This window comes from Saccopteryx leptura, chromosome 11 (genome assembly GCF_036850995.1).
Source record: "Saccopteryx leptura isolate mSacLep1 chromosome 11, mSacLep1_pri_phased_curated, whole genome shotgun sequence".
Lineage (NCBI taxonomy): Eukaryota > Metazoa > Chordata > Mammalia > Chiroptera > Emballonuridae > Saccopteryx > Saccopteryx leptura.
In genome coordinates, this window is record NC_089513.1 from 45893365 (window position 1) to 46927099 (window position 1033735).

Below are 1033735 nucleotides of genomic sequence, written 5' to 3' on the forward strand. Positions count from 1 at the left end.
TTTTTGCCAATGATATATCTGATAAGGGGTTAATAACCAAGAGTTTTAAAGAATTTATAAAACTTAACACCAGGAAGACTAACAATCCAATTAAAAAATGAACAACAGGGCCTGACCAGGTGGTGCAGCAGTGTATAGAGCATCAACCTAGTACGCTGAGGATCCAGGTTCAAAACCCTGAAGTAACCGGCTTGAGCACAGGCTCACCAGCTTGAGCACAGAATCACCAGCTTAAGTATGGGATCATAGATATGACCCCATGATCACTGGCTTGAGCAAGGGGTCACTAGCTTGGCTGGAGCCTCCTAGTCAAAGTACATATGAGAAGTAATCAATGAACAACTACAGTGACACAACTATGAGTTGATGCTTCTCATCTCTCTCCCTTCCTGTCTGCCTCTGTCTGTATCTCTCTCACACACATACACACACATAAAATGAATAAAGGGGCCCTGGCCGGGTGGCTCTGTGGATGGAGTGTCATCCCAGCACGCTGAGTTCACGGGTTCAATTCCTAGTCAGGGTACATGTGAGAAGCAACCAATGAGTACAGAACTAGAAAAGAATAACTAAGTGGAGCAATGAGTTGATGATTCTCTCTCGCTCTCTTGTTCCCTTCTTCTCTCTCTCAAATAAATGGGGAGAGAGGGATTTTTTTAATAGGCAAAGGACCTGAATAGATACTTCTCCAAAGAGAACATACAGATGGCCAATAGACATATGAAAAAATGCTCGTCACTAATCACTAATCATCAGAGAGATGCAAATTAAAACCACAGTAAGATATCACCTCACACCTGCCAGAATGGCTATCATCAATAAATCAACAGCCTGACAAGGTGGTGGTGCAGTGGATAGAGCATCAGACTGGGATGCTGAGGACCCAGGTTTGAGACCCCGAGCTCACCAGCTTGAGTGTGGGCTCATCTGGCTTGAGCAAAAAGCTCACCAGCTTGGACCCAAGGTCGCTGGCTCCACCAAGGGGTTACTCAATCTGCTGAAGGCCCGCGGTCAAGGTACCTATGAGAAAGCAATCAATGAACAACTAAGGTGTCGCAATGAAAAACTGATGATTGATGCTTCTCATCTCTCTCTGTTCCTGTCTATCTGTTCCTATCTATTCCTCTCTCTGACTCTCTCTCTGTCCCTGTAAAAAAAAAAAAAAAAAAAAAACTAACTAAATAAATAATTAATAAATCAACAAACAACATGTACTGGTGAGGGTGTGGAGAAAAGGGAACCTACATGTACTGTCAGTAAGAATGCAGACTGATATGTACCCTGTGGAAAACAGTATGGAGATTCTTCAAAAAACTAAAAATGGAACTGCCTTTTGACCCAGCAATTCCACTTCTAGGAATATATGCTAAGAATCCCAAAACATTACATATTCAAAAGAATATATACACACCTATGTTCATTACAGTATTATTTACAATAGCCAAGATCTGGAAACAGCCCAAGATCCTATCAGTAGATGAGTGGATTAAAAGAAACTGTGGTACATTTATACAATAGAATATTATGCAGCCATAAAAAAAGAAGGAAATCTTACCCTTTGCAATAGCATAAATGGACCTGGAGATTATTATGCTAAGTGAAATAAGGCAGTCAGAGTAAGACAAATACCATATGGTCTCATGTATATGTGGAACCTAATGAAAAAAAACCAACTGATGACAAAATAGAAGCAGAGGCATGGATACAGGAAACAGACTGACCTCTCTGAGGGGAGGAAGAAGGGTGAGGGGACTAGATGAAAGAACATGAAGGAATTAGCCAAAAACATATATAACACATGGACAGAGAAAACAGTGTGGTGAGAGCCAGAGGGAAAGGGGGCCAGGGGTTGTGTGGAGTTGGGCAAAGGCGGGGGAAATAGAGACAGAAAGAGACTTGCTTGGGGCGGAGGGCACATGGGGTGGTGTGCAAATGGTGTTTTATTGAATTGTACATTGAAACCTGTATGGTTTCATGAACAATGTCATCCCAATAAAGTCATTTAAAGAAAAAGAGAGAATAAAACCATTCTACCCAGAAATGCAGATGGATCATAATTATATATATTATTTGCTCACAATTTAGGTAGAAAATTTGAAGTAGAGGCTAACATAATGATATTACCAGACACACATAAACCCAAACACAGAAACCAAGAGTGTCTCTTCTCCAGTTCCTTATGCCAGCTAGAATCCAATGGGGTTCAGGTTGTGATCATAGGTGTTCTTATTAAGCCCTCAGCTAGTCTAGTGATGCTGATGTCTTATAGACATTATGGTGTCAAAGGTTTTGAATACCCATTATATGCAAAGCCCTACTAGGCTAGGCATTCCCTGGGGGCACAAAGTACAAGACACAAGTTAGAGGTTTCCATCAGCCTCATTTATCTTTTTCCTCAGTGACACCAAGTACAATAAATTCTTATGATGTAGTAGATTGTTGCAGTAATGCCTCCCACCCAAAACAATCATAAATCCTTGTGTCCGTATCCTTGTATGAGCTCCTTCTACATTGACTCTGTGCTTGCATATGTGTTTTGCTTTGGCCAGTGGAACATTAACAAACAATAGAAACAAAGGCTTGAAATGTCTTTGTGCACTAAGACCTGCACCCTCTTTGCTGCTTTTGAAACACAATAGCATATGAAGAAGTCCAGGAGAGCCTGCTGGAGATATATGACTCAGTCCACAACCAGCACTAACCATGTGACATGTGAGTGAGGCTGTCTTAGACTGTCTAGCTCCAGGCAGGCTGGTGAGTCAGCCTCCGTGAGATCAGCAGAAGAACTGCCCTTTTGGACCCAGCAGAAATTGTTGATGTACAAAATTGTGAGTAAATAAAATGATGGCTGTTTTATGCCAGTAAATCTAGCTGGTTGCTTATGCCACAGACCAAACTAATACATGCGGGATGATCTGGCTGTCACAGGAACCTAACGACATTTCTTTGGAGTCCCATCTTTTCTCTTGGAAGCTTCTTCATACAAGCTGAGCCACATGTGGCTTCCTCCACAGCTTTGTAGCTGCTTCAAACCTTCCTAACTTGAATCCAAACTGTCTTCCTTCAGTGCCTAATGTGATCTGAATAGTAGGACTCGGTCTCTGGCTTTTAAATCTCTAAGTTTTTATTTAATTTTTGAATGGGTATGAACACGTTGAAAAATCTTACAATTCTGTATTAGGGTTCAATCAGAGAAGCAGAATGATTGGGAGATACACACATGTGCACACACACACATATACACAATTAAGAATTTCGTATGTGCCTGACCAGGTGGTGGCGCAGTAGATAGAGCGTCGGACTGGGATGCGGAGGACCCAGGTTCGAAACCCCGAGGTTTCCAGCTTGAGCACAGGCTCATCTGGTTTGAGCAAGGCTCACCAGCTTGAGCCTGAGGTTGCTGTCTTGAGCAAGGGGTCACTCAGTCTGCCGTAGCCCCACGTTCAAGGCACATATGAGAAAGCAATCAATGAACAACTAAGGTGCTGCAATGAAGAATTGATGCTTCTCATCTCTCTCCCTTCCTGTCTGTCTGTTCCTATCTGTCCCTCTCTCTGTCTCTCTCTGTGTCTGTCACACACAAAAAGAATTTCGTACTTGCAATCTCAGGAGCAAGTTATGTAGTGCCTGTAGGGCTACTGTCCTCACATCTGCTGTTAGAGCTTGAAGTTGACAGGAAGATGGGTATAAGGTAAAGGAAAGCAAGGACTAGCGGGAACCCACAGGTACACACTAGAACCCATGAGAATGGACTGACACTTGTCGTTGAGCACTACCTCTGATGTTGGTGTCCCGCAGGAGAAGCCATGTCTTCCTCATGCAGCTAAGTACAGTATTCGGAATTAGCCAAGAAATTTTAAAAAGCCAAGAAAGGAACCAAGGAAAGGCAAGTCATTGCAGACCAACAAGGACAGCTAGATAATCAACAATATATTGAATTACAAAATAGCTTTCACCCTCCAAAGCTCACATTAATCTCTTTGGGGGCCGATTCTCATGGGAACAGACAGTAAAGGGAATTCTGGGAAATTTAGTTCAGCCTACTCAAGTTGACACATGACAAAGCTGCCACCCAATCATAAAGGTTCCATTGGGAAATGTCTCCCTACTCCCCTACTCTCTCAACTTTTCTCCCCCAAACAACCAGTTATCAGTATCAGTTTCTTGTGTTTTCTTTCTGAAATATTCTATGCATTCATAAGTATATACAAATATCTAGTACTTGGTATATTCTATACAGAAGAGCATATACTACACCCATTGATCAACATCTTGCTCTTTGTGTAACTAAACAACATATCTTGGAAATTTTTTCATTATCAATATAAAATATTTGCTTTCTTTTCTTTAACAACTGCATAATATTTTACTTTGTGGATGTACTGTTATCTGTTTAACTAGACCCTTATCAATGGACATTTAGATTTTTTTCTAAATGATTTGACAAAGAATAGCCTTGTAAATTCATAAATTGTCCTTATAATTAATGCTTAGTGTCAATCTGGTGCAGTATCAACCCAAACAGGCCAGAATGAGAAACTAACGATGCCACTCAGGGCACATGGGTTACAGTTGCAATGAAGTTCCTTTCATTTGTGCCTTTTTCTGTCTTTGTCCTTGGTCATGGACTACATCTGAGACTGTTGTGTGAAGTTCTGGTAAAGACATTTAACCAGCAATTTAATCTTTATGGGGTCACTGTCTAAAATGTTCATCAATAAAAATATTCTTTTTTTTAGCGAGACAGAGACAGGAAGGGAGAGAGATGAGAAACATCAATTCTTCATTGCAGCACCTTAGTTGTTCATTGATTGCTTTCTCATATGTGCCTTGATGGGGGGCAGGGGGGCTACAGCAGACTGAGTGATCCCTTGCTCAAGCCAGTGACCTTGGGTTCAAGGCAGTGACCTTGGGCTTCAACCCAGCTACTTTTGGGCTCAAGCTAGTGATCATGGGGTCATGTCTATGATCCCATGCTCAAGTCAATGACCCCACACTCAAGCCAGATGAGCCCACACTCAAGCTGGCAACCTTGGGCTTTTTGAACCTGGGTTCTCAGCATCCCAGGCCAACTTTCTATTCACTGCAGCACTGCCTGCTCAGGCAAAAATATTCTTGATATAGTTGTAATCATCAGAAACAAAGTAGCATGGTAATCTATTGACAGATAAAACAAGTGGTTGACAAAGCTGACTAATCATTTATTGTTCTGCCATCTTTATGTTACATTTCCAGTGTCAACCTTGCAACCATCAGATGGAAGACAAACTGAATAAAGAAATGTTGAGACCTATGGAGAAAGACAAATTGGTCAGTTATTTTTCCTAAGAACATTTTCATTGAATTTTCCATCATTGAGTGTTGACTTAAAGGCCCTTTCACCCTTTATCCCCAGTGATTTTATAAATATCACATTCTCTTCATTTATACTTTAAAGACCTGGACTTCTCTGGGAAGGAAATGTTTTTAAGAGTCATTGTTTTAAAATATAAGCATAGAATGTCTTGACTCATAGCACAATGATGGGGAGGAATAGACACATACACAAAAAAAGTAAATACAGAGTTACACATTCCAAAGCAATTTGTTGTGCTGGCCTAAGTGAATCCCTCACAGAGCAGTGAGAGATCTGATGAGGGTGACCTCACTCTCCTGGAGTATTCACCTGACCTCCCTGGGCCTTTCCTGGTCCTCCAAGTTCTTTCTGTCTCCTTTTAGAGCCTGTGGCTCTAAAAGATATTCACCAGACAGTATGTCAGAAGGTCCAGACCCAGAGAGTCAAGAATTTGAGCCAACAAGGAGAGAAGTCCTAAGAAATAGTATGAAGTCGTTTTTGGCCAGAACAAAATATAGAAGCAAAAAAATAGGGAGAACTGGGATGGAGTTAGATTGGAAAGACCCTGAAATGGCAGGTTTGTGAGATGAGAATTAAGTTACTCCACACACACATAGGCCCCAAAGAGTGGCTCAACAGAAAAATGCCTCATTAGGGACCTGGGGAAGGAACTCATATTAATAATCATGTTATAAATGATACACTCAAATCTGGAAAAAGAATATCAGAATTAGTACTTGAGAGTGGCTGATTTCCAGGTCTGTGTTTAAGTGATCTAGTGAACTGGGCTACTTACAGAGCTCAAAAGATTTACAAACACATTAGGAACGCTCAACAGAGCCAAAAGCCAGTGGCGCTGCCCAGTCCCAGGCTTAGGCTCCTTCATGGAAAAGCTGTGGCAAAACTGAACTACTGGCCCCTGGCCATGTAATGAATCAACTAAAGTGAGAATGCTTCATGAGCAGAGTCCAAACAAGCTCCCATTGGGCCTACGCACCAGCTCTTAATTAATAGGCTCCTGGCCCACAAGTATGAGTAAAAAAAGGAAGGCAATGATCACAATGGGGGAGGGGGATAACAAAGAAAGCAGAAGGGAAAATTATGATGGGAAGATGGATCCAGGTCTAAAGTTAGCTGGCTGAGCAATAACTCATACCTTTATTTATTTGTTCAAGTCAGATGTGGACAACTACATAAATTTGATTCCTAGTTTCAAAATTCAGGTTATACAACAGAATATGAGAAAACAACAGTGCTCAGTAGGATTCAAAAATACAGACAAATCTCTGTCAGCTAATATTTCGTGAGTGCAGCTTGCTACACTACTAGTGCAGGGATGGGAAAGTTTGCACAGAGGCCAGGGGCCACTGAATAGACCAAGAAGTGAGAAGTCATGTCCCGACAAGATGGTTTCTGAGCTCCTGGAATACTAACAGTTCTAATGCACAGGACTTGTCAAAAGTCTTTTCTTCTTCCCTTAGCTTTTTAGAGGATGCATGGCCACAGAGCAGAGAGGGCTTGCGTTGGTGTCTACAGTGATGATAGTTAGAACAGAGGATGGAAACAGCACGGAAGACGAGGCTAATTTAGAATAATAAGGAACAAGACTTCAGAAAGTTCGGAATCTTCTATTTGCTTTCACATTTGCTGAGTTTTCCTGTTGTCCATCTTTTAGAATGAATTTTAGCTCACTCCAGCCCAACTATGTCCTGTGGACCAGAGAACTTTGTAATAAGGAACATTAATCTTCAGAGACAGCAGGACAGTCAGTACAGACAGCACGGTGGCCTTCTGTCAACAACTGGTTGGTGTTCTTTTTTTTTCTTTTCTTTTTTTACAGAGACAGAGAGAGAATCAGAGAGAGGGATAGATAGGGACAGACAGACAGGAACAGAGAGAGATGAAAAGCATCAATCATCAGTTTTTCGTTGCAACACCTTAGTTGTTCATTGATTGCTTTCTCATATGTGCCTTGACCGCGGGCCTTCAGCAGACCAAGTAACCCCTTGCTTGAGCCAGTGACCTTGGGTCCAAGCTGGTGAGCTTTTTGCTCAAACCAGATGAGCCTGCTCTCAAGCTGGTGACCTCGGGGTCTCGAATCTGGGTCCTCCACATCCCAGTCCAATGCTCTATCCACTGCGCCACCGCCTGGTCAGGCTGGTTGGTGTTCTCTCTCTTTTTTTTTTTTTTTTCATTTTTCCAAAGCTGGAAACAGGCAGGCAGTCAGACAGACTCCCGCATGCGCCCGACCGGGATCCACCCGGCATGCCCACCAGGGGGCGGCTCTGCCTATCTGGGGCGTTGCTCTGTTGAAACCAGAGCCATTCTAGCGCCTGAGGCAGAGGCCACAGAGCCATCCCAGCGCCCGGGCCATCTTTGCTCCAATGGAGCCTCGCTGTGGGAGAGGAAGAGAGAGACAGAGAGGAAGGGTGGAGAAGCAAATGGGTGCCTCTCCTGTGTGCCCTGGCCGGGAATTGAACCCAGGACTCCTGCATGCCAGGCCGATGCTCTACCGCTGAGCCAACCGGCCAGGGCCTGGTTGGTGTTCTTAAAAAATATGGAACCTATAAAACCTCTTGTAATAAGAACTTCTACAAATGGCATCAGGTCCCTGCACTAGCTCATAAATCCTATATTAAAAAGTTCCTAAATAGCATGTATGTATTGCAATGAAAAATATATAATATTGGAAATGACTTTTTGGCAAATGATGATTCCACTTGAAGTGAAACTACAAAGGCTATACTGGGAAATTAACGTGTGAAAGTGTTTTCAAGGCTAAAGGTGTTCTGAATTCCATCCTGGAATTTGAAACTTGGGAGCAAGTTACACACACATGCACACACACACTCACAACTACTCACACACCATGTGCTGCAGCAGAGCACACCCGCTCAGGGAATAGTCCTTGTTCCTGTTCTGGGGACTGTAGTGGGAGAATCAAGCCAGGAGCTCCCCGTGTGCAGAATGTTTCCATGTCAGGGAATTTAAATATGAGAGGAAAAACAAAGCCTATTTAATTTCTGAAAGGATAAAGGAAAATTTCACTCAAATTTATATATTTCCTCCTAAATTTTATATCATTGTTATGTCATTCAGATTGACCTAAAGAAGGGTACTGGGAGCCATGCGCCTCAGAGAGCCAGGTCCTGCTTCCAGGTCAGTTGTATGACTTTGGATGGGCACCCTTGCTTCCAAAGGCCTTAATTTACTCAAGTTAATAATAAGGACAATAACATCTAATATATCATCCTCGTGGAGTTGTGCTGAGTACCATATGAAGCAATACTGCTACCTTCTTTTTTTTTTTTTTAATTTAATTTTATTTTTTTCAGAGACAGAGAGAGTCAGAGAGAGAGATAGATAGGGACAGACAGGAATGGAGAGAGATGAGAAGCATCAATCATCAGTTTTTCATTGCAACACCTTAGTTGTTCATTGATTGCTTTCTCATATGTGCCTTAACCATGGGCCTTCAGCAGACTGAGTAACCCCTTGCTCGAGCCAGCGACCTTAGGCGAGCTTTTTTTTTTTTTTTTTTCTCAATCCAGATGAGCCCGTGCTCAATCTGGCGACCTTGGGGTCTCAAACTTGGGTCCTCCACATCCCAGTCCGACGCTCTATCCACTGCGCCACCACCTGGTCAGGCAATACTGCTACCTTCTTTTTGTGGACTACTCTGACTTTTTTATTTATTGATTGATTTTTAGAGATAGAGGAGTGAGAGAGAGAAGGGCGAGGAGCAGGAAGCATCAACTCCCATATGTGCCTTGACCAGGCAAGCCCAAGATTTCGAACCGGCAACCTCAGTGTTCCAGGTCAACGCTTTATCCCACTGCACCACCACAGGTCAGGCCTACTCTGACTTTTTTTATGTGCTCACCCGTTTTACTCTCCTGCTAACTTTGGAGGAAAACTAAGAACTTCAACATCCCCTATGAGGCCGAGACAGAAGGAAAGCTGTAAGCCTCCACCACACCTTTGCCTGTTCCCACCCTTTGTCACCCTAATACCAGCTGGTACCAGGAAAAAACCCACTGTTTTTTGTTTCTTCTTCATTCCTAGTGAAAGTTCATAAAGGAAACCAAAGTTCTGATTGTGGAGAGAGTTAAGTAGGATATTATCCTCATTTATAGATGTTTCCCTACATCCCCAGCAACACCTACAGGATCTAACCAACTGATACCTATTTAGACATTGTATGTGTTTAATCGGTCCTTGTCAAACCAAAGAGCCCGTCTCCCTTCACCCAGTGACAATGTGCAGGGCTGCCCTACTTACTGGCCATGCTTCGTTCCCTGCCTGCCTGACTTTCTCTGGAGTCCCTCTGCACTGCCTTGGAGACACACCAACCACACAAAAAGAGCCGTGACTCAAACAGCGGTCATGGAGACCAAACTCAACAGTGGAGCCACTTAGTTAATCATAAATCATCTTTATTCTCTCCTACTCTTTAAGACCAGAGCTTGCCCTTCCCAGTGCAAGTCCACGTCCTCCCTTTGAGTAATGGGTTTGAAAACCCCAACTCAAACACCAGCCTGCCCCAGGCACAGACTTATCAGGCTGCGGGGAACGGAGGTGGAAGGGCCAGAGCAGAGAACAATGGCGCCCAGCCCGGAGGGACTGGCCTTATCGGCCTCCATCGGAACAGGGCCGGGGCTTGTTTTCCTTTCTGCGCAGCATGCGAGCCGGGCCCAGTGTACAGTACCAGGCAGTGCAAAAGGCTGCTGCTGGGCCCCTCTCTTTGTGAGGGCTGTTGACACAGGGTGGAGTCCAGGAGATGTGGGCTGATTCTCGCCCTATTTTTCTGATATCCACAAATGAGAGAAACTCGACTGCCGGGGTCCTTTGCCCAGAACTTGGGAAATCCATCTTTAGGGAGATGGAGGCTTTGTGCATCCTGGGAAGAGCTGTACTTCTCCTCATAAGGTCACTGTCAGAGCATCTTATGAAGAAATGGTGTTTTAGTGAAGCATCAGATACAACTGGTACCAAAGAGAAAAGGAAGTGAGAACTTAAGAATTGTTACAGAACTTGAGGCCCATGGCTCACTCTTCAATTACTCTCATCTTGTCATGAGACCAGCCAGACAGAAAAAGGTAGGGCCTGGCCCCCACCCAGGCTTTACCTTTTAGGCCAGAATATGACTTGAAATATCCCCAGTTTCCTATAGTAATTCACATGACCCAAGGATTTGTGAGCGATTCCACAGAAAGCTATGTTGATATTGCTGCTGATAGTCTCTCTGGAAATAATAAATAATCCTGCTCACCTGAAAATGCCTTATAGCCCACACCACCTGAGTCAGGGCCTTCTGGCCTATATTTTAGCAACTATCCTTATTCTAGCCTGAACTTCTTTTTCTTACCTCAATTTCCCGTGTTCTGTTCAGAGAAAGGAGGTGTATGTGCCCTTCCTGGATGAGATTTCAGACAATTCTAGGGAAAGTTTCTTCAAACCATTTGAAGACTTTCTGATGGAGGAGCTTTTAATTTCCTTTAGATATAAATACAAGTCATGAATCCAGGTCTTTTCTGAGATAGCCTCAGCTTTGGTCTCAGGCTGAAATCCCAGCTCCTTCCCTTACAGACTTATAATGTTAGACAAGTGACTGAATTTTTCTGAGCCTCAGCTGTGCTCTCTCTGAACATGTTGGTCGCACACACAGAGGACCATGAGCATTAATGCACATGTTTCTGCACCTGGCTGTGCACATAGTGGGTTAACAAATTTTTTTTTTTTTTTTTTGTATTTTTCTGAAGCTGGAAACAGGGAGAGACAGTCAGACAGACTCCTGCATGCGCCCAACTGGGATCCACCCGGCCCGCCCACCAGGGGCGACGCTCTGCCCACCAGGGGGCGATGCTCTGCCCCTCTGGGGTATCGCTCTGCCGCGACCAGAGCCACTCCAGCACCTGGGGCAGAGGTCAAGGAGCCATCCCCAGCGCCCGGGCCATCTTTGCTCCAATGGAGCCTTGGCTGCAGGAGGGGAAGAGAGAGACAGAGAGGAAGGAGGTGGGGGGGGGGAGTGGAGAAGCAAATGGGCGCTTCTCCTATGTGCCCTGGCCGGGAATCAAACCCGGGTCCCCCGCACGCCAGGCTGATGCTCTACCGCTGAGCCAACCGGCCAGGGCCACGAATGTTAGTCTCCTTCTTTCTCCTGTCTTCAAGCTACTCTGTCTTCTTCATCCTATAACAATTATTTAAAAAAAAAATACTTCAGAGAATAAGGCCAGAAAGCAAACAGCATGTATGTTGTCACCAAATGGAAAGAACATTTTGTTCATTTTTTTTTTTTAAGCATGGGAACCTAATGTAATGATTAAGAGAACAATTTATGAAGTCAGTTGGTCTAGATTCAAATTCCAGTTCCATTTACAAATTCTGGCCCTTGGACCAATTACTAATCTCTCTAGGTTTCAATTTTTTCATCTATAAACTGGGGGGTTGTACTACGAACATCATATATATTTGAAGATCAAATGAGATAATCCAAGTGAAGCGCTTCACTCAGTGCTTGGCATATAATAAGCCAATTCATGTTTACTATGTTTGGTATTTATTACATTATAATTATTGTTATGGTTAGTGTTGATTTTTTGTCATTCTAATCATTGCCATTATCCAGATTGGTATCAATAAGAAGTGTTTTCAACTCCTTGAATCTCAAGTTTACTGTCTTAATGCTTATTTTAGTAGTAGTATTGATCATGATTTTCCCCTCTCTACTGTCTGTGGGTCATTAGCTGTGAGGAAAATACTATACGCTATTACTTATTTGGGATCAGCCCTATGCTAGGTACTTTCCATGCATTACCTCATTGAGTCTTCATAAAAACCCGTCAACTCAGGTACTTTTATTTTCCCATTTTACAATCAAGAAAAAAAGGTTTAGAGGGAGGATATTTAACTAGATAACACTGCACATGGCAGCTGTCAGACTCTTAAAACTAGTTGGGCTTTGTCAATAGATGACTGGATAAAGAAGATGTGGCACATACACACTATGGAATACTACTCAGCCGTAAGAAATGATGACATCGGAACATTTACAGCAAAATGGTGGGATCTTGATAACATGATACGGAAGCGAAATAAGTAAATCAGAAAAAACCAGGAACTGCATTATTCCATACGTAGGTGGGACATAAAAGTGAAACTAAGAGACATTGATAAGAGTGTGGTGGTTACGGGGGGGAGGGGGGAATGGGAGAGGGAAAGGGGGAGAGGGAGGGGCACAAAGAAAACAAGATAGAAGGTGACAGAGGACAATCTGACTTTGGGTGATGGGTATGCAACATAATTGAACGACAAGATAACCTGGACTTGTTATCTTTGAATATATGTATCCTGATTTATTGATGTCACCCCATTAAAAAAATAAAATTATTATAAAAAAAATAAAAATAAAACAGCATGTATATGCTGACAAATTTATATATAAACATAAAATGTACTTATCAGCCTTGAAGTAGGACAAAATAAGAATTTAACTTGAAATAAAAAAAATAAAAAAAAAACTAGCTGGGCTTCAGAGACCAAAGGGGTTAGCACAATGATGATCCTTAAAATTTTCTTCTAGCTTCAACATCTATTATTCCAAACTGATCATAATTTTGCTTTACTACCATCTGCTGTGATGGGAATATATTATATCGGTTCAAGTCTAATGTATAAAGCTCTTGTGGCTTTTATAAAGAGTTTTTGCTCTAGCAAATTCTATGTAAATAAACTCATTTTTATCTGTGTCTCTCCTCCCTTAGCTCCCAAAGCCTTCAAAGAACTCTTCCTCCATCTCAGGTACCCCACGGGTGCTCATAATCTCCCTGCTTTTCCAACATCTCCCTTCTGCCAACAATCCACAGGTTTCCCTCCTCCCTTCATCTGACCCACTCCCAGACCCGCCTGGCTTCCCGTCAGCCAAGCCCTAATGGCTATTTCTCTGAACATTATCAAGACCCAATTCAAACCAGAAACACATCTCTGAATTTAAAGTCAGTTCAAAAAGATTGAAGCCCTAGCCGGATAGCTCAGTTGGTAGAGTATCATTCCTATGCACCAAGGTTGCGGGTGCAATCTTAGGTCAGGGTACATACAAAACCAAAAAATGCATTGGAGGTAGAACAACGAATTGATGCTTCTGTCTGTATATTTCTCACTCTCAATCAAAATATCCTATTGTACTGTACGTACAATGTGCATAGATTTCATCATGCTACTCAGAAGGGCATGCAATTTACAAATTATGAATTGCTTATTTCTGAAATTTTTCATTTAGTATTTTCAGGCCACCATTGATTAAAGGTAATTGCAACCAAGGAAATGAAACTGCAGATAAGAGAGGGCTATTGTATTCCTTCTTTGTGAATAGAGATTCTAAAATGTTAAGATGCAAATTATCTGGGAATCTTGTTGAATGCAGATCCCATTAAATGCAGATTCTGATTCCTGGCTCTGGGGTGGGACCTGAGATTCTGCATTTCTATAAACTCCTTGGTGATGCTGCTGGCCCCTGCTGGTTCCTGACCACACACCTTATCTCAGTTATATCTTTCAACATCCCTTCAAGGAAGGGATATTGTTCACATCTTACAAATGGGAAGTGGGCTGAGAGCTTAAGAGACAGACCCAAAGTCCCAGAAAAGTGAAAAGCGGAAGAGATCTGAAACTAGCCTGATCTTTCTAACTCCATACAACAAAAAAGAAAAAGAAACACACACATACACACACACACACACATGTATGTATACACATATATAATGATATTAAATATATTTAATTGTCCATCTCATTTCAATAACATGAATGCTCACAAATGACAGGAGAAAACTTTCAGTCCTGCATATTGTCAGCACTTAATAAACATTTCATCTACAGGTTCTATAGGAGTGAGTAGGAATGTATGAGGACCTGTTATATGGGAGGCCTGTTCCTTTCATTATGAGCAGGTCACATGGAGGTCTTTCCAGAAGTTGTTCCTTGAAACTCCACACTTATGTTACTGATTAAATTTATTGACTCTAACACCTTTTTTCTCTAGCAACCTAGTCCCATAGGGAACTTCACAAAGACAAGTATTTCATAATTAATTTGAATTATGAAAGTAAGAGTGTGACTAATAAGAATCATTAATGGTGAGTCACTGCCACCTCACAGAGTAGGAACACAATGTCAAGTCAGCAAGAAAGGAGACCAAGCCTTTGCCGCTCCTGGGGGCAGCCTCTGCAGCAGCTGGAAGCCAGTCTGGCCCTGGATCTAACTGGTACGTGTGTGGAGTATGTGTGTTGTGGGGGCAGAAAGGAGACCGAGCCTTTGCCGCTCCTGGGGGCGGCCTCTGCAGCAGCTGGAAGCCAGTCTGGCCCTGGATCTAACTGGTACATGCATGGAGTATGTGTGTTGTGGGGGCAGACAAGAAGATGCCCATTAAACAGAGAACGAAGCAGCAAATACACACAACATTATCAATGGGCAGTACTCCAGTGAGTGGAAATGAAAGACCACGAAAGCCCAAAGGAGGGAGCAGCTACTGGGAGTCTAAGTGGACGGGAAGGTGTGGTGGGCAGGCAGGATCTGGCTGGTCTTGAAGGAAGAATGGGATCTGGGAGGAATGGCATTCCGGACAAAGGCCCAGGGAAGAGAGGGTGACCCAGGGTGTAAAGCCAGTGGCCAGGGCCACTATTGCAGCAGCCGCCTGGCCCATGCAGGTTCGCATTGGATTCGGACAGTCGGTAAAGAAACAGCGGAGCCAAAAACTGATGGGCCACAGTCTTTAATTCTAGCTTGCACCCAGCAGGCAAGTAAAAATACACACTGGGCTCCAAAACCCAGTCACATTCAGTGCTCACAAAGCCACTGACTTATCCGAGTTTCCTAGAATCAAAGGTTTCTAGCTCACCAGACTTATTCACCTCTGTTCCCCATCTCCTTCCTTATCCCAAATACAAACTCTACACAAACTGGCATCTCACTCAGCACTCCACCATCTTGGCTGCTTCTCCTGGCCTCCTCCACGTGGCCTTTCTCTGCTCTCCTCTGCTCTCTCTTCTAATGATAATCTCAGGAACCAAGAGCGCAAACTCTCGTTCCGCCCCCATTTTATATTGTAGCTTCACAACCTCTAATCCAATATACAAAATAGGGAAGTCTCTAATACAAAGTCACTTCTCTGAGGCATGATTGGATTGTACCACCCCACATCAAAAAGGGTGGGAAAGGCTTAATCCCAAAACCAAGCCCCAGGCTACAAGGATTCTCAACACACATTAATATCACCTGGGCGATGGCCTCACGTGGGCACCGCCATCCTCAACAAAGTGAGCATAATACATTTTATCTGCCCAACACAGGGGAGTCTCAGGCATAAGAAGAGAGGAAGGAGGGATCCCTGCCAGGTCACAGAGCAGAGAAATCGGGGGGGGGGGGGCGGGTAAAAGGTAGGGGGGGTCCCTTGAATGATGGAAGGCTGATTACCTTGGGGTTTGCAAGCCAGGCCGAAGAGTGTGGTCATCACACAGTAGGAGAGTCACATTAAAAAAAAAATTTATTTACTGATTTTAGAGAGAGGAGAAACGTCCAACTGTTCTTGTATGTGCCCCAACCAGGAATCAAACCAGCAGCCTTTGTGTCTCAGGACAATGCTCTGCAATTAACAAGTGGTAGACAGGGCATCTACGGCCAGGAAAGGTGGCTTGAAACCCTGGCTTCACCATTTAATAGGTAAAAAATGGAAAGAATTACAACTTTTGAGCCTTAAATATCATTATCTGTAACTTAGGCACAGAATTGTTTCTCATAGTATTCTTTCTAAAGGCCCTAGTTTAAAACTATAAAAATAAGTAAATGAACTAAATGAAGGGGATGTGGATGGCACAGAGGAGGAATGGGGTGACAGGAGGCTAGGCGTTTGTCCAGCTCTGACACATAGGTCATCTTGAATTTGGCAACTCACATTCTGGTCCAAGAGCTAGTCAAAGGGACACTCAGTCAGTTGTCCCATGACCAGCACTTCCCTAAGGGTACGGGGTGGGGGAGGGGATGGAATAATCTAGGACTTTTCTAGAAGGTGGCAAGCTCTCCAGTGACAAGGTCATCCCAGGGCCTTTCTAGAAGGTTAAGAACCAAGTCCACACAGGTCCTCTCCCCAGGCACCTGTCACCGCTCCCTGTCCAAGGCCTTCCAGGGGACGAGAGAGGAACAAGGACAAGCCAAGCAACCAGCAACTGCAGGCAGAACTTCTCTGTGGGTCAAGGGGCAGGGGTCCAAACGAAGGATATTCAGTTTGTCTTTTTGCTAATAGATTAGGTGAACAAATAGCACAAGGCTTCTCAGAACAATGGGCCTAAGAAAAGGCCTGGCCAGAAAGGACTGAGTCTGGGGCTCCTGCTCCTACAGCACAAGGACCAAAGGCCACCCGGGTGAAAGGTCTGTGGCGAGGCGGGGAGTGACCTGCCCCAGCTCAGACCTGCTCCTTCCCGATAGCGAGGTTCAGAGGATTGTACGCCTTCGGTGACTCATTATTCAGTAAGAAGTTCATTTAGAAAACACACATTTCCTGCATCTACATCGCAGTGGGACACCTTTGCATAATGATGCTGCCTTATCATCACAACAACCCTGTCACTTAAGCATTTTTAATCCCCATTTTACAAATGAGGATCTGAGAATTTACTCCTAGTTCCAGGATTCAACCCCCAAGTCTCCCTCCTGCCCAGCCCACCATTTTCCCAAGATACAACACTCAAAGCTCTTGCTTCCCTTTTTTCATAGCCATAAGCAAAGTCTGCAAACTTGTCCTAACATGTCCTTCCAACTGTGTTCGCCCATCGTGACACATCTATCATGACTTCTTCAGACTTTCCCCTCTGCTAGTCCCAAGGAGAAACAGTATTACCATTACCACTGTTACTAATAAAAATGACTTTTATTTATTGGATATATATACTGTGTGCTCAGCACATGAGTTTATATATACAGTTGACCCTTGAACAGTGTATGTAACTTTTGACTCACCAAAAAACTTAACTGCAAATGACCTACAGTTGACCAGAAGCCTTACCGATGATAATTTAAACAGGTAATTAGCTCATATTTTGTATGTTAAAAGTATTACATACTGTATTCTTGCAATAAAGTAAGCTAGAGAAAAGAAAATATTTTTAAGAAACTCATCAGGGCCCTAGCTGGGTAGCTCAGTTAGAACATGGTCCCAATATATCAAGGTTGCAGGTTCAGTCCCCCATCAGGACACATACAAGAACTAACCACTGGATGCATAAATCAGTGAATGACCAATTGGTATTTCTCTCTTTCTCCCTTCCTCTCTCTCTAAAACCAATCAATACATTTAAAATTTTTTTAAAAGAAAACCATAACAAAGTGAAAATACATTTACAGTACTGTACATACTTTTTTTTTTTTTTTTTTTTTTACAGAGGCAGAGAAAGAGTGGAATAGATAGGGACAGACAGACAGGAACAGAGAGAGATGAGAAGCATCAATCATTAATTTTTTGTTGTGACACCTTAGTTGTTCATTGATTGCTTTCTCATATGTGCCTTGACCGCGAGCCTTCAGTAGACCGAGTAACCCCTTGCTCGAGCCAGTGACCTTGGGTCCAAGCTGGTGAGCTTTTGCTCAAACCAGATGAGCCCACGCTCAAGCTGGCGACCTCAGGGTCCCGAACCTGGCTCCTCCACATCCCAGTCCAATGCTCTATCCACTGCGCCACCGCCTGGTCAGGCTACAGTACTGTACATACTTATTGGGAAAAAAAATGCACATGTAGGTGGAACCCTCGCAGTTCAAACCCATGTTGTTCAAGGATCAACTGTATCTGAGCCAAGTTAATTTTATATTTATATGTATTTTATATGTGAAGATACTAAAACACAGAAAGATAAACCCACTTGCCCACATTTACACAGGTAGTAAGTGGTAGTAAAGCAGGGATTTAAACCCATGAACTTTGAATCCAGAACATGCAGTTTTAAGCATGGGACTTACACATACCACACCAACGTGTTCTCTCTAGTTTAGAAATACTCAGAAATAACAGGAGAATTGCATTTTGGAAATAATCAAAATGGGGCAGGTTGGGGGGACATGACAAACAAACTTGTCCCAGGGCCTTTCTGTGGAAAATGGCATCACTGTCTACCAGATGTTGCAGCCAATACCTGAGTCATCTTGATTCCGTATTTCTCACATACTGATACTTATGAGACAGGTAGAGTCTTATATAAACTAACCCATGATTTATTCCATGCAACAGAACTTGAATCCATCCAGTAAAATGGTGATTATTCTTCCTGAGCTGTCGACATTATTAGTCTCTATTCAGTGTTTAGCCATGGAACACATTATACACATCATGTTAATTGTAATTTTCTGTCCATAAGCTCTGCCCCTCCTCCAAACAAGAGAGCTATCCAGCCTAAAATAAATAGAAACTTTTATGACTAGCCATATTGTTTTCATTTCTAAACAAACCTACAGGAGAGAACACCCATTACCAACATATTTGTCCAATTATAAATTGCCATTATTAAAACAAACACAATTTAAACCTTTCAAGTGCTTGGAGTTTAGAATTTGGGGAGTTGGGACGGGGATTGGAGGAGGAGGTAGCATCTTTAAAAAGAGTAAGGAAAGAACATCCATCTAATCTAAGAAAAATATCCTAACCTTTAAGGATCTATGTATAACTTAGAGAGAAAACAGCATAATGCAAAATATGTATATATATTATTCCAAAATTAGTCAGTTTGACATTTTCATAGGGAGAAATGGAAACCCTGACTTTGATATTTATCACTGGCTCGGGCCCCCATTGTGGCCAGTGGGATGTGCACTCCCAATGTCCATGTCATCTCCATGGCACGGGTTGAAGCTATATGTCCCCAAGACTCACCCTCCTCATCGTCTATGAACTGCATAGATTGATTAAAAAGACACTGTCTGACTCTCCAGTGCCCTACCACCAGCTTTGTCGTGTTTATCTTTATCTATTTTGTAAATATGCTGTTGACTTAGCAGAGACCTTTCATTTTAAAGTGTTTGGAGCCAGGCAGCCTTCCAGAGTCAAAGACCTGAAGTGCTAGAAGAAGCTACCCGCTTCCACTGAAACAAAACTGGTCATGGTCTGATTTTGAAAAGCTCTTTGGCTCATAGCTTAGGGAGACCTCAGAGTCTATGAGAAAGGAGTTGCCAAATGGAATATAAAAACAGTGACTGTTCGCCTGACCAGGTGGTGGTGCAGTGGATAGTGTGTCGGAATGGGACACGGAGGACCCAGGTTCGAGTCACCAGCTTGAGTGCAGGTTCATCTGGTTTGAGCAAGGCTCACCAGCTTGAGCCCAAGGTCATTGGCTTGAGCAAGGGGTTACTCAGTCTGCTGTAGCACCCCGGACAAGGCACATATGAGAAAACAATCAATGAACAACTAAGGTGCTGCAACGAAGAATTCATGCTTCTCATCTCTCTCCCTTCCTGTCTGTCTCTGTCACAAAAACAAAAAAAATAAAAAAACAAAAATAGCGACTGTTCTGTGCTGTCCTTGACATGCTGTTTGCTTTCTGGTTCACTGTACCCATGAAACGATATCCTTCATCCAGAGCAACAGAAGTAGCCAACCTTAACGTCTGCACAAAACCCAGCTGCTTGGGAATGTAAAAAGCTTTCTCTGAAAGCAAAGTTTTAAAGTAGTCATTAGAATACTCTGAGGAAGTTTTTAGACTTGCAAAGCTACTATATTTTCACATTACAGAGATGTCCGTGTTAATGGCAAAAGAGCATTGTACCCTCTAACTTGTTGCTCCGTTAAAGCTCTTACCAAATAGTTAAGTATAACTTTATTTTAAGGAAGTATAAGGGGCAATCTTAAAAACCAATAGCTATCTTAAAGATGTCAAGCACTCTCTCCACAATCAGAAGATCAGTAGCTTTTACAGATAATAACATTTCTATACTTTTCTTAATGCTTGTTTATTTAGCTGAAGGCCTTGTATATGTGTGGTTTTATTAGCATATCTAAATATTGTTTAGTTTGTTTTTTAAGTTGCACAATGATGAATCCCACATTTTCACTATTTTGGGTGGAGGGTAGTTTGATAAACATAGTGGAAAGAGGAAGGATTTGAAAGTAAAAGGATCTTAATTCAAATTCAGATTTGACGATTTCACTTTTTGTGGTCTGGGCCAGTTAATATCACCCCTCTGAGCCACAGCCCATTTTTCTACAAATTGCAGGTTTGCAGAGGAAATAAAATAAAATGAAATGAAATGAAATAAATCAAAATAAAATAAAATGTTGGGGCCTGGCATGCAATGGGAGCCCCATACTTCTTCTCATTCTTTCTTTTTTTTTTTTTTAATTTTTATTTATTCATTTTTTAGAGAGGATTGAGAGAGACAGAGAGGGAGAGAGAGGAGAGAGAGATGGGGGGAGGAGCTGGAAGCATCAACTCCCATATGTGCCTTGACCAGGCAAGCCCAGGGTTTCGAACCGGCGACCTCAGCATTTCCAGGTCGACGCTTTATCCACTGCGCCACCACAGGTCAGGCCTCTTCTCATTCTTTCTTGCAGTAAGCATCCCTAACTAGCAGTCACACCTAGTTTTGGAGTCTCCCCGTCACCCGAAGTCCTCTGACCAGGAATCTGGTTCACTTGAGGCCTGATCCCTCAGGGCGGCACTGGCCAGGCCCAGCATTGCAGAGATTCCTGCTATTATCCCTAGATTCTTCTTGTTTTTAAGCACTCTGTCCTTTTCCCCAGGTCAAAGGAAAGGGAATGATCTCTACAACAAAAAAATAGACTTATTTTTTTTCATCAACCTGTTGAATATTTCCGAATTGCCCCTCTGTGTCCTAAGGAATGATGTAAGCACTCTGAAGGAATTTCTCACCTGACATTTTTACCTTTCCTTGCTAAAACCTTGGGTTGATCAAAACAACTATTTTTGTAGGACTTAAAAAAAATAAGATCTGAAAAACAAACAAATATCTCTATGTTTTTGCTGTCCTTGGATTGTTGTGATTAAAAAGAGATCGTTGGTTTTAGGTGACATATTCTTCATATCCTATCCACCTTTTTAAGTCTAACTCTGATATTTTATAGACTCCATGGTCCCATCTATTAACCAGGTCCTGATGTGCCACGGTCAGCTGAAGGGCCACCCTTCCCACTGGTTTGCAATCAGGAAGCTGACAGCCACCCAGCCGGCCACCCATCAAAGTCCCTGCTGGTGACTCTCTCCCCTTAGCAAGCAGACTCCCTTCCCCCACTTTCCCAAACATCTTGAGCATCTCAAATAATCCCAATTACACTCAGCTTGTTTAAACAAACAGCAGCACAATTCCCCTGCCCTGAGCCCCAGCTGAGAGTTTCCCTTGGGCCCATTCTCACCCCCTTCCCCCCTACCCCCCACCAAAGCCACTCTCAGGCAAGAGCAGCCCCAGCAGAGACAATGGCTCTGCATTCAAAGTGGGCAGTTTTCTGTGTCTTAATGTTTGCAGACACTTGGTAAAGTGTCCCAGGCCAAGTTGCCAAAGGACAATACCTCCATGCTGGGTTTGTTTAAGCAGGCGATCCTAGATAAGAGGGAGGTTGCCTCCCTTCTTCAAAAGCCAAGAAGGCAAGACAGAGGCTAGAGGCAATACTGTGGAAGGTTGGGCAAATTCCTCTGGAACTTGAATATTTGAGTCCCTCTCTCCACTCCCACCTTCCCTTCAAAGACAGAACTTACCTTATGGAGAATGTGATACTGGGGAGTTGGTGGGGCTTTTAAGCATTTCCCAAATAAGATAATAGGGACAAGAAAAGGTACAGTTTCCAATTCTGCAAAGCTGGGCTAGAGATAGGAGACAAGACCCACGAGTCCTTGCAGAAGAATTAAGTACACCTTCCCCACTGGGCAGCCCACATCACGTGAAATCCCAGTCTACGTCCAACACCTTACATTTTCTGTTGGCACATTAAAAAGAAAAGGAACTTATTATTCTGACCTCTAGGCCCCTTCAGGCCATTTCTGCAAGGGCTGCCACCAAATCTGTAAGGACAGTCTGATGGGCACAGTCTACACTTCATTTATTTACCCAACAAATACTTATAGATTATCTACGTAGGCTGAATGAAGTCAAGACTCTACATTATGATAGAAAGTGATATCTTTTATTCTTTTTTTTTTACAGAGACAGAGGGAGAGTCAGAGAGAGAGAGAGAGAGAGAGAGAGAGAGAGGAACAAAGAGAGATGAGAAGCATCAATCATCAGTTTTTCGTTGTGGCACTTCAGTTGTTCATTGATTGCTTTCTCATATGTGCCTTGACCGTGGGGCTACAGCAGACCAAGTGACCCCTTGCTCAAACCAGCGACCTCGGGCCCAAGCTGGTGAGCTTTGCTCAAACCAGATGAGCCCACTCTCAAGCTGGTGACCTCAGGGTCTTGAACCTGGGTCCTCCGCAGCATCCCAGTCTGACGCTCTATCCACTGCGCCACCACCTGGTCAGGCAAAAGTAATAAGTATCTTAAGAGAGAAGCAAAGACACCACGAGTTCAGAAAAGAGATGACTTTTGTTGGGTGGAGGAAAGCTGATTGGAAAAAGCATCTCATAGGATGACCAGTTTGAGTGGGTCCTTGAACAGCTCCAGCAGCAGAAATGGGAACAGGCTCCACAGTCTGGGTATGGGTGGGCTCTTCCCCACATATTTCTAGTTCTTGCTACGTGTGTGTGTGCGCGCACACGCGTATGCTTTAATTTTTATTAACTTTATTAAGGTGACATTAGTTATTGCTACTTCTGCTTGATTTTTCATCCATTAAAACAGAAGTTCTTATATTTCTGAGTCACAGACTTAGAGAATCTCTTGACTCCCTCTCTCCAGAAAAATGTACATTGACCAAAATATGGTATACAATTTCAGAGGATGCTAAGACTTATTCAGGAACCTCAAATAAGAATTCTTAGGTTCAATGAGTACATAAATAAGTGGAACACAAATTGTTGTTTCTCTCTCTCTGTCTCAAAATCAATAAATAAGTTTTTCAAAAAAGAATTTTTAGGTTTGAATATAGTTGTTGGAAGACCCATTTTTGATAGAATTGAGAGAAAAACATAATGTATGTGGTCTAAAAAACCATAAAGGAGAAAAAAAAAAAGGGCTTCTTCACTTTCTGTCATTTGAAAAGTCTATTGGGCCCCGGCCAGATAGCTCAGTTTTTTAGAGCATCATTCCAAAACACAACAGTTGTGGGTTTGATCCCATCAGGGGCATAGGAACAGATCAATGTTTCCATCTCTCTCTCTTTCTTCCTCTCTCTAAAATCAGTAAATAAAAATAAAAAGAAAGAAAGAGAGAAAGGAAGGAAGGGGAGAAGGGAGGGAGGGAGGGGCAGAGGAAAGAGAGGGAGGGAGGGAGGGAGGGAGGAAGGAAGGAAGGAAGGAAGGAAGGAAGGAAGGAAGGAAGGAAGGAAGGAAGGAAGGAAGGAAGGAAGGAAAGGAGGCAGGGAGGTAGAGAGGGAGGGAGGGAGGGAGGGAGGGAGGGAGGGAGGGAGGGAGGAAAGGAGGCAGGGAGGGAGGGAGGGAAGGAGGGAGGGAGGACTGCCCATTGGCCTAAAGAATGATAGCTGAGGAGCAACAGGAGAGTCACCCAGGTACAAAGCTGTCATATTTCATCTACGATGACCTGTCTGACCTATTGTACCTTGTTTGGGTTGCAATTTCTGAAGCATTATTTTTCAAAACCCCCCAAAGTGACATTCTAGAAGTGTCTTTCACAAAGGCATTTAAATCAGACTTCAGCCTTTCTCTTCTACAGTATCTGAGAGCCATGAATCCAGGTGGAGCGATTCTGACTTAATGGCGTTTACACCAAGATAGGACAGTGTGTGGCTCCAAGTTTGCTCAAGGGGGCACATCATACATATTGTGTGAATAAAAAAGAAAAAAATAAGGAAGTAAATGAGAGGTGTTATAATAAAACAAATGGGGCAGATATACATGGAATTTTGGTATTTTGGTGAGTGCAAAAGTATAAGTCTTTTTATACTATACTTTGTTACAAAGCACTAGTATACAAGGAAAGTTCCTAATTTAAAGACATTACTCTACAAATCCTGATAACACAGAAAAATATTTCAATTTAACATTTAGGAAAATTGTAAATTTACCTGCAGTTGTAAGAAAGAACACAAGATACTGTGTACCTTCTACCTAATTTCCCTGAAAAACAACATGTGCAAAACAATAGCACAGTATACAACCAGAATATTGACAACATTACAGTGAAGATCCATCCTCGCGAAGTTCTCTCCTGTTGTGTTTGTAGAGCCATGACCACTTACTTCCCTTCTACCCACCCCCTCCTTAGTGCCTGGTAATTACTAATTTGTTCCTCATTCCTATAATTTTGTCTTGAGCACAGATTCATCTGGTTTGAGCACCTAAGGATGTTATATAAATGGAATCATACAAAAACCTTTTAGGTTTTTGGCTTTTTTTCCCTGCTCAGTAAAATGCCCTTGAGCTCCATTCAAGTAGTTGTATATATCAATAAATTGTTTTTTGTTACTGCTAAGTAGAGTTCTATGATATGGACATACTACAGTTGTTGTTTAACCTTTCACCCGTCAAAGGACATTTGAGTGTCCAGTTTGGGACTACTAGGAGTAAATCTGCTATAAACATCCATGTACAGGCTTTTGTGTGAAGATAAGTTTTTATTTGTCTGAGATAAATGCCCAGAAATATAATTGCTGGGTCTCATCATAGTTGCATATTTAGTTCTTTAAGAAACAGACAAACTGTTTTCCAGAGTGACTGTATTATATTATATTCCTTCTCTATCTTTAATTTTTTTTTAATTTATTGATTGATTTTAGAGAGAGACAGAAATACCAATCTGTTTCTGTGTGTGCCTTGACCAGGGATCGAACCCACAACCTTTGCATATCAGGACGATGCTCTAACCAAGCAAGCTATCCTGCCGGGGCCCATACACATTCCTGCCGGCAATGTGTGCTGGTCCTGCGCACATCTTTACAAGCAGAAACAGTGTCATCGCTACTTTGTTTATTTAGCCATTCTGAGAGGTAACTGTAATACCTCATTGTGGTTTTAATTTGCACATCCTTAATAGCTAATGATATTGACCACCTTTTCTCTTTTTAAATTTTTTTTATTTATTGAATTTAGAGAAAGATAGGAGGGGGTAAATATTTTGTCCGAGTCTCTAACTGGTTTTTTCATTCCCTTCACATGGTCTTCCATAGAATAAAAGTCCTTAATTTTTTTTTTTTCATTTTTCCGAAGCTGGAAACGGGGAGGCAGTCAGACAGACTTCCGCATGCACCCTACCGGGATCCACCCGGCACGCCCACCAGGGGGCGATGCTTTGCCCCTCTGGGGCGTCGCTCTGTTGTGTCCAGAGCCATTCTAGCGCCTGAGGCAGAGGCCACAGAGCCATCCCCAGCGCCCGGGCCATCTTTGCTCCAATGGAGCCTCGCTGCGGGAGGGGAAGTGAGAGACAGAGAGGAAGGAGAGGGGGAGGGGTGGAGAAGCAGATGGGTGCTTCTCCTGTGTGCCCTGGCCAGAATCGAACCCGGGACTCCTGCACGCCAGGCCGACGCTCTACCGCTGAGCCAACCAGCCAGGGCCAAAAGTCCTTAATTTTAATGGAGTATAATTTATCGTTTTGTTACAGATCATGTTTTTGGCATCAAATCTGGGCACTTTTTACCTAGCTTTAAATCATCAAGAGTTTCATTTATTTATTTTTTCTAAAATTTTTATTTTTTAAAGTCAGTGATAAATTTTGACTTAATTTTTGCATAAGGTGAGGTTCATTTTTCTGCCCATGGATGTCCAATTATTCTGGCACCATATATTGAAAAAGCTGTCTTTTCTTTATTAAATTACTTTTACACTTTCATCAAAAATTAGTTGGGTGTACTTGTGTCAGTCTATTTTTGATTTCTCTATTCTATTACACTGATCTATGTAACTATCTCTCTGCAAATACCACATAATCTTGATTACTATAGCTAGATAAGTCTTAGAATCAGGATTGGTTGTTCCCACTTTCTTCTTTTTTCATAATTATTTTAGCTATTCTAGTTACTTTGTCTTTGCATTTAAATTTTAGATTAAATATTACTGAATTTTTTATATTAATTGCATTAAACCTGCATTTCAGGTGGAGAGAATTGACATCTTTACTATATTGAGTCTGCTGACACATGAGCAAGGTGTATCTCTCCATTAATTTAGATATCGTCTGATTTCTTCCATCAGCATTCTGTAACTACCAGTATATTAGTCCTGTTTATGTTTTGTCAGATTTGCATCTATTCTTTCTCTTGTTTTAATGACTATAAATGGTATTATGTTTTTCTGTTTCCATGTCTTTATTGCTAATATATGGAAATATAATTGTTTGTTTGTATATGTTTATCTTATATCCTTTGACCATGCTGAATTCACTGATTAGTTAATTCTAGGAGAGATTTTTCTTTTTTGTTTTATTCAGATTCCTTGAAATTTTGTATGTAGACAATTATGTTATCTGCTAATAGAGACAGTTATATTTTTGTCTTTTTAATCTGTGTGTCTTTCCTTTCTTTCTATTGCCCTATTCCCCTGGCTAGAGCTTCCAGCAATGTGCTGAATGAGAGCATCACCACTGACGTCCTTCCCTTATTCTTGGTCCTTGGAGAAACGTTCAGCCTTTCACTGTCAAGTTTAATGTAGCTGTAACTATTTTATAAATTTTCTTTATCAAGTTGAGGAAGTTCTCCTCTATTCCTATTTTTCTGAGAGGTTTTTTTTTTTTTTTTTAATCAAGAATGTATATAGAACCTGACCAGGTGGTGGCACAGTGGATAGAGCATCTGACTGGGACACAGAAGACCCAGGTTCGAGACCCCGAGGTCGCCAGCTTGAGCACAGATTCATCTGCTTTGAGCAAGGCTCACCAACTTGAGCCCAAGGTCGCTGCCTTAAGCAAGGAGTCACTTGGTCTGCTGTAGCCCCCCTGTCAAGGCACATATGTGTTGAGATCCAACCACAGCAAGTATATACTGGGGTCCCAAACAAAAAAGGTATGAAATTCAAATAAATGATAGACAGGGACTTAAAGAGATATAGATATAGATATAGATATAGATATAGATATAGATATAGATATAGATATAGATATAGATATAGATATAGATAGATATATACACACACACACAGATGGACAGATGGATTCAGGAGGACACCACGGCGATTAGTCTCTACTGTTCCTTAGCCCTAACGTGCCTTCTCCCAGAAACACATCCACTTTTATTTATAGAGAAAATCAGCAATTCAATTAAGTTTCTAAGACAACTCAAAGACAACCCCCACCATATCATCCAAATCTACTTTACACTAATAAGAAACTAGCTTCCAGCCTTCTCCAGAGAACATGGGTGAGACAAATGAGAATCAGGTGTAGCTCTTTGTTAACTAGGCTAACGAGGTGGGGTTTGGGCCCAGCACCTCTGTCCAGATTGTAAAAATACCCTGTTTATTTATTTGGTCCCCAACATATCCCCTTTTCTATTTTTATTTTTTTTAAACTTCAATTCGTGTGCTGTGATTCATATTCATCTGAATTCCCATGTTCCGATTTGGAGGCAGACTGGAAAACTATAAAATAAACAACAAAATTGAAATGGCCAATGCTAACAGATACTATAACAAGTGTTCTAATATAATTAAGTGATTAGATTATCAAGCAACGTCTTAACTAATACAACAGGATCTCTAATAAAATTCTTAGTCTTAAATGTCCTTAACATGTTCATGTAATTTCACCAAGTCCATGTTGACACCATCATCGCTTCATATTATTTGTAAATGTACCCCAACCCCACTTCAGTCTGAGAAGTGTCTAAGAAGCAGGAGTCACACACATTCAGGAAAAGTCCACAAGGCACCAGAGTTGTGGTCACATTTCCACACTTTGCAGCTAGAGTCCAAGTCCTAATGACCACTGCATGTGGCCTGCTTGATCTTAAGTAGAACTATTTTAATAGGAACGTGGTAAGGATAAATACCAAACAGAAATCTCTCTTGAAAAATCTCAAGTTGGCCGCATGTGATTTTTGTTTAGGAACATCCAAACAGGCTTTCCCTTCGCCCTCTTTCCAGGCATGGAACAGGAAAGAAATAAAATGATCTAGAATATTAAAGAAAATTAGATAATAATACAACTTTAAGAAGTATCCTAGTCTTCTAATTATTCTCAACAGAAAAAAGAGATGAAAGCATAGTAAAAATAAGTCTTATACAATTGTTCTTGTAAAGCGAGTCTCTCATTCAGAATCATGGTGTCTCACCAATTGTTCAGGAATCCACCGAGGAACTTCAGCAGACCTAGGAAAAACACACACATATCCTCTGCCCCATAAGAGAACAGGGTCTGGCCCTTGTCAGATTCCTGTGAGCAGGTCCCTCCATCGCACTTCAGGGAAGGCTTTCCTTGTAGGATTCCAGAGTCTCTCAGCCGCTGAATGGCCCTGGACATCAGTATTCAAAAAATTTAAAGTGAAAAGAGCATGCAAAAGAAGATTTTCAGGAGTTCGAGGGTATAATTCCTGGTTTTTCTATTTTTTCTAATTGATTTTTAAGTGTGTGATGTGCATGCTCTACATGCCTTGACCCTGGGGATTGTAAGGACTTCCTGTCTTTAGGTCAATTCTAACAGTCTGACAAAATGTAGTAAATGCTTTTCCTACATATGCAGGAGCATTGTCAGTTTTAATAATTTTAGGAAGTCCAATAATAAAAAAATGCATACAAACCGTGAGCTATAATATGCTTAGTAGCCTCTCCTGTTCTGGCAGAGGCTACTATAAATCCAGAATAAGTATCCACTGTAACGTGGACAAAGGATTGAGTAACATCCATTTGCCAAAGTTGTTCTGGTAGGAGTCCTCAAGGGTTAACTCCAAACGAGGGGACAAATTGTAATATAGGACACCTTGGACAAGATTTAACAATCTGTCGTGTTGCTTCCCAAGAAAGTTGACACTGTTTGCGTAGGACTACAGCATTCTGATGATGAATAGTATAAGACTGAATTGCTTGATCTGTCATGGTTGTTCCAATAATTTTCTTTTGAGTAGCTTGATCAACAAGGGCATTCCCTTGAGCTAAACTCCAGGGAACATGGAGTGAGCTCAAATATGTCCTATAAAACATGAGCTCTATATCGACTTACAAGTCTTTGAAGAAGGAGGAACTGCTGAAATTGTTCCTCATCAGCAGTTGTCCCTAAGACAGCAGTCTCTATAGTGGAAACAACCATAAGTAAATATTTGCTGTCTGTATACAGATTAAAGGAGGAACATGGCAAATGCTGAAAAGCCATGATAATGGCATGTAATTCTACTCTTTGAGCTGATTTTAAGGCGACTGCTTCAGTATAACTTGTCCATCGATTATTAAGCCTGCTATTCCTGAGCTGGACCCATCAGTAAAGACTGTAGATGCTTCAGGAATGGGCTCATTAACAACTGTCTTAGGAAAGACAAATGTAGTAATTAATTAAAATTGAACTATTTTATCAGCTAGGTAGTGAGAATCAATTTGGCCTGTAAAATTTACAAAAGCAATTTGCCATTTTGTGGATGTTTCCCAGAGCCATTGTTGTTGATCCTTTGAAAAAGGAACAACAATAATTTGAGGCTCAAAACCTATAAGCTGTAATAGTCGCCTATGCCCCTTGCTAATCAAGGAGGCGACAAGATCAAAATATGGAGATAAAACTATCTTAGGAGTAACAGCTAAATGAATCCATTCAATAGGACCTGAAGCTTGCCACAATAATCCCGTTGGAGTGTAACTCGAGGGACAAATTAGTAAGGCAATTGGTTCTTCAGGATTTATGTATTTTAGTTGTACTTGTTGCAAGGCTTTTTCTACAAGTTTTAAAGCTTGCTGTCCTGCAGGTGTAAGTAGTCAAGGAGATGCTGGTTCAGCTGAGCCTTTAAGAATATCAAAAACTGGCTTCAGCTTCCTGGTAGTTAATTTCAAGGAAGGTCTAACCCAATTAATATCTCCTAATAATTTCTGGAAATCGCTTAAAGTTTTCAAATGATCTGTTCTGATTTCTATTTTTTGTGGACGAATTTGTTGTCCCTCAATAATTTGCTCTAAATAAGAGAAAGTCAAAGATTGTCGTACCTTTTCAGGAGCTATATAAAGTCCTGATTCTTTCAAAGAATGTTTTAGTTGTTGCAAAATAGCACAGTATCTTTATCTGGATGAGCAATAAGAATATCATCCATATAATAAATTATGTACACCTTAGGGTGCTGCCTTCATACTGGAGAGATAGCTTGAGCAACATATTTTTGGCACAAGGTAGGACTGTTAGCCATACCTTGAGGCAAAACTCTCTACTGGTATCACTCCATGGGAGCCTGGAAATTAAGTGAAGGAATACTGAATGCAAAATGCTTGCAATCATGAGGGCTTAAAGCAGTGGTAGTCAACCTGGTCCCTACCGCCCACTAGTGGGCATTCCAGCTTTCATGGTGGGCGGTAGCAGAGCAACCAAAGTATAAATAAAAAGATAGATTTAACTATAGTAAGTTGTTTTATAAAGATTTATTCTGCCAACTTAGTGAAAATCCGACATTACTTGGTAAGTAATTATTATTATATGCTTTAACTTGCTGTAACTCTGCTTTATAAATTTTATAAAGTAAAGTTATTTCCCTACTTTATAAATCACCATTACTGTGGAACCAGTGGGAGGTTAGAAAATTTTATTACTAACAGAGATACAAAAGTGGGCGGTAGGTATAAAAAGGTTGACTACCCCTGGCTTAAAGGAACAGTAAAAAAGCAATCCTTCAAGTCAATAACTACAAGGTGATAATTCCATGGAATGGCAGTAGGAGAAGGGAATCCTAGCTGGAGAGGACCCATAATTTCCATAGTCTTATTTATTGCTCTCAAATCTTGTAATAGCCTCCAGTTTCCTGATTTCTTTTTCTTTTCTTTTTCATTTTTTTCTGAAGCGGGAAACAGGGAGAGACAGTCTGACAGACTCCCGCATGCGCCCGACCGGGATACACCCGGCACGCCCACCAGGGGTGACGCTCTGCCCACCAGGGGGCGATGCTCTGCCCATCCTGGGTATCGCCATGTTGCGACCAGAGCCACTCTAGCGCCTGAGGCAGAGGCCACAGAGCCATCCCCAGCGCCCGGGCCATCTTTGCTCCAATGGAGCCTTGGCTGCGGGAGGGGAAGAGAGAGACAGAGAGGAAAGCGCGGCGGAGGGGTGGAGAAGCAAATGGGCGCTTCTCCTGTGTGCCCTGGCCGGGAATCGAACCCCGGTCCTCCGCACGCTAGGCCGATGCTCTACCACTGAGCCAACCGGCCAGGGCCTGATTTCTTTTTAATAACAAATATAGGTGTATTCCATGGGCTATTAGAAGGTTCAATGTGTCCAAGCTGTAACTTCTCTTGTACCAATTGAGCAGCTGTCTTAAGTTCCTCCTGAGAAAGGGGCCATTGGTCTACCCATACAGAATTATCTGATTTCCAAGTAATTGGGTCTGCACAATGCATTATTGGGGTAGCAGGAGCTACCAAGGCCCCTATGCTAAACTTTGATATCCTAATCCATGCCTTCTGGTATTGAGTGCCACTTCTATGGGGGTGAGAATTCCCTGCTGTTCTTTCCCTAATCCTTGTGGGCAAAAATCCCTGATCAAGCGTTTGAGTACTGACTAAACTATTAGGACTGATAAGCAATGCTCCCATATTTTTCAAAACATCTCTACCCCACAAATTAAATGGCAACCCAGGGAGCACATAAGGCTGAAAAAATTCAGAATGACCTTCTTTATCTTCCCATTGTAAAAAAAAAAAAAAACTAGAACTTTGTTGAGGGGATTTGCTCTGCCCTATACCTTGTAATTCTGTGGCTGCTGCATGAGTGGGCCAGGAAGGAGGCCAATGTAGCTTAGCAATAACAGATACATCAGCTCCAGTATCTAATAGTCCTTTAAATTTATGCCCTTGTATTGTTAGTTCCATTTCAGGGCGTTCATGACCTATTTTTTTTAACCCAATAGGCAGCATCAGTGGAGCCAAATCCTCGATTCTCTCAGGGTCCCTTTTGCAGGGTTTGGCCTTGTCTTAAAGGAGGTAAAAGGATTAATTGAGCAATTTTCATATTAAGGGAGATAGTGACTATATTCCTCAGAGTGTGAACCATTACTTTAATTTCCCCTGTATAATCCGAATCTATTACTCCAGGGAGAACAAAAATTTCTCTTATAGTTAAATTACTTTTGCCTAATAAAAGTCCTGTTGTGTTACTGGGAAGTGGCCCAAAAATTCCAGTGGGTATAACTTGAGGTCTCAACTCTGGAGTTAATATGAATTGAGAGGTGGGACTGAGGTCCAGTCTTGTACTACCTGTTGTTGCCCGGATTAGTTGGACAATGTTTGGCCTGCTGGAGTCATAATTTGCTGAGGAAACACCTACATTGCCCCGATTGTTTGATGGGGCCAGGGAGGGCCCCATTGTCCGTTTCCCTGGCCTTTGGTAGTATCTATATATTTAGATTTACACTGAGAGGGGAATGCTTCTCCGCAGCTGCTCCGGGTCTGCCCCGCCCATCGCGGCCAGGTGTCGCTGACAGGTCCTGCGGCAGCCTGCGCTCCTAAGAGGGGACTATAGCGGGCCGCGCTGGCGGCCGCTCAGGCGCAAGGCGGCAGGAGCCTCCACAGCTTCTCTGAATCCTTTGCCCTTTGGCATTATATCTAGACTTACACTCGTTTGCCCAGTGTTTCCCTCTCCTACAACGTGGGCAGAGGTCCGGAGCCTTAAGGGTTGGCCGTCCTTGAGGGAGAGGCCAAGACTGATATCCGGGGGGGAGTAGGGCAGTTTCTAGCAAAATGTCCTACACCCCCGCATTGGAAACAATATCCACGGGCAAAAGTACTTCCCCGACTTTCCTTCCTTTGCTTGTTCTGCCTTTTATCAAAGAATCAACCTGGAAATTTCGTCTTAAGTCTGTGGCAAAAGCAAGACCTTGCATGTATGAAGTCCTAACCAGCACATAGTCTGATATAGTCCTTTGTATCTCCCTTCTTGCAATGAGGCCAAAGTGCAGCCTGACAAGCCAAATTAGCATTTTCATATGCTAATTGCTTTATCAAAATCTTTCCTACATTTTTATCCTCTACTATTCTTTCAATTGCTTGAATTAGCCGTGAAACAAATTCTTAACATTGCCCATCAGGACCTTGCCTAATTTTTCCAAATTCTTCCGTTTTGGCCCCTGAAGTAGACAGGCATTTCCATGCCTTTGTGGCTAGCTGATTAATTATATTAAAAGTAGTTAGTTGAAGAAAAAAAAAAAGTAGTTAGTTGATACGCTAATTGATTTCCCATATGGGCATATTTTCCTTCTCCAGTTAACATATTTACAGTAAAAACCACCTCCTCTTGCTGATTTTTCTCATCCTGCTCCATGGCCTTTTCATGAAAGTCTGACTTCCACAGCAAACAATCACCCCTGAGAGACAGACACGAGCAATTGCCTTCCAGTCATTTGGAGGAAGAGCCTTTGCACTAATAGTACCTAACAAACCAAGTGTAAAAGGGGCAGTAGGCCCATACTGAGCACAAGCAAGTTTAAGTTCTTTCAGAGTTTTAAAAGGTATAGGTTCATGTTCTCGCACTAGTTTCTCTTTATCGTTCTGTCTTTCTACAACAGGAAAACAGGTAAAGCCAGTTATTGTTTCCCCTATATTTCGAGCTTGGTCTATAGATAGTTGGAGCGGAGATTTCCCAGATTTTGAGCTATAGACTGTAGAATTAGCCCGATAAGGGTACGGAGGAGCAGAGGATTGAATACAGGAAGGAGCCGAGGGCGGCGGAGGTCCCGCGGTCAAGGCAGCCATAGCCGCGAAATGTTTATCCCCCGAGTCATCCTTAGTCTCCAAGTTGTTTCCACGTTCACATCTCTCCGCTTCCTGCTCACCTGGATACCCTTTCTCATATGAAAACATTTCTAAAAAAAGCTTCTTATTTTTGATCCTAGCACTCCCATATTTATTTTCTCTTGAATTATTTCATATTGTAATTTCTCATCAAACTCTACTTAAAAGCTAAACTCTTTAAAAGCTTTGTACTTACTTTATGTGCACACTTCTGGGGGGTTCCATTACCTCTCCTCTTTCCCTTTTTTGATGACCACACGTATGGGCGTCAATTGTTGGGGTCCAACCACAACAAGTATATACCAGGGTCCCGAACGGGAAAAGGTATGGTATTCAAATAAATGATAGACAGGGACTTAAAGACACACACACACACACACACACACACACAGATGGATTAAGGAGGATACCACAGCAAACAGTCTCTACTGTTCCTTAGCCGTAACGTGTCTTCTCCCAGAAACACATCCACTTTTATTCATAGAGAAAATGTGGTCCATCAGCAATTCAACTAAGTTTCCAAGACAACTCAAAGACAACCCCAGCATACCATCCAAATCTACTTTACACTAATAAGAAACTAGCTTCCAGCCTCCTCCGGAGAACATGGGTGAGACATGAGAATCAGGTGTAGCTCTTTGTTAACTAGGCTAACGAGGTGGGGTTTGGGCCCAGCCCCTTGTCCAGATTGCAAAAATGCCCTGTTTATTTACTTGGTCCCCAACACATATGAGAAAACAATCAATGAACAACTAAGGTGCTACAATGAAGAATTTGATGCTTCTCATTTCTCTCCATTCCTGGCTGTCTGTCCCTCTGTCTGGCTCTGTAAAAAAAAAAAAAAAAAAAAAAAAAAAAGAATGTATATAGAACCAGAACTGTGGTGGCGCAGTGGATAAAGTGTTGACCTGGCATGCTGAGATTACTGGTTCAAAACCCTGGGCTTGCCCAATCAAGACATATATGGTAGCTGATACTTCCTATTCCTCCCATTCTCTCTCTCTCTTCTCTAAAAGAAATAAATAAAAAATAATAAATAAATAAAGAGTTTCTGCACAGCTACATTTGAAGAAGGAAGAAATTTTAAAAAAAGAAAAAAAAAGAATGGATGTAGAATTTTGTCAAATGTGTCTCGATATAATTGAAATAATCATGTAATTTTTCTTTTTTTTTGCATGATTATTTTTCAAATATTAAACCAGTCTCTCAATATCCCCAAGCACTTACTTGTGAATAGTTCTAGCTTCCTGTTTATCTGAAGACACCAGCCCCTTTAGACTTTCTGGTAGATAAGGCTATTTTTCAGAGCAAGTAACTGAAGTTTGGATTAAAAAATCTCTTTCATCAGCAATCTTGAAACAAAAATACCATCAGCTCTACACGTCCATTGTTTGATGTCACGTCTTCCTGAATCAGACTGCCCTCCAAATGAGAGAGATTTGGAAGGTAGCTAAACAGAGGGATCCTCAGGTAGGTGGAGGTCTTTACTTTGCTAAACATCAACTAAAGAGGTCTGTAACACGTACCCCTACTTTCACCGCTATCAATCTTAGAGAGCCACGGGTAGAATAAAAGAAAGTTTAGTATCATTCTCCCAACATAAATAAATAAATAAATAAGTAAGTAAGTAAATAAATAAATAAATAAATTTAAAAGCCTATAGTTGATAAGGAATGTAAAACTGAGGGAAAAAGTTGGTAAGATTAAAAAACGGTAGGACAGGAAACATTTCTCGTTTCTTCAAGTAGCATTTCTCATTTTGACTGCCACAATTTCATCATAGTAATCTATTAAATCACTCTAGGCTCTGAAAATCCACTGATTGAGTCTACAGCCCAGGGAAGCCAGCCCCTCACACCCTATACTCTGCATTTCCAGAAGAGTTTGTTTATTAACGTCAATAAAAACACACAAGCCTGCGCCGGTCCCTTGACTGGATGGCTCAGAGTGAGATAGGTGCTGATTCACCTCCAAAGCCTCTGATGAGCGGGCCAGCAAGGCTTTTCCAGTAGAGACCACCCCTCTGCTCCCAGCCCCTCCTTCCCAGGATAAACACAAAGCAGATACTAAGCTCCCAGCAGGATGACCTATAAGTGACCCTTGGACTGACCTAACACTCTGGTCACTCTCACCGACAGATTTGTTTATCTTGGAACCTTGGAGCCTCTGCACCCAAAAGCTTCGGCTCTAGACTCCAAGTCCTCCCAAGTGAGCTGTCAGTCACAGCTTAAGTGCGTGTGGGACAATTGCATGATAGCCTGAGTTTATTTACCAAAACCTGATGTTTATGCTGTCCAGCAACAAGTAGGGCCCATGGGCTGCTGAAGTTAGCAATCGGGGAGCCAACTAAGCATCTCCATCAGGCACTACACAATACAGAATTATCAGTAGAGCCTGCTAGCATATCTCCCCTTTAAAAACTAAACGTCTCAGGTGATCTGAATTTGACATTTCCAAAGGAGGGCTCTGTGGTCAGGCCATTCCCCTAGCTAGAACATATTTTAATGAAAAATAAGGAGCACAGCCACACCTGAAATGAAGGGGAAGCTTGGTTTTCTAATCCAAGCCCATCACAGTGTGGCTCGTCTGACAGGACTACAGGCAAAGTTTATATGTGACAGTGATATCTTGATATTTACCAAAAGAAAAATATAGATGTTGTCTCCAGTTTGGGCACTGGATGGAGAGATGATCAAGAAATCCAAAAAAGAAAGATGAATGCAAAAATTGTACTAAATTATTTTTAAAATACATTTTATTTTCCCAGACACAATCACTTCAGGAACCTCAGCTGCCACACAGAATTCTGCACTCCTGTTCACATTGTAGCCATAACCCCAAAGGGATAGAGGACTGAATTTATTCTTAGCCCCATCCTTACAGTTTCTTTGAGGATGCCATTTTCCGGTGGCTAAGGAAGGCAAACCTGGACATTTAGATAAACGAGGCCACACCAAGAAAGATGACAATGTTGATTATAGAAATGCCCCCCTCCCCTTAGCAGAAGATTTCAAATAGATCCGAATCTTCAAGGAATGCTTTTACTTGGTAGTCCAGATGAGGAGAGTGAGAACCGTCCCCTCAGAGGGCAGTGTGGAAAGAGGGCTGTCCTCCCCTTTCATCCTAGTAAAGTCCTGCTGATCGGGGACTGGGAAGGCCCCTCTATTATCAGCCATTGCTTAAATAAACCTTCTGCCTCTGCACCCAGCCGCCTCTCCAAGCTGCAGGCTCATCCATCACTGTCACCTTTACAGAGTGGCTGCCATGACAGTTCATGATCATTAACCAGCCCTGGTGTGCTTTGTGTTAAAGTTAAGACAGATCAAACACAGAAACTCCACAGTTCCTTACAGTTACTGGAGACAGGGATGCGCTAGGGTGGACATTGGCCAAACTTGACACACAGCTTTGACAAAAGGTGAAAAATGAGCCCTGGGTAAAGAGGCCTCAGTGTCCCTTCTAACTCCCTCCCCCCGCCCCGGGGTTAGAAACTGAATGGAAAAGGAGCAGTGTGAGAACTGGGCCACAGAGCAATGACAAACATGGCCCTCCCTGGCTGCCCAGTGATGTCCCCACTGCAACTCCCCCAGCAGAAAGGCCTGCTCCCTGAGAAGATGCTCACAGTAAATATCTCCCTGCTCTCCCTGGCACTCTCATCTTCTGAATCATTTCATCAACCTTCTTTCTCATGGGCTCAAAACCTAAAAGAAATGCACATTGAACAGTATCTCTTTGCACTTCTCAAAGGCTTATGTTGGGCAGATAAAATATATTATGCTCACTTTGTTAAAGATGGCGCTGCCCACATGGAAGCTGTCACCCAGGTGATATTAATGTGTGTTGGGGGTGGGCTGTGGGCAGGCAGGATTCTTGTAGCCTGGGGCGTGGTTTTAGGACTAAGCCTTTCCCACCCTTTTTGATGTGGGGTGGTACAATCCTATCATGCCTCCGATAGGTGACTTTGTATTAGAGACTTCCCTATTTTGTATATTGGATTAGGTTTTGATTTCTACACTATAAAATGGAGGCAGGACGGGAGCTTGCTCTCTTGGTTCCTGAGATTAATATTAGAGAAGAGAGCAGAGAGAGGCCACGTGGAGGAGGCCAGGAGAAGCAGCCAAGATGGCGGAGTGTTGAGTGAGAAGCCAGTTTGTGCAGAGTTGTGCAGGGAGAAGGAAGGAGATGGGGAACAGGGGTAAATAAGTCTGGTGAGCTAGAAACCTTTGATTCTAGGAAACTTGGATAAGTCAATGGCTTTGTGAGCACTGAATGTGAGTGGGTTTTGGAGCCCAGTGTGTGTTTTTACTTGCCTGCCGGGTGCGAGCTAGGATTAAAGATGATGGCCCACCAGTTTTTTACTCTGTTGTTTCTTTACCAACTGTCTGAATCCAATGCAAACCTGCATGGGCCAGGCAGCTGTGATGGTAGCCGCGGCCACTGGCTTTACAGCTTATCATATAGAAGTAACGGAGTGCAGAAAGGCATCTGTGCATTGTGATCCTGCTTTCTTCTTGCGATTTCTCTCTGGGCCAACTGTTTAACTAAGACATTTGTTTTTCTTATCATGCATGACTTTTCTGCAATGAGGCCCAGCTTAGGGAAATGACCTTGAGATGCAGTTTGAGAAGGAATGGGGAGCTGGTCTGCCAACCAGTACTTAAAATTAAATAACAAAAGGAAAATAAAAACAAACAAGCCCTAACTACCTTACTGTCAAGGAGGAGAGGAGGACTCTGCACACAATTCCTCTGTCCCCGTATTCATTCAAAGAACACTTATTTAAGGAGAGGACTTATTCAGCCTCTCTCCTCTGCCCAGTATTGAGTTATGCCCCAGGGTTAAAAAGAACAAAAAGTGGATTATATCTCTTGTAAATAAAATTTAAAAAAAAAAAAAGGTTCTATGGAAAGTAACCCTACTGAGTGATCAGATCATAAATTCCTAACTGGGCAGGTCATAGTGGGTAGTCACGCCACAGGCATATAACTTTTTTAGTCAAAGGGTTATCTTTGCCTTAAGCAAGTCCTGTCCATTGTTTCTGTGCATCTAGGTTAACATACTTTTGAAATTCCCCTTTCAGACCCGCCTTCTATTCTAAAGTGTCACCACCCTCAAGAGAGCACATGATCTTAATTATCCTGTAATCCAATCACCTCCTGGCTTTCTCCCACCCTCATGTAATCTTTACATTCTCTCCTTAATTTCAAATGTATAAAAGAAACTGAAAAGCTGTTATTCTCCCAAAGGTTTGAGATCATACACACTGGCAAAAGTCATCAGTTTTTGCTCAAATAACCTCTCATTCATAAAAATTCTCTACAAGCCTGGATGTTTCTTATGTCAACACTCAAGAAGATTAGAGTCTACGAAGACTGACAAAAATATCTACAGTGGCACTGGGGGAGCAAAAAATGGAGGGGGATCAGGACAGGACACATCAAGAAGGACTTCCAAGGAGGGCACCAATTGGTTGGGATTTGAGGTATGAGTAAGAGTTCAACAGTGAAGTGGGAGGTGTAACAGCATATGCAAAGGTAAAAAATTAATGATAGCTAGCATTTATTAGGCATGTCCTAAAATTCAGGCAGTATACCTAGCATGGTATAGACTTGTGTCACTGTCATCAGCCCCAGGTGGTTACTGAGCACTTGGAATGATACTGATCTGAACCAAGATGTGCCCCAAGAGTAAAGCGCACAATTTCATACAAAGAAAAGAATACCATGTGTCAGTAATCATTTTTATATTGATGACATGTTGAAATGATAATATGCTGGACACAGTGGGTTAAATAAGACATTATTAAAAATAGTTTTGGCCCTGGCCGGTTGGCTCAGTGGTAGAGTGTCGGCCTGGCGTGCAGGAGTCCCGGGTTCGATTTCCAGCCAGGGCACACAGGAGAAGCGCCCATCTGCTTCTCCACCCCTCCCCCTCTCCTTCCTCTCTGTCTCTCTCTTCCCCTCCTACAGCCAAGGCTCCATTGGAGCAAAGCTGGCCTGGGCACTGAGGATGGCTCTGTGACCTCTGCCTCAGGCGCTAGGATGGGCCTGGATGCAACAAAGAGACGCCCCAGAGGGGCAGAGCATCGCCCCCTGGTGGGTGTGCTGGGTGGATCCCAGTGGGCGCATGCGGGAGTCTGACTGCCTCCCTGTTTCCAGCTTCGGAAAAATGAAAAATAAATAAATAATTTCACCCATTCCTCTTGCCTTTCAAAGTAGCTACTAAAAAAAAATTGAGATTACATAAATAGCTCCCCTTACACTGCTGTTGTTGTAGACAGAATCTCTTTAATCTTCCCAACACCGTGTAAAATTTGCATCTTCATTTTTCTTTTTCTTTTTTTTTTTTTTTACAGAGACAGAGAGAGAGTCAGAGAGAGGGATAGACAGGTACAGACAGACAGGAATGGAGAGAGATGAGAAGCATCAATTATTAGTTTTTTGTTGCACATTGCGACACCTTAGTTGTTCATTGATTGCTTTCTCATATGTGCCTTGACGGGGGGCCTTCAGCAGACCGAGTAACCCCTTGCTCAAGCCAGAGAGACCTTGGGTCCAAGTGGGTGAGCTTTAGCTCAAACCAGATGAACCCGCACTCAAGCTGGTGAGCTCGAGGTCTCAAATCTGGGTCCTTGGCATCCCAGTCCAACGCTCTATCCACTGCACCACCACCTGGTCAGGCACATCTTCATTTTTCCAATGAGGAAAGGAAGTCCTGGTCAAGTTTCTGGTACCTGCAGCACACAGCTGGTAAGCAGCAGCAAAGAGGAAGCCATAGGGTTCAGCGTGCTCTGGCACTTCCCAGGGCTGGAGCTTCTGATGTGGAGCTCGAGAGGTGAGGAAGGGAGCAAGAATGGAGAGAGCAAAGGCATCACTTAACATATTTACATGTGATCGTTGTCTAAAAACTCAAACTACATAAAGGAATAGAGTGACGAGTGAGGATCCCTCCGTCCAGACCCTTTTGTCACCCTTTTCTTGGTTTCCCTGAGAGGTACTCAAGGCATAACCAGTATATATAATAGGTATGTATTATATACATAACAAGTACATATAATAAATTATAAGTTATACTCTAACTTATAAATTTACATTGTTTTATAAATTATTTGTTACATATTTTTTAAATCTCCCATCTTGTACACATAGTATGGTCTGGCTCCTTTTTCAGCTATTTTAGCTATGGAACTAATAAGATATTGCTGAAAATAGGGCTCCTCTACTTCAAAAACACTTTGAAAGCTGCATATGGTCACTGAGGTTCCTTTGAGCTCAGAAATCCTTTGACTTTGAAGTATAATTTTATTGTTCGGGTCTTCTCTTCTGCCATATTATTGGTCATCAGTTTGATTTATTTGATGTACAATTCTCAGCCAAGAACAAGGCCCTTTGCTACGTTGTTCCTATGAGAAAATATTATTTTTGCAATAGGTCACTTGAACCCTTTCTTTCTAAAATCAATCAATCAATATATCAGATATATTTTAAATAGATCACTTGAAGATATAGAGTAGCTCTTGAACATACACTATTTGGTTGCATTGTGTTATTGCCTTACATGTTTATGAATGCAATGGAAATCAAAACTATTTGTTTTCACTTAAAAAGAAGAATTAGGCTTCTTGCTCTTTAGCTGAGATGTTTTTCGCCTTATTCTCTGTGTTAACATGTTTTAAATCCCAGCCCTTGCCTTTTAACAGTGGCCTTATGTATGTTATTTAATTTCCCTCTTAGTTTTCTCATCTAGAACACAGAGATAATAATATCTGCTTTTCCCTGGCCAGAGAGCTAGGTTGGTTAGAGTGCTGTCTGGAAGCACAGAGGCTGCTGGTTTGATCCCCAGTCAGGGCACATACAGGAACAGCTCAGTGTTCCTGTCTGTCTCTCTCTCCCTGCTTATCTCTAAAATAATAATAATAATATCTATCTCATAGTATAGGAGGAATAAAATAAATAATATGTGTAAAGGTGCTTAGTTAAGCTCCCTATAGTAAACACTAAATAAATGTAATTTACTTTATTACTATTATTATGTCTGTACTTACATTTGTAGACATGTATTATGTACATGACATGTCAAATGGGTAAGTTTTATTGCCTATCTCAATGGACTATTTTGTGGATTAAATGAAAAATAATACATTTGAAACCTTCCAGTACCAGGGGCATAGTTAGTATTTTAGTATTACATTCTATCCTTATAATTTATATATGGTAAACTAGAATCTTTAAACTATAATGGTATAATGTCATATACTTACAGTAGTAAATGTAAATATTAATTATATTATCAAGTTTACATCCTTAATGTTATTCTAAATTATTGTTGTTTGATGGAATTATTCTAACATCATGTTGGGCTTTTATGCTCATAAAGGTGATTCTTAATATCTAAAGAATTCACACTGCTTTTCCATGGTGCTCAAAGTCCCCTCTTAAATTAAAACCCCACCATATCTGAGACCACATCAGTTGTAGACACTGTTTTACAGCTAGAAAAACTGAGGGTAGGTCATCTATGGACCTAATGTAAATCTTCTTCAACAAGCCCCTCACCCCACACCTTCTCCATCTCAGGCCATACTTGCAACCAAGCTATTTTTAGCACCTAAGGCGGAGGCTCCATGGAGCCATATACTTAGAAGAGTATATCTCAAACCTTGGCTCTTACTTGTAATTGGCCTCTAAAACGGCCTGCTGTGGCTCCTGGTGCAACAGGGCAGAAATTGAGTCGTCAGGAAGTGAGTGGTGGGGGGCCACCCCAGGTCCAAGTAGGCCCTACAAGCCACCGCACAGCTCAGTGGCCTGTACATCAACCTTGCCAAGGGTTATGTGGTGCAAAGTGGCCTACTTTAACTACTTGCTGGCTTTGGGTGTTATTATTTTATTTACCAATAGGAAAAACAATACTGTATACTATTTTCTATTCACTCTGTTTTGAAAGGACAAAACTAGAGCAAAGAATCCACTGCCCCAAGCTGTTGCTTCCAGAGACAGAGGGGCAATGGGTCCAGACCACCCCTGCTTTCGCACTCATGGGACCTGTGGTGTAAAATGGGGTCTAAGAGGAGTTAGGACCTCTCCCAAGTCCAGGTGGAGTCAGTCAGGTGGGAGCACTGGGCAGTGGTTAGACAACACTGAGGACATTTGCCCCCAAATCTTTTTTTGTTTCTTCTTTTTCCAAGTGAGAAGAGGGGAGATAGAGAAACAGACTACCGCATGTGTCCTAACTGGGATCCACCCAGCAACCCCTGCCTGGGGCCATGCTTGCAACCAAGCTATTTTTAGCACCTAAGGTGGAGATTCCATGGAGCCATCCCCAGCACTCAGGGCAAATGTGCTCGAACCAATTAAGCCATGGCTGCGGGGGGGGGGGGGGGGGGGAGAGAAGGGGGAGAGGGAGGGGTGAAGAAGCAGATGGTTGCTTCTCCTGTGTGCCCTGATCAGAAATCAAACCCAGGACATCCACATGCTGGGCTGACGCTCTACTGAGCCAACCAACCAGAGACCCAAATCTTAATAAAATATTAGCCTAAAAGAGGCATAAAAATCCGTAGTAAAAGTGTAATATATGCAACTTAATGAAACTAGCAAAAGGTGGGACAAAGGGAAATATTCCTTTCTTCTGTTTTGTCATACTACAAACACGGCAGAACAAATGAATGTGGCTTCAGGTAAGAGACTTGAAACCAAACCTTGGCAAATCTGAATCCCAAAACAGAGCTGTCAAGCTTCTGAGTGAGTGACAAGGCTTTTACTGACATTGTGACATTCTATTTTGTGTGCCATTATTGATAGACTTGTACTTTGAAGTGTAGACTTGTGTATGTTTGCACCTTTCATTCCACAGGGATTTTCACAAGTCCTAAGAGCATCCCCCTGAGGCGACAAGGAGAAGTGCTCGCACCCTTCCCCAGCGTTAGGCACTAAAGGCAGGCCAACACAGTGGGGAGGCTCAGAGGAGTCAGTGCCCCTGCTGTTGATAATGGAGCACCCAGCCTCCGCTTCTTATCAACCAGGACACAGAGGGAAGGGGTGAAAGGTCAGGAGGTGAGCATTACCCCTGGCCCTTGGTTATAGATCCATTCCTCCTACCAGACCAGCTCAGAGAAAGTGAAGAAAACCATGAAAAAGGTGACTTCCTAACCTAGACGATCACATCCACTATGACTCACTTCCGGTGGGTCTGAAAACAGGTATAACCACTTGGGAGACAATTTGTCAGTGGTTACCAAAGTGTAAATACAGATGCTCCTCAACTTACAATGGGGTTACAATGGGGCCTGATGAGCCCATCATCAGTTGGAAATATTGTATGTTGAAAATGCACTTAATATACCTAACCCACTGTATCATAGCTTAGCCTCACCTACCTTGAACGTGCTCAGAACACTTTAGCCCTCAGTTGGGCAAAATCACCTAATACAAAGCCTATTTTATAATAAAGTGTTGCATATTTAATGTAATTTATTGAATACCGTATCCAAAAAACACTGGCAACACATTGCACTAGTATGGGCTGTATTGGTTGTTTACCCTCGTGATCCCATGGCTGACCAGGCCCTGTGGCTCACCACAGCTGTCCAGCATCACACAAGAGTGTCTTAACACTTCATCACTAGCCTGCTAGCTGGGAAAAGATCAAAATGTAAGGTACGGTTTCACTGAATGCGTATTGCTTTGGCACCATTGTAAAGCCAAACGAAATATCATTAATTTGAACCATTGTATAAGTTGGAGACCATCTGTATGTATTTCTTTTTACTTAGCAATTCTTCTAGAAATTCACTCTTCCAGCATACTCACCCAAGTGTATAATACTATTTCCTTCAGTGTTTTTATTTACTGAGCATCATCTTATAAAAGCAGAAACCATCTAAGTGTGTAACAATAAAAGAATAAAGCTAAATTGTGGTGCAGATAAACCTGCAGTTAAGCAAGGAATGAAATAAATCTATAGAGAAGGACATGGAACGATAGTTGAGATTGTTCTAAAAACACATTCAAGACTCATAAATTGTACTCCACTCTTCCTTTGGTTACACTATTTGCATGTTAATAGAGCCAAGGTTCCTGAAGCAAAAATGCTGAGATGTCCTCAGGCAACAGAAGAGGCTTTAGAAGACACTCCCACAGGAGGCAGAACCCACCTCGTGGAGGGAGCCCCTGTACTGCTGACCCCAAAGGGAGGCTTCTTTGGTTTCCTGGGGACTTGTGGGTAAGGGAACTTCAGAAGCATATATCAGATTATTAATGAATTATAACCGTGGTTCATACCGCTCTCTCCTCATTGGCTCATTTAACTGCTGTTATTTGGTTAGTTCTTTTTAATAATACAATAAGCACTGTGTGAAGCCAGTAGCCCCCATTGGGGCCATTCACATGCAGGTTCGCATTGGATTCAGACAGTTGGTAAAGAAATAACAGAGCCAAAAACTGATGGGCCGTCATCTTTAATTCTAGCTTGCACCCAGCAGGCAAGTAAAAACACACACTGGGCTCCAAAACCCACTCACATTCAGTGCTCACAAAGCTACTGACTTATCCGAGTTTCCTAGAATCAAAGGTTTCTAGCTCACCAGACTTATTCACCTCTGTTCCCCATCTCCTTCCTTCTCCCTGCACAAACTGCACAAACTGGCTTCTCACTCAACACTCCGCCATCTTGGCTGCTTCTCCTGGCCTCCTCCACGTGGCCTTCCTCTGCTCTCCTCTCTGCTCTCTAATGTTAATCTCAGGAACTAAGAGAGCAAGCTCCCATTCTGCTCCTATTTTATAGTGTAGAAATCAAAACCTTTAATCCAATATACAAAATAGGGAAGTCTCTAATACAAAGTCACTTATCTGGGGCATGATGGGATTGCACCACCCCACATCAAAAAGGATGGGAAAGGCTTAGTCCTAAAACCAAGCCTCAGGCTACAAGGATCCTGCCTGCCCACAGCCCTCCCCCAACACACATTAATATCACCTGGGCAAAGGGCTTCCATGTGGGCAGCGCCATCTTTAACAAAGTGAGCATAATATATTTTATCTGCCCAACACACTGTCAATTCCACCACCCAAAATAAAAACCAATGGACAATAAACCTTATTTAAGTACCTGGCCCCAACCTGACCTGTGGTGGTGCAGTGAATCAAGTGTCAAACTAGAACTCTGAGGTCACCAGTTCGAAACCCTGGGCTTGCCTGGTCAAGACACATATGGGAGTTCATGCTTCTTGCTCCTCCCCTCTGTTGGGCAGATAAAATGTATTATGCTCACTTTGTTAAAGATAACACGAAGATGCCGTCGCCCAGGTGATATTAATGTGTGTTGGGGGCAGGTAGGATCATTGTAGCCTGGGGCTTGGTTTTGGGATTAAGCCTTTCCCACCCTTTTTGATGTGGGGTGGTACAATCCAATCATGCCTCAGAGAAGTGACTCTACTAGAGACTTCCCTATTTTGTATATTGGATTAGAGGTTGTGAAGCTACAATATAAAACGGGGGCAGAACAGAGTTTGGGCTCTTGGTTCCTGGGAGATTAGAAGAGAGAGCAGAAGAGAGCAGAGAAAGGCCACGTGGAGGAGGCCAGGAGAAGCAGCCAAGATGGAGGAGTGCTGAGTGAGATGCCAGTTTGTGTAGAGTTTGTATCTGGGATAAGGAAGGAGATGGGGAACAGAGGTGAATAAGTCTGGTGAGCTAGAAACCTTTGATTCTAGGAAACTCGGATAAGTCAGTGGCTTTGTGAGCACTGAATGTGACTGGGTTTTGGAGCCCAGTGTGTATTTTTACTTGCCCGCCGGGTGCAAGCTAGAATTAAAGACTATGGCTGTAAGGCCAGGAGCCGCCATCATGGCCATTCACATGCAGGTTCCCATTGGATTCGGGCAGACGATAAAGAAATGGCGAAGTCAGAGGACGGGGGTCATCCTATTTATTGGTGTCTCACCAAGACAGGCAAACCACAAAAGAAGACAAGGGAAAAGCAGAAAACCAGCTCTTCCCATGAAGGGCAAGGGATCAGGGAAGCCCCTGCAATTGTGATAGCAGGAACTGTGTGTCCAAGCTCCTGGTCTGTCCCACTTTATAGTGTAGAAAACCAAAATCCCTTAATCCAATATACAAACAAGGAAGTCTCTGATACAAAGTCACTTATCCAAGGCATAATTGGATTCCTCATGAGAGTGCACCACCCAGATCATACAGTCAGTCAAGGGTGTGGGGAAAAGCTTAGTCCCAAAACCAAACCTTAGGCTACAACGACCTGGCCTGCTTATAGCCTGTCCCCCACACCCAATATAAGTCACAAGCGAGCAAACATATATATCATATTTACAAACTTATTTGACCAACATTCCACCTCATTTGCTCGCTTTACAATCTAAACCACAGGCATCTTCCATGATGGTCACTGTGCAAGGAGTAGGATACATTGCATAAACAGAAATAGTACCAACTACAGCAATAGGATTAACAGATCAAAAACTATGGGCGAAATGAGAGAGCTGTCAGTGGCACCAAGAGAGGCAAATCTTTTCCCTCTGGCAGAATACAGGCCAGAGTTTTGTCTGCAGACAGCACCGTAGCTGGCACCAGAGGCCGCCCTGAGTGGGCATACCAAACCTTATTGGCCAATACACCAGCATCTGCTGGTTCTATGTGTAGTAAAATAGGGGAACTCATTATTGGCCATAAAGAAATTACAAAGGTGCCCTTCAAAATGCTGTCCCCTTGAGCACTCAAGGGATAATACACTTCTACCTTAGGTGGCCAGGTGCTGGTTGCCCAAGGAGTTAACTGGAGGTCCACCTCTAACCCCTTTCCCCATGGTGCCAACAAGGCCACCCATCTCAGATTGGGGGCCTGTACAGTCCAGGGCCAAGTCCATTGAAGCCGTTGTCCTTTAAGAAGGGCTGTTGGAGCAGGCAAGAGCACGTTGCCCTGCTGTCCGAAACCTGGCTTGAGTAAAATGTCCTTGGTGCGTATCTGCAACTGAATAGGGGCAGCTGTCCGATGCAGGAGGGCCTCTACTGGAGCTGGGCTTCCCCGTCGAGGTCGCTCATTCAAAATCCGAAGTACTGTCCATAAGCGGCGTGTCCATCCAGTAAGAGAGCCGGTGCCCCTCTCCTGTCGCAGTCCCTGCTTTAAGAGTCCATTATAACACTCAATGATACCAGCAGCCTGGGGGTGGTAGGGAACATGGTACTTCCAGTCCACCCCCAGCTTTTGAGCCCATTGCCTCACCGTTGTACCAGTGAAGTGGGTACCATTGTCACTTTCAAGGACCAGCGGTCGCCCGTATGCAGCACTCAGGCAGTCCAGAGCCTGTATGACTGCCCTCTGGTCAGGGTTACGAGCGGGGTAAGCAGCAAGCAGCCCGGTGGCAGTATCTACACAAGTGACTGCATACTGGTACCCTTCTGACTTTGGTAAGGGTCCAATGATGTCTATCTGCCATCGTGTCAGTGGGACATGACCCCTCTGGATCTGTCCAGGTGACACCAGTGGTCTCCGAGGGTGTTCCTTGGAACATACTGCACATTGCTCACAGGCTGCAAGTACCTCTGCATAGGACACAGGCAAGTTCCAAGCCTTAACTGTAGCCCACATAGTTTTCTGTCCTGCATGGAGCAGGCGCCGGTGGAGCCACTGTGCCACATCACCTGCAGGTGCAGTCTCCAACCATCGCACCCTTGCCAACGTATCTGCCTCATCATTCCCAGGATGGGCTAGAGGGGCATGCCCTGTGACATGATATACTGTCACCTGCTTCTGGTGTCCTATTTCCCATAAGTCCTGCCACATGGCCTGACCCCATAATGGACGGTGCATTACCATCCACTGGTTAATGTGCCAAGTAGCAATCCAAAGGGTCAGTCCACGATAGACAGCCCAACTGTCAGTACAGATCACCAGAGGTGAAGGTTCATTATGGGCAACTAGCCAAACAGCTCTTAATTCTGCCCATTGGCTGCTTTGGCCTGTACCCGTGTCCATCCAAATAGTCTCAGTGGCCGGATGGAAGGCGATAGCCGTCCATTTGGCAGGTTGGCCCCTGCTGGAACCATCAGTATACCAGGCATCTTCGGGGATGGGCACCCGCCCCTCCTGGTAGGGACTGACCTCAGGTTCTGCCTCCTGAGCCCCAGTTGCACCTGACTCTAAAGTCGCATAGGTGACTGGACCCAAGACTTCCTGCAGTTCTGCCCTCAATGGGCTGGTGCTAAGAGCACAGCGTTGTTGCAGATAGGCACCCCACTTGGCCAGGGTAGACATTTGGGCCATATCACTACATGGTTTAGTTGCCCAATCTCTCACCCATCCAGCTATAGGGTATGTTGTTTTGACTGTAACTGGTGTTGTGGTTGTAATACTCTCAGTTGCCAGGAAGGCAGCATACACAGCTGCCAGCTGCTTCTCTACTAATGAGTAACGAACTTCAGCACCTTTCCACAATTGGGACCAAAATCCAATAGGTTGCCGTAGGCGCTCTGTCCGCTGCCACAAGCCCCATCCAAACCCCTCCGAGGTTACATGAACATCCAGCTCACAGGGCCTGGCAGGATCAAACACATTCAAGGCCTGTGCCACCTTGACAGCTCTCTTAGCAGCTGCAAATGAACCTTGCGCCTGCTCAGTCCAATCCCAGCGAACCCCCTTTCGAATAAGGTTGTACAAGGGGCGTAGTAACTGAGCCAAATGCGGTATAAATGCTCGCCAATACCCCAACAAACCTAAGAATTCCTGTAACTGTTTTACCGTAGTGGGCACGGGGTATGCTTGAATCTTATCTATAACTGCATCAGGGATAACTTTTGTCTTACCTGACCAGACAACTCCCAAGAATTTAACAGATAACCCAGGTCCTTGTAATTTGTTCTCGTTAACTGCCCAGCCACATGCTTTCAAATGGGATAGCAGGGTAGGGACTGCTTGCTCCAATTCTGAAAGAGAATCACTAGTTAGCATAATATCATCAATATAATGGTACATGAGGACTACCTCTGGCTGTTTCCATTTAGCCAGGTCAGCAGCCACCAGCCCATGGCACAAGGTGGGGCTATGCAAATAGCCCTGGGGTAACACTGTAAAGGTCATTGTCTCCCTTCCCAACTGAAGGCAAATTGGTCTTGACTCTCTGCGGCTATATCAACAGAGAAAAAAGCATTGGCCAAGTCTGCCACAAAGTGGTATGTCCCCAACTCATGGCTTAGCCAATCCATCATGTTAGCTATCGAAGGAACAGCAGCGTGCAAAGGGGGAACAACTTTATTAAGTTCCCTGTAATCTACTGTCATTCTCCAGGTTCCATCTGCTTTGCGCACAGGCCATACTGGGGAGTTGTAAGGACTGTGTGCTGGCCGGATGATCCCCACCTTTTCTAGTTCAAGGATTGTCCCTGTGACTTCTTCATAACCACCTGGCAGGCGGTACTGCTTGGTGTTAGTCACATGCTGAGGGACGGGTAATTGCAAAGGGGAATGTGATGCATGTCTCCGCAATACTGCCTTCACAACCCTGATCCGCAGCCGGAACTCCCCAGCTGTAGTTTCCAACCACAGTCCTTGCAAGACATCTACCCCCAAAATATATTCAGGAATAGGAGATACATACACCTTATATGGCTTAGGAGGCAGTCTCCCTATCCCCAATGGAATAGTTATTGGCTTCACTTGAACAGTTTGGCCCCCATAACCGTCAATGACCACTGGGGTCCCAGCAAACCGCTCTGGGTTTCCATAGAGAAGGGAACATTCTGCACCTGTATCCACCAAGGCCAACACCTGTTGTACATTGGAAGGGGACCAGTGGATAGCCAGTTCCACATGTGGCCTCCGGTCCCCGCCCATCCCCGTTAGACGGGTCCCTCGGCCTTTTTCCTATTCAAACTGGTACAGTGGGTCTTGGGAGTTCCCCTCTCCCTCGGCCGTCTCTATCATATAATCTTGTAACCGAGCTGTGCGCGCACCAAACGTTTTATTGGTAGCTGCTGGGGCCTTTTGTCTCAGTGGCTGGAACTTCTGTTCTGGTTTAAGCTGCCGCCAAAGCTCCAAAAGAATTTTATTAGACTGGCCATCCAATTTCCCCTTTTCTGCCGTTCTATTTTCAATTCATACTGAAGCTTTTGACCTCGGGCAGTTTCCTCTTGAGTAAAAAACATGTAGCCCATGGCCCCTAAAAGGACAGCCATGGGGAGCCAGAGCAGCAACCAGTACTCTATCCCACCCATCAAGGGTGGTGGCTCCATACCAATCTCTGAATCCTGCCGACTACGCCAGTTGTAAGGCCAGGAGCTCCCATCGTGGCCATTCACATGCAGGTTCCCATTGGATTCGGGCAGACGATAAAGAAATGGCGGAGTCAGAGGACGGGGGGCCATCCTATTTATTGGTGTCTCACCAAGACAGGCAAACCACAAAAGAAGACAAGGGAAAAGCAGAAAACCAGCTCTTCCCATGAAGGGCAAGGGATCAGGGAAGCCCCTGCAATTGTGACAGCAGGAACTGTGTGTCCAAGCTCCTGGTCTGTCCCACTTTATAGTGTAGAAAACCAAAATCCCTTAATCCAATATACAAACAAGGAAGTCTCTGATACAAAGTCACTTATCCAAGGCATAATTGGATTCCTCATGAGAGTGCACCACCCAGATCATAGTCAGTCAAGGGTGTGGGGAAAAGCTTAGTCCCAAAACCAAACCTTAGGCTACAACGACCTGGCCTGCTTATAGCCTGTCCCCCACACCCAATATAAGTCACAAGCGAGCAAATATATATATCATATTTACAAACTTATTTGACCAACAATGGCCCATCAGTTTTTGGCTCCGCTGTTTCTTTACCGACTGTCCGAATCCAGTGTGAACCTGCAAGAGCCGGGCTGCTGTGATGGTGGCCCTGGCCGTGACTCCTGGCTTTACACCCTCTTTCTTCTTCTCTCTCTCTCTCTCTCTCTCTCTCTCTCCCCCTAAAATAAATAAAGTCTTTAAAAAAATTTTTTTAAGAAAAGAGAAGTGCCTGACCCCATCCTGGACCCATTCTCACCCACCTGCATCCCCTGTTCACCATGCCCTCTCTTTCCTTTATAAATAATTGTATTGACCCTATTTGTATATTTTAAAGTATACTTTTATTTTAGTTGTTTTTAGTTATGAAAAGGGTATTATGCTGTTTGTAATCTTTTAGAATTTATTTCTTCACTTCATATATGTTAAGATTCATTCACATTGCTATAGTTTAGTTTGTATTGTTAGTTTAGTTTGGGGTTTATATTGTGATATATTGTCAGTATAGTCTAGTTTATAGGGCTATTGTTTAGTTCATACATTTGCCTGTGGTATTTATTTATCTATTTAATAACATCTATTCATCCACTCTCCTGGTGTTTCCAGGATTTGCTATTGTTAACAGTTCTGTTTGATCATTCTTGAGCATGCCTTTTATTGTATTATTATCATTATTGTGCAAGAATCGCTCTTTGACATATACCATGGAGTGGAACTGCTTAGTCACAAAGTTTGCAAATGTTCCACGTGAGGAAATAATGTCAGTCAACTTTCAAAGTGGTTGTCCCAATTTACACTCCTGCTGGCCACATGTCAGAGAGGCTGTCTTTAGATCTGCATCATCTCCAACATTTGATATTGCCAGACATTTTATTTTTGCCAATTGAAAGGATGTAAAACATGGGCTTGATTTGCATTTTGCTGACCACTGAGAACACTGGATGTCTCTTTATCTGTAATTGGCCACAGGTATTTTCTTTTCTGTGAAATGCCTGCTTGTGTCTTTTGCATACTCTTCTCTCCCGTCGTTTGTGGTCTAAGTATGTAAGATAAGTCCTGTTGGTGCCTCAAATGGAAAATTCCAGGGAAACATTTATTTTATTTTTTTTTTATTTTATTTATTCATTTTTAGAGAGGAGAGAGAGACAGAGAGAGAGAGAAGGGGGAGGAGCTGGAAGCATCAACTCCCATATGTGTCTTGACCAGGCAAGCCCAGGGTTTCGAACCGGCGACCTCAGCATTTCCAGGTCGACACTTTATCCACTACACCACCACAGGTCAGGCTCCAGGGAAACATTTAAATTCAGCTCATTGTCAACTGCCAGGAGATGGGGCAGGAGGCACACAGAATCTTAAGAGGTTGGCATTGGTAGAGTTCACCAAAAGTGTGAGCATGAAATCCCAAGCAGCCAGAGATGCCAGGAAGTGAGTGGGGCTGGGGGTGAGGGTGAGAGGCTGGAAGGTTAGACCGTTGGGGTCAAATTCTCCCCCTTCCCGCCTGGCTACCTACAGCAGCAGCGAATTGCTGGTCCTCTGTGCCAGGTGCTTCCCTGCACTTTCCATAGCACCCTGCCAGGAGCCCTCAGCACCTGAATGTTTGGTGTTGCTTCCTCTAAGAGCGAGACAGCAAGTTCAGATTTCTACCCAAGTACTTTGGCAATCGGAACAGTAACTTTAGCTCTGCTCTCCAGCCTTTAGGAACCAAATTTCCAAAGGTTTCTAAGTAGTGAAGAAGAACAAGATACACAGACAGAAAGTTTCCAATTCATACACAGGAAACTGCAGGCTCAGTAAATTAAAATTCAGGAGTAGATAAATAAATAGGAAGCACGGAGTGCTCTGCTCCCAAGAATGGCCACGCCCAGCTCGTTTTAAGCACCACAATTAGCCCCTTGCCTCATTCTGAGGTTGCAGCTTCTCCATGCTTCCAGGAAATATGCTAAGCTTCCCAGCACAGCCCTCATCCACTTCTTGTTCTTTCCAAGATCTCCTGCACAAACATGTCTACCAACTGTCATCTTTAATTATCGATTCATTTCTTCCTTATGACCATGTAGGTCTTTCCCCCCATCCAAGTCCCACAGATTATCCTTCTCATTCCTCTTCATTTTGCCAAGGCGAGGTGAGGTCAAGATGACCTCCCCTTAGTTCCTGTGGTCTGGGTCAAAGACAGCCCAGGAGAGACAGGAGCCACCAAGAGGAAAGAGAAAGTAATACTAATAGAATTGACAATGAAGTCTATTAGTAATACTAATAGAATTGACAATGAAGTCTTTGGTTTTTCTAACTTTAAATAGAAATTATAAAAGACAACATATTGAGTAGTGGTCTGTGTGTGTGTGTATACTTTTTTATTATGGTAAAATATGCATAATATATCATTTACCATTTTAATCATTTTAAGTTTACAGTTCAGTGGTATTAAGTACATTCATATTGTTTCAACCATCATAACCATTCATCTCCAGAAATTTTTCATCATTCCAAACTGAAACTCTGTCCCCATTCAAGAAAAACTCTCCATCCTCTCTGGCAACCACTGTTTTACTTCCTGTCTCTGTGAATTTGACTAGACTAGGTACTCATATAAGTGGAATTATTTAATATGTCCTTTTGTGTCTGGCTTTATTTCACTTAGCAAAATGTTTCCCAGAACATCCATATTGTAGCATGTATCAGAATTTTATTCCATTGTAAGGTCAAGTGATACTCTATTGAGCATATATACACATCTTGTTTATCTATTCATCTGTTGATGGACATTTGGGTTGTTTCCACCTTTTGCTATTGTGTATAGTGCTACTATGAACATGGGTACACAAGTATCTGTTTGATGAGTACTGTTTTTAAACAGTTAAAATTATGTTTTCCTCCAATGTACAAACGAACTTGTGCCTATCTGAAAAGCTAGTAAAAACTAATTAGTGGGCTAGTTTACTCCATTATAATAAGACCAGTTTTGAGATAGGAGCCAAGGACTGTGCACTGTCTGGGTTCTGCACAGTTCTTATCATGCTCAGCACATTGGGTACATCCATCCAGTAAGTATGGACTGTTGGTGACACAGGCAACACATATCACATGGGTGCCTGTCAAGGCCAGACGTCACAAAGGGTGAGCGAGGCCCAGGTTATCAGTTCTTACTGTGGCCCAGCCTTATCAAAGGGTTATTTAGCCCTCATTTTGATTAGTGAAGTACTTTATAATCATTAACTAATAGATCTTTTCCATCATCAACAGCCATCACCCCATATGTGGAAATGAACTATTTGGATAGGGAGGGAGCCAATTTCATGTGGGTTTATATGCACTATGGGGACAATCATAGAGACCAAACTTGCTTTACTATTGGGAAATAATATTTCAATTTAGCTAAGCATAAATACTAAATTTGATGTTCTGTTAGTGAAGCCATAGTCCTGAGGCTGGCATGTGGCTCAGTGTACCTTGAAAACCTACCATCCAAAAGGGTGGGACTAGGAGCCATGCCTGCACTGACTTCTCCCCATGCTCCCCCAGACGCCTTAGCGCTCAGATAAGAGGCCAATGCAGTGAGGACAGGACTCATCCCAGCTTATCTCCAACAAGGTGAACCCACGTGACAAAACTGTTGAGCAACCTGCCACAACAACCTCATAATACTATCCTGTTATTTAATAATGACAACATCTGGGGCTGTCAAATTCCATTCCAAACTGCAACTTTTACAGCTTTTTAATGATCCTTGGCATGTGAGATTATACAGACTTTTAAATTCTATTTTGTAAACTGAGATTATGTTATGTTTGAAATGAAACAAATATAATTTTATTTGAATCATCTTTAACGTATGAAAACATCTTCCATTGGTAGTCATATTAATTTTTTGGTCATACATATTACAGTATGCATTTTATATGTGTAAAATAGTTCACAAATTCAATAATTAGTTTCATTCATTAATGGTACTTGTACTATTATTTTTCCATTTTGGGGCCACAATATTCCCATTATACATTTCCATGTCATACGCTGAACTAATGAATTATTTTATGAATTCTATTTTCACATCTCTGGCTTATAATATAGGGCACAAGAAGACAACAAGCAGGTGCCAGAATGATCATTTATATATAAAAAAATATGATGCATTCTTGTTTCACTATCTGAAATAGAAACTCAAAAAACAAAAACAGATAGTTACTGGGTAACAGAGAATCTGTACTTTGCAGATTATGAGTAGCCAAATCTTTTTTTTTTTTAAGTGAGAAGCAGATAGGCAGAGAGACAGACTCCTGCATGCACCTTGACCAGGGTTCACCCAGCAACCCCCATCTGGGGCCACTGCTATGTCACTCAGCAACCAAGCTATTTTAGCACCTGAAGTGAGGCCACAGAGCCATCCTCAGTGCCCAGGGCCAACTTGCTTGAACTATCCAAGCAGTGGCTGCAGTGGGGAGGGGCAGAGAAAGGGGAAGGGATGGAGAAGCAAATGATCGCTTCTCTTGTGTGCCCTGACTGGGAATTGAACCTAGGACTTCCACACACCAGGTCAATGCTCTACTGCTGAGCCAACCAGCCAGGACCGCCAAATCTTAATGACTTCATTCAATATACCGTATTTCCCCATGTATAAATGCACCCTTTTTTGAAAAATTTGGGGTCTAAAAACTGGGTGCATCTTATACAGTGGTTGTAGAGGTTTTTACTTGCATTTTCCACTTTTCACTCCTGTTTTTGTGCTCATTGTTGCTTTTTTTTACTTGCATTTCTTGCTTTTTCACACTTGTTGTCTTTGAGTTCATTGTTTTGCACTTGTTATTAGTATATTATGGTAGGTTATGTTTTGCCACATTCTGCCCAGAAATGACTCAGAAAACATTTTCATACAGTGCTGAATTCAAGTTAGAAGTGATCCAGTTTGCAAAAGTGAATGGAAATCATGCTGCTGAACATAGGTTTGGTTCTCCTCCAACTGAGAAATCAATGCAAGACTGGCTATAGGAAGAGGAAACCCTACTGAAAACGCCACAACAGAAGAAGGCCATGAGAGGCAAGTCAGCAAAATGCCCTGATGTAGAGAGAAAATTGAAGATATGGATTGAAGAGCAAAGGGCAATTGGAATTCCTGTGTCTACAAAGATGATTCATTATGAGGCAAGAGGAATTGCTGATGAAAAAGAAGTTACTGATTTCAAAGGAGGGCACAATTTGTGCTTCAGGTTCATGAAATGGAATGGACTAAGTATGTGTACATGCACTAGCCTTGACCAAAAGATGCCTGAAAGCTATGAGCAGAAGGTCCTTGAATTTCATTGTTTTGTCATTCAATGTTGGAAGACAGATCAGTTTGAGTTGGGACAGATTGCAAATATGGATGAAGTCCCCCTTCAATTTGATGTCTCAAGTAACAGAACTGTTGATAAAAAGGGGGTGTCCCTGGCTGGTTGGCTCAGTGGTAGAGTGTCGGCCTCGCGTGCAGGAGTCCCGGGTTCGATTCCCGGCCAGGGCACACAGGAGAAGCGCCCATCTGCTTTTCCACCCCTCCCCTTCTCCTTTCTCTCTGTCTCTCTCTTCCCTTCCCACAGCCAAGGTTCCATTGGAGCAAAGTTGGCCCGGGGCGTTGGGGATGGCTCTGTGGCCTCTGCCCTAGGTGCTAGAGTGGCTCTGGTTGCAACAGAGCGATGCCCCAGATGGGCAGAGCATTGCCCCCTGGTGGGTGTGCTGGGTGGATCCCAGTCGGGCGCATACAGGAGTCTGTCTGACTGCCTCCCCGTTTCTGGCTTCGGAAAAATACAAAAATACAAAAAAAAAAAAGAAGGGGGTGAAAACTATAACTGTGAATGTAAGTAGACATGAAAAAAGCCATTATACAGTTGTCCTAGTTTGTTGTGCTGGTGGAACCAAGTTGCCTCCTATGCTGATTTTCAAATGCAAAACAATGCCAAAAGAAGACATTCCTCAAGGAGTGATTGTCCATGTTCATGACAAGAGTTGGATGGATCAGGATGGGATGAAGATTTGGTTTGAGAAACTTTGGAGAAGGAGACCAGGTGGGCTCTTATGAAAGCCTGCCCTATTGGTGCTTAATCAGCTCAGGGCACACATAACAAAAACACAAAGAAGATTGCTGCAGAGCAAAAAGAAAACAAAAACCAAAAAACTTGCCGTCATACCTGGAGGGTTGACATCCTAGCTCCAACCACTTGATGTCAGCATTAACAAACCTTTCAAAGCTGCCATGAGCAACGAAAGGAACCAATGGATGAAGTCTTCTAGGGACAATTTGACACCAACAGGAAGAGTGAAGAAACCAACTATAGGAGAAGTTTGTACCTGGCTGAAAAGATCCTGGGAGGATATCAAGATTGAGATTGTTGTCAAGCCATTTAAGAAGTGTGGCATTTCAAATGCCATAGATGGAACTGAAGACGAGGCAATATATGAAGACAGTGATTCATCATCAGACACAGATAAGGACAAGCTAATGGATTGGAGTTTTGATAGTGATGAGGAGTTGTATGAATTTTATGATGAATAAAACTTGAATTCAATAACTTTATGTAATAAATTTTTTCCCAAATTTCAAGCCCCAAAATTAAGGTGCATCTTATACATGGGGAATACAGTATTCATTTTTTCATTTAGTGTCTAATTACTGCCTTTTATGGACAAGGTCCTGAAGCTGCCAAGATGAATGAGAACTATACCCCAAGGACCCTCATTGTCAAGTGATTCTATACACCAGTGGTTGGCAAATATTGGCCCATGGGTCAAATCCAGCTCACATCTTGTTTTTGTAAATAAAGTGTTATTGGAACACAGCTATGCTCAATATTTTATGTAGTGTCTGTGGCTGCTTTCATGCTATAATGGTAGGGTAGAATAGTTGCAACAAAGACCATTCAGCCCATTAGCCCAAAATATTTACTATCTAGTCCTTTGCAGAAAATATTTGCCAACCTCACTCTTGAGGAAGGAACTAATATGGACCTCTTAAATCTTAGAAAGTTCTGAGAAGACGATCCCAAATGCTCCGAGGACTCAGAAAAGATGGTCTTGCTACTCAAAGTGTCATCCACAGACCTACGGCATCAACATCATCTGGGATCTTAGAAATGCAGACTCTCAGGTCCTACCGCAGAGCTACTGAATCAGAATCTGCAATTGAACAAGATCCCCAGGTGATTTATATACACATTAAAGTTTGAGAAGCATCGTTTGTGTTAGTCAGGGTTCCCCAGAGAAACAGAACCAATAGTGTGTGTGTGTATGTGTATACAATTGACCCTTTAACAACAAAGGGGTTAGGAGCACCAATCCTCTGTGCAGTTAAAAATATGAATATAACTTCTGACTCCCAAAAAACTTAAGCTGTTCCTTGGTGTCCGTGGGGGATTGATTCCAGAAGTTCCCCCTCCCACCCAAATTGTTGATGCTCAAGTCCCCTATATAAAATGATGTGGAGCAATGCACATAGTCAGGCCTCCACATCCACAGACTCTCAGCCATGGACCAAAACCAGCACAGGTATTTACTGAAAAAAATCTGTGTATAAGTAGAGCAATGCAGTTCAAACCCATGTTTTTTTGTTTTGTTTTTTATTTTTTATCAACTTTTAAGAAGATTTTATTTATTCATTTTAGAGAGAGGAGACAGAGAGAGAGAGAAAGACAGAGGGCGAGAAAGGGGGAGGAGCAGAAAGCATCAACTCCCGTACGTGCCTTGACTAGGCAAGCTCGGGGTTTTGAACCGGCGACCTCAGCATTCCAGGTGAACGCTTTACCTATTGTGCCACCACAAGTCAGGCCAAACCCATGTTGTTTAAGGATCAATTGTATATATATATATATATATATATATATATATATATATATATATATATATAGAGAGAGAGAGAGAGAGAGAGAGAGAGAGAGAGTTATTTTAAAGAATTGGCTAATGTGATTGTGAGGGTTGTCAAGTCTGAAATCTACAGGGCGGGTGGGCAGGCTAGAAATTCCAACAAGAGTTGACGTTACAGTCTTGAGTTAAAGGAAGTCTGGAGATAGGATTTCCTCTTTTTCTGGGGATCTTTTCTCTTTAAGTCTTCAACGGATTGGATGAGTTTTACTCACATTATGGAGGATGATCTGCTTTACTCAAAGTCTGATGATTCAAATGTCACTCACATCTAGAGAATATTTTTACAGCAAAATCTAAGCTGGTGTTTAACCAAACAATTGGGTGTCACAGACTTACCAAATTGATATATGAAATTAATCATCATACTTTTCAGGTGGAAAGCTTAGACATTTTAAAGCATTTTCTAGGTGGAAAACTTAGAGGTAGGGAGAAATAGAGATAGACCCATGACCAATATGTGAAGTTGGTGAAAGTGGGTCTTGTAATCATCACATATCCTTTCTAAAGAGGGTCCAAAATATGGTGACAGAGAAAAAAAAGACTTGATTTTGGGGGGTGAACACACAATGTAATATACAGATGATATATCATGGAATTTTACACTTGAAACATATAATTTTATTAACCAATGTCACTCCGATAAATTTAATAAAATTTTAAAAGTAAAAAAAAATAATAAAAAGGATATATATATAGTTTGTTTGTTTGTTTGTTTGAAGAATCTACCTCAGGCCCATAGCAGGTACCTCATGAAGTAGAAAGAGATTAACTCTGAACCTACAGTGTCCAGTACTATAGCCACTAACACATGTGGCTATTGTGTGTGAGACATGTAGCTAGTCCAAACTGAGATGTAAAATACACACTGGATTTCAAAGATTTCGCATTTTAAAACTCAATAATTTTTATATAGATTCTATGATGAAATAACATTTTAGGTATATGGGGTCAAATAAATTATTAAAATTAATTTCACCTATTTCTTAGTGAGCAAGAGAGAAACAGATAGGAAGGGAAAGAGAAGAGAAACATCAACTTGTGGTTGCAGCACTTTAGGTGTTCATTGATTGCTTTCTCATATGTGCCTTGACTGGGGGGCTCCAGTTGAGCCACTGACCCTTAGCTCAAGCCAGCAACCTTGGGCTAAAGCCAGTGGCCTTCTTGTTCAAGCCAGCAACCATGGAGTCATGTCTATGAACCTATGCTCAAGCTGGTGAGCATGAGCTCAAGCTGGCAACCTCAGGGTTTCAAACCTGGGTCCTCAGCATCCCAGGTCAATGCTCTGTCCACTCTCCCACCACCTGGTCAGGCTTCACTTATTTCTTTTCTACTTATTTTTAATGTGGCTACTGGGAATTTTTAAATTATGTACATGACCCTCATGATATTTCTATGGCCAGACACTTTGCTACTTGTATTAGACTCATTTGTGTTCCCCCCCAAATTTATATATTAAAGCCTTAATCCAAGGGTCAGGAACCTATGGCTCACAAGCCAGATGTGGCTCTTTTGATGGCTGCATCTGGCTCGCAGACAAATCTTTAATAAAAAAAATAATAATGTTAAAAATATATAAAACATTCTCATGTATGACAATCCATTCATTTCCTACCGCTCATGTTTATGTTGCAGGTGGCTGGAGCCAATCACAGCTGTCCTCCAGGACAACACCAAATTTTTATTGAATAATGCATAACGTACACGGGTTGTTGTGAGGTCAGGAAGTAAACTTCCTCCTTTTAATCAAGTAGTCAGCTAGCTAATTGCAGAAACTCTTATGACATAGAAGATGGCTAAAAAAAAAAAAGATGAGGAGTATTGTAGTTTTCAGCAGGAATAGACAGAGGAATTTGCCTTTGTGGAGAGAGCAGGTTCTGCAGTGTGTCTAATATGCAATGATAAAATTGCATCGATGAAACGGTCAAATATAAAGTGACATTTTGACACATGCCATACTATATTTGTATCGAAATATCCAGCGGGGGACAGCAGGAAGAAAGCATGTCAAAAGCTACTGTGCAGAGTGCAAGCTAGTCAGCAGCAACTCCGTGTTTGGACCCAACAAGGTGACTGGAATTCGGCTAGCTTTGCTGGTGCTTTAGCAATTGTGAGAAACAGAAAGCCATTCACAGATGGGTAGTATGCCAAAACATTCATGCTTGATGTTGCCAATGAACTTTTTGACGACTTTTTAGATAAAGACAAGATAATCAAACGAATAAAAGACATGCCTCTGTCGGCAAGAACTGTTCACGATCATACCATCATGATGGCAAATCAAATTGAGGCAACACAAGTGATGGACATAATTCAGCACCATTCTTTTCTCTCGCTTTGGATGAGTCAACAGACGTAAGCCATTTATCCCAGTTCAGCGTGATTGCAAGGTATGCTGTCGGTGACACACTACGTGAGGAAAGTCTTGCAGTTTTGTCTATGACAGAGACAACAAGAGGGGAGGATTTATTCAAGTCTTTCACTGAGTTTGCTAAAGAAAAAATCTACTGATGGATAAACTTATTTCGGTGTGTACTGATGGTGCTCTGTGCATGGTGGAGAAAAACAGAGAATTCGTAGTGCTTCTTCATGAACATGAAAAGAGACTCATCTTAAGTTTTCACTGTATCCAAAATCAGGAGGCGCTTTGTGCTCAGACGTGAGGCAGGCAGCTTGGTGAGGTGATGTCACTGGTCATTTGGGTGGTCAACTTTATTGTTGCCAGAGATTTAAATGATCACCAGTTTAAAACACTGCTAGATGAAGTTGGGAATAATTATCCTGGTCTGCTTCTGCATAGCAATGTGCATTGGTTGTCAAGAGAGAAGGTGCTCAGCCATTTGAGTGAAATCCGGACTTTTCTTGAAATAAAAAATGTTGAGCATCCTGAGTTAGCTAACACTGAGTGGCTCCTGAAGTTCTACTATCTCGTGGACATGACTGAACATCTGAACCAGCTCAATGTGAAAATGCAAGGTGTTGGAAATATAATCTTATCCCTTCAACAAGCAGTGTTTGCATTTGAAAACAAGCTGGAACTCTTTATCTCCAACACTGAAACAGGTCGTTTACTACACTTTGAAAAACTGAGAGAGTTTAAAGATGCATGCACAGCAAGTGACCCTGCTCAACATCTTGATCTTCAGCAGCTAGCGGGCTTCACATCTAATCTCCTGCAGTCATTCAAACGCGCTTTGGAGAATTTCATGAGCATACTCGTCTTTTTAAGTTCATCACCCATCCACACAAGTGTGCAGTGGACAGCGCCGACCTGAGTTACATTCCTGGTGTCTCTGTCAGAGATTTTGAGCTACAAGCTGCTGACCTCAGACATGGGAGTGAATAAGTTCAAGTCACTGAATGAAGATTTGGAAAGATTTGCATGACAGCAAGCAGAGTTGGCGAGCAAACACAAGTGGGGAGAAATGAAAAACTTCAACCTGCGGACCAGCTGATTGTCAAAACTTGGAACGCACTTCCCGTCACATACCACACACTGCAGCGTGTGAGTATTGCTATACTGACAATGTTTGGCTCTACATATGCATGTGAGCAGTCTTTCTCACATCTAAAGAAAGTTAAGACCAACCTACGATCACGTTTAATGGATGGAAGTCTTAACGCCCGCATGAAGCTTAACCTCACCATGTATCAACCAGACTACAAAGCCATTAGCAAAACCATGCAGCACCAGAAGTCGCATTAATGGTAAGAAGTACTTTATTCATCATTGGTTAGCAACAGCCTAACAATGTTATTAAAAAGAATTCAGAGACTTATTGTACTTTAAAAGTGTTGGTCTTACATAAAATGCACACATTTACTTGTATTTAGTGTTAACCATATTGTATGGCTCTCACGGAATTACATTTTAAAATATGTGGCGTTCATGGCTCTCTCAGCCAAAAAGGTTCCCGAGCCCTGCCCAAATCCCTCAATGTGACTGTATTTGGAGACAGGGCCTTAGAGAATTAATTATAGTATAGTTAAATGTGATCCTTGGTGTTTTTTTTGTTTTGTTTTTTTTGTTTTGTTTTTTTTGTATTTTTCTGAAGCTGGAAACGGGGAGAGATAGTCAGATAGATTCCCGCATGCACCCGACCGGGATCCATCCGGCACGCCCACCAGGGGCGATGCTCTACCCCTCCGGGGCGTCGCTCTGCCGTGACCAGAGCCACTCTAGCGCCTGGGGCAGAGGCCAAGGAGCCATTCCCAGTGCCCAGGCCATCTTTGCTCCAATGGAGCCTTGGCTGCGGGAGGGGAAGAGAGAGACAGAGAGGAAGGAGGGGGTGTGGGGGATGGAGAAGCAAATGGGCGCTTCTCCTATGTGCCCTGGCCGGGAATCGAACCCGGGTCCCCCGCACGCCAGGCCGATGCTCTACCATTGAGCCAACCTGCCAGGGTGTGATCCTTGATTTAATAGGACTGGTGACCTTTTTTCAATTTTTTAAAATTGATTCATTATAGAGAGAGGGGAAGGGAGAGACAGAGAGAGAAACATCCATTTGTTGTTCCACTTAGCTGTACACTCACTGGTTGATTCTTGTATGTGCCCTGATTTGGGATTGAACTTGCAACCTGGGTGTATCAGGATGATGCTCTAACCAGCTGAACTCCCCGGCCATGGCAGGACTGGTGTCCTTGAAAGAAGAGGAAGAGACACTAGGGATGAGGGCAGTGGTGGGATTCAAATAATTCAATAACTGGTTCTCTGTTCTAATGACTGCTTTAAGTATAAAAAAAATGATATCCTGAAAGATAGTTTATTATTTCATACACTTAATACTTACATAAGGAAATAAAAGAGATACATAGAACTAAATTATGTTATAAAAAAGAGTTTTAAAATATTAAAAAATGTTAAATAATACCAGACAAAAATCAATAAAACTGTTATTTAAGATATTTCCATATTACATCTTGATTGGCATCTTCACTTGCAAGTTTTTTCCATATGAGTGGAATGAACATTACTATAGGTACTTAGAATACACTGTTGCACAGATGAACATTAAAAAAGAGTTAAGGAATGTAAATTTGTGATTTCCATATTGGGTGGCTGCCCAGGCACCCGCCTTAGAGAGAACCCTGATTACAAGTGCCATTTTAACAACTGGTTCGCTAAACTCAACAAACAATTAGGTACTGGTTCTGCCAAACCAGAGCAAACTGGCTGAATCCCACCACTGGATGCAAGCACACAGAGAAATGCCAGTGGCTGAGGCCAAGCAGGCTCACACTGGATTCGGGCAGATGGTAAAGAAACTGCAGAGCCGGAAAGAAGCATTGAGCCATTCCATTTAATAGAGCCTCACAATGGCAGACAGGCACACAGGCAGGGGAAACTACCTTTCAGGCCAACAAACAGCAAGAATGGCCTCTCACAGGCGGGCAATCCGCAATCTCTTATCCCTCTGAGCACAAGCACCCATAGCCTTATGTAGGCCATACACACGTGGTGCAGCCACGTGCTCACACACTAATCAGGCAAAGGGCTTGCAGCTGGTAAACCAGTGAGCAAGCCTAACACAGCTGCCCTACATTCCACCCCTTTAGGGTTGTTCACTTCACAGTCTACATGACAGAAAACAGAGACTACAGCGACAGCAAAAGTCATACAATAATTACGATAATTACAAAGGTGCTCTTCACAACGTCTCCCTGAGCACATTGCCCAGGATATCATCTGGAGGCCCACCTCTAGTTCCCTACCCCATGATAGGCAAGAAGGGCCTGCATAGTCCAGGGCTGTGTCCATGGAAACCGTAGCAGGCGTCCCCAAACTACGGCCCGCGGGCCGCATGCAGCCCCCTGAGGCCATTTATCCGGCCCCCCACCACACTTCCGGAAGGGCCACCTCTTTCATTGGTGGTCAGTGAGAGGAGCACTGTATGTGGCGGCCCTCCAACGGTCTGAGGGACAGTGAACTGGCCCTCTGTGTAAAAAGTTTGGGGACCCCTGCAAGTGTCCTTGGTGCACCTCTGTAACTGTGTGAGAACAGTTTCCCAGTGCAGGAAGGCTTCCACAGGTGCCAGGGCTCCCCCTCCCATCAGAGTCTCTCCTAGTCACAGTCCAAGATCAGTCCATGATAGACAGCTCAGCTGTCTGTACAAATCACCAAAGTAAAAGTCCATTGCAGGCAACTAACCATTTAGCTCTTTATTAACGGACCTTAGCACCTTTCCATAAGTACACTATCCATTGCCACAAGCCCCATTCAAACCCCTCAGCAAGCTCACAGAGCCTGGCGGGGTCAAACACTTTCAAGGCCTGTGCTGCCTTGACAGTTCTCTGCTGCCTGGCAGATGCTGGGGTCACCTGCTTCCCCTGCTTTTTCAGCAGCTGGAACCTCTGTTGTGACTTAAGCTGATACCAAAGCTTTAACAAGACTATTAGGCTTGCCATCTAATTTCTTCCTATCTGCCCTGTCTGCAATCAGATCTACTCACATTTGTGTCTGGGTAACCTTTATAGGCCCATTTCTCTTGTTAGTTGCGGGGGCAACATGGGCAGCAGCCCTCACAACCTTACCGTCCATCTTTGTTCTGGAGAGCATGATGCGAACCACCCCTATGTCCCGCAGCCACACCAAGCAGGCTGCCAGGGGCTCAGTGGGTTTCTGCCTGAATTTCACCCCCAACTCCATCAGCTCTGCCCAGGTGTAGGGCCAGACCACAGAGTGCTCCCCTACCTGGGGAAGGGGCTGTGGTTGCCCCTGAGGGACTCTTTGCTGCTGGGATTTTACCTTCTTGGTGACCACCGGCCAGGCTCTGAATCTGCAGATGGCAGTTGCAGCCCGAGTCTCCCCTCAGAAGAGGAGGAGTCAGAAGTACCTGCTCCCGCCCACTCAGAGCCACTGTGCCGGCACAGCTCTGTCTTCGGCTCCTGCGGCTGCTGGCTCTAGGCCTGAAGCTGAACCCACACCTGTTTTGCCAACAACTGCCGCTGTCAACATTCAACTTCCAGGGCTAACTGCAACTCAGAACCCCCTTCTCCAGCACTTGCTCCAGTTCAAGCCATTGCTGCCGCTGGGTTTGCAGTTCATTCTGGAGCTCTCAACCTCAAGTGGCCTCTCACAGGGCTGTAAAAAACAGCTAGCCTACTGCCCCCAACAGGAGAGCCACTGGGAACAGCCACGCCTCTATTCCACCCCTCAGGGGTGTCAGCAGCTCCATACCAATCTGTTCCGAGTCCTGCCCACTATGCCAGATATAATGCCGGTGGTCAAGGCAAGGCAGGTCCACAATGGATTTGAGCAGATGGTAAAGAAACTGTGGAGCCGAAAAGCATTGGGCCATTCTATTTAATAGAGCCTCACAATGGCAGACAAGCACACAGGCAGGGGAAGCTGCTTCTCAGGCAAACAAACAGCAAGAATGGCCCCTCACAGTGGTGGGCAGACAATCCACAATCCCCTATCCTTCTGAGGGCAAGCACCCCACAGCCATATATAGGCCATACACACGTGGCACTGCCACATGCTCATGCACTAATCAGGCAAAGGGCTTGTAGCCGGTAAACCAGTGAGCAAGCCTAATGCAGCTGCCCCAGAAAGGCTATAGGAGGACGCTGAGAGAAGACAGTTCTCACCAGGAACCAAACACTGCTGATATCTTGACCTTGGACTTCCAGTCTCCAGAACTATGAGAAACTAAGTTTCTGTTGTCTAAGGTGCCCAGCCCATTGTTATTTTGTTATGGCAGCCCTAGGACTCTAATACACTACTCAAAGTGTGCTTCACGGAACAGCAGCCGCTAACAGCTGGGACCTTGTTAGAAATGCAGAATCTCGGGCCTCACCCAGACCACTGGATCCAGAACCTGCATTTTTACAAGCTCCCTGGGTGCCCAGAGCAGCCCTGCTTTGGAGCACAGGCCAGCTTTCAAGAGGATGGAGGTCTTTTGTCAGGGACTTCCAAGAGGGGTGGGAGAAGGGATGTGGGGATGTGGAGATGTGGGGATGTGGGGGAGGGGTACTGTGGGGTAGAGAAGTCAAAAGTCAAAAGGGTTTTCCTGGTGGCCTCTGCCTCCTCAGGGACATCAAACAACAGTAGCTACTAATATCAGGAAAGAGCCCTGGGGTTCCAATAGCCAGCCCAGGGAGCTTCCTGATCCTAATAATTAGAATCACTGCTTTTCAGAGCTAGAGGCAATCCTTCAGAAAAGATCTAGTTTACATCCTTGAAGGGGACACCACAGCTGACCCAAGGCCACCACCAGTGGGAATGAGAATCTGGCCTCCTCGCTCCCAGTCTAAAGCATGTTGCTACCGTTTGATTTAATTCAGCACAAAAATTCTAACCAATAGGTACAATTTCAAGAGCCCCATGGGTAGAGTTTTTTTGTTTGTTTGTTTGTTTGTTTGTTTGTTTTTTTTATTGCAGAGCAGCCTGTCTTAGCTGATCTTGGGAAAGGAGAGAAAACGGGCAAGTCCCATGGACCTGAGGGGGTGAGTGTATACTCTAATATCAACCACATGTTCTTAGCATGTCTGATAGGGATCCCACACCTCTCACTGCAAGTTTTCTACTAAAGGTTACCATATGCTGTAGGAATGTTTCACCACCACGAACTGGCCCTAGAAGCCGAGAGCTTTGAATGACTGCGTCGGCAGAGCGAGTTCATCTACGCCTTGATTATCTGTGTGTCTGGCTATCTAAAGACACCCCTGGCATGGAGTTGTAACTCATGACTGATTTGCTCATTTGAAATATAGATGTGTGCCTCCCCACCTTTCCCCCGGCTTGTACACACACACATGCACACACTTAGATGTTGATTATGGTGGAGTTTGCAAATGATTTGAATGTATTCTCAAGTCTGTCCTCCATTAATTCCTATGGATATATTGCTTCCTGGGAGATGGAGAATTACCATGCAGTTGAATGTCACAGAGGGGAAGCATGTAAAAAGGAAAAGGGGTGGAGAAGAGGTTGGAGAGGAGTATGTAAGAAATAGATGAAGATTAAACAGCCTTTGCTTCAGCTGAAAACTATTGCTGCTGGGAGCTGGGCTGAACATAGCTTTTAGAGTGCACTGACTTAGATGCAAATCTCAGCTTTGCCTCTTGATGAGTGAGTGAACCGGGCAAGTCATCTAACCTGAGCCTCCATTTACTCACCTATGGGAATAACAAGACTTTTCTTGTGAAATTTTCTTGAAAATTAAATGAGAAGATGTAAAAAATACACATGGTAGGGTCTCTGTCAATGCTGATTTTCTTTCTTTCCTTCCATCCTTCCTTCTCCTCCTATTGAAACAGATGTTTTCTACACACGATGCTGGCAAGATGTTCTTTTTACCTGCCCAGTAAGAGGAAAGATTATGGGCAAATACAATAAGATTATCTTCGGGGACATTGATTGTTTTGCTTTCATTGTTTTATTGAGCTACTCAGTATTTTTTTAAAAGACTTTATTTATTCATTTTAGAGAGGAGAGAGAGAGAGAGAGAGAAAAGGGAGGAGCAGGAAGTATCAACTCCCATATGTGCCTTGACCAGGCAAGCCCAGGGTTTTGAACCAGCGACCTCAGCATTCCAGGTCGATGCTTTATCCACTGCACCACCACAAGTCAGGTTACTCAGTATTTTTTAATTACCACAAGTAGAAAACAATCAGATCTATTAATTTAAAAAATGTAACAGAAGGAAAAATAGTATTAATATAATCATTGCTGGATATACTAAAGAGGTAAGTTAGTGATCTTGGTAGTTGAATGTTTGATATACTTTAAACAGCCATCTCAAGGTCTGGCTATTTTGGTTGACATAAATTTAGACAGTGTAATGCTGGTGGTTGAGCCCAGGCAGGTTCTCATTGAATTTGGGCAGATGATAGAGGAACTGTAGAGCCGGAAAGCACTGGGCCATCCGTTTATTAGAGGCTCGCAAAGATAGGCTAATGAATAAACAAAAGAAAACCTGCTTTTTGCAGTGAAGGGCAAGAGATCAGGAAAACCACACCTTGCAGTGGCAGGAGAGCAATCTGGGAGAATCGCCCCTGAGGGAAAGCACCCATAGCTTTTCATAGAGACACGTCGCTTTCTGCCACATGCTCACGCACTAATTACCCATTGTGCTTGTAACTGGTAAACCAGTGAGCAAGCCTAACACAGCTGTTTCCCCACAGACAATAACACTGAAAAGAACTTTAAAATTAGTAGGTCTTCTTTTATACCCCAATAGCATATTTTTAGAATGTTCTTGCCAAATAGGGCTTGTCCAGGTATAACCTGTTAAAATATTGCTCTAGCCTGACCAGGTGGTGGCGCAGTGGATAGAGCGTCGGACTGGGATGTGGAAGGACCCAGGTTCGAGACCCCGAGGTCGCCAGCTTGAGCGCGGGCTCATCTAGCTTGAGCAAAGAGCTCACCAGCTTGGACCCAAGGTCGCTGGCTCCAGCAGGGGGTTATTCGGTCTGCTGAAGGCCCGCGGTCAAGGCACATGTGAGAAAGCAATCAATGAACAACTAAGAAGTCGCAACGAGAAACTGATGATTGATGCTTTTCATCTCTCTCCGTTCCTGTCTGTCTGTCCCTGTCTATCTCTGCCTCTGTAAAATAAAATAAAATAAAATAAATGGATTTAAAAATATATATATATTGCTCTATTATTTCAGGTTCAGGGGTCTTAGATGAGGACACTTAGATGAGAAATAAAGTCCCTTCCTGCATAAAGGGATCATTCTGATTTGGGGTCATTTTTGTGGCTCTCTGGGTGGAGTCATCCAACTGGACCAAGAGCCATGGCCAAAGACAGAGGAGAAACACTGGCCTGTCAGCCCTTGGACTCTAGGACTGGGGAATACAGAGGATCTCTCTCTAAGGAGCTGGAGACAGTAAAGAATCAAATGAAATACACATACTTCTTTCCATCTATTTCTTCAAAGTCACTCTTTGAATCATCAGAAAAATAAAAATAATAATTATAATTTATTGGGTCATTAACTATATGCCAGAAATGTGTTAATTCATTCCATCTTCAAATAATCCTATAAGATGGGAAATACTGTGTCCATTATACAGAAAATTCAAACTCAGAGAGGTTAATTAACTTGCCCAAATTCACCTAGCAAATGTTGAGCTAGGAATTGAATTAAGGTTTTGCAAGATGATGCTGCTTCTTAGATCAGAGGCATTTCCTCAGCAACTTATAGTTTTAGTTTATATCTGTTTGGCAATTTATATTTATAATACTGTATTATAAACATATTATCCTGGCATCTCTTTTTCCTTCAGATAAGAAAACATCCAGTATGGTTTTCAAAACAGTATAACATCTTCACCTAAATCTAAAATGATCACTCTCTTCAGCTAAGAAACTTTGGTGATCTCATTTCATTTTGTAAACATCTTTGCATTTTCTACATACCCACATTTTATCCTCTTTCACTTCTTTTTTCCCCCAAGCAAGAGGAGAAGAGATACAGAGTTAGATGCCCGCATGTGTCCCGACCAGGATCCACCAGTCAACCCCTGTCAGGGGTTAATGCTCTGCCCCTCTGGTGCTGTACTCACAATGGAGCTATTTTTAGCATTTGAGGCAGAGGCTCCCACGGAGCCATCCTCAGTGCCCAGGGCCATGCTCAAACCAATCCAGCCATGGCTGCTGGAGGGGAAGACAGAGAAAGAGAGAGAAGAGGAGGTGGGGTAGAGAAGCAGACGGTTGCTTCTCCTGTGTGCCCTGACCAGGAATCAAACCCGAGACATCCACACACACCAGTCCAACACTCCACCATAATCCAACTGACTCTTTCACTTCTTTAATCTCACAAAACTGCTGCCTTGGCCACCAGCTGCTATATATTTATTCCTTTGAATGTACTTTGCAGGTCCGCTCTGAGTCAGGCACTGTGTTCTTTCTTCCATGGCTAGACAAATAATAAGTTCCCACTCTCAAGGTGTTCCCAGTCTAGTAGGGACGACAGTCATGAAAACAAGACAATTTCAGTGGAGTTTGTGACTACTTTTATACACTCTTACACACTTACAGTCAAAGCTGGAAAAACAGAGGATCAACATGACATCAGCCTGGAAGCACTGGCAAGTGGTTAACATGTCAGTTGGTCGTAGCAGCTGGAAGGTGATGTCCTGGACTCAAGGCAGGGGAAGGATTTCAGTAGGAGCAGGGATGATTCAGTGAGAAGGTATGACTGGGTCCAGAGTCTTTCAGGACTCATCTGTGGGACTTTGGGATGTGAGGAGCAGAGGAGCACAGGTGATAGGAGAGAAGTTAGAAGTCCATTCCAGGTAAGGCAGTTCCCGTGTACCTTGCTCAGAAGTTTAGATTCTATACTGTGGACAAGAAGGTTCCAACAAAGGTTTTACAAGGGGAATAACACAATGAGATTCTTCTTTTAGGAAGATTTCCTTGCAGCAGTGAGAACTGTTGTCAAAAAGAGAGAAACCCTTGAGAGGGAAACCAGTAACATGGCTATGTAGTTATCCAGATGCAAGACGGGCCTGATTAAGGGGAATGGAGATGGGGCCACGTAGGAAGACATTTCTGAGGTAGCATGAACAGGACGGAGAGTGGCCTAAATGTGAAGGATTTGGGGGCTGAGTTCAAACCAACCCTGACATGTCTTACTTGATGACAGTATTAAATAAAATAAGGTATTTATAGAAAGAGCAGGTTAGGAGAATTAGGGAATGGGGTAAGAGTGGGAAATATTAAAAACAAAAATGAAGTACCATTGCCTAGGTCCTAATCTCAGAGATTCTGGTTTAATTTGTCCGGGGATAGCCTAGACATGGGGGTATTTTATTTAATCTCTCCGAGTGATTACAATGAGAAGCCAAGTTGAGAACCACTGTGATGAAGAGATAAGAGAAGACTGATAACAGAATTCTCAGAACCACAATTTATAGTCAAAAAGAATAGTCAAAGTATTCATTAATAGGATGTTGATCAAATTAACTATGTGATTCAAAACTCAGCCCTAAGTTCCGAGTAAAGTGGAAGAAGCATATTACACCCTGTCTCTCGCACTGAATGCAGCTATAAACCTGGGCAGAATGCACAGAGCAGCAATTTAAGGACTCTGTCAAGTAAACAGTAGCAGATGGATTGGGAAGGAAAACCAGAGTTCAAAGTACCTCTGAGCCAACAGTGAGTTTACCATATCCCTAGCTTTACTGTTGCCCCGTCTAGACAGAAGGTGGCCTTGACACTGCACCTGGGCTCCAGGAGAAACACACTGGTTCTGGCTCAAGACACAGAAGAAAATGGGCCCCCTAATGCTCAAAAACAATGAGAGTAATCCCATTTTCTCTCTCTTTTTTTTTTTTTTTTTTGTATTTTTGTGTGTGTCTTTGTTTGTTCATTTGTCTTTCTCGTGGCTGGAGGACTAAAAAGGGGATCAAAGGAACCAGAAAGCACTGAGGACATTATAAAGAGGAACCTGTTTGGAAAAATGACCTGGTAATATTGGTTATAAATCCCTGGGCTCGCTCCTACCGGCACATGTGTGAATCTGACCCTAAACAGCCTACCAAAAGCTTTGAGATGGAACTAGAAATGGAGATAGACCACCACCCACATCCTACTTTGGCCACCAGGTGGCACAGATACAGGACAGAGCTGAAGAAGGCTTTGAAAGTGGAACTGACATTACACCTCAAACCATAAAAGTTTGGTTGACACTTATAGCCTGAACTCAACTGGGTCATCTGAAGTGGTTTTTTTTAAGTCAACATTTTTCATAAGATTTTAAAAAGACTCAGAGACTCACAATATTCAAAATGTCCAGAATGCAATACAAATTTACTCATCATAGGAAGAACCAGGGAAATCTCAGCTTTCATGCAGAGATGACACATGTTGGAATCACCTGACAGAGACTTTAAAGCAGGTATTATAAAAATGATCCAATAAGTAATGACATACTTTCTCTAAACTAATGGAAGATAGAAAGATAGACAGTTCCAGGAAAAAAAAAGAGAGAGAGAAAAAAGCACACTTCATATATATATATATATAAAATCAAATGGAAGTTTTAGAACTGAAAAATATTGGTACAATAACTATAATTTTAAAACTCACTGTTGGGCTCAATGGCAGAATGGAGATGACAGAGGAAAGAATCAGTAAATGTGAAAATAGATCAATAGAAATTCTTCAATCTAAACAACAGAAAGATTGAAGGTTTGGGGCAAAAGTTAACAAGCCTCAGGAACCTGTGGGACAATACCGAAGGCCTAACATTTGTGTTAAGAGTCCCAGAAGTAGAGGAAAGAGTGCACTGCAAAAAGAAGAAGAGCCTGACCAGGTGGTGGTGCAGTAGATAGAGCATCAGCCTGGGATGCTGAGGACCCAAGTTCAAAACCCCGAAGTCTCTGGCTTGAGCACAGGTTCACCAGCTTGAGCGTGGGGTCAGCAACTTGAACATGGGATTATAGACATGACCCCAAGGTCTCTGGCTTGAGCCCAAGATTGCTGGTTTGAGCCCAAGTTTTCTGGCTTGAGCAAGGAGTCACTGGCTCATATGAAGCCCCTAAACCCCCGTCAAGGTACATATGAGGAAGCAATCAATGAAAAACTAAAGTGACATAACTATGAGTTGATGTTTCTCATCTCTCTCCCTTCTTGTCTGTCTGTCTCTCTCTCTCTCTCTTGCTTAAAAAAGAAAGAAGAAGGAGGAGAGGGAGAAATAATGACTAAAAACTTCCAAAATTTGGCAAAATACATAAAACTTACAGATTTGAAAAGCTCATCAATTTATAAATGGAGGAGGAGGGGGAATCCATGCCCAGAAATATTATACTCGAACTACTTAGAACTGAAGTAATAATGAAATCTCCCAGGCAACCAGAGAAAAATTATGTACAATATTACTTACAGAGAACAGTGACCCAGATAACTGTATTCATTTCATCAGAAATCAAAGAAGCCAGAAGGAAGCAGAACAGCATTTTAAAAGTACTAAAAGGCCCTGGCCAGGTAGCTTGATTGGTAAGAGCATCGACTTGAAACACAGAGGTTGCCAGTTCGATCCCTAGTCAAGGCGTATACAGAAACAGATCGATGTTCCTGCCTTTCTCACTCACTTGTTCTCCCTTTCTCTCTCTCTTAAAAATAAAAAAAAGAAAAAATCAATAATAAAAAAACTCATACAGCAAAACAAAAACCAAACAAACAAACAAAAACCCTGAAAAGTAAGAAGGGACAACCCAGAATTCGAGACCAGCAAAAAAAAAAACAAAAAACTCCAGGAATGCAAGTGAAATAAAAATTTTCTCAGAAAAAGAAAATAGAATTTGTTTCCAGCAGATCTGCTTTAAAAGTACATTCTTCAAACAGATGGCACTGATACCAGACAGAAACTTAGAATTCCAGGAATGAAGGAAGAATAACAGAAATGGTAAATATAATAGACTTTCTTCTCCCGAATTCTTTAAATTCTGCTTTATGGTTGAAAACAAAAAGTCTAACACTGTTTGATACCAGGTTTGTAGGGGTAATACACAAGACAACTACAAAATGGAGCAGGGAGAGTGAAGGCCCTGTGTGGCGGTCAAATATCGTGGAAAGGGAAGGATGCACTTTGTAATTCCTAGAGCAACCACTAAAAATAAATGAAACAACTAAAGTGGAACAACGAGTTGATGTTTCACTCTCTCTCTTTCTCTCCCCCCCCACCTCAAATCAATGGAAAAAATAAAATAAATAAAAATATTATACAAAGAGATATAATAAAATACACACTCACATAAACACACAACATAAAAAATGGAATACTAAAAATATTCAGATAATCCCAAAGATAGCATGAGATGGAAAGCAAAGAAAAACAGAGGAAACAAACAAAATAAAACGGTAGGCTTAAATCCAAACATAAGCAATTATATTAAATGCAACTCTAAACAATCAAAGGAAAGAGATAGGCAGACCTCTTCTTTCTCAGCACTTGGAGGCAGAGCATCTCCTTCCTACCCAGAAACTCATTGAAGTGAGCAATAAAACTTTGTACTTTTAATAAAAAGTGTATGGCCCGAGATGTTACTTTTTTTAAAAATTTATTTATTGATTTGAGCGACAGAGGGAGAGAAAGAGAGTGAAATATCCATTTGTTATTCCACTTAGTTGTACATTTATTGGTTGCTTCTTGTATGTATCGGGACAATGTCTAACCAACTGAGCTATCCAGTAAGAGCCCCAAAACTGGTTCTGATGCCCTGGGTAAAGAACGGAAGGGTTATGTGGCTCAGATCAGTGATGGGAATAACAAAGAAGCTTTCCCCATGAAGCCGGTGTTTTGACCCATGGTCATCTCTGCCTACTACCGAGTAAGGAGCATTCCTGTTGTAGACCAAGAAGGACTGGAGAGAGAAAGCACAAATCTGTTGGGCTTGCATGGTGGGTGCCAATCTCAGTGTTCTCAACATGGTCATTGTAAAAAAAAAAAAAAAAAAGAGGGAGGAGAAAAATATCTGGTCTCACTGATACTACTGTGCCTCTTCGCCTGAGAGAGCTAGCAGAATCCACAAACGTTTCAATCTCTCTAAAGAAGATGATGTCCACCCATAGGTTGTGAGAAAGTCCCTAAACCGAGAAGGTAAGAAAGCAAGCTAGGACTGCCTGACCAGGCAGTGGTGCAGCTGAGAGAGCTCTGACCTGGGGCACTGAGGTCCCAGGTTTGAAACACTGAGGTCATCAGCTTGAGCGCAGGCTCAACCAGCTTGAGCTGAGGTTCACCAAATTAAACTCAGGTTGCTAGCTTGAGCCCAAAGGTAGCTGGCTTGAAGTCCAAGGTCACTGGCTTGAGCAAGGGGTCACTGGCTCAGCTGGAGTTGCCCAGCGAAGGCACATATGAGAAAGCAATCGTTGAACAACTAAAGTGCCACAACTACAAGTTGATGCTTCTTATCTCTCTCTCTTCCTCTCTCTCTCTAGCTGAAACTGAAAAGAAACACTGGTAGGATATACAATACACTAATCTAAGTGCTTCTCTATGTGGGTGGAGGGAAACGGGGCAGATAGGGCAGAAATGGGAGTAAGATTTTTCAATGTATACCTTGTTTATTGCTTTACTTTTTTAATTGAGGAGAACCTTTTTTTTTTTTTTTTTTTTTTTTACAGAGACAGGGAGAGAGAGTCAGAGAGAGGGATAGATAGAGACAGATAGGAACGGAGAGAGATGAGAAGCATCAATCATCAGTTTTTCGTTGCGACACCTTAGTTGTTCCTTGATTGCTTTCTCATATGTGCCTTGACTGCAGGCCTTCAGCAGACTGAGTAACCCCTTGCTCAAGCCAGCAACCTTGGGTCCAAGCTGGTAAGCTTTTTGCTCAAGCCAGATGAGCCCGTGCTCAAGCTGGTGACCTCGGGGTCTCAAACCTGGGTCCTTCCACATCCCAGTCTGACACTCTATCCACTGCACCACCACCTGGTCAGGCAAGGAGAACTTTACATAACATAAAATTAACCATTTTAAAGTATACAACTCAGTGGCATCTAGAACGTTTACAATATTATAAAACCACCTACTTTTATCAAGTTCCAAAACATTTTTTTTTTTTTTTTGCATTTTTCTGAAGCTGGAAACAGGGAGAGACAGTCAGACAGACTCCCGCATGCGCCCGACCGGGATCCACCCGGCACGCCCACCATGGGGCGACGCTCTGCCCACCAGGGGCGACGCTCTGCCCACCAGGGGGTGATGCTCTGCCCATCCTGGGCGTCGCCATGTTGCGACCAGAGCCACTCTAGCGCCTGAGGCAGAGGCCACAGAGCCATCCCCAGCGCCCGGGCCACCTTTGCTCCAATGGAGCCTTGGCTGCGGGAGGGGAAGAGAGAGACAGAGAGGAAGGTGCGGCAGAGGGGTGGGGAAGCAAATGGGCGCTTCTCCTGTGTGCCCTGGCCGGGAATCGAACCCGGGTCCTCTGCACGCTAGGCTGACGCTCTACCGCTGAGCCAACCGGCCAGGGCAAGTTCCAAAACATTTCATCACTCCAAAGAGAACTCTGCACCCATTAAGCAGTCACTCTTCATTCCCCTTTGCCCCCAGACTCTAGCCACCAATCTGCTTCTACCCCAATGGACTTACCTGTTCTGTATATTTCATATACGTGGAACCATACAATGTTTTGTTGTGTGTGTGTGTGTGTATGTCTAGTTTTTTTCACTTAGCACATTTTCAAGGTTCATCCACACTGCAGCATGTATTAGCACTTCATTCTTTTTTTTTTTTTACTAAATAATATTCAATTATATGTATAAAAACATTTTGTTTATGCATTCATCTGTTGATAGAACTTTTGACTATTATGAGTAATGGCAATATGAACATTGATGCACATCAAACATCTGTTTGAGTCCCTCCTCTCAATTACACACATATATATGTATTGCTGGCTCATATAGCAGGTCCATATTTAACTTTTTCAGGAACCACCACACTGTTGTTTTCCACAATGGCTGCATACACCATTTTAAGTTCCCACAGCAATGTACCAGGGTTCCAATTTCTTTACATCCTTACCAACACTTGTAATTTTCCATATTTTTTTTATTATAGCAATCCTAGTGGGTATAAAGTGGTATCTCATGTTCTTTGTTGTATTTCCCTAATGATTAATAAGGTTAAGCATCTTTTCATGTCCATATTCTAATTTCTGGAGCCTCTGAATATTTTACCTTACCTGAAAAAGGGGACTTTGCAAATATGATTAGATTAAAGATCCTAAAATGAGGAGATCATCCTGGATTATTGGGGTGGGCCTGATATAATCACAAGGGAGTATTATGAGGGTGAGGCAGGTTAGAGTAAGAAAAGGAGATATGATGATGGAAGCAGAGTTCAGAAAAAGACAAAGACACTTGAAGATGCTACAATGTGGGCTTTGAAGCTGGAGAAGGGGGCCATGAGCCAAGGAATGCAGGCAGCTTCTAGAAGTGGAAAAAGCGGGAAACAGATTCTCTTTCTAGAGCCTCCAAAAGGAACACAACCCTGCCAACCCATTGATTTTAAGACTTCTAACTTCCAGAATTAGAAGACTATAAATTTATAAAGTTATAAACTTGTGATTTTTTAAAATGTTTATTGTATTGATTTGAGAGAGAGAGGAAGGGAGAGAAGGAGAGAAAAACAGAAATATCAATCTGTTCCTGTATGTGCCCTGATGGGGGATTGAACCAGCAACCTCTCCGCTTTGGGACTATGCTCTAACCAACTGAGCTATCCAGCCAGGACTAAATCTGTGACTTTTAAGCCACTAAGGTTGTGGTAATTTGTTACAGCAGCAATAGGATATTAATATGATGACAAAGGTCCTGCTCCTTCCAAAACAAAGTACTGCCTAATAACTTCCTCATCAATACCTCACTCTCAGGAAACACAGGTGAGTCTCGCATGTCTTCTAAATTCGTGACAGGAAAGCAATGAAACACAGAAGGCAAAGTTGTATTGCACTGTGAGGTATGAAAGATGTTAGCTAAGCAACCCAAGAACTGTCTCCTACATATCTCCAGAGGGAATACCGCACTAAGTCCTGTTCCTGTCATAATGTACGTGACAAAAAGAACTTGAAAGTCTAGTAAAAATCATGGAAAGTCCATTACCCTTCACAGAGATTGAGCAAGATCTTCAGAAACCAAAGCCAATGGACTTTCATTTTATCCCCATTGGCAGGGTTATTACCTTCAGGTAGCAGGGGCAAGGCCGAGAGATTTAAAAGCTGCCTTCTGTAGCCTTTGCCCCGAGCTCAGCTGTAACTGGCAGCACCTGCCCAACCACATGTCATTCATCAGCTGAAATGTCTGCATGTGGTTCACTTCATAAACATCCTCTTTCAAAGCTCCAAATATGCTTCACATCTAATGTGTGTAGTAACCTCATGTGATAAAGACCCAATAACAGCCTGACCAGGTGGTGGCGCAGTGGATAGAGCGTCGGACTGGGATGTGGAAGGATCCAGGTTCGAGACCCCAAGGTCGCCAGCTTGAGCGTGGGCTCATCTGGCTTGAGCAAAGAGCTCACCAGCTTAGACCCAAGGTCTCTGGCTTCATCAGGGGGTTACTCGGTCTGCTGAAGGGCCACGGTCAAGGCACATGTGAGAAAGCAATCAATGAACAACTAAGAAGTCGCAACGCGCAACGAGAAACTGATGATTGATGCTTCTCATCTCTCTCTGTCCCTGTCTATCTCTGCCTCTGTAAAAAAAAAAAAAAAAAAAAAAAGACCCAATAACAGGTTGGGTGGTAGGTCCAGCTAATGGCTTATAATTTTTTTCCAGCTTTTTCTATTTCAGATGGATAAGGATACCAAAATCACTTTCACAAACTTCACAGAAAAGACAGCTTTTGGATCTAGGCCAGCTATGACCTAAAAATCCCCTTAAAAAAGTTATTGAACAAGCACTTAAAAAATGTGGACCTATGACTAAGGGATATGCCTAAATGAAACAATGTAATATTTCTAATAATTCAAAGACAAGGGTTGATATTTTTAGGGAGGAACTACGCAATATTGACCCTAAGGAAACTTAATCTTCAGAATGAGGATTTCATTATTAATAAGAACAATAACAATATTACTGGGCACCTGCTGCAGTAACCCTATGGTTATTTTGCTAACATGATATTCACCCCCTTCTAGGCACAATGTTTAGGCAGTATTTACCCACCACTAAATCAAGGTGTGAGCCCTGATTGGCCAGAGTCAATCCTTTACTTCATTCCTCTTGCCACAGTGATTGGTTCAGGGATAAGCATTCAATGCAGACCTGAGCCAATCAGCACTTGGCATTTCACAGCCAACTGGTCCAGAGTGTGAACGCATGTGACTAAATATAGCTTCATTTAGCCCAGGGTTTTTGATCCATGGTGGAGAGAGAGACATTCTCTCTTTTTAACTATGCTAAGGAAGCATGTAGTACTGCACAGCAAGGGTGTCCATCCTGCAAGAAGAAAGGAGGCAGTCTGGGATGAGTACAACATCCTGAAGGACCTTGGTGACATGATTGGGAAACTGGCTTACAACAACCCTGATCTTGTTATTTAGGCCAGCGTATGTTTGGGGTTTTTTTTTAATAAATAAATTTTTATTAATTTTAATGGGGTGACATCAGTAAATCAGGGTACATATATTCAAAGAAAACATGTCCAGGTTATCTTGTCATTCAGTTATGTTGCATACCCATCACCCAAAGTCAGATCGTCCTCTGTCACCTTCTAACTAGTTTTCTTTGTGCCCCTTCCCCTCCCCCTCCCCCTCCTTCCCTCCCCCTGCCCCCCTGTAACCACCACACTCTTGTCCATGTCTCTTAGTCTCGTTTTTATGTCCCACCAATGTGTGGAATCCTGCAGTTCTTGTTTTTTTCTGATTTACTTATTTCACTCCATATAATGTTATCAAGATCCCACCATTCTGTTGTAAGTGATCCGATGTCATCATTTCTTATGGCTGAATATGTGCCACATCTTCTTTATCCAGTGTTCTATTTTTTTTACAGTGATGAAAGCCTTTAAGCAAACTCTTCGCCAATACAGCAAGAATCCATAAAATAGTGTCCTTAACCAGTTCACCAAGTCCAAGTTGGCCCCAACACCATGCCAAGTCCCTGATAAATGCAACCCAACCCCAGTTCAGTCTGTTAGGAGCTGTCACAGGGAGCAGAAGTCCAGGAAAAGTCCACATCCAGGAAAAGTCCTCATGGCACTGGAATTGCTGTCACAATTCTATACTTTGCAGCTCACGTCCAATCCCAATGACTGCTGCTTCTAGCTGGTAATGATTCAGGTAGACTGGAAAAGCCATCTGCAGCATGTGTGAAGATGGAGCTTCTGTTCTCCTCTGCCTGGAGAGATGAGACCAGGTTGCTTTTCCCTGGAGCTCTGCGACTGTGATTTGGTAAAGAGAACCTTGGGATACACTAAGCTGGGTGGCAAAGGTAGATTCATAATAGATGTTTGGGGTTTTTGGTGTTTTGGTTTTTTGTTTGCTTGTTTGTTTTGTTTTTGTGTGCTTACAGCTGACCGAATCCTAACTGATGCACCCACTATGTGTCAGGCACTGTGTGAGCAGCTTTCACATATTCTGCCTCAATCTTCACCATAGCCCAGTGATGGACGTTTTATTATCCCTTTTTTACAGATGTCAGGTGTTCTGTCTAACTCCAAAATGCTGATAAGTGGTAGATCCAGAATGCAGTCTCAGATAAGTTTATCCCTCAGACCTCTGCTTTCTACCAGATTCTGTTGGGGGAGACTCCCCAGCACCACCCTCTGAAATAATTCAACAGATAAGCCCCAGGGGAGGTTGTCCCTATGGTCATACAAACTTCTGCATTTCACATCTCACATCCTGTTTCAATAGTTGGATATTACAAGTATTGATGAATCACTGTAAAAAATATCAATTAATAAATTACTTTATTACAAAGACACTGTAGAAAGATCTTAAAGAGTTCTTGTTGGCATCTTAGGCAGAATTTAACTCCAAGATCCCAAAAGTAATCTAAGTATGAATTTTTCTAACCTTAAATATGAATATGCTATATAAGAAGTCACTGAAAATTATTTTGCCACTTGAAAATGAGGAGTTATTGACATGAATTTACTTCAAACTCAGAAAGATTTGTGAGTAGGATCAGATTTTCAGAAAATAACTGGAATAGAAGCTAAGGACTCCATTCTTTGCAAAATGTCACTAAGTGCTTAGCATCATACCTAGTACCTTGTAAGCATGCATTCATCTATCCATTCGTTCAGCAAACATTGACTGAGTGCTTGCTGTGTGCCAAGCACAGTGCTAGGCACTGATGTAGAATCTGAACAACACAGACATGGTCTCCACCACCATAGAGCTGAGTCTGGAAAGGGAAATCAGAGAGTAAACCCGTTACCAGAAAGAGGACCTGGCTCTCTGTGGGTCTGCCTGGGGCCAGTCGGTAGTGTGTGGGCTCTTGACCTCGTGCAGGCACACGAGTTCAGGTGATTTTGAGAGTCCTGTATGTTTATTAAAGCTGAAGCAAGGGAGGGTTTAGGATAGAAGAGGCAACAGGAGAGCCCACACGGGGCTGCTCTGGGTCTCTGGAAATGTTATAGGAAAGAAGTGAGCCCAGGCTGGGCTGCTTTGGCTCACTGGGAAGCCAGCGAAAAGGGGCCTTGAGGACAGGTTCGGGGGCTTAGCCTGGACAAGCTACCGCTGCCAACTGCTCCCCTGGTTGCCAGGGTCGTGGGGACCCTTAAGATGAAGAGATATAGATCTGTGGATAAAGAAGTGGGGGAGGGGAAAGGCATGGGTGTGCTCACAGAAGGGAGAGTGAGCTGGGTCCTTCATTCTGAAGGTTTTTAAAGCCTGGAAGTTTAGGGGAGGTCCTAGGGGAGGATCTCGATAGAATTCATCAGCTTTATGCTGATGCGCCAGAATAAGGTTTATTTCCCTAACTCAGTATGTCCTTGAGTGTGGCTGGCACAAACGGCACTAATTGGATTTCTGCTGTCTATCTCCTTGAGTAAGGTGATTTAGCTATTGACCCTCTGTTTAGGGAAGAGAAGTGTGAATCCTTTACTTTTAAGTGTCCTTCATTAGAGAATATGGGATTTTGCTGTTGACTAGATCAGTGGTCCTCAACCTCCGGGCCGTGGACCAGTACCGGTCCATGGGCCATTTGGTACCGGTCCGCAGAGAAAGAATAAATAACTTACATTATTTCTGTTTTATTTATATTTAAGTCTGAACGATGTTTTATTTTTTTTAAATGACCAGATTCCCTCTGTTACATCCGTCTAAGACTCACTCTTGACGCTTATCTCGTAAGTTCGACAATTATATTTAAAAATACTACAGTTTTTACGCATAATTTTATTTTGTGCATTTTTCCATCCCACCCTAAAGGCTGGTCCGTGAAAATGTTTTCTGACATTAAACCGGTCCGTGGCCCTAAAAAGGTTGGAGACCACTGGACTAGATGACTATAAACTGCTTGGCCGTGTTACTGTCTGCTCAGTTTTCCCTTCTACTTGTCCTGGCTCCCTGGCCTGTCTCAGACCTATATAAAGAGAACTTAATTACAAACTGAAGTGGTGGGAAGGGAGGGAACAGGGTGTGGTGAGGGCATGAGGAAGGGAACATATTTTGGGTCCGAGGCAGATAAAGCAGCATCAGGAGGAAAGTCCCTTTGAGAAGTGCGCTCTGCAGGCTATGGTGGAGCCAGCTGAGGGGACAGCAGAGAGAGCAGAGGGTCTGAGAGGAGGGACTACCAGGAGAGTGCCAGGTCCAGGAAGCTGGGGAGAGATCGGCCTGCCAGATTATGCCACTCAGAAGGAGACCAGAAAACGCCCCCGGCTTTGGCCCCTTAGATGTCCTGGAGACCTGTATTGGAGCAGTTTCAGGGACATACCATGTAGAAGCAGTATTTCTATCCATCTGAAAGGTATTAGAGGGGATTGTTAGAGGAAGTGTAGACACTCCAAAAATACTGCAGAACCCAGGAGGATGCCCCCTGCAGGAAGGAGAGGTCTCTGTGAGCTAAGCCTCAGATCCAGACCAAGTAAGATGACATCAGCTCAGCGCCAGTCAGCCAGCCCTCACCCTCAATCTGGGAGACTGTCCCTAGGCCCAAGTCTCAGGCTATGGCCTTTGGGCTGAGGCGAAATAGGCATCTGAGTCTACACAGACAGAAAGTTCTTCACAAGTCTTAACACGTCAATCAGAGGGTCGAGAACCAAGTCTATCCGTGCTGTCCCCTGTCATTGAGGGGGTGGCATTAGAATTGCACCCCTCACTTTTTTAAACCACCCATGACATCTGGCACAGGTGCAAGGGGGTTCTGAACCCACCTCAGCCTGATCTGGGCTATGTCCCAGTCATTCCTGGTTAATTCTGAGCCAAATTCTGAGTTCATATTTGAAGTCATCTTGCTGTGGGCCTGGGCTGCAGCATCAGTATCACTCTGAAAATGCTTTGTGTTCTCTCCTGGTCTCAATCTGGGGGTGTGAAGACCTTTGGGATTCTAACAGCCTAGATGCAGCCTATGTACGCTTGAGCAAGATTTCTGCATGTGAAACAGTAGCAGGATGTATCTTAAGAGAGGCAGTTACCCCCGTAAAACATTCATCTCTTCCCCTCGGGTAGCTGCACTTCTGCGGACCTGAAGAATGCCTTGACATTTGAGGAGGAGGAAGTGGGATGACAGGAGGCAGAGTGACAAGTGGGTAAAGGAGGCCAGAGGCCACTGGAGACTGGGACTTATCTGTGATTCTCCCCAGGCGATTCTGTTTGAGCCAGCTCTGTCTGTGTAGGTGTCGGATCTCAGCGCCAGACTCTCTTCTCCAAGGTCAGTTGGAATAATGAATGAGCTGACACCTTGAGCCTGGGTGACAGCCCTGCAGGGGGAAGAGGGGGAGCTGGCTGACTCCTGTAGGAAGGAGCCTGGGTGACAGGCACTTTTTTGGAGAATTACCATCAACAACAAGCATTCTGCCTGACCTGTGGTGGTACAGTGGATAAACCATCGACCTGGAATGCTGAGGTCACAGGTTCAAAATCTTGGGCTTGCCCAGTCAAGGCACATACGACAAGCAATCAGTGAACAACTAAAGTTAAGCAACTATGAGTTGATATTTCTCACTCCCACCCCTTTCTCTCTACTCTGTGTAAATCAATACACAAAATCTTAAAAAAACAAACAAGCATTGACAAACACTGTGAGGCCAGGAGCCGCCATTGTGGCCGTTCACAGGCAGGTTCCCACTGGATTCGGGCAGACTGTATAGAAATGGCGCAGTCGGAGGATGGTGGGCCATTCTGTTTATTGGTGTCTCACCAAGACAGGCAAGCCACAGGAAAAGACAAGGGAAAAGCAGAAAACCTGCTTTTCCCACGAAGGGCAAGGGATCAGGGAGGCCCCTGCAATGGTGATAGCAGGAAGAGAGAGAGCAAGCTCCCGGTCTGCCCCACTTTATAGTATAGAAATCAAAACCTTTAATCCAATATACAAACCAGGAAGTCTCTGATACAAAGTCACTTATCTGAGGCAAAATAGGATTCCTCATGAGAGTGCACCACCCCACATCATGCAATCAGTCAAGGGTGTAGGGAAAAGCTTAGTTTTAAAACTAAGCCTTAGGCTATAACGACCCAGCCCACTTACAGCCTGCCCCCCACATCCAGTACAAACCATAAGGAAGCAAACATTTATATCATATTTACAAACTTATTTGACCAACACAAACACCTTTCCCAGGGAGGGCCTCGAACCCTGGAATTAGGAGGCTGGAGAGAGGAGAGGAAGCCCAAGGCCTCTCATGAACTATGAGCTGAAAAGGCACGCCACTCCCCAGCCCCTCCCCTTCAGACACTGGCTCCATTGTTGACAAGCGCTGGCAGTTACTCCAAAGTGGCTAAAATTGGGCACATCCTCCCAGGCCTTTCCCCGCTCAGATCAGGTGACCATTTCCCTGAGCCTCCCAGAGAAAGGAAGGATTACCTGCCGCCTCCCCTCCCCTCAGAGGCAGGTGAGAGTAAACCCCTAACTGACCAGCACTGTCAGTTTACAAATAAAACATAAGCTATAAAAGCGGCCTTTGTTCAACAGGGGCAGCCATCCTGGCGGGGAGGTTAGATTAGCAATTTGTCCTTTGTCAGAGGATTAGCACAGCCTCATTGTTTTAATGTTTATTTATCAATTTGCATCTTCTAGCAGTTTCAACCCCCAACTCAAGGCCCCAACTCCCTACTTCCCAGCTCATTTTACCTCCTCTGCCAAGGGGCTAACAAAACTGGATTAGGGGGAGCCTAGCACGAAACTCAGGCACACTCCTCCACCTCTTCCTCTGCTTAGGTTCAAACTCCTTGGCCACCCCCTGCCACGGAGTGAACGTTACCGCCCGAGCAGAGGAGAGAAAAGACGGTTCATCCAGATAACGGGACCCTTCCCGCAGCCGCGAGGGTGCCCTGTCTAGCACAGCACTCCATACCCCATCAATACTGTGGAATAACTAGAATCCTAATGTTGATGTCAGTCCATCTTCAGGTGGAGTGCAGGTCTCACCACCCCCAGAGGTTTCCTTTCAATTCTGCCATGGTTACGGAGGATCTGAATGGAGTGGAGATGACCTCCTAAATGCTGACGATAGTCCGAGTTATCTGGAGGGGCTGACCAGGTGTTACCACATTCTTCCCAAAAAAAGACAATGGATTAAGCGCCTAATTGTACAAGATTCTCTACAAGGAGAACTATACCATACCAATACTTTCTCACCAAGGATATTTTGACCTAAGACTTTAGTGTACTCCTTTGCTTCAAAATTAGAAAATAATTTTTTAAAGCTCTACTATTGCTTCAAAGCTGCAAAATTATTTTTCCAAATAAAAGTTTATGTAAGGCCTGACCAGGCGGTGGCACAGTGGATAGAGTGTCGAACTGGGATGCGGAGGACCCAGGTTCAAGACCCCGAGGTCGCCAGCTTGAGCATGGTCTCATCTGGTTTGAGCAAAGCTCACCAGCTTGGATCCAAGGTCACTGGCTCGAGCAAGGGGTTACTCGGGCTGCTGAAGGCCCACGGTCAAGGCACATATGAGAAAGCAATCAATGAACAACTAAGGTGTCGCAACGAAAAACTAATATGTGATGCTTCTCATCTCTCTCCATTCCTGTTTGTCCCTATCTATCCCTCTCTCTGACTCCCACTCTGTCTCTGTAAAAAAAAAAAAAAAAAAAGAATAAATGAAATCTAAAAAAAAAGGTAAAAAATAATTTAAAAAAAGAAAAAAGAAAGTGAGGCTACAATGATACAGCTCTGCTTTGAAAAATAAAAGTTTAAATAGGGCCACATGGCGTGAAGTAAACAAAGCACACTGCTCTCTCACACGGGCCGCCTCTGAGGCATCCGCCCGAGCGCTCTGACTCTGCAGGACACCATTAGAAACTTCTAGACTGAAGAAAAGCTTTCCTCCAGCTCTCACAAGTCCAGCCACTTCTTCCCCTACCCATTGCCAGGCCTGCCATGCGGCCCAGCAGGTGCCAGCCCCGCTCCACTTTCTAACTCCTTCCCACGTTTTTAAAACATCACCAGGCATTTTAGGAAGACCTTTCAAATTTTTCATGATATCACATCTCTTATCTTTTTTTTTTTTTTTTTTTATATAATTTTATTTTTTTAATGGGGTGACATCAATAAATCAGGATACATATATTCAAAGATAACAAGTCCAGGTTATCTTGTCGTTCAATTATGTTGCATACCCACCACCCAAAGTCAGATTGTCCTCTGTCACCTTCTATCTTGTTTTCTTTGTGCCCCTCCCCACCCCCTATCCCTCTCCCATTCCCCCCTCCCCCCCGTAACCACCACACTCTTATAAATGTCTCTTAGTTTCACTATTATGTCCCACCTACGTATGGAATAATACAGTTCCTGTTTTTTTCTGATTTACTTATTTCGCTTCGTATCATGTTATCAAGATCCCACCATTTTGCTGTAAATGTTCCGATGTCATCATTTCTTATGGCTGAGTAGTATTCCATAGTGTATATGTGCCACATCTTCTTTATCCAGTCATCTATTGATGGGCTTTTTGGTTGTTACCATGTCCTGGCCACTGTGAACAATGCTGCAATAAACATGGGGCTGCATGTGTCTTTACGTATCAATGTTTCTGAGTTTTTGGGATATATACCCAGTAGAGGGATTGCTGGGTCATAAGGTAGTTCTATTTTCAGTTTTTTGAGGAACCACCATACTTTCTTCCATAATGGTTGTACTACTTTATATTCCCACCAACAGTGTATGAGGGTTCCTTTTTCTCCACAGCCTCTCCAACATTTGCTGTTACCTGACTTGCTAATAACAGCTAATCGAACAGGTGTGAGGTGGTATCTCATTGCCGTTTTGATTTGCATTTCTCTAATAGCTAAAGAAGATGAGCATCTTTTCATATATCTGTTGGCCATTTGTATTTCTTCCTGGGAGAAGTGTCTATTCATATCCTCTTCCCATTTTTTTATTGGATTGTTTGTTTGTTTGTTGTTGAGTTTTATGAGTTCTTTGTATATTTTGGATATTAGGCCCTTATCTGAGCTGTCGTTTGAAAAAATCATTTCCCATTTAGTTGGCTTTCTGTTTATTTTGTTATCAGTTTCTCTTGCTGAGCAAAAACTTCTTAGTCTGATGTAGTCCCATTCATTAATTTTTGCCTTCACTTCTCTTGCCATTGGAGTCAAATTCATAAAATGCTCTTTAAAACCCAGGTCCCTGAGTTGAGTACCTATGTCTTCTTCTATGTACTTAATTGTTTCAGGTCTTATGTTTAGATCTTTGATCCATTTTGAGTTAATTTTTGTACAGGGGGAGAGACTGTAGTCCAGTTTCATTCTTTTGCATGTGGCTTTCCAGTTTTCCCAGCACCATTTATTGAAGAGGCTTTCTTTTCTCCATTGTGTGTTGTTGGCCCCTTTATCAAAAATTATTTGACTATATATATGTGGTTTTATTTCTGGACTTTCTATTCTGTTCCATTGGTCTGAGTGTCTATTTTTCTGCCAATACCATGCTGTTTTGATTGTCGTGGCCCTATAATAGAGTTTGAAGTCAGGTATTGAAATGCCCCCAGCTTCATTCTTTTTCTTTAGGATTGCTTTGGCTATTCGGGGTTTTTTATAGTTCCATATAAATCTGATGATTTTTTGCTCTATTTCTTTAAAAAACGTAATTGGAAGTTTGATGGGAATTGCATTAAATTTGTATATTGCTTTGGGTAATATAGCCATCTTGATTATATTTATTCTTCCTAGCCAAGAACAAGGTATATTCTTCCATCTCATTATATCTTTTTCGATTTCCCTTAACAATGGTTTATAGTTTTCATTATATAAGTCCTTTACATTCTTTGTTATGTTTATTCCTAAGTATTTTATTTTTTTTGTTGCAATCGTGAAGGGGATTATTCTTTTGAGTTCCTTCTCAGTTGTTTCATTGTTGGCATATAGAAAGGCTATTGACTTCTGTATGTTAATTTTGTATCCTGCGACCTTACTGTATTGGCTTATTGTTTCTAGTAGTCTTTTTGTGGATTCTTTGGGGTTTTCGATGTATAGTATCATATCATCTGCAAAAAGTGATACCTTTACTTCTTCTTTTCCGATATGGATGCCTTTTATTTCTTTGTCTTGTCTGATTGCTCTGGCTAGAACCTCTAGTACCACATTAAATAAGAGTGGAGAGAGTGGACAACCCTGTCTTGTTCCTGATTTAAGGGGGAAAGCCTTCAGTTTAGTGCCATTTAATATGATGTTAGCTGATGGTTTATCATATATGGCCTTTATCATGTTGAGATATTTTCCTTCTATACCCATTTTGTTGAGAGTCTTAAACATAAAATTGTGTTGTATTTTATCGAAAGCCTTTTCTGTGTCTATTGATAAGATCATGTGGTTTTTGTTCTTTGTTTTGTTGATATGGTGTATTACATTAACCGTTTTACGTATGTTGAACCATCCTTGAGATTCTGGGATGAATCCCACTTGATCATGATGTATTATTTTTTTAATATGTTGTTGTATTCGATTTGCTAGTATTTTGTTTAGTATTTTAGCATCTGTATTCATTAGAGATATTGGTCTGTAGTTTTCTTTTTTTGTGCCATCCTTGCCTGGTTTTGGTATGAGGGTTATGTTGGCTTCGTAAAATGTGTTTGGAAGTATTGCTTCTTCTTCAATTTTTTGGAAGACTTTGAGTAGAATAGGAACCAAGTCTTCTTTGAATGTTTGATAAAATTCGCTGGTATAGCCGTCAGGGCCTGGACTTTTATTTTTGGGGAGGTTTTTAATGGTTTTTTCTATTTCTTCTCTACTGATAGGTCTGTTTAGGCTTTCTGCTTCTTCTTGACTCAGTCTAGGAAGGTTGTATTTTTCTAGGAATTTATCCATTTCTTCTAGGTTGTTGAATTTAGTAGCATAAAGTTTTTCATAGTATTCTACAATAATTCTTTGTATATCTACGGTGTCCGTGGTGATTTCTCCTCTTTCATTTTGGATTTTGTTTATATGAGTTCTTTCTCTTTTTTCCTTGGTAAGTCTTGCCAAGGGTTTGTCAATTTTGTTGATCTTTTCAAAGAACCAGCTCCTTGTTCTATTAATTTTTTCTATAGTTTTTCTGTTCTCTAATTCATTTATTTCTGCTCTGATTTTTATTATCTCCTTTCTTCGGCTGGTTTTGGGTTGTCTTTGTTCTTCTTTTTCTAGTTCCTTAAGGTGGGAAGTTAAGTGGTTCACTTGGGCTCTCTCTTGTTTGTTCATATATGCCTGAAGTGATATGAACTTCCCTCTTATCACTGCTTTTGCTGCATCCCATAGATTCTGATATGTCGTATTGTCATTTTCATTAGTCTGTATATATCTTTTGATCTCTGCACTTATTTCTTCTTTGACTCATTCATTTTTTAAAAGTATGTTGTTTAGTTTCCACATTTTTGTGGGATTTTTTTCCTCTTTTTTGCAGTTGAATTTTAGTTTCAAGGCTTTATGATCAGAAAATATGCTTGGTACAACTTCAATTTTTCTGAATTTGCTGATGTTGTTTTTGTGGCCCAACATATGGTCAATTCTTGAGAATGATCCATGTACACTGGAGAAAAATGTATACTCAGTCACTTTGGGATGAAATGTCCTGTAGATGTCTATCATATCCAGGTGCTCTAGTGTTTTGTTTAAGGCCACTATGTCTTTGTTGATTCTCTGTTTGGATGACCGATCTAGAGCCGTCAGCGGTGTATTGAGGTCTCCAAGTATGATTGTATTTTTGTCAGTTTTTGTTTTAAGATCAATAAGTAGCTGTCTTATATATTTTGGTGCTCCTTGGTTTGGTGCATATATATTAAGAATTGTTATGTCTTCTTGATTCAGTGTCCCCTTAGCCATTATGAAATGGCCATTTTTGTCTCTGAGTACTTTTCCTGTCTTGTAGTCAGCATTATCCGATATGAGTATTGCTACACCTGCTTTTTTTTTTATGTTATGTGCTTGGAGTATTGTTTTCCAGCCTTTCACTTTGAATTTGTTTTTATCCTTGTTACTTAGATGAGTTTCCTGTAGGCAGCATACAGTTGGATTTTCTTTTTTAATCCATTCTGCTACTCTGTGCCTTTTTATTGGTGAGTTTAATCCGTTTACATTTAGTGTAATTATTGATACTTGTGAGTTCCCTATTGCCATTTTATATCTTGCTTTCTTTTAGTTTTGTGTCTTGTTTGATCCTTCTCTTTTGTTTTTCTATCTTTTGTTTTTATTTGGTTGTATTCCATACATCTTTCCACTGTTGCTATCTTTTTTATCTCATGTGCTTCTGTGGTGGTTTTTTCAATGGTGGTTACCTTTGAATAATGAAAAGGGTCCCTACCCTGTTCATTGTAGCGAACTATTTTGTGAGTACTTTTGCACTCCATCGTCCTTTGCTACTGTTAATCTCCATCTTCTCCCCCTCTTTCTTTTTGTTGTTGTCACAGTTTAAATTTGGTTTTATTGTGTTCTTCTTGGAGCTTTTACTTGTGGCTCTGTTTTTTTTTGTTCTTTGTATCTGATTGGAGAACCCCCTTTAGTAATTCCTGGAGTGGGGGTTTTCTGATGATAAATTCCCTCATCTTTTCTGTATCTGTGAATGTTTTTATTTCTCCTTCATATTTGAAGGATAGCTTTGATGGGTATAGTATTCGTGGCTGAAAGTTCCTCTCTTTCAGGACTTTAAATATTGGGGTCCACTCTCTTCTAGCTTGTAGAGTTTCTGCTGAGAAATCTGATGATAATCTAATGGGCCTTCCTTTATATGTTGTATTCTTCTTTTCCCTGGCTGCCTTGAGAATTTTTTCTTTGCTGTTGGTTTGTGTCAATTTCATTATGATATGCCTTGGAGTAGGTTTGTTGGGGTTAAGAAAACTTAGAGTTCTGTTTGCTTCTTGAACTTGAGGCTTTAGTTCTTTCCACAGGCTTGGGAAGTTCTCATCTATTATTTGTTTGAGTATGTTCTCCATTCCATTTTCTCTCTCTTCTCCCTCTGATATACCTATTATTCTTATGTTATTCTTTTTGATGGAGTCAGATAATTCTTGTAGGGCTATCTCATTTTTTTTTAATTTTTGAGTCTCTTTCTTCTTCTCTCTGTTGTGCCTCAAGTTGCTTGTCTTCTATTTCACTAATCCTCTCTTCTATCTGACCTGTTCTATTAGCTAAGCTTGTTACTTCGTTTTTGAGCTCGTGAATTGAGTTTTTCATCTCTGTTTGATTTGTTTTTATAGTTTCAATTTCCTTGGACATATATTCTTTGTGTTCATTGAGTTGTTTTCTGAGCTCCCTAAATTGCCTTTCTGTGTTTTCTTGTATATCTCGGAGGATTTTTAGGATTTCTATCTTGAATTCTCTGTCATTTAGCTCCAAGGTTTCCAATATATTAAATTTTTTCTCCATAGATTTTTCCTCATCTAGCTGTGTTACCTCTCTTTCTTTTGTATCCATGATATTCGATTTTCTCTTCCTTAATGGCATCTGAGGGTGGTTTTGTTGATAGTATTAATGAGATTTAATAAAGAATAAAAAGTTTAAAAAAATAATAAAAAAAATCGAAAAGAGTTGTTTTTTTTAAAAAAAATTAATAATGAAATAAAGAAAAATAAAATAAAATAAAAATTTAAAAAAATAAAAAAAATAAAAAAAGGAAATTATTCCCCCCCTCCTTTTTTCCTCTCCTCTCCTCTCCCCTCTTTCTTGATAAAATCTTGTGGTGGACTGTGAATTATAACAAACAATGCCTGTGATGGAGGGCCTGAATTGGGGAAAAGTAATAAAGGGGCAAAAAAAAAAAAAGAAAGAAAAAAGAAAAAAAAGAGTGTATGGACCCACATAAAGCAAATAAGGAAAAAATTTGGGTCAAGAATAAAATGATTTGCTTTTAGGTGTTGGTTGTCTAAGAGTTATGATGAGAGGATTAAGAGGAAAATGGAAAAATGGGGGGACAAATTAAAAAATTACTATTGTATTTAGTGGAACAAGAACTAGATAATATGGAGAGCCAGGGATGGGAGCACTGCTAGTGAGTTAAAAAGGTGAAGTAAAAACCCCCCAAAATGCCACAAACATAAGTTTGAGTCCCAGATAAGATAATTTGTTTGTTATTGAGGTTTGAATGAGAGGAGATGTAAAGGAAAAAGGAAGAAACTAATATAGAGGGAGAAAAGAAAGAGAGAGAGAGAAAAAAAAAAGAGGGAACCACTAAAAGAAGAAAAAAGAAAGGAGAGAGAGAGAGAGAGAGTTAAGGGTTTTGGAGTGCAACCCTCATAGAGAGAAAGGAAGAGAAGAGAAAAGATAATGGGAGATGTAACACTTATGGGTAGTGTAGTTCAAGGAGAGGAGAGAGTAAGACCGGTAGAGAGTTAATCGGCCAAATTGGAGGAGGAAAAAAAAAAGTATCAAGAATGAAGATAAGAGAAACAAACGAATAAATATAATAAAATGGGATAGGTTATAAAGTCTGCAGATTATTCTTGATTTTGAGAGGTTATCTTCTTGCTTTTTCTTTTCTCTCCCTCTTCCTGGTCGGTGACTCTGTACCCCGGGTTTTGCCCCTTTGCCACGCTCAGGTGGAGGTTTGCAGTTGATAAGTCTCTATGTCAATGTCATGTATTGTGCTTTAGTCTCGTTGGCAGTCGAGGCTATTAGCATTTATAGGCTCCGACCGTGAGAGAGTCCGTGTTCCTGGAGCCTTTCTCCTAGTCTTTCCTTCCTCAATTAGTAGCCTGATAATCCAGCTATGGGGTTGCTGCTGCCTCTGCCTGGATAGTAAGAGGCTCAAAGAGCTGGCAACTCCCCACTCTATTTCCACTCAGCACAGGGCTCTGGGTAAGGCTCAGTCAGTCAGAGCTGCTAGCATAATCAGGCGGGCTTTCCACCCACTCACAGACCTCTGGCTCTGCCACTCTGTCCGGTAACACAAGCGGGTGCCCACTTCCGGGGCACTTGGAGAAAACTCTCACTCACTGGCTGCGCATGCAGACCAGGATATCCGGCCAGCAGTCTCACGCTCTGAGTGAAACCCCCGACCGCAGGGAAAAGTTGCAGCGTTGGAATTGAGTCTCGCTCCGTCCCCGTGCACGGCTTTTGCAAGGCGCTGGGGCGGCCCGAGATTCCGCTTTGGCCCACACAAAGGCCCCTGACTCTGCTCCTTTGTGCGATGACACGGGCGCGCACTGCCGAGGCACTCGGAGGAATCGCTCACTCCTTATCTGCGCGCGCAAACCAGGATATGAGGCCGGCCGCTTTCCCTCTGAGTGAAACACCCTCGGCAAGGAAAATCTCCACCATTGGAATTAGTTCTCACTCCCTCCCGTGCGTGGCTTTCCCAGGGCGCTGGGGCTGCCCAGAGACTCTGCCCTCGGCCCACAGAAAGGCCTCTGACCCTGCCTCTCCGTAGGGCAACACGGGCACTGACTCCCGGGGCCTAGGAAGAAATCTCTCGCCCACTAACTGCGCACCAACCAGGAGACCGGGTAAAATGGCCGCGCCGCTTGTCTTTCTTTGTTTGGGTTTGGCGCGAGTGTTAGCTTGTATTGCCCGGGTTGCCACAGGATCAGATTTTCCTCGGCTTGGATCTCCGTGCCACAGCCTGGTTTGGCCGTTTGTATTCACCCCCTTTGCCCGCCTCAGTTTCTATATTCACAGTTACCAGAGAAAGCCGCCCTGTTTAGGTTAGTGAGGAAGGCGGAGCATTTCTTACTCCCTATTTCCTTCGGGGTTTGGTTATATATTTAGCCAATTTTTCACTCAATCATACCTTTGGGTGTATTGCGAAGCATCTGGAAGCTCCAAGTATAGGTTTTTCTGTTTCTGGTTGAAGATCTTGTTGAGTTTTGGGGGAGATTTATCGGTATCGCTTCCTACCCCGCCATTACTCTGACGTCATCTTTCAGGGCCTCATCTTTACCCATCACATCTCTTATCTTTGATAAGAAATTCAAAGTCCTTCATGACTTGGCCTTAATTTAGTAATTCAGTTTTATCCTTCACTGACCCCTAAAATAAAAACTTTCACCTCCTGCTAGTCTTAACCACTCACCATCCTTAAGCACAACTTGGCAAGACCTCCCTCCGGGTCCCTGTGCAGGGTGGTCCTCATGCTGAGGACGCTGGCTGGTTCACTGTAGCCTGCCCGACAGGCTTTCAAGTCTGACCCGTGAGTCTTTGAATGCTTACTACTCTGTGGCATCTCCCACAGACACTGTGTGTGCTGATGCTGGGTCATGGTATTGGGTGTGTGTGTGTGTGTGTGTGTGTGTGTGAGAGAGAGAGAGAGAGAGAGAAATACTTTCATATTTCTATGAGGCTTTATCTGTGTGAGCCTGTGCAGCCTGGGTGACAGTATCTCCCTCTTGATCCATTTTGCATTTGCTTCTACCAGACGCCAGGGCTCACATCACAGAAGCACTATTTTTGCACTGGTCAGTTGGCTTGAGGGTGGAGGTCAGGAAATGCTCCTGGGCCACATAGGTAGTATCAGTTCAAACCCCAAAACCCCATGTGAGGGACATATTGCTATAGATTCTCACAGGACACATCTTTTTTGCCCCCAAGATTAAGGAAGTTTCTGTTTATGTATTTTTTTAAATGGATAATGGTAGATATAAAATCACAACAGAAATCAAATTCTAATAGATACAATTAAAAGAACAATGTAATATGATTTTTTTATTTTTCTCAATTACAGTTTACATTCAATATTATTTTGAATGAGTTTCAGGTGCAAAACATAGTGGTTACACAATCATATCACTTTACAAAGTGGTACCCAGAATATTTCAGGTACTCACCTGGCACTGTACAAAGCTATTTTAATATTATTGATCACATGTCTTATGCCATTCTTTACATCCCCGTGACTGTTCCATAACTACTGATCTGTGCTTCTCAATCCCACCACCTTCCCCCCCAGGACCCAAACCCCTCTCTATATCTGTTCTATCTATCTATGAATCTGTTTCTGCATATTTTGTTTGTTCATTTATTTTGCTCTTGTTTAAACATCCATTCAGTTTTATTTTGTATTTTGGGGGTTGTGTGTGTTTGTGTGTGTTTAGGTGAGAGGAGAGACAGTGAGGCGACCTCCCACATGTGTCCTAACCAGCAACCCCATCTGGAGCCAATGCTCAAGTACTGAGCTATTTTTAGCTCTTGAGGCTGATGTACTCAGACCACCCATCCTCAGTGCTCAGGGCCACGCTCAACCAACTGAGCCCCATGGCTGCAGGAGGAGAAGAGGGAGAGAAGGTGGAGAAGCAGATGGTCACTTCTCATGTGTGCCCTGACTGGGAATCGAACCTGGGCCAACGCTTTATCAACTGAGCCACCATCCAGGGCCCATGAAGGTTTTTTTTCTTTAGATTCCACATATAAGTGAAATTATATGGGGGGAGGGGTGAGATTATATGGTTCTTGTCTTTCTTTGACTTAGCATAATATCCTCCAGGTCTATTCATGCTGTAGCAAAAGGTAAGATTTTTTTTTAAGGCTGAGTAGTATTCCAGTGTGTGTGTGTGTGTGTGTGTGTGTGTGTGTGTGTGCTGCAGCTTTTTTATCCATTTGTCTGTTGATGGGCACTTGGGTTGCTTCTATATCTCAGCTATTGTAAATAATGCTACAATGAAAACAGGGTGCATATATTCTTTCAAATTAACATTTTAGGTTTCTTCAGGATATATTCCCAGAAGTAGAATCACTGAGTCATAGGCAGTTTCATTTTTAATTTTTTAGGAACTTCTATACCGCTTTTATAGTGGCTGCACTGACACATCTTAGTCCATCCAGATTCTAGGCCACATTCCCTTGTTGTCTTACTTCTCTTGTGGGTCAGCTTCCCCTCTACTTTATTTATTTATTTTTAAGTGAAAGGAGGGGAGATAGTGAGACAGACTCCCACATGTGCCCTGACTGTGATCCATCCAGCAATCCCCATCTGGGGCCAATGCTTGACTCAATCGAACTATCCTCAGTGGCTGAGGCTGACACTCAGACCAACCAAGCCATCCTCAGCATCCAGGGCCAACACTTGGACCAGTTGAGCCACTGGCTGCGGGAGGGGAAGAGAGAAAGTAGGGGGAGAGGGAGAGGGAGAGAAGCAAATGGTCACTTCTCATGTGTGCCCTAACCAGGGATCGAACCTGGGATGTTTGCATGCTGGGCCAACGTTCTTTCCACTGAGCTAATTGACCAGCACCAAGATGGCACTACTTTAGAGTCATAGGGACCTATCTTGACTATCCTGGTAACCAGCTATATGACTTTGGGCTAATTATTTCTCTGAACCTCAGTTTTCTCATGTACAAGATGGAGACGATGTCTGCCTTACATGAGTGTTGAGAGAATTAATATGTGTTTCATGTCTGGCTCATACTTAGTTATAATGTGGGTATGAAACACACTGAATCTTTTCTACTTAGTTATAAATGTTAAGTTTGATACATAAAAAATCCTTCTGTTATTCATTATAAAAGCTGTGACAACACTTGTGACTCTAAAATGGAACCAAAGACACAAATCTCCCAGGGTTGCCTACTCAGAACCATCACATGAATTTTAACAATTTTCTCCAAAACCTGATCAATCGAGTGTGATTCGAGTGTGATTCGTTTCCTTCTCAGAGAAGTTCAGAGAGATTAAATGATTTTGTGGTCTTGCCCAGTAAGGCAGAAAGATGCATTTAAGCCTAGTTCCGTCTGACCTCTGTCAGATACTATAAGCTAATGAGATGACAGAAGCATGGGTTTCAGGTATGTCTGCAACCACAACTCTTGACAACTTGATTTACCAGTCACAGGAGCAATCTGGAATTAAAGACAAAAGTATAGCTACCAAATCTCCTCTGCCATCCAAAATTTCTCCCAACACCAGACAGCATGGCCTTCACAATGCAGGGCTCCCTGAGCCTGAGGCATCCAACCATCCTGAAGATCTCAAAAGCTGTGACTGAGATGGTTGTAACGTATCAGCTTCCACTTCCTTATGTTGGCAAGGTACTTTACCGCCCATGTTGGAAGACGAGAGGTTGTGGAAGCAAAAGAAAAGTGTGTGTGTGTGTGTGTGTGTGGGGGGGTTCTGTATTTCCTTTCAAATCCAGATTTAAAAAGAACGTTAACTACCAGAATGAATAATTACCCACACTAATAATGAGAGATGTATTAGGAAACTGGTTAAGAGCAAGGCTTCAGATCAAGGTCGCTCTGGGTATGAATCCTGGCTCTCCTACTTATTAGCAGAGAGACCTGAGTTACTCAGCTTTAGTTTCCTTGCCCATAAAATGAGTAGGTAGGTATTTATCTCGCAAGGTCATTTTAAGGATTTAAATAAAACATATGTGAATTGCTCTTACTAGTACCTGACAGTAAGCATTCCATAAATGGTAGGTATACTACCAATAATAATAATAAGCACAGGACATTTTAAGAACTTTATATCCATTAGCTCAGAATTCACAATATCCCAATGAAATAGAGACTATTATTCCTGTTTTACAAATGAGAAACTGAGGTACAGAGAAGCCAGGCACCTTGCCTAGGGTCACATAAGTAGTCAGCAGTAAAGATAGAATACAAACCTAGGTAGTCTGCCGGCGGAATCCATAGTATGCTATACTACCTCCTAGTTCTCTTGTTGCCATTATCAGTATCAGTATCAGTATCAATACCATTCAGTGGTGGTAAAACTGAGGGAAGCAAAGACAGGTAATTAAATAAGCATAAAAACCAGAGCTCTGAGTTCATCCTCTGAGGTGTCCTCAGACAGAGCCAGGAGACCAAGGCAGTGGGGCTGAAGATCTGGACACACCCAGCCAAGCTGTACGGCTGGAAGCACCTACCTGCCAACAAATGGTCTATGCTCCAAGAAAAGCTGAAGCAGCTCCAAGCTTCAAGAGAACTGCAGAACAGTCCCCAAGTATTTGTGAGCAAAGATGTGTTATATATTATGTGAAGCACCATATAAAGTTTCCAAAGATATTTAATAAGGAGCTTAAACCATTAGAGGGGAAACATTCCATTAGCGTGAAAAGTCAATGCTTAGAGCAGGGGTCAGGAAACTTTTTGGCTGAGAGAGCCATGACTGCCACATATTTTAAAATGTAATTCCGTGAGAGCCATACAACGACCTGTGTACATTACGCATTATCCAATAAAAATTTGGTGTTGTCCCGAGGACAGCTGTGATTGGCTCCAGCCACCCGCAACCATGAACATGAGCGGTAGGAAATGAATGGATTGTAATACATGAGAATGTCTTATATTTTTAACGTTATTACTTTTTTATTAAAGATTTGTCTGCAAGCCAGATGCAGCCATCAAAAGAGCCACATCTGGTTTGCGAGCCATAGGTTCCCGACCCCTGGCTTAGAGAACACTTCCTGGCAGAGATAGGAGTGAGCTGGCCCTAGAGACTGAGAAGATGGGCGATGGGTGAGCTGGACACTAGGCAGGTTTCTTCTGAGCCCACCATCCCACTGGCTTAGTTGAAAAAATTTTGGTTCACAGAGTGGCCCACTCAAGGCAGCAGTTGCAAGAGAATTACCTTCGACCTCTCCTGCGTCAGACAAGTCACCTGGTCTGAAACAAACCAAATTTCTACCTCCCTTAAGAACATCACTGGAAAACACCAGGGTGAAAGGTTGGTTTGGAAATAGCTAGGTTCTTGGCTTTGAATTTTTTTTTGACAAGATGGATTCAGGAAAAATAAATTAATCTGTGCATCAGGGTCAGCTGTGGAATTGCGAAAGAATGCTGGCCTTCATTGCAGGAAGGGAAAGTGCTCGAAAGCTGCTGCAGTGAGGGCTCAGGGCTCCAGGAAACGCTGTGTCCTGGCCTCTGCCCCCTCTGTCCCTCTCCCCATTAGCCCCTCCTCCCCCCTCCCTCCAGCACGTCATTAAACCATTAAACCCAGGAGGCGGTTGTAAGGAGGCAACAACGATTTCCCTTCTGTGCTGCTGGGACAGAGAATACTCTTGCTTACACTCACAGAGAAATCTTGGTCCTATTTTAATGTAGAAATGATTAAGACTGGAAATATTTTGTTTCAATAAAATTGAGTCTAGATGCATCTTGGAAAATACTCAAATTCAGTGTGGAGAAAATAGATTAAAATTAATACTCAAAGCAAGAAATTGAAACAAAAAATAATAATAACTTCAAGTCCAAGATTAGCCCCCTTCTCTCGTCACCTTGAGAAAGAGCCCAGGAGATGTGGGAAATGTTTATGTTTAATCAATGTACTTCTCTACATTAGAACTATATTTTTATTCATTTAGTACTGGGTTCCTAGCACTTGGTATATTCAAACCCTACCCCAGAAAACAGGAGACTTATTCAAGGAAAAAACAAGTCAGCTGCTTGCTCTGGAATCAAGACCTTCCCAGAACCATTCGGTAAGCCTGACAGCCAGAGGAGATGTGGGCAGGATGATCGGGTTCCCTGAAGTAAAACTCAGGACCAGAGTCTGGAACGGGACAGAGAGTGAAGCAGTAAGTAATTCTCTTACCTGTTACATCTACATGTGTCCCTGGAATCTTCAGTAGAGACCAGAAACCTCAGAGAAAAGAGAGGAAACACAAAAAGAATCATGAAGGATGTTCTAAACCAGGGGTCCCCAAACTTTTTACACAGGGGGCCAGTTCACTGTCCCTCAGACCGTTGGAGGACCGGACTATAAAAAAAAACTATGAACAAATCCCTATGCACACTGCACATATCTTATTTTAAAGTAAAAAAACAAAACAGGAACAAATACAATATTTAAAATAAAGACCAAGTAAATTTAAATCAACAAACTGACCAGTATTTCAATGGGAACTACGGGCCTGCTTTTGGCTAATAAGATGGTCAATGTGTTCCTCTCACTGACCACCAATGAAAGAGGTGTCCCTTCTGGAAGTGCGGTGGGGGCCGTATAAATGGCTTCAGGGGGCCGCATGTGGCCCGCGGGCTGTAGTTTGGGGACCCCTGTTCTAAACTAAGGGCTTGGAGAAGCTCATTCATTTCCTTTGGAAAAACCATTAGTACGGGAAAGAGAAAGTGTAATCCCTAAAATGCATCTGAATTACTAACTTAATGGGATTAAAGGGGGGAGGGGGAATGACCTATTAATTTTTCATTCAAGATTAAATAATGACTTATATTTTTCAACAGGCTCCAAACCTGGAGGAGGAAGGGTTGAGTAGATATAAGGATTGATAGGCATATGTGGGCTCCCTTTGAAAAGCTCCCCAGATGGCTAAATATGCTGCTGGCCCAGGGAAGGAGAGAACCGGAAGCCACAGCAACCCCACAACCCAACATTGTCCTGACTCTGAGGAACACAGCTCAGTAGGAGTGACAGAGGGACTGTCTAGAAGCTTAAACTGTACAGATACATCTGATTAGTTCTTATATCTAAACAAGATTATTCTCACTGAGATAAAATTTACATACATTAAGATTCGTTCTGCTTGACCAGGCCATTGTGCCTTGGATGGAGCATTGGATTGGGATGCAGAGGACCAAGGTTCGAAACCCCAAGGTCACCAGCTTACACATAGGCTCATCTGGTTTGAGCAAGGCTCACCAGCTTGAGCCCAAGGTCACTGGCTTGAGCAAGGGGTCACTCGGTCTGCTGTGGCCTCCGGGTCAAGGCATATATGAGAAAGCAATCAATGAACAACTAAGGTGCTAGAACAAAGAATTGATGCTTCTCATCTCTCTCCCTTCCTGTCTGTCTGTCCCTCTCTCTGTCTCTGTCACAAAAAATGAAAAAAAAAAAAGGATTTGCTCTTAGTGTACAGATCTGAGACTTTTGTCAAATGTACATAGTAATGAAACCATTCTCATAATCAAAATATAGAACAGTTTCATCAACCCAAAATACTTCCCCAGACCCCTTTGTAGTCAACTACTCTTCCTTTCCCCAACCCTGGAACTGCTGATCTGTTTTCTGTTTGTATAGTTTTACTTTTTCTAGAAAGTCATTAAAATGGAATCATACAGTACATAGCTTTTAAAGGCTGGGTTTTCTCATTTCAGATTCACAAATGAATGCACTGAGATTCATTCATGTTGTTATATCAAGAGTTCATTTCTTTTTCTTACTGAGTAGTATTCCATGGTATGGATATGCCACAGTCTGTATAATCATTCACCATTTGAAGAACATTTGGGTTTGGTCTTGTTTTTTTTTGTTGTTGTTGGTGGTGGTTTTTTTGTTGGTGGTGGGGGTTTTTTTCCATTTTAGGCCATCACAAATCAAGCTGTTATAAACACTTACATACAGGTTTTTCTGTGAACATAAATTTTCACTTAACTTGTGTAAATATAGTACTTAGAAGTATGATTACTGAGTTTTATGGTAAATATGTTTTACTTTATAAGAAACTACAAGACTGTTATTTAGTGTCTGCACTGTCTTGCAACTCCTCAGAGATGTATGAAATTTCCTGATGTTTCTTATCCTTACCAGCAGTTGGTACTATTAGGATTTTGTTTTGTTTTCTAATTTTAGCCCTTCTAACAGATGTGTTATCCCATTGTGGTTTTAATTTTTATTTTCTTAATAACTAATGATGAAGAACTTTATTTATTTTTTTTTTTTGTATTTTTCTGAAGTTGGAAAAGGGGAGGCAGTCAGACAGACTCCCGCATGCGCCCGACCGGGATCCACCTGGTACGCCTACCAGGGGGTGACGCTCTGCCCATCTGGGGCATTGCTCTGTTGCAACCAGAGCCATTCTAGCTCCTGAGGCAGAGGCCATAGAGCCATCCTCAGCGCCCGGGCCAACTTTGCTCCAATGGAGACTTGGCTGTGGAAGTACAAGAGAGAGACAGAGAGGAAGGAGAGGGGGAGGGGTGAAGAAGCAGATGGGTGCTTCTCCTGTGTGCCCTGGCCGGGAATCGAACCCAGGACTCCTGCATGCCAGGTCAACGCTCTACCACTGAGCCAACCGGCCAGGGCTAAGAACAACTTTTTATCTGTTCATTTCCATCATATATCTTCTTTGGTAAAATGTCTATTTAAAGCTTTTGACCATTTTTCAATTGGTTTTGTTTGTATTCTTACGGTTGAGCTTTGAGAGTATTGAAATTTCTGGATACAAGTTCTTTCTCTGACATGTGACTTGAAAAAATTTTTTTTTCAGTCTGTGACATGTCTTTTTGTTCTCTTAACTATGTTAAATGAGGATCATTTTATTTCAAATTGCACTATGTTATGATTTGGGGTGAACAGTTAGTCATATGAAGGTACATGGTTCGGTTTCACTGTACCATGTTCACAACAAAGACTGGCAGAGTCAGTCAGCACAAATGATTATGGCAAGTTGTGCTCCTCTGTTAGGGCACTTTCTTGCACCCATTACATCCTAGCTTCCAGCACACTCCCTGCCACATAGTGGACACTCAATAAAAAGTTATTAGGCCCTGGCCGGTTGGCTCAGCAGTAGAGCGTCGGCCTGGCGTGCGGGGGACCAGGGTTCGATTCCCAGCCAGGGCACATAGGAGAAGCACCCATTTGCTTCTCCACCCCCCCTCCTTCCTCTCTGTCTCTCTCTTCCCCTCCCGCAGCCAAGGCTCCATTGGAGCAAAGATGGCCCGGGCGCTGGGGATGGCTCCTTGGCCTCTGCCCCAGGCGCTAGAGTGTCTCTGGTCGCGGCAGAGCGACGCCCCGGAGGGGCAGAGCATCGCCCCCTGGTGGGCAGAGCATCGCCCCCTGGTGGGCGTGCCGGGTGGATCCCGGTCGGGTGCATGCGGGAGTCTGTCTGTCTCTTCCCGTTTCCAGCTTCAGAAGAAAAAAAAAAAAAGTTATTGAATGAGTGATTAAATGAAGTAAGGTCCCAATAGGAGGACTGCAATGAGAAATACAAGTGGAGAGGAAGGCAGGAGCCAAAACTTGACTACCAGGCTGAGGATTTTAAAGATTTTATAGAGAGAGGAGAGAGGGTGGTGGGAGCAATAAGTATCAACTCATAGTTGCTTCAGTTCAGTTGTTCATTGATTGCTTATGTGCCTTGACCGGCAGGCAAGCCCAGGATTTTGAACTGGAAACCTCGGCATTCCAGGGTGATGCTTTATCCACTATGCCACCATAGGTCAGGCCAGACCAAGCTGAGAATTTCAAACCTTATCCTGTAGGAAGTTGGAGGCCCTGAAGAGTTTCAAACAAGGAAGTAACGGAATAGAATTTGCATTTTCTTGGATTATACTAGAAGTGGCATAGAAAATGAGAAGAGGAACAGCACTAGTCATGAGACTAATGAGAAGGCTATTGAAATTCTCCAAGCAAGGGATGATGGCTACAATACGGATAGAACAGCAGGGATAGAAAACAAGGGGCACATACAAGAAATATTAATGAATCAGCAGAATATATATCATTTTGCCCCAACATCATGTGACTTTGAAAACCTCTGATCAATATATGTCATTATAAGGAAAAGCAAAGCAATTTCTCAGAAACCCAATGTGCACCATATAATTCTCTTCCATACCCCTTGTAAATTTACACAGCCCTCCTCCCAATTATCCCCTACTAGTCTTCATAGCCAAGTCTTTTTTCTAAAAGTATCTATTTGTTTTTTACTTCTTCATTTCTATTTTTATGCCTCTTGACTTGATGTGTGACTAAGTCACAAGTCACCCTGAATCAGAAGCTCAAGTACATTCTACTAGGAAAACAATATTTTTGAAATTAAGTAGGTAATTATGAAAAATGATCTGTGTCAAATAGATTTAATATGAATGCATAAAACAAGAAATCCCTTCTTTTTGTGCTGCCCAATCAAATCCTGTAAGTCACTTCTCCCTGCCCTTATCTGCTCACTCATCAATTTTCCATTGGCATTTGAAGTGTCAGGAGTCAGGGCATATACAGTCAGAATGTTGCCTTACAGAGATCCACTTTCTTTTTTTTTTTTAATTAATTTTACTAGGGTGACATCAATAAATCAGGGTACATATGTTCAAAGAAAACATGTCCAGGTTATCTTGTCAATCAATTATGTTGCTTACCTATCACCCAAAGTCAGATTGTCCTCTGTCACCTTCTATCTAGTTTTCTTTGTGCCCCTCTCCCTCCCCCTTACCCTCTCCCTCTCCCCCCACTCCCCGTAACCACCACACTCTTATCAATGTCTCTTAGTCTCGCTTTTATAGCCCACCTACATATGGAATAATGCAGTTCCTGGTTTTTTCTCATTTACTTATTTCACTTCGTATAATGTTATCAAGATCCCACCATTTTGCTGTAAATGACCCGATGTCATCATTTCTTATGGCTGAGTAGTATTTCATAGTGTATATGTGCTATATCTTCTTTATCCAGTCATCTATTGCAGGGCTTTTTGGTTGTTTCCATGTCCTGGCCACTGTGAACAATGCTGCAATGAACATGGGGCTGCATGCAGACATCCACTTTCAATGGACTCTCCAAGAAATGTCAGGAAGCAGGTATTGCCCATAAAATGCCATGAGCTAGGACAGTGGGAAATCTTTAGGAAGATAATTATTCCCAAATTAAGTTTCTTGAGACAATGGCTTTGACACTAGTCTTTTTCTGCCACCTATTGTTGGCAGCCTAATTCACTATCAAGATAACAACAACTCTGCTATTCATAACTCTAAGTTTCTTAAGCAAAAAAAAAAAAAAGAAGGAGGAGGAAAAAGGAGAAGGAGAAGAAGAGGAGGAGAAGGAGGAGGAAGAGGAAGAAGGAGAAAGAGAAGGAGAAGGAGAAGGAGAAAAAGGAGAAGAAGGAGAAGGAGAAAAAGGAGAAGAAGGAGAAGGAGAAGAAGAAGAAGAAGAAGGAGAAGGAGAAGGAGAAGGAGGAGGAGGAGGAGGAGGAGAAGGAGAAGGAGAAGGAGGAGGAGGAGGAGGAGAAGGAGAAGGAGAAGGAGAAGGAGGAGAAGGAGAAGAAGGAGGAGGAGGAGGAAGAGGAGGAGGAGGAGAAGGAGAAGGAGAAGAAAGAAGAAAGAAGAAAGAAGGAGGAGGAGGAGGAGGAGGAGGAGAAGAAGAAGAAGAAGAAGAGGAAGAAGAAGATACTTAATCCTTCTGGCCCCAGTGTGCTCATCTACAAATGAGATTGGTCTAGAACTAGATCATCTTTAATGATTAAATGAGATCTTGGATATAAACCTAACCTAGGAAGAATCATTCTAATTTATAACCATTGATCTTAGTGAATTAGGGCAATAAATGACTTTCTAAAGATTTAAAAGAGTGAATGTTCCTTCATTGTGCCAGCAGGGCAAACCAGTACATTTACTACTAATCTTCCAGAACAAAGGAAAAAATCTGGTGTCTGTTAACAATATCACCTTTCTAAAAGAAACATCCAAATGTATATTTGCATGACATCCACAGCTAAACATTTTGCTACCTAAAAGCCAAACAAAAGAATTCCAGTTTACTCTTAAATTCTCCTCAGCCTCATACCACCTCCATCACTTACTGAATTAAATTTCCAAGATCTCTTCTAAAAGAAACCTCAATACAAACATACATGTATATAAACATTTTAGAACTCAGAGTAATATGTACTATATAATTTTTTTCCTCACAGTAATCTCCAATAAAGAATTATATTATAGGGTCTGTTCATTTTCCAGACTGTAGAGATGTGATTTTGAGAGACATAATCATGAAAACAAAATCCTATTACAACTACATGAGATATATATAGTTATATAGATATATAGATATATATAGTTAAGTATAGTTATATATGGATATAGTTATGTAGACTTCATGTTAATAAGATTTCACCAGTCCTCGTCAGACAAAATCCAGGACCTAAACATTTATTTGACCTTAAGATGACACACAGAAAAAAAATTTAGTTATCTGTGTCAGATGGAGACATAAAACATTTAAAATTTTTTATAGATTCAAATCTGTTTGCTTTTTCCTTTTATTATTTCCAGGTTTCCAAAATTTCTTTAAAAATTTTTTCCAACTCTGAAATTATATAAATATTCTTCTATATATTTATTTTTTTACATCATTGTATCTGGAGCTCATTTCTGAACATGATATAAGAAAGGAATAAAACTTTTTGTCCCATATGGAAATTGTTAGTTGTGCCAGCATTATTTAGTAAATAAATCACCTTTTCCCCACTGAATTTAAATACTACATTTATGATAGATCAAGTTGCTGTATAGTCTTTGGACTATTTCTGGACTCCATTTGTTGCAACTGATACAAGGATATTTATTGCAGCATTGTTTATATTTATAAAAAGTGGAACAAAACTAACATGTCTATCAGTAGGAGAATTGACAAATAAATTATGCAACATCCATAACACAGAATATTATTTACCTAGGAAAGAGAATGAATTAATTGATAAAGATTGGTCTAGATGGTTAGCTACGAATACTATATATTCTTTTTGTAAAGTTTAGAATAATGATCTGACAGATAGAACCTTTTATATGGAATATTTAGGGGACAAAGAGTTTACATCAATTTTTTCAGAGAGTGATGATGAGGGAGGAGAGGAATATTAACTTTATAGGTATATGAATTGCTTAGTTCATTGAAATAAGCAAGTGTGAACTTTTTACATATATGTATGCACATATACCATTAATTAAAATGTTATATACCAGTATTTTATTTTAAATGTCTGTTGGAATAGGAAAAAATTGATATTTCATCCATCTTCAAAGAAATTGACAGCAACAGCTCCATGTTAGCACAGTACTACAGAGACAGCACAAATGTCCCGCTGGAGTGAGGTCTGATAAGAATGGGTCTGGACTGACCCTGTGGCTAGGGTTCTACAACTAAGAAAATTGGTTTGTCCCAGTGCTGCTTATTTTCAAGAATTCCTGAAGCAGAGTTGCCTGGTAAAGATTATTCCTGGAAAAAGAATGATCAACAGCAGTTTTATGGTGCCTGGATTCGTCTGCCTTAGAGCTTACTATTCCCCTCTCCCTAATACTCACATAGAGGGACTTGGCCTAGAGACTGAATTTTATTCTTTTTCCCCAAACACATTACCAGAAAGATCAGCTGTTATTCTAAGGTGAGTATGAACTCATAAGCATAAATAACTAGATCACTGAGAATTCCCTTAATTGACAAACAGTAAGTTAAATAATATCTACTATGCAAAGCAGAATTGAAACAAATGGATCAAGAATTTAAAATATGCATTATACATAAGGAAATAGTAGGTTATATTAGAGGCAAAAAGTAAGAATTAAATATTTAAAAAATAGAATTGAATATGAAATACATAAAAATTGAAATAAGAAACACAATAGATAGAAAAAATAACAGAAGAATGAATTAGCAAAATTAGATTGAGGAACTTTCCCAATAGAAAAGGATGTGTGTTATGTGCCATTGAGTCAGCTTCTACTCCTTGTGACCCTATAAATGAGTGATGTGCATAATATCCTGTCCTCAACAGACCTACTCAGTTCGTATAGACTCATGACTCTAACTTCATTTATGGAGTCAATCCATCTCATATTTGGTCTTTCTTTTTTCCTGCTGCCTTCTATTTTTTCTAGAGCTATTGTCTTTTCCAGAGAACTCCACCTTCTCCTGATGTGCCCAAAAAAGGATAATTTCAGCTTTGTCATTTTTGCCTCCAGCAATAGTTCAGGCTTAATTTTCTCTAGGACCAATCTGTTCATCATTCTGGTGGTCCAAAGTTTCCTTGGAGCTCCCCTTTGAATATATATATATATATATATATATATATATATATATATATATAATTTTGAGCCTTCTTTAGTGTCCTACTTTTGAATCTGTGCATAGTAGTTGGGCATATAAGGGTGTGAATGATCTTAGCTTTGGTCTCTAATGACACATTTTTGCTCTTGATTTTTCTAATTCTTTCATTGCCACGCTTCCAAGTCTTCTGATTTTTTGGCTACAGTCTTCATTTGAAGTGATGACTGAACCAAGGTAAGCAAAGCATTTAACACTTTCAGTGTCTTCATTGTCTATATTAAAGTTGTGTATTCATTTTATGAGGCCAACATAACCCTCATACCAAAACCTGGCAAGGATGGCACAAAGAAAGAAAACTACAGACCAATATCTCTAATGAATACAGATGCTAAAATTCTAAACAAAATACTGGCAAACCGAATACAACAACATATTAAAAAAATAATACATCATGATCAAGTGGGATTCATCCCAGAATCTCAAGGATGGTTCAACATACGCAAAACGGTTAACGTAATACACCATATCAACAAAACAAAGAACAAAAACCATATGATCTTATCAATAGATGCAGAAAAGGCTTTTGATAAAATACAACACAATTTTATGTTTAAGACTCTCAACAAAATGAGTATAGAAGGAAAATATCTCAACATGATAAAGGCCATATATGATAAACCATCAGCCAACATCATTTTAAATGGCATAAAACTGAGGACTTTCTACCTTAAATCAGGAACAAGACAAGGTTGTCCACTCTCTCCACTCTTATTTAATGTGGTGCTAGAAGTTCTGGCCAGAGCAATCAGACAAGACAAAGAAATAAAAGGCATCCATATTGGAAAAGAAGAAGTAAAGGTATCACTTTTTGCTGATGATATGATCCTATACATCGAAAACCCGAAGGACTCCACAAAAAGATTATTAGAAACAATAAACCAATACAGTAAGGTCGCAGGATACAAAATTAACATACAGAAGTCCATAGCCTTTCTCTATGCCAACAATGAAATATTAGAAAACGAACTCAAAAAAATAATCCCCTTCACGATTGCAACAAAAAAAATAAAATACCTAGGAATAAACATAACAAAGAATGTAAAGGACCTATATAATGAAAATTACAAAGCATTGTTAAGAGAAATCGAAAAAGATACAATGAGATGGAAAAATATTCCTTGTTCTTGGATAGGAAGAATAAATATAATCAAAATGGCCATATTACCCAAAGCAATATACAAATTTAATGCAATTCCCATCAAAATCCCTATGGGATTTTTTAAAGAAATGGAACAAAAAATCATCAGACTTATATGGAACTATAAAAAAACCCCGAATAGCCAAAACAATCCTAAGGAAAAAGAATGAAGCTGGGGGCATTACAATACCTGACTTTAAACTATATTATAGGGCCACAATAATCAAAACAGCATGGTATTGGCAGAAAAATAGACACTCAGACCAATGGAACAGAATAGAAAGCCCAGAAATAAAACCACATATATATGGTCAAATAATCTTTGATAAAGGGGCCAACAACACACAATGGAGAAAAGAAAGCCTCTTCAACAAATGGTGTTGGGAAAACTGGAAAGCCACATGCAAAAGAATGAAACTCGACTACAGCCTGTCTCCGTGTACTAAAATTAATTCAAAATGGATCAAAGACCTAAATATAAGACCTGAAACAATAAAGTACATAGAAGAAGACATAGGTACTAAACTCATGGACCTGGGTTTTAAAGAACATTTTATGAACTTGACTCCAATGGCAAGAGAAGTGAAGGCAAAGATAAATGAATGGGACTACATCAGAATAAAAAGTTTTTGCTCAGCAAGAGAAACTGATATAAAAATAAACAGACAGCCAACTAAATGGGAAATGATATTTTCAAACAACAGCTCAGATAAGGGCCTAATTTCCAAAGTTTACAAGGAACTCATAAAACTCAACAACAAACAAACAAACAATCCAATAAAAAAATGGGAAGAAGACATGAATAGACACTTCTCCCAGGAAGAGATACAAATGGCCAACAGATATATGAAAAAATGCTCAGCTTCATTAGTTATTAGGGAAATGCAAATCAAAACTACAATGAGATACCACCTCACCCCTGTTAGATTAGCTATGATCAACAAGACGGGTAATAGCAAATGTTGGAGAGGCTGTGGAGAAAAAGGAACCCTCATTCACTGTTGGTGGGACTGTAAAGTAGTACAACCATTATGGAGGAAAGTATGGTGGTTCCTCAAAAAACTGCAAATAGAACTACCTTATGACCCAGCAATCCCTCTACTGGGTATATACCCCAAAACCTCAGAAACATTGATACGTGAAGACACATGTAGCCCCATGTTCATTGCAGCACTGTTCACAGTGGCCAAGACATGGAAATAACCAAAAAGCCCTTCAATAGAAGACTGGATAAAGAAGATGTGGCACATATACACTATGGAATACTACTCAGCCATAAGAAACGATGACATCAGATCATTTACAGCAAAATGGTGGGATCTTGATAACATTATAAGGAGTGAAATAAGTAAATCAGAAAAAAACAAGAACTACATGATTCCATACATTGGTGGAACATAAAAATGAGACTAAGAGACATGGACAAGAGTGTGGTGGTTACCAGGGGTGGGGGGAGGGAGAACAGGGGGAGAGTTAGGGGGAGGGGGAGGGGCACAGAGAACTAAATAGAGGGTGGCGAAGGACAATCTGACTTTGGGCGAGGGGTATGCAACATAATTTAATGACAAAATAACCTAGACATGTTTTCTTTGAATATATGTACCCTGATTTATTAATGTCATCCCATTACCATTAATAAAAATTTATTTAAAAAAAGTTGTGTATTTTTTCTGTAGTCATGATTTTTTGTCTTCTTGATGTTCAAATAAAACTCTGCTTTGGCACCTTTCACTTTCATCAGAAACTGTTTCAAATCATTGCTACTTTCTGCCAATAAAATAGTGTCATCTGCAAGAAGACACATTAAAAGAAAAGTTAACAGATTTGAAGGATAAAAAACATGACAATGTCTAATAAGAATTTTAGGAGAGAAGTTGTTTTAATGAAAAGTAAGACATATGTGAAGAAATGATGAAACTATATATACTAAAAAAATTTTAAATCAATTAACATATAAAAAACAAAGGCTCTAAGATTTGATTTTAAAAATAAAATAAAAAGATATTTTGGCTACAAGAGAGATATTTAAAATCACAGAAACATTTAAAAATGAAAAATGGATAAACACATACTAAGTAAATATTTATATTAACCAAGAGAAAATTGATGTAGGCATCTTAACATTGAGAAAATACAATTTAAGGAAAAATGTATCAGAAGAGAAAAAGAAGGGCCATATATACCGATAAGGGAGAAAAAATAAAAGAAGATGTAACCATCAAAAATATATGTGTATTTAACAATACAATCTCTCCCTGGCCAGATAGCTCAGTTCGTTAGAGCATTATCACAATGCACCAAGGTTGCAGGTTGGATCCATGGTCAGGGCACATATAACCATCAACCAACGAGTGCATAAGTAAGTGAAACAATGGATCAATTAAAATTAAAAATATATATAATCTCGCCCTGGCCAGTTGGCTCAGCGGTAGAGCGTCGGCCTGGCGTGCGGGGGACCCAGGTTCAATTCCCGGCCAGAGCACATAGGAGAAGCGCCCATTTGCTTCTCCACCCCCCCCTCACTCCTTCCTCTCTGTCTCTCTCTTCCCTTCCCGCAGCCAAGGCTCCATTGGAGCAAAGATGGCCCAGGCGCTGGGGATGGCTCCTTGGCCTCTGCCCCAGGCGCTGGAGTGGCTCTGGTCGCGGCAGAGCGATGCCCCGGAGGGGCAGAGCATCGCCCCCTGGTGGGCAGAGCGTCGCCCCTGGTGAGCGTGCTGGGTGGATCCCGGTCGGGCGCATGCGGGAGTCTGTCTGACTGTCTCTCCCCGTTTCCAGCTTCAGAAAAATACAAAAATATATATATATACAATATATATATATAATCTCAAACTGTATAAAGTAATAACTGACAGAAATGTAAAGAAAATACTTAAAGTAACCATTATATAAATAGTTGGAAATTTTAATGAACACTCACAGGAACTTATAGATGAGACAAAAAGAAAGTAATAGATATTGAAGATCAGGAAAATACAGTTAATAACCACAATTATTTGATATATATATATATATATATATATATAGAGAGAGAGAGAGAGAGAGAGAGAAAACTCTACATTCAAGAAAGTAAAAACATACTCTTTTCATGTACATGTGGAACATATACAAAATAAGACCATTTATTACACCATAAAGATGGCCTCAATAAATTCTGTCTCCAAATATAATGTGATAAAATTATTAATTGAAAATCATATATTTTCTTAAAAATACTATATGTCCCGCCTGACTGGGTAGTGGCACAGTGGATAGAGCGTCGGACTGGGATGCAGAAGACCCAGGTTCGAGACCCCGAGGTAGCCAGCTTCAGCAAGGGTTCATCTGGTTTGAGCAAAAGCTCACCAGCTTGGACCCAAGGTCGCTGGCTCGAGCAAGGGGTTGCTCGGTCTGCTGAAGGCCCACGGTCAAGGAACGTATGAGAAGGCAATCAATGAACAACTAAGGTGTTGCAATGCACAATGAAAAACTAATGATTGATGCTTCTCATCTCTCCGTTCCTGTCTGTCTGTCCCTGTCTATCCCTCTCTCTGACTCTCTCTCTGTCTCTGTAAAAAAAAAAAAAAAAATACTATATGCCTTAAAATTAAAAAGCATATTATAAAATACTATGTTTTGTAGCTAAATGACATTTTAAATAACTTTTGTTTAAAAGAAAATTAATAAATATCTAAAATTAAATGGTAATGAAATACTATATTTCAAATTTTGGAGGACATAGCTAAAGCAGTTATAGAGGGAAATTTATATTTTAAACACATTTATCAGAAAAAAGAAAGGTTAAAAGCAAGTGAGATAAGAATTCAACTAAAAAAATTGGAGACAGTATAACAGAACAAAATCAAAAAGGCAGTGTGATCTAAATTCTAATATCTGATAAGGACATGATAAGGGGGAAAAAATTATAGTCCTCTTTCACTTATGAATGTAGATGTAAAAATTGTAAATAAAACAATAGCTAATTGCCCTGGATGAATAGGTTGGTTGGTTAGAGCATTGTCCCAGAGCACAAAAGTTGCAGATATGATCCTCCCCAGTCTGGGCACATAAGGAACATGTGTTCCTGTCTCTCTCCTACTCTCTCTCTTCCTCTCTCTAAAGTCAATAAAATAAACATTAAAAAATAATTAAAAAAAAAAAACCAATAGCTAACTGAATCCCGATCAAACGAAGTTTATCCCAAGAATGCAAGGATAGTCCAACATATGGAAATTTATCAGATTAATTCACCTCAGTACTAGGATACAGGTTATAAATTGCATTATCTCAAATGATAAAGAAGAAGCTTCTGATAAAATTTGCCACTTATGATTTTTTTAAAGCCCTAGCAACTAGGAATAGAAAGAAACTTTCTCACCTTGTAAAGGTTATATACCAAAGCCTTCATTAACATATACTTAAAGGAGAAACTTGAGATGTATTGCCTTTAAGATAAAAACAAGAGCCTGACCAGGCGGTGGCACAGTGGATGGAGCGTCGGACTGGGATGCGGAGGACCCAGGTTCGAGACCCCGAGGTCGCCAGCTTGAGCGCAGGCTCATCTGGTTTGAGTAAAATCCCACCAGCTTGAGCCCAGGGTCGCTGTCGCTGGCTCCAGCAAGGGGTTGCTCGGTCTACTGAAGGCCCGCGGTCAAGGCACATATGAGAAAGCAATCAATGAACAACTAAAGTGTTGCAACGCGCAATGAAAAACTAATGATTGATGCTTCTCATCTCTCTCTGTTCCTGTCTATCCCTCTCTGACTCACTGTCTGTCTCAAAAAAAAAAAAAAAAAAGATAAGAACAAGATACAGACACCCACCATCATTGTATCTGTTGAATGTTATAATAGAGGTCTTCCTGACAAGAAAAAAAAAATGTAAGAGGGGTAAGAATGAAAAGTCAAGATCATATGATCATTTATGTAAAAAAAAAAACTAACAAAATAATCAGCAAAACCTTTAGAAGTAAGAAGCGAGTTCAGCAAAGTTATAGAATAAAAGAGCAACTTATATAATTCAATAGCATTGTTCTACACCAGGAAGTGGGAAACTAAGACTCTGTTGACCAAATCCTCTCTATGGTTGTTTTTATAAAGCTCTGCCAGCTAAGAATAATTTTTACATTTTAAAAATTGGGAAATAAAAACCAAAAAGATTATTCAACAGAGATCTTATATGGCTATAAAACCTAAAATATTTACTTTACAAAAAAAAACAAAACTGTGCCTATCTCTGATCTAAATCAAGGGCAATCAACTAGAAAATCTAACTTTTAAAAATAGAATAATATTCAAAACAGCAACAAAAATTATAAAATATCTAAGAAGTAACTAAATCAAGAATTTAGAAATCCTATTTGAAAAAAAAGTTAACTTTTATAAAGGATGTATAAAATGATCTAATTAATGAGGAGATTCCCAGGCTCTTGAATGCTGCTTGAATTCTTCTTCAAATTAATCTACAAATTAGTGAAATTTCAATTGAACTTTTTTTTGGCATTCAATAAACTTATTCAAAAAATTATATGGAAGTATCTACAAAAATGGCTAACTGACTTTATGAAAAATTGAAGAGGGAGACTTAGTTTAGCTAAGTCTTATGTTAAGATAGTAAAGGCCCTGGCCAGTTGGCTCAGCAGTACAGTGTCAGCCTGGCATGTGGAAGTCCCTGGTTTGATTCCCGGACAGGGCACACATCTGCTTCTCTACCCTTCCCTCTCATCTTTTTTTCTCTCTCTCTTTTCCTCCCACAGCCAAGGCTTTATGGGAACAAAGTTGGCTTGGGTGCTGAGGATGGTTCCATGGCCTCCACCTCAGGCCCTAGAATGGCTCCGGTTGCAATGGAGCAACACCCCAGATGGGTAGAGCATCGCCCTCTGCTGGGCATGCCAGGTGGATCCCGGTTGGGCATATGTGGGAGTCTGTCTGCCTGCCGCCCCCTGCTTCTCATTTCAGAAAAATACAAAAATAATTTTAAAAAAGATAGTAAAATAATATATTAATAAAAAGCAGTGTGGTAATGTGTGCATGAACAAACTGGCCAATGAAATAAAATTAGAGATCTCAGGAATAAACCCACACATATGTGGAGTTTTAACATATAATAAATGTGGCACCACAAATCAATGGTTGAAAGGCTGATGTTTCCCCACCTAACACCACAAACAAAGGTGGATTCAAGATGGATTACATTCTTACATCTGAATGGTCAACTCATAAAGTCAACAAGAGGAAATATGAGAAGAAAACTTTGCAACAAAAAGGCAGAGCCGTCCTTAAAAAAAATTTTAGACACATGTGCTGTGCTGCCTGACCTGCGGTGGTACAGTGGATGGAGAGTTGACCTGGAATGCTGAGGTCGCCAGTTGGAAACCCCAGGCTTGCCCGATCAGAGCATATGCAAGAAACAATCAAGGACAATTAAAGTGAAGCAACTATGAGTTGATGCTTCTTGCCTTCTCTCTCTCCTGCTTCTCTAAAAATCAGTAAGTAAAATCTTTTTCTTTTTTTTTTACAGGGACAGAGAGTCAGAGAGAAGGATAGACAGGAACGGAGAGAGATGAGAAGCATCAATCATCAGTTTTTTGTTGCGACACCTTAGTTGTTCATTGATTGCTCTCTCCTATGTGCCTTGACCGCGGGCCTTCAGCAGACCGAGTAACCCCTTGCTAGAGCCAGCGACCTTAGGTCCAAGCTGGTAAGCTTTTTGCTCAAGCCAGATGAGCCTGCGCTCAAGCTGGCGACCTTGAGGTCTCGAACCTGGGTCCTCTGCATCCTAGTCTGACGCTCCATCCACTGTGCCACCAACTGGTCAGGCCAGTAAGTAAAATCTTAAAAAAAATTTTAAAAAGTGCTATCAGGAAACAATGGCAGAAAAATAAACTTAGTTACATCAAAATTAGGAGGTTTTCTTCAACAAATTTGCTATTGACAAATTAAGTTAAAAGGAAAAAGTGGAAGAAGATACTTGCAATATCTAAAACCAAAGTAGGATAAATATCTGTTTATATGTGTGAGATGACAGAGTGGATAATGAGGATAATAGGGAAGAATGAGATAATTATTTTACAATAATTACAAACCAATGGTGAAAATGTGATATGATTAACGTCACTCTCCACATCTGAAGTCAGATTACACCAAATCTGAGACACTTTTTGATTTTAAGATGTCCTGTTATTTTATGTCACTAAGTAAGAAAAACTACCACTTAAACTATGACATAATGCTTTCTTATCATGTAAAATTTTATTTTATACCTTTGCAAGTGCTTTTAGACTTACTTGGAAAAAGTTTTAAAATTATTATCCTTATTGTGTATAAAAAGAAAAAATATATAAGTGAAATAAGTTGGCTAAAATATTTCTAAAACTCTTTTATATGTTCAGAATCAAACTCTTCTGATTACTTTTTTTGTGACAGAGACAGAGAGAAGGACAGATAGGGGCAGACAGACAAAAAGGGAGAGAGATGAGAAGCATGAATTCTTTTTTGCAGCACCTTAGTTGTTCATTGATTGCTTTCTCATAGGTGCCTTGACCGCGGGCCTACAGCAGACTGAGTTGCCCCTTGTTCAAGCCAGTGACCTTGGGCTCATGCTGGTGAGCTGTGCTCAAACCAGATGAGCCAGCATTCAAGCCAGACCTTGGGGTTTCAAACCTGGATCCTCCATGTCCCAGTTCGATGCTCTATCCACTGCGCCACTGCCTGGTCAGGCCTGATTACTTTTTAATTCAGGCTCACCACTGCCCATGCTTCTGCACACAGTGTCATCCTCATCAAGTATGTTAGTGACATAACTTTTCTTACAAGAAGAATCAAATGAAACTGCTGATATTTGACTATGACAAAAATAAAACAAAACAAAGCAAAATACAATTGCATATGGCTCAATCTAATAAGTCAGAGATCTTTTATCTCCAGAGTTTTCTTCCAACCGCTATTATTCATTTTCCAAGTTGTGACAGTGGTGCGCTCTTGTTCTCCATGCAAGATATCAATGGAAGGGTTTGTTGTTAGGCAATGACCAAACTATTACTTCTTCAGATGGTTCTTAAATACTTTTTGACTAGAAATATCTAGAGATTGCAGCTGTCCAATCAAACCACCAAGAATCATATCCAAGGTCATTTATACACAGGCAAGGAAAACTGTCACAACCACCAGTTGGCCAAGAGCCACTGAAAGCCCTGGCTGGGTAGCTCAGTTGGTGACAGTGTCAATACACCAAGGTTGTGGGTTCAATCCCCAATCAACAGGACACATACAAGAATCAATGAATGCATAAATAAGTGGAACAACAAACGTGTGTGTTCGTGTCTCTCTCTGTCCCTTCCTCTCTCTCTAAAATCAATTTAAAAAAAGAAAAAGAAGAAAGAGCAACTGAGAAGAGTCCTGTGAAATATAAGTGGGGTTCTATTTTTAGAAGTGTTAAAATAGAGGGGGAGTCTATCTTAGAATTGATGGATTCAGTAAAATAATAACAAATAAATATAAATAACATAAATAATTTCAAAATGTTTTTTGAAGCATTCGTTCGATGTTTTAAGTGTGGTCGATGCTGTCAGTGCTGCTCCCATGGCTCCCTGCATGGATGCTGTCGGTGCCGCTCCCATCGCTCCCTGCATGGATGCTGTCAGTGCTGCTCCCATCGCTCCCTGCATGGATGCTGTCAGTGCCGCTCCCATCGCTCCCTGCATGGATGCTGTCGGTGCCGCTCCCATCGCTCCCTGCATGGATGCTGTCGGTGCTGCTCCCATGGCTCCCTGCATGGATGCTGTCGGTGCCGCTCCCATGGCTCCCTGCATGGATGCTGTCAGTGCCACTCCCTTGCTCCCTGCATGGATGCTGTCAGTGCCACTCCCATGGCTCCCTGCATGGATGCTGTCAGAGCTGCTCCCATTGCTCCCTGCATGGATGCTGTCAGAGCTGCTCCCATTGCTCCCTGCATGGATGCTGTCAGAGCTGCTCCCATTGCTCCCTGCATGGATGCTGTCAGAGCCGCTCCCATGGCTCCCTGCATGGATGCTGTCAGAGCTGCTCCCATGGCTCCCTGCATGGATGCTGTCGGTGCCGCTCCCATCGCTCCCTGCATAGATGCTGTCAGAGCTGCTCCCATGGCTCCCTGCATGGATGCTGTCAGTGCTGCTCCCATGGCTCCCTGCATGGATGCTGTCAGTGCTGCTCCCATGGCTCCCTGCATGGATGCTGTCAGTGCTGCTCCCATGGCTCCCTGCATGGATGCTGTCAGTGCTGCTCCCATGGCTCCCTGCATGGATGCTCTCAGTGCTGCTCCCATGGCTCCCTGCATGGATGCTGTCAGTGCTGCTCCCATGGCTCCCTGCATGGATGCTGTCAGTGCTGCTCCCATTGCTCACTGCACGCTGCTTTCCAGCACATGCCTCCTGCTGTCTCCAAATCTGGGTCCATGCATTCTCACGGGGCAGGCCCAGAGCTGTGGGGAGCTAACATTCCTGCAAGCATCTGTCAGCCAACAACGGAGGGGCCTTAGAGGACAGCATTTCAGCTTCTTCCCCCTTGAAAGGAGTGACTCCGAGACTGGTTCTTCATTGTTCCCAAGTACCCCTGGGGGCTTGAGGTCCAGATGGCCACAATGGTAACCTGCTCAAACACGCCCTAGAGTGGCTTCCCTCTCTTCCTTGTATTCCTCTCCACTCTCTGGCTTATGCTTTCTGAAATCTACTCCCAAATAAATTGCTTGGACTCAAATCCCTGTTTCAGTGTCTGCTTCTAGAGAGATGCAACGTAAAACAGTGGGCAACTCTTATTCAAGAAACTTGTAGCATTTGGCTATCATCTGATACAAAAGTGTTCATGAGCTTCCTTCCCCAACCCTCACCAAGAACAGATCTCTTTTTCCTGAGGTTTGAACCTAAAGTCACCTCTTCCATTCCTTATAGTCCATGCCCAGTCTTCCCTTTGACTTCTTAACTTTTCCTCTCCTCTTCTGCCTCCTCCACCTCACATCCCTCCTCCATGTAAACTTGACCTTGCTTCTTTTTCCCTTCAATGCCTCCAAGTACTGGATTGTGAGCTGCAATGAGCAGAAAATTCTCTATATAGACTCTGACTCCCTGTCGTAGAGAAGAGGTGTGTCCACAAGTGTTTTTTTAAAGCATTAAATTTAATTAAATAATATTAAATGAATGATTAATTTTATCCCTAAGACACTCATGTATAATGGTCACAATAATCAGAGGCGTTCAGAATGTCTCAGAATGCAGGAAAAGTCTACATGTAGTCTGCTAGAAAACAAATCTCTTTAAGTAGTCAAGTAGAGTTATCAGAAGGTACAGAGATGTGAAGATGTCAAAATACAATGGTGAGCTATACAAATGGCCAACAAGCATACAAAAAGATGCTCAACATCATTAATCCTTAAGGAAATGCAAATTAAAACCACCTGATATATTTATTGTCTTAGTCATCTCATACTAACATAATAAAATACCACAGACTGGGTGGCTTATGAACAACAAATATTTCTTTTCCACAATTCTGGAGATTGGAAGCCCAAGATCAGGATGCCAACAGTCAAGTTCTGGTGAGAGTTCTTTTCTCGGTTGCAGATGGTAGAAAGATAATGAGCTAGCTCCCTGGCCTCCCTCCCTCCCTCCCTCCCTCCCTCCTTCCTTCCTCCCTCCCTCCCTCCCTCCCTCCCTTTCTCTTTCTTTCTCTTTCTTTCTTTCTTCTTTCTTTCTTTCTTTCTTTCTTTCTTTCTTTCTTTCTTTCTTTCTTTCTTTCTTTCTTTTTTAGGTGAGACGAGGGAAGATAGTAAGGCAGACTCCTGCATGTACTCCAACCAGGATCTACCTGGCAACCCCATCTTGGGCTGATGCTCGAGTACTGAGCTATTTTTAGCACCTGAGACTGTTGCACTCCAATGGAGGTATCCTCAATGCCCAGGGCCATGTTTGAACCAATTGAGCCACTGGCTGTGGGAGGGGAAGAGGGAGAGAATGGGGAAAGGGAGGGGGGAAGAAGCAGATGATCACTTCTCCTGTGTGCCCTGACAGCAGATCAAACTCAGGATGTCCATATGCCAGGCCAATGCTCTATCCACTAAACCACTGGCCAGGGCCTGGCCTCTTCTTCTAAGAAGCACTAATCCATTTTGTGAGGGCTCCACACTTATGATCTGATTACCTCTCAAAGGCCCCAGCTCCTTATCACATTGGGATTAGGATTTCGACATATGGATTTGGGTGTGGGAAGGACAAACACCCAGTCCATAGCACATATCATCTCACATTATTAGGATGTCTACTATTTTAAAAAAACAAACCAAGCCCTGGCCGGTTGGCTCAGCAGTAGAGCATCGGCCTGGCGTGCGGGGGACCTGGGTTCGATTCCCGGCCAGGGCACATAGGAGAAGCACCCATTTGCTTCTCCACCCCCCCCTCCTTCCTCTCTGTCTCTCTCTTCCCCTCCCACAGCTGAGGCTCCTCCATTGGAGCAAAAGATGGCCCGGGTGCTGGGGATGGCTCCTTGGCCTCTGCCCCAGGCGCTGGAGTGGCTCTGGTCGCGGCAGAGCGACGCCCCTGAGGGGCAGAGCATCGCCCCCTGGTGGGCAGAGTGTCGCCCCTGGTGGGTGTGCCGGGTGGATCCTGGTTGGGCGCATGCGGGAGTCTGTCTGACTGTCTCTCCCCGTTTCCAGCTTCAGAAAAATACAAAAAATAAAAATAAAAAAAATAAATAAAAAAACAAACCAGAAAATAAATGTTGATGAGGATATGGAGAAATTGGCATCCTTGTGCACTACTGGTAAGAATGTGAAGTGTACAGCCACTATGGAAAACAGTACAATGGTTCTTTAAAATTAAAAATAGAACTAAAATATGATGCAGCATTCCCACTTCTGGGTGCCCAAAAGAATTAAAACAGGGTCTAGAACAGATATCTGCATAGCCATGTTCATAGCAGCATTATTCACAATAGCTAAAACATGGAACCAACACAAGTGCCCATGGGTGGATGACTGGATAAACAAAAGATGGTACATAGATACAACAGAATATTATTCAGCCTTAAGAATGGAAGTTCTGTCACATGCTGAAACATGCATGAACCTTGAAGAGATTTGCTAAGTAAAATAAGTCAGTCACAGAGGGACAAATACCTGCATAATTACACTTTTATGAGGTATCTAAAATAATCAAACTCAGAAACAGAATAGAATGAATAGAATAGGGGCTGGGTAGAGAGAATAGGGAGTTGTTGTTTAAATGGACATAGTTTTTCAGATTTGCAAAATGAAAAAATTCTGGAGATTGGTTGTAAAATAATGTGTGTTTTGTTTTGTTTTGTTTTGTTTTGTATTTTTCTGAAGCTGGAAACCGGGAGAGACAGTCAGACAGACTCCCACATGCGCCCGACCGGGATCCACCCGGCACGCCCACCAGGGGGCGACGCTCTGCCCACCAGGGGGCAATGCTCTGCCCCTCCAGGGCGTCGCTCTGTTGCGACCAGAGCCACTCTAGTGCCTGGGGCAGAGGCCAAGGAGCCATCCCCAGCGCCTGGGCCATCTTTGCTCCAATGGAGCCTCGGCTGCAGGAGGGGAAGAGAGAGACAGAGAGGAAGGAGAGGGGGAGGGGTGGAGAAGCAGATGGGCGCTTTTCCTGTAGCCCTGGCCGGGAATCGAACCCGGGACTTCTGCATGTCAGGCCGATGCTCTACCACTGAGCCAACCGTCCAGGGCCTTAATGTGATATTTTAACACTGCAGAACTGTATATTTACAAATGGTTAAGGTGGTAAATTTTATGTTACCACAATTTAAAATAAATTTAAAAAGCAATAGTGCCTTTTGGACTAACTAGCAGGTGGGGTGGGAGGAACTTGCCTACCCTCTATTCTGCAATTCCATCTCAGCATTAATAAACAAAAGATACAGCAAATGAGCTAATGAGACCATGTGCATGCTCTGGGTCTACGTTAGGTCTCAGTGTAAATAAAGAAGTCATAAAGTTCACAGAACTCTTCTGAGCAAGGGCTATTTCTTATGCTTGTTTTGTGCTCCCTGCATCTCTGATTACTTATACACAATCATGGGTGAATAAAAATAACATGGGCTATTTTGCTTTTTTTCTCTTTCAGTGGAAGAAGAAAAACTCATAGAAAGAGGGACTATGTTCAAACACATTTGGTTAGAAATCTCTTATTAAAATGAAAGATGAAAGCAAATACCTTGTTTGTTATAACGATCCCATAATATTAAAAGGACACAAAATTAAAAGCATACAATGGCTTATTGTTGTGCCTAAACCAAGGGTAGTGCTGTTCATTGAATTATTAAGTAAGCAATTATGATAACCTAAGATAGTAAGGATGGCATTGTGTCGGTGAGGCCTAATGGATTGTTCTCAGGGGACATGTGGGAGAGGTCTGCCCTCACCCACTTCTCACCCCCACGCATGGAATTAACTACACAGATGAGCTTGTCCACAGTGCCACATTTAACAAAGAGCAACATGTATTTATTCCCAAAATTTTGTTTAAAAAAAAAAAATAAAACAAATATCTTTCCTTTTTCATCCCACCAGGGAATAGAGTTTTAATGAACACATGACACAACAAGGTGACATCTTTATCAGCCTTCATAAACCTTGATTGAACACACAGCGATAAGGCCTGTTTAAACTGTCCTCCTGATAACAGGCCTGGATGCAGCACGGGCCTTAGCAACCAGCCTGGAAAAGAAGCCTCCCTGAAACCCAGAGTGCTAGCCCGCCAGGCACAAGCAGCAGGTTGGTTTGGCAGGGAGGCTACGGTGGTGTGTAGGTGGGCATGGGCCCTTCGCTCTGTTTTTCTCGGAAGGAGACTTTTTTCAGAAGCAGCTTTCACACCTGAGGGTGAGGAAGAGGCTAGAGGAAAAACATGCTTTCAGCACCGTGACCTCTTTTTTTTTTTTAATTTTATTTTAATTTTATTTACTCATTTTAGAAAGGAGAGAGAGAGAGGAGAGAGACAGAGAGAGAGAGAAGGGGAGAGGAGCAGGAAGCATCAACTCCCATATGTGCCTTGACTAGGCAAGCCCAGGGTTTTGAACCGGCGACCTCAGCATTTCCAGGTCGACACTTTATCCACTGCACCACCACAGGTCAGGTAGCACCATGACCTTTAGCATTTACATCTACAAACACAGAGAACTCCCGAGGGGAGGTTTCAAAGGATTGGGGAATGGCCAGCTCTGGGTTTCTTTCCCCCAGCATCATAAACAAGTGAAAGGTACAGACATCTACAAAGGAGAGGGAGCCCTGGATTTTCCCACTTAGCTTTTTGCCTGCCTCTTCCAGCTCTTGTCTTTGATGCTCTAACAGGCGACCCCAAACTACAGCCCGCGGGCCGCATGCGGCCCCCGGAGGCCATTTATCCGGCCCCACCGCACTTCCGGAAGGGGCACCTCTTTCACTGGTGGTCAGTGAGAGGAGCACTGTATGTGGCGGCCCTCCAACAGTCTGAAGGACAGTGAACTGGCCCCCTGTGTAAAAAGTTTGGGGACCCCTGTAGCACATGCAGTCATCACTTGCTTCTTCAAACCCATGCCCTTGCCTTCCAGTCTTCCCAGTTCCGAGCCCACAGGAGCCCCCACAGGCTGCAGCAGCCGGGCCATTCAGTGGGGAAGGCTATCATTCTGCAAAGCCATAGAGGGCTCGTCTCAGCGCCCACAACCAGAGAAGGAGAAAACGATCCAGGGAGGCAGGCTGCAGTTCACTGCACAGGAGACTCTGGAAATCACCCCACGCTGAGATTCACGGCCTCTGACTGCATCCCAGCCTCTTCCAATGAGCTGGAGGTCCTTGGGTACAGCTTATAATTTTTCTAAGTCCCGCTTTCCTCGATCCATAAAAGAGACAGTTGGACTGAAAGATCTTTCAGATATCTTTAAGGTCTAAAATTAAATGATTTTCTTTCAAAAGCATTTTTCCATATTCCCCTAATCTTCCCTTTCACCTAATTTTTGGAAAACACTTAATTACCACAATAGGTTATCTTATAGGTCAGGATGAAGTATACCGTAGGTTATTTCCTTCATCATTAAGATATCTGTTTTCACAATAACCTCCCACACATGGATGACAATAAAATTTCCCCTCATCTCCCCCCCACCATCCCACCCCAAACTGGACATGCCTCCAATGAGGGCAAAGTCAGAGCACTAAATTGCCTTTCTGAAGGTCAGCAATCTAGATCAAAACAGCAGTGAAAGGAAGTTTTACAGCTGGGGAAATTCCACTGATCCATGGAAAACACCTGGCCTCTGTGATGTTCAGGGACTTGTATCTTCGGATGAGTTTGCAGAAGAACTCAAGCTCTTTCGACCCAGGAAGTAAATAGGAAGCAAGGTCATCTCCAGGGAGACTGGGCTTTAGGACAACCACCTGTCTCTTGAGCTATACGCAAGCACATGCTTCGTGCCAGCAGTCTCCCTTGAACATTTACTTGGACTTGTACATTTGGAAAGTGCTTTCCCATTACTTTTTCATAAGTCTCCATAACAACTAGGGTAAATATTATTTGTGATTGTCTATAAAGAAGCAATTTTAATCACAGCAAGAAAAAAAAAAAAAAAAAAGCAAATGAAATACCAGAATGAATAAATACTGAGGCAAGGATTCTGGTTTATCGGTGCTAATCTTACACCCAACAGTTCAATTTGCATATTTTCATGACTCCGAACTAGCACATGAAATGCAATGAACATGCATGTGCTTTCAAGGGCAATGTGGCAGAACAGCTAGAACCCCAAGTGCCCTGGGCAATCGCGTGTAGTCCTCCTAGAAGCTAGCTATTGGAACCTGTTCTGAGCAGGGACACGGGCAGTCAGTACACCCAAGTACCAAACCATCATAATATTTACGCGTTCAAAACAGAAAGATGCAAGCTTCTGGTCAAGCTGGCAGTGTAGGCAAATGCAGTACTCGCATCTCTCCACAACCACAGCAAAATACAACTGAAGTACAGAACAATCATCAGAACCACCTGAAATCAAGCTGAACAGAAGTGCTACAACTAAGAATATAAAGAAGCTGCATGGAGCAGGGCAGAGATGCCAAATGGGCTAGTTCAACACACATGCATGGCAGATAATAATCAGGAGGGATATCTCAGCTTTGGAGGTCCCCCCCCCAAGAAGTGAGGGGTGCCAACTCCACACCAGCTCCCCCACCCCGCCCAGGGTTCCAAAGCCAGGAGGAGAAGTCCCCATAAATTCTGGCTGTAAAAACCAGTGGGGATTGTGTCTGAGTGAGACAGAGGGCTGTTGGAGTCCCAGTGTTCCTCTTAAAGGGCCCACACATGGACTTACTTGGACTCACTCCCTCTGAGCTCCAGTACTGGGGCAGCAACTTGAAAGGCACCAGGGACATATAGGAAGGAATGAAATTGTCTGGCATCGAAGAAAAAACTGGGGGGCAGCTTTCTCCCAGACAGAAGTGCTGGCAGAGGCCATTGTTGCTTTGCTGAGTCCACTCCGCAAAGAGCTGTAAGACAGGTATCATATCTGAGTCTCCATCTACCTATATTGTAAGGTCGGTGGATAATGGGGGATGGTCACGTGGGGAACCCAGGCCCGCAAACTTTGGCTAGGACCGCCCACAACCAAGCGAGCCAAAAGAAACTTCCTAGGAGTCCTTGGGAAAAAAGCGACTGTCAGCCAGTGAGATTTTGCTACATCATATTAGCCCGACTTCCCTAGAGGACCCCTTTAAATTTGCCCATGCGGTCTCTCCATGTGCGACTTCCTTCCTTGGCCTCCATCTTTCCTCAGGGCCAGGGAACCTCGCCAGGTGGGATGCGCACTCTGTACTCAATAAAGCCTTTTGTTATTCCACACTCCGTGGCTCCGGCCCCTTCCTTCCTTCTCAGAGGGGAAAAATACCTTACGTATCCTTACATATATCACTCACTGTTGTTCATCCCACCGTGGTGATTCCCTGAGATCTCACTTCAGCCAACACAGTTTCCAGTGGCTTTTCCATACAAATGGCTTATCTTGGTGCATGCTTCAGACTTGCCTAAAATTTCTCAAATAAGCAGCATCTGGCCTCTGCACACATCCTCTCTCTCACTAAGTGGCCTCAGCCCTGGCACTAGCAACGGCCAGCCTTGGTTCAAAGCTTGATCTCTCCTGGGCACCTTCAAGCCCAGCACAAGTAGCAGCCCCCTGCAGATTGCTTTGTAGCTCAAGCCAGGTGGCCCTGAGCAGGGCACAAGTGGTGACTGACTTTGGCATTCAGCTCCTGGGAGGCCCCAGAGCCAGCACACCCAGTGGACAGCTTCAGACAACATTTAAGCATCATCCAACTACCTCTACAAGTGACACACTCAAGGGGTGACCTCAGCGGGCAAAAGAGCCCTGCTGAAGTAAGTCCTGCTATGCGAGGTGGGCCCCTGAACAACTGATCCTCCATGATGGTGGTTGCAGCCCTCCCATTGACGAGCCAACAACAATCAAGGCTCATTTACAACAGGAGGGTGTACACAGGTGCATCTGGAATACTCAGATCAGATGAACTGGGAGACTGTGCCACTGAACCCTACTACAGAAGGCCACTCTACCAAACCCAGAACATATAGCACCTCTACCTGATACATAGAAACAAACACAGGGAGGCTGCCAACACGAGAGGGCAAAGAAACATGTCCCAAATGAAAGCACAGAACAAATCTTCAGGAAAATAACTAAACAAACTAGGGACAAGCAATCTACCAGATGCACAGTTCAAAACACTGGGTATATGGATGCTCAATGAATTTAGGGGGAGACTAGATTAACTTAGAACTTCGACAAAGAGACAGGAAACATCAAAATAGAACTAGAAAACATAAAAAAAGAAGCAGGCAGAAATGAAAAATACATTACAGGGAATCAACAGGAGATGAAGTAGAAGATTATATCAGAGATTTGAAATATAAGGAAGCAGAAAACACCCAATAAGAACAGAAAGAAACAAAAAAGAAATTAAAAAGAGAGGATATGTTAAGGAGCCCCTGGGACAACTTCAAGAATAGCAACACTAGCATCATGGAGGCACCAGAAGGAGAAGAGAGAGAGCAAGAAATTGAAAACAGCATCATACAACAGCAGGGTGATAAACTCTTTTGCAGATGAGCACAAAATTTCCCGCAGACTGGCACTAGTTTACAAACTGGCAGTTTAAAACCACTGAATAAGTGGATACCTATCAACAATTGAATTTTTTTTTTTTTTTTTTTTTTTGTGGCAGAGACAGAGTCAGAGAGAGGGACAGACAGGAAGGGAGAGAGATGAGAAACATCAATTCTCCATTGCAGCTCCTTAGTTGTTCATTGATTGATTTCTCATATGTGCCTTGGTAGGGGGGCTACAGCAGACTGAGTAACCCCTTGCTCGAGCCAGTGACCTTGGGTCCAAGCTGGTGAGATTTTGCTCAAACCAGATGAACCCACACTCAAGCTGGCAACCTTGGGGTCTCGAACCTGGGTCCTCTGCATCCCAGTCCAATGCTTTATCCCCTGTGCAACCGCCTGGTCAGGCAACAATTGAATTTAAAAAACAAAATAAACAAACAAGCAGAACAAAAACCGACCTGTAGATACAGAGAACATTTTGACAGCTGCCAGATGGGAGGATGTGGGGTAATGGGTGACAGAGGTGAAGGGATTAAGAAGTACAGATTGGTTGTTGTAGAACAGTCATGGGGATGTATGTAAGAGACAGCATAGGGAATATATATAGTTGGTACTATTGTAATAAGTATGTATGGTGTCAGATGGGTACAAGACTTATTGGGATGTGTCACTTAGTCAGTTATATAATGTCTAATCACTGGGTTATCTACATGAAACTTACATAATATTGTATGTAAACTGTAATTGAAAAATAAAAATATATATTTAAAGTTAAAACACAATGGCGAGAAGCAGACTCAAGTGAGTACCAGTTAATCTAATGCTATTTCCTTATACTCCCCCTTAAACTCAGACTGCCTGATGCAATTTGTAGACTTAGGATAATGATGTAATTTTGATATAATCATCATCCAAAATACGGAGATAAAACTTTTTTAGGAGTAACAGCTAAATGAATGCATTTAATAGGATCCCGTTGGAGTATAACTCAAGGGAAAAATTAGTAAAGCAGTTGATTCTTCAGGATTTATGCGTTTTAGTTGTGCTTGTTGCAAGGCTTTTTCTACATGTTTAAAGCTTGTTGTCCCACAGCTGTAAGTAGCCGAGGAGAAGTTGATTCAGCCGAGCCTCTAAGAATATCAAAAGTGGCTTCAGTCCCTCGGTAGTTAACTTTAAGGAAGGTCTAAACCAATTAATGTCCCCTAATAAGTTCTGAAAATTATTTAAAGTTTGCAAATGATCTTTCCTGATTTCTAATTTCTGTGGACAAATTGGTTGTCCCTCAATAATTTGTCCTAAATAAGAGAAAGGTAAAGATTGCTATACCTTTTCAGGAGCTATATAAAGTCCTGATTCTTTCAAAGAATATTCTAGTTGTTGCAAGATGGTCAACACAGTGACTTTAACTGAATGAGCAATTAGAATATCATCTATATAGTGAATTATGTACACTTTAGGGTGCTTCCTTCATACTGGAGAGATAGCTTGAGCAACATATTTTTGGCACAAGGTAGGACTGTTACTCATATCTTGAGGCAAAACTCTCCACTGGTATTGCTCCATTGGAGCCTGGAAATTAAGTGAAGGAACACTGAATGCAAAACGCTTGCAATCATGAGAGTTTAAAGGAATAGTAAAAAAGCAATCCTTCAAGTCAATAATTACAAAGTGATAATTCCATGGAATGGCAGTAAGAGAAGGGAGTCCTAGCTGGTGAGGACCCATAATTTCCATAGTCTTATTTATTGCTCTCAAATCTTGTAATAGCCTCCAGTTTCCTGATTTCTTTTTAATAACAAATATAGGCGTATTCCATGGGCTATTAGAAGGTTCAATGTGCCCAAGCTGTAACTGTTCTTGTACCATTTGAGCAGCTGCCTTAAGTTTCTCCTGAGAAAGGGGCCATTGGTCTACCCATACAAGATTATCTGATTTCCAAGTAATTGGGTCTGCACAATGCATTATTGGGGTAGCAGGAGCTACCAAGGCCCCTATGCTATATTTTGATATCCTAATCCATGCCTTCTGGTATTGGGTGCCACTTCTATGGGGGTGAGAATTCCCTTCTGTTCTTTCCCTAGTCCCTTAGTGGGCAAAAATCCCTGATCGAGCATTTGAGTACTGACTAAACCATTAGGACTGACAAGCAATGCTCCCATATTTTTCAAAACATCTCTACCCCACAAAGTAACTGGCAATCCAGGGAGCACATGAGGCTGAAAAATCTAGAATGACCTTCTTTATCTTCCCATTATAAAAAACTAAAGCTTTATTGAGGGTATTTACTCTGCCCTTACCTTGTAATTTTGTGGCAGCTGTATAAGTGGGCCAGGAAGGAGGCCAATGTAGCTTAGCAATAATAGATACATCAGCTCCAGTATCTAAATGTTCTTTAAATTTACACCCTTGTATTGTTAGTTCTATTTCAGGGTGTTCCTGACTATTTTTTAAATCCAATCGGCAAAATCAGAGGAGCCAAATCATCGATTTCCTTGGGGACCCTTTTGTAGGATGTGGCCCAAGAAGCAGAATTAGCATTCTTATACTATTCTTCTAACTGGCTGAAGCAGCTTGAGACAAATTCTTGAAATGACTTATTAGGGCCCTACTTAATTTTTCTCAATTCCTTTGTTTTGCTTACCTGAGTATATCCTTACACATAAACAAGACAATTTATGCACAAAAAAACACAAGTATAATATATAACTTTGATTAATCCTGATACTTGAATTGCTATTTGGCTCCTAACTCTGAACATACGTCACAATGCACTAACCAAATTAGTAAGTCTTAAGAATCTATATTCTATTCTATTTAAATTTAAATGAGCGCTCCTTACAAGTTCTAAAATCACTTTGTTTTTTCAATATTAAAGCAGGTATTTCCAATCTTTGCATGCAAGAACTCAATTCAGGCTTCAAAAAACAGACACATTTAGACATTAAACAAAGACTTTACATACAATCACACAACTCAAGAGTGGAACCCGGGATTTGAGAGATTAGAACGTGGCCTGCTTGATCTTATGTAGGGCTATTTTACTAAGGATAAATACTAAAAAGAAATCTCTCTCGAAAAATTTCAAGATGGCCGTATGAGATTTCTTTTAGCAACATCCAAACAGGTGCCCCCTTCGCCCTTTTTCCAGGCAAAGAATAAGAAAGAAACAGAATGATAGTTCAGAAGATTGCAGTTAAAACATTAAAGAAAATCAGACCATAACAGGAAAAGCTGTAACTTTCCTAATACCTGAGTCTCCTACCCATTCTCAAATTTTATAGTTGCTGTAACTGGCAGTTCAGGTTGACTATGTTGAGATTTCTCCCCTACCTCAACTTCAGCTGAGCGGCAGACTAAGCAGCCAGAGAGAACCAGAGGCAGCCATATTGTCCTACATTCCTCAGCCCCCAAGCCACAAAGTACAGCACCAACTGCCAGAGAGACTGCCACTTTTATTCCTTCTAGCATAGTCTCCTCACACCACTGCCTTCTCAGAACTTTGCCTATTTGCTCCCCTGTAGCAGAAATAACCATTCCCTCCTCCGGGAACCAGGGGCACACGTCTTGAATACATCACAAAAAGCATTCTAGCTGCATAACTATTCTTACAAAAAGGTCCCCTACTTTTGACCCTAATTGCCCCACAATTTTTTACTCCCGATTATACTTTCCCCCAAAACTTTCTTTACTCACTGTGCACACTTGGGGAGTTCCATCACCTGCCTTCAGTTTAGTTTTCTTGTACTCAAGTCCCTGTTCGGGCACCACTTGCCACAGACCAGCGTGGCTCATAATTCTGGGTCTTGAGGGAGAATGGTGCAGAATTAAGAAAACAGATTTATTAATAAAAAGGATGGGGATTGGGAGGCCTCTTCAATGCTGATGGCAATATCCGAGTGCCCCATAGCCTGAGTTCGCTTTATTATATAGCCATATGCAAATCAAGGAAGTCCTTGACACAAAGTTACACATCTGAGGCAAAAACAGGAACTCTTCCAAGGCATAAACAGGAATCCCCCTACCTTGCATAAGTGAAATCAACTAACATCTGAACAAACAAAGAGTAAGAGGAAGGGCACGTAAATTGCTTCCAGCAACTTAAGCAAGCAAGTGAAGTGGGTGCAAATACTCAGCATCATAGCCAATATGGAGGTGGAGGGGGGAGAACTTAGCCTTTTGCTAAGCCTCAAATTTACAAAGGCTTTTTGCCACTTGCAGTCTACAACAACTAACAGAGTGGCAGATTAGATTTTTTGGGGCATTTATTATGTCTGAGGCATTGTACCAAGAGCTCCCTGAGTTGGTCTGGTCCAAGATGGCAAATGGGGAAGAAGTTGAGCCAGGACTGGGAAAGGTGCTGGGATTCAGATCAAGAGAAGGAAGCTGGGGCTTTCCATGATGCAAAGGAGAACTTTCAGCTCTTGAGGTGGAGTACATGCTTTTGAATTGGAAACAAATAGAAGAATGAACAAATTTAATTTTAGTATATGTGCTTCCAAAGCAATTACTGAACAAATTTTAAAGTAAAGCCAATGTTTTTTTATCTCATGTGTGTTTCACATGTCCTCTGCAGCCTGTGGGTATTACTGGAACAGAACATCCATCCCAAAGAAGAGGAAATTTTTATCTGAAACTGAAAAGTGGAAGGCTTCCTGGGCACAAACAAGCAGGTGGATCGTCTCTCTCATTTCTTGGGGCTCTGTTTAATTGACTAGATTCATCCCACAAGCTGTGGTGAAACTTCACGGAAAATAAAACGAGAGTAGCTCTGAGTAAATTCCCTTCACTTTGGCCTTCCTATCTCCTGACCTCTGCTGTGTTTCCTACAAAACCAGTAGCAAGTTCTCAGGGATCAGCCTAGAGACAGCATGTTGCAATCTTCAATTTGACAATTGGGTAAACAAAAATAAAAGAACAACAGCCTGACCTGTGGTGGCACAGTGGATAAAGCGTCAACCTGGAATGCTGAGGTTGTCTGTTCAAAACCCTGGGCTTGCCTGGTCAAGGCACATATGGGAGTTGATGCTTCCTGCTCCTCCCTCCTTTCTCTCTCTTTCTCTCTCTCCTCTAAAATGAATAAATAAAAATAAAATTTTAAAAATAAATAAATAAAAGAACAACAGTCAGAGAGACAGAGCAACAGAGACAGAGAAATTATTAGATTTTAGTTATGAAAATAAAATTAAAACATGGCTTCATGCAGTGCTGACTCTCTTCCCCTAAGAGAGAATGGAACTGGGGTATTTGTTAGAACTTGAATAGCTCTGAGGAAGCCAAGATTAAACAGGCAGAAAATTATACCATCATGTCACAGCATAGGATTTTTAAGATAAAAATTCTTCATTCAGCCTTATTCCAGGGAACCCAAATCTCCCTCCTCACACCCTAACCCCCAACAAGGCTGGATTAGACAGGTAGGCATTTCTTGATTTGTTAGACAACTATTTTCCGGGCTTCTACAATGTGTAAAGACCCTATTAAAGGAAAGGGGTGAAGAGGGGAGATCAACGTATGTCCCCTGTGAGACATTCTTTCAATTAGGGATTTGCATTTCTTCTACCACCATCTGTTGCCATCTGCATTTTTTTTTTTTTTTTTCCTATCGTCTCTTTTTGATTAAGGTACTGGTACAATCCTCACTTATTGCACAAACTCTGTGCTAATTCGTAGATCACCCTGAAGCCCCTATTAATATTTAACGCTGGAATTTCACATCACAGACTACAGTTTCTCTACGTGATCCTCCAGAGACCTTATAAATTAATCACCATCATCATCCCCATTTTACCTATAGGAAGACTGAGGGTCAGAGAGGTTAAGTGGGTGACGGAGGGCCATACGTCATTTTGGCACAAAGTTCCGATTTTAAATCCCATTTCTTTCTACTAAACAATGTTTTATGCCTCTTTGAATAAGTCATTATCTCACATTGGGGTAAGCAGAAAAGATAAAGACACCACATTTCAGAAATTCATTTTGTTCCCATTTGTTGGCTTCAGCTGACATCTCTGACACTACTACTAACAACTTCAGGCGCCTGAAAACTTTATCTCTCATGCATCCGTGATCTCCCTTGTTAACACGGAGGATTGAGCTGGCTCTGCTTGCTAATCTCCAATAGCCAAGCTCCCAGGGGTGGACCCTGCAGAGGCGATCCCTTGCCTCTCCCTACACAATGATGAATTGTCCCAGAAGTGCAATGGGCCAGCTTCAGGAGCCAAAAAAACAAAAACCCAGAGAGTTTAGTAATTCTACAGCAACAACAACAAAAAAAGCAAACTCCAAGTATTGTCAAAGGTCAGGCCCAAGCATGGAGACACTCCAGACTCTTGTGTTGGAATTCCCACTGGGACCTTCAGCCATCCTCCCTGGATTTGCAGTTTGTAATGTCTTACAGATTTTGGGGCTGGCCTCTGACAGCTCTGACATCGCTGAACTACGGCTAACCTCCGCTAGTTACTTGAAAGCTTGGTAAGTTATACTGTACCTGTCAAAGCTTCTCTTCACCGTGCGATTCTCTTTCCTCCTATGCGGCAACAACAAAAAAAGAGAAAAAGAAGGAAAAAGTGATCATTTCTTCATTTGACTGGCATAACCTCCTCTAAATTTGTAATCACTGTGATTTCAGATCCTAATTCATAACCCAAAGAAGATACAGACTGCTTAGTTGAGGGGGAAAAACATCGACTCAATTTCCTCCAACTTTATAAGCACTGTTGGCCTCTCTTAAAACATAAATTTCAGGTTTGAGCTGGGTAAGAGAGAGAAAAAGCCATACCTGCATGGCTCAAGAAATGAGACATATCAAAAATTCAGCAGGTTCTAATAGTCCCCACAGTGGAACTCATTTCTGCACATTGTCACCCTCTGTCATCCATGAGCAGGAGCTGCAAATGCTTGGGCCAGTCCCACACCTCACCCGCACAGTGTGTACCTTGCTAGCCCCTGAGTCAGCAGCCAGTTAGGAATGCAGGAAAGATCCCAGGGAACCTTTCAGGAAGGCCCTGGAAGAGAGGAAGACCCACTTCTCCACTCATCTGTCCCCAGTCCTCCCTTAGTGAAGAGATTTCACTTTGGGCTATGGAACATTTAGGAAATTAAAGACTTACTCAGATCCAGTCTGGCTTTACAACTAATCATTCATTTGTCAGATTAGTAAAGACTTTAGGAAAAGGAATATGTCATGAAAAAACTGAAATCATAAGTAATTTCCACCCCTTGGCTAACTATTTGCTGTTATAAAACCTTGAAATGATATCTGTCATCTTTTTGTCACAATTCTTGACCTGTAAAAAAGAGGGAAGCCTACACCTTTCTTTTAAGAGTTCTGTACTGAAACAGAAAGTGATTTTAAAATGTTATCATAGTATAAGAATTACATAAATATCAAATCACAAATGATACTGCCAATGATTTATTTCTTAGCAAATAAAATGACCCCAGCTAGACAAATACAGTTACAAAAAGAAACCTGTCGAGAGTGCTCTCAGGTTAGGTCAGCACCAATATATTGATGTGCTAGGGACAGGGGCCACAGAAGATGCCCTCCAGATACAGGTGGCCCTTGAACAAAACGGTTTTAACTATGCAGTTTTGCTTACATGTGGATTTTTTTTTTTAAGATTTTGTTTGTTGATTTACAGAGAGAGGAAAGAGAGAGATGGGTGGTGCAAGAAGTATCAACTCATAGCTGCCTCACTCTAATTGTTCGTTGATTGGTTGTATTGATAGTATGTGCCTTCACTGGGCAAACCCAGGGTTTCAATCCGGCACCCTCAGCACTCCAGGTTGACACTTTATGCACTGTACCCACCACAGGCTAGGCTCATGTGGATTTTTTTCAGTAAATACTGTAAATATATGTTCTCTTCCCTATGACTTTCTTAATAACATTCTCGTGTCTCTAGCTTACTTTATTATAAGAATCCAGTATATATAATACATGTATATTACAGAATATGTTAATAGACTGTTTATGTTACCAGTAAGGCTTCTGGTCAACAGTAGGCTCTTAGTAATTAAGTTCTGGGGAGTCAAGGTTATGCACAGATTTTCAACTGCCCGGGGAAGTCAACATTCCTAACCCTTGCGTTGTTCAAGGGTCAACTGTCCTTCCCTTTCATAATGATTTTTTTAATGTTTCTTCCATGAATATATTCTTATTTTAAAATTTAAAGCAAAATGTTTTGCAAAGCCCCGCTTGTGGCCCCTCCCACTCCTCTTCCGCACCAGCCACACCTGTCCTCCCAGATATAACTCCCATCAGCTATGTGCTGTGAGTCCTGCCAGGCCATGGTTGGGCCATTTACTTGCATATGTATATATAATACCTAACTTTTAAATACACAACTTCTTACTCAAAGATTAAAGCATTTGACCTGAGCTATATTGAAATATTAATGTGAGCCCCTGGATAAGAATTTAATTTCTTCAGCTGGTTGGTGTCCTTTCTAGAGCAGAAGCTAACTCCAGGGGAGTCACAAAAGAAATCAGTACTTCAGTTAGCTCTCAGTTATCCAGGGACTCACTGCCCCGCCTGAGAACCCTGAGCCTCTGCTCTGCTTCTACAGCTCTGCCTGACTGCCCTGTCTGTCCGTTTTAACCCTCATCAGCACCTCACCCAGAAAGTAAACTGGCTACATTTTAAATACTTTGAGTTTCATCATTGTTACTTATCACCCTTTCATCCCTGCATTCAAAAGCAGAGAATTTGGATATATTTTTTTCCCTCTGATTGTCCAAAATAAGACGAGTTTAACTGAAAATTCTACTTACGCTCCCAGCACCTTCCTGTGCTGCCCACAAACACGAGACAATCAAGATTTGGCTTTGGTTGAGATTTATAGGGGAGCATGGCTGGCTCTCCCTCCCCACCCTGGCCTGCTAATGTCCAGTTGGCTGACGTCCAGGGCAAAGCGCCAGGCCTGTATTTTGGGGAAGAATCATCCAGAGAGATAGGGGCAGATGTGATTTGGCAGCTCTGTGAGATCTGGCATGTGATTTTACGTGCTGTGGTGTCATGTTTCTCAAACTCAGTACACGCACTTAGAAGGCTGTTTATCATTGTCATGGAATATCCAGGCAGCACCTACTTGGCACTGGAGGTATTCTGAGTATCTTGTTAAAATAATATTTTAGTGAGAGGCTCAGGAAATGCATAATAGAGTGGCACTGCATGGTACTAATATGTTACACTGGTACTGGCATTTCATGGGAAATTAGAATGTTTTCCTGTTTCTGACAATCTGAAAGAATTCTGGAAAGACCTAACATTCATTTTATAATTGTTTTAATTTCTTCAGTGGAAACAATGGCAAGTACATATTTTGAAATAAAACATTGCTTATCAAGCTAATAAAAAGGAAGACATACAAAGAAATTAATTTTGGGCTCTGGCTGGTTGGCTTAGTGGATAGAGCATCGGCCCTACGTATGGACATCCTGGGTTCTATCCTCAGTCAGGGTACATGAAAGAAACAACCATCTGCTTCTCTTCCTCTCTCTCTCTCCTCCTTCTCTCTCTCTACCCCTTTCGCAGCCAGTGGCTCAGTTGGTCTGTGTCAGTCCCAGGCTCTGAGGATAGCTCTGTTGGAGCTCATCAGCCTCGGGCACTAAGGATAGGTTGGTTGGTCTAAGCATCGGCCCTAGATAGAGGTTGCTGCGTGGATCCCCGTCAGGGCACATGCGGGAGTGTATCTCCCTCCTCTCACTTAAAAAAAAAAAGAATAAATTAATATGGAAATGTTGTCCTCCCTCTGCTGTTCTTGCCTTCTTACAGAATACACAAATGAGGAAGAAAACCACTTTTTACTGCTCTTCTGAACAAAGCTGGCTTGCCTGCTGCTTCCAGGTTTTTCAGGGATATTTTCCACCCCAGGTGGAGATTGCTGATTTGCACTGATAGGTCCTGGCAGCAGGATTTTGGAAGAGGAATCTCTGGCCTGCATGGTGAAACCCAGCACTTCATTTAGCCAAGGATGCTATTATTTTGCTGTCATCAGAGCAGATGCCCAGGTATCATTCGAGAATAATGGGGTCCCAGATATTTTTTAAAGGATCCAAGGAAACACCTGGGGTCAGTTTTTCAGGAAGAAGTCAGCAAAAATAGAGCAGGCCTGGCCCTTTGCCCCATCACGTAGCTCACAAAGTTCTAGATAGGTTGATGAAGGTTATGGTTTACTTCTGATTTTGGACAAGGAGTTTGGTGCAGGAAAGTGATGCCATCCCATCAGGAGGTCGCCTTTCTGAGGGATGGATTTCCTCTTTGTGTCAAAAGAAGAGGGCAGGCTGGTGACCTCCAAGGCCCCTTCAGATCAAGGATTCTCAGGCTGCCAGTGGGGTTTTCCCTACTTGGCTTTTTTCCCCAGTAATAAAAGTTATTAGAAGATTAGGAGAGGAGAAGGGCGAGTGAAATGAGAGTCAGCAAATTTTCAAGGGGATCATTCACGTTACCTAATGCCTTGTCCTTACGCAGAGCCCAACCTCGTTCACAGAAGTTAGTTTGGGGAAGTAAACACCAGGCTGGCACCACAATGTCATGTTTATTAAGAAAGGATGTCACTCTAGGTAAACAGATTTGTATTGTTTTAACTAATGGGCAACTCTTTTTCCCTCTTCTTCATCAATTCCTAAGTTACTTAAGAAACTAATTTCTTTGAGAAAGAAAAAATAATAAACAGTAATAGGAAGCTCTTACATTGTTGTTAGAGAGATTAAATGAGATAGTGGAATATGGTAAATCCTTATCACAGTGATTACTCATTGTAAAAATAAATGAATATTAGCTATTGTTACTTTAGTGACAACTTGCTTTGAAACATTCCCTTTAATTTATGAAGCAATTTCACATGTCATTTCACTTAATCTAGTCTTTCAACACATGTAACAACTGTCTACTAAGAGTGCTAGGCACTGTTCTCAGCACTGAGAACACAACAGTGAAGGAAAGCAAAGACCCTACCCTCATAGAACAGATGTTCTTCTTGGGGGAGAAAAATAGTAACTAAGAAAGAAAATATGACAGGATGAGGGGATCAGAACAAGTAGGGGTGGGATTTCTCAGTATATGGAGTTATCAGTGAAGGTCTCTCTAGTAAGGATGACATTTGAGCAGATGCCTGAAAGAGGTGAGTTCTGTGGATATCCATGGGAAGGGCAACAGCAAATGCAAAGGCCCTGAGGTATGAAAGTGTTTGGCACCTTCAAGAAAGAGAAAGCAGCCTGTGTGCTACAGCCCGCTTTGGAGGAGGGAGGACTGTGAGAAACTGGGGAAGGCAGACTGCAGATGGAAGGACTCTGTTTTCTTCTCTGATTGAGACGGAAAGCCTTTGAAGGGTCTTAAGCATAGGAGACTATCTGATTTACATGTTAAATAGATCACTCTAGTAGTAATGTGAAAAACAGACTGAAATGGGGCAGGGGCAGAGGCCAGACACTAAGGAGACCATTGTCCTAATCCAGGCAAGTGGGGTGTCTTGGTCCTGGTTATCAGGGAGTAGAGGTCAGACTTCAAGCTAGAGCCAATCGGAATTGGCAATGGTTGGAGCTGAGGAAGGAACAAGAGAAAAATCCAGGGTGACTGGCACCAAGAGTTTGGATCTGGCAATTGGAAGATAGAGTTGCCTTTTACCAAGATGGGGAGACATCCACTGGATACTCCTTGTCAGGCAGGTATCACAAATATGCCCATTTTACAGATGAGAAAGATATGACACAGAGAGGCCACCTGACTGGCCCCAGATAAAGGGATCCTCATTGACTTAAGACAATGGCAGAGCCTCATAAGCTCAGATCTTAAATTAAGTTAGCGAAGTAAAAGATTTTTTAAAGTTTCATAAAAACTGGGTAATGCCGCTCATTTCTGAAGACTACCATTGGTGGTGGACGCCCACCCCCTCGTGTCAGAAGGAACGAGAACTCCGGAAAGTCTCGGGACTTCAGTTCTCCCGGCAGGACCACTCTCCCATCACGGAACATCTCCTTCCTAAACACTGAGCTCCTTCCTACACACAGCGAACCTGCTCCTGGGCTCCTCCAAGCCCCATCTCTGGGAGAAGAGAAGAAAGCTTAACAGCTCTGGAGCTGGGGCTGGGGGCAAATGCAGAGAGTGCTGGGGTTTGTCCAGGTGAGGACATCGACAGGGTCAGGCCTGGGGACACAGAGACAAGAACCTGCACCAACAGAGAAACGCTCCTCATCGACTGAACTCCAAAGGTGCCCAGAATCTTCCATGTGTCAAGTCCCTATGTTCCCCACCCCGTGCCATGAGCTCTGTCATTGTCCTCATTTCCAGGGGAAGAAAGCAGGGCTGGAGGAGGAAGAGGACTTGGTCACAGGCTCCCACAGCCTACGAAGGCAGAGGCAACACTGAAGCCCTGTGTGTGGTGGAGGTGGTGGTGGTGGGGTGACTGGAGTCTGCTCTTCTCCTGGTTTATGCTGCCTCCAGGAGAGGAACAAGACAAGCGAAGGTCGGACGGCCCAGCACACGACAGGACTGCTTGCATTAGGGGACTCTGTTTGCTCTGGTTCCAAGTGCCCTCAAACCGAGCTACCTCACCAAGTAAGAAATTTGAGGTGCGGGTGGGAACACCAGTAACAAGACTTGAATACCCTCTTGCTGAAAATCAAAGCTTCTGACTAATTTTGCTTCAAATATAAACTGCAAAGTATCTAAGAACCCATTGGCAAGGTGGGGGGAACTCCATTAAGAATTTCTTCAAGACTAACTCTTCCTTCTCCACCCAGTTAAGAGTCCCCTGTCTACTTAGGAGGAAGCTGCCAGGAGGTTTGGAACTCAGAGAGGAGACAGAACTGCATCAATCAAGTAAGTATTTATTCAGTGCTGACATGCCCAGGACTGTAATAGGCCAGCAAGAAACCCTGGTCCCTGTCACCAATTTGTTTATAATCTGGCTGAACAGAGATGGTCTCACATAAAATGCTTTGTAAGCAATCCACTAAGATTTCACCGCAGGCTAGCCCAGAATGGGTACTTAACAAATATTTGTTGCAGGAATTGTTTGTTAAAACTTGTAGTCAGATAGAAGAGAGGTCCAGGCCTTGGCATTGCTGGGAAGGCTCTGTGGCCCTGGCTCGGAAAGGGAGACGTGTACTGGATCGAGAAGGTCTCAGACCAAAGGCGAAGTATGAGCAAAGCTTTTATCACCACTGAGTCTTGGGAAAAGTAGATAATTGACTCAACATGGCTCAGTATTCTTAAGTCTCAACTGAATACTCAGTGTTTTGCTGTACATGTCCTCCGATCTTTCTCACTGATGCAATGACCCATAGCCAGAATAATTAAATAGGTAGGTAGGTAGGTAGGTAGATAAATGCAGCTTGTCCAAAGCAGAGACTGCATTAGAGGATCTCAGGAGACCCTGGGATCTGCCTGCCTTCCATTGGAGAGTCACTGTCCCTAGATGGAGACAAGGTCCTTTTGGGCAGCTGGCTGCAATCTTTTCTTTGCTGTGAGCTTCGAGCTATTGGTAAGGCTGTGACATGAGTTAGTTCTCTGGGGATTTATCCTAAAGCTAAAGAAGCTTAAACTGAAAAAAAGAAAAAAAGAAGAAGAAAAAGAAGAAGCTTACGCTGAGCCGCCCCCCTCTTCACCAGATAGGCCTCTTCCAAGGCCTGGAAAGGGTCCGGGGTGTGTTAAGACAGTCGTTAGTAAAACAGGCAAACCCATATATATATATATAAATACATTTTATATATATATAAAATACATATATATAAATACATTTTTTATATATATATATAAAATACATATATATATATGTATTTTAAAGGGAGTATGTAGGAACACTCTTTTTTTTAAAAGATTTTACCCCATTTTTAGAGAGGAGAGAAAGAGAGAGGCAGGGGGAAGGGGGGGGGGGAGAAAGAGAGAGAGAGAGAGAAGGGGAGGAGCAGGAAGCATCAACTCCCATATGTGCCTTGACCAGGCAAGCCCAGGGTTTTGAACCAGCAACCTCAGCATTCCAGGTCGATGCTTTATCCACTGTGCCACCACAGGTCAGGCCAAAACAGTATATTTTTATCGTCAATTGGTTAAAACCACTTTGTTTTTACTCCCACTCTTTGCTTTTGTGTCAGGCGGGGATGGGGGCGCTCCACGGTTGTGAGATGAGGCAGAGGAGGATACATTAAGGACATGTAGTTGGTTGGGGTTAAGCCGGACACATTGGTGTGGCTTACAGAGCCTTCTGTGTGTGCTGATGGTGCCGCTGAGCCATCCGGGTGCAGAAATACCTCCAGGAACACTGGCATCTCTCCGTCTGCCTGGTGTTCTGAGGGAAAAGAGCAGGTTCAAAGGGAACTGCACTGTGCTGAGGCCAGGGTGCCTGGCCCTGCAGGACATGGGCTGTGGAGGAGAAAAAGGATTTGAAATCAATGAAGTCAGAAGCTGGCTTGTGAAAAAATTTCCCAATCATCAAACGTAATTGTAAGCCAAAGATTAGGTTCTCATTAACACTTAGTCAAAAGGGACCTTCCCTCCTGTCAAGATGAGGGCGGGGGCATTAGATATATAGGGAGTTTCTTAATAAACATTCGCTTTTTTCCCCTGGACTTGGAGATGTTTGTCCTCTCTTCACTAATTGTGATTCATTGTGATTTATTTCTCATTCTAAATAAAAATTTACTTCATGTCTACATTTTTACTTGTAATTTTCTTTTTTCTTTTTTTTTTACTTGTAATTTTCTATTGCTTGCCTAAATTACATAAGCCCCAAGCCCCAGAGAATACTGAGCCATCTCTTGAATGTCCACAGTACCTTATATACCTGAAAAATCACTAATAACTCTTGCCAGAACTATGGAAAACGCTGATTCCTGTTTTGCTGAAAGAGAGGCACATGTTACAATGTTACCTTGGGGCCAGACTGTCAAGCTCAGTGCATAAACCATGGCACCTTAGAAGGCACTTCAAAAGTGTTAAGTATATTTTAACTGTTTCAAATATGTCGTCCCTTGTTCTAAATACCTATTCAGAAACAATAATTTTAAGAATCAATTCGTAACCATGTTTTAGGTACAGCTATTTCTAACTAAAACAGCACTTTCAAAGTAAAGAGTGAATTGAGACTTTGTGTTCATTCCATTTGTTTCACTCCACATGGTAACGTGAGGATGGGATGCAGATGCCAGATGAATTTAGCTTAAATAAAGCAGCGTGAGACAGCAAGAAAGAACATGTGAAGGTCAGAGGTCTGTTCAATAATAAAATGACCCTCCCTTGCCCCATTGCTAAGGCTCCCGGAGTGGTGACGGTAGCAACAGGTCTTTAATTTACTAAGAGGATTTTACTGACCCCTTGTGGAAGAGAGAAGTTGGTGCACTCAAGGAAGATCCCAGATTGGGGAATTTACCTTCCCAAAGGGGAATCTTTAGGGAACAATTTAAGGAGCAGAAAGGTGAGATAGGTTACTACCACCTGCCCAGGTTATTTTCATCCTACTTGACACTCATATACATCCTCCTGGGTAAAATGAAACTCATAGTGTTGGTGACTGAATTGGCTGATATCTATAAATTGCCTGCACATGGCACATAGCAGGTGGTATGTTGCTATCATTAAATATATTGATGTCATGTTTACTCATTACCCTGGCCTTCATCAGACAGTTACTTCACACTCCTGCATGGAACATCTTTTTTTTTTTTAGGTAGCTGGATTTATTATTATTATTATTTATTTATTTAAATTTTATTTTATTTGGAACAGCTTTTAAAGAGAGAGAAAATCAGTTTTTCTTCAATGAGCAAATTTCCTCTGTTGAGACCAGGTTTGAGTCTCTGACGAGGCACACAGGAAGACACTTCTGGTTAAAGAAGCTTGGTTTCCTTGTGTGCGCTGAGTTGCAGGGCAGCGGCTGGAGCACCACCTCCCTTCCCTAGCGGAGCCGGGAGGATGGTCCCGGGCTCTGGGCTGTGTCTTCATTTACCTTCCCGTAAGAAATGCCTGAGCTCCCACTCAGTAGTAAGTGCTCTCTGACTGGAAGGAGACCATTTCCATTTTCCCAACCTGCAGTCTGAGGCTCCTAATGTGTGGGTAGAAGCCCTCAGCATTCCTGAGAGGACGGCTCTCCCAAGCAGCGAGGCGGTAAGATGGAGAAAAAGGCCATCACAGGTAGCAGCCGACGGTCCTGAGTCGGTCGCAGTCCTTGAGCGAATCCTTGTCTGGGAGCTGTCTCCTTGGTGCCTCTCAGTACTGTATCTCTCCCCCTTAGATGAGGCAGGAAGGCTACAGGGGGCTGGAGTTAGGGATTGGCCTTCCCCAGGGAGAAGCCGAGAATGGGCTGGAGCTGGGTATTTTGTCATTTACCGTATTTCTCCATGTATAAGACGCTCCCATGTATAAGATGCACCTTAATTTGGGGGTCCAAAATTTGAAAAATAAATATATTACATAAAGTTATTGAACTCAGGTTTTATTCATCATAAAATTCATACAATTCCTCAACAAGTGAGAAAAAGTGGGAAATGTAAGTAAAAAAATCTACAATCACTGTATAAGACGCACCCAGTGTTTAGACCCCAAATCTTTGGGAAGAGGGTGAGTCTTATCCATGGGGAGATATGGCAGGTTCTGGAGGAAGTGTCTTTCAGGGCAGCCCTTGTTTAAGTGGACAGAATGTTCTGGGTGCAGGAATGGCTGCTTTCCCACTCCTCACGCCAGAAGCACAAAGGATTCTTCTCTCAGGCTCACTGTGAGACCTGGTACGCCTCCTAGTGGTATAATTCAGTGTGGGGGCTCCCTGGAGTTTTTAACGAGGGTTTGTCCACACTGAGACTCCAGCAATGGGTCAATTAGTTTAGGATTTCCTACCCTAGTACTGGTTCCAGCATGGTTTCAGCTCCCGGGCTTCTGCTCCGGTGAGCAGTGAGTCTCACCGCCTGTATGGGGCCACAATGTCTGGAGCAGTGGCTTGCCCTGTGACCTCAATGCTGGGATCAAATAAGAGTTGCTAATACTCAGTTCAACTTTTTGTTGTTGTTGTTGGGAGGACAGGGGTGTCAACTTCCAATCTCCTTACATAGCAGACCGGAAACTTGATTCTTTAGTAGTTACTAAAGAATAGTACCTACTGAGGTAATAGAGAAAGGCAAGACTGACGTGGGAGGGGGGCTCTCACGGTGAAACCAGGAAGACCGCTTCTGGAATTAGCCAGAAGGAACTGATGGCAGTGGAAATGAAGACTAGATTGAAGAGGTATTTCCAAAGAAGCAGTAACAGGAGCCAGCAAATAGTTAGAGGTGATAAAAAGTAATCAAATATGACTTGTTTCAACTTTTAGAAACTGGGTAATAATAGGATTAATACAAATATAGTGGAAATAGTCTATTTAACATTGGGACATATTAGGTTTGAGATGCCCTAATATCAATTCAAACATGCCCAAAGGAAGTTGGAAATAAGAATTTTAGGATATAGAATTAGAAATCTTCCAAATACATATGGTGAGATCAATATATGATAGAATATGAAGATAAGTAACATACCAGCACATTTATAAACCACAGTATCATTAACACCTTCCTCTAGAACAGGGGTAGTCAACCTTTTTATACCTACCGCCCACTTTTGTGTCTCTGTTAGTAGTAAAATTTTCTAACCGCCCACTGGTTCCATAGTAATGGTGATTTATAAAGTAGGGAAGTAACTTTACTTTATAAAATTTATAAAGCAGAAGGGGAAGGGGGTGAGTCTTATACATGGGGAGATATGGCAGGTTATATAAATTCTCTAAATCTACTATTGAGAACATTTTCTCTACCTGTAGAATATTTAGAAATACAGGCCCAAATTCCCAAGTTAGAGCATATCATAATAATTACTTACCAAGTACTTTATGTTGGATTTTCGCTAAGTTTGGCAGAATAAATCTTTATAAAACAACTTACTAGAGTTAAATCTATCTTTTTATTTATACTTTGGTTGCTCCACTACCGCCTACCATGAAAGCTGGAATGCCCACTAGTGGGCGGTAGGGACCAGGTTGACTACCACTGCTCTAGAATATTAACAATTTTTTTTGTGTGTGTATTTTTCTGAAGCTGGAAACGGGGAGAGACAGTCAGACAGACTCCCGCATGCGCCCGACCGGGATCCACCCGGCACGCCCACCAGGGGCGAAGCTCTGCCCACCAGGGGGCGATGCTCTGCCTCTCCGGGGCGTCGCTCTGCCGCGACCAGAGCCACTCTAGCACCTGGGGCAGAGGCCAAGGAGCCATCCCCAGCGCCCGGGCCATCTTTGTTCCAATGGAGCCTTGGCTGCAGGAGGGGAAGAGAGAGACAGAGAGGAAGGAGGGGGGGTGGTGGAGAAGCAAATGGGCGCTTCTCCTATGTGCCCTGGCCGGGAATCGAACCCGGGTCCCCCGCACACCAGGCCAACACTCTACCGCTGAGCCAACCAGCCAGGGCCGAATATTAACAATTTTAAGCAAATTATTTCCTTTGAGACTTATTCCACATTCATCAACTAAGAACTTCATACATACCACTTCTGCTAATCATGGATTTAACTAACCTCTCAATGAAGTTATATAAATTCTCTAAATCTACTATTGAGAACATTTTCTCTACCTGTAGAATATTTAGAAATACAGGCCCAAATTCCCAGCTATACCCTGAGCTGGGCAGAATAATGTCCCCTCCCCCCCAAAAAAGATGGCCATGTCCTAATCCGGGGAACCTATAAATATATTGTTGTTATATTGTGTTATGAATGTTATGGTTAAGAGAATTAAGGCTGCTTATCAACCAAATTGAAATAAAGAGATGACCCTGGATTATCCAATGGACCCAATGCTGTAACAAGGGTTTGTAGAAATGTAGATGTGGAAGAGGCAGAAGAGGCAGGATCAGTGATACAATGTGAGCTTCAACCGCCTGATGCTGGCATTGAAGATGAAACAAGGCCAAGGACTGCGGGCCGCTTCTAGAAACTAGCAAGAGCCAGGAGATGGGTTCTCCCCACGAGCATCCAGAAACGAGTACAGCCCTGACACCACCTTACTTTCAGCCCCGGGAGATTCGCATTGGACTTCTACCTCCAGAACTGTTAAGATGATAAATTTCTATGGTTTCAAGCCACTATGTTCATGGCAATTGTTATAACAGCAATACCAAGCTAGTACTCTTGTACTAAGAGCGTACAATCTTTCTGAACATCACTCTTTCTTCAGTGTCATTTGGCCATGGTCCGTAATGAACGGCTCTTTGATTAAATCAGTTAACTTCATCTACAGAAGCTTTTCCCAAACTTTGTTATATTCCACTCAAGAAATCAAGTGATGCTTTGTGGAAATGAGAGAGCAGAAGGGAGAGTAATCCTCTTAAATATGTGACAAATAATGACTACTTATATAGACTTGAAAATCTGCCTCAGAAAGCCGCCACGTCTGAGAATGCCAGGACCAGGGATAGAGGGGCACCTAAAGCATATCTGATTAGAGCAGCAATTCTCAACCTTTTCCTTCTCATGGCACATTAACTAATTGCTAAAATTTTGCTACAACCAAAATAAATTTTTTGCCCATCTGATCAAAATATAGGTATAACTTTGATTCATTTACACCAGACGGCTATTGTGTTGGCTGTTGTCATTTTTTTATTTCACAATCTAAGGGAAAAGAAGTCGGTGCCTCTGACTAAAGTCATGTATTGCATGTTTTAAAATTTTTTGTAACACACTGGTTGAAATCGCTGGATTAGTGCATTAGTGCATAGGCAGTCTGGCCTCAGTCTCACTGATTTATCATCATCTTAGCAATAGATGGTCTCTGTTCCTGCTTATCTATTACTTACAGGTTTATCGCTTTTTTGTGTGTCCTTAACAAAATAAAAATGAGTTTATCAACTAGTTTTGTTTTAAAGGGAAAAAGAGCTAGTATTATAGAATTGTACACCTGCCCTGGCTGGTTGGCTCAGTGGTAGTGTCAGCCAGGTGTGTGGATGTCCTGAGTTTGATTCCCGGTCAGGGTCAGGGCACACAGGGGAAGCCACCATCTGCTTCTCCCTGCCCTCTCCCTTCCCTCTCTCTTCCCCTCCCACAGCCACGGCTCAACTGATTGGAGAACGTGGGCCCCAGGCACTGAGGGTGACTCCATGGAGTCTCCACCTCGGGTGCTAAAAATAGGTCAGTTGCTAGCACCAGTTCCAGACAGGGGTCGTCAGGTAGAGCCCAGTCGGGGCACATGTAGAAGTCTATCTCCCCTCCTGTCACTTTAAAACAAATTATACACCTGAAACTTATATAATTTTATTAACCAATGTCACCCCAATAAATTCGACAAAAATAAGATAAAGGGAAAAACTACTCGCCAAATGATCCTTCATCAGCAATGAGTTTATCTGAGATCATTTTTGATGTTCTACTTGAACGCATGCACTCCATCTTATAAATGACTATCTTTCCTCTGCAATACACCATTTAAAAGTTTTGTCAGTAGGTTTGGGAAATTCTACACTATAAGACTAACAAATAATTTTAATTTCTGTAAAGGAAGAATAAATATATATATAAATCAGATTTTCTAAAATGGCTTTATTTTTAAAACCTATACAGAGTTTCAATTTAATAAAATATTGCCATGGAATACCTAATTATACAGCAACAGAAAAACAAAAATACAGTTAGAGGTTATCCAAAAATAAATTCACAATTTTGTAATTGAAATACATGTTTTTTCAAATAAACAATTTAAAAAGATTGTTTCAGACAATTTTCCTCTTAAACACTCAAGATACACATACTCAATCTTTTTAACTCAAACTAGACAACCTCTCAATAACTTCACAAATAAGTGCTTCTATTAACTTGAGAAATAAAATAACTCTCACACTGTTTAATTACTAATTTAGTCACAAAATTTATTTGGCTAACAAAGCCAACTAAATCATTGCTTTAAGATGTACTCTTGAAAATGAAATCTACATCTGAGTTGTGAAGGAAACAAACATTTATAGAATAGGTTGACTCTTCCTAACTAATTGATTTATTTTCTATCAAACTTATACTATTCAGACTTTCATAATATATCTTAATTCTGAAAAGTGTGTGAGATGTTAAAATATGAAGCTTCTTTGGCCCTTTAGATAGAGGTACCTTAAGTGTAAACAATTGTAATGAGAGCCTTCCAGATGTGGACACCTGTATCTTACTGATTTAGAGATGTATGTCTTTGTTTCTCAAATACATGAAAATTTCTTTCCTAATAATAAAAGATCAGATATACAGAGATTTGTATTCAAATGCCTTAAGAATCAAAATGCACGTGTATATCTATAAAGAAATTTCAAAAGATCAGAGGAAAGTATATATAGTGATATTACATCATAGGTTTTATTAATGGTAAATGTTTTTTTTTAAGCTTAGCTCTTGGCTAAGCACATTTTAAAAAAACTAATAAGAATCATTTGCCATAAAAAAACTATATTCATAAACAAGATTTTAAATTTAATCAAGTGAAAGCTAAAAACCACTAGAAAAAATACAAAGCGAAACACTGTGGAGTCAATTACCTTACTTTCTATCACTGAATATTCTGTATTTAAAATGATACAGCATACTGAATTGAACAAAAACAATTTTGTGGATTCAATCTAAGTAAGATTGGCAGTAAGACTAGTATAAAAATGACATGCAATTAGTGATTTCCACCTCCCAAATTTCTTTTAAACCAAATCACTTGAACTAAAGGTCTCTTTTTCATTTGAGAGGAAGACCATCTGTGTTTACCAAACGATCCTCCTCATTTCATATTAAATGGCAAAGTGAACCCTAGCTCCTCTTCCCAGATGCTATATGACTTTGCATAATGACTTAACATAGAATTACTTTTTTGGTAACAGTGTCATGGCCATAAATAATCAGTTTTTTAAAAAATATCAAGTGCAAATCTAGAAAACTTCCTTTAAAGAATTACCTAAACCCAGCACATACAGTATAGTATCACTACTACACAAGCTTAAGCAATACAACTTATAAATGTGTGTAGGGTAATACACACACCATGCCTTCTATAAAGTTTTAGTAGTGTTGCCAAGTTAATAATTCTTTCAAGGCACTGAAGAACTATGTAGATGGATTTTCCAAAATATAATTACCGATTGCTTAAACTGTTAAAAAGCCCTGAGTCAGAACTTTCAATAGTTTCCTGAAATTGATTTCAGCCAAAATGGCACATTTGTTTATTTTTTTAGAAAATTACAAGCCCACTTTGCCTTTTGGAGGAACTAGAAGTCGTGTTGATGAAACAAAATTCATATAGACTATACAGGAAAAGTAAAATATTTGGCAATATCATCTCTCTCACACATTTTATACATGTCAATTACAACTTCTAGTGATGGATTTAGGTTCAAATTGACGTGGCAAATCAGCTTTCTCACCCCTAATGCTAACATCCTCAACAAAATAGAAATGTCCATTTTAACCTCGGGTTGCCATATCCTCCTTAGTCACAAATAAGAATAAATGCTGAAAAAAAAATAATACTCTGACAGAAAGGGAGGTAGAAAATGCTAATGTAGCAAAGTACAATTTTAATTCATCAGCTCCACTATTTCATATTTTAATACTCTAGTGTCATCCACCACTAACCATTTATCAGTAAATTGAGGCTCAATCTAAAGGATTTCTCCATCACTGAAGCAAAGCAATGTACACGAGACAGCACTGAATAGTTTTTCCTCAAATTTAATGTTTTAAAGAAGTACAACTCTAATTATTAATACTATTATAGTTTATATATATATATGTTGAAGTTCCAAGGCTATATATGTTTATCAAGTAATATAAGTAAGCATTCCTATCATAATAGTCAAGCAAATAAAATTAGGTTGTTTTTTGAGAGAAAAAATTTTTTGAAACAGTTACATGTAGACTTAAAGACAACTGACATTTTCAACAAGGCACACATAATTTGTGAAAATCTTTTACCTTCCCAATTTAGTACAAAATCATAGCTAAACTAATTCTAATGTTTAAAATGTGTCTCTTCCCTCTGGCTCAAAATGAACTCACAAACCCTTAACAGACATTTAAAACCTACTCAATTTTAATTGATGATAATTGTAGGGGACGGGGGATTCTATCATCCCCCAAATTTTAGGAACTTGATGTTTACCATGACTTAGATTTTGCAAACATAAACAATTAAGATAATTTCAGGTGTTTCTTTTTATAGTTAATCAATTCCATTCCATTGGGGAAAGGTGGGCAAGTGGTCTGTTGTTTAATGGGTACAGTTTCAATTTTTCAAGATATGATTGCTTCCCAATGATGTGAATTTACTTAACACTACTGAACTGTACACTAAAAAATGGTTAAGATGGTAAATTTCATGTATGCTTTTGTCATAATAAAAAAATGCAAAAATTCTATTCCAAAATTCAATTTTTACACAGATTATAACTATAAAATATTTTAGACATACTGAGAAGTGTTTTTACTTTTGGATATTTTTTTAAAAAGCCATATTAAAGCCTATAATTTACAAAGCAATTGTCAACTGAACTACTCTGAAAACTGGCTGAAAGACCCTTTCTATTATTCAATTAAATACATCCTCTATTACTGCTTTGATGAAATCGACATGATACCCTTTATATCCTCTAATTCAAACAGACATTTCTTTCTTACCTGCTGCAACCCCCTAGCCTCCTCCCTGTCCTACCCAATCACTAATTCTCTTAGTTCATAAATTTAACTAATTCCTAGTCCAATAGGGTCCAAAATTCATAACAAACACAAAATAGCAATTGGGCAACACAAACTAGTCAGTCTATTTCTACCACGTAAAAATGAAGCAAGCTTCAAAATTTGAATTGAACAAATCCTAAGCAGAATGCATTTCAATATTCTAGAATGGTCTTACAGGCTAAAGCCATCAAAGATACAACTTTAAGAAAGTTATTTTCAATAATATCAATTAATTATATGCCTCTGTAGCTCGCTGGTTAATTTGCAATGTTTAAAATTACAAACAACCAAGTATAACTTGGCCAGCTAAACTTAAACACTTGTCTAATATAATACTCCTATACTAATAAAAAATAATCTTTTCTTGAAAAACCTTCTTGCTCCCAACAATTATATATATTGTAAAAGCATAAAAATGCTAAATTATGTGAAGAAAAACAGTAACAATAGCACCACCATCTGGTAAGTTGTACGTTTTGGGTAACAAAGGTGACAATCTTAGAAGAATAAAGGAGAAAATGTGGCAGGAGTGAAGGGGTATAAAGAGGAGTCCAAATTCTATTTAATGGTAAATCTTATAAAACATGAAGAAGAAATACTATCAGTACCTTTAGATTCCTTTTTGTCTACAAATTACTTCAAATATATGACTATGTGATAAATTCTGTATGTGCTAAGATGCTGACCATTTTTTCAATGTCATGCATCTAGCCCAATGTTTTTTAATGAATGCATGTCAATTATGTTTTTTTTTTTTAATTTAGAAAAAGTAAAAGCTTTCTGAGGCACAAAATAAAGAGATGATAATGAGAAGGAAACAACCAAATTGGGAAAGTACTGCTGAGAGACAAATATAATAAGAGGTAGCAGTTTCACAGAGTTAGAGAAAAGTCACTTAATTAAGTTCTTAATCTTATTCTCTCTCACAATCCCAAAATAAATTTAAAATAATTTTTCAGGTGCTTGAAAATATGAATAAAGGAACATTTTCTGTTCAGTAAGTAAATTTCAAAGTGGTACAAATATAGGAAATCCACACGTGCACAGCACTATAATTACAGTGACTACAACTTTTGCAATTAATAGTTTATGTTATATTTTTAATACAGTGAAAATAAAGAAGTCTGGAAGATGCAATTGCCTTTTAGGAATATAAGTTTTAGCACTGCAGCTCAAAAAACAAATACTTATAAGGAGGATTTAAGTAGACCTGTGGTTGGCCACACTGCTTACATCAGCCAGGCGCCCCTCCCTCCTCAACCAGTTGAGCCACTGGAAAGAGGCAGGCGGCCTTGGAATGGAAAAAAAGGGAAATCTTGACTTACGCTGTTTTTACATCTGAAAGGAACAGTTTGTCTCTTTATGGGAACATCATCAATCAGATGTTCTATCTTTTTTATAATTTCAAAATATGGCTTAAAAATAGCCTCAGTGGTCCTTTATTAGATAACTGAGTCCATATAAATTTTCAAATGTAAATTTAAAAACATTTTATCATTCTAAATGATGTTACTCAACTAAACACAGAGAATTACTGGGACTATAAAATCAGCCAGCAAAGTTCACCAGTTCCCACCAGGACTTGCAATGGCAGCAGCCATTTAACAGTAAGAATGTGATGTTATGAGGGCTAGAGACTGTACGTTCCTAATAGCAGAAAAACTGACATAAGAATCAAATTCAAAGGAGGAAAAACTACAATAAAGATAACACCTTTAGGAGTAAGCTTACACACAATATATAGTAGACACTACTGTAAATAGCTAATACCTTAATAATCTAGCAGCAATGAACCCCGTAACACTTATATGTGTCTATTCATCCTCAGTAAGATGACTCATTCAAAGAAAAGAAAATGACTAGATGCTCTGAAGTCAAAGTTTGAGTTTAAAAAAATTTACAGGTAACTGGACATATTTCTGAGAATGTCGTAGTCTCTCTTTCTAAAGTAAGAATTTATTAGTTTTAGGTTACTTCCTATGTCTTGGACATTGTTGGTAGTTTAAATAATATCTTTGTCTGTAGGTCTAAAGAAAAACCGTTTTATTTATGGTAAGCCTTGCTGTCTGAGGAAGAACGAAAATAAGGCCTGGAATCAATATCACTGTCAGAATGAACATATGTGGAGGAGAAAGGATTGCTGCCTTTGGACAATGCATTATCCTCAAATCACTGGGGTCTACTGTTCAGTGTATTAGAAAAGCTGAATCAACCCTCAGAGGCCAATTAGGGGATTATCATTTCACTGGGTAGATCAAACCTGGATAAGTACTCACAGGGAAAACTGAGTTACACTTTTCACAGGCAATTTTTTAAAGGCTGGCTAAAGAAATCAGTGTATAAGTTAATACATATAAGGAAGGCCACCATTAATTTTCCTCCCTTCAGTTCCCCACTATAACTGATTTTTCTTTTCCATATCTACCAGCCATTTTTAAATTGGCAACAGGATTCAAGTTTCCTTTTCCCTTTAAAACTACAAAATAAGCTAAATGCAAAGTCATTATTTCTCTCATTCTATACTTCTATTTACTCTAAGAATTCAGAAACAATTATTTGGATAACTTTGTTATTTTTAAAATAATTCTCTCTTCAATATTCCACTCATATATATGACAGAATGGTTTTACTTGCCCTTTTGTTTGGTGCAAAACTTTTCTGAGTATCTGTGTCAACTCACTGTGTGAAATCATGATAAACTGAAGGATAGCAGATCATAAGGAAGTGTATATCTTTTGAGGTCTAACAATTAAAACAGGAGGTCTTTAAAGGAATTTCTCCCTTAGTAAATTTTTCTTTTAGCCAAAAGTAAATTACCTATGAAGGACATGGATTTAATGATTCAATTTAAACAAAACAAAAAAACGTGACTTCAAACACTGTTTTGTAGTCTTTTTGTTCTGATATATTTACAGTCTAATTATACTCTAGCAAAGAAACTATGATATTAAAAATTAATCATCAGAACCTTCGACTAGCTTAAAGGCTTACTAAGTTCTCATGACCAAATACCTTCACTAATAAAATACATTGAGTTTCTTGTTAATACAAAAGAATCCTTCGTTCAATAGCCTTGCGACAAATAGGACATTCACTCATTCGGTCTCCGCAGAGCTGGCACGTTCCATGGCCACAGAGGAAAATCATGTTCTTCAGACGATCCAAACACACAGGGCACATTGTCTGGAATGGGACATAACAAATAAAGTAATAAGTGCTGAGACATTTTACATTTTTAAAGTATAACATGTGACATTTTGTTGTTTAGTCAAATCTTTTTTTTTTTTTTTTTTCTTCATTTTTCTGAAGCTGGAAACAGGGAAAGACAGTCAGACAGACTCCCGCATGCGCCTGACCGGGATCCACCCGGCACGCCCACCAGGGGCGACGCTCTGCCCACCAGGGGGCGATGCTCTGCCCATCCTGGGCGTCGCCATGTTGCGACCAGAGCCACTCTAGCGCCTGGGGCAGAGGCCACAGAGCCATCCCCAGCGCCCGGGCCATCTTTGCTCCAATGGAGCCTTGGCTGCGGGAGGGGAAGAGAGAGACAGAGAGGGAAAGCGCGGCGGAGGGGTGGAGAAGCAAATGGGCGCTTCTCCTATGTGCCCTGGCCAGGAATCGAACCCGGGTCCTCCGCACGCTAGGCCGACGCTCTACCGCTGAGCCAACCGGCCAGGGCTAGTCAAATCTTTTGTTGTTTAAATTTTTAAATAGTTAAAACATCACCTCAATAAAACAGAAATATTAGTTGTACTGTCAGGACAATGTAAAAGGCACTACATAAAACAAATACTGCATAAAATACTATATAAAACAAAACATGCAAATGCCAAAATCTAATAGGGAATGAATGTAAATAGCCCCATTCAGTCTAATCCAGATTCCCCAACTCTAGGTACTGTGCTGTTCTTGTATGACAATCATACACTGTATCAGGCCTATTGGAAAGGGGCAAGTACAGAGATGTCGCTAAGAACATAATACCAAGCATTATGCTAGACATGATACAATCTCAGCCCTACTTATCATTCCCACTTTAAAAAAGAGGAAAGTGAGGCGTAGTGGGGTTAAAATCTTCCCTAAAGGAAGCCATAATGTGAACTTAAGTCAATGGCTCCAGAGATCTTGCCTTTAAATATTATGCTGCACTCCATTACTATCACTGTACATTACCTTAGTTAAAATACAATGAGTCTTTGCTACATATTAATAAATGGAACTTCAAGAACTCATAATTGAGAAGTATGACAGATATACTTCTGTGAAACACTCTAGGAAATCACATATTCATTTATAAAACACATTTTACATTTTATATTTTAAAAACATATAGTTTACCTTAACATATAGGGGTGGACAAAGTAGGTTTACAGTTGTGAGTACATGAAATGGCTTATTCTTATTTATATAATTACTTACTAATTATTGTATTATTTTCCATATGAACTGTAAACCTATTTTTATCCACCTCTGTATTATTTCATTCTGAATTATACTTTTCCCAAATAATATAGAACTAAAATAGTTAAACAAGAATGTTTAGGTTAATAAACCAGACCCAAAGTCGACATGAAAGTGTAGTTACTGACTTTGACAACATCAGAAATTGTGGGGAAAACAAAAAGCAAATAAAAATGGAACTGTAGTCTAACTTGTTAACCCCACCCTTGCAAAGTAAATTTTCAGTCACATTTATCTATCTTAAGATTTTAAAAAGCAAAGAGCTATAAAAAAATCACATTTTTTTTTTATTTTAAAAGGCCAAACCAGCTTTTTGGTGTCATTAAAAGTTTCTTTTCCATTAAATTCTCAAGATTTCTATGTAAGTAATTAATAACTTGTGTTTCCAAAAGTAAACACCTCTGTGAGGCCTGGGTGAAGTTACTTTTAGTTAATGCATCCGTAAGAGCACATGAAATTAATTACTGTCTGTTAGAGACATGGAGGCAATAGGAAGATCGAAAATTTAAAATAAAGAGGAGAGTTATTCAGATGCTTTCTCTTGATGACTTTGAAGGGTCCCTGCAAGGAATCCCATCATTCCTCAGAAAATGAATTTTGTTTTATGTGTTTAATACTTTAATGATAAAATGTGTTAATAAATATAATATAAGGAAGAAACTACTTTGAATGGTAAACTTTGGATGAAAGTAAAGCTGAATTATTTCTTTTACGATCTATAAAGGGTGTCATTATTTATTATAAAAAGTTTTAATTAGGAAATAAACTGCTTTTCACAGAAAGTGTGTTCAAAAATGTTTTTTATTTTTCTAAATAAAATTTTTAAAGCATTTTATTTTATACTAGAATGAGCTAATTATGACCCTACATTAATATTCCAATATTAAGAACTTACAAGTCTATATTTATTTTTACTAATTCACTATAAAACAAGTACTGTATTACCAAGTGCTGGACTTCAGAGGAAAAACTAGCCCAATCACAGAGATTTTATCTTTGCAAATGGGTGTTTAAATTCCTAATAAACATATATACATTTATTTCTAAATTAGTTATCACAGGGTCATTAGTTATCCAGGGTCACTATCTATTGCCTATGTTACATTATTCCAAATTCAAGTAGAAAAAAACAAGTGTTGACTCTAACACTGCATGGCAACACTGATTTAACTGCCTTCCTAAAGAAATAACACCCTTCGCAGCTCAAGCCTTTGAATTAAGGAAGATTTAATTGCTGGGTCAAATAGTAAGGCTGCATGCAGGGTGAGGAGGGGAGAATTTCTCACCATATGCCTACAAGTTTTAGCTATTTTCTGTATTTTATCATTGCTTTTATTAGTATCGAGTAGATATAAGAACATTTCTGTTGGTATGTATAAAACATAAATAAGACCACCGCCCAGATTAAAGCATAGAACACTGCCTTTTCTTTTGAAGCCTTTCCACACATCCTCCCAAATTCTTTCCATCCCCTTGTCACTGGTAACGACTAGTCTGAGTTTTGCTTTTATCTTTCGCTTGCTATTCTTCATAGTGTGTGTCTATGTATTTTTGAAGTACAGTACTGCATCTACACAGAAGTGTACACAAATTGTTAAGTTTAATAAAAATTCACAAACTGATAAAATGCATATACTGTATTTCCCCATATATAAGACACACCGTTTCTAGAAAAGTTTGGGGTCTAAAAACCGGTGCGTCTTAGGCAGTGGTTGTAGATTGTTTTTACTGGCATTTCTCGCTTTTTTTTGTTTTTGCGCTCATTGTTGAAGACAGTGATTTGTCATCAGACAAAGATGAGGACAAGCTAATAGATGGGAGGTTTTTTTTCTTTTTTCTTTTTTTTGTATTTTTCTGAAGCTGGAAATGGGGAGAGACAGTCAGGCAGACTCCCGCATGCACCCGACCGGGATCCACCCGGTACGCCCACCAGGGGGCAACGCTCTGCCCACCAGGGTGTGATGCTCTGCCCCTCCGGGGCATCGCTCTGTTGCGACCAGAGCCACTCCAGCGCCTGGGGCAGAGGCCAAGGAGCCATCCCCAGCGCCCAGGCCATCTTCGCTCCAATGGAGCCTCGCTGCGGGAGGGGAAGAGAGAGACAGAGAGGAAGGAGAGGGGGAGGGGTGGAGAAGCAGATGGGCGCTTCTCCTGTGTGCCCTGGCCGGGAATCGAACCCGGGACTTCTGCACACCAGGCCGACGCTCTACCACTGAGCCAACCGGCCAGGGCCTTAGATGGGAGTTTTGACAGTGATGAATTTTATGATGAATAAAACTTGAATTCAATAACTTTATGTAATACATTTTTTTTTTCAAAATTCAGGCCCCAAAATTAAGATGCATCTTATATATGGGAGCATCTTATACATGGGGAGATACAATAATTGATAGTTAAATCAAGAAATGGAGTATCAATATTCTAGAACAGCGGTTCTCAACCTGTGGGTCGCGATCCCAGCAGGGGTCGGGACCCACAGGTTGAGAACCGAACCGAATATGTATTTTCCGATGGCTTTAGGCGACCCCTGTGTTTTGGTTGTTCGACCCCCGCCGGGGTCGCGACCCACAGGTTGAGAACCGAACCGAATATGTATTTTCCGATGGCTTTAGGCGACCCCTGTGTTTTGGTTGTTCGACCCCCGCCGGGGTCGCGACCCACAGGTTGAGAACCGCTGTTCTAGAAAGTTCTCTTGTGCCTCCTCCCAGAGAACTCAGCCAATAAAACCACTACCTTTCATTTTAAACACCATCTGTATAATCTTTTTTCAAGTTTGCATCCCCAAACACTATCCTGTCAGTTTTATTAGATAATGACAGATTTTTCCAAAGTGATAGATTTTTACTAACTTACATTCCTGCCAACAAGGTGAACTATGGCTGCTACACGCACTACCTAAACACTTGACACTAACAGTCTGTTTCTTTGTTTGTTTTTTAGATTTTTTTTAACTTACTCATTTTTAGAGAGTGAAAGAAAGGAAGAGAGAGAAAGAAGGGGAAGGAAGAGCAGGAAGCATCAACTCCCATATGTGCCTTGACCAGGCAAGCTCAGGGTTTTGAACCAGCAACCTCAGGGTTCCAGGTCAACACTTTATCCACTGTACCATCACAGGTCAGGCTAATTTTCATTTCTTGATAACTAATGTGGTTGAGTATTTTTTCATGTTTATTGGTAATCTGTGTGTTTCCTATTTTGGCTGCATAAATCTTTTAATCAGATTTTACCTACTGCAAATATTCAAATACTACAAGTGATACATTAATATGAACCATGCCCAAAACACTAGTTGTTTGATAGAAAAATATAAACTTCTCTTAGAATAATTTTTACCACAAAGAAATCATTATTACCTGCTCTTTAATGTCCTGTAACTGTTGCTGCAACTTCTGAACATCTGCGTTGACATTGGTATTATCCTTGTCCTTTTGTAACACTGGAATATTTCCAGTTGCTATAATACAGATAAAGAATTCTAATGTTATGACTGTTTTGACACAACAATGATTTCTATTACTAAAATTATTACTATTTTATTAAAAACATAAAACTATTATTATGAGACTCTTCTTAAAATATTATTTCTACATGTGGACGATACAGTAGTGACATTCATGTTACACTCTTTCATTTATAATCTTCATACCCATTAAATTCTAATTACATTTAACACAGCTAACCCAGACTTTCCGGTTTTCCAAATCTCTGTGTGCTTCCTTTGACAAGCTCACAAAGTACGTCCTACGCTCATTCTCCCTCCTCCTGCTCCGGCACTGCACGAACCCAAGAAGATAAGCAGACAGCATCTTAGCAACAAGCCTCCCTCCTTCCTTCATTCCCAACTCTTACTGTTCATGATCTAAGACAAGGAAATTTGAAAGAAAAGCTGAGGTCAGTGCTCTACTAAATGGGGGAAATTTTTATTTCCATCTTGGTACCTCTAGATTTTTGGTCTTTTACTCTACTTAAACTATCCGTAGGGACTGACCAGGCGTTGGCACAGTAGATAGAGCAAAACTCCAAGATCGCCTGCTTGAGCACGGGCTCATCCGGCTTGACCACGGGGTTGCTGGCTTGAGCCCAAGGTCACTAACTTGAGCCCATGGTCACTGGCTTGAGCAAGGAGTCCCTAGCTCAGCTGCAGCCTCCCCTACCCATCAAGGCACATGAGAAAGCAATCAATGAACAACTAAAATGCCGCAATAACAAGTTGACACTTCTCATCTCTCTCCCCTTACTGTCTGTCCCTATGTGTCTGTTTGTCTCTTTCTCCCTCTCTCTCTCTCTCTCACAAAAAAGTTATCCCTGGGATTTTTATTCTGTGGTTAGAAAACAAAAAGCCCTGAGCAGAAGTAGTTACACTGATGTTTTTCTCATCTCTATACAGACCAAAGAAATCAAAGACCATCCAGCTTATACCTAATACAAAGATGAAAAATAATTTTACAAAGCTGTACTATTGAAAAGGTTAACAGTAAATAATTTACTTTTCATCTTTTCACTTGTTCACTACGTTATATTTTAGTTTACCTATAGTTACTCTGTCCCAAATTATTATTATTCCATAAAATATTCAAATACTGTAGGTAAACCGGCTAGATTTAGGAATAAGGTTAATACTTGTGTAAACTGAAAAAGATAATTTGTAATATTATGTTCCCCCAAGATACTCTACATCTTAAAAGGAAACAGCAAGTTTTCTTTAAGCTAGAATAATATTCTTTATATCAAAGATTACTTAAAAGACTAATGTTTAAAGTTCTAAATCATACCACAAACTAGAAAGGTATTTCAGGCTTCTTGTAATATAGTAAGAGCAAAACCCTACCTGTTCCTCTGTAAATTCAAGACATACACTGTATGTTTTACAGACCACAGTGTACTATACATGATAAGAGAGGCTCAGAGAATTCCAACAAGCAGGATAATGCTTACGAGACCTACTTACAGATATCATCAGTAGCATCTTCTGAACTTTTCCCTCCACAACACATAATGAAAGGCACTCTTCGTTCAACTACTGCCCGACACTGCACACACTTTTTCATCAGGCTAGCACAGTCTGGAAAATGACAACAGGACACTTCTTACAAAAGAGGACATGAGTAAGAACAGGGCTGCTTTTTCTGCTCATTATTATAACTTAAATTTAACATCGAAATAAACTACATCCTCCAGGCCAAACCCAACCCAACCAGTAGCTTATTTTTTATAAATACAGCTTTAATGAAAATAGTCCGACCCACTCATTTACATGGTCACTAAAACTGCAGAGTTGAGTTGGTGGAAAGAGTTGAGAAGTTACAACAGAAACCACTTGGCCCCACAAAACCAAAAATTCATGATTTAATCCTTTAAAGAAAAAATTTGCTAACCCCTGCACTATGAAAACTGAACCTAAGCTCTTCTAACTTAAAACAAAATTTTCTTTCTACATGCACTCTAGCATTATACCAGTCTTTGGTAAACAGAAACAATTACTTGTAGCAGACTATTACAGTAGAAAACCTTGATCCTTCCTTTAGTTGACAAACTGCTTATCAGAATGAAAAAAAAAAGGCTAAAGCAACTCTAGGCTAATGAGATTTATCTACCACACAATTTGTATATTACAGGGTCAGAATATTAAAAATCAATACCTACTGACTGAACTGCCTTGGAGTAGGAGACATCATGCTTTACTTTGGGCCCATTAAGGTATTTGTTAAACTAGTTTTAAATCGCTTATTGACAAATGTAAAAAGCAAAAGGAAGAGAATATTAATATTGAACAAAATATGAACTTGAAAAGAACAAGAGGAATATATAAAAGTAAAGTTTAAAACATCTCTTAAACTTTAATATTATCTTCACAAAGAAAAGATTTCTGTAAGTTCTCTTGACACAGAAGTTAAATTAAGAAGAGGGACAGACGGTGATGGAATACATAATGCAATATACAGATGATGTATTATAGAATTGTACACCTGAAACCTGTATGATTTTATTAACCAATGCCACCCAAAAAATCAATAAAATTTTTTTTAAAAGAATGGTTAAGCATCGGCCTAGCGTGCGGAGGACCCGGGTTCGATTCCCGGCCAGGGCACATAGGAGAAGCGCCCATTTGCTTCTCCACCCCTCCGCCGCACTTTCCTCTCTGTCTCTCTCTTCCCCGCCGCACTTTCCTCTCTGTCTCTCTCTTCCCCTCCCACAGCCAAGGCTCCATCGGAGCAAAGATGGCCCGGGCGCTGGGCATGGCTCTGTGGCCTCTGCCTCAGGCGCTAGAGTGGCTCTGGTCGCAATATGGCGACGCCCAGGATGGGCAGAGCATCGCCCCCTGGTGGGCAGAGCGTCGCCCCCTGGTGGGCGTGCCGGGTGGATCCCGGTCGGGCGCATGTGGGAGTCTGTCTGACTGTCTCTCCCTGTTTCCAGCTTCAGAAAAATGAAAAAAAAAAAAAAAAAAAAAAAAAAAAAAAAAAAAAAAAAAGAATGGTTAAGAAGGCTGGAAATTATAACCCCAAATTATTGCTACGGGTGGTTCAGTAGTGGGGAAATTATGTAAGAGAAGCAATATTACAGTGAAGACAAATAAAGTTATGCTAATTTTATATGCAAAAAAGGGCTAGACAAAATGTTTCAACATTCATTTTTAGAAATAAATTTGTATTGTATGTGATAAGAGATCATTTTGTGCTAAAACAAATGAAATCAAAATTCGACCTAGTGGGACACAGCTTTAGAGTCGTCCCTAAAGCCTGGGAGCAAGGAGGAAAACAGGTGACATTCTAGCAGGGAAAGAAATGGAAGGTACCAGAGGCCCACCAACTTTTTTGCTTTTGAGTTATCAAAACGTGTCTCACTTCCTATTTTTGTAATGATACTGAGAAATGTGTTATAGGCTACTTACTCTCACAAGCACACATGTGTCCACACGGCTGAAAAAGAACAGCTGCTTTCTTGTCTGAACATACCACACATTCTTCAATCTGCAGAGAAGAGGTCACATAGCACAGTATGAACATCTACAGACAAAACTCTAAGTTCCTTTTGTATCCAAATGTATTTGCTCTATAAGGCATACTCTAGGCATCAGAAATTTAATGCCTACTTTTCTGTCCTCCATCTTCCCTGCTTAATAGGTTCTATTTCTACTTTAGTCTTCCTGTCTGTCCTAAAGAATGAGATAGAAAAACTCCATTTCCTCTAAGAATAAGAAGACCAGACTAGACTTCAATTTTCTTTTTTTTCAAAAACTACTTTTTCTTTCTTTTTTTTCCTTTAGTGTCCTGACCAGTGATCGAACCAGCAATCTCTGCACCTCAGGGTTATGCTCCCACCAACTTAGCTATCCAGCCAGGGCTCAAACACTACTTTTGAGAGAAAAACTAAAAGAACTAATGACTGACATTATTTTCTAATATTAATAAAAATCTAGCCAGATTAGCCAGACTGCTAAAACCCAAGGGGGATTTTTCTGTTTACCCATATCTAAGGAACACTAACCTAACACATTCTTTCCCAGGACTTGGTCAATTCCCCAACATGGGCTGGAATCCAAAGCTTTGGGTTATTCTTTCTCCCTGATTTCTAAAGTCTTCTACAACTTATTCATAATTTCCCTCAATTTCACCTCCCCTTCATCAGTTAAACTGAGTTTTGAGTGTGTAACTATTTCTTAACCTTGTCTCTAGCTTCTTTTACCCTTATCCACCACACTGTCCAAAAACGATGACCACCACTCACCTGTAACTTCACCTAAAAACCAAACACTACACGTATGACCTCTCTATGGACTTTCCAAATTTATATCGTTATGTGCAGAGAATTTATACAGTTGTAATAACAGCGGAAAGCAATAAATAGACAATTGGTCCAGGTATTTATATTCCTGGACTCAAATTTCAGCTTGAGTACTAACAAAGTAGCTAATATTGTTGAGCTGCAGCTTTTCTTTTTTTAATCTGAAATACTAAAGAACATTCCTTCTTAATAGGGTGGTAAAGAGTAAGTTAGAAGATAGGGAGAAGAGTTAGGTTACCTTATTCAAATACACCCCTAAACAATTCTAAATATGAACAGTGAGGGGCATAATTGAACTAATACATAGCAATATGGAAAAGAATTATTTCAGAAGACCTGGTAACTAATAAAATATGGGGAATGAATGGTGAAAAGAAGTCTAGTATATTGCGTTTTTGACTTGACTAATTGATTCCAAAAAGTTGAGGGAAACAAATTTCAGTCTGCTACAGCTTATAGGACTAAGACCAGGGTGTTCTTTCCAACTTTAGGATTACACATCCAGGCTTTGGTCCTATTCAGCGTCAGATTACAGTTAAAGGAACAGTTTCCTTAAGTATAGCAATCTAGCCTCCAAACTGCAAACACTAAGCAGTATACCACCAGAACTGCAGTGTGGGGATAAGAAATAGGATGACCCTGGATATGGGTGGCTAAGGCACCCACAGTCTGAGGTAAGCACACTAATTTTTTCATAACTCTTATAACCATAACCTTTTCCCTCTTCTGGAGTTTTCACTCAGGTTTATGTGCCAGGAATGAAATTACAATATTAAAGCATGTTTATTATAAAGGTCTGCATGTATATATTGTCAAAATGGTCCCTCAGAAATGGGAAGCCATTTATTCAGCCACCAGCAATGATAATAGAGTACCCTTTCCAATCTCCTAAATAGGAGTTTTCTAAAAATTATTTTACTCATGTGACAAGAATGATTAATAATTCATAATTTTAAATTTGTATTTCTTTACTTGCTAAAGAAACTAAGTTTGTTTATTCTCTCTTTCTCCAAATACTAGTTTTAAAACTTATCTTCACTGAAGATGTGTGTTCTTCTTAAACCACTTGGGGTCACTATTTCTTTATCTTCAAAGGCTCTGCAATCAATCTGGCAAATCTATTTTCTACAGGTTTGAAAATTCCATGGTTTAAAAAAATAAATTGAAAGCTTGCTAATTCCTGGAATTCAGAAGTGGTCTAAAAAGAAATGATAGCCTCTTCCTTCCACTCTACCTCCCTGTACTATATCAATCTTCCCTTGTAGACATTTGTTTCTCACTTTGTGTATTGTAACACAATGGAAACAAGCTTAAGAACCAAGAGAACTGCATTAAGTCCAGCTTCTTGGAGCTTCAGTTTTTCCTATTATAAACACCAGAGTTGAACTAGAAGGCAGTAAAGGCTATTCCACCTTTGAGACTGCTTTTGACAACCAGGAGCTCTGAGCTCACTTTACATGCCTTAAAGCACCTACAACATCCTATATGGCAGAGTAGCTTTTAATTTAAGTCATAGTTTGCTAAGAGATTATAAATTTTTTCACAGGAAATTATTGTATACATCTATGTCTCAAGACAAGTGCTCAATAAAGGTTTGTTGAAACAGGATTTAATACAACAAAAGTCTCAAACATAACAGCAGAACACACAGACCAATCTAAAAACAAGACAATGGCTTAGGTTTTTATTCTTTCACATTCTTTCCCTGTTATTTTGTAATCAGCTAACTAAAGCAAATTATAAATACCAAGTAGAATAATCACATTTATTCATTAAGAAAGGTTCAGATAATGCATGTAAGATACCAACACAATGCCCTGCCTACAATCAGTGCTGTTAGTTCACCCTCCTCACCTTTACACAGAGTAAGCAGCTACACACGTACTTCAGGATCTCCTGTCCAAAACCAACTTCCTTTTACTTTTTCCTACGCCAAAATTTTACCAAAGATATATTCATTTGGATCATAAAAAGCATCCAATCTTAGATGGTTCCATATATAAATGTGACAAACACTGGTAAGAGAACACCTTTTAAGTCACTACCGCTAATTCATTAGGAGAGTAAGTGCCAGCTCTTTTCTAATTAGTCCTTTGAGGAGTGAGTTTTTTCATACTCACTGATCCCCAGGAGTGAGGTTTTTTTTCAAAAAATAAAATTAGTTCCAGCTACAATTTTTTTAACTTAAAATCATGTCTATTTGATAATCAATTTATAGAAACAAGAACATGCATTTGCCTTTTTTAATGTTGCCTTACACATTTTAAAAATAAATCGATCGTACTCTGGATAGTCAGGAGGCACGAGGACATACATGAAATGTTCGTACTACTAAAAGGGCTAATAAAGGCTAATGAAACAGCTTAGGAAGCATCAAGAGAAAAATGAAGAAAATAAACTAGAATGGGAAAGAGTATAAACTTCATAAATAAAACCAAGAAAACCAACACATCTCTTAGTTTAAGCTGCTTAACTTATGAGAAATTATTTGTAAAATATTTAAATCTCACTTCATACACACACACACACACGCGCACACACACAACTAGGAAACACTAAAAAAGAAAATCAATTATTTCAGTAAATCAAAATGAGTAAGACAGTACAGTTATAATAAAACACTCCTAAGTTACATGGGAATAGAATAAAACCAGTAACCTAGAAAAGAATAATGTTTCTCAAAAAGCAAAAGGAGTCAGACAAGATGAAAAGTTCAGAATGGTCACAGAATTTGACTGTCACTAATTGAGAGATGATCAAACTTTATTTGCCTCCTGGTGGGACATGATACAAAATGAGTAGCATCACCTGGAAGCGTTCTTGCCAAAAAATGTTTAAGCTGACTAATCAAGCCATTAACACTACCATCCAGTTTACAGAAAATAAAAGAAATTGTCACGGTAAAACAAATAAATCCAGAATGCGTGACATTCTACAAAAAAAAAAATTAGTCTTTTACAAAAATAAATACAATACAAAACAGTCCATGCACTTAGAAATAGGGCAAATCACAAGTAACTACAGTACAAAGTGGAAGCAAATTCAGTACATCTTTAGGTTACCAGGAACTTTGAAAGCAAAACAGTAGAATACTTTTATTTTTAAATACTACAGTTTACATATAAAGATAGAAACTCATAGATGGTCTCAATAAATATATAAATTATACATTCCTATATTTAGAACAGAAAGAACAAAATTAAAGACACATAGCATCATACAATCTTATTTATCATTAACTGTAGTCTCAAAGATCTTCATAAAATGATAAAATACTGTATTAAAAGTATATTACCTTTGTCCTGGATTGAACTTGTTCTTTACAGATGAGGCATTTCTTGACTCGTGGAGAACATAAAGAACAGGTAGCAATATGTCCACACGGGCCAAAAAGAGTATCTCTCTTCATATCTGAGCATACCATACACTCTTCTAAGGTTTCAGAATCATTGCTAATCATAGAAGGACTTCGAGAACCCACTTGACCACTAATGAAAGAAAATATTTCTAATCAAGCCTATCAGAATATTTATATTACAAATTTGATACTAGTAATTAAAATATTTTTAAAACATCTAGAGCATCAGTATATATAAGAACTTTAGTTATGTTAAAGAATTACACTTTAATGTATATGAAACACTGTATACTATATTTTTCTATTTATATACTCTCTGCACCTTTTTGTACTTATAGTACTATTCAAATTATAAACTGAACAACTCCTCATGTAATGGAAAAGAGTGAATCTGAATCTTCTTCTAACAAATAAAAGCACTAGTTAAAAAATTTAATATAAACACAGTTTCTCTCAGAACTTGTTTTACCTATATAGAACCAGCTAAGAAAGCCATAAGGAATTAAAAAAAAAATCCTAACTAGAGTGCATGTTAGTTCCCCTAACTACAGACAGGATGAAATGCATCAGAGCCCACAAGTGGAAGGGCACTTTGGAAAATATGTCTCCGCAGCTGCTGTTCTGATACTTCTTTAAATGTATCCTTATGAAACAAAAATTCTATTGCAGGAAGACAGAACACATCTATAAATATAAAGATATGAGACATATAAATACAAAATACTAGGACCAAATACAGCTATAGAAAAGAAAGACCCTGTTTTTACTACAATCTTCAGAAATTGATGAACATGCATGAGCACACATATAAAGCAGTTTCACCTTAGATCCCAGTGTCAGAATTATTACTTCAGTAATTATAGTGTCTTGTATCTATATATATATTTTAGATGCATTGTCATTTTGTAATAGGATTTTAGGCTCCTTGAGGATACACTTAAAGAAATGTATATAACTCATTATATTAATTTCCCTATAACACAGCTCTATGCATGGATTCCAAAGAGATGTCTTTCTAACACAACAAATTATAAAAGAACAAGAGAGAGAAAAGGTCAAGAGACAACTACTGAAATGCTCAATGACAAGAACCAGGTATAAAGGGCAATTATAGTTATATAGCATCATCTGGATTAAAAATAAATGAGAAGTACCTTTTATATGTCTATTATCTCATAATAAATTTAGTTATATCATAAATAATTAAAATCACTGATACATTTTACTTTTAGAAAAGAAGGCAAGTGAAAAACAACCATTTAAAAAAAAACCTCCATCGGGAATTGGTTCATTCGTTTGTTCACTCTTCAATTCTTCATTGATACTTATTGAGTGCTTACCAGGCACTGTGCAGGGTTCTAGAAAATTAGAGTTTGTGTGACATATATTCTGTTGAAGAACAAGTGAACTGCCTTTCTTTGGAAGAGTCTATTAAAATTTTAAATACACATAACATTAATCACACCAATTTCACTAGTAAGACCTTTTCCATAGATAAATTCCTCTAACATACGGGAGTATTGGAAGATCAGACTGGTTTAGAAAAGTTTCTTACAATTTACTATACATAAAGCATTAGATTTAATAGAGAAACAAGATGAAATAAACATAATCTCTATAGGAAAATTTTTAAGAAACAAAAGGGTCAACACAAAGAGGAAGAGCACAATGTATTATAGAATTGAATGCTTGAAACCTATATAATTTTACTATTCAATGTCACCTCAATAAATTTAATTCAAAAAATAAAGAGGAAAAAAGATAGAGGAAGAGCAAAGATAGTCATTTCTAAGTATTCAAGTATTCCATTATAAAACCATACAATTTTTTATTTATTTATTCATTTTAGAGAGGAGAGAGACAGAGAGAGAGAGAGAGAGAGAGAGAGAGAGAGAGAGAGAGAGAAGAGAGAGAGACAGGGGGGAGGAGCTGGAAGCATCAACTCCCATATGTGCCCTGACCAGGCAAGCCCAGGGTTTCAAACTGACGACCTAAGCATTTCCAGGTCGACGCTTTATCCACTGCGCCACCACAGGCCAAGCAAAACCATACGATTCTTTAATGTACAGACTATTAAGTTTTTGGATAATAAATAATACAAACCTGACTTTTTCTTTATGACACTTTGCCAGTGCTTTGCAGAGACTTGGATCAGGACAAAGATCAAGTGGTGACTGACCCTTCTTATTGCGAATGCCAAGGTCAGCACCATTAGCAGCCAAGAAACAGGCAATAGATGCTGCACTCTTCTTCTCTGCCCCCTGGGTACCAAGTCCCATTATTAACTGAAATAAAATGAAAAAGAGTCATTATTTTCCCCTGGGGAATCTGTTATCAATTCTTACCACCAGATACCATGTATATATACACATACATATAATGTATATGTATATATGTATGTATGTGTATATATATGTACCATATTTTTCACTCCATAAGATGCACCTGACCATAAGACACACCTAAGATTTTAAGGAGGAAAATAACAAAAAAAAATTCTGAATCAAATGGTGTGCTAAAATATTTAAAAAAAATACCGTATTTTTCGCTCCCTAAGATGCACAAGCATCTCCCCCTCCACTTTTGGGGAGGAAAACGTGCATCTTAGGGAGTAAAAAATATGGTAAGTATAAATGAACATATATGAATAAGTATGTGTGTAGTATATACAAAAAATACATGTCTAGTAAGAACTTAAGGACTATATAAATATCTACTCCCCCTTCCCCTGTAGCTCCAATTTTCTCAGATATATAGTCTAAGGATTGGCACACTCTTCACCTCTACACTCTTAGAGATGGACAACCAATACTGGCCCAAATCAGGCAGATACCATCTCTCTGTATGATTCATTTCAGGGGTGAAACATAACCCAAATAAGGTCAATTAAGGCCAATAAAACAATAACAAGGCTTCTGACTGAGATATTAAAGAAATGGTACTTTCTTTTCTACTCAATTTGGTTCAGGAGCTGCTAGCAACCAACTTGAAACAACAAGGGAGAGATAGAAAAATACCAATACCTAGGAACTGGGCCAAGAAATGGAGAATGAGACAAATCAGATTCTGATATCATCTGAACTATTGATTCAAACATCTTATTTGAAAATAGTCATAGTTGTTAACATTTATGGAGTATCTACAATGAATCAAGAACTATGTTAAGTACTTTACATGAATTACCTAATTTAACCTTCACAACCTTAGAGAGGTACTTACTCCCTTACCCTCATTTTACAATGAAAAAAAAAATGATGCACACAGGAATTACAAGAATTTACCCATGGTCATACAGGAAGGCAGCAAATCTCAAACACTGGTCTCAGAACTCCTTTAGATTCTTAAAAATGATTCTAAAGTTCAAATGGAAAGATGAAGGACTCAGAATAGTCAAACAACTTGGAAAAGAAGAAGAAAAAAAATTTATACTACCTGACTTCAACACTGATTATAAAGCTGCAGTGATCAAGACAGTGGATTGACATCATACAGCTGAAGACACAGATCAAAAGAACAGGATATAGGATCCAGAAAGACTACACATATGGTTAATTGATTTTGGATAAAGGTACAACCGGTGATTCAGCACACAGATAGTCTTTTCAAGTAATGGCGCTGGAATAACTGGATATCCACAAGACTTCCAGTGGTACTGAATTAAAAATTATCTTTACTCACCGTGTTTTTGGATGGCTCCCAGGCAGCATCGACCTTCCCCACATCTTGCATGTCTTGGAGTTGACGTAGCTGAGACAAGGTGTGATGTCTCAGAGCTTCATGCAAAGGAGTATCCCCATCCTTATCCTGAATATCTAACTTGGCACCTGCACGAACCAAAAGCTAAAAGAGAAATACATCTTATTTTGCTAAAGTATTCTCACCCACAAGAAATTACAACATATCTAAAGTAATAGTGAGAGAGCCTAACTGAAGGAGTTGCCACTAAAGCTAATAATTTTTATATATTCTCTTGCTACTATTCTATACCTCTCTGGCTCTTTACAAATAGTGATGACTTATTCAACTATATTGAATTAAAGAAAACAGAAAGAACTAAGAACCAACACTGTTTAATTATTCTACTCTAAGATCAAGATAACTGAGAGAAATTTAGGACTTTTTTTCCTTTTAATTTCAGATATGTGAGGTGGGATATTTTAGGTACTTCCAATAAGATAAAATCATAATATTCAAAATTCTTCTATTATTTAAGGAAACAGGAAGAAGTTATTTTTTATTCCATTTTCTTTGCTCAATTTTTTCCAAACATATGGTCACAAAGGAAGTCCAAATATCATAAAGTAAGGATTTTTAGCAAAAGTAATTTTAAATAACAATAAATATCAAGTGTTTGCTGAACTATAACATAAAATGAAGAATTGATATATTTCAACAAATATTTTAAGTAGTAAATGTAACTTTTGAAGACTTTGCTTGCGGTGCTTTAACAATTTTCTTAATCCTTTCTAAAAATGCTACCCGAGTTTTAGAAAACCACACACATAGAAACCATTCTCAAGCATATGGTCTTACCTGTCTTGGCAAATTGTTTGTTTATTTTAACTTTGTTTCTAAAAGGTTACACAGAGTGGCATTCCAGGGCAGTATTTACCTGGAAAGCTTCTTCAAAGTGCTGCTAGTTCCCATCCCTAAAGTTCTGATTTGGTTGGTCTGGGGTGGGGCTCAAGAATTTACTTTTCTACTAAGGTTACATGTGATGCTGATACTGCTAAGAATCACTGCTCTACCACAAAATTTAAACAGATAATCTTTTAAATATTTTGTCTGGAATCACCAGATTAATAAAATAAGAATATTTATTTCAGTTATTTTAGAATCTGTGCAGTGACTGTCCAGCCAAAGCTTTTCATTATAGTTCAGTTTCAATTACATAAATTAAAAAGGAATGTACTTTTTAAAAATGAATTTGTACATTACTTTGAAATTCTCTGACTTAATATTCTGGGAATTTACAAATCTGGCAACAAAATTATAAAAACTTTGAGTATTAAGAGTTTTAAAACCTGGCCAGATAGCTTGATTGGTTTGAGCATTGTTCCAAAGCACAGGGGTTGCCAGTTCGATCCCCGATCAGGGCACAAACAGGAACAGATTATTGTTCTTGTTTCTCTCTCTCTCACTAAAATCAGTAAACAAAAAAAATTTTTTTATATCAGTTTTAAGATATTACTTACTGTAAATTTAAACTGACATAAAATAGCCTAAATTCACAAATTTTATATGTAACTATGCCTTTTGAGAAATCTAACAATGCATTACTTAAATTTTCAAAACATTCTAGAAATCTGTCTGGTTAAAATACAGTGTGTCCGTAAATCATGGTGCACTTTTGACCGGTCACAGGAAAGCAACAAAAGATGATAGAAATGTGAAATCTGCACCAAATAAAAGGAAAACCCTCCCAGTTTCTGTAGGATGATGTGGCAGCATGTGCACATGCACAGATGATGACGTAACACCATATATACAACGGAGCAGCCCACAGCCATGCCAGTTGAGATGCGGATGGTACAGAGGAAAGTTCAGTGTGTTCTGTGGCTCGCTAAATTCAAATCCGTGACCAAAGTGCAACGTGAATATCGGCGCATTTATAACAAAGTGCCACCACATAGGAATAACATTACTCAGTGGGATTACTCAGTTGAAGGAAACCGGCAGTTTGGTGGAGAAACCTGTTCTGGTAGGCCATCAGTGACGACTCTGTAGAGGCTATATGGGATAGCTACCTAAGGAGCCCTAAAAAATCTGTGCGTGAGCCCACATCGAACTGCACTGAATAGGTATGAAACTAGGCGAGTTTTCCTTTTATTTGGTGCAGATTTCACATTTCTATCGTCTTTTGTTGCTTTCCTGTGACCGGTCAAAAGTGCACCATGACTTTACGAACACACTGTACAATAGTAAACTCAGATTCATATTAGTAAACACTTTACCCTAACAATCTGGGTGTGCTGTCGTTCAACAGCCAGGTGTAGGGCCGTTTGTTGGTTCACATTCTGGATATCCAAGTTTGCATTACCCTGAAAAAGAACAACAAAGTTTTTACATAGTTAACACTCAACAACAGTGAAAAACACTAAAACTGTAACTCTTTGTGAGGAGTAAAACTGGATTCTGTTGACCACTTTCCACTCCTCTAGCTGTGAGAACATTGTTCTCATGTGGTGTCAGTTGCAGGTAATATAGGAAGAATTAAAAGGGCAACAAACTTTTTCAAGTAGAACAGCAAGTTAGAAAGTAATTTGTAACTTCATATAAGAACAGCTGAAGGACCAAGTAAACTACGGAGTCAAACATAGCTCCTTATCCACCTCCAGTACAGAGCAATGGAGGATAATCATAGCCTTTTAACTGTAAATATTTCCAGAAAAGCTTTATTAATGAGGCTTCATGTTGGATTTAAATATACTTTTTTTTTTTAAAGAGAAAGACAGACAGGAAAAGGGAGAGATGAGAAGCATCAACTCATAGTAGCATCACTTTTTAGTTGTTCATTGATTGCTTCTCATATGTGCCTTGACCAGGGGCTCGAGCCAAGATAGCAACCCCTTGCTCAAGCCAGGGACCTTGGGCTCAAGCCAGCAACCATGGGATCATGCTGACAATCCCACACTCAAGTTGGCAGCCTCAGGGTTTTGAACCTGAGACCTCAGCACCCCAGGTCACTGCTCTATCCACTGTGCCACCACCATCCAGGCTGTATTTACCTATTCTTTAATAATTTACTAAGATCACTTTCTCTTGCTGCATAACTGAGCTCTTCCTCCTTCAGTGAAAAGGAACTTTGCTTGAGGGTGAGCAGATAACATTTAGTTAGTACATACAAATACTTATAAAGGAAGAGCAGAGTGTACCAACAGAGTTCTGGGATAGCTAAAGACTATATGACAACAGCCAAAGCCAAAGACAGAGGAAAGGGACTGAGAAGCAAAAGAAATGAACTTGGTGTCAGGGGACCTATTTTCAAGTGCTATCACTTACAAGCTTTACGAAATGAATTTAAGCAAGCATTATCCCATTTCATGCCTATTTTCTCAGCTTCAAAATAGTAATAGTACAACCTATATCACAGGGTTAATGTGAAGATTAAAAAAAGTAATATGTATTACTGTCTAGCACAATGGTGGTATAATAAAGAAAGGAAATTAAGAAAAGGGCTGCAGGTTCAAAAGACAAACTTTATCATTCTGTCTATGTCTTAGAACCATTCATGCTCTCTGATACCCAGCTGTGCCCTTGCTTGGAGCATCAGAGCTGAACTCCAGTAATGCTCTGACACCATCTGGAAGATGGAATTTCTGGTTTTTTATTTATGTTTCTTTCAGTGAAATCATGAAGTACCTAACCTCAACTTACTTTCTATCATGTCTGTTTTCATATAAAAACAGAAAGTGAGAAACTTCAAGTTTCCTGAACTTTTCCACCCTTTAGATTTTCTAAAGTAGTTTGCATTGTATGGACATATCATGATTTGTTTATCCAGGCACCAGCTGATGAACATTTGGCTTGCTTTCAGGTTGGGACTATTATAAATATAAAGCTGCTATAGATATTTAATGTAAGTATGTGTGTGGAAATCCCAGAAGTGGGATTGCTGGGTTGTATAATGAGTAAGTGTTTAACTTCATTAGAAACTGCCAAATTGTTTTTAAAAAATGGCTGCTTTGCAAAAACACCAGTAATGTTTGTGTATTCTAACTAGAGCCACACCCTAGACAACACTTGGTTCTTTTGGCCTTTTTCATTTCAGCCACTGTAGTTTTTTTTGTTTGTTTTGTTTGTTTTTTACAGGGACAGAGAGAGAGTCAGAGAGAGGGACAGATAGGGACAGACAGGAACAGAGAGGGATGAGAAGCATCAATCTTCAGTTTTTTGTTGCAACACCTTCGTTGTTCATTGACTGCTCTCTAATATGTGCCTTGATCGCGGGCCTTCAGCAGACTGAGTAATCCCTCCCTTGAGCCAGCGACCTTGGGTCCAAGCTGGTGAGGTTTTTTTTTGTTTGTTTGTTTGTTTGTTTGCTCAAGCCAGATGAGCCTGCGCTCAAGCTGGTGACCTCGGGGTCTGGAACCTGGGTCCTCTGCCTCCCAGTCCTCCGCTCTATCCATTGCGCCACCACCTGGTCAGGCTAGCCACTGTAGTTTCTTATTGGTAATATCTCAATATGATTATAATTTGTTTTCCTAATGACCAATGGTAATTTAAGTAGTGTCACAAGATGTGTGGTCAATATAAAAAAAAATGTATTTCTATACACTAACATACAATTAGAAAGTGAAAATTTTAAAATATAATTTACAAAGCATCAAAAAGTTAATGATAAATCTAATACGTGCAAGAGTGATCAAACTCCCAAAAGATTTTAAATAGAAACTAATAATTGATTCTAACAATCTGATTCTAAAATATATTTACGGACATTTAAAAGATCTAGCATATTAAAGCAATTCTGAGAAAGAAATACAAAGTTGGAGAACTTACCCTAACTGATTTCAAGTCTTAGTATAAATCAATAATAACTAAGTCCATGTGGTACTAGCTTAAGGTCTGCCATTTGGATTAGGATGAACAAAGAACATCATAATTAACAATACTTCTAAGATAATTAATTTTAATAATAAAGGCTTAAAATGGGCAAAGGAAAGGTAGTTTAACTTTTGAACTATTTCTTTATGTAAACTACTATAGTTTATGGAGGGTCTATCTTATGATATAGGACTTAATTATACATAATGTACTATCTCCTAAATTTTTCTGCAGCTTCATCTTCTTAACTCAACTGGAAGTTCCTAGAAGTCAAAGATCACAGAATATTCTTTGATAACTTCAGTACTTTTATATGACATATACTTGCTTGAACCATTTTTAAAATTTGCTGAAATCATAAAACTGCAATAAATAGGTTTCCCAAAATTTCAATCATAAAAAGGTAAGTCATCTTGGCCCTGGTCAGGTACTCAGTGGATAGAGCATTGTCACAGTGTACCAAAGTTCAATCCCAGGTCAGAGCACATATGAGAATCAACCAATGAGTGCACAACTATATGAAACAACTAAGTGGAACGAGCTGATGCTTCTCTCTCTCTCTCTCTCTCTTTCCCTCCCTTGCTCCCCCCCCTCAAATCAACGAAAAAAAATTTTTTAAGACTTTAATTCATTTTAGAGAGGAGAAAGAGAGAGAAGGGGGGAGGAGCAGGAAGCATCAACTCCCATATGTGTCTTGACCAGGCAAGCCTTGGGTTTCAAACGTGCAATCTCAGCAGTCTAGGTCAACACTTTATCCACTGTACCACCACAGGTCAGGTGCTCAATAGAAAGTTAAAATGTAGTACAATAATCCATTGCATGACCTTGGATGGGAACACAGCTAACAAGAAAAGAATGTTTTGCCAAGAGAATTGTTTTGTGATTTGAAGGCGAGTTACTGAAACAAGTCTATGTGACTGAAAGTGGTTGCTGGACTCTCTTCTCAGTAAAATATTCTCATAAGATTTTACTGTTTCCTTCAAGGCTATTTCTTGAGATAAAAGAAAGGAATGTTGTGGGAACCATAGAAGCAGTAACAGTTAATGCCTTTTAATATTGTATTGTTATTAAGCTATCATGCAGATGTATTCCATGTATCTTTAAGTAAAGGTTATGCTTGATGCTATGCCAATTTCTAAGTAAACAAGCTCTTTGAAATCTTGTGAATAAAAACAGGACACAGCGCAAACTCAGTGCTATTTGCCTGAGCGAGCGGTGGTCCTTTGCTAGTTCACAAACATTCTGTCTGCTGATCTCTCTCTCTGAGCCCCCGACTCAGAACATTAAAATTTTTTAAAAAGTTACATCTGAGATAAATGAAATGACTAAAGTGAGTGTGCACTCACACTCAGCCAGATTCCTGAGCTCCAGCAGTAATTATGAGCTGGCTCCTCAAACTCTGACTGCAGCCTGATGTTTTTTTACCTGATAGCAAATGGCCACACAAGCTTAGGTATCAATATGATGTTCTTGGTCCTGTGGCTGACTGATCTTTACACAACAGTGGCACTGATTCTGGGAAACCCCTTTGAGTTGATGCTCATTTCATTGGGCCAATCCAGGAAGGAAGACTGTGCAGAGGGAATACTGGGCACTGAGGAACACGTACACACAGCCCTCCACTTAACAACCAGTGTTAGGCAGAAGGTTGAATGTGCACTATTTCTGAATTTGCATCCTCATAGGATTTTACTGTAACATACTAATAGGTAGTTGGTGAACTAATAAATCAATAAATGGAAAGGTTCTAAATTCGTTAACAATTATTGAATTGCTTTTCCTACCTGATGTACCAACAATTCAGCCACTTCCACATGATTATTAAGGGCAGCCAGATGCAAGGCAGTATAACCATCATCTTTCTTCTCATCCACAATCCATGGTCTTGGTAATTTAGATAGTAAAACACGCATTGCGCTGAAAGTCAAATTTATGTTATTTTGATATTTATATAATTTAATATTTAACTATTTGTTTGGGGGGAAAATATTCAAAAGTAACTTTTGAAGTCAAAAATATTCCTCTTTAAAGAAAATATAGAAGAAACAAACCAAATTCAATTTCTCTAAATTTCTAAGGAACAGTGTTTTGATATTTTAAGAGATAAACTGTCACTTACTAGAGAACAGAATCAAAATAGAATGGGAATGTTACAAAGAAGAAACATGAAAGACAAAAAATACCAAAGGGTTATTAAGAAGTACAACCTAATAAGGATATATGATTTTGATTTGTAGAATCTCTTAGGTTCAATTTAGATAGTATATGTTAATGAAAGAGTTAATAAAGAACAACCAAATAACAAAAATACCAATGTAGAAAAAATAGTAATAATTGAGACAAATTTTATGTGGCTGGCAGATTATCATTAAGTATGCAGAGCTATAAATCTATGTATTTAGTAGTGCTAAATCTAGTTGATGTCAAAACACAAAATGGGTCTTTATAATTTAATATTTAAAATTTAAAAATCAGTAACAAAGTATTTCCAAAATAAGAAAAACAAAGTTATCCTAAAGAGCACTAAAGAATAAATCATAAAAGAACATGAAAACTAATTATCCAATAAGTGATGCTTTTTAAAGAAGCTAGCCTATCCCCCAATAAGAAAAATAAAATTAGAAGCAGCTCTTCTTGTCATATTTCAGTAATTTTTCTTAACAGAAATGTTTTACATGGAAAATTCATAATATAATTCGAAAAAAAAAACTCCCTCAACATATTAATCCACTAATTATAACATAAGATAACTGCCCCACACCTAAAAAATGCAATAGACACAGGAAACAAAAGCTTTTAAAATTGTTCCAGTAGAGCAGTGGTAGTCAACCTGGTCCCTACCACTAGTGGGAGCTCCAGCTTTCATGGTGGGCGGTAGTAGAGCAACCAAAGTATAAAAAAAAAGACAGATTTAACTATAGTAAGTTTATTTATAAAGATTTATTCTGCCAAGCTTAGCGAAAATCCAACATGAAGTACTTGGTAAGTAATTATTATTATATGCTTTAACTCAGTGGTCCCCAAACCTTTTTTGGGCCACAGACCAGTTTAATGTCAGAAAATATTTTCACAGACCGGCCTTTAGGGTGGGTGACCAAGACAAGCGTCAAGAGTGAGTCTTAGATGGATGTAACGGAGGGAATCTGGTCATTTTTTAAAAATAAAGCATCATTCAGACTTAAATATAAGTAAAACGGAAATAATGTAAATTATTTATTCTTTCTCTGCGGACCAGTACCAAATGGCCCACTGACTAGTACCAGTCTGTGGCCTGGGGGTTGGGGACCACGCTTTAACTTGCTGTATGTAACTCTGCTTTATAAATTTATAAAGTTACTTCCCTATTTATAAATCACCTTTACCGTGGAACCGGTGGGCAGTTAGAAAATTTTACTACTAACAGAGATACAAAAGTGGGCAGTAGGTGTAAAAAAGTTGACTACCCCTGCAGTAGACTATAAAAGGTAAAGAAATAATATTAATATACTTATTACCTAGCCTGACCAGGCAGTGGCACAGTGGACAGAGCATCGGACTGGGATGCAGAGGACCCAGGTTCGAGACCCCGAGGTTGCCAGCTTGAGCACGGGCTCATCTGGTTTAAGCAAGGCTCACCAGCTTGGACCCAAGGTCGCTGGCTCGAGCAAGGGGTTACACGGTCTGCTATAGCCCCACAGTCAAGGTACATATGAGAAAGCAATCAATGAACAACTAAAGTGCCAAAACAAAAGATTGATGCTTCTCATCTCTCTCTGTTCCTGTCTGTCTGTCCCTATCTATCCCTCTCTCTGACTCTCTCTGTCTCTGTCAAAAAAAAAAACAAAAAAAAAACTTATTACCTAAGGTGATTTGAATAAAGAAATGTTATAAACACACAGAGAAATAGTCTAAAGATGCAGAATAAGAATATGGGTAAATGAAACTGTCAGTCTCTAATGAGACTAACTAAGGCCTAACACGACCCCAGACCATGTTTCCTTAATGGCAATGGTCCATGAATCTTGCATAGCAAGCCCATGAAGTCTGGAAACACACTTTGGAGGATCCAAGAACCTTGAAAACTACTCAAGTTTGAAAGTTTATAGCTCTTATTAGACTTTTCAACAGGTTTATGATCCAAAGTATATGAGAATTACAGCTTAAAGACACCTTTCAGTGGCTGTTACTGAAGTTACAATCAATGTGCTCACTTCATCAGCACATATACTAAAGTTACAACAGTGATTTAGGTGTGACAGACTTTGGAAATCTAAGGAAAACTATGGACTCTATCACAGAGAAATGCTCATAAACATCTTAACCTATTGCCTGACCAAGTGGTCACACAGTGGATAGAGCAAGACTGGGATGTGGAGGACCCAGGTTCAAAACCCTGAGGTCGCAGGCTTGAGCGCAGGGTCACTGGCTTGAGCATGGGATCACAGACATGACTTCATGGTCACTGGCTTGAGCCTAAAGGTCACTGGCTTGAAGCCCAAGGTCGCTGGCTTGAGCAAGGGATCACTTGCTCTGCTGCAGCCCCCAGGTCAAGGCACATAGGAGAAAGCAATAAATGAACAACTAAGGAGACTAGGAACCACAATTAAGAATTGATGCTTCTCATCCTAAGGAAAAAGAATGAAGCTGGGGGCATTACAATACCTGACTTTAAACTATATTATAGGGCCACAATAATCAAAACTGCATGGTATTGGCAGAAAAATAGACACGCAGACCAATGGAACAGAATAAAAAGCCCAGAAATAAAACCACATATGTATGGTCAAATAATCTTTGATAAAGGGGCCAACAACACAAAATGGAGAAAAGAAAGCCTCTTCAACAAATGGTGTTGGGAAAACTGGAAAGCCACATGCAAAAGAATGAAACTCGACTATAGCCTGTCCCCGTGTACTAAAATTAATTCAAAATGGATCAAAGACCTAAATATAAGACCTGAAACTATAAAGTACATAGAAGAAGACATAGGTACTAAACTCATGGACCTGGGTTTTAAAGAACATTTTATGAACGTGACTCCAATGGCAAGAGAAGTGAAGGCAAAGATAAATGAATGGGACTACATCAGAATAAAAAGTTTTTGCTCAGCAAGAGAAACTGATATCAAAATAAACAGACAGCCAACTAAATGGGAACTGGTATTTTCAAACAACAGCTCAGATAAGGGCCTAATATCCAAAATTTACAAAGAACTCATAAAACTCAACAACAAACAAACAAACAATCCAATAAAAAAATGGGAAGAGGACATGAACAGACACTTCTCCCAGGAAGAAATACAAATGGCCAACAGATATATGAAAAGATGCTCAGCTTCATTAGTTATTAGAGAAATGCAAATCAAAACTACAATGAGATACCACCTCACCCCTGTTAGATTAGCTATTATCAACAAGACGGGTAATAGCAAATGTTGGAGAGGCTGTGGAGAAAAAGGAACCCTCATACACTGTTGGTGGGAATGTAAAGTAGTACAACCATTATGGAGGAAAGTATGGTAGTTCCTCAAAAAACTGCAAATAGAACTACCTTATGACCCAGCAATCCCTCTACTGGGTATATACCCCAAAACCTCAGAATCATTGATACGTAAAGACACATGTAGCCCCATGTTCATTGCAGCACTGTTCACAGTGGCCAAGACATGGAAACAACCAAAAAACCCTTCAATAGAAGACTGGATAAAGAAGATGTGGCACATATACACTATGGAATACTACTCAGCCATAAGAAATGATGACATCAGATCATTTACAGCAAAATGGTGGGATCTTGATAACATTATACGGAGTGAAATAAGTAAATCAGAAAAAAACAAGAACTACATGATTCCATACATTGGTGGAACATAAAAACGAGACTAAGAGACATGGACAAGAGAGTGGTGGTTACCAGGGGTGGGGGGAGGGAGGACGCCGGAGGGAGGGAGGGAGAGAGTTAGAGGGAGGGGGAGGGGCACAGAGAAAACTAAACAGAGGGTGACAGAGGACAATCTGACTCTGGGTGAGGGGTATGCAACATAATTTAATGACAAGATAACCTAGACATGTTTTCTTTGAATATATGTACCCTGAATTATTAATGTAATCCCATTAACATTAATAAAAATTTATAAAAAAAAAAAAATGAATTGATGCTTCTCATCTCTCTGCCTTCCTGTCTGTCTGTCCCTATCTGACTCTCTCTCTGTCTCTGTCACACACATACAAAAAAGCTTAATCTATAAATTTGAATCTACAAACCCCTAAATCACATTCATGGACCTCATAAAAGCTAACATTTACAGCTTTAGATCACCTTCAGTAATTATAAGGATTCTAATTCTCATTCAGTAGATTAAAACAAAATACTGGGTATTCTGTAGACTTTGACTTAGATCCTAACGGGAAAAAGTACGAGTACAACATACTACTGAATGTACGGATTTGGCATAATCACACTTTTGTGCCATACATTACCTATTACACTACACATTTGTCTATATGAGAAACAATATAAGAGTTTTATGATTCTTGGACAGTTTTAAAGATGCAAGTATTAAATCATGTGAAAAAAGTTTAATCAAAAATAAAATGTGGTCCTGGCCAGGTGGTTCAGTGGATAAAGCATTATCCCACACACCAAGGTAGCAGGTTCACTCCCCGGTCAGGGTACATACAAGAAGCAATCAATGAGTGCACAACTAAATGGAACAAGCAGGTGGAACAGTGAGTTAGTTGATGCTTCTCTGTCTCTTGCTCTCTCTCCCAACCCCCTACTCTTCTCCACCTCTCTGTCAAATCAATGAAAAAAAACTTTTTAAATAAAACAAAATTTAATTATTAAAAATAATGTAAACATGTTACTAGTTTAAAGAAAAATTGTGATATAAATTAAGAAATTGAAGGAAAAGCTGTAAATTATTTGGTGAGGGGACAAAGAGATAAAATAGAATAAAGTAGAAGACAGTTCTACATTATAAGCTTTGTGGTGGTATTTGACCTAAATGTATATATATTTTAATCAAAAAAATTTTAAAACACTGAGATAATATTTAGGTTTTCTATATTAAAATCTTCTTAATTTGCAACTTTACCCTTTTAGGCAACATATATAAATGTGACAAGTTTTAAACTATAAAGTGTGATTCATATTAATCCCATGAAGTATTTATTAAGACATTATTAAACATTCTCTATATTACTGAAAAGTTGGTTCTTATGCAATCATAAGTGCATCGTAGTATTTACAACATCCTCACCATCTCTCCCATTCCAGTTTCAGAGTACGTTCCCACATCAAACTACCAAGAGCTCAAAGGAAGGAAAGGAAGAGGAGCGACTCCTCCTTTGAACATAAGGTCTCTGCTGAGGTGGGGCCATCACTTACTTGTTCTTCCAGTCTTGCATTTATTAAGTTAACAAGCTAGGGAGACTGAGGTCCCTTCAGAAAGAAGGACCAATGGCTCAGAAAGTAACTAACGTATTCAAACAAAAAATAAATTTGTATTCTTTAAAGTCTACTACCTTTCTGCTCTCTCATTTATTTCATCTTTTCACTTGTTCCACTCTCAGTATAATATGTATAACAATATGTAGAAGAACAGGGAAAGGTAGCAATTCCAAGGCTAACTAACTGTTGGAAGTGACAAAAATAATCCTAATTTCTTCTAGATCACAGTCTACAAAGTAAATTAAATCCTAATATTAAAATTCACATTTTTAGGGAGCAAGGTTTTATTGCAGAATAAATCTATTCTGTTAATTAGTTTCATTTACATACATGTAAATTATACTATATAAGAACCATATGAAGGCCCTGGCTTGTTGACTCAATGAATAGAGCGTCCACTCTGTGTGCGAACATTCTGGGTTTGATCCCTATTCAGGGCACACATGGGAAGCGACCACCTGCTTCTCTTCCACTCCCTCTTCCCCTTCTCTCTCTCTCTCTTTCACTTCTGCAGCCAGTGGCTCGATTGGTTCTGGCATCTACCCTGGGCGCTAAAAATAGTTCGGCTGATACAAGGATTGGCCCCAGACTGGGTTTGCCGGTGGATCCTTGTTGGAGTGGGAGTCTATCTCCCCTCCCCTTACTTAGAAAAAAAAAAAAAAGAATAACCAATAACTATATGGAAATATCTTTGTTTCTCTCACAATCCTGAGATTAAGAAGTAGGTCATAAAAATAAAAATAAAAATTGAACACAATTTGGTATTAATCTAAATGTCTCATTTTAAACTGATTAAATAAATTCTAATTCTAGCAAGCTATTTTAAAGAGAAATACATCAGTGACTACATCAGGTCAGACAACAATTAATGAAGTAAATATCAATAAAACATATAGATGACAAACAACTAAAGAAAAAAAGTTACAGAAGGCAAGATCCAGAAGTCCAACTGGGATAAAAATAATTTTAAAAAAAATAGAGAATCACCAGGATGTAATTGTAATTAAAAATATTAAATTATGTCTTTTTCTAAAAAATAATGTCTGGTTAAAAAGAGTGAGAAAACGGCTCCTATGAAGCCTGGAGACAAAAAAATTTGTCCGTGTATTGTCAACATTATCCACAGAGAAAGTTCCCAGACAAGTAACTCTAGTATTCTAATTTGCCCTCCAGTACAATCAGTAGAATGTTATCCATTTTCAATACATTATCATATGGAAATGTTGATGACACTGTCCATTAAGATCACCCAACCAACTGCCTTGCTCACCAATCAATTTCTAATTTTAATTTAGGTTTTCATAGATTTATTTTTTCCCCAGCAGAGAGAAAAAAAAAAAGCTACTGATCAGCTGTTGTGAATATTACCGTCCACTTAACAAGAATATTTCTTTCTGAAAATACATAGTACGTTGACATGCTGACTTATACACCAATGTGTTACAAGTTAGTATTATTCATCTCCAGTCTAATTACTTCTGGACCTGTAAAGCTGAGGTCCATACCCTGGCCCTATGAAGCCCCAACTACAAACTCTCACCCATAACCTCTGTTTTATATCTCTAACTGCAGCAAATGGTCATGATTCATATTTAACACCTAAACTTTCATAGAAACCTCTATAAAATACCATAAGGTTGCTGAAAGAATTAAACGAGATCATTTGGTAAAATGTTTAGTACTTTTCAAAGATTATAAACCTGTAACCCACATAGTAGTATAAATTCTTTTCTCCTTTCCTCCTCCCAATATTCCTCCTATAGTCTTTGATTTTGGCTACTCTTATCACCATTTAACCAGCTACCCAAGTCAGAAATTGGGGAATCATTCTAGACCTTTTCCTCCATTCTTATTACTACTTTCAGTTTGTCCTGATGATTTTCCATCTTAAAACTAAACAAGTCTTTCCCATGGACCCAATATTCTTTAGACAGGTTTTCACTACTTTTTCTCTAAACGTTTATAACAGCCCCCCTTCCAAAATCTATCCTCTATACCACTGCCACACAAATCTGAACATTTGACAATTTTCACAAATTCAAAATTATCAGCATTCAAATTTTAAAAAGCTTCCTTTAAATAATGAAATCTTCTTAAAAATTGTCTTGATAATTATTATCTAAAATAGTTTCTTGCCTTAATATACTTTTTAAAGAACATGAGACTAAACTTAATATTTCATTGATAACTCATTGATAGCAAAATCAACTCCTTAATATTTCCTTGATAACTCAATGATAGCAAAATGAACTACTTTAAGTTGCAGAGACACTGCAGATAGCCCTAAATCAAAATTAATGCAAAAGTCAGTTGTCAGCTAGCCAGGAGTGGGCAGGTTAATTATTGTTGTTGCTGTTTTTAAATAAACTTTTATTTTAGAACCATTTTAGATTTATAGAAAATTGTGGAGATAATACTAAGGTTTTCCTCACCCTGTTAACATTTTACATTAATGTGGTAAATTTGTTACAATTAATAAATGGTCATGATTGTTATTAACTAAAATTCATTCATACATCATTCTGATTACCTTAGTTTTATTTAATATTCTCTGCTGCTGCAGAACACCACATTTAGTTATCATGTCTCCTTAGGCTCCCCTTAGCTGTGACAATTTCTTAGATTTTCTTTTTTTTTTTTTTTACAGAGACAGAGAAAGAGTCAGAGAGAGGGACAGACAGGAACTAAGAGAGATGAGAGGCATCAATCATCAGTTTTTCGTTGCTACACTTTAGTTGTTCATTGATTGCTTTCTCATATGTGCCTTGACCGTGGGCCTTCAGCAGACCGAGTAACCCCTTGCTCAAGCCAACGACCGTGAGTCCAAGCTGATGAGCTTTGCTCAAACCAGATGAGCCCGTGCTCAAGCTGGCAACCTTGGGGTCTCGAACCTGGGTCCTCCATAACCCAGTTCAATGATCTATCCACTGCGCCACCGCCTGGTCAGGCCAATTTCTTAGATTTTCCTTGTTTCTGATGGCTTTGGCAATGTTAGGGAGTATTAATCAGATATTTTATAGAATGTCCCTCAGCTGGAATCTGTATCATGTTTTCCCCATTATTGCACTGAGGTTATAAGTTCTGGGGAGAAAAGTCACAAAAGTAAAGTGTCATTTCATCACATCACATCAAGTGTGCATATTACCAACATGGCATCGCTGTTGATGTTGACCATGAGCACCCGGCTGGGGCAGTGTTTGTCAGGATTCTCCACTACTCTTTCCCTCTTTCTCTACTTCAGAAAACTTTACTATACTAGATACTCATTGGAAAAAAGTCACTATGCACAGCCTACACACTGAAAGAGTGGAAAGTTATGCTCCATTTCCTTAAGAATGAAGTATCAACATATATTATTTGGAATTCTTCTACACTGAAGAATTGGGGTATATTGATTTTAATAGAAACCTGTAACCTTTTCATCTTAATTAGAAAGCTGCCAGTTATTATTAATTTCTGACCTTCCTCCTACCCATCCCCTGCAAAAACCAAACAAACAGAAACAAATAAAACAAGGCTTCAAGACAAGAGCCAATCTTTGGGCCCAGCCTGCAAGGGGAGCTAAGGGAAAGTTAAACAGAAAAGTTCCTAGTCCTCACACCCTCATATTAAGAACAGCTATGAGTGGCTGGTCTCCTTTCTTTCCATGAGGTAGACAATTGTAGGAACTCACAGTATAACCATGAAGATCCTATTGCAGCCTGTTCCCTGCAGCTCCTTAATTTTAATCAAGGAAACTGGTGTTATGCTGTAAGCACTGAGGCCCACAGAGCTGCTGGGATGACAGTGGTGCCAATTCAATAAATCAATAATTTTATTAAGCCAACAGACTCTCAGCTATGGAGCATAGTATATGAGATACTGAGATATTTTCCTTTATGCTCAAACACAATTTTTTACTTCTCAATTTGGTTGTTTTCCAAGAGGTTAAGGACATGGATAGTTTAAAGATAAGGTCTCACTACCAGTTAAGCAGGCATTTGTGAATAGTGCCAAAAAAGCATTAAGTTCCGGAACAACTAATAGTGGGGCCTAGCATAATCCCTGGCACATGGTAATACTCAAACGTTTGCTGAATGATGAACAAATGAGTTCTAAGAAGCAGAGGAGACAAGCAGCTGTCTGCCTGCAGTGGTATGTGACGGTCAAATGGCACTGGGTCCATTTTTAGGGCCTGCCATGCTTTGCAATCTATCTTCAGAGATAGGCAACATTTTCCCAAACAATTCATAGTAATTAAACTGTGAAGGCCTTACATATTAGTATTATTAATATAAAACAACATTCAAATAGCACTATAGCACAAATTAGGTTCAATAAATACTTGCTAAATTAATGAATAATCCCTTAGATAATACTTAAAGTATGTTAGTCCAGAATTCATAAAGGAACTTAATAAATTATCAATCCCAAGCAGAAGTTCTTTCAGGCATGCTAAAAGCAGGATAGCATGTAACAGTCTGAACACATTTTTGTTCAATACCCTCTGAATAGATGCAGACATGGAGGAGGGTATACACCAAAATGCTATCCACAGTACTCTATTTACTTCAATAAATGAATATGGATGGGTTTTGTTAGACAGATGAAAGAACTATAGGGAACAGGCATTACTTAAATGTTTTCTAATTCTGTCTTTGGTGTGCTTTTTTCCCCCACAAACTTTTTTGACAGATACTATAATTAAAAGGTTCATTAATTTACCTTAAATTCATTAACTGGGAATTTGATGTAGTAAAACTTAGTTCAAAATGAAAAAGAGAGCAATGCAATGACAATATAGGCAACTACAATTATCTCTTAAATGACCAGTGAGTCCTTCCTTGCTCTAAGCAGGGATCCCCATTTTACTTACCTTTATATCCCTTTTTATACCTAGTTTAAGGAGCTCAAAGTTCTGCTGAATCGAACAAATAAAAAGTCAAATAAACAATCAACTTTCTGATTATACTGAGGGAAGCAACATTTTATTTTTCATGTATGCTCAAAGAGTAGTAATTCGTTAATGATTTCATTATTACAAACCAGAGCAGCAACAAGACATAGTGACGAAGAGCTTGGGAGTCTGCAGCCAAACTATTTGGGTTCAAATTCAGGAACTAGCAAACTGAATGGCTGGTGACTTGAGTGAGGCCGCTTGACTTCTGTGTCTCAGTTTCCTCATCTATAAAATGTGAGGAGAATCACAAATCCTATCTCATAGGGTTGTTATGAAAATTAATAAGGGCTAGAATAGCTCCTGGTACTTAATACATTGTATGTGTTTGCTGAGAAAAACAGAGGGAAAAAAAACTTTCACTGCTACAAAATGGTTAAAAAATATAAAGTAATTTAAAAAACTGAAAATTAACCTACATACAGAGGCATGTGCCATCCCACAATATGTGTGAAATTATTTCATTATCTAGGAAAGCTGGCTCTTTAAAATGGCCACATATCTAAAGAAGCTTTCTTTATGTCACTGTTTTAAAACAGTCACCCAAACTAATTAAACTACTATGGTATTGAATGCTACAGCCATAAACAGTGTCAAAGACAAACTTCCCTTGTAAGAGAATGAGCTTAGAAAACTGATAATGGTTTTCCTTGATTCTTAACTGAACCAGTACTTAAAAGAATATATACTGCTCACAAAAATTAAAGGATATTTCAAAATGAATATGAAGCTATAAAATATCCCCTAATTTTTGTGAGCAGTATATTTGCATTAAGAACAAGGCATAGTTGGTTTCTTGAACATTTTTAGGTCTGTAAGATCTTAAATTTTACCTCCATGAGGTTTGCTGGATTTGATGTTTTAATACTTTTTCTCCTTGGTCAAAAAAATAAATTTCAATGTTAATATTTATTGTAAATATGCTAGTAAAATATAGAGGAAAAGTATTTTTCCTTTGAGACATACACTATCTGCCAAAGTTATAGACAGGTTAATGACTATTTTAGTCTGATAAAATGTGAATTAATCATGCCTAATGTTATTTCAAAAAATTACAAATAGCAATGTAGGAAGAAAAACACCACTTCACATTTGAAAATGTTAATTGAGTTTAATTAATAATAAAATGCATGTTAATAGCTATGTATGTATATATATAGTTTCATTATAGAAGTACACAATTACTCAAAAGCATTCCTGACCCTGTTTTTCATATAAGCACTACAAAAAATTACTAAAATTGACACTGAATTAAATGTTTTAAGTAGCATTTCCAAGATTTCATTTACATACTACTCCCTTCTTCCTTAATGATCTTTCTCCACCTTCAATACACAGGTTCTACATATTTTTCATTCAAATATTCATTAAAAAAGCATGTATAGCAATAACAATTACCTCTAAAAGATAACACTAAAAAATCCTTCCAGGCCTCTAGCTATGCAAAATATCATTATCCATAATATTTTTTACCTACAAATATTCAGGATATGAATATAATTTGACAGCAGAGATAGTATTCTACTTATTCTATATCTGTCTAAAGACTGTCTTGTTACTACCCAAGGTAATATTTTTCCTCTTTCCTATATTCTCTGCAGTGCTTCTAAGTATAGTGACAGCCGCATCAAGCTTTCCTAGTCTCAGCGCAAGCTCAGTGAAAATCTGGGTAATGTAAGTGGAAATATGAGAGACCGCTTTATTTGGCAGTGCTGTAAAAAAAAAAAAGGGCAGGACAAATGGCAAAGCAGTGTTTGGACTGCAGGATGAACAATCAATAGGCAGAAAGCAAGATAGAGGTTTCCTCAGCTTTTGGATCGACAATCGACAGCTGAGAGACTATTTTTTGCTATGGTTGACTAAATATGGTCAGGGAAGAGAGAGGCACAAGAGAGCCTGTTTGCCTGGGAGTGCATGTTTCAAATGCTTAGCTGCCTATAAAGCTGTAACAGTTTTTAGCCTGTGGCCACTGAGGGAAGAAATTTAAGTTAACTTCTGTAGTGACTATGTGGAAGTCCTGACCTTGCTTGCAGACTTGACCTCTGGAAATGACAAGGTAGCTTCAATGCAGATTTACCATTTAATCCTGGAAACTAAAAATCCAAAAAACTCACAGCAAGAAAGATGCAGAATTATTTCCTGAGAAGTCAGAAGACCCCAATGTATTCTGGTGGGCAAAGCAGTGTGAATGGTTATAGTTACTTGGGAGGAGATGTGTTTTGTTTTTTGGCTTTTTTAGATTATAAAATTAACTTGCTCTGCAACTTTTCCCCCTCTTCGAAAGCATTTCAGCTGAGAAATTAAGCGAGGTTCAGTATCTTGGATGTTGTAGCAAACTTCCTTGGTTGCTTACCTTTCTGTACAGCAGATACAAGGTACTCAGATCTGTGCAATACTGGTAATATTACATTCCAAATAAGCTAATGTTGATCCAGTTTTACCATGGGGTTTTGTTTTGTTTTGTTTTGTTTTTAAGGTTAAGGGAAGGGAGAGGGAAAAGACGGCTGATTTATTTTTGTTTATTTTTCAAATTTATCTTAAAAGATGAGGTTCTGTGCTCACTGATATTTCCCCCTTACTACACCGGCTCATGAAAAGAAGTGCTGAATCAGCGGATAGAATGAAGGAACAATCAAGATGAGATGGCTGCTGCTGATGAGCCTCTAGGTCATTATCTCTCTTCCTGCTGCAAATGCTGCATGATACTAAGCTTACAGGTAACAGCATCACAAGGCCTGTACTTTTAAGGATGCTTATGACTTTCTGCATGCTTACCTATTATTGACTTGATATATGTTTTTATTGTTAAGTTACATTCTATCTGGGCATATACTAATTTCACAGTTCAAGCAGAGAGTTTATGTAGTGTAAAAGAAAATGTTCTATTATCATGGCAGATAACTCTTGATCTCAAAAATGTATAAATCCATTACTGTTATTTACATTAAAGATTGTCTTTATTGTTCTAGATTACATGATTTTGCATCTCTAGTAAATTATACCCTACTTCCAAAGTATGCTTTTATAAACTATTAAATATTTCAAAGTTTAGTCAACCAAGAAACATAGCAGAACACAAAATACTTTTTTAATACTCCCTTTAGAGTTGGCCACAAGAATAAATCAGAAATTCTAATGCTGCAATGCTGAAACTGCAGTAGTCCTGGGATGTCTCCTGCTACGTTCTAATTTGCTCTCTCTGAGCTGCACTAGCTTTTTATCATAGGCTACAGAAATGCTTTCCCTGCCTTTTTTATTCTCATTTTCCAAATCCGAAAAATTTTTATTTTCTTTTAAATTAACTGTTTACTACTATAATAATTAAAGTCAACTGACCAACTATTATTTCTTTTAAGGATAAATGATCAAGCTAAAACCCAGTACTAATATCTTTCAATCTTTTAAGTAAGACTTTGGAAAAGTTAACTGTTCTAGTAGTTATCCTTTATATTAAAAATAACCAAATGAGCTAAACTCACCAAAATTAAATATTTATATACATCTATTTGAATTTGTATTTAACCCAAAGAGAAACACCAAAATGTAAAATTCAGATTAGTAACTAATGAAGACAAGAAACAACAAAGAGGTTTTCAAATGATCATAAATTCTTATGACCTTAAAAAAATTCATCATCTTTAAAAATTCAGTTTACTCATACTCGGAAAAGATCTGGTTTTCTTCTTGTCATTTCAACTTTAGGGTCACTATTAGAAGAAGTGGTTAATTGGCTAAGTTTTTAATAAGATAACTAGTCTGTTAAAAGAATCTGTATCTAATTAACTACCATCTACTTGTAGGACCTAAGAGCAAACTACAAAACAAGAAATTTGCTCTGAAGACTCTGAAGAAACACTATGATACTATGAATTTCTGAAATATACTCTGTAAAACTCCAGAGTTTATGAATTTATTGCAAAAAGGACCAAACCAGGACAAAGTTCAACGATAACTGGTCAATGTTTTGAAGTGTACGCCCACCTACAAGGAAACATAAATGACTCTAATACAATGCTTCAGGTAAATTTTTTCTAAAGTTTAGTCTTTAATAACCTCTGCAAATGAACTACCATTGCTTTACATCAGTAAGCTAAATGCTTTACAAACAAATGGGAAAATAAAACATTTCATATTTTTACAGCTAACAACTTAGTGATACCTACTCAGAGTACATACTTCTTTATGTACCCATATGAACATACAATGCTATGGAATGTAAAGAAGTATGTATTTTTGGTAGGCACTAAACCGCCAAGAGGGAAATAAACTGCAGCTAAAAGAAGCCCTTGCTTCTTTCTATGTGAATGACCTTCATGTGGTATATTAACCTAGAATCACAGAGCTGACCTTTGGAAATAATAACATCATAAAAATATACCTACTACTTATAGATGAAAACTAAATGTCACTAAGATTTATATTTTGTGAAGGAAAAAAGGCTCTACTGTAGTAGATTTAAAATGATCATAAAACTCCTTTTAAATTTATTTTAAAACATACATTTTACATTTTTAAATCAAGCACTCACATGATTAAAATCTGAATATCAAAAAAACAAAACCAGTATTACTAGCACAAAAGAATGAGAAATACATAAGACTTTTTTCTGTTTCCACAATTGTATCTTAATTTAAGTGTATCATATTAGTAGGATTGACTAATTTGTTAAGAAATACAAGATAGAATAAAAGCTGATTTTATTTACATTTTAACAGCTATTCTTCATATTCTAATATTCATAATTTAATAATAGAATTCCTATAGCAAGTCACTTTGTTACTTTTGATTTTTTTTTTGAAAGCTATAGGCATAATCATAATTTTTAAAGACTATATTTTAAGTAAAATTATATTCTCAAAGGAAAAAGTGGTTTCTGTCTTTCTCAAGTTTATCTTATCTTATGCTGTTAGTACTTAGAATAAATTGAAAAATGACAAAATTCTCGCCCACAGCTGCAAGTTAACAGGGCACATAAGTAAGAGACTGCAAAATATTTAAATTATTTATCTATATTACCTTAAATTTGTTTTATCCAAAAGGGAACACAAAATAAAAACACTATAGTCAAGAAACCAATTTACACAAATAGAACAACCTTCTTCTAATGGTGCTATGCAATTACAACTCAATTATTATCAACACAATGGACCAACTTTTTACTGTATATTAGAGATCAAAATACTTGTACATTTTATATTAATAAAATTATAAATAAGCTCTTAATTTATAAGCAGTATCTATTTTAGCTGCTATGATAGGCTTACATAAAAAGAAACACTAATACTAATATTCTAATTATTTCTTACTAAAAGTATTATTTCAACTGGAATATTTAGACATGTATAAAAAGTATAGTATTTTAAAATTTGTATCACGAGTTAAACAGAAATGGCTATAAGGTTAACTCTAGTAATTTTCTCTGTTTAATAAGACAACTAGATAGTTAATTGTTAAAAGGTGATTTTCATTTTATCAGATTAAAAAAGTGAGAGAATGACTATCAGATATGATAGCATATAAACTATGCATGTTTATTGGAAATTTAATAAGTTCTAAAAATTTTAAATTCTGTACTTCAAAGAAAACAAAATGTTTAAAGCTTAACATGTAAGCATAGCCCTTCTCTCTGATCATGCACAAACATGTTCATAGTCCATTTAAGTATAACTGTATATGCCCTAAACACCAAACACTGAAAATAGATACCTCAAAAGTAGAGGTTCCTCTATAAAATTATTACTATATCCATGTTTATAATAAACAATTATATCCATTATTATATAGACAAAGAAAATTTTAATTAACTTAAAAGATCCCAGAGACCTAGACTTATGTGGTTATATTATTAGAAGTACATCTAATACTTAGAAAATAAAAATGACAGCACCTGTTACTCATTTTAAAAAGTAAAATTACATACTGATTCTAGTGCTTACAAGTTTAACTGAACATGTCTAAGAGTATTTTCAATCACTCTAAAATGTCACATTCATCACTTAGGTCAGCTGTTCATTTTTAACTGAGTACATATTAAACTCTGGGCATCTGCTGACACTGGTGTAACTCAAACATTTCAACTGTCTCTCTGACAGGGATAACAGATGCTGACATTATCAAATGCTGTACTATTTTTTTTCCATGGCCTCTCCTTGCCCCGATATGGCCAGTATATGAAATTGAACTGCCATCCAAAAGCACACTTGAGCAACTGGATCTACTAAACAGCTCCAACATAACCAGTAAAAATAGAAGCCAGTTTAACTGCTATCTTCAGCACTTAAGTCCAGGCAATTTAACACCTGTTTCACTTCTATTAGAATAAAAGATAGAAAAAATTTAGTTACATTAATTTCACCAGTAGCATAATACTAACCAACAGATGCAGAATATACTTAATATGAGAATTATTTGAATATTGCCTGAATTATTGTTGACTTTCTCCAAACAGTAACTATTTCTTTATTTTTATATTTCATGAGAAAACATACCTTTACAGGCAAACTATAATTTCTCAAATTTTTATTTTAAATATATTTCAGAAGACTTGCCTTTCCAATATCAAAATGCAACACTGAAATTATAACAAAAATTTGATGTACCTGAGTTTTAATGGTAGATTTTAACACTTAAATTCATGGGTTACAGCTACCACCACAACTTGATGTGTTATTAATATGACACTGAGGAGTAACTAGGCAATATGTACAAAATTCAGTCAAGAAAAGAAACTCTTAAATGTTAAATTACTACTATGATTAGTAATACTCCATAAGTAAAAACAAAGAAAAATAAACTGGCATGCATGGTAGTTCCTTTTAACACAAATCCAAACAATACACTGAAGGACATGCAATCTACTTATAAACCAAAGGGCAGTGGTACTTTCTTAAGGCCACTCCTACTCCTCCATCCAGTCAGCAGCTTGCTATTACTCCTCAAGTGTAACACTAAAAAAGCAGGGGCGGTAGAAAGGTGTGACTAGCAGTCCTCTTTCCTAACCTGTTAGGTTACTTACTTGGTTTATTGGCTAAAAATAAATATAAAACATTACTCTGAAATGCATCGATACCTATTTGTTTCTTTTAATGTTGTTGGTTTTAAAATATGTTATTGTCTACATTTAAGAATTAAGTAAAGGTGTTAAAAACAAAGACGCACATTGATAATTCCTTAATGCATTAACATGTTTCAAGGATAGACTTCGCACTTTTAGAGATGGAAATAGAAAAACAGAAAAATTACATTCAATGACTAAAGTACTGATATGAGAATCTAGCATTTGTGGAAGGTCTATAATGATAATTTTGCAAATAAAAAGCATTAGAACTGTTTTGGAGCCCAAACTAACACCACTGCAATGCTTTGCTAGAGCTGGTAAAATGGAACCAAATCGCCTCTTCAATGGATTTGGTCCCCTTCAACCAGCTGTAGCTATGCATTGATTACTACAGGATAGACAACGGTTCATTTATGAGTATCAGACATGTCAACTAATTTCAACTTATTTAAATTATTAAAATTGTTTTGTCAACTAATTTCAATTTATTTAAATTACTAAAATTGTTTTAAGTTAAAATAATTAGTAATTTTTTACTGTTAATTCTTCTTGTAAGAGCCAAAGTGGTTAATGATGTTTATAAAAAGCTTTATGAAAAACGTGTGAATGACTTAAGGATTACAAATAAAATAATATTTCTTATTTATGGTCTCTTGGTATTAAATTTCTTACCCGTTGGAAAAGAAATGGTAATGAAATGTAGACTATGCTGCATAATAATAATTTTAAAAACTTCCTTCAGAGGAAGAAAAATCCGAGAACATCACCTGAAACCATAATAGGAATGCCACACTGTAGTTCACATGAACGTATTTTAAATCAAGCAAAAATGTAACATAGCATAAAATAACAGTCTAGATATGTTGGGTCACTATCTCCCATAGAATTCGCATTCAATTTTACTGCTATTTACCTAAATATTGATAGGTAAGGTAAAAATGAAGACATTGCACAGTATCTTGTGAAGAGACAAACAGTAAGTATCTAATTCTTCCAACCCTGACCCTAAAGTTCTTAATCCTCAAAAAAGAAAGAAAATGCTAAGCATTGCTACTTTTTACTCATGTAGATATTTCATTTCTACACACTTGTTTGCTCTTAAGTTGTAAAAATTAAGAACTCTTTTTTTTTTTTTTTTTTGTATTTTTCTGAAGCTGGAAACGGGGAGAGACAGTCAGACAGACTCCCGCATGCGCCCAACTGGGATCCACCTGGCATGCCCACCAGGTGGCGATGCTCTGCCCACCAGGGGCGCGACCAGAGCCACTGTAGCGCCTGGGGCAGAGGCCAAGGAGCCATCCCCAGCGCCCGGGCCATCTTTGCTCCAATGGAGCCTTGGCTGCGGGAGGGGAAGAGAGAGACAGAGAGGAAGGAGGGGGGGGGTGGAGAAGCAAATGGGTGCTTCTCCTATGTGCCCTGGCCGGGAATCGAACCCGGGTCCCCTGCACGCCAGGCCAACACTCTACCGCTGAGCCAACCAGCCAGGGCCAAGAACTCTTATAATAACATTCTCTGCCTCTCCTCACTCTTTGTGTCTTCTTTGTCCTTCACCAAAAAAAAACAAAACAAAACACATACACAAGCTTCTCTCAATAGAAAGAAAAGTGACCCAACATCCCGCTAATTTTCTTACTGACTGATATAAAACTATAGATAATGTATGTTCTTTAATAAAGACAAACATTTTCAGCAATCAATGAAGGGTGACAGATGGCAAATAGTAAAAAACCTAGGTGTTGCCTGCAGAGGACCCAAGTTCAAAACCCCAAGGTCACTGGCTGAGCCCAGCTTGAGCACGGGCTCACCAGCTTAAGTGCAGAGTCTCTGGCTTGAGCATGGGCTCATAGACATGACCCCATGGTCACTGGCTTGAGCCCAAAAGGTCGCTGGCTTGAAGCCCAAGGTCGCTGGCTTGAACAAGGGGTCACTCGCTCTGCTGTAGCCCCAATCAAGGCACATATGAGAAAGCAATCAATGAACAAGCAATTAATGAACAACTAAGATGCTGCTCATCTCTCTCCCTTCTCTCAACAAAGAACTGATGCTTCTCATCTCTCTCCCTTCCTGTCTGTCCCTATCTGTCCCTCTTTCTGACTGTTTCTATCTCTGTCAAAAACAAAACAAAACAAAAAAACCTAGGTGTTCAGACAATTCTCAACTCCTGACTACTCCTCTATTTCAAAGTGAAGATTATCCCCTAAAATAATATGAGCAAAGGAAGGTATATGCAAATGAATCTTATTACTCCCTTCAGGTTAATAGGCCATCTTGCTCAGATTAAGTACACCTGTCAGTCACATTAAATATATTTATGTATTACAAGGCACATAGCATTTGAGAGTAGATGTATGGACACATATGAGAGAAAATGGACATACTATAAGTATACCATAATTTATTTGACAGTCTCTCAGCTATATTTTTTTAATTGATATTTGAAAGAGAGAAAGAGAGAGAGAGAGAGAGGAAGGGGAAAGGGAGGGAGACAAAAAGAGAAAGAGAGAGAGACATCAACTTGTTATTTCACTTATTTATGCATTCATTGGTAGAATCTTGTATGTGCCCTGACTAGGGATTAAACCTGCAACCTTGACATATGGGGATGATGTTCTAACCAACCGAGCAACCCCACCAGGGCTCAGCTTCATTTTACATATAGCACTCGGTATGTTTAGAATTTATAAGAAAACTGTTAAACACCAAGATTTGGTACAGATTATCAAATATTTCTATATTCAACAGTTTCATTTACAGTCTCAGAATTTAAACAGTTAAGAAAAAGTATCATAACATTATACAGAGAAAATATGAGTTGTTCACATATTCCGTAAGATTTAGTACATGTCTTTGTGGTTATAAACATATAAGTAAATAAGAAATGCCTGTGAAGGTACCTTGGTACTAACCTAACATTTTACTGTTACTTTTGCAACCAATTTATATTAGAGAAAAATTTATAAATAACATTACATAAAGTGAGTTTATAATATTATGAGGGACTCCAAAATACCTATCACTTGTTCTTTACCAGCTCTGCAGCTAATCCTGCTAATTTATTTTCATGTCTAAAAACTTAAATGCAGCTAAATATACAAAATTCTCACAGAAAGTACCTAAGTAATTAAACCTGCAACCTTGACGTATGGGGATGATGTATGGGGATTTAGTATTGATTAAGGGCACCAATCCAAAAAAATTTAGTTTTGACTTTCAATAGAAATGCTTTCTGTTCTTCATTTAAATTAGAAATTTCACGTGTATATAAAAATAAAATATGGCTAAACTCTAGGGAGAGTAATTCTATAAGTATCAAATATCAGAATAAATGGAAAGCATTGTCCTAAGTTAAGATTTCTTAAAATAAAAAAACTATTAACTGAATTCTAAACTGCTTCAAACTTTACAAAGCATGACCAAAGTACTCAGTGTCTCACAGAAAACATATTCTCTCCCATAATTCTGAAAGAAAAGAAATGCTTTATAACTTTTTCTCCTAATGTCTTTATTTCCGTTATTGTCATATTATAAAGGAACACCAGATCAGGTTTGAAATCTAGAATCTCTAATGTTCTGCATTTTTGAAATCTAGATTTCAAAGTATATTCTTCAAAACAGTGAACATTTAGACATATTTTTGATGACCAGGAAATTAATTTTCTTTTAGAAAAGCCAATAATTATTCATTCTACTGTATCATTGTGTTATTGACTGTATTACTGATTTATTATTGAAAATTATTAACTAAAAAAAAAATTAGGGTATAGAACCGTGATGGCAAACCTTTTTATAAAAACTGCCCACTTTTGCAGTGCTAGTCAACCTGATCTCTCCCGCCCACTCATGGGCGGTCCAGCTTTCATGGTGGACCAATCACAGCGCCGTTTGGTTGCTCTGCTACCACCCACCATGAAAGCTGGAATGCCCACTACTGGGTGGGAGAGACCAGGTTGACCAGCACTGCAAAAGTGGGCGGTTTTTATAAAAAGGTTCGCCATCACGGGTATAGAATTAAATTCCGTATGTGTACACATGCACATTCAAATTTTGGAAACTTTTCCACATTATAAACCATAAAAAATTGCAACAATTATAAGGAAATATTTGTGCTGGTACTAAATTATACTCACAATAACAAATTTACTGCATAAAAAATATATACATTTTAACAAAAAAATATAGCTAAGAATTATACTAACTAAAGTGCCATCAGTTATAATTAAAATTGACTATACATGAAGTCTAACAGGTAAGCCAAGTATACTAAACAGGTATAACTGCAATACAAAACAAAAGTCACAAATAACAAATTAAAATGTTACAATTCAAGGTAATAGAGTCATTATGTTAATTATAAAATACTTCTAAGAAAAAAAGAATATGCTAGTACACTTGTTAATCATACTTAATATTTTATTTAAAAATGTTGTAATCAGGTCCTGGAAATAATAATGTACTATAACTGCTTTTCTCAAATAAGTGTTAGGGCCAAAAGCTTCTTTTTTTTTAATTCTGAATACACCAAAAATGGTTCCTTCTGTCTTATTACATCACTGTAATTACATCACTTATTACATCAGAACAGGAAAGAAAAGTGAATTTTAAGAAATTTGATAAGAAAAAAAAACTCAACTTGCTATTACAACTGATATATGTTGTGTCATTTTCTGACACTCTTCAGTGTCCAATTAAAATCATACTCTTTATCTTGCAATCTACAGTCACAACTACTACATAACATGCCTTAAGGAAACAAGAATAAAGTTGCATAGCTTTTAATGAAGCCTCACTTTGCTGTAAAATGAAAGTGGATATTTCTCCTTTTTTAAAATGTCACCTGACACCAATTACCAGGTTGGAGGTGTCACTGTTATAAATGTTAATGGGGATTATCAAGAATTGAAGGAATACAAGTAGCAGTATATTTTCTCCTCCATATATAGGATTAACATTATTCAATATACTATGTCTATTTGCAATAAAGTGAAACAATTCAAAATATTTAAGTTACTCATTTCCTAAACTCTTCAATTTTTAGTTTATCTTAAACTTTATGATTTAGTATCTAACCTAACTTCCCTCAATAAAATCTTTTTCCTATTCTAGTCTGAATTGCTCTGTTTAAACTCCAACAGTTTCTCTACAGAATTTATTCTGCAATTGATCACATATACACTAGTGATGATATCTAACTGTCCTGATTGTCAAATTAAGAGTGACATTTACTGAATCCCTACTCCAGTCAAGGCTCTGTGGGGAACATACAAATATAAGCATCCAAGACTTTTACTAAAAGGATCATAAAAATGCACATACTAAGGGAGAACACAAAGCCAATTATAAGTGTAGTAAAATAAGAACACAGAACAAGGAAGTATAGGGCAAACAGAAAACAGTTTAAATAATGAGATTTAGGAATTCTGGAAGAAAGATGGTTAAGATAAAGGAAGGGGATACAGGCCCTGGCCAGGTAGCTTTGTTGGTTAGAGTATCATCCCAATGCAACAAGGCTGCAGTTTGGATCCTGGTCAGGGCACATACAAATATCAACCAATGAATGCACAAATAAGTGGAACAACAAATTGATGTATCTGTCTCTGTCTGTCTCTGTCTCACCCTCTAAAAACAATAAATAATTTAAAAGTAAATAAAAAAGAAATAAATAAGATACGGGCATCCTGATGGAAAAAAATGCTTAAGTAAATCAAGGAAGAAAACAGACTATCTAGGGAAGGAGCACAGTGTAATGTAGCTGAAGGGCAAGGTGGACAGAGGGCTTTTATCTTGTGGGAGATGATAAAGTTAGAAAGACTCAGGATACACTGGAAATGGGTTTGAATGCCAATCAAGTGTATAGATTTTATTCTATGTACAACAGAAAACGACTAAAGATTGGGAACAGGAGAAGAGAACCATTAGATCTATGTTTTTAGAATGATAATATGGTAGTTATATGAAAGTTGTCAGAGATAAAACTGAAATCAGAGAAAAATTAGAAAGGTACTGTAACAGTTTATGTAAAAGTGGTCAATACTTTAATTAGGTCAGCAAGAATGGAAATAGAAGGAATGGAATGGATTGGAAAGACCTGTAGAATAAATGAAATGTTAGAACTGAAAGTTCAGAATTAGTGACAGAGTAGTGAAAGTTAATCCTAATCAAAGAGTCAGCAGGGAGATTGACCTATTAACACATTCTTGGTTAAATGATTCACTGCCCGTATGTTTCATGTTTGCCTCACATATAGCCCATAATACAGAAAAATAACATAAATTGGTTAAGAACTACAAGTCCCAAGTCAGACAGACCTTGCTCAAGTTCCAGCTGCTCCGCTAGTAGTTGTGTGAACTTTTTTTTTAAGTGAGAGAGAGACAGAGACAGTAACAGGAAGGGAGAGAGATAAGAAGCATCACTTTGTAGTTGCAGCACTTTAGTTGTTAATGGATTGCTTCTCATACATGCCTTGACTGGGGGACCCCAGCCCAGCCAGTGATCCCTTGCTTTAAGCGACCTTGGGCTACAAGCCAGAGACCTTCAGGCTCAAGCCAGGGACCCTTCAATCAAGCTGGTGATCTTGAGCTCAAGCTGGCGATCTCAGGGTTTTGAACCTGGTTTCTCAGCATTCCAGGTCAATGCCCTATCCATTGCACCACCACCTGGTCAGTCTGCATGATCCTAAATAAGCAAACTCATCTCTTTATAAACCTTCTATTTTTCCTCTATAAAATGAGGATATTAACACCTGCCTAAAAAGGCTGTTCAAAGAATTAAACAAGATAATGCAAGTAAACCACTTAGTAAAAGGCTTGGCATTTGGTAAGTGATACCATCATCATCCTCTTCTATTTGAAAGACAGGGAACATATAATACTATTCTGTCTCCTTCACAACACCAAAGAATGAAGTGTTAGAATATTTATAATTTGGAAAAAATAAGTCAAGATATAATCTAAAATATACTCATTTATTTCATCCTACATTATGGTATATACCCACTGTTACGGGTACCAACAAGTAATACCAATAAAATTATTTTGTTCTCTGTGCTCATCCTCTGGTGTCCCTAAAAAAGTTAAAAAAAAATAAAAATAGCAAAAAATTAGAAGAAACCATGATATAAAAATGCAGTATGGAATCTAACAATAAGAATTCATGGAGACTATATTTGTAAGACTGTTGTTATAAGACTGTTGTGTATACAGTATTTGAAAATGGCTAAGAGAAATCTTAAAAGTTCTTATCACAAGGAAAAAAAATGTAACTATGTGATGTGATGGATGTTAACTAGACTTATTGTGGTGATCATTTAATAATATATACATATATTTAATCATTATGTTGTACACCTGAAACTAACATAATGTTATATGTCAATTATATCTTAATTAAAAAAGTAATTCAGAATAAATTATCAAAATAAACTTCAAAGTGAACAATTCCTCAGTCAAAACATGTATGCTTATTTGAGATAACCTGGATGAAGCTAGAGGATATTATGCTAAGTAAAATAGCTCAGTCAAATGCCATATAATTTCACTTCTATGTAGAATCTAAAAAACAATATAAACAAACAAAACAGACACAGATTCATAGACACAGAGAACAAACTGATGGTTGCCAGAGGAGAGAAGGGTTATGGGACTGGGTGAAAGGAGGAATTCAGAAGTACAAATTGGTAGTTACAAAGAGTCACAGGGACGTAAAGTACAGCATAGGAAGTAGAGTCAGTAATATTGTAATAACTATGTATGGGGTCAGTCGGGTACCGGAAAATATCAGGGAGAACACTTTGCAAAGTATATGACTGTCTAACCACTATGCTGTACACCTTAAGCTAATAAAAAATAATACTGAATGTAAACTGTAATTTTTTAAGTTAAATAAAATTAATTTAAAAATAAAATTAAAAAGATATATGTAGACTTTATTCAATTATAAACAAAAGACATCTGATGCATCTGATTTTCTAAAATGCTTCTTAGTTGTCCCCAAAACTTCATCCATCAAAAGTTTTCATTTGAAGCAAACTTAAACATTTTCTTTTTCAGTGGGACTTTGTCAGTGGTTTTTTGTTTGTTTTTGTTTTTGTTTTGTATTTTTCTGAAGCTGGAAATGGGGAGAGACAGACAGACTCCCGCATGCGCCCGACCGGGATCCACCCGGCACGCCCACCAGGGGCGAAGCTCTGCCCCTCCGGGGCGTCGCTCTGCCGCGACCAGAGCCACTCTAGTGCCTGGGGCAGAGGCCAAGGAGCCATCCCCAGCGCCCGGGGCCATCTTTGCTCCAATGGAGCCTCGGCTGCGGGAGGGGAAGAGAGAGACAGAGAAGAAGGAGAGGGGAAGGGGTGGAGAAGCAGATGGGCGCCTCTCCTATGTGCCCTGGCTGGGAATCAAACCCGGGACCTCTGCACGCCAGGCCGACGCTCTACCACTGAGCCAACCAGCCAGGGCGGACTTTGTCAGTGTTTTATAAATTCTGTGACTTTCCAAAAGTCTTTCTCAAACTTTAACCAGGAAACACTTTTTTCCAGTAGAGCACCTATAATTAACTATGGTTGCAAGACACCTATACTGTAAGTTTATATAACTAATTATATTATTAATAAGGAATTAGGTAACTTAATAGTTATTTAGCCACAACTTTTAAAAAGTACGATGCAAATGGTACTAATATGGGGAGGATACCACAAAAGTGGTCTTAAAGATATATAAATCTCAAAATGTATTGCATTCTAATTAAAGCTTTACAATATAAGTGAGTATTCCTGATACTTTATATCCATATAGTATATTTAAATAGCCACTTCATAATATTTAAATTAGTTAAATAACCCCCCCAAAATCATCATATAAAATTAATCTATTTGGCCCTGGCCAGTTGGTTCTGTGGATAGAGAGCCAGCCTGCTGTATGGACATCCCGAGTCCAATTCCTAGTCAGGGCACACAAGAGAAGCAACCATCTGCTTCTCTTTCCTTCCCTCTCCTCCTTCTGTCTCCCTTTCCTTCCTGCAGCCAGTGGCTCAATCTGCTCACTCTGTTTGAGTGTCAACTCTGAGGTAGCTGAGTTGGTCCAAGTGTCAGCCTCAGTCACTGATGATAGCTTGGCTGGTTTGACCACTGGACCCACATGGGAGTGGCCGGGTAGATCCCAGTCAGGGCACATGCAGGAGTCTGCCTCATTATCTTCCCTCCTCTCATGTAAAATATAAATAAATAAATAAAATAATTAATGTATTTAATGAAGACATAATTTCCACAGACATTAAAATGCTTTAAGGCCCTGTCTGGTTGGTTTAGTGGTAGAGTGTCAGCCCAGCATGTGAATGTCCCAGGTTCGATTCCCAGTCAGGGCACACAGGAGAAGCGACCATCTGCTTCTCCACCCCTCCTCTTCCTCCTTCTTTCTCTCTCTCTTTTTTCCTCCTGCAGCCATGGCACAATTGGTTTGAGTGTATTGGCCCCAGGCACTGAGCATGGCTCCATGGAACCACCACCTAAGGCACTAAAAATAGCTCGGTTGCAAACATGGCCCCAGACGGGCAGAGCATCTGCCCCAGATAAGGGTTGCCAGGTAGATCCTGGTTGGAGTGCATGCAGGAGTCTGTCTCTCTATCTCTTCTCCTCTCACTTAGAAAAGAAGAAAAAAAAAGATTTAGAGTACTAAAACAAGCCAAAGTTATTTTCTTATCAGTTTCAGAAAAAGAGAACAAGTAACAGAAAAATATTTTTAAATTGCATAAAAATGGGGAAAGGTGGCATCTTTACCTGGGATTTCCCCTTAGTGCAGCATGGTGTAGAGCATTAAATCCATTATTGTTTGTAATAGTAACATCTGCTCCAGCTTCCAGAAGAACTGCCAGGATGTCATCACGTTTTTTACTTATTGCATCGTGAAGAGGGGTATCACCTTCAGAATCCTTTTTATTTTAAGTTTAAAATGATTTTCATTAGTTCTTTTTCAATCAATAATCACATGTAATTAATACTTATAATGAACTACTAAACAAATGAAAACAGAAGCTATATACAACTATCGATAAAACAATTTGTGTTAAATTAAATAAATGCAGGCAAGAAACAGCATTATAATAAACAAACTTCTACTCAGTCTAGATGGTAAACACAGTGAACATGCTGTAGCTTTCCAAAGTAAAAGAAAAATGGAATTAAAGAAATTAAATACCCTCAAAATAAATAACAAAATAGTAAATAATTATTTTGTAAAATAGTCATTTATTGTAAAAAGTTTAATTAAATAAGTAACAAAATTGTAAAAAGTAAATAACAAAAATAAATGAGGTGAAAAAGTGGCCCCCCAAAATTCTTTACTTTAAAATGGCTTGCTCACAGTATATAAATCCTCACCAAAAAAGATAATAAATACAAGAAAATGTCCTGCTACACTATATTTCTACCATTAACTGTTGTACTCAAAACTCCACACCAAACCTATACCAGTCTCAGGGCACAAGCAGCAATAAATTAAAAGTCAGGCTGCACTATAAAATCTGCTGGGAGCTCTTAAAATCCTGATACCAGGCTGATCTTCAGACCAACTCAGAATCTCTGCAGGTAGGACCCTGGCTTCAGTTTTTCAGAGTTCCCCAGCTGAATGTATTGTGCAGTGACGGTTGAGAATCGTTACTCTCAACGTTTTCAAAGGGCAAGAAAGAGACATGTTAATTCAAAGTGAAAACAAATGTAAAAAAAAAAAGGCAGTCTCAGCCTATCTTTTTTTCAAGCTGATTACTTTCTTCATTAATCAACTGATTTAGCAGTAAGTTGTTATTATCAGTCATCTGTGTAAATGGGTAATTTAGACTTCATTCATCTGTTTCAGAAATACTATTTTCAGTAAAGTCATATATAACCTAACTATGGTATATACCAGTTACCAAATCCAGCTCACCCCTTATTTTTGTATATAGTTGAAGTTACACAGCCACACACATTCATTTATGTATTCTCTATGGCTACTTTCATGCTACAATGGCCACACTGGATAACCATAATAGACATCACTATAAAAGCCAAAAACGTTACCTGGCCTTTCACAGAAAAAGTTTGCCAAGCCCAGGCAGATTTTCATCAACCTACATAAGAAATTCCTAGCAAAAAGTCCAACAATCCACCTTCCATCCTCCCATGGCACTAAAAATTCATAGTCTCCCAGTTGAGATGGTCAAGACACCATCAGTAAGTTTCTATAGGCCCTGATCTGTCCAGCCTTTTGTTCCCCACAGTACCTATTCCAAGCTTCATCACTCCTCTTAATTACCTTTACCCTTAATTACTGACCACTCCCTACTCACTGTCAACCAATAACTTTTCCTCCCATTTCAGACAGACCATAAAAACAACAACAAAAAAAAACCCAGCAGGCATAGTTTCACACAGATAACACCCCTCAATGTCTTCCCCATCTTCTCATCCTGCCATCCACTTAGAAGCTGTCAGTTCTAAAATGGTTATACCTTGGAATATTAGTCTATAATAACCATCTAGTTGAACAGAATCTCCGATTCTTTTAATTCTTCTCAAATCCTCAGTGCTATTACTCCTGTTCTTCTCATTGCTTCTCTGTTACCAATCCAATTTAATTTATCCGGTTGCTAAAACTTAGGGTGGAAATAATCATTTCTTAAGTGACCCTAACCTGTGGTGGCACAGTGGATAAAGCATAGACCTGGAATTCTGAGGTTACTGGTTCAAAATCTGGGGCTTACCCAGTCAAGGCACATACGAGAAACAACTATGAGTTGATGCTTCCTACTCCTCCCCACCCCACCTTTCTCCCTCTCTCTCTTAGCCCTGGCCTGTTGGCCCAGCGTGTGAGTGTCCTGGGTTCAATTCCCAGCCAGGACACACAGGAGAAGCGCCCAACTGCTTGCTTCTCCACCCCTCCTCCTCTTGCTTCTCTCTCTCTCTCTCTCTCTTCTCCTCCCCACCTGCAACCATAGCCCAATTAAAGCGAGCTGGCCCCAGTCGCTGAGGATGGCTCCATGGTCTCCACCTTAGGCACTAAAAAATGGTTCTGGTTGCAATGAAGCAAGGGCTCCAGTTGCGCAGAGCATCACCCCCTAGTGGGCTTGCCGGGTGGATCCCAGTCAGGAAGCATGCAGGAGACTATCTCTGCCTCCTCACCTCTCACTTAAAAAAAAAGAATATTTTAACAAAGGAATGCTTACCATTGAAGCTAGTACTTCCCTTTAATAGGATCTTAGCAATACCTACAGAATATATGTCTTCAAAGATTTTTACCTGAAGACTAGGATGACAGCCAAAATCCAATAAAGTCTTCACAACTTGCAGATGACCTTTATTGACAGCAATATGAAGTGGTGTCTGTCGGCGTTTGTTGCGAGCGTTCAAATCAGCACTGCCTCGATGTAGTACTTCTATAACAGCACCTTCATCTCCAAAAGCTGCATGGTGAACGGCTCGATCTCCATCTTTGTCCTAAACGTCAGCATTAAAAATCTGAATTAGTGAATATTTTAGAAAAGAAAAATGAATCTTTTAAAAATTTTTTCCATTTCTGTGAAAGAGAGAGAGAGAGAGAGAGTAAAAAAGGGGGAAGGAGAGAGGGAGAAGGAGAAGGAAAGAGAAGGGGAGAGGAAAGGAGAGGGGGAGGGGGAAAGGGGAGGGAGAGAGGAAAGAGGGGAGGGAGAGAGGAAAGAGGGGAGGGAGAAAAGGAGAGAAAAAGAGTGGGGGGAAGAAAAGGGAGAGTAAAAAAGGGAAAGGGAGAGAGGGAGAGGGAGAGGAAGGGAGAGGGAGATGGGGAGAGAGGGGAGGAGAGGGGGAGAGGGGGAGAGGGGGAAGGGGGAGAGGGGGAGAGGGGGAGAGGGGGAGAGGGGGAGAGAAAGAGGGGGAGACATATCAACCTGTTGTTCCACTTAGTTGTTCCATTTAGTTGTGTAGTCACTGGTTGCTTCTCCTATGTTTCCTGACCAGGGATCAAACAAGCAGTCTCAGTGCAATGAGGTGACACTCTATCCACTGAGCAACCCAGCCAGGGCAAGAAAAATAAATCTTAAAGCTAAAATAATCTATCAAGAATCAAACTGATGTGAGAAAAAAAAAACACAGAATGGAGCCAACATAATAAATAGAAATTCACTTGAATAGTGATTAACTTCAAAAATAAATGATGAATCCTGAATCAACTTGTCATAATACAAATAATAAAATAATTCATAAATAATAATAAATGTGTTTTTTTTTTGTTTTTTTTTCTGAAGCTGGAAACAGGGAGAGACAGTCAGACAGACTCCCGCATGCGCCCGACCGGGATCCTCCCGGCACGCCCACCAGGGGCGATGCTCTGCCCACCAGGGGGTGATGCTCTGCCCATCCTGGGCATCGCCATGTTGCGACCAGAGCCACTCTAGCGCCTGGGGCAGAGGCTACAGAGCCATCCCCAGCGCCCGGGCCATCTTTGCTCCAATGGAGCCTTGGCTGCGGGAGGGGAAGAGAGAGACAGAGAGGGAAAGCGCGGCGGAGGGGTGGAGAAGCAAATGGGCGCTTCTCCTGTGTGCCCTGGCCGGGAATCGAACCCGGGTCCTCCGCACGCTAGGCCGACGCTCTACCGCTGAGCCAACCGGCCAGGGCCAATAATAAATGTGTTTTGTGCAGTCACAACTATAAACCTACTTTTGCCCACCTATGTATATTGTATCAGACATATATTGAACCAATAGTTATATCAGAAGTATTCGTTCTCGTCTGACCAGGCAGTGGTGCAGTTGATAGAGCTTCAGCCTGGAATACAGAGGATCCAGGTTTGAAACCCTGAGGTTGCTGGCTTGAGCGTGGGCTCTCCAGCTTGAAGCCCAAGATCGCTGGCTTGAGCAAGAAGTCACTCATTCTGCGGGAGCCCCTGGTCAAGGCACATATGTGAGAGCAATCAATGAACAACTAAGGAGCTGCAACGAAGAAATGATGCTTCTCATCTCTCTCCCTTCCTTCAGTCTCTCCCTATCTGTCCTTCTCTCTGTCTCTCTCGCTTAAAAAAAAACCAGGAGCTAGTTCTATTTTTCATTACTCCTAATTTATCAGCCGTAATTAAGAAAGTAAGCCAATATTAAGAAAATGCTGATATATAATAATACAACTATATAAACTTTCTTTCCATTTAAATATTTTCAAAGACTTTTTAAGGACATAAAAATTACACTAACATTAATTGGATGATTTAATAAAGAAGAAAAGATGCCAAACAGTGTGATCTCAATTAGCTTTAAGGAGAGAATTATATCAACATGTTAACACTAGTTATCTCTGCTGGGTGAGCATACATTTTTATATATTCAAGAAGAAAAGAAAATTATTAAATACCACTTGAAAAGATAAAAGCGAAATACAAACCAGCATAATTCCAAACATCCTAAATTCCAAAACTATTTCAGAGGAATTCAGTAGGTAGGTATGCCTCATCTTCAATAATAGGCATATTTCTAAGGAGATGAGAGATACAGAAAGACCCAATTGCTTATATTTTTTTCAAATGTAAGAACTTTTTAAAAAGGAAGAAAAAAAAATGCCTGACATACTACATCTCAAATTTTAACACCCAGAAGTAAGCAAGCTCTACAACAGTGGTTCCCAACCTATGGTCCCAGCCCCTGGTCGACTCTAATTTTTCCAAGTAGGTTGAAAACTCATTATTTGGGATTATTTGAAGTACTTTTTAAAAATTTTTTATTGATTGATTTTAGCAAAAGAAGAGGGAAGGAAAAATGAGAGAGACACAGGAACATTAATATGCTCCTGTATGTGCCTTGACCAGGGATCGAACCGGCAACCGCTAATACAGATGAGTACTGTTGCGATTAAATATATTTAACACAAAGGAACAGTTCATTCAACATAGTTGCTAAATTCAAAATAGTTTTTAGTCCACAAAGATTTGACAACCATTTTTTAAAAAGTAGCAAATCATGACTCAGGAGTACTTCTACCTCACTAGTATACCAACTAAACCAGGTTAGGGGGTTTTGTTACATGTCTACTTTGATCATCAAGAACTGGCAAACACCACATGAAAGATTTAGTATTCAACACTTGTGCCTCCAAGCAGCATTGTATTCAAACATCCCAGGGGAAAAAATGCTTTTTACAAAAAAATATATATATATTCTTTTTATGTATGTGTATCACTAACTTTTCTAGTAATGTATTTCCAAATTTCAGAATCTTAGATTTAAAAACTTACTAACCTCCAATCTGGATTTTCTGTTACAATTGTTGAGTCTATCTAGTGGTACTCCTTCCATTAAAAAAGAGAAAATCAATCCACTAACTCTCACTGAATAAAAACAGGAACTATTTCTGAAGTATATCAGTTATTTATGGTTGTTAGAAAACTGCTACTGAAACATCTATGCAAGTCCCATCAATAATTTATGTTAAAAAAAAACACTAAAGAATTTAAAACCCTAATGTATATATACAAGGGAATACAAATAAAAATGTAAGGTATTTGAAAAATACACACACATACTAGAAAACAACTAAATTTATTTCCAGGTTTTTCTTCTAATTTAGAAAACCCCAGTTGTACCTTAACTTACAGATTTTGTGGCTGTCTTCTGAATTCATCTTAAGTATTCCAAATATACCTAAAGCTCACAGCTCTTCATCTGTCTCTGATACTGGCACCAAATGAGATCTTGAACAACATTATAGCTGACCTCCAGAGGTTACCTAAAGGGATTGGTGAAGGGGCTTCAAATTCAACCTAAAACTGATCTTGGCTCTTTCCACCGTTACCCCCATCTCTTTCCTTTCCACCCTCCAGAACCTGGTCATCCCAGTCTTCCCTATTTTAACTGGTAGAACCATAGACCATAAGGTTAACAAAATCAGTATCATTAGGTCATGCTCACTACTTCCTTTCCCTGAGTCCCTATATGCAAACACCCAATTCTATGGTTTTCACTCAAGTAATGCTCATATCTATTGCCTCTTCTCCAATCCTTTCACTAATTCATTCAGGCCTTCATTCACACTTACTTGACCTATTATCATAATTTACCCTACCTTTATTCTTACCTCATCTACTCTTCACAAAAAACAGAATTCTTTCTATAAAACACAAAATTTATGTTTAAATGTCTTTAATAAAACTCTACTATATAAAGAACAAACCTTTATTTAAAATTCTATTTTCAACTAGCATTTACAGTCATTATTTTTATTAGTTCGGGTGTATAGCACAGTAGTTAATTAGACAACTATGTATTTTACAAAGTGTTCCACCTGATATTTCTGGTACCACCCCACCCCCCGGTACCATATTGATCCTTGTACTGTACTTTACACCCCCATGACTATTCTGTAACTATCAATCTGCACTTCTCAAACCCTTCACCTTTTTTATTCAATCCTCTAACATCCCTTCCCCCTCTGTATTCTATATGAGTCTGTTTCTATTTTGTTTATTTTGTTCTTTAGATTCCACATATAAGAGAAATCATATGGTATTTTCCTTTCTCTGACTGGCTTATTTCAGCTAGCATAATACCATCTAGGCCTACCCATACTATTACAAATAATAAAATTTCACTCCTTTTTAGGGCAGAGTAATATTCCATTATATATAGGTACTGCCACTTTTTTACCTATTGGTCTGTTGATAGGCACTTGGGTTGCTTCCACAGCTTGGCTATTTTAAATAATGCTGCAGTAAACACAGGGGTGCACATATCTTTTCAAATTAGTATTTTGGGTTTCTTCAGATATATATCCACAGGTGGAATCACTGGGAACATAGGCAGCTCCACTTTTTATTTTTCTGAGGATCCTTCATACTGTTTTCCACAGTGCCTGCACAAATCTACATTTCCACCAACAGTGCATAAGGGTTTCCCTTTTCTCCAGATCCTAACACTTGTTTGTTGATTGATAATAGCCATTCTGACAGGTGTGAGATGCTATTTCACTGTGGTTTTCATTTGCATTTCTCTGATGATTAGTGACATCGAGTAGCTTTTCCCACATCTATTGGCCTAAATGTATGTTCTCTTTGAAGAAGTGTCTATTTGGGTACTCTGTAGTTATTTAACTGGATTTTGGGGGGGAGGGATGGAGTTATATGAGTTCTTTAAAGATTTTGGATATTAACACCTTATGAAATGTGAATATGTTCCCCCATTCAGTGGGTTGTCTTTTTGTTTTGCTAATGATTTACTTTGTTGTGCAAAAACTTTTTAGTTTGATGTAGTCCCATTTGTTTATTTTTCTTCTGTTTCCCTTGGCCAAGAAGATCTATCAGAAAAAATACTGCTAAGAGAAATATCAGAGATTTTACTGTTTATGTTTCCTTCTGGGAGTTTTATGGTTTTGCATCTTACATTTACTCCTGTATATAGCCTAAAAAGATGGCTTAGTTTCATTTGCATATATCTGTCCAGTTTTCCCAACACCATTTATTTAATAGACTTTCTTCACCCAACTGTATATTGTTGCCTCCTTTGTCAAATATTAATTGACCATAGGTTTATTTCTCGGCTCTCCATTCTAGAACAAACCTCTTTTAAAGTCTGTTTCTCTGGACCATTCCAGACTTATCTGATGTCTTGTTTCCCTCACCTATAAAATTCTAACTTATCAACTTATTTGACCCATATGTTCATAAGCTGTCACAGACTTCAGTATTTAATTATCACCTCAATGGATTGAGGACAGTCAACCTTTAAAACTCAGCTCAGGCAACTCCTCTCCTATGAGATTTCTCATGACTCTCACAAAATTAATTTATCCCTCCTTCTATTATTTCTCACTTATCACATGATAGTATAATTATTTGTTTCCAACTTTGTCATTTTTATTTTACTCAGAGCTTATTGGGGCTACAACTGTGTCTTAATCAACCTTGATTCCTAGGATGTACCACAGGGCCTACTAACTACTAAGAACCAAAATGGGTGTTGAATTGAATTTTAATATGCCTTAGTAACAATGATGTTTTTTCATAATTTTTTATGTAAGTGTGCAGTTTAGTGATATTAAACACATTCATATTATTGTGCACCCCCACTATCATCCATCTTTGGAACTCTTTTTTCACCCTGAAAATCTGTTCTAGTAACAAACATACTTTTCAAACTGAAAGACGAATTATTTACAAACACGTATTGAGCCTCACTCCAATTTCAACCTTACCATGTTTATAGTATTAGTCATTTGTTTTGTATTTGAGTTTAATTAAGGCATAAAAGAAACATACTCTTATAAAACAGTCCCAAGTTCATTGTCAACCCAACAGCTGCAGCACCCCTATTCTGAATGGCATGCCTGTCATGTGAACAAGAAACTTTTAGAAACACGAATGTATGAATAGTCTCTATGTTGCAAGGTTTAATGTTTAAATTATGAATCAGAAAGCATACTTTTTCAAACTTAGGTAAAAATAAATCTGGTTTCTCAGCCTCTTGCCTTATTAGTTATAATCAGAAAGGGCTTTGATAGTTCAGTGGTTATTGCTATTGTAGTTTCTGGATTCATCAAATAAAGAATGAGATATTCCCTCAGAAAATATGAAAACAATAATAGAATAAAGTAACTACCTACCATTTCAAAATGCTAAATTTGAATTAAGTTTTTCTTACAAAAACCCTCTAACACATACTGGGTTCCTAAATTCACAACCAAGAAAGCTGTGACTTAAAAATTACTACTATAGCTTGACTAGTGGTGGCGCAGTGGAAAAAAGTGTCAACCTGGGATGCTGAGGACTCAGGTTAGAAACTCTGAGGTGGCTGGCTTGACCACAGGCTCACCAGCATGAGCACAGGATCAACGTGATCCCAAAGTTGCTGGCTTGAGCCCAAAGGTTATTGACTTGAAGCCCAAGGTCAGTCACTGGCTTGAGCCCAAGGTCGCTGGTTTAAGCAAGTGGTCACTGGCTCAGCTTGAGCCTCCCTGTCAAAGCATGTATAAGAAGCAATCAATAAACAACTAAAGTGCCGCCATTAAGAGCTGATGCTTCTCATCTCTCTCCCTTTCCATTTCTCTCTCTCTCTCTCAAAAAAAAAAAAAAGGGGTAAAAAAATTTACCGTATTTCCCCACGTATAAGACGCACCTTTTTTCCAAAAAATTTGGGGTATAAAAATTGGGTGCATCTTATACAATGGTTGTAGATTTTTCACTTGCATTTTTTGCTTTTTCACACTTGTTTATGTGTTTATTGTTGAAGATAGTGATTCCTCATCAAACACAGATGAAGATAAACTAATGGATGGGAGTTTTGACAGTGATGAGTTGTATGTAGTATGAATTTTATAATGAATAAAACTTGAGTTCAATAACTTTATGTAATACATTTTTTTTCAAATTTCAGGCCCCAAAATTAAGGTGCATCTTATACATAAGAGCATCTTATACATGGGAAAATACAGTACTACTGTAAGAGCAAAATCAAATTATCAATATATCATCTCATTCATAAAGACATCGCAGTAATAAACTACTGTATTGTTTGTTTATAGACATCTAATATGTTAATAAAATTCAAGGTCTTTTTAGGCAAAAGAAAATTCTAACAATCAAGATGATTTATTTACACCATAGTACCAGTGGCTCGTTAGTATCTGTCCAGCAACTTGAAATATACTGCTCACAAAAATGAGGGGATCAGGGAATGTGCAGATACTCCTGTACTTTCAGCCTTTTGTATAGGGCATTTTCACCAATGAAATAAAAGTTGGTTTTGCATCTCATTTGCATAATGAAACTTTCTTTGACTTACCGTTTGTTTTTCTGATGTTCTTGTTTAATAAAAAAAATCAAATGGTTCTTTTTTATCATTTCATATTCATTTTGAAATATCCCCTAATTTTTGTGAGCAGTATATATAAAATTAGGGGGGTAAAGCAAAAATAATGTGAGACTTCTCTTCTAAAATATATATCTTTAAAATTTTAATTAGCCTGACCAGGTAGTGGCACAGTGGATAGAGCGTTGGACTGGGATGTGGAGGACCCACATTCGAGACCCCGAGGTCACCAACTCAAGCGCGGGCTCATCTGGTTTGAGCAAAAGCTCACCAGCTTAGACCCAAGGTTGCTGGCTCAAACAAGGGGTTACTCGGTCTGCTGAAGGTCCACAGTCAAGGCACATATGAGAAAGCAATCAATGAACAACTAAGGTGTCACAACGCGCAATGAAAAACTAATGATTGATGCTTCTCATCTCTCCGTTCCTGTCTGTCTGTCCCTATCTATCCCTCTCTCTGACTCTCTCTCTGTCTCTGTAAAAAAAAAAAAAAAAAAATTTAATTAGTAAAAAGAGAGTGGTCCACCAATTAAGCTTTCAGATACTAAGTCCTTATTAAAATGGGGAGTGTGTCATTTGGACAAAATTGCAACATTCTGACTAGCATAACTTGATAAGAATTTGACTTATTACTAAATAATCTTACACTGAACTGAAATGTAATTCTAATACTTTTTGAGAAATAAGGTTATAGATAATTACAACAAAGGAAGCCATTCTTCAAACAACCCATAAAGATTCTCAACTGAAAGTCCAATGATAGTAAAAAATATTTCATTTTAACAAGAATATACACTAAATTAAATTAAGTATAAAAAAAAACAGAGTGATAAACATGTTCTGCAAAATCTTCAAAGATACACATTAAGGTCAACAAAGAATATGACTAAAGAAATTCTAATATACTAGTTCCCTTATAAAGAAAAAAAATAAAACATAATAAAGGCTCTGAATGTCACAAATCAAGAAAATTTGACCCTGGATGGTTGGCTCAGTGGCAGAAAGTCGGCCTGGCATGTGGATATCCCAGGTTCGGTTCCCAGTCAGGGCGTACAGGAGAAGCAATCATCTGCTTCTCCATCCCTACCCCCCTCTCTCTTCTCTCTCTTCCTCTCCTCAGCCATGGCTTGGTTGGAGTAAGTTGGCCCCCATGCTGAGGAAGGCTCCATGGCCTTGCCTCAGGCACTAAAATACATCAGTTACCCAGCAATGGAGCAACAGTGCTAGATGGGTAGAGCATCATTCCATAGGGGGCTTGATGGGTGGGTCATCATTGGGGCGCAGCATGTGGGAGCCTGTCTCTTGCCTCCCCACTTGCACTTAGGAAAATGAAAAAAAGAAAAATCTTGACCCAAATGATGTATATACCCTTCTCTCAACTTCCCATATAACTCTTGGGTGAACCCAACTGGGCCTCCAACAGCAGTTGGCGCTATTGCCAAGAATATTGAGAGTCGTAGGAAAACAAGAAATGCTTCAAGTTGCCTTTTGTCAAATTTTTTTTCAGTCAGCAGAACCTTGGGTGAATAATAAATTTCAAGAATGAAAACAATCCATCTCATGACACACAAGAACCATATCTAGAACATTTTTAATTAAAATATTTTTCAAGCTTAGTTTAATTACCTCTGCTTCTACATCCACATTTTGTTTCAAAAGTAACTTCAAAATGTCAACATGTCCATTCTGACTAGCAGCTTGCATAGCTGTGTGGCCAGCACACTGTCCATTTACCTAAATTTAAAAAAAGAATAAAGGAATGTCACAAATCAGAAACAGCCAATACATACATATATAGTATATGTTTAAACCTGACACATATATATATAGTATATGTTTAAACCTGACACACTGCATGATTCTATGAAAATAATTTAGACCAGTGCTCTATATATCCTAGAGCTGATTGCCAGTCACTATCTTCTCTAATTTAGAGATAGGATGCAGGCATTTGTTAAAAATGAAAGTTCCACTGTTCAAGAAACTATGAAAGAACTGTTTAGCAATCTACCAAACTGGAAAAAAGAAAAAAAGAAATGAATGGAAGTGAGTTATATCAGTTTCATATATTTATTTCCATTTGGGTTAAAAATATCTCAGAGCCTATTTTCAGTGAAAAAAAAGCAATGAGATGAATGAAAAACTTTTAGAAAAAACAGTTAACTACAGTGTAAATATCTTCAATTCAACAAATATACCGAATACAAACTATAAGCAACCTACCATGAAGGACCATACATAAATGGGTTATCAGGGTAGCTATATACAACTATTCTACAATACTATAGAGCAGTAATTGCCAACCTTGTCTTCACTTCAGATGTTGTGTGTAAGAGTAAATGCACAACTTACCAATGAATATATCCAAAACTAAATGCAATGCCTTAATCCCACAACATTTACTCCCATCCATAAAACCATAAAACAGACTTAAAAATGGTATTCTGACAACATATGTTTATATCCTGTCCCTCCTGAGACGACTGTGAGAGTAAAATAATTTAAAATGTAAAAAGCCATAAAGACAAGGGGAAAGGGAAAGATAACATTGAAAAAAACAACAACACATTTTTGAAAAAGAGAAAGCAGGAAGAGAAATTTTAATTATCTTTATAGAGAAGAGGAAGACAAAGCTTGGGAACCCCAGACAAACTCAATACCTGCAAATACAAGCACATTAGAAGGCTAACAAAAGAAGCCCCAAGTATACATCTGATGTGCAATGGCCACACTCCAGGCTCTCTCCTCAAACTCAAGGCAGAGTATTAGTTGCTATGCATCTAGGCCCTATATAGGAAAAAGGAGGTGTCTTGCCCTCAAGTAACTGAATAGCCATAGAAAACAGACCCCTTCAGATGGTATTTAGAGATGCAAAAATCTCCATACACACACAATCACCATAATTCAGTCACTAAGTCTTATCCAGGTAAAGAGCTACCGATTAGATATAAATGAACAACTAAAGATCAGAGATTTGAGGAAGACTTCAAATACAAAAACAAAACAATAAAGGGCAAATAATTCAAATAAAAAACAAAGAAAATAAGAAACTGAAGGAGTGACTGGGCAATCCAGAGACACATTTGTTGCAAGGACAACATACCAACTGCAAGGAACATTTCACAGATAACTCAATTGGTATTCAAGAGAAAGGCTCCTAGCTCCAGGTTCAAAATGGGCAGATTCTGAGCTCGCCTCCTCTCACTGACACCAAAACTAGAACAACTACCTCTGAGAATGACTTGAAAACTTTTTTGCAATTACAGATATAAAGAAAAGCCACACTGAGAGGGTAGGTGGAGTAGAGACCCAGTGGATTGAGGGCCCACCCTAACCCCTCCCTTCTTGTGTAGTGATCCACAAGTCAGAGAGAGAGCACAACCACAGAGGTCCGCCACTTAAGAGCAAGGGGAGGGGTCTGACCCCATCGCAGGAACATGCATCAGGAAAAGGAGCCTCCATTATTACATCTGGCTTTGAAAACCAGTAGAGGCCTGACAGTGGATAAAGCGTTGCCCTGGAATGCCAAGATCTCCGGTTTGAAACCAGGGTTTCCCTGGTCAAAATACATATGGGAGTTGAGGCTTCCTGCTCCTTCCCCACTTGTCTCTCTCTCTCTCTCTCTCTCTCTCTCTCTCTCTCTCTCTCTCCTCTTTAAAATAAATTCTTTAAAGAAAGAAAGAAAACCAGCAGAACTTATTTATGGGAGACCCTAAGGCGGGCATGGCCAACATATGGCCCACAGGCCAGATCTGGCCTGTGTAATGAATTTATACGGCCCGCGATTAAATATTTAATATTCTCCACTACTTTAAAATCTCAGCTACTCAGAAGCAGAAGCGTCTTTGATTATTGGAAATTGAGATATTTAAGAAGATAGTGATACATGGAAAAAAATTCCGCGTGTGACTAATCTAGGGTTAACTTCCAATAATTGGTCGAATGGATTCGCGATACTTTTTTTTTTTTTTAATTCCATTAAAGATTTACAACTTTTGTACTCGTCTGTACTCGATATGAACTGTTTGACGTTTAGCAGCGATGTGAAACCCACATTCTTTTAGGCGGAGTTTGCCAGTGCTCACCCAAGGTCAAACAATTCGTTATTTCTGTGGTCAAGTGTGCTGAATGAAGTGGCTTTGTAGCATAGACAACAGCTGCAGTTGATAACTGAAAACGTGTCCAGGCTATTTGTAAATAGAAATAATTGTTTTATTTGCGATATAACCCCTTCAAGCTTATTCTATTAATTAAATATTGTTTCAATTGATTATGACAGTTTGGATACTTATACTGTATATAATTATATTTTTATTAAAATATACTTTTATTAAAATAATATTGTGTATTAAAATTTTTTTCACTCACATTTATTCATAAACAAATTACATAATAAAATTTTGTTTACTTAAATGAGTCATTTTTGTATTTAACATTTTTTTATTTTAATATTTCATCCAGCCTGTGAAAAAAGTTTTCTTTCTAATGGCCCAGGGGCAGAAACTGTTGGCCACGCCTGCCTTAAGGGCTGTAGGAAACCAAAACTGTGCTCTTTCCAAGTCCCAGCACAGAGGCAGCAAGCAGTTTGAAAAGTCCCTGGGCCATTTGTAAAAGTGATACGTTGACTAATTTTAGGGCATGTGGAGGGACACACTGTTAGAACTCTCTCCAGGCTCAAAAGTGGTAGTGGGTGTCATTTTTTTCCTCCTTCCTTTACTCTCCTTCTACCTAACAGGTCTGACACTGGCAGACACTATTTGTGACACTCTCCATTAAGACTTGCTAAATGGCTTGCCCCATCCTGGTGTTTCCCTGAGGACCCACCTAGATTGGCACCCCTTCAAAGTGGCTCCTGCCCAGCCACACTTGGTGGGCATCCTCAACTGGCACGAAAAAACAACAGCGTGTCTGCAAGTCAAAGTTGAGCCTCTCAGCCAGCCACACCAAAGGCATGCTTGCACACCAGTGCACCCCTGTTGGGCAACTAAGTTTTAACAATGTTTTTTAAGTGTGCTCGCTTATATTTTGCATTGGCCTGGGCAGCAGCGCCATGTGTATGTACAGGAAGAGAATTAAGAGTTGGTCAGGCCCCACAGCTATCCAGGCAAGGGACCAGCCTCATCCATCAGTGTGTCCACAGCACAACAGGAGGCCAAACTAGTCCACACAGAAAGTATCTCTGAAGCACCAGGCTCTCGTCAAGAGAGGGCACTCCATCTCTGCCCTCTGCCACATTAGGACACCTTTTAAATACGGCAACTTTTTTAAGACCAAGAGACATAGTTAATCTATCTAATACATAGAAATAGGCAAAATAAAGACACAAAAGATTATGTTCCAAGTAAAAAAACAAGATAAAACCCCTGAAAAAAGTACTAAATGAGAGATAAGCTATCTATCTACTAGATAAATAGTTCAAAGTAATAGTCAAAAAGGTGCTTAACAAACTTTGTAGACAAGTGGATAAACTCAGTGAGAACTTCAACAAAGACATAAAAACTGTAAAAAAAAATTATCAGAACTGAAATGAAAAAATATACTAGCGGGAATCAAAAGCAGCTTAGATAACAAAGAAGAATAAATCAGCAATCAGAAAAACAAGATAGTGGAAATCACCCAACTGGAAGATCAAAAAGAAAAAAATTAATAAGAATGAGGATAGCACAAGGCATCTCTGGGACAAGTATACTAACACTAAATTCATTGGGGTCCCAGAAGGAGAAGAGAGAGAGAAAGGATAGAAAACCTCATTGAAGACATAAGCGCCAGCATGACCAGGCAGTAGCATAGTAGATAGTCTGTCAGACTGGGATGCAGAGGACCCAGGTTCGAAACCCTGAGGTCACAGGCTCATCTGGCTTGAGCATGGGCTCACCAGCTTGAGCACAGGGTCACTGGCTTGAGCATGGGACTATAGACATGACCCCATGGTCGCTGGCTAGAATCCAAAGGTCGCTGGCTTGAGCCCAAAGGTCACTTGCTTGAAGCCCAAGGTTGCTTGCCTGAGTCCAAAGGTTGCTAGCTTGAGCAAGGGGTCACTAGCTCTGCTGTAGCCCCTTGGTCAAGGCACATATGAGAAAGCAATCAATGAACAACTAAGGAACCGCAATGAAAAATTGATGCTTCTCATCTCTCTCCCTTCTTTGTCTGTCCCTATCTGTCCCTCTCTCTGGGAGGGAGGGAGGGAGGAAGTGAGTGAATAAGGGACAAAAATTTCTCTAACTTGACGAAAGAAACTTTTAGTCCAGAAAGCACAGAGAGTCCCAATCAAGATGAATCCAAAGAGACTCACACCAAAACACATCATAATTAAAGAGAAAATCTTAAAAGCAGCAAGAGACACATCTAGTTACATACAAGGGAATGTGCATAAGACTATAAACTGAGTTTTCAACAAAAACTTTTCAGGACAGAAATGAGTGGCACGATATATTCAATGTGATGAAAGAGAAAAAAACCTATAACTAACAATACTCTACCTGGAAAGATTATCACTCAGAATTGAAGGAGATAGTTTCCCAGACAAGGAAAAGCTAAAAAAGTTTATCACCATTAAACTGGCATTACAAGAAATGTTAAAGGGAATTCTTTAAGTGGAAAAGAAAAAGCCACCTGACTAGATGGTGGCACAGTAGATCAAGTGTCGCCCTGAGATGCTGAAGACCCAGGCTTGAGCGCTAGGCTCATTCGGCTTAAGAGCGGGATTGCTGGCTTGAGCGTGGTATCATAGACATTTCCCCATGGTCACTGGCTTGAGCCCAATGTCACTTGCTTAAGTAAGGGGTCACTAGCTAGGCTGGAACCCCCGGGCCAAGGTATGTATGAGAAGCAATCAATGAACAACTAAAGTGCCGCAACTACAAGCTGATGCTTCTCATCTCTCGCTTTAAAAAAAAAAAAAAAAAAAGACCCTTATACATGTTGTATACATGAGACTCAATTTTTTATCGAAAGACACACACAGACTGAAAGAAAAGGATTAGAAAAAGATACTTAATGTAATATGGAACCAAAAAAAGCTATGATACCAATACTTACACTAGACAAAATAGACTTTAAAACAAAAACTACAGGACTTTCCTAAAATCTTTCAAGGGTTTACAAACCCTAAACAAGCAGTATCTGGCCTTGGTGTGTCCCATACCTTTGCTAAGTGGCCCAGGTCTGGCACTGGTGGCAGCCAGCCTCAGTTTATAGCTTAGCCTCTCCTGAGCATTTCCGAGCCCAACATGAGAAACAGCCGTCTTCAGATTCTTGAGTGGGCCCAGGCAGGGCCCAGGCAGCTGGTAATCTTGGCCTGCACCTTCTGGGAGGCCCCCAAGCCAGCAAACCCAGTAGACAGCTTCAGAAAATGCAAAATCACCACTCAATCATCTCCTTAAGTGACACACTCAAGGGGCAGACTCACTGGGCAATAGAGCCCCACAGAACGAGTCTGCTCCATGGGGTCAGCCCCTGCACAGCAGTTCCTTCACTACTGTCATGGTAAGGCCTCACACCTGATGGATCTGGGGGTAAATTCATCCCATTGATATGCCAACAGCAATCCAGGAACCACTGGCCTCTACAGGACACTTACTAGATATACTACTCTACCAAGACTGGAAGACACAGCAGCTCTACCTAATACATAGAAAAAAAGACAGGAAGGCTGCCAACGTGAGGAGACAAACATGTCCCAAATGAAAGACTGGGAGAAATCTCCAGAAAAAGAACAAAATGAAATAAAGGCAAGTAATCTATCAGATACAGAGTTCAAAACACTTGTTATAAGAATACTTAGGGGCCCTGGCCAGCTGGCTCAGTGGCAGAGTGTCAACCCGGTGTATCCGTTCCAGGTTCAATTCCCAGTCAAGGCACACAGGAGAGGCAACCATCTGCTTCTTCTCCCCTCTCCCTCCCATTTTCTCTCTCTCTTCCTCTTTCTCTCTTCCCCTCCCGCAGTCATGACTCAACTGATCTGAGCGCATCAGGCCCTGGCACTGAAGATGGCTCTGTAGAGCCTCTGCCTCACACACTAAAAATAGCTCGGTAGTGATCACTGGCCCCAGATGAGGGTTGCTGGGTGGATCCTGGTCAAGGCACATGTAGAAGTCTGTCTCACTATCTCCCTTCCTCTCACTTAAAAAATAAAGAATACTTGGAGGGCCGCAAGAGGGCAACAGAGTAGGTGGACATTCCAACTCACACCTCCCAGAACCAAAGTGGATTACAACTTAATTTTAAGTGCAATCATCTTGAAAAACCAACTTTGAACTAAACTAAGAAGATTCTATAACCAAGGACCACCAAAGAAACCACACTGAGACTGGTGGGAAAGGCGGAGACGCAGAAAGGGCTGCCCCGCTCCTAGGAGCGAGCGGCGGCCCGGAGGGACTCTCGTAGCGAGGTAGGTTGCCCAGAAGGTTGTAGGTCCTCAGCCCTGGGACCAGAGTCCCAGCCAAGAGCCCCAGAGCCTAGAAGAGGCATATGGACAGTATCTAGCTGGAAAAGAGCCAGATACGGTTTGTGAGGAAGAGACAGAACTCTCAGACCCAGGCTCTGTCTTAAAGGGACTGTGCAGAAAACCTTGTTCACAGCCACTTACCCAGAGCTCTGGGAAAGGGAAGTGCTGAGAGGACTGGAGTTGCCAGAGGAGAAGGTAATCTCAGAGCCACAGGGAGAGACACTTTGAGAGACAGCCACACTAACCCCTGGGCTTCATCACTCCCCAAATCTAAAGTGACCATTTTTCCTGGGAGCAGCAACACCAGCAAAGGGAAGAAAATTACCCCGCCAACCAGAGGCACTCCTGCTCCAGTCAGAGCAAGGAGGCGCTTAGAAGCAAGGAGCACGTCAGGGACACAGGTAGTGAGTGCTGAAGTCTAAGCCACAAGCTGGAGGGTGGGCATGCTGGTGGCGGCCAACGCGGCTGCAGGAGCCCAGGTGGCCTGAGCACGTGTGTGCGGGTTCGCCCGCTGTGGTGCAGGCCCAGGTGGTAGCAGCGGCGGGGGGCCAGGATGGCCAGAGCGTGTGCGTGAAAGCCCAATGAGCGCGGCGACGCAAGCCGAGGCGACCATGGGGCAGCCTGAGCACGGTGGCCAAAGCTGTGGCAAATACAGCAGCAGCCCCCGCACAGCGGCGGAGGCCACCGCTGCTGTGGTGCCAGCAGTGCCTGAGCCCCAACGCCCGTGGCAGCGGCAGTGGTGGCGGAGGACCAGTGGACAGACCAACATAGGGAACACAGTAGCCACACACTTCTGAGGGCTAAAAAGAAGAAAAAATAAAATAGAAAAAAAAAGTCTGGGCCCTGGCCGGTTGGCTCAGTAGTAGAGCATTGGCCTGGCATGCAGGAGTCCCAGGTTCGATTCCCGGCCAGGGCACACAGGAGATGCGCCCATCTGCTTCTCCACCCCTCCCCTTCTCCTTCCTCTCTGTCTCTCTCTTCCCCTCCTGCAGCGGAGGCTCCATTCGAGCAAAGTTGGCCCGGGCACTGAGGATGGCTCTGTGGCCTCTGCCTCAGGCACTAGAATGGCTCTGGTCGCAACAGAGCAACACCCCCTGGTGGGCATGCAGGGTGGACCCCGGTCAGGCGCATGTGGGAGTCTGTCTGACTGCCTCCCCGTTTCCAACTTCAGAAAAATACAAAAAAAAAAGTCTGAATAGAATGACACCCAAGGCTAAGGGGCAAGCCACATCCAATACCATACCTAATCTCTGAATTACAGTACTGAGCCCAACAAGCAGCCACCAATAAGAGGTAACAGAAAGCGGATCTCAGGGGAACTTGAACTTTTAAATGAACTTCCCCCAGGCCAAGAGAAGATAAAAGCTAGCCTAGGAGTGCAGCTGATATTTACAACAGCACCTGGGCCCAGCAGAGACAGGCACAAAATCTGGATCGCCTGTAGCTCCAAAAAGGTTGTAAGGGCGAGTCATAGGCAGTGATCCCCACTGATCTGCACCAGGCTCCGGCCAGGGAGGTCCAGGGCAGGAACATCCAGTGGCCAGATAAGGAGGGCATCAGTTCAGGATATAACAACCCTTATTAGAGTGGTATCTTAACGAAGGGCTCCTCACCTGACCTGTGGTGGCGCAGTGGATAAAGCTTCAGGGGGAATGCGCAGGTCACCGGTTCAAAAGCCTGGGATAGCCCAGTCAAGGCACATATGGGAGTTGGTACTTCCTGCTCCTCCCTCCTTTCTCTTTCTCTCTCCTCTCTAAAAATGAACTAAAAACTGAAAAAAGGAAGGGTTCCTCACACCTCACCCAGCTAAGCCATAGAAAACGCTGACACAAATAGCAAAAAAAAAACAGTGACAGCAGACAAGTAACTCACAGCGAATTACAAACAACAGCTGATGCCAACCCAAGAAAATCTAGAAAACAATACAACTGGAAATTGGAGGCAGACAATACCAACCCTAGACTCAGCTAGCTACACAAACAACACACCCAGAGGAGGAGTCTATACACAGACAAAATGGGAAGACAGAGAACTGCAATCCAAATAAATCAACAAGAGAAATCCCCAGAAAAAGAACTGAATGAGATGGAAATAACCAAATTACCAGATGCAGTGTTTAAAATAATGATTGTTAGGATGCTCAAAGATCTTAGAGCAAAAATGAAGAGACATAATGAGCACATAAATAAAGAGATAGCAAGCATCAAAAAGGGCATTGAAATCATAAAAAAGAATCAGTCAGAAATGATAAATACAATATCAGAAATGAAGACTATACCAGAAGAAATTAAAAGTAGGCTGAATGAAGCAGAGAATCTAATCAGTCATTTAGAGGACAAGATAAATGAAAGCACGGAAGTAGAGCAGCAAAAATAAAAGAGGCTCAAAAAGACTCAGGAAACTCGGAGAGAGCTCTGTGACAACATGAAGAGGAACAACATCCGCATCATAGGGGTTCCTGAAAAAGAAGACAAAGAACAAGGGGTGGAAACCTGTTTGAAGAAATCATTGCTAAATTGATAAAGGAAAACTTCACACAAGCTCAAGAAGCACAGAGAGTCCCATTAAACAGGAACCCAAAGAGGCCTACACAACACAAAGACACACCATAATCAAAATGCAAAAATTAAGGGATAAGGAAAGAATAATAAAAGCTGCAAGAGGATACATGATTTGGGATTGTGCCCTGTGTAGCTAGCTAGCTAATTAATAAACTCCTCAAAAATTAAAAAAAAAAAAAAAAAAAGCTGCAAGAGAAAAGCTGTTACTTACCTACAGAGAAGCCACCATAGGGATGACATCAGACTTCTCAACAGAAACACTAGAGGCCAGAAGGGAATGGCAAGAAATATTCAAAGTAATGCAAAACAAGAAGCTACAACCAAAATTTCTTTATCCAGCAAGGCTTTCATTTGAAATAAAAGGCTTCCCAGACAAAAAAAAACAAAACTCAAGGAATTACAACCAAACCAATGCTGCAAGAAATGTTAAGGGGCCTGATGTAAACAGAACAAAGGGGAAAAAGATCTAGACAAAGAAGAATGTAGATTTAAAGAATGGCAATAAACAACTATATATCAATAATAACCTTAAATATAAATGGATTAAATACTCCAAGCAAAAGATATAGGGTAGCTGCATGGATAAGAAAACAGGACCCGTACATATGCTGTCTACAAGATACCCACCTCAAAACAAAAGAAAAACACAGACTGAAAGTGAAGGGATGAAAAATAATATTTCATGCAAATGGAAATTTAAAAAAAGCTGGGGTAGCAATACCTATATCTGACAAAAAAGACTTTAAAACAAAGGATATATTAAGGGATAAAAAAGGTCACTACATAATGATAAAGGGAGCAATCCAACAGGAAGATATAACCATTATACCAGGGGTCCCCAAACTTTTTACACAGGGGGCCAGTTCACTGTCCCTCAGATCGTTGAAGGGCTGCCACACACAATGTTCTTCTCACTGACCACCAATGAAAGAGGTGCCCTTTCCAGAAGTGTGGCGGGTGCCAGATAAATGGCCTCAAGAGGGCCGCATGCGGCCCGCGGGCTGTAGTTTGGTGACGCCTGCTATACTATTTATGAGCCTAATATAGGAGCACCTAAATTTAGAAAGCAGATTTTGATGGACATAAAGGGCGAAATCAATAGCAATACAATAATAGTAGGTAATTTTAATACCCCACTAACATCAATGGATAGATCCTCCAGATAGAAAATTAACAAAGAAACAGCAGCCTTAAAGGACATACTAGATCAACAGGATTTAATAGATATCTTCAGAACCTTTCACCCTAAAGTAGCAGAACATACATTTTTTTCAAGTGCTCATGGTACATTCTCTAGGATAGACCACATGCTAGAAAAGAAAACAAGTCTCAATAAATTGAAGTAGACTGAAATCATATCATGCATCTTCTCTGATCACAATGGCATGAAACTAGAAATCAACTACAATAGAAAAACATTCAAACACTTGGAGACTAAACAGCATGTTATTAAATAACAAATGGGTTAACAATGAGATCAAAGAAGAAATCAAAACTTTCCTTGAAGCAAATGAAAATAAACATACAACAACTCAAAATTTATGAGACTCAGCAAAAGCAGTCCTGAGAGGGAAGTTCATAGCATTACAGGCATACCTTAAGAAGCAAGAAAAAGCACAAATAAACAACCTAACCCCACATCTAAAAGAACTAGAAAAAGAACAACAAACAAAGCCCAGAGGAAGTAGAAGGAAGAAAATAATAAAGATCAGAGCAGAAATAAATGACATAGAGGCTAAAGAAACAATACAGAGGATCAATGAAACCAGGAGCTGGTTCTTTGAAAAGGTAAACAAGATTGATGAACCTTTAACCAGACTCACCAAAAAAAAAAGAGAGAGAACTCAAATAAAATTAGAAACGAGAGTGGAGAAGTAACAACTGACACAGCAGAAATACAAAGGATTGTAAGAAAATACTATGAAGAATTGTATGTCAAAAAATTAGACAACCTAGGTGAAATGGACAAATTCCTTGAAACATAAAATCTTTCAAAAGTCAATCTAGAAGAATCGGGGAAACCTAAATAGACCAATTACTTCAAATGAGATTGAAACAATTATCAAAAAACTCCCAACAAACAAAAGTCCTCTAGGCCAGATGTCTTCACAGGCATATTTTACCAAATATTCAAAGAAGAACTAATTCCTAACCTTCTCAAGCTATTTCAAAAAATTCAAGAGGAGGGAAGACTTCTAAGCTTCTTTTATGAGGTAAACATAATCCTCATTCCAAAACCAGGCAAAGACACTACAAAGAAAGAAAACTATAGGCCAGTATTCCTGAAGAACTTAGATGCTAAAATTTTCAACAAAATATTAGCAAACCAGATCCAGCAATACATAAAAAAATCATACATCATGATCAAGTGGGATTTATTCTAGGGAGGTAAGACTGGTACAATATTTGCAAAACAATCAATGTGATCATCACATAAACAAAAGGAAAAAGAAAAATCACATGATAATATCAACAGATGCAGAAAAAGCATTTGATAAAATCCAGCACCCATTCATGATCAAAACCCTCAGGAAAGTGGGAATACAGGGAACATATCTCAAGGTGATAAAGGCCATCTATGACAAACCCACAGCCAACATCATACTCAATGGACAAAAATTAAAAGCAATCCCCTTAAGATAAAGAACAAGGCAGGGGTGCCCCTTTCACCACTATTACTCATAGTTCTGGAAGTCCTAGCCACAGCAATCACACAAGAAGTAGAAATGAAAGGCATCCAAACTGGAAAAAGAGAAGTAAAACTATCGTTATTTGGTGATGACATGATACTATACATAGAAAACCCTACAGTCTCAGTCAAAAAACTACTGGATCTGATAAAGGAATTCAGCAAGGTGGCAGGATATAAAATTAATGCTCAGAAATCAGTGGCATTTTTATACACCAACAATGAACTTTCTGAGAGAGAAATTAAGAAAACAATCCCCCCCTTCACTATTGCAAAAAAAAAAAAAAGTACCTAGGAGAAAATTTAACCAAGGAGGTTAAAGACTTGTACCTGGAAAATTATAAAACATTGATTAAAAAAATCAAAGAAGATACAAACAAGTGGAAGCATATCCCGTGTACGTGGATAGGAAGAATACACATCATTAATATGTCTATATTACCCATAGCCATCTATAAATTCAATGCAATTCCTATTAAAATACCAATGGCATACTTCCAAGATATAGAACAAATATTCCATAAATTTATATGGAACCAAAAAAGAACACAAATAGCCTCAGCAAACCTAAAAAGAAAAATAAAGTGGGTGGTATCACACCTCCTGATATCAAGTTATATTACAAGGTCACTGTACTCAAAACAGCTTGGTACTGGCATAAGAACAGGCATACAGATCAATGGAACAGATAGAGAACCCAGAAATAAACCAACACCTTTATGGACAACCGACAGTTGACAAAGGAGGTAAAAGCATACAATGGAGTAAAGACAGTCTCTACCAAATGGTGTTGGGAAAATTGGACAGGTACTTGCAAGGAAATGAAACTAGACCACCAACTTACACCATACACAAAAATAAACTCAAAATGGATAAAAGATTTAAATGTAGGTCGTGAAACCATAATCATCTTGGAAGAAAACATAGGCAGGAAGCTCTCCGACATCTCTCACAGCAATATATTTGCTGATTTATCTCCACAGGCAAGTGAAATAAATGGCAGGATGAACAAATGGGACTATATCAAACTAAAAAGCTTTTGCACAGCTAAAGACAATATGAACAAAATATAAAGACAAACCACACAACGGGAAAACATATTCAACAATACGTCTGATAAGGGGTTAATAACCAAAATTTATAAAGAACTCATAAAACTCAACACCAGGAAAGTAAGCACCCCAATCAAAAAATGGTCAAAGAACTGAATAGACACTTCTCCAAAGAGGACATACAGATGGCCAATAGGCATATGAAAAAATGTTCAACGTCATTAATCATTAGAGAAATGCACATTAAAACCACAATGAGATACCACCTCACACCAGTCAGAATGGCACACATTAACAAAACAACACAGAATAAGTGGTGGCGAGGATGTGGAGAAAAGGGAACCCTCCTGCACTGCTGGTGGGAATGCAGACTGGTGCAGCCACTGTGGGAAACAGTATGGAGATGCCTCAAAAAATTAAAAATGAGCCCTGGCCCGTCGGCTCAGCGGTAGAGCGTCGGCCTAGCGTGTGGAGGACCCGGGTTCGATTCCCGGCCAGGGCACATAGGAGAAGCGCCCATTTGCTTCTCCACCCCACCGCCACGCCTTCCTCTCTGTCTCTCTCTTCCCCTCCCGCAGCCAAGGCTCCATTGGAGCAAAGATGGCCCGGGCGCTGGGGATGGCTCTGTGGCCTCTGCCTCAGGCGCTAGAGTGGCTCTGGTCGCAACATGGCGATGCCCAGGATGGGCAGAGCATCGCCCCCTGGTGGGCAGAGCATCGCCCCTGGTGGGCGTGCCGGGTGGATCCCGGTCGGGCGCATGCGGGAGTCTGTCTGACTGTCTTTCCCTGTTTCCAGCTTCAGAAAAATACAAAAAAAAAAAAAAATTAAAAATGAAAATGCCTTTTGACCCAGCTATCCAACTTTTAGGAATATATTCTAAGAATACCAAATCCTGGATATAAAAGAAGAAATGCACCCCCATGTTTACTGCAGCATTGTTTACAACAGCCAAGATCTGGAAACAGCCCAAGTATCCACCAGTGGACGAGTGGATGAAAAAGTTGTGGTACATATACACAATGGAATACTACACGGCCATGAGGAAGGAAATCTTACCTTTCGCGACAACATGGATGGACCTGAAAACTATTATGCTAAGTGAAATAAGCCAGGCAGAGTAAGAAAAATATCATAATACCTCACTCATATGGGGAATTTAATGAACAATGTGAACTGAGGAACGGATCTGAAGTAGAGGCGGGATCAAAGGGACCAGAGGGAAAGGGGAGGAGAGGATGGGATCAGAGATCGGAAAGAGATTAGTGAAATTATATATACATAACACAGCATTATAGAGAGCAGGAAAGCAAATCCTGAATTGAAGGGGGGAGGGCGTTGGGGGAGGGGCAGAGGGGGTATCAAGGGGAACACGGGGGGAGGGAAGGAGATATATTCTGTGGGACTTGAATCTATGTAAGCACAATAAATTAAAATCAAATTTTTTTTAAAAAATAAATAAATAATACTCAAGAACCTTAATGAAAACTTTAACAAAGCATAGGAAATATAAAAATGAAGATAGAAAACAAAGAACCAATCAGAAATGAAGAACAGAATAACTGAAATGTAGATTACAGGGAATGAACAGTAGAACAGATAGAACAGAAGATCAAATCAAAGATTTAGAAGCTAAGGAAGCAGAAAACACCCAATCAGAACATTAAAAATAAAAAAGAAACCAAAACTGAGAATAGTTTAAGGAGTGTACCAATATTAACATCATGGGGTGCTTTAAGGAGAAGAGAAAGCAAGAAATTGAAAACCTATTTTAAAAAATGACAGAAGACTTCCCTAACCTGGTGAAGTAAATAGACACACAAGTCCAGGAAGCACAGACAAGCCCAAACAAGATGAATCCAAAGAGGCCTACACCAAGAAACATCATAATTAAAATGCAAAAGGTTAAAGAGAAAGAATCTTAAAAGCAGCAAGAGAAAAGCTATGTTACCTACATTAGTTACCTACGTGGGAGCTTCCATAATCCTGTCAGCTGAATTCTCAACAGAAACTTTACAAGCCAGAAGAGATTGACAGAACATATTCAAAATGATAAAATGCAAGGACCAACAACCAAGATTAAGGTACTCAGCAAAGCTATCACTTACAATTAAAGGACAGATAAAAGAGCTTCCCAGACAAAAAAAAAAAAGCTAAAGTAGTTCATCACGACCAAATCCGTATTACAAGAAATGTTAAAATAAAGGGTCTTCTTTAATAAGAAAAAGATAAAAAATATGAACACAGGCCCTGGCCTGTTGGTTCAGTGGTAGAGTGTCAACCTGGCATGTGAAAGTCCTGGTTTGATCCCCGGACAGGGCACACAGGAGAGGTGACCATCTGCTTATCCCCTACTCTTCCCTCTCTTCACCTCCTGCAGTCATGGCTAAACTAATTCAAGCATGTTGGCCCTACTAGGCACTAAGGATGGCTCTGGCAAGCCTCCACCTCAGGGGTTAAAAATAGCTCCATTGCAAGGGGCCCCAGATGGGCAGAGCATCAGCCCCAGACCAGGGTTGCCAGGTGGATCTCAGTTGGGGTGCATGCAGGAGTCTGTTCCTCTTCCCCTATTCACTTTATTTATATATATATATGAATATAATTGTAATAAATACATAACTATCAACAATTAATTTAAATGCAACAAGGATTAAATGTTCCAATCAAAAAACATGGTGACTGAATTGTATAACAAAACAAGACTCTTACATACATTGTATACAAAAGACTCATTGCAGATCAAAAGACTCACTGAGCCCTGGCCAGTTGTCTCAGTGGTAGAGCGTCGGCCTGGCATGCAAGAGTCCCGGGATCAATTCCCAGCCAGGGCACACAGGAGAAGCGCCCATCTGCTTCTCCACCCTCCCCCTCTCCTTCCACTCTGTCTCTCTCTTCCCCTCCTGCAGCCAAGGCTCCATTGGAGCAAAGTTGACCCTGGGGCTGAGGATGGCTCTGTGGCCTCTGCCTCAGGCGCTAGAATGGCTCTGGTTGCAACAGAGCAACGCCCCAGATGGGCAGGACGGGTGGATCCCAGTTGGGCGCATACGGGAGTCTGACTGCCTCCCCGTTTCCAACTTCAGAAAAAAAAAAAAAAGGCCCTGGCCGGTTGGGTCAGTGGTAGAGCGTCAGCCTGGCATGCAGGAGTCCCAGGTTCGATTCTCGGCCAGGGCACCCACGAGAAGCGCCCATCTGCTTCTCCACCCATCTCCCTCTCCTTCCTCTCTGTCTCTCTCTTCACCTACCGCAGCCAAGGCTCCATTGGAGCAAAGTTGACCCAGGGGCTGAGGATGGCTCTGTGGCCTCTGCCTCAGGCGCTAGAATGGCTCTGGTTGCAAGAGAGCGACGCCCCAGATGGGCAGAACATCGCCCCTGGTGGGCGTGCCAGGTGGATCACGGTCGGGTGCATGCGGGAGTCTGTCTGACTGCCTCCCCGTTTCCAACTTCGGAAAAATACAAAAAAAAGAAAAAAAGAAAAAAAAAGACCCACTGAAAATAAAGGGATGGAAATAGGTATTTCACAAAAATGGAAACAAGAATAAAACTGGAGTAGCAATACTTATAGTAGATAAAATAAACTCTCAAACAAAGCCTATAACAAAAGACAAAGGACCCAGCAATTCCACTTTTATTTGAAGAAACTCAAATAACTAAATCAAAAAGACATGACCAGGCAGTGGTGTAGTGGATAAATAAAAAAGACACAAGTTGGCCCTGGCCGGTTGGCTCAGTGGTAGAGCGTCGGCCTGGCGTGAAGTCCCGGGTTCAATACCCGGCCAGGGCACACAGGAGAAGCGCCCATCTGCTTCACCACCCCTCCCCCTCTCCTTCCTCTCTGTCTCTCTCTTCCCCTCCCGCAGCCGAGGCTCCATTGGAGCAAAGATGGCCCGGGCGCTGAGGATGGCTCCTTGACCTCTGCCCCAGGCGCTACAGTGGCTCTGGTCGCAACAGAGCGATGCCCGGGAGGGGCAGAGCGTCGCCCCCTGGTGGGCGTGTCGGGTGGATCCCGGTCGGGCGCATGCGGGAGTCTGTCTGCCTGTCTCTCCCCATTTCTAGCTTCGGAGAAATACCAAAAAAAAAAAAAAAAAAAACAAAAAAAAAGACACAGGCTTCCATATTCCATATGTTCATTGCAGTATTATTTACAATAATAGCCAAGATATGGGAGCAACCTAAGTGTCCATCAAAAGATGAATGAATAATGAAGAAGTGTATAAGTACATTAAAATTATGATTCAGCCATTAAGATAAAAAGAATGAAATATTGCCATGTGCAACTACATGGACCAACTTACAGGGTATTGTGCTGAGTGAAATAAGGTAGAGAGAGAAAGACAAATGCCATGTGTTTTCACTTACATGTGGACTCTAAAAAACAAAATAAAAGAACAGCAGACCAAAAACAGGCATAGACACAGAAAACATTTTGACAGTTTCCAGATGAGAGGGGGGTTAGGAGAATGAGTGGAAAAGGTGAAGGGATTAAGAAGTACAAAGTAGTAGTTCCAGAATAGTCACAGGGATGTAAAATACAGCATAGGAATTACAGTCAATAATACTGTAATAACTATGTCTAGACTTCTCATGGTTATCTCTTCAAAACATATATAAATGTCAAATCACTATGTTGAACACCTGAAACTAACATAATATTGTATGTCAACTGTACTTTAATTAAAAAGAACTTTATATTCTACAATAAAAAGAAAAAATTAAACTTTGGTGGAAAAAACTCCAATTAGAGATGTTCAAGAATTCTTGACAACAAAAAGTCAAAAGGAAGGTGCTATGAAAAACAGGAAAGTTACAGGGGGAAAATCCCATTAAAAGAGCTGGAAAAGGGCCTGACCTGTGGTGGCGCAGTGGATAAAACATCAACCTGGAAATGCTGAGGTCACCAGTTCGAAACCCTGGGCTTGCCTGGTCAAGGCACATATGGGAGTTGATGCTTCCTGCTCCTCCCCCCTTCTCTCTCTCTGTCTCTTTCTCCTCTCCCTCTCTCTCTCCTTTCTAAAATGAATAAATTAAAAACAAACAAACAAAAAATTTAAAAAAAAAAAAAAAGAGCTGGAAAAGGCCCTGGCCGGTTGGCTCAGCGGTAGAGCGTCGGCCTGGCGTGCAGAAGTCCGGGGTTCGATTCCCGGCCAGGACACATAGGAGAAGCGCCCATTTGCTTCTCCACCCCCTTTCCTTCCTCTCTGTCTCTCTCTTCCCCTCCTACAGCAGAGGCTCCATTGGAGCAAAGATGGCCCGGGCGCTGGGGATGGCTCCTTGGCCTCTGCCCCAGGCGCTAGAGTGGCTCTGGTCGCGGCAGAGCGATGCCCCGGAGGGGCAGAGTATCGCCCCCTGGTGGGTAGAGCATTACCCCCTGGTGGGCGTGCCAGGTGGATCCCGGTCGGGCGCATGTGGGAGTCTGTCTGACTGTCTCTCCCCATTTCCAGCTTCAGAAAAATACAAAAAAAAAAACGAGCTGGAAAATTTTTTCAATATTATGAGACTTTAAAAGTATATCCTTATATTTTTATTCATGGTAGAATACAACTGTACTTCAAACCTTTTCAAAAAGAAAATATATCCTTGTAAGAGTGTTTTTAAATTAAATGATAGGTTGCATTTACTTTCATTTATGATATCATACTAAAATAAGAGGAAAGTTTTATTTTCTTTTATGCTTCAATCCACCAAAGATAACTAGCACTAGCAAAACAGTAACCAAACACACTGACACACACACATACACAGAAAGCTGAAAATCAGGCCTGAACCTGCTCAGAGAAAAGCCTAGAGGAAGCAACCCTTTTGCCAACAAAACACAAAATTCTCAGAACTAATGATCATGAGGATAATGTGGTGGTGGGTACTGAACACAAAAGCATTAGTTGACAGTCTGTTTAAGAAGCATTTAGATTCCTGGAGTCCCCCACTCTGCACAACTGACTCACTACTCCACCCTCACACTAACAGAAACCTGAAAATTCATTCTCTGGAAAGGTTAGAGGACTTCACCACTGTTAAGGGTGGGACAAAGTACTAAAAACAGAATTTTTATATAAATATTTACACACCAAATGCTAACAGCCCAGGCCCTTTTCCCTTAATCAGTATTCATAAGGTTGGCAGCCAGGTTTATACCAGCAGGAGAATCAAGACATTTTGGGGGAATCAGACCAGTCCAAAAGAAAAGACCTAATGATCACTCAATCCCCAGGGATAACCCAAGGAAACATCCCACCAAATCACCCAATAGTGAAGTCTAGAGTTGACAAACCTACCCACACTCACACAAAACTTCTAAACAAGCCTTTCACTGACCACTCTTATAGATAAATGGACATCCAAGGATCATCAGACATGTGAGAAATGGCCTCCAACATGAAAAGCTTGTTTGGAAGAGGTTGAGAGGTGAAAATAGTTGCCTCTGAAGAATGGGAAAATAAAGTTGAGAAGGAGATGCCATTTTTCATAACAATTCTTATAAAACTATTTTTCCCTTTAAATTTTTAGAATGACACTGTTAAAAAATAAGTAATTAAATTTTAAAAATATAATAAAATATAAATCTGCCTGACTGAATACAGTATAAAAGAAGTCTGACTCTCTGCATTTCAAACACTTTGCTATTGGAAACAAATTATTTGTGACATATCTTATAACCAAACAAGAAACCGCTTTGTTGTGCTACTTCAATTGATACCTCTCAACTAAACCTAAAATGCTCCGAGAGCTCATAGGAATAAGATGTTTATACCTTACAATTACAGAGATCTGACTAACTTCAAACTGCCTAGCATATTTACATACAAAGGTGTGGCTACAAAAACTCTCATCATACAGGGACCGCCACTCCACTTACAATCTTGGCTGGCACTGAACAAACTGGTGCCAGTGTGGCAGCAATGGCAAAGCCAACACACACCTAAGTGAGAACCAAAATGGCCCACTTCAAATATGGCTTATGTGATGGTAAGATTACAACATAAACTATTAAGATTTACAAAGTACATGACCTCTAATTCATCTGCCTTATAAACTATGAAATAGTCAACTTTCACAGGGAAGAGAGGGTTAAAAGTTTAGATTAAATGTTTTAAAAAGGATAGAAAATTGTTTATAACATTTACTAAAATATATTTAAAACCTATGACATTTATATAAGAAAATTTCACTGAATTTCCCAAAAGGATCCTAACTACTTAAAAACTTAAATGTAAATTTTATCAATCATAAAATAAAAAAGGTCACAGTGTTAAGAAAATTTCAATTATCTTTTAGAAATGCACACTGAAAAATAATGGTCATTTTCTTCCTTAAAATAACTCAGAAATCAAGGTAAACACACATACATGATATATTATAGAACTGTACAACTGAAACCTGTGTAATTTTATTAGCCAATGTCACCCCAATAAATTCAATTTAAAAATGTTTTAATTATACTAACTTAAATCTAAAAAAATCTCAGAAAAACAAGGAAGGAGTAAAGCATATATGGCAAAGTCTTAATTATTGAAGTAATGTGGTAAAATCTAAATAATTATTGAAGTATAAGGTTCATTATACTATTCTGTTTTAATGTATCTTCAAAATAATTTTTAAAATGCTCACATCCACATCTGGTCTTTTTAGCAAATCTTCCACTTTAGCAACATCTCCATTGGCAGCAGCCTTAACTAATTCTTCATTGAGGTCACCAGATTCTTGAGTTTCAAATAATTTCTTCAAGAGTTGGGAGAGTCTTTCTGTAAAGTATCAAATAAAGCTGCTAATATAGGAAGATCTCAAACTTTAACTACTAACAGACAGCATTAACCATATATACTTTTCTTTTTTTATTATTTCTATGATTAATGTTATTTATCTATGCTATAGATCAGTGGTCCCCAACCTTTTTTGGGCCACGGACCGGTTTAATATCAGAAAATATTTTCACGGACCGGCCTTTAGGGTGGGATGGATAAATGTATCACGTGACTGAGACAAGCATCAAGAGTCTTAGACGGATGTAACAGAGGGAATCTGGTCATTTTATAAAAATAAAACATTGGCCCTGGCAGGTTGGCTCAGTGGTAGAGCATTGGCCTGGCGTGCAGGAGTCCCGGGTTCGATTCCCGGCCAGGGCACACAGAAGAAGCGCCCATCTGCTTCTCCACCCCTCCCCCTCTCCTTCCTCTCTGTCTTTCTCTTCCCCTCCCGCAGCCAAGGCTCCACTGGAGCAGAGTTTGCCCAGGCGCTGAGGATGGCTCTGTGGCCTCTGCCTCAGGCGCTAGAATGGTTCTGATTGCGGCAGAGCGAGGCCCCAGATGGGCAGAGCATCGCCCCCTGGCGGGCATGCCGGGTGGATCCCAGTCAGGCACATGCGGGAGTCTGTCTGACTGTCTCCCCGTTTTCAACCTCAGAAAAATACAAAAAAAATAAATTAAAAAAATATATAAATAAAAATAAAACATTGTTCAGACTTAAATATAAATAAAACGGAAATAATGTAAGTTATTTATTCTTTCTCTGCGGACCAGTACGAAATGGCCCACGGACCAGTACCGGACCGTGGCCCGGGGATTGGGGACCACTGCTATAGATAATACTCATGCAAGTTATAATTACTAATATACACATATAAAGCTGCATTAAATGAGCCCATAAGTATTCCTAGTTTTCTCCAATTCATGTATTTCAAATTAAAATTTCAGAAAAAAAGTAAAGTTATGGTAATAATTTGAAATCTGAAAGTCATACCAAAGATATTAGAAATGAATACATCACAATAGGACTACCATAATGATACAAACTTCCTTTCAGGTCTTAAGCACACCGCTACACTGACTCTCTGAGTTCAATGCCATAAGACCTTAGACTAACTCAACAGATCAATGATTAGGATTCCAAAAAATGTTATTTCTATAATATCAGGGATAATATTTTAGTGTCAAACCAATTTTCGGTTGAAAACAGACATCTAGGTGTTAACATCATATTTCAAAGGTGTCCATTAATTCATTTAGTCTAAAACAAGAAAGAGCTAGGGATTTACAGACCCTTTCCTAAGATAATTTTTTTTAAACACATTAATCAGTAGAGAACCTACCCAGTTCTATTCCTTAATTCTTGGATATTCTTATTGGAAGCAAGGAAATCACAAAGTGGAGCAAAGGACCAATACCAAGTCCATATTATTTGAAGAAGGATATTAACCATCCTTCACTGTTTCAATTTGTATGTAGTCAACCTTTTGTGATGCCATCTTATCTCAAGGTAAAAATGAATACCACCTGATTTAAACTTTAAACATGCTAAAATTATTTATAGCAGGAAAGGAAACAGAAGCAAAGGAAGCAGTATAAAATAAAATTAAGAGATTACTGTTTGTTTTCTTTACTTTCTTAGAAGACAGTTCTATCTTCTTTTCTGGATGACAATAATATACGACAGTAACTTAAAATTTGTTATAAATGAACTGAGTCTGTGTACATAATGCTGGAGCACAGGAAGGAAAGACTGGGCTTGAGTCTATCCACGCACCCAGTAGATTCACATCTCAACATGGTTCTTTACTCATGGTGGCATGTATAGTAAATCTTATCAAATAGTAAGAGAAAAAATATGGCTAAGACATAAAAATATCCAGAAAGAAAGCCATCTGTAAGCAATAATGTTGAAAATGAAAAGAAAACAGTCTAAGAAAGTGATGGTTCTTTGGCAGAAAACAAAAGTTCTGAGAATGTTGAATATTAGATATCCTAGATATGACGTGGAGGAGCACTTGATATATCCAAGAAAAAACATATTTCTGGAACTTTTCCAGTGCATATCTCAACTAGAACAAAAGTTGTTCATTGAATGAAACAAGAAAAATAAGTTTTGTAAAAAGTAGTTAACATTCAAGTGAAGTTATATGATCTGGGAGAAAACCGAGAACACATACAACATTACCTGTATATGAGAAGTGAAGAATTAGCAAAGGTTCTAATGTAAATCATATTGCTTTTAAAGAAACATAAAACAAAACATACCACCAGATGCATTGCTAATGGCGGATCCCGCAGATGCCACCTTGGAGACTGCTGCGGGATTGTATGTCCAGGATGTACCACAAACTTCCACCTTTAAATCACTGTCTGAATAAATCTGTTGTACTCGGCCAACTTTACCTAAAGTCTTTAAAAAAAAATTAGATTCATGTTTCCAAGTCCAAAGTATATAGTGTAAAAATCAATCACTAGTTTTAACATGTTTAAATAATCTTTAAAAAATATTTTAATTAAATAAACCTGCTATACTTACACAAAATATATAAAAATAAATCATGTATCTCTTATTCATAAAAGTTCACAAAATTTTGCTTTTTGACACTCAACCCTTTTCTTTTAACCCGTAAGCTATATCTTGAGAACTTACAGCTCAAGTACTATAAAATCTATCATCAATCTAGCTTAAAAATATAGTCTGATTTCTATATATATATATATATATATATATATATATATATATGATATATTTATTTATTTATTTATTTGGTAGTTTTCTAAAGTTGGAAACGGGAGGCAGTCAGACAGACTCCCGCATGCGCCCAACCGGGATCCACCCGGCACGAATACCAGAGGGCGATGCTCTGCCCATCTGGGGTGTTGCTCTGTTGCAACCAGAGCCATTCTAGTGCCTAAAGCAGAGGCCATGGAACCATCCTCAGCGCCCGGGCCAACTTTGCTCCATTGGAGCCTTGGCTGCGGGAGGGGAAGAGAGAGACAGAGAGGAAGGAGAGTGGGAGGGGTGGAGAGGCAGATGGGCGCTTCTCTTGTGTGCCCTGGCCGGGAATCAAACCCGGGACTCCTGCATGCCAGGATGATGCTCTACCACTGAGCCAACTGGCCAGGGCTTATATATGATATATTTAAATCAAAAAGGGCTCGAAGTTTATATCTATACTTAAATCATTTCTGGAATCAAGCCTGATTCAAAAACTTAAGTGTGAGATATAACATGACTATTAAATATGGAATAAAAAGGGCAATGAGGTACAGAACACAATCAGCAACAGCACTTCTTACCAGGTGGCAAATGCTGTTCAAATGTTCTAAGGCAGTGATTTTCAAGCTTTTTCATTTCATGGCACACATATACTAATTACTAAAATTTTGTGGCATAACAAAAACTATACTGTATGCCAACCTGACAAAAAAATAGGTATAATTTTGATTTAAAAATAAATAATAGTGAATTACCTATTTTTTTCTCCAAAGTGACATTTTTTATATATCAGGTGCCTATGCTTGTAAATAAGAATTTCTGATACCAAAAATTTACAAATTAGGTGCAACATTATGCAATATGACCAACAAGATGCACTTCTGTTATATGACCTATATATTTATGGTTCAAGACAGGGCATTAACACCATACAGCTATTGTTGTGTTGGCTGTTGACATTTTTTTATTTGACAGTCTAAGAGAAAAGAGGTCAGTGCCCCCAACTAGTCAGGTATTAAATGTTATAAAAACTCTTGCAGCACACAGGTTGAAAAGCACTGTTCTAAGAGCTTCATATGTATTGACCCATCTAATACTATAACCCTGGAAGTTATGTGATAGTATTAGCCCCATTTAAAACTCGGTTCCAAACCCCATTCTCGTTAAAACACAACAGAATAGCAAATAACAATACTAGAAAATTGGTGAAGAATAGTGATATCTGACTTCATCCTAACACAGAGAAGACACTGTCCTTGACTTGCTTTCTCTTTTGACCTCTCTGCAGTATCTGACCCCAACTTCTTGAAAGTATTCCCCTGATTTCTGGATGACAGTCTCATTTTTCTGTTTCTCCCCTTTCTTCATTCACTGCTCCTTTTCTTTCTTCAGGTCCCTATATCTGTTCATTCTCCCAAATTTTTATTCCTTCATTTTTTACTCTTCTCTCTTGAAAATTTAATCCATACCGGCAAATATCACCTTATTTCAAAAGACATGAAAATATACTTCTCTAGCCCTGTTTATCCTTTTCCCTTGCCCCCCAACACACACCCATTTTAACTTTTCAATAGACATTTTCACTTGGAATTTTCTGTCATTATCTCAAATTCCACAAGACTGAATTCTTTGTTTTTTTCCTCAACTGTTCATTATGGTAAATCTCAACCCACAAAAGAGAACAATAGTATACTGAGTCTTCATGTACTCATCAACCAGATTTAACAATTACCAGCTCATAGCCAATCATGTTTTCCCCTACCATTCTCCTTTACTGTAGTATTTCATTATGTAAACTCTTTCTAAAAACATAACTACAATACTAGTATCAACCCACTCAAAATTATCAGGAACAACATAAAATACCAGTCAGTGTTCAAATTCCCAATTTTTGTAGTTTGTTTAAATCAAGCTCCAAATAAAGTCTATACATAATCTTTTTCTTTGCAAATCATTTGAAGAAATAGGTTTTTTGTCAAGTTTCTTACAACCTGAATTTTGCTAATTGCTATAGTTTGAAAGCTTTATCTGTCTCTGTATTTGATAAGGCTCCCTTTGAGTTGGCTGCTAGGTCCTTTTAACATGACCTGGAATTTTTTCATAAATTCTTTGCTATCTGGTATAAGGCTCATCTTTTTCATTTCCTTTCCAAGAACAGAATTAGGCATTCCTCCAAAAATCCCTAGATTCCTTTACTAAAGGAAAAATTCCTTTACTAAAGGAAAGGCTATTTCAAGACCATAATCTCGGCACAAGGTTAGTTATTGCTACTGGAATGGTCACCATTTCTAGGCCTTGTCATGAACAGAGCTAAGATAAGGAAGTTTGTTTTATTTTGTTTTAAGAGATAAAATAAATGCAAGACTATATGGTGTTTGCATAACCTCTTCTATATTAAATCTGTATCTCCTTTTCCAACTCTGATCATTAAAAGAATTAGAATTATCTATAACTATTTATTTTTTATCATTTACATGAACAATAATCTCTAAATCATATGAACACCATCACAAACAATTAGATTTCTTGAAAATTGTTAAATATATCTTTTTCCATGTAATTCTATAGGGTATATTCCTCCTATAAGAATATAAAGACAAAGCACTATGTTTAAAAAATTATTTGCAATTTCCTTTCTATATAGTTATGCCAACAGGAAACACATTTAGGTTTGTTCCATTTTATATTCCACTTTTAGGAGTTTCATTTTTTAATTTGTGTTTTATAATTGCATAAATTATGTGTTTTCAAATCAAATCTGTAAAACAGGACGTAGTTGCTTCTCGTATGTACCTTGACTGGGCAAGCCCAGGGTTTCAAATCAGCGACCTCAGCATTTCAGGCCAATGCTTTATCTGCTGTGCCACCACAGGTCGGGCTATATTCCCTTTTTATATATAAACACTTTTTTTAACTTTATAGTTAATCCATTGTTTTTCTTTTTAAATATAAAGTTCATTAAAACCTTATTATTAAACCATGTCATCTTTTACTTTTTTTATCAGGGACAGAGTGAGAGTCAGAGAGAGGGATAGATAGGGACAGACAGGAACGGAGAGAGATGAGAAGCATCAATCATCAGTTTTTTGTTATGACACCTTGTTGTTCATTGATTGCCTTCTCATATGTGCCTCGATCGCGAGCCTTCAGCAGATTGAGTAACCCCTTGCTTGAGCCAGCGACCTTGGGTCCAAGCTGGTGAGCTTTTGCTCAAGCCAGATGAGCCCACGCTGAAGCTGGCAACCTCAGGGTCTCGAACCTGGGTCCTCCGCATCCCAGTCCAATGCTCTATCCACTGCGCCACTGCCTGGTCAGGCAAACCCATGTCATCTTAATAGTTACATTTACATTAATACGCTTACATATATATATATATATTGTCTTTTGGTTGCTTGATATGTACAATATTGAGACTTGTCATTCAGGTGTTCTTCCCTTTACCCTCTTTCTTCACTAATATTTTGATTTTAAATAACAGTATTTAGTCCCAATTAATGCCTTACCCCTACATTACATTTCCACTAATGGTTCTATAAAAATATATTATCTGTAGCCCTTTTTGGACCTTCCCTGGCTAATTTAACCAAAATAAATTAGAAAATGAAAGGCTCAAGTATGAGCCCTGGCCGACTGGCTCAGTGGTAGAGCATTGGATTGGGCTGGTGTGTGAAAGTCTGGGTTCGATTCCCAACCAGGGCACACAGGAGAAGAGACCATCTGCTTCTCTACCATACCCTTCTCCTTTCTCTGTTTCTCTTTCTTCCCCTCCTGCAGCCAAGGCTCCATTGGAACAAAGTTGGCCCGGGTGCTGAGGATGACTCCATGGCCTCTGCCTCAGGTGCTAGAATGGCTCTGGCTGCAACGGAGCAATGCCACAGATAGGCCAAGCACTGCCCCCTGGTGGGCGTGCCGGGTGGATCCCAGTGGGGCACATTTGGGAGTACTGCCTCTACCTCCATGCTTCTCACTTCAGAAAAAAACAAAAAGGGGGGGGCACAAGTATGCCTAGCTGCCAATGAAGAGCACAATTCTCTAAGGATTATGCTAATTTAGTTTCTAAACTTAAAGTACTTTTAAAACAACATAAGCATGGTATAATTCCTAGTCCAAAACTGTTTTATCTTACTTACTGGAAGCATAGCTTCAGCCCATTCTCCATGTCCTCTTTGCAAAAGTTTAATTCTTTCCAGATCATAACAAACTTGCACAAGATCGCCCACTTGAAACTGTGAGGTGCCTCCCTCTGCACCTTGAGCAGCATCCCCACTTCGGACGATGTTTGCTTTAGTGAGAACGGCAGGATTGAAGGTCCACCTAAGGATCAGAGCCAAAATTCAAAATGGATGTTTAGCTTGAACATTTTTTATTAAGCACTGCAGGGAGAAAAGTCTTATAACACATCAAAAAAGTAAAGCAATCCTTTTCAATTATAACCTGAATTATTTGTATTTCTTTTTATAATTTTAAAATACAAATTTGGGAAGAGAATCATTGTACTCTCACCACCCTAATATTATGATACACTCTGTGCAGATTTATTATCCTTTGCATGTTAAAAATTTGTTATAAAAGTAATGCACACTCATTGTTAAAATTAAAACATTTCAGAAACATGTAAGGTATGTGAACCTTGATAAGGAATGTATCTACCAACTATATCTGCCAAGAAAGACTCCTTAGAGTTAACCGGGACCAAGTCTAAGAGCCATTGCTGACAGAGGCCTCTCGTGCACTCTGCCTCTTAGGGAAAAGCTACAGAGTGAGCTGCCAGCCTGCACTATATTTCGGAATTGAGTCGATCCTTACAAGGGAGTTCCTGGTATCATCTTTACATCAATGGACTACCTACCCACATCTAATCAGCACTGTGCAGCTATACCAATTCTTTCTATACTGACCAATCAGAGCTGCCCATAATGACCAATCAAAATAAACAATTCTGACCCATCAGAACTGTGTAATTTGGATTTCCCATTTGCATAGAAGTTCATAGAAACTTTCACTATAAAAGATAGCACTTTTGGTTTCCACCAGAAGCTGCATTTCCTAGGTTTATAAACTGTTCACCTGAAAAATGTTTCTCCTCTTTCCGCACCTCAGACTGGGACTTTTTGCTGACAGTACCATTTCACACAAACACACCTGGAATACCACTCCCTACCCAACTAGAAACCACTATTAATAGTCCATGTGTATCCTTGCAGATCTTCTATCAATATGCTGAGTGATAGTTATAATGTTGAAAAAGAGCTGTTTTCTTTTCCATAAATGGAATCATTGTATAATTCTGTGGCTTCTTTTTTCTCAGAGAATACATCTTAAAAGATTTATTTTTCCATGTATACATACACTTATTTCAGTTTAACGGTTACAGAGTATTCTCTATAGCATGGATATTTAACCATTCTACTATCATTTAAAAGTATTTCCGAATTTTCACTATTATAAACAATATTATAAAGAACATCCCTTTAAGTACATCTTTGTGTACATGGGGATCAGTATTTCATTGGAAATTCTTGGAAGAATTACCTAATCAAAGTATGCACTTTGTTTCCAATTCTGAAAAACAGAGCCAAACTGCTCTACAAAGAGTACACCATTTCCCCATACCACTGCCAATCTCATGGATAAAAATAATATTCAATTTCAATTTGTCATGCATGGGTATTTTACATGACTGTAATCACTGTAGCAGAATTTGGATTCTGATTTCTTCTTTTCTATACATATTTTTCTATGCTGCTACCATTTTCATAACCACTATTTTATTGACTACTTAATATTCCATCAAACAGTTATACCACAATGTATATACAGTAACTTATTTCTCCTAGTCCGACATGGCACTCCAAAGAAAAAAGGTTCCCTATTCAAATAAGCTTTTACAATATGATCATTAGCATTTAAAAGATTCTGAGTGGTCACAACATATAAAAATTTACTGGCCCTGGACGGTTGGCTCAGTGGTAGAGCGTCGGCCTGGCATGCGGAAGTCCCGGGTTCGATTCCCAGCCAGGGCACACAGGAGAAGCGCCCATCTGCTTCTCCACCCCTCCCCCTCTCCTTCCTCTCTGTCTCTCTCTTCCCCTCCCGCAGCCGAGGCTCCATTGGAGCAAAGATGGCCCGCTCCTTGGCCTCTGCCCCAGGCGCTAGAGTGGCTCTGGAGTGGTTGAGACAGAGCGACGCCCTGGAGGGGCAGAGCACCGCCCCCTGGTGGGCAGAGATTCACCCCTGGTGGGCGTGCCGGGTGGATCCTGGTCGGGCGCATGCGGGAGTCTGTCTGCCTGTCTGTCCCCGTTTCCAGCTTCAGAAAAATATGAAAAAAAAAAAAAAAAAGTCTTCTTTTTGGCCTTATCAATCACAGTGCCCTTAATCTCAGTCCATATTTCAAAATTTATTAAATCTCTTATAGCCTGAATATACCAGTATTTAAGTTATTCCTTCTGCCTATAATGTTTCCCTGCTTGGTGAAACCGAGTTGATCTTCCAAACTTATTTACAATGTAATTTTCTCTTAAATTTTTCTAAGATTTGTCCAGCTGAAATCACTTTTCTTTTGTGCCTTGAATACTCATATATCATAATTTCTTACAACATTTTAATACTTATTTTTGGTCTTGTTTATCTAAACTAAAAAGGAAACCCCTTCAAAGAGGAGGTAATGTACTAATGGTCCTTGTATTCCTACCATTAATCCCAAGGCCTAACACAGTACTTAACAAATTAGTACTTAATAAACTTTGGTTGAATAAAGAAAAGAGATTATTTCTAAAACTCAAATGTAATCATTACTCTTAACACCAAGAAAGAATTCTGCAAGCAATAATCCTTTGTGTTAACCTAACATTCCTAAACAAAATAAATAATTTATGTTAAATGTTCGTACATGCTAATCTGAATTGTTCTTTTTTTTATTAAGTTTTATTGAGATGTAATTCACATACCATACTCATTTAAAGTATATAAATTGGTGGTTTTCAGTATATTAACAGAGTTGTACAACCAAGTACCACTATCTAAATTCGTCTTCATCACCACAAAAATATACTCCATAATGATTAGCTGTCATGCTGCATTCACCGCTCTCCCTATCCCCTCAGCACTAGTAATATACTTTGTTTTGATGAATTTCCTTATTCTGGATATTTTACATTAGAAAAAAATCACATAATATGTGACCTTTTATAACTGGCTTCTTTCACTCAAGATGATGTTTTCAAGATTTATCCATGTTGTAGTATGTCAATACTCCATTCCTTTTTATGGATATGGCACATTTTGTTTATTCATTCATCAGTTGATAGGCATCTGAGTTACTTCCACATTTGGGCTGTTATAAATAATGCTTCTACAAATATTCATATACAGGTTTTGGGGTATATACCTAGCAGTGGACCTGCTGGGTCATATGGTGGTAATAACTCTATATACTATAACATTTTGAACAAACACCGAACTACTTTCCACAGCATCTAGACCACTTCACATTCCTAGCATCAATGTATGAGGGTGCAGTTCTGATTTTTCTACACTCTCACCAACACTTGTAATTATCTGACTTTTTCATTCTAACCATTCTAGTAATGTAGAGTGGTTATCTCATCTGTGGTAAGGTCAATCATCTGTTCATAGGTATAGAATGTATAGAATGAATTGTCCCTCCAAAAATCATAAGTTGAGCTCTAATTTCTAATGTGACTATATTTAGAAACAGGCCCATTAAGGAGGAAATTAAGATTAAATTAGGTTATCAAGGTGGGGCTCTAATACAACAGGACTGGTGACCTCATAAAAAGAGGAAGAAATACTGGCAATATTTCTCTTTCTCTTTTTCACAGAGAAAAGGCCATGTGAGGACATAGTATAAAGCAGAGGACTGAATCAGGAATTTTGAAGACAAAGTAGTAAAAAATACCCAATAGAGCAATGAAAAGAAAAAAAATTAAAAAGAATGAGGACAGTTTAAGCAAACTTTAGGACATGAAGCATAACAATATCCATATCATAGGAGTACCAGACAAAGAAGAAAAAAAAACAAGAGATCAAAAATGTACTTAAAGAAATAATGATTAAAAACATACCTAACTAGGTAAAGAAAAAAGACACACAAGTCCAAGAGACACAGAGAGTTCCCAAACAAGATGGATCCAAAGAGGCCCACACTAACACATACCATAATAAAAAAGCAAAAGGTTAAAGACAAAGAGAAAATCTTAAAAGCCACAAGAGACAATTACCTACAAAGGAGCTCCCATAAGACTGTCAGCTGATTTCTCGACAGAAACATTTCAGGCCAGAAGGGGCTGGCATGAAATAATCAAAGTTATGAAAAGCAAGGACATATAACCAAGACTACTTTAACAAGCAAGGCTATCATTTAAAATTGAAGGAGATATAAAGAGCTTTCCAGACAAGAAAAAAACTGAAGAAGTTCATTACACCACCAAAAAAGTATTACAAGAAATGTAATAGGGCCTGCTTTGAGAACAAGAAAAAAAACTACAGAATATAGATTAAAGAAATAAAATGCAATAAATATATACCTATCAATAATCACTTTAAGTGTAAATGCTTTAAATAATCTAATCAAGAGACATAAGGTAGCTGAATGGATAGGAAAACAAGACTAAAAGTAAAGGAATGAAAAAACATATTTCATACAGCCTGACCAGGCTGTGGCACAGTGGATAGAGAATTGGCCTGGAATGCTGAGGACCCAGGTTTGAAACCCCAAGGTCACTGGGTTAAACGTAGGATCACAGACGTGACCCGTGGTCGCTGGCTTGAGCCCAAAGCTCACTGGCTGGAAGTCCAAGGTTGTTGGACTGAGCAATGGGTCACTGGCTCAGCTGGAAAACCCTGGTCAAGGCACATATGAGAAAGCAATTCATGAACACCTAAGGTACTGAAACGAAGAATTGATTCTTCTCATCTCTCTCCCTTCCCGCTTGTCTGTCCCTCTCTCCATCTCTCTCGAAGGAAAGAAAGAGAGAGAGAGAGAGAGAGAAGGAAAAAGATATTTCGTACAAATGAAAATGAAAAAAATAATCTAGGGTAGCAATACTTACATCTGACAAAATAGACTTTAAAGCCAAGGCTACAGTAAGAGACAAAGAAGGAAACTAAATTATGAAAAAAGGGCAATCCAACAACAGGATATAACCCTTTTAAATATTTATGCACTCAACATAGGAGCACCTAAATATGTACCATATTTCCCCATGTATAAAGACACACCTTAATTCTGGGGTCTGAAATGTGAAAATAAAATGTATTACATGAAGTTACTGAACTCAAGTTTTATTCATCATAAAATTCACACAACTCCTCATCACTGTCAAAACTCCCATCCATTAGCTTGTCCTCATCTATGTCTGATGACGAACCATTGTCTTTATATATGGCTTTGTTCTCAGTTCCATCGATGGCATTTGAAATGCCATGCTTCCACAACCACTGTATAAGACGTACTCAGTTTTTACACTGTAACACAGTCATGGTAGGGGATTTCAACACCTCATTAACATCAGTACACAGATCTTCCAAACAGAAAATCATCAAGAAAACAGCGGCCTTAAATGACATACTAGGTCAGATTGATTTGATAAATATCTTCAGAGCATTTTACCCCAAGGCAGCAGAATATGCATTCTTTTCAAGTGTACAAAGAATATTTTCTAGGATTTGTGTCATGTTAGGACACAAAACAAATCTCAATAAATTTAAGATAAGAGTGTAATCATATCAAGCATCTTCTCTAACCATAATGGTATGAAACTAGAAATCAATCACAAGGAAAAAAAAAGAACATAAAGACATGGAGGGTAAATAACATGTTACTAAACAATAAATGGCTTAACAATGAGATCAAGAAAGAAATTAAAAGATACCTTGACACAAATAAAAATGAGAACATAACAACCCAAAATATATAGGACACAGCAAAAGCAGTTCTAAGAGGAAAATACATAGCATTAGAGGCCTATCTCAAGAAACAAGAAAAGCAGTCCTAAGAGGAAAATACATAGCATTGGAGGCCTATCTCAAGAAAGAAGAAAAGTCTCAAATAAACAATCCATCTTCACATTTAAAGAAACTTGAAAAAGAATAAGCAAACCTCAAATTTAGTAGAAGGGGGCAAATAATATCAGAGCAGAAATAAATAAAATAGAGTCTATAAAATCAACTCAAAAGATCAATGAAACCAAGAACTGGTTCTTGAAAAGATAAATAAGATGGCAAACCTTTAACTAGACTCATCAAGAAAAAAAAAAAGAGAGAGGGCCCAATATAAAAAAGAAGTAACAACAGATATCAAAGAAATACAAAGAAGTGTAATATTACAAACAACTATATGCCAATAAACTGGACAATTTTAACAAAATGGATAAATTCCTTAAACCATACAATCTTTCAAAACTGAATCAGGAAGAATCATAGAATTTGAATAAATAGATTATAACTAGCGAAACTGAAGCAGTAATCAGAAAACTTTCAACAAATGTAAGTCCTGGACCAGATGGCTTCACATGTGAATTTTACCAAGCACTCAAAGAACTACACCTATCCTCAAACTATTCAAAAAATTTCAAGAGGGAAGTCTCCCAAGTTCATTTTATAACACCAGCATTATCCTAATTCCAAAACCAGATAAATACTACAAATGAAGAAAATTATAGGCCAGCATCTCTGATGAAGACAAATGCTAAAATCCTAAACAAAGTATTAGTAAAGCAGATCCAGCAATAAATTAAAAAGATAATACACCATGATCAAGTGGGATTTATTCTGGGGATGCAAGGCTGGCATAATATTCACAAATCAATAAACCTGATACAGCCCATAAATAAAATGAAAGATAAAAATTACATGATCATATCAACAGATACAGAAAAAGCATATAAAATCCAGCACCCATTTATGATAAAAAAAAAAAAAAGTCTCAGCAAAGTGGATATAGAGGAAATATACCTGCATGTAATAAATATCATATGTGAAATATATGACATCTACAACCAATATTATGCTCTATGGGCTGACCTGTGGTGGCGCAGTGGATCAAGTGTTGACCTGGAAAACTGAAATCACCAGTTTGAAACCCTGGGCTTGCCTGGTCAAAGCACATATGGGAGTTGATGCTTCCTGCTCCTCATCTTCTCTCTCTCTCTCTCTCTCTCTCTCTCTCTCCTTTCTAAAATGAGTAAATACTATACTCTATGGGCAAAAACTAAAAATGTTTCCCTTAAGATCAGGAGCAAGACAGGAATATTCACATTCACCACATTTACTCAACATAGTACTGAAGTACTAGCCACAGCAATCAGACAAGAAGAAGAAATAAAAGGCATTCAATTGGAAAAGAAGAAGTAAAACTGTCATTATTTGCAGATGACATGATACTGTTTATAGAGAACCCTAAAGATCCCACCTAAAAAACTCCTAGAACTGATAAATGAATTCCATAAAGTAGCAGGATACAAAATAAATATCCAGAAATTGACCTGTGGTGGCACAGTGGTTAAAGCACTGACCTAGAATGCTGAGGTCGCCAGTTCAAAACACTTGGGCTTGCCTAGTCAAGGCACATATGAGAAGCAACTATTAATAAAAGGTGATGTTTCCTGCTCCCCGCCCCCACCATTTCTCCCCTCTCTCTTCTCTAAGAAAATCAATAAATAAAATCTTTTTTTAAAAATTCAGAAATCTGGCCCTGGCCGGTTGGCTCAGCAGTAGAGCGTCAGCCTGGCATGCGGGGGACCCGGGTTCGATTCCCGGCCAGGGCACATAGGAGAAGCGCCCATTTGCTTCTCCACTCCCCCCCTCCTTCCTCTCTGTCTCTCTCTTCCCCTCCCGCAGCCAAGGCTCCATTGGAGCAAAGATGGCCCGGGTGCTGGGGATGGCACCTTGGCCTCTGCCCCAGGTGCTAAAGTGGCTCTGGTCGCGGCAGAACAGCGCCCCGGAGGGGCAGAGCATCGCCCCCTGGTGAGCAGAGCGTCGCCCCTGGTGGGCATGCCGGGTGGATCCTGGTCAGGCGCATGCGGGAGTCTGTCTGACTGTCTCTCCCCGTTTCCAGCTTCAGAAAAATACAAAAAAAAAAAAAAAAAATCAGAAATCAGCTGCATTTGTAAACACCAATAATGAACTATCAGAAAGGGAACGTAAGAACAATCCTATTCACAATTGCTTCAAAAATAGAATAAAATACCTGGAAATAAACTTAAGGAGGTGAAAGACCTGTAGTTGGAAAATTATAAGACACTGAAGAAAGAAATTTGAAGAAGATACAAATAAGTAGAAGCATAGAACATGTTCATGGATAGGAAGAATCAACATCATTAAAATGTCCATACTACACAAAACAATCTTTACATTCATTGTAATTCCTATCAAGGCACCAATGGTGTATTTCACAGAACTAAAACAAATATTCCAAGTTTATACGGAATGACAAAAGACCTTGAATAGCAATAGCAATCTTGAGAAAAAATAAAAGGTGTAAGAATTCTACTACCTGATATTAAACTATACTACAAGGCCACAGTAATCAAAACAGCATGGCACTTGCATAATACACCATACATAAAAACAAACATATAAATCAATGGAACAGAACAGAGCCCAGACCAGAAATAAACCAATGCCTTTATGGTCAATTAATATTTGACAAAGGAGATAACAACATACAATGTGATAAAGACAGTCTATTAGACTGGAATGCGGAGGACCCACGTTCAAAATCCCAATGTCGCCGGCTTGAATGCGGCTCACCACCTTGAGCATGGGGTCGCTGACTTGAGCATGGGATCATAGACATGACCCCATGGTCACTGGCTTGAGCCCAAAGGTCAGTGGCTTGCAGCCCAAGGTCACTGGCTTGAGCAAGGGGCCACTCGCTCTGCTATAGTCCCCTGCTCAAGGCACATATGAGAAAGAATCAATGAACAAGCAATTAATAAACAACTAAGATGACATAACAAAAAACTGATGTTTCTCATCTCTCTCCCTTCCTATCTGTCTGTCCCTATCTGTCCTTCTCTCTGACTCTTTGTCTCTGTCAAAAAATAAAAATAAATAAAAAACATAAATGCTGTTGGGAATACTGGGATAAACATGCAAAAAAAAAAAATTAAACCAGTGGGTTGTCTTTCATTTTCTTGATGGGTTCCTTTACTGTGCAAAAGTTTTTAGTTTGATGTAGTCCTATTTGGTTATTTTTTTCTTTTGTTTCCCTTGCCCAACGAGATACATCAGAAAAAAATACAGTATTGCTAAAAGAAATGCTGGAGACTTTTCTTCTTTTAGGTGAGAGGTAGGGAGATAATGAGGCCAACTCCTGCATGCACCCCGACTGGGATCTACCTTCCCACCCCGTCTGGGGCCAAAGCTCAAGTATCAAACTAATTTTAGCACCTGAGGCTGATGCGCTCGGACCAGCTGAGCCATCCTCAGCTCCTGGGGCCACGCTCGAACCAACTGATCCACTGGCTGTGGGAGAGGATGAGGGAAAGTAGGGGGAGAAGAAGGGGATGAGAAGCAGATGGTCACTTCTCCTGTGTCCTTGACTGGGAATAGAACCCCGGACGTCCATACTCCAAGCTGACGCTCTATCCACTGAGCCATCAGCCAGGGTCAAATGCTGGAGATTTTACTGTTTTCTTCTAGGACATTTATGGTTTCAAAACATTAATCCATTTTGAGTTTATTCTTGTATAAGGTACAAGAATATGGTAGGGAAATAAAGTACAGCATAGGAATTATAATCAATAATATTGTAACAACTATGTATCATGCCAAGTGGGTACTAGAAATTTTGGGGAAACACTTTGATACAAGTGTCTAACCACTATGCTGTATACCTGAAATTATCAAGAATACAAAATAACATTGACTGTAAACTGTAATTAAAAAACAAAACTTTTAAAAAGAAAAATAAAACCCAGAGTTTATGTACATCAGTAATAGGCAATTATTTAACTACTGTGTTTTCTTTAAAATACCATAAACATACAAGTAAACTGACATATTTTGACCCTTAAGAGCAAATATATAAAAGGCACAAGCCCAGCCTGACCAGGCGGTGGCACAGTGGATAGAGCGTCGGACTGGGATGTGGAAGACACAGGTTCGAGACCCCGAAGTCGCCAGCTTGAGCGCGGGCTCATCTGGTTTGAGCAAAGCTCACCAGCTAGGACCCAAGGTCTCTGGCTCTAGCAAGGGGTTACTCAGTCTGCTGTAGCCCCCGGGTCAAGGCACATACGGGAAAGCAACCAATAAACAACTAAGGTGTCACAACAAAAAACTGATAATTGATGCTTCTCATCTCTCTCCATTCCTGTCTGTCCCTATCTATCCCTCTCTCTGACTCTGTCTCTGTAAAAAAAAAGGGGGGGGGGGCACAAACCCAGTCTCCAAGAAACTCACAACTTAAGAGTGCAAATAAACAAACATTTTAATAGGTAACAGGAGACCTAAACAGATGAATAATGATTCATACACCAGGGAGGGCAGAAGGAGTGAGGAAGTTCCCAAGTATATAAGCTTAATATTTATAGGATATAGATGAGTTAATGCAGAGAAAGAGGAGGAAAAGGAAGGAAAGGGTATTCTGCTTGAAGGAAATGGTATACGCAAAGGAACAGAAGTGAGGAAATGCATGCAATTCTCTGTTGCTGATGATAATTAGTGTGTGTAGTTTGACCGGTGATGGCACAGTGGATAGAGAGAACATCAACCTGGGACACTGAGGACCAAGGTTTGAAACTCCAAGGTTGCTGGATTAAGCACAGGGTCATTTGGATTGAATGCAGGCTCACCAGCTTGAGCAGTGTCACTGGCTTGAGCACAAGGTCACAAGCTTGAGGAAGGGGACAATGATTTGGGTGGAGCCCTCCCCCAAGTCAAAGCATGTATGAGAAGCAATTAATGAACAACTAAAGTGCCACAACTATGAGTTGATGCTTCTCATCTATTTCCCTTCTTGTCTCTCTCTCTCTCTCAATAAAATAAAAAAATTAAGTGTGTATGTGTCTGTGGCAGATAAGATGTGTTACCAAGATATAACCCTGGAAATACAAGACAGAATAATTTTATCCTAATTCAGATAGAGTCTATCTGATAGACTAATACAATCCATTATAAACATAATTTTTTGCTATACTTGGACCTAATAGTGATACAATATATTCTGCTCCCTGAAGGAAAAAAAAAGAATCACAGAACACTGAAACCTAAATATATAAGTACACACACACACACACACACACTTCTTGACATTTGTTCACCTCAACCTTAACAACATATTCTAGATTTTTACCCACTGAGAGCTACCTTTGGTTATTCCACATCATTTGCTTTAAGGCTCTTTTCTCTAGCTTTATTTGCTATTACTGAAAATTAAGAAATATCACCAACCTATTGCCACTTGGATACTGTACTACAATGTCATGATCTTCATCAATGCCACAAACTGTTCCAGTTGTAGTTAAAGTCTCAAACATGCCATCAGTCCATCCTCCATGACCGTGCTGCAAAGACTGTACAATTTCTAGGTCAAGATCTATATTTACCAAGTCACCAATCTGCAACCCACCAGGATTCCTGTTGCCATTCTGCTCACCTGTAATTACAGAGAGAGTTGACAAAGGAAAAGGAAAGTCACTGCAACAACATGCCAAATGCACTATTTTTAAACAAGAACAAGCTCTACAATTTTAGTTTTAATTACCATCTGAAAATGTTTTGAGAATATAATATATCAGATTCTAGAACTAGAGCGCTTTAAAAAAAAGAAAAATCAAACATCAGACTCAAAGATTAAAATAATGGGATGATTTATAATGATGACTGACTAGGAGTAGAATCTATAAAAAGATAATACTATCATTGCCAGACCAGTGGTGGTACAATGGATAGAGCATCAACCTGGGATGCCAAGGTCCCAGATTCGAAATGCCAAGGTCGCTGTCCTGAGCACAGGCTCATCCAGTTTGAGTACAGGGTCACCAGGTTTCATGCAAGAAAAGACCTCTTCTTGTTTTTATTGAAAAGAGCACTTTTTAGCAAAATAGCAAATCCAATGATTTGAAAGAGGCACACAGTGCTCACATGAGAAAGAAAAACAGCCTTAGCTGGTTAGCTCAGTTGGTTAGAGCATCGTCACAAAACGACAATGTTACAGGTTTGATCCCAGGTCAGGGCACATACAAGAACAGCTCGATGTTCCTGTCTTTCTGTCTCTTTCTTCCTGCCTCTAAGCTTAAAAAAAAAAAAAAGGGCGTTCAGAGACTAAAGGTTTATGCAGAAAATTGTGGCACAATATTCACCAACATAAAAATGAAGGTGGTTTTAGTTTTCTTGCTCTCTTTTTATTTTAATAATATGTGAAATTGCCTGACCAGATAGCTCAGCTGGCTAGAGGATCATCCTGACGTGCAGAGGTGGTCAGTTCTATTCCCAGTCAGGGCACATACAAGAACAGATTTATGTTCCTGTCTCTCTCTCTTTCTGTTTGTCTCTCTCTCTCTCTCTCTCTCTCTCTCTCTCCCCCTCTACTCTCTCTAAAATCAACAAAAAAATTTTAATATGTAAAATTATATTTATTATATTACCTTAATCTTGGAACTGTTCTAGTATTAGAAAGGCAATTTTACAGAAATCCTAAGGATTCATAAGTTTTAAATAGGTCCTATTCTCAATAGTGTAAGAGATGTAACATCTAACACAAAATTTTTCAACAGTATAAGTCTATGGTTAAAAGACAAAAGTTTCAAATACATTCTGACAAAAATGGCATATCAAATCTCAAGATGTGACAACCCAGTGTCTAATAAATCATTAAAAAAGAACGAATTCTTTGAAACTAAAATAAAACCAAAAAAATGTCTCTTAAAATAGCTTTAACGGTAACTAACTTTTTAAAGTCCAATTTAAACATTTTTCTGATTCCATAAACTCTGACCCATTACTCAGTAATTTTCTCTAGTCTGCTAACTCACCTAGCACAGGGCAGTGATCTCTGTAGAAAGAACCTCCTTTGGCATCCTGGACACATTTCAGATCAGACTAAGAAGGAAAAAAAAATCACCCTTGAAAATGTCAAATATAGTTCAGTAACTAAAATAGGCAAAAATGTCCATTCAGAATATACCAGTTACTGGTTAATGGTCACATTTAACATGGCTTTCAAAAGCACCCATCAAAAACTATAAACTTGATCTTTATAATATTTTTAGCAACACATGCTAAAAAAGGGAATTATTTGTAAAACAAATACCTAGAATTAAAATGTACATAGCACATTTCATTTTAAAGATACTTTTACCAAACAAGAACTCATTTTATCTTTCAAATCAATTTTATGAGCTATAGTACCAAACAAAATTTTTTGATTCCTTGTCAAGTTAACTTCCCTACTTACATCAACTTTAGTCCTTACTTCACCATAACTTAGTTAACTCAAGTTCCTTCATACTCAGCTTGTATAAGAAAACAAATTATTTAAGCATCAATGGGAAGGAAGTGGTTATATAATGAAAAAGTTCAGAAAGTGTGAACTTAGAAGAGCAACCTTGGGGGGCTACTCTGACAATTTAGATGATTTATTTAAAAGTGTCTAATAGTTACTTGATATAAATAGGTGATTACAGCCTATACTTACACTATCAAGGAAAGGAGCCCCTTGACACACACACACACACACACACACACACATAGAGAGCAAAAGAGGGAGGGGAGGAAACCCAACTCTTTTATAGCTTCTTTGCTATTGGAGCACCACGTTTAGCTAAATTCTAGTCAGAGACACAGGAATCAAAATTGTGTTAGTGTGATACTCGAACCCAGCGAATTCACTTCTAGGAACGTATCTTAAGGAAATATACCTATAAATGTGTAGACATATGTACAAGATAGTTGCTGAACACTTTGCAACAATGAAAAAAAAAAAACCCAAAACACAAAACCAAATACCTATTAACATAAATTTTATTAAATAAATAATAGCATAACCATGCAAAGGAGTACTCCCCAGCCATCGAAAAAGAAAAGACTCAATCTATATATAAAATACTTATTAAGTACCTAAGCACACAGATCACATCAAGCTTCATTTGAAGCAAATGAATAATCAGTCAGAATCCTATAAAAATCCGCAATTTAAAAATGTAGAGGCATAAAGATAATAAAAAAAACTGATAACCAGTGCTATATACAATTATAAATATTGGTAAGTAAAGCCTCTGTTTAGATTCACATGGCTGGCTTTTATACATAAATAGAATAAATGAAGACAAAGAAAGTCATATATCCTTCTACTCCTAACAAAGGGTGGAAAACAGTTGGAAAAAATGAAATTTAAAGAATTCTTTGGCCTGACCAGGTGGTGGCACAGTGGATAGAGCATCTGGCTGCGACGCAGAGGACACAGGTTCAAAACCCCAAGGTCACCAGCTTGAGCACAGGCTCATCTAGCTTGAGCACAAGTTCACCAGCTTGAGCACGGGGTCACTGGATTGAGCATGGGATCATAGACCTGAGCCTATGGTTGCTGGCTTGAAGCCCAAGGTCACTGGCTTGAGCAAGGGGTCACTCACTCTGCTGTAGCCACCTCCCAACCCCCGGTCAATGCATATATGAGAAAGCAATCAATGAACTAAGGTGCTGCAGTGAAGAACTGATGCTTCTCATCTCTCTCCCTTCCTGTCTGTCTGACCCTATCTGTGTCCCTCTCTCTCTGTCACCAAAAAAAAAAAAAAAATCTTTGAATGAGCAATATATTCAAAATGAAAACGATAAACTGGCATATATGGTATTAATATACTATTTAATTATACTCTAAATTAAATAGCTGAGGTCAATATTTGAACAATGATCCATGAAGTGCAGAAATATAGGGCAATCCATTGAATGTACCACCCTTATTTTCCTAAGCACTTAAGTAATTCAAAGTGTTTCTAGACCTGTTATTTTCAATTATCAACACTACACTTTCAAAATACAAAGAAGAAAAAAATCTCTTTAAAAATATTTTTAGCCTGACCAAGCAGTAGTGCAGTGGATAGAGCATCAGACTGGGATGCAGAGGACCCAGGTTCAAAACCCCAAGGTTGCTGGCTTGAGTGTGGGCTCATCGGCTGGCTTGAGCCCAACAGTCGCTAGCTTAAAGCCCAAGGTCACTGGCTTGAACCCAGGGTCGCTGGCTTGAGCAAGGGGTCACTCACTCTGCTGTAGCCCGTCAAGGCACATATAAGAAAGCAATCAATGAACAACTAAGGTGTCGCAACGAAAAACTAATGATTGATGCTTCTCATCTCTCTCCTTTCCTGTCTGTCTGTCCCTATCTGTCCCACTTTCTGTCTCTCTGTTTCTGTCACACACACACACAAAAAAAAATTTTAAGTGGGGGACAGGGTGAAAAAGGTGAAGGGATTAAGAAGTATAGATTGGTAGTTACTTAACTGTCATGGAAATTGTAAAGTATAGCATCAGAAATACAGTCAATAATATTGTAACAAAAAGAAAGCAGAAGGGGCAATTCTATATTATAGAACAACTACCCTGTTTCCCCAAAAGTAAGACACCCCTTGAAAATAAGACCTAGTACAACTTTTATCAAGCTTAGAAATATAAGGCCTCCCCTGAAAATAAGACCTAGCGCGTCTTTAGGAGCAAAAATTACTATAAGACACTGTCTTATTTTTAGGGAAACAGTAGATTGTTGTACATGGAAAGCGTCACAAGACATTCTTGGTGGAATTCAGAGTTGGGCTGGTTATGCTGATGTTTGTGATGACATGACTACAATATATTAAATAAATGTTGATTTTTTTGTTCAACAATAAATGTGAATTCTTACTCACAGAAAAATAAGACATCCCCTGAAAATAAGACCTAGCGCATCTTTAGGAGCAAAAATTAATATAAGACACTTTCTTATTTTCGGGGAAACAGTACATATGCATTTATTATACAACTATTATATTACTTTTATATTTTATAATTAAAATAAATTTTAGGGTAATCTTTAAAAACAAAAAAACTAAGTAAACACCTAATGTAATTTATATTTTTATCAGCCATCAAAGCCTAGAATACATATTATAAAAACCTCATTATACTACTATTCTCTATGGCCATGCCAAGAAGTAGCCTTACAGATTATTCTAAATCTTAGATTCTTGGATTGGCTATTAAATATTGAAATAGTTCAAACAAAGCAGTAAAAATGTAAAGTTTATTAAATTTTCACTTTATAGATTTCCCCTCCTATTGCATACCCATAACGATTCAGATGGCTATATTCTGACAAAAAGAGATTACAAAAGAAAAAAATAGAATACAACTCTTTCCCTCTTTTATCCATCCAACATTTTCTTTTGTTTCCTACTACTTACCATGCCCTCAAAGCCAACTCTGTAAAGGTTCTTAGCACCATTATCCCAGAGAACATATGCTGCACTATGTGGGCTTGATGCACTCCAGTCTTGGATTTCTGTTACCTAAGGGAATTTTTGAGAAAAGAATTTTTTAAAAGGGGAGGAAAAAAGGTTAGTTCTTTTAATTATATTTAAATCTTAAAAATCACTTAAGCTATCATTCTATGTAACAAGATATAAAAAATACTTATTTGCCAAATATATGTCACTTCTAATATGTATTTGAATTATAATTAGACTTATTCCAGAATCATAAGGTAATTTCTAAAAGCATTGTAGAAATTTTACATTGGAAGGCTTAGTGTTACAATAATAGCTTTTTAGAAAATAAATCATTCAATACAAAATTTTAAACCTATACCCCTTAAAGATTCCTTTTAAAAAGAATATTTTCATTTAAACCTACTATTTAATACAAAATTCAAAATCTTTGACTGAATACACAGGTTGACTCAAGATTAAATTGCTCTCTGGCTAGCTAAAATATGGTAAGCTCAAGTCTTGTTGGCAATGTTCATGAAGACTTGAATAATTTTGTTCCCCCAAAAGTTCCCTAAATTGCCCCAAAAAAGCAGACCATCTAAGCTAAAACACCATGCTTACCATGGAAACCCAGACACAATCTCTAGGCCCCACATGGCACCAGACTGGTTCATAAACTTGATATTAAAAAAAAAAAAAATTATTTTGGTTCAATGCTTAAGGGCCAAGAATCAACTATACAAATATAATACACAGTGAGCATGAAACTTGGGTCTTCTCAAATAAGCCAGTTTACAGCTATGAATGGGAAGCTGTCTATGTTCAACTTACTACTTTTTTCTATCTTGATACTTATAATCAGTCATCCTTCATAGTTACAATGTCAGAAAGATGTTAAATATAATTTTTTAAGAAATTAACTTAAAAACAGACTACTATTTCAAATAAGATATATAATGAGGCCCTGGCCGGTTGGCTCACTGGTAGAGCATCGGCCTGGCGTGCAGGAGTCCTGGGTTCGATTCCCGGCCAGGGCACACAGGAGAAGCACCCATCTGCTTCTCCACCCCTCCCCCTCTCCTTCCTCTCTGTCTCTCTCTTCCCCTCCCGCAGCCAAGGCTCCATTGGAGCAAAGTTGGCCCGGTCACTGAGGATGGCTCTATGGCCTCTGCCTCAGGCGCTAGAGTGGCTCTGGATGCAACAGAGCAACGCCCCAGATGGGCAGAGCATTGCTCCCCAGTTGGCATGCCGGGTGGATCCCAGTTGGGCACATGCGGGAGTCTGTCTGCCTCCCCGTTTCCAACTTCAGAAAAATATCCCCCCCAAAAAATATGTATATATAATGACCCTTACATTTTTTACTGTGTACTAAAGAAAAAATTTTGTAAGCTACATATTTTATAATGCTGTTAAGAGATAAAATTTTTGTATAAGATTTAATCAAGCATTTGAGAAATATTTCAAATTGGTAGTAAATGAGTCCATTTATTATTTTTAATTGTGAAATAAATTATACATTATAAAAATATAACATGTTTTATTTTGTAATAAACACATGTAAACTATAGAATAAAAAACAAAATGGTCACCAGCCTAAGAAAAAAATATTACCAGTACTTTTCAAGTCTCCTGTATACCTTGCATCAGTCCCATCCTCTTGCTTCCCCCAACAGAGGTTACTACCACCCTGAATTTACAGTCCATCACTGCCTTGCTTTGCTTTATGATTTTCACCACTAAGCACTATATAACCCAGGGTTAGTCAACCTTTTTATACCCGCCGCCCACTTTTGTATCTCTGTTAGTAGTAAAATTTTCTAACCGCCCACCAGTTCCACAGTAATGGTGATTTATAAAGTAGGGAAGTAACTTTACTTTATAAAATTTATAAAGCAGAGTTACAGCAAATTAAAGCATATCATAATAATTACTTACCAAGTACTTTATGTCAGATTTTCGCTAAGTTTGGCAGAATAAGTCTTTATAAAACAACTTACTATAGTTAAATCTATCTTTTTACTTATACTTTGGTTGCTCCGCTACCACTCACCATGAAAGCTGGAATGCCCACTAGTGGGCAGTAGGGACCAGGTTGACTACTACCGGTATATCCTTACAAAGCAAGAGTTTCTAATACTCTAAAAAAAAAACATGCAATCTGTAGCAAAAAATTCCTTCTGATCTTTATTATATGTGGCTTAAGTGTCTGTTTGTCGCCGATAGCTTATTGGTTGCTTGCGTAACTGTACTAGCCAATGGGGTGAAGTTGCCACAGCATTCAAATAGTCCCGCCTTCTGGCATGCCACCTCACAAATTGAGGTTAAAGATTGGAGCAATTATTATGCTGTTAAGAAATCTTAACACCAGAAGGGGTCTTTGCAATGGTACAAGACTAGAGGTTCTCTAATTGAAAAATAATGTCATAATAGCTAAGTCTTTGGCTCCTCTAAAGGTGAAATACATGTCATTCCAAGAATTGATTTGGCTCCATCTCAAACAGGGTTGCCGTTTCAATTGAGACATAGACAATTTCCTGTAAAACTTGCCTTTGCTATGACCATCAATAAGTCTTAGGGCCAAACGCTTAAGCATGTTGGCATTTTTTTACCTAAGCCTGCATTTGGACATGGTCAACTTTATGTTGCCTGTTCAAGAGTTCGTGAAAGAACGGAGGTAAAATTAAAAATAATTGATGGTCCTCTGCAAGGCGAGCTTAAAAATGATGGAAAGATCTACACAAGAAATGTTGTGTACAAAGAGATCTTTGACATGTGAATTAACATTTTATTATTTAAATCGCCTTTATTTATTGAGCTAGCGGTGGCTCTTAAGAAATGTACCGCCAGTGGTTTCCTTCATTGCACTCTACTTTCAGCAATTAAGCAAGTAGAAGGGGGAAACCCCGTGGGGCAGTAAGCAAAGGGGCGTCCTCGCCACCTGCCCTGGGTAATTCAGTTTGAATTAGCAGACACCTTTGCACAAATCATTTTAATTACAATTTATAATATCTAGAACAGCGGTCATTTCGTATGACCGCCGGGCTTTCTAGTTTTAATATAGTCAGATTCTACTTCATTTCATTTAAAAAATGCAATGTTAAATCAAAAATCAAACATTTGTCTCTATTTGATTTAACATTCATTTAAAAAATGCAATGTTAAATCAAATAGAGACAAATGTTGTCTCCATTTTTATAAGGGAGACAAAAAAGCATTTGACTAAAATATAAGGTCCATAAATTTTATTTAAATCAAATTCATCCAAACCTTCAAATTACTTGGAATAAAAGCAAGTTCATTAGTCAAGGTCTGAATCACTGAATGAAATCTGATTTAATTACTGAGGAGGAAACAAGAGGAAGGCAAAGGAAAATAACTACCACCAATTTTACACATGAAATTCTGATTAAGAGCTGCTAAAACCATTACATAAAAGATTGCTGAGAACTCTACAAAGGATCAAACTGACAATACTTTCATCTATTGATCATCTTAAATCTTATCAATAATAATAGGATATCACACTTTATGTGATTCCTGATGCCTGATGTGATGCAATAGAGTGTACACAGCACCACTTATGAGGTACTCTTTCCAAAATAAAATAGAACCTGAATCTAATCTAGCCTCTACATCTAACAACTACAGATTATAAGAATACAGGGTTAGAGGAACAAGTCTTAAAATACCATAAAGTATCAATCAGCCAAATCCAAAGAACTTGGTGTCTTCAACAAATAACACGGCATTTTTTTATGTTGATTATTATTATTATTTTTTTTAGTGAGAGGAGTGGAGACAGAGACAGACTCTCACATACACCCAACCAGGACCCACCAGGCAAGCCCACTAGGAGGCGATGCTCTGCCTATCTGGAGACCTTGCTCCGTTGCAACCCTAGCCATTTTTTTAGTGCCTGAGGCAGAGGACATGGAGCCATCCTCAGTGCCCGGGCCAACTTTGCTCCAATGGAGCCCTGGTTGCAGAAGGGGAAGAGAAAGAGAAAGAAAGATAGAAAGAGAGAGAGAGAGAGAGAGAGAGAAGCAAGGGGGAGGGGTGGAGAACCAAGTGGGCACTTCTCCTGTGTGCCCTGGCCGGAAATCGAACCAGGGACATCCACAACCGGGCCAACATTCTACCACTGAGCCAACCGGTGGAGGTCAAGATGTTGACAATTTTTGAAGCTGGGTAATGGGTGCATGAGAATTTGTTAAATTAAATTATTCTTTCTACTCTGATGTAAGTTTGAAATTTTCCATAATCAAAATTTTTTTAAAAGACATATCTAGTGTACCTACATGAAACACTTAATTGACAAATATTCTAAAGCATTTGTAAAATGAAAAAAGTCTTAAAATATTAACATAGATAATGGTATTTAAGAAACTTTTTTTTTTTTTTTTTACAGAGACAGAGAATGAGTCAGAGAGAGAGGGATAGACAGGGACAGACAGACAGGAACGGAGAGTGATGAGAAGCATCAATCATTAGTTTTTCATTGCGCGTTGCAACACCTTAGTTGTTCATTGATTGCTTTCTCATATGTGCCTTGACCGGGGGCCTTCAGCAGACCGAATAACCCCTTGCTGGAGCCAGCGACCTTGGGTTCAAGCTGGTGGGATTCTGCTCAAACCCGTGCTCAAGCTGGCGACCTCAGGGTCTCGAACCTAGGTCCTCTGCATCCCAGTCCGATGCTCTATCCACTGCACCACCGCCTGGTCAGGTTTAAGGAACTCTTTATGATATCTTGACATCATGTTTGCCAAAGCCTACACTTACCATATTCATTTTTCTGTGTGAACACTGTTATCACCATGCAAATCATGGTACAAGTAAGTGATGGGCCATAGTTCATGTGAGTATTGCAACATTAGCCTGAGCTGATACATACCCCTAATATAGCTCCTACTAGCCATAAAGTTGAGTACATGTAGTAATAACGGTAAAATGAAAATCCTGAACCACAAAAAAAAAAGAGAGAGAGAAAGAAAATACACGATTCACATTGGTTACACTAAGGGACTAGGAGAAGCCAGCACTGAAGGGAAACGAAGGACTTAGAAACTTGCTTCATTCACATACACGGTAGAAAAATAAAGTCAAACAATAAAAACTACACTTATTCTCATAATGTGTTTTTAAAAAGATTACCCTGAAGATTTACTATTATATTAAGTTCCCTCAGAGTCACATGTGGAAGATTATTTCACTTATTTTTCCTCATTTTATTATTAAAATGCAACATATATTAAATTGTAACAAACCGAAAATGTAATACTGATGACTCAAAAGCTTCCAGAATGCCTACTTTTTATCTCCCAGAAGAGTGCCAATATAACAAAAACCCAGAAAGTTCCATTTGTTCAGAATTTTGAAGCATTGCTTTTTTTTCTCATTCTTCACTAATTTTTAGAGAGAAAGGGAGAGGGACAGAGAAAAAGAAACTGATTTGTTGTTCCACTTATTCACGATGTCCTTGGTTGATTCTTTTATGTGCAGTGACCAGGGACTGAACCTGCAACCTTGTAATGTCAGGGTGACACTCTAACCAGCTGAGAAACTCAGACAGGGCCATGTGGCTTCAGACTTTAGAAAGTTATCTTCAAGAGCTGATGAAAAGAGCCTGGCAAGTGGTGGCACAGTATCAAACTGGGACGCTGAGGTTGCCAGGTTGAGAGGGGGCTCACCTGCCTTGAGCACAGGCTCACCAGCTTGAGTGCCAGGTCGCCGGCTTGAGTGTAGGATCAACATGATCTCATGGTCGCTGGCTTGAGCCCAAATGGGTAACTGGCTTGAAGCCCTAGGTCTCTGGTTTGAGCCCATTGTCGACAGCTTGAAAAGAGGTCACTAGCTCAGCTGGAGCCCCCACCTCAGCCGGTCAAGGCTCGTATGAGAAGCAATCAATGAACAGGTAAAGTGATGCAACTATAAGTTGATGTGTCTCATCTCTCTTCCTTCCTGACTGTCTCTCTCTCACACTAAAAAAGCAGCTGATGAAAATAGTATAATTGTCAACCCTCTGACCATATAATTAAGTGTGGGAAAGAATTAAAGTATTAAAAATTAACTTCTTGTGCACTCTTTTGAAATAAGTTACTAAAATGTATACTCTACCAAAAGAAAGATTAAGCTAAGTAAGGTGATGCAATGGGATAAAAAAACAAAACAGAACATGAGATCCACCCAGGAAAGAGGGATAGAGGCACCCTCCAAAGGGAGCTGCCAGGATGACTGCTAGGCACCAAGCATCAAAGGCGACCTGTCCAAATTGTAGCCATGTGATTCACAGGCCAGACGTATTGAAGGCTCTCATCAGCAAGATCCTCACTGCCACTGTGCCATTTCACTGGCCTGAGAACTATGCCCAACTGAGCCTGTCCTAAATTCTCAAGTATACTTGGCTTGATGGACTATGTAACGACAAAGCTTCCACTCTGCCCTGAAATCCCCCCATTCCCTGCCACCTATATCAGCTGAGGTCTCTTAACTCACCCCACAAAATATTCTGCTCCTAAAACTCTGAGGTAGACCATGGTGAGCTTAGAAGCAAAAATACATAGAGACCCATCCCCTCTGATCGTATATATTTCTGCCCAAAGCCCAGCATTTGGCCCATTCTTCTGTCCTACCGGATGTCCTATGTTGAACCTTGTGTTTCCTTGAACTCATTGAAGACCTTGCCCAGTGACAACCCCAGAAGAACTCTTAATTCCCAGGGAAGCAAGCAGGTTATTCCAGATACCCTATATTCTCCTGGAAGCTTTGATCTAAAAGTGGCAACTCTGGCCTGACCTGTGGTGGCGCAGTGGATAAAGACCTGGAACACTGAGGTCACAGGTTTGAAACTTCAGACTTGCCTGGTCAAAGCACATACAGGAGTTGATGCTTCCTGCTCCTAACCCCCTTCTCTCTTCTTTCTTCTCTCTCTCTCTCTCTCTCTCTCTCTCTCTCTCTCTCTCTCTATATATATATATATATATATATATATATATCCTTTCTAAAATAAATAAAAGTGTCAATTCTGCCCTGTCCTTGAAATAGCTAGATTTGTGCTTGTTACTTGGTTTTTCAAAAATTAAATCCTGCCTAGTGGATAGAGCATCAACCTGGAACACTGAGGTCACAGTTCAAAACCCTGGCTTGCCCGGTCAAGGCACATACAACAAGCAAGCCATGAACAACTAAAGTAAAGTAACTATGAGTCAATACCTCTCACTACACCCCCACCATAAAACAAATAAAAATCTAAAAAAATAATTTTTTTAATCCTAAATGTTATATTACATGGCAATAAGTCATACAATAAAGAAAAACAGTGAATAATGACAGCAAAAGTCAGAGAAGTTTACACCTGGAAAAGGGTTAACAGAAGGCTTTTAAAGTTACTCATATCATTCTACTTTCTCATCCGTATAGTATAAACAAAAGTGTTCATTTTATTACTATTCTTTATATTTCACAGGACTGATACAGGACTGCAGTAAAAGGTTGTGAAGTTGCTCGCTACACAAGGGGCCTTGCCTAAGGAGAGTAGGGAGTGATTCCCCAACTCTTCTTACCAAGACTCTCTGCTCTGGGGCAAGGATATTCCTACACCTACGCCCAAAGGTGTTGTGCCCTTGCTCTACCATCGGCTTGCTAGGCATTCCTAGAGCACTCCATCCACCCAAGATGGCACCTTTTTGAAATTTACACTATTTTTCTTTTTACAACAGTACTTCTCAAACTTTAATGTGCATATAAATGACTTAGGGATCTTGTTAAAATGAAGGTCCTTATTTAGAAGGTCTAGACCCTGGTCAGCAAACTGCAGCTCGCGAGCTATATGTGGCTCTTTGGCCCCTTGAGTGTGGCTCTTCCACAAAATACTACATGCGGGCGCTACCTAGATAAGGAATGTACCTACCTATATAGTTTAAGTTTAAAAAAATTGGCTCTCAAAAGAAATTTCAATCATTGTATTGTTGATATTTGGCTCTGTTGACTAATGAGTTTGCCGAACACTAGGAGAAAGAGGATCATTACCCATTATATTTCTAACAAGCTATCAAGTGTCACCAAAGCTCCTGGTCCACATGGCACACTATAGTCACAGAATTTAGATTTGTATAAAACTTTTTTGTCTATTATCCCTAATTATAATATGGCTTCAGAAGAGTAGAAACTTTGTCTCATTTGTTATTACTATATATATCTGATGCACCAAACAGAACCCTGTATATAGTTATGTGTTTAACCAATATTTACATAACTTTTAAGCTAAAGTTTGCTTCTGGAATAAAAATATAATGCCTATAAATGGCTAAAATGCATCTTTCTGATTTCAAACATTAACATTAGACCTTATTATTTAAAATGAAATCAACATAAGACTCTGAATTTTAAAAATATCTATATGAATAAACATTTTTAAAAATATTGACTTCAAAAGAAAACAGCCTGGCCTATGGTGGCGCTGTGGATAGCGCACTGACTTGGAACACTGAGGTCACTTTTTGGAAAACCCGGGGCTTGCCCAGTCAAGGTACATAGGACAAGCAACAAGCAAGCAATGAACAACTACAATGAAGCAAATATGAGTTGATACTTCTCATTCCTCCCCTGTCTCTCTTTCCTCTCTCTGTTAAATCAATATATAAAATTCTTTATTTTTTTTAATGTATTGTTCACATAGTTTCTAGTGTTGCCCCGAATGCATTACCCCTCTCCTGTATCTCCCTCAACAGCTCTCTTTCCCCCTTCTTAATATCTCCCCCCTCCATTCCCTTCAGATTTATCCCATCCTATCATCCCCTTTCCCTCTGTCCTCTTTTCCTCTGGTCCCTTTGATCCCTCCTCTGTCTCAATTCCAATCCTCAGTTCACATTGTTTCTTGGGTTCATCAAATGAGTGAGGTCACATGATATTTTTCTTTCTCTGCCTGACTTATTTCATTCAACATCATAGTTTCCAGGTCTATCCATGTTGTCGCGAAAGGTAAGATTTCCTTCTTTTTCATGGCCCCATAGTATTCCAGGGTATATATGTACCACCGCATTTTAATCTACTCATCCACGGACAGACATTTGGGATGTTTCCAAATCTTTACTATTGTGAACAATGCTGCCATAAACATGGGGGTGAATTTCTTTTTTGAGTCAGTGATGTGGTGTTCTTGAGATATATTCCTAAAAGTGGGATGGCTGGATCAAAAGGCAGTTCCATTTTTAATTTTTGAGGAATCTCCATACTGGTTTCTATAGTGGCAGCACCAGTCTGCATTCCCACCAGCAGTGCAGGAGGGTTCCCCTTTCTCATATATATTAGGTGTATAGATATTTATAATGGTTATATCTTCCTGTTGGATTGCTCTCTTTATCATTATGTACTGACCTTCTTTATCCCTTACTATAGCCTTTGTTTTAAAGTCCATTTTGTCTGATGTAAGTATTGCTACCCCAGCTTTTTTTTTTTTTTCATTTCATTTGCATGAAATATTTTTTTCCATTCTTTTACCTTCAGTCTATGTGTATCTTTTGTTTTGAGGTGTGTCTCTTATAGACAGCATATGTATGAGTCCTGTTTTCTTATCCATGCAGCTACCCTGTTTTTTGGTTGGATCATTTAATCCATTTACATTTAAGGATATTATTGGTATGTAGTTCTTTATTGCCATTTTATACTTTAAAGCTATATTCCTCTTTTACTATATTCTTTTCCCTTTTTGTTCTGGTTACAACAGGCCCCTTAACATTTCTTGCAGCATTAGTTTGGTTATAATGAATTCCTTGAGTTTTTTGTGTGTCTGGGAAGCTTTTTATTTCTCCTTTAATTTTAAACAATAGCCTTGCTGGGTAAAGAAGTCTTGATTGTAGGCTCTTCTGCATTACTTTGAATATTTCTTGCCATTACCTTCTGGCCTCAAGTGTTTCTGTTGAGAAGTAGGATGTCATCCTTATGGGGGCTGCTTTGTAGGTGATAGCCTTTTTTTTCTCTAGCAGCTTTTAATATTTTCTCTTTATCTCTTAGCTTTGGTATTTTAATTATGATGTGTCTTTGTGTTGGATTTCTTTGGGTTTCTCTTTAATGGAGTTCTCTGCACTTCTTGAACTAATGTGACTTTTTCCTGCATCGATTTAGGGAAGTTTTCAGTTATGATTTCATTGAACAAGGTCTCTATCCCTTGTTCTTCCTCTTCTTCCTCAGGAACCCCTATGATGCAGATGTTGTTTCTCTTAAGTTTATAACACAGCTCTGTTAGAGTTTTCTAAGAGTTTTTCAGCCTCTTTTCTTTTTGCTGCTCCACTTCCGTGTTTTCATTTATCTTGTCTTCTAAATCGCTGCTTCATCCAGCCTGCTTTTAATTGTTTCCAGTGTAGTTTTCATTTCTGATATTGTATTTTTCATTTCTGACTGGTTCTTCTTTATTATTTCAATGTCCTTTTTGAAGCTTGTTATCTCTTTATTTATGTGTTCATTTCGTCCATCTATTGTTGTTCTAAGATCTTTCAGCACTCTAATAATCATTATTTTAAACTCTGCATCCAGTAGTTTGCTTATTTCCAACTCACTCAGTTCATTTTCTGGAGGTTTCTCTTGTTGGTTCATTTAGATTGCACTTCTCTGTCTTCCCATTTTGTCTGTGTATACCCTCCCTGTTTGGGGGTGTTGTTTGTAGAGCTGGTTAAGTCGAGGTTTGGTGTTGTCTGCCTTCAATTTTCAGTTGTGTTATTTCTAGTTCTTCTTGGGTTGGCATCAGCTGTTGTTTGTAATCTGCTGTCGAATTTGGCTTTTCTAGTAGATCCTCTTTGAAGTCTTCAATAAATAAAATCTTTAAAAAAATGTGCCAAATAGCCCTGGCCAAGTGGCTCAGTGAATCAAGTGCTGTCATAGTGCACCAAGGTCACAGGTTTTATCCCCAGTCAGGGCAGTTATCAGAAGCAATCAGTGAGTACACAAATACATGGAACAGCTAAATGGGAACAGAGTTGATGCTTCTCTCTCTCTCTTTCTCTCTCTTACTTTCCCTCACCCTCTCTCTCTCTCTCTCTCTCAAATCAATTGAAAAACTTTTTTTTTTCAAATTCAAGTTGTACAAAAGAGGCTTTTGCACCAAGTTGTACAAAAGAGGCTTTTCAATTCCAGGGAAGAGTTCCCAAGATCACACAGACTTTAAAAGCATCATTCCTCGATCCAATCAAGATGGAGGCATAGGTAAACATGGTATTCAAATCCTCCTCCTACAACCACATTAAAATTACACGTAAACTACAGAACAACCATCATTCAGAACTGCCTGAATTCTAGCCCAAAGTAAGTCTTACACCTAAGAATATAAATAAAAAGCCACATCAATACTGGTAAGAGAGGTGGAGACACAGAACTAGTAGTTCCCACATCCACATGTGTCAGATAAAAATCAGGAGGGATACCTCAGCAGTGGAGGTCCCCATGTGGAACAAGGGATCTCAGCCCCACACCACACTCCACAGCCCAAGGTTCTAATGCCAGGAAGAAAATTCCCCATAACATCTGGCTATAAAAGCCAGCATGAATTGTGGTTGAGTGAGAGAAAGGGAAATTGGAAGTCCCAGGTGGTCCTACACATGCACAGAGATTTACTCATACTCAACTTGCTCTGAGCTCCAGTACTAGGGCAGCACCTTGAGGAACTGAATTGTCTAGCATCAGCATGAGAGCTGGAGGGGCAGCTTTCTCCCACACAATGGTCTTTCTCCCACAAGACCATTGTTCCTTTTCTGATCCCTCCCACAACAGAGCTGTCAGGCAGGTCCATAAGTGAGTCTCTATTAGCCTAGCTCACACTGTTTGCCCGCCATGGTGATTCAACGACCCCACCCCACACAACTGTGGGCTCACCCAAGCTATTTCCAGTGGCTTTTCAATACGACTGGATAGATAACAAAACAAGACTCTTACATACGATGTCTACAAGGGACTCAGATCAAAGACACACAGGAGAGGCGCCCATCTGCATTAATACATATCTGTCAATAATTACTTTAAATGTAAATGGATTAAATGCTCCAATTAAAAGACATACAGTGACTGGATAGATAACAAAACAAGACTCTTACATACGATGTCTACAAGGGACTCACTTCAGATCAAAGACACACACAGACTAAAAGGGATGGAAAAAGATATTTCACAAAAATAAAAACAAACTAAAAAGAGCTAGGGTAGCAGTATTTATATCAGACAAAATAAGACTTTAAAACAAAGGTGAACCCCTGACCGGGTAGTTTGGTTGGTTAGAGCATTGTCCCAACACACCAAGGTTGTGGGTTCAATCCCCAGCCTAGGCACATACGAGAATCAACCAATGAATGCATAAATAAGTGGAACAAAATAAAGGCTATACAATAAGCAACAAAGAAGGATCCAGCAATTTCACTTCTGGGCATTTATCCAAAGAAACTCAAAACACTAAACTGAAAATACATATGATCCATATGCTCATTGCAGCATTATTTACAATAACCAAGATGTGGAAGCAAACTATGTGTCCATCAATAGATGAATTGATAAAGTGGAACAGATACACAATGGAATATGACTCAGTCATAAAAAAGAATGAAATCTTGCCATCTGCAACAATATGCATGGACTTAGAGGGTATTGTGCTGAGTGAAATAAGTCAGACAGAGGAAGACAAATGCCAGATGTATGCAATCTAAAGAGCACAATAAACAAACAAGCAGAACAAAAACAGACTCATTGATAAAGAGAACATTTTGACAGTTGGCAGATGGGAGAGGGTTGTAGGGGGGGTGAAAAAGTGAAAGGATTAAGAAGTACAAATTGGTAGTTACAGAATAGTCATGGGGATGCAGCATACAACATAGAGAATATAATCAATAATATTGTAACAACTATGTATGGTGTTATATGGGTACTAGATTATCAGGGTGACCACTCATTTATATAATGTCTAATCACTGTGGTGTACACCTGAAACTATGTACTATATACATCAGTGGTCACCAACCCCCAGGCCCGTGGACCGGTACCGGTCCGTGGGCCATTTGGAACCATTCCACAAAGAAAGAATAAATAACATGAAACGTTGTCAGAATAACAAATTTAAATACAGCCTAAATAATGAGGACATGTTCGTTCCTCCTTTAACTTAGCCCAATAAATATCGTTAAGTTCGACAATTATATTTAAAAATACCACAGTTTTTAAGCTGGTCACATAATTTTATTTTGTGGATTTATCCGTCTCACCCTAAAGGCCGGTCCGTGAAAATACTTTCTGACATTAAACCGGTCCGTGGCTCAAAAAAGGTTGGGGACCACTGCTATACATAGTATAGTACATATGTCAACTGCAACTGAAAAATAAAAACATTATTTAAAGTAAAAAAAAAAAAAATCATTCCTTAAGGCTAAAAAGTCTCATATGTGAAATGTTACTCATTTTAATACATCTAGCAGAGTATACACAATTCAATACAGTTGTTGATTGAATCAATGAATAATTAACAGAGAAACATAATGCCCAAACTAAGTACATAAATCCAATGTTCCACTTAGCCTAATATCCCTGGCTATCCCACCCCAGTGAAACAGGCTCTACACAATTCCCTCCAGAATAACTACTATAACTGACTCAAGACAGCTCTACACATTACCTAAGAAGAGTAACAGAAGTAAGTGCACTAGATTACAAAGTAGCTGCTTATTACCCCTAACACACAGGTATTTGAGAGAATGCAATATAAAACAAATAAATTCACATGAAATTTTAACAGCAAAAAAACTGAGCATTAGATAAAGCTCAGAGAAGACTAGCCCAAACAATGTTTAGAGGATATCCTGAGCAACAAAATGGCAATATGAAGCCTTAAAAGCAGAAAGTTAATTCAACCCAACAACTTTCTCAAGAAATGCCAGTATTTAAAACAAAGCAGAAACATTCTTGTTTTTTCCCCTGAAAAATAAAGATTTTAAAAATTGTTCTTGGCATAGGAAAAAATAGGCCAAGAAATTCAATTATACTAGTAATAAAAGATCCCCTGACATACTATAGTCTAGAACAGTGGTAGTCAACCTGGTCCCTACCGCCCACTAGTGGGTGTTCAAGCTTTCATGGTGGGCAGTAGCGGAGCAACCAAAGTATAAATAAAAAGATAGATTTAACTATAGTAAGTTGTTTTATAAAGACTTATTCTGCCAAACTTAGCAAAAATCCAACATAAAGTACTTAGTAAGTAATTATTATTATATGCTTTAACTTGCTGTAACTCTGCTTTATAAATTTTATAAAGTAAAGTTACTTCCCTACTTTATAAATCACCATTACTGTGAAACCAGTGGGCGGTTAGAAAATTTTACTACTAACAGATACAAAAGTGGGCGGCAGGTATAAAAAGGTTGACTACCCCTGGTCTAGAATAACATGACGGACTAAGAAAAAGATTTTACCTTTCCTCTACGTCCATTTCCTCCATCCTGATCTTCCCATTGCCAGTCTACTCCTCGTACCACTCTGGCACCTGCAAAGATCCCTCTGGCTGTAATCTTCTTAGATTTTCTACGAGACTCTAACAGAACCCTAAAATAAAATTATTTACTTTCAACTTTATATAAAAATAGGTAACTTATTTTTTTAAAACAAGATTATATAAAAGGTTATTTTGAAAATATAAAAGATTATTCTTTGTTCTAGTTAATACCATAACAGCATGTTATAGGCATACCTTCTACAGGTGATGATGATGACAGTGGTAATTGGAATAATAAAAACAGCTAATATTTACTGGGCTTTTACTATACATAAAAGCACTTACAAAGGTGTAATGTTTGTTGTACTTCTTAAGACGACAGTATTTTTATATTATCCACTTTACAAAAAAAGGAAATTGAGTTTCAAAAAATTAAGTAATTTGTCCAAGACCACAAATGTTAAATAGTAATGGAATTCACATATGAACCCAGTCTACTTCAGAGAAGCACTATATTTTCCACTACTTTAGAGATGGCAAGCACAAATCAGCTACAACTGTTAAGCAAATAATATAAACAAGGGCCTAAGAAAGCCCCACGGAAATGACAAATGGCAAGTGGCACTTGACCTCAAGTTTATTTAGGAAGACAACAGGCAGTCACAGGGAATCTGGCAAAATCAAGCCCACGAGTTGTTACAGGGCACAGGTGCTCCCAGTGCTTCAGTCAACTCCTGACACAAATATATATAGGCCCAGTATTGAGTATTCGGGGGGTGTGTGTGTGTGTGTGTGCGCGCGCGCACGCGCGCGGGCGGATTTAAAAATTCATAAACTTAGATTTTTGTGTGAAATCACCCAATTTCAATAGGTTAAGAACTGTTCAAAATTATGATGCATAGTATATGCTAAGTAAAATTTGTAACCTAGAATTTACCTACACTGTAACTATCTCCAGAGTACTGCATACCTCCAGAAGACTGTGGACCTTGAAAAAGATTCTAAACTTAATTATCTGGACGAGCTGGGTTCTCCAAGGCCATCTATCCTTTATTCTTGTATATTCTTCTTATTCATAAAATCAAAAAGATTTGGTATTTTTCCTTTTGTTTTTTAACTTTCATCTCACTATTCTATTCATTTTTTGAATGTCTTTATTATACTCTAAAAATTGTAAACAAGAAAAAAATAAATACTATAACTTGTTTCAAATTACTTAGTCAATAGATGATAGGACCATGATTTAAACTGGAACACCATGACACTAGAATCCATTTTTCTATTACTCCTGTTTTTGGGTTTTTTTGAACCAAAGAAGGGAGAGTGAGAAAGAGAAGCATCAACTCATTGTTCCACTTAGTTGTGCAGCCATTGATTGCTCGTCATCTGTGCCCTGAACAGGGATCAAACTGCTGCAGCCTTGGTGCTCTGGGATGATGCTCTATCCACGCCACCAGCCAGAGCTGACTGGCTAGATTCTTGCTCCTATGCATTATCCATATCTACATGAGAAAAACTAAATTACCTGAAACTCTACACCCATTCAAAATTAACACTCCTTTCTCTTACTCCTAAGACAGTACATATCTCTACAAAGAGTATAGAACATTACGATAATCACTGTTAACCAAATAACCCCCTTAATTTGTTAACTCCTGAAGTATATTGTGCTTTAGCATGACCAGGCAGTGGCGCAGTAAACAGAGTGTCAGACTGGTACGCAGAGGACCCGGTTTCAAAACCCCGAGGTCGCCAGCTTGAGCGCGGGCTCATCCAGTTTGAGCACCAGGTCATTAGCTTGAGCATGGAATCATAGACATGACCCGATGGTCGCTGGCTTGAGCAAGCAATCAATGAACAACTAAGGTGCCACAACGAAGAATTGACGATTCTCATCTCTCTCCCTTCCTATTGGTCTGTCCTTCTCTATATCTCTATCACACAAACAAAAAAAATTGTGCTTTATAATCTTCAAATTTTCACAAGCATAGTAGCTGTCTCAAATACCTCCTGATTTAATCAATGGCCCCTAGTGGTGGCAATCAACAGAATAGAAAGCATAGAAAAAGAAAAGAAGCAGCCTTTCCTGAGCTGCCCCTGCATTTCCAAATACTGAGCAGTGCAAAGTCACTATAAAGAGAAAGAACAGTCTAGAGATTCTCTTGAAAAAATACAGCTTCATCTTCAGAGGCAGCAGGCCTGGTCCACATCTAGTCTGCTATCTGCTACATCCTGACTAAATTAGCTGTCAGAAGCTTTCCTAATCCTATTTTTAAGGCTGAGTAAGTGTAAAATTTTAATACAAAAAAAAGAATTTCAACTGAAGAAAAAATTGTTTCCCATACCTTTCACTTCCTGGTGTAGTAATTCTATAGAAGCGATGCCTTAAATGATGTTTATCTCCATGATAACATACCGTGCACAGATCATAATTTGTACACTCTGCACACTTCCATCGAATGCCAATGATTGGTTGCTGGCGGCAGGTATCACACATGGTTCCATCATGCTTAATGCCTATTAAAACAAAGATACATGCTTACATTAATTACAGATATTATTTACTTAAATATTATTCCTTAAGAGGAAAAAATAAGAACACAGCACGTTTCAAAGTATTTCAATAAAATTGAAAATAATACTTTAAATGTAACATATAGTTTTAAATAATAAATTACAAACATTTTAATCAGCACATATTATAGACTATTCTATCCCTTCTTTTTTTCATTAGTAAAAACATTTCTCAGTAGCACTTCCCTTGTTCTCATCCACAAACTGAAACTAAGGTTCAGTCCAGAAAAAGGAAGAAGAACCCTCTGCCTCCAAGGAGGTGTTTCAAACTCCAACACCAGGAATCTTTTGAAAATTTAAAGTTATCCTCCAGGTAAGTAATTACCCCAAAAGAAAAGACAATTTTATCCTCAAGATATCTAGAAACAAGCTATCAATTAAGTTAAGAATTTTTCTCTAGGTATTAACTTTGTCCCCACAAACAATAAACTTCAAAAAATGATTATTGGCAAGCAAGGTTTCACATTTTAAAGGGTAATAATATAGTTGAGTTTGTTTTTTTTTTTTTCTTAAGGAGTAAGAAGTAATAAACTTTAGAAAAATAAGTGCTTGGTAATCTAACCTTAACTGAAAAGGTTCACATGCATGGATGATGGACATCAGAACAGTAAAAGTTACCACTGTAAAGTAATGAAAATCACTGCCATTTTCGAGTTATAGAATTGGGGACAATCTTTTATTGTTCTTTTATACTAAGATCACTTGTTCAATAAATCAAAAATAGTTCTTTTACACTATAAGGAGGGGGACAAAGGAGATGTTGAGGGAAATAGGGGGGAGTGGGGGTGCATTCAGGGCAACACTAGAATCTATGTAAACACAATTAAAATCAATTTAAAAAGTAATTGTCATATATAGGGAAATAAGATATTAAATAAAATAATATAGAATATTAAAATAAAGTTTTTTTACGCTGACCAGGTAGGTGGTGGCACAGGATAGAGCAGGCGTCCCCAAACTGCGGCCCCCTGAGGCCATTTATCCGGCCCCCTCCGCACTTCCGGAAGGGGCACCTCTTTCATTGGTGGTCAGTGAGAGGAGCACTGTATGTGGCGGCCCTCCAACAGTCTGAGGGACAGTGAACTGGCCCCCTATGTAAAAAGTTTGGGGACCCCTGGGACAGAGCGTCAGACTGGGATGCAGAGGACACAGGTTTGAAACCTCAAGGTCCCCAGCTTGAGCGCGGGTTCACCAGCTTGAGCACGAGGTCACTGGCTTGGACAGGGGGTGGCTGGCTTGAGCATGGGGTCATAGACATGACCCCATGGTCACTGGCCTGAGCCCAAAGGTCTCTGGCTTGAAGCCCAAGGTCACTGGCTTGAATAAGGGGTCACTCAACTGCTGAGCCCCCAGTCAAGGCACATACGAGAAAGCAATCAACGAACAACTAACTCAGATGCCACATGAAGAATTGATGCTTCTCATCTCTTTCCCTTCCTGTCTGTCCCTATCTGTCCCTCTCTATCACACACAAACACACACACACACACACACAAATAGGTTTTTTTAAACAATGTGTGGCTTGTGAACATCAGAGTCACTATTTTATGAGCACATGCTTGACAGTCAAGTTCAATTTTGAACTAGAAGCAGGAGCTGTGCTCTCTGTACAATAGTGATACACCCCTGGATTTCAGTTCTGGTTCTTGCAATAGCTATATCTGGGCCCTTGAAAATTTTATTTTAACTGAAGTATTTACATATAAAAAAATAGTATTTCTTTCAAAATAACTGGGTGGGGGAAGGCTGAGGAGATTACTCATATTGAAGCTGGGTAACAGGTAACATGGAGGTTCATTATATTATTCTCTATTTTTTTAAGTTTAGAAATTTTCCGTAATTAAATAAAAGAAAAAACTTGTTCTGGTTCCCAAAATCTCAGTTCCCTTCGGAGAAAGTAATATGTTCTTTAAAGGTAAAGGAGTCTGGCCTGTGGTGGCACAGTGGATAGATTGTCCACCTGGAATGCTGAGGTTGCTGGTTCAAAACCCTGGGCTTACCCAGTCAATGCACATATGACAAGCAACCAGTGAACAGCTAGAGTGACGCAACTATTTCTCATCACCCCCCTTGTGAGGTCAATAAATAATATCTTAAAAGAAAAAAAAAAGATAAAGGACATTCTAGGAATTAAATAAGCATGTGCTGTATATGCAAGAATTAGAGTACAAAAATCTACACTCTATAAGAACTAATGTATTATTGCTACTTACTGATAATAAATAAAAAAACTGTATATAATTCATTTTCTATATCTAGGTTTAAAATCCCTATAAGGTAACCAGATTCTAAATAAAGAGCCAATTATAAGAATAATCTGTGTCTGAACAGAGGTGGTTAAGAATAAAAAAAGGAGGGCAGAGAGGAATGAACACTAGAATGAAGTCTGGATGCCCAGTGAACTTCAAGGATATGACACATAAACCAAGTATGTTTTGTATGCAGTCCTTCTGCAGTCTCCTTCCACACAAACGCTTGATTGTAGGGACAGAGAAGATGGAGAACAGTACCTACTGATTCATTTGGTAACTGTTTACTGCTACTATGGCCAAGCCCTCTGTTACTTTCAAATAGCACTCTTGCTGTAGTATGGAGAACAAAAGGAAGAAAGTAAAAGTGGCTAGAGCAGGCGTGGCCAACAGTGTTTGCCCCCAGGCAAGATTAAAAAGAAAACTTTTTTCACGGGCCAGACGAAATATTAAAATTAAAACATGTTAAATACAAAAATGATTCATTTAAATAAACAAAATTTTATTATGTAATTTGTTTATGAATAAATGTAAGTAATTTAGTACAACAAATTAAAAAAACTAATGTGACTTGTTGAGGCGCTTTGCATCGCCTACTATTTTTTTAATATCTGGCTCTATACATGTAGTAGCTATTCTTTTTTTTTTTTTTTTTTTTTTTTTAGTATTGGTAATTTATATTTATTTGGGAAGAAAAAGTCTTTTGTAGTTTCTTTTATTTTTTTTTCCCCTGGAAGCTTCTTGGCAAAAAAATTTTATGTCTTTTTTATTTTAGGAGGTAAACTGTATTTTATTTATGATGCCCTTTAAATATTAGTACTAACTTTTTTTTTATAATTTTATTTTTTTAATGGGGGTGACATCAATAAATCAGGATACATATATTCAAAGATAACAAGTCCAGGTTATCTTGTCGTTCAATTATGTTGCATACCCATCACCCAAAGTCAGATTGTCCTCTGTCACCTTCTATCTTGTTTTCTTTGTGCCCCTCCCCCTCCACCTTTCCCTCTCCCATTCCCCCTCTCCCCCCCCTAACCACCACACTCTTATCAATGTCTCTTAGTTTCACTTTTATGTCCCACCTACGTATGGAATAATGCAGTTCCTGGTTTTTTCTGATTTACAATAGTAGCTATTCTTAACACAGCCCAATGTAAATCATTAAATCATGATCTTGTTGTACTTTTATTTAGATTCATTAAAGAAAAAGTTTGTTCACAAATATAAACTGAGCTGAAGATTACTAAATATTCCTTGGCAAGTTTTTTTTAAATTTTCATATTTTCTATTATTCAATTGCTTATAAAAATTGCACAGATGAGTACAAAAGTTGTCAATCTTTATAATGGAATTTTTTTTTTTTTTTGTATTTTTCTGAAGCTGGAAACGGGGAGAGACAGTCAGACAGACTCCTCCATACGCCCGACCAGGATCCACCCGGCACACCCACCAGGGGCCGATGCTCTGCCCCTCCGGGGCGTCGCTCTATTGCGACCAGAGCCACTCTAGCGCCTGGGGCAGAGGCCAAGGAGCCATCCCCAGCGCTCGGGCCATCTTTGCTCCAATGGAGCCTCGCTGCAGAAGGGGAAGAGAGAGACAGAGAGGAAGGAGAGGGGGAAGGGTGGACACGAAGCAGATGAGCGCTTCTCCTGTGTGCCCTGGCCGGGAATTGAACCCGGAACTTCTGCACACCAGGCCGACGCTCTACCACTGAGCCAACCGGCCAGGGGTATAATGGAATTTTTTTTAAAAAAATAAAGTATTGTGAATCCATTCAACCAATTATTGGAAGTTAACCCTAGATTAGTCACACGCAGAATTCTTTTCCGTGTATCACTATCTTCTTAAATATCTCAACTGCCAATAATCAAAGACGCTTCCGCTTCTGAGTAGCTGAGATTTTAACTTTCATTGTACAATGGTTAGATATCGTAGTTTATGTATAAGGATTTAAAAGTACCACTTATTTCATTCCATAGTGCGTTGTGCGGAGAATATTAAAAATTTAATCGCGGGCCGCATAAACTCATTCTGCGGACCGGATCCAGCCTGTGGGCCGTATGTTGGCCATGCCTGGGCTAGATAGAGTAAGGGAGTCAAGTCATAAGAAGTATACACAGCAGTCCAGGCAAGATAATGTTTAAGTCAGGATTATAACAGTATAAATGGAAAGAAACAGTCGAAATTTAGGACTTGCTGGCTATGCTTACAAAACAAATGTAGTCGATAAATAAAACAAAACAAACAAAAAGAAAAATGTATAGGCCCTGGCCGGGTGGCTCAGCAAATAAAGCATCATCCCAGCATGCTAGGATTGCAGGCTGATCCCTGGTCAGGGCACATAAAAGAAGCAATCAATGAATACAAGACTAAATTGAATGAGTTGATGCCTCTCTCTCTCTCTCTCTCAACCTTCCTCTATCAATGGGAAAAAAATTTTTTAGAATACAAGAGAAAACAGTTATGTTAGAGATATTCAGAAATATAGTTTTCTTTAAAGCAGAAAGGGAGCCACCAACAAAAAACTAAATAAGCACACACTAATTCAAAAACGCAAGCCCAGGCCTCCATTGATAGAAATACATCTAAGAAATAATCAAAAAAGAATCAGAAAAGTTTCATAGAAATGGTGGATGAATAGACCTTTTCAAAGGAAAAAAGAAATCTCAAAAGAGCACAGAATACGTTCAATGAACCAGAAGAAACTATTTGTTTGGCAGGAATATAAAATACAGTCAGAGACTTAAGAGATAAATTTTAAAGTCATTCTGAGAAATAAGATAAAATGATTTCTGACCTATATATTTAAACTGCTGCATTAAATGGTAAAAACAAAGGTATGTGATTTAAGACTAGTTGTATAACTTACTAGCTAGATCAGTGATGGGCAATCTTTTCAGCTTGGTGTGTCAAAATTCACCAAAAACCCGAGCATAACTCGGGTAGTGTGTCACTTCGAGAAAAAAACCATAATTTCGGCGATATTTATAGTTTAAATAACAAAAATGTATAATTGTAATATATAACTGTATTTAATAAACCAAAAACTAATTCTTTAACTTACCTGCTTAGTGACTTCTTTGTTCATCTGTCGGTTTCTTTTGTTGGTCTTGATATTATTTAACTTGTGTGGGGTGCCGTGAACTAAGATAAGTGAGGGGGAGGGAGAATTCTTTAACTAACCTGCCTGTTAGTGACTTTTTTGTTGCTGAATTTCATTGGCTAAATCTTCAATTGAAGGTTGGTATTTTGTATACTTCAAGCCCAAGCAAGCGCTACTAACTTCATCTGTCAATCTGTTTCTTTTGTTGGTTTTGATATTATTTAACGCTGAGAATAAGGTCTCACAAAAGTATGTAGAGGGAAAAATTGTGAGTAAAGCCATTGCTGTATTTTTCAGGGTGCTAAATGTGTCTGGTAATCGGTTCCAGGCACTCCAAATTTCCTGTTCATAGTGGCATTCCTCTTGATTCTCCAAGCGGCACCTTTCCAGATTCTCAAACTTTGACCTCAAGTCAACAAACACCTGAACCCAGATGCTGTCTTGAAATTCTGCAAGTTGCATCTTACGTAAATTAAGATGGCTGCTGCTATTTCTAATGGCGGGAAATGGCACCCATAGCACAGGCCCTTGCTTCTCCCAGCCTCCCCCTCACTTATCTCAGTAATGATGGTCAATTAGAAATCCAGGACATCCCAAAACAGTAGATTGGATGATGGTTGCTGTGGTTATGTGGTTGCTGGTAATGGCAATCACAGGGCCCCCAGAGCCTGTGGCATTCCGCTGCTCCCTGCTCCACATGCAGGAAGTGAGGTCAAAGATCCCCTAACAGCCTAACCAGAGGTCCCAGAACTAGACGCTCTGTGCCGGAGTTCTCTTGTTTTGGCCTACAGACCTCCAGCACAGAGTGTCTACACTACAGCAAATGTTTTATCCTTGGCTACTGCACCTGGCCGTGCAGGAGCCGAGGATGAAATGTCCTTCTCGGCCTGTGGCCCCATAATTCTCTGATATGCGGCTGCGTGTCATTGAAAATGGCTACACGTGTCAGTGCTGACACGCGTGTCATTGATTCACCATCATGGAGCTAGATATTGTTCAAAATCGCTTAACCTACTCTGGGATCAATATTCTCATCTATAAATTAAGAAAACACTTGGCTCTGGCTGGTTGGCTCAGCGGTAGAGCGTCGGCCTGGCGTGCAGGAGTCCCGGGTTCGATTCCCGGCCAGGGCACACAGGAGAAGTGCCCATCTGCTTCTCCACCCCTTCCCCTCTCCTTCCTCTCTGTCTCTCTCTTCCCCTCCCGCAGCCAAGGTTCCATTGGAGCAAAGTTTGCCCAGGCGCTGACGACGGCTCTGTGGCCTCTGCCTCAAGCACTAGAATGGCTCTGATCGCGGCAGAGTGACGCCCCAAGATGGGCAGAGCATCGCCCCCTGGTGGGCATGCCGGGTGGATCCCGGTCGGGCGCATGCGGGAGTCTGTCTGACTGCCTCCCCATTTCCAGCTTTGGAAAAATAAAAAATTTTTTTTAAAAACCACTTTCATATGTAATAGACTGAATGTGTTCCCCAAAATTCATATGATGGAGTCCTATCCCCAACGTGATATCCGGAAGTAAAGTCTTTGGGAGGTAAATAAGTAATGAGGGTAACCCCCCCCCCCCATGGCTTCTCTTCTCAGTGTCCTTATAAGAAGAGAAATAGAGACCAGGTCTCTATGTGCCAGAAGAGGACACACCAACGAGGCAGCTATCTGGAAGCCAGGAAGAGAACTGTGACCAAGGAACCGATTTGGCTAGCACTTTGATCTTGAACTTCCAACTATGAGAAATACATTCCTGTTTGAATCACCCAGTCAGTGGTAGTTTGTTTTGGCAGCGCATGCAATCTATGACAATATGGAAAGGGATATTGTGAAGTCAAAGTGATATTACACAGGTAAGGCTTTAAAGCAAAATATAAAGGACTATAATAAACTTAATTTATAAAAAATTATACTGCACTTAATTTCATCTTAATACAGATTTATTAAATGTACTAGTCATCTACTGAAAGAATTTAGTGATCACACGAAGGGGTTGGGGGGAATAAAGAGGGACAGATATATGTTGACAGAAAATAATTTGACTTTGGGTGACAGACACACAACGCCATCAACAGTACAAATGCTACAGAGATATTTATCTGAAATCTATGTACTTATTGATCAGTCACCCCATTAAATTTAATTTGAAAACAAAAAAAAGAAAAAATAATTTAGTGATCAAAATCATCATATACCCCAAGAAAGTTCAGCAATACTAACAGAAAACGCAAAGAATTTAATTAATTTCTAGATTCTCCAGAGATTGTATATACAGAATATTCAATTATTCATGTGTGGATTATCCCTGTTTTAGCAAATTAGCCACCTTCTTCTCCATGGCTACTCTCAATACATTGTCGTCACCGGTTCTTCCTCAAAGCTTATGGTTTCCCTGGGAGTATACTTGTCTTCTTTCTTTTAATTGTTTTCACTCCAGAAAAGTAACAGTGGACAGACCTGCCAAGCAAGCAAGTCCTACATACCAGCAGAACATCCATCATTCCTTATTGTTGTTGTTGTTGTTTTTCTTATTGTTGACAATGACAGATTCTATCCTATGGCTAATTAAGTCTGATTACATCAATCATGAAAAGTTTCATCAACCATAAACCCAAAAGAAATACACTCTGAACAGCTTTATAGCTACACAACACAAAACTATCAATATTCACTAGTATTATATGCTTCAGTCTTTTAGAATATAAATCAAAGGCTAAATGTAACTTTCATCTATTCTTCCTTATTGGGTATATAAATTGAATATAAAGAAAATGTTTTTTTTAATTACATAACCAAATAATCTATAAAACTGCCTAATCGTCCCTCGGGTTACTAACAATTTGCTGTATTTTGCATTAAATTAATATGTAATCAATTCCTAGTAATTTTTAAAGAGCTGTTATAATAGTCTGATGCAGGGCTAAAATGAATTATCTTTTTTATTTAGAAAATTAAATCTAATGGGGTGACATTGATAAATAAGAGTACATAGTTTTCTGGTAAACATTTCTATAGCATTTGAACTATTGATTGTGTTGTGTGTCCACCACCCAAAGTCAAATCCTTTTCCATCATGATATACAATATTGGTCCCTCTTTACTCCCCTCCCCTTAAACTCCCAATAAATTTTTATAAAACTGCAATTAATGAGAAACGCAAGAATCACAATATGAGTTTTTAAAAATTCAGATTTTAATACTAAAGTACAGGTACATTCCTACTTTATACATGCAATTTACATCAGTTACATTCCCAGGAAACCAACTGTATATTTAAAAAGGAGGAAAGATCTGGCAGATTATATTTTCCAAAAAAGGCCACACCAATCTATAGCCATCCCAAGTTTTCTAACAATGTGACAATGACATGTGACCATCAAGAGACAGGTCTATTCTGCCCTGCCCAATGGACCTGAATAGACATTCACAACTGCCCTGGTCAACAGTAGCTGGTTGAAGTGACACTATATTACTTCTGAGGCTAGATCATAAAAGACAATGCAAGTGCCACTTGTATGTCCACATTGTCTTTCTCCTTACATCAGGGTTTCTTCCCTGCATGCCTTGGGAACTTTGTCGTAGTTAAGTCTGGCTATTATGAAGTTGCCACAGAGGAGAGACCACATGGAGTGGCCACAAAAAGGTTTAAGAATGCCCTAAGAAGTCTGGCTGTGCCAGCCCTTCCACTGATTGACACTTCCAGCTGAGGTCCTGACATGGTGGAGCAAAAACATTGTGGAGCCATTCCCCAATAAGCCAATTCCAAATCCCTGACCCTTGGAAGCCATGAGTATTTAAACTGTTTCATACCACTAAATTTTAGGGTAATTTGATATATAACTATTATAACTGTAACAAAGCTAGTTAAAAATAAGTTACAATCTTTGTTATACTTCCTTAGGTACAAATACCAAAAATAAATTTTAAAATTAAAACATAAAACTATAAATATGCTAGAAAAAAAATTTAACAGTGCTTTTTACAATTTTGAGTCAAGTTTTTCTAAGCATGGCACATGCATGCCCATGTGAGCACACATATACATAAGTGTATAAATAGAGAAAGTCTGAAAGCCCACTCCAAGACTGCTGACAGTGATTGGGGACGCACAGGGCATCTTTACCTTTTGCTCTATATACTTTTGAATTGTTTAGTTTGATTATAAGTACATTATTAATTTCATAATTTTAAAAAGAAAACATAAAACAGATGTCAGTTTTATCCTCTCAAATTGGCACAGATTAAAAATATGTCAGTGCATGTGAAGATGGTGTCAAGACAGCCAGTCAGATACTGCTGAAGTAAATACAGTGTGTCTGTAAGGTCATGGTGCACTTTTGACCAGTCACAGGAAAGCAATAAAAGATGATAGAAATGTGAAATATGCACCAAATAAAAGAAAAACCCTCCCAGTTTCTGTAGGATGATGTAGCAGCATGTGTGCATGCGCAGATGATGACGTATATACAGCAGAGCAGCCCACGGCCATGCCAGTAGAGATGTGGATGGTACAGAGGAAAGTTCAGTGTGTTCTGTGGCTCACTAAATTCAAATCTGTGACCAAAGTGCAACGTGAATATCAGCGTGTTTATAACGAAGTGCCACCACATAGGAATAACATTACTCAGTGGGATAAGCAGTTGAAGGAAACCGGCAGTTTGGTGGAGAAACCCCGTTCTGGTAGGCCATCAGTCAGTGACAAGTCTGTAGAGGCTATACGGGATAGCTACCTAAGGAGCCCTAAAAAATCTGTGCGTGAGCCCACATCGAACTGCACTGAATAGGTATGAAACTGGGAGAATTTTCCTTTTATTTGGTGCAGATTTCACATTTCTATCGTCTTTTGTTGCTTTCATGTGACCGGTCAAAAGTGCACCATGACTTTACGAACACACTGTATAAAATTTATATAATCTCTTCACAAAGTACTTACAAAATGTTTCAAATGCCTTAAAAGACCTTAACACTGCCTTCCAATTTTTTAAAACGTTGGTAAATTGTTTGTAGTAGATAGAAACAAAAATTTAACATGTCTAATGTCAAAAGTATGGAGTTATTGGTCCTGGCCCGATGGTTCAATGGTAGAGCGTCAGCCAGGCATGTGGAAGTCCTGGGTTCAATTCCCAACCAGAGCACACAGGAGAAGTGCCCATCTGCTTCTCCACCCTTCCCCCTCTCCTTTCTCTCTTAACTCTCTCTTCCCCTCCTGCAGCCAAGGCTCCACGGGAGCAAAGTTGGCCCGGGTGCTAAGGATGGCTCCATGGCCTCCGCCTCAGGCACTAGAATGGCTCCATTTGCAATGAAACAACATCCCAGATGGGCAGAGCATCACTCCCTAGTGGGCGTGCCAGGTGGATCCCAGTTGGGCGCACACAGGAGTCTGTCTCTCTGCCTCCCCACTTCTCACTTCAGAAAAATAGAAAAAAAAAATTTGGAGTTCTTTATGTGTAAACTATGGTAATGCATAAAGGAAACTTCAGTTATTAAACCATGTTGTAAAAGAAATGTTGCTAACACTGTAAACTATATTATTATTTTATAAAGCAGTTTACAAACAATTACAGTATCTTATTTTGGTAAACAACTTACATAATACATATATGCATAGGAAAACCAACAAGATAATCCCTAAATTGTGCTGATGGGATTACCCTTTGTAATTTTCCAAGTTTTCTACACCAAGTGTGTATTAATTATAAGAAGTAGCTGGGTGAGTAGGGACATTTAATATGCAATATAAGCATATAATTAAAATAAAAGCTTAAAAAATCACCAAAAACCATGAGGGACTCTAAGTAAATATTATAGAAACCAACTTTCAAATAGTTACTTTAGCAATAAACTATTTAACTGCTACTTAGAAGTGTTTATTTCTTTTAACCCTTACACTAACTGAGCTATTTTCTATGCCTATGAAAATAAAATATATACATTATTAAGCACATTTCTCTTTGTCACATACCTGAGGCTAGAATCTGATCTGCCTTACTATTGAAAAGCACCATGACCAAAAACATAATCAACATCAAATAGCATAACAGTAAACATCTCCACAATGATTAAGTTTCTGAACAGGTCTAACATAGGTCTTCTATGTCATTACAAAAAGTAAAGTGCACTAAACAGTCAGTATCCCTATGCATTTAAAGGGGTATTCCAAACTATCTGGTGCAGCTCTTCAAATGAAAGTTAGTTGATAAAAATGTATCCCGACCCCCCCCCCCCCCGCACCTGACCAAAAAGAGAAGTCCAGTTTTCAGCTATTAACATATTTTCATCTCTACGTTAATTTTCCACAAAGTACAATGATAACATTCATCAGTTCATTATCTGAGTACAGGCTTTCTTCAAAAGAAACCATTTAAACATACAATGATAACTAGCATAAAAAAAAGGGGGGGGGCCTTCTACAATTCATGGTTTTAAAGAATAATTCAGGAAAACCATTAATGCACACAAAAGCACTCCAAATCCTTTCTTGGTTCCCACAGTTCCACTATCGACAAAGCTACTGAACAGCTGTGAAACAGACTAACACTGAGAACTGGAAAAAGGAAACAAAGCAACCCCTTCCACTACCAAAATGAGCACTACAAACTTTTAAAGAGAATCTAAGTAAGTAACTGGATTTAAAACAGAAGTTAATATTTAAAGAAAACAAAACAGGACAAGGGGCTTTAAAAAAAAAAAAAAAACAGGGCCAAAATTTGACTGATCTGTCACATTGGTAGTTTTATTTCCCCTTTACTACATTCATCTAATTTACTCTCATCTAAAACCATTTCCTTCCCATCTAAAATCTCCTTCACCCAGGCAAGAGTTATTTCTTAAAATTTTCATATAAGAAAACTTGATTCCCTAACTAAACCTATTAGTGCTTTTTCTCCTTCCTATAGAATACCATGTTACCCTCAAGAGTTAATGCTCTTTCCCTTTGCTAAGCTTTATGAAGACATCTGCCACCGTTAAATGAACCACCTGATGACAGCTTTTGACTCATTCTACTAATCCTCAAATGACCATCTGCTCTGTTTTAATGGCAGCTCGCCTAAATGCAATAACTTAGAGAATTTACATAGCTTAAGTCTCTTTGTTGGAAAATTTTATGAGAACAATAAAACATGTTAGTGAAGATCAATAACCACACGTTAAAAGAGCCAATGAAAACAGCTCAACTTCACAAAGCAAGTAAACTGTTGAATATCTAGACAGAAAAGATGAAAGAGTGAACTAAAGTTCTCACTACAAGCAGTTCATTACATGAAGCACTTCAATATGGAACAATAATATCTAAATAATCACTTTGTACAATAGCAAAAGTAAGCTATAAAATTGTTCATTAACAAGAGAATGGAAACATATTACAGTATTAGGTATACAATAAAATACCTAAAATGAATGTTCAATAGCCACACATTCAATATGGATGATTCCTTCAAATATAATGCTGAATTTTATTTTTTTATTTTTTTATTTTACAGAGAGAGAGGGATAGGTAGGGACAGACAGACAGGAACGGAGAGAGATGAGAAGCATCAATCATCAGTTTCTCCTTGCAACACCTTAGTTGTTCATTGATTGCTTTCTTATATGTGCCTTGACCATGGGGCTACAGCAGACCGAGTAACCCCTTACTCAAGCCAGCGACCTTGGGTCCAAGCTGGTGAGCCTTGCTCAAACCAGATGAGCCTGCGCTCAAACTGGCGACCTCGGGGTCTCGAACCTGGGTCCTCCGCATCCCAGTCCGACGCTCTATCCACTGCGCCACCACCTGGTCAGGCTGAGTTTTTTAAGTATACAATACAAAATGTTGTAAATAAGGCAGTAAAGATTGTTTACACTTATGTAAAAACATAGCAAACAGGTAAACAAACCCATAGAAATAACTGTAAGAATATTAATGTAAAGAAAAAGATTATTAATGTATTTAATAGCAAGGTGCTGCAAAGTAAGTGTTAAGTAACATGTGGCAAACACACCATAGTATGGTTCCAAGATCCAAAAGTTTATAAACTAGATACTGAGCATTCTGAATAAAGGGTTGTAACTGCCATTAAAACTTTTTTTTTTTTGGTGAGAGGAGGGGAGATATTGAGGCAGACTCCCGCATGCGCCCCAACCGCCCCAACCAGTATCCACCTGGCAACCCCTTCCCGGACCAATGTTCAATATCAAGCTATTTTTAGCACTCTATCTTTAGCACTCAGAGCAGGGGTCCCCAAACTATGGCCCTGGGCCACATGCGCCCCGAGGTCATTTATCTGCCCCCGCCACACTTCTGGAAGGGGCACCTCTTTCATTGGTGGTCAGTGCATCCTATGCTCCTGGAGTACTGTATGGCGTCGCTCACATACAGTACTACTTCCCGTGACGCGTGCATGGCTCCAGAAGCGCATCACACATCACCTGTTACGGCTAACAGTGACAAATATGGAACCAGACATTGACCATCTCATAAGCCAAAAGCAGGCCCATAGTTCCCATTGAAATACTGGTCAGTTTGTTGATTTAAATTTACTTGTTCTTTATTTTAAATATTGTATTTGTTCCCGTTTTGTTTTGTTTTTTTACTTTAAAATAAGATATGTGCAGTGTGCATAGGGATTTGTTCATAGTTTTTTTTATAGTCCGGCCTTCCAATGGTCTGAGGGACAGTGAACTGGCCCCCTGTGTAAAAAGTTTGGGGATCCCTGACTCAGAGGCTGAAGCACTCTGACCAACCAAGCTATCCTGGGTGCCTGGGGCCACACTTGACCCAATGGAGCTACTGGCTGCAGAAGGGGAAGAAGGAGAGGGAGAGAAGCAGATAGCCTCTTCTCCTGTGTGCCCTGACTGGGAACTGTCCCCTGACCCAGGACATCTATATGCCAGACTGACGCTCTATCCACTGGGAAACCAGCCAAAGCCAAAAAACTTTTAATTTTTTGTATTTAATTTTTATCTAAAAATCTAACAATGAAATTAGGTTTTTACTAACTGGAAATGAGTCAGCTGACACTAGCACCTTCAGTGGGTCCCTACAAAAAAATGACATCACACACAGAACATAAGGTGTACTCTGGGTGAGTAGGAATGTTCACCTCTGACACACTATGACATGCTGAAGCTTTTTGGTACCTCATTATGCAGACACATGTAGTGTATCCTAACGATACAGAACAGCATGTTGCTGATTAGCTTAAGACACAGTACTGAAGAATCAAAATTAAGAATAAGTTCGAGCCCTGGCTGGCTGGCTCAGTGACAGAACATCAGCCTGGCACGTGGATGTCCTGGGTTTAATCCCACTCAGGGCACACAGGAGAAGCACCCATCTGCTTCTCTGCCCCTCCCCCTCTCGTTATTCTCTCTCACACACTCTCTCACACACTCTCTCTCCCTCTCCTCCTCCTGCAGCCATGGCTCAATTGGAGCAAGCTGGCCCCAGGCACTGTGGATGGCTCCATGGCCTCCACCTCAGGTGCTACTAAGAGCTCAGTTGCTGACCAACAGAATGATGCCCCAGATGGGCAGAGCATCGCCCCTTAATGGCCTTGTTAGGTAGATCCCTGTTGGGGCATATTCAGGAGTCTGTCTCTCTGCCTCCCCTTCTCTCACTGAATTTAAAAAAAAAAGAATAAATTCCATGTTTTTTAACAAATAGTAAGTGTTCCAGAACTGCACACCTTTGAGATGAAAAGTAGTTAGTGGTATGATTCTTAAAAATTTTTTTAAATTACACCTATTAATCTGTTCCTTCCAGGTAAAGATGATGTCTGACAATAAATGAGAAAATAAATGCTCCAAAAGAAACCGAGTAAGCAGTGAAAATTGGTGTTTACAGATTTTTCTATCATTATGTGGTCTTTAATGCTGAAATGATGAGTATCAGCAATAAACTCATATCTGTATCCCTAAAAGAAAATAATTTTTACTTCATTTTAAATTCAGTGGATTTTGAATTCATTTATTCAAAATATAAAAGTGAAACACCTTCCAATTCATTTGTAAGAAACTATTAACATCAGAAAAGATAGAAAATTACCAACTAAATTTCAATAAAAGTTTTTTACTTAACTGGTAAACAGGATTAAAAAAAATAAGATCAAGAATTGGCAGACACATGGTATTAGCATCCAGTCAGGAGACAGACACACCACCAATCTAGCACCTCTAAAAATGGGAAAAGTGAAAATAAAATGTAATTATTAAAACATACAGGGCTTAAAGGAGGGTTCCCATAGGGCAGGATCCAGACCTTTAAAGAAGAGACGTGACTGGGTGATGCTGGGGTCACTAAGGCATGAGCATATCAGGAATGTTTCTGAAAATAAACAAGCTGAAATCAAAATACTGATACTGAAATCCTGCTGGATGAGATGACACCAACAGGAAGAAAAAGCAAGTCCCTTTTCCCCTGCAGCCTTCCAGTCCCCTCTAGCATCCCCTAAGGTTGGCAAAGTCAGCAAGGATTCAGCTGGCTGAAGAGAAATACTGCGTGCCCAAGTCCCAGCCCAGCCTCACAGTGCATAAAAAACTAATATTTAATTGACCTAATCATTTATTTCATTGATAAAAGGAAAAGCCACATAAAGAAAATTTTGCTGCCACACCAGATAATATAATTATCTATGTTATCCCTTGCCACACACATGAACATAAATATTAATTTTTCTCATAAAAGAAGCTATATAAACAAGGTAAGATTTCAGTAGTTTGAATATTGGGTAAGATCTGATAGTTTAGTAGATATGACATGTCATACCTTCTGCCAAGGCCACAGCTTGGCTTCAAGAGCATAGGATGACTAGAACTTTGAAATGCTGTTTGGAACAATAAAAATGTAAAAGAGGCCCTGGCCGGTAGTTCAGTGGATAGAGCATGCACCCAGTGTATGGGCATCCCGGGTTCAAGTCCCGTTCAGGGCACACAGAAAAAGCAACCATCTGCATCTTTCCTCCGCCCTTTCCCCCTTTTCTCCCTCTTCTCTCACAGCTAGTGACTCGATTGGTCTGAGCGATGGCCTCAGGTGCTGAGGATAGTTTGGTCGATTCCAGCATCAGCCCCAGATGGAGTTGCTGAGTGGATGCCCATCAGGGCACTTGCAGGAGTCTACTTCACTATTTTCCCTTCTCTCCCTTAGAAAAGGAAAAAAAAATGTGAAATATGAAGAACTCTGGTAAAGTAAAAATACAGTATCATAACAGTAAAGGCTAAATCTGACAGCTTCTGGCGCAGCTCAATTACTTGCTTTGACAGTAAAACCCCTACTTCACAGGAATGTTGTTTTCCTACAGAAAGCTAACTGTAATTACATATAATAAACTATCTGTTGGCCCTGGCCGGTTGGCTCAGTGGTGGAGCGTCGGCCTGGAGTGCAGGAGTCCCGAGTTCGATTCTCGGCCAGGGCACACAAGAGAAGCACCCATCTGCTTCTCCACCCCTCCCCCTCTCCTTCCTCTCTGTCTCTCTCTTCCCCTCCCACAGCCAAGGCTCCATTGGAGCAAAGTTGGCCCGGGCGCTGAGGATGGCTCCATGGCCTCTGCCTCAGGCTCTAGAATGGCTCTGGTTGTAACAGAGCAACGCCCCAGATGGGCAGAGCGTCGCCCCCTGGTGGGCGTGCCGGGTGGATCCCGGTCGGGCATTATGTGGGAGTCTGTCTGGCTGCCTCCCTGTTTCCAACTTCAGAAAAAATAAAAATAAAAAAAAAGAAATAAACTACCTGTTACATTTCATATACACACATAGAAAAACTATTAATGTCCAACGATAGTGTTACATTAATCAAATAACCACACACAAATTAGCATAAATAATTTAAATTTCCTAATCAATTTTCCCTCAGGAAAAAATGGTGATCATTTCTGAACTACTATACTATATATAAAGGAAGAGAATGACAGAGAGGGAAAAGCAATAAAGTAACTGATCATTCATCCCAGCATCTGCTATTTACCAGCTTTGTGATTGGACAAGTTTCTTAAACTCTTTGAACATGTTTCCTTTTATTTGTTTTAGAGTAATATCAATATAACCTCAGATCAAATGAATCAGAAGCTCCTTGAAAACAGCATTTTATTCAGAAAAAAATTCCTTCAGAGCCATGGCTTTGTTAGAAACGAAGAGACAAAACACACACACACACACACACACACACACACACACACTTTCCTTACCCTCAAACTAATAATCTAACGCAAAATTACAATACAGCATACCTGTAGCAACAGAGAGAAAGCACATAGTGCACTGGAATCACACTGCCTTGTAATTTAAAAAGGTGGGAAAGACCTGGATAGGTGGCTACCTGGAAACACATCCAAAAGGAAAAATCTAATCCAACCAAGATGTGTAAGACAGTCAAGTATAGAACCAGAACTATATATATTAAGGTAGCATTATATTTTCAATCTAATATGTATTGTAATAACACATAAACATATTAAAAAGTTGTTTCATGTTTATTTCAGTTATACACATAAACACGTCTCCTCCCCATCCAATAACATCAATCTCTAAAACTGAAGACATCCATTACTGACAATCAAGGCTTGGAATCAGCTGGGGGGAAAAGAAGACAACAGAGAGCCTGGAATTTTCACTTAGACAGGTAGTCACTTAGCATCCTGCTATTCTAAGTGTGTCCATGAGCCAACAACATCTGTATATCAACATGGGAGCTTGTTAGAACTCTCTGGCTGAATCCCATACCTCCTGAATCAGAATCTGCACTTTAAAGGTTCTCAAGCAATATGTGGATTGCAAAAGTTTGGATTTACTAATAGAAGGTTTACTAGTTGATTTAAGTTCAACTTCAATCGACAGGAAGTATTAAAACTGGGTAGATTTTCATTATTGAAAACATTGTTTTAGCAGATGGAGATAAACATCTGCTAAAGGGAAAGACGGTTTATATTAAGTCATTAAAATAAGACAGGATCTATAGGAAAATCAGGTTTTCTTTACAGATGCCATTAGTAAGAAACATCTTACAATATTTCATCCTTAGCATCCTCTTCCCCAAAAACTGTTGCCACAAGTCCTATGTTTTCCTAAGGCTCTGTTTCCTAATAATACTCTCTTCTCTCCCTATAGTTCTAGAAACATCAGAAGAGAAATAGGGGGGGAAAAGCTGTAGTTTATTCATCCATTTTATTTTTATCCAGGGTGAGCACTCTTGGACCTTCAATTGAGTACTAATATCTGAGGAGTTTGTAACAAGAACACAAGAAAGCACCCTTTGTTAGGAGTAAAAGAAGTACAAAGAACTGCCCCAAAACAGCCTGGACCAACAATACCAGAACATATTTTTTAATAAAAACTTAATCATCTCTACTCTTAACTTTTTGTTATCCATACACAAGAGGGTAGAAAGAACCATAACAGGAAACACAAATTCATTTTCTCCACCCTTCCTCTGCTAACAATACTACAGTCTAGTGACCACAAAACAAGCATTAAGTAAAAACACATTTCTCCCTAAATCTTACAAAACTCAGTACCCAAATGATAAAAGGTCAACTGTAGTTACTTGATTACAGACTTCCCACAATTAACTCCAAACTAATTCAACAATAACATATATATCTGCACCATCTTCTTGCTCACTACAAATTAGCCAAATATATTTATATACAAGATAGAAGTTATATTATTCAAATATATACTAAACTCTTCTCAAGGTTTGACTATCCTACACCATAAATTAAATGTATCATGTGTCACCTAAGAGAAAAAAAATAAAGCTCATATGCCAAAATATTACTGACACCACATACAAAATCTCCAATGTGCAATAAGGGAATATAAGAAAAATTCACAATGATCCAACCACTCCAGAATTCTTAACTCTCAGAAAAATTTCACAGAACTTTATTTTAAAGGTTACCCATTTCTTTATTCCCACACTATAATAATTTTCTATTTATATAATGTGAGTATAAATAAAAAACAAAGAATGAATAATCAAAGATAATCTTAAGTTGTCTGTATGGTAAATATTGTAAGACCTTTTTAAATTAACAGTGAAGCCTGACCAGGCAGTGGCGCAGTGGATAGAGCGTCGGACTGGGATGCTGAAGACCCAGGTTCAAGACCCCGAGGTTGCCAGCTTGAGCGCGGGCTCATCTGGTTTGAGCAAAAAGCCCACCAGCTTGAACCCAAGGTCACTGGCTCCAGCAAGGGGTTACTTGGTCTGCTGGAGGCCCACGGTCAAGGCACATATGAGAAAGCAATCAATGAACAACTAAGGTGTTGCAACGCACAATGAAAAACTAATGATTGATGCTTCTCATCTCTCTCCGTTTCTGTCTGTCCCTGCCTCTCCCTCTCTCTGACTCACTCTCTGTCTCTGTAATAAATAAATAATTAATTAACAGCGAAATATCAAAAGCACAAAAACATAAAAACATTCAGTTTAAGACATAAAACACTACACCAAAATATACTGCTCACAAAAATTAGGGGATATTTCAAAATGAATATGCAGCCTGACCAGGCGGTGGCGCAGTGGATAGAGCGTCGGACTGGGATGCAGAAGGACCCAGGTTCGAGACCCCGAGGTCGCCAGCTTGAGCGCGGGCTCATCTGGTTTGAGCAAAAGCTCACCAGCTTCACAGGCTCTAGCAAGAGGTTACTTGGTCTGCTGAAGGCCCGCGGTCAAGGCATATAAGAGAAAGCAATCAATGAACAACTAAGGTGTTGCAACGTGCAACGAAAAACTGATGATTGATGCTTCTCGTCTCTCTCCATTCCTGTCTGTCCCTGCCTATCTCTCTCTGACTCTCTCTCTGTCTCTGTTAAAAAAAAAAAAAAAAAAGAATATGCAGCTATAAAATATCCCCTAATTTTTGTGAGCAGTGTAGTTACAGCCCTAGGATACTACTAACTGCACTCTACTTCCTTCAGTGTAAAGCTATCTACTCCCTGGAATTTAGCATTTATCATTATTTTTTTGGTTTACTTTTACCACACACATATACAGTCTTCCAGAAAGTTCTGTCCGTTTTTGGAATAAAACAAAATACAAATTTTTCTTACCGTCAATAAACTTTATTAAATAATATAATTGCCATTATTATTAATGATTTCTTGCTAGCATAAGGGCAATTTGTATATCCCGTTTTTGAAAAATGTTTTATCTTTTGATGCGAAAAACTGAACCAGTGCTTGTTTGATATCTTCTTCATTTTTGAATTTTTTGCCCTTCAAAATAAATTTCTTTTTTTTAATTTTTCTTAAGTTGGAAACGGGGAGGCAGTCAGACAGACTCCCACATGCACCCCACCGGGATCCACTGGCACACCCACCAGGGGGCAATGCTCTGCCCATCTGGAACACCGCTCTGCCACAATCAGAGCCATTCTAGAGCCTGAGGCAGAGGCCACAAAGCCATCCTCAGCACCTGGGCAAACTTTGCTCCAATGAAGCCTCGGCTGTGGGAGGGGAAGAGAGAGACAGAGAGGAAAGAGAGGGGGAGGGGTGGAGAAGCAGATGGGCGCTTCTCCTGTGTGCCCTGGCCGGGAATCGAACCCGCGACTCCCGCATGCCAGGCCGACACTCTACCACTGAGCCAACTAGCCAGGGCCAAAAAAATTTTGTAAGGACAAAAACAAGTGATAGTCGGAGGGTACTAAGTCTGGGGAATATGGTGGATGTGACAGAATTTCCCAGCCTAGTTCTGCAATTTTTTGACGAGTCCCCAAAGCAGCATGTGGCCTGGCATTATCATGATGCAGTGTGATGTTCTTCCTATTGAATATCATCGGCCTCTTTTCTTGGACTGCTGTCTTTAAATTATCCAGTTGCTGACAATACGTCTCCAAATTGAGCTTTTCATTCAGTTTTAAAAGCTCATAATGTATTGGTTCTCGAATGTCCCACCATATACACAACATTCTCTTATTCAGAGTCAAATCTGGTTTAGAGGTGGAAGGGCTAGGTTTTCTGGGTTCACAATATGCCCTTTTCCTTATGATGTTTTTGTAGGTAATCCACTTTTCATTCCTTTATTATCCGGTTCAAGAAGGGCTCAATTTTGTTCCGAGCAAGCAGAGGTGGGCATATGACGACTCCATCATCCAAATTCTTCTGACTTAATTCATGTGGCACCCATCTTGAATATTTCCACACCAATCCTATCTCCGAATATGGTCCGAAATGGTTTGCTGAGCTGAATTAAGCCTTTCTGCGATCTCCGATGTTGTCAGAAAAGGATCTTGCTTCAACATGGTCTTAACATCGTCATTGATCAAAGATGGTCGCCCAGAACGTGGTTATCAGAAAGGTCGAAATCGCCGGTTTCGAATTTTTCGAACTATCTTCTGCATGTCCTATCAGAAACTGTACCTTCACCAAACACTTTCAATAAATTTCTACATGCTTCTGTAGCATTTCTTCCTTGTTGAAATTCATATCAAATACAGTGGCGTAAATGAACTTTATCAGTAGCCATGAGTATACTATGGCTTCACACATAAGACGTGAATCAACTTTGTTTTAGTTAATTTGCTATGTCAGTATGTATATACATTAAGTGATAAAAATAGAGAGGCACACATGCGCCAAATAAACATGTGCTTACGTGTAGAAACTTGTTGTGATAGAAACGAACAGAACTTTCCGGTAGACCTCATATATATATTCCTAAAACAATGAGGATCAGGGACGTGGCTCCACATGAGAGATTTGGTAATATCTAGAAATATTTGGGATTATCATGACTGCGACTAGTGAGTGGAGACCAGGGAAGCTGACCTACAACGCACAGAACAGCCCCCTACAACAAAGAATTGTCAAATCAGTCCAAAACGGCAAGAGTGACAAAGCTAAGCAACGTGCTCTGAACAATAAACAGTATTTTTTGCACTTTAACACACCATAGGTTTTCTTTCCCAAAAAAGTTTGTTTCTTTATTTGCTTAACATTTTCTCTTCTGTTCAGAACTTCACAGTATAAATTCAGTTTGTTTATCCACATCTGCGGATACATCTCTAAGTTTTTCCCAATTTCTTGCTTTTACATACAATATTGCTGTGAACATTCTTAAACAAGCCCCCTTGATGCTGAAGGTGAAATTCTGTCCAGGAGAGTAGTTTTTAAAGTGTGGTTCCTGAACCCATAGAGTAGTCCCCAAGACCCTTTCAGGGGCTTCATGAGGCAGAAAGTATATATTATAACAATGCAAAGAATATATTTTTCTTCCTCATGTTGGCATTGCAATGGTGGGTAAAAATGCTGGTGACTTAGCCAAGTTAACAGATGGATGAGACTTATGGGTAACCTATACAATCTAATAGAATGCACTTCTTAGTGTAAAACACCACATCCATGATATTCATACCTAAAATACATAATCTAAATATAATCATGAGAAAATATCAGACAAACTCAATTAAGGGATATACTATAAAATTGTTAGTGTCAAGGTCATGAAAGACAAAGAAAGACTGAAAAATGACCCATATTGGAAGAGACTGAAGGACAACTAAAAGCAATGTGTGATCCTGGATTGGATCCTGGACCAGAAAAAGGACATTAGTGGGACAACTGGTGAAAGATCAATAAGGTCTGTAGATTAGATAATAGTGTTGTATTATGTTAATCTTTCTGGTTTCAATCATTTTTTTTTTATTTACTGATTTTAGAAAGAGAATAAGGGAGAGAGGGAGACAAAAACATCAATCTGTTTCTGTATGTGCCTTGACCAGGTATCAAACCGGCAACCTCTGTGTATTGAAACAAAGTTCTAACCAACCAAGCCATACAGCCAGACTTCATTAATTGTTTGTTATAACATTAATATTTAAAGAATATTGCTAAAAGGCCAGATGGAACTCTTTTTACTAGGTTAGTAAATTTTTGTAAACTTTAAATTACTTCGGAATGAAGGTTTAATTTTTTAACTATTATGTAAATAAATATCAAGTACTGTACATAATAACTATATTTATTAAATCCTCAAACTGAAATATAATGCCTATGGACATCTATTATTAAATATTTTAAAGAAAAGAAAAACGAAAAAAAAAAACAGGAAATGTAGTATTACAGTCGTGGGGCAAACCAAAGCCAAGCATTTGTGATTTGTTTCAGCCTTTTATAAGAAAGCTAACTGCCCTGCATCCAGGAGTGTTTTTAAAATGCTCGCTAAAAGAATCAGCTGAAAAAGATGAATTGCTACAAACAGCAAATTAATGTGTGGAATAATCTTATAAATTAAACTAAGATTTAAAAACAGTCACCTCTGAAAAACACCTGCTTAATATAAGATAATGAAAGTTTTCATAGGACAAATAGATTTCATACTATACAACATTAATATCCCTTTAACAAACCATTGCAGCACAGGATTTGTCACACTTTCTCTTTACCCTAGAAAGATATTCAAATTTCCCTATAAACCTCCAATTACTGATCCCAATGTGCCTTCAAATTATTGAGCTGTAGTCAAACTTTAGCTTGAGCTAGCATGATACAATTTTAAGAATGTACGGAAACAAGTATATGCCTCAAAGTGTTCCTTAGGAGTGTAAATCTGTAAAATTTATTCAGAGGGCAATTAGTCAATATCTATCAAAATGTTAAATAAGTGTATCCTTTGATGCAATTCCACCTCAGATGTACTCAGCACAAATGCACAAGGATACAAGTACAAGGATTTACTGTATTTCTCATGTATAAAACACACCCTTTTTCAAAAAATTTGGGGTCTAAAAACTGAATGAGTCTTATAGAGTGGTTGTAGTTTTTTTTTTTTTACTTGCACTTCCAGCTTTTTCATGCTTGTTTTTGCACTCATTGTTGAAGACAGTGATTCGTCATCAGACACAGATGAGGACAAGCTAATGGATGGGAGTTTTGACAGTGATGAGGAGTTGTATGAATTTTATAGTGAATAAAACTTGAGTTCAATAACTTTGTGTAATAGCTTTTTTTTTTTTTTTCAAATTTCAGGCCTCAAAATTAAGGTGTGTCTTACACATGGGAACGTTTTATACTTGGGGAAATATGGTATTCACTGCATCTTTGTAAATAAGACCTGAAACAAAATAAATGCCCATCAAAAAAGCACTGGTTAAATAAAATATTGCATCCAGTCACTGGAATACTATGCAGCTATGAAAGAATAAGGTACTAACGTGGAACAATCACCAATACGTATTAAATTAAGAAATAAAAGTGTAGAAGAAAATATAGTTTATTACCATGTGTGCTTTAAAAGGCTAGCAGATTTATAGTATATTAACATATATACTTGCAATGAATAGAGTATTGTGTAAAAATACACAAGGAACTGCTAACAATGGCCACCCCTTTTTGTACTGTTGAATCTTTTCTTTTGGTCCTGCACACACATCTTTTTCAATGTTTAAAAAGCCACCTAGGAAACACAATTTTATGAATTCTCTACTCAAAAACTGAGTTGGCTTGTATTCATATCCCTTTTTATTGCTAACATTAACTATGTACCTACTTCAGGATGTTAGACTTTGTCAGAAGTAGCTTGTTTATGTATTCCAAAAACTATCAAATTTTAAACTGTTTTCTGACTATAGTATTAAGGATAAATTCTATATGAAAATGAATTTGATTGCAATAAATCAAATACTTTATTTTGTGAGACCAAGACTTCACTTCATATTTTACAAACATTCTAGAGTCAGTAACAAACAGATCCCTGTAATTTCGTGACTCAAGAAAGACATTGGCTCGTTGCTGTCAATGGGTAAGTCTCTTACATATGAAATTAGATGTTAACAAAAATATGTATCAGGTGTTTCCTATGCTTACCTTTCACTTGGAAAAGATATTCAACACAAAGAAATGATTCAACAGCTTACACTGTTTCCCCCTCTAGTTGTATAACAATATAAAATGAAACAATTTAGATGAAAAATCATTCCAGAGTCCCAAGTAGCACTGGGCTACTGAACTGCAAGTCTTAGGGGGGTAGGGAGACCTCAGCAAATCTGGGGTACCAAGGGCCTCTCCGCAATTTTAACCGGTCGACTAAACACCATATGGCGAGGCAAACTTCCCTTCAGACAGTTAACACTTGGTGTCTGATTAATTTCAATGGCTTATTAAACAGGCCCCTCCAGACCTCTTCCCTAGAGAAGGAGGAGGAGGGGACCTGTCTGTTGTGCCTTCTAGGTGCTTTGTGCCTTCTAGGCTTGAAAGCATCCTGGTGGTGGTGCTGCCCATCATTTCTCTTGGTGGTGGGGGGAAGGGGGAAAGAAGGAGTCTTTTCTGTGTTTGTTTATCAGGTATTGAACCGAAAATTCCCCTTGGCTCTTTCCCTTGGCGCTCACTCCGGCCGGACGCCGCGGTGTTCCACCCCGGCCCTCTCCCAGGCCGGCGCCCCAGGCCCGGCCCGGCCCAGCCCAGCGAGCCCCCACCCCACACGCGCGCAGGCCCGGGGCCGGGCGGCCGAGGCTTACCAGTGGGCGCGCTGTCCAGGATGCGCAGGTCGTAGGCCCCGGAGCAGCGGTAGTTGGCGGCGGTGCCGTTGTCCCACACCACCACCACCTCCTCGGGGCTCTCGAAGCTCCGGACGGTGCCCACATGGCCCTCGCCGCCGTCCTGCTTTCCCCACTTCCAGTCTGGGCCGCGGACTACCCGGGCCCCGACCCCTTCCACCATCACCCGGTTATTCCGGGAGTTACTCATTGTGGCCCGAGCGGGGGGCTCCGCCGCCGCCGCCGCCGCCGCCGCCGCCGCCGGGGGGCCCGCGAGGGAGTTGGGCCCCGGCCGGACTCTCGGCACCGGCGGGGGCGGCAGCGAGCCCCGGGGGACGTGGGAATGACTCACGGGGGCGACGGGGCGATCCCCGCGGAGCCCACAGCCGCTCCCCAGCCGTCGCCGCCGCCGCTGCCGCGCCCCCGGCTCAGACTGGAGGCCGGACCGCAGCGGCTCGGAAGAGGCGGAGGCGGCGGCGGGCGGACAAAAGGGAGGGGGCCGGAGGCGGGGACTCCTCCGCTTCCTCCGGCCTCCCCGGCCAGGCTATAGCGACGGCGGCCAGGAAACCTCGCTCTCCCCCGGCGGGGAGCACGGAGAGCGCCAGGAGCCTAGAGAGGCTAGCCCGGGGGGGACGTCGAGGGCAGCGGGAGGCCAGCTTAACCGCCGGCCTTTCCTCCTTCCCGGCCCCCTGCTCCGGGGTGGGTACGCGAGGGCCGCGCCCGCCTCCTCCCCGCGGGCTGCGGTGGTACCCTCCCGCGAACGCCCCGGCCCAGGGGCCCCTTCCTTCAGCCCCCGCGCACGCCTCCTCGCTCCGCCCAGCCACCGAGTCCCCTCCGGGCGAGAGCGGCTCCACATCCGGGTACTGACGCACCCAGGGCCGGAGCAGCACCTTCTCTGAGTGACTAGGAGAGGGATCCCCAAAAACAGTAGGGTGGAAAGGGGTTTGGAGAGTCGCGCGATCCGGGAAAGAAAGCAAGGAAGATCGACCACTAAGCTTCCAGGCCCCCGTGAGAGTGCGCATGCGCGCAGCCCGTACAGGCGGGGGGGGGGGGGGGAGGGTGAAGGGGCGGGACAGACGCCCAGCATCAGCCTGGAGGGAGGGGCGGCTGCTCCCTGCTTTTGCCTTCCCCGGCTGCGGCGCACCTCCTTGGCTGTGAGGAAAGGGGAGGGGCCGGGAGGTGCGGCTGGAGGAAGTGAGGGTAGGGATGAGAGCCGGACTGCTGAAACTGGGTAGTTGTGATTAGGTCAATGTTTCACTAAGTTCTAGTTAGTGTACCTGGGTGTATACTAAGTGTGAATTTGGGATTCTGTTTTACTCTTTTATAACGGGACAGAAGTAGAACAGGTTATGGCATAGATTAAAGGCAACCTATTTTTGTATGTGTAAATTCAAAACTTTTACTATGAGAATGGGTGATTTGAACAGAAGGATACTGAATGTGTGTGTCTTGCCTTCTTGTGAAGTCAGGGTGGTAACCTGTAAAGCCAGTATTCACAGCCATCCTGACAGCCGCCAGCCCGTGCAGGTTTGCATTAGATTCGGACAGACGGTAATGAAACAACGGAGCCAAGAACTGGTAGGCCATTAGCTTTAATCCTAGCTTGCACCCGGCGGGCAAATAAAAACACACACTGGGCTTCAAAACCCACTCATTCAGTGCTCACAAAGCCACTTACTTATCCGAGTTTCCTAGAACCAAAGGTTTCTAACTGCACCAGTCTCATTCACCTCTGCTCCTCATCTCCTCTCTGCACAAACCCTGCACAAACTGGCTTCTCCTTCAACACTCCATCATCTTGGCTGCTTCTCCTGGCCTCCTCCACGTGGCCTCTCTCTGCTCTCTGCTCTCTGCTCTAATGCTAATCTCAGGAACTGAGAGAGCAAGTTCCCAGTCTGCCCCACTTTATAGTGCAGAAATCAAAACCTTTAATCCAATATACAAAATAGAGAAGTCTCTAATACAGGGGTCCCCAAACTACGGCCCGCGGTCCACATGTGGCCCCCTGAGGCCATCTATCCGGCCCCCGCCGCACTTCCGGAAGGGGCACCTCTTTCATTGGTGGTCAGTGAGAGGAGCCTAGTTCCTATTGAAATACTGGTCAGTTTGTTGATTTAAATTTACTTGGTCTTTATTTTAAATATTGTATTTGTTCCCGTTTTGTTTTTGTTTTTGTTTTTTACTTTAAAATAAGATATGTGCAGTGTGCATAGGGATTTGTTCATAGTTTTTTTTTATAGTCCAGCCCTCCAACGGTCTGAGGGACAGTGAACTGGCCCCCTGTGTAAAAAGTTTGGGGACCCCTGCTCTAATACAAAGTCACTTATCTGAGGCATGATGGGATTGCACCACCCACATCAAAAAGGGTGGGAAGTCCAGGGGTCCCCAAACTTTTTACACAGGGGTCCAGTTCACTGTCCCTCAGACCGTTGGAGGGCCGCCACATACAGTGCTCCTCTCACTGACCACCAATAAAAGAGGTGCTCCTTCCGGAAGTGCTGCAGGGGGCCGGATAAATGGCCTCAGGTGGCTACATGCGTCCCGCCGGTCCGGTGTAGTTTGGGGATGACTGGGTCCTAAAACCAAGCCCCAGGCTACAAGGATCCTGCCTTCCCACAGCCAGCCCCAACACACATTAATATCACCTGGGCAACGGGCTTCCAAGTGGGCAGCGCCATCTTTAACAAAGTGAGCATAATATATTTTATCTCCCCAACACCTCCAAACAACGCAAGCTTCCAGGAAACCTGACAAGCACCTTGCGATTGATACCTCAAAATAGGCCAGCAAAATTTGTAGTAATTTCAAACATTTTCACCCTGGAAATTTTTAATGCGCTATTGCCAGAGTTGTTCAACTGCAACTGTTCAATTAAGGATACTTAAGTGTTCCTGCTCTGCCAGCTCTTTCTTCTCTCTCTGCGATCTTTTCCAGTTTCCTTCTTTCCTTGTTAGATCACATTAATTAAGATGATAAAAAGATTTTAGACCTGTGGTGGTGCAGTGGAAAAAGCGTTGACCTAGAATGCTAAGGTTGCTGGTTTGAAACCCTGGGGTTACCTGGTCGAGAGAGAAAGAGAGAAGCGGGAGGAGCAGGAAGCATCAACTCCCATATGTGCCTTGACCAGGCAAGCCCAGGGTTTCGAACCGGCAACCTCAGTGTTCCAGGTCGACGCTTTATCCCACTGCGCCACCATAGGTCAGGCTCTCTCTCTCCTCTAATAAATAAAGGATTTTAGAAAAATTATATACACTGCACCAGTTATACTTGTGGTTGACTTTGTAAAGTTCACTCAAGAAAAGCCCAACCGGCCCTGGCCGGTTGGCTCAGCGGTAGAGCGTCGGCCTAGCGTGCAGAGGACCCGGGTTCGATTCCCGGCCAGGGCACAAGGGAGAAGCGCCCATTTGCTTCTCCACCCCTCCGCCGCGCCTTCCTCTCTGTCTCTCTCTTCCCCTCCCGCAGCCAAGGCTCCATTGGAGCAAAGATGGCCCGAGCGCTGGGGATGGCTCTGTGGCCTCTGCCTCAGGCGCTAGAGTGGCTCTGGTCGCAACATGGCGACGCCCAGGATGGGCAGAGCATCGCCCCCTGGTGGGCAGAGTGTCGCCCCCTGGTGGGCGTGCCGGGTGGATCCCGGTCGGGCGCATGCGGGAGTCTGTCGGACTGTCTCTCCCTGTTTCCAGCTTCAGAGAAATGCAAAAAAAAAAACAGAAAAGCCCAACCAAGATGTCAGGCTCTTAATAGTGCAACCTTGCATTTTACATCAAACACAACATAAAAATTGCTTTCACATATTTAATTGTGTTTTATCTCACCCAGGAATTTTATACTTACCAAGATATGGTCTAATATTTAGATAGGCTTTTTTTTTTTGTATTTTTCTGAAGCTGGAAACGGGGAGGCAGTCAGACAGACTCCCGCATGTGCCCGACGGGGATACACCCAGCACGCCCACCAGGGGTCAATGCTCTGCCCATCCGGGTGTCACTCTGTTGCGACCAGAGCCACTCTAGCGCCTGAGGCAGAGGCCATGGAGCCATCCTCAGCGCCCGGGCCATCTTTGCTCCAATGGAGCCTTGGCTGTGGGAGGGGATGAGAGAGACAGAGAGGAAGGAGAGGGGGAGGGGTGGAGAAACAGATGGGCGCTTCTCCTGTGTGCCCTGGCCGGGAATCAAACCCGGGACTTCCGCACGCCAGGCCGATGCTCTACCACTGAGCCAACTGGCCAGGGCCTAGGCTTTTGTTCTTAATACCAGAGATTAGTTATAATAACTTTAAATTTTATTTGCCCTTAAAATGGAAAAGGATCTTAAGAGGTGATCTGCTCCAGATCTACCCCAGTGATTTTCTTTTCTTTCCCCCTCCCAAAACCCCCATAAGAGACTTAGGTACCCTAGACAAAACAATATAGCAATGCTGCAGAAACTCGTTACAACCTCTAGAGTACACTGAGCATAAATACGAAAACCTCAAATTAGCCCAATCCTCATATTTGATAAAATAAATAAATAAATAAGGCCAGGACTGATTGACTTGTCAAGGATTACAGAAAAGTTAAGAAATGGAGCCCATCTAATACCATCTAATGCTTGATGTATTTCTCCATATTAAACTCTCTTTTATTCATCCACCCCCTAATTATAGTATACATTATAAAACTATACCACTATCATGTTGCTAAGACTATTTCAAGCCCATTAAATTAATATAGCTTGCCAATGGTCTCTGAATGTTTTTGATCATACATCCTTTCAGTACAAAATGCACTTTCTATATAGTATATATATATATATATATATATATATATATACTTATTTATATAAGTGATATTCACAGTACCATGTCACATGTTATAAAACATACTCAAAATAGAAATTATATCAATAAAAGGGTAAGATATAAAATATATAGAGCCTGACCAGGCGGTGGCTCAGTGGATGGAGCGTCGGACTGGGATGCAGAGGACCCAGGTTCGAGACCCCGAGGTCGCCGGCTTGAGCGTGGGCTTATCTGGTTTGAGCAAAAAGCCTACCGGCTTGGACCCAAGGTTGCTGGGTCCAACAAGGGGCTGCTCGGTCTGCTGAGGGCCCGCGGTCAGGGCATATGTGGGAGGGTGGTCAATGAGCAACTAAGGTGTTGCAACGCGCAATGAAGGACTGATGATTGATGCTTCTCATCTCTCTCCATTCCTGTCTGTCTGTCCCTGTCTATCCCTCTCTCTGACTCACTCTGTCTCTGTAAAAAAAAAAATAAATAAATAAATAAAATTAAAATATATATATATAGAAAAGTTTTCATACTTATTTTCCTCACTCCAGTAGAGAATTTCTGCATTACTAGATGTTTTCTTTGGTATTCTCCAAAGTAAACATACACCAATTTGATCACTGTGTCATATGTGTGTTATGTTTAGAACCCATTTATTCTGTACCTATGTTTGCTTTATCTACCTATTTGTTCAGAAATATTTAGGGTCATTCAAAACTAGTAATTTTTTTTTTTTTTTTTGTATTTTTCTGAAGTGAGAAGCGGGGAGGCAGAAGGAAAGACTCCCGCATGCGCCTGACTGGGATCCATCCAGCATGCCCATAGGGGGCGATGCTCTGCTACAACCAGAGCCATTCTAGCGCCTGAGGCAGAGGCCATGGAGCCATCCTCAGCACCAGGGCCAACTTTGCTCCAGTGGAGCCCCGGCTGCAGGAGGGGAAGAGAGAGAGAGAAAGGAGATGGGGAAGGGTGGAAAAGCAGATAGGTGCTTCTCCTACGTGCCCTGGCCAGGAATCAAACCCAGGACATCCACACACCTGGCTGATGCTCTACCACTGAGCCAACCAGCCAGGGCAAAACTAGTAAGATTTTTATTCCAACCATAAGTAATATAAAATCAGTAAATCTTTGCCCCAGAAATGAAGTGGTTTTGCTATTCACCTATAATTCTATACTATGAATGAATTTGTGGCTTCTGTACAGTCTACAGAAATGTATAATATTTGGAAGCAATTTTATAAATTAGAGTTATATCTAGCACAAACCATTCAGTTACATTCCGTAGTTTAGCATTCGGCCATATCTAACTGAAACGGAAGAAAAATGTAGCTTAGTTGGGTCCCCAAGAAGAAAAGTATATCATCCAATTGTCCACTTAGGAAAACATAGATCATTCTAAATATTGCAACAGAAGGAATTCAATTCAGCAAATTATTTGCAAAAGTGTTGGAAAAGCTGTAGAAGCAAAAGGAGATTAATAACTACTGGGAAACACTATCCCCCAGGACTAGAGGAGGAAAAGAGAAAATGATGTTATCCAGGGCCCATCACCACTGTACCATTGAGGCTGCCGATACTGGACCCACTGCTGTTTTTTTTGTTTTGTTTTGTTTTTTTGGGTTTTTTTTTGTATTTTTCTGAAGCTGGAAACAGGGAGAGACAGTCAGACAGACTCCCGCATGCGCCCGACTGGGATCCACCCAGCACGCCCACCAGGGGCGACGCTCTGCCCACCAGGGGGCGATGCTCTGCCCCTCCGGGGGGTCGCTCTGCCGCGACCAGAGCCACTCTAGCGCCTGGGGCAGAGGCCAAGGAGCCATCCCCAGCGCCCGGGCCATCCTTGCTCCAATGGAGCCTTGGCTGCAGGAGGGGAAGAGAGAGACAGAGAGGAAGGGGGGGGGGTGGAGAAGCAAATGGGCGCTTCTCCTGTGTGCCCTGGCTGGGAATCGAACCCGGGTCCCCTGCACGCCAGGCCGACGCTCTACCACTGAGCCAACCGGCCAGGGCCCCCACTGCTGTTTTGTCATAAGCCAGGAGCCCAGGCTCACACTGAAGCTCCAGGGGACCAGGAGCTTTGTCATCACCACTGCCAAAGTCAAAGCTCCCTGAGGACAGGGCACACACACTGCCACTGCAACTCCTGGCACTGCCCTCCTGAGGAAGAACCCAGAAGCGACTGGAAATTTCATCAGAAGCAGGAAACAAAAAATGGCTTCTCCTCTTTCAATTATTCTTCCATTAGTCTCCCACAAGTAACAGAATAGTCTACCCTGTTGGGAACTCAGCACCATTCTCACCGTTCTACCATTCTTAAACTTCCGCATAACAAAGAAATAACATTGTGCCTCTGCCTAACAGGATATAAGTAGCCTTGATCATATAAGTATCCACTTAAAATGATACCCTCACCTTCTCTCCCCAAAAAGAGAAAGCATCCAACTGCCAGAACTAAAGTTTCTCCTGATTATATAGATCAAAAATGACTTAAGTAAGGTGCCCATTTCTTTAATTCACTGTGACTAACAGCTACCACCAAAGATCTATGTAAGTTAAAACATTCTGACTGCCACTCTGATCCTAGCGCCATTTTAGTAACTGCTCTCACCTAGTCTCCGTCTGCCCTCTGTCACTCTGGTTTGATATCAAGGAACATAGTTCAGTGGTGAAATCTCCTACCATCATCCCCAGCCTCCAGATAGCAGCTTTTTTTTTTTTTTTTTTTTTTTTTACAGAGACAGAGAGTGAGTCAGAGAGAGGGATAGATAGGGACAGACAGACAGGAACGGAGAGAGATGAGAAGCATCAATCATTAGTTTTTCATTGCGCGTTGCAACACCTTAGTTGTTCATTGATTGCTTTCTCATATGTGCCTTGACCGCGGGCCTTCAGCAGACCGAGTAACCCCTTGCTGGAGCCAGTGACCTTGGGTTCAAGTTGGTGGGCTTTTGCTCACACCAGATGAGCCCGCGCTCAAGCTGGCGACCTCGGGGTCTCGAACCTGGGTCCTTTGCGTCCCAGTCCGACGCTCTATCCACTGCGCCACCGCCTGGTTAAGCCAAATAGCAGCTTTTTAAAGATTCTGGTGATCCCCTCATCAATGCATTTCTTAGTGTCTTAGGGAAACAAGTGTTCTCTGGAACAACTTTTTCTGCTCCCAAATCTTTCCGTTTTCTCTCTTGGAATTATAACAGGGAAGTTTTGGTGTCTCAGCCTACTGAAAATAAGTCACCAGTAAGACATGTTTTCAGTCAACCGACCTGCTGTGTGAGCTACATATTATTTCTGAAAACTCTGGGAAATGTTCCTATGTTGATAAGTGTAGTTCTTTTCCTGGCACTTGTAGAATCCATTCCTACACTTATTCTCAGGTCTTTGACAATATAAATTTGCAAAATCTTGCAATTGGGGTGGGGGTTATAAAATAGCTTCTCCAGGTGAGACAAGGAACTACTTCAGATGAATTTGCTACAGAGTCTTCAATCAAGGGAAGTCTAGTCTCCTCAAATATGGGGAAAAGGAATGTTTTAGTTGGCAAAGAAAGGTGAGAGAAATGAAATACTACTCTCGATAAAAAAAAGAACAAACTTAATGCACATAACAACTTGGATGGCTCTCAAGGGCAGTAACTCAAAGGATTACATACTATATATTTTCATGTTTATAACATTTAATTTAGAGAGAGAGCAAGAGAGAGGGACAGATAGGAAGGAAAAGAGATGAGAAGCATCAACTCATTGTTGTGGCACTTCAGTTGTTCATTGATTGCTTTCTCATATAAGCCTTGACGGGGTATGGGGGATTGCAGCTGAGCCAGTGACTTCTTACTCAAGCTAGCAAACTTGGGCTCAAGCAAGTAACCATGGGTCAGGTCTATGATCCCATGCTCAAGCCAGCAACCCTGTGCCCAAAGCTGGTGAGCCTACACTTAAGCCAACGACCTTGGAGTTTTAGACCTGAGTCCTCAGCATCCCAGATCAATGCTTTATCCACTGTGCCACTGCCTAGCCAGGCTATGTATATAATACTTTGAAGTGACAAAATTATAGTGAGAGAGAACAGATCAGTGGTTGTCAGGGGCTAGAGTTGGGAGGACGATGTGACTACTATGGGATAAGACAAGAGTTTCTTTGTTGTAAAGGGAGAATTCAGAATCCTGATTGTGGTGATAATTACTTATAGAATCTACACATATGATGAAATTTCATAAAGCTATACACTCCCAAAAAAGGAGTGCATGTAAAAACTGGCAAAATCTGAATATAGTCTGTACCTGAGTTAATAATATTGGACCAATGTTAGTTTCCTAGTTTTTTATAACATACCATATTATATACAGATCTTATCATCACGGAAACAGGGTAAAGTTGACATGGGGCCTGACCAGTGGTGATGCAGGAGATAAAACTCTGACCTAGATTGCTGAGGTTGCCAGTTAAAAACCCTGGGCTTACCCAGTCAAGGCACATATGAGAACTACCAGTTGATGCTTCCCATATCTCCCTCCCCTTTCTTTCTCTCTCTCTCTCTCTCCTCTCTTTAAAATCAATAAGTAAAGTATTTTTTGTTGTGGAGGGGCGATAGAGACATAGACCCCCAATGCACCCTGACCAGGATTCACCCAGCAACTCCTGTCTCACCAATGCTCGAATCAACTGAGCTATTCTCAGTGCCCTGGGCCAATGCTTAAACCAATTGAGCCACTGGCTGTGAAAAGGGATGAAAGAGAGAAAGGAGAGCAGGAAGGGAAAAGAAGAGAAGCAGATGGTCACTTCTCATGTGTGCCCTGACTGGGGATCAAACCCAGGACATCTGCACACCAGGCCAACACTCTATCCATTGAGCAAACAAGCAAGGGCCAAATAAAATCTTTAAAAACAAGAAAAGGGGCCCTGGCCAGTGGCTCAGTGGATAGAGTATCAGCCTGACTTATGGATGTCCTGCATTCAATTTCCAGTCAAGGCACACAAAAGAAGTGACCATCTGCTTCTCTCCCCTTCCACTCCCCTTTTCTTTCTCTTCTCCTTCTGCAGCCAGTGGCTCAATTAGTTAAAGCAGGGGTCGGGAAACTTTTTGGCTGAGAGAGCCAGGAACGCCACATATTTTAAAATGTAATTCCGTGAGAGCCATACAACACCCGTGTACATTACGCATTATCCAATAAAAATTTGGTGTTGTCCCAGAGGACAGCTGTGATCGGCTCCAGCCACCCGCAACCATGAACAAGAGCGGAAGGAAATGAATGTATTGTAATACATGAGAATGTTTTATATTTTTAACATTTTTTTAATTAAAGATTTGTCTGGCCCTGGCCAGATGGCTCAGTGGTAGAGCATCAGCCTGGCATGCAGGAGTCCCGGGTTCGATTCCTGGCCAGAGCACACAGGAGAAGCACCCATCTGCTTCTCCACTCCTCCCCCTCCCCTTCCTCTCTGTCTCTCTCTTCCCCTCCCGCAGCCAAGGCTCCATTGGAGCAAAGTTGGACCGAGTGCTGAGGTTGGCTCCATGGCTTCTGCCTCAGGCACTAGAATGGCTCTGGTTGCAACAGAGCAACGCCCCAGATGGGAAGAGCATTGCCCCCTGCTGGGCATGCCGGGTGGATCCCAGTCGGGCGCATGCAGGAGTCTGTCTGACTGCCTCCCCATTTCCAACTTCAGAAAAATACAAAAATACAAAAAAAAAAAAAGATTTGTCTGCAGGCCAGATGCAGCCATCAAAAGAGCCACATCTGGCTTGCGAGCCATAGGTTCCCGACCCCTGAGTTAAAAGCATGGCCCTGGGTGCTGAGGATAGCTTGGTTGGTCTAAGCACATCAGCCTCAGGCACTAAAAATAGCTTAGTACTTGACATCATTCCTAGTGGGGCACATGTGGGAGTCTGCCTTACTATTTCCCTTCCTCTCACCTAAAAAAAAAAAAAAATTATATATATATATATATATATATATGTAATAAAAGCAAAAAAGGGTACATGGGAACTACATGTATGTTTTGCAATTTATTATGAGTCTTAAACTACCTTAAAAAAAGAAGTTAGTAAAAAAAGAGAAAGAAAAATATGAGGGGAACATGGGAGTTCCAAGTTTCTCAGACTTGTCTTAATTCACCCAAATATTTTCATTCTAAGTCTTTAGGGTCCCACTTTTACCCAATCTAAGCCCCAGCATTTACACAGAAGGAATTCTGGGTCCTCAGTGATATCACTGCACTGAGTTAACCAACCTTGGTATTTCCTTACTGCTCTGCGTCTAGACTTCTTTTATATGAGATTATAAATATTTAAATTATTTTTATATCCATCTTGTTCAGATGTTTTTATAGCTTGAGCTGAATGCAATCCTAACTAATTCAAATTCTTGAAATAATTACTACGTTAGTTAAATTTACTCTCTAGTGCAGGGGTCGGGAACCTATGGCTCGTGAGCCAGATGTGGCTCTTTTGATGGCTGCATCTGGCTCGCAGACAAATCTTTAATAAAAATAATAATAACGTTAAAAATATAAAACATTCTCATGTATTACAATACATTCATTTCCTACCGCTCATGTTCAGGGTTGCGGATGGCTGGAGCCAATCACAAGCTGTCCTCCGGGACAACACCAAATTTTTATTGGATAATGCCTAATGTACACAGGTCATTGTATGGCTGTCATGGAATTACATTTTAAAATATGTGGTGTTCATGGCTCTCTCAGCCAAAAAGGTTCCCGACCCCTGCTCTAGTGACTTCCATCCCCTTTCTTTGTAAAATTTTTTTCTAAACAATGTTATATTAGTTGGAAACTTTTTATATCAAAGAACAAAAAAATCAACTCAAACTGGCCTAATCAAAAGGAGAAATCTTTTAGATCATATAACTGAAAAAAATACAAAAGTTCTAGGTTAATGTGTATACTGACTTAGGACCTCAAACAGCATCTTTAGGATTGTTTTCTCCAGTTCTCCTTTTGCCCTTCCTTTTCTTGGCTTCCTTTGTGGTCACCAGGTGACCCCCAAGCGCCTGGCTTCATTCACTCTTACTGCTGGAAGGTCCTGCAGAAAAGAGGATCACCCCCCCCCCCCCGACAGTCTCAGCAAAAGTCTCCTTGTGACTCAGTGACTCTGAATGGATTGTGAACTGTAGCTTCCCTTTAATCAAATGCTGAGGTCATGATATGCCTGAGTTTATGTCACTCTTCACTGGATACCGTGTCAGCTCTACTCAAAGTTCTTGATCCGCCTGACCAGATGATGGAGCAGTGGATAGAGCGTCAGCCTAGGACCCTGAGGACCTAGACTCAAAACCCCAGGTCCCCAGCTGGAGCACGGGTTTATCCAACTTAAGCGCAGGCTCACCGGGGGAGGGGGGGGGGGTTTGAGCATGAGATCATAGACATGACTCCATGGTCGCTGGCTTAAGCAAGGAATCATTGGCTTGGTTGGAGCTCCTCCCTCCAGTCAAGGCACATATGAGAAAGCAATCAATGAACAACTAAGGAGTTGCAACTACGAGTTGATGCTTCTCATCTCTCTCCCTTCTTGTTTGTTTGTCTCTCTCTCTCATTCTTACTTTAAAAAAGTGGAATAAATGCTCAAGAAAAAGTTGTTTTGGAAAATAAATACTAATGATTATGTTGGAGCATACCTTGCCAGGCTTAAACTGAAATTGTTTTATTCAGAAACAGATCTAGAGGAAATCATCTGACATTTTAGACAATGTCAACCTTTAGGGGAGAAACAATATGGTGGAAAGAAATGAGCATTGGTCAGGAGACTTTGGTTCTAGCTTAACATTGAGGTTTTCTCTGTGAACTTCAGCAGATCACCTAAATTTTCTGGACCCAGCAGCCTTGTGTAAGGCAAAGGAATTAATAATATTAGCATATATAGTGGTTCTTGGTTTGTTTTTTAATATGTCATAATATGGTTAGGTTTGATAAGTGCCAAGGATTGGTGTTGGATAAGTCACAATGAATGTTTCTGTGGCTGAACTTGTCAGAAGTGAAAGCATATTAGGGGCATACCTCTGTGCCAGGTTGGCTTTTGAAGGCAACCTGCTCATAAGCAGGGACCATATCAGCCCCCCACAATATCTGCCAGAATCTGTCTTTATGAGTTGAGGTATACTTGCATCATCCCCACAAATTTGTTCCAGCAACTCAGATCCAACCAACAAATAGGACTTCTTTTCTTTTGTCTTTCCAAGTTAGATTCACCAATAGTAAGAGATTAAGTGATGCAACAAGACTCCTGTGAAATCTTAGATTTCCTTTGATTTTTTTTCCCCCAGGAAGACTTCACAGAACAATTTTTCCCTTCTTGGTGGCATATGATCAGACATTCAACATATAAATTCCAGCAACTCCTCATGTTAACATGAACCCTTTTTGAGTGTTCAGGCATTCTATTGCAGAAAAAGGTGCAAATTGGCAATGAATCCAGTTATAATTCTCAGTGCCAACTATACAAACTTTCTTTTTGTTTTTTTATTCTGTTCAATTACAGTTTATATTCAATATTATTTTGTATTATTAGTTTCAAGTGTACAGCATAGTGGTTAAGCAATCATATACTTTACAAAGTATTCCCTGATTTCCCAGTATCCACCTAGCATCATATAGAGTTACTACAGCACTACTTACTATATTCTCTATCCTGTACTTTATATCCCCATGACTGTTTTGTAACTTCAAATCTGTACTTCTCAATCCCTTCACCTTTTTCTCCTAGTCTCCCAACCCCCCTCACCTCTGGCAACCATCAGTCTGTTTTTTTGTTTGTTTGTTTTATTTTATTAAGTGAGAGATGGAGAGGCAGGGAGGCAGAGAGACAGATTCCCACATGTGCCTTGACTGGGATACACCCAGCAAGCCCCTACAAGGCAATGCTCTGCCCATCTGGGACCACTGCTCTGTTGTTCAGCAATCGAGCTATTTCAGCACCTGAGGCAAGGCCATGGAACCATCCTCAGTGCCTGGGGCCAGACTGCTCAAACCATTCGAGCCATGGCTGCAGGAGGGGAGGAAGGAAAGAGAGACAGAGATAGAGAGAAAGGGGAGGGGGATGAGTGGAGAAACAGATGGTGGCTTCTCCTATGTGCCCTGGCCGGAAATCAAACCCAGGACTTCTACACACTGGGCTGACACTCTACCACTGAGCCAACTGGCCAGGACCCAGTCTGTTTTCTCTATCTATCAGACTGCTTCTGGGTTTTTTTGTTCATTTATATTCTTCTTTAGATTCCACATATAAGCGAATTCATGATATTTGTCTTTCTCTGATTTATTTCACTTAGCATAATCCCCTCTAGCTCCTCCTATGCTGTCACAGATGGTAAGATTTCATTCTTTTTATGGCTAAGTAGTATTTCATTAAGTATATATACCATCATTTTTGTCCACTCCTCTAGTGATGGGCACTTTGGCTGTTTCCTTAGCCTGGCCATTGTAAATATGCTGCAGTGAACATAGGGGTGCATATATTCTGTTGAAGTAGTGTTTTGGATTTCTGTGGATATATATACCTAAAAGTGGAATGGCTGGGTGATAAGGAAGTTACATTTTTTTTATTTCTTTCTTTTTTTTTTTAATTTTTTTTAATTTATTTATTCATTTTAGAGAGGAGAGGGAGAGATAGAGAGAGAGAGAGACAGAGAGAGAGAGAGAAGAGAGACAGAGAGAGAGAAGGAAGGGAGGAGCTGGAAGCATCAACTCCCATATGTGCCTTGACCAGGCAAGCCCAGGGTTTCGAACCAGCGACCTCAGCATTTCCAGGTTGACGCTTTATCCACTGCGCCACCACAGGTCAGGCATTTTTTTTATTTCTTGAGGAACCTCCATACTGATTTCCACAGTGACTCCACCAGTCTGCATTTCCAACAACAGTGGACAAGGGCTCCCTTTTCTCCACATCATCAACAGTTGCCATTTGTGAATTTATTGATGATGGCCATTCTGACAGGTGTGAGGTGTATCCTATTGTGGTTTTAATTTGCATCCTTCTGGTGATTAGTGACATTGAGCAACTTTTCATTTGTCTATTAGTCATCTTTATTTTCTTTTTGAGGAAGTATCTGTTCGGATCTTTCACCCATTTTTAAAAAATTTTTATTTACTTATTTTTAGAGAAGAGAGAAAGAGAGAGAGAGAAGGGACTAAAGCAGGAAGCATCAACTCCCATATGTGCCTTGATCAGGCAAGCCCAGGGTTTCAAACTGGCGACCTCAGCGTTCCAGGTCGACACTCCATCTACTACGCCACCACAAGCCAGGCCTTTTGCCCATTTTTTAATTGGATTGCTTGTTGGGGTTTTTTTGGTGTTGAGTCATATGAGTTCTTCATAACGTTTGGATAATAACCCCTTATCAGATATATCACCGTAGATATGTTCACCCATTCAGTAGGTATTGTTTATGCTTTCCTTTTGTTGTGCAAAACTTTTTCGTTTGACGTAATCCAATGCGTTTATTTTTTCTTTTGTTTTCCTTGTCTGAGGAGATATATCAGAAAAAAATATATATTACTACCTGACCAGTAGTGGCACAGTGAATAGAGCATCGACCTGGGACATTGAGGTCCCAAGTATATATTACAAGACAAATGTCTGATTATTACCACCTGTGTGTCCTAAGAGTTTTAAGGTTTCAAGTCTTACATTTAAGTTTTAATTCATTTTGAATTTATTCTTATATATGATGTAAGAAAGTGGACTAGTTTCATTTTTTGCATGTGTCTGTCTAATTTTCCTATCACCATTGAGTGAATAAACTGTCTTTACCCCATTGTATGTTCTTGGTCACCTTTGTTAGTTATTAATTGACCATATAATGTGGATTTATTTCTGGGCTCTCTATAATGTTCCATTGATCTATATATCTGTTTTTATGCCAGTACTATGCTGTTTTGATTACTATGGCCTTGTGATATAGTTAGCTATCAGGTAGCGTGATTCTTACAACTTTGTTCTTCTTTCTCAAGATTGCTGTGGCTATTCAGGGTCTTTTGTGGATTTATATAAATTTTTGGATTATTTGTTCTCCTTTTGTGAAATATACCACTGGTATCTTTGATAGAAATGTGTTGAATCTATATATTGCTTTGGGTAGTATGGACATTTTAACAATGTTAATTCTGCCTATTGAGGATCACAGTATATGCTTACATTTATGTGTATCTGCTTCTGTTTCTTCTTCAGTATTTTATAATTTTCCAAGTACAGGTCTTTTACCTCTTTTGGTTAGATTTATTCCTATTTTTTATGCAACTGTGAATGAGATTGTTTACTTAGTTTTCCTTTCTGATACTTCATTAGTGGTGTATAAAAATGCAATCAATTTCGGGATATCCTGCTACTTTATTGTATTTATTTATTAGCTCTACTAGTTTTTTGGTGGATTGATCTTTGAGATTCTCTATATACAGTATCATGTCATCTTCTGATAATGACAACTTTATGTTTTCATTTTAATTTGGATGCCTTTTATTTCTTCTTCTTGTCTGATTGCTGTGACTAAGACTTCCAGTACTATGTTGAATAAGAGTGGTGAAAACTAACATCTTTGTCTTGATCTTAAAGGAAATGCTTTTAGTTTTCCCTCCATTGAGTATGATGTTAGCTGTAAGTTTGTCATATATGGCCTTTATTATGTTAAAATATATTCCCTCTATTCTAACTTTATGAAAACTATCATAAATGGGTGCTGGTTTTGTCAAATGCTTTTCTGGCCCTGGCCGGTTGGCTCAGCGGTAGAGCGTCGGCCTGGCGTGCGGGGGACCCGGGTTCAATTCCCGGCCAGGGCACATAGGAGAAGCGCCCATTTGCTTCTCCACGCCCCCCCCCCTTCCTCTGTCTCTCTCTTCCCCTCCCGCAGCCAAGGCTCCATTGGAGCAAAGATGGCCCGGGCGCTGGGGATGGTTCCTTGGCCTCTGCCCCAGGCGCTAGAGTGGCTCTGATTGCAACAGAGTGACACCCCGGAGGGACAGAGCATAGCCCCCTGGTGGGCAGAGTGTCGCCCCTGGTGGGCGTGCCGGGTGGATCCCGGTCGGGCGCATGTGGGAGTCTGTCTAACTGTCTCTCCCCGTTTCCAGCTTCAGAAAAATACAAAAGAAAAAAAAATGCTTTTCTGCATCTATTGTTATGATAATATGATTTTTATCATTTATGTTCTTTATGTGGTGTATCGCATTGATTTGCATATATTGTACCAACCATACCAGCCAGGAATTAATCCCATTTGGTCATGGTGTGTGAACTTTTTAATGTATTAGTAGAGCCAGTTTGCTAACATTTTGTTGAAGATTTTTACATTTGTGTTCATCAGGAATATTGGCCTATAATTTCTTTTTTTTGTAGTGTCTTTATTTAGTTTTGGAATTAGGGTAATGCTAGCCTCTTAAAATGAGCTGAGGGGCCTTCTTTTCTCATTAATTTTTTGGAATAGTTTGAGAAGCATAGATGTTAGTTCTTCTTTGAATGTTTGGTAAAATTCACCTAAGAAGCCATCTAGTTCAGGAGCTTTGTTTGTTGAGAGGTTTTTTTTTATTACTGCCTCAATTTCATTAGTTGTAATCAGTTTGTTCAGATTTCCTGTTTCCTCTTGATTCAATTTTGGGAGATTATATTTCCATTTCTTCCAGGATGTCCAGTTTGTTGGCATCTAGTTGTTCATAATATTCTTTGATAATCCTTGGCATTTCTGTGGTGCAGTTGTTCTTCCACCACTTTCATTTCTGATTTTATTAATTTGGGTCCTCTCTCTTTTTGTTGTTGTTTTGTTTTAGTGAATCTGCCTAAAGGTTTATCAGTCTAGTTTATCTTTTCATAGTACCAGCTCTTGATTTCACTGATCTTTTATATAGAGTTTTTAGACTCTATTTTGTTTTTTCTGCTCTGGTCTTTATTAGTTCTTCTACTCACTTTGGCTTTGTTTGTTATTCTTTTTTTAAATTCCTTTAAGTATAAGGTTAGATTGTTTATTGGGAATTTTTCTTGTTTCTTTTTTTTTTTTAAATTTGAGAGATAGTCTACATTTAAAGTAAGTATTGACATGGTTAGATTTAAGTCTACCATTTTATTATTTGTTTTACAGTGTTCAATCTGGTTTTTTATTTACAGAGACAGAGAGAGTCAGAGAGAGGGATAGATAGGGACAGACAGACAGGAACGGAGAGAGATGAGAAGCATCAAGCATCAGTTTTTCATTGCGACACCTTAGTTGTTCAGTGATTGCTTTCTCATACGTGCCTTGACTGTGGGCCTTCAGCAGACCGAGTAACCCCTTGCTTGAGCCAGCGACCTTGGGTCCACGCTGCTGAGCTTTTGCTCAAACCAGATGAACCTGCGCTCAAGCTGGCGACCTCGGGGTCTCAAACCTGGGTCCTCCGCATCCCAGTCCGACGCTCTATCCACTGCACCACTGCCTGGTCAGGCTCCAATTATTTTTCAATTAATAACAAAAAGAAAATAAGAAAGAAGAAACAGATGAATAAAAAACAGATTGAAGACTTGACCAGGCGGTGGCACAGTGGATACAGCGTTGGACTGGAATGTGGAAAGACCCAGGTTCCAGACCCCGAGGTCGCCAGCTTGAGCGCAGGTTCATCCAGCTTGAGTGCAGGTTCATCTGGTTTGAGCAAAAGCTCAGCAGCGTGGACCCAAGGTCGCTGGCTCCAGCAAGGGGTTATTCGGTCTGCTGAAGGCCCATGGTCAAGGCACGTATGAGAAAGCAATCACTGAACAACTAAGGTGTCGCAATGAAAAACTGATGATTGATGCTTCTCATCTCTCTCCGTTCCTGTCTGTCTGTCCCTATCTATCCCTCTCTCTGACTCTCTCTGTCTCTGTAAAAAAAAAAAAAAAAGAAAGGAATTATATTTTAATTTATGTTATGAATATCTCTTCATTATTATTATAATTATAAAGATTTTATTTATTGATTTGAGAGAGAGATAGAAAAGGAGGGAAGAAAGAGCAGGAAGCATCAACTCCTAGTAATTGCTTTTTGTATGTGTCTTGACTGAGCAAGCCTAGGGTTTCAAAGTGGCCACCTCAGCATTCCAGGTCGACACTTTATCCACTGCGCCACCACAGGTCAGGATTTTTTATTGAAGATTTTATTTACTGAATAGAAAGAGAGAGAGGGGTGTTGAAGGAGGAGAGGGAAGCATCAACTCTTAGTAGTTGCTTCTTTTATGTGCCTTGACCAAGCAAGCCTGGAGTTTCACACCGGCTGCCTCAGCATTCCAGATCGACGTTTTATCCACTGCGCCACCACAGGTCAGGCCAATTTTCTCTTTTCTCGAGGTAGGCCTGATGCTACGGATTTCCCTGTGAAGACTGCTTTCACTGTATCTCATAGGTTTGGGGTTGTTGTGTTTTCATTTTCATTTGTCTCAGGGTATCTTTTGATTTCTTCCTTGATCTCATTGTTAACCCATTTATTGTTGAGAACTGTGTTATTTAGCCTACATGTTTTGTGTGTTTTTCAGTTTTTTTCTTGTAATCGATATCTAGTTTCATACCATTATGGTCAAAGAAGATGCTTGATTTGATTTCAATCTTCTTAAATTTATTGAGACTTGTTTTGTGTCCTTACATGGGGCCTATCCCAGGAAATGTTCTATGTGCATTTAAAAAAAATGTATATTCTGCTGCCTAGGGGTAAAATGCTCTGAAAATATCAATTAAATCCATCAGGTCTAATGTGTCATTTAAGGTTATTGTTTCCTTGTTGATTTTCTGTCTGAAAGACCTACCCATTGATGTCAATGAAGTTTTAAAATCCCCTACTATGACTGTATTGCTGTCAATCTCTCCCTTTATTTCATCAAGATTTGCTTTATAAATTTAGATGTTCCTATGTTGAGTACATAAATGTTTACAAGGGTTTCATCCTCTTGTTGGATTGCTCCACTTATAATGCAGTATCATTTCTCTCTTACCAAAGCCTTTATTTTAAAGTCTATTTTGTTTGATACCAGTATTGCTACTTGATTTTTTTTTTTGTATTTTTCTGAAGCTGGAAATGGGGAGAGACAGTCCGACAGACTCCCGCATGCGCCGGACCGGGATCCACCCGGCACGCCCACCAGGGGCCGATGCTCTGCCCACCAGGGGGCGATGCTCTGCCCCTCCGAGGCGTCGCTCTGTTGCAACCAGAGCCACTCCAGCACCTGGGGCAGAGGCCAAGGAGCCATCCCCAGCGCCTGGGCCATCTTTGCTCCAATGGAGCCTCACTGCGGGAGGGGAAGAGAGAGACAGAGAGGAAGGAGAGGGGTGGAGAAGCAGATGGGCGCCTCTCCTGTGTGCCCTGGCCGGGAATCGAATCCGGGACTCCTGCACGCCAGGCCGACGCTCTACCACTGAGCCAACCGGCCAGGGCCGCTACTTGATTTTTATTCATTTCATTTGCATAAGTATTTTTTTTCTATCCTGTTACTTTTAGTCTGTGTCTTTCATTCTGAGGTGGATTTCTTGTAAACATATGTGTCTTGTTCTTATCTATTCAGCTACCTTATGCTTTTGATTGGAGCATTTAAGCCATTAACTTACAGTGAGTATTGATAGGTACATATTTATTGCCATTTTATTCTTCTATAACTATGTTCTTATTTTTCATTTTTCTGTCATCTTCTTAAAGATCTTTTAACATGTCTTGTAGTACTAGTTTGGTAGTAATGAATTCCTTTAGCTATTTCTTGTTTGGAAAATCCTTTATTTCTTCTTCAATTTTATTTTATTTTATTTATGTATTTATTTATTTATTTATTTATTTATAGAGAGAGGGATAGACAGGGACAGACAGACAGGAACGGAGAGAGATGAGAAGCATCAACCATCAGCTTTTCGCTGCAACGCCTTAGCTGTTCATTGATTGCTTTCTCATATGTGCCTTGACCGCAGGCCTTCAGCAGACTGAGTAACCCCTTGCTCGAGCCAGGGACCTTGGGTCCAAGCTGGTGAGCTTTTTACTCAAGCCAGATGAGCCTGCGTTCAAGCTGGCGACCTTGGGGTCTCGAGCCTGAGTCCTTCTGCATTCCAGTCCAACGCTCCATCAACTGCGCCACCACCTGGTCAGACTCTTTTTCAATTTTAAATGATAGCCTTTCTGGGTAAAGTGGTCTTGGTCATTGGTCCTTGGTCCTTGCTTTTCATTAATTGTAGTATTTTGTGCCAATCCCATTTGGCCTGAAATGTTTCTGTTGAGAAATCAGCTGACAGTTATGGGAGCTCTCTTGTAGGTAACTAAATGTCTTTCTCTTGCTGTTTTTAAGATTTTCTCTTTGTCTTTAACCTTTGCCATTTTATTTATTTATTTATTATTAATTACATTTGTTGGATGACATTGGTTTGTAAAACCATACAGGTTTCAAGTGTACAACCCAATAAATACCACCTACAGACCACATCATGTACACTCCACCCCAGGCAATCTCTATCTGTTCCCATTCCCCCTCCTCGCCCACCTCCACTTAGCTCCAACCCCCCTTTCCCTCTGGCTATTGCCACACTGTTGTCTGTGTCCACGTGTTATCTGTAGACATTTTTTGACTAACCCCTCCCTTCATTCATCGAGTGCCCTGCCAGCTGTCAGTGTGTTCCATGTGTCCATGCCTCTGTTTCTATATTGTTCATCAGTTTATTTTGTTCATTGGATTCCACATGTAAGTGAAATCGTATGGTATCTCTCTTTTTCTGTTTTTTTTTTGTTTGTTTGTTTGTTTGTTCTTGTTTTGTTTTGTTTTTTGGTATCTCTTTTTCTGATCGGTTTATTTTAGTTAGCATAATAATCTCCAGGTTCATCCATACACTTACAAAGGGTAAGATTTCCTTCTCTTTGATAACCATGTAGTATTCCATTGTGTAAACATACTATTGCCTTTTTTTTTTTTTTTTCTGAAGCTGGAAACGGGGAGTCAGTCAGACAGACTCCCGCATGCGCCCAACCGGGATCCACCGGGCACGCCCACCAGGAGGCGTCGCTCTGTCGCGACCAGAGCCACTCTAGCGCCTGGGGCAGAGGCCATAGAGCCATCCCCAGTGCCTGGGCCATCTTTTTGCTCCAATGGAGCCTGGGCTGCGGGAGGGGAAGAGAGAGACAGAGAGGAAGGGGGGAGGTGGAGAAGCAGATGAGCGCTTCTCCTGTGTGCCCTGGCTGGGAATCGAACCCAGGACTCCTGCACGCCAGGCCGATGCTCTACCACTGAGCCAACCGGCCAGGGCCACTATTGCCTTTTTATCCACTCATCTACTGATGGGCACTTGGGCTGTTTCCAGATCTTGGCTATTGTAAATAATGCTGCAATAAATAGAGGAGTGAATTTATTCTTTTGAATTAGTGTTCAGTATTCTTAGGCTATAGTCCCAGAAGTAGGATTGCTGAGTCAAAAAGCAGATCCATTTTTAATTTTTGTGATTAAACTGTATACTGTTTTCCACAGTGGTTGTACAAGTCTGCATTCCCACCAACAGTTCATGAGGGTTTTCTTTTCTCCACATCCTTACCAGCACTTGTTGTTTGTTTATTTATTGATGATAGCCATTCTGACAGGTGTGAGGTGATATTTCATTGTGGCTTTAATTTGTATCTTTCTGATAATTAGTAATGTTGAGCATTTTTTTATATGTCTATTGGCCATCTGTATGTCCTCTTCGGAGAAATATCTATTTAGGTCTTTTGCTCATTTTTAAATTGGATTGCTTGTCTTCCTGGTGTTGTTTTATAAGTTCTTTATTAATTTTGAACATTAACCCCTTATCAGATGTGTTGGTGAATATGTCTTCCATTCAGTGGGTAGTCTTCGTTTTGTTGAGGGTTTCTTTTACTGTGCAAAAGCTTTTTAGTTTAATGTAGTCCCATTTTTAAATTTTTTTCTTTGTTTCTCTTGCCTAAGGGGATATGTTGGCAAAAATATTGCTTCTAGAGATGTCTAAGATTTTACTGCTTCCATTCTTTTTCAGGATTTTTATGGTTTCATGACTTACACTTAAGCCATTCATTTTCAGTTTATTCTTGTGTATGATGTAAGTTGGTGATCTAGTTTTATTTTTTTGCATGCAAGTGTCCAATATTCCCAACACCATTTACTGAACCTTTGCCATTTTAATTATGATCTATCTTGGCATGGGCCTCTTTTAAGTTCATCTTGTTTGAGACTCTTTGTGCTTTCTGGACTTGTGTGTCTTTTTCCTTCAACAGGTTAGGGAAGTTTTCAGTCATTATTTATTCAAAGAGATCCTCAACCTGTTGTATTCTCTTTTCTCCTTCTGGTACCACTATGATGTGGATGCTGTTACATTTGATATTGTCTCAGAGGTCTCTTAAACTATCCTTTTGTAACTATTTTTCTTTTTGATGCTCTGATTGGGTGTTTTTGCTACCTTTCCCTCCAAATCACTGATTCAGTCCTTAGTCTTCTGCTTCATCTAGTTTGCTGTTGATTCCTTCTAGTTTATTCTTCATTTCAGATATTATATTCTTCATTTCTGACAAGTTCTTTTTTATGGTTTCTGGATCATCTTTCATGCTGTTGAAATTCTCACTAAGTTTCTTGAGAATCCTTCTAAGTATTGTTTTGAACTCTCATCTCCATTTTGTTTATTTCTTTTTCTGGAGATTTCTTCTGTTCTTTCATTTGGGGCATGTTTCTTTGCCTCACCATTTTGGCTGCCTCTCTGTGTTTGTATCTGTGTATTAGTGAGATGTGCCATGTCTCCCAGTTCTGGTAGGATAACCATATGTAGTAGGTGTCCTGGGGGCACAGTGGCACAGTACCATGGATCACCTGAGCTGGTCGCTCCAGAAATGTCCCTTCTGTGGGTTATGTGAGCCCTCCTGTTATAGTAGTCTTTTTTTTTTTTAATTTTTTAAAAAGCTTTTCCATTGATTTAGGAGAGAGGAAGGGGGGAGAGAGAGAGCAAGAGAGAAGCATCAACTTGTTGCTTCACTTACTTAGTTGTGTACTCATTGGTTGCTTCTCATATGTGCTCTGACAGAGAGTCAAACCTCTGGCACTCTGGGTCAAAATTTTATCCATTGAGCCCCCAGCCAGGGCATATAGTTGAGTTTTTATTGCTGTTGGTTCATCCATGCATGGGGTCAACCCCTCAGGCAGGCTGACTGTGCAGATTGACCACAACCACAGTGTATGAGCTGCCTGTGTGGGTACTGACCACATAGAGCAAAAGTTGTCTCAGCAGGGTCTGATGCCTACCAAGATCTCCCTTTGTATATGCCTTGTGAAGCTAATTGGATCCTGTTCCGATGTTGTCTGAAGAATGCCACTGGGTGTGTTAATTCTGAAGCCTCTTGGGAGGTACTCTAACACAGGTCAGTTTCAGACACTGCCTGTGACTGGCCCTGGGAAACCTCTTTTGGAGCTACAAAGCAATTCACAATTTGTGGCTGTTTCTTCTGGGCTTAGATGTGCATGGAATAGACCAACCTGCTCACCAAGACTGGCTTTCACCAGCATCAAGCCCAGGTACAGGTCAGCAAAAGGCCCAAGGCACTGAAATATCCACCACCTGCCTCCACTATCTGTTAGGCTCAGTCACTGAAAGATCCTCTGCCCTGGCCAGGGAGTTCAGTTGGTTAGAGTGTTGTCCTGATATGCCAAGGTTGCAGGTTTTAATCTAGATCAGGGCACATGCAATAATCAACCAATGAATGCATAAATAAGTAAAACAAATCAATGTTTCTCTCTCTCTCTCAACTTTCCTCACTCTAAAATCAATATATAAATTTAACAAAAAAAAATTTTAAATCCTCTGATGGTACTCAAGTTGCATATAATAGGTTCTCAGTGAGTTACCAGGTAGGGCAAGTTGTGTTGACCAGATTGATATGGATTGAAACTCAGTACCAGTGCTGAGTCTGAGGCCACTCAGCTAAAGTCCCAGGATACACCAAGACTAGCCGCCATATACCAAGTGTCCACAAACCTTTGTGGCGGGGCTGGGTCTCAGGATGCTATTAGGAAGAAGCCAGCAGAGTTTATCAGGTCCAAACAGACCAAAATTTGGCCATGTGAAGGAAGGGCTCTGTACCAGTCTGTGTGTGAGGAGAAATGGCCCCTATCTACAGCCACACAATTCAGCCTGTTTCAGATTCCTTGGACTCTCCTGGGGAGTCCAAACTCAGCAGTGTGTGGCCAGCAGGAGTCAGGAGGGTGGGGCTAATGGATTTCCCCTGCAGAGGTGGCACTGGTTAGGTATGCAGGAAAGTGGGGGGGGGGCATAGTCCCCACCCCAGAGCCACACAATTCAGTTGCTAACACTCCCTGAGTCTGTCCAGACTTCTACACCCAGGGTCTAGGAAGCTGACTCCTCCACAGGGTGCAGCTTTGCAGGGGAGATGACAAGCAGTCCAGAGGGTGAGTCTATTGCATTCCCCCAGGTTGATGCCATATGGAAAGTAGTGCTCGACCCAAGAAAGATGGCATCTGGGCCCTGGCCGGTTGGCTCAGCGGTAGAGCGTCAGCCTGGCATGCAGGAGTCCGGGGTTTGATTCCCGGCCAGGGCACACAAGAGAGGCGCCCATTTGCTTCTCCACCCCTCCCCCTCTCCTTCCTCTCTGTCTCTCTCTTCCCTTCCCGCAGCGAGGCTCCATTGGAGCAAAGATGGCCCGGGCGCTGGGGATGGCTCTGTGGCCTCTGCCTCAGGTGCTAGAATGGCTCTGGACGCAACAAAGCGACGCCCCAGAGGGGCAAAGCATTGCCCCCTGGTGGGCATGCCGGGTGGATCCAGGTCGGGCGCATGCAGGAGTCTGTCTGACTGCCTCCCCGTTTCCAGCTTCGGAAAAATGAAAAAAAAAAAAAAAAGATGGCATCTGCAGTGTGGGAGAGGGATTTGCCACAGGAAGCCTGGTAGCTGTCCTTTTAGCTCTCTCTCCCTGCAGCCACACAACCCAGCTTCTACTCACATGAATATTTCACTCTGAGCTGCTATCTCCCTGCCAGATCCCAGGGTGAGTGGCTGCAAATGAGATTTTGTTTGTTGACCCTTTAAACGGGCTCCTAGGTTTCTGAAAGATTCCTATCTCTCCCTGGTGGACAAAATCTCCACTTATTTTCAGAGCCAGATGTTATGTAAGTTCCTCTTCCTTGCTCTGGTGCTCTTAGATGGGGAGCCCAACATGGGGTTGAGACAACTCCACACTTCTTTGTAGTTGTGATATCCTTCTGATACTCAACTGCCACATGTGGGTGCAGGGCCAGCCCTTTTTGGGTGTCCACCCTTTCTACCAGTCTCAATCTGGCTTCTTCCACAAATCCTTGGTTATAAGTCTTCTGTTCAACTAGTCTGTGGTTATATATTCAGGTTAGTTGCTCTTTGTTTTAGTTATAATTTCACTTTGGTTTGCTGAGGAGGTAAGTGTAACTTCTACCTACTCTGCTGCCATCTTGGCCTTTCACAGACTTTCTTTTCTCTGTTACTTCTCTACCTCCAAGATCTACCACACCTATGACATCACTGGAATATTCTATCAGGAAGATGAAAAAGTTCTAGAGATGGATGGTAGTGGTGGTTGAACACCATTTTGAACATAGCTAATGGCACTAAACTGAACACTTAATAATAGTTAAAATAATAAATTGTATGTATGTTGTACCGCAATAAAAACAAAGAAATAAGAATTACAATATGATCCAGCAATTTCACTCCTAGGAATATACCCCCAAAATTGAAAGCCGGCAGTCAAACCAATTTTTGTATCACAATATTCATTGCAGCACTATTTACAACAGCCAAAAGAAAAAAACAACCGAAGGATTTATCAATAGATGAATAGATAAATAAAATGTGGCACATACACTTTGTATATTATTTAGCCATAATAATAAATGAATTTCTGATGCTATAACATGAATGAACCTTGAAGACATTATATGGGAAATATGCCAAACAGAAACGGTAAGTATTGTATGACTCCACTTATATGGGGTACGTAAAAGAGTTAAATTCATAGAGACCAAAGGATATTAGAAGTTCCCTGAGGGGTTAGTGGGAGGCAATGGAGAATTATTGCTCAATAGTTACAGGATTTCTGTTTGAGGAAATGAAAAAGGAAAATAAAAATGGTAATGATTGTACAACATTGTGTATGTAATTAACATCAGTGAATTTGAAACTTAAAAATGGTTAAAGCAACATTTTGTTATATGCATTTACTACAGTTTTTTGTTGTTGTTTTGATAGAGACAGAGAGAGAGTCAGAGAGAGGGACACATAAGAACAGACAGACAGCAAGGGAGAGAGATGAGAAGCATCAAGTCTTCGTTGCATCACCTTAGTTGTTCACTGATTGCTTTCTCATATGTGCCTTGCCCGGGGGACTACAGCAGACTGAGTGACACCTTGCTTAAGCCAGCAACCTCTCACTCAAGCTGATGAGCCTGTGCTCAAGCCGGATGAGCCCATACTCAAGCTGGCAACCTTGGGGCTTCAAACCCAGATCTTCCTCGTCCCAGTCTGATGCTTTATCCACTGCGCCACGGCCTGATCAGGCATATTTACTACAGTTTTTAAAAATTTATAATATTATAGGCCCTGGCCGGTTGGCTCAGTGGTGGAGCGTCGGCCTGGTGTGCAGGAGTCCCAGGTTCGATTCCCGGCCAGGGCACACAGGAGAGGCACCCATCTGCTTCTCCACCCCTCCCCCTCTCCTTCCTCTCTGTCTCTCTCTTCCCCTCCCGCAGCTGAGGCTCCATTGGAACAAAGATGGCCCGGGCGCTGAGGATGGCTCTGTGGCCTCTGCCTCAGGTGCTAGAATAGCTCTGGATGCAACAGAGTGATGCCCCAGAGGGGCAGAGCATCGCCCCCTGGTGGGCAGAGCGTCGCCCCTGGTGGGCGTGCCGGGTGGATCCCGGTCGGGCGCATGTGAGAGTCTGTCTGACTGCCTCCTCGTTTCCAGCTTCGGGAAAAAAAAAATGAAAAAAAAAATTTATAATATTATATACTAAAAATCACAGAGGTGTACACTTTAAACAGATGGACTAAATGGTATGAGAATTATACCTCAGTAAAGCTGTTTTGAAAAAATAAGGCATATATTACCTGCATGGATAAAAAATAAGTTAAAAATATGATCAACTACATGCTGTGTACAAGGGATTCAGTTTAGTATCAAAGATACAAAAGATTGAAACTGAGAGGATAGAAAAATATACTCCATGTGTATTACACTGCTCACAAAAATTAGGGGATCAGGGAATGTGCAGATACTCCAGTACTTTCAGCCTTTTGTATAGTGCATTTTCACCAATGAAATAAAAGTTGGTTTTGCATCTCATTTGCATAATCTAACAACGTTCTTTGACTTGTCATTTGCTTCTCTGATGTTCTTGTTTAATAAAAAAAATCAAATGCTTTTTTTAATCGCTTCATATTCATTTTGAAATAACCCCTAATTTTTGTGAGCAGTATAGTTTTCTCTGATAAATGACCACAAACTGGATAGCTAAAAACAATGGAAATTTATTCCCTTGCAGTTCTGGAAACCAGAAGTCCAAAATAAAGGTCAGCTCGATTAGTTCCTTCTGTAGGAACTAATCTGAGAGGGAATCTATCCCATGACTGTTCCCCAGTTTCTGGTTGCTGTTAACATCCTTGGAATTCCATGGCTTGTATATGTATCACTTCAGTCTTTTTCCATCTTCACATTGCCTTCTTCTCTGTGTGTCTTGCAAATAGCCCTTTTCTTTCTGTTATAATGACACTTCCCATTGTATTAAAGGACCACCCTAAGACCAAGGTGAATCTAATTTCAAGACCCTTAACTTACTTATAGCTGCAGCAAAGATCCTATTTCCAAATAAGGTCACACTCACAAGTATCAGGGGGTAGGACTTAGACATATCTTCTTGTAATCACTATTGAACCCACTATAAGTGCAAATAGCAACCAAAAGAGAACTGGGGTAGATAGACTAATAGCAGATACTGTTACAAAAGATAAAGATATATATTTTTAAGAAAGACATTATATATTGATAAGAAGAACAATTCATCAAGAAGATATAACTGGCTCAAGCTGGGTAGCTCAGTTGGTTAGAGCAGGGGTCCCCAAACTACGGCCCGTGGGCCACATGCGGCCCCCTGAGGCCATTTATCCGGCCCCCACCGCAGTTCCGGAAGGGGTACCTCTTTCATTGGTGGTAAGTGAGAGACGCAAAGCATGGCATCGCTCACATACAATACTACTTCCAGTGATGTGGGATGCATGCCTCACGGCTCCGGAAGCACATCACATCACTTGTTACATCTGGCAGTGACAAATATGGAACCGGACATTGACCATCTCATTAGCCAAAAGCAGGCCCGTAGTTCCCATTGAAATACTGGTCAGTTTATTGATTTAAATTTACTTGTTCTTTACTTTAAATATTGTATTTGTTCCTGTTTTGTTTTTTTACTTTAAAATAAGATATGTGCAGTGTGCACAGGGATTTGTTCACAGTTTTTTTTATAGTCTGGCCCTTCAATGGTCTGAGGGACAGTGAACTGGCCCCCTGTGTAAAAAGTTTGGGGACCCCTGGGTTAGAGCATTGTCCTGATACACCAAGGTTGTAGGTTCAATCCCTGGTCAGGGCATATAGGAGAATCAACCAATGATTCCATAAACAAGTGGAACAACAAATCAATGCCTCTCTTTATTTCTCTCTATCTCTCTCACCCTCTCCCTCCTTCCTCTAAAATCAATAAATAAAAAATTAAAAAACCATAACAATTATAAACATATATCCATCTAACACGAGTGCCCCAAAATATATGAAATAAACACTGGCTGAATTAAAGAGATAAATAGACAGTTCTCCACAATAGTTGAAGACTTCAATATGCTATTTAGTAATGGATAAGAAAACATACAGATAATCAATTTAAAAATGAGAATATTCAAACAGAACTATAAGCCAACTAGACCTCACAGACCACCCAAAAGTAACAGAGTACACATTCTCCTCAACTGTACATAGAGATTCCTAAGGATAGACCATATGTTAGGCTCCAAAACAAGTCTCAGTGAATTTTAAAAGATTGAAATCAGGCCCTGGCCGGTTGGCTCAGTGGTAGAGCATCGGACTGGCGTGCAGGAGTCCCAGGTTCGATTCCCGGCCAGGGCACACAGGAGAAGCACCCATCTGCTTCTCCACCCCTCCCCCTCTCCTTCCTCTCTGTCTCTCTCTTCCCCTCCCGCAGCGAAGGCTCCATTGGAGCAAAGATGGCCTGGGCGCTGAGGATGGCTCCATGGCCTCTGCCTCAGGCACTAGAATGGCTCTGGTTGCAACAGAGCAACGCCCCAGATGGGCAGAGCATCGCCCCCTGGTGGGCATGCCGGGTGGATCACGGTCGGGCGCATGCGGGAGTCTCTCTGACTGCCTCCCTGTTTCCAACTTCAGAAAAATACAAAATAAATAAATAAATAAGATAAAAGATTGCAATCATACAGAGGATCTTCTCTGGCCACAATGGAATGAAACAAGAAATCATTAACAGCCTGACCTGTGGTGGCACAGTGGATAAAGCGTCGACCTGGAATGCTGAGGTTGCTGGTTCAAAACCCTGGCCTTGCCCGGTCAAGGCACATATGGGAGTTGAAGCGTCCTGCTCCTCCCCCCCCTTCTCTCTCTCTCTCTCTCTCTCTCTCCCCTCTAAAATGAATAAATAAATAAATAAATAAAAATAATTTTGCCTGACCAGGCGGTGGCGCAGTGGATGGAGCATCGGACTGGGATGCGGAAGGACCCAGGTTCGAGACCCCGAGGTCGCCAGCTTGAGCACAGACTCATCTGGCTTGAGCAAAAAGCTCACCAGCTTGAGCCCAAGGTTGCTGGCTCAAGCAAGGGGTTACTTGGTCTGCTGAAGGCCCACGGTCAAGGCACATATGAGAAAGCAATCAATGAACAACTAAGGTGTCGCAACGAAAAACTGATGATTGATGCTTCTCCTCTCTCTCCGTTCCTGGCTGTCTGTCCCTATCTATCCCTCTCTCTGACTCTCTGTCCCTGTAAAAAATAAATAAATTAAAAAAATAAAATAAAAATTAAAAGAAATCATTAACAGAAGGAAACTTGGAAGTTTCACAAATGTGTGGAAATTAAATAACATGCTCTTAAGCAACTCGTGAGTCAAAGAAGAAATCAAGAGAGATTCAAAAACAATTTAAGGCCCTGGCCAGTTGGCTCAGTGGTAGAGCATTGGCCTGGCATGCAGAAGTCCCAGGTTCGATTCCCAGCCAGGGCACACAAGAGAGGTGCCCATCTGCTTCTCCACTGCTCCCCTTCTCCTTCCTCTCTGTCTCTCTTTTCCCCTCCTGCAGCCGAGGCACCATTAGAGCAAAGTTGGCCCAGGCACTGAGGATGGCTCCATGGCCTCTGCCTCAGGTGCTAGAATGGCTCTGGTCGCAACAGAGCAATGCCCCAGATGGGCAGAGCATCGCCCCCTAGTGGGCATGCCAGGTGGATTCCGGTTGGGCGCATGTGGGAGTCTGTCTGACTGCCTCCCTGTTTCCAACTTCAGAAAAAAAGAAAACAATTTAAGATGAATGAAAACAAAGCACATATCAAGCCCTCACTGGTTGCTCAGTGGATAGAGCATTGGCTGGCATACGGACCTCCCGGGTTTGATTCTTGGTCAGGGCACACAAGAAAAGCCTCCATCTGCTTCTCTGCCTCTCCTTCTCTCCCTCCTCTCTTTCTTCTACTCGCGCAGCCAGCGGCTCGATTGGTTCAAGCCTGGCCCCAAGCACAAAGGATAACTCAGTTGGTCCAAATGTCGGCCTCTGGTGATGAGGATATCTTGGTTGATTTGAGCATTTGTGCCAGATGGGAGTTTCCAGGTAGATCCCCACCAAGGCGCATGTGGGAGTCTGTCTATCTCTCCTCCTCTCACTTAAAAACAAAACACACACACACACACACACACACACACACACACACACACACACACCCAAATACATGGAATACTGTGGGAAGAGCGCAGAGTGCATTCCTAGCAGCTGTGGCTGATGCAATGCTGTGAGAACACTCCAGCATCTGAAACCCTTCTAGGCACACCCAGGAGGTAGCTCACCTGCTATAAGGAAATGACTCAGCGCCAACCAGGTAGCTCCTTGACCTTTTTAGCCATTGGCTTTGAAGAACACGCTGTAACACCCTATAGGCTGAACCCATGTATATAAGCTAGCTTACTTCCTGAATAAAGTGGATCTGCGTCACTGAACCTGGTCCCCAGAGTTGGATCTCTGCGTCTCCGTCGTCCTCACCCCCAGTGGGCCTTGTCCACAGAATACAATGAAAGTAGTGCTCAGAGAGAAATATATAACTGAAAATATTTATATTAAAGAGGAAAAAAGATCCCAAATCAATAACCTAACTTTATACTATAAGGAACTAAAAAAGGAAAAAGAAAGTTAAACCTTAACCTAGCAGAAGAAAGAAATAATAAAGATTCGAATAGAGATTCTGGAGTTGCCAGCTCCATCTAGCTGATGCCAGCTCGACTCTGAGGTAACTGGTTCAAGCTTCAGCCAGGGCTTGACCCCTGAGGTTACAGGTTCGAGCCTCAATCAGGGCACACATGAGAAGTAATCAATGGCACAACTAAGTGGAACGAGTTGAAGCTTTTCTCTCTCTTCTCCCTTCCTTTACCTTCCCTTCCTTATCTCTCTCTCCTTTCTTCTCTTTTTCTCTCTCTCCCTCCCTTCCTCTCTCTCTCTCTCTAAAAAAAAAATTAGGGATAAAAAAATAGAGAATATAAAAAATAGAATCAATGAAACCAAAAGTTGATTCTTTGAAAACATCAACAAAACTTTTAGCTCGATTGACTAAGAAAAACAGAGAGAAGATGCAAATTACTAAACTCAAATTGAAACTGTGGTCATTACTGTGGACCTTACAGAAATAAAAAAGGATTCCAAAAGAATACTGTTAACAATTGTATGACAACAAATTAGGTAACCTAAACGAAATGGACAAACTCCTAGAAAAACATATACTATCAAAATGAAAAATTTGAACTGACCTATAACAAGGAAAGGGATTGACTCAATGATCAAAAAACTTTCCTTCTCCAAAAAAGCCTAGCACCAAAAGGCTTCAAAAAAAATTTTTTTAGAGAGAGAGAGAGAGGAAGGGGGAGAGTTGAGATGCATCAACTCGTAGTTGCATTACTTTAGTTTTTCATTATTGCTTCTCATATGTGCCTTGACTTGGGGGCTCCAGCTGAGCCAGTACCCCTTACTCAAACCAGCAACCTTGGAATCATAAAATCATGAAATCATGTCGATGATCCCACACTCAAGCCAGTGACCCTGCACTCACGCTGGTGATCTTGAGTTTTCGAACCTGGGACCTCAGCATTCCAGGTTGACACTATCCACTCTGCCACCACTGGTCAAGCAGAAGGCTTCAATTTTTTTATCTTATTTTTATTAATTTTAATGCAGTGACATTGATAAATCAGGGTACATATGTTCTGAGAAAACATCTCCAGATTATTTTGACATTTGATTATGCTGCATACCCCTCACCCAAAGTCAAATTGTCTTCTGTCACCTTCTATCTGGGTTTTCTTTGTGCCCCTCCCCTCCCACTACCCCCTCCCTCTCCTTCCTCGCCCCCTCCCCACCCCTCCACTCCACCCTCTGTTACCATTACATTCTTGTCCATGTCTCTGAGTCTCATTTTTATGTCCCATCTATGTATGGGTTCATATAGTTCTTAGTTTTTTCTGATTTACTTATTTCACTCCGTATAATGTTATCAAGGTCCATCCATGTTATTGTAAATGATCCGATGTCATCATTTCTTATGGCTGAGTAGTATTCCATAGTATATATGTACCTAGTAACATTTAAGGAACAATGGTTTTCATGCACCTCCAGAAAATAAAAGAGGAAGAAGCACTTCCTAACTTATTGACACCAGTATTACCTTGATACAAAAGCCAGAAAAACCAATACAAGAAAGGGAAACTTAGAGACAATTATCTCTTACAAATATAAATGAAAAAATCCTCGACAAAATACTAGCAAACCTAACCCAGCAGTACAATGAGAAGATTACACATCATGACCAAGTGGGATTTATCCCAGAATACAAGGGTGATGGAACATATGAAAATTAATCAATATACTATTATACCACATTATCAGAATGCAGGGGGAAAACACATGATAATCTTATATAATGCAGAAAAAGACATTGAAAATATCCAACACCTGCCCTGGCTGGTTGGCTCAGTGGTAGAGCGTCGGCCTGGCATGCGGAAGTCCCGGGTTCGATTCCTGGCCAGGGCACACAGGAGAAGCGCCCATCTGCTTCTCCACCCCTCCCCCTCTCCTTCCTTTCTGTCTCTCTCTTCCCCTCCCGCAGCCGAGGCTCCATTGGAGCAAAAAGATGGCCCGGGTGCTGGGGATGGCTCCCTGGCCTCTGCCCCAGGTGCTAGAGTGGCTCTGGTCGTGACAGAGCGACACCCCGGATGGGCAGAGCATCACCCCCTGTTGGGCGTGCCGGGTGGATCCCGGTCGGGTGCATGTGGGAGTCTGTTTGACTGCCTCCCCGTTTCCAGCTTCAGAAAAATACAAAAAAAAAGAAAGAAAACAAAATATCCAACACCTTTTCAGGATGAAAATCCTCAGCAACCTAGAAATAAATTGAAATTCTCTTGATATGATAAAGGGCACTTATAAAAAAAAACACAGCTAACATTATATTCAGTGATTATAGCCGAAGCTCAGGACCTTCTTCCAAGTTCACATGGTTGTTCACAAAATTTATTTTGGGACTCCTGTCAGGATGGCAGTCCAGATAAATGCAGTACACACATCCTTCCACAACCACAACAAAATTACAGCTGAACTACAGAACAACCATCATACAGAACCACCTGAAATCTAGCCCAACATAAGTCCTACATCTAAGAATATAAAAAAGAAGCCACATCAAGACTGGGTGGGAAGGTGGAGATAAGGAATAGGCTCAACTACACCCATGTATGGTGGATAAAAACCAGAAGGGATATCTCCACTGAGGAATGAGGAGTCCCAGCCCCACACCACACACCCTTAGCCCAGGTTCCAGTGCCAGGAAGAGAACTACCCATAAATTCTGTCTCTAAAAACCAGCATGGATTGTGACTAAGTGAGACAGAGAGAGGGCTACTAGAGTCCCAGGTATCCCTCTTAAAGGGTCTGCACACACACTTGCTCAGAATCACTACTTCTGTGTTTCAGCACTGGGGCAGCAGCTTGAACGGATCCAGGGACATATAGGAAAAACTGAACTGTCTGACATCAGAGTGAGAGCTGGAGGGGCAGCTTTCTCCCAGACAGAAGTGTTGGCAGAGACAGTTGTTCCTTTCCTGAGCCCACCACACAGCTGGCAGGTAGGCACCAGATTTGAGTCTCCACCAACCTGGCTATCACTGTTCACCCTTCCCCGGTGATTCCCTGAGAACCCACCCCTCCCAACTGTGGTCCCACCCAAGCTGTTTTATTTTTCTTTCTTTTTCTTTGTATTTTTTTCTGAAGTGAGAAGTGGGGAGGCAGAGAGACATACTCCTGCATGCACCCAACTAGGATCCACCCAGCATGCCCACTAGGGGGTGATGCTCTGCCTATCTGGGGCATTACCCCATTGCAACCGGAGCCATTCTAGTGCCTGAGGCAGAGGCCATGGAGCCATCCTTAGCACCTGGGCCAACTTTGCTCCAATGGAGCCTTGGCTATGGGAGAGGAAGAGAGAGAGAAAAAAAAGAGGGATAAGGGTGGAGAAGCAGATGGGTGCTTCTCCTGTGTGCCCTGGCCAGGAAATTGAACCCAGGACTTCCACACACTGGGCCAATGTTCTACCACTGAGCAAACCAGCCAGGGCCCTACTCAAGCTGTTTCTAGTGGTTCGTCCATATTAACAGCCTATCTTCGCTCATACTTCAGGCTTTCCTAAAATCTCTCAAACAAGCAGTATCTGGCCTTGGCATGCTTGTGACATATATCTCTTGCTAAATGGCTCAAGGCCTAGCAATAGTGGCAGCTAGCCTTGGTTCACAGCTTAGCATCTCCTGAACAACGCCAAGCACAGCACAAGTAGTAGCCATCTGCGAATCACTTTGTAGCTCATGCCAGGTGGCCCCCAGCAGAATACAGGCAGCAGCTGACTTTGGCCTGCACCTCCCTGTAGGCCTCAGAGCCAATGTACCCAGTGGAAAGCTTCAAACCACATCAAAGCACCACTCAACCACCTCCACAAATGACACACTCAAGGGGAAGACTCAGTGGGCACCAGAGCCCTACTGAAGTAAGTCCTGCTCGATGGGGTTAGCCTATGTACAGCTGATTCTCCATGGTGGTCACAACCAGTCCTTACAGCTGGCTGACCTGGGGGTAAATTCCTCCCTTTGAAGTGCCAACAGCAATCAAAGCTCAACTACAATAGGAGGGTGTATACAGCACAGGAAGGGTGGGGGCAAGGCTCACCTGGAGTGCCCAGCTTGGGTGAACAAGAAGGTTGTGTCACTGGACCCTAAAGGACACCTACTACCTTAGGCCATTCCACCAAGCCTGGAAAACATAGCAGCTCTACCTAATACATTGAAACCAACACAGAGAGGCTGCCAAAATGGGGAGACAAACATGTCCCAAAAGAAAGAACAGAACAAAATTCCAGAAAAAAAAAACTAAAAAAAATGGAGACAAGCAATCTACCAGATGCAGAGTTCAAAACACTAGTTATAAGGATGCTCAATGAATTTATCAGAAGAGTAAATAAACTTAGAACTTCAACTGCATGAAAAAGAACATGGAAACCATAACAAAGAACCAGTCAGGAATAAAGGATACGCTAATTGAAATGAAGACTAATTAAAAGGGAATCAACAGTAGAGTAGATAAAGCTTAGAATCAAAATAGTGATTTGGAATATAAGGAAGCAAAATCACCCAATCAGAACAGCAAAGTGAAAAAAAAAAAGAATTTAAAAAATGAGGGTTGTGTAAAGAGCCTCTGGGACAACTTCAAGCATACCAACATTTACATCATGGAGGTGCCAGAAGGAGGAGAGAGGGAGCAAGAAATTGAAAACCAAACTGAAAAAATAATGACAGAAAACTTCCCTAACCTGGTAAAGGAAGTAGATATATAATTCCAGAAAGTGCAGACAACCCCAAACAAGATGAACCCAAAGAGACCCCCACTAAGATACATAATAATTAAAATGCAAAAGGTTAAAGACAGAGAAAATCTTAAAAGCAGAAAGAGAAAAGTAGTTAGTTACCTACGAGGGAGCTCCCATAAGACTGTCAGCTGATTTCTCAACAGAAACTTTGCAGGCCAGAAGAGATTAGCAAGAATATTCAAAGTTATAGCCCTAGCCGGTTGGCTCAGTGGTAGAGCGTCGGCCTGGCGTGTGGAAGTCCTGGGTTCAATTCCTGGCCAGGGCACACAGAAGAAGCACCCATCTGCTTCTCCACCCCTCCCCCTCTCCTTCCTCTCTGTCTCTCTCTTCCCCTCCCGCAGCCAAGGCTCCATTGGAGCAAAGATGGCCCAGGCACTGGGGATGGCTCCATGGCCTCTGCCTCAGGCGCTAGAGTGGCGCTGGTCGCAACAGAGCGATGTCCCAGATGGGCAGAGCATCGCCCCCTGGTGGGCGTACCGGCTGGATCCCAGTTGGGCGCATGCGGGAGTCTGTCTGACTGCCTCCCCATTTCCAGCTTCAGAAAAATATATATATATATAAAAAGAATATTCAAAGTTATGAAAAGTGAGGACCTACAACCAAGATTGCTCTACCCAGCAAAGTTATCATTTAGAATCAAAAGCTTCCCAGACAAGAAAAAGCTAAAGCAGTTCATCACCACCAAACTAGTATTACATGAAATTTTAAAGGCTCTTCTTTAACAAAAAGGAAAAAAAGATAAAAATATGAACAATGAAATGGCAATAAATACATATCTATCAACAATTGACTCTAAAAAACAAAATAAATGAAGAATCAGAACAAAAACAGACTCATTGCTCCAGAGAACATTCTGATGGTCGCCAGATGGAAGGGTGATTGGAGGGATGGGTGAAAACAGTGAAGGGATTAAGAAGTATAAATTGGGCCCTGGCTGGATAGCTTAGTTGGTTGGAGCACTGTCCGAAACCAGAGGTTGCCAGTTTGAATCCCGGACAGGACACGTACAGGAACAGATTGATGTTCCTGTCTCTCTCTCTCTCTCTATCTCCCTTCCTCTCTCTCTTAAAAAAATCAATAAAAATTTTTTTAAAAAAAGAAGAAGTACAGGCCCTGGCCGGTTGGCTCAGTGGTAGAGCGTCGGCCTGGCGTGCAGAAATCCCGGGTTCGATTCCCGGCCAGGGCACACAGGAGAAGCACCCATCTGCTTCTCCACCCCTCCCCCTCTCCTTCCTCTCTGTCTCTCTCTTCACCTCCAGCAGCCGAGGCTCCATTGGAACAAAAGATGGCCCGGGCGCTGGGGATGGCTCCTTGGCCTCTGCCCCAGGTGCTAGAGTGGCTCTGGTCTGGACAGAGCGACGCCCTGGATGGGCAGAGCATCGCCCCCTGGTGGGCGTGCCGGGTGGATCCCGGTCGGGCGCATGCGGGAGTCTGTCTGACTGCCTCCCCGTTTCTAGCTTCAGAAAAAAAAAAATACAAAAAAAAAAAGTACAAATTGGTGGTTACAGAACAGTCATGGGGATGTAAATACAGCATAGGAATATAGTCAACAATTTTCAAATAAATTTGTATGGTGTCAGCTACAAAATTCATCAGGATGATCACTTAATAAGTTATATAATGCAGTGTTTTTCAAACATCAGTCCATGGACCCATCTGCCAGAAATTTTGTGCTGGTCTGCAAGAGTTAACCACCCTGATGTTGTATGAAGATTATAGACCCAATGATCTTAGTCGAATTCACTTATGCTCGGGGTGATTTCTGCCTTAGTAGTCCACAAATCTTACATTTTCACCAGTCCCCAAGTGTAAAAAGGTTGAAAACCATTGATATGATGTCTGATCACTGGGGTATAAACCTGAAACTAATATAATATTGTATGTCAACTATAATTGAAAAATAGAAAATTATTTAAAGTTAAAAAAAAAAAAGAAAATTTATTTTCCTGCAGCTATAGGACTCATGGAGCCTTGTTTCTTAAAATCCAGCAGAAGAAAGAGTCTCACTTCTTCTGTGTCTGATCCCTGTACCCTCTTTTATTTTATTTTATTTTATTTTTTGTATTTTTCTGAAGCTGGAAACGGGGAGAGACAGTCAGACAGATTCCCGCATGTGCCCGACCGGGATCCACCCGGCACGCCCACCAGGGGCGACGCTCTGCCCACCAGGGGGCGATGCTCTGCCCCTCCGGGGCGTCGCTCTGTTGTGACCAGAGCCACTCTAGCGCCTGGGGCAGAGGCCAAGGAGCCATCCCCAGCTCCCGGGCCATCTTTGCTCAAATGGAGCCTTGGCTGCGGGAGGGGAAGAGAGAGACAGAGAGGAAAGAGGGCAGGGGTGGAGAAGCAAATGGGCACTTCTCCTATGTGCCCTGGCCGGGAATCGAACCCGGGTCCCCCGCATGCCAGGCCGATGCTCTACCACTGAGCCAACCGGCCAGGGCCCTGTACCCTCTTTTAAAGGGCTCTCCTGACTATGTCAGGCCTAACCAGGACAATCTTTTTTTTGTTTGACTCAAAGTCAACTAATTGGGGACCTTAATTACATCTGCAAAATCATTTTACCTTAGCCATATAATGTTACAATCACAGGAATGATAGGCCATCATATCCACAGTCTCACCTGCACTCAGGAAGAGGCTTCTATGAGGGTGTGTCATCACGAAGAGGAAATGTTAGAATTCTGCCTACCATAGGTTGAGATCTTTACTGCCATAGGTATGAAAGGACACTGCCTTCACCTGTGTTTGGGTCTCATCCCACTCCTACCTCCTTCAGAACCCTATCCCATCAGTCACACAAGTGTATATAGGTAAGTTTGGAGGTTTACAATTAAGAATATATTATTCTCTTTTCCAACTCAACCTAAATGAGTTGCCTTGCTTAAGAACTGGTTTTAGCACATTCTTGCAATGTTTCACATGACCACTCCACACTTTCTCCAATGGGTACATTTGCTTGGAAACAACTGTTTGGGAATTAATAAGGCAGGATGTTTTCACAAATGTAGAAGTGGCCAATAATATTTCTCTTTACAACTACATGTGATCAAAAGCTGCATCTCTGCATGAAAGGGAATTATATTGAAGTTCTATTAAGATAATTTTGAGGCCCTGGCCGGTTGGCTCAGTGGTAGAGAGTCAGCCTGGCGTGCAGGAGTCCCGGGTTCAATTCCCGGCCAGGGCACACAGGAGAAGCGCCCATCTGCTTCTCCACCCCTCCCCCTCTCCTTCCTTTCTGTCTCTCTCTTCCCCTCCCGCAGCCAAGGCTCCACTGGAGCAAAGTTTGCCTGGGCGCTGAGGATGGCTCTGTGGCCTCTGCCTCAGGCGCTAGAATGGCTCTGGTTGCTGCAGAGCGACGCCCCAAGATAGGCAGAGCATCGCCCCCTGGTGGATCCCGGTCGGGCGCATGCGGGAGTCTGTCTGACTGCCTCCTTGTTTCCAGCTTCAGAAAAATACAAAAAAAAAAAACCCAAACAAACAAAAAAGATAATTTTGAGCTCAATATCAGTTGTAACTCATAGAATAATTTCTCCTTTTTTTTCTTTCTTTCTATCTGTCTGTCTGTATATTGTTCTTTCTGACACAAAGTATGACTTTGACTTTCCCCTGGAGAAAGAGGAAGAGGAATCATCAACTTTATGTTCCTACAGTTCAGTACAGCCTGTAACTTAATCCTCTCCACAGGAAGATATTCCCAAATGACTTCAATTACCTTGGAGGAAGCAGGCTAATCTATCTCCCTATTATGGATACTACTTGTCTTCCATACCCAAAATCTAATAAACACATTTTTTATTTTAATTTATTGTGTTTACATAGATTCAAGTGCCCACCGAGTACATCCTCTCTAACCCCCATTCCCCTCAATATCCCCTTGCCCCCTCTCTCCATGCCCTCCCCCTTCCCTCTGCTTTCTTACTCTCTAGAATGCTGTGTTATGTATATATAATTTCACCAATCTCTTTCCCTTCTCTGATCCCATCCTCTCATCTCCTTTTCCTCTGTCCCCTTTCCCTCTGATCCCTTTGATCCCATCTCTGTCTCTATTCCGCTCCTCAGTTCACATTGTTCATTGGATTCCTCAAATGAGTGAGGTCATATGATATTTTTCTTTCTCTGCTGGCTTATTTCACTTAGCATAATAGTTTCCAGATCCATCCATGTTGTTACAAAAGGTAAGATTTCCTTCTTTTCCAGGGCCCCATAGTATTCCATTGTGTATATGTACCACAGCTTTTTAATCCATTCATCCACTGACAAATACTTGGGCTGTTTCCAGATCCTGGCTATTGTAAACAATGCTGCAATAAACATGGGGGTGCATTTCTTCTTTTGAATCACTGATTTGGTATTCTTAGGATATATTCCTAAAAGTAGGATGGCTGTGTCAAAAGGCATTTCCATTTTAATTTTTTTTTTTTGTATTTTTCTGAAGTTAGAAATGGGGAGTCAGTCAGACAGACTCCTGCATGCGCCAGACCGGGATCCACCCAGCATGCCCACCAGGGGGCGATGCTCTGCCCATCTGGGGCATTGCTCTGTTGCAACCAGAGCCATTCTAGCACCTGAGGCAGAGGCCATAGAGCCATCCTTAGCGCCTGGGCCAACTTTGCTCCAATGGAGCCTTGGCTGCGGGAGGGGAAGAGAGAGACAGAGAGGAAGAAGAGGGGGAGGGGTGGAGAAGCAGATGGGTGCTTCTCCTCTGTGCCCGGGTCGGGAATCGAACCCCAGACTCCTGCACACCAGGCCGATGCTCTACCATTGAGTCAACCGGCCAGGGCTCCATTTTTAATTTTTTGAGGAATCTCCATACTGTTTTTCACAGTGGCTGCACCAGTCTGCATTCCCACCAGCAATGCAGGAGGGTTCCCTTTTCTTCACATCCTCGCCAGCACTTATTCTGTGTTGTTTTGTAATAAACACATATTAACTGTGAGAAAAACTTTAAGCAGATTTTTTTTTTCAACACTCCCATCTTAAATCTAAAGAGTACAGATTGGTAATGGGGGCTGAGGATTACAAACTCATCTGGTCCCTTGACCACTTATGCACTCAAGGAGTTCACCTTGCTTCTTCCCGAAGTCTCCCCATGAGGGTCCCACATGTACATCCCTTCTCTCCAACATGACTTTTTACCTGTTACTTGGACTCTTCCTTAGTTTACTCTGGCCTCAGTTCTCAGGGTACATTGTCTCTACCAAAAGAATCAATCAGTTGAAAATCAGATTGTTAGTACTAAGGTTTGGCTTTGTTAGTGTTACGAATTACCCTGGGGAACAATATTTTTTTCATTTTCTGGTGCATGAGGTTCCAGAACTGCTTCTATATATTTCTACATTGCTGATTCCACATCTGAAATTCGTTTTTTGGTGCATGCTCGAGTTTTTATGCAATTTTTGTTTCTTTTTGTTATAGTTAATGGCATGTATTGGTTTTTAAATTGGAGTTAAAGGGCAACAACTCTTGGATTGAACATTACCACAAGGCAATTAATGTTTTACAAACATCACTTGTAGTTGTTTTTAAATGTAAAAAATTATTATCTGATAAAAACACCCTCTTATTTTATTTTAAGATTGAATCATGGCTTCTTTGAGTAGGCGTAAATGTAAGAATAGTCTTGACACCTTCTGTTATATATGTGGCTGTTACACACTTCAAGGTCAAAGGCGCAATATTTCATCATTTGTGACACATCTATATATTGCCCATTTTCAAGTTCCCCTTGGCAATCAAGACAAGAATTGGAGACTGAGCAAGTCAGTCTCATACTATTCGTCACCAGAACGCTGCAACCAGGTGTAAACAGTTTCAACTTTCTCTGGAAGCAGCACGGCAGATTGGAAAATCCTGTCCAAGGGGTCCTATACTGCCCCCTCATTTGGAGTTAACCCTCAAGGACCCCTACCAGGACAACTTTGGCAGATGGATGTTACTCATATACCTTCATTTGGCAAACAGTCATATGTCCCCATTACAGTGGCTTCATATTCCGGATCTATAGTAACCTCTGTCAGAATAGGAGAGGCTGCTAAGCATGCTATAGCTCATGGTCTGTATGCATTGTTCTATTATTGGATTTCCTAAACTGGCTTAACTGATAATGCTCCTGCATATGGAGCAAAAGCATTTACTGTATTTTGTCATGCTTACAATCTTTAAAGTTAAAGTATTATTAAAGTGTACTCAGCAAACATTTTAAGGTCAATTTAAAAAAGAAAAACAATTTAAAAGGGGGTAGTCATATCCTGGAACTCCTAGGGGTCTACCATATCATGCTTTTTACTTAAAAAAAAATTTTTTTTTTACATTTCTTTTGAAGGCTGATGAACAGGAGACACCAAATCTTTTTCGCCTGCAAACTACTACCTTCTTTATTAGATCCAGCTAATAACACTGTTTTGTCTTTTTCCAAATAGCTCCAGATATATGGAAAAGATTTATATAGGCGGATGGGAATCCTTAAACCCCTCAGCGAGATCTTCTGCGCATGGCTTTTAAGATACCTAGAGGCAGAAAAAGCCCAATAGAGATCAGGGGAACTACCAGCTTTTAGGATACGCCCTTAAAGGCTCCAACGCCCCAAAGGGGTCTCCTAGGATGCCATCTGGGTCCTAATTCAATAGTGGAAAAAAAGGTCATTGAGCTAAAGCCTGCCAGGCTTACATGCCTCTGCTGTGAGGAAACAGGGACACTGAAAGGTAAGCTTCCCCCTCACTCCTCTAAGGGAGGGTTCAGTCTCTTCCAGCCCTGCTCCAGCCACCTATGACCTAACCTTGCCCAGAAAGCTGGGGTTTGCCACTGAAGGCTGAAGGTGCCCAGGGCCATCGGCCCCATCTACGACACTGTGGACGAGCCCAGGGTATTTCTTCCAAGAAGCAGGTAAACTGATCTCATTTGCGCAAGGGCTACTTAACTATGTTTTTCCTGAATAGTCAGGTTTTTTATTCTTCCCTTGAAGATCTCTGTTGTGGGTGTTGATAGCCCTATGTTCTGCTGCTTTGCTTAATATATAGTGTTTCCTTTATCCCTCCTATCTCAATGCCCCACTCATATTTCAGGCTGGGATCTACTCCTAATTTAGAGCTCTCTTTCCCCCCTTTGCCAACTTCTATTATGAATCTACCTTTGCCACCCAGCTTAGTGTATCCCAAGGTTCTCTTTACCATGCCACAGTCTCAGAGCTCCAGGGAAAAGCTACCTGGTCTCATCTCTCCAGGCAGAGAAGAACAGAAACTCCATATCCACGCATGCTGCAAATGGCTTCTCCAGTCTACCTGAATCATTACCAGCTAGAAGCAGCGGTCACTGGGACTTGGACATGAGCTGCAAAGTATAGAATGGTGACAACAATTCCAGTGCCATGAGGACTTTTCCTGGACTCCTGCTCCCTGTGACAGATCCTACAGACTGAATTGTGTTCGGGTGGCATTTTTCAGGGATTTGACATGGTGATGGGGCCAACTTGGACTTGGTGAACATGTTAAGGACACTACTCTTTTATGGATTCTTGCTGTATTGGCCAAGAGTTTGCTTAAAGGTTTTTAATCACTGTAAAAAAAAAAAATAGAAGGCTGGATAAAGAAGATGGGGCACATATACACCATGGTATACTAGTCAGCTAGAAGAAATGATGACATCGGATCACTTGCAGCAGATTGGTGGAATCTTGATAACATTATGCGGAGTGAAATAAGCGAATCAGAAAAAAACAAGAACTGCAGGATTCCATACATTGGTGGGACATAAAAGTGAGACTAAGAGACATGGACAGGAGTGTGGTGGTTACGGGAGGTGGGGGGAGGGAAGGAAGGAGGGGGGGAGGGGGAGGGGTACAAAGGAAACTGGATAGGGGGTGACGGAGGACGATCTCTCTTTGGGTGATGGGTATGCAACAGAACTGGATGACAAGATAACCTGGAAATGTTTTCTTTGAATGTATGTACCCTGATTTATTGATGTCACCCCATTTAAATAAAAATTTATTTATTAAAAAAAAAAGACAAGAATTGGGCTCCTCATCTTGTGTGTCATAATTGTGAGGAAATGCTTCATGACTGGACAAAAGGAAAATGCAAAGGTATGCCTTTTGGTATTTCCATAGTTTGGCGTGAACCTAAAGACCACAGTAGTGACTGACTGTTATTTCTGTCTGATCCATACAAAGGGCATTGGCAAAACAAACAAACAAACAAAAAAAACCCCAGCATATGATCGCATATCCTAATATTCCTTCAGCAATACGACCTAGCCCACACTCTGAGACACTGCTGGTTCCAGTTTTCAATGATTTTATTTCTCCTAAGGATGAAGAAAGTGAAGATGGTGATCAAGTGTATTTTGATAAGATGCATGAGGAAATGGTTGTAGAATCTGAAGGGTCTTCTTCTGATGCCAAGCAGTCATTAACTCCTCAGCAGTTTAACCAACCCGAATTGAATGATTTAGTAAGAGATTTGGGCCTATCAAAGAAAGCAGCTGAGTTATTAGTCTCCAGGCTTCAAGAAAAGAATGTACTTCACCAGTCAGCTAAAGTATCCAATTTCAGGAAGCGTGAACAAATTTTTGTGGACTTTTTTTCTGAAGACAAACATTGTATTTACTGTCATGATATTAGTAGTCTTCTCAGTCAGCTAGGTGTTACCACTTACAGTCCAACAGAATGTCAGCTATTTCTTGACCAAATGGAGTCTGAAATGTGTTCTCCTACATAACAGTAATGTTTATGCAGCAGTTCCAATTGGTTATTCAACTCACCTGCGAAAAGATTATAATGACATAAAAATGGTCCTCGATTTTTCTGAAGTATGAGGAGCATAACTGGATCATTTGTGTGGATCTTAAAATGGTAAATTTCCTGCTAGGACAACAGAGAAGTATTCTTGTTTTCTGTGTTTGTGGGACAGCCGAGCTCGGGAGAAACACTGAGCACAGAAGGAATGGCTGAAACGTGAAGCTCTGCATGTAGGGATGCAAAATATTGTGAATGAACCTGTAGTTAATCGAGACAGGATCATTTTCCCCCCACTTCATATCAAACTTGGCTTAATGAAGCACTTTGTTCAGGTTTTGAATAGAGAAAGTGAATGCTTTCAACATATTATTTCTGCTTTCTCTGCCTTGTCTTTCGAGAAGATAAAAGCAGGTGTATTTACCTGACCAGGCGGTGGCGCAGTGGATAGAGAATCAGACCAGGATGCGGAGGACCCAGGTTCGAGACCCCGAAGTCGCCAGCTTGAGCGCGGGCTCATCTGGTTTGAGCAAAAAGCTCACCAGCTTGGATCCAAGGTCGCTGGCTCAAGCAAAGGGTTACTCAGTCTGCTGTAGCCGCATGGTCAAGGCACATATGAGAAAGCAATCACTGAACAACTAAGGTGTCATAACGAAAAACTAATGATTGATGCATTTCATCTTTCTCCATTCCTGTCTGTCTGGCCCTATGTATCCCTCTATCTGACTCTCTCTCTCTCTGTCTCTGAAAAAAAAAAAAAGCAGGTGTATTCAATGGACCTTATATTCAAACCCTCATATGTGATGAAGAATTTTCCAGGAAGATGAATAAGGAGGAGAAAGCAGCATGGCAGTCTTTTGTGGCAGTTACAAAGAACTTCCTTGGCAACAAAAAAGCAGAAAACTATGAACTCCTGGTTCAAAGAATGCTGTTGGCTTTCCAGGACATTGGATGTAACATGAGCATTAAGATTCACTTCCTGAACAGTCACCTTGATAAGTTTCCCGAAAATCTTGGAGCTGTTAGTGATGAGCAGACTACTGCTGGAGCATCAAACGAGATTGTCCTCAACAAGTACACAAACGCAAGAGCTACAAATGCAAATTTTTGCCTGAATAGGATTTAAATAAGTTTTGCACAAATTATATGATTAAAATAAGTGTTTTAATATGTTCTACTTTGAAATTGTAGACAAATTCTGATGCAATCATATCTTTTAATGTATTTACTGAATTACATAAATTATTATATTTTCACAAAGATGATGCCCAAGAAGACATTCTACTTCATTATGTTAAAATAAATGTTGAAAATTTTACAATAAGATGAAAACTTAAAATCTTGAATTGCAAAAAAACTGTAGCTTACACAGAGAAAAACTAATGTCAGATTTGAGATCAGCACACTTGAATTAGGTAAGAACAAATGTTTTTGTGGATGCAACAAAAATTTTGTTCCCCAGTGTTATTAGTGCTAAAGAGAGGGCTACAACTAGTACAATGCTATGTATTAGAACTGAAGAGTCTAAGGTCAGAGTGTTTTATTAATAAATAATTTGGTGACATTCGCAATTTTTCTAAAAATCCATATGGAACTATAATATATATATAATTATATATATTATATATTTATAATATATATATAAATATAAATATATATATATATTTGTATTTTTCTGAAGCTGGAAACGGGGAGAGCCAGTTAGACAGACTCCCGCATGCGCCCGACCGGGATCCACCCGGCACGCCCACCAGGCGCGATGCTCGGCCCACCAGGGGGCGATGCTCTGCCCCTCCGGGGCGTCGCTCTGCCGAGACAGAGCCACTCTAGCGTCTGGGGCAGAGGCCAAGGAGCCATCCCCAGTGCCCGGGCCATCTTTGCTCCAATGGAGCCTTGGCTGCGGGAGGGGAAGAGAGAGACAGAGAGGAAGGAGGGTGGGGGGGGGGTGGAGAAGCATATGGGCGCTTCTCCTATGTGCCCTGGCCGGGAATTGAACCCGGGTCCCCTGCACGCCAGACCGACGCTCTACCGCTAAGCCAACCGGCCAGGGCCATAATATATATTTTTAATTGAATGTAACCTTGTTTCATTAAGTATATGGCATGATTTTTCAGTACTGGCATTCTCTGTAAGTATAACTCATTCTGTCCTCTGCTTGATTTCTGTTGTTGATTTGCCATAGACTAGAGGAGGTTAAAGATATGGGTATGTCTTATTAGGGGTAGGATTTTGCTTTATCACAAAGAAAAAAGAAACATTGCTAGTTAAGAGGTTTAATTTCTCCTAAAAACCCTCAGAGAGTCCACATAAAAGAATTATACTCTGAACTCATCTTTAGTTTTATGTAAATACAGATGCATAGATACAGAAACATATAATCTATCTATCTATCTATCTATCATCTATCTATCTATCTGCGTTAGTATACATATATATATTACCTAGCTCTGTCAACTGAGAAAGCCTAAACACACCGATACCCCATATTAATTACTACACCCAATGCCCAGATCTTGGTTTCTAAATACCATTCCTCAATAAAAGGAACCAGGGCATGTTACACAATATTTGTGAAGATGTGTTCCTATTTAAAACTTGTTTTCCATTATGTCTTGGAATGTTTTGACCTTTCTTATTTTTAACTATATATCTTTTCATATTATTTAGTACATTACAATTAGCTTTGCATTTTTTAAAAATAACTTTATTGTTTAAAAAGTAATAAATGGGCTCTGGCCGGTTGGCTCAGCGGTAGAGCGTCGGCCTGGCGTGCGGGGGACCCGGGTTTGATTCCCGGCCAGGGCACATAGGAGAAGCACCCATTTGCTTCTCCACCCCCCCCTCCTTCCTCTCTGTCTCTCTCTTCCCCTCCCGCAGCCAAGGCTCCATTGGAGCAAGGATGGCCCAGGCGCTGGGGATGGCTCCTTGGCCTCTGCCACAGGTGCTAGAGTGGCTCTGGTCACAGCAGAGCGACGCCCCGGAGGGGCAGAGCATCGCCCCCTGGTGGGCAGAGCATCGCCCCTGATGGGCGTGCCGGGTGGATCCCGGTCGGGCGCATGCGGGAGTCTGTCTGACTGTCTCTCCCAGTTTCCGGCTTCAGAAAGATACAAAAAAAAAAAAAAGTAATAAATGTCCTGGTTTGTGGTGGCGCAATGGCTAGATCATCAACCTGGAATGCTGAGGTTGCCAGTTCAAAACTATGGGCTTGCCCCATCAAGGCACACAAGACAAGTAATCAATGAACAACTAAAGTGAAGCAGGCCCTGGCCAGTTGGCTCAGTGGTAGAGCATCAGCTTGGCGTGTGGAAGTCCTGGGTTCGATTCCCAGCCAGGGCACACTAGAGAAGCACCCATCTGCTTATCCACCCCTCCCCCTCTCCTTCCTCTTTGTCTCTTTCTTCCCCTCCCACAGCCAAGACTCCATTGGAGCAAATATGGCCCGGGCGCTGGGGATGGTTCCATGGCCTCTGCCTCAGGCGCTAGACTGGCTCTGGTCGCAACAGAGCGACGCCCGGATGGATGGGCAGAGCATCGCCCCCTGGTGGGTGTGCTGGGTGGATCCCGGTCGGGTGCATGCGGGAGTCTGTCTGACTGCCTCCCTGTTTCCAGCTTCAGAAAAATACAAAAAATAAAAGAAAATAAAAATAAAGTGAAGCAACTATGAGTTGATACTTCTCGTTCCACCTCTCCACTCTCCTCTTGCTCTGTAAAATCAATAAATAAAATCTTTTAAAAATGTAATAAAGGCCCTGGCTGGTTGGCTCAGCGGTAGAGCGTCGGCCTGGCGTGCGGGGGACCCGGGTTCAATTCCCGGCCAGGGCACATAGGAGAAGCGCCCATTTGCTTCTCCAACCCCCCCTCCTTACTCTCTGTCTCTCTCTTCCCCTCCCGCAGCCAAGGCTCCATTGGAGCAAAGATGGCCCTGGCGCTGGGGATGGCTCCTTGGCCTCTGCCCCGGGCGCTAGAGTGGCTCTGGTCTCGGCAGAGCGACGCCCCGGAGGAGCAGAGCATCGCCCCCTGGTGGACAGAGCTTCGCCCCTGGTGGGCGTGCTGGGTGGATCCCGGTCGGGCGCATGTGGGAGTCTGTCTGACTGTCTCTCCCCATTTCCAGCTTCAGAAAAATACAAAAAAAAAAAAAGTAATAAATTGGCCCTGGTAGGTTGGCTCAGTGGTAGAGCATTGGCCCAGCATGTGGAAGTCCTGAGTTCGATTCCCAGCCAGGGCACACAGGAGAAGCACCCATCTGCTTCTCCACACTTCCCCCTCTTTTCTCTCTATAAATCTATCTTCCCCTCCCGCAGCCAAGGCTCCATTGGAGCAAAGTTGAGGATGGCTCCATGGCCTCCGCCTTAGGCACTAGAATGGCTCAGATTGCAACGGAGCAACACCCCAGATGGGCAGAGCATCACCCCTTAGTGGGCATGCCAGGTGGATCCCAGTTGGGCGTATGCGGGAGTCTGTCTCTCTGCCTCCCTGCTTCTCACTTCAGAAAAATACAACAAAAAAATATGTAATGGATGTTCATTGTGACTATTTTGAAAATTGATGTATAAAGTAAAAAAACAAAAATCTCTCAAAAAGTTTCTTTTGAGTATTGATTGAAAGAGCTAAAATATTTAACTTAAAATGTTTCTACAATAAATATATTGGTAGGCAAAAAAAAAGACATTGATATTTATTATTCTTTGAATGCTTTTGTAGGATTTTTAAAAATTCTTAGTTTTCTATTGCTGCATAACAAATGACCACAACTTAGCAGCTTACAAAACACATTTATTATCTAACAGTTTCCATGTGTGAGGGGTCCAGGTACAACTGAGCTGGGTCTTCTGTTCAGGGCCTCACTAGGCCAGTCAAGATGTTGGTTAGGCTGCGTTTTTATCAGAGGCTTGACTGAGGAATATGCTTCTAAGCTCATTCAAGGTACTGCAGAATTCATTTTCTTGAGTTGTGAGTCTGAGGTCCCCATCTTTCTGCTGCTTGCCAGCTAGAGGCCAACACCAATTCTCTACTGTGTGGCCCTCTCCATGGCAATTGATATGGCTATTTGCTTCCTCAAGGTGGATAAGAGAGCTAAGCTTGGCCCTGGCCGGTTGGCTCAGCCGTAGAGCGTCGGCCTAGCGTGCGGAGGACCCGGGTTCGATTCCCGGCCAGGGCACACAGGAGAAGTGCCCATTTGCTTCTCCACCCCTCCGCCGCGCCTTCCTCTCTCTCTCTTTCTCTCTTCCCCTCCCGCAGCCAAGGCTCCATTGGAGCAAAAATGGCCCGGGCGCTGGGGATGGCTCTGTGGCCTCTGCCTCAGGCGCTAGAGTGGCTCTGGTCGCAACATGGCGACGCCCAGGATGGGCAGAGCATCGCCCCCTGGTGGGCAGAGCGTCGCCCCCTGGTGGGCGTGCCGGGTGGATCCCGGTTGGGCGCATGCGGGAGTCTGTCAGACTGTCTCTCCCTGTTTCCAGCTTCAGAAAAATGCAAAAAAAAAAAAAGAGAGAGAGAGAGAGAGAGAGCTAAGCTAGAGTTATATAACATACTGTAAATCATAGGAGTGTTGACATCCCTTCACTATTTAAATACACGATGGGTTAGAACTAAGTCACTGGTCCTATCTGTACTCAAGGGAAAGGGATTACACAAACGCATGGACACTGAGGAAGAGGTCATTGGGTTGTCATATTACAGTCTGAACTCTTATTTCCTCATCTAAACGGGAAGTAACAATTCTTACAGTTGTGAATGTTCCAACAGGAAAGAAATTGGACATCTTCCATCTCAATCATTATTTTATAGACCAGGAATTGAGGCTCAGAAAGAGTAAATGCTTTGCCTAAGTTTGGTAGATGAGTTCAGTTGTTTAATTCCCCAGCCAGCAGGCTTTCTACACACTATGATTCCTATGAAGAATCTCAGTTTATTTTATGATATTATCACTTTAAACTTAAGCAAACGAAAGGCAGAAGGCAGACGCAGGCATTATAAAGAATGTCATGGCCTGACCAGGTGGTGGCGCAGTGGATAGAGCGTCGGACTGGGATGCGGAAGGACCCAGGTTCCAGACCCCGAGGTCGCCAGCTTGAGCGCAGGCTCATTTGGCTTGAGCAAAGAGCTCACCAGCTTGGATCCAAGGTAGCTGGCTCCAGCAGGGGGTTGCTCGGTCTGCTGAAGACCCGCGGTCAAGGCACATGTGAGAGGGCAATCAATTAACAACTGAGAAGTCGCAACGAGAAACTGATGATTGATGCTTCTCATCTCTCTCCGACCCTGTCTGTCCCTGTCTATCTCTGCCTCTGTAAAAAATTTAAAAAAAATTAAAAAAAAAAGAATGTCACGTGTAAATTGTCATGTAAGGCAACCAGCATGTGCATTTGTGTTTTCTGGGTGTGCTTGGGTACAAGAGCCAGTGAGTGAAAGAATTACTTACATTCAAGGGGAGGCTAGCACACACATTATTTCTTTCATTTAGTCATCCCAACGAATCTACAAAGTATAAATTATTACTATACAGATTAAAAAAAAAAAAACAGATTCAGTGAAGATAATTGAATTATTCCGGGTATTAGCAACCATCAAGTTGCAATGACCAAATCAAGGCCAAATAAATTGTTTCCTTCTAGTCCATCACATTTCCCCATCACTAATTTATATCATTAATTTACCATCTTGTGAAAACTTTCGTAGTCTATATAGCCCTTACCTTTTTCTTTTTTGCCTGTTTAAGTCTTGCCACTTTTGGTATTTTTGAGGGGGTGAGGGAGCTCAAATAACAGATTGTTAAATCTTCTAACCCTTTTAGATGCATATACGTATCTCCTGGCTTTAGTCATGTTGCCATAAATAAGCCTAGGTGAACCTACTACATAAATGGTTTCTTGTCTCCATGTTAGGTAACTGTGGATGTCCGTAAGTCTTCAAGTACAAAACATTAATGAATTACAAATAGGCTTTAATTTTTTTAAATCCCAGTCTATATTCTTGATCTCATTTATTTTCGGGAACCACTTCTCATTTAAGGTATACTAAAGAATTCACAGAGAGATTTAAAGTCAAGTATGAATGTCCTCACTGTTAAATGTTCAGAGAATTTTTTTTTCCTCTCTCTTTGGATAGTCTTAGGGGTCAACACAATTTCCTGGGGCTGTAGGATTTTTTTCACTATATAATGAGTGCATTCTCCCAACATATCTTTGGCATTAACTGCTCAAATCTTTGAATCCTACTCACTCACACTTCTAGTGTACTCTAAACTGCTAGTTTACAGAAAGGATTAATCGAGACCCACTGCCTTTCGAAATCATTCAAGGTCACTGGGGCAGGTGCGCTGCCAGGCCCATTTCCTTCTCCGAAGTCGGCGTTAGCTCTCTTCCACTCTTGGGATTCACCCAGCCTAACTGCGACCTTGCCAGCAGACCCCCCGTTAGCCCTCCAAGCCGCGGGGCTTAGAACCGCGCCTCCGGAAGGTTGCTGAGTGGCTGGCAGTGGGGGCGGTTCGGAAGGAGCCGGGGCGGAGCCTGCGGCGTCTGGCGGACCGAGCTACTCCTCTCGGGGCCGCTTGGCTGAGCCACTTGACAGCAACTGTGCTCTGCCGGGCAGGAGGCGCTCCGCTCTCGGGTCCGCGGCGGCGACGCGCCCGCTCGCCTGCTCGCCCGCTGGTTGGCCTCCCGCTGCAGGTCCGGCGCGTGGCACTCCCCGGGCCGCGCAGTGCTTAGCCATGGACCTGCGGGTGCTCTCCCGGGAGCTATCCCTCTACCTGGAGCACCAAGTCCGGGTTGGGTTCTTCGGTTCGGGAGTAGGCTTATCCCTGATCCTGGGCTTCAGCGTCGCTTATGCCTGCTACTACCTGAGCAGCATTGCCAAGGTGAGCCGAGGGGTGGCGCGGGCGCCGAGGCGCAGGGCCACGGGCGGCTGTGCCCGGAGCGACTGCATCGGGCGGAGCCCGAGGCTTGTAGCTGGCGGCCGCGAGTGAGTGAGGCAGACCTAGGGGCGAGCATGCTGCTCCTTAGTGTAGCCCTTTCCCGGCATTTGATGAACGCCCTTGAGCACGCGCGGGAAAGCCGGCCAGCTCCTGCCAGCCTGCCTGTTCTGCGGCCACTCCTCGGACCTCAGCCCGGACCTTCCGATCTCCGCGCGCGCGCCTCTGCTGTCACTGTATCAACCCCGCAAAGCTGCTCGGCAATGCTGTAGCACTTTTTAGAATGACATTTCAACGCTTGCCTTACCTTGGAGGGCTCTGATAAACCAACTCTCTAAGTCCGTTGTGACTGAATTATTTGCGTCACGCTTCCAGCGCGCGAGGGACGGGTCAGTGGTCGGTTTTGGTTTATGGTTGGCAGAAACTTTGTTCTGTTCTGGATCCTTCACTGAGACTGGCTTTCTCCACAGAAGCCCCAGTTGGTGACGGGGGGTGAGAGTTTCAGCCGATTCCTCCAGAACCACTGTCCCGTGGTGACAGAAACGTACTACCCGACAGTCTGGTGCTGGGAGAGTCGAGGACAGACACTGCTGAGACCTTTCATCACTTCCAAGCCCCAGGTGCAGTACAGGAAGTAAGTACATTTCCATTGTCACTCATATCTTCAAAATCGAAGTTTTTTTGCATACTATCAGTTCTTGGTTAATAGAACCTCTGGTTTAATAAGTGTATAGAAAAATAAAAAATAAAAATGGAATGTATGCCCCACACCCAGCTGCAGGAAAATGTTCAGGTATTGCCTTTCACCATGGGGGGGGGGGGGTGTGCTCCCTGATGTAAATGGTTTACTTCTAGGACACCAGAAGTGTTTGGGGGGTTATTCTTCCAAATTCATCTTGCATCTGCTCCTAAGGACCTAGACCCTTTGATACATATCAATGTACCAGTCCACTGATACTGGGAATAACAGAAGGGGTGAGAGGATTCATTACTTTGGAGTTTGTGTGATGGACCTCTGTAAAAGGACTTCACATTGATAAGCAAATGGGTTCTTGATAATGTCCTTAAAGTGTTAAAGATATGGTCCAGAATATGTCAATAACTAGGAGATTTAAATAGTGCCTATTATTAATTTCCCTGAGTCATGTAGTCCTTGTGGAGTTCCTTTTGTTGCCTGGAACTTGAGCTATTATTTGTCTGGGAAAATTCTATATGTTCATAGATACTATGTGAGAAGTATTAGACTTTAAAATACTTAAGAAGCAAATTTTGTATAGATTCTGTGGGGACACTGTTATTGAGTCAAACAGCCAGCACAGTGATCAGATCAGCATTTTACTTATTCATAATTCCCTGTTGAATTATTTCAGTGACCTCAATCAAATAAAGGTTAAATTCCAGGTATTTTAGAGGAATGAGGAAATGATTAAGATAAATACTTGAAATACTTTGAAGTTAATTTTTATATACTACCTTTTACTGGTGTTGCTGGAAATACTTTATGGGACTAATTTCATAATATTCTTTTTGTGTGTGTGTGACAGAGTCAGACAGATAGGGACAGACAGACAGGAAGGGAGAGAGATGAGAAGCATCAATTCTTCACTGCAACACCGTAGTTGTTCATTGATTGTTTTCTCATATGTGCCTTGAGCGGGGGGCTACAGCAGACCGAGTGACTCTTTGCTCGAGCCAGCGACCTTGGGCTCAAGCTGGTGAACCTTGCTCAAACCAGATGAGCCTGCACTCAAGCTGGCGACTTCAGGGTCTTGAACCTGGGTCTTCCGCGTCCCAGTCCGACGCTCTATCCCCTGCACCACCGCCTGGTCAGGCTCATAATATTCTTGTAATGAGAGAAAGTGATACAAGTGTGTACATTAGTGAGTGCTGAAAAAAGTTATTTTGGGATGACTGGATAACATCATTAATTTATAGAATTAAGACACTAAATTAAAACACAACTTGAAACATTTAATGATTTTGTTTTTGAATTATTTCTTTTAGTGAATTTATTAAAACTGCAGATGGAGGACAGATTTCATTGGACTGGTTTGATAATGATAACAGTAAGAGTTATATGGATGCCAGCACCAGACCTACTATCTTATTGTTGCCCGGCCTCACTGGAACAAGCAAGGAATCATATATCCTCCATATGATCCATTTTAGTGAAGAATTGGGATACAGGTACTAGTGAAATATTTTTTTTTACTTCATTCATTCTAAATGAAACACAAATATATCTTCATGTTTGTTTCAGAAAAACTTGTTATTTCTTGTTATTTCATATGGATGAAGCAACCCCCTGAATTATTATTTTCTCTGCTTTTTCCTTTTACTCTTTTTTCAGGATGATGCATAATTGAATCATTTTATGGGAAGTAGCACTTAGCATAGTAGGCACTCAGCAGATTTTGATTGAATGAATAAATGAAATTAGAATTACCTAAGAATTGACATAGAACCCAGATCTGAGGAGCACTAAAGGGAATACCATGCAGAATAGCAATTACAGATCACTGAGAGAGTATGCAGTGGCCCTAATGTCACACTCCATATTTGGGCCCTGGGTTCACTTAGCTTGTCTCATTGGCTCAGATCCCAAGAGTAGAAAATATTGAGAATCAGCTTGTAGATGTCCTTATTTTTCTGAAGGTTATCTGTGCCTCTTCTCTCCATCTGAGTTTGCATATGCCCATGGCTAGTGTTCAGTTAATGATGCCGCACCATTTCTGAGTAACCATTATTCAACTCAGTCGCCCGATACAATTGACTTAGCAATTTTAAGTTTGTGAAAGGTACTGCTTTTTGTGCTTCAGTCTTTTTCCACTGATAGTAATTATTGTAATGGAACACTGAGCTGCATTTAAAGTCAAGTTGTATCCTTTGTTAAACTTGAAACACTTGTTTGTGTGAAAAACGGAGGTTGAGTTTATATATTACATTAATAAAAAGATTTTGATATAAAGGAGAAAATGCCATAAGAGTTATTTCAACTTGGACAAGTTAACTCTGATCTTTTTTACAGATAAAGCCTATTTTGTCCATGAAGTGACAGTCTCTCAGAAGCTTTGATATAGTGTTCCAGAATTCTGGTTCTAATGACATTTGCACCAAGCAATAGCAGAAATTTATCATTATTTAATGTTTAAGCACTATCCAGTTAGATGTAAGGCTCGATTCCAGTTTTTTGCTAAAACTTAGTCATGCTCAAAAAGTACAGATTATAAAACCTTTTCTACATATTTAAATTGCTTATTCTGTACTTGGCCTGAGCTGTCTCCCAAGACTTAGAAAGTACTTTTTTTTTTTTTTCCATTTTTCCGAAGCTGGAAACGGGGAGGCAGTCAGACAGACTCCCGCATGCGCCCGACCGGATCCACCCGGCATGCCCACCAGGGGGCGATGCTTTGCCCCCTGGGGCATCGCTCTGTTGCGTCCAGAGCCACTCCAGCGCCTGAGGCAGAGGCCACAGAGCCATCCCCAGCGCCCGGGCCATCTTTGCTCCAATGGAGCCTCGCTGCGGGAGGGGAAGAGAGAGACAGAGAGGAAGGAGAGGGGGAGGGGGAGGGGTGGAGAAGCAAATGGGCGCCTCTCCTGTGTGCCCTGGCCAGGAATCGAACCCTGGACTCCTGCACGCCAGGCCGACACTCTACCGCTGAGCCAACCGGCCAGGGCCTTAGAAAGTACTTTTAAAAACAATGTAGTTGAAACTCAGGGACTGAGTCTCAAACGCCCTGGAGTTGCCAGTATGCATAGCTTTCTTCCATCACTTGTAAAAGTTGCCAAATTGTGTTGCCACAGTGCTTCAAAGCTATTAGGTTTTATTCCCTAAGAGTTAAAATTTCTTCTATAGACTTAAAATTTTTATTGAGAATGTATGATATAAGGAAGGCTCTGCACAGGGTACTATGAGGAGACACAAAGAGTTGTGAGAAATTGTCGTTGCCTCAAGAAGTCTATGAGGGGAAGGCTGAACCGGGTCACTATCAGCTACTTGAAGACCCAGATTATTTGGGTTCAGGGAACTCTTAACACTGAATCAGACTGAGCTTGAAGGTAGCAGAATGCATGGAATACATGGTTGATAAATTTTTCTATATCCTTTGGGCCTATCCCACTTATCTTTAACTGCAAGGAATCTGACTCTAGATTGGAGAGAATGTATTAGTTAGCTTTTGCTGTATAACAAACTGTCTAAAACTTAGTGTGTAAACTGTCTAAAACAACCATTCTGTTCACAATTCTTTGGGTCAGCAATTTGGGCTGAGCTCAGCTGGCTGGTTTTTCTGGTATTGGCTAGAATCATTTGTGCATTTGTGGTCAGCAGCCAGAATGATTCCATGCTTTGGGGAGCCTCTGCAAGGATGGCTCGTGTCAGCTCCACATAGTCTGTCATTTACATCAAGCTCACCAGAGCTTGTTGGTTTGGTGAAAGGGTTCCCAGAATGCAAACATGAAAGGTGCAAGGCCTCTTGCAGCCCAAACCAAGAACTCTCACAATGTTGATTCTACTGCAATCTAGTGAAAAAAAGTCACATTCTAGTCAAAGGAAGTCAACCTAGAATCAAAGAGTAGGGAAATAGACTCTGCCTTTTGACAGGAAGAGCTACAAAATATCTTTGCAGTCTATCAGAGACAGCCAGGTTGTTACAAAGACCACTGAGGGAGAAAATGGACCTGGAACTTTTATACACAAGGCTTGGTTGAGTCCTTTAGGTGGCAAAACAGATCTAAGTCATTGATTCTGTAGCATGGGGGTCTAGTAGGTAACATAGCTTGTGGAAGGCTGAGTAATATGGGGAAATGTGTATGGCTCTTGGAGCCAGGCCTGGGTTCAAATGTTGGAACTGCCACTTACTGAGTGACCTTGGGAAATTAATTTATTTTAATTTTTAAAATTGATTTTAGAGATGGAGAGAGAGAAAGAAATAGGAACATCAGTCTGTTCCTAGATGTGCCTTGATCAAACCAGCGACCTCTGTGCTTCAGGGTGAAGCTTTAACCAACCGAGCTATCCAGCCAGGGCTAGGCAGTAATTTTTAACTTTACAAATTACAGTTTTTCACAGAGAGTTTAATGAATCAGAATATGTAAATTGATTTAGTGCCCTGAACAAAGTAAGTCTTTAGAAATGTTCATGTCTTCCTTCCCAGATCTTCTATTTTCTGATCAAAGGATAACATTTTTTTATAATTTAAAGAACAAGTACAAACAAACCTACCTGTTGGAAATATAAACATCTAGTTTCTTTGCAGGATTGCTGGGATAGTATGATAATGCCTGTTATACAACAGTTTCATAGGCAGTGTGAACACACAACTATCATGGAGGTACACTTGCATTGGGGCCCCAGTTACTATCTTGAGTAAAGGCTGAGTGTGCAGGGAAGGTCATGAATTTTGGCAGGTCAGTCGGGAACTGTTGATGCTGTCCTGTCGGGAGATATGATTTAGACATCAGAGAGAACCTACCTTCTGGTATATGGACAAACAGAACGTAAGGGTTGGTTGTTGTTGTTAAATGTTGTTTTCCTGTACCTGAAAACCAACAAAGATGCAAAACTTTTCTGTTAAGGTCCACTCATTCAAAATGAATAATGGGTGGGATAGAAACTCAGCCCAAGTTTGTTTAAGATAATTGTGAGCAAAGGCTTTATGACAAAATTAAAGCTAAACAGAACTGAATGGGGCAACACTTGGCCTGCCTGCGTGTTGTCCATCTTCATTGGCAGAGTATAGTATGTACTTCCTGGGTAAATAGCCTTTGAGAGGAGAAGAGAATAGCTCAGCCAGACAACCCCAGTCATTATTCCAAATTTTGTCAATCAGATAAGTCCTCCATCTCCCAGAGAGCAAGTAAAGTAGGAAAGACCAGGAGTCCAGGCCTATGTTTACAGAGACGCCTCCTCATAAAAACCCAGAGGAAAAACTGGAAAAAAAAGTTGTTCCCTCGGCCCTGGCCAGTTGGCTCAGTGCATAGAGCATCATCCTGCGGTGCAGACATCCTGGGTTCGATCCCTGGTCAGGGCACACATGACAAGCGACCATCTGCTTTTCTCCCCCTCCCATTCCCCCTTCTCTCTCTCTTCTCCTCCCGCAGCCAGTGGCTGGCTGGATGTATATCCAGTGTCAGCCCAGGTGCTGATGATAGCTCAGTTGGTCCAAGCATCAGCCTCAGGCACTGAGGATAACCTGGTTGATTCCAGCATCGGCCCTAGACAGGGGTTGTGGGGGTGGATCCTGGTCAGGGTGCATGCAGGAATCTGTCACTCTATTCTTTCTCCTCTCACTTAAAAAAAAAATTGGTCCCTCTAATAAGTTATGCCCATTGATTGATAAAGTAGTTAGAAATCTTATCCACTCATTCCAGATTTCTTTTTTTAAAAATCTCTATTCAGTAACATAGCCTAATGGATATTATTTTGTGTACCTGGATAATATCCTGTTTTCTTAGATCCTTTTTCAAACATCTTTAGAATTAATATCTAGCACTACAAATAAAAATGGAGAAAAGCAGTAACTCTGAGAACATCCAAATCATCTTTTCTTTGACCTCTTTTGAGAGCCTTCGTCTACCATTTTATTCCACCTGCAGTTAATATTAAAAAGAGTGACCTATCCAGAATTATGTAATAATAAGTTCATTGAAATCTAGGTCAGTCATTAAGTATTTGGGTACTGTCAAATACAGTATCAGAACCTATATTCCCAAAGAGCATATAGTCTAATTGAAGTGACAAAGAGTATGTAGTAGTTGGGAAGAAATACATTAGAGAGCACCAGGATTGGCTGCAAGTGACAGAAAACTTGAAATAACAGTGACTTAAACAAGACACAAGTCTATTTCTCATGCAAAAATCTAAGAAAGTGGACTGGGGCTTGTATGGTGCCCTACCTAGAGTGTCAGGAAACTAAGTTGCTTATATTATATGGCTTCATAACTTATGGCTGCTTCAGCCCCAGCTATCCCATCTGCATTCCAACACCCAAGAAAGAGAAAAACAGAGACTAGAGAATGCACCAATGTCTTTTAAATATGCTTTCCAGCATCTGTGCACACCGCTTTTACTGATGTCACTCTGGCCTGCTGTTTCTTAGCTTCATGGGAGGCTTTCAAATGAAGTCTTTATTTTAAGCACCCATCCACCCAACTGAAACTGGAGGATTTTGTTACTGAGGAAGAAGGGGAGGATAAATACTAAGAGATAACTGGTCACCCTTAGCCACCAGTTTGTAACACCCTGAGTGGTCAGAGGTGTTACAAATGCCAGGATTCTGGAATATCAGAAAAAACGAACGAGATAGTTTATGGAGGGAAGGAATAAGTCGCAGTGTCAGTTACAACGGAAAGAACAAGGAGAACAAAGACAGTAAAGCAAAATTTGAAAAGATTCAGTCTAGCCAGGGTGACGGAAGCCCAGCCAGCTAACTGTTGGAAGGTAAGATGACCTCAGGAGACAGAAGCAGGCGTGGATCACACATTTGACTTTTAAACAGTCCTTTACTTAACGGTTTGGAGTTTGGGCCTGCGCAATTTTGATTTAAGGGAAGTAGCACCAGGGGATATACTAAGCTGCTGCTTTTCCTGCAGCATTAGAAGTGCACTGGCAGGTCATCTGCAGAATCTTCCTGAGAGAGGAAGGAAGGGGAGGCTCAACTGAGAAAAATGGGGCGTGGAAACAAAAGAGGAAGTTCTGACAGTTTCCTGATCTAAAAGCAGTATCTCAGATCCTGACCTGTGGTGGCGCAGTGGATGAAGCATTGACCTGGAATGTTGTGGTCGCCAGTTTGAAACCCAGGGCTTGTCAGGTCAAGGCACATCCGAGAAGCAACTATATACTATGAGTTAATGCTTCCTGCTCCTATCCCCCTTTCTCTCACTCGCTCTCTCTCTCCTCTCTCTAAAATCAATAAGTAAAGTCTTTAAAAAATAAAAAAAATAGGCCCTGGCCGGTTGGCTCAGTGGTAGAGTGTTGGCCTGGCGTGCAGAAGTCCCGGGTTCGATTCCCGGCCAGGGCACACAGGAGAAGCGCCCATCTGCTTTTCCCCCCTTTCCCCCCTCCTTCCTCTCTGTCTCTCTCTTCCCCTCCCGCAGCCAAGGCTCCATTGGAGCAAAGATGGCCCGGGCGCTGGGGATGGCTCCTTGGCCTCTGCCCCAGGTGCTAGAGTGGCTCTGGTTGTGGCAGAGCGACGCCCCGGAGGGGCAGAGCATCGCCCCGTGGTGGGCAGAGCATCACCCCCTGGTGGGCATGCCGGGTGGATCCCGGTCGGGCGCATGTGGGAGTCTGTCTGTCTCTCCCCATTTCTAGCTTCAGAAAAATACAAAAATAAAAAATTTAAAAAAATAAAAAATAATAAAAAAATAAAAGTAGTTACCTTAGATACAAAGTCATTTTAAATTAACCTTAGAATGTTATCTAAAAGTATTTTTATTTTATTTTATTATTATTTTTTTTTCTGAAGCTGGAAACGGGGAGAGACAGTCAGACAGACTCCCGTATGCGCCCGACCGGGATCCACCCGGCAGGCCCACCAGGGGGCAACGCTCTGCCCACCAGGGGCGTTGCTCTGCCGCGACCAGAGCCACTCTAGCGCCTGGGGCAGAGGCCAAGGAGCCATCCCCAGCTCCCGGGCCATCGTTGGCCACTCCAATGGAGCCTCGCTGCGGGAGGGGAAGAGAGAGACAGAGAGGAAGGAGGGGGGATGGAGAAGCAAATGGGCGCTTCTCCTATGTGCCCTGGCCGGGAATCGAACCTGGGTCCCCCGCACACCAGGCTGACGCTCTACCGGTGAGCCAACTGGCCAGGGCCTTATTTTATTTTTTTTGTATTTTTCTTAAGTTGGAAACGGGGAGGCAGTCAGACAGAGTCCCACATGCACCGACCGGGATCCACCCAGCACGCCCACCAGGGGGTGATGCTCTGCTCATCTGGGGCATTGCTCTGCCATAGTCAGAGCCATTCTAGTGCCTGAGGCAGAGGCCACAGAGCCATCCTCAGCGCCCTGGCCAACTTTGCTCCAATGGAGCCTTGGCTGCGGGAGGGGAAGAGAGAGACAGAGAGGAAGGAGAGGGGGAGGGGTGGAGAAGCAGATGGGCGCTTCTCCTGTGTGCCCTGGCCGGGAATCGAACCCGGGACTCCTGCACGCCAGGCCAACGCTCTACCACTGAGCCAACCGGCCAGGGCCTAAAAGTTTTGTGTTTTTTTTTATCAATTATTGGCATTAAAATAATTTGGTGTTTAACATTTTGAGTATGAGTCAGTTAATAACTATAGTATTCATGAGACTGGCTAGATAAAACAATGCATGTTAGAAAGCACTGAATAAACGTATTTCTGGAAAACATTATTGTGGATACTGACAAGTAGTACCATTCTCTAGGGACCTAACAATAGCTATCTAATTGTTAGATATTCCACTATAAAGTGATACCTCAATTAAGAAACTGTCAGGGACAAAGGTCTTTTTATCAGAGCTGGCAAGCACTCAGAACCCTGTGTTCAGAGCACCTATTGTCTTTGGGAAGAGACCTTACTGTCACTAGCTTAGATAGCACGGAGGAGCGTAGTGAGGTGGGTAAGTGGATTCTTGAATCAGAGCTGCCCAGAATCAGATCTCAGTTTTGTCACACACTACCTGTGTATCCGTGGGCAAATTATTGAATCTGTATCTCAGTTTTCTTACCTGTAAAGATACCTATACCTCATAGGGTTTCGAAGTTGGCAATTATTGATATGGAGAGTGTTGACTAGTACTTAGCCCAGGAAGTCCATTTAAAAAACATTAATTAGCCTTGAAACATAAAGGAGAAGGAAGGTAATGCCTTGCTGAGGTGGAGTGGCTGCTGGAATCAAATCCTGGAACACACCTATGTCTCTGACTTGGTTTGCAGAGATAAAGTTTCCAGCCGTGTTCTGTGACACTGGAATAATGCCTGTTAGTTCAGAGCACTATGAATGTAGAGTACTTTTGTTATTAAATAGGGTTTTCTCTCTATTGGTCGAAGTAGGGCTTTAGCTAACAGAATCTACAAAAATACCAAAGAGCCTGACCTGTGCTGTCGCAGTGGATAGAGTATTGACCTGGAATGCTGAGGTCACCAGTTTGAAACCCCGGGCTTGCCCGATCAAGGTACACATGATCTCTCTCTCTCTCTCTCTCTCTCTCTCTCTCTCTCTCCCTCCTTCTCTCTCTAAAATCAATAAATAAAATCTTAAAAAAAAAATACCAAAGAAATCCAGCTAGAATTCAAATGAATAAGACATATGAGAATATCAGAAAGCAATTGAGTGAGGGAGAATGGGAAATTTAATAGGAAAAATGTTAGAGCTAATGAGGGGGTAAAAAAGGTTTTTAAAAATCGTTCTAAGAGATCACTGAAAAGAACTCCTGATGCTTCAGCTTAAGCTTCCTCGCATTAAGGTTAACTTTGGCTCTTTTTTTTTTTCCTCTTGTAGTCACTGGTTTTGAAATATCTCCAAAATAAACTGCATTAGTTAAATATTAAGTTGTTGATTTTTTTTGTTTGTTTTACATCGTAAGGCTACTTAGAGCTTATGAGCAGCAAAAGATAACCACAACTGCTATAGGTTTACCATAATTAAATTTAGCTTTGGTGAGTGCCTCTCATATGCTAGGTCCTATAGGTGCTATACATGGGTTATCTAATTTACTTTATACCCAGTTCCACAATAGATATTATTATCCCCATTTTACCAACCAAAACCAGAACTACAATGTTAATAATTTTATCAAAATTAGACAGTTAATTGTGACAGAGTTAAGATTCAACTCTGCAGCCTTGCTACAGATCAAGGTATGATTTCTGATGGACTCTTTGAAATACTGATCATTCTGGAGAACTCTTCTTTACTACTTTCTACACCCTTGGATGTCTCGGGCTCTCAGCTTGACAACAACTAACTCCTCAAATCCCATGACTTTTGTCTTTGAGGTTAATGTAGACTTATAATACTACAGGACTCAGTTTTATCAGGGAAATTCAAGACATGACCAGCAAACAAGTCATGTTTCCTACTCAGGAAATAGATTTTGTAGGGAAAGAGTTGAAACAAGAGAATGAGGTTCTTGAATTATGAATTAACTTTCACTGTTCTCCATTACCATATGAAAATCAGGAGTTGGGTATATAACACAGTCAGTAATATATTCTTATTAATTATTGTATTTTATTTCTGGTGCTTCACATTCTAGAAGAAGGTTCATGAATTACAAGGTGTCCTTGGGTTACAACAGTCTCGACATACAACATTTTGAGTTTACAATGCTTACCCCCCCAAAATTTTAAAAATTGAGACGTGGGTGTTTCGGCCTATGCTATTAGCATCATGCTCACAGCATTAGTGTTGTACTTATGGACTACGTGGGCAAACTAGTTTGGTTACACACAGCAGGAGAATATGCAATAATGTGTTGTGTTTGGTTTGTGACATTTTTATGTTCTAGATTATGATTTTACAACTGTGTTACAATACGTGACTTAAGCTAGGGTATGTTTTGACTTAAAACAAAATTCAGATTATGTCACTGCCATAGGAACGGAACTGTGTTGTAACCCAAGGACCCCCTGTATGTTAATTTGTTTTAATACCTTTATGACTTTAGTGAGGTTGCAAATGTTCAGATTTTATTTATTTATTTATTTATTATTAAGTGAGAGGCAGACGGACAGACTCCCGCATGATTTTATTTATTTATTTATTTATTATTAAGTGAGAGGCAGACGGACAGACTCCCGCATGCACCCCTACCGGGATCCACCTGGCAAACTCCCTACAGGGCAGTGCTCTGCCCACCTGGAGCCACTGCTCCATTGCTTGGCAACCGAGCTATTTTAGCACCTGAGGCAAGGCCATGGAGCCATCCTCAGTGCCCCAGCCAACTTACTGGAATCTTTTGAGCCATGGCTCCAGGAGGGGAAGAGAGAGAGAGAGAGAGAGAGAGAGAGAAAGAGAGAGAATGGAGAGGGAAAGGGGTGGAGAAGCAGATGGTCACTTCTCCTGTGTGCCCTGATCAAGAATTGAACCTGGGACTTCCACATGCTGGGCCAACATTCTATGACTGAACCAACCAGCCAGGGCATATTATCATTTTTTAAAGGATGTATGTTATGTAATTGGGTGGAGTGTTACATAAATGTAAATTGGTTAAGATAGTTGATTATGTTATTTAGACTGCTTACATCGTTATTAACTTGTTTTTCTGTCTCATTGACAGAAGAATGTTAAAATCAACTATGATTGTGGATTTTTTATTTCTCCATTTAATTCTGTTAATTTTTGCTTTATGTATTTGGAAGCTCTGTTATTAGTCATATATATAGTTAAGATTGTTAGTGTTCCTATTAATTAACTCTTTCACCATTATGAAATGTCCTTCTTGATCTCTGGTCATGGTGTCTACCTGGTATTACTGTAGCCATTCTAGTTTTCTAATGTCTACTGTTTATGTGATAGGTCTTTATTTATATTTTCACTGAAAGTGTCTTTGTCTTTATATTTAAAGTTTATTTTTGTACAGTGTATAGTTGGGCTTGCTATTTTTAAAATGCAGCCTGACAATCTCTGCCTTTTAATTGGAGATTTTCATCCATTTATACTTAATGTAATTATTGATGTGATTGATAGAAGATTTACCATTTTATTACTTGATTTCTTTTTGTTGTTTTCCCCTTATTTACCCCCCCACACACACACACTTTTCTTTCTCTTGAGTTTATGAGTTTTTGTATTTTTTTAGATTTTATTTATTCATTTTTAGAGAGAGAGAGAAGGGAGAGGAGCAGGAAGCATCAACTCCCATATGTGCCCTGATTAGGCAAGCCCAGGGTTTCAAACCAGTGACCTCAGTGTTCTAGGTCAATGCTTTATCCACTGCGCCACCACAAGTCAGGCAGAGTTTGTGTATTTTTAGTAAATTTAGAAAAAAATTTGCCTTTATTTCTTCAAATATCTTTCTGCCCTCTTTCTCTCTACTCTCCTTTTGAGACTACAATGTTATATATGTTAGATACTATGATACTATTCCACAAATCACTGAGATTCTGTTCATTTATTTGCTCTCCTATCATTAGAGTTCTGATTTTTGTTTGTTTTATCACACAGATAACTTGGCTAAACTCAAACTTCACACTCTGTCCTTTCTGTGGTAGACAGCAGCTGAGATATCTTTAGTATTTTATCCTTAATTGAACTGTTTAGAGTCTATCTCACATATGTATAGATGATGGGTCAGCCAGAACTTTGGGCCTGGTTTTAATCCAGAATTTAGGAGCCTCCCTCTGTGTTTGTCTCTCTTCTTAGATGTCCCTCTCATTTTCTCATTTTCTAACTACTAATGTACACTGAACTCTGTTTTACTGGTTTTTCAAGCCCAGAAGACTAAACATTTCTCACTTTTATCCATCATTGAGCAATACCAACCAGTGCCTCCCTTCAAGCAGAAAGCTATAAAAACAGGAAGCTCAACCAAAGCCATTCGTTTCTTCCAAGTGTCATTTTCCATTCCATTTCTGCCTGATCATGGTGTTGTCCACTGCCTTTATAATTTGTCAAGAGTTTACAGCTGCTCTTCTCTGGAAGGGTTGACCCAATAGGATCTACTTGACATTTCTGGAAGCAAAACCTCCTTGTCATCTTTTCTCTCTTTTTTTTTTAAATAGAATTTATTGTGGTGACATTGGTTTACTAAACCCTATGTCTATTTTGGTCCTAACCTATTTTCTCATTCTTATTTTCTACCATTACCCTCTAGGTAGCATGTTTTCAACTAAGATGATCTATTTCCTCATCCGTTAGAAAAGTTTATACATGCCTACCTTATATCTTTGCTCACGTTGCTCCCTTTAACCCATATTCTGTCCTACCACTTCTGCTGAAATCTTTATCATTTTACAAGTCTCAACATAAAATCTATCGGCCTTTTTTATGAATCATTTGCTAATCAATTTTGCTCAGCCTGACCTCATAAGGCTTTATTATCTACACCACTCATTGAACACTGGATCATATACTGTCTTGTGATATCACTTTTGTTGTAGTCACTCAACTGAAAATATGGGATTTCTTTTCAACCTAACTAGATTCTACTCTCCTTGAGGCCCGGAACCTTGTGTTTTTATTTCATTTTTCTCCTATGAGCTCTAATTCAATCTTAAAATTAGTTCAGCAAAAATTCTGTTTAATACATTTTTTAATGACTGTGTCATTCCATTATTAACATTCATGTAAAAATACTTAGAACATGATCTGGCACATAGCCAACGCTAATAAACATCTGTTGTTATTATTATCTGAAATCAGAGGAGTGATCTCTGAATGTTCCTCTCATTCCATCCTTTGCTGATTATTATTTTTTTATTTTTTAGTTTTTCTTTTTAATTAAATTTATTCGGATGACATTGGTTGATAAGATCATATAGGTTTTAAGTGTACATTTCTCTGATACATGATCTGTATGTTGCATTGTGTTTTTCTATCCTTAGAATCAAAGACTTGTGGAATCTTAGAACTGGAAAATATATAAGGCCATCTGATAAAATCATTTTATTCTGGTAGATCCCTGGGCTTGAGCACATCAAGGCTAACTGGTCCATCTCACTGTAATTGTGTTTCTCAAACAAGGAGACGGTAGACAGACCCCACTGTAAAGAGTTCTTTGATCCACAATGTCCATAGTGCTAAAGGTTGAGAAATCCTATGTTGTGGGTATGTCTCTGCTTTTTATTTAACCTTCATTAAAGGAGACTCACCTGCTTCTCTGCAGGAAATTCTTAATACCAGATTTATGCTTTATTTAGTATTTCTTCTCTGCATTTATATTTTTCCTGTTTTGAAAAGAAATTTTAAATAGTTAAAATATGCAGGAAAAATAAGTTTTCCAGAATTATTTTTCTCACATGCATACCCTTTAAAGTTGTTTGGGAGAAATTATAGGAATTATTTGGAGGGTGCTGTCAAAAAGTTAACAGGTTTATCGAATGCCTTGGGAATAGTAGTTGTTTCTGTTAAACAAAAAATTTTAACTTTAAAAAGACTGAATTTTATTTTAAAAGAAAGGGTTGATTATGCCATTTCTAGCAAAATAAAAGACTGGTTTGAGGGCCTGGAGTCTATACCACCAGCAGCATCACTAAGTAGAAAAGACAAACATGTCCTTCGTGGCATTTTTATACATCAAACAGTGGGGAGAAAGATATAAGCTGTTCTAAAAGAATTTATATTAAATACAGACAAAGGGATGGTAGACTAGTTCTGGGATGGGCCAGCAGAGGCTGTAAAGCTTGTGTGTAGACAGAAAGCAGAGATTCCTGGGGTTCCCACTGCACCTGGCTTTTCTATCTTTTTAGGTAGTCTCAGAAATAGCCACCTGAAAGTTAGTTTAATAATTCCAACATACAATACATTAAGGAGTCTGAGTAGTCTTTTATTAGTTTTTGCTCTGCTGCTTTGTGTCTCTCTTTTTTTTAATTTTTTAATTCTATTTATTTATTTATTTTTGCAAAGGAGAGAGAGAAAGAGAGACAGACAGGGACAGACAGGAAGGAAGAGAGATGAGAAGCATCAATTTATAGTTGTAGCACTTTAGTTGTTCATCAATTGCTTTCTCATACATGCCTTGACAGGGGCTGGCTCCAGCTGAGCCAGTGACCCCTTGCTCATGCCAGCGACCTTGGGCTTCAAGTCCGTGTGACCTTTGGGCTCAAGCCCCCGACCACTGGGTCATGGCTATGATCCTGCACTCAAGCTGGATGAGTCCACGCTCAAAACAAATGAGTCCACACTGAAGCCGGTTACCTTAGGGTTTTGAACCTGGGTCCTCACTGTCCCAGGTCAACGCTCTATCCACTGCACCACCACCTACCTGGTCAGGCGCTCTCGCGCTCTCTCTCTCTCTCTCTCTTCTAAAGAGAGAGGAAGGGAGAGAGAGGGGAGGGGGAAAGGAAGTATTCATTTGTTCTTCCACTTAGTTGTATGTTCATTGGTTGCTTCCCCTGTGTGCCCTGACTGGGGATCAAACCCGCAACCTTGTCATTTCAGGATGATGCTCTTAACCAGCTGAGCTAACTGGCCAGGGCTATGTCTCTTCATTTTTAATTTAGAACAACTCAGATTTTTTTTCTTGTCATTTCACAACCACCTCTTATAGCTTTATATGTAAAGTGTTCCCTGATGACTGTCAGCACAGAAAAGGGGTTAACTCAAAGAAGACACTCGAGTCGGGGGAAGGGATGAGTGACAGCCCTCATTCTGCCTTTCTCTGTAGCCGCTTATCTCCTTCACCCTTCATCTCTCTGCCCCATTTGCAAGACTAGAAGGATAGACAATGATCACCGCTACTGACTGAACATTGTCAGGAACTAAGGCCTGTGGAGAAGTCAGTACAGTTCCTCCTCTAGCAAGAGATAGCAGAGCTGTGATCCACTTTTCAAAGTTGCCTGAAGAAAAGTGCAAATATCCCAGTCTGCAGTTTGGAAGAAAATCCCAGGTGTATAGACTGCTTTTTCATGAGTTTGCAGATCATCTTTTTTCTTTCCCCTCACAAGTTCTGCTCTCCTCTCTCAGTGGCAGTCACATGGTGATGTCTTGCCCCAGAGCCATTTTTATCCTTATGTGGTGTTTGCACTTTAAAAGTGGTTCTTTTCAGAATGACTAGGAACTTCAAGGGGCAAGGTCACAATTCACTTTTGCCCCAATTCCTGTGTAACTTAGGTGCTAATGCAAGTAAATACAAGTGGCTAACAAATTTTATTTATGTCTAGTCTATCTTGCCATTTTTTTAGCAAGAAAACATTATGAGCTAACTGACTCTATGCTAACTTTTCTATGTTTTTATAGTATATTGAAGATCTTTCTTTGACTAGTCAATAAAGTAAAAAAAAGTATAATTTTTTCTCAAATAAGATTTCTGAGATTAAAAACTTTTTTTTCTTTCAGTTAGGCCTAACAGAATTCTCTGTGTGATGTTTCAGATGCAAGAAAGAGTTCCTTTACAGAAACATATCCTGAATATCACATTGAAATCTCACTCCCCTGGGAAGAGGGTCAGAGTTGTTGAATGTTCTGTGAGGCAGTCAGCTCATCAGTGCTTTAGAACCCACGCAATGATCAGCAGCACCCTGAAAGAAAGGAATTAGAACTTTAAATGGCCGTGATTGATTGGATAAGTAAACAAAGTCAAAATCAAAATGAATTTTAATCGACATGAATACAGACTAAATCAAAGAGAACCTGTGCAGACACAAGTCAGGATTTTGTTTAAGGATGGCATAAAATACATATCTGGGTTATAGTTGACGAAATTTCTTTCTTTTTTTTTTTCTTACAGAGACAGAGAGAGAGTCAGAGAGAGGGATAGATAGAGACAGACAGACAGGAACGGAGTGATGAGAAGCATCAATCATCAGTTTTTCGTTGTGCATTGTGACACCTTAGTTGTTCTCATATGTGATTGCTTTCTCATATATGCCTTGACCGCGGGCCTTCAGCAGACCGAGCAACCCCTTGCTCGAGCCAGCGACCTTGGGTCCAAGCTGGTGAGCTTTTGCTCAAACCAGATGAGCCTGCGCTCAAGCTGGCAACCTCGGGTTCTCAAACCTGGGTCCTCAGCATCCCAGTCCAACGCTCTATCCACTGTGACACCGCCTGGTCAGGCAGTTGACTGAAATTTCAATGAAAGTTTATCATTTTAAATGCAGAATGACTTTTTTTTTTTTTTTTCATTTTTCCGAAGCTGAAAATGGGGAAGGAGTCAGACAGACTCCCGCATGCGCCCAACCTGGATCCACCAGGCATACCCACCAGGGGGCAATGCTCTGCCCCTCCGGGGCGTCGCTCTGTTGCATCCAGAGCCATTCTAGTGCCTGGGGCAGAGGCCAAGGAGCCATCCCCAGCGGCCGGGCCATCTTTTGCTCCAATGGAGCCTTGGCTGCGGGAGGGGAAGAGAGAGAGAGGAAGGAGAGGGGGAGGAGTGGAGAGGCAGATGGGCGCTTCTCCTGTGTGCCCTGCTGGGAATCGAACCCGGGACTCCCGCACGCCAGGCCGACGCTCTACCACTGAGCCAACTGGCCAGGGCCCAGAATGACTTTTTAAAGCTAGCATGGCACTACAACTACCTTTGCTGATAACAGCTGTCATTGTGTACATACCATAAGCCAACACTGCATTAAACCCTTTACATGTGAGCATTGACTCTGGGAAGCAAACAGGATTACAGAGAACACAGGTAGTCCTACCCTAAGTCAACTGAATACCCAGCTGTGCTCTCCTACCAGCTCAGGTGTCTGGCTCTCTCTTCAGCTCTGCCTGTGGCGATGTTTTCACCTCAGGTAAAATTCCAGTATCAGTATTGAGCTGAGCCTTGAGGGAACAAGAGCTATTTCTTAGGATTGGAATAAATACTTATTAATGTTACTTATTAATGTTACAATAAGTAGAGAACTTTTTTAATTTAAACCAAAAAATAATTAAATTCGACTTGTATTTATGATTGTTTTAATAACATTTATTGGAGGCCTACCCACATGCATAGAAGAAGTTGTAAAAATTCTGCATTTGGTCAGAAATTTTTTTTTTTATATTTTATTTATTGATTTTTTTTTTTTAGAGAGAGAGGAATGAGAGAGAAAGAGAGAGGCAGAGAGAAGGGGGAGGATCAGGAAGCATCAACTCCCATATGGCCTTGACCAGGCAAGCCCAAGGTTTCGAACCAGCAACCTCAGTGTTCCAGTTGGTCAGAAATTTTAACATCACTTCAATATACAGTTTTATGATTTGAACTCATATATTGAATTTAAAGAACTGGGAATGTATTTTCATGCATTTAGATGAAATTATCAAGCATTCTCATGCCTTTGGCACAGGTTTAAAAAAAATCTTTTTCTCTAAAATAGTACTAGTAAGATGATTTTGATAGTATATTGTGAGCAAGTATCATGTGTAAAAATAATACATTTTTTTTCTGGTTTTAGATGTGTGGTTTTTAACAACCGAGGTATGGCAGGGGAGAATCTCTTGGTAAGTAAATTTAAATTAATAACAGCTTAATTTTTAAAGGAACCATTTCTAGTTTTATAATAAAAAGCATATTTCTTTTTTATTTAAGGTAATTCATATTAAACAATACACGCTTATTGTGAGAAACTACAGATAAGTAAAAAAATAAAATAAAGGAAACTTGCAAGACCCATAATTATACAACCAGGGGAAACCCCTTAGTCTATGTTCATTCAGATCTTATATTTGACATATATGTAATAGATTTCTATTTTTATAAAAATTAACATTTTATTTTATAACTTAACTTATGTAATTACTATATTTTAACATCAATAGATCTTTACCTATATCTTCTTTAATGCAAAACATATTTTCTTTAAAAATTAACTAGTACAAAACAAATTAACCAGCACAGTGATATTTTTTCACTTAAGAAATTTACTTTGTCATGAAGTGGATTGACTGTGTTATATGCCTATTTGCCTGTCAAAGTTTACAGAGAGAAAATATTATTTTAACTCAACTTTTTTCCCTCTAGTCTCTACAGTCTTTTTGTCATGATAGAAGTTTTTGCATCTCCTAGAAAATCATCCCTCTATCTGATGTTAAACCTGTGAGTTGGAATGAGAAATATTACACTCAGTGAAATTGTTTGAAAGCTTTTCAACTATTAGTCCCTCACCACTTAAGTCAAAGGCAATTCTATCAGAATTGAAAGAAACACTTTTTCTGAGTCATTGATAGAGAATGTTATTAAGACTATAAATCGGTCATACTGAAGATAAAAAATTGCAATCATGTTACTAATGCCAGTACTTTATGAGAACATGGGCGTAGGAGAAGGAGCTCTTTCTCTTTGTTTTTAAGTGACTTAGGCATTGGAGGGAATCAAGATCAATATGATTTTAAAAGCTAAAGTTATAAAAGTGTTTATGGTCTTACTCATGTCACTCATGATAAATAGGTTTAAAAAATTCTTTTTTAAATTTATAGATGTATTTATTTAGGAAAGAAGAAGGGAAAGAGTGAGAGAGAGCCACATCAATTTGTTGTTCCACCTATTTGTGCATTCATTCCTTGATCCTTATATGTGCCCTGACCGGGGCTTGAACCTGCAAACTTGGCATATAGGGACAGACGCTCTAAACCAAATGAGCTCCCTAGTCAGGACATAAATAGTTTGAGGTGAATTTCCACATTTCCTTACTTAGTAATCTTGTAGACAAATAGTCGGTACTCTAAAGGGAAAAGATTTGAATTTATCACTGTGGGCCTGGACCAAGCAAATTGTTTTTGAGCAGCTTTTGCTTCAAGGGATACAAAGATGGGAAGACATGGTCTTAGGCTCTCAAGAAAATAACATGCTACAAAGTAAACTCCATTAAAGTCCCATAAAGCGAAGGACAAAGAGTTGTTCTTTCAGCAATGCCATATTGAATGCCTATTAAATCAGGCAGTGTAAAAGGCAGTCGGATGAGGAGTGTGCATATTATTAGACACAATCCTAAGCCTTAGCAGCTTTAACTTAAGTTATAGGAGAGAGTCAGATACATAAAAATATGTACAATACAGTGCTAAGTGTAACTGTGGGAAGGTTTATTAAGGCTGCAGAGCATAAAGGGATGGAGTAACTAAAAGCCAGGGGGAGGTGAGAGAACATTGTAGTGGAGGTCAATTTGAGGTGGATCTTTTTTTTATTATTTTTTTTCTTTTTTTATTTATTTATTCATTTTTAGAGAGGAGAGAGAGAGGGTGAGAGACAGAGAGAGAGAGAGAGAGAGAGAGAGAGAGAGAGAGAGAGAGAGGAGAGAGACAGAGAGAAGGGGGGAGGAGCTGGAAGCATCAACTCTCATATGTGCCTTGACCAGGCAAGCCCAGGGTTTCAAACCGGCAACTTCAGCATTTCCAGGTCGATGCTTTATCCATTGCGCCACCACAGGTCAGGCTTGAGGTGGATCTTAAAGGCCATGGTATTGAACCAGGGAAGGGGATAAAAAAGCCTAAAGAGCTCTCTATCAGCGTAAAGAGCAATATAATAAGGAGCATGGAATAACAGGTACATACTTCCAAAGGGATAATGATGATCATTTTATCTAATGTTATTGACTCCTTAGAATATATCAGCTATGTCTTTACATGCTTCATATTCAACAAGAGAAACAACCCAATGATTTATTTAAACATAGCCACCATCACCCCCATTTTCCAGAGGAAGATAAAAAGACACAAATATGTTAAGAACTTGCCCTAGCCTGACCAGGCAGTGGTGCAGTGGATAGAGCATCAGACTGAGGTCCAACCCTGAGATCACTGGCTTGAGTGCAGGCTCACCGGCTTGAGCGTGGGGTCACCGGCTTGAGCGTGGGATCATAAATGTGACCCCATGGTCACTGGCTTGAGCCAAAGGTCACTGGCTTGAGCAAGGGTCACTTGCTCTGCTGTGGCCCCTCCGCCCCCATCAAGGCACATATGAGAAAGCAGTCAAGTGAACAACTAAAATACCTCAACAAAGAATTGATGCCTCTCATCTATCACCCTTCCAGTCTGTCTCTGTCCCTGTCTGTCCCTCTCTCTGTCTCTATCACAAAAAACAAACCTTGGCCTAGCCAGCCAAGAAATTCAGAGCCAGACGACCCAGGTAGTCTGATTATGTGCTTATGTTCTTGACCATTATACTATACTCCCGTTATTTAGGAAGTAGTGGGAATTCTTCTAGAAGGGGTAGGAACAACTTTTGAAGAGACATGTATAGGATCCCCAGGAACCTGTTATCAAACCATAGACATAAAAAATATATTTGTTTTTAGCTTCATTGAGGTATAATTGACATTTAAAATAATTTGATCATGGTCATGTCTTAGAAAGAGAACTTAAAGCAGTGTATAAAAAAGAAATGGAAAAAAAAAGAAAAGAAATGGAGGGCTAGGGGCCTGGAGGCTGGGAGGCCAGTTAGAAAATAGTTACTGGCCCTGGCTGGTTGGCTCAGCGGTAGAACGTCAGCCTGCTGTGCAGGAGTCCCGGGTTCGATTCCCAGCCAGGGCACACAAGAGAAGCGCCCATCTGCTTCTCCACCCCTCCCCCTCTCCTTCCTCTCTGTCTCTCTCTTCTCCTCCCGCAGCCGAGGCTCCATTGGAGCAAAGATTGCCCAGGCGCTGAGGATGGCTCTGTGGCCTCTGCCTCAGGCGCTAGAATGACTCTGGATGCAACAGAGCGACGCCCCAGGGAGGCAGAGCATCGCCCCCTGGTGGGCATGCCGGGTGGATCCCAGTCGGGCGCATGCGGGAGTCTGTCTGACTGCCTCCCTGTTTCCAGCTTCAGAAAAATGAAAAAAAAAAAGAAAAAAAGGAAATAGTTACTATAGACCTATGCAGAGTTTGAAAGCAGAAGTAAGAGGCAGGAAGAGGAGAGAACAAAAATGAGGGATATTTAGGGATAGAAAGATAATTAATTATGTGGGAGTTGAGTTAACATTTCTATCTTAGCAGACTGATAAAAGGCACTGATATTTGCTGAAATAGGAAATTTATGAGAGCTTGGAATAACAAAAATAAATTCAGTTTTAGATGTTGAGGGTGCTTTTATTTTACTTTATTTTTTTATGGTTATCTTTATTTTTTTGCTTTTTAAAAAGACTTTATTCATATTAGAAATAATAGAGAGAGGGAGAGAGAGAGAGAGAGAAACAGAGAGAGAGAAGGTGGAGGAGCTGGAAGTGTCAACTCCCATTTGTACCTTGACCAGGCAAGCCTAGGGTTTCAAACTGGCAACCTCAGCATTCCAGGTTGACACTTTATCCAGTGTACCACCACAGGTCAGGCAAGGGTACTTTTAGATCATCCAGGTGGAAATTTCTAGTAAATGGTTAGATACACCACACCACGCTGGCACTCAGGAGTGATGTACAGGCTACGGAAAGAAACATTGTGGTGTCCAGGTGGAACTGGAACTCAGCAGTGACTGAGGTTGCTTAGGGACAGCTTGTAGAGCCACAGTAAAGGGTAGGAAAACATCTTAGAACACAATGAATGAGAAGGAGGAAGTTGGAAAAACCTTCTACCCTCAGCATTTAAAGTTAATTGAAAACTTACTTTGAATGAATACAACAACCCAATAACTTTTAGCCATTAACTTTAATTGGATTTTTGAAAAATCTCTAAGAATACTTTGAGTTCTTACAAAGGGATCTCATATAAATAAACTTTTTTAAAAAATTTAAAATAATTCACTGAATTCTAAACGGGGGCATAAGAGTAGTAACTTGGTCTCTGGATTCTGATACAGGGCACTGGGTTGAGTTCTAATGACCAAGTACCCCCAGCAAACATCTATATCAAAGAGGCCAATCTGATCTAATTTAAGAAAGAATAACAAATAAAATGACCACACTGTAATTATAAGTATATCCTTTATAATAAAAAAAAAAAGACTGCTTTAAAAAATAAATTTAAGGGACTTAATTAGTTATAATTTAATATATACTTCTTGTACCCTAATAGATCACTATATTGATTATTAGAGCTAGCTTTGAGATTTAGATCCCGTGATAACCCTTCTTCCTTCTGCCTTAGAGCTATGGACAATTACTGTTTCAGACCAGAGGAACACTGTGTTTATTTATACCTCACCTTGTTCCAGAAAGGATTCAATGTAGCCCAGACTCAGATTAAGTAAAACCTTTGGTTAGGCATAAAAAAGAACAGCAGATGAATCAGCAAAGATCAAATAGGAAGGAACTGACTCTAACTGAAATGAGTCCAAAAGAGCTAGAAAAGGTGAAATGGAATTTAGAGTAAGCAGTTCTCCTAGGAGTGGGAAAAATGCAAAAGTAAAAGTTTTGCTGAAATATGTTGGTGATATACTTTAGGATTTATAGGGGTTACTACAGCTCCTACAAAGCAGTAAAGTAGAAAATTCCCACCACCACATTGTCTTCATTTCCAATTAGTCATTGTAGCATTGAGGGAAAGTCAAAAATCTTGCTCACTAGTAAATGAGAAGCCATCATGTTAGCCATAGGAGACAGATAGTTCTCATCTCAGTAGATTGATCCTCAGATATTCCTGCAGGGTTCTTGGAGTCCTTGGAATAGTCGGTACCTTTTCTTGCTCTCTGCAGTTTGGTTTTCAGGGATAGGAATCCAGAAAGTTATCCACAAACTCTCTAACATTTGGATTACTTTGTGAAATGTCATGTTCCCAGCTTACCTGAGGAATGATACTTTACAAAGAACTTAGCCAAAATTGAGTTTGTTGAAAGGTATGTAGGTGTCCTGCCGCGGACCAGCGCGGCTCCTAATAACAGTGCGGAATTAAGGAAACATACTCATCAAGAAAAAATGGGACCCGGAGGAAGGGCATGTAAATTGCTTCCAGCAACCCAAGGAAGCAAGTGAAGTGGGTGCAAGTACTCAGCATAATAGCAAATATGGAGGTGAAGGGGGGAGAACTTAGCCTTTTGCTAAGCCTCGAATCTACAATGGCTTTCTGCCATTTACAGTCCACAACAGTGTCCCTTCCTTTTGGTCATAGGGTCATACAGACTTCTGTGTCCTTAGGCCCAGTAAGAAAAGCCTCCTAGCCACTTAGGAAAATAGTCTGGCCCCAGGCAGATACCAGACTAATCGAAGAATATCACTACCTAAGTTATATAAATGTGTAATCACTATGCTGTATACTTGAAATTAATATAATAGTGAATGTCAACTGTAATTGAAAAAAATTTTAATCTAAAAATAAAAAAGTATGGCAGTTTCTCAAACGGTAAACACTGAGTTACTGTTTTACTCAGAAATTCTACTCCTAGGTATATACCCAAGAGAAATGAAGATATATGTTTATATAATAATTTGTATACATATATTTATAGCAGCATTATTTATATTAACCAAAAAGTAGAAAGAACACAGATGCCTATCAATGGACAAATGAATAAATAAAATGTTGCATGTCCATATCATGGAATATTATTCAGCATTTAAAAAGGGGCTCTGGACAGTAGCTCAGTAGATAGAACATTGGCCTGGCTTATGGATGTCCCAGGTTTGATTCCAGGTCAGAGCACACAGGAGAAGTGAACATCTGCTTCTCCCCCGCTCTCTTCCTCTCCTCTCCCTCTTCCCCTCCCACAGCCAGTGGCTTGATTGGTTCAAGCATGGCCCTGGGCGCTGAGGATGGCTCGTTAGAACACATCAGCCTCAGGCCCTGAGGATAGCTCAGTACTCCAGCATCAGCCCTAGATGGGGCTGCCAGGTTGATCCCGGTTGGGGTGCATGTGGGAATCTGTCTCACTATCTCCCCTCCTCTCACCTAGGGAAAAAAAAGGAATGAAAACTGATACATGCTACAACATGGATGGATGAACCTGGGAAACATTATGCTAAGTGAAGGAAGCCAGTCACAAAAGATCACGTTATATGATTCCACTGGCATGAAATGTTAAAAATAGGCAAATCTACAGACACCGTAAGAAAGGAGATTAGTGGCTGCTGAAGGGTAGGGAGAGTGACCATTAATGGTAAGGGTTTTCTTTCAGGGGTGATGAAAATGTTCTAAAATTGTAGTTGACGTTGAACAACTCTGACTATACTAAAAACCATGAATTGTACTTTACGTATTTATTTAATCATTCATTTTAGAGAGGCTGGGGGGGCGGGGGGATGGAGAGAGAGAGAGAGAAGAGGGGGAGAAGCAGCCTTGACCAGGCAAGCTCAGGTTTTCAAACCGGCAACCTCAGCATTCCAGGTCGACGCTTTATCCACTGCACCACCCCAGGTCAGGTGAATTGTACATTTTAAATGGGTGAAGTTTCTGGTATGTGAATCATGTCTCGTGAAGCTGTTTCAAGAAAAGCTTCCCTCAGGCTCTTTCCAGTTCCAGGAAGCCTGGTTCAGCAGGTAAAGGAGGGCCAACAGGGGGGGGCAGGTGCTGGAGGATACTTTAAAGCCATTCTGCTCCAAGTGTTTGTGTTGACAAACTTCCACTTCGCAAACTATCTGAAACCAGTCCCGGACAAGATGAGGGACATTATATTCTGTTTAGAATATAATGAACTTCAGTTCCAAGCACACTGTTTAAGTAAGCTGATTTTTTTTTTTCTTCATAGCAATACTCTCTTGGTGAGAGAAGCAGCAAGCTCTTTTATGTTTTGACATCAGCACCTCATCTCATCTTGACGAGAGATCCTCTCTAATCCTAAAACCTCATTTTATAGATGAGGATGCCGCCGGAGAACGGGAGTGGCAGGCATAGAGCTGATCAGTGGGGCTTAGGGCAGGAGCTCACACTGTCCAGTAGAATGTCTACCTTTCGGCACTGGTTTTAAGTCAAGTCAGGGTGAAAATCCAGGGGTTCAAATAAAGAGGGTTTTCAACCGGAAGCTTCTTGCCTCAAGCTTAGATCATGAGTGGTTAATTAAGGCCTCAGATCTAGTGAAATCAGCTCTTGTTTTTCACTGAGCTTCTCCACCTTCGCTTTTTCATGGAAGCTAATGGGTGGGAAGGATGTAGAGCTCTTTCCTCTCATGAACCCTGTTTTCTGAAGGAGGCTTTCAGAAGGGATTAAGGAAATCCTTCATGATCTGAGGGAGAAGGAACATGCAGGAAAGGGCCAGCCAGGGCAAAAACCAGTTGTCAGACTAGTACCTTCAAGCACTCCCTTTCCCACACACAAAACCTTCCTACTGAACACTGTTGGTGTTGGAATCCATGGGAGTCCGAAAGAGACCAGAGTAACAGGCTTTATTGAAAGGAAGAAAGGAATCCTGCCGGGCACTTCTCCGGGGAGAAGAGCACGGGTTACAGACTAGGGGCGAATTATATAGTGTTTGGGAGAGCCTGAGGGGATACTGAGGCAAAAGTTCTGGTATGTTCCTTTTTACAGTTTTAGGATTTCAGCTTTCTGGAATGCTCCTTCTTGGGGCAGGTTGATCAGCTTTCTGGAATTCCTCTGTCTCAGGGGCGATAGTCCAGTAAGGGTGAGGTCTGACAGATAAGCGGAACATCAAGAAGGCAGTTTGGAATTCACGTATCTATCAGTCGGGTCCCGTGTAAGTCTTCCCTTTCCTAAATGCTCCCAAAATAACCTCTTCCTCCTCCCTCCACCCTGATCAGAACAACTCAGAAAGGTGGAGCTCAGCCAGATGTGGGTATGAATGCATTGAATCTTTTAGTATTTCCCCCTAGCATTGATGGGTCCAGTTCCATAATCACAACTGTTATAAGTGGTGGTTTCGCAAAGGATTTAATAATTCTCTGTATTTAAACAATTTTCAAATAAAAGAAAAAGAATATTTAATTCAATAATTAATTTTAGGAATAATAATAACATGACTTTAATAGCTAGCTACCACTTATTGAAAGCTTAATATGTTCCAGATGACCCTATAGGTATGAGATGTTTGACAATACATCAGGTCCTCAAATAAAACATATCGTCCAAAGTCGTTTTCATTATAGCATTGATGAGATGCGTAGGAGCTTACCGTATTTCTCCATGTATAAGACACACCCTTCGAAAAATTTGGGGTCTAAAATCTGGGTGCGTCTTATACAGTGGTTGTAGTTTTTTTACTTGCATTTCTGGCTTTTTTGCACAGATGAGGAGTTGTAGAAATTTTATGATAAATAAAACTTGAGTTTAATAGCTTTATGTAATACATTTTTTTTTCAAATTTCAGGCCCCAAAATTAAGGTGTGTCTTATACATGGGAAATACAGTAACTGTATTAATTAGCCTAATATTGGTCATGTTATATGCCTTTTTGCTGAAATATGAAGAACCTATTGATCGTGTTAAGTGAGACTGATTGCACTTTCCCATGCACTGCAAGGAATCCCCGAAGAACCAGATTTCCCTCTTTCCAAGTTTCTAGATAAGTTTTATCATTCTTGTCACTGCAGCCTCCTATTCTCTTGGCTCCCTCTCACCCTGTTTCTTTATTCTCTTCAAGAACCCTGGCTGCATATTAGAATCCTTTGGGAAGCTTTAAAAAAATACTGATCCCTGGACCCCTCCCCAGAAATTCTGATTCATTTGGTCTGGTGGGGAGTCAAAGTATCTGTAATTTGTCTTAATAGTCTCCACACATGAGAAGTGACCATCTGCTTCTCTTCCCCCTTTCTCTCTCCCTTCTCTCTCTCTTCCCTTCTCACAACCAGTGCCTCAATTGGTTTGAGTGTTGGCCTCAGGCACTGAGGATAGTTCGGCTTATTCAAGCATCAGCCCCAGATGGGGGTAGCCAGTTGGATCCTGGTTGGGGCACATGTGAGAGTCTGTCTCTCTATCTTCCCTCGTCTTATTTAAAAATAAAATAAAAATCAATAAATAAAATATTTAAGAAAACAATAAAAACACTGTAGGTATCAGTTAAACAATATAATCAGTGCTGTTGTAAAAGGATTTTTGTTTTTTTGGTGGTGGTAGTGGGGCTATATCCACATAAGAATCCCAGTGTTTACATCTTTTCACATATATGAGTACATATTTTTAAGTACTTGAGAGAGGATAACTGTAAAATGAAATATTGTAAATATCTGGTGATTATTAGACATTATGATAACATGAATTTAAATGATATTTTAAAAGACATTGAAGTACTTTTTTAGTTGTAATTTTGCTGGACAGAAAAGAAAATCCTAGCTGGCCTGATTCAGTATTGACTATGTGGCAAACCCCCTCATCCTCTATTAAGAGAAGAGCTCTCCGGCCCTGGCCGGTTGGCTCAGCAGTAGAGCGTTGGCCTGGCGTGCGGGGCACCCGGGTTCGATTCCTGGCCGGGGCACATGGGAGAGGTGCCCATTTGCTTCTCCACCCCCCCCCTCCTTCCTCTCTGTCTCTCTCTTCCCCTCCCACAGCCGAGGCTCCATTGGAGCAAGGATGGCCCGGGCGCTGGGGATGGCTCCTTGGCCTCTGCCCCAGGCACTGGAGTGGCTCTGGTCGCGGCAGAGCGACGCCCCAGAGGGGCAGAGCATCGCCCCCTGGTGGGCAAAGCATCACCCCTGGTGGGCGTGCTGGGTGGATCCCAGTCGGGCGCATGTGGGAGTCTGTCTGACTGTCTCTCTGTCTGACTGTCTCTCCCCGTTTCCAGCTTCAGAGAGATACAAAAAATAAAAATAAATAAAAATAAATTAAAAAAATAAAAAAAAAGAGAAGAGCTCTGGGTTATGACTTCTACTGAAGATTAGCAAATGACCCTCCTCCCAGAATAGCTAGAGAAAGTCAGGCTACCTGATTAAGAGTGTGAATTTAAATTGATTTCTAGACCAAAAAAAGTTTTTAAGTAAAATTTGCACTCTAAAACAAATGACTACTGCCCTGGCCTGATAGCTTGGTTGGTTAGAGCATTGTCCCAAGTCACAGAAGTTGCCAGTTTGATCCCTAGTTGGGGCACATATAGGAACAGATAGATGTCTCTATCTGTCTCTCTCCCTCCACCCCATTCCTCTCTTGCTAAAATCAATAAATTAAAAAAATATTTTTTTAATTACTTCTAAACCAGGACAAGAAAATTCTCTTTCAGGTTAGAGAGAAATCAGTTTGTCTACTTTTCAGAAGTTGATTAAGGATAAATTAGATATTATTCATAAATAAATAGAAAATATATGCTTTATTCTTTTCTCATCTATTATGTATGAATAATTAAGAATTAATTTTAGCTTGACCAGATGGTGGTGCAGTGGATAGAGTGTTGACATAGTATGCTGAGGTCCCAGGTTCGAAACCTCAAGGTCACCAGCTTGAGCATAGGCTCACCAGCTCGAGCACGGGGTCACCAGCTTGAGCGCGGGGTCACCAGCTTGAGTGCGGGGTCACCAACTTGAGCATGGGATCATTGACATGACCCCATGGTCGCTGGCTTGAGTCCCAAGGTCACTGGTTTTAGTAAGGTATCACTGGCTCAGCTGGAGTCCCCCAGTCAAGGCACATATGAGAAGCAATCAATGAACAACTAAAGTGATACAACAATGAGTTGATGCTTCTTATCTCTCTCAGTTCCTGTCTGTTTGTCCCTGTCTCTCTTTCTCTCGTTAAAAAAAAAAAAAATAGGCCCTGGCCGGTTGGCTCAGCGGTAGAGCGTCGGCCTAGCGTGCGGAGGATCCGGGTTGCATTCCCGGCCAGGGCACACAGGAGAAGCGCCCATTTGCTTCTCCACCCCTCCACCGCGCTTTCCTCTCTGTCTCTCTCTTCCCCTCCGCAGCTAAGGCTCCATTGGAGTAAAGATGGCCCGGGCGCTGGGGATGGCTCTGTGGCCTCTGCCTCAGGTGCTAGAGTGGCTCTGGTCGCAACATGGCGACGCCCAGGATGGGCAGAGCATTGCCCCCTGGTGGGCAGAGCATCACCCCATGGTGGGTGTGCCGGGTGGATCCCGGTCGGGCGCATGCGGGAGTCTGTCTGACTGTCTCTCCCTGTTTCCAGCTTCAGAAAAATGAAAAAAAAAAAAAAATATATATATATATATAGATAGATAGATAGATAGATAGATAGATATATAGATATTATTTCATGATTCTTTTCAATGCTATTTTTTAAACTAACCACTATAGCCATTAAGCAAATTACTGTTGTTTCTCTCTCATCATAGTTTCAGTTGAACAATTTGAATAATGAGGGTTATACTTATTGTCATATTATTCTAACTCATAAAATTTTTATGCCCAGACATCTGCTGAAAAGTTATCTATGTTTTAGATTTTCTGCATTTTTCCAGATTTCCCATTTTCAATCTCTCTCTAAAAGGAGTTTTCACCACCCAGCTGAATCCTGCCAGGTCTTCCTTTACCCCGTTCCTGATTAGGTGTAAGATACTCCACCTCTGGTCCGGAAGCACGGAAAGACAGGAATTACTGCCATAGGATAGTGGCTGGTTGCGTTAGTAGTCCTGCCAGGCCTACCAATTCAATGTATTGTCCCCCTCAGCGTCTTTGCTGTGTGTCCTTGCTGAATCCTTTCTTTAAGGGGACTCAAATCCTGTGAAGAAAGCAGGCATATGTTATGTCCTGTTGGAGCCCATCAAGTAGCAAGACATCGTGTGATATAACCGCAAAGCTTTGCACGTCAGAAGTTCTAATCAGATCTTCTCATGTTTCGGCCAGTGTGTTTCAGTGCGATTTGATAAGTATTAATTGACTGTCAGAGAGAGGTAGAGATAAAATATCAGTAGTAATAGAGAAAGACTCACAGAGATAGTAAGGCCAGGAGCAGGCTAGCAAGGACAATGGGAAAAGCTGTGAGGTCTTGGAGACCAAGACCAAGGTAAAGCCACGCCTTACCTTTTGCCTGACATTTATTCAAAGCATAATTTCAACAGAGTTGACAGAGGAGGATACTTGACAGAGGAAGTTTACACAAGTGGCAAGGAGATTAAGAATTCTAGTAGTCAAAAGAACTACACTGTCCCATTGGCCCGAATCCATACGTATGGAGAAATAGTAAAATAAAGAGGTGGAAAGTTTGCTTTGACACATTGTTAAACACCTTGAACACTTGGCAGAGGAATTTGTCCTTAATTCAGCTGGAAAGCTAATAAAGACTCTTTTTTTTTTTTTTTTTTTTTTGTATTTTTCTGAAGCTGGAAACGGGGAGAGACAGTCAGACAGACTCCCGCATGCGCCCGACTGGGATCCACCCGGCACGCCCACCAGGGGCGATGCTCTGCCCACCAGGGGGCGATGCTTTGCCCCTCCGGGGTGTCGCTCTGCTGCGACCAGAGCCACTCTAGCGCCTGGGGCAGAGGCCAAGGAGCCATCCCCAGCGCCCGGGCCATCTTTGCTCCAATGGAGCCTTGGCTGCGGGAGGGGAAGAGAGAGACAGAGAGGAAGGAGGGGGGTGGGTGGAGAAGCAAATGGGCGCTTCTCCTATGTGCCCTGGCCGGGAATCGAACCTGGGTCCCCCGCACACCAGGCCGACGCTCTACCGCTGAGCCAACCGGCCAGGGCCGCTAATAAAGACTCTTAAACAGAAATGCTGTCATAATTAAAGCTGGAACTGTTCTGTAGAAAGATTAATCTGACAGTGCATAAGAGATACGATTTTGGATGATTTTCAGGAAAGGCCAGGAGTTAACTAATTAAGAGGTTATCACAGTGGTCCCAGTGAGAAGGGAAAAAGCCTGGTAGCAGAGACAGTTGGTGCCATACCCTTGCCACAGCCTTACCTCAGCACTTACCATTCCTATGCATGCCTGCCTATTGCTTCTGCCTGCAAGCGCTCCCATCTCCGACTATGGGCCTTCTCTAGCTACTGGAGCCTTCTGGATCTGTGCTCAGGGCAAACCAGAAGTGCCAAGGAACTTCATCCAGGAACAGCTTTCAACCAAATGGCTGAAGGGACCTGCCACTTGTTTGGGATAATTTTGAGCCATATTCAACACAGTCTCCCAAAGTGCCCCAAGAGGACTGAGTCCCAGTGGCCCAAAGCCACATACTGCTTTGGTAACATGTTCTCTATTGACTATCTACCCTTCCTGACTCACCTCACCACTCCCCTACTGGTGCTTCCTGGTATTACCTCCCATAGGAGCTGCTGGCTCTCACATCCTTGTACAGGAAAGGCCCTTCTGAGATGAAGATACAGATCTTCAGGAATTGCGTATTAACCAGAGCAGCAGATTCAGGCCTAAGACAAAACTTTTGGAAGTGAATATCCACATTTGGAGTTGTGTGAAGAATGACAGGAACTGGGCAGGAAATAGGAAGGCAGAGCGGGAGGGAAACAGGAGAGTGCCTTAACGGAAGCCGAGGGAGCAGCCCGCAGGAAGTCGGGGATGCTGGAGGTGCCCTGCGTCTGCTGGGTTTCCGCGTCTGGCGGCTGTGACCAGCACTGGCATTATCAATTTCAATTTTATTGTAATCTGTTTAGAGCAGGGGTCCCCAAACTTTTTACACAGGGGGCCAGTTCACTGTCCCTCAAACCATTGGAGGGCCGGACTATAAAAAAAACTACGAACAAATCCCTATGCACATTGCACATATCTTATTTTAAAGTAAAAAAAACAGAACAGGAACAAATACAATATTTTAAATAAAGAACAAGTAAATTTAAATCAACAAACTGACCAGTATTTCAATGGGAACTATGCTCCTCTCACTGACCACCAATGAAAGAGGTGCCCCTTCCAGAAGTGCGGTGGGGGCCGGATAAATGACCTCAGGGGGCCACATGCGGCCCGCGGGGCCGTAGTTTGGGGACCCCTGGTTTAGAGAAAAACACTTAGGGAAAAATAAGTGCCATTATCTGAGGGTACCAGATATTATTTGTTTACTAAATACCTCATAAAATCCCAGTTTTTTGTAAGAATGAGTTTATATATTTTTAATTGGTTTATTTATTTCAGGCTTATAACCCAGGCTCTGCTACCTTGTGACTTTTGGCAAATTACTTAAGTTGCTGAGCCTCAATTTTATCATGTATTAATAAGGAAACAGGTGCTATCTATAGTTCGTCCTGGTACTCAGGTTTTCTGATCCTAATAATTTTCTATAGGCCGTTTTTCTTGTACCCTAACTCTGTGTGTGGTTGTGTGTATGTGTGTGTGTGTGTACATACATGTGCACACATAGTTCATTTAAAACTTGTGTAACGAGTACATTTTGGTGACTTGTACATGAACAGTTCAGAAATTTTAAAGCTATATAGTGTGAAGAAGTTCGCATGTAATAAAATTGCCAACTAAAAATGATTTTTTTCACCTGAATTTTTGTGGCAAATTTTCAGGTCACTATGAATGAGCATGGTAGTAGATATTGTTCTATTTAGATTTTACATTGAATTTATGTCACTCAAATGCACTTAATCACACAGTATTTTTAAAAGTAGCTTGACTTAGCTGTTCAGATTTTATAGGAGTTATTTAACCTCTCTGAACTCAATCTCCTATTTATAAAATAAATATGATAATAGGATCTCCCTTGTGGTTTTGCAGACACAAAATTTAATTATTCAATAAATGTTAGTCATTGTAAATACTGTTAGGTTAACATTTATCCTTTGAAGAATTCCATGTTTGTAGATCTCAAAGAGATGATTCTAGGCAATCATTAGCCTTGAGTTTAAATGGAAGGATTATATTGAAAATTGTAATTTTTTTAGGCTACTCATTAGTGATTGAATGGTGGATGACATGCCTTCATATTGTGATCATGGTTTACTGTAATCATGGTTTATTGTAATACTGTAATCTGGTGGTGCAGATAACTGATTTCAGTATTTTTATTAGAGTAATGTTACCAGATTCCTCTCCTTGTTATTAAATTTTTATCTCACATAAACTTTATTCATGCACACATTCACACATGTTCTACAGACAGGATTGCCCTCTCCTACCACATCTGTGAAGATTTTCTACTAGAAACAGAGCCTTTGTTGATGAAGTTCACATGAAAACGATTTGTTTGAATGCATTAGATATTGAAGCATAATCAGCTTTAAATATTTTAACATTTTAAGTGTCTGTTTTAGTGTGGTACAGCTGGGGCAATATGTATCTATTATTTTAAAAAGAAACATTTGGCCCTGGCTGGTTTGCTCAGTGAATAGAGCATCGGCCTGGCATTTGGACATCCCGAATTTGATTCCTCCTGGTCTGGGCACAGGAGAAGTGACCATCTGCATCTCTCCCCCATTATCTCCTGCTTCTCTCCCTCTTCCGCTCCTGCAGCCAGCGGATCGATTGGTTCAAGCATCAGTCCTGGCCGCCAAGGATAGCTCAGTTGGTTTGAGTGTTAGCCTCAGGCGCTGAGGATAGCTTGGTCGATGCATCGGCTCCAGATGGGGGTTGCTGCGTGGATCCCGGCTGGGGCACATGCACGAGTCCATCTCACTGTCTCTCCTCCTCTCACTTAAAAAAATATTTAATTAATAGATCAGACTATGTATTGCTTTATTTAGAGTGAAGGCTGTGTCAGAAATACCACACTCCTTCATTGGTAGACAGCACTTTAGATAGAGAAAACAGTTCTCCAGTTAGAAATGAGCCACAAATTAATTTTTTTGTGACATTATTGGAAAGCCATTTTGTTTGCTTGCTTGTTTGTTTGTTTTTTTTTAAATAAAGAACTACTTTGTCAGGCATACATGGTTGTTGTTTTTTCTATTAAAAAGTGTAATCCGCCTGACCAGGCAGTGGCGCAGTGGATTGAGCATCGGACTGGGATGCGGAAGACCCAGGTTCGAGACCCTGAGATCACCAGCTTGAGTGCGGGCTCATCTGGTTTGAGCAAAAAAGCTCACCAGCTTGAGCCCAAGGTCGCTGGCTCAAGCAAGGGGTTACTCGGTCTGCTGAAGGCCCGCGGTCAAGGCACATATGAGAGGGCAGTCGATGAACAACTAAGGTGTTGCAACGCGCAATGAAAAACTAATGATTGATGCTTCTCATCTCTCTTCATTCCTGTCTGTCTGTCCTTGTCTATCCCTCTCTCTGACTCTCTCTCTCTCTCTCTGTCTCTGTAAAGAAAAAAAAAAGTGTAATCCTCCACTTGTTCTTCCTGTATTGACTCTGTTCTTGTTTAGTCGGGAACACACCGTGTAATACTATGTATCCATTTAATTTTAGGTGTTTGCTTTGGTCTTGCCCATCTCTGTCAAGCCTCCCTTGCACAAAGTCTTTGTTAGTGCCAACTTGAATAGCATCGACTTGAAATAACATATATGTGTACTGCAAGATAGAGAAATAAGAAATTTTTATCATTCATAATATGTGCAAACAAAGGTTATTTCCCCGTATTTATGACTTGCTCTACTTTTCTCCATTATACAAATCATGAACCTCACAATTTCACATGTTGTGCTGTACTTGTTACTGCTTACAGACGCCAAGGACTTACTGTTGCGCCAACACTGAAGATCTGGAGACAGTCATTCACCACGTGCACAGGCTGTACCCTTCTGCTCCTTTCCTGGCAGCGGGAATTTCAATGGGAGGGTAAGGTTTTTTTCTTCCTACAGTGTCTGAGGGAAATGGTCTTACCAGCTACTTCTTTCAGAGGACTATTATCTACATAGACATTTTCATATCAATGTTTGATTATTTTTATCATATTTTGCCACAAGTTGAATGAATGAAAGAATTAGTTCAGATGAATTTTAATATTTTCCTTGCCTACTGATCTCTGCAGTGAAAAGGATAGAAGGACCTCCTTGAAGTACTGGGGGTTTTGTGAGCACAAAGGCTTGTCTAAACCCCATGAAGTCGATTTCCATCACTTGGTGGCTGCCATATTGGCCTTCAGATTCCTTGATGTACTCCCAGCTGGCCCTGTAACTGTGTTCTCCTGGACCACTTAGGCAGCTGAACTTGTAGTATGACTTTTATCACTCTGATCGTAGACGTAATCACTGATTGGTCTCCCCATTGAAGAGGCCTTCAGAAACTTTTTCCTTAGGTGATGGTTTCATTTGTTTGTTTGGTTTGGAATGCTCTCCTAAAAACTGTAAAATTTTGTTGTTAACTCCCTATTCCAGCTGTTTTTTTTAAGCCATATTATTATAATTTGTGTTGCTTACAATTACATTGAGGAATTTTTGGAAATTTTATGTCATGTATATATTTAGATTCATTTCTACTAGTAACATTTCTATTTTTTGTTCTGGTGATACTGAATTTAATAAACTCCAAAATTTTTATTATCTGGCATTTTAGACTTCCTACCCCATTGTCCAAAAACTATTTTTTAAAATCAACAAACACACGAGATATAAAATATTTTTCTTAATTTTGTAATTGACTTAACTGTCATTTCAATTTTCAGGTCTTCTTAAGAGCATATTTATTTGAAAATGAACAGCTTTTACAAGTGATAGACTCTGAAAAATAGGCTTTAGCCACCTTTTAAAGAATCTGATAAACATAAACTAAGAGGAAAAGAATACGTTTCTTACATTAGCATGGAAGGTCTGACTTGACCTACTAAAGGAAGAAACCTGAATCAATGCAGAAAACCCAGCAGAATTTCTGAGTTGTGCTTAAATGGACAGTATTTTCCTTTCGTTTTCTTTGTCCTATAATATGGACCTAAAAGGACAGGGTGCCACTAACTTTTTCTCCTTAATCTTCTAAAGTCCTCACTTTTTAAAAGTCAGACCTTGCATAAACAGGCCCAGCTTCTCTATTCAGAAGCTCCTGGGAAATGCCTATTCATGTCACACTGAAGCCTCAGTGCCTGAAGGCGAACCTGACCATTCGCCTTTGCAGCTGGTTGAATATTAATGTCTCACAAACTGTTCAAAGGCAGCACCCTTTCTAGTTGCTTAGCACTGTGACACGTTCCCAGGTCGGTTTACCCCGCGGATGTGTTTTACAGAGTGACACTTTTTTCTTTTGGAGTGTAACAGACAGAAGTGAATGTCCAAGATCTTTATGCCTCGTACCCGCCACCCCCGCCCCTGCAACTTCCAGATGAGGGTGATCCCCGAGCCTGCGATGCCTGGAGTGAAGCAGAATCTTTGAACCAAGGTTTAGCCAAGGATCCCACGCTTCTCTAGACCCTGTCAAATTCTAGCCTCCCAATGAATTGGTAAATTAGCTTTAAGAAATGTATAGAAACTTACATATATGTAAAAGTAAAGAGAAGAGTATAATGATCCCCCATATATACTCATCACCTCAGGGGTCCCCAAACTTTTTACACAGGGGGCCAGTTCACTGTCCCTCAAACCATTGGAGGGCCGGACTATAAAATAATCTATGAACAAATCCCTATGCACACTGCACATATCTTATTTTAAAGTAAAAAAAACAAAACGGGAACAAATACAATATTTAAAATAAAGAACAAGTAAATTTGAATCAACAAACTGACCAGTATTTCAATGGGAACTATGCTCCTCTCACTGACCACCAATGAAAGAGGTGCCCCTTCCAGAAGTGCGGAGGGGGCCGGATAAATGGCCTCAGGGGGCCGCATGTGGCCCGCGGGCCGTAGTTTGGGGACCCCTGACCTAGCTAATCATCAACTTAGGGACAGTCTTTTTTTAAAAAAGATTTTATTTATTAATTTTAGAGAGAGGAGAGAGAAAAAAAGAGAGGAGGGGGTAGGAGCAGGAAGCATCAACTCTCATATGTGCCTTAACCAGGCAAGCCCTGGGTTTTGAACTGGCAACCTCTGGGTTCCAGGTTGACACTTTATCCACTGCACCACCACTGGTCAGGCAGGGATAGTCTTTATTATCAGTATCACTCCCCATCTCTCCCAATGCTGATTATTTTAAAATTAATCTCAGACATTGTTTATAAATATTTCAGTAAATATCTCTAAAAGGCAGAGTCTCTTTAAAAAACAAACACTCAATACTGTTGTCATACCTGAACAAAACTAACAATAATTCTTAAATATTATCAAATATTTAATCAGTGTCACATTTCCCCAATTGTCAGTTTGTTGGTTGGTTGGCTGATATTTACAGTTTGACTCAGGAGCCAGACACAGTCCAAAAATTGCAATTGATATGTCTTTTAAATCTCTTTTTTTTTTTTTTTTCATTTTTCCAAAGCTGGAAACAGGGAGGCAGTCAGACAGACTCCCGCATGCGCCCGACCGGGATCCACCCGGCATGCCCACCAGGGGGCGATGCTCTGCCCATCTGGGGCGTTGCTCTGTTGCATCCAGAGCCACTCTAGCGCCTGAGGCAGAGGCCACAGAGCCATCCTCAGCGCCCAGGCCATCTTTGCTCCAATGGAGCCTTGGCTGCGGGAAGGGAAGAGAGAGACAGAGAGGAAGGAGAGGGGGAGGGGTGGAGAAGCAGATGGACGCCTCTCCTGTGTGCCCTGGCTGGAAATCGAACCCAGGACTCCTGCATGCCAGGCCGATGCTCTACCGCTGAGCTAACCGGCCAAGGCCTCTTTTAAATCTCTTAATCCATGGATTCTTTCTTTCTTTTGCCTCCTGTGTGTGTGTGTGTGTGTGTATGTGTGTGTGTGTGTGTGTGTGTGTGTGAGAGAGAGAGAGAGAGAGAGAGAGAGAAAGAGAAAATGAAGTCCTTTTTCTTTCTGTTGAAGTAAAATGATGCTCTTTGAGGTAATAGCTGGACATTATTTTGCTCCTGAGTAATAACCAGCTACTTAGACATAGCTCCATGACGGCTTCCCTTCCACCATGCCAGTTTGTCCATTATACCAGCCTCCCAGAAATCTCTGACCTTCAACCAAAGAATAGGATCATAGAATGAACCCTTTTGTAGAAGAGTAGGCATTAATCCTTTAAACGGCTTAGTGAACTGCAGTACTATATACAAAGAGTCATTATAGTCATTTTCCAAAATGAAACCTCCATTTTTTTTAATCTAAAACCTCATAACATTCACTCTGCAAGCCATTTGGGTTGGAAAAATGAGTGAGAATTTTTGCCCATTTATCCTATTTCAGAACCTAGACAATTGGAGAAATAAAGAACAGAAAATACGGCAATGAGAAGCAGGATTTACGATATCCTCCTTTCTCTTGGATGGCAATGTTAAACTTAGATTTAGATTTCTGACATTGGTATTACATTAAACTCCATTCTTATCCCTTTTACCAAAATAGAACTAGGAGAGAATCAGAAAAACTGATAGAACAAAAACAAAGGAGGAAAATATGTGATAAGAGATAAGAATAAATAACAGGAAGGAAAAAACTAGTTCCTTTAAGGGTCAAATGCTCTGTCATGGCTCTGAAAGTCTAACTCTAGACTAGGGAGCCCTCTAAAGATTTGCTATCTGGTACAAGGATGTATAGACAACCAGAATTCCACCCAGACTGATTCTTTAGAATCTCTGGGGGTGAGACCCAGACACTGGTAATAGATTTTTTATTTTATTTTTTTACAGAGACAGAGAGAAAGTCAGAGAGAGGGATAGACAGGGACAGACAGACAGGAACGAAGAGAGATGAGAAGCATCAATCATCAGTTTTTCATTGCAACACCTTAGTTGTTCACTGATTGCTTTCTCATATGTGCCTTGACCACGAGCCTTCAGCAGACCGAGTAACCCCTTGCTCGAGCCAGTGACCTTGGGTCCAAGCTGGTGAGCTTTTGCTTAAAACAGTTCAGCCCGTGCTCAAGCTGGCGACCTCGGGGTCTCGAACCTGGATCCTTCCGTATCCCAGTCCAACAGTCTATCCACTGTGCCATTGCCTGGTCAGGAGACACTGGTAATAGTTTTAAAAACTCCCAGGTTATTCCAATGTGAAGCCACATTTGAAAACCACTCCTTCTATGCTTCTCCATCTATTCCAAGGGTTGGAAAACCATAGCCTACAGACCAAACCTGGCCAGCTGTTTCTGAACGGTCTAAGAACTAAGAATGATTATTATATTTTTAAATGGTTGAAAAAAAAATCAAAAGAATAATATTTTATCATGACATGTAAAAATTATATCAATTTCAGATTTCAGTGTCTATTTTAAATGTTTTTTTTTTTATTGGAGCGTGGCCATATCCACATATTTGTGTATTGTCTATGGCTGCTTTCAAGCTACAATTGCAGAGTTAAGTAGTTGCAACATAGATTATAGGGTCTCCTCAACCCCAAAACATTTTATGTAGCCATTTATAGAAAAGGTTTGCCTGAAACACCCCTCACATACTAAATTAAACATCCAACTGGAGGCTGGGGTGCAGGAATTTGCAAAATTTTAATAAATCCCCAATATCATTTTGAAAAAAAGAAACCCACTCTTACAGTGGAGTTCTTCATGCTTACCTCATAAAGGATGCAAATATAAGCAATAACTAAATGCTTTGTCCCACTTACTATACAGTCGACTGCAAGGTAAACAAGTATATGAAAGTAATGAAAGAATAATGATACTTGCGTGCTTTTCCAAGATTAAGTACTTAAACACTGGTTTATATTTTTCTTCTCCATAGTTTGTAAAGTCCATAGTTAGAAATGGGATGTCTTGAATGATACTACAAATTCATCACTGAGTTTCCTATTTCTCCTCATTTCAGAATGCTACTTTTAAATTACTTGGGCAAAATCGGGCCAAAAACTCCTCTGAAGGCAGCTGCAACTTTTTCAGTTGGCTGGAATACTTTTGCGTGCTCAGAGTCATTGGAGAAACCACTGAATTGGCTGCTTTTTAATTATTATTTGACAACTTGCCTCCAGTCTTCAGTTAATAAGTGAGTCATCTTTAAAACCCAGTATCTACAAAATTTTTGGATTACATATGCCAACAATAAAAACTTTTAAAGCAAAGCATGGTGTATATATATATTTATGTTACATTACATGCATTTACTACTCCACCAGAAATTCTTTGTATTAGAAATGTATGCAAAAGTAAAAGATATTAAGTGTATTAAGTGTAAACTGAAAATATAGATAAAAGTTCTAATGTTTTCTTTCTGTACCCCAGTGGATTATCCTGTACAACCCCCTACAGTAGGGAAGCACTTTGAAGATCATTGTTTGTCACTGTTCTAAATTATTCTAAAACATTCCACATATACGTGAAATCATATGGTATTTGTCTTTCTCTGACTGGCTTATTTCACTTAGCATAATAATCTCCAGGTCCATCCATGCTCTTGCAAAAGGTAAGAGTTTCTTCTTTTTTACTGCCAAGTAGTATTCCATTGTATAAATGCACCAAAGCTTTTTTTTTTTTTTTTTTAACAGAGACAGAGAGAGAGTCAGAGAGAGGGACAGACAGACAGGAACGGAGAGAGATGAGAAGCATCAATCATTAGTTTTTCGTTGCGACACCTTAGTTGTTAATTGATTGCTTTCTCATACGTGCCTTGACCGTGGGGCTACAGCAGACCGAGTAACCCCTTGCTCTAGCCAGCGACCGTGGGTCCAAGCTGGTGAGCCTTGCTCAAACCAGATAAGCCCGCACTCAAGCTGGTGACCTTGGGGTCTCAAACCTGGGTCCTCCGCATCCCAGTTCGACGCTCTATCCACTGCGCCACCACCTGGTCAGGCCCAAAGCTTTTTTTTTATCTACTCATATATTGATAGTCACTTGAGCTGCTAATGAACAAAATAGAAACAGACTCATAGATAGAACAGACTGACAGCTGTCAGAGGGGATGGAGGTTGAGGAGTGGGTGAAAAAGGTGAAGGGAATAAATAAAGACACAAAAGCTCATAGACACACACCAGTATGGTGATTCAGGTGGGAAAAGGGGGTGGGGGAGGTAGAGGAGGGTAAAGAGGGGTAAATGGTGATGGAAGCAGACTTAACACAGGGTGCAGTATACTGATGATGTGTTATAGAATTGTACACCTGAAACCCAGGTAATTTTATTAACCAATGTCACCCCAGTAAACTCAATTTAAAAAATATGTTCTCAAAGACTAAAAACATTAGTGTTGAGTGTGTTGAGTAACATTGAAAGCTATTTCCCTGGGTTTTCTACTTGTTGCTGATATTATCAGTACCTAATTCTCTCCTAGGTGGTAGAGAATGTATTATGTGTTTTCAGTACTGAAGGGTATGTTTTCTTAAGTATGTGCTTACAACCATAGTATGTTTTAGAGATTTAGAAGAATGCAGTTCACTTGAATATTCTCAGAACTACCTCCTCACTCCATGCTTAACATTATCAAAATACTGTCTTTGAATTATTTGGGGGGGGGGGAATTGTTTATGTATCTTCTAACAGTTAAACATATGGTAGCAAAGAACATAGATATGTTTCTGTATATTTTTTGATGACTTACCATGCTTTTTTTTTTTAAAGTTTATTTGAGCCATGGGATGGGAGAGAGAAAGGGAGGAGAGAAATGAGAAGTATCAACTCATAGTTGTGTCACTTTAGTTGTTCATTGATTGCTTCTCATACATGCCTTGATAGGGGTGGCAAGGGGGCTGCAGTGGCTCAAGCTGAGCCAGTGACCCCTTGCTCAAGCCAGTGACCTTTGAGCTCAAGCCAGTGACCTTGGGATCATGTTGATAATGCCACACTCAAGCTAGCAACTTCAGGGTTTCAAACCTGGGTCCTCAGTGTCCCAGGTCAATGCTCTACCCACTGCACCACCAGTGTCAAGCTACCGTGCATTTTTAAATAAATTGACAAATATAAATATAAACTCCAAATAAAAGTTAGTTAAGTCTGGCCTGTGATGGCACAGTGGATAGAACCTTGACCTGGAGCACTGAGGTTGCTGGTTTGAAACCCTGGGCTTGCCCAATCAAGGCACATATGAATAGCAATCAATGAACAACTAAAGTGAAGTAACTATGAGTTGAAATTTGTCATCCCCCTTCAATAAAATCAATAAATAAAAATTTTTAAAAGTCAAGCCCTGGCCAGTTGGCTCAGTGATAGAGCGTTAGCTTGACATGTGGAAGTACCAGGTTCAATTCCCAGGCAGAGCACACAGGAGAGACAATCATCTGCTTCTCCACCCCTCCCCTTCTCTCTCTATCTCTCTCTCTCACTTCTCCTCCTGCAGCCATAGCTCGAGCACATCGGCCCCAGGTGCTGAGAATGGCTTTATGGAGCCTCCACCTCAGGTGCTAAAATTAGCTCAGTTGTGAACATAGCCCCAAATGGGCAGAGCATCAGCCCCACACAGGGGCTGCCAGGTGGATCCTCGTCAGGGCACATATGGGAGTCTGTCTCTGTATCTCCCCTAATCTCACTTAAAAAAAGTCTTTGGGACAAATATCAATGTATTCCTGCTATGTCTGATTAAGTAACTATTTATTGAGTACCAACTTAGTACTCTGTGCTGGGCCTTAGTTATGTATTATTATGTATTTTAGATGTATGAGATGGGAATGACCTTACGTTTTTACTTTTGAAATTCTTATGTTCCAGGCACCGGCATATGTTTGTAAAACAAATAGACATGGATCATGTTATGAAGGTAGGAGAAAAACTTTATGTAATACTTTTCTATTCTCTTTTGATCCCAAGAGAAGTTATAACCTGTTTTGGTTTTCCAGGCTAAATCCATCAGAGAATTTGATAAACGATTCACTTCAGTCATGTTTGGATACCGAACAATTGAAGATTATTATACTGATGCCAGTCCAAATCGTAGACTGAAATCAGTAGGGATTCCGGTGCTGTGTCTGAATTCTGTGGATGACGTTTTTTCACCCAGTCATGGTAAAATTCACATCTTTATATACATTTTCACATGAGTTAACTGTTTTAAAATATTGTTCTTTTTAACAAAATACAGTAATAAATAAAATATTAGTCTTATAATGGTTTCCACCATGACAAACAAAAAATACATACTCATAATTTAGTAACTAAATGTATCAGATCACTTTAAATGTTGTCATACACCCTTATCTAGGTGAGTGTGAGAACAAATTATGACTTTCAATATTTTGCTTGTTCTCATTTTTATAACCTTTTCTTATCAAATATACTATTCTTTGGACAGTGTATATTACAGTCTCTTTGCTTCAAGAGTACATTGTCATCACTTGCCTGTTTTTTCCTGAGGTTCTTTCCTATACAGAAAGCTTTGGAACATCTCTCCCCTTTTAACCTGGAAGAGAACTTGAGACTTTATAACATGGTGTTCTTGAATATCTTAATGAGTATAGTACATTTAGATGCTAAAGTCATATTTGAAGGAAACAGTGTTTTTTTCTCTAGCTACTATATATAAGAAAATTATACCCAAATTATCTTCCTTGCTTTCTTAATTCAAGAAGCATGGAATTTGGTAGCAATGATATATATCCAATATATATGCATATGTTCATACATTGAAACAATATAAGATGATTAGAAGTACAGTAATCATACTATTCTAAGATTCAGTAGACTTGACCTCTAAGTTTTTCAATGATATTTCACAAAGCTTTTTATATTTTTCTCGCTGTTTTCCCCTAAATACTTTTAAAACATTTCTCCCAATTACTTTATTTTAAAAATTCTTCTGACTACAAACAACACATATGTATTGTCAAATTTTTAAAGAATTCCCCAAAGTATGTTAAAAAAATCATCTATCATCTCTCCAGGGGATAATATTTTGTTGTGTGATTTATGATTAATCACAGATAACATCAGATGACTGGAACCTTTGGCCTTTGACCACGAATCAGAAAATGAAACTGTAAACTTTATTATCAGTTGAATTACATGGTAATTGTTTAACCTATAGCATGGAATTAAGGAAGTCTGGTATTTCTCCATCTATTTTTATATTTCACCAACCCTTCTCCTACCAACAAAAATTTTCCAGCATTTAACCTGACCCATCTGATTGAAGTTTAAACTCATTATGTCCTATTCTTTCCCAAGCCCTTAAAACAGTCTCGCAACATTGAAATAGTGGACAATTGTCTGCATTCTGAGAAGGAAGGCAGCCAGCGTCTTTCACATGACTCAATGTGGACAGCCTTTTGTTCTTCTGATGTGACTGTAACTTTCAATGTTAGAAATTTCTGAGTGTATTCAGAATGTAAAGTTGGGGCTCTTCATAATGCCATTACAAGCAAATGATGCATCCTAAATCTAAGCCCTAATGAAAGGTGAAAAAGAAAAACAAAAATAGTATCTGCAATTTCTCTTGCCTCTTCCCTGAAGCTCTCACACCTGATCCCAAGATAGATGTTCATTTTTAGGTATGGTTTGCTAAGGATGTCAGTGTAGGGCCCCTTGTAGACAAAAACTTAACTTGCTAGGCCTTGATTTAGGAGTATTATGAGAGGTCAAATTTAAAGCAAAGCATTATCTTCCAAACAGACAATTTTAGGCACAGCTGTAGCTCTCTCTTAGAAGGGCTCATTTCTCCTTACAATATGACAGCTTCTTTGCTTTCCTTAGAAGGGTGCGGGGTGGGGAGATCTGACCTTTAGTTAGCTCATTTACCTCTAGGACTCTGTCCAAGACATAAAAGTCTAATTATTGCATCAACCATGTTATCTTGGTTAGAGGGATAAGATTTAGCATACCTAAAATCAAAACACTTTTCATGCCAGGTTGGGATCTGCTGTAGATCTTAACTCTAAATATTTTCAGTGTTTGAACTCTAAGCAGGGGCGGTGGCAGGGACAGCTTTAATTCATATCCTTTAAAGCAGTGATTTTCAACCTTTTTTGAGCCGCAGCACATTTTTTACATTTACAAAATCCTGGGGCACACCACCTACCAAAATGACACAAAATGACACTCTAACACAGTACATATTATACATATAGTTAATAATATAGTTTCTAGCCCTGGCCGGTTGGCTCAGCGGTAAAGCGTCGGCCTGGCGTGCGGGGGACCCGGGTTCGATTCCCGGCCAGGGCACATAGGAGAAGCGCCCATTTGCTTCTCCACCCCCCTCCTTCCTCTCTGTCTCTCTCTTCCCCTCCCGCAGCCAAGGCTCCATTGGAGCAAAGATGGCCCGGGCGCTGGGGATGGCTCCTTGGCCTCTGCCCCAGGCGCTAGAGTGGCTCTGGTCGCAGCAGAGCGACGCCCTGGAGGGGCAGAGCATCGCCCCCTGGTGGGCAGAGCGTGGCCCCTGGTGGGCGTGCCGGGTGGATCCCGGTTGGGCGCATGCGGGAGTCTGTCTGTCTCTCCCCATTTCCAGCTTCAGAAAAATACAAAAAAAATATATATATATATATATATATTTATATATGTATATGTATTTATACTCACTTAGTGTGAAACCTGGGCCTGTTTCAATGAACACAAAAGGGATATCCTGGCAGGAATGGTAGAAAGACACACACGAAGCTCTTCCTCAACAGTTCTCAGTCTCTCTCTGTTTTTAGTTTTTATCGCAGTCAAGCTTGAGAAGCTCAGCTCACATAGATATGTGGTTGAAAACGGGAGCAATGTCAAAATAGCTTTGTTGGCCAGAATGGGGAACTCCTTGGCAACAGATAACCAAAAACTGTCCAAAGGAAGATCAGCAAACTTTAGCTTTAAAGTTAGATAACATTGTGATGCATTGTATATCACCCTCTGCGGGGGCCTCTTTTAAAAAGAAAAAGGTCAAATATCTATATACACCATCAGGATAGACATAACCAGCTGAGGCCGAGGCTTCATCTAGTGGTGGCAACATTTACCTCCAGTCCTGACCAGGATTAGAAATCGGGACCATGGGAGGATTCATGGTCCTTCAACTACTTGCCGCGGCCACACAATGACAAGTGCGCGGCAGCCCGAGCAGGGACCTTCCTGGGTGTGGATGAGAGGCGGCCTACTATTGGTTCATCTCTAGTGGTCAGGATGAATCCTAGAAGGTGATTGGTCAGTGAGTGTTCCCTGTGCCTCCACTTTTCCTGTCGCTGATAGCTGGAGGGATTGTGAGGGGAATGTTTATGTTCGGATGGAGGCGGCTGGCGGTGGGTCAGATAAATAGTCTCTGTGGGCCTTAGTTTGGGGACCCATGTTTAATTTCCCCACGGCACACCTGACCATGTCTCACGGCACACTGGTTGAAAAACACTGCTTTAAAGTTTTCACTCAGGATAGATTTTGTAGAGCATATAAAAAGACTCATTACTGGTTAATTATTTAATACAGCAACTCTATTTTCAAAATAAAGTTTTTATTTTTACTGACTATAAGTAGAAATTCAGAGAAGGAATATAAAGAAAAAACAATCACCAGTGCTTTTCATCCCTCAAAGATAATTGCTGTTACCACTTAAAGTAGTATTTTATTCCATTCTTTTTGCTATCTATATATGTTTTTACTATATAAATAATATGTATAATTTTTAATCCTTGATACAGTCACCATTTTGCACCAGGAATCTAACCTCATGTAGTTAACCAAAGTTACACATAATGAATTTATAACTCTCACAAAGATATAAGATTAACCGTTTTTCTTTTCTGGTATAATAACTAAGTAGGGATCTTGTAGCTTAATGTAAGTATTTACCATTCCTTGAAATATCTTATTTTAATGTTTCTCACAATCAATAAAGGCTGGGCCTGTTTAAATACTTGGATTGGTTCTTTTGAAAATGATGGCCCAGCCTGACCTGCAGTGGCGCAGTGGATAGAACGTCGACCTGGAACGCTGAGGTCGCTGGTTCAAAACCCGAGGCTTGCCTAGTCAAGGCACATATGGGAGTTGATGCTTCCTACTCTTCCCCCCCCCAAAAAAAATTAAAAAAAATAAAAAATGATGGCCCATTGTAAACGTGAACTGTTCTAAGACTATATACATGGTCATATAAACTAGTCAGATTTATTCCATTAGCCATACTCATTATGAATATTTATTTATTTAATGGTGTTTTGTTTATAATAGTTGGAAATGATAAAGACATATACTTTTTCTTAGTTCCTTATCCAAAAATGGGAAATAATTTTATTTTTTCTTTCTCTTTCCCTCTCTTCCCCACCCCTCCCTTTTGTCCCCCCAAGCTATTCCAATAGAAACTGCGAAGCAGAATCCTAATGTTGCTTTGGTCCTTACTGCTTATGGAGGCCATATTGGTTTTCTGGAGGGTATCTGGCCAAGGCAGTCCACTTACATGGATCGAGTCTTCAAGCAGTTTGTGCAGGCCGTGGTGGAGCACGGACATGAACTCCCTAACATGTAGTTCTTCAGATGCGTTTTGTCTGAACCACCATATCAGGAGCTCTGCGTAGTGCGCACAAATCTTAACTACTCTATATAAAGCAAATAAGCCAGGAAGTGTGACAAGGTCCAGAATGACATGCAAAAACTACTTTTTGGGGAACTAAAACAACTTTGTAGCAAGAAATAAAATATAGATTTAGATTGTAATTTATGTAGATTTTATTTTTACTATGCCTTACCAAGTATGACCTTAAATAAAGTAGTACAAATATGGAATTGCACTTAACCAAAACCATTGTGTAAAAATATTTTAATTCCTCAGGGTTTTAATTTAGGCTAGTATTGTTTTAGATTACTTATTTTACATGATTTAATGATACTTTAATAAGTATTGAGAGATTTTGGTTATTTTATCATAAGTTATAAGTTGGCACATTCCTAAGGTTATTTATACCTATGAAGATAACATGAAATGAAGATAATGAAGATAACATGAAAACTGAAATAAGATAAAATACAATATGCTAAATATTTTATGTATTCTAACTTTAAGAGGCAAATGCAGCAATGTCAGACTAACTTCTATACATGCTCTTTTACTCTGATAATATTAAATTAAGGCTGATTTATATTTTATAATGATTATAGTTTACATGCTTATTTTTAAAATAGTATCTATGCATACATATATATAATTATATTAAAATAAATTCTACCATTTTAAAATGTTTCTTTGTCACTCTTTATCTGCAAAAAAATAATCCCTAGAAAGAATTTATGATAAATTTATTATTGCATTAGTAAGAAATATTAAAATTGTTTTATTCACTGTTTCCAGAATATTGACCTCACACCATGCATATCAATTAAAAATACTTTATGCTACAAGAAATTTATCTAACAATAACTTAAGAATAATGATATGGGCCCTAGTTGGTTAACTCAGTCAGTTAAGAGTGTCACCCGAGGCCCTGGCCGGTTGGCTCAGTGGTAGAATGTCGGCCTGGCGTGCAGGAGTCCCGGGTTTGATTCCGGCCAGGGCACACAGGAGAGGCGCCCATCTGCTTCTCCACCCTTCCCCCTCTCCTTCCTCTCTGTCTCTCTCTTCCCCTCCCGCAGCCAAGGCTCCATTGGAGCAAAGTTGGCCCGGGCGCTGAAAATGGCTCTATGGCCTTTGCCTCAGGTGCTAGAATGGCTCTGGTTGCAACAGAACAACCCCCCAAATGGGCAGAGCATCGCCCCCTGGTGGGCGTGCCGGGTGGATCTCGGTTGGGCGCCCCCTGGAGTCTGTCTGACTGCCTCCCAGTTTCCAACTTCAGAAAAATACAAAAAAAAAAAAAAAAAAAAAAGAGTGTCACCCAAAACAACACAGTTGTGGGTTCGATCCCCAGTCAGGGCACATATTGGAAGCAACCAAGATATGCACAACTGAGTGGAAGAACAAATGCTTTCCTTCCCCCTCTCCTCTCTCTCCTTTTTTCTCTTTGTCTTTCTAAAAATCAGTAAAAACTAAGCCCTGCCCAAATAGCTCAGTTGGTTGGAGCATTATCCCAGAGCATGGAAGGAGGGAGGGAGGGAGGGAGGAGGGAGGAAGGGAGAGAGGGAAGGAGGGAGGAAGGAAGGAAGGAAGGAAGGAAGGAAGGAAGGAAGGAAGGAAAGAAAAGAAAGAAAGAAAGAAGAAAGAAAGAAAGAAAGAAAGAAAGAAAGAAAGAAAGAAAGAAAGAAAGAAAGAAAAAGAAAGAAAGAAAGAGAAAAGAGAGGAAGGCAGGAAGGAAAGAAGGAAGGGAGGGAGGGATAAAGGGAGAAAAAGAGAAAGAAAAAGAAAGAAAGGAAGAAGGAAGGGAGGGAGGGAGGAAGGAAGGAGAGGGAGGGAGGAAGGGAGGGAGGGAGGAAGGAAGGGAGGGAGAAAGGAAGGAGAGGGAGGGAGGAAGGGGGAGGGAGGGAGGAAGGAAGGAGGGAGGGAGGGAGGAGGGGGAAGGGAGGAAGGAGGGAAGGAAGGAGGGAGGGAGGAGGAAGGAAGGGAAGGGAGAGAAGGGAGGGAAGGAAGGAGGGAGGGAAGGAAGGAGGGAAGGAAGGAAGGAAGGGAGGAAGGAAGGAGAAGGAGGGAGGAAGGGAGAAAGGAAGGAGAGGGGGGGAGGAATGGAGGGAGAAAGGAGGAGGGAGGGAGGGAGGAAGGAAGGAGGGGGAGGGGAAAGGGGGGAGGGAGGAAAGAAGGAGAGGGAGGGAGGAAGGAAAGAGAGGGAGGAAGGGAGAAAGGAAGGAGAGGGAGGGAGGAAGGGAAGGAAGAAGGGGGAGAGAGGGAGGAAGGAAGGAGGGAGGGAGGGTGAGGGGGAAGGGAGGAAGGAGGAAGGGAGGGAAGGGAGGGAAGGAAGGAGGGAGGGAAAGGAGGGAAGGAAGGAAGGGAGGAAGGGAGGAAGGGAGGAAGGGAGGAAAGGAAGGAAATTATCTTACATCACAGGAAGTCTTCAGGCCAGGGTTGGTGTAGGGGTTTACCAGTGTCATTGAAGACTTAGGCTTTTTCTATTTTCACTCCATCTCTTAGCAGGATGACTAGCTATCTCCACACAGGATGGCTGCTGCATCTTCAGACATCACATTTGTGTTTAGAGAAGTAAAGGAACCAGACACATCTGCTCCTTTGGGAAAGTCAAAGCTTTGCCAGAAGATTTGCCCTTATATCCTTTAGCCAGAAGTGTGTCACATGGCTACCCTGGTTGAGTAAGAGGCTGGGAAATCAAATATGTAGCTTCTCCAATTGTGGAGGCAGGCCAAGGAGAGGGGTTTGCCAATGCTGGTTGGGCTAGCCAGCCAATAAAAATAACTTTCACACCATTCAACATCTTTTCTCTTTTTTACTACTTCAACTTGTTTATAAAACATCTATATTTTGCCTGACCTGTGGTGCTGCAGTAGCTAAAGCGTGCACCCAGAACGCTGAGGTCACTGACTGATTGTGGGCTTGTCAGTGTAGGGTTGCTGACTTGGGGTGGGAGTGGGGGTGGGAATTTTCCACACCATGCCAAAGCTCTCCAGCTTGAGCCCAAAGGTCACTGATATGAGCCCAAGGTCACTGGCTTGAGCAAGGGGACACTGGCTCAGCCCAGGGCAGGGCACATAGAAAAAGCAATCAATGCACAACTAAAATGAAAGCAACTACAAATTGATGCTTCTCAATCTCCCTTTCTACCTCTCTAAAAAAATATTAATTAAAAATTAATTAAAATATGTATATTTTTGCCCCAGGTATCACACACACTAAGAGAACTAGGTAGGGGGAAAAAAGCACAAAATTATTTACTACAAATCCCACCAATTAGAGAGTTCCTACCAGTTTCTGATAGTATTTGTAGACTCCATTATGTCTAAGTTGGTTAGTGCTGATACACCAATGCTTTCTGGTCTGTTCAGCATTTATTCTGATGCAACGTAACAATCACTTTCCGTTTATATGGTTCAGGCAGAGCTGAACTTGTGTTTCAAAGTTATGTTCTAGATTTTAAACAAAATTAAGTCAGGAAAGTTGTTTACCTAGTGGTCAGTGCCAAAACAGGGAAAGCAGTTCCTCACCTCTCTCTACTGCAAAAATTAATTCCAGCTAGATTTAGATAGTTAAAAGGATAAATATAGCCTGACCAGGCAGTGGCGCAGTGGATAGAGCATTGGACTGGGATGCGGAAGACCCAGGTTCGAGACCCCGAGGTCACCAGCTTGAACCCAAGGTCGCTGGCTCCAGCAAGGGGTTATTCGGTCTGCTGAAGACCTGCGGTCAAGGCACATATGAGAAAGCAATCAATGAGCAACTAGGGTGTTGCAACGTGCAATGAAAAAAAAAAACTGATGATTGATGCTTCTCATCTTTCTCCGTTCCTGTCTGTCTGTCCCTGTCTATCCCTCTCTCTGACTCACTCTCTGTCTCTGTAAAAAAAAAAAAAAAAAAAAAAGATAAATATTTTTAAAATTCATAAAACGTATTAGATGAAAGGTTACCTTTTATCATGAAAGATTTCTTTTTCATTTATTGATTTTAGAGAGAAGAAGGGAGAGAGAGAAAAATGACAAAATCATCGATCTCTTTCTCTGTGTGCCCTGACCAGGGATCAAACAGGCAACCTCTGCCATATCAGGATGATGCTCTAACCAACCAAGACAGTCCATAATGACCTCTGACTCCAATTTAGCAACACAGAATGAATTCTAGCCCCCTCCCCTTACCTTATCTGCAACTTCTTTATCCCAGGGAGAAACCCGGCTCTGATTATCTATAATATGTTTATTTCTTTGTTGAACAATACAAATGAAAGTAGATTGCAAATAAATTAGTTTCAGAATTCTTAACCTATACCCCTGTGAAAAACAAATACTACAGTATTTCTTTCTGTGTGCTATTCTTTAAGTCTTAGGACATATACGGATGCCTGATAGGCAGTGGCTCAGTGGATAGAGCGTCAGACTAGGACGCAGAGGACCCAGGTTCAAAACCCCGAGGTTGCCAGTTTGAGCGTGGGCTCATCTGGTTGGAGCACAGGTCATCAGCTTGAACCCAAGGTTGCTGGCTTCAGCAAGGGGTCACTCGGTCTGCTGTAGCCCCCCAGTCAAGGCACATATGAGAAAGCAATCAATGAACAACTAAGGTGCCACAACCGAAGAACTGATACTTCTCATCTCTCTTCCTGTCTGTCCCTATCTGTTCCTCTTTCTCTCTCACTCTGTCTCAGTCACACACACACACACACACACACACACACACACACACACACACACGACATATACTGGTAATATTTAATCAAAACAGTTTTTCAAACTCGCTTGAACAGTTATTCAACTCCTTTCTGGGTGGTTATATGACTCATCTGTATGTAATACAGTTTAGGTTTCTTTGTCACCATCTGCATTCCATCCTCCTCACATCTGGTGGATTTTTAAAATTTATATAAAGTTTGCCTGACCAGGTGGTGGCGCAGTGGATGGAGTGTCGGACTGGAATGCCGAGGACCCAGGTTCGAGTCCCCGAGGTTGCCGGCTTGAGCGCGCGCTCATTTTGTTTGAACAAAGTCTCACTGGCTTGGACCCAAGGTCACTGGCTCAAGTAAGGGGTTGCTCGGTCTGCTGAAGGCCCACGGTCAAGGCACGTATGAGAAAACAATCAATGAACAACTGAGGTGTCGCAATGCGCAACGAAGGGCTGGTGAATTGATGCTTCTCATCTCTCTCCATTCCTGTCTGTCTGTCCCTGTCTATCCCTCTCTCTGACTCTCTCTCTCCATAAAAAAAATAAATAAAAAATAAAAATAAATAAAATTTATATAAAGTTTACTTTTTTATTTTTATTTATTTATTTTTTTGTATTTCTCTGAAGTTGGAAACAGGGAGGCAGTCAGACAGACTCCCGCATGCGCCCGACTGGGATCCACCCAGCATGCCCACCAGGGGGCGATCTGCCCATCTGGGGCGTCGCTCTGCTGCAACCAGAGCCATTCCAGCACCCGAGGCAGAGGCCACAGAGCCATCCTCAGTGCCGGGGCCAACTTTGCTCCAATGGAGCCTTGGCTGCAGGAGGGGAAGAGAGAGACAGAGAGGAAGGAGAGGGGGAGGGGTGGAGAAGCAGATGGGTGCTTCTCCTGTGTGCCCTGGCTGGGAATCGAACCCGAGACTCCCACATGCCAGGCCGACGCTCTGCAACTGATCCAACTGGCCAGGGTTATAAAGTTTACTTTTTTTTTTTGTGTCTTTTTTTTTTTTCCTGAAGCTGGAAATGGGGAGAGACAGTCAGACAGACTCCCCCATGCACCCGACCCGGATCCACCCGGCACGCCCACCAGGGGCGATGCTCTGCCCACCAGGGGGGGATGCTCTGCCCCTCCGGGGCGACGCTCTGCCGCGACCAGAGCCACTCTAGCGCCTAGGGCAGAGGCCAAGGAGCCATCCCCAGCGCCCGGGCCATCTCTGTTCCAATGAAGGCCTGGCTGCGGGAGGGGAAGAGAGAGACAGAGAGGAAGGAGAGGGGGGTGGAGAAGCAAATGGGCGCTTCTCCTATGTGCCCTGGCCGGGAATCAAACCCAGGTCCCCCGCATGCCAGGCCAACGCTCTACCGCTGAGCCAACAGGCCAGGGCCAAAGTTTACTTTTTATGGCAAACAGTTCTATGGATTTAAAAAAAATGTACAGAGTTGGGTGTCCATTACCACAGTTTTATGTGCCATCTGCCTATCACCTGCCTGATTCCCATATGCCACTTATAGAAAACTAGTCCCTCCTCCTCCACAAACCCTGGCAATGATGGCTCTGTTTCCTTCCTTTTACTTTTGCTTTTTCTGGAGTGTTGTATAAATGAAATTATTCATAGTGTAGGCATTTTGGGTCTGGCTTCTTTCTCTTAGCAAAATGCATTTAAAATTTATTTATATTCATATAAAATTCATATATATTCAGTAGTTCCATTCCTTTTTATTTCTGAGTAGTATTCCATTGGATGGATATACCGTACTTTGTTCATCCATTGACTGGTTGAAGCACATCTGGGTTGTTTTACCTTCTCACTGACTATGAATAAAGCCACTATAAACATTTGCATACAGGATTTTGTGTAAGCATTAAGTTTTCATTTCTTTTAAGTAGATGGCAGTGGGATTGCTAGGTAATATGGTAGGTAATGTGTATAACTGTATAAGAAACTCATAAACTATTTTCTTTTTTTTAAATTTTATTTATTTATTTATTTTTTACAGAGACAGTGAGTCAGAGAGAGGGATAGACAGGGACAGACAGACAGATGAGAAGCATCAATCATTAGTTTTTCATTGCGCGTTGCAACACCTTAGTTGTTTGATTGCTTTCTCATATGTGCCTTGACCACGGGCCTTCAGCAGACCGAGTAACCCCTTGCTGGAGCCAGCGACCTTGGGTTCAAGCTGGTGGGCTTTTGCTCAAACCAGATGAGCCCGCGATCAAGCTGGCAACCTCGGGGTCTGGAACCTGGGTCTTCCTCATCCCAGTCTGATGCTCTATCCACTGCGCCACCGCTTGGTCAGGCTGATAAACTATTTTCTAAACTGTACCATAAGCATTAACACCAGGAATTTATGAGCATTCTAGTCATTCTGCATCTTCACAACATTTGGTGTTCCCACTTAAAAAATATTTTTAGACATTCTATTAAGTGTTAGTTAGCTACTGAAAGTAAAAGGGGGTTGGGGGGAGAGTAGTAAAGAGAAACAAATAACCTGACCGGGCGGTGGCGCAGTGGATGGAGTGTTGGACTGGGATGCAGAGGACTCAGGTTCGAGACCCTGAGGTCGCCAGCTTGAGCGCGGGCTCATTTGGTTTGAGCAAAAGCTCACCAGCTTGAACCCAAGATCGCTGGCTCCAGCAAGGGGTTACTCGGTCTGCTGAAGGCCCGTGGTCAAGGCACATATGAGAAAGCAGTCGATGAACAACTAAGGTGTTGCAACACACAATGAAAAACTAATGATTGATGCTTCTCATCTCTCTCTGTTCCTGTCTGTCCCTGATCTATCCCTCTCTCTGACTCACTCTCTGTCTCTGTAATAAATAAATAAATGAAAATTTTTTAAAAAAGAGGAACAAATATATGGTGATGAAAAATGACTTGACTTTGGGTGATGGGCACACAACACAGTCAACAGTTCAAATGCTATATAAAAGTTTACTTGAAACTTGTGTACTCTTATTGATCAATGTCACCCCATTAAATTTAATTTTCTAAATAAAATTTTTAAAGTAAATAAGCTCAAGATAACCAAACTATGTAGAGTCAGTGACCTCAGCATTCTGGGTGCACACTTTATCTACTGCAGCACCACAGGTCAGACAAAATATAGATGTTTTATAAACAAGTTGAAGTAGTAAAAAAGAGAAAAGATGTTGAATGGTGTGAAAGTTATTTTTATTGGCTGGCTAGCCCAACCAGCATTGGCAAACCCCTCTCCTTGGCCTGCCTCCACAATTGGAGAAGCTTACATATTTGATTTCCCAGCCTCTTACTCAACCAGGGTAGCCATGTGACACACTTCTGGCTAAAGGATATAAGGGCAAATGTGAAAGTATTTTTAAAATATCAGAAACAGAGGCAGAGGAAAGTAAGGAATAATTAATTAAAGTATTTTTTAGCCCTGGCCAGTTGGCTCAGTGGTGGGCCCGGCATGTGGATGTCCCCAGTTTGATTCCCAGTCAGGGCATACAGTAGAAGTGCCCATCTGCTTCTCCACCTCTTTCCCTCTCTCTCTCTCTCTCTCTCTCTCTCTCTCTCTCTCTCTCTCTCTCTCTTTCTCTCTTCCTTTTCCACTCTACTGGTTCAAGCATATTGGCCCTGGGCACTGAGGATGGCTCCATGGAGCCTCCACCTCAGATGCTAAAAAAAAAAAAAAATAGCTTGGTTTTGAGCATGGCCCCAGATGGGCAGAGCACCAGCCCCAGCAGAGGTAGCTGGATGGGTCCCAGTCCAGACACATGTGGGAGTCTATCTCTCCTCCTCTTGCTTGGAAAAAGAAGGGGGGAAAAAGTATTTTTTTTTGTATTTTTCCAAAGTTAGAAGCTGGGAGGCAGTCAGACAGACTCCCACATGTGCCCCACTGGGATCGACCCGGCATGCCCACCAGGGGGCGATGTCCTGCCCGTCAGGGGCGTTGCTCCATTGCTGCCGGAGCCATTCTAGTGCCTGAGGTGGAGGCCATGGAGCCATCCTCAGTGCCCGGGCCAACTTTGCTCCAATGGAGCCTTGGTTGCAGGAGGGGAAGATAGAGATAGAGAGAAGGGAGAGGGGGAAGGGGGAAGAAGCAGATGGGCGCTTCTCCTGTGTGCCCTGGCTGGGAATCGAACCTGGAACTTCTGCATGCTGGGCCGATGCCCTACAGCTGAACTAACATACCAGGGCCGTATTTTCTTTTTTCTTTCATTTTTTTATATCCAAGCTGCTGGAAAGAGAAATGGCATCTATAGTTAAATGATACATACCTGACCTGTGGTGGTGCAGAGGATAAAGCCTTGGACCTGGAATGCTGAGTTTGCTGGTTTGAAACCCTGGGCTTGCCTGGTCAAAGCACATTCGAGAAGCAACAACTATTAGTTAATGCTTCCTGCTCCTTCCCCTATCCTTCATCTCTCCCCTCTCCTTAAAGTCAATAAATAAAATCTTTTTAACAAATAATAATAGGCAAGTCAGTCTCCATAAAAAGATAAGAAAATTGGCCTGAGCAGGTGGTGGCGCAGTGGATAGAGCGCTGGACTGGGATGCTGAGGACCCAGGTTCGAGACCCTGAGGTCGCCAGCATGAGCATGGGCTCATCTGGTTTGAGCAAAGCTCACCAGCTTGGACTCAAGGTCACTGGCTCGAGCAAGGGGTTACTCGGTCTGCTGTAGCCCCATGGTCAAGGCACATATGAGAAAGCAATCAATGAACAACTAAGGTGTTGCAATGAAAAACTAATGATTGATGCTTCTCATCTCTCTCCATTTCTGTCTGTCTGTCCCTATCTATCCCTCTCTCTGTCTCTCACTCTGTCTCTGTAAAAAAAAATTTTTTTTAAAAAGATAAGAAAATTGAGTTAATGGTTCAAATATCTGAAACATTTAGTAACAGTAAGGCTAGGTTTAAGCTCATTTTCAACTTTTCCTAATTTCTCACAAACCAATTGGTGGACTTTAATGCTGGGAGTAGGGGGATGAGAGGGTAGCCTTCCATGTATGCAGTCCCTATGCTATCAGATAAAAGTGGAAATACCCAAAGCATTAACAACTAAAGTGGTTTACTACTCTCAAACTCAGGCTAACATATGCTCTGCTGGTAGAATCAGGATAGTGATTACCTTTCTCAAAAGACTAATGAGAAGGAGGGGGCACAAGAGGGCTCTGGTTGCTGTTAATAGTCTGTCTCTTGCTCTGATTACATATGTTCGTACATGGTTTATGTACTTTTCTGTATGTATGTTTACAGAAAAGTCTATCTAAATTTCTGACACTTAAGAATGTTAGGCTGATGAAAAATTTTTGCCAGGGGATAGATCTTCCTTTCTCTATGTCCTTGTCTTCTAATTTATCTTTGGTTTCAGCCAAGAAGGAAAGTTAAATTCTCTTATGTTTTAAGATTTTATTTATTGGTGTTTGCTACACTGAGAAAATAAGTGTTAAATCAAATGACTTTTGTGAAGAAAGTCACAAAACTTTCTAAGAAATAGAAAAAAAGACAACTAACCAAGAAACATTTCAGCATGGCAAAAAAATCCATGTTGTAAATTATTTCCAAATTAATTTATAGGTTCAATGCAATCCCAATAAAAATCTAAATAGAAGACTATACTTTCAGAGATCATTTCTGTAGTTTTTTAACAATCTAAATAGAATTTTTTAAGAAGTCAGTAAAGCAATTTTAAAAGTCATCTACAAGAAGAAACAGAAACAATAATCAAAGTTTTTTTTTTCTTTCTTTTTTTTTAAATATTTTGTTTATTGATTTTTTAGAGAGAGAGGAGTGAGAGAGAGAGAGACAGAGAGAGAGAGAAGGGGGAGGAACAGGAAGCATCAACTCCCATATGTGCCTTGACCAGGCAAGCCCAAGGTTTCGAACCGGCGACCTCAGTGTTCCAGGTCGATGCTTTATCCCACTGCGCCACCACAGGTCAGGCAAAGTATTTTTAAGCCTGGCCTGTGGTGGTGCAGTGGATAGAGTGTCTACCTGGAACACTGAGGTCACCAGTTTGAAATCCTGGGCTTGCTGGGTCAATACATACAACAAGTAATTAATCAATAAACAACTAAAAGTGAAGCAATTATGAGTCTATACTTCTTGCTCCCCATCCCTCTCTCTCCTCTCTCTGTAAAATCAATAAATAATTTTTTTTAAAGTATTTTTAAAAGGAGGGAGATATTGTTCTACAGATATTGAAAGGTGAATCAGGTTGCAATATCTTTAAACAGGTACTGGTACAAATTCTGTCAGATCACTCAAACAGAACAAAGAACTAGAAAGAGACCCTAATTTATATTAGAATTTAAGTAACCAAAAGCTCAGTGAGAAAATGGGCAAAAGATACGGACAAACAATTCACACACAGATAAAGAATACATTAAGAATGTTTAACCTCATTCATGAATGATAGCTTAAACTATGAAATATTTTTAAACTATCAAATTTGCAAAGACTAAAAACAAATTGATTCTGATAACACCATGTATTAGTGACAGTGTAAATAACCAATCATCCTCAAATACTGCTGGGAAATGTATATACAGTGTGTCCGTAAAGTCATGGTGCACTTTTGACTGGTCATAGAAAAGCAACAAAAGATGATAGAAATGTGAAATCTGCACCAGATAAAAGGAAAACCCTCCCAGTTTCCATAGGATGATGTGGCAGCATGTGCGCATGCGCAGATGGTGACGTAACAGCATGTATACAGCGGAGCAGCCCACGGCCATGCCAGTCGAGATGTGGACGGTACAGAGGAAAGTTCAGTGTGTTTTGTGGCTCACTAAATTCGAGTCTGTGACCAAAGTGCAACATGAATATCAGTGCGTTTATAACGAAGCGCCATCACATAGGAATAACATTACTCAGTGGGATAAGCAGTTGAAGGAAACCGGCAGTTTGGTGGAGAAACCCCGTTCTGGTAGGCCATCAGTCAGTGACGAGTCTGTAGAGGCTATACGGGATAGCTACCTAAGGAGCCCTAAAAAATCTGTACGTGAGCCCACATCGAACTGCACTGAATAGGTATGAAACTGGGAGAGTTTTCCTTTTATTTGGTGCAGATTTCACATTTCTATCATCTTTTGTTGCTTTCCTGTGACCGCTCAAAAGTGAATCATGGGCCCTGGCCGGTTGGCTCAGTGGTAGAGTGTCGGCCCGGCATGCAGGAGTCCCGGGTTTGATTCCTAGCCAGGCCACACAGGAGAAGCACCCATCTGCTTCTCCACCCCTCCCCCTCTCCTTCCTCTCTGTCTCTCTCTTCCCCTCCCGCAGCCAGGGCTCCATTGGAGCAAAGTTGGCCCGGGCACTGGGGATGGCTCTATGGCCTCTGTCTCAGGCGCTAGAATGGCTCTGGTTGCAACAGAGCAACGCCCCAGATGGGCATAGCATCGCCCCCTGGTGGGCATGCCAGGTGGATCCCGGTCGGGCGCATGCGGGAGTCTGTCTGACTGCCTCCCCATTTCCAACTTCAGGAAAATACAAAAAAAAAAAGTGCACCATGACTTTACGGACACACTGTATTGGTAGAACTCCTCCAATGTTTTTCATCTATTACACTTCTAGTAATTCATCCTAAAGAAACAGTGGCTTGCATAAAACAACAAAAGCATAAATTATTTAATAAAGCACTGTTTGTAATAACAAGAAATTGGAAACTACAAATGTCCACCCGAGGGTTAAATGATGATTCATTCTCCCAATGAAATAATATTCAACCCTAAGTTAGAAAGACTCTTGCATACTAATACGAGATGCTTTAGTAGGGGAGAAGAGGTATGGAGGAAATAAAAGAAGGATTTAAGAAGCCCTGGCCGGTTGGCTCAGTGGTAGAGCATCGGCCTGGCGTGCAGAAGTCCCGGGTTCGATTCCCGGCCAGGGCACACAGGAGAAGCGCCCAACTGCTTCTCCACCCCTCCCCCTCTCCTTCCTCTCTGTCTCTCTCTTTCCCTCCCGCAGCCGAGGCTCCACTGGAGCAAAGATGGCCCGGGCGCTGGGGATGGCTCCTTGGCCTCTGCCCCAGGCGCTAGAGTGGCTCTGGTCGCAACAGAGCGACGCCCCGGAGGGGCAGAGCATCGCCCCCTGGTGGGCAGAGCGTCGCCCCCTGGTGGGCATGCCGGGTGGATCCCGGTCAGGCGCATGAGGGAGTCTGTCTGTCTCTCCCCGTTTCCGGCTTCAGAAAAATACAGAAAAAAATAAAAATAAAAATAAAAAAAAGAAGGATTTAAGTCTCCAAAGAGGTAGAAGAGAATGTAATCTAGGGCAAAAATGCAGGATTTGGCCAAAGAAAGGAAGGGGAACACCTTTTGCATTGGAGAGAGAGAATTCAGAGCAAGTAATAAAGCTTATTTCTCTCTTTTCTAAGCTTTTTCTCTTTTTCCAAAATCTCTACTTCAATGTAGTTAATCCAGAGGTCACCCTTTCCCTTTCTTTTCTGAAATTCCCATTTCTCTAAACACTTCTAAGCCTCTAATGCTTTTTATTGACATGTCCTGTCTCATACTACTAAAGAATATACAAGATTATCAATCATCCTAATTTAATATGCATTGATTGACTTTCACGTATGTACAGGATATCGTATTACACTGTGGTGGCAACTGAGACCACAATGATGATGAAGTCAGACACACATATATATTTCCTTTTTTTTTTTTTTTTTACAGAGACAGAGAGAGTCAGAGAGAGGGATAGATAGGGACAGACAGACAGGAACAGAGAGAGATGAGAAGCATCAATCATTAGTTTTTCGTTGTGGCACTTCAGTTGTTCATTGATTGTTTTCTCATATGTGCCTTGACCGTGGGGCTACAGCAGATCAAGTAACCCCTTGCTCAAGCCAGTGACCTTGGGTCCAAGCTGGTGAGCTTTGCTAAAACCAGATGAGCCTGTGCTGAAGCTGGCGACATCGGGGTCTCGAACCTGGGTCCTCCGCATCTCAGTTCAAAGCTCTATCCACTGCACCACCGCCCGGTCAGGCTATACATTTCCATTTTTACAAGGTAGATTTTGATAAGTATTCTAGCATATGTAAAAGTGCTTTGGGAATATAAAACAGAGAAAATATAATTAAGATGTGAGCAAGGATTAAGAGGGGCTTCACTGAGAAGGTAATATTTAAATGAGACCTTACACTCTGGCCAGCAGCTCAGTGGATGGAGTGTCAGTCCAGTATATGGATGTCCTGGGTTACAGTGGTGGAATTCAAATAATTGAACAATCGGTTCTCTGCCCTAGTGACCATTTTAAGTATAAAAAAATGATATACCAAAATGTAGTTTATTGTTTTATGCATTTAATACTTAAATAAGGACAATAAAAGAGGTACACAAAACTAGATTATGTTATAAGAAAATGAGTTTTAACCTGGCCAGGTCGTGGCACAGTGAATAGAACCTTGGCCTGGGATGCAGAGGACCCAGGTTCGAAACCCTGAGGTCACCAGCATGAGCGTTGGGTCACTGGCTTAAGCAAGGGATCATAGACAAGATCCCCAAGGTTGCTGGCCTTGAGCAAGGGGTCACTGGCTCAGCTGCAGCCCTCTGGTAAAGGCACATATGAGAAAGCAATCAATGAACGACTAAGGTGTTGCAACGAAGAATTGATGCTTCTCATCTCTCCCCCCTCCTGTCTGTCTGTTCCTTACTGTCCCTCTCTCTGTGTCTGTCTCTCTCTCTCTGTGTCTCTATAAGTAAAAAAAAGTTTTAAAATCAATGAAAAATATTAAATAATACTTGAAAAAACAACAAAACTGTTATTTAAGGTATTTCCATATTGCTTCTTGATTGGCATCCTCACTTGAAACATTTTTCATCTACAAATGGAATGATCATTACTATGGGCATTCAGAATATGCTGTTGCACAGATGAATGTTTTAAAAAGAGTAGTGAATGTAAATTTGTGATTCTCACATTGGATGGCTACTCAGGTGCCCACCTTAGAGAGAACTCTGATTACCAGAGTTTAACTCTGATTGTTAAAAGTGCCATTTTAACAATCGGTTCACTAAACTCAACAAAAAAATCAGTTATCAGCCTGACCGGGCGGTGGCACAGTGGATAAAGCGTCGGACTGGGATGCGGAAGACCCAGGTCCAGACCCCAAGGTTGCCAGCTTGAGCAAGGGCTCATCTGGTTTGAGCAAAAGCTCACCAGCTTGAGCCCAAGGTCGCTGGCTCTAGCAAGGGGTTACTCAGTCTGCTGAAGGCCCACGGTCAAGGCACGTATGAGAAAGCAATCAATGAACAACTAAGGTGTTGCAACGCGCAATGAAAAACTAATGATTGATGCTTCTCATCTCTTCATTCCTGTCTGTCTGTCCCTGTCTATCCCTCTCTCTGGCTCTCTCTGTCTCTGTAAAAAAAAAAAAAAAAAAAATTAGTTATCAGTTCTGTCAAACCAGTAAGAAACAGCTGAGTCCCACCACTGCCCGGTTCAGTTCCCAGTCAGGGCACACAAAAGAAGCAATTATCTGCTTCTCTCCCCTTTCCCTTCCCCTTTCTCTCCCTCTTCTCTTCCCGTTGCCAGTGGCTTGATTGGTTCAGGCATCAGCCCTGGGCACTGAGGATAGCTATGTTGGTCCAAGCATGTCAACCTCAGGTTCTTAAAGTAGTTTGGTAATCCAGTGTCAGCCCCAAACAGGGTTGCTGGGGATCCTGGTCAGGGTGCATATGAGAGTCTGTCTCACTATCTCCCTTCCTCTCATAAAATAAAATAAAATAAAATAAAATAAAATAAAATAAAATAAAACCTTAAAGGAAAGATAATACTTTAATATTTTTCAATGGGTACAGAAGGAAGCAAAAGAATTTCAAAAGAAATGTGAAGACTAAGTGACAGAAAAGTAGGAAAAAGTAAATTAAATTCAAATTCATTTAAATCATTTTCCTCTTATAACAGTTTTATTCTCCCGGTTCCCATATGTTAATTCATCCAACTTGACTTTTGGAGAGAGGATGTTTCTATTTCTACCTCATGTCTCAGTGACCTCTAGGTGACTTTCTGTAGCTTCTTTATGCAAGGAAGGAGGGCAGCATAAATGAAATTCTAGCTCCTCAGAGTAACAGGACGATGCACACCTTTGGAGAACTCTGAGCACAAGATTTAGCAAATCTCTCTGGAGGCAGAAATTCATTTGTTGTCGTTTCTCATTAGTTCCCTATCTGTCCTTCCTCTTATTCTACTGCTAAAAATAAAAACGTTAGCAACCTAAATTGAAAGGTGGAAGGCATTGATATCAAGCCTAAAACATAACCAGGGCAAATTTTAAACGCAATTTTAAAATTAATGTATATCTTCTATGTCTAATTTCAAGCCATATAAGCAAAAAGAAGACAAAAACTACTTGTTGGGCACACATTGCTCGGTTATGTTTAATGTACCTATACTGTCCTGCTTCATTGGCCATCTGTAATCATGGTTTTCATCAGTACTATTACTGGAGAGAACCAATCACCAGGAAGTGAGGGCGGGACAAAATGGTTCTTTGATTCAAAAACTCATAAATATGCTCTCTAGGTTTATGACATTATAAATAATATCTTTTGCCCAACTCAGAGTATTTAAAATTCATTCATTTGCTTGAACCAAAAGCAAACTACTGAAGTAAAGGAAATTAGATATTGACTGGAATGGTAGAATATTTTGCACTTAAGTATTTTGAGCCGCTTACAAGGCCTCTGGCAAACCAGTTGGAAAGGCTGGCTTTTAAAAAGCCCCTTTCCCATCCCCCAAACTTAAGCTGAAAACATTGTGATGTTAAATAACTTATAATTTTCATTTATATTCAGCTTTTTTTTTCTTGATAGACTTTTCACTCCATTACTCCTTTAATTAAATCAAGGCTCTTGCAAGAGAATCTGACTGCTTGTTTAAACCCCATTTCTACAAAGACAAAAACAATGCCTACCTATTATGTACTTCAATGATTGGGAAATATTTCCCCCATGTTTTCAGCTTACCTGGATCTTTGGGAATGGGGTAGAGAACAGTGAAAGGTGAGTTCTTATGTTTCTAAAAGTCCTGCTTCTGTCCCCAAAGTCCTCCAAAGAAAGTTCAGAGTAGCTATTCCAAGAGTAGAAAAGTTAGGCTCTGGCCATTTGGGTCAGTGCATAGAGTGTCGGCCGGCATGCAGATGTCTCAGGTTCCATCCCTGGTCAGGGCACACATCTGCTTCTCTCTCTCTCCTCCTTCTCTCTCTCTTTCCCTCTCACAGCCAGTGGCTCACTTGGTTGGAGACTCGAGGATAGCTCAGTTGATTTGAGCATTGGCCCAGGACAGTGGATGCCAGGTGGATCCTGGTTGGGGCGCATACAAGGCTTGTCTCTCTATCTCCCTTCTTCTCACTTAAAAAAAAATAGTAGAGACTGACTTGTGGTGATGCAGTGGATAGAGTGTTGACCTGAAATGCTGAGGTCACTGGTTTGAAACCCTGGGCTTGCCCAATCAAGGCACATATGAGAAGCACAGTATTGCCCTCCGCTCTCTCCTCTCTCTAAAGTCAATGAATACATTTATTTTTTAAAGAGTAGAAAAGCTAAAAGCTTTTTCACAATTTGAAATAGGTCACTTAAAGGTGAGAGTTAGTTGAGACAGCCATAGTATAATATTTATCAATAAGATGACCAATCGTCCTCCTTCAGGGAAGACAGTCCTTCTTTTGTAAGTTCTGTCCTCCCTCGAAAAGTGTCCTCCTACATGTCCTTCTTTTTGATATTGGAAGACTAATCTGTAAATGTCCATATTCGATCGATGCAGAGTTAATCCATTGTGTGTGATATGACGTATTTGTATCTAAATGAGTACTTTTTTCTTACAATTATTATTTAAAATTAATAGGCATGTAAGCATAATTACAATATAAAATATTACAAATGTTTTTGTTATGAATTTATATTATAGTGTGATAATTGTTGCAATTAACAAAATGTTTCTTTTATTTACAATATTGTTTTCTTCGATTTATTTTTGTCCTCCTTTTCACTGTAAAAATGTTGGTCATAGCCCTGGCCGGTTGGCTCAGTGGTAGAGCGTCGGCCTGGCGTGCTGAAGTCCTGGGTTTGATTCCCGGCCAGGGCACACAGGAGAGGCGCCCATCTGCTTCTCCACCCCTCCCCCTCTCCTTCCTCTCTGTCTCTCTCTTCCCCTCCCGCAGTCAAGGCTCCATTGCAGCAAAAGATGGCCCGGGCGCTGGGGATGGCTCTGTGGCCTTTGCCTCAGGTGCTAGAGTGGCTCTGGTCGCAACAGAGCGATGCCCCGGATGGGCAGAGCATCACCCCCTGGTGGGCGTGCCGGGTGGATCCCGGTCGGGCGCATGTGGGAGTCTGTCTGACTGTCTCTCCCCGTTTCCAGCTTCAGAAAAATACAAAAAAAAAAAAAATGTTGGTCACCTTCGTATCAGCCATGCCTGACTGGGCAGTGGCGTAGTGGATAGAGTGTCAAACTGGGATGCAGAGGACCCAGGTTCAAAACCTTGAAGTTGCTGGTTTGAGCACAGGGTTGCTGGCTTGAGGATGGGATCATAGACATGACCCCACGGTCACTGGCTTGAGTCCAAAGTTGCTGGCTTGAGCAAGGGATCACTCACTCTGCTATAGCCAGCCCCCCAATAAAGGCACATATGACAAAGCAGTCAATGAAAGACTAAGGAGCCACAATGAAGAACTGATGCTTCTCCTCTCTTTCCTTTCCTATCTGTCTGTCCCTATCTGTCCCTCTCTCTGTCTCAATCACAAAAAAAAAAGAAAAGAAAAAAATTTATCAGCTATTTTCTTTTTCTTTTTCTTTTTTTCTTTTTTTTTTTTTTTTTTGTATTTTTCTGAAGCTGGAAACGGGAAGGCAGACAGACTCCTTCATGCGCTCGACCGGGATCCACCCGGCATGCCCACCAGGGGGTGATGCTCTGCATATCTGGGGCGTTGATCTGCTGCAACCAGAGGCATTCTAGCACCTGAGGCAGAGGCCATAGAGCCATCCTCAGTGGAGCCTTGGCTGCGGGAGGGGAAGAGAGAGACAGAGAGGAAGGAGAGGTGGAGGGGTGGAGAAGCAGATGGGTGCTTCTCCTGTGTGCCCTGGCCTGGAATCGAACTGGGACTCCTGCACGCCAGGCCGATGCTCTACCACTGCACCATCTGGCCAGGGCCTTATCAGCCATTTTAGAAGGGCTGGTTGTTTTGGATAGGGGTCACATGATTGTATAGTTCCTAAAAACTCTCCATCATGGCTAAATATATAGAAAAATGATCCATCGATTAACTACTGAAATCAATCAATTAGAATAACATACTGTTTTTCTCTGAACAGTATGACATTGTTGAAAAACATATTCTGAACCTGGAATGGGAAGCCAGATAGATCTGTCCTTTCATGTATGAGCTGTGAGACCTAGGAAAAGATAGTTAACCTCTCTGAAGTTTAGTTTTGTCTTCTGAAAAGGGGCATAATGTGCCATGTTATCACTGAAAGAATCAAATAATATCAAGTACATGAAAATGTTTACTAACCAAAAAAGTGCTATTTAAAATGTAAGATATTATAACTTACCATTATTGTGACTGAAGCATTAATACTTTAAAAATTAATATTTAATAGCCTTGCGTGGCCTGTGGTAGCACACTGGATAAAATGTCAACCTGGAACTCTGAGGTCACCGGTATGAAACCCTGGGCTTGCCTAGTCAAGGCACATAGACAAGCAACAAGCAAGCAATGAACAACTAAAGCGAAGTAACTATAAGTTGATACTTCTCACTCCCCACTCTTCCTCTCTCCTCTATCTGTAAAATCAATAAATAAAATCTTAAAAATTATATATTTAATAGCTTTACTTTCTGAGGGTCTTTTCAAAAAGGATTTTTTTTTAATTTATTGACTTGAGGGAGAGAGAGAGACAGGTATATTGATGTGCTCCTGTATGTGCCCTGACCAAAGATCAAATTCGCAACCTCTGTGCTTCCAGATGATGCTCTAACCAACTGTGCTATCTGGCCAGGGTTCAAAAACCAACTTATAATAATAACTTGTATTGACTTCTCATTTTGTACCAAATACTATTCAAAGTGCTTTACATGTATTTTTTATTATTAATTTTAATTTATTGTATTAACATGGATTCAAGTATCCCACTCAATATAACACCCTCACCTCCCTCTCCCGTGTCCCCCATTGCACCCCCTTTGCCCGCTCCCCTTAACTCTCTCTCCCCGTTCCAAGATTTGCTGTCCTGTTATCTATATCTATGCGTTATGTATATATAACTTCACTAATCCCTTCACCTTCTCTGATCCCATCCCCTCATCTCCCTTCCCTCTGACAGCTGTCCCTCTGCTCCCTGTGACCCTGCCTTTGCCTCTATTCTGTTCCTCAGTTTACTTTGTTCATTAGATTCCACATGTAAGTGAGATCATGTGATATTTTTCTTTCTCTACCTGGCTTATTTCACTTGGCATAATGATCTCCAGGTCCATCCATGCCATCACAAAAGGTAAGATTTCCTTCTTTTTCATGGCTGTGTAGTATTCCATTGTGTATATGTACCACAGCTTTCAAATCCACTCGTCCACTGATGGACACTTGGGCTGTTTCCAGAACTTAGCTATTGTAAACAATGCTGCAATAAACATGGGATGCATATCTTCTTTTGGATCAGTGATTTGGTATTCTTAGGATATATTCTTAAAAGTGGGATATCTAGGTCAAAAGGCAGTTCCATTTTTAACTTTTTGAGGAAATGCCATACTTTTTTCCACAGTGGCTGCACCAGTCTGCATTCCCACCAGCAGTGCAGGAGGGTTTTCTTTTCTCCACACTCTCGCCAGCACTTATTGTGTGGTAATTTGTAAATGAGTGCCATCCTGACAGGCATGAGGTGGTATCTCATTGTGGTTTTAATTTGCATTTCTCTGATGATTAGTGATGTTGAACATTTTTTCATACGCCTATTGGCCATCTGTATGTCCTCTTTAGGAAAGTGTCTTTAGTTCCCTTGCTCACTTTTTAATTGAAGTTTTTACCTTCCTGGTGTTGAGTTTTAGAAGTTCTTTATAAATTTTGGTTATTAACCCCTTATCAAATGTATTGGCGAATATGTTCTCCCATTGTGTGGGTTATCTTTTTATTTTGTTAATGGTGTCTTTTGTTGTGCAAAAGCTTTTTAGTTTGATATAGTCCCATTTGTTTGTTTTGTCCTTTATTTTACTTGCCTGTGGAGATAAATTGGCAAAAACATTGCTGTGAGAGATATTGGAGAGTTTACTGCCTATGTTTTCTTCCAAGAGGTTTATGGTTTCATGTATGTTTTACTTTTACTTTTTTGAGAGAGAGAGAGATGGAGGGAGGGAAAGTGAGAAGCATCAACTCATAGTTACTTCACTTTAGTTGTGCATTGATTGCTTCTCTATGTGCCTTGTCCAGGGATTGGACCTTGGGCTCAAGCCAAGTGAGTGACCCCTTGTTCAAGCTTGTGACCTTGAGTTTTCAAGCCAGCAACCTTTGGGCTCAAGCTGGCAACCTCTGAGATGGTGTAGATAATTCCTGTACTCAAGCCGAGAAGCCTGCCTCAACCTGGTGACCTCTGAGGTTAGAACTGTCAACCTCAGCATTCTAGGTCCATGCTCTATCCACTGCACCACCAGCTCAGGTTATGTGTAATTTATTTTAAGTCCTCCCAATACACCTAACATGTTTGATGAATGAGGAAACTGAGCCACAACAACTAGGTAACTTTGCCAATGTCACTCAAAGAGTGAAGGTAGAGCTAGTATTCAAACTCTAGCTCTAGGACTCCTGTTTTTAACCACTATGTTACTGTTTAAGACGCTGTAAGGAAAGATGCCCTGGCCAGATAGCTCAGTTGGTTAGAGCATTGCCCTGAAGTACAGATGTTGCTAGTTCAATCCATGGTCAGGGCACATATGAAACAGATCAATATTCCTGCCTTTCTTTTACTCTCTCTCACTAAAATCAATTAAAAAAAACATGAAAAAGGAAAAAAATGTCTGTGAAGAACACAAGAATTGAAAAGAGTACGAATGCCACCTATGAAATATTTTTGACAAAAAATGATATAGATAATCCAACTTGATAAGACCTCCAGTTTACAGAATACTCAGGGGACAAACAAGCAATGTTAAAAGTTCACATATGGATGCAATTAGCAGTTAAGAAGTAAGGAAACTGCCTGACCAGGCGGTGGTCCAGTGGATAGGGTGTCGGACTGGGATGCGGAGGACCCAGGTTCGAGACCCTGAGCTTGCCAGCTTGAGCGCGGGCTCATCTGGTTTGAGCAAAAGCTCACCAGCTTGGACCCAAGGTCGCTGGCTCGAGCAAGGGGTTACTTGGTCTGCTGAAGGCCCACAGTCAAGGCACATATGAGAAAGCAATGAATGAACAACTAAGGTGTCGCAACAAAAAACTGATGATTGATGCTTCTCATCTCTCTCCGTTCCTGTCTGTCCCTATCTGTCCCTCTCTCTGACTGTCTCTCTGTCTCTGTAAAAAAAAAAAAAAAGAAGAAGAAAACTTTACAAATTGCAAGAAAAATTACAAAATGAAATAAGAAAACAAGTCAATTACAAAAAAAATTGTTTGTAAAACACTTAGAGAAATTAGACCACTGCCTGGATATTTGATAGTATTCTTGTGCATGAGAATGGTGTTATGATTACATTTTTTTTTTTTTTAAGTGAGGGAGAGAGGGAGGAGATGAGAAGCATCAACTCATAGTTGCTTCACTTTAGTTTCATTGATTGCTTCTCGTACGTGCCTTTATGGGGCAGGGAGGTGGGGTCAGTGCTCAAGCTGAGCCAGTGACCCCTTTCTCAAGCCCGTGACCTTGGGACCATATTGATCAGTAGTCCCCAACCTTTTTTGGGCCATGGATCAGTTTAATGTCAGAAAATATTTTCACGGACCGGCCTTTAGGGTGGGATGGATACATGTATCACGTGACCAAGACAAGCGTCAAGAGTGAGTCTTAGATGGATGTAACAGGGAATCTGGTCATTTTTTAAAAATAAAACATCATTCAGACTTAAATATAAATAAAATGGAAATAATGTAAGTTATTTATTCTTTCTCTGCGGACCGGTACCAAATGGCCCACAGACTGGTACCGGCCCACGGACCGGGGGTTGGGGACCACTGATATTGATGATCCCACGTTCATGCCAGTGACCCCGAGCTCAAGCTGCCAAGCTGGCAGTCAAGCCAATGACCTCAGGGTTTGGAACTGGGGACCTCAGCATTCTGGGCCTATGACCTATTCATTGCATCAGTCAGGTTGTGGATACATTTTTTTTTTTTTTTGTATTTTTCTGAAGCTGGAAACGGGGAGAGACAGACAGACTCCCGCATGCGCTCGACCGGGATCCACCCGGCACGCCCACCAGGGGCGAAGCTCTGCCCACCAGGGGGCGATGCTCTGCCCCTCCGGGGCATCGCTCTGCCGTGACCAGAGCCACTCTAGCGCCTGGGGCAGAGGCCAAGGAGCCATCCCCAGCGCCCGGGCCATCTTTGCTCCAATGGAGCCTCGGCTGCGGGAGGGGAAGAGAGAGACAGAGAGGAAGGGGGGGGGTGGAGAAGTAAATGGGCGCCTCTCCTATGTGCCCTGGCCGAGAATCGAACCCAGGTCCCCCGCACACCAGGCCGACGCTCCACCGCTGAGCCAACAGGCCAGGGCCGTGGATACATTTTAAAACAACCATTATCTTTCAGAAATACAAACTGAAACGTTTATGGAGGAAATATCTCAGATTTGCTTCAAAGTAATCCAGTGAGTTATGGTGGGGAGGAAGAGTGGGGAGGTGGGTGGCAGTATAGATAAATCAAATTTGGCCATAAGTTGGTAATTGTTGAAGGTGGATAGTAACTATATGAGAGTTTGACATTCTATTCTATTTTGCATATATTTGAAAGGTACAGCCATAATGAAAGTGGCATATAATTCCCCTAGGAGATCTCTATTTTAAACCAAATATAATTATCATCAACTGCAAACCACTTCAAAATCCTGCTGAGAGCAGTCCGTGAAGCATTAAGTGAAATAAGTCAGACAAAGACAATTACTACTATATAATCTCATTTATGTACGGAATCTAAAATAAAAAAAAACAAGTTCATAAATGGATTTGCAATTGACAGAGGCAGAGGGTAGGGAGTGGGTTAAATAGGTGACGGGAGTTAAAAGGTACAAACTTGCAGTTATAAGATAAATAAGTCATGGGGAAGTAATGTACAGCATGGCAACTATAGTCAGTAATGCTGTATTGTGTATTTGTAAGTTGCTTAGAGTAAATCTTAATGCTCTCATCACAAGAAAAAAATTCTCTATGGTGATGGACGTTAACCAGACTTACTGTGATGATCATTTCACAATATTATGTAGAAATATCAATTCATCATGTTGTACACCTGAAACTAACATGTTTTATGTTAATTATTCTTCAATTAAAAATAAAGTAAAAGGCCCAACTCAGATGAGTCTTTTCCCTTTTATTTGAAATTAGCAGCTTTTTTAGAAGCCTTCAGGAGAGACTTTTACATATCATTGATCAATCAAAGAGTTGCCACTAAGAGCAAGGTGGGAGGGAAAATAAGGCCTTTGAAGCTAGACACATTTCCATTCCCAATAAAATTGGGTTTTACTTGTAAGAGCAGATAGAGATTGGATATTGGGTTGGTAACTAACAGAGTATGTTATAGAACCCATACTTGAGGTCTCCAAAATTTCAGATTTCTAATTTTCTGGCTCATGACTGACCTCAATTCATCTTTTTTTTTTTTTAAATTTGATTTTAGAAAGAGGGAGAGAAACATTGATTTGTTGTTTCTCTTATTTAGGCATTCTATTGGTTGATTCTTGTGTGTGCCCTGATCGGGATTGAACCTGAAACCTTGGGGTATCAGGGCAATGCTCTAACTAACTGAGTTACTGGGCCAGGGAGAGCTCAATGCATCCTTTCACTAAAACACGGATGAGAAGACAGGTAGATGTATGTATGCATGCATATCACAAATATAAGGAATTTGTGACCAAATTAATTTATTAGGAGTCTATTTGTTTCAAAAGTGCCAATGAATCATACCTTATCTCTGGGTTTTGAATCAAAACCAGACACTTTGGGGTTTCAAGAGTGCCAATGAATCATACCTTATCTCTGGGTTTTGAATCAAATTGAGAAGACAAGCAGATGTGGAATTGTTCCTTGTTTAATTGGAAACCCCCTCCTGGAGCCTAAGTCCTCCCTGATTTAGAAGGCTCTTACCGGAAAAAGGGTAGTAGCTGAATGACCATTAAAATTGCTTACAGATCAAGACAAAAGAAAACTGAAGCTCTAGTCTTGGAACTTTCTAGTTGCTTTTCTCATATACAGTGTGTCCGTAAAGTCATGGTGCACTTTAGACTGGTCACAGGAAAGCAACAAAAGACGATAGAAATGTGAAATCTGCACCAAATAAAAGGAAAACTCTCCCAGTTTCCGTAGGATGATGTGGCAGCATGTGTGCATGCGCAGATGATGACGTAACACCGTGTCTACAGCGGAGCAGCCCACGGCCATGCCAGTCAAGATGTGGATGGTACAGAGGAAAGTTCAGTGTTCTGTGGCTCGCTAAATTCGAATTCGTGATCAAAGTGCAACGTGAATATCGGCGCGTTTATAACGAAGTGCCACCACATAGGAATAACATTACTTGGTGGGATAAGCAGTTGAAGGAAACCGGCAGTTTGGTAGAGAAGCCCCGTTCTGGTAGGCCATCAGTGACAAGTCTGTAGAGGCTATACGGGATAGCTACCTAAGGAGCCCTAAAAAATCTGTGCATGAGCCCACATCGAACTGCACTGAATAGGTATGAAACTGGGAGAGTTTTCCTTTTATTTGGTGCAGTTTTCACATTTCTATTGTCTTTTGTTACTTTCCTGTGACCGGTCAAAAGTGCACCATGACTTTATGGACACACTGTATTTTGGTTTCTAGAATGAAAATGATTCCTTGTTGTGGAAAGACTAATTTTTTGCAAATGCATCAAATCAACCCACCATGTCCCCCAGAGTAGAAGGCTTCAGAACAGCTCAGTCCTCAGATGGCCAGCTGTGTCACTATGGAGGCTGTTTAGAGTAAAGACAGGACGATCGTGGCCTTAGCTGCCTAGCAGTTCCCACCGACCAGGACCCACTTCTCCCCTGCAGCCAGTCAATAGGGATAATTATTATGAGATTATGGCAGTGATTTGGAACAAGTTCTCATGGGTGGTGGGGGGGGGGGCTGTTTCCAAAAGCATATAGCTTGTTAGCATCCTAGTTTAGTTTTCCAAGATAAGAGATGGCTAGGCCTTGGCTGGTTGACTCAGTGGATAGTGTTGGCCCAGTGTATGGACATCCTGGGTTCAATTTCTGGTCAGGGCACACAGGAGAAGCGACCATCTGCTTCTCTCCCTCTCTCCCTTCTCTCAGCCAGTGGCTTGATTGGTTTAAGCATCAGCCCCAGGCACTGAGGATAGCTTGGTTGGTCTGAGCACATCAGCCTTAGGTGCTAAAAATAGCCTCTTTGATTTGAGCATTGGCCCTAGACAGGATTGTCAGGTGGATCCCAGTCAGGGCGCACGTGGGAGTCTGTCTCACTATCTCCCCTCCTCTCTCTCTCTCTCTCTCTCTCTCTCTCTCACACACACACACACACACACACACACACACACACACACACAAAGGTAAGAGATGGCTTCTCACCTTCTCTTCCAGGGACAGGTCCACCCTGTGTGGTATGTTCCTCACTACTAGTCCTGGGGTAGACATAGGTTTAATTTTACTGAGCCTCATTTTATGCAGATGAAAACGCTGTTTTGTAGTGATTTTAATGACTGTCATGTTTTAAAATGTAGCAATATTCTTGGAGAAAAAAATTGCCATTCAAACCCAGAAGGTACAGTGTGCAGGCTCTTTCATTTGGCACATGGATATTTCATTTCCTATTGTGAGGATAACCAAATGTCAGAAAATTGTTGGTGAGGTTGTGGAAATTGGACCCCTTAAATATTTTATACATTGTTGGTGGGAATGTCTAATGGTGCAGCCACTTCAGAAAGCAGTCTAGCAGTTTCTCAAAGTGTTTTTTTTTGTGTGTGTGTATTTTTCTGAAGTTGGAAACGGAGAGGCAGTCAGACAGACTCCCACATACGCCCTACTGGGATCCACCTGGCATGCCCACCAGGGGGCGATGTTCTGCCCATCTGGGGCATTGTTCTGTTGCAACCAGAGCCATTCTAGCTCCTGAGGCAGGGGCCATAGAGCCATCCCCAGCGCCCAGGCCAACTTGGCTCCAATGGAGCCTTGGCTGCGGGAGGGGAAGAGAGAGAGGAAGGAGAGGAGGAGGGGTGGAGAAGCAGATGGGCGCTTCTCCTGTGTGCCCTGGCCGGGAATCGAACCTGGGACTCCCACACACCAGGCCGATGCTCTACCACAGAGCCAACCGGCCAGGGCCTCAAAGTGTTTTTTTTTTTTTTTGACAGAGACAGAGAGAGGGACAGACAGACAGGAAGGGAGAGAGATGAGAAGCATCAATTCTTCATTGCAGCTCCTTAGTTGTTCAGTGATTGCTTTCTCATTATGTGCCTTGACCAGCGGGGCTACAGTAGAGCAAATGACCCCTTGCTCAAACCAACGACCATGGGCTCAAGCCAGTGACGATAGGGTCATATCTGTGATCCCACGTTCAAGCCAGAGACCCCTTGCTCAAGCTGGATGAACCCGCGCTCAAGCCAGCGACCTCAGGGTTTTGAACCTGAGTCCTCTGTGTCCCAGTCTGATGCTCTATCCACTACGCCACCGCCTGGTCAGGCAAAGTGTTTTTCATTTTTATTTTTAGATTTCATTCATATTTAGAGAGAGAGGAGAGAGAAAGAGAGGAAGAGAGAGAGAAGGAGAAGAGCAGGAAGCATCAACACCCATATGAGCCTTGACCAGGCAAGCCCAGGGTTTCGAACCAGCAACCTCAGCATTCCAGGTCAACACTTTTTTTTTTCTGAAGTTGGAAATTGGGAGGCAGTCAGACAGACTCCCCCATGTGCCCGACCGGGATCCACCCGGCACGCCCACCAGGGGGCAATGCTCTGCCCATCTGGGGCGTCACTCTGTTGCAACCAGAGCCATTCTAGCGCCTGAGGCAGAGGCCACAGAGCCATCCTCAGCGCCCGGGCCAACTTTGCTCCAATGGAGCCTTGGCTGCAGTAGGGGAAAAGAGAGACAGAGGAAGGAGAGGGGGAGGGGTGGAGAGGCAGATGGGCGCTTCTCCTGTGTGCCCTGGCCGGGAATCGAACCCAGGACTCCTGCACGCCAGGCCGACACTCTACCACTGAGCCAACCAGCCAGGGCCTCCAGGTCGACACTTTATCTGTGCCACAACAGATCAGGCTCAAAGTGTTAAACATATTACCATATGATCCAGTAGTTCCATTCCTAGTATATATACACAAGAGAATTTTTTTTTTTAATTTTTTACAGAGACAGAGAGTAAGTCAGAGAGAGAGATAGACAGGGACGGAGAGAGATGAGAAGCATCAATCATTAGTTTTTCATTGCGCGATGCAACACCTTAGTTGTTCATTGATTGCTTTCTCATATGTGCCTTGACCACGGGCCTTCACCAGATCGAGTAACCCCTTGCTGGAGCCAGCAACCTTGGGTTCAAGCTGGTGGGCTTTTTTTGCTCAAACCAGATGAGCCTGCGCTCAAGCTGGCGAGCTCGGGGTCTTGAACCTGGGTCCTCTGCATCCCAGTCCGACGCTCTATCCACTGTGCCATCACCTGGTCAGTCTACACAAGAGAATTTAAAACATGTTTATAGAAGCTGGTACACAAATATTCATAGCAGCATTACTCTTAATATCCAAAAAATAGAAATAGCCAAAATGTTCATCAACTGATAAATCGATAAGTAAAATGTAGTATATACAGACCACAAAATATTTTTAGCAATAAAAATGAATGTAATGCTGGCACATGCTACAGCTAAACCTTGAAAACATGCTAAGTCAAAGTAAGTCAATCCTAAAGGACCACATGTTATGATTCTATTTATATTAAATGTCCAGAACAGACAAATTTATAGACAGAAAGACTAGTAGTTGCCTAGGGTTATGAGGGGACAAGGGGAAATTAAAGGGTGATGGCTAAAAGTGATGGGATTTGGGGGGATAACAAAATACTCTAAAATTGATTGTGGTGATGGATGCACAATTCTGTGAATATACTAAAAGCCACTGAATTGCATACTTCACTCATGCATCATTCACCCACAGATCCACGGTGCCTATTCTCAAATGGCTAGGCTCCCTATATTCTTCAGGAAAGTGACTCCTAATATTTAACAAAAAAATTACCATATTCAAACAAAACTTCCTAGTATTGTGTAAAAAAAATTTCCTTGTCATTCTGACATGTCAATATAAACCTTGGTACACTTATAAAAATGTGAAAAGTATCACATTTTGCCTCTCTGTTGCTAAAACAGCCAGAGGTAGCAGAGTGAGTGAAAACTTAGATTGTAGAAGCATTTAGAGGATGGGAACATAGATGGTCCTTGGATAGTTTGGAGAAAATATGGCCCAGGGAATTAAGAATTGAGAGCTGGCCAAAAAGCCTACAAATGAAGACCGTGTGAACCACTTAGAGCCAGAGTTTCAATGGTTTCTATACCCATCACTGTAACTCTCCCAACTTGCATCACCAACCACCCCAAGCCTGGCTCTAATTCTGCTGTTTCATCCTGTCAGGACCATAGCAACAAAGGTCTAGTTTACCAATCCAGATATAAATTGCCACGCTAGAGAAGTCAGTAAATGCTACAAATTGTTAAACATTTTCCTGCGCAGCACAGGCTGACAGTGGATGGCTTCTGAAACTTTTCTAGCAAGGTTGATGTTTTTACTATAAATATGGCAAATGTCCACCTTCTATTCCTACTCATCAACATCATTTTCAGAGATAACATAGCTGAAGTGATATTATTAGGATAATACCTTTTCCTTTAGTAAAATTTTCAAGTATAGCTTAAAAAATTATGTAATTTTATATTAAAAATGTCAGGTTGTATGTATTCTGCTATTTGCATTATTTGCTCAGTCTTGACTCATTCATGTTGATACATGCAGCTCTAGATCATTTTCATTATTTTACTGTATAAACAATGAACTCTTTTCCTATTGAACATGTAAGGTAGTAAGTTGTGTTTTTTTTCTATTATAAAGGCTACCTACTGCAATATTCTTGAATTTCTCCCCTTGGGTAAATGTGTAGCAAACTTTTAACTTTGCATTCCTCAGTTTTAGGGATGTTAGGTATCTTTTTTCCCACATTTTACTGGATTTTCCTCTTGTGTAAATTGACTGTCTATACCAGGGATCCCCAAACTTTTTACACAGGGGGCCAGTTCACTGTCCCTCAGACCGTTGGAGGGCCAGACTATAAAAAATACTATGAACAAATCCCTATGCACACTGCACATATCTTATTATTATTTTTTTTAATTTTATTTTTTCATTTTTCTGAAGCTAGAAACAGGGAGAGACAGTCAGACAGACTCCCGCATGCGCCCGACCGGGATCCACCCGGCACGCCCACCAGGGGCGACGCTCTGCCCACCAGGGGGCGATGCTCTGCCCATCCTGGGCATCGCCATGTTGCGACCAGAGCCACTCTAGCGCCTGGGGCAGAGGCCACAGAGCCATCCCCAGCGCCCGGGCCATCTTTGCTCCAATGGAGCCTTGGCTGCGGGAGGGGAAGAGAGAGACAGAGAGGGAAAGCGCGGCAGAGGGGTGGAGAAGCAAATGGGCGCTTCTCCTGTGTGCCCTGGCCGGGAATCGAACCCGGGTCCTCCGCACGCTAGGCCGACCACATATCTTATTTTAAAGTAAAAAAAACAAAACAGGAACAAATACAATATTTAAAATAAAGAACAAGTAAATTTAAATCAACAAACTGACCAGTATTTCAATGGGAACTATGCTCCTCTCACTGACCACCAATGAAAGAGGTGCCCCTTCCAGAAGTGCGGCGGGGGCCAGATAAATGGCCTCAGGGGGCCGTAGTTTGGGGACCCCTGCTCTATACTCTTTAGCCAATGTTCTTATTGCTCTCTTAAAGATTTAAAATATACCTCACAGATATTGTGGGTTTGGTTTCAGACCACCACAACAAAGCTAGTTGCAATCCTTTTGCTGGTGGAGGCTCTTGCCTTCAATTTCTAACAAACTACACTGTGAAGTGCAATAAAGCAAAGCACAATAAAATAAGGTATCCTATAATTTGGATATAATCCTTTGTCTTATGCTTTGCAACTATCTTTTCCCAGTCAGTAGGCTGCAAGCACATTTTTTTTTTTTTACAATGGCATTATAGTGTCTCTCAGTGGTTAGCAAATTATGGCCTGTGAGCCAAATCTAGCCCTCTGCCCATTTTTGTATAGTTTTGCTGGAACACAGCCTTGCCCATTGGTTTACCTATTGTCTACAGCTGCTTTAAGCAGAGTTGGTGGATAGCTGAGACAGACACCATATGGCCTACAACAGTGATTTTTAACCTTTATCTCATGGAACATATAAACTAATTACTAAAGTTCTGTGGCACACCATCAAATACAAGTATTATTTCCTGTTCTGACACAAAAATTGATGTAATTTTTGATTCGTTCATATCAGATGGCTACTGTTAGATTGGCTGTTATCATTTCCTTATTTGACAATCTAAAGGAAAAGAGGTCAGTGCTCCTGACTAGTCAGATATTGCATGTTTAAAAAACTCAAGGTACATTGGTTGAAAATCACTGATGTATAATTTATAATTGTTCAGTCTTCCCATCCTGGAATTTGATATTATTGGCCTTGACTCAGGAATTTAAAAAAAAAAAAGCTAGAACTAATTTTGCCACGGTTCCCTAAGTGCTTAAAGAGGGAAAAATTACAAAGTTCTATAAAACATGAAAAAAACTTTACTTTCCTTACAGATTCATAATGCATATTATCATTTAAAGACAAAATAGTTGTAGTAACTCATATTGTTCTACTTAATAGCCAATTACACTATATCTGTAGTTAACTGAATCTCCCAATTTTTATACTTATTACTATATGTATTAACAAAAAAGGCTTGCTGATTTGATACCCAATATAAAATGATCCTCCTTTTTTTTAAGATTTATTGTTTTACAGAGAGAAGAGAGGGAGCGCTTGAAAACATATTAACACATAGTTGCTTCACGTTAGTTGCTCATTGATTGGTTGTCATATGTGCCTTGACTGTGCAAGTCAAGGGTTTTTGAGCTAGCAACGTCAGCATTCCAAGTCAAAGCTTTGTCCACTGTGCCACCACAGGCCAGGCTATTCCATTTTTGATGCATCTTAATTGCAGAGATATTAAAACATATTCATGGAGTATTTGGGAATTCACCTACTTACTAAAATTTGTAACTCCATAATCAACACTCATGGTGTCTTCACAGTCATGCAAGGACGTGCATACAGAGCAGCAAAAAAGTCTGTCACTTGACATTCACGTTCCTAGCTGAGGCTGAAGAAAATAACACTGCCTCGCTTCAGCTTTCATACTGTAAACAAATATCCTTTCATTGCCTATTTAGTGCCACATTTTTGTGTGTGTGTATTTTTCTGAACTGAGAAGTGGGGAGGCAGACAGCCTCCTGCATGCGCCCAACCGTGATCCACCCGGCATGCCCACTAGGGCACGATGCTCTGCCCATCTAAGCTGTTGTTCCTATGTGACTGGAGCCATTCTAACACCCAAAGCGAAGCAGAGGCCATGGAGCTGTCCTCAGCGCCCGGGCCAACTTTGCTCCAATGGAGCCTTGGCTGTGGGAGGGGAAGAGAGACAGCGAAGAAGGAGAGGGGGGAGGGGTGGAGAAGCAGATGGGCGCTTCTCCTGTGTCCTGGCTGGGAATCGAACCCGAGACTTCCACACTCAGGGCCAATGCTCTACCACTGAGCCAACCGGCCAGGGTAAGTGGCACATTTTTTTATATTTTTGTGTTTTCTGTTTGTGATTTTGTTTAAAATGGCCCATAATGCCCTGCTAGATAGCTTGGTTGGCTAGCATTGTCCCAAAAGCACAGAGGATGCTGGTTTGACCTGCAGTCAGGCAGGGCACATACAGGAACTGATCAGTGTTCCCATCCTTCTCTCCCTTCCTCTCACTAAAATCAGTAAAATTTTTTCCTGACCAGGCAGTGGCACAGCGAATAGAGAGCACTGGCCTGAGATACTGAAGACCAGAACTCTGAGGTCACCAGCTTAAGTGCGGGCTCATCTAGCTTAATTGTGGGATTGCTGGCTTGAGCATGGGATCATAGACATAACCACATACTTGCTGGCTTGAGCTCAAAGGTTGCTGGCTTGAGCAAGGGGTCACTGGCTCTGCTGGAGCCCCTACCCCACCCCCAATAGAGGCAAATAAAGGCACATATGAGAAAGCAATCAATAAACAAAGGTGTCGCAAGAATTGATACATCTCATCTCTCTGCCCTCCTGTCTGTCCATCTCTCTCACACAAAAAAAAATTAAGTAAATAAAAATCAATAAAACTTTTTTTTTTTTAAATAAAACGGCCCATAAGCAGCCAGACCTGTGGTGGCACAGTGGAAAGGGTGTTGCCCAAGAACACTGATGTTGCCAGTTCAGGACCTTGGGCTTGCCCCGTAGGGGCACATACAAGAAGCAACTTCTGCTCCATACCCACGCATGCTGCACATGGCTTTTCCAGTCTACCTGAATCATTACCAGCTAGAAGCAGCTGTCATTGGGACTTGGACATGAGCTGCAAAGTATAGAATGGTGACAATTCCAGCGCCATGCAGACTTTTCCTGTGTGGACTTTTCCTGGACTCCTGCTCCCTGTGACAGCTCCTAACAGACTGAACTGTGGTTGGGTTGCATTTCTCAGGGATTTGGCATGGTGATGGGGCCAACTTGGACTTGGGGAACATGTTAAGGACACTACTCTTTTATGGATTCTTGCTGTATTGGCCAAGAGTTTGCTTAAAGGCTTTTAATCACTGTAAAAAAAAATAGAAGACTGGATAAAGATGATGGGGCACATATACACTATGGTATACTATTCAGCTAGAAGAAATGATGACATTGGATCACTTACAGCAGAATGGTGGAATCTTGATAACATTATGCGGAGTGAAATAAGTGAATCAGAAAAAAACAAGAACTGCAGGATTCCATACATTGGTGGGACATAAAAGCGAGACTAAGAGAAGCCCTGGCCGGTTGGCTCAGCGGTAGAGCGTCGGCCTAGCGTGCGGAGGACCCGGGTTCGATTCCAGGCCAGGGCACACAGAAGCGCCCATTTGCTTCTCCACCCTTCCGCTGCACTTTCTTCTCTCTCTTCCCCTCCCGCAGCCAAGGCTCCATTGGAGCAAAGATGGCCCGGGCGCTGGGGATGGCTCTGTGGCCTCTGCCTCAGGCGCTAGAGTAGCTCTGGTCGCAACATGGCGACGCCCAGGATGGGCAGAGCATCGCCCCCTGGTGGACAGAGCGTTGCCCCTGGTGGGCGTGCCGGGTGGATCCAGGTCGGCGCATGCGGGAGTCTGTCTGACTGTCTCTCCCTGTTTCCAGCTTCAGAAAAATGAAAAAAGAAAAAAAAAAAAAGCGAGACTAAGAGACATGGACAGGAGTGTGGTGGTTACGGGGGGTGGGGGGAGGGAAGGAGGGAGAGGAGGAAGGGGAGGGGGAAGGGTACAAAAAAAACTGGATAGAGGGTGACGGAGGACGATCTCTCTTTTGGTGATGGGTATGCAGCAGAACTGAATGACAAGATAACCTGGAAATGTTTTTTTTGAATATATGTACCCTGATTTATTGATGTCACCCCATTAAAATAAAAATTTATTTATAAAAAGAAAAAAAAAGCAACTTCTGTAAGTGAATGCTTCCCACTCAACACCTGTCCCCTCTGTCCTCTCTCTAAAATCAATAAATAAAATATTTTTAAAAATGTGGTCCATAAGCATAGTGCTTAAGCAGGCACAGGGCTGTCATGTGCCTTTTGAAGAAAATGTTAGAAAAGCTTCATTCAGTCCTGGCTGGTCTGCTGAGTGGAGAGTGTTGGCCTGGCATGCAGAAATGTCAGGTTCAATCCCTGATCAGGGCACACATAATTGACCATCTGCTTCTATTTCCCTCTCTCTCCACCTTCTCTCTCTTCCCTCCTCTCAGCCAGTGGCTCAGTTGGTTCAAGTGTTGGCCTCAGGAGCCGAGGATAAGCTCAGTTGATTTGAGCATTGGCCCCAGACAGGGGTGCCAGGTGGATCCCAGTTGGGGCACATGCTGGAATCTATCTCCCCTCCTCTCATTAAAAAAAAAAAAAAAAAAAGCTTTGGCCCTGGCCGGTTGGCTCAGCAGTAAAGTGTAGGCCCAGTGTGTGAAAGTTCTGGGTTCGATTCCCAGCCAGGGCACACAGAAGTGCCCATCTGCTTCTCCACCCTTCCCCTCTCCTTCCTCTCTCTCTTCCCCTCCCACAGCCAAGGCTCCATGGGAGCAGAGTTGGCTCTGGGGCTGAGGACAGCTCCATGGCCTCTGCCTCAGGTGCTAGAATGGCTCCTGCCGCAGTGGAGCAATGCCCCAGATGGGCCAAGCATTGCCCCTTGGTGGGCATGCCAGGTGCATCCTGGTCAGGTGCATGTGGGAGTCTTGTCTGTCTGCGGCCCTCCCCTGCCTCCCTGCTTCTCACTTCGAAAAAGACAAAAAAAAAAAAAAAAAAAAAAAAAAAAAAGGGCAGCTTCATTTAAGCACCATAGTGCTGTTGGTTGTGAATTCAACATAAATGAAACACTGTATTAAAGGTGTCTTTCAACAGAAACATAAAACAAGGCAATGTATTGATTGGTTGGTGAAAATGTAACCAGAGGCTCATGGGAATCTAACCCTGTGTTTTCCCCAGGAACACTGGTTCAGTAGTCACTAACTCAGGGTCTGAAGCAGCTTTATAGAACAGAACTACCATGAATAACAACAATCTTCTGCACTTGATATCTGGAGCCTTTGCCATTATTTTGTAAATTCAATCTCATATACATACTAACCTCTTCCAAAATATAAAATGCACATTTTAATGCTTTACTGAAGAAAAGCTGTTTCAGCCCAGGACACTACTATGTTCCTACACAAAAATATTGCAGATTTCCTTTCCTTTTCAAAAGTATGCCCCTCAATTTTCTGGATCTGCAGGAATTTTCACCTTTATCAGAACCTGACCTGTAACTCAGTTGGTTAGAACATTTGTCCCAATACGCCAAGGCTGTGGGGTTTGATTCTTGATCAGGGCACATACAAGAATCGACCAAGGAATGCATAGATAAGTGAAACATTGTATCAGTGTTGCTCTCGTCTCGTTCCCTCTCTAAAATCAATTTTAAAAACCGGTATCTGACATTTTTAAATTGTAATGTCTCTAGAAAATGTCTGCTTTTGGTTTAAAATGGACTTTTTCTAATCTTTAAGAGAATATCTTCCAGTTTTAGGTTTTAAGGAATGCTGTATCTTATTAAATATCATTCCAACATTATAATCATGTAAATTTTGTTTGTTGATTATATAAATAGATTTCAAAATACTAAGCCAGCTTGGCATCACCAATATAATTATAATAGATTAAAACATGCTGTGGCTTGACCTGTGGTGGCACAGTGGATAGAGAGCATCAACCTGGAACACCAAGGTCTCCAGTTTGAAGCTCTGGGCTTGCCTGGTCAAGGCATATATGGGAGTTGATGCTTCCTGCTCCTCCCCCTTCTCTCTCTCTCTCCCTCTCCCCCCTATAAAATGAGTAGTCTTTAAAAATAAAAATAAAAAACCCCAAAACCAAAACCAAAAAACATGCTGTGAAATTTCTTCTATTATTTCACTTACGGCTTTCTACCTAAACACATTAATAAATTTCTTTAAAAACACATCTTAGCCTGACCAGGCGGTGGCACAGTGGATAGAGCGTCGGACTGGGATGCAGAACACCCAGGTTCAAGACCCCAAGGTCGCCAGCTTGAGCATGGGCTAATCTGGTTTGAGCAAAAATTCACCAGCTTGGACCCAAGGTCGCTGGCTCAAGCAAGGGGTTGCTCAGTCTGCTGAAGGCCCATGGTCAAGGCACGTATGAGAAAGCAATCAATGAACAACTAAGGTGTCGCAATGCACAACGAAAATCTAATGATTGATGCTTCTCATCTCTCCGTTCCTGTCTGTCCCTGTCTATCCCTCACTCTGACTCTCTGTCTCTGTAAAAAAAAAAAAATTAAAAAACAAAAACAAAAAGAACGTATCTTAAGCTTTAAAAGATATCAGATGCATGCGAAATGCAGCAGCACTAGATCTTTAGATACTTTTGGGGGAAGTAGGGCAAGAAAAGTATATTTAAAGCCTGGTCTGTTTTCTATTCATGCTATAGTGCTTTCTTTATAGTTAACAATGGCAATCAGTTCTAATAGCTTTTTCTTCATACGATTCTTTTCACATATATGAAATAAATGACCTCTAGTGCAGTGGTTCTCAACCTTTCTAATGCCGTGACCCTGCAATACAGTTCCTCATGTTGCAGTGACCCCAAACCAAAAAATAATTTTGGTGGCTACTTCATAACTGTAATTTTGCTACAGTTATGATTCGAAATGTAAATACCTGATATGCATTACGTATTTTCCGATGGCTTTAGGCGACCCCACTGGGGTCGCGACCCACAGGTTGAGAACCGCTGCTCTAGTGGAATAAACTCAATCTAGTAACCACTGTGGTTGTCTTATATTTAAACTGTTACTAGATTGGGCTCACATTATAAACACCTACACATTGAAACTCACAAAATAAAAGTATCTTTTCTTTTAAAGATTTTACTTATTGATTTTAGAGAGAGGATAAAGAGAAAGGCAGGGGGAGGAATGGAAAGCATCAACTCGCAGCTGCTTCTCACATGTGCCTTCACTGGGCAAGCCCACGGTTTCGAACTGGCAACTTCAGTGTTCCAGGCTGATGCTTTATCCAGTGTGCCGCCATCACAGGTCAGACAAAACAGTTAGGTATCTTTGATGGCATATGACTTGAAATCAAAACAAAAAGGCAACACTGGTTTAAAAATAGACAAAAATGAAGTATTCTTAGCAGACATGCCACAATTGGCAGTTGTGTATCAGTGTTTAACTTTGCTTCCCTTTCAGCCTATAAGGTCCATGAGGGCAGGAGTCAACTTATGTTTGTTCACTAGTGCCAGGTCTTTCTTGTTTGCTCTTCACACCTCATCTCACCCTTGCTGCACCACTGGGCTCCTTCGCCTCTGCTTAGGTTCAAACATAGGAACACCAACAGATCAGCGGATAGAAAAGATTTGAGACACATATGCACATACCACAAATGCTCTGGCTATTTCTCAATTAACGTAACCCTCTTACAGAGCCTAAAACCTTTTTACATTGTCTTTGCAGAAAATTTCCTCGTTTAAAAAAACAAAACTCCACAAGCATAATCAAGTAAAAATACAGAGGTAATTCCCCCCAATCCTCCAAGTTAGCTTTATTTCTCCTTAGCATATAAACAAATAGTAGTAAGCTTTACAAGGAACTGTATATACTGAGAAGTAGCTTTCTTTAAGCTTAACTAATTAAAACAATTTTTTAACAATCCTCATTAACTACAAGAAAGAATCCAGTTTTGCCATCATATAATATAGGTCTTTTCCCTTTTGTTCTTAAAGGGTTCCTTATAAAAGTACTTGATAAAAGAGCCACTGAAGGTTCATTCCACATTAACACATTTCAATGCTGCTTACAACCGACAGTCTAGTGAGTGAATGGTATCTGAAGTTTCTACTTAGTAGAATGTAAAACTACATTCTATTAGGAAACTATTGAAAAAATAAAACAAAAACAAACAAACAAAAAAAACACAACAAAAATCAATGATTCCTAAATTAGTACTTAAGTAGCTTTTACTAAGTACCTAAGTCTCCATAAAACTCAGGAAAGGAGAATCTATTTTAGACCCTATTCCATAGACTTTAGCTTCTAAAGTAACAAACAAAATGATGTCATCCATAGGTAGGGTTCACAGAATGGAGTCAAAGTAAAACAAACAAAATGCATTTCAGTGCATGTGAAGTAAAAAGATGTATATTCTGTATGTATTTATAAAGAAACATTTTAGTTCAAAAAATTAAAAGCCTGATCTAAGAATGGAATTATTCTGGGGCTGCCATGTAATAATGCTCCGCTCTTACTGTGTTGATATCATGACTATATATGAACTATTAAAACTTAACTTCATATAGTCAATAGACAGTTGGCCTACATTTATGTTTATTAAAAATTGACATAAACAAACAAAACCTGTACAAAAAATATACCATCACATGTCACTTTGAAACAATAATTCTGAGAAATTTTATCGCCTAGGACCCCCTCTTCCTCTGCCCCGGCCACGTCCTCTTCCTCTTCCTCGGCCTCGGCCTCTTCCTGCAACTGTGAAGAGAAAAATAAGGCAAGGTCAATTCTCGTCTATGCTGACATTACCTGGCCACCGCAAACAGCATCTACAGTAAAGAAAACTTGAACTTGGCTCCTCTCAATTGTAACCTGAGTCACCCCTCACAACACATTATCATGCAGAACCAAGTACTGCTGGCCTACAAAGACATTTTATTGCAATATTTGTTTGTTTGACTATATTTACTGAGAAATTCGTTGTCTTAAAATATTTTTCTTTGTATGTCTAAATTCACCACAAAATAAAATGCAAATGATCCGAACCTCATACAAGATGGAAAAAAATATCATATCAATGGAACAGAACATGAACACCATGTGCCAGACTGTTACTGGAATTCAAGCAAGTTAGTTTAAAGCCAAGAAAGTTTATTTTTATGTTTTTAAACATTTTTAAAATTTATTCATTTTGAGAGAGGGAGAGGGAGGGGGAGGGGGAGGGGGAGGGGGAGGGAGAAATGGGGGGAAGAGCAAGAAGCATCAACTCCCACATGTGCCTTGACTAGGCAAGCCCAGGGTTTTGTACCGGCGACCTCAACACTTCCAGGTTGACGCTTTATCCACTGCATGGGCCACCACAGGTCAGGAAAAGTCAAGAAAGTTTAAAAATGTATTCTACAGCCTGACCAGGTGGTGGTACAGTGGATAGAGCATCTGCCTGGGAAGCAGAGAACCCAGGTTCAAAACCCAGGTCGCCAACTTGAACACAGGCTCATCTGGCTTGAACTCAGGGTTGATGGCTTGACCAAGGGGTCACTGGCTCGGCTGTAGGCCCCTGGTCAAGGCACATGTAAGAAAACAATCAATGAACAACTAAGGTGCTGCAACGAAGAACTGATGCTTCTTATCTTTCTCCCTTCCTGTCTCTCTCTCAGAAAAAGTTTTCAATCAAGTAATAACCTCATGACTCTTCAGAATCTTCACTCATTTGATCCAAACATAACCTAGTACTTTAGCCCATACAGCAATATCCCTGTCACCTAGTCATTCTAATTGTACTTGCATATCAATGACAGAAAACTCATATCCAAATTAACTTATTTCATTACTGGACAGCTATAAATGTTTAAAAAATTCTGACACAGAGTTAAGTCAGTTGCATTATAAATTTCTACCTTTATTTTCAGTTTTACTATTCAAAGCAATAAAGTCTAGAACTTCTGTTAAAACAAGGCAGATTAACTATATCTTTAATTCCTTCTGAAATACTATTCACAATAAAAAAAAAGGAATAAAAACAGTAAATAGATATAAGGGGATAAAAAAGCAGAGAAAACACAATGCTTGAAATATTTCAGCAAATCTTTAAGCTTAGCACAGTAATGTAAAGGAAGAGTAACTCCCAATGACCTGGGGCCTTGGGAACCGTCGGGCCACAGGGCTGCCAACAGAAAACAAAGACGGAAATTCTCACGTAGAGCATTACAGTCCAGTCCTCCCCCTCATTTTGCAAAGCTAATGATTATTTCCCCAACAGGTAGGTAGGAAAGAAAGGTAAAATAAAGTGAACCTACAGACAATGAACCAGAAAGGCTTCGGGTTTGGAAACACTCGGGAAGTAGACAGCAGCAAGAGGCCCAGAGCTCAGGGACAGGAAGAGGGCCGCAAGTCCGTGGTTGTAAGCTATGGGTTGTAACCTGAAAGTTTTCATAACTTAAGGGCATTTGCATGTGCTTAAGATGATTAGAATCTTTCTGCAAGAAAACCAGCTCCAGAAAAGACTTTCATATATGTAAACTGAGTCTCTTCAGTGAAGAGTCCAACTTCCGGACGTCCCCTATGATGCCCATCAGCTGAGCAGTCCCTGAAGTCCCCTATGATGCCCACCAGCTGAGCAGTCCCTGAAGTCCCTATGATACCCACCAGCTGAGCAGTCCCTGAAGTCCCCTATGATGCCCACCAGCTGAGGAGTCCCTGAAGTCCCCTATGATGCCCACCAGCTGAGGAGTCCCTGAAGTCCCCTATGATGCCCACCAGCTGAGCAGTCCCTGAAGTCCCCTATGATGCCCACCAGCTGAGCAGTCCCTGAAGTCCCCTATGATGCCCACCAGCTGAGCAGTCCCTGAAGTCCCCTATGATGCCCACCAGCTGAGCAGTCCCTATGATGCCCACCAGCTGAGGAGTCCCTATGATGCCCACCAGCTGAGGAGTCCCTATGATGCCCACCAGCTGAGCAGTCCCTGAAGTCCCCTATGATGCCCACCAGCTGAGCAGTCCCTATGATGCCCACCAGCTGAGCAGTCCCTGAAGTCCCCTATGATGCCCACCAGCTGAGCAGTCCCTGAAGTCCCCTATGATGCCCACCAGCTGAGCAGTCCCTGAAGTCCCCTATGATGCCCACCAGCTGAGGAGTCCCTGAAGTCCCCTATGATGCCCACCAGCTGAGCAGTCCCTGAAGTCCCCTATGATGCCCACCAGCTGAGCAGTCCCTGAAGTCCCCTATGATGCCCACCAGCTGAGCAGTCCCTGAAGTCCCTATGATACCCACCAGCTGAGCAGTCCCTGAAGTCCCCTATGATGCCCACCAGCTGAGCAGTCCCTGAAGTCCCCTATGATGCCCACCAGCTGAGGAGTCCCTGAAGTCCCCTATGATGCCTACCAGCTGAGCAGTCCCTGAAGTCCCCTATGATGCCCACCAGCTGAGGAGTCCCTGAAGTCCCTATGATACCCACCAGCTGAGCAGTCCCTGAAGTCCCCTATGATGCCCACCAGCTGAGGAGTCCCTGAAGTCCCCTATGACGCCCACCAGCTGAGCAGTCCCTGAAGTCCCCTATGATGCCCATCAGCTGAGCAGTCCCTGAAGTCCCCTATGATGCCCACCAGCTGAGCAGTCCCTGAAGTCCCCTATGATGCCCACCAGCTGAGCAGTCCCTATGATGCCCACCAGCTGAGCAGTCCCTATGATGCCTACCAGCTGAGCAGTCCAGCCTCCTTTCCCATGACTTCTCTTTTTGGGTCTTATTAAGTAACAGATGGCCAAAGAGCAAAATACTTAAGTAAAGCCTTTAATGTAAACACTAAATAAATAGAGAAACAGGGGAGTGGGCCCCCACAAAAAACAATGCCACATACAGAACCCCCTCCCCCCAAAACCCACATCTACCCCAAAACTATAATGTCCTACAGTTAATATTTTATCCATTATTTTTCAGATAAAAAATTACATCCCTAAAACATAAAGAAAATTCTATGAAAAATGATGAGAACAAGGAGGCTTGAAGATAAGTATATGACAGATTAGACAGACGCTAAATTAAAAGGTAAGGTCAAGGAAATTTCTCAGAAAACGGAGGAAATTAAGAGCAAAAATATCCATACTGATAGGGCCCACCAATAGCTAGAACAACAAAATGAAGAAAGAAAATGGAGGACAAGAAAAGATCCTATGCCAAGTCATTAAGAAATTTTAAAAAATCGGAATATAAAGAGCCAATTTCCAAATCTTCCAAAGTGTGTACAGGGTGGAGACAAGGCTATACACAAAGGTATAGGAATTAAGAACAGCCCAGTGTTTTTAATAACACCACCAGCAACAATGACAAATATATATGCACTCATGGCAAGTCTAGGCTGTTAAAAACAAAACAAAACAAAACAAAACAGCCCTGGCTGGTTGGCTCAGTGGTAGAGTGTCGGCCTGGTGTGCAGGAGTCCAGGGTTCGATTCCCAACCAGGGTACACAGGAGAGGTGCCCATCTGCTTCTCCACCCCTCCCCCTCTCCTTCCTCTCTGTCTCTCTCTTCCCCTCCTGCAGCCATGGCTCCACTGGAGCAAGGTTGGCCCGGGCGCTGAGGATGGCTCCATGGCCTCTGCCTCAGGCGCTCGAATGGCTCTGGTTGCGGCAGAGCGACGCCCCAGATGGGTAGAGCATCACCCCCTGGTGGGTGTGCCAGGCAGATCCTGGCCAGGCGCATGCGGGAGTCTGTCTGACTGCCTCCCTGTTTCCAGCTTCAGAAAAATACAAAAAAACAAAACTAAACAATAAACAAAAACAAAAACCTTTGACAGTTTGCAAATGTTTCTATTTTGAATAGTGGATTAGGGTATAAATACATACACAAAAGTGTTTATAATCCTTTAAACTTACCAGCTTCCCTTTTCTTAGACTTCACCTTTGGTTCAACATCCACAAGTAGCGTATCCAGAGGTAAGCTGTCTGGCAGGATAAAATATCGAATGTTATTTCCTCGAATACTCAGTGTTTCCAGCTGTACAGGTTCTCGGTTCTTCAAGGTCATTTTCACAGCTTTAAGATGAGTATTCATGCTGACATCTACACCTAGAGAGAGAAAAAAGACAATTATTAGCACAATAAGTAAGGCAATTAATATATCCAATCACACTGTATACCATATTACAAGAGAGTACCGTTCTGTACAGTGCAAGCATCTATGACATAATTATGTAAACTGTAAGTGGGGGACACTGTCAGTACGAATCAGAAGTCTTCCCTTTCACAGAGATTTCCCCTACCACGTTAGATATGATTACAGAAGCGAATGCAGCAAGACACAGAGAAACCATAACCAATACACATGCCTATTCTCACTGTACCCCTCATTGCATGGTTCTCCCATTGTCTCCAAAACTGCCACAAACTCTGTTATACCAAGTTATCTTCATCTTTGCTTTAAAAATAAAGTCCTGCCTGGTGGCCCAGTGGATAGAGCATGGACCTGGAACACTGAGGTTGCCAGTCCGAAACCCCGGGCTTGCTCGGTCAAGGCATACACATCAAGCAACCAATGAACAGCTAGTAACTACTTCGCCCCTCTCACCATAAAATACCATATTACAGACAGAGATTTTACTCTCTCTGTAAAATCAATAAATATGTAAAATCTTAAAAAAAAAATAAAGTCCTATATGCACAGTACTATTTTTTAAAAACAATTTTTAAATTTAATTTTAGAGAAAGGTGAGGAAGAGAGAGAGAGAAAGGGAGAGGGAGAGAGAGAGAGAGAGAGAAAGAAACATCAATATGTTGTTCCACTTAGTTGTACACTCATTCATTGCTTCTATGTGCCCTGACCAGGGATCAAACCCACAACCCTGGCTTATCAAGACGACACTCTCACCAACTGAGTTACCCAGCCAGGAACAGCATTATTTTTTTCTCATTAATAGAAATTTAACATATCTTTTTAACTGCATTTGTAAAAAGAGCATTCATCTTTTTATTAATACTTTGATAACCAAGTTGCACAGGTCTTGAGTGGTCTGCCTCAAACTATTTTTCCCATTATTATTTTTATTATGAGATTTTGCAAAATAAAAGCAAAGCAAGGTTGCCTGACCACGCGGGGGAACAGTAGACAGTGTTGAACTGGGATGCAGAGGATCCAGGTTCGAAACCCTGAGGTTGCTAGCTTGAATGTGGAGTCACTGGCTTGAGCCCAAAGGCTGCTGGCTTGAAGCCCAAGGTTGCTGGCTTGAACAAGGGGTTACTCACTCTGCTGGAACCCCCCCCCCCCACCGTCAGGCACATATGAGAAAGCAATAAATGAACAACTAAGGTGCTGCAACAAAGAATTGGTGCTTCTCATCTCTTTCCCTTCCCGTCTATCCCTCTTGCCAAAACAAACAAACAGACAGTGAAGACATGAAAACCCATCCTCTAACTTCAGTCTTTACAATCTAACAGATGACACAAAATTATTTGATTTGATTTCGTTATTGATTTTGAGAGCGAGTGAGAAGGAAGGGAGGGAAGGAGGGAGAGAGGAAGAGAGGAGAAGCAAGAAGCATCAACTCATAGTAGATGCTTCCTGTATGTGCCTTGAGTGGGTAAGCCCAGGGATTTGAACCGGCGACCTCAGTATTCCAGCCAACACTTTACTCACTATGCAACCACAGGTCAGGCCACAAAATTCTAATAAAATAAAATGTATTTTGGAAGATGCAACATTCCAGGCAAAAGGACATACACACAGACAAAGGCATGAAAGGCAAAAAGCAAGAAAATGGAGGTCACATACAGCAGTGGTCCCCAACCCCCAGGCCGGTACCAGTCTGCAGAGAAAGAATAAATTACATTATTTTCTTTTTTTTTTAATGATTTTTTTTTTCATTTTTCCGAAGCTGGAAACGGGGAGGCAGTCAGACAGACTCCTGCATGCGCCCGACCGGGATCCACCCGGCACGCCCACCAGGGGGCGATGCTCTCTGCCCCTCTGGGGCGTCGCTCTGTCGCATCCAGAGCCATCCCCAGCGCCCAGGCCATCTTTGCTCCAATGGAGCCTTGGCTGTGGGAGGGGAAGAGAGAGACAGAGAGGAAGGAGAGGGGGAGGGGTGGAGAAGCAGATGGGCGCCTCTCCTGTGTGCCCTGGCTGGGAATCGAACCCAGGACTCCTGCACGCCAGGCCGACGCTCTACCACTGAGCCAACCGGCTTAAGTCTGAATGATGTTTTATTTTTAAAAAATAACCAGATTCCCTCTGTGACATCCGTCTAAGACTTACTCTTGACGCTTGTCTCGGTCACATGATACATTTATCCATCCCACCCTAAAGGCCAGTCCGTGAAAATATTTTCTGACATTAAACCGGTCTGTGGCCCAAAAAAGGTTGGGGACCACTGACATACAGGACAACCTGGGAAATCCAGTTTGGTCTTAGCACAAGTACTTAAGGTGAGGCTGAAGTAAGAAGGTTAATGAAATAATCCAGACAAAAAGAATGAAATCCCTACTATAAGAATGTTTCTTAAGTGACCAAAAAAGAATTCTGGCCTGTAGGTAGAAAGGATGAGGGTCTGTGGGGGAGAGTGTCCTAAAGTAATCCAACCTCCGTACCTGTGATGGTTCCATGGACCTGTGTTCCATTCTTTAATTCAATGGTTACAGTTTCGTGACTCAACTTCATCAAAAATCTACAAAGACAGCAGGAATAAAATGATAAATTTTAACCTTTAAAACTTTAAAATCGTGTATTAAGTCAAAGGGTAAAATATCTAAATGTTGAAAATCTGCTTAGATACTATCTGAATAAATTCCTATTAATAATCTGCGGAACAATTCCAGCTTTCCCTGAATTAAATCTTAACAACCATGAAGGAGCATAACAGGCACTGTCATTTGGACATTTCTTATTCTCTAAACCATTGTACAGCATCCATGCATGTATACAGATCCCAAAGTTATAATATGCCACAAATTAAAATAAATTACATGGGTGAAGGTGGTCAAAGGTACAAACTTCCAGTTATAACATAAATACTGGAGATGTAATATACAACATGCTGACTATAGCTAACACAACTATGTAATATATACTGCTCACAAAAATTAGGGGAGCCTGACCAGACGGTGGCGCAGAGCAGAGTGTCGGACTGGGACGTGGAGGACTCAGGTTCGAGACCCCGAGGTCACCAGCTTGAGTGCGGGCTCATCTGGTTTGAGCAAGGCTCACCAGCTTGAGCCCAAGGTCACTGGCTCGAGCAAGGGGTCACTCGGTCTGCTGTAGCCCCCGGTCAAGGCACATATGAGAAATCAGTCAATGAACAACTAAGGAACCACAACAAAGAATTGATGTTTCTCATCTCCCTCCGTTCCTGTCTGTCTGTCCCTCTCTCTGTCTGTCTCTGCCACCAAAAAAAGAAAATTACGGGATATTTTATAGCTTCATATTTATTTTCGAAATAGACCCTGGCCTGACCAGGCGGTGGCGCAGTGGATAGAGCATCGGACTGGGATGCTAAAGACCCAGGTTCGAGACCCCAAGGTCGCCAGCTTAAGCGTGGGCTCATCTGGTTTGAGCAAAAATTCACCAGCTTGGACCCAAGGTTGCTGGCTCAACCAAGGGGTTACTCGGTCTGCTGAAGGCCCATGGTCAAGGCACATATGAGAAAGCAATCAATGAACAACTAAGGTGTTGCAATGTGCAATGAAAAATTAATGATTGATGCTTCTCATCTCTCCGTTCCTGTCTGTCTGTCCCTGTCTATCCCTCACTCTGACTCTGTCTCTGTAAAAAAATAAAATTAAAATTAAAAAAAAAAAATAGCCCCTAATTTTTGTGAGCCATATATTTGAAAGGCACTAAAAGTAGATCTTAAAAGTTCTTGCCTGACAAAACAGTGGTGCACTGGATAGAGTGTCAGCCTGGAATGATGAGGACCCAGGTTTGAAATCCTAAGGTCACCAGTTGAGCTTGGGATCATAGACATGACCCCAAGGTCACTGGCTCGGCTGGAGTCCCCCGGTCAAGGCACATATGAGAAAGCAATCAATGAACAATTAAGATGCTACAATGGAGAATTGGTGCTTCTCATGTCTCTCCTCTCCTTTCTGTCTCTCTTTCTCTCCCTCTCTCTTAAAAAGAAAAATTCTTACCACAAGGAAAAAACTGTTTTTGCTATCTTTACAAGATGATGGATGTTAACCAAACTTACTGTGATAATCATTTTAAAATATAGGTGACATATATATGTATATACTGTATTCAAATACATGGTGCTGTATGTTAATTATATCCCGATAATGAAAGAAAAATAATAAATTATAATCAGTAGTAAAAGATTACATAGTTATGTACATACCAAAATAAATGTCTCCCTTTTTTTTTTTTTTGCAAATTTTTTCATTTTTTTTTTAGGGGGGGAGAGAGAGAGAGAGAGAGAGAGAGAAGGGGGAGGTGCAGGAAGCATCAACTCCCATATGTGCCTTGACCAGGCAAGCCAGGGTTTTGAACCGGCAACCTCAGTGTTTCCAGGTTGATGCTTTATCCACAGGTCAGGCAAGTCTCCCTTTCTAACACCCTCCATGTTTGTGAGCATATTCTTCTAGACCATTTTATAGCATTCATAAACATGTGCATAAAATTTGTTTTTACTAACTGAGCCATTCTTTAATGATGTCTCTAACTTGTAGTTCTCATTTAGCAGTTTATATTAGAGACATTTCCATGTCCATATATATATGCATTGCTATCACAAATCCATTTATGTAACTCTTCAACACATTGTTGACAATCTTCTAAAATTTTGGGGGGCAATTTGATAGGGAAAAAAGATAATCTACTTCTTTCTACTACTTGTGAGAGGGAAAGAGGGAACATCCTTTCATAAACATAGGAAACCTGCCTGGCCTGGAATGCTGAGGTGGCCAGTTTGAAACCTTGGGCTTGCCTGGTCAAGGCATATACGACAAGCAATCAATGAACAACTAAAGTGAAGCAGCTATGAGTTGATACTTCTTGCTCCCCTGCCCCTTTCCTTTCTCTGTAAAAATCAATAAATAAAATCTTTATATATATATAAAAAACTATTAAAATAATAATAAACATAATAAAATAAAAATAATAAATAATAAATTCTTTCATGTACTCAAAACTGTAAACCTACTTTTGCCCCACCCTGTATATAAAGAATTCCTATAACTCAATAATAAAAAGAAACAATATGAGAAAAATTAAACTCTTCACAAAGATATAGGAATGGCCAATAAGCAGGTGAAAAAGTGCTCAACACCATATGGTCATTCGAAGAATACAAACTAAAGCCTAAACGGAACACTACTACACAAGCACTAAAATGGCTAAAATTAAACTGACAAAAACAAATGCTGGTCAGGGTACAAAGCAATTAGAATATACTGTTGGTGGGAGTGTACAGTGGTACAAACACTTTGGAAAATGGTCTGGCAGTTTTCTACCTATGCTATGATCCAGCAACTCGACTCCTAATTACTTATACACACACACACACACACACACACACACACGGGAACTTTGTTTTTTTGTATTTTTCCGAACACACACACACACACACACACACACACACACACACACACAGAGGGAGAGGGGAACTTTTTTTTTTTTTGTATTTTTCCGAAGCTAGAAACGGGGAGAGATAGTCAGACTCCCGCATGCGCCCAACCGGGATCCACCCAGCATGCCCACCAGGGGGCGAAGCTCTGCCCCTCCGGGGCGTTGCTCTGCCGCTACCAGAGCCACTCTAGCGCCTGGGGCAGAGGCCAAGGAGCCATCCCCAGCGCCCGGGCCATCTTTGCTCTAATGGAGCCTTGGCTGTGGGAGGGGAAGAGAGAGACAGAGAGGAAGGAGAGGGGGAGGGGTGGAGAAGCAGATGGGCGCTTCTCCTGTGTGCCCTGGCCGGGAATCGAACCTGGGACTTCTGCACGCCAGGCCGACGCTCTACCACTGAGCCAACCGGCCAGGGCGGGAGAGGGGAACTTGCACAAGAAAATTCAAAGCAGTTTTAAAGAAAATAGATAACCTTTAAACACACGATGGCCTGCTATTCACATATAAAAAGAAACCAAGAAACCAATTACTGATACAAGCCACAATGTAGATGAATTTTAAAAATATGCTGAGCCCTGGCTGGATAGCTTGGTTGGTTAGAGCAGGGGTCCCCAAACTTTTTACACAGGGGGCCAGTTCACTGTCCCTCAGACCATTGGTTGGAGGGCCGGACCATAAAAAAAACTATGAACAAATCCCTATGCACGCTGCACGTATCTTATTTTAAAGTAAAAAAAACAAAACAGGAACAAATACAGTATTTAAAATAAAGAACAAGTAAATTTAAATCAACAAACTGACCAGTATTTCAATAGGAACTATGGGCCTGCTTTTGGCTAATGAGTGGTCAATGTGCTCCTCTCACTGACCACCAATGAAAGAGGTGCCCCTTCCGGAAGTGCGGTGGGCCCAGATAAATGGCCTCGGGGGCCGCATGTGGCCTGCAGGGCGTAGTTTGGGGACCCCTGGGTTAGAGCATAGTCAGTACCAAAGCACTGAGGTTGCCAGTTAGAGTCCCAGTCAGGGCACATAAAGGAACAGCTCAATGTTTTGGTCTCTTTCTCTCTCCCTTTCCCCTCTTGCTGAAACCAATAAATAAAAATTAAATATGCACACACATACATGCTGAGTAAAAGAAATGTTACACAAAAAGAATGCATACTCCAGGATTCCAAATATAGGAAATTCTAGTGCAAGCAAAACTAAGATATGGTGGAAGAAACTGGTTGCCTCTGGGGGTATGGGACAGGAGACTGACAAGGAAGGCCTTGAGGGAAAGGCTTTAGTAAGTTTCCATATCTTAACAGGGGTTTGGGTTACACAGGCGCATACTTTTCCTTAGCGGGGAGAGTGGGGCTCCAGACAAGCCAGCGATCATGTGGGATCATGTTGATGATCTAACGCTCAAACAGGTGACCTCTGGGTTTGGAATCTGGGGCATACCAGGTCAATGCTCTATCCATTGCACCACCACTGGCCAGGCCACAGGCATACACATTTTTGAAAATCGGGTAATGCACACTAAATTTCATTGTAGGAGATACTTAACTCAAGAGGTTATTAACTCCTTTTTAAAAATAAGGGTGATAAAGGTAACCTGAACAGTTCACTGGTGGCAACTGGAATGGCAGGGGGAGAGTATTATGCACAGGAGCAACAGACACAATAATCTGAGCCTAGAAACCATACAGATTGAAATTCTTTTTCTTTTTTTTTTTTCTTTTGTGACAAGAGACAGAGAGACAAAGAAAAGAGAGACAGATAGGGACAGACAGGAAGAAAGAGAGATGAGAAGCATCAATTCTTCATTGTGGCATCTTAATTGTTCATTGACTGCTTTCTCATGTATGCCTTGAGGAGGGGCAGGGACAGGACCACAGCTGACCGAGTGACCCCTTGCTCAAGCCAGCGACCTCGGGGTTTTAAACCTGAGTCTTCGGCGTCCCAATCCCAGTCCAATGCTCTATCCACTGCACCACCGCCTAGTTAGGCTGAACAGTTTTATATGTTGTTTCAAACATAGCAGAAATTATATACTTGTCAGTCTTCCCCACAAAACAGTTTAACAAGGCAGGGGCTCTACCTTAGATTAAAAAATTCATTACCAACACATCGTGTAACAAGTGCCCAGTAAATGGTTCACATTGACACTCTTTGACTCAATAGGCAATAAACCATCTAAATATTGATAACTGCTGGCTTAGTTTAGGAACCTTGAGGTTTTCAGCCTCAAGAAAAAAACATCAAAACAAAATCTAATTGTAGATAATGCAAATTGTAGAGAATTACTTAAATAAGCCTTCCATAGCTTTACCCAACTAAGTTTAAGAAATAAAACAGGCCCTGGCCGGTTGGCTCAGCGGTAGAGCGTTGGCCTGGCGTGCGGGGGACCCGGGTTCGATTCCGGGCCAGGGCACACAGGAGAGGCGCTCATCTGCTTCTCCACCCCTCCCCCTCTCCTTCCTCTCTGTCTCTCTCTTCCCCTCCCGCAGCCGAGGCTCCATTGGAGCAAAGATGGCCCGGGCGCTGGGGATGGCTCCTTGGCCTCTGCCCCAGGCGCTAGAGTGGCTCTGGTCACAGCAGAGCTGAGCCCCGGAGGGGCGGAGCATCGCCCCTGGTGGGCGTGCCGGGTAGATCCCCGTCGGGCGCATGCGGGAGTCTGTCTGACTGTTTCTTCCCGTTTCCAGTTTCAGAAAAATACAAAAAAAAAAAAAAAAGAAATAAAACAGAAAAAATATCAATTATTCATGTATAGCCAGCCACAAATATGTAAAGTGATTCTACCCGAAGTTGGGAGATTTTTTCCTAAATCAAAGGCCTACTTTAAAAGGGAATGGAGGTTTGGCTTGATCTACGGCGGTGCAGTGGATAAAGTGTCAACCTGAAATGCTCAGGCTGCCAGTTTGAAACCCTGGCCTTGCCTGGTCAAGGCACATACTGGAGTTGATGCTTCCTGCTCCTCCCCCCTTCCTTCCTTCACTCCTCTCTAAAATGAATAAAGTTTTTAAAAAAAATGTTAAAAGGGAATTTAGATTTAATAACCTTATGTCTAGAGAGTATCAAAAAACTAATGCCTGGCTGGGTAGCTCAGTTTCTTAGAACGCCCTCGGATGTACCAAGGCTGCAGGTTCACTCCCCATGTCAGGGCATAGACAAGAATCAACCACTGAACGCATAGATATGTTTCTTTCCCCCCACCTACCTCCTCTCTCTCTCTAAAATCAATAAATAAACTTTTAGGCCCTGGCCAGTTGGCTCAGCGGTAGAGCGTCGGCCTAGCGTGCGGAGGACCCGGGTTCGATTCCCGGCCAGGGCACACAGGAGAAGCGCCCATTTGCTTCTCCACTCCTCCGCCGCGCTTTCCTCTCTGTCTCTCTCTTCCCCTCCCGCAGCCAAGGCTCCATTGGAGCAAAGATGGCCCGGGCGCTGAGGATGGCTCTGTGGCCTCTGCCCCAGGCGCTAGAGTAGCTCTGGTCGCAACATGGCGACACCCAGGATGGGCAGAGCATCGCCCCCTGGGGGGCAGAGCGTCGCCCCTGGTGGGCGTGCCGGGTGGATCCCGGTCGGGCGCATGCGGGAGTCTGTCTGACTGTCTCTCCCTATTTCCAGCTTCAGAAAAATGAAAAAAAAAAAACAACAAAAAAAACCAAAAAAATAAATAAATAAATAAATAAACTTTTAGCCTGAACAGGTGGTGGCGCAGTGGATAGAGCATCGAACTGGGATGCGCGGGCTCATCTGGTTTGAGCAAAGTCGATGGCTTGAGCAAGGGGTCACTCGGTCTGCTGAAGGCCCGCGATCAAGGCACATATGAGAAAGCGATCAATGAACTAAGGTGTCGCAACGAAAAACTGATGATTGATGCTTCTCATATCTCTCTGTTCCTGTCTGTCCCTCTCTCTGACTGTCTCTGTAAAAAAACAAACAAACAAAAACACCCAAAAACTTTTAATGAAAAATTAAAAAGAACTTACAAAGTCAGAAATCCAACCCTGACTTAAAGCATTTCAGAAAATGGATTCATTACTTCCTAGATAAACCCCTGCAACTTCTAAGTACTTTTTCAAGCGCATTCATTTAAACTACTTAGCCAGGGCATGCAATTTTCTATGTCCCACGTTCTCAGGGAGCCTACCGCTCTGAGGGCTAAGGTGAGCCCGAGAGGCAACCAGAGCACAAGTTCTACTTGAAACAAAATTCGGGAAATAACCGAAATCAGGACCTTGTAAGCCTAAAGCTGCACCTTTAAGGCCTAAGGCAACGAATGAGAAGAAAGAGCTCGGCCATTACGTCCACCTCTCGAGAGACACGAAGGATCCCCGCGCCACCCAGACTGAAGGCCAGGTCCGAGCACCCGCCGCGCGCGGCCAAGATAAGGCGGGAGCTGCCGGCGCCGGAGGCCGTTAGCAGGCCGCACATGCGGCTCTCGCGCTTCCTGGAAGTGGGTCAGCCCGGGCCCCCGCTCCCGGCCCAAACCACGCGGTCACAGGCCCCCTCCCGTTTGGTCACCTCCTCACCTCACGAGCTTCATCCTAACAGAGTTGCGACGCTTTCAGTCCGAGAGTGCACAAAACCCGACAAGCGAGCCCGCGGACGCACAAGAGTATGAATGGCCGGAAACGCCTGCTCCCAGGCCTCCGACGTAAAGAGCGCGCGCAACGCTGCGAGATCACAGCGGAAACGCCGAGGCCGCGCTGGTCGCACTCTTTTCCGGCCGCGAGGCGCGCCACTGCGGCCCCTGGCGGCTGGAGGTGTACTTCGCGGTTGCTGCGGGCGTTTCGGGCTCTCTAGGAGGAAATTTCCTGTTAAAGGGAGATGAGAGATTAAATCCAATAGGTGGACACTCGGCACGCAGTCCACCTTGCATTATGCTGCACCAAATACATTCGTGAGCGAAGGGAAGAATTACGCTAATTCGGCTACAAAGCCAAAAACTTCAGCAATACTTAATGTACCCGAAGAAAAGCACACAATTTAGCGAATTTTTTTCACTTTAAATTCTGATCACAGACTTCCTCTGCCCAGAGATTATGTAATGCTTCTCTAATGAATTCAAAAATTATTTCATACATTTTGATTCTGTATAATGTTATTAACCAATGTCATCCCAATAAGTCCAATAAAAAAATAAAATAATTTATTAAAAAAAATTATTTCATACCTACCTTCTTTGCTCCCTTCTCCAAACTTTTCTAGTCCAAGTCCCTTTTCCAAATCACTCTCTGCTGGTATTTATTTCCTATGTCTTTGAGAAAACAGAAGCCATCCTTCTGCTTTCCTTGCTGTTACAAGAAGTATTGTTGCTCCTTTCAAAGGCTTTGTTGTAGTATAGATCCCATCTCTCATTTTCTCAGAGATTTCACTCTTTCAGTTATCCTCTTTTAACTGGAATCATCAGTTCCTCGCTCTCGACTGGACTTTTTTCCATCAGCACACAAATTTATCTTACAAACAAAACAAAGTTCTCCAAAGCAGCTCCAGCTACTGCCAGATTTCTTTCGTGGAAAACTTGTTGAATGAGCTGTCTATACTTGTTTTATCACCTGCAGTTTACTCTTCAAACTACACTGACATTGCTTTTCTAAAGGTTATCAAAAACCTTCAAGGCCCTGGCCGGTTGGCTCAGTGGTAGAGCGTCAGCCTGGCGTGCAGAAGTCCTGGGTTCGATTCCCGGCCAGGGCACACAGGAGAAGCGCCCATCTGCTTCTCCACCCCTCCCCCTCTCCTTCCTCTCTGTCTCTCTCTCTTCCCCTCCCGCAGCCGAGGCTCCATTGGAGCAAGGATGGCCCGGGCGCTGGGGATGGTTCCTTGGCCTCTGCCCCAGGCGCTGGAGTGGCTCTGGTCACGAAGGAGCGGCGCCCCGGAGGGGCAGAGCGTCGCCCCCAAGTGGGCGTGCCGGGTGGATCCCGGTTGGGCGCATGCGGGAGTCTGTCTGTCTATCCCCGTTTCCAGCTTCGGGAAAAATACAAAAAACAAAACAAAACAAAACAAAAAACCTTCAAAACAAACTTACGTCCTCATCTTACCATCTCTGCAGCATTCAACACAGATACTCCCCTTTTGAAACACCCTCCTTTGCTTGGCTTCTAGGTGGCCAAGCACACCTGGTTTTATTCCTATCCCACTAGCTACTCTTTTTAGGTCTCAGCTGCCTCATCCTTTACTGAGCCATTATATGTTAGGGTGCTTCAGGGCTTGCCCTAACTGTAGTATGGGTACTTTCTCCTTAGGGTGATCTTCTCCAAAATCATGGATTTACTGTAATTTGTATCTTCAGCCCGGACTTCATCCTTTATCATCAGAACACTTGGATGTCGTACAGCAATGCTCATCAAACTGTAAGATGCATAAGACTCACCTGGAAGAAACTTTAGAATGAAAATTCTGATTCAGTTGGTGTGGGATCTGAAATTCTGCATTTATAATGTTAAAGAAAAAAATGAACACAGAATCAAAATGGAGTTGCTCGTGTGCCTATAATACCAAACCTAGATGTGATATCTGATCTAATTACAAATTCAATCTCTCCCAGAAACATAATCGCAATTAACCAGTCTCAAGTTTTCTGGTCAAGCATCGGCAATCTGTCACTTAGGCTCTCTCCATTCTCCCTAGAAAGAAGAGGCAATCTACATGTTAACAACAGTTCTACTTTTCTTCTCCCAAAGATATTCTGATATTCTGGCTGCTGCTTTTCCTCTGCTTTTTCTCCTTCTTCTCTTCTTCTTCCTTCTTTTTTCTTTTCTTCTTCTTCTTCTTCTTCTTCTTGACAGACAGGGACAGAGACATAGGAACGGAGAGAGATGAGAAGTAGCGATTCTTCATTGTGGGCCCCTTAGTTGTTCATTGATAGCTTTCTCATACATGCCTTGACTGGAGGGCTCCAGCTGAGCTGGTGACCCCTTGTTCAAGCCAATGATCCCACGCTCAAGCTGGCAACCTTAGGGTTTCTGCCTGGGCCATCAGCATCCCAGGCCAATGCTCTCTCCACTGCACCACCACCTGCTCAGGCTGTCCTGGCTTCTTTTCTTTCACTAATAAACTCCCTTGGCTCAACCTGCTTCCATTTTGTACAGTGTCCTTCTGGTTGCTGGATAGGATGCTGCCCAATTCATGAATAGCTTAATAAAGTCAATTAGATCTTCAAATTTACTTGATTGAATTTTTAAAAATTGATTTTAGAGAGAGGAGAAAGAGAGAGAACAGCAGGTAGTTGTTTCTCGTATGTGCCTTGACCAGGGAAGCCCAGGGTTTCCAACTGGCCACCTCAGTGTTCCAGGTGAACACTTTATCCACTGCACAACCACAGGTAATACAGTTAAATTTTTTTTCTAACACTCACAAGCCTTCAGTTGTTGAAAATGCCCCTAGTCCATGGGCCACAATTGATTAGCAAAACTATAATGAACATTTGTGTGCCTCCTTATCAACCCCTATCCCCTTCTCTTCACACGTTTCCAATAATCTCCTGGTGATTCACATGGTCCTGAGGAAGCTGACTCTACCCTTATGTCAATAATCACACTCCATTACTTGTCCACAGTCAGCTTGGGATATAAACTGATCAATCACACCTTTGCAGGGAATACTTTTCCATTTAAATGTGAATGGAGAGGTAGTTATTGGAAACTCCCTAAGAGAAGAACCAGTCTTAAGAGTTTTAAAAAAACAAAACCCATGATGATATTAATGAGCCCCTGGATTAAAAACAGTGCCTAGCCCTGACCAGATAGCTTGGTTGGTTAGAATGTCATCCCAAAACACAGAGGTTGTGGGTTTGATCCCCGGTAACGGTACATACAGGAACAGATCCATGTTCCTGTCTCTGTCTCTCCCTTTGTCTCTCTCTGAAATTAAAAAAAAAAAAAAGTGCCTAAATGTGGCCATTTAAATTTAAATTAAGTAAAAATTCAGTTCCTCAGTTACAATAATCCCATTTTTAAGTGCTCAATAGCCATATGAGGTGATGGTTATCTTTTTGGACAGCACAGATATAGAACATTTCCATCCTCACAGCAAGTTTGGTTAGACAGTGCTGCTCTGTAAATCACTGTATTTAATTTTTTTTATTTATGTATTGTCTGACACAAGAATGTAAACTGCTTGAAAGCAGAGATTTTCATCTGTTGTGTTCACTTGTGCATTCCCATCATTTAAAATAGTGCCTTGCACACAATATGCCCTCAAATATTTGTGAAAAAAAACTGAATGTCTCCTCCATTAGAATGCATGCTGCATGAGGAAAAAGACTTTGTGTTGATTACAGTATCCCTAGCACCTGTGGAAGAGAGGTACGGTGCTTTTCAGCATCTGGGGTATGGTACTTTACAACACAACAAAGAAAAGGTCTTTATTTCTGTTAGCAGGAGGGGCATTCTGAAAGTAAGACTGTCCTGTCTTCTGGGAGTTACCAGCGGTTTTGTATGCTGCAGGCATTTAGATTGGCCACTGTTGGGCAAACCAATGTGTTGCAAGTTTGAAACAAATGTTTTTCGGTTTGCAGGCTTGTATTGAGGCAGCTCCCTGTGTGTATGGTCTTTGGAAGGCTGTGGGTGCTTGCCCTCAGGGTGGCAGGTTGCAAAGTGCGGATTGCCTGCCTCTAAAGTGGGGAGGAGCTATTGTTTGCTGGAGAAAGTGTTTTTTCCCAGTCTGTTTTTGCTATAGAGTGTGGAGGAACTTGGGAGCCCTGCTCAGGCTTGTGGAGTGCCTTTGACTCCAGTAAACCCGAACAATGAGCTGGGGCTTGGGGCAGTGAGTCAGGCATTGGGAACCCTGAGTGATAGGGAAGTAGCCTTCCTTGCCCGTTTGCTTGTCCACCATTATAAGACTCCAATAAATATAAGGTGACCAACATTTTTACAATGAAAAGGACAGAAATAAATGGAAGAAAACAATATCGTAAATAAAAGAAACATTTTATTAATTGCAACAATAATACACTATAATATGATATGATAAATGCATAATAAAAACATTTGTAATATTTTATATTGTAATTATGCTTACTGTAGAGCCAGTAGCCAGGGCTACCATCACAGCAGCCTGGCCCATGCAGGTTTGCATTGGATTCGGACAGTCGGTAAAGAAAGAACGAAGCCAAAAACTGATGGGCCATCATCTTTAATCCTAGCTTGCACCCAGTGGGCAAGTAAAAACACACTCTGGGCCCCAAAACCCACTCATTCAGTGCTCACAAAGCTACTGACTTATCCGAGTTTCCTAGAATCAAAGGTTTCTAGCTCACCAGACTTATTCACCTCTGTTCCCCATCTCCTTCCTTCTCCCTGCACAAACTCTGCACAAACTGGCTTCTCACTCAACACTCCGCCATCTTGGCTGCTTTTTCTGGCCTCCTCCACGTGACCTTTCTCTGCTCTGTCCTCTAATATTAATCTCAGGAACCACGAGAGCAAGCTCCCATTCTGCCCCCATTTTATAGTGTAGAAATAAAAACCTTTAATCCAATATACAAAATAGGGAAGTCTCTAATACAAAGTCACTTATCTGAGGCATGATGGGATTGCACCACCCCACATCAAAAAGGGTGGGAAAAACTTAGTCCTAAAACCAAGCCCCAGGCTACAAGAATCCTGCCTGCCCACAGCTCGCCCCCAACACACATTAATATCACCTGGGCGATGGGTTTCCACGTGGGCAGCGCCATCTTTAACAAAGTGAGCATAATATATATATATATATATATATATATATATATATTTTTTTTTTTTTTTAATAAAAAAAATTTCTGTTGTGTTTATTGTGGTCAACCGTCTGTGACTAGTCCCTACTATCCAAGGAAAGAGGCCATGGGGTCATCTGGCCTCTGACGCTTCATCCTGTAAGCCTCCATTTTCTCCTTGGTGGGTTCTCGTGTTTCATAGATGCAGTTGTAAGGCCGCTTCCTCTCATCAACCTGCATGAGCTCCTGGACGTGAAGAAGGCGGGCCTCCTTTGCATTCAGCGCCTTTTTCAGTTTCTCGTGTTTCTTCTCTTCGTCATCGCTATCTGAGCTGCTCTTTCGATGCTTCCTTTTTTTCTTCTTCTTCTCCTCTTTTAGTTTTTCCTGATGCATCTCCATGAGGGTTTGAGGTTTTTTCATGGCTTCTTCTCCGGTTGTATCATTCACTATACATTCCTCTGAATTAGCACTATCCTTCCCAGCTTCTCCAGTACAATAGGAATACTTGAAGAAAGAGTAACAGCATTTGTATCCCCAATGGCCTTCCTTCCAGTAAGATCCCCAGATATGCGTGTGATTGTGGATCTTCACGTCCTCCTCATACTTAGAGCAGGCGACAGCCCGCTCCTGCCCTTTGATGACCATCCCATATCTTGAATACTCCACATAGTCTTCTGTCTGAGCTAGAAGCAATTCAGCTGAAGGGGCATCCAAATGTTCTTGGCCACCATGCTTTTCCAGTATGCTTTCTTTCTGCTGTTCTTTGAAGTCTTCTTTTTTGACTTTGAAGGACTTATACAACAGCTCTAGTTTGGTAGGATCGGCCTGCAGATGCACTTCAGATCCCTTGTCATAGGCTTCCCATGCAAACAACTGTGTCTGAGCCATTGAAATGGTATCTCCCGTGTACCTAACACAGTTATCTCTTGCGTAGCTCACTTCATCAGGATTCTTTCCTGCATTAGTGTAGGGATTCTCTCTCATCGCTCTCATTTTGGGATCATAGTAAGCAGAATTTGGATCTAAATTCCGCAAATATTTTGCAATATCTTCTTGAATCCTGAGATTCCGAACAGTAATTCATCTCTTAGAGTCAAAGTTCTGTCCAGGCATGTCAATATCGTCGGTATATTTATCTTCATCCTCATCTTCACTATTATGATCTTTTTCCATCTGAGAATTTGTTTCCTCTTCTCCCCACTGGTGTTTTGGAGAATTAGCCTATTCCACTAATTTTCCTGAGGCTAATTCTTCTTGGGGTTTCTGGGCTTTCAGTGTTCGTTTTGCCAGATCGACTTTGGCATATTCTTCTACAATTTTCATGTGTTCTTCTGGATTGTAGCCATTCCACCAATCCCTCTCCCCATCATAGTCAAACATCAGCTGAGGTTGGACATGTTTGTCAGGAGCTACGTTAGTTCTGATAAATTTTGCTCCAACTCGCCTAGGTCTCTCAAAGCAGTCTTTCTTTTTGTGTGTCATGGCCCCACAATTTTCACACGCTCCTTTGCGGTACTTAGTAGTTACAGAATTCTCTTTTACACCCCTGTTGTACCATTCTCCAGACGAGCTGTACTGTTTTTGTTTTTCTGGTTGTGGACTCTGGTGCTTTAAAGTACGCCTTTTTGAAGGATCGATATACCATGGCACTGAAGAAATATACTGAGGAATATGAGGGTTGATGTCTTTTCCTTCTTCATCAACTTCGGCAGGAGCATTACCCAGTTTTCACTGTTTTTCTAGCTCCTTCTTCTTTCGCCAGTCCTCTCTGGTCATCTTGTTTGGTTCCTCCAAACTCATTTCTTTGAACCCCAACAGGGGGGCAGTATTAACGGTAGCTGCAGCCGACATTGTTATCCGGCCTCCTCTCAGTCTTGTCTCCGGGGACCACAAAACCACTGGAGAGAAACAAAACCAATCCGTCCAGTTTTATTTTCTGTTTTAGCGTTCCCGGCAGCCACCGCGGGACACATGCGCACTAACAACTCTTTGGGTCTCGCGAGATCTTGCGAGTTTTGCCAGTCTTCTGACTCCCTGGAAAAGTCTAGCTCTGTTGGGATACTTTTTTCAAAACCCTTTTTTTGTTCATGTCATGTCCCACTACCCAAGCTTAAAACCCTCCCATGAAACGACGTGCAAGGGAAATATAACGCCGCATTAAATATAACGCCACATTTCACAATAAGAAAAAACCCCCTATTTTAAAAATATCATACGGATATTACACTTTTTCAGACTAGCCCCATTTAAAGTGCTCAAGAGCCATAAGCGGGTAACAGCTATCAAACTGGGCAGTGCAGCTCCAGTGTCAGGTTTTTTACTTTCAAAACCACTGAAGACACAGTCCCGGTCTGATGGCCTCTTATATACCATGACTGAGGCTTACGAGGATGGCTTCCTTCAAGGTCCCGGTTCCCGTTCTCTCCTCAACCTGGCATTTGTCTGCATATAGCGTTTGGGAGAGCCTGAGGGGATACTGAGGCAAAAGTCCTGGTATGTCCGGAATGCTCCTCCTTGCGGGGCTTCGAGCATGTGGGTGGTGAATCAAAAGTCCTGGTATGTCCGAATGCTCCTCCTTGGGGCAGCTTGTCAGCTTTTTGGAATTCCTCTGTCTCAGGGGCAATAGTCCAGTAAGGGTGAGGTCTGACAGATAAGCAGAACATCAAGAGGGCAGTTTGGAATACACATATCTATCATATTCAAGGATTAATAGCTTTACCTCAGGTGGAGAGAATATGCAGATGAGGTAGCCTCTTATGGAGTGTGTCAGCATAATATATTTTATCTGCCCAACACTTACATGCCTATTAATTTTAAATAATAATTGTAAGAAAAAAGTACTCATTTAGTAAAACTAAATATCAAACAAAACCCACTAATTTGGAGTAATATTCAGGTGTATTTATCATTTTCTAATTTAAAAACATCTGTTTTACGCAACTATTTAATCAAAATGCATTATTAAAAGAAATGGTTTGAGGTTAGATTTCCATTTTAAAACTCGAATTTCAGGAAAATACTTGTAAATAAAATTATACGCATCTGGAAATTATTAAATAGATAATTGTATGGATTCAGACAGATGGTAATGAAACAATGGAGCCAAAACTGGTGGGCCATCATCTTTAATCCTAGCTTGCACCTGGCTGGCAAGTAAAAACACACACTGGGCTCCAAAACCCACTCATTCAGCGCTCACAAAGCTACTGACTTATCCGAGTTTCCTAGAATCAAAGGTATCTACCTCACCAGCCTCATTCTCCTTTGTTCCCCATTTCCTTCTCTCTGCACAAACTCTGCAAAAACTGGCTTCTCACTCAACACTCCGCCATCTTGACTGCTTCTCCTGGCCTCCTCCACGTGGCCTTCCTCTGCTCTTCTCTCTAAAGCTAATTTCAGGAACCAAGAGAGCAAGCTCACCTGTCTGCCCAATTTATAGTGTAGAAATAAAAACCTTTAATCCAATATACAAAATAGGGAAGTCTCTAATACAAAGTCACTTATCTGAGGCATGATGGGATTGCACCACCCCACATCAAAAAGGGTGGGAAAGGCTTAGTCTTAAAATCAAGCCCCAGGCTACAAGGATCATGCCTGCCCACAGCCCGCCCCCAACACACATTAATATCACCTGGGCGATGGGTTTCCACATGGGCAGCGCCATCTTTAACAAAGTGAGCATAATATATTTTATCTGTCCAACAATAATGAATTAATAGAATGTGAACTGTGCTTACCAGTCTATGATTGAATATTCACTGATAATCGTGAGTCTACAATGTTGTATGTGCCATGTCGTGTTTCAGTAAGAAGGACACAAAGCCATTTGTGCATTCGGTATATCACGCGCTCTCTCCAGGTCTCCTGTGTGGAGCGCATGCATCTCGCCACACTATACTGATCCTTAACAAATTGTCATGTCAAAAACAAATATGTCATATCACACGCAATGGGTCAACTCTGGACATTTGGGTCATCAATGGATCAAATACAGACATTTACAGATTAGTCTTTCAATATCAAAAAGGAGGACATGTAGGAGGACACTTTTTTTATTTTTATTTTTTTTTTGCATTTTTCCAAAGCTGGAAATGGGGAGGCAGTCAGACAGACTCCCGCATGCGCCCGACAGGGATCCACCCGGCATGCCCACCAGGGGGCAATGCTCTGTTCCTCTGGGGCATTGCTCTGTTGCATCCAGAGCCATCCTAGCGCCTGAGGCAGAGGCCACAGAGCCATCCTCAGCGCCCGGGCCATCTTTGCTCCAGTGGAGCCTTGGCTGCGGGAGGGGAAGAGAGAGACAGAGAGGAAGGAGAGGGGAAGGGGTGGAGAAGCAGATGGGCGCTTCTCCTGTGTGCCCTGGCTGGGAATTGAACCTGGGACTCCTGCACACCAGGCCGACGCTCTACCACTGAGCCAACCGGCCAGGGCCGGAGGACACTTTTTGAGGGAGGACGAAACTTATGACAGGAGGACAATTGGTCACATTAATAAATAGAATGGCCCACCGTTTTCTGGCTCCATAGTTCCTTTACCATCTTCCTGAATCCAATGAGAACCTGCATGGCCACCATGGCAACGGCCACTTGCCTTACAGAAGGCAAAACAAATTTTGTCAAATATGATATTACAGAGTAATTAATCAAACTACAAATTGAGACCTTTGGCATTATTGAATCAGAAGTAAAAAATATATTTTAAAATGCTAAAGAATAATACTTGATAAAGTTTCTTTACTTCATAAAAGCAAAGTATTTTTAAAATGTATTTTTTGAGATATAATTGATATTCACAATGTATAATTTTAAGGTGTACAACATGTTGACTTGGTACATTTACATACTGCAATATGTTTTTGACAGTAACCAACACATCTATTACACCACACAATTATTTCTTTTTGGTGATAGGTACAGTTAAGAGCTAGTGTTGGTCAAATAAGTTTGTAAATATAATATATATGTTTGCTTGCTTATAGTTTGCATTGGGTGTGGGGGACAGGCTGTAAGCAAGCAGGGTCGTTACAGCCTAAGGCTTAGTTTTAAGACTAAGCTTTTCCCCACACCCTTGACTGTTGCATGATTGGGGGTCGTGCACTCTCATGAGAAATCCCATTATGCCTCAGATAAGTGACTTTGTATCAGAGACTTCCTTGTTTGTATATTGGATTAAAGGTTTTGATTTCTACACTATAAAATGGGGCAGAGGAGCCCATGCCAGAGGAAAGCGGAAAAAGGCCACGTGGAGGAGAGGAGAAGCAGTCAAGATGGCAGAGTGCTGAAGGAGAAGCCAGTTTGTGTAGAGTTTGTGCAGAGAGAAGGAGATGGGGAATAGAGGTGAATAAGGCTGGTGAGGTACAAACCTTTGATTCTAGAAAACTCAGATAAGTCAGAGTGGCTTTGGGAGCCCTGAATGGAAAGGGAAGGGTTTTCCCACTGTGTATATTTCTTGGCTGCCTAGTGCAAGCTAGGATTAAAGCTAATGGCCCACCAGTTCTTGGCTCCATTGTTTTATTACCATCTGTCTGAATCAAATGCAAGCCAACATGGGCCAGGTGGCTGTGATGGTGGTCGTGGCTACTGGTTTTACAGCTAGTATCTTAGCAACTTTGAAGTGTATAATACAGTAATGTGAAAGTAAACTATTTTTATATTTTCACAGCATGTTTAGGAAACTGATTATATTGAGTTTTAGAAAAGAAAACCTAGAATAAATTGCCAACACGAATTATACAGTGTGTCCATAAAGTCATGGTGCACTTTTGACCGGTCACAGGAAAGCAACAAAAGATGACAGAAATGTGAAATCAGCACCAAATAAAAGAAAAACTCGCCTAACCAGGTGGTGGCGCAGTGGATGGAGTGTCGAAATGGGATGCAGAAGACCCAGGTTCGAGACTCTGAGGTTGCCAGCTTGAGCCCAGCTCATCTGGTTTGAACAGAAGCTCACCAGCTTGAGCCCAAGGTTGCTGGCTCGAGCAACGGGTTACTCGGTCTGCTGAAGGCCCGCGGTCAAGGCACATATGAGAAAGCAATCAATGAACAACTAAGGTGCCACAACAAAAAACTGATGATTGATGCTTCTCATCTCTCTCTGTTCCTGTCTGTCCCTATCTATCCCTTTCTCTGTCTCTAAATAAATAAATAAAATCTTTTTAAAAAAAAAAAAAAGGAAAACTCTCCCAGTTTCCGTAGGATGACGTGTAAGCATGTGCACATGCGCAGATGATGACGTAACACCGTGTATACAGCGGAGCAGCCCACAGCCATGCCAGTCGAGATGTGGATGGTACAGAGGAAAGTTCAGTGTGTTCTGTGGCTCGCTAAATTCAAATCCGTGACCAAAGTTTAATGTGAATATCGGTGCGTTTATTGGCCGGGAATCGAACCCGGGCCTCCCACGTGGCAGGCGAGAATTCTACCACTGAACCAAATATTGGTGCATTTATAATGAAGCGCCACCACATAGGAATAATATTACCCAGTGGGATAAGCATTTGAAGGAAACCGGCAGTTTGGTGGAGAAACCCCATTCTGGTAGGCCATCAGTCAGTGATGAGTCTGTAGAGGCTATACGGGATAGCTACTTAAGGAGCCCTAAAAAATCTGTGCATGAGCCCACATCGAATTGCACTAAATAGGTACGAAACTGGGAGAGTTTTCCTTTTATTTGGTGCAGATTTCACATTTCTATCGACTTTTGTTGCTTTCCTATGACCGGTCAAAAGTGCACCATGACTTTTTTTTTTTTTTTACAGAGACAGAGAGAGAGTCAGAGAGAGGAACAGATAGGGACAAGCAGACAGAAACAGAGCGAGATGAGAAGCATCAATTATTAGTTTTTCATTGTGACACCTTAGCATTGATTGCTTTCTCATATGTGCCTTGACTGTGGGCCTTCAGTAGACTGAGTGACCTCTTGCTCGAGCCAGTGACCTTGGGTTCAAGCTGGTGAGCTTTGCTCAAACCAGATGAGCCTGCGCTCAAGGTGGCGACCTCGGGGTCTTGAACCTGGGTCCTCTGCATCCCAGTCTGACGCTCTATCCACTGTGCTACCACCTGGTCAGGCAGTGCACCATGACTTTACGGACACACTGTACATCAACTATAATGTATAAAAAATACATACATGTGATTTCATATGGTCTGACATTTGTAGGGATTCCACTGCTCATGATTGTGGCCAATACAATAAATAATGTGGAATACCTCACTCAGAAGTAGAGGCCTATTTTGCGGCAATGTTAACTTGTGATTATAGTTTATGTGTCAGTATCCGAGGATCTGAGTTACTAAAGATAAAATGGTTTACACACAAAAAGAAATCCCACTAGTTGTCTGAGAATCTAAAGGTAAATACAAAATATGCCATATACTCTGGTAGATAACCAGCTTTAACCAGGTCGGCAGTATATTACTGATTTGTTTTTCTTTTTCTTTAAGATTTTATTTAGCTTAACTGGTGTGGGCAGAATGGATAGAGCATCCACCTGGGATTCTGAGGTCCCAGTTTCGAAACCCTGAGGTTGTCAGCTTGAGTTTAGGCTCATCAGATTGAGCATGGGGTCGCTGGCTTGAGTCTGGGATCATCGACATGATTCCATCGTGGCTGGCTTGAGCCCAAAGGTCACTGGCTTGAGCAAGGAGTCACTGACTCAGCTAGAGCCCCACAGTCAAGGCACATATGAGAAGTAATCAACGAACAACTAAAGTGATACAACTACAAGTTGATGCTTTTCATCTGTGTGTGTATGTGTGTGTGTGTGTGTATGTGTGTATCTTTCGCAGAAAAAAATATTTTATATAATGATTTTTTAGAGAGAAAGGGGGAGGAGTGGGAATTATCAACTTGTCATAGTTGCTTTTTTTTTTTTTCTTTTCCAAGTGAGAAGAGGGGAGATAGACAGACTCCTGCATGCACCCAGCCAGGATCCACCCACCAACCCCTATCTGGGCCATGCTCGCAAACTATCTACTTTTAGTATCTGAGGCAGAGGCTTGATGGAGTCATCCTCAGCACCCCAGGCTGATGTGTTGGAACTAATTGAGCAGGAATGGAAGAGAGAGGGAAAGAAATGAATAGAGAAGCAGATGGTTACTTCTGTGTGCCCTGACTGGGAATTGAACCTAGGACATTTACACTCTGGGCCACCGGTTTACCAATGAGCCAAAAGGCCAGGGCAGTAGCTGCTTCTGTTATGTGCCTTGACCCGCAAAGCCTGGGGTTTGACCCAGATTACATGTTGATGCTCTGTCCACTTTGCCCCCACAGATCAGGCATGTTTTCTCCCAATTTAAGCCAATTAGCATATGCCACTATATATAGTATATTTACTAGGGGTTTGGATGTGAGTGGGGGCAGTAGGCAGGTTTTTCACAAGTAACACAATGTACGGTGATATGGGCAATGGCTTAACCCATCAAAACCAATTTTTGTTTTGGTTTTTAACCCTATCATCTCTCCAGACCAAATTGACAGGCGGCTTAATAAAGTTTTGTGGAAGATGTATTGTAAGAAAAACATCAGGTTTGACAAACTTAGAGCACTTTTATTGTACTGGGTTTCAAAAGAGGAGCGAAGGGGAGAACTCACATGTGACCCTGTGTTGTCCTCAATGTTCTGCTAATAAAAAGAATAGAAATGAATGCTTTAAAGCAGTGTGGAAACTAGTTCTAAAACTTTGGATTCTATCTTTAGAGGTTTTGAAAAGCCAAAGCTTTGTTTGAACACCCACCATGACTAAGCCTAGTGGAATATTTTACAATTTCTTGTGAATTCTTGTGCTCTCGTTCACAAGGAGGAAAGTGTGCAGGGAGGATGGTGAAACCATTAATTTTCTGGAGGCGCTGGAGTGCAATGCAGGGGAATGAGAGAGAAGGGTCAATTATCTCCCCTTTTCTTCACATTGGCCCATTTAGGGATTAAAGGCTTTTGAATTAGAGATCGCAGAGAACAGTACCTGCAACAAGCACAAGAACCTACGCGACGGATTATCAAGACAAACCACCACCACTGGGGGCGTGGGTGGTTTCTTTCCAAGAGACGACCCCGGGAAGGGCAAGCGGTCACCGCCAGGGGGCAGAGCCGCTTCCCCGCGAGGCGCCCACCCGCGGTGCGCGCACGCGAGGCTTCCCACCGCGCCTGCGCCGACGATGGATGCTGGCTCGCCTTTCCCCGACGCCCCGCCGTCCCGGCCGGGGTGAAAAACTGCGTGACACGCAGCGAGCGTGGCGGCCATCTTCGTCTTCAGGGCACGTCAGCTGAGCCCGTTAGGGCTGAAGAGGAGCGTTGCGCAAGCGCGCCCAAGACAGTCGCAGGTAACTCCCATCTGACGGGTGAGGCGTCGCCGTCGTCGCCGGAAGTTTGGCGTTTGTGCGCCGCGGGGGAGGCGGCGGTCGCGGCAGAAGCAGCTGAGTGTCTCCCCGGTACCCGGATGTGAGGTGGGCGGCCGGCTCGCTCTGGACCCTCGGCCAGGAGTGGGGAAGGTACGCGAGCCTCCCGACCGTCCCCGCTGCGTGTTGTCGCGCCGCCTGCCCCCTCGTTTCCCTTCAGCCTGCCCCTCCGCGAGCTGGACGGCTCCCTCCTTCCTGTCCCACGTCCGTGCCGCTTTGCCTCGCACGCCGCTTCCTACTCCTTCGGTCCCGGCACGCCGTCTCCGGAGGTGAGCGAAGCACCCCGAGCCTGCAGCGCCCGGCCGTCGCGCCACCTGCTGCTGCTAGCGGGGCGGTCAGCGGCTGCGGGGGCCGGGGCTGCGGACAGGGTCGGGCTGGGGCTCCCTCGTCCCCGCCGCCCCGAGGTGCCTGCCTTGCAGCCTCTGCGCCCGCGGGGGCGGTGTCCGCGCTGGCCAGCAGGTGGCCCCGGGCCCGGTTCCCGCCCCGGCCGCTCGCCTGCGCTGCGGTCCCCGCGGCTGGCTCCGTGCCCCCGCCGCCGTCCGCTCGCCCGGCCTCAACCCGGAGGCCTCTGCAGGCTGCGGGCCGGGATGTGGGCGTCTGGGAATCGGTCTCCAGCCGGGAGGGGAGCGGTGGCCCGAGTCCAAGGTCATGGAGTAATTCGGGTTGGATGTGAGGGTCTGGGCAGGTAGAGCTCCTGTGGAGTACGGAGAGGTGCAGTGAGAGGTGCGAGGAAGTTGACAGAGATGCGAGCAGAAGGAAATTGGGTTCTGTCATTATTTATGACTTGATAACGGGGGTTTGTTTTACTGGGGCAGAAAGTCCAAAAAATAGAGGACTCTCCCACGGCTTGCCCCCCTCCCCCCACTATCCCTCTAAACGTGGAGTTCTGAAAACTCAGCGCATACAGTATATTGGAGGGGCGGGGGGAGAAGGAAGGAGTTAAATCACTGAGATTTGAGAAGTACATATTTTTTTGTAGCACTTAGCTGAAATAGGATACTTTCAGGAGGAAGTGATTGCAGTATACAGTATTTAAATATTATGAAATGATATTTCAATAAATAATTGGCTTTTGCAGGAATGAATAAAATAATGCTACCTAGTGAAATAGTAGGATGTGGGTTTTCCCCACCTAAATATGAGTTTTTAAAAAACTGGGTAAAACACTGATTTCAGTTTAAAATATTCTGGTTGCAGTGAACTTTGCTGTATTTACTCTTTCTTCTGATTTGGTCCTTAGTTTGTTTTACACAGGGTCCCAACACTAGTGGAACTTTTTTAATTGGAAAAAGCTGAAAATTCTCACCATGGAATTAGATGTGAGAGTAGTAGGGTGAAAGGTGCTTAAAAATGCTTAATTTGGAAGCTGCAAATTCAGGCCTTGCAGCATGTGAGGAAATAATAAAACAAAATAGGAAAACTAATGGAGGCACTTTATTCTTTTAGGCAGAATGCAGTGTATGGCCTTAGGTCAGATGTGGGACTTTTAAAGTCGTACCCTTCTTAACAAAATTTGTCCTGCTTATGAGCTTTTGCCCACCTTAATCATTCCTGGCTGAGGAAATTGTGATGTCGTTCCTCATTCATCAGCATTAGAGTTGTGTAGTGAACATCAATTTTTTTTTTTTAAACCAGCCACATACAAGGTTGTGCACTAGGCATTTAAATCAATAAATTACGTATCCAGAAGAACTGAAAAAGGACCTTAATTAATGAATGCCATTAACCCCCTTTGCTAGATGGCCGTTTTTAGCTTGATAATTTATTACAGGTCAGAGCATATTGTATTTATTCTATTGAGGTGACTAGCATTGCAAAATTCAAAGTAATGGATTCTTAAATAAATACTTTTTCATGACTTTTATGACCAGGTTTGTTTTCACTGAATTCTTTGAATAACCTCTTCTGAGATGATCAGAGGTTTAGATGGTTAAAAACCAATTGCAGTAGCATTGTTATCAAAATTGTTAATATCCTTTGAAGCCCAGACTGTTTTCTGTGCATCGGGTTTTATTATTTTATTTTTTATTTTGGCACAGTGAAAGTTCTTTGGCTCTCTTTCTGCATTAAGTTCTGTGTTATAGCTACACTAAATTACTCTAAGTTACTTTTGGCAAATGCAACACTCTGTTAAGCCAACCATGCTGTCTTTTCTTTTGTGAGGGGGCTATATCTTATGCTTAACTGGATTACAGTACATCTGAAAAAAAGCAATATTCATGTTTTCTGCACTTTTCAGCTTACTCTAAACACTTAATGTCTGTATGTGAGAGTCACGAAGATACCTCAGGATATAAATAAAAATGGAGCATTAAATATTGCTTTAATGTAGTGGTTCTCAAACTCTTTCATCAGGATCCCTTTTACACTCTTAGAAATCATGTAGGACTCCAAAAAGCTTTGTTTATATGGGTTATATATATTGATAGTTACTGTATTTGAATTGCAATATACTTACTAATTCATTAAAGAATAGTAAACTAATTACAGGTTAATATAAATAACATTTTATTATGAAAATAACTACTTTCCAAAACAAAAAAATTTAGTTGAAGAATGGCAACTGTTAGAGATTTACATTTTTGAGATTTACATTTTTGTAAATCTCTTAACATTTGGCCTAATAGAAGACAGCTGGATTCTCCTATCAGCTTCTGCATTCTCTGTTGTTGTTACCTGTTGTGCTGGTTGAAATATATGAAGAAAATCCAGCATCACTGTTGGGAGGAGTACTTTAATAACTTTTTCAGATAGATTTTGCATCAAAATTCAACAAGTGGTAATCTCTTTCCTTTTTTGAGAGAGATGGGGAAACAGCGAGAGAGATGAGAAAAAGCAACTCATAGTTGCGGCACCCTAGTTGTTCATTATTACTTTCTCATATGTGCCTTTACTGGGAGGCTCCAGTGGAGCCAGTGACCCCTTACTCAAGGGGTCAGCGACCTTGGGCTCATGCCAGTGACCTTGGGCTCATGTGTATGTTCCCACGCTCAAGCTGGTGACCCTGTGCTCCAATTGGTCAACCCACACTCAAGCTGGTGACCTTGGGGTTTTGAACCTGAGTCCTAAGCGTCCCAGGTTGATGCTCTATCCACTGTACCATTGCCTGGTCAGGCCATATGGTAATTTCTTAAAGGTTAGTTGCAATGTGGAATCTGAAACCATATCTATTTACTTTTCTTACAATATTGCATTAAAATTCATTGGTCTGTTTTGCACTTGCATTGATCTTTTACCTGGAAGGGTCTCTGAAATCCTCAAGGTCCCTTATCACATTTAGAAAACCACCTTAACATAAATAATAGAATAGTTTAGAATTAATACGGTATTGTAGCTGAAAGGGATTATGATAATATGGAAATGGAGTTGTCAACTAGTTTAAGTGAAACTAGGAGAACTTGTAAATTTAAAAAAATCTTTTTATCAAAAATGTTATTGTATCTATTAATTATTATATCTATTATAGCTAATACTTAATAAGTGCATATGCTGTGGCAGGAGCTGTTTTAAGGACTTGATACTATATTTGGAAATGTTTCTGTCTGTCATCTTTAATGATGGTTAAGAGAAAGTCAAATATAATTGAACTTATTTATTTTATTTTCTATAGATAGTAAAGTTTTTATTTTATTTTTTACAGAGACATAGAGTCAAAGAGAGGGATAGATAGAGACAGACAGGAATGGAGAGAGATGAGAAGCATCAATCATCATTGTTGTGACACTTTAGTTGTTCGTTGATTGCTTTCATATGTGCCTTGACCGTGGGCCTTTAGTAGCCGAGTAACCCTTTGCTCAAGCCAGCGGCCTTGAGTCCAAGCTGGTGAGCTTTGCTCAAGCCAGATGAGCCCGTGCTCAAGCTGGTGACCTCGGGATCTCTAACCTGGATCTTCCACATCCCAGGCTGACGCTCTGTGCACTGCGTCACCGCCTGGTCAGGCTAAAGTCTTTCTGTCATATTTGAAGATTCTAGCCAGGACAGTTAGGCAAGAAAAAGAAATAAAGGCATCCAGAAAGAAAAGGAATAAACTATTTCTATTTATGCTTTTATGTAGAATGACATGCTCTTATATGTAGAAAATCCTAAGGAATCCACAAAATGTTATTAGAACTAGTAAATGAATCCAGCAGGGTTATAGGATACAAGGTCAACTTACAAATATCAGTTGTATTTCTGTATACTACCCAGAACCACCCAAAAAGGAAATTAAGAAAACAGTTCCTTTTATGCCTGACCGGTGTTGATGCAGTGTATAGAGCATCAACTTAGGACACTGAGATCCCAGGTTAGAAACCCCCAGGGTTGCTGATGTGAGTGCAGGCTCACCAACCTGCTGGCTTGAGCTAGAGACCATTGGCTCAGGTGGACCACCCCAGTTAAGGCAAATATAAGGAGCAAACAACTAAAGTGATGCAACTACGATTTGATGCTTCTCATCTCTCACCCTTCCTGTTTGTTTCTCTCTGGCTAAAAAAAAAATAAGAAAATAATTCCTTTTACAATAAAATAAAGAATAAAGTGCAGTAGGTCCTTGATAATATTTTGTTAAATGTAGCTTTGTTGTTATGTTGATGGGGTGCCGCAGTAACTTAACATTTTTTTTTTGTGACAGAGAGGGACAAATAGGGACAGACAGGAAGAGAGAGATGAGAAGCATCAATTCTTCGTTGTGGCACCTTAGTTGTTCATTGATTGCTTTCTCATATGTGCCTTGATGGAGGGGCTACAGCAAGACCGAGTGACCCCTTGCTCAAGCCAGTGACCTTGGGGTTTCAAACCTGGGTTTTCTGCATCCCAGTCTGACACTCTGTCCACTGCGCCACTGCCGGGTTAGGCTTAATTCTTGTTTTTTATAAGAGTAAGCCTATGTCTGTGATAAAATAGGTTTCATTTGCATTGTTTTGCTTAATGTCACAGAATCTATTGACGATGTTAAGCGAGGACTTAATGTATTTAGGAATAAATTTAACAAAAGTACAAGGCTTGGCCCTGGCTGGTTGGCCCAGTGTGTGTAAGTCCTGGGTTTGATTCCCGGCCAGGGCACACAAGGAGAAGTACACATCTGCTTCTCCACTCCTCCCCCTCTCCTTCCTCTCTGTCTCTCTCTTCCCCTCCCGCAGCCAAGGCTCCATTGGAGCCAAGTTGGCCCAGGCGCTGAGGATGGCTCCATGGCCTCTGCCTCAGGCTCCAGTTGCAATGGAGCAACACCCCAGATGGGCAGAGCATCGTCCCCTAGTGGGCATGCTGGGTGGATCCTGGTCAGGCGTATGTGGGATTTGTCCTTCTGTCTCCTCATTTCTCATTTCAGAAAGATAAAAAAAATACAAAAAAAAAAGTGTAAGGCTTGACGCTGAAAATTATAAAACATCACTTAAAATATTAAAGATACCCTAAGTAGATGAAAAGATATTCATTATGTAAGGATTGTAAGACTTACTGTTAATATGGCACTATTCTACACATTGATCTACTGATTCATTGCAATCTATGTCAAAATTCTAGCTGCCTTTTTTTGTAGAAGTTGACATGCTGGTCCTAAAATTCATACAGAATAGTCAAAACAACCTTGAAAAAGAATAACAAAGTTGAGGGACTCACAATTCCTAATTTAAAAGCTTACTACAGCCTGACCTGTGGTGGCACCGTAGACAAGGCATCAAGGCAGGGGTCCCCAAACTACGGCCTGCGGGCCACATGCAGCTCCCTGAGGCCATTTATCCGGCCTCCACCGCACTTCCAGAAGGGGCACCTCTTTCATTGGTGGTCAGTGAGAGGAGCACGTTGACCATCTCATTAGCCAAAAGCAGGCCCATAGTTCCCATTGAAATACTTGTCAGTTTGTTGATTTAAATTTACTTGTTCTTTATTTTAAATATTGTATTTGTTCACATTTTGTTTTTTTACTTTAAAATAAGATATGTGCAGTGTGTATAGAGATTTGTTCATAGTTTTTTTTATAGTCCGGCCCTCCAACCAATGGTCTGAGGGACAGTGAACTGGCCCCCTGTGTAAAAAGTTTGGGGACCTCTGCATCAAGGCATCGACCTGGAATGCTGAGGTCCCCAGTTAAAGACAGCAGGTTGTCTGGTCAAGGCACATACTGAGAAGCAACTGTGAGTTGATGCTTCCTGCTCCTTCCTCCTCTCTGCTTTTCTTTCTCTTTCTCTCACCTCTCTCTAAAAATCAGTAGATAAAATTAAAAAATAAAATGGCAGTTAAAAAAATTTATAAATAAAATAAATACTTACTACAAAAGGATCCAAGGATATGCCTGACCAGGTGGTGGCACAGTGGATAGAGCGTCGGACTGGGATGCAGAGGACCCGGGTTCGAGACCCCGAGGTCGCCAGCTTGAGTGTGGGCTCATCTGGTTTGAGGAAAAGCCCACCAGCTTGAACCCAGGGTCGCTGGCTCCAGCAAGGGGTTACTCGGTCTGCTGAAGGCCCACGGTCAAGGCACATATGAGAAAGCAATCAATGAACAACTAAGGTGTTGCAACGCGCAATGAAAAACTAATGATTGATGCTTCTCATCTCTCTCTGTTCCTGTCTGTCTGTCCCTGTCTATCCCTCTCTCTGACTCACTCTCTGTCTCTGTAAAAAATAAATAAATAAATGTACTTGTTCTTTTTTTTTTTTTTTAATTTTATTTATTCAGTTTTTAGAGGGGAGAGAGAGACAGAGAGAAGTGGGGAGGAGCTGGAAGCATCAACTTCCATATGTGCCTTGACCAGGCAAGCCCAGGGTTTCAAACCGGCGACCTCAGCCTTTCCAGGTCGACGCTTGATCCACTGCGCCACCACAGGTCAGGCCTACTTGTTCTTTAAAAAAAAAAAAAAAAGGATCCAAGGATATACAATGGGGAAAGAACAGTTTCTTCAATGAATGATGTTGGGAAAACTGGAAAGCCACATGGAAAAGAATGAAACTGGACCCCATGTATGACAAAAAAATTAACTAAATTTTTTATGTATTACATAAAAGTTAACTAAAAATGGATTAAAGACCTGAAACCATAAAACTCCTAGAAGAAAATATCAGTAGTAAGCTCCTTGATAACACTGGGAAACAATTTTTTTTTTCATTTTCTGTTGCATGAGGTTTTAAAACTGTTTATATATATTTCTGCATCGCTGATTCCAAATCTGAAATCCATTTTTTGGTGCATGCTCTAGTTTTTATGCAATTTCCTTTTTTCCTTTTTTTTTTTCCTTTTTTTCTTTGTACCCCTCTGAAGCTGGAAACGGGGAGAGACAGCCAGATTGAATCCCGCATGCACCTGACCGGGATCCACCCGGCACGCCCACCAGGGGCGACGCTCTGCCCACCAGAGGGCGATGCTCTGCCCCTCCGGGGCGTCGCTCCGCTGCGACCAGAGCCACTCCAGCGCCCGGGGCAGAGGCCAAGGAGCCACCCCCAGCGCCCGGGCCATCCTCGCTCCAATGGAGCCTCAGCTGCGGGAGGGGAAGAGAGAGACAGAGAGGAAGGGGTGGGGGTGGAGAAGCAAATGGGTGCCTCTCCCATGCGCCCTGGCCGGGAATCGAACCCGGGTCCCCCGCACGCCAGGCCGATGCTCCACCGCTGAGCCAACCGGCCAGGGCCAGTTTTTATGCAATTTTAATTTCTTTTTGTTACAGTTAAAGGCATGCATTGGTTTTGTTTTGTTTTTTTTTCAGGGACAGAGAGAGGGATAGATAGGGACAGACAGACAGGAACGGAGAGAGATGAGAAGCATCAATCATCAGTTTTTCGTTGCGACACCTTAGTTCATTGATTGCTTTTTCATATGTGCCTTGACTGTGGGGCTACAGCAGACCGAGTAACCCCTTGCTTGAGCCAGCGACCTTGAGTCCAAGCTGGTGAGCTTTTTGCCCAAGCCAGATGAGCCCGTGCTCAAGCCAGCGACGTCAGGGTCTCGAACCTGGGTCCTCCGCATCCCAGTCCAACGTTCTATCCACTGCGCCACCGCCTGGTCAGGCAGCATGCATTGGTTTTTATTTTTTTTTAATTTTTTTAATTTTTTTGTATTTTTCTGAAGCTGGAAACGGGGAGAGACAGTCAGACAGACTCCCGCATGCGCCCGACTGGGATCCACCCGGCACGCCCACCAGGGGCGACGCTCTGCCCACCAGGGGGCGATGCTCTGCCCTTCCGGGGCGTCGCTCTGCTGCGACCAGAGCCACTCTAGCGCCTGGGGCAGAGGCCAAGGAGCCATCCCCAGCACCTGGGCTATCTTTGCTCCAGTGGAGCCTCGCTGCGGGAGTGGAAGAGAGAGACAGAGAGGAAGGAGAGGGGGAGGGGTGGAGAAGCAAATGGGCACTTCTCTTGTGTGCCCTGGCCGGGAATCAAACCTGGGACTTCTGTACGCCAGGCCGACGCTCTACCACTGAGCCAACCGGCCAGGGCCGCATTGGTTTTTAAGTTGAAGTTAAAGGGCAACAACTCTTGGATTGAACATAACCACAAGGCAATTAATGTTTTACAAACATCACTTTTACATAATTGTAGTTGTTTTTAAATATAAAAAATTATTATCCGATAAAAACACCCTCTTATTTTGTTTTAAGATTGAATCATGGCTTCTTCGAGGAGGTGTAAATGTAAGAATAGTCCTGACACCTTCTGTTATATACGTGGCTGTTACACACTTCAACGTCAAAGTTGACACATACATATATTGCCTATTTTCAAGTTCCCCTTGGCGATAAAGACAAGAATTGGGCTCCTCATATTGTGTGTCATAATTGTGAGGAAATGCTTCGTGACTGGACAGAAGGATAACAGAAAGGAATGCCTTTTGGTATTCCCGTGGTTTGTCGTGAACCTAAGGACCACAGCAGTGACTGTGTTTTCTCCCTGATCCATACAAAGGGCATCGGCAAGAAAAAATGGCATATGATCGCATATCTTAATATTCCTTCAGCAATAAGACCTATCATCCCATACTCCGAGACACTCCCAGTTCCAGTTTTCAATGGTTTTATTTCTTCTAAGGACAAAGAAAATGAACATGGTGATCAAGTGTATTTTGATAAGATGCATGAGGAAATGGTTGTAGAATCTTAAGGGTCTTCTTCTGATGCCAAGCAGTCATTAACCCTCAGCAGTTTAGCCAACTCAAATTGAATGACTTAGTAAGAATGACATAAAAAATTGTCCTCAACTTTCTGAAGTATGAGAAGCATAACTGGATCATTTGTGTGGATCTTAAAATGGTAAATTTCCTGCTAGGACAACAGAGAGGTTTCACGAAGTATCCTTGCTTTCTGTGTATGTGGGATAGCCGAGCTCGGGAGAAACACTGGACACAGAATGAGTGGCTGAAATGTGAAGCTCTGGAAGTAGGGATGCAAAATATTGTGAATGGACCTGTAGTTAATCGAGACAGGATCATTTTTCCCCCACTTCACATCAAACTTGGCTTAATGAAGCAGTTTGTTCAGGCTTTGAATAGAGAAAGTGAATGCTTCAACATATATTTCTGCTTTTCCTGCCTTGTCTTTCGAGAAGATAAAAGCAGGTGTATTCTATGGACCTCAAATTAGAATCCTCATACATGACGAAGAATTTGCCAGGAAAATTAATAAGGATGAGAAAGCAACATGGCAGTCTTTTGTGGCAGTTACAAAAAACTGCCTTGGCAATGAAAAAGCAGAAAACTATGAACTTCTGGTTCAAAGGATGCTGTTGGCTTTCCACGACATTGGATGTAACATGAGTGTTAAGATTCACTTCCTGAACAGTCACCTTGATAAGTTTCCCGAAAATCTTGGAGCTGTTAGTGATGATCAGACTACTGCTGGAGCATCAAACGAGATTGTCCTCAACAAGTACACAAACGCAAGAGCTACAAACGCAAATTTTTGCCTGAATAGAATTTAAATGTTTTGCGCAAATTTTATGATTCAAATAAGTGTTTTAATATGTTCTATTTTGAAATTGTAGACCAATTCTGATGCAAGCATATCTTTTAATGTATTTATTGCATTATATAAATTATTATATTTTCACAAAGATGATGCCCAAGAAGACATTCTACTTTATTATGTTAAACTAAATGTTGAAAATTTTACAATAAGATGAAAACCTAAAATCTTGAATTGCAAAAAAAGTGTAGCTTATAGAGAAAAACTAATGTCCGATTTGAGATCAGCACACTCAAATTAGGTAAGAAGAAGTGTTTTTGTGGATGCAACAAAAATTTTGTTCCCCAGTGTAATCAGTCTTATAGATGATTTTTTGAATCTGACACCAAAAGCAAAAGCAATGAAAAATATAAAAATAAACAAGTGGGACTATGTCAAACTAAACGGCTTTTGCTTAGCAAAAGATACCATCAAGATGAAAAGGCAACCTACTGAATGGGAGAAAATATTTGTAAATGATGTATCTGATGAGGGGTTAATATCCAAAAAATATAAAGAACTCTTAGAACTCAGTAGCCCTCCCCCCAAAAAAAATTCAATTAAAAATGGGTAGAAGATCTGAGCACTTTTCCAAAGAAGACATACAGTTGGGCAATAAGTACATGAGATGTTCAATATCACTCATCACCAGGGAAATGCAACTCAAAACAACAATGAAATATTTCCCCAAACCTGTTAGAATGTCTAGTATCTTTTTTTTCCTTCAGATTTTATTTATTGATTTTGAGAGAGAGGAAGGGGAGAGAGAAATAAAGAGGAGGGAGAAGCAGGAAGCATCAGCTTATTTATAGTAGTTGCCTCCTGTATGTGTCTTGACCAGGCAAGCCCATGATTCAAGCTGGTGACCTCAGAGTTCAAGGTCGATGCTTTATGCACTGTAGCACCACAGGTCAAGCAGAATGGCTGGTATCAAAAAGACAAATAACAAGTGTTGGTGAGGAAGTGGAGAAAAGGGAACCCTTGCAGACTGTTGGTGGGAATATAAATTGGTGCAGCTACTATGGAAAACAGTGTGGAGATTTCTCAGAAAATTAAAAGTAGAATTACCATATGATCCAGCAATTTCTTTCTGCATATTTATCCGGAGAAAATGAAAAGCACTACCTCAGTGGTATGTTTACCCCCATGTTCATTACAGTTCATTGCAGCATTATTTACAGTAGCCAAACTGAAGAAACAACAAGTGTCCCTGGTTGGGTGAATAGATAAAGATGTGGTATATATGTAAAAAAAATATGTAAAATACACACTTCACACTTCAGATGCCAGTCAAAAACCCAGGTCACAGGCTTCTGACTGACTAGCTATATAGACTAGAGACTCCAATGACCTCTCTTGACTCAATGCCAGTCACAAAGCCCAGGTTTATTAACCTGTACTTCTGTCCAACTGACTTTAGAGTCAGAAGTTTTTGAGACCTCTTTCTTCAGTTAATTTGCTAGAGTAGCTTGCAGAACTCTGGGAAACATTTTCCTTAGTAGGTCACTGATGTATTATTACACAAGCATATAACACAGAAACGGCCAGATGGAGGAAAGGTACATAGTGCTTCGGGCCTTTTGTGCTTTCTTTGAGTACCTCACCAAATTGCCAGGTGTTGACCAACCCAGAAGCTCTCTAAACCCTTCCTTTTGGGTTTTTATGGAGGCTTCATTACATATTCACGTTTGACTAAATCATTGCCATTGGTGATTGATTCAACTTCTGCTGTGTTCCCTCCCTGGTGGTCCCTGGAGTGACTGGAAATTATAACCCTCTTACCACGTGATTGGTTCTAGTGGCATCCGGCCCCCATCCTTAGGTGCTTTCCAAATTAGCATAACAAGTCTGGTATCACTCTCAATGCTTAGGAAATTCCAAGGGTTTTGAGAGCTATGAGCCCGAGCTGTGAGCCCAGATGAAGACCAAATAAATGGGTGCTGCAAAAATGGGTTTACAGTTCATGTGGAAAATAACACAAAAATAAACTGTTTTGCATACTAACTGTAAAACCTACTTTTGCCCCACTATGTATTTTTCTCCTAAATCACAATATCGTACCATATGATCTCATATATATGTGGAGTCTTAATAAAAAAATAAAACAAGCCCTTAGATATAGAGAACAGATTGGTTGCTAGAGTCGAAGGGGGGTGGGGGGGGTGGGTGAAATGGGTTAAAAACAGGCCCAAATGCATAAGGGAATTTAGTATATATAAAGGTGTAATTAAATTTAAAAAAATTTTTATTCATTTTAGAGAGGTGGGGGAGGGGGACAGAGAGAGAGAGAAGGATAGTGGGAGTAGCGGGAAGCATCAACTCCCATATGTGCCTTGATCAGGCAAGCCTAGAGTTTCAAACCAGTGACCTGAGCGTTCCAGGTTGATGCTTTATCCACTGCACCACTACAGGTCAGGTCAGGTGGTATTAATTTCATTAAGTTCAAATTAATGAAAAGATTATTCAACTAATTGCTGTTAATAGATAATACTGTTTTGTTTTGTTTTAAAGATTAATTAGCAAACAGGAAGATACTGGAAGCATCATTCATTAGAAGCATCATCAGTCAACTAAAAGAGAAAAGTGATGTGATTTCCATTTCAGTAAGGTAAGTGGCATATACTTTTTTTTTCCAGTGAGAGGAGAGAAGGCAGAGACAGACTCCTGCATGCATGCACCTGACTGGGATCCATTTGGGAAGCTCACTAGGGGGTGATGTTCTGCCCATCTGGGGTGTTTGTTGCTTAGCCACTGAGCTCTTCTTAGCACCAGAAGTGGAGGCCATGGAGCCATGATCAGCACCCAGGCCAACTTGCTCCAATCAAGCCATGGCTGCAGGAGGTGAAGAGGTGGGGGAGTGGAGAAGCAGATGGGCGCTTCTCCTGTGTTCTCTGACTGGAATGGAACACAGGACATCCACACTCTAGGCCGACGCTCTACCACTGAGCCAACCGGCCAAGGCCTGTGTATACTTTTATAATTTGGTGCCTTCCAAGATTATTAGTTAGTGTGCCAAGTATATTTTATATTTTCAGGGAGAAACATTACTTTTTTGACAAAGTTATATGTCTATAGAAGAAAACATTTAAGTGGACATATACTAGTGAAAAATAAGCTTTTTTTCTATTTTTTTTTAAAAATTATTTTTACAGGGACAGAGAGAGAGTCAGATAGAGGGATAGATAGGGACAGATAGACAGGAACGAAGAGAGATGAGAAGTATCAATCATCAGTTTTTCGTTGCGACACCGTAGTTGTTCATTGATTGCTTTCTCATATGTGCCATGACTGCGGGCCTTCAGCAGACCGAGTAACCCCACTCGAGCCAGTGACCTTGGGTCCAAGCTGGTGAGCTTTTTTTGCTCAAGCCAGATGAGCCGGCGCTCAAGCTGGCAACCCCGGGGTCTCAAACCTGGGTCCTTCCGCATTCCAGTCTGACGCTTTACCCACTGTGCCACTACCTGGTCAGGCAAAATAAGCTTTTTTTTACATGCCTGACACTTGGTCTCATAGTTCTTTATTAAAAGATTTTATTTTTATTTACTTTAGAGAAGGGAGAGAGAGAGAGAGAGAGTGGGAGAGAAAGAGAGAGAAGGGGGAGGAGCAGGGACCATCAACTTCCATATGTGCCTCAACCAGGCAAGCCCAGGGTTTTGAACTGGTGACCTCAGAGTTCCAGGTTGACATTTTATCCACTGTGCCACCACAGGTCAGGTGGTCCTGTAGTTATACATATTATTCTATTGTTATCACACTAGCCACCTGTGGTTTCTTTCCTGTGAATATAATATGTATTAGTTTTTGCTGTTTTTTGCCAGTATTTTTTCCCTGGTTTTTTCTTTCAAACTTGGCTTCTGAATTTTATCACAAAGGCTTGTGAAAGCCTTTCCCTCTGAAAATAAATATTAAAATCCTCACACACTGTTTTTATGGTTTAATTTTTTTTTTTTTTTTTTTTTTTTTACAAGGACAGAGAGAGTCAGAGAGGGATAGATAGGGATAGACAGATAGGAATGGAGAAAGATTAGAAGCATCAATCATCAGTTTTTTGTTGCTACACCTTAGTTGTTCATTGATTGCTTTCTCATATGTGCCTTGACCGTGGGCCTTCAGCAGACCGAGTAACCCCTTGCTCAAGCCAGCGACCTTGGGTCCAAGCTGGTGAGCTTTTTGCTCAAACCAGATGAGCCCACGCTCCAGCTGGCAACCTCGGGGTCTTGAAACTGGGTCCTCCGCATCCCAGTCCGAGGCTCTATCCACTGCGCCACCGCCTGGTCAGGTGGTTTAATTTTTAATGAAAATTTTTCCTGGACATCACCTCACTCTTAAACCAGAATTACCCAGATGGTTACCCAGTTGTCCTAACACCAATTGTTGAATAATCTTACCTTTATTAATTTGAACTTAATGAAATCAATGCCACTTGTATATATACTAAATTTCCTTTTTCATTTGGGCCTCTTTTTGTTCCATTAATGTTTTATCAATATGTTGGAACTAAATTGTTAATTATTACAACTATTAAAAGTATTTTAATATCAGCAAGCACAAATCTACCCCCCCATTTTTTTCTTGATTTATGTATGTGTATATTACTGGAACTGGTATGTGATGCTTTCTATTGTGTATTTCAGCTAATTATTTATTTAAAGCTTTTGAATTTTTAATGTTTATTTTTTACTTATTCATACTGAATTTGCATAGTAATAGTTTTTCTATTGAAACTATTTTTTTCTAGGACTTTTTTTTCCTGTAAATAATAATTTTCTATCTTTCATTTTTTAATTATTTCTCTTTGTTTGATTGTATCACCTCTACAACACTGTTAAAAAATATTTGCTGAATTTAGTGGGAGACTTCTTGTGTTACCTTATATAGCATTAAACTAGATTTTTGTTTGTATGCTCCAGAAGTTGATGGTACTGACGTTACAAGGGGAGCAGTGAGACCTCAATTCTTGTCTTGCTTGAGAGAAAGAATTCAATCAGGAGACAAAATGTAGCAAGTAAAGGAAGAATTTATTGGCCGAACAGGAAGAAAGAGGAAAGGGGATCTTGGACACGCTGCTCACTGCTCCCCTGGTTGGAAGTTTCCTGGGGTCCCTTGAGCTTAGGAGAAAGAGAGGAGCAAGGAAAATTCACCTGAGGAGAAGGAGGAGAGGGAAGGAAAAGGCAGAAGAAAAAGAGGAAAAGGCCCTGGCCCACTTCTGGAAGGGAGAGCATACTGGGACCTTTTCCTAAGGGATTTTAAGGGTGGTGATTTTAGGGGAGGTCCCAAGGGAAAATCTGAATAGAATATTCATTAGTTTTCCAGGTGTGCTTTTTTGGGGTCGTGTCCTTCATTGATTGGTTATCCCCAAGTCAGGGACTCATTAGTCATTGCAGCTGGTCCTGAGGTCAGTTATGCCTTTCTTTTGTCTGGTTTTGCTGCTTTTCTGGGCCTGGAGCTGAGACATAACTGAGGCCTAGATGCTCTCTCTAGGGGTTAATATTTAAGCACTGTTCTCCAGCTTTCTTGTTTGTTCCTCCTTTAAGGGGGTCTAAAACCACATGACTTGTGATACGCCAGGGAAGGAAAGGTCAGGGGAGGGTCCGAATTCTATGACCAGCGGCATGAAAGTGGGTCTAGACTGCATGACCAGCTAAGGGAGGAAAGGTCACCCTAGGGTGAGTCTCTCATTTTCCAGTTTTATCCATTGCTAGCCTTCTGTGCCTGACCTGTAGACCTTGCTTTGCTCATGTCTGTCTACCTGCCTGCCACACTAAGAAATATTTGAAAATATTCTCAGTACTTGAGTTGCCAACATATTCCTTTTATTGGCATGAGGAGAGAATCAGGAGTGTTTATATAAATATGTTAATAGCAATTATTTTTAATTATCTAATTTATTCATATGAACTTCGATAAAGGCACATATATTATCTTTTTGTTTTGCCACTTTTCTCCTTCTATTTTATTTTAATACATTCATTTTGTGCTGCACTTTCTCTAGTGCTAATAGAATATGTATGGGAGGTAAATTTTTTGAAACCCTAAATGTTTGAAAGTATTCTTATTCTAGACTCTCAATTACGTGGGCATTGAATTCTACTTCGGACTTAAAAATTCCACATTTTGAAGGATTTCCCTATTATGTCTATTCTGTTGCTATTGAGAAGTCTGATATAATTCTGATTCATTTCTTTATTTTTTTTTATTTTTTTTTTTTATAAGTGAAAAGAGTGGAGATAGTTTCCTGCATGTGCCCCAAACCTGATCGACCCAAAAACCCTTGTCTGGGGCTGATGCTCAAATCAGCTGAGCTATCCTCAGTGCCTGAGTCTGATGTGCTTGAATCAACCGCACTGTTCTCTGCACCCAGGGCCAAGGATCGGACCAATCTAGCCATTGGCTGAGAGAGGAGAAGAGTGAGAGAAGGGGGAGAGGGAGGAGAAGAGAATTGGATGGTTGCTTCTCATGTGTTCCCTGACTGGGGATTGAACCTGGAACGGCTGCACACTGGTCCGATACTATCCACTGAGCCAACTGGCCAGGGCTATAATTCTGATTCTTAATCTAATGTATGTGATTGAGATTTTTTTTCCCTCCAGAAGCTTGAGGCTCATCTTTTTGTTTTGTTTTCATGATACGCTTTTTTTTTTTTTTTTACAGCGACAGAGAGTGAGTCAGAGAGAGGGATAGACAGGGACAGACAAGAACAGAGAGAGATGAGAAACATCAATCATTAGTTTTTCGTTGCGTGTTGCAACACCTTAGTTTTTCATTGATTGCTTTCTCACATGTTCCTTGACCGCGAGCCTTCAGCAGACTGAGTAACCCCTTGCTCGAGCCAGCGACCTTTGATTCAAGCTGGTGAGCTTTGCTCAAACCAGATGAGCCCACGCTCAAGCTGGCGACCTCGGGGTCTCGAACCTGGTTCCTCTGCATCCCAGTCTGAGGCTCTATCCACTGTGCAACCACCTGGTCAGGCAAGCCCAGGGTTTTGAACCAGCAACCTCAGCATTCCAAGTCAACGCTTTATCCACTGTGCCACCACAGGTCAGGCTCTCTTTTTATTTTTTTGATATTATTTAATGTTTATTTTATTGATTTTAGAGAGAGGCAGGGAGAGAGAGACACACAGGAACATCAGTCTGTTCCTATATGTGCCCTGACTGGCAACCTCTGCGCTTTGGAACGATGCTCTACCCAACTGAGCTATCTGGCCAGAGCCTGCACAGTTTGTTTCTTACAAGCTATTTGTTTCCTGGTTTTTTCTTTTTCTTTTTCTTTTTTTAAAAAATTTATTGATTTTATTGAGAGAGGAAAGGGGGGAGACAGAAAGAGAAAGACAGAGTCAGGAACATCATTCTGTTCTTGTATGTGCCTTGGCCAAGCATCTAACTGGCAGTCTTTGTGCTTCTGGATGACCCTCGAACTAACCAAGCTATTTGATCAGGGCTGGTTATTTCATTTTAATGTTTCCTCATATATGTGGACATTCTTGTTTATCTGCTTCTGGTTACAGTTAAGACACTAAACAGTGTGTGTTCTCTGTTGGAATAGTGGGTGGGCTGGTAGTTTGATTATAGGATGTGAGTGTGTATATATCTTTTTTCTTTTTTTGTTGTTTTGTTTCTTTTTTTTGTTTTTTGTTTTTTTATAAATAAGTTTTTATTTTAATGGGGTGACATCAATAAATCAGAGTACATATATTCAAAGAAAACATTTCCAGGTTATCTTGTCATTTAGTTCTGTTGCATACCCATCACCCAAAGAGAGATCGTCTTCCGTCACCCTCTATCCAGTTTTCTTTGTACCCCTCCCCCTCCCCCTCTCCCTCCTCCCCTCCCCCCACCCCCCGTAACCACCCCACTTCTGTCCATGTCTCTTAGTCTCGTTTTTATGTCCCACCAATGTATGGAACCCTGCAGTTCTTATTTTTTTCTGATTCACTTATTTCACTCCACATAATGTTATCAAGATTCCACCATTCTGCTGTAAGTGATCCAATGTCATCTTTTCTTCTAGCTGAATAGTATACCATGGTGTATATGTGCCCCATCTTCTTTATCCAGTCTTCTATTGTTTTTACAGTGATTAAAAGCCTTTAAGCAAACTCTTGGCCAATACAGCAAGAATCCATAAAAGAGTAGTGTCCTTAACATGTTCACCAAGTCCAAGTTGGCCCCATCACCATGCCAAATTCCTGAAAAATGCAACCCAGCCACAGTTCAGTTTGTTAGGAGCTGTCACAGGGAGCAGGAGTCCAGGAAAAGTACACATCCAGGAAAAGTCCTCATGGCACTGGAATTGTTGTCACCATTCTATACTTTGCAGCTCGTGTCCAAGTCCCAATGACCGCTGCTTCTAGCTGGTAATGATTCAGGTAGACTGGAAAAGCCATTTGCAGCATGCGTGGATATGGAGCTTCTGTTCTCCTCTGCCTGGAGAGATGAGACCAGGTTGCTTTTCCCTGGAGCTCTGTGACTGTGGCATGGTAAAGAGAACCTTGGGATACACTAAGCAGTCTCGATGTGGCTTATTCAGTGTTCCTTGGTTGAAGAGTCCTCTTAGTTTAGTCCAAAGTTGGTTTTTCCAGATGATAGTTCATAAAATTAGTTTGTAATCCACTTTGGTTCTGGGAGGTAGATGTTGGTACGTCCGCCTATTCCAGCGCCATCTTGTCTCTCTCTGTTGTTGTTTTCTTTTAAATCTTTATTTTTCAATTACAATTGACAACGATATAAGTTTCAGGTATACAACCCAGTGATTAGACATTATATAACTTACTAACTGATCATCCTGATATCTAATACCCATCTGACACCAAAGTTAGTTATTACAGTATTATTGACTATATTCCCTGTTCTATACTTAAATCCCCATGACTTTCTTAAATACCAATTTATATTTAATCCCTTCACCTTTTTTACCCATTCCCCCATACCCCCTCCCATCTGGCAACTGTCAAAACATTCTGTGTATCTATCTGTGAGTCTGTTTCTATTTTGCTGATTTCTTTTTATAAATGAAATCATACGGCATATGTCTTTCTCTGTCTGACTTGTTTCATTCAGCACGGTACCCACTAGGTCACTGTTTTTCAATGGCCAGTCCATGATTCAGACCCATCTGCCAGAAATTTTGTGTCAGTCTGTGTAAGAGTTAAATACCCTGATTTTGTATGAAGATTATAGTTAAATTTGTTTATGCTTAGGGGAACTTCTGCCTTAGTGGTTCCTAAAATAATTCTCCTATTTTCACTAGTTCTCAGGTGTAACAAGGTTGAAAACACCGCTCTATGCCCATCCATGTCATTGCAGATGGCACTATTTCATCATTTTTTTTATATTATTATTATTTTTTTTTTTTTTTGTATTTTTCTGAAGCTGGAAACAGGGAGAGACAGTCAGACAGACTCCCGCATGCGCCCGACCGGGATCCACCCGGCACGCCCACCAGGGGCGATGCTCTGCCCCTCCGGGGCATCGCTCTGCCGCAACCAGAGCCACTCTAGCGCCTGGGGCAGAGGCCAAGGAGCCATCCCCAGCACCCGGGCCATCTTTGCTCCAATGGAGCCTTGGCTGCGGGAGGGGAAGAGAGAGACAGAGAGGAAGGAGGGGGGGGTGGAGAAGCAAATGGGCGCTTCTCTTATGTGCCCTGGCCGGGAATCGAACCCGGGTCCCCCGCACGCCAGGCCAACACTCTACCGCTGAGCCAACCAGCCAAGGCCTCATCATTTTTGTTTTTAAAGATTTTATTTATTGCTTGACTAGGGGTTGATGCAGTGAATAGAGCATTAGCCTGAGATGCTGAGGACCCAGGTTTGAAGCCCCTGGCTTGACTGTAGGCTCATCCAGTTTGAGCATGGGTTCACCAGCTTGATTGTGGTGCTGCGGGCTGAGCATGGAATCATAGACATGATGACCCCATGGTTGCTGACTTGAGCTCAGTGTCTGGCTTGAGCAAGGGGTCATTGGCTTGGCTGGAACTTTGCCCCCTCCCATTCATGGTAAGGCATGAATGAGAAAGAAATCAGTGAACAACTAAGGTGCCGCAACTATGAGTTGATGCTTCTCATCTTTCTCCCTTCCTCTCTATCTGCTCCTGTCTGTCCCTCTCCTCCTTTCTTTTTTCTTTTTTCTTTTTTTCCTGAAGCTGGAAACGGGGAGAGACAATCAGACAGACTCCCACATGCGCCCGACCGGGATCCACCCAGCACACCCACCAGGGGGCGATGCTCTGCCCCTCCGGGGGGGGGGGGGGTCGCTCTGTCGCTACCAGAGCCACTCTAGCGCCTGGGGCAGAGGCCAAGGAGCCATCCCCAGCACCGGGCCATCTTTGCTCCAATGGAGCCTCGCTGCGGGAGGGGAAGAGAGACAGAGAGGAAGGAGAGGGGGAGGGGTGGAGAAGCAGATGGGCGCTTCTCCTGTGTGCCCTGGCCGGGAATTGAACCCGGGACCCCTTACACGCCAGGCCGACTCTCTACCACTGAGCCAACTGGCCAGGGCCCCTCTCCTCCTTTCTTAAAAAAAAAAGTTATTTATACAGAGAGGATGGGGGGGTAAGAAGTATCAACACATAGTTTGCTTTATTTTAGTTGTTCATTGCTTGCTTGTTGTATGTGTCTTGACCAGCCAGCAAGCCCAGGATTTCAAGCTTGCTACCTCAGCATTCCAGGTCAGCACTATCCATTGCACCACCACAGGCCAGGCAAGATTTCATCATTTAAAGAAATTGATAGATATCTATTTTTTTGCCATTATTCATATTTCTTATTTATTTTTCTTCTTAAATAAGATACTTTAACATTTCTTATAATACTGGTTTGGTGGTGATGAACTTCTTAAGCTTTTTCATATAGAGTAAAGATTTTATTTACTCTTTATATAGAGTAATCTTGGTTGTAGGTCCTGGCTTTTCCTCACTTTGAAGATTTCTTGACAGTCCTTTCTGGCCTGCAAAATTTCTGTTGAGAAATCAGCTGTTAGTCTTATGGGAGCTCCCTTGTAGAGCTCTTTTCTCTTGCTTCTTTTAAAAATCTTTGTCTTTAACTGTTGATATTTTAATTGTGATGTGTCTTAGCATGTGCCTCTTGGGTTCACCTTGTTTGAAACTGTGCTTCCTGAACTGTGTGTTCCCTTCACCAAGTTAGGGAAGTTTTCCGTCATTACATTGTCACACAGCTTTGCAGTTCCTTGTTCTCCTTCTTATTCTGGAACTCCCCCCTTTACCCCCATTATGTGAATGTTGGTACACTTTATGTTGTCCCTGAGGCTCCTTATACAATATCCTCATTTATTTGAATTTTTTCCTTTTTTCCTGTTACTGGGTCTTTTCTGCCTCCTTTCAACTTTCTGATCCTCTGCTTCATCTATTCTGTCAATTCCTAGTCATCATTCCAGTTAATGTATTCTTTATTTCTTTTTTTTTTTAAACTTTTTTTTATTATTTTATTTATTCATTCATTTTAGAGAGGAGAGGGAGAGACAGAGAGAGAGAGAGGAGAGACAGAGAGAGAGAAGGGGGGGAGCTGGAAGCATCAACTCCCATATGTGCCTTGACCAGGCAAGCCCAGTGTTTCGAACCGGCGACCTCAGCATTTCCAGGTCGACGCTTTATCCACTGCGCCACCACAGGTCAGGCCAATGTATTCTTTATTTCTGACTGGTTCTTTATGTTTTCTAGTTTCGTTTTTATGTTTCTTATCTCTTTGTCGAAGTTCTCACTAAGTTTATCTACTCTTCCCCTAACTGTTTTGAGCATCCTTATAACCAGTGTTTTGAACTCTGCATCTATAAGATTGATTGCTTGCTTCCAGTTTGTTTAGTCCTTTTTCTGGAGTTTTACTCTGTTTTTTCATTTGGGACATGTTTCTTAGACTTTCCATTTTGCAGCTTCCCTTTATTGGTTTCTGTGTATTAGGTGGAACTGCTGTGTCTCCCAGGCTTGGTAGAGTGGCTTTACGGACTAGGGGTTCTGTAGGGTCCAGTGGCACAGCCTCCCCATTACCATAGCTGGGCACTCCAGGGGCGCCCCCTGTGGGGCTGTGACTCTCCTGTTATAGTTGAACCTTGATTGCTGTTGGCATCTCAGTGATTACCTCCAGGCCAATCAGCTGCGAGGACTGGCTACGACTACCATGGAGGATCAGTTGTACAGGGGCCCACCCCACAGAACAGGGGTTCAGTGGTGCTCTGATGTCCACTGTGCCTGCTCCATGAGTGTGTTGCTTGTGGAGGTGGTTGAGTGTTGATTTTGATATCTGAAGCTGTCTCTGGGACCTTCCGGAAGATTCAGACTAATGTCAGCTGCCACCTGCTTGGGGCCACTTGGCATGAACTATAGTGTACAGATGTCTGCTACTTGTGCTGGGCTTGGAGTTGCCCAGGGGAGAACGAGCTGTGAAACAAGGCCGGCTGCTGCTAATGCTTCACCTGGGACCTCTTAGTAAGAGGTACAGGGCATGCTGAGACATTTTAGGGAAGTCTGAAGCATAAGCTAAGACAGGTCATTTGTATTGAAAAGCCCCTGGGTTGGGCCTGCAAGTTGGGTCAGTAGGGTGGTGTCTTAGAGCATTACCAAGGTGAGGCTAACAGCTTTAGCAAGGTAGATGAAGACACAGATATGGCACATGGCTGCTGGGTCTATGTGGGGAGGCCCAGAAAAAGAACAAAAACTTCTGCCAGTACTTCTCTTTGGGAGAAAGCACCCCTTTCAGTCCTTGCCTTGATGCCAGACAATTTAGTGCCTCCCTATATGTCCCTGGTGCCTTTAGAGCTGCTGCCCCAGCTGTCTCAGCACTGGAGTTTAGAGTGAGTTGAGTCTAAGTCCCAGTGTGGGCCCTCGAAGAGGAAGGTCTGGGACTCCAGCCACCTTGCCTCTCACTCAGCCACAAACCCCACTGTTTTTGTTTTGTTTTGTTTTTTAGTGAGAGGAGGGGAGGCAGAGATAGACTCCGGCCTGCGCCCTGACTGGGATCCACTTGGCATGCCCACTAGGGGGCGATGTTCTGCCCATCTGGGGCATTGCTCCATTGCAACTGGAGGCATTCTAGCACCTGAGATGAGGCCATGGAGCCATCCTCAGCGCCAGGGGCCAACTCACTCTAATCAAGCCATGGCTGCAGGAGAAGAGAGAGTGAGAGAGGAGCATGAGGGGGAGAGGGGAGAAACAGATGAGCACTTCTGTGTGCACTGACCAGGAATCAAATGCGGCACACCCACATGCCAGGCAGATGCTCTACCACTGAGCCAGTCAGCCAGGGCAAAACCCCTGGATTTTACAGCCAGAAGTTATGGGGACTTTTCTTCCTGGCCTGGAACCCTGGGCTGGGACCCCTCACTTCTCAGAGGGTACCTGGGCAGCTGCGATATCCCTCCTGATTATTATCTGGCACACCTGGATATGGGCCTGCTTGTTTGAAGTCTAGTGTCTCCTGCTAGTTTTGATGTGGCTTCTTTATATCCGTAGTTGTAGGATTTCTGTTCAGCTAGATTTCAAGCAGCTCTGAATGGTAGCTGTTCTGTACTTTAGTACTAATTTTGATGTGGTTGTGCGGGATTCAAGTATTGCGTTTACCTTCACTGCCATTTTGACTGGTGTGTGTGTGTGTGTGTGTGTGTGTGTGCATGCGTGTGTGTGTGTGTGTGTTTATTGCCTGTGGGGCTTATCAGTATATGTTAGGTCTTTTCTCTAGATGTGTCCAATTCATCAGAAAATAATCTTTCAGTTTTGTTTATAGAAGGCATAGGCTTGGCTGCTGTCTTCTAGGAATATCGAGTAGGCAGAGGGGTTTTGGTGGAGGGTGTGGGTTTTAGCAATCAGTATATGTACTCCTACTTTACTTCCTCTGTTGTCTCTTGGAAACTTCTTGTCTCAGCTGTGACTGTTGAGCCCCTAGATGAAAGTCCTTTTGTTTTATGCCTTCCAGAGATTTATACTTTTTATTTTTAAGATTTTTTTTATTGACTTTTAGAGAAAGGAGAGAGCTAGAGAGAGAGAAAGGGCAGGGTGGGGGAAGGAGGTGGAAGCTTTAGCTCATTAGTGGTTGCATCTTGTATGTGCCCTGCCCAGGCAAGCCTGGGGTTTCAAACCAGTGAACTCAGCATTCCACGTCCACACTTTATCCACTGCACCACCACACGTCAGGCCGAGATTTATACTTTCAGTCTTCAGGGAGTGATACAAGGTGGTCCTCTGGGTGCCGGTAATTGGAAAGGCAATCTGGGAGGGAACTTCTCCGTTTTCTTTTTGAGTCCCATTTTTATCCCCATCTGTGGAGCTTGGTACTACCAGTTCCTGAGTCCTGGGGGTTTAAGTAGAGCTGCTTTTCAATTTTCCCCATTTCCAGCTTGAGATTCAGGTTTTCTTGAGTTTGAGTTTAGTTATTTGCCCTTCTTTGTAGCCTCCATACTTGTTTTTTTATAATTTTCTCTTTTGTTCTTTTCCTTCAGATTTGTGTTTTTGTAAGATTTTATTTATTGATTTTAGAGAGAGAGGGAGGGGGGAGGAGTGGGAAGCATCAACTCATAGTAGTTGATTTTTGTATGTACCGTGACCGGGGAAGCTCGGGATTTCGAACTGGCGACCTTAGCATTCCAGGTCACTGCTTTATCTACTGCACCACCACAGATCAGGCCATCTGTTTTAATCTGTTGTATTTTTTAGTAGGTTTTAAATGAGAGTAGAGGTTAATGTATGTGTTTAAATTTTCCTTTTTAACTTTCAGTGTATTTCTGTGTATAGAGTTATTTATATAACACTGCTTTTCCTCAAAATAGAATTTTACTGTACCAGTTTAATACATATATGGGCACATACAGTGAATTTTTTTAAGACTTTTTTTCTACAACATAGATGCATGCTATTCTGTTGGGTGCATGTAACTTCATGTTAGAAATACTGAAGTTATGCTGTGTTTAAAGTGAGCTCTGAAGACTGAGGATAGGACAGGGTGAATTTATGGAATGTTGTATTTGATTTGAGGTGAATGAATGATTACATATTTCTTTTGTCCCCTTTAAACATTTAAAATTACTTTTTCTTTTAGGTGCTATGTAATGTGTTGAGATATTTTAAGGAATGATTTTGTCAAATTTTCATGAGTTATGGTGGCTGAAATATCAGTTCTGTCTTGTGGGAAAAGAACTGTAAGTAACCTCAAGTAACAAACTGATTTTCAACTTCTATTTATATAAGACACATTATTGATTATTCATAAGAATGTACTTGGGATACTTTATTCTGTTAGCCTTAATTATACAGATTAAATAATTCAAATAGAGAAGTTAGATTTTGTATAAAGATTATTTCTATATAGTATTAGCATTGCCATATTTCTTGTATAAATTTTAATTTTAATTTTTTAATATTTCAGCTATGGCAGCACAAAAGGAAATCTATATTAATAAAATATTTTATTAAACGAAAGACGTTATATAAGAACTTTAAATCAACAGACTCAGCAAACAAGGGAAAAAACGTGTTAGTTGTAAGACATGTTTCAAATGAATCAAAGTCCAGCACCTGTGGATTCCAGAAGAAAAAAGTTTTCAAAAACTTGGTCAAAACAGACAGGTCAGTGATAAATAACTGCTTCAGTAATAGGACTAGGCCTGAAAACCAATATCAATTGAAAAATTAACAAAACAAATTGAATATGAATTAAATTTTATTCACAAAAAGTTCTGAAAATATCAAGTTAAAATATATTTTTTTCAAATTTCTGTTGCCTTGCTCAAAGTAAAGCAGGTATCTTTCAGCCTTCATGCCAACTTTTTTCATGTCCTAGGGATGACAGAAACCTTACTTGAAGCAAACTAGGAATTTTGTTGAAAATGTGTATCAGCATCAAAGTCAATTTTTAAGACCTACTTCTCAGTAACAATACTGGACATTCAGCATTTGTACCTAGCAGGACAAGACAACTCTCTCAGAAGCCAACCAGAAAAGGAGGACCTGACTCAGGAACAATGTCAATTCAGGAGAAATCTAAAGAAAATTCTTCCAATGTTATTAAAAAGAGTGATGATAAAAATTTAGAAGCACAAATTCAAAGTTCTGAAAAGAACCTATCAAAAAAATCAGGTCCAAAGGAAGCTATAAAATCAATGGTTAAATTTTCCAATGAAAGTAAAATAAATCAGCCTGACTTAGGGACATGTCAGAGTACAAGGTCAGCAAAGGCAGCATCCAATAATGAAAAAGCAAGTAATTCCATGGATAAAAATCTGGTGACTGTGAAGGGACATTCCCAAGAATCTACAAAAAAGAAGAAATCTCAAAAAAAATCAATACATGAAACGCTCAAATCAAATGAACAGCTTAACCGGCGATCACAAAGACTGCAACAGCTAACAGTGGTTTCAACAAGGTCTCTGCGTAGTAGAAAAATTCAGGGTCAAGTTCAAGCAGTTAAACAGAGTTTGCCACCAACAAGAAAAGAGTACTGTAACAATACTCAAAGTAAATCGAATAAAGTTAAAACAAGTCAAAAACATGTGAAAAGAAAAGTACTGGAAATAAAGTCTGACTCTAAAGAGGATAAAAATTCAGTCATTAATGAAGTAATAAATTCCCCCAAAGCAAAAAAACTCAAAGTAGAGCAGCAGACAGCTTCTGCTTGTAGTTCTCAATGCATAAAAGGATCTGAAAACTGTCTTCAGAAGAATACTAGACAAGAGAAAACAGAATGTTTGCCTGTAACATCTGAGATAAAAAGATCAAAAATGGCTACTACTGTAATCTCTAACAAGAATGAGACGAAGAAATCAGTTCATTCACAAGAGAGTACCAGTGCAAAACCCCCAATACAGCCATCAGTGCCTGAACAAAGTGTAGATAATGAACAAGCACGAAAGAGCAAACGAGGTAGTATTCTACAGCTCTGTGAAGAAATCGCTGGTGAAATTGAGTCGGATACTGTAGAGGTAAAGAAGGAATCTTCACAAATGGAAAGTGTAAAGGAGGAGAAGCCTACAGAAATAAAATTGGAAGAGGCTGATTCTAAAAGACAAATACTTCATCAGAAGGAAGCAAATCAGGATGTTCAGTGTCATCGTTTCTTCCCCAGTAGAAAAACAAAGCCTGTGAAATGTATACTAAACGGATTAAACAACTCGACTAAAAAGAACTCCAACTGGACTAAAATTAAACTCTCAAAATTTAACTCTGTGCAGCAAAATAAGTTGGACTCTCAAGTTTCCCCTAAATTGCGCTCATTGCAAACTAGTTTTTCACTACCAGCTTTAGAAATGCCTCATCCTGTGACTCAAAGTACATTTTTAGGGATAAAACTACATGATAAAAATATAGCTTGCCAGCAGGAGGAAATGAAAAAAATTAATTCTGAAGATGGTAAAATTAGTGATATTACAGTTGAAATTAATAAAACTGCAAAAAGGGCTCCTGAAAGTTGTCATTTGGATAATCAGATAAAACCACCTCCTGACCCACCATTGGATAACCAGATGAAGGATTCTTTTGAATCAGCACCAGATAAGGTAATCTGTTTTTATTATGCACAATAGAGGTTTCTGAGTACTTTCTAATAAGTGTTTATTAAATATATTTTATCTTAGGAATCATACTGAAGAGTCATTTGTTAAGGTATCCTATCAAGAGGGAGTTTTTTTTCTTTTTCCTTTTGGTGAGAGGGTCAGGGAGAGAGAGAGAGAGACAGTAAGGGGGGGAGGGTGAAACACATGAACTTGCAGTTGCACCACTTAAGTTATTCATTGATTACTTCTCATACATGCCTTGACCAGGGGTTGCAGCTGAGCCAGTGACCCCTGGCTCAAGCCATCACCATGGGATCGTATAGATCAGTGGTAGTCAACCTGGTCCCTACCGCCCACTAGTGGGCGTTCCAGCTTTCATGGTGGGCGGTAGCGAAGCAACCAAAGTATAAATAAAAAGATTTAACTATAGTAAGTTGTTTTATAAAGATTTATTCTGCCAAACTTAGCGAACATCCGACATAAAGTACTTGGTAAGTAATTAGTATTATATGCTTTAACTTGCTGTAACTCTGCTTTATAAATTTTATAAAGTAAAGTTACTTCTCTACTTTATAAATCACCATTACTGTGGAACCGGTGGGCGATTATAAAATTTTACTACTAACAGAAATACAAAAGTGGGTGGTTGGTATAAAAAGGTTGACTATCCCTGGTGTAGATGATCCCATACTTAATTAAGCCAGATGAGCCTGTGCTAAAGCCAACGATCTCAGGGTTTTGAACGTGGGATCTTATCATCACAGTGTTCTATGTACTGTACCACCGTGGGCCAAGCATCAAGAGTTTTATTAATCAAATCTTGTAGTGAGTGATAGAACTTACTGAGTTCTTTGGATGTCTCACATTTACATGACTACTCATTGTTTCCTCATTTTTACCCTTCGTTTTTATTTATTTATTTATTTATTTTTTACAGGGACAGAGAGAGGGATAGATAGAGACAGACAGACAGGAATGGAGAGAGATGAGAAGCATCAATCATCAGTTTTTCGTTGCGAGACCTTAGTTGTTCATTGATTGCTTTCTCATATTTGCCTTGACTGTGGGCCTTCAGCAGACCGAGTAACTCCTTGCTTGAGCCAGCGACCTTGGGTCTAAGCTAGTGAGCTTTTGCTCAAACCAGATGAGCCTGCGCTCAAGCTGGCGACCTTGGGGTCTCGAACCTGGGTCCTCTGCATCCCAGTCCGATGCTCTATCCACTGTGTCACCGCCTGGTCAGGCTCATTTAAAAATTTTTGATTAGCTACTTTAAAAAAGAAACTGGTAAAGTTAATATGTTTTATTTATTCTTTCGTATTAACATGTAATCAATTTTTAAAATTGTGGTATTTTACCTTTTTTTTGTACTAAGTCTTAAAATTCCAGTGTGTGATTTACATTTATAACATCTCAACTCAATCTACTAACCACTTTAGGTGCTCAATAGTGAGATGTGGCAGTAGTTACTGGGCACTGAAGGTTTAGGGAGATAAAGCTCTGAAAAAGTGTCGAGTCAAGCAAATACAGAATGTATTGTGGGAGAGGTAAAGGGAAGGTTTTTAGTTTATCATGAAGTGGGGTAATGGGAGCTGACGATAAAAGGATAACTTGTGGGTAGATCATGACACTTTTAAGGCATAGCTAGGTGAATTACTTCAAATAAAAATATTTATCTTATATATTCTTAGTATGCTAAAATTCCAGAGAGCTTATTGGGATAAGACCCAAAGATTGATATAAAAGCAAATATTAACATTTTAAATTATGTGTTCAGAATTTCAGCCTATGTTTGGAATCTAAGCTGGAAAACAGTCCAGTGGAAAGTAACACTACTGTTTCAACTCTGCTCAGTCAAGCAAAAATTGATACAGGGGAGAGTAAATTTCCAGGTAACACTTTGAAAATATTATATGAATCTTACAGTGATATTTTTGTCAGTATAACAGAAAACCATGTGGGCTACCAGATAGGTCTGTTAAATTCTTAACTATTGCTTATGTTTTTCAAATGTGAGATTACCACCATTATTTGAAGGAGAATAACTTCTGTTCATTGGCTTGTTGAAAGAATTTAGGTATGATTCTTTGACTCCCTACCAGAAAAGTTTATTTGAAATTTTTTGTTTTGTTTGTGACTTACTCTTCAGAGAAGTGTTACTTAATGAAATGCTTAAGTTGGTGGTAGCAGCTTACTTCTCAAATATAAATGAGTGTGTTTTACCATTTCAGGTTTTTATCTTTAAACCTGTTAACTCAATTTTCCATTTAGTGATTCTGTCTTTGAATTAAAGATTTAAGAAATGCTGCACTTTTCCACTTCTACCACACAAAAATTTATTTTTTTACAACCTTGCAAAAAATTTCTGACAATATATTATTTGAAGTGTTTGATGTGGATTTGCTCACTTATATCAGATGAAGAACCAGGGGGGATATGACATAGGAATTCTTAATTCTTGTTGTTTCTCTCCGCTAAAGGAGAGAGAAACTGAAGTCATAATTTTTTCCATTGGATTTGGATGTCATTTAACCTTTTCTCTTAGTGGGAAAGGGGGAAGTGTAATATGAACATGAGAAATGCATTTATGTGTTACAAAATAAAATGGATTGATTATTGCATTATTTATTAATGTGATCAATGCTCCAGAGACTGTAATTTCTTTAAACAAAGAAATGTTTTTATTTATTCCCATTTAGAGGTTGTATAATTACACAGACATTTAAACAATTTCCTTTACTGTTCAGTGCTAGTAATTATTGGTGAAACTGGAGGCATACTGTTTATCTACCATTAGATCTCTTTGCAGCTCTACAGAGCCTTTCTGCATCTTCTCTCAAGAGTAATTTCTAGGAAGGGGTCTCTAATGCTATCAAATGGTTTTTATTAAAAGTAAAGCATTTAATGTATTGAGCTGTTTTTCTTCAGTAAAATGATTTTCAACTATTAGATGGCTAGTGCAAAGCTTAATGCATAACCCATCTTGATTAAATTACAGGTTCAGCTGTCAAACAGTATGGTATACTCAATAACCAAACATCTACGACCAGTGATAACAGGTAAGGTTATTAGTTTAATCTAAGTATAAACATGACAGCAGCTAAAAGATGAATTGAGGCATATTAAGATTTTTAAGTTTATTTGACCAAATTCAATTAGAATTGAGCAGCATTCAATCTAACAGACTGAAAGGAATTTTGAGGAGCTATACAGAATGAAAGACTTTTACAGGCAGAAGGGAGTGGGAACAAGGAAGTTACACTGCAAAAAGATGAGTTGGTAATTATGGAGTTACTTTCCTTAGGGGATGGCAGGGATCTATCAGGCAGGGATCTATCAGGCAGGGATCTATCAGGCAGACTACCTAACTAGTGCTAATCAGATGTTACTGATTGACTGGTTTACGATTCTATTTCTGGGAAAGCCAACTGTGTTTAAGTTTCAGTTTTATGACTTGGGGCTTAGCATAAGTTACTCCATTTTGGGTCTACCATCCTGTTTTTATAGACTTTAAGGATTTTAACCTGTAACTTTTGAGTTTGGGAGATTTTTCCTTAAAAAGTTGTGCTTATAACCCTCAGTTTTTCACATAGATAGTAATATTTACATATTCTTTTTTTTTCTATACCTATATATACTGTTTTATAGCTTTTTTTTTTTAATGTATTAGGGGCATTTTTTTTTCTTTTTTAACCATCTTACCTCATCGTTTTAAAATCTGCATTGGATTTCATTTCTTATTTAACAGTTCACTTTATAGACATATTGCTTGTTCCTTGTTTATTTCTATCAAAGAAAGGTCCTGTAAGAAATACATATATCTTTGCCCACTGTGTGACTTATATTTAGGATAAATTTCATAGTTACAGGACTTAACCTGCATTGCCAATTTTCCCTCCAAAGCAGTTTTTATCTTTTTATTCTTGGAGCAAGTGTTTGAGAATGCTTCTTTCCTCAAACCTCTTGAAATACTGGATATTATTAACATGCTTTAAGTGTTTTTGTATGTGTAGGTTTTTTTTTAAAGATTTTATTTATTAATCTTTAGAGAGAGGAGAGAAAGAGAAAGGGGGAGGGGAGAAGCTGGAAGCATCCACTTGTAGTAGTTGCTTCTCCTGTGTGCCTTAACTGGGTAAGCCCTGGAATTTGAACCAGTAATCTCAACATTCTAGGTCAGGGGTAGTCAACCTTTTTTTTTTTTTTTTTTTTTTTTTATAGAGACAGAGAGAGAGTCAGAGAGAGGGATAGATAGGGACAGACAGGAATGGAGAGAGATAAGAAGCATCAATTATCAGTTTTTCGTTGTGGCACTTGAGTTGTTCATTGATTGCTTTCTCACATGTGCCTTGACCGGGGGCTGCAGCAGACCGAGTAACCCCTTGCTCGAGCCAGCAACCTTGGGTCCAAGCTGGTGAGCTTTGCTCAAACCATATGAGCCTGCGCTCAAGCTGGCGACCTCAGGGTCTTGAACCTGGGTCCTCTGCATCCCAGTCCGATGCTCTATCCACTGCGCCACCGCCTGGTCAGGCGGTAGTCAACCTTTTTATACCAACCGCCCACTTTTGTATTTCTGTTAGTAGTAAAATTTTCTAACCACCCACCGGTTCCACAGTAATGGTGATTTATAAAGTAGGGAAGTAACTTTACTTTATAAAATTTATAAAGCAGAGTTACAGCAAGTTAAAGCATGTAATAATAATTACTTACCAAGTACTTTATGTCGGATGTTCGCTAAGTTTGGCAGAATAAATCTTTATAAAGTAACTTACTATAGTTAAATCTATCTTTTTATTTATACTTTGGTTGCTTCACTACCACCCACCATGAAAGCTGAAATGCCCACTAGTGGGCGGTAGGGACCAGGTTGACTACCACTGTTGTAGGTCAATGTTTAATCCGCTGATCTACCACAGGTTAGGCTTTTTTAAGTGTTTTAAGTAGATAAGAAGCTTTTTGTTTTGTCTTTAATGTCAGAATTGAATTACCTTACAGATTCCTGAAAAAACAGTGTTTAAGACAGGGGTCCCCAAACTTTTTATACAGGGGGCCAGTTCACTGTCCCTCAGACCGTTGAAGGGCCGGACTATAAAAAAAAACTATGACCAAATCCCTATGAACATTGCACATACCTTATTTTAAAGTAAAAAAACAAAACAGGAACAAATACAATATTTAAAATAAAGAACAAGTAAATTTAAATCAACAAACTGACTGGTATTTCAGTGGGAACTATGCTCCTCTCACCACTAATGAAAGAGGTGCCCCTTCCAGAAGTGCGGCGGGGGCCAGATAAATGGCCTCAGGGGGCCGCATGCAGCCCGCGGGCCGTAGTTTGGGGACCCCTGGTTTAAGACATACTGTAGTAACTAAGAAGGCTAAAACTGTAAAACTTATTCAAACTATAGTAGGCACCACTGTTTTTTTGTTTATTTGTTGAAACTCAGTAGTTTTTTTTCCCTGGAAGTTGAAATTTGTCAATGTTGTATAGAAAACATTATTTTTTCCCTTAAATATAATTTGAAGTGATATAGATCAATAACATTAATTAGATTTTTTATTATTTTGTTTTTTTTTAAAGGGAGACACCACCAAATCATTCTTGGCCTAAATGTAATTCCCATTTGGATATAACAATTCCAAAGGACTTGAAATTAAAAGAAGCAGAGAAAGCTGATGAAAAACAGTTGATCATAGTAAGTGTACAACTTGATCTTTTTGGTGAAGTTTTGTCATAAGAATTTTATTTATGCATACTGTTAAAGGAATGAATTTCATTCTTTTTATTCTTTTTCTTTTTTTGTGGCAGAGACAGAGTCAGAGAGAGGGACAGATAGGAACAGACAGACAGGAAGGAAGAGAGATGAGAAGCATCAATTCTTCCTTGCGGTTCCTTAGTTGTTCATTGATTGATTTCTCATATGTGCCTTGACCAGGCGGCTACAGCAGAACGAGTGACCCCTTGCTCGAGTCAGTGATGTTGGGCTCAAGCTGGTGAGCCTTGCTCAAACCAGGTGAGCCTGTGTTCAAGCTGGCGACCTCGGTGTCTCGAACCTGGGTCCTCCACATCCTAGTCTGACACTCTGTACACTGTGCCACCACCTGGTCAGGCCATTCTTTTTTTTCTAAAGAGCCTTTTTTGTCACCATAAATCTTCATTACGGAAACATCCTGATATTATTATAAATTTCTCTCCCTAATGCCTAAGAAGTAAGTACATTGTAACAAATTATAAAAATTCAAATTTATATACATCTAGCTTTTTGTGTGTGTATGTCAGAGAGAGGGACAGATAGGGACAGACAGGAAGGGAGAGAGATGAGAAGCATCAATTCTTCATTGCAGCACCTTAGTTATTCATTGACTGCTTTCTCATATGTGCCTTGATGGCAGGGGCAGGGTGGGTGCTATAGCAGAGTGAATGAGCTTTGCTCTATCCAGAGACCTTTGGACTCAAGCCAACAACTTCAGGGTTTCGAATTTGGTTCCTCTGCATTCATCCTATGCTCTATCCAGTGCGCCACTGCCTGGTCAGGCTACAAAACTTATTTTCATCTAAATCCGTAACACCCTGAAAGTACCTGACTTTGCATGATCTCGGAAAACTATTTTTTCTAAACTTTGACAAGTATAAATATTGCAGATAAAAGATATATGTTCTCATTTGTAGAGTATATTGTTGTTTGGGGTTTTAGGTCTAAGATTGTAGTTTTAAAGATATTTTTCAGTTCCTTTCAATTGTCACTAAATGCTGTGGAATGAGTGATCTGATTACTAAAATGTAAAACAGTTCTTGATAAAATTGCACACAGATTTCAAAGATTAATGTCTTCATTTTTTGTAATCAACATTTTATGTTATTTATTATAGATTAAATACTTCTCACTTTATATTCACCCCATAGCATCAGAGGCTGGTGTTCTAAAATTATTCTTTTGGGAGGGAAAAATCCTTTTGTTTGTTTTTTTTGTAAATAGGATGCTGGACAGAAAAGATTTGGAGCAGTTTCCTGTAATGTTTGTGGCATGCTTTACACAGCTTCAAATCCAGAAGATGAAACACAGCACCTGCTCTTCCACAACCAGTTTATAAGTGCTGTAAAATATGTGGTAAGTGGAATTCATGACTTCTAAAACGTAGGAATTGAAAGAGATGATCTGCCAAATTTAAGTCATTAAAAAATTTCTGTTTTTAGGAAACAATAATATATACAAAGCCCTTGTATATATATATATGTACTGGTTTATTTTAAAACAAAGCCAAACGTAAAAACCAGTTAATTCATCTGTCTGGCTTATGTTGTGGGATTTTTTATTTATATTTTTAAGATTGTTAATGTATCTTTTCTAACAAGTAATGCTGTTCAACTTGAGTAATTTTAATGCTTTCTTTGATATTAGTAATTGTTAGCTGTTGATTAGTATGTTTATACTATATGGTTTAACACAACTTTTTATTTGGGGATTGATAGTGATATATATTATACCAAATAGTTGGATTTTAGATTTCCTTTATCTTTTTGCTATCATTAGAGTGTTTATTTATATGGTTATAAAATAAAGACCTCAGAATTTGTAGTATACTAAAAAAAAAAAAAAAAAAATCCCACAAAGTAAATATGTTTTAGTATATATATATTTTTTTCTTTTTAGTATATATTTTTTAATGTATGTACACTTGAGGCACAATGGGCATTATTTAATATTTGTTTCTGTAAATAGCAAAGTTTTAATTTTGAACCACTATAGATACCTGATGAAAGTAGTAATTTAATATAATTGCTCTTTATCTGTATCTGAAATGTAATCTATTTTTATTCTATACATGTTACCTTCAGTACTGTACACTCACATTAATAAGACCTCCAGGATATCTGAACTGAGATCACCAATTCATTTCATGTAGGCTCTATATGTGTGTATGTATGTATGTGCACCAATGTTGGATTATTTAAAGATCTTTATTGACTTCAGTTAAATTTGTATCTTTACCTTTGATTGAAGGACTCATATTTATTGTTTCATTTATCCAGTTAAGTCTACTCAAAATAGGTGGGATTTTCTTTTTATGGTTCCTTACTGTGGCTATCTTTTATATTCCTGATTTAATTCGCCTTTTCCACACCTTTCTCCCTTACTTAATTAAATAAAATATAAGTTGTGTGGACATAGACTATTTATAGCTTAAATATTGATTTATCATTTGAAATTTATGTTTTTACAAATTGACTATTAATTCCTTACAACTTGAAAAGAAAAATAGTTCTATCGGTAAATTATAGAATATTTTTCACAAGTGAATTTGATAGAAGTTATTTTAAATAAGTTATGCTCATATTTACATTATTTGTCATCAGTTTCCTAAAATTCTAATAGATTAGGTTTCAAAGACTTAATTCTTCATTTAAGGGAATTTCTTAATTTCTGAGAGAAACATTAAAGAAATCAATTAGGAAATGGGTACTCTGCTCTCCACAGTACCAAGGGAAGTTGGTTTAGGTGGAGTCATCACCTTCTAAACAGATTCTAACTATTATAAACTGTAAAGTAGTGTAGCAATTTAGGGAAATTTGATTTCTGCTCTAGCATCCCTTCTCCTTCCCTCTCCCTTGATGGGACAGAGCTATGGCTTATTTTATTTATTTTTGAAATAAGCTCAAGGGAAGGATTGAGTTTAGCAGTTGGCTATCCTATGCTAAAATCAAGGTCATTATTCTTATCTTTTGCTTTTTTCAGATGTAGGTATACATAGAGTCTATAAGGTAGAAACTCCTCCAAAACATTGTAGCATTTTTAATGTATGGAGAGAGAATAAAAATACACCCATATTAAAGATGTTTCCTGTAATCACAGCTCTGGATTTTAGGTTGTGTCATTAAGCACTTAATTAGGTACCTAGTATTGTGCTTTAGCTTTTTTTTTTTTAGTTTTGAAGGAGAGACGGGAAGGAAGAGAGGTGAGAAGCATCAATTTGTAGTTGCTTTCACTTTAGTTGTACATTGAGTTTCTCATACATGTCTTGGCTGGGGTTATGCAAGTGTTCCCTTGCTCAAACCAGTGATCGTGGGCTTGTCATGCCAGCAACTTTTGGGCTCAAGCTGATGAGCTTTGGAATCGTGTGGATCAGGCGTCCCCAAACTACAGCCCGTGGGCCGCATGTGGCCCCCTCAGGCCATTTATCCGGCCCCCTGCCGCACTCCCAGAAGGGGCACCTCTTTCATTGGTGGTCAGTGAGAGGAGCACTGTATGTGGCGGCCCTCCAACGGTCTGAGGGACAATGAACTGGCCCCCTGTGTAAAAAGTTTGGGGACCTCTAGCCCCGCCCCCAACCAGTGACCCTGGATGAGCCCATGCTCAGAGCCAGCGACCTTGGGGTTTCAAACTGGCAACCTCAGCATTCCAGGTTGACACTTTATCCTCTGCGCCACCACATGTCAGGCTAAAATAATAATTAAATTATATAGTAGAAATTGATGCCCATCGAATCCATTTGTAGTTCACTAAAATAATTTCCTTATTCTCTTTGGTTTGGGGTGGGGGAGAGAGTGATGGTGCTCTCTTGATTTCTTCATTGTATTCCATCTGCCTCAGTGATACAATTTGAGGAAATGTATTTTATCTGACTTATTAGAAATGATTTAGGCATTAGCCTGGACTCAGGTTCAGTCCTGGGAACCTGGACTCGGTTTAGATCTGGGAGCACTTCAGTTTCCCTTCATGAACTAAGGTATTTTCTAAAGGTGTGAAGAGAAAGCAGAAAAAACTCACCCTAGATTGAACACTGAGCCATATTGGCAGTCCAGGAACCTATACAGAACTCAGCTGTATTTTGAGCTTTTGGTAATGCAGAAGAGGAATAATGTTTGGGTTATTTGCAGAGGAACTCCTAACTTCTTTCCTCTATTCCTATCTTATTTAACATCTGATTGGTTTTCCGTGGCAGCCCTACTCCTACAGTATATGTTATTCTCTTGTATATGTTATGCTCTTGCCTTCAAATTTAAGAACAAAACCTGGAAGAAATGAAACAACAATAAAAGATTTAAGTAACTATTAAAGCAATAATCAGTATTACCTATTTAGATTAAATGTACATTAGCTTTGCAGTTTAGAAGGGATACCTGTGCTAGAGCAGTGGTCAGAAGAGGGGGACTTATTTCCATGAGTGAAGAAGAATTAAGATTTGATTTTTTTTTTTTTTTTTTTTTTTTTTTTTTTTTTTGTGACAAGAGGGAGGGACAGATAGGGATAGACAGGAAGGGAGAGAGATGAGAAGCATCAATCATTAGTTTTTCGTTGCGACACCTTAGTTGTTCATTGATTGCTTTCTCATATGTGCCTTGACCATGGGCCTTCAGCAGACTGAGTAACCCCTTGCTCAAGCCAGCGACCTTGAGTCCAAGCTGGTGAGCTTTGCTCAAACCAGATGAGCCCGTGCTCAAACCGGTGACCTCTGGGTCCTCTGCATCCCAGTCCGACACTCTATCCACTGTGCTATTGCCTGGTCAGGCTTGATTTTTCTTTTTTTTATTGGTTATAAGGAGGTCATTTATGATTGATAGCATAGTAAAACTAATGAGAAAGCTTAACATCATTGTGGGGAATAATGCATAGATCCTTTTTTTTTACCAAACCAGTGATTTTTGTAAGTTAATAACACTAGAAAAATGCCTCAAATCAGATTGTGATATTTTGATTTTTGAATGCCATGTGGACTTTGTTCTTTCTGTTCTTTTAGATGTTGAAGCAGTTTGAGCATTGTGAATCAGACAGTTAAGTTTAAATGATGTTGAGATAATATTTTGGTGGAGTATAGGGAGGGAAATATAATACTTCAGTGGCATATATATAGAGTAATATGAGGTGTTTGTAGTTTTGCGTTCTGGTTGGTGGAAGTAGGGAAATATTTATGACAAGAAAACTTTGAATAAAGATTTGACAGATCCTTGATTGGCTACAGAGCTGCACTATCTAGTGTAATAGCACTAAGCATAAAATTTAATATGCTGTCCCTGTCAGGCTGGTTTAGTGGATAGAGCCACTGGCCCAGCCTGTGGACATCCTGGGTTCAGTTACTGGCCAGGGAATACAGGAGAAGCAGCCGTCTGCTTCTCTCCCTTTCCATTCCCCCTTCTCTCCTTCTTCCCTTCTTCCCCTTCTCTCCCCCTTCTTTTCCTCTCCCTCTCTCCCCTTCTCTCCTTCTGTCCCTCTTCCCCTCTCCCTGTTGCAAGCCGGCGCGACTGGTAATTGTGCAGATCTTGCTTAGGAATGGTGGAGGGTTAGAAAATAAACAGAGAAAAAGGATGGGATCAGGAGGTCTCATTGCCAAGACTGATGGACTACAAGAGCAAGCCTGCATCCACCTCCAAAATACTTTATTTATAGTGCAGAGAGCAAAGCTATTTGCAAAACAGAGAGCTCAGATACAGAGTCACATTTCTGAGGCAAACCAAGAATTCTCCCAAGTACAGAAAACCCCCCACCATGCAGAACATCTTAACTTCACAAGACAAAGGTTAAAAAGAAAACTGCCTCCAGTGTCTTCAAGGCACATGGGGGATGGGATGAGTAGAAACCATCAGCATTACAGCTAACATGGAGGTTTGGAGAAGGGCTTGTAAATTGCCTTTACCATCTTAATCAATCAGAGGCTGTGAGGAGGAGCTTAGCCTTTGGCTTAAGCCTTAAACTGCAAGGACTTTGTCAGCTTGCAGTCTCCCACATCTCCCTCTTCCCCTCTCCTCCTTCTCTTCCTCTTCTCCTCTCCCTCTTTTCTCCCTTTTCCCCTCTCCCCCCTCTTACACTCCCTTGGTGGCTTCCATAATGGACCCTGGTCACTGAGGATAGCTTGTTGGTGTGAGCTTCAGCCTCAGACTCTAAAAATGGCTCAGTTGTATGCCCAGATGGGGTTTGGCTGCAAGTGAATCCTGGGATGCACGCAGAAGACTGTCTCACTATTTCCCCTCCTCTTACTTGGAAAAAGTAGTAGTTGCTTATTGTATGTGCCTTGGCTGGGCAAGCCCAGGTTTTTGAACAGGCAGCCTCAAAATTCCAGATCAGTGCTTTATTCACTGTGCCACCACAGGTCAGTCTGTTTCAGTTGTAATTTGCATTTCCTTGGTGGCATGCGATGTGGAATATCTTTTAATATGCTTATTTGCCAAATGTCTGTCGTCTTTGGAGAGTTGTCTGTTCAGGTCTGGCCACTTTTATTTTTAATTGCCTGATTGTTAATTTTTTTTTATTGTTGAGTTTTCAAAATTCTTTGTATATTTTTGGATAACCATTTATCAGATACCATATTTCCCCATGTATAAGACGCTTCCATTTATAAGACCACCTTAATTTTGGGACCTGAAATTTGAAAAAAAAAATTACATAAAGTTATTGAACTCAAGTTTTATTCATCATAAAATTCATGAAACTCCTCATCACTGTCAAAACTCCCATCCATTGGCTTGTCCTCATCTGTGTCTGATGACGAATCACTGTCTTCAACAATGAACATAAAAACAAGCGTGAAAAAGTGGGAAATGCAAGTAAAAAAAAGAATCTACAACCACTGTATAAGACAGATTCAGTCTTTAGACCCAAAATTTTCGAAAAATGGTGTGTCTTATACATGGGGATATAAGATAGTTGTCTCTTATATGTCCCTTGACCTGGCAAGCCTGGGTTTCAAACTGGGGACCTCAACATTCCAGGTTGATGCCGCAGCCACTGTGCCACCACAGGTCAGGCTCAAGTAAAATATTCTTTATCTATTAAATTATTACTACAAGTTGAAAAGTGCTTAACTTATTGATGAATTCTAATAAAGAGATGCTTAGGTTTTCCTTATTTGAGACTAAGAGGAAAAAATCTCATAATTCTTCTTGTTTGACTTTTTATTAGGTCTGACTCAAGTATCTAATGAGATATATTATTCCTGTAGTAATAGAATTTGGAGTAATTACAGAAGTTCTCTCAACTGACATAATTGGGAGAATTACGTCAGCTAATTTTTTTCCCTTATTTTCCAAGTGAGAGGAGGTGAAGTAGATTCCAGCATGTTCCTCAACTGAAATCCACCCAGCAACCCCCATCTGGGGCTGATGCTCTGTCCATCTGGGTTCATGCTTGCAACCAAGCTATTTTTAGTGCCTGAGGCAGAGGCTCCACAGAGCCATCCTCAGTGCCCGGGGCCAATGCTCTTGAACTAGTTGAGCCATGGCTGCAAGAAAGAAAAAGCGAGAAAGGGAGGGAGAGAGAAAGGGAGGGCTGGAAAAGCAGATGGCTGCTTCTCCTGCGTACTCTGACTGGGAATGAAATCCAGGACATCCACATGCCAGGCTGATGCTCTACCACCTTTGGCCGTGGCCCATATAGGATATTTTTATAGTTTTTTAAATTCCCAGAGGAATTTTTGAGGGGGGGTTAATAAATGATATAAATTAATTCATTTTACAGCTAGAATAAAGAATAATAATATAGGACATTAATTAAGGTCTTTCTCCTGTGTACCAGGGGCTGATCTAAGTATTTTACCTATGTTAATAAATACTTCTTAATTCTTTTAGTGAATCATGAGATTGTTACAGTTAACTTATATATGAGGAAATAGAAAGGATATGTATTTTGCCTAAGCTAGTAAGTAATGAAGCTGGCTCTAGCACTCTTGAGTAATAAACTAGGGTTTTACTATTTTATTTGAATCTCAGCACTCTTGTGTGTACAGTATAATTTAGCTTGTGGAAATAAATTGATCGTAGTCACTTTTATGGGTTTTGGGTTTTTTTTGTATTTTTCTGAAGTTGGAAACTGGGAGGCAGTCAGACAGACTCCCACATACGCCCTACTGGGATCCATCCGGCATGCCCACCAGGGGGTGATGCTCTGCTCATCTAGGGCGTTGCTCTGTTGCATCCAGAGCCACTCTAGCACCTGAGGCAGAGGCCATGGAGCCATCCTCAGTGCCCGGGCCAACTTTGCTCCAATGGAGCCTTGGCTGCGGGAGGCGAAGAGAGAGACAGAGAGGAAGGAGAGGGGGAGGGTTGGAGAAGCAGGTGGGCGCTTCTCCTGTGTGCCCTGGCCGGGAATTGAACCCGGAACTCCTGCACGCCAGGCCGACGCTCTACCACTGAGCCAACTGGCCAGGGCTGATCATAGTCACTTTTTTTTTTTTTTTTTGGTATTTTTCTGAAGCTGGAAACGGGGAGAGACAGTCAGACAGACTCCCGCATGCGCCCGACCGGGATCCACCCGGCACGCCCACCAGGGGGCGACGCTCTGCCCACCAGGGGGTGATGCTCTTCCCCTCCAGGGCGTCGCTCTGTTGCGACCAGAGCCACTCCAGCACCTGGGGCAGAGGCCAAGGAGCCATCCCCAGCGCCCGGGCCATCCTTGCTCCAATGGAGCCTTGGCTGCAGCAGGGGAAGAGAGAGACAGAGAGGAAGGAGGGGTGAGGGTGGAGAAGCAAATGGGCGCTTCTCCTATGTGCCCTGGCTGGGAATCGAACCCGGGTCCCCCGCACGCCAGGCCGACGCTCTACCGCTGAGCCAACTGGCCAGGGCCTCATAGTCACTTTTAAACTAAAGTCCTCTCAGATAAAATTTTTTTGAATTTTTAGTAGTAGTACAAAGGTTTTGATTGACAGCTGACACATTTTAGAATATTATATTTATAATTGGAAATTATAAGCCGAGTTCTTATGTATTTTAGCTATTGTACATCTGGCCTAAATACACCTGCCTAATTCATTCTTATTAGGTTCAACTATAGTCATGAAATTTACCTAAAACCTCGCTTGATTTCTATTTCACTCAGGCATTCATGGCCCTCTGCACTATGGTTTTTGTCCTTCTAAATGTATTTCTCATAATAATAAATTCTTTTCTTTATAAGCAGAATCGATCCACTCACCATCTTGTGTGTGGCTCATAATTTTCTGCCTCTGTTTTTTAGCTCATAGCATTTCATCACCCGGAATGCCTTCCCATTCTCATCTGCACTCTTCAAGTTTAGGAGAAACACCATGTGATCTGAGCAAGTGATTTGGGTTCTTCTTTAATCTCACTGAGGTTTTTATCTCTTGTCTTCTTTAAAAATTTATTTTTTAACTTACTGATTTTAGTGAGAGTGGAAGGAGGAGAGAGAGAGAAAAAAAGGAACATTGATCGATCTGGTCCTGTATGTGCCTTGGCCGAGGGTTGAACTGGCAACCTCTGTGTTTTGGGACGATGCTCTAATCAACTATCTGGCCAGGGCTCTCTCTCTTCCTAAAACCATTGTAACCCTTTGCTTATACTATTATATTTTTACCTTCTTGTGGAGGTTTCTGCTTCAATTTGATAACTGCTCTTTTGACAATTAAGAAGTACATTAAATATATATACAATTTATTATAAAACTAATTCTAGATTCAGAAACAACGAAGTATAAAAAAGCTTAGTTTGAATCAAAGAAAACTCCCTTTCTAGAATAGGAGTTTATGGATTGCACCTTGTATTACATTTGTATACTATTTCTCTATTAGATTTATTTTTATTTTTATTTTATTTTTATTTTTTTTTTTCATTTTTCTGAAGCTGGAAACAGGGAGAGACAGTCAGACAGACTCCCGCATGCGCCTGACCGGGATCCACCCGGCACGCCCACCAGGGGCGGTGCTCTGCCCCCCAGGGGGCGATGCTCTGCCCATCCTGGGCGTCGCCATATTGCGACCAGAGCCACTCTAGCGCCTGAGGCAGAGGCCACAGAGCCATGCCCAGCGCCCGGGCCATCTTTGCTCCAATGGAGCCTTGGCTGCGGGAGGGGAAGAGAGAGACAGAGAGGAAAGCGCGGCGGAGGGGTGGAGAAGCAAATGGGCGCTTCTCCTATGTGCCCTGGCCGGGAATCGAACCCGGGTCCTCCGCACGCTAGGTCAACGCTCTACCACTGAGCCAACCGGCCAGGGCTCTCTATTAGATTTATAAGATTCTTTAGCTCACTGTGGCATAATATAAAATAATATGAATTTAATTAAACTAAAAATACATGGGTATTTTAGTGAGCTACTTGTTATATGACCATAGCAAGTTATCCAACTTTTATCACTTTAGTTTTTTTAAAAAGCTGTAAAAAAATACTATCTGATGGGCTAATTTTTTTCTAGACTTATGTCTTATTCAAATGTTTATTAGTTACTATGTTCCAGGCTACAGGGGTTTTTAAAAGTTTTATTAAAAAAGATACAGTTCTTTCCTTTATGTAAGACCACAGGTCATTGGGAGAGACAAGAGAAGTAGAGGCATTTATTTATTTATTTATTTATTATTACTATTTTTTTTGTATTTTTCCGAAGCTGGAAACGGGGAGGCAGTCAGACAGACTCCCGCATGTGCCCCACCGGAATCCACCCGGCATGCCGACCAGTGGGTGATGCCCTGCCCATCTGGGGTGTTACTCTGTTGCAACCAGAGCTATTCTAGCGCCTGAGGCAGAGGCCACAGAGCCATCCTCAGCGCCCGGGCCAACTTTGCGCCAATGGAGCCTTGGCTGCGGGAGGGGAAGAGAGAGAGAGGAAGGAGAGGTGGGAGGGGTGGAGAAGCAGATGGGCGCTTCTCCTGTGTGCCCTGGCCGGGAATTGAACCCGGGACTCCTGCATGCCAGGCCGACACTCTACCACTGAGCTAACCAGCCAGGGCCAAGTAAAGGTATTTAAATTGGATGGAAAATGCTAGTATAGTAATATATATACTGCTTACAAAATAGGGGATATTTTATTGCTTCATACTCATTTTGAAATATCCCCTAATTTTTGACACACAAAACTGTCTGAACACAGAGCAAGGATATTTGACAAAGATTGGAAAAGTTAGGGTAATACCCAAATATACCAGAAAGGGAAAGTAGTTTTCTTGTGCCCAGAAGGGTGTAGAGCCACAGGCATATCAGGCCATAGACATATGTACAAAGTTTGTTAATTTTAAGTATTTCATTATGACCTGTGACTGTGTCGTGTTGGGAGAGCTTCAAGAGAGGAAGCTTGAAAAGGTTGGTGGGGCCAGATCATCAATGACCTTGTAAGGCATGAAGATATTAAAAATTTTTAAACCTATAGGAAAATGCTTAGTTACCATAATGAGAATAGTAGGTGTTATTTAATATTTTATAGTGGTTTCTCAGCTCAATAATTTTGTGCTTGGCCTGACCTGTGGTGGCGCAGTGGATAAAGCGTCGACCTGGAAATGCTGAGGTCGCCGGTTCAAAACCCTGGGCTTGCCTGGTCAAGGCACATATGGGAGTTGATGCTTCCAGCTCCTCCCCCCCTTCTCTCTCTCTGTCTCTTCCTCTCCTCTCTCAAATGAACAAATAAATAAACTCTTTAAAAAAATTTTTTTTGTGCTGTAGTTCTTTATATATATATATATATTTTATAAGTGAGGAAACCAGTGTTTAGAGAAGTTAAGTAATTAGTACAAAGCAACACAGGTAGTAAGGGTCTGGATTTGAATCTAGGTCTTTCTGATTTTTAAAGATCGTTTTACCTTTATGTTATACTGCCTGAATCAGTAGTGTCACACGTGGTAGGTTGTCAGTACATATTTCTTGAATTGACTGAATTTTTCCATCTAATTATTTGACATTTTCAACACTTTCAAGTTCAATAAAGGTCACACTAACTAGAAACACATCTTTTTTTTTAGATTTTATTTAATTGATTTTTAAGAAGAGGCGAGAGAAACAGAGAGGTGGGAGAGGTGGGAAGCATCAACTCTTAGTAGTTACTTCCTGTATGTGTCTTGATCAGGCAAGCTCAGGGTTTTGAACTGGCAACCTCAGCAATCTAGGTTGATGCTTTATCTACTACACCACCAGAAGTTGAAACACATCTTTATCATTGGTATTTTGTTTTTGTTTTTTTTTAAGAGTGACAGAGACAGATAGACAGTAAGAGAGAGAGATGAGAAGCATCATCTTGTAGTTGCAGCACTTTAGTTCATTGATTGCTTTCTCATATGTGCCTTTACCCGAGGCCTCCAGCGAAGCCAGTGACCATTGGGCCATATGTACAATGCCACACTCAAGCCGGTGACCCTGCAAGCTGTGACATTGGGATTTTGGACCTGGGACCTCAGCGTCTCAGGTCGACACTCGATTCATTGAGCCACCACTTGGTCAGGCTATCATTGTTAATATGAGATTGTTTTGCAAAGAAGTGTCCAAATATATACTTAGTAATGTCTGCTTGGGATAGTTAAAGATAATGCTTTCATTATACCATTTTATTGGAGTAGGAAAATAGGACATACAGTATGCTAAAAGGAAAAGAAATTAAATCACTCAGATAAATTAATTTTGATGTATATCCTTGCTGAATTTGTATTTTTTAAATATTTATATGTTTGTTTATTTTTGTGACAGAGACAGACAGACGGACAGACAGGGCCAGACAGACAGGAAGGGAGAGAGATGAGAAGCATCAATTTTTTGTTGCGTCTCCTTAGTTGTTCGTTGATTGCTTTTTCATATGTGCCTTAACTGGGGGCCTACAGCACAGTGAGAGACCTCGGGCTCAAGCCAGCGACCCCTCCAAGCTGGTGAGCCCGTTCTCAAACCAGATGAGCCTTCACTCAAGCCAGTGACCTCAGGGTTTTGAACCTGGGTCCTCCATGTGCCAGTCCGATGCTCTGACCACTGTGCCACTGCCTGGTCAGGCTCTTTTTAAAAAACAAATAAAAGTTTATTTCAACAAAATTTCTGTATATTTCAAGAGCATAGTTTCTCTTATGCAGTTTTTCTGCCTTTTTTTAATGCTTTCTCCCTTGGGTGATGTCAAATGGAGCTTGTAACTGAATTTTGTATGAGCTCATTTTAATTTACTTTCATTTCTGAATATTTAAGATTTTTAAAAGATGAAACTTTAAAAACATGGAACAGCTGTTAGACTTACTGTATTAAATTGTTTTTTCTTCAAATTTCTTTGTAATTATTTATAAGCAAAATTTTATTGAAATGCCCCATGCAGAGTAGAGCACACAAGTAATTAGCCAACAGCTTAATGGTATGCTTTGACAAAGTGAGCACTCCTGTAACTAGAAACATGATTAGCATCTCAGAAGCACGTTTGTGCATCCATTGCAGTCACTGCTTTCACCCACCTCACATTTAACTGCTCTGCTGACTAGATTCATTTTGCATTTATTTTTCATTTCTAAATAAATGGTATTTGAGCAAATCTTGGGCCTTGGGTACAGTTTTGTTTTGTTTTTGTTTTTTTTGTTTTTTTTTTTTTTTTACTACAAAGAGAGTCAGAGAGAAGGATAGATAGGGACAGACAGACAGGAACGGAGAGAGATGAGAAGCATCAATCATCAGTTTTTTTCTTTGGGACACCTTAGTTGTTCATTGATTGCTTTCTCATATGTGCCTTGACCGTGGGCCTTCAGCAGACCAAGTAACTCCTTGCTCCAGCCAGCGACCTTGGGTCCAAGCTGGTGAGCTTTGCTCAAACCAGATGAGCCCACGCTCAAGCTGGTGACCTCAGGGTCTCGAACCTGAGTCCTCCACATCCCAGTCCGATGCTCGCTCTACTGTGCTACCGCCTGGCCAGGCCCAATTACTTTAAAGTGAAGCTTAGGTATCACATTATCATTTTAGTAGATATTATGAAATAATGTGTTTCTAAAAGATGAAAAGATTACTTTTTCTTATAAAAATGATTTAAATAATATAACCACACCTTTAAAAAAATCAGCTATTTCCTTAATATCAAATATTCCTTCAGTGTTAAAAACACCTTAAAAATACAATTTTCTATACTTTTTGTTTGATTAGGGGTTATATGTTGCATTGGTTGATACGTCTCTTAAGTCTGTTTTAATTTAAAGATTATTACCCTATTTTTTTTTATTTTTTGCTGTATGTGTTGATAATTATTTTTAAAAACTGGTTGTTTTATTAGTTTATATTTTCATGTTCAACTTTTTATGAAAGTGATTAGTGTGACCTTTTAAAATTGGGATATAATTTACATACAGTTAAACTCACAGATTTTAAATGTTTGGCTAATGGATTGTATACATAAGTGTGCCACCCAGTGTATTTTGCTTTTAATTGTTATTTTTTTAAAATGGAAAAAGATAAATCCCTTCCAGTCTTTAGACTCTAAAATTTAGAGTACCTACAACAGCATGGAACAAAAAATAATCGTTGATTGCTATTAGAACTACAAAGATTTCTGCTTTTCAGCAGCTGGATGAGTGAATTAATAAAATGGGGTTTGGAAAATACTACTTCCTAGCAGTGGGATGTAACATGTTAGAACTAAAGGTGAGACGTGTAAATGCACTGCATTGAATTTATATCTTTACAAAAAAAATCTGTGGCTGTTTGTGGGTATTCCTCTGAATTAATTGCATGTACCCTTCCCTGCAGCTTCTATTTCTGCTTCAATTTCACGTAGTCTACTTCATGTCTTCTAAATGATTTACTCAGGAGGACCATGTGGTATTGACTCCATGAAAGAGTCAACTGCAATTGAAGTATAAAAATATCTTGAGTAATGTTATTTTACAGACAATGGCCATCTTGGTTCTTTCATCTTTTCTTTGTCCACGATTTTAATTTATTATTGCATTTAACCATAGGGACTTTATTAACTTGAATTTTCTTAGATTAGTGAATTGACCTTCATTTGATACCAATAGGAAGATATAGAATGGAAGTTAGTAAGATTTACTGAGTGCTACTATGTGAGGAATCATCTTAAATACAAAGTGATGGAGGGAGGTGATTTTTAACTGCTAAGTGTTAGTGTTGGTAGGTGATGACAGCCATTTTGTACACAGTCTAATTCAGAAAACAGAATGAGTTCCAGTTTCCAAGGCTTTGTATTGTAGCTAGTGACTACAAAGAACGGGTTTAAACCCTGAATTTTTACTCCAGAAATCTTAAGTTTTCACAAAAATACGATGTCTTCATGAATATTAGAAGCCTAATAAGCACTAGTAACTCTGCCCTTTGCAGTTCCTGCTTCTTACATATACATGAAAAAAATCATATTTAAAACAAATTATGTCAGAGCCAATTGTATAAAATTTTATACTGAAAAGACAGTAAAGCAAAATAATTTGGTATCTGATGCAATGTAATAACATTAACCAGTATTTTTGTTTTTAAAGATAATAGGGAAAATAGCTTATCAAATTATCTTTAGATAATTCAGTTTAGGAAATACTACTTTTCTTATAAGTTGGGATTATTTAAATTTGTAGTTCTTCATTGAATATGTAGTTTTAATTTTTTAAATGAAAAGTCTCCATTTTCATTTTAGGGAAAATATTTATTTTAAAAGCTTTTCCCAAAATAACATACTATTAACAAAAAATTTTTTAAAGAGGTTATATTTTTTATGCCTTTTAAAAATTGTTTACTTATATTTGATTTAGGTATGATTTAGATTTAGTTTCTAATTGAAAAATAGGACTTAATGACTTCTCTTTTTTAAATTGTGAGAACACTTTTATTTTAAAGATTTTCTTTATTGATTTTGGAGAGAGAAGAGAGAGAGGTGGGGGGGAAAGCAGGAAGCATTAACTCATAGTAGTTGCTTCTTGAATATGCCTTCACAGGGCAAGCCCTGGGTTTTGAACCAGTGACCTCAGCATTCCATGTTGATGCTTTATCCAAGGTGCTGCCACAGGACTGGCGAGAACACTTTTAATCCTCTGAATATTTCTTTATCTTTGGGTGTTCTGTTTTTTAAACGAATTCTGGCTTTAAACACTTTAATCCAAGTTGTTACATATATCAAGCTTATTAGGATACTTTTTGTCCTAGCTAAGATTCTGCCCCTCTCAAAAAAATCATTTTGGTTTAAGAAAATCAACCTCTTTCAGACTTGCCATGTATATTTTTTAATGTAGTTGCCTTTTCTTGGTTTCATTGAGCTTTTATATTCTTAAAAGAAACATTTCAGAAAGAAGATGATGGCTCTAATAGAATTACATACTGCTTCTTGACAGGCTTTTTTATGTAAAGTTGGTTGGGTAAGACAACTGAAACAACCAGTTAAGCTCATTCCTTCTGTGCTTATTATTAACTTCAAAGCTCCTAGTTTTAACCTCTGGTTCAGTCCCATCTTACTAGATTTAAGTGGCTTTTGTTTTGTTTTTCATGCAGGTTCTGCTCATTAATCACCACGAGTGTGGATCTGAAGAAGAGTTTATTACCTCTCTTTTTTTGAGTATGTTTAACTTCAGATACACACAACGTAGCCTCTCCTTCCCTATTAGATTCTTAGAAGGTAGTTATATTTTTACAGTCTCCTTGTGACTTTGATAGTTGTGATCAATAAGAGTAAACACTTATTCCTTACATGTTGGACTACTGCATGCAAATCAGTTCATTTAAAACCTCCTGGAGGTCTTTGGCATGCTAGACATAAACCATGAGTGTTTGTTTGTGGAGGTAACAATGTTCCAGAGAGATTTAAGAGTATCTAGGAGAGTTGTCCTCTAGGTTCTGGGAACCACTGACTTTTAAGGGGCTTGCTTTTGGTGTGTGATTTTCAAAATTAATTTAAATGGGAAATGATAAATTAGAAATACTCTTGTGGTATCTCTGAATAGTATAAAGATAGTAGTTTGCATTTTATCTATTGTATGCTTAACAAAATAGCTGACTTGTCATTAGTTAAACATTAATGAGCATATATTTTTCATGTTTGTAATTTTTAGACACATTGATATATTTTTCTTCTTGTACATGAGTATAATAAAGGAAATGTACATTAAATTCTTTTTTTTCTTTTAATCTAGGGTTGGAAAAAAGAAAGAATTCTGGCTGAATATCCTGATGGCAGGATAATAATGGTTCTTCCTGAAGATCCAAAGTATGCCCTGAAAAAGGTAAATTTCTAGTGAAATTTCATGTAGAATGGATAAAATAATTTTGCAGCTAATTTTAAGAGAATACTGTACTATTAGCATAGCACATTTAAACACCAATTCTGAAAACAAAAATAAGCATTTGAAGACTACACCTCAACTGAAAAATTGTGCTTAAACTTTGTATTGTGACTAACACATACATATAAAATAAATTTTTAGTGACTTGATTACTGTTCTGTATTATTAGAGTGATAGTATAGAACCGTGATGGCGAACCGTTTTATAAAAACCGCCCACTTTTGTAGTGCTGGTCAACCTGGTCCCTCTCGCCCACTAGTGGGCGTTCCAGCTTTCATGGTGGGCCAATCGCGGCATCGCTTGGTTCCGCTACGCCCACCATGAAAGCTGGAACACCTATTAGTAGGTGGGAGGGACCAGGTTGACCAGCACTGCAAAAATGGGCGGTTTTTATAAAACGGTTCGCCATCACGGGTATTGAAAGTATGCAGTTAATTAATAATGCCAGATAAATAATTCTGAGAACCAGGATTAAAATTAAAATTTGAGTCACAATTTAGAAAATTAAAATTAATAAATGTAAAGTTTTATTTTGAGACATTTCTAAATAAAAACGTACTGCAGAAGGTGATGTAGTAGGTCTTAGTAATCCTGAAACTAAGCATGAGGTAGTCATATAATGTGAAGAGAAAAAAAAAAAAAAGATACATTCTGATTTATAAATATAGGATGGGGCGAATGTAGGTTTATAGTTGTGCATATGCAAAACAAGAGTTTATTCTTATATTATGTATTATTTGCCTATGAAAGATTGTAAACCTATTTTTGCCCCACCTTGTATAATGTAGAAAACTTAAAGAAAATCTTCATACCTAGTGTGAGCCAAGATTTAATCCATCTTAGAATTTTATAAGGATTCAGAGAAATGAACCAAAGAGATAGTGAAATCCGGACCATTTTATTATATAGAGTATCTTGTAAGTCAGGATACTACAGTATAAACTTATTTTTATAAATATTAATTAGATTTCAAATAATATATTCAAAGTGGTTTTTATTTTTATTTTTTTATTCAGTGAGAGTGGTGAGGCAGAGAGAGAGACTCCTGCATGTGCCTTGACTGGGATCCTCTGGGCAAGCCTTACTAGAGGGTGATGCTCTGCCCATCTCAGGCATTGCTCCATTGCTCAGCAACTGTGCTCTTCTTAGGGCCTGAGGTGGAGGCCATGGAATTATCCTTAGTGCCTGGGGCCAGCTCACTCCAATAGAGCCATGGTTGCTGGAGGGGAAGAGAGAGAGAGAGAGAGAAAGAAAGAAAAGTGATAAGGGGAGGGGTGGAGAAGCAGATGGGCAATACTTCTGTGTGCTCTGACTGGGAATCGAACCAGGGACATCCACAAACTGGGCCAGTGCTGTACCATTGAGCCAACCTGCCAGGGCCCAAAATGGTTTTTTTCACTCTCCAGATGGTTATACAGAATTGCTTCATAATGTAAAGCAACGAGTCTATTTGTTTAACCAAAACAATTACACTAGAGTGTGTCCAAAAATGTCTAGAAATGTAAGAAAAATAATATACTTTAAGTTAACAATTGAATCTCTTTAGCCTGACTAGGCGGTGGCGCAGTAGATAGAGCGTTGGACTGGGATGCGGAGGATCTAGGTTCGAGACCCCGAGGTCACCAGCTTGAGCGCGGGCTCATCTGGTTTGAGCAGGGCTCACCAACTTGAACCCAAGGTTGCTGGCTCAAGCAAGGGGTCACTCGGTCTGCTGTAGCCCCCCCCCCAATGTATACTTGAACCTATAATTTGAAAATTTAGATAATGTTCTGCATATAGTTTATCCTGTGGTTCCTGACTTTTCAGATAAGACTTTATATATGTCTGGATAGCCCTAGATACCCAAATAAGCTTCCATACTACCACTGCCTAACAAATATAGACTAGCATTTAAAATGACATATAAACATGCCAGTCTTATATTTCAAACATTCATCTTTGCACAAAGATGTATACTTGTTGAAGCAATGTTGGATTAGTGATTGACTAAATGAAAATTAAATTAGGGCCTGACCAGGTGGTGGCACAGTGGATAGAGTGTCAGACTGGGATGTGGAGGACCTAGGTTCAAGATCCCAAGGTCACCAGCTTGAGCGCGGGCTCATCTGGTTTGAGCAGGGCTCACCAACTTGAACCCAAGGTTGCTGGCTCAAGCAAGGGGTCACTCGGTCTGCTGTAGCCCCCCCCCCCCCCCCCCGGTCAGGGCACATATGAGAAATCAATCAATGAACAACTAAGGAACTGCAATGAAGAATTGATGTTTCTCATCTCTCTCCCTTCCTGTCTGTCTGTCCCTATCTGTCCCTTTCTCTGACTCTTCCTGTCTCTGCCACAAAAAAAAAAAAAAAAAAGAAAAAGGAAATTTGGAATTCCAACTATGATAATTTGGAAACACATGGTGGGAAGTTTGCTAAACCATCATATGTAGCATCCAGGCTTTTCTTTTTAGTACGGATCCTCAGTAAATGCTAATTTCCTCATTTTAGTTTCTCAGGGTGAAATCTCAATAACCTATAATTCAGTCCGTGACTAGTTAGTAACCCGTAAATAGGTTTAAAATTAAAATCTAGGGTATTGTGAGTCATTTGCTTTTAGGAAACATATCAGGAGTTGTATAATGGGCTACTGTTCCAGGATAGGATTTGAGTTTTTATTACTGAACAAGGGATGTATTACATTGTATTCTGCAGTCAGAGGTATGAATACTTAGTCCTCTTAGGGGGTATTTGTGTTTTAAATTTAGTAACACAAATCCATGTTTATTGGACTGAATATTGCAGATTATTTTGTAACTGGGCAAGGAACTAATGTATAAATGCCTACAAAAATCTTACTTTGAGTGCCTACAAAAGCTTGAGCTTATCATTGACTTTGATCACAGTTCTAAGAAGGTAAAACTAGAAGATGCACATTTTGATGCCACATTAATAACAGGGGTACAAGTCCATCTCCTTGGTTTTCTAGATGCCCGATATCTGACCTAGGAAAGTTGCCTAATTTTGAATTTTACTGCTTCCATGTGTAAAGTGAGGAACCATAGACCTTCAAGAGATGTTGGATTTAAGTGAAATAATATATATTTATAAAGTGCTTTGCCTATGGTTGATAAGGAGTAAATGTGTTTGTTCTGTGCCCACTTTTCATTTTACCAATGAGAGTACCAGTTAAGGCTTGGGAAGAAAAGTGGCTTCCCTGGCTAAAATTCCAGTGAAGTTCTCTCTGTAATGCTTCTTAATAGGAAGTTTTAATGTACTTACTGCCTGTTGCAGGACCCCTCACTCCTCTTGTTCCCTAGACTGCTGGGCTTAGTTAGGGTCATTCTGCAGTTCTTCCCTCATTTTGCAAATTGGTCCGCAGGACTTGAAAAACGGTTACTGGCAGCAGAGTCATTCAAAAGAACTCATTAGGGGATGTCCTACTTGGAATGATGTACTCAACTTACTGAGTTGAAACTGTGTATTTTTACATCTGTACAATGCTTTCATTATTATTTTTTTAAAAACTGTTCTTTATTTGGCAGGTTGACGAAATTAGAGAGATGGTTGATAATGATTTAGGTTTCCAACAAGCTCCACTAATGTGCTATTCCAGAACTAAAACACTTCTCTTTATTTCTAATGACAAAAAAGTAGTTGGTTGCCTAATTGCAGAACATATCCAATGGGTAAGTGAGTTTTAGAGTATTCATGTGTAGTTTGGCATTTAAAGAGTTTACTGTAATCTTAAATAACTTAATCCTAGTAAATTTATCAACATTTTATGTAATAATTGAATGCATGAATTCCTGTGTGTAATTCTTTACTAGAATAGATCATGTGTTTTCAATGGGAATTAGTTTCTCACATCAGTATATAAAAAAAATTCTGTAAATCAAAAGTACTGTTAAATTTTGTTTAGAAAGTTTCCATGTTGAACATTAATGTAATGTCTGAAATAAAGGGTTGGCACACTAGAGCTCTAGGTCAATATGCAGCCTGGTTTTGTAAATAAACTTTTATTGTAACACAACCGTGCTCACTTGTTTACATACTCTCAAGTACTGTAGTTGCAACACAGATGAGGTGGGCTGCAAAGTCTAAAATGCTTATCTGGCCTTGAATTAAAAAGTTGCCCTCTTCCAGAGTAGATTACTACTTTGGTTGAGCTCTAGATGAGCAGTTGGCTTGTACTTAGGATCCAAATTGTACAAAAAACAAACGATAGAATCTAAAAGGGGTATGTTCACATGAGAATTAAGTAGTAACATATCAATTTAAGAGAACAGAGGATTCTGAACTTCCTAATCATGATCACTCTGAGGCATACCTCGTTTGAATTGTCTTTTTTCAGCTAAGTTCTTGCTGTTGAATTCAAAGCACATTAGGTTTGACTTCTATTCAGTTGGTATCTTTTAGTATTTTAATAGTTGCCTGCAAATGTGTGCTTCATCATGAAATTTTCTAATAAAGTAAAAAGCCAAAGTAAATCTGTTAATTTCTGTATGTGAAGCAACCTCTTTAAAAAGAAAGTTCAGCCTAAAATTGTGTGGTTTTATAAATCTTGCTAGTTATAATAAAACTTATTTAAATCAGTAGATAATAGAGTAGTTTGGGGATATAAATTTGATATAAAATAATTAACTCATGAAAGTTTGCCATATTGAAATGGAGTTAATTTACATAAGTATAAAACCCTTGTTTTTTTTGTTTTTGTTTTTTTATCCCCTATCCTGTTTAGTTGCAAAAATGACTTATGGAAGTGTTTGTATTAGAAGATAGCTATGTAATACTTGCTTTTTTGTTTTTACTGTTAATTCTTAATTGTGTTGTCTGATTGTCCTAAGTTTTAATACTGTGTACCATCAGAAGGCTGCCTTTGTCGTTTTTTCATCTAGACTGGTGGACAAGATGTATGTTTTTTAAAACTTTTTTTATTAAGAGATGAGAGTAGAGAAAGGACCTTTCTAAATTCTTGATTACTCTGCCATTTGTATTCCTGTTTCCCACATAACTGAACTGTGTCACCAATCACAGAAACAGTTGTTGTGACTGCGGAATTCTTAATATGTACTATTTCTGGTCCTTAGAATGTGGGAGGTAAGGAAAACTAACTAACATTCAGTTCCTGTTATGGGTCAACCATGATGGCAAGGTGCTTTTGTTATATATTACCTTACTCAATTTCTCAACAGTTCTCTGAAAGAAATGGATATTTCCAATTTATAGGTAGGGAACCCAAAGCTTAATTAACTTCCTCTCGTGGTCATGTAACTAGTAAGTGAATTAGAGCAGAATGTAGATTCAGATCTGTTTTCTAAAACGAGAGTGAAAACAGAAATGGTCCCCAGGAGGTTAAGAAGCCAGACAAATGTACTAGACATTGCTAAGTAATATTCACACTTTAAAATTTTTTTCCAATTTTGGTACCTATAGGGCTACAGAGTTATAGAAGAGAAACTTCCAGTTATCAGATCAGAAGAAGAAAAAGTCAGATTTGAAAGGCAAAAAGCCTGGTGCTGCTCAACATTGCCAGAGCCTGCAATCTGTGGGATCAGTCGAATATGGGTGTTCAGCATGATGCGTCGGAAGAAAATCGCTTCTCGAATGATTGAATGCCTAAGGTAACTTGAATGTATTCCTTCAAATCCTTTTCAGGCCTGACCAGGCAGTGGCGCAGTGGATAGAGCATTAGACTAGGATGTGGAGGACCCAGGTTTGAAATCCCGAGGTCTCCAGCTTGAGCGTGGGCTTACCTGGTTTGAGCAAAGCCCACCAGCTTGAGCCCAAGATCGCTGGCTTGAGCAAGGGGTCACTGGGTTTGCTGTAACCCCCTGTCAAGGCACATATGAGAAAGCAGTCAACGAACATGAACAACTAAGGTGCTACAACGAAGAATTGATGCTTCTCATCTCTCTCCTTTCCTGTCTGTTTCTGTCTCCATCTCTCTCTGCCTGGCACCAAAAAAAAAAAAAAAAAAAAAAAATCATTTTCAATAATTTAGGATTTAAACAGAGTTTTAGTATAAAGAGTGGCATCTAATCTTAAATATATAACCTTTATTTATATTAATTTAAATTTGCATAAAATTGTGCGAGTGTTGAATTTGTACTTTTTATGTGAAGTTTACCCGAGTGGTAAGAAAGCAGTGTTGGTTAAATATTATTAAACCATTTAAAATTACTTATTTGTAACAGTGATTAAGCCAAAATAACCCACTTACTTCAAATTGTGTTTAATATTGGAGAATTTTAAAGACACCCAAATAAATGTGGGAAATTTCTTGGGAATTTAGCTTTTAGAAATATTTATAATTACCTAAGCCTTTTATTAATTTTTCTTTTGCTTTTATTACTTGATTTTTCATTAGAGGTATTGAGGAAAAGACTCTAATTTCCCTATCTACTATCTGTAGGTATAGTTTTCAAAATAATTCCTCATTGTTTTAAATGAGATCCTAAGGCTCTGAAATCTTAGAGCTTTAAAGTTTTTTTTGGTTTCTTCCCCTTATTTTATCACTGAGTAATGATTCAGAAGGGCTCTCAGATCTATCTCCCATTTTCATGACAAGAAGCAGGTCCAATTTTAGTGAAATGCAGCTGATTAAGTATTAGTCCTAAGTAAGGGTATTGCTCTTTTTTTATTATTTTATTTTTATTTTATTTTTTTAATATATTTTATTGATTGATTTTTAGAGGGAGGGGAGAGAGAGAGAGAAGGGGGAGGAACAGGAAGCATCAACTCCCATATGTGCCTTGACTGGGCAAGCCCAAGGTTTCGAACCGGCAACCTCAGTGTTCCAGGTCGACACTTTATCCACTGTGCCACCACAGGTCAGGCCTTGATCTTTCTTTAAATGTTATAAACTTAGATTTTATGATAGTCGTAAGATTATTCTAGTTTATAAAAACATAAAGTAGTAAAGCCGTTGTATTTGTTCTCTGATGAGATTGACACCATAAGTTTCATGTTAAAGCACATAGAATTTTTATTTATCAATCCTTCTTATGTACCAGCTCACCTTGTTACATTACATTATGAAAATACTGCTAATAATCTATATTATTGAAATATAATTACATAGCATAAAATTTGTATTTTAAAAATATACAGTTCAGTGAGTTTTAGTATATTTAGAAGGTTGTAAACAATCACCACCATTTTTAGGAAATTTTTATCATTCCCCTGAAAAACTAGTACCCATTAATAGTCACTTCCCATTTCCTTCTCCCCCAGCTTGTGATAACTGCTAGTCTCTTTTCTATCTCAATGGATTTGCCTGTTTTCAACATTTTATCTGAATGGATATCTATAACGTGACTTTTTGTGACTTATTTTCTTTCACTTAGCATTGTAAAATATATCTATGTGCATCATTTTTTATTGCCAAGTGATATTCTACTGTGTGGCTATACCACATTACCCACTAATCAATTGAATATTTGGATTGTTTCCATCTTTTGGTGTTATGAATATTAATACTATGAACGTTCATGTATAAATTTTTGCATATTTTTATTTCTTTTGGTAAATAGAGATACATTTTTTCATATTATTATTTCTCTTGGTATATACCTAGGAGAATTGTTGGGCCATATGGTAGCTGTATAGTATTTTGAGAAATTGCTGAACTTTTCCAAAGTGACTGATCTATTCTACAATCTCACAAGCAATGTATTAGAGTCTGATTTCTCTACATCCTCACCTGTACTTGTTATTGTCTGTCTTTAATTTTCACCATCCTAGGCCCTGGCCTGTTGGTTCAGTGGTAGACCATTGACCCCGTGTGCAGATGTCCAGGCTTCAATTCCTGGTCAGGACACACAGGAGAAGCACCCATCTGCTTCTCTACTCCTCCCCCTCTCGCTTCTCTTTCGCTCTCTCTCTTTCCCCTCCTGCAGCCATGGCTCAATTAGAGAAAGTTGGCCCTGGGCACTAAAAAAAGCTTGGTTGGAGCAATGGAGCAGTGGTCCCAGATGGGCAGAACATCGCCCCCTAGTGGGCTTGCCAGGCGGATCGCCGTTGGGGCACATGCCGGGAGTCTGCCTCCCCTCCTCTCACTGAATTGGAAAAAAAAATTTTTTTTTGTTTTGTTTTTTTTTTTGGTATTTTTTGGATTTTTCTGAAGCTGGAAATGGGGAGAGACAGTCAGACAGACTCCCGCATGCGCCCGACCGGGATCCACCCGGCACGCCCACCAGGGGCAACGCTCTGCCCACCAGGGGGCGATGCTTTGCCCCTCCGGGGCGTCGCTCTGCCGCGACCAGAGCCACTCTAGCGCCTGGGGCAGAGGCCAAGGAGCCATCCCCAGCACCCGGGCCATCTTTGCTCCAATGGAGCCTTGGCTGCGGGAGGGGAAGAGAGAGACAGAGAGGAAGGAGGGGGGGGTGGAGAAGCAAATGGGCGCTTCTCCCATGTGCCCTGGCCGGGAATCGAACCCGGGTCCCCCTCACGCCAGGCCGACACTCTACCGCTGAGCCAACCAGCCAGGGCAAAAAAATTTTTTTTTAACTATCCTAGTGGATGTGAGGTGGCATTTCATTGTGGTTTTGCTTTACATTTCCCTAATGGCTTATGATGTTCACCTTTTCATATGCTTATTGGCCATTTATATATATTCTTTAGAGAAATGCCTATGCAGATCCTATGTCCATTTTTTAAGTTGGTTTCTTTATCTTTTTCTTGCTGAATTTTAATACTTCTTTATATATATATATTCTGAGACAAGCCCCTTATCAGATATTTGATCTACAAATATTGTCTACCATTTTTTGGTTATCTTTTCACCTTCTTGGTGTCTTTTAAAGCAGCACAGTTTTAAATTTTGACCTCCAAATTATGTATCATCTGTTGTCACTTGTGTTTCTTTCTTTTCTTTTTTTGTCACTTGTGTTTCTGATGTTATATCTAAGAAGTCATTTTCTAATTCAAGGCGACAAAGATTTATTGCCTGTATTTCCTTTCAAGAGTTTTAATTTTAGTTCTTACATTTAGGTCTTTGATCCATTTTAAGTTAATTTTTGTATATGATGTGAGGTAGGATCCAGTTTCATTCTTTTGCATGTGGATATTCAATTGTTCCAGCACTAGTTTGTTAAAAAGATTTCTTTCCTATTGATTGGCCTTGGTACCCTGTCAAACTCATTGACTATAAATGTGAAGGTTTGTATTTGGACTCTCTCCATCGTATTGGTCTTTTTTTTTTTTTTTTTTTTTGTATTTTTCTGAAGTTGGAAACAGGGAGGCAGTCAGACAGACTCCCGCATGCACCTGACTGGGATCCACCCAGCACACGGATGCCCACCAGGGGGCGATGCTCTGTTGCAACCAGAGCCATTCTAGTGCCTGAGGCAGAGGCCACAGAGCCATCCTCAGCGCCCAGGCCAACTTTGCTCCAACGGAGCCTCGGCTGCGGGAGGAGAAGAGAGAGACAGAGAGGAAGGATAGGGGGAGGGGTGGAGAAGCAGTTGGGCGCTTCTCCTGTGTGCCCTGGCCGGGAATTGAACCCAGGACTCCTGCATGCCAGGCCGACGCTCTACCACTGAGCCAACCGGCCAGGGCTATTGGTCTGTTCTTATACTAGTAGCACACTATTTGGGATACTTGATTGTAGCTTTGTTAGTAGTATGTTTGAAATAAGTGTGAGTCCTCCAGCTTTGTTCTTTTTCAAGTTTCTTTGACTCTTGCATTCCCATATGAATTTTAGAATCAGCTTCTCAATTTCTGCAAAGAAGCTAGCTATAAATCAATTTGGAGAGTAATGCTATTTAAATACTAAGTCTTCTGATTCATTTACATGGGATGTCTTATTTGAAGTCTCCTTTAATTTCTTTCAGCTGTGCTTTCTGATTTTCATTTTACAGGTCTTGTACTTCTTTTATTAAATTTAATCCTAAATAGCCTGACCTGGGGTGGTGCAGTGGATAAAGTGTTGACCTGGAATGCTGAGGTTGCTGGTTCCAAACCCTGGGCTTGCCTGGTCAAGGCACAAATAGGAGTGATGCTTCCTGCCCCCCCCCCATTGTTCTCCCTCTCTCTCTCTAAAATGAATCAAGTCTTAAGATTTAATCCTAAGTATTCTTTTGATGTTATTGTAAGTGGACATGTTTTTCTAAATTTTATTTTTGGATTATTCCTTGCAAGTATATAGAAATACAATTTAATTAATTAAATTTTATTTACTTTTATTTTATTTTTAAGAGAGAGACAGGAAGGGAGAGAGATGAGAAGCATCAACTTATAGTTGTGGCACTTTAGTTGTTCATTGATTGCTTCTTATTCTGCCTTGACCAGGGGACTTCAAATGTGCCAGTGACCCTTGCTCAAGCCAGCGACCTTAGCATCCTTTTAATCATCCCACGCTCAGGTTGGTGACCCTGTGCTCAAGCTGATGAGTCTGTGCTCAGGCCAGCAATCTCAGGATTTCAAACCTGGAACCTCAAAGTCCCAGGTTGAAGCTCTATCCATTGAGCCACTATCAGTCAGGCAGAATACAATTAATTTTTTTAATATCGATCTTATATCCTGTAATCTTGCAGACCTTGTTTTTATTTTATTTATTTTTAGCACGAGAGACAGGGACAGGCAGGAAGGGAGAGAGATGAGAAGCATTAACTCATAGTTGAGGCACCTTAGTTGTTCATTGATTGCTTCTTATATGTGCCTTGACTGGGGGGGGGGGGGTTCCAGCCAAGCCAGTGACCCTTGCTCAAGCCAGTGATCATGGGTTCATGTCTGTGATTCCACACTCAAGTGGATGAGACTGTGCTCAAGCTGGCGATCTCAGGGTTTCACACCTGGGTCCTTGGTTTCCCAAACTGATGCTCTATCCATTGCACCACCTCCTGGTCAGACTCAGACCTCATTCTTAATTAGATATTTGTGTGTGAATTCCTTAAGATTTTGGAAATGCAAGATTATGTCATCTCCAAAAAGATAGTTTTACTTCTTCCTTTCCAATCTGATTGCTTTTTTCTTTGACTTGTCTAATTGCCCTGGCTAGAATCTGCAGTACATTGTTTTGAATAGTAGAGGTGCATGCAGAGATGATAGCCTTCCCTTGTTCTAATCTCTGGGAACAGTTTTAGCCTTTCACCATTACCTTTGCTGTTTCTTGCTCCTCTTTATCAGTTTGAGAAAGTTTCTTTTAAAGTTGTTGAATATTTTTATCATGAAAAAGTGGTAAATGTTTTTAAAACTATTGTTGCTTTCATTAATAATTTTTCTTACCTCAAGTTATACAATTTTATTTTATTTTTTATTTTTTTGAGAGAAGCAGGGAGAGACAGACAGGGACATTGGCTGCTCTTATATGTGCCCTGACTAGGGAATTGAACCTGGCTAGCTCCGCGTTCTGGGACTACACTCCTATAAGCCGAGCTCTCCAGCCAGGGCTTAATTTTTAGAGAGACAGAGAAAGGGAGAGAGAGAAGAAGGGGAATAGAATCATTTGTTGTTCCACTCAGTCATGCAATTTTTGGTTGCTTCCCGTGTGTGCCCTGACTGGGATCGAACCTGTAACCTTGTTTCAGGAAGACACTCCTAACTGACTAAGCTAACCAGCCAGAGCCTCAAGTTATACTATTTTAGATGAATAATTATTTTCAATAATTTTTAGCACATGCATTACCCAGAAAGTCTTACTAGCCTTGACTGGTGGTGGCAGCAGTGTATATAGGGTGTCAGCCCAGGACGCTCAGTATCCCTGGTTCAAAACCCCGAGGTCTTTGGCTTGAGCATGGGATCATTGACATGATCACAAAGTCACTGGTTTGAGCAAGGGGTCACTGGCTCGGCTTGACACCCCCCCCCCCAATCAAGGCACATATGATTAGCAATCAGTGAACAATTAAAGTGAAGCAACTTTGAGTTTATGCTTCTCATCTCTCAAAAAATATTCTAGTCAAATTGTATTTGACAGGTTTTTCTAATTTTAATGATTAAAAATAGTAATTTTATTTTACCTTTCTACTCCCCCACCCTTCTTTTTTTTTAATAGGAGTAACTTTATATATGGCTCATATTTGAGTAAGGAGGAAATTGCTTTCTCAGATCCCACCCCTGATGGAAAACTGTTTGCAACACAGTACTGTGGCACTGGTCAGTTTCTGGTATATAATTTTATTAATGGACAAAATAGCACCTAAAACAAAATCTTGCCTACAGTACTAGAAGACATCTACTGAAGAGTGGATTGGTTGCTGACTTTAACCAGGAACTAGGGCCATTTTTGTTATATTGAACTCAGGACTGGCAACAACCACAAGGTTGTTCTATTTTCATAAAATTGGAAGCAATGCAGTAATAGCTTATTGTTTTGTTTTTTTAAAGAAGATATTTTATTATCTTTTACAGAAATTTATGATTAATGTATTTTATCTATAGTTATTTAGACATGTTTACATGCAGCAGATAATTGTTCATAGTGGACTGAAAACTAATGCAAGGACTATGGTGTCAGTGATGAGTACATTTTGAAGTTCTTAATATGGAAATATACCAGTGTAGTTTGGTACTGTATTTTTTTATATTGAACTGCTGATACCAGTTACAGTTTTAAAGATTGTATTTTCACAGAGTGGAAACCGGTGTTTTTGAGCTTTTATTCAAGGAGGGTGCAATATTACATGTTTGGGAATTCAAAGCTAATTCTTTAAGGGCCTGAAGTTTACTTTGAAGGAACCCCCACCAAAAAGCAAAGCTCCAAACAAGCAGGAGGAATCTGGAATATTGAGCTTTTCCTTCCATTTCTCGCTTTCCTGTTCTTGATGGCAGGAAGAAGTGGAAGGTTGTAGAGAACTGAGTCTTTCCTTCTTGAAGACCTGTAATTGACTAGAATTAGGAAGGTACCTTCTAAAGTTTATTATTTTTTCATTCTGGTGTCTTTTTTAAATGGGAACTGGGCATATTTTGGCTATTAAAATCCCAAGAGGTTTATAAAATGCTGTGAAATATTTGCTGGCTGAATATTAATGACTTGGTATCTGCTTTGTTATTCCTCAGAAATACTACACTGAATATATGCCCTCATTACTGAACTTCATTGTACTTGTCCATCCTTCATAGTGCCCTCTACTTTTAAAGGGTTTATATGTTGAAAAACTGCTGTGGCCTTTTATGACTTGTATATAATGTAGAATAAAATAATAAAATACTGATAGCCTTTTCTAAGTGATATGTGAATGATGTGTTGTCATGGTTTTACAGGGAGTTTAAGTTTGAAACTTTGAAACATGATTAAAACACTGGCTTCTTAAGAGGTAGTTTTTACCAGTTTGCCAAAGGATCAGTATGTCAGCAACAATTCCTCTGAACTGTATCTAATAAAAGGCAAAATACTCTCATGAGCATATAAAGAGCCAAGCCCAAGCATGAAGTGCCACTATAATAATTTAACACAGATTTTTTTTTATGAGCTAAAATTATATATCCATTAAAAAGCTAAAATTTTGGGCCTTACATTAAGATTAACAGACAGACAGACATTTTATCCTCTTATAAATGTATACTTTTTAAATTTGTAGAGTGGGGTGAGGCTCTTTACTTGTAAGGGGTATAACGCTAAGGCAGTGTAAATATTTCCCTCTAACTCATCATGTGGTTTGACTTTTTTTTTTTTTACAGGGACAGAGCAGGGGGCGGGATAGGTAGGAACAGACAGACAGGAACGGAGAGAGATGAGAAGCATCAATCATCAGTTTTTCGTTGCGACACCTTAGTTGTTCATTGATTGCTTTCTCATATGTGCCTTGACCGTGGGCCTTCAGCAGACCGAGTAATTCCTTGCTCGAGCCAGTGACCTTGGGTTCAAGCTGGTGAGCTTTGCTCAAACCAGATGAGCCCGTGCTCAAGCTAAGAGACCTCGGGGTCTTGAACCTGGGTCCTCCGCATCCCAGTCCGATGCTCTATCCACTGTGCCACCGCCTGGTCAGGCGTGGTTTGACTTTTAACACTACCTTTCTCTTTGGGTTTGAGACTGTTGTAGTTATACTTAGTTTCATTGTTTGCCTGTCAGGGGCCATAATTGTTTTAAAACGGGATGCAAGTTTTAGATATACTGTAGCTGCTCTAGTTAGTGACTGTTAATCTCATAACAGGTCCAGTTTCCATATAAGCCATAGTATGCTTCTTCAGGGAGCCAAACTTGGTAGTTTCAAGGAGACCAGGGATAAGCGATATATTAATTGGTTGGTTTAAATGTTACTAGGAAAGCAGTTAATTTTCATGTTTGTATTGAAGATACATTCCCTCAAATAACTTTTACAATCCATGTATTTCTTAAGAGTAGAATTAATAGCTAACGTTGGAGTGGCAGGATATAAAATTAATACTCAGAAATCGGTGGCATTTTTATACACCAACAATAAACAGAAAGAGAAATTAAGGAAACAATTCACTAGTGCAACAAAAAAAATAAAGTGCCTAGGAATAAATTTAACCATGGATGTAAAAGACTTGTACTCAGAAAATTAAAAGACATTGAAAAAACAAATCAAGGAAGATACAAACAAGTGGAAGCCTATACTGTGTTCATGGGTAGTAAGAATAAATATCATTAAACTGCCTATATTACCCAAAACAATCTATAGATTCAATGCAATTCCTATTAAAATACCAATGACATACTTCATAGATGTAGAACAAATATTCCAAAAATTTATATGGAACCAATAAAGAACCCAAGTACCCTCAGCAGTCTTGAAAATGAAGAACAAAGTGGGAGGTTTCACACTTCCTGATATCAAGTTATACTACAAGGTCATTGTAATCAAAATAGCCTGGTACTGGCATAAGAACAGGCATATAGATCAATGGAACAGAACAGAGAACCCAGAAATAAACCCACACCTTTATGGTCGATTGATATTTGAAAAAGGAAGCAAGAGCATACATTGGATTAAAGATCGTCTCTTTAATAAATGATGTTGGGGAAATTAGGTACATGCAAAAAAATGAAATTAGACCACCACTTACACCATTCACAAAAATAAACTCAAAATGGATAAAAGACTTAAATATAAGTCATGAGACCATAAAAATCTTGAAAGAAAACATAGGCAATAAACTCTTGATAGCTCTCATAGCAATATTTTTGCCAGCATATCTCCATGGGCAAGTGAAATAAAGGACAAAATAAATAAATGGGACTAGATCAAACTAAAAATCTTTTGCACAGCAAATGACACCATTAACAAAATAAAAAGACAACCCACACAATGGGAGAACATATTTGCTGATACATTTGATAAGGGGTTAGTAACCAAAATTTATAAAGAACTTCTAAAATTCAACACCAGGAAGATAAACAGTCCAGTTAAAAAATGGGCAAAGGAACTGGATAGATACTTCTCCGAAGAGGACTGCAGATGGCCAATAGACATGAAAAATGTTCAGTGCTACTCCAGAGAATGCAGATTAAAGCCATAATGTGATACCACCTCACACCTGTTACAATGGCTATCATTAACAAATCAATACAGAACAAATGCTGATGAGGATGTGGAGAAAAGGGAACCCTCTTGCACTGCTGGTGAGAATGCAGACTTGTGCAGCCACTGTGGAAAATAGTATGGCATTTCCTCAAAAAATTAAAAATAGAACTACCTTTTGACCCAGCTATCCCACTTTTAGGAATATATCCTAAGAATCCCAAAACACTGATTCAAAAGAAGATATGTAGTCCCCCCTCATGTTTATTGCAGCATTGTTTACAATAGCCAAGATCTGGAAACAGCCCAAGTGTCCATCAGTGGACAAGTGGATTAAAAAGCTATGGTACATATACACAATGGAATACTACACAGCCGTGAAAAAGGAAGTTTTACCTTTTGCAACAGCATGGATGGACCTGGAGATGATTATCCTAAGTGAAAAAGCCAGGCAGAGAAAGAAATATACAGGATCTTACAAGTGGAATCTAATGAACACAGTGAACTGAGGAACAGAATAGAAGCAGAGGTGGAGTCACGGGGAGCAGAGCGACAGCTGTCAGAGGGAAGGGGTTTTGATGGGATCTGAAAAAGTGAAGGGATTAATGGAATTAAACATACATAACACATACATACAGATTATAGGACAGCAAATCCCAGAGGGAAGAAGGGAAAGGAGTTGGGGGGGGGGCAGAGAGGTTGTAATAGGGGGCACGTTGTTGGGGGTGGTGAGAGCGTTATATTGAGTGGGACACTTGAATCCATGTTAAAACACTACATTTAAAAAATTTAATTAAAAAAATCCAAGGTCAGCCTGATCTTTACCTCACTGTACACAAAAAAATTCCAGATAGATTTTCCATCTCAACATGAAAGATAAACCAATAAATTGCTAGAATATAAAAAAATACCTAATATTTTTTTGCTGTGTCCCGTTCTTTGTGTGGTCCTGCATTATTTAATTATCTTGACAGCTCTATGAGGTAGAGTCTATAAGTAAGGAATCTGGAACTTTGAGGGTGATTAAGAGTCTACTTTAGCAGTTTGTGATAAATTTTGAAACACTGAACTAAAGCTGTGATTTATGGATAAAGAAGAGAGGAGATGGATAAATCTTGAGATGATACTATGGAAGAACTGGTGTGTGAGTTGATAACGAACCAGTGAAGAATCGTAGCCAAGAATCTAGAGTAATTGGGAATTTTGATTTGGGTAATTGAGTACATGGACTGACTGAGAAGGGAATGCTGGAGGAGTATGTTGGGAGGGTTGGATGGGGAAGGGGGAGCTTAATTTCAGTAAAGATTTAAAGGTGGTTGGATATTAACAAGTAGAAATAACCAGTTTGGTATTTAATTGGATATGTTGATCTATTCTAGAGTATAGGAGAAGATAGAATTAAGGAAATTTATGAATTTAGTTATTTGAACGTTTAGAAGCACCACCTTGGGGTTTATAAAATGAGAGCATAGGAGAAAGTTGTGAGGAATACCATCATTTCAGAGTCTCAAAGTACTTGAGAAGGCGCGTCCAAGGTAAGAGAACTAGGAGCGACTGAAACCAAGGGAAGTTTCAAGAATCAAAGAATGGTCAACATTGTCATACCACGATTGAAGGCCGAAGAGTGACATGAGAAAGAGTACTCTACAGCAGTGGTCACCAACCTTTTTTGGGCCACGGACCGGTTTAATGTCAGAAAATATTTATATTTTCATGGACCGGCCCTTAGGGTGGGACGGATAAATGTATCACATGACTGAGACAAGCATCAAGAGTGAGTCTTAGACGGATGTAACAGATGGAATCTGGTCATTTTTAAAAAATAAAACATCGTTCAGACTTAAATATAAGTAAAACGGAAATAATGTAAGTTATTTATTCTTTCTCTGCGGACCGGTACCAAATGGTCCACAGCCCGGGGGTTGGGGACCACTGCTCTACAGAGTGGTGGAGGTAGTTTTAGATATGGTGAATATGCACTAACGGCCACAGTCAAACTTCAAAAGAGTTGATTCTAGAATTGTTATATAAAGGTTCCTTTAAATTTTGTCAGCTACCCTTGAATAGTTGTTGGTTCATTATAAAAATGTCTAGTATAAAGACATAGGAACCACAAGTATAGAGAGGAACCATGAGATTTTATATGGGATACGGTCTTGTCTGCATAGACATTCAATGATTTTATTTTGTGTGAATTGTGGAAATTACTGTTTTACCAGTTCATAATATAAAATAGTGAACTTGGTGTATCTGCATACCTATCATAAGGACAGTAGGTACAGTAGACATGCAGTGATATTTTAATTATTCTTGCAGACTTTGCATGGCTTCCCAGGTAGGGCATGTGAATAGGAACACAACCATATTCCTGCTTAGCCATAATTTACCCAGGGGTTAAGATTGCTGAGTTAATTTCTGTGGTAGTTACTACATGCAGTCTTCTACCTGTCTCATGACTCTTGAGCCTTCTGGCAGAAAATAGGGAAGATTCTGTCTTATAACAACCCCTCGCCTGACCAGGTGGTGGCGCAGTGGATAGAGTGACGGACTGGGATGCGGAGGACCCAGGTTCGAGACCCTGAGGTCGCCAGCTTGAGCGTGGGCTCATCTGGCTTGAGCAAAAGCTCACCAGCTTGGACCCAAGGTCGCAGGCTCGAGCAAGGGGTTACTTGGTCTGCTGAAGGCCCGCGGTCAAGGCACATATGAGAAAGCAATCAATGAACAACTAAGGTGTCGCAAGGAAAAACTAATGATTGATGCTTCTCATCTCTCTCTGTTCCTGTCTGTCTGTCCCTGTCTACCCTTCTCTCTGACTCTCTCTCTGTCCCTGTAAAAAAAAACGAAAACCCCTGCCCCCTGTAGTAAAAAAGAAATTTGTTAGATTATTTACAGAGCAAAGATGTGGTCAGAAAATTTTTTGTTGTTGCTTTTTTTTCCTTACATAACTTAGTCCTTAGTCCTAGTCACTGAAGTAGGTGCTTTCCTTAGTTAAATATTTGACAGTTGAGAACGCAAGGAATATATTGTGAGTGGCTTGTTCTTTGGCCTCAGAGACCCTTCCTGGAATTACCTTTAGTGGTGGGTTGTTTTTTTCAATGAAGTTAGGGTTTCAGTGTTACAGCAGTATTCTCTCTTAGACCCAGAGGAAGTTTAAAGGCTGGTTTCTATGATTAACAAGAGTTCTGGGGAATATTTGTGCCCTGGATGTTGTTCAGGGTTTAGGGAGCTGAATACGAGGGCACGCTAGTTTCACAGCCTTCGGTCTTTCCAAGGCAGTTGCTTTGGAATATGCAGTGGAACACCGGCAGTTTCTACCTGCTCCTGAATTGGTCAGCATACTTAGAAATATATATCGCCCTTCCTGAGGTAACAGGGGCCTTTGGCCTAGGAGAGTGTTTTCATGGTTCTATATCAAAGTCTATTATTTTAGCACTCTTCATGGAATAAAACTTGAAAGGCATTTTCCTGGAATAAGTTATTCTCAAAAGTTGGTAAAATTACAGTTTAGAACTAAATTGGAGGTTAACACCTTATGTAATATTACACAGTTCTCACAACTCAAAGTTCTACTTCTAAGAAGCAATGTGAGTTCAATTGCATCTGTAAAATAAAAGATTGGGGATATGTGTACAATAACTATTTCTAACATCTTTTTCATAATCATTTCTCAATCTGTCATGATTACGTGGAACTCTGCAAACAGGCATGGTATGTAGATATCACGCGTGTCTTTGTACAAGCTACAGATTTTCATTCATCCAAGACTTATTTAGCATTTTCATGGACTGTTATGCCAGGGTAGTTGAATCTTAGAGTCATCCAACCTGTGATATGGGGTCTTCAACCTTTCTCGGACAGTGTCAGAGTCAGGGAGCTCATTCCATTTGTGAATATACTAGAAAATTAGTTTAAAGAAGACAAACTTACTAATTTTGGGTGTGAGAGAATTTTAATACATTTCACCAAATTAAGTGGAAGGACAATAGACACAACTTTAGACAATTTAGACTCATAAAAAAAATGTGAGGTAGACTGACTAGTGAAATTCACCAAGTTTTGGTTAAGAAAATTTTACAGTAACAAAATTAACACAGGTGCCTCCTTTTCTAAAAAAAAAAAAATCACCAAAAGCAATTGCATAAATTACAGCCCCAAAAATTGAATACAACAATTATTCTAATTTTAGTTTGCATTCAGTATTAACCTGTGTGAACTGTCATACATGGCAAGGTTTAACAGGTCTATAGATTAATAATTACGGAGGCCTAGAGAACACATTCATACCACAATGTTCTACGGAATGGCAAGGCTCGACGCTGAACACACCAAGGTATGTATTAACAAATCATGGTGTCCTGTGCTTGTGCAATTTCATCCTTAAAGGAGAAGGACCTAACATTCTCTAAAGAATTATACTAATGAAGGTGATTTTAAAAGATCCAGACTTGGGTAAGATAGGCATTGTAAAGAATAGGCAGGCCGACTGGAATTGTCTATCATTGGGGTGATGGTCTTTTGGCTTTATTCTGGTATTTCTCTTCCACGGGGTTAAATAGCATTTAAGAGATTATAATCATTTAATTTTTCAGAGTGCAGCCCTAACTAATATGGAGTACCTGCATCTAAAGTAACTACTTTAAAAAGTATTCTTCAGACCATGTAGCCATAAAGCCAGAAGAAACCCTGAGAGGCCATCTGCCCCAGGTACAACTGTTTTAGAATTACTTCAAGTATTTTATTTGCCCTATATAGAATATATTATTGGAATATTGCATAAACTGTGGGTTTCTTGATATCCTTTACATTAGGCCCTTGCAACCAAGCAGGAACAAGTGAAATACATTCATATCTAAGTCAACCTGCTTCAAAACGTACCTCTGCCGGAAATTCTGCTGTCCTAAAACTGAGTATTTTTAAAGCATATATAAGGCAGATCCTCTTTGAAAGACAGTTAAAATGGGATTTAAAAGAATTTTTCATTCAAAATATATTTAAAGCATCATAAGTAGCTATATTAAAACCAAAAGATCTGCAAACCATTTTCAGATTAGTACATTACATCTTCACACTAGCTGTAAACTCCTTGTTATCACAAGCTAATAAAACTGGCTAACACTATTCTAAGTAAATGCAGGGTCAGTAGATCCCCTCAGTAGTTTGAGGCCACAAATAAGATATCAATTCAAGTAAAAATGGCCATTTTAAGTGGGGGTAAAATGGTATGTATAGGTTAATGAGAAAAATGTCAAATTGTGTGATGAGAACTGGAGTAATTTAAGATTAAACATCTAATAGCCTTAGTTTCTTCTAGGACATTTTCTAAAAATTTGTTTTTGATTAAAAAATGTAAGAGATTTATAGAAACTTGTGCCTTCTACTATTGATACTGAACAAACACCCCTTGCTGACTTGAATGAGTCAAAGACTTTTTAGTGGACTCTTCCTGATTCCTTACAAAAGAATCCTTGGTAGGATTAAGTAAAAACGTTCTGTCTCTGGCTCCTGGCCCATTTCAGCCATTTCTATGTTGCTGTCAGTATAAAGCCACTAAGATATTCACTGAGTGTATCTTTTAAAGGAAGCTTTGCTTGAGTCCCTGAAAGGAGACAAACTAGTTCCATTCCACACAGAACCTCAGCCTGACATTTACCTTTGCTGGTGCCAGCTGCTTACTTCCAACCAAATAGGGTGGGTACGGGGTAACTGCCAAAAGCTTCTTATTTGCTCAACTACTGAATCAGGTTCTCCCTGTGCAAGATTGATCGCTGCTGCACATTCTCATAGACTTGGTGTGCTTCGAGACTGGGAACATTGTTCAAGAGTGGAAAAAGCAAACAGGAATTTACGCAAGGAGAAGCTGCTATATACACACGATTCCTACTCTGCATTTACTGATTTGTTTGTTCAGTTTAAATAGTAAACTTTTAACTCCTGTGGAAATTTTGCCAAAAGTTTCAATACATATAAGATTATAAATCTTAAACTAACACTGCACAGAGAAAGACAAAGCTACTTCTTTTTTTTTTTTTAAATACAAATATCTTCTACATTCTATCATTTCAGACCCCTGAGTAATACTGTACCGAAGTACAGATCTGAAGAGAAACTGAGGGTTCAGGCCTCAACATTAATCTCCGATTAGTTCCACACCGGTGGTGTCTCATGTAACACATTCCGGCTAGCTAATGCTGAGAGTCAGCTTCCCCCTAACAGCGTAGTAGAAAAACAATGCAAACTCCCTTCATTCTCCAAAGTGGATCTTCCTCAGGCTCCGGGGCAGACTGTGACCTACGTTGCATAACTGCCTAGGATGGAATTAACCTGAATGTAAGGTCCTAAAATGGAAGTGAAAGAGAGTGATGCCCGAAGACCTGGGTCAGATTTGGGATGTTCTTTGGAGAACAAATATGTTGCACTTTGCTCCACAGTGATTGTACTTTAAAGGAAAACAAAAAAACAAAAAACCAAATAATTCTTTTTGCCCCACCCCACCAAGGCACCCCTTTGCTATTTTTGGTCTCTTCGAAAGCTCATGCGTGACGTCCAGTAAGAAAGAAGAGGGGCTTGTCTTCACTGCTGTTAGCTGTTTGGAACTCATCCCGGAGGCGGAACTGCCACTCGTCCTCCAGTTCTAAGCGGACGATTGTTTGGCGTAAGGAGCTTCTATCTTGGCAGATGACACACAGGGTAGCACCTTCAAGAAAAAAGCAGAAGTGAGTTTTAGGCTCAGGAATTGAAGTGATGAAGAACTGTACCACCTCTATGACTATATCCCCTTAGCTAACACCTCTGAGAACCAACATACTATTAGGTAATAATACTATCAGAAATGTTCTTTTTAATTGCATTGTTTATTTTGAATTAGTATTAGAGTCAAAATTTAAAAGAGTGTAACTCCCAATCACACCCTCCCTGTGGTAACCAGTGTTAAAATCAGTGCTGCCGTGTTTCTCACGGGGCTTCTCTGAACTCGGGGCTCTCAGCCTCGCACTAGAGGACTGTTCTCGCAGGCTGTTCACCAGCATTCTTGGCTCCTACCCACTAGATTGCCAGCAGCAGCAGTGTGACGACCTAAAATGTCTCCAGATATTGCCAATGTCCCCTGCAAGGCATCCCCTCACCCCACCGCTCCAGATATGTTTTTGGTTTTTATTTGTGTGTGTGTATCAGTGTCACCCACACATAAAAATAGTAGCATTCTGAACCATACATTTTTCACTGACCTCAGAGGTCATCTTGTTAGGATTATTCAGGATGTCTAATTGATAGCTTATTCTTAAACAAATCTCTTTGTGTAGTGCATATATGGCATCACTCAGTACCCTGATTTTTATTAAAATTAGATTATATGAGAAACATTTCTCTTCTTTCATTGATTCCTTCCTAAAATTAATAGGGGTAAAAACGCTTAATGTCACAAATCTGGCTATTCATCCACATTCAGTCTTAGTATATTAATGACTTCATTCCTCACTTAAAGATACTCAATTTACTGGAAAAAATATGCCTGGCCCTGGGCAGTTGACTTAGTAGTAGAGCATCGGCCTGGCATGTGGAAGTCCCAGTTTCAGTCCCACCCAGGGCACACAGGAGAAACGACCATCTGCTTCTCCACCCCTCCCCTTCTCCTTTGTCTCTCTCTCTTCCCCTCCTGCAGCCGGGGCTCCATTGGAACAAAATTGGCCCAGGCACTGAGGATGGCTCCATGGCCTCTGCCTCAGGTGCTAGAATGGCTCTGGTTGCAACAGAGCATCACCCTGTAGTGGGCTTGCCGGATGGATCTCGGTCGGATACATGCAGGAGTCTGTCTCTCTGCCTCCCTGCTTCTCACTTAAAAAAAAAAAAAAAGCCTGAAAGTGCTTTTAAAAATATATCTTTTACCTCTGTATATTGTCCAGTGGGAACCAATAACCAATAGCATTCACAAGCAAAATATTAAATTTGATTTACCTTTTAGAAACTTAAATTTCTTAAGAAGATCAGCACCTACAAAAGAGTCACAGAGGTACAAGAGGAGTCCACTGAAAAACACCCCTTCACAGTTGACATTGCTGGAGTGGGGTCTGGAGCTGATGTAGCATATGGCCACCTGGAATAGTCAAGCGGAAGCAGCATGGGCATTTCAAAAGCAAGCAGTATGTCTGCACGTTAGCTGAACAAGTCAGTGTCTTCTTTTTTAGCTGTCTATTTCAGGGTAAGGTAAAGGAGGTAAATTTTTTACTGAAAAATAGGTTGGTTATTTAAGTTTTGCACCTCTATTCAGTATGCCAAGTTTTGACCTATTTAAAGCTGCTCTTGTTATTTCTCATAATAAAGGATGGCTATGAAAGAATTAGCAAACAAAATAAGCCCCTCCCTCTAAGAGTGTTTATAAAATTAAGGAAACCCACCTTCACAAAAAGGCATACTGAAGAAAGATTCACTGTTTACATGACCTTATTAATGCAAAAAAAAGATTTTGATCAACTTTTCATATAGACTTAAATTTTCAATTAGAAGCTTCAAACTGTAGGAATTAAAATTTTTAACTCTAGAGGCTGACAGGGATTCAAGCTCTACAGGGCGGGGAGTTGGAGAGATTGAGCAAAAAAAAGAAGAAACTCATGGCACAGAGGACAGTGCCATGGCCAGAGGGTGGAGCGGGGAGGTGGGGGGCAGGCGGGAAGTGGTGATGGATGGAGACTTGACTTGGGAGTGAACACACAGTACAGTGTACACAGATGATGAGTTGTGGAATTGTGCACCTGAAACCTGTATCATTTTGTTAACCATTGTCACCCCAATAAATTCAATAAAAACTTTTTAAAAAATGTGTAGGAAAAAAAAAACTGCGTAAATTTAAAAATAAGTTTTTAGCTCTATATGACTTTCCTGTACAGAAGATAACTTCACAGAAATTACAGGTAAGTGAATAAGGTAGTTGGGAGATCTTGAGAACAATGGAATGACAAAGTGTGGGCAGGCCGCTTGGGTTCCAGCACTGACTCCTGTGTTCAGTAGCTGTACGACTGAGCAGACTGCTCCATGGTGCTATACCTCAGCTTCCTTCTCTGTAGAGATGATGGCAGGACCTGGCTCACGGTATTTTGTGAATTAATATAAACACTGAGCAGGTGTTCAGTGGGGGTTGCTGCTCTGACTAGTACTGGTATGGAGATTCTCTTGTCCAGCACCCAGAGCTCCGGACCCTGGGCTGGAGGAATCGCAAGACCTGGACAAGTATTGTAACTGCCACAGATAACATTGGAAGGCATTGCTACATCTGCTGAAATAATGTAAGGTTCCTTCTACTTCTTAAAAGCTGCTTTTTCTAGTCGACTTTGAGAATATAAAATGTTTTACAGTGTTAGATTTTAAAAATCAGTTTCCAAGGTTAAATACGGTTGAATTTTAGTCTTTAAAACGTTGTTTGGCAATATATGCAAAGAAAACAGCTGAGAAGGAACTAGTACCAAAATGTTGCTGCTCCCGTTGCAAGTGACTTTGTTTTCTAATTTATACCTTTCAATTCTTTAGAGGGAGGATATGTTACTGAATAGAATAAAATAGGATATTTTAAAACAATGCTAATCTTAAGGGAAAGTTTAATGGCAGAAGCCCTTAAAGTCCAGAAGGCTATCAGTGGGTAGAACCTAATGGTACAAAAGTTGCAAATTTTTTAAACTAAAATTAATGGGAGAACTTGAGACAGAGGAGAAAGAATGAAAAATAAGGAAATCATGAAAAAGAAATAAGTCCAGGAGTGGAAATGCTATAAAGGTGTTCCTTGATACCTAAATTGTTAAGGAATCATTGAACTCTTCTCATATGCCTAAAACAGTGGCTGAGGCCTAGCTCACGGTCTTGGGGAGAAACACCACGTGGTTAGATTAGCGCCTGGTACATGGAATGAAAAGAAGGAGCAAGCAGCTGCTCCGCCCAGCCCAGCGCGGCCTCTCAGCGAGGCTGGCGGAGCTCGGCTTGGTGTGCTCACTGGGTGACTGGAGCAATGAAACAGGTATGGGGAAGGTCAGTTACTGCCTCTTGTGTGAGCCTCTGCACACAGTCTGTCGTAGGCTCTTTGGGTCTCCATGTGAGTTTTCAAATGGGAGCTAAAATGGGAAAGAAATGGGCGGAGCGGGGGAGGCACCATACTAGCCCACGCCCCCTTTACCTCGGGTCCGATGTTAAGGTAGCAGTCAACAGCTAACACAGGACTCCTGAAGTTACGGATGGCTTTGGGGAAGAGTTTGTAGGAGGCGTGCTGAAGGAACTTCTCCAGGAGAAACTGCGCAGGGGCTGCCAGTAACGTGTGTTCACTGTCAGGAGCACAGACGTACTGAAGGGGCGAGATGGGCGCTAAGCTCTCTGACACCTGAAATCAGAGCCGAGATGATCATGGGAAATGTGTCCATCACTGGGTGAAACAGGCAAGGAAACACTGCGTTTCCCCCAACAGACCCCAAATCATAGTACAACAGTGACTTGTAAGTCTGTCTGTCATTCAGCTAGATTACAGCTTTTCCACTTAGTACAGAGCGGTACTGTCGGATCTAATAATTTGCACACAGCAAGAGGAGGAGACGATGGAAAAGTAGGCTTCTCTGGAAGCTATTGTACTTGGCAAATACGTTGCGAGGACTGCTAAGAGGCCTTCTATAGTGCTCTAGATGTGGATAGGATAAATCCCATCCAACACGACCAGAAAAACGAAAAGCAAACGTTTCTAAGCTCCACTGTGGATCCCATATATTATAAATGATTACATATTACTAAATCTCAAGTAGAAAAGGATAGGCCCATGGAATTTATACCCTTAACAGGACTCGATCTGTTACTTTTTTAAAAATTCTATTTATTTCTTACAGAGACAGAGGGTGAGTCAGAGAGAGGGATAGACAGGGACAGATAGGAACGGAGAGAGATGAGAAGCATCGATCATTAGTTTTTTATTGCGCGTCGCAACACCTTAGTTGTTCATTGATTGCTTTCTCATATGTGCCTTGACCGTGGGCCTTCAGCAGACCGAGTAAACCCCTGCTGGAGCCAGCGACCTTAGGTTCAAGCTGGTGGGCTTTTGCTCAAACCAGATGAGCCCGCACTCAAGCTGGCGATCTCGGGGTCTCGAACCTGGGTCCTCTGCATCCCAGTCCGACGCTCTATCCACTGCGCCACCGCCTGGTCAGGCTCGATCTGTTACTTTTTAAAATAATTTTTAAATTTTCAATTACAGTTGACATACAATATTAGATTCAGGTGTAAACCTGCGATTTAGACATTATGTAACTTACTAAGTGATCATCCTGATAAATCTCACACACCCGTGACACTATATACATGTTACTAGAATAGTATTGACTGTACTCCCTGTGCTGTACTTAACATCCTCATGACTATTCTGTAACTACCAATCTGCACTTAATCCTCTCACCTTTTTCACCGGCTCCCCCCCCCCCCCCCCAATCTGGCAACTGTCAAAATGTTCTCTATCTATGAGGCTGTTTCTGTTCTGCTTGTTCATTTATTTTGTTTTTTAGGTTCCATTGTTGATATGTATTTATTGCCATCTTATATTTTTTATCTTCTTTTTCTTCATCTTAACATCCTTGAACATTACATGTAATACTGGTTTGGTGGTGATGAACTCCTTTAGCTTTTTCTTGTCTTGAAGCTCTTTATCTGTCCTTTGCTTTTTAATGATAGCCTTGCTGGATAGAGTAATCTTGGTTGTAGGTCCTGTAGGTCCTGGCTTTTCATCACTTTGAGCATTTCTTGCCTGTCCCTTCTGGCCTGCAAAGTTTCTGTTGAGCAGTCAATCAGCTGATGGCCTTATGGGAGTTCCCTTGTAGGTAACTGCTTTTCTCTTGTTACTTTTAAGATTTCCTCTTTGGGCCCTGGCCAGGTAGCTCGGTTGGTTAGAGCATTGTCCTGATACACCAATTGTGGGTTCAGTTTCCATCAGGGCATATACAAGAGTCAATAAATACATAAATAAGTGGAACAACAAATCAATAAAGATTTTTTTGTCTTTAACCTTTTGCATTTTGCTTATGATGTATATTGGTATGGGCCTCTTTGGGTTCACCTTGTTTTGGATTCTGTGCTTCCTAGATTTGTATGTCTTTTTCTTTCATCAGGTTAGGGAAGTATTCCCGTCATTATTTGTTCAAAAAGGTTTTCAGTTTTTTGCTTGTTCCTCTTTCTGACACCTTCATGATGTGAATGTTGGTATACTTGAAGCTGTCCCAGAGGTTCCTTACACTATCCTCATTTTTTAAATTCTTTTTTCTTTTTGCTGTTCTACTTAGGTGTTTTCTGCTTCCTTATCATCCAAATCCCTGATATGACCCTCTGCTTCACCTACCACACTGTTGATTTCCTGTAATGTATTTTTCATTTCAGTTAATGTATTCTTCATTTCTGAGTGGTTCCTTTCTATGTTTTCTAGTTCTGGGGTGTTTTTTTTTTTTTTTTTTTTTTTTTTTTTTGTATTTTTCTGAAGCTGGAAACGGAGAGACAGTCAGACAGATTCCCGCATGCGCCTGACTGGGATCCACCCAGCATGCCCACCAGGGGGCGATGCTCTGCCCATCCGGGGCGTCGCTCTGTTGCGACCAGAGCCACTCTAGCGCCTGGGGCAGAGGCCAAGGAGCCATCCCCAGCGCCTGGGCCATCTTTGCTCCAATGGAGCCTCACTGCAGGAGGGGAAGAGAGAGACAGAGAGGAAGGAGAGGGGGAGGGGTGGAGAAGCAGATGGGCGCTTCTCCTGTGTGCCCTGGCCGGGAATCGAACCCGGGACTTCTGCACGCCAGGCCGACGCTCTACCACCGAGCCAACCGGCCAGGGCCTCTAGTTCTGTTTTTATGTTTCCTATCTCTGTTGAAGTTCGTTTTTTTTTTCTTTTGAGAAAGAGAGAGGGAAGACAGGAAGGGAGAGAGATGAGAAGCATCAACTCATAGTTGTGGCACTTTAGTTGTTCATTGATTGCTTGCTTGTATGTGCCTTGACTGGGGAGCTCCAACTGCGCCAATGACCCCTTGCTCAAGCCAGCGACCTTGGGCTTCAAGCCAGCGACCATGGGGTTATGTCTGTGATCCCATGCTGAAGCCAGCAAACCCCACACTCGAGGTAGCGACCTTGGGGTTTTGAACATGGGTCCTCACCATTCCAGGCTGTTGCTCTATACTCCGAGCCACTGCTTGGTCAGGCTCTGTTGGAGTTCTTCTTGAGATCATTGAGCATCCTTATAATCAATGTTTTGAACTCTTCATGTGGTCGATTGCTTGTCTCCATTTTGTTTAGTCCTTTTTCTGGAGTTCTGTTCTGTTCTTTCACCTGGGACGTTTCTTGTCCCCTCATTCTGGCAGCATCGCTGTGTTGGCTCGGTGTGTTAGAGCTGCTGTGTCTCCTAGGCTTGGTAGGGTTTCCTTAGGTGTTCTGTAGGGTCCAGGGGCACAGCCTCCCTGATAGCCCAAGCTGGGCACTCCAGGTGTGTACCCCCATATGGGCTGTGCACTCCCTCTTGTAGTTGCTCCTTCATTGCTGTTGGCACATCAATGGGAGGGATTTGCCCCCAGGCTGATTGGCTGCAAGGACTGGCTGCAACCACTGACCACTGTGGAGGATCGGCTGTGCAGGGGCCCACCCCACAAAGCAGGACTTCACGGGGGGCACTGGTGCCCTCTGAGTCCGCCCCTTCAGTGTGACACTTGTGAAGGCTGCTGGGTTGCTTCAGTGTGGTCTAAAGTAGTCCCATGTGTGTACTGGCTCTGGGACCTCTCAGGAGGTATAGGCCAAAGTCAGCTGCCACCTGTGTTCTGCCCAGGGCCACCTGGCCTCAGCTACAAAGCATATGGCTTCTACTTGTGCTGGGTTTGGAGGTGCCCAGGTGAAGCCAAGCTGTGAACCAAGGCTGGCAGCTGCCAAGGCGTGGGGTCACTTAGCGAGTGCTACAGGCACACTGAGGCCAGATGCTGCTTGTTTGAGAGAATTTAGGAAAGTCTGAAGCAGCAGCCAAGTCAAGCTGTTCAATGGAAAAGCCACTGAAATAGCTCGGATGGGCCTGCAGGTTGGGTGGGGGTCTCAGGGAATCATGGGAGAGGCATTGAACAGTGTGAGCCAGGTTGATGAAGATCAGACATGGCTGCCTCCTGGCTTTGTGGGGAGGCAGTCCCAGAAAAGGAACACTGGCCTCTTCCCACACTTGTCTGGCCGAAAGCTGCCCCTGCTCTTGCCTTGATGCCAGACAATTCACTTCTCTCCATATGTCCCTGGTTCCTTTCAAGTTGCTGGCCTGGAACTCAGAGGGCATAAGTCTCAGTAAGTCTGTGCCCAGGCCCTTTAAGAGCAACTATCTAGGACTGCAGCCACCCTCCTCACTCAGCCACAGGCCTCGCTGGTTTTTATAGTCAGAAGGTAAGGGACTTCTTCTCTTGCTGGCACTGGAACCCTGGGCTGGGGGTTGTGGGGCTGGAGCCCCTTGTGCCTTTGTGGGGACCGCTGCAGCAGAAGCAGTCTGTTCTGCATCTCTGTCTCTCCTACCAGTCTCAGTGTGGCTTCTTTAATTCCCTAGTTGTAGGACTTCCATTCAGCCAGATGTCAGGTGGTTCTGAGTGATAGTTGTTTTCTAGTTTACTTGTAATTTCTATTTGCTTGTGGGAGGATTTGAGTACTGCATTTACCTACGCTGCCATCCTGACTGGAAGTCTCTGAGCTGCTAGTTTATTTTTTCTTTTTTAAGATTTTATTTATTCATTTTAGAGAGGAGAGAGAGAGAGAAAAATAGAGAGAGAAGGGGGGAGGAGCAGGAAGCATTGACTCCCATATGTGCCTTGACCAGCAAGCCCAGGGTTTCGAACTGGTGACCTCAGCTTTCCAGGTTGACACTTTATCCACTGTGCCACCACAGGTCAGGCTTTTTTTTTTTTTTTTAAGTGTGAGGAGGAAAGATAGACTCCCACATGCACCCTGACTGGGACCCACTGGGCAACACTGTCTGGGGTCAATGCTCAAGTACTGAGCTATCCTTAGCACCTAAGGCTGATGCGCTTGGACCAACCAAGCCATCCTAAGTGCCTGGGCCTGAAACTCGAGCTAATTTAGCCATTAGCTATTGGAGAAGAGAGAAGGGGGGGGGGTGGAGAATCACATAGTCGCTTCCCCTGTGTGTCCTGACTGGGAATCAAACATGAGACATCAGTATGCTGGCTGACACTCTGTCCTGAGCCAGTCGGCCAGGGCCTGCTACTTTCTTGACAAGCATCTTTTTTTTTTTTTTTAAGAAGACTGCAACCTTTTCTCTTTTTTTTTAGATTTTATTTATTCATTTTAGAGAGAGGAAACAGAGAAAGAGAGACACAGAGAGAGAACAGGGGGAGGAGCAGAAAGCATCAACTCCCATATGTACCTTGACCAGGCAAGCCCGGGGTTTTGAACCGGTGACCTCAGCATTCCAGGTCAACACTTTACCCACTGCACCACCACGGGTCAGGCTACAAGCATCATCTTGATTGACATTTCTTATTTTCTTTTTCAGTTTCTTTTCTTTTTTATTCTTCTTGTTGATTTACATTTCCCACGTATTACATAAAGAATGTACAAATGTTAACTTTGCTGATTTAAGAATACAGGATGTTAAGTTTGAAACTGAATCTTTGATGGAGTTGTTAAGCCTTAAAACTAAGAAGAGGTAATTTTGTTCAATTTTTAAATTTTATGTCCGGCTGCAGATGATTCCTCAGGAAGGGAATTCAGACTACAAACCTGGCAGGAAGGACTGACTCCCTGGGTTACCTCATTTTCTAATCAAGCGGCAAGTGCTTGATGCCGGTACATAGTAACTCCGACATGAATAAGAAACCATCTTCATGGCAACAGTAGAATGAAGCTTACAAACTTACCACGATCTTTGGTTTAATGATAAAGTCCCTTTGCCCTCCAACCTGAACTCGTTTCTTCATGAAACTGAAGTTATTAAAGCGGCAGATGAGCAGGCCACTGCTGTGTGTTCTTAGGTTAAAGTCAACATCTTCACAGAAATACCTAAATCATAATCATAACGACAGGTTTGTTTGGCTACCTTTCACACCTCAACCATGATAACGACACACGGAGAACTGCGTGTCAGAGGTCAAGAGACGGCCTCAAACAGAACCAAGCTCGCCTGCTCGTGGAGCTGGCCCTCAGCACTGGCCCGCCACGTGCCCCACCCCCACTTGGGTATTAGGGTCATTAAACGAAGGATGGGGGCGGTGACTTTGGGCCCAGACATTCCACAGGGCCTTAGGCGTCCCGAATAGAACTGTCGTGTACGTTCTGGACACTCGTGCAAGGCAGGAGTGCACGGTGCTCCGTTTTTAAATCCTGTCTTCAAATAGGATGAAGCATCTAACAAAGTTAAAAGAGGTGAAATAGCTACAGAGTGTTCTAGTAGCTACAGGGTTAGGTGTTGACAGGCGAGGGACTATATGGTCCCTGGCATGTCTCCTCTTGGCCATCTCAGGTTTCCAGGATATGGACATCATTAATGCAGGAGGCACGGCCAAGGTGAGCCTGCCCACTCATCCCCTCTCCCGCTCTCTCCTACAGGGTCCAGGTCTCCGGGTCTTACTAACGTTTGGGGAAAGTGATTACTTTCTGCGTTCTGAGAGTGAATGAAGAATTAACCTTCGGTGGGTTCATGGGTCTACACACTGATTGATGTTGGTTCAACAATTTTTGTTAAATAATTAAACATTACTTTTCAAAGCGTTTTATGTCGTAACACCTGTTAAGGGTTTGGGTCAGTTTGAAGGCAGGTGAAGGGACACTTTGGAGCCTGTGATTCCCCTTTCTCCTTGTCCACTAAAAGAGGTTCTCAGTTTTCAGTTAAAGACGGAAACAGGAATAAAAACCATTGAAGAGGCCAGAGCTGGGCAGAAACAGTGTCTGGGATTGTTTACCGCCGGAGGCCAGACCTACCTGTTGAAGTCATACTGCACGTTCTGCGTCAAGTCTATGTTGAGCAAAATGAAGTCGTGCACGTGGCACCTGGAGAACGGGGCCTGCAGCCCCTGGGAGGCCAGCCTGCTGCTCCATTTCTGCACTCCCAGGATGGCATAGTGGATAATTTTGGGTGTCGCTTCAATGTGCTGTAAGACACTCTTCAAGGACACATTCTTACTGGAAACTCCGGCTTCCATGGATTGGCTATGAAATTTACATAAGATAGCAATAAATATTACTGAAGATAGGGTCACCTATGAAGGGTCAGCACTACTATATACGATATTAATATCTGTAAGAAATAATTAGCTCATTTGCATTCTATTAGCCGAGAATGGATGGGGCATCTGGCCGTTTTCATGCTGCCCGACACCGCTAACTTTCAGAGGCCGCCTTCTGGGGGTGGGGCGTGTCACTCTTAACCCGGAGAGAGAAACCCAGCCCGTTTCAAAGCGAATAGAGCAGGGAGTTACCAAAGACTGGGAGCCAGAGGAGAGAAGGATACAAGTACACGTCCCAGTTCTGGTAATTACAGTAGAATAAAGAAACAGTTGAGAACTTTGCCAGCTTCAAACCCACAGTGGAAACTGGGTCACTAAATCACAACGTTTGCACTGGAAGGGCCTAGAGATCTCTCTGCACAATGTTTCAATGAGGGGTTGGACATTTTGGGGCCATTTCTTAGGTTGGAGTTTGCCAGTTTTAGTATTTGTAGACCCCTCACCACTATCCCAGGAGGAGAACCACTGATTTTGGCCCAGTTATAATTTTATAGGTGATAGAATCAGGACAGGTGAAGAAACTTTCCTTTTTCATCCACATAACGTAGCTGAGGCTAGAAAGCAGGTTTCCTGATTTAGAAGCCAGGAAACTTTCTAAATAAACCATACTCGCAACAAACTTTTATAGCTAGCGAAAGCCATGGTGCAGAAATACCCAGGAATTGAATGCCATACTGAAAGTCTAAATTAAAAACAAACTGTCTAGTGCCAGTGGTCCCCTGGCTGACTGCTCTGCTCTGCAAAGCTGGACTCTTATTTACTTCCCTGCACAACCGCAGCCAAGGAAAGGATCTTCTCAGTCGCGTGGGTCACAGGCCCCGGGAACTGCGTGGGAGGTGCCGCTACCTGGTCTGCTCCTGAACACTGTGAATGTTCCACAGGACACAGGAGTCATCCATCACCACGATGAACGGCCAGACGCACTGGCGTTTAATTCCCAGCTCTTCCAGGCGGTTCCTTTCCAGTTCCAGGTTGTGATAGGACAGCTCCTTGATTAGAAACCTGGCAGCACCTGGAAGGGAACATAACCACGGCTGCACACCCTCCCCTCGGGCGTGGCCGAAGCCCCACAGACGGATCACGCCTGTTCACATGGTGACCACTTCAGGTGGGGGTCAGAGTTCAGAGCACACATTAGTGAAGGTAAGAATCACAGAGGCAGTCGGGTTGTTTTTAGTTTTTATTTATTGATTTGAGAGAGAGAGACAGGAGCGTTGAGCTGTTCCTGTCTGCGCCCTGACCGGGGGTGGAAACTAGCTGTGCTTTGGGATGTCGCTCTAACTAGCCAAGCTATCCAGTCAAAACAGAGGAAGTCTTTTTTAAATGTAGATTCCTAGAGCCCATCACCAGAGAGTCACCTGAGCCCATGTGATGAGAGGACAAAAACCAGAAATGTATTTGATGATAACAGAAGATTCATGAACTACACTGAATATTGAGAAATACCGTTTAAGAATCCAGTTTAGCTGATGTTACCTGTGGGCTTTTCATATATGATCATTCTGTTGAGAGTGCAAACTACTACATCCATTAGAAGGTACATTTTCCTAAACCCTATTACCCTGGATCTGTTCAAACTATGTTCCTGGTTCCTCCACAGACCTAATAGCTTTATCAGCCTCTTCATTCCATCATCTACGTTTTGTCTTCATTTCACGGTGGCCTACTCAAAAGCTTGGCTGATGCCTGGTGATAATCACCTTAATCGCTAACGTCCCTTGAGTTCTTAGCACACTGTCCCCAGCAGGCACTCTCCCGAGCACCACGTGGCTCAGTGAAGTAGATGTGATCGCTGACTGCTTACAGGTGGAGCGGCCACGGCATGGGGGTGGGGTGGGATGGGGGGGTTGTTCAGTGTCACAGTTAGAAAGTGGGGGAATCAGGATTCAAACCTAGACAGCTTAGCTCCATTCTTTCCTACTACTTACTCTACCACATAACCTCTTGCAAAAAAAAAAAAAAAAAAAGACTTAGGGAAAGGATGCCAGTTTCCAGAATCATCTTCAGAGAAGATGCTGCTACCAATTTCCTAAAGCCATCTGAGGGCACGCATTTGTGTAAGCGGCGTAGCCACTGGCTGCAGAGCCTGGCTGCTCCTGGGCAGGACACCGAAGAGGCTGCTCTGAGACCGAGAGCTTCTCGGCATGGCTTTAAGGGACTAACCAGCGATTAAAAAAAATATCCAGTATTCAAGGAACGTTAGCGATTAAGGTGGTGAGTGCCAGGCATCAGCCAAGCTTTTGGGTAGGCCACCGTGAAATGAAGACAAAATGTGGAAGATGGAATGAAGAGGCTGATAAAGCTCTTAGGTCTGTGGAGGAATCAGGAACACAGTTTGAACAGATCCAGGGTAACAGGGTTTAGGAAAATGTACCTTCTAAGACCATGAATGTAGTAGTTTCCGTTCTCAACATAGTAAGGATCATAAAAAGCTCTCATATTTAGTGGTGAAAGATTAATCCTCTAAGTTCGAGAATAAGACAAAGATGCCCACCACTACCACTTCCACTGAACACGGTCCTGGAAATCACAGCCCGAGTAATTAATTAGGCAAGAGGAAATATACCGCACTCCCCATGTATAAGACGCACCTTTTTTGGGAAAAATTTGGGGTCTAAAAACTGGGTGTGCCCTGGCCGGTTGGCTCAGCGGTAGAGCGTCAGCCTGGCGTGCGGGGGACCCGGGTTTGATTCCCGGCCAGGGCACATAGGAGAAGTGCCCATCTGCTTCTCCACCCCCCGCCCCTCTCCTTCCTCTCTGTCTCTCTCTTCCCCTCCCGCAGCCGAGGCTCCATTGGAGCAAAGATGGCCCGGGCACTGGGGATGGCTCCTTGGCCTCTGCCCCAGGCACTAGAGTGGCTCTGGTCACGGCAAAGCGACGCCCCCAGAGGGGCAGAGCATCGCCCCCTGGTGGGCAGAGCGTCGCCCCTGGTGGGTGTGCTGGGTGGATCCCGGTTGGGCGCATGCGGGAGCCTGTCTGACTGTCTCTCCCTATTTCCAGCTTCAGAAAAATACAAAAAAATAAAAAATAAAAAAAATAAAAAAAAATAAAAACTGGGTGCGTCTTAGAAGGTGGTTATAGATTTTTTACTTGCATTTCCCACTTTTTCACACGTTTTTGCACTCATTGTTGAACACAGTGATTCATCATCAGACACAGATGAGGACAAGCTAATGGATGGGAGTTTTGACAGTTATAAGGAGTTGTATGAATTTTATGATGAATAAAACTTGAGTTCAATAAATTTATGTAATACAATTTTTTCCAAATTTTGGGCCCCAAAATTAAGGTGCATCTTATACATGGGATCATCTTATATTGATACATGGGGAAATACGGTAAGGCATCCAAGTTGTAAAGGAAGAAGTAAAAGTATCTGTTGGTAGGCAACACGATCTTGTATGTAGAAAATTTTGTATGTAAAGCTTCCACACACATAAAAAGCTGTTAGAAGTTATAAAGTGCATCAGCAGATACAAATACTCAAAGTCAGTTAACCTAATGAGTAAGCTAATTTTTTTTTAGTCAGAGACAGAGAAGCAGGAAGGAGAAAGAGGAGAAGCATCACTCATAGTTGTGTCACTTTAGTTGTCCATTGGTTGCTTCTCATACGTGCCTCGATGGGGACTCCAGTTGAACCAGTGACCCCTTGCTCAAGCCAGCGACCAGGGGATCATGTCAATGATCCCACACTCAAGCCAGCAACCCTGCGCTCAAGCTGGATGAACCCATGCTCAAGCCAGCTACCTTGGGGTTTTGAACCTGGGACTTCAGCATCCCAGGTCAAGGCTCTATCCACTGCACCACCACCAGTCAGGCCTAATAAGGAAATTAAGAAAACAACTCCATTTATAATAGTATCAAAAAGAATACTATTAGGAATAAATGTTTAATCAAGGAGGCGAAAGATTTGTACACTGAAAAGCACAGAACACTGCAGGAAGAAATGAAGGAAGATACAAATGTTCATGAATTGGAAGACATAAAATTGTTAAGATGTCAATATTACCCAAAGTAGTCTACAGACAATGCAAGCACTATCAAAACCTCAATAATTTTTTTTTTTTTTTTCAGAAATAGGAAAGTCCATCTTTAAATTCATGTGGAATCTCAAGGGACCCTGAATGGCCAAAACATTCCTGAAAAAGAACAAAGTTGGAGGTTTCATGGCTGATTTAAATTTATTACAAAACTACGGTAATCAAAGCAATGTGGTAGTGGCGTAAGGAGAGACATATAGACAAATGGAGTGAAAATACTGAGCCCAGCACTAACTCTTGTATACATTAGGTAAAATGGTTTTTGACAAAGAACATTCAATGGGAAACAAGTTTCTTCAACAAACACAGCTGTGAAAACTGGATATCCACATGTGAAAGGATGAAGTTAGACCCTCACCTCACTCTATGTAAAAAAATTAAAATAAAAATTAAAGGTCTAAATGCAAAAACCAAAACTATAAAACTCTTAGAAGAAAACGGGGAAAAGCTTGATGACATTGGAGTTGACAATCATTTCTTGGATATAACACCAAAAGCACAGGTAATGGAAAAAAAAATCCGATTATATAAAAATTTGAAACTTGTGCAAAGGATACAACCGTGAAAAGGCAACCTATCGATCGGGAGAAGTATTTACAGACCATATGTCTGATGAGGGGCTAGTGTTCAGAACACAGAAAAAACAACAATAAAATCAACCTTATTAAAAGTAGGCAAAACAGGCCCTGGCCGGTTGGCTCAGCGGTAGAGCATCGGCCTGGCGTGCGGGGGACCCGGGTTCGATTCCCGGCCAGGGCACATGGGAGAAGCGCCCATTTGCTTCTCCACCCCCCACCCCCTCCTTCCTCTCTGTCTCTGTCTTCCCCTCCCGCAGCCAAGGCTCCATTGGAGCAAAGATGGCCCGGGCGCTGGGGATGGCTCCTTGGCCTCTGCCCCAGGCGCTAGAGTGGCTCTGGTCACGGCAGAGCGACGCCCCAGAGGGGCAGAGCATCGCCCCCTGGTGGGCAGAGCGTAGCCCCTGGTGGGCGTGCCGGGTGGATCCTGGTCGGGCGCATGCGGGAGTCTGTCTGGCTGTTTCTCCCCGTTTCCAGCTTCAGAAAGAAAAAAAAAAAAAAAAGAAAAGTAGGCAAAACAGCCTGACCATGAGGTGGCACAGTGGATAGAGCGTTGGACTGGGATGCGGAGAACCCAGGTTTGAGACCCCGAGGTCGCCAGCTTGAGCATGGGCTCATCTGGTTTGAGCATGGCTCACCAGCTTCAGTCCAAGGTCGCTGGCTCCAGCAAGAGATTACTCAGTCTGCTGAAGGCCCACGGTCAAGGCACATATGAGAAAGCAATCAATGAACAACTAAGGTGTCACAACGAAAAACTGATGATTGATGCTTCTCATCTCTCTCTGTTTCTGTCTGTCTGTCCCTATCTATCCCTCTCTCTGACTCTCTGTGTAAAAAAAAAAAAAAAAAAAGTAGGCAAAACACTTAAATAGACTCTCCCAAGAAAATAAACAAATGTCTGAAATGCACATGAAAAGATGTATCACTAATCATTAGGGAAATGCAAATCACATCACAGGAAGACCCACCTCACATCCATTAGGATGGCTACTATCAAAGTCTTGGTGGAGGCCCTGGCCGGTTGGCTCAGTGGTAAAGCATCGGCCTGGCGTGCAGAAGTCCCGGGTTCGATTCCCGGCCAGGGCACACAGGAGAGGTGCCCATTTGCTTCTCCACCCCTCCCCCTCTCCTTCCTCTCTGTCTCTCTCTTCCCCTCCCGCAGCCGAGGCTCCATTGGAGCAAAGATGGCCCGGGCACTGGGGATGGCTCCTTGGCCTCTGCCCCAGCGCTAGAGTGGCTCTGGTTGTGGCAGAGCGACGCCCCGGAGGGGCAGAGCATCGCCCCCTGGTGGGCAGAGCGTCGCCCCTGTTGGGCGTGCCGGGTGGATCCCGGTCGGGCGCATGCGGGAGTCTGTCTGACTGTCTCTCCCGGTTTCTAGCTTCAGAAAAATACAAAAAAAATAAATAAAAATAAAAATAAATTAAAGTCTTGGTGGAAAAACTGGAACCATTTTGCACTGTTGGTAGGACTATAAACTTGTACAGAGATTATGGAAAACAGTATATTAATTCCTCAAAAAATTAAAAATGGAATTAAAATATGATTCAGCAAATCCCTCTTCTGGGTATATCCAAAAGGCATGATATTTGTACACCCAAGTTCACAGTAGCCAAAAGGTGGAGAGCAATCCTAGTGTCCATGGATGGATGAAGAGGTAATGAAAATGGGTAGACATACAACGGAATATTTTTTAGCCTTAAAACGGAATTAACGGTACTGAGATTCAGTCTTGCCAGATGGGGAGTTCTAGAGATCGGTTGCACAACAATGTGAATACACTGAACACTGCTGATTTGTACAATTACAAATGGTTAAGATTTATGTTATGTTTCTTAGCACAAGTAAAATAGAAAACAATGTAATTTGCATTTATTTTATTTGCATATATGTTGGCTTCTCTCTCCCCAAATTTGCAAAAATGGCAAAACTGGCACTAAACAAATTCAGGCAGATCTGGGATGAGAAAACGTTTTCATCGAAAGGTCAGTAGGCATCGGAGGGGGTAATTTGAGGGTCCCAGTCACAGAGAAAAAGATTTTAGTTTGTTTGGGGATATGTGCTTTGGGGGAGGATAAAGGACCAGAAATATGTAAATATTTTAATTCACTTGGTATGAAGTTATTACACATGGAAAATTGCATCAAAATAATAAAGCAGTTTTTAAAAATATTTTAGTTCCATATGAAGGCTGAGGTTTAAAGACATGAAAAGGAGTGGAAAGAATAAGAAGTGACGAAAGGTGAGAGATGAACATACAGAGGGAGAGACCGGGGAGGGAGAGAGGAAGGGCAGAAGAGGGGGAACTCCTCAGGTCGCATCTGCTGGTTACTCCAGCTCTGGGCTTGATGTTATCGCTGCTCTCGAAAGTGTTAGACAGCAGCTCTCGGTCTCAGCTCTTCGGAGACTCTGCACTAAGTCAGACACCCACAGAAGCAGATGGGAAAATGACTAAGGGCTATGATGTGGCCCTGGCTGGTTGGTTCAGTGGTAGAGCATTGGCCCAGGTTTGAATCCTGGTCAGGGCACACAGGAGAAGTAACCATCTGCTTCTCTCCCCCTCCCTCTTCCCCTTCTCTCCCTCTTCTTCTCCCATAGCCAGTGGCTCAACTAGTTTGAGCATGGCCCCAGGCGCCGAGGATGCTTAGTGGTCTGAGTGCTGTCAGCCTCAGGTGCTAAAAATAGCTTGGTTGATTCAAGCACCAGCCCTAGATGAGATGCTGGGTGCATCCCAGTCAGGGCACATGTAGAAATCTGTCTATCTCCCTCCTCTCACTTAAAAGAAAAAAGAATTCCCTGCAGGAGGGAACTACAATACAAGATGTGACCAGATGGCACTGCTCCAAACCACTGGACCGAGCTGGAGGTTTCCTGCCTGTGGGAGGGAAATACAGGTGTCCTGGATCCCTTCAGGGCCTCCTGTGCTCTGTCATACATTCGACAACCATGTGCCTTCCCCTGGGAAGCCTCAGCCCACTGCTCTTAAACAGCATGGGGAACAGCAGGAAAGACTTCTTGCAGGCACCCCGCCCCCGGCACTTTTAAGATGACTGCTATAGGCAGTAATAATACTTCCAATTCCTGTTTGAACAGAACCCCCTAAAACTTGCCATGTGCCTTTAAAATGGTTAGCGACATGCCTCCATTTGCCTCCAGACGGAAATGAACTATGACCTCTCCTCCTCCCCAGACGATTCTTCTCATTGTTCCTGCCCAGCCCAGAAACATCTGTACTTCAAGCTCTTCCCGGAGTGCTCAGCCCACCAGTGACTTTTTTAGTTACTAGTACTCAGAAATGAAAAGGTCTGCAAAACTGCAGATAAAGGAAAAATAAACATTTAAAGAGGAGTCAAAAGTCCTTTGGTCAGGAGGACAGGTCACGTTGCAGGGGCAGGGGAACCTCCGAACGTTTCATGCCCAGGGAATGGGGTTGGTTTCTCTCTCAGCCCGCCCCCCACCCGGGGCCCTTACCCACGCCAGCGTTATTGAACATGCCGGGGAGCACCAGCATGATGTGGTTGGGCCAGCACTTGCGGTACAGTGGCATCTCATACTCTTTGACCACGAGAAGGTGCAGGTGGCTGGTGCCCTCCATGGCGTGAAAAAGGTTTAGGAGTCCATGCTCATGGCGACCACTGGAAGGAGTGAAAATAGGGCTCTTGACAGCATTCAAATTCTGTCGAAAGAAGAAACAAAAACAAAAACCAGAGACCAAAAAAGGGATTTAAGAAGCTTAGCAAACCGGATGTGGTACCTGAGGCCTGTCAGTCCTTGTGTCCAGACGCTATCACCCACCTTGTCCGAAACCAGGGGCAGCCGCATGCTCTCCAGGTGTTTGCCCTGCTTGCTGAAGACAAAGTGACTCTCTTTGGATTTGGGAATGATGAAATAGAGTTGCACCTCTTCTCCCAACATGGAGGAGGAGAATGTGAATGCGTGAAGGGTGGAGTCAGACATCTGCATTTGCAAAGAAGAAAGGGAAGGAAGGTAAGCCCACAGCTTGCGAACTTTCAGGCCACTTATTAAAGTTGTTACTAAGAGGCAAAGCAGCCTGAACAGACATCTGCACAGGACAGCTGTATGTGCAACATGGACAGGGTCGGAAAGGCAAACACTGTACCTTTCAGTAGCTGCGGCCGACAGGAGGCCAAGCCCGTGGCACTGTCTCTACAGTTCTCGCGTTTTTAGAGCAACTTCTGCTCAGTTTTACACAGAGGGTAAATACACCTATGGAAGCGCCGCTATACAATCTTTCCCAAGGTGCCCAGAGCTAGTGGGAAAATGCTTTTCCACGTGGGTCACAGCAAATGAAAAGCATTTTTCTAAGTACAACACTAGGACCGACATCATTAAAATGCCTCTGTGGCCCCATCTTTCCTGGCTACTGTGGAGGCTGAAGCAGTCTGATCAGTCATTTAGCCTAGAAGTGTGGCTTCCAGGAGAAACCATGAGACTCACTGAAGCCAACCATAAACCCAACCTATTTTTTAAAAATCGCCAGGAAGTTCGCATGCTTCCCGGTAGCCTACGCCAGTAAACAGCTGCTTAAAGCTGAATTATCTGCTTGACAATTCAGACAATTATCAGCTTAATGAAAGGAGAGCATCGATTTTCAGCAGGAACTAGAATCCAGGTCGGTTTCCCAAGAATTTTAACCTAAATGCTACATTCCATAGAAAAACAATATTGTAATTCTTCCCTTAAATTCTAGTTCAATCTGCCTCACAAGTGTAGCAATATCCTATGTAGTGAGCACTATAATCACACAGAACCTGTACCAATAGAGCATTTTCAATAAAGAAAATCTCTAAAAACCTATGATTTACACAGATCGGAGGACTTTCATTTTCCATATTCTGTAAAGCATAGTGAACTGATTTCAAACGAGACACCAGAAGTTCTCAGCGACACCAAGCGAGCAATCGGGATCTAAAAGGTAACGTGTAGTCGGAGGGCGGAATGGCCAGCGCTGCTTGGCAGCATGCACCCTTCCTGCTCCCTGTGGAGAGGGGAAGGCCTGGTCCTCAGAGCAGGAGCAAGCGTGGGCACATCCTACAGCACACCCCAGCGCAGTTTGGTTGCTCCGCTACCACCCACCAGGAAAGATGGAACGCCCACTAGTGGGCGGGAGGGACCAGGTTGACCAGCACTGCAAAAGTGGGTGGTTTCTATAAAAAGGTTCGCCATCATGGTAGAGGACGGAAGAGTTGTTCTAGGTGTTCTGAGCCAAGGAATAAAAATCCAGAGATTAAAGTGGGGGAAAGTGGCACGGAACTCCTCCCCCAGCAGGCACTGGGTCCCCCTGCCATTCGCCTCCTTGTCCACCACTTGTGCTCAAGCTGCTCTGGCAGATAACAAGCCGAATACTCTGAGGTACCACCTTACCTTCTGTGCTCCTGTCTTTCAGTTCTTTCTAAGTAAAGCAGCAAACGTTGACTCCCGAATGCCTAGTTGTCACAGCCATCCCATGCCAGATGCTAAGGATGTGCCTAGGTTAGTGCAAATCAGCCAACGGGTTTGCAGCTTAAAGGGCACACCCTATGGCCTGACCAGGCGGTGGCGCAATGGATAGAGCGTCAGACTGGGACACAGAGGACCCAGGTTTGAAACCCCAAGGTTGCTGGCTTGAGCGCGGGCTCATCTGGTTCGAGCACAGCTCACCAGCTTGAGCCCAAGGTCACTGGCTTGAGCAAGGGGCCACTTGGTCTGCTGTAGCCCCCCTGGTCACATATGAGAAAGCAGACAACAAACAACTAAGGTGCTGCAACAAAGAATTGATGCTTCTCATCTCTCTCCCTTCCTGTCTCTCTGTCCCTATCTGTCCCTCTCTCTGTCTCTGTCACACACACACAAAAAGGCCACACTCTATGGATTTGTTACATAATAGCACTATTTTCATCAACAACCCAAAGGGGCTTCACTATATATTAAATAGTGGGTTATATACTATAACGTTGGATATAGTATAATATCCAGGGTTTCAGGATTGTCTATTCTCTGCCACGTGTAACCATTTTGATGAAGGGACTTCACACACTCAAACTGACCTTCTTTCCCTCTCCTACCCCCTCCCCACCAGCCTGCAATCCCAAAAAGTCCAAAGTGATTTTAATCCATTACTTCATGCCTCTTGCTCACAAACAAGCGGCTCCACCTCATAAACAAGCTATCCTTTGTCCAGGGCCTGACAGGGCGAGCCTTACTTCTCATCCCTCATCTACATAACCATGCTGGGAGGCGGGGGCAGCACCTGGGTGGCGGAGGTGAAGTCCATGTACTGGTGGCACTGCTCGCAGTGGTGGAAGGTGTTGTAGGCCGCGTATTTGGTCAGCATCATGGACACAGTTTCGCGTTTCCTGGGCTCTTCAGCTTTGGGTTCCTTTAGCGCTTCTGTGTATAAAGGGGCAGAAAACCTTCCCATGATATGCATGAAGTCCTTATGCCGGGGAGGAAGTCTCCAACCCCTTAAAAGGGTTTTTCCAAGGATTCTATAATTTACACTCTGAGAGACAGGTATGAAAATTAAAAGGCGATCTGTGTGTGTGTGTGTGTGTGTGTGTGTGTGTGTGTGTGTAAGAGAAGAGACAATCAGAGAGGAGAATTACTTAAGCTGCTCTCAAAGATGAAAGTGCCCCAGGCCTTCTGCCCCCTTGACCTTCAGAGGGGACGAGCCTGGCTCTGCTTGCACTGACCTTGTTTGACCACCGCCAGCTTGTCAGTATAGACCAGGCTCATCAGTCTGTACTTGGGATCATGCACACTGATGTCAAAGGGCATCTTGCTGAAGCTCTCGATGTCGGGCCAGGGCTCCCCCTCAGACTGGCTCACTTCGCTGCTTTCTCTCTGATCTAGGACAAGAGGAAGGAAAGTGTGCAGAGCAGGCGATGGGCCAGCCTCCTTCCCACGTGTCAGGGACAGAAGGTTTTACAAAACATAAAGCTAGAGTGGGCGGACAAAGGCATTTCTGGAAAATGAGCGGCCATGTCACAAGGTGGAGGGCACCAGAACTGGCCCTTCATGCCCACACTGGCAGGGACGCCTGCCCTACCCGGGCCCAGCATCAGCTTCTACACAACCAGTCCACACACGCCCACATCTATGAGATCAACTAGTCTCCCATCCGAGCTCCTGAAAATGCCTTAAAAGCTTGTTTAATTTTGGATGATCTAAGTTCTTAGAGTTTTAACTGTGGGGTGTTCAGACACTGACAGCCTACGAGACTCGAGTGACATGCTGAGCAAGACTCCCAGTGTCTGCTTCACCTCAGAAGCACGGGGAAGCCTGTAAAATCCTGTGCTCAGCTTACAGCCCCGCCGGCTCCTTTACCACCAGGCACCTGCAGCTCCTCGTGTGGGGCCCAGGTGCAGTGAAGGTTGAGAGCCAGCAGTCCCGGGTTTGATCAAATTCTGTTCCTTACCACTCACACCTGCAGGCACTGACCTTAACTCTCAGGGTTCCCTGATTGTTGTAAGCGTTCCAGAGGTATGTTTAAAGTGCTCAGATGGTGGCAGGTATGCAACAGAAGACATTTATTGTTACTAATAAAACTTGTAAGATCAGTCGGCCTGGCCAGGTGGCTCAGTGGAGAAAGCACCGTGCCAGGGCGCCAGAGGCTGCCGTGTCTACCCCTGGTCAGGGCACACACTAGAAGCAACTAGTGAGTACACAACTAAATAGAACAACTAAGTGAAACCATGAGTTCATGCTTCTTTCTCCCTTCCTTTCTTTCTCAAATCCATGAAAAAATGAAAAAACAATTCTTTTGTAGTTAGGCAAAATTCACATAACATTAGCAATTTTAAAGACTTCAATTTCAGTGACATTTGTATGTTCACAATGTTGCACAGTAGTCACTTCTAATTCTTAATTTTTTTTTTAATTTTTTTTTTTTTTTTGGTATTTTTCTGAAGTAAGAAGCAGGGAGGCAGAGAGACAGACTCCCGCATGCTCCTGACAGGGATCCACCCGGCCTGCCCACTAAGGGGCAATGCTCTGCCCATCTGGGCTGTTGTTCTGCTGCAACCAGAGCCATTCTAGCACCTGAAGTGGAGGCCATGGAGCCATCCTCTGCGTCCGGGCCAACTTTGCTCCAATGGAGCCTCGGCTGCAGGAGGGGAAGAGAGAGACAGAGAGGAAGGAGAGGGGGAGGGGTGGAGAAGCAGATGGGTGCTTCTCCTGTGTGCCCTGGCCAGGAATTGAACCTGGGACTTCCACATGCCGGGCCAATGCTCTACCACTGAGCCAACCAGCCAAGGCTCTAGTTCTTAAGCTTTTTAATCAAAGGACATCTTGTACCCATTAAGCAGTAGCTCCCAATTAACAATTCATTTTTAAAGGAGAAAAAAACTTGTAAGATCAAAAAGACTGACAACTTTCAAAGGGAGAAAGATACTTAAAAAAAAGTCTAAAGATGATAAGTTCACTCTGATGTTTTTTTTTCTTTTTTTTTCACTCTTATGTTTTTAACACAATACTGTTTTTTATATCCCTGAGCTGAAGTTCGCATCTTACATAAAAGCAAAAGCTTATTCTATTTTTTTAAAGGTGTCACTGTGCCTCTTCAGAGCACCCTCACATTCATCACACTAAGTGAGGGGAAGGAATAGAGCCAAGCTAACAGCCCTCTCACAAGGCCAGACTCCCTGTCACACCGAGACTGTCTCATGGCCCATGGCCCAGATTCAGGCTCTTGGGGAGAAATGTGAGGAGAAAATTAAAGGTGTCACTGTTTTGGGGGCCACAGGGCCTGTGCGAAGTCGGCTGGATGAAGGGTCCCTCACTCCTAGCATGCATGACTCTGCCTTTGCCGGCTTGGTTCCCGGCCCCTCCAGGCGGCCAAGGTGTTTTGAGGCCAACCAGGAGCTCCGGTCCCCTCTGGGGGCTGTGCAGCTCAGCGGGGGACACACCCGGAGCTCCGGTCCCCTCACGGGGGGGGGGGGGGCTGTGCAGCTCAGCGGGGGACACACCCGGAGCTCCGGTCCCCTCACGGGGGGGGGGGGCTGTGCAGCTCAGCGGGGGACACACCCGGAGGTCCGGTCCCCTCAGGGGGGGGCTGTGCAGCTCAGCGGGGGACACACACCAGGAGATATGGATGGGAAGATGGGACTGAGTTGGGGCTGTGTGTGTGTGTGTGTGTGTGTCTGTGTATGTGTCTGGAATCATGCATATGAACTGGTAAGGAATAGAAATAGGGCCAAAAGGGATTTAAAAAATGATTAAATGTGACTGATCCCACTTAGTCTTGCTCCAGACTAAACTAGTCCCTTGGGTTTGTTGTCACGATCAACTCTTTAGGAAAAGCACGTGAGGTGAGGTCACCAAGGCTAAGGTGAGAGAAGACACCGAGGCCTTTCCCTGTGTGGCTTGAGAAGCACCTGTGCCTGATCACCTCTACTTACCTCCACTGCACCCCCCCCCCCCCCACCGCTCCCAGCCTCCCTCCAGCCGGCAATTGTTCTGGGATGTGAAGCCAGCGATTAGAGGCCACAAGGTCCTTAGCCACAGAGCTCCTGTTGGCTGACCCCTGCTCACACCTGCTTTCTGACTGAGCCAGAGGGGCCGCAGGGTGGGACTGTCCCACAGGTGATGGGTGGGGACGGGCTGGGAGGAGCACAGGATGAGAGCCGGAGATGATTTAATGAAAACCAGCCCCACAGCCCTGGGAGGCAACGGCCCCTGCGGATGTGAAGGGGTTTGTTTGTACGGCTCAGGGTTCCATTCTGGACACAGAGGTTTCCATTTCATGAGAATAATCCCTGTACCTTCCCGCAGAGCCTGCGGTTAACACGGAAGGTGTGCTGCGCACCTGCAAAGGCCTGGATTCCAGCTGTAAAGTGTGCCCAGGCCGCTGAGCGCAGCACCACAGATGAGCTTCAAACCCGAATGATTTAACCTTCTAAGCAAGTCATCAACCACAAAGGGCTTCATAAAGTGACTTTCTGCCCAGTGTTGAGCTGCACCCTGAGGCGGGGGCGAGGGGGTGTGTGCCCAAAGAAGGGGAAGGTTCCGTCCCTGCCCTCAAGAGGCGGGGACACAGCCACAGCTTGCTCTCGCCGCCTGCCTTGCCGGCGTTACCTGGAGCCTCACAGACGCCTGTGCTCTGGGTGTTGTAGAAACCCCGGCCGGCAGGGACACCCGGGTTTGGCATTCCTGTCCCAGGTGTTGCCCTGCCCCCCGAGGCTCACAGCTCACCTGCATTGATCTCTTCCTCATCATACACGTCCACCTCCAGGAGCCTGATGAGCATGCGGAAGAGGATCCTAAGGAACTGCAAATAGGAGCCAGTCTTGCCCACCTGGTGGAAATATTTTCAATTGGGAGACAGAAAAGGAAGAGACTCACACCTGGGCTCCTCCGTGTCTCCTGCTCCGAGAGCCCGAGTGAGGTTCTCACTGTTCTGGGTCACACGTTCCCCCACCCCCGGGAGTTCCCTGGCTTCTCTCCTTCTGGCGACCCTACCTGAGGGGGCCCAGTCAGCAGCAGCCGTCGGGGGTGGCAGGCCCGGGCGCCGGAGCTGGGGTCTGGCTGGTTGCTGCAGTCGGCGTGGTGCTGCCGAGCTGAGGTCCACTGCCTGTAATAGAGGGACTGCTCCTCGCTGCTCATGTCCTTGTGCAGGAGCGGCCGCAGGGCGCTCACCCAGGCCACGTCGGCGTGGGGCAGCAGGGACGAGGAGGGCGGCAGCTTGCCTCCCCTCTGGGTGCCCAGGAGGCTGTAGGCTGCTTTGGACAGGATGACTACCGGGGGCAGGGTGGCATGCAGGCCCCTGCAGCTGTGAGCAGACTGACCCGGCCACGGGAGGGCCCGGGGACCCGAGGAGGAGGAGAAGGATGACGAAGGCTTGGAGGTGGTGCTGCTCGCCATCTGGGGACCCAGGGAATCACACTCCTGCTTCAGGGTCTCCCCAGTTCCCGCTGTGCCTGCGGAGCCCCCTTCTTCCAGCCCCACGCTGCTGGCTGGGTTCTGGAAACCGGGGGTCGGGGGCTGCTTCTGGAGCTTGTTCGCCATGCTGGAAGAGCTCACCCCGTTCTCCATGATGGAGCCTGAAAGAGGACGGACAGAGCCCACCTGTATCCACCCTGTCACTGGAGCTAAGGTATCCACCCTGTCACTGGTGCTAAGGTATCCACCCTGTCACTGGAGCTAAGGTATCCACCCTGTCACTGGAGCTAAGGTATCTACCCTGTCACTGGTGCTAAGGTATCCACCCTGTCACTGGAGCTAAGGTATCCACCCTGTCACTGGTGCTAAGGTGTGCTCCGGCCCCTCTGGGAAGGAGGGGAAGGCCCTGAACCAGGCTCCGCGCACCTGCTCCAGAACCGGGGCTGGACATCGCCCCCTAGCCCTCCCCTCTCCACGGCTCTCCCGGCTCCCGCCCTGGTCTGCGTGGGGCTGGTCAATGGGAGACACTAGCAGGAAGCCAGCTGTTAGTTCCTGGCTCCCTCCCTGCACGGTCACTAGGGGGGACTGCCATTCCCTACGAGGGCTGTGGCCATGTCCTGATGGCTCCCCTGGCTTCTTCAGGCCCGGGGTGGTCCAGGCACCTGGGGTTAACTGTACTCCATCTTTGTAAATAGTCCCGTTATTAAACTTTCCTCAATCACCTCATTTGGATATGTCACGTGATTCATCCCGGAGCCCTGACCACTGCAGACTCCACATTCAAGTCCTGCTCACGTGGCACTAGCCACCTGTGGGGCTGTGGATAACCTCCCCAGGCTGTGCCATTTCGGTGACGACCAAACCAGAGGGGAGTGTCTCCACGTGGAGGAGGAGGGAAGGCAGAACCCCCTCCCAGGGAGGCGCTGCTCTACCCCAGAGATCCCTGCCCATTTGGCCAAGTCACTGCAAAGGAGTTTTCCCCCTAATAAGGCAGCAACTCTTTGGTTTGAGGACAAACTGAAAGCTCATTACATTCAGGACTGAAGGCCCCTCTGGGCTCAGATCAGTGCTTCCCAGGCACGCAGGTCGAATCCTAATCTTGGGAGACTAGATGACCAGCTAGTGACTGGAGGTTACTGAGACCAAGTCCCTCCGCTTGCTCATCTGACTGTGTCTCTCCATGGTGTATGACAGCATGCCTTTCCCTCACGGCCCTGCCCTTCCAAGTCCACGTGTCTACATTCTGAGCCGTGAGCCTCCCTGAGGACCTTTGGAGTCGGCCTGGCTGGGGAATGTGTGCTCAGTGGGGTGACCACAGCCCCCACGTCAGGCTGTCCCTGAAGGGAGGGAAACTCGAGGGGGATGTGTGCTCAGTGGGGTGAGCACAGCCCCCACGTCAGGCTGTCCCTGAAGGGAGGGAAACTCGGGGGTGTGTGTGCTCAGTGGGGTGAGCACAGCCTCCATGTCAGGCTGTCCCTGAAGGGAGGGAAACTCCAAATAGCGGAAGGCAAACATTCCCTTTGCGGGAGTTCATCAGAGCAAGGCTAAGACTACGTGAGCCCTGTGGGCGGGTCTGGCCATCAAAGAAAGGAGGTGGTCTGATTCAAGAGCCACAGGAAGGAGGACAAAGTGCTCCCCCCTCCCTGCCTCGCCCTCACTGCTGCTGGTGCTCCAAACCTTCTAGCTGTGACCCTCTCCCTCCCTCTGTTACCCTTTCCAATCCTCCAAAGCTCACACCTTCATTCTCATCAGGACAGGAGTTTTGACCTGCTCTGTTTCCGACCTTGGACAGGTCACCCCTCCTTAGGCAACTTGGCGGTCCCCCAACTCCTGGGAGGTCACCATATTGATGCTAAACTGAGTGTAGACACCCGATTGGCATAGCACACTACAGCCCAGAACTCCTGGGCTCAAGGGGTCCCCCTGCCTCAGCCTCCGGAGTAGCTGGGACTACAGGCATGCGCCACCACGCCCGGCATCACCTTTATTCCAGACTGGTCTCAGAGAGATATCTGGGACCCTGTAGCGGAGGACGTGGGGAGGCACAGCCCTGATTCTTGCCTGAGGGGGGCCATTAGGCCCACAGGTAGGACAGTCCTCAGGCCAAGGGTCACCACAGAAAGACAGAAAATGGCTTCTTCAGTTCCCATAGGGAGCTATCTACCAAGGGCTGACAAACAGAATGCACAGAGACTAGCGCCACTTTTGGACATGAGACGGTGTGAGTTTGCACGTCTGTGTCAGAGGGACGGAAGGAGGGGACTGTGGGACAGAAGGACTGTGACCGGTGGTTTCCTCTGGTACGGGCTTTTCATTTCTGCTCTCTCCTCCATATTTTGATACATTCTCCAAATTTTCTGTGTTGAGCTTTATTAATTTCATAATCAGAAACAAACGGAAATATGGCTGCATGTGCTATAATACAATTTATCCCCAAAAAATGCACATGGAGCTCTGTCACAGGCCAAACAGGGATGCTGCAGGGAAAGGGACCAGCGAGCAGCCAATGGCCCAGCAGAGCCTCAGGACACAAACACTGGCCGTCAAGTACTTGGAAAAACCAGCCATCCACCCACCCACCCACCCATCCAGACAGACAGACACTTTGTGCCAGGTACTGAGCCAACTAACACAAACTTACAGCTTCTGGATCTGGAAGGAAGAGAGGGCCCCTGTGCAAATATCAGATGATTGGGGTAGGAGAGACGAAGGGACATGTGCAGACTAAGGTTGATAAAAGTTATTTACTATCTTTAGCCGATTACCAAACTCTTCATTAAATGTTTACACAGAGAAGTCTTTTGTGACTGATCAACAGTCATGCTTTCTAAGTCTTTCTTCTGGGGAACAGGTCTGGACCGGAGGTCTGAGTCACCAAAGGCTTCTCTGAAAGCCTGGACGAGTGTCTGTAGATGCCTCTACCTTCCGAACACCCACCTCCCTCCTCGGTCCCATCCCACATCCCTCCAGAGAGAAAAGCGGGTACTGACCCGAGGTGCCAGTGACAGCACTGCTGTTGCTCTGGGGCCTCTCCAGGTCGACCAGCAGCTCCTCCGAGTCATTCTCACTCACAGCGGCTCTTTCCTGCTCCTTCCCGCTCAGGTCCAGAGCAACAGTGGACCCCCGGATGACCTCTTTGGAGACATAGCAGCACGCCAGACCCACCTCCTGCTCCAGGGCTGTGCGTGTTAAATAGCTTGAGTCAATTAACCGGAGGTCGCAGTACTTCAAAGACCTGCACAAAAGTCACGATGTTTCCGGTGAGTCCGTCTGCCGTGCGTGCGTGCAGTGTTGGCGTATGCCTGGACAGCTGGAGGCGTTCCAGCAGTTACAATCATGGGTTTCAGTGCCAGGTAATCCTGGATTTAAACCTCAGCTCTGTCACCTCCCAGCTGTTACGACTTCACCCCCCCTTCCCCCGTCACTTCTTTTTATCCGGTATAAAACAGAGTAATGGTGCCTGACTGATATGGCTATTGTAAGGAGTGAATGGCAAGACACACGTGAGGTGTTTACAGAGATGCCTAACAGGGTAAGCATTCAGTTAATGCCATTATTATTGCTGCTGTTGACTTCCACTCTGCAGGCCTTAGATCCTTGAAGGGGTTGGGGACAGCAGAGCAAGAGACTTCATCCAAAAAAAAAAAGATCCTAGTTTTGGGTAGATGCTTTATCTCTCTGCCTCTCTGGCTGCCCTGCTTTAATGAATAAACATTTCTCAACTGTGGTTATCAGTTATCTCCCATTCCCAATACTGCTAGGTGATCTCTGGGGAGTCAAAAGAGGGAATCAAAGAAGGCTACATTTCTTATACCCCTGAAAAAAATTCTCTCCTTACTTGCCAAATGAATGAGATGGTTCAGCATCAGCCAAGTTTTAAGCATCAGCTCAGCGGGGCAATTTATTAAAAAATGAGCACTAAGCGTTCCCATTTTACCTGGGAAAGGTTTCTCCAAGAGGATCTTTGCCGGTTAATATCACAATACAAGGCAGACCCTCTAAGTCTTGGTACGTCCGAGGGGTCCATTCCTCTGGTTCGTTTCCTCTCCAGGTCTGCAGAAAGGGACCCATACCATAAAATTAAAACCGCTTATTTAAGTTGCTGCTTTTTAAAAGATTCCTAGGTCCATGTTTTTAAATATACATTTGTATTTCTACACGACTTCCAGTAAGTGCAACTAACAAGCACACACAAAATGCCCTAGAGGGATGTGGCCTTCAGTTTTACCTCCAGAGGATAAAACAGGATGTCTTGGTATACATTATGCACCGGCCATAAAGACCAAAGAAACAATGTGAACCATTCCTACACATGTTACAGAAAAGACCTGGTTAAACAACCTGAGTCAAGGCTCTTAAATATGCATTCTCCATATCATAGACTTTTGGGACTGATTGAAAAAGACAGTTTCAGGTGTGAAGAACTAATAAAAGAATATCAACAAAAATCTATGCAAACAGACATTTTCACCAAGAATCATGAAGTTAGCCACTCCTGATGGTTATTTTTCCTCTTTCTCCTTTTACTGACTTTCAGAGTAACTGACAAGTCATAATTGGCTTACAACCCCAAAAAGACTCTCCCAAGAAGGCTAAAATTACAGCCAAACCTGGGCCAAGAGGAAACCTGGCCCTTCCTTAGAAGAGTAATGCAATTAGCTCGTGATTTCACAAAGAATCTATTAAGCATCAACTTCTCATATATATCCACACATACACACACACACACACACACACACACACACACACATTTATCTTTAATAAATGAAATGTCAATCTTGAAAACATGAATATATCAATGAAATGAAAAAAATCTTACCAACTTGAAATATGTTTAAAAGCGAAAAGATCTTATAAATTCTTCTAATTTAGAGCAGAAAAAAGAAACTGTCTCTTAAGTAGATAAGGTTTCTACTTTTTATAAAGTATGTAGCATCTAACTATGTAGCATCTACTATGCTTTATGTCAGCTTAGTACCACGAGTTATATTATAAGAAGTGAACTGACATTTCTGATAATGCTTGTAAAGCAAGAACTAAGAAGTGAGGTGTTAAGTAATGCATGCAATTTTATTTTAAAACGGATTGGTACTTCCTTTGCTAAACACAACATGGGATAAAAAGAACCCTAAAAGGCAAGAAATAATATGATTGGGTTTGATTAACAATTTGGTGATATCTAGACAACAGCCTTTAGAAATAAATGTACAGTATTTACAATCCTTCAAAGGAAATGTATATACCTTGTAAAAATGGAAGCACCATAACTCTGTTGCCAAAATTTTTGGTTGTTGTTAAAGATTTTATTTATTGATTTTAGAGAGAGGAGAGAGGGAGAGAGAGAGAGAGAGAGAGAGAGAGAGAGAGGAAGGAGGGGTGGGGGGGGAAGAGCAAGAAGCATCAAGTCATTGCTTCTCATATACGCCTTGACCAGGCAAGCCCGGGGCTTCAAACCAGTGACCTCAGCATTCCAGGTCAAAGCTTTATCCACTGTGACACCACAGGGCAGGTTTTGTTTTTTGCCAAATATTTTTATCACATGTTTGCATATCAAGGGGAAATCAGTGGGTCTACATCACTGTTCCCAAGTTTGAGAGACTTTTCATGTCTTAAAAATATCCATCTATCAAAAAGACTTTTTTTAAATATTAGAAGGTCTCTACAAAGACTCAATTTCCATGCATTTTCATGTCAAAAGGCACCATGACTTTACCTGATTTGATGCAAACAATTCTGGAAATAGGAATCATTTCACTCAGAGCTGTCACCTTGGACTCAGGATATCCCTGACATTGGGTACTTCCTGAATATATTTTGTTCCCCAGACCCCATCCATAAGCCATAGTTCTACCAAGAATAATGAGGGGATAACAGATGTTATGTTTTACTACAAAAGATTTATTTTCAAAAGATTATTAAACAAATCTTGCTTTTACTCTTGAGCAATCAAACTAGCCAAATCACTATAGCATGCTTTTCTGTCACATTGCTGCTCCCTATGAATGAAGGCTGCAGTTCTTAAATGTAGTGACCGTGCCCAGTATGATGTCACTGCAGAGGCATTTAAGACAGTGCAAGACTGGGTGAGCATAGAGTTCAAGAAAAATGAGCTCAAGGCCAGGGAAATTGAATGAACACTTCACAGGTCTTATGGAGGAACTGATTCAGATTTAAACCTTGTACCCTTCCAAAGTCCCGTCATCACTTCTAAGTTAACCACAACACATAAAGAATAATTGAGGGAAGCGCAAAAAAAAAAAAAAAAAAGACCACCTAATAGAAGAGACATTGGATTTTACCCAAGGTGAGAGATAAAAGGCACAACTGTGCCATCCTAATGATGGTCAAGGAGATTGGTAACTTAGAAATCAACAGGGAAGGCAGAGACCACCTGGCAAGTGGCAGTCTTGCTTAGAATGTGAACATTTCAATGGGATTTCATATATATTTTCACTTCCACACAAATAGAGAGTTTTGACAGGCTGAATTAAGTGATCCTATATGGCTGATGTCCAGCAGCTACTCGTACAAATTGACATATAAGGGCTTGGAGGAGCCCTTTGAGTATGGCAGCTCTCAGAACAGCAGCTGCACACACCGGCCACCCTCTAAGAGCCCTGCAGCTGAATTTAATGTGCTGACGGCCAGGTTCAGAACCTCAGGTGTTGAATGTGGATTTCAAACTATGGTCCAGAAGGGGAAATTACTAAGACCCACTGATTTACATTGACTTAGTAACTAACACTTTTGAAGGGTCTGAACGAATGACCTAAGACTCTATTAATAGTTACACATGATCAGTGTCAATGGAGAGCTCCATTGCCCTGAAATAGGTGTGGGGACTTCCCTGAGTGGCTCCAATGATTTGCCTTTCCAGATTCCTCATCATTAGCATTATTCATGTTATCTCAAGATCAACGTTTCAGTGAGTTATGCTGTGAGAAAAGTTTCAGGACTCTTGTTAGTCATCCTAGTCATTTCACTGTAATGTGGTCCATGATTATAATTTTAAATGGTGAACATTGTATCTACATATGAAATAGAAATGTTACAATTTCCACTAAGTGGAGGAGTTTCTATTTTTAGATTTATTTGTTCCTGTCCCTTATCAAGATATTTTGTTTTCATTTTGGATTATTCAATTTGGGTTGGCTAATAGAATGTAATCAGAAGGTTTATATTTGCAAAATGCTTTGTGAACACCAAATAATGATTCTGAAATTAGAGCCCTTAGAGATACTACCGTCTGACTCTCTCATCTTAGAGGTGGGAAACTGTAGCCCAGGGTGAAAATGCAAATCCTCCTAGGCTACATGATTGTTTTCAGAGGATTTGTGCCAAAGTAGACTTTTGTAAACTCCATTTAGTTCCGTATTTAGTGTGCGAGGTACAGACACCATATTGGTCTAAGCCAGAGAATAGAGTACCTCGCTCAGTACTGTATTGATATGTACGCAGGTTTATTAATTTTTTAAAAAATTTTTTTTACAGGGACAGAGAGAGAGAGTCAGAGAGAAGGACAGACAGACAGGAATGGAGAGAGATGCGAAGCATCAATCATCAGTCTTTTGTCTTGACACCCTAGTTGTTCATTGATTGCTTTCTCACATGTGCCCTGACTGCAGGCCTTCAGCAGACCAAGTAACCAGCGACTTTGGGTCCAAGCTGGTGAGCTTTTTGCTCTAACCAGATGAACCTGCACTCAAGCTGGGGACCTCAGGGTCTCGAACCTGGGTCCTTCCGCATCCCAGTCCGATGCTCTATCCACTATGCCATCGCCTGGTCAGGCTTAAATGTTTTTTAAGTGGCTAGGACACCCTGGACTATGAAAGTTCCCAGAAAAACCCACGCAGCGCATAAGGTGATTTAGGAGTTCTCCCCCCGCTCCATGCCACACACCAGGTGCTTAGGAAAAGCAGGCATCCCCTGGCCATGCAGAGGGGAGTGGATTTGCTCATGCACTAGGTCCGGGTGCAGGATGCTTGGAGAGTCTCGCTCCAGCCCAAGCCTTGGGGCTGAGAGTCAAAGCAAGTTCAAAGAAACAGCAAACTGTTGAAGAATCCACATGCAAGACGCTGGGGAATAGTTCTACATGAGTACTGAAGATAAAACAGAATACTGACTCTAGACATGAGCTGACAGGCAAGATGGACAGAAAAGAATTAGTGAATTGATGAGACTTAAAGGTGTACCCCACAGAGGTCTGAGAGAACAACTTACCTTTCTATTTTTAAGAACTCAGATAGTCTGGGGCTACATGTATCTCAAACAAGGTCAATAAACATGGGATCAAATAGGATCATCTCATTTTTGCAACTGCAGTTGGAGAGCATGGAAGACCAATTTCAGGCCCATGCTGAAAAAAGGGGTCGGGGGTGCTTGACAGAATCTTACTACACTGGTTCCAATTAGGAAAGTGAATATGTCCTTTAGTTTAGCCTTAACACTGTCATGAAGATCAGATGGAGGGGCAAAACCCCGTTCAACTCAGGTCTCTGAGCCACCTTTGTGGGATTCTTAGAACAGAGGAACCAACATAATTGCGAAGGAGACATGTCTGCCCACTGCTAACCTTTAATCGCTCCACGAAGTGAGTTGCCACACTGACTTCGGAGGCAGGGTTTCCAAGGATGATCTCAAAGCGGTACTGCAGTCCAAGCTTGTCGCGCACTTCCTGCAGCCGCTCCTTGGCTAACATCGCCAGCTGCACGGAGGGCACCCTGATAATGAGCATGTGACCCCGCCCACTTTTGGTTTTTCCTGGGGAGCTGATGAGGTCGTCCATAATGCTGAGTGTTTCGGGCGTGCTGTGGTCTCGGAGGGACGCCATGGTGGTGAGAGCCATCAGAGCCTCCGAGTACTGCTGGATGAGCAGGTAGCAGCGGACGACCATGCTGTGCAGCCGGGGGTACCTTCAACAGAACACAGGGAGCTGGCACCCGGCGGCAGGGCCGGCGGGGCAGGAAGGCCTGCGCTGCGCTGCTGGAGCGCAGACCAACGCTGGTGGGAAGGGTTCAGAGATCAGTGGTGGGCTTAAGCTTCAGAATGACCTCGGAACCCACACCACTAGAACGAAAAGCTGAGATTCCAATTCTTTGGAGTCAGAACCTGTTAGGATAGGCAAGTCAGTTAAAGAGGTTTAGGCACAGTTTAGCGAGCCCAGCTTCTCCGACTGTGGTTTGTGCACCAGCAGCAGCACCACCACCTGGGATTGTTGGAAATGCCAAGTCCCTGGACCCTAGATGCACTGAATCCGAACCTGCATCTTGACAAGACCTCCAGGTGATTTGTATGCACATTAAGTTTTGAGAAGCACCAGACTAGTCAGGTTAATTGTACTACTATAGATTATTATCCTTGGGTCCTAACCTCCTGCTGGTGGCACTGAGTTAGAATGGTGGCATGTTGTCATCTTGTTTCTGATACTTATGATTGCACTAAAGGAAACTGAGACTTTAATATCATGTCTGTAGAGAATCAGACATACAAAGAGTAATTAGTTACTAATTTGAGGATAGCAGTAACTGTATCCATAAAATGTGCTCTAGTGCTGGAGAAACCTAAAGCTGACTGGAGAAACAGCACCCCCTAGTGGTGCGGCCTCCTATCATCCTACACCGTGCTCAGTAAAGGGAGCCTGGCAAGGATCAGGGCTGTGTCCTCGCTTCACACTGCCCACCCCCCCACGCCGCACCCCACCACCTGCCTGGACTGGCAGGTAAGAGGATCACTTTGTTCAAATTGGCAGTTCTTACAATTACAGAGCAGGCAGAAGATATATCTCTCATTTATGTGCTATTCCTCAGAAAGCCTGGCCTGCTGATAAAATGGGTATAAATGGGCAAAGAGGACCCACTTGCAGGCATGAAGAGGTGTTGGCCAAGAAAGCAAGCGCTGGCAAAGTGAGGTGGGTCTGTGAATGCTCTTTCGGTAGCCAGCTGGTGGTACATGTTGCTGCCAAGCAGCCGGGTAGGCCAGAGAAGGCTATCACCTTTGTCCCACTTTATAATTCTATTTAATAAGTAAAACAAGTGGTTCACTGGCTTGCACAGAAAAGCCCAGCGCCAAATACCAACTACAGTGATCAAATGAATTGTGTGAGTTGGGAAGGTTCATAGACGCCCTGGGCTCTGACCATGCCACCTTCTCACAGGAGAATGAGTTAAGGGGCCAACAGAAATTCAGCTACTTGCTCAAGATCATCTAATTAGTCAGAGACACAGCTGGGTCTAGATATCACTCAGGTCTCTGACAATGTCTTCTTACATTGGAATGATTTAGTAGACTGAGGGAAAGTGAAGAAATCCTTCAGTTCCATCAGTCTTGGACCCATCCCTTCAGAGTATTCAGTAACTTACAGCTGCTATTAGCCTGGGCAACTGCTTTGGAAGAAGTAAGCACAGATGATCTACACTTAAAGCTCAATGTTTTTTGCTGGGCCAAGGAGAAAAGCCAAAGTTAGGACAAATGGCAACTTTGATATACAGCATTTAGATGTCACTCTCTGAAGGCAGTATGAGCAACATGGGTTTTCCCAATCTGTTATGTTTGCATTAAACTGTAATTGTAGTTTTGTATTACCAATTTAATGTAAGTTGCTGGGACCACCTATTAAACTACCAGATATGGAAATCTGAGTGATATTACTGGAAGGAAAGATACATTCTAATCTAAGTTGGTGGAGGTAATGGGTGGATGGGAAACACTTAAAGGGGAAACTCAAGGGCTAATTTTGGAAATCTAAGATCACATGTGCCATGAAAGGATTAATATCACAGTGTCAGTTAAGTCTTCTCTAATCCAACAGCTGCAAAAGTATAAAATCCTACTCTAAGCCTGCTCCTCTGCCTGGCGCATTTCAACTTGCTGGATAGGATGCACCCACCTGTCCTCGTTTTTATTTCTCTTTCTTAGCAAAGATATGGGGCAGGTTGTGAACAGATGGCTTGTGATCAACTGGAGCAAGTTTTAAGAACTGGAGCTACTGCAACTTAGAATGTGCTCATCAAATAGAGCCACTTTCTCCCATCCCTGGATGATCAAACAGAGTATTGTGGAGGGTAGGGAGGGACGCTATTAGGTTAGGTAAATTCTAATGCCTCTACCTACTCTTTGAGTCCATGATTCAAGATCAGAGAGGGAAAAAAATAGGAAAACCCTTTACTCTTCCAGAGTTTGACCTGGAACTGGGGAATAAAAAGAAGGCAGAGGACACAGAAGAGTCACGATACTTAATTCCCAAGGTCGGGGACCGGAGAAGAGGGCACTAGGGTCTGAACTCACTTAAATGATCTGTTTGTTCCTTAATTTTCTCTAGTCTACACTCCAAATGTCTCATAAAGTTTCGTTTTTTTCCAGGTCATCTCAGGGTACTTGCCTGTGGTGGACAGAGGAGAAAAGAGGGGAAAATGTGAAAGTGGGGGGGTGCAGTGTGGGAGGGGGGGTGCGGCGTGGGAGGGGGGTGTGCGGCGTGTGGGGGTGTGTGCGGCGTGGGAGGGGGTATGTGGCGTGTGGGGGTGTGTGCGGCGTGTGGGGGTGTGTGCGGCGTGGGAGGGGGTATGTGGCGTGTGGGGGTGTGTGCGGCGTGTGGGGGTGTGTGCGGCGTGGGAGGGGGTATGTGGCGTGTGGGGGGGTGTGCGGCGTGGGAGGGGGGTGTGCGGTGTGTGGGGGTGTGTGCGGTGTGGGAGGGGGGTGTGCGGCGTGTGGGGGTGTGTGCGGCGTGGGAGGGGGTTATGCGGCGTGTGTGTGTGTGTGTGTGTGTGTGTGTGGGTGCGGTGTGGGAGGGGGGTGTGCGGCGTGTGTGTGTGTGTGTGGGTGCGGTGTGGGAGGGGGGTGTGCGGCGTGTGTGTGTGTGTGTGGGTGCGGTGTGGGAGGGGGTGTGCGGCGTGTGGGGGGGTATGCGGCGTGGGAGGGGGGTGTGCGGCGTGTGTGTGTGGGTGCGGTGTGGGAGGGGGTGTGCGGTGTGGCAGACCTCAGACAGACAGTCTCTAGTGAGCAAATCCCTCCCTCCCGTGTGAGCTCCGGGTGGTCGCAATGAAGCATGCTTGGGAGATGATTCAGGGCACAGAGAAATGTTCTAAGTCCCACTCTGAGTCGCACGTTTCCTTTGTTGGCCTTGATGATCACAGAAAACTCATATGAATAAAAGGTCATCTTAGGAAAGGCTATTTTTATTCTGTTGTGGCATGTCAACTGTGCAGCCGGGCTCCACCACACTCCCTGGGACACTGACACAGAAGGCTTGGGCTGTTTTAGATATGCAAGGACAGCTAAAGAAAAGGTTGAAGATTTTTATTTACCTCTCCAAGAGCGTGTTCACCATTTTTTCAAAAGTCTCATCACATCTCAGAAGTGGGCTTGTGATCCCCCACTGCAGAGACTTACTGTACTCGTTCAAGCCAAAGTACAGCTTCTCCTCGCAGCTCATGTCCTCCTGATTCAAAATACAGAGCAAAACCCAGTGAGGACAGGATACAACTGTCTTGTTTTCTTAAGGGGGAAGAAGACCCTGTGACAGGTTATTTCCTGTAAGGTTAATAAAAAAAAAACTGTGACTAAACAAATGGGACTACAGCAAACTAAAAAACTCTGCACAGCAAAGGGAACCATCAACAAAATGAAAAGGCAATCAACGGAATGAGAGAAAATAATTGCAAGTCATATATCTGATGAGAAAAGGGCTAATACAGAAAGAACTCATACAACTCAATAGTGAAAAAAAATCCAATTAAAAGTGGGCAAAGGAATTGAAGAGACATTTTTTTGAAGACCTATAGAAGGTCAGCAGGTACATGAAAAGGTGCTTAACATCACTAATCATCAGGGAAACACAAATTAAAACCACAATGAGAGATCTCCTCAAACCCCTTAGAATGGCTGTTATCACAAAGACGAGATAACAAACATTGGCGAGGATGTGGAGAAAAGGGAACCCTCCTGCACTGCTGGTGGGAATGCAGACTGGTGCAGCCACTGTGCAAATAGTATGGAGATTCCTCAGGAAATTAAAACTAGAACTACCACCTGGTCTAGCAATTCTACTTCTGGGTATATATTCAAAGGAAATAAAAACAGGATGTCAAAGTGATATCTGCACTCCCATCCTCACTACAGCATTATTCACCAGAGCCAAGCCATGGTATCAAGAGTCCATCAGTGGAAGAATGAATACAGATGTGATATATAGGGTGTGGCAAAAGTAGGCTTACAGATGTTGTATGGAAGATAATACAACAGTAAATATATAAGGGTAAACTGTTTTGTGTACATGCAACTGTAAACCTACTTTTGCCACACCTTGTATATATGTATGTATGTACATATACACATAATATGTATATATAGGAATACCATTCAGCCATGTAAAAGAAGGACATCCTGACTTTTGCAACATGGATAGACCTTGAGGACATTACACTAAGTGAAACAAGTTAGAGAAAGACAAATAGTGCATTGTATCACCTATATGTGGAATCTAAAAAATACAACAACAACAAACCACCTCAAACTCATAGAAACAAAGTAAAACAGTGTTTTCCAGGGGCTGGGGGTAGGGGAAATAGGGGGAGGTTGGTAAAAGGGTACAAACTTTCAGCTATAAGATGAATAATCTCCATCTTGACCAGGCGGTGATGCAGTGGGTAGAGCATTGGCCTGGGATGCTGAGGAGCCAGGTTTGAAATCCGAGGTTGCTGGCTTGAAAGCAGGGTTGCTGGCTTGAGCGTGGGATCATAGACATGCCCCCACGGTTGCTGGCTTGAGTCCAAAGATCATTGGCTTGAAGCCCAAAGTCATTGGCTTGAGAAAGGGGTCACTGGCTTGGATATAGCCCCCAGTCAGTGCACATACGAGAAAGCAATAAATGAACAACTAAGGTGCCACAAAAAAGAACTGATGCTTCTCATCTCTCTCCCTTCCTTCAATCTCTCTCTATCTGTCCCTCTCTCTGTCTCTCTATGTCTCTGCCTCTCTTGTTTTTAAAAAAAAAAGATGAATAAGGTCTGAGGATCTAATATATCATATGATGACTATAACTGATAACATCATATAACTGAAATTTGATAAGGAAGTAGAACTTAAATGTTCTTAACAAAATATATACATATAGTGATAGATGTGTTAATTAACTTGATGGGAGGAATCCTTTCATTTTATATATATATATCAAATCATCACAATCTACACTTTAAATATCTTACACTTTATTTGTCAATAATACCTCAATAAAGCTGAAAAAACTGTTTCATAATATAATGTGATACAGACTCTATAGCAGGGGTCGAGAACCTTTTTGGCTGAGAGAGCCATGAACACCACATATTTTAAAATGTAATTCCATGAGAGCCATATAAAGACCCATGTACGTTACGCATTATCCAATAAAAATTTGATGTTGTCCCAGAGGACAGCTGTGATTGGCTCCAGCCACCAGCAACCATGAACATGAGTGGTAGGAAATGAATGGATTGTAATATTGACAATGTTTTACATTCTTAACGTTATTATTTTTTTTATTAAAGATTTGTCTGTGAGCCAGATGCAGGCATCAAAAGAGCCACATCTGGCTCACAAGCCATAGGTTCCTGACCCCTGCTCTATAGTTATCTCTGAGGTATAATCAAAATTTCTTTTATTATGTGATTAGTGGAATGCTGATGTGGTTTTTTTTTTTTTTTTACAGAGACAGAGAGAGGGACAGATAGGGATAGACAGGAACGGAGAGAGATGAGAAGCATCAATCATTAGTTTTTCATTGTGATGCCTTAGTTGTTCATTGATTGCTTTCTCATGTGCCTTGACCATGGGGCTACAGCAGACCGAGTAACCCCTTGCTCAAGCCAGCAACCTTGGGTCCAAGCTGGTGAGCCTTGCTCAAACCAGATGAGCCCGCGCTCAAGCTGGTGACCTCAAGCCTGGGTCCTCTGCATCCCAGTCCGACGCTCTATCCACTGCGCCACTGCCTGGTCAGGCTGCTGATGTGCCTGTTGACGTGCTTTTTTAAGACAGAAGGTAACTATGTACATTGATGGTTTGTCTCTTTTGTTCAGACATTTCAGATTTCCGTCTTCTGGTAGAAGCTCTCTCTGATACATGTGTGATCTATAGAACTCTCTGGAGATTTACAAACTAAAAAACTCCATTATAGAAAACTCTTCTGACAGAATTTAAAGATGGTAATTCTTAAAAGCTTACCCTCTTACAAACAAAATTTATTTTACCTTTCTTTTTTCTTTTTTTTTTTTGTATTTTTTCTGAAGCTGAAAACGGGGAGAGACAGTCAGACAGACTCCCGCATGCGCCCGACAGGGATCCACCCGGCACGCCCACCAGGGGCGAAGCTCTGCCCACCAGGGGGCGATGCTCTGCCCCTCCGGGGCGTCGCTCTGCCGAGACCAGAGCCACTCTAGCGCCTGGGGCAGAGGCCAAGGAGCCATCCCCAGCGCCTGGGCCATTGGAGCAAAGATGGCCCGGGCGCTGGGGATGGCTCCTTGGCCTCTGCCCCAGGCGCTAAAGTGGCTCTGGTCGCGGCAGAGCGACACCCCCTGGTGGGCAGAGCGTCGCCCCCTGGTGGGCGTGCCGGGTGGATCCTGGTCGGGTGCATGCGGGAGTCTGTCTGACTGTCTCTCCCCGTTTCTAGCTTCAGAAAAATACAAAAAAAAAAAAAAAAAAAAAAAGAAGTGGACTACAAATCTGGATCTGAGCTTTTGAGTACCCATCTAGAGATGAGCTATTCTATGATTTATAAGGTCCATAAGTAAAAATAAAGCACTATTTAATTGGCAGCTTTTAATTTTTTGAGCCCCTCCCCCAAAGTTGGAATTGTGCTTGTTGGAATATGGCCTTATTTGTGAGTACATATGTTTTATGAGAAGACCAGAGTATGTTCTTCATGGAGCCTCAGAGCAGAAATTAACGTCTGTTGTTTGTTTGTTTGCTTGTTTCCCTCTGTGTTCTTGGCTGTGCTCTGGATAGTTGTGTTAAACAGGTAATTTACGATGAAAAAACTCATTCATCTGAATTTCCCTCTGTATCGGGACTGCCATCACAAAGTTTGTGAAAATGATGTATCTTATATGAATTTGGTCTTCAATTTCTTTTTTTTTTTTTTAGTCTTCAATTTCCTTCTCATCGTGGGTCTTCTTTCTTTGGGAAGATAGCCTGCTCTGTTTCCAGATGGAGCATTTAAACTTGCTGGGTAGGATGTATTCACCGGTCCTCATTTTTCTTTCTTTCTTTTTTCTTAGCAAAATTATAGGGCAGGTTGTAAAATGGATGGCTGTGACCAATTGGAAACAGCATGGGTTTAAAGAGCCAGAGCCACTAAAAATAAGAATTAGAAGTGAATAGTCTTCCCTGTCTTTTATATTTGTATTAACCTGTAACTGTGGTTTTGCAAGTATTAGTCATAGAAGTTAATGGGACCATCCTTTAAAATATGACTTACCAAGCTCTGATGTTACTCTAAAAAAAAAAAAAATACACCCCTAAATATAACTCATACTATTTATTGAATGTCTTTGGGGAAAATGTTCCTTCTCTTAAAAAAAAATTTCCCCCTCCCAAAGTCCTGTCCATCCAGCGACCTACCGCTGCAGAGCTCCCTGTCCTGTCACTGCTGTCTCTGCTTTTCCTCCAGCCAAACACTTGGCTGTGTGAACACTGTCCCCTGGAAAACCATCAAGGACTCCGAGGCCACAGCCAGCCTGTTAGTCCTGGGTCTGACTGCCCTCTTGGCAGTTTTCTTCATTATTTTCTGCCACGTTTTTATCTACACGAGCTGCGTCAGTGACCACTGTTTTTGAAATATATTCCAAATCCTCATCAGTAAGCCGCAGTCCAAACTCCAGCTCTGCTTTTGCAATGATGCACCCGCACCAGGCGTGGCTCATACAAAACCCGTCTCATCTGCCCTCCACCATCCATCTTCCTCCTGACTTCTTTCCAACTAATGGCATCACCTAAAAGATGTCTCTGACTCTTCTGTCTTCTCCAATAAGCAAATTCTAGAAAAAGTTACCATTTCTTCCATCCTTTTTTTATTGTCAGGACCACTATCCTGATTCAGGTAGCTGTTAATACTAACCCAAATTATCAGACAAGCCCGAGGACTCCCCATTTCTCATGTTGACTTAGCCTCTATAGCTAACGAACTGCTTTAAAATGCAGTCTCTCAGTATCTCCTACAGCTGAACACATGTGTACTCTAAGACCCAGTAATTTCACTCCCAACAGAAATGCATCTACATGTCTACCAAAAGGCACATGCTGGCATGTTGATAGCAGCACTATTTGAAGTAAATGAATAGGATGAATAAATAAATTGTGGTGCAGTCACCCAGTGTAATCTATGTACAGCAATAAGAATGAATGTTTTATGATTCATGCAAAGTACAGAAGAATCTCACCAACAACGAGGAGCACAAGCAGCCAGATACAAAAGAGGGTCCACTGAATGGTCCCCTTTACAGAAAGTTCAGCCTGACCTGCGGTGGCGCAGTGGATAAAGCGTCGACCTGCAATGCTGAGGTTGCCCGTTTGAAACCCCGGGCTTGCCCAGTTAAGGCACATATGAGAAGCAATTGCCTCTAGCTCCTACTCCCCTGACCCCCTTTCTCTCTCTAAAGTCAATCAATAAAAAAAATCTTTAAAAATATCCTTTAGAGGAACCCTCATTCACTGTTGGTGGGACTGTAAAGTAGTACAACCATTATGGAGGAAAGTATGGTGGTTCCTCAAAAAACTGCAAATAGAACTACCTTATGACCCAGCAATCCCTCTACTGGGTATATACCCCAAAACCTCAGAAACATTGATACGTGAAGACACATGTAGCCCCATGTTCATTGCAGCACTGTTCACAGTGGCCAAGACATGGAAACAACCAAAAAGCCCTTCAATAGAAGACTGGATAAAGAAGATGTGGCACATATACACTATGGAATACTACTCAGCCATAAGAAATGATGACATCAGATCATTTACAGCAAAATGGTGGGATCTTGATAACATTATAAGGAGTGAAATAAGTAAATCAGAAAAAAACAAGAACTACATGATTTCATACATTGGTGGAACATAAAAATGAGACTAAGAGACATGGACAAGTGTGTGGTGGTTACCAGGGGTGGGGGGAGGGAGGACAGGGGGAGAGTTAGGGGGAAGGGGAGGGGCACAGAGAACTAGATAGAGGGTAGCAAAGGACAATCTGACTTTGGGTGAGGGGTATGCAACATAATTTAATGACAAGGTAACCTAGACATGTTTTCTTTGAATATATGTACCCTGATTTATTAATGTCATCCCATTACCATTAATAAAAATTTATTTAAAAAAAAATCCTTTAGAAAGTTCAGACCTGGACCAACCAAATGTAGGGCCTCCGAGGCCAGAAGGGCGTTTCTCTTTGGTGGGGGAGTGCCTGGCTTCCAGCTCCTCATCTGGGTGCTGGTCCTATGGGTTTGTTCAGTTTGTGAAAATTCATGAAGCTGCACATTTACATTGTTCACATAAAAATAAAAGACATGTATATTCTGCTATTTGTAATAATACTATGCCTTTGATAAGAAATCATTAATGTTTGTGTAATAAGTGTAAACTTTGCAAGCCTGGCATTTCAAAGGCACTATATGTATATTTCTAGGTTTCTTTTCACCCCACTAAGTATTCTGTGAGAAAGGCCAGTGTTTTCTCCTCGGTGGCCCTGCCAGAACTATTTGTTACCGGGGGCCCAGCTCCTGGCCTGTTGGCTCGGCTGGCTCTGTCCTTCATTTGTCCCAGGCCTGTCCCCAGTGCTCTCACCTCCATGTGCCTTTCCTGGTGTTTCTTATTTTTTTTTTTTTTTGTATTTTTCCGAAGCTGGAAACGGGGAGGCAGTCAGACAGACTCCCGCATGCGCCCGACCGGGATCCACCCGGCACGCCCACCAGGGGGCGATGCTCTGCCCATCCGGGGCATCACTCTGTCGTGACCAGAGCCACTCTAGCACCTGGGGCAGAGGCCAAGGAGCCATCCCCAGCGCCCGGGCCATCCTTTGCTCCAATGGAGCCTCGGCTGCGGTGGGGGGGGGGGGAGGGAGAGACAAAGAGGAAGGAGAGGGGGAGGGGTGGAGAAGCAGATGGGCGCCTCTCCTGTATGCCCTGGCCGGGAACCCGGGACTTCCGCATGCCAGGCCGACGCTCTACCACTGAGCCAACCGGCCAGGGCTCCTGGTGTTTCTTAATGGATGCGACTTCTCCCTCCCTTTAACTCTCAGAGGATTTTCCTTTTTAAAAATGATCTTAATTACTTTGTATTATGCTTTTTTTCCTGACAGATAAAAATTATACAAAAAATTGAGATATAATTGACATATAACATTAATTTCAAGTGTACAACATAATGATTATATATATATATATATATATATATATAGCTGTTGTGAAATGATCACCACAGAAAGTCTAGTTAACATCCACCATCTCACACAGTTAAAATGATTTTTCTTGTGATGAGAACTTTTAATTTCCTTTCTCTCTCTCTCTCTTTCTTTTTTCTTTTGAGAGAGAGAGAGACAAACAAGAAGGAAGGTAGAGAGGTGAGAAGCATCAACTCATTGTTTTATCACTTCAGTTGTTCATTGGTTGCTTCTCATACATGCCTTGACTGGGGGGCCTCAAGCCAAGCTAGTGACCCCATGCTCAAGCCAGCAACTTTGGGTTCAAGACAGAGACCATGTCATCACAACAGTGATCCCATGCTTAAGCCAGTGACTCTGCACTCAAGCTGGATGAGCCCACACTCAAGCTAGAATCCTTGGAGTTTTGAACCTGGGACCTCAGTGTCCCAGGTTGACTCTCTATCCACTGCACTACCACTGGTCAGGCTTAATATATACTTTCTCAGCAACTTTCTAGTATACCGTAAGGTATTGGTAACTATAGTTACCATGCTGTACATTACATCCTCGGGACCTGTGAACATTATAACTGAAAGTTATAACTCCCTTCACCCGTTCTGCCTACCCTACAACCACCCAGCTCTGGCAACTGCCAATCTGTTTTCTCTATCTGTGTCTTATTCTACTTAGGACAATAGTGACTTTGATATGTACTTTGCTTTCTTCTATAAACCGTGAGCTCCCTGTGTGTTCTTGGAAAGATCTAAGACAAGTCCACATATGCTCAATTATAATTTTGCTCTGCTTCTGCGCCTTCATTTATCTTGTCCTCTAACTTGCTGATTCGATTCTCAGCTTCATCCATCCTGCTTTTAATTCCTTCCATTGTGTTCTTTATTTCTGATATTGTATTTGTCATTTCTGACTGATTCTTTTTTATTATTTCAATGTCCTTTTTTATATTTGCTATCTCTTTATTTAGGTGTTTGTAGTGACCGTCAATTGTTGTTCTAAGATCTTTGAGCATCCTAACAATTGTTATTTTAAACTCTGCATCTGGTAATTTGGTTATATCTGACTCATTCAGGTCCTTTTCTGGGGATTTCTCTTGATTCATTTGTGTTGCATTTCTCTGCCTTCTCATTTTGTCTGTGTAAAAGAAGGTTTTGGCCACTGGTGTCCACCGGGTGTGGCCTCTGTGTTCCCTAGGTGTGGTCTGTCTGCAGGCCCACCACCCCTTCTGCTGCTGCTGCCTAGGGCTTTTGGGTATGGGCGTTGCCCGTGCCTGCCCACTGGGGCTGTTGCTGTGGTTTCCGCCTCTCCTTCATGGGAATGGCTGTGATCAAGTGCTTGAGTGTACAAGCCTCAGCCTTTGCCCCGCAGGGGCCCCTGCGGGTGGCGTTATGCTCGGTCCTGAGGGCAGGAGTGAGCACCTTTGCTCAGCTACGGGTCTCCGCCTGATTCCGGGCTTTCGCCCTGCCCCTGCAGGAGGAGCCTGCTTGTGGGACGGCTGCAAGCCTTGGCTCCACAGGCCAGGCGGGACTGTGTGCCCATGCTCAGTAGTGGGACTCCACCTGTTCTGGGCTTTTTACTCCACCCTTGTGGGAGGAGCTGGCTCCTGGTCAGGCCGCAAGCCTCGGTTCCACGGGCGGGCACGGCTGCACTCCTGCGCCCTTGCTCAAGGGCAGGTTATCCCCGCAGTCAATTATATTTTTGGAATTGAATTTCTTTGCATTCCCCAGTCATTCCTTATTTGGGACATTGGCTTCAGAATAACTAAAGGAGGCTCATTGCTAGTTGCTTCTCCCCTAAATGTGTAAAGGTATAGTTGTAAATTAGGTTCAATGATTTTACCTTTTTCTCCATGTTGATCTCAATTTCATAGAAATGATTTTTAAAAACTTTAGCATATAATAACTCCCATCCCTTAATTATTTTGAATACAATCCTGGGTATCATATCTTTATAAATATTTCACTTAGGTATTTCTAGTATAAAACCCCTTAAAAATATAACCACAATACTATTATTAAACCTAAAAATTAACCATGATCCATTGGGATGACTTTTAAGAAAAATTAATTTGAGCCTGTATCTCTTATCACTTCATTCAGGAGAAGATAAAAGGCAGAAGCTGAGTCCTTCTTCCTAGCACTGGTGTGATCTCTCTGGAAAAGACTGAACCAACAAGGTAAATTAGGATAGTTCTCTTCCCCCCCCCCACCATGCAACAATATATTGAAATTTAATATTTAATAGAAGAACTATCTGTTGGATTAAAACACAATTTTTCCTTCCATCAGTTCTACTGGCAATCCATTCTGTGCCAGGGCAACTGCTGTGGTAGTCCACAGGTGTGCGCTACACTTCAGAGGCAAAGGAACTGTGCCACCCACCGAATGGAAGGAGCTTGGGTGGAGAAGAGACCAACAAAGAGAAAGCTCAGAAAAACCCGTATGTGATAGTGAACACACTGAGACAGTTTTCAGAAGGAAGAGACTGTTGGTGCCATTGTGAGCCAGAGGCTTGAGCATGCTTGACTGCAAAGAACAAACCAACACTCAAAAAGAAGAGTTAAAAAAAAAAAGAAGAGTTCTAAGTTAGGGAAAGCTTACTTACTTCAGAATACAATGAAATGTATTGGGTTAATAAATAAAGAGTTATTCTTAGGGAAGACATTTAGAACGTCTTTTACTTATAATGTTTATTTTTAAATACCAATGTGTCAATATTTTTAAACAAAGAACCCATTGCTTTATGGCTAATCTTTATTTATTTATTTATTTATTTATTTAGACAGAGACAGAGAGAGGGACAGATAGGGACAGACAGACAGGAAGAGAGAGAAATGAGAAGCATCAATTCTTTGTTGCAGCTCCTTAGTTGTTCATGAATTATGTTCTCATGTGTGTCTTGACCGGGGGCCTGGGGGGTTACAGCAGAGAGAGTGACTACTTGCTCAAGCCAGTGACCATGGGCTCAAGCCAGGCGACTATGGGTCATGTTTATGATCCCAAGCTCAATCCAGCAACCCCGCGCTCAAGCCGGTGAGTTTGCACTCAGGCCAGATGAGCTCATGCTCAAGCTGGTGACCTTGGGGTTTCAAACCTGGGTCCTCTGTGTCCCAGTCTGACACTGTATATATTGTGCCATTGCCTGATCAGGCTCTTCATTGTTTTTTTGTTTTTGTTTTTAAATGAAACTCATTTATTTTCTTTTTTTTTTTTTTTCTTTTTTCTGAAGCTGGAAACAGGGAGAGACAGTCTGACAGACTCCCGCATGCGCCCGACCGGGATCCACCCGGCACGCCCACCAGGGGCGGACGCTCTGCCCACCAGGGGGCGATGCTCTGCCCATCCTGGGCGTCGCCATGTTGCGACCAGAGCCACTCTAGCGCCTGAGGCAGAGGCTACAGAGCCATTCCCAGCGCCCGGGCCATCTTTGCTCCAATGGAGCCTTGGCTGCGGGAGGGGAAGAGAGAGACAGAGAGGAAAGCGCGGCGGAGGGGTGGAGAAGCAAATGGGCGCTTCTCCTGTGTGCCCTGGCCGGGAATCGAACCCGGGTCCTCCGCACGCTAGGCCGACGCTCTACCACTGAGCCAACTGGCCAGGGCCATTTATTTTCTTTGATACTATATTTTGCATACAGTTTGTAGGTGTTTGGAAATAAAGCCAAAAGATATAAAGACCTGGATAGGAACAATGTTGAGATGGTTTTTCTCAACACAATTTCAATACATCATCCTGTTTCAACCAGAACTCTGTGAGAACTGATTAAAAGGAAAAATCCATTTGGTGGGGGAGATGAGAGTAATTAAAGTGTGATACAGATGAGTAAGACTGAAATATGACAGAGATGCCACCCAACAGGACAATAAAATTTCCAAGTCTCAGATTGAAATTAATCAGTTAAAGGCACAAAGAAAATCCATTAATACTGATAATGGTATTAGATTACATCATTTTGGGGATACAAACTATATAGAATAAATAATTTTGTATCTGATGATAACCTAAAAAAGACCCACCTAATCAAATTAATTATGTAGGACACTATTCTCTAGTGTTTAATGCGATGGTAATTGTAATTATTCAAAGGTAAAGCATTATGTTAGTCAGAGTCTTGAACTCTTGTGCTGTAGTTTGCAAACCCATGACCATGTTTCATTTGAAGGCTCTGCCCTGGGGACCTGAGAACATGGCTGTGTGCCGGAGAGTAGACCAGAGACTCACCGTGCTGTCCAGCTGGATCCAGTGGACTTCATTGCCGAAGCTGATTCGGGACTGCTGGGTCTGCAGAGTGTATGGGAAGGAGCTAACCTGGAGCACCAGGAGGTTGAAAGCATCCAGGACTTCTCTGCAATTAATGACTCTATCAGCCAATCCATGACTAGGTTCACCATGGGACAAAGAGCCTGGAATGACACTGTAAAAAAAATACTGGAAGTCGCATTAAAACATCCTAATTAAACTCACTAGATGCAGAAGCAGACATCAGAATGGAGGTAACTTTTTAGCTCTTTTTTTTTTTTCTAGTTCTTTTTAGTGGGGAATGGGGATAGAAGCAACGAACAATTGATTTGGAAGGGTGAAAAGTGTACTCCTTATTACCCTTTCACAAAGATTTCTGGGATTCTTTATTCTTTTTTAGTTTGCCCCTGATCTGTGTACCACAAAACATAAGCCAAGGGTATCTAATTCTGAGGTCGAGATGGATCACTTTCGTTTGAAAGCTCACCTGAACGAGAGAGCTTCTCCATCAAAATATGGTGCTTATCCCTGTGCAATGATCTGTACCCCCCAGAGAGGCCTCAAAGCTTCAGGGATCCCCATGTGGTAATAGCACTTTCCTCCCCCCTCAAGGTTGCTAAGCCAGTAATTTTCAACCTGTGTGCTGCAAGAATTTTTAAAGCATGCAATACCTGACTATCTAGTCAGGGACACTGACCACTTTTCCCTTAGATTATACAGCACAACAATAGCCATCTGGCATGAATAAATCAAAATTATACCTATTTTTTTTGTCAGAATGGCAAAAAATACATTATTTGGTGTGCAGCACTTAAAAATTTTTTTTTCTTTTTTTTAAGAAAGGAAGAGACAGGAAGGGAGAGAGATGAGAAGCATCAACTCGTAATTTCAGCTACTTTAGTTGTTCATTGACTGCTTCTCATATGTGCCTTGACCAGAGGGCTCCAGATGAACCAGTGACCCCTTACTCAAGCCTGTGACCTTTGGGCTCAAGCCAGTGACCTTAGTATCACATCGATGATACCACTCAAGCCAATGACTCTGCACTCAAGCTGGTGAGCCTGTACTTAAGCTGGCAACTTTGGGGTTTCTAACCTGGGACCTCATCATCCCAGATTGATGCTCCATCCACTGCGCCACCAGCAGTCAGGCAGTGTGCCACTGAATTTTAGTGATTAGTTTATGTGTGTCATGAGAAGGGTTGAAAATCACTTTGCTAGACTGTAGAGGAGGTTTCTCCTACCCCTTCCCCAAGACCATTTTCATATCTCTGAGTCATTTTCAGTTGTATTCAGTTTGGATGTACCAGTTTGCCCTGAGGAATTAAATACAGAGAGACCTAATACATAATCTTCAAAGCTATTACCCCAAACTGTCAAAGATTAAGTATATAAGGTCAATGAACTATTTCTGTTTATAGAACACTTGCATTAACTAAACAGGATGTGGCAAATATCTTTTTTTCATTCCATGACTAGGTTCCTTTCCTCCCTCCCTCCTCCCCCTCCCTCTCTCCCTCCCTCTCTCTCTTTCCCCTCCCTCCCTCCCTCCCTTCCTTCCTCCCTTCCTTCCTTCCTTCCTTCCTTTTCTCTCTCTCTCTTTCCTTCCTTCCTCCCTTCCTTCCTTCCTTCCTTCCTTCCTTCCTTCTTTCCTTCCTCCCTCCCTTCCTTCCCTCCTTCTTTCCTTCCTTTCCTTCCTTCCTCCCTCCCTCCCTCCCTCCCTCCCTCTCTTCCTTCCTTCCTTTCCTTCCCTTCCCTTCCCTTCCCTTTCCCTTCCTTTCCCTTTCTTTCTTTCTTTCTTTCTTTCTTTCTTTCTTTCTTTCTTTCTTTCTTTCTTTCTTTCTTTCTTTCTTTCTTTCTTCTCTCTCTCTCTCTCTCTCTCTTTCTTCCTGCTAAATCTAACGAGTTATGCAATATCTTACTTATACCTACTCATGGCTCTAAATTTTATGTTATGGAGTGCCAAACACATGCTGGCTTCTGAACACTTCTGCAATTATAATAATTCTATCACAGACCAAAACACTTACAGATTCTTAATTTCATTGTGTCATAAAAAATAAAATCTGCAAAAACTTCATGATACATAGTACTTGAGGACTATCCCCCCTTAAATGATTTGCCTTATTAATCCACAGAAGCAAAGATACCCCTACCAGATCATTACTATAATTTGACCTGGGTGCAAAACTGGCTCTGAAATGCCACATCCTGTTCTTTCAGTAACATGCCCACCAAGAGACAGGCTATTCTCTTGTTTAAACTGGTAAACTCTGGGAGGTCTCAGATCTGCTCTCAGATCATTCAAGTGCCATCTCTACTGCTGTTAATGGAAAGAGTGAAGAGAGACAGACAAGGAAAGGAGAGAAAGAGCAGGAGAGGAAGGAACAGAAGAGAAGGAAAAAAGAAAACAGGAAAAGAACCAGGGAGGAGAAACAGTGGTGAAGAGAGCACAGGGCCCTTCTGGGAGTTTATTAAGCTCAGTCTCCTCATTGCTACACTTTCTCTGATGCGGCCAAGTTTCACAACGCTCTTAATTTATTTTTAATAGGAATTTGTAAACTCACCCACAGTATAGTTAAAATAAAATCCACTTTAAAGTGGTAAGAAAAGTTGAAAGAGCATGGAAAAGATAGGCACAGTCATCCACGAGAAGATGCCAGATGCTAGGGTCCCTGGGCTCCATAACCACTGCTGCCTTCGCGGAAAGACCGCATTTACTCACTACGAAGCAATCACCTCGTGAGTTCCACGTGGCAGTGGTCATGCACTAGCACAAACAGTGTGTACGGGTTCTGCTTCACTCTTCTCATGAACACGTCAAACTTGGCTTGAATCTCATTGTCTAGACGAACGACATACTTCTCTGCTCTCTGATAAGCTGTACCATTTTCCTCCAGACCCAGGTCCACAAGGACACCTGCCAAGAAGAAAAAAAAAGAGTGGGCATTTTTACGTACAGATCTATAAATGAGATAGACTTAAGTTCAGTTTCAGTGGATATACTGGATACTTACTAATCATGCAGAGAAGTTTACAGAGCAGATATTTTTCCTTTTTCATAGGCCCCACCACAATTTTGAGAAGGAAATATCAGCTTTCCTTTTCTTGAAAACAGCCCACCACGCCTCCCACACGTACACCTCCCAAACATGACAACAGGAAACGACCTGATACATTAAGTAGAAGCAGCTGAGTGTATGAGCCCTCTAATTAAATTCTATTTATATATGAGGTGCTGCTGTTACCAGCTACTACGGGTCATCTGGAAAAGTGAAACTGGGCTACAGCTCTTGGCCAAATTAATATAATAAGTCTTCCTTATCCCAAATTTAGCAACAAACATAGGTAAGAAAAAAGGAAAATAACATGAGGTCTAAAGATACTACAACTAGATTATGAACTTTTTAATTTAGTATTTTACTTATTTTATTTATTTATTTTTCTTCTTTTCCAAGTGAGAGGAGGGGAGATAGAGAGACAGACTCCTGCATGCACCCAAACCAGGATCCACTCGGCAACACCCATCTGGGGCCAATGCTCTGCTCATCTGGGACCATGCTCCCAACTGAGCTATTTTTAGTGCCTGAGGCAGAGGCTCCACAGAGCCATCCTCAGTGTCCAAGGCCTATGCATCGAACCAATCAACCCGTGGCTGCAGGAGGGAGAAAGAAAGAATGAGAAAGAGAGAGAGAAGGGGAGGAAGAGGGTGGAGAAGCAGATAGTCGCTTCTCCTGTGTGCCCTGACCAGGAATCGAACTGGGGACAACCACAAGCAGAAATGATGTTCTACCACTGAGCCAACCAGCTGGGGCCCATTTAGTGTTTTACTTATTTTTATACAGTGATATTCTGTACAGTATCTAGAGTATGGCAAGCCCTCAATAAATGTTGAATTATATACCAAACTAATAGAATGAACCAAATTACCCAAGATTAGTATATTCTCAAAATGTTATAGACATTGTGAAACTTCAGTACTGTATCATTATTCTATGATAAAATTACTTCTACATATAAACATCTAAAATAGTTTCAGGCAAGTGAAACTATTGTAGGGATAATTAATTAAAACACTAAATCCTCCTTTAAAATGAAGAGATAAAAGAACGCGTTAATTAAACTTGGTGTGGTAAATATATCCAAAAATATACATGTATCAAATCATCACATTGTATACCTTTTTTTTTTTTTTTTTTTTTTAAGTTAGAGGAGGTGAGACAGACTCCTGCATGAGCCCTGACCAGGATCTACTTGGCAACCCCCATCTGGGGCCGATGTTCAAATCAACTGAGCCATCCTCAGCATCTGAGGATGATGCTGGAACCAACCGAGTTATCCTCAGTGCCTGGGGCCTACATTCTCAAACCAATCAAGCTGCAAGAGAGGAAGAGGAAGAGAATGGGGAGAAGGACAAGGAGAGAAGCAGATGGTCGCTCCGCTTGTGTGCTCTGACCAGGGATTGAACCTGGGATGTCTGCAGACTAGGCCGATACTCTATCCACTGTGCCACCATGGATACCTTAAACTTACACCAGGGCCATGTATACCTTAAACTTACACAATGTTATTTGTCAATTACAGCTCAATATAGCTGGGGGAAAAAACAAAGAAAGTAAGGTCACACACACCACCATTCCCCACCAGACACTTAGCTGCATGTGGGGGGGATAACCTCTAAGATGAGAGCCCGGTGACTCAAGCCCATGGACCTACAAGCCGGAGAAGGAACCACAAGATTGATTTGGGGGTTAGATATATCACATTTGAGGGTTAGATATGGTCCCTTGAGGACCAGCCTGGATTTCAGGGGCTGAAGGGTATCTATTTAAAATCTGGTATCAACCACATCTACCAGTCTCAACTATTTGAAAAAAATTAAGAAAATAATTTAAAAATAAAACAAAGAGAGTTGAATTGTTGACTTAGTTTTATTGATCTAGCTTTTCTTTTAATATAAAACCAGCTCAATTAACTATCATGTGCAATTGACTATCTAGATGCTTGTGATACAAATCGCTTTAAATGGCATTTTTCAAAAAGGGAAAATGTGTTACTGTAGGAAAAATTCATTCTATAAGAAAAGGTGAACAAAACATAATTTTATGTTCAAACATTTTTTGCTAGGAGACTTTCTTCAGAGATTGTTTTCAATTTCCACCCAAGTGTAGTCAAATGTGACTATTTCCAAAAGTAATCAAACATTTGATTTGGCAGGCATTCTGATTTTTTTTTTGAAAATGGATTTCTTATAAAACCCTTTCAACATTTGAGAATGATTTATTGAACATCTACTATGTGTCAGGTATTCTGTCAGGTGCTGTGGTAGGTCTGTGAATAGAGAGGACAGCAGGCAAAAGATCTTACTCTCATGGAGATTATGATGGAGAAGACAGATAATTCTGACAAGTGTCATAATGGGGGATAGAGTAATATGAGGTAGAGGTTATCAGAGCCCTAGAGGATCTGCTTCATCTCTGGGGGTTTCTGGTCCCTTTTCTATAAAATGGGGAGAGTAGACCAGATGAAAATTAGTCTATATTTCCTAAGTTTACCCTTAGGAAATAAGCAGCATAGTTAAGAGCATCCTAATATGTAAAGATCATAAGGAATTCATAAAAAGAAAAAATCTTGTGGACCATTAAGAGTTGACTACATTTCAAAACAAATGAAATAAAGACCTTTGACAGGTCAATTTCATACATGATCTAATGCAGGGGTCCCCAAACTATGGCCCCGTGGGCCCATGCAGCCCCGAGGCCATTTATTTGGCCTCTGCCGCACTTCCGGAAGGGGCACCTCTTTCATTGGTGGTCGGTGAGAGGACACAAAGCACAGTGTTGCTCACGTACAGTACCACTTCCGGTGACGCGGGACGCATACCTCACGGCTCCAGAAGTGCGTCATATCACTTGTTACAGCTAGCAGTGACAAATATGGAACCAGACATTGACCATCTCATTAGCCAAAAGCAGGCCCATAGTTCCCATTGAAATACTGGTCAGTTTGTTGATTTAAATTTACTTGTTTTTTATTTTAAATATTGTATTTGTTCCTGTTTTTTTTTTTTTTTTTTCTTTTTCTGAAGTTGGAAACGGGGAGGCAGTCAGACAGACTCCCGCATGTGCCGACCGGGATCCACCTGGCATGCCCACCAGGGGGCGATGCTCTGCCCATCTTGGGGCATCGCTCTGCTGCAATCAGAGCCGTTCTAGCACCTGAGGCAGAGGCCACAGAGCCATCCTCAGCACCCGGGCCATCTTTGCTCCAATGGAGCCTTGGCTGTGGGAGGGGAAGAGAGAGACAGAGAGGAAGGAGAAGGGGAGGGGTGGAGAAGCAGATGGACGTTTCTCCTGTGTGCCCTGGCCGGGAATCGAACCTGGGACTCCCGTACGCCAGGCCGACACTCTACCACTGAGCCAACCGGCCAGGGCCCTGTTTTGTTTTTTTACTTTAAAATAAGATATGTGCAGTGTGCATAGGGATTTGTTCATAGTTTTTTTATAGTCTGGCCCTCCAATGGTCTGAGGGACAGTGAACTAGCCCCCTGTGTAAAAAGTTTGGGGACCCCTGATCTAATGGAAAGACAAATTCCATGAATCTAACAAGGTCATTATCTTAGATACAACAACACAGTGTAGTAGCCTATAACTATGCAGCCAGTTGGTTCTGCAGTGGTGAATTTGGGTTAGGCACAGGCATATCAGAGGTAATTAATTGTTTTATTCCTAACTGGGCATTTTTAGTAGATCATCCTTACCTTTAAATTTTGTTTTAGACTTGCTTTTATTTTTAAGTTTTGTTTCTTTCCTGGTTATGAAAGTGATAGATAATCATCTTGGAAAAACTGAAAAGTATAGAGATATATTAAAAAAGAAAAATTGATCCATAATTCTTTAACTCAAAATAAGCCACTACAAACACTTTTGTGCATTCCTCCTGTGTTTTTTCTTATGAACACTGTGCTACTTAGGTCATATTCTGTTATTGTATATCCTGACTTTTTTTCACTTAAAACTGTAAAATCAGAAACAAAACTGTTATTATTTACTAATATATGACTGTGCAGAAAACACAAAATAATCCAGATGAATTAAATTAATAAGAATTTAGTTAAGTCGATGGACTCAGAGTCAATCTGTAAAAGCTGTCGCATTTCTGCCTAATTTGTAGCAGTGAGGTGGATAAAGTATCAACCTGGAATGCTGAGGTCACTGGTTCGAAACCCCATGCAAGAAGCAACTACTATGAGTTGATGCTTCCCACTCCTCCTCACTTCTTTCTCTTCTCTCTCTAACATCAATAAATAAAATCTTTTTAAAAACTGCCACATTTCGCTTGACCTGTGGTGGCACAATGGATAAAGCACTGACCTGGAATGCTGAGGTGTCCAGTTCAAAACCCTGGGCTTGCCTGGTCAAGGCACATATGGGAGTTGATGCTTCCTGCTCCTCCTCTCCCTTATCTTTCTCTCTTTCTCTCTCTCTCTCTCTCCTTCTCTAAAATGAATAAATAAAATCTTTAAAAAAAAAACCTGCCACATTTCTATATACCAGCAGCAGTGAGGAAATGTATTTAAAGACATTTATAATAAATTTTTTAAAAAATTAGTTGTGTGTAAGAGGACACACAACTAAATGCACTTTGTGATCCTGGATTGGATCCTGGAACAGAAACATTGCTTTAAGGGAAAGACTTAGGAGATCTTCAGATGACACTATTGTTCCAGGATTGATTTCCTGTTTTTTGTTTGTTTGTTTGTTTGTTGAAAGAGACAGAAACATTGAGCTGCTCCTGTCTGTGCCCTGACTGGGGAATTGAACCCGGCAACCTCTGTATTTCAGGATGTAGCTTTAACCAACTGAGCTATACAGCCAGGGTTTAATTTTTATTGATTTTTAGAGAGATAGAAGAAAAGAGAGGGAGGAGGGAGAAGGGAAGCATTTGTTGTTCCACTCAGTCATGTATTTTTTGGTTGCTTTCCATGTGTGCCCTGACCAGGGATCAAACTCACATCCTTGTTTCCAGGCAACACTCTTAACCAACTGAGCTAACTGACCAGAGCCTTGGTTTTCTGTTTTGATCATTTACTATGGTTATGTAAGTTGTTAACTTTAAGGGTAGTGAGTGAACAGTATACATAAATTCTACAGTGTGTCCATAAAGTCATGGTGCACTTTTGACCAGTCACAGGAAAGCAACAAAAGACGATAGAAATGTGAAATCTGCACCAAGTAAAAGGAAAACCCTCCCAGTTTTCTGTAGGATGATGTAGCAGCATGTGCACATGCGCAGATGATGACGTAACACTGTGTATACAGCGGAGCAGCCCATGGCCATGCCAGTTGAGATGTGGACGGTACAGAGGAAAGTTCAGTGTGTTCTATGGCTCGCTAAATTCGAATCCGTGACCAAAGTGCAACGTGAATATCGGCGTGCTTATTATGAAGTGCCATCACATAGGAATAACATTACTCGGTGGGATAAGCAGTTGAAGGAAACCGGCAGTTTGGTGGAGAAACCCCGTTCTGGTAGGCCATCAGTCAGTGATGAGTCTGTAGAGGCTATACGGGATAGATACCTAAGGAGTCCTAAAAAATCTGTGTGAGCCCACATCGAACTGCACTGAATAGGTATGAAACTGGGAGAGTTTTCCTTTTATTTGGTGCAGATTTCACATTTCTATCATCTTTGGTTGCTTTCCTGTGACTGGTCAAAAGTGCACCATGACTTTACGAACACACTGTACTTTGTTTTTTAGCAAGAGAGAGTGGGATGGATGGACTGACAGACAGGAAGGGGAGTGATGAGAAACATCAACTCATAGTTGCAGTACTTAAGTTGTTCACTGATTGCTTTCTCATACGTGCCTAGACTGGAGGTGGGGCGGGGGCTCCAGCCAAGCCAGTGACCCCTTGCTCTAGCCAGTGACCTTGTACTTCAAACCAGCAACCTGGGGTCATATCTATGATCCCAAACCCCAGCCAGCAACACTATGCTCAATTCAGTGACCTTGGGCTTCAAGCCAGTGACCTTTGGGCTCAAGCTAGTGACCTCAGGGTTTCGAACCTGGATCCTCAGCATCCCAGGCTGGCACTCTATCCACTGCTCCACCACCTGGTTAGGCAAATTCTACTATTTTTTAATAACTTTATTTATATATAATTCACATATATGAATATGTGATACATAAATTTACCCATTAATAATGCACAATTTAATGGCTATTAATAAATTCAGTTTTACAACAATCACCACAATTTTACATTTTCATGACCTCTAAGTGAAACCCCATACCTTTTAACCATCACCCTTCAAGTCTCCCCTGGGTCCCCCAGTGTAATCTATTTTTTTTTCTCTATAGACTTGCTTATTCTGGACATTTATTATAAATGGACTCACAACAATATGTAATATTTTTTAAATTACTTTTAATTTATTGTGTTAACATGAACTCAAGTGTCCCACTCAATACAACTCTCTCATCCCCACCTCCTTGTCCCCCTCTGCCCCCCCTCCTCTTCCCTTTGAGATTTGCTGCTCTGTTATCTGTATCTCTGTGTTATGTATATATAATTTCACTAATCTCATCACTTTCTCTGATCCCATCCCCTCATCCCTCTTCCCTCTGACAGCTGTTGCTCTGGTCCCTGTGACCCTGCCTCTGCCTCTATTCCATTCCTCATTCATTTTGTTCATTAGATTCCATAAATAAGTGAGATCATATGATATTTGTCTTTCTCTGCCTGGCTTATTTCACTTAGCATAATAGTCTCCAGGTCCATCCATGCCATTGCAAAAGGTAAGATTTCCTTCTTTTTCACAGCTGCGTAGTATTCCATTGTGTATATGTACCACAGCTTTTTAATCCACTTGTCCACTGACGGACACTTGGGCTGTTTCCAGATCTTGGCTATTGTAAACAATGCTGCAATAAACACGGGAATGCAACAATATGCAATCTTTTTTTTTTTTTTTTTTTAACAGAGACAGAGAGTCAGAGAGAGGGACAGATAGGGACAGATAGACAGGAACGGAGAGAGACGAGAAGCATCAATCATCAGTTTTTCGTTGTGACACCTTAGTTGTTCATTGATTGTTTTCTCATATGTGCCTTGACCGTGGGCCTTCAGTAGACTAAATAACCCCTTGCTCAAGCCAGCAACCTTGGGTCCAAGCTGGTGAGCTTTGCTTAAACCAGATGAGCCCGCGCTCAAGCTGGCGACCTCGGAGTCTCGAACCTGGGTCCTCCGCATCCCAATCCGATGCTCTATCCACTGCACCACCGTTTGGTCAGGCTACAACAATATGCAATCTTATGGTAGCTTCTTTCACTTGGAATAATGTTTTCAAGTTTCATCCATGTTGTAGCATGCATCAATATTTCATTTTTTATTGCTGTGTAATTATTCCACTCTGTGGATAGACCACATTTTGTTTATCCATTCATCAGTTAATGGGCATTTGGACTGTTTCCACTTTTTCTCCATTATGAATAATGCTGCTATGAACATTCGCGTACAGGTTTTTGTTTGAACATGTTTATACTTCTCTCTCATTTCATATCTAAGAGTAGAATTGCTGGATCATATGATAACTATGTTTAACCATTTGAGGAACTGCAAGATTGTTTTCCAAACTGGCTATGCCATTTATATTCCTATCAACAGTGGATGGGATTCTAATTTCTCTACATATTAAACAACACTTATTGTCTGTCTTTTTTATTACAGCCATCCTTGTGGGTGTGTAGTATAAATATCTCACTGTGGTTTCGATTGCCATCTCTCCCATCAGCTAATAATGCTGAGCATCTTTTCATGTGCTTATTGGCCATCTATATGAATTATTTGGATAAGTACTATTTGGATACTTTACCCACCTCTTAATTAGGCCGTTGGTCTTTTTATCACCAAATTGTAACAGGACTTCAAATATTGTAAACATAAGCCCCTTATCAGATATATGATTCACACATAATTTCTCCCATTATGTACATTCTCTCTTCACTTTCCCAGTAGTATCTTTTAAAGTATAAATATTTTTAATTTTGATGGTGTCTGGTTTATTTTTTTAGTTGTTTGTGCTTTGGAGTTATAGCTACGAAATAATTACTTAATTCAAAATCACAAAGATTTTCACCATTATTTTCTTCTAAGAATTTTATAGTTTTAGCTCTTACATTAGGCCTTTGATCTATTTTTAGTTACTTTTTGTTTGTGAGGTAGGCGTTCAACTTCATTCTCTTGTAGTGGATATCCAGTTGCCCCAGCACCATTTGTTGAAAAGATTATTCTTTCCCCATTGAATGGTCTTCGAACCATGACTGAAATTCAGTTGACCATAAATAGAAGGGTTGACTTCTGGACTTTCTCAATTTTATTCTATTGAGCTATGTCCATTCTTATGCTAGTACCACACTACTATGATTACTATAGTTTTTTTTTTTCTTTCTTAGTTTTAAAATAAGGTGAGAGTTTTACAACGTTGTTCTTCTTTTTCAATATTGCTTTGGGTATTCTGGGTCTTTTCAATTTCCATATGAATTATAGGATCAGCTTGTCAAATTCTGTAAAGTAGTCAACTGGGCTATTGATAGGGAATGCACTGAATCTGTAAATTAATTTGAGGAATACTAAAATCTTAAATATTCATTAGTCTTTCTTTTTTTTTAAATTCATTTTAGAGAGGAGAGAGAAAGGGAGAGAGAGAGACAGAGAGGGAGAGAGAGAGAGAGAGAGAGAGAGAGAGGTGGGGAGGAGCTGGAAGCATCAACTCCCATATGTGCCTTGACCAGGCAAGCCCAGGGTTTTGAACCAGCGACCTCAGCATTTCCAGGTCAACGCTTTATCCACTGCGCCACCACAGGTCAGGCTCATTAGTCTTTCAATTCATGAACATAGGATGTCTTTTCATTTATTTAGATCTTTATTTTCAACAATGTTTTCTAGTTTCAGAGTATAAGTTTTATACTTCTTTTGTCTAGTATATTCCTAAATATTTTATTTTTGTTCATACTATTATAGGTGGAAATAGTTTCTTAATTACATTTTTTATTTTAATTTTTTACTTATTGGTTTTAGAAAGAGACAGGGAGGGAGACAGAAAGAGAGGAAGAGAGAGAGAGAGGAACATCAATTTATTGTTCTACTTATTTACGCATTCATTGGTTGCTTTCTGTATGTGTCCTAATCAGGAATCTTGGCTTATTGGGATGATGCTTTAATCATCTGAGCTATCTGGCCAGGGCTTAATTACATTTTTGGATCTCTTGTACCATTTTTGTGATTTTTCTATAGATTTAAAATAAAAATAAAAAAATTTAGAGACCTGAAGATGGCAGCAGAGTAGGCAGACGCACAGACTCCCAGCTCACACCACCGAAGTGGATTACAAATTAATTTATGAACAATCAGTGTGAAAAACCAAATCTGGACTAAAAAAAAATTAAAAGAAGCATAGCCATATCAAATATTTGCAACTAAAACACGTACATGTGCTGAAGGGAGTATACATATAACTACCTTAGGGGAAAATATTAGCATTATTTACTAAAGTTGAAAATGTCCATAATCTATGCCCCAACAATTCTACTCTCAGAGAAACTTGTATATATGTACCAGCATTGTCTGAAATAGTGAAAAACTAGAAACAGCTCAAATGTCTGCCAGTAGTAACTAACGTCAATATAATATTGTTTCTCTTCCCTCCCTTCCTCCCTCCCTTCCTCCCTCCCTTCCTCCCTCCCTTCCTTCCTTCCTTCCTTTCATTCAGTGAGAGAAGGGGAGGCAGACACAGACTCTTGCATGCCCCCCAACTGGGATCCACCCAGCAAGCCCACTAGGGGGCGATGCTCTGTGCATCTGGGGTGGTTGCTCCATTGCTCAGCAACTGAGCTCTTTTTGGCTCCAGAGGTGGAGGCTGTGGAGCCATCCTCAGCACCCAGAGCCAACTCTCTTCAATCGAGCCATGGATGCAGGAGGGGAAGAGAAAGAGAGAAGGGGGAGGGGTGGAGAAGCAGATGGTCGTTTCTCCTGTGTGCCCAACTGGTAATCAAACCCAGGACATCCACATACTGGGATGACACTCTACCACTGAGCCAACCAGCCAGTGTGTGTGTGTGTGTGTGTGTGTATAAAATATTCTCTAAAACACAGCTCACATTTGAATTTCACTAACTGTCCCAGAGTTGTGTTTTTTTTAATTTCTTATTTTTTTATCTTATTTTTATTCATTTTAATGCAGTGACATTGATAAATCAGGGTACATATGTTCCAAGAAAACATCTCCAGATTATTTTGACATTTGATTATGTTGCATTCCCCTCACCCAAAGTCAAATTGTCTTCCGTCACCTTCTATCTGGTTTTCTTTGTGCCCATCCCCTTCCCCCACCCCTTCTCTCTCCTTCCTCGCCCCCTCCCCACCCCCACCCCCACCCCCCGTTACCATCACATTCTTGTCCATGTCTCTGAGTCTCATTTTTATGTCCTATCTATGCATGGGTTCATATAGTTCTTAGTTTTTTCTGATTTATTTATTTCACTCCATATAATGTTATCAAGGTCCTTCCATGTTATTTTTAGGTCTAGGATATAATCAATAATTAAACGCTATACGTAATTGGCTGTCATGTTTCTTTATTTATCCTTAATTAAAACAACTCCCCTACCTTTTTTTTCTTTTTAGTTTTTTTCATTGATATATTTTTTAATGCAGCCTATTTTGTAGAATGCCATGGAATCTGACTTTTTCTGGGGGTGTCCTTGTGATTTGGCCAAGGTTAAACATTTTAAGCAAGTATACCTCATACATGACATTGTGTACTTCTCCTTGCCCACAGAGTCAACCTGTTCCATTACTTGAGATAGCAAAGTCTGATGATTGCTTATGGTTGTATCTATTGCCCAATCTCTCCACTGTAAAAATGCCTTTTCCTTTTTGTAATTTATAATATGTGGATGATACTTTCGAGACCATGTGATGTTTGTTCCCAAATGACATTTTACCCAATGGTTTTAGTATCCATTAATAACACTTGTCAGAATCAATAATTCCATTGGTGTTGAAAATAGAGACTCTCTAATTCTATCACTTTCCTACATTTATTAGTACTCTTTTGTAAAGAAAGGTTTGTCCCCACAGCCCGCACATCTCCTGCCCCCTTTGTTTATTTTTTTTAGTATTACTGTGGACTCATGTTTTTTTTTTAATTCAATAGGTTACAATCTATTGTCATCATTCCTTCTGATATTAAAAATTACCAAATTTTGCCAATAAAATCCCTTCAATCAGGCTGTTATACCCTTTCTAAAAGTCTCTATTAATCTTTGAGTACTTCCACACTTTTTTGGAACAAGATATTCCAGGCTGTTCTCACCTCAGAGCTAGGACAGTAGGGAATGATATTTATAAGCCAAGATCTAGATGCTAAATGTTCACACTGCTACTGAGATGTCACTGTTTTTAAGACCTTTCCATGGACAGAGCTAGAAAACATTAAAGTTTTTCCAGTTATGAGTTCATACTTATATCTCCAATATAAGACTAAAAGAAATATTCCTTACTTTTCCCCATTCTATATTTGAGGCTCCTTTTTTTTCCATATAAAAAAACCCTTGGTATTCAACAACATTAAAATATTTATACATTTGCTATATCCTGTGAAATAACACAAAATAATTTTAAAATTACTAATACTACTTCCAACAACATAATAATTAAAATTCAAGATTTATTTGTAATTTTTTTTTTGCCCTTAGGATATATCACATTGAGATTGTACAGTAAGAAAACTGTGTTCACAAAAATACTTTATTCTTTTCGGTGTCTGGTTATAAATTTAATATGCAGTTAGGTTAATTTATTTCTGTCTACATTCAATATTAAATTTTTCCCTATGATTTTAATTTTTTTTGAATATATAACTCATTCATAAGGATCAAAAGTCAAAACAATATAAAAAATTATACTCATCTCCCGATCTCTTCCATATAGATAAACTTTTTCGTTAGTTTCTGGTTTAGTTTTCATGTTCTATTTTGCATTTTTTTTTTTTTCATTTTTTCTGAAGCTGGAAACGGGGAGAGACAGTCAGACAGACTCCCGCATGCGCCCGACCGGGATCCAACCGGCACGCCCACCATGGGGCGACGCTCTGCCCACCAGGGGGCGATGCTCTGCCCATCCTGGGCGTCGCCATATTGCGACCAGAGCCACTCTAGCGTCTGAGGAAGAGGCCACAGAGCCATCCCCAGCGCCCGGGCCATCTTTACTCCAATGGAGCCTTGGCTGCGGGAGGGGAAGAGAGAGACAGAGAGGAAAGCGCGGCGGAGGGGTGGAGAAGCAAATGGGCACTTCTCCTGTGTGCCCTGGCTGGGAATCGAACCCGGGTCCTCCGCACGCTAGGCCGCATGTTCTATTTTGTTTTTCAAAAATATGCAGAGAGGTGTGGAATTTGAAAATGGGTAGAAGTGCTGAGAAATAGCTTATCTGAGAAAGGTAATCTTCTGTCTTCTTGATTATTTATCAGAGCTCAATAAAATTAAAGTTTATATTCTAATAAATTATGAGAAAAATCTGTCACATTTTCCCAACTCAACAAAAACTGGACATCAGCGGTTTCCACCTGGGGTGCTGATGGTGGCACCAAGAGATTCAAGGCCGTGTCTACCTAAATACTAAATCTAACTTTTGACATGAGTGGGACCTTAGGACGCAACAGTAACTCTTCTATGACATTTTGAAACTCTTTGTGTTCTAGAACAGAGCCTGCAGAGGTTAGAGAACACTGCATTCCCTAAAGATGATTAATCTGAACATGGGGTGCTGACACAGGTGGCGCCCAGTCATGGACATTGTCCACAGAAATAACTCAAAAGGTCCCTCGAGAGAAACACATATACCAAATCCACCTGGTGAGCACCTGTGTCAAAGGCCTTTCTACAAAGGTCAAAAAGTCCAAATGAGTGGCCAGAACCCCTCACTAGAAGGAGCTAATGTGTCGGGATATCTAATAAAACTGATAATAATCAGAGAAGTCCAAAATGCAAAGGCATCATTAAAGGTGACCTAGTAGTCATCTCAATTCCCCACTCCCCTGCCTATTTGGAGAGAACAATGTATTCTAACTTGTATGTTCTTATCCCTGGATTTTTTAATATAAAGAATTTTATTTCTAAATCTTTTTATTTCCAATTTTTATTTCTTGTTTTTGTCATCAAGAAGATATCCTGAAGAAAAGTGAAATTGCTCTCACAGTTTTAGCTGTTCATATTTCATGTGGATTGAATTCATTTCTCCAATGGTGTGGTATGCAAAATATTCTCATGCTTAAAAGGATATGAAAATCAAGAAAATATTAAATCATTAAAGCATGCTGAGTTTTAAAGTATTATGATAACAATGGCTATTCCTTCACCCCGATCTCTTTTCAGCAAATAAACAACCTAGAATTTGACATAGCTGGTTATGTCAAATAACCAGCTAATCATTTCAGTGCCCATCGCATTGGAGGTCCCCTTGTCTTCTGGTGGCTCAGCGGGCCCCTTCTGTCTTTCCAGTGGGGAAGAGTTCTTCATTGGGATTTAGTGAGACCTGTCTGTGTGGAAGTATACTCTGGTGCTGTTTGGGTCAAGGAGACCTGCACAGAACAGCATTCTGAACACACAGATACAACTTCAGAGCCCTGGGTGACTGACAGATACACATATATATCTAAAGCTGCAACTCTAGGGCAAAGCAGATTTCTGGAATATGGTTTTGAGGACTTACTTTATTTTGCCAGAGGACTACCAAATCCTAAATATTACTTCTAGGGTTTCCTTTTTACAGTAAGTAGACTTTGACTTAAAATTCAATTCAACAAACTGTTATGCAAAATTTAACTCAATAAATATTGGGTCTGCTGTGTCCCAGACAAGACAGAGATGTTTCCTGAGTCTTTTACTTTCCAGCTGAAGAGAAAGAGCATAGTAACCGCGCAGCCGCAGCACAGTGCTGAGCACCACAGAGGGAGGGAGAGCCACGCGGGAGAGCCCTGGTGCAGGAGTTGAAGAAAGGCTGAGAAAGATACTGCAGCGAAGGAGAGAAGGAGCGGGGGTCACCTGCGCTTTCAAGAGTTCAGATGAGGACTGGAAAGGTCACTAATAACATTGGTGACCGTCCGAGAAGGGTGGGGGTGGGAAGTGGAGGCCAGTTGCCAGGGTGACTGGGAGGTGAGGAAATGGAGGTGAGGAACAACAGGCCACCCTCTCAGTAGGTCTGGCAGTTTACCTGAAGGAGGAGGAGCCGCAGGGTTAGGCAGGACGCACAGGGGCTCGCTCTGTCTTCAAGGGAGTGGGGCAGGGTTAGAGGAACAGAATGAGCTGCAGAGAGAAAGAAGTTGCAGGTGGCAATGAGAGAAGAAATAATAGTGTGAGTTCCACGAGAAGGAGGCTTGGCATTTAGAAGAAGGTGGGAGAATCAGGCTGATGAGGAGGAGGGCTCTTTCACCGATCAAGAGGGAAGGGGCCAAAGATGGATCCAGTTATCTGAAGTCTTCTTCTGTTGAGGGTGGGGGAGGAGAAGATTTGATGGCATGGCCATTTGCTGAGAAAGAAGGATGAAGTCATACATTTGAGTGAGTGACAGAGCCTGCAATAGCCACTGGGAAGAAGGGGAGAAAGATCCAACTGAGGAAGCAGAAAAGAATTTATAACAGCATCAATTGGAAAGGTTGCTTCCCCCGCCCCACAGCGTATGTAGAAAAGGAGTCTGTGGTCGGACATTGGGGATGTCAGTATTAAGGATTCCAGGGTCCAGCAGGGTGACTAGGTAGCAGGTGACTGAGGAGGAATGGAGGTAAAGGTGTTTGAGGATGAAGAGCGTAAGACGCCGAGAAGCCAGGAGATTGGCCAGTTGTCCATCTGGATGGAACGTACTTCCAGATGAAGGCAGGGTGGGAGGCAGCAGAGAGTATAAGCCACGTGACAACATGTTCTATAAACCAGGGGTGGGCACTAGGCAGCTGAGTACTAGTTGGAAACTGACTTTAAGAATGCTAACTTTAGGTACTTGTTCAATTGTATTTGTGCAAAGGAATCTCTGGAGTTTCCCTATTCCATCTCAGGACAGAGCAGTTTAGCAGTACTTTCTTCCCTGGGATCCCCTTCCTTGCCACGATGGTCCCTGGCCAATAAATACCGTTATTCTTCTCCTTAAACTTTAGGTGACTGATAAGAAGGTATAAGGTTGATGAGACCAAGAAACATATATTTTAGAATGTGAAAATGCCTTCCTCATCCTCTCCATTTCCCCTTCTAACCTCTACCACCACCTTGAAACTTCCTTACACCCATTTAGATAGAATAATCTATACCTATCAGCAAATGAAGAGGTCTCTCTGGTTCTTTATAATCAGGCACATGCTTAGGCATCAAATTTGTGTCATTCCCCTGAGTATGATAAAGCTTTCTTCACTGGATACTGCCAGATTGACTCCCATTCCCTGGGGGCTCCTGCCTATGCCATTTTAATGTCTAATTTTTAATTTTAAAAGTTTTTAATGATTTGACAGAGAGAGAGGATGGGAGAGAGACAGACAGACAGAAACACTGATCTATTCCTGTATGTGCCCTGACGGGGAATCAAACTGACAACCTTTGCAAATAGGGATGATGCTCTAACCAACTGAGCCACCTCCACTATTTTAAAAGCAGGAAGGGGAAAGTGTGAACAGTACCAATATTTTCTGTTTTCATCCCATGCACCTTGAACTGAAAGTGGCTTGCGTTTTAATGCGCTGATATCTTAATTTTCTAGTTTATAGAATTTAGGGTCTCCCAAATTAGAAGAATTATGCCACAACATCAAATTTTTAAAAATGACACTGAAACAAAAGCATTTTCTATAGTCTAAAAATTCTTTATGCTGCTTCTTCACTGGTTACTCCAGCAGTTACAAATTCATTATGGGCAAACCGACAAATTTTAATACATTTCATTTCTTTTTTTTCATTTCTTTTTTACCCTCAAATGCTTTCCACAAGATTTTCTTTTCTTCCCTGCCTCCCTTCCTTAATTAGAATGAGTTGAGGTAGCAAATGCTTTGCCTTAGTGCTGGGTTAAGAGCCACGTGATGGTTTCTATTTTCACCTTTTTCTTTCAGCCCCACAAGGGCTGCCAAGGATGTGGCCTTTCTGCATACCCTGGCGACTTCCCCGCCTGGTGCTTTTCCTGGCAGGCTGGTAATGGCAAAGAGAACCAGACAGCAGAGCACTTGAACATGTGTCTCCCTCTGCCTGTCCCTCCAGGTCCTCCCTCTAGCTCTCTATTCAAACATTAGTTGAGCACCTACTGTGGCCAGGCCCCAAGAGAGGCACTACATCAGGCAGAGATGAAAAAATGGTTTTTGTCCCCAAGGTACTGCCCTCTGTGACCTTAGGCAAACAAAACTCTCCTTGAGTCATATGGCAAAATATGAGAAAACTAAATCAGTTTTCGTAGCTGTGATTTATTTTAAGCGAGGGATGGAGAGAGAGAGAGAGAGAGACAGAGAGACAGAGAGGAGAGAGAGAGAAAGAGAGAGGAAGAGAGAGAGATGAGGAGCATCAACTCGTAGTTGCAGCACTTTAGTTGTTCATGGATAGCTTCTCATATGTGCCTTGATCAGGTGATCCTTTGCTCAAAATAGAGACCTTGGGCTCAAGCCAGCAACCTTTGGGCTTGAGCCAGCGACCATGGGATCATGTTGATGATCCTACTCTGAAGCCGGCATCCCCGTGCTCAAGCTGGTGAGCCTGTGCTCAAGTGGATGAGCCCACATTCAAGCCAGTGACCTCGGAGTTTCAAACCTAGGACCTCAGTGTCCCAGATTGATGCTCTATCCACTAACTCACCACTGATCAGGCTACAGCGGTGATCTTTTTTTGAAAGAGAGAGAGCGAGAAGCATCAACTTGTTGTTCTACTTAGTATTCCATTGATTGTTCCTCATGTGTGCCCTGACCAGGGCTCAAACTGGTAACCTCGGGATTGAACCAGTGACCTTGGCACTTTGGGATGATGCTCTATCCATGGTGCCATGGGCCAGGGCTCATAGCTGTAATTTTTAAGAGTTGTTGCAGTGGATAATCTCTTGCTGACTATTTACTCTGCTCTGGATAATTTCTCTTTACATCTTAACATCCCTACGGTCCTTCTTGTTCTATTTATCGATTGTTATGTGTTCCAAGAATGTGAAGGTATTTAAACAGCAAAGTAAATATATTTTGGTGTGTTATGATATGGAATACTCTACGTTCATTGAGAATGATGCTTACAAAAGCTTTTAATAACATGGGGAAATGCGTGTACTATAATGTCGTGTGAAGAAACAGAAGACACAGGCAGAGAAGGGAGCTGGGAACACAAGCTCTTAAATTATTTGCTAACATCTGGAGTTTAACAGTAGTTATCCTTGAAAGGTGGGATTATAAATGTTTAAATGATTTTACTTTCTTTTACTTTTCAAAAGAAGGAATACTATAACTATGTTTTACTATAATAAAAATGAATAGTTATTTTAAGATATAGAGAAATGATTGTTTTGGCAGCAAAAAATTTAAGTAATTTAAGTATGTATGCCAAAGCCAGATGTGAATAATTTTTAAAATATATTTTTGCTCTGACTTCTCCAAATCTGTCCATAAAGTTGATTTTTCTAAATTCCAAAATTATGTAACTAGTCAAATTCTGTGCCTTTCTGAGGAGTGATAATCTCAAAATACTCAGTTTAGAAAAAAATCTGAGGGCATTGAGAAGGGAAAAAGAAGGACCTATATAATTTTTTTATCTGTCAAAAATGCACGGTTTTATTTAGAGAGGTGAAAGTATAGGTCAAGAGGTTATTTCAGGAAAAGGCTTTGCAGAGAGCACACTGCTGACCACGGGTGATTTCACCACTTGAAACAGGTGCTAAGAGTTTGCCCAAGCACGATTTGGGATATCAGATCACAAACACAGGAAGGCCACAGATGCCAACCAGTACAAGTCAAACACCTATAAGAGAAGGCGCTCTCTCCATGCTATGGAAGAGGAAAATCCATATGAAATAAAAAATCTGGTCAATGTTTTCCCTTAATGGAGCGGGGCAGAAAGAAAATACAGAAATGGCCAGGAGCTGAGGGGGCCTAGAACTCACTCGGGTTTCTGGGAGAGCCACAAGAGAAGGTGTTTGATCTTCTCCGGCTAATCACCCATAAGTCCATCCAACAGGGTTTGTAACAGGGCAATAGGTTTTTTTGTAACTTGACATTTCAAATTTTAGAGGCTAAAAAGAAGACTGCGCTGTTACCCAGGCACCTGAGCCTCCAGAAGGCATGGGCTGTACATGTGTGAGTGTGAAAGAGGGAAAAGTCTGTTGTCAGCTCATCCGGCCCATGGAGCCAACAACAAAGGCTTTCTTACGGAGCTGTGCTACTGCAAGTGTGGTCCTCCGACCAGAAGCGCTGGCATCTCCTGGGAGCTTGTTAAAAATGCAGAACCTGGAGTCCACCCAACCCACTGAAGGGGCATCTGTATCTTAACAAGAGTCCCTCCCAGGTGGTCTGTACCTACACTCAAGTTTACAGAGCACCTGTAATATGTAACCTACACTCTAAGTTCCTCTGACTCCCGCTTCCCACCTGTTTTCAAACATATTGAAAATGAAAATTCTTACTGTGGCAAAGATGAATTCTCCAGTAAAATCTGTGTGTGAGTGCCTCCAGCTAAGGTACTCAGAAGCAACTTGACATTTATCATTTCCTTTTCAAACCTGGTTTACAAAAGCAAGCATTTTCAGCCGTCCCAATTTCCTAAATTCTTTACTTCTCATCACTCTAAGAAAATTTTATGCTTGAAGGGGATATTATTTACCACATAGTTCTAGATTTTTTTCTCTCTACCTTTTTATATTTTCTGGGAAAATACTTTTCCTCTGTATGTATTCTCTTAAAGTCATTAGGAGAAATCTGAACTGTTTATTTATTTTTTTTTTTAATGAGACTTCCCATTGTTGACATGGGGGATCTAGGTTTGACGTGTTCTGGTTTCTAGGTTGAAAATGTGCTTGCACTGTGCTAAATTACTAGGACTCTGCCTAGGGGTGTGTAACCTATCTGAGCCATAGAAGGAGTTCAGGTGGCATAGACCCCATCATCCCACACAGGGCCATCCTTGCTTTGAGAACATTTCTCTTCATAAATAAGGGACCAGTTTCTAGTCCAGTGATGCCACCATGGACTTCAGAGTATCAGGCAAACTTGTATATCAACTTACCCTTTGACCAAGGAGAGAAAAGGCCAGAATACTTTGAGGAAAACTAACAGACAAATTCGAGTAACATTTAAAGTGCTCTTTTTATTACTGTAGTAAAGAACAGAATTGTCAGGTAAACATTTGGATTAAGCAAAAGAAAGGGGCAGAGAGAATCTAAGGCTGAAGTAGGCAGTTCTTTGGAAGTTCAATCTTACCTGATTGTCGAATTCGTTGAAGAGTTTGCTGGACCAGAACCTCTGATCTTGGGACAATGATGATGAAGTCCACTTTGCTAAAGTGCCCGAGGTCCAGGCTCTGGCTGCCGCTGTCTGCAATCGCACACACCTGGGATAACAGTTTTCTGGCAACTGTAAGCTGTGGTTGATAAATTTGGAAGGTCTCATTATCTAACTCTAAAATAAAAAAAGGCATAAGAAGAAGATTAGTTCACTTCTGTGATGGCCACTGCGAGTCCACATGGGGACATGCAGGACACAAACGGGAAAGTCAAAGCTCTGTCACCAAGAGTCTCACTTTCTATTTTCACTCTCTATTGTGCTTTAAAAGATTTGCCTATTTTCCCTAAAAACTTGGCTGAAAGGATGTGTTCAAGCATAGATGTGGTCATTTTAGGAATGTATTGTTTTTTAAATTGATTGTCTCACAAATCATTAACACCCCTCCTTGACCCAGAAATGAGAGGTAGATAGACCACACCCTCTCAGCTGGAGCCAGGACTCATCCCTGGGAAGGGGAAGAAAGAGTTTTTAGTTTTCTTTAGGACCATCAGCACCATTCAGGTGCCCCAGCCCAGGCCCAGGCCCAGGCCCAGGCCCAGGTCAGGAAGGAGGCAATGTCCTGACCATCATAGTACTGAGCTCTTTTGAGATTTTCTGGATGGCATCGCAGCCAACATTTCCTCTCCAACCCATCCAGTGCAATATGATCTAACGCACCCCTCCCTGTGGCTGCGTAACGTAGGTCACGGAGACACGGAAAACCTTCACCTTTTTCACACTTGACTTTGCTAGCTAGTGCTTGTGATCTGGCAGGCCTGGGTGATTGTGGTCAACTCCAGTGCTGACACCTGTACTATCTGAAGAGGCCTGACTCATGACAAGGCCAGCTGGCCACTCAATAGGTGACATATTAGAAAAACATTGCCCAGATACTCTAAGTATGTCAGTAGCTTTTCATTACAAGTTATAACCAAGTAATCAATCTTTCTCCTATGTGCATGCACGCACGCATGCACTCGCAAGAGACAGGCTTAGTCAGCTAAATGCCTAAGCAGGCAACATCCAATACTAAGTCTTTAAAAGGCTGATTTTTATCAGGAACACATGTGGAAGTCTGACTGGCATGCACAAGGGCCCAACTAACCTGTGCTAATTAATATTAATATTCTCTCAAATCCAACTACGCTATGGCCAAAGCAAAGATGGTAGCCATGATGCTTCAGCCCCCACACAACCCTGACGATAGGAGATTTATACAGGTGGGCCTCCCTACTGCCTAGAGAACACACTAGAAAAGCCCAAAGCTGTCACTTTTAACAGTAACCCCAAAAGTTTCTGACCCACAAAGATTATCAATCAAAATAACTCTATCTTCCAATAATGAAGTTATTACTTTTTTCAGTTCCTAGGTTAGATGGGTGGGGACTTCCACAGATATCGACATTAACTTTTCAGACTTTAACTTAGCAAATTTTGAGGTTTGAGGAAACCTAAAAATATCTTTAAGCAATGTTTCTTAAATAGGAAATCGATATATATGTAGAAATTGGTAAGTCCTCTGAGAATTCATAAATTCTAACTTTGTTAGTAATTTGAAGCAGTTAGTATAAACACATTTTAGATAATTTGAATGATCACTTCATTACCAAATAATATCCAGAAGTCAAAAATTTTTATTGCCTGTCCTTGCCTCTGGTTTCATGGCTGAACTGATGCCAAGCCATGCGACTTGAACCGAGGCAACCCTGATATGTACATGACGCAGTCCGACTGAGCGGAGGCCAAAGGCTGTCAGCAGCAGCTTATACGGATCTGGTTTGTATCCACGCTTCCTCCTGTACTGTTCTCCCATCCTTTCCTGCGACGTGCCTGTCCAACAGAGACCTGGGCAAAGAGTCTGAACTGAAAGGAAACCAATCTAATGTCTGAACTCCTCACCTCCGGTCCCATCATCTCCATTTGCATCTTAGAAGCCTACGATAGGGCAGATGATGTTGTGCGATTGCTGCTCCATCGGCCAAGAAGGCCTCCCTCTCCCTGATTCTGAGTGCCGTACACGGCAGAGGGTAACTGAAGGCAGTGGAGAGCCGGGAGCCCCGCACAGACTGCCGTCTAGACTCTCTCAAGCAGCTCTTTGAAGGCCTCGCGAGCACTGACAGCTCTCTGGGCACAGCTGGCGGAGCTAAGAAAAAAAAAAGTACACCAAGGACCCAGGAATCTTTCCAGGAAAGAAGAGAGAATGCTTAAAGTGTTTGACTTTGATTTAAATTCTAGGAGGTATTTACTAAGAACAAGATGTTTGCTCCAGGCAACTTGGAAAGGCATTTTTAATTTGAGCCAGATTTATCATGTAGATAATGACGAAAAGCTTGACATATTCTGTGATTTGAAGACGAGACCTCAAAACCCTCAGGATGGCTTAGCCTCTATCATGTCTGTGCTGAGGGGCCGATCTCCTCCTTTTGGTCTGAAAGGGCATTACCCAGGTTTTGTGTGGGAATCACAGCAGCAGCCTCCTGAGGTGACACATATTCATTAAGGTCTCCGTTGAAAGGGGCAACGACCCTGTCTCCTCTTCTTTGTTGCATTTTTTCTAGCAGCTTGTCCAGGTCATCGCCTATTACAAAGTAAAGTGGAGATAAGAAGATTACGGGGAACGTTTTCATCAGCCTCCGAGCAGGGCAGCGAGGCTGGGTTCTCATCAGATTTGTCAGCCAGCCAGCTCTTCCCGTGGGAGCTGCCACTCGGCAGTGCCCGCCACAGGGGCTCCCCGGCCAGAGCTGCCCTCCGCTGCAGCGTGAGGACAGGTGGCCCCCTTTCCCACGCTGTGGCTCTCCTGACTGCCAGCATACTGAAAGCAGGCAGGGTGGGAGCACTGTATCTCCACTCGACATATTAAAAAACTGAGATGTAGCCCTGGCCGGTTGGCTCAGTGGTAGAGCGTCGGCCTGGCGTGCAGAAGTCCCGGATTCGATTCCTGGCCAGGGCACACAGGAGAAGCGCCCATCTGCTTCTCCACCCCCTCCCCCTCTCCTTCCTCTCTGTCTCTCTCTTCCCCTCCCGCAGCCAAGGCTCCACTGGAGCAAAGATGGCCTAGGCGCTGGGGATGGCTCCTTGGCCTCTGCCCCAGGTGCTAGAGTGGCTCTGGTCGCAACAGAGCGACGCCCTGGAAGGGCAGAGCATCGCCCCCTGGTGGGCAGAGCTTCGCCCCTGGTGGGCAGAGCTTCGCCCCTGGTGGGCGTGCCGGGTGGATCCCGGTCGGGCGCATGCGGGAATCTGTTTGACTGTCTCTCCCCGTTTCCAGCTTCAGAAAAATACAAAAAACAAACAAACAAACAAAAAAACCTGAGATGTGGGGAGAGAGATCCTTGCTCAAGGTCAGACAACAAAGTAATGGCTGAGCTGAGGCCTCCCACTCTAGCACCTTCTTCTGGTGTGTCAGCCACAAAATCCCGAGGAGAAACCATTCCAAATAAAGGGAGGGTGAAGGGGACGCAGCAGGCAAGCCTAAGCTCCCCACTTATCTCCTTGACAGGTGAAGATTTAGGTTCAGAACATCACGCAGCCAGGATTGGCCATGTTACTGAATCCAACAGCCACTCACCTAATGATGTGGTTTTGAAATGCGATGCCAGGAAACTGACCTTTCCTGTGATGAGCTCATAACTTATTTCTTTCAAGAACTCACTTGTGGTGAGCATGCTCTCTGCCAGAGCTCTGGACTGATGCTGACCTGCGGAACCGAGGGTGAGAAGCCGGTGTGCCAGCGAACGAGTGTTCCCTGGGACACAATTTGTAACAGCACAAACAGGCACCACTCAAGTATGTCACGTTGGGGACGGGGTTAAAAAACTATAGCACGCCAGAAGATGGAAAATGACACAGCATTGGACATGACAATTCTAATCATAAAATGTTTATAATATGATGTTGTACGAGCAAGGGAAACACTGACACATTTTCTGTTTCTAACTGAAAACAGACCATACTAGGAAGGACTGTGAACAATCTTTAAAAATTGAGTTTGCGCCTGACCTCTGGTGGTGCAGTGGATAAAGCATCGACCTGGGAACACTGAGGTCGCTGGTTCAAAACCCTGCACTTGTCTGGTCAAGGCATATATGGGAGCTGATGCTTCCTGCTCCTCCCTCCTCTCTCTCTCTCTCTCTTTCTCTCTCTCTCTCTCCTCTCTAAAATGAATAAATAAATAAATAAATAATAATAATAAAGAGACTTCCTTGTAAAAAAAATTGAGTTTGCAAAGTTATGATGAAGGTCTGTCTTAAAAATATAAACTTATGTTAAATTGATTTTACAAATGAAAATGAAAAAAGCTGAATGCATTACACTTTCTGAAGGAGACATATATCCTAGAGAGACGGGCAGGCAGGTTTTTGTCAAAACGAGAGGGTTTGGCCTCTCTGGTGGGAAGAGCTGAGAGCCACTCACTAGAGAAGAAAAGCAGAAGTTAGCCCAAATGGCTACTCAGGATGGTGCCTGATGGAAAATGAGCACAAGAAACAAAAATATTTCCTGTCATGTACTAACTTTGTGAACCTTTTACTAAGAGTCAGCATTATAACATTAAATATCCTCTTCAATGAGGAGCTGAATACATGAGCTACATTCCTGTAAATATGATGAATTGGCTTAGGCCACCTGTGGCAATGACTTTATCACATGCTAGAGTGGTAACATCTCCAAAACTGTTTAAGGACAGAAGTTACATGAGACAAGGGTATCTGTTACGAGGGTATGCTTTGAAATAATGCTCCCACAACCAGCTGACAGGGACACCAGCCAAATTAAGGGCTACAAAAAAAATCCAATCTGATGAGGAAAAGAAAAGTTAAAATTAGGAGGAAGAATCCAAGTGGGAGCACTTCACCAGAGATTAATTGCACAGATGCCCAAAACACCCAATGGATATATTTCAAATGGACAGATGATTGATAAATGACTTAAAAAAACACAAACAAACAGAAACATTACTCACCTAATACTACCACACAAAATTCATTTCCTCTGATCTTTGATGCACAAATTGCCACCACATAATCTGGTAGTCTTTGGTACTGTCTCATTTCATTGAGAGTCCTCAGTGTCTCTGAAATGCCTTCCGCCAAAGAGTTTTGGGTCACAATCACATGCACCAAGTCTTGAGATACACTGGCAATTAATCTGGCAAGCCAGGGGAGCTGCCCCGGCAACATGGGTGTGCACTGAGCGCCCATCTGCAGGGCTCGCTCTCTCAGAGTAAACTCCTGCAGGGCTTTCAGCATAATCTGCTCAAATTCTTCCCTGAGAGGTATCTGATCGGGACCTAAATTGAAGAGAAAATTACAGCTTGAATTTTTTTTTTTTTTTTAAAAGTCACAGCTAGAAAAGAGAGAAAGACATACATCAGCGTGCAGTTCCTTCTAAGCCCAACATGCCTACTCCCACTGGCATATAATAAGCTTTTTCCTGCAACGGCCACGAGTACAGAGCCCTCACTAACCATTTTCCATTGTGAAATCGGCTTCTCTCTTCTCTGCCTGCCTCAGTATTCTTTTAAAATGCAGGCTTCTATTCGCCTTATTCTAATCTTGATATCTTTAAAAGAGGTTGCACTCAGATCTACCACAGTATTAATTCCATTGTACGCCTTAGGAGATGATCACTGAAGTGGATATTGCCTGGCTTATTAAACTTGGTGTTATGGAAATGACCAATGAAGTAAGAAGCTAACCCACTAGTATACTATAATCAACCTTAGGTTTCACTCATTTCTCATTTTATTCATAGGTACTATTCAAAAACACTTTCAGCCTGACCTGTGGTGGCCCAGTGGATCAAGTATCGACCTGGAATGCTGAGGTCGCTGGTTCAAAACCCCGGGCTTGCTAAATCAAGGCACATACCAGAAGCAACTACTATGAGTTGATGCTTCCCACTCCTCCCTCTCCTTTACTGTCTCTCACTCTTCTCAAAAATCAACAAGTAAAATCTAAAAACAAAAACAACAAAACACTTTTAGATATTGCCTCTATACCTAATTTTGAGACTACCGTCCAAAGGAAAATTATTAATTAATTTTTTTTAAGTGAGAGGAGAGGAGGTAGATGGACTCCCACAGGCACCTCAACTGGGATCCACCCAGCAACCCCTCTCTGGGCTGATGCTCAAATCAACTGAGGTATCCTCAGTGCCTAAGGCTGATGCTCGAATGAATGGAGCCACTGGCTGTGAGAGGGAAAGAGAGAGAAGGGGGAGAGGGAGGAGAAGAGAAGCAGATGGTCACTTCTCATGTGTGCCCTGACCGGGGATCGAACCTGGGACATAGATACACCAGTCTGATGCTCTATCTACTGAGCCAACTGGCCAGGGCCCACAGAAAAATTAAGTGTAATTATTTTCACTCCCGGTTTATATTTAGGCAGCCTCAGGCTTTCTCCACCTAGAGCATGCTCTCGTATCCCCAGGATCCTGGGTCGTTAAGTATGGCATGTAGCCTCTCCCAGCCATGGTTGTGGCTAAGCTTCTATAGATGACCAGTGGCCTCTAGAATTAGGGGGATTTTGTTTCTCTTATTCTCTTTATAAATGCAGCCAGTCTTTAGGACAAAATAAGCAAATCGATGTTGGGCATCCACGAGACACAAATAAATTCCTACGTTTAGTTGATTTTTAAAAAAATTTTAATTGAATCTACATTTACTTTAAATGGAAACCAATGAGACTATGTTCACTTCCACTGTTCAGAAGTCATTTTCTTTTTTCTTTATGTTTCTTTTTTTCTATGCATACTTGAGATTTGAAACTCAGGGTCCAGTAAACAGAAAGACTCCTCAGAGTCTGTGATCTGGGATCAAGCAACAGTCTCAGAACTCAGGGCTAAAAGCCCCTTGCAAAAGAATACCAGGGTAAGGGACTAGTATTGAAAGAATGCCAGGGTAAGGGACTGGTATTGGAAGAAGACCGGGGTAAGGGACTGGTATTGGAAGAATACCGGGGTAAGGGACTGGTATTGAAAGAATACCAGGGTAAGGGACTGGTATTGAAAGAATGCCAGGGTAAGGGACTGGTATTGAAAGAATGCCAGGGTAAGGGACTGGTATTGAAAGAATGCCAGGGTAAGGGACTGGTATTGAAAGAATACCGGGGTAAGGGACTGGTATTGAAAGAATACCCGGGTAAGGGACTGGTATTGGAAGAATACCGGGGTAAGGGACTAGTATTGAAAGAATACCGGGGTAAGGGACTGGTATTGAAAGAATACCAGGGTAAGGGACTGGTATTGGAAGAATGCCAGGGTAAGGGACTGGTATTGAAAGAATGCCAGGGTAAGGGACTGGTATTGAAAGAATACCAGGGTAAGGGACTGGTATTGAAAGAATGCCAGGGTAAGGGACTGGTATTGAAAGAATACCCGGGTAAGGGACTGGGCTTCTACATGGGAAGGAGGCGCCTCGGGGGAGTCAGAAAGATTTCCTCCCTCTAACTGGGGTTGATGCGGCCTCGCTGATCCCTATCCATGTTCTCTGGGAAAGTAAGAAAATGAAGGTTTAGAAATGTATTTTTGTTTGTTTGTTTTGTTTTGGCTTTTTTTTTTTTGTATTTTTTTCTGAAGCTGGAAACGGGGAGAGACAGTCAGACAGGCTCCAGCATGTGCTCGACCGGGATCCACCCGGCACGCCCACCAGGGGGCGTCGCTCTTTTGCGATCAGAGCCACTCCAGTGCCTGGGGCAGAGGCCAAGGAGCCATCCCCAGTGCCCGGGCCATCTTTGCTCCACTGGAGCCTCGCTGCGGGAGGGGAAGAGAGAGACAGAGAAGAAGGAGAGGGGGAGGGGTGGAGAAGCAGATGGGCGCTTCTCCTGTGTGCCCCGGCCGGGAATCGAACCCGGGACTTCTGCATGCCAGGCCGATGCTCTGCCACTGAGCCAACCAGCCAGGGCTCTTAAAAATGTTTTTAGAATGAAAAAAGAATTAAATATTATACATTTTAAAAAGAAACCATTTTAATTGAAGAATACAGTTTTTCTAGGATTGGCTGGAGGCCAGAGGAAGATAGGAGAGTGAAGTCCTAACAGACAGGTTTTTCTCTTCTATCTATGGAAAAAAGGCCGGAAAACTGCTCCTCTGTCACTGAGTTTCTGTTTCTGACGCCCTCCCCAGTCACTTGCTAGGGGAATGTGGGTGTCTTCTGGTCACCTGGGAGCCACCAGGGCATCTGATCTTCATTTGGATTTATCAGATGAGCACCCCGGTTAGTGGTCACTAGGTACCTACTTGGTAGTGCGCTCAAAGTGGACAGATTCGCACTGACTGTATGAGATGAAGGAAGAGTGGTTGTCTTTCTAAAGCTTTCTTCCACCAGAAGAAGCAACAACCCTAAAAAGCATGTGGCTCTGACTATCTCAATTTCTCTACTGCGTCTTATAGACAACAGGAAGGCTCAGGGGCCTGGTTAATGGGTGTGTCCATAAGACCCACTCCAAACCACGATTAAGTAATATGTTCTATTAGGCAGCATAATTATTCAAATATAAAGGCATTCTGGGAAAACAAAATCACTGAACATGTTCATAGCATCCTCCATGGATCCTTTAAAAACTCACTTTAATAGAGTTTTGACTGAATTACTGTTAGGAATTCAGAAGAAAAAAAAAAATGTATCAAAGTCTAAACGAGGTAAGAGACATCTTAGAGTAAAATGCCTTGCTTCCAGTCACCTCCCGTCATTTCAGCCTTGGCCTTTACAGCTGAATTGCAGAAGCCTTTTCTGTACTTTTCATAAACTTGATGACAGTAATTTGTTTCTTCAAGTGCAGATCTCCTAACTCAGCCTAGCTCAGGAGTCAGTTCGGATGGCTTTTCAGATATTACTACCTTAATAGGAAAAGACAAGTTTCCAACAGACTCAGAGCCATCCAAGAATCCCTGGATTTGCTGATTTCATTATCTACTTCAAAAGATTTTCAGATTGTGAAATAACAGAGATTTTTAAAAAAATCTCTGAAAAGGCCTGTTCCCTCTGAGAATCTTGCATTCCTTCTTCTCTTTCCTCCAGATGGCTGAACCATCCAATTTTTAGACCCATCCTTTTAGAAATTTGGATTTATTTTTTAAAATGTCTACCTATAATCTATAACCAAAGCATATGTGAAAATATTCTTGCTCTCTTCTTCCAAAATTTTTGCAGGTGAAACATTTTTTTCTTTTTTTTATTTAAATAAATTTTTATTAATGTTAATGGGGTGACATTAATAAATCAGGGTACATATATTCAAAGAAAATATGTCTAGGTTATCTTGTCATTCAATTATGTTGCATACCCATCACCCAAAGTCAGATTGTCCTCCGTCACCTTCTATCTAGTTTTCTTTGTGCCCCTCCCCCTCCCCCTAACCCTCTCCCTCCTTCCCTCCTGCGTCCTCCCTCCCCCCACCCCTGGTAACCACCACACTCTTGTCCATGTCTCTTAGTCTCGTTTTTAGAAACATTTTTTTCAATAACTCAGGATGAGTTAGTTGTTGAGGAGAAGCAATGTCCCAACGTACAAAATTTAGATGAAAAAATTAAAAAAAAAAAAGAAACAGTTATTCATGTTGCACATTAGAAGGCATAATTATTTGGGTGCAAGTAATAATCCTATAGGGCAGAGAAGAATTTTATCTAATTGAATGGAAAATTTTCTATTTTTTAAGATAAGAGCTTTTAGTTATTTAAGGGAAGACATTTTGATTTGACCATTTAGTTCATTTGATTAACCTGGACTTTGATTCTTAACTGCTATTAAGATGGAAAAAAACACCATACTGATTGGCTTGGTTTGCTATAATAATATTGCTCTATGTCTTGGTTTCACTGATTCTGGATAGATCTAAACTTCACTGTAGACCTTGGAATACAGTCAAAAGTCTGTACATAGAAATTAAAATTATGACATCAAATGAGCAGCGGACATTGGTGGTTTTGATAATTTTATTACCCACAGAGAAGCGTGATTTTCAAGTCCTACGTTTATCATAAAAGTGGTTCATGAGATATTTGAACCCTTACACATTTCAAAAGCTTGTGTCCAAGCAAAACCCCTGTCAAAGTAGTACTCTGGGCTCCAAAAATTGAATCTGGCCTGCTGATCCCAGTGTTTTTATTATTCAACATCAAAATATTTTTTTATGCAGATAAAAAAGTTTTAGGTGTAATTTTACATCTTGAACTTCTTCCTAAGTAAATCAGTGGCTGGAAGTCCCAGAATGAGTGTATAATTAGGTTGCATATTAGATGGCCTGCTGCAGTTTGCAAAATAAAGGACATTGCAATGTAAATGGTGCCAAATCACTGCAGTATTGTCAAAGCAACCTGCATACGCCCACTGCAGGGCTCAGAGGAAGCGAAGGGTTCATGACCTGTGTATCTCCCCTTACCCAAAAGCCTAAAGAGCCTTCTGAGGAGGTCTAGTTACTACCCCAATGAAGGAAGGTATTATGGGACAACATCAAAGAGCTGTGGCTGGAGAAGACAAAAAAAAAAAAATAGATGTAAGACAGTGGATAAACAAGATAAAAAGGCTAAGGGCAAAACTAAAAAATAATTGTCAGTGGCTACATTTGCATTCCAGATGGTAGCTGCACTTTCAGAAAGGTGACCTGGCCAAGGAGGACTACCCATGGCACAGCCCTTTGAAGTTCTGTCATTAAATATTTGGGAGATCTTAGGTCCATCATGAGATGTGACACTAGGTGGAGCAATTTCTCTCTTGTGGGACTCAAAGCGAGGAGCAAGGGAGGCCAGATAGGAGAGAAACTGGGAAAAAAAATAAAAAGGAAATAGGCAAGTGGTGAAAAGGGAATAAAATAAATAAAAAAGAAATGGAGGAGAGGAAAGGGAAAGCCACAGAAAATTGAAAGAAAAGAATGTTAGAAGTGAAGGAGGGAAAGTCAGAGGCAGATGGATGAATGTGAGAAAAAGTGGAGTAAGAAAGCAAAAAAAGTACATTACAAAAAGAATAAAAATTGTCACCATCAAATGATTCTTGGAAATAACTTACCCAGTCGCACAAGATACTGTATCGTCAGGAGAATCATGTTTTCCACACTCAGGAGGTGGCTGCCAGTCAACCCTAATTGTTCAAAATCTTTGTTTTCCAACTGTGTAATCTTGTAGCAATTCACCAGCAGAGGACTCACAACAATGTCACCAACATTTCCATAGAAATAGGGTAAAGTGCCATAGCCTGCCCCAACAGAAGCAGGTCAATAAAGTTCAATGTTTCATTCTGAGGTCCAATCAGATACACTTGCTCAAATGGATCAAAAATGCTTAGCAAAGTTCACTGCCCTCTGAGATGGCTACTATATCAATCATTCAAATATAGCAATCCTAGGGAATTTACTCAGATGCTCTTAATTTTACCCTTATATTCAATCGATGAACAGGAAGCAAAATACTAAAAAAAATTATACTATCCTTGTTCCCCTCAGAAAAGACATGTTAATATTACATCTCTGTTATTAAGGATTGATGAGAGTTTGCAAAATATCTCTATCTATATCTTTTGTATAATAGCAATGATAAAATATTTTCTTTTTTTCTTTTTTTTTTTTTTTTGTGTATTTTTCTGAAGCTGGAAACGGGGAGGCAGTCAGACAGACTCCCATATGCGCCCGACTGGGATCCACCCAGCATGCCCACCAGGGGGCGATGCTCTGCCCATCCGGGGCGTCGCTCTGTTGCAACCAGAGCCACTCTAGCGCCTGAGGCAGAGGCCATGGAGCCATCCCCAGAGCCCGGGCCATCTTTGCTCCAACAGAGCCTTGGCTGCGGGAGAGGAAGAGAGAGACAGAGAGGAAGGAGAGGGGGAGGGGTGGAGAAGCAGATGGGTGCTTCTCCTGTGTGCCCTGGCCGGGAATCAAACCCAGGACTTTTGCATGCCAGGCCGATGCTCTACCACTGAGCCAACCGGCCAGGGCCAAAATATTTTCTGATAAAATTACCAATCAAGTTTCTTCTCAGTTAAGTCAGAAAAGAAAAAGACTAATTATAATAACGTGTTGTGTACTTCCTGAGGTTTTCTTTAAAAAAAAAAAATTTAAGCTAAACTCACTGGTCAACAACAATGGTCCACCAGTAGCAGGTCCTTGGAGGTTCCAGTCTTTCTGCTGTCCTTGTTATTTCTTTTTTTTTTTCCCTTAAGTGAGAAGCAGGGAGGCAGAGAGACAAACTCCCACATGTGCCTGACTGGGATCCACCCGGTAAGCCCACCAGGGGGCAATGCTCTACCCATTTGGGCTGTTACTCCATTGCAACTGGAGCCATTCTAGCGCCCAAGGCAGAGGCCATGGAGCTATCCTCAGCACCCGGGCCAACTTTACTCCAATGGAGCCTTGGCTGCGGGAGGGGAAGACAGAGACAGAGAGAAAAGAGAGGGGGAGAGGTGGAGAAGCAGATGGGCGCTTCTCCTGTGTGCCCTGGCCGGGAATCGAACCCGGGACTTCTACACGCTGTGCTGACGCTCTACGGCTAAGGCAACCGGCCAGGGCCTGTCCTTGCTATTTCTATTATGTTCTCTTCCTAATGTCAATAAACAATCTCAAATTATCTTTGAAGTAGGTAGGATAAAAATATGTTAAAATATACCCTGTTTTGGTGGTGTGGAAGGAAGGACAGTCTCTCTGTGAGATTTTCTAAAAGGCAGACATCAAAGGGTTCCCAAGATCTACACAGCTAACTTTCTAAGGCTTAGCTGCACTATGCATGTAACTCAAATGCTTAAGAAAAACTTCCTGAGATATGGAATTTAAATAACTGGGATCTCCCCCAGTTGCTCCAGGTCGAGGATCAGAAGACAGGGAAACCTGATAAAGCACAGGGCTTGGCAGCAAGATAACACCTGCATAGACATACCCTAAAGACCCAGCGGGCTTACACACCCGCTCCACCCTTGGTAAGTCCCAAGGGTAAAGCAGGCAGAGTCTCCTTCTGGTCTGGGCTGGTCCCCAAATGACAAGACTCTTGAGTGGGTATGAAAGGCACTAAGTTACTGTTGGAATCTGGGGACCCCATAAACTTCTACACCCTCACTTACAGAAAGCTTGGAAAGACTCAGACTCCTTAAAGACACCGATTCATAGATGCTTCTCCACAGATCTGCACCCCTGGGACCTCTGGGTTATCCTGCGTGGGGCCTGTGAGCTGGCTCAGCTTGCTTCTTTTCACTGTGGTCTGGTTCCCTTTAACTGCAATGTCCCCTTCCCTATCCTGTCTGTTCTTGCCCACCATTCAGGATCTAGCTGAAACATCAGCTCTGAGAGGTCTTCTCAGACTCCCCTTCAGGCAGAGGTAGGCTCCCTCTCCCTGCGTTATTGTAGTCCTTGGTTGTCAGTCTCTACCAGCTCAGGTGTCCTAGTGTTACACCTGGTATTTACATGGCAGCCTGGCCCACTTAAACAGCCTCCAGGGGCCCAAAGGACTGCCTTATTTTCAGTCATGTTTAGTACAGCATGGCGCTGATCAATAAGAGCTGAAAGGATCAATAATTGGCTAAATAAATATATTCATGAACACATGAATAAACGCACAAACAATGCAATGGAGGAACATTCCTAGATTCCAGCGGACAGGCAATTTGAAATTCCTTTGTCTTACCTATCAGAATTACTGGTCTCACTCCTGAGTTACTCAGCAGGTTTTCAGGAACAATTACAGTTTCCCCTGCAGGAATGGGCCGAGGTTGTAAAATTCCAGTTAGTGGGGTCTGTGGAACTGAGGCAGATAGAAGGGACTCTGGAAAAAAAGTTGTTTGACAAGAATGATTAGACATAAGAGCTGAAAGCAATACAATTGAGATAAATGCAGTGTAATACTTTTGATATGGAAGTTTTAGAAGTCTAATGGTTTTTTTCATTAAAGTAATTTATGTTTATTGTATAAAATGAGAAGTGAGAAAAACAAAAGGGAAAACATTCAACCACTATCACACCATCTGGAGATAACTACTATTTAGCGGTTTTGGGTAGTTTTCCCTTCTAGTTGTTTTTCCACATGCAGGCTTTTGGATTCTGTTTTGTATTTTATCTTCCCCCACTAGAATATCAAGGCATATTTTCTCATTATAAAAAATTTGAAAAATACAGAAAAGTGTAAAGGAGGATCAACTCATCATTAATCAGTACTACTATAAGAAACTGCAGTAACATATTAGCATAATTCTTTGTATATATATGTATAGCTGTACCTCTCTGTATTGTTTAAGATTATTTATTTAAACTAACTTAAATTTTAAAAGAACTATACCTGTATCTATGTCTTAGAACTGGTATATTGACATTTGTCTGTATTTAGTATAGCAAAGTAGATGAGCATTTGAACATTGAACTGTAGGCACAGAATGGCTATAGCTTGGGTTAAAGAAGAACCAGTTGGTTTTTCAGAGTTCTATTCACAGACTAAACCATCCAAGGCAAAAATAATAATTATGGCTCACATAAGGTACCAAATCACCAGAGGACACATCTAACACCACTACTGGCAAAGCAAGTTTATTTGTGCTCTAGGATGGTGGGTTAGTAGCATCATGCACTATGTAATGAATGGCTTATTAACACAATGGCTAAAACAAAGGCCTTTAAAGTAAATTAAGATCTGTCGTGATAGCACATGTGCTTCTAGTAAAGGCAGATGTGATGGGACAAATATATCAACATCCTTACATAATATTGGACACATGGCTGGTTAAGGAAATTTATCTTCAAGCGTTCAGGGAAAGAACAAGAGTAGAAGATATACCTCTGCGAATTCAATAAAACTTAAAACCCATCATCTGTTGAAATCTTACCAGTTCTTGAAAGAGGGCGAACTGTTGGAACAGGTACAACTAAGCCAGGTTGGGGGACAGGTGACCCAGGGTACCATCCCCGGTGTCGTTTCTTTGGTGGCCCAGAAACAAACATGGCAGCTGAAGGCAAAAAGAGAGATGACCCTTGACCTAAGCAGTGGAGGAAGGGAAAGAAGTTAAAGAAACACACAACCTTTCATTTGATTCTATCAGAAAGCCTAGGTCACTCTAGAATTGAGAGGTAAAGATGAAATTAGAAAAAGCCACACTAACAATACCACTTAACATCTGTATGCTGTTTTACAAGTTACAGTTTTACTCAGAGTATTTAATTTCATTCTATCAGCATCTCTGTGAGGTTTTAGGACAAATATATTGTTGTACTAATTTTTTAGATGATGAAAGCAAGACTTAGATTTTCCCAGGGTCACACAAGAGAGAGGAACTTGAACCCTGTACTTTGGTCAGCAAAGCCCATGGTTTTCAAGACACTTCCTTGTACATAGGTTTCAACATTGCTTCCTAGATAAGTGCTTATCCTGCAGAATCACCAAGATATTTAAATATTACTGCTCATACCAACCATAATCTTTTAAAAACAGTGTATGAGAAGCTAAGGAAAAATTGAAAGTACACTGTCAGATAATTCACCATTTTAACTCTGTAGCACTTCTTTCATAGTTAAGTTGCATTATTTCAGACTCTAAGATGACTATTGTACCTTGGTCTCCTGATGCATAGCTAGGTCTTGGTGACAAGGGGTAATGCCCTGGGCGTGCTGGAGTGGAGCTAGAGGTACTGCTCTTTGCTCCATGGCTACTGTTTCCATTAGCAGCATCTGTAGTAACAAGAGAAACCACTCAGAGCAGAGGCAGGGCAGGCAGGACACTGCTTTCTGTGCTGCCAAAACCATGTGATAAACCTCACACTCTAGGATGGAAAGAGATCACACTGACAGGACAGCCCAGTTAGATACAGCCCATTACAACCATCATAGTAGTACCTTCATTAAATGAAATGTCACTGAAAAATAGTTTTCTAGAACCCCAATAGATCTTTGAGAATCATTTTCAGTAAAATCTTTGGAGATGGCAGGTGGAAGAAAACTATTTTAAAACATTTTTTATTATGTAAATTTTCAAACATATATAAAAGTAGAGAGGATAATATAGTAAACTATGTACCTGCCGCCCAACTTCAACATTTATCAACAAAGGGCCGATCCTGCTTTCTCTATATTTCATTTTTCTTCTCCCCACTCCACATACACACATATGTAGGATGTGTGGGTTATTTTAAAGCAAACTCATTTATCATATCATTTTATCCATAAATACTATACGTGTTTCGAAAAAAACTCTTAAGAACTGTAATATTGTTATACTTAAAATTAACAATGATTAATAATTTATAAATATAAAATATTCCATCAGTTTTCAAATTTTCCCAATTATCTCATAAATACTTTTTTATAGTTTGCAGACTAAACCATCCAAGCCCGAAATAATAATTATGAGTCACGTAAGGTACATGACCTTGCTTGTTTGAACCGGGTTCAAAAAGAAATCCACACACTGAATTTAGTTGCTTTGTCCCTTAAACTTCTTTTTTTTTAAATTTTTTATTACATTTTTAAAATTAATTTTAATGGGGTGACACTGATAAATCAGGGTATATATGTTCAGACGTTTAATATATTGGATTTTCCTTCTTTTCCTTTCTCACAATTAATTTGCTAAAAACATGGAGAAATTTATCATTTTGGGAATTTTGCTTATTGGAAATCCATGGTGTCATTTAATGTATCCTCTATTTCTTATAAGCTAATGGTTAAATATAGAGGCTTGCTCAGATTCCACTTTATTTATTTATTTATTTATTTATTTATTTATTTATTTATTATTTGGCAAAAGTATCTCCTAAGTACTCTTGTTGTATAGTTTCATCAGGGGCACAGAACGGCTGGTTTGCTCTCATGTTAAGAACAATCAGTGGGTTCAAGAGTCATTAGCCTTGTTCTTGAATTATAAAATTGTTCATCAGCCTTTCATCTGATGGTTTAGCAACCACAAGATTAATGCCAAGACCCATAATTTAATTTAAAAAAATTTTTAAGGTGAGAGGAGGGGAGATAGTGAGGCAGACTGCCACATGCACCTCAACTGGGATTTACCTGCTAACCCTATTGAGGGCCAATGCTTGAGTCCCAAGCTATTTTTAGCAGCTGAGGCTGACATCCTGGGACCAATGGAGCTATCTTCAGCGCCTGGGGTCATGCCTGAACCAACTGAACCACTGGCTGCAAGAGGGGGAGAGGGAGAGGAGAGAGGAGAGGGAGAGAAAGGGAGAGAGAGGGAGGAGAAGCAGATAGTCACCTCTCCTGTGTGCCCTGACCAGGAATCAAACCTGGGATGTCCATACTCGGGGCCAATGCTCTCTGCACTGAGCCACCAGCCAGGGCCTCATTAAATTTCTAATGCTGCAAAAATTTGGATTCAGTTTGTTTGTCTATAGTCTAATCAGAAAGTAGATCCTTCAAGAATTGTTGGACCAGCCTGACCAGGCAGTGGTGCAGTGGATAGAGTATCCGACTGGGACGCTGAGGACCCAGGTTTGAAACCCCGAGGTCAGCAACTTGAGCACGGGCTCATCTGGTTTGAGTAAGGCTCACCAGCTTGAGCCCAAGGTTGCTGGCTTGAGCAAAGGGTCACTTGGTCTGCTGTAGCCCCCTGGTCAAGGCATATATGAGAAAGCAATCAGTGAACAACTAAGGTGTCGCAACAAAGAATCAATGCTTCTCATCTCCCTCCCTTCCTGTCTGTCTGTCCCTATCTGTTCCTCTCTCTGTCTCTCTCTGTCTCTGTCACACACACACACACACACAAAAGAACTGTTGGACCAGCATAAAAATAGAAGTGATCTGGATAAATTGTGATGTCTAACTTGGAATGTTTTCAAGAATGATGTGCTCTCTTTCTCCTCATTCTTCCCCTATCTCACTATTTTTTTTTTCCTTAAACACTGGAATTTTCTAGGATTCTATCCTTATTTCATAGGTTGCCTTACCCTACATTACTCTTGGTCAATACTACTTAGCCCGGAGATTTTAATCACATATTCGTACTCAATTCTATACTATCCTATCAGTTCTGATTTCACCCATGATAAAATAAATGACTGCCGAACAGCTCTCCACTTAAATAGCTCATGGGTATCTCAAACTTAACATACCCCAAACCGAACTCACAATATTTTCCTGGGGTACCTGCTCCTTTTTCTGTTTTCCTTGTCTCAAGTAATGGCACCACCATTAGCCCAGAAAAATGAATGTAAACCAAACCCCCTTCTGCTTCATGCTCACTTTAATGAGTCAAGTCCTACTGGTTTTATTTCCTGAGTAGTTCTCCAATCTGTCTCCTCCTCTCTAACCTATTATTATCCTGGTCAAGGACCTCATCAATTCTCACCTGATTACTGAAATGACCTCCAACTAGTTTTCCTACCCCTTATTTTCTGGGTTGCCAAAATGATCCAACTCCAGTTCAGATAAGACCAAGTCACTCCCCTGCTCCTAAGTTACAGAGCAAAACCCATGTTTCTAAGCCTGGCCTCCCATGACCCCTCCCCTGTCTACCACTTGCTCACCTCCTGACGCTCTCTGAGTTTTACATTTTATGGTTCTGACAAGTCCAACTGCTGTAAGTTCCTGCACACATTACACTATTCTTTTCCTTTCCTTTTCAAGCCTTGCTGTGAATATTAAATGTCTTTCCTGAACTCTTTTGTAAAGCGAATGTCTTCTCATAGTTCAAAGACCAACTTCCTCCAATAACTCATTCTTGATTAGTCCTCAAAATGTGGAGCTAAGTTCCCTTCTCTGGGCTCTTGTAGCATATCGTTGTATTTATTGCTGTACCTTCTTAGGGGTCTATCTCCCCTTTGAGGTTATAAGTACATTAGAAATCAGAGATTGAGCCTTATTTATCTTTGTATCCCCTGTTCCTCATAATAAAAGGTACCTAAGAAATGTCTCTTGAATGAAATCAACCTGTTCTATCTCCCTTTGGTGCCAAATGTCATTCTTTGACTCTTGATTGGAACACAGAGAACACAAAGCTTTGTATAACACTACAGTATTATAGATAGCCCCAGTTCTGTCTTCAATGGGCAAAGAATAGCTTCTCATTTCTTCTACCAAGTAGTTGATTAAATTTCACAAAAGTCTTTTATAGACAACATATTTACCACAGAAACAAAAGTGAGGAAACATCACCTGCAGCAAAAGTCTTCCCTACAACCTGCAAAGACAAAGCCAGTGGCTTCACAACATTCTTATTCCAGGTCAGGTCCTGAGCGCCACTTAAATTGATTGCAGAACTAGCGGGACTGAGAATTGGCGAATCTTTAAAATGAAAGAGGTTGTTCAAATTAGCAACTGTTTAGATGTGCAGAAAGAAAGGTAATTCAACAAGAGTGAGGTGAGAGAAAGCAGATTGTAGAACTTCAGTTTTTTCTCCTTGACCTATTTTAGAAAACTCAAATTACCTGTATTCAGGTTTTATTTTCTTTCTTATGTATTTAACTTTCATTAGGAGTTACTATGTGCTGGGTACTAGTATAAGCACTTTAAATATATCAAGTCATTTAATCCCTACAAAAACTCAATGAGGTGAGTACATTACCTTAAATAGTGGCAGTCATTTAACTTGGTCAAAGGCATATGATGTGACATCAAGGATAGCATTATGTGTCATGTTAAAACTGTCACCACAGTTACCCTGAAACTCATATTTTAATGAGATCTATTTATTTCTATCCACATGAGTTTGTCATTTAAAAGATGTCCCATAAACTAAGTCACTAAAATCCAAGAGAAAGCACTTTTCTCTGAAGGAAAGTTGCTTTAATTTTCAGAATAAACGAATTAATTTACCTACTTCATACTAGGACATCCAAAAGAAAGTTCCTATTTGGATTCAGAAAATAATTCCACTCAGAAAAACCACGTGCCATTTCAGAGATAGGCTCTGGGAGATATAAAGACTCAAGCCAAACAGAGTTTCTGAAATGAGTATAAACCCCAAACCCCTGACTCTACTCCAGCAGAACAGCTTAGTAAATTTACACAAGAAAGTATCAAAAGGGGCTGTGGAAACTGTGATAGTTTGCAAAAAAAAAAAAAAGGAAAAGAAAAGGCAGCATTCTAAAGACCAGGATGCTGATGGTGCCATACCAGAAATTATCTTGAAAATTAGTATTCACACCACAACATGATTCCTGATCTAATCATCTAATCAGTGTTTCTCATAAGAATTCAAAAGATTGAAATGGTCCTCTAGACTTAACTCATATCAACTGACCATAACTCAGTGACAGAGCATCCGCCTGGTGTGTGGATGTCCCAGGTTTGACTCCTGGTCAAGACACACAGGAAAAGTGACCATCTGCTTCTCTACCCTTCCCCCTTCTCTCTTTCTCTCTCTTCCCCTCCTGCAGCCATGGCTCAAATGGCTTCGGGCGCTGAGGATGGCTCTATGGCCTCACCTCAGGTGCTAAGACAGCTCAATTGCCAAGCAAGGGGGCTTGCCAGGTGGATCCCCATCGAGACACATGTGAGAGCCTGTCTGCCTGCCTCCCTGCCTCTCATTTAATTAAAAAAAATAACGGAAGAAAATTTGAGAAGTGGAAATTAAACAACACACTCCTAAATAACCAATGAATATAAAAAGAAATCATAAGGGAAATTAGATATCACTTTAACATCAGTGAAAAACACGACATACAAAAACTTGAGATGATGTTAAATAAGTGCTTAAAGGAAAATTTATGGCTGCACATACATAAAAAGAAGATCTCAAATAATAACTTAAACTCCACCTAACTAGGTGAAATAAGCCAATCAGAAAAGCCAAGTGCTGTAGTTCCCCATGTATAAGACGCGCCTTAATTTTGAAGCCTGAAATTTGAAAAAAAGTGTATTATATAAAGTTATTGAACTCAAATTTTATTCATCATAAAATTCATATAACTCCTCATCCTTGTCAAAACTCCCATCCATTAGCTTGTCCTCATCTGTGTCTGTCGACAAATCACTGTCTTCAACAATGAGTGCAAAAACAAACACAAAAAAGCGGGAAATGCAAGTAAAAAAAAAACTACAACAACTATATAAGATGCAACCAGTTTTTAGATCCTAAATTTTTCGGAAAAAGCTGCTCAGTGACAGAGCGTCCGCCTGGTGTGTCTTATACATAGAGAAATATGGTGCCATATAATTTCACTCATATGTACAATCTAATGAACAAAATGTACTAACAAGCAAAATAGGGACAGACCCAGAGAGAGAGAGAGCAGGCTGACAGCTGTCAGGGGCAAGGCTGGGAGGGTAGTAGAGGGGTAGAATAAAAGAAAACAAAAATGAAAAAAGGCCCTGGCCGGTTGGCTCAGTGGTAGAGCGTCAGCCTGGCGTGCAGAAGTCCCGGGTTCGATTCCCGGCCAGGGCACACAGGAGAAGCACCCATCTGCTTCTCCACCCCTCCCCCTCTCCTTCCTCTCTGTCTCTCTCTTCCCCTCCCGTGGCCAAGGCTCCATTGGAGCAAAGATGGCCCAGGTACTGAGGATGGCTCCATAGCCTCTGCCTCAGGCGCTAAACTAGAAAAATAATAACAAATAAAGCTCAGAGGAAGTATAAGGAAGAAAATAATAAAGATCAGAGTGGAAATAAATGACATAGAAGCTAAAAAATCAATACAAAAGATCAATGAAACTAAGAGCTGGTTCTCTGAAAAGGTAAACAAGATTTATGAACCTTTAACAAGACTCATCAAGAAAAAAAGAGAGAGGACTCAAATAAATAAAATTAGAAATGAAAGTGGAGAAGTAACAACAGACACTGGAGAAATACAAAGGATTGTAAGAAAATAATATGAAGATCTGTATGCCAAAAAATTGGACAACCTAGGTGAAATGGATGAATTCCTAGAGACATACAAACTTCCAAAACTCAATCTGAAAGAATCAGAAAGCCTAAACAGACCAATTACAATAAATGAAATTGAAACAGTTATCAAAAAACTCCCAACAAAAAAAAGTCCTGGACCAGATGGCTTTACAGGCAAATTTTACCAACTATTCAAACAAGAACTAACACCTATACTTCTCGAGCTATTTCAAAAAATTCAAGAGGAGGGTAGACTTTTAAGCTCCTTTTATGAGGCAAGCATGATCCTCATTCCAAAACCAGGTAAAAACACTACTAAGAAAGAAAACAATAGGCCAATTTGCCCGATGAATTTAGATGATAAAATTCTCAACAAAATATTAACAAACTGGATCCAGCAATATATGAAAATAATCATACATCATGATCAAGTGGGATTTATTCTGGGGAGGCAAGGCTGGTACAATATTTGCAACTTAATCAATGTGATTCATCACATAAACATAAGGAAGGATAAAAATCACATGATAATATCAATTGATGCAGAAAAAGCATTTGATAAAATTAAGCACCCATTTATGATCAAAACTCTCAGCAAAGTGGGAATACAGGGAACATACCTCAACATGATAAAGGCCATCTATGACAAACCCACAGCCAACATCATATACTCAATGGGCAAAAATTAAAAGTAATCCCCTTAAGATCAGAAGGCATGGGTGCCCCCTTTCACCACTCTTATTCAACATAGTTCTAGAAGTCTTAGCCACAGCAATCAGACAAGAAGAAGAAATAAAAGGCATCCAAACGAAGAAGTAGAACTATTGTTATTTGCTGATGACATGATACTGTACATAGAAAACCTTAAAGTCTCAGTCAAAAACTTACTAGACCTGATAAATGAATTCAGCAAAGTGGCAAGATATAAAATTAATATTCAGAAATCAGTGGCATTTTTAGAAATCAAAATAAACTGTCTGAAAGAGAAATTAAGGAAACAATCCCCTTCACCAGGGGTCCCCAAACTGCGGCCCCCTGAGGCCATTTATCCGGCCCGGGCCGCACTTCTGAAAGGGGCACCTCTTTCATTGGTGGTCAGTGAGAGGAGCATAGTTCCCATTGAAATACTGGTCAGGGCCCTGGCCGGTTGGCTCAGCGGTAGAGCATCGACCTGGCGTGCGGGGGACCCAGGTTCGGTTCCCGGCCAGGGCACATAGGAGAGGCGCCCATCTTCTTCTCCATCCCCACCCCCTCCTTCCTCTCTGTCTCTCTCTTCCCCTCCTGCAGCCAAGGCCCTATTGGAGCAAAGATGGCCCGGGCGCTGGGGATGGCTCCTTGGCCTCTGCCCCAGGCGCTGGAGTGGCTCTGATCGCGGCAGAGCGACGCCCCGGAGGGGCAGAGCATCGCCCCCTGGTGGGCAGAGCATTGCCCCTGGGGGCGTGCCGGGTGGATCCCAGTCGGGCGCATGCGGGAGTCTGTCTGACTATCTCTCCCCGTTTCCAGCTTCAGAAAAGTACAAAAAAAGAAAGAAAAAAAAAAAGAAATACTGGTCAGTTTGTTGATTTAAATTTACTTGTTCTTTATTTTAAATATTGTATTTGTTCCCGTTTTGTATTTTACTTTAAAATAAGATATGTGCACCACAGGTCAGGCCTCATAGTTTTTTATAGTCTGGCCCTCCAATGGTCTGAGGGACAGTGAACTGCTCCCCTGTGTAAAATGTTTGGGGACCCCTGCCCTTCACTATTGCTATCAAAAATAAATAAATAAATAAATAAATAAATAAATAAATAAAGTGCCCAGGAATAAATTTAACCAAAGAGGTAAAAGACTTATACTTGGAAAATTATAAAACATTGATAAAAGAAATCAAGAAAGATACAAACAGCCTTCAGAGGATAATAAATAAATAAATGATACAAACAAGTGGAAGCATATACCGTGTTCATGGATAGAAAGAATAAACACTAAAATGTCTATATTACCCAAAGCAATCTATAAATTCAATGCAATTCCTATCAAAATACGAATGACATACTTCAAAGATATAGAACAAGTATTCCAAAAATTTATATGGAACCAAAAAAGAACACGAAGATTGCCTCAGCAATCTTGAAAATGAAGAACAAAGTGGGAGGTATAACACTTCCTGATATCAAGTTATACTACAAAGCCATTGTACTCAAAACAGCTTGGTACTGGCATAAGAACAGACATATAGATCAATGGAACAGAACAGAGAACCCAGAAATAAACCCACACCTTTATGGTTAATTGATATTTGACAAAGGAGGTAAGGGCATACAATGGAGTGAAGACAGTCTCTTTAATAAATGGTGTTGGGAAAATTGGACAAGTACATGCAAAAATTCGAAACTAGACCACCAACTTACACCATTCACAAAAAATAAACTCAAATTGGATAAAAGACTTAAGTGTAAGTCATGAAACCATAAATATCTTGGAAGAAAACATAGGCAGTAAACTCTCCAATATCTCTCATAGCAATATTTTTGCTGATGTCTCTAAAGGCAAGTGAAATAAAGGAGAAATGAACAAATGGGGCTATATCTAACTAAAAAGTTTTTGTACAGCAAAAGACACCATTAACAAAATAAAAAGACAACCCACACAATGGAAGAGCATATTCGCCAATACGTCTGATAAGGGGTTAATAACCAAAATTTATAAAGAACTTGTAAAACTCAACACCAAGAAGGTAAACAATCCAATTAAAAAATGGGCAAAAGAACTGAATAGACACTTCTCCAAAGAGAACATACAGATGGCCAACAGGCATATGAAAAAATGTTTAATGTCACTAATCATCAGAGAAATGCAAATTAAAACCACAATGAGATACCACCTTACACCCGTCAGAATGGCACTCATTAACAAAACAACACACAATAAGTGCTGGCAAAAGTGTGGAGAGAAGGGAACCCTCCTGCATGCAGACTTGTGCAGTGTAAAAAACAGTATGGTGTTTCCTCAAAAAATTAAAAATGGAACTGCCTTTTGACCCAGCTATCACATTTTTAGGAATATATTCTAAGAATACCAAATCACTGATTCAAAAAAAGATATGCACCCCCATGTTCACTGCAGCATTGTTTACAATAGCCAAGATCTGGAAACAGCCCAAGTATCTGTCAGTGGACGAATGGTTTAAAAAGCTGTAGTACATTTTTACACCATGGAATACTACTCAGCCATCAAAAAGAAGGAAATCTTACCTTTTGCGATGGCATAGATGGACCTGGAAAGTATTATGCTAAATGAAATAAGCGAGTCAGAGAAAGACAAATACCACATGATTTCACTTATATGTGGAACCTCATGAACAAAGTAAACGAACAAACAAAATAGAAATAGACTCATAGGCTTGGCCTGTTGTGGTGGTGCAGTGGATAAAGCATTGACATGGAATGTTGAGATTGCTGGTTTGAATCTCTGGGCTTGCTCGATCAAGGTATATATGAGAAGTAAATATATACTACGAGTTAATACTTCCCACTCCTCCCCCCTTCTCTCTCTCTCTTCCCTCTCTCTCTAAAGTCAATAAATAAAATCTTAATTTAAAAAAAAGGAGAGGCCCTGGCCGGTTGGCTCAGTGGTAGAGCGTCAGCCTGGTATGTAGGAGTCCTGGGTTCGATTCCCGGCCAGGGCACACAGTAGAAGCACCCATCTGCTTCTCCACCCCTCCCCCTTTCCTTCCTCTCTGTCTCTCTCTTCCCCTCCCAGAGCCGAGGCTCCATTGGAGCAAAGTTGGCCCGGGCGCTGAGGATGGCTCCATCGCCTCTGCCTCAGGCGTTAGAATGGCTCTGATTGCAACAGAGCGATGCCCCAGATGGGCAGAACATTGCCCCCTGGTGGGCACGCCAGATGGATCCTGGTTGGGCGCATGTGGGAGTCTGTCTGACTGCCTCCCTGTTTCCAACTTTGGAAAAATACAAAAAAAAAAAAAAAAAAAAAAAAAAGGAGAAAAGATGCAATTATTTTTTTAAGTTTAATTTTTAAAAACTTTATTTATTACCCAAAGTCAAATCATTTTCTGGCACTATTTGTCCCTCTTTACTTCACCCCATCTCCTCCACCCCCTCCCCACAACCCTCTTCCCCTGGTAACCACTTCAATTTTATCTGTGTCCACGAGTCTCATTTTTATATCCCACCTATGTGTGAAATCATATAGTTTTTAGCTTTCTCTGATTTACTTATTTCATTCGTATAATGTTCTCAAGGTCCATCCATGTTGTTGTAAATGGCAATATGTCATCATTTATCATGGCTGAGTAGTATCCCATTGTATATATGTACCACATCTTCTTATCCATTCCTCTATAGAAGGACACTTTGGTTGTTCCCATGTCTTGATCACTGTGAATAATGCTGAGATGAACATGGTAGTGCATGTGTTTTTACATACCAATGTTTTCAAGTTTTGGGGGTAGATACCCAAAAGAGGGATTGCTGGTCATATGGTAGTACTATTCTTAATTTTTTGAGGAACCATCATACTTTCCTCCATAATGGCAGTACCAGTTTGCATTCCCATCAGCAGTGAATGAGGGTTCCTTTTTCTCCACAGCCTCTCTACTAGTTGTTATTGCCTGTCTTGTTAATAATAGTCAATCTAACAGGTATGAAGTGGTATCTCATTGTAGTTTTGATTTGCATTTCTCTAACTGCTAGCAAAGATGAGCATCTTTTTATGTATCTGTTGGCCATTTGTATGTCTTCTAGAGAGAAGTGTCTGTTCAAGTTCTCTCTCTATTTTTTAATTGGATTGTTTGTTTGTTACTGAGCTTTGTGAGTTCTTTATATGTTTTCTATATTAACCCCTTATCAGAGCAGTTGTTTGTAAATATCATCTCCCATTTTGTTGGCTGCCTTTTTGTTTTGTTGTCAGTTTCTTTTGCTGTGCAAAAGCTTTTTAGTTTGATACAATCCCATTCATTTATTGTTGTCTTTACTTCCCTTGCCTTTGGGGTCAAATTTATAAAATGCTCTCTATGGCCAAGGTCCATAAATTTAGCACCTATGTTTCCTTGTAAAGATGCAGATTATTAAAATCAAGAATGAAAAAGAGGGCATCACAGAAACATCACAAAAATATAAGAACTATCAAGGAATACTATGAACAATTGTATGTTATTGTTATGGACTGAACTTTGTAACTCCCCCCACACTCATGTTGAAGCCCTAATTCCTAGTACCTTAGAATGTGACCTTGAAGATAAAGTCTTTAAAAAAATAATTAAGGTCAAATGAGGTCATAGGGCGGGACACTGAGGTTGCTGGCTTGAGCACCGGCTCATCTGGTTTGAGCACAGGCTCACCAGCTTGAACCCAAGGTTACTGGCTTGAGCAAGGGCTCACTTGGTCTGCTGTAGCCCCCCAGTCAAGGCACATATGAGAAAGCAATCAATGAACAAGTAATCAACGAACAACTAGATGCTGCAACGAAGAATTGATGCTTCTCATCTCTCCCCCTTCCTGTCTATCTGTCCCTATCTGTCCCTCTCTCTGTCTCTCTCTCTGCCTCAGTAAAACAAAAGCTAAAACAAGATACAAAGAAGAACCCAGCAATTCCACTTCTGGGCACTCACCTAAAGAAAACAAAATGCTAATTCAAAAGGTATATGCACCTGTATGTTCACTGCAGCATTATTTATAATAGCCATGATAATGGAACCAACCTAGTTTTTCATCAGTAAATGAATAAATAAAAAAGTGAAAAAAATTATGTATGTATGGATGTGTGTGTGTGTTGTAGGCATGCACACACAGAGAGGAGTATTACTTGGCCATGAAAAGGAATTAAATCTTGCCATTTGCAACAATATGGATAGACCTAGAGGCAGTGGTGGGATTCAGGTGGTTCGCACCGGTTCGACAGAACCGATACCTAATGTTTTGTTGAGTTTGGTGAACTGGTTGTTAAAATGGCACTTGTAATCAAGGTTCTCTTTAAGGTGGGCACCTGGGCAGCCGCTGAATGTGGAAATCACAAATTTACATTCCTTACTCTTTTTTTAACGTTCATCTGCACAACAGCGTATTCTAAGCACCTGCAGTAATGTTCATTCCATCCATAGGTAAAAAAATTTCAAGTGAGGATGCCAATCAAAAAGCAATATGGAACTATCTTAAATAACAGGTTTATTGTTTTCTGTTAGGTATTATTTAATATTTTTTCATTAATATTTTAAAACTCTTTCTTACCACAATCTAGTTTTGTGTACCACTTTTATTGTTATTGTTTAAGTATTAAATGCATGAAATAATAAACTACCTTTCAGTATATTGGGTTTTTTTATACTTAAAATGGTCATTAGGGCAGAGAACTGGTTGTTAAATTATTTGAATACCACCACTGCCTAGTGGGTATTATCTTAAATGAAATAAGCCAAAGAAAGACAAATACTATATTATCTCACTTATATATGAATCTAAGAAACAAAACAAATGAACAAACAAGATAAACAGATTCATATATACAGAAAAACTGATAGTTGCCAGAGGGGTGTGGGATGGGCAAAAAGGTGAAGGAGATTAAGTACAAATTTCTAGTTATAATATAAGCCACAAGGATGTAAAGTACAGCAGAGGCAATACAGTTAATAATATCATAATAACTTTCTGTGGTATGATAATCATATAAATGCCAAATCACTATGTTGTGTACTTGAAACTAATATAGGATTGCATATTAACTATACTTTAATTTAAAAAGGAGTTTTAGCCTGACCAGGTGGTGGCGCAGTGGATGGAGCGTCGGACTGGGATGCGGAGGACCCAGGTTCGAGACCCCGAGGTTGCCAGCTTGAGTGTGGACTCATCTGGTTTGAGCAAAGCTCACCAGCTTGGACTCAAGGTCACTGGCTCAAGCAAGGGGTTGCTCGGTCTGCTAAAGGCCTGCGGTCAAGGCACATATGGGAGAGCAATCGATGAACAACTAAGGTGTCCCAATGAAAAATTGATGATTGATGCTTCTCATCTCTCTCTGTTCCTGTCTGTCTGTTCTTGTCTATCCCTCTCTCTGACTCTGTAAAAAAAATAAATTAAAAAAATAAAAATAAAAAGGAGTTTTACAGTCCAGAATGAAAATTAGATGTGAAAAAATGTAATAAAATAAAAGAATATGTGGTCTCTCCATAAAATGGGACGTCATTCAGCAGTAAAAAGGAATGCAGTACTGATAGATGCTACAACATGAATGGGCCTTAACATATTATGCCAAATAAAATAAACCAGTTGCAAAGATAATATGTTGTATCATCCCATGTATATGACATATTCAGAATAAACAAATCCTAGAAATAGAGAGTAAATTTGTCAATCCCAGGGGCCAGAGGTAGAGGGGTGAAAACGGGGAACGACAAATAATGGGTACAGGGTTTCCCTTGGAGTGATAGAAATGTCTTGAAACTTACTGTGGTGATGGTTGCACAGTTCTGTGACTATACTAAAATCCATTCATTGTACACTTTTAGTAGGTAAATAATGAATTATATCTCAACAAAACTTATTTTAAAAACATGATATGCAAAATTATAAACAGGGGAACATATTTATAACTCACAGATAATTAGACTATATGCACCTGTCAAAACGAGTCAATAAGAAAAAGGACTGCTGGTGCACGTGGTTGCCCACATCATGTCCCTCTGGCCCATCTTTCGTTTCAACGAGAGCTATGGTGAACAGCTCTGTGTGTGGTCCAGAAGTGCGCGAGAGTGTGTAACGTTCTGGGAAAGCTGGCAGCTAATGGGGGCCATAAAACAATGTCCCAGTCTTCCCTTCTTTTTTCAATTTAGAGAGTACTTTATTAGTTTCTATAATCAAATTTATATTGATAAGACCTTACATATTAAATACAGTGCATTAATTACCCTTGTACATATGGAAAAAGACTAAGTTTAATGTTTATAGACCAATATGGCTGTTAATTTCTGTACAGTGCCAGTCCAACGTGGTACAACTGGGCAAGTTTTTCCAATGTTGAAGCATAGCTAGTTGCCAAAAATTCAAATTTTATACACACACACACACGCACACATATACATATATACATACACACATATACATACATACATATATATACACACACACACACACATATATATATACATATATATGTATAAAGACAAATAGTAGTATGTTGTGCATCAATCGCAGCAACAGCTTTTCCAGGTTCTGCAGCCATCTGAACAAAATTATAATGACGCCAAGTACCTTCCATTCTTTAGAATAATTTTAGGAGGCATTCTGCGTGCTTCTTACAGGACCTGGTTTATAGCAACTACAAAAACACTCTTGTTGTGCTGGCTTACTCCTGTTTGCAGGGGTCACATCTCAAATAAATTACTTATGCCCAAGTCCTTCCTTTAGGCTCTGATTCTAGCAGAACCCAAACTATGACAAATAACGACTCAATAACTAAAGGGTAAAGAACATACATTAGAGTTCATAGAAAGAAAATGTGTAAATAAATACAAAGATGTTCAACGTTCATGATAAAGGAAACGCAAATTAAAACCATAGTCAGTATTTTTCACTCATCAGATTGACGAAAATCCAAAAGTTCAATAATAAAGTTTGTTATTGAGTCTTTACGGGAATATATACAGACATACATACACTGAGAAAACCTCAATGGAGAGTAATCCAACACCTATGGAAGTTACAAGTGAGTACATGTGTGACCCAGCAAGACCTGAGTGTTGTGGCACATGTGGGAAATGATATATATTCAGGTTACTCATTGCTGCATTGTTTGGACACAATATAAATGCCCACCAACAGGGGACTGGGTAATAAATTATGGCACATCTCCACAGTGTAAAACTGTGTGGCAGGAAAACATTAATGATGAAACTATTGCTTTGGAAAGATCTCTAAGAAATAGTAGTATTAAAAAAATGAGGTGCAGAACAGGATATACAAAATGCTGCCTTTGGAAAAACAAAGGTGTAAAAAAAGAATCTCTATTTGTGTTTGCCTTAATAGAAGTAAAGAAAATGTAGAAAGATACACAAGGAACTAATTACAACAGTTCCTTGTTTGGTGGGGGTGTGTAGAAGTGAACTGGGTTGGAAGAGAAACTTTTCACTGTATAGATGAATATATTATATATGTATGTATACACACGTACGTATATATTTTTAGAAATGTAAATGTTTCAAAATAGTAAAAAAAATGAAACTTTAAAAAGTAAAGATGAAAAATAGTTACACCCAGATTGATAACTGGCATTAGATGTACTTCTTAAATGCTTAGATAAGTGTTTACTTCAGTACTAGATTACACATAGTGATTTTATAGGGTAATTCTATTATTCCACTCCAATGAAACTGTCTTTGCAAAGTTATCAATGATCTAATTCTCAAATGCAGGAGAAACTTTTCAGTCCCTGTCATATTACTGCATTTATTTATTTATTCAACAATTTTTTTTTTTTTTTTGTATTTTTCTGAAGCTGGAAACAGGGAGAGACAGTCAGACAGACTCCCGCATGCGCCCGACCGGGATTCACCCGGCACGCCCACCAGGGGGCGATGCTCTGCCCACCAGGGGGCGACGCTCTGCCCCTCCGGGGCGTCGCTTTGCCGCGACCAGAGCCACTCTAGTGCCTGGGGCAGAGGCCAAGGAGCCATCCCCAGCGCCCGGGCCATCTTTGCTCCAATGGAGCCTCGGCTGCGGGAGGGGAAGAGAGAGACAGAGAGGAAGGAGAGGGGGAGGGGTGGAGAGGCAGATGGGCGCTTCTCCTGTGTGCTCTGGCCAGGAATCGAACCCGGGACCTCTGCACGCCAGGCTGACGCTCTACCGCTGAACCAACCGGCCAGGGCCATATTCAACAATTATTTATCAAGCACTTAACATGCCAAGAACCTTGCTGGGTTCTACCAGTAACACTGTGATCAAGACAAGCACTGTTCTTGTCTAAGTTTTCCTCTGTCTACTAAACTACCAATGTTCTCCAACCATTTTATTTCAAGACAATCTGATCAGACTTTATGGTTTCATTTTTAATTTTTGAAAATTTATTTCATTTATATTGCCTTATTTTATTTCATTAACATATAAATTATAAAACATATCAATTACAGAATAATCAGAAAGCAGAGATGAGCATTAGCTAAGGTCAGAGTGAACTTTCCAAAATGGCCATCCTCTTGTGTCATTCCCTAATCTTGACCATCTTGTACATGCTTCTATTCTTTTTTTTTAATTATTTTTTTAATTTTAATTTTTATTTATTTATTCATTTTAGAAAGGAGGGGGGGAGAGAGAGGAGAGAGAGAAGTGGGGGAGGAGCAGGAAGCATCAACTCCCATATGTGCCTTGACCAGGCAAGCCCAGGGTTTCGAACCAGTGACCTCAGCATTTCCAGGTCGACGCTGTATCCACTGCGCCACCACAGGTCAGGCCATGCTTCTATTCTTGAATTTATCATATATGATGGCACTGGTAACACAAGCGGTTTTGATTATTTAGGAGCAGCCCCAAATGTTCAAAATGTGATAGCCTATGATCTAACTCAGACATGAATTGGAACTGTGGGCTCTGGTGCAGAAGCTGGTACTCAGATGGTGAGTAAGCAGCTGAGTGCCCAGCATGTGTCTCTCTCCAAGGCCTGAGTCTCTATGCTAGTGACTTCACATCCATTTAAAGCACTAGAGGATTCACAGACTTGGAAAGCTTCTGGGCTCTCTATGCTGTAGTAGTTTGTTACTTATTGTTTCTCCCACTAGGTATGAGCTCCTTGCGGGCATTCCCAGCTCCTGGCACAATGTCTGTCACATCTTTAACTAAAGAAATAAAATAAAAAATAAAAAGCTAAAACAATCTCCTTATTATCTGTGTGCCAAAGTTCAGTAACTCTCTGTTAGCCCAAAATCCTCTGGGGAAAAGGAAACTTTTTTTTTTTACTTTTTTTTTTCTTCTTTTCCAAGTGAGAGGAGAGGAAATATAGAGACAGACTCCCACATGCTCCCCGACTGGGATCCACCCGGCAACCCTGTCTGGGGCCAATACTCTGCCCATCTGGGGCCATGCTTACAACACAGCTATGGGGAAAAAAAGCTTTCTAAAAAAAGGGAGCCATTTAGGAACTGCCTTATGACCCAGCAATTCCACTTCTTGGTATATATCTGAAGAAACCCAAAACACTAATTTGAAAGAATATATGCATCCTATGTTCACTGAAGCACTATTTATAATAACCAAGATATGAAAGCAACCTAAGTACCCATCAATAGATAAGTGGATAAAAAAGTGGTGGTACAATAGAGAATATTACTCAGCCATAAAAAAGAATGAAATATTACTACTTGCAACAGTGTGGATGACCTACAGGGTATTTCACTAAGTGAAATAAGTCAGATGGAGAAAAAACAAGTATCTATGATTTCACTTATATGTGAACTCTAAAGAGCAAAATACAAGCAGTCCCTGGGTTACAAACAAGACAGGCTACGTAGGTTTGTTCTTAAGTTAAATCTGTATGTAATTTGGAACAGGTACATTTATCTATTAAATGCAATGTAGATATTTGTCTTATCATAGTATCTATCTTTACCTTTCTGTGCATATATCTATATACTTAAACATTTCGAACCTACAAAACCTATCTTATTTGTAACATGGGTCTGCATGTAAATAAATATACAAAATAGAAACAGACTCACAGATACAGATAATAGATTGATAGTTGCCACAGGGAAAGGGTTTGGGGGACTGGGTGAAAAGGGTGAAGGGGTTAAGACATACAGATTGGTAGTCATAAAATATTCCTGGGAACGTGAAGTACAGCATAGCTAATATAGTCAATAATATTGTAATAACTACGTATGGTGCCCAGTGGGTACTGGAAATATTGGGGGGAACACTTTGTAAGTATATGATTATCTAATCACTATGCTGTATACCTGAAACTAATAAAAAATAATATTGAATGTAAACTGCAATTGAAGAATAAAATTAAAAATAATTTTTAAAAGGGAGCCATTTATTTAGTAAGATTTTGAATTCTGATTTTGCCACTTACTCTATTTTTGCCAAATACTAACCTTTTCTGAGCTCGTTTTATGATATACAAAATGGAACTAAAACCTACCTCATAACAACAATTAGCATGTTTAGCATAGTGCCTAAAACACAGCAGATATTCATAAATATGTGTTCTGCTAAATCTTGTTAAAGGTTTTCCAGATGATAAGAGCTTAAGTCTTTTAGAGTTCTCTTTGCCCTTGACACTTTAAAACAGACTATTGCAACTTTGTGATTTATAAGATATTTGGTCTTCATTCACACTCCTGGCTGCAGGTCCCAAAACTCTGGAAATTTCCTAAGGGCCAAATGATAAAGGTATCTTTTATAATGGGCCTCTTCTAAGGATGGACTAGGGTTGAATCAATTGCCAATGGCCAATAATTTAATCAGCCGTGACATGTAATGAAGCCTCCAGAAAACCCCCCAAATGACAGGATAAAACTGGGGTTTGTTAGAATCTCCTATCTACAGCCAGTTGGTGAGAAGCACAAGAAGTAATAGTTTGAGCTTGTGGCTGGTGCATTGAGTGGAGGGGCAGACACACACACACACATACACACACACACACACACACACACACACACGGTACATATGTGCAATCTTTTAGGGCTGAAGCCTTAACCTGTGGAATCTGATGCTACTGCTGGGTAAATAATGTTAGAATTGAGTTGAATTCTGGTACACCCTGCTGGTGTCTGAGAATTGTTTGTTGGCATGTGGGGAACTCCCCCGCCATGTAGAAATTGGGTGAAGGCACCCCAATTCATCTACATAATTTGCTTCTTTCCCAAGTAAAATATACTGGACCTATTTTCACTTTTGGACTGCAATTCATGTCCTTCTGGTAAGATATCATATTCCCATTAATGCAATCTGAGACTGTATTGGTTTTTTATACCATCCATGGTTTACGGTTTACTTTTGACTCAATTGAACTAGCATTTAATGAAAACTTGAATATATTCCCTCCCCTAAGATGATCTTAATTACTTCCTTTAGCATTTCTTGTAGTGTGAAACTGTTAGTGGTGAATTCTTTCATTTTTTGCAAGTCTGAAGATATCTCTATTTCACTTTCATTTTTGAAATATATTTTGTCTGAGTTTATAATTCTAGGTTGATAGTTCTTAGCTTTCAGCACTTTAAAGCTATTGCACCACTGTCTTATTAATATTGTTTTCCACTAGAAATACGTAATGCTTACTTTTGTCCCTCTGTACATGTCTTTTTTTCCTCCTGATGTTTTTAAGATTTTCTCTTTATTGTTGGTATTAAGCAATTTTATTATGATGTGCTTTGATGTAGGTTTCTATATGTTTCTTGTGTTTGGGGTTTATTGAACTTCTTGGATCTGTGGGTTTATAATTTTCATTAATTTTAAGCAGTTTGGGCCATTATTTCTTCAAATATTCTCTTTCTTCCCCCCTTTCAGGCACTCCAATCACAAGTATACTGCTCATAAAAATTAGGGGATATTTCAAAATGAATATGAAGTGATAAAATCTCCCTTAATTTTTGTGAACTTCTGTGAGCAGTATATATTAAGCTGCTTCTAGTTGTCCCACAGCTCACTGATGCTCTTTTAATTATCTTTTATTTTTTCCCTGTGCTTCATTATGGATAGTTCCTATGATATTACTGTGCCTTTAACTACTCTTCTGCAACAACTAATCTGTTGTTGATCCCAATCATTGTAGTTTTCATTTCAAACAGTGTAGTTGTGATATTTAGAAGTTTGATATGATTCTTTCTATATCTTCCATGTCTACCTAACGTTTTGAACATATGAGATAGTTATAACTCTTTTGATGTCCTTCCCTGCTAATTCTAACATCTGAGTCAGTTCTAGGTTGGTTTTGATTGATTTATTAGTTTCCTCATATTAGTTGTATTTTCCTGCCTCTTTGACATGCCTAATAATCTTTGTTTGGATGTCAGGCATTATTAATTTTATCTTGTTGAATTCTGGGTATTTGTGTATTCCTGTAAATAACCTTGAACTTCGCTTTGGATTGCAGTTAAATTACTTGCAAACAATTTGGGGTTTGTTTTTTTTAAAATAATTTTTAGACAGATCTGAAGATGTTCTCAATCTAGTACTCTCCCTTACTGAGACATAACCTTTCTTTCTAAGTACTCTATTCAATACTTGATGAACTATAAGGTTTTCCTGTTTACTGGTGGGAACAGTACCTGTTCCTGGCCCTGTGTGAATGCTGGTCACTATTTCTTCTCATCTTCTCATCCTTTTGAATGGTACTTTTTACTTTGAGTAGTTTCCTCACAGGCATGTATCAGTATTGTGTTGAATATTTGAGTGGAACTTCTGCACATCTCTGGGGTTTTCTCTCTGTTCATTTCTCTCTCTCTTTTCTTTTTTAGTGAGAGAGAGAGAGAGAGACGCTCAGACAGACAAGGACAGACAGATAGGAAAGGAGAAAGATGAAACTCATAGTTGCAGCAACTTAGTTGTTCGTTGATTGCTTTCTCAGATGTGCCTTGACTGTGGGGCTCTCCAGCCGAGCCAGTGACCCCTGCTCAAGCCAGTGACCTTTGGGTTCAAGCCAGTGACCATGGGGTCATGTCCATGATCCCACACTTAAGCCAGCGACCTTGTGGCTCACGCTGGTGAGCCTACACTCAAGCCAGATGAGCCCATGCTTAAGCCGGTGACTTCAGGGTTTCAAACCTGGGTCCTCAGCATCCCAATGCTCTATCCATTGTGCCACTGCCTCATCAGGCCATCTCTCTCTCTTCTCATACTTGGCCTTATGAACTTCATACATTTTGGTCTTCCCGCACTCTAAGTCCCTTCTACTCAATTTAGGGCATCTACTGGGCTCTACCACAGTTACCTTTACTGTACCATGGTCTGAAAACTCTCAAAACAGTAAGCTTGGGCAATGGAAAGATACACATTATTTGTTTCCCATCTCTCAGGAATCACTATCCTTAATTGCCTGATATACAGTATTTTGAACATTACTTTCCATGTATTTTTGTCAGGGTTTTTTTTTTTTTTTCAGTTGTTTCAGGTGAGAAGGTAAATTCAGTTTATTTTTATTCATTCTGGCCAGAAGCAGATGTTGAGTTGACCTGCTGTTGATTTTTCAACATTAGTGCTCCCCTCTCCTTTTCTGGCTCCTCCTGCCCCTACTCTATTCTTGGAATCCGAGACTCATGAGCATTTTACGGAATTCTATTGTAGAAAGAGATCAAATCATTTTTGTACCCCTAGATCCTAGATTACAATAACTGTCTAATAAAATTGTTAGCATTGCGCAGAGAATGTTCAAATTCTGGCTTTGTTGCCTTCTAGCTGTATTTTGGACTTGACTGTATTAGGCACTGGTCCTTCTTCCTATACTTGCAAAGAATGCTGAAGAAAGATCAGTAAGAAATGGGTATTTTCTGCTGAGCTATCCATTTGGCTTAACCCTGAGATCTTTTAAATGTTTAACTATGACAAATATAACATAAAAGAAAACAAAGAAATAGAAACACACATGCTAAAATCTCACTTCTCCCACAAACCATTGTTTTCTTTTAGTATATACCATTGTATGTTTACCAATATTATATTTCTTACATGATATAACAAAAATATACAGTTAATATTAATTCTTTTTACTTAATGAAATTATTTCCTATGTGGCTATATAGTGTCATAATTATTTTAACATTGTTATGTGAGTATGCTATGATCTATTCAATTATTTCTATATTAACAGTGCTTCTCCATTTTAGTTACTATAAAGAATAACTCCAGTGAATATCCTGACTTTCCTTCTAGGTTATTTTCTTGGCTAAGCCCCTGCAGTTAGATTACTAGAGTAAAGGATATAAATATTTTTAATATTCTTGTTATATACTGCCAAATTCTTAAAGGTTGTCCCACTGCTCACCTCCACCAGGCTGGCTGAGAGTGTCAGTCTTACCATATCCTTGCCAGCACTGTATATTATCATTTAAAGTGGAATGTAGTAGCTAATATAATAGGTGAAAAATGACTTTCCATTGTTACCACTTACAGTTTCTTCATTCCCACAAAGCGGGCTATTCTTCCTTATAATTGCTAAATAGTGGCACTTTCTCTTTTGCAGGGTAGGAGGAGAAGGTTCACAAGCACATTCATGGCTCTGTCTCAGTAGGGTGTGATCACCAGTTTTCTTCTTCTCCCACCCATGCATGCATTCATCAAAGGCTTTTCAGCAGGCCAGGTACTATTCCAGGCTTCGGGGACAAAATAGGGAGAGAAAGCAGATCCAACTGCTGCCCAAGGTGTTTACAGTATAAAAGAAGAGCTAATCTGTTCTCAATGTCTGGTTGGGATTGGGAAAATCTGCTAGACAAAGGGTTCCCACCACATTTGGAAAAAAAACAACAACAACTTGTGTTTTGGTAAAGGCTTCATTTGAATATTCATGAGGAACTGAGTTTTAAAACACCTGCAGGAGGAGCTTTTGATTATCCTGACATCCAGGAAGGTTAGTGGCTAAGGAAGACAAATCAAGAGGAAAGGAACACTTCCAGTTAGATGATACATTTTAATGAAAACTGCTTTCTAAATGACTGTCACCTGGGACAGAGGAGTTGTACTGGGTGGCGGTGGAGGGAATAGAGACATAAGAAGATTCTGCGAGCAAGGCAGGCCTGGGTTGAACATGGCACCTCCTGAAATATTCTTAACAGACATAGGGAAGCAGGAGAGACAAAAGAGAGAAAGCCAAGAGGTTGCAGGGAATGAACAATACCGAGCACTTAGAGATTTCTATGGGGGTTGGCTCTGCCGTTCCTTCTTAGAGACCAAAGTCAGCTGTGAGGCTCCCCACTGCCGCTGTTCTACTGCAGCAACGACTCCACCACAGAATTACTGCAGTAGAAAGTATAACAACTCCAAAGGACCGAAACATTATTAGTATACAATAGCATCCCTGGCCTATGACACCACTCGCTCTCAAAGTGTGAGGACTGCAAAGAACACATGGGTAGAGTTCGAATGAGTAAATCCACCCTTTTTTCCCCTATTGAGATAAAAATATGGAAGAGTACACAAAACATTTATGTATGGTTTCAAGGATAATCATAAAGCAAATACCTATGGAACTAACCATTGTTCAAGTCAAGAAGAAAAAACCCGGTCAGCAGTTTTCTTTGTGCTCTTTCCCATCCCTTCTCCCACTCTCTCCCCAGACGTAATCACGGGATGATATATATATTCCAAAATAATTTAGTTTTGTCTACTCTTGAATATAATAAAAATAAAATCATAATGGATGGGCTTTATTGTGAATGGATTTTCTGCTCAACATGATGTTTGTAAGATTCTTCCATTGTGCTGTATGTAGGTATTATTTGTTCATTTTCAATGTCAAATGATATTTTCTTATAAAAATATATCACAACTTATTTATCCATTCCATTGTTGATGAACGTTGAATTATATCCAGTCTGAGCAAGCTGTGAAGAACAGTGCTATGAACAGTACTGTACATGTCTCTTCGTGCACACATGCAAGGGAGTGGAATAGCTAGATCATAGGATACACACAGTTTCTACTTTACAATGTGTTACAAATTACTTGCAAAATGGTAGCTTCAGCTAAAGATCCTCCCAGCAATGTACGATAGTTCTTCTTGCTTGAAATCCTTGCCAACATTTACTACTGTCATATAGTGGTTTCTCATGGTATTCTTAAAGTAATTTCACTAATTACTAAGTGGTTAATCATCTTTCCATGTATTTATTGGCTACTTGCATTTCCTTTTTCACGAATTGCTTGTTGAAGTCTTTGCTCATTTTTTTCTCTTAATGTCTTTTTCATATTGCTTCACACACATGTTATTTATCTTATTTTACTTCATATTTTATTTTATTTTATGGAGAGGAAGGGAGGCAGAGACAGACTCCCGCATGCACCTCCACCGGGATCCACCTAGCAAGCCTACTAGGGGGAAATGGTTTGTCCATCTGGGGCCACCAGAGCCATTTTTTAGCACCTGAGGTGGTGGCCATGGAGCCATTCTCAGCACCCCAGGCCAACTTGCTCCAATCAAGCCTTGGCTGTGGGAGGAGGGGAGAAGAGAGAGAGAGAGAGAAGCAAGATGGGGAGGGATGGAGAAGCAGATGAGCACTTCTCCTCTTCTCCCTGATCGGGAATCAAACCTGGGACTTCCACACGCTGGGCCAATGCCCTACCACTGAGCCAGCCAGTGGTAGGGCATTGGCACATATTCTTTATATGTTCTCCATACTAGTCTTTTGTTAGTTTTATGTATTACATGTCCTCTAGTTTATGGCTTGATTTTTCACTGTATTTATGATGCCTTCTAAGAATTAGAAATGGTCTTGTTTATGTAGTGAAAAATCAGTCTTTTCTGATCAGCACTTTTTTCTCTACTTTTAAGGTACCAACAATATCTAAGATATTCTAAAATATCTTCTTTAAAGCTCAACAGTTTTCGCCCTGGCTGGTTGGCTCAGTGGTAGAGCATTGGCCTGGCGTGCAGGAGTCCCAGGTTCGATTCCCGGCCAGGGCACACAGAAGAAGCGCCCATCCGCTTCTCCACCCCTCCCTCTCTCCTTCCTCTCTGTCTCTCTCTTCCCCTCCCGCAGCCAAGGCTCCATTGGAGCAAAGTTTGCCTGGGCGCTGAGGATGGCTCCATGGCCTCTGCCTCAGGCGCTAGAATGGTTCTGATTGTGGCAGAGCGATGCCGCAGATGGGCAGAGCATCGCCCCCTGGTAGGCGTGCCGGGTGGATCCCGGTCAGGCGCATGCGGGAGTCTGTCTGACTGCCTCCCTGTTTCCAACCTCAGAAAAATACACACACACACACACACACACACACACACACAAATAAATAAATAAATAAATAAAGCTCAACAATTTTGCCTTTTACATTTAGATACATGGAATTGATTTTTGTGTATAATGTAAAATAGAGGCCTAGTTTCATTTTTTCCACATAGAATATGCAATTTCTGAGCACCAGTCATTGAAATGAAAGTGCCCACTGAGCTGCAAGTCGCCTCTGTTAAGTATGAAACACCCTTGTTACATGAATCTGTCTTTGGACTTTCTACTCTGTGTCTATTCCTGTGCCAACTCCACCCTGTCTTTACCAGTGAGCTTCATGAGCTTGATATATGATAGAGCAAGTCCTTTCCTTTGCTATTGTTTTCACTTCTTTAATACCCAAGCATAAGACACTAAGGGGCTTATGTTACTTTGAGCCAACTTTGGCTCACAAAAAAGAAAAAATCCATTTCGTGGACAATACTTTCATCTCTAATAACAGGGCCAACTTCTCCACTAGGCATAGAAGGCACAGTACCTTGGGACCATAATACTTTTAGGGGCTCGTGAAAATATTTTAATTAATTTTAAAATAAGAGGAACACAATTAACTTTTGGTCAGAAAATATATTTTAATAAATAATACTAAATATTCATTTTTATACCAACACAGTCATAAAAACATTACTTATACTTTGCTAGGGAGAAAGGCCACATAGGCAACCATACCCAAAAAGTCATAAAGTGCCCCTGCCTGAGAAAGTCTTTTTAAAAATTATCCTATTTGTCTCAGGGGCAGAGCTCAGGTAGCTCATCCCTATCCTGCCCTATAAGGATCGGGCCCTGGTCGGCAAACTGCGGCTTGTGAGCCACATGCGGCTCTTTGGCCCCTTGAGTGTGGCTCTTCCACAAAATACCACGTGCGGGGCCCTGGCCGGTTGGCTCAGCGGTAGAGCGTCGGCCTGGCGTGCGGGGCACCCGGGTTCGATTCCCGGCCAGGGCACATAGGAGAAGCACCCATTTGCTTCTCCACCCCCCCCCCTTCTTCCTCTCTGTCTCTCTCTTCCCCTCCCGCAGCCAAGGCTCCATTGGAGCAAAGATGGCCCGGGCGCTGGGGATGGCTCCTTGGCCTCTGCCCCAGGCGCTAGAGTGGCTCTGGTCTCGGCAGAGCGACGCCCCGGAGGGGCAGAGCATCGCCCCCTGGTGGACAGAGCATCGCCCCTGGTGGGCGTGCTGGGTGGATCCCGGTCGGGCGCATGCGGGAGTCTGTCTGTCTCTCCCCGTTTCCAGCTTCAGAAAAATACAAAAAAAAAAAAAAAGAATACCACGTGCGGGCGCTACCATGATAAGGAATGTACCTACTTATATAGTTTAAGTTTAAAAAATTTGGTTCTCAAAAGAAATTTCAATCGTTGTACCGTTGATATTTGGCTCTGTTGACTAATGAGTTTGCCGACCACCCTAGCCTAGGGCATAAAAACATGGTTCTTTCTAATGGTAGATGTCTATCATTTTTGTTTGGAAAAATAATACACATCAGTAAATTAATAATTCCCCAAATGCTAACTTCAAATTTAAATGAAAAAAAAATGGGATTAAAATAGAATTTATTTTCAGGCACTGGCCAGGTACTAGGAGGTACAGGGATAAATAAATAAAATGAACATGCTGGCATATAAGAGAATATAGATGGTCAACAATTATGATTTGATTGGCAAGAGCATCACACAGGTGTAGTAGGTATGGTAGCAAAGCTGAGTTAATCCTTAGTTGCAAAATAGGTACAGTTATTTTTGGTTTTACAAATGAGGAAACCAAGGCACAGAACAATTGAGTGGCTTATCCCAAGCTATAGCAAATGTATGTCAGGTGCAGTATTTAAACACCAGGAGTTAGGGCTGGGTGGAGGCAGGCAGAGGTGGGGGAAACAGGATAGAGGAGAGGTTGCTAGGGGCAGAGGTTACACATTGTGGAGGGAAGATGGTGGTTTGATGAGTTGTACACTTGAAAGCTGTATGGTTTTGTGAACCAATGTCATCCCAATAAATTCAATAAAAAATAAAACAAAATAAAAAATATTGCATAAACTGTTATATATGGAAACAACCTGACAATATTTTTTCTCAAATATAGTCCCCTTTACTTTTGATATAAATAAGTAAGTAAATAAATAAATACCAGGACTCTGATTCCAAGTCTGTGTTGTTTACCTTCAGTGCTCATCCCATAGTAGGTGTGCAATAAATTAGATTGTATTGAACAGAAACAGGGCTACTCCAAAGGATTTCACCTTTCTCTCAGAGCAGTTTTTTTTTTAAGTGAGAGAAGGGGATATAGTGAGACAGATTACCACATGCACCCCAAACAAGATCTACCTGGCAACCCCATTTGGGTCCTATGCTCAAATCAACCAAGCTATCCTCAGCTCCTGGGGCTGACACTCGGACCAACCAAGCTATTCTCAGAGCCCAGGGCCAACACTCAAACCAATCAAACCACTGGCTGTGGGAGGAGAAGAAGGGGAAAAGGGGGAGAGAAGCAGATGGTTGCTTCTCATGTGTCCCCTGACCAGGAATTGAACCTGGAACTTCCATATATCAGCCAATGCTCTATCCACTGAGCCAACCAGCCAGGGCTCAAAGCAACTTTTTAATCTTTTTTACACCTTTCTTAAAGTATGATTTACATATCATAAAATTTATGCATTTAAAATGTACAGTTCAATGATTTTTAGAATTTACCAAATGGTGCAAATATCATCATAAATCAATTTTACAATATTTCGTCTCCTCAGTTAGAACTTTTGTATCCATTTTCAGTTCATTTCCATTCGTACCCCTTGTCCCAGGCAACCACTAATATATTTCCTGTCTCCATAAATTTGCCTTTTCTGGATATTTTTTAAAAAATGAAATCATGTAATGCATGGTCTTTTTGTCTGGTTTCTTTCATTTAGCCTAAAAATGTTTTTGAGGTTCACCCATGATTTAGCATGTGTCAGTAGTTTGTTCCTTATTATTCAAGATACTATAGTGATAAACCACATTTTTGTCTATATGTTCATGAGCTGACTGACAGTTGTTTCTAGTTTTCAACCACAGAGAATAATAATGCTGCTATGAACATTTGTGTGCAAGTTTTTGTGAGGACATGTATCTTCATCTCTCTTGGGTAGATATTTAGAAGTGGAATTGTTGGGTTGTGTAGTAGTTTATGTTTAACTTTTTGTCAATCTGCCATACTGTATTCTAACGTGGATGTCACTTTTTACATTCCTACCAACAATGTTTGGGAGTTCCAATTTCTGCACATCTGTAGACTATTGTTGTCATCTATCTTTTTGATTATAGTCATTACAGTGGGTGTGAAGTGGTATCTCATTATGGTTTTGATTTGCATTTCCCTAATAATGTTAAGTACCTTTTCATATTGCTTATTAACTCTTCGTATATATTCCTTGAAGAAATGTCTATTCCATATCCTTTGCCCATGTTTAATTGTCACCCTATACTGAGTTGTAAGAGTTTTTTTGTAAATTCTGGTACAGGTCCTTTATTAAGTATATGTTTTGCAAATGCTTTTTCCTAGTCTGTCGCTTGTGGTTTCTAATGGTGTCTTTTGAAGTGTAAAAGTTTAGAAGTTTCATGAGGTCCATTTTATCAAATTTTCCAGAAATAAATCCTTACATTTCTAGTCAGTTGATTTTTGACAACTGCAATTCACCAACAAGAAGTTAGTCTGTTCAAAGATGCTGCTGAGATCACTGAATATCCATATGCAAAACAATGAACTTAGATGTGCACCTCATACCATACACAAAAATTAACTCAAATGGCTCATAGACATTAATGCAAGAGATAAAACAATAAAACTTTTGGAAGAAAACATGGAAAAAAATCTTTCAACATCTTGGGTTAGGCAAAGATTTTTTTCATCTATTCTTGAATTCTTCTCTGGATCAAACACAATACACCTGTGTATGTGTGTTATGTTCATATAATGTAGGTAGGTAACCATATAGTCACCTTCGGTTAAAATAAAAATTTTACTGAAATTGTTGACTAAAATTTGAATTATCAATGACATAAATGTGTTGAAAGAAAATATGTAAGGATAAACAGCAAGCCAACCAGAATAGAACTTGGCAGGGGGGATTCAAGACAAAGTTATATAAATAGTCAGTAATCCCCTCTTTAAATAACTATGCAACATGTGTGCGCTTATATTTCAGGCTAAGAGACATTGATTATAGGCAGTCACTGCTCTCAGCTAAGGAGATGCTGCATACTCTAATGTTTCCAATGATTTCATAATGTTAACAGGAAATTCTTATAGCCTATTACTTTCAGCATATGTAGGAAGAAAGAAATTATTGTTGGAAATTGTATAAACATATTCATTAAAAAGAAAGTTTTAGATGAAAGCCTCCTTTTTTAAAGGCACTATCTTCTATTAAATTCTCTGGATTGCACCTAAAATTGTTAATAGCTAATTTCATGGTCAGACTGCCACTTTCACCACCACATGCGACACACAAGAATATTGGCATAAATCTTGGCTACTTGTGTTGATTGTGAGTCAGTCAGTGACTTGAGGTTCATCCAGGATTTGCCTGTGTCTCTTTATGGCAACTGGTAGAACCTTTTGCTAAAGCCCAAATCTTGGTTTCCTCCATTTCAGAGCAACATTTGTTTTCAAAACGTATCTCCTGATGTATAGTCATGTTCTGAGAAACGTGTTGTTAGAAAATTTCATTGTTGTGTGAACATCATAGAGCGCACTTCCACAACCTAGATGGTATAGCCTACACCTAAGGCTATATGCTATAGCCTATGGTTCCTAAGCTACAAACCTGAACAGCATGTCACTGTATTGAATACTGTGGGCAGCTGTAGCACAATGGCATTTAAACATACCTAAATGTATGAAAGCTACAATAAAAATATGGGGTGAAAGAAAAAAGTGTGTGTGTATGTATGCATGCGTGCATTGGTGGGGACAGAGGAAGGATCTAGAGGGAGGTGCTATTGGAGAGAGAGTGGTCATCAGGGGGAGGAAGCAGGGAAGGGAGAGAGAAACAAAGAGAAGGGGAGAGTAATAAAGAGCAAAGATCAGAAGAGACCTAGAGAAATAATAAAAAAAGGAGAGGGGGAGAAGGGAGAGTGGGAGGGGACAGGAGCTGGGGGTAGGGGCACACGAGTGAGTGTGTGCATTTGAACAGTATGCAGGAGGGTGAAAGACAAATAGTAAACAGCATGCTGAGCTTCCTCCTCTATTTAAACCACCCAGGGCCAGCAGTAAATTCAACACCAAAGTCAGGGCCAGCCTTTTCTTCCAACACTGCAAACCAACTTTTTGCTTATAACCCATTATCTAATGCAGGGGTCTCAAACTCGCCGCACAAAATTGTTTGGTGGGCCGCGAGTTTGAGACCCCTGATCTAATGGGACCACTGTCATACATGCAGTCCCTCTTAGGAAACGTAACGTGTTATATTATTCTTTTTTTTTTTTTTTGACTGAGACAGAGAGAGTCAGAGAGAGGGACAGATAGAGACAGACAGGAAAGGAGAGGGATGAGAAGCATCAATTCTTCGTTGCCACATCTTAGTTGTGCATTGATTGCTTTCTCATATGTGCCTTGACTGGGGGGGGGGGTCGACAGCAGAGCGAGTGACCCCTTGCTCAAGCTAGTGACCTTGGGCTCAAGCCAGCAACCTTCTGCTCATGTCTATGATCCCATGCTCAAGCTAGCGACCCCACGCTCAAGCTGGATGAGCCCATGCTCAAGCCGGTGACCTCGGGGTTTCGAACCTGTCTGTGTCCTCCGCATCCCAGTCTGATGCTCTATCCACTGCGCCACTGCCTGGTCAGGCTGTTTTATTGTTCTTTTGTCCCTTATGTGAGTGCAATTTTAAATCATCAGAGCCATCAGTCAAGTACTTAAACACTTCCTTACAGCATGTGACAAGGATCTTCTCTTTTTTTTTAACTGAGAGCAGGGGAGGGCAGAGAGACAGACTCCCACATGTGCCCTGACTGGGATCCTCCTCACAAGCCCCCTACCAGACCATGCTCTGCCCATTTGGGGCTGTTGCTCAGTTGTTTGGCAACCGAGCTATTTTTTTAGCACTTGAAGCAACTCAGTGCCCAGGGTCAACTTGTCCAACTTCGAGCCATGGTTACTGGAGCGGGAGAGGGAGAGAGGTGAGAGGGAGGGAAAGAGAGAGAGAGGAAGAAAGAGAGGGAAAGAGAGCGAGAGCAGGAAGGGGAGGGCTGGAGAAGTAGATGGTCGCTTCTGTGTGCCCTGACCAGGAATCAAACCTGGGACATACACACACCAGGCTGATGCTCTACCCCTGAGCCAACTAGGCAGGGCCTGACAAGGATCTTTGAACATAATAAACACTTGATAAATTTTTGTCGGAATGAAATAAATATTCATTTTTAATACTGCAGTTTTAAAATTGTATTTCACAGGCCCCAAGGTCTAATGGAAGAAACTACACCACAGACTCAATCAAATTACTGAAATAATACTCTTGGAGAGACATGAAGGTTTATAATTGTAATGAAGGTCAATCTTTCAATGTCAAGAGCCAAATGCCAACTTTTTTCTTTCCTGAATACCGAGTGACATGATGTCCTTTCACTTATTCTAAAGAGAAATGCTCTCTTTTCTTAGATCACAGCCTCTGTTTAAATCTCGCGGGCAGAGGAAAGTTAAAGACTTTTTAAACCCAGAATGAAGTGGACTTAGCTGAGTGCGGACCTACTGACTGCAAGAAGTGTCCCATACAAAGTCAGCCTTACTATCATGGCTTTGCTAACATCTTTTAATAATCACTTCTACCTTTAAAATAAATAAAAATAATTTACCAGCTCATCAGAGAATGTCACATAAATTTGAAAGAACAGTGCTAAGTAGTGAAGTAAAGGAATACAGCCTTCTTTACAACTTGAGTGGTTGGATGGACATGGACAAAGCACATATGCTGTGAAGTCTGCATATCAGCTGAGTAAAAGGGAACTTTACAAAATACAAATGAACTAGAAAAAAAATTGCAAATTTTTTTAAGATACTTTCCTTCTTGCCTAGGATATAACCTAGACTGCTTCTGAATAATTTTCTCAAATGCTATCTGAAGTGATCTTTTTAGTTATAGCCCTCCAGCCCCTGAGCCACCTGGAAACATTAATTCTCACCTGGAGTCTTGTTCTGACCTCAGGGCCTGGGCCAGCACAGTCCTCTTTGTACTGAAGGAATTTTTAGAAGCCTTTGAGTAGAAACTTATCTGCTCTGTATCAGATCATCCAATCTGCTGATACTGCTCTGAGACTGTAGCCTAGTTTCAGGCACTAAAATTTTACCTGGTTATTCGTATCCACACCAGAACCTGGGTTCTTCTGTTGTGTCTCTCAGTCTCACCCTGGGACCTTACTTTGTCTTCTTTGTTTTTTTCTCCATCCCTGTTCCAATATTGGACAGGATTTGGAGTTCTGGTCACCTACAGATTGACCAATCTCAATGCTGAGTTCTAATTCTAATGTGACTCAAGTAATTTAACTGTATTTTAAAAATGTTTGTATTCAAACCAGCCGAAAGTAAGTTTTAAATGCCTCATTAATTATACATCTGTCGCTTGAAAACTCCAAAAGAAAATACATTACCTGTCTGAATGAATCCTGATTTGTATCCATTAGTTGTGCCATTTTCTGGGGTCACAGTTGATGACACTGAAGAGTTTGGTTTAATGGAGTGGCAAGTAGCAGAGGATTGTCGGCTCCTACATTCTGGAAAAGAATAAGCCATCACATTATGTGAGGAGACCCAATATTCTGTTAAAACAGACGATAGGGACACAATCCGTAAAATCTCTTGCTGTTCCTTAAATGTCAACTGCTTTCCTTATTTGAGGTCCCCCTTATTTTAATCCTGACTCCAAAAGAATGTTCAATGTGGGGAACACAATTTGTCTCCCTAGGGCCACATGTCACATTTAAAAGGCAAAGAAATGGTTACAAAGAATAATCAGACTTTTTTACCCACAGATTATCCAGGGGAAATATTACTCGTAACCAATACAGTCATACTGATTTTATCAGTAAGACTGAAGTTAAACTATCAATAATTTATAAAAACCTAATAAGCTTTTAAATACTAATTTATCTGCTATACAGGATTGATTTAAGTGTGAAACAGTAACCTAGAGCACATCTAGGCTACTTTTAACTTTCTCATCTCAATTTTAATTTACATTCAAAAGTATAAGCAAAGAAAAAGTTAGAAATGCTCTAATTATTCTTCTTCTCAGTTCTTATTAAAGGAAATAAGTAGACAATATTCAAGTTGGTTACTGATCATGCAACACCAAGCTTCACTTTAATTAAGCTGTATGGATTTCTGATATATAATAACACACTGTACTGGTTCAGGTAGATAGCAAATACTATGACACCGTGCACGTCTGTAACTCCCAATCAAATTATACTATATGTTATATCGTGTGAGTCTTAAAGGTAGCATGAGAAAAAGAGATATAAACAGTTGTAAATGACAAAGCTAATTATAGAGGTTTCTTTATTGGAGACAAAGAAGGGCTGGAGGCAGTTTTCTATCATCTTCTATTTCCTTCCTTAAAGAGCTACTGTATTGCCTGGCCAGGTAGTAGCACAGTGGATAGAGCTTCGGACTGGGACGTGGAGGATCCAGGTTCGAAACCCCGAGGTCACCGGCTTGAGCGTGGGCTCATCTGGTTTGAGCAAGGCTCACTAGCTTGAGCCCAAGGTCGCTGGCTTGAGCAAGGGGTTACTCGGTCTGCTGTAGCCCCCTCCTCTGGTCAAGGCACATATGAGAAAGCAATCAAATAACAACTAAGGTGCCGCAACAAGGAATTGATGCTTCTCATCTCTCTCCCTTCCTGTCTGTCTGTTCCTATAGGTCCCTCTCTCTGTCTCTGTCACACACACACACACACACACAGAACTACTGTATTTAGTCTAAGAGGATATTTCACATTATGTTTGTGAAAGGATATTATGTCTGTACATATGTATAGACATACATAATTCCAATTCCAAAACAGCAACTGTTACAAATGTAAGGCTTCAGAAGACACCAAGAATCATTGTATCATAAACTATTTTACAGATATTCTTTCCCAGAAAGATGAATTGTCATTAAGCACTAAATAAGAAGTTAAAAGTAATTTATGCAAGCAAAACAAAAGCTTAAAAAGACAGTTAAAAGGGAGGGAGGCATTACCTATCCTATTTTTGCTCTAATCCTCTTTTTGCTCTTTTATTAGGGTTCATGACATTTAAAACAATTTTTCTAGAAGAAAATTCTTTAGGTTTCACTGGACTAAAGAGTTATTCATAATATACTATGCTTATGATTCAGTAGTAACAATCTTTAAGTTCTGATGATATCTGGTCTGGAACAGGATAGCCACTTCCAAAGGAGTTATATAATGTCATTTCAAATGCAACCAAGAGTATGATGAAAGACTCAGAGGCAAAATCTGCAGTTGTAATTTGGATTTATTATGCTATTTTTCATGGTCAGGTCTAAATATTGCACAGACAACAAATAAACATAAAAGACAATTATTATATTGTCCTTTTTTTTTTTAGGTGAGAGGAGGGGAGATAGTGAGGCAGACTCCTGCATGCGCTCTCACCGTGATTCACCCAGCAACCCCCATCTGGGGCTGATGCTCGAATCAATGAGCTTTCCTCAGCATCTGAGGCTGACTGGCTCAGACCAACTGAGCTATCCTTATTGCCCAGGGCCACACTCGAACCAACTGAGCCACTGGCTATGGAAGGGGAAGAGGGGAGGAGAAGCAGTTGGTCGCTTCTCCTGTGTGCCCTGTCTGGGAATTAAACCCAGGATGTCCATATGCTGGGCCAATGCTCTATTCACTGAGCCACCGGCCAGGGCCTATATTTTCTTTAAAATAGTAATGTGAGTGAGAAAAAAAACTCATCATCTAAGAAACTGCTCAAAACAATAAGGATTATTCACTGCGTTAGAATAATGAATAGAACTTGCATTAAAGTATATCAAACACATGAAGATGCAAAGTTTCAACTGGATTCAATTCTACAAGTAAGTTAAGTTCTTCTTTATTAAAAGAAATAAAACTTTGTCAATTAAACAGAACATTTTCCCAGGTATGATGAAGATTATTATTTACTCTACAGTATGCTTAGTTCTAATTAAAACAGGAAAATATATATGGTTAAAAATTACCAAAGAACCTATTAAATAAAGTAGAATCAATAAACTGATTTTAACTTTTATTATTATTATTATTATTATTATTATTATTTTAGCAAGAGCAAGAGCGAGAGAGAAACAGAGAGAAAAATAGGAAGGGAGACAGAAGAGAAGCATCAATTCATAGTTATGGCACTTTAGTTACTCAGTGATTGCTTCTCATATGTGCCTCGATGGGGGCTCCAGCCAAGCCAGTGACCCCTTGCTCAATCCAGCAATCTTGGGCTCAAGACAGCAACCTTGGGCTTCAAGTTGGCGATCCAATGCTCAAGGTGGCGACCCCATGCTCAAGCTGGTGAGCCTGCACTCAAGCTGATGAGCCTGCACTCCAGCTGGTGACCTCAGAGTTTCAAACTTGGGACCTCAGCATCCCAGGTCAATGCTCTATGCACTGTGCCACCACCAGTCAGGCAGGAAACTGACCCTTTGAGGTCCTCTCCAAATAACAGAAGAGTCCATCTTGTTCCTCAAGAGCTCTACTCCAACTTCCCATATGACAAATAAAGGCATGCTCTTTCCTAAACTAGAATAGCCTCTATTAAAAAATCAAAAGCAAGTCAAATAACCTGTGAGAGAGCTTTTTGGATAGCATTCTGAACTAGGGATGTTTATCTGTATCAGACCTGAATTCTGAACCCTGCATGGGCCACCTGTCACTATGGTAACATTCTCGTTCCCTTCCCTTTCCTTTCCCTTCCAGAATTTGATGTTACCTTTCCAGCAGATAAGAGGTCCCTTTGACAGTACACCCTGGGAGCTTCTGACTAGGTAGTACTTTAAGTGCTTCTGCTTCTTTGGCTGCGTGGTGAGCTTCAAGTTAATGTGGTTGGAAAATTCTGTGAAATACCGAAATCCTCTTTCTCCACAGCCAATACAGTTTCCAGAAAACCCTGAAAGGAAGAAAATCCAAGTTACTGGTGGCCTTATATGTTGATACAATACCTTTATATATAACAAGTATAGAAATATTAACAGTCTTTGACTCAACAACTTCCTAATTGCAAGGAAATAACTTAAAGGGAAAAAAACAGGTACAATATTTTAACAGTTATTTAGTAACAGTGAAAGACTGAAAATAATTTTTAAAAAATATTTAATACTCTAAAAATATAATGATTAGGGAAACAGAGTGGATAACATCATGTGATAGAATTTATATTGACATAAAAATAAGAAAAGATGCCTGACCAGGCAGTGGTGCAGTGGATGGAGTGTCGGACTGGGATGCAGAAGGACCCAGGTTCGAAACCCCGGGGTTGCCAACTTGAGTGCCAACTTGAGTGCGGGCTCATCTGGCTTGAGCAAAAAGCTCACTAGCATGGACCCAAGGTCACTGGCTCGAGCGGGGGGTTACTTGGTCTGCTGAGGCCCGCAGTTATGGCATATATGAGAAAGCAATCAATGAACAACTACAGTGTCGCAACAAAAAACTGATGATGGATGCTTCTCATCTTTCTCCATTCCTGTCTGTCTGTCCCAATCAATGAACAACTATGGTGTCACAACAAAAAACTGATGATTGATGCTTCTCATCTCTCTCCATTCCTGTCTGTCTGTCCCTATCTATCCCTCTATCTGACTCTCTCTCTGTCCCTGTAAAAAAAAAAAAAAAAAAAGGTTAGGTCCTAGAGATGTCCACTATTTCTTCCCCACCTACTCCCTTTTTAGAGAACTTACTGTTCCTGGTTCTCTGCCTCGCCCACCATGTGGACTTGACTCATCAGATTGTGGGCCAATGTCTGACTTGCTCTGGGATAATAAGTGTCTCTCTCATGAAATTTTGAAATAATTACAAAGAGTCAATCAGATGGCAGTGGGTCCTGAATTTATCAGATGTTGTTTGGACCCAAGTTGGTGAAGTGTCAACCACGTATCAGCTCATGTGTGGGAGAGACAAACAGAAATCTGAAGAGGAAGGTGGTCTGCAGATAGAAGACCATGAGCAGTGATGTGTAAACTCCGAGTACTGTACACTTTCCAGTGTCTTTGAGATCTAGCTGTACTTTCTGGCGTGTATTCCTGGAGATTCCTAACTCCTCTTTTATTCCAACTAGCTTATGATTTCTTTAGAGCTTACATCCAAGCAATTCTCACTCAGACTAATCAAACAAAATAAATGTTTCAGTGACCCGCTTAGAGCAGAGGACATAGAAAGAAGTGGAGAAGATTTGGAGGAGAGGCCATGCTTTGCTTTATTAGAAATAAAATTTTCAGTCCCTTTTAATATGCACAGGAAAAAGCAGACAAGAAGAGAGTGAGCTCTTCTGATTGTGACTATGAGTACAATTATGTCCTCACATGTACTATCATACAGTGAACAAGGACAAAATGGAAATAAGAAAGGGCATTCCAAATTTCATAAATACAGTATGTCTATACACAAATAACTAACTGGAAATAAATTCACTGACAAGTGATACATTCTTTTTAAACCCCCAAACCAACCTGTTACATAATTAACAGATACAGGTATGGAGAGAAGAGGATTCAAGGCAGAATATCTTACAATGTTTCCATCTCCGAATGCTGACAATCAATTCAGAGCATTTCATAGGGCAGTCCAATTTATTATTATTTATTCAACAATTATTTATTGACTACCTACCTACATTCCAAACATTGTGCTAGACACTGGAATAAAAGTGGTGAACAAGATAGTCATATCTGTGATTAGTTACATAAAATTAGTAATTCTATGTAATTAGTTTATTAGTTACTTTATAGAAATATAAACATTAATATAATTTTATAAGTTATTCAGACATGGATTGCATTTGAGAGCATTTGACTAGTTGCTAATACCTTTGAGCTATAAGCCAAAAAATAATGGTCAATGGTCACCTAATTCACCAAATTCTTAAAGTCATCTATCCATCCGTCTGTCCATGCATCCATCCATGCATACATGCATCCACCCATCCATCCTTCCAACAAACACTTGTTGTATTCTATGTGCCAGGAACTGTTTCAGGTGCCAGGTTTTCAGCATGGAACAAGGAAAACAAAACCACTACCTTTGTGTAACTTACATTGTGATGTGACCACATACTTTGATGGAATATTGGCTTGACTTATGAGGCACATGTACTACACTCAAAACCCAGTGAAAAGCTATACAAATCTTTCAGCCACAATAACTGAAGACAGTGTCAAAAAATGAGGCTTGGCCTTGGCCAGGTGGCTCAGTGGATGGAGTGTCATCCTGATGATCCCTGGTCAAGGCACATATGAGAAGCAGCCAATGAACAATGAGCAACTAAATGGAACAACAAAATGGAACAGTGAGTTGATGCCTCTCTCTCTCCCTTTCTCTGCTGCTTTGTCTCTCTTTCTCTCTCCCTTTGCACCTCTCCTTTCTCTCAAATTGGGGGGGGGGAATGCTTTTTAAACAAGACTTATCTGATAGGCCGCAGTAATTTACAAAAGATTAGTGTGAGAATTAGAATTAACAAAGTACTCAGGTCAGGTATTATTTTTTTATCTTTTCCTCTGCCTATTTTCTGAGGTGAAAAGCAAAACCAGGGAAGGGGGAAGAAAAGTAATGTATCTTGATAATTGTCAAAGAAGAGAAATTTCATATTATAGTTTATTTTTAAACTCTGTATGGTCTCAGTATTAGCTTTGGTTCAAGAGAGGTTTTTATCTGTGCAAAGTTCTCACTGTCATCATCACAAAAATAACACCTCTTACAGCCAAATTACCTTTCTAGTTTTCCTGGCAATCAAGTCTTCAAATTGCATGGTAGATTTGGAACACACACACTGCCAACTAAATTAATATATTTTAAAATCAATTCCCCCACAACCTCTGGAGTCTGTATAATTTATAAAAATTTTAGACACACTGGCATTGAAGCCAATAGAGTTCTAGAATATCTGAAATTTAAAAATTTTCCCACTGTATTTTAATGTGTACTAAAATCATTCATCATAAGTAATAAATGAGTGAATATTAACTTTTGGACAATAGAGTACTAGATATATGAAAAGTTCAACAACATGCTTGTCTAGAAAAAATTCTACCATATGTTGCAATATTCTTTCACTTGGAAAAGTGGTTAATAAAAAATTATGTTGGCCCTAGCTGGTTGACTCAGCAGTAGAGCATTGGCCTGGCATGTGGAAGTCCCGGGGGAGATGCCTGGTCAGGGCAAACAGAAGTGACCATCTGCTTCCTTCTTCCCTTCCTTCTTCTCTCTCTCTTCCCCTCCTGCAGCCATGGCTCAAATCGTTCAAGCAAGTGGCCCCTGGCACTTAGGATGGCTCCAGGGCCTTGCCTCAGGCACTAAAGTAGCTTGGTTGCTGAGCAATGGAGCAATGGTCCCAGATGGGCAGAGCCATCAGCTGGTAAGGGGCTTGCCACATAGATCCCAGTGGGGGTGCTTTCAGGAGTCTGTCACTCTGCCTACCCACATGTCACTTAATTTAAAAAATTATGTCTATCGGCCCTGGCCGGTTGGCTCAGTGGTAGAGCGTCGGCCTGGCGTGCGGGAGTCCTGGGTTCAATTCCCGGCCAGGGCACACAGGAGAAGCGCCCATCTGCTTCTCCACCCCTCCCCCTCTCCTTCCTCTCTGTCTCTCTCTTCCCTTCCTGCAACCGAGGCTCCATTGGAGCAGAGATGGCCTGGGCGCTAAGAATGGCTCTGTGGCCTCTGTCTCAGGCGCTAGAATGGCTCTGGATGCAACAGAGAAATGCCCCAGAGGGGCAGAGCATTGCCCCCTGGTGGGCATGCTGGGTGGATCCCGGTCGGGCGCATGCAGGAGTCTGTCTGACTGCCTCCCTGTTTCCAGCTTCGGAAAAATGAAAAAAAAAAGAAAAAAAATTATGTCTATCTATAAGACTAGAGAAAGTAATCAAAGTTTTATGTCTATATGGATATTCAGTAAGTATGACAGAATGGCAGAATACCATTTAAAGAGCAAGTACTATGTACTAGGCACTGTGCTGGATAGGTGCCTTATACATATCATCTCATTTGATCTTTACAAAGCTGCAAGGTAGGCATTATTGGCCCCTTTATATAGAGGAGGAAACTGAGACTTTAAGATGATAAGTGGATTGCCCAAGTGCTTAAAGTAATAAGGCAAATCTGTGATTTAATTTTTTTTAATTGATTGATTTTCAGAGAGAGGAATGGAGAGAGAGACAGGAACATAGATCTGTTCCTGTATGTGCCCTGACCAAGGCTCGAACTGGCAACCTCTGTGCTTCGGGATGATATTGTAACCAACTGGGCTATCCAGCCAGGGCGCAAATCTGTGATTTAAACTTAGCTCCAATTCAAAGCCCATATTCTTGGTCTCATATTTCTGATTACATAAAATTATAAAATCTATTATTCTGATGGTGTTTTCTGTGTCCTTTCCATAATGTATTCTAGGGGGATTCCTCTAATCATGAAGAATCATCAACCAAAAAACATTAGGAGAGGTATTTTGTCTGTAGTCAGGTCATATGAACTGTTGTTACATTCAGTGAAACTATGAGACTTTTAAAAAGCTAACAATAGGAATCCCCGTCAAGATGGTGGGGTAGGTGGACACTGCACTCACCTCCTCCTATGATCACATCAAAATTAGAACTAAATTATAGAACAATAAGCCTGGAGAACCATCTGAAGGCTAGCTGAACAAGAAGTCCTATAACAAAAGATATAAAGAAGCCATGTCAAGACTAGTAGGAGGGGCAGGGAGGAAAAAAGAGGCTGACCCCACAACCACGTGAGGTGGTTGAAAATCTGGAGGGGTATCTCAGCTGTAGAGGTCTCCTTGAGGAGCAAAGGGTCTAAGCCCCACAACTGGCTCCCCAACCTAGAACACTAGTACTGGAAAGAGGAGCCCACATAACATCTGACTGAAAATCAGTGGGATTGCACCAGTTCAGGTGAGGTGGAAAGCTGCTGGAAATCCAGGCATCCCCCTGAAGAGTCCGTGCACAAACTCTCATCTGCAGGAACTTTCCCTGGGCTCCAGTGGAGGGACAGTGTCTGAGGGGGTGGACACCTGACACATATAAGGAGAAACTGAGTTGTGTGGCTTCAAGATGAGGGCTGGAAAGACAACTGCCACCGTCCCTGTGTTGAGCCCTCCTACCTCAAAGCCAAATCTAAATCTGAATTAGCCTGGCAAACTCCACAAGCTTTACCCTGACAATCCTGAAGACCTCACTCCACCCAACTCACACATCGACTGAGGCTCTTTCAGGAACAGCCAGCCAGGGTCTTTGCAGTCTTTCTTTTCCTTCTTCCTGTTCTTTCTTTTAAAAATTTTTATTTATTGATTTTACAGAGAGAGGAGAGAAAGGTGGGGGGGGTGTAGCAAGAAGTATCGACTCATAGTTGTTTTATTTTAGTTGTTCATTGACTGCTTGTCATATGTGCCTTGACCAGGTAAGCCCAGGGTTTTGAACTGGTGACCTCAGCATTCCACATCAACACTTTATCCACTGCACCACCATAGGCCAGGCCCTTTGCAGTCTTTCTTTAAAAACTCTCCAAAAGTTCCAGTCAAGCTCAGGGGGTGCCAGAGACATACAGGGAGAAATTGAGTCATGTGGCTTCAGAGGAAGGGCTAAAGGGACAGCTGCCATTGTTCCCATGTTGAACTCTCCTCCCCACATGGATACAAAATTAATATTCAGAAATCAATTTTATTTTTATACACCAATAACAAACTATGAGAAAGAAAAATTTTTTAAATCTTATTTATAATTGCATCAAAAAATAAAATACCTAGAAATAAATTATACAAGAAGGTAAAAGAGCTGTACTCAAGAAATTATAAAACATTGAAGAAAGAAATTGAAGAAGATACAAATAATTGGAAGCACATGCCATGCTCATGAAGATAAAGAATTAACACTGTTAAAATGTCCATATTACCCAAACCAATCGATAGGTTTAATGCAATCCCTATCAAAATACCAATGACATTTTGTCACAGAACTAGAACAAATAATTCTAATATTTATACTGAACCACAAAAGATCAGGAATAGCCAGAGAAATCTTAAGAAAGAAGAACAAAGTTAGAGATATCATGCTACCTGATGTCAAACTATACTATAAGGCTACAGTAATCAAAATAGCACGGTACTGGCATAAAAACAGACACATATATCAATGTAACAGAAGAGAAAGCCTACAAATAAAACCACACTTATATGGTCAATTAATATATGCCAAAGAAGACAAGAATATACAATGACATAAAGACAATCTATTCAATAAATAGTGTTAAAAATTAGACAGATACATGTAAAAAAATGAAACTTGACCACCTTATTACATCACATACAAAAATAAACTAAAAAAAATGCATTAAAGACTTAAACATAAGACCCCAAACCATAAAATTCCTAGAAGAAAATATAGACAGTAAATTCTCTGACTTGCTATTAATATTTTTTCTGTTTTCTGATGTATCTCCTCAGGCAAGGAAAACAAAAGAAAAAATAAACAAATGGGACTATATCGTACAATAAAGGAAACCATCAGCTAAAGAAAAAGACAACCTAGTAAATAGGAGAAGATTATCACATATGAGACATCTGATAAGGTGTTAATATCCAAAATTTATAAAGAACTCATATAATTCAACACCCCAAATTCAAAAAATCCAATTTAAAAATAGGCAGAGGACCTGAATAGAACTTGTCCAAAGGATACCTCCTATGGCTCACAGACATGAAATGATGCTCAACGTAACTAATTATCAGAGAAATGCAAATTAAAACCACTGGAGATATCACCTCATAACTGTCAGAAAAGCTATCATCAATAAATCAACAAACAAGTACTAGCGAGGATATGGAGAAAAAGGAACCCTCATGCACTGTTGGTGGAATTGCAAATTGGTACAGGCACTACGGAAAATAGTATAAAGTTTCCTCAAAAAATTAAAAATGGGCCCTGGCTGGTTGGCTCAGTGGTAGAGCGTCGGCCTGGCGTGCAGGAGTCCCAGGTTCAATTTCCGGCCAGGGCACACAGGAGAGGCGCCCATCTGCTTCTCCACCCCTCCCCCTCTCCTTCCTCTCTGTCTCTCTCTTCCCCTCCCGCAGCCAAGGCTCCATTGGAGCAAAGGATGGCCCGGGCGCTGGGGATGGCTCCTTGGCCTCTGCCCCGGGCGCTGGAGTGGCTCTAGTTGTGACAGAGCGACGACCCGGATGGGCAGAGCATCGCCCCCTGGTGGGCGTGCCGGGTGGATCCCGGTTGGGTACATGTGGGAGTCTGTCTGGCTGCCTCCCCGTTTCCAGCTTCAGAAAAAAAAAATTAAAAATGGAACTTCCTTATAATCCAGAAATTCTATTTCTGGGTACATTTCTGAAGAAATCCAAAACACCAATTTGAAAAGATATGTGCACCCCTATATTCATAGCAGTGTTATTTACAATAGCCAAGATACTGAAGTAATCCATATGTCCATCAATAGATGATTGGATAAAGCAGATATGGTATATACATATATACAATGCAATATTAATTGTCCAGAAAAAAGAATAAAACCTTACTGTTTGTGACAACATAGATGGACCTAGAGGGCATTATGCTAAGTGAAATAAGTCAGACAGAGAAAGACAAACACCATACAATTTCATTTGTATGTGAAATCTAAAGAACAAAATAAATGAACAAACAGAACAGAAATAAACTCACAGATACAGAGAACATTTTGACAGTTGTCAAATGGGAGGGTGGTTGGAAGGATGGGTGAAAAGGTGAAGGGATTAAGAATTACAATTTATTGGTGGTTACAAAACAGTCACGAAGACATAAAGTACAGCATACCAGAAAGTAAAACAATTCTGAAATAAAGGTATACATTATTTTACACTACATATATATATGTATGTATGCGTGTTCCTAGTTATTTTGGGTGAACTAATGCTAAATATAAAATGAAATCACATCAACCAAGTGTAGTTATAAATAATGGGTGGTATGGAAAAACTACAAATAACCATACAAAGTATATAATCCACAGTTGACTAATTGAGAGTTGACTTGACATCAGGTCCAAATCAATTACTATAGAGAGTGAATCCTACTTGGTTTTACAAAATAATTTTTGATAAATCGCATGCTGTCCTTTAATGCCTACCAGGTTAAAAAACATCTCTTCATTAAAGTGAATGTTTTGAGAAGAAATAAAAAAAATAAGAGCTAACTTTTAAGAAGAAAAAATGTTTCTAAACTACACAGGTGGGAAAAAGTAAGTTTACAGGTCTGTTAAAAAATAATACAATAATTAATAAATAATAATACAAGAATAAACTCTGTTTCAGATACAACTGTAGACCTAGTATTTTGCCACACCCTGTATATTCCTCATTAATTCTGTGATTTTTAAAAAGTTCTGTGATATTTAACATAAACTTATATTTTAAGTCCTTCATCTTGGAATGAATTTTATACTTATTCTTCCTAACCAAGAACAAGGTATATTCTTCCATCTCATTATATCTTTTTCGATTTCCCTTAACAATGGTTTATAGTTTTCATTATATAAGTCCTTTACATTCTTTGTTATGTTTATTCCTAAGTATTTTATTTTTTTTTTTTTGTAGTAATCGTGAAGGGGATTATTCTTTTGAGTTCGTTCTCAATTGTTTCATTGTTGGCATATAGAAAGGCTATTGACTTCTGTATGTTAATTTTGTATCCTGCGACCTTACTGTATTGGCTTATTGTTTCTAGTAGTCTTTTTGTGGATTCTTTGGGGTTTTTGATGTATAGGATCATATCATCTGCAAAAAGTGATACTTTTACTTCTTCTTTTCCGATATGGATGCCTTTTATTTGGAATGAATTTTATAGGTGTGAAATACTCACCTAAAAGTGCATTTTTTCCATGATCATCCGGTAGAAATCGTTTGTCTACAGCACACACTAGGATGTGTTCGGGAAGATTGGGAGACTTTGCCCCCACCAGAAGGAATCCGGCTGGGATGTCGATTTGTTCCATACACAGAGATACCAAACGCAGATCCTTTCCCGCTTGACAAAAACCTAGAAACCGGGAAAAAGGATAAATAGCATACAAAGAAATGTTTAGGTAGGTTAGAATGCTGTATAACTCATAAAAAATCACTATTAAGTATTAAATTTAAAGTTCATATACTCCAACTAGAAGATGAATCTATCATACGTGCCCCTCTGAGCAGAGCTGAAAAAACACTAAAAGGAGGTTTGTTCGTTGCACACGCATGCGCACATGAGAAAGACAAGAAGGGAGATGAGAAGCATCAACTTGTAGTTGTGGCACTTTAGTTGTTCATTGATTGCTTCCCATATGTGCCTTGATAGGGGTGGTATGGAAGTGACCCCATACCACCAGTGACCCCTTGCTCAAGCCAGCAAACTTGGTCTCAAGCCAGAGATCACGGGATCATGTTGATGATCCCACACTCAAGCCAGCAACTGTACACCCAAACTGGTGAGCCTGTGCTCAAGCTGAATGAGCCCGAGCTCAAGGCAGTGGCCTCGGGGTTCGGGGTTAGACTAGCACCTGAGCATCCCAGGTCGATGCTATCCACTGCGCCCCCACCATTCAGGCTAAAAGGAGTTATTCTGATTGGTGCAGACAACATTGACAACTTTCATATTTTCTGTGCACAAGTAAGGACATGAGAAATAAACAGCAAACTGAAAAAAAGCATATGCAATATTTATGTACACATATTGTAGTATTTTAACTCAGTGCAAATTCACTTTTCTAAACAGGGATGATCAAAGAGCTGAGATGCTCTCCCTTTCACAAGGAAGGGACTGAAGCTTGGAGTTTGGTGACTCAAATGAATGGGTCAGAAATAGAACTCAGAAGTTAGGTTATTTTCACTAGTTATGACATGAAATGACAAGATATGACAAAAACCTTATATAACTGCTTTGGATGCCATAACATATTATAGTAATTCATGATTTGTTAAAAATTATTTGCAACAAATACTGTTCTATGCCTGAGGATATAGACATTTTCCTCTAACTGATAATCACAAAACAATATTATAGGACTATTTTCTGCTACAAATCACTGATGTCCACATCTTTGGGAACATGATCCTTCCACACTCTACTCATGTGATTTCCCTAGAGAGTTGTGATATTCCAGGTAGACCACGAGCTGGCCCCTGACCCAAGCTGGGACACTGTAATATCCCTCCTTTCTGGCCATAGTTGATCAGTCCAGAGATGGGCACTTGACATAAACCAGGTCAATCTAAGCTTTTCCCTTAAGAATTCTGAAGTCTGACCAGGTGGTGGTGCAGTGAATAGAGCATTGGACTGGGACACAGAGGACCCAGGTTTGAAACCCTGAGGCTGCCAGCTTGAGCATGGGCTCATCAGGCACGAGCACCGGCTTACCAGCTTGAGCGTGGGGTCACTCGCTTGAGCATGTGATCATAGACATGACCCCATGGTCGCTGGCTTGAGCCCAAAAGTCACTGGCTTGAAGCCCAAGGTTGCTGGCTTGAGCCTAAGGTTGCTGGCTTGAGCAAGGGGTCACTTGTTCTGCTGTAGCCCCCGGCCAAAGTACATATGAGAAAGAAATCAATGAATAACTAAGGATCCACAACGAATTGATGGTTCTCATCTCTCTCCCTTCCTGTCTGTCTGTCCCTATCTGTTCCCTTCTCTGTCTTTCTGTCTCTGTCACACACAAAAAAGAATTCTGAACATGGAACCAGAGAGAGCAGGGCTTGGTTAGCTCTGTGGAAGCCCTGCTCCTTGCCCTGTGACAGCAGTCTGGACAGGAAGGGCAGGGAAAAGTTTTGGCAGAGTTTGGATCCCTAAAGCCCAGCTATATCTGCCTTCCCCGCGGTTTGGTCAAGACACCTTTTGCTTTGGAATTCTTCTAATAACATCTTCATTCTACCTAAGTGAGTCTGAGTTTGGTTTCTAACATTTGCACCCAAATGAGGCTGAATAAAAATATGCTAAGTGTTATTTGAGGGAGTAATGGGAAAGGGAGGATGGACATCTAACTCTCCACACACAAACCTGAGGTGACCACTGTGATCACTGCCAAATGTAAAGTAGAGAAGAACCCTGCTAGACTCTTCCGGCATCAATTCATATTATGATGTTAACCAAATGCCAACAATTGAATGCCATCAGTTAGCATCTGAGAAATGAAAACACCCAAACTTTGTATGAAACTGGTGCATATAAAGCTGCTGCTCTAAGGTCTAGATCATCAAACTGCAAAAGCAGACATAATAAAATTGGAAAAAGTCAATAGAAGAAAGACTAAAATGATAAGGACAATGAGGTTCAACTATTTCAAGCTTGTAGATAGCCTTTTAACATAAGAAATTCAAATTTATTTTTTGTGCCCATGAATTGAGAAAAAATATTAAAATGTTTTTGTGAATTCTTCAACAATTTAAAATAAATATGTATTTTGTTTACAATATCATCTATATTTATTTGAAAAATAGTCATTTGTTTATGTCAGTTATATTATTTATTCAGTTTACAAACATTTTTGGAGCCTATAAATACATAAACCCCTTGAAAAAAAAATTCTGCTGCCCCCTCCGCCATCAGGGCACAGGACTCGCATTTGTTTTGAACTTTGGAAGTCGGAAATTGATCGTGATGATGATGATGAGACAATCATGATATTGATAGCAGCTAAAATTTATGTAGCACTTAATATAAGCCAGGTGCCATGCTAAACACTGTTTAGACTATGTTATTTAATCCTCTCCTCAATAACTCTGGGTAGATACTACTATCTCCTTCCCATAGATGGAGTAATTGAAGCTCAGAAAGGTTAGGGAACTTGCTCAAGGTTACATAATGAGTCCAGTAATGTTTAGTGATGTAAAACGTAGGAAGTTTATTATATGCAAACAGACAAAAAGCATCCTATTCAATTTAGCAAAAGATGGGCTAAAAACAGTTACAATCCAGAGCTAAAACTATGAGGGGTAAACACAGACTTTTCCCACCAAATTCTAAAATACTAAATCTAGGAGGTATTTTAAAGGCCTAAAAGGAACACTAATTTTTTTTTAATCCAAAGAATTGTTAATTTACATATAGATAATAACCTAGAAACACATTTTCCCTAACAAGTATCACTTTTTATTATGATTTGCTCCAAAAGACAGACTATATAAAATATCTTCCTAAATCTGGTGACGAGAGGTTCATGGTTGGCTATGGATGGAGAACAGAATGCCTGGGCAGTTGTCTCTGTCATTAAGTAATAATACAACCTTTCTGCTACCTTGATTAACTCCATATTAGAAAGGGTGGATTAGATGGAGCCACAAGTCTGTACCAATGTATACCAGTTTGCAAATTATTACAAGCCTTTTTTTTTTTTTTTTTTTTTTTGTATTTTTTCTGAAGCTGGAAACCGGGAGAGACAGTCAGACTCCCGCATGCGCCAGACCGGGATCCACCCAGCACGCCCACCAGGGGCGACGCTCTGCCTACCAGGGGGCGATGCTCTGCCCCTCCAGGGCGTCGCTCTGGGGCAGAGGCCAAGGAGCCATCCCCAGCGCCCGGGGCCATCTTTGCTCCAATGGAGCCTTGGCTGCGGGAGGGGAAGAGAGAGACAGAGAGGAAGGAGGGGGGGGGGTGGAGAAGCAAATAGGCGCTTCTCCTATGTGCCCTGGCCGGGAATCGAACCTGGGTCCCCTGCATGCCAGGCTGACGCTCTACCGCTGAGCCAACCGGCCAGGGCCATTACAAGCCTTTTAAGACCACCAGAGCTATATGGAACCTCAAGATCATCAGCTACAGCACTCCCCAACAAGTGATCACCAATCTCCCAGGGGTTCAGAGTATTCCAAAATACTTGGGAATTATAAATGAAACTTAAACAGATACCATCACCAATATCTAAAACCTAATAAATAACTATTCTAATATTCTCCTTTAAAACAGAATGTTCTGAGGACTTTTGACCCTACACAGGTAGGTATAGAAACCAGTTAAATGAAATCAGGACTCCCTCAGTTGAACACTGTATCAGTTGTGTGATTCTTACCATAACATAATTCTAAGTTGTTTTTATTGTAAGTCATATGTATTAATATATTTCTTAATTTACACCCATGATGGTCTGTTGAAAAGCTCAGGGAACACTGATTCTGTTAATAAACACAAAAAGAGTAGTTTTACAAATGTGCCTAAAGATGCCGCTTCCTAGATATGAAAGATCCCCACTCATCAAATAAGATTATATAATATACACCAATAGCTTCTAGGATACCAATAAAAGTAATGTTAAGGTAAACATTTAGTGATTATATTTCAATTTGGCTTTTCACATACGAGACAGAAGTATGTCATTTGTAGAGAAATTCTGCAAACAGCAGCATGAAACTTTTTCATCACATAGAGCAAAAATGCATAAATTATAAAAAATAAACTAATATATAACCTTTTAATCTTAAAAATGTAGAAATTCTAAAATTTGGGTATTAAAATAGATTTTGACCTTTTTTTAATGCTGGAAAATATTAAAATGCACTTGGTTACCTTTCGCCACCCCTCCCCAAAAATGCATAACATTTTATATTTGAATTTATCGACAAAATATGCTTTCTCTGTGTGTGTGTGTGTGTGTGTGTGTGTGTGTGTGTGTGTGTGTGTGTATGACAGAGACAAAGAGAGACAGAGAGAGAGAGACAGATAGGGACAGCTAGACAGGAAGGGAAAGAGATGAGAAGCATTAATTCTTCATTGTGGCACTTTAGTTGTTTATTGATTGCTTTCTCATATGTGACTTGACTGGGGAGCTACAGCAGACTGAGTGATCCCTTGCTCGAGCCAGTGACCTTGGGCTCAAACTGGTGAACCTTGCTCAAACCAGATGAGCCCACCACGCTCAAGCCTGTGACCTCGGGGTTTCGAACCTGGGTCCTCCACATCCCAGTCCAACACTCTATCCACTGAACCACTGCCTGGTCAGGCAAAATATGCTTTTCCTTACACAACCAATATGAAAAGCAAATTAAACAGCGATTCTTGAATGATAAAATGTAGATGATTTTTTGTATGCATGAATAATATAAAAGTATGTTAATATGTTGATCTAAAATACTTTTTACTTAACAGTTTTTTTATCACATGCCATGTAATGATAGCCTTTAAATCCCTAAGGACTTCAAAAGATCACATATTACTATAAGAAAGAGTTGTGAGTTAAATATTGGGTAACTACTCCAATCTCCTTACTATGTCAATGAAGAAACTAAGACCCATAAAAGTTAAGAAAATGGCCCAGAGTCAAATAACCCAGCAAGTAGAAAAGATGGGACTAGAACCCAGGTCTTTTAACTCCAAGTGAGATGCCCCTTTATCCTCATTAATATCTCCCTGACTCAGATAATGCATCACTTTCCCTCAGGCTGAGGTGGGACTTCTCCTATAACTTATTCCTCACCTATTTTTGCTGAGTCTTTTCAGCTAACTTTACAGGCTGCATCCTGGGAGCACCTAATAGGCCTGCCCCCACCAGCCACGGGCTATGACAGCATCTACCTATCTCACACTTGCTGATGAATATTAAAATTCATGGTTTTTCAGGCCACAAAGGTGACCCATGATTACAGAGTGACAATTTTACGAGATTTCTCAAAGGAATATATTGAAGCAAAGGGAAATTACTGGGAAACAGAACAATTTTGGTTCTGGGATAAAGAGAAATAGAACTGAGAAGACACACAGTGTGGAAATATCTGAAAACACAGGATTTTCTGTAGAATAAAGATTATTTTAAAGTAATTTCTGAGTCCACTCAAATTAAGAATCACATAGTTTTTAGTGCTACAGACTGAGGGTTTTCCTATTTATGATATAAGAACACCTAGAGGTCCAAAGTAATCATTATTTAACAAGGACTGGATTCTATGAGAAGCATGTTTTTTAGTCTCCTCCTCTTTAAAAAATTTTTTTCAAGAAGTGCTTGTGAAAATGAAAAAAGTGAAATCTCTTATTTAATGTTAAAACCCCAACAATGATAGGAGTATGTAAAAGGGGCACAGAAATCAACCGAAATTGCTCCCATGGGAAAAATTTGAACAAAATAAAATAAAGTAGCATTGGATCATATAAAATATCCATAAGCACATAATGATATAATTAAATGACTTAACAGATTAATAAGTGGGGAGAGAGAACAAATTCCTATGTAGTAGAATTCCATATAATTTATGTAAATACTCTACCCTCAAGGAGGAGGAGCATAACTCCTCATTCACTTTGTGTGGGTTGAGCATACGGACATCCTTGCATGGTTTGGAAAGGGGGTGGGAAAAGAGCGAAGAGAACACTCTCTCAGCCAGGTAATCTAGATCAACACCAACAGTCATAACTCATGTTGATAAAATATGATGAAAACAGTGCTTTACCCTCCGTGATCTTTCTCTTTCAAGCCCACCCCAATGTAGTCAAGAGAAAAACACAAGACAAATTCCAATAGAGGATCTCCTACAACGTAATATACCTGACCAATAATTCCTGAAACAACTGTCAGGGTCATCACAAACAGGGAACGTCCGAGAAACCCACAGCCAAGAAAAGTGTAAGGAGACATAACTAAATCTAATGTGGTTTCCCAGATGGGATTCTGGAACAGAAAAAAATATTAGGTAAAAACTAAGAAACTCAAAAACACTGAACTTTTAATTATTATAAAAATTAAGATAAGATGTTAAAAATAGATAAAACTGCAGGGATATGTGGAAATTCTTACTATGTCTCTCAATATTTTTTGTAATCTAAAACTGTTCTTTTTTAAAAAAAAGTCTATTTGTTTGTTTGTTTATAAGTGAGTGGAGGGGAGATAATGAAACAGACTCCCACATGTGCCCTAGATGGGATCCACCAGGCAACCCCATTTGGTCCAATGCTTGAGTATTGAGCTATTTTTAGCACCTGAGGCTGCCTCTCGGTTGGGACCAACAGAGTTATCCTCAGCATCCAGGGCCACACTCGAACCAATTGAATCACTTGGCTGCAGGAGGGGAAGAGGGAAAGAAGGGAGAGAAGGAGGGGGAGAGAAGCAGATGGCCACTTCTCCTGTGTGCCTTGACTGGGAATTGAACCCGGTCCATACACTAGGCCTACACTCTACCCACTGAACCACCAGCCAGGGCCTAAAATAAGTCTACTTTTAAAATGTCTTGTTTTGCCTGACCAGGCAGTGACGCAGTGGATAGAGCATAGAACTGGAATGCAGGGGGCCAGGGTTCAAAACCCTGAGGTCACTGGCTTGAGCACAGGCTCATCTGGCTTGAGTGTGGGGTTGCTGGCTTGAGTATGGGGTCATGTCTATAATGGTCACTGGCTTAAGCAAGGATTCACTCACTCTGCTGTAGCTGCCCCCCCCCATCAAGGTACATATGAAAAAGCAATCAAAGAACAACTAAGGAGCCACAATGAAGAATTGATGCTTTTCATCTCTTTCCCTTCCTGTCTGTCCCTATCTGACCGACTCTCTCTCTCTCTCTCTAACTAAACAAATAAAATGTTCTATTTTATCTTTTACCTTCTAGTTATTTACTAAGCAAGCTGCACAGACAATTTAATTAAGGGAAAAGAGAATAGGAGAGAAAGAGAAGGTAAGGCTACGTCTCAGAGCAGGGTCAGGAAGAAATCATTTGAAGGTCAAAAATGGTTGCAGAATCAAACAAAACTTCCTAAACTCAGTCCACACAGTTACTCTGAGAACATGCTCACCTGCCAGGGGTCTGGCCTTTATTGTAATTGTATATCTGTTAACTGACTTTCCTCAAAACCCTTATTCTTGGGATTCAGATCAGCTAATTATATACAAAATGTAAAGCCAGGAGCCGCGGCCACCATCAGAGCAACCCAGCCCATGCAGGTTCGCATTGGATTCGGACAGTCGGTAAAGAAACAACGGAGCCGCAAACTGGTGGGCCATAGTTTTTAATCCTAGCTTGCACCCGGCGGGCAAGTAAAAATACACACTGGGCTCCAAAACCCAATCACATTCAGTGCTCACAAAGCTACTGATTTATCCGAGTTTCCTAGAATCAGAGGTTTCTAGCTCACCAGCCTTATTCTCCTCAGTTCCCCATCTCCTTCCTTATCCCAGATACAAACTCTACACAAACTGGCATCTCACTCAACATTCCGCCAGCTTGGCTGCTTCTCCTGGCCTCCTCCACGTGGCCTTTCTCTGCTCTCCTCTGCTCTCTCTTCTAATGATAATCTCAGGAACCAAGAGCGGCAAGCTCCCGTTCCGCCCCTATTTTATAGTGTAGCTTCACAACCTTTAATCCAATATACAAAATAGGGAAGTCTCTAATACAAAGTCACTTCTGAGGCATGATTGGATTGTACCATCAAAAAGGGTAGGAAAGGCTTAATCCTAAAACCAAGCCCCAGGCTACAAGAATTCTGCCTGCCTTTAGCCCACCCCAACACACATTAATATCACCTGGGCGATGGCCTCCTCGTGTCATCTTTAACAAAGTGAGCATAATACATTTTATCTGCCCAACACAAAATATACCATTAAGATCCCCAAATAAGAAAAACATTAGGCAAAGAGCAATATTTTTTTTTTACAGATTGAAAATAAACTGTGTGTCAATAAAGAATGAATAGCTAAAGAATCTATGAAATGTTGTTTGTATTTCGAAACCAAATACCTGATGTAGCAGGTGGTTCTATTTTCCTACTATTAGAAATATGCTAGATTATTCACCTAATAAAGCTAAAATATTAAATCTCAATTAAATTCTCAAACAAAATGAAAAGAAACCTTACTACTCCCCTGTAAGATAATTTTGAATGACCTCTGAACTAATCCTGCGGGAAAGATCTAATCTCTCAGGCTATTGGAAGATCTGGGAAAGCTACACAAGGAAAGAAAGACAGTCATCCCTGAGGTGGGCCTGCAAATAACAATTTCTTTGACAAATGTGCCCCCTAAATAGTTTCCTTTTCTGATAGTAAAAGTGAAATGTTGCCTAAAACCAAGACTCTTGCAGCAAATTAATTAAAAAAAAACAACAACAACAACAGTAGAGGGCTTTTCTTTATAAACTTCATCTGCATTTCCTAAGAAAATAGCCCAAGTTTTCGCTTCACAGAAGCAGATTTGCATTCTTCAATTATCTTCAACTTGAAGGTTACAAGTAATCTAACTGGGGGGAGGGGAAAGTTGACTGAAACAGCTGTAAACACAAACTAAGGTAATCCAGGCAGTATGTGGAGGCCTAAAATTTGGTTACCCTTCACCCTCTTAGACAATCAACTGCCTCCCAGCAGGGTAGAAACCTACACTACTCCAATAATTTACATAAGAAATTAGCAACCGAAATTTACATCTGAATGGTAAGCCCCAGAAGCCCATCAGGTGTTAAGTATATGCTTATCTAAATTGCCTCTAAAAATAGCTTCAGCTTCCTTTAAGCCTTAGGTAAATAAAGGATTTCCCAGAACAGGAAGGTGGTCCACAGAAGCAAGTCCAGCATTGCACTGATATTTTTATAAGAAAAATTTCAGAGCTTTGAATGAGAAGACTCTTAGAATTACCTTAGAATGAGCCAAACTGAAAGAACCAAGGACGAACTATAAATGATCAAATTACAAGTTATGCTTTTTGTTTTTAATGGACACGCTCAGGTGAATTAGAGGTGGGAAACAAATAATGGACATGTAATTAATAGTAAGAAACCAGAGTAGCTGATGGAATCTAAATGTAGCTAATAATTTTGGGGTTGTCTCAGAATGTGAATCTTGTGCTTAGGTGAGATAGTGTTTTTCTTAGAAAAAATGTGCCGCTAAGTTTCTTCCTTTATCTTTAAAATAACTATTGCTCTTCTATTATACTTCACAGAATCACTTGCTACCTGCTAGATCACTGAGTTTATATCTTGGTGAGTCCTAAACAGCTTTTCATACTGGTTTATAGATAATATTAACAGTGCCAGATACCCCAAGGGGCAGTCTGAAAATACACCTAGGACACTGGAAAAAACATTTTTGGTATAAAACTAGATATTTTGCAATGATCCTCTCTAAAGCTTTTACTCTGGTTTTATTTCATTCTTACATAAAACAAGATTCTTGAAGACAATCCAACAATATTTTCAGCACCATTTCCACTTCTAGCTGTTATTTGATAAATAGGAGTTGACTGATCAATTAAATAAAAGGCATGAAAAAGGACTTAAAACAGGTAAGTGGAAATCGAATGCCAGTCATCTCTCACACTTCTACAGGTTTAAAGGCTTATATTACATCGATAATGAGTAAAGAGATATATATTATGCAATATTAAGTCTGGGTTAAAGAAACCAATCATGTGGAACAAAATTCATAAGGAATGATGTGCGAGAAGCAGGCCCAACTCCAGGAGCAGTAATACTGTACTTAATTGCTAGATACCACCTGTAGTGAAGCAGGCCTAGATAAGGAAGATTATTCAGGCCTAGGAAGTTTATCAGATAAGAGGGAAAGATGGATGGAGGGAGGGAGGGAGGGAGGGAGAGAGAGACAGAGAGGAAGGGAGGGAATGGGGGGAGGGGGAGAGAGAGGGAAAGGAAGAGGAAGAGGGAGGGAGAGGGAAAGAGAAGGGGAGAGAGAGAGAGAGAGAGAGAGATATCAAGGAGGAAAGAAAACTTCCAAACAGTGCAAATTTATTCATCCGGCTTTGCATATTTGAATCTGTAGTTCATTCAAATTATTTTCACTTCAAGTTTTGTAGAGGGAATGTCCTAAAATTTTACCCCCTCCTTTTCCTTTTCTTCTCCCTCCACCCTCAAGATTTTCATGCATTAGAATCAGCCCAGGTTCAAGTCAGTTTGCACATGAAAGTTATACTCTGGCGAATATAGATAAAGTAGAACCGACATACTGATTAGGGTGGGAAGGCCAGAAAACAGCACTGTATGCCATGAAATGGAGGGAACAAAGTGTAATGAAAAGTGTACAATTTAAATAGCAACATCACCAAAACCATGAAATCTTGAAAATGTTTCATATTAGGATTTTTCTCTTTTCTTTCCTTTTTTTTCCCCCCAGGATTTTCTTTTTAAAAGTGTGGTTATAGCCTAACCAGTGATGGAACATTAGACTCGAGTGTCGACCTGGGACACTGAGGTGCCGATTTCGAAATCCAAGGTCACCAGCTTGAGTGCCAGTTTATCTGGCTTGAGCACAGGCTTGCCAGCTTGAGTGCGGGGTTGCTGGCTTGAGCATGGAATCATCAAAATTATCCCATGGTCTCTGGCTTGAGCAAGGGGTCACTGGCTCAACTGGAGCTCCCCCGTCAAGCCATGTATGAGAAGCAATCAGCGAACAACTAAAGTGATGCAACTACGAGTTGGTGCTTCTTCTCTGTCTCTCTCGCTAAACATTTTTAAAAAAATACATAAATAAAAGTATGGTTATAGCCTTGGTAGAAGAGGTGGTTGACAAAATAAAGGAAATGAGATTATCAAAATGTGTACATTTTTTGTATTCTATAGATAACAATATGCTGGATGAGTGTTCAAAATAAATGGAAAAGGTAAAGAGAAAGCATCTGATATCTTTGTTATTGTTTTGAGGGTAGAAAAAAGTAGAAAAAGAAAACACTAAAATAAGTTCCAGAAGTAATACCATTCTTGCAGTTAGCATCTGGAGTACTGGAAGAACCCCGACCTGGCTTGTCATTGCCACATACCATCTTGAAAAGCCATCATCAACTCCTGGGAATCTTAGTCTCCTTATCTATAAGATGGGGTGATAATGCTTGCTTTTCTTTTTCTTTTTTTTTATACTTGCTTTTCTTATAGACACTTGCTACGAAGTCACATGAGATAATGTAAGAACACAATTATTCCTCATTCCTTTCTGTAATTAATGGTTTCAAGCCCCGAGCACCACATCTAATGATTGGAAACGAGCCAAGCAATAACAAAGGGATTGAAAGAAACACACAAAACAATATTAAAAACCCACCATCTGTAGTGCAAGACCCTTCTGGGGCAGGTTTTTGTGAATAGGGAATTGGTGGGCTATTTGAATCAGACATTTCTTCATCATCTTCTTCATCTTCCATTTCATTAACTGTTAGGTTGTTAGAAAAATCCAGGCTTCCATTTTGAGTGTAGCGGTGTACCAAGTCTTTATCCAGATCCTCCACCTTGGGTTTCACATCTGGGTAAGCAAATAAATCATATTGAACTTAATAAAAAGATGTTTAGGAAGGGTAACCAAAAGAAAAATTCCTAGTTCTGAAAGACATCTAAGGACAGGTAGACTAGTATTTTCTGACAATTAACCAGTTTATTTCAGAGGTCCCCAATTTGGGAAGGCCCAGTTCTTTTAAAAGGAGTCTAGGAATGTGTGAGACTAAGGAACTTACCTCCAGATGAGAATGGATGCTGGTCAGGGTCCAAGTACAGTTGGGAAAAAATTGGCCGTGGTACCACACTGCTACATCTTAGAGAGGCTTCTATGGAATTGTGGAGCGCTTCCTCAAATCGAGCAGATTTCAGTTGCCCGGCATATGAATTCCCCATGGTCTACACCACCACCCCCAAAGAAAAAGAGGAAGAAAGGAGAAAATTGATGTAATTAAAGGACCATGTGTCTGCAAGATACACATATAGCTGATGTAAACTAGATTCATATATCTTGTTAAGATATGAAGTATATGTATATTTCTTGTTATAATAATGTGTATAAATTATCACTTTTGCTTCTTGTTTTTATAGTCCAAACACATTTCTAAAGCCACCTAAAAGGACCACATCTGAGAATCAAACAGTACTAAATGTTTTATGTGAACTGTGAAGTCCAACCCAGTGACAATTGGGCCACACCTCCACCATAAAACTGGTGAGCTACCCTTATCAACTCTATTAATGGTTTCAGAGTAAATCACTTAGTTACTTCTCTCTCTACTAAGATCTTATTACTCTAGGAAGAAAGAAAATTTCTTCTCTGGAAAATAAAATTAAAGTTTTAGGATCTTATACAAATTTCTAAAAGCAGGATTTGAGCCTCTTAAACTTAGAGGACTCATTTATGTATTATGAGCATTTATTGAAAAACACTGTTGTGTCTTTTGCTCCATCTGAATCACTATCTTATTTGAAACTCTTTCAGGAAGAGTTTATAGTAGGAAATTCGAAGTCATGGCCTTTTTTCCCCCCATTAAGTGAGAGGCTGGGGAAACAGAGAGGCGAGATACAGATTCCCACATGCACCCCAAATGGGATCCACCCAGCAAGGCCCCTACAGGGCTATTCTCTGCCCATCTGGGGCCGCTGCTCTGTTGCTCGGCAACCATTTCAGTGCCTGAGGCAAGGCCATGGAGCCATCCTCAGCTCCCAGAGCCAAACTCCTCAAACCATTTGAGCCATGGCTTCAGGAGAAGAGAGAGAAAGAAAGAGAGAGAGAGAGAGAAGGGGGAGGGGTGGAGAAGCAGATGGGTGCTTTTCCTGTGTGCCCTGACTGGGAATTGAATCCGGGAATTCCACACGCTGGGTTGACGCTCTACCAACAAGTGAACCGGGCAGAGCTTGAAGTCATAGCCTTTAATTCTCACTACTAATACTTGTATAGAACTTGTTAGTTATAAAATTTTCCATGTATATCAATAATAACTTTGATTTATTGGGTGCTAACTATTGGCTACAATTCTCAAAGTATGGTCTGAGGTCCCTAAGACCCTTTCTGGGGTCCATGAGGTTAAAACTCTTCAAACTACTACTAGAATATTTTTGCCCATTTCACTGTCATTGTCTCGTGTGGGTACAGTGAAATTTTTCAGAGGCTGCATGATGTGTGACATTGCAACTAATTGAATGCAGATAGCCTACTTCTCTCATGAACATATATTTTGTAAAATATGTTATTTATATTGATACATAATGGATTTATTATTTATTTTATATTTTAAAATTTCTTAATTTTAATTTCTTTTTTTAATTAAAAATGATTTTATTTATTGATTTTACAGAGAGAAGGGGGAGCAAGAAGCATCAACTCAGTTGCTTCACTTGAGTTGTTCTTTGATTGCTTGTCCTATGTGCCTTGACCAGGCAAACCCAGAGTTTTGAACAGGCAACCTCAGCATTGTGGGTTGACACTCTATCCACTATCCTACCACAGGTCAGGTTCTTAGTTTTAATTTCTAATAAATATAATCCACATAAATAAAAATTTTTCAGAGTATCAAGGGGTTCTGAGATGAAAAGTTTAAGAACTGTTGGGCTAGGCAGTATATAAACACTTCATAAAGATTCTAATATTCAGTATTCTGAAGTAGGTATGACCGCTTCCCACTTCAAAGATAAGCAAAAAACCTAAAGCTTGGAGAAGCCAAGTGACTTGCCCATTATCACCCAACTGGTAAGGGTTGAAAGAAGGACTGAATATCTAGCCATGTGGTGATAAATCCTATACTCCTAGAGTACTGAATAGTCTCAACTTGGGTAAATACTTTAAGAAAGGCAATTTTGAGAATATCTTAGCCTCACTTTCCTCAATAAAATGAGGGATAAATATAAAATTTCACCTGAAACTCCAACTCTGATTGTCTCCCTGGAGTAAGTCCCTGGAGGACTGCTGAGAAGGATACTGAGTATGCATCTGGACTCAGCAGGAAAGGGAGCCACGACCAAGTATGATGACTCATAGAAGACATACATAATCTTACAAGAGCATCAGCAATACTCAGATGAAGACAAAGAGAAGCAACCATGAAGAGACTTGGCGGAGAAAGGATCTGACCAAGCTTATTGCAAGAGAAAGCATTACTGGGCATTGTTAATGATGATAGCATGAAGAATTACAGAACTGACCCTAGACTTTTTTAGTGCTTAGGATGAAGTTCTGTTCCTTCACATTAATATGTAGTTCAATGCTATTCTTGAACATGGAGGGCTTTTTTTTTTGTTCATTTTATTAATTTTTTTATAGATTTAGTGGGATGACACTGGTTAATAAAATTACATAGGTTTCAAGTGTATAATTCTATACTACATCAGCTATATTTTGTATGGTGAGTTCACCACCCCAAGTCAAGTTTCCTTCCATCACCATTTACCCCCCTCTATCCTCTTCTACCTCCCTCATCCCTTTCCCCAAGCTGCTAGCTATGTGTATAAGGTGAGTTTTTTTAACTCTTTTTTTAAAAATTTATTTATTCATTTTTTTTACAGAGGAGAGAGAGAGCAAGGAGAGAGAGACAGAGAGAGAGAAGGGGGGAGGAGCTGGAAGCATCAACTCCCATATGTGCCTTGACCAGGCAAGCCCAGGGTTTTGAACCAGCGACCTCAGCATTCCAGGTCGAGGCTTTATCCACTGCGCCACCACAGGTCAGGCTTAAGGTGGGTTTTTTTCTTTGCTTAGTCCCTTCACATTTTTCACCCATCTCCACAACCCCCCTCCCCTCTGACAGCTGTCAGTCTATTCTTTATATATGAGTCTGTTTCTATTTGTTAATTTGTAGTTTTTAAAAATAGACTTATTACTCAAAAAGATGGGAAGAACAAGTGAATATGTAAAGTGAACATCCCTCCACCCCTTCCTAGTTCTTCAGGATTCCAGCGAAAATAAAATTCATTCCAGTGCTTGGACTCAGAACCTCTCATTAAGAGTTGGAATTCTACTACAGCCTTCTAAGCACAATTCTCTAAACTATTTCCCTCAGTTATGGTACATCTGTACTAACTAAACAAGTTTCTCTTTTGACCAAATATAAACATTTTCAAGGTATTGCACTTAGACTATTTGTTAAAGTTAACTTTAAATAACAATTATCTGGAGGAGATAAACATTAATTTTTAAAAGTATTTTAAAAAGAATCATCACAGTTAGTGACAAGAAAAACACTAATTTAAAAAGGCATGTACATGCTAAAAAAAGAACTGCATCTACAATAAGTACTTTAGGGTTGTCTGATTTAACAGCTAGTTAGGCTATGGAGCAGGTAGATGGAGATATATACATTAAGCAATAATTCATTTTTAAAAAAGATTTCAAATTTGTATTTCCAAGCTTTGGCTACTAAAAAGTCCAAGAAACAATGACAATTCAATAACATTAAGCACTACCAAGTACCCTGGTTATGGTTTCCCACTGGAAAGAATCAAGGATCCTTAAAGGTATGGCCTCTTCCAGATCTGGGGCAGGAAATACACAAGATGAGCCTTGAACATCTTGTGAGAAAAAGTAAAGAAGTGATCAAGGACTAAGGTCATGTCAGAAGACATAGGAGTCAACAGGAAATGTCCCCATGGGTCCAAGGTTAGAAAAATTCAACATAAAAGAGAATAAATGCAATGGACTGAAGCATATTTAAAATGTAAAAATGCACAAATTAATTTTGATATTCAAGGAGAAAGGGAAAGCACTCCTTTTGGAAAACATAACTAAAACAAAGCACCTCTTTAAGCCGTACTACAAGGAAAAGGAAAGAATAAAGTATTTATCCTGCTCTTCCTGTACTTCAAAGTAACCAAACAATCTTGGTTATTGAGAAAGAGTTGGTTTCTTTTTTTGTTGTTGTTTTTTAGCGGGCATGCAAGAAAGAGAGAGAGAGAGAGAGAGAGAGAGAGAGAGAGAGACAGGGAGGGAGGGAGATGAGAAGCATCAACTCATAGTTGTGGCCCCTTTGTTTTTTTGGCTATTCACCGATTGCTTCTCATACATGCCTTGACTGGGGATTCCAGCCGAGCCAGCGACCTTGGGCTCAAGCCAGCGACCCTTGGGCTCAGGCCAGTGACCCTTGGGCTCAAGCCAGCGACCCTTGGGCTCAGGCCAGCAACCATGGGGTCATGTTCATGATCCTGTGTTCATGCTGGTGACTCAGCACTCAAGCTAGTGACTTCAGGGTTTTGAACCTGGGACCTCAGTGTCCCAGGTCAACGCACTATCCACTGCGCCACCACTGGTCAGGAGGAGTTGGTTTCTTTTTAGTGAATAATTCCACCAAATTTTAACAATCATCCAACCAGCCAGGCAGCGCTTATAGAAATTCTACAATCAAAGTGGTTAATCACTCAGGCTCTGGAGTCAGATGACCCTAATCAAAATCCTGCACCCACTAGCCTGTATGATATTGGGCAATTTGCTTAGTCTTTCATCTGTAAAATGGGGCAATACAACCAATGTCATAGGTTTTTGTGAGACTACATGACATTTTATACACAAAGAAAGTGTTTTGAATAGTGCCTGGCACAAAATAAATGTGCAAGAAATGGTAGAAATAATATGTTTTTTTTAAAAAAAACTAATATTGTGCTACACTGAGGACACTAAGAAAAGTAAGATACATTTCTTCCCTTGTATGTGTTAGGGCACGACAGTAGATTCTGGGGTATTGTTCTAAGAACAAATGACCATCAACATCAAAATTTCAAAAGTTGCTCTTTGGTATTACATATAATTTATTTATTAGGAAAATTTGCAATCATATATATCTATATCTATATCTATATCTATATTTATATCTATATCTATATCTATATAAAACATTATTGTCCCTTATAGCCAGCAAATTCTTTGACTCTGTATAAAAAAATTACTTGATATAGGCATCACTGCTTACATGCCCTTTCTCTTAAAAATATACTGAGGCCCTGGCCGGTTGGCTCAGTGGTAGAGCGTCAGCCTGGCATGCAGGAGTCCCGGGTTCGATTCCCAGCCAGGGCACACAGGAGAAGCACCCTTCTGCTTCTCCACCCCTCCCCCTCTCCTTCCTCTCTGTCTCTCTCTTCCCCTCCCGCAGCCAAGGCTCCATTGAAGCAAAGTTGGCCCGGGCACTGAGGATGGCTCTGTGGCCTCTGCCTCAGGCGCTAAAATGGCTCTGGTTGCAACAGAGCGATGCCCCAGATGGGCAGAGCATTGCCCCCTGGTGGGCGTGCTGGGTGGATCCCAGTCGGGCACATGTGGGTGTCTGTCTGACTGCCTCCCTGTTTCCAACTTTGGAAAAATACAAAAAAAAAAAAATAATAATAATAAATAAAAAATAATAAAAATATATATATATACACTAACTGAGAAGAGTGATAATGTGTAACTACTAGACAAAGAAATCAAACAAGTTCTTATAGAAGCTATAATCCAAAATTAAAAACAAGCATATATTCACAGTTCTCTTTTGGGCTGTTTTTGCATTTCATTTATTCTTTAAATGGACATTTGTCATTTTTAATAATTGGGTCTAGTATTTGTCTGACTCCCCTATTGGACTGTGATTTTTTGGGGGGCATATATTTTGTTAAAAACAGGAAATGAATTTTTTTAAAAATGAACACATTAAGCTCTTTTGTGTGTCTTATTCAATTATACATTAAGTGGGTTTGAAGAGATATTATCTCTTCACAAGCACATTCTAAAAAGCACAAAACTAACCATGCATTCAAAACTAAAGAGTTTTATTTTTTTTAATTTATTTTTAGAGAGAGAGAGGAGAGAGCGCGAGAGAGAGAAAGGAGGGAGGAACAGGAAGCATCAACTCTCATATGTGCCTTAACCAGGCAAGCCCAGGGTTTTGAACCGGCGACCTCAGCATTCCAGGTCGACGTTTTATCCTCTGCGCCACCACACGTCAGGCCCAAAAGAGTTTTATTTTTATTCATCCTCTTTGCCAAAAATCTTGAGAAAAATACAAACAAATTAAAATAAAACTTCCAATCTTTTAATAGTTCTGTACATTTAAATGTGGATGAATCTCTTTTAGCCATTTCTGAAGGCAAACATATTTTTGGTATGGAAATAAAGCCCCACCCCTAATAACTTAATTCTATAATTAGCCATTTTTACCAATATACTTATAGATATGCAATGTATCTGTTGTAATATGCCAACTAATATAATAATTATTAAAAATTGTCATAATTAAAAGATTAAGTACAATACTATTTTTCTGTTGTAACGAAGAATAACATGTTATTACTGGAAATCATCACTTGCTTCCTCCTTGAAATACCAGAAATTCTTCTGTAAAATAAAAACATCTCGTCAAGGCTCTCTGGAACTGGTATAATTACCAGCGGCAGTCCCTATGTAAGATGAAAGAAGCAAACAATAATAGGCAATGTGTGACCTCTACCATGTCACCAGAGACCAATTTTTCAACAGGGAGAAGAGTCAATAATCCAGAACAGAAAACATTAAATAACGAGAAATGCTTCCAAAGTGTGGCTTACCACATCCATCAAGGCTGCCACATTCAGAGTTCCCAGTCTCTATGGTTTCAGAGAATAAGCTTCTGGGGATTTATCACAACAATAATTAAAATCTGCATAAAACACCACAGGCAAAAGCCAGTTTCCCAAATGAATGGGAGAATTTCAAAAGATACTATAATAATTCCCCACATCTTCCTGGATGCTTTAAAAGTATCATAGTAAGGGACCTGATGACTAAATACTTTTCATATGCTCTTTATCTAATTTCTTTTATTTACCTATCCCCATTGTCCTAAGAACTTGTTTGGAAAGTGAGCGTTGAATATTAATCAGATAAATATAATTAGTAATAATACTTTAAAGACTGCAGGTTTTGTTTTGGTAACACTGGGTCACTAAATCCAGTAACAAGGTTTTGGTCTTTCTTTTGTAATGTATTTGGATAACTAGTAAGAATTATAAGGGTACAAAGAAGGGTAAAGGAATTTCCACTCACAGTAATTACAGTCAAATAGAAATACCTTTAAAGTTGACTTTAAAAAGCACCACAAATAAAATTGTGCCTTAGAATCAGCAAAATCTGATTGTTTTTCTTAGATACTACAGCAAAACAGCAGTCATCTTTCAAAATCAAATCTGAGTTAGGGACTGAACAAATGTATGTGAATTATTTAAGTTGCAAAAGTAAAACATTAAAAAAATTACCACCCACTCTGCTGGTAATTCAGAGAGTAGTAAAACGGGACTAAGTTGAAAAGAAAAAAGCACTGGAAATTCAAAGCAACCTGAACCTTCTGTTCTTATATGGATTTGTTACCTCTACTACCTTAATCTTTCCACTTTGTCATCTGCCCCTGTCTTTCCATCTTATTATTAACATTGCTAATTGTATTTGTCAGTTTTGCCACAATTTCAATGCTACTTAAACAGCTGTGGGTTTTCTCTAGGCAATTATCAGTCACTACACTTATCCTTCTAAATTAGTTGTTGAAAGGCACTTTAACCTTGAGAAAATAGACACAGAACACACTGCACATTAGGCCTTATATTTAAGTACATGTTGCTTTAAAATGAGTAATTATTAATAAAGAACTGAAAAAAAACCAGACAAGTAATTCACATATTGTAAATTTATAAATTAGTAAGAAAATGCTAAACAAAACCTATTGTATACTTCTCCATCATTTTATATTTTTCTCTTACGAATACATATTGTAATACACACTCTACTTGGGTATATGTAAGTGTATATAGTATATAAATTGGAACAGCTGCTAAATTCCTCTCACAGACCCCCTTTACTAGCTAGCTACCAGTGGCCAACACCTTTCAAAGGTATCTACAGTCATATAGGTGGTATACTGAGGTCACGGGCTGTGGGAATGAAAGCTCTAACATGCAGATTCCCTCCCCTCTTCTTCATTTCCTTTCGAAGAGAAAAATATTATATTTGCTCTTGATTCTAGTATTTACTCTCTTCTTAAACTACAAAATATGCAAGAAACACATTCAGGGAGAAACACAAGGTTTAATGCTATTTATCAACTCATATCCACTTCTATGAAATACACCTAAATTTAAAAAAATCTTCTATAATCCAGAAAAATTAAACCTCATGTGCCATTTATACCTTTTATATATTAAAATGAATTCAAATATAACTTCTAAGAGTTTTAAAATGTTGGTGTTTTTAAAGGTTTATAATATCCTGTGTGTGGGTCAGTCAAAAGCTAGTTAGAATAATTTCCAAATTAATGTAGGTTTGTTTTTTTACCCCTCTCTCCCCTACTTTCTGCTCCAAGGAAAGAAAAAGGTGCTATTTCAACAGTGCAAAATTCTTCACTGAAAGACAAACATGAAAATGATAAACATTTTGGAAAGTAAAGTACACTTCAAACCCTGTTCTTTCAGACCTATATTGACTCTTATAGTAGTTGCCAACATTTGGTAAGGATTATCCTTCCATTAGACAAAAGCAAGCATTCCTTAGATAAATCAGGAGTTTTTGCAGTGTGACTCATAAAACCTTTCCACAACACAGATTTTCAAGAGAATCCTTTAAGGTTTTAGGAGGCTGCTCCTTTTACTAAGTAACAAAATACACCCCATGGTGTCTCACTGACCCCACTCAGCTGTCCTTTGACCTCTTCAATTGTTGAAGCCTAACTCCAGGGCCCACAGAATTTGCCTCCCATATCAAAAAGGCAAATGTTGCTTCCTCCTAGCACCTGGTGTAACAAAATGCAACAGTTCTCTCTCTTCTGTCTCTTCAGCTCCCTCTCTGACCATTTTCCAGATGTTCCAGGCCCAAATGTTAAGCCAATAGTAGGTTTCAGGATCTGCATGGTCACCGTGAAGGAACAAACAGGGACCAGGCTGAAGTGGCAATGACCCTCTTGTTCTTTCTGGCCTCAAAAGGATACGACGGGTCATAAAAGAGGAAAAGATCTTTGGCCTCTCTTGGAAATGTCAGGCTATTTAAGCACATTGTAACTTCCAAAAGGAGAAAGACAGTCTTGGGTTATGCCCTGACAGTGGGGTTAGCTAAAACAGTACTCACAAGCGCTCAATTCTAAGTAAACTTTTTATTTTCTCTGGCATAAGAGGAAAAGAGCAGTATCATTTTTTTTTTTTCTATATCACGAGCCATCTAAAAATACAAAACACACCTTTATAAGAAGTTTAAAAACACATCTCAGGATAGTGTAGCACAATAAAAATTTTAAATGTATGTGGTCATTAGATATGGTTGGGGATTTCCTGCAGAGGACAATAATCTAGATAATTAATAATCATCTCTCATTAGATAATTTGAAAAATAAAACCAGAACTAACAAAGGGGAATACAAAACTGAATTCTTAATAATTCAGGCACGTAGGAAATATAACAAGAGGGTGTTGCAGGAGGAAAAACTTATCGCTGAATTTTTTTTTCTTTTCTTTTTTTGGGGGGAGAGGATGGGGAAGTGGAGAGGAAGTAGAGAGGGAGGAAGAGGAAGGAGAGTTCATAGAATATCTGGTTAATCAGTTTAAGGACAAAATATAGTAGCTTTATTTAAATTATAAATATACCTTCATAAAACAAATTGGATCTTGCAAATTTGGGGGGGCATATTTATAATGGTACAATACCTTGGTTTATTTATTAACATTTTTGTGTCACGATCATGATTAAGTTGGGATTTCAACACTTCAGGGAGTCTGTTGCCTAGAGTTTACTTGTTTAAAGCTTTTTTGCACCTGCAAAAACATAGAAAATAAAAACATACACATAAAGATGAGTTAAATTTCCAAATGTATTATATTCCAGAATACAATAATTTAAATATTCACAATTCTACAAAAATTACAATGAGAAATAAATGATCAAAATCTTACACAACTCCACATACATAATAACTGGCAAATACAGATATTCTTCCTTCTTAAATACTTAAATACTCCTCAAATAATCATTCATAATTATATATATTCAATTTCTGTTGTTCCTAAGTTTTTCCCCTTACTAAGTATAAAATGAATAAAAATCTGTCAAAGTCTGCATTTTTGGCAGGTGTTACCATAATGCTAAAAGCTCACAGACTTCTTTTTTTATTTTTAGAAATAAAATTAGTGGAAGATAATTTTCTTATTCTAAGCATAAATTTTATAATCTCTGATGTGTCTCAAAATTTACCTCACAAAGAACTATCAAAAATTTTAAAATAGCTAATATTGATTAAAATTGTACCCTACTTTTTGAAACTAATGTCTTAATAATTATTTCCAAGAGAAAAGGCATGCCAGAAGAAAAAGAGCTACTGTTTTTGAGTGGAATGATAATACCCTTTTGAGTGGTATAATTTTAGTAGAAATTAGGAGAAATAATTATGGGTGAAAATTAGTTTGTATATTATTCTGTTCCTTAGGTAGACTATGGTCAATATAAACAACTACACGGAAATACAGCCATAAAGCATCAAGTGAAATAAAAACTATTTGTATTGATTTTTATACATAACTTAGAAGTTTTTCTATTCCTTTGTTACTGTGTCTAAAGAGAAAATAAAAGATTTTCCTAAGAATGTACTAATTTCAATATGAATATTTATAGCACTAAAATATTTAAAGTGATATTAACTTATGCTTTCTTAAAAATGCTTTCATTTGACTTTCCTTTTATGCCAACTTGAAAGGGGGAAAAGAGAAAAGCACCATTTCAGATTCTGAAATAAAAATCTTTATCTTACCTCTCACACTGTCAGAAGAATGTCTTCAGGCAAAAACAACAATTAAAAATGGAAGACCCAGATTTTCAAACTCATGTATTTCCCACCTACCCACACACAAGTAGACATCCTTTTGTTAAGTCAGGAGTTTTGCTACCTACATCCAAACCCAAGATTACCCCATATGGTCAACAAGGTCAAACTGCATTACTGCCAATGAAACTACATGACTCCACAAGGACCTTAATGATTTTTAAAAAAGGTCAGTAATCCAATTCTAATAGCTTCAGAGTCTAAAATTGCTGATTTTTGGCCACGTGCTGCACATTTCACCTGCTAGTAATGACATTTTTGTATTTTCTTCTAATTACACTCAAAGCTAAGACCTTTGGCCTTGGGCCACAGACCCCTATTCAGTCTGCACACATTCTCTTAAATGACCTGATCCTTTGTTGTCACTCTTACTCTTTCATCTATTATTTACATCCATAGAGAAGGAAGATACTCTACCATTTGTATAGCTTAAAGCTTCTAATCATCTTAATTTCTTTACCTTTCAACCTATGGTCTTTTTCCTAGATGAGTGCCAAAAAGTTTGACAAAATAATTTTTTTCAACCACATTGTCCTCCTCCCCCAAGCCCTTCTTTCCCCTTTCTAGTCTCTGACCAAGCTCTTTCCTGTTCCTTTGCTCACACAGGAGGGAACCTGTATCAGTCAGGATTTACAATTGGGACTTTCGCCAACAAAACAAATTTCTAAATATATAGAAATTTTCCACCTTCTTCTGACAAATCAATAACAATATGTTTTTTTTAATCAAAGAGTCCATTAAATTAAATAAAAGATTGCTTAAAATAATAATTTAAACTTTGCCCCCAGCCTGCCTAAGGCACGGGCATAGAATTTCCAGAAGTCCTCTTGCAAAAATGTCAAAGAAGTTTCAGTATAAACAGTAAGGATGTTAGTTATGTGGCTTAAACTCTTTAAACATTTTCATATCTATAGTTGCTTACAAGAAAACATAGAGGAAGGAAATAGAAAAGAGAAAATAAAATGTAAAGAAATATTTTAAAGATGAAAAAATATTAAAATCTTTACATCTTAAAAGACTACTAATTCTCCAAACAGGAAACACCCTCACATAAAACATTCCATAGCATTGTAATTTCCCGACATTTTTCCCAGACTTTTTTTGTTAATGTCCAAACACATTTTGCAAATTCAAAGCACAGAATTGTTTACCATGATGCAGATGTCCTCCTCAGATCACAATAGCCACCAAAAGACTGATTTCCAAGTTGTTTATAAACTGACATCTGATCCATCTTTGCTCTCTCTTCCTCTATTGCTCAGCTTACTCTTGATTTCTAACGAACAGTATTTCCTTGTTGCCTGTCCTCTCTGCAGACCCTGAAGCCCCTTGTCTTTTCTTATTTTTCACCATTTGCTTCAACCAGCAGTTCACTGGAGACCAATCCATCTTGTAATGCCTAAAGTGACAGATGCTCTCAGGAACCACCACACTGCTGAGTGAACAAAAGATAACATCACCTCTGGGAACTCCAGAGAGAAATACAACTGCAACCTCAAGACAGGGACTGACTTGACAGACATTGGACCATAAACCTCTTCTAAGCGAAAAAGAAAACAATTGCCACACACACAAAAAAAAATCTGACACAATCAAAGGCAGAAAAGAGTGATTATTTGTGGATTGCCTTTTCACTCTGTGGCTCACTTTTTCCCCCTCAATGCTTTTATATTGGGGCAATTCACTTGCCAAGAGGAAAGAGAAGTTCTTGGGGTAAAGAAAAAGCCTTTCTCAAGTATCTTATTCAACAATATTCAAAGTGAAATTCATTCACATGTGTGTTCCAGTTATTCTAAGGTTTAGGATACAGCATTCTTAAGCCTGACCTTCTTGTTTGCATAAAACAATATCTGGACTCAGAAATGCTGACTCAACTCTACTGCTGTGAAAGGCATATGCATGCTTTGCAAATTAAAAATACATTAGAAATGAAAAAGCAATGTGTGACACAATGTCAACAATATGTGTAGCTCATTAAAAAAGCTCACCATTCATTCATCAGACAGCCTCCAACTTAGGTTAAAAAGACAGTTAACAAGAGGATTCTGGGAAGGACCACAGATCTCTTTCCTAACAAAGGAAAGGTCATTTTAACATCTCCCAGCAACAAACTAATGACAGAGACGCTGTAGATGTAGAGGACTCTGCCTGATGCTATCTAATGTTCTTTGTTTTTTGGGTTTTTTTTTTAAAGTATCTTATTTACAATCTTCATTCAGCAATAGGAAAATTTAAACTAACAATTAATTTTAATTTTAACCCTAACATTTATATGATTTATTTTTGAAGAACAGAAAACAAAAACTGACTTGGAAGGCAACTAAGAATATTGTGTGATCAATGTCAATTATGCAGATTAACAACCCGATTTCACAAAGGGTATCAAGTACCATAGAGGGAAATCTCCGATGCAGCTAAATATGATACATTATCATTTTGAAACAGGATAAATTATACAAATACCTGTTAAATCTAAAATAAAGAGCCAAATGCTCAAAAAACGTTATGTCAACTATACTTCTAAGAATAAAATAAGGATTAACAATTACATTTAAGACAAATATTTATAATTTTCTTTTAAATTTTTGCACAAAGAGCCTTTAAGTTGTAATACACACACACACACACATACACACACACATACACACATACACACACACATACACGTCACTTAACGATCCCTCTCATCCCCATTTACTGGAGAAAATACCAAATAAAACTTAAAAGATATTTTATCTCTTGGTTGAATTATTTGTGGAGTAAAAGAAAAATATACAATATGATCTTATTCTTTCTTAGTATTTTTTATGTCTCCCTCATTTCTTTAAATATTTTAGTGTATCTGAACAAATAGGATAGTAGAAATATTTCACAATCTCAGAGTTTTCTGGGTTTTATTTTATGCTGGCAAAACAGAATGCATATTAAACAAATGAATATGTAGAATTACATAACTCAAAGGGGAAAAGATTAAATAATTATAGACTGTTTAACATAGACTTGTTCTAATGTGGACTTGATCTTTAACTAGACAACTTTAACACATTGAACCTAAGTAACCTCCCAAACTCCTGATTCCAAAGTACTATATCCTTCAACACTCTCAAACTTTGACATTAATACCAAGTAAGAGTGGTGACTTTGGAATGACAGTTACATTGCGGAAGGCTCAAAAGAGACCCAGTTAAATGACCTACTTTTAAACACAATGGGATCGATATGCATGCAGGAAAAGTACATCCTAGTGGAAAGTTCTTATTGCCTGATTGATCAAAAACAAAACAAAACTTTTCCTTTTCAAGGGCCCCTTCCAGATCACAGTCAGTGCCAGAAATCCACACAGGAAAAAAATCCATCAAAATGAAACCCTAAAAGGGTTCACCCTTCACCATCCTATTTGCACTTCAAAAACCTGTAAGTCCTTCAGTTAAACCCCAGGGCTGAACTATTTCAATAATAAGAGAGGTGGCCAGCGGTGATTTATCTCCCATTTGGCCTCTGGACAGAGCTGTAATGTCTATGAGGCTTGCCTTCACTGACTCGAGCCCTCCCCCAGGTCTCAACCTTCATTTGTGCAGCTTTAGATCTGCAATACCTTAAAAACAACTCATATTCCCCTTCCAATCAGATGCAAGAACAATCTGTAACTCAAGATTTGGGTACATTTTCTTGGCAATGCTTTCACTGCTGAGTAATCAGAGCAGGTTGAAAGTACTAGGTTAAATTTCAAGTTCTTTGTTACATGTTGAAGAAGAAACTTCCCTAACTTTAGATTCCCTCTTCTCACATGTTAATTGTTGTCAGAACTTCTTAAGTGGTTTCCAATTTATACCTTGCTTTCCTTTACATTTTGAACCATATCAGGCAACTTCCTGCTGTGTTGTTTACCTAAATTTAAACCCTTACATTGTAAAATTTCTTAACAAATCCAAAATGTAGAGATTTCACAGGTCATAGAATCCTGGGTCAAAAAGACCTTAACAACAGATATCAGACCACTATGACTCAACTGATTTATTAAAACCTTGTTATCAAATATGTATTATAACTGTCATAACATATACTTATACAATTTTTCTCTAGTAAAATAAACAGCAAACAAATGTCAAGAGTTACTTAAACTGAAATATAGGTTCCAAAAATGACTAAATGTGCTGACCTGTAGTAGTGCAGTGGATAAAGCATTGACCTGGAATGCTGAGGTTGCTGGTTCAAAACCCAGGGCTTGCCTGGTCAAAGCATATATGAGAAGCAGCTACTACAAGTTAATGCTTCCCACTCATCCCCTCTTCTCTTTCTCTCATCTCACTAAAAATCAATAAATAAAATCTTTAATATATATATATATATATATATATATCCCAGAAATTATCAAATGTAAAACAAAGAGAATTATTCCTTAAAAACCAAGGATATTTTGTCACAAGGCATGAATTCTCTCTTTCAAAATTATGTTCAGGCCCTGGCCGGTTGGCTCAGTGGTAGAGCATCGGCCTGGCGTGCAGGAGTCCTGGGTTTGATTCCCAGCCAGGGCACACAGGAGAGGCGCCCATCTGCTTCTCCACTCCTCCCCCTCTCCTTCCTCTCTGTCTCTCTCTTCCCCTCCCGTAGCCAAGGCTCTGTTGGAGCAAAGTTGGCCCAGGCACTGAGGATGGCTCTGTGGCCTCTGCCTCAGGCTCTGTGGCCTCTGCCTCAGGCTCTGGTTGTGACAGAGCGACGCCCCAGATGGGCAGAGCATCGCCCCCTGGTGGGCATGCCGGGTGGATCTCGGTCGGGCACATGCAGAAGTCTGTCTGACTGCCTCCCCGTTTCCAGCTTTGGAAAAATACAAAAAAAAAGATTATGTTCACATGCCTCCTAGTATAGAAAGAAAATGAAAAATATATGCATTTTCCCCAAGATGTTCATTGTTTTTCATCTTCATTTAAATTAGAGTTTTCTAATTGATTCTTGATACATTCCCCCTGAATGCCACATTAACAACTTGCACTAAATGATTCCACTATATTGATTATAGTTCAAAAGTTGAAATTTATCAAGCTATTTCACTAACTTCATAAATTAGAGACTTTACAGGCAACTATATATGTATTTCATTTAAACCTAATACAGGTATCAGTTAAGTTTATGAGAATAAAATGAAATATATAGCTGATAAAGTACAAGAAGTACAAATTTTGTCAATTAAAAGAAAAAATTATTTATGTTTTTGGAAATATTTACCAATAAAATTATATTTCTTCATTAAAAAATAAACCACTAACTTTCTTATACTTCTTTTAGCTAAGATTTTCCATTTTCAGAGCTCAAACACTACAAATCTTAAAAAAAAAAAACAAAAAAAAAAAACCCTCCCAGCAAATGACTATTGCCTCGTACTAGGTTGATGAATCTCAGATTTGTATTTGAGATAAAATAAAAATTCAAACTGTTTATATAAGCCAGAAAAAATAGCTGAAAAAACCTAAAGTACATGAATTTTTATATCACTGGAACAAACTTTGGCAATAATAACTATATTCAGGAAAACAAATTTCTTACTACATGACATTTAAAAAGGAAGCTATCCTTGAAGAATCGACAGGAATAATTGATTTACCACAGAGGAAATATTCAATCTTCATTAAGTATTTATTCAGTACAATTGCTTGTTAGGTCTATTTAGACCTCAAAGAAGAAATAGTTCCTGTCTGGTAGGAATCAGGTCTTGAGAGAATTGAATGGAGATGAGAAGCACTTCCTCAAGTCATAAGACTGTCTTTCAAAATGACGTTGCTAAAAACTGAACATGTACTATAAAATGTATATCACTACTTTGAAATCTGACACCAAAAAATGTGATACTTAAGAAAGTATTAAGGTTTGATAGGGTAAGCAACTTGATTTTCTATTAATGTAGCATAATAAAATTTAGATATTAAAGATCTGCAGTTACCAACTCTTCTACTTTGTAACCATACTGGTCACCTATGTTTTCTGGGCCTATTTCCTTACCCATAAAATAGGAGATAAAAATGAATACAATTTTAGATTGAAAATACTATAGTGGTAATGGGGACGGGGAAGAGGTCCCATTCACAATAGCAACAAAAATAATATCCAGGAATCATCTTAATGGCATATATGTGATCACATCATTTTCTAAATTGCCAAACTTTATGTAGGTGATTTCAGTGGAAATTTATACACTCAAAAAAATATGCTAGGTTTCTCAAAGAGAATCCTAATCATTGTAAAAACAAACAAACACCTTTCTCAAACAAAATAATAAAGAATACAATTCCAATCAAACTATCAGTAGAAGTTTTGGGGAGCATTATTAAAACATCTATAAATTCTTAAGAAATATCAAGGAGGCCCTGGCCGGCTGGCTCCGTGGTAGAGTGTTGGCCTGGCATGAGCATGTCCTGGGTTAAATTCTCAGTCAGGGCACACAGAAGAGCACATCTGCTTCTTCACCCCTCCCCTCCCCTCCCCTCCCCTCCTTTCCCCTCCTTTCCCCTCCCCCCTCCTCTCCCCTCCCCTCCCCTCCCCCTCCTCTCCCCTCCCCTCCTCTCCCCTCCCCCCTCCTCTCTCCTCCCCTCTCCTCCCCTCCCCTCCCCCCTCCCCTTCCCTCCTCTTCCCCCTTCCCTCTCCTCCCCTCTCTTTTCTCTCTCTTTTCCTCCCCTCCTGTAGCCATGGCTCGATTAGGGCAAGCTAGCCCCAGGCGCTGAGGATGGCTCCATGGCCTCTGCCTCAGGTGTTAACAGCTCCAGTTGCAACAGAGCAAGGGCCCCAAGTGGGCAGAGCATCACCCCCTAGTGGTCTTGCTGGGTGGATCCCGGTGGGGGCACATGCGGGAGTCTGTCTCTGCCTCCCCTCCTCTCACTAAAAAAGAAAGAAATATAAAAGAAAAGATGGAAAATAACTTTTCAGACAAGGTTATAAGAAGAGGTGAATCAAAATGAAGGTTAAATCATGTTATAGAGGGTGTTATATTGGGTGGGACACTTGAATCCATGTTAACCCAATAAATTAACATTTTAATAAAGTGAAACAATAAAAAAAACGTGTTATGAAGAAAGAGCTATTGGCAATTTGACAATCCATACCACTAAATCCAAAGAACATTTTTCAATTCTCATCTAACATGCTTTCTTGGTAGATTTCTTGAAACTGTCTTTTCTTCTGTTGAATTTCATCTCACAAGTTCTCTGGTTTTCCTCCTCCTCCTCTATGCTGCTTCTCAATTTCCTCTACCACCAAGCCAACCGGCCAGGGCTTAATCATTTCAACTCTTTCTTAAAGCCTTTCCTGGTTTTACATTGCTTTGAGAAAAAATATCATACGTATCGCTGCCTATCTCTCCAGCCTTAGTGTTCTCTTCCTAAATGCTATACTCCAGCAACAATGACCAACCTTTAAACACTTACGGTCCCTCTGCCTGTAATACCATCCATCGTATCCTTTACTTTTACCTAGTTAAATTCCCTTTGTTTTTTAGATCACAACCTGCTACCTGATTCCCTTAGCCCTTTGCTAAAAGCTCTCATAGAACCTTATTCATCTCCTTCCTAACAATTCACTCACTTTTTTTTAAGCAAGAAGAGGGGAGATGGAGATACAGACTCCTGAATGTGCTCCGACCAGGATCCACCTGGCAACCCTGGTCTAGGGCCGATGATTGAATCAAGCAAGCAAGCTATCCTCAGCACCTGAGGCAGATGCTCAGACCAACTAAGCTATCCTCAGCTCCCAGGCTGATGCTCGAACCAAGTGAGCTACCTACCGGCTATGGGAGGGGAAGAGGGAGAGAAAGAGAAGGGGGAAAGGATAGAAGCAGACGGTTGCTTCTCTTGTGTGCCCTGACTGGGAATCGAACCTAGGATATCCATATGCCAAGCCGATGCTCTATCCACTGAGTAACTGGCCAGGGCACAATTCACTCATTTTTGAGCTATGTAATTTGTATCAATTGACTGTCTTTCCTATTAAATTCTAAGCTACATGAAGGTAGGGACTGCTTTTCTGTTTTGCCTGTTACAAAATCACAGAACCTATTTGTGTGTCTACACAGGAGACACTCAAAAATATTGTTTGAATTATTTTATAATTTAAAATGTAGGGATGGAACAAGAATGAGAAGTTCTCTGGCGACTGTCCAAAAACATTATATTAGCTATAAGAATTATTATATGATAATTGAGGCATTATAAAATAAAGGGGAAAAGAAATTATTCATTTGATAGTAAAATAATGGTCAACAATTTAAAAATAGCTAATAAAAAACTTATAGTAAACACTAGAAATAAATTCCAGAGAGAAAAAAGATTAAATATTCATTTACATGCCCACCCACACCAAACCACATAAAAAGTAAGAGGAAACAATTAAAATTTTATTATACTGATACTTACCATGTATATATAAAGATTTATTATGGTATCATAGTGAGAAATTATCTTTCTAAGCCTAGAAATCACAAAGAATGAGACTGAGAGGTTTGATTGGTAAAAATATAAAACTTCTATATATTTTATACCTAAAACAAATAAAAAGAAGTAATAATAAACTGAGAAAAATGTTTCTAGCTAATAAAGAGTTAATGGCTATTATGATTATAATGAAGCAAAACATTAATTCCCTCACCCTGAGAACAACCTAATATCCCATAAATAGTTAAGTACATTATAGTAACAGTAATAACCACTACTATTTAATGAGTACCTACCAAGTACATTATATACATTGTCTCATTTAACCCTCATAAATTTATCCATAATGGAGTATTATGTATCTATAAAAAGTATATTTTTGACATAGAATAAATACATAATATATGAAATGAAAAATGTTATAAAACTCATGATTTATATGATTTTACACATAAAACAATATCTAATGTGCAGCATGATGACTATAATTAGTAACACTGTATTGTGTATTTGAAAGTTTCTATGAGAGTAAACAAAAGTTTTCATCACAAAAAAGACAAAATTTATGGCCCTGGCCGATAGGCTCAGTGGTAGAGCATCAGCCCGGCATGTGGATGTTCCTCATTCAATTCTCAGCCAGTGCACACAGGAGAAGTGCCCAGCTGCTTCTTCACCCCTCCTGCCTCTCACCTCCCTCTCTCTCTCTCTCTCTCTCTCTCTCTCTCTCTCTCTCTCCCCTTCCCTTCTGTAGCCATGGCTCAATTGGAGCAAATTGGCCCCAGGCGCTGAGGATGACTCCACCTCAGGCGTTAAAAAACAGCTCCAGTTGCAATGGAGCAAGGACCCTAGATAGGCAGAGCATAGCCCCTTAGTGGGCTTGCCGGGTGGACCCTGGTTGGGGCACATGTGGGAGTCTGTCTCTGCCTCTCTGCTTCTCACTAAAAAAATATGACAAAATTTATAACTATGCATTTTGATGAATGTTACCTAGATTTCTTATGGTAATCATTTCGCAATTAGTTTCTAAAACATATATCCTTAAGATTTTCTTAATGCATGTATGAGCAAAGACAAATACATTCACTCTTTTCGATATTGCTTACTTAATTTAAAAAATATTTTGTTGAGCTCTCTGTTAAAGTACATAAAGATCTTCCTCATTCTTTTTTGTGGCTTCAGAAAATTCTCTGGCATGTATAGACCATAAAGAGTGGAGAGGATGGAGAAGGAGAATGACAAGGTGGGTCTGAAGAAGCCGTAAGAGGCTGGGGATGAAGCTTTTCATTTAGGAACATCTACTCCTAGAAGAAATAGAAAGAACACCTTTTCAGCCATTCTTTTCTCTGGATTTGGACTTTAAATTAGTGAAGGAGCCACATACTTCCAGTAAAAAGAAGAGGACCTCAAGCAAAAATATCAAATATGTATTTTTTCTTTCTTTCTTTCTTTTTTCTTTACGGAGACAGAGAGAGTCAGAGAGAGGGATAGATAGGGACAGACAGACAGGAATAGAGAGAGATGAGAAGCATCAATCATCAGCTTTTCATTGCGACACCTTAGTTGTTCATTGATGGCTTTCTCATATGTGCCTTGACCATGGGGCTACAGCAGACCAAGTAACCCCTTGCTCAAGCCAGCAACCTTGGGTCCAAACTGGTGAGCTTTGCTCAAACCAGATGAGCCCGTGCTCAAGCTGATGACCTTGGGGTCTCGAACCTGGGTCCTCCACAGCATCCCAGTCTGACACTCTATCCATTGTGCCACTGCCTGGTCAGGCTGTATTTTTTTTCCAACAAGGATATTAATTGGTTTTTCTCCCTCCATACCCCAAACTCCCACTACCAACTCTTGCCCACTTTCTACAGATGTTCTACCTTTCTTTAATCATTACCTGAAAAAAAACACACAAATCCAATCAGTTGTATATTATTGTCTTTGCTGATGACTCCTACTGTGATTGGCTATAAAGTCTTTTCTAAGTTGCTGCTGTCCCCTCGACCTCAATATGTCAACTTAGTATGTCCAAAATTAATATGTTCAAAACAAAACTTATTATTCTTTGAGTAAAAGCTATCCCTGTTTCCTGATTTCATTATTTTCATTGATTCACCTAGAAAGTACTGTGAACTGTCTAGGAAGGATGACAAAGACAATTCCTAATCCCAAAGAGAGATCCCAATCTAGAGGTGAAGACAGATCTGTAAATGTATAAATACCCACTAAAGGTACAAACAAAGTACTATAAAAGCACAGAGAATGTAGTAATTCTGACTGGAGAAATAAAGAAAATATCAGAGAAGATATGACATCTAGGTGGCTTTAAAGGATACATCAAACAGAACAGGGAGGATTCACATCAATGAAACAATGTTAAAGGCATGGTGTATCTTAGAAATACTGAGTTCACTGTTGGGGACAGTGGGTTGAGTTGCCAGAGAATAGAAAGGTAGGTCGGGGCCACTCTGTAAGGGATTAAATTCAAATCAAAAACTTGAATTTAATCCTAAAAGCAAGAGAAAGCCAATGGGAGTTTTTAAAAAATGAAAAAGCATAATCAGTTTTTCTAAAAATAGAAGGTAACTCCGAGGCGACTGTGAAAATTGAATTAGAAGGGTTCTGCAAGAGTCTAGATAGAGGTGATGGGACTGTGCATCCTTGGGGGTGAAAGGAACAGAGAAGCCGTTGGGTAGGCAGTTAGGCACTCAGGATTGAGCTCAGGAGTGGGGGCTGAACAAACAGACCCTGCAGACAGATAGATGGCTGCCACACAGATAGTTGCTATCCGTAGTGGTGAGGTTACAAAGGAACTGCCTCTGCAGACAAAGGATGTGGAGGAAGAGGGTCCAGCAGGGAAGCCTGTGAACAGTTTCAACAGGTAAGAGCAGTCAGGTAGGATCAAGAGTGAAAGCGTGCCATGTCATGTGGCAACTATTCCTTCAAGAAGTGTGGGGAACGAGGGTGGAAATAAACTGGTAGTTGTAAGAAAAAGAGTACTTAGAAGGAAGGTGCTCACAGGACAAAGTTCTTCCCTCAAAGAAAAGGGATGGTACAGAAGAGAGATGATTACTAGGATAAGGTTCAAGAGTGGATCAAGAAGGAGAGAGGGGCCCTGGCCGGTTGGCTCAGCAGTAGAGTGTCGGCCTGGCGTGCGGGGGACCTGGGTTCGATTCCCAGCCAGGGCACATAGGAGAAGCGCCCATTTGCTTCTCCACCCCCCCTCCTTCCTCTCTGTCTCTCTCTTCCCCTCCCGTAGCCAAGGCTCCATTGGAGCAGGGATGGCCCGGGCACTGGCCTTGGCCTCTGCCCCAGGCGCTGGAGTGGCTCTGGTCGCAGCGGAGCGACGCCCCGGAGGGGCAGAACATCGCCCCCTGGTGGGCAGAGCGTCGCCCCCTGGTGGGCGTGCCGGGTGGATCCCGGACGGGCGCATGCGGGAGTCTGTCTGACTGTCTCTCCCCGTTTCCAGCTTCAGAAAAATACAAGGGGGGAAAAAAAAAGGAGAGAGGGCAAAGAGCCACCCATGGAAGGCAGAACTCCAGGCCTGAGCCTGGATCCCCGAGGACAGCAGAGTTAACCTGCTGATCAAGCCACCAGCCTTAGAAATCTGCCTCCCAACTTTGTTTATGTGGGAAAAGAATAAACTTCTACCTTGTCGTTTGGTGTTTCCTGTCGTGCGCAGACAAATGTAATCCTAACTGATACAGGAGAGAAGGGTGCTGAAAAAATAAGAAAGCACCTCTCTGAAGCAGCGCAGGGTATTCAGAAGGCAAGAGCAATCTGGTCTTACTAGACTACCACGAGTGAGAGAGGAAGCGTTAGGAAAAGAGGATGGAAATGTAGGCCCAGGTGTGAGGAGTCAAGATTGAACCCTGTAGATGAAAGTAGCTACATAAAAAGGTATTATTAAGCAAAGGAATGACATGTTCCCAGTTCAGATTTGAAGATTCCTCTGGTGGCAGGCTGGACGGGGGTCATTAGTAATTGGTGACTGATGACATGGGCAAGTAATTCACGATGAAGCCTAGGTCTCTACTATGCATTGCTTTTCTCTCCCCCCACAGTTAGCGTGCCGTTACCTACGCATTCATTCAGCAAATACTTATCGAGTGCCTCCTCTGTGCCAGGTCCTGCAGATACAATGGCGAACAAGCAAGAAACGGTCTTTGCCCTGAAAGATCTTTGTTTGGGATACCATGGCTAAAAACTTCAAATGTTATATCTCATTTAATCCTCAGAACACCCTATGATATAAGTATGATATAATTATTATCCTGATTTTGCAGGTGAGGTCTTAGAAAGTTCAATAATTTGCTCGGTCACACAGCTAACTAGCTGATAAGTGGTGATCCCAGGAATTAGACACAGAACCATCTTTACTTCAAAGCATGTTTTTGTTTTGTTTGTTTGTTTGTTTGTTTTTGTATTTTTCTGAAGTTGGAAACGGGGAGGCAGTCAGACAGACTCCTGCATGCGCCCGACCGGGATCCACCCGGCACGCTCACCAGGGGGCGATGCTCTGCCCCTCCGGGGCGTCGCTCTGTCCCGACCAGAGCCACTCTAGTGCCTGAGGCAGAGGCCACAGAGCCATCCTCAGCGCCCGGGCCATCTTTTGCTCCAGTGGAACCTTGGCTGCAGGAGGGGAAGAGAGAGACAGAGAAGAAGGAGAGGGGGAGGGGTGGAGAAGCAGATGGGCACCTCTCCTGTGTGCCCTGGCTGGGAATTGAACCCGGGACTTCAGCACGCCAGGCCGACGCTCTACCACTGAGCCAACCGGCCAGGGCCCAAAGCATGTTTATAATCACTTGACTATGCCTATGTTATGTCTCATGCAATTACATATAATGTGTTAAGTACTACGACAAGGAGTACAAGCGGTTTGGATTATTGCAGCTTCCTAAATGGACACTCTTTCTGCCTTTGGCACGTTCTAGCCAGATGGTTTTTCTAAAATGCTCACTGGAGAGAACAGTGGCACATTTTCAGATTAAGAGCACTCGGAGGAGGAAGATGGGTTCTGAATGGAAAGCGACGTATTCCGGTCTCAGATCTACTGATTTTGAGATGGCTGTGACATATCCAAACGAACACACCCAGCAGCAACTTCACAGAGAGATCCGAAGTTGAGGGGGAGGCAGGGTTGAAGATAAAGCATGGGGCACCACTAGCTGTTAGAGGCCAGCTGAATTCAAGGCAATCACTGTGACTCTTTAGGGACTTCTATAAATGAGAGGAGCACCCTGCTGTGAAAAGGGCAGTGGGTACCGGCTTGAAGAGGAGGGAGCAGATTTGGAATAACTGATCAGAGGAAAAGGAGAGGGATTCAGCCAAGAACAGTACAAATACAATTAAGTTGTATTTAGGGCTAGGGACAATGAATTTATAGTGATATTCTCCAGTTGCACTCGCTAACTCAAGAATAGGACAACCTGCCAGGATTTTATTATTTCACTAGTTCTTACCTCCCAGTCTGATTTAAGCCCTTGCCTATGACTTCCCAGAGCATGCTGCACTTACCTTGGACCTGCTAATGAACACTTCACCTACTGGGTTCCATGTAAGTCCATCTCCCTTTGGACTTTGAAATCCTCAAAAAGTCCTTTAAGACTTTGAAAAACGAGTCTTTTAAATCATTTTTATTCCCAGAAACTGCCACAGCACTATGTGTACACTTGTTTTATCTCCAGGTGAAACTGGGAGTCTCCAAGGGGCAGAAACTGTAGCTCTGCGCTCTTTCCTCAGAGCAGCATTTCCGTTCAAGGTCCTCTCACACCCCGTGTCCTCCTTAAACATTTGTGCGATTAAACTGGAAGCTAAAATGTAGAAATTAACCAACTGTCTAATACTGTCAAGCAGTGATTTTGAAGCCTCAGACTTGGAATAAACAATCCCTCCTCGAATCTTTCACCCTGCTTTCCATTAAGAGGAACTTGAGGCTGCACTGCCCTGCCAGGGGCCATTCTGTCCTTGGGGTTTGGGACTCACCAGCAGCTGTATGGGCTCTGTTACCATGGATGAACTACTGAGCATTTTGGGGCCTTCTGAGTCCTTGTTAGTAAAACTCAAGTGATTGGATATGACAATTGCTGCTGTCCCTTCTCATTCTAAAATCCATAGAGTCCATGACCTCTGGAAGACCTCTAAACCACAAGTGAGAACTACTGCCTTCTAAAGAGCAATTAAAACCTGGGCTCCCTGCTCCATTATTGGGAAATGGGCACATAATTCTCTATAAAACTGAGTTATCATCTACAAAGCATATCAATTAAAAAACGATGATACAAACACTGTATATTTAATTATTACTTTGACTGTTGGTTAAAACATTTTGTCAGACTCAACTTTGTTTTTTCCATGGTAGGTTTACTCAAAAGTCAAATGAAAGGGCACCGCAGTTCGCCTTGGTGGTAATAAGATCTGAAAGCTGGAAGAATACGGACCGTCATCTTGGATCTCGTATATATCTTGGTAACACTTTCCTTTTTTTTTTTTTTTCTTTCAGATGAGAAATCATAGAGTGTAAGTGACTTACTGAAGATTACAGGACAAAGTAGCAGGGCTGGTGCTAGCGTCCAAGGTTCCCAGGCATAGACTTTCTTTTGTTAGAACAACCAAATTGGCCAAAAATCTCCTGAAAGACAAAAAACAGATGAAGGTAAAATGCCCATTGGTTGAGGTTAAACAGAGACCCTACTTTGTTCTTTCCAGGTTCAATAATAAACAATCCTAGTGATTGGCATGAAGGGCTGGCAGGTGACACATTCTGACTCCTAAACAAAAAAAATATTTGTATTTTTTTGCACCACAGTTAGTAAATCAATTGTAAAAATTAAGTACACGGCAAGCAAGGAGAATTAGCAACCCTAGCAAACAATTTCCCTTCACTCTTTTGGAAGACAGACTGAAAAAACAAACAAACAAAAATGTCTATGCCTCCCTTCATTAGCAGCCAGGGTGGTGAGGCCCATTGTAAATCCCACTTATAAAGGCTCATGGCTACCTGCGGAGCCCAGAAGGACCAATCACATTAGTAAAGACACCAGATGACCAAAGGAAGCTATGAAGGTCTGGGAAAGCTGGTAAACAAAAGGCAGCATTCCAAACGAAAGCCTTTGCTTGAGCCTGCATTGTAAAGTGCCCGAATTTCAGAACTCTAAAGCAGATTAGCTGAAGGCAACAAAAGAGTCAAATAAAATACAAAGAACTCATTTTGACACATTAAGAAATTGTCTTCATTAGACCATCAGGTACTTAAGTATAATTATTTTTTTTTAAAGTCCACCTTTAAGTTTTAGTGTTTGAAGTAGTGAGGCCTAGAAGAACAGGCACCTAAAAATGGTTCTGGAATATATACTGTGTTCAGGACCAAAATTCACAAACCAGCCTTTTTTCCCTTTTAATCTTCCTGACATCTTCAAGGCCTGTAATGACGTTAAAATTTGTTATACAAATTATTTGAATTGTACCACCTTGTGCACAACTGCTACTTTAAATACCAGCCAGAAAAACTCAGATCTCTCCAACTGCATGTGATTTTTCTTCTACATTGTTGCATCATTTACAAAGAAAATATGTAACACCTTTGGGTATGAATTGCCAAAACAGAAAGAAGCAAAACATTAGGCTCTGGTATCATTTCCATCTTGCAAAGCTTAAACTCAAATACCATTTAGATGCTTAAGAAAATGTGGAAGAAAAGTTTTTATTTTCATGTAGAGTAAGCTGAGATTAGTTGTTTTGTTTTCTTTTGGGGGGGAGGGGGTGGTGGTGGTTAGGGAATTATGTTAAATAAGTTTAATAATTTCCAATATTGTTTGCCAGTTTTATTCACTAACATATCCATATTGCTAAGTCTAATAACACTGATGTAAAATATAAATGATTACTTATTGAAAGTCCTATAAGAAGACATGGGCACTGACACATGTCATATTAGATCAAATGGCCTTCCAATTAACATTTTCAGGTGTACAAGCCATCAATCATTCTGAAATTTTACAAATGTATGTAGAGACCCCCTTATCAGTAGCAGGTAAGCAGATAGACAAGAATGATTTTGATAATGTAAATAGTCCTAAACTGAGGTATAATGAGAACCTTTCCTTATAATTTCTACCTTTGAAAACACTGGGGAACAATTTCTTTTTTCATTTTCTGTTGCATGAGGTTTTAGAACTGTTTCTATATATTTCTGCATTACTGGTTCCAAATCTGAAATCTGTTTTTTGGTGTATGCTCTAGTTTTTATGCAATTTTAATTTCTTTTTGTTACAGTTAATGGCATGCATTGGTTTTTAAATTGGAGTTAAAGGGCAACGACTCTTGGATTGAACATAACCACAAGGCAATTAATGTTTACAAACATCACTTTTACATAATTGTAGTTGTTTTTAAATCTAAAAAATTATTATCTGATAAAACACCCTCTTATTTTGTTTTAAGATTGAATCATGGCTTCTTCAAGTAGGCGTAAATGTAAGAATAGTATTGACATCTTCTGTTATATATGTGTCTGTTACACGATTCAACGTCAAAGGTGCAATATTTCATCATTTGTGACACGTGCATATATTGCCTATTTTCAAGTTCCTGTTGGCGATCAAGACAAGAATTGGGCTCATCATATTGTGTGTCATAATTGTGAGAAAATGCTTCATAACTGGACAAAAGGAAAATGCAAAGGAATGCCTTTTGGTATTCCCATGGTTTGGCGTGAACCTAAGGACCACAGCAGTGACTGTTATTTCTCTCTGATCCATACAAAGGGCATCGGCAAGAAAAAATGGCATATCCTAATATTCCTTCAGCAATACGACCTATCATCCCACACTCTGAGACACTCCTGGTTCCAGGTTTCAATGGTTTTATTTCTTCTAAAGACAAAGAAAATGAACATGGTGATCAAGTGTATTTTGATAAGATGCATGAGGAAATGGTTGTAGAATCTGAAGGGTCTTCTTCTGATGCCAAGCAGTCATTAACCCCTCAGCAGTTTAGCCAGCCCGAATTGAATGACTTAGTAAGAATGACATAAAAATTTTCCTCGACTTTCTGAAGTATGAGGAGCATAACTGGATCATTTGTGTGGATCTTAAAATGGTAAATATCCTGTTAGGACAACAGAGAGGTTTCACGAAGTATCCTTGCTTTCTGTGTTGGTGGGACAGCTGAGCTCGGGAGAAACACTGGACACAGAAGGAGTGGCCGAAACGTGAAGCTCTGGAAGTAGGGATGCAAAATATTGTGAATGAACCTGTAGTTAATCGAGACAGGATCATTTTTCCCCCACTTCACATCAAACTTGGCTTAATGAAGCAGTTTGTTCAGGCTTTGAATAGAGAAAGTTAATTCTTTCAACATATTGTTTCTGCTTTTCCTGACTTGTCTTTCAAGAAGATAAAAGCAGGTGTATTCGATGGACCTCATATTCGAACCCTCATATGCGATGAATCTGCCAGAAAGATGAATAAGGAGGAGAAAGTATCATGGCAGTCTTTTGTGGCAGTTACAAAGAACTCCCTTGGCAACAAAAAAACAGAAAACTAAACTTCTGGTTCAAAGGATGCTGTTGGCTTTCCACAACACTGGATGTAACATGAGCGTTAAGATTCACTTCCTGAACAGTCACCTTGTTAAGTTTCCCCAAAATCTTGGAGCTGTTAGTGACGAGCAGACTACTTCTGGAGCATCAAATGAGATTGTCTTCAACAAGTACACAAACGCAAGAGCTACAAATGCAAATTTTTGCCTGAATAGAATTTAAATAAGTTTTGTGCAAATTTTATGATTAAAATAAGTGTTTTAATATGTTTCATTTCAAAATTGTTGACAAATTCTGATGCAATCATATCTTTTAGTGTGTTAGTGTATTTACTGCATTATATAAATTATTATATTTTCACAAAGATGATGCCCAAGAAGACATTCTACTTCATTATGTTAAACTAAATGTTAAAATTTTACAATAAGATGAAAACCTAAAATCTTGAATTGCAAAAAAACTGTAGCTTACAGAGAAAAACTAATGTCAGATTTGAGATCAGCACACTCGAATTAGGTAAGAACAAGTGTTTTTGTGGATGCAACAAAAATTTTGTTCCCCAGTGAAATTAATTTCTCTTCATACCTCCTCAGTGTTGTTTGATTATAGTAATCACCCCTCACCAAGAACAAAAGTAACTTAGCTCCCACTTTCCCTTTAAGAGATGCTCACACTGTTTTGTCAAATCCAAACAGGGTCATAAGCAAGGCAGCACTATCACAGAAGAAAAGAGTTTACATCTCAATGGGTTGATGTCAAAGGGACCTTCAGGCCAGGTGATAACTTTGATTTCACTTGTGTGCAAGTAGAAAACATTGAAAAAGTTCAATAAGTCTGAACTCTAAAAAGGTTTTTGCTTTACCACTCCTCTAGCTTTAAAATGATATAATGGCCCTGGCTGGTTGGCTCAGAGGTAGAGCTTTGGCCCAGTATGTGGAACTCCCAGGTTCTATTCCTGGCCAGGGCACACAGGAGAAATGCCCATCTGCCTCTCCACCCTTCCCCCTCTCCTTCCTCTCTGTCTTTCTCTTCACCTCCCACAGCCAAGGCTCCACTGGAGCAAAGTTGGCCTGGGTGCTGAGGATGGCTCCCAGGCCTCCACCTCAGACACTAGAATGGCTCCGCTTGCAGCAGAGCAATGGCCCAGATGGGCATAGCATCGCCCCCTATTGGGCGTGCTGGGTGGATCCCAGTTGGGCGCATGTGGTAGTCTGTCTGCTGTTCCTGCTTCTCACTTTGGAAAAATTAAAAAAAAAAGATATAACAATAAGATTTAAAATTCTTAAATATTTATTTTAAAAATATAAGCCGTTCTTTCTTGTTTGAGAAAGGAAAAAGGAAGTATGGCGATAAAGGGATATGTGGCTGAGCCACATTTCAAATTGGCTGCAGGAAAGCAAACCCTCCCCCCTGCCACCACCCAACAAACTCTCAACTGAAGAAACCCTCTTCAGTGCTGTGAGCTCTCCGCCTTTTGAGTTTTGTCGCATAGACAGTGGCAGAAATATGCCGTATCAAGTCTGTAGCACTCCATTTGCTCAGCTCCTTATTTGCTGACTACCTACAAGCAATATTTCCTTTCATTGTCTTATTTAGTCCTTCCCTCTCTCCCCTGCATAGCCAACAGGCAGGACTAAGCATGGCTTTGCTGCTCAAATGAAAACAGACAGTGTGGTGAGTAATAAATCTGATTACAACCATGTTCTACCACTTAATAGTCCTGTGGCTTGGCGCTAGCTATCTGTAAAATGGGAATAATATCTTCTGCCTCATAGAGTTATAGAGAAGATAATGTATGTGGAACACCTGGCATATAGTGGGCAGTATACTCTTCCATATATAAATCCTCAACCACAGGAAAAACAATGCTTTTATTTTTTATAGAGTTCTTTCATGCAAATTATCTCAGTTAATTTTCATAAGATACCACATTCACAAGTAGCCAACTATTCAAATGCATTTCTCTCACTCCAGAACCAATGTTTGTTTGTTTTTTATTGTGCTGCTATGCGGCGGTAGAGACCACATTATATTCCTTTATCATAAGCGCCTGTGGGTGGGGGGTGGGGAGCATGAGCTGAACTGGCTGGGATTTGAGAAGCATGCAAAGGGAGCAAAAAATATATGTACAATCAAATGAACCCATACTACTTACTCAGTAGGGCAAAAGCTGCCCTTGGGGTTCGTCAATAAAGTATCCTTTACTGATCAAAAAAAAAAAAAAAGGCAATGAGAATAAAAAAGGAAAATTATAATGTCTTAGGGCCAAGTTCTCTATAGGAATGTGGTCATTTTAGGTCAAAAAAACTTATGAAAATTACAGACCTACAAAATATTATCTTTAAGGTTGAGAAAGGTTTCCTGTCATTAGGATTAACATTTAAATTTTCTAACCACCAAAATTTTCTAACCATCAGCTCAGAACTATACTGGGTGTTCTGATACACTTTATTTCATTTAATCCTTGCAATATTATTCTGAGATACATACTATATTCATTACATGAGAATACAGACTCCAGAGACTGAGTGACTTATTGACAAAGCTTGTACTGCTGAGGTTCAAACCTACTTCCTTTAAACCCTGTATATTGTGTTCTTCAAGCTAAGTAACACCATATATATATATATATATATATATATATATATATATATATATATTTTTTTTTTTTTTTACAAAGACAGATAGAGAGTCAGAGAGAGGGATAGACAGGGACAGACAGACAGGAACAGAGAGAGATGAGAAACATCAATCATTAGTTTTTTGTTGCAACACCTTAGTTGTTCATTGATTGCTTTCTCATATGTGCCTTGACTGTGGGCCTTCAGCAGACTGAGTAACCCCCTGCTCGAGCCAGTGACCTTGGGTCCAAGCTGGTGAGCTTTGCTCAAGCCAGATGAGCCCGCGCTCAAGCTGGTGACCTTGAGGTCTCGAACCTGGGTCCTCCGCATCCCAGTCCGATGCTCTATCCACTGCGCCACCGCCTGGTAAGGCAACACTATATTCTTTACAACAGAAAAGAATATGTGAAATGGTCCAAATTATAATCATAATTTTATTTAAAACTCAAGAGACAACCAATGAATATTAGGTTGGTTAAACATGAGTTTACATACCAAATTGTGAGAATGCCTAAATAGAGGTTTCTAAGGTCAGAATGACATCCAAAAAGGATTGGTTTAGATTTGAAAACAATTTTTTTTTTTTTTTTTTTTTTACAGAGACAGAGAGTGAGTCAGAGAGAGGGATAGACAGGGACAGACAGACAGGAACGGAGAGAGATGAGAAGCATCAATCATTAGTTTTTCATTGCGCGTTGCAACATCTTAGTTGTTCATTGATTGCTTTCTCATATGTGCCTTGACCGCAGGCCTTCAGCAGACTGAGTAAACCCTGGCTGGAGCCAGCGACCTAGGGTTCAAGCTGGTGAGCTTTTCCTCAAACCAGATGAGCCCGCACTCAAGCTGGCAATCTCGGGGTCTTGAACCCGGGAACTCTGCATCCCAGTCCGACGCTCTATCCACTGTGCTACTGCCTGGTCAGGCTGAAAACAATTTTTAAGTTATTTGTGGTCTATTACAGAAGTCAAACTAAAAGAAACTAGTATTTTTACCTCACTTTTATATGAGTCTAAATAACTAAATAAAATTTGATTTTACTATTAGCATTTTTCTAAACTCTAAATTTTCTAATAAGATAGATTTAAAACTTAACCCAGAATGACAAAATTTCATCCAGGAATAATATCTTCACTTTCTGTTGTAACCTTCCATTCTATTACCTACCCTGGGAAAGTTTTTGTTGAGAAGCAGAATTTAAGGAACCTTCTAATGGAGCTGAGGTCTGTGGATGGATGGCATGAGTTGGAAGACAAAGTGCTCTTTATTTCTGGATAAAAAGTGAAGAAACCCAGGAGAATCCTAGGAAGAAACAGCATGGAGAAACGAGTAATCTGAACTATGGATAGAGACAGTCTATAGTCAAGTGAGGTGGAGTCCTGCTGACCTGGGTGCCCAGAGAGGCTCTGAAAGTCACTCTGCTGGCCGGATGGTGATGATGGGGGTGGTAGGAAGTGTGGATTAATAAATCAGGAATTGGCCTGACCTGTGGTGGCACAGTGGATAAAGCGTCGACCTGGAAATGCTGAGGTTGCCGGTTTGAAACCCTGGTCTTGCCTGGTCAAGGCACATATGGGAGTTGATGCTTCCAGCTCCTCCCCCCTTTCTCTCTCTCTGTCTCTTCTCTCTCTCTCTTTCTCTCTCTGTCTCTCCTTCTCCTCTCTAAAAAATGAATAAATAAAAAATAAAAAAAATCAATAAATAAAATCTTTTAAAATAAATAAATAAATAAATCAGGAATTATAGTGAGGAAGAATAGAATGGGTGTTCCCATCTGTTTCAGCAACTGCTACAGCATTTGCTATATTTGACCTGAATGCAACAAAATTAAAAATCTGGTGCCATTACTACTGATTTTTCCTGATGAAGCCAATGTGGACACTGAGACTCCCTCTAAGCTTGGAATCATTTACATGAGTGTTGCTCACAAAGGCTAGTTAGTGTGAATGCTGAGTCAGAATCATCTGCAGAGCACTTGACAGTGTAGATTCCTCCTCCTCTCTTTCAGGGGTTTATGAGTCCCTGGTTCTAGGGAAGGGCTCAGGAATTTGCATTTGGCGTACCATAGCAAGGGTTGCCAGATTAGCAACCCTAATCCCAGATGATTCCATGGCAGGAGAGTTTGAAACCCCAGTTATTTGGATTTAAAAAAGAGAAGTATTGGCCCTGGCCGGTTGGCTCAGCGGTAGAGCGTCGACCTGGCGTGCGGGGGACCCGGGTTCGATTCCCGGCCAGGGCACATAGGAGAAGCGCCCATTTGCTTCTCCACCCCCCCTCCTTCCTCTCTGTCTCTCTCTTCCCCTCCCGCAGCCAGGGCTCCATTGGAGCAGGGATGGCCCGGGCACTGGGGATGGCTCCTTGGCCTCTGCCCCAGGCGCTAGAGTGGCTCTAGTCTCGGCAGAGCAACGCCCTGGAGGGGCAGAGCATCACCCCCTAGTGGGCAGAGCATCGCCCCCTGGAGGGGCAGAGCATCGCCCCCTGGTGGGCAGAGCATCGCCCCTGGTGGGCGTGCGGGGTGGATCCCGGTCGGGCGCATGCGGGAGTCTGTCTGACTGTCTCTCCCCGTTTCCAGCTTCAGAAAAATACAAAAAAATAAAATAAAATAAATAAATAAATAAGAGAAGTATTAAAATAGTGTACGGTTGTTAAACAGGATGCTTTTTTTGTAACAATTAGCCAAACACATTAAAAAGAAAGGAAAAAGTTTTGTAGTCTGAGTTTGGGACTAGATATTTGTCTGCTTTGTGCTTCAATCTCTTCCTTTGGAAAATGGAAATAAACCATTCTGTGATTCTGTCCATGGAGGTACCTCAGAGCACAAGAGAGTTAGGAAAGGACACTTTGCCATGACAACAGCAACCTGTTCCTGGGACGAGCATCATGCCCACCTCCCACCACTTCTTGGGTGCCTGTGGCACTTGACCTTTACCTGTTCCTTTCAGGCTGGGCCTATAAAGCATTAAAAAAAATTAAAGTGTTTAGCAACCAGGTTTTAACTGTAAAACCTCAAAAAATCAATCATTTGGAGCACTAAAAAGAAAAAATTCCAATGAAGTTTCTCCAACACTTTCTATGTCTTACTGATAACAGCCATTGCAAACATTGTGAGGTGGTATCTCAATGTAGTTTTGATTTGCATTTCCCTAATAGCTAGTGAAGTTGAGCATCTTTTCATATCTCTTGGCCATTTGTATGTCTTCCTTGGAGAAGAGGGAAAGGTGCAGGGTGAGTGAAAGGTAGAGGGGTTCAAGTGTATGGTGGTGGAAGAAGATTCGACTTTTGGTGGTGGGCACACAATGCAATATACAGGTGATGTATCATAGAAATGTACACTTGCAATCTATATAATTTTATTAACTGTCACGCCAATAAATTTAATAAAGACAAAGAAAAAGACAAAGAATTCCAACAACTTCCTGAGAAATATTGTTCTCATAAAAATCACTGCAATGACATTATGCTTAGGATGCAGAGAAAAACACCCAATTCCTCGAGGTTTTCTATTCTACTTTCCCCTCAAAAATGGCTTCTAATTAAGTTGTTTTTTTGTTTTTGTTTTTTTTACAGAGACAGAGAGAGAGTCAGAGAGAGGGATAGACAGGGACAGACAGATAGGAATGGAGAGATGAGAGGCATCAATCATTAGTTTTTCGTTGCGCATTGCAATACCTTAATTGTTCATTGATTGCTCTCCCATATGTGCCTTGACCGCGGGCCTTCAGCAGACTGAGTGGCCTTGCTCGAGCCAGCTACCTTGGGTTCAAGCTGGTGAGCTTTTGCTCAAACCAGATGAGCCCACGCTCAAGCTGGCGACCTCGGGGTCTCGAACCTGGGTCTTCCGCATCCCAGTCCAACGCTCTATCCACTGTGCCACCACCCGGTCAGGCGGCTTCTAATTAAGTTTTAAGTAATGATAGCTGGATCCCATGATACATGAAGGGCCTGTTTCTTTACATTGATATTATGCAACTTCCAACTATATAATAAGAGGCAGCTAGTCTGTGAAATTCTGAGGTGAAAGTGGCTACAAATGAGACTCATACTCCACAGGAGAGTTAGACAAAAAAATTGCAATATTATATTATTAAGTACCAGTTAGTAAAGTATTTCATTAGAGAATGGATGCCAGAAGGAAGGGGAGTTCTGAGAAGTCTGCAAAGGTAAATTTTGATGACTAGCAGCATTTCGGTGGTTAGTAATTAGCAATGTGTCTCATCCACAGCACTGCTACTTGAAACATCGTGCTCTGGGTTGTCAAAGTCAGTGTATGCCATAAAGAGAACTATATTTAAAAATCAGTCACATTAAGTAGAGCTCATGCACACAAATAAGTATAATATAACTTGATGCAAGGGGTTTGTTTGCTTCAGTTTTTTGGCTGCATCGCTGTCATTAGGTCCTCTTGCTTCCCTACTAACAGGTACACAGAAGGCTGGGTTGAACTTCATCTGATGTCATTCCCAATACAAGGGCTTTATAATGGTGTTCTTGGACTATTAAAGCAGCCAGGGTTTTTCTTTATTGTAGCTACACAAGTGACTTTACAGAAGGAAGGAAGATACCTGATTCACACAACCAGGCACAGCAAAGGGAGCATGTGAACTTGCAGCAAAAGAGGAAGCTTTGTGCCAGATGTGAAGGAGAAAAGTTTATTTTTCCATTTAGCTTGTTTATTTAAGTAAGAAGGAAGGAGACTGCAGCTGCTTCCCATTCCAAACTGCTCAGGGAATGACCTTTTTTCCTTTCTTTATAAATGAACGAAGTTGGCGATTGCAGCTTCCAGAGGGATCTGGAGAAGAAGCAAGTCACTGATGATTACATCGCCTCCATGGTTTAACCTTTGAAACCTACGAATCAACAGAGAAGACCAGAAGGGGATGTCGGTTCAGCCTTGCCCATCCAGCATTCTCTCACTGCTTAGATGGAAAACAATTTAATGAGGAAATTACTTTAAGAAATGCAAAGCAATTATAGAGACTATCATCAAGGTCTTCCTAAAATTCATTTAACAGCCAAGAAACTCTCAAGTCTTAGGTTAGTTTATTTTCCCTTTTAATCACTGTGTACAAGAAGCAGAGTGATACAGCTTTTACTTTTAAAACAACATTGCCAAAGAAACACATCTTTTGTCCTTAATTCATCTATCTTCTCACATTTTTTTTTTGGTCCGACACATCATTGTTTCTAGACTGAAGATCTTCTTGGTATATATCCAAAGACACATGTTATCTTTTCCACAAATTGTTGAAACATTCCTCTCAATGCTGAAACTATTATATGCTACTAGTAAGTAATATAAAATACACCACAAAACAATTATTGGTATTTTGATCATGTATTCATTATCAAAAAGGCCAGACTACCAAATATTAAATGATCTTCCCCTATTATTCATTCACACATCCATTTTTTATTTTATTTTTTATTTATTTTTATTTTTTTTACAGGGACAGAGAGAGAGAGTCAGATAGGGACAGACAGACAGGAATGGAGAGAAATGAGAAGCATCAATCATCAGTTTTTTGTTGCGACACCTTAGTTGTTCATTGATTGCTCTCTCATATATGCCTTGACTGCGGGCCTTCAGCAGACTGAGTAACCCCTTGCTCAAGCCAGCGACCTTGGGTCCAAGCTGGTGAGCTTTTTGCTCAAGCCAGATGAGCCCGCGCTCAAGCTGGCAACCTTGGGGTCTTGAACCTGGGTCCTTCCGCATCCCAGTCCGATGCTCTATCCACTGCGCCACTGCCTGGTCAGGCCACACATCCATTTTTAAAACACATACATTCTCTTTTTCCCTCATAATAGCCCCTCATCCCGCTTCTTGCAGGAAAAGAGAGAACACCATCACTAAGATTAATGGAGCGCTGGTTACATATTTTAGATACAAATGACCCACTTTTGTGTAATGCCAGACCAACCCACCAAGAGTTTAGGAAGAAGAAACCCTGAAGTTAGTTTCCCTTGTATTCATGCAGCTGGTGGTGATGAATTGTATGTTCTCCTTTAATGGCAGGGTCAGAAAGACAAAGAGAGAAGCCTTTTCTATAACTGGCTATATATTCTTTATCAATTAGTAAACAGTCTTCATGTTATGTCATCGAGATGAATCACTTCCAGTTTTAATTAAAGCTCTCTCAAAAGTTAACTCACTCTGCTAAGAGTGCAAGAGTGGCATAATGAGATGATTATCCTTTCAGAAAGACAAAATGCGAAATGTTCCCTCTTTATAAAGGAAGGAGAAAAGGGAATGAATCTACTCCCAGACTTTTGTTTCCTGGAATTATTTCTTAAACACTTGGTGTGTTTTGTGAAAATTATCCCTTTGTCATCTTCAAAACTTAAATTAACATTGGAATTGGTAATATATCAAATTTTAGATCCTGCTTGAAACCCAGGAATCCTAAATTTTGAACAAAAATTTATTCATCTGACTATCATGATAAAGTGTGAATTAAAATAAGACTCACTTACTCATTTGGCCTTTCAAAAAAGTCTGACTCCTGCCTGCAATTACGACATTTACTGCAAAACTTACAATTACTAGCACCAGCTAATACTTAATGCTCAGGTTAAAGATTTTTTCCCCCATGTAATCTAGTACTGTAGTTGATTTGTATTTAGTGAAGCTACCACTTCACAGCTGTAGTGTTAGCCGCCCGGCAAAAATAGGGAAGGAGTATCATAGCACAGTTTTCTAGAGTAGGATGGTCACTGCAAATCTATTCTTCAGGTTCGAATGTAAAAGTGTGCCCTAATGATACATATTCACAGAGCCGCTAAATCTTTCATTCAATTAATAAATGAACAAATGCATTTACATGTGCATGTATGTGTGTACATGCACACATGCACACGGTAATGCACCCATCCAGATATCAGACTCTGGGAAGTCTCAACTCCCTAGCTTAGAACCAGGAAAGTGCCTAGAAATAAGAGAAAAATACATTTTTACCATGACTTAATGAAAGAAATGGGATTGATTTTTTTTTTTTTTTTTTCTGAAGCTGGAAACCAGGAGAGACAGTCAGACAGACTCCCTCAGGCGCCCGACCGGGATCCACCTGGCACGCCCACCAGGGGCGACGCTCTGCCCACCAGGGGGCGATGCTCTGCCCCTCCGGGATGTCGCTCTGCCGCGACCAGAGCCACTCTAGCGCCTGGGGCAGAGGCCAAGGAGCCATCCCCAGCGCCCGGGCCATCTTTGCTCCAATGGAGCCTTGGCTGCGGGAGGGGAAGAGAGAGACAGAGAGGAAGGAGGGGGGAGGTGGAGAAGCAAATGGGCGCTTCTCCTATGTGCCCTGGCCGGGAATCGAACCCGGGTCCCCCGCACGCCAGGCCAACGCTCTACCGCTGAGCCAACCGGCCAGAGCTGATTTGTTTTTTAAGTACAGGTTCACTTTCAGGTATAAAGCATATGAGCAGTTTACCAGCAACATGACACACACATTCTGGGGAAAAGTGGTAAGTCATCTGAAGAAAATAGTCTCCATATCTACAATAAAGGAGGCCATAAACGTAAAAATACAGCTGCTCAGTCCATGTAGTGTAGAAGCAAAGAGCCCTCCACTCATTACTTCAACAGAGGACACCAAGGACATCACTGAATTTCAGTGTAGCCCAATAGCAGATATTTATAATTAGGACCCTCGGTCAGTTAATGTGCATTATTTAAAAGACAGTATTAAGTAATGTATTATAGAAAGATCTTTCACTGAAATCATATTTTTAAGTTTTAAGGGTTCAATTATTTGGAAAATAAAGTTATTCGAAACAGCTTCATTACTGTTAATGTTTTATGCACTGTATTTTGTCTCTAACTTTCACTGGCTTTTCTGAATGCTGCTTTGTTATGCTTAGAGAGGTTATACAGAATGTACCTTAAATATTATCACTATTTACATCTAGATTAAATTATACAATAAAGAGTTGAATTTTTAAGGATACCTTTTCAGATTATAGTATTATTTACCTTGTTAAAAATTGCGTTTACTAAATCTATTGTACAAGTTTTGTGTTGTAATGTAGTATCTCTTCTTCTACATGATTATTATATTATATTATATTCCTGACTCATAATAAGTTTCATCTATACTATTATTATGTTATTTTTAAATCTGATGAACTAATTCAGGTATTAAGGCCCCTAAAGAGGAACAGAAGGAGTAGTTGCTTGAAACAAAAATTCCCAAATCATTAATTACTGGTTGAATGTCACAATGTCATGGATGTAATCCACTGTCCTTGGAGAGTGCTGAGAAAGCAACAGAATAAGAAGATTTCAGAGTGACTGAAATCTTTAACTCTCTTTCTTTGAAAATCTTCTGTCACAAGTCAGAAGGATAATGTCTCTTTTCACCCAATGAGAAAGCTGATCTCACACGAGCATAATTAATCTTCTGACAACATGACAAAGAAATTCCTTAAAAGGATTTCTCTGATTTCCTCTCAAGACAGAAGATTGTCTTTATCCATCATCTGTTCTTCCTGATCCCTTCTTTTTGAATATCCACATCAGCAGAATTGTCCATCGGAAGAGACAGCAGGAGGGAAATCTCTGAATGATTGATAGGGCTCCAATGCTCTGCAGGCCTATTTAAGTGCAAGCATCTATTGTTGCAAACTCACTTTACAGCAGTTAAACAAACATAATAGTCACCAATTCAACCATTGTGCAGCTTAGACTTGACTAAAACTAGTAAGTGAAGTTTGCTAATGACAAGGCATTGATTTTGAAGCCGGATAAAAACTCTACGGGAAAATTAACCTGATGTTTACTTTGAAAAAAGAAAATTCTCAAAGCCATGAAACAGTGATATATACTGTTAAAAGTGTTATATACTATACTGTATGTAGATGTACATTCCCTTTAAAAAAACTAAAAACAAACAGAAAAAAACCTGCAAGAAAAGTATGGTATGTTTTATCCTAATAGTCATTCGGTATTTAACTACATCATGCTATCTGGGGAAATGAAACAAAACAAAACCAAAAAAACCTGTATATGTCACCATTTAAAAAATTCAGGTGTTTTAAAGAAGAAAATGCTCCCAAGACTCCCTTACAGTTTCATTTTTCAGATGCATCATGGTAAAGTTTTCTCAAGGAGAGATTTAGGTTTGTCTTGGTGTTGTTACCCCCATCTGTGAAAACAAACAAAACAAAGCCCACTTGAGACTCCTGAGAACCTGGCTCTTCCAAAAGTAATCTACATGAAATGGAAACAGCCTAGAAATCTCACCAAGCTCGGTAAGAGCACACCCAGTATCAACAGCAGAGGTTACAGCATGCTCTATGTTCTTTATAGATGCTGCCAAAAAAGGCCACTAGAGCCCAGACACCAGGACATATTGACACTGAGTTCTGTTTGCACCACAGTGACCTTGACTACTCAGTCTGGACATGCCCTGTGAAAATACTTGTTTATCCTTCCAATTCCCAAATAGAGAGGCCAGCCCTCACACTGGTGTTCCAGCCTACTAGTACTGCCCTTGGCATAGTTATTAGGATAGACTACCACTGCCTGACCCACAGTGGGGCTTCTCCTCCAACTGACCTGCATCTTCCAGCTAAAAAGAGCAGCTGACAGCTGGCCCCTAGCCAAGACCAACATGTTTTGCAAGAAGTGGCTTAGTTTTGGTTTTCCTTAAATTATAGAGCTATATTCAGGATTGATCACCACTTTGAAGACCTAGAAAAAATAAATAAAAAGAATTACATTCAGTGTAAAGACCTAGAAAAATCCTTGTGGATAAAGAAGGATACTAAGTATTTTGAATGTAGAATATAACACAGAATTTACATACAGAGAAGCTGGAAACCAACAGAGAATGAGCTGGATATGAAAGTAACACAGAAGAGAGGGCCAGATGGGGGATGTAGGCTGACATTCCAGGTGGGGCTTCAAAGAGTTCCCTTACTAGCCCAGGACCTAGAAATCTCTCAAGGGCTCACATCACCAACTGCTCCACATTGTTCTTAACAGTGCTTTTGTCACAGTGTGTGTGTGTGTGTGTGTGTGTGTGTGTGTGTGTGTGTGTGTGTGTGTGTGTGTGTGTGTTGGGCAGTCAGAGGAGGCAAGAACCGATTCTTTTGTCATTTTTGTATGCCTATTATATAGTGCATACAGCATCTTGTCAAGGTCAGTAAACACTAACTGGTTAGAATGGAACTTGAGTAAGAAGCTATATTGATAGCTGCCTAAGGCCAACTGTGTAAAAGAAGAATCAGGTGAGTGTTCCTCTTTCCCCCCAAGGCTGGGGGGAAAAGCAATGAGGTCTGTGAGATTCAAGGCTAAGTTCAAGAGGAATATCCTCTTGCCTATAATAATCTTTGATGAGAAAAATCCACCAGTGTGTATGGGAAATCTCTGTACCTTCATCTTAATATTGCTATAAATCTAAAACTGCTATAAAAAATTAAGTCTTTAACAAAAAAAGCCAAAAGGAAAACAAAATAAAAACCCACTAGTGTTCACAGAAACTCAGGGAAAAACAAACATTTAATTCTTTTGCCCTTCAGAGATATCTTTGTAAGAAAAGGATCAGTTGTAATGTGGTCCAGTACAAATATTTATAGTTGTGTTCACAGAACTGACTTTGGACATGCATTGACCAGATCTCAGCTCCCCCACCTGCAAGGGTGCACATAATTCAGTCTCTTTTTGCCTCAGTTACCTCCTCTGTAAAGTAGAGATAATAATCACGCCTGTACCTTGCAGGATATTGTAAGGATTAAATGTAAATCCTGGCATTTGGCAAACACTTGGAGCATAACAGTGGATTATTATTCAAATTCTCTGTTGCCCCTCCCTTCGTTCAGCCCTTTAAGTGGGCATATCTATTTCTGGGAGTTTATCTTGACACACACACACACACACACACACACACACGCCATATGGGAGTCTTCGGTGCTGAGAAAGTAGCAGGTCCAATAGACTGAACTAAATGGACACTTCTGAGTGATTGAACAAAAAAGAATGAGGAAATTAGGCAGAACAAGCAAAGAAGAACAGGGCAGGTCATGGTGACAAAGGGATGAAAGCAGACAATTTCTCAGGCCTCTATTTGAACTACTGCAGGCTTCTACGTATCTCATTCTGCTTCCTCTTCTGTCTCTGCTTTACCACCTGGATTCTGGGCTGTCTTGGCCCTGTTTGCAGGCTGGGGTCTTACTGGGATACAAAAGGCACATTCTGTACTTATTTTCATTTCCATTGAATTCAACAAATACTTATTTTGTTCCTGCAGGTACCAAGCATTGAAAGATATCAAGGATACATTTGTGAAGAAGGCTGTATTGTCCTGAAGTTCAGAGCTCAGAAGGACTGATACGAAAACTGCATACATAGCTTGACCAGGTGGTGGTGCAGTGAATAGAGCATCAACCTGGAACACTGAGGACACAGGTTCGAAACCCCGAGGTTATCAGTTTGAATGTGGGATCATAGATGTGACTCCATGATCTCTGGCTTGACATCAAGGTCACTAGCTTGAGCAAGAGGTCACTGACTTGATGGAGACCCCAGTCAAAGCACGAATGAGAAGCAATCAATGAACAACTAATGTGCCACAACTATGAGTTGATGCTTCTCATCTCTCTCTCTTCCTGTCTGTTTCTATCTCTCACTCTCTCTCTCTCAAATGAAAAATAAAAAACAACACAAACAAAAACAAACAAAAAAAACCCTGCATACCATGTAACTAAGAACATACTCAGTGTAATAGAGAACACCGAAGAAACCTGGGAGTGAGGAGTGGGGTGGGGGTGGCAGTTAGGACTTCAAAGACGAGCAGCAGTATGTATGACAGAGAAAGCATGGGGTTGAAGACATTCCACATAAAGGAATTGTGGGGCAAAAGGAGTAGATGTCACTTTGTGTGTCTAAGTCCTAGAGTACATGAAAGCAGAATAGTAGGAATTAGGCCAAAGAGTGAAGCTAGGTTAAGAAAGGCAATGAGGCTGAAATTTTTTTTTTTTAAGATAATGGGGGGAGGTCCTTAAAGATTGTTATCAAAAGAGTAACATGATCAAATTTGTTTTTCAAAAATGTAATTCGGCCCTGGCCGGTTGGCTCAGTGGTAGAGCGTCGGCCTGGTGTGCAGAAGTCCCGGGTTCGATTACCGGCCAGGGCACACAGGAGAAGCGCCCATCTGCTTCTCCACCCCTCCCCCTCTCCTTCCTCTCTGTCTCTCTCTTCCCCTCCTGCAGCCAAGGCTCCATTGGAGCAAAGATGGCCCGGGCGCTGGGGATGGCTCTGTGGCCTCTGCCCCAGGCGCTAGAGTGGCTCTGGTCGCAACATAGCGACGCCCAGGATGGGCAGAGCATCGCCCCCTGGTGGGCAGAGCGTTGCCCCCTGGTGGGTGTTCCGGGTGGATCCTGGTCGGGCGCATGCGGGAGTCTGACTGTCTCTCCCCGTTTCCAGCTTCAGAAAAATGCAAAAAAAAAAAAAAAAAAAAGTAATTCATTGGACCAAATGGAAGACACTGGAACGGGAACAGGAAGAGGAACAGTAAAAAAATTAGAAAGCTTGGGAAAGAGAGGATTTGAATGGCTTGGCAAAAGACAATGGAAGACTATTTCTTCAAGACTTATGTAGAATGTTGTTTTGATGGAATTTAGTGACCCACTAAACATAAGATGTAAGAAGGGGAGGAGTAGCCTAGGGTAACTGGCAAGTTTCTAGTTTGAGTGCCTGAGTAAATGCCATGCTATTTGTCTGAATGTGCAGGGAAGAAAGTGTTGCTCTGCTGCTGTGTGTGCAATTCTGTAGAATCATTGGCAAATGGTTTTTTTTGTTTTGTTTTATTTTTACCCTTGATCACAAACCCTTGGTCCCCACAGGAGGGAATTGAAGAATAGATTGAAACCTTAAGAATAAGATCTTCAATTTGTTTTTAATAAGGTATTCCTTTTCTATAAGTACAAGACAGCTAGGTGAGAAAAGAAAAAAAGAGCACACATCTACCATAAGGCTACATGTGCCACATGGGAACTGAGAGCACGGTTAGAGAAAGAGTTAGAAGGAACAACAAGCTGTTAATGCCACTCTTACTGTGACGGAAGTTTCTAACTGTGAAGAACTTGTTTAGTGATCAGGTTCATATATTAGAGGTCCAGGTCAAATAGAATGCAAATCCTTTCTAGAACCTAGCAGCAGTCTAAGTCTCATATTATTGTTTTATTGGCATCTATTATATCAGGTTATAAGCTGATTTGTATTAACAATTAACTAAAGTGTTACAAATATAAATAAAATCAATATGAAATTTTAATGAAAAGCAACATGGTTTATTCACTAAACTACATGATTACCCATCACATTAAATTTTTAAAAAATTTTCTTAATTTAAAAAAATTTTTATTTTAAAGAGAGAAGAAGAGAGAGAGAGAGAAAAAAAGACAGAAACATTAATCTGTTCCTGTACGTGCCCTGAACCAGGGATCAAACCAGCAACCTTTGTGTATCCTGATGATGCTCTAACCCAGTGGTCCCCAACCTTTTTTGGGCCACGTATTGGTTTAATGTCAGAAAATATTTTCACGAACCGGCCTTTAGGGTGGGACGGATAAATATATCATGTGATCGAGATAAGCATCAAGAGTGAGACTTAGATGGATGTAACAGAGGGAATCTGGTCATTTTTTAAAAATAAAACATCGTTCAGACTTAAATATAAATAAAACGAAAATAATGTAAGTTATTTATTCTTTCTCTGTGGACTGGTACCAAATGGCCCATGGACCGGTACCGGTCCGTGGCCCGGGGGTTGGGGACCACTGCTCTAACCAACCGAACTATTTGGCCACAGCTACACTGACTTTTATAAAAAGAATATAAAACAACTACTGAGAACATGGAAGGACTGTGAACAAGATGCTTGGACTCAATCAGTCTTGGACCATGAGGTGTATGTATTTCAGAATGGATGCCAAGCATAGCAGAGCAGAAGACTGGAAAGAGCCAGGGACCATCTCAGGCCTAGATTGTCTCCCCTGGGATTTTCTAAAATAAGAGAAAACTAAGATCTTTTTTATTTAACCCACTATATCTTACCTGTTTGTTACTCATTGCCAAACCTAATTCTAACAAAAACCATGCCTTTTAACATTTTTCATAGATTATCTTAGTTTTTGTGTGCGTGCAATTTCACAAAAGTAGAAATTATATTGTATACACTGTTGTTCTTTATTTTCCAATTTACACTTTCTTATGCTAGAAAAAATTCTGTGACAATCTTTGAAGACTGTTACAGAATTCAGCCATATAAATAAATGTACCATAATTTATAACCATTTCTCTGTTTGGGGACATTAATTAAGTAGCTTTACTTATCAATGGACTCTCCCAATTTATTATAATTTCCTAGTTAATATTACACCAAAATTATACAGCTATACCTTCACAACAAGCCAACATCATAAATATTCTCTACCATAGAATGTTGAGCAGCATGGCCGTGATTTCACTCAATTCAATTTCTAGGCTGCATTTGAGCATAGAAGAGAGGTACAAGAAGGAATCTAGCAGATATTTGGTTATCTGTCCACCAAAGATGAATAGTAGATAATGATGCCATTTGTAGAAACTTAGTATAATTAACACTCCCCCCCCCCAGTGAACCCAGTCTCTATATTTCACTTGTTTTGACCAGTATATGATATAGGATAAGTATTTGAGAGGTACAGTTCTAGAGTTGGATAACCAAAGTTCAAATTCTAGGTATGGAACTGTTTATATAAACTTGGGAAATTCCTTAATCTCTCTAGCATTCCATTTTCATCTTACAAAAGAAAATATTAACATTCATCTTGCAAGATTGTTATATGCTAATATTTTACCAAAAAGCTTCAGACTAGAAAGAAGGTTCACCTCCATGAAAACACTCTTTATAAGCTCTATGGCAACTTCTTTAGCCTAATTGGGCAGAAATAGATAAGACATATAGAATTTCTCTACTAAAGAGACTTTGGTGACATTAGGAAGGTCAAAAGTTATAAAATTATGTCTAAACCTGACATAAAATAAAGATCAATAAAACAAACTCTTACTAATATTTTAACTTAAGGATTGTTTTCAACTTCCAGTGAGTGTCCTAAGAGTGATGGAAAGTCAGTACTGTGTATCAAGTCACCAGAATCTACAACTATATCATGATGCAGTGAGAAGTGCTGTTGAGAACTGTAACCTGAGGACCCAAGAGGAGACCTCATACACAGCAGTTAGCTTATCCCAGATGTGGTCTCCTTCTAGAGCAGAAAAGTGTAGTAATTCCCTTTAGGCATATTTGCGATAATAAGGGTTAAAATAAAATTTGTTTTCTGGTTGATTTTTAGAAACACAAAAATTGCCAATTGTCCAGACTTTCCAGTTACCTGTTATTTTACCAGGTGAATAATACCTTTTATATTTAATCAAGATATATGTAACTTTTCCCTATAGCCAAATGATACAGTAGAAGTAAAGATACATCTGCACTCAACCTCCAAAAAACTAAGCTCTCTAATGCAGCTTTCACTCTTAACCAGAATAATAGGATAATAGAGTGCTTCTTCAGTTAGGTTCAGTAAACATGAATTAAACATCTATGAGCTGAGTGTACAGTCCTTTCATTAAAAGTATTTATAAGAAACATAAGTACGTACATGACCAATTTTTCCAACAATTCAAATACAGTAACAACTTCTCTCTCTAGAGGTCATTGATCCAGTATTCTCAACTACTGGAAACACAGTCCATTATCTAAAGGTAAGCAAATAAGTACGCAAACAGACATCACAAAGTTCATTCTAAATGTATTTGCACTTAACTCAAGAGAAGCCACTCAGGTACTCATCCAAACTTGTTTCCTCTTATTTTACTCAGTTTGAAGAAATCTACCTATACAATTCTTAGCTTTTGATGGATTAGAAGGAGTCAGATGCCAAGGGCAAGAGCAATGACAGTAAAAAAAAGGGGGGTGGGAGGCTTTAAATCTGACACTGACGGTAAAGAAATAAAAGTAATTTTAAAAAAGGAGGCAAGAGAACTTAAAATATACAACAATCTGGAACCATTTTACTCTAGGAGTACGTGGTTCTAGTTTATAGCTTGGCCTAAAACTAAGATGTCAAAAATAACCAAAACAATCAAGATAAAGTTATACTTATTAAGTAACTAATAATCTATAATAAACTTTAGAAATATTTCTATAAAATTTGTTACTTTTTAAAATCTAAGCATCTCAGAGAATAATTCTAAAGGTTCTATACAACTAAAAATACTGTGCATTCATGAAACAGGAAAAATAATTTTCCAATAATGTGGGTTATGTATTTTCCTCTGAAAAATATTTTTTTAATTAACATTTTAGTAGACAGTATACACCCACAGCTTATATACAATAAAAGATAACTTTTTTTTTGCATTCACTAACCTTCCCTAGGGAAAACCATTATTACCAGTTTCTTGTTTATTCTTCTGATAAAAGATGAAATATAATCTATATAAATAAAAATGTAGGGAGACAAGATGGCGCTGGAGTAGGCGGACGTACCAGCATCTACCTCCCAGAACCAATGTGGATTACAAACTAATTTTATGAACTATCAGCTGGAAAAACCAACTTTGGACTAAACTAAAAGGACTCTTCAACCAAGGAACGCTGAAGAAGCCACACAGAGACTGGTAGGAAAAGCGGAAACGCGGAGAGGGCTGCCCAGCTTCTCGGAGCGAATGGCAGCAGGGAGAGACTCGCGTGGCGGGAAGTGAGTTTAGCAGAGGGGAAAGGGTCCTGAGCCCCAGGAACAAAGCCCCAGCCTGCAGCCCCAGGGCCCAGAAGAAGTGTAAGGACAGTATTTAGCTGGAAACAAGTCAGGATACTGTTTGTGAGAGAGTATGATTTCTCAGACCCAGGATCCTGCTTAAAGGGACCACGCAGAACATCTCTCTCACAACCACTCACCCGGGACTCCTGGGGACAGAGGGAGAGGGGAGAGAACCACAGTAACAGGAAGAGAGTGCAATCTAGGAGGCATAAGGAGAAACATTTTGGGAGATAGCCACCCTAACCCCTGGGACGAGTCACTCCCCAAAGCTGAAGTGAATATTTCCCCCGGAAACAGCAATACCAGCAAAGGGAAGCAGGAGAGCAGCCAAACAAGCTCCCCCGCAGCATTCAGAGCAGAGTCGCATAGAAGGAGGGAGCTTTCGGGTCTACAGTAGTGAGTCTTAGGGTCCGAGCTGCAACACCCCCACCCACGTGGCTGAGGGCGCACCGGAGAGCGGGCAGCAGCGGGAGACAAAAGCGTGGTTCTGCTGGCAGGGGCAGAAGCCGGCTGGCTACCAGTGGGCTCAGGTGTGAGCTCAATCTTGCCCGGCTAGGGAGAAGGGGGCGTGCAAAAGCGGCCAAGCTCAGCTGCCGGCAGCCTGTAATCCAGCCTCCGGGAGAAGGGCGGGAAACCCAGAAAGGGTAGAAACCAGCTCCCGAGCAAGGGCAGAGGAGCACATCCCTGCCCCGCCCGTGCAACCCAGGCTTGCGGTCTGACTTGGTAGCCGGCTCTTCCCGCGAGCGTGGAGCCAAAAGCCCAGAAGAGGCGGAGTTCCGCTACAAAGCTGAGCTTGGGCACGCAGCCCTGCCTGGCGGTAGAGCCAAGGCTAGCAGCTGTTCCTTGAGTGGGATCATCCTGCAAAGGCAGGGCGAAAGCTCGGAAACAGGCGGAGACCCGCAGCTGAGCAAAGGTGCTCGCCAGTGCCCTCAGGACCGAGCATAACGTCACACACGGGGGCGGGGCAAAGGCCAAGGCCACCAACCCTTGTGCACCCGAGCACGTGATCACAGCCACTCTCGTGAAGAGAAAATGCGGAGGCAGAGAAATACAACACAAATAAACCAAGAGAAATCCCCAGAAAAGGACCTAAGTGAATCAGATATAACCAAATTACCAGATGCAGAGTTTAAAATAACGATTGTTAGGATGCTCAAAGATATTAGAACCACCATAGATGGCCATTACAAAAACCTAAATAAAGAGATAACAAATATAAAAAAGGACATTGAAATAATAAAAAAGAATCAGACAGAAATGACAAATACAATATCTGAAATAAAGAATACAATGGAAGGAATTAAAAACAGGATGGATGAAGCAGAGAATCGAATCAGTGAGTTAGAGGACACAATAAATAAAGGCACGGAAGCAGAGCAGAAAAAAGAAAAGAGACTCAAAAAGTCTGAGGAAACTCTAAGAGAGCTCTGTGACAACATGAAGAGAAATAACATCCACATCATAGGGGTTCCTGAAGAAGAAGAGAAAGAACAAGGGATAGAGACTTTGTTCAAACATATTATAGCAGAAAACTTCCCCCAATTAAGGCAGGAAAACATTTCACATGTTCAGGAAGCACAGAGAACTCCATTAAGGAGAAACCCAAAGAAACCAACACCAAGACACATCATAATTAAATTACCAAAGCTAAATGATAAAGAGAAAATATTAAAAGCTGCTAGAGAAAAAAAGACTATCACCTACAAAGGAGCCCCCATAAGGATGACTTCTGACTTCTCAACAGAAACACTTGAGGCCAGAAGGGAATGGCAAGAAATATTCAAAGTAATGCAGAACAAGAACCTACAACCAAGACTACCTTATCCAGCAAGGCTATCATTTAAAATTGAAGGAGAAATAAATAGCTTTACAGACAAAAAAAAACTCAAGGATTTCACTGCAACCAAACCAAGGCTGCAAGAAATGCTAAGGGACCTGTTGTAAACAGATCAAAGGAAAAAAAGAATATAGCAAAAGAGAAAAACAGTTTTAAAGAAAAAAAAAATGGCAATAAACAATTACATATCAGTAATAACCTTAAATGTTAATGGATTAAATGATCCAATCAAGAGACATAGGGTAGCTGCGTGGATAAGAAAACAGGACCCATACATATGCTGTCTACAAGAGACACACCTTAAGTCAAAAGATGCACACAGGCTGAAGATAAAAGGATGGAAAAAAATATTTCACGCAAATGGAAATGAAAAAAAAGCTGGGGTAGCAATACTTATATCAGACAAAATGGACTTTAGAACAAAGACCATAGTTAGAGATAAAGAAGGTCACTACATAATGATAAAGGGAGCAATCCAAAAGGAAGATATAACCATTATAAATATCTATGCACCTAATATAGGAGCACCTAAATATATAAAGCAGACTTTGATAGACTTCAAGGGCGAGATCAACAGCAATACTATAATAGTAGATTTCTTTTTTTTTTTTTTCTTTTTTTTTTTTTTGTTGCAGCACTTTAGTTGTTTATTGATTGCTTTCTCTTTTTTTTTTTTATATAATTTTATTTTTTTAATGGGGTGACATCAATAAATCAGGATACATATATTCAAAGATAATAAGTCCAGGTTATCTTGTCGTTCAATTATGTTGCATACCCACCACCCAAAGTCAGATTGTCCTCTGTCACCTTCTATCTTGTTTTCTTTGTGCCCCTCCCCACCCCCTTTCCCTCTCCCATTCCTCCCTCCCCCCCGTAACCACCACACTCTTATAAATGTCTCTTAGTTTCACTATTATGTCCCACCTATAGTAGGAGATTTCAATACCCCATTAACATCATTACATAGATCCTCAAGAAAGAAAATTAACAAAGAAACAGCAGACTTAAAGGACATATTAGATGAACTCGATTTAATAGATATATTCAGAACCTTTCATCCTAAAACAGCAGAATATACATTCTTTTCAAGTGGTCATGGTACATTCTCTAGAATAGACCACATGTTAGGGCACAAAAGCGGGCTCAACAAATTTAAGAAGATTGAAATCATATCAAGCACTTTCTCTGATCACAATGGCATTAAACTAGAAATCAACCACAATAGAAAAACTGAAAAACATTCAAACACTTGGAAACTAAATAGCACGTTATTAAACAATGAATGGGTTAACATTGAGATCAAAGAAGAAATTAAAAAATTCCTAGAAACAAACGATAATGAGCATACATCAACTCAAAATTTATGGGACACAGCAAAAGCAGTCCTGAGAGGGAAGTTTATAGCATTACAGGCATACCTCAAGAAGCTAGAAAAAGCTCAAATAAACAACTTAACCCTGCATCTAAAAGAACTAGAAAAAGAACAGCAAGTAAAGCCCAGAGCTAGTAGAAGGAAGGAAATAATAAAGATCAGAGCAGAAATAAATGACATAGAGGCTAAAGAAACAATACAGAGGATCAATGAAACCAGGAGCTGGTTCTTTGAAAAGGTAAACAAGATCGATGAACCTTTAACAAGATTCACCAAGAAAAAAAGAGAGAGGACTCAAATAAATAAAATTAGAAACGAGAGTGGAGAAATAACAACTGACACAACAGAAATACAAAATATTGTAAGAAAATACTATGAAGAACTGTACGCCAAAAAACTAGACAACCTAGATGAAATGGACAAATTCCTTAAATCATATAATCTTCCAAAAATCAATCTGGAAGAATCAGAAAACCTAAACAGACCAATTACAACAAATGAGATTGAAACAGCTATCAAAAAACTCCCAAAAAAGAAAAGTCCTGGGCCTGATGGCTTCACAAGTGAATTCTACCAAATATTCAAAGAAGAACTAACTCCTATCTTTCTCAAGTTATTTCAAAAAATTCAAGAGGAAGAAAGACTTCCAAACTCCTTTTATGAGGCGAGCATAATTCTGATTCCAAAACCAGGCAAAGACAACACAAAAAAAGAAAATTATAGGCCAATATCCCTGATGAACTTAGATGCAAAAATCCTCAATAAAATATTAGCAAACCGGATCCAGCAATATATGGAAAAAATCATACACCATGATCAAGTAGGATTTATTTTGGGAGGCAAGGCTGGTACAATATTCGCAAATCAATCAATGTGATTCATCACATAAACAAAAGAAAGGAGAAAAACCACATGATAATTTCAATAGATGCAGAAAAAGCATTTGATAAAATCCAGCACCCATTCATGATCAAAACTCTCAGCAAAGTGGGAATACAGGGAACATACCTCAACATGATAAAGACCATCTATGACAAACCCACAGCCAACATCATACTCAATGGGCAAAAATTAAAAGCAATCCCCTTAAGATCAGGAACAAGGCAGGGGTGCCCCCTTTCACCACTCTTATTCAACATAGTTCTGGAAGTCCTTGCCACAGCAATCAGACAAGAAAAAGAAATAAAAGGCATCCAAATTGGAAAAGAAGAAGTAAAACTATCATTATTTGCAGATGACATGATATTGTATATAGAAAACCCTAAAGTCTCAGTCAAAAAACTACAGGACCTGATAAATGAATTCAGCAAGGTGGCAGGATATAAAATCAATACTCAGAAATCAGAGGCATTTTTATACACTAATAATGAACTGTCAGAAAGAGAAATCAGGGAATCAATCCCCTTGACCATTGCAACCAAAAAAATAAAGTACGTAGGAATAAATCTAACCAAAGAGATTAAAGACTTGTACTCAGAAAATTATAAACATTGATAAAAGAAATCAGGGAAGATACGAATAAGTGGAGGCATATACTGTGCTCATGGTTAGCAAGAATAAACATCATTAAAATGTCTATATTACCCAAAGCAATTTATAAATTCAATGCAATACCAATGAAAATACCAATGACTTACTTCAAAGACATAGAACACATATTCCAAAAATTTATATGGAACCAAAAAAGAACACGAATAGCCTCAGCAATCCTGAAAAGGAAGAAAAAAGCGGGAGGTATCACACTTCCAGATATCAAGTTATATTATAAGGCCATTGTACTCAAAACAGCATGGTACTGGCATAAGAACAGGCACATAGATCAATGGAACAGAGCAGAGAACTCAGAAATAAACCCACAGCTCTATGGACAACTGATATTTGACAAAGGAGGTAAGACAATACAATGGAGCAAAGACAGCCTCTTCAACAAATGGTGTTGGGAAAACTGGACAGCTACCTGCAAAAAAATGAAACTAGACCACCAACTTACACCACTCACAAAAATAAACTCAAAATGGATAAAAGACTTGAATGTAAGCTGTGAAACCATAAGCATCTTAGAAGAAAACATAGGCAGTAAGCTCTCTGACATCTCTCGCAGCAATATATTTGCTGATTTGTCTCCACAGGCAAGTGAAATAAAAGACAGGATAAACAAATGGGACTTTATCAAACTAAAAAGCTTCTGCACAGCTAAAGACAATAAGAACAGAATAAAAAGACAAACTACACAATGGGAGAATATATTTGACATAGCGTCTGATAAGGGGTTAATAACCAAAATTTATAAAGAACTTGTAAAACTTAATACCAGGAAGACAAACAATCCAATCCAAAAATGGGCAAAAGAAATGAATAGACACTTCTCCAAAGAGGACACACAGATGGCCAATAGGCATATGAAAAAATGTTCAACATCACTAATGATTAGAGAAATGCAAATTAAAACCACAATGAGATATCACCTCACACCAGTCAGAATGGCGCTCATCAATAAAACAACACAGAATAAGTGCTGGCGAGGATGTGGAGAAAAGGGAACCCTCCTGCACTGCTGGTGGGAATGCAGACTGGTGCAGCCACTGTGGAAAACAGTATGGAGATTCCTCAAGAAATTAAAAATCGAACTGCCTTTTGACCCAGCTATACCACTGTTAGGAATATACCCCAAGAACACCATAGCACAGTTTGAAAAGAAGAAATGCACCCCCATGTTTATGGCAGCATTGTTCACAATAGCAAAGATTTGGAAACAGCCCAAGTGTCCATCAGAGGACGAGTGGATTAAAAAGCTTTGGTATATATATATACTATGGAATACTACTCAGCCATAAGAAATGATGACATAGGATCTTTTACAACAACATGGATGGGCCTTGATAACATTATACTGAGTGAAAGAAGTAAACCAGAAAAAACTAAGAACTATATGTTTCCATACATAGGTGGGACATAAAGATGAGACTCAGAGACATGAACAACAGTGTTGGGGTTACAGGGTGGGGGGAGGAGAGGGAGGGGGTTGGGGGAGGGGAAGGGCACAAAGATCATGGCTTTTCAGCATTTGCCATATTCCCCCCTTAATCTATAGACAGACAGCAAATATTTATGTATGGTGTTCCCACTATAAAGACTGCTGTCTTAGGGACAAATGCGGATAAACTATTTCAGCAGTTCCTCCTTCTTCAAAGACTTATATGTAAACATAGAGCTCCATGTTTCATAGGACATACTCAAGCTCACTCCATGCTCCCTGGTGCTTTAGCACAAGGGAATGCCACCCCCCCTTTTTTTTTTTTTAGTATTTTTTCTTTTATTTATTTATTTTTTGTATATTTCTGAGGATGGGGATGGGGAGGCAGTCAGACAGACTCCTGCATGCGCCTGACTGGGATCCACCTGGCATGCCTACCAGGGGGAATGCTCTGCCCATCTGGGATGTTGCTCTGTTACAACTGGAGCCATTCTAGCGACTGGGGCGGAGGCCATGGGGCCATCCTTAGTGCCCAGGGTGGATTTGCTCCGGTGGAGCCTTGGCTGCGGGCGGGAGGAGAGAGACCAAGGGGAAGGAGAGGGGGAGGAGTGGAGAGGTAGATGGGCGCTTCTCCTGTGTGCTCTGGCCGGGAATCGAACCCGGGAATCCTGCACACCAGGCCAATGACTCCGACGGGTCTACCATATCATGCTTTTTACTTAAAAAAAAAAAAAATTACATTTCTTTTGAATGCTGATGAACAGGAGACACCAAATCTTTTTCGCCTGCAAACTACTACCTTCTTTATCAGATCTAGCTAATAACACTGTTCTGTCTTTTTTCCAAATAGCTCCAGATATATGGAAAAGATTTATATAGGCGGATGGGGATCCCCAAACCCCTCAGCGAGATCTTCTGAGAATGGCTTTTAAGATACCTAGAGGCAGAAAAAGCCCAATAGAGATCAGGGGAACTACCATCTTTTAGGATACACCCTTAAAGGCTCCAACACCCCAAAGGGGTCTCATAGGATGCCATCTGGGTCCTGCTTCAATAGTGGAAAGGAAGGTCATTGAGCTAAAGCCTGCCAGGCTTACACGCCTCTGCTGTGAGGAAACAGGGACACTGGAAGGTGGGCTTCCCCCTCGCTCCTCTAAGGGAGGGTTCAGTCTCTTCCAGCCCTGCTCCAGCCACCTATGATCTAACCTTGCCCAGAAAGCTGGGGTTTGTCACTGAAGGCTGAAGGTGCCCAGGGCAGTTGGCCCCATCTACGACACTGTGGACGAGCTTAGGGTATTTCTTCCAAGAAGCAGGTAAACTGATCTCATTCGCACAAGGGCCACTTAACTATGTTTTGCCTGAATAGTCAGGTTTTTTATTCTTCCCTCAAAGATCTCTGTTGTGGGTGTTGATAGTCCTATTTTCTGCTGCTTTGCTTAATATATAGTGTTTCCTTTATCCCTCCCACCTCAATGCCCCACTCATATTTCAGGCTGGGACCTACTCTTAATTTAGAGCTCTCTTTCCTCCTTTTGCCAACTTGTATTATGAATTTACCTTTGCCACCCAGCTTAGTGTATCCCAAGGTTCTCTTTACCAGGCCACAGTCACAGAGCTCCAGGGAAAGGCAACCTGGTCTCAACTCTCCAGGCAGAGAACAGAAGCTCCATATCCACGCATGCTGCAAATGGCTTTTTCCATCTACCTGAATCATTACCAGCTAGAAGCAGCAGTCACTGGGACTTGGACATGAGCTACAAAGTATAGAATGGTGACAATAATTCCAGTGCCATGCGGACTTTTCCTGTGGGGAACTTTCCTGGACTCCTGCTCCCTGTGACAGCTCCTAACAGACTGAACTGTGGTTGGGTTGCATTTTTCAGGGATTTGGCATGGTGATGGGGCCAACTTGGACTTGGGGAACATGTTAAGGACACTACTCATTTATGGATTCTTGCTGTATTGGCCAAGAGTTTGCTTAAAGGCTTTTAATCACTGTAAAAAAAATAGAGGACTGGATGAAGAAGATGGGGCACATATACACCATGGTATATTATTCAGCTAGGAGAAATGGTGACATCGGATCACTTATAGCGTAATGGTGGAGTCTTGGTAGCATTGTGCGGGGTGAAATAAGCAAATCAGAAAAAACAGGAACTCCATACATTGGTGGGACATAAAAGCGAGACTAAGAGGCATGAACAGGAGTGTGGTGGCTATGGGGGGTGGGGGGAGGGAAGGAGTGAGAGGGGGAGGGGAGGGGTACAGAGAGAACTGGATGGAGGGTGGCGGAGGATGATCTCTCTTCGGGTGATGGGTATGCAACAGAACTAAATGACAAGATAACCTGGAAATGTTTTCTTTGAATGTATGTACCCTGATTTATTGATGTCACCCCATTAAAATAAAAATTTATTTATAAAAAAAACAAAAACAAAAAAAAAATAAAATTATCCTGTGGTTAACACCATAAAAAATAAATAAATAAATAAAAATGTAAACGTTTGTTTGTTCAAAATCTTAAATCTCTGAAAGTTCTTCACTGATTTCTTTGAAATTTTGACACAACGTTGCATTCAAATATGTGCGTTTTTATATACATACTATTTATTATATAGCTGTCACACCTGTGACAGGTGAAAACATGTTTTTGAAAAACAGTGCCATCTGTTGGACATAAAAGCAACACACTCTATACTAAATATTTTACGATTCCATTTCAATGTTTCCGATTACATTGTTAATTGAATTTTCATAGATTTTGATTTATTTTCATTTTGATTTAATTATTTCATGTGACATTGTGTTGGAATTGAGCTGTGTTGTTTACCATAGCATTCATTTTGTGAGTATAGTTTATTTCACAGCTGCAAATGTGCAACAAATAGCCCTGAATCCACCGGCTACAACGTTATGTCAAAATGACGTGTTTGCGAAAACATTGCTGTATTCGGAAGTGCCTACATATTACATATGGAATGCGAGTAGAAATTCATTGAACGACGCAAACGAGGAGAGCGAGTCGACGGACAACCTGGCATATTCAAAGAAACTACGATAGGCAGACTGTACACTGTGCATCCCAATCAAGATGAATGCTTCTTTCTTCGCATGCTGTTGGTAAATGTGCCTGGTCCAACGTCTTTCCAGCAACTGAGAATTGTCAACGGCATTACACACGCCACTTTCTGCAGTGCATGTCAAGCTCTGAATTTATTGGAGAACGACTGACACTGGGATGTGTGCATTAATGACGCGTGCAACACGGCACATCCAAATCAAATTCGTGCATTGTTTGCAATCATATTGACCGCCTGCTCTCCTTCAGCTCCAACAGAGTTATAAGAGAAATAGAAATAGCACATGGCTGAAGACATTTTCCATCAAATATGCAAGGAAAATTCAAATATGAACATGGATTTCACAGCAGAAATCTACAACGAAGCGTTGATAATGATTGAAGATTTGTGCTTAGAAATTGCGAACAAAGTTCTCAATCAATTGAAAATGCCATCACTGAATCAATCTGCTGCTGCTTCGTTTAATGTAGAATTGCGTCATGAACAAAATTACAACACGGGTGATCTTCTGTCGTATGTGCAATCAAATATTCCTAAATTAACGCTTGAGCAAAAAGGCATTAATGATCAAATAATGCAAACTGTCAATAATGGGATTGGAGAAATCTTCTTCTTAGATGTGCCAGGAGGAACTGGTAAAATGTTCCTAATTAGATTGATTCTGGCAGCAATGTGATCCCAAAATGACAAAGCCTTAGTTCTTGTGTCGTCCGGAATAGCTGCGACATTGCTACTAGGTGGAAAAACTGCTCATTCCGCTCTGAAATTGCCACTGAACATGCAATTCATTGGAACTCCCACGTGCAACATTTCCAAAGCATCTGGCATGGGAAAAATATTGCAGAAATGCAATTTACTGTTTGGGATGAATGCACAATGGTGCACAAAAAATTGCTCAAGGCTCTTGATCGATCATTGCAAGATTTGCGTGGAAACATCAGACCATTTAGGAAAGCATTAATATTACTTGCAGGAGATTTCAGGCAAACATTACCTGTAATTCCTCAATCGACACCAGCGGATGAAATAAATGCTTGCCTGAAATACTCTACTTTGTGGCGATGTGTAAAGATGTTAAAATTAACTACAAATATGCATGCCCAGCTGCAAAACGATCGATCAGCTGAGATATTCTCACATCAATTGCTGGAAATTGGGAACGGAAAGGTGTCAGTTGATCTGACCTCAGGACGAATTTCATTGCTTCATAACTTCTGTAATTTAGTGACATCAAAAGAAGAATTGGTTGAAAAAGTATTTCCCAATATTCAAACCAATTATAAGAATCACAATTGCCTGAGTGAACAAGCTATTCTTGCGGCCAAGAACAAAGACGTCTAGGAACTTAACAATATTATTCAGTCTATCATTCAAAGCAAGGCAGTCACATACAAGTCCGTCGACACTGTTGTGGAAGCAGATGAAGATGTTAATTATCCAACAGAATTTTTGAATTCACTCGATCTGCCAGGGATGCCACTGCACGTACTACAATTGAAAATTAGCATGCCAATTATCATGTTGCAAAATATCAACCAGCCAAAGCTTTGCAACAACACACACTTGCAATAAAAAAATTAATGAGCAACGTTGTAGAAGCAACAATCTTGACAGGACCTTTCAAAGGTGAAGATGTCCTCATTCCTTGCATTCCTATGACTCCAATGGATATGCCATTTCAATTTAAGAGATTGCAATTCCCAATTCAATTGGCATTTGCAATCACCATCAACAAAGCTCATGGCCAATCTTCAGAATTGTGCGCTTTAGATCTACACACGGATTGCTTCTCACATGGACAATTATATGTTGTGTGTTCTAGACTCGGCAAACCAGACAATCTCTATATCTGCACAGACAATGGAACAACAAAAAATATTGTATACCCACAAGCATTGTGAAATTAAACATATTAGAAATGTGCGCTTTCTCTTTTCTCTTTTTTCCATTTAACCAGACTGAGCCACAGCAACGCGTGGCCGGATACAGCTAATTGTAATATAAATATATATATGTATCTATGTATTGATACAAATGGTAGCATACTACAAGCCTCTTCTATCTCTTATACCTTTTTTTTTTTACAGTGACAGAGAGAGAGAGAGTCAGAGAGAGGGATAGATAGGGACAGACAGACAGAAACGGGGAGAGATGAGAAGCATCAATCATTAGGTTTTCGTGGCAACACTTTAGTTGTTCATTGATTGCTTTCTCATATGTGCCTTGATCGTGGGCCTTCAGCAGACTGAGTCACCCCTTGCTTGGGTCAGCAGCCTTGTGTCCAAGCTGGTGAGCTTTGCTCAAACCAGATGAGCCCTCGCTCAAGCTGGCGACCTCGGGATCTCGAACCTGGGTCCTCCACATCCCAGTCCGACGCTCTATCCACTGCGCTACCGCCCGGTCAAGCTATCTCTTATACTTTTTACTTCACAATAAATCTTGGAGATCTTTACATATACAGGGCTTCCAGATTCTTTTTCTTATGGCTATGTTTTTTTTTGTTTTTTGTATTTTTCTGAAGCTGGAAACGGGGAGGCAGTCAGAGACTCCCGCATGCGCCCGACTGGGATCCACCTGGCACGTCCACCAGGGGGCGATGCTCTGCCCACCCGGGGCATCGCTCTGTTGCGACCAGAGCCACTCTAGCGCCTGAGGCAGAGGCCACAGAGCCATCCCCAACGCCGGGGCCAACTTTGCTCCAATGGAGCCTTGGCTGCAGGAGGGGAAGAGAGAGACAGAGAGGAAGGAGAGGGGGAGGGGTCGAGAAGCAGATGGGCGCTTCTCCTGTGTGCCCTGGCCGGGAATCAAACCTGGGACTTCCACACGCCAGGCCGACGCTCTACCATTGAGCCAACCGGCCAGGGCCCGGCTATGATTTTTAAACAGTCACTAGTGACTGTCCTATCTTTGGCTATTACCAAGCATATTGCAATGATTAACTATATATACAACCATTTCAAACATGTATACTTCAGTAGGATAAACTCCTATAAGTGGAATTGGTGGGTATGTGCAGTTAAAATTTTGGTAGATATTGTAAATTTGCTCTTCATTGAAATTAATTTCCACCAACAATGTAAATAGAAAGCCTTTTTCACTATACCTTTACCCAGTGATTTATACCTTTTAAATCTTTAATAATTTAATTAGAAGTTGAATTGAAAAAAAAAACCCTTACTATTTCATTAGAAATTGAATAGGACACTACAGTTTTCCCACTGAAGTTTTAATTTGTACTCTTCTGCCCTGGCCAGTTGGCTCAGTGGTAGAGCATCAGCCCAGCATGTGGATGTCCTGGGTTTGATTCCTGGTCAGGGCACACAGGAGAAATGACCATCTGCTTCTCCACTACTCCCCTTCTCCTTTTTTTTTCCTCTTTGTCTCTCTCTTCCCCTCCTGCAACCATAGCTCAATTGGAGTGAGTTGGCTCCGGGTGTTGAGGATAGCACCATGGTACTCCTCCTCACACCTAAGAAGAGCTCGGATGATGAGCAACAGAGCAACGCCCCAGATGGGCAGAGCATTGCCCCATAGTAGGCTTGCCAGTTGGATCCTGGCCAGGGTGCATGCAAGAGTCTGTCTCTCTGCCTCCCCTCCACTCACTGAATAAAAAAAAAAAATGTGCTCTTCTTATTATTTGTGAGGTTAAGCATCCTCTCAAGTTTAAGAACCATTTAAGCTCCTTCCTATCAAATGTCTATGTTCTTTACCCATTTCTTTATTTTTTGTTAATGTGGAGGCACCCTTCATAAATTAAAAGAACTAGAGATTTTGTCTGTGATATGGAAAAAATATTTTTCCCAGGTTATCATCTGCCTTCTGACTTTCAACTATATTGTTATGTAATTTTTATTTCTATGTACAAGCAGTACACAGAAATAGGTTTGTTCTTAATTTGAATTTGTATGTAATTTGGAACAGGTGCATTTAACTATTAAATGTGACTTGGACAAATGTTGTCTTAATGTATTTATTTTTACCTTTCTGTGTATATAAATACTTAAACATTTTCAAATCTACAGAATCTATCTCATTCATAACCAGGGGACTGCCTATAGTTGAATTTATCAATCTTTTCTTTTCAAATTTTGAAAGTCCTTCCTAACTTAGATTTTAAAAAAATCCCTTATTGGCCCTGGCCGGTTGGCTCAGTGGTAGAGCATCGGCCTGGCGTGCAGAAGTCCCGGGTTCGATTCCCGGCCAGGGCACACAGGAGAAGCACCCATCTGCTTCTCCACCCCTCCCCCTCTCCTTTCTCTCTGTCTCTCTCTTCCCCTCCCGCAGCCGAGGCTCCATTGGAGCAAAGATGGCCCGGGTGCTGGGGATGGCTCCTTGGCCTCTGCCCTAGGCGCTAGAGTGGCTCTGGTTGCGGCAGAAAGACGCCCTGGAGGGGCAGAGCATCGCCCCCTGGTGGGCAGAGCATCGCCCCTGGTGGGCGTGCCGGGTGGATCCTGGTTGGGCGCATGCGGGAGTCTGTCTGTCTCTCCTTGTTTCCAGCTTCAGAAAAATACTAAAAAAAAATCCCTTATTTACTACTATATTTTTATACTGAGATATTTAATTCATTTGTAATTTATTTGGGCATGATATGGGACATAAATAATTTTCTTTTTTCCAATTGCATCCAGTTAACATAAGTTCATTTACTAAACACTAGAGCTTTCTCCTTCTGAGTTGAAAGGTCTTCTTTATGATATCCTCACTTCCAGTATGTACTTCTGTCTCTTATAATGACTTCAATGTTCTATTTGTCATAGCTTCATGTTTTAATATTTGACAGATTGTCTTTCACACAACTACTGTTCTTATTTAGAAGTTTTCTTTTTTAATATATATATTTTTCCGAAGTGAGAAATGGGGGGAGAGGGGGACAGATTCCCACATGCACCTGACCAGGATCCACCCAGCATGCCCACCAGGGGGCGATGCTCGGCCCTTCTGGAGGCTTTCTAGGGCTTGAGGTGGAGGCCATGGTGGGATCCTCAGTGCCAGGGCCAACTTTGCTCCAATGGAGCCTTGGCTGCAGGAGGGGAAGAGAGAGAGAGAGAAAGGAGAGGGGGAAGGGTAGAGAAGCATATGGGCGCTTCTCCTGTGTGCCCTGGCTGAGAATCAAACCTGGGACTTCCACATGCTGGGAAGATGCTCTACTGCTGAGCCAACCGGCCAGGGCCTTGAATTTCTTAATTAATTTTTTATATGAACTTTCAAATCATCTTTTCTTGTTCAAAATTTTTTATTGAGATCTCATTAAATTTATATATTAATTTAGGAAAATTTATGTATTTTGCCATTTTGGGGTTTTTTATTCAAGAACTTGAATTAGGTTTCCCTTATAGTTCTAAGTAGCATTTTAAAGTTGTCTTTCCTAGATCAGGTCTTTGCAACCTCAACACTACTGACACTGGGCAATCAAAACTGCCTCTAGGTGAGGCGGCCGGCCTGATATCCTGGTCTGCGCGCACAGATAGTAAGCAAGAGATTCCTCCAAGTGCCTCGGCAGTGTGCGCCTGTGTTGTCCCACAAAGGAGCAGAGTCAGGGGCCTTTGTGTATGCCAAAAGCGGAATCTCGGGCCGCCCCAGCGCCTTGAAAAAGCTGCGCAGGGGGATGGAGCAAGAGCCAATTCCAATGCTGTAACTTTTCTGTGCGGGCGGGGGTTTCACTCAGAGTGTGAGACTTCCGGCCTGATATTCTGGTCTGCGCACAGATAGTGAGCAAGAGTTTCCTCCAAGCGTCCCGGGAGGGGGCGCCCTCCTGTGTTACTGGACAGAGTGGCAGAGCCAGAGGTCTTTGAGTGGGTGGAAGCCACGCCCGATTATGCTAGCAGCTCTGACTGACTGAGCCTTACCCAGAGCCCTGTGCTGAGTGGGAATAGAGTGGGGAGTTGCCAGCTCTTTGAGCCTCTTACTATCTAGGCAGAGGCAGCAGCAACCCCATAGCTGGATTATCAGGCTACTAATTGAGGAAGGAGAGACTAGGAGAAAGGCTCTAGGAACACGAACTCTCTCACTGGTGGAGCCTATAAATGCTAATGAGCCTCGACTGCCAACGAGACTAAAGCACAATACATGACATCGCCATAGACACTTCTCAACTGCAAACCTCTACCTAAGCGTGCCAAAGGGGCAGAACCCGGGGTACAGAGTCACCGACCAGGAAGAGGGAGAGAAAAGAAAAAGCAAGAAGATAACCTCTCAAACTCAAGAATAATCCGCAGACTTTATAACCTATCCCATTTTATTATATTTGTTCGTTTGTTTCTCTTATCTTCATTCTTGACATTTATTTTTCCTCTTCCAAATTGGTCGATTAAATCTCTGCTGGTCTTACTCTCTCCTCTCCTTGAACTACACTACCCATAAGTGTTACATCTCCCATTATCTTTTCTTTCCTCTTCCTTTCTCTCTATGAGGGTTGCACTCCAAAACCCTTAACTCTCTCTCTCTCTCTCCTCTTTTTTCTTTTATCTTCTTTTAGTGGTTCCCTCTTTTTTTTCTCTCTTTCTTTTCTCCCTCTATATTAGTTTCTTCCTTTCTCCTTTACGTCTCCTCTCATTCAAACCTCAATAACGAACAGATTATCTTATCTGGGACTCAAACTTATGTTTGTGGCATTTTGGGGGTTTTTTACTTCACCTTTTTAACTCACTAGCAGTGCTCCCATCCCTGGCTCTCCATTTTATCTAGTTCTTGTTCCACTAAATACAATAGTAATTTTTTAATTTGTCCCCCCATTTTCCTGTTTCCCTCTTATTCCTCTCATCATAACTCTTAGTCAACCAACACCTAAAAGCAAATCATTTTATTCTTGACCCAAATTTTTTCCTTATTTGCTTTTTGTGGGTCCATACTCCCTTCTTTTTTTTCTTTTTTTTTTTTTTTTTGCCCCTTTATTACTTTTCCCCAATTCAGGCCCTCCATTACAGGCATTGTTTGTTCTATTTAATACAATATAATTCACAGTTCACCACAAGATTTTCTCAAGAAAGAGGGGAGGGGAGAGGAGAGGAGAGGAAAAAAGGCGGGGGAGGAATAATTTCCTTTTTTTTTAATTTTTATTTAATTTTTCTTTATTTCATTATTAATTTTTTTTTAAAAAACAACTCTTTTCAATTTTTTATTTTTTTAACTTTTTATTCTTTATTAAATCTCATTAATACTATCAACAAAACTACCCTCAGATGCCATTAAGGAAGAGAAAATCAAATACCATGGATACAAAAGAAAGAGAGGTAACACAGCTAGATGAGGAAAAATCTATGGAAAAAAATTTAATATATTGGAAACCTTGGAGCTAAATGACAGAGAATTCAAGATAGAAATCCTAAAAATCCTCTGAGATATACAAGAAAACACAGGAAGGCAATTTAGGGAGCTCAGAAAACAACTCAATGAACACAAAGAATATATTACCAAGGAAATTGAAACTATAAAAACAAATCAAACAGAGATGAAAAACTCAATTCACGAGCTGAAAAACGAGGTAACAAGCTTAGGTAATAGAACAGGCCAGATAGAAGAGAGGATTAGTGAATTAGAAGACAAGCAACTTGAGGCACAACAGAGAGAAGAAGAAAGAGACTCAAAAATTAAAAAAAATGAGATAGCCCTATAAGAATTATCTGACTCCATCAAAAAGACTAACATAAGAATAATAGGTATATCAGAGGGAGAAGAGAGAGAAAATGGAATGGAGAACATACTCAAACAAATAATAGATGAGAACTTCCCAAGCCTGTGGAAAGAACTAAAGCCTCAAATTCAAGAAGCAAACAGAACTCCGAGTTTTCTTAACCCCAACAAACCTACTCCAAGGCACATCATAATGAAATTGGCACAAACCAACGACAAAGAAAAAATTCTCAAGGCAGCCAGGGAAAAGAAGAATACAACATATAAAGGAAGGCTCATTAGATTATCATCAGATTTCTCAGCAGAAACTCTACAAGCTAGAAGAGAGTGGACCCCAATATTTAAAGTCCTGAAAGAGAGGAACTTTCATCCACGAATACTATACCCATCAAAGCTATCCTTCAAATATGAAGGAGAAATAAAAACATTCACAGATACAGAAAAGATGAGGGAATTTATCATCAGAAAACCCCCACTCCAGGAATTACTAAAGGGGGTTCTCCAATCAGATACAAAGAATAAAAAAAAAAGCCACAAGTAAAAGCTCCAAGAAGAACACAATAAAACCAAATTTAAACTGTGATAACAACAAAAAGAAAGGGGGGAGAGAATAAAGATTAACAGTAGCAAAGGACGATTGAGTGCAAAAGTACTCACAAAATAGTGCGCTACAGGCCTGACCTGTGGTGGCGCAGTGGGATAAAGCGTCGACCTGGAACACTGAGGTCGCCGGTTCGAAACCTTGGGCTTGCCTGGTCAAGGCACATATGGGAGTTGATGCTTCCTGCTCCTCCCCCTTCTCTCTCTCTCTCTCTGTCTCTCTCTCTCACTCCTCTCTCTCTAAAAAATCAATAAATAAAATATTTTTTAAAAAAATAGTGCGCTACAATGAACAGGGTAGGAACCCTTTTCATTACCTAAAGGTAACCACCATTGAAAAAACCACCACAGAAGCACATGAGATAAAAAAGATAGCAACAGAGGAAAGATGTATGGAATACAACCAAATAAAAACAAAAGATAGAAAAATGAAAGAGAAGGATCAAACAAGACACAAAACTAACAGAAAGCAATCTATAAAATGGCAATAGGGAACTCACAAATATCAATAATTACACTAAATGTAAACAGATTAAACTCACCAATAAAAAGGCACAGAGTAGCGGAATGGATTAAAAAAGAAAATCCAACTGTATGCTGCCTACAAGAAACACATCTAAGCAACAAGGATTAAAAACAAATTCAAAGTGAAAGGCTGGAAAACAATACTCCAAGCAAATAACATCCAAAAAAAAGCAGGCGTAGCAATACTCATATCTGATAATGCTGACTACAAGACAGCAAAAGTACTCAGAAACAAAAATGGCCATTTCATAATGGCTAAGGGGACACTGAATCAAGAAGACATAACAATTCTTAATATATATGCACCAAACCAAGGAGCACCAAAATATATAAGACAGCTACTTATTGACCTTAAAACAAAAACTGACAAAAATACAATCATACTTGGAGACCTCAATACACTGCTGACAGCTCTAGATTGGTCATCCAAACAGAGAATCAACAAAGATATAGTGGCCTTAAACAAAACACTAGAGCACCTGGATATGATAGACATCTACAGGACATTTCATCCCAAAGTGACTGAGTATACTTTTTTCTCCAGTGTACATGGATCATTCTCAAAAACTGACCATATGTTGGGCCACAAAAACAACATCAGCAAATTCAGAAAAATCGAAGTTGTACCAAGCATATTTTCTGATCATAAAGCCTTGAAACTAGAATTCAACTGCAAAAAAGAGGAAAAAAATCCCACAAAAATGTGGAAACTAAACAACATACTTTTAAAAAATGAATGGGTCAAAGAAGAAATAAGTGCAGAGATCAAAAAATATATACAGACTAATGAAAATGACAATACGACATATCAGAATCTATGGGATGCAGCAAAAGCAGTGATAAGAGGGAAGTTCATATCACTTCAGGCATATATGAACAAACAAGAGAGAGCCCAAGTGAACCACTTAACTTCCCACCTTAAGGAACTAGAAAAAGAAGAACAAAGACAACCCAAAACCAGCCGAAGAAAGAAGATAATAAAAATCAGAGCATAAATAAATGAATTAGAGAACAGAAAAACTATAGAAAAAATTAATAGAACAAGGAGCTGGTTCTTTGAAAAGATCAACAAAATTGACAAACCCTTGGCAAGACTTACCAAGGGAAAAAGAGAAAGAACTCATATAAACAAAATCCAAAATGAAAGAGGAGAAATCACCACGGACACCGTAGATATACAAAGAATTATTGTAGAATACTATGAAAAACTTTATGCCACTAAATTCAACAACCTAGAAGAAATGGATAAATTCCTAGAACAATACAACCTTCCTAGACTGAGTCAAGAAGAAGCAGAAAGCCTAACCAGACCTATTAGTAGAGAAGAAATAGAAAAAAACCATTAAAAACCTCCCCAAAAATAAAAGTCCAGGCCCTGACGGCTATACCAGCGAATTTTATCAAACATTCAAAGAAAACTTGGTTCCTATTCTACTGAAAGTCTTCCAAAAAATTGAAGAAGAAGCAATACTTCCAAACACATTTTATTAGGCCAACATACCCTCATACCAAAACCAGGCAAGGATAGCACAAAAAAAGAAAACTACAGACCAATATCTCTAATGAATACAGATGCTAAAATACTAAACAAAATACTAGCAAATCGAATACAACAACATATTAAAAAATAATACATCATGATCAAGTGGGATTCATCCCAGAATCTCAAGGATGGTTCAACATATGTACAACGGTTAACATAATACACCATATCAACAAAACAAAGAACAAAAACCACATGATCTTATCAATAGACGCAGAAAAGGCTTTCAATAAAATACAACACAATTTTATGTTTAAGACTCTCAAAAAAAATGGGTATAGAAGGAAAATATCTCAACATGATAAAGGCCATATATGATAAACCATCAGCTAACATCATATTAAATGGCACTAAACTGAAGGCTTTTCCCCTTAAATCAGGAACAAGACAGGGTTGTCCACTCTCTCCACTCTTATTTAATGTGGTACTAGAGGTTCTAGCCAGAGCAATCAGATAAGACAAAGAAATAAAAGGCATCCATATCGGAAAAGAAGAAGTAAAGGTATCACTTTTTGCAGATGATATGATCCTATACATCGAAAACCCCAAAGACTCCACAAAAAGACTACTAGAAACAATAAGCCAATACAGTAAGGTCGCAGGATACAAAATTAACATACAGAAGTCAATAGCCTTTCTATATGCCAACAATGAAACAATTGAGAACAAACTCAAAATAATAATCCCCTTCACGATTGCAACCAAAAAAATAAAATACTTAGGAATAAACATAACAAAGAATGTAAAGGACTTATATAATGAAAACTATAAACCATTGTTAAGGGAAACCGAAAAAGATATAATGAGATGGAAGAATATACCTTGTTCTTGGTTAGGAAGAATAAATATAATCAAGATGGCCATGTTACCCAAAGCAATATACAAATTTAATGCAATTCCCATCAAAATTGCAATGACATTTTGTAAAGAAATAGAGCAAAATATCATCAGATTTATATGAAACTATAAAAAACCCCGAATAGCCAAAGTAATCCTAAAAAAAAGAATGAAGCTGGGGGCATTACAATACCTGACTTCAAACTATATTATAGGGCCACGACAATCAAAACAGCATGGTATTGGCAGAAAAATAGACACTCAGACCAATGGAACAGAATAGAAAGTCCAGAAATAAAACCACATATATATGGTCAAATAATTTTTCATAAAGGGGCCAACAACACACAATGGAGAAAAGAAAGCCTCTTCAATAAATGATACTGGGAAAACTGGAAAGCCACATGCAAAAGAATGAAACTGGACTACAGTTTGTCCCCCTGTACTAAAATTAACTCAAAATGGATCAAAGATCTAAACATAAGACCTGAAACAATTAAGTACATAGAAGAAGACATAGGTACTCAACTCATGGACCTGGGTTTTAAAGAGCATTTTATGAATTTGACTCCACAGGCAAGAGAAGTGAAGGCAAAGATAAATGAATGGGACTACATCAGACTAAGAAGTTTTTGCTCAGCAAGAGAAACTGATAACAAAATAAACAGAAAGCCAACTAAATGGGAAATGATATTTTCAAACAACAGCTCAGATAAGGGCCTAATATCCAAAATATACAAAGAACTCATAAAACTCAACAACAAACAAACAAACAATGCAATAAAAAATGGGAAGAGGACATGAACAGACACTTCTCCCAGGAAGAAATACAAATGGCCAACAGATATATGAAAAGATGCTCATCTTCTTTAGTTATTAGAGAAATGCAAATCAAAACTGCAATGAGATACCACCTCACACCTGTTAGATTAGCTATTAACAAGACAGGTAATAGCAAATGTTGGAGAGGCTGTGGAGAAAAAGGAACCCTCATACACTGTTGGTGGGAATGTAAAGTAGTACAACCATTATGGAAGAAAGTATGGTGGTTCCTCAAAAAACTGAAAATAGAACTACCTTATGACCCAGCAATCCCTCTACTGGGTATATACCCCAAAAACTCAGGAACATTGATACGTAAAGACACATGCAGCCCCATGTTCATTGCAGCATTGTTCACAGTGGCCAAGACATGGAAACAACCAAAAAGCCCATCAATAGATGACTGGATAAAGAAGATGTGGCACATATACACTATGGAATACTACTCAGCCATAAGAAATGATGACATCGGATCATTTACAGCAAAATGGTGGGATCTTGATAACATGATACAAAGTGAAATAAGTAAATCAGAAAAAAACAGGAACTGCATTATTCCATACATAGGTAGGACATAAAAGTGAAACTATGAGACATTCTTAAGAGTGTGGTGGTTACGGGGGGAGGGGGGAAAGGAAGAGGGAAAGGGGGAGGGGCACAAAGAAAACTAGATAGAAGGTGACAGAGGACAATCTGACTTTGGGTGATGGGTATGCAACATAATTGAACGACAAGATAACCTGGACTTGTTATCTTTGAATATATGTATCCTGATTTATTGATGTCGCCCCATTAAAAAAATAAAATTATTTTTAAAAAAAGAAAAAAAACTGCCTCTAGATATTATTGCCAGGTGTCCTCTGGGGAAAAAATCAGCCCCAGTTGAGAACCACTGGTCTTGATCAAGCATACTTCTCTTTAAGTTTAATACCAAGGTGGCTTTTTTTTTTTTTTCCTGTTCTTGCTAATCTAAAAGTTATCTTTTCTTCTAAATATATCACCTAGTTTTTTGTATATATAAACACTACTTAACTTTCACATTTATATTATATATCCAGCCACTTTCTGAATTTTTATTTTATTTTATTTTTTACAGAGACAGAGAGTCAGAGAGAGGGACAGATAGGGACAGACAGGCAGGAACGGAGAGAAATGAAAAGCATCATCAGTTTTTTGTTGCAACACCTTAGTTGTTCATTGATTGCTTTCTCATATGTGCCTTAACTGTGGGCCTTCAGCAGACCGAGTATCCCCTTGCTCAAGCCAGCAACCCTGGGTCCAAGCTGGTAAGCTTTGCTCAAACCAGATGAGCCCGTGCTCAAACTGGCGACCTCGGGGTCTCGAACCTAGGTCCTCCGCATCCCAGTCCGACGTTTTATCCACTGCGCTACCGCCTAGTCAGGTGATTTCTCTTATTTTTTAATAGCTTTTTAGTTGATTCTCATGAGTTTATGAGGAAGATAATCATATCACTTGCAAAATAGTCATCTCACCTTCTCTTTCTCTATTTCAAAAATTTTAATCTCTTTCTCTTAACTGCATTGTCTAGTAGCCCACAATGATGATACATCGAGTTGGTAAGAATGAACCTCCCTATTCTGAATGCTACTATTATTTCCTCATTAAGCATGATGCTGCTTTGGGCCTGGATACATATTGTATCATGCAATGGAGTAGTGTATCATGCAAAGGAAATAACCACCCCTTGCTATTTTTAGGAGTTTTTAACCAAAGGCAAGTGTTGAATTTACAAAAGTGACTTTCAACATCTATGAAGATCATCTATGCTTTTTCATTCATGCAGAAAATTATCCAAGCCTTCTAAAATTCCTAGAATAAACCCCACTTGGTAAGAATATATCACTGTTTCAGAATGCTTTTCAATCATCTGTAGTTGTCTATTGCATGCTACATTTATTGAGTTTTGATAATACTGCAATGATAGCATCATAAAAAAAATTTTAAGGACTTCCTTCATTAGTTTAAATAAAACTGTAAATTTTATTTATAAAAGTTTAATAGAGGCTCTGGTCAGTTGGCTCAGTGGTAGAGTGTTGGCCCAATGTGTGGAAGTTCTGGGTTCGATTCCCAGTTAGGGCACACAGGAGAAGTGCCCATCTGCTTCTCCATCTTTCCCCCTCTCCTTCCTCTCTATCTCTCTCTTCCTCTCCCACAGCCAAAGGCTCCATTGGAACAAAGTTGGCCCAGATGCTGAGGATGGCTCCATGGCCTCCACCTCAGGGATTCCTGTTTATGCCTTGGGAGAGTTCCTGTTTTAGCCTCAGATGTGTAACTTTGTATCAAGGACTTCCTTGATTTGTATATGGCTATATAGTAAAGCAAACTGGGGCTACGGGGCACTCAGATACTGCCATCAGCATTGAAGAGGCCTCCTAATCCCATCCTTTTTTCTTTTTAATTATTTTATTTATTTATTTTTTACAGAGGCAGAGATAGACAGGGACAGACAGAAAGGAATGGAGAGAGATGAGAAGCATCAATAATTAGTTTTTTGTTGCGTGTTGCAACTTCTTAGTTGTTCATTGATTGCTTTCTCATATGTGCCTTGACCGTGGGCCTTCAGTAGACCGAGTAACCCCTTGCTGGAGTCAGCGACCTTGGGTCCAAGCTGGTGAGCTTTTGCTCAAACCAGATGAGCCCGCGCTCAAGCTGGCGACCTCGGGGTCTTGAACCTGGGTCCTCCGCATCCCAGTCCGACGCTCTATCCACTGCGCCACCGCCTGGTCAGGCCCATCCTTTTTTCTTAATGAGTCTGTTTTCTTAATTCCGCACTGTTCTCACTCAACACCCAGAATTACGAGCTGTGCTGGTCTGTGGCACACTTATATAACGAGTTCAAAATACTTGTAGATTTTTAGAATTCTTCCTATCAATAACTTTTACAGTACTTTCACCACACCTAATTCAATAAAAATTATTTTTATCTAATTACCTTTATCAGTCTTTTTCAAATTGTTAACCTAGTTCTCACTGAAACAATTATCAGCCTTGGCTGGCGACTCAGTGGATAGAACGTTGGCCTGGTGTATGGACATTTCAGGTTTGATTCCCAGTCAGGGCACACAGGAGAAGTGATCATCTGCTTCTCCACTCCCCCCCTCTCCCTCTTTCCTTCCCACAGCCAGTGGCTCGACTGGTTCCAGCATGGCCCCGGACACTGAGGATAGATTCATTGGAGTGTATCAGCCTCAGGCACTAAAAGTAACTTGATACCTGAGCACTGGCCCCAAATGTGGTTGCCGATGGATCCCAATCAGGGCACACGTGGGAGTCTGCCTCACCATCTCCCTAGCTCTCACCAAAGAAAAAGAAACAATAACTATCTTTTTCATAAATTTACATTTCATTGGTTATTTAATGTCTAATTAAATTGTACATTTATAATAACAAACAGTAAATACATGATGGGAAACAAACATAACTCCTGGGAGAAATCTGCCTGTGCTACTAGATAATGGCCATTATCATTCAGTCATCAGTGTTCAGTCCATCTGGTGAGCATGTTTTACATGTGGAATGGAGAGCCTTGGTTACGCCCAGGAGGTTAAAAGAGTTATCACTATAATCTGAATCTGACACATCCCGCAAGTTGTTTTGGAATAAATCTCTGACATTGACATGTTTACTTATCATTTATTCTTTCTTCATGAAGGTAAAAAACAGAATATGCACCAAAAAAAAGCATTTGAATTTCATACTAATTAGACATATTATTTTGAGTTTTCTAAATGTTAGATATTGAAAGGTAGAAATTGATTCTGACTGGGTTTCCACCCACAGATATGGGCCTTGTCAAGGTTACACTAGTTCTCTGGAAGAATCTAGACCATTTTTTAAGAGGCATATAATTAAAAGAATCTAGAAAGGATAAAGTAGATCCTTTAAGTTCAGTATGCTGTCTATATTTGGGGAAAAACAAAAGCAAAAAGACCAATAAGACATCCTAAAAATCATGGGGACTCCATCTGAATTTAGTCACTAGTTCACTATTACTTACAGTTTTTAGCCTTAACTACTTTCTTTAGCCTGTTCAAACAGATTTAGTTTCTCTAGACATTTGTTGAATACTTACTACATACTAAGTCTGCAGTGTCTATTTTCACAAGTATCATTCCATTTAACTATTACACCAATCCTGAGGGACATAATTTATCTCCAATTTCTGATTGAGGAAATAGGTAAGTAGGGTTGGAACCTTAACCAAGGTTATCTAGAAATAGCAGCAGAGCAAAAACTGACTCCAATGTTGTTATCCCAATAGCTTTTCACTTCAGAGCTAAAAGGAATATGAGTGGATCACACTTCTTAGTTAAATGAAAAACACTTGATAAACTGATATTTGTTTTACAATTACAAAAGTATTGTATGATGAATTTAGAATTATTTAAAAATATTATACAACACAGGATAGGGAAATTTAAAAAAATATATATTCACAAAAATGTTGCTAAGAAACAGTAATGACAAGATCAATTTCTAAAAAAGTCATAGTAGACCCTGGCTGGGTAGCTCAGTTGGTTAGAGCATTGTCCCACATGCGAAGGTTGTGGGTTCAGTCCCCAGTCAGGGCACCTATAAGAATCAACCAATGACAATATGACTGAGTGAAACAACAAATCGATTTTTCTCTCTCTGTCTTGTCTCTCTCCTTTCCTTTCTCTCTAAAAATCAATTTTAAAAAAAGTCATAATAACAAGATCAAATTTTCAAAAAGTCATATTAATAAATAACGGTAACAATAATGGCAGTTTAACTTTGTATTTCTATAGATACTCTCTTTTCAACAACTCTGGAAACATCACCTACTATTTTTTACAAGAGCCCTGTAGCAAGAGGTAGTTGTTGCTGCCAGTTAGAATGAGAGCGAGGAAGCTCAGAAAGTCCCAAGAACACAGCAGCATGTGTTGTTCTAGCCAATAATCCTGACTTCATTTCTTCAGCCAGTATCAAAATGAGTCACTGTCATTTGGCGGCAACAAGAAGATCTGGGAGAGAAATTTCAGCTGTAGTCTTAAGAGTATTCTAAACATAACATTGTACCTTTTCTGGTTTTCTGTAATTGCAGCCAGATAGAGCTCTTCCATCACTTAGACAAAGACTGGAACAAAAGAAAATTGCTCATGCCCTAGTTTTGCTGATGTCCTCAATAACACCAGAGTAAAGATGATTCTTTTTTTTTTTGCTTGTCACAAACATATTTCCCTCATTTACTACAATAAGTAAACTATAGCTAGAAACTTCCTCTACAGTGCAATGAATAGTTTACTCCCTACTCAAGTCTCTTAAGTGAACTGCAGAAAGATAGAAAGATCTGTCTATAGTGTGTGCCTTTCTATCCAGGTAATGAATGTTTCCAAGATCATAAAAACTCCAGTTATGGCCCTGGCCGGTTGGCTCAGTGATAGAGCATCAGCCCTGCGTGTGGATGTCCCAGGTTCAATTCCCGGTCAGGGCACACATGAGAAGCAACCATCTGCTTCTCTAACCCTCTCCCTTTTCTCTCTCTCTCTTCCCCTCCTGAAGCCATGGCCCAAATGGTTGGAGCACATTGGACCTAGACACTGAGGATACCTCTGTGGAGCCTCTGCCTAGGCTCTAAAAACAGCTCGGTCACAAGCACGGCCCCAGATGGGCAGAGCTCTGGCCCCAGATGGAGGTTGCTGGAAGATCCTGGTTGGGGAGCATATGGGAGTCTGTCTCTTTATCTCCCCTCCTCTTGCTTGGAAAAAGATGAAGAAAAATACCCAGTTACAACCTCTGGGGAGTTCTGGATTGAGTTAATGTTTTGGTTTGAGATATTTTAATACACATGCTTAAACATCGTTTATTTGGGTGAAACTCTCAACCAGACTCAAGAAATAAAGAGCCAATGCTCCCCAAACCACGGATACATCCACTTAGTCTCACTCCTTGTACTCGGTTTAACTACTGTTCTCTATTCATCATTATCTGTTATACATGTCTTCTACTAATGTGCAAACGTCTCAAGAGGCAAAGCACTTCTATCTCTGTTCGACTTGTGGCTCAGAAGTCACAGAATGGAGGAGGAGCTGGTAGAGGGAAAAGTAGCATTGGATGCCCTATTGCACAATTTCTCTTCATATGCTGTTACTATGACTCCCCACAAGCATCTAAGAGGTAACTATTTTATCCCCATTAAAAAACAAACAAACTTGAGGTTCAGAAAAGTTGAAAGATTTGCCCAATGTTAAACAGCTAGTAAACAGTCAGGATGAGATCCAAACCAGTATCTGCCCTCACTGTCCCACACTGACCTCTTCTGCTGATATTTAGGGTGTTATTCATTGTATTTTCATCATAAGAAAGGCAATAAATGCTATTTTAATGATCAAAAGGAGAGTAAAAAAAATCTTTTTTTCAGCCTTGTGAGAACTATGTTAAACCCAACCAATTAGTGTAGTATTATACTGCACCTATTAAAACTCTTGGTCAAAATTTTAGAAGGTATTTTATATTATTTGTCCCCTTATTATCAATGTAACACATGCTTATTGTGGGAAATATGGTGATTAGAAAATAATTCAAGTATATTTTTTTCTTTATTGAATTTATTGGGGTGACAATGTTTAACAAAATTATATAGGTTTTAGGTGTACAATTCTATAATACATCATCTGTATATTTTATTGTGTGTTCACTACTCCAAGTCAAGTCTTCATCCATCAGCATTCTTCCCTACTTCACCCTCTTTGACCTCCCCCACCCCCATTCCCTCTGATAATAACCATTCTGTTGTTTGTATCTATGAATTTTTTTTTTGCTAATCCCTTCACCTTTTTCACCCAGCCTCCCAACCCCCTCGCTCACTTTCCTTTTGAAAGAGAGAGAGAGACAGGAAGGGAGAAAGACGAGAGGAATCAATTTGTAGTTGCTTCACTTTAGTTGTTCATTGATTGCTTCTCATATGTGCCTTGACCAGGGGGGCTACAGCAGACTGAGTGATCCCTTGCTCAAGCCAGTGACCTTGGGCTCAAGCCAGTGATCCTGGGAGCATGCCAATGATCCTGTGCTCAAGCCAACGACCCTGCTCCAGCCAAAAGCACACACTCAAGCTGATGATGCCAGGGCTCTGAACCAGGGACCTCAGCATCCCAAGTCAAAGCTCTATTCACTGTGGCACTGCCAGTCAGCCCCGCCCCTCCCTTGACAGCTGTCAGTCTGTTCTCTATACCTATGAATCTGCTTCTACTTTGTTAGTTTATTTTGTTCATTTGTCCATTTGGAATCTAGTAAACAAAATAAACTAACAAACAAAATGGTACTTGTCTTTCTTTGACTTCCTTATTTCACTTAGCATAATACTCTCCAGGACCATCCATGCTGTCACAAAGGATAAGATTTCCTTCTTTTTTTTATTACCAAGTAGTATTCCATTCTGTAAATGTGTATCATGCTTTTTTATCCACTCATCTACTGATGCACATTTGGGCTGCTTCCAAATCTTGGCTATGGTAAATAACACTACAATAAACAAAGAAGTTCATATATTCTTTCAAATTAGTGTTTTGGTTTTCTTTGGATATATTCCCAGAAGTGGAATCATTAGGTCATAAGGCAGTTCCATTTTTAATTTTTTGAGATAACTCTGTACTGCTTTCCACAGTGGCTGCACCAATCTGCATTCCCACAAACAGCATACCAGGGTTCCTTTTCTCCACCCCCTTGCCAACACTGGTTTGTTGATTTGTTGATGACAGTCATTCTAACAGGTGATATTTCATTATAGTTTTAATTTGCATTTCTCTAATGATCAATGATACTGAGTATTTTTTCATTAGTCGATTGGCCAGCTGTATATCCTCTTTGGAGAAGTGTCTATTTAGATTTTTGCCCATTTTTTACTTGGCTTTTTGTTCTTTCAGTGTTGAGTTTTATAAATTTTTAAATAAGTTTTGAATATTAACTCATCAGATATACCATTGCTGAATATATTCTCCCATTCAATGGACTGTCTTTTTGTTTTGTTGATGATTCCCTTTGCTGTGCAAACACTTTTTAGTTTGATGTAGTCCCATTTGTTTATTTTTCTTATGTTTTCCTTGCCTGAGAAGATATATCAGAAAAAAATATTGCTACGAGAAACATCCATGATTTACTACCTATGTTTTATTCCAGGATTTTTATGGTTTTGAGTCTTCCATTTAAGTCTTTAATCCATTTTGAGTTTATTCTTGTGTATGATGTAAAAAGATGGTCTAGTTCAGGGGCCCCCAAACTTTTTACACAGGGGGCTAGTTTACTGTCCCTCAGACCGTTGGAGGACTGGACTATAAAAAAATTATGAACAAATCCCTATGCACACTGCACATATCTTATTTTAAAGTAAAAAAATAAAACGGGAACAAATACAATATTTAAAATAAAGAACAAGTAAATTTAAATCAATAAACTAACCAGTATTTCAATGGGAAATATGCTCCTCTCACTGACCACCAATGAAAGAGGTACCCCTTCCAGAAGTGCAGCAGGAGCTGGATAAATGGCCTTAGGGGGCCACATGTGGCCCGCGGGCCGTAGTTTGGGGACCCCTGGTCTAGTTTCATTTTTTTGGTACAAATCTCTCCAATATTCCCGACACCACTTACTAAATAGACTATCTTTACCCCATTGTATGTTTTTCCTTTTTTGTCGAATAGTAATTAAACATAAAGATGTGGGTTTATTCCTGGGTTGTTGTTTTTCTTTAACAATTATTAATATAAATGGGATTATTTTCCTTTCTGATAGTTCATTATCTATATAAATAAAAATGTAAGTGTTCGTTTGTTCAAAATCTTAAATCTCTGAAAATTTTTCACTGATTGCTTTGAAATTTTGAAATAATGTTGCATTTGAATACACACTCTTTTTTATATACCTACTATTATATAGATATAGATGTTACACCTGTGACAGGTAAAAACATGCCTTTTTTGAAAAACAGCGCCATCTGTTGGACGTACCAGCAACACACGCTATACTAAATATTTTATGATTCCATTTCAATGTTTCCAATTTATGATCCATTTACATGCAGCCAAACTTGAGAATGCATGGTTGCAAGCACGGTGATCGCGTTCTGCAGCTTCAGATCTGCTTCGTTCTCAACAGAATGAACATGACAGGCTGAGAGTGGCTGAAAGACGTCAATGAGAAACAGCAGATCAGCGTCAAACACGATTCCATGCTCAGCAATCATGTGATTACAATCGCCTTGCATTTCGGTACAACCCAGCTGATGATTATAGTTTGAGCCGGCATGTTCTCATCGGCACTATGACTGAAGTGTGGCCTTATTGCAAGGCTCTGAAATTTAATGGAGAAATGAAAGGAATGTGTTGCGCCGCTGGAAAAATTAAACAGCCTCGACTTGGAGAACCGCCAGAGCCATTAAAAACTTTGCTTGCTGGATATACCGCCGAATCAAAGCATTTCCTATCTAACATCAGGAAATAGAACTCATGCTTCCAAATGATGTCATTCGGCACAGAAATCGTAACAGCTCAATTCATGCCAACTTTCAAGGTGTAAGGACAAATTTATCATAAAGCCGGCTCCCTGGTTCCATTCCCAGATGGTCAACAGAAATTCCTAACAAATGTATTTCATCAGTGATGGCAATGATGAATTGAATGCACGCTGTGGAATTTCTACCAGCATAAAAAGGTCCATGGTTTCCCAACTGCAAGAGCTTCTTCACGGAAAAAAAAGAATTTAGTGCGTTTGTTCAAAATAGCAATTGACATGATGCCATCTGATATACACAAGATTGTTATTCATGCTGACAAAATGGCTGCTGGAGAACATGTGCGAAGATTCAATGCTCCAACTATAGACGAAGTGGCAATTGTTATAGTCGTCGGAGATCAATTTCAACCTAGAGATATTGTTTTTCATTGGAGAAACAATCAATTGACAAAAGTTGCAGAAACTCATTGATGCTATGATGCCCTACAATATCCTATCATTTTTTGGAATGGTGCCGATGGATATCACTTCAATGTTAAAATGATAAATCCAGCCAGTGGCAAAGAAACAAATATGAAATGCAGCTCAATGAACTATTATTTATACCGATTAATGATTCAAGAGAATGAAGACAATCACACTTTAAAATGCCATCAATTGTTTTACCAATACATCGTAGATATGTATGCAAAAATTGAAACAGGTTTGATATTCATCTTTTGAATCAGACCAAGCTTCGCTCTGAAGAATACATTCATTTGAGAGATGCAGTTGTAAATGATGGTAATACAACCAACGTTGGAACACTAACAATTTTGTCATCTTCATATACAAGCAGTCCACGTCATATGCATGAGTATGCTCAAGATGCAATTGTGTATGTTCATCACTACGGACATCCAGACCTATTCATTACATTCACATGCAATCCAGCTTGGGATGATATACAACAGCTCTTACTTCCTGGGCAATCGCCAGTGGATAGGCATGACATCACAGCACGTGTTTTCAGACAGAAGCTGAAATCACTGATGGATTTCATAGTAAAATATGAAGTGTCTGGGTCTGTGTGCTGTAAAAAGTTAATGAGCAACATCGTAGAAGCAACAATATTGACAGCACCTTTCAAAGGTGAAGATGTCCTCATCCTCATTCCTCGCATTCCTATGATTCCAACGGATATGCCATTTCAATTTAAGAGATTGCAATTCCCAATTCAATTGGCATTTGCAATCACCATCAACAAAGCTCAGGGCCAATCTTTAGAATTGTGCGCTTTAGATCTACACACGGATTGCTTCTTACACGAACAATTATATGTTGTGTGTTCTAGACTCGGCAAACCAGACAATCTCTATATCTGCACAGACAATGGAACAACAAAAAATATTGTATACCCACAAGCATTGTGAAATTAAACATATTAGAAACATGCGCTTTCTCTTTTCTTTCTTTTTCATTTAACCAGACAAGCCACAGCAACGCATGAAGTGATATCCGTCGGCACCATCCCAAAAAATGATAGGATATTGTAGGGCATCATAGCATCAATGAGTTTCTGCAACTTTTGTCAATTGATTGTTTCTCCAATGAAAAACAATATCTCTAGGTTGAAATTGATCTCCGACGACTATAACAATTGCCACTTCGTCTATAGTTGGAGCATTGAATCTTCGCACATGTTCTCCAGCAGCCATTTTGTCAGCATGAATAACAATCTTGTGTATATCAGATGGCATCATGTCAATTGCTATTTTGAACAAACGCGCTAAATTCTTTTTTTTCCATGAAGAAGCTCTTGCAGTTGGGAAACCATGGACCTTTTTATGCTGGTAGAAATTCCACAGCGTGCATTCAATTCATCATTGCCATCACTGATGAAATACATTTGTTAGGAATTTCTGTTGACCATCTGGGAATGGAACCAGGGAGCCGGCTTTATGATAAATTTGTCCTTACACCTTGAAAGTTGGCATGAATTGAGCTGTTACGATTTCTGTGCCGAATGACATCATTTGGAAGCATGAGTTCTATTTCCTGATGTTAGATAGGAAATGCTTTGATTCGGCGGTATATCCAGCAAGCAAAGTTTTTAATGGCTCTGGCGGTTCTCCAAGTCGAGGCTGTTTAATTTTTCCAGCGGCGCAACACATTCCTTTCATTTCTCCATTAAATTTCAGAGCCTTGCAATAAGGCCACACTTCAGTCATAGTGCCGATGAGAACATGCCGGCTCAAACTATAATCATCAGCTGGGTTGTACCGAAATGCAAGGCGATTGTAATCACATGATTGCTGAGCATGGAATCGTGTTTGACGCTGATCTGCTGTTTCTCATTGACGTCTTTCAGCCACTCTCAGCCTGTCATGTTCATTCTGTTGAGAACGAAGCAGATCTGAAGCTGCAGAACGCGATCACCATGCTTGCAACCATGCATTCTCAAGTCTGGCTGCACGTAAATGGATCATAAACCAGAAACATTGAAATGGAATCGTAAAATATGTAGTATAGCATGTGTTGCTGGTACGTCCAACAGATGGCACTGTTTTTCAAAAAAGGCATGTTTTTACCTGTCACAGGTGTAACATCTATATCTATATAATAGTAGGTATATTAAAAAAAAGAGCGACGTTGTGTCAAAATTTCAAAGCAATTGGTGAAGAACTTTCAGAGATTTAAGATTTTGAACAAATGAACATTTACATTTTTATTTATATATTATAGATTCTACTACTTTACTGAATTCATTTTTCAGTTCCAGAATTTTTTGTGGAATATTTAGAATTCTCTAAATACAGTATCATGTCATCTGCAAACAGTGACCATTTTATTTCTTCCTTTCCAATTAGGGTTTCTTTTGCTGCTTCTTCTTGTCTAATTACTGTGGCTAGAACATTCAGTACTATGGTGAATAAGATTGGTGAAAGCAGACATTCCTGTCTTGCTCCTGATCTTTAGGGAAACACTTGCAGTTTTTGCCCTTTGAGAATGATGCTGGCTGTAGGTGTGTAACATATGGTCTTTACTACATTCAGATATGTTCCCTCTATTTCAACATTGCTGAGAGTTTTTATCATAAATAGGTGTTGGATTTTATCAAATGTTTTTTTCTGTATGATCATGTGGTTTTTATTCTTCATTTTGTTTGTGTGGTACATAATGTTTACTGATTTGTGGATATTGTACCAACCTTACATTCCTGGAATAAATTCCACTTGATCATGGTATATGTTCTTTTCAATTTATTGGTGGATTCAGCTTGCTACTAAAACATATATATATATAATTTTTTTATTTTGGTGTGAGGAGGAGAAATAGTGAGACAGATTCCCACATGTGCCCCAACTGGGATCCACCCAGCAACCCATCTGGGGTCAATGCTCAAATCAACTGAGCCATCCTCAGCACCCAGGCCAATGCTCTAACCAATCATGCATTTGGCTGTGGGAGAAGAGGGAATAAAAGAGAAATATGAAGGGGGAGAGAAGCAGACGGTCACTTCTCTTGTGTGCCTTGACTGGGAATCAAACCCAGGACATCCATACTCCAGGCAGACACTCTATTAACTAAACCAACTGGCCATGGCTGATAATATTTTGTTGAGGATTTTAGCAGTTATGGTTATCAGGTATATTGGCCTATAATTTTCTTTCTTTATAGTCTTTATCTGGTTTTGGAATTAGGATAATAATGGTATAAAATGAGCTTGGGAGTTCTTTCTCTTGAATTTTTTGGAATAGTTTGAGAAAGACAGTTGTTAATTCTTCTTCGAATGTTTGGTAAAATTCATCTGTGAAGCCATTTAATCCAGGATATTTATTTGTTGGAAGTTTTTTTTTTATTATTGCTTCAATTTCATTAGTTGTAATCTGCTATTCACATTCTCCGATTCTACCTGATTTATTTTTGAAAGACTGTATATTTCTAGAAATTGATTCATTTATCCCAAAGGTAGTCAACCTTTTTATACCTACTGCCCACTTTTGTGTCTCTGTTAGTAGTAAAATTTTCTAATCACCCACCGGTTCCACAGTAATGGTGATTTATAAAGTAGGAAAGTAACTTTACTTTATAAAATTTATAAAGCAGAGTTACAGCAAGTTAAAGCATATAATAATAATTACTTACCAAGTACTTTATGTCGTATTTTCGCTGTTTGGCAGAATAAATCTTTATAAAACAACTTACTATAGTTAAATCTATCTTTTTATTTATACTTTGGTTGCTCCGCTACCACCGAAAGCTGGAATGCCCACTAGTGGGCGGTAGGGATCAGATTGACTACCACTAGCCTAGATTATCCAATTTGTTGGAATATAGTTGTTCATTTTATTTCCTTATAATCTGTTTTATTTCTTTGGTATCAACTGTTACTTTTGTTCTATCATTTCTGATTTTATTTATTTGGGTTCTCTTTTTTTCTTGCTGAATCTGGTTCAAGCTTTTCCAACTTACTTATCTTTTCAAAGAACAAGCTCTTGGTTTCATTAATCTTTTGCATTGTTTTTTATAGACTTTATTTCTTTTATTTTGGCTCTGATCTTTATTATTTCCTTTATTCTACATTTTGGGCTTTGTTTATTAGAAAAGTTCAAGTATTTTAAAAATATTCTAATCTCAGCACTCAAAGACAATTACATTTAACATTTTGGCATGTTTCCTTCCAGTTTTTAAAATCTGTTACTAGACACTGTAACCAGGCTCAGACATCCTTGCCAAGAACCAGTATTTTATAGCAGCCTTCTCTGTCCCACCTCTTACTACTTCCCTCTCCACAGGAGGAGACAGGTTCACCGGGAAAGGACAATGTATTTATTCTCTGTCATCCTTCAAGGCCGTTCTCGAGGAATGTGGAATTCTGAAATCCCATGACCAAAAGGCCCTGCTCAGACCTCTTCTGCAGGTCTATCCCTTCAGGCCAACTGTGCAGCACTGTACACTCCAGGTCCAAGGACGGTCAAGTCGTCAGAGAGTGCCGGTGGATTTCAAATGTGAGGGTTGAGTAAGGCTCAACAAGTGTGTGTAAGGCTCCTCTTGGTGTGGGACTGAAACAGAGCTGGGAGGTGTAAGGGGCTGGCTCTCCCCATACCACCACAGTCCAGCATGGAAGTCCAAGAATTCTAAATTTAAACCTTGCTTTCCAGGTCATTTATGTCTGTTTGTCAAAGTAGGAAGATGAAACATACTCTACAAGTTTGGTAGTTTCAGTTACAACTTTTAAATAGTTAGACATGTTATGTGAGCTCCCATTTGTCCTCATGCCCTGGGATCTGAAAATGTTATGACAGGAAGCTATAATAGATTTTTTTTTCATAGTATAGTATAATATACCTAACCATTCTTCTGATGTTGAACATTTTAATGTTTCCTAAATTTTTACTTAAAATGACATATGCTAAATATCCATACATAAATATTTGCCTTCATTACTAATTACTTCTTAAGATACACTCCGAGAAGAAAAATTACTGGGTCAAAGGCTATAAACCCTTAATAACCAACATCTTAAACCAACAGGTATATAAGCGAGAGACCTCACTGAATGCAACCCCCATCTCTCTACCCTTTACCTACATGCTGCCAGATCCACTGGCCTACATTAATGGTTACAGAAGCCACGTCCATTTTTAAAGACTTTTATATATAATCATTTTGTTTCCAGATAGGAGGCTGACTCATAGAATATCTTTTTTTTTTTTTTTGAGGATTAATTGACATAAAACATTAGTTTCAGGTATACAACATAATTATTTACTATACATAATGCAAAATGATCACACCACAGTAAATTTAGTTAACATCCACAAAGTATCTTTTAATATGCTTCAGAAATCCATTAAATTTCAACCCCTAAAATCAGAAATGGGCAACCATGGCCCTTGGGCCAAATCTAGGTTGCAGCCTGTTTTTATAGAGAAAGTTTCATTGGAAGACAGCCATGCTTACTCATTTCTATATTGTGTGCATCCACTTTCACACTACAAAGACAGAGTTCAGTAATTGCCCCTGAGACAATATATGGCTGGCCTAGTATGCCTAAAATATTTACTATCTGACCCTTTAGGAGAAAAGTTTGATCCTGATCTATTTCCAACCCTGATCTATAATTATCACAGAATACAAACCATGAATCAGGAAATTAGGGAATACTGAGTAGTCATAAATCTACAATACATTCTTTCTCATTTCACAAATCAGATGGCCTAGCCTCAGCAGGCTTGGCTTTTTTTTTTCTTTTTTGTATTTTTTCTGAAGTTAGAAGTAGGGAAGCAGTCAACAGACTCCCACATGAGCCCACTGGGATCCACCCAGCATGCCCACAAGGAGGTGATACTCTGCCCATCTGGGGCATTGCTTCATTGCGGCTGAAGCCATTCTAGTGCCTGAGGCGGAGGCCATGGAGCGTCCTCAGTGCCCAGATCAACTTTGCTCCAAGGGAGCCTTGGCTGTGGGAGGGAAAAAGAGAGACAAAGAGAAAGAAGAGAGGGAAGTGTGGAAAAGCAGATGGGCACTTCTCCTATGTGCCTTGGCCTGCCCTGGTCGGGAATCAAACCCGGGACTTCCACATGCTGGGCCGATGCTCTACCGCTGAGCAAACTGGCCAGGGCCGGCTTGGCATTTTGGTTTTGGTGTTTCTGTGAAACTCTTGATGAAGCTGTTGTAACTTCCTTGGTTTAACAAACATTTAGCAAGTGCCTACCATGTGTTAAGCAGATTTTGTACTAGGTACAGAGGACTTAGGAGAGAATAATTGATCATTCTTGGCCTCAGGGAGTTGATAATGTACCTACCCTATGTTTCAAGCAGTTCTTGTGCCACGTTCATGGGAAAATCATTCATCATTTTTGGTCTCAGGAAAATTACTGGTTTTCCAAGCATTTGGGTTCAAGCTTTTCCAAAGCCAGAGATCATTCACCTCTGAGATTCTAAGAATGGGTTGTGTAAAGAGCAAATGTTATAAAGAAAGTGTGGCAAAGAGTAGAAGCACCTTTACCATAGCAACTTGGAGTCTGAACCACAACAATTAGGTCATTCTAGTGAAAAATCACTGATAGCAGATGCAGGGAAAGCTGGCAAACAAGCAAAACAAACAATTCACGCAATTCCTAGGCACAAGTAATCCCTCACACAGAAATTCCCTTGATGTTTCTATGTTAGCCAGTCAGGGAAAAGAATTGCCTATGTTTTGACATCAGAATGACCAAGAGGATGGTAAATGGTTATTTTGTTTACTTAAAAAATTAAAAATTGTATTTATCAGAAAAAAAAAGCCCGTTTGTGTATAGTGAGGAAAGGAAGAAATCAAAGAAGCCATTGCTATTACTTCACTCTCCATAAAGATGGGGCAGTAACAGAGTAATTTGGCTTTGGGAGAGGACATAAACCTAAGCCAAATATTTTAGAGGATTCTAAGATATGTGGTTTGAATCCAAGTTTGAGAGATTTTTTTTTTTTTTTTTTTTTTTAGTTTTAGTGGAAAGATAAAAGGGAGAAGAAATTATTTACAACCCAGATACTTTCTCACTTTTTGTTGGCACAATTAGTCTGTTACCAAATTGCCTTAGGAGACTACAAACCAAAAGCAAATGTCTTGAATGCTCTGTTGTCTTGGATCATTGTGGGTGCGGCTATCCTATTTTCTGTATCTGCAGGTTTACACTCCTCTTCTTAGCTGAACAGCCCTGTGTATGTTTCCTCACTACTCAGAGCCTCCTTCTCTACAATATGTTGGTAATTGCCCTTACCTTGCTGTGTCCTTTCAGGGACTAAGTAAGGCAACATCACTCATCAATAACAAAGATATTGGCATTTAGTTGATTACTGAATAAAATATATTTTTGTTGTTATTATCATAAAATATAATATATGTTTAAGACCCCAAAGAGCCCTGAAACTGGCGGGGTAGACACCTGCCTCCAAGGTTTGTTTCACAGACACTAAAACTCTAACAGAGATGTCATCCTTTGGCTTCTGAAAGCTTCTTGCCCATTGAGAGTTGAGAATGGCCAGCAAAAATGCATATATGCCTTCTCATGCTTGACATCTGAACATGTTATCAGCTGAGCCCTATCTGGGGATTAGGAAGTATTTAGCTGAGCATGTCTTTAGAAAAGTTCCTGTGTTGAGCAGTAATGTGCCTGTAGGAGGGAAAGCAGGTGAGTGGGTGCCACTTAGGGCACAATTTATCATTTTGCTGAGGATTTATCTCCAAAGGCTCATTTGTGGAAATATGTCGTTTGTGAAGAGTAGTGCCTATCTGCAAAAGGAGAGGCCAGTTCTGACTGTTCATGCCAATTCAAAACCACTAGAATGACTTGTTCTGACCTACTTCAAATGAACAAAGCTCCATACAATTATATGCATTGTCTGACTATGTCATAAGAAGAAAAGAAAAGAAAAAAAAAACAGTTTTCAAAAAATCTCCAAACTATCTGCCAAGGACTTTGTTTTGTTTATTTTCCTCTTGTGAGAGAAGTCCATGACAATTTATGCTTGCATTGCTAATTGGCTTCTTTAAATTCTTTTCCAAGGGTGCAAATGTAGAAGTGCCTAGTCTTTGCCTGGCCAAGAAAATCACTTATTGTCCTGTCCCTCACCCTGTGCCTCGCCCTCCATCACTCCCCTTGTTCCTAGTAAATGCTACATTTCACTACTTCATGGATATTGCTTTCTTCAAGTTTGACAACACAGGCCCTCTACTCACCAACCTCTTCTTATGTCCATCTTCACCCTCTACCACAATGGGTTTCTAACAAGATGTGTTCTATGCAAGACAATATTTGGGGGAGGGGTGCAGGAAGAAAAACAAATTAAACTTTTATCAATGTTTTTCTTTTTAACTTAAAAAATTTTATTTTGTGTATTTTTTACAATGCATACAACATATCCATACAGTGGGGGGTAATTACTCAAACTCTTATTAACAGCATATGTAATCAATAAAATGTTGGGGTTCACTCCTATTTAGCAGTAGTTATCAAAGAATGGCATAGGGGCTCCTAGGGGTATCTGAGATCCTTTCAGGGCCTCTGCAAAGTCAAAACTGTTTTCATAATAATACTAAGATGAAATGAATCTTTTTCACTCATTCTCTCATGATTATACAGTGGAGTTTCCAGATACTACATGACATGTGATACTGCAAAAGATTGAATGCAGAAGCAGCTATGAGAACCCAGCTATTGTCTATTAAGCCAGACATTAAAAGGACTTGTAGAAAAAAATGTAAAACAATGTTCTCGTCACTAAATTTCTTTTTGTATATGAAAAGTTGGTTTTCATAAAAATATGTTATTTATATTAACATGTAATAACTAATTATTGTTTTAAAATGAAAACATATTCTTAAATCTTAGTTTTAAATATCATTGTGGTAAATTCAGCAGATACACATTGATGTGTTGGATCTGGCTCTTACCAGTTTGCAAGAGAGCTGTTTATGGCTTGAAATAGTTCATGGTAGTGTACATCACAGGTATCAACAAATGCCACAAACCTAAGCTTTTGTTCTTGGAAAACTGCTTTACCAGGACACCACTGGACAGAACACACTTAAAAACTATTTGGGATCCTCAATAATTTTTAAGAATGTAAAGAAACCCTGGCTGGTTGGCTCAATGGTAGAGCGTTGGCCTAGATTGTAGATGTCCTGGGTTTGATTTCTGGTCAGGGCACATAGGAGAAGCAACCATCTGCTTCTCCCTCACTCCCTCACTTTTCTTTCCTTCCTGCACTCATCCTTCCCCTCTTGCAGCCATGGCTTGATTGGAGCGAGTTGGCCCCAGGTGCTAAGGATGGTTCCATGACCTCCACCTCAGGTGCTAAGAATATCTCAGTTGATGAGCAATGCCCCAGATGGGCAGAGCATCACTGGGTGGATGCCAGTTGGGATGTTAGTGGAAGTCTGTCTCTGCCTCCCTCCTCTCATGTAATAAAAAATAGAAAGAAAAATAAATAAAAATAAAAAGAATGTAAAGAGTTCATAAGATTAAAAAAGTAGGAACTTCTGCTTTTCAGCATTCAACACCATTAACTGCTACATTCTTGATACTCCTTTCCCACCTATCTCTTCATCCCCACACTCTGCCTACTTTCAGTTTGGCTAACATAGCACAAGACAGAACCACCTTCTACTTGCTGCATCCTTATTCTTCCCTCCCCTCATTTTCCCTTTAACCTGATAGAGTGCCACTCTTCCAATTCAGTCTCTGAAACTTCTCTCTGCTAAAATAGCATGCTTCTCAAAGTGCATCAGAATCATTCAGGATACTCATTAAAAATGAATACTCCTAGGAAAAATGTATTCCCCTAAACCTACTGAATCACAAGTCTCTAAAGAGGGTTGTCATTTCATATTCAGGGGGGATTCCTATGATAAGCTTAAGTTTGAGAAGCCTCTAATCTCTCCTTTGGGAATCTCGCCAATCTCTATATCCTAAACACCTTTTCTTTGTTTCTCTAGCTTCAGCTGCTCTCTAGAGCTCCAGATAAACATCTTTAAATATTCCTATGACATCTCCATAGACTGTCCTGCCACCACTTCAAGCTCAACATGCCCTAACCATAACTCCTCAACTTCCCAAGATTTCTGCTACTTGTTCTGCTGTCTTTCCTTAGTTAATGATATCACAGCTGTCTCAATTGTTCAGATTTGGACTACCGAGTGATCTTTACCTTTCACTTCTTCCCCAATGCTCCAATGTCTAACCAGTTCCCCGGCCTATACATTCCATTTCTGAAACATCACTTGTTTCTCTCCTATCCATTTCCAAACTGTTTTGGCCTTCTTATTTCTGCCCTAGGTAATTAAATCCATTCTCTTTGTCAAGAAGTTCAAGTTCGGGAGTGACGTCAGAGAAATGGTGCCATGAGGGGTGCTCCCGATACCTCTCCCTGAAATTTCAACAAATTCAACAACTAGAGACAAAAACAATCTCAGGAGCATCTGAAATACACATACATCAAACAAAAGGTACAATTGGGTGAAAAGGTGGCTGAATATATAATCCACTCTAAAGGAAATAAGACGGAGAATGGAGTATTCCGCTTTCCTCACTGATCTGAGGAAGGGCTGCTTTCACTTGGAACCGAGAGAAAGGGAGGTCTGGGGGCAGAGGAAAAAAGCTGGGCTAGGGCAGAGAGGGTCAAGCCGAGGACAGAGTGTGCCCACGGCTCAGCCCATGCAGAGCTAACACCAGTGGCTGACCCCAGTAGAGGTGGGCGAGCAGCTGCCTTGTTTATTCCTGGTCTCCCAGTCTGTGAGTGAGGGCAGTGTGCGAGTGGATCCACCTGGCACTTTGGGCATGGGAGCCTGCATTCCTGAACAGAGGGGCTGGGTCGGAGACTGTCAGCAGTGGCCCTCTATGTGGGCAGTGACCAGAGTTTCTGTATAATCCCGGCTTCCCAAATAACAGTGCACAGGAAGTGCACCAGAGCTGGCTTCCCTAAGCCTGGACCTGTCTGGGCGTGGCACCTCTGGCAGCCATACAGGCTAACAAAGCACATTCCCAGGAAAGAGAACTGTGGAAGCACTGGGGGGAAGGGCACGCAGGCATCTTACAGGCAGCCTCTGGAGAGCAGCCCCACAGAATGCTGAAAGGAGCCTAATTCACAGTCTGCTCACTGCCCAGCCGGCTTACACTAGCGGCTCTGGCTGACAAAGCCTTCTTTCCCAGGGCTGTGATTTAAACGGACCCAGAGGTGGGACTTGATAGTTCTTAGGGCCTCTTGCTCTTCAGGCAGTGGCTGGGACAACCTCCTGCCAGCCAATACAGGTTAAAAAGTACAGTCCCACGGAATGGACCTCAGAGAACACTGCAGAAGTTGGGAGGGCTAAGCTGTAGGCTTCCCAACAATGGAGAAGCCTGTGGAGAGCAGACCTGCAGAGCATTAAGGCAAATTTAACTAGACATACCCGGGGAACCTTAGAAAGGAGGCTGACCAAGAATCAGCTCACTCCCCTGTCTGCTTGAGTTGGTGGCTCTGGTTGACAAAGCTTTCATACACAGAGCTGTGCTTTGAATGAACTGAAGGAGGAACTTGGCAGCTTTTAGGACCTCTTGTTCTGCAGGCAGTGACTGGGACATCTTCCTGCCGGCCAATACAGGTGCAAAAATCCTGGAGAGAGTAGACCCACAGAGTACAGAGGCACACTAGACATGCCTGGAGGCTTGTACAAAAACACCTGAAAAGCAATCAACTCCCAGCGCTCCCTGATTATGCTGGTGGCTCTGGCTGGCAAAGCCTTACCAAGAACCCTGCTATGAGCAGGGATAGAGGGGGGATTTGGCAGTTCTTAGAGCCTCTTGCTCTCCAGGCAGTAGCTGGGGCAACTTCACAGCTGGGTACCCAGACTGCTGGTTCAGGAAGGAGAGATTTAGGAAGAGGCTCAGGGAAAACAGACTCTCCCATTGTCAGAGCCTGCAAACACTGACAAGCCCCATCTACCAGCAGGACTGAGGCCTAGTTTATGTTATCACCATAGCGACACATCAACTGCAAATCTCTGCCTAAGAGTGCAACAGGGCAGAACCTAGGGTACAGCACCACTGGCCAGAAAGAGAGAGAAGAAGGAAAAGGAAAAAGATAACCTCTCAAAACCAGGAAAAATCTAAAGTCTTTATAACTTTTCCATTTTTCTCTTGTATTTTTTCTTTTTTTTTCTTCCACCTTGGTCATTTTATCCTCTGTCCATTTCATTCTTTTCTTTTCATTTTGAACTTTATTACCCATAGGTGTTACATTTTCCATTCTTTTTTTTTCTCCATGAGTGTTACACTCCAAAGAACTGAACTCAATTTTTTTCTTTTTTCTCTCTCTCTTTTTGTTTCTTTTCTCTTTCACCTTTTCTCTCATTTGAAACTCATCCACAAACAAATTATTTTATTCTGGATTCAAATTTTTTCTTTGTGGCATTTTGTGTGCTTTTTACTTTGCTTTTTATCTCCTTAGCATTTCCCCCAACTCTGGCTCTCTATTCTATGTAGTTTTTGTTCCACTTGATCCAGTAGAATTTTCATTTTTCACTGTTTTTTTCTTTTTATTTTATTCTTCTCTTCTCATACACTATTTCTCTCATTCGACTGTCATTTACAAATTATTTTATTCTTGATCCAAATTTTTTCCATGTGGCATTTTGTACGTTCTTGTCTTGTTTTTGGCCTCTTTGTCACTTCCCCCCAACTTAGGCCCTCCATTCTACATATTTTTGTTCCACTTAGCACAATAGAATTTTCATTTTTTCACTGCATTTTCTCAAAAAAATTTTATTTTAATCAACTCTTATTAGTGTTATTAGCAATACCACTCTCAAATGCCACTAAGGAAAAAAGAAATCGAGTATCATGAATACAAAAGACAGAGATGTAGCTCAGATAGATGAGGAAAAATCTACAGAAAAAAATTTCAATAGCTTGGAAACCTTGGAATTAAATGACAGGGAATTTAAAATTGAAGTGCTAAAAATGCTCAGGGATATACAAGAAAGCACAGAAAGGCAATTTAGGGAGCTCAAAAAACAATTCACTGAACAGAAAGAATACATCACCAAGGAAATTGAAACTATGAAAACGAATCAAACGGAGATGAAAAACTCAACTCATGAACTGAGAAATGAGGTAACAAGTTTACCCAATAGAACAGGCCAGATAGACGAGAGAATTAGTGACATAGAAGACAGGCAACTAGAGGTACTACAAAGAGAAGAGGAGAGAAACTCACAAATTTAAAAAAAAAATGAGAAAGCCCCACAGAAATTGTCTGACTCCATCAGAAAGAGCAACATAAGAATAATGGGTATATCAGAAAAAGAAGAGAGAGGAAATGAAATGGAGAAAATATTCAAACAAATAATAGATGAAAACTTCCCAAGCCTTTGGAAAGAACTAAAGCCTCGAATTCAAGAAGCAAACAGAACACTGTGTTATCTTAACCCTAACAAACCTACTCCAAGGCACATCATAATGAAACTGGCACAAACCAATGACAAAAAAAAAAAAAAAATTCTCAAGGCAACCAAGGAAAAGAAGAATACAACATATAAAGGAAGGCCCATCAGATTATCAACAGATTTCTTAGCAGAAACTCTACAAGCTAGAAGAGAGTGGGGCCCCAATATTTAAAGTTCTAAAAGAGAGGAATTTCCAGCCAAGAATACTATACCCATCAAAGCTATCCTTCAAATATGAAGAAGAAATGAAAACATTCACAGATACAGAAAAGATTAAAAAATTTATCACCAGAAAACCCCCACTTCAGGAAATACTAAAGGGGGTTATCCGACCAGATACAAAGAACAAAACAAAACTACAAATAAAAGCTCCAAGATCACAATAAAAACAAGATTAATCTGTGACAACAAAAACAATAAAGGGGAGAGGACAAAAATTAATAGTAGCAAAGGAGGATGGAGTGCAGAAGCAAGCATGAGATAATGTACTACAATGAACATGATATGTATCCTTTCCATTACTTAATAGTAACCACCCCTAAAAAAACCACCACAAAAGCAAATGGCTTGAAAAAAGAAGTAACAGAGGAAAGAAGTATGGATTACAACCAAACAAAAAAAAATGATAGAAAAACAAAAGAGAAGAACCAAACAAGATACAAAACTATCAGAAAGCAATATATAAAATGGGAATAGGAAACCCTCAAATATCAATAATTACACTAAACGTAAATGGATTGAACTCACTAATTAAAAAAACACAGAGTAGCAGAATGGATTAAAAAAATCCAACTGTATGCTTCCTACAAGAAACACATCTAAGCTACAAGGATAAAAACAAATTCAAAGTGAAAGGTTGGAAAACAATACTCCAAGCAAATAACATCCAAAAAAAAGCAGGTGCAGCAATACTCATATCTAACAATGCTGACAAGACGGCAAAGGTAATCAGAGACAAAAATGGTCATTTCATAATGATAAAGGGGACATTAAATCAAGAAGACATAATACTTCTTAATATATATGCACCAAACCAAGGAGCACCAAAATATATAAGACAGCTACTGACTGACCTAAAAACAAATACCAACAAAAATACAATCATACTTGGAGACCTCAATACACGGCTGACAGCTTTAGATTATTCATAAAAACAGAAAATCAATAAAGAAATACTGGCCTTAAATGAAACACTAGAACAATTGGGTATGATAGACATATACAGAACATTTCACCCAAAGTGCCAGAGTATACATTTTTTTCCAGTGTATATGGAACATTCTCAAGAATAGACCATATGTTGGGCCACAAAAATAACATCAATAAATTCAGAAAGATTGATATTATACCAAGCATATTTTCTGATCATAAAGCCTTAAAACTAGAATTTGACTGCAAAAAAGAGGGGGAAAAACCCCACAAAAATGTGGAAACTAAACAACATACTTTTAAAAAATGAGTGGGTCAAAGAAGAATAAAAGCAGAGATTAAAAGATACATACAGACAAACAAAAATAACAATATGACATATCAGAATCTCTGGGATGCAGCAAAAACAGTAATAAGAGAGAAGTTCATATCACTACAGGCCTATATGAACAAACAAGAGAGCCCAAGTAAACCACTTAACTTTACATCTTAAGGAACTAGAAAAAGAACAAAGACAACCCAAAACCAGCAGGAGAAAGGAAATAATAAAAATCAGAGCAGAGATAAATAAAATAGAGAACAGAAAAACTATAGAAAAAATTAATAAAACAAGGAGCTGGTTCTTTGAAAAGATCAACAAAGTTGACAAACCCTTGCCAAGATTCACTAAGGAAAAAAGAGAAAGGACTCATATAAACAAAATCCAAAATAAAAAAGGAGAAATCACCACAGATATAATAAGATATACAAAGAATTATTGTAGAATACTATGAAAAACTATATACCATCAAATTTAACAATCTAGAAGAAATAGATAAATTCCTAGAACAATACAATCTTCCTAGACTGTCATGAAGAAGCAGAAAGCCAAAACATACCCATACGCAGGGAGGAAATAGAAACAACTATCAAAAATCTCCCCAAAAATAATAGTCCAGGGCCAGATGGCTATACTAGTGAATTCTATCAAACATTCAAAGAAGACTTGGTTCCTATTCTACTCAAAGTCTTCCAAAATATTGAAGAAGAAGCAATACTTCCAAACACATTTTATAAAGACAACATAACCCTCATACCAAAACCTGGCAAAGATAATACAAAAAAAGAAAACTACAGACCAATATCTCTAATGAATACAGATGCTAAAATACTAGCAAATCAAATACAACACATTAAAAATATAATTCATCATGATCAAGTGGGATTCATCCCAGAATCACAAGGATGGTTCAACATATATAAAACGGTTAACGTAATACACCATATCAACAAAACAAAGAACAAAAACCGTATGATCTTATCAATAGATGCAGAAAAGGCATTTGATAAAATACAATATCATTTTATGTTTAAAACACTTAACAAAATGGGTACAGAAGGAAAATATCTCAACATAATAAAGGCCACTTATGATAAACCATCAGCTAACATCATATTAAACAGCATAAAACTGAGGATTTTCCCCCTAAAATCAGGAACAAGACAGGGTTGTCCACTCTCTCCACTCTTATTCAACGTAGTGCTGGAAGTTCTAGCCAGAGCAATCAGACAAGAGAAAGAAATAAAAGGCATTCATATTGGGAAAAAAGAAGTAAAGGTTTCACTTTTTGCAGATGACATGATCCTAGACATCGAAAACCCCAAAGACTCCACAAAAAGACTACTAGAAACAATAAAACAATACAGTAAGGTCGCAGGATACAAAATTAATATACAAATGTCCATTGCTTTTCTATATGTCAACAATAAAACACCAGAAAACGAGCTCAAAAAAATAATCCCTTTCATGGCTGCAACAAAAAAAATAAAATACCTAGGAATAAACATAAAGAATGTATCAGACCTATATAATGAAAACTACAACGCATTGTTAAAGGAAATCAAAAAAGATATAATGAAATGGAAAAATATTCCTTGTTCATGGATAGAAAGAATATAGTCAAAATGACTATATTACCCAAAGCAATATACAAATTTAATGCAATTCCCATCAAAATTCCAATGTCATTTTTTAAGGAAATGGAACATAAAATCACCAGGTTTATAAAAAGCCCCAAATAGCCAAAGCAATCCTAAGGAAAAAGAACAAAGCTGGGGGCATTACAATACCTGACTTCAAATTATATTATAGAGCCACAATAATCAAAACAGCATGGTATTGGCAGAAAAATATACACTTAGACCAATGGAACAGAATAGAAAGCCCAGAAATAAAACCACATGTATATGGTCAAATAATTTTTGATAAAGGGGCCAACAACACACAATGGAGAAAAGAAAGCTTCTTCAACAATTGGTGCTGGGAAAACTGGAAAGCCGCATGCAAAAGAATGAAACTCGACTAGAATTTGTCCCCTTGTACTAAAATTAATTCAAAATGGACCAAAGACCTAAATATAAGACCTGAAACAATAAATTACATAGAAGAAAACATAGGTACTAAACTCATGAACCTTGGTTATAAAGAGCACTTTATGAATTTGACTCCAAAGGCAAGGGAAGTGAAGGCAAAGATAAATAAATGGGACCACATCAGACTAAGAAGTTTTTGCACAGCAAGAGAAACTGACAACAAAACAAACAGACAGCCAACTAAATGGGAGATGATATTTTCAAACAACAGCTCAGATAAGGGCCTACTATCCAAAATATACAAAGAAATCATAAAACTCAACAACAAACAAGCAACAATCCAATAAAAAAAATGGGAAGAGGACATGAACAGACACTTCTCCCAGGAACAAATACAAATGGCCAACAGATATTATATATGAAAAGATGCTCATCTTCATTAGCTATTAGAGAAATGCAAATCAAAACTACAATGAGATACCACCTCACACCTGTCAGATTAGCTATTATCAACAAGACAGGTAATAAGAAGTATTGGAGAGGCTGTGGAGAAAAAGGAACCCTCATCCACTGTTGGTGGGAATGTAAAGTAGTAATAACCATTATGGAAGAAAGTATGATGGTTCCTCAAAAAATTAAGTATAGAACTACCATATGACCCAGCAATTCCTCTACTGGAAATATACCCCCATAACTCAAAAACACTGGTACGTAAAGACACATGCATCCCCACGTTCATTGCAGCATTGTTCACAGTGGCCAAGACATGAAAACAAACAAAAAGCCCTTCAATATATGATTGGATAAAGAAGATATGGTACATATACACTCTATGGAATACTACTCAGCCATAAGAAATGATGACCGGATCATTTACGACAACATGATGGACCTTGATAACATTATACTGAGTGAAATAAGTAAATCAGAAAAAACCAAGAACTGCATGATTCCACACATAGGTGGGATATAAAAATGAGACTCAGGGACATGGATAAAAGTGTGTAGGTTATGGGGGGAGGAAGAGGGAAGGGGTGGGCGAGGGGAGGGGCACAAAGAAAACCAGATAGAAGGTGACAAGACAATTTGACTTTTTTTTTTTTTTTTTTTTTTTCTGAAGCTGGAAATGGGGAGAGACAGTCAGACAGACTCCCGCATGCGCCCGACCGGGATCCACCCGGCACACCCACCAGGGGCAACGCTCTGCCCACCAGGGGGTGATGCTCTGCCCATCCTGGGTGTCGCTATGCTGCGACCATAGCCACTCTAGCACCTGGGGCAGAGGCCACAGAGCCATCCCCAGCGCCCGGGCCATCTTTGCTCCAATGGAGCCTTGGCTGCGGGAGGGGAAGAGAGAGACAGAGAGGAAGGAGAGGGGGATGGGTGGAGAAGCAGATGGGCGCTTCTCCTGTGTGCCCTGGCCAGGAATCAAACCCGGGACTTCTGCACGCCAGGCTGACGCTCTACCACTGAGCCAACCGGCCAGGGCCTGAAGACAATTTGACTTTGCGTGATGGGTGCGCAACATAATCAAATGTCAAAATAACCTGGAGATGTTTTCTCTCAACCTATGTACCCTGATTGATCAATGTCATCCAATTAAAATTAATTAAAAATTAAAAAAAAGAAGTTTAAGTTCTCAGAGATTCAAAAACCACTGTAAATGCCCCTATGACTTCTAATGCCACCTACCCGCAGGCAAGTATTACATAACACTCTTGGAAAGTTCTTTTGGAGACTGTTGTGAGGTCATTCGTCATTCGTCATGGATACAGGTGCAGGGTCCGGCACAGAAAACTGAGCTTGGGACAGGCAGAAGAAGCCAGGCCTTGGTATGCAGGAGAGCCTAGGCAAGCAGAGCAGAGATACTGAAAAATCATCCCAATGTGTTATAACACCAATCTCCACCTATACTTGTTGGAGTTAAAATAGTCTTAGCTAGAGCACCAGCAGTGGCACAGTGGATAGAGTATTAACTTGGGACACTGAGGACCCAGGTTCGAAACCCCAAGGTCCTCAGCATTGAGCACGGGCTCATCTGGCTTGAGTGCCAGCTCACCAGTCTGAGCATAGGGTTGCCAGCTTGAGTGTGGAATCATCGACATGATCCCATTATCACTTACTTGAGCCCAAGGTCGCTGGCTTGAGCCCAAGGTCACTAGCTTGAGCAAGGGGTCATTGGTTCAGCTGGAGCCTCCAGTCAAGGCACGTATGAGAAGCAATCATTTAGAAACAATTAAAGTGCCACAACTAACAAAGTTGATGTTTGTCATCTCTCTCCCTTCCTGCCTACCTGTCTGTCTGTTTCTCTCTCTGTCTCTGTCTCTCTTCCTTAAAAAGTGTCTTAACTGAAAAGAACAGATTGGGATTGACAAGGGGAGGCTGAGTTACAGCAGGAGAAAACAGTTACATGAAGGGCCAGTGAGAAGGGAAGAAGACTGAAGGAAAAAGAGGGTATGAGGCCTGACATGTGGTGGCGCAGTGGATAAAGTGTCAACCTGGAAATGCTGAGGTCACCGGTTCAAAACCCTGGGCTTGCCTGGTCAAGGCACATATGGGAGTTGATGTTTCCAGCTCCTCCCCCCTTCTCTCTCTCTGTCTCTCTCCTCTCTCTCCCTCTCTGTCTCTCTCTCTCCCCTCTAAAAGTGAATAAATAAATAAAAATTTTTAAAAAAGAGGGTATGCAAGGTATGCTGGATATTTCTGTTTGTCCTTTGATCCTATCTATACCCATCTCTGCACTGCTCTGTGCTAAAAGGTTGACCTGTGTGTACCGCATCCACCAAGGTTACTTGTGCTCCAGCTTCTGCTTGGGGTTAGCCTAAGGGAGTCCTGGGGAGAGGGCGATTGATTGTAAGGAGAAAGTGGGAGAGTGAAGTCAGAGTATTTCCTACCAGCTAGATCTCCTATGGATGCCTGAACCCTCCAGTGAAGGCTACAGCTCCTGTCAAGTGGCCCCATCCTCAGTTTCCATGGTGCTGGGGCCTACTAGTGGCCCCTCCCTAGCACCTTGGGCCAAGGGCAAGTAAGAACACCCAACTGTTACCAGTCCTGAGGTCCTGCACCACCCCTGGGCTGCTCTACCTCCTCCTCCATCTTTGTACATAATCACTTTATGAACTATTCAAACCATTCCAGTTTGAGTGTGTCATGTATTTCCTGTTGGGACCGTAATTGATACACATGGGTACAGAAGAAAAAAAAAGTCAGTGAAACTAAATAAAGAGAAAGAGGAGAAAAAAGAGGAGGGGGTGGCAGAGGGGGAGATAACTAATTTTCCTCCACGAAACATGCTTTCACTTATCTTGGCCACACGCTTCCTCCAGCCCCCCTTTTATCTTGTTACCTTCTTATCCTTCCACATTTATCTACTTTCCTTGTCATTTTACTTTATCCACCATCATCTCTTCCTTCCACATCTATTCCTTTTAATTTACAGACTTAAGATTCTCCTTCCTCCAACTCTTTGTCCATTCTGAAATAAACAAGAGCTTCATCTTCAACCCAAGGCATCAATCACATGGGTTTCTGGGCTCTGCCCATATACACTTCCTGGTGATGGGCCCTCTGCAAACCTTCTGTATTCTCCACGGGAGACCAACACTGCCTTCAGTCCATGGCTTCTTTGAACACACTCCCATTATAGCGTCCTCTAACTTCCCTCACTCCTCTCCCTCCTGGACCATTTCTGCCTATCATCTGTTCTTCAAGGGGGAGGGGACCTATGGTCTAGTTTGTATTGTCTCGTCTGATAGCCTCTAACTTACAGTGTACCCATTTACCTTAAAATTAAATTAAAAATTAAGTTCCATAATTATACTAGCTATATTTGTTAATATGCAATAGCTACATATAGTAATGAGTACTGTATAGAACATTTCCATCATCACAGAAAGTTCTTTTGGACAGATTAGGGTCTATATTAGGGTTTTTAAACCTTAGAACTATTTATATTCGGGCCAGATAAGTCTTCATTTGGGGGGAAGGGAGCTATCTTGTGCACTGCAGGATTCTTAGCACTATCCCTGTCCTCTACCCACTGATGCCAGTAGCCCTCTCCAAGCTCTGACAACTAAAAATGTCTCCAGATGTTCCCAGACTCTAGTTTAGATGAAACCATTCAGCCATGGATTGTATTTTTCTCACCCACAGAGGAGGGGCAAGATTAGTCCAGAAAAAAAAAAGTTGAGATGCACTTGGAGCAAGATTTGACATATATTCGGAGTAGGAGATAGGATAAGAGAGTAAAGGAAAACAAACCACAAAACCTTTCTGCAGCTTATTGCAACTTTTCAATAACAAGTCCTCATCTTTCAGTGAGATGCAAGGAATTTTCTTCTGGCTGCCTCATGGCACTGGGAATACTCAAACAGGGTTATTATAAGGTGTGATGCCCCAGCCCCATGTCTTGAAAATATCATGAGAGTTCTGGCTATTGCGTAGTTTGATGATGTCCCCCAATAGAAGCATGAAGTGCAGGGCTGCCAAAATATCAACACATAATGATGTTAAAGATAATCAGGAGGCCTTCATAACTGGACAGGGTCATTCACACACATTCTTCCCCTAACACAGGATAGGAAGTCTCAGATCTTTCTTGATCTGCCTAATTTCTTTTAATTCAGTGAGAGGAGTGGAGGCAGAGACAGACTCCTGCATGTACCCTGACTGAGATCCACCCAGCAAACCCACTAGAGGGTGATGCTCTGCCCTTCTGGGGCACTGCTTCATTGCTTGGCAACCGAGCTCTCTTCTTAGCACCTGAGGCTGAGGCTATGGACCCATCCTCAGCCAACTTGCTCCAATTGAACCATGGCTTCAGGAAGGGAATAGATGGGGGGGGAGTGAGAGGGGTCGGGGTGGAAAAGCAGATGGTCGCTTCTCCTGTGTGCCCTGACTGGGAATTGAACCCAGGACACCCACATGCTGCGCCGATGCTTTACCACTGAGTGAACCGGCCAGGGCTTGACCTGCCTAATATCTGTGTCCTCTGACTTTTACAGCTCGTCAGGGTTAGTAGGCATTGAGAGCCCAAGTAGGGAAATATTACTACAGCTTGAGGTTCTAGTGAATACAACTTGACTATACAAAGCAGATTTCTCCCACATGTAACCACCAACACTAAGAGATGTCCTACAGTAAAGAAAAACATTTTAAGAACAATTGTACAAATTTATTTAACCATAGGCCCCTTCTCCTGAAGTACACCCACTGAATATGTCTTACCCAATGCTAACATAAAGAAAGAAGATTTGTACTCAACGAATATCTTCTATTTGCCCAGAAGAATTTCACTGACACTCTACAAGACTCCCATACAGAAAGATGAAAGCACAAAAGAGGTCCTGTTATGGGCTCAGGAAACAGTCATGCTTGAGAATCACAGAGGTCACTGTACAGAACTAGGAGCTGGGAATGAAGAACAGAACAGGCCAGGACCAGGCATCAAACACCACCAGACAGGCTGGCAGTTTTCTGCTCTCTTTGCAAGCTCTCATGGTAGGCGACTACTGAGGACTAGTGAGGGTATCATGAGCTGTAGGGACACAAAAATCAGGCTGACATCTCCTTACTCAGTTCAGGCCCACAAAGAATGATGGCAGGGATTCTGGGCACTAGAGAGGTTTATAAAACTAGTGGTATGACCCAATAAAACAAAACAAATCACAGAATGAAAGTCTCCTGCAGGCTCAAGCAAGGCACTGTGTAGTGCTAACACTCTAGAGATGAGTAAGGCAAAGCCCATGCCTTTAGTGAGCTCACAGTCAGCTCCCGACGGACCAATGATGATTATGGTGGTGTTGGTGGTAGTCGTGTTAACCTACTGTTTATTACTGGCAAGTGTGTGATGCTGGGATGAAGACTTCATCCTTGCCTGGTCGATGACTATGAATTATAATTACCTGAAAAATGAGAATGTTCTTCAAATACACAGATAAAGCTATATAATGGCAGAGACCAAACAGCGTTCCCCTTTCTATCTGCCCGAGACCCATATATCAGTCAATAAATGTTGATTAAATATTGAATAAGGTAAAGGAGAGGCTTGTCTATCTCACACAGTAGATCTCTCAGAAGGCAGTAACTTTTTATTTTGTGCCCACTCCATTGTCTATCCAGGTGAACTCTGTGTCTTATTAAAAATAGGTGACATGATCCAAAATTCAAGAAATGATAATATCTGCATCAGACAAGATCCCAACAGGAAGCAAATGGTACATTCAAATCAGGTTAATCGGCAGAGATTTATTTAAAACAGACTGTTTGTAAAGATATGGATGTAGTGTAGGGGAGCTATAAAGATACTGCTATAATTTGAGATTGGTAGCAGCAGCGCTGTTACCATTCCTCAGGGAAAGAGATGAGAGGAAGGATTGATTACAGAAACCCAGGAGGAGAAAGTCTGATAGTGTCGCACCATGACCTTAGGTCGAGGGGCACAGGCAGCCCAGGGCAACCCCACAAGGAGGGAGCCAGGAGAATAATTAGCCTGACCGTACTCTCTCCCTCCCTCGGATCCCCTGCTGGGACTCTGCCATTGGCGGAAGTCAGGGGGCACAAGAGCTCTTGTGTAGTTCTCATAGGCAGCCTCCAGGGTAGATTGAGCCTAGAAAGGGGCAGAGAGTAGATCAGAGGGGTAAAAGGAAGATAATCCTTAACAATCAGTGATCTCTATCCCTGCACTGGTGGTGTTTGAAAATCTTGAAGATGCCAATTCATGATCAATTTATCCATGATCTAATGAGAAAGGATCATTTTAAAACTCTTTTTCTGTATTGACTGAAGTCTGAGTGTTAGGACCACCACTCTAATTTAAAAAGATAATTTCACCCAGGCCAAAAACCAAAACCCAATTAATAGGAAGTTAAGGTCAAATAACAGAGAAATTGTGAACCTTCATTCTGCCAGGCCGAAGGTCAGCCACAAATACACAAGCTCTGGACTTCTGGCTACAGGTGAAGGAGATGATTCTATCAGGGGAATTTATCAAAAAAATAGTGTACCACTGCATATAACTAAAGCCTCTAGTGTTAGAGACTATTGTAGAACTTAGCACCTGGGGGTCTGACAGATGAACAGGTGGTAGGAAAGGTAATTTTTACCAAACTTCCAAGGTAAAAATTACTACCATGTAGTAACACAAACCGTTGAAGGCTGGGAAATTTACAGAGAAAGTCAGTGATAAAATCTCTTAACTTTGAAGGTTGTACTTCCCCTAAGAAAGTCGAAAGGAAAACATTATCTAGCAAATAACAGAAAATAATACAATAGAATACTAGAAGTAAGAGGCTAGGAAAAATTCTGAAGTGGCTTCAGAAACAAAACATCTTTGTATCTTTTAATTTTGGTGAGTCTAAGGCCTGTGCTCTATTGACATTAATTACAATATCACAGTAAGAGAAAGAAAAAGAACTTTCGGTTTTCTCCTCTTTTATGTCTTAATAATAGGCCTATATTCAACTCACTATACTTCATTTGCAGAGATTTACAGTTGCAAAATACATATGTAAGTATTCATTATCTGTATGTTTATCAATTCCTTGGAAAATCATTATATATTTATACTTAAAATCTTTACGGTTAAATTAGTTGCTGTTTACTACACTCAGTCTGGAATTGGATGTTTTCTTTCTTGAGAGATGTATGCATGGTTACTGCCTGTTCAGTGCAAGCTGTTCTCATCATAATGAGAACCTACCACAATTTCAGACTCTTATCTCCAAGGTGAACACTTTGTACTGTTGTTCAAGCATGTAGTACTTGCAATTTGAAAGTAAAAGATATACACAATTGGTAAGTGATGGACAGTTTATATGCACAGATACTGCAAAAGCTAACTGACTACAATTGCCAATCTCTTTTGCCAGGTCACAAATTAGTGGGCTGAACAGAAGACAACGAGCCACGTCCTTGCCTTTGGACCACTTAATTGTCATGAAAAACTGACAGAAATATTCTCATTAAAATATAACTTATACTGATTCAGTAGTTTATATTCTTCTTGGGTCTACACATTTTTATTCACTAATTCAACCACAAACATTTAGTGAGCATCTACTGCACATACCAATGACACGGGCACTGTGGATACACCAGTGAACAAGATAGACAAGGTCTCTGCCTCTTGGAGCTTACATTCTAGGGGAGATGGTGAATTTAAATAAGTGGGTAACTAACAACTTTATAAAGATAGTGATCTTCACTAGGAATAAAATAAAATAAAATGGAATAAAGAGTAACAGGGTAGGGAGGGACACATTCAGATGATATATTCAGGGAAGGCCTCTCCGAGTCACTGACATTTTAGGGAAGGCTTAAGCAATAAGAAGTCAGCCATGTGAAGATCTGGGAAAAAAAAGAGCCACGGGAAAAGCCCTGAGGTGGGAACGAGCTGGGGATGCTTGAGAAACGTCAGGTGATCAGTAACTGAGAAGAAAATGATAGAGGAGATAATACAGCAGAGCTAGCCAGACACCGGACCATGCGGGGCCTTTTAGGGCAAGGAATTTGGACTTTGCTTCATGTGTGATGGAGAACTGCTGTGAGGTTTTGAGATGGAGAGGATCTGATCTCTACTTTCCAGGATCACTCTGGCTCTGAATGGAGCGGAGACTATAGGAGGAAAGAAGCCATTGCAGACATTCAATAGAAGATGATGGGCTGGAGCTGTGGTGGGAAAATGAATGTGGGAAGAAGTGGACAGATTTGGGGACCTCTTCTGGAGATAGGCCTGCTGACAGAGTGTGTATGAGGGATATGTCCAGGAAAAGAAAAAAATAAAAAATCACTCCTAGGTTTCTGATCTAAGCAACTAGGTCTTGTCACTGACTAAAAGAGAAGAGAAATATAGAAAAGCAGGTCTGAGGTAGGTGGAGATGTCATATAGAGAACTAAAGATTACATGCTGTTCATATGACATCTGAGATACCTAGTAGATATACAAATGGAGATATAAAGTAGACAGTAGTATGGAGTTCTGGGGAGAGGTCAGATACATGTTGTTTAAAAGCAAAATGAAAAATATTACTAGAAAAATATGCTACAGAGAGGTTGGAACTGTCTTTAAATATACCCTGTGAGTCCCTGGCTGGTTTGCTCAGTGGTAGAGCGTTGGCCTGGCATGCAGAAGTCCCGGGTTCGATTCCCGGCCAGGGCACACAGGAGAAGCGCCCATCTGCTTCTCCACCCCTCCCCCTCTCCTTCCTCTCTGTCTCTCTCTTCCCCTCCCTCAGCCGAGGCTCTATTGGAGCAAAAGATGGCCCAGGCGCTGGGGATGGCTCCTTGGCCTCTGCCCCAGGCTCTAGAGTGGCTCTGGTCGCGACAGAGAGACGCCCCCTGATGGGCAGAGCGTTGCCCCTGGTGGGCGTGCCGGGTGGATCCCGGTCAGGCGCATGCGGGAGTCTGTCTGACTGTCTCTCCCCGTTTCCAGCTTCAGAAAAATACAAAAAATAAATAAATAAATAATAATAATAATAATAATAAAATAATAAAAAAAATACCCTGTGAGCTACTATGCCTCCTGTACTGAAATGCTGAAAAAACACAGGACAACGTGAAGTAGTGATCATAAAACCCAACACTGAAATATCATCTTTGATTTGTTTGCTTGCTGCTCCTACCAACTTAGCTTACATATTCTTCCACCAAAAACCATAAAACTGACAATTACTTGTAGCAGAGAATTACCACAGTCAGGAAAACAATAATGCCGCCTTAGCTAATAAAGATGTGAAATTCAGAACCACATGCATTGGTTTGTTAACTCAACCCTGAACAAAATAGTGACCCACAGATTATGTCTCTGAAGCGGGCATGGCAACTGCAGGAAAGATCTGTCAGTACTGCTACATCAAAAGAGCAAATTCTACAAGGGCAACTGACTAACAGGTGTTAATCCCTTCTTTTTTTTGGGGGGGGGGGGGTGTAGGTCAACAGAATTTCATAGAAATGTAAACACTTTCTGACTAGTTGTTCCCCAACACAGTCTCAGCTCCTGGTTGACTGGCTGGCTCTCTTACTCAACTACAGTATGTATCATCAATTTGTGAAAGAAAAAGGAGGTAAAGGCATTTCAGTCCTCATAAGAGGAACTCTGACATACCAGTAAGTATTATCTTATAATTATACAATTAAGGTTCAAATAAAAAGCAAACATGTTGAATTTAATAGACATGCAAATATCAAGAATTTTTACTCAGGCTGATTTCTTTACAGTAAGGACTAACCCCACAATACCCGAGTGTAAGGACAATAGGACAGGAAGTGCCAATGTCATAATCAGTGATCTAACTTAGATCTCTTTGAAGTGCAAAGAAGCAAAGTAACAGCCTACAGGGTAAAACTAACATCACACCTTTGAATCAGTAAATGAAGAGAGAAAATCATTAACAGCTAACCTATTCTTTAGTGAGAATTTCAAAACCAATTTGAAAGTCCCTGAAAAATGTTATATTTATGCTTAATAGTTTAGTCCATCTAAAAAATTATTTCCAATAAAGTTCAGAATAAAAAACTCCCAAAAGACAATATTTTTCTATTTGGGAACCTCTTTTTCTACTTTCAGTTTAATACTGAGGTATTATTTAGTGGTTTCTCTCCAAGTCTAATAGATGACAATAACTGCACCCAGGGGGTGAGAATGCTGTGTATGAACACTTCAAGGTGTACCTTAAAGGTATCCATGTGAAGACCTAGACTTCAAGAACATGTTGCATCCAAAAGGTTTGGCAGCTAGACTAAAAGTGACAATTCAAGCCTCTGAATACAGAAGACCACCCCCCTCCTTTAAAAGAGTGTAATACTACAATTCATTCCTACAACATCCTTTGGGTGGTAAGGTATGTTTCTTCCAACCTTTCACCTCCTGCTCCCAGAAAACCTGTGCATCTTGGATCTTAGTCTTCCTGTACATGGAGGAGAGGGGGTTAAAAGGAGGAGAAGAAAAAGAAAAGGGAAGGAAGAAAGTAAAAGGTCATCAGTGTTCACTTTAATATGCCAGAGTCAAGAAGTGGTAAATGCTGTCAGAAGTTTGTCTGCCAGTGCATCCATCCTCAGTCTCTTCCTGCAGTTTCCTCCTATTATTTCCTGTCTTCTGTTCTCCTCCCTTTAACAATCTCCTCCCAGCTCCAGCCTCTATGCCACCAATGGCCACACCATGCAAAAACAGACCAAAAATTAAATTATGGATATGTTTCAACAGTCTTAATAGATGAGTGCTGCACATTAGAATTGGTCATTTTTAAGATTTGGTAATTGGTTTGAGCCAAGCTATAATAAATATTCAAGATTAGTGATTGCACATTAAAAAAATTAAAAATTATTTTTTGTTCTTTGCCGTCAGATATACAACCAGCTAAAAAAGACTGATAGAACTTGTCTAAGACCCTGTAATTAAACTATGTCTCATGAGGTATTTATTTAAAAAATGACCATAAGAGACCTAATTAATATTTTAGTTTTACTATTTCTAGGCTTTCTCCCAAATTTTCACTAATGTCTAGGGTTTGAAAGCATAAAAATAAGTCAGATAATTCAAATGCTTTCAATCCTTTGGGCTAAAGTGTGTGAACAAGGTGTACAAAGATACCATTTGCCAAAAGGGGTAGGTAGGATCTCAAGGGAAATGACCAGGAACTAAAACCTGTATCAAAGGGAAGTGTCTGCGAGGGCGTCTCCCAGGCTTCTCCTCCAAGATACCAGCCCTCAAGTAAACCCAAGGGTATGTTTCCTCCTCCTAAATTCTACAAAGCAAACAAAAGAACCTGTTGTCTCCCTCACTCTAACAATGCACATATATACAGGAGGTCAAAATTCCTTTAAGAACCAATGAAATAAGTGGCAAATTATCTCAGTTACACTAAATGATTCTAAGAGCATTTACATTTCTTTTCTGAATAGCCAATGTCAGCAACATGAAGAGTATTCTGTGCACTGAATTCAACACAGGCCCTACATTCCAAATGTGGAGACAGCACAGGAAAGACTCAAACTTCCTTTAGGCACACATTGGGCATGATTTGGGGTAACCCTTACAGCATCATCAAGGCCTTCCAGAAAATAAGTTGGAGGATAATTTTCTAAAAGCAGGGAGCCTAATTATAGGATAATGTGACTTTATTCAAATAGGCAGCCTTTTTTTCTCCCTACTCAGGACTGGCATGTATTCTGGAGGGAAAGAGAGTTAGGAGACAATGTTTCAAGAAAAGATGATGAGAAGGAGGAAGATAGGATAATAGCCAAGAACACAACTGTAAAAGAAAATTTCCATACTGGTTTTGTATAATGCCTGGCATGTAGGGAGACACATCCATTGAAACTACATTCCATTCTTTCTGCTTATTTGGGGTTGATTTTATAACAAAACAACATAATTACATCAGAGCATCTGTAAAGATAAAATCTAAAACATTCTCAAAACTAGAGGATGTTTGGAGAGGGGGCGGGGAAGAGGCAACGCAAGTCAGAGCAAGGGAAGATGGCTTTTGAAGAAAACGAGAGCATAAAACATTTATAAATGTTCTCATTCATACAGTGTCTTCCTAACTCAATTAAAACATTGGCTTATGATGGAGTAACACCGCAGTGAAACTCCTGACAACTTCAAAATCAACTTCATGTTTGGGTTCCATTCTTTCAGGTGATGAATAGTGGGAAACCAGTAAAGGAATGTCACTTGAAGTCAGTCATTTATCACTAACCAAAATGGCTAAGTGCCCCATAAACTGCAATGATCCATTTCCTATTAGCATCACACAACAGAAGGCAGCCTCATCTGCATTAACAAGTTTTATGACCTCCGTGGGCACAGAGGCTAATGTTAGGAAATGGCTTATTTTGTTCTGTTATGTAGGTTCATTATTATACCATAAAAAATTCTCTAAGAATACAAACTACTGATTGAATAACTAAGGAATTCTTTAGAAAGGTTTTCCCATCTTAGGCTTTATTATTATTATTATTTTAATTTAATGTTGATAAAAAGTTGCACTCTCTTCGGTCAAGATCTAGCTGATTTTCCCCTGACCAGGTGGTGGAGCAGTGGATAGAGCACTGGACTGGGATGCGGAAGGACCCAGGTTCGAGACCCCGAGGTCGCCAGCTTGAGCGCGAGCTCATTTGGTTTGAGCAAAGCTCACCAGCTTGGACCCAAGGTCGCTGGCTTGAGCAAGGGGTCACTCGGTCTGTTGAAAGCCCATGGTCAAGGCACATAAGAGAAATCAATCAATGAACAACTAAGGTGTTACAACGAAAGATTGATGATTGATGCTTCTCATCTCTCTCTATTCCTGTCCCTATCTATCCCTCTCTTCTGGCTCTCTCTCTGTCTCTGTAAAAAAAAAAAAAAAAAGAAAGAAAAAAAAAGGTCTAGCTGGTTTTCTATATGTAATACATATTTCCTTTGCCATAATGTCAAATATACTGCTCACATAAATTAGGAAATATTTCCAAATGAATATGAAGCAATAAAATATGCCCTAATTTCTGTGAGCAGAATATAAAATATACCCTAATTTCTGTGAGCAGTATATTATGGCAGACTACAATTAAAATAATTCCTCACTCTTCTCTTAAATTTAGGTGACACTGACCCATTTTTAAGCATCCCAAGTTTCAAAATGTAAATACTTGTATGTCTTTTGAATTTGAACACACTCTAGGTTTCCTAATTCTAAGAAAAGGCATAAAAATAGTAAGTCATGATGTGAAACTAAGTAAAAATGTTAAAATATTTCAGTTCCATAAATTTCCCATCGAGTATAATCTAATGATTTAAAATGTGTTTAGTGGATCACAGCCAAATGACTAGTGACACTCTTGGCTACAAACATGGCCAGGAGTTACCTTCCTACAACAAATGGTATCACTTCCAAACGGGGGGGGGGGGGGGGGGAGAAAGACAAAAAAGCCAAATGGCAAGATAAGAGGAGCCCCTAAGGAAAATCAGACCATAGGAAAAGGCCAGAAAAACAGAAATTATTCTTCTATAATTTTTTTAAAACCTTCTCTTTTGAAATGAATCACTGAATGTACCAAAAAAAATCCAAAATTTATCTGATAGTATTGTTTTGGCTTAATTTTTAACTAGAGAATGTAATTTCAAAATGCACGCTGTATTTTTGAAGATTCTTCAGTCCTCCCTCAGCCCCTCCACTTTTCTTTTGCTGAAAAACATCAACAAATTTGGAAAGAAAAAAATGCATATGGCAAATTATATTATTTAATTGTTTTTATTCAATTATGAGCACTCCTAAAAACAGCTATTTCGTAAAGTCACAAATTCCCAAGGAGACAAAGAATTAGATGAGGTCCATGTCCTGAAGGAGCTTATATTCCTTCTATTTAGAGAGACAGGATACATTCATTAATAAGTAAAATGAACCTTAAGTGAGCTATTAAAAAAATAAGTATATACCCACAGTACTTTCCAAATATCAGGACTAAAAATATATATGTACAATATATATTGACTTAAAGAGAATTTTAGGGTACAGAAAGATAGAAAGAAAAAACAGACTATGAAGTAAAGAATCATAGACAGGGGCGACTTAAGTTTGGCCTTAAATAATAAACAATTTAACATTCTCATAATTTCAACTTTTTTTTTTCCAAAACAAAATAATCTCCTGGAACACACAGGTTCCTTTCCCAATAAGTGTTGTCCCAACTAGAATGCCGAGTCCCCAAAAACAGCAAGCCTTTCATACTTGGACTTTTAACCTCTCTGTTTCCTGAAATTCTAACTAGATGCCTATTCACCAAATGATGACCATCGTTTTCCCTTCTCCTTTGAAATCACTAATAACCCTCAAGTCAGATAATCCCACCCACCAAGAACTAGAGAATCCTGCAGAGTGAAGGCTGACTGTTTATGACCTTATTTACGCCAAGTAGATTTTAATCATCAGAAAATTTCCTGATACTTTGAGAGAATGCCACGCAAGGATAAACTAAAACAAAACACAAAGTTACAAGGTGTCTCCAAAAAGGTACAAAGGAATCTTTTTAAATTTCTTCCAAGCTTTGACCTGAAGATTTGGATATGAGTATTTAAGCGTCATTTAGATTCGTAAGCATAACCAAGCTCTTTACTATTGGTCTCTCTCACCTTGTGTGTGAATGATTGCAACCATTCTCTAACATGTCTCACAGACCCTAGAATAATCCCCCACCTGGTCCATCCTATATGACTTTGTCTGGACAGTGTTCCTCGACCACAACATGGTAGATATAACATCCTTTGATCAAGAATCTTCGAAGGGATCTCCACCTCTGGCAGTACAGTCCAACCCTAGCTGGTGCTACCCAAAAGATAACGCAAGAATATTGGTGGAGTACATACAGACAACCAAAGAGGACTTCTTGCCATAAAGTACAGAAAAAGCATCCCTAATGGCTTGAGGGGACAGTAATACCACTGCCTACCTGTAATTCATTCCTAGCCCAGCACAAGGGCTGGGAAATGCTGGTTAAGGAACCTGCCCTCTGCAACCATATTTCTCAGTTTTTCTCTATTGCAGTACTTACCAAACTTTATTGTGCATACGGACCAATTGGGATCTGGTGAAAAGGCAAATTTTGATTCTTGAGATTCAGCATTTCCAACAAGCTTCCAGGTGGGGCTGGCTCTGCTCATCCAGGGACCACACTAGGAGCAGAGACTTTATTGCAATGATCCTCAACTGCAGCTGTACATTAAAATCCCCTGTGAAACATAAAAAGTCTAGATGCCCAGGCTATACCTTAGTTCAACCAGAATCTTTAGGGAAGTTGTTTTCAAAGGTCCCTGGGTGACTTCAATGGGCAATCCAAGCAGTTTCTATTTCAGCCAAATCATTCTCTCATTACTCTCCCTACCTAGTATTTTCCACACATACACTGCCTCTTCTCTGCTCTGCTGCCAGATCTCCCTCTGTGACAAGCCTCCAATGCTGGATACTGGCAACATCCTCTCGAACCCTTCAGAACGGGCTGTCCCCTTCCTGATTCTCTGTCCTGCATTAATAGTGGAGTGTACAACCCTTGAAGCAGTTACTGTTTAGTATACTTCATACTCTCAAGGCAAGTATGTGCAAATGTTAGAAGTACCTTGTTATGACTTTGAGATGAACATTTAAGGAAATTCAGAAAATAACAGCAAGTTCTTTTGAGTCTGAAAAGAAACAAAATAAAACAAAAACATCCTCATAGAGCACAAGTACTTTCTCAGCCCAGAAGGGATATTTCAGAACTTGACCATGCCTGTCAAACAGGTGCAGAAATCTAGTTCCTCTCGGTTAGAAAAGCAAAGCCTTTATCCAGTCACTAAGATTTGCTCTTAGGGAAAGAGCCAAAAGGAAGAAAGAAGTCAGAGTCTGGGGTCATGACCTTTAGGGTAAGATGTGGAAAGGCTCAAATAAATAACAAGCCATTCCCCCACCACATGGAAAGAAGAATTCTCTGGGCATGATAGTCACAGGAACCCACTCAAATCTGGGAATGAGTGGGTCGGGTACTCCAATTTAACTAATTCCCCAACCATTTCATTTTAGGATATAAAAGGCTCCTAGTGCCATAAAAATACAAAAAATAAAAATAAAAAGGGAAAAACTGTCAACATAGCTATTTTCATGAGTTCATGAAATGTTTAGTTAATAGTTAATAGAATAGACTATCTTCTAACATCAGTCTCTTAGCCAGAAACCATTTTCAATAAGAAATCAGAAGACTAAAAAGAAAAAAAAAACCCAAACTAGAAGACTTCCAGTGGTCAAAACCAATCATGGAAGACACACCTGGGGAAATACATTACAATTCCAAACTAAGGAAGCTTTGTATTGGAGATGTAGGCTCATTGATGAAAAATTGATTGCTGAAGTCAAACAGGTCTGGCCTCAAATCCAAGTTCTCTCCATTCACTATGTTCTCAGGCAAATTCCTTTCTCTTTCTAAGCCTTGGGGTTTTTTCCTTCAAAATGGGAATTATATTATAATTTATTTATTTGTTTCAAATGATAAACATGTACCACAATGTACATCATACAGCAAATGCTAAATATGTTAAATTTGTTTTGAATCTATTCAATTAGGCTTTTAACCATAAAAGCCATGTCATATGATGGCACTACTACAGTAACCTATACTTTGATCCTACCAAGCCACACACCTTTTCCTGAACTTACACACTTGTTTTTAAATGCCTGAATGTTTCTGTATACTATGCCTTTTGTCTAACTCCCTTCCCTCTTATTTTGTTTTTAGATCTCACTTTCATGCCACTGCTGCTCCTCTGGGTGTTTTCTTTTTTTTTTTTTCTTTTATTTATTTATTTTTTTCATTTTTCTGAAGCTGGAAACAGGGAGAGACAGTCAGACAGACTCCCGCATGCGCCCGACCGGGATCCACCCGGCACGCCCACCAGGAGCGACGCTCTGCCCACCAGGGGGCGATGCTCTGCCCATCCTGGGCGTAGCCATGTTGCGACCAGAGCCACTCTAGCGCCTGGGGCAGAGGCCACAGAGCCATCCCCAGTGCCCGGGCCATCTTTGCTCCAATGGAGCCTTGGCTGCGGGAGGAGAAGAGAGAGAGAGGAAAGCGTGGCGGAGGGGTGGAGAAGCAAATGGGTGCTTCTCCTGTGTGCCCTGGCCGGGAATCGAACCCGGGTCCTCCGCACGCTAGGCCGACGCTCTACCGCTGAGCCAACCGGCCAGGGCCTCCTCTGGGTGTTTTCTTGGTCACATCCCTCACCAGAGGCTGTCTCCCGAGCTTCCAGAGCGTTTTATAGGGATCTGTCTTGGAGTACACCTCGTATCCTGAATTGTGAGCACCTGTGTTCCTTTCTCTCATTTGTCAACTTCTAGAGCCGAGCTGTTCAACATGATAACCATTGGCCTCATGTGCCACTCTTGACATTTAAGTTAATAACAAATATATAAAAATTAAAATTCAGTTCTTCAGCCCCATGAGTCACATTTCAAGTGCTCAAGAGGTACATCCAGCTATAACTATTGTATTGGACCACCCAAAATATTGCTATCATCACAGAGTATTCTCTTAAACAGTACATTCCAATCTTTTAGGAAAGGTCCTCATTTTATTCATTCCTAGAGCCTAGCATTCACTATTGTGATTTTGTAAATTAATGACAGTATTGAAAAATACAAGCATGTTTACATATACTATCATTTAAACCTACAAGAAAGGAACACTAAAAATAAATCTAAGAATATGTTGCATGAAAAGATCAGATTTATATTCCAACCTTGGGAAAAATTCATTTGAGTATTCAATGGAATATGAAATGTATATTTTAATAATTAAAATTGTATAAACAACAACTTATATGCACACCAGAAACCTACAAGAGAAAAAGGAAAATACATACACACTACTTAGCATGAAGGCCATCACAATAAAGGGTGCTTAATCATATGAATGAGTTGAGAAGTCCAACTCTTTGTCTTCTTATAATTCATAGAGTTATTCTGCCAGAAGATTATTAAGATTTTATGCTAAGGGACATCATTACAATGGGTGAATAGTCAATCCTACTTGGTAGTTTGGGTGTGTTTTACTTGCCTAGTTTCCCCAAGGCTACTTGCCCCTTACTGTCAGAACAAGAGGGTATCCCTCTCATGTGAAAGCAGGAAAATCAGCTCTGTATGTCTCTTAACAGACTCAGGCCAGTGGCACAGCCAACAGAAAACATTTCTCCCAAGGCCAAACCAGAGTTGCAAAACCACTTCTTTTGTGAATCCTGCTTTCTTCCCAATGACTTCTCTAGCCTGTCTGTGTGCCTCTCCTATCCTGAACAAAGATTGCTGGTACACCCAATTACTAAACTGCGTTTCTTCATGATGCTTCCCAGCCCAGTGTCTTCCCCAGTCCCTCCTTAGAATCATTCAGCACAAGTCCAAACACTGCATCTTGCCAGATGTCCCGCAGTGCCCCTGCTGTGCTCTCTCCTTTGCTGCATCAAGTTAATAAATCTTACTATTATTACAGTAGCATTCTCACAATCTTTCCCTGCGACCAAACTTCAGGACCTATCTATAATGGCATTCATTTCACTCTATAAAATTTTCCGTAGCAGAAAGTAATAGAATGTTTCTCAATTCTGCTATATAAAAGAATTAGGTACCGATATATGTTCCAACATAGATGAACCTTGAAAACATTATGCTCAGTGAACAAAGCCGGATGCAAAAGGCTACATACTGTATAATTCGTTTATATGGAATGTCCAGAATAGGCAAATCTATAGAGACATAAGATTCACATGACAGCCAGAGGTTGTTGGGTGGCAGGAATGGAGAGGGACTGCTTGTGCATAAGGGGTTTCCTTTTGGAGTGATGAAAATGTTCTGTCATTATATTATGGTAATGACTACAGAACTTGTGAATGAATATATAGAAGACCACTAAACTGTACATTTTAAAAGGATGAACTTTATGGTAAGTAAATTACATCTCAAGTTAAAAAAGAACTCAGTTTCAGCCTGACCAGGTGGTGGCGCAGTTGATAGAGCATCGGACTGGGATGCCGAGAACCCAGGTTCGAGACCCAAGGTCGCCAGCTTGAGCGTGGGCTCATCTGGCTTGAGCAAAGCTCACCAGTTTGGACCCAAGGTCACTGGCTCAAGCAAGGAGTTACTCAGTCTGCTGAAGGCCCGCGGTCAAGGCACATATGAGAAAGCAATCAATGAACAACTAAGGTGTCGCAACGGCAACGGAAAACTGATGATTGATGCTTCTCATCTCTCTTTGTTCCTGTCTGTCTGTCCCTATCTCTGACTCTCTCTTTCTGTCCCTGTAAAAATAAAATAAAATAACTAAGTTTCTGCCTTATCCCGTCATGGCACTTTGGCTAAAATCAAGTGCAGTTTCTGCCTTTAACCGGTAGTACAATTCTCTGTACAAGTTTCAGAGCCATGGAAGGTAAACAGTATCTTAAAGGAAACTTGTTGAACTGCTTTGAACAGAGTAACTTAATTGACCCCAGTAGCACCTAACAAGGTTTCCCAAGTAAATCATTCTTCCTTGTCTTTATTTATATTAATCAGTTTGTTTCCTCCTCCCTCTGTTGCTTTCCCTTTTTCTTCTAAAGCCCATCATTTCTGTGTCTTTTGAAATTTTACTGTAAAACTGGCTTGGCAAATAATTTAACTCTTCAAATGTTGTTCTAATGTTAAAACCAGTGTATATCCTTAAAAAAGCTGATCCAAGGAATGACATTTATTTTTGTACATTCAAATAAAGCCCACACATTTTTAAATATACAACTTTACTGAAAAGACTTTTACCAACTGCAAGCACATGGATGTGTTTAAGCACCTACAATGAATATAACTTTATACCAGGAATTAACTTAAATCTCAAGATCCATGAAAAAGATGTTTCTAAGCTCCAATCTCTCAACTTTTTTTTATTATATTTGCAATAAAGTTGTTATCCCTTTCAAATTGTAATAATTGCTATGAGATATATACTTCATAATTGGTCTTGAAAAATTAAGGGGCAATAAACTACTATAGGACACTTCAGAGTTTAAAAAAAATGTACTTTCACTTATCAACTTGTGTCTACCTTACCAAAAAATACATACATTATCACAAGATGGTGTTGAGTATAAAAGAGTTAAACAGGGATGCCCAGGAGCTGCTGGTATTGGAATAGGACTAATAGTGCCAGACAGGACATATTAAGATTCTATGCAATGGGGGATCCACTTTCACTTGAATTACACATAGGAAATGGCCCTGTCCTCAGAAATGGTTTAGAACACCCCTCCTGTGCAGTGCACAAAGCACATTCATTCCTACAGAAAAGAAAGGCACTTCACCAAGAGACCACTGAAAAGAGAGAGGCACAGTATGGCAGTCCCACTGAATAATGACAGGGACAACTAGGACTGGACAAAGCATTTCATGAGAAGGACAGTCTTCTCTAGAAATCTAGTGTGGGGGAATGGCATTTAATACCTCTCTGGGCAAATGAATCGGTAAAAAACAAGGACTTTTCTCCTTTTTTTACAACTTGTAATTAAGATTCTCAAGCAAGGCATAGACATCCCCCACACAGAAGACTTGTGAGTCAGCAATGTGGATGCAAAGAGGAGTCAACCCAGAACATGACAGAATGTTCCCTGGCTATTTGGTAAGGGCTATTTATTACCAGCTTTTCAGAGAAGAAAGTGAAAGAAACATCAAAACCCAACAGTTTATATTATACAGATATTCAGAGTAAACTATTCTTACTTCACAGGGTGGGTTATGTTATTCTTTTTTTTTTTTTAAGTGATAGGAGGGGAGATAGTGAGACAGACTGTCACATGTACCCTGACCAGCATCCACCCGGCAACCCTGTCAGGGCTGATATCTAATCAACCAAGCTATCTTTACTGCCTGGGGCTGACGGTGGGACCAATGGACCAACAAGCTATCCTCAGTGCCTGGGCCGATGCTCAAACCAATGGAACCTCTGGCTGTGGGAGGGCAAGGCAGAGAGAAGGAGGAGCAGGAGGAGGACAGAAGCAGATGGTCGACTCTCTTGTGTACCTTGACCAGAATCAAACCCAGGACACCCATACGCCAGACCAACACTTTACCCACTGAGCCAACCAGCCAGGGCCAGAGTCTGTTCTTCTAAGTGAAGCTTCTAGCCTTGTGGTGTCATAACATAGACATACTGGCATGCACGGGCTGTGGTAGTGATTTCAGGACCCCCGGCCATCGCACATTTCGCCATCCCCCCGAAAGTAGTCCATACTGAATGTATTCTCTTTCTTTAAGGTTTTAGTCCCTAGTGAAGCCTGAATTCAGCCTTATAAGGGAAACCTTGGAGACCAGCCATTTCACCTCCTTCACAGTTTCATACAACTTTGGCTGAGTCACGATTTCAGCATGTCGTTTAATAATTCAACACCATCATATTCACACTATCCTCAAGTAACATGGATCTTCCCTCCCTCTTTCCTTTAGCAATATAGAGGAATAAAAAAGAATAAAAACAATATCAGCTATCTCTCACTCTGTATTCATTCACCCAAATACTTTGAGTAGCAGGTACAGCACCAGGTGTTGGAACATAAAACAGAAAAAGCACTTCCTCTGTCATGGTGAAACAGACATGTGCCCCACTGTCCCTAACATGAGGGTGACAGTGAGTCAGAGAAGGCTTCCACTGAAGGTGATGCCAAAGCTGAACTGAGTCAGGCTGTCCTCAGGCAAACGGGTCAGTGAGAGCAGGGCAGGGAGCACATTCCGGGTCAGCAGAGGGGACAGTGTGTGTGTGAAGTCACTCAAATGTGAGAAGGTTTGAGGTGCAGGAACAATGGGGCAAGTCCTCGGTGTAGCTAGGCACAGCCCGGGGAGGTTGGAGAGGGGATGAAACGGGGCCAGATTATAATGTGTGATCACACGAAGGAAGAACATTGGCCCAGAAATCGCTTTTAGTTACTGACATCAGTGGAATAAATTAAAAAAAAAAAAAAAAGTACTTGTTTAGAGAATAAATTGCTTGGATGAAAAAATAAATCCTACAATGGAACAAATATTGCTTGTTATAAAATGCTTTTAAAAGGGAAAGAAAGTCTCTATAAAAATGACAGCTGCTAATGTTGCCTGTACAGGTCCGCTAAGTGCTACACGCCCTGAACATGCAGGAAAGCTTCACGATCAACTTGAGATGTTCTACTTTAAATCAACTTTATTTTTTTTAAATCGAAATCATGTTTTAGAAAAAGGAAATAGAGCTATCTGCCTGTAGTTAGGAATTAGATGAGCACTCACATAAGCTATAATTAAGTAACAACGTCTGTATTAGCTGGTGCTGTGATATCAAGATAAAACAAACTGAGTGATTTAAATACCAAAAGATGATTCATTCATTTCATACAAAATACAAGCAATCTATATGAAAAAAAACAACAACAACAACTACTTACTTTATCCTTGTATGGTACTACAGTTAGCATTGACTGAAACCTCTCCACTCTCATTTTTGGCTGGAAGGTAATTAAAACGATCCATTTGGTTGTTAATTGAAGAAGGAGGACAGGACACCAAATGTTCATGCTATTATATTTTCCACAGAAACATTCCAAGGCCAAAACCCACTTTACCACTTCCATTGCCCAGAGGCTGGGCATTGGTCAGCAATCATAAAACAAGACAGTAAGTTACTAGTAAACTCTCTCAACCCATCTGTTTCAGTCGCTGTCTTCAGTAAGTTGTTGGTTCTAAATAAAGCAGCTCAGATACAGAACTTTTGCATTTTCTACAAACACTATGCATTGTCAAAAGGAAAACCGCCATGCCTTCATAAGTTTGGAGGCAATTAGTAGCAACTAAGAATGTAACTTGTTGCTACAGCACTGGCACACAACTATCAACAATCACCCGTAGACTAATATACAGTGTGACCGTAAAGTCATGGTGCACTTTTGACCGGTCACAGGAAAGCAACAAAAGACGATAGAAATGTGAAATCTGCACCAAATAAAAGGAAAACTCTCTCAGTTTCATACCTATTCAGTGCAGTTCGATGTGGGCTCATGCACAGATGTTTTAGGGCTCCTTAGGTAGCTATCCCGTATAGCCTCTACGGCCCGCGGGCCACACGCAGCCCCCTGAGGCCATTTATCCGGCCACCCACCACACTTCCGGAAGGGGCACCTCTTATATTGGTGGTCAGTGAGAGGAGCACTGTATGTGGTGGCCCTCCAATGGTCTGAGGGACAGTGAACTGGCCCCCTGTGTAAAAAGTTTGGGGACCCCTGCTACAGACTCGTCACTGACTGATGGCCTACCAGAACGGGGTTTCTCCACCAAACTGCCAGTTTCCTTCAACTGCTTATCCCACCGAGTAATGTTATTCCTATGTGGTGGTGTTTTGTTATAAAACACACCGATATTCACGTTGCACTTTGGTCACGGATTCAAATTTAGCGAGCCACAGAACACACTGAACTTTCCTCTGTACCGTCCACATCTCGACTGGCATGGCTGTGGGCTGCTCCACTGTATACACGGTGTTACGTCATTATCTGCACATGCGCACATGCTGCCACATCATCCTACAGAAACTGGGAGGGTTTTCCTTTTGTTAGGTGCAGATTTCACATTTCTATTGTCTTTTGTTGCTTTCCTGTGACCGGTCAGAAGTACACCATGACTTTATGGACACACTGTATATTCAATTCTCCTTTAACAGTCTAGATCCAGGGTAGTCAACTTTTTTATACCTACCACCCACTTTTGTATCTCTGTTTGTAGTAAAATTTTCTAACCACCCACCAGTTCCACAGTAATGGTGATTTATGAAGTAGGAAAGTAACTTTACTTTATAAAATTTATAAAGCAGAGTTACAGCAAGTTAAAGCATATAATCATAATTACTTACCAAGTACTTTATGTCAGATTTTCGCTAAGTTTGGCAGAATAAATCTTTATAAAACAACTTACTATAGTTAAATCTATCTTTTCATTTATATTTTGGTTGCTCTGCTACTGCCCACCATGAAAGCTGGAATGCCCACTAGTGGGCGGTAGGGACCAGGTTGACTACCACTGGTCTAGATAAAGCAGAAGATAATCCAGATTATCACAGTGACTACTTTTATCATCCGGATAAACATGGATTATTCCCCTTTCTATACAAAATCAAGGGCAAGACTGAATGTAAACTGGAATCAACCTGCACAAAATAATTATTTAAGCCAGTATCAGCAAAATGGTCATTTACATTCTATCAAATAGGCATATGTATTAAAAACAAGACTAAAAAACATATTTTGGCCCTGGTTGGTTGGTTCAGTGGTACAGTATTGGCTCAGCATGTGGATGTACTGGGTTCAATTCCTAGTCAGGGCACACAGGAGAAGCATCCATCTGCTTCTCCAGCACTCCCCCTCTCACTTCTCTCTCTCTCTCTCTCTCTCTCTCTCTCGTTCTTCCCCTCCTGCAGCCATGGCTCAACTGGAGCAAGTTGGCCCCGGGTGCTGAGGATGGCTCCATGGCCTCTGTCTCAGGCGCTAAGAAAAGCTCAGTTGCTGAGCAATGGAGCAGCAACACCTGAGATGGGCAGAGCATCACCCCCTAGTGGGCTTGCAGGGTGGATCCTGATCGGGGCACATGTAGGAGTCTGTCTCTCTGCCTCCCCTCCTCTCACTGAATTTTTTTAAAGCATATTTTACTGAAACTCCCTTGTGAGAAATCTTGACCATTGTAGTTTAGGGAAACAGAAGAAAAGAGAGATGTTTGTTAGTAGTTTTCTTTCAATAATTTAGAGTCCCTTCAATGTACAGCTAGGTGGATCAATCTCTAACTGAAGGGTTTGATACACAATATTTATCTTCTTGTCCTCAGCCTTGGCAGAGTGAACAAGAAAGGCAAAGAAAGCACGGTGGTTTTACAAAAGTCTAGACTACCATCTCAACTCCTCCATCAAAAAGTCATCAAAAGTTAGGTCTACACAGATCAGTTATGGTGACTCATGAATGAAGTGATAAAATGAGTAACTTCTAAAATAAAGACAAGCTGCTTAAATCCAGGCTGTCTCAAAAATCCTTGCCAGATATGAAGTTGGGAGTGGGAGGAAGAAATCTAGGAATAAAGGTGCCCACATCCATCGCCTCCTGAAAGAAGGAAGACAAGATAAGTGGGAGTGAGTACCTTCTATTTGATAAATATGTCACTCTTCTGGTATATCTCCAACTTGATGTATCCATGCTGCCACATGACCCCCACTATCCCCATTACTCAAGTCAAGTTTTGGGACAAAGAGTATATGGGTATGGGTATGTACTCTCTTTAATTAGAACCTGCTTGCCTGACCAGTTGGTGGCACAGTGGATAGAGCATCAGCCTGGGACGCTAAGGATCCAGGTTCAAAACCCCGAGGTCGCTAGCTTGAGTGAGAGCTCACCAGCTCGAGCATGGGGTCGCCAGCATGAGTGTGAGATCATAGACATGACCCCGTGGTAGCTGACTTGAGCCCAAGTTCACTGGCTTGTGCAAGGGGTCACTGCCTCAGCTGAAGCCCCCTAGTCAAAGCATCTATGAGAAAGCAATCGATGAACAACTAAGGTGCTAAAACTATGAATTGATACTTCTCATCTCTCTCCTTTCCTGTCTGTCCCTGTCTGTCTCTCTCTCACTCACAAGGGAAAAAAAAGTACCTGTTTGACATGGCTATCATTGCTGTTACAGATAAGCTCAGTTTGACTCTGCTTCCTCATTAAAATGGGAATAGTAATATCCACCTCCATATATTGCTATGAGAAATAGCTTAAAGTATTGTAAAAACAACTATATGAACTGTAAGGCATTGCCACAACTGTTATTTATGAGTATAACAATGCCTTGAAGCAGGCATTTCATCATTATTGGCATTATATTTTATCAATCTTCAAAAGTATATATTACAAAGTTAGAACATTTCTGTATCCACAGCTATTTTTGACTGTTGAGAAGCAACTGTACGGTGCTTATTATTGTTAATTTACATAGGTGCTACAATATTTACTGGCCAAAAAGCAGCCTCTTAAATACTATCCAAAGTTCTATTTTACAATATAATTCTCTCTGCTGAAGTCAAGACAGGTAAAATATCATTCAGAGAATTCCAGAAAAGTAGAGGAAAGCTGCTTTTCTTAAATAGAACTTCTCACATGTCTTCAGAGTTTAATCTAAAAAATTGAACCTATACAAAAACTCTTAGGCTTACAGAAAAGGGTTATTTTTGGCTCAGCTCTCAAAAACCTCCTAGAACTATGTTGAGAAACAAACAATGAAAACAATCATATTCAATTCAGATGAAAAACAGCCTTTTCATTTTTACTTAATGTTGAAGAGGAAGAAATAATCTCACTGGCATTCTTCAAAGCAGAGCTCACCACCATTCATATGCAATGCTGACTGGTCAGCTCAGAGGAGTGGCTCCAAAAGCACCAGTCTGACCAGAGGCCTACAGCGCCACAAATATGTTCACTGGACAGATAAGGGATCACAGAACTCCCTTCTACAGACAGACACACACTCATTTCCCCCAAGTGGAGGAAAGACCACAGCTCTTTTTTTTTTTTTTCCTGGATAGTCTTTTTGTTCATCTGGGGAGAAAATCCTTATGGACCATTTTCAGCTAACACATTCCAAAACATATTATGCACCAGACAAACAAACAAAGAAGGCAATGATATTAAACTGACTTTTAATAAGTTAAATTTTATCTTATTTCATGCAGATAGGTTTAAGTTGATTTTCATAATCTTTTCCTCTTATCCAAAGGCTGCTAAAACTCATTATAGACTTTTTTTTTATAAATAAATTTTTATTTTAATGGGGTGATGTCAATAAATCAGAGTACATACATTCAAAGAAAACATTTCCAGGTTACCTTGTCATTTAGTTCTGTTGCATACCCATCACCCGAAGAGAGATCGTCCTCCGCCACGCTCCATCCAGTTCTCTCTGTACCCCTCCCCCTCCCCCTCTCCCTCCTTCCCTCCCCCCACCCTCATTATAGACTTTTCCTTCACTTTACTTGACCAATAACTACCCAAAAGAAAAAAATGGTAACTTTTGACTTTTCAGCTTGGTGTAGAAATATACCCAGGGCAGTTTCTTATTAAACGTAGGAGTGGGTGAGAAGATATTTGCTGCAAGGAACAAAAATATTGGGTCTATGTTTTAAATTAAAATTACTTTTAGTAATGTAAGAATAACTGATCATTTCAATGAAGAACAGTTAGAAGAGGGTATAGGGGAGATCAATGGTGACGGAAGGAGACTTGATTTGGGGTGGTGAACACAGTACAATATACATGTCATATATTATAGAATAGTACACCTGAAGCCTAGATAGTTTTATTAACTGATGTCACCCCAATAAGTTCAAAAATATTTTAAAAAGAACAAATGACAAGGCTAAATCTCAATGTGTGATAACAGATAATTACAAATATCTGGGTCATTTACTAGGTAAAATGTATTTCAAATGGCAATGTTCATTGACCTCCATTTTAACAAAAGACCTCCCTGAGGAGTTACTATCTAGCATTTACAAAATCCCCACAGTACAGCCGAGTATACAGTGTTTCAGAACAAATGTGTTTAAGTTCTTGTTCCAAATTCTGGTGTGGGGGTAAAAAACTGCGTGCATGATTAATTACATGCTCTATTCTGTTTCTTTTCTAGTTCTTAAACAAACAAAAAAAACCTCACACCAAACAAAAAGTTTCATATAATTAATCTTTTAAAGGCTCAATTCATTTGGAAAACTATGACACCAACAGGGCTTAAAGCAACCCAGATAAAATACTTTATCACATGCAATGGAGATATTACAGAACTACATGGTTAGAATCAGCTTTATGAAGGCCCTGGCCGGCCCGGTTGGCTCAGTGGATAGATCATCAGTCCAGCATATGGATGTCTCAGGGTTTTTGTGGGGGTTTTTTTGTATTTTTCTGAAGCTAGAAACGGGGAGAGACAGTCAGACAGACTCCCGCATGCGCCCGACCAGGATCCACCCGGCACGCCCACCAGAAGGCGATGCTCTGCCCCTCTGGGGCGTCGCTCTGCCGCGACCAGAGCCACTCTAGCGCCTGGGGCAGAGGCCAAGGAGCCATCCCCAGCGCCCAGGCCATCTTTGCTCCAATGGAGCCTTGGCTGCGGGAGGGGAAGAGAGAGACAGAGAGGAAGGAGAGGGGGAGGGGTGGAGAAGCAGATGGGCGCTTCTCCTGTGTGCCCTGGCCAGGAATCGAACCTGGGATTTCTGCACGCCAGGCTGATGCTCTACCACTGAGCCAACTGGCCAGGGCCTGGATGTCTCAGGTTTGATTCCCAGTCAGGTCACACATAAGAGGCAGCCATCTGCTTCTCTCCTCTTCCCTCTACCCCTTCTCTCCTTCTTCCCCTTCCGCAGATAGTGGCTCAATTAGTTCGAGTGTTGGCCCCAGGCGCTGAGGATAGCTCAGCTGGTCCAAGCATCAGCCTCAAGCACTAAAATAGCTTGGCTGATTTGAGCATTGGTCCCAGGCAGGAATTGTTGGGTGGATTCTGGTTGGGGCACATTCAGGAATCTGTCCTACTATCTCCCATTCTCTCACTTAAAAAAAAAAAAAAAAAAAGAATTAGATTTATAAAATGTTACTTAGAAACTGAAATTGAGAATATTTGGCCCAGTGTTAAATTAACATCCAGCTAGGTTTCATCAACTTCATGTGGTTATGTTGCTTCAGCTCTGACTACAAACCTCAGAATTGTCTCCCATTAAATCATTTCATCTCTTTTCTTCAAGGCCAAATCTCTTTTAAAATTTCGAAAAACAGCATTGGAGGACTGAGAAAGCATGGTTAACAGGTTAATTGGTATCCAAAGACAGTGACAATTCTCAAGTCCATGGCCCAAAATTCTATGCAAAAACTGCTGTATTTAGAGACACATTTAGGAGCCAAAAAATCTGGATTCTGAGTTACACAGTCCACCCATCTGAAAATCGTGTGACCTTGAGGCAGGTTATTCAACTTCTTGGAGCCTGTTTCCTCATCTGAAAAAAACGAGGTTAATAATACCACCACATAGTAGTGTTACAAAGATTAAGTGATACAGCATTGCAAAGGGCTTAGTACTGTATTTACGACATAATAGGGGCTCAGTAAATATTTTTACTGACATTCCATTTTCAGTGACATAGCCTGAGATATGACCAGGTATTTACTGTCCATCTTTTGCCTGAACTCACATATCTTACTTCTTGAAAGTGACTGTTGTATCCTTACAGTCAACCTTTAACATGAAAATTTCTTCCTAAGGTACTATTTCAACTACATTACAGACTTCTCCTTTCTACTCAAATGTGAAATTTTCACTCTATGGTTTAAAGCAGGGGTCCCCAAACTACGGCCCGCGGGCCACATGCGGCCCCCTGAGGCCATTTATCAGGCCCCCACCGCACTTCCGGAAGGGGCACCTCTTTCACTGGTGGTCAGTGAGAGATGCAAAGCATGGCATCGTTCACATACAGTACTACTTCCAGTGACGTAGGATGCACGCCTCACGGCTCCGGAAGCACGTCACATCACTTGTTACATCTAGCAGTGACAAGTATGGAACCGGACATTGACCATCTCATTAGCCAAAAGCAGGCCCGTAGTTCCCATTGAAATACTGGTCAGTTTATTGATTTAAATTTACTTGTTCTAAACAAGAGACAGCCCAAGTGAACCACTTAACTTCCCACCTTAAGGAACTAGAAAAAGAAGAACAAAAACAACCCAAAACTAGCCGAAGAAAGGAGATAATAAAAATCAGAGCAGAAATAAATGAAATAGAGAACAGTAAAACTATAGAAAAAATTAATAGAACAAAGAGCTGGTTCTTTGAAAAGATCAATAAAATTGACAAACCCTTGGCAAGACTTACCAAGGAAAAAAGAGAAAGAATTCATATAAACAAAATCCAAAATGAAAGAGGAGAAATCACCACGGACACCGTAGATATACAAAGAATTATTGTAGAATACTATGAAAAACTTTATGCCACTAAATTCAACAATCTAGAAGAAATGGATAAATTCCTAGAACAATACAACCTTCCTAGACTGAGTCAAGAAGAAGCAGAAAGCCTAAACAGACCTATTAGTAGAGAAGAAATAGAAAAAACCATTAAAAACCTCCCCAAAAATAAAAGTCCAGGACCTGATGGCTATACCAGCGAATTTTATCAAACATTCAAAGAAGACTTGGTTCCTATTCTACTGAAAGTCTTCCAAAAAATTGAAGAAGAAGCAATACTTCCAAACACATTTTATGAGGCCAATATAACCCTCATACCAAAACCAGGCAAGGATGGCACAAAAAAAGAAAACTACAGACTAATATCTCTAATGAATACAGATGCTAAAATACTAAACAAAATACTAGGAAATCGAATACAACAACATATTAAAAAAATAATACATCACGATCAAGTGGGATTCATCCCAGAATCTCAAGGATGGTTCAACATACGTAAAACGGTTAACATAATACACCATATCAACAAAACAAAGAACAAAAACCACATGATCTTATCAATAGACGCAGAAAAGGCTTTCAATAAAATACAACACAATTTTATGTTTAAGACTCTCAACAAAATGGGTATAGAAGGAAAATATCTCAACATGATAAAGGCCATATATGATAAACCATCAGCTAACATCATATTAAATGGCACAAAACTGAAAGCTTTCCACCTTAAATCAGGAACAAGACAGGGTTGTCCACTCTCTCCACTGTTATTTAATGTGGTACTAGAGGTTCTAGCCAGAGCAATCAGACAAGACAAAGAAATAAAAGGCATCCATATCGGAAAAGAAGAAGTAAAGGTATCACTTTTTGCAGATGATATGATCCTATACATCGAAAACCCCAAAGAATCCACAAAAAGACTACTAGAAACAATAAGCCAATACAGTAAGGTCACAGGATACAAAATTAACATACAGAAGTCAATAGCCTTTCTATATGCCAACAATGAAACAATTGAGAATGAACTCAAAAGAATAATCCCCTTCACAATTGCAACAAAAAAAATAAAATACTTAGGAATAAACATAACAAAGAATGTAAAGGACTTATATAATGAAAACTATAAACCATTGTTAAGAGAAATTGAGAAAGATATAATGAGATGGAAGAATATTCCTTGTTCTTGGTTAGGAAGAATAAATATAATCAAGATGGCTATATTACCCAAAGCAATATACAAATTTAATGCAATTCCCATCAAAATTCCAATGACATTTTTTAAAGAAATAGAGCAAAAAATCATCAGATTTATATGGAACTATAAAAAACCCCGAATAGCCAAAGCAATCCTAAAGAAAAAGAATGAAGCTGGGGGCATTACAATACCTGACTTCAAACTCTATTATAGGGCCACGACAATCAAAACAGCATGGTATTGGCAGAAAAATAGACACTCAGACCAATGGAACAGAATAGAAAGTCCAGAAATAAAACCACATATATATAGTCAAATAATTTTTGATAAAGGGGCCAACAACACACAATGGAGAAAAGAAAGCCTCTTCAATAAATGGTGCTGGGAAAACTGGAAAGCCACATGCAAAAGAATGAAACTGGACTACAGTTTGTCCCCCTGTACTAAAATTAACTCAAAATGGATCAAAGATCTAAACATAAGACCTGAAACAATAAAGTACATAGAAGAAGACATAGGTACTAAACTCATGGACCTGGGTTTTAAAGAGCATTTTATGAATTTGACTCCAAAGGCAAGAGAAGTGAAGGCAAAAATTAATGAATGGGACTACATCAGACTAAGAAGTTTTTGCTCAGCAAGAGAAACTGATAACAAAATAAACAGACAGCCAACTAAATGGGAAATGATATTTTCAAACAACAGCTCAGATAAGGGCCTAATATCCAAAATATACAAAGAACTCATAAAACTCAACAACAAACAAACAAACAATCCAATAAAAAAATGGGAAGAGAACATGAACAGACACTTCTCCCAGGAGGAAGTACAAATGGCCAACAGATATATGAAAAGATGCTCATCTTCTTTAGTTATTAGAGAAATGCAAATCAAAACTGCAATGAGATACCACCTCACACCTGTTAGATTAGCTATTATCAACAAGACAGGTAATAGCAAATGTTGGAGAGGCTGTGGAGAAAAAGGAACCCTCATCCACTGTTGGTGGGAATGTAAAGTAGTACAACCATTATGGAAGAAAGTATGGTGGTTCCTCAAAAAACTGAAAATAGAACTACCTTATGACCCAGCAATCCCTCTACTGGGTATATACCCCAAAAACTCAGGAACATTGATACGTAAAGACACATGCAGCCCCATGTTCATTGCAGCATTGTTCACAGTGGCCAGGACATGGAAACAACCAAAAGGCCCGTCAATAGACGACTGGATAAAGAAGATGTGGCACATATACACTATGGAATACTACTCAGCCATAAGAAATGATGACATTGGATCATTTACAGCAAAATGGTGGGATCTTGATAACATTATACGAAGTGAAATAAGTAAATCAGAAAAAACCAAGAACTGCATTATTCCATACGTAGGTGGGACATAAAAGTGAAACTAAGAGACATTGATAAGAGTGTGGTGGTTACGGGGGGAGGGGGGAAAGGGAGAGGGAAAGGGGGAGGGGGAGGGGCACAAAGAAAACTAGATAGAAGGTGACAGAGGACAATCTGACTTTGGTGATGGGTATGCAACATAATTGAACGACAAGATAACCTGGACTTGTTATCTTTGAATATATGTAACCTGATTTATTGATGTCGCCCCATTAAAAAATAAAATTATAAAAAAAAAAATAAAAAAATTTACTTGTTCTTTACTTTAAATATTGTATTTGTTACTGTTTTGTTTTTTTACTTTAAAATAAGATATGTGCAGTGTGCATAGGGATTTTTTCATATTTTTTTTTATAGTCTGGCCCTCCAATGGTCTGAGGGACAGTGAACTGGCCCCCTGTGTAAAAAGTTTGGGGACCCCTGGTTTAAAGAATAATATTAATTTTGGACCTGGTCTTACTTCAAGATATAAATATCTTCTCCCATTACCCCCCAAAATTCATTCTAGTCCAACAGATATCCTAATGAACTCCAGATGATGCAAGCTCCTACGTGGGCATATCCTGACAATGCACCCTCTAAACCAGTGCTACTCAAACTGTGGTCCATGGACTGAAGATGGTGCCTGATCAAGTAAGTACAGACTAACAAATTGACAAAGTAATGTTAGTCTGTTGAATCAAACATTTAAATATTGAGGGATTATCTTTTAAATTTCATTGTTCTAGTTATTTATGCTTACTGTATTTTACAAAATTATTAATCCATCTGAATTGGAAAAAAAATAAACTACTGCTTCACCCTAGACAGTTTGAGAAGCATGACTCTAACATACTGTCCTGTTCTATCAAGTGCTATCTTCCTAGGCTCCTAGGACACAGCTAGTATCCCCTACCTAAATGGAGGGCTCCATGTAATCTGACCACTGAAGGCAATAAATACTAAGCTGTCAAGAACTCACTCTACCTCAGAAACAAACATAGTCATTTCTTAAATACACGTTAGTTGTAATTTTGAGCACTGGAATCTTGCTAGATGACAGATTGCCATGGCATGGAATTTAATATAGCGTTAATTCATTTGGGGCCCCTTCTAGGTACTAGAGATTCTTGATGAGCTACCTCAGTCAAATGCACAAAAATGGCTGCCCATCAAAGTGGGTGGCTGTCCAAGTTCCTTCTATCTTGACCCAGAAATTTAATGTAATAAACATATTGAAACACCCAATATGTCCAAAGAATTATATGAGGAGGTAAGGATATACCAAGATCAATAACACACAATACCTGGAGCTTACAACCTAGACAGGGAACCATATAAGTACACAAGTAACTAATATATAAAGTGACATCTAGCAGGTTTTGTGAGAGATTTCTAACTCTCTGTTTATATATATATATATATATAAAGATCATCTCATATCTGGCTGGGAGGATCTGGACAGGTTTTATGGAATCTGGTGAATTTAAGGGAAGTTTAAGAGGGTAGATACGACATTTAAAGCTAATAATAGGATAAGCTGGAAAATTAAGAAATAAGCCTTAGATTAGTCACACACACACACACACATGCATATGCACACACAAATTCATTAGTTTACTGCTCATTAAGTTGTCCCACAAAGACTGTGGGGAAATTATATCATTTATAAAAGTTGTAAAACTGGCTAAGAAAATCCATTCCCTCATCACTGGATTATATTGTATATTTTATCATTGTTAACTCAAAACGTGAATGTAAGAAATCAGACTTCAATGTTAGAAAAAGGACAGTCTACTCAAAGAAAATTTCAGTGTACATTTATAATATTAAGAAGGTACTTTCGTTGTAAAATATTCACGCCAACTCCTTTAGGTTGTTCAGGGTGCAGAAGCCCAGAAGTATATCCCTGAGTGAGAGCTAACAAGTCAGAAGAGAACGTGTAAGTGTCACCTAGGAATGCTTAGGCACTTGGGAGGCGCCTGGACTGGGGCACAGACTTAGCTGGGCATTAAAAAGAGGACGCTCTTCCTGCTAGTTGAAGAACATGTGAACATTCATACCACAATAAGATACACCTATACAACATCATTTCTACCTGACAGTTCATCTCAGCAGACCTTCCAGGTTTCCCTGTATCTGTTAGCTGCTGCCTAGCTGCAAGTTATGTGCATCCCTGTCGACCAAGAGCAGAAAACTGAATTTTTAAAGGATTAAAAAAAAAAAATCCTACAGCTGTTTCTTCACCTTCCATTCCCTTGGACACTAGAAATGATACATTTTTCCACTAAAGTTTTATTTATGAAAAATGTCTTTTTTGCCACATATTGTAAATATTCCTCTTTCCCCCTATGTTTTAATCTATCATTGTAGTTGGAAAATCATGGATTTTTCAGAATCAGATAGATACAAGTTTTCCTGGAGTACAGATCATACCCAAGAGAGTCGTGGGTAAGGAGGCCAGTGCATGAAGGACTTGTAGAATCAGTCTAGATGCAAAGAGACTTTGGAGAATAATTGTTATTATCATGAGTAAAATTTATTGAGTGCTTGCTGCATGGTTCACAAAGATTCTCTCATTTAACCTTCACAACATCCTCATGACATGAATACACTTATTAACCCCACCTTACATAAGAGGAAACTGAGGCAGAGAAAAAACACAATCACTAACATTCATATAAATAGGTTTCTCCTGTTCTCTCAGGACTAAGGGCAATGGGAACTGTGTTCTCTCAGAGAAGAATAAGAAAGGCAGATACCATTTCAGTGTCCAAAGCAAGCACACAAAACAAGACCTTGAAATCTACAAATTCAATGCAATCCCTATCAAAATTCCAGTTTCCCTGTTGGCAGAAATTGACATACCTAGGTCCTAACATTCATACAGAAATTCAAGGGATCAAAACAATCTTCAAAAAGAAGAATAAAGTTGGAGGACTCATACTTCCAATTTCAAATCTTAATCCAAAACTACAGTAATCAAGACTGTATGCTACTGGCATAAAAATAGATATATAAGGTCAGTAGAATATAATTGAGGGTCCAAGAATTACCTTTATGGTCAATTAATTTTTGATAAGGATACCTGGGTAATTCAATTGAGAAAGAAGAATCTTTTTAACGGTGCTAAAACAACTTAATATCAAAGACAGACCTCTACCTTATACTACACATAAAAATTAACTCAAAATAGATCATAGATCTAAATGTAAGAGCGGAAACTAGAAAACGCCTAGAGGAAAACATGTATGTAAATCACTGTGATTTGGATTAGGCCAGGGGTCCCCAAACTTTTTACACAGGGGGCCAGTTCACTGTTCCTCAGACCGTTGGAGGGCCGGACTATAAAAAAAAAAAAACTATGAATAAATCCCTATGCACACTGCACATATCTTATTTTAAAGTAAAAAAACAAAACAGGAACAAATACAATATTTAAAATAAAGAACAAGTAAATTTAAATCAACAAACTGACCAGTATTTCAATGGGAATTATGGGTCTGCTTTTGGCTAATGAGATGGTCAATGTCCGGTTCCATATTTGTCACTGCTAGCCGTAACAAGTGATATGATGCACTTCCGGAGCCGTGACGCATGCTTCCCGTGTCACTGGAAGTAGTACTGTATGTGAGCGGCGCCGCCACATACGGTACTCCAGCATCCGCATCCTCTGCTCCTCTCACTGACCCACCAATGAAAGAGGTGCCCCTTCTGGAAGTACGGCAGGGGCCAGATAAATGGCCTCAGAGGGCTGCATGTGGCCCCCGGGCCATAGTTTGGGGATCCCTGGATTAGGCAATGGTTTCTTAGTCAGGATACCTAAAGTACATCTGACAAAATAAAAAAATTAAAGTTTTATACTTCAAATGAAACCATCAAGAAAATTAAAAGACAACACACAAAATGGGAGAAAACATCTGTAAATCATATATGTGATAAATGCCTTGTATCTAGAATATGTAAAGAATTCTTACAAGTCAACAATTAAAAGTCAAATAACCCAATCAAAAAATAAGCAAAAATTTGAACAGATATTTCTTCCAAGAAGACATACAAATAATCAATAAGCACATGAAAAAGAGTGCTTGGCATCACAGCTATAAGAGAAATGCAAATCAAAACCACAACGAGATACTACATCATATCCAGTAGGATGGCTAAAATAAAAAAGACAGATAATAACAAGTGCTGGAGAAATTTCAACCCTCATACATGGCTGGTGGAAACATAAAATGTTACAACCACTTTGAGAAACAGCTTGGCAGTTCCTTAAAATGTTAAACATAGAGCTAGCATATGGTTCAGCAAAACCAGTCACAGGTATATACCCAAGAGAAATGAAAACATATATTCACTCAAAAATTTGTATATGAATGTTCACAGCCCCATTAAGCATTACTTATAATAGGCAAAAAAAGGAAACAATCCAAATATAAGGTAAAGAATGGATAATGAAAAGTGGTATATCCATACAAAACTATAGTATTTGGAAATAAAAATTTTAAAAAGCATGAATGAATCTTGAAAACATAAAACTGAAATAAAAACTGCCTATAATAGGCAAATCTATAATGATGGAAAGTAGATTAGTGAGTACTCAAGGAATAGAGGATTTGGGAAGAAATTGGAGTAACTTAATAAATATGGGTTTCTTTTTTTGAGTGATGAAATATTCTAAAATTGACAGTGGTGACATTGCACAATTCTGTATACTAAAAACAATGATGGCACATTTTGAATGAGTGAATTTTATGGTATGTAAATTATACTGCAATAAAGCTTTTTTTTTTTTTTTTTTAACAGAAGCTTGAGTTGACCTGGGGGGTTAAAAAAGCTGACAGGTACCACACACACAAAGGGATAGGAAATGGAGAGTGCTCACTGCTCTTAATATTGGGTTTTCCTGGCTGCCCAAGGACTGAAGGGGGGAGAGAAAGGGAAATTGCTGTCAAGGAAGGGAGCTAACTTTAAATGTGGGTAATTTTTTTAATTACCTTTTAAAGTGTTGGTGACAAGGTCTCAGTTGCCATGCTCTGGTTAGAGCACAAAGAGAAGTGTAAGGAAGGTTGTAGGAAGCATGTATTGTTTCTCAGGAACTAACTTGACCTCAGTCTTCCTGATAACCTACCATCTAACTTCTCCATTGAATATGGTGTCCTAAAGACAATTAATTCAGTCTGCAGGTAACTGGTCTTTCGGAAGAACAAAACCTTCTGACTCCCTGCCTCTGGTGACCTGACTACCTGCTCGTGTAAAGAGTGAGGTGTACTTCCAGGATGCTAAGAACTCCCGGAAACTTCTCCAGAACAAACAGTCATTTCCCTACTTGGCCAAGTAGTAATCCATTAATGCTAATTTTAAAACCTTTTAACTAACTTTTTGATTGAAAAGGCTTGTCAGCATGCATCCAGTAAAGCTATAAATCAGTGATGAGATATCCCAATACAATTATTGATGATATACAGGCAATAGAAATCTGAGGCTACCCAACCTGAGGTGGGTACTGCACCACTCTATTTGGAATATTTAAGTGAAGTAAACACACACACACACACACACACACACACACACACACGCACACATGCACCAGTATCTAGGGTTTCTTTCCCATAGAATTCTTGCCTTTCTTGACTTCTTCAAGTCATTATATCTTATTTTTTTAAAAAAGTACATTCAGCAAATATCAAAAGCCATAATGCAGAATGACTTAAAAGATAATAATATAGGTTCTTCATATATGGAATCTTCTGAAATACATTAAAAGGAAATTATATAAAGGCCAATTCGTTTTGCTCTTAAGTCACTTGTGCTTGTTTAAGTTCAAGAGCAGTAGATGCTTTCTAGAAATTTATCCTAATAATAAAAAAGGAAAAAAGCTATATGCATAAAGTAATAATACATCAACCACATCATTATTTTAACAGTATAAATTTTAAAAAAGCCTAAGTGTTTTAACATAAGGATATCATAATTAGTGTATGACACATGTACCCTACAAAGTATTATGTAATTGCCAACAATAATTATATAGCATATAGAAAAATGACTAGGATGATGTTTTATAATCACAGTGCTTCAACAACATGCTATCGTGTATCTGGAAGTGTAACTTTCATATGGACAATTTTACTTTCTGAATTTACAATATGAAAAAAGTACAACGAACAACATTATGCCAGAAAATTAGACAATCTAGATAAAATTAATCCATTTCCCCCAAAATGATTAGGGTAATGTTGTATAATCATAGTGCCAAGTGTAATAATTACAACTAAACATCAACATATAAGTATATAAACAAGAATGGAAAAAGGCAAGCAAAAAATGTATTATAAAAGGGGTATTTTACATGATATTTTGCAAGATGACTGGAAAAGAGCTGGGAAAAATACAGTTTGTTAATTACACACTTATCATTTCTATTTTAGAGGTATAAATTTGCAAAATAAAAGGTATTCACAATAAATGTTTAAGTGAACAGAATGCATGATATATATGGTATGATAAAATCAAGTTTTGAGGAGATTTGATGGTCAGTAGGTCACTTTTAAAGCAAAAATGGTTTTTATAATTTATATACCATAAAATACACTCATCGGTAGTTTTTAGTAAATTTTTAGAGTTATGCAATTATTACCCCAGTCCAGCTTCAGAACATCTCCATCACTCCAAAAAGCTCCCTCAAGCCTGTTTCCAGCCATATCCCCACCCCCATCCCCATTGACCTACTTTCTATCTCCGTAGACAAAATTGTATTTTTGACACAAACAAAAAATAAAAATGAATCACGTTTATATATTCATACAGAAGAGTCAAAAGTAAAGAAAATAGCAAAAATAATTTTTTTTTCAAAGCCAGAAAGTATATGGATAAAGAGATGACCTCATAGAATTGAGAAAACTGAGTTCCAAGTCAAGTTTAGACACAATCAGTTTACACTGTAAACTCCATAGTCCACAAAGGCAACTCTAGGTTATGTTCTAGACATGGATAAAGGTAAGGCTAAAAATAGGATTAACTTAAATTCTCTTTTAAGCATCAGATAAATACCCAGATCCCTTCCCCAAGTCCAAGCAGGCAACTATACCTTCCCCATTCTGCAGAAAGCTGGACAGGCACAGTTAAGAGTGAGGGTACCATTACAGAAACAGGGGATTAGGTGAACATTTATTTCATGTACTAAAAGCTGAGTCCACCCACCTCCAGATCTCTTCTCTAACTCAGTTTCCAGAAAGATAATAACCAGTCCGAAACCATCAAGGCAGGAAGTCAGAGGATTTTTCTCGGGAGAGTCTAACCAGACCAAGAGAAAAGACTTAACATACCAACAGCGAGCATTTCTTAGTGAAATGACCCACAGGTGACAAGCCTGACCATGGGATCAGAGCTTCTTATTAGCTTTAAGAGGCACTGCTCTTCAGTAAGAGCAGACAACCAAGATCACCAGACAACTAAGGGACATCTAGACACAGAAAATAGAGAGCAAAACAAACAAAATAGAGCAATATGGAGAAAGCAAAGACCATGAATGAAGAAAAAAGTATTTAAATATTTATTTCATTAACAAAACTTACAATTTTCTAAAACTGAATGAGGAAGAATCAGAGAATCTGAATAGACCAGGGGTTGGGAACCTATGGCTTGCGAGCCAGATGGGACTCTTTTGATGGCTGCATCTGGCTAGCAGACAAATCTTTAATAAAAAAAATAATGTTAAAAATATAAAACATTCTCATGTATTACACATCCATTCATTTCCTACTGCTCATGTTCATGGTTGCAGGTGGCTGGAACCAATCACAGCTGTCCTCTGGGACAATACCAAATTTTTATTGGATAATGTGTAACGTACACAGGTCGTTGTATGGCTCTCATGGAATTACATTTTATTTATTTATTTATTTGTATTTTTATGAAGCTGGAAACAGGGAGAGACAGTCAGACAGACTCACTCCCGCATGCGCCCGACCAGGATCCACTCGGCACGCCCACCAGGGGCGATGCTCTGCCCACCAGGGGGTGATGCTCTGCCTCTCTGGGGCGTCGCTCTGTTGCGACCAGAGCCACTCTAGCGCCTGGGGCAGAGACCAAGGAGCCATCCCCAGCGCCCGGACCATCTTTGCTCCAGTGGAGCCTTGGCTGCGGGAGGGGAAGAGAGAGACAGAGAGGAAGGAGGGGGGGTGGAGAAGCAAATGGGCACTTCTGCTATGTGCCCTGGCCGGGAATCGAACCCGGGTCCCCTGAACGCCAGGCCGACGCTCTACCGCTGAGCCAACCAGCCAGGGCCTGGAATTACATTTTAAAATATGTGGTGTTCATGGCTCTCTCAGCCAAAAAGGTTCCCGACCCCTGGAATAGACAGATTACAACTAGTGAAGTTGAAGCAGGAATCAAAAAGCTCCCAAAAAACAAAGTCCTGGACTGGATGGCTTCACAGGTGAATTTTACCAAACATTCAAAGAAGAACTAATACCTATCCTTCTAAACTACTCCAAAAAATTGAAAAGGAAGGAAGACACCCAAGCTCATTTTATTGAGCCAGCATTATCCTAATCCCAAACCCAGATAAAGACACTATGCATCTGGCCAATATCACTAATAAATACATATGCTAAAATAGCAAACCACACCCAGCAATTCATTAAAAAGATGATAGACCATGGTTAGTGGGATTTATTCCAGGGTTTGAAGGTTGGTAGAATATTTGCAAATCAATAAATGTGATACACCACATAAACAAAATGAAGGATAAAAACCACATAATCCTATCAATATACACACACAAAAAAGTGACTGTTTGATAAAATCCAGCTCCCATTTATGATAACTCTCAGCCCTGGTTGGTTGGCTTAGTAGTAGAGCATCAGCCTGGCGTGTGGTAGTCCCAAATTCAATTCCTGGTCAGGGAACACAGGAGAAGTGACCGTCTGCTTCTCCACCCCGCCCCCTTCTTTCTCTCTCTCTCCCTCTCTCTCTCTCTCTCTCTCTCTCCTCTCTTTCTCTCTTCCCCTCCCCCAGCCATGGCTCAAAAGGTTTGAGCAAGTTGGCCCCAGGCACTGAGGATGGCTCTGTGGCCTCACCTCAGGCATTAAAATAGCTCAGTGGCCAAGCAACAGAGCAGCACCCCCCAGACAGGCAGTGCATCACCCTGTAGGGGGCTTGCCAGGTGGATCAACATCTGGGCACATGCAGGAGTCTGTCTCTGCCTCCCCACCTCTCACTTAATTTATATATATATATATATATACACACACACACACACACACATACATATACATATATATACACACACACACACACACATACATATACATACACACACACACATATATGAGCTCTCAGCAAAGTGAGAACAGAGGGAATAAATCTTAACATAATAAAGGTCATGTTACAAACCCACAGCCAACATTATACTCACTGGGAAAAATTGTGAGCATTTTCCTTAAGATTAGGAGCAAGACAGTGATGTCCACTTTCAACACTCTTATTCAATATAGTACTAGAAGTCCTAGCCACAGCTATCAGACAAGAAGATAAAAGGCATCGAATTGGAAAGGAAGAAGTAACACTGTCATTATATGCAGTTGACATGATACTGTATATAGAGAATCTTAAAGATTCCACCAAAATACTACTAGACTGACAAATGTATTCAGTAAAGTAGCAGGATATAAAATTAATACCCAAGAGTTAGTTGCATTTTTATACACCAATAATGATCTATCAGAAAGAGAAACTAAGAAAACAATCCCATTCACAGTTTCTTCAAGAGGAAAAAATACCTAGGAATAAATTTAACCAAGAATGTAAATACCTTTACTCAGAAAACTATAAAATGCTGAAGAATGAAACTGAAGAAGATATAAACAAGTGGAAGCATAAACACCATGTTCATGGACAGGAAGAATTAACATCATCAAAATGTCCATACTACCCAAAGCAATCTATAGATTCAACACAATTCCTATCAAGATAATAACAGCATATTTCACAGAACTAGAACAAATATTTAAAAATTTATATAAAATCACAAAAGACCCTGAATAGTAACAGCGATCTTGAGAAAGAAGAAAAAAGTTGGAGAAATCATGTTATTTGGTATCAAATTATATTACAAAGCCATAGTAATCAAAACAGTAAGGTACTGGCATAAAAACAGACATATAGATCAATGGAACAGAATAGAAAGCCTAAAAATAAACCCATGCTTTTATAGTCAATTAACATATAACAAAAGTCAGAAACATACAATAACATAAAGACAGTCTATTCAATTCATGGTATTGGGAAACTGAACAAATACATGGAAAAATAAATGAAACTAGACTACCTTCTTACACCATACACAAGAAAACACTCAAAATGGTTTGAAGACTTAAATGGAAGACTCGAGACCATAATACTCTTAGAAGAAAACATAGGCAGTAAACTCTTGGACATTTCTTGTAGCAATATTTTTTCTGATATATCTCCTCGAGCAAGAGTACAAAACAAAAAATAAATAAATGGGACTACATCAAGCTAAAAAGTTTTTGCATAGCAAAAGAAACTATCAACAAAACAAAAAGACAACCTGCTTAATGGAAGAAGACATTTGCCAGTGATATATCTAAGAAGGGGTTAATATCCAAAATTTATAAAGAACTCATACAACTCAATACAAACAAACCACCCAATTAAAAAAAATGGGCAAAGGACCTAAATAGACACTTCTCCAAAGAGACATACAGATGGCCAATAGATATATGAAAAGAAGCATAACGTCACTAATCATCAGAGAAATGCAAATTAAAACCACAATGAGCTACCACCTTACACCTATCAGAATGGCTATCATCAGCAAATCAACAAACAAGTATTGGCAGAATGTAGAGAAAAGGGCACACTCTTGCCCTGTTGGTGGTTTGAAGACTGGTGCAGCCATTGTGGAAAGCAGTGTAGGGTTACCTCAAAAAAATTTAAAATGGAACTGCCCAATGACCCAGTGATTCCACTTCTGGGAATATACCTATATATCCAAAGCAACCCGAAACACTAATTCAAAAAAATATATGCACCCCTATATTCACTGCAGCGTTACTTACAGTAGCCAAGACTTGTTAGCAGCAGCAGCCCACGTGCCCACCAGTAGATGAGAAAGCTTTGGTACATTTATATAATAGAATACTACTTAGCTATAAAAATAAGAAGGAAATCTTATTGTTTATGACAGCATGGATGGGCCTGGACAATAATATGCTCAGTGAAATAAGCCAGTCAGAGAAGACAAGTACAATATGATTTCACTCGTAGTGGACAAAATGAACTAATAAAAATTAGAGACAGACTCATACAGAGCAGGCTGACAGCTGTTGGGGCGGACTGGGTGGGAGAGTGCAAAGATTGAGCAAAAACAGAAAAAAAAAAGAGTTAAAAGAAAAAGTACAAAGTATGGTAGGGAGGGACCTATAAACACAAAGTAAAAAAGTGGATCTCATCTAAATTATTAGTGGGTAAATTGTTAAATAAATTGATATATTAGATGGTATTAAGCTGCTACAAAAATTATAAACATTATTATTTATTAACATCACAGAAAAATAGCCGAGAGAAATACTAATTTTAAAAGCAGAATAAAAAATTACAATTACAAAAAAATACATTGCTGTAAAAAAGCTGTGAATTTAGTAAGATTATAGATATCCTCTTTCTCTATTTCCCAAACTTTCTAAAATGTTACTTTTATTTAAATAGAAAAACAGGGTTTGCAGTGATGAGGCAAACCGCATTGTTAGTATTACTTTAATATAAATATTGAATTTGGTAATGCTTAATGATACTTTTTATCTTATGGAAGATTTGAACCTTGAATAATTATTTTTACAATAAAATACTTGTCTGACAAATTAGAGAAACATAGAGTTAGTTGTAGATAACATTCCTTTATCAGACATGTGTTCAGTTGTATTACTACAACTACTATATTTTGACTATTAGGATATTCCAGTGTTCATTAATTTCAAATTTCCAAAAGTCTCAAGTTGGCTTTGTCTTTAATTTCATTATTATTGACAAATTGAGTTTTAAGTATATAATTGATCAGTTTCTGGACTGAGCATGGCATGTGATTTCGGATTGCCACTTTGTCAATTGAAATCTGTGCTCAGATTTTTTTTAATACAATGTGACTGCTGTTTTCTCTCCCACTTATTTTTTATAGTTGGTGTTATGAATTGCTTGAGAATCAGTATTCTGACTTGAACATTCTAAGAACACTTGATATCAGAACACTTTACACTCAGAACATTCTACTCTAAGTGTTCTTAGTGCTGCTGAGAACTAAGAATTCAGATACTAAGGGAAATTGCACTAAGTGCTAAATGTGGAATTTGCAATGTTTACTACTAGATTTCATGTTTTGAGGAGAATGCTGTGGTAGCTTCAGTAACCTATAATTTGAAAACCTAAATGGCTTCAATATTAATAAAAAGTTATCTGTCGCCTGACCAGGTGGTGGCGCAGTGGATAGAGCATCGGACTGGGATGCGGAAGGCCCAGGTTCGAGACCCCGAGGTCGCCAGCTTGAGCGCGGGCTCATCTGGTTTGAGCAAAAGCCCACCAGCTTGAACCCAAGGTCGCTGGCTCCAGCAAGGGGTTACTCGGTCTGCCGAAGACCCGTGGTCAAGGCACATATGAGAAAGCAATCAATGAACAACTAAGGTGTTGCAGCGCACAATGAAAAACTAATGATTGATGCTTCTCATCTCTCTCCATTCCTGTCTGTCTGTCCCTGTCTATCCCTCTCTCTGACTCACTCTCTGTCTCTGTAAAAAAAAAAAAAAAAGTTATGTCATACTTATTTTATCAGTTTCAACAAACCTCATGAGTTTTTCTGTGTGAAAGAGAGAGAGAGGGAGTGTGTGAGTGTGTGTGTGTGTGCGTGTGTGTGTGTGTGTGTGTGTGTGTGTGTGTGTGTGTGTTACCAACAAGCCCTACAGTAAGAACATTCTTATTTTTCAACTGAAGTGGGTGCGGGGGAGCTGGCTGTAAAGGGAGAGAGATATCCAGAGACATTGCCAAGACGTGGAGTATAGGGTCCAAATAATTACCAGAGCTTCCTTTCTTCCTTTCTTCCCTTTCTTCTTTTTCTTTCTTTCTTTCTCTCTTTCTCTCTTTATTTCTCCCTCCCTACATCCCCTACTCTGTCTTTATTATTTTTTGTTATTCATACATATTAATATTTTAATTTATATGCTTTTAATGAGATCATTGCCAATTATACATTCTTTTCCTTAACTTTATTTTTTACATTAAACCAATGCCTGTCATGAATCCATCAAAATCTTTACAGTGTATTACACAGGTTTGTAGTCCAATTTTGACTCCAGCTTCTTAGAATCAGCCACTTTGCTGACTGCTTTCATGAAGTCTTTCTGTACCACAAAATCATAATCAGCACAAATTGAAAACATACCTGCTTCATTACAAACATTTCTCAGGCCTGCTTCATTCAAGCCATCTGAAAGCTTCACGTTGCTTCATAATCTATTTCACCATGTTTTGTAATGAGACCTGCATTGATTTTCAGTATATCTAACCTTGTCTGTTCATTTGATAAATCAATATGTATTTTTCTATCTAATATTCCTGGATGGAACAAAGCAGGATCTAGTGCATCTGGTTGGTTTATAGCCATTATCATTTTAAGTCTATGCAGAGTATCAAAATATCCCTTAGATTCAGTAACTCCATTAAAGTTCTCTGACTCTATCAGCTCAAGTACCTTCAGAAAACTGAGAACAACCACTGATAGCATCTACTTCATCCATAAAAATGATGCATGGTTGATGGTCTCTGGCATAATTAAACATTTTTCTGATCAAACGAGCACTCTCATCAATGTATTTGTCTACAATATAACTAGATACAGTCTTTAAGAAATTGCAATCCACCTGGCTAGCAACAGTTCCTGCCCAAGAGTGTTTTTCCTATACCTGGTGGTCCACATAGTAAACAGACTTTTGGAGGTATTATTCCTACACCCTGGACTAAATTCTGGGTTTGTGAGTAGTAATTCTATCACCTCTCTTAATTTCCAAATCTGTTCTGATCGCGCTCCGATTTCAGAATAGGAAACGTTCCCAGGGTCTTCATGAGACATGTTGTAAACCAATGGATCCACCTCTCTTGGCAAATATCTCATGATGGTTAGTGTAGTCATTTCAAAGCAACTCTTGTTCCTGGCTTCAACTTACTTTTGTCAAACTGTCAACAACAATCCACAACATATCTTGGTCCATTTGTAGCTTTACCAATGAATTTTTCTTCAGCTAATTTCTTAAATACTTCACTCACAATCTGCCCAACACTTTGTAGGGCCTTCAGATCATTTTTAGACTTTTCATAGTGCTTGGTAAGTTCTTTTCATTGTTCCTTTAACTCCTTGAGACAATCATCAATTCCTTGTGCACCAGCAGCTTCCTGTGATAGTCCTAAAGTGCCTTATCTCTAGAGCAGGGGTAGTCAACCTTTTTATACCTACCGCCCACTTCTGAATCTCTGTTAGTAGTAAAATTTTCTAACCGCCCACCGGTTCCACAGTAATGGTGATTTATATATAAAGTAGGGAAGTAACTTTATTTTATAAAATTTATAAAGCAGAGTTACAGCAAGTTAAAGCATATAATAATAATTACTTACCAAGTACTTTATGTTGGATTTTCACTAAGTTTGGCAGAATAAATCTTTATAAAACAACTTACTATAGTTAAATCTATCTTTTCATTTATACTTTGGTTGCTCCGCTATTGCCCACCATGAAAGCTGGAACGCCCACTAGTGGGCGGTAGGGACCAGGTTGACTACTACTGCTCTAGAGGGTCCACCAAGATGTGAAGCCATTGCTCATTCCACTCTCTGTCTTTATATCTTCTTTCTCTCTCTCTTCTTTGTCTCTTCCTTCCTTTTATCTTTTTGTTGTTGTTGTTGCAGAAATAATAAAGATAAAATAGCTTATAAATTATAGAAATGAAAATAGTTTAGAGGAAAAAAGGTAGAAAATAAAGGTATCACAAATGAATTCCCCACCCTGAAGAATCAGAAGGGGTTGGGATTCCATATATACCTCATGAAGCCCTCCTTTTTCTCCGTGAAATAGAAGGCAAGTTATTTTTTAGAGATTGAGAAAGGAAACAGGGCTGCCAAAGTAAGAGAAGAAAGGTTGAAGATAAAACAGGATGAAGGTAAGGGAGGGGCCGGTAGAGGCCAACTGATCCATTCTTCCACCATCAAGCAGGGCCATCCAAAGCCTTATAAAGGAAAGAGACTCCATATTATATTTTAAGACCACCAGAAGTAGAAATGATATGTTGTGGCTCAAACGCACCCACAGACAGTATGCAAACAAATGAGCATGGCTGTACTCCAATAAAAATTTATTTTCAACAGTAGATGGTGGACTGGATTTAGTCCAGGACCAGTTTGTTGACCTCTGCCCTAGACCATTTTCTTTTGGAAGAATTTGCGTGTGTGTATATGTGTGTGTGTTTTATTGATTGTAAGAATTCTTTATATACAAAGAATATTAACACAATGTCTATTAAATACATTGCCAATATTTCTTCTTGTTGTTTTTATTTGGATATTTGGGGAAAATATAAAGGTTTAAATAAATATGTTCATGTAGTCAAATCTACCAATCTTCTCCCTTGTTTTTTTTTGGCTTTATAATCATGGTTAGAATGATCCTACCTGTACTAATTTTATATAAATATTTATCTTTTCCCCTTAGAACTTTTAGAGACAGTTTGTGTGTGATGACACATTCTCTGGAGCCAGAATGCCTAAGGTTTATAACACCTGTAGCCACTCATTCTCTTTCTAAGTGTCCACTGCCCCAAATAGGAGCAAATAGCTACTAAAATTATAAGGCTGCTCCAAAGATTCAATGAGTAAAATATGGGCACCAGAATAAAAAATACTTAAATCAGGGCTTGACATATATACAAGCTAAATAAATATCAACTATTATTATTTTAGTATCTTTAATTCATCTGGAAATTATTGATTTAAAAACTGAAATTGACAAGTTCCAGTCAAGATGGCAAACTTCCCATGATCATATCACAATTACCACTAAATTATAGAACAATCACTGGAGTATCATCTGAAGACTAGCTGAGTAGGGTCCTATAACTAAGAATATGAAGAAGAAGCCATGCTGAGGCTGGTAAGAGAGGTGGAGATGTGTAACAGGCTGGCCCCTACCCACATGTGCTGGTTGAGAACTGGGAGGTCAATCTCAGCTGTAAAGGAATGAGAGGAATGAGAGGTCCCAGTCCTACACAAGGCTCTGCAGCCCAGAGCACCAGTACTGGAAAGAGGACACCCCATATCTGGCTGTGAAAATCAGCCATGTTGGTCCTTCTGGGTAAGACAGAAGGCTACTGGAAATCCAGATGTTCTCTTAAAGGGCCCATGCTCTTTTGCTCACAGAGCACTCACCTTGGGCTCCAATGGAGAGATAGCAGCTCAGAGAACACTAGAGACATACAGAGAGAAACTGAGAGGTGTGGCTTCACAGTGAGGGCTGGAGAGACACCTGCAATTGTCCCTGTGTTGAGCCCTCCTCCCACACAGCCTGTAGGCAGATGCCATCTTTTGTATGTGAGGTCTCCCACTGGGGAAAATCCCACTCCATGGGGTAAGCCCCTCATAGCAGCTCAAACTCTGTGGTTGTGGCCAACATTCACAGCCAGTCAGGTTGAGGATCAACCCCACCCATGGACCTGCCAACAGCAATCCGGCTCAACTACAGCAGGAGGGCACACACAATCCATACAAAGGACACACCTAGAGCACCAGCTTAGGTGATCAGGGAGACTGAACCACTGGACCCCACAGGACACCTACTACCTAAGGCTACCCTACCAGAACTGGAAGATATAGCAGGTATATATAATAAATAAAAACAAAAATAGAGAAGCAGTCAAAATGAAGCAGCAAAGAAACATGACCCAAATGAAGAAACAGGAAAAACTCCTATAAAAGAACTAAACAAAATTAAGTCAAGCAATCTACCAGATACAGTGTTAAAAACACTGGTTATAGCCTGACCTGTGGTAGTACAGTGGATAAAGCATCAACCTGGAATGCTGAGGTCACTGGTTTGAATCCCTGGGCTTGCCTGGTCAAGATACATACAGGAAGCAATTACTATGAGTAGATGCTTCCCACTTCTCCTCTCTCTTTCCCCGCCGGCCCTCTAAATATCAATCAATAAAAATTTTAAAAATTGCGCCTGACCAGGCGGTGGCGCAGTGAATAGAGCATCGGACTGGGATGTGAAGGAACCAGGTTTGAGACCCCAACGTCGCCAACTTGAGCGATGGCTCATCTGGTTTGAGCAAAAAGCTCACCAGCTTGGACCCAAGGTTGCTGGCTCAAGCAAGGGGTTACTCGATCTGCTGTAGCCCCATGGTTAAGGCACATATGAGAAAGCAATCAACGAACAACTAAGGTGTCGCAACGAAAAACTGATGATTGATGCTTCTCATCTCTCTCCATTCCTGTCTGTCTGTCCCTATCTATCCCTCTCTCTGAATCTCTCTCAGTCCCTGTAAAAAATAAAAATAAAATAAAAATAAAAATTTTAAAAATTGCAAAAGAAAAAAACTGTTATAAGGATGTTCAGAAAACTTAATGAGAACTTCAACAAAGAGATAATAAAAACATAAAAAAGAACATAGATATCACAAAAAAGAACCAGTCAGAAATGAAAAAGTATAATAACTGAAATGAAGAATATACTAGAAGGAATCAACAACAGACTAGATGAAGTAGAGGATCAAATGAGCTATTTGGAAGACAATTTAGCACAAAACACCCAATTAAAACAACAAAAATAAAAAAGAATTATAAAAATGAGGATATTTTAAGGGACCTCTGGGTCAACATTAATCGTAACAACATTCACATTATATGGGGTACCAGAAGAAAAAGAGAGAAAACGATTGAGAACCTATTTGAAGAAATACTAACTGAAAACTTCCCTAACCCGGTGAGGGGAAAAGACACACAATCAAGATAGTAAACAGTCCCAAACAAGATAAACCCAAAAAGGTCCACAACAAATCAAATCATAATCAAAATATCAAAGATTAAAAACAAAGAGAGAATCTTTTTTTTTTTTTTTTTTTGTATTTTTCTGAAGCTGGAAACAGGGAGAGACAGTCAGACAGACTCCCGCATGCGCCCGACCGGGATCCACCTGGCACGTCCACCAGGGGGCGACGCTCTGCCCACCAGGGGGCAATGCTCTGCCCCTCTGGGGTGTTGCTCTGTTGCAACCAGAGCCACTCTAGTGCCTAGGGCAGAGGCCAAGGAGCCATCCCCAGTGCCCGGGCCATCTTTGCTCCAGTGGAGCCTCGGCTGTGGGAGGGGAAGAGAGAGACAGAGAGGAAGGAGAGGGGGAGGGGTGGAGAAGCAGATGGGAGCTTCTCCTGAGTGCCCTGGCCGGGAATCGAACCCGGGACTTCTGCACGCCAGGCCGACGCTCTACCACTGAGCCAACCGGCCAGGGCCCAAAGAGAGAATCTTAAAGAAAGATTAAAAAAGCAGGGAATTCCCATAATACTGTTAGCTAATTTCTCAACAGAATTTTACAGGTCAGAAGGAGTTGGCAAAAAATATTCAAAGTAGAGTGATGTCAGAGAAATGGCGCCGTGAGGCGCACTACCGATAAATTTCCCCAAAATTTCAACAAGTTCTTCAACCAGAGACAGAAAAATCTACCCTTGGAGCATCTAGAAGTCCCATACACTGAAAATGAAGGTATGAATGAGCGAAAAATTTACTAAATATATAATCAACCCTGTAGGAAATAAGACGGAGAAAGGAACACTCTGCCTTCCTCACTAACCTGAGCAAAGGCTGCTTTCACTTGGATCTGAGATAGAGGGCTAAGGGTGTGGAGGGAGCCAGGCTGTGGCACAGATGTCCAAGCTGAGGAAAGAGTGTGCCTGCGGTGACTCAGCCAACGCCAGCTAACGCCCGCACCAGACCCCAGCAAAGACGGGCGAGCAGAAGCCGCCATTAGCCCCAATATCCTGGTCGGCAAGCGCAGATAGTGTGCGAGAAGTTCCTCCTAGTGCCTGGGAGTGGGCGCCCATGTTCCCGGACAGAGGGGCAGAGTCAGAGGCCTTTGCATGGGCTGTGACCAGAGTCTCAGTGTGGTCCCTGCATCCTGAACAGCGGTGTGCAGGGAGTGCGTGAAAGCAAACTTCCCTACACCCAAACTTCTCTGGGCGGCTGGGGCGCCTCACCCAGCCATTCAAGCTAACATCCCGGGAAGAAAAAATATGAAAGCATTAGGGGGAGGGGTGGGCAAGCAGCTTGCAGTCTGTCTCGGGAGCAGATCTGCCGATCCAATCACTGAAATTAGGTTAACCCACAGTCTGCTCACCTCTCAACTGACCTACGTGGCTCTAACTGATAAGATCTCTCTCAGTTCAGCGATCTAAGACAAAAGACATGATATGTTTGAGTGCCTCTTGCTGTATGCACGTAGGGGTGGGGGCAACTTCTAATTGGCAGAGCTTTCATACTCAGGGCTATATGTTAAAAAGAGGGACTTGGCAGCTTTTAAGACCTCCTGTTCTGCAGGCAGCGACTAGGGCATCTTCTTCCCAGCCAAAACAGGTTACAAAGTGCAAAACAACTGGGAGAGTGGTCCCACAGAGTGCTGAGGCATACTGGACATGCCTAGAGGCTCATAAAAAGGCACCTTGAGAGCAATTGGCTCCCAGCCTGCCTGATTACGCTGGCGGCTCTGACTGACAGAGCCTTACCCAGAGCCCTGTGCAGAGTGGGGATAGAGTGGGGATTTGCCAGCTCTTTGAGCCTCTTACTCTCCAGGAAGAGGCAGCGGCAACCTTATAGCTGGATCATCAGGCTGCTAATTCAGGAAGGAGAGACTAGGATAGAGGCTCCAGGAAAGTGGACTCTCATTGTCAGAGCCTCCAAATGCTAACAAGCCTCAACTACCAACGAGACTGAAGCCTAATATATGGCATCGCCATAGAGACTTATCAACTGTAAATCTCTACCTAAGCGTGCCACAGGGGCAGAGCCTAGGGTACAGAGTCACCGACCAGGAAGAGGGAGAGGAAAGAAAAAGCAAGAAGATAACCTCTCAAAATCAAGAAAAATTCACAGACTTTATAACTTTTTCCATTTTTTTTTTGTTTGTTTCTTTCATCTTCTTGTCTTTATTTTTTTTTCTCCTCCACCTTGGTCCATTTATTCTCTGCCCGTCTTATTCTTTCCCTTTCTTGAACTATACTACCCATTAGTGTTACATCTCTCATTTTCTTTCTTTTCTTCTTCCTTTCTCTCTATGAGGGTTACACTCCAAAACCCTTAACTCTCTCTCTCTTTTTGTTCTTTTTTTTTCTTTTCCTTTTTCCCTTTTTCTTTTTTCTCCCTTTCTATTAGTTTCTTCTTTTCTCCTTTACTTTTCCTCTCATTCAATCCTCACTCACGAACAAATTATTTTATTTGGGACTCAAATTTTTTTCTTTGTGGCATTTTGGGTGCTTTTGACTTCGCTTTTTAACTCATTAGCATTCCCCCCAACCCCAGCTCTCCATTCTACCTAGTTTTTGCTTAATACAATAGTAATTTTTTTCCTTTTTCCTGTTTTCCTCTTATCCCTCTCATTATATCTCTTAGTCAACCATCACTTAGAAACAAATCATTTTATTCTTGACCCAAATTTTTCCTTTTTTGCATTTTGTGGGTCCCTACCTTCTTTTTTGCCCCTTTATCACTTCTCCACAACTCAGATCCTCCGTTATAGGTAGTTTTTGTTCCATTTAGCACAACATAATTAACAGTTCATCACAATATTTTCTCAAGGAGGAGGGGAGAGGAGAAGAAAAAAAGAGGGAAATAATAAATTTTCTTTTTTTTCTTTCCATTTTTTTTTACTTTTTATTCTTTATTAATTCTCATTAGTGCTATCAACAAAGCCACCCTCAGATGCCATTACAGAAAAGGAAATTGAATATCATGAATACAAAAGGCAGAGTAGTAGCACAGAAAGATGAGAAAAAAAATCTATGGAGAAAAAAATTTAATATATTGGAAACCTTGGAGCTAAATGACAGAGAATTTAAAATAGAAATCCTAAAAATACTCAGAGATATACAAGAAAACACAGAAAGGCAATTTAGGGAGCTCAGAAAACAACTCAATGAACACAAAGAATATATTACCAAGGAAATTGAAACTATAAAAACAAATCAAACAGAGATGAAAAACTCAATTCATGAACTAAAAACGAGGTAACAAGCTTAGCTAATTGAACAGGCCAGATAGAAGGTAGGATTAGTGACATAGAAGACAAGCAACTTGAGGCACAACAGAGAAAAGAGAGACTCAAAAATTAAAAAAAAGAGAAAGCCCTATAGGAACTGTATGACTCCATCAAAAAGAATAACATAAGAATAATAGGTATATCAGAGGGAGAAGAGAGAGAAAATGGAATGGAGAACATATTCAAACAAATAATAGATGAGAACTTCCCAAGCCTGTGGAAAGAACTAAAGCCTCAAATTCAAGAAGCAAACAGAACACCGAGTTTTCTTAGCCACAACAAACCTACTCCAAGGCACATCATAATGAAATTGGCACAAACCAACGGCAAAGAAAAAATTCTGAAGGCAGCCAGAGAAAAGAAGAATACAACATATAAAGGAAAACCTATTAGATTATCACCAGATTTCTCAGCAGAAACTGTATAAGCTAGAAGAGAGTGGACCCCAATATTTAAAGTCCTGAAAAAGAAGAACTTCCACCCAAGAATACTATACCCATCAAAGCTATCCTTCAATATGAAGGAGAAATAAAAACATTCACAGATACAGAAAAGATGAGGAAATTTATCATCAGAAAACCTCCACTCCAGGAAATACTAAAGGGGGTTTTCCAACCAGATACAAAGAACAAAACAAAACAAAACCACAAGTAAAAGCTCCACCAAGAACACAATAAAACCAAATTTAAACTGTGACAACAAAAACAAAAAAAGGGGGGGGAGAGGATGGAGATTAATAGTAGCAAAGGATGATGGAGTACAGAAGCACTCATAAGATAAGGTACTACAATGAACATGATAGGTACCCCTTTCATTACTTAATGGTAACCACCCTTGAAAAAACCACCACAGAAGCACATGACTTAAAAAAGGTAGCAACAGAGGAAAGAAGTATGGAATACAACCAAACAAAAACAAATGAAAGAAAAACAAAAGAGAAGAGTCAAACAAGATACAAAACTAAGAGAAAGCAATTTATAAAATGGCAATAGGGAAACCACAAGTGTCAATAATTACACTCTATGTAAATGGATTAAACTCACCAATAAAAAGACACAGAGTAGCAGAATAGATTAAAAAAGAAAATCCAACTGTATGCTGCCTACAAGAAACACATCTAAGCAACAAGGATTAAAAACAAATTCAAAGTGAAAGGCTGGAAAACAATACTCCAAGCAAATAACATCCAAAAAAAAGCAGGCGTAGCAATACTCATATCTAATAATGCTGACTACAAGACAGCAAAAGTACTCAGAGACAAAAATGATCATTTCATAATGATTAAGGGGACACTGAATCAAGAAGACATAACAATTCTTAATATATATGCACCAAGCCAAGGAGCACCAAAATATATAAGACAGCTACTTATTGACCTAAAAACAAAAACTGACAAAAATACAATCATACTTGGAGACCTCAATATACCGCTGACGGCTCTAGATCATTCATCCGAACAAAAAATCAATAAAGATATATTGGCCTTAAAAAAAAAAACTAGAGCACCTGAAAAAAAAACAAAAAACTAGAGCACCTGGATATGATAGACATCTACAGGACATTTCATCCTAAAGCAACAGAGTATACATTTTTCTCTAGTGTACATGGAACAGTCTCAAGAATTGACCATATGTTGGGCCACAAAAATAACAACAAATTCAGAAAAATTGAAATTGTACCAAGCATATTTTCTGATCACAAAGCCTTGAAACAAGAATTCAACTGCAAAAAAGAGGGGAAAAAACCCACAAAAATGTGTAAACTAAACAACATACTTTTAAAAAACAAATGGGTCAAAGAAAAAATAAGCACAGAGATTAAACGATATATACAGACAAATGAAAATGACAATACGACATATCATAATCTCTGGGATGCAGTAAAAGCAATAATAAGAGGGAAGTTCATATCACTTCAGGCGTATATGAACAAACAAGAGAGAAGCCAAGTAAACCACTTAACTTCACACCTTAAGGAACTAGAAAAAGAAGAACAAAAAAAACCCAAAACCAGTTGAAGAAAGGAAATAGTAAAAATCAGAGCAGAAATAAATGAAATAGAGAACAGAAAAACTATAGAAAAAATTAATAGAACAAGGAGCTGGTTCTTTGAAAAGATCAACAAAATTGACAAACCCTTGGCAAGACTCATCAAGGAAAAAAGAAAAAGGACTCATATAAACAAAATCCAAAATGAAAGAGGAGAAATCACCACAGACATCATAGATATACAAAGAATTATTGTAGAATACTATGAAAAACTATATGCCACCAAATTCAACAATCTAGAAGAAATGAATAAATTCCTAGAACAATACACCTTTCTAGACTGAGTCATGAAGAAGAAGAAAGCCTAAACAAACCAATTAGCAGGGAGGAAATAGAAAAAACTATTAAAAACCTCCCCCAAAATAAAAATCCAGGCCCAGACGGTTATACTAATGAATTCTATCAAACATTCAAAGAAGACTTGGTTCCTATTCTACTCAAAGTGTTCCAAAAAATTGAAGAAGAAGCAAAACTTCCAAACACATTTTATGAGGCAAACATAACCCTCATACCGAAACCTGGCAAGAACGGCACAAAAAAAGAAAACTACAGACCAATATCTCTAATGAATACAGATGCTAAAATACTAAACAAAATACTAGCAAATCGAATACAACAACATATTAAAAAATAATACATTATGATCAAGTGGGATTCATCCCAGAATCTCAAGGATGGTTCAACATACATAAAACAATTAACATAATACACCATATCAACAAAACTAAGAACAAAAACCACATGATCTTATCAATAGATGCTGAAAGGCATTCTATAAAATACAACACAACTTTATGTTTAAGACACTCAACAAAATGGGTATAGAAGGAAAGTATCTCAACATAATAAAGGCAATATATGATTAACCATCAGCTAACATCATATTAAATGGCATAAAACTGAGGACTTTCCCCCTTAAATCAGGAACAAGACAGGGTTGTCCACTCTCTCCACTATTGTTTAACGTGGTGCTAGAAGTTCTAGCCAAAGCAATCAGATGAGATCAAGAAATAAAAGGCATCCATATCAGAAAATAAGAAGTAAAGGTATCACTTTTTTCAGATGATATGATCCTATACATCGAAAACCCCAAAGACTCCACAAAAAGATTACTAGAAACAATAAACCAATACAGTAAGGTCACAGGATACAGAATTAATATACAAAAGTCCATAGCCTTTCTATATGCCAACAATGAAACATTAGAAACCAAACTCAAAAAATAATCCCCTTTACGATTGCAACAACAACAAAAAAACCTAAGAATAAACATAACAAAGAATGTGAAGGACCTATATAATGAAAACTACAAAGCATTGTTAAGGGAAATCGAAAAAGATACAATGAGATGGAAAAATATTCCTTGTTCTTGGATAGGAAGAATAAATATAATCAAAATGGCCATACTACCCAAAGCAATATACAAATTTAATGCAATTCCCATCAAAATTGCAATGACATTTTTTAAAGAAATGGAACAAAAAATCATCAGATTTATATGGAACTATAAAAAACCCCAAAAGCCAAAGCAATCTTAAGGAAAAAGAATGAAGCTGGGGCCATTACAATACCTGACTTCAAACTATATTATAGGGCCACGACAATCAAAACAGCATGGTACTGGCAGAAAAATAGACACTCAGACTGATGGACCAGAATAGAAAGTCCAGAAATAAAACCACATATATATGGTCAAATAATTTTCGATAAAGGGGCCAACAACACATAGTGGAGAAAAGAAAGCCTCTTCAACAATTGGTGCTGGAAAAACTAGAAAGCCACATGCAAAAGAATGAAACTCAACTACAGTTTGTCCCCTTGTACTAAAATTAATTCAAAATGGATCAAAGACCTAAATATTGATATAAGACCTGAAACAATAAAGTACAAAGAAGAAGACATAGGTACTAAACTCATGGACCTTGGTTTTAAAGAGCATTTTATGAATTTGACTCCAAAGGCAAGAGAAGTGAAGGCAAAGATAAATGAATGGGACTACATCAGACTAAGAAGTTTTTGCTCAGCAAGAGAAACTGACAACAAAATAGACAGCCAACTAAATGAGAAATGATATTTTCAAACAACAGCTTGGATAAGGGCCTAATATCCAAAATATACAAAGAACTCATAAAACTCAACAATAAACAAACAAACAACCCAATGAAAAAAATGAGATGAGGACATGAACAGACACTTCTCCCAGGAAGAAATACAAATGGCCAACAGATATATGAAAAGATGCTCATCTTCATTAGTTATTAGAGAAATGCAAATCAAAACTGCAATGAGATACCACCTCACATCTGTTAGATTAGCTATTATCAACAAGACAGGTAATAGCAAATGTTGGAGAGGCTGTGGAGAAAAAGGAACCCTCATTCACTGTTGGTGGGAATGTAAAGTAGTACAACCATTATGGAAGGAAGTATGGTGGCTCCTCAAAAAACTGAAAATAGAACTACCTTATGACCCAGCAATCCCTCTACTGGGTATATACCCCCAAAACTCAGAAACATTGATACGTAAAGACACATTCAGCCCCTTGTTCACGGTAGCATTGTTCACAGTGGCCAAGACATGGAAACAACCAAAAAACCCTTCAATAGCTGACTGGATAAAGAAGATGTGGTGCATATACACTATGGAATACTACTCAGCCATAAGAAATGATGACATCGGATCATTTACTACAAAATGGTTGGATCTTGATAACATTATACAGAGTGAAATAAGTAAATCAGAAAAAAACAAGAATTGCATGATTCCATACATAGGTGAGACATAAAAACGAGACTAAGAGACATGAACAAGAGTGTGGTGGTTACCGAGGAGGAGGGGGGAGAGGGAGGGGCGCAAAGAAAACTAGATAGAAGATGATGAAGGACAATCTGACTTTGGGTGATGGGTATGCAACATAATTGAATGACAAGATAACCTGGACATGTTTTCTTTGAGCATATGTACCCTGATTTATTGATGTCACCCCATTAAGATTAATAAAAATTTATAAAAAAAGATTACCCAACAAAGCTATCATTTATTTTTTTACACTTTATGAAACAAAATGTTATTAATTTTATTTTTAATTTTACTAAATGAGAAAAGGGAAGGCAGATAGACTCCCATATGTGTCCCAACCAGGATCCACCCAGTAAGCCCCCTATGGGGCAGTGTTCTGCCCATCTGCGGCCATTCTCCATTGCTCGGCAACTGAGCTATTTTTAGCCCCTGAGGCAGAGAACACAGTCATCCTCAGCACCCAGGGCCAACCTGCTTGAACCAATGGAACCATGGCTGCAGGAAAGGTCGAGAGAGAGAAGGAGGAGGGGTGGGGGAGAAGTGCAGAAGCAGATGATGGCTTCTTCTGTGTGCTCTGACCAGGAATTGAACCTGGGACATCCACATGCCAGCCAACACTCTACCATTGAGCCAACAGGCCAGGGCCACAAAACTTTATTTCTAAAAAGGCAAAGTTTTACTGCCAATGAATAATAGTATTTTCTCTCTCTTAATATCTTTTTCTTAAATTTATTGGGGTGACATTGTTAAATAAGATTATAATAAAGGTTTCAAGTGTACATTTCTATGACACATGAGTATATTACATTGTGTGCCCACCACTCAAAATCAAATCATCTTCCACCACCATATATTTGGCCCCCTTTGCCTTTTATTAACCTCCCAAACTTCCCTCTGGTAATCACCATCCTGCTGTCTGTGTCTATGAGTTTCAGTTTTATATCCCACATTTGAGTGAAATCATATGGTTCACAGCTTTTTCTGACTGACTTATTTCACTTGGCTTGATATTCGCAAGGTCCATATGTTGTCACAAATGGCATTATTTCATCTTTCCTTATGGCTGAGTAGTATTTCATTGTATATATGTACCACACCTTCTTTATTCAATCATCTATTGAAGGACATTTTGGTTGTTGCTATGTCTTAGGCATTGTAAAAAATGCTGCAATGAACATAGGGGTACATATATCTTTGTGAATAAATATTTTCAAAATTTTCAGGTAGATACCCATAATAAAGATTATTGGCTCATATGGCAACTCTATTTTTAATTTTTTGAAGAACCTCCATACTGCTTTCCATAGTGGCTGTAACACCAATAGTGAATGAGGGTTCCTTTTTTCTTTCACACCCTCTCCAACACTTATTACTTGTCTAGTTGATAATAGCCATTCAAACAGTTGTGAGGTGGTATCTCATTGTAGTTTTTATTTGTATTTCCCTAAAAGCTAGTGAAGTTGAACCTCTTTTCATATATCTGTTGAACATTTGTATGTCTTCTTGGGAGAAGTGTCTGTCCATGGCCTCTGCCTACCTTTTTTTTTTTAATATTATCAAATATATAGACTGTATTCAAATTTCAACCATGTCCACAATATTGCTTATAACATTTTTGTTTCTGGTCTAGGATCCAATTCAGAGTCATTCATTACACCTTATTGTCCTATCATTTATTTTTATTATTAAATTTAATGCAGTGACATTGATAAATCAGGGTACATATGTTGAGAGAAAACTTCTCCAGATTATTTTGACATTTGATTATACTGCATACCCCTCACCCAAAGTCAAATTGCCTTCCGTCACCTTCTATCTGGTTTTCTTTGTGCCCCTCCCCTCCTCCCACTCCCTCTCTCTCCTTCCTCACCCCATCACCCCACACATACTCCTGCTCACTTTTTAATTGGATTGTTTGTTTGGTATTGAATTGCATGAGTTCTTTATATATACATTTTGGATATTAACCCCTTATCAGAACTGTTGTTTACAAATATTAATATCTTCTCCCATTCAGCTGTTTGCCTTTCTGTTTTACTGGTGGTTTTACTGGTTACTTTTGTTGTGCAGAAACATTTTAGTTTGATATAGTGCCATTCATTTATTTTTGCCTTTAATTTCCTTGCCTTTGGGATCAATTTCATAAAAATCTCCTCTAAGATCAGGAGTTTAGTACCTATGTTTCCTTCTGTGTAATTTATTGTTTCAGATCTGATATTTAGATCTTTGATCCATTTTGAATTAATTTTTGTATGTGGGGTCAAATTGTAATCTAGTCTCATTCTTTTGCATGTGGCTTTCCAATTTTTCCAGCACCATTTATTAAAATGCTTTGTTTTTTTCCACTGTATGTCTTTGATGGCTTTGTCAAAAATTATTTGCGCCTGACCTGCAGTGGCACAGTGAATAAAGCGTCGACCTGAAACGCTGAGGTCGCCGGTTTGAAACCCTGGGTTTGTCTGGTCAAGGCACATATGGGAGTTGATGCTTCCTGCTCCTCCTCCCCCCTTCTCTCTCTCTCTCTCTCTCTCTGTAAAATGAATGAATAAAATATTTTTAAAAAATGATTTGCCCACATACGTGTGGTTTTATTTCTGGGGTCTCAATTCTATTACATTGTTTTGTGTATCTGTTTTTCTACCAATACCATGCTGTTTTCATTATTATCGTTCTGTAGTATAATTTGAAATCAGGTAGTTGGATATCTCCAGCTTCATTCCTTTTTCTCAGGATGGCTTTGGCTATTCAGGGTCTTTTGTGGTTCCATACAAATCTGATTTTCTTTTTGTTCTATTTCTTTTAAAAATATCATTGAGATTTTTATGAGGATTGCATTAAATCTGTATACTGCTTTGGCCATTTTAACTATATTGATTCTTCCAATCCATGAACATGGAATATCTTTCCATTTCACTGTATCTTTTTCAATCTATTTTAATAATGCTTTATAATTTTCAGTAGATAGGTCCTTCACATCCTTTGTTAAGTTTACTCCTAAGTATTTTATTCTTTTTGTAACAATTTCAAAAGGAATTGTCTTTTTCATTTTTCTAAAATTTCATTGTTAGTATATAGGAATGCAGTGAATTTTTGCATGTTGATTTTGTATCCTGCAACTTTACTGTATTTTTTATTGTTTCTAATTATGTGTGTATATGATCTTCAGGGTTTTCTATCTGAAGAATCCTGACATCTGCAAAAAGTAATACTCTATTCCCAATTTGGATGCTTTTTATTTCTTTCTCTTGCCTGATTCCTCTGGCTTGGACTTCCAGTACTATGTTAAATGAGAGTGGTGAGAAGAGACCTCCTTGTCTTGTTCCTTATCTTAAAAGAAAAGCTTTCAGTTTTTTACCACTGAGCATAATATTAGCTGAGGGCTTATGATATATGGCCTTTATTATGTTAAGGTACTTTCCTTTAATACCATTTTATTGAGTGTTTTAATTATAAATGTATGTTGTTATTGTCAAATGCTGTTTCTGCATCTATTGATAAGCTCATATGATTTTTATCCTTTGTTAATGCAGTGTATTACGTTGACCAATTTGCATATATTGAACCATCCTTGTGCCTCTAAAATGAGCCCCACTTAACCATGATGTATTATTTTTTTAATGTACTGTTGTATTCAGTTTGCTGGTATTTTGTTTAGGATTTTTGCATCTGCATTCATCAAAGATATTAGTCTACAAATTCCTCTTTTGTGTTATCCTTGCCAGGTTTTGGTATCAGGGTTATGTTGGCTTCATAAAATGTGTTAGGAAGTATTGCATCTTCTTCAATTTTTTTGGAAGAGGTTAAGATGGCTAGGTATCAAGTCTTTTTTGAATGTTTGGCAGAATTTACTAGCAAAGACACCTGGTCCTAGGCTTTTATTTGGGGGGAGGTTGTTAATGGTTGTTTCAATTTCCTCACTGTTGATGTCTACTTATATTGTCCAATTCTTCATGATTCAGTCTAGAAAAGTTCTATATTTCTAGAAACTCATCCAGTGCTTCTAGGTTATTGAAATAGGTGGCATATAGTCTCTCACAGTATTCTAGTATGAGCCTTTGTATTTCTGTGATACCTGTTGTAATTTCTCTTTCATTTTTGATTTTGAGTCTTTTCTTTTTTTTTTTTTTTTTTTTTTTGTTAGTGAGTCTAGCCAAAGGTTTGTCAATTTTATTAATCTTTTTAAAAAGCCAGCTCTTGGTTGTATTATTTCTATAGTCCTTTTGTTCCCTATTTTGTTCAATTCTGCTCTTTTTATTATTTCTCTTCTTCTGCTGACTTTGGGTTGCTTTTGTTTTTCCTTCTCCAATTCTTTAAGATGTAATGCTAGATTGTTTACTTGAGATTTTTCTTGTTTCTTGAGCTAGACCTACCATGATATAAACTTCCCTCTTACTACTACTTTCACTGCATACCAGAAGTTTTGATATGTCCTACTGTCAGTCTCATTTGTCTCTATATATCTTTTAATCTCACTTTTTATTTCTTCTTTGACCCAGTCACTTTTTAGTAGTTTTTTGTTTTGAATTCTTTTTTTGAGAGAGAGAAAGAAAGAGAGAGAGGGACAGACAGGCAAGAAGGAAGAGAGATGAGAAGCACCAACTTGTAGTTGTGACACCTTAGTTGTTCATTGATTGCTTTCTCACACATGCCTTGACCAGGGAGCTCCAGCTGAGCTAGTGACCCCTTGTTCAAGCCAGCAACTGCACACTTAAGCTGGTGAGCCCACACTCAAGCTGGTGATCTCGGGCTTTTGAACCTGGATCCTCAGCATCCCAGGTTGGTGCTCAATCCAGTGCACCACTGCCTGGTCAGGTGTAGTATGTTGTTTAATCTCCACATACTTATGAAATTTTTAATTCCATTTTGCAGTTGATTTGTAATTTGAAAGGTTAGTATTGTGCCCCAACAGATAGTCTATCCTTCAGAATGTTCCATGTGCAATGAAAAAGAAAGTATAATCTGATGTTCTGACATGAAAGGTTCCATAAATGTCAATTATGTCCATTTGGTCTAAAGCCGTGATGGTGAACCTTTTTATAAAAACTGTCCACTTTTGCAGTGCTGGTCAACCTGGTCCCTCCTGCCCACTAGTGGGCAGTCCAGTTTTCATGGTGGGCGGTAGCAGAGCAACCAAATGGTGCCATGGTTGGCCCACCATGAAAGCTGGAACGCCCACTAGTAGGCAGGACGGACCAGGTTGACCAGCACTGCAAAAGTGGGCGGCTTTTATAAAAAGGTTCGCCATCACAGGTCTAATGTGTCATTTAAAGAGGGTATTTCTTTATTGTTTTGTGTTTGAATGACCTACCTAGAGCTGTCAATAGAGACTTTAGATCCCCTATGATTGTGTTTTTGTCAGTTTCTTCCTTTAGTTCTGTTAGTAGTTGCTTTATATACTTCAGTGCTCCCAAATTGGGTGCATATATACTTGTGATGTAGTGTCCCCTTTATCATTATAAAATATCCATCTTTGTCTTTTGTAACACTTGTTATATGGAAAGCTGTTTGATCAGCTATAAGTATGGCTACACCTGATTTTTTTTGTGTGCATGCTAGTTGATTGGAAAATCACTTTCCAACCCTTTCACTTTGAGCCTATCTTTGTTTTTGCAGCTTAGATGTGTTTCCTAAAGGGAACCTATGGTTGGCTTTTAATTGTTTTTAATCCAATCTGCTACTTTGTGCCTTTTTATTGGTGAATTCAGTCCATTTACACTTAGGATAATTATTGATGTATGAGGATTTCCTATAGTCATTTCATCTTTTGTTTCTGGTAGCTCTGTGCCTTCATTGGTTCTTTGTGTTTCTGTCTGTTGTTACTGCTCACTTATATTCCATACTTTTTTCCATGGTTTCCTTTTTTTTAAAGTTATGTGTCTGATTTTTTTTTTTTTCTGTGTAGTTACCATTAGGCTTATGAAAAAAAAAGTTTCATATATATAGCAGTCCTTTTTCTTTTGAATGAATCTATTGTCCATCCCCCTATGCAAATACAGATCTTTAGCTCCTCCCCTTTTGTTTTTCTTGTCACAAATTATCCCTATTTATGCTGTGAGTTTGTTGGTGATCTTTTTTTCCCCTTCTTTTCCAAGCGAGAGGACGGGGGATAGAGAGACAGACCCCCACATGTGCCCCACATAGGATTCACCTGGCAACCCCCATCTGGAGCTGATGCTCTGCCCATCTGGGGCTGCTCGCAACCAAGCTGTTTTTAGCGACTGAGGCAGAGGCTTGATGGAGTCATCCTCAGTGCCTGGGGTCGTGGTGCTTGAATCAATCCAGCCATGGCTGCTGGAGGGGGAGAGAGAGAGAAAGAGAGAGAAGGAGGGAGAAGTGGAGAAGCAACCATCTGTGTGCCCTGACTAGGAATTGAACCTGAGACATCCACACACCAGGCCAACACTCTATCACTGAACCAACTGGCCAGGGCAGTTTGTTGGTGATATTACTTGTAGTTTTATGACTTTTTGATCTTTGTTCAGGTAGAATAATCCTCTTGAGTATTTCCTGAAATAGAGGTCTAATGGTGATAAATTCCTTCAGCTACTGTATGTCTGGAAAAGGCTTTATGTCTCCTTCATATCTAAAGGATAACTTTGCTGGATATATTATTCTTGGCTGGTAATTTCTCTCTTTCAATAGTTTGAATATTTGATTCCAGTCTCTTCTAGCTTGTATAGGTTCTACTGAGAAGTCCAATAATAACCTAATGGGCTTTCCCTTAAGGTTACTTTCTTCTTTTCCCTGGTTGCCTTGAAAGTTCTTTGTCATTATTTTTGAGAATTTTAATACAATATTATCTTAGAGAAGGTCTTTTTTTTTAAGTGACAGAGACAAAGAGAAGCAGAGAAAAGGACAGACAGGGAGGGAGAGAGATGAGAAGCATCAATTCTTCATTGCAGCACCTTACTTATTCATTGATTACTTTCTCATATGTGCCTTAACCAGGGGACTCCAACCAAGCTGGTGCCCCCCTGTTCAAGGCAGTGACCTTGGGCTCAAGCCAGCAACCTTTGGGCTCAAGCCAGCAACCTTGGGCCTCAAGCCAGCAACCATTGGGCTCAAGCTAGCAACCATGGGGTCATGTCTATGATCCCATGCTCAAGCCAGTGACCCCATGCTCATGCTGGTGAGCCCACGCCCAAGCCAGATGAGCCTGTACTTGATTCAGCAACCTTGGGGTTTCAAACCTGGGTCCTCTGCATCCCAGGCCAATGCTTTATCCACTGCACCACCACCTGGTTAGGCAAAGGCCTTTTGAATTAAGGTGATTAGGTGTTGTTTCCTTTTTGGAATTGAGGATCCAGCTCTTTCCATAGGTTTGGGAAGTTTTTGACAACTATTTGTTTCAATAGGTTATACAGTCCCTTTGCCCTCTCTTCTGGTATGTCTATTAATCCAATATAGCTCTTTCTGATGGAGTCAGATAGTTCTTGTCAAGTTTCCTTTTTCTTTTTAATACTCATTTCTCTCTTCTTTCTTCTGTGCTATTTCTAGATTTCTATAGTTGATATCACTAATTCTTTCCTCCTTTAGGTAAGCTGTAGTTCATATGCTCTTTTATTGAGTTTCTCATATCCAGAATGTCTTTTTTCTTTACCACTGAATTTATTGGGGTGACATAGATTAATAAATTTATAAAGTTCAAGTATACAATTCTATATACTACATCAACTGTATATTGTATTGCGTGCTCATCACCCTAAGTCAAGTCTCCTTCCATTACCATTTACCCCACACCCCTCATACCCTCTTCAACCTCTTCCCAACCTCCTTTCCGTCTGGTAATCACCATACTGCTGACTGTGTCTATGAGGGGATTTTTAATCAACCCCTTCACTTTTTTCACCCAGCCTTGCAACACCCTCTCTTTTGACAACTGTAATTCTGTTCTCTACTTACGAGTCTGTCTCTATTTTGTTTGTTAGTTTACCTTACTCATTAGATTCCACATATATGTGAAATCATATCGTACTTATCTTCCTCTGACTGGCTTATTTCACTGAGCATAATGCTCACCAGGCCCATTAATACTGTTGCAAGTGGTAAGGTATCCTTTGTTTTTTATGGCCAACTAGTACAGTATTCCATCTGTAAATGTACCACAGTTTTTTTTATCCATTCATCTACTAATGGACTTGGGTTGCTTCCAAGTCTTGTCTATTGTAAATAACACCACAATGAACATAGGGATATCTATATAATAGTCTTTCAAATTAGTGTTTTGGGCTCCTTCAGATATATTCCCAGAAGTGGAATCACTGGGTCATAAGGCAGCTCCATTTTTAATTTGATGAGGTAACTCCATACTGCTTTCCACAATGGCTTTAGTAACTGCATTCCCATCAATAGTGAATGAGGATTCCCTTTTCTCCACACCCTGCTAATACTTATTGTTCATTGATTTATTATAATAGCCATTCTGACAGGTGTGAGGTGATATCTCATTGTGGTTTCAATTTCCATTTCTCTGATGATTAGTGATGTTAAAATATCTTTTCATATGTTTTTTGGGCATCTGTATGTCCTATTTGGAAAAGTATCCAAGTCCTTTGCCCATTTTTAATTGGTTTGGTTTTCTTTTTAATGTAGACTTGTATTAAGTTCTTTATAAATTTTGGACATTAAACCCAAATCAGATGTATCATTGGCAAATATGTTCTCCCAGTCAGTGGGTTGTATTTTTATTTTTTGATGGTTTCCTTTGCTGTCAATAGCTTTTTACTTTGATGTAATCCCATTTGTTTAGTTTTTCTTTTACTTCCCTCTCCCAAGGAGATATATCAGAAAAAAGTATTGCTATAAAAAATTCTCGGCCCTGGCTGGTTGGCTCAGTGGTAGAGCGTCGGCCTGGCGTGCGGAAGTCCTGGGTTCAATTCCCGGCCAGGGCACATAGGAGAGGCACCCATCTGCTTCTCCACCCCTCCCCCTCTCCTTCCTCTCTCTTTCTTCCCCTCCCGCAGCCAAGGCTCCATTGGAGCAAGAGATGGCCCGGGCGCTGGGGATGGCTCCTTGGCCTCTGCCCCAGGTGCTAGAGTGGCTCTGGTCGTGACAGAGCAATGCCCCGGATGGGCAGAGCATCGTCCCCTGGTGGGCGTGCCAGGTGGATCCCGGTCGGGCGCATGCAGGAGTCTGTCTGACTGCCTCCCATTTCCAGCTTCAGAAAAATACAAAAAAAAAAATTCCTGCCCAACCAGGTGGTGGCACAGTGGCTAGAGCGTCGGACTGGGATGCGAAAGGACCCAGGTTTGAGACCCCGGGGTTGCCAGCTTGAGCGCAGGCTCATTTGGCTTGAGCAAAAAGCTCACTAACATGGACCCAAGGTCACTGGCTCGAGCAGGGGGTTGCTTGGTCTGCTGAAGGCCCGCGGTCAAGGCACATATGAGAAAGCAATCAGTGAACAACTAAGGTGTCACAACGAAAAACTGATGATTGATGCATCTCATCTCTATCTGTTCCTGTCTGTCCCTATCTATCCCTCTGACTCTCTCTGTTCCTGTAAAAACAAAAACAAAAACAAATTCCCAAGTGTTTACTGCCTATATTTTCTTCTAGGATTTATATGGATTCAAGTCTAACATTAAGTCTTTAATCCTTTTTGAGATGATTCTTGTGTGTGGTGTAAGGTAGTCTAGTTTCTTTTCTTTCTTTTTTTTTCTCTTTCTTTTTCCATCCTTTTCTTTTCTCTCTCTTTGAATGTATCTATCCACTATTCCCAACCCCATTTATTGAATAGACTATCTTTACCCCATTGTATGTTTTTGTCTCCTTTGTCAAATATTAATTGATAAAGGCAAGGGTTTATTTCTGGGCTCTCTATTCTGTTCCATTGATCTACATATCTGTTTTGATACCAGTATCATACTGTTTTGACTACTATGTCCTTGCAATATAGTTTGATATCAAGTAACATGATTCCTCCAACTTTTTTCTTTTTTTTAAGATTACTGTTGTTATTCAGGGACTTTTGTGGTTCTATATAAATTTTTGAAATATTTGTTCTACTTCTCCAATATGACATTGATACCTTGATAGGAATTGTGTTGAATCTGTGGATTGTTTTGGGTAGCATGAACAGTTATTTTTTTAAGCAAGAGAGACAGACAGACATGAAGGGAAAGAGATAAGAAACATCAACTCACAGTTGTGTCACTTTAGTTTTCCATATGTGTCTGGACCAGGGGACTCCAGCCGAGCTAGTGACTCCTTGTTCAAGCCAGAAAACTTGGGTTCAAGCCAGTAACCTTGGGCTTCAAGCCAGAGACCTTTGGGCTCAGGCCAAGTGATCATTTCAACAATCCTATGCTCAAGCCAGCGAACCCATGCTTAGGCTGGTAAGTCTGCACGTAAACTGAAAGAGCCCGTGCTCAAGCTGGTGACCTCAGGGTTTTGCATCTGGGACTTCAGCATCCCAGACTGATGCTCTATCCACTGAGCCACCACTAATCAGGCAGTATGATCATTTTAATGATGTTAATTCTGCCTATCCATGAAAATGGTATATGCTTCCACTTATTTGTATCTTCTTCGATTTCTTTCTTCTGTGTCTTATAATTTTCTAAGTATGGATCTTTTACATCCTAGATTAGATTTATTTCTAGGTATTATTATTTCTGAAGGAACTGTGAATGGGACTTTCTTAATTTCATCTTCTGATAGTTCATTACTGTTATATAAAAATGTAACTAATTTCTGGTCCTGGCCGGTTGGCTCAGTGGTAGAGCATTGGCCTGGCGTGCAGGAGTCCCAGGTTCGATTCCCGGCCAGGGCACACAGGAGAAGGCCCACCTGCTTTTCCACCTCTCCCCCTCTCCTTCCTCTCTGTCTCTCTCTTCCCCTCCCATAGCCAAGGCTCCATTGGAGCAAAAGTTGGCCCGGGTGCTGAGGATGGCTCCATGGCCTCTGCCTCAGGTGCTAGAATGGCTCCGGTTGCGACAGAGCAACGCCCCAGATGGGCAACACATCGCCCCCTGGTGGGCATGCCGGGTGGATCCCGGCCAGGCACATGCGGGAGTCTGTCTGACTGCCTCCCCGTTTCCAGCTTCAGAAAAATACAAAAAAAAAAAAAATGTAACTAATTTCTAAATATTTATTTTGTATCCTGCCACTTTAATAAATTCATTGTTCAGTTCTAGTAGTTTTTTGGTGGAATCTTTAGGGTTCTTTATATACAGTATTATGTCATCTGCAAATAATGACAGTTTTACTTCTTCCTTTCCAATTTGGATGCCTTTTACTGTTTCTTTTTTTTTTTTTTTGTCTGATTGCTGTGGCTAGGACTTCTAGGACTATGTGAATGAGAGTGCTGAAAGTAGACATCCCTGTTGTGTTCCTGATCTTAAATATTTTAATTTTTGCCTAATGGGAATGTTGGCTGTGGATTTGTCACATATGGCCTTTATTATGTTGAGATATATTCCCTCTATTCTCACTTTGCTGAGGTTTTTAATCATAAATGGGTGCTGGATTTTATTAAATGCTTTCTCTGCATCTATTGATATGATCATGTGGTTTTATCTTCCTTTTATGTGGTGTATCACACTTGTTGACTTGTCGATATTGTACTAACCCTGCACCACCAGAAGAAACCCCACTCAATCATGGTGTATGATCTGTTTAATGTTGATTATTCAAGATGATTTTTCTATAATTTTGTTGTAATTTCAGTATGGTCCTGAGAGTTATTGAGTGTAGCCTCCACCTATTTCATTGCTGTATTCTTCCCTCCAGAATGTCTATCTGGTTCTTTTTTGAAGCTTCAATCTCTTTGGTAATGTACTTGTCTAGTTTGTTAATTTTTATTCTGAGTTCATTAAACTGCCTGTGTTTTCTTGCATCTCATTTAATTTTTCAGAACTGCAATCTTGAATCCTCTGTCATTTAAATCATATATTTCAGCCTGACCTGTGGTGGCGCAGTGGATAAAGCATCGACCTGGAAATGCTGAGGTCGCCGGTTCGAAACCCTGGGCTTGCCTGGTCAAGGCACATATGGGAGCTCCTCCCCCCTTCTCTCTCTCTGTCTCTCCTGTCTCTCTGTCTCTCCCTCTCCTCTCTAAAAAAAAAAAAAAAAAAAAAGAATAAATCATATATTTCTCTGTCTTTAAGTTTATTTTCTGGAGATTATTCTTTTTTTCTGAGTTGCCTCATTACCTTGGTTATTCATGATATTTGATGGATTCCTTCTTGGTCTAGGCATCTATGTATCAGTGGCATTTCTCTAGTAAATTGATAAGAACATGGGCATAGATAAAAAAGTGAAGTGGTTACCGGGGTGGGGGGGGGGAAGGGTGAGGGGTAGGGGATGAAAAGAGGAGAGTCAAGAGGGATAAATACATGGTGACAGAAAATGATTTGACTTTGGGTAATGGGCACACAACACAATCAACAGTTCAAACTTTATAGAGATGTTTATCTGAAGATGTTTATCTGAAACCTATGTAGTCTTATTGATCAATGTCACTCCATTAAGTTTCATCTTCTAAATTAAAAAAAAAGCCATTCTTCTGTTTTTATTTCTAGTAGGTGGTACTAAATCACAAATTTTTTTGTTTGTTTGTTTTGGTTTGGGGTTTAGCTCACTTGCATTTCTCTGGCTTTTTAGGTCTCTGTAGGGTGGTGGAAAGGAGGCTGTGTTTCCTAAGAAAGTGAGAGCCACCCCTGTGATCCAGTCACTGTGGTCCCAGGGAGCCAGCCCTACAGGGAAATGTGATGAGCAATGGAGCTCCAAATCTATGAAATCCCAGTAATCCTGACAGTATAGCTGCAATGTGTGAGGGTAGGGTGAACTAACTGAAGCTGGCCACTTTCTTTGCTGCTTTGTCCTCCCAGCAATGGCAACCCCCAGACATCTGCAGTCTCCCCACACCTCTACTTGACCCAGGGATTAGTTGCTGAGTGTAGTCTTCACTCAGAGAAAAAGTGTTTCTGTAGTACCAGTTCTTGGTTTTGGAGAACCCAACAAAAAGGATGAGGGGAGGGGAGCTCTGGGAGGATCAGACAAGATGGCCAAGCTCCATGGCTTTGTTTCTCTGTCTGAAATGCCGACTTCCAGACAACTGTGGTCTCACCTTTGTGCTTCATCCCTGCCCAGGTCATTTGGCTCAGACTCAGCTAGTACTGCCCACTGCTGCAGGAATGTCCACTGAATCTTTTTTTCTCCTCCCAGCTGAAAGGAGTGTCAGCCACAACCTGATCCCTCCCCTCTCCTGGCTAAGTTCCACAGTGAGCTCTGGGCTACAAGGCTGCATCTTTACCCCCTTTTTACCTCCCCACTTCACTCCCATTTGCTCACCTTTAGATGATTCAATGTGCAGACCTCTCAGACACACTTATGCATTGAACAGGGAATCCTTTGTTGAATTATAGCTGCTCAAATTGTTGAAACTTCAAGAGGAGACAACAAGGGGATCTCTCACACTACCAGTCCTCTGATGTCACCCAAAGCTATCATTTAGAAGGAAGGACCAATAAAGTGTTTCTCAGACAAGAAAAAGCTAAAGGAGTTCATCACCACCAAACCAGTATTACAAGAAATGTTAAAGGGTCTTCTTTAAGATGAAAGGGAGAGTTGGGGTATAAGTAAAAAAGATGAAGGGATTAAGAAGTACAAATTGATAGTTACAGAATAATTACAGGGATGTAAAGTACAGCATAGGGAACAGAGTCGATAATGTTGTAAAAATTATGTATGGTTTCAGATGGATACTAGATTTATCTGGGTGATCACTTAATAAGTTATATAATGTCTAATCACTGGTTTGTAAGCCTGAAAATAATATAAGATTGTATGTCAACTCTAATTGAAAAATAAAATACTTAAAGTAAAAAAAATTAAGGAAGATATCAATATACAGAAGACATTCTATATTCATTAATTGGAAGTTGTAATAATAAAATAGCATTAACTATGTACCTTTTAATAATCACTGTACATGTAAATGGATTAAAATGCTCTCCAATCAAAAGACAGAGTAGCTGAATGGATAAGAAACAAGACCCATACATGTGCTGTCTACAAAAGACCCACTTCAGATCAAAAGACATAACACAGACTGAAAGTTAAGGGATGGAAAAACGTATTTCATGCAAACAGAAAGAAAAATAGCCGGTGTAGAAATACTTAGATAAAATAGACTTTAAAACAGAGGGCATACCAGGCAGAGGAGAACAGAAGCTCCAACTCCACACATGCTGCAGATGGCTTTTCCAGTCTACCTGAATCATTACCAGCTAGAAGCAGCTGTCATTGGGACTTGGATGTGAGCTGCAAAGTATAGAATTGTGACAACAATTCCAGTGCCATGCAGACTTTTCCTGGACTCCTGCTCCTTGGGACAGCTCCTAACAAACTGAACTGGGGTTGGGCTGCATTTATCAGGGACTTGGCATGATGTTGGGGCCAACTTGGACTTGGTGAACTTGTTAAGGACACTACTCTTTTATGGATTCTTGTTGTATGGGCCAAGAGTTTGCTTAAAGGCTTTAATCACTGTAAAAAAAAAATAGAATACTGGATAAAGAAGATGTGGCACATATATACCATGGTATACTATTCAGCCATAAGAAATGATGACATCGGATCACTTACAACAAAATGGTGGGATCTTGATAACATTATACAGAGTGAAATAAGTAAATCAGAAAAAAAACAAGAACTGCAGGATTCCACACATTAGTGGGACATAAAAATGAGACTAAGAGACATGGACAAGAGTGTAGTGGTTATGGGGGACAGGGGGAGGAGGGGAAGGGGAAGGGGCACAAAGAAAACTAGATAGAAGGTGACGGAGGACAATCTGACTTTGGGTGATGGGTATGCAACATAATTGAATGACAAGATAACCTGGACATGTTTTCTTTGAATATATGTACCCTGATTTATTGATGTCACCCCATTAAAATTAATAAAAATTTATTTATTAAAAAAAGAGGGCATACAAATGGTTAACAGATATATGAAAAGATACTCAACAAATCACCAGAGAAATGCACATTAAAACCACAGTGACCTATCACATCACACCTGTCAGAATGCTATCATCAATAAATCAACAAACAAGTGTTGACAAGGATGTTGAGAAAAGGGAAACCATGGTGTATTGTTGGTGAAACAGCAAATTGGTGCAGCCACTATGGAAAACAGGATGGAAGTTTTTCAAAAATTAAAAATAGAACTACATTATGACCCAACAATTCCACTTCTGGGTATTTATCTGAAGAAATTCAAAACAGTTAATTCGAAAAGATATATGTGACCCTGGCCAGTTTGCTCAGTGGTAGAGTGTCAGCCCAGTATATGAATGTCCTGGGTTCGATTCCCAATCAGAGCCCACAGGAGAAGCACTCATCTGCTTTTCCACCCCTCCCTCTCTTCTCTCTCTCTCTCTCTCTCTCTCTCCCCCCCCCCCTCCTGCAGCCAGGGCTTGATTGAAGCAAGTTGGCCCCATGTGCTGAGGATGGCTCCATGGCCTCTGCCTCAAGTGCTAAGAAGAGCTCAGTTGCTGAGCAATGGAGCACTGCCCCCTAGTGGGTTTGCCAGATGGACCCCAGTCAGGGCGCATGTTAGAGTCTATTTCTGCCTCCCTTCATCCTACTAAATTAAAAAAAGATATATGCACCCCCATGTTCATTGCAGCATTATTTACAATAGTCAAAATATGGATGCAACCAACTTGCCTATCAATAGACTATTAGAATAAGAAATTGTGGTCATAAAATGGAATATCACTTGGTCATAAAAATGAAGTCTTACCATTTGTGACACTTAAATTGGATGAACTTAAATTATGTTAAGTGAAATAAGTCAGACAGAGAAAGACAAATACCATAGGATTTAACTTATATGCAGAAGGTAAAAAACAAGCCCTGGCTGGTGGCTCAGTGGATAGAGCATTGGCCTAGCATATGGACTTCCTGAGTTTGATTCCTGGTCAGGGTACACAAGAGAAGTGACCATCTGCCAACCCCTTCCTCTCTCCCATCTCTCCTTCTTCCCCTCCCACAGCCAGTGGCTTGATTGTTTTCAAGTGTGCCCCAGGTGCTAAGGATAGCTCAGTTTATCCAAGTACATTAGCCTCAGGTGTTAAAAATAGCTCAGTACCCAAACATTGGCCCTAGATAAGGTTGCTGGGTGGATCTCAGTCAGGGCACATGCAGGAGTCTGCTTCACTATGTCCCCTCCTCTTGCCTACTAAACAGATGGATAGATAGATAGATAGATAGATAGATAGATAAATTTTAAAACAAAGCAAAATAGCCTGACCAGGCAGGGGCACAGTAGATAGAGTGTTGGACTAGGACGTGGAGGACCCAGGTTCAAAATCCTGAGGTTGCCGGCTTGAGCGTGGGCTCATCTGGCTGGAGCACGGGCTCACCAGCTTGAGTTCCAGTCACTGGCTTGAGCCCAAAGGTAGCTGGCTTGAAGCCCAAGGTCACTGGCTTGAGCCCAAGGTCACTGGCTTGAGCAAAGTTCCCTCACTCTGCTGTAGACCCTCAGTCAAGGCACATATGAGAAAGCAATCATTGAACAACTAAGGTGCAGCAACAAAGCATTGATGCTTCTCATCTCTTTCCCATCCTGCCTGTTTGTCCCTATCTGTCCTTCTCTCTGACTCTATCTGTCTCAGTCAAAACATAAGTAAATAAAAATAAAAATAAATGAACAAACAAAGTAGAAACAGACTCATAGATACAGAGAACAAACTGATGATTGCCAGAGGGGAGGGAGGTTGGGAGGCTAGGTGAAAAAGAGATTTAAGAAGTACAAATTAGTAGTTACTGAGATATAAATTACAGCAAAGGAAATATAGTCAGTCAATAATTTTGTAGTAAATAGATATGATGTCCAGTGGATTCTAGACTTATCAGGGGATCACTCTGAGTTATATAAATGTCTAGTCATTATGTTGTACATCTGAAATTACTTTAAAATAATATTGAATGTCTACTGTAATTGAAAAATAAGAACAAAATTTTTAAGATGTTTTATAAAAAGTGAGATTGAGATCCAGTTCTGTCCCCCTCCATTTATTTAAACCCATCTCTCACTACATTTCTCTCAATCCTAGTTTCCTTCCTTCCTTTAGGAAACATGACCAACATCTTTAGATTTTCAAGAATACTGGTTTTTATTTAAAAACAAAAATTGTAGAGTGGCCTGTGATGGCACAGTGGATGGAGCATTGACCTGGAACCCTGGGGTTGCCCGTTCAAAAACCTGAGCTTGCCCGGTCAAGACACATACAAGCAACCAATGAACAACTAAAGTGAAGCAACTATTAGTTGATACTTCTCAATTCCCCCCCCCATAAAAATCAATAAATAAAATCTTTGAAATAAATAAAAACAAAAACTTCCAACTGCAGATGAAAATTAGTACAGGTATTTATCGAAGAAAATCTGTGTATCACTGGACCCATGATGTTCAAACCCATGTTGTTCAAGAACCAGCTGTACTTGGTATTTATATAGTTTATTATAAAACATTTCAGTGGCTATCAGGCTAAAGAGCTGATATATGCCATCTAAAGCACTAAGTTTATTTTTCTTGTTTTGAATTATATAAGCTAATGCACAAAGCAAGGGTCCAATGCCTTAACATGGTTTATAATTCATGAGACCTGGTCTCCTCGTAGTCTCCTCCTGATGACCCTGGTCTCCTTTCTCAGCTCCTCCCATGTGTCAAGAGTTTCTCCTCAGAGCCTACACACATTCTAAAGTGCTCTTTTCCCAACTCTCCTCTACCTCTGCCTCTCTCTTCCTTTTCATCTCAACACAGTACCTGCTCAAAAATTTCCTTGTATCTACAATATAAATTATGCTCTTCCTGTTACTCTGTGCCTTTCTAGCCCTCATCCCAATATAAAGTAATACAGTTATATAATTACAGACTATTGTGTTTATAACTATCTTCTGAGTAGAAATTCACTGAATTTTGGCTGAATTAATGAACAGAAAATTAAAATGGTAAGTATTACAAATATTACTAGTGAAATAAAGATCTCACTAACTTGTTCTCCACAAGAAATATAAGGCCACTTATATTGAACCGTATGATTAGTCCACTTAAAAAAATTTAAGATCTTTACCTCATAAGTGCTTTATGCAACTAGATACTACTCCTACATATGTTAATCATTTATGGGCAGCAAGTCAAATGATCAATTATTCTGTAGAGAAAAAAATACTTTAATGAAAATTCCATAAATCAAAATTTTTGTGAGTTCACAACTAGCCTTCTCTCTGAAACGAACTTTTACTCACATCAATATATTTATTCATACATTTACCTATTCAATCATTCATTTAATTACATGGTTATTGGTTATGTTCTAGACATTAAGGCCTGGTAATTGAAAGATGAATGCTACATGGTCTGTGCCCTCTGAGAGTGTACATGCCAACCAGTTATTACAGCCAAGGCGCAGCACACACAGTAAGTACAGCGGGCTGCCTGCCATCTAGAGAGGTCAGGGAAGGCTTTCTGGAAATGATGTGCTTGAGACTTTACTATCCATGTTTTAACTGTCTGTGAAGAGAAATATTACATGAAATACCTTTAAGAAAGTACAAAAGATAGTAAATCTCCTTTATTTATTACTTCTTACGAAATTCACTTTGCACATTTGTAAAGAACACATTTATCCACTTTGTCAGCCCACTTCAATGACAACTAGATTTCACTCAACTGCAGTGTGGCAGAGGCTGGGTAGATGCTCACCACACCCACTTTCTCTCCCTGGAGACACAGCCAACAGTATCTCCTAGTTCTCACAACGGAATGTGCCTGATTTGATGACCGAGACAGTTAAGTGGTGTGTGCCTTCCCTATCCTCTCTCCTCCTTCCAGAACAATCCTGGAGGCTGGAACTCAAAGACAACAGCAGAACAAGGTGAAAGGAGCTTGGATCCCTGAGACACTGCAAAAAGAAGCTCCTCACCAAGATACAGACTGCAAGGTGAGCGAGGAATTAACGAAGCTCCTGAGATTTTGAGAATGTTTGTTACAGGAGTTAGTTTATCCTAATGAATCATTCCGTTGTGAAGGCAGTATGTAGTCACTCAGAATTTTAAAGAACACGGTGATGATGGATATTTTTAGTGCCTTTTCTAACACCCATATCCTCTTCTTCTTTGTTAATAGCACCCTGATTTTGTTTGTGGAGCTAATGCACACAGCTCCAGGAAGAGGATTTTTTTTTTTTTGTCAGACAGACTCCAGCATGCGCCTGACCGGGATCCACCCGGCACGCCCACCAGGGGGCGATGCTCTGCCCCTCCGGGGCGTCGTTCTGCCGCGACCAGAGCCACTCCAGCGCCTGGGGCAGAGGCCAAGGAGCCATCCCCAGCGCCGGGGCCATCTTTGCTCCAATGGAGCCTTGGCTGCGGGAGGGGAAGAGAGAGACAGAGAGGAAGGAGGGGGAGGTGGAGAAGCAAATGGGCGCTTCTCCTATGTGCCCTGGCCGGGAATCGAACCCGGGTCCCCCGCACGCCAGGCTGACGCTCTACCGCTGAGCCAACCGGCCAGGGCCCAGGAAAAGGATTTTGATTGCCGGGTTCGATTCCCGGCCAGGGCACACAGGAGAAGCGCCCATTTGCTTCTCCACCCCTCCGCCGCGCTTTCCCTCTCTGTCTCTCTCTTCCCCTCCCGCAGCCAAGGCTCCATTGGAGCAAAGACGGCCCGGGCGCTGGGGATGGCTCTGTGGCCTCTGCCCCAGGCGCTAGAGTGGCTCTGGTCACAACATGGCGACGCCCAGGATGGGCAGAGCATCGCCCCCTGGTGGGCAGAGTGTCGCCCCTGGTGGGCGTGCCGGGTGGATCCTGGTCGGGCGCATGCGGGAGTCTGTCTGACTGTCTCTCCCTGTTTCCAGCTTCAGAAAAATGAAAAAAAAAAAAAAGAAAAAAGGATTTTGATTGGTCTAAGTTCATCATGAAAATTCTGCTCCCCACCTTCCTAGCCTTCCCACAGTGAAGGATGGTCAAGCAGCCCCATTCTAGCTAAGAAGATGTAAGGGGTTCCTGGAAAAGGTTTTCCTGCCCTGATAAAAGGAAACCCTCACAGGTGGCATCATTCTTTCTTTCCTCTCCTTGACTCAAACCTACATAACCAGGGCTGCATTCTGAACTGATATATTCATCAATACCATAAATCTGTGGGGTGATATGGGATATGCATGAAAAGAAAAGTACATGCCCCACCTAAAGGCATTCAAGGGTAATTTTAAATTTATACAATGACATGACAAAATAAAGGTCTCAATAGGCCCACAGTCACTCAGAAAAAATTGAAATATTAACACTACCTTTTAATTTTTTGTCATCTTCTATTACTTATCTCTCATACTTTCTTTTTTATGTTTGTTTGTTGTTGTTGTTGTTTTTGTATTTTTCCAAAGTTGGAAACGGGGAGGCAGTCAGACAGACTCCCAAATGCGCCCAACCGGGATCCACCCGGCACGCCCACCAGGGGGCGATGCTCTGCCCATCTTGGGGCGTCGTTCTGCCGCTATCAGAGCTGTTCTAGCGCCTGAGGCAGAGGCCACAGAGCCAAACTCAGTGCCCGGGCAAACTTTGCTCCAATGGAACCTTGGCTGCGCAGGAGGGGAAGAGAGAGACAGAGAGGAAGGAGAGGGGGAGGGGTGGAGAAGAAGATGGGCGCTTCTCCTGTGTGCCCTGGCCAGGAATCGAACCTGGGACTCCTGCACACCAGGCCGACGCTCTACCACTGAGCAAACCGGCCAGGGCCTTCTCTCATACTTTCTTAATGTGCTTCTTTAAACCAGTCAAATGTACTGGCTAAAAGCTCAGGCTTTGGAGTCTGAATGCCTGGATTCAGATCCCAGCTCTGGCACTTACTCTGTGAGTATAAACGATACTAAGGTTCTGGGGTTTTTTTCCCCCATTACTAAAATAAAGCCAATAACAGCAAATACTAAGGATGGTGATAAGGATTAAAAGACACAATCATTATAAAGTACTTAGAGTAGCCAGCATACAATGCTTAATAAATATAATTCATATATATAATAAATATAAGATTTATTTTTATTACCTTCAAATTTTAGCCAGCTTCAAATAATGAAATAATCCATAGTGTGTGTGTGTGGGAGGGGGGGGGGTCTTAGCTTTCTATGGTATAAGTGTGCTTTATGTCCAGAGCTTCCTGGTGAGTAAACTAAAGAATAATTAAGGTTGCCTGACAGTCTTTGGACTCCTTGGTTTTAAACAGGGTTAAAATAACATCACGCCTAAATTGTTTTAAGTAAAGGATTAGAGTCATTGACTAAGAGTCAAGGGCGGGACGAGAGGAGACACTAGAAGAGCAGGCTGTGTGCCCTCTGCTGTCTCTGTGAACTCTCGTGCTTGTGGACTCTGGAGCCTCACCCCAGACAAGACAATAGACAAGAGCAAGTAAAGCCCCAGATGATACAGGCTCCCCCTCCCACCACTCCATTCACCTTCCCGTGCTTCTCCAAAACGGATTAGTCACCTTTACAAGAACGCAGCCCACATTTTTCTGCCTCCACATCACTGCTCATGTGATTACCTTCTCTACAAAAACTCACCAGCCTATCAAAACCCTGTTATTTTCTCAATCTAGCATAAATACCTCCTCTTTCAAGATAGCATCTCTAGTTTACCCTCTCTCAAGTAGTCTGCCTGACTTTTCTGAACTTTTGTTGAGCTTCATTCATTCAAAAAACATGTTTTGAGTACCTACTATGACCTTGGAATTATCCCATGTACTACGGAGATATAGTCTTGACTTTTGGGGAATAGTTTAATGGTTACAAATAAATCAAAATCATTTGTACCTTCTCTCTTCCCTAACAGGATGTGCACTGGCTTACAATAACTGATATATACTGTGTAATCCTAAAATAAAGTTCAGGACTAGAAGACGGAAGATAGCAAATATATTAACCAGTAAATATATAGTTCAGCATGAAATGTAGTTCCTGGTGAACTAGGATAATAAAAGGGGGAACACAATGATCTTTTACCAGTATATTCTCATATCAACAGATGAGATGCATACCAGTTCCTCAGGGAAAATAAAAGTATCACATATTTTCTCCTTTGGTGTGTTATATAAGTAGTACATTTATTAAGAACAATAAAGACAATAATACTATATTAGAGGGAAAGTCACTCTAGATCTCTTTTTCTGAATTAAACAAGCCAAAACACTATGCAAGGATTTAAATGAATGTCACTCACAGTACAATAAAACATACATCCCGTAGAGATGAAATGTAATGCTTGAGTCAAATAATAAAAGTATATTCATTTTTACATCTCCCTACAGTGGGCATTACATTGTTACTAGTAAACAATTCCCTCCCACTGAAACTGATTCTGACAGGAGCTTGGTTAAAGGAAAACAGCTTGTCTTCTCTGGTCAGAAGATGGAGCACTTGGGGCAATCTGGGTCTAAAGAGAGTGTGGATAGTGTCATCCACAGTTCTACTTTCTTCAGAGAGCTTTATTTAGTCCCACTCTTTCAACTACACACCTTTATCTGAACATCTCCCATCATGTCAACCTTAATCTAAAATCAAATTCATCAACTCTCACCCCAAAACACCAATTTCTATTCTTTTTTTTTTTTAATTTATTGAGGAAGGGAGGTAGAGACAGACTCCCACACGCACTCCAACCAGGATCCACCTGGCAAGCCCCCCTATTGGGAGATGCTCTGCCCATCTGGGGCATTGTTCCATTGCTCAGCAACCAAGCTATTCTTAGTGCCTGAGGCAGAGGCCACAGAGCCATCCTCAGCACCTGGGGCCAACTCCAATGGAGCCATGACTGCAGGAGGGAGAGGTAGGAGAAGGAGTGAGAGAAGGAGGAGAGAGAGAGAAGTGAGGGGAGGAAAGGTGGAGAAGAAGATGGTTGTTTCTCCTGTGTGCCCTGGCAGGGAATCAAACTCAGATCATCCACACACTGGGCTGATTCTCTACTACTGAGCCAACTGGCCAGGGCCCAGAACACCAATTTCTATTTTCTCTATTTCTGTTAATGGCTCCATTTTCCTCTGGGGCAACTGGGCTTGAAAATATGGAGTTACTAGTCTTTTCATTCCATTCCCTTGACTGCAAAATTCAATCAGCAGTCACATATATCTTTTCATTTTATTTTTTGAGCCTCTTTCTCTTTTATTGCCAATACTCCTATCCAGGTCCCTTTTACCTTGATCTCATATTTATACAATAGCTTAGATTCATCTTTTTAAAATGCAACAGTGTCACATTCCTGTTCGGAAACTTTCAGTGGGCCCTTATTACTATACTTCAGAGCCTGGAATTCACCTGCTCTATACCATGGTCTCAACCCAGTGCTTCATTCACTCCCTTTCCACTTTCTACGTCCACCACTTTACACTGTCCTACCTGTATCCACACTCATTGTTCCTCAGTGCCAAGCCTCTTTCCTTGCCTTTTTCCTTACCTCTTCCCTATGAATCTAAATTCAGTTCTTCAAGGATTAGTCTCACCTCCTAAGCAAAGTTGCCATAGTCTTCTCTACCCTTTCCTTCCTCAGTACTACTGTCATCTATCTGGCTCATTCAACAACTATTTGTATATTGCTATAGGACATCATTAATTGTCTTATACAATTTTCCACATTTACACTAACAGTACATACATGAGCTTTATCTTGTCTTCCCAACTAAAATGTAAGTTCTTTATACTTCTTTTCCCCACAGGGCTTAGCACCTAGTAGGCAATTAAATATATCATAGATTTTAAGAAGGGGAGTTCTAGAAGTCACCTATCACCAGCTCCTGCCCAGGATGGTTATCCCTTTGATATTCCTTAGAGCCAATCCACAACCTTTACTGAACACATGAATGACACTTCGCAGCTATATCATAAGACAGTGTGGCCTGACCAGGTGGTGGCACAGTGGATAGAGCACTGACCTGGGATGCTGAGGACCCAGGTGGGAAACCCTGAGGTCGTCAGCTTGAAGAAAGGGTTGCTGGCTTGAGCATGAAATCACAGACATGACCCCATGGTCGCTGGATTAAGCCCAAAGGTCACTGGCTCAGCTGGAGCCCCACCCCCACCCCCCGTCAAGGCACATATGAGAAAGCAGTCAATGAACAACTAAAGCACCACAACTACTAGTTGATGCTTCTCATCTCTCTCCCTGCCTGCCTGGACTTGTCTGTTCCTTTCTCTCTGTCTTTCTGTCTGTCTCTGTCTCTCTCTCACTTAAAAAAAAAAAAGAAAAAAAAAGAAAGAAAAAGAAAAAGACAGTGTGTTCCACTACTAAAGAGCACTAGTCGGCCCTGGCCGGTTGGCTCAGTGGTAGAGCGTCAGCCTGGCGTGTAGGAGTCCCGGGTTCGATTCCCAGCCAGGGCACATAGGAGAAGCACCCATCTGCTTCTTCACCCCTCCCCCGCTCCTTCCTCTCTGTCTCTCTCTTCCCCTCCCGCAGCCAAGGCTCCATTGGAGCAAAGATGGCCCGGGCGCTGGGGATGGCTCTGTGGCCTCTGCCTTAGGCGCTAGAATGGCTCTGGTCGCGACAGAGCAACGCCCCAGAGGGGCAGAACATAGCCCCCTGGTGGGCATGCCGGGTGGATCCCGGTCGGGCACATGCGGGAGTCTGTCTGACTGCCTCCCCGTTTCCAGCTTCGGAAAAATTAAAAAAAAAAAAAAAAAGAGCACTAGTCAACAGAAAGGTTTACCTCAATCTCAAAAATACAGCTGAGTGAAAATGCAAAGTAGCAAACAGTGTGTTTAGTATGTTTCCCTATTTGCATGCACATGCCCAGACCATCAAAGGAGCTGGGATTACCTCCGGATGGGGGATTTGGGTGGAAGAAAGACAGAGGTGGAAAAAGACCTAATTTTCACTACTTGACTCTTTGCTTTATTTAATAATTCAACAAGTAAAATATATTTTAAGTTCTTTTTTGCTATATACTTAAATCCTCCATGAAACTTTTATCCCAATCCTATTTCTGATTTCTAGAGCTGCCCAATGTTCCTCAACTATGGTGATAGATAGACTGACATATTAATGAACTATTGCTAAGAATTGTGTAAATATATACATTCAACTGAAGTTTATTAAAAGTAACACAGTACTTAAAAGTAACATATTCTCTAAAATGGGTTAAAACTGGGGCAAGACCCTGGCCGGTTGGCTCAGCGGTAGAGCATTGGCCTGGCGTGCGGGGGACCCGGGTTCGATTCCCGGCCAGGGCACATAGGAGACGCGCCCATTTGCTTCTCCACCCCCACCCCCTCCTTCCTCTCTGTCTCTCTCTTCCCCTCCCGCAGCCAAGGCTCCATTGGAGCAAAGATGGCCCGGGCACTGGGGATGGCTCCTTGGCCTCTGCCCCAGGCGCTAGAGTGGCTCTGGTCGCGGCAGAGCGACCCCCCCCGGAGGGGCAGAGCATCGCCCCCTGGGTGGGCAGAGCGTCGCCCCTGGTGGGCGTGCCGGGTGGATCCCGGTCGGGCGCATGCAGGAGTCTGTCTGACACTCTCTCCCCATTTCCAGCTTCAGAAAAATACAAAAAAAAAAAAAAAAAAAAAAAAAAAAAAAACTGGGGCAAATATGCTTTAATATGCTTAAGCAATATTTATTTTTATATACACTTTCCAAATTAGTTGTCTTAACTGTCTTAAATTATTTTACGTAGGCCTTCTGCTATATTTTCATCTGTCTAATCATAAGACACCTGTTGCTCAAGGCCTTTAGATGTTATCTTGTGCATTACATGAGCAACTTTGGGATGATCTTCATCCCTGCAGGTCCTCGCTATAACCTAAAGACTAAGACACGTTTAGCAGCTTTTAGGATGTATAAACACTTTTGGAATTATGCACAATCCCCACATTTCAAAAGAAAGGCCATTTCTGGCCCTGGCCGGTTGGCTCAGAGGTAGAGCGTTGGCCTGGCATGTGGAAATCCCAGGTTCAATTCCCAGCCAAGGCACACAGGAGAAGTGCCCATCTGCTTCTCCACCCTTCCCCCTCTCCTTTCTATCTTTCTCTTCCTCTCCCACAGCCGAGGTTCCACTGGAGCAAAGTTGGCCCGGCCGCTGAGTATGGCTCCATGGCCTCTGCCTCAGGTGCTTGAATGGCTCCAGCTGCAATGGAGCAATGGCCCAGATGGGCAGAGCATCACCCCCTGGTGGGCATGCTGGGTGGATCCTGGTCGGCACATGCAGGTGTCTGACTGCCTCCCCGCTTCTAACTTCAGAAAAAATTTTAAAAAAGAAAAAGAAAAAAGAAAGGCTATTTCTAGATATTTTCAAAAATTGGCAGAGTGAATAAAGATACTCTCTCACCATTATGAATAAGCACATATTTCAGGAATCAAATAACCTATGTTCTAGTCATGGCTCTTTAAATATCTTTGGGTCCCGAATTTCTTCTCCCTCAGTAACACAGTATTAGACTCATTTCGAGAACCCTTCCCCATCTAGCTTTCTGTCTGTTTATGACATCTTTACTCTAGCAGGTGTCCAAGTATTACAGCACACATAGTTAGGATTTATAACTACTCACCTAATGAAAGCATCTCTCTGCCTGGGGGCATGGCAAGGATTCCTTAATGATGGAATCATTACTGGCTCCAGGCATCTCCCTTGTCATTAACAGCAACAAACAACTTGGACAGAGATCTTTCACAAGCCTGTTTATATTTCATGTCACTAACTATCCCATTTGAACTATAAGATATTGATACCATGAAACCTGTCATCCTTAAACTCTCCTGAGTTTGTACAGGTATAGTGTAGACTTCAAGCAATGATGACTACCATCACTGGCTACCATGTGTCCTATAATTGGTAATTGGCTCTTAAAAAGTCCCATTAATAAAATCCAGCTCAATTAAATAAGCACTTCTTGAGTGTGTACTAGACACAAGGCAATGTACCACTGGGGGAAACACTTTGCTCTTTTCTACCCAGTACAAGAGAGGAAGTATAAAAGGCATCCTATGAGTGAAAGGTCTGCTTGAGATTACACTATGCTCAGCGAGCACCTGTGTGCCCCTATCAGTTCTATCACAATTACTAGATTCCCGCTTTGCATTTGGAAATTTTTCCTTTAATTCACACCCTATAGTTCCAGTTCGCCATAGCATTAGAACCAATTGAATCCTGAGGCAAAGCATACCCCACACTCCCCAAAGTCCAGACTGGTGATGTGATCCTTTTGTAATGCATTTTTCTGTCTGCACTTTGGATACCTGGAAACCTCACTTTGTCCTTCCACTGTGTCTTGGTTTCTCAATATATAGAGAGAGTCATGATTTCCACATCCGAGGTTGCACCTATCAAGCACTCCGGGAGTTGAGGGGTTGGTGTGGAATAAAATTGGGGAGAGGTCATGTTCACTTTTGCAGACACAGTAGCATTCTGATCTTTTGGCCAGAAAAAAGTAATAAAAGCTTATCTTAAATCTCCTTTGTTGTTTTTGCTACTCCTGGAGGGCAGAAAGCAATAGTGGAAGAAAATTCCTGCAAATACCTTCCCTTATCACCCTTTATAACTGGAAGAGGTCCTACACAATCAAGCATGTGCTTCTTGCAATTATTTCTTATATCAACAGGTATTTACTAAACTCCTACATCTATGCTGAGATCTGAAGAATCTAAAAGCAGTGAAGACCTAGTTCCTACTCTCCAGATCCTCATGATTGAATGCAGAGGTAGGTTTTACCCCAAACCCAACTGAAAACAGCTACATGACAAATCACCTAATACTAATATTAAAATAAATCAATACACAGTCTTAGAACTATAAGAAACCTGGGGGTGAGGGATGAGGGGGGATCCAATCCAACCTTTCTCCATAAGCAAAAAACCTTCCAACATCCTCGTCAGGGTCATTAAACTTCTGATTTAATGTGGAACTTACATTTCACAAAGTCCATTTAATTTTTCATAGTCTCTTATTGATAAAGCATTTCATCCTCTGCTGAATCAAAACTCACCTATCATTCCTTAAAGCAATGATTTTCAAAACTTTATTTTTTAAGAAGTACAATATGTCTTTAAAAGAAATATTAGGCACAAACCAATATATAAAGCTGTTAACAGTGGAACTCTACTGTTGGGAGCTGCAGGGGGCCCTCAGCATGTCCATTAATACCAGTTCTCAACCTCCTAGCAGCAGAAAACACACCTCAGAAAGCCTGCAACTCGGCAAAGAAAAATTTGAAAACCACTGTTTTAAGAATATATTAACAGTTTTAAAAGCTTTAAGGTAAGTAGAGTAAATCTGATTCCAATTGCACATTTCAGCCCTTGAAGGCAGCTATCTTGTCTCTAAATCTTCTTGAATTAAATTTGCCCCTTTCAAATTGTCTATTCCCTTACAGTAAAAAATATTGTAATAACATAAATATATGGTCTCAGATGGGTAACTAAACTTATCTGGGTGATCACTGTGTAAGTTATATAAATGTCTAATCATGATGTTGTACACCTGAAACTAATAAAATATTGTATGTCAGCTGTAATTGAAAAAAATTATTTTTAAAAACAAATAAACTTTAAGCTAAGGGAAAAAACATTGCCTATTCCTTTTATGTCATTTTCTGCCATATTGTCCAATCATAATCATTCTCCTAAAAAAATGTAAAATTTGTATCTGAACACAATTCTTTAGATACTGTGAGCAGCTAAAGATATTGTGTGTATCTTATTCTCTGAACAGCACTAGAAGTTGGAGAGAGCTCAGTGAATGAAGAAGGACTGGAGTTGGATGGACCTCGAGAAATGCAGTATTTAGATAGATAGAAGAAAAAATCCCAAGCTGGGAAGCCAGCATGAACAAAGAAATTAAAACAAGGGCCACTTGACATGCTTTGAACACTTCTCTTCCAGACCCTTATTGGTTCTTTTTCATTCAGCCGGCTGCCCACTCTCTTATATTTCTCAGAAGAAATTTAAGCCAGATCTTATCTCCATGAATGTAGACTTCTATTGTCTTGACACCAAATGAGGGACATGATCTGATCTAAAAGTAAATCGTTTCAATATTACAGTTATTGTCACACAGGAAAAGTATACTTGATGAAGATGTTTGATAAGTCTGTGTGTGGGGGGGAGAAACTGTCACCTTACAATGAGTCAACACCTTGACAAGAAGATTCATGAAGGTTATAACACTACTGAGGAGTATTCCTGGGGATTCTAAAATCTAAAGCATACCTAAAGAACACCTTGCCTCTAAAAACTATCTTTTGTTTATCACTTATCAAACCACTCACAATATGTACCTCAATGGTCTCCTGGCTGCAAAAACAACAGCATTTTCTGATACATGAGTGTTAATCCACTAAGGTAAAACATCCTGTGGAAAAAATATGTAAAAAGACTGATTTGGGGGGATAAATATGTTCATCCAAGTTCAACTTCTCATGTTATTTAATTTTCCCATTTACAGATAAGAATTCAAGCACAGTGATGTTTCATACAATTTGGTTTATTATTCAAGAAGGAAAATCTTAAAGACAGGGTATTTCATTATATATCCTTTTCCTTTAAAATGTATTGGTTAGTGATTATATAAATACTTCCTAATTTACATTACAAGAAAATGGGACTTTCAAACACACACAGAGCACTCAAAAACCTGGGGAAATTAAACTTGTTCTAAATTTTAATATATGTTACGAATTCACAGAATTTTAGGGTATTGGGGGGAAAACTAATCTTAACTAGCATTCAAGGTAATTGATTTAAACATTTTATTTCCATTGTTTTCTCTTTTCCTTCATCTCAAAAGGAGAAAATCTGAATTGCTCTAATCTGAAAAACAACAATAAGTGTAGCAAATACTTGACAATGAAGATGAAAAGCTTCTAAAAATCTGTTACCCTAGAAACGGCAAGAATGTGGAAGAATAAGAATACACTGTCAGGACATCATTTCAGATTCCACAGATTTGAGGCCTAAATACAGTCAGCTTTCATTAGCTTTTTGTTTTTCCCAGCAGGTCCTTGGACTTTGAAACAAAACCTGAATGACAGCTATGAGCAATTCCAGCCTGGCTCCTGATTAGCTATGCCAAACAAAACAACTCTCTGCAGTGTAAACTTTCCAGGCATCTGCAACCAAGCCTCTGTAGAGACTATAATTCCTCAGTGAGATTTGAAGGAGAGTCAGAGGCTGGGGGGGTAAAGGGTGAACAGGAGGGTGGGGGGGGGGGGGAATAAGACCTTCCCCTCTACCTCAAACTAGTTCCCTGAACTAGTTTCTGATTAAATCAGGGAGGAAAGTAAAGTAGAACTTGTCTTTGTGGTGGCATTGTCATTGTCATTTCTACCTCTGTCTATTCTACAATTTAACCAGTTCTCTGTATTTAAGTATTTGATTCCAATTAATACCCATAACATCCTCATATTACAAACCACCTATGTATTTAAACCATACAAGTAATCCCGAGGCCCTATAACCATCAAATAGAACAAGCAGTGATTGAAGAAATCTAACGAGAAAGGGAGAAACATATATGAATAGATTGTGCCCCGTATGGATGCCAACTAATATTTTGTGTCATTCATTATCATTCACTTTCTTTGCATTCTTACTTAAAATTAATTACTTCAAATGACAGTACACTGAGCTGTGTGGTCCCAACTGCTACATAAGTAGATCCTCATGGAACTAACTATAAGAAGCTTTTTTCTTATTAATTCCCTTGATTCTACCTAAACGACATTCCTTTATCTAACAAAAAAGAATTACAATAGTAGATCCCAAAGCAGTCCATTGTGAGAAGATGCTTGCTTTCAAAGTTACAAGTAGTTTCAAAAAAAGATTTCTGGGAAAAAAAATCTGTATAGGAGTGTGAGATGGCAATCCAGCTGTAAAAAAAAAAAAAAAAAAAAAGGCTGACTTAAACTGTCAGCATTCCTACTAAAACTTCAGAAAAAATAATTATTTTTCTATTTCTTGGCCACATAATAGTAAGATGGCAGCACTGAAGCTATCTCTTTTCTTCCAGAAAAGTGACAGTCTACCACACCCTGATCTCTAATGTTTCTGAGGTATAACCTACAAAAACTGATGGTTGGTTTATTAGAATGGTGGGCAACAAAGGTCCCTGCTTCTGATTAATAATCTTTTTCTTTTTTTAACGTCTCATGATGAATATGTAGCAGTTAAAGTAAGGAAAATATCTAAGAGGTAATTTTCAGATATATGACAACAGATGTCACAGAAATCTTACTGTTTATATAACCACATCATAAAAGCCTAGCCTAGACTTAAGACAACATTAAATTTAAATTATCAAAGGTTTGAGTCGAAAATTCAAGTTCAGACATAGAGGAGTCTATAAAACATTTCATTAAAAATCACAACTGGGGCCTGACCAGGCGGTGGTGCAGTGGATGGAGCGTCGGACTGGGATGCAGAGGACCCAGGTTCGAGACCCAGAGGTCGCCAGCTTGAGTGCGGGCTCATCTGGCTTGAGTAAAAAAAAGGCTTACCAGCTTGGACCCAAGGTCGTTGGCTCGAGCAAGGGGTTACTCGGTTTGCTGAAGGCCCGCGGTCAAGGCACATATGAGAAAGCAATCAATGAACAACAAGGTGTCGTAACAAAAAACTGATGATTGATGCTTGTCATCTCCCTCTGTTCCTGTCTGTCCCTATCTATCCCTGTCTCCGACTCTCTCTCTGTTCCTGTTAAAAAAAAAAAAATCACAATTGGGGAGATATTAATTTTGGAAACTAAGGACAAAGAAAATATCAGCGTTTGAGATATGTAATATCAAAGCAAGAAGCTACATTCCCCATTATTTTATTTGACTTGTCTGCAACCCTACTACACTATTAGACAATAGAAAAGAACCTTCCGATATTTTGTATATTAGATGAAGATAAGGATAGTGATGTTAGAACTGCTTGAAATCCCAAACCAAACCTGCTAGTTCAGCACAAAGTCATCCACAGAGTTCTTATCTGTAAAGGGAAGAATCCATTGTCTGGCTGAAACAAAGGGCAGTGCAAAGGAAATCAGCCAAATCTGGGCCAGATGGCCATTGATTCAAGTTTCATTCTCCCCACCCCCACCCTCCCCGGCTCTAAGAAAATGGATTCAGACAGCATTTTCAGTTACCAGGTAATAACTCTGAGTGTGAGATTTAAACCTTTTACAGTTACTTATACCACGCCCCACCTCAACACTGTCCAATTTACCAAAACAGAATGTTCTCATCAAAAGTTAAATGAAAAAGTTGCTATGCAGCAGTTATTAAAAGAAAAATAACTCTAAATACCCAATATCTGTTTTTTAGGCATAATTCGGAGTTTTACCAGGTGGAATGACTTAAAATATTAATTTGTTCTCATCTATTGCTTTTCCTCACACTATCACACAAAATGGAATGAACTCAGAGAAACCCGATTTATTATACTCATTTTCTACATGTTAACTACTGGGCCATCACCTTACAAAGAGTCTTGTGGGTTTTTTAACCCAAAAACTCTTTTTATCAATGATAAGCTACCAACAAAAGAAATCACTGATTTCGATTATAAACCAATGTGTCTGACCTCAAATCACAGAATCTGTAAATCAGGATACTGCTTTAAATACATACCTACTGCACACCACTTACTGGCTAGTATAAAACTCAGTTTTAAATTCTAAACAGCAACTATAAATTAAAGCAAAACATGCAGAATTATCTTAAAATCGATAAGCACTCTATTGAAACATACATATTAAAGAATGTCATAAATAAAATGTCTCAATAAATTTATTTAGAAAACACTCCTTTACCTATCGTAACTTTGTATAAAAGAAAGATATTTAGATTAAGTAAAAGTCTTTTCTTTGAAGACAACCCTTGATTCTATAGCAGCTGCTTAGAATATTTGCCTTTTATTGACCAAAGTAAATTTTATCAAACAACAAACAGCAATTCCTTTAGTAAATTTTATAATCCTTTTAATAATTAGTTGGAAATCTCAATGCAGGAGTATACATTTTATTGGCATGCTACAGGGCCACTTTTCCAAAATTTACATATAGAAAGGTTAGGGTAGATCAAAGAGATTTTTGTCTATTTGTTTGTTTATTTTACGTGAGATAATCACAGGCTGGTAATTCAAAGGCTAAAGAGGAAAATGACTTCAAAATATGCAATTAACAGCAGCTCACACAAATGGCCTGTTTTATTGTAGGGAAGTAGAAAAGGCTGCTAAATCCAACACAGGTAACCTTCCTTAAGAGAACATGCATGGAAGCTTCCACAACTGCCAACGAGTGAGTATAAAATAAAGTCAAATTATAGAGTTTTGAATCTTAACCTTCTGCCTCAAAAGAAATAGTGATAAGTGAAAATTTTTTTCAAAAACTTTTCCTCAGAAATTGTTCCTGGAAGTTGATTTACAGGATCAGACTAACTTTTAAGCACTGGTTTAAAATATAGTCTAAATATATACATACACAGTAGATAATGTGCATGTGGGGAGATACATATGTCAGTGTGCTTCTGATAACTTCAATATTTTTTCAACATCTCAGATTTAATTATTTAAAATGTATTTCTACAACCTCATTTCTACTACTGATTCCCTTTATATAGTACCACAAAATAATAATACTCAGTATCATACTGGAAATTAGTGAACTGTTATTATAGCATCTACATTTTCTTTTAATATAATTATATCACAGAAAAATGGCTAATGAGAAAAAAATTAATAATCCAGTAAGAACCTTTAAAACAAGGTAGTTGAATACTGGCTGTTTAACATGTTTTTTTTTTATTCTTTAGTGTAAAATAGGGTTTTATTTCAATGTTCATGAAAAAGAAGAAAATGACTATTCAAATTAAAATTCTCTACCTTCTGAGTTCATCTTTAGAGTCTCTAAGATAAATTTACATTTGAATGAAACACACACAAAGGCAGCTGGACTATCATAACCATCCCACACACATTAGTGTTTCCAGAGATTAAAATCTCTAATTCTGAGGAGAAAGAAAATTGTTACTACACTATTTAATCAGTCAGTTTTACTTATACATCATTGAATAGGATTTCTATGCTAATAATTTAACTTAACATACGAGTTACGGGAATCCTATCTCTAAACAGTTAGATCAAAATAGAATTTTACTAAAAGTCAACTCAGAATAGACTTCTCATGCACATAATTTAAAGAACAGCTTTTAAATAAGATAAAAACAGAAACCACATCAACAACAATAAATTACATAAATCAATGAGTTAGCATTTAGCAGATTAATTTATGATCTTATTCTTTATAAAGGAGTAACAGACTTTAAAGCTAATTTTTTTCTCTCTCTGAAGTGAGAAGCAGGGAAGCAGAGAGACAGGATCCCGCATGTGCCCTACCAGGATCCACCCAGCATGCCCACCAGGGGGCGATGCTCTGCCCATCTGGGGCATTGCTTCATTGTAACCGAAGCCATTCTAGCACCTGAGGCAGAGGCCATGGAGCCATCCTCAGCATCCAGTCCAACTTTGCTCCAATGGAGCCTTGGCTGCAGGAGGGGAAGAGAGAAAAGAAGGGGAGAAGGGTGGAGAAGCAGATGGAAGCTTCCCCTGTGTTCCCCAGCCAGGAATCGAACCTGGGACTTCCACATGCTGAGCCAATGCTCTACCACTAAGCCAACTGGCCAGAGCCGCTAAAATATTGTTTTATAAGGTACTGTAGTTCTAGTTATCCTTCTGGACTTTTCTCTTTTTATTTTTCTTTCCTGAACATGTATTTTCCTTTCTCTGGTGTCCACAAATCAGGCAGAAAATGTAATTCCATTCAATTAAAGAAAAAATTGAAACAAAACATTTATGATAAATATGGCACTGATTAGTCTTATTTTTTTTTTATTAACTGTACATAATGAAAAATATATCAAGGGCTAAATGAGAATATGCATACCTTTCACTGATGAAAACCTGATGAAAATTCAAATGTCTAAAGAGTGAATGAACTGCATTTATAAGAAAATGCTTTATGATCTATGCTTCAAGTGTTTATTTCCTACTATAATTTATATACATTAGTAAGATAGTAATGCATTAAATTAAATAATCTCATACAACTATAAACGTGCTTTAAATACACTAAAGGTCTAAATAAGATTTCATTCATTTTCTGTATAAGTGTTATTTTCTCATACCTTAAATTTACCAAATAAAGAATGACTCTCCTTGGCTGGGTGGTTCAGTGGCTAAAGTGTAGACCTGGCATGCCAGAGGTCACGGGTTTGACCCCTGGTACGAGAGGCAATCTAAACAGAACTGAGTGAAGCAATAAGCTGATGCTTCCCTCTCTTCTCTCTCTCACACAATGGAAAAATAAATTTTAATGTTGAAAAAGGAGCTTATTTACTATAATTAGTCTCTGCTCTAAGACACAAAAAAAGAATGAGTTGAATTGTGATAAATTTCATATGCCTTTTTCAAAATATACATGCCACAATAGAGTTATCTTAATGTACAGTACGTGTTACTAACAAACTTAAGGCTCATACAATAATTCCCGTAGCATCACCAACACTGTTTCAAATTTTATTTCAATGCCTCATGAACGAAGTTAAAAGTATCTTCTAGCTTGAAAAGTGAAATGGACATTAAATCTCCATTAGATATCAGTTCCACTGAATTCTTTAATAATTTTGGTATTTGGAACAAATGATGTCTTTATAAATATATTATGTTATTATGACATCTTTACATACTATGTTAGAATCTTTTACTACGTTAGTAATGATTTGAGGAACACGGTTAAAATAAAATCAGATCTAAATCTACAAAACCACAAACCACATAACTGTGTTTCAACTAGACTGCAGGCTTCCCCAAGATCAAGGAGAGCTCTTTATTTTCTGTTCTCCTTCTCCACAGCACCATTCCAATTATAGGTACTTGATAAAGACTTATTAAATTGACTTTTATTCTTAATTTTCTGCCCAGTGGAGAATTCTATTATCCCCGCTGGATGTAAAACTTCTTGCTCAGTAGGAAAACTATGAAGAGAAAAATTATTTCTAAGGAAATGACAAATATATTTGATGCAGTAATTATTTTATCCAAATGAAAACTGAGCAGTTTGATATTGTTATTGCTGTTGTTAATTACTACTTCAAAGCCTTAAAAAAAAAATAGCGCAGGTTAAACACAAACTTTATTCTAGTTTAGAATTATGGTGTCTGTTTGCAATACATGAACTTTAGTTTCCCAAGGGTAAACAACATGCAGATGTCTGGTAACCTCTCTTGTAACAGTATCTAAAGTAAGCCCACACTGTTCTGATTTTGGATGTCTTATCAATTTAAAATCTTATGAACAAAATGAGTTGTAACATTTTACAGTACAAGAAATTTGTTACATTTCTCAAAACACTTTTTCCAGATTATCTATTCCATGATTCTATCCCACTTGGCAGTATTATCCTAGAAATATGTGGCATTTAATTATTTTTTAACTAAGATATATTTATTGGTAAACTTAAAGCCCATATTACCTAAATTATGCAAGTAAACTTGTAAATAAGTAAATCTGATGATAACCTAAACATCCATGAAGGATTACAAAAACATCATTTTGTAAACCTCAAAAAGAAGGAAATAAAATGCATCTCATTTCATCTCTGCCACAGACTTGTTTGGGATTTATTCTTCCTTGTTAGCATCTTTTATTCAAAAGATAATGCTACTGATCTAGCTTCCAAAAGACCTGGGCCTCGTCTTGGTATCTCCAGTAGAGGTGATAAGCTTATGCTGTTCCATTTACCCTCCATTCTCCCAGCTCCCTTGAAATTAGTAGTTTCTGTCTGAAAGAAGTTTGGCCCAGGTTAAGGATGAATTCCAAAGGCATGGAAGAAAGCTAACATGTCCCTACAGGTACAGAGGTCATTCAGTTAGTCACTGAAAATTATTTATTGAAGGGCAACTATGTACTTGTTCTAGGTGTGAAGCTAGAGTAGTGAGCAAAAAAGACAAAGCACCTATCTACACTGCCTTCAGCAAGAGCAGCAAGATTTGCCACAAGGTGTTTCGCCTGATAATATAAAGAATAAGATACAATTCCTGACATTCAGATCTTGCCATCCAGTTGAGTTACAAGACAAGTACCCAACAGTATGACACAAAGGAAAGGACAAAGGCTTTGGAGTCAGCCAGCAAGTACACTTGAATTCTGCCTTCTCCGTTTACTGCCTGTGGGCTCTTGTGAAATTTACTTAGACCTTTCTGAGGCTTAGTTTTCTTAGCTGTAAAAATGAAAATCATAATGATTAACTTAAAGCATTAAATAGCAAGAAAGGACTAGGCATAGAAGCATATATAAGTCATAAAGAACTTTATAATTGTTTTTATTAAAAGCTATGTTTTGTGCATACACACATTCTCTGACATACACATTCTCTGAAATTCCAGATATGCAACTATACCATGTATTATTACGTGGTTCCATCACAGTTTCTGGTCTGGAGGCAGAAGTTGAGATAAGGCATATCACTGACTCAGGAGTCTTTATGATGGCAAAAAAACCTCAAGCATTTAGGATATCTGAAATACCACAACCCAGACACTACAGTTCCAGCCTCCAACAGAGCTTCAAGTAGATTGTGCAGATGGTCCATTTAATACCTACCAAGATCAAACAATTCTTTTTACATCTCTTGACTAAGAATAATATGAAAACATCATACCTAATATTAGATTCTTCCAGTTACATGAACAAGGGGATGAAGGGTGATTTTTTAATATATATTCAGTGAGACAGGGGAGGCAGAGACAGACTCCTGCCTGCACCTTGACCAGGATCCACCCAGCAAACTCACTAGGGGGAGATGCTCTGCCCATCTAGGGCACTGCTCTGTTGGCTCAGCAACCGAGCTCTTCTTAGCACCTGAGGTGGAGGCCATGGAGCCATCCTCAGCACCCAGGGCCAACTCGCTCCAAAGCGAGCCATGGCTGCAGGAGGAGAAGAGGAGAGAGAGAGGAAGAAAAAGGGAAAGAGAGAGGGGGAGAAAGAAGTGAGGGGGGAAGGATGGAGAAGCAGATGGTCACTTCTGTGTGCCCTGACCAGGAATCGAACCTGGGACATCCACACGCAGGGCTGACACTCTACCACTGAGCCAACTGGCCAGGGCCATAAAAGGTGATTTTTACATGGTCCAACTTTCCTAGAAAAAGAACTTGATAAAATTAGTTGAGGCAAAAATTTAATACTAATTGCTACTGTCTAGTGAAGCCTGAAGGCTGTTATTTCACAAGTCTGATGAGGAAAAATAATTAACATTTCCTTAGAGTCTACTTTGTACTCAGCATGGGCTTGGTGCATTTATCTATTATCTCAGTAATGTGACTGTTTTGGAATCAAATTATGAATCAACCATCTAAGAGTAAAAATATATATCAAGAACCTCAGAGGAAAATAGTTATTTGTTCAATAGATATTTTATTTCTTAAATAATAAATTAGACTTATTTTGTACTATAAGGTAATAAATGTACCAGAGAAGGTAGTTGTTTGTTTTCAAATCATCCCATGGAATGATACAATTTGTGAAATCATGCAAAAGAGAATAAATATTCCTTACTTTAGTCCTAAATGAGATGCTAATGCTCACATTACCATTTATACTATAATTATTATTATTGGTAATTTATATTACCACATTACTATTATTAGTAATAGTAATATTATTAGTCTACCTTGATCCTTCACTGTGTTCCAACTTGTTATGATAAAGCTCTAGCCATTCTATAACATGCCAAGACCTTAATTTACCGCTCCGAAAATTCTCAGTTGATTATTAAATCATCAAAGGAGTAGAACAGTGACCTGGTAATAAATCTTTATTCATATGGGTAGTTCAGTTGCAACAGGAAGTTTCTCGATCAGCTAAGGTTCCAGAGGATGGATTAGTTTATGTTCCACAAGAGAATCAAGAGATCAGAGCACTTTTAAAATACCCATTTAACCTAATTTCAAAAACAGATAAAGACAACACAAAGAAAAGAAAATTATAGGCCAGTATCCCTGATAAACATAAGATGCTAAAATCCTCAACAAAATATTAGCAAGTTGGATCTAGCAATACATTAAAAAGATCATACACCATGATCAAGTGGGATTTACTAAGGATACAAGGTTGCTACAATATTTGCAAATCAATAAATATGATAAACCACATAAACAAAATGAAGGATAAAACTACATAATCATATTAATAGATGCAAAAAGAGCATTTTGATAAATCTATCACCCATTCATGATAAAACTCTCAGCAAAGTGAGAATTGAGGGATCATACCTCAACTTAATAAAGACCATATATAACAAACACACAGCCAACATCACCCTCAATGCACAAAAACTAAAAGCATTTCCCTTCAGATCAGGAACAAGACAGTGATATCTGCTTTGACCATTCTTACTCAACATAGTACTGGAAGTCCTAGCTACAGCAATCAGACAAGAAGAAGAAATAAAAGACACTCAAATTGGAAAGAAAGAAGTAAAACTCTCATTACTTGCAGATGACATCATACTGTATATAGAGAATTCTAAAGATTCCACCAAAAAACTACTAGAACTGACAAATGAATTTAGTACAAAGTAGCAGGGTATAAAATAAATATCCAGAAATCAGTTGTGTTTTTATACAGCAATAACTAACTAACTATCAGAACAGCAAACTAAAAGCACAATCCCATTCACAGTTGCTTCAAAAAGAATAAAATACTTGGGAATAAATCTAACTAAGGATAGAAAAGACCTGCACTCAGAAAAGTATATGACACTGAAAAAAGAATTGAAGACACAAATAAGTAGAAGCATATGCCATGATCATGGGTAGGAAGAATTAACATTAAAATGTTCATACTGCCCAAAGCAACCTATTGATTCAATTCAATTTCTATCAAGATACCAATGGCATCTTTCACAGAACTAGAACAAATATTCCAAAAATTTATATGGGACCACAAAAGACCCTAAATGTAGGGGGAAAGCAGTCTTGAGAAAAAAGAACAAGGTAGTTGGAATCACACTACCTAATAAAGGCCATAGTAATCAAAACAGCACGGCACTGGCATGAAAACAAACGTATACATCAATGGAACAGAATAGAGAGCCAAGAAATAAATCCATGCCTTTATGGTCAATTACTATTTGACACAGGAGGCAAAAACACACTATAGGTTAAGATAGTCAATTCAATAAATGGTGCTGGGAAAACTGGAAATGTACATGCAAAAAAATAAATCCAGACCACCTTCTTACACCACACATAAGAATAAAATCTTATGCACTAAAATCTCAAGCATTTCTCACAGCAATGTTTTTTCTGATACATCTCCTTGGACAAGGAAACAAAAGGAAAAAATGAACAAATGAGACTACATCAAACTAAAAGTTTTCACATAGCAAAAGAAACCATCAACAAAATGAAAAGACAAGCCATTGAAAGGAAGAATATACTTGTCAATGATTCATTTAATTGGGGGTTAATATCCAAAATTTATTTTAAAACTTATACAACTGAACAACAAAAAACCCAAACAATCCAATAAAAAAATGACCAAAGACCTGAATAGACACTTCTCCAAAGAGGACATATGAAAAATGGCCATTAGACATATGAAAAAATGCTCATCACTAATCATCAGATAAATGCAAATTAAAAGCACAATGAAATATCACCTCATACCTGTCAGAATGGCCATCATCAAGAAATCAACAAACAAGCATTGGCAAAGATGTTGAGAAAAGGGAGTCCTTGTGTACTGTTGGTGGGAATGCAGATTGGTGCAGCCACTACAGAAAGCAGTATGAAGTTACCTCAAAAATTTTTAAGTGGAACTACCTTATAACCCAGTGGTTCCACTTTGGGAAATTTATCCAAAGAGACCTAAAACACTAATTCAAAAGAACATATAAACCACTATGTTCATTTGCAGCATTATTTACACTAGCCAAGATCTGGAAGCAGACCAGGTGCCAACCAGCTGGTGAATAAAAAAACTGTAGTAAAAAAGCATTTGATAAAATCCAGTGGACCTGGCTGGTAGTTTAATGGATAAAGCATCAGCTGGTATACGGACACCCTAGGTTCAATTCCCAGTCAGGGCACCCAAGAGAAGCAACCATCTGCTTCTCTCCATCTCCCTATTCACCTTCTCTCCGTTTTCCCCTCCTACAGCCAGTGGCTCAATTGGTTCGAGCATGGCTCCGAATGCTGATGGTAGCATGGTTGATCTGAGAGCATCAGCCTCAGGCACTAAAAATAGCTTAGTACTCAAGCATCAAACCCAGATGGGGTTGCCAGTTGGATCCTAGTCAGGGAATATATGGGAGTCTGTCTCACTATCTCCCCTCCTCTCACTTAAAAAAGAAAATCCAACACCCATTTATGATCAAAACCCTCAGCAAAGTGGGAATACCTAAAAAAGGCCACATATGACAAACTGACAGCCAACATTAGACTCAATGGGCAAAAATTAAAAGCAATCTCCTTAAGATCAGGAACCAAAAAGACAGAGGTGTTCCTTTTCACCACTCTTATTCAATGTAGAACTGGAAGACCTAACCACAGCAATCAGACAAGAAGAAATAAAAAGCATCTAAATTGGAAAAGAAAAAGTAAAACTGTCTATATTTGCTAACAACATGATACTGTACATAGAAAACCCTAAAGTCTCAGCCAAAAAACTACTAGACCAGATAAATGAATTTGGCAACATGGTAGGATATAAAATTAATATTCAGAAATCAGTGGCATTTTTATACACCAATAATGAACTGTAAGAAAAAGAAATTAAGGAAACAATTCCATTAACTATTGCAAAAAATAATAATAATAAGCCTGACCAGGCGGTGGCACAGTGGATAGAGCATTGCACTGGGACACAGAGGACCCAGGTTCAAAACCTCAAGGTCACCAGCTTGAGTGCAGGCTCATCTGGTTTGAGCAAGGCTCACCAGCTTGAGCCCAAGGTCGCTGGCTTGAGCAAGGGGTCACTTGGTCTGCTGTCACCCCCCAGTCAAGGCACATATGAGAAAGCAATCAATGAACAACTAAGATGACGCAACAAAGAATTGATGCTTCACATCTCTCTCCCTTCCTGTGTGTCCCTATCTGTCTCTCTCTCTCTCTCTCTCTCTCTGTCACACAAAAGTAATAATAATAATAATAAAGTATCTAGGAATAAATTTAACCAAGTACAGTACTCAGAAAATTATAAGACATTGAAAAAAGAAATCAAGAAAGATACAAGCAAATGGAAGCATATACTGTTTTCATGAATAGGAAGAAGTACATCATTAAAATGTCTATACTCCCAAAGCAATCTATATATTCAATGCAAATTCCTATTAAAATACCAATGGCATACTTCACAGATCTAGAACAAGTATTCCAAAGTGTATTTGGAACCTAAAAAGAACCCAAATAGCCTCAGCAATCTTGAAAATGAAGAACAGAGTGGGACATTACACTTCCTGATATCAAGCTATACTACAAAGCCATTGTAAGCAAAACAGCTTGGTACTGGCATAAAAACAGGCATACAGATCAATAGAACAGAACAGAGAACCTAGAAATAAACCCACACCTTTACAATCAATTACTATTTGACAGAGGAGGCAAGAGTATATAATGGAGTAAAGACAGCCTCTTCAATAAATGGTGTTGGGAAAACTGGACAGGTACATGCAAAAAAATGAAACTAGACTACCAATTTACACCACTCACAAAAATAAACCCAAAATGGATAAAAGACTTAAATGTAAGCTGAAAAACCATAAAAATCCTAAGAGAAAACATAGGCAGTAGACTCTTAGACATCTCTCGAAGCAATATTGTTGCCAGGCAAATGAAATAAAGGACAAAATAAAGAAATGGGACTATATCAAACTAAAATGTTTTTGCACAGCAAAAAAAAATAAAATAAAATAAAAAGACAACCCTCTCTATGGGAGAACATATTCACTGATATATCTGATAACAGGTTAATAACTAAAATTTATTTTAAAACACTTAGAAAACTCAACACCAAGAAGGTAAAAAATAAACAAATTAAAAAAAAAAGAAGGTACACAATCTAATTTAAAAATAGGCAAAGGACATGGCCTGACCTGTGGTGGCGCAGTGGATCAAGCGTCGACCTGGAATGCTGAGGTCACTGGTTCAAAACCTTGGGCTTGCCTCTCTCTCTCTAAAAAAACAAACATAAAAACCCACACACACACAATGAAATATCACCTCCCACCTGTCGGAATGGCTTTCATTAACAAATCAACACAAAACAAATGTTGGTAAGAATGTGGAGAAAAGGGAACCCTTTGCACGCTGGTAGAAATGCAGATTTGTGCAGCCACAGTGGAAAATAGTATGGCATTTCCTCAAAATGATGGAACTGCCTTATGACCCAGTTATCCTACTTGTAGAAATATATCCTAAGACTATGAAAACACTAATTCAAAAAAGGGGAAGATATGCACCCCCATATTCACTTCAGTATTGTTTATACAATAATAGCCAAGATCTGTAAACAGCCCTAGTGTCCTTCAGTGGACAGGTAGATAAAAAAGCTATGGTACATTTACACAATGGAATACTATGCAGCCGTGAAAAAGAAGGAAATCTTGTCTTTTGTGATGGCATGGATGGACCTGGAGATTATTACGCTAAGTGAAATAAGCCAGGCAGAGAAAGAAAAATGTATGATCTCACTTATTTTATTATTTTTTAAGTGAGAGGTGGGTAGATAGTGTGATAGGCTCCTGCACGTACCCCAACCGGGATCCACACAGGAACCCTTGTCTGGCTGGGGCCCACACTCAAATCAAAAGAGCTATTTTTAGCACCTGAGGCTGACGCTTGAATCAATCGAGCCACTGGCTGTGGGAAAGGAAGAGGAAGAGAAGGGGGAGAGGAACAAGCAGATAGTTGCTTGTCCTGTGTGCCCTGACTGGAGTCAAACCTGGGAGATCCATATGCTGGCTGATGTTCTATCCACTGAGCCAACTGGCCAGGCCCTGATCTCACTTATATGTGGAATCTAATGAACATAATAAACTGAAGAACAAAATAGAAACAGAGGCAGGGTCACAGGGAACAGACAGAAAGCTGTCAGAAGGAAGGAGGGCAAGGAAATGGGATCAAAGAAGGTGAAGGGATTAGTAAAAATATATATATAACAACAGAAAACAGTGTAGCAATTCCCAGAGGGAAAGGGGGAATGAAGGTAGGGGGTGGGGGAACAAAGGGTGTGAAATGAGGGGGAGAGACTCTGCATGGGGAACATGACATGGTAGGTAGAGGGAGTTATATTCAGTGGGACACTTGAATATGACATGTGAACCATGTCAACACAATCAATTAAAAATTAAAATTAGAAAAAAGGAATGCAGATGATACCTTTTCAGACACAGATATGCCCTAATAATCATCTTTAAAAACTCTAATCAACAGGTTTAACTCCTATTCTTTTCCTTATTGCTAAGAGATTTTTATTTAATCAGCAAGTGTTTGAATTTTATGGTACAATTACCATAATAAACTAATTCAGGGACAATTAGTTTTTAAGGACAATTCAGTTGGCCTTGTACTTCACAAGATCCAATCAGAATGTACCAATAGATATGTTATTGATGGGAGAACTAAAAACATGACCCCCACCCCTCCAAAAGAAAGCTGTGGTACATTTACACAGTGGAATACTATATATTTGGCTGTAAAAAAGAAGGAAGTATTACCTTTTGTGACAGCATGGATGGACCAGAGAGCATTGTGCTAAGTGAAATAAGCCAGTCAGAGAAAGACAAGAGCTATATCATTTCACTTATATGTGAAACTAGAAAGCCCGGCGGTCATACAAAATGACCGCTGTTCTAGATATTATAAATTGTAATTAAAATGATTTGTGCAAAGGTGTCTGCTAATTCAAACTGAATTACCCAGGGCATGCGGCGAGGATGCCCCTTTGCTTAGTGCCCCACGGGGTTTCCCCCTTCTACTTGCTTAACTGCTTAAAGTAGAGTGCAATGAAGGAAACCACTGGCAGTACATTTCTTAAGAGCCACACTAGCTCAATAAATAAAGGTGATTTAAATAATAAAATGTTAATTCACATGTCAAAGATCTCTTTGTACACAACATTTCTTGTGTAGATCTTTCCATCATTTTTAAGCTCGCCTTGCAGAGGACCATCAATTATTTTTAATTTTACTTCCATTCTTTCATGAACTCTTGAACAGGCAACATAAAATTGACCATGTCCAAATGCAGGCACAGGTAAAAAAAAATGCCAACATGCTTAAGCATTTGGCCCTGAGACTTATTGATGGTCATAGCAAAGGCAAGTTTTACAGGAAATTGTCTACGTCTCAATTGAAACGGCAACCCTGTTTGAGCTGGAGCCAAATCAATTCTTGGAATGACATGTATTTCACCTTTAGAGGAGCCAGTCAAAGACTTAGCTATTATGACATTATTTTTCAATTGTCACATTTAATATTCATGTCACCAGAGGAATGCTCAAAAATTAAAGTTTCTCCGTTTGAAACTGTTTTAATCCTTTTTGCGTTTCAGTCAGCATTACTCTGTCGTTTTTTTTGCATTTCTCTGCTGCCTTTGTTCAAGGGACTCATTTTGTCCAGACAGGCTTTTTTGTCTTGCATCTGAGGCAAGCTTTGTTTCTCTATGCTCATCAGTCTCATTTTGCCGAGAAAGACGCATTTGCTCTGCGACTGAAGAAAGACGCATTTGCTCTTTCTCTGCTCAGTGGTTTCTTTTTGTCGAGAAAGCCGTTTTTGTGCAGCTTTAGCTCCTTTTCTCTCCTCTTCAGTGCTGTATTTTCTAGGAGGCATTCTTAAAAGAAATTACATTAAGACGTAGTTTTTATGTAAAACAGATGATTGCCAATGCAAACAAATGTTCACCTTCCCCCTGACCCGCTCAATTTGCATTCAGCTGTGGCAACTTCACCCCATTGGCTAGTACAGTTATGCAAGCAACCAATAAGCTATCGGCGACAAACAGACACTTAAGCCGCATACAACAAAGATATAATGAATAAAATAAACTAACAAACAAAATAGAAACAGCTGTCAGAGGGGAGGAAAGCGGGGGGTGAGGCTGGGTGAAAAAGGTGAAGGAAATAAGCAAAAAACAACAACAGAAAAAACCCTCATAGACATAGACAACAGTATGGTGGTTACAAGAAGGAATGGGGGGTGCAGGGAGGTAGAAGAGGTGATGGAAGGAGACTTGACTTGGGGTGATGAACACATAATATACAAATGAGGTATTATAGAACTGTACACCTGAAACACATATTTTATTAACCAATGTTACCCCAATAAATTCAATTTTAAAAAGTAAAAAAGAAACACTTTAAAAATGCTGCAAATCTAAACCTTATAGGGAACATCTTCATGTAATATTTGCTAGAAATCTAACCAGAATTTTTCTGGTTTATTTCCAACAAATGAAACTGAGAAAAAATATTGTGGAAACACTCTTACCATCAGCCACATTCCATCTCCAGTTTGCACACCGTATTATGATTTTTTTTTTTTTTTCTGAAGCTGGAAACGGGGATAGACAGTCAGACAGACTCCCACATGCGCCCGACCAGGATCCACCCGGCACGCCCACCAGGGGCGACGCTCTGCCCACCAGGGGGCGATGCTCTGCCCCTCCGGGGCATGGCTCTGCCGTGACCAGAGCCACTCTAACGCCTGGGGCAGAGGCCAAGGAGCCATCCCCAGGACCCGGGCCATCTTTGCTCCAATGGAGCCTTGGCTGCGGGAGGGGAAGAGAGAGACAGAGAGGAAGGGGGGGGGGGGAGTGGAGAAGCAAATGGGCGCTTCTCCTATGTGCCCTGGCCGGAATTCAAACCCGGGTCCCCCGCACGCCAGACCCGACGCTCTACCGCTGAGCCAACCGGCCAGGGCTATGATTTTTTTTTTTCAAAGAACTGCCAACGAAATATAGACTGTCACTTCTGTTAAATGTAATTGATCAGTCAATACTTTGTATTTACTAGGCACTCAACATTCTATTAGACACTTTGGAAAATACAGGCTATAAAATGCTATAGTACCTCCTCTCAAAGGTCTTACACTCTAATATTCAGAAAAAAAAAAAAAAACACTTTCTGAAATAGAGAATACAAATTTCTATAATAAATTCTAAAACTGTAATAAATAAACTATAAATGCTATGGAAGTTTAGAATAGCAGAAAATTAACAAAAACTCCATTATTTAGTTTATATCCTTTATGGAAATAAACTAAAACTAGACCTCAGAGCAGTAGTTCTTCAACTTTTTTAGGCATAAAAATGGTCTGGGAACTATTCCTAGTGCTCAAAACCTGCATTTAAACAGCACTTCCAATTGATTCTAATATAGGTGGCCCATAGTTTGGCAAAAACTGGTTAAATAGTAGGTATAATTTGCAAGAGTCCCTAGCACAGTGCTGTTCAACAGAACTTTCTGCAATGGTAGAAATATTCTATACCTGTGTGGTCTAATACAGTAACCACATGTGGCCATTACGCTCTTTAAATGCAATCAGTTTACCTGAGGAACTGAACTTTTTTATTTTATTTAATTAGTTTTAATTTAAACAGCCAGAGCCAGCTCTAAAGAATATGAAAAGATTTCTAAGAGAAACATGAGACAAGCCATAGACAGAAATGCACATGAGTAGGAGACTGAGGCAGGAGAGACAACTGGTTGGCTTGTCTAGAATAGAGGTTTTGTATTAGATTATCATGAGGTCAGATGAAGAGCCTTGAAGAGGAACGAAGGAAACTAGATTTCCTGACACACACCACTGGTTGCCTAATCAAGCCATTTCCTTCTCTTCTTCAATGGTAATAACTCCAGAGCTTTTGCGTGCTCACCTAAGAGTGTGGATGGACCTTCATGATTCTATGTCACTTATGGTATATCCATTTTTCTTGTCAGTGACTGGCTTCCGCCAGTGTGTTAAATTCTAGCCAATAAGATTTGGAACATCTAAAAAGTGTTTATCCTGAATAAAAAGAAGCTTTTTCTGACGCTAGTCAAAACTTTCTGAGGTTTGGGAGTGCTGACAAGTTGGGATAATGGACAGACAAGATCAAAGACAAACACCAACAAGCTGAAATGGCAGAGAATGACCAAAAGAACTTGGGTCCTTGGGGACACTTGAATTCACTCAGGAATTGCCCTCCCCCATTTCCCTTCAGTCATTTTGGGGATATAATTACACTGCTCACAAAAATTAGGGGGTCAGGGAACGTACTCCAGTACTTTCAGCCTTTTGTATAGTGCATTTTCACTAATAAAATAAAAGTTGGATTTACATCTCATTTACATAATCGAACAACTTTCTTTGACGTGTCATTTGCTTTTCTGATGTTCTTGTTTAATAAAAAAAATCAAATGTTTCATTTTTTATCACTTCATATTCATTTTGAAATATCCCCTAATTTTTGTGAGCAGTATAATTCATAACTGTTTAACATCTTTAGCTTTTTGTTCTATTACATACAGCTGACAGCATTAGACCAGGATACTACTGTTTAGGTGACACCCTCTGGGAAATGCTGAAGTAGGCATTTTATAAAGGTTGGAGACTCATATGAAGCAATGTCCAAGGCTTAAAAATGACAAAAAAAAAGTAGGCCTGACCTGTGGTGCCGCAGTGGGATAAAGCATCGACCTGGAACACTGAGGTCGCCGGTTTGAAACCTTGGGCTTGCCTGGTCAAGGCACATATGGGAGTTGATGCTTCCTGCTCCTCCCCCTTCTCTCTCTCTCACTCCTCTCTCTCTAAAAAATCAATCAATAAATAAAATATTAAAAAAAAAAAAGTAGACCTTGACCAGTTGGCTTAATGGTAGAGCCAACTGTGGATGACCCAGGTTCGATTCCCAATCAGGACAAACAGGAGAAGCGACCATCTGCTTCTCCACCCCTCCCCCTCTCGCTTCTCTCTCTCTCTCTCTCTCTCTCTCTCTCTCTCTCTCTCTCTCTCTCTCTTCCCTTCCTGCAGCCATGGCTTGATGGGAGCAAACTGGCCCCAGGCATTGAGGATGGCTCCATGGCCTCCACCTCCAGCACTAAGAACAGTTCTGTTGCTGAGAAAGGAGCAACGCCCCAGATAGGGGCTTGCCTGGTGGATCCTGGCTGGGGCTCATGCAGGAGTCTGTCTCTGCTTCCCCTCTTCTCACAAAAGAAAGAAAAGAAGGAAAGAAAGAAAGGAAGGGAGAAAGGCAGGGAGGAAGGGAGGAAGGAGGAGAAAAGGAAGGAAGGAGGAAAGTGAAGGGAAAAAAGAACGAAAAGGTCAAGTCAAGCAGACCAGCTTTATTAAGAGGCCTGAAAGTCAAAGTTCCCAAAAGATTTTGGAAAAATTAGGGAAACATTACTGTTATGTAAAATCATTAATGCATAGAGATAAATATGTGAAGCAAAATTGGGGAAACAGCTCATTTTGTAAGGATAATAGGATTGTATGTGATGTTTCTTCTCTGATTCTATATATTGTTTTCATATGTTATTTCTACTTAAAATTAAACAAATTACAGAATGCATAGTTTCTCCAAATATGGTATATTCAATCCCTTTTTGAAAACTGAAAAATTATTGAAATATTTTTTCTCTGTATTAGCTGCCATTAAAGGTATTAGAAGACACTGATGAACAATATGGTAAACCAGAAATCACTACCTGGGTGACCTTGGAAAGTCAAGTAAACCCTGTGGTACACTGTTTTCCTCTCAGGGTGGATTGTTCTACAGCTCTAATAGTCAACAATCTCTGGTTCCAAATGGAAGGAAATGCTGTGGAATTTTTTAAAATGTCGTGCAATTGATATCAAAATTTAATTTTCTAAGCTCTGTTCTCACCTTGGTCATGTGAGCAGAGTCTGAAAGGGAATGCAAGCCAAGCTCCCTCAACTACTCTGAGCAAACTAGAGACCTTGGGAAATAATTATGTTTTGTAGCTTTAACACAACTTTCTAAAAACAGTTTCTGCATAGATTTTCAGAAAATAAACAAACTATTCTGAAATTTTTAATATGCAGTAAAATTCTATATTAACATCAAGTAGATGTTAAGAGCTGATTATTATTTTTAACTTGCATTTCCAAACAACTAATAAGGCTAAGCATGTTTAATATTTATTGACCTTTTGGAATTATGCTTTTGTGAATGACCTAGTCATATCATTTGCCAAATATTTTTAAATTGTTTTATAAAATATTTTATATTATTTTGTTAGGAGTTCCATATATGCCAGAAATGACCATCTTTTTTCTGCATATGCAGTTTTTTTCCCAATTTATCATTGTCTATATATAGTATATGTTTATGGTTCTCTTTTGCTTTGGAAAAATGCTTTGAGTTATATAATCAGATATGTCTGTCTTTTGATATATAGCTCTCTTTTCTTGATTAGTTCAAATGAATGCCCTTTGATGAAGTAATAAATTACTTAACTGTGGAGTATATATACTACAGAATATTACATAGTCATTAAAGAGAATAAGAGCTATACCAGTTTACTTAGAGGTATATCCCTTGTGTTTTAAGTGTTAAATAAAGAAAATAAAGATGATTTTACTTATATGTGTATCACATTTTACATATATACATATATAAAAGATAGTATATATCATATATGTAAGGTGCTGAAAATATAATTATATATAAGGTTACATGATCATGGAAAAAGTTATAACAAAATAAATAAACTGGGCACATTGTTGGCATAACAAGAGAGGGTAAAGAAAAAATTTAGGCTTTCTAAATTTTTTCAAAGATTAAAAAGTTAGTTTTTAAAGTAACATATATGATGCCATTATGTAAAATTATTTGTGCTAGCGAATATACAGTGTGTCCATAAAGTCATGGTGCACTTTTGACCAGTTACAGGAAAGCAACAAAAGACGATAGAAATGTGAAATCTGCACCAAATAAAAGGAAAACTTTCCCAGTTTCATACCTATTCAGTGCAGTTCGATGTGGGCTCATGCATAGATTTTTTTAGAGCTCCTTAGGTAGCTATCCCGTATAGCCTCTACAGACTCGTCACTGATTGATGGCCTACCAGAACGGGGTTTCTCCACCAAACTGCCAGTTTCCTTCAACTGCTTATCCCACCGAGTAATGTTATTCCTATGTGGTGGCGCTTCGTTATAAACGTGCTGATATTCACGTTGCACTTTGGTCATGAATTCGAATTTAATGAGCCACAGAACACACTGAACTTTCCTCTGTACCATCCACATCTTGACTGGAATGGCCGTGGGCTGCTTGCTCCACTGTATACATGGTGTTAAGTCATCATCTGCGCATGCACACATGCTGCCACATCATCCTACAGAAACTGGGAGGGTTTTCCTTTTACTTGGTGAAGATTTCACATTTCTATCGTCTTTTGTTGCTTTCCTGTGACTTGTCAAAAGTGCACCATGACTTTATGGACACACTGTATATAAACCTGCATAGAAATGCATAAAAGAATGGCCATCAACAAGTGAACAGTGTTTAACTTAGGATGCTTAGATTTCAAAAAGAAGAGAAGATGAAGAAGAAAAAAGAGGTAAAAAGAAATAGAGAGAAAGAAAAAGAAAACATGATAAAAAAACAAATAAATTTAAAGTTCTCCTTTTTAAAAAATAGAACAGACTATAAAATAGGTGGTATCACACTTCCGGATATCAAGTTATACTACAAGGCCATTGTACTCAAAACAGCTTGGTACTGGCATAAGAACAGGAATATAGATCAATGGAACAGAACAGATAACCCAGAAATAAACCACACCTTTATGGACAATTGATATTTGACAAAGGAAGTAAGAGCATACAATGGAATAAAGACAGTCTCTTTAACAAATGGTGTTGGGAAAATTGGACAGGTACTTGCAAGAAAATGAAACTAGATCACCAATTTACACCATACACAAAAATAAACTCAAAATGGATAAAAGATTTAAATGTAAGTCATGAAACCATAATCATCTTGGAAGAAAACATAGGCAGTAAGCTCTCTGACATCTCTCACAGCAATATATTTGCTGATTTATCTCCAAGGGCAAGTGAAATAAAGGACAGGATGAACACATGGGACTATATCAAGCTAAAAAGTTTTTGCACGGCTAAAGACAATATGAACAAAATAAAGACAAACCACACAATGGGAGAACATATTCTACAATACGTCTGATAAACAGTTAATAACCGAAATTTATAAAGAACTTGTAAAACTCAATACCAGGAAAGTAAACAACCCAATCAAAAAAATAGGCAAAGGAGGCCTGACCTGTGGTGGCACAGTGGATAAAGCGACGGCCTGGAAATGCCGAGGTTGCCGGTTCGAAACCCTGGGCTTGCCTGGTCAAGGCACATATGGAAGTTGATGCTTCCAGCTCCTCCCCCCGTCTCTCTCTCTCTGTCTCTCTCTCTCCTCTCTAAAATAAATAAATAAATAAAAGAAACTAAGCTTTAAAAAGAAAAATAGGCAAAGGAACTGAACAGACACTTCTCCAAAGAGGACATACAGATTCAATAGGCATATGAAAAAAATGTTCAACATCACTAATCATTAGAGAAATGCAAATTAAACCACAATGAGATATCACCTCACATCTGTCAGAATGGCGCTCATTAACAAAACAACACAGAATAAGTGTTGGAGAGGGTGCAGAGAAAAGGGAATCCTCCTGCACCGCTGGTGGGAATGCAGACTGGTGCAGCCACTGTGGAAAACAATATGGGGATTCCTCAAAAAATTAAAAATGGAACTGCCTTTTGACCCAGCGATCCCACTTTTAGGAATATATCCTAAGAATACCTAACCACTGATATAAAAGAAGAAATGCATCCCCATGTTTATTGCAGCATTGTTTTTACAATAACCAAGATCTGGAAACAGCCCAGTGTCCATCAGTGGATGAGTGGATTAAAAAGCTGTGGTATAGCGTGACCAGGCAGTGGTGCAGTGGATAGAGCGTCGGACTGGGATGCGGAGGACCCAGGTTCGAGACCCCAAGGTCGCCAGCTTGAGCACGGGCTCATCTAGTTTGAGCAAAAGCTCACCAGCTTGGACCCAAGGTCGCTGGCTTGGGCAAGGGGTTACTCAGTCTGCTGAAGGCCCACATTAAAGGAACATATGAGAAAGCAATCAATGAACAACTAAGGTGTTGCACCAAAAAGCTGATAATTGATGCTTCTCATCTTTCTCCGTTCCTGTCTGTCTGTCCCTATCCATCCCTCTCTCGGACTCTCTCTCTGTATCTGTAAAAAAAAAAAAAAAAAAAGCTATGACATACACAAAATGGAATACTATGGGGCCATGAAAAAGAAGAAAATCTTACCTTTTGTGACAACATGGATGGATCTGGAGACTATTATGCTAAGTGAAATAAGCCAGACAAAGAAAGAAAAATATCATATGACCTCACTCATATGAGGAATTTAATGAACAATGTGAACTGAGGAACAGAATAGAGATAGAAGCGGGATCAAAGGGACCAGAGGGAAAGGGGAGGAAAGGATGGAATTAGAGAAGGGAAAGAGATTAGTGAAATCATATTTATATGTACATAACACAGCGTTATAGAGAGCAGAAAAGCAAATCCTGAAGGGAAGGGGGGAGGGTGGTGGGGGAGGGATCAAAGGGGGTATCAAGGGGAACACACAGGTAGGGGGAGGGAGATATATTCAGTGGGACACTTGAATCTATGTAAGCACAATAAATTAAAATCAATAAAAAATTAAAGAAAAATAGAACAGACTAGATGAAGGGGAGACAGAACTCTCAAGTGAAAAGTTTTCTCCATCCTCTGGGTAAAAATTATAATAACAGTCTTCCAGTTCCCTGAATATTCCAATAGAGATATATACATAAACTTACTATAAGTAATGTCAATTTAATCAATTTAAAATGCAAGGAATAAATGAGACATTACATCAATTATATCTTCTCTTCACATCATGACTTCTATAAGCAGTGGTGACAATTTTTGGCACACCTGCTCTATAAAAACTAAATTTGCAGAATGATAAACGCAAAGAGTGGTTCTAAGATTTTTGTGTCCATAAAAACCACGTGGATAGATTGTTAAAATGCACATTCCAGCCACCCCCCCCCAGAAACCTATTCAGCAGGTCCACAGACCAATAATGTGCATTTAACAAGCACCTCAGGCAAAGAAGGCAGGTGTTGAAAGATCACACTGAAAAACAGTAAATTTAAGGCTGTCTGATCTATTTACAAATTGATTAACCAAAGAATTCAAGGAGTGTGGTACACTAGAGAGTACAAAGAATTCTGCAGTCAAAAGATCTAGATTACCTCTCTGACCTAAACCCCCACTGAGTCTCACTGGCCTGTTCTCTTCAGCTGTGGCACTGGCCTCCTAATTACCCCCCCCCCCCCTCACAAAAGCCAGGAACGCTCCTTCTCTAACCTCCTCTAAACTGCCAGTGGTTCAGGTCCCTTGCAGCCCTCAGGTCTTCACTCAGATGTCACACATCAGTGACACTTTGTAGAGAATCTCAACTCCAACTTCACTTTCAGATTCCCCTTGCTGCTTCATTTTCCTCTATATCTCATTTCTCACTTTTCACTTCACTTGTCACTACACAACATATTTTACTTTGTTTTTTTTCTTTTTTTGGCTTACTGTTTGATTTCCATAAGGACAGGAATATGTGTTAGCTTTCTTCACTGAAGCATCTGAAATACCTAGAATGGCACCTGGACAGAGTTCAAGGGGATTTAACTTGGCCAAGAAAAAACAAATTAAGCTTGAGAGATTCAGTGATAGAAGGAAAATACAGTCAGTAAGAGAGTTTGAGCCGCCCCTCCCCCATCAAGGCATGTATTAGAAGCAATCAATGAACGACTACAATGATGCAACTATGAGTTGATGCTTCTCATCTCTCTCTTTCTAAAAAAATAATTCAAAAGTAGGGATATTTTCACTTAACAATATAGCAATATACCAAAGTCACCCCAATATTTTTTTTTAAAAAAACAATATATCATGAATATTTACATAAAATCCATTTTTAAATAAAAACATGATGTTTAGCTTCTAATTTTCCTACTCTTATAATGTTTCAGGTGATCTTTTTATTATATGTCTTTGTGCTTTGTCTAATTATTTCTAACAAATTCCTAGAAGGGAAATTTCTATGTCAAAGAGTTTGGACCACTGCTGTCCAATAAAACTCTCTCCAATAACAGAAATGTTCTGTATCCACAGGCCAATATGGTGGCTACCAGCCAACACAGCTACTGAGCACCTGAAACATTACTGTGTGCAACTGAGAAACTGAATCTTTAGTTGCATAAAATGTTAATTTAAATTAAATAGCACAGCCCTAGCCAGGTGGTTCAGTGGATAAAGTGTTGACCAGGCATGCCAGAGGTCACGGGGGTTCAATCCCTGGTCAGGACACATAGGAGAAGCAACAATGAGTACACAACTACATGGAACAAGTAAGTGAAACAAGTTGATGCTTCTCTTTTTCTCTCTCTCAAATCAATCAAATTTTTCAACTTAAATTAAATAGCACATGTGGCAAGGGACTAACATATTGAACAGGGCAGGTATTAACATTTAAAGTTTTGATTAATGATGTCAAATTGCTCTCTAGGAAAGCTGTAATAATTTGCCTGCACTCAATAGTGTATAACAATAACTATTTCTTTACCCCGATGCCAACACTAGATATTATCAATCTATTAAGTCTTTAACACCTAAAAAGTGAAAGATGTCTGTGTGGTTTCCATATGTTATTTCTCTATTAATAATGTTCAGTAAGATTGTCTGTCATACTCATTCAAATGCAAATATTATCACCTATGTTAATTAAATGAGAGGTTGGAAATTACCTGGCTTCCAGACTTGTTTTGTTGGGTCTATATGTTTTCTTTAAAATGTATTGTCAACATTTATATTTCCTGCTCCAGTTGAAAAATCAAGTGACCTGGCGATAGTAATCCATACTGCCACCATGCAAACATTAGTGGAGCCTTAGAAATTCTGCCACCTTCAGCCTTTCTTGTCCACCTATTATCCCCTATTGTTTTACAGTGTGCCTGCTTCACTCATGCAGATAACCTGTTTGGCCTCTGCAAGCAACTGAGTTTACAATTCCTGCTCTGAATTAAATGTTGAGAGATTAAAAGACAAACAGCAGCTAATAAGAATAGTTGGCTTTCATTGCATTACTTAGCATTCAAAAGTGATATTATATGCCTGGATTATTTTATAACTAACATTCAACTAGGAGAATACTTTTCTAGTGGTTGCTGATATTTCCTACCCTCTCAAGCAGTGGTTCAGTATCGAAAGGGTTGTTAAAACACAAACCAGTAGGCCCCAACCCCAAAGTTTCTGACTGAAGAGGTTGGGCTGGGCCCCGAGAATGTTCACCTAACCCCATGCTCCACGTGCAGCTCCACAACGAGGTGAGATTTTCTGAAGGAGATGGACGCTGATACTGTGTACAGTGTAATGTGTAATTTTGTACACCCTTTTCCCCAAAATATGTCCACATTTATTATATCACTTTATTTTCACAACGCTCCTATGCAGAAGGTTGATAATTAGAGCAATAATTGATCATCCCATTTTTACAAAGGAAAATTAAGGTATCGGAGTTAAGAATCTTCTCTAAACACAAAAGAAGTTAAATGAGCCAAAACAAACATGTTTCCTCACTCCTAACCTTGCTAATATAGGCAAACACAGCAATCCAGGACACAAGTGAGGCTTGCTTCTCCAAACTGGTACCACAAAAGTAGAACCATGCCCAGGAACAGAGAATATACCATGTAAGAGATGATACACAGCAACAAGCATTTATCAAGTGCTGATTAAATGTTAACCTATGCTAATCGTGCCTCTAGTCTCTACTGTAGGGATAATTCGTCCAACATTGAAAAAGATTAAAAAATAAAACCTGAAACCACAACCTTGAAAAGATAATGAATTCTCTATACATAGGACAAAAGCAAATATGCTGAAGGGGCGGGTGGTAGGGGTAAATACAGAGTTGGGTAGAAGAGAGGAGTCTCTGTGGGAGCTTCACATCTGGACTTGGAGGAGTTGCTATCGCCAGTTAGTCAAGAATGGGAGGGAAGGAAGAGTACACAATAGGGAGCCCTCCTGGGGCTCAGCAGCACAAAGAGCTGCTGTTACCCACGTTGGGTGTGTGTTTGCCAGAAATATCAGCGCTGCTGGAACTCCAGAAGTTACAAGGGCATGCTTTTCTGTAGTCTAAATTGCCTTGACTATTTAAGAACTCAAGTCAGAGGGCATAACTTCATTATCCAATTCTAGCCAAAAGATAACACGATTAGGAATCATGAAATTTTCTGATTTTCCCCCCAAAGTTTTGAGAAGTATTCCTAGTAAAAAATCTACTAGATAATGATCACAATAATGCTAATTAGAAATCAGCCCTTCAAAAGAAAAAAGAGAGGGTTGCATCTCCACTTAAATAGTATTATATATTATGCATTAATTTTACTTTTCTAAGATTAAAAACTAATAAAAATTACTATAGACTGAGAATACAAGAAAACTACAATTAATTTGAAAGAACCTGGTGAAGTTTTCGTTCTGTAACTGACCTGTCCTATATGTCCATCTTCTAATTTAATTCAAAATGACTGAGGTGATGAAACTTCCACCAGTCCAGGTAGAAAACTATAGCAATACCGCTGAAAAAAATTCTTCTCACATCTCACAAGACCAAAGAAATACAAATCAAAGCAAAAAGGGATACAATTTTATACTAATTACACAAGTTATTCATAATATAAATGTTTTAAAATAACAAGCTCACACATAGATTGTTAATTAAGCATAAATTTATAGAATCCTTTTGGAAAGTACTTTGGTTATTACCAGAAACCAGAAAAGTTCCTAATAAAAACAAGAGCTAACATTTACATGTTTTCATATGTTGCGATTTTTTTTATCTTAACAACGTTGTAGAGAATTATTACTACAGCCATTTTATAGATTAGGAAGCTCTGAGAACATAAACTACTGACCCAATATTGCCAATAAGTGATGGAGCTAGGTATTGGACCCTGTACCTTTATTTTAGAGCCCACCAAATTACAACTACACTATACTGCCTCTCTAGTAACAATCCTAAGGAAGTTTTTGAAAATAAAAGAAAGTTACATTCTGAGGATGGTCATTACATATTTTTAAGATACTAGAAAAAAATCTCAAAACAGAGGAAGGATTAAGTAAATTATGGTATAATAAACTAGTTACAAATAATAGGAAGTAAATTAGAGCAAAATGTGTATGAACAATCAGAATGAAAATGTATCTGCATTATGATAAGACATCTGTAAAAATATATGTTTCATATGGCAAGACTGGGAAGAAAATTGGAAAAAATAAAAAGCATTTCATTTTAGAATAATTTCACTACTAGTACTTAATTTTCTTTAGTTTCTATCAGTTTTGTCAATCAAGATTACTCTAAGCACCCTACAAACCTTTCCATCTAGTTCATATTCTAATTATCCCCATAACACTTTCTAAAACTTCACTATAATTTATTTATATTACTGACATTCAAAATAATTATATAATAATCTATCGGAGATTCTAAAGATTTAAAGTATGAAGGTCTCCTCCTTTAAGACTTACTAAGATGAAGATCAATTAGAGTGCTAAAAATCTTGGAGCAAGTATTCAGTAGAAAGCACTGTAAGAACACTTACAGTGTTCTTTTGAAATCCCTTAATTGAGGATCATATATTGTGACTAAAATAAGCTAATTCTTTTTACTGTTTTAACCTTGCAATGACTCCTTAGGTCCCTGCACCCATCCAGGAATCATTAGCCCAGAGGCTGCAGGTGTTTTAGAGATTAGAAAGTTTTCTACTAATAATATGATCTGTTAAGTGAATATGTATAAAGTAACTAAAATAGCTATAAGGGATACTCACAGTCTAAATACTTCTGAGTGTTACTAATTAAGTCACATCAAGGCCCTTTGAGGTAGGTAAATGAACTTTATTACCATTTTACCAAAAAGAAAAGTAAGGTTTTGGTAAGAGTAACTTCCCCAAAAATGGTTACCTTGAGCTGTGAAGAAAATTCACTCTCCTTAGCCATAGAAGGTGATGCATAGAGGCCCATTCAATCTAGGGTTTGGCCTCTCTCAGTCACATAAACAGACATTTTGTAGAAAAGTAAAGTAGCTGTTCTCTAATGATATCAATCCCATAAGAGCAGGAATATAGTTTTAACACCTGTAATTTCTTTAAGAATCTACTATTCAGGGATTTATTTTGTCACTCTACTGTCACATAGCCACAGGTCCAACTAAGTTATTCTTAGCTAGTCTTAGGACACTTACAGAAACTAATATTTTAATTATAGAATTTTAGAGTTAGAAGGACCCTTAGAAGCCCTGTAGTTCAGTTACTTTAACTGAGGGGGGAACAGAACCATTTCTAAGAAAGTGATTTCATTTAGCTAGAGCAAATCTAGGCCTGGAGCTAAGAGATGTGAACAAATGTCTTAAACTTGCCTTTCATATTTCTTCTATACCATTAGAAATTTTATATTATGTTAACAGAAGTATACATATCCTTTTAATGTCCTCAGATATATACCACAGTGGACAGAATAAACAATAGTTCTCATTCTCTACTTCATTAAGAGTTCCAAAATGGAGGAAAATTTCAAAAAACGATGCTAAAAACCGGGTGTAGAGAAAATTGGTGATGGCGGGGTGGGGTGGAATAATATTTTAACAGTTCTGCTTTCTACTGAATACTTGCTCCAAGATTTTTAGCACTCTAATTGATCTTCATCTTAGTAAGTCTGCCTTAGACCAAATAAATGGTTTTAATGTCATGACTGGAGGTCAAATGAATAGCTATCACTATTGATATATAGTTCATTCTTTACCTACATTCAGTTCCTTTCTTCTTTTATTTACATAATGTAATTCTATTTGAATAGAAAGTTTATGGAAGAATACACTAGAAACTGACAACAAACAGTAGTTACCTCTGGGGAGGATGCAGGCATTGGGAGTACAGAGTGGGAGAGAGTGGGCTCACTTGACACAATTAGAAAGCGTTACTCTGTGCATATTACTTTACAATATACATTCATTTAAAATTTCCCTTTAAAACATGCCTACAAGTGTACAATTCTATTACTAAGTATTTTCAACAAAACAATTATATTTCATTTTTTCTGCTTCAAATAAGTTTCCAGTATTGCAATTTGCAAGACCACATAGATATATTCAATAAGAAAAAGAACCAGTCACAAAATTCAAAGCAGGATTCCAAGATTTAAAGTATAACAAAATGTGCAGAGGAGCCATTTAATTCAAAAACCTTTTGCGTTAAATCTTCTTCTCCCCGTGTTTTAGAGAGATTTATGTAGGACTTCCTATCTTAAGGCGCGGAAAGGGGGCTTTAAAGGTGTGGAAAATGTAACTTAAAGTCAGGTTTCTATCTTCTCAACAGGGGACAGATTGCTGTGGTGGGGTGCACAAGGACCTTGTAGCAATCACATCCACAGAGGAAAGGACCAGATTGAGTTTCTCCAGGACCCATCTGCCTCAGCAGCAGTTCCCGCGCAGATGATCGTGTTCTGGACCTTGACTGGGTTCGATATAACTGGGAAAGTACACTAACTGAATCTAGACAGAATTTCTTTCCGCAGAGCTCGGAAGAGGCTGAAGAAATGGATACACTTCAGCGACCGCCTGATCATCACACCCTCGCCCGGCCAGGGCACACACCTCACTTCGCAGTCTACTTGTGTCAGGGTCAGCTGTCAACACAACCCTTTGTGTCTCATCAGAGTAAGAGTGAGTGGTCCTTGGCCACTCACCGAAAAATGGGAATGATGGCCGGAAGGCACACGCGCGCGCGCGCGACGAAGTGACATTTGGTGTGGAGCAAAGAAACCCAGGAACACTAAGCAAACGCCCAGCCACCGCTGGACGATCTCAACTTTCCCCAACTGAGCTCTCTCCGTCCTCTCGGAGCCACCTCTACGCCCGCCTACCTGACGCCCACCAGCCCCGCGAGCCCCTCAGAGGCACTCGGGCTCCCGGACACCGGCCCCAGGCGCGCCCCCCGCCACCTCCGCCTCGGCGAGCGCCGCAGCCTCCTTCGTCCCACGCCCGGGTTTCCTCGCTCCCGCCACAAAGGCAGCGAGGAGACTCGAGGTGACAGGCCTTTGGCCTCTGGGCGCGGACCGCACGGGCTGGATCCGCCCAGGGAGCAGCGCGAGGCGGCGGGGAGAACGGGTCCGGACCGGGGCTGGCGCCCGCGCATACCTCCACCGCACAAACACGCTCGCGCGCTCCTCCCGGCTCCGCCTTCCCAGCCCTCCTGCCCGGCGCAAGTCCGGCGCAGCGCTTCCCGGCGCGGGCTGGGGGTCCGCAGCCCGCCAAAGGGCAGCGCCGACCGGACGGAGGCGTGCGCTCGCCCCCGGCTCGCGCCCCTCACCTCCCGCCTGCCCGCGCCCGCGCCCCGGCGTCCCCGCAGCCGCTCACCTGGCCCTGCAGTGGCGCGAGGGCAGAGGACCAGGAGGTGGCCCTCGCCGCGGCCGGGGCTCGTCTCCCCAGCCCCGGTCCGGGTCCCAGCGCTGCGCCTCCGCTCGCCGAGGCCGCCCTCCGCCGAAGTGCGAGCGCCGCCGGTGGCTGGCGTCTCTGTGGCAGGCGCGCGGGCCGCGCGCTCAGTTCCCCGGGGCGGAGCGAGGCGGCGGCCGCCGCGGCCGGAGGCGGATTCCTCAGGTGCTGCCCCTCCCGCTGCCCCAGAGCCTCCGCCGCGGGGACCCCCGCGCCTCCCACTCCGCCGGGTCCTCGACCTCCTGCGGCCTCCGCCCCCCGCGAGGGGCCTTCAGGGCGCCCTCGCCCCCGAGGGTCCTGGGCGCACGCTGTCTGCCCCGCGCCCCAGGACGCCCCCACCCACACAGTGGCGCCTTCTGTGCACGGTTGTCAAGCCTCCATTTCCAAACTCCCCGGCACAAATGATGGGTGTGGTCATGGCGGGATGTGGAGGGTGGTGGTGCGGAGAGGGGTGGTCTTCTGGGGGGGAAACTGCCCCCCGCCCCGGTGCGGCTCACACGCGCAGCCAAGAAAAAAAAAATTATTTTCTCGCTGATTTCGCGTTGATTCTGAGTGCTGTCGCCTCGTTGCGCGGTTGCTTTCTCTGCCCTGGGGTCGGCGGCTAAAGGGCCGTAAGCGTGAACTCCGCCTGGGCAACGGTGGGTCAAAACCCCTTGGCCTTTTGCATGAATGGGGGGTAGGGCCGGGGCAGGACGCGAACAAAACCGAGCACCCCGGGAGCTCCGCCGGAGCCGACTTGTGCACCTCCTGGCTGAGCACGCGGGCCCAGCGCTCAGGGCGGCTGCTGGCTCGCCAACCTCGTCCCGAACCTCACGGACCAAAGGGATCCTCCGCCCCAAGGGACTTAACGGGTGCTGCGGCCCTACAGTGATAACTTAGCTCCACTTTCCACAGCTGGCGTTTTTTCTTATTAGAGATGTAGCTCCATTTTTTTTTTTTTTAACCTGTCATTGTCGCCAGAGATAGGCGACCACACTCCTTCATTGGATTCCCCACACTCTGGAAGAAGCAGCTCCATGCTGGGTGTGGTGGGGAAATCTGGGTAAAGGAAAGTTTATCTATTTTTAGTGCCCTTGGGGTAAGTAGGGCCCCAGGTAGCTCACTCAGCATGTTCTTGAAAGTGAGAAAGCTATTATATACCTCGATGCCCAGGCCCCAGCGTGTTGGTTATCATTCTGTGGTTACCGTCTAGTTATCAATTATAGTTTAAAAACAGCTTTAATGACAATAGATTTAATATGATCTCTAAGTCAGTACGTTTTGTTTGCTTGTCTTGCTTGTTTTCTTTCTTTCTTCCCTTCTTTCTTTTTTCTTTCTTTTAAGAACCAAAATGCATTTCTTCCTTTTCTCTTTTGGTAAATATAGAGGAAATTCGATTGGAAGTATGGATTCTCCAGAAAATAACCAAAGGCATTGTTCAGTTGTGACTAGCAAAAAAGTAAGCAATGTGTGTGTGTGTGTGTGTGTGTGTGTGTGTGGTTTGAATTGTCTTCTCTCCCACCTCCGCTGGGAAGATACGCTCAAGTGCAATTAAATATAATAATAATCGGTTTGTTCCTTGTGAGGATAAGGGCAGAAATGTTCTTTGTTTTGTTTTACAGTTGAATTCCTACTGTCCAGTCTTTTAAAACACATAGAAACACTTTTATGGGGCACGGGGGTAGGAAACGTGGCTTTCTCAGTCGCTGCTGTGTCCTCACAATTCTGGATCTTGCTCACAATACAAATTTAGTAAATGAAATCAGTATGAGTTTTCAATAACTACAGCATGCAAAGGTGCAGATGATTAGCGGTGTAGCTGTACATATGGAAAAGGAATCCAATATCAGTTAGCAAACTCACCATGGGAACTGGCCTTATATGTGGAAAAGACAATGAGTAGAAACCTGAGATTTGAAGTTCACCCGGTAAATATAAACCAAGCTCACCAGAGGTTAAAGCAGGTGAGAATCTTTTGGAAAACTGTATCCTTCCCGAGGTCTGTATAGTTAGAGAGGACAACACCTGCCATTTAAAGATAAGAAAATGGTAACAATGAACAGCCTTAAAGTAAAACCACAGCGCAGTTTGTTGAGTGTCAAGGCACTAAACCAGGGGTCCCCAAACTTTTTACACAGGGGGCCAGTTCACTGTCCCTCAGACCGTTGGAGGGCCGGACTATAAAAAAACTATGAACAAATCCCTATGCACACTGCACATATCTTATTTTAAAGTAGAAAAACAAAATGGGAACAAATACAATATTTAAAATAAAGAACAAGTAAATTTAAATCAACAAACTGACCAGTATTTCAATAGGAACTATGCTCCTCTCACTGACCACCAATGAAAGAGGTGCCCCTTCCGGAAGTGCGGTGGGGGTCGGATAAATGGCCTCAGGGGGCCGCATGCGGCCTGCGGGCCATAGTTTGGGGACCTCTGCACTAAACTCTGGAGATATAAAGGCATATTTGGCACAGTTGCTCAAGGACCTTAGACTAATATTACAGGACTCTGGTATTCATTCTTTATTCACTCAACACATATTTATTGAGCACCTATTGTGAACCAGATGGTGTAGTGGGAACTGGTAAACAAGACAAGTCCCTACCAAGGTTAAAAGCTAGTGATAGCCTAATCTGTGTTGGCGCAGTGGATAAAGTGTCAACCTGGAAATGCTGAGGTCGCCGGTTCGAAACCCTGGGCTTGCCTGGTCAAGGCACATGTGGGAGTTGATGCTTTCTGCTCCTCCCCCCTTCTCTCTTTCTGTCTCTCTCTCCTCTTTCTCTCCTTTCTAAAATGAATAAATAAAATAAAAATTTAAAAAAAAAGCTAGTGATAGTAATCTATCTGTATTCTGGTAGATTGAAAGCACTTAGATGTCTCCTTTATTAGATAACACACCCCCTTGCCCTGAATTTATTTGTGATGCCTTGTGTTGCCTTCAGATTTACATAATCCTTCATCACGCCCAACACATTTTTGTGATTATTAAATTTGATAGGGTTAAGAGTAAACAATGTGGAATTAGGTCCCACAGTTTTTAATTCTGTTCTGAGACTTATTTATTATGTAACCTTCACCAAGTTATTTGAGCCCGTTTTAGTGTCCCCATCTGTCAAATAAGATTATAATAGTAAATGCCTCAGAGAGTAAGTATGTGAATTAAGATGATACATGGTCCTAGAGTACTATGAAATGTTAACTGCTATCATTGTCTGTGAATCCCTCCACTCTTCCCTATAACAACAATTTCTGAGTGCTTCTCCATAGATACCCTGTATTAGAACCCAAGTTCAGTGAAAAATGTGAGACTCATAGCAGTTAAGGTCTCTATAAATTACAGAATCTTTCTGAATGGTTATTCTAATGATCATCCGCCAGGGGCTCAGTGGATAGAGTGTTGCCCTGCATATGGGCATCCCAGGTTTGATTCCTGGTCAGGGTACACAGAAGAAGCAACCATCTGCTTCTCCCTCCACACACACACTCTTCTTTTCCAATTTCCCTCCAGCAGCCAGCGGTTCAATTGGTTGGAGCATGGCTCCTGGTGCCAAGGATAGCTCTTTTGGAGTGTATCAGTATTAGGTGCTAAAAATAGGTTGGTACTCTAGCATCGACCCTTGATGGGGTTTCTGGGTGGATCCTGGTCAAGGTGCATGCAGGAATCACTATCTCCCCTCCTCTCACCTAAAAGAGGTTTTTTTGCCTGACCAGGTGATGGAGCAGTGGATAGAGTGTCGGACTGGGATGCCGAGGACCCAGGTTCGAGACCCCGAGGTTGCCAGCTTGAGCGCAAGCTCATCTAGCGTGAGCAAAAAAGCTCACCAGCTTGAACCTAAGGTCGCTGGCTCAAGCAAGGGGTTACTCAGTCTGCTGAAGGTCCACGGTCAAGGCACATATGGGAGAGCAATCAATGAACAACTAAGGTGTCACAACAAAAAAACTGATGATTGATGCTTCTCATCTCTCTCCGTTCCTGTCTGTCTGTCCCTATCTATCCCTCTCTCTGACTCTCTCTCTGTCCCTGTAAAAAAAAAAATTGTTGATGTTCTTAGTAAAATGTAAAGAGTGAAAATGAAGCAATCTGAGAATTTCAGTATCCTTGGAAATTAAAAGATATATGAATATGTAAGTTAAAAAGACTACAGAAACAGTTAATAGAAAAACACACTGCTAAAAACTGAATTCATGAATTATAAGACCATCTCAAAAAATCCTTTCAGAATTAAAAGCAAAAAGAGAAATAAGTAGAATTTATATAAGAAAAGGTAAAAGATTTTTTAAATAAAGAGTTTCAATATATATTGGATGTTTTAGAAACAAAACAGAATAGATATTGCATATCAATATAATTATAATATACAATATCTTTTTGTAGTCTACAAATATGTATTTGTATACTATAACACATCATTGAAAGATGTTAAAAGAAGTCCTAAATAAATGGAAACACATCCTGTGTTATTGGAGTTGAAGACTTAATATTGTTAAGGTGGCAATACTTCCCAAATTGATCAATATATTCAATGTAATTCCTATCAAAGTTCCAGCTGCTTTCTCCCCCAGAAATTGATAAGCTGACTCTATAATTTATATGGCAATGCAAAAGGACTCAGAATAGACAAAACTCTGTTAAAAAAAAAATAAGAAGAAAGTCAGAAAACTGCACTTCCCAATTTTAAACTTCATTACAAAACTACAGTAATCAAGACAGCACATTATAAAATGTTAACTGCTATCATTGTCTTTGAATCCCTCCACTCTTTATTACAAAGCTACCTGCATAAGAATAACATATAGTCTGACCTGTGGTGGCGCAGTGGGTAAAGTGTCAACCTGGAACACTGAGGTCACCAGTTTGAAACCCTGGGCTTGCCTGATCAAAGCATACATGAGAGTTGATGCTTCCTGCTCTTCCTTCCCTTCCCACTCTCTCCCTCTTCTCTCTCTAAAACTGAATAAATAAAACCTAAAAAAAATTTAAAGAATAGACATATAGATCAATGGAATAGAATTAAAAATCTATGGTCAATTGATTTCAACAAGGGTGCCAAAATAATACAATGGGGAAAGAATAGCCTGGTTAAGTGGATATCCACAAGCTAGCGAATGAATTTGGACATCCACCTTACAGAGGATATAAAAATTAACTCAAAATAGATCTGAGATATACAGTCATTCCCCCTTATCTGTGGGATATACATTCCAAGACACATTCCCCCATGGATGCCTGAAACCACTGATAGTACTGAACTGTATATATATGATGGTTTTTTTTTCCTGTACATACATACCTATGATAAAGTTTAATTTATAAATTAAGCACAGTAAGAGATTAACAACTACTAATAAAAAGAACGATTATAATAATATACTGTAATAAAAGTTATGTAAATGACTTTGGGTAATTATTAAGTAAAAGAAGGGTTACTGTACTTGAACACAGCACTGTAATTCTGCAACAGTCAATCTGATAAGTTAGATGACTAATAAGTGACTAATGTGTGGGGAGTGTATACAGCACGCATATGCTGGACAACGGAATGATTTCCATCTCTGGTAGGAAGGAGCATAAAGGAGTGAGATTTCATCACACTCCTCAGAATAGCACACAATTTAAAATTTTATGAATTATATATTTCTGGAATTCTCCATTTAATATTCAGACTGTGGTTGACTGCAGGTAACTGAGACCCTGGAAAGTGAAACTGCAGATGAGGGGAGGAACTATTGTAATGTAAGAGCTGAAACTATAAAACTATAAAACTTATTTTATAAAGTTGTTTGACATAGGGTTAGGCAATTATTTCTTAACATGACACCAAAAGTATAAGCAACAAAGGAAAAAGTAGATAAATTGACTCATAAACTTAAAAAATCTTTGTGCATCAAAGGACAGTATCAAGAAAGTGAAAAGACAATCTACAGTATGAGAGAAAATATTGGTAAATTATGTATCTGATAAGGATCTATTATCCAGAATATATAAAGAATTTTTATGACTCAACAATTAATGGCCCTGCCCAGTTGGCTCCGCAATAGAGTGTTGGACTGGCATGCGGAAGTCCCAGGTTCGATTCCTGGTCAGGGAGCACTGTCTGCTTCTCCACCCCTCTCCCACCCCCATCCCACAGCCATGGCTTGAATAGTTTGAGCAGAGTTGGCCCCGGGCACTGAGAATGGCTCCATGGCCTCAATCTCAGGTGCTTATTAAATAGCTCGATTGCCGAGCAACAGAGCTGGGCAGAGCATTGCCTGGTAGGGGCTTGCCAGGTGGATCCCAGTGGGAATCTGTCTCTGCCTCCCCACCTCTCACTTAATAAAAAATAAAAAATAAAAAACAATTAAGACAAATAATCCAAATGAAAGGTGGACAAAGGATTTGAACAGATATTTCTCCAGTGAAAATATACTAATGGCTAATAAGCACACCACAAAATGCTCAGCATAATTAGCCACTAGGGAAATCTAAATCAAAACCATGATATACATGTTGCATGCATTAGTATGGCAATTATAAAAACTAACAAAGAAACCAAAAAATAAAAAATAAAACCCTAGGATATATGCAGTAAAATATCATTCAGCCTCAAAAAGGAAGGAAATTCTGACACTATATAATAGCTATCATGAATCTTGAATACAATATGCTAAGTAAAATAAACCAGTCACAAAAGGACAAATAGTGTTTGATTTCACTTATTTGAGGTATCTAGAGTGGTTAAATCCATAGAGACAAAATGGTGGTTGATCTGGTGCAAAGATAAAGAGGCAGAGGTGATGGGGAGTTATTGTTTAATGGTTATGATTTTTTTGTCTGTTTGTTTTTGTATTTTTCTGAAGTTGGAAATGGGGAGGCAGCCAGACAGACTCCCACATGTGCCCGACCGGGATCCACCCGGCATGCCCACCAGGGGGCGATGCTCTGCCCATCTGGGGCGTCGCTCTGTTGCAACCAGAGCCATTCTAGCGCCTGAGGCAGAGGCCATGGAGCCATCCTCAGCGCCCGGGCCAACTTTGCTCCAATGGAGCCTTGGCTGCAGGAGGGGAAGAGAAAGACAGACAGGAAGGAGAGGGGGAGGGGTGGAGAAGCAGATGGGCGCTTCTCCTGTGTGCCCTGGCTGGGAATCGAACCCAGGACTCCTGAACACCAGGCTGATGCTCTACCACTGAGCCAACTGGCCAGGGCTTAATGGTTATGTTTATTAAGGTTAGAGTTTCATGTTGGAAACATGAAAAAAGATCTAGAGATGGAAGGTGGTAATGGATGGACAACAATGAGAATATACTTGATGCCGTGGAACTGTACTTATAAAAATGATTAAAATGGTAAATTTTTTGTTGTATAGTTCACCATAATTTTTTAAAGACTCTAAATTTTTTAAAAATATATAACAAATGTTAGCCAAGATGTGGAGAAATTGAATCCTTACTTGTCGCTGGTAGGAATATAAATGTAAAATGGTGTAGCCACTTTTATGGAAAACAGTCTGGCAGTTCCTCAAAAAGTTAAACAGAGCTATAATATAACCCAATAATTCCACTCCTAGATATGTACCCAAGACAATTTAAAACATATTCATACATAAACTTGTGCATGAATGTCCATAGTAGCATTATTCATAGTAGTCAAAAAATGAACAGGACCCAAATGTTCATCAACAGATGAATGGATACACAAAATGTGGTATAGACATACAATCGAATATTACTCAGCCTTAAAAAGGAAGAAAATTCTGACACATACTGCGACATAGTTGAATCTGGAGATTATGCTATAATTTGCTTTTAACCTCTTTAGGTTATCTTATAATAGCATCTTTAAATGCCTGCATTACTTTGTAGATACTTTTAGTTGAAAGATCATGAAATCTTTGATTTCTTTGATCCTACGCAAAACTAGTTGGAATTTTTTACTTGCTTTCTTTGATAGGTTTTCTGAGAAGTTGGGTTTTTCTTTTTACCTTTTTTTATGTTTATTTCCTCCATTTTATTTATTTATTACTTTCCATCTTTTTAATACACACACACTTCACAGTGATATTTTGTGATCATTACTTACCTTTGTTTGAAGTTACCTATGTTTGCTGAAGAATAGTGTGAGGTGGGGGTAAGGAAAGGTAAAGGAAAAAAAAGATGCACTTTGGCGGTCCCAGCTGAGATTTGAGTTATTCTGTTGTTAATGGACTCTCACCAAGTTTGACATATTCTTTCCTCACAAGCATGTCTCCTTTAAGTTTTTGACATTCAAGAAAATAGTGTTATGGCCCTGGCCGGTTGGTTCAGCGGTAGAGCGTCGGCCTGGCGTGCAGGGGACCCGGGTTCGATTCCCGGCCAGGGCACATAGGAGAAGCGCCCATTTGCTTCTCCACCCCTCCCCCTCCTTCCTCTCTGTCTCTCTCTTCCCCTCCCGCAGCCAAGGCTCCATTGGAGCAAAGATGGCCCGGGCGCTGGGGATGGCTCCTTGGCCTCTGCCCCAGGCGCTAGAGTGGCTCTGGTCGCGGCAGAGCGACACCCTCCCCCCCCCCCCCCCCCCGGAGGGGCAGAGCATCGCCCCCTGGTGGGCAGAGCGTCGCCCCTGGTGGGCGTGCCGGGTGGATCCCGGTCGGGCACATGCGGGAGTCTGTCTGACTGTCTCTCCCCGTTTCCAGCTTCAGGAAAAAAAAAAGAAGAAGAAGAAGAAAATAGTGTTATGCTCAGTAAAGCTTCTATGTCGCATGCTATTATTCCTGTGATCCAGCAATCATTTCTCTGCTCCTTCCATCTTACCTCTGACAGAGGCTATATGTTAGGCTTATATGTTAAAGGAGAGGAGATTTGATGATCTACCTTCAGGAATAAAAAAAAAAGAATCACAAAGAAATGTTGTTATGGGTTTAATTATGTCCTCCCAAAATTCAGTGGTTGAAGTCCTGACCCCTAATACCTCCTTGTGTGACCTTATTTAGGAATAGAGTTGTTGCAGATGTAATTAGTTAAGTTAGGATAAGATCAGAATGGAGTTGGATGGCCCTCTAGTTGAATATGACTGAAGTTTTCAAAAAAGGGAAATTTGGACACAGACATGCATGCAGGTAGAGCACCATGTAAAGATAAAGACTGAGATTGGGGAATACATCTACAAACCAAAGAACACAAAAACTTCCTAACAAACTACCAGAAGCTAGGAGAGAAGCATGGAACAGATTTTCCCCCACATTCCTAAGAAAGAACCAGCCCCACTGACACCATCAAGTCTCCAAAATGGTGAAAACAATACATATCTGTTGTTTAAGCCATTCAGTTTATGGTACTTTGTTATGGCAACCTGTGCAAGCTAACATACAGGTTTCTCAAGAGGCCTCATATCTATGACCATATCAGGCATGGAGTCATAGTTAAGAGTTAAAAACTTTAAGGAATTTTTGCCAGTACATTTTTTTTAATTTATTCATTTTTTTTTTAGAGAAGAGAGGGAGAGAGAGAGAGAGAGAGGAGAGACAGAGAGAGAGAAGGGGGGAGGAGCTGGAAGCATCAACTCTCATATGTGCCTTGACCAGGCAAGCCAGGGTTTCGAACCAGGGACCTCAGCATTTCCAGGTCGACGCTTTCCCATACATTTTTTTAAGTGAGATATAATTGAAATACAACATTATATTAGTTTTAGGTGTACAACATAATGATTCTATATTTGTATTTGTTCTGAAATGATCACCACAAGTCTAATTAACAACCATCACTATACGCAGTTACACAATTTTTTTTCTTGTGATAACTTTTAAGATCTACTTTCTTAGCAACTTTCAAACATGTAATATAGTATTATTAACAATAGTCACCATGCTGTACATTATACCTTCTAACTGGAAGTTTGTTCCTTTTGATTCTATTCACTCATTTTGCCCACCCCACCACCTGCTTTTAGCAACTACCAGTCTATTCTTTGTACGTATGAGATTGATTTTTTTTTTAGATTTCACACATACAGTATTTGCCTTTCTCTGTTTGACTTATTTCACTTAGCATAATGCCACTAAAGTCCATTCATATTGTCACAGATGGCAAGATTACATTCCTTTTGATAGCTGAATAATATCCCACTTTATGTATATTTAGATATAGATAGATAGATATAGGTATACGTATGTATATATGGCACATTTTCTTTATCAATTAAACCATCAATGAACACCTAGTTTGTATCCATATCTTGGCTATTATAAATAATGCTGCAGCAAACATAGGGATGTATATATCTTTTTTTTTTTTTTTTTTTACAGAGAAAGAGAGAGAGTCAGAGAGAGGGATAGATAGGGACAGACAGACAGGAATGGAGAGAGATGAGAAGCATCAATCATCAGTTTTTTGTTGCATCACATCAGTTGTTCATTGATTGCTTTCTCATATGTGCCTTGACTGCGGGCCTTCAGCAGACCGAGTAACCCCTTGCTCGAGCCAGAGACCTTGGGTCCAAGCTGGTGAGCTCTGCTTAAACCAGACGAGCCCGCGCTCAAGCTGGTGACCTCGGGAGTCTCAAACCTGGGTCCTCAGCATCCCAGTCCGACGCTCCATCCACTGCACCACCACCTGGTCAGGCTCTATTATTAATTTTTTGAGGAGCTTTCATACTGTTTTCCATAGTGGCTGCACTAATATAAATTCCCACCAATGATTTCTTTTTCTCCAAATCTTCACCTACATTTGTTGTCTCTTATCGTTTTGATAATAGCCGTTCTAACAGGTGGAAGTGATACCTCATCTTGGTTTTGACTTGCATTTCCCTGATTAGAGATGTTGAACATCGTGTGATATACCCGTTGGCCATATTATGTCCTCTTGGAAAATTATGAAGAACTTCTGCCCATTTTCTATTTGGATTATTTGGGGGATTTTTTTTTTTTTTTTGCCATGAAGTTGTACAAGTATTCTGTATATTTTGGATATTAGAAATTTCTTAACATAGTTTTTCTATGTTTATGAGATTCTTTAGTGATTAATGGTAAACACCATAAAATATAATGGCCAGGTTGTTTTCTTTCAGACATCTGAAGAAGAAGGAATGTATGAAAAACATGCTTCTCCTTACAGCCGATCTTTTCCGGGTGGAAAGTGGCAGAAGGATGTAAAGAAATGGCAATATTAAAAAAAAAAAAAAGACAAGAAGGGCCTGACCTGTGGTGGCGCAGTGGATAAAGCATCGACCTGGAACGCTGAGGTCGCCAGTTTGAAACCCTGGGCTTGCCTGGTCAAGGCACATATGGGAGTTGATGCTTCCAGCTCCTCCCCCCTTCTCTCTCTGTCTCTCCTCTCTCTCTCTCTCTCTCTCTCTCTCTCTCTGTCTCTCCCTCTCCTTTCTAAAAAATGAATAAATAAAAAAAAGAAACAAAGATTTAAAAAATGTTAAATAAATAAATAAATAAATAAATAAACATTAAAAAAAAAAAAAGACAAGAAGGCTACTCCTGGGGCCTGTCCATAAATAAATAAATAAATAAATAGCAGGTAGGGAGCTGCTTGAGCCTAAGAGCCCAGAAGCAGCCTCTCTGGTTTCCCACACCTTTAACTTCTCCAGAGAATCAGAGCAATCTTTTAGTGGGCCTCCTATATGTCCTGTCTTTGTTCCTGCCATGTCTTTAGCCTAAATGTTTATACCTTTTCTTTGGGTAGCAGAGCTAGTACTAAGGGTGAAGCAAACAAGATCCATAGGGTCTTGTAAAATGTAAGGAAGCACTCACTCTGCAATGAGTTTCCACCACCCTGAGAATGAGGGCCTCCCTAAATTTTGTACCCTAGATGCCCATTAAGTGCAACGTTCATGCTTGTCTATTCTCTCTTGATTACCCCAGTCAACAGTAATTGCTTTTCCAATGTGCTGCCGTAACACTTTACTCATTTCTCTATTAATTAAAGCACTTGCCTGACCAGGCAGTGGCACAGTGGATGGAGCGTCGGACTGGGATGCAGAAGCCCCAGGTTCAAGACCCCGAGGTTGCCAGCTTGAGCGCAGGCTCATCTGGTTTGAGCAAAAGCTCACCAGCTTGGACCCAAGGTCACTGGCTCCAGCAAGGGGTTACTGAGTCTGCTGAAGACCCGTGGTCAAGGCACATATGAGAAGGCAATCAATGAACAACTAAGGTGTTGCAACGCTCAATGAAAAACTAATGATTGATGCTTCTCATCTCTCTACATTCCTGTCTGTCTGTCCCTGTCTATCCCTCTCTCTGACTCACTCTCTGTCTCTGTAAAAAAAAAAAAGCACTTATATCACTGTGTCAAAATCTGGATCAATCTTTGGTTCTGCTTACTCTTTTACACTCCACATTCAATCCATCAAGAAATCTTGACTCTGCCTTAACAATGCATCTAAGTCAGACCACTTCTAACTCCTGTACTGTTACCATCCTGTTCTGAGACTCTGGACAATGGCAGTAGCCTCATAGTTCTGCTCACTAGCCTCCCCTCCAAACTACACCCCCACTCTCCCCACCTGTGCCCATCTGTACTTCAGAAAGTAGTAAAGGCTGTCATGTTTTAAAATTTGAGATGTATCACATCACTCGCCCAGCAAAAAAAAAAACACAAACAACCCAGTTGTCTCTCCTGTGTTACTCAGAATAAAAGCCAGTCTTCTTGGTAGGACCAAAGCCTAAATGGTCCTACCTGAGTCCAGCCTATCTCTTCTTCTTGATTTCCTACCATCTTCCTTCTTTCTCCCTTAGCTCCAATCACATTCTCCAATTAAATTGATTCTCCTCTCTAGTGTTCCTTCAATCCCACTCCTCAGGATCTTTGCCATTCCAGGTGACTCTACCTGGTGATTTGCTCACTCAGAAAGCAACACACTTCTTTTTTTATTTTTATTAATTTTAATGGGGAGACAATGATAAATCAGGGTACATATGTTCAGAGAAAACATCTCCAGGTTATTTTGACATTTGATTATACTGCATTCCCATCACCCAAAGTCCAATTGTCTTCTGTCACCTTCTAACTGGTTTTCTTTGTGCCCCTCCCCTCCCCCAACCCCCTCCCTCTCCCCCCCCCCCACCCCGTAACCACCACACTCTTGTTCATGTCTCTGAGTCTCATTTTTATGTCCCACCTATGTATGGAATCTTATAGTTCTTAGTTTTCTCTGATTTACTTATTTCACTCAGTCTAATGTTATCAAGGTCCATCCATGTTGTTGTAAATGATCCGATGTTCCAGGCAAAACACTTCTTAATCTTTATCAGTTCCCCTGCTTAAACAGCACTTTTTAAGAGAAGCTATCTAAAATAACACCCTTGGGGGCCCTCTCTATAGAGCAGGAGGCCTTTCCCCACCCCTTCCCCCAGGCACTTTTCCTTGTCTCTCTCACCCTCTTTCCTAAGCTTAAGGATCTTTCTTTTGCCTCTGTAACTTGTTCCCAGAGCCCATTTCTTCTACAGATCACTTCTTCTACTTCTGTGACTTTTTAAATAAACTTTATTGATAAATAATAAATAAATAAACAAATAATACCCTTATCACTGGTTTACATTGCTTTATTTATTTTTTTACATTGCTTTTTTTTTTCAAGGTACTTATTACTATCTGTATTTTATTATTTATTTATTTGTATCTTATCTGTATTCTCCACTAGAATATGTGCTACATGAGGGCAAGATCTTTTGTCTTTATTTCCATGCTTTATCTTCAGCACCTAAAACTGTGACTGGCATAAAGAAGTAACAAAATAAATATTCAGTTGGATAGATAGATGATCTACTCAGTTTCATAGCTCTTCTACATTATTGTTTTACCCACTACCAGTCTTTGTGGTAATTGCCAAGATCTCCCTACTCTGTATTCCCAAAGCATCTAGCATAGTATTTTGCGGTTCATATATACTCAGTTAATGTTAAATTGAGTCAAACCTCCTTCTTTCTGACTTTTTCTCCCTTACTCTTATCCACCACACATATTTCTATAAGATTAAGCCAGTTAAAATCCAGGTCTGAGCATGTCTCTCCCTACTGAGAATTCTCCAAGAGATTTATTTTTCCTGAATTTTTAAATAAAACTATTGTTTTTGGGAAATCTATTTATAAAATGCAGATAGATTGCATACATGCTATTTAATTCTCCTAATTACCTTATAAGACATGTAATACTCTCTTCACTTGACAGATGAGGAGACAGTCTTAAAGAGGTCTAATACTTTTCCGGGGTCAATTGCCTAATAATTATCTAGTTTATCTGATTTGAAAAATGCAGCTGTTTACACTATGCTTTACTTCTTATGCTTCAAATTTTTAATAATAAAATCTTAGAAAGGTTATTTAATAGAAAAAATCCTCAAATTAAGTAACATATTTTTAAAGCATGAGAAAATTTTATTTAAAAATTAGTACAAATATATAAAAAGAGACTCTGTCCTCACCCCCACAAAATCTAAACTATAGTTCTAAATTATTAGTAGTAGCTGTATTTGGATAATATGGGTCATTTTTTTTTTTTTTACCTTTTTGTACTTCTTTTAAACTGAATTTAGTGGGGTGACATTGGTTCACAAAGTCATACAGGTTTCAAGTATATAACTCAATAAAACATAACCTGCTCGCTGCATTGCGTGCCCATTGTCGCAAGCAAAGTCTCTTTCTGTCCCATTTCCCCCCTTGGGCCCCCCTCCACCTACCCCACACCTGCCTTTTCCTCTGGCTGTCACCACACTGTTGTCCATGTCTATGTGTTATGTATATATTTTCTTGTTGTTGTTCTTAACAATTTTTAGTACAAATCTCAATCCCATGAGTCAATTTATAGCATTCACTCAAACATCATTAGTCACGGCTTTTTAGGACAGAGAAATTGTGTTTTCAGTCATTCATCAAAGTAGTAGGCATCCCTTTCACCGCTTTCCTCCTCAAGTATAGTAGGACTTTCAACAGAAGCTTTGCCCAATCCTTAACAGTTTTCTTTGAGCAAAACAGTCTCTACTCTACATTTCTGTTTTCTTGGGAGAAATTATTTAGTTGTTTTGTATTGTATTGTATTGTATTGTATTGTATTGTATTGTATTGTATTGTAGTTGTGTGTCGAATTACCATTTGGGGATCCACAGTCTAATCATACATAGCCAGATGCGAAGCGTTTATTGTAAAATGCTGGAAAAAGAGGAGAGAAGATACAGAAAAGAAACAGCATTAGACCTGATTTGAAAGGGTTCATATAGCTTTTTGTCCTCTGTACTTCTAATTTTTTATAACAATATGAGCATTTTCTCAGGTCATTAAATCATCTTTGAATGCTTACTTTAATGCTCAGACTCATTGTCTCTGAGTTCCAGCACTGGGGCAGCGGCTCCGAAAGGCCCAGGAACATACCGGGAGGAACTGAACAGTCTGGCATCAGGATGAAACTGGAGGGCAGCATTCTCCCAGACAGAAGTGTTAGCAGAGGCCACTTTTCCTTTGGTGAGCCCTTCGCCCGCAGAGCTGGACTATGTTTTTTGGTTAATCCCTTACAAATGTTTAAATAGCATATTATCCAATTCAAATTAAAAGAAAACATTTTTTTAAAGTAAAAATGCATAGTAAATTGCACTTTACAATCCTATAGTAAAATTAATAGGATTCGTGACAGAGAATGGGAATTAACAAATAGAAGCAGGCAGATCGAATGGCGAGCTGACCTTGAGATTGTCTCCCTGCTTTGATAACTATTACCTGAATTAATTATAGGTCCTCCCCTCTTTTACCAAAAGATCTCTCCTATTAAGATATGCCTATTTTCGGCCCTGGCCGGTTGGCTCAGTGGTAGAGCGTCGGCCTGGCGTGCAGGAGTCCCAGGTTCGATTCCCGGCCAGGGTACACAGGAGAAGCGCCCATCTGCTTCTCCACCCCTCCCCCTCTCCCTCCTCTCTGTCTCTCTCTTCCCCGCCCGCAGCAGAGGCTCCATTGGAGCAAAAGATGGCCCGGGCGCTGGGGATGGCTCCTTGGCCTCTGCCCCAGGCACTAGAGTGGCTCTGGTCGTGACAGAGCGATGCCCCGGATGGGCAGAGCGTCGCCCCCTGGTGGGCGTGCTGGGTGGATCCCAGTCCGGCGCATCCGGGAGTCTGTCTGACTGCCTCCCCGATTCCAGCTTCAGAAAAATACAAAAAAAAAAAAAAAAAAAGATATGCCTATTTTCATTTTATCCTTGATGATCAAAATGGCCATTTCTTTCTTTTCTTTTCTTTTAGAAGTTAAATTTAATGGAGTGACATTGATCAAAAAAAGCACATAGGTTTCAGTTGAACATCTATATATCATTTGAATTGTTGATTGTGTTGTGTGCTATCACCCAAAGTTAAATCATTTTCTGTTGCCGTATATTTGTCCTTCTTTACTCTGCTCCCTGATCCCCCTCCTCCTGGTAACCACTTCACTTTTATCTATGTCCATGAGTCTCAGTTTTATATCCCACCTCTGTGGAATATATAGTGAAGTCCATTTCTAACAAAACTCTTCACACCAATCTAGGTCATATACTTAAAGCTGACCTATATCTATGGAGCCTTTGACAGCAACCATTTACTGTTATCCACTTTGTGTGTTAGTAGAGGCCTCCCAGTAATGTGGAGTTGAAGATTTAGTAAATACATCATGGGGCTTTTTGTAAGAATATTCCTGGAATTCTGGCTCCCTACTGTTAAAGTAAATAAATTCTCTACACCAGCATGCCAGAATGGAATTGGGCTTTGGAGCTGAGGTCAAGGGTAGGGTCAATCAGCAGGGGTCTTTCAAAATCTCAGAGGCTATCACATCTCAGTGCAGGGTAAGTTTTTTCTAAAGTAATATTGAATGTTTTCATATATTTGAAACAAACAAATGTGACTTGGAATCCCCTCACCCCCATCGGTCTCTCTTTTTTTAAATCCAGTAGTTATCAGATGGCAAAATCATAATTAAATAAAACTCCAGGACTTATTTAATAAAAAGTAATTTTTTTAGATTTAACTATTATTTTAATCTGATAATTTTCCACCATATATCAAACAGAACCCATTTAATGGAGAAATTTAAAGACAAAAAGTTGTCTTTAAGGCAATTATCTTGTTTGGAGAAAACACTAAAAAGTCAAACTATAAAATTAATACCAAAAGAAAAATTATTGAGCTTGAATTATGTACTTGGCACCATTTTAGTGCCTTCATGTTATACAGTTTTAGTCATAACTGTAATTTGGTGTGGGTTATCTGAGGGAAAAAAATGAATTTGTTCCTTAAGTTTGCAGTGTATTAGAATCATATGAATCTTATAAATTCGAAGTGAAATTAGCACTAGCAAGATAATTAGGTTTCATATAGATCTACAAATATACATTTAAGGCACAAATGCAGAATTATAGCTTTTTTTTTTTTAGCCATAAAAGGCATTCTTTTTATTTTATTTTATTTATTTTTTTAGTAAGAAGGAGAGAGATACAGGAAGGGAGAGAAATGAGAAACATCAACTCGTAGTTGCAGCTCCTCAGTTGTTCCATTGATTGCTTCTCATATGTGCCTTGACCAGGGGGCTCCAGTCAAGCCAGTAGCCTCTTGATCAAACCAGTGACCTTGGGTTCAAGCCAGGGGCCATGGGGTCATGTCCATAATTCCATGCTCAAGCCAGCAACCCCATGCTAAAGCCAAATGAGCTCACATTCAAGCTGGTGACCTCAGAGTTTCGAACCTGAGACCTCAGGATCCCAGGTCAATGTTCTATCCACTGTACCACCACTGGTCAGGCAAAAAAGGCATTCTTGGTTCCCAGATTTAGCTTTCAGAATACAGTGTTTCCTACATGATGTTTCATAAAAAAGATATTCAATAGTTAGTAAGTTTGGAAAATTATATATACTCTACCTTTATCTTGAAAACTCATAATCCAAATAATCATATTAAAGGCTGCAAGAGTTCTATGATAAGAACCCCAACTAACTTTGTCTAACCCAATGTTTCTGAAACTTACATGATCACGGAGCCCATTTTTGCATAATATCTATTAACATTTTGCAGAACCTCTTTCAGAAACACTGTCTAGAGTCTAGAGTCTAGTAGACCAATCCCCTCATTTTTATAGAAAGCAAGGGCCCAGATGTAAACTGATTTGCTTAAGAAAACAGTCCTTTATTTACTTAGTGAGACTCATAGGTAGGTAAGCTGCTTCATTGTTTCTTCCTATTGAAACTGTGCTTTGAACTATCAGTGATTATAGACAAAAACAATCTATACTTGCCTTGGTTTCTGCAGCTAGACTCTTGGTGACAAACACAACATATTCCACTCTTCCCTGACTCTTAAATTGATTTATGTAAATCAAGTAACTAGGCATCTGACGTAAATTAAATTATTTATTTGAGGAAGGGTAAGTTACCTGTGAATGACCTGGCTATGAAAAATATCAGTGTAAAGAGGTTTTTCAAGGTTCAACAGGATTTCCATTACCCTACAAAGTCTTCCCTGAAAACTGCCATTCAGTGATTTTGCCCTTCTCTGATCCATGTGTAATCAAATTCTGTCTTCTATTGTTACTTGCATGCCCTGTGTATCTTATCTCCCTAAACAGATTGCAAGCTCCTAGAATGGTAGAACCAATTCTTACTTTTCTTTTGAGACACCTTAGATACATGATTGATTCGCAAGAAATACTTTTGAATGACTCACAAATGATCAGCTTTTTTGATCCTTAGTCAAATTGTCTTTCCAAAGAAAAGCTGATCTCAGAGTAAAAATAATTCTGTGTTTTAGCCTGTTTTGTGGCAAGACCTTAGAGATGTTGAGAAGGAATAAAGGAAACTTCCTATCCCTCCCTGTCACTGATGATCAGGGCTGACTTTGGTTAGAGTATCAATGCTGTACTAAAGAGATTTAAGCAAACCTAGTATCCGCAAAGTGCAATATTCCAATGATCCTACAATTACAACTTTTGTTATATGTACATCTTGATTTGATATGAACCAATATAGTCAGATTAACTCATTGCTTTTTTTTTAATTTTTTTTAAGATTTTATTTATTCATTATAGAGAGGAGAGAGAGAGAGAGAGAGAGAGAGAGAAAGAAGGGGGAGGAGCAGGAAGCATCAACTCCCATATGTGCCTTGACCAGGCAAGCCCAGGGTTTTGAACCGGCAACCTCAGCGTTTCCAGGTTGACGCTTTATCCACTGCGCCACCACAGGTCAGGCCAACTCATTGCTTTTGCCCACAAAAAAAATCAGTGTGTGTTCATTATGTAGATACCATGTTCTCAGCACTGCTATAGAAACTATGGGATTATAGAAGATGTGTAAAGGTGTGTAAGGTTCCTCCCTTCAAGGGATTTACAATCTAAAGAAGGTGAGATAAGTCTAACATTGAAAGCAACTATGAACAATACAAGGCTGTACGTATATATGATCAAGTGCTGACTTGAAGACCTTGGACTTTAACTGAAACAAATTTGTTGAAGAAGGGAAGAACTACGAGTTTCAGTCATAAGAGAAAACTTTATAAAGAAAATGGAACAGGAGGTGAATATTGAAAAAGGGACAAGATTTGAAGCAAAGGAGGTAAGCTGTCCATTCCAGTTTCAGGAAACATCATTTTATTAATTCTTTGAGATGCCCCAATTCTTGATTGCTATAGGGCAGTGGTAGTCAACCTGGTCCCTACCGCCCACTAGTGGGCATTCCAACTTTCATGGTGGGCGGTAGCAGAGCAACCAAAGTATAAATAAAAAGATTTAACTATAGTAAGTTGTTTTATAAAGATTTATTCTGCCAAACTTAGCGAAAATCCAACATAAAGTACTTGGTAAGTAATTATTATTATATGGTTTAACTTGCTGTAACTCTGCTTTATAAATTTTATAAAGTAAAGTTACTTTCCTACTTTATAAATCACCATTACTGTGGAACCAGTGGGCGGTTAGAAAATTTTACTACTAACAGAGATACAAAAGTGGGCAGTAGGTATAAAAAAGGTTGACTACCCCTGCTGTAGGGCATAACAAAAATAAGACATAACACACTTTAGCCTGACCAGTCAGTGGTACAGTGGATAGAGCATCAGACTGGGATGTGGAGGACTCAGGTTTGAAACCCCAAGGTCATTGGCTTGAGCATGCGCTCACCAGTTTGAACAAGGGTTCGCTGGCTTGAGCGTGGGATCATGGATATGACCCCATGGTCGCTGGCTTGAGCCCAAAGGTCTCTGGCTTAAGCAAGGGGTCACTCACTCAAGGTAGCTCCCCCGTCAGGACACATATGAGAAAGCAATCAATGAACAACTAAGGAGACAAAGGATCTGCAATGAAGAACTGATGCTTCTCATCTCTCTCCCTTCCTGCCTGTCTGTCCCTATCCATCCCTCTCTCTGTGTTTCTCTTTCTGTCTCTGTCAGAAGGCAATTAATGTGATTGGAGGGTAGAAGTAGATATGGCTGGACAAGTAAATCTGAGTCATGCTTATTGCCCATTTATATTACAAACACATTATAAATTATAGTAAGATTAACTATTCAGCAGTGGTGTCATTTAATTTTACTCTTTTATTATTAGCCATGATGAGAATTAAGTTGTTCTTATGGTAAAAAAAAAAAAAAAAACAAACACAATTTGAAGAGATAAACTTATAACAAGAATGGCCTGGTACTTCATCCATGTTGCCTGCCACACAGCATACATCTATATGATACAAATGTAACTTTAGAATTCTAGTTAAAGGGGTTACTTCTAAAATTATAAAATAAATTTGGAGAAATCAGACTCTCGCCAAGAGGAAACATGGTGAGGCCGTTAGGTGCATAGAACTTTGGAACCAGATTTTCTGTTTGAACCCCATCTCTCCTACTTACTCATTCTATATGACATTAAGCAAATTTGAGTCTCAGTTTTCCCACCTTTAAAGTGAATATAGATTACCCCAAAAACATGAGCAATAAGCAAAAAAATAGATAAATCTGAATTCACCAAATTTAAAATATTTGTATTTCAAAGGACAAAACTAAGAAAGTGAAAAGACAACCCACAAAATTGGAGCAAATGTGTACAAATCATGTATTGTTAAGGAACTTGTCTCCAAAATAGATAAAGAATCCATACAACCAATAATGAAAAAATAAATAACCCATTGAAAAGTAAGCTAATGGTCTAAACAGACATTTCTTCAAACAAGATAAATGGCCAACAAGCACATAAAATGTTGTTCAAAAAAAAAAAAAACCGAAAAAACAAACAAACAAAAAATGTTGTTCAACATCATTAGCCACCAAGAAACTAGAAATCAGAACCACAGTATGATACTACTTCACATCCACTAACATGGCTACAATAAAAAAGTGGACAATAACGAATGTTGGTGAAAATGTGAGGAAATTGGAATCCTCATACGCTGCTGGAGGGGAATGTAAAATGGTGCAGCCACTTTGGAAAATAGTTTGGTAGTAGTTCTTGAAACAATTAAACATAGAGTTACCATATGACCCAGCAATTCTACTTCCAGTAATATACCAAAGAGAAATAAAAATATACATCTACATAAAAACTTTCACATGAATGTTCATAGCAGCATTATTCATAGTAGCCAAAAATATTCAATAGAAACAAAAAACATGTCCATCAACTGATGAATGGATAAACAAAATGAGTTACAGCAACACAATAGAATATCGTTTGGCAATAAAAAAGAATAGAGTACTGATATATGCTACAACATGAATGAATCTTGAAAACATACCAAGTGAAAGGAGCCAGTCACAAAGAATCACATATTGTATGATTTCTTTTATGTGCTGTGTCCAGAACAGGTAAATCTATAGAGACAGAGAGTATATTTATGATTGCTTAGGACTGGGGGTATAAGGAAACTAGACAGTGACAGCTAAGGGGTATGGAGCTTCTTCATGAAGTGACGAAAATATTCTAAATTGATTGTGGTGATGGCTACACGACTGTATAAACACATTAAAAGCCATTAAATTGTACACTTTCAGTGGGTGGAATTTTATGTATGTTAATTATAGCTTAGTAAAGCTGTTTAAAAATGGAGATGGATTAATAAAAATACTGTTTAAATGACTAGAATAGTGACTGACTCATAATTAGTGCCACGTAAGTGTTTGCTATCCACTAAAATTCAAGCTTCCCATTGGAATAAGATCCCATCTGTTTTATCCCCAAGTTCCTGGCACATAGCTTGCCATAAAAAAAATTTTTTTTTAATGAATAAATTGGTCTGTAAAAACTGTAATTTATATTTGTAAATTTAATATATACATATAGCAAAAAAGCATATAAGGGATGTGAAATGCGAAGTAAACGCCTCTCCCCAACTTTCTAATCTCATTCTTTAGCTATAACCAGCTCTAACTATAGCAAAACTGAAGTCCAAACTATCAGCTTCTTATTTGAAACAGCTAGAGCCACACCTGAACATATCACCTTGTTCTCAGAGGCAGCCTAGAATTTGAACGTTAAAGAAGTTTAGAAAGATATGACTAGGACCAGGGCCAGATGTGTGTTCCTGTCTATGTTGGAGTTTGCATCCCAAATTTCTGACTAAACCCAAACTAAAGTCATAGTGGTAGACCAATGGTTTATCTAATACCATAAAATGAAGCATGGTCACTGGTGGAAAATTCCAAATTTGACATCTAGTTGTGTACAAAAACAGAACAACAAAATCATAGTTTTAAGGAGAATAGAATATTTCAAACAAAGTCTATTTATGGGTAAAAATGACAAATTCAACTGAATTATTTATTTTTGTAATAGCACAACTTTTTGTGCTATTACACAAAAGATAGTATCATTCAAAGTATCTTAAGATAAATTACTTTTGAATGGGAGTTTTTTTTCTAGTACTTTGAGGTCTACAAATTTACTACTGTGAAAAATAAAGACTGCTTAAATTGGATGGGGGGAAGTGGATAGCCTGTGGTTCGTTTGTTTTGTTGTTGTTGTTGTTTTTATTATTAATTGCTATAACACTGTTCTTCACATGGCTGATGGAGCTTTATATTTTCTTTAAACATCATTAGGTGCCAAAGCTCCTGCAGGACAATTTTGACGCTATATACATCTGCCATTTTGCTAGCAGTGATATGGCTCTTGGATCCACCACTCTATCAGAACTATTAACTATTATATTAATTTTTGTTGCAGATGTTACAAAGGAGGGTGTTTCTGGGTATTTAGGTCCACATTTTATTTAAAGACTGTATATACAGCCTGACCAGGCTGTGGCACAGTTGAGAGAGTGTCCACTTGGGATGCTGAGGACCTGGATCCAAAACCTCAAGGCTGCTGGTTTGAGCATAGGCTCATCCAGATTGAGCATGGTTGCTGGCTTGAGCATGGGATCATACACGTGACCCCATGGTCACTGGCTTGAGCCCAAAGGTTGCTGGCTTGAAACCCAAGGTCACTGGCTTAAGCAAGGGGTCATTGGCTCACTGGAGTGTCCCACTCAAGGCACGTATGAGAAAGCAATTAATGAACAACTAAGGTGCTGCAACTATGAACTGATGCTTCTCATCTCTCTCCCTTCCTGTCTGTCCCCCCCCCCACCTCTTTCTCTAGCTAGTAAAAATAAAAAAGACTGTATATTTGATTTTCATCATTTGTATGAGCCTGTGGTGACTGCCATCTTGCATCGCTGTCACTTGAAAGCTGGACCCTTCTTTCATTCATTTATTTTTGCATCCTGTTGAAACCCTATAAAAGAACAATAAAGGAATTATTTTTCTAAAGACAGAAATCCATAGGGACATAAAGTACCAGAGAGGAGACAACAGGAACAAAATTTCGAAATCTAGAAAGAGATGGATGTATGGCAACTGATCTAGCAGATTGAGGAACCTAATTCCTAAACCAGCACTGGGGAGAGCCTAGAAGCAACCCAATTTACAAATACCTTCTGAAAGACTTGGGAATTGGTGGCATCAGGTATGGTTAGAAGTTGGGACTCTAAATAGGAAGCTAAGTTGAAACTGAAACTCTGTAAACCAGTTAAAATACTAGATCTCCTCTTCAATTTCACATAGCTGGATGACTGTCTTCTCTTACCTGGCAAAATAATGGGGGTTTATTCTTTGAAGAGGGTGAATTAGAGAGTCCTAGGTTTGAGGCACACCAGGCACAGCTATGGTGGGGGTATTATTCTGAAGACAGAGGTATTAAGTGAATATTTGTAAAATGTATACAGAATCCTGTAAGTCCTCTTTCCCCATTAAGCTCAATGAATACTAGCATGTGGACATTAATACCCTCTAGGAAGGTGGTCGGAAGTTATTCTCTGAGGAAAGCTAATCATTCCGAGAAGAAAGACCTAAAGATACTGCTGCAAAGATTCCTCAAATAATTGTACTAGGCAAATCAACCTATGTTAGAGCCTTACCATGTCCTCAAAGACTTCTATAAGCTTCTTAGTGCTATTCTCTTAAATGTGAACTAATAACTTAATGATCACTAGATATTGGAGAAAAGTCTTTGAGATGAAAGATAAAAACCAAGGCTCTGGCCAGTTGGCTCAATGGTAGAGTGTTGGCCCTGCATGTGGATGTCCTGGGTTCAATTCCCAGTCATAGCACACAGGAGAAGTGCCCATCTGCTTCTCCATTCCTCCCCCTCTCACTTCTCTCTCTCTCTCTCTCTTCTCCTTCCTGCAGCATGGCTCGATTGGAGTGAGTTGGCCTGGGGCACTGAGGAGGACTCTATGGCCTCCGCCTCAGGTGCTTCAAAAAAAAAATGGCTCCAGTGGCAACAGAGCAAGAACCCCAGATGGGCAGAACATCGCCCCCTAGTGGGCTTGCCTGGTGGATCCTGGTGGGTTGCATGCAGGAATCTGTCTTTACCTCCCCTCCTCTCACTAAAAAATTTTAAAAAAGAAAAGAAAAAGAAAATATAAAAACCAAAACAGGCCCTGGCCGGTTGGCTCAGCAGTAGAGCATCGGCCTGGCGTGTGGGGGACCCGCGTTCGATTCCCGGCCAGGGCACATAAGAGAGGCGCCCATTTACTTCTCCACCCCCCCCTCCTTCCTCTCTGTCTCTCTCTTCCCCTCCCGCAGCCAAGGCCCCATTGGAGCAAAGATGGCCCGGGCGCTGGGGATGGCTCCTTGGCCTCTGCCCCAGGCGCTAGAGTGGCTCTGGTCGCGGCAGAGCTACGCCCCGGAGGGGCAGAGCATCGCCCCCTGGTGGGCAGAGCGTCCCGCCCCTGGTGGGCGAGCCAGGTGGATCCCGGTCAGGCACATGCGGGAGTCTGTCTGACTGTCTCTCCCCATTTCCAGCTTCAGGAAAAAGAAAAAAAAAACAAAAAAAAAAACCAAAACAAATAAATGGGAAAAGAAACTTAGAGAAAATGTCTATGTATAGAGCTGAAAATGTCAAAGAATTACCTTCAGAGAGATAGGAGAAGATATAAAAAATATTTTTAAAAGAATGATTAAAGAAAACTCTTAAAATTAAAAATGTGGTGGTATAAATAAAAATCTAAATTAAAAAACTGGAAAATGAAATTTGGAAACTCTTCCAGAAAGTAGAACAAAAAGGCAGAAATGAAAAATTAGAAAGAAAAGTTAGGAAAATTAGAAGACCAGTCCTAAATATCCAATATACAATCTAATAGAAAGAGAATAAAGAAAATAAATGGAAGAAAATCATTAAAGAAATAATTTAAAAACTTTTTCTAGAAGTGACAGATACAAAAGTGTTAATTAAAGAGTCCCAGCATTATGAATAAGAACACACACCATAAAGCATATTATTGTGAAATTTATTCAAATTAAGGATAAAGAGAATTCTACAAGCTATTAGACAGAGAGAGAGAAAAAAAACAGGTCATATGCAAAGGATTAAAAACCAGAATAAATTTAAACTTTTTGAAAGCAATACTGAAATCTAGAAGATAATGGACAAATGGCTTCAAATTTTAAAAGGAAAACTATTTTTCTAAGTGATAGTCTAGACCCAGGTAAACTATCACTCAAATGGGAAGATCAAATAAAGATTTTTTCATTCATGCTAGGTCTCAAAGATTTACCTTTCATGTATTTTTTCCTGAGAAAACTACCAGAGGACGTACTTCGTTAAAACATAGGGGTAAACCACAAACAAGCAAGAAAAAGGCTATAGGAAACAATAGACCCAATACAATAGAGAGGCCATTAGAATCCTCAGTGATGATGAAAAAATATACCAAGATAATGCCTACTTACCAAGGATAGATGGCAATTGGTCCAAATTGGAACAAGCCAGAAAGCCCAAAGAAGGCTTCTTAAGAAAATTAAATTGATGGAATGCCTGATGCATGTGATATGTGAAGAGATTTAGACAATTAGTGAAGACACGGGGGCTGGATTAGTGAAAATATAGAAAAGAAAGCAAACAAAAGAAACTATATACAATGATTAGTCCTAAAGAAACTAAAGAGTTATACAGAAAAGGAAAAGTAATAGTAGTTTCCTATATGACTCTGCTATGAATAGTATTTGTGCAATATATATTTATTATATATAAGGATATGTATGCTTACCATGGATATAACAAAAATTACAATATAACTGAATTGGGAGGATGGGGATGGGAAGGATGCAAGTATTATGTTATAGGAACATGGGGCAGCGTGATAGTTCAATCTTTTTCATTCATAATGGAGTTCAAGTCATGATGTCTACAACTGAAAAATCATAAAATAGCAGTATAAGTATATTACTTAGATAAAAAGAGATAAGTAGCAAAATTATTAGGTAAGAGGGGAAGTAATGGGGAGGGGTAAGCTATTTTTCCTAATAAGCCTTAATAGAACTCTTTGGCTCTTCAAACTACATGCATGTAAATATTGACTAAAGTAAAAGCGAAGTTTATAGTAGTGCTATACTGTCTAGTTGGGGGAAGAGAGATACTCAAGTATCACGTATGAGACCGGATGTGACATGTGCTCTAAAAGGTTAAAACAGAAAACTCTGGGAACCCTGAGGAGAGAGAAGGTACAGGCTTTAGAGCTAAAACAATTTTTTTCATAAAGGTTTTATGTTAAGTCTGGAAGGAAATGAGGGCGTTTAGCAGGTAGAGACTAATCTACGTAGAGGTGAGCCTCCCAGGGGAAGGGACTGTGTGAGGAAGGCAGACAGAGCAGAAAAGCTGTGACCTTGTCAAGGGAGAAAAGCATGATCTGATTTGATGGAGTGCTCAGTGCTAGCAGGATGGGCTGAGAAATAAGGCTGGGGAGGGAAGTTGAGGACAGACCTCTGGATGACCTAGAATACCCTCTGAAAGCTTTTGGAAGGCAATGGGAAATGAAGTTTTTTGAGCAGGGAATTGATACGATCTGAGCTGTAATTTAGGAAGATTATCTGGCAGCAATACACGGGTTGCACTGGAAAGAGAAAAAACAAGAAGACAAGGAAATAAGAAGGAACTCAATTCAGTGACACAGGGCAAAGGTATGAGGGTCTGAACTTAAAAAGGATTGATGGAAATTGAAAGGCAATGATGAATGAGAGATATTTCAAAGACAATTAAACCTGCTTTTAAAAAATATATTAATTTGCTTTTGCTTTTTTCTGTTGGAAATTCTTTATGGAGACTGTGGCTTTAACTGGTTTATGTAGGCAGATTGGGAGCCAAGTAAATCATGTTGATTTGTGGCTTATATATAAAAAAAAACCCAACTAGTTAATAAGCTTCAGAACATCCTGATCTTGGTACAAATGCTTAATGTGCTCATGTTCTCTGACATTATATTTCATTTCAGCTGGCTTTTCAATGTGTATTCGCTATATCATTGACTAAGGACTTCAAAAATAACTTAACTATGCTCTAATTTTCATCATCTCATCATTCTTGTGAGCCAAAATTATTTAAAAACAAATTTTAAAATAATAATAAATTGGCAAATCTATTATGTTTAACCACTACAGTGGTGACCTAACTAGTCACACTGACTTTAGTCTTTCCCATATTCCCAATCTACCCATTATTCACAACATTGTCGGATAAATGCTCCTGTTTAATATTCAATCACTGATTTCAGTTTGTATAGTAGTTCCCTAATGCCTGTCCCCAAAGCTGCAAATTTTCTGCTGGACATTCAAGGCCTCCAAGACCAGGTCCTATTTTTCTTCTTTATCTTTATTTTCAGTGACCTCTAACATGATACGTCCTCTCCAGTCTAACTGATCTCTTTATTATCCCCTACTCTCAACATGCACATTTGCACGTCAGTATTTTGCTTTCAGGCTTTTTCTACCTGGAATTCCCTCCCTTGACCTTTTCCCTTATTTGAATTATTACCTGGGCTTTAAGGATGACTCACTACTACCCCTTCTCCCAGGTACTTCAGAGAAAGTTGATCTCTCCATTTATTCAAGTTATATAGCATTTAGAATCTGCACCACAAAATTTGCCACTTAATTATCTGCTTTATTTTTATATGTGCTGGCTGTGTCTCCTTTCCAAAGCAGACTATTATTCCTTGAAAACAGATTAACTCTATAATGTAGTTCTCTTGATTCTCTCTACCTTTACTTTCAGCATTAGTTAGAAATACTTTGGTTGCAAGCGACAAAACCCCAATTCAAATTAGCTTTAAAAAAAGAGAACTATGTTACCTATTGTAAAGAGTCCATGGATAGAGGGAGTTTAGAAGCCTATTTGAACCTAGGTGCTTAAATAACGTCATCACAAATGTTGTTACTATCTCTCCATTTCTTGGCCCTGATTTCATCTGAAAGAATGAGTTCAGGCAAAGTATGATGAGTATTAGCAAATGTGACCAATAGCAACTTGGGCACTTACATCTAAATAACTGAGTAAATTCAGTAGGGAGAATATGTATTTTTCTACATTCTTCTGGAAAAAAACCCAAGGTTAACTCTCACTGGCCTGGAGAAGGGCACATACCTCTGAACCAATCACAAAAACCTTTTTTCATTTATTTTATTTTTCAATTACAGTTTACATTCAATATAATTTTTTTCTTTGCTTAATCCCTTCACCTTTTCCACCCAGCTCCCCAGGCCCCCTCCCCTCTGACAGCTGTCAGTCTGTTCTCTGTATCTGTGAGTCAGTTTCTATTTTGTTTGTCAGTTTATTTCATTTACTAGATTCCACATATAAGTGAAATCATATGATAAGTGTCTTTCCCTGACTGGCTTATTTCACTTAGCATAATACTTTCATGTCTACCATGCTGTTGCAAAAGGTGAGATTTTATTTTTTTAAGGTCGAATAGTGTTCCATTGGGTAAATGTACCACAGCTTTTTTTATCTACTCATCTACTGATGGGCACTTGGGCTGTTTCCAAATCTTGGCTATCATAAAAAACATGGCAATTGACATAGGGATGCATATATTCTTTCAAATTAGTGTTTTCAAATTTCTTTGGATAAATTCCTGTAGTAAAACCACTGGGTCATAAAACAATTCCATTTTTAAATTTTGAGGTAACTCCATACTGCTTTTCATAGTGATTGCACCAATCTGCATTCCCACCAACAGTGCACAAGAGTTCTCTTTTGTCCACATCCTGCCAACACTTGTTGTTTATTAATTTATTGATGTAGCCATTCTGACAGGTGTGAGGGGGTATCTCATTTTGGAAATTTGCATTTCCCTGATGATTAGTGACATTGAGCATCTTTTTTTTTTTTTTTTTTTTGTATTTTTCTGAAGCTGAAAACGAGGAGAGACAGTCAGACTCCCGCATGCACCCGACAGGGATCCACCCGGCACGCCCACCAGGGGCGACGCTCTGCCCACCAGGGGGCGATGCTCTGCCCCTCCGGGGGGTCGCTCTGCCGTGACCAGAGCCACTCTAGCGCCTGGGGCAGAGGCCAAGGAGCCATCTTTGCTCCAATGGAGCCTCGGCTGCGGGAGGGGAAGAGAGAGACAGAGAGGAAGGAGTGGGGTGTGGAGAAGCAAATGGGCGCTTCTCCTTTGTGCCCTGGCCGGGAATCGAACCCGGGTCCCCCACATGCCAGGCGGACGCTCTACCGCTGAGCCAACCGGCCAGGGTCTGAGCATCTTTTCATATGACTATTGGCCATCCATATGTCCTCTTTGGAGAAGTATCTATCAGGTTCTGTCCATTGTTAAATTGGATTTTTTTTTTTTTTTTTTTGGTGCTGACTTGTATGAGTTCTTTATAAATTGTGGATATTAACCCTTTATCAGATGTATCATTGGCAAATACCACCTTTCATTAAGAAGGTTGTCCCCTGGCCGGTTGGCTCAGTGGTAGAGCGTCAGCCTGGCGTGCAGAAGTCCCGGGTTCGATTCCCGGCCAGGGCACACAGGAGAAGCGCCCATCTGCTTCTCCACCCCTCCCCCTCTCCTTCCTCTCTGTCTCTCTCTTCCCCTCCCACAGCGAGGCTCCATTGGAGCAAAGATGGCCCGGGCGCTGGGGATGGCTCCTTGGCCTCTGCCCCAGGCGCTGGAGTGGCTCTGGTCGCGACAGAGCGACGCCCCAGAGGGGCAGAGCATAGCCTCCTTGTGGGCAGAGCGTCCCCCCCTGGTGGGCGTGCCGGGTGGATCCGGGTCGGGCGCATGCGGGAGTCTGTCTGACTGTCTCTCCCCGTTTCCAGCTTCAGAAAAATACAAAAAAAAAAAAAAGAAGAAGAAGGTTGTCCTTCTGTTTTGTTGATAGTTTATTTTGCTGTGAAAAAAGTTTTTAGTTTGATATAGTTTTATTTGTTTATCTTTTCTTTTACTTCCCTTGCCAGAGGAGATATATCAGAAAAAATATTGCTATAAGAAATGTCCAAGAGTTTATTGCCTATATTTTCTTCTAGGAGTTTTATGGTCTTGAGTCCTACATTTAAATCTTTAATTCATTTTGCATTTATTTTTGTATATCTTGTAAAAATGTGGTCTAGTTTTGTTTTTTCAGGGTTTTTTTTTTTTTGCATGTTTCTATTCAATTTTCCCATCATTTATTGACTAGACTATCTTTACCCTATTGTGTGTTCTTGCTTCCTTTGTCATATATTAATTGACCATATAAGTATGTGTTTATTTTGGGGGCTTTCTATTCTGTTCCATTGATCTATACATCTTTTTTTATGCCAGTACCATGCTGTTTTGATTACTATAGCCTTATAGTATAGTTTGATATCAGCTAGCTTGGTACCTTTGATTTTGTTCTTCTTAAGATTACAGTGGCTATTTGGGGCCTTTTGTAGAACCATAAAATTTTTGGATTAGTTCTGTGAAAATAGCCATTGGTATTTTGATAAGAATTGCATTTTAACTATAGATTGCTTTGGGTAGTATGGACATTTTAATGATGTTTATTCTTCCTATCCATGATCATGGTTCGTGCTTTCTCTTATTTATATCTTCAATTTTTTTAATTTTTATTCAGTGTCTTCTAATTATCGGAATACAGGTCTTTTGCCTCTTTGGTTACATTTATTCCTAGGTATTTTATTTTTTGATGCAATTGTAAATGGGATTGTGAGGTTGTAAATGAGATTGTAAATGGGATTAGTTCCCTTCTGATAGTTGATTACTGGTATATAAAAATGCAACTGATTTCTGTCCCTGGCCGGTTGGCTCAGTGGTAGAGCATTGACCTGGCGTGCAGGAGTCCCGGGTTTGATTCCCAGCCAGGGCACACAGGAGAGGCGCCTATTGGCTTCTCCACCCCTCCCCCTCTCCTTCCTCTCTGTCTCTCTCTTCCCCTCCTGCAGCCAAGGCTCCATTGGAGCAAAGTTGGCCCGGGCGCTGAGGATGGCTCTGTGGCCTCTGCCTCAGGCGCTAGAATGGCTCTGGTTGCAACAGAGCGACACCCCAGATGGGCAGAGCATCGCCCCCTGGTGGGCATGCTGGGTGGATCCCGGTCAGGTGCATGCGAGAGTCTGTCTGACTGCCTCATCGTTTCCAACTTCAGAAAAATACAAAAAAAAAAAAAAAAAAAAAGCAACTGATTTCTAGATATTTAGCTTGTATCCTGCTACTATACTGAATTCATTTAACAGTTCTAGTAATTTTTTGGTGGAATCTTTAGGGTTCTTTACATATAAGTATCATGTCATCTGTAAATTATGCCAGTTTTACTTCTTATTTTCCAATTCGTTTGCTTTTTCCCCCCCTTTTTATTGTCTGATTGCTGTGGCTAGGACTTCAATACTATGTTCAATAAGAGTGGTAAAAGTTGATATCCCTGCCTTGCTCCTGATGATAAGGGAAACACTTTTAGTTTTTGCCCATTGAGCATAATGTTGACTGTGGGTTTGTCATATATTGCCTTTATTATGTTGAAGTATGGTTCCTTATTTATACTTTGCTAAAATCTTTTTATCTTAAATAGGTGCAGGATTTTGTCAAATGCTTTTTCTGCATCTATTGATATGATTATATTATTTTAATCTTTCATTTTGTTTATGTGGTGTATCACATTAATTGATTTGTGGATATTGTACCAACCTTGTATACCCAGAATAAATACCACTTGATCATGGTGCACAATATGTTTAATATATTGCTGGATCCAGTTTGCTAACATTTTTTGTGGATTTTTGCATCTATGTTCATCAGGGATATTGGCCTATAATTTTCTTTCTTTGTAGTGTCTTTATTTGGTTTTGGAATTAAGATACTGCTGGCCTCATTGCTTGGGAGTCTTCCCTTCTCTTAAATTTTTTGGAATAGTTTGAAAAGGACAGGTGTTAGTTTTTCTTTGAATGTTTAGTAAAATTTACCTGTGAAGCCACTTGGTTCAGGACTTTTGCTTGTTGGAAGTTTATAGATTACTGCTTCAATTTTATTAGTTGTAATTGGTCTGTTCAGATTTTCTGTTTCTTCTTGATTCAGTCTTGGAAGATTGTGTTTCCAGAAATTTATCCACTTTGTTCAAATTGTCCAAATTTGTTGGCATATAGTTGTTCATAATATTTTATATAATCTTTTGTATTTCTGTTGTGTCAATTTTCACTTCTTTTTCATTTCTGATTTTATTCAATTGGGTTCTTTCTCTTTTTCCCTTGATATGTCTGGTTAAAGGTTTATTAATCTTGTTTATATCTTCAAAGAACCATTTTTTTGTTTCATTGATTTATTTTTTTGTATTGTTTTTACACTTTATTTTGTTTATTGGCACTCTGATCTATATTATTTCCTTCTTCCTAATAACTTTGGGATTTGTTTATTGTTCTTTTTCTTGTTCATTTAGGTGTAAATTTAGATTGTTTAATTGAAATTTATCTTGTTTCTTAATGTAGGCCTAAAATGCTATGAATTTCCCTCTAAGGACTGCTTTCTTTGTGTCCTATAGATTTTTAGGTTGTTGTGTTCCCGTTTTCATTTGTTCAAAGGCATTTTTTTTTATTTTATTTATTCATTTTTAGAGAGGAGAGAGAGAGGGAGAGAGAGAGACAGAGAGGGAGAGAGAGAGGAGGGGGGAGGAGCTGGAAGCATCAACTCCCATATGTGCCTTGACCAGGCAAGCCCAGGGTTTCGAACTGGTGACCTCAGCATTTCCAGGTCGACGCTTTATCCACTGCGCCACCACAGGTCAGGCCAAAGGCATTTTTTGATTTGTTCTTAGATCTCATTGTTAACTCATTCATTGTTTTGTAACATGTTATTTAACCTCCATGTGTTTGTGTGTTTTTCAAATTTCTTTTCTTATAATTTCTTTCTAGTTTTATACTATTGGGGTTGGAGAAAGTGCTTGATCAAATTTTAGTCTTTTCAAATTTATCAAGACTTGTTTTGTGGCCTAATATGTGGTCTAGCCTGGAAAATGTCTCATGTGCTTATAGAAAGAATATATACTCTGCTACTTTGGGGTGAAATGCTCTGAAAATATCAATTAAATCTGTCTGGTCTAGTTGTCATTTAAGGCCACTGTTTCCCTGTTGATCTTCTGTCTGAAAGATCTCTCCATTTATGTCACAAGGATGTTAAAGTCCCTTATTATGACTATATTACTGTATCCCCTTTTGTACATCAGTATTTGCTTTATATATTTAGGTGCTTTTATATTGGATGCATAAATGTTTACAAAGTTTATATCCTATTCTTGGACTGATCTTTTTATGTAATGTCCTTCTTTGTCTTTTATTATATTCTTTGTTTTAAAGTTTATTTTGTCTGTTATGAATATTACTACCCAGCTTTTTAAAATTTCCATTTGCATGGAATATCTTTTTCTATTTCTTTACTTTCAGTCTCTGTGTGTCTTTTGATCTGAAGTGGTCTCTTGTAAACAGCATATATATGGGTCATGTTTTCTTATCCATTCAACATCCCTATCATATGTCTGTTGATTAGAGCATTTAACTGAACTACATTTAAAGTGATAGTAGATAGGTATGAATTTTAAATCATTTTATTACACATATATATGCTCCTCTTTTATTCTTTCTTTCTTCTTTTTAAAGAATTCCTTTTAACATGTCTTGTACTTCTGGTAATACTGTTTTGGTTGTGATGAACTCTCTTAGCTTTTTGTTTTTTCCTGGAAGCTCTTTATTTCTCCTTCAAGTTTAAATGATAGCCTTGCTGGCTAGAGTAGTCTTGGTTGTAGGTCTTTGTTTTCCATCACTTTGAATATTTTTGTGCCAGTCCTTTTTTGACCTTAAACGTTTCCATTGAGAAATAAATTGATAGTGTTGTGCAAGCTCCCCTGTAGGTAATTAACAGTCTTTCTCTTTGTACTTTTAAGATTCTCTCTTTGTCTTAACCTTTGCCATTTTAATTATTATGTGTCTTGATGTGAACCATCTTGTTTGGAACTCTGTGCTTCCTGGATTTGAGTGTCCTTTTCCTTTACTAGGTAGGGAAGCTTTCAGTCATTATTTCTTCAAATGGATTCTCAATCCTTTGCTCTCTCTCTTCTCCTCTGGTACCCCTATGATGCAGATGTTGTTACACTTGATGGACATCAAGTGTCCCTTAAACTATCCTCATTTTAAAATATTTTTTTCTTTTACTGCTCTGATTGTTTTCTGCTGCCTTTTCTTCCAAATCATTAATTTGATCCTCTACTTTATCTAGTCAGCTGTTGATTCCAATAGTCTATTGTTTTTTAATGGTTTATGTCTCTTTTTATTTAATTTTTTTAGATTTTATTTATTCATTTTGAGAGAGAGAGGAGAGAGAGAGAGAGAGGAGAGGAAGCATCAACTCCCATATGTGCCTTGACCAGGCAAGCCCAATTCCACTAGTCTATTGTTTTTTAATGGTTTATGTCTCTTTTTATTTATTTTTTTATATTTTATTTATTCATTTTGAGAGAGAGAGGAGAGAGAGAGAGAGAGAGGAGCAGGAAGCATCAACTCCCATATGTGCCTTGACCAGGCAAGCCCAGGGTTTTGGACCAGCAACCTCAGAGTTCCAGGTTGACGCTTTATCCACTGCGCCACTGCAGGTCGGGCCTCTAGTCTATTCTTTATTTCAGATATTGTATTTGTCATTTCTTACTGGTATTTTTTGGGGTTTCTACGTCCTTTTTTTAATATGTGCTACCTCTTTGTTGAAGTTCTCACTATGTTTATTTACTTTCCCCTACATTTCTGAGCATCCATTGTTCTGAGTTCTGTCCCTGATAGATTGCTTGCCTCCATTTTATTTAGTTCTTTTTCTAGGGCTGTCTCCTGGTCTTTCAGTTAGGAAATGGTTTTTGTCTCCTCATTTTGACTGCTTTTCTCTACATTTTTATCTGTGTATTAACTAGATCTGCTATATCTCCCTGTCTTAGTAGGTTGGTTTATATAGTAGGTATCCTGTGGAACTCAGTGGGGTAGACTTCCTGATCACCTGAGCTAGGCGCTCCAGGAATTTCCCTTGTGTGGACTATGTGAGCCTTTCTGTTAAACCTGAATCTTGATTGCTGTTGGCTTGTTTGTGATTGGGGTTGACCCTTAGGATGGCTGACTGTGAAGATTGACCCCAGCCATAGTGTATGACCTGCTTTCAGGGTCGACTTCACAAAGCAAAATTCACCCCAGCAGGGATTGTGTCTGTCAGAATCTCCCTTTGGGTGTGCTACTTGTAGAGCTAATCAGGTTATGCTCTGATGTGGTCTGCAGACAATCACCAGGTGTCCTGGTTCTGGAGCCTCTAAGAGGGACTCTGGTCCAGGTCAGTGTTAGGTACTGTCTGTGACCAGCCCTTAGGCTACCTATTAGGAGCTAAAAAGTGATCCACAGTCAGTGGTTGCCTTTCCTTGGCCTTGGTGTGAATTGGGAGGGTCCAAGCTGCATACTAAGACCAGCTTTCATTAGTACTGAGCCTGGGACAGGTCAGCAAAAGGCCCAAGATCCCTGTGATCTGGCTCTGCTCCCAGCTGCCTATTAGGCTCAGCCACTGAAAGAGCCTCTGGTGGTATGTGACTTGTGTGAGATAAGTTCTCAGTGACTCACCAGGTAGGGCAACTAGTATTCACCGGATTGATATAGATTTAAACTGGGTGCCAGTGCTGTGTCTGCAGCCACTCAGCAAAAGTCTCATGGTATCCCAAGGCCAGCTACCATTCTCCTGGGGCCTGGGGACTTTTGTGTGGTGGTGTGGGATCTCAAGGAGTTGTCAGGGTGAGGTCAGTAGATTTCATCAGACAAAATTAAGATTTGGCCATGTAGAAGGAGGGCTCAGCACAGGAATGGTGACACTGGTCAGGGTAAAAAATGACCCTCATCCCAGAGCTACACAACTCAGTCTCTCCTTGTGTATCTCTGACACCACAAGTCTGCCTGGACCTCCTCAAGACCCTTCTAAGGAAGTCTGCAACATGGGCCCAGGCTTCCCATAACTAGCTGAATCCTTGGCAGAGCATAAGCTTTGCAGAGCAGGGCCACATTGAGTCAATAGAGTGAAGCTAATGCAATTCCTCGGACTGATTCTCTACAGAGGGGAATACTTGACCCAGGGAAGATGGCATTTGTGGGGGGTGTGAGAGAGGAACTCAGCACAGGGCCAATGGCTGCTGTCCCTCTAACCCTCTCCCTAAAGCCACACAGCCCAATCTCTTCCTGTATGACTCCAGTTTGCTCTGAGCCATAGTCCCTCTACCAGAGCTCATGATGAGTGCCCACAAACAAGAGTTTGTGTATTAGCCTTTTAACCTGGGTTTCTGGGGATCTACCATCTCACCCTGCAGATGGAATCACCACTGATTTTCATAGCCTGCTATTATGTGGACCTCTCTTCCTGGTTCCAGTTCTCCAGGACAAAGAGCTTGGCATGTAATTATGAACCATTGTTCCTCAGGTGGGACCTTTGCAGCTGAGATGTCCCTCTGGATTCTCAGCTGCAGTCTGTGGACGCAAAGCCAGTCCCTTCTTCATCTCGGTCCTTCCTACCAGTCTCAACATGGCTTCTTCTGTATGTTATTAGTTATAAGACTTCTGTTTAGTTAACCTTCAGTTGATTGTTATATAATAGTTGTAATTCTGATTTAGTTCTAGGATGAGATGAGTATAACTTCCACCTACTTTGTTGCCATGTTGGGTCTCCCCTAAAAATTCTTATTAATTAGGCTTGGATGACATGATCAAGCTTTGAACTGGCAAGATGGGGTCAGTCTCATGGTCTCACATAGAGACCACAGAGACTGAGAATATACAGGGACACATTTCCAAAGGAAAATCCAGATACCATTACTCAGAGAAGGGGAAATGATTTAAGGCAGGCAAAATTAGCCAATGTCTACCACACATGCCTCATTCCTCATGTCATTTAGAACATTATAAAATCTCTTTTAAATATCCAAATAAGGTAAACTTTCTTAACCTGTTAAATTGTATTTATTTATTTATTTATTTATATTGGTTTATTTTAAAGAGACAGAGTAAGGGAGAGAGTTTGGGGGAGCATTCATTCATTATTCCACTTAGTTGTATGAACATTGATTATTTCCCAGATGTGCCCTGACCAGGGATCAAACCCATAACTTTGTTGTTTGGGGATGATGCTCTGACTGAGCTAACCATTTAAGGCTAAATTTCATTTATTTTTGACACATTATCATAAAGCTGTGGATAGGCAAAATGTGCCATCCAAAGAGTAAAGAGTTGTTTTATTTTCCAGTAAATGCTGGAAATTATGGCAAGCATAATTTGTGGTAAAAGAATGTCACCAGCCTGACCAGGCGGTGGCGCAGTGGATAGAGCGTCAGACTGGGATGCAGAGGACCTAGGTTAGAGACCCCAGGGTTGCCAGCTTGAGTGCAGACTCATCTGGTTTGAGCAAAAGCTCACCAACTTGAACCCAAGGTCGCTGGCTCGAGCACGGGGTTACTCGGTCTGCTGAAGGCCCGCGGTCAAGGCACATATGAGAAAGCAATCAATGAACAACTAAGGTGTCGCAACGCGCAATGAAAAACTAATGATTGATGCTTCTCATCTCTCCGTTCCTGTCTGTCTGTTACTGTCTATCCCTCTCTCTGGCTCTCTCTCTGGCTCTGTAAAAAAAAAAGAAAAAAAAATTGACAATTTGATAGCCGAAAAAAAAAAAAGAATGTCACCAAATAAATTCTCTTCAGTCTTTGATTCAGGTAGATTTGAAAGGGCTAATTAACATGGTGTAAATCATCTCAAATAAATTTAGTATTTTGTTCTTATTTTTTGTGCTGTTAGACACTGATAAAGTTCAAGAATAAATACATTCACATTATGAAGAGTTTGAAATAGAAAACAAATTTAGTTATGTCATAATGACCTAATTATAAAAAGTAACAATAATTTAGCTTTAATGTTTACTGACAATCATAGAAGTAAACAATATTTTATTTTCTTTCTCTTCAGATGTCTGAATCCCTTTCCCCACTCCTGCCTGAAGAGATTACCAAAAAACTGAACAGTAGCTTTGATGGCCATCACCGGGGGGAAAGTGAGGACATGCATTGTGAAGGAGAATCTGGCCCTCTGGATGGTAAAATGTATGCAGTTGTACAGATACATCATTAACAGGTCAGATATCAGTTTGTTGAGAACTGCCTTATTAACTGGAGAGAAACCAGAATCAAAAATTTATTTTGAATAAATTCATCACTTACTTCAAAAAGAATATATAGTGGGGGGGGGAGCATAAAGTTGTATTTCAGTGGAAGATGGAAACCATATGATATGATAGGTGGGTGACTCAAAGATCACAGAAAATGTAGCACATTAATTGAGAAGATAAACAACTGAAGGTGTCTATTAAAATTAACCAACAAATTTGGTCAATTTGGCAGGTGATGGGGCTAGCAATGAAAGAGATATCCCTTATCTTCAATAGAGGATTGGATAAAGAAGATGTGGCACATATACACTATGGAATACTACACAGCCATAAGAAATGATGACATTAGATCATTTATAGCAAAATGGTGGGATCTTGATAACATTATACGGAGTGAAATAAGTAAATCAGAAAAAAACAAGAACTACATGATTCCATACATTGGTGGAACATAAAAACGAGACTAAGAGACATGGACAAGAGTGTGGTGGTTACCAGGGGTGGGGGGAGGGAGGACGCAGGAGGGAGGGAGGGAGAGATTTAGGGGGAGGGGGAGGGGCACAGAGAAAACTAGATAGAGGGTGATGGAGGACAATCTGACTCTGGGCGAGGGGTATGCAACATAATTTAATGACAAGATAACCTAGACATGTTTTTCTTTGAATATATGTACCCTGAATTATTAATGTCATCCCATTAACATTAATAAAAATTTATAAAAAAAAAAGAAAGAGATATCCCTCAGAAGTTTATGTTTTAAATTCTAGATTGAATAGTTGTGTTCATGATTCATATGATGGGGGGAAAACATCTGTATCAGTTTTTAATTAGAGCACAGAATGGGAAATAGGAAAAGGAGAATTGGCATGTTGAAGTCAAACAGATCCAAGTTCAATTTTTGATCACTTACTCGGCACGACCTTGGCAAAGTTTTGCAGTCTCTCCAAGCCTCAGTTTCCCTATTTGTATAATAGGTGATAACAATAACAGTACATCCCTTATATAGATTGTTTTAAGGATCAAGTGAGAAAATACATGTCAGACACTTTGCACAATACTTGGAATATATAGTAAATGCAAATTAATTATTGGCCACTATTATATTACATGATTATTGTTATTAATGGTTAAGGTGAGTTTTTGTAAGGAGAGAATGAACCCAAAAAATGACTATTTTGTGGAAGCAGGACTAGAAACAACCTGAATGGGTTCAAAGGCTTCATACTCTTTCCAGTACATTTGCAAGCATAACTCAAGATGGTTCTAGCTGGATTCTCTAGCAGAGAAATGATCAGAGTCCCTTGTGGATGTCAAGCAGGTGAGTGTCCGAATGAATCCTTTTGTAAAATCAGGGACTGTGGTGTCTTGTTCACATCTGTATCATGTGTACATGTATCTCAAGACACACTAGTAGAATGAATGGAAAAATGATTCTAGGACACACTACTGGGGACATGTGTTCACTCAAATCATAAAATGATTCTCTCAGTATCAAAACGTTATAAATAATCTGTAGTTTCTAGAAAAGGAGAGATCATGAGAATAATACCTATGTCTGCAAGGGGATGTTGTGCCTGAAGGAAATTTTCTAGCAGCACAATGAACCCTAGAAATTGTGAGATAAACTTTAACCTTGGTTTTTATGTTGTCACTTCCAGAATACTCGGGTCTCATATAAGGATGAGGCAGAATGGACTATGAGGCTGGATTCAGGTTTAAAGTATAACCCATTTTCAAATTCAGATCGACAAAATATACACTAAAACTCCACAAATCAAAGTTCCTTCAGGTAGTTTTACGTATTTAGGTTTGTTTTCCTTGTTGCTCTTATTTTTAAGTGTTACTGCCATGTGTATTCTTCTATTGGCTTACGTGTTCGCTGAGGCAGTTTTCAAATAAAACAGTGAAAAAAATCTTTTAATCAACAAACCTCAACATTAAAAAATCATATACACTGGAAATGATTGCCAGGGGTGGGAAGATGTGAAAAAGGGTAAAAGGGGGGGGGTAATTGTGATGAACAAAGACTTGACTTTAGGGGGTGAACACACAATATGCTATAAATTTATGCATTGTAGAATTGGGCACCTGAAACCTGTATAATTATGTTAACCAACAAATTCAATTTTTAACCAATAAATTCAGCCCAATAAATTCAATTTTTAATAAATGAAAAAATTGTTTAAATAAAATAAAATAAAAAATCATATACACTAGGAAAGCAATGTCTTTGTATTTAAAAAGTAAAATAGCTTTTAACAAATAGCTGAGTGCTGTCCAAATAAGGTTTAAAAGTAGTTAGTGCCTGAGACTGAGCTATAATATTTAATAGGTTCCTATGATATAAGTATTACAAAAGTAATATGCATGAGAAATGACTTATTCTTTCTTAAATGCAAGGCATAGTCTATAACTACTAAACAATGAAATGCTGGCTACAAATTATTGGGAAACAAGAGTAAAAGAGAACATGGGTAAAGGAGACTAATAATGTAAAGAATAAAATAGATTGCAAATGTAGAAGAATGAAATTGGAAGAAACAAAGTTGATGAAAGGAAAGAGTAAGTAAAAAGTTTAATGGGGTTTTGCTGACCCTGAATTGTGGAAGAGGAATGTTGAGATGAAGGGTTTGGGGAAAGGAAAGAGGTTTCTCAAGATCTCCATTATCAAAGAGAAACCAAGATGTTAAAGCCCAGAGCCTGAAATTCTCTTGAGACTTGCTTGGTACAGACCAGCATCTGCCACCCTAATTACCAAAGGTGTCATCTGACTGACCTCATGCTGCAATGTTAGGCTAGCCGTGTGAAACAAAACAAAATTTTACTTTCTTAACATCCTTTAAATAGGTGTTACTTCCCTTAATAGCACTGCTGTGCTTGGTCAGAGAAGGAAGGGAAAGTTAAATCCTCATTCAACGCCTTTAATAATGTTCCAACTATTATTTTTAAGCCTATCTATTTTCCCTTCTTAAATCTTCTAACTTCTTAAAGGCCTATAGTTTTACATGTTCTTTTTTTTTCTTCTTCTTACTTAAACGGTTTCGGAGTGTTTTTAATTTGCTCTTATTAGAAATACAAAATAGTTGTTACTGTTTCTTTAAATCTTGGCTTTAGAAGGCATAATTTAAATCCTAAGTTTAAGTTATTATCAGGACAAAATTAATTTTCGTTTAAATTATGTGGCACCTAGCTTTCAAGTGTTTGGTGGTGGGTTTTTATTTTTTTTATGTTTGTGGGGTTTTTTGGAGGGGCATGGGTTATGACTGATTATCACAGCTAAAATAGTGAAGATATTTTTGGTGATCAGACCTAAATATAATTTTAACATTTTCCCTGGAGATAAAACAATGGATGAAAAATTAAGTTTTACGTGCTCATAACTCTGGTCACAGTTTAAATGAACAATAGTTCATTCTTCAGTGAAATTTTCATCTAACACACAATATTTCTTAAATAAGTAAAGCAAAGCTCCTAGAGAATAACAGAAATTAAGAGGAAAGTCCTGCAAGCAAAATAATGAATTAACTATTACTAACATGTTTATGTTTATATTCTTTTTTTTTTTTTTTAAGATAATAGCCACAGTCATAAATTGACCTGATCATCAAACAGTATAGCACCTTCTTGGGCTTTAACACATGGTACACCTACTTTCCTGGTGGTCAACTGTCCTTTAGCATTTAGTCTTTGTTGGGGTTTGAAGTGCTGTTTCTACAGAGTATCTTTCAATGTAAACATTCAGAGTTTTCTTTGGTATAGAGGACTAACAAAACTCAAGGCTTGTTAGACTCATAGAGATTTACAGAATCCTTTTCTACCTCACAATGAAAATGAAATGCTTTACCAGATTTTGGCTTTTGTATCAGCTATGAGGGGTACAGAATGTGGATAATGGGTAAGGACATTTTTATTACTAAAAAGGGTACCTAGTTCGCCAGGGTAATTTTGAGAAATGTTGTATATGTCTTGTTTTGTTTTGTATTTTAAAAGGCAATCTAGTAAACATTTTCTAAAACCATCCACTTGATTCAGATGAGTCTCGTTTTACTGCATTTTAGACTAGCTCATTGAAAGGGACAGAAAATGCCTAGTATTCAAAGTCTCCCACACACTTGAAGCTTGTAAATTATTTGTTTAATTATCTACTTGGGAATCTTTTGGGTAAAAGGCATTAAAGGAAGTACAAGGTGGTTAGAAACAAACAAACTTACTTGGGGTTCAGTTACTGAACATCACTGACCTCAGTTTTCTCAGCTGTAAAACAGGATAGTAATACCTTCCTCATTGGGGCTTAATAAGCTAATAAATAAGTTAAATAAGAAAACACAAAAAGTGCCCAGTTCAGCAACTAACACATAGAATATGTTTAATAAATATTAGTAACTAATATTATTAAAAAACATATTACAACAGGGAAGAAGTATCTAAGGCAAGACTCCTATTTATAATGTAGGCTATCCAATCTTAGAAAAAATATTTTTGGAATAAGGGTAAAAGCTTTTTTAAAATAATGTTTTTATTTTTCAATTACAGTTGACATACAATATTATATTACTTTCAGGTGTACAACATAGTGATAAGACATTTATATAACTTACAAAATGGTCATTCTGATAAATCTAGTACCCATTTGACTCCATAGATAGTTATTGCAATAATTGACTATATACCTTATGCTGTAATTTACATCCCTGTGACTGTTTTTTGTTTTGTTTTGTTTTGTTTTGTTTTAACAGAGACAGAGAGAGAGTCAGAGAGAGGGATAGACAGGGACAGACAGACAGGAGTGGAGAGATGAGAAGCATCAATCATCAGTTTTTTTGTTGTTGCACATTGCGACACCTTAGTTGTTCATTGATTGCTTTCTCATATGTGCCTTGACCACGGGCCTTCAGCAGACTGAGTAACCCCTTGCTTGAGCCAGTGACCTTGGGTCCAATCCCGTGAGCTTTTGCTCAAACCAGATGAGCCTGCACTCAAGCTGGCGACCTCGGGGTCTCGAACCTGGGTCCTTCCGCATCCCAGTCCGAGGCTCTATCCACTGCGCCACCACCCGGTCAGGCCCTGTGACTGTTTTTATAACTGGCAATTTGCACATCTTAATCCCTTCCCCATTTTTACCTCTCTCCAACCCCCCCCCGAATCTGGCAATCATCAAAACGTTCTCTATATCTTTGAGTTTGCTTCTGTTTTGTTTGTTCATTTATTTTGTTTTTTAGATTCCACACATAAGTTAAATCAAATGGTGTTTGTCTTTCTTCATCTTGTTGAGCATAATTCCTTCTCGATCAATCCATGTTGTCGCAAATGGCAAGATTTCATTCTTTTTTATGGCTGAGTAATATTCCATTGTGTATATGTACCACCTTTTTTTTTTCTTTTGCGAGAGAGATACAGAAAGGGGAGAGATGAGAAGCATCAACTCATAGTTACAGCACTTTAGTTGTCCATTGATTGTTTCTCATATATGCCTTGACTTGGAGGCTACAGCTGAGCAGTGACCCATTGCTCAAGCTAGCAACCTTGAGCTTCAAGCCAGCAATCTTTGGGCTCAATCCAGGAACAATGGAATAATGTCAATGGTCCCACACTCAAGCCAGTGACCCCACACTCAAGCTGGTAAGCCTGTGCTCAAGCTGGATGAGCCTGCGCTCAGACCAGCAACCTCAGGGTTTCAAACATGGGCTCCATCCACTGTGCCACCACTGGCTAGGCTGTACCACCTTCTCTTTATTCATTTGTCTATTGATGGCCACTTAGGTCACTTCCATATCTTGCCTATTGTAAATAATGATACAGTGAACATAGGGATGCATCTGTTTTTTCAAATTAGTGTGTTGGGCTTCTTTGGTTAAATATCCTGAAGTGGTATTGTTGAGTTTTTCTTTATTTCTTGTTTTAACATCTGGTGCTATCCCAGTTTTTTTTGTTTGTTTGTTTGCATTTGTATGAAGTATCTTTTCCCATCTCTTTACTAGAATAAATGGTTTTGTAAAATAGTTTTACACAAATACTAGAAAACAAGCTAGTTTTAATTCAGAAACAAAACGTTTTATGCATTAAAAGTAGTGCTTAAATATTATTAATATTTTCAGGTAGTTATATGTATTTAATGTCCTTCCTGTGTTAAGCTGAGAATGAAAGAAGATATTGAATCAAAGAACTTGGTAAAAAAGGAAAAGTAACTAAGATTAGAAGACTCCGAGAGACAAAGGAAAATTGAAGACAATAGGAAAAGTTCATTCCAATGACTTAAAATATGATTCTTGGTTTCTCTGTTAGGTTAGGCAACAAAATACCAATGTTATTCACTTCAGGCTCAAGGTTGATCTGCTAAATGAAGCTAAAAATAAGTGTCCAGGAAAATTTAATAGATTTGCCTACTCTAGATTGTACCTTGTAAAATTTATGGGAGAAGTTACCCCTCTTTTTTCTTCTTTTCCAAGTGAGAGGAGGGAAGATAGAGAGACAGACTCCCACATGCACCTTTATTGGATCCTGGCAACCCCTGTCTGGGGCTGATGCTCTGCCTATCTGGGGCCATGCTTGTAATCAAGCTATTTTTAGCACCTGAGGTAGAGGCTCCAGAGAGCCATCCTCAGAGCCCTGGCTAATACCCTTGAACCAACTGAGCCATAGCTGTGGGAGGGGAAGAAGAGAGAGAGAGAAAGGGAGGGGGAAGTGGAGAAGCAGATGGTTGCTTGTCCTGTGTGCCCTCACCAGGAATTGAACCCAGGACATTCACACACCGGACAGACACTCTACCATTGAGCCAGCCGGCCAGGACTGAAATTACTCCTCTGTAAGCAAAGGAGTGAAATGTTGCTCTGTTTCTAACTCAATCACTATACATCACCGTGGAAGCAGAGGCTTGTCGAATGGATGTTCTCCAACAAAATGAATTGCAAATAAATTGAACTATTTGATTGAAATAAGAAGATGAAATGTTTAATTATGTGCAGAAGCTGCATTCACAGTGTAACAGAAAGCATTATTGCCACAAGAGAAACACTTTTAAGACTCAGTGTTCTTTCACTAATATAAATAAACCTATTTTGGCAATTCTGATCATTTATAATCCAACAAAAAAACAGAACATTTTTAGTAACACCTGCTGTGATAGAAAGATAGCAATATCAAATTCTCTTCTTGAAGCACTGACTTAGATAGCTATGAGATGTTCCTAGGATTAGTCACCTACAGTGTCTCACAGTTCTGTTCAGCAAGTGAACTGTCTTAGATTAGTTCAAATTTACAAGGAGTTTCTACCGGGGGTTGTTCCTCAGGGGGCTAAGCAGAGTAGATTTAGAATGGAATTGGTCTTTTTCCCCCAAAATAGTTGAAGGATACAGGGTTTGGACAGCTTGGGCAGGGGGACCAGTAAGAACACTGTGTGGTCATGACAGGACGTGGGCTGGACTAGGGTATGGCAAAGGAGATAGAGTAGTATAGATTAAAGGTATATTTTGGAGGCATAACCAATAGACCTTGTTAAATGTAAAGATCAAGAATGACCATTCAATTTTAGGTTAGAATAATTAGATAGGAATGAAGTCATATATAAATACAAAGCTGGTAAACTGAGAGGTCTGAAAAGTAAAATGGAAGTTAAGATTATGTGATTTTTTTTTTCTTTATAAATGAACTGACAATTGGTGGAAAAAAAAAAAAAAAGAAAGAAAAAAGTTGACAGTCAAGTCCCTGGTGGCAAGCATCTCATTGCTAAGCACCTAGTGCCACCTTGTGGTTGCTCTCATCTCAACAACCCCAGCCTCCACTTAGTTCACTTCCTCACTCACCATTCAAGACTCACTGAGAATTTCTTTCTTTTTGGGGGTGGGTGAAGGGGTATATGAGAGCTACTTTAATATGACGTGGTCTTATTTTATGACAAGATTATGTGATTTCTTGTGTATAAGAAATGTTTTAAATTTTTTTAAATGAAAGCACCATCAAGCCTTTGCATGTTTTAATTTTTTTCCTTGGTATAGTATCATTTTGGTGTATTCTTCACACCTGTTATATTATTTAATGCTTTAAAAGTTCTACAAATAATTATAATAAGTGATAAAATATTTACTACTAACTGCAAAATACTATCTTTTGTGAAAATTAGAAAAAAAATTAAGATAATTTTTTGTTTTTCCCCAATTCTGTAATTTTTCAAATAAATACAATTAATTATAGGCTTTTAAAATCAAATTTTTTTAGATAGTCAGCAATTATTAGCTGGGTTGGCAGTACTAAGCTAACTCATGCCACATTTTTTGGCAGATCCCTATAATAGTTTTTGTTTGGAAATTTAACCATTGTTGAACTTTCATAAGTCTAAAAAATTGTTTTTGTTTATAAAAAAAAAATACCACCTCAAGACAAGAACATTTTTTTTTCTTAATCCCAAAATCTAACCAGAAAAAAAGACGGTACAGTATTTTAGAACTGAGTTTTAGCTGTTAATTTGTTCAAACAAAAGATAACAGTGACCTCTAGTGTTCATTGAGTTGAGTATCTGTAACTTTGACTATGTTCATCGATTTTACCCTATGTACAGAGATATTGAATGTAGCCTACAAATGAATGAGAGGGAGACAAATGAAAGAAGTCACTGTAGTAACTATAGTAATGATTGAAAATAGGTGCATAATTTCTGAGAGCCCTTAATCTGGTTTCATAAACTGAGGAGTAGAACCCTGAAGTAACTACCTCCTGAACTGATACAAAAAGGGAGAAAAAAAAATCACAGGTGACAGGGTGGAAAGAGCATTGCTGTAAAAAAAAAAAAAAAAAAAAAGGCAACATGAACCAAAGTAGAAAAACAAATAATGAATAATTTCAACTGCACTGGCATAAAACAATGGTCAGTAAGTATGTGGAAGGGAAGCAGGACAAGGAGCCAAAGCTGAGATCAAGCACAGTTTGTACTTTCTACATAATGGGAAGCCACCCTAGAGACAGCCTTATGATTCAGATAGAGCAGTACATGACAAGGAGTAGAGATTAAAATGAGATGTTATTGTAGTATATGATGGTAATTGTAAGGAGAAGACAGATTTAATGAGTTGGAAGACAAAAATCAATAATTGGGTTTGATGGTTTGATTGTATATAGAAGCTGAATGGCAAAGGAAGTCAAGAATGTCACTTTCTTTGAGAAGTCAGAAAGATTGTACATTCATCAATTAATATTTTTAAGTATAAGAAAAAGAATATGGCCTGACCAGGTGGTGGCACAATGGATGAGGCGTTGGACTAGGATGTGGAGGACCCAGGTTTGAAAACCCAAGGTCACCAGCTTGAGCGCAGGATCACTGGCTTGAGTGTGGGATCACAGACATGACCTCATGGTCACTGGCTTGAGCCCAGAGGTCGCTGGCTTGAAGCCTAAGGTCACTGGTTTAAGCCTAATGTTTCTGGCTTGAGCAAGGGATCAGTTGCTGTGCTGGAGGCCATCCCCCACTCCCCGTCAGGGCACATATGGGAAAGCAATCAATGAACAACTAAGGTGTCGCAATGAAGAATTGATGCTTCTCATCTCTCTCCTTCCTGTCTCTCCTTCTCTGTCCCTCTCTCTGTCTCTCTCTGTCTCTGTCACCAAAAAAAGAAAAAAGAATATGGTTAGTAGGAAAGATGACATGTTAACTTTTATGTGCATGGGAAATAGTAATGTGTCAATGCCAACAGGTAATTGAATTTCCTGTTCTTGATCCTTAGAGGAAAAAATTAAAAGATGTAAATTTACTTTTATCAGCTTAGAGGTGATTGCTGAAACAATGAGAGCAGGTAGTATTTCCCAGGAAGGGTATACAGCAGTGGTTCTCAAAGTGTGCACCAGGGCACACTGGTGTGCCCTAGAAGATTTCCAGGTGCACCCTATGGTATTCCAGAGAAATATGTGCCTGTTGGGGATCAAAGAACCAACAGGGTTTTTGGAGTTCAGATTTTTGGGGAACAGAGGTATGGGGAATTGGCTGTAAGCTGACAGTCTGCCCAACCCCCACCTCACTTGCCTGATTAGGTTGCAAAAGGCTGTTAAGCTGTGGTGCTGTATTGTTTACACTACTCTCCATGTTCCCCGGAAAGACTGGAGGCAAGTTTCTTCTATCCTTTGTTTGGTGTAAAGTTAAAATGATATGAATGTCAGAGAAATGGCTCCGTGAGGGGTGCTCCCAATATCTCCCCCTGAAATTTCAACAAATTCAACAACTAGAGACAGAAAAACAATCTCAGGAGCATCTGAAATACACATATACCAAACAAAGTTACGACTGGGTGAAAAGGTGGCTGAATATATAACCCACTCTGAAGGAAATAAGATGGAGAATGGAGTAGTCCGCTTTCCTCACTGATCTGAGGAAGGGCTGCTTTCACTTAGAACTGAGAGGAGAGGAGGGATGGGGGTGAAGGAAGAACCTGGGCTAGGGCAGACGATCAAGCCCAGGAGACAGTGTGCTTGCAACTCAGCCTGAGATCGTGGACAGAGAGCTAATGCAAGCAGCAGACTCCGGCAGAGGTGGCTGAGTGGGTTGCCTGCAGAGGCTGGCACCAGATTAGCTTTGGGCTCTGTTCACTCCCGGTCTGTGATTGCAGGTGGTGTGCAAGTGGCTCCACCTGGCACCTCTGGCATGGACACGTGCTTTCGTGGACGGAGGGGCTAGGCCGGAGACTGTCAGCAGTGGACTTCTGTGTGGGCTGTAGCCAGAGTTTCTGTGTGGTCCCTGCTCCCCACCAACAGCATGGGAAATGCGCAAGGGCTGGGATCCCTAGGCCTGGACCTATCTGGGTGGGGCGCCTCCACCAGCCGATTCAGGTTACAAAGCACACTCCCATGGAGCAGACCTCAGAGAGCACTGCAGAAGTGGTAGGGGCTGGGTTGCAGGTTTACAAACAGGGCACAAGGGAGAAGCCTGTGGATATCAGACCCGCAGAATGCTGAGACAAACTATACATACCTGGGGACCCTTAGAAAGGAGCCTGACCAGCAATTGGCTCCCTGCCTTGCCTGCTTACACTGGTGGTTCTGGTTGGCAAAGCCTTACCCAGAACTGTGCTTTGAGTGGATCTGGAGGAAGGATTTGGCAGCTCTTAGAGCCTCTTGCTCTGCAAGCAGTGGCTGGGGCAACTTCACTGCTGGGTCCCCAGGCTGTGGTTCAGGAAGGAGAGACATGGGGAGAGGCACCAGGAAAACTGACTCTCCTATTGTTGGAGCCTGAAAATGCTAACAAACCCTGCCTACCAACAGGACTGAGGCCTAGCTTATGTCATTACCATAGCGACACATCAATTGCAAATCTCTACTCAAGAGTGCTGCCTGACCAGGCGGTGGTGCAGTGGATGGAGAGTCGAACTGGGATGCCAAAGACCCAGGTTCAAGACCCCGAGGTGCCAGCTTGAACGTGGGCTCATCTGGTGTGAGCAAAAAGCTCACCAACTTGGACCCAAGGTTGCTGGCTTGAGCAAGGGATTACTCGGTCTGCTGAAGGACCACGGTCAAGGCACATATGAGAAAGCAATCAATGAACAACTATGTGTCACAATGCACAATGAAAAAACTAATGATTGATGCTTCTCATCTCTCCATTCCTGTCTGTCTGTCCCTGTCTATCCCTCTCTCTGACTCTCTCTCTAGAAAAAAAAAAAAAAAAAGAGTGCCACAGGGGCAAAACCTGTGGTACAGCGCCACTGGCCAAACAGAAAATGAAAAAAGAAGATAACCTCTCAAAACCAGGAAAAAAAATCACATTTTTTTATAACTTTTTTCCATTTTTTTATTGTATTTTTCATCTTTTTTTTACACTTTTGTCATTTTGTCCTTTTTTGATCTTATTCTTTCCTTTTCATTTTGAACTTTATTACCCATAGGTGTTACATTTTCCATTCTTGGTTTGTTTGTTTTTTTGTGAAGGTTACATTCCAAAACCTTAACTCTTTTTTAAAATTCTTTTTTCTTCTTTTCTCTTTCACTTTTTCTCTCATTCAATCATCATTTACAAACAAATTATGTTATTCTGGATTCAATTTTTTTGTGGCATTTTGTGTGTTTTTTCACTTCATTTTTTATCTCTTTATCATTTCTCTCCAACTCTGGTTCTCCATTCTATGTAGTTTACGTTCCACTTAGCACAATAGAATTTTCATTTTTTTCACTGTATTTTTTTCAATTTTCTTCTTCTTTTATATCATCTTTTATTGGTGTTCTTAACAATACCACTCTCAAATGCTATTAAGGAAAAAGAAATAAAATATCATGGATACAAAAGACAGAGATGTAGCTCAGATAGATGAGGAAAAATCTATAGAAAAAAATTTGAATTGCTTGGAAAACTTGGAGTTATATGACAGGAAATTTAAAAATAAAATTCTAAAAATACTCAGAGAAATACAAGAAAGCGTGGAAAAGCAATTTAGAGAGCTCAAAAAACAACAAAAAGAATACATCACCAAGGAAATTGAAACTATAAAAATGAATCAAACAGAGATGAAAAACTCAATTCATGAACTGAAAAATGAGGTAACAAGCTAAGCTAATAGAACAGGCCAGATAGAGGAGAGAATTAGTGACATAGAAAACAAGCAACTAGAGACACTACAGAGAGAAGAGGAGAGAGACTCATGAATTTAAAAAAAAAAAGAGAGAGAAAGAAAGCCCTACAGGAATTGTCTGACTCCACTAGAAAGAGTAACATAAGAATAATAGGTATATCAGGAGAAGAGAGAGAAAATGGAATGGAGAACATATTAAAACCAATAATAGACAAGAACTTCCCAAGCTTATGGAAAGAATTAAAGCCTCGAATTCAAGAAGCAAACAGAACATCGAGTTATCTTAACCTAAACAAACCTACTCCAAGGCACATCATAATGCAACTGGCACAAACCAATGACAAAGAAAAAATCCTCAAGGCAGCCAGGGAAAAGAAGAATACAACATATAAAGGAAAGCCCATTAGGTTATCATCAGATTTCTCAGCAGTAATTCTACAAGCCAGAAGAGAGTAGACCCCAATATTTAAAGTTCTGAAAGAGAGGAACTTCCAGCCAAGAATACTATATCCATCAAAGCTATCCTTCAAATACAAAGGAGAAATAAAAACATTCACAGATATAGAAAAGATGAGGGAATTTATCACCAGAGAACCCCAATTTCAGGAAATACTAAAGGGGGTTATCCGATCAGATACAAAAAAAATGAAACAAAACTACAAGTAAAAGCTCCATCAAGATCACAATAAAAACAAGATTAATCTGTGACAACAAAAACAATAAAGGGGAGAAGACAAAGAATACAATAGCAAAGGAGGATGGAGTGCAGAGCACTCATGAGATAGTATCCTGATATGAACATGATATGTAGCCTTTCTATTACTCAGTGGTAACCACCCCTGAAAATATCACCACAGAAACACATGGCTTAAGAAAAGAAGGAACAGAGGAAAGAAGTACAGAGTACAACCAAACAAAAACAAATGATAGAAAAACAAAAGAGAAGAATCAAACAAGATACAAAGCTATCAGAAAGCAATATATAAAATGGCAATAGGAAACCCTCAAGTGTCAATAATTACACTAAATGTAAATGGATTGAACTCACCAATAAAAAGACACAGAGTAGCAGAATGGATTAAAAAAGAAAATTCAACTGTATGCTGCCTTCAAGAAACACATTCAAGCTACAAGGATAAAAACAAGTTCAAAGTGAAATGTTGGAAAACAATTCTCCAAGCAAATAATATCCAAAGAAAAGCAGATGATATGATCCTGTACATCGAAAACCCCAAAGACTCCGCAAAAAGACTATTAGAAACAATAAACCAATACAGTAAAGTCGCAGGATACAAAATTAATATACAAAAGTCTATTACCTTCCTATATGCCAACAATGAAACATCAGAAAACAAACAAAAAAATAATCCCCTTCATGGTTGCAACAAAAAAAATAAAATACCTAGGAATAAACCTAACAAAGAATGTAAAGTACCTATATAATGAAAACTACAAAGCATTGTTAAGGGAAATCAAAAAAGATACAATGAAATGGAAAAATATTCCTTGTTCTTGGATAGGAAGAATAACTATATTCAAAATGACCATATTACCCAAAGCATATACAAATTTAATGCAATTCTCATCAAAATTCCAATGTCATTTTTTAAAGAAATGGAACAAAAAATTATCAGGTTTATATGGAACTATAAAAAAACCCAAATAGCCAAAGTAATCCTAAGGAAAAAGAACAAAGCTGGGGGCATTACAATACCTGACTTCAAATTATATTATAGAGCCACGATAATCAAAACAGCATGGTATTAAAAAAACACCAAAAAACCCAGCATGGTATGGGCAGAAAAGTAGACACTGAGACCAATGGAACAGAATAGAGAGCCCAGAAATAAAACCACATATATATGGTCAAATAATCTTTGATAAAGGGGCCAACAACACACAGTGGAGAAAAGAAAGCCTCTTCAACAATTGGTGCTGGGAAAACTAGAAAGCCACATGCAAAAGAATGAAACTTGACTACAGTTTGTCCCCTTGTACTAAAATTAATTCAAAATGGATCAAAGGCCTAAATATAATACCTGAAACAATAAATTACATAGAAGAAGACATAGGTACTAAACTCATGGACCTTGGCCATAAAGAGCACTTTATGAATTTGACTCCAAAGGCAAGGGTCGTGAAGGCAAAGATAAATGAATGGAACTACATCAGACTAAGAAGCTTTTGAACAACAAGAGAAACTGACAACAAAACAAACAGCCAACTAAATGGGAGATGATATTATCATACAACAGCTCAGATAAGGGCCTAATATCCAAAATATACAAAGGACTCATAAAACTCAACAACAAACAAGCAAACAATCCAATAAAAAATGGGAAGAGGACATGAACAGACACTTCTCCCAGGAAGAAATACAAATGACCAACAGATATATGAAAAGATGCTCATCTTCATTAGCTATTAGAGAAATGCAAATCAAAACTAAACTACAATGAGATACCACCTCACAACTGTTAGATTAACTATTATCAACAAGACAGGTAATAACAAGTGTTGGAGAGGCTGTGGAGAAAAAGGAACCCTCATTCACTGTTGGTGGAAATGTAAAATAGTGCAACCTTTATGGAAGAAAGTACAGTGGTTCCTCAAAAAATTAAGAATAGAACTACCATATGACCCAGCAATCCCTCTACTGGGTATATACCCCCAAAACTCAAAAACATTGGTACGTAAAGACACATGCAGCCCCATGTTTATTGCAGCATTGTTCACAGTGGCCAAGACATGAAAACAACCAAAAAGCACTTCAATAGATGATTGGATAAAGATGTGGTATATATATATATACTATGGAATACTACTCAGCCATAAGAAATGATGACATCAGATCATTTACAACATGGATGGACCTTGATAACATTATACTGAGTGAAATAAGTAAATCAGAAAAAACTAAGAACTGTATGATTCCATACATAGGTGGGACACAAAAATGAGACTCATGGACATGGACAGAGTGTGGTGGTTACCAGGGGGTGGGGAAGGGAGGAGAGGGAGGGGGTGGAGGGAGGGAAAGGAAGGAAAGGGTGGGAAATAGGGGAGGGGAGAGGCACAAAGAAAACCAAATAGAAGGTGATGGAAGACAGTTTGACTTTGGGTGATTGGTATGCAACATAATCAAACGTCAAAATGACCTGGAGATGTTTTCTCTGAATCTATGTACCCTAATTCATCAATGTCACCCTGTTAAAATTAATTTTCTAAATAAAAAAATAAAATATAATAAAAAATAATAAAATTAATATCTGCTATTTTAAAAAATGCAGAAAAAAGATGTTATATGTGGTGGGGGTTTTCTGCACTCAACACAGTTAAGAGTGAAAAAAGAGGAATTCTTCAATGTATTAACAAGGAAATGAGAGTTTGCCTTTCAAATACATGCCCAAACATTGAAGAAATCGCTAGGACACATCAGGCTCATGTTTCTCATAAACACAAGAATGAAAAAACTTAACACATTTGTGTTGGGCCCTGCCGAATTTACTAAATCTTGCTAATAATGTATCTATCTATATAAAAAGATAACTTTTAATCATTTTTAAATTTTTTAACCCCTCTTTTTTTTACGAATTCTAAAAAGCATAACTCAAAAAATGTAGCATAAAAATGTTTTTTAATGTCTGAATGAATTTAATTTTGTCATATTTATTTCATTTAATTACCATAAAAGCACACATGGACTTTATATATTTTTTCTTTACTATTTGACTTAATTATTATAACTCAGAAATTTATATATAGTGCACTTACAATCATTTATAGGATTTTAAATGTGCCCCGACTTCAAAAAATTTGAGAAACACTGGTATACAGTATAGTATAAAATAAAAGCACGGATAGAGAAAGCATCACTAAAAGAACAATTAGAAGTTGGATTTGTTTAGAATATATTAGAAAGAAAGGATCCAATTTCCTCAATATCAAAGTATAATTCACTAAAAAGATCAGTATTTTAGAGGTTGCCTTTTGAAGGCTATCTATGTAAATACTATTGTCATATTTATTTACTATATTAACCAGAACTCCTTTAGAAAAATAAAAAAGGAACTTTGCCTAAATTAGCATGAGGGAAAGACTTCCTTACCATGTAACCTGAGGTCTCCGGGGATGGATTACTCCAGGCACCGCTGAATCCAAACCCGTATCTTCAGTGGACTCTCTTCATATTGAGAAGGTACTTTATTATGTAGTGACTTAATTTTTACACAGAGGCAAAAAACGATTGTGGGATGAATCTGAATGTAGAAGGATGACATGTTCTGACTGGTCACCCTGAGCGATGGCACACCATGATAGCAGTAAAGACCAAGCCATATGTGTATTAGGCAGTGCTCTGAGTATCACATGTGACACATTTTATTATTGAAATATTTCATGAGAAATGATGGATACCAGAAGACAATAGAAAAAACATCTTTAAAGTGTATCAGGGATAATCACCAATATGGTCATACGTTAAGCCATAAAATAAGTCTCATGAAATATCAAAAAAATATTTTCCAAAATATGTTCCCTGATGACAATAGAATTAAAAGAATCAAATTGTCTTTATTCCCAGTGATATGATTGTTTATATACAGACACAAAAAAATAAATGTATGAAAAAAACTAGTAGCGTTTTTGTTTGTTTGTTTGTTTGTTTGTTTAAGAGGATGGGAGACAGTGAGACAGACTCCCACATGTACCTTGACTGGGATCCACCAACAATCCCTGTCTAGGGTCATTGCTTGAATCAACCAAACTCTTTTTAGCACCTGAGGCTGACACACTTGGACCAACCAAGCCATCCTCAGAACCTGGGGCCACGCTCAAACCAATCAAACCACTGGCTGCAGGAGAGGACGAGGAAAAGAAGGGGGGGAGGGGAGAGAAGCTGATGGTCACTTCTTTTGTGTGTCCTGACCAGGAATTGAACCCAGGACTTCATACACCAGGCTGATGCTTTATCCACTGAGCCAACCAGACAGGGCCAAAAACTAGTAACTTTAATAAATGAATTTAAAAAGGTCATACTATATAATTTTGGTATACAAAAATCAGTTATATTTCTGTTTACTGGAAAATGAAGACCCTGGCCATTTGGCTCAGTGGTAGAGCATCAGCCCAGCATGTGGAAGTTCCGCATTCAATTCCTGGTCAGGGCACACAGGAGAAGCAACCATCTGTTTCTCCACCCAGCACGCCCACCATGGGGCGACGCTCTGCCCACCAGGGGGCGATGCCCTGCCCATCCTGTGCGTCGCCATGTTGCGACCAGAGCCACTCTAGCGCCTGAGGCAGAGGCCACAGAGCCATCCCCAGCGCCCGGGCCATCTTTGCTCCAATGGAGCCTTGGCTGCAGGAGGGGAAGAGAGAGACAGAGAGGAAAGCGCAGTGGAGGGGTGGAGAAGCAAATGGGCACTTCTCCTGTGTGCCCTGGCCAGGAATCAAACCCGGGTTCTCCGCATGCTAGGCCAACGCTCTACCGCTGAGCCAACCGGCCAGGGGCCGCATCCATGGTTCTAATGAGCAGATTAGCCCTGGGCACTGAGGATGGCTCCATGGTCTCTTTTCAGGTGCTAAAATAGTTTGGTTGCTGAGCAATGAACCAGCGGCCCCAGATGGGCAGAACATTAGCCCCAGACCAGGGTTGCTGGGTGGATCCCATTTGGGGCACATGTGAGACTCTGTTTCTCCACCTCCCTGCCTCACATTGATTTGAAAGGAAAAAAAAGAAAATGAAAATTTTAAATATCATTTACAATAGCACCAAATATATACACTATTTAAGAGTAAATTTTTTTAATTGTACAAAACAGTGACAGTGATATATATAAAACATTGATAAGAGATATTAAAGAAAATATAAATAAATGGAAAGTTATATCATAATCATAGCTATACCTTGTTAAGATTAATAGCCTTCCGCAAAAATTAATGAATGGGACTACATCAGACTAAGAAGTTTTTGCTCAGCAAGAGTAACTGATAACAAAATAAACAGACAGCCAACTAAATGGGAAATGATATTTTCAAACAACAGCTCAGATAAGGGCCTAATATCCAAAATATACAAAGAACTCATAAAACTCAACAACAAACAAACAAACAATCCAATAAAAAAAATGGGAAGAGGATATGAACAGACACTTCTCCCAGGAACAAATACAAATGGCCAACAGATATATGAAAAGATGCTCATCTTCTTTAGTTATTAGAGAAATGCAAATCAAAACTGCAATGAGATACCACCTCACACCTGTTAGATTAGCTATTATTAACAAGACAGGTAATAGCAAATGTTGGAGAGGCTGTGGAGAAAAAGGAACCCTCATACACTGTTGGTGGGAATGTAAAGTAGTACAACCATTATGGAAGAAAGTATGGTGGTTCCTCAAAAAACTGAAAATAGAACTACCTTATGACCCAGCAATCCCTCTACTGGGTATATACCCCCATAACTCAGAAACATTGATACGCAAAGACACATGCAGCCCCATGTTCATTGCAGCATTGTTCACAGTGGCCAGGACATGGAAACAACCAAAAAGCCCATCAATAGATGACTGGATAAAGAAGATGTGGCACATATACACTATGGAATACTACTCAGCCATAAGAAATGATGACATCGGATCATTTACAGCAAAATGGTGGGATCTTGATAACATGATACAAAGTGAAATAAGTAAATCAGAAAAAACCAGGAACTGCATTATTCCATATGTAGGTGGGATATAAAAGTGAGACTAAGAGACATTGATAAGAGTGTGGTGGTTACGGGGGGAGGGGGGAGAGGGAAAGGGAAAGGGGGAGGGGGAGGGGCACAAAGAAAACTAGATAGAAGGTGACAGAGGACAATCTGACTTTGGGTGATGGGTATGCAACATAATTGGACAAGATAACCTGGAGATGTTATCTTTGAATATATGTATCCTGATTTATTGATGTCGCCCCATTAAAAAAATAAAATTATTAAAAATTAAAATTAAAAAAAAAGATTAATAGCCTTCCAAATCTTGTTAAGATTAATAGTCTTCCAAAAATGATCTGTAAATTCAACACAATTCCAAACAAAATCATAACGAACTTCTTCTAGAAATTGACAAGCTGACCCTAAAATTTTTCTGGAATTGCAAAAGATCTAAAGTAACAATCTTGGAAAACAACAAAGCTAGAAGCTGTATACTACGTTATCACAAGACTGTTTAAAGTGGTAATAATGAAGATAGTGTGATAATGATACAATGATTGATAAATAAAGGGAACTAAAACTGAAAGTTGAGAAATAGAGCCACACTTATATATAGTTGATTTGTGACATAGTGGCCAAGGTAATTTGATAAGGAAAGTGAAGTCTTTTCAAAAAAATTGTGCTCCACAAACTCTAGCTATTTTGGCCTCCCCAATTGCACATCTCTGTCTGTGCCATTCAGTAAGACGTCTGGGATCTGTTTGGGTTTGTGCCTGCATCAAGCCTGGAAACTACCAGGTAAACTGGAACAATCATAACGTTCACCCTACTGTTTCCTGTCTCAGAGATAGCAGTCCTGTGCTGCCGGTTGTCTAATGTCAGAAGACAGTTGTTAAATATATTCAGCCCAGTTTTCCGGTTATGGGAAAAGGTCGATCTAGGCCCTGTTACTCCATTATGGCTGAAGCAGAAGCCAGTGTGCACCTTTAAAGGAGCTCTGACTGTCCTGTGAGAAACAGATTATCACTGAGCAAAAGTGGAAGAAATGAAAGCAGAGTCCATTCAGGAAGCATTGCAGCAGTCTAAGTGCGAAATACTGTGCTTACATTGGTTTAGTAGCAGTCAGAAAGGGGGACCCGTGGGCTGCTGAATGCATTTTGGAGTTAGAACTGGCAGCACCTGCTGATAGATTGGATTTGGGGCAGGGAGAAAGAGACAGACGTGGACAGTAAGAGAAACAGCAGAAGTTTTTGGCCTGAAAATGTACCTGAATGTCATTTACTAAGAAGAGAAGATGAGACTATGAGAAGATTTAGGGTTTTTTGTTTTGTTGGGGTGGGCAGGGCGCATAAAAAGTCTGAAACTTCCATTCTTTGTCTGGAATTAGAAAAGAAAAAATTCATATTCTTCTCCTTATCAGAAAGGATTTTAAAAATATTTCTTCTCATATATTTATTGTACATTGTATGTCTCTCTTCTCTAGACCATGAGCTCTTTGAAGAGAATGTTATTTTTATGTTATATACATAGTAGTCCTTTAATATGTTTGTGTGTGTGTGTGTGTGTGTGTGTGTGTGTGTGTGTGTGTGTGTGTGGCGTAAAGTGAGGAATCTGTAGAACTTGGTGTTAGAGGACAAATAATACTGATTCTCTGGAGAAGTTCTAGAAAATATTCTGCTATTCTTTCTTAGAAAGCAATTTAGCCTAGTAAGGATAAAAAGTATGTATTAAATATAAATAGTGCGTTTATATAACCTTAGATGGAAATAATCAGGGAAGATGCCTTGTGATTTTGATATGATTTGTTTTCTTGAAGAATAAAAATCCTTCTTTCAACTGGAAAGCACAGTGGTGAAATGGAGAATGGGCTCAAGAATGTGTCCAGTAACACGTCAACATGTCTAAATACACTGCTTGAAAACAAGTCTTCTTCGGCTGAGCGCAGTAGTTTATAACATAGCTCTCACAGAGCTTTGCGTGGTCATAGTTGGCTTTATTTTTGTAGTCTTTAGCTACAATGTTAAAAATGCCAAATCAAAGCTGCTTTCTGTTGGGGTGGATGGGAGGAAAAAGGGTAACCCTAAATGGCAGTGAAAGGCCCCATTGCCTAAAACTTGTTGTATTTGAAAATTTCACTATTAGACTAGGTTCAAGTATTGTCTTAGAAGTAGCCATTTAAAAGTTTTTATGTCTTACTATGTGAGTTAGCACAGTAAATATTTCCTAGTACACAAAGATGGCATTCAGGGGTGAAAAGCTGTTGTGCTACATACCTTCTTTGACTTGCCAGTCTAGTCATCTTCAACAAGAGAGGCTTAACCTTTCTAACCTCACTTTATTCATCTATGAAATGGGACTAATAATATCTATCACAGTTCTGGGTACTTTTTGTTACCTTCTTTGACTTGCCAGTCTAGTAATCTTCAACAAGAGAGGCTTAACCTTTCTAACCTCACTTTATTCATCTATGAAATGGGACTCATAATATCTATCACAGTTCTGGGTACTTTTTGTTACCTTCTTTGACTTACCAGTCTAGTAATCTTCAACAAGAGAGGCTTAACCTTTCTAACCTCACTTTATTCATCTATGAAATGGGACTAATAATATCCATCACAGTTCTGGGTACTTTTTGTTAGCCAGGGGAGAGCAGAGTACAACATAAGACCCTGGAGGGGTGAGTTTTGATGGAATGGAGGGAATTGGGAAAGGCCTGCACACAGGGAGCTACCGTGGAAGGAGAGAGAAGTCCTGGGCTGAGCACGCATGCCATGAGAGGGGTTCTGAAAGGCACTGAGGACACTCCATAAGGAGGGGTAGGACAGCATCACCACCAGAAGATTGGGAGCCGGTGCCAAAAATACAAACCCTTGGCCGCTTGGCAATTTTACTTAGAACAGATCTAAGTAAATATTTACCCAAGCTTAACATAAGAAAAAGACTATTAAGTTTGGAAAAATGAAAGAAATCATACACACAAAGTTAATGTTTCACTAGCCAAAAAAACCACAAAAAAACAAAAAAAGCACTCAACATCTGTACTTTAACAATATTTAAGTGAATAGAAACTTCATAAACAGAAATGATTTTTGAAGGTCCCATGGAAGGCCTTTAAGAGAATGATGAGTTACACGTGGGCATCCACTTTGGCTCCTTCTCACCCCCCTCCACCAAAACAATAGCAAACTGGTTGTCATAAAGGCACAAACCCACAGGGATGAAAGAAAAGGGAAAGAAGCAATAGATGGTAGATTTTGAAGCTAGAAAACATATGGGGGACAAAGAGCTTAGCAAACCACCCAAAGAATCTTGGGTTAGCAGCAGGGAAAGCCAGCACCCATTCCAGCTTACTCTGTAGTCTCCAGCGGGCTCAGGGGGTGGCGGCATGTGGAAGTACGAAAGCAGAGTGGCCACAGGCTGAAAATAGGACGACTGGTTGAGAGTCTGTTAAAGTAAATAGACCCCAGGTGTCTCCCCCACTCCGCAGCTGGGCTGCTGGTCGGAACATGCTGAGACTGTGGAGGTTTACTCTCACGAAAGATTAAAACGGGACACCAGGCATGCCTGGATGTGGGGCTTATAATACTTACTGAAAACAGAGATTAAAGAAACATCTACATTTATATTCTGAGACCCTTTGGATTCTTCTCCAAATCAGCAACCAGAAGCCCTGTCTTTAAGAAAGGAAATCAGAAGGGTTTTCTTTGAGGAATTCAACCAGCTCAGTAAAACAGATCTAATCATACTGACAGTGGTGGCTCCCACCTGCTCAATTTGACCAGCTCTCACCCCACTGTGAAGGTCACGGTCAACATGTGTCCCTTTCCCCTCCCCCCTTGGCGTGCCAGTAACTTTTTAGTTCCCCACTCTTGAGAATATAAACACAAACAAGAAGTACCATACATCTGAGAGAATTCTCCAATATAAAAGATAGAAACAAATAAATAAACAGAAAAAAGCAACTTGTAGGAAATAAACCTTGCAAGAGGAAAAGATACATTCTCAAAAGAGAAATGTTGCTATTAATATCCTGAGAGAGATAAGGAAAATATTGCCACATGAAACAAGAACAGGATACTATTTTAAAAAAGGGAAGATAAAATTCAATTTAATAAAGGGGGGAAGAGGTCTCTCAAGGAAAAAAATTCTAGAAACTAAAAATATGATAGCAAAAATGAAAACTTAATAAAAAGGTTGAAAGAAAGATTAAGGAAGGCTTCCAGAAAACAATGTAAAAGACAAGCAGATGAAAAACAAAAAAGCAGACAGAAACATTGAAGGTCCAGCTAGAAGGTCTAAAATTCTAATAATGGGAGCTCCAGAAATATAGGACAAAGAAAATGTGTAAGAGAATGTTCAAAGAAAAGATACAATAAAATTTCTTAGGTCTGAAGCACATGTGTCTACAAATTTAAGAATCTGTTGAGGCTCTGGACAGTTAGCTCTGTCGGTTAGAGCATTCTCCCAAAATGCCAAGTTTGCATGTTCGATCTCTGGTCAAGGCACAAAGGGGAAGCAACGAATGAATGCTTCTCTCCCTTACCTTGTCTCTGTAAAAGCAGCCAATAGGTTGCAGGATGTTTCAATAGGATACTTGATCAAACATTATTCTCGATGTTTTTGTGAGGATATTTTGGGTCAGATTAACACTTAACATGATAGACTTGACATAAAGCAGGTTGTCTTTAAAATGTGAGTGGGCCTCATCTAATCAGTTGAAGTCCTGAGCAGATTGATGCAAAGCCTGGCCCACCCTCCAGACTTCTTTAGCACTCGTGAGGATTCCCCTAGGAGCTTTTCCCTTCTTCATGATCTGGCTCCTGGGACATTTCTCTCCCCACCTCTGAGTCCATCAGACTTATCCCATTGTGAAGAGAGTTGAACTCTTTTTCCATAGGACTGTTGAGCCTCATTCAAATATAGAAATATGCCTGGGCACACGTTTGACAGCCCCCAGGCATACCACTGGAAGTAAACATAAGGTCTTTGAGAGGGGTATTTCCTAACATCTCAGGCTATCTTGGCTCAACCTCAAATCCCTTAAGCCAAGATAATTTTATAATACAATGTAGTCTATTATTACATAAGGTTCTTATTTTATACTCCTGGTTTCCTAAACTTAGCAGTCGTTTTATTTTATTTTTACATAATAATATTCTTTGCACAGGAAAAATAATATGTTCTTTAGGAGAGTCATCAAATTGAAACAAAAGCAATAAAATTATTATCATGCTTTCTCTTAAAAACAGCTGGTTATCACATGGTTTTAAAAAATCATGAGCCTGTTGATGGTCTCAAAATATACACAGACCTTTTTTTTTTTTACAATTATACCAAACATATTTAATCACACCAAATAACAACAATTTCTTATAATCAAAATATCCAGTTAGTTTTTTTTGTTGTTGGTTTTTTAGTTTTTTTCTTTAATTATTAAATTTAATGCAGTGACATTAATAAATCAGGGTACATATGTTGAGAAAAAACATCTCCAGATTATTATTTTATTTATTTATTTTTTTTGTATTTTTCTGAAGCTAGATACGGGGAGGCAGTCAGACAGACTCCCGCATGCGCCCAACTGGGATCCACCCGGCACGCCCACCAGGGGGCGATGCTCTGCCCATCGGGGCGTCGCTCTGTCGCGACCAGAGCCACTCTAGCGCCTGGGTCAGAGGCCAGGGAGCCATCCCCAGCGCCCGGGCCATCTTTTGCTCCAATGGAGCCTCGGCTGCAGGAGGGGAAGAGAGAGACAGAGAGGAAGGAGAGGGGGAAGGGTGGAGAAGCAGATGGGCGCCTTTCCTGTGTGCCCTGGCCAGGAATCGAACCCGGGACTTCCGCACGCCAGGCCGACGCTCTACCACTGAGCCAATCGGCCAGGGCCTACACACAGACCTTTGACATTTACTGTACATAAGAGGACCTACTCCACTATTATATGGTGCCTGAGCTAGTGACATCTATTTATATAACCCTTTGAATGTTCTCTGTACATGTGTTAAACAATCAAGGTGAAATGCTGTTACTATCAAAGATAGCCAAATAAGGAGAAGCAGTCATAAGCAGCTGGAACCAGAAAAAGAAATGTGATCCTCACTTGGATTTTGCATTCAAGTTGTTTTTCTGCAAGTACTTAACTTGCATATAGATCAAACCACCACTAGATGGCAGCACAGTGGTGTTTTGGTGGTCTTTAAACTGCAAGTCAGAGTAGAAAAACTGGCGTGAGGACTCCCCAATAGACAGGCTGAAACTTAAAACTGAGACTCACTTACATTGCTTTTATCCTTTCTTCCTTCCACCCATCCATCCATCCATCCATTCATCCATCAATCCACTCATCCCTCCATCCTTCCATTTATCTGTCCACCCATCCAAAACTTTATTCACCCAACAAATACTCATTTCCTTTAAAAAGAACTTTTGATAATGGAACAGTTGAGTTTAAAACAATATAATCAAAACCACATCTAAAAAATAACTAAAGGAAACAAGACAAGAAAGAAACAGATTGAAGTACATTGTTCCTGCACCATTAGTGTAAATGGAGAAATCCAACAGTAGGCACTGCCATGTTTTTATTTATTTTTTATTATTTTTATTTCTTTATTTTATTTTATTTTTTTAATTTTTTGACACAGAGAGAGAATCAGAGAGAGGGAGAGATAGGGACAGACAGACAGGAAGGGAGAGAGCTGAGAAGCATTAATTCTTCATTGCAGCATCTTAGTTGTTCAGTAATTGATTTCTCATATGTTCCTTGACCGGGGGGCTACAGCAGAGCAAGTGACCCCTTGCTCAAGCCAGCGACCCCTCACTCAAACTGGTGAGCCTTGCTCAAGCAGGATAAGCCCATGCTCAAGCAGGCAACCTTGAAGTTTTGAACCTGGGTCCTCCGCATCCCAGTCTGACGTTCTATCCACTGTGCCACTGCCTGGTCAGGCACTGTGCCACTGCCTGGTCAGGCACTGCCATGTTTTTAAACAAGGGATCAAGCATCAGGTTTGCTTCAATGAGGGAGTGTTGAAAACCATTTCTTGGGATCAGAAATCCCAAATGATTCTAGATCAAAGCTTTGGAACCAGAGGAAGTAAATCATCATCAGAGTCAGGAATAAGGTGGTGTTACTGAATTTTGGTAGCTGTTCCTTGTAGATCCAGGCAATTTTATAGAGCTGTCAAATAGCTGCTGACAAGCAATTTAATACCCAGCTTATCAATTTTTAGCTGCAATTATTTTTCTTTCAGGCTATCAGTGAGAAGCATTTTGTTCTTTTGCTTACTATATATTTGCTACTTGTATACTTCCTTCCTGCTTTGTAGTTTCCAGCCTAAGTTCCACTTACATCTGCTAGAAGTTTTCTCTTCTCTACTAGGAGACCTTTGTATGACTATTTCAAAATTAATGAGAGAAGTAAGTTGGTCGCTCTTCCTTACCCCTTTGTTCAAATTGCACATTTGTGTACAAGCACATCAAATAGGGAAAAATTTGGTATCCTCTAGTGGTCAAGAGTATGATTTTTATTCTTTTTGTATATAGACAGAATACCGTAGCTTAAAATAGAGAGTAGTTTTGCCCTCTCAAGCAATGACTTTTTTTTAAAACCATTGTTTTTTTATCTTTATTTTATTTTATTTATTCATTTTTAGAGAGGAGAGAGAAAGGGAGAGAGAGAGAGACAGAGAGGGAGAGAGAGGAGAGAGAGACAGAGAGAAGGAGCTGGAAGCATCAACTCCCATATGTGCCTTGACCAGGCAAGCCCAGGGTTTTGAACCGGCGACCTCAGCATTTCCAGGTCGACGCTTTATCCACTGCGCCACCACAGGTCAGGCTCAAGCAATGACTTTTAAACCTTTTAGAGTATGATCCTCAATAAGAAATAGATTTTACTTCACAGCTATGCCAGCCCCTAGCTTGTTGACCCTCAAATTCTTTTCCTGCTCTTCATCTTCAGATCCCAAGAGGCTTTGTTTCTAAGGACCCCAGGTTCTATGAACTGACTTCTATCTAAGTCCTACCCATGCATGACCCTGCTATGACTGTGAAGAGTTGAGGAATGAAAAAGCTAAGGTGATTCTCCCCATCTTTCTCTGCCTGTACTGCATCTTCGACAGTGGCTGAGTCTCCTCTCTGGCTCCAGCTCCAGCTAAAAGCTCCCCCTGTAATCTTCTGCTGGATAATTCCAGCCCTGGGACCCAGCAACACTGCCGCTTCCCTTTGTCCCTCCATTCTAAAGATATTAGTGGTTTCTGCGATGGCTGACCCCTGGGTTGCCTCCCTCTCCATCTCCCTCTTTGGCTCCTCAACTTTTTCAGCATTTATGTAACCAGTTCCTGTATTAAATTCCCTCTGTTAAAAACACACTGATAGGTTTCTGTTTTCCTGATACATTGATTTCCTGAAGGCAATGTTTCATTAACAATATTTCTTCTACTGTTTGCAGTGACTTTGATATTACCTCTTCTATTCCATTTCATTTTTTTAAATGGCAGCCACAGCCCACTAAATGGAATTCACAACTCATGGATGGTTTATGTTTCACTCACGGGGATTTGAAAAACACTGCTTTAGAGACTGCATTTACTCATTTATTGCTTTACGTTGGGTTTACTGGGTTTATGCACGGCAAATGCACCCTTTTAGGTGCACATCATTATAACTTTGACACATGTAAATAGAATATTTTCATCATCCCCCAAAGCTCCCTGTTCTCTTTTGGAATTTAGCACTTCCTCTATTCCTAGTCATGAGCTAACCACGGATGTATCTTTTAGTCCCTATAGTTGTTGGGTTTTTTTCTCTCCAGAATGTTATATAAATAAAACAATATAGTATGGAGTCTTCTGAATCTGGTTTCTTTCATTTAATGTAATAATGATATTTTTAAGACTTATTTGTGCTGTTGCATGTGTCAATAGTCCATTCTTTTTTATTATTATTATTATTATTATTATTGATTTTTAGAGAGAGAGATGGTGTGAATTTAGCCAGTCTAAAAAGTCAAGAGGAACAACTGTTTTCTACACAGCCACCCTTTAAGCCCATTATCTCTCATTTCTGAGTGTGTGGGAACAGCACCATTGCCAACCTGACCTCATTCCACGAGGTTGGGAAGAAATGTCTGAGAAATTCAAATATGGGGGCTGCTCATTTATTCTGGCATCAGTAAGAGTTAGGTGGCCAACGGACTCTAAACAACAGATGTGAGGTGGGGGTGGGGTGTCTACATCTCCTTTTCATAATCTCTTCAATTCACATGACTTAGGATGTCCAGTGCATGTCTTGAAAAGATGCAGGCAGCATAGTATTTTGAGACCAGGTAGAAGTCCCTGGATTTAAAGCCAGATCACTTTGGTACCAGCTTGGACTTTGCAACTTTCTACTAATGTGTCTTTGAGCAAGTCACCTAGCATTTCTGTGCCCTGGTTTCCTCATCTGTAAATGGAAATGTAATATGATTATTTCCCATAGTCTTTCTGAATCAACTGTCCTTGCAATGCTTTCAAATTTAACATTTTATTATTATCTCATATAGAAAACACATTCAATCATTCAAATGCGGACATTCAGATTAGAATTATATGAATTCTCTGTGATGTGATAAGAATAAAGATTATTTCTGCGGAAGTATTTGTTATTACTTCGTAATAAAGACTGATTGAGTTTATAAAACACTATTGTACCCGATCCCTGAATGGCAGTGCTTAAAACTCACCAGGCATGCACATTCTAACAGCCTTTGTGTTAGTATAATGGACCAGTGAATTCTATTTGCTGCTGGGGATTTGATCATATTCTACGAACAAAGACAGATTGTTTTGAATTAGTGTCTGTTGGGCAAAGATGTCCAATTGTTAAGTTACTTGAACTATGTGTGAATTTTAATCAACTTGAACCTATTATTTTACAAATTATATTTCTCTGTAGAATAAAATTTTTTTTTATAAATTAAACTAAATTATCAGTAATATATTTCTATATACAGTCACTTGTTTATTTGTTTGTTTGTTTTGTATTTTTCTGAAGTGAGAAGTAAGGAGGCAGAGAGACAGACTCTTGTATGTGCCTGACCAGGATTCACCTAGCATGCCCACCAGGTGATGATGCTCTGCCCATCTGGGGCATTGCTCCATTGCAACCAGAGCCATTCTAGTTCCTGAAGCAGAGGCCATAGAGCTATCCTCAGCGCCCGGGGTAACTTTGCTCCAATGGAGCCTTGGCTGCAGGAGAGGAAGAGAGAGATAGAAAGAAAGGAGAGAGGAAAGGGTGGAGAAGCAGATGGGTGTTTCTCCTGTGTGCCCTAGCCAGGAATCGAACCTGGGACTTCCACATGCAGGGCTGACACTCTGCCACTGAGTCAACCAGCCAGGGCTACAGTCACTTTTTTAACAAAGCAAAAGAGTACCATTGCTAAGGCTTAACAATTTTCTGGGTAGCCATATCTGATAAATTTGTTAAGATGCCTAAAAATGACTATGTATCATATCCATTCATCCATTCTATTATAAAGTATCTGTTACATACTTGGGATTGTGTTGTCCAATTCATTCATTCACAAAAATGAATAAAAATGAAACAGTCGCAGTCTATAGAAAAGATATGATAAAAACAAATAACTTTTAATACAATACAGGGAGTAGTATATATTTTGAGATATTACTTTATTAATAAATATTTTTGAATGAATTTATTGCCAGCAGGTGCCAGACCCTATACTAGCTATTGAGAATAAGACACAGATTATAAGAGTTTATAGTCTAATAGAGGACACTGACAAATACAGAAGAAATTACCAAAAGATACCTAACCTAGCTGTGTGAGATGATACAGGAAGAACTCCTTGTAGGTGAAATTTAAACTGAGTTCTGAAAAACTAACAGGAGTAAGAAGAAGAAAAGGGATTAGGGTGTTTTAGGCAGAAAATCAGCTTTTGCAAAGGTACAAAGGTCAGGAAAACTGCAAATCCTTTAGCTTTTCTGGATCCTTGGGTACACATTGGAAAGTGGCAAGAGATGTGGCGAGGATAAATCGAGGCCAGATCATGAAGGGCTGCGTGCTGTTCTAAGCATTTGTATATTAATCAAACCATTGAAGGGTTCTCATCATAGAATACATACACACATGTAATATATTTTCATACAACTATATGAATATATGTACTTTATTAAGATATAATTTGCATACCATTATGGTTTTTAGTAGATCCACTGAATTATGCTACCATCATCACAATCAATTGTAAAACATTTCATCACTCCAAAAAGAAACTCTGTAAATTTTACACCCCACCTCAGTTTACACAACCACTAGTCTTTCTTTTTCTTTAGATTTGCCTATTCTGAATATTTCATATAAATGGAATCATAAAATATATGGGACTTTGTGACTAGATTCATTCACTTTTTTTTTTCTTTTTTAGGTGAGAGGAGGGGAGATAGTGAGGCAGACTCCCACTTGCGCCCTGACAGGGATCTACCCGGCAATCCCGTCTTGAGCAGATGCTAGAGTACCTAGCTATTTTTAGCACCTGAGGTTGTCATACTCCTACAAGCTATCCTCAGTGCCCAGGGCCATGCTCCAATGAGCCACTGGCTGTGAGAGGGGAAGAGGGAGAGAAGGGGAAGAGAAAATGGGGAAGAAGCCAATGGTCACTTCTCCTTCATGTCAGGACAGGGAATCAAACCCAGGATGTCCATACACCAGGCCAATGCTCTATTCACTGAGCTACCAGCCAGGGCCTAGAGTCAATCAACGTAAGCTTAATGTTTTTAAAGTTTATCCATGCTGTATCATTTATTAGTAAACATTCCTTTTTATTGTTGAATAATTTTCTACTTGTTTTTGTTTTCTATTGCTGCTGTAACAATTTAATACATATTCAGTGGCTTAAAACAATGCAAATTTATTTTCTTACAATTCTATAGGTCAAAAGTCTGGTGTCACTGGCCTAAAACCAAGGTGTTGTCAAGGATGTATTCTTTTCTGGAAGTTCTAGAGGAGAATCAGTTTCTTTGCTTTTTTTAACTTCTAGAGGTTACCTATATTCCTTGGCTAGTGGTTTCCTTCCTCTGTCTTCAAAGCCAAGGACAGCAAGCTGTCCTTATCACATTGTACAACTTCACTGTTTTCTTCTGCCTTCCTCTTCTACTTTTAAGGACACTTGTGTTTACATTGAAGCCACATGGATAATTCAAAATAACCTCCCTTTTTTAAGGTCAGCTGATTAATAATCCTAATTCTATTTGCTGTTTTCATTCCCTACTTGCTATGTAATATAATATATTCACAGATTTGGAGAATTAGAATGTATTTATATATATACAATAGTTTATTTACCACCCATTGTAAGAATATACTTTGTTCATCAGTTGATGGATATTTGAGTTACATCCACATTTAGCTATTATGAACAAATGCTGCTATGAACAAGGTTTTGTATAGTAATATGTTGTTATTTCTCTTAGGTATATACCTAGGAGTGGAATTGCTGGGTCATAAGACTTACTTTTTTGGAAGATCATTTTGGCTAAGAGAGGAGAATGGTTGGGGGTGATATATACTGAGTATTATGTGAACATGGAGAAGGAACACATAATACCTGTTGGTGAAGACCTCAGAGAGGAAACATTTGAGCTGGATTCTTAAAAAGTTGCATCATTTGCTTTCTTTTTCATTGTTAAAGTAACAATTCATTGTGGAGAATTTTTAAAATAAATAAAAATCACTTCATACCCCCACACACTGCAAAAACCACTGTTAACTTTCTGCAGTATTTTCTTTGTGTATAAGTGTATTAATTGAGTTCATATAGTATATATAGTTTTCTTAATTGAATTTATTGGGGTGGCACTGGTTAACATAATTATACTGGTTTCAGGTGCCCAATTCTACAACACATCTCTGCACACCATATGATATGCTCAATCCCCCCATAGTATATATAGCTTTGTGGTTGTCTATTTTTTTAATCAACATTATATCAAGAGCATTTCCCATATCATTAACTATCAAAAACAATAAAAATAGCTATATAGTATTCCAGAATAAGAAAATACCATCTCTTATTTAATTAGTCCTGTACTATAAAATATTTAAGGTTTTTTAAAAAAAAAATTTTAATAAGTGAGAGGCAGGGAGGCAGAGAGACAAACTCTCATGTGCTCCCTGACTGGGGATCCACCCAGCAAGCCCCCTGTGGGCTAATGCTCTACCCATCTGGGGCTGCTGCTTCCGTTGCTCCACAACTGAGTTATTTTAGTGCCTGAGGCAAAGCCATGGAGCCATCCTCAGCTCCCAGGGTCAACTTGCTCAAACCATTTGAGCCATGGCTGTGGGGGAGGGGTAGAGAGAGAAGGGGAGGGGGTGGGGTAGAGAAGCAGCTGGTCACTTTTCCTGTGTGCCCTGACTGGGAATCAAACCCAGTACTTCCACACTCCAGGCAGATACTCTACAGCTGAGCCAACCAGCCAGGGTGAATATTTAGGTTTTTTTCCAACTTTCTAATATGATAGGTAATACAGGGGATCCTCAGGTTAGGACACAGTTCTGTTCCTACGACTGTGATGTAACCCAAATTTTGGTGTAAGTCGAAATACACCCTAGCCTAAGTCACTTACCTATCTTAACACAGTTGTAAAATCATAATCTAGAACATAAAAACACAACTAAGCCACAGAAAAAGGAAAAGGACATAAATATATTGTACTGTACACTGTACTGTAGTAACAGAAAATGAATGTAAAAAAATTTTTCTTACCTTTATTCCTGTGGTTGGCTTGCATACTGGAAGGGGCATTGCAAGGTGGGAGAGAGTGACCTATTGGGAGGAGGAAGCTAGAGGGGCAGGAGAACCTGCAGAAGGTGCTGGAGATACTGGGTCAGGTGAATCAGGGTTGCCTAAGGAACATGCAGGAGACACTGGAGATGATTCTACCTGTGTTATATGTGTTTCATCTCGAGAAGCAGCTGATGTAGAAGGTACAGGATCTGTTGTAGGTCTCTCTACCTTCTTAAAGAATTGTTCCAGGCTAGTCTGGAAGGTTGATGACTTCTTCTCTTTCCAAATCTGCCTATAGCATTGCAAAGCATGCATAACAGCTCTGTAGACCTTACTGGATCAGTCATCACATAGGTAAGCATACTGGGAAATACCAACTCCCTCACTCATATTCTGCGTTACTGTGTATCCTTCCACGTGCGCAGCCAAACTAGTTTGCCCGTGTAGTCTGTAAGTATGACGCTAATGGCATAAGCCAAAACACTACCATCTCAGTTTTTTAAAGTTTTTATGGGAGTGAGCATCATAAACTCAAAACGTCGTATGTCGAGATGGTCATAACCCAAGGACCCCTATGTAATACTAAGAGAAGAATTCTTGTACCTACATGTTTTCTTTGATTTGAATTTTGAAGAATGAGTTTACTGGGTATCATGTCATCTAGCAAGATAGTGGTCACGGAAGAACATGCCAACAGATGTCTTTGTGAAGGATATAAGAATTAAAGTGTTCAAAAATAAGAAGTTATAGTTTGCCTTTCTATATGTAAAATAAAATTCTTAATGATGCAAAATTTTATTTTGGCCATGATAAAAAAATGTATCGTTGTTATTCTGGATGTAAAACTATCAGTCTAATGGGATGCTGACCAAACTTCACCTTTTCTCTCCCAACTTGTTTTTTCTAAACCAGATATTACAAGATTTAAAAAAAAAAAAGTTATTATATAACCATGCCAATTGATAGATACTACTTTATATTTCCAAACTACAAAATTAAATCTTTATTTAAAAAGAAATTTAATTCTTCAAGAAAATTATTTTGTAAATAAGTTTGGTATTATTATTAACCGACCTGGCACTTCAGTACTGGCTACCCTGGCTTCAAACAGTGCCTACCCCAATACGGTGGTGACTTCTGCCACATAAAATGTTCCTGCAGTGCTGGTAATTCAAAATGCTCTGTTGTACCCTTAAACATTGCTTTATCATTAATGAGATATGCGTGAGAATTTAGCCACTGAGTCAAGAGAGGCAGTGGAGATGATGATGACGATGATAGGCATACCGAGTACAGCTAGCCTTGATGAATTTCAATGGCAGAAGTGGTTATAAGTCCAGTATGCTGGAACAGAATGTTGGATCTTCTCCAGGTACATGAAAGAAAATTTCAGTGTAGCCACATGCTTTTTATTTCAGATTTTAAAAGCAGATCTCCTTAGTAAAATTAGAAGTGGGGTTGTTTTTTTCATTATGATTCAAGTATAAAAAGCAAAATGACTGTTTCTTTAGAGGTTTGAGAAGCAATCTTCCACTTTTTTTTTTTTTTTTTTTTTTTTGTATTTTTCTGAAGCTGGAAACGGGGAGAGACAGTCAGACAGACTCCCGCATGCGCCCCACCGGGATCCACCCGGCACGCCCACCAGGGGCGATGTTCTGCCCACCAGGGGGCAATGCTCTGCCCCTCCGGGGCGTCACTCTGTTGCCACCAGAGCCACTCTAGCGCCTGGGGCAGAGGCCAAGGAGCCATCCCCAGCGCCTGGGCCATCTTTGCTCCAATGGAGCCTTGGCTGCGGATGGGGAAGAGAGAGACAGAAAGGAAGGAGAGGGGGAGGGGTGGAGAAGCAGATGAGCGCTTCTCCTGTGTGCCCTGGCCGGGAATCGAACCCGGGACTTCTGCACGCCAGGCCGACGCTCTACCACTGAGCCAACCGGCCAGGGCAATCTTCCACTTTTTATCCCAGACCCTAAGTTATAGATCCTAAGTCTGATAAGTAACTATTATAGTATTTAGCAGCATAATTTCTAAAACTGTGATTAAATATTAATGTGAGGTAACCAGTCACTTTCACTGCCACAAAGTTCATAGGCCAAGTATCTCAAGCAAGAAATCTTTTGTAGAAAGAACTTCTAATTATACTATTTATTTTGAAATCACCTCAATTGCCTTTAGGTATTCCCTAACATTCCATCTCCTCAACCTTTTTTAAAAATCCTATTTATTGCCTGACCTGTGGTGGCGCAGTGGATAAAGCATCGACCTGGAAATGTTGAGGTCGCCGGTTCGAAACCCTGGGCTTGCCTGGTCAAGGCACATATGGGAGTTGATGCTTCCAGCTCCTCCCCCCTTCTCCCTCTCTGTCTCTCTCTCTCCTCTCTAAAAATGAATAAATAAAATAAAATAAAATTATAAAATAAAATAAAATCCTATTTGTTTAGCTTTTACTTTATACTCCATACTTTCAAGTTTCTCCCTATTCCTTCTAAATTGTGAAACCCCAAACTGAGAAAATTAGAATAGAATTCCCAATAATGTAGTCTAATGTTTTCAGAAAACCTGTCCTACATACTCTATGCACCTAATGTTCTGTGAGAAACTGTTTTCTTTCCTTCTATTACATGCCCATATATTTTGATTAACGCTTGAGCCACCCCTGCCCAGTGATAACACAGCTCAGCTCATTTTTCTAGTGTGTTAATGAGGCTGTCATGTGGAATGAAATCAAAGCCTCAGAGAGCAAATTATATTGACTTTCCCTTCCATTCAAGATCCTGAAGGAAATTAAACTTCTTTCATGTGGCTTGCCTTCAGCTGCACTATGGCATACTAGGCTATGCTGCCAACAGTTTTCTCTTTCCCATTTCAATGCCTCTGAAAATCTTACTGAGGAAGATAGACAAACTTTGAAAACATAAAAACCAAAACAGACCTCAACCTTCTAAGCAGTAAATTCAACTTTCACAACATTTTTAAGACCAGAAATAATCGTATTGAGGATGTGTAGCCAAGAATCCTCAAAATTTAACGCAAGTATTTTTCTCTTTTTGGATGATGACCTGAGAAAAATAGTACAGTGCCAAGAAAAATGTCTTATGGTTAAGGTGTTTTGTTTTTTTTTAATAATATGTTAGAAAAAAAAGTGGTACAGATTTTGGAAAAACAGGACAATTAAATATTGTAAGTGTACTTAATCTCTACCAGGCTAATATTGTTAAGAGAGGAAATGGTCATTACTGTGCTGGGGAGGGGGCAGGGCAGGTAACATGGTGAAATGCAAAGGACAGCCAGATTCCATGTCAGGAGACTGGGGTCTCGTTCTGGCTCTATCATTTACCAGCTGTCTTATCTGAGACAAATTACCTCACTCTCTGAAATTTGTTTTCCTCGTCTGAGATATGGGAGTAATAATGTCTACCTGCCTACTTTCAGGATTGTTGTGAGAACCAAATTAATTGAGCTATGAAACGGAAAGTGCATTCAAATTCTAAAGCGATGTATAATATAAATGTAAGGAATTGTTACTAATGTAATATTTAAAGATTATTAGTGATCTATGTGAGGAAGAGTTATAGGCACGGCTACTTCAGGAGTGGACAGTCGGCACAGGAGCTTTGCGCATGGGCTGTCACAGAAAAGTGGTTTCACCTCTCTCAACAAGAGAAATGCTCTTCCTTGCACAAACAGATTTGTGTAAGAGACAGTCTATACTTGACATCAAGAATCTCTCCTTCACTTAGTTCTTGCCTTCTTCCTTTCCACTTGTTAATTCCAATAGTCTATTCCTTTCTGTTCTCAGGAATATATCAGATATATTCTCAATGAAATACAAATGGCTAATATGATTTGATATGTCCTTTCACAGAGGTTATTAGGGGATTCAAGCCTTAAACCAAGAGCAGTGGTAATCAAATCAAACACCACAGGGGCTAAATAGGTGGTGTAAATGAATAAAGCAGGTGGCAGTTAAGGAAAATAGGGAGATGCTGGGATTGAGACAAAGGAAAGCACAAGAGCATCTCTCAGAGAAAGTACTCAGCTCCTGCCCACTGTTCCCAAGTGTTGTGTGGACTCCAGTATTCCCAGATTTTCTGACATTTCATTTACAATGCAGATTTTTGTGAGAAATATCCCAGTTTAAAAATTCGACTCTAGCCTGACCAGGCGGTGGCTCAGTGGATAGAGCGTCTGACTGGGATGCGGACGACCCAGGTTCGAGACCCCGAGGTCGCCAGCTTGAGCACAGGCTCCTCTGGTTTGAACAAAAAAAGCTCACCAGCTTGAGCCCAAGCAAGGGGTCACTCGATCTGCTGAAGTCCCGTGGTCAAGACACATATGAGAAAGCAATCAATGAACAACTAAGGTGTTGCAACCCGCAACGAAAAACTAATGATTGATGCTTCTCATCCCTCCATTCCTGTCTATCCCTGTCTATCACTTTCTCTGTAAAAACACACACACACAAACAAACAAAAAAAACAAACAAAAATTGGACTCTACTGTTTGAGGGCTAAGCTTAACACACCTGCAAGTTACAGTCATCTGCAAGCTATCTGTTTGTATTTTTAGATGACAGACATTCTAACCATTGTAAGGCTATATGAATCAGTGGAAAGAGTTTTGGAGTGCCACCTACCTGCTGAAATCCCAGTTTGTACCCCGTACCTGAGTAAGCTTGAGCAAGTTATTTAACATCCTTGAGCTTAACTTCCCTTGTTCATAAATTGGGGGAAATAAGTTCTGTCTTGCAAGAATTTTAGGTTAAATTGTGAAACATATAAAGAGAATCAGTTGGCCCTGACCGGTGGCTCAGTGGATAGACCATAAGCCTGGCGTATGGCAGTCCCAGGTTCGACTCCTGGTCATGGCACAGAAGAGAAGCAACCATCTGCTTCTCCCCTCCTTCCTCTCCCCCTTCTTTCTGTCTTTTCAAATCGGTTTGAGAGGGGCCCTGGGACCTGAGGATAGCTCTGTTGGAGCACATCAGCCTTAGGTACTAAAAATAGCTTGGCACTCAAGCATCAGCTCCAGGGGGGTTGCTGAGTGAATCCTGGTCAGGGCACATGAGAGAGTCTGCTTCACTATCTCTCCTTCTCTCACCTAAAAAAAAAAAGTGCATCAGTCTAGCACACAGAAGTTGCATAATATGTGATCACTACTTCTACTACTACAGTTACGGCTCCTACTAGTACTACCACTACTTTCTGTAGGGTAGTGGGATCTCCAGCACCAATCAACATATGGAGAAGGTACTCAAAAAGGGCTACATTTCTTGGAGGGTTGCCTATCTGCATATAAGATCATACCTGACTGTAGGTCTGTTGTGGATATAGTCAGACCATAGATATATCAAAGAATTACATGATTGTAGTTCATTGGATACTTGACACAAGATGTCAAAATATATAACTACATATATGCCAAGAGGCTAAGTTGCTAAATATTTATATATTGGGATCAACAGAGCAACATTAAAATAGTTTTTATTTTAAACCTAAGTTTTAGTTAAAAAAAAAAACTGATACTGTTAGCTTTTATTTCAATGTATAATACACAAAAATTATAGAAAAATATACTTAATAACTTTATAGAACAAGAGAGAAGACAAAAAAGATTGCACAAAGGCAAACTGATGTGAAAGTGAATTATAGCCTATTCCTTATCTCATTATTCTAAGTCACAGACCATAGCATAATTAAACTCTTGTAAAAAATAAGAATGTTGATTAAGTCCTTATAAGGAAAATAGAATTCAAACTAACTTAATTAAAATGATCTAGAATAGTCCTAGTTGTTCCCCCCCTAATTTTAATCTGAATCTTACTAAAACTTTAGCAACTTTACCATGAATTTTTCCCTTAAAAAAAAAAAAACATAAGGGAGAAAAAGACCAGAAAGGTACAGGATAAAATAAGGCAAGGGAGACTGATGTCAGCCATGTTTATTCTGCTAGTGCAGGGGTCCCCAAACTTTTTACACAAGGGGCCAGTTCACTGTCCCTCAGACCATTGGAGGGCCGGACTATAAAAAAAACTATGAAAAAATCCCTATGCACACTGCACATATCTTATTTTAAAGTAAAAAAACAAAACGGGAACAAATACAATATTTAAGATAAAGAACAAGTAAATTTTTTTTTTTTTTTTTTGCATTTTTCCGAAGCTGGAAACAGGGAGAGACAGTCAGACAGACTCCCACATGCGCCCCACCGGGATCCACCCAGCACGCCCACCGGGGGCGACACTCTGCCCACCAGGGGGCGATGCTCTGCCCATCCTGGGCGTCGCCATGCCGCAACCAGAGCCACCCCAGCACCTGAGGCAGAGGCCACAGAGCCATCCCCAGCACCCGGGCCATCCCTGCTCCAATGGAGCCTCGGCTGCGGGAGGGGAAGAGAGAGACAGAGAGGAAGGTGCAGTGGAGGGGTGGAGAAGCAAATGGGCGCCTCCCCCGTGTGCCCTGGCCGGGAATCGAACCCGGGTCCTCCGCATGCCAGGCCGACGCTCTACCGCTGAGCCAACCGGCCAGGGCCAAGAACAAGTAAATTTAAATCAACAAACTGACCAGTATTTCAATGGGAACTATGCTCCTCTCACTGACCACCAATGAAAGAGGTGCCCCTTCCGGAAGTGCTGCGGGGCCGGATAAATGGCCTTAGGGAGCTGCATGCGGCCCGCGGGCCGTAGTTTGGGGACCCTTGTGCTGAAGGGTAAGGGACTGGTAATAAATGTGTGTGACGTCAGAATAGGGAGAACACTAATGCAGAGGTGCTGGAAGTATGATTCCTGGCACACGTGGGTTGAATAGGTAGCATTCCTAAGGAGTAATGCAGTATATCAATTTTTGTGAAATGGATCATCCCAATTTCTTTTCCTAACCTTCCTTTCAATTCTTCCCTCCAGCTTTATTAGATGACATTATTAAAAGTTCTGATAATTTTTCAGTAGACTGGGTTTGTTTATCCCTGAATAGAGGAAAACGGGAAGAGGGGGTATAGAGAAAGTACTGTATCAGAAGTTGTTCTGAGTTAAAACAAAAGAGAAGGTGACTATCCAGGAATTCATGACCATGATATCAAGATAGGTGATTGGTATTCCATATAAATATCAGACACTATTAGCACACATTAGTCATCATTTATTACTTCAGGACAAGATTAGTTTGTTTTTAGTGGCAGAAGTAATTCCATCTGTTTCAAAAGATTCTTGCCCACAATTATGCCCTATTTGTTATTTAGTTTAGGTAGAACAGTTTCTTGGTTTTATTTTTCCCCCAAGAATCTAGGGTCAGAACAATGCTATATTTAAAGAGATTTTTTTATGCGTCTGTGTGTTTTGATAGCTGGTTATGACAAGGTGAGTCCTTTTGGTAGACCTTTTGGTTTCTCGGGGGAAAATTTTTTTTTCTATGCTATAAACTGGATGTTTAAATATGTCCCTTATTCTTCTTTCCTTTAGAGTGAAAATATTCTATGGGAAAGGGGAGGAAATACTTTGGGTAAATATAACATGTTCTAAAATGCCACCATCCTCCTCTCTCCTCCCCCTTTTCTGCACTGCATTCATTACTTTTGATGCAATGAGACACAAATGGGTCCTGTCTCTTGCTCACTGTGTCTGCCTTTGTAGGCTCTGCTGCCCAATGACCTCTAACAAGCCTATAACAGTGTGAATGACTGTGTTCATGGGCAAATAATATTTTTATATTTCTAGTATTGGTGGTAGTAGAATATGGGATGCAATAAAGTTGGGCTAGCAAGGAAGAGCCACAGGTAGAAATCTCAAGAAATCCCAACAAATCACTTAATGAACACTTTTTTACATGCAGGGAACCCAGTTGAGCACTATAAAAGTTATAGTGTTGTTTAAAATACATTTAATAAACTTAACAGTCAACTGGAAGAGACAGTCAGATACCCAAATCACAGCCCAAATAATAGAAGATATTTATTTTTTTTATTTTTTTTATTTTTCTGAAGCTGGAAACGGGGAGAGACAGTCAGACAGACTCCCACATGCGCCCGACCGGGATCCACCCGGCACACCCACCAGGGGCGACGCTCTGCCCACCAGGGGGCGATGCTCTGCTCCTCTGGTCACTCTGTTGCGACCAGAGCCACTCTAGCGCCTGGGGCAGAGGCCAAGGAGCCATCCCCAGCGCCTGGGCCATCTTTGCTCCAATGGAGCCTCAGCTGCGGGAGGGGAAGAGAGAGACAGAAAGGAAGGAGAGGGGGAGAGGTGGAGAAGCAAATGGGCGCTTCTCCTGTGTGCCCTGGCCGGAATCGAACCCGGGACTTCTGCACGCCAGGCCGACACTCTACCACTGAGCCAACCGGCCAGGGCTAATAGAACATATTTAAAGATGACTTCAGTGTTATAAGTGTATCCACACAGTGTGTGTTTGCTTGCCTGTCTGTTAACATCTTTATTGAGATATAATTTATATGTGATAAAATATACCTATTGGCCATGCACATTAAAATGATTTTTAGTAAATTTATACAATTGTGTGATCATCACTACAATCCAGTTTTAGAATATTTCCATTACTCCAAAAATTTTCCTCATGTGCCCATTTGCAATAAATCTACTTCTGCCCCCAGCCTAAGGCATCCATTGATTTGCTTTGTCAGAACAGCCTTGAGTCTAGAGCTAATTGACCTGCTTCTGAGACAGTGCCCTTCTGAGGACTTGACCCAGCGCCTCTGGGAACATGAACTATTCTCAGCCTGGTGCAAATAACCCTCTAGGGAATTTTCCTCCTAGCCTTATCCTGTGGTTCTTTCCTCAGCCTCACAGTTCCTTACATTCAGCCTAAAATGCAAGAGGACTTCTCTGCAAATCTCTGAGAGTGATGATTCTGCGCAGCTCTCTCTCCTCTGATGCACTGTCTCCTCCGTGTTGGTGGCTTTGGCCTCCTCAAGCTCTTAGCTCTGGCTCCTCAATCCAATGAAACTACTGGGTTTGATTTTTGTTCCTCCTCCCTGCACTGTGGCCAGTGAGCTAGAGTTCTCTTTGGGCTCTCACCTCATTTGTTCCTTTATCTCAGGGGCTATCTTAGTGACAGAAACCCCACCCAAACTAGTTAATCAGAAAAGGGAATTAAATTAGGCTGTATGCTGTACATCTGAAACTAATACAGAATAATATTGAAAAAAGGGAATTAAATAGCTAGCTAAACTTAATGTCTATAGTTAGGTCCAGTTTCACATGTGGCTTGATAAAAATGTTATCAGCTTTCTGTTTTTCTCTCTAATTGTGGCTCTACTTCCTTTATTCTGACTTTGTTGTGGGAAGGTGATTGCCCTGGGGCTGCATATTTTCACTTTATAATGTCAAATACTTCAAGTAAAGATCCCAAGATTCAGCCTGACCAGGTGGTGGCGCAGTAGATAGAGCATCTGACTGGGATCGGAGGACCCAGGTTCGAGATCCCGAGGTCGCCAGCTTGAACACAGGCTCATCTGGTTTGAGCAAAGCTCACCAGCTTGGACCCAAGATCACTGGCTTGAGCAAGGGGTTACTCAGTCTGCTGAAGGCCCACGGTCAAGGTACATATGAGAAAGCAATCAATGAACAACTAAGGTGTCGCAACAAAAAACTGATGATGGATGCTTCTCATCTCTCTCCGTTCCTGTCTGTCCCTATCTATCCCTCTCTCTGTCCCTGTAAAAAAAAAAAAAAATCCCAAGTTTCACTCTGGATCAGCTTAGGTCATATATCCACCTTGACCACTTTGGCAAAGTGTAAAGCCAGTAGCCACGGCCACCATCACAGCTGCCTGGCCCATGCAGGTTCACATTTGATTCAGACAGACAGTAATGAAACAATGGAGCCAAGAACTAGTGGACCATCATCTTTATGCTAGCTTGTACCCGCTGGGCAAGAAATACACACAGTGGGAAAACACTTCTCATTCTATTCAGGGCTCCCAAAACCACTGACTTATCTGAGTTTCCTAGAATCAAAGTTTTCTACCTCACCAGCCTTATTCACCTCTGTTCCCCATCTTCTTCTCTCTGCACAAACTGGCTTCTCCTTCAGCACTCCGCCATCTTGGCTGCTTCTCCTCTCCTCCACGTGGCCTTTCTCTGCTCTCTTCCAGCATGGGCTTCTCTGCCCCATTTTATAGTGTAGAAATCAAAACCTTTAATCCAATATACAAATGACAAGTCTCTGATACAAAGTCACTTATCTGAGGCATAATGGGATTCTTCATGAGAGTGCACCACCCCACATAATGCAAGAGTCAAGGGTGTGGGGAAAAGCTTAGTCTTAAAACTAAGCCTTAGGCAATAATGACCCTGCCTGCTTACAGCCTGTCCCCCACACCCAATGCAAACTATAAGCGAGCAAACATATACATCATATTTGCAAACTTATTTGACCCACAAAAAGGATATGTGAATGCTGATTGGCTTAGCCAAGGTCATGTAGTTTACATGACCAAGGGGAAAGCTCTTCTCAGATCATGTGTCCTGAGACTGGAAGTCAGACTATGTTTAGAAGATGGGCAAATGGCTGCTGGAAAGGCGAATAGTAAATGTGCTCTCTGTACACCAGATATGAGAGTAGCCAAATAAGTTTACATTAAATTTATCTCAAACGCCCTGGCCGGTTGGCTCAGCGGTAGAGCATCAGCCTAGCGTGCGGAGGACCCGGGTTCCATTCCCAGCCAGGGCACACAGGAGAAGCGCCCATTTGCTTCTCCACCCCTCCGCCGCACTTTCCTCTCTGTCTCTCTCTTCCCCTCCCGCAGCCAAGGCTCCATTGGAGCAGGGATGGCCCGGGCGCTGGGCATGGCTCTGTGGCCTCTGCCTCAGGCGCTAGGGTAGCTCTGGTCGCAACATGGCGACACCCAGGATGGGCAGAGCATCGCCCCCTGGTGGGCAGAGCGTCGCCCCTGGTGGGCGTGCCGGGTGGATCCTGGTTGGACGCGTGCGGGAGTCTGTCTGACTGTCTCTCCCTGTTTCCAGCTTCAGAAAAATGAAAAAAAAAAAAAATTTATCTCAAACCATATTTTGACTGTGACAAACTGTTTTATCTCCTCAACTCTTGCCCTGAGCACACATATAGTGTTATTACCCTAATTAACCGAGGACTGACTATAATTGAGGTACATTATGCAATAGAACAGATAAGGAGATAATATAACAGTGGAAACTGTGGGAAACCTCATAGAATAGGAAGGACTTCGGTATCAAGAGATAGAAGAGGAAGGACATTCAGGAAAAGAGAATAGCAAAAGAAAACAGGCAGGAACATGTAGAATAATAAATAGATCCGTAAAAGTACAGGTTGAGGTCAAGGGTGAGACTGTAAAGAGGCAGAGGAAAGGTTAGACAGGTTCTCAAACCTCAGGTTAAAGGATAGGAATTTACTCTGAATGTGCTAAAGCATGGGTCTGAAAACTTTTTCTGTAAATATCCAGACAGCAAATACTTTAGGCTTTGCAGGCCAAGAGGTAAAAATCAAGGATATTCTGTAAGTAGTACTTATAAAACAAAAGAGAAAACAAATTTTCATAATGGAATTCAAAATATAATAATAATAGAGCTTATTTTGTGATATAGGCCTACTGTATGACATTTCGGGGGGGGATCAAAGTTTACTTAATTGGAGCTCAAAGTTAGTGTGCCTACCAACAACTGCATTACAAATACTTATGTGTAAAAACCATTCATAGTTCATAAGCAGTGCAAACACAGGAAGCTGGATTTGCTCCACTGGCGGTAGTTTGTTGACCTCTGCACTAGAGAATCGCTTCATGTTTTTGAAAAGAGGAGGTGATCTGATCATGTTAATTACATCAGAATGAAACAAACTGGAAGCAATATAGAATTGACAAGAGATAATAAAAAACTACATTAAATTGTCATAGGGTTGGGTTGTCATGTAAATGGAGCAAGTATAAATCTTGGGTCAAGTCAAAGTCAGGTGGAGCAGCATTAACTACTCAGATGGATCAACCCTTCTAGTAAGGAAAGAGTTCCTTCCTTTTTATATACTTCCTTGACATGCTCAGGCCTCTTGTTGGTATTGGGAAAGGAGCCCAGATAGGCAAGTCTCGTCCCTGATTGAAGTAGAAAAAAAAACTAAGGGAACCTCCAGAATAAAACGTATGAAAAATGAACCTACTGAGTAAAAGACGGGAAGCTCTTTGCACTCTATTTTAAGGTACTGCAGAAACCCTCTGAAGAGAATTACTTCTCCCTGAAGTAGTTTTGTAGCTACAGTGAATCATCATATCTTTGCAGTCTCTTCTGTTTGATTATATAATCTCGTCAACTGGGTCATACTCTCACTTATCTAATCAATGTCCTAATAATCAATCGTTATGAATGCCCCATTAGATACATACTGTATAAGTGAAGCTGCTTTCCAAAAAGTGAAAATTATGTGCTGGTGAAGTTTCATCTTGACACTGAATCTTATTCATAGAATCTAAGACAAATGAATATGTGAGCATGTTTTAAGAAACAGTGTCCGGGCCATAGGAGTTTGTTTCCATTGAGGACCAAGGGTCCTGATTGGACTGTCAATGTTGGGGGTGAGGGATGGTTCTGAATAAGGTAGTGTCAGTCAATTAAATTGTGCTCCAGCCCAGACTTCTGCTTTAATTTTTTTTCTTCTTCTTTTCCAAGTGAGAGGAGGGGAGATAGAAAGACAGACTCCCACATGTGCCCCAACCAGGATCCACCCAGCAACCCTGTCAGGGGTTGTCCATCAGGGGCCATGCTCACAACTGAGCTATTTTTAGTGCCTGATACAGAGGCTCCACAGAGCCATTCTCAGTGCCCGAGGCCAATGCACTCAAACCAATTGAACCATGGCTGTAAGAGGGGAAGAGAGAGATGAGAGAGAAAGGGGAGGGGTGGAGAAGCAGATGGTTGCTTGTCCTGTGTGCCCTGATGGGGAATTGAACCCAGGACATTCACACACTGGGCCAACGCTCTACCACTGAGCCAGTTGGCCAGGACCTGCTTTAGTCTTAAGGTACTGGGACACAATGAAGGAGGGAGTTAAACTGTGTTGAGAGATTAAGGACCTTTGAAATTAGTGATTTCATCAGTAACAAGAGACTTTTCTTGATCGTAGCATCCTTGACTTAAGTATTTACCACCTTTGGGTAACTGTTGGCAGCAGGCCACTTGCATGACCCTGAAAGTGAGGGCCTCCTTAACTTTTGTGCCTAGGCACCCTGGTTAGCAGTCAAAGACAGTGGTGGGATTCAAATAATTTAACAACTGGTTCTCTGCCCTAATGACCATTTTAAATATAAAAAAAAAATGATATACTGAAAGGTCATTTATTATTTCATGCATTTAATACTTAAATAAGAATAATAAAAGAGGTACGCAAAACTAGATTATGTTATAAGAAAGTTTTAAAGTATTAATGAAAAAATATTAAATAATACCTGAAAAATCAATAAAAGTGTTATTTAAGATATTTCCATATTGCTTCTTTTTATTTATTTATTTATTTATTTATTTATTCATTTATTCATTTTTTAGAGAGGAGACAGAGTGAGAGAGAGAGAGAGAGAGAGAGAGAAAGGGAGGAGGAGCAGGAAGCATCAACTTCCATACGTGCCTTGACCAGGCAGGCCCAGGTTTTGAACCGGTGATCTCAGCATTCCAGGCCGACACTTTACCCAGTGAGCCACCACAGGTCAGGCAAGGGCAGGGTTTTGAACCAGCGACCTCAGTGTTCCAGGTCGATGCTTTATCCACTGTGCCACCACAGGTCAGGCTCCATATTGCTTCTTGATTTGTGTCCTCAGTTGCAATTTTTTTCACCTATGGACCCAATGAATATTACTGCGTGTGCTTAGAATAGAATGTAGCACAGATTAATGTTAAAAAAAAAAAGTAAGGAATGTAAATTTGTGATTTCCACACTGGGTAGCTGCCCAGGCACCCACCATAGAGAGAACCCTGAATACAAGTGCCATTCTAACAACTGGTTCACTAAATTCAACAAAAAATTAGGTATTGGTTCTGCTGAAATGGTGCAAACCATCTGAATACCACCATTGGTCATAGACAGCCATGAGGGCAATTTTGGTGGTGACAACTAAATGCTAACAGGAAGGAAAAGAGGGGGAGTTTCATACGAAGCCATCACGTGTAGTCTTTGAAAACCTCATAAAATGATAGTTACCTCATAAGCACATGTAGGACAAATCTTAGGGTGGCATCAAAAGAATATGCATTATTGCCTCACATCCTCTGTGGCACATGGTGGTTTATAAATATAACAATGACCCAAACAATCATATAAACATGTTATTATCAATACTTTTGAAGACTTCGGTGTTGTATGGATATGTGAATTCCCCTTCCATAAATCAAATTGTATTTGGTATATTATATTCCTCCTGGAAAGCTACAGAGAAGTTGCAGCCAAGCAGATACGTTATTTCCCATTAACTGTTTGCTTTATAATGAAAAAAAAAACACCAACCATATATTTTTTTTTTTTTACCAACCATATTTCTTAAGGACCAGGTGTAGTGCTAGTAGTCAGGAGAATAGCAAATAGCAATGGCCTGCTGTCCTGGAAACAACCTGGTATCCCAGCAACAAGCACATTCATTTGCCTGACCCGCCCTGTGGAGTTCTGTCAACACAGGTAAACGTCTTACCCACAGAACTAAAGTGACAGCCTTTCTGTTCCAGAGAAAAGTGGAGAAAAAAACTGAATCATACTGCCAAGCAGCTAGAGTTTGGAGGCTAAAAGAATAGCAATGTAAGAGTTAAACTTATGTACATTTACTCTTTTTCTAGATGGGCTGGACAAGTTTCTTTTCTTTTTTTTTTTTAATTTTTGGCTCTCCTAAAAGAAGCATTAAAAATGTGGTGGCTGGCCCTGGCCGGTTGGTTCAGTGGTGGAGCGTCGGCCTGGCGTGCAGAGGTCCTGGGTTCGATTCCTGGCCAGGGCATACAGGAGAGGTGCCCGTCTGCTTCTCCACCCCTCCCCCTCTCCTTCCTCTCTGTCTCTCTCTTCCCCTCCTGCAGCCAAGGCTCCATTGGAGCAGGGATGGCCCGGGCGCTGGGAATGGCTCCTTGGCCTCCGCCCCAGGCGCTAGAGTGGCTCTGGTCACAGCGGAGCAACCCCCTGGAGGGGCAGAGCATCGCCCCCTGGTGAGCAGAGCATCGCCCCTGGTGGGCGTGCCGGGTGGATCCCGGTCGGGCGCATGCGGGAGTCTGTCTGACTGTCTCTCCCCGTTTCCAACTTCAGAAAAATACAAAAAAATAAAAATAAAAATGTGGTGGCTGAAGCCATAATTTAGAGCTCTGTTGCCCTTGCCTTCTTTGGTTTAAGAAGTGCAGTATTGTCCCCAAACTTAATTTGATCTCTGCCTCTGTGTTTTAAGCCATAAAGACTAGTAAAAAGAGGTCAAGACATATGCTGGTAGTAATTTGAAGGTTGTAGCTTTCTTCTTACACATATTTTCATTGCAATTCCTAAATTCTACAAGAATGGTTAAGAATTTTGATCTAAAAAAATGTTCAAAATATCTCATGAGACACAAAGGAAATCTCAAATGGTTGGAGCTAGTTAAGGCATACACATAGGACAAGGTTTCTGAGGCCAGGTCAGAAACTACATGAGTGTGTGTGTATATAATATATATATATAATTTAATACTATATATAATTTTAATGCTATACATAATTTTAATGCTATATGTATAATTTTAATAATTGCATAAAAGAAATTAAATAAAAAACTTTTTTGTAATTAGAAATATTTATTTAAAATATTATTTGCTTTTTGACATGAAATGCTGGGTGTGAAGACTAGAATTAATTTATTTTTAATTCCATGTTAAAATGGTCCCTATAAAACTGTGTCCAATTAGGGTTTTTTGTATATTCCTAATTTTTATTAATTTTAATTTATTGTGTTAATATGGATTCAAGTGTCCCACTCAATATAACACCCTCATGACCACTCCCATTGAATAAGAGTTTTATTACTTTAGAATGACTTAACTTTTTTTATTAGTTAGTATGATACTCTCATAAGTCATATTCATGCATACACAAAATGTTCAAAAGTTTTTCAATTAAATCATCAGAAGCCAAAAAGAAAAAAAAATCACTTTAACAATGACTCTCAGCTCTTAGTTTCTAAAGAAGATTCAGTATCTAGCCTGACCAGGCGGTGGTGCAGTGAATAGAGTGTCAGCCTGGGATGCTGAGGACTCAGGTTCAAAACCCCAAGGTCACCAGCTTGAGCACGAGGTCACTGGCTTGCATGTGGGATCACTGACATGACGCAATGATTGCTGGCTTGAGCCCAAAGGTCACTCACTGGCTTGAAGCCCAAGGTCACTGGTTTGAGTAAGGGATCACTGACTTGGCTAGAAAGCCCCCTGGTCAAGGCACATATGAGAAAGCAATCAATGAACAACTAAGGTGCTGCAACAAAGAATTGATGCTTCTCATCTCTCTCCCTTCCTGTCTGTTCCTGTCTGTCCCTTTCTCTGTATCTCTTTCTCTCTCACTAAAAATAAAGAAGATTCAGTCTTGCATTTTGACTCAAAATGATATCATAAAATTCTAGCAAGTTAGCATTTAAAAAAACTAACAAAAAAGTACTAAAACAAATTATAAAATTAGTTTAAAAATTCAAGTGGCTGCCTGAAAAAATGTCTGTGGTAATTGGGGAGACAATTGTTTATAACAAAGAACATGATGAGTAACTATATTATTGTCATTATGACAACTTAGGCTTTTATAATGAAGTCTTACACAGAAGGAAATAATTTCTTACCTCCAAGTTGGTAACCAACCAATCAATTTCGAGAAAAGCACCATAAATCAATTGTATTATATCTCAGCTGAGTATATGTAATTAATTAGTAAGAAAAAACACAAATGGAGACATTTTGGAGTATAATTGACAAGGAAAGAAACAAATGATGCTGAGTGATGGCATGAGGCTAATTTCAGCAGAACATAAGGAGAAACTAGAAGATAATCACAGAAAAGCCAATCAATATAAAGACAGATTCTTGAAGGAGATAGTGAAAGAAAAACTTTGTTAAAAGTGAATGTATAGGAAGTAACACATGTGCATGATGCTGGTAGCTTAATAAACATCTAAATGTTTTATTTTATTTTATTTTAAGCAATGCCTTTAATTAAATGTAAACAGCAAACACAGTAGTTATGTCAACTTCTATTTTAATAACATGTTTAAAGCAGATTATAGATCTACTGAGGATGTAGCCCCAGTTCTTGAAAAAAAATTGTTTCTCTTCAGCACTTGCTTCTGAAACATGTATTTGTATAATAGAACCAAAGAAGTATTATTTTGTTGGCAAAGTGAAATTTGACTTGCAGTAAGCTCACTGAAATTTAATTTTTCAAAGGACAGGTCTATACTAGATTAAACATGAGGTTTAACAGAAGTTTTAAAGTCCTGTAAAACATTTCCTAAGAGTTCCCATCTTACTTCCATTTGACTTCTGCTTCTCTGTGGTCACTACTACTGCGCAAGAAGCAATTTTGCAAGCATTTAAATGGCTGTGAGCCATGTGTGAGTCAATTAGATTGCCTATTTTTTAAATCTCCCTAACAGTTTATAGAACAGACTAACCCCTTCTCTCTTACTGCATCAAGCCTGCATTCTGCCCTTTTGAGGAAGAATAGACTAAAAATAAAAAAAAGGCATCTCAGTAAGATCCAGGCAGAGAATATCAAAACTCCTCTCCCTCTCCTCCTTTTTCTTCTTTTAAAAATGACATACAAATTTCTCTTGAGATCTATTTGAAACACACATGTAATACTTAGGAAACAGTAATTCTTTATACCAGAGTCTGACAGATTACCCTATCCCTAAAACCACCCTCAGCCCCTTAGTATTTTAGGTTTGTTTGTGTTAGATTGACTAAACCATGTTTCTACCAAAATTGCAGATAACTTCTAGTGAGAAAGCTACTTTCCATGATATAGGTCTCTACAACTAGAAGAGTAAGTCAGCGATGTGAAACATAGTCTGTTCAGTATCACTCTAAGCCAGTATTTAACAAAAACTAAATACATATAATAGGCTAATGAAAGAGTAGCATGGAGAATACAAAAAACAGGAGGTAGAAAAAAATAGTTTTTCATTGTCTTTGGGGGCAGCAGACTTGCCTTCCTTCCTCTTTTCTTCCTTCCTCTGCCCTTCATTCCTGTGTGCTGATGGAACTAATATTTAGCATTAGTTTGTATTCTTTGAATGCAGGGCAGATGCCTAGGCTATTAGTGATGAAAAGTGTACTAATAGTATGGTGAATAAAAAATTCAATCTGATATTCCTGCTTAACTTTAAGCATCATAAAAACTTCTTGGCATAACTTGATAAGATCGTTGAATACTATTTTATTCAACATGTACTTCTGTATTAGACAATGTAGCAATTGATACTGGCCATTAGCTACATAGGAACAGGGTTGGACCTCTTTTTGCACAGCATTATAGCTCTAGAATCTAGCAGAGCATGGCGTAGAATAGGCATTCAACAACAAATATGGAGGGATGAAATAGCTTTAGTTTACGTTTTCTGATCATTTACAAATGTAAATAAGTAAAGAAAACAGCATTGAGCCTGACCAGGCAGATGCAGTGGATAGAGCATTGGACTGGGACACGGAGGACCCAGGTTTGAAACCCCAAGATTGCCGACTTGAACACTGGCTCATCAGCTTGAGGGCAGGGTTGCTGGCTTGAGTGTGGAATGATAGACATGACCCCAAGGTCGCTGGCTTAAGCCCAAAGTCACTGACTTGAGCAAGGGGTCACTCACTCTGCTGTAGTCCCCAAGGTCAAGGCACATATGAGAAAGTAATCACTGAACAACTAAAGTGCCACGAATAATTGATGCTTCTCATCTCTCTCCCTGTCTGTCTGTTCCTATCTGTCCCTCTCTCTGTCTCTGTCACAAAAACAAAAAAAGAAAAGAAAATGGCATTGACATACTCATGCTAAAAACTATTCACCCTTAACCAAACACACTATGTTCTCTATCTATATCTCTCTGGATTTTGATTCATTGTTACTCAGTGTAGAGTTTCTTTTAACACTTTTACCTGTAGATTCCTACCTAGCCTTCAGGTTCAGGTAGAGGAAAATGCTCTTATAATGTTTGGACAGACTCCTATTTTGTAATGTTTCTTTCTTCCTGTACACAGTTCACAGCATTCTGTATATACTGTTTTTCTTATAGCATTGTGAATGCTGGTTAACCCAAATTCCTTAATAGTACAAAACATATCTCTTCATCTTTATAGCCCCAATCCTAGCATGGGTCTGATTTGTTGGGGTTTATGCAATGTCTACTGAATAAAAATCATTTCCTTTCACATCTGAAAAGGAAAGCCAGTCACCTAAATGAGCAATTAAGATATAATGTGAGCCTGACCAGGCGGTGGCGCAGTGGATAGAGCGTCGGACTGAGATACAGAGGACCCAGGTTTGAGACCCCGAGGTTGCCAGCTTGAGCGCGGGCTCATCTGGTTTGAGCAAAAAGCCCACCAGCTTGAATTCAAGGTCGCTGGCTCCAGCAAGGGGTTACTCGGTCTGCTGAAGGCCCGCAGTCAAGGCACATATGAGAAAGCAATCAATGAATAACTAAGATGTTGCAATGCGCAATGAAAAACTAATGATTGATGCTTCTCATCTCTCTCCATTCCTGTCTGTCTGTCCCTGTCTATCCCTCTCTCTGACTCACTCTCTGTAAAAAAATAAAAAAAAATTAAAAAAAGATATAATATGATACATCTTATAGTAGAAATATGATGCAATGAGGCCCATGGGAGTACAAAGGAAGGAACGGTTTTTTCTTCTCGGAGGTTGAGATTAGGTCATATAGAGGAGGTAACTTTTGACTTGTCCTTGCGGCATAAGGAGTTCTCCAAGTTGATTATCAAGAGGTGAGAAAATGATGAGCAAAAATAAGATATAAAAGTATAAATGGCCCTGGTGGGTGGCTCAGTGGTAGAACATCGACCCAGCAAGTGGATGTCCCACATTCGATTCCCAATCAGGGCACACAGGAGAAGCAACTATCTGATTCTCCCCCCAACTCCTCCACTTATCTCTCTTTCGTCTCTCTTCCCATCCTGCAGTGATGGCTCAGTTGGTTCTATCACGTAGGCCCCAGGCACTGAGAATGGCTCAGTGGAGCCTTCACCTCATGCACTAAAAAAATAGCTCGGTAGCAAGCGGCCCCAGATGAGCAGAGCATTGGTCCTAGACAGGGGTTGTTACTAGCTGGATCCCAGTTGGGGTACATGCAGGAGTCTGTCTATCTCCTCTCACTTAAAAAAACAAATAAACAAAAAAGTAGACAGTGTGGCACTGGAGTTCTTCTTCCAGCCAAACTAGAATGATGGGAACCAGATTTATCCTCACCTGAATCAACTGGAAATCCATACAAAATATATGAAATGAGGGTTTAAAGATATTATATATTAATACAAATAACAAAGAACAGTGATAGATGAAAGATGGCGAACAAATAAAATGCACCCTGTGGTTGTCCCAACTTACCTAGAGAGAGACTTCAGGCCATGGGTCAGGAAGAAGGAATCCAGACAAGGCCTACTGGTCTCCCTCACTTGAAAAGATGGAGCTTGAAGACTCAAGAGGCAATGGTGCTTGTTGTATACAAGAAAAAGTACTGGAGCTGCTTGAAGAGCTCCAGAGACCTGAGGAGATTCTCTCTGGAGCCATCAGCTGAACACCGATTAGCATATGTCTATGAAGAAACTACCTGAGATAAGAGAATAATCCTTGGAGTTAATCCATTGGTGAAAATGGTTCCTATCCCCATAGCCAGAGTAGAAAATCTCTTTTATTTTTATTTTTTTGTATTTTTCTGAAGTGAGAAGCAGGGAGGCAGAGAGAGACAGACAGAGAGAGACAGACTCCTGCATGTGCCAGACCAGAATCCACCCAGTATACCCACTAGGGGGCGATGCTCTGCCCATCTGGGGCGTTGTTCCACTGCAACCGGAGCCATTCTAGCGCCTGAGGCAGAGGCCATGGAGCCATCCTCAGTGTCCGGGCACACCTTGCTTCAATGGAGCCTTGGCTGTGGGAGGGGAAGAGAGAGATAGAGAGAGAAAGATGGAGAAGCAGATGGGCGCTCCCCTGTGTGCCCTGACTGGGTATCAAACCGAGGACTTCCACACGCCGGGCTGATGCTCTACCACTGAGCCAATCAACGAGGGCCAAGAAAACCTCTTAATTCAGAGTATTGAGCAGGAAGGGTTTGTCCCAATAGTAAGACAAAATTAGCCCCAGACTCAAAGTTGCTATAGTCCCAACTAATAAATAATAAAAATATTTAACTAACAAAAATAAAGATATTTAATTTTCCATGTATACTTTTAATAGTATTTCCTATAGCTTCTATAGAAGAACAGTAATGTTCATGTCAATACATAATGTTCAAAATGATCATTGCTGAAGCACACTAAAATCTTAAATTATTCTGAATAATGTGAAACAATTCAGTATAATTTGTGCTAAATTACTTAAAAATATAATTTATTGTATTTAATTATTTTTTTCAACCTCATATATTTCAAAAAACACATACTTTGCATATTCTAAAGAGCTGAATTATACAGTAAGACTATATTTCTACTGACCTTCTCTGAATCAAAATATATATGTATCTTGAGATGTAGTGATGACTGGTTATGAATTCTGAGAACCTGAAGCCTGGTATTTAGGGGCAATATATTCTAGAAATAGACAAGGAAAGATTTTCAGCTTTTCAAAATTAGTCTTTAAAAGATAAGATGTACCATGTACATTTGTGGAAAATTTTTGTATTTTTAAAATACTTTTAAATGAACATGGCTTCATTGAAAATAATGTGGACTGATTAAATCATCTTGTTGAATTAATTTAAAGGATAAAAATTTTTTATATAATTTGCTCACAATATACATATGTAGGTCAAATCACTATGCTGTACTCCTTAAACTTACACAGTACTATATGTCAAAATGTCTAAGTAAAATTGAAAGAAAAAATTGCTGATATGCCAACTGCTTTTTTCATAAAGAAAAAAAGGAGTTTGAAAGAAATATAAGCTAAATAAAAGCATCAAATTTTCTAATTAAAACTAAATCATTAAGGTGATAAATCTTATTGGTTCATATAAAAGGCAATATTAATACCTAACATTTAGAGTTTTACAGCTTATTAAATTATTGTTATCAATTATCTTACTTGTTTTTCAACAACAAAAATCTGAAGCAGGCATTCTCATAATCCTCATATTCCAGATGAGAAATTTGAGACCAAGAAAGAATACTTCCTGTTTTCATGATTTAACTTTTCTGCCAAATCACATCAAAGATCGTTTTCCCTTTCTTTAGGCAGTAAGAGTTATTTTCTAGTTTGTAGTTGTTATTTTTAAGTCACATGCCCAGGAAATACATCAAAAATAGGTAGTGAAGGTATACTATTTCCTCTACCATTGACACAGCAAGCTGTGGTGGCTGATGCTGCCTTGTTAGGACTTAAAACAACCTAACAAAATGCTCCGCTATTCTGAGATCCAGAAATAGATATCAAGTCTATCTCAGCTCCTTCAGGAATTTAGGTTGGCATTTAGGGAGTGGGAGTGTGTGTACTCTGGCATTAGGAGTCACTCTGATGCTCAGTCCCACTGAGCAATAGTTTGGGGGAAATACCGGACAAGGAAATGGGCTACAGAACCGAAATGTAGAAAAAAAAAACCCAATAGAGTCTGACCAGTGGTGATGCAGTTGATAGAGCATTGACCTGGAATGCTGAGGTCCCAGATTCAAAACCCCAAGGTTACCGGCTTACCCGTGAGGTTGCTGGCTTGAGTGTGGGATCATCAAAATGATACTATGATCACTGGCTTGAACATAAAGGTTGCTGGCTTGAAGCACAAGGTCACTGGTTTGAGCCCAAAGTCCCTGGTTTGAGCAGGGGGTCACTGGCTTGATTGGAGCCCGCCCCACTTCTTATCAACAAGGCACATATAAGAAGCAGTCAATGAACATCTAAAGTGACGCCACAACAAGTTGATGTTTCTCATCTCTCTCCTTTCCTGTCTCTCTCTCCCTCTCTAAAAAGAAAAGAAAAGAAAAAATACAGTAGAGGGTTTTCATACACTATTTCAAATTTCATTCAATTACTATTTCTTCTAACCACCATAAAAGGCTTTCTAAAAATTTCTCTCTTTGCTAATGTGATATTGCCTTGTTTTAGTCACTACACAGCTCTTGACTTGTTTTGTAAGCCAAATACTTCTGTTTTTAGAAACATGTAAACTACTGCAGTTATCTGACAAAATTAAATTAAGGTATGTGACTGGGGAGTGTGAGATGGAGTACTTCCAGTTCATAACTCCGAAGGGCTTTTACTGAAAATTTGGAAAAAGAAGTATTAGGATGGATAAAGAGAAACATTACACAATTATAAATGGGTAATTTGTCAAAAAGATATAATAATTCTAAATGTGTATGTATCTAACAATAGCGCTTCAAAATATACAAAACAGAAACTAATAGAACTAAAAAGAAAATCCAAATTTATACATAGAAACATCAACACTTCTTTCTCGGAAATCAATAGAACAATTTAATAAAAAATTCATAGGGTATGAAAGAATAATATCATACTATCAATCAACTTGCCTGTATTTACATTTATAGAATATTCCACCATCAGCAGAATACACAAATTTTTAAAATGCACATGAAACATTTACCAAGATAAGCCACTGACTGGACCATAAAACAAATCTTAACAAAGTTAAAATATTAAAAGCATACACAGAATAGGCAAATTCATAGAGACAGGAAGTCAAATAGAGGTTACAAGGAGCTGGGGAAAAGGAAAATTATTATTTAATGAGTGAAGAGTTTCTATTCGGGATGAAGAAAAAGTTCTAGAAATAACTAGTGGTGATAGTCATACAACATTGTAATGTGCTTAAAGCCACTGACTTGTACACTTTAAAATGTTTAAAATGGTAAATTTCATGTTATGTATATTTTCCCACAATAAAAATTGAGAAAAACCCACATACACAATATATTATCTGACCAAAACAGAATTAAACAGCAAAACAAAAAAAGATATCAGGATAATTCTCAAGTATTTGGAAATTAAACAATGCTTTTCTAAATAAACCATGTGCCAAAGAGGAACTCAGAAGGCAAATTAGAAAATATATTAAACTGGGCCCGGGCCGGTTGGCTCAGTGGATAGATCATTGGCCTGGCATATGGATGCTCTGGATTTGATTCCTGGTCAGGACATACAAGAGAACTGACCATCTGCTTCTCTCCCCCTTCTCTCCCTCTTCCCCTCCTGCAGCCAGCGGCTCAATTGGTTCCAGCGTCAGCCCTGGGTGCTGAGGATAGTTCAGTTGATTCAAGCATTGGTCCCAGATGAGGGTTGCTGGATGGATCCCTGTCAGGGCGCATGTGGAGTCTGTCTTACTATCTCCCCTTCTCAAAAAGAAAAGAAAATATGTTGAACTAAATGAAAATACAAACATATAAGAAATCTGTGGCCTAACTAGGCAGTGGCACAGTGGATAGAGCATAGGACTGGGACACAGAAGACCCAGGTTCAAAACCCTGAGGTCGCCAGTTTGAGCGTGGGCTCATCAGGCTTGAGCACAAGCTTACCAAGCTAGAGCATGGGGTTGCCGGCTTGGGCATGTGATCATACACATGACCCCATGGTCACTGGCTTGAGCCCAAAGGTCGCTGGCTTGAAGCTCAAGGTCGCTGGCTTGGGCTTAAGGTCACTGGCTTGAGCAAGGAGTCACTGGCTTTGCTGGAGCCCCCCAGTCAAGGCACATTTGAGAAACAATCAATGAACAATTAAAGTGCTACAACTATGAGTTGGTGCTCCTTGTTTCTCTCCCTTCCTATCTGTCTATCTCTCTTTCACACAAAAAAAAATCTGGAAAGAGAGAAGCAAATTAAATGTAAAGCAAGTAAAAGAAAATCATAAAGAAAGGAAATCAATAAATTTGAAAACAGAAAAATAATAGGTAAAACAATGAAACCCAAAGGTGATTCTTTAAAAAGATCAGTAAAATTTATAAACATCTAGCCAAACTGACTAAGAAAAGTGATGGAAGATAAAACTATCAATATTAAGATTGAAAGATGGCCCTGGCCGGTTGGCTCAGTGGTAGAGCGTCGGCCTGGCGTGCAGAAGTCCCGGGTTCGATTCCCGGCCAGGGCACACAGGAGAAGCACCCATTTGCTTCTCCACCCCTCCCCCTCTCCTTCCTCTCTTTCTCTCTCTTCCCCTCCCGCAGCCGAGGCTCCATTGGAGCAAAGATGGCCCGGGCGCTGGGGATGGCTCCTTGGCCTCTGCCCCAGGCGCTAGAGTGGCTCTGGTCGCAACAGAGCGACACCCCAGAGGGGCAGAGCATCGCCCCCTGGTGGGCAGAGCATCGCCCCTGGTGGGCGTGCCAGGTGGATCCCGGTCGGGTGCATGCAGGAGTCTGTCTGACTGTCTCTCCCCGTTTCCAGCTTCAGAAAAATACAAAAAAATTAAAAAATAAAAATAAAAAAAAGATTGAAAGAGGGACCCTCATCGAAACACTACAAACATTACAAGGACAATAGGGTACTTGTAGGGTGGGGCAAAAGTACTTTTACAGTTGTGAGTATGGGAAACACAGTTTATTATTATTTATTTATTATTGCATTATTTTCTATAAGAAAAACTAATTCCTAGAAATACAATAACTTAGATGAAATAGACCAATTCTTTAAAAGACACAAATTAACAAAACTATCTCAAGAAGAAATAAATAACCTGAATATGTACAAAAGAAGTGAAATATATGGCTTAAAACTGCCAACAAAGAAAACTCAAGGTTTCACTAGCAAGTCATAGCAAACATGTAAAAATATTATAACAATTCTACACAAACTCTACCAGAAAATGGTAGCAGAAAAAAACCCTTCCCAACGTATTTATGAGGCTAGCATTACTATGATAGTAAAACAAACAAAAAAGAAAAAGAGTACATAAATGTAAACTCACACAAAAAAAAACCTTTAAAAATGTTAGTAAAGTGAATCTAAGAATATATAAAAAGCATAATACTCCATAATTGGTTGGGGGTTTATTCAAGGAGTGAAATGTTGGTTTAACAGTTTAAAATCTATGTAATGTCTCTCCTTCTCCTCTCTAAAATGAATAAATAAAAAATAATAATAAAATAAATTAAAATTTTAAAAGGCCTGACCTGTGGTGGTGCAGTGGATAAAGCGTCGACCTGGAAATGCTGAGGTCGCCGGTTTGAAACCTTGGGCTTGCCTGGTCAAGGCACATATGGGAGTTGATGCTTCCAGCTCCTCCCCCCCTTCTCTCTCTCTGTCTCTCCCTCTCCTCTCTAAAATGAATAAATGAAATAAATAAATATTTAAAATCTATGTAATGCCTGACTAGGCGGTGGCACAGTGGATAGAGCATCAGACTGAGATGCGGAGGACCCAGGTTTGAGACCCCGAGGTCGCCAGCTTGAGCGCGGGCTCATCTGGTTTGAGCAAAGCTCACCAGCTTGGGCCCAAGGTTGCTGGCTTGAGCAAGGGGTTACTTGGTCTGCTGTGGCCCCACGGTCAGGGCACATATGAGAAAGCAATCAATGAACAACTAAGGTGTCACAACCAAAAGCTGATGATTGATGCTTCTCATCTCTCTCCGTTCCAGTCTGTCTGTCCTTGTCTATCCCTCCCTCTGACTCTGTAAAAAATAAAAAAAATAATAAAATAAAATAAAATCTATGTAATTTACCACATCAACAGAGTTTTAAAATAACATACAAACACACACAATCATCGTAACAAATACAAAAACCAAACATCTTTATTTGAATTTTTAAAAAGTTCATTGAACCAAGAACAGAATTTAATAGAGGGCACCTGTAACTAACATAATGATGAAGGACTGAATGCTTTCCCCTCTGACCCGGTACAAGCGAAGGCTGTCCACCCATATTGCTTCTATCCAACACTGTACTGAAGGGCCAACCCACTGCAATAACACAATAAGAAAAAATAAAATAAATACAGATGGAATGTAAATAAATGAATCTGTCTCTACTGGCTGGCAACACATAGAACAATCCAAAGAATAAATAAAACAGCTACTAGGACTAATAATTGAATTGAGGAAAGTCACAAGATTCAAGATCAATATATAAACATCAGGTATACTTCTATAAACTTGCAAAAGCTATGAGACGTTGAAGTTTGTGCCTGACCTGTGGAGGTGCAGTAGATAAAACATCAACCTGGAATGTTGATTAGAAACCCTGGGCTTGCCTGACCGGGTGGTGGCGCAGTGGATAGAGCATCAGACTGGGATGTGGAGGACCCAGGTTCAAGACCCCTAGGTCACCAGCTTGAGCATGGGCCCAACTGGTTTGAGCAAAAGCTCAGCAGCTTGGACCCAAGGTCTCTGGCTCAAGCAAGGGGTTTCTCGGTCTGCTGAAGGCCCACGGTCAAGGCATATATGAGAAAGCAATCAATGAACAACTAAGGTGTCGCAACAAAAAACTGATGATTGCTGCTTCTCATCTCTCTCCGTTCCTGTCTGTCTGTTCCTATCTATCCCTCTCTCTGACTCTCTCTTTCTCTTTGTAAAAAAAAAAAAAAAAAAAAAAGAAAGGAACCCTGGGCTTATCTGGTCAAGGCACATATGAGAAGCAACTGCTTCTCTCTCCCCCACTTTCTCTCTCTCTCTCCTCTCTCTAAAATCAACAAATAAAGTCTTAAAAACAAGAAATTGAAATTTGAAAATAATACTTTATACAATAGTATAAAATATGAAATATTTAGGTATAATCTAGCAAAATATGTGCTAAAATTATGAATTATTGTTGTAAAAAATAAAAGAAGACCCAAATAAATGAAGAGCATAGTGTTCATGGATTTGAAGGCTTAATATTATTAGTATGTCAATTCTCCCCAAATTGATCTATAGATTTAATGTAATCTCAATCAAATTTTCAGCAGTGTTATGTAGACATTAGCAAGCTGATTCTAAAATTTCCATAAACAAGAACTTACAATAGCCAAAACAACTTTGAGATAGAATGCTTAGGATACTTGATTCAAACTTGTTATAAAGTTATAATGATCAAGACAGTGTAGCATTGTTAAAAATAAACATCTACATCAATTCAATAAAATAAAGAGTTCAAAAACAGCCAATTGATTTTCAACAAAGGTGACAAAGAAATTCAATAGTGAAAGAATAGTTTGTTTTTAGCAACTGGTGATCAAACAACTTGACATCTACATGCTGAACTAAAAAAAGAACTATCTTGCTGTTGTTAATTTATAATACAATTTTATTATGGTCAATTAACATACTTTATATGATATTCATTTATTTAAATATGTCAAGGTTTGTTTTGCTTCACGTGCTTTATTTAAAGCTTGTTATTTAGTTACATACCCATTTAGGTTTGTTATGTCTTCTTGGTAAAATGACCATTTTATAAATCTGTATTGTCCTTTGTATTGCTAATAATATTCCTTGTCTTAAAGTCCATTCTGTCTGATATTAAAATAGCTACTCCAGCTTTGTTTGGATGGTACATATTTTTCCATTCTTTTACTTTTAACACAACTCTTTATATTTAAATTGGGTTTCTTGAGACCAGCATGTAGATTTTTAAAATTCAATATCACTTTGATAGTCTATTATTTTGCTATATGTTTTGTGTTTGTTCTATCTGCACTTTTGTTCCCCTGTTCCCCTTTTCTGCCTTCTTTTGGATAGTTTGTTCTACTTTATTTATTGCTTTTTGGTTCTCTTCCCTCACTCCCTGCCTCGTTGTTCTAGGGAAGTTTCTCAACTTCAATACTACTGATATTTTGGACTAGATAATTCTTTGTTCTGGACAGCTGCCCTGTATATTGTAGAATGTTTACCAAGATTTCTGACCCTTACCCACTAAATGCTAGTTGCACCTCTCCCGCAATTATGACAGTCAAAATTGTCTCCAGAAATTGTCAATTGTCCCCGTTGGGCAAAATCACTCCAAGTTGAAAACCTCTGCTTTAGATATTCCAATAGAAATATTTAACATGTCCAAGTCTACTTAGAGTAAGGTTTAACTATCACATAAAAGCTTTACAACCATTTAAATCTCTTAATCTCACTCATCTATGTTATAATTGTCACATGTAGTCAATCAACATGCATTAAAAACCCATCAGAGGGCCCTGGCCGGTTGGCTCAGCGGTAGAGCGTCGGCCTAGCGTGCGGAGGACCCGGGTTCGATTCCCGGCCAGGGCACACAGGAGAAGCACCCATTTGCTTCTCCACCCCTCCGCCGCGCCTTCCTCTCTGTCTCTCTCTTCCCCTCCCGCAGCCAAGGCTCCATTGGAGCAAAGATGGCCCGGGCGCTGGGGATGGCTCTGTGGCCTCCGCCCCAGGCGCTAGAGTGGCTCTGGTTGCAACATGGCGACGCCCAGGATGGGCAGAGCATCGCCCCCTGGTGGGCAGAGCGTCGCCCCATGGTGGGCGTGCCGGGTGGATCCCAGTCAGGCGCATGCGGAAGTCTGTCTATCTCTCCCTGCTTCCAGCTTCAGAAAAAATGCAAAAAAAAAAAATAATAAATAAATAAATAAATAAAAACCATCAGACACGATGTTAAATTTTTTCTCAATAATTTTGTTTTAAAGAACCTTAAACAAAAAACAGTCCTTTATATTTACCTAGATATTATTGCTTTTGTTCTTTTTTTCATTTTTTTTTTGTATTTTTTTTTTTTTTTTTTCTGAAGCTGGAAACGGGGAGAGACAGTCAGACTTCCGCATGCGCCCTACCGGGATCCACCCGGCACGCTCACCAGGGGCGACGCTCTGCCCAACAAGGGGCGATGCTCTGCCCCCTCCGGGGCGTTGCTCTGCTGCAACCAAAGCCACTCTAGCGCCTGGGGCAGAGGCCAAGGAGTCATCCCCAGCGCCCGGGCCATCTTTGCTCCAATGGAGCCTTGGCTGCGGGAGGGGAAGAGAGAGACAGAGAGGAAGGAGGGGGGGGGGTGGAGAAGCAAATAGTCGCTTCTCCTATGTGCCCTGGCCGGGAATCGAACCCGGGTCCCCCGCACGCCAGGCCGATGCTCTACCGCTGAGCCAACTGGCCAGGGCCTCTTTTTTTCATTCTTAAAGTTGCAAGTTTCACCCAGTATTATTTCCTTTAGTCTGAAGAACTTCTTTGGCATTTCTATTAATTAGCTGTTTTCTCTTCATCTACCTTCATCTGAGAATTTCTTTTCTCTTGTTGTTGTTGTTTTTTAATTTTTGTAATAGATTATTTGAGCCAAACTGACGAAATATACCAGGGAGCAAGATCTCAAATGTTCCTCCAAAATATCCTTATTTCTTCTTCATTCCTGAAGGATGTTTTTTGCTGAATATAGAATGCTGGGTTGACAATTCTTTCCTATTATCTTAAAGATGTTCTACTGTCTTCTGGCTTCCATGGTTTCTGGTGAGAAGTCCATCATCATTATTAACATCGCTATTCTCCCATATATAATGTGTCAATTTTCCTTAGCTATTTTTAACAATTTTTCTTTCTTAAAAAAATGTTATTGAGGTATATATAGTTGATATACAATATCTATTAGTTTCAGGTGTATATCACAGTGATTCAATATTTACATACATTACAAAATGTTTTCCATGGTAAGTCTATTTACTATCAATCATCATACAAAGTTATTACAATATTATTGACTATCTTCCTTATGCTGTACATTACATTTCCATGACTTAATTTGTGAATGGACTTTTTTACCTATTAATCCCCTTCACCTATATTGCCTATCTCATAACCTCTCTTTTTAATAACCAGTAGACGTCTAGTTAGGAAATTTTTTAGCCATTACTTCTTCATATAAGCTTACTACCTCTTTCATTCTGTTTTCTTTTGGGAACCCTGTAATGCAAATGTTAGTATGCTTGATGTTGTCCTAAAGGTCCCTTAAATTATCCTCATATTTTAAACACTTTCCTTTTGCTGTTCTAACTGGGTGATTTCCACTATTCTGTCTTCTCAACTACTGATGTGTTTTTCTGTGTCATCTAATCTATTGATTTCTTTTTTTTTTTTTTAGATTTTATTTGTTGATTTTAGAGAAAGAAAGAGAGAGCTAGACTGTAGTTGTTCATTGACTGCTTCTCATATATGCCTTGACCGGGCAAGCCCGGGGTTTCAAACTAGCAACCTCAGCAGGTCAGTGCTTTATCCACTGTGCCACCACAGGCCAGGCTATTGATTTCTTATAGTGTATTTTATTTGTTTGTTTGTTTCAGTTATGATGTTTCTTGGCTCTGTTTGGTTCTTTTTATATTTTATGTCTTTGATGAACCTCTCACTGTGTTCTTCCATTTCTCTCCTGCATTCGGTACGTTTATAACCATTACTCTGAACTCTTTATCAGGTAAATTATTTATGTTTGTTTCATTAGGGTTCCTTATGGGGTTTTACCTTGTTCTTTGGTTTAGAATATATTCCATTGTCTCCTCAGTTTGTTTGACTTTATGTGTTTGTTTCTATGAATAAGTTAAAACAGTTACCTCTCCCCGTCTTAAAGGAGTGACCCCTTCATAGACTATTTGACAAGCCAACTAGAAATGGAGCAAATGGTGGTCAGAGAATCCAAGGATGCTCTGCCCTGGGGCTGCCCTGGTGGGGTGGCCAGAGCTGAGGCGGAGTTTCAGAGCACTCTACACTAAGGTCATCCTGGCAGGATGGCTGGAACTAGAGTGGGCACAGGCCAGGGGGTCCTGGGACATGCCATGCTGGAGCCACCTTTGGGAAAACTGCTCAATCTGGTGTGGGCCAGGGGCCTGAGATGCACTGGGGCAGCCTTGGCAAGCTAGCTCAAGCGCTGGACAGTGCTGCTGCCCATGTTATCAAGGTGGTAGAAGAATGTAAAGCATAGCGTTTGCCAGCATCTCTGATCCTGGAGAGAATTCCAGCAGTTTCCCATTCATTTGGCAGATACTGTATTAAATCAATATCCTTTATGTATATTCTAGGTGCCCTTTAAGCTGCTGTTTTTACCTGTGCCTCAGGGCTGGTGAGCCTGTGCATGGGTCCCTCAGTGATTTCCTTCCGGCTACAGAACTCAGCTTGGGGATGGGGCTCCCACTGTTACCTTGTCTCCATCTCTCCTACCTTTCTTTATGTGTTAACCTCTGTCATTTGTTGTGCAGTAGCTGTTCAATCAGCCTTTAATTGTTCTTCAGGAGGAATTTCTTTATATATAAGTGTATATTTGCTGTGTCCATGGTAGGAGTTGAATTCAAGGTGTTCCTATGCCACCAACTAGGATCTTGCCCAAAACTTTTTTTCTTCACATTTAGTTTTCAGTGGTTTGATTATAATGTTTCTGGGTGTGGTTTTATTCTCATTGAACTTCTTGAATCTTCAAGTTAATGTCTTCCACAAAATTTGGAAAGTTTTCAGCAACTGTTTTCCCAAATATCTTTTTCTTTTTCTTTTTCTTTATTTTTATTTTGTATGTGTGTGTGTGTGACAGAGACAGAGAGAGAGAGAGGGACAGATAGGGACAGAGGACAGACAGACAGGGAGGGAGAGAGATGAGAAGCATCAATTCTTTGTTGCAGCACTTTAGTTGTTCACTGATTGCTTTCTCATATGTGCCTTGACAGGGGGCGGGGGCTACAGCAGAGCAAGTGACCCCTTGCTCAAGCCAGCGACCTTGGGTCCAAGCTGGTGAGCTTTGCTCAAACCAGATGAGCCCGTGCTCTAGCTGGTGACCTCGGAATTTCGAACCTGGGTCCTCTGCATCCCATTCCAGCACTCTATCCACTGCACCACCACCTGGTCAGGCTCAAATATCTTTTGAGCAATTATTTTCTACACCAATTTTTTTTTGTATTTTTCTAAAGTGAGAAGTGGGGAGGCAGATTGACAGACTCCCGCATGTGCCCAACTGGGATCTACCTGGCACGCCCACTAGGTAGCGATGCTCTGCCCATCTGGGGCGTTGTTTTGTTACAACCAGTGCCATTCTAGCACCTGAGGCAGAGGCCATGGAGCCATCCTCAGTGCCCTTGCTCCAATGGAGCCTTGGCTGTGGGAGAGGTAGGCAGAGATAGAGAAAAAGGAGAGAGGGAAGAGTGGAGAAGCAGATGGGCACTTCTCCTGTGTGCCCTGGCCAGGAATCGAACCCAGGACTTCCACATGCTGGGCCAATGCTCTACCACTGAGCCAGCCAAGCAGGGCTGCAACAATTTCTTTAGTGTTTGATTTTTCATGTAGTCTCATGACTCCCTAAAGTTCTATTCAGTTTTTCTAATCTTTTTTCTCTTGTTCTCAAATTGAATAATTTCTATTAATCTCTCCAAGTTCATTGACTCTTTTCTTTGATAGCTTCATTCTGCTATTGAACTCATCCAGGAAAGTGTACATTTTAGTATGATTTTGTTCTTTTTAAAAATTTAATTTCTTTGCTAAGAACTTTCATCTTTCTATTTATTTTATTTCATGTCTGTTTATCTTTATCTCACAGAACTTATTTAACATCTGCTATAAAGTCTTTGTCTTATAATTTCAACACCTATATCATCTTGGGCTCGCCATTTGTTGATTATCTTTTCCCCTGATAATTGGTCACATTTTCCTTGTCTTTTGCTTATTAAGTAATTTTAGATTGTCTTCTAAACATTTTCATTTTTAATTTTGTAGACATGAATCCTGTTAAAACATCCTAAGGGATGTAATTATTATTATCATTATTATTATTTTATTACTGTTTTAGCAAGTAATCAACCCAAAAAAACTTTAGACTGCAAGTTTTTGAGGGTTTTTTTTTGTATTTTTCCGAAGCTGGAAATGGGGAGAGACAAACAGATTCCCGCATGCGCCCAACCGGGATCCACCCGGCACGCCCACCAGAGGCGAAGCTCTGCCCAACAAGGGGCGATGCTCTGCCCCTCCGGGGCGTCACTCTGCTGCGACCAGAGCCACTCTAGCGCCTGGGGCAGAGGCCAAGGAGCCATCCCCAGCGCCCGGGCCATCTTTGTTCCAATGGAGCCTTGGCTGCGGGAGGGGAAGAGAGAGACAGAGAGGAAGGAGGGGGAGGTGGAGAAGCAAATGGGCGCTTCTCCTATGTGCCCTGGCCGGGAATCGAACCCAGGTCCCCCGCACGCCAGGCCGACGCTCTACTGCTGAGCCAACCGGCCAGGGCTCGGTTCAGTTTTAAACATTGTTGATGATGCTTTGGGTATGTTCAACACATACATATCTAAGAGGTTAGTTTGAGACCTGGTTGATGGTTTAACACTTAGTTCAATTCTCAAAACTTCTGTGCAGCTTTGGGTTTGTCCTAGGCATATGCAGTTCAAAGGTAAACTAGGGACTTGTCTAGTTTTTTACAAAGTATTGAGACATCTTCTTCTCCAACTCACTGCTCTCCAGGATTCCTCCTACACTCTCTGTCCCACAGAGTACCTATTTCTCAGGGTTTTTTTGTACAAAAATATGACATTTCTTTTAGAGTCGTAACTGTCTATATAACTATTTCTGGGAAGTTGTGCACTTGGGGCCTGCCCTTGGGGAAAAGTCATAGGAGAAAAGAAGGGGAAAATGGAAAACTCATTTCCAACTGTGTTGATTCTTTAAGTTTTGACTCCATTCCACAATTTGCCTGATTTTATCTATTTATTATTATTATTATGTTTTATAATTATTATTAAGTGAGAGGTGAGGAGGCAGGGAGGCAGGGAGACAGACTCCCTCATGTACCTCTACCAGGATTCACCCAGCAAGCCCTATACAGGGTGATGCTCTGCCCATCTGGGGCCACTGCTCCATTGCTTGGCAACTGAGCTATTTCAGTGCCTGAGGTGAGGTCATGGAGCTATCCTCAGTGCCCAGGGCCAAATTGCTCAAACCATTCAAGCCATGGTTGCTGGAGGGTAAGAGTGAGGGGGAAGAATGGGGAGGGGTGGAGAAGCAGATGGTCGCTCCTCCTGTGTGCTCCAACCGGAAATCAAACCCAGGACTTCCTCACACTAGGCTGACAATTTATCGCTGAGCCAACCAACCAGGGCCTAATTTTATTTTTTTATTTTTATTTATTTATTTTTTCCCCCGTATTTTTCTGAAGCCGGAAACGGAGAGAGACAGTCAGACAGACTCCCGCATGCGCCCGACCGGGATCCACCCGGCACGCCCACCAGGGGGCGACGCTCTGCCCACCAGGGGGCGATGCTGTGCCCCTCCAGGGTGTCGCCCTGTTGCGACCAGAGCCACTCTAGCGCCTGGGGCAGAGGCCAAGGAGCCATCCCCAACGCCCGGGCCATCTTTGCTCCAATGGAGCCTCGGCTGCGGGAGGGGAAGAGAGAGACAGAGAAAGGAGAGGGGGAGGGGTGGAGAAGCAGATGGGCGCTTCTCCTGTGTGCCCTGGCCAGGAATCGAACCCGGGACTTCTGCACCCCAGGCCGACACTCTACCACCGGCCAGGGCCTTAATTTTATTTATTTTTAACAGTCCTCAGGTAATTGTTTTTATACATCTTTCCCTGGGATTTTTGTATAATTAGGAAGAGAGATAGGTCATAGTGGATATACTCTATCTTGGCCACAATTAGAAGCCATATCTTGATATTTGAAATAAGGAAAATTTTTTATAAAGTTATGAAAAATTAACACTATAGAAGACAGAGGTCTCAGAGATCGCACAGTCTAATGGAACTCTCTCAGTCATTGCCTGGGGTGGGACTGCATAAGAGTGCTAAGTATAGACAACAACAATCAAGTGCATCCTTAAAATAACTGCCCGGAGTCAGAACTCAAACATCCTAGTTATGCCGAGATATCTCAATGCCCTTTCTCATACTCTTCTTCAGCCTTGCACAGAAGCCCTTTCTTGATGTCTAAGATAGTAATTTAGAAATTATGCTACTCCAAGCTCTAGGGATTTCATAAAGCCCTTTCAGGGCCAAAAGTAGTGGGAAGTGGCTGGGCTTTCTGGTGCTACTCCCTTTTTCCAATTACAGCAATCCACTTTTGCTGCTCATATTGGACTATATCATTAGATCTCATAACAACTAAGATTTACATTGGTTAAAAAAAGTTATAGAAAGCTACCAGTTTACAGTAAAGAGCCTGGGATTGATGAGCAATAGCCATATGTGATGATGCTTTCCAACTCCTCTCCTTTGATGTTGGTAAAATAGCTGAGATATTCTAGATAAGAAATACTGAGGACTTCTTAGGGACTGTTTGGGGCCCTAGGGAAGGCTCAGAGCAGTAAAAGTATTTCTGTTCCCCTAATTTAAAATGCTTGTCAGAATACTGGTAAAATGCAACATTAGCAATCATCAAAGTTTTCAAACCCAGATGATAGTCACCTATTTTACCCCTCTGGAGAATATTTGCCTTTCATGAAGCTTCTGAGAATGGCAAGTACTTAACATTTCAAGTTTTAGGCTAGTGGGGAAAGAGACTTTTCCTTGGATGTCTTATAACATCCTGCTTATTCAAAGTAAGTTACATGATCTTAGACCCACACTTTAGGGTTAGATGGCGGCACAATAATAGCATTTAATAGTTCTCTCAACCTTCATTGCATATTCTGAAGTAGTAAAAAAGATTAAAATGCACACAATCCTGAAATAAAGGACAAAAGTCAATTATAAAGTAGATTTCTGGAAGTATTTCTATTATTAAATTTTTGGCCCTGGCCAGTTGGCTCAATGGTAGAGCAACGATCGGCCCAGTGTGTGAATGTCCCAGGTTTAACTCCTAGTCAGGGCACACGAGAGAAGCACTGATTTGCTTATCTACACTTCCCCTCTCACTTCTCTCTCTCTCTTTCTCTCTGCCCCTCCTGCAGTCATGGCTTGATTGGAGCTGGAGCAAGTTGGCCCAGGGTGCTGAGGATGGCTCTGTGGCCTCCACCTCAGGTGCTAAGAAGAGCTCAGTTGCTGAGCAACAGAGCAATGCCCTAGATGAGCAGAGCATCACCCTGTAGGGGGCTTTCTGGGTGGATCCCAGTCAGTTAGGTGCATGTGGTAGTCTGTCTCTGCCTCCCCTCCTCTCACTGAATTAAAAAAAAAATTTTTTTTTGCAATAGTGCCAAATTAAAAAACAGGATTGATATCTGAAACATACGGCATCTTTCCAATTATGAAAGAACAGCTGGAAAATACATAGGAAGAACTCCGTATCACACCTTCCCTCCAATTCCCCTCACTGACTGCCCATAGTTTGGGGACACAGGGCTTCACAAATGAGAAAGCAAGGCAGCTGTAGCCTTCACTGTATGGAAGTAGACTTCTGAACGGTCAGAGTCAGAGTTCATCCTTTTGTTATAATGGTCCCTCTTAACCAGTTCAGATTCTACAATTCTGAGTACACAATAAAGCTAAGACAAGGAGCATGAGACTTTGAGATATGTAGTCCTCTTAAAGATAAAAATTTTCGGGTTAGGTAGAAAGAAAGACCTCCTAAAAGTGGTGAAAACCAGGGAAAGGGTTGTCATGCACCACTTAATGTCATTAAATAAGAGTAAATGCAGTTAAATTCTCTAGGTTTAAACATCCTCTATTAAATAAAGAATCGGGAAATTATTCTATTTCAAGGGAACTACACAAGATAAATGTCTGTTAAACAATAAAAACTAGAATAAGGTCTGTGCATATCAAATCACAGAGTATTAAAGGAGAGTCTATCAGTACTTAAGTTAAATGGTGAGGGAACTAAATAGCAAAACTCTGAACTTCTCTGTTTTCAAAATCTGGGCCTAGATTTTTTTCTCTCAACCCAAAATTGAGATAATAAGGGGACGGGAAGAAAGTAGGAACTATAGAATAAATGTATAAGAAAAAGAAAATAATCTCCTGATAACTTTTTTTTTAATGTACTTATTTATTTATTTTTTATTTTTATTTTTTCCATTTTTCTGAAGCTGTAAACGGGGAGGCAGTCAGAGAGACTCCCGCATGCGCCCGACCGGGATCTACCCGGCACGCCCACCAGGGGCGATGCTCTGCCCCTCTGGGGGGTCGCTCTGTTGCATCCAGAGCCATTCCAGCGCCTGAGGCAGAGGCCACAGAGCCATCCCCAGCGCCCGGGCCATCTTTGCTCCAATGGAGCCTTGCTGCAGGAGGGGACGAGAGAGACAGAGAGGAAGGAGAGGGGGAGGGGTGGATAAGCAGTTGGGCACTTCTCCTGTGTGCCCTGGCCGGGAATCGAACCCGGGACTCCTGCACGCTAGGCCGACGCTCTACCACTGAGCCAACCAGCCAGGGCCAATCTCCTGAGAACTTTAAAAGCACTTCATCTCATACTGATTTAATACAAAAACAGGAGGCGGCCCTGGCCGATTGGCTCAGCGGTAGAGCATCGGCCTGGCGTGCAGGGGACCCGGGTTTGATTCCCGGCCAGGGCACATAGGAGAAGCGCCCATTTGTTTTTCCACCCCCACCCCCTCCTTCCTCTCTGTCTCTCTCTTCCCCTCCTGCAGCCAAGGCTCCATTGGAGCAAAGATGGCCCGGGCGCTGGGGATGGCTCCTTGGCCTCTGCCCCAGGTGCTAGAGTGGCTCTGGTCGTGGCAGAGCGACACCCCGGAGGGGCAGAGCATCGCCCCCTGGTGGGCAGAGCATCGCCCCTGGTGGGCGTGCCGGGTGGATCCCAGTCGGGCACATGCGGGAGTCTGTCTGACTGTCTCTCCCCGTTTCCAGCTTCAGAAAAATACAAAAAAAACCCCAAAAAACAGGAGGAAATTATTAAAAAAAACTTTTTTTTAAATCTACATTTTTTTCATAGATGAATAGATGAATAATATGTGGTATATATGTCCAACGAAATATTATTTAGCCTTAAAAAGAAATAAAACTCTTACACATATTGCAACATGGATGTGGTGAAGACATTATGCTAAGTGAAATAAGCCAAACACAAAAGAACAAGGATTGTATGATTTCACTTATATCCAGTATCTAGAAGAGTCAAATTCATAGAGCTAAAACATAGAATAGTAGTTTACAGGGACTGACTAGAGCAGGCAATGGTAAGTTGGTGTTTCATGGGTATAAAATTTCAGTTTGAGAAGTTGTAAAGTTTTGGAGATAGATGGTGGTGATGGTTGCATAACAATGTGAGCATACTTAATGATAATTTACTGTAAATTTAGAATGGATAAAATGGTAAAATTATATTATGTATATTTACAAGGTAAAATGCCCAAAAAATCTATAAAAACCAAAGAAGTCAGTCACAAAGGAGTACACACTGTGTGATTCCATTTCTATAAAATTCTAAAACACACAGAACTGCTCTGGCTGGTTGGGCAGTGGATAGAGTGTTATTCTGGAGCAGCAAGGTTGGTGGCCCAAGCCCAGGGTTGCTGGTTCGACCCCCAACATACAGCCATGTTGCCATTTCCAGCCATGGTTAGGGCACATATGAGAGGCAATCAATGGCACATCTAAGTGGAACAACTAATTGATATTTCTCTTTCTCTCTCTCTATCTCCTTCTTCTCTCTCAAAACAAGTAAACAAACATACAACTACTGGTAATCTATGGTGATAGAAATCGGAATATATTTTTAAATTTTTTGTGTGTGTGACAGAGACAGAGAGAGGGACAGACAGGGACAGATAGACAGGAAGGAAGAGAATTAAGAAGCATTAATTCTTTGTTGCAGCTCCTTGGTTGTTCATTGATTGCTTTCTCATATGTGCCTTGACTGGGGGGCTACAGCAAAGCGAGTGACCCCCGTGCTCCAGCCAGCAATCTTAGGCTCAAGCCAGCGACCATTGGGTCCTATCTATGATCCCATGCTCAAGCCACCGACCCTGTGCTCAAGCTGGTGAGTCCACACTCAAGCCAGATAAGCCTGTGCTCAAATTGGTAACCTCAGGGTTTTGAACCTGGGTCTTCTGCGTCTCAGTCCAAAACTCTGTCCACTGCGCTATTGCCTGGTCAGGCTATTTTTAATATTTTCAATGTTTACTTAATTGATTTTTAGAGAGAGGAAGAGAGAGAGCAGGAGAGAGACAGGAACATTTGTTCCTGTATGTGCCCTGACAGGGGATCAAACTGGCAACCTTTGTGCTTTGTGACAATACTCTAACCAATGGAGCTATCCAGCCACGCAGAAATCAGAATATTGATTATAGTGAGGAATTTACAGGGAGAGGGAATGAGGAAATATTTAGAAGTGTTGATGAAAGTGTTCTATAATTGATTTGGTTAGTATTCACATGGATGTATACATATGTAAAACTCAATTGAGTTATATATTTAAGATTTGTGCATTTTACTAAATACAAGATAAATATATATTTTAAAATATGTGCCTATCACAATGTATGGGCTATTAAAAAATAAAGCAAGCTAAATTGAAATGAAAACAGATTGAGATTAAAAACAGGCTAGGAATGTCTTCAAGAAAACCAAAATTTTTAAATGCAGTAACTCAAATAAAATCCATTCTTGAAGCAGGATACAGATGACTTCTTAGTCCAAACAAAGTCAAATCAGTGTTTCTGAAGACAAAATTGAGAAGTTTCCCAAAATGTAGAAGAAAAGAACAATGAAAAATAGAGATAAAGAAGACAAAGATGAGAGTCTAAGTATTGAGAATAGATGTTTCAAAAGAAAAAAATGAGATAAATGGAGCATAGACAATAAATTAATACATTACAGGAAAATTTTCCTGAGGTGAAAAAGACCTGAATCTTTTAAAAAGTACCCTCTTCCAGCCTGACCAGGCGGTGGCGCAGTGGATAAAGCATTGACCTGGGATGCTGATGACCCAAGTTCAAAACCCCAAGGTCTCTGGCTTGAGAGCGGGCTCACCTGCTTGAGCATGGGGTTGCCAACCTGAGCATGGGATCATAGCCATGACGCCTTAGTCGCTGGCTAGAGCCCAAAGGTCACTGGCTTGAAGCCCAAGGTCACTGGCTTGAAGCCCAAGGTCACTGGCTTGAGCAAGGAGTTACTGGTTCAGCTGGAGCTTCCAGGTCAGGGCACATATGAGAAAGCAATCAATGAACAACTAAAGTGCTGCAACTATGAGTTGATGCTTCTCATCTCTCTCCCTTCCTGTCTGTCTCTCTCCCCCCCGCCCAAAAAAAATCTTCTTCCAGAAAAAAAAAATGACAAGAGATCTACCAGTAGAATTATCTATCCCAGTGAAGTTTTTGAATTTCAGAAATACACAGAGAATCTTACAAGAGTTATTAAAAAATATATTGCCTATAAAGTGGCAAAACACAGGTTGGTCTTTTACTTTTCCCCAGTAGCACCAAGTATAAAAAATCCATTAAATTTTTAGGGCAAATTTTGTGAATCAAAAATCTATATCTTGGCCCTGGCCGATTGGCTCAGCAGTAGAGCATCTGCCCAGCATGTGGAATTTCTGGGTTACATTCTCAGTCAGGACACACAGAAGAAGCACCCATACGCTTCTCAACCCCTCCCCCTCTTGTCTCTCTCTCTCTCTCTCTCTCTCTACTCCCTTCCCACAGCATGGCTCAAATGGTTTGGTTCAAGCAATTTGGTCCTGGGGGCTGAGGATGGCTCCATGGCCTCACCTCAGGCACTGAAATCAAGCTATTTCCACTGTTCCACAATGGAACAGTGGCCCCAGATGGGCAGAGCATCACCCTGTAGGGGGCTTACCAGGTAGATCCTGGTAAGGGTGCATATAGGAATCTGTCTCTCTGCCTCCCTGCCCCCTGCAACCCCACCTCCCTGCCTCCCCGCCTCTCACTTAATAAAAAAAAAAAATCCATATCTTTCTGTGTTGTCATTGATGTGTGAGGACAACAGACATTCTTAGAGCTATGTTAGATCTCACCTAAGTATTCTTCATTTTAATATTATTTAAGGTTTTACTTTAGACCACTCAAAAATAAGTAAAAATTAAAATTCAAGAAAACAAATTCTCTACAAAAAGCTGGAAGCAAATATAGAAATTAAACACACAGATGGAGATGCCTAAAAAATTTTAAAATGGAACTGCCTTATAACCCAGTTTAATTCTGGGTAAATAGCTGAAGAAACCCAAAACACTAATTCAAAAGAATATAGCCTGACTGATGGTGGTGCAGTGGACAAAGCATTGACCTGAAACGCTGAGGTTGCTGGATCAAAACCCCGAGATCGCTGGCTCTGAGTGCAGGCTCATCAGCTTGGTGTAGCTGCTTTGAGTGGAGGTATCATCCACACAATCTCAAAGCTCACCCGCTTAAGCCCAAAGGTTGCAGGCATGAAAAGCCCAAGATTTCTGACTTAAGTAAGGGGACACTGGAAAGCCCCGGTCAAGGCACATGTAAGAGGCTCAACGTACAACTAAAGTTAAAGCAACGATTTGTTGATGCTTCTCACTCTCTCTTCTTCTCTTGGAAGCAATCAATGTAAAAAACTAAAGTGAAAGCAACTACAAGTTGATGCTTCTCATCCTCTCTTCCTTCTGGTCTCTCACTCTTTTTCTCTTCCCTCTCAAAAACAAACAAACAAACAAACAACCCCAAAGAATATATGCACCCTTATGTTTATTGCAGCATTATTTACAATAGCCACATCGATCAATAGACAAGTGGATAAAAAAGTGGTGGCACATATATACAATGGAATATTACTCAGCTATAAAAAGAATGAAATCTTATCATTTGTGACAACATAGATGGACCTTGAAAGTATTATGCTAAGTGAAATAAGTCAGACAGATATCAATACCATATGATTTTACTTATATGTGGAATCTAAAGACAAAATAAATGAACAAACACAACAGAAACAGACTCATAGATACAGAGAACAGACGAATGGTTGCCACAGGGAAGGGGGAGTGAGGCTGGGTGAAAAAGGTGAAGGAATTAAGAAGTACTCATTGGTAGATAAAAAATAGTCTTGGGAATATAAAGTACAGAATAGAGAATATAGTCAATAATATTGTAATAACTATGTATGGTGCCAGATGGGTACAGTACTTGAAATATCAGAGGAAATTACTTTGTAAATAAAATTTAGAAAGAAATTAAACATACAGAAATAAATATAAATATTATTTCTAATTTAGTTATAAACCAGAAGATAATATTATAAAACTTCAAAAAAAAGATTATAGTGTTTTTTAAAAAGAAGGAAAAAGATAAAGACATGCTAAGGTTCTCATTCAAATAGAAAACTTTCAAAAGTTATAGTTTTATCTTAATTTTATAATCATAAAAATATATGTTTAACATTGTTTGTTTAAGGTAACTATTAGTAGACTAAAAACAAGAATTCTTTGTTCCAAATCCAAATCATTACAGAAACAAAAGGAAAAATAAACTCAAGATTATAATATAGTAAAATATAGAAAGCAAAGACATGAATAACTAGAAATTTTAAAAAGAAAGAATGAACAAAAACCATATTACCTATGAGCCCCTTATTTTTTTAAAAAATAAAAGTATTGAATAAAAAACCATTCAACAAAGATAAGAATAAAAATAACTAACTCAGGAGGAACTTATGCACAAAAGTAATTATTGCAGCATTGTTTGTAACAGCAAAGATTGGTACCAACTTAACTTATTGTCCATTAGTAGGGTACTGGTTAAATTGTTGTGCATGCAAAAAATTGAGCTATTCTGTACCTATTAAAATAATGAGATATCTATACATACTGACACAAAACAATCTTCAAGAAATATTTTTAAGACTGGGTGAAAAGAGCATTTCTGAGAAAAATCTATATAGTAAATATGAGTGCTTGTGTACTTATGGAAAGAATACAAGAAACTGAACAGCTTTTGCCTTCTGTGTTAAGAAACTAAGTGGCCTGGCCCTGGCCAGTTGGCTTAGTGGTAGAGCATCAGCCTGGATTGTGGATGTCCTGGGTTCGATTCCCAGCCAGGGCACACAGGAGAAGTGACCATCAGCTTCTCCACCCTTCCCCTCTCTTTTCTCTCAGTCTCTCTCTTCCCTCTCGCAGCCAAGTCTCCATTGGAGCAAAGTTGGCCCGGGCACTGAGGATGGCTCTGTGGCCTCCACCTCAGGTGCTAGAATGGCTCCGTTTGTAATGGAGCAATGCCCTAGATGGGCAGAGCATCACCCCCCGGTGGGCATGCCGGGTGGATTGTGGTCAGGCGCATGCGCGAGTCTGTCTCTGCCTCCCCGCTTCTCACTTCAGAAAAAAAAAAAATTAAAAAGAAAGAAAGAAACTAAGTGGCCTAAGACAAAGATGGAGGGAGGAATTACTTTTCATTGTACACACCATATTGTATCTTTTGGATTTATATATCCTACACATGTATTAACCATTCAAAAATAACTATGTAAAATTCACAGACTACGGATTGGAACAAAATATGCCTCACAACCTCTTTGTTGGTACTTAAATTCTTTGTCTGTGTATGTGTACGATGCCAAAGTTGCTATATTTGACTTATGTGCAGGGAGTTGAAAAAAATCTGTTCACAAACATAAGGAAAAGAATAAAGTAGATTTACAAAGAATAGAGATGAAGAACATTTAGGCCTGTTTAGACTAAGAAAGTATCATTGGTTCAACAGAGTTTCTCACCTCTTGCTTTCAGTCTCTGTGTTGATGCTTATTTAGACTTTCTGCTCTTGCTTAACTTGGCTTTTGTTTCCTGTAACAACCATAACAAAATTCCTAAAGCCTTGGCAATACGATTATAAATACAAATAGAAAAATCCTAAATAAACTATTAGAAAAAAGAATTTCACTGTATATTAAATGACTGTCTGTGTGTGCATGTTTTTATCTCCAGCACTACAGGGTAACATAATATTAGAAATTTTATTTATATGATATAAATCATTATGATTAAATCATTAGCTTAAGTAAAATAAAAGCTACAAAATAACCTTAACATATACTAAAAGAAGCACTTCATAATCTACTAAGTACATTCCTATACTAATTTTTTTTCCTATACTAATTTTTGATTGGGAAGATGGAATATCATAATCATTGCTTCCCAAAATAAGGTATAAATTTAAAACATTTTCAGTTTAAACATCAATGGAATGGAGGGGTGTGGGAGGTTCTTGAAAAGTTATTCTAAAAAGTCATATGTAAGAATGCTTAAAATAGCTTAGGAACTTATTTTAAAAGAAAACTAACAAAGGAGGAATAGCTTTTCTGATATTAAATCATACTACATAACTATAGTTATATTATTATTCTAGCATAATAAATATATTTACAATTGAATACACAAGTTCAGGGATAAATACAATTATGTGTTTAATTAATATAGGATAATAGAAGTAGCATAACCAACAAGGAAGATAAGCTTATTTAATAAATGGTGTTGATAGAATTATTTAGCAATTTGAAAAAATACCTTTAGATTCTTACCCTATTCAATATATCAAAATACATTGTAATGGAATTTTATAAAAAGAATATCCAGCCATGGTGAGGCTAGGGGGTAGGGGTCAAAAAATAGAAATATATATAAAACTTTTGAAGGTGAGATGACTTTTTTTTTTTTTTTTTCATTTTTCTGAAACTGGAAACAGGGAGAGACAGTCAGACAGACTCCCGCATGCGCCCGACCGAGATCCACCGGGCATGCCCACCAGGGGCGACGCTCTGCCCACCAGGGGGCGATGCTCTGCCCATCCTGGGTGTCGCCATGTTGCGACCAGAGCCACTCTAGCGCCTGAGGCAGAGGCCACAGAGCCATCACCAGCGCCCGGGCTATCTTTGCTCCAATGGAGCCTTGGCTGCGGGAGGGGAAGAGAGAGACAGAGAGGAAAGCACGGCGGAGGGGTGGAGAAGCAAATGGGCGCTTCTCCTGTGTGCCCTGGCCGGGAATCGAACCCGGATCCTCCGCATAGATGACTTTTTAAACATAAAAATAGTAAAAGAAATTCTTTAAAAAGTTACAAATTTCCCTGGCTAGTTTGCTCAGTGAGGAGAGCGTAGGCCCAGCATATGGACTTCCCGGGTTTGATTCCCAGCCAGAGCACACATGAGAAGCAACCATCTGCTTTTCTCCTCCTCCTTCTCCTCCTTCTCTCCTTCTGTTCCCACAGCCAGTGGCTTGACTGGTTTTAGCGTTGGCAGGCACTGAGAATAGCTTGGTTGGTCTAGCAACAGCCTCTGGGGCTAAAAATAACTTCGTTGACTGGAGCATCACTCCAGACGGGGGTTGCCAGGTGAATCATGGTCGAGGTGCATGTAGAAGTGGGTCTCACTCTCTCCCCTCTTCTCATGTAAAAAATAAATAAAATAAATTCATAAATAAAAAGTTACAAATTTGTCAGAATTTTAAAATAACAGTTGATTATCAAAAATACACTCAATTTTTAAAATAAAAAAATGGTAAAATGTTCAATTATAGGCCCTGGCCGGTTGGCTCAGCGGTAGAGCGTCGGCCTGGCGTGCAGGTGTCCCGGGTTCGATTCCTGGCCAGGGCACACAGGAGAAGCGCCCATCTGCTTCTCCACCCCTCCCCCTCTCCTTCCACTCTGTCTCTCCCTTCCCCTCCCGCAGTCGAGGCTCCATTGGAGCAAAGATGACCCGGGCGCTGGGGATGGCTCTGTGGCCTCTGCCTCAGGCGCTAAAATGGCTCTGGATGCAACAGAGCGACGCCCCAGAAGGGCAGAACATCGCCCCCTGGTGGGCGTGCCAGATGGATCCCGGTCGGGCGCATGCGGGAGTCTGTCTGACTGCCTCCCCGTTTCCAGCTTCGGAAAAATGAAAAAAAAAAAATGTTCAATTATAAAAGGTGTCTTTAAGATATTTTTTTTTTTTTTTTTGGTATTTTTCTGAAGCTGAAAACCGGGAGAGACAGTCAGACAGACTCCCGCATGCGCCCGACCAGGATGGCACGCCCACCAGGGGCGAAGCTCTGCCCACCAGGGGGGTCGCTCTGCCGCGACCAGAGCCACTCTAGCGCCTGGGGCAGAGGCCAAGGAGCCATCCCCAGCGCCCGGGCCATCTTTGCTCCAATGGAGCCTTGGCTGCGGGAGGGGAAGAGAGAGACAGAGAGGAAGGAGGGGGGGGTGGAGAAGCAAATGGGCGCTTCTCCTGTGTGCCCTGGCCGGGAATCGAACCTGGGTCCCCCGCACGCCAGGCCGATGCTCTACCACTGAGCCAACCGGCCAGGGCCTAAGATATCTTTTATATATATATATATATATATATATATATATATATATATATATATATATATATATGCATGAATATATATACACATAAATATATACTTATATATACACTCTTACAAATCAATAAGAAAGTTTTTAAGGCCCAGTTGATGAATAGGCACAGATCATAAATTAATTCATAGAAAAAGGAAAACAACTAGTTAACAAACATATAGTATAACATTTAACTTTGTAGTAATAAAAAATATGCACTTTACTGCAACAATGATCTAAGATGTTAATAATGACACAACCAGTGCTGGGGAGAGGATGATAAAAAAGGATATAAACATTCATAGTGGAATGTAAACTTGCATTGCATTTTGAAAAACAAGTAGACAAAAGATATCAAAAGTGTTTAAAATGCTTTGACCCACTTCTGAGAATCATTTCTAAGGAAATAAATCTCAATTTTTAAAAACAAATTAACTTAAACAATTCTCAATTTAAAAAAACATTTATAAAAATGTTTATAGTAGCACTATTTATAGGATGAACATTAATGGTTAAATAAACTATGGTGAGCAACTGGAATCGAATATTATGCAGGTATTAAAAGTTACATTTTAGGAAAAATGGTTCTATGAATGAGAGCTGAAAAAAACAGTATGCAAGAATTGTACACACAGCATGTAAAAAAATTCTTTGTAGGGGAAAAAATAAAAGAGTAATGGAATTTTTAAAAGAGTGAGTTGTGGAATATAGGTGATTTTAGTCTCTGTTTACTTTACTTTCTAAAACTTAAAAATATAAGCATGTACTATTTTTATAGTAAAAAGAAAAATATAATTATTGTTTTTAAAGTCCTAACCTATAGGACTTGTATGAAGCAACAACGACAAGAACAGAAACAGAAACACAAACAAATGCAAATTCAACTAGCAGAATACAATGTCTGCAAACAAAAAGGGACAAAGTGTATAAAATGTTATGGTCGTTAACAAGAACATGTAGAGTGTATATGGGTATATTTATATGTTGATGGATGGGTATGAGGGGTTGTCAGAGAGGAACAAGTTCCCCCTCCCTCATTCAAAGCTGTGGGGTGGCTGGGGACCAGGCAGGTCCCGGTGAGAGAGCTTGCTTTCTGCATCCACAAGCAGGACAAGTTGCTTCTAAGCTTACACTGTGCCCCTCCTAGGGGAGAGGCCCCCACTCAGCCTGGGCACAGGCCCCTATGGTTTGAGGAGTCTGCCGACTGGCAATGGGATGGGCTGACCTGGGCACTTGTCCTTCTATGGAAGCAGCAAGGTGGAACGGCGCAGTGTTCTGTCACAGGCAGAGGTAGCCGTGGAACTTTAGGTACAGAATACTGCACTGCTAAGGTGTGAGCTGGAAGCGAGACAGGTGCAGGTAGGCCATACCACCCAGAACCTTCTTTTTTGTAGATTGGGTCCGAATTATGTCATGTGAGCCAAGCTGTTGGCATCCTGGGTCTGTTCCCTGCCTCTCACAGTCTCACATGTCTAGGAAATGGGAGCAAGCCTTGAGGAGACCTTCTCAGCGCATCTTTTCTAGGAGTTGGGAAGCCTGAGGGCTGAGAGGAGGCAGGACCTGTAACGACAGTAGGAGGTGACCCTGCTACTGTGGGCATCTGTGCTCAGGGAGCAGAGATGAGGCTGGATGGTGTCTCTTCTGAGCAGCACCTCAAGCATCACTGACTCTCCTTACTTTTCTTTCCTGTTTCATTACCACTTGTACCTGCAGCTGTTTCCTATCTTCACTTTCAGTCTTAAGCTCCTGTTGTTTCCAAACTGGGGACAGGGGTGGAGGAGCCACAGTCTATGAAAGATGGAAACCGTGGATTATATAGACCTCATATGATCTGCTCATCTCAAAGCTTATTCCAGTGCCTCCTGGGAAGTGGGTCTGAAGGACAAAGAGGTTGTGAGTGAGTGGTGCTTTCTCCCTTTCTCCTGATTTTTAGAAGGGCTTTAGTCTCTGAATTGCAGCTGTGTAGCTGGCTAACTAGGAGATGATGTCGAACAGGATGTGTAATCATAGAGGGCCTTGTGCTGTGCGGGTCTAAACTGCGTGGCCTCACGTTTGGCCGTACCCTCCTCTTATGTGTGTTGATGTGTGTGATGTATACACACACACACACACACACACACACACACACACACACGCACACACGCACACCGTTTGTGTTGCCTGTGAGTGCATCCTGCCATCACGGGGGGGGGGGGGGTGTTTCTGTGGTGCACTGTCCCAACACAGCGGATGCAGAGAGGGCCATGTCAGAACTTCCTTCTGTGCTGTCCCCCTCACCCCCACCCCCCAGGCTAAGATGCCTTATCAGGTGTAGCTCTTTACTTGGCCACATGGCAAGCATCACTGTGCCTGAGAAACCATGGGACACTGACTAGACACTGTGCAGAGCGCTCTATCTGGTATCTCTTTAGCATTGCTGTGCTTCATCCATTGGACTTGCCCTTAAAGCTGCAGTCACTTCCTGCCCAGAATCCTACCTGTCCTTTCAAGTCCTGGATAGACCTATCAGCTCAATAAGTGATTCTAAATGAAAAACATAGCTTGGTGTCCTGGATCATATGGGAAGAAGATTCAGATATAAAAGCACGTTCCACTTTCTCTTCCTTGCTAGCATCTTTGTCATTAGGGAGGCTGTCACCATGCTCCACCTCGTTCATTAGATCCCCAGAAGAGTGTGAATTTATGAGTGGCAGAGTGTCTGTCTCCTTGACTTTCCCCTACTTCTGCTTCACCTCTTATGGCACATGGCTCCTATTTTAGAGTAGTGCTCTCTTTATACCCTTCTGTTCTTAGGAATCCCAGAACCAGGAGGACTCAAGACTTTCATAAGTCAGGCAGCCAGAGAATTTCACTCCTCTAACCCAAAGACATACTCCGTCCATTTTCAGCACGAAGCAGTTACAGAAGTATGACTTGTTCCAATTCCCTCAAGAATGAGTGAAAAAATCTCCGAGAGTGGGTGGGGGGGCTGTTAGATAGGACAAGGGTCTCAAAGTTTGGGCAATTCTTACTGGATGCTGTTCTTGCTAACTGTTAAAATGCAGCACAATACTTTGCAGACAAGTTGTAAACAGGATAAGCTTGACAGGAATGCAACCCAATAAGTATACCTAAATGCCTCCTTTTGGGGACGCAAAGCTTTGGATATGAGTCCCCTGCTCCCTTTATTTGCTGCAAGTAAATAAACCTACCTTGTGACAACCATGGCTCATTCTTGAATAGAGTACCCCAAGCAGCAAACCCCTTGAATTTGGTAGCAGGATCAGTGCCTCTCTTCCAGCTATAGAAAGTTTAAAGATGTTATACTTCAGGAGGTGTTTGAATAATGGAAGGGAGGGGGGAAATAGTGAAATATCAGGGACAGATATTTTACTGTTTCCAGGTATTTGGTATGGAAGTCTTTAGGTTGGGACTGAAGTACATGATAAAAGTTGTAATGAATTTAAAAAAAAAAAAAAGAGAAGTAGATATTGGGTGAACAGTCAGGCACTGCCAAAAAAGGCAATTCACCAGTTTAAGGGCCCTAAAGAGGAAGGTGTAAGAACCTAAAAAGCAATGGGTCAGAAAGCACACTTAGCCTCGAGACTCACTGGAGGTGGTGCTGGGTAGGAGGGGAAAGTTTGGATAGGAGGCTATTGCAAAAAATGAGAGAGTATGTGACCAACTTTGTGTATCTGTCATTATGTCCTTGATCAGCACTTCCCTCTCTTACTGTGGTCATGCACCCACCATCTGGGGTAGGGGATCACAAACATAACAGTCCCACCCTAGGAATAAATTGTAATATCAGTCATTTGCATTCTTGGCTATGTAAGTCCCCAAGATGACAATGGCATAGAGCAGGGAAGTAGTTGTTACATAGAAATCTGTTCCTCTGTTCTGTTTTTAGGGTCAGTGCAAGTATTTTTGTAGTTGAATGGAACAGCAGCTTCTGAGAAATAAAAAACAGATGTTAGAGGAAGGCAGTCCAGGCTGAGTCAGGAGAAGCCCTTAAGGGCACTCTGCTCACAGCTTGCCTTACACTTTTCCTTGCTATAATACTGACAGATGCCCACATCCTCAACTCTCCCTGAGTGGCACCAAGGCTGTAGTAGATCTAAAAATGTCAAAATAGACTGACTCCCAAGCTTGACTAGCCTTCAAAAGAGGTACACCTATGTAAAGGAACATATTCTACCTGATTTACTTCTCAGATATAGGGAAATAAGTACATATACATTAATTTGGAGTAAATATTCATCATATAAAACCAACCTCTTAAAACAGAAATGAATTTAAATTTTCACAACTTTCTGTTTACGAAAGTTGTTCAGAATCAAGTAAAAAAGTTCTATATTTTTAAAAAAGTGATGCCCTTTTGTAACATTATATTACAATTAAAAATTATCATATTTTCTTGGAAATGTTAGCTAAAGTTTCTATGGGAACTCAGCCACATTACATTCTTAACACATTTGTGGTATGTATTTTTGAAATTACAGGCAATTTATGGCCCTGAATTACAACTGATATGCAATTTACAATATGTACCTGAATTTCTGGTATATCCTTTAAAGAGAATAGACATGGTCATACATTATATTGAAAAAATATAAAATACAGGTAAAATGTTTATTTGCGAGTATAATAACTTTATAGAAGTTTGAAAATCTGGAAGCATTTCTTAATTTGTTTAGAAGATTTACATTTATTTTGTATAAAGGTTCTGTGGAAGTAAAAACAATAAACATGAGTTAATTTGACATTCTTTTACAATGCTCCACTGTAGGCAGCTTTCTTATATACAGGTCAATATTAAAAAGTATATAAAAGGCCCTGGCCAGTTGGCTCAGTGGTGGAGCGTCAGCC

General features: G+C 40.5%; 5 protein-coding genes, 1 long non-coding RNA gene, 3 other non-coding genes and 3 pseudogenes across 20 annotated transcripts; 5 read left to right on the forward strand and 7 right to left on the reverse strand.

Moving 5' to 3' along the window:
- Positions 1 to 57507: 57507 nt before the first annotated feature.
- On the forward strand, positions 57508 to 57583 carry TRNAA-CGC (transfer RNA alanine (anticodon CGC)). Its single transcript has one exon. It is a non-coding gene; the product is annotated as a tRNA-Ala (tRNA).
- A 65880-nt stretch (positions 57584 to 123463) lies between these two features.
- Positions 123464 to 123539, reverse strand: TRNAV-GAC (transfer RNA valine (anticodon GAC)). Its single transcript has one exon. It is a non-coding gene; the product is annotated as a tRNA-Val (tRNA).
- A 26120-nt stretch (positions 123540 to 149659) lies between these two features.
- Positions 149660 to 305433, reverse strand: MIB1 (MIB E3 ubiquitin protein ligase 1). The gene is made up of 21 exons (XM_066353422.1): positions 304413 to 305433; positions 278425 to 278596; positions 276060 to 276189; positions 261604 to 261708; positions 258208 to 258274; positions 256625 to 256829; positions 245341 to 245524; positions 240757 to 240901; positions 238355 to 238488; positions 217634 to 217741; positions 208492 to 208689; positions 205996 to 206147; positions 178593 to 178725; positions 174216 to 174302; positions 171940 to 172101; positions 170365 to 170546; positions 168199 to 168391; positions 164011 to 164089; positions 162070 to 162183; positions 160475 to 160575; positions 149660 to 155846 (listed from the first exon to the last, which is right to left on the reverse strand). Exons 1-21 carry the CDS (start codon positions 304639 to 304641, stop codon positions 155706 to 155708), a joined length of 3021 nt encoding a protein of 1006 aa, XP_066209519.1. The 5' UTR covers positions 304642 to 305433; the 3' UTR covers positions 149660 to 155705.
- Positions 191114 to 196848, forward strand: LOC136383399 (uncharacterized). 2 transcript variants are annotated; one of them, XR_010747410.1, is made up of 4 exons: positions 191114 to 191231; positions 191720 to 191892; positions 192976 to 193195; positions 195268 to 196848. It is a non-coding gene; the product is annotated as an uncharacterized lncRNA (long non-coding RNA). The 2 variants fall into 2 exon arrangements; XR_010747409.1 differs by having other exon boundaries at positions 192976 to 196848.
- A 2175-nt stretch (positions 305434 to 307608) lies between the features above and the next one.
- On the forward strand, positions 307609 to 556868 carry ESCO1 (establishment of sister chromatid cohesion N-acetyltransferase 1). Of its 10 annotated transcripts, none has more exons than XM_066353137.1 (13): positions 474416 to 474753; positions 486900 to 486996; positions 489923 to 490054; positions 499423 to 499522; positions 499750 to 501874; positions 503646 to 503760; positions 504867 to 504927; positions 507447 to 507561; positions 508843 to 508974; positions 524646 to 524735; positions 528316 to 528459; positions 530207 to 530394; positions 536769 to 537928. In XM_066353137.1, the coding sequence occupies exons 5-13, from the start codon at positions 500345 to 500347 to the stop codon at positions 536914 to 536916; spliced, it is 2523 nt and encodes an 840-aa protein (XP_066209234.1). In that variant the 5' UTR covers positions 474416 to 474753; positions 486900 to 486996; positions 489923 to 490054; positions 499423 to 499522; positions 499750 to 500344; the 3' UTR covers positions 536917 to 537928. The 10 variants fall into 10 exon arrangements, 9 of the variants coding, with proteins under 9 accessions (XP_066209239.1, XP_066209237.1, XP_066209236.1 ...); XM_066353136.1 differs by lacking the exon at positions 489923 to 490054 and having other exon boundaries at positions 499750 to 499949; positions 500164 to 501874; XM_066353142.1 differs by lacking the exons at positions 474416 to 474753; positions 489923 to 490054 and adding an exon at positions 307609 to 307628.
- On the forward strand, positions 312701 to 407154 carry ABHD3 (abhydrolase domain containing 3, phospholipase). The gene is made up of 10 exons (XM_066352301.1): positions 312701 to 312735; positions 357541 to 357919; positions 358444 to 358607; positions 359978 to 360160; positions 376964 to 377009; positions 393793 to 393905; positions 398915 to 399088; positions 401738 to 401786; positions 401866 to 402031; positions 406267 to 407154. The coding sequence occupies exons 1-10, from the start codon at positions 312701 to 312703 to the stop codon at positions 406443 to 406445; spliced, it is 1488 nt and encodes a 495-aa protein (XP_066208398.1). The 3' UTR covers positions 406446 to 407154.
- TRNAS-GCU (transfer RNA serine (anticodon GCU)) lies at positions 379958 to 380033 on the forward strand. The gene has a single exon. It is a non-coding gene; the product is annotated as a tRNA-Ser (tRNA).
- On the reverse strand, positions 444638 to 460082 carry SNRPD1 (small nuclear ribonucleoprotein D1 polypeptide). The gene is made up of 4 exons (XM_066353145.1): positions 459931 to 460082; positions 452446 to 452522; positions 449740 to 449931; positions 444638 to 445628 (listed from the first exon to the last, which is right to left on the reverse strand). Exons 1-4 carry the CDS (start codon positions 459942 to 459944, stop codon positions 445552 to 445554), a joined length of 360 nt encoding a protein of 119 aa, XP_066209242.1. The 5' UTR covers positions 459945 to 460082; the 3' UTR covers positions 444638 to 445551.
- Positions 465201 to 466943, reverse strand: LOC136383167 (pre-mRNA-splicing factor SLU7 pseudogene; annotated as a pseudogene).
- GREB1L (GREB1 like retinoic acid receptor coactivator) lies at positions 544149 to 909852 on the reverse strand. Of its 2 annotated transcripts, XM_066353132.1 has the most exons (35): positions 909730 to 909852; positions 718317 to 718415; positions 702208 to 702315; positions 692295 to 692454; positions 691889 to 692086; positions 679775 to 679951; positions 670660 to 670836; positions 667333 to 667455; positions 638143 to 638271; positions 634591 to 634707; positions 633870 to 634019; positions 632681 to 632818; positions 630084 to 630269; positions 624045 to 624371; positions 622653 to 622781; positions 621531 to 621665; positions 619025 to 619222; positions 599295 to 599475; positions 596539 to 596731; positions 585231 to 585364; positions 581504 to 581843; positions 576869 to 576984; positions 575922 to 576166; positions 572512 to 573092; positions 572245 to 572347; positions 568746 to 568901; positions 568304 to 568443; positions 565849 to 566010; positions 565525 to 565729; positions 558288 to 558453; positions 557137 to 557364; positions 556077 to 556218; positions 550352 to 550552; positions 548149 to 548287; positions 544149 to 546892 (listed from the first exon to the last, which is right to left on the reverse strand). In XM_066353132.1, the coding sequence occupies exons 4-35, from the start codon at positions 692449 to 692451 to the stop codon at positions 546729 to 546731; spliced, it is 5937 nt and encodes a 1978-aa protein (XP_066209229.1). In that variant the 5' UTR covers positions 692452 to 692454; positions 702208 to 702315; positions 718317 to 718415; positions 909730 to 909852; the 3' UTR covers positions 544149 to 546728. The 2 variants fall into 2 exon arrangements, with proteins under 2 accessions (XP_066209229.1, XP_066209231.1); XM_066353134.1 differs by lacking the exon at positions 638143 to 638271.
- Positions 835317 to 836380, reverse strand: LOC136383285 (26S proteasome regulatory subunit 10B pseudogene; annotated as a pseudogene).
- A 22849-nt stretch (positions 909853 to 932701) lies between the features above and the next one.
- On the reverse strand, positions 932702 to 933066 carry LOC136383448 (ubiquitin-conjugating enzyme E2 variant 1 pseudogene; annotated as a pseudogene).
- Between the last annotated feature and the right edge of the window lie 100669 nt (positions 933067 to 1033735).

Excerpts from the sequence above, each read along its gene's own strand:
- MIB1 (XM_066353422.1), bottom strand. The coding sequence starts at position 304,641 with ATGAGTAACTCCCGGAATAACCGGGTGATGGTGGAAGGGGTCGGGGCC. Across the intron at positions 174,303-178,592 it reads CTGAATTGTTGGTACATCAG|GGTAATGCAAACTTGGATAT; the intron begins GTAGGAAAAGCA and ends GTTCTTTTTCAG. Across the intron at positions 164,090-168,198 it reads AAGTTCAATCCAGGACAAAG|ATTGAAGAATGTGTGGTATG; the intron begins GTAATATACTTT and ends TCTTCTCTGCAG.
- ESCO1 (XM_066353142.1), top strand. The coding sequence starts at position 500,345 with ATGTCAATTCAGGAGAAATCTAAAGAAAATTCTTCCAATGTTATTAAA. Across the intron at positions 528,460-530,206 it reads TTGCAGAACATATCCAATGG|GGCTACAGAGTTATAGAAGA; the intron begins GTAAGTGAGTTT and ends TGGTACCTATAG. Across the intron at positions 530,395-536,768 it reads CGAATGATTGAATGCCTAAG|GAGTAACTTTATATATGGCT; the intron begins GTAACTTGAATG and ends TTTTTTTAATAG.
- ABHD3 (XM_066352301.1), top strand. The coding sequence starts at position 312,701 with ATGGGGAAAAGGAATGTTTTAGTTGGCAAAGAAAG. Across the intron at positions 393,906-398,914 it reads GCGGGAATTTCAATGGGAGG|AATGCTACTTTTAAATTACT; the intron begins GTAAGGTTTTTT and ends TCCTCATTTCAG. Across the intron at positions 399,089-401,737 it reads CTCCAGTCTTCAGTTAATAA|GCACCGGCATATGTTTGTAA; the intron begins GTGAGTCATCTT and ends CTTATGTTCCAG.
- GREB1L (XM_066353132.1), bottom strand. The coding sequence starts at position 692,451 with ATGGGGAATTCATATGCCGGGCAACTGAAATCTGCTCGATTTGAGGAA. Across the intron at positions 585,365-596,538 it reads GGATCCAGCTGGACAGCACG|GAGGACATGAGCTGCGAGGA; the intron begins GTGAGTCTCTGG and ends ATTTTGAATCAG. Across the intron at positions 576,167-576,868 it reads CTTGGAGAAACCTTTCCCAG|GTCTTTGAAGTACTGCGACC; the intron begins GTAAAATGGGAA and ends ACTTTTGTGCAG.
- SNRPD1 (XM_066353145.1), bottom strand. Across the intron at positions 449,932-452,445 it reads GGTCCATGGAACCATCACAG|GTGTAGATGTCAGCATGAAT; the intron begins GTACGGAGGTTG and ends TTCTCTCTCTAG. Across the intron at positions 445,629-449,739 it reads GTCTAAGAAAAGGGAAGCTG|TTGCAGGAAGAGGCCGAGGC; the intron begins GTAAGTTTAAAG and ends TTCTCTTCACAG.